Source organism: Triturus cristatus, chromosome 10, assembly GCF_964204655.1.
Source record: "Triturus cristatus chromosome 10, aTriCri1.1, whole genome shotgun sequence".
In the NCBI taxonomy this organism is placed as follows: Eukaryota; Metazoa; Chordata; class Amphibia; order Caudata; family Salamandridae; genus Triturus; species Triturus cristatus.
In genome coordinates this window covers 538,099,576-539,111,461 of record NC_140593.1, presented here as the reverse complement: position 1 = coordinate 539,111,461, position 1,011,886 = coordinate 538,099,576, and the positions used below count along the sequence as shown (strand labels likewise).

The 1,011,886-nt window shown below is 44.8% G+C and overlaps 1 protein-coding gene across 3 annotated transcripts; it reads right to left on the bottom strand.

Moving 5' to 3' along the window:
- Positions 1-210,475: 210,475 nt before the first annotated feature.
- On the bottom strand, positions 210,476-890,306 carry PRKAG2 (protein kinase AMP-activated non-catalytic subunit gamma 2). Of its 3 annotated transcripts, none has more exons than XM_085632017.1 (14): positions 889,579-890,306; positions 674,725-674,939; positions 525,671-525,722; positions 364,683-364,792; positions 336,271-336,352; positions 313,244-313,302; positions 297,492-297,537; positions 283,711-283,765; positions 273,086-273,212; positions 248,914-249,079; positions 243,267-243,304; positions 228,360-228,506; positions 220,929-221,069; positions 210,476-211,564 (listed from the first exon to the last, which is right to left on the bottom strand). In XM_085632017.1, exons 1-13 carry the CDS (start codon positions 889,667-889,669, stop codon positions 220,956-220,958), a joined length of 1,302 nt encoding a protein of 433 aa, XP_085488143.1. In that variant the 5' UTR covers positions 889,670-890,306; the 3' UTR covers positions 210,476-211,564; positions 220,929-220,955. The 3 variants fall into 3 exon arrangements, with proteins under 3 accessions (XP_085488143.1, XP_085488141.1, XP_085488142.1); XM_085632015.1 differs by having other exon boundaries at positions 220,976-221,069; positions 889,579-890,280; XM_085632016.1 differs by having other exon boundaries at positions 220,976-221,069; positions 364,683-364,789; positions 889,579-890,192.
- Between the last annotated feature and the right edge of the window lie 121,580 nt (positions 890,307-1,011,886).

Sequence of the window (1,011,886 nt, the reverse complement as noted above, 5' to 3'; positions counted from 1 at the left end):
CGTACCCCTACTATGCAAACCCTAATCTGAGTGTACCTAGAGTGTGAGTAGATGTGATGCCAAGAATCCCCTCAAGGGACGATCCAACTCCATTATCTGGCGGGAGAGAATGTAGGAGCCCGCCTTGGTCATGAACTGGACACCCCCTCACAGATGTCAGACCGCTGCGTGGTGAAGTCTCAGCATTGAAGGGACCCTCGGTGTCCGCTGAAGTGCCTCCACTGCTAATATTTCGGGATGCTCATTATTTATTATTTTATTATTAATTTAGTCGAAATCTTGAAGCGGGGGGCTGGTATAGCAACTGCATTGCATCTGTCAAGTAATATTATGGTTGCTTTAGGGCTTTTGGTTATGTGCGAGGCATTCATCACACACAGACTTCTGTCTGAGTGTCTCTCAGAGGGGATGGGGGTTTGGGCGGGGGGGTTCAGAGCTGGGTGGGGGGTGGAGGAGGAAAAATGTAAAAATAACGTATCCAGAGTAGAAGATGAAATAAGCAGAAGTCTAAAAAACATATATGTAAGCAAGAGAAATGTGTTATGTGATTTGTATAGTGGTAAAGACAAGGGATAGAGAGGGGGGGAAAGGAGAAGGGGAAAAGGGGATTGTTTGCCATGCAAGGAACTCTCAAAACAGATTTAAATGGGGAGACTAAACATCTACTCGATTAATATAGCGGGATTGAACAATGTGATTAAGAGAGGTAAACTGGGGGAGCTGGTAAAATTGTACTCTTTTGATGTTGTATGCCTGCAAGAGACCCATCTCCCCTGGGATAAAAGACATTGGCTCTCAATTCAGGGCTATAATTTATTAACATCTACATCCCAAAATTCAAATATTTGAGGGGTAGCTATTCTTGCTAAAACATCCTTGGGTCAACCCAAGAGGAAGCTAGCTGATCCATTAGGCAGATGGGCGATAGTTGAACTCGGGATGGGAATTACTATATGTTCAATTTATGGGTCAAATTATGATGACCCCCAGATTTTTGAGGATCTTGAATTAGAATTGGCAATGTGGCCGATGCCCCTAATTGTTTGTGGAGATTTTAACATTGCCTTAGATGTACAGCCAGGGCATAATAAACAAGGGGGGTATCAGGGGCGGAAACCAAGGGTTTATAGGGCACTAACATCACTCAATAAGAGCCATGGTTTAGTGGATATGTGGCTGGCCAAAAATACATCCCAGAATACAGGAAGTACATATTATTCATTCCCGCATAAAAAATATGTTAGGATCGATTTACTTTTTTGGATCAGCAATCCTTCTTAATAAAGCTAGCATTAGGATCATGCCTAAGATCATATCGGACCATAACCCATTAATCTTGGAGGTGAAAATTCCGGGCTTTACAAAAAAAAGGGGGAGATGGTCATTTGATAAAAAATTGTTGGTTAATATAGATTACGCCGAGCATATTAAAAAATGGACAACCGGGGGAGGAGCCAAGATGGCGACCGGGACGGCAGCGTAGACTCCCGGCTCCGTGAACCTCCGCATCCCGCACGGATATCCTGCACGAGATCCTCAACCTGTGCTACGCGGTTGTGTTTCTGAAGGAGAGTGGCACCCGACTGTGTGACTCCGAGGTTTCTGGCTGCGGTATCGCCGGAGAAACGAGCAGTTCAACAACAGCGGCCTGTTGTGACTGGGCGGAGGCGGTCCACCGGAGCGGTGCCAAACTCGGCCTACATTTCGTCGTGGTCGTTTCTACTGTCAAGAGTAGCGGTCCGAGTGCATGCCCGTGGGTGCAATTCTCAGATCCTCCGGTGGCTGCCCCTGCCTTTGATGGTGAGCTGCCCGGCTGCCGCCCGTATCCTGCCCTGATCCTTGCGGGCCGCCCCCGGCTTTTTACGGGAGCGGGTCCGTAGTGGGGACGACTGTTGCCCGTGACCACGCAACGGATAACTTTTCGCCTGCCCCCGGAACCCGGTCACCAGCGACGTGGCCATCGGGACGCTTGTCCCAGGGTCCCGGCCCCGGTGGGGGTCGGGCATACTTGGCGGCCATCTTGTTGCGATGAAGCCTACCATCCTGTCCGCTGGGTCGCAGCGGGATTGTGAGAGTGCGACTTTTGGGAGTGTGGCGGCGCGATCGCAGAGAGCTGTGCTGGGGTACAGCGACCTCCTCGAGGCCCTTGGTGCTCTTCACTCCTCCTTGATTCATGGTGTCGGGGTCTTGGGGAGTAAGCTCGACGGTGTGGCGTCGGCGTTGGGGCAAAGGCGGCCCGCCTGTCCGCACGTACATAGGGACTACACACACTGCGCACAGGGGGACACTTTGGCGGCCACCCCTGAGGTTAGTGCACGGCTGGACACTCAGGCCAGTATGCTACAGTGTGTTCGTCCAGCTGAGGGCCTGATCTGTCCCGGAGGCGTCGGACCTGAGTGGGGTGTGGTAGCCTCGTCCCGTACGTGCCCTCCTGCGACCCAGGGACAACTCCAGCAACTATTGTCTGCTTTGGCTGCTTCTGCCTTCCTGGACCTTGAGTGCAGTGCATATCCTGGGGCAGCACTGGGAAGCCTGTTTCTCCACGCTGCGGACTGTGTTGATGCTCAGAGACTTCCACCCCACCTGTGTGCGTCGCTTTTCGGACGTTTTTGGACAATTCTCTACCTTGGAACGTTGGATATGGTGCTGGGTCGAGGGGTAGGCATGGGCAGAATTCCAAAGAGTGGTCAGGGATAAGGCTGATCCTTCAGGGGTGGTCATCTAGTGGACGGGCGGGCTCAGGGGTTGCGTGCTCTCCTGGCATAGCTAACAGCATAATAGGTGCATAGTGCTCCCCATCTTGCTTTGAGAAGATCGCTTTTGTGCTGTTTATTGTTCACTTTGGGGGAAACTTACCGTGCGGGAGGGAGAAGCCGGGGGTATGTTTTGAAGGCCCTCCTCCAGTTTATTAATACTTTCTCCACCCCCCCGTCTGGTGGGGTTCTTTTCCTACTTCTTTTTCCCTCTTCTCCTATATTTCGGGTCTGGTTCCAGGGCGACAGGCACACTGCTGGGGGGGGGGGCCGTACTCTTCTGCAGAGGTGCAGGGTGGGGGGTTGGGGGAGGGGATTCTTTCGTCTTTTATCTCTTTTTCCATGGCCTCCTTTTTCTTCTCTGATTCTTTTTGTTTTTTCTTTTTCTGGGATCAGTGTGATACACCTCCTTTGCTATGACTCGTTGCCGCTCCATGTGTACCACAATTTCCGGGGTGCTCTCCGGGAGTTCTGGCGGGGGACTGCAGGCGCAACTGCTTATGATACTCTTCCTCATCCTGATGTTCTTGTGTTTGCGCCATTGACCTAATAGATTGCTGTAAATCGTTTACTTCTATTACTCTGCGTACCTGTAATTGCTGTTTGAAAATTGTCTGGCACCTGATCCTTCTGCCTTGTTTCATTATAAAACGAAAACCTTTTTCTCCTGGTGCCCTACCTACGCTGTTCACAGTATTAGCATCACGATTCTGCTCCCCGATGTGCTGCCTGTGTTTATACTTGCCTGTTTTTGCTCTGATTGCTTAGCGGCCGGCCCCGGGGGGGTTGTAGGCCCATACTTGTTCTCTATTGAACTGTCAATAAAGGTTTTCAAAAAAAAAAAAAAAAAAATGGACAACTGACTACTTTGATATAAACAGATACAGCACTTCGAAAATAGTTGTCTGGGATGCGTTTAAGGCGGGCTTGAGAGGGGAAACTATTAGTTATGTTGCCAAGGCACGAGCATTACGTATGGGGGAGAATCAAGAGTTAATGAGTAGGCTTATAATGGCAGAAGAGGAGCATTCTCTACTAATAAAACATGGAAAGGAGACAACTCATAAGCAGGAACAAATATTGGTTCTCAAGTCAGAAATTAATGGATGGCTGGCGCAGAAATCTGCGGAGGAATTCCAGTCCCGTCGTGGTGGTTTATATGAGAGTGGAGAATCTGTTGGGAAGAGATTAGCTCTTCGTACTAGACAAAAGGGGGGGGGGGGGTTGTATACACGGGCCCCGATGATGTAGTTCAAACTTTTCAACAGTATAATCAAACACTATATTTGGAAGAGGGGGCTAGGGAGGAATGGCTAACACTGGAAGATATTATCCAGATAACAGGGGATATGGGAGAGATCTTGGATGAAGAGACAAAGCAAGAGCTAGAATCGGAGATCTCACAGGAAGAGACTCTATTGGCCCTACAGAGTTTGGCCTCAGGAAAGGCCACCGGCCCCGATGCTATACCCGTTGAGATATACAAAATATTGGGAACATCAATTATACCACTCTTATTGGATCTGTTTAGAGGGATCCAGTACGATGGGAAAACGCCAGAGTCATGGAGGGAGACACGTATTGTTATTTTCCCAAAAAAGGGCAAACCCCCAGATAATCCAGGGTCTCATAGACCAATATCTTTAATTAATACAGAGACGAAGATATACTCCAAGGTTTTAGCTACTCGGTTGGGAAGGGTCATTGGTCGTCTGGTTTCCCCATGGCAACATGGTTTTATACCAGGGAGAGAACCAACAGATCATATACGGAGAGCAATTTCATTATTCAACATTGTATCCGAGATGGGGGGCCAGATGGCCATGATCCTTCTCGACGCTGAGAAGGCATTTGATCGCGTAAAGTGGGAATTCCTGTGGGGTATCCTGGAGTTAAAGGGGTTTGGCCAGGGACTTATCAGAACAATTAAAGCTATGTATCAAAACCCGAAAGCTCGGATACAAGTGATGGGAATGGAGTCAGGGGAGGTCTTTGTCTCCGGGGAAACCCGAAAGGGATGTCCCTACTCACCTATTTTATTCGCGCTATACATTAATCCATTAGTTGAGAAGTTCCTACGGTCAGGCAAAATTAAACCTATACACTCCAACGGGTATCAGACTAAAATATTGGCTTATGCCGATGACTTTGCAATTTTGACATCAGATCCTAAAGAGGCCTTAGATGAAATCGACTGTATAACTGTGAGGTTTGGTATGTTATCTGGATACCGTTTGAATAGAGAGAAAACCATTATTGTTTGTACGGAGAATGTGGAGTTGGATGACCCAAGGCGAACAGAATCGGCAGTCTATCTGGGGGTGCGTATTACGGCAAAAGTGGAAAATATAATTAAATCGAACTATGGGTCACTTATTAAGACCATAGCTCCAGAATTGAAGAGGGTTAATGAATTGCATTTATAAATTATTGGAAGGGGAAATTTTTGGAAGATGACTTTTACCCAAGTTTTTATACCTATTTAGGTCAATTCCGCTTGTGTTGGAGGATCAAATACTCAAAAGCATTAATTGTATGTTTTCAAATTTTATGTGGCAATACAGGAAGGTGAGGAGATCTATGAAGTTTCTGTCATTGACACAGGATCGAGGAGGGCTAGCTGCCCCAAACATTACATTATATTATTGGGCTGCACTATTACACCAATTAGCTTTTTTTATTAAAGATAGATCGAAATTGTGATGAGGATACAAGGGAGTGGATTCCAACAGTTTTTGAGTTGGCAATAAGAGACCAGGCTTCTGGGCTTCTTTTAAAAGAATTGGAGCAAAGTTATCATAAGAAAGTTAGGTTTAAAATTATAAAGAGTGCATGGAGGATCTGGAAGCAGATATCAAAATTTATGGAAATTCCTAAGGTCACGCAATATAACCCTTTATGGTATATATCATTTTTTCCAAAAGATGCTTATGACTCTACGGGGCGGGAATGGGAGAATAAAGGGGTTACTACTATTGGAGCATTCTATGGTGGAAAACAACAACCCCAATTTTCTGAATTACAATATCATTTTGGGGTATGCCCTAAACAGTTTTTCAAATTTATTCAGATTAGGAGTATATTTATGGCTTATAGACCAAGGGTGACGATTGAGAGGATTCCTCTGATGGATTTGATTGGAAGCGCCTCTTGTAGAATTCGAGGCATATATTGTCTCTTATTAGCAGCATTGCCGAATGACCTTGAAAAAAAATGAGACTTTATGGGCAACGAAATTGAATAATCTGGACGTAGATATCTACAGGAGTTTAGAACTTTCTGCTTAAAGTTTTATATCCTCTAATTTAAAAGCTCAGTTATATAAGACCATATTTAATCTTTATTTTACACCGGCAAAGCTATTTTTATGGGGGAAAAGGTTGGATGATAAGTGTCCTAGATGTGGGGTGGGTCCTGCTACTTTGATACATATGCTTTACGATTGTGGGAAATTGGCCATTCTAAAGTCTAGGATTCTTGGTTTTTGGAAACATCTATTGGGTAGGAACCTTGACCTTACTCTACGTTAGTAATATTAGGGTATGATAGTAAGTTGGAGTGCAATAAGGAGCAGGAATATTGCCTTTTTGTAGGCATAGCTATTTTTAGAATAATGTTAACAGCTCGTTGGAAGGATAAAAATCCACCCACTTATCAGATGTGGTTAGCTAGATTATTGGGGATATGGAAACAAGAGGCAGCCCTGTATGCTTGCAAAGGGAGGAAAGCCAGGAGTCGGGGATTAAAAATCTGGACATGTATTGCAAAATGGAGTGGGGAAGTTGGAGGTTTATGAGTAATAGGAATATGGATACTCAGACAAATTTATCTATAAAAGGAAGCTTACATCAGTAAGAATAACCTTGGTTTGCACAATGTATAATAACACCTGTTCTTTTCTTCCTCCTTTTCTGTATACCGTTTGTCTATAGCCTTGGGAATATTCTTAAGGTTTTTTTTTTTTTTTCTCTTTGCTTTCTTTTGTTGATGTTCTTTTTGATTTATCTGCACATGGAATCTGATTTAATATGACGACATGTACTATGGTCAAGTTTATATGAATTATGTTCTAATTTTCTACTTACTCTGGGTATGAATAAATAAAAAAATTTAAAAAAATTCTTACATAGAATACATGTGCTGCGATAAGAAGTAGACCAAAGCAGATGACAGTGATTACAAGCACCAAAACAGTAAATAGTAGATATAGTTCTACCATGGTACTAAAACAGTGTCTATATACAGGCATATAAACAAGGCAGTAATCGAGCGTACCCCTACTATGCAAACCCTAATCTGAGTGTACCTAGAGTGTGAGTAGATGGGATGCCAAGAATCCCCTCAAGGGACGATCCAACTCCATTATCTGGCGGGAGAGAATGAAGGAGCCCGTCAAGGTCATGAACTGGACACCCCCTCACAGATGTCAGACCGCTGCGTGGTGAAGTCTCAGCATTGAAGGGACCCTCGGTGTCTGCTGAAGTACCTCCTCTGCTAATATTTCGGGATGCTCATTATTTATAATAGAAAGTATTCTTGTATTGTGCGTATAGATTAGCAATGTTATTCATATGTAGAAAGCCTTGTCGCCCCGTGGATGAAGATAGAACGACATTTGTACAGAGTGTGTCAAGAGGCCTAGTACATCGAGGCATTGTGATAATGTTATGCAAAGCAAGCTGTGTAAATAAAGTAGTTTCAGAGATACTAATCCAACATTGTCGTTCCCGCAAATATGTGCAAAAGGTCACTGCAGAAATGTTAATGTGCAAAATTAGGACAATACAAGAAAAATGTGTAGCTCTGTTACATCGGGCCTAACCCGGGCATATAACACTAGGATTCTCAGATTTGTACTGGCGATTTCTCAACCCTTTTTGCTCCAGAGTTGCTCCACTCACAAATTTACTCACAAAGGAGAAACATTTTCAATGGTTTCCAGAAGCCACAGAGGCATTATATGATCTAAAAGGAATTTACATAATCTCCTACATTGGCCCATCCGGACACCAATTACCCATTAATTGTTGCGGCAAATGTTTTGGAAATTTCTTTCAGGGCAATTTTATCTCAGCGTCGTCTAGAGACAGGGCGGCTGTAGTTGGTAGCCCGTTTATGGAAAAATCCTCACCCCAGCTAAAATTAGCTACTTAATTGCGGAAAAGCAACTTCTGGACACTCATGCAGCCTTTAACAAATTGTGGCTTTTTTTTTCACGACCAAAGCATAATGTCATTATACAGATGGTCAATAAGAATATACATTTTATAAGATTTGCACCTAGATATTTGTTCTAGGCCTTGTTTGAATTTTGAATTTTTGATCCCATTTCAACTTGTTACATCCAATTAAATGGCTGACTCATTATCATGGAATATTTGTCCCTAGAACATTGGTTAAATACTGGATCCTCCCATGATTGCTGCAAGGGAAGCGATAGTTGCTTTGGTTCAAAGTAGAGATTCCTTATACCAAAGTAGGGACATCATGCCATCCTGATATTTGCTGGAATGGTAAACCCAAAACCCAGTGCCCTCTATTCAAGAGAGGCTACCCTTTAATGGAAATGCTTTATATAAGCTCACAGGAGATTTGCAACGAGAGCTTTGTAATGGTGCCATGATTCACCAATGGTAGGACATCAGAACAAACAAAGACAATTGAAATGATTTTACATTATTTCTGGTAGCCTAACTGGCCTAAAGATATAATGACCTTTGTGAACCAATGTGGCATATGTGCTTGAGTCAAGGTGAGTCGAACCAAGCCTAAAGGATTATTGTAACCCCTGCATACCTCAATAAGGCCTGGGAAAGTTTGCCCTTAAATGTTATCGGAACTCTAACAGATACAACATCATTATGGTAGTTATGGATGGATTGTCTAAATTGTCCCATTTAATTCCTAGTATGGGCTTATTCTTTGCTCCAGTAGTCCTCCAACAGTTCTTGCAAAACATGACACATTTACATGGATTGCCAGTATTCATAATATTGGATAGAGGCACTCAATTTACATCACGTTTGGAAAGCATGGTGCATAAGTAAAATTATCCACTTTCTTTCATCCTCAGATGGATGGCCAAACTGAGACCAGGCATTAAAACCATATCTGAGGTGCATTCTTGAAGAGTTGCAAGAATCCTGGGTCTCTGGGAAACTTTAGTTTGCAGAATTCGTCTATAACAATGTCAGACACTCAGAATATCCCAATATCTGGTCAACAACCCAGACTGAACACTTAATGGGAAATTGCAGAGCTGTGGCATAGAACAGCATTGATCATATCCATGTACTTGGAAGTATATGGTTTATCTGTATGCGCATCACCACCTAAATAGTTGCTCTTAAAGTTATTGGTTTGGGGGCGCTAGAGGGCGCACGACAAAATGGCCGCACGCTAGTGTAGCTCTGCCCGGCTGAGCTAATATCCGATCATTATCCGCCACGAAATCGCAGCATCCACAACGATGCTATGCAGGAACTGAAGGGTAACACTCCCTGGCAGCATGTTTTGGCAACTTGGAGAGCCTAAAGTCACCAAAGCGGTGGGAATCCTACTCGACACAACCTGGGCGAGCGCACTCAAAATGGTGCCTGTGGAGCAGCCCTGCGACTGAGCTCTCCCGCTGCGGCCCAAGCTGAGTGAATAGTCCGGCACGACTGAGGATTGCCGGCGGATCTAGGAGGCAGAAGCCGGCACTGTGTGAGTGCTGCCGCGCCAAGGGCGAAGTGCTACAGATGTGGCCACTGCTGAGACATCGCGGATCTGCCTCGAGGTGCGGAGCACCGGAGAGTGTGGACGAGGAGCGGTGGCCCGACTAACACTACCTGATCCGGGCTGCATCTGAGGGTGCCCGCCGGCTGCTACGACCTCCCGGTGCCGACTGCAGTGAGTGGGGCGCAGCCCGACCGGGCCCGCAGCTGCGGAGGTGGGCGCGGGCCTTGGAGGAGGGTTGCGCACTGCAAATCGTGGGGAGCATCGGGGGAGACAGTGGGGTGCAGAGGGTGCAGCCAGCGCTGATAACTGCCTGCTGGAGTTTGCATGCTAGAAATTTGGGTTGCCGCGGAGGACAGGCTGAGTTTATCCCCTTCCTGTGGCCTGCTGTCCTGGAGGGCCGTCGACACTACCTCTGCAGCCTGATCCTGCAATGCAGTCCTGCACTAATGCGACGGCTGTGGGGAACGTGCTGTTAGGTGCAGGTAGACTGTAAAAACCAAGCTCTGAGCTCCACAGTAAATAACACTTTGTGGCTGCGGTGCCGGTGGCCCTGTGATTGCGATCCGGGCATCTGCTGATTGGCGATGGAAGTACCCTGGCTGTGTGGTTTTTGAGTACAAGACTTGCTAGAACCCTGTGGCCTTGCGCTGCTCACTTGTGGTCTGTGGAGTCTTCTGGCTTCGAAGTACTGGTTCCCCACCTGCATTATCGGAATTGGTTGGCTGCCCCCATGCCTGGAGAGGATTGCTGTCGAGGTCTCTCCCTGAGTTGATGGACGGTTGATGTGAGACTGAGGGGCCTGTGCTGCGCGTCGTATTGTGGCCTATTTGACTGGCATCTGCTGCTTGGTCCGAAGGTTGGAGGGCCCAGAGTGGGAACTGTGAGCTTGGACATATCCTGACTGTAAGCCCCTTATACTGGGTATTCCCTGACCTCGATGTGCGGGGCCGTCATCTGGGCCGAGTTCCTTAGGGTTGTGAACTAGGCGGCGGACTGCCCTGGGCCTGTCCAGCTCAGCGGGTGGCAGCTGGACTTGCGGGGAGCTGATTCTTTTGGCCTAGAGATCGAGGGAACCCGTGGCTTGGATCTTGTCTACATCGCCCTCACAATTAAGTGCAGAACTGTAGGGGGCTTGATTTGTTTAAACTCCTTTCCATACGGCACTGCTCACGTGGGTGGGCTGATTACCCTCGGTCTACATATACCGCTCCTTTTTTTTTTTTTTTTTTTTTTTTTTTTTTTTTGAAACCGTTTATTGCAATCTCAAATATATACAAGTATGGGCCTACAACCTTCCGGCCGGCCGCTAAAGTGACAGAAGCAAATGACATACATACAATAAGGCACCTGACTTTGCAGAGACGATAAAGCAGGAGGTATCAACAACGTGGGCCACATGACTCTGAGCCCACAATACGGTTTCGTTTTATACAACACAACAACATAAAACCACACCCGCAAGGCAACCCGCGATCGAAAATGACGACACGTGCTCCTCCAGTGGGGGACCCCAACCATCCAAAGAAATCCAGAGAGGGGAAGGGAAACAGATCCGGGACTGGGAGAACAATGTGCCCGGGGCTGAGGGAGGGGGTCAACTAGGGGGATGGAGCTGGTGAAGTGGGAGGCAACAACGGCGGCTCGCAAATACCCCCGCGGTAGGCGTTCCAGGGGCCCCATATCTTCACCCATGCCCCAGGCTTACCCCGCGCCACATACACCACCTTTTCTCGGAACATGCACCAATCCATGTGTTCTTTCCAGGCTGACACCGCCGGGGGCCTCTGGGATCCCCACAGTTGAGCAATGTCACGTTTAGCTATCATATATCCCAGAGTCACCCATCGCGTCTGCGGAACCGAGTAATCTGTCGGTTCCCACACATTCAGCAAGCATCTCCTCGCTTCAGGCAACAACGCGACATGCGTAACCGCTCGCAGGACCTCATGCACACCACGCCAGAATCGCTCCACCCTCGGACATTCCCACAGAATGTGCAAAAAAGTCGCCAAAGCACCACACCCACGCTTACACAATCCATCCTCGGCATAGCCCATACGCAAAAGCCTTGGCCCCGTCATATACACCCGGTGGAGTATCTTAAGCTGGACGAAGCGAAGGCGAGCCGGGATGGCCACCTCCTTCGGAGAGGCCACCGCGGAAATCCAGTCCTCGTCGTCCAGCTCCAGCCCATCGGCAACCCAAGCCTCGCGGAGGCCAGTCAGTAAGCCCGAGCGGTCATTTATCAATTTCTTGTAAATGAGGGAGATCGTGCTGTCCGGAACGTGGCCATCTAGCACTCTATCCTCCAGGGGGGAGGACTCCGGGATGGAGGCCACGTCTGGGAAGACGGAACCCAGTGCATGACGGATCTGCAGGTAGCGAAAGTATTCACTGCCCTGCAGCTGAAACTCCGCCTGCAGCATCTCGAATGTTTTGAATCCTCCCCTCGTCCAGAGATCCCCCACTGTACTGATGCCTATCATGTCCCACCTCTCGAAGCCCTTCGAGGTCCACAAAGAGCCCAGCCTCTCCGACGCATACAACGGTGACGCTCGGGTTAAACGGTCCTTCCATCCCATAGCTGCATTAGCCGCGTGCCATACTCGCACCATGACACGCGTGGGTCCCGTCAAGCGGGAATCGGGCACGCTAGTGTAGAGCGCTCGATTGTAGTCGCCACCGGGCAGGAGCATTTTGTCCATTTCAAATGCCGGGTTTAGGGCGGGCCCATAGAAACCGTGATTAATTGCAGCTAACTGGGAGGCCCAGTAATACCGCTTAATATCCGGGAGTGCAATCCCTCCATCGTACCACGGGAGCGTCAATTTTGCCAGAGCTATACGCGGCCTCCCGTCCCAAAACAGACGGCGCTGCAAGCTCTCCACCTCACGGAAGTAGCGCGCCGGGACCAAGTCCATAGTGTTCTGGAGAGCGTACAGAAAGCGCGGCAATGACATCATCTTGAACAATGCCGCCCGGCCGAGCGGCGAGAGCGGCAAGCGCCGCCAGCGCGCGACATCCTCCTTCAAGCGCTGGAGGGGGGGAAGCAGATTTCGCTCGTAGCGGGCCACCGGGTCCAGCGTAATATAGACCCCCAGGTATCGAAATCCCTGCGAGGCAATCTGGATCGGACAACCCCGGGGGAGGACAGGAGCCTCCCCGGAAAGCACATAGACACAGGATTTAGCCCAGTTGATGACAAGGCCTGAATTACGGCCAAAGGAGCGCAAAACATCGACCAGGACAATCAGTGACTTGCGCGGGGAGGCTAAGTACAAAAGGATATAGTCAGCGTAGAGGGATACGCGGTCCTCATACTCGGGGGTCCAACGGAGACCACGGATAGAAGGGTGCCACCGCAGCCACTCCGCCAGGGGTTCCAAGGCCAGTGCAAAAAGGAGTGGCGACAGGGGACAACCCTGTCGCGTGCCCCGTCCCAGCACGAATGGGGCCGAGACTCGACCATTCACCACCACCTGTGCCAATGGGTCCGAGTACAACAATTTGACCCAACTGATGAATCCCGGGCCAAATCCAAATTTCGCCAGCATCGCCCAGATGTAGGGCCATTCGAGCGTGTCGAACGCCATGGTGGCGTCTAAGGACGCCAAGATGGCCGGCTCCCGCACGAACGGCACACGCGCGAGCACCCCGTGCAAGCGCCGCAGATTAAGGGCCGTATTGCGATGGGGGATAAAGCCGGACTGGTCTTGGTGGACCAAATCGCCCACCACGCCGACCAGCCGGTTGGCGAGCACCTTGGCGAGGATTTTAGGTTCCGCGTTCAAGAGCGAGATAGGCCGGTAGGATGTGACCCGGTCTCGCGGTCTCCCCTCCTTGTGGATAACTACGATGGTAGCCAGACGCTGGTCCGGCGGGAGGGAGCCCCGCGAGTGGGCCGCAAGGAACATTGCGCGGAGATGGGGTGCCAATACATCCGGTCACAGTTTATACAACTCGATAGGAATGCCGTTCGGGCCCATGGCCTTGCCAGAAGCGACTGAACGGATAGCGAGGGCAATTTCGTCCGAGGTGGGGGCGGCCTCCATCAACTCCCTGTCCTCCATTGAGAGGGAGGGCAGCGCGATGTCACGCAGCAGGGCATGGGAATCCTCCTCCGGGCAGGGAGAAACCGGGGAATATACCTCGCGGAAATAATCTGCGAAGCAAGAGACAATGCCTTCCGGCTCAGTAACACGTACACCATCCATTCTCTCAATCAGCGGGACCACACGACTAGCTCTCTCCTTCTTATCCAACCACGCAATCAACTTGCCAGCCTTATCACCCACATCATACAATCGCCCCTGTTGCTCTCTGCTGAGGCCCCTGGCCGCCTCCTCGACGAGGGACCTATAGGCCGCCTGCTTAAGGTGTAGAACGTGCAGCGCAGCGTCAGTCACCCCACTCCCCAGATCCCCCTCCAGTTCAGTAATTTCGGCCTCCACCCGGGTCACGTCCTCCTGTGCGCGCCTCCGGGCATGGGAAATAAAGGAGAGGGCCTCCCCTCTAAGCACTGTCTTGAAAGCCTCCCACAGGGAGATGGCCGACGAGACAGACCCCACATTCTCCTCAAAATACCGTTGCAAGGATTTAATCAAGTCCGCACGAATAGTGGGGTCGCGCATGTACCAGGCATTGATTGGAGATACCCTGCCCTCCCCCCTCGGGAAGACATCAAAGTGCAACAGGAGTGGGGAATGATCTGAAATACCCCGCGCCAAGTGGCGCACCTCCCCCACTCTCCCGGCATAGGCCGCAGGAACAAGGACATAATCAAGCCGCGAAAGGCTACCATGGGCCCCCGAATGGAAGGTGTATTGCAGCTGAGCGGGATGCTTTAGACGCCAACAGTCCACCAATCCCAGTGTGTCCAAAAGGCCAGACAGCCACGCTTGTGCCCGGGGGAGGTCCCTAGGGGGATAGCGATCCATAGTCCCAGAGGCCACCGCATTGAAGTCCCCCCCCAACCACCAGAATCCCCCCCGGAAGGTCAAGCAGGAGGCGTCCCAGGTCCGCAAAGGTGGTGGACTGTAACCCCGGTGGGACGTACACTGAGACAAAGACGACTACTTTGCCCTCCATTCTCCCCACCAAGACAGTGTAGCGTCCCCTCTCATCATGGCGCACCTCGTCTATTTCTAGCGGGAGCGAGGTCTTGACCATAATGCCCACCCCTCGTGAGCCTGATGTGAAGCCCGAGTGGGCCACCAAACGATAGCCACGCCGATTCATGGCACAAAAGGTGTTACCAATGAGGTGCGTCTCCTGCAAAAAGACCACATCAGGCGAAATCCGTTTCAGATATTGCAGGACCACACCCCGCTTAATCCTATCACCCAGTCCGTTAACGTTCCAGGACAACAAAGTCAGGTCCCTACCCCCCATCACATACAGAAGCCATCAGTTGTCCCCCGGAGAGCATCTCAAAAACACCAATACAATGAAGGGTTTGCCTTGCGGTAGAAACGAACCACACCCCACCCCAACCCACCCATCCCAACAGAACTCCCCCCACCCTGCACCCCTGCATGAGCCCAAACAGCCCCCCCAAAGTGCAGTGTGCCTGTCGCCCCATAGAAGAAAACTAACTAGTCCCCCAGAGGAGGAGGGAGATCCCCCAAGAGACCCCACACGACCTCCACAGGAGGGGAACTTACCCTAACAGTCAATGGTGACAATAACACAGTCCCGAGCAAGGCCTACCATTAGTCCCTCAGTCCTGATCCGGCGGGCCCTCCCCACCAACCGCTCCCCCCCCCCCCCCCCCACCCCCCCCGGCCCCGATCTCCGGGCAAAGTGTCCAGCCAGTCCCCGGCCGCTTCTGGACGATCAAAAAAGTGCGTGCGGCCATCCACCTCCACCCTCAGCTTAGCCGGAAAAAGCATCGCATATTTGAGATTCAGGTCCCGTAGGCGACGTTTGACACCGAGAAAGCTCTGTCTCTGCTTTTGGACCGCCGGAGTAAAGTCAGGATAGAAATTTTATATCCATGTTATCAAGTCTGACCGGCCCTTGTAGCCTGGAAGTCTGCAGGATAGCGTCCCTGTCCCGAAAATTGAAAATCCGGGCGATGAGAGGCCTCGGAGGGGCTCCGGCCTTAGGCCTACCCCCGGGGACCCTGTGGGCACGTTCCACTGCAAAGAATTTACTCAGCCCCCGAGGCTGGAGATGGGTGAGGACCAAGTCCTCCACAAACAGATCCGCTGCCTCTGCCTCGCGTCCTTCCGGCACCCCGATAATGCGGACGTTGTTTCTCCGGGCCCGACCCTCGGAATCCTCCAGTCGACGATGCATCAGGGCGCTCGCCTGGCCAAGCCTGCGCACCTCCTGTTGGAGGGCCGCCACGTCAGATGTGAGGCCCGAGGTAGAGTGGGCCAAAGAATCGACCCGGTCATTTGTTTTTGACAGATCGGCTCTCACGAGGCCCACGTCCACGAGGACCGAGTCGATCTTCTGCGCCAGAGTGTCGAAGCGCTGGTCCACCGAGGCCTTCATCTCGGCGATAGCGCCCATGACGTCTCGGAGGGTCAGGTCCGTGGGCAGAGCAGGAGCATCAGTCGGGCCTGTAGGGGACCTACGCAGCGCCTCTGGAGACCCCTTCTGGAGGGTGTAGCGATCCATGTTGTTGGATTGATGGGCCGCGCCACGACGGGTCGACTTCACCTTAGCCCGGTCGCCATCTTGTTTTGTGGCCATGGTCGCGGTCCCCAAATCGAGCCAATCTCCTCAAAAAAGGGGGTAGACAATCCCGTTCAAGGGCTCTGGGGGGGGGGCGACCACCGCTCCGCAGGACGGACCGCCGCCGGCGGGCCGGCAGGGCACCCCAACGAGGCCACACCACCGCACACCGCTTCGCGACCCTACCTCGCCTGGCAGCAAGGAGGGCGCAAAAGCGAAAGTGAAAGTGCGGGGTGCGCGAGTCGCCCGGCCTTGCCCGCCGCTGTTATTCACTTTGTCGCCGGATCGCCCCACAACTCCAGTACGGGGGGCCGGTGTGGAGAAGGCCGCAAACCTTAATCGGTGCTCCCGCCGGTGTCCGAAGTCCGAATTGAAAACGGAAAACGGGCGTCACCTCAGTTCGGGTTCACAAACACAGTCCCCTCATCTAGGACAGGATTCGGTCAGGATTTATGCAGGAGGTCGCGGAGGTCCTCGGGAGCCTCGCACCTACGCGGCCATCTTGGGTGCGCGCTAGGCTCCTCCTCACACATATCCCGCTCTTGACGCTGGTCTGGGGAGTTTGTCAGTCCTTGGTACATATTGCGCTTCCTATTTAGGTGGCACATACCCTTGTGGTTGATAATGGAGAGAACGGATAAATCGCAGCCTCGCCTCATGTTTGAGGCAAGAAAATCTATGAAAACTACGCAAAAAGCGGCCTTGGACTCAGAGGCGGACGCCCTTAGCTATGCCCCCTCTTCACTTGAGACCACGTTGCTGGCGATGCAGCGTAGCCTCCAGTCCAAAGAGGGTACAATGGCGGCTGTGAACCACCATCTGGACCATATGTCCACGCAGTTGGAGAAACAGAATACCCGCATGGGTGAGGTGGAATAACGCGTATCTGCGACGGAAGATGGCCTGGGTGAGGTCGCGGGTAAGACTCTAAATATGGAGAAGGTCTTGGCACTCATTCAGTCCAAGAATGAGGATTTGGAGGCGCGGTCCCGCCGCAACAATATTAGACTCGCGGGGCTGCTGGAATCCACCAATGTGGGAAAAATGGAGACCTTCGTAGAAAATCTCCTCAAAGATATCTTCGGTACCCAACAGCTGTCCAATATGTTTATTGTGGAACGTGCGCACCGCTCCCTTGCAGCGCGGCCGGTCCCGGGGGGCCCCTCCCCGCTCTATCATAGCTAGGGTGTTAAACTACAGGGATCGTGATGCCATTCTGCGGATGGCCAGAGCTAACGGTGCTATTGTTCGTCAAGGGAATACTTTGGCCTTCTTCCCGGACTTTACAGTTGCTGTACAGGCCGCCCGCAGGGAATTTGGTACTGTGAAAAATTCCTGCAATCTGAAGGGGTCCCTTATGCGATGTTGTATCCCGCTAGATTGAGGATCGGCCCTGGTGGGGACTCTAAAATCTTAACCAACCCTAAGGCGGCCCTCGAACATGCGAAGCAGCTGAAGCAGAATCCGGGAGTCCAGCGCGACCTGAGACGATGAGGAGCAGTAGTGGTGGACTTGGTTATTTCAAGAACTGGAACATTGTCTTATGGTTCTCTACTGTGTAGTACAAAATGTGTTGAGAAGGCTGTTTATCTATCTCAGTATGTGCTTGCCTAGGCCAGTGGGCTCTTAACAGTTTACACTCTGGGGTGCTCTTGAATGGTTATTGTGGCACAGTCAATAGACCTGCTCAGCAGCCTCCTACTAGTTGGGAGGTTAGGAGTGCTCCGACGCCCCCCCCTGAATTGTTGTACCCCACAAACCAGTAACTCTTTCTTGTTTTTGTTTGGGGCAGGTTGTATCACAAGGGGATGGCTTTGGAGAGTTGGGGAAGCTGAAGTGGGTGGGGGGTGGTGGGATTGTGGTTCAGGGGACAGTACTGGCATTGTCTTTATACCGGAAATAGGACTTTGAGTTGCATCACCTAACAGCAGTCACAAGGGCTGGGATATACTTTCTTCATGATAATGTGCCATGGTATGAGTGGTAGAGTAAAGTGCTTGACATGGAACGTGCGGGGCCTAAATACCCCCCAAAAAATCCGAGCAGTACTGGCATACTTGGACAGAATGGATGTGCAAGTGACCTTTCTCCAAGAGACGCATCTTACTAGGGCCTCGGAAAGAAATGTGGGTGCTCGATGGGCGGGTGTGCAAATAGCGTCCTCTTACTTCACCTATGCAAGTGACGTGCTGATCCTTGTTAAAAAGGGTGTCCCATTTACTGTTCTGACACTGAGCAGGGTCGTGTGGCGATGGTTTATGGTCAGTTGGGTGGTATGAATGTTCTGCTGGTCAATATCTACGGATCGAATACAGATGACCCTTCCTTTTTTACAGCTGTATGGCGTCGTATCGCTGGGTTCCCATTGGCTGAGATTCTCCGGGTGGGGGGTGGGGGGGGACCGATTTTAACGTGAGCTTGGATGGAGCCCTCGACCGTGTGTTTAGTGGTGCAGCCAGACTTAAGCAGGCATCTGGGACGTTGCTGGGGGTTATAGAGGCGGGAAACCTACATGATGTTTGGCGCATTCAACATCCAGGGGTAAAAGAAAGCACCTTTGTATCCTCTGTACATGGGACGTGGTCCCGCATAGACTTTTGACTTGTTACCGAGGCTGTTTGTACATGGGCAGTGAAGGTTAGTCACATGGCACGAACACTCTGATCACTCTCCGATGATCCTAGAATTGCAGCTACCAACTTGTGAGTGGCCACCTTTTACGTGGCGGCTGCAACCATCTTCGCTTACTGACCCTGTTTTCAGACAGACTATTGGGGAGGTGATCCGTAATTTTCTTAGGGACAAGTAAGGCTCAGTTGAAAGCACTGGAGTGCTGTGGGAAGCATTTAAGGTGACGATTAGGGGCACTTGTATAGGTGCACAGGCGGGAGTGTTGCGGGATATTATTTGTAGGATTCATAAGCTAGCAGCGGATATCTCTACATTAGAACGGGAGTATGATAAGTCCCTTTCTCCTGCCACGTTAGCTGCAATACGGGATCTTGTTACGTAACATCATGATACGGTGGATCAGGAGATGTTACACAGATCCAGGCGCACTATATCTCGTTACTATGGAGAGGGGGGGTCGCCCGGGCAGGTCCCAGGCCCAGAAACTGGCTGCACCACACAGCCAGGCCTGTGTTACTGAGTGGCTGGATGAGGACGGAGTTGCTCATTACACAACTCACGAGATTAGTGATATTATTATTAGTTATTAAACTAAACTCTATGCGAAGGGGGCGACTGTGCCGACAACAGAAATACATTCCTATCTTGATGTGGCCCTGGGGTGGCTATCTCGTGAACACAGGGAATACATCACACAGACTTTTGATATCGAAGACGTTAAGTTAGTCATAATGTCTCTTCCCACCTGTAAAGCTGCGGGGCTGGACGGGCTCCCCAGCAAGTTCTATAAAGCTTATGTGGATGATTTGGCCCCTTGGCTGCTGGATGTGTATGCGGAAGCATACGATATGGGAATACTCCCACCCTCCCTCAAAGAAGCGCTACTGGTGACACTCTTGAAGCCTGGTAAGGCTGCCAATCGTTGCGACTCCTATAGGCCTCTTTCAATCATCAATATAGATGCCAAGATATTGGCAAAAAAGATAGCCAACAGGCTTCTGCCCCTTGTCCCCCTTCTGGTTTTGCCGGACCAATTGGGTTTCGTGACAGCTAGATACTGCGCATAACTTGCGCATGATGTTCTACACATTGCATTATTTTGACCATGATTTCCAGGCGGTCGCTGTGTTATTAGACGCAGCAAAGGCCTTTGATTCCCTTCAGTGGGATTATGTTTACTGTCTAAACTAGAATGGGTCTTCCTCCATTTTTTTTGCAGTGGATTAGGGTGCTGTATACGGAACCCCTGGCGCGAGTACGCATTAATGGTTGGGTGTCATCAGCGTTTCCCATGGCGCGCAGCATGCGTCATGGTTGCCCCATGTCGCCAATGCACTTCGCGTTGGAGCCGTTGGCCTGTAAACTTAGACAGCGGCATGCTGCTGCTGCGTTGCGCTTTCGTCAGCGGCCACTTGTGGTCTCACTCCACGCAGATGATATGCTGCTGTATGTGAGGGAACCTGCCACCTTTCTACCGGCACTTCTCCGGGAGTATGTTAAGTTTGAGAGGTATTCTGGCCTGGGGATTAATTGGTCGAAGTCTTCTGTGTTTCTTCTCACGACGGGAACACTGGAGGTAGAGATTGACTTACCGCTGGCGTGCACTCAGGACCCGGTGAAGTATCTGGGAATATGGTTGCACAGAGATCCAGATCGGGTGATGTCTGAGAACTATGGCTGAGCGCTCACACTGATCACTGAGCAGATGGAGCGGTGGACCCGCTTGCCTCTCTTGTTGGCAGATCGAATCGCTGTCATTAAAATGACTATCTTGCCCAAACTACTTTATCTTTTTGTAAATATCTCAATTAGACTGAATATCGCACTGTTCTGTGCCCTTCAGTCTGTATTGCTTACATTCGCATGGGGTGGAAAGAAACCCAGATGAAGTTGGGATGTCTTGGTTCAACCATTCAACCGTGGTGGGTTCAGGATGCCTGATTTAAGGCTATATTATCTCTGCGCTCAAGCGCAATGTGCACATTATTGGCATTTCCCGCAGCGATTTCAACCTCACACGGCGATAGTCGGATGCCGTTCTCCCACTGCAGGCGGCGACCCTATCGGGGGGGATGGGCGGCTCCAGGACCAAAATAAACCCAGCACTGTGCGGCATGGAGGGCCTTAGCTAAAAGGTCCCAGCTTACCTATCTGTATGCCCCTTTGCTGCCACTGGCTGCACACCCTGATATCTTGGCAGCTCGGTACAAAACTGCATTGTGGGAGCTGGCTGCTGCCGGAATCACTACACTGGGGGACTTGTATAAACAGGGTCAGTTTCGATCGCTGCAGGACGTACAGGGGTATCGGAGTAGTAGATTTATGCTAGGGTTCATATATGTCAGGGTGCTGCAAGCGATTAAGGATATCTATCCGGCTTTTCCAGCTAAACCTAGAACGTTGCGAGCACTGCAGGCGGTGCTGACAGGAACGGAGAGAAAGGGCCTAATTACCAGGCTCTATAATGCCTCGCAAAGGGAAAATGAGCCAGGGGAACACCCTTCCTATTTGAAGTGGAGTGTGGCGCTGGGATCTATATTAACGCCGAACGGTGGCAAACTTGCTGTGCACTAACCAGGCGCCTCACATCGAATTGCAATCACCGCATGATCCACTTTGTTTTTAGACCAATTATATTATACCGCAAGGGTGGGGAATTCCTATCTCCCGACGCCCGAGACATCTAGATTTCTTACAAGGGCAAGAGGTTTTAATTTCTAACTTGTCCAAAGGACAAGTAGACAGGCTTACGGTAATCTGATACACAGCAGTTTAACCCTTTTGGTCACAGCCAGTTAATAAGGAGCTCTGAGCAATTCATTGGCAGTGAAAGGGTCAATTCAAAAGCTGGGGCCTGCACTTTAATTTCACCAGAGCAGAACAACAACATGATTGAGCTGAGCTCAAAGCTGCAGCTCCATTTAAAACATCAACAGCACTGTCAGGTAAGAGTCATTTTGCTTTCTCCCCGAGGCTTCTAGGCCATCCTCTGGGCCTTTTCTTTTCTTCGAGCATAAGATGCAGCTCCAGAACACTCACATCACTGGAATGTAAGAGGCTAGGCCTCTTGGCTCATGCTCTGACTTTAACCTTGTGACTCCCTGCCTTTTATTCTGTGCTTCACCCTTCGGCCTCAAATCGGCCCCAAGATCCCTCCTGCCTTCGCCTCGGGGGGGGGGGGGGGCTACAGTAAAGCCCATGCTTTCTCTTCTCTTGCAGCCCCTGCACAACCCTCCTTTGCACTTTGCCTTTCCTGTGCACCTTATGTTTCACCCAGTGCCTGTACTTGCTAACCCCGCTCCCCTTGGCCTCTCATATCTTACCTCATCCAGGGCTTACATTAAAGCTCATTAGTTTACCCATGGGGAATTCATGCAATCCTCAGGCGCACCCTAATTTCTCTCCTTGCACTGGGCCTCTCCTCTCACTTTGTGCTTGCACCAGGGGCATTTGCACACGCCACTGTAGCAAACAGCAGCTGTGGAGTTCTTGATGGGCCTCTTCTTTCTGCAGTTCCAGACAAAGGTTCATAATTTACTTGAAAGGGTTGATGGATATATACATGGATGGATATAAGGATGGATGGATGAGTGAAAGGATGGATGGATGAGTGAAAGGATGGATGGATGAGTGAAAGGATGGATGGATGGATGAGTGCAAGGGTGAATGGATGGATGTGTTGAAAGTGGATAGATGTGTGTGGATGGATGAGTGAAAGGGTGAATGGATGGGGTGAAAGTGGATGGATGAGTGAAAGGATGGATGGTTGAATGAAAGGGTGGATTAATGGATGAGAGAGAGAGTGTGAAAGGGTGAATGGATGGGGTGAAAGTGGATGGATGGGTGGATGGATGGAAGGATGGATGGCTGGGTGGATGTGAAGATTGATTGATTGATGGGTGGGTGGAAGGATGTGAAGATTGGTGGGTGGAAGGATGTGAAGATTGATGGGTGGGTGGAAGGAAGAATGTGAAGATTGATGGGTGGGTGGAAGGATGAGTCCAACGGTGGATGGATGGATGAGTCAAAGGGTGGATGGATGGATTTGAGTGAAAGGGTGGATGGATTTGAGTGAAAGATGGAAGAGCAAAAGGATGGATGAATGGAGGGATGAGTAAAAGGGTGGATGGATTTGAGTGAAAAGGAGGGTGATGGGGTGAAAGACGGAAGTGCAAAAGGATGAATGGTGGGATGAGTGATAGGGGGGATGGAGGAGTGAAAGATGGAAGAGCACAAGGATGGCTGGATGGAGGTATGAGTGAAAGAGTGGATGGATATGAGTGAAAAGGTGGATGGAGGGGGTGAAAGTGGATGAATGGGTGAGTGAAAGGATGGATGGATGAGTGGAAGGAGGGATGGATGAGTTTGAATGATAGATTTGGAGCTGGAAGGAAAGGTTTGGCAGGGGTGTTGTGAACCACTTGCTTTAGCAGCTACAGCGGGGATAGGATAGGATAGGATAGGATCATCACTTATAAAGCGCGAACGAATGCCGAGGCGTCTTGGCGCTAGTCCATAGAGAGAGATCGCTCCAACTAACCCCTAGTCGTATCAAACAGCCGTGTTTTTATCAGTTTTCTGAAAGCTTGGTGATTCTCCGTAAGTTTAACAAAGCCAGGGAGCTCATTCCACAGGCAAGCCGCCTGAAAGGAAAAAGCTCTACCACCCCATCTGGCTTTTCTGACACGATTCAGTTTCAGCAAGCTTTGCGTAGATGACCTCAGTGTCCGCCCCGGGAGATATGGGCTGAAGAGCTTCTGAACTTCCAGAGCTCCCCCCCCAAAGACCGCCTTATGGACTAGGCATAACGCCTTGAACTCTATACGCTGCTAAACTGGGAGCCAGTGCAGCGCTTCAATTCCCTTGGCAACAGACTGGTCCCTGGGTACATCCAACAGGAGTCTAGCTGCCGCATTCTGCAGGATCTGCAGTCTTTTAAGCAAGGTCTTATTCAATCCTAGCAGTACTGCGTTACAATAGTCCATTTTGGACAGCACTAAAGCTACCACCACATTCCTGCGAAGATCTGGATTAATAAAAGGGAAAATCTTCCGCAATATCCTGATTAAGTAAAAACAGGAGGAGGCAAGGTTGTTGACATGTGCAGAGAAATTAAGTTGGTTGTCGAATACCACTCCCAGATTTCTGACCTTGAGCACAGGACAGGGACATTCACCTGCCTCCGCCGGCCACCAGGAGCTATTCCATACCGGACTTCCCGGACCGAATTCCATTATTTCCGTTTTCTCTGTATTGATCTTAAGGAAGTTTTCTCGCATCCATCTCATGATTACGGACATACAGCTATGAAACTTGTTAGCCGTGTCATTTGATTCTTCACCAGCCGAGACTATAAGCTGTGAATCATCAGCGTAGGAGATTACAGTAAAGCCCTGAGCCTTAATAAGCTTGGCCAAGGGGGCTACATAAATGTTGAAGAGCGTGGGGGACAAAGAGGAGCCTTGTGGCACACCACATGGTAGATGGAACGGGTCTGACTGTAGGCCGTCCCATGACAGGCTGTTATCTCTGCCATCCAAAAAGGAGGCTAGCAGTGCCAATGCCCTTCCCTGGACCCCAAACTCCTGAAGCCTTCGAAGCAACACCTTGTGATTAACGGTATCGAAGGCAGCCGAGAGGTCCAACATCACCAATACTGCTCGACCTCCGCGGTCTACTATAGCCCGTACATTTTCTGCTGCAATCAACAATGCTGACTCCGTGGAGTGCTGGGCACGGAAGCCGTGCTGAGATGAGTCAAGCAGATCGTGGGCTACCAAGTGTGCCGTAAGGGCACGATTTAGTTCTTTCTCCAGGATCTTCGCCCCCATGGGCAGGGCAGAGATTGGACGATAGTTTTTCAAGACGAGAGGGTCTAATGTCGCTTTTTTTTAATAAAGGTTTAATTATTGCCCTCTTCCAGCAAGACGGATAGCGCCCAGATTGCATTGCTGTGTTAATTACCTGGGACAGTTCCTCCGCTATCAAGTCAGCAGCCAAGTGGACCACTGATGGGGGACAAGGATCCAGAGGTGATCCTGAGTTTGTTGAGAGGATCAACCTCTGAGTTTCCTCCACCGTAATTGAGGCAAACTCACTGAGTCCTGTGTCGTTCCTCGTGCCCAAATCCGGCCCTACCTTTCCCTTTCCTAGGCTGTAACACAAGCTGCTGAACTCATTATATATGACCTGGACCTTCTCTTGGAAAAATACTGCCAACTTTTGGCACATTTCTTGGTCCGGTCGATAGTTGCTGTCCTGGGGAGGTTTAGCCAGCACTGTTATAGTTCTAAACAGCTCCTTGGCCGAGTTGCCGGCATCCCTGATTTTGGCAGAAAAATAAGCACTCTTGGCTGCCACTATCGCATGCTTGTAGGCTGCAAGGGTGCTATTATAATGTGCTTTGCCCTCCACGCTATAATCCTTTCTCCACGACCGCTCCGCCCTTCTACATGTGGCCTTCAAGGTCTTGAGCTCAGCGTTGTACCAAGATGCACTTGGTTTAGTTCTCCTAGTACCCAGTAACTTCTGAGGGGCTACCCTTTCCACCGCCGACTCCAGCCACTCCCTGAAGTACAGTGCCGCCTCGGAACTATCATTAGTATGGACAGGACGTGACCCGGCCAATATAGGGAGTAGTTTTTCAGCAGTCACCTGAGACCATAGTCTGATCATACGATTCTCTACTCTGTGACCTGAGGAAATAGCTGATATCCCGGTCATGATAGTGAAATTTACTACCTTATGATCAGACCAGGGAATCGCCATGATATTGACCACTTTCACGGCCATATTATTAATAAATATGCCATCTAGGGTATGTCCACCACTGTGCGTGGGACTAGTAACTATTTGGTTAAAATCCAGCGCCGCTAAACTTTCAGTTAACGTGGCAACCTCGGATTGATTCGGGAGTTCTAAATGATAATTGAAATCGCCCAAAATCATAAACGGATGATAATCCACTCGAGACTCTAAGCAATGCATAAGCAGACCTGGGAAGGTGGACTTAGGACCTGGTGGACGATAAACTAAAATCCCGCGGAAGTTATACATATTGGCCACGTAAATATTGAAAAACATCGCTTCCGCGGCAAGGTCCATGTGTGTTTCCACCCGAATTTTCAGCTGTGATAGATGAACAACAGCTATTCCCCCCCCTTTCTTCTCACCTCTATCTTGGGAAGAGACAACATACCCACTCGGTAAGGCAGTGTTCCAGTCAGGACCGGACGCCTCATCCGACCATGTTTCAGTTAAAAAAACTAAGTCATACGCACCACTTTCTATCAGATCATGAATTTGGTAAGTATGCTTATGCAGCGACCGGACATTCACCAGAGCACAGCTAAGCGACTGGAGTGGGTGGCCTTTCATCAAGGGGGGGGGGCATTGCTTTACTCTCAGTCCTGAACTCTCCGGCTTTCTGGCTGGTCTGTGGGGACCTCCCGTCGTCCTTCCTGATGTTGTTCCAAACCTGGCCCTCACATTTGGGGCAGGATTTTAACCATGAATCCCTCTGATTAGGATCCCAATTGTGGGGTCTACATACAGAGTTATCCATATCAAACAGCTCCTCTCTGCTATACAAATGCAAATCGCGAGGGGCAGGGGTCCTGGCGCTGGGCGTGGATCGGGCGCGGACGGGCGCAGACGGGCTTGCCTTTGGCGCGCCTTCGGCGCGCCTTCGGCGCGCCCGCTGCGCGACCGTCCCAGCGCCGTTTTTATCGTGCCGAGAATCACGCCCCTAACTGACACGTCAATCCCAGGTGCAATGCGGGCCCGCCTACAGCCGGGTCCGCTTGGGTCGAGTGTCGGTGATTAGCGGGGAGAAGCATACAAGAAGAGCATTCCCAGTAAGAGTACTCGCGTGCAAATAGGCAATGTGCAAAAATGCGAAGCTAATTCCCACAATGTTAGAACATAAGTAGACGTTTTTAAAAAACACACATCAACAAATATTCATTTAAAATCGGCGCAGGAATATCGTTTCAGTAAACAGCAGTCTTAATAAAACACCAGAGTAGACTAAAGGCCAAGCAGAGGTACTCTCTACGAACCGCTGCGCGACCGTCCCAGCGCCGTTTTTATCGTGCCGAGAATCACGCCCCTAACTGACACGTCAATCCCAGGTGCAATGCGGGCCCGCCTACAGCCGGGTCCGCTTGGGTCGAGTGTCGGTGATTAGCGGGGAGAAGCATACAAGAAGAGCATTCCCGGTAAGAGTACTCGCGTGCAAATAGGCAATGTGCAAAAATGCGAAGCTAATTCCCACAATGTTAGAACATAAGTAGACGTTTTTAAAAAACACACATCAACAAATATTCATTTAAAATCAGCGCAGGAATATCGTTTCAGTAAACAGCAGTCTTAATAAAACACCAGAGTAGACTAAAGGCCAAGCAGAGGTACTCTCTACGAACCGCTGCGCGACCGTCCCAGCGCCGTTTTTATCGTGCCGAGAATCACGCCCGGGGTGGAGCTCTTGATGAGCCTCTTCTATCTGGAGCTCGGCAGACAAAAGCCCATAATTAACGTGTAAGGATGAGTGAGTGAAAGGATGGATGTGAGTGAAAGGGTGGATGTGAGTGAAAGGGTGGATGAGTGACAGGGATGTTGGATGGACGATGGATGTGTTGATGAAGGAAAGGGTGAAAAGATAGATGGGTTGCAAGGTGGATGGATCAGTAAGCGAAAAGATGGATGAGTGAAAGGATAAATTGATGGATGAGTGGAAGGATGGATGAGTGAAAGGGTAAATTGATGGATGAGAGGAAGAATGGGTGAGCGAAAAGATGGACGGACGGATGGATGGATGGATGGCTATGTTTGGGTAGATTTGGATATGGATGGGCGGATGGATGGATTGACAAGCAGAATGGTGAAAGGCTGATTAAAGAATGAATGGAAGCTAATGTAAAGGTGAAATATTAGATATCAGTGGGTGAATGAAAGGATAAATGTGTAGGTCTGCAGAAAAGAGGCAAAATACGGAAATCACTAGTTTTCAAATCCTTCTATACTATGAGCCTGACATAACCAGAGAGGCTATTATCCGAGCTCTTCTATAATGAGTGCTGCCATTATTTGACGGTGCACATTAATGCACCAAAGGGACAAGTGGATTTTGTACAGGACATGTAGATTTATGAAGCTACCTGTCCCATGGACAAGTAGATATTTTACTAAATTCCACACCCCTGTATACCCCACTGCAGCTTTGTAAGCTTGGGTTACGGGAAAATGCTAATTGTATGTGGTGTGGACAGGCGGATGGTTATTTTCTGCATCTGGCATGGACATGTGCGGGTGTTTTTGAGTTCTGGTCTAGGGTCATGAAGGTGTTAACTGATATTGTGCTGGAACCAGTGCAGTGTGCCCCGGAAGTGTGCCTTCTAGGTAGTGTTCAGAGTCTCAAGCCCTGTAATCGGTACATTGTGGCAGTCTCAACCCTGATGGCTAAGAGGGTGGTGGCACAGAACTGGGGGACAAAGTCTATTCCTACTGTTAAAAATGGATTAGTGATTTACTTTGGGGGCCTACGCTGAGGAAATACCTGAGGCTTCTCATCCTAAAGATTTGTGGGCCCCGCTTACTGTATATTTGTTAAGCCACCCGGACTTGTGATACTGTGTGGTTCGTTATGTAATACACTAATGTGTTTGTGATGCTCAGATTCCTCCAATTGTATGATGTAATATCTTTGACGTGCCGAGGTGGGGGGGGGTTTGATTAAGTTGGGGATTGGTGCGCTGTTTAGTGCATCCCTTTGTACTATCACATGTATCTCTTAAAAATCTAATAAACAGATTTAAAAATAAATAAATAAATTGTTGGTTTGTATTTTTGTTTTCAATTTCAATGTTTCTAAGTGATCGGTTTGGATCAGGATTTATATCCTATGTGCAAGACATTCATTACAGGAGAGTACTGGATCCCATGTGCTGTAGCTAGAAATGATTACAATCACTTCTGAGAAGTATAAACCAAGATTCTTCGCCCCCCCCCCCCCCCCCCCAACCAAAAAAAAAAAAAAAAAAAACAACTGCAGGTCACTCCTCAGCTCAATTCACTGGGAGAAAACGTTTATATTTACACCAAAAACCTGCCTATCAAACACCAATATAAGTTCCATCAACTTTGTTTGGCCTTTTTAAAATTCTAAACAAGTTAATCCTGTTGTGTATGAGTTTGTCCTGGTTCGAACAATGAAGATCAGGTCTTCCATATGTCCTTATTTAAATTAATGCCACCTAAAGTACAATTTCATCCTCCACTGATATTTGTACATGAATTTCTTGAATATTAAGTCAAACGTCCTAATGACTCTTGCTGGCAGAGAGGTGAGTTGTGGTATTTAGTAGCCTGGAAAGGCTTTGGGGCACAAAACGACTCATGGGAGTCATTCTCTTGTTTACATGGTCTAAAATTGCCGCATGTCATGCGTTGCGAGCCAACAATCACACTTCTTCTTGCACGCTGTCCTTAAATATGCAAGGCTATGTATAGTGTTATCATGACTTTTTGGGTATCTTGCGCCACACTTCATTGCCCTTGCTCACAAAGTATCGCAGTTACCCTTTCTATTAACCTTTGACCCAGTTATTGAGCATTTTCAGATGACGTATTATTTACTTTCCAGGACGGACCAAATCCTGGTTTTAAATTGTCAATTTCTGAAAGCTTTGATGAATTAATATTCATTGTTTTGTATTACTGTGGTTTATTCTAAAGTTTGTAAAACCAAACAGTAAATGCTGAGTTGAAAAAAAGAGGCTATTACTGTATTATGTCATGTTCAATATCTACCTATGGTCTATCCTTCACAACATGAAAGTAATCTGAAGAACTGATAGTGACCATAATGCCCTTTTTGTCCCTGAAAGGCGATCACTTCCTTAACGTGCATACAGTAAACCGATCGCTCCTTTCAGATCCACGCCCCGCACTACCTGTCCAGTATCTATCCCCTCAGCAGTGGTGTCCCTCAGGGCTCTGCTCTGAGCCCCACGTTGTTTAACGTGTACGTCTGTCCTCTAGCCCTCTCGGCCAAAGCTTGGCAGATCAATATGATATCATACGCGGATGACACGCAATTGATATTCACTTTCACCAATAACCCAGCCCAAGACCAACAGAAATTTTGTGAAGATGTCCTGGCCATCTCCAACTGGATGGCGGATAACTATCTTCAACTTAACTCCTCAAAAACGAAGGTGCTTCTGGTAGGCCGGGACACTCATAAATGGGACTACCAGTGGTGGCCTGCTACACTGGGCACTCCCCACTCCCTCCCCCCCACCCGACCGAAAAGAGCAGTTAATAATCTAGGAGTCCTGATGGACAACTCCCTCTCTTTCGAACTTCACGCCAAAAAAGTGGCTGGTTCATGCTTTGGCCACCTATGGGTTTTTTCGATGTTTCCACCTGTCAGGTGATTATTCAATCGGTGGTGCTGTCATGTTTCGATTACTGCAATGGACTGTTACTTGGCGTAAACTATCACGAAGAGACTTCAAAGGGCACTGAATGCGGCTGCCTGTATTCTGTTTGCCCTCCCTAAGCATTGCCATACCTCCCATCTCCTGCACTACCTACACTGGCTGCCTATCGAACAGAGAATTCAGTTCAAAACTCTCTGCACCACCCATAAGATCTTACACGACCTGGGCCCCCAGATACTGCAGGAGCTCTGTACACGATATGTCCCAACGCGAGCATTGTGCTCAGCAGACCTGCATTTGGCCTGCACTCCTAGGGTATGTAGGAGTAGAGCTGGCGTGCGCTCTTTTAGGTCCTTGGCCCCAGCCCTATGGAACTCTATTCCTCTCACGGCACGTAGCACACACGATCACTGGGCATTTAGAAAACCGATCAAAACCTGGTTGTTTTCATCCATCTACCGCACGCTATGTATGCATGCTGCGCCCTTGTTCCCTGGTCTTTCAGACACAGACTATACCTGGCTGTATTTCCATCTAGCTAGCATCACTTTCCCTGGTCTCCCGCCCGCTGGCGCAGGGACGCCCCGATGTTGGAGTAGCCATGCGCTATATAAGTACAGATAACATAACATCTGATATTCTCCTGACGACTTCAAATAATAGTTGATGTGTTAAATGGCCAACCATTCAGGCAAACCGAAAGACCGTTGCACGTAAATATGGAACCAAAGTGGCTGTCTTTGGGCCGTAGAAAAACCTTCTAATGAATGAGATTCCAATTAGTAGCATTCATCGCTTTCTAATTGTCTCCCTAAGGTTTTTTGTTCGACATGGATTACAATGCACAGCTACATAATAGCAAAAAACACCATGGTTGACAAAAAATATTAAGAGCTAAGCTAAAATTGCTCCAGGCAGTCAAGTGTCATGACAAGGTTGCTATCACTGAGGCCAGGTTGGAGTATACGTCAACACAGACTTTAATCAAGAAAAAATGGGAAGAAGTAACTGCCAGGATCTTTAGGAAGAAGTTAAGAAGTATGGTAAAAAGTCATCTGGCATATCTTTGTGCTTAGCAGACTGCATGAAAATGGCTATATGGAGTTTTATATTCAACCTACTGTATGGTCCAGCACTTTGCAGACCTTTGTTCTCAATCCCACTTGATTATCTCATCCCCACAAGTAACTGCCATAGAACCCATTATGAAAACTGATTGCCGGGCTAATAACATTCCCACTTTAAAAATGACTCTGCTGGACACTAATAATGCTATTGAGACCTTTAAAAATGGGAAAGTCCCTTGGACAGATCAGATTACTGGTGACCTTTAGCATTTAAAACACTTGATATGGGCGCCTTATATTAATTTATTATCAAATGCCATTTTGGCTGGTGCCGATATCCCTAAGACTTGGAAAGAGCAGAAATTTGCCCCATTTACAAATAGGTGAGAAGGATAACCAGAGGGCATTATAGACCTATAGGCTTATTTGACTACCCACAAAAAATCTTCTGTATACAGATCTTAGATAGACTGCAGGAGTCAGATACTTTGAGAAGCTTACAGGTGGGATTCAGAACCAAGGTTAGCATAGTAGGTCAGGTCTTTCGTTTTGTATTATTGTATTGGAAATATGTGAGAGCATTTGTATATAGCCTTTGTGGATTTGAGGCCGATCCATGATGTGGAAAGTTTTCAAATGCATGGGTATACCAGATAACCTATTGGCCATATTAATACACCTACAGACTGATAATTAAGCCCAATTTCATAGAGACATCTAGCCACAGATTCCTTAGCTTTGAAATCTCCCCAGGCTCCAGACTGAATCCGTAACAAGTTTCAGCAATACTTCTGCTCGTCGGCAGAGGGTGTTGTGCAACTCCATAGTGAAGTCGACCAGCGGTTGTTACAGAGTCTATATATGCCCCTTCCTGACACCCTGGGGTCAGCCATAGACCCTCACTCTATGGGTAAGTGGTGCCTGGGAGAGCACCATGACTCTGAAGAGTGCGACTCCTGTCGTCAACTTTGCCCGAAGGTGTTGCTGGAACATCCTATGAAGCTTGTAGCGGCACGGATGTTGCAGTCTTAAAATACTTCCCGTCGATCTTTGGTCCCCCTTCACGCTCCACGGACTGCTTGGGGTCCACCCCAGGAGCCGTTCCCATGGACGTCACTCTCCATCGAAGTCCCAAAGTAAGTCAAGATGCAAGTGGTCAGAGTCGCGGCATCCCTCAAACTCGCTGCGTACAGCCTCCTACTCCCATGCCTTCTCCTGATCTTCCGTTGAAGAGTCGGTGCGCAAGTCTACCCTGCGCCTCCCTAACTTCCCTGGAGCTGAGGTGACTCTGACCCAGATGCGAGAATGCTATAATTCCTTTCATAATATCTTTGGGTCTTCAACTTCCCCTGGAGCGCCTTTGAGCCCAAGTAGGTGCAAGGAGCTGTGACTGTGTCCATGCCGGCTAGTTCGCCATCGGCCTCAGTTTGGCCTTCTGATTCCATAGTCCTATCCGTTTCGACACCGATGCACACCCCTTCAGGGTTCCCACCTTCAGCGCCTGGGTCCGATCAGCCGACTCGGGCGACCACGCGGGCAGTGCTGATCGACGCTACTTCCCCTTTCTGAACCCGAGCCGTCGGAGCCAGAAGGCATCAGATTCAGTGCCAGTGGTGCCCCCTGTCTCAGACATCATCCCTATGCTCTCTGTGGCGTCCCAACCTGTTTTTACTAAAGAGGAACACGATTTTGGAGGTTATGGAGTGGGTTTGGGGTTTCTACGCCCAGCCTCCTATGGAGGATAACTGGCTGGCTGAGCTGGGTGAAGCTAGTGGCTTGAAGTCTTCCCCAGCCTCGGGTCTCCATTCCTGCCCTTGCTACAGAGGCGAGCTCCTCTCTTGCCTACATGCAGAGGTGGGTTTCTGTGGTTTTGGATTTGACACTTCCTTCTGTGGAAATGACTACTGATCGTTTACTTGGCATCCTCCATCGGGGCCAAACTGGGGTAGAGCCGATGCTTCCCTATAGTGAAGCCCTAGATGAAATTTTGTTGGGGGCTTGGGCTAAACCCAATACAGGGGCCCCTGTGGATCACTCAATTTCTCACAGACACCACACTGCCCCCAGTGATCCGGCATGTCTCCTCCAATATCCTACTCCTCACAGTTTTGTGGTACAGGCTGCTTCGGACTACCATGATCACAACTCTCCAGAAGACTACAAACTTGTGGCAGGCATATTTTCTCCTCCACCAGTTCTGCAATGGGATCCCTTTATACTTCTTGCGTTCTCTGATGCTTTTCCCATATGTTGTGAGATTCATTGGCATGCCTGCTGCCCTTGCTTCCAGATGAGAACCAGAACGATATTGCCCAGTTAATTTGGGATGGGCAACAAGAAGCTAAATTGATCATTCGATGTGGTATGGATACCACTGACTCAGCAGGCCATGCCATGGCCTGGCCTCTTCACTTGCACTACGTCACTATGCGTTTGGGTTTCCGGAGGTTTTTCAGGCCACCTTGATTGACATGCCCAATGATGGCGCCCGTCTATTCAACCCCCATGCCGACTCTGCATTAAACAGGTTTCGGGGCAGAACAAACTCCTAACTCTGTTTACTCTGTACGTCTTCTGTCACAATTGCTCTGCGCCTGACCGCATATGCAAACGGGGCGGAACAAGTCTGGAATAGAGGTGGGTAAGGAAGAGTGTTTCGGGTCCTAGTGCACGCGTTCGTGTCTTCCGGCCCTGCCCTTTGACTCACCTGTTTGCTTTCGGGTCACCTCTGCGGTCGATGACGGCGTTCGGTGTCAGGCCGCGGTTTTCTCTTTTCCTCAAATTTTGTCTCCATCGTGGCTGGCCTCGCTGTGCTTAGAGGATCATATCCTGCAAAAAAGGAAAGAAACAATTTAAATAATCAAAACAAGAGAGGCAGGACTGGGACTTTTGTCAGGTCCAGCACACAGGCCCCTGCAGTTGTGAAAACACAGTGTGCGCAGTTCCTAAGTGGGAAGCCAGGTCGAATAGGTGCTAGGTGGAGGGGAGTTCTCCTTTTAGGAGCAAGGGCCCTCACACACCCTGAGAGGTGTCATGCTTCATCATCGGGCAACTCCTCGGGCCGGCGCAGCAATGCCCAACGGGTCGTCAAAGGGGGCTCTTCGCCGGAGATCTTCTCTTTTTAACCGATGTATGAAAATGTGTGCACCATACCCTGTGAAATTATGCGAAGAAAGAAGGCGTTAAAAGTTTGTCCTGTATACTTTACATAGACATGAAGAACATCTCTTGGGGTTTAGACCCGTCAGTAGGGTAAGTGGCGGCCCCAATTGGACCGGACATAGTACGCTCCAAGGTGTATCTTCACTGCGTGTCGATGCTCAGAGCAGCTATCAACCTACCCGGTGCCCTGTCAGTGGCGGCTCGCAAAGTGAGTGCTGCGAAGCGGGGAGGAGCAGGGTGAGGGGTAGTGGAGTCGGACATATGACCGCCAGGAGTAAAGTAAATAAATAAAACAATTTACCTTGCGCTCGCTGCATCGCCAACTCGGCGATGCAGCGAGCGCAAGGTAAATCATTTTATTTATTTATTTACTTTACTCCTGGCCGTCGTATGTCCGACTCCACTACACCCCCCACACTGCCCCCCCGGCCCCGCAGCACTCCCATTGCGAGCCGCCACTGGGCCCTGTCTATGTAAAGTATACAGGACAAACCAGGGACGTTACAATGGCCCTCAGGCTTACCCATACTGGAGGGGGGGCCCCCCTCAGCCCCTACTGATATGAGTGTGAGGGGCCCCTTCAGCATATCTTGCGGGGGGGGCCCTCTCACGTTTTGTTACACCACTGGGACAAACTTTTAATGTCTTTTTTCTCTTCACAGGGATGGTGGAAGTAGAGAATGTGTGCACGATACTCTGTGAATTTATGCAAAGATAGAAGACATTAACATTTTGTCCTGTATACTTTACATAGACAGTAATGATAGGTCAATAGGCACAGGGTATGGGGCACACATTCTCTACTTCCCGCATCTCTGTGAAGAGTAGAATTAGGTCTTCCTGGTCATGACGAAATACCATCATCCACTAGGGACTGTAACAGTTGACCTCTTTGACTCACAGTTTTTGCAGCTAAATAGACCATTATATTTATTCTACGCTCAAATCACGTTTTCATTCTTGACAAAGGGACCCTTGTATTAAAACATTTTGCTTCCTGTTTGGATCCCTTTAGTAATTTCTAATACACTTCACCTTCACCCATTCTACTCACAATTCACTACTCATCCATGCAACATATATTGGCTAAAAAGAGAAGATCTCCGGCAAAGAGCCCCCTCAAGGGTCCCGTTGGGCATTGCCGCGCCGGCCCAACGAGGAGCTGCCCGATGATGAAGCATGACGCCTCTCATGGTGTGTGAGGGCCCTTGCTCCTAAAAGCACCTATTCTACCTAGCTTCCCACTTAAGAATAATTTAAAGAATCCTAAAAGCGCCTATTCTACCTAGCCTTCAACTTTGAAATAATTTAAAGAATCCACGTATTCTTCAAAGGTGGTAAAAAGCGCTGCGCTATGTATAAAAGTACTCAGTTGTCCCTTCATTCAAAGAAAGCATGCAGCAGTCCAATTCCTTAAGCGTGAAGTATTTATTTAATACCGCGAAAATGCCCGATGCATTTCAGTGCTGGCCGCTCCTTGTTCACGGGTCAATTACGTTTCCTGTCACCATAGGTAAATAGCAGTGCACTTCTCCCAAACCTTAAAGTAGGACTACAAGATCCTAAACCTCATACTGCAATTCAGCGGCCATTTTGAAAGGGTCAATTTCTATTCACAATGTAAAACATTACATTTCTCATGCTTATTGTTGGAAACATCTGTTGACAAATTCAATGTTTTTTTAAGAATACCAAATACATGATTACATTTATACAGCCATCAGCTGTATTAACTTTATACTATGGACATAATGCTCTCAGGTTTTATATGTTTTCATATTCTTAATTCATACTTCAGATTTCATATTCATGCCCCAGTGGGCAATAAAACTCAATTACCCTCTTCATTGTCCATTATTATTACTCTCACAATTATGACCCAGTAAGCCTGTATAATGCAAATACTTGTAGCATTCAGCCCTTTTTATCACTTCAACACCCCACTTTGGAAATTGCCCAAATATTTCAGCTCTTTTGCATTCCTCCTCTACATATGATGATGGCCATGTCTCCTACGTAATACTCACAATAAAAACTCTGCTGCCTAACAGCTTATTCTAAAAGTGCTAATCGTCACTGATATACATATATATATATATTATCTACTGGCGGTCGCCAGTAGATAGTTATAGTTAGGACCGAGTTCCCATAGGAAATCTGAAAATTCTATTTTGAATAACTTTGGCACCGGTTGACGAATCCTCGCGAAATTTTCAAAACTAATGGGGCGCTCAGCTCCTACACTGAAAGTCTCGGGGTGATTCGTCAAGCGGTGGCTGAGAAAAAAGAGGGGTCCCAAAACGCGTTTTCCCCATGCATTTTCCCATAGGACCTTTAGTCGAAGGTACAGCCCGAACGGCTGAACAGAATTACTTGAAATTTGGCAAAGAGGTAGTCCTCAGGTCAGGCATGTGCCTTTTGCATATATGGTGTCAATCTGTTCAGTAGTTCCTGAGAAAATTGCAGTTAAAAGTACATAAATATCTATAGGCGCGCACAAGTGCGCGCACCATAACGTGCGCGAGCGTAATTCTGATTGGTGGTTACATGTCAGTCAACATTCGAATTGGTCGAAATCAGGAAGTGTCGGCCGCCATTTTGTGTGTTTTGTGTGTGACAGTGAAAAAGAAAGGTGGAGAACGTGAAAAGGGGGCAGGGTAGAGAGTTCCTGACCCCCTAGCCATTGTCAGGGGGTCCCTGAAGGACCCCGAAGGGTGAAAAAAAACATTTTATTTATTTTTTCAAAAAATCGTGGGGTGCGCGCACGGTGCGCGAACGGTGGCAAAAAATTCGTAAAAAACATAGATTTAAAAATCATGTGTAAGTGTTTAGATGTTGGTTGGCTCTAAAAAGAGCCGTTGTGTTCATTGAGTGTTTTTTGGTACCACATGTAAGTACCGATGCACAGTCTAAAGTTCAAGAGGAAGACTCTGTTCCCTTCATCTGTGAAATGTACACCATCTCCTCTATAAATGCCACTCAGAAGCATTGGTTCATAGTAGTTTCTGTTCCAGAATCTTCAAACACCACACCCACTCCCCTCACTATTTCTTCTTATTTGCTGGGACAAGGAGCTGAACAGCTTTTCCAGTACTTGAAAATGGCAGAACAGCAGTCTACTTCAGGGAGTGAGGAGGAGACCTGGATGCACTCAGAAGTCTGTGAAATGTACACCATCTCCTCTATAAATGGCACTCAAAAGCATTGATTCATAGTAGTTTCTGTTCCAGAATCTTCAAACACCACACCCACTCCCCTAACTATTTCTTCTTATTTCCTGGGACAAGGAGGTGAACAGCTATCAATTTTACTTGAAAATGGCAGAACAGCAGTCTTCTTCAGGGAGTGAGGAGGAGACCTGGATGCACTCTGAAGGTGTCTTTCAGTAGAATGACAATATGAAAAGAAAGGTAGTTGTAAAATGGAGGCTTACATACTTTTTTTTTTAATAAAAAGAACTCATTGGCTGTTTCACACCATTCTACACTAAAAACTAGGCTGTATGTTTACATTTTTAAAAGCATGTTTTGTATTGGTTCAGAAAAATGTGTTCCCACAGAACATTACTTTGGATTTGCTGTTAGGTTTGAAAAGTCAAGCACTCTTGCTGTTTGGATTAGAAACATTGTGTGCTGAACTTCTGACCTCTCTGCTCACACCAGTGTTCCATGATCTGTTGCTATGCTAGCATCCAGAAGTCATGTTGGGGGTAGGAATCATTTGGAAAGCGTTTAAATTTTCAACCAATAGAAATGTGTGTTTCCATTTAAAAGAAAGGTGGAGAACGTGAAAAGGGGGCAGGGTAGAGAGTTCCTGACCCCCTAGCCTTTGTCAGGGGGTCTCTGAAGGATCCCGAAAAGTGAAAAAAACATTTTATTTTTTTACAAAAAATCGCGGGGTGCGCGCACGGTGGAAAAAAATTCGAAAAAAAATAGAATTAAAAATCAAGTTTAAGTGTTTAGATGTTGGTTGGCTCTAAAAAGAGCCGTTGTGTTCATTGAGTGTTTTTTGGTACCTACAAGTAAGTACCGATGCACAGTCTAAAGTTCAAGAGGAAGACTCTGTTCCCTTCATCTGTGAAATGTACACCGTCTCCTCTATAAATGCCTTGCATGTTGTAACGCAAGTTGTTGTGGTATATAGAACCCATACCATAGTCTCTGAGGAAAGCAGAAACAGACTTATTGACGTGCTTTCTTGCTTTCTCAATCTGCGGACAATATTGGTTGGACCAGTTCCACTTTTGCCTTTGGCATATATTAGAATATACAAAGGTAGTTTGTGGAAAAAGTGACATAAATTGCACAAAGGTGTCCTTAACAAGCATTTCCAGACCTACCCCAGTTAAAGTGCCTAGGTCATTTCCACCACAGTGCACAATTATAAGTTTAGGCTGTGGGGGATGTAGAAAGGATTTTACCAAAGGCATTAATTGGTGCCACTTTAACCCTCTCTGACCAATCCATTTAATGTCTACATTTGGCAAAGCAAGGTCTTTCACAATACCTTTTTTTTCTGCATACTTTTCACTCCAGAAGACATAGCTATGACCTACAATCCACACTGTGAACATCTTTCAAGGAGAACTGGATGCACTCATAAGGTGTCTTTCAGTAGAATGGCAATATGAAAAGAAAGATAGTTGTAAAATGGAGGCTTACATACATTTTTTTAATAAAAAGAACTTATTGGCTGTTTCATACCATTCTACACTAAAAACTAGGTTGTATGTTTACATTTTTAAAAGCATGTTTTGTATTGGTTCAGAAAAATGTGTTCCCACAGAACATTACTTTGGATTTGCTGTTCGGTTTGAAAAGTCAAGCACTCTTGCTGTTTGGATTAGAAACATCGTGTGCTGAACTTCTGACCTCTCTGCTCACACCAGTGTTCCATGACCTGTTGCTATGGTAGCAGGCAGAAGTCATGTTGGGGGTAGTAATGATTTGAAAAAGGGTTGAAATTTGCAACCAATAGAAATGTGTGTTTCCATTTGAAAAAATGTGGGAAGCAATGTGATTTGAAGTTAACATGTATATGTGTGAAAAAAGAGAGGGAAAGTTTGCCATTTACTGGTTCTGGTGAGAGGTGTACAGTTCAGAGATTCTGGCTCTGATAATCTGCTGTGTGAGTGCCACATTTCTTTCTCAACTAACTACTTTTAAAGGTGAGTTATGAATTTGAGAGGGGATGTATGTGGTGTATTTTGATATAAATAATAGAAATGTGTTTCTTCTTTTAAAGTTGTGTTGTACATTTTATGTTTTGGAAGATATTTAACTGCCTTGAACTTGTAAGATATTATGGAGTATGTCTTCACCATAAGTTAAGGTGTACTGGTATCACCCAGGAATACTGTTTTGTGCCTAGAATCACACCATGAGTCTTTGTGCACACAGGAATTGTTGTCAGAGATTTAATTCGTGTTGCTCTTGTTCTGTAAGACTTGCACTCGTGGGAAAGGGGCAGCTTGTTTTCTTGAACTGTGATGGTTAGCATTCAGCAGAAATCACTATCTCACAGATGCGAGGCAAATGCTAACACATTTGAAAACAACGGGGTAGATTTTCCTTCCACTCCTGCAATGGGTGAAGTAGTTCCTACATGTTCAACAGCCCAATTAACCCTTACCACATGTGCTCTTACATACATGTATGCAGTCTTCATGCAGTTGTGCAAGTGTCCATGCAGATCTCTCTTGCACCTGACAATACACAGTCTCCAGAAACACAGTCTTAGCACACAGCCAGGTGCTTCTCCTGCACTCCCATGCTTACTAATCAGCACTGTGTGGTATTTCAGATAGCAGTGTGTAACGCTAACACATTCAACATCACCAAGGCTCATTTCCTTTGCTGTAGTCTAATCACTCACCCAGGTTCCACATGCTCATGGTCTCAAGTAGCTGTTAGGACATGTGCTCTTTTCTGCCTTTCTAAACTATAAGGAAAATGTGTCCGGCTGTTACAGTAATTATCACTTGCTCTACCACAGTAGTAAATGTGCTTTGAAATTGCCAATCAAATATCGTTCTCTGCCTATAATCACATCATGAGTCTGTGTGCACACAGGAATTGTTGTCAGAGATTTAATTTGTGTTGCTCTTGTTCTGTAAGACTTGCACTCGTAGGAAAGGGGCAGCTCATATGATAGGATTTGAAAAGCTCAAATAAAATATAGTAATATTTAAATTTCATAAAGGTATTTTTTTTTTAGTTTCTTTTAGGTATTGGTGACCAGCACTGAAATAAATTAAACATGCCTATAAAATCAAGAAAGAGAAAAGAACAGCAAAAACACCTAAATTTGAAGACAACTGGACAACACAAATTAGTTGAAGAACCTCATGTTAGAAAAAAGAAAAAGTCTTCTGGTAAGCAGAGTAAGGATTTTTTTAAAATATCTTCAAACATAGAAAAAAATTTAAAAATATATCCACTGCAAATAGTGTTTCAAGTAGAAAACAACAAGACAATAGACAGAAAATAGTAAATGCTAATGTACAATCAGAAGCAAGAAAGAATGACTTTAAAAGAAAAACAGAATTTCAAAACATTTGCAGAAAAATGTTTCAGAGAAGAGTGATGTTCAATTTGCTGAAGGATGTGAAAAAATATAGGAAGAAAGCAAAATGTTATAAGAAAAGAAACATATTGAATCAATTGTTGCAAAGGCTTTGGAATTAAAAAGAAAACTATTCATTTTAATTTTGAACAGGATCCGTACATTAGATAAAATAGTCAATGTAATGAAGTCAAAAAGCAAAAGGAAAAGAGTAGTGAAAAAAATAACTTTTGTAAAGTGTTCTTAGGAGAATGGAAGCATAGTTCAAGTACTGAACCATTTTTTAATGAAGAGAGTTATCTTCAAAGTAATAGTTTGCTGCATGCAGTTGACACCAGTGGTCGAGCTTATGAAGTTAAGGATGGTTGTGTAATGGAAAAGGAGAAAATGGTTCCAAGAAATGAGGAAGAAGTGTTAGCTGATGATTTTATGGGGAAACTTCCTAAAGCCCCAGTGTACACTTGGAATTGTAGTAGTATTTGTACTGTACGACCAGAATCTATTGATAAATTACGTGACTTTCTAAGAGAATATAGTAAAAAAGTGTTAAACAGAAGATTAAGGTGCTTCAAAGACTAGATCCATGCAGAGTGAGAAAGAATACTACTTTGCAAGGACATTCTCTGGCTTGTCTTTCTAGGAAAGTTTGTCAAAGTGTTTTTCACCATTTTAGGATGCTGGCAGTTCATCATACTGAAATGAGAAAGTTTGTGAGAAGATTGTATTTTGCTAAAAGTCCAGCACTAAAGTTACATGAGTTAAATTGTGCTCTGTTCCGTGGATCTGTATCAGATGTGAAGAAGGTTTGTGAGGATATTGAGTTTTGTTACTTTGGTCCAGAGCAAGAAAGTGCAGGAAATGACACAGTTATTGAAGAAAATGTGGAAGAGAATGTAGAACCCACTGTTAGTAAAACATTTGAAGATCAAATGACAAAATTTACTATCATCTCTAATGAAAGGCCAAATATTACTTGTATTTGTTGCCGGAGAAGCCATTATAAAACTCAAACAAGGAATGTTGATCTCTATAAAAAAAAGTGAAAAAGAAAATAATTATGAGTGGAAGGATTTTGCTACAGATTTGTTTCTGGAAAATTGTTTTGATTTGGGTGAAGATCGGCGTATTTGTAAATACTGTTATAACAAGTTAGAAGAAAATAAAATGCCAGCTAGAGCTGTACATAATAATTTAGAATTGGTTGATATTCCTGCAGAACTTAGTGATTTAAATACGTATGAGTCTATACTCATTCAATGTGTCCATCCGTTTCAGACTATAGTTCATATGGAACCCAAAACAGGTAAATTACCTCCTTCAGATTTACAAAGAGGTTTAAAAGGAAGAGTTGTCTATTTGCCATTAGATTTGAAAAAAAATATTGAAACAATTGATGCAGATAGTTTGGAAACTGAACCATTAGTTATTCTGGTTAATGGTGTACCTACAAAGAATAAGAAAATTTGGCAGGAGCTAGTAGATGTACGAAAAGTACAAAGAGCAAATTTATATTTGAAAAGAAATAATAAGTACTATGTATCAATTTATATGGATGAAGATGAAGAAGTTTTACTAGCAGACACAGGAATACCAACTGGGCAAATTGAAAAAGTGGATAAGTCAAAAGAAGAAGAAATTTATGAACATTTCAGCATACATCCTCTTCATTCTAAAGAAGTTATGGGAAACACTGTTGATCTGTTTCAGATGAAAAAAGCAAAAGGAACTCCCGTGAGTGTATGGGAGGAGAGCTTGGAAGCTCGTTGTTTTCCCCAGCTGTTTCCTACAGGAAAAGGTGGACGATATGATGAACGTCCAGTACAGATTTCTGCTTCTGAGTATCGGACTACAAGATTATATGCAGAAGATCCAATATTTCGTCAAAGTATTCCTTATTTGTTCCATCTTTTATTTGAAAGTGACTTGTCTGCACTATCTTATGCAGTAAATCACATTTTAAAAACTGGAGTACATCTACATAATGTGTCTGCAAAGGATTTTATGAACAAAGTGCAACAGCGAGATGATGATTTGGAATCTCAATTGATTAATTTGATGGCTTGTCAGCGTGGATCTAATGAATATTGGTACCGACGCCATGGAGAATTGAAATGTATGTTACGGAATTTAGGAACTCCTACATGGTTCCTTACCCTAAGCTGTGCTGAGTACGCTTGGGATGATTTACTGGTTTTTCTTCGAGAGGCAAATTCAAATATTGGAAACATCCAATACAAGACAGCAGGAGAATTGTGCTCATTGGATCCGGTTAATGTTTGCAGATATTTCAATCATAGATTTGAGGCTATGATGTCCTTCATCTGCAATAAAAAAAATCCACCTCTTGGAGAAGTTGTGGATTTCTTTTGGAGAAAAGAGTACCAAGCAAGAGGTGCTCCTCATATTCATATGCTGTTGTGGATCAAGGATGCCCCAAAATTTGGAACAGATTCTGATGATGTAGTTTTATCTTTCATTGAAGAATATGCAACATGTGCTATACCTAAAAGCACAGAAGAGAAAAACTTAAAAGAGCAAGTTTTACGTTTCCAAAGTCATCGGTGTGGAAAATACTGTCGACGAAAGTACAAGAGTAAAGATAAATTGTACACAAAATGTCGATTTGGATTTCCACGACCTGTTCTTTCAAAAGGAAGAGTAGACAGTTTTATATCAGCTGTGCGACATACCATTACAAGAAAATCCACGAAAAAAACCTACAACCCAAGAAGAATAGAAGAGTCAAAATATATAAATGACTACAACCCAGTCATTTTATCCATGTGGAATGCTAACATGGATATTCAGTATGTAGCTGACAATTCTATTGCTGTTGCTCGGTATGTGACATCTTACATCACTAAATCTGAGAAAACGGAATTGAAAGAAATGTGGGAAGAGATTTCTCACGAGAAGACTGTCAGTAAAAAGCTATACAGTTTCAGTTTAAAGATGTTATCGCATCGAGAAATTGGCTCATACGAATGCTCAGGTAGGTTATCATCTGCAAGTCTGTACTCCAAATCCAGAAGAATAATTTGGGTAAGTTTAGGCCTTGCAGGAATGCGAAATCGGGTACTGAAATCTATTCGAGAAATTTAATATTTAGCAGAGAACGAACCAGAAACTACAGACATTTTGAAAACAAATATGTTGGACACATATTACCCAAACAGAAGTCATCATCTTGAGTACATGTGTCTCTATGAAGTGCTGCAGAACTACATTTATACACGGAATGCCACAGAAGACATCAACAATGGAAAATATAAAGTCATTGGTGAGGAAGGATGTTTGGTGAAACAAACAAAAGGAAGTTTGATTAATCACAGGAAGCGGAGTTGCGACACTACTGACAAAAAGGAATTTTACTACTTAGCACTTTTACAGCTGTTTAAACCATGGCGTTCAGAGGATGAATTACTTGGAGATTTTCAGAGCTATGAAGATTCCTTTAATGCATGCAAAGATAACATAGAATGCAGTACTTTCTCAAATTATGTACAAATGTTAAATGAAGAAATTGAACAAGAAGCTACAATTGCAGCTGAAGTAGCTAGAGACAGTTCTCATGACAGTCAAAGTTCTGGTACGCTCAGTCAAGATCCCCTAGGACAACCAATCGTAGAAAATGAAGCTGCAATAGCCATGACTGAAGTGGAAACAGCTATGAATCAAGCTCAGGAAGATTTAATAGACTTTCCAAATTTGGAACAACAACTGAATGATGAACAACAACAAATTTATGAAGAAGTCACAAAACAAATTGATCATGGATTACTACATGAAAATAAAGAGTGCTCATGCACAACATTTGAACCAATCAGAATGTATGCGAGTGGACAAGCTGGAACTGGAAAAAGTTTCTTAATTAAAGTAATTAGAAGCTACCTACAGAAAAAAACTGATTCACCTTTGTCTTGTGTTGTTACTGCTCCAACTGGGTTAGCAGCATATAACATAAAAGGAATTACCTTACATCGTTTGCTAATGTTACCAGTAGAGCATGAGAACAAAATAGAATACCACAAGCTAACAGGAGAAGCATGTTTTGAAGTTTCAAGACTGTTGAAGAAAATGAAAGTTCTCCTTATTGATGAGGTAAGCATGGCATCAAACTTAATGCTTGTCTTTGTGCATTTAAGAATGCAGTAAATTCTAAAGACAGACTATGACGTGTTATTTGGAGGAAAACATGTTATAGTTTTTGGGGATCTACTGCAGCTCACTCCAGTTAAAGGACAACCAGTATTTAATACTGTTACACATGAAGACACGAAAAAGTCGTTAGGAAGTATAGGTAATGTGAATATTTGGTCATACTTTGAGTACAAAGAACATATTACCAATATGCGGCCAGCAAATGATGATGATTATGCAAGTATTCTCAAAGATATCAGAATTGGACTACTCACAGAAAATGGCAGAAAAGCTTTACAGAGTCGATTGCTCTGTAATTTGTTTCCAACAGAACAAATAGTTCCAGAGAAAATATACAAGGAAATTGCAGAAAAAAATACTGTAATCTGCTTAATGCCGACACTACATGAATGCTCTCTATTCAATTAAGAACTTTTGAAATTGGAAAATGAAGAGATTATGAAAATGGAAGCCGTGGATAAAATACAGCATGAATGAATAACTATTACATTGACAGGCAAATTGAAAACTAAATTGGATTCTCTAGAGAAAAACATCGAAAACAGCTGGTTTAGAAAAGAATCTTTATGTATGTATGAACTGTCGAGTAATTTTAAGACGTAATTTGAATGTAGAAAAAGGTTTAGTGAATGGAGCTATGGGTAAAGTTGTGGGTTTTGTTAACTACCAGAAAAAAGATGGAATTGAATTTTTAAAAATAAAATTTGATCAGATTGAAGAGGTTAAAGACATTAGTCGTTGTTCAGTTCGTTTTTTGTTTGTGAAAGACTTATATGTACGTAGGAAGCAGTTTCCGTTTTCACTAGCATATGCTGTAACTATTCACAAATCTCAAGGATTAACTGTAGATAGTGCTTTTGTAAACATTGGATCTAGTGTGTTTAAAGAAGGTATGGCATATGTTGCTTTGTCACGAGTGAAAAAATTGTCTGGTGTATTCATGATAGACTTTGATGACTCAAAAGTTAGTGCTGATGCAAATTGTGTAAAGGAGTAAGTAGTAAGTAGGTATAGCTTCCATCAAACTTTCCTGGCCGCAAAAGTGACAGGTCTGGTCGTAAACGCTGGTCTTAAATTTGACAGATCTAGTCTTAAATTTGACAGGTCTAGTCTTAAATTTGACAGGTCTAGTCTTAAACTTCTGGCCTTAAATTTGACAGGCCTGCCAGCAAAAATAGACATGGCTGGGGGGTTTGCAGACAGCTGCGGGGGCAGTCCTCAGGCCACGTGACCGTGTTGTGTTGTAGAGGTGTACGCCTCTTTTAGGGGTTGTGGCTTCTTAGAATACATATAAGCATGTGGCAAGAGCCGTGTACAGCAAGCAGACGTTTGAATACGAAAAGGGACCCACAGCCAAAATGAAGAGATACAACCCGTTCGTGAAAAGCACCGGGGTGGATGGCTCCCAGACCCTTATCAATAGATATTACTGCAGCTTAACACCTCTGGTAATGGACGAGAATGCTCAACAAGAAACACCTCGGGATATGGGCTGCGACGTTACTGGTTTTGGCACCGGCCTGTGTAGGCCTATGGAAGAACTTAGGCTCAAGGATTACGGATGGTCCCGGTTAAGTGCGACAGCAGCGAAAGTGAGGGATCGTGTAGTGACAGTGTGCTTGCTGGCCTCAGCTCAGTGGACATGGAGGACGTTGAAGAAGTTGTAGCACCTCCTAACACACCCGTCTGTGAAGACATGGACCTTCAGGAGAATACGGCTGCTGAGAAGGACGGTCTGCAACAGCCTGGGACAAGCGTCGAAGATGTTGGGGCCTCGCAGGACATTAACGACTCTCAAGATTTCAGAGCCGCAGCAGAGGGCTGTGATAATGCAGAGGTTAGTAGGAAAATGTTATGAACAGGTAGTTACAAAAATGATGTATTTTATTTCTTCAACTAACGTATTGTCATTCTGTCTTCTTTTGACCCCTAGAGAGCAAAACCCTCTGGATGCACATACTTCATAATGCACTATGGTAAAGAGGCTGTAGAACCCCCTAACACAGCCGTCTATAAAGACATGGACCTTCAGGAGAATACGGCTGCAGAGAAGGAAGGTCTGCAACAGCCTGGGACAAGCGTCGAAGATGATGGGGCCTCGCAGGACATTAGCGACTCTCAAGATTTCAGAGCAGCCGCAGAGGGCTGTGAAAATGCAGAGGTTAGTAGGAAAATGTTATGAGCAGATAGTTACAAAAATGATGTATGTTATTTCTTCAACTAACGTATTGTCATTCTCTCGTCTTTTGAACCTAGAGAGAGGCCCCAAAAAGGTCTGCTACAGAGTGGAGGCATGTGTCAGGGTGGCGACCTGCAAAAGCAAACAATGTAATTTTCAATTGTCTGTGGAGTTCAAAACAAACTGAAAGTTCCATATGTCAAAACCGTGAGGGCTGCGATAAGTGTGTATGCGGCTCTGACGTGTGTGAAAAGGAAGAGCCAGGATTGCCCGATGACGCCCGACAGGCAGTTTAGGCTTTCGCCGCGTCGGTGGTACTAAATTGTGTCAAACGGGACTATTACAGCCTTTGTCAAGGTCATCAAATCAAAGATCCTCAGCAGGCGGCGCACGAATGCTTGTGTGAATCATACAGAACAAGAACAATACGTTATATTTGTACTTTGCTAGACCCTTACAAGGTATATAAACTGCTAAGGGTTGTGTATGGTTTGTACAATAAAAAGAAATATGTCCACCCCGATATGTTGATGATCTTGATAGGGGCACTCAATGAGATCCGATACGCCTTAGACCCGAGCTCAAAACTAACCGTTATGCAGGGACTGGACACTGCTTTCAATAGAAGGATGATAGAAAGACTCATAGCAAGGCGTATGTGTAATGTGTATAAAACAAATAGACAAGCAGGGTCTTTGGCCCACCGAAGACTGTTTTAAGCAGGTTCTTATGTAACGTTACATGATAGCGTGTATTTAGAATAAACTAGTAGAATGTTAAACCCAAAAGGGTGACGCTGTGTTAAGTCGTACTATGCAGAATGTGAAAAGATATGAAACCAATGTCTATGATTTTGCTAATAGTTTTTATTTTTTAATAAAATGTTCTTACACAAAACAAGCGTCATTCAACAAGCGTGTTAAGAAAACTTTATTACGATACTAGGGGAGTTGGTAGCTTGGGGAGCGCCGAAGCTCTATACAGAAGGGCTGTGGATGAAAAGGAGTCGGTAAGCAGAGAAGCTGTGAAGACTTGGTTATCAGGCGAGGAGGCGTATTCACTCCATAAACCGGCCAGAAGACATTTTAAGAGACGTCCAACAATCGTTAATGCGCAAATAGATTATCAATGGCAAGCGGACATAATAAGTCTACAAGATATAGCAAAACATAACAACGGATCTTGTTATATATTAACCGCCATAGATGTGTTGTCCAAGTACGCCTACGCAGAGGCGTTGCGTGATAAAAGTGGGGCTAGCGTCACAGCCGCTTTTAAAGCCATCTTCGATAAGGGGCGTATTCCTCAAAAACTACAAACAGACGCCGTAAAAGAATTCTTAAACAAGGCATTTCAGAAATTATTAAAGCAACACAATGTTCAACATTTTGTAACACACACGGAGGTAAAAGCAGCTGTTGTAGAACGGTTTAACAGAACCTTAAAGTCTAAGATGTGGAGGTATTTTACGGCCCACAACACCTACAGATACGTGGATGTCCTGCAGGCTTTCTTAGCTGTATATAATGCCAGTTATCATAGGACCATCAAAAGGGCCCCCGAAGATGTGACACCTAGTAATTCGTTAACTGTTTGGAGAAATGTGTATGGTCGTAATTTCGATACAAAGGTGATCACGTAAGGATTTCAAAATTGAAAGGAGTCTTCACGAAGGGTTACCAGCAGACTTTTAGCGATGAAATATTTATAGTGGAAAGTGTGGAGCTTAAGGAAGGGCTGTATATTTACAGGTTAAAGGACTACGATGGGGAAACGGTGTCTGGGGTTTTTTACAAGGAAGAGTTACAAAAAGTGCCAGATGATCCGAACAGGGTGTACAGGGTTGAAAAGGAAAGGTAGCTGGACTAAGAGCCAGGCATATGTCAAATGGTGGGGCTGGCCTGAGAAATTTAACAGTTGGCTATGAAATTGCAAAACCCCATGTTAAGGCAGCTGCCACGAACATTGCCCAGGAGGTGGTGGGGTCTGTTACATCGGCGGTTGCAGAGCACATGAACAAGCAACCTCAAGAAGGAGCGGGTTTGATGTATAAACCACGCGCGAGTGTCAAAAGGAAACGGACCCCTATAAAAAAAGGAGGAGCTCTTCAAAACGCACTCAGAAAAGAAGAGCCGCAAGAAGGAAGAGAGCTGCCAAGAAGCGAAACGGCTCTAAAGTAAATATTTTTTAAAGCCTCGTAAACAGCACTATGGCCTTCGTACATTGTGGATCAGGAGAGTGCGCCAAATCAGAGTTAGACTTGTTTAGTCTAAAACCAACGCAGACAAGCATCGAAAACAGCTTCTTCATGGAGGTATCACCTTTAGCAGCATTGACGCCGCTGGCCCCCATAGAGTTTTGTGTGTCAGGGTCCACGGATATGTATTTGGATCTCAACAACACGTTGCTACATCTTATGTGTAAAATCGTCAAAGCCGATGGGACCGACATTGAAGACGATGCTAAAGTGGCAACGATCGCTTACCTGCTAGCTACCCTGTTTAACCAAGTGGACATCACCTTGGGTGATCGACTCATCACCCAGAACGATAACATGTACGCCTACAGAGCCTACATCGAGAGCATTCTAAATTACAGTAGCGATGCCCTTGACACGCAACTTTCAGCGGGTCTGTTTCACAGGGATACATACGGACAGTTTGAAATCACAGCTCTGGATGGAGCCAATAAGGGTTTTATAAAAAGAGCAGGGCAGGCGGCAAGCAGTCGTACCTTTTGACCTCCTAGGTCGCATACATTCAGACCTCTTCTTCCAAGATAAACTGCTCATCAATGGAATTGATCTTAAGCTCAAGCTCACTCGCAACAAGGACTCATTCTGCCTCATCAGCGGGGATGCGGAACACTACAAGCTGAGCATCCTGACCGCGAGCCTGTTTGTAAAGCGAGTGAAAGTGTCACCGAGCGTCAGGTTAGCGCACGCCGAAGCTTTACAAATATCCAACGCCTTCAATTTTAAACACTACAAAATCAACTACGCGGCGCTGGTCCATGAGGGCAATGTGATTCCTGCAAAACCCTACACACCCAGTTTTGCAGCCGGTCATTACATCAGGGAATATCAGGGTCTGGTTTCGATAACAGGAAAGCATCAAAGGGACTGTGGTGTAGCCGTGTCAAAAGAAGGCTATGGGAGCGGATACACGCTGTTCGCAATCGACCTGACACCGGACATGGAAGATGGCGATCACTACAACCTGGTCAAAAATGGGAATCTAAAAGCTGAAATACGTTTCGCCGACCCACTGGCGGCTAATGTGAACATGGTCGTATTCTCGGTATTCGACAGCATCATTCAGATCAACCACGCAAGACAGATTTTGTTTGACTATCTTTAAAAACATTTGCGAAATGGATACTGTGCAGATACGTGACTTCTTAAACAGACATAAATACGCTAGGAAATACTTTTTGGGTGTTTTTCCCTAGCGATGGGTTACCAAGCGAAATAGGGCCAGAAAGACCGTGCACCCTAGTCTTTAACACAGACCCGCATGACCAGGCGGGAACACACTGGGCCGCCTTGTTTATAGCTAGGGACAAGGTTACAGTGTTTGACAGTACAGCAGAGTTCCCTGAACACAGACTCTATACACGGCCCATATTCAAGTTTGTGAAAAAAGCTGCAGCGGTGGTGGAGTATAACAAGCTAAGGGTGCAGGATTCCATGGCCATCACATGCGGTGAACACTGTATTTATTTTATCAGTAAAATGTCAGAGGGTCTTTCGTTTAGAAATTTCTTAAATCTATATTCGAGGGATCTTGTTAACAATGACAGTATAGCAGGAGGAGCCTAGCGCGCATCCAAGATGGCCGCGTAGGTGCGAGGCTCCCGAGGACCTCCGCAACCTCCTACGTCTATCCTGTCTTCATCCTGAATTGGTTGAGGGGACTGTGTCGGTGAACCTGAGCTGAGGTGGTACCCGTTCTCCTTTTTCGCATCGGACCTCGGGTGTCGGAATGAGCACCGAATTAAGTTTGCGGCCTGCTTCTCTCCTGACCCCGGACTCGAGTTTGGGGGTGACCCAGTGGAGAAGTGAATAACAACGGCAGGACGGGCCCGGCGAGTCGCGTACCCCACACTTTCACTTTCGCTTTTGAGTCCCCTTGCCGTCATCGCGAGTGGGATTACGGCGCTTCTTTGTGTGGTGGTGGCCTCGCTGGGGGACCCTGCCTGACTGTTTGCGGGGACCCACTCCGCCTTCCTGAGGTGACCTCCGGCCTTGATTGCTGGCTCTCCACTGCGAGAGCGGTGAGGGTGTGAGATATACGACGATGGCCACGAAGCAGGATGGAGATCGGTCGAAGGCCAAATCGACCCGGCGTGGCACCGCACTTCAAGTCAACGTTATGGATCGCTACACCCTCCCGAAGGGGTCTCCCGGCGGATCACATAAGTCTTCCGAGTGCCTCCCGGATGCCCAGGAGTCGCCTGCGGATCTGACTTTGCAGGACGTCATGGGCGCCATTGCCGAGATGAAGACCTCAGTGGGCCAACAATTCGACACTTTGGCGCACAAACTCGACGCGGTCCTCATCGATGTCAACCTTGTGAGAGTTGATCTCTCCAAGACAAATGACCGTGTTGACTCTTTGGCCCATACTGCGTCGGGTCTCACAACTGAGGTAGCGGCCCTCCAGACGGAGGTGCGCCGGCTCCGGCAGGCAAGTGCACTCACGGATCGGCGCCTGGAGGACTCCGAGAGCAGGGCCCGGAGGAATAACGTCCGCATTATCGGAGTGCCTGAGGGACGGGAGGATTCGGCGGCGGATCTCTTGGTGGAGGGCCTGATTTCTAACCATCTCCAGCCTCGAGGACTGAGTAAATTCTTTGCGGTGGAAAGGGCCCATAGAGTTCCCGGTGGCAGGCCGAAGGTCGGAGCTCCCCCGCGGCCTCTTATTGCCCGTATTTTCAACTTTCGGGACAGGGATGCGATTTTGCAAGCTTCCAGACTGCACGGGCCGCTTAAGTTGGAGAACACGGCGGTGAACTTTTATCCTGACTTCACGCAGGCGGTCCAGAAACAGAGACTGAGTTTTATGGGCGTCAAGCGGCGGCTTCGAGACATGAACTTAAAATACGCAATGCTTTTCCCGGCCAGGTTGCGTGTGGAGGTTGATGGTCGCACCCATTTTTTTGACCAGCCTGAGCCGGCCGGGGACTGGTTGGACACTTTGTCTGGGAGGCACGATCGGGATGGGACGGGGGCAGCGGGAGGAGAGTGCCCACCGGATCGGGTATGAGGTATTGACACTGATGCACATTCTTGATGATGCCACGTCTTGGCCACGCTTGGGGACTTTTGACTGGTGTGTCTTGTTCCCCCACCAGTGGAGGTTGTGCTGTGTCTCGCGGGGGTTCTCTTTCCTCCTCTAGGGGGTCTTTGTAGCGTAGTTTGTAACGGGGCGACAGGCACACTGCAAGTTGGGGGGGCTGTTTGGGCTCATGCAGGGGTGCAGGGAGGGGGGAGTTTTGGTTGGGATGCAGGGTTGGGGTTGGATGTTGTTTATTTGTACCACAAGGCAGGAGTGTTGTTGTGCTATCCTCAGGGTGCTCTCTGGGGGGGGACTGATTGGCTTTGATTATGATGGGGGGTAGGGGACTGAGCCTTTTATCCTGGAATGTTAATGGACTGGGGGACAGGATTAAACGGGGGGTGGTCCTGCAGTTCTTAAAACGGATTTCACCCGCAATAGTATTTCTGCAGGAAACACACCTCATTGGAAATTCCTATCGCGCTATGAACAGACGGGGCTATCGCCTTGTAGCTCACTCGGGCTTCACATCTGGTTCGAGGGGTGTGGGCATTTTGGTTAAAGCCTCGCTCCCATTGGAGGTTGATGAGGTGCTCCATAATGACAGGGGACGATATACGGCTCTGGTGGGTAGGCTGGAGGGTAAAGTGATTGTTTTTGTTCCTGTTTATGTCCCGCCAGGGTTGCAGACGACTACTTTCGCCGACTTGGGGCGCCTTCTTCTTGGTCTGCCGGAGGGGATTCTAGTGGTTGGGGGGGACTTTAACGCTGTGGTTTCTGGAACTGAGGATCGTCACCCGCCCAGGGATCTCCCCCGCGCCCAAGCTTGGTTGGCTGGCCTCTTGGATACCCTGGGGCTGGTGGATTGTTGGCGGCTGAAACACCCCACGCAGAGACAATACACCTTTCATTCTGGGGCTCATGGCAGTCTTTCAAGGCTTGATTATGTCCTGATGCCGGCGGCGCAGGCGGGGAGGGTTGGAGAGGTGCGACACCTAGCTCGGGGTATTTCAGATCACTCCCCGCTCCTGTTGCACTTCGACATTGTCCCGAGGGGGGAGGGGAGGGTGGTCCCGATCAACCCCTGGTACCTGCGTGACCCCACGATTCGCGCAGATTTGGTTAAATCTCTTGAGCGATATTTTGAAGACAATGTGGGATCTGTCGTCTGCTGTTTCTTTGTGGGAGGCCTTCGAGTCGCTGCTCCGGGGGGAGGCCCTGTCCCTCATCTCCCATTCCCAGAGGCGCGCACGGGAGGAGGTGACCCGTATCGAATCTGAGATAACTGAGTTGGAGGGTGATCTGGAGTGTGGGGTCGCGGACGACAAATTGCATGCTCTAAGACTTAAGCAGGCGGACTACAGGGCCCTAGTCACGGAGGCGGCCAGGGGCTTGAGTGGAGAGCAACGGGGGCGGCTGTGTGGTGTGGGTGATAAGGCTGGTAAATTGATTGCGTGGTTGGATAAAAGGGGGAGAGCGAGTCGCGTGGTCCCGTTGATTGAGAGACTGGATGGTGTGTGTGCCACTGAACCGGAGGAAATTGTTGCTTGTTTTGCTGGGTTTTTCCGGGGGGTGTGTTCCCCGGTGTCTTCCCGCTCGGAAGAGGATTCCCGTGACCTGCTTAAAGGCATTGCGCTGCCTTCCCTCTCGGAGGAGGATAAACTGTTGTTGGGTGCGGCTCCGACGTCTGATGGGGTGGCCCTCGCCATGCTTTCGGTCGCCTCTGGCAAGGCCATGGGTCCTAATGGCCTGCCCATCGAATTGTACAAATTGCGACCGGACACGCTGGCTCCGCATCTCCGTGATATGTTCCTCGCGGCGCGGTCGGCGGGTTCCCTCCCGCTGGACCAGCGTCTTGCCACTATTGTAGTTATTCACAAGGAGGGAAGGCCGCGGGATCGGGTCACGTCTTATAGGCCTATCTCGTTGTTGAATGCGGAGCCGAAAATTCTCGCCAAGGTGCTGGCTAATCGGCTGGTTGGCGTGGTGTGCGATCTGATCCATCAAGACCAGTCCGGCTTTATCCCTCATCGCAACACCGCGCTCAACCTGCGGCGTCTGCGTGGGGTGCTCGCGAGGGTACCGTTTATACGAGAGCCAGCCATTTTGGCGTCCTTGGACGCCACTATGGCGTTTGACACGCTTGAGTGGCCTTATATTTGGGCAGCGCTGGCTAAGTTTGGGTTTGGCCCGAGATTCATTGGCTGGGTGAAATTGTTATATTCCGGACCGCTGGCGCAGGTGGTTGTGAACGGTAGAGTATCGGCTCCCTTTGAATTGGGCAGGGGCACGCGTCAGGGCTGCCCGCTGTCGCCGCTCCTCTTTGCGCTTGCCTTGGAGCCTTTGGCGGAGATGCTGCGGTGGAACCCTTCGATTCGTGGTCTCCGATGGACACCCGAGTATGAGGATCGCGTCTCCCTTTACGCGGATGATATTCTTTTGTACCTTGCTTCCCTGCGTAAATCATTGATCGTGTTGGTGGATGTTTTGCGTTCATTTGGTTGCAACTCCGGATTAGTCATCAACTGGGCTAAATCCTGTGTGTATGTCCTCTCGGGAGAGGCTCCTATCCTTCCGCGGGGTTGCCCTATCCAGGTTGCTCCACAGGGATTTAAATACCTGGGTATCTTTATCACCCTTGATGCTGCGGCCCGCTATACACAGAACTTACTCCGGCGCCTGAAGGAGGATGTGGCGCGTTGGAGGCGCTTGCCGCTCTCGCCGCTCGGCCGTGCGGCACTGTTTAAAATGATGTCGCTGCCACGTTTCTTATACGCCCTACAAAACACGATGGACGTCGTCCCGGCACGCTACTTTCGGGAGGTGGAGGGTCTGCAGCGCCACCTGTTTTGGGATGGGAGGCCGCGTATCGCCCTCGCGAAGCTAACGCTCCCGTGGTATGACGGGGGGGTCGCCCTCCCAGACATCAAACGGTATTACTGGGCCTCCCAGCTGGCTGCGATAAACCATGGCCTCTACGGGCCCGCCCTTAACCCGGCTTTTGAAATGGATAAATTGTTACTGCCGGGAGGCGACTATAATCGTGCGCTCTACTCAAGATCGCTCGACGCACGCCTGACGGGTCCCACGCGGGTCGCGGTACGGGTGTGGCACGCGGCGAACTTGGCGATGGGATGGAAGGATCGGTTGACCCGGGCGACGCCATTGTATGCATCGGAGCGATTGGGCTGCTTGTGGACCTCGAAAGGCTTTGAGAAGTGGGACACAATAGGTATCAGTAAGGTGGATGATCTTTGGACGAGGGGGGGGTTTAAACCATTCGATGTGCTGCAGGCGGAATTCCAGTTGCATGACAGGGAGTACTTCCGGTATATACAGGTTCGTCACGCGCTGTGTTCTGTGTTCCCGGACGTGGCGTCCATCCCGGAGTGCTCCCCCCTGGAAGATAGGGTGCTAGATGGGCATGTCCCGGACGGCACTATCTCATTGATCTATAAAAAGCTCATCAACGATCGCTCAGGACTGCTGACTGGCCTTCGCGAGGCATGGGTCGCCGATGGATTGGAGCTGGATGACGAGGACTGGGTGTCTGCGGTGGCCTCCCCGAAAGAGGTGGCCATACCGGCCCGCCTTCGTTTCGTCCAGCTCAAGATACTCCACAGGGTCTACGTTACGGGGCCGGGTCTGATGCGTGTGGGATATGCCGTGGATGGGATGTGTAAGCGTGGGTGTGGTTCGCTGGGGACCTTCTTCCATATTTTGTGAGAATGCCCGGAGGTGGCGCGATTCTGGCGTGGTGTACATGCGGTGCTGCAAGCGGTCACGCGTGTGGCGCTGTTTCCCGAGGCTAGGAGATGTTTGTTGAATGTGTGGGAGCCAACTGATTACACGGTGCCGCAGACGTGGTGGGTGACTCTGGGATATATGGTGGCCAAGCGTGACATAGCCCAATTGTGGGGTTCCCAGAGGTCGCCAACGGTCTCGGTGTGGAAGGACAACATGGATTGGGGTATGTTTCGGGAGAAGGTAGTGTATGTTGCGAGAGGTAAGCCTGGGAAATGGGTGAAGGTGTGGGGCCCCTGGAACTCCTATCGTGGCGGGATGTGTGCCCCGCCACTGACGCCTGATTCGGCAGTGGCCCAGTCACCCTAGTCTGCTTGTTCCCTTGGTCCTGGGTATCAGTTTTGCATTGTTTTTGTTTTGGCCCGCCCCCCCCCCCCATTCCCCCCCCCTATATCTGTGGATCGGTAGGGTCCTCCCCAGGGGAGCTCAAATTGCTGCTTTGACTTTCGCTGCCTTGTGGATGTGTTTATTGTTTCTCTTAAAAATGGAACCGCCAATTGGGGGCTTCGGATGGTGTGGCCGCCAACGCTTCCTTCGATTTCTGGGACCTTTATCATTTGTCGTTTGTGTATCAATAATTGTATCTATGCTCCCACTGTTTGCTAGCGGCCGGCCGGAAGGTTGTAGGCCCATCCTTGTATATTTTTCGTATACTGTAATAAAGGTTTCAAAAAAAAACAATGACAGTATAGTTGTGAAATATGTAAAAGAAAACACAAGGTCGTCGGTCAGACCTGTGAAAACAGAATATGCAGCTTGTCAAAACTGTAAGGGTTTATAACAGTCGTATGCTTAATGTTGAACATGTAAAATAAATACATTATATTTAAAAAAAACATGTATTCAGACTCCGTATTTCGATATACATACACCTTAAATGTTTTAAAAGACGACTGAGACGGATTGAAAAGTTATAACAAACGTTTATTACAAACAGGTTGGTAGTGGGGTCATTAGTTTCACAAACTTTATTGAAGAAACCAATGAAGTAGAAAAAACCAGGAACGTTTATACATATAATACACACAATTATTCAAAAAGTCTGTGGAACCCTCAAGGCGTAATCCACGTGAGGGGTTTGGGCATAGTCTTTTTGCGGGGCGGCACCGCTGGGGCAGGGGTCGACCATGTCGGGGATAGCCTTCGAACTTCAGAACTTGTAGGCGATGGTAGTAGGGGGTCCTTCAAATTTTCTAGCAGGCGTCGGTGTTCATTATTCCCAACGAGCGTGGAGGGTATATTGAGTTCAGCAGCGGCTTGCAGAAACTGCTCCCAACCACGAGGCGCATTTTGAGGCGTCAGGATTTTGGGATGCGTGAGACCTTTGACTAGATCGTACATGTGCGACCCTGCAACCGGGTGTCCCTTGTAGAGAAATTCACCTCGCTCATTCCAGGAGGTTAGGTCTTTAGAAGCTGCGAGTTTACTCATTATCATCTGCGCAGCCCCTCTGTGCCTCTGGCTTATATTTCTTAAGAGATCGCCAACAAAGGTATCTGAGGATGTTGCAAGATCGGGAGGCGGCTGCATGGGTTGCGGGGCGTTGGCTGGAGTTGGTGGTTGTTCAGAGTCTGGGGTATATAGAGTCAGCTTGTTTTTCTCGGTATTCCACATGGTGTATGAATTTAAGAATTTTTTGAGAGTGGCTGTGTAAAGGTTAGCCTTGTCGTAGGGATTTAGATCAGTCCTGCTCAAAATGTCTTGAATTTCAGTATCCAGGCGTAGAGTCTCATTTCTACGTATATCCCAGGCGTTGTCCGAGGAAGACCCCATATGCTCCGTTTGCTGTCTAGGCACCAGATACATTTTTGTGGCATGTTCCATCACCGCCCCGTGATGAGGCTTGTAATTATAGGTATAGCAATGCCCAACAAGTTACCTATAAAACCCCCAGACTGTTTCACCAGTTTCTTCTTTGTGATGAGCGAGGCCCTTTTATTACTGAGCTTCCTGATAAGACCCCTCTTCTTCTTCAACACCTGTAACTGACGCTTTGATATAGGAACATTGCCTTTTAGGGTGTTTAGGGCTATTTCTGAAATGGCAGACACTAAATCGTCAGAAGCGGCGCCCAGGATGGCCTTTCTGTGTTGGGGGCTGGCGGTAGCAAGCATTTTCAGGAGCGCTAGATTGCGACGTAGGCGGGCAGACATGGTCACCACTGAGCGTTATAATGGCTGAACTGTAAATGGCTCTAAAAGACATCAGCGTTGCTTTTTATAGGGCCTAGTCTTGGGCTTTGGGGTGTAAACTACAGGGAGCACTGGGGGAAAAATATCAGCCCTTAGTCTATAGTCTTCTAGAGTTTCATTTTTTAAGTCTACCAGCAGGTACCCGTGGGGTTTTGATGTAGCGTCGCTAAAGGCCTCCATGAAGAAGTGTGTGTTTCCGGGGTACATCTGTTTAGCTATGACGGATATTTGTTGTTTGTCACGTGGGTTTTTAAATAAAACAAGGTATGAAGCGTTGAGAGCTATAGACCGACTGTTCTTGCCCTTGTAAAACAAGTTCTGCACAATGTAGCAGATGCTTAGATTGCGATGATGTGAATATTGAGTAAAAGCTCTCTCTAACTCGGGATGATCACCCCCTTCACGCATCAGGTCATCAACAATTATCATATTTACATGGGTTGGGGGCAGTAGCTCATCATCGTTGAGGTTATCCGGTATACCCTCTATAAATTTGATATGGGGGGACCGACGGCCCAAGTCTGTATAAAGAGGCTGCCAGCATGAATAAAGCCATACAATATTGTTAGGGGTTTGTGATAAAGCAGAGTCGGCATTTTCTAAGAGCTTTTTTATAAAGTAGCTTTTACCGCAGTTTGAGGGGCCTGCTAGAACGCAGGAGAACGGATGCTGTAACCGGGTGTCCATGTTGTGGCGGTTGTCTCTCTAATGGGTCTAATAACCATAAGGCAGTGTTTTATAGTCGCTGGTCAGGACCCTTTTATCAAAAACAACTCGCAATGTTTTATATAGAGGTTGGGTTGTGATTTCCCACTTCTTTTTGGATCTGACTATGCAGGGCTGGTTCACGACTATGGTTTTAGCATTCTCAGAATCGTCTGCTGTAGCGTATTCATGCACCAGATTCTTCAGACTATCAAAATTGATTTTTAGGGTGTTGCTGACATTTAATGTTATCCCTTTGACCTTCATACAAACCTTGTTCTTGTTGGTACGGTAACTGTATGTTTTAGGCCCTGAGGAAGTTTATTCTTTTATATACTCATCCTCATCTAGCTCACTGGTTAGATTACCCAGATAATCTCCTAGAGGAGGGTCTTCATCCCCAGGCTTGCTGAGAAAAATCACTGAATCTGTATCGTGATACAAGCAGCGATCCTGGAGCTTATCCATAACCCCATAAAGCTCTAGACGAGCGTGGGCTGTCGTGAAGCAGGCTATGAAAATGTTTATGTTGTTACTCGTTGTGGGGTACTCTTGGGCATATTTCCAACACAAAGCCGCGGTATCGTCATCGATAAAATCGCAGCTGGACACCTCGTAGCAGGGGGCAAACAGGTACTTGAACAGTTCATCAGGATCTGATATTAAGGTAGTATTTGAAAGGTTTGTGCGCTGTGCAAATTTTCCCCATAAGGAGTTGAGACAGAGTTTGGCTAACTGTCGGCGTGCAGGATTGACCTCGATCAGGTGGGGGCGTAAACGGATACCCTCATGAGCGTAGTAGTCGGCGATGTATTTCTGTTTTGCACCCTGACTAGTACACCATTCAAGATACCCTGAGGCCTCCTGTTTGTCTCTGAGAAACAAATTAATGTAGGGGGCAAAGAGTTGTGTTGTAGTGCTCTTAAAATGCCACACTTCGTGTACTCTACCTAACCTGTACCCTTTCTCTAAGGCAGCTTGTACCTCGTTGCTACACCAGGTCCCTGTGAGCATCCTTTGTTCATCGGTGTGTCTGCACCCCGCAACCTCTTTAAACATCGCACATGTTCGACAGAGGGGGAACATCAGCTTACCATCGACTCTACATGGTAACACAGGGAAGTAAAGCTGCTTAGGCGGATAGATTTCACATTTGATAAGCCCAAAGTATTCGGATAGGGGCTTAAAATCTCTATAGATGATGGTGGGGTGACCCAGTGGGTACAACTTCATTTTGTTCACAAAAGGGTACAGACTGGTGAAGTCATAGTAGTGTATTTTCTCACCCTCACCAACGGCCTTGTACAGTTGTATGGCATTTGTACGCCCCCCAAATAAGGCATCTCGGGGCTCCAAAGGTGTGGGTAAATCATGAGTCTTCAGAAACGAGCAGAGGGCTGTGTCAGTTTTTAACATATCTAACCACTCGTGCTCCCAAAGAACTCTCATAGCAAAGCCCTGATTTTCAACATACTGGGCCTTTGTCAGAGTACGTCTGTATAAGTGTTCAAATTTGGTACCCAGCATTTTGTTATACTCGTGGGGTTTGTAACACTTGGGGCAGCCGTGGTAAAAACAACCGTTGAATTCAAAGGCTGTCGGCACACCCTTAATTACAGAGTACCCGTCCAGGTAATAGGGTCCCAAGCGGTATTCACCACCCTGTAAGGCATGTTGAATCTGGATGTCCTCCTTCTCGGAGATGTGCATGAGCCACTGGATAGAGGGGGTTGAATAACGTTTCTGTTTATCGTTATAGAGGTCTGGCGGTACTAGAGCTATAGTTTCCGGCACTAAAAACATGTGTTTGTAGATGGACATACACATGGATGCCAGAGTGACGTTTTGAAATGGGTCTATGTATTCGACCGCATGTTGTATTTTAGGGGTTTTGGATGTCAAGGCCTTGACTTTCTTAGGCATTGTCTTAGGTTTCAAGACCGTGACTTCTTTAGTCATAGACACCACAACATCTCTGAAGAGGTTACAAGCTTGCCTGAGGATCATTACATCAGCCTGACAATAAGCTTTCAACTCTGTTTGAAAGTGAAACTCCTTTTCACGGTTTTCAGAGTACCACTGTAGAAAGCGCGCTTTCTCATCAGGCATCTACTCCTAATATATATACCTGGTTGCGGTGTTGTCAACTGTACTGGGTTGCTAGTTATTACATTGGTGTCCAGCGCCAGGGGTACACCTGTAACTGTTGCATTTGCAGAGTCTTGCATCTGTATTAAATAAAAAGCAACTGTTTTAAAACACGCCTTTTCTTAAACAAGGTATTACAATTTCAAACAATTCAAGTAGGCATTTAAAAATAAAAAATAAAAAATAAGCTGTTAGGAGGATGTCACAACCCACAATTATAAAAACTATAAAAAGCGCTCCATGTGGTGCTCTAAAACACATATTCAAAATGGCTGCCTGTGTAGCGCCGAAGACTGCACTTTAATAACGCTGGCATTGGGGCTAACCTTGGCATACAGTGGTCACCACTGTCACCTGTAACGTAACGTTTGTTTTAGTGTTTTGAGTGTGCCATTTATTGCATTTTTTTTTTTTTTCATCTACGTGTACTATGTATGCTTTTGTAACATGCACACTTTACTTTATCCTTTTGTTTGGCTCTTGATACTTGTACATTGTCACTATTGTCTCATGTAACGTAACTTTTGCATACACACACACACACACACGTAACGTATCGTTTGCGACCTCTTGTATTTTGCTTGCCCTTGATACTTGCACAACTGTCACTATTGCCTCATGTAACGTGATGTTTGCTACCTCTTGTATTTTGCTTGCCCTTGATACCCGCACAATTGTCACTATTGCCTCATGTAACGTGATGTTTGCTACCTCTTGAATTTTGTTTGCTCTTGATACCAGCACAATTATCACTATTGCCGTTTGTAACGTAACTTTTGTGACATGCTGACACACAGACACACACACGCACACACGCACACACGCACACACACACACACACGCACACACACACACGCACACACACACACACACACGCACACACACACACACACACACACACACAGACACACACACACACACACAGACACACAGACACACACACACAGAGCTTCGCCTCCGGGTCTGCTGTGTAAGGTCCTGCCCCTACAGTGATGTCACCATACAGTCACTGTGGGGGCGGGACCTTACACAGCAGACCCAGAGGCGAAGCAGGCAGCAGCCATACCGCTGCTGGCCCCCAAGGAGCCCCCATGAGCAGCGAGACCCCCCGGAACCAGGCAAAAGACCCCGAGCAGCGCCACGCTGAAGCGGGCTCGGGGGTCTTTGGGATTTTAAAAGAAAAGCGGCAAAAGACCACATTCGGGGCCCGGAGCCCCACACGGACACCAGCGCCAGGCCCCTCAGCCCCGAGCAGCGCCCTGGAGAAGCGGGCTCGGGGCGACTTTTTTTAAAAGAAAACAAAGCGGCAAATACTGCATTCGGGGCCCGGAGCCCCACATGGACACCAGCGCCAGGCCCCCTCAGCCTCGAGCAGCGCCCTGGAGAAGCGGGCTCGGGGCGACTTTTTTAAAAAAAACAAAGCGGCAAAGACTGCATTCGGTGCCCGGAGCCCCACACGGACACCAGCGCCAGACCCCCTCAGCCCCGGGCAGCGCCCTGGAGAAGCGGGCTCGGGGCGACTTTAAAAAAAAAAAAAAACAAAGCGGCAAAGACCACATTCGGGGCCCGGAGCCCCACACGGACACCAGCGCCAGGCCCCCTCAGCCCCGAGCAGCGCCCTGGAGAAGCGGGCTCGGGCGACTTTTTTTTTTTAAAAGACAAAGCGGCAAAGACCACATTCGGGGCCCGGAGACCCACACGGACACCATCGCCAGGCCCCCTCAGCCCCGAGCAGCGCCCTGGAGAAGCGGGCTCGGGGCGACTTTTTTTAAAAAAAAAAAACAAAGCGGCAAAGACCACATTCGGGGCCCGGAGCCCCACACGGACACCATCGCCAGGCCCCCTCAGCCCCGAGCAGCGCCCTGGAGAAGCGGGCTCAGGGGTTAATTTTTTTAAAAGCGGCAAAGACTGCATTCGGGGCCCGGAGCCCCACACGGACACCAGCGCCAGACCCCCTCATCCCCGAGCAGCGCCATGGAGAAACGAGCTCGGGGTTAATTTTTTAAACAAAAAGCGGGGGCACGGATCCCACCAGGACCCACAGCGCCCTGCCCATGATCAGAGCCAGCAATTCCTACAACATTAGGTCTCTTTGGGGTGTCTTTTAAAACGATGCACTCAAGGACCCCTGAGCCACCCAGGAACCATGGACCCCTCCAACTCAACCCCCCTACAGGGTCTCCTGCACGGCTACAGAACCCTACTTCTACCCCTCACAACAGCGGCTTGGTGAGTACAAAAAAAAGGCTTTATTTATTTTGACCTGTATGAACTGTACACAACCACACTTAAAGCAGCAGTAGCCTCTAACATTTTATTGCCATTAAATGTATAACAGCTTGTTTAAATGTTTCTAGGCTCTGTAAAATATACATTACCCCTCTGCAGGTACCCTCCTAAAGCCTACAACATTGTGCCCATTAAATACAAACCCTGTAAACTCTACCCTACACCCAGCCCCATTAACATTAAATACCTACAAACACACAGCTTTAAACTCAGCGCCTCAACAAAACCTTTATTCACTTTAAACACATTTACATCGCATTTCACGTCTTGTAAAAACTTCAGTGTCACCATTAAACACAACACATAGACTTAAAGATTAACAGTTTACAAGCCAACCTACATAGCACTATTTAGCATTTTTTTTAAAAAGTACACCTTTTTTTTAAAACCTGCATATACACCCTAATACATAATTTGCGTCATCCTTTATTTACCTGATTTACATGTTGACAGGCTGCTTCAATCTGGGAGAAGTTGCTCAGCGCCATTCTTGCCTTAAGTTTCAAGGGTTGGCTCTGTACCTCCAAGACAATCCAGGCCCGTCACTCCCAAGGGTTTTGAATAGGTGCTGGGGCAAAAAATCCACAAGGTGTAGCAAAGCAATCCAGGCCAGTCACTCCCAAAGGTTTTTGAAGGGTTGTTGGTGCAGAAATCCACAAGGTGCAGCAGAGCAATCCACGCCAGTCGCTCCTCAAGGGTTTTTGAATGGGTGTTTGACAGTGTTCCTTAAGGGGCCCTTTTATACTTGTCCTAGCAGGCTAATTAGAAGCCCCCCACACCCTTTATGACTTGAGGAGTATTTAGAACAACGTCCTGGAGGTCTTTGATGGGAACCTTTTTTTCTATCCTTGTACAGTATAACCAGTACAGCATTTATTACTTTGGGGGCTTGGGTGGCCATCCCCAAAACTCTTCACACCTGCGTGACACCTCCTCCTGGGAAGTAGGGAGCCCGGGAACAGGGTCTAGCTCCAATCCTAAACCCACCACCTGTCTTTTTTTTTGAAGGCCAGAGTTTTTTCCTGCCAGAGATGTCAAATTTCCAGCCAGCCTTGTCAATTTGGGACTAGCCTGTCAAAATTGGGACCAGGGGCTTTGGGTTTGTGTGAATTACATCCTAGCAGCTGACACCCTGCTTCAGGTTCTCATGGGAAGCTTTGGCTCTACAGGACACCTGTCTTTTTCGCATCTCAAAGCTCCTTGGTGGCTGGGGTTTATTTTTTATAATGGGCTTGTATTAGCATATTTTGGGAGACCTGCCAGAGGAAGGATTGTGAGGACCCTTTACCACTTTGACACCTACATGCCATAGCCTTCCTCCCAGGCCCTGGGCTGGGGAGACTCAGGACTGCCCCCGCAGCTGTTCCCCCTGCAGCTGTCTGCAAACCCCCAGTCATGTCCATTTTTGCGGCCAGGCCTGTCAAATTTAAGGCCAGAAGTTTAAGACTAGACCTGTCAAATTTAATACTAGACCTGTCAAATTTAAGACCAGCGTTTGCGACCAGACCTGTCACTTTTGCGGCCAGGAAAGTTTGATGGAAGCTATACCTACTTACTACTGGAGTATAATAGATTAAGAAGAAGCTATTCTCCTCATTTAGGTCAGTATCCTGTGTTTGAAAAATGTGTCGTTTGTCGGAAAAGGAGAATTGAGAATATCTGTAATGAGGATGTATAGAAGAGAAAACACAAGGAGAGTGATGTGATTGCAAGCAAAAAGAAAAAGGACAATGTTGAAGAGGTTGTTGGTTGTCATTTTGAAAATAGCTCTGGTGTCAACTGCTACACTAATGTAGTGCTGAATGTTGTATTTTATCTTGAAAGTTTGCAAGAGCAGATAATACTAAATCATGAAAAAAGATTTTGTTCTCTGCTGAGTTTCCTTTATGAGAAGCAGAGTAATGATAAAACTAAAATAGAAAGTGCTTCTGATGTTAGAAATCTTTTAGATGTATGTTCTGGATGTACACAGTTTACTGAAAATGTCCAGCAAGATGCACAGGAATTCTTAATGTATATGCTCATGGTACTGGAAGATGAAGGGGTAGAAATAGAAAATATGTTTGGTCTCTCTTATAAATGGGAACATTCTTGTGAAAACTGTATGAACACATGCAGCACTAATATTGATTCTGAAAGGTTCATACATTTAACATTACCAGAGAGTAAAGCAGTGACTTTTAGTAAATTAGTTAAAGATGCAAATCACAACATGGAATGTTCTCAATGTAAATCAGAAATGTTATGAACGTTATTTTTAAAGAAATAGGGACAGTATATAATTTTAATGATGCAACGTTGTAGAGCTGATGGAACAAAATTGGACACTTTAATAAAGAAGTTTACAGGAAATCAATTATCAATATCAGGAAAGACTTTTGTTGCAGTTGCAATAATTTTCCATGAGGGAACTTCTATAACTTCTGGTCATTACACAGTTTATCTAAAATGTGGACACTGTGTAATGATTCTCAATTGATTTTCAAGCAACGTTTGCCTGCAGAATTACCAAATTCCTACTTAATTTTTCTAAAACCAAAATTTTAGATACAAATTGCACCATCTGAAGAAACCATTATTTCGATTTTATAAGATTACCATTGGATATTTCACCGAAAAAGGGTTTACAAATTACCATTTGGCCTCATGGAAAGGTAAAAATTTCTATTGTGGACTTCTTTGACCGATATTATTTTGGTGTATGTGCTTAAGCAACAAGATTTACAGACGTTATTTTTTTTTTTTTTTTCTTTTTTTTTTTTTTTTTTTTTTCCAAAAACCTTTATTGTTCCATCGAAGAGTACACCGCTATTCAGCCAACAACCCGGAGGCAGGCAGCTAGTATACGAGGCGGAACTCCGCCCAAGCATTTGAGATCGTACTTTCAAACGGCAATACAGCATCCTACAATGGAACAAACAAAACAGAACTAATAAAGAGCCCGAGTCGAAGGAAAGCAAACAGTAAATGATCGATATGACATAATCATCTTCACGCTGCGCCCACAGCCCGCCCAGACAGAGCAAGCGACAGACAACCCCTCTCAGAGAACGAACCCCATATCCCAGATCACTTATGCCAGGCGGATCACCACTTACAGCACCCCACAGTCGAACTCCAACCTCTCCACGTCATTTAAGCCACGATCAGCCCGCTTGGTCATCTTCCAACGCTGTCGTACTAGCCAACCAGTCTACCAGTGGCTGCCAGATATCTACAGGCCGCGAGCGCTGCGGCAGCTGGTCCCAGTATGAGGTCAGCTGCTCCCTACAGTACACCGCCGATCTTATCCAGGCCTTCACGCTTGGCGGCGTTGTCTTCTTCCAGTGTAGCGCTACCTGACGCTTAGCAAGTAATAATAAAATGGCCACAAGCCTACGTGAGGTCTTGGGCACATTTCTAACGAATCCCAATAGGGCCACAAGTGGGTCCGGCCCCAGCACCATCCCCACGATCTGCCCCACGGCATTGAAGACTGCTATCCAGAAGTCGCGTATGGGGCCACACACCCAGACAAGGTGATAGAACGCGGCATCCTGCGCACCGCATCTCCAACAGCACGCATCAGACCGCAGACCCATCCTACACAATTGAATGGGCGTCCGGTAGGTCCGGTGCAGATAGTTGAAGTGTACCAACCGCAGCCTATAATTAGGGGATAGGTTTTCAAGTTGGGAGCAACAGTACTCCCACTGCTTCTCGGTAATAGATATACCCGCTTCGAGTTCCCACGCGGATCTGGAGTCAGTGTGCGCAACCGGAGCCGTGCTTTGAGTAGCTCTATAGATCCGTGTGATCAGTTTGCGCGCGGAGGAGTTCGAGAGTACGTCCTCCAAGGCCGCAATCGTCGGCGGAGCCTCTGGAAACATAGGGTACCTGCCCTTGCAGGCGGACCGCAGTTGATAGTAGAGAAGGAGCTCCGAGGCCGTCGGTTCCGGCGCTGCCGCCATGTCCCGCACTGTGAGGAAGGTATCGTCCGGGTACAAGTCCCCCGCCACCTTCAGTCCGCAGGCCCGCGCCCGCCGCGCCACTGCCGCGTCCGTCAATGGCCCCAATAGTGGATTATCCGCGAGGGGCATACTCGGCGCATATAAGTCATCTACGCCTGCACGTTTGGCAATGCTTGACCAGGCCCAGCGTACCATCTCAACAGTGTCAATGTCGTCCCTGGAGCGTCTGTATCTCTGATATGCCGCTGCACGAAGGGGGCAGGGGGCCGCAACATCCATCTCGATGGCCACGTGCGGCTGGTAAGGGATCGGGTGCTGCCAGTAGTGCAGATATTGGGCCTGAGCACTGTACGCATATAGTTCCATGTCCGGGGCCGCGAGTCCCCCCTGACGGAAGGGAAGTGTGAGGAGGTTCCAGGCCACTCTGGGCTGCTTACCCGCCCAGACCAGTTCAATCAAGGCGGAGCGGAGCCGGCGAAAGAACGACTTAGTGAGTGGCACGGGGATGTTTACGAATAAGTAAAGAAACTTAGGAACGGCCACCATTTTAGCAATTGCTATGCGGCCCATCAGAGATAGTGGCAGCGCTTTCCAGCGCTTCACTTTGCACTCCAGCCATTCCACGGCCACCCCAAAATTGGCCAGCCATATGTCCTGTATCGATCGGCTAAACCGTATGCCCAGGTATTTAATCTCATCAGTGACCCAGTCGATCGGGAATTCCGTGTGGCATTGACTCGTACCGTCCGTCAGCGGGAACATCGCCGACTTTGACCAGTTGATATCGATGCCCGTGAGGCCGCTGTACCTCGTCACCTCACGCATCAGTGGGTCGAAGTTTTCCGATGGATTCATCAAATATATGGTTATGTCGTCGGCGTACATAGAGACCAGCAGGCCACGCGACGTGAAGCCGATACTGCGATGAGTGTGGTGTTGGCGCAAACGAGCCGCCAGCGGCTCCGTCGCAATAGCGAACAGCAGTGGCGACAAGGGGCAGCCCTGCCGAGTGCCTCTTGTTATGGGGATCGGGGAAGACGTCTGACCATTAACCCGTACCCTAGCCGTCGGGTGATTATAGATTATTCCAATACGCCTGGCAAAGGAGGGGCTGAAACCCATGCGAGTGAATAACGCCCGTAGGAATTTCCACTCTAGTGAGTCGAACGCCTTAGTGGCGTCAAGCAATGCGGCCGCGGCTTGTACCTTGGGATCCAAATAATGCAGGAGCCCAAACAGCACTCTAAGATTGTGGGAAGTGGACCGCCCCATCACAAAGCCCGACTGATCGGACAACGCTATCTGAGGCAGCATAAGTTTCAGGCGGTCAGCGAGTAGTTTCGCGTAGATTTTGGCGTCAAGATTAATTAGCGAGAGTGGGCGATATGAGTCCGGGGTAACAGGATTCTTGCCAGGTTTAAGCAGCGTAATGATGAGGGCCTCTCGCATCGAGGCAGGGAGGATGCCAACCTCCATCGCTTCCTCAAAAACATTATGCAAGCGAGGGACCAGTAGGTCTGCGTATTCCTTGTAGAAGGCTGCCGTCAGCCCGTCTGGGCCTGGTGCCTTGCTGAGCGGCATAGCGGCTATAACCGCTCGAATGTCCTCCTGCGTGAAGGGGAGGTCCATATATTGTCGGGCACTATTACTGAACCACGCAAGAGCTATGGTGTCCAGGTAATCACTAATAATGGTGTCGTCAGGGGACACCTTAGAGGTGTACAAGTCCTTATAGTAGTCTGTCATCACCGCCAGTATAGCCGGAGGATCTCGAATTACTGCACCTCCCGACTCCTTTATCTCAAGAATATGCTCCGACCCGCGTGGCGGGCGCAGCAGATTTGCTAGTGTTCGGCCAGCTCTATCACCCTCTCCGTAACGCCTGGCCTGAGAATCTTTGGACAAGAACCTGACCTCCCTCTCAGCCTCCTCGTGATACTCGGTCAGTTTCGTCCTGAAGTCTGCACTCGCACCACCAGACGGGGTTGCCACCATCGCAGCTTCAAGCCGAGCCAGTTCAGACTCCAACCTGCCGAGAGTAGCTCTAATGGAGCGTAGAACCCCAGTTTTTAGCGCCATGCAGTGGCCTCTTGTCACAGCTTTACAGGCCTCCCAGAGCACGCCAGGTGAATCTACTGAGCCCTCGTTTAGTGCGAAGTATTCCTCCAGTTTTTCCCGCAAAGAGTGCTGGAAGACCTGGTCGCGCAGAGCCCGGGACGGGAATCTCCAACTAAACGGCTGAATGTACTGCGGCGGGGTGGATATCGTTAAGCAAACCGGGGCATGATCAGAAAGTGACCGCGACAAGTGAGTCACCTCTAACACCGATGAGTGCAGATCTCTGGACAGCAGCCAGAAATCCAATCTGGACCAGGCCGCACGATGAGCTGTGATACACGTACCGGCGCGGGTCTCAGGGTGCAGTGTCCTCCAGGAGTCCACCAGCCCTGCCTCTTGCATAATATGGCCAAGCGCCTCCGACGCCCTAGGGTGATGTTCCCGAGTGGTGCCCTGCCTATCTGCAGTATCTGACAGTACCACATTATAGTCTCCTCCCCACAGTATCGCAGCAGGTCCACAGTTCCGCACCTTATGCCACAATCCCTCGTAGAAATCTGGATTATCGTCATTCGGGCCATAAACATTCACCAGAATCACTCTCGCGCCGCACAGCGAACCTACCAACAGAACAAACCTGCCCCCCACGTCCCTGATTTCCTCATGCGTCCTCCAGTGAAGCCCTTTTCTGATAAGTATCGCCACCCCTCTAGAGTAGTTAGAGTAGTGAGCGTGAACTACCTCACCCCATCGGTTGTGTCTGAGCAGCTGCGCAGCATTGTCCGTCAGGTGCGTCTCCTGCAGAAGGCAAATGTCCGCACCCTTCCTAATCAGAAAGGCCTGTATCAGTCTCACTTTCCGCCTATCATTCATGCCCCGTACATTCCAGGTAATACACTTTATGCTATTCACCGCACCATACGTGTTAACAGAGTTCGGGCAAGCCTCAAGCAAACACCTACCCCCCAGTCACCCGGCCAAGTCACACCAACTCTCGAAGCACGCATTTCCAATCCAGCGGGTCCCAATATATGAGGGCGGCAATGCCACAGCAATCCGCACGCCCGCCAACAGGGCAGGGAACCTCCACCAGGCACCAAGCAGGATTTACAGACGTTATTTATTGCAAATAGCTATTGTTCTTAGAAGATATTTTTAATATATATGTTACATTTCTATCAAGGTATGTTTTACTGAGGATAGATTCAGGGCTTTTTTAAACAATCTTTCAGATTGTTAATTTTTTTGCCCGCTGTTAAGTGATGATTGCAATTGATATCACTATTTTCAGTGAAATTCAATATATTCTGAAAACAGCAAAAAAGGGTAAAAAATTACTTTGTTAAATATGAAAATATGTGTACTGTATTCTAAAATGTATTGTTAAATATTACTACTTTTTTTCAGATCGAGAAAGAAAATTTTGGAAATTGAATCAATTTTTCTTGTAATTAAAAAAACCCATTTATTTCTAATTATGTTATTTTGTTGGTCAGGTAAGTTTAAAATATCTGTATTTCTCACCCCTTCACTTTCATGCTCCCTTTTCTTCACTTCTCCTCACTCTGCTTTTCTCATTGCCCTTCCCTCTCTCTTCTTCCTTTACTGCTCTTTCGTAACTCCCTCAGTCCTTCTCTACTACTCCCCTAGGTTTTCTGCCTCCATCACTATTATTTCAACCATGTTTCTCTCCCTGTCTCCATATGTCTCAGTCATTCTAACTACCTTACTCCTTCTCAGTTCCTTGCTCTCTGTCTCTGTTTCTGTCTCCCTCCCTTTGTCTGACTTACCCTTAATTTCCTTAACATCTCTGGGGCAGATTTACAAGCCCCCTGCGCCACCACTACGTCACTTTTCATGACGTACTGGTGGCGCAGGGGGCTCCTCCATATTTACAAGGAGAGGAAAAGCCACCCTGCGTGACTTTTCCTCTCCTCGTAAATACAGCCACTTCACACGCAGCACTGTGCGTTGAAGGGGCGTTCAATGGGTGTTGTTGTGGGTGTTCCCACGCAACACCCATAGAACTAGACACATCTCCAGATTTACGAGAAATCGTAACTCTGGAGATGCGTGTGAATGCTACGCCACCCTAGAGGTGGCGTAGCGAGGCGCAACGAGGAGAAATGTTTTAATTTCTCCTTGTTTTTTCCTCTTTCAGTGCGTGCTGCATGCTACAGCACACATTTAAAGTGGAAAAAGCCTCTTGTGATTGTTTTTGTGCAGGAAGGTGTCCCTTCCTGCACAAGAACAATCTCCCCACCACGTAGGCATCCTTGCAGCATGGTGCAAGGGAGCCGGCGCATGGCTGCAGTTTGTGCGCCAGTGCAGGGGAAGCATAGAGATGCGATATATTCTTGTAAATATGTCGCATCTCTGTGCTTCGAAACTAACGCAGCACGGCGCAGCAAAATTACTTGCTGCACCGTGCTGCGTTAGTTATAAATCTGTTATAAATCTGCCCCTCTGTTTCTACCACTCCTCCTCTCTCCATCACTCATTTTCCATTTATGTTAATTTTTTAACCTTCTCCGTCATTCTCCTTCCCTCACCTTCCCTAACTGTCACTATCCTTTACTCAGTCACTCCTATTCTCCTACTTCACTTCCTCCTGTCTGTATCTCACACCCCTTCACCTTTTCGCATTCTTTCCTTCACTCTCCCTCACTCTGCTTTGCTCATTGAAATTCTGACTCCCTTTCTCTCACTCCACTTTCCTAAATCCCTCCATCCCCTCACTTCCCATCTCTCACTTTCTCTTACCCCCTTTTTTAATCCTCATACCTGTTATCTCACCATCACTCCACTTCTCTTACTTTCAATCCCTTTACCCTGCTGTACTTCATCCGCTTCGTCTGTTACTCCCTTTTCCTATCTCCGTCCCTTACTCTCCTTTTCTCACTCCCCCTCCCTCTCTCTCCATTACTCACTGCCATTCCCTTACTCATTTACTCTTCTTACCTGTATCCTCTACCCTTAGTCCTTTTGTTGCAGTCAGTCTTTCACTTCCCTTTCATGACTGATCATAATTTCCTTTTCTCACTCATTCTGTCTGTCCTTTCCTCCTCTTCACTCAGTCATTTCAATCATTCATGTATACAGTACACATTCATTCAATCAAAATAAAAAACAGTATATTAGGAATATAGCTCTTCTTTGAGAAGTGAAGTGAGTTCTGAAAAGAACTTTTTTTTTTTGTCTTTTTTGTTTTATATTTTTTGTTTAGTTTTTTAACAATTTTTTTTGGGGGGGGGATTTTTTTACAGCACCAAAACAAAACTGGGAATCAAAAACTGCTCAACAGGAACAAAAAAAAAATTAAGGCCTGGAGCATATGTGCTGCTGTATTCGGTTTTCAATTAAATTTTTGCTGCTATCTCCGTAGCAAATTACATCATTGCACACATTGCAATGAATGTGCACCTTTTGTAACAGGGGCCGGATGTCAAGTGGCCTGGTGCATGGTGAATCTGCGGCCGCAGATGTGCTCGGCTGAGAAGGTCCAGGTGGAGGGTTCTCCCTTAGGGCTCTTGTTGTTTCACGAGCATACCGTATAGGATGCACTGATTTAAAGTGCCTGAGCATGCAATAAATACTGAAGGAGTATTTTTGGGTCGGAACACCTCTAGACAGGACACTTCCGCAAATTGTACAAGTGACCTTGGGCGCATTCACTTTTTTTTGCCCCTCTGGAAAAGTGAAATAATTCCAAATGAAAGAGTTTTTCTGTTTGCTCTTTCTTGGTGGTTCTTGAAAGGTCTCCTCACTGTCTGAAGATGACTGGTGTTCTGCCATTTCACTGGAGTAGCTCTTCAGCAACCTTCTCTCAGGAAATAAGACGAAATAGTGAGGGGAGTGGGAGTGGGTGTGGTTTTTGAAGATTCTGGAACAGAAACTACTATGAACCAATGAAAAGTGTTGTTTCGTAATCACATGACTTGCCGTGCGCGCACGCATGCACGCATGCGCGCACGGCCCGCGCACGGACCACGCACGCATACGCGCACGGTGCACGCATGCATGCGCGCATGGTGCATGCGCGCACGGTCCACGCACGCATGCATGCGCGCACGGTGCACGCACGCATGCACCTTCTCAGGGGGTCCCTAAAGGATATCGTAAATCAAAAAACAACATTCCCTTTAATTAAAAAAAAATCGCCGGTGCGCGCACCGTGAAAAACCCTTAAAAAAAAACAACAACATTTTTAACTGTTTATAAGCTTATAGAAGATATTAATTATTCTTTTCAACTTTATCCAAATTCAAAAAAAAAGAGCTGAGCCATTCCATTTTACAGGATACAGTCAATCTATAACTATATACATAGGTAGTTTATTGTAAAATAAATATATAAAAAATATAATAATACATAGATAAATTAGCATTTAAAAAACCTTACAAATTCACTAAAAAAAAAACATAGGTTTTACACACGTCATAGTTAGGAATTAGCATTTAAAAAACCTTTGAAATTCACTGAAAAAACCATAGGTTTCACACACGTTATAGTTAGGAATTAGCATTTAAAAAACCTTGCCAATTTACTGAAAAAACCATAGGTTTCACACACGTTATAGTTAGGAATTAGCATTTAAAAAACCTTTGAAATTCACTGAAAAAACCATAGGTTTCACACACGTTATAGTTAGGAATTAGCATTTAAAAAACCTTGCAAATTCACTGAAAAAACCATAGGTTTCACACATGTTATAGTTAGCTGGACATTTCACTCGTAAAAAACCATTGAAATTCCCCCGTTATAGTTAGTTCAGCTAACTATAACTCGCGCAACCGCAATCCACTGCTGATGACGTCACATATGACATCACTCATGACATCACTGATGACATCTCAAATGATATCACTGATGACATCATCCTTGTGTAAGAGTGGCAGACCTCCTCTTATCCGAATATAAACTTTGATACACACATTGAAAAATACACACTAAAGTTTTGAAAACTATAGAGATACCAATACCAGTTAGAACAACCTATTCAGTAATTCCAAAATCTAAATACACATCCACTCATTCATCAACAGTTCTATATAGTCACTCATACATGTACTCAGTCATCATATGTACTCATACACCTATACAACCTGTTACACACCTACACAGTTACTCACACACATACTCACACATGCAAATAAACATCCATTTACTTGCATATACAGCTATACACACACCACTACACTTATTTCTACAGAAACGTACACATACTTACTATCTTAAACAATCGCTTATAGAAACACATACTTATTTATACAGGAAGTCTTCCAATCTCTCACTCTCATATATCCTCACTTATATACATCAATACTCACATATACTAGTTTAAAACATATGGACTTACTCATAAAGACACTATCGAGACAGTCATTTACTCTCATACTCACCCATACACACACTCATCCACCCATACTGTCCTGCTCACAAGCTGTCTTCAAAACACATACAAACAGTGAGTCACTCATTCATGCATCTATACGCTAAGTAACATCCCCCACTGAACCATACAGACACTCATACTGATACTCTAAAAACGAACTAATAACTCATATACACACTCATGTAACTTCTGACCAACCCATGCAGCCACTTATACACAAAGTGAAACACTGATACAGATATTTAAATATTTAAACATTACTCACTAATACTTGTATTCAATAAGATATTGTTAATAAGTCAGTTATACAATTAATTTTTCAGAAAAATACATCCATTTAGACACTTATTTACCCATTTATTCTTCCATTAACCTTTAGACATACATATATAAAACATATGTAATTTTCAGAAAAACACACATTCACTGGATGATGTCATCAGTGATGTCATTTGAGATGTCATCAGTGATGTCATGAGTGATGTCACTGACCATGTCAAGAGTGATGTAATATGTGACGTCATCAGCAGTGGATTGCGGTCGCGCCAGTTATAGTTAGCTGAACTAACTATAACGGGGGAAGTTCAATGGTTTTTTACGAGTGAAATGTCCAGCTAACTATAACATGTGTGAAACCTATGGTTTTTTCAGTGAATTTGCAAGGTTTTTTAAATGCTAATTCCTAACTATAAGGTGTGTGAAACCTATGGTTTTTTCAGTGAATATATATATATATACACGCAACAGAGCACACAAGATCGGGATATGTTTGTTTAAAACAGCAAAATAAAGTCAACAAGTATATTTAAAATAAATTACATCAAGTTTATTCACATGAAATATGATAATAGGACATAATAACAAAAACAGTGGAACCAGGCGCGACCAGTACATTACCACACAAAACTCATTCAGGCCCACACAGATTCATTCATTCCCACATATCCTAAAATACACACAAGTCGAACAAACAAACTCAAACAATAACATCAGGTGGATACTCCACCCTCCACAACAGAGTTGACAACACTAGAAAGCCACAAAGTCACAAGGTAGTGGCGTGAACACAATTTCTGTTCATCAAAAGGATCAACATATTTATATAATTAATTAACATATAAATTAGATGTCATAGTTGGACAATCTTGGAGGGAGATAAGAGAACACAAGAACTCCACGTTTCGTTGTCTGACCCCATTATTGGGTCTCACCTTCTTCAGGGCGCAGTATCCAGAGAGACAAACAGGGAAGCGCCTAGGGAATACAAAAACAACAGTTCATGTATAGATTACATGGGGATAAATGGATAAACTGATAAATACTGAAGAGAGAGTGGTAAAAAAAAAAAAGGGGAAGGTACGGTCAAGATGCAGAAAAAAGCATGTACAGATAAAATTGGGAGACGTGCCATCAACATGGAATTGATTAAAAAAAAACTACAAAGTCCATACCAAAGTGCGCAAAAAAAACACATAAATAAGAGTGAAAGAACCATGCATTGAAACCCTTCAGAGTGCAAAACCCTACAAGTGGTGATGCAAGGAAAAAGGAAAGCTCTCCCTATTACCATTAAAACCAACAAACTTGAAACTTCGAGATGCACTTAATATACATTATTACAGAACCACTCTTCTAAAGATGCGCTTACAATGATTCAAACACCTAACCTAAGACGACTGATAGTTCCTTGTCGCATCCAGTAGGAAGCATTGTCTCATATTTTATTATCAGTCTGGATTCCAGGCCTCGCAATTCTTGAACTCTATTCCCTCCTTTATCGGAGATAGGGATTCTGTCAACGGCGCAATATTTAAGTAGATGTACATCCTTCTCGTGACATTCTTTAAAATGCCTCGCTTTGGGGTATTGTTTGTCTTCTCTTATTATGGCCCTCAAATGCTCCAAAATTCTTTTCTTTACTTTATGGATTGTGCTCCCGATATAAATCAATGAACATGGACAAGTTAGTGCATATACACAGAAATCTGAGTTACCTCTTAGATCTTTAGTAATCACATATGGTTTCTTGTTGTTTCACAATTCTATTTGTTTTTCAGTTGGTACTATGCCTACACGCTTTACATTCCCCACTTACAAAAAAACCTTGTATTTTGTTTGAATTGCTCTTTGATTGAACCATACTCCTACTTTAAACATCTTTCAATGATGTACATCTTTTAAACGTAACCTGTGGGTCTTCACCTACATGTTTGGTCAAAATTTCATCAGTTAGTGAAACATGCCAGAATTTCTTGACGCTTCGTTTTACTTCCCATGCCTGATTACTGAATGATGTAATAAATCTAACTGGTTCCTCTTCAGTCTCATCCTTAGCTTTCACAATCAGAAAATCATCCCTTTGGCCATCATCATATGAAGAAGAGGAATGCAAAAGAGCTGAAATATTTGGGCGACTTCCAATAGTAGGGTGTTGAAGTGATAAAAAGTGTTGAATGCTAAGAGTATTTGCATGATACAGGCCAACTGGTGCATAATCATGAGTAATATTAATGGACAATGAAGTGGGTAATTGAGGTTTATTGCACACTGAGGCATGAATACGAAATCTGAAGAATGAATTTGGAAAATGAAAACATATAAAACCCGAAAGCATTGTGTCCATAGTATAAAATTAATAAGGCTGATGGCTTTATATATTGAATCATGTATTTGGAATTCTTAAAAAAACTTTGTTGTATGACCATGCTAGAGATGCTGTAGCGATTTGGGCACACAAACTAAAATTGCTGTCACTATACAGAAGGCTTGATACCATAAAACACCAGAACTGATTTATTGACTCCCAACAAAATATTTCAGTATACAAATTGGAGTCCTGAAGAAGTCGGTGAAAGGACGAAACGCGTTGGCTACTACAATCATTACACAATGGCGTTTCTTTTTAAAGATGAAGAAAAATAATATTTGAATTGAAACGCTGTTGTCAGATGCTGTGATTAACGTTGTGTATTACTTTCTTGGATATGCACCTAGTGCAAACTATTTATGAATATAAGCCAGACTCTCATTAATTTGGATATATTGTTTACAGTAGTGTGTGTGCTGGACCTCTAGTGGAGAATGTCATTTTGAAAAATTGATTTCAAATTGGAGTAGAGAGGGGTTGTACACCGGGTTCGATGCACCACATAAAGAATAATAATTTGCCCAACCAACTTGGATGTTAGGTGCAGTCGTGTATTACCTCGACTCCTCTGTCTTTGTTTTTTTTGTGTGTTAACAGATGTTTACAACAATAAGCATGAGAAATGTAATGCTTAACATTGTGAATAGAAATTGACCCTTTCAAAATGGTCGCTGAATTGCAGTATGATGTTTAGAATCTTGTAGTCCTACTTTAATCAATAAATATACTTTATTTTGGACTACAAGACCATTAAAGTTCAAAACAGATTAAAATACATTACACATATTTACAATTCATAACAATGCGCTCATCCATTGGTCATTTCATTACATCTGTATGCCTCAACATTAATTACAGGGGGTTCCAAGGGTTAGTTTTAACAGTCCAGTTACTTCCCCGGCTAATTGTTCTTCCCAAAGAAACGTGATTAGGGCTAATAGGGCAACATGATACACCACTTGTTCTCGATCGATGGCCGTTCCTTAGGAGGCTCATGTATTATCAGATGTGCAAAATCGCAATTATTATATTCTTCCACAATAAAATGAACTATTCATACTAGAAATCGATAAGATATATGTTCAACTAAGTCTATCAAATCTTAAAATCGTCAACTACTGTTAAAACCGTAAGGCTTTAAAAAAACTGCTTTTATTTTAAATATGATTCAATATTTACACAGACGAAGCGGTTTCCCTTTTGTACCCATCATTTCTTAATGAAGGAACTTCCCCACGCTTCCTTTGTGGTTCTGCGTTAGATACATCGCCTTTAAAACCTCACAGGACAATATTTTACTTAGATTTACTTAGATAGGTTTTACTAGTTGCTTTGGGTCTAATGTGATTGTTTGAGTTCACGTCTGAATGCTACTTCTCTGACATAAACCTATACCCTTGCTTGAAATAAGTTTTTCTCAGTCTCCGCTCCTATACAGATCTATAATCTTTGCCCTCTCTTTTTTCCTAATAAAGTATGTGGCCAATAGGAAGCGGCTTACTCCAAATACTATTAGGCAGGAGTTGTCTGTTCTTAGGATTCTCGTCATATCCTCCATTCTCCTAACACTAAGACACCTACCCAATGGTTTTATCCACTTGCTTCTGGGACAATTATATGCTGGGCAGAAGAACAAGACGTGGGATATCTTCTGCGACCCCCCATCTTGCATACAATACAATGTACCTCCCTCTCCTCAGACGGGGTAGAGGACCATTTAGCAACAAAGGTGTTTAATTGCAATATTCCAAAATCTGAATTTCAGATATAAACACTTTGCCTGTTGTGTTTCTATCTCATCGAGGAAGGGCTCAAAACTAGGGGACATTTTATGCTGGAGGAATTGGGCACTGAGAATACCTTGTATGCCACTCAAGATTTCCCTATCTCTATTAAAATCCCAGTATATAGTCTTGATCTCGCTTTTGGATTCATGGGTCAACAGACCCGGGTTCGACCAGTACCTGCTCAATCCTAAATCAGTGAGCCACCCTTGAATATGTTTCAGCCAAGGAAACGTGAGATGAGTGTCAAGTGCCTGTAATTCAGCTAGTGACTCTCTGTACACAAATAGCTCCGGAGTTGTCCAGGTTCTGATCCAGAACGTCAGAGTTCTCCAAACTGCAAGAGGCTCCAGACGTTTTATATCCAAATTGTATGTCAGAGGGATCAAGGGAGTATGTTGGGGAAGGGCGACAAACATTCTCAATATTTTGTTCTCCCTAGTGCCTAGGGGCTTGAGGTTGCCACTGCCCCAGATCTCTTCTCCATATAACGCTGCGGATTGGGCTCTTGCTTTGTACACTTCCAGTGCCGGTGTAATGGCCTTTGTGGATGTTGCCGCCATTTTTTTGACGATAGGGATAGAGTTTTGCGTTAATATGGCTTTTGACTTCTTCGTCTGAGTAGACCTAGAGTCTAGGGTAACCCCTAGATATACGAAATTTGATACCCGTTCCAATTCAGTGCCAATCCAATATATTTTACTCTTAAAGCTTCTATGAGGCCTTATTGTCATATATTTAGTTTTAGTTGATTCACCTCCAGTCCTTTTCCTTTGCAGTAGCTATTAAGACTATGGAGTAGGTTCTGCAGGCAGTTGGGTGTCTGGGACAACAAGATGGCATCATCCGCAAAGGTTAAGGCACAGATGTGGTTGCCTCCTAATTTTGGCGAGTCATGTGCACAGTTTTGGAGGTGTTCTACCAAATAGTTTAGATATAAGAGGAACAGGGTTGGCGCCAGGACACAGCCCTGGCACACTCTCTTCCTAACAGGGATTTCCTCTGTGAGCTCGCCATTTTTGCCCCATCGTACCTTGGCATAGTGTTCTTGGTGTAACCTAATGACTTGGGTTAAAATCTACTCGGGTACACCTTGCTGACTCAGGTTTTCTCACAGCTGGGCTCTAGGGATGGAATCAAATGCCGCCTTTAGGTCTATAAAGGCAACATATAGGTGACTCAATTTTAGTCTGGTGTACTTCCACCCCAACATAAAAAGTCTAAATACTTGATCTATTGTGCTGGTCTTCTGTCTGAATCCAGCCTGGCATGGTGATAATATATTCTCTGCGACTATCCAGTCTGTGAGACTAGTTAAAATGTGTTTAGCATAAACCTTCTGTAAAACGTCTATCAAACTTATAGGCCTGTAGTTTGCCGGATCTTCCCTTTTGCCTCCTTGTAAATGGGAATTATTTTCGTGCCCTTCCAAGAGGATGGCACCGGCTGTCCACTGGCTATAGCATTTGAAAGTTCTTTTATGTATGGCACCCAGACTTCCTCACTATGCTTAGATAGATCCCCTGGTATTCTATCAGGACTAGGTGCGTTTGCTGACTTAATCGCTGTTACAGCCAGCGCCGTATCCTCTAGGCTAAAGTTTAAAAAAGACGTTTGGTTCGTGGACCTAGGTCCCCAGGGGCGCTTCTCAGGATCACTGTCTGGGTCCAGGCTATCATCGCTATAATATGAATTTGAGAAGTGGGTCTGCCAGGTTATGGGATCTAGAAAATGGTCAGAGGGCGCCACACCATGCTTGGTTCCGTGCGTCATTAGCTTCCAAAACAAGGCTTGGTCCCCTTTCTATGCAGCTACAATAAGCTCTTCCCAAGTATTATCTTCCCACTCCCTTTGTGCTTCCTTCTGGATTTTCTCGTAGTTAGATCTTTCCTTTCTGATCTCAGACGGATTTTTGTTTTTAATGGCCTCAATCAGCCGAGATTTTGCCATCCTACAATCCCTGTTGTACCAGATGCTGGGTGTATGTACCCCTAAATTTAATGCGTCCTTTTTTGTCTGTGGTCTTGTTAAGTGTGCTTGTATTTCCTTTACCGATTTTTGGTGGATATCTGTTATCTTAATTAGTTTAGGATGTTGTTCTGGGTAAGGACCTACAATTTCGCTAAAGGCATTGTATATATGGGTTAGGGGTTCCACCCGATCTAGGACAACAGGCCATCTAACTGCCCTTCTGTTGTTAGATATTAGAGGATACATTGCTTCAGACAGGGGGTGGAATTCTAATAGTGCATGAGTAGGAAAATAAGTTCCATCCAGAAATAGGCATAGGGGAAAATTATCACTTTCTGCTCTTGTGTCGACTTTAAAATCTTTTGCATAAGTCCAGTGAAAGGTAGAAATAAGTATATAGTCTATTCTAGAGCCTGTATTTCCCCTTGAAAAGGTGTTTGCACAGGCCAGGTCTGAAGTAAAGCGACCATTACATGCTCTAAGGCCTTTCTCAACAGTGAAATGAAGCATTTGCAGGGCAGAAGTAGTGTTGCACCTTGCTATACACTTTGTTTGAAGTAGTGGAATCCCTCTAATTTGGTCTTCCTCTTCAGTAATTACTTCCAGTCCCACCATAGGTTCATAGCAACAGTTAAAGTCGCCCCCTATGATGATAAAACTTTTTGTGTCAATGGGCTCTAGGACCTCCTTAAAGTGTTCAAGCAGCTGGGATTCTTTGGAACATTCCCTCGGTCTAATATAAATGTTAAAAAGATTCAGCTGAGTATTATTAGCGAACTTGAGGTTCAGTCCTAGGATGTCCTGTGAATGTGTGGGAAAGCTTCTTATAGTAGCATTCAAACATATTTTTACCCATATATCAAGCCTCCCGATGCTTTTCCTTTATTTTTTGCTTGTAATGCCTCAATGCTAAAGGTTCTATGTCCTGCTTTATGGTGTTGTTCCCTACCCCACGTTTCCTGGTATAAGCAGAGGTCAAAGTCCTCCACATATCTTTGCCAGTCTGGTTCGTTCATTTTTTGCTTAAGGCCTTCTATATTCCAGGAGATTACCTTAATGTCCTTTAGACTCTGGGGTGTGTCGTAGATCTGCGTCTCATATAGTGCAGGGCTTCTGGGCTCTTCCTCTATTCTATTATTGATGTTTTCCCCATTTTCAAGCTGTGCTGCATAGTGCTCAGTAGTAAGACCCAACTGTGGGCAGGAACTACAGCTAAGGCTGGCAGGGTTCGTGTATTGCTTTATGGGATCTTTCTTCTTCACATTATATTCCCTTTCTGACAGAGTCAGTCAACCTACTGAGTCTAAGTCCCTATCATCCTGATTATCTTGGTGTAAATTGATGCTGTTATTTGGACCAGTGATGTTCAATCTTATGCCAATTGTAGAGTCAACGCTATTAAATGGGCGGAGATTCATATCAATTAAACTATCCGCTATAAACTTTGACTGAAACGATAGCTTTATATCGTCTAATCTTACCCCTCTCTGGTAGATCCTTTCAGCTCTCACAATATCCGATCTTATAACAGAGAGGCACTGGCGCTTATGTCTGATCCAGTAGATCGATTTATTTATCAGGGAGTCCTCATCTTCTCTAGTAGCAAAATGTTGTTTTGGGACATTGGTCAGGAAGACATTATATAAATTGGACTTGCCTTTCAATTGGTTCTGTATAGGTGGGTATGAATTCTGTGATTGGAAGTGATTTCCCCCCCACCCACCCGCGTTTCAGATTATGACCAGGCCCATGGGAGTATAGTGGATTCCACCCATTTGTAGTATCACTTTAGGGCTCCCGGTGGGCTATGCTGCGTCCATCGCAGTTCCTAGTGCTGCTAAGCTCGGCTAAATTATCCGAACATGTTCTACATGCATTTGATCTTGGTAGCTGTGAGGGTGGTCTTAATAGAAACGTGTTCTGGGCAGTTGCAGTTTTAGGTGAATTATTACTCAGCTCCTCATATGACTTTGGTGGGCCCTTTTGTGCCCTATTAAGGGAGTCCTATTTTACCCCGGTATATGTGAGGGTGTTTCGAGGACTAGCTTTTTCTTCGAGGGTTATGGGGGGGCTTTTTGTTATGTTAATTAGCCTTCTCTTGACTTCAGCGAGCTCCTCTATTATTAGGTTCTGCTTCTGTCTCAAATCCCTCAGTACCTCGCTTGTGTCCTCAGGATCTGTCTGGGTCCCTATTTCTTTCATGCCGGATAATGCTTAAGCTGGGGGCTCAGTCCTCTTCTCTAGACTCTCGCTAAAGTCACCATTGCCAATAGCTAGAACTGAGTATCTGATGAAGTATTCTAAATTGATGGTATCAAAGGATGGGGCATTCTGAGGCTACTTGCCTCAACGGGACCGTTTGGGTCATAGAACCTTGCGTGTCAGGAGGAGAGTCTTGGGCGTGGTGCAGGAATAATAGGGGGCAGGATTGCTTGGGATTTTGTTTACTGGAGATTACTTTGATTTGTTATTAAAAAAAGGCGTAATTTTCTTAGGACCTTTAAGGGTTGTTTCATCCCCTTTTCCTAGTATAGTTTCGACTTCCTCAATCAGCTCATCAGTGACTGCTAAGGTGCAATTATCTGCAGCTGAGATCACAGGTTTACTAATCTTAGCCATTTTTTTTCCTTCCCGCTACTAACTCAGGTGCCTTCCTTTTCCCCATTTTTCTCACTGCAAGCTGCTCAAACTTGCTGGGAGGGATGTTAATTAGGATAAGCGGGAGCACCTAGAGCGCCAACGGTAAACCGGTTTGACTACAGATAGAGGCAACTGAACTCGATTATTCAATATCTTCTAATACACGGTTACTCATAGTACGGCCAGCGGCCCGGAAAGCCTTCCTTGGCGGCCCGCGGACCTTGCAGACATCCTACCTGTGTTTTAAAAAAAATGTTTTAATAGTGTTAGCAAACACTGCCGGTTGCAGCAGCCCGGACTCTGAGACTCTGCTCTGTGGGGGCCGGGGGATTCCAGTGATTGTCAAAGTGGAGATGCAGGGGCCTAAGAGGTGAAATACAACAAAGCTTTATTAACATGTAAATGGTCTTTTAAAGACCTGTGAAGTACTCGGGTGCGGCTGTGTGCGGGCTGGTAAGCTGTCTCAGCCCGGGCTGAGGGCTGACACACTCATGGGGTGAGATGACAGAGGGTGATGGAGGGAGAGAGAGGGAGACAGAGGGAGAGGGAGGGAGACAGGTTGACAGAGGGTGACAGAGAGAGGGAGACAGAGAGGCGCAGTCTGGGGGAGACAGAGGGAGGGAGACCTACACCCTTCCCCCTTACCCCTATCCGCCTTATTTATCCTTCCTCCATACTATTTAAATGTGTTTCGTATAACCGATGTAACCTGTGGGGAAATTCACAGGTAGCTATGTACTCAGTGTTAATACAATGCTATGCATGGGGGATACTGGGGTTAAATCTATAGATTAGATCTATTTAGTTACACACATACTTTTGTCTTTCATGCAGGCATCCTCTGAGAGTCCTAAGATCCCTATTTATCCCTGAACAAATACCGGACGTGTGTCTGTTCTTCCCTTGTTTTCCACTCTTCCCCATTTTTACCATTCCAGACTTTGACATTGTTTGGCTTCTATGGTGGGTGAAGGACGTTGGGACCTCGCTAAAGAACTTGCATCTCGCCCCTGTGGAAAACTAAAGGTGAGAATTACAGAACATGAAGCCCATGTTTACTTTCCACCTGGGCGAAATGAAAGATCGTCAGATCACGTTGGCAGATGTAGCCCATATGATAGGAATCTACAAAAATAAAAGTAGACGCTTTACAGCAAGGCTTCATTCCTACTACCACAGCAGGAGTCAATAAAGAGCGTTGGGGAAATTGTTCTCTGCTGTTCCTTCCTCTTTGGGGACCAGTCAGCCAGTGTTGCATGTAACCACTACGTCTGCTGTACCTTTAGCTCCTGAGAGATTTATGGGAGACCCTTCTAAATTCGCTACTTTCATAAACCAGTGTCAATTGCACTTTATGTGCAAGGCTTCATGCTTTCCTACTGAACAAGCTAAGGTAGCTTTTGTTTTGTCGTATCTAGGTGGGTCTGTTGCCACATGTCAATCCCATTGGTAGAATAAAATGACCCTTCACTATATAATTATGCCAATTTCAAAGACAAACTATTTGGGCTGTTTGATAGACATTCATTCATGTAATCTATCAATTCTGAACTCTTGAACTTGAAACAAGGGTCTAAGGATCTAATGCTAGATTAGTGGCAGAGGCAGGGTAGCCTGAGGCAAAACTAATTGCTCTTTCTTTTAAAGAGCTACGTGATGAATTGAAGGATTTATTGGCTCAAGTAGTGGATCCTCCAGAATCGTGTAATGCACTGATTGACCTGGTTGTCAGTTTAGATCATAGGTTACATGAGAGACGTAGAGAAAAAGGACATCTTGACCCTAAAATAATATATAAAGAGAAGAAGGTGGAACCTGAAAGACCTAAAAAAAAAAAAACGGAGCCCTGCAAATAGGGAGTATAGGAGGCCCTCTTAGTGACGAAGAAAGACAACACTGTAGAGATAAGAAGTTATGCCTCTATTCCGTTAAACAAGGACACTTCTTGCGGGATTGCACAGTTAAACCCAAGAGATGTAGCGAGTCAGGAAACTGCTGAGCCTGAGGTCAATGGAGACAAGGTCATCAGGTAGATCAGGATGAATAGTCTCCCAACAATTCGCTCAAAATAAATCCTTGTCCTCCCCCCATCATTTCTTGATATCAGCTCAACTCTTATGCGTAGATAAGTCCCTGGAAGACCATATCATGATTTACTCTGGTGCTACAGGAAATTTTTATAGATGTACAATGGGCAAAACATATGGCACTTCCTGTAGTCTCTAAGACGGTGATAGACGAAGTTAAGACTATTGAAGGGAGCAGCATTAAATCTGCTCCCATTACCCATGCTACCGCTGAGTTACTACTAGTTATTCATATGCAAAATAAAGAGACAGTTCAGTTTGATCTCATTCAATCACCTCCGTTCCAGGCTATATTGAGAATTCCATGGTTAATGCAACACAATCCGGATATAGATTGGAGAAACCATGCCTTGTTTTTTCGTTCTGAATTGTGTAAGAGCCTTTATATTTCCGACCTGGTACCACGTAAAGAAATTGCAGTAATTGCAGATTCTGTTATACCTGAGCTGCCCACTTGTTACTTAGACCTGTCACACATCCTTGGAAAAAAAAGCTTCTGATCATCTGCTACATCGACCCTATGATTCCCGTATTGATCTGATTACAGGAGCGCAAATACCATGTAGTCATATCTATGCTTAAACCGAAAAAGAAAAACTTTATCTGAGAGAATATCTGGATGAAATGCTGCATATCGGATTTATCCGACCTTCTCATTCTCCTGCTTCTTCTCCTCTCTTTTTAATTCCAAAAAAGGAGGGCGGTCTCAGATGCTGCATTGGCTATCGAACTCTCAATGGTATAACCATAAATAATCGGTACATATCCAATCTTTGCTCGATCAGGTTAAAGATGCCAGAGTTTTTATAAAGCTAGACTTAAGAGGAGCTTATCATCTGGTGAGGGTACAAGAAGGCGATGAGTGGAAAATAGCATTTCACACTAAATTTGGTCTCTATAAATATCTGGTAATGTTATTTGGTCTTTGCAATGCCCCGGCAGCCTTTCAGTTTTTTATCTGTGAGGACTTGAGACACGTTGTACATTTATTCTATAGCATATAGAGATGACATTTTGATCTATTCATCTTCTACAACAGAACATGCGGGTCATGTGAGAGCTGTATTGGAACGACTAAGAGACAACCATCTTTTACATTTTTTTTTTTTTATTAGAAACAAAGACAGCAGCAGTGACAATTACCTTGACAATGTAGATATGCCAGTACATACCATTACAACTCAACCTCAGCGCACCCCAACATCACTGGAGTCCAGGGTATCTAAATTCAAACGTCGCCAGTCGCTCCCTGCAATAAGCACTTGCGTGTCCCTGGGTCAGGAGTCGTCATGTCACTCTGGCTTTTCAGGACCCCTCACCCTGTGTGCAGCTAATCCTGCGCTCACCCCACATTTCCCAGCTGCCTCTCCCTCCTGAGTTCAATCGTCGGAGAGATACATATTTCTCCTCTATACTTATTCCATTTTTCCCACTTGTGATCCCATTTGCGCGGGCACCCCCTCCCTTTAAATACTGTTTTTTCGGCGAGCATGGCATGATCCATGTCCTTAGCCCAATCTGTCATTAGCGGTATGGTGTCAACTCCCCACCGCCGGGCAATGTTCCGCTTAGCTACACACCATCCCACTGTGTCCCACTCTTGCTCAATCTGCGTGAGGTCCGTCGCTTCCCAGATATTGAGAAGACACAGCGTGGGTGTCGGGTGTAGTGTCTTACCACATGTCCTAGCCAATTGCGTGGTAACATTAGCCCAGTATCTCTGTATGAGGGGCAGCCCCATCAAATATGCAAGAATGTTCCCGTCTGAGCGCAATGCCAGAGGCATAGTGAGTCTGGTCGCCTATTAAGCCTGTGCAGCAGAATAGCATCAAAGTACACCCGATGTAGGATTTTAAGCTGCACCAGGCGAAAAAGACGCATTCGGATAGCCACCTCTCTGGGTGAGGACAATGTCTCCCGCCAGTCCTCATCGGCCAAATCCCCTAGTTCTCTTTCCCAGGCCGCCCTAAGCTTCGACATCGGATCCACCCGGTTGTTAATCAGTTTCCTGTATGTGAATGATATGGCCTTACGGTTTATAGGGTCCGACAAGAGCCTATCCTCCAGGGGAGAGGATCCATCTTTCTATTAAATTGGATAAGTGTGAATTTAACACAACAAAAGTAATCTTTTGGGGATTCGTGCTATCCCTGGATGGGGTGAGCATCGACGCTCAAAAAATAAGTGCTATAACAAGCTGGTAGCCCCCTCATTCTGTAAAAGTTGTACAAAGTGTTTTGCGTTTCAACAATTTTTTATAGGCGGTCCATTGCGGACTTTGCAGCCTTGGCTACTCCTATTACTAAGTGACTGAAAAAGGGGTTACCTTCAGTTGGTCTTCTGCTGCTGAAGATGATGCTTTTATGAAGTTGAAAAACACCCTGTTACGGCCCTTGTATTAAAGCATTCTGACTCATCCCAACCCTTCTTAGTTGAGGGCGACGTTTCCCAGGTAGCCATTTGGGGAGAGGGGGTATTGTCTCCCAATGATAAGGAAACCAGCTATTTACATCCTGTGGCCCTTTGTTCACATAAACTGAATCCCAAAGAACAAAACTATTTGGTAGGAGATAGAGAACTCCTTGAAATCAAACGTGCCTTTTAAGAATGACGCCAATACAGGGCTCGAAAAATCTGAAAAATGGTACTAGTCCTGCAGGACTAGTACCTTGAAAAATCTCCTCGCCCTAACAGTGACCTACTTGACCTCCGTCTCTGAAAGCAGAGCAAAAGTGACAAGATAACAAGATTTAAAGGCATTTTTATTGCTCATTTGCTTTGTGAGCAATAAAAAGGCCTTTAAATCTTGTTATCTTGTCACATTTGCTCCGTTTTCAAAGACGGAGGACAAAGGTTAGTATGTTTTCCTACTTGCCAGAAAGGGCGAGTAGGACCTAAAAATAGCTCGACCTCATAAAATTTACCTTGCAAATGCGAGCGGTTGAGTGGATTTGTCGAGCCCTGCAACACCTGTTCGGTGCTCTGCATACCATACAGTCATCACTGATCATAATAACTTACAATTCTTAAAGGCAGCCAGAGCGCTGTCCATGAGACAGCTAAGCTGGACCCACTATTTCAGTGATTTTGATTTCATGATACTATTTCAAGCTGGTAAAAACATGGGAAAGCAGATGCCTTGTCTTGATTGGGTTACGAAGAGGTGGAAATGTCAAATGATTATCCCCCTATTATACTGGAGGTACTGCAAGCATTAGACTGTAAAGAGATTGAAGATCTAGAACAAAACAACATGGGCTTAAGAGTACAAAGCCATCTATATATATATTCAGGGGTGGTTAGTCTTACCTACGATACTATTACAACATTAAGTGTTTGAATGGTCCCATACACACCTGCTATCGGGGTATCCAGGTTATAAGAAAACCATGGACCTCCTTAAAAGATCCTTTTGGTGGCCTAGTATGACTCAGGATACGAAACAGTACATACAAAGATGTTGTGTATGTGCTCAGAGCAAGAGCTCCCATCAAGTTCCAGCGGGATCATTAACTCCAATGCCAACACCTCCTAGTCCATAACATTCAGTTTCCATGGATTTCATAGTTGAACTACTGCAGATTACCCAAGGCTATACAGTAATTCTAGTAGTGGTAGACATGTTGACTAAAATGTATAACTTTATTCCATTGAAAGCACTGCCTACATCAAAAGAGTTTGCCACCATATTTTAGCAAGACATAGGAAGATGTAATGGCCTTCCCTCTGTGGTAAATAAAAATTCCTTTACCGGGACTGAATTTGATACAAAAACATTATAAAATAGCTCAGTAAAATGAGAGGCAGAATCCGTGATATTAGAGTTTCGGAATGGGCTTTATTCCAATAAACGATTATAATCGGATGCTTCAAGTTCCATCACCACGGGGGTTCAGGAAGTGAAGTACACACTTTATTGACAAGAAAATGACTTTTATAGTACATACATGACAATGAAGTAAATGCAATAGGCGTAACAATTGATAAGGAAAATGACGTTTGGTCCGCGTAACCAGAAATGGGTGTAATAAGGCGAAAAAAGGAACATGATTGGTTATGATGTAATACATAGGTGGATCTATAAGATAATACTTGGCATTGATGCGCGCGCAGCAGCATGACGTGTAATTGACGTGGTGACGGGGACTTGACATTTAGCTCTACATGTGGAGACAAGAAGTCTGGGGGGTCAAGTCAACCTAATCCCAAATCATATCTAACATCCTATGTTTAAAGAACTATGTTATCCACAAAAGAAGGACTCTCGGACAGAATCTATTCTATACTGACTGTGCGTGCGTGTACAAGCGTCTAAGTGTCTACACTGAATGCGAGGGGGTAGGAATATTCCATGGTAACAGGGCTATGAATTACTTGCATGAGGACAGAGAAGATGGGCCTTTTTGCTTGGTAACTGGAAGAATGTTTACTTAAACTACTAGACAGGAATGCATCGGCTGAGGGGGAGGCAGATAATTCGAAGGTGAAATACAGTTCTTGGCAGAGAATAGGCTGATGTCAGGCTTCGTGGGCCGCGCAGAGAATGAGACAGAGTTCATGGTCACAGATGCAGGCTCGGGCTGGAGCTTTCAGAGGCAGAAGGCAAGAGGAGTTTGATGACAGAATCAGGGCCTACTTGCCTTGGACTGTAAAATGGCATAAGTGAACCATATAAAGCCGATGGCCTTTCATATTTAGGAATGGGATATCCGGCCTATACATGGCGGATCTGTCAAAGGACATGTTGACGGTGGACGCACATGTGTTTGCGTCTTCATAACTGGAACTGGAGGGAAACATACATGTACTTGTAACATGCACATGGGACCGTTGGGGTCCAAGATAGGGGACATAACTGACCAGAAAAATCCATATTTCCACATTCCCTCCTTGTCCCCTACTTGCCCTTCAAGAGATATCAATCTTCATTAATCCATTGATCTGTTCATATAGCATCATTTGTTCTTCTTTCTTCTTCCGGGATCTTGAATGAAAATCTTGATGTGGAATGCACGATGTGGCACACAGACCACAAATTGCTGGTCCACATTGTAGACATAGACAGCAACTGAATAGTATGAGAAGGCCAATACCTAGGAAGGATAAAACTCTCCATCCCCAGGCTGATACCGCATTCCAAAACCAACTGGACCAAGTCCAAGTGCCTGGGTTCTGGTGTATCTGGCTTACAATCTTATGAAGGCGAGTGATGGCTTTATATACAGATGGCGAATTTTCTGGTATGAATACGCAGCAGCTCGATCCGATGACCCTACAAGCTCCGCCCCTATCAGCCAGGATGACGTCAAGGACAAGACGATTTTGAAGCACAACAATCCGCATAGCAGACTGCTCTTCCGTTAAATTGCCTAGGGCGGAAATAGTCTCATTCACTACTGCTTCAAGGGTTCTAGTTAATCTACGTATCAGCTTACTATTAGTAACAGTACCTATATAGGGAAAGATGCCTTTATTAAAATCTACATACTTGTCCCATGCCGTCTCAGTGTAATCGACAATGGGGAGATCTCTCCGTTCTCTGTTGTGTACTAAATGAATATTTCTGTAATAATCAGGAGGAGCTAGGAAAACAGGTGGCAAAAGGAATGCAATGTAGCAGGTACCATCCCAATCTAGAGGTAGACGCATATATGCAGTCTGACCACATATAAAGTAGGAGTGGCGATAAGCTCTGAATGAAGATTTGCCTTGATCACTGAATTCTACTGTAGTAGTGCATTGACTATGGCCCATATGTATGGAACCAACCTTTCTTACACACAATTCACCTTTTGCTGGGAATACTGACATGGTGGGTAAGACTAGCTCAACTTCGGATACGACATTTAGAATCATGAGATTAGGTGTAAAATTACCTAATCCATACACTTCATTTTCTAGATCAGTTCCTGTTCTTTTGGGGCGACCCTCCTTGTCAGGGTAGCAGACTTTGAGTAAAGCTAGGTTCAGATTTCCCCATACCCAATGATCTTGGTAAACTGCTGTGTCTGAGTCTATGGAATTAATTAAGCTGAACCATGCTCCACAGGAGCCATTATGTGTAAATGGATGTGGAAAGAAAGGCAGGACTCCTTCATAATTCTGATAGGGAGGGAGTCGGCCACACACCCAACAATTGGTGGCATTACTAGTCTGATGGGAATGATGTAACATACTAATGAAAGTGTTATTGCGCAGCGCAAGTCTATAAGACAATTCATGCGGAGGTAAGTCACTAAAAGAATGTTCGGCAGCAACATTATAAACATGTCTAGAAATAGGGTAATATATGTGCAACAACATACTTGTAATAATTATTAAAAGACTCAATAAAAACAAAATTAATAATGTCACTATGCAGTGGCTACGCAGTGATTTACAATACGCCTGTCGTTTCATCATTTTTCGCGACTGTTCATGATTCAGGTCTAGAGGATACATGTCAGAGACAGATTCAACCGCTTCACCTAGGGGAGGACTTAAACAATCAAACCGTCTGACGTCCTAGGCCTTAACTTAACTTTGTAAAGTTCGCTTTCAGTTTTTTCCACCAAAGGAAGTTTTGAATCAGTCTGTGAGGGAGTGCAGGGCACAATGTCTATATCCGAAGATAGTCCATGAAATTTCTTGATGTGGCTTGAATGAATCCAGCCCTTGCGGCCCTCGATCTTCACGGCTGTTCTTGTGGTCAACAGGACCAACTTGGGTGCTTTCCACCTGGGCTCCAGCTGAGTCTTTCGGTCGAAATTCCTCACAAAGACAAGATTACCCGGAACAACGTCATGGGGTTTCACCTCAGTGTTGTCGGGAAAGGCTGCAGCTACCTGTGAACGAGAAGATTGTAGTGCAGACATCAAGGAAGCCAAGTAATCTGTCAGCATATTACAGTCAATATCAGTTATTTTGCGTGGTATAGGCGTCCCCCACATATTCGGTGGTCTACCGAAGATCACCTCATACGGGGATAGCCCTGTTCGAGAGTGTGCTACCATTCTCATGTAAAAGAGTGCAACTGGTAACGCTACTACCCAGTCGACACCTTTCTCTCTGCATATTTTGGACATTCTAATTTTCAGTATCTGGTTATGTCTTTCTACGAGACCTGCTGCCTCGGGGTGTCGGACACAGTGGAATTTCCACTGATATCCTAACAGAAGTGAAACGTGTTTCATTAATTCGGATGAGAACGGCTGGCCGTTATCTGAGTAAACAGCACGTGGTAAACCGTATCGTGGGAAGAATTCTCGAACCAACTGTTTGGCAGTAGTCGGGGCAGTGTAATCTGAAACCGGGTATGCCTCCGTCCAACGGGACAGAGCGCAGACAACTACGAGAACATATTTGAATCCTCGACATCGTTCCATCTGGATATAGTCCATCTGGAGTACTTCAAAGGGATGATTAGGGGTATGAAATCCACCCTGTTCTACGGGAACGCTTTTTCCTGGGTTGAACTGACAACAGATCATACAGGTACGGACCTTTTGTTTTGCTGCTGCTCGTAAATGTTTATTGAACCAAATGCGTTGAATGCTGTCTAGCATAGCTTTTTCTCCTAGATGTGCTGGACTATGTATAGTGTTAATTATAACTTGGACCATTGAATCAGGAAGGAACCATACAGACCTTTCCTTCATCATCCATCCTTGGTCCGTTTGGATCCCTCCTAATTCAGTCCATTTCTTTATTTCGTCTGGTGTAGCATGTGTCTGTATGTCAATTACGTCAAGAGTAGGATCTTTAACTGTCATACAATGTGTCGGTGTCGGGACTATTGTCTTTGTCATATCGGGGGTTTGAGTTTGAGCAATCAGTTTAGCTGTTCTGTCGGCTAGATCATTGCCTTGGGAAATGATATCAGTAACCTTCGTATGAGCCTTACATTTCATAATTGATATTTCAGTGGGCAGATGTATTGCATCTAATAATGCATGAATGAGGGGTCCGTGCTGAATGTGGGCACCGTGGGAAGTTAAATAACCTCTCTCTCGCCACAGCACGCCGAAGTCATGTACAACTCCGAATGCATAACGTGAGTCAGTGTATATGTTGACTTTTTTATTCGTGGCTTGAATACAGGCTTGTGTCAGAGCGATAAGTTCTGCGGCTTGAGCTGACAAAGTAGTTATACGATTAGTTTCAATGACCTCAGTATCTGTTGTGACTGCGTAGGCGGCTACTAACTCTCCTGTACTTGTTCTCATGCATGAACCATCTACATACAAGGTCAGGTCTGGATCTGACAATGGGACATCGGTTAAGTCTTGTCTGGGTTTTGTTGTTATTGTAATAACTTCAATACAGTCATGGGCTAGTGGGTCTGTTCCGACTACTGGTAAAAGTGTGGCAGGATTCAATGTGTTACAGCGTCTGATTTCTATATGTGGCTGAAACAATGTAAGCTCGTATCCTGTAAGTCGCGCTACAGTCAAGTGTTGTGTTTGCGTTCTATTTACAAGAACCTCTACTGCATGTGGTACTTGAACTGTCAATGGATGTCCTAACACTATGGCATCGCTTTGTCTGATTGCTAAAGCTGTTGCTGCTACTGATTTTAGGCATGCAGGCAAAGCCTGAGCTACGGGATCTAATGTACTAGAAAAATAAGCACATGGTTTGTGTGCTCCTGCTTGTTCCTGTGTGAGTACTGACAAGGCCGTACCTTCGCGTTCTGTAACAAAGAGTGTAAACTGTTTTCTGTAACATGGCGTTGCTAAAACGGGTGCTTGACATAGAGCTTTCTTTAAGCTTTCAAAAGCTTGTGTGTGTTCCTGAGTCCAAGGGAGAACAGTCGATGTGGCTGCCTCCTGGGTTGTCAACTGAATGAGTGGTTTTGCTAGAAATGCATATTGCGGGATCCACTGTCTACAGTATGAAGTGAGGCCTATGAAAGCCCGCACCTCCTTTTGTGTCTTGGGTATTGGCATGTTAGCTATCAACTGAATGCGGTCTGGTGTAAGCTGCCTTCCCTCCTTGGACAGCGAGTGTCCAAGATAAATAACTCGCTGGACACAGAATTGCAGCTTAGAAGGGGACACCTTGTGCCCTTTTTCGGCTAGAAATTGTAAAACTGTCAGTGATGCTTTTTCACATTCAGGTTCGCTTCTAGCGGTGATCAGCAGATCATCGACGTATTGAAGCAAAGCAGTGTTAACTGGCATGTGGATACTGTCAAGTTCTCGTTTCAGTGCTTGGCTATAGATGCTGGGGCTTTCTGTAAATCCTTGAGGTGCGCGGGAGAATTTAAAGCTACGCCCATTTAGACTAAATCCGAACAAATATTGACTTTCCGGATCTATTGGGACGCTGAAAAAGGCATTCTTGAGATCGATTACAGTGAAGAATGTCGCTTCGGAATCAATAGCTGTCAGTAATGACGAGATATCTGGGACCACAGGGAATTGTGGCACAATGCATTTGTTTAACTCGCGCAGATCAATAACCAATCGATATACTGGCGGAGCTGTAGGATCTGTTCGTTTAAGAATCGGAATTATCGGTGAATTACATACATTGGAGTCTGTTTCTACAACTACTCCTTGGGCAATAAGCTCGTCAATGATTTGTAATAAAGCCGTTACAGCATCTGGTGGTAACTTGTATTGTCGCATTCGTGGTAGCACCACTCCTGCCTTTAGTGTGACTCGATATGGTGTAATATTCATGCAACCAACATCAGTAGGGCCTTGTGCCCATAGATGTGTAGGTAAAGTCTGCAGTCGGGGATCCATGTCTCTAGATACATAGTGACCTTTAAAATCACGTAAAAACAACCTTACTCCTTCCGGAGAACAACATATTATGGCTCCTAGTGCTTTCAACGTTTTTATTCCTAACAAGTTTTCTGGACATGATTTAGTAAGCAATAAATCTGTAGTTCGGGTCAGAGGTCCTATCGTAAGTGGCAGAGGCTGTGACACTTCATTAACAATAGGTTTTCCTGAAAAACCAAGGGAAATATTCTGTGAGCCTGAGAGGGGTGCCCCTGGGACTTCACTTCGTTTTATAGTTGTTCGACTTGCCCCTGTATCGAGTAAAAATTTTCTATCTTGACCTAATAATTCACTATGTACATAAGGTCCTTCTTGATCTACAGGAATCTCGATAAGGGGTAAGTCAACTTCCCTCTCTAGGCTAGTTCATGCGTAACGTTGATACTCCGGATATTCATACTGTGCAGTCTGATACATTTGTCGTGTTGTTGTCTGTGTAGCAGCAACAGGCAACGGTGGTGCAGCTGGCACAAACTGTATTGGCTGTTGTGCGGCTGGCATGGCCTGGGCATGCTGCGTAGCTCCTTGTTCATTCTGATCTTGTCTTAGTGGCCGTGATCTTTCTTGTGTTTTGCCTATGGCGATATTATGTTTTAGCACTGGACAATCGTGTACGTAATGACCTGGCTTTTTACAATAATTGCATGTCCCTTTTACAGGTCCTGCTGAATCGGAATGTGTCATACCCTTTTTGTGTCCTTCAGCTGGAACTGTCTGGGAAACTAGCATTTTCATTTTCGTGTCTTTCATGCGTCTGTGTTCATGTTCTTGTTCCTCTTTAATTCTATTGTGGTGGTACTGTAACATTTGTAACATTTGTGTTGGAGTGTTACCTTGCCAGGTACTCTCGAATTTTAATACTCTATTCTTTACTGGGGGCAGGGCATTTTCCACTAATTTTGTTACAAACAGATGCGGGTATGATTCGCTACTTGCTTTTATGCCACTATTTATACCAAAACATTTCTCGAATCGGGCATAGTAATCGCTAGTGTCTTCATCTTGCTTCTGTTTACAGGCTGAAATTGTACCCCAATCTTCCTTTTTCGTAGTTAATAAACGTGGCAGTACCTGTACTAGTAGACCTGGTAGTGCTTTAGTTTTGTCCCCAAGCCCCGAACCTGGACCTCGGGCCCTTTCTTCTGCTTCTAATGCTGACCATTCTATCTTTTGATCACCTACCTCCCACTCTTTTTCCTTGAGTTTCTCATAAATGCCAGCAGGCATCAACACCTTTAATATTGTCATAATGTCGGGGTAGGTATACTCTCCCATGAGTAACATGTCTTTAATTTCTCGGTGAAAACCCGCTGGGTCTTTGTCATGACTGGGTACCACTTTCTTCATTTCTAACAATTCTATTTTCGATATAGGCGTATATACAAATACACGTTTAAACTGATTGTCCTCGCCTTTTATTGGGTGTACTTCTCGTAAGGGATTCTGTCTATCTATGTGATACGTAGTTCTTTCCTTGACGGACAATGGAACATGTTCTGAACATACAAAAAGAATATACTGCTTTCTTGATTCTAGAATTTCTTTAATTAATTCAGTACCTGGACCTCTCCATTTATTCATAAGTAATTCAGTCAGTATGTCAGGCAAGGGACCAGGGTCCGAATGCTGACTCCGATATAGTATAATGAGTTGTTGAATCATATAAATCCCAGCTAACCTTTGTTCATCTGGGGTAAGATTCAAAAATGTGCGTACTACTGTATCATCACTATATTTTCCGGGACTGTCCACCCAATGGACAGCTGCCCTGGCTAAATCTTGTTCATCCATAGAATCGAGGAAATGATAACCCCTTCGTTCTCGGAGTAGTTTGTCGGCGGTTTGGAACGAATGCTCGTTAGACCTTATATTAATTATAGGTATTTGAAAATTCCTGTTATTATCTGGACATATCGGATGTATTGAGTCAGTATGATATCTAGTCTGATTCCTATTACAAGGTCTTCCTTTACCTACATAGGCTATGGTGTCCGACTGTCCTGTGGGCAGTCCTGACCCTTCTTCCTCGTTTTGTTCGAACTCGTCTACCTCTAATCGCTCTTCGTGTAGGCGTTCTATTTCTTTACGGATCTTTCGGCACATGGCTATTATACAGTTTTGTTTATCATGTCTCCCTTCCGATATATTCTGGCTCCATCTTGTAAGAATTTTCATTGCTTCCGGGTCTACCCCCGGTCGGTCTTGATTTCTGATCACACAGTTTATGAGGAAACGTAACAGTTCCCCCTGTATCTCTACTTTCTGGTATTCCATGGCTCTGTAAATACAGTCTGGATCTCGCCTCGTTTGGACAAAATGATATATATTATCTAGATGCGCAGTCATTCCTGGTAGCTTCGCTAAATACCCTGCGGCTCGTCTGATACGTAATGATGCCAGGATCATTTCGTCCTCTTTACCGAGCACCGGGTCATATCTACAATCTATAAGAAGTTCCTTAAGCGTACGATCACTTACGAATTTGGGTGTACGTGAATGCGCTGACTCTTGGAAAATAAGTTTATTTATTCTAGGTGGCGTAGAAAAAATATTGGTAGCACCTCCCGTGGCCCCGTCTGGGGCGTCGGGTGTGAAAGGATTCGTCGAACGTGACACAGCAACTATAGGTGTGGACTCAGCTATAGAAGTACTTGTAGGAACAGATGCAGAAACAGATGTGCTTGCCGGAACTTGTGACTCGATTTGTTGCTGCAGGGATACGGGTGCTGGATCTTGGCGTTGGACCTCCCTGGTATGCGGTCTACGTGGGGCGGAATTAGCATACTCGGGAGCTGCGTCATCTAAATATGAGGAAAGAAAAACATCTTCTGCGGTTCTAGGATGCCCCTTAGGATGTACCTTGATTGGGAATAATGGGGGTGGCAAGTCTTTCGGTATCTCTGGAGTAGCCTTAGGTAATCCTTCGGCCAGAAGGGGATACATACCATTCATAAGGGCATTTCTTTGTCTGTCTACTTGTTCTGATTTCACTCGGATACCTTCCTCAATTAATAGATTCTCTCGAACTTTATTGGAATTCTCTTTACTCTTCTCTTCCTGTCTACGTGCTTTTTCTGTTCGTCTATGTGATTCTTTACGCCATAATTCAACGGCGTCTTTCTGTGACTGTCTGACTTTTCTTTTCCATAACTCTTCCTCGACTTTCATGATGCACTCTGCATCCCAGGTCCCCGCTGTGGGCCACCTCTGACTTTCTGGTAATCCCTTGGTATAGTCTACCCATAAATCAAGAAATAATATAGCGTCTAAGCCATGTTTGTGATACATAAAGTGCCCTGGAGTGTCCCTAGGAGGAATAGGGACGGCTTCTTCGAGAACCCCTTTTCTGGTAGTGATCTGTCTTAATTTCGAAAAGAGCGGCATATTGAGAACTGACCTTATACTTGATTTTGACCTGATACTTGAATTTGAACAGACTTAATACAATAAACACGATAATGAACAGTCATTCATACCACGATATTCAGAACATACTTAAGCACTTTAAACATTTAACATTAAACCTTTAACTGAAACAACAATGATGATCGTCTGCATAACTAATCACCAAGCTTAATTCTCGACAATAACTAGACAATAACTAGACACTTCGGAATACTTCGGAATACTTGATATACTGCTAAACAGTACAGATACACTGCTAAAACAGTGCAGACCGGATTTGTGTACCCAAACCCGTCTTGACCGGCACAACCTATGTGCACGTCAGAAATGCCTCCCCAGCAATGGTACTCACCGGGTAGCTTCGGAAACGGAAGGCCTCAGTAACTTGAACTTGAACCGGACCGGACTCGACTCGACTCGATTCGTCGGACACTGGGCTTGACTTCGGACTGGTGGGTCTCTGTATACCTCGGATCTTGCTCTCTCAGCTAGGCTCTGGTCGGGATACTTCGCACTTCTCACCGCCTCGTCTGGGTGTTGATCGCAGTCTCAGTCGCCCCCGCTTGACCGGAGGGAGATACAGGAAATCCTGCTGGTACGCGTTATTGTCCGTCCAGCTGTGGCAGGAGACCGGGCCTGCAACGCACCGCCGGCGCGTGAGATGAGAAAGTGTCCCTGTTCGGGCGCCATCATGTGGTAAATAAAAATTCCTTTACCGGGACTGAATTTGATACAAAAACATTATAAAATAGCTCAGTAAAATGAGAGGCAGAATCCGTGATATTAGAGTTTCGGAATGGGCTTTATTCCAATAAACGATTATAATCGGATGCTTCAAGTTCCATCACCACGGGGGTTCAGGAAGTGAAGTACACACTTTATTGACAAGAAAATGACTTTTATAGTACATACATGACAATGAAGTAAATGCAATAGGCGTAACAATTGATAAGGAAAATGACGTTTGGTCCGCGTAACCAGAAATGGGTGTAATAAGGCGAAAAAAGGAACATGATTGGTTATGATGTAATACATAGGTGGATCTATAAGATAATACTTGGCATTGATGCGCGCGCAGCAGCATGACGTGTAATTGACGTGGTGACGGGGACTTGACATTTAGCTCTACATGTGGAGACAAGAAGTCTGGGGGGTCAAGTCAACCTAATCCCAAATCATATCTAACATCCTATGTTTAAAGAACTATGTTATCCACAAAAGAAGGACTCTCGGACAGAATCTATTCTATACTGACTGTGCGTGCGTGTACAAGCGTCTAAGTGTCTACACTGAATGCGAGGGGGTAGGAATATTCCATGGTAACAGGGCTATGAATTACTTGCATGAGGACAGAGAAGATGGGCCTTTTTGCTTGGTAACTGGAAGAATGTTTACTTAAACTACTAGACAGGAATGCATCGGCTGAGGGGGAGGCAGATAATTCGAAGGTGAAATACAGTTCTTGGCAGAGAATAGGCGGATGTCAGGCTTCGTGGGCCGCGCAGAGAATGAGACAGAGTTCATGGTCACAGATGCAGGCTCGGGCTGGAGCTTTCAGAGGCAGAAGGCAAGAGGAGTTTGATGACAGAATCAGGGCCTACTTGCCTTGGACTGTAAAATGGCATAAGTGAACCATATAAAGCCGATGGCCTTTCATATTTAGGAATGGGATATCCGGCCTATACATGGCGGATCTGTCAAAGGACATGTTGACGGTGGACGCACATGTGTTTGCGTCTTCATAACTGGAACTGGAGGGAAACATACATGTACTTGTAACATGCACATGGGACCGTTGGGGTCCAAGATAGGGGACATAACTGACCAGAAAAATCCATATTTCCACACCTCTACAGTTGTATCTGATAGGGGCCCTCAATTTGTGTCTTAAGTTTTGGAGTGGGTTTGGGTGCATTGTTACACATTGATGTTCTTCTTTCATCTCGCCACCATCCTCAAACTGATGATTAGACTGAAAGAATAAATCAATGTCTTGAGCAATACTTGCGGTGTCAATTGTTGCAGTCCTCTGACGATTGGGACGCCTTTTTGTGGACAGCTGAGTTTGCATTAAAAAACAATGGGATGCATTCTTCTATTGGCCTCTCCCCTTTTTATTGTAACTATTGATTTCATCCTCGTTTCTTGCTTTTACCCTCTTATGTTTCTGCCCCGACTCCTACTGCACAGGAGTTCGTGGAACACATACATGATATACAAAAGCCAGACCAAATCAATTTGGATAAAGCTAAAAGTGTGTACAAAGGAAACATGGATCTTCATCATCGACCATCCCCTGACTATGTGGTTGGAGACTAAGTGTAGTTGTCCACACATAACATTGCGGTAAAAGGAACATGCAAGTTCAAGCCGCGTTTCGTTGGACCATACAAATTTGTAAAGGTAGTTAATCATGTAGCCTTGAAATTGGAACTTCCCTCCACTTTAAAATGTTATCTGGTTTTTCACGTTTCCATATTGAAACCAATGGCCTCAGATTCGATTCTACATGTTCAACCCACCCAATACTGGTTAATGACCCTGAATATGAAGTTGAGTCTATAGTGTATTCCCGTAGAGTAAGATGTAAATTGCAGTATCTGGTCCATTGGAAAGGTTATGGTCTGGAAGGTCGTACATGGGAATCTGCTGGCCATATCCATGCTCCTAGAGTGTTACAAATGTTCCATAGACGTTATCCTGCAAAACCCAAACCAGTGGAGGGCTTCCTAGAGTGGGGGTGTACTGTCAGGCTTGCTCCGCGCCTGACCGCGTATGCAAATGGGGCAGAGCAAGTCCGGAATAAAGACTGCAGGGAGTAGAGGAAGAGCACTGCGCGTTCTAGTGCATGTCGTCCGTCCCTGCCCTTTGATTCATCTGTTTGCTCCCGGGTTACCTCTGCGGTCAATGTCATCTCCTTGAGCTTCGTCCTCATCATGGCTGGCCTCATTGTGCTTAGATGACAATATCCTGCAAAAAAAGAAAGAAACAGAACAATTTAAAGAATACACATATTCTTCAAAGTTGGTAAAAAGCGCTGCGTTATATATAAAAGTACAATACTTATCTAATATGTCTCCATGGAGCTTGGAGATTCCGGTTCCTGTTGTGCTATGAGCGATAAAAAATATATAATTAGTTTGCTGAAATGGGTGGATGAGTCTAGGATTCACGCCACATTGGCCAGGACCCAATGTTTAGGCTAGCACACACCTCACAAATGGCTACACCCAAAAGCCATTGGAAATAGAATAATCGCAGTTGTCGGTGGAGGTCTGTGCCTGTTAATCAAACGCTGTACACGGAATAGTGATTTCCAAATCACCTTTAACAACGGTAGAAGTGGGAGCAGAATTGACTATATTTTCGTTAATTGTGAGGTGTGGTCTGATGTCGTCGATATGGTAGTGACCGATCGTTTGGAAAGTGATCATAACCCCCTGATGTTGACTTTATCCGACAGTAGTTTTGCCGTGCCACCTAATGATGCTGGAAGTCCCTTGCACGTGCAAGCTACTCTGTCTAATGACTTGAGAAGGGTTCGTTGGCCTAAAATTGCATCGGACCCCCCCACCAGGGCTGCTAATAGGAATTTGGTTAACGCAGCATTGCTTAAGTTGTCTAATTGTGAGTCAAAGGAAGGGATTATAAATTCCATATCGGATATGCACAGTAATTTGTTCACTGGGCTTAAAAACTTTTTTATTAAAACTGTCCCCGCCACGACTAAACCAACCCGCCAGATAAAAAACTCGTGGTTCGATGCAGATTGTAGAGCGAAACGTAAAGCACTGATCCTAGCAATTATATCCAGGCACTCGCAAACAATTAGGAGCTGTAGAGCCGCATATAAATCCGCCCAAAGCTTGGCTAAATCTAACTGGGATGAAGCACGCTGGCGAGAGTTATTTGAGGCATGTGAGGGCAGAAACATGACCCAATTTTGGCACCTCTTAAAATGGGGTAGGAAACCGCAAGCAATGATCCCGGTCAATCATGTCGCACCTAACCAGTGGGTTATTTATTTTGAAAACCAATTCAAATCTAGGGTGATGCCTTTAGACACCCCATGGGTATATAGTGGTGCAGCTGTCTTAGAGTTTACCTCTAGTGAGGTGGTGACAGTTTTGAAATCATTGCTGTCAGGAAAAGCCCCAGGCCCCGATGGCATTCCTGCCGATCTATTTAAGCAGGACCAGGACTTATGGGTACCTTATCTGCTGGCTTTAGCTAATGCCCTGGCTAGTGGAGCGTCGGTTCCGGTATTTTGGTTTGGGGCAGAGATATTACCAATCTATAAGAAGGGTGATCGCTCTGCCCCTGCTAATTACCGCCCGATAAGTCTTATTGATGCAGCCCAAAAAATTACTGCCCGCTTGTTGCTGGGTCGTATTACAAGCTGGATCAATGTATATGATATTTTAACGCCACTCCAGGCAGGGTTCAGGACGCATGTCGGGACCATAGATCAAGCTTTTAGGTTCATGCTTCTTTATTGGAAGGAAGTTTACTTTGGGGGGGGGGGGGGGGGGGGATGCTTTTTGCAGCTTTCGTGGACCTAAGGTCCGCTTTTGATACGGTGCCTAGACCAAAATTGTGGGAAGCCCTCCTTGAGATGGGCATGCCGGTTGAATTACTGAGGTTTCTAGTTATTTTGCACTCACACACATATGCTCAGGTTCGTTGGGGTAAACCAGGGGAGGTGACTGCGCGATTTGACGTGACCAAAAGGGTCAGACAAGGATGTGTACTGGCCCCCACTCTGTTTTCTTTGTTTATTAATGGTGTAATTAGGTATTTTTTAGATTTTCCGACAGACGCACCCACGTTAGCAGGCATGAAAGTTCCTCTGCTCAAGTTCGCGGACGATACCCTGCTCATTTCCAAAACCCGACAGGGGCTTCAACTAGCACTGTCTCGGTTTGAGCTATTCTGCCGCGAACATGAGCTCGAGGTTAACGTGGGCAAGACCAAGTTCATGGTCCTTCGTGGCCCCCGTCCTGTCAAAGCCAGGGTAGAAATGGGAGGTGTAACGTTGGAACAGACCCCCACTTTCACCTATCTGGGGGTCACATTCAGTGATAATTTAAGCTGGAGGCCCCAGATCGACCTCCTCTGCCTTAAGCACTCTCAACTAGGTGGAGCTCTGCTTAAAGAACACAGTTTATCCTGTACTAAACCTGTAGCACCGTTGATAAAAATCTATGGGTCCAAAATCCTCCCAGCAGTCATGTACGGTGCTGAGTTATGGGGATTCAGTAAACTGGACCCCCTGAGGGTGGCTCAAAACAAATTCCTGAGGTCCTTAGTAGGGTTACCTACATCTGCCCCACGTATTCCCCGGCTTTATGATCTAGGATGTCAGCCCATTGAAGATATGATCCGGTATAGGCCCTTGGCGTTCTGGCGTCGCCTATGGACCACCCCGGAGCTATCTCTTTATGCAAGTGCAATGCTAGAGGTAAAAGATATGGGGGGCTCCAATCGAATAAGCTGGCTGTCAGAAATTAAATCTATCCTGACTGACATGGGTATGGGCGATTTGTGGTCTAACCCACTGTCGGCTGTTTTTCCCCCTAAAAAAATCTTTAGGAATTCCTATTGGCATTGGTCCCTGCATAAATGTTATTCTTCCTCGATTGACAGCTCCCTGACCACAAGTTATCTGTCTCTTAAGGATCACCCTTCTCTTGAGGCATATTGGGATGTAATAACTAAAAAGCTGGACCGGAAATTATATCGTCAATTTAGAACCGGGTCCCTCCCATTATGCTCTTTTACCTCAAGATGGTCTACTAATGGCAATGACAAATGCCCAATGTGCAAGAATTTGGTTGAAACAGATGATCACTTTCTATTTGTCTGTCCGGAATATGTCCAACCCAGAAGAGCCTGGTTGCGGCCTGTGTGTCGTGAACTAGGTGTTAGATCAGCCCAGGTTGCTAGAAGGATTCTTAAGACAGACACGTCCCCTATCGTGGTCATTGGTCTAGCCAAATACATTAGCTGGGCCTGGATCTTGCGGAGCAGATGTAAATCTCTTAATCCCCCCCCCCCCTCTACCACTGAAGAATAGCATCAAATATTTTTTATGGTGTATGTTTTAATCAACTACAAGTCATAGTTCCTGAATTGTTTAATACTTTTTTATTCCTGTTTTTAAATTGTTATTTATTTATTAAATAGTTTATATGTATATGATGTAAAACACTATATTCTATTTTTAATTGCATTATTAATTATGTCTTTTAAGATGAAATATTCGAAATAAAGACTACTTTGACTTGACTTGATTTCCAAATCGCATATTCGTATGTGCTTGGTTTAGCAGAATGTGTTGTTTTATTAATTCGAATGGTAAAATCATACGAAAGGAGAGCCGACACGTGTTTCGCCCAATGGCCATGTACTTTCTCAAGGCTGGTTATGACAGACAAACATTAGTGGTAAAGTAGTAAAGTCAAAATGCCAAAGATTCACATCCAGAAGGATGTTGGTTACGTGCAGAATAGAAAAATAAGGAAAAGTGAAGAAACAAAGGATACCCGATTTGTTAGGTGAGAGACATGAGAAAAAGAGCAGATAATGAAAAAAAGAGAGGAAAAGAAAATATATGTTATTTAAACATTAGCGGTACGAAGACCCACCCATCTTGAGAGGGGTCGTCCTTTGTATTACATTTGTTCTTTCATATCACATTTATATTAGGTTAGTAATCATAATATGTGACGGACAAAATCCAAAAGACAAATTAGTGACTGGATACGGACGTTAGTCCCTACGGGTGGCATGTCCGTAATCCAGTCTTGCATTCCCAGCGTTATCATCAAAGTATTTGAGTGTGTCACAAATGCGTTCTAGAACATGTTAAGTAAGAGAGACACACATCATCAGTCATCAAATATATCCATTTGTCGAACTCGAAAATGATCCAGTTGGGTAATATCATTCTTAATTCAAGACATGTTGAACAAAGGTGAGACAGCATTTGGATGAGCTAATAGAATCCATTATATCATTTTTAGGTCTTTATTTTCAAGACCATCAAACTGTCCATCTCAGAACCATCATTTCAATGTACGCTGCAGAATATGAAAAGTCTCTATTTCCATACATGTGGGCTAAGTAAAATTCAGCAATCCAACACACTGATTTCAGACATTTTCAATTGTGTGCCCCAGGGAGTATAGTCCTCTTGTTCCGATCACGATATTGCTTCAAGAGGAAAGGTTTATAAATTTGTTGAAAAGAGCGGCTTATGTGTTTTTTACACTGGAAAATAAACATCCGGGATTTAATTTAAAAAAAAAGTCAGAGATTTAAGTACTCGAACATTCCTTGCTGAGTACAAACGTGTCCCCTACCTCTCCTGGCCCGACCAGTCTCCTTTATGTGACAATCTCTTGGGGCTCCCAGACATTTCCCAGGTCACAGCGCGGGCAAGAAGATGTACTATGCAGGAGGAAGAGAGGCTCTGCTGCAGGGTGAACCGTGCACAGCTTGGTCTAAAACCCACGGCATGGCAAATATGCAGTAAGTATGTTTTAAAAATGACTTAAAAGGTTTCTCTTTGCTACAGAGTACATGCAGTTCTCTTAGTTTATGGACTCTTTCAAGTAAGTGAATTGTGTAGCTGTGGTGCGCCAGACCCCTGGACTGCTCACTTCACTGGTGTTACATTTTGAAATAAAACAGCTTGCTGTGACCGCTGTATGTATCTCCCAGCCTCTCCTGAGGCTTGCCCAGCACCATGCTGTCATGACACTGCTAACTGCGCCACTCGGAGTCCGAGAGTCAGCTGACTCTAATTAATGTACGCTATAGGTCCAAAGGCAGCTGGGCTCTGTGTTAGGGCCTCTCACACCGTTAGGTGGTTCTGCTGTATAAACGCAAGTCCTTGCTCCTTTTAGTGTTAATTCTTAGCGGAGCCATGTGACCTGCTTTCTAGCTGTCCGCTTTTCTTTTTTTTTTTCCCTAGTGGTGCCATCTTACTTTCCTGCTTACAGCATTCGCTTATGAATAAGGTGGCCCCTGCAGTGACAGCTTTTCCCATCACATTCATTTTTTGCATGGCCTCTTCTTGGACAACATACACCACCTGGTAAAAGTGATTTGTTTTATTCTCCTTGTTTTACCATGCTCCTTTTATTTATTTTTGTCTAATTGGCATTGCTTCTGTCTTTTTATTCTTATTAGTCAATACATTATGCCAACCAAAATTCACAAGTTTATTATATGATCAGCATTGTACAAGAGAAGCAATAAAATAGCAATAGAATAAAACACATACTTCCTAGCACTTTTATGAAATATTTAAGTACAGAAGACTCGGTGTCAAGAACAGAAGTATGGGCATGGTCTTCAATGCTATGTCATGTGAAGTGATGCTCGCCCTCTTTCATAACTGCCAAGGTTTCAGATTGCTATGTATGATATTTTGATAATTTTGTTGTAATTATGACTCAGCCACCTCATGAATTTGCAGCAGTTTTAATATCTTAGAGTTTCTCGTTGCTCAAATGGCTCAGATTTCTGATATTTATGTTTCCCTCATCTTTTATTGGTTGATTTTGCGGGTGAGAAAAGTGTCACTCATAGTGGTTCTAATGGCACTCATAATTACACAGAAATTATGAAAATGTCACACATAGCAATCTAAAACTTTGGCAGCTATGCTCTTGAGTAATTTCCACGTTTCCTGCCTCGTGCTTCAGCTGCTCAGTGTTTCTCCCACCGGGACACCGGAGCAATAAACCCCGAGCCCTGCAGCGCACAAGGAACATCACTTCCATTACAGTCCATTAAAGGAGCAAGTTGGTCAGAGCACGAGCCCGAAGCACTTCACACGCGGGGTGCGGGAGCCTGCGAGTGTAATGTGAATAGGAAAGGACTGCGCCACAGTGGGATGAGTGCTGTTTGCATCGTCGAAGGAAAAGTATTTTTCAGATGAGTCAGTGTTTAATTTGTCAAATAATGAGTACAGGTGCCCAAAGCTCTGCTCGGAAGCCCTATTAAATAAATGTCGGCGGGCCGAATACCAGGGCTCTCTAGAATTGAAACCACCCCAGGCCTCTTTAATCCAATACCTGACACCCTTGGCTCGTTTATTCCTCTTGTTGGTTCCTGCTGTCGCCCTTTGAGATGGTATTCAAGTCTTTCTCATCCTCCTTCTTTAGGTCAAGCATTCAAGACCGCTTATATATACTTTAGTATATATTTATTATATACTTATACGTGTATGTACTATGTGGGCTCTGGAGATCAGCCCTAGGACTTGTCTGCTTCCGCTTAAGGACTTTTTTTTTCTGTTCAACTGCCTCTATTTGTCTTGATAGAAAACGACCAGCAGAGGTCAGTAAAATACCAGAATCACTTAAGCATGCTCTAGATTCCAGTCCATGGAAATTGTCTTACACAAGTACCCGTAGACAAAAATATTTTTTTCACATTTTGTATATTCAGTGATATGACCATCAAAGGCACTGATTTAATATTAAAAACAGAGCTTCGGACTATACCATTTCCCGCTGAAAGGCAATATTTCTCTCCATGTGTTCCCATACCTGGCATGTCACGCAGTTCGGTGCTTACTCTCCCTCCATTTTAAAGAACAGCAGATGTCCAGCACCCAGGCTAATGTGCTGCATAGCTAAATACATATAGGTTCCCACAGGCGAGACCAATTGCATTGCAAATGCTTGTTCTTACTGACCAAACAATTATAGTTAAGTTACACTGCTACCATCAAGGAAAAACCAAAACGAGGGAGAACAAAGTCATTAATTGAAAATAGGAAAGGAGGAGAGCGGTAATGAATAAACATTGAGCTCACCATGGGTTTCAGTTTGTGGACATATAGTCTGAAATACAACAAATATCAATCATATGCCCGGAATATGTAAACACCCTCCTAGTGGGTAAGTGAGAGTGTGCGCCCATTACCGAGTGAGAGAGCCCTTGGGGAACGTGATCTAAGTGAGACTCTTAGGCCCCTATCCAATGGAGACGTAAATGAAAATATAAACGTTAAGAGGTCGGGGTGGGACCCGGGAGTTAAACATGAACGTGGAGTAAGCGGCAATTGAGTCAGGCGATAGGGGATGGATTAGTGTAACCACTCAGGAGCTGCCGGGCTAGTTTAAAAGGTCAAATATGGGGTATGCGGTTAAGTGGCAAATAACCCGAGCAAAAGGAGAAATGCAAAATGAAAAAAGCATTGGCATAGCCAATAGGTCTCGCCTTTGGGACCTTATAAGTGTTTAAGCATGCAACAGTTAATGTTGTTGTACCAAGGATATTGTGCTACATAACTAAATACTTATAAGGTCCTAAAAGCGAGACCTGTTGGCTATGCCAATGATTGTTTTCTCAGACCCCGCTTGACTAATCACCCGAAACTTTCCATGAAGGAGCTGAAGTGAATGTGCTTTTTTTGGGGGGGGGGTGGGGTGTAGTTTCATTAAGATTCATCAAAGAGCGCCAAAGTTATTAGCAAACCAAAAACAAAAAACATATTTCCTAAGGAAAAGCAATCCTAACTACGACTAACCAGTGGCGGGTATATCATAAATACACATGTGCTCGTAAAAAAACTATGTAAATATGATCCAGTTGAAGGTGCTTGGCGACACGTGTCAGACATTAATTGCTTGTTAATGAGATTTTAAATACATTTTTCCACATTTGCCATAGGTTGCTGTGTCACCTTTCCTTTTCCACCAGAGATGTGTGAGGGTAAAAATATATATATATATATGCACTCTCTCTCACTCACTCTCACACTCACTCTCACACTCTCTCACATATTCTGAAGTTTAGAAATAACCAGCCAGGGAGTTGATTAGAGAGGCGGGGCAAAAAAAGTTGAGTAACAAGATTTGGGTTGTAAACACAGAGCACGCATTAGAGCAAACAAATGGGAGGGATAGCAAGATAACTCATGAACTCTCATTATCTGTCCAAAAACAAAATAAGCACGTCCTGTTTGTTTTCGGTTTTGAAAGGCTGGTCATCCTATAAAAGCCCCGTTTTTTTTTTCTTTCTTCTTCTTGGCGCCACACAGGCCTGCCTCCTGCACCAGTGTCAACTGACACCTCAACGTTTCTCACAGTCTACATTAGAACCTCCTGGTAGGTTATAGGCTACTGCCAGCAAATGAAGTGAAGATCCTCCCGACAACTAGAGTCTCACTCGCCTCCCAGAACGGATCGCTCAAAAGACCGTGTTAGACTGTGTTGTAAAGAGCTTGTCTTCTGCCAGTAAACCGGGCTCTCCTTCCTCCTGGTATTTTTGGGGGTGGGGGGTTTGACTGTATTGCGACTGGGCCATAGTTTCCGGAGCATTTGTGTTGTATTTTCCAGTGAAGCATTAGGGGCGGGCCTCTTCTGCTGTTGTAGGTTGCTTCGGAGATGGGTGGGCTGTGGTTTTCGGGGTGGGTCATTCTTTTATAACCAATCGCAAACCATAATGGGAAGGACAGCTACAAAGACCCTACTACCGGTTCTTGCCATGTCAGACACTTTAAAGCTAGTTCTCTGAAAAGCTTCTTTAGTTTTTTGGGGCATATTAAAGTTGTTTATTGTCAGAAACAAAGTAAAGGCATTTCAATGTTTGAGATTTTCTGTCGGTAGACGGGAGGTAAGGTTGCACGTTTGGGAATCTTCTTTTGCACTCAAAAGGATTTTCATGTAAACATTATCAATAACATTGTGCTTCTAGTATTTAACAGAACCATAGGTATCAAATGTTCCCTTCTTGCCTAATATGCACATTTCTTTGAGTGGATAACAAATGCTCCTTACGGATTGCCCAGGGAGGAATGTAAACACGGAGAAAAGTTAAGCATATAGCAAAACGAGCGCTGCAAGACAAGGGCCTCGGCGAGTGTCGCATGCAGGAAGGGGAGTGGCCGCCTACAATAATAAATAACTGGGAGGGGTGGGGGGAGTGCGGCCGAGAGCAGGGACATGCAGCGTTTACCTTGCGGGAGCGAGCGCAATAATTTCTAACACATTGTGCTGCTGCTCATTCCCGCAAGGGAAACGCCAAACGTGCACGCGTTGCAATAGAAAGCAATGCAAAGCGTGCACGTTTTTGGCCAAAAAAGCTGATTGATTCCAAGAGGTCCCCTCCTAAGCAGCGCATGCGCGCTGCGTAGTCGAGACCTAAAAAGCACTATAGGATCTGAATCCTCTTACCAAAACAAATGAAGCGACGTAGTCTCTGCGGTCCCGTGAATAGGAATGTGCAGAGGCAAGCCGCGCTGGATTATGTAACCTCCAACCTGACGTGAGAGAACGTCGTGTCATCCTGGAGTCACATGTGGGAGGGACATAGAAGAGTTACTGTGTGGGGCCGGGAAGGAAGGGTAGACGGGAAGGGAAGGCCAGGCAAAGCCAGGGGCAATGTGTTCAACCTTGGTGGGAATTATGAATGTGATAAATGGACGTGGCACAATTGCATATGTTAAAATGCATTAGACAGATTGCAGTAGAAAGGGGGGGTGTCTTAATCCATAGGAAAAGTAGGGAAGAACAGCAGCAGCAAGGGAGGACTCTCTAACATCCTATAGGCTAGTAAGGGCATGAAATACAATTGAAACATAGTACTATCAGTAGCATCTGTAGTGAGGCTGGATTGAAATAGTAACAGAGGAGGACTACATATGATTGTGTAGCTTCATGTACGATTAATGAGGATAAGTACTGTGCTAAGGTAAAGCCTGCTAATTCTCATCTACTTTGCAACGGGTCCTGCGTCCCGGGGGGGACTCCCAATTAGTAACACTAGGAGAAAAGTTAGGTCAAAGAATAAAAGTAGGCCTGCAACCACCGGGAAGTGTGTCCGACGGAATGGTAAAAGCGGCATATAATGGTGCCTAATGGTCGGAAGAAAAAGTAATTGTAGTGATAGGCAGAAATGCTAAGAAATGCTCTTGCATACTAGATGTACCCAGAGGTTGAAGGTAGGTATTGCCGAAATGGCTGGTCATAGTGTCACATGTGTTAGTGACAAGGCATCATAATATCATATAATCCTAGATACAGACAGTGAGGATAAATAAGATCAGTAGAACCAGTAGGGCATTTCAGTATTTTTTTTTAAGTCATTGTATAACAGGGTTCATGCGTATGATATATTTGCTGTCTTTCCACCTCATTGTAAGTTCTCGATTTCCCCCTCTGGATGAAGGTTTCACACTTTCCAGCCTGAAAAATGTTAAGTTGTTCTGATGAGGGTAGTGTTCCGTTAATGGGGGTCCCACTTTTGTTGATATTGCGATAGTGTTCCAAGATCCTCGTTTTAAGTGGTCTGTTCGTGCTACCCACATACACTTTGTTGCATGGGCAAACTATGATGTAGATAGTGTATGTGGAATTGCAGTTAATCCAGTCCCTGATCTTGAGTGTATTTCGCGAATTGTACTTGAATTCCAATTGTTTGTTGATCCCCAGTTTGCAAGCATTAAAGTTGTGGCAGATGTAGAATCCACATGGTTTAGTTAGAAAGTTGTTTTTTTGTTTTGTCAATGAATTCCGATCTGCACAGGATTTGTTTGAGGTTTTTGGCTCTCCTGAAACCCATTTGGGGAAAGTTTTCCAACTGGTCCATTAGGTATGAGTTACTGCTCAGGAGGTACCAATGTTTGCTCAGGATTTTCCGAATCTAGTGGTGACCCTCATGAAAATCGGTCAGAAATCTGATTTGGTTGATCTTCTCTTTTTTGGTAGGATCTTTAGGTTGAAGCAGAACATCTTGTGACAGACTTTCACAGTCATTGACTGTTTTCTCCAATTGTTCTCTGGGATAACCACACTGTCGTAATCTATCCATTAAGATCTGGGCTTTTCCCCTGTAGGTGTTCAAATCACTGCAATTCTTTCTCATTCGTTTAAACTCACCTTTGGGGATATTTTGTATTGTCTTGGAGGGGTGGCAACAATGAGCCCGAAGAATAGAATTAGCTGATGTGGGTTTGCGGAAGGCCTTAGTCTGTAGTCTGTTATCCTCCACATATATGGTAATATCCAAGAAGTCAATTTCTGTTGGGGATGTATTAGAGGTTGTTTGGATGTTCCATCTATTCACGTTGATCTTTTGCAGGAACTCTTTAAGGGTTGCATCCGGGCCCGCCCAGATGCACAAAATGTCGTCAATTTAGCACCCCCAATATAATATATTGGGGGTATACTCAGAGAATTTTTCGTCCCACAGCCAATACTTTTCTACTAGTCCTATGAAAATGCATGCATATGGTGGTGCTAATTTGGCTCCCATTGTGCGGCCCTGTAGTTGTAGATAGAACTTAGAGTTGAATAAGAATACATTGTTGGTGAGGCAGAAGTATAGCATTTCCAAGATCATCTGATTAGATTAGATTCCATAGAATATAGAGGTTTGGAAGCCAGTGGTTTGCGAACTGCTTCCATTCCATCTTAGAGGCGAATTGAGGTATAAAAGCTTACCACCAATGTTACCTCTAATTGTTTTCCTATATGTGCGGCAATGTAACGTCTCTGTGCACTGCAACCAATGCTAAGTGCACCGGAAACCAGAGCACGCGTTTGCGCTGCAATGAACATGAATACCCCAGCCCTGCTAAGAGGCACGCATTAGGCGTGGTCCACAACACCGCACTAAAATGCATTAATCACTCATTTTTAACACCTTGACAATGCCTGTGTAATAGGAGTCAGTGACCGCGAGTGTTGGAACTGAATTTACAGCAGTGCTGCAAGCGTTGGCCATATGGTGCTATACGCGGGACACTGGAGAATTGAACAAGGCTCTTCCTGCTTGCGTCATTGTTTCAAGTAAGCATTTTACTTGCTGTCCGATTACACAGCTCTGTTGTCGTGAGGCCGAGCGTGGGAAGCGCTGTACTGCGCTTGTCTGCCTTGGAGAGGGTTCCGGGTAAACGCTGCACACACTCACAGGTAAAAGCATGTGATCTGCACACGAGCCCCCGGTAGACCTGTCTGGCATTAGTCACTGACAGGTGTGCATTGGTGCATGAGACCCGAGGATCCCTGGTCCAACGTGAGAAGAGGGGAGGGCGCGGCTCGCGCCCACAGGCCGTGCGCCGGCAGCAGCTCAGGTGTGAACAGGGAACCTCGGAAAGCAGGCTTCCACCTGTGAGGGGCCAATGTAAGGGCTCCTGCGTGCACAGGAATGATGAGGGAAATGCAGGGTTGTAAAGAAAAGTTCTTCTTTAAATAGAACAATATGTGCATGCACAGGAATGCTGAGGAGGATCTGCAGATTTGTAAAGCGTTGTACTTTAAAGGGATACCAGGGAGCTGAACGTCGGGGTTCGTCTCATCCATGCACAGTGACATAATGCCATAGCAGACCATGGAAGGGGATACATAGCAGAACTGAAGAATTGCATGTGTGCAGCTGGTTTGTTGCTGTGTGTCTTCTTTATGCTGAAGGCCCAGAGCTGCCCTGCTCAGTGATGCTGCATGTGACACCTTACTATGGCCGAGGCCATTAGCATTACCACAGCCTCCAGCATCGTCAGTCATTGACCCCCAGGCAAGGATGGGGCCACATCGGCAGAAGCACTTTTTTCTCATTAAAAATGAGGGTTCGTCTTGTGGCTCCGATGCTCCCACCCCACGGTTGTCAATGATAAAGCATGCTCATACAGTTCCCCTCCCCTGCCAGAAATCGGTGTTCAGTCCTGAAAGAGTGTTCACAGTAGATCATCAGCTGATCTTGGTATTAGCCCCAGACCATGACCAGTGCTTGTATTTGAGGTCCTGGAATCGCCCATGTCTGACGCATGTTCCTGTCGTAGAGGGGGTCAAGGATTTGTGCTGTGAAGCCACTGCTACCCCTCGTGCCTGTTCTGCGGCTGCCTGGTCCTGAGTAGGTAATGTACGAACGTTCCTATGTTTAGGTCGGGGGACCACCCATTACCGTCTGCCTGGTTCTCTGCGGAGTTGTGAGCCAAACCTTTAGCGTGGAGCCAACCAGAGATGTGGGAGATCTCACCATCTAGTACTTTGAGCTTTGTTGAGAACAAGAGTGCGTACTTTAGCTGCAGCAAACACTATATGAAAAAAGGTACCCCGATAAAAACATTTAAGGTCTGAGAACGGGGGGGGGGAGGTCAATTGAATACAAGACTGATTCTCACTAGACTAGTGGGAATTAGTCTTTCATTCAATTACTTTAGCTGCAGCTCCCGGAGACGTTGCTTGACTTTCAAGTAGGAGTCGCAAACCCACTGTTCCTGAGCCTTGAAGTCAGGATATTCTGCCATCTCCATGTTTTCATAATGCAAGGAGTCCTTCGTTCGAAATCGTTGCAGGACTAGGTCTTAGTCCCAGTAATTGAGGAGACGAGCAATGATTTGTTATGGTAGCGCTCCAAGTAGTGGTGGCCTGCCAGGGCTACGGTGCGCCCGCTCCACAGAGAGCAGTTTTGGAACTTTGTTTTCTAGTACCATGGTAACATCAGCCAAGTTTCGATGAAGAGTTCAGCACTGGGGCCTTGTGAGTGCTCCGGGAAGCCGAGAAAGCAGATGTTGTGCCACAGTACCCTTCAGTGTCCTCTGCTCTGCAGTGCAGCGAGGCTACCTCTTCTTTCATGGCATTCATCTGTGTCTGTATTTTGCATACCGTGAGGTTCAATGAGGTCAAAGCTGATTGTACGTCGTCCACGCGGTCTGCCAGCTTGCGGTTGATCCACTCTCAGGAGGTTCACTTCCAAGGAGACAAGAGTTGATTTTTTGCCTCCAGTGAGGTTTTAGTGTCCAAGATAGCATGGAGGACCTTCTTGAATTGAGCGGAGTGTGTGTTGAGGGTGGCTTCCAGAGGTTGCAGGGCACCCATGGCCTGGACTGTGGAGGCAGTAGGCAGAGTGGGCTCGCTAGGACATGGGCTCAGGTGCCTGACAAATCGAGGTTTCCCCATCATGATAGCGTTGAGCTGAGCAGCGAAATCCAGTTCATGTGGGGTATGAGCGAGTCTTCGGCCCCAGTTCCACTTCAATGTGGCGCAGGTTCACAACAGTTGAGGCCCTCCATTGGGATTATGGAGCGATGATAAAATGCTTACCAGCTAGTCGCCCACAGTCAAATGCGCAGCTGGGTTCTGGTGTGGTCCCTTAGGTCGTCTTGCCCTGCTTCACTTAGGCTCGGCAACACTCTGAGCGGCAGAAGAGTGGGGAAAGGGTGAGGGCTGCCCTAGGACGACCCCATTCTGAAGGTGTGCAGCAGAAGTGCTGTTGGGGTCCTCCCTGGCTCAGCTCATGATTTCCAGTGTCCCCTCAGCCAGGTGGGCTTCACTGGACTCACACAACCACTTACATGCCCATTCACACATCCATACAAGCACTCTCACATCAGATCACTCATCCATACAGCCACTCACACGCCATCTCACTCACTCACCCACATAAACACTCACTCTCCAATACAGCCACTCACACTTCAACCCACTTAACCAAACACCCAAAGGGCCACTCACTCACGCATACAGGCACTTACACACCCAGTCCCTCACTCATACAGCCATTCAGACACTTTAACCACTTTAACGAAATAGAGCAAAAGGCAATCCCTTCCGCACCCCTGGGAACTGAAAGCTCTAGCAGGCCTGCAAAGGAAGTGATACATCAAAGCCCAGCTCCATTAGAGGAAAGGGTTAGCACAGAGTCAATCCAACAGCAACTCGAGATGGAATCAACTCCTGCACAATACTGCACACTCGGAATAGAGGACGAGCATAGCAGCCATGTGGTACCACAAATAATGAAACTAATAGCAAGGGGCAGACAGGCGGGAGCACCTGGCTCCAATGGCATTCCGCCAATGCTGTTTAAAAATGACCCGAAATTTTGGAGCAATGCAATAGCACCAATTTTTAAGCATGCAGCCAGAACCTCCACAATTCCTGAGTCATGGCAAGGCTCAATCATAAGCCCCATCTATAAACAAGGTGCAAGGTTGTGCCGAAAAACTTCCGCCTGATAGCCCTCATAGACATCGAGGCTAAATAGTACGCGGGGCTCATCTTAAACGACCTAACCACTTGGGCTTCTGAGAATCATATTATCCCGCCAAAGCAAACAGGGTTCCGGAAAGGACAAGCTACAATAACAAACATTATGGCGCTGACCTTGCTCATGGATACAGCTAAACAGGGAAAATACCCCCTGTTTCTCTGCTTCATAGACTTTACAGCTGCGTTTGACCATGTGAACCGAATAAAATTCGGGCAAAAATTGGACGGCTGGGGGATACGGCCCCCTCTCTTTGACCAACTCAGGAACCTGCACACTAACACATGGTTCAGGATAAAGCTAGGCGCTGGTTCACACATATAAAAAATAAATACCCACCTCAAGGGTGCGTCCTAGCCCATTGCTTTTTAACCTTTTCTCAGCAGATCTCCCGGGGGAGCTGAACAGAAGTACAGCCCACGCCCCAAAACTATGAAACATGACACTGTCAAACTTGTTATATGCCGATGATCTAGTTTTGATAAGCTGGACCCCTATTGGACTTCAGCATCTCCTGAACGCGACCCACAGATTTTCACAACAAAACGCATTAAAAATAAACTTCAATAAAACAAAAATTATGGCAGTAAACTACCATGAGAAGAATCACCCTAATTGGTTCCTGGGCGGTCACCGTTTAGACCAAGCAGCAAGCTATAAAACCTGAGGATAATGCTAGATCAAAACAATTGGTTTAAACCACAAATGGAATCTTTGCGGAGAAAGGGGGTAATGACCTACCTAGCCATAAAACCATTGAAGAAGTTCCTACCGGACCTGATGCTCGACCCTTTGCTAAGGGTCCTGTGAGCTTAACTTCAGCCCACAATAACTTATGAGAGCGAATCAGTGAAGGGAAAAGATGCAACAATCCTTGATAATACAATATCCAACTCTTACCGAGCGATCTTTCAACTCCCTAGAAACGCTTCCCCAGCCCAAATACGGTTGGAATTTGGGCTTCAAAAACAAACAATGGAAAGAAGGGGAGCATATGTGAAATGCTGGCATAAAATTAAAGGAGACGAAGAAGGATCCCTGAACAGCCAACTCTGGATGGAACTGTCTCGCTCCGAAAAATCGCCAGCAAGAGAATATCTGCAGGAATCCATCAAACCTTTAGGCCTAACAGACCTGTGGAACATCTCATTGAATCATTTCGCTTTTAAACAAGCTGTAACAAAGGTAACTCGGCTATTATCTGTTATAGAGGACAAAAAAGCATTAGCCAAACAAACTCACGGCTGGGTGGTACTAAACACATACAATGCACTTAAACCCCAATCCTACTTGAAAACAGGAATAAAAATCACCACCAAGGAAAAAGTCCTAAAACTCCGGATGGGGGTCGGGCCCTTCAATCAATCTCCTTGGGAGAGAAGTGGAGGAGACCAGCTCTGCCGTTTATGTGGCTGTGGTGTCGAGGATGTTATCCACGTTATATGCATCTGTACCAACCTAATAGATGTAAGGATAACCTTGCTAAAACCAGTGTTCAGACAGCATGGAGTTAGGTCCTGCAGACAAGCGGTAATGCTGTGCTTTAATCCAGAGATAGTACAGCTACACTGTCGGCTAACTAAATTTCTTGATATAACCGCAGAAAGATTGAAAAACTCGCCCGTGCTGGCTAAGAACTAATTTTCATCAGAATAGACACTGTTTGGAGCAATATTTACAGACTTATAAGAGGATGGAGCAGAAGGTTTTAACAATTCGAGTCCATCCTTAAATGACTTTTTATTCTCATTTATTTATTGTCGTAAAAACGTTGGGTCTTTTAATAGTGTCTTTTATTGTATAAGAGCTGGATATTTTATTTTAAATGTATTAATGTATGCAACGGTTTTAATTAATCAAGCATAGCATAATAAAAACTTACTTACTATTCTAAACCCAGTTATGATTCCTCAGGATGGGGGACTTGGCTTGTAAAAATAGTCCAGTGGCAGTGACACGATGCCCCTGGTGAACAGCCGATTTCCCCTTTTCCCAAAAAGTAGATGGTGAGTTGAAATTGACAATACCACCTTACTGGTCCACAGACCCAGATCCAATACAACTCACCTTTCTTGTCAGCAAAATGTTACTTGTCATGTGAGGTGGGAAATTTCTGAAGCGTTCAGCCAGTTCAGAGTCTTAGTGAACAAGTCATCTTGGTACTCCCTCTGGTCATTTTGCAGGGATGGTACTCCAGATAAGACTAGCACATAAGAACAAGAAGCTAGGGGAAGGTTGATCACTGGCTGCGATATCATTTAAACACAAGGCCAGGTCCTGGAATGGTGTGAATCTGAGGTGGCTTGTTTTGAATTTGCCTTCTGGGATTAGCAGTGTAACATTGTTCAGTTGTTAAAGTGTTCACAAGAGTCAGTCCCAGGCTCGAGGGGTCACAGATAGGTCGAGCAGTTGCTTTGTCCGCTAGACGAGGAGGATGGCTGATGGAGCTTGACTGACCTCCTTGGCAAGATTTGAGGTAGATACTGTGGTGGGAGCCAAAACATTTAATGCCCCTATCTGCTTACAGTCCAGGATCAGGCGCTCGATTACGCCTAGCCGTGCAATGACTGGCAACGTTTCTGCCCTCAAGAGGTCTTTTATTTATTCTAAGCAGTCCTCGATCAAACTTATGGCCCCAGATAATTTGATTAGCAAATATATCAACCTATCATCCCCAGCTGGGCTATAATGATGGTCTAAGATGGATGCTGTCATAAGGGACACAGGTGGTGCGTCGGTCTGAACGGCCGATGCCACTAATCGAGGCTTGGTTGAGCGCTTTTGAGGTTTGGTAGTTGGTGTAGGGTGTTGCGAGGACCCTTTGTTGATTAAGGGTGATGCAAGTTTTGAAGAGCCAGTTGTCCTTGGAGTAAGGGAATCCGGGCTTGAGGGACCAGTGATTTACCAAGTGGGGCCGTCCTGTTTACCAAACTAAGAGAGTCTTCTTTCTGTAAGGTCAGTCTCATTTCTGATAACACTTAAAGCCCTCTGGATCATTCTGTCTATTGAGGTTGATGTTGTTGGGAGAGTGGATATGCTTAGGGCTCCTCACACCTTTTTCTTCCCCATTTTTACCTTGTATACAGGCTGCAAGTTACCAGTTTAAAATTAGGAATAGGTGATATAGCTGACAGCAGGCTGCACATACCTCGGGTCAGAAGCCAATGGGGTGGCCCAGCCCAGCCTCCTCTAGGCTCTGACGGGCGTGGACAGGCCCAGGCTTCACCCGGGTGCATCCCACGCAGCGGGATACAAAGATGCGTTTGTAGCACTAATCGGGGATCCAACAAGTGCAGCCAATTGTAGGAGCCGCCTCCAGGTCCTGAAAGGATGTTGGGCGCAGCGGGATACGAAGACGCGCATATAGCGCCAACCGAGAATCCTACAGGTGCAACTGATTGTATGGGCCGCCTCCAGGCCCTGAAATGATACGGGGACTTGTAGTCCTGTTCCTGCTTCCCCCGGCAACAACCCCGTTTGCAACAGCAATTTTCATGAAATTGTATATATTATGTATTTTAATTATTTGTATATATGTGTTTCTATATGAAGGCTACATGTTTTGTGGTTTTATTGTTTTGTATGTTTTATGGGTACTCTTCTGATAAAAACATTGATATGTCCAATTCTTATGATTTTATTTATATAGCACTTCAAAAATAGTTTCTGTCCAGTTTTTATATGACCAAAACACAAGCCACAGATGAGTGGTCGGGAGTGGAAGCATAGGGTGTACCTCATCCAAGGAAAAAGATAAAAATGTGAAAAGAACACTGATTAGAGTAACTGGGAAATAAGCAGGCAGATTATTTCATGACAAGAGTTGTTTTTTTGTTCTTATTGAAATGAAGCACATCTGAGGTATTGGTGAGTGTCCCAAAGTCTCCATCCTTGATACCTAAGACGTTTTCCTCCCTTTCTAATGTGTTCCACGCCAGCAGGGTTGCCACTAACGCTGGATCTCAGGAGCATCAGCCTTGTACCATTTGCTAGTTAGTGATTGTTCTCTTATTAAAGAGGTTAGTCTTTTCAAAATCAAGATGCATTAAACAGAGTATTATGAATTCAATTCTATATGTGTCTGGAAACCATTTAATTAATTTTAACAATTGAGTGGAGTGGTCTCTCTCGATCTGAAGCGGGTTCCAGGAGACAGGTTATCTACTATCTGAAGTTGGTAACACTATCCACGACACTTAACCTTACAATAACCATAACTCTATTGCTAATCATAACCTGAACCTAGCCATACCCACCAAACACTAACCCTGATCCTAATTCAAAATCAAACTTTTGTTTACTTTTTCAAAAGTTTGTCTTTCAAACCTTTGCTTTTCCAATCCTCTATTTTGAAACCTTACACCAAAAGCAGAATTTTGGAACAAGTGATGTTCGTCTTGTAGTTTACGTTGCAGCATTTTTAAAACTCATCATATTCTTGACAGGGCCCCAAGTCACTTCTGTGTGGTCTAACACATTTGTTGTGCATGGTTGATAGAGTGTGGGATTATAGTGTAGCCTTTGTGGAAAGTTTGGAGTGTTAGGTCTTGGGTTCAAAGGTGTACACCCATAAATTCATAAGGAATTAATTTTGATCCACCGTTCAAGAGTTTCCATATGCATTTCTTCCATTCATCTTCTAACAAAAGTCCTCATGTGCACATAATTTAGGTTAAGAATGAAATTCCTAGCACCAGCTTGGCCATGCAGAAATAGTTTCCAGAACCCGCTTCATCTGACAGACCATGCACACAAGTGACTGCCGTAGACGCCAGATCTCAAGTCTAGGAGGACCGCAGCATTTGGCACCATAGTTCATTGTATGGCTCACAATTATCTGTAGTACAAGACTTCCTCCACTATGCATGGAGATATTTAATGAGGTGTACAGGTTACAAGAGCTTCTGATTCTTCAGAATAGATGAAGTGTTTTTGCTGTTTTGACCGAGAAAATTGATTCAAATCATTTTGAGAAAAGAAAATGCTTTCTTTTGTTCTTTACTTTGCCAAATGTAACTTAAGATTCTCATTGATGAAAGTCCTCTTATCTGTCCTCTCAGCTTGCAGGAAATACCCTGCTCAGACATATCTTTCCTCCATCCCAGCAATTCAAAATATAATAGAAGGGATAAACTCAATAATGGAGCTTTCACCTTTTTGGAAATTAAATGGATTATTTTCCAGATTGATGGCTGGGGCATCGCTTTGAACAATGTTCTCATTAGATCCCCAGAACTAACTTGCAGTGTAAAATTTATGATCCCGGGGGCGTGGTCTAGCCAGCAATGGAGTGAGACGTGGGACGCCGCAGCTCCGGGCCGCCGCTGAGAACTAACGCCTCAAACAGCGGTGTACCGGCGGATCCTGACTCGGGACAGCGGCCCCTGAGGAGCGGACGGCCGGGGGCGGTGGAAGGCGACAACAACGATCGCCGCGGGGGCTGGACGGTGCCGCTCGGAGGGAGCGTTGAGACCCGGCCGCGCTGCCCACCATTTCCGGCCCCTCGCATCAGCGCGCCCTGTGCCTGGCGGTTCACGGACAGAAGAGGCATCACTGGACTGGCCGCCGGAGAGGACCTGCCTGGGGGTCCTGGTGGTGGCGACCCTGGCCGACCTGACCAGAGGGCTTAGCGGATGAAGTGAAGAGCGATGACCGCAGACCCCGGCGCCGAGACCTGGTAGGCCGGGACCTCCCGGGTGAGACTGCTGGGTGCGAGCGGGGAGACGCGACCAGGAGGCGGCCAGAGGCGACCGGCGGAGGAGGGGCGCGAGAGGTGGCTTGCTGAGGGTGCCCCCTGGCTGGTGTGAGAGGCGGCGGAGACGGTGCAGAGCGCCCGCCGCCATTTGGCGAACCGCGCCGAGTGCGGCCTAGCGGAGGAGCGGACCACGAGGTGGCTGGTGAGGGGCGGCGGCGGGGAGAGAGCTCCGTCCCTGGACTGCGCGACCTGCTGCCCCCAGATAGAGTGTCCCCCTGCTTACACCCCGAAGCTGAACGGGGGCGAGAGTGCCCTGGGGCAGTGGGGGACGCTGGTGGCATCCTGGACGAGCGGGGGAGGGGCGTGCAGACCTCCCCGGGCGAAGAGTGCGATATAGCCCTGCAGGGCGCGAGTGAACCACTGACCGTGGGACACGGGCCTGGCGCACAATTGGAGAGCCTGTGGCCTGACCCATGGTGTGAAGCTAGTGGCGGAGCTGCCCTGGGAGTCGTTGGGTGCCCTGCAGCACAACGCCCGACCAGTGGGCCCTGCGCGACGCTGGGACTTGGGGTCTGACGGCCCCCCCTCGCCTGGTGCTGGACTCTGCCGGGCCCCTGCAGCATTACCTCGGGGGGTGCTCTGGAACGCGACGCCCTTGGTCTGTACCTGGTTATTTGGGCCCACGTCGCTGCTCCGGGGCGGCGCGGCTGGACGTCCCGGGTGTTACGAGGTGTGGGCTGCTGCTGCGGCCGGGGAAGCCCCGTTGAGACATCGATTTCCGGCACCCCTGCGCCATGACCCACACGAAGTCGGGAAAGGAACCGGCGGCGGCTCCCAAAGACGCCTCTGTCAGGGACCTGTGGAGCAAACCGAGTGCGACACCGGCCGAAGCTGGGGCCTCCGCGGCGCCGGTCACGCAGTCCTTCATGGCGTCGTTCATGCAGGAGCTGAAGTCGGAGATTGGGTCCCTCCGCTCGGAGGTCCAGGCGTGCGTCAAGGAGCTGCGGAGAGATGTGGGGGAGCTGGGAGGCCGCGTTGACGATTTGGAGAGGACCCTGGACGCCCGCACAGAGGACCAAGAACATCTCTGGCAGTGGCTTGCCGCCTTGGAGGAACAACACGTGGAGCTCCAGATCAAGCAGGAGGACTTGGAAAATAGGGGGCGCCGGAACAACATCCGCATCCGGGGGGTTCCCACTGGGGCTGAAGGTGCAGATATAATGTCATTCGTGGCGGACCTTCTACATGACATTCGAGGGGATGATGACACTTCGCCGCCCACCCTGGACCGAGCGCATAGGGTCTTGGGACCGCCTGGGAGGCCGGGTCTTGTGCCGGACATTCTGACTAGGGTCCATTTCTTTGTCGAGAAGGAAGCCATACTCAAAGCGGCCAGAGATAAATCCGAAATCCTCTGTGGGGGAAAGCCTATCCAGCTGTTTCAGGACCTGGCCCCCACGACGCTCCGGCGCCGGAGGGACTTTCGACCCATTACGGACAAGCTGAGGGAACTCCACATTCGGTATCAATGGGCGCACCCCTTCGCCCTCATGTTCCAGTGGGAATCCAAGCGCCGTGTGCTGCGATCCTACAGAGAGGCGGCCCAACTGCTGCAGATTCCGGAGGCCCCGCCGGCCGCCCCCCCGGGGCGCCCTGCCGCTCTCAGAGCTCCGTTGACACCGCAGTGGTCCAAGGTGCGCCGCACTGGGCGTCCCGCCTCACCCGACGGCAGCAGATCTTCGCGGGACAAGCAAGACATCATTGAGCACATCAAATCCCTGGAGGGTGGCCCGTCGCCGTCTAGTTCCCAGACATCAGCCCACGGATAGACTCTCTCATGGCAGACCGCCCCCTTCGAGGGCAACTTTGGAGACGAGATGGCGGCTGGCATGGTCGTCTGGCGGCTGTGTCGCTGTCTTTCCCTCTTGGAGCCCTTGGCGCCCCTCCCGGGGGCGCGCCACTGCCTTCTCCTCGGCGCGACACCTGTACCGCGGAGGCGGTGGCCCGGAGCAGGCCCTGGAAATTGTGACTAATAGAGCGGTGATGACAAACCCCCACTCCTATTTCTGGGAGAGTGACATCTCCGGGACAGCCTGTGCCGTGGTGCCTGGCTACTCCCTAGACTGGAATAGGTCTTGCTGGCCCTGTTGGCCGATTCAGTGTTCTAGTTGTTTTTTTGCCTCTATCCCTCTCCCTCCTTTCCCTTTCCTTCAGTGTCCATTTGGTGGGAGGGACCCATGATAGGGGGGAACGGCCACATGAGTGATGTCTTGCTAGTGGTTCTGTGTCAATGACCGACTCACCTTCTTGGAAGATTGTCTCCCTCAACGTGAAAGGGCTTAATTCACCCAACAAGAGACGCCAAATATGGCGCTACCTGCTTCTACAGCGCCCTGATGTCATTTTCCTCCAAGAAACCCACCTTCTCAAATCGGATGTGGTGCGGATCAGTTCTGGTCCTCAGCCACCACTAAGACAGCGGGAGTAGCCATTCTTTGCAGGGCAGGGTTCCCCCAGGGAGACACTAAAGTCAGTAGGGACGCCGAGGGTCGGTTCTTGCGGGTAGAGGTTCGGAGAGGGAATCGCCCACTCACTTTGTGTAATATCTACTCCCCAAATCAGGGTCAGGATGCCTTCATACGCGGGATCATTAGGGAACACCTTGAGCCGGTGGACTCCGACCTCATAGTCGGAGACGACTTCAATCTGGTGTAGGACGCGGAGATGGATCGCTGTGGGGGGGCATTCCACGGGATGGGGGCCATGTCTGCGGCGGTGAAGGGCTCCCTCACTTCCTTAAACTTGGTGGACACCTGGCGGTACCATTCTCCGGGGCTACGGGACTACACCTTTTACTCCCATGTACACCGCTCCTACTCTCGCATCGACCTCCTCTTTGCGTCGCACTCCTTGCTCAAAGATATTATATCGGTGTCACACTCCAACATCTCGATTTCAGATCACGCCCATGTAGAATTGCTTCTGCGGGAGTGCTCCACTCGCCTGCCGCGTCTGAGCCGCTGGAGATTCCCGGACCATGTGCTTCGCGATCCGGTGGATAGGGAGGAGGTCCAGGCGGCCATCCTGGCGTACTTTGCAGATAACGACATACCGGGGACTCCCCTCCCTCTCCTCTGGGATGCCTTCAAGGCTACGGTGCGGGGTACTCTCACGGCAATAGCCGCCGCCAGGGCGCGCGAAGCCCGGCTCTACGAGACCAAAGTCGAGCGCGAAGTCAAGGCGTTGGAGAAGTTGGACCAGGAGCGCCCGATGGCGGCGCGTAAGAGACGCCTAGCGGTCCTACGTGGACAACTCCGCGCGCACCGGACCAACAAGGCCGAACGCGCTCTGCTCTCGCTCAAGCAGCGTTACTACGAGGGCGGGGATAAAGTGGGAGCTGTCCTGGCGCGGCGTCTGCGAACGCGAGCGGCTAAAGCCCATATCGCCAAGTTACAAAAAGCAGACGGGACATGGGCCATCGCGGAACCAGCAAAGCTCCAAGCGTTCAGCGACTACTACTCGGCTCTCTATGCTGGCGACCCGCCGGCAGCGGACCTGATCTCGGAAGCCGTAGACGCCTGTCAATGGGAGCCGCTAAGCGAGCGTCAATCTGAGACCCTGGAGGGCTCTATCACCCGGTCGGAAATAGCGGATGCCCTGCTGGATCTTCCACTCGGCAAAACGCCGGGTCCGGACGGGCTTCCGGTGTCATTCTATCGTGCCTTTTTGCCGCAACTACAGCCGTATCTTTTGCGTCTCTTCAACTCTTTCACGGAATCAGTGGGGCCCTCGTCGGACATGGCAATGGCTGAAATAGCCCTCATCCCGAAGCCTGGGAAGGACCATACCCTTTGCTCCTCTTACCGGCCTATTGCTCTGTTAAACACAGACTTGAAATTGTACACCAAAATTCTGGCTAAACGTCTTAGTGCCCACCTCCCGAGCCTCATCGAGCCCGACCAGGTGGGGTTTATCCACCAACGCCAGGGGGCGGACAACGTGCGCCGCATCGCGCATATTGTGGGGAAGGCCAAACATTGGAAGATTCCAGCCTGCTTACTATCACTCGATGCGGAGAAGGCCTTCGATCGGGTGGACTGGAACTTCCTCCGGGCGGTCCTGCGGAAAGTGGGATTGGGCCCTAGGATGGTGGCGCGTATTATGGCCCCATATATCTCACCAGTGGCTAGAGTGCGAGTTAACGGCCAACTCACGCAGCCCTTCCCCATTTGCAGAGGTACGCGGCAGGGTTGCCCCTTGTCGCCCCTGCTGTTTGCCCTCGTGGTGGAGCCCCTGGCCATCATGATCCGCCAGTCCCCAGACATCGGTGGAATATCTCTTCGCGGGGTTGAGCACAAGATCGCTCTGTTCGCAGATGACCTCCTCCTCACTCTCTCCGATCCCCTACGCTCGCTGCCAGCGGTGCACTCGTTGCTTCAAACTTATGAAAACGCCTCTGGGCTGAAAATTAACCACACGAAGTCCTGGGCCCTTAATTTAACGATCCCAGACGGGGAACTTGCGACGATCCAAGCCTCTGTTCCTTATCAGTGGGCGAGCAAGTCGGTGCGCTACCTGGGTCTTAACCTAACTCCAGACCTGGACACCTGGACGCAGGCCAATTGGCAGGAATACAAACTGTCAGTCCTGGCCGACCTCCGCGCATGGAAGGCCCTGCCCCTCTCCTGGCTCGGCAGGCTGAACACAGTTAAAATGTCTATCCTGCCGAAGATCCTGTACCTCTTCCAAACCCTGCCGACGCCTATCCCGGAGCATTTTATCCAGGGGCTACAGCGCGAACTCACCGCATTTATATGGGGAGGGAAGAAACCACGCTTTTCCAACAAGATCCTGAAACTCCCTCGGGATCGGGGAGGACTGGCCTGCCCTAACCTCCTCGACTACTACTGGGCATCCCATCTCCGCTTTATACTGGAATGGGGGGCGTGGGAGAGTGAAAAAGTGTGGTTTCACATGGATCGGGCCGTCACTTGTCGTCCACTCTGGGACCATGCTTGGCTACCCCGGGAGGCTCGACACCGTAGCGCTTATATGGCGGTCCCTACCAAAACGGTCCTTGAAATCTGGGACAAGGTGGCAGTTCGCCGGGGCTTGACCACTTTCCCGTCTCCTCACACCCCGATCGCTCGCAATCCGCAGTTCCCGCCGGCCTGTCGCCCTCCCCACTTCGCGAACTGGACGGAAACCGGCTGCAGGACGATCCGTGACCTATTTGATAGAGACGGTATCAAAACCTTTGCTCAATGCAAGCAAGAGTTTGGGCTCACGGAAAGAGACAAGTTCCAGTATATCCAATTACGCCACTGGATACAGGGCTTTTCTCTGACGCAGGCGGCCACGCGGCCTTACACTCCGTTCGAGCAGTTGGCACGCACCTTCGGCACTTACAAGGGGTTGATTTCCCGCATATATAAGGTGCTTCAACACGCACAGCGGCCGGATCCTCATCCCTACCAGGTGAGATGGCACAACGTCACTGGCTCAGGTGTTACCCCTTCCCAATGGTCTCGGCTCTGGAGCGACATTCCCAAAATCCTACGCAGCATCCCCCAGCAGGAATCAGCCTACAAAGTGATGACCCAATGGTATTACACCCCCGCCAGACTCCAAAGAATGTTCCCCACGGCATCCCCCCTGTGCTGGCGCTGCACCCAGGCGAGGGGAGACTTCATCCACATTTGGTGGACGTGCCCTCCCCTGATTACCTTTTGGAAAGAAGTCCTTAGCCACATAAAAAAGGTGTTGGGGTATCCCCTGCCGGAGGACCCACTGGTGGTGCTCTTGGGCCTTCGTCCGACGACTCTGCGAGCTATGACGGGCCGTGACCGACATCTTAGCCTCCACATGCTAGGTGCTGCGAAACAAACGGTGGCTCTTTATTGGAAGAAACCCGACACACCCTCTATCAATGTGTGGTTTACCCGCCTGTGGCATGTGGTGGCGATGGAGCTCCTCACGGCACGTCTTCAACTCCGCGATACCAAATTTAGCCAGCTTTGGAAGCCCTTGATAGACCATTTGGGGCGACTGGAGCATGTTAGACTGCAGCCACCACGGCTCCGAGCCCTGCAGCTCTTCGATGATGTAGTGGGCCCTACAGGGCCGGGAACTCTATGGAGACAGGCAGACTGTTTGAGGTCCCCGACTCTCGCAGATACCCCTGAGACAAGGGGGAACCCGCACCTGGATGGCCTAGGCTCCCAGCCTACGTCCTGTGGTGATATTGGGGCCCATACCCCCTCCCCCACGCTGAGACTCCCTCCTTAGACCCCGCACCTCCTCCTTCCCGCCCCCTTGTTCTGCCCCCCCTGTTTGTTGGTTGGTCGCCTCCTACCTAGCTTTCTGATGCAGGTGTAGTGGCGAATGGTTTTAGCACGAACACAGCGCGAAGAAGACGGAGTGGTTCCTAATTTGTTGTTACTGTGCCATGACCGGCATGCTGGTTGTGGAACTATGTAATGCCCACGAAGGTACTGTTGGATGCCGGCGAGCCTATACCACACAGCATCTAGCGGCTGCCAGTCCTCCCATGCCCTACTTGCTGCAGGCTATGAATGGGGTGTTATAGAAGGCATGATAGATGGTAAATATATGCGCCTCAGGGGAATGTTTAACAACTGTGGCCACTGAGATCTTTAGATTGTAGGGTCATTGGCCCTTAAAGGCGAGCTGGGTGAAGTTCAATTAGGTGGATCTCGCCTGACAGATGTTGTAATATCCCAAACGTATCTGTCAGACAGAGGGCTGGAGCAGGGCTTATTACCTTTAAAGTGGAACCTTTGCCGGGGACTGCCTGCTCATAGGCCTACTACCGGGGTATCACTAGGATCCTCGGGCTTCCCTGACTCTGAAATTGCTCTCTGATGTGTGTAAACTGTTCGCTGCCGGCCTATAAGTTTGTAGGCGCATGAGCTGTGTACTGCCTCTTGCACGACCTGTTTTAAAAATTTAATAAACGTTGTTTAACAAAATTTATGATCCCATGATATCAACCAGGAAAAGAACAGAGTTTCAGGGTCTCTTTTGCTCATAAGCTATTTTCTGTATTTCATAAAAATATAGTGTCCTTCGAAGCTCGCACTTTCCTTCTGAATGTGGATCCAGGATTTCGTCTAAATCAAATAATCTCCCTTCCATATTTATTTTCTAACACCCCCCCCCCCCCCCCACCTCAACCAAAACATCAGTCCACACATTCAAACGTAAAGAATTTGTAGATACTATCTTTACGGATTGGGAACACCAGACAGATTTATGTAGATTTGGGAGAGAGGGGGCTACACACAGGATTACCGGTTTCAAAGCAGTCAGCTTCGACATTAACAGCATCAAATATTTTCACTTGCTACAAGAAAACCAACAGACCCCTTCAGCAAATTATTGTCAAGCATCCTTAAGGAGGTAAGTATATAATATTGCCAGGCTCTCCTGTCTTGCCAGACTCCAGAGGAGACACTCAAGTAGGACATATCTGTGTAATCTCTTGTGCTTTTTTTCTCGCTCATCTTCTTTTGGTCTTCTGCATCCTTTGTTGAGGGTAAGCTTGCTATTCTGTTCAGTATGTACAGTTATTCATGAAGATACAAATAGGGTTTAAGATACAATTAGGGTTTTAGGATCTGAAGCTGCCCACAACAAGAGTATGAGGATATCTAATGACCCAGCTTCTCTCAGTTCACTCATGAAAGCAGTCACAGAGGTAAGTGTGAAGATAAGAGGAAAGTAGAATGAGAGCGGAGTCTGTTTCAACGTCTGTCAGGTGTTAAGCACTGCGTACTGTTTCATCTAACTACCAGGGAAGCAGGCAATGGTTGTTTAGGTGATATACTCCACACTCCAGCTATGTGTTCAGCACCAAAATCATTACCTGTACTGTCATTATATGTAATACATGTGGAAACGAAAGCCAACTTCACTGGAAAAGAAAGAGTTTTATCTTCTGAGTCTATGGGCAACTTTTGAAACCTCACATAGACTGGATCTTCAGCATTACTTGAATGTTCTTGGGCTGCCCTAATTACAATGTTCATGGTGACTTGTCAAAAATCAGCATGCTGACCACAATGTCTGTTCAGTTAGTCACTAGGTACAATGTGGTTTACTAAATCCTTGTTATGTCACAGAAAGCTCATGTGTCACTTTTGTTTTCTTCTCATTCTGGTAGGGCACTCCAATAGCATATGTCACATTTGTTAATTGCAGATGATGTGTTTAGCGGGCGAGGTGATTCCTATAAATGCTACACCAGAGGATCGCTGACATCATTGAGCAGTGACCCCTGGAGCAGGGGTGTATATAATCTACTTGGGTTTGGAAGATGCTAATGAATTCCGAAGCACATATGCTCGTGCAGGGCTTTTCAAGTGGTACAGAAGATTGATGATTTTTACAAGATCACTTCTTGGTTTCACAAGAGTTCAGGGGACTACCAGCAACACTGCAAGAAGTTGGATGCCATAGAATCATCCTGTGTATCAGCTCCCTCATGTACAGGACCCATCAGTCCAGTATTAGGCTCCTTCTTAACTTTTCGGCCACCCAGACTCTACCTGCAAGATTGGGCAGTGGTGGCTCCTACTTAACCGCAGAGGGGTGTTGAGGGTTGTGGGGCAGGAAATAATCACTTACCTGCCTGCCAACCTCCACCTCTCGGACCTCTTCGCCCGCTTCCAGGACTCCAGGGACAGGAAGCACCGGCTTCCAGACTCCCCTAGCCAATCAAGACTCTGCTGATAGTAGCGTTGTGATTGGTCTGAGCGCCGTCTTTCAGCACTCAGATGGGGACTGGAAACCTGGGCATGTTCTTCACCCAAGTTGTGCATTACAGCCTGGTGAAGAACATGCCAAGTGTGCATGAGTGTTTGGCCGGCAAAACTGTCATGCGCACTTTAGAGTGTGCTCCATGCTCCTCCCCTTGGCCCATCACTTGCCAGCCCAGGCCCACCCCGCACGTAAGCAGGAACTGAAAACTAAAATGATAATAGCATTGGTTATTATCATTTTAGTTTTCCTTTTCAAACTGCTCGCAGGACAGTGGGGTGACGCACCTCCTCCTTAGTGGAGAAGCCACCCCTGAAGATGAGCTAAGGGCGTTCTTGTCTTTTGTCCCGAACTTTCTGAAACCTGTTTCTTTTGTACATAAAAAGTATGTGTCTGTTGCTGCCGCTTTCATGACAAAATATTTCTTGTAATGCTAATTCTCCATCACAGGTGTGACATGTTTAAGGAGAGACATCTGAAGGGAAGTGTTCAAGAGTACGGCAGACACCCAGAGAGGATTGGCAGTTCAGGGGAGAGATGACGATAATAGAAAGTTTCCTATTCATTCTCTGCAATTCGAGTCAACTACACTCACCAGCAGTGGAGAGATCTGTGAGGATCTCGCAGCATAGTCTGTCTTTGTGGCATTGCATTCACCAGTGCTACAGACAAGGAACAGAGTTCTGTACTGAAGGCCGGGTTCAGAATAGCCCCTGTGGCATGTGAGGCAGCGTTGTCATGCGTGGAAGAGGACAAACCAGGCCTGCTAGCCTGGCAGCAGAGAAACTTGGCTCTGAAAGGCCAATCTGTTGGCTTTACCAATGCTTGTTAAATGGCTGTATGAAATCGCAGGCATAAATGACGCATGTGCATGCTTGGCTGGCAGTTTTACAATGGGTTTTCTAATAAAGAAAATCCATTCCAAGATGGTCTAAATACATGTGCATGCATCTTGAAGCATGGTGGCAATTTCAAACCGGACGGGTGGCCAAGTAAGACTACTAAATTATCAGTGGGGGGAATAAAAGCACAAGCACAAATATAGCACGGTGTGATTGTAATACACACCTCCCCTGTTTGGTGCTGAGCCAACCTTCAGTGATAATTAATCTATGTACTGTACAAGATGTTTCAAGCAAAGGCTGAAGGACCAGGGATGAAATGGGTAGTATCCAAAAGTAGTGGGTATTGGGCGAAACTGCACATCCCAAGAATTATTAATACAAGAATGTGTGTGAAAAGGGCTACTGCACATAACAATTGACAAACATTACTTTTTATACTTCACTATACAGTCATGCTTCAAACACGCAATATAGAACATCTAGTCATAGAAAAGCGTTCATGTATGTGGAAGAATGCTTTTTTTAAGGATAAGAACCCTTACCCACCCAAAGGTGGCTTGCTTCCCTATTGGGTTCCCTCCTCACACTAGAACGGCAAGGTGCCCGTTGTGGGCTACAGCTCTCCAGCAGAGAGGAGCGGAGGTGTTTTTTTAGTTCAGGATGAGCTCTAGGTATGGGTGAGAGGCAGAGTGCTATATATGTAGAGTGTAGTGAATCTAAAACGATCTCCTGGTAGGTTAATGTAAATGTTATTTTGGTGCTCCCAGTGGATACTATTAAAAGAAAAGTGTGGGGGGTATCTGCAAAACATGCTCCCCATAAATTGTCAACATGTTTCTGCCTTAGGGTACCCCAACTCAGGGTTCTGAGGCATTCATCAGGACTTGTTCTTACAATCACTCTGCGATAAAAGTAAACATGAAACATGGTGCTGGCCTATTGTTAGTAGCCCAGAAGATGAAGTAAGTGGCCCACAATTTTGTTGTCAAAGGGGTCCACCGGTGTACTATAGCATAAAGAAACAAAGGACAACATTAAAAGCATTCTCAACACATAACAACGAATGGAAGTGTCCACTGCCAAACTAATGTGATTAGGGTTGGGTGACAGTGCCCACCACCAATATACATGTTAGTGCTGGAGGACGAGTCATGAGCGATCTTACCCTAAATGTGGGATTTCTGCTCACTCTCCAGCCAAACTAGGCTGCCTTGATCTCAAAGCTGTATAATACAATTTTTAATGAACACGGAGACAGTAGTGATCATGGGTGTATCAGACTGGTATAAAAAAAATTTAGTGCACCCATCAAAGAATAACCACACATAACCCATCGAGCCACATGTAGTGCCATAATGACTGGACATTTCTTACCCCCCTCCGTTATGTTGTTATTGTGGGGGAACACTACAAAGTAATTAGGTATGAAATAGTCCAGAGACCCATTGTCATGTATAACGAAGGTTATCATACCGAATTCTGTGTCAGGATCGGAGGCTCCGATTATGCTTCTCAATCTTTACTACTCGAAAAAACAGCAGCCAATAAAAACACAGTAATCATGAACACTACATAATCCCATGAGGCTTTGAACCATGCCTCCTACAAACCCACCAATAAACAGAGGTTATAGTCTACAAAATAGCGAGGCACCACCTTCCTGCCTCTTTCTTTGCTGCTCCGCAGTCAAAATAAGTGCCTCTCTATTTTGCAGACTATAACATAACTGTGATTTGGTTTGACTTTTGTGATGTTATTGGTAGCTTTGCCGCCTCTACGCTTCAGGACTAACTTCTTGTTTTCATGTTCCCCGACGCTCTGTTGCCAGTATTGCCGGTCCACTCTTCGTTCTATTTTCTCTTCCCCCTCCGGTGCGTGTTGCCCTGCTTAAGCATTATACTGTAAAAAAAATGCCTTATTCTTATTTTTGTGTCCAGTTTAAAGTATCTGCTCTTGCCCCGTTACTTTGTTTGCCTTGCGCTTCACGGGCAGCCACAGTAACGCAGCAGCCCTGCCTGGGAGCGAGGTTGTGTATGCGACTTCCCTGCCCGGGCTGTAAGAACAGGGCCTCTCCTCTGCAGAGCTCAAGTTACCAGGGCACTGATATTTATTTGGATTGAAGTTGCAGGCGATCGGTTTGGTTTTCTCCCACTCTTTGCAAGTCCTGTCTATAAGGGTAACGTTGTTTGAGCAGACGGACTGCTGACTGCTCCCACTGACGCCCTGCTTGTCTGCACTGATGAGGGAAGCAATAATTGTGATTCCTGGTCAAGCACCACCCCTCTTTTTCTGATACTTTATTGCTAAGTCAAATTTGAGGTGGACCTGTGCCTTTCCTCTGGGGATTGTGAGTGGGGTAAATCCTACCCAACAACAAGATGTCTGATTATGAGACCTATGATCAGGGTCTGGCGGCCTATGGCCCAGATGAAGATTACTGCTTTGACGATGGCATGGAGGACATTATTGACAAATCAGTACAAAATCATTAGATAAGGCCCTTAGGTCAGCTCTCCTCCCCATTTGCCAACACCTAGACAAGCTAGCAGGGTGCAAATCTCTCCCTCTTTCAGGGATCCCCCCCCATCTTACCAGTCTGCCCCCCTTGGCCCCACATCAAAGTCATCGCATAAATGACCAGAGGGAACTTACCAGATCATTCATATAATGTCAACACCCCCTCAATCCCCCCTCCTGACATCCCTGGTCTTTCACTTCCTCCTGCTCCTACTCATATCACTGACATAGGCACGTACACCCCTCTTTCGCAAGAGTCTTAAGCCCAAAAACGAGTCAATAAGTGCAAACGCTCCGTTTCTCCTTCCCTCGTTCCTCCCTTCACTTTTGACCCCTCTGACATTATCCACCCCCGCTCTTCTGATTGGATCCCTGACCCAGCTGTGGCGGAATATATGCAGTTGAATCTGCGCAAGAGTTTTGACAAAGATCAGATCCTGACGTCGCTCTGAATGCGCATGTCCTGATCGTCCCCACAAAACAGCCCTGACACTAGATATTGATTCCTCAATGCAGACTTTCATAAAGAAATATCATAAGGACCCAAAGAAGGGTATTGACAGAGTACTTTGTGCTTGCCAGGACAAACTCCTTGATGTCTCCGGCCCCTTAGTAAAAATATTGAAACTGGCCCTCCAAGCTCAAGAGACATGGTATTCTATCCATCCTGAGGTCCTGGCAGATTAGACTCAGAAAGCCATTTGCTTACTAGGCAATGCTAATTGCGCCGTAGCCTCAGAACGCCACAAGTCTGTTCTCCTTCGAATTAATCGACAACTGGTCGAGCTGGTCCCCTAGCACAAGGTCAGTTGTTTGGGGACTGTTTTGTCAAGGACATTGTCAAATTCGTAGACACGTTCACCTCCCTGCATAAAACCCAAACTTCTCTCAAAAGAGTTTTCAACCCCCTTTCTGGCAGGGCCGATCATGGCAGCGGACGCTCGACCAGCCGATTCAACCAGCAAGGTCCTCAATGTGGATTTAACCCCAGATGTAGAGGTAATACCCAGGAACCGGTCCACACCCTTCCAGGTCCAGAGGCTTCAGAGGGAATTTCAACCAAGGAGTCAACAGGGGTTCCCATAATGACGACAATTAATCTGCAGGTAATGGTTCCTTTGCCCCTTCCTCTACTTTCCCTGGGGGCAGGCCGCAATATTTTCTTAACAATTGGTCACAAATTACTTCAGATTCGTGGGTTTTGAATACTGTTCAGAAATATCAAATAGATTTGTTCTCCACTCCCTTTCAAGATTCATCCCCCCCCCTCCGTTTTTCCCTACAAGATGAGTCTTTTATACGCTCCGAAATTCAAGAACTTTTGTCACAACATGCAATTGCTCGAACATCTCCGCATCCAGAGGATTTTTGCAGCAATGTTTTCTTGGTACAAAAGAAAGGCGGGTGTCAGAGGTTAGTTCTCAGACTCTTCAATCCATTTATAATATATTGTCACTTCAAGATTGAAGGCATCCAATTTCTAAGAGATCTTCTTCAAGAACGAGACTGGATGGTTTGTCTAGATCTCAAAGATGCCTACCTGTCTGTTCCCATTTGTCCCTCCCATTACCAATTCCTACAATTTCAATGGTAACAATCCCTTCCGTTCGGACTCTCCTCAGCCCCATGGGTTTTCACCAAACTTGTGAAGCCAGTGGTGACCTCTTTGAGACAGGTGGGAGTTTGCATGATCATATATCTGGATAATATGCTCGTCCTGGCCCAGGACCAATCGCTTCTATTGTGTCATCTATCCTGGACTGTGTCCCTCTTACAAAATCTGGGTTTTGTGATAAACTCCAAGAAATCCCACCAAGTGGATTTCCTGGGTTTTCAGATAGATTCAATCAAAGCGCAGTTGCCTCTTCCTACCTTGAAGGTGAAATCCATCAAGAGAGAATTGAAAGCTACTCTGTTGAAACAGATGGTCTCTATGAGGTTCCTGGCCAGGATTGTGGGATTGCTAGCATCGTCAATTCAAGCAATTTTCCCTGGACCCCTTAATTACAGGGCTCCTCAGCATCTAAAAATCCTCTACTTGCAACAGGGATTCAGTTACGATCACCTAATTATACCCTGTCTTCCGAGGCTCAAGAAGAACTCCAATGGTGGCTGCTTCACATGAAAGCAGGGAACGGGAAAGCCATTTTCGGAGTCTCACCAGACGTGGTCTGATGGCAGTCGCTGGGGCTGGGGAGCCAGATATGGAGATTTTTCTACAGGCGGTCGCTGGTCAGCCGACGAATTGTCTGGAACCTCTAGTAGGTTCCTTTGCAATAAAGTCAACTTCTCCCATTAAGAGCAATTGTTGCATTCTTCTTCGGTTGAACAACGTTTCAGCGGTTGGTTATATCAAATGCTTAGGGGGCATGAGGTCTGAGCCCGAGACTTTTGGCATTTTTGTCTATCTCAAAAGATCTCGTGGATGGTGGAATATCTCCAGAACAACATGATAGCGGACTGGAACTCCAGATTCCTGAGGGATTACAGCGACTGGAAACTCCATCCTCAGGTTTTTCAAGAATTTAAGTCTACGCGGGGTCCATGCCTTTTGAATCTTTTTATGTCCCGGCTCAACAATCAAATTCCACGGTTCTACAATTGGAGACCGGACCCAATGGTGATGGGGATAGATGCCTTCCTCCAGTTATGGGAGCTCAAACGCAGTATGCTTTCACTCCTTATGCCATGATTCTGAGGGTAGCAGCCCAGGTCCAACGTCAGGCAGCAACGCTGGCCTCAGTTACTCCTCTGTGGAAGACTCAATCGTGGTTTCCGACACTGTTAGAGTTGTCGCTAGCTCTTCCCATCCTACTTTGTTTTCCCTCAGTTACTCCTGGATCCAGTGGGTTTGCCTCATCCTCTAATTCTTCAAGACCAGTTGACACTCATGGCCTGGAAAGTTTCAGAAGACAAGATCGAATTTCAGCAGCATCTGCCGAATGGGAAACAGCCTTCACACCCCAACCGTTATAACACATGCATTTACCTGTGTGCCGTTGCAACGAAAAAGGTGTGTAGCAGTGGGTAGAAGGTGTTGGATTCAACTCCAACACCTTCCCTACTGTTGCACACACTGGAGTTGGAATAGAAAATGTATCTATTCCAACTACGAGCTCTCCCCCAACAGCAAGTCGGGGTAAAGTTCGGCGTTGCAACGGCATGTGAGGTAATGGCATGCGTTGTAACATCACATAACCCTGCCGAATTTATACACCAAGCTTGGGCTCCTTCCACCTGCAAACAATATTCTTCAGCATGGAAGCACTGGGTGGGTTGAGGTGAAACCTCTGGGATCTGAACTAAAAAGTGTCCTAAATTTCCTTTTAGAATGCACTGGATCATGTAACAGGTCGATAAATAATTTCAGATCAGCATGGTCAGCTGGACATAACTCTATAGATGGAAAGCCTGGGGGTGTTCACCCTTTGGTATGCAAACTCTTGAAAGATATTAGAGTGGCTGTTCCCCCGAAACCTAAGTACACTCTACTGTGAGGTGTTAGGAGCATTTTATCCTTGTTGGAATCCTGGCCGGATAATAAAGATTTGTCTTTGAAACAAATTTCTGCAAAATTGACTATGTTGTTATGTCTGATCTCATGCTGACCAGTGTCAGATGTTCTCGCGTTGAGCCTTGCAGGTAGGTTGTTTTCTCCTGTTGGTGTTTCATTTATTATTTCTAAATGAACTAAAACTATGTTGCGATTCATGCTTTCCCCTTGTAATTCTAAATTATGTGTGGTAAAATGTCAAAGTCTACAAAGAACGTACCTTGAATCGTAGGACTGATCCTCTCGGTCCATTGTTGCTAGCTATGCAAAAGCCTTTACGCCTAATGTCAACAGCAACTTTGGCCCATTGGGTCGTGTCCGAAGCAGGGATTGACATTTCTGTTTATGGTGCTCATTCTGCTAGAGGGGCCATGGCTTCTAAAGCCTTTTCTTTGGGTTCTAGATTAGAAGATATTCTTCACGCTGCGGATTGGTCTTCCTATTCTATGTTTAAGATTGTTTATTATGAATCTATTGTGCATGTTTCTTCTGTTGTGGTTGGTGAGCTTTGAACTAACCCTGGGCGTAGTTCGCATAGTCGCACTACGCGAAGCTACGCGAAGATGTCATTGCACTACACGAGCATGCGTAGTTGCTTGGCGCGCCCGTTCGCGATGCCTTTTTCTTGTTCGCGAGCGCGTTGTGCGTGTTCGGGGCGCTGTTTGCGTGCTCGGGGGATAGTATCTCGCGAACTTACCCATGCGGTTGCCTATGAACGCGGCCATCTTGTTTTCCAATTGTCCCATACGCTCGCGATGACTTATTTCCTGTTCCGGGTCTCGTATAGCGTGTTCGCGATGCACATGTCATGTTCGGGAGCGCATTTTACTTGTTCACGACGATTATTGCGTGTTCGCGGGGAAATATTGCGCTAACTTACCCACGCGGTCGCGATGGGCGCGGCCATCTTGTTTTTCACTCTATGCTATGGTTCTGGGCCTTCTTTTCTATCTTCCCTCAATCTTTGCAATCCTTAGTTTTTACACTGTTTTTCTGAGTTTTTTTAATTTATCATCTATCTCTCTCTGTCCCTAAGTTTATATTTTGCATTTTATTTCTACTTTTACTGCGTTTTTTTTACTTTTCTACTGTTTTATATTATTTCTTTAAGCTCCTACTTCTTCCCCTTAACTTTATTTTTTCCTTCGAAATTTTCTTTTCCTCCTCCCACACACCTCAGAACCATGGCCAAGGGTAGCAGCACTACCAGCTCCAAGGGCAAGGCGCCTGCGCCCAAGAGGCGCCTGCGCCCAAGAGCCGCCTGCCTTACGGCAGAATGCGCCCTGCAGGGGTGCAGGCCCGGCAGCGTTTTGGCGAGGCGGAGGTGGCCGCCCTTGTTTTTTTTATCCAGCGCCACCTCCCCTTGACCTTGGCAGCAGGCCAGGCTCCGGGTACCCTACCCAGGAGCGTCACCGTCGGTGGGCGAAGGTGTGCCTGGCAGTGTTTCGCTGCTCAGGGGTCCGGCGCACCCATAACCAGCTGGCCCACCGGTGGTCAGACATCCTGGACCGGGAGCAGGACCTGTTGGACCTGCTAGGTGTCGAGGTCGTGGGGCTTGGTGAGTAGCTAATATAAAGTAGTATAAGTATTGTGTATAATTTTTTGACGAATAAGATTACTGCTGCTTACATTGCAGGTAAATTACGTTTCAAAATCTTCTGTGATTGTAGGACACAGGTGCTCGGCGCAACTCTTACTTGTTTGCAACTTTGCGCTAGCTTGGGCTGATTAATGTAAGAGTTTACTTTAGAGAACTCAAGTTAGGTAATGCTGTTGCTAGAGAGACTCTAGTCCTTCCATTGTCCTCCTGTGAAATAGTGGTGGATGGATACTAGGTTTAGTTAGTATTAGTTCATAATTTTTTTACGGTCAGCATGACGCCTCCTCTGTCACTGACTGCTGCTTACCCCAGTCCTCCGTAGAACCTTTTGTAGTTTGTTTAGTGAGTGGTAGGCTTAGCAGTGTCAGTCAGTAGCAGAACAACATTAGACGCAACCAACCAACATTGTGGTGTATGCACAAATTTATGCATATTTCCTCCGTCTCATCTATGCATTTTTGAAGGCTAAAAAAATGGAAATGCAGAATTAGTGAACAATTGGCCCGTCTGGAATAGGTGGTCTAGGTCAGGGGGTACTTAGACTTTGTTAGTATTCTGGAATCAGAATGATTATGGAACACTGGATTAGTGTTCATAAATAAGTAGACGGTCCGTGAATCCCGCAAGCCAGTAGTCGATCCGAACAGATAGGTCAATTTTATTGTAATTGTTGTCTCCTAAAATGTTTTTTGAGCTTTTTAAAAATGATTTATTTGTTTCACAGCACTCCTTAATGTTTGTCTCTTTCTTTATTATATCTTACATTATCAGCACCACCGAGGGGCAGGAAGACGGGGTCCGAGTCGGCGGGACAACCAGAGGACCGCTCCTCTACCGAGGGCCCTGCTGCTGGCCCCAGTAAGTCCTCCAGTGGTTAATATTAACAATTATATTTCCCTAACTTTACTGCACCTTATTTTGTCCGCACTATTAATTACGGTTCCACTTCCTAATTCTATTTTTTACAAAAGCTTCTTTGACCTTGACTACCTGTTTCCAAATTCTGGTTATCCCTGCCTCTAAGTTCCTTCTAACTGCTTCTGCTATGACTCTCTGTACTACTACTATTAGTCTGTCTGTAGCTGAGCTTGCCCAGTTGGCCACTCTTTATTTAAGGTTTTCTTTTGAATAAAACTCAGATTGACCAATAGCTCTAGCCACTGGGTCCTGTCCTTTGAGTTGTCCTCTTCTAGTCTTCTTAGTCTTGAGGCTTTGACAATTCCCACCAACAAAATGCCCAATCAGATATTGGACTAGTATTTTTGATAGGATAGTACATACTACTAATGTTGTGGGGATTCTGCACAGCCACATACAGAACTATGCACAAGAAAATAGGATGTTGGTGATGGGAGGTTGGACCTTACTCAAACCTCAGTCAGAACCCACAATCCCCTGACCGACTAGCTATAGTGTCTCAAGAGGTCTCGAACCCCCAGACGAAGATAACCAATGATTACACAACCCAGAACATAACACCCTTTCGCTCACTCACTCATGTAAGTCCACCCCACCACACCAAATACCACAGAGTCTATGTGTAAGTTCAAAAGGTTTATTTTCAAATAACAAGCTCTGTACATTGTTCTATGAAATTACTAGAGCCAGGTCCAACAGCAAAATGCATAAGATTAAAACAGTAAACATTTACAAGTGCATGATAGAAGACAAAAGATCTGTGTGAATTCTGGGAGACCCCTCACCGTAGAGCGTAGAAATACTGGTTACATGCATCATAAGCTCTGCAAATCTTTGGTTTGTAGAAGGAATCTTCCGCCTATTATGAGAAAAATGGTGCGCGTTAGATAGTATAATACAATTATGCAAGCATTTCCCAGTCATGCCAAAAAGTGTAACATGTTATGGCTAAGCAATACGGACTAACACAACTCAATAACAAAGTGGCTTATTTTTCGACCTCTTCACTTGTACACAACACTCATGTGGCCTCAAAGGCGTCTACTGCACAACAAGCTGCAAGGTAACATGCGCAAAAGAGTAGACCTGAATCTAAAATGGTTACATGGCTCAGGCTAACTTTCCAAATAGTAGAGAAGGACTAGATGACCCTATGGACCATAACACTACTAGTGTCTGTCTACTGACTCTACTCTAGTACCCGATTTGGACTAGTGATGATGTATGTTGTATTAACTTTTTTTTCAAACTTCCTAGTGAAAACAAATAAAATAGGGGGAGGTGTACAGGCATCTAAAAATGTGTAATGTTTTTTCTAGGCGTACTACCAACCACCAGTTCCGGCGGGGCCAGCGGCGATGGCGATGCGGCCATTCCGAAGGGGGCAGGAGAAGATGCGGCACCTGCAGGAGCTACAGGGGGGGAGCCAGCAGCAGTGGCGGGCGGTGGTAAGTTATATTCATTACTTATTGACATTACTACTATCTGGAAGGGTGTTCACTTCACTCACTATACTGTGAGACTTAAGTATTAAGTTGTAGTGAACATTATACAACGGTTGAAGAAGACACCCTTTACTTAGCATTAGCAATGCATTAGCAATAGCATTAGCAGCGTGAGTTGAGTACCCAATGGCCTCTTCTATCTGACTCCAACTCAGCTGTGAAAGTTTTATGGAAAAGACTAAAAGTCAGATCAGATGACCTTGATGGATGTGTTGAACAAAGAGGGAAAGAAGGGTGGAAGGAGGAAGGACGGGCGAGGTGTAATATGACTGGCAGAGAAGGATACGTTGGAAGCATGCATAGGTGGCTGATAGGAATCATATCAGATGCATGGGTTGTTGAAGGATGGGTGGAAGGTGAAAGAAGATGCCTGCCTGGGTGGGCGACACAGTATGGGTGGATACTAGATAGCAAGAATCATCAGCGGTGTTTGGGTCAAACTCCAAGGCAAGCAAGGAAGGAGCAGACGCATGGGTGGTTGTTGGTGAAACCAACTAAGGTTTGTTAAGAGTTATATATAAAAAAGAATGATAGACATTTACTTTTAATAAATGGATGCCTGGATGTATTCATCATAGACAGCATAGGTGGAGACTGTCACTGGATGCAGAGTCTTACTTTGAAGAGAATGTAAAAGAAACTGCGCCAGAGTAGCAAAGCTGAGGGGAATATAAGTAGTATTTTCAGAATACAGTTGACTCACAGTAGTTTGCAAGCACATCAGATATATATATATTATCAAGCGCCTTCCTCCGACGACCACTCCCTACCTATGTTAATTTATTTTCGATTGTGTTAGCCAGCCTGCAAAGGGTGGCCTACCTGTTGGTTACACAATCAATGAAAACAAAGTACCTTATGCAGTAGCAGTCGGTGGTGGGAGTGCTGCCGGGCGGTGATGTGGGGAGGGGCAGGGTGGGGGGTAGTAAACTATGGATTACGGACAATTACAGGTAAGTAAACATATAAATAAATAAAACGAATTTCATTGTGCGCACTGCACCGCCAAATGCTTTGCAGTGCGCACAACGAAATTTGTTTTATTTATTTAAATGTTTACTTACCTGTAATTGTCCGTAATCTATAGTTTACTACCCCCCCATCCTGCCCCTCCCCCTCCCCACGTCACCGCCCAGCAGCACTCACACCACCGACCGCTACTGACCTTATGTCGTGTTCCCATATATAAGCAATGATCATTGGATCAAATAAATCTGCTTTTTTGTAGTACCCCCAGGGCAGGGTGAAAGTGAAATTGAGCAATTGCCCTCATGTAACAGAGAGAGTATGGCCAGTGCCACCCGTAATAGAAAAATATGAGCTTCCCCACCTGCAGACAGTAGTAGTAAATAAAACTAACGTGAGTCTGCGTCATGACTCATATGTTTGTCTTGGGTGCAAGCTTAGCTGACTGAGCTGGCATGCCGGCTACAACAAGGTTATGTAATATCGCTAAACTAGAGATAAGACGACGACGACTGGTGTGTACTGGAGTCCATAGTGCTAGTATAATGCCTGAAACTCCCACAAATGTTAGAGGCCGAGGAAATGAGAGGATAGATACTTACCACAAATGTTATGAACTGTGCTTGCTAGTGCTACTGTGCCACTATGTGTTGAATTAATTTTGTGTTAATGTTTTGCTAAGAGTATTGGTTACAATATTCTTTTTCTTTCTTGATATAGATCCTCCTTCCCAAGAAAAACCATCACGGAAGGAGTTGGTAGCCATGGCCCGGCGCCGGAAACTGAAGGCCATCTGCGAAGAGTACCGGCGCCTGGTGGCTCAGGAGGAGGAGGAGGCGGCTGCAGCTGCAGCCTCCTCCAATGCCCCGGGCCCCAGCCAGGCCCCGCCTCCAGTGTTACGGCGCCGTGGTCAGGCAGACGCCCGCCGCCGCGCTTCTATAACATCTAGCACTGCTGCCCACCCCCCACCCTGGATGCAACTGCAGGGCATTTCGCCGCCAAACGCTCCTCCGGATTGCAAGCTTGGAGGAGCACCTAGAGGAGCCGGTCAAGATCCTCGTGGATAAACACCTCAAAGCCCGCCGAATTTAGGACCACGTTGGATTGCCCCTTTTTATTTCCTTTTGTTGGTGGGTGGGTATTGGGCGTTGGGGTTTATGGACATTGTTTGGACTTTTGGGTTTTGGACAATGGTTGGGGTTAGGGAGAGGGTCAGGTCAGGTCACAGTGGGATAGTTTATTTTTGTTAGGGTAATAAATTATATATATACTTAAACATACAATGTTAATGTTTTGTGGGTGGGTTACTGTTTTACGAATTTACGTCACATGGTTTCCTTTCTGCTGCAGGCCCGCAGACAGTGTTTGATTTAAAATATCTGCTGATTTTGTAACAGACAAACAGATAGATGCGGTACCCCTCACTGAGTTATTTGTCCTACTAGTACTGTCAGTCTCTCCTCCTAGTCAATTATACCTCCCACCAAACTTATCTTACCTGTGATTGATGATGATTAAGTTCGGCACAGAGATGGCTGCATGGTTTCCCAAGAGAAGATGCCATGGTTGTGGTGGTAGTAGTAGACACAGGCACTAGCATTTGAAAAGGAAAAAAAAGAGACAGTCACTTGCCTGAGAGAGACTGTGGGAGGAGTAGTAGAATGAAGTACAGTACAGTACAGAAGAAGACTGCCAAACAAACAATATTGCAACTGGTAAAGTAAAATAAAACATAATGGTGGCGGGGACAGCCTAATACAAGAAGTTACAAACTGTAGTTGTGTCGAGTGAGTCACTTTTCACAATCGTAATTTGTAACCTTTACTGCTGTGTGGTAGGATGTTGATGATGAATCCAATTAATGCCGGCAATTAATTATGATGTATTAGGTGGGTCCCTTTGGAAAAAAAATTGGTTTGTACATAGAATGAACATGGGTGGACAAGCAGAAGAAGATCCTTGCCCTGCCTTGAAATTGAATTAGTGTTGCTTTCACCACATCTGCCCCAGCAAGCGTGTGATCAATTGTTGGTGTACATTTAATGTAGTCACATCACACCTCAATATAAATCACACAGCCCGGGGGAATGGATGGGAAGGGGGGATTTGGGGAAGGGTTTGACAAAGGAAAACAGTACGCATGGACACAACAAAAGTAAAACACAATCTTGGAAGACTACCATGATCCATTATCCAATAAATCTATAAAGGGAGAAAAAGGAAATGCATGCATGATGATGAAGATAACTTGATGGTTAATGAGTAGTTCTTACTAACTACTACTGCACAATTAGACAGTACAGGGCAGCAGTATATTAATATGAAATTTGCCTTGCCTGTATGCCCTCCGAGACACAAATTACATGCTGTACCAGGCTTACTTTTAAAGCTAGCAAAGAAAATTAAAAAATAGTTGTAGGGATCAATTACCGAACAAACAACACAACACACAGTCGTAATGATTGAAGTGAAAAAAGAATCAAATAAATTAAAAGACAAATGATGAATCATACTAAAGTTACTGTATTATCCTGGTCCAATTGTGGAGTTGCATCTCGTCATTCATCTTGGTCCTCCCTTCCATGGACCCTCCGCACATCAATCTAGGGTGCCACTACCTGCCTGATGCGAAGTTGGTAAGGTAAGTGTGAGTTGTTTCTCCCAGTTTAGCACAGGGTAAAGGCCGGCCTGTAAGTGTAGATGGAAAAACAAAAGGGGTATTGAAGAATAACTGAATAAAAAAAAGCATCAATTACGGTGGAGTGCAAGAAGAGAAGACTAGACTCTTGAGAGAACACTTTCAGACTGAGGCGGCTTGGATACATCGTGTCTACTCTATTTACAGCATTAAGCTACAACAACAACAGGACAGGAGCCAGCACAGAACAGGCCCATGGCACCAACCTCCATTTACCTTAAATTTTGACAGAGCCAGATAAAAGGCATATACAGCAACCTAGCATTTTCCAAATCAAGTGACTAAATCAATACACCACTGTCAGTCATACCACTACACTCTACTCCACCACTACACGGACATGTAGCCTAGGTCTGCTGTAGTTCTTGTTGAATTGTTGTGTTTACCTTTTATGCCAGTTCATGAAACGCAGTTATTCCATCAATCATCTCCGATCCAACTGACTGACTGCGTGCAAAGATAGTATGGTCATATTCATGACCGTGTGGTACGTCTTGTCCAACACCAACTCAGTCTGTAGTGACTCCGATTAAGTTTATATTCCATATCAACAAATTGCAACGGATATAGGCCTGCACCTGCAGTATTAGGAGTACAATGTGGTTATTAAACAACAAGGAAACATTGACTGTCACTTGAGTCACTTTTACTTTGTAGATTAACTAGTATAGTTCGACTTCATGCACAGTCGCTCTGAGTCAGCATGCATCTAATGTAATGCATGCCATCATTCATTAATCATTACCTGTCTTGCTCTTCTCTTTGGCTGTCAGATCAGATGCCTAGCCTTCTGACAGTGATGAGTTTCGGCTCAGAAACAAAACGGAAGATAGCTATAGACACGTTTCACTTCTTATGGAGGGACTGTTAGAGGCAACATTTATTGTACTATTCTTCATCTCCATCCAATGTCTGGCTTTCTGGAAATGTATTTAGGGCGAGTCAGGAAGATGGAGCAGGACTCTGAGGAGTGGAGTGAACAGTTAAATGCACAGACGTGCAACTCCAATAGGGAAATAAAAAAGGGAGACGGTGGTGATGGATTTGTTGTGATTTGATTTGAACCAGAAAGACAGATACACACACAAATAAAGAAAGGAAGAAAGTAACAATTTGAAAGCCTAGTTGTCAGGGAAGAGGAGCTCGTCCTCAAACGTTGGTGGTTCGGACAGAAGTAGGTCATGTAACCCACTACTTATGTCATCGAAGTCGCTCTCCTCTTCCTGCTGTGATTCTCGTATTTTGTACTCCGGTGGTATAAAGTGCTGATTCATTTTGATTATGGTTAACCTCTCCACGCTTTTGGGCGAGAGACTGGTCCTTTTCACAGTTACAATGGCACCAGCAGCACTGAAAACACGCTCAGGAGAGACGCTTGCGACAGGGCAAGCCAGATACTTTATCGCCAGCCTGCTGAGCACTGGCCATTGGCTTCTTTTCCCATACCAATACACCAATGGGCTTTGCTCCATGAAGACCTCTGTTGTGTCATCCAGATAGGCCTGGACCATCCACTCAATGTTCAGGGGTGCTCCAATTTGCTTGGCCTCTTTTGCCTGTGCATCAGCAATGGACTTACAAAACCCTTTCCGTAGAAACCAATCAGTTGCCGTTTTTTTTTATGTGGCTGATGATCCTGTTGGTGCTGTTGTTGATGTTATTGCTGGTAGTGTTGGTGACTGCTGGGAGGCAAACGCACTGCTCTCAGGATCTAAAGTTGAACTTGACTCTGGATGCCCTGTAGTACTTGTTCTGGCCTGGGGTGGCGGGCCTCTAATTAAGAGCCGTTTGTTTTCGAAGTCAGTGGCTTCCTCAGCTATCAAAGTTTTGTACTTGGCAACATCCACTTCTGAAAAAGGAATTACTGCATTACTGTTCAGAAATAATTTGTACCGTGGATCCAAAATTGAGGCAGTAATGTAATGTCGATGTGACACTTATTTTGAATCCTTGTATTTTCAGATAAGCGAAGGGCTAAGGTGTCCGCCAAATAATATGCATCTACTTTGTCATCCACACCTGCGTACGTTTCAGACACCTCCTTCAGCTCTTGCTCTAGCATGTACAATGGGATAGCTTGGCCCATAGTACAGTCCTCCCTGCTGACTTCACGTGGGAAGACCTCAAAAGGAAGTAGCATCTCTGTCAGGCATTTAACAAGGTCCCATTGGGCCATCTCAACGGTCATGCCTTTCACAGTAGGATCCCCATATCTTTTCATGACATAAGCATTGAGGGGTATGTACTGCTCCATCAGACGATCAAGCATGTAATAAGTTGAGCTCCAACGTGTTGGCACCTTCTGGATGAGTGCTTTGACTGGCATTTTATGCTCATGTTGAATGACCCTCAGCTGCTTCCGGGCTTTAAAAGAATGGTTGAAATGTGTGCATATTCCTCTGCAGGTGGTCAGTAAGTTGCTGACTTTGCTTTCATTTTTCAGAAAGTCTTGAACAACAATGTTAATGCAGTGTGCCAAACACGGGACCCTGAAATAGCCACCATCTTTCATGGCCCTAACTACATTACTGCCATTGTCCGTGGCAACAAAACCAATGTTAAGCCCTCTTGGTCGCAGCCACTCAAAGACCTTGCTGTTAAACTCATCCAAAATGTTTGCAGCAGTATGAGATTTCTCCATAGCAAACATGGCTGCAGTTGCATGTTTGCGAGTGTCATTAAAAATCTCAGCAGTCAACACCTGCAGATATCTTATCTCTAACACCCGAAAAAGAGATCCAGTGTGCAGTGATGCACATGTAATCAGTGGCTTGGCAACTGGTCCATATGTCTGTTGTCAGGTGGATACTCTGATACGCACTCTGTTGTAAGGCTTTTCCAAGCAATTCCAGCACGTCGTGATGTAGTGCTGGAACAGCATCTCTGGCGAAATAGTAGCGGCTGGGAACCTTCCATTTTGGGCAGATGGTTGTCACAAATTCCAGAAAACCCACCCCTTCAACAAAAGAAAAAGGGAGAAGGTCCAGTGCTAACATTTTAGCCAGCTTCGCATTGTACAAACGTGCTATTGGGTGGTTGCGTTTGTACTGCCCCTCCGGCCTAGTAAACATGCTAAGAATGGTAGGCTGCATGGTATTCCTTTCTGTTAGGCTCAACGTCGCACTTTTTTTCATTGCAGTACTCCTTGGTGTCTCAGGCTGACTCTTACTCTTGGCACTCACTGAGATGTTGCTGAGGATGTGGGCGGTACCACTGCAGTGCTGGGGACAGGGCTATTTTGTGTACCACTACCAGAGAGAATGTCTCCCTCTTCTTCTTCTTCCTTATGCACCGTGAGCAGACCTTCTACTCGTTTATCCCCACCAACAGCAATGGTTCCAGTTTTTATGCGACGAAGGTGGTCCTCCCAGTTGATGGAGTGGTTGTTTTTCAGATGGGTCATTTGGCCTCCGCTACCATAGTTTGTACCAAGCTTACCCCGACTAACAGAGGTATGACAAATGGAGCATATAGCAATGTTCTCCTCCTTTTCACTAACCGTAAAGAAGTCCCGCACTGGGTAGCTTAACTTTTGTCTCCTGCTGGAGGTGCCACTTCCAATGCCGGATGAAGTGGAGGGTGTGCGTTGAATTTGACTCTGTGCAGTACCACAACCTACTTCTGCTGAGGTGGTGCTTGTGCTGGATGTAGGACGCTGCCAGCCCTTTTCTAATGTAAATATGAAAGCTGGAGGTCGTGTTGGTGTTACCTGTGTTGGAGGTATGCGTGCTACATCCCTCGCAGCCATTTTGGATAGGGTAATAATGTTGGTCTCCATCTCCTCGGGGCCGGGAGTGATGTTCGTGATGACAGGCTCATCCTCATCATCATCCTGCTGTTCTACATCAACCGCCATAAGTGTAAGGCTTTCTGGAACCTTCCTTTTCCCTAGCCTGGTCTTGGGACGTGTCTCCCTCTCAGACTCAGTTTGTGGCTTCCAAGTGGCATCTAGATCATCAGAAGTGGGGCTTGGCGAAGAACTTGATGGACTAACCCTCCTTTTCCTTGCTGGGGATTTGGAAGACAATGGAACTTCTGAATGAGTGGCTTCCTCTTCCTCTGCATGAGGCTCAATTTCCTGAACTGTCCCTACTTCGGGAGGAACAACAACTACTATTGCGGCCGGTGGTTGCGGCTGTTGTTGTTGACCACTTTTCTGCTGTGTTCCCACCTGCGTTGATTGTGTACTACTTTGAGATAGTGATACGTTTAGGTCAGGCTCAGCATCACTGCTTTCCACCATTAGGCTGGCTACCTCTTCCACACTCATCTGCTTGGGCCTGGGTTGGTGGGTTGGGTCCACTGATGCAGAGGTGCTGCCCCCAGCTTGGCCCCCGGACACCGCTGCTGGAGGCGTCATTTTTGGTGTCCCAAAAAAGGTTTTGGGTGGCACACCAGACTTAAGTGACACTTCCTTCTTCTTCTGTTCCTTCTTCTCAATAGCAACTTTCTTGGTACTGGATGACCTTCTACCTGCTTTCTTTGGGGGCATCTACTTCAGATGTCAGCAGCACTCAGTTGCACAAGTTGCAGAGATGGCTGGTCAGGTCACTCACACGTCACGTCGTGTACAGCAGCAGGACGTCTGTCTGGCACCACAATGGGCGATGATGACACACCTCCTCCTCAGTCTTTTGTGCACCTAAAAGCAAAAAATCCAGAAGAACATCAGTCAAAAGATAGTACAATCAAACTAATATAATATATAACTTCTTAGTGTGTGGTGGGTGGTCACAATTATTAAATTTTAGTAAGTCAGTGAACAACAACAGTGTAGCCATTTATGAGACTTTGACAACAAGACCAGGGCTTTCCTGGTGTACTGTACTGTGTACGCACAGGAAGAATAAGAATAGCAAAGAACAAAAACATAAATGTAGTGGAGCCTGTTTGCCCTAAATTTGTGCATCACATGGGATGGATGCAGCATCAGCGAGCAACAACAACACATACACAAAAAAGGCATTTATTTAACACACCCAAAAAGTGAAATATACCACAGAAAAAAACTACATTTTGCAATTCAATCCAAAGCCTTCAATGCCATACATAATGTTAAAATTCAACAGACAACACAAAAACAGTTGTTTAACTTTCATGCACCCATGATGATTGATGAGTAGTACCTCTGGCCTACTGGCAGACTAGGCCACAAGCTTGGAGGCCTATGTCAAAAGCACAGTGGCTGGTCCCACAAAATGGCCGCCACCACCACATGGGCAGGCCACTCACAAAAACAAGAAAAGGAATACAAGACAGACAACACAGGCCTATGGCAAAAGTACAATGCCTGGCTTCACAAAATGGCCGCCACCCACATGGTCAGGCCACCCACCACAATAACAAGAAAGTGAATACAAAGGACAGGAAGTTGGAGTCTCTGGGGAACTTCCTTCCCCTTTCAAAAAAATTGTAAAAAAAATAAAAATGACTCCATGCTCCAAAAACTACAGCCACAAGACAACCTGAGTTTTTTTAGCAAAATGAACATCATCATTTTCGAGAAGGTTTTATGTTGCTCGCGAGATATTGTTCGCCAGATTGCAAATTTTGCATGTTCGGCATCGTGAACTGTACAAAAAGTCGTTATTGCGTGCGCGAAGAAGACAAAAACTGTAAGTCCGCATTGTCGCGCTGTGCAGAGTTGCCAAAACTACGCGAGCTGAACACCTAGGTTTACCTACTGGCTGAAAAGCTCTATTTATTTAACACACATCCAAAAACTGAAATTCCACCCCAAAAACCACATTTTGGAATTCAATCCAAAGCCATCCATAATGTTAAAATTCAACAGACAACACAAAAACAGTTGTTTAACTTTAAGGCACCCATGATTATTGATGAGTAGTACCCTTGGGCCTACATGCAGACTAGGCCACAAGCTTGGAGGCCTATGGCAAAAGCACAGTGGCTGGTCCCTCAAAATGGCCGCCACCACACGGCCAGGCCACTCACAAAAACAAGAAAAGGAATACAAGACAGACAATGCAGGCCTATGGCAAAAGCACAATGCCTGGCTTCACAAAATGGCAGCCACCCACATGGTCAGGCCACCCACCACAATAACAAGCAAGTGAATACAAAGGACAGGAACAGGAAGTTGGAGTTTCTGGGGAACTTCCTTCCTCTTAAATTTTTTTAAACAAAATAAAAATGACTCCATGCTCCAAAAACTACAGCCAAATGACAACCTGAGGGGTTTTTCTAGCAAAATGAACAAAATCATCATTTTCGAGAAGGTTTTATGTTGCTCGCGAGATATTGTTTGCCAGATTGCAAATTCTGCGTGTTCGGCATCGCGAACTGTACAAAAAGTCTTTATCGTGTGCGCGAACACGCATATTGAGTGCGCGAAGAAGACAAAAACTGTAAGTCCGCGTTGTCGCGCTGTGCAGAGTTGCCAAAACTACGCGAGGTGAACTCCTAAGGTTACCTACTGGCTGAAAAGCCCTATTTAATTAACACACACCCAAAAACTGAAATTCCACTACAAAAACCACATTTTGCAATTCAATGCCATCCATGATGTTAAAATTCAAAAGACAACATAGAAACAGTTTTTATGCACCCATGATTTGATGAGGACTACCTCTGGGCCTACTGGCAGACTAGGCCACAAGCTTGGAACTAAAGCCTATGGCAAAAGCAAGCACACTGCCTGGATGGCTCCACAAAATGGCCACTAGCCACCCACAACAAAAAGAAATAGAAGACAGACAATGCAAGCCTATGCCAAAAGCACACTGCCTGTCTTCACAAAATGGCCGCCACCCACATGGCCAGGCCACAACAACAACAAGCATAAGCCAAGGGGAACAAAGAAAAGACATGCAGGCCTATATAGAAAAAGAAGCACACTACTAAACTACCACCACAAAATGGCCCCAAGCCACATGGTCACTCACAGTCACAACAGGCCATGGAAAACAATGAACTGAAGCAGGCCTATATATGACCAGACAAAGGAGGCCTGCTAAACAACACAGCTTTAATACAAAAATGCAAAAACGAAAATCAACAGGGCAACGAAAGGATTGGAAAGTTACACATCAAGCACACACACACATCCAACAAAGGTATTTAACACACACACCCAAACAGTGAAATACACCACAACCATATTTAGCAATTCAATCCTATGCCATCCATGCCCTACATGATGTTTAAATTCAACAGACATCACAGAAACATGGACCCATGGACTCTGGGCCTACTGGCTGAAATTTCAAAGAAAAACAACTAGGCCCCTACTGAAAGTATAGGCCACCCACAACAATAATTTTTAAAAACAATGAAAATCCCAGAAAACTGTAGGTACAAACAAGTCCCAATCAAACAAACATGTACACCAATTCTCCAACTTACTTGTAAAATGAAATCTCAAATCCAAAAGTCCTCAAATAAATCCAATCCAATGATATGATGCAGCAGACAGACACAAAAAGTGATCCTTCCAGCTCCAAATCCAAATGAAAGTGAACAGCACATAGACAAAGCACTGGGAGGAACCTGCTGGACAGGAACAGGAAGTTGGAGACTCAGGGGCACTTCCTTCCTCTTGAAAAAAAGAGTAAAAAAAAAAAAAGACTCCTTGCACAAAAGACTACAGCCAAATTACAATCCGAGGAGTTTTTCTGAAACAAAAGATCATTTTTGAGAAGGTTTTATCGTGCTCGAGAGATATTCTTTGCCAGATTGTAGTTTCTGCTTGTTCAGGAACGCGATCTTACCAACACTGCCGCCGGAAGGAAGATAGCGCGTCCGAATGACGTGTTCGCATTCGCACAGTCTCGCGGGATCATGCGGCCGGATTCCAAACCTCGTGGCGCACGCGAACGGATAGAAAATCGAGTCGGCGAATGCAGAATCAGGGTAAGTCGTTACCGCGCACGCGAGAACGCATATTGAGCGCGCGAGGAAGAAAAACTACGCTACGCTATAGATTGCGTAGTATTCGGCAACTTCACGCTCTACGCGAACCACGAAGTTACCGAAACTTCGCAAACTCCGTGAGCGGAGCGTAGTTCACCGCCCAGGCTTACTTTGAACCAGCATAATCGGAGATTCAGCCCTGCCATACAATAGAACATTTTCCAGCATTCGCAACAAGAAATTTAGATTCTATTAAGGACACTGATGCGAGGATTATCCCACCCTGTGGGACAGGTAAGATTTAAAATCTCACTGCTGTCTTCATATTATGTTTTTGTATAATTCATGTTTCTCCCCACTTTGTTTATATCTAGTTTTTCAGGGAACTCAAATTGCGTTCTCTTTTCAGGATCGGATTCAAAACAGATTTAAAAATCCATGGTTTGGAAGTTCCAGCAGCAGATACGCTGTTCCTTTGCTCCTTCTGAAGTTGTTAGTCCTTGGATTCTGGTAACTCTCCGTTGACAGTTTGTAACCGTGCTCTCGTTGGACTATGTTGTTCTTTTAGGATCGACAATTGACAAAGAAAGAGGCAGGAAGATGATGCCTCGCTATTTTGTAGACTATAACCTCTGTTTATTGGTGGGTTTGTAGGAGGCGTAGTTCAAAGCCTCATGGGTATGTAGTGTTCATGATTACAGTTTTTTTTATTGGCTGCTGTTTTTTCGAGTAGTAAGGATTGAGAAGCATAATCCTCACCTCCATGTCCTTAATAGAATTTAAAATTCTTGTTGCGAGTGCTGGATCATTTTCTATTGTGGGCTCCTTGATAAGATCTAATCTACGTTCAGCCTGTTATGTCTTGCAATGGTCCCCAAAACTGCTATTGAAAATGCATTAGCGCCTGTAAAAAATACAAAGCATTTAAGCCTTGTTTAAGGCCTGTCAGTAACAAGGAACACTGCATAGCCAAACAGTCAATTAATTCAAAGGAATACCTGATAGACTGTGCATCCTCAATGTGGCGTACCTGGTAAGAGGAACTGAGCTTCGCTGGGTGCGTGTTTTGAAGGGACGCCTATCAGCTTGTGATGCGCTTAGTCTATCAGGCGGAAGGGGCATCAGGAATCATGGGATATGTTGTCCCAATGGAAAGACGGCATGTCTCTTGTGAAAGGATGTGCATCAGCGCATCTCCTGTCGCGCTGAATCAGTCAGTGTTGAGGGGCTGCTCAGAGGAACCTAGGGATATATATAATCCCAGTGCCTAAACGGGCAAAGAATTTGAATTTGAATGTGTGAGTTGCTGTGCCTATCATTGTGTTCAATCAATCGTGAAGGTGATGCGTTGAGTTTCACGGTATATGTAGTCCCAGTGTCTAATTGGTGCCCTAAATTATAATTCCAATGTGTGGTACGTCAGGATTTAGAATCAACTATAAGAAACCCATATTCTATGGTGATGGGCTTGCTATGGCAGGCAGTATTACAAGTTACGGGAACGCTGGCTAAGTGAATCCAACTATAGAATGAATGGTAGAAATGGGGTTTCTGGTTTGCTTGGGTATGGACCCAAGCCAGGCAGAACCCACTACTCTAGTCAGGGAAAGGGGGTTATCACCCAAAATAACCCTTGCTCACCCCCTTGTTAGCTTGGCCACAGTAGTCAGGCTAATCGCAGAGGCAATGTGTAAAGCACTTGCACAACACACAGACACCAGTGACACAATAAATACACCACAAAAGAGACTCCACACAATATTAAATAAAAATAGGTTTCTGTATTGCATATAAACCATAGACCAAAATAACATAAACTAATAATCCCTTTGAGGCAATTCTCCTAAAATCACAATGCATGCAATAAAAGAGAGGTTTCTATGTTGCACATGTCACCAAAACACCATCACAGTACATATGAATGCCAATCCAGAAAGAACACTCGCCATTCTGGCCCTGTGTTGCAAACCAACACAAATATTATAACATACAAGCATAAAAATGCATGAATGGTAAAATCACAGGAATCACCACATATTACTTCTATAACATAGGACACCACACTCTCGTACTCCTACTACCCTTTTTACAGTAATTGAGTCCTAAGTGCAAGGCACAGTAGTACCTGTGTGCCTCTTAGCTGTTATATGGTAATTACTGCTCCCGATTGGGGACCTCTGTCGAGGACTCACCCATCATGGGGAGTCATGAAAACTGCCCCAGGTATGTGTCAGGAAAGTGGGCATACCACTGCTCCCGTCAACGGGGAGACCTCACCGGGTCCCTGTAGGCCGAATTCACACAGGCAACCGCCCGTGATCGCGCGGTGCAGTTGCCGACCAGCACAGCTATTTGGGATCCTGACAGCTCTAGTGGCGTGTCGTGTCCGAGACCCTCCAGGGCCTCTTGGACTGCTGCATAGTAATGCCCAACAACGGAGTTGCCGCACAAGGTCTCCATGCCTTGGTGGGCTGCTTCTGCAGCCAGGCGGCTGTCAGATCCAGGAAGTGAGGGACTGGGTGCGGCTTCCCTTGACGGACCCTGTGACACTGTCGCACAGCACTTCTCTGGGCCCTTGGGGTGGGGGTGTCCTCGCACCACTGGGAACCCCTTTTTCCCTTCACCCTTGGGTACTGCTGATCTCAGGCTGTAGCCACCTTGTAGCAGGAACCCTGGTTGCCACTGCAACTAGGATGCAGGCGTGGTGAGTACTTCTCTGACAGTGGTTTCCTCACAGACGAGGCACTCAAGTCACAGCGTAATGGGCCCAGCCAATGACCGGGCAGTGCTGATTTAATCCATTACAAGATTCTTGGTCCTTACAGAGAGGGTCCAAACGAAGGCGCTTGCCACACAAATACCTTTGAGAGAGAAAGCACTCGGAGCACGCTAGATTGTTTGAATCCTCACAGGTCCCAAGAGAGAGCAGGGTCGGTAAAGCCACCTAATCCCTGGAACACAACTGGGGAGAACTCAGGGGGGCAATAGGCAGGCCAACCCAGAGTCACTTGACAAAGTGGCAGTTCCTTCAGCAACATCGTGGGCAGTAGGTTAGTCCAACAAAGCAAGCAGTTCAATGGCAGTTCCTCCTGGTAGTTCTTTGGCCAGGTTCAGCACGTACAGCCAGCAGCATCTGGTTACAAGTCCACATAGTATCTAAAATCATGGGGTCAGAGCCCTCTACTCAAAATGTCTTTGATTTGGAGGTAACTTCAAACAAACTTTAGAAGTGCACAACACCTCCATTCAATCCCAGCCCTGGCTCCAAACACACTACGTGGGGAGGAGAGAGACAGCATTGTGAGAGGACAGGCACAACCCTATTCAGGTGTTAGGGACAACTCCTCCCACCGCTACAGCTCAGGAAGGCCCATCAGTCGGTTGATGTGCCATCAGGATATGCAAAAGGAAGAAATAAGGGACAGAATGGTAAACAAGGCAAACATTCACCCCCAGTCACAAAGATCTGGGTTTAATCCATCGTTCTTTTGCTCACCGCGTTAACCAAGCTTTGACCAGCCATATGTAAATCAGTCTAGACCCTGTCCCTCATGGGAGCAGTCTAGCCCAAACTGCCAAGCCAGGTCCTCCCTGCACCGGAAACAAGCATCCTGGGACCGGTCCCGGGTCATCACCTTTCATCAGCCAGCTTAGCTTCAATCCGGTGGCGCAGTGATCACTGGACCCACATCTGGGCATACCCTTCCCACTCAGGGCAACAACAGCAAAAGGAACAAATGATGGACGGAATGATGAACAATGCAAACATTCACCCCCGGTCACAAAGATCTGGGTTTAATTCATCGTTCTTTTGCTCACCAGACCACCCCAGTTTGGACCCAGCCATATGCAAATCAGTCTTGACCCTGTTCCTCATGGGAACAGTCCGGCCCGATCTGCCAAGCCAGGTTCTCCCTGGACCAGAAACAAGCATCCTGGGACTAGTTTTGGGGCATCACCCCATAACAGCCAGGCTAGCTTAAACCCACTGTTGCAGTGAGCACGGGACCCATGTCTGGGCATACCCTTCCCACTTAGGGTGAAGGTTTAGTCATGTGGGGTGAAGATCCCAATGGGACTTCCAGGTTTGAGAGTTGGTTGTATATGGGATGAGATCACATGGTCATTTTCAGAGTAGCCACCATGCAAAACCTTGCCCAGGAATGAAATCAAACCACCAGTGTTGGGTAGTCCAAGGGATATAGTTATTTAATCCATGTAGATGATTCTTCCGTCTGAAGATCCAATGCTGTTCCCTCTAAAACAGTAAGTCCTCTAAATTACCCATGTATGTGGTATAGTGGGGTTTGTCTATAATCGTCCATTTGATGTCCTCCTCTGTGTGTTTGGTCCTCAAATAATGTCCAGTCAGTTTCGTGTTTGATTTTTGACCCTTGCCTTTACCTTGAAGCTAGTCAGGCCCACATATTGGAGTTTGTAGGGGACTTGTGATTCAGTAAATTACCCCACTGATGTTGCAGTTAGTGTGATTCTAAAGTTCCAAGTCAATCTGAGATGATGATTGTGTCCGATGGCAGACGGAGCAAGATACGCATTGCAAGTGTCCTTTGACAGGGGATAGTGACCAAAGGGTGTCTATGTTGTCTCTCTGAATCAAGGTAAAGATGAGGGTGCTTGAACATCATAGTTTTGTAAGGTGTCAAAAATCAAACACTTAACTCAGCATATTAACTTCCCAGTGCCCTGCGTCTGATTGGCCTCTGAACGCTCTCAACCGCCCATCCCTCTCCTCCTGATCTGCCCTCCCAGTAGTGTAACCAACCTCATTTAACTCCTGAAACAGACTGCAAATCTGTGACTCTGAAACAAGCCTCTCTAGAGGAGTTTTTCTTCATCCCTGGGGACACTCAACCTACCCTTTGCATAATCACTCGCCCAAGTGCCTGTCGCACATGCATCAAATTCAGCTTCATTCCGGTTTCCTTTGTTTTGCTGTCTAAAACAAGGAGGTAGCACTAAACCTTACTTTTCTGACTCAATACTGGTCCTTTGCTGCCACCAGGCCACCCACAGTTGATTGTATCTTGTTCGCACTAGAGTGATTGAGCCACACCAGACTTTCTCAGCTGTATTGTTTGACATCATGTACCACTTTGTGTTGCCCTTGTTTGTTCCTCAAAACCTGATAACTATCTCCTTGCTCCTCACCCTGCTCCTCCTAACCCTCTGAAGTGTTCACCATTGATGCTCACTTTCTACCTTTACCTTGCCCTCCCCTCTTTGCTGTTGTCCCGTCCACCTCTGCCTCCTAAAACTGCATTTTCTTTCATGTGTGACCCATCCTCCTCATCACTGCTCTCCAGCCTCTCCCCACGCTCATTAGCACTCTGGCTCACCCCTGCTCCCCTTTCCAATGCCTACCAACCTTCTTCCTCTTCTCCCGATCATCTGTCACCATATTTCTATGCACACTGCCCACTTTAAACCTTCACTCTCACTCTTCTTACATCCTGAATGATTCACTGTCTCCTGGGCTTCAGAGAAGAACCTCCACTATCTGGAGCACTTAACCTCATGGCTGCCCTTTAAAGAGAGACTGCTTCTCTTTCAGCCACTCCCTGTTGGCCCACGCAGACATCAATTTGCACTGTACAAAACAGGGCAGAGTGGGCCCTTTCACAGCCCCACCTTACTGCCTCAATGGCCACCAGGCTAATATGACTTTGCATCAAACAAGCGACGTTCCCACACCAGTCCCTACAAAAGCACCCCAGTTACCAAAAGATCTACTCTTCTTGTCTCACACAGTACTCTTACTGCCTTCATGTTCTTATCCTCCTTACCCGCCATTTCCCAACCAGATTTGTTCTTCACTGCTACCACTGAGACAAACTCAGAAACTGTCTCCGCCTGACCAGTGACTGGTATGCCCACTCACCAGGAAAGAGACTCCTGACCTCAGCTATCACTCTCAGCATAAGTCCTCACCACCACCGAAGTAGTTTCTTGACCAAAACAGAAATCCCACAGTACATTTTACTGCAATACCTTCTCAAAAGATTGGGGTGGGTGTGGGGGCTTTAAATCACCTGCCTCCAAAGCCCAATTGGGCCACTGCTTTGTTGATTGGTGTGAGGGAGACAGAAGATAACCAGAACGGTCACTTATTTAAAAAAACAAGGCGATCCTGTGTTAGGTTTAAATCTATAATAACCAATAAAACCACACTGAAAGAGAAACAACAATCAGTGTAAACATATGACCACTGATAAACACCAGTACAAACTAAACTACCATTCAAAGAAAGGAAAGTCAGAGAGAATGAGTCATTTTTAATTCCTCCTCAAGGAGCCAACAAAATGTAACATTGTTATACAAAGTGGCAGCAAGAAAGAATGTTTTATGATTATTCAGCTTTAATTATGTTGTTTAGGGATGACAGTCAAATATTGTTACTTCTTCCTTTTGTTTCTTCCAGTTGTGTGTACTTGGATTATACGTGCATGGATCAGAAGCATATTGTAGGTCTAATCCAATTATTTAATACACTGTAGAGAATCTGGGAAAATTAATATCATATTTGATCTTTTGGCAATGCTTTGTGATTTCACTGACTTACGAAATGGCTGGCAGATAAGAATGATGACCAATATGTACTATTACCTTCCCACACAGGATTGGTAAACATCAGTCCAATTTTCTAACAAGTGTTGATAGTAAGTCAACTGCCAAACACCCAGGCTTTAAACATTCAATGTAAGATGTAGGGAAAGGTACCTGTGAAAACAGTGCTGACACCATGTACATGTTTAGTGGTGTACGCAAGACACAAGACTTTCCACATACCAACAACGTTTATAGCTGCTAGGTGTTCCATTGCTGTGTTTGATACGGTCAGCAAATTCTCACTTTTTACCGATTGCACTTTACTGCTGGGGTTTTCAAGCCCACACTTCCAATGTTAACAGCAACATTTTGAGTCTTAGAATACAATGTGATGTGTGTTAAAAGGTCATGACTGACTTAAAGTGCGACATTTGACATGAGGGCACTTGGCAGCCATGAATATCCATGCAACAGCAGCACCAGCCTCATGTATTCAGAAAAAGTGTGGCGAAAGCAGCAGCGCTTGTGCTTAAGGTATCACAAGTCAGGTGTCTTAGAGTGCAAAACTACAAATGTATCTGGTGTAATTCAAATTTTAAAGGTTTTGCGAGGTACTAAGCTATTGACAGGGTTGACCACCCCTACAGCGTCATAATATTTAGTAAGCAGTAGGTGAAAGACCACCAACTGTGTTTCAGGAACTTGTATATAAAAACATTTAAATATACAATTCTTACTTTGTTCATCCATTAATAGTCCTGTAAACCAAACAGAGTCCTTACACAGTGAGTGTGAGAGGTAATGAGATATGACAGAGGGTAATGAGAAGTGAGTGAGAGCGCAATACACAGGCATTCTATGCTTTGCACAGTCTAACATAAGTTCAATAGACACACTGCCAATGGGAAGACACTACATATTCTGCATTAGGTCTTTTATTTAAAAATGTGATTTATAACTGTCGTGGCAAACAAAACATGTTTTGTATAGAGTGGAAAAACACAATTTTTGTCTATTTTGGGGGTTTGGCAGCTGAATTAACACGTGTAAACCAACGAAGTCAGTGTAATCTCAAGAATGCACTCACCATCCAAGGAAGCACCGGTCTCCAAGGTCAGAACCTACCCAATCACTTACAGGGAGGAAAACAGACCTGCGGAGATAATACAAATTATGTATGAAAAGCCCTCACTCACCAACCTGGTTGGTGACATGCTTCATCATCGGGCTCCACCGGGCATGGCCGAATGCCATCCCAGTGTGCTGCAACGCCAGGTTACTGCGGAGCGGGGTTGTGTGTGGTGACAGTGAATTTAAAATTCCCAATTAAGTCAAAAAAGTATTTTATTCGTTTTGCTAATTGGAAAATTAAAACATAATAAAAAGGAGTGATGGTCAAAAAAATATAACAGACCGGGTTCACTCCATGGCGGTCAACATGTTTCTGCCTTTAAGTGTATTTTACAGGCTTTCATCAGGACCAGAGTGGAAGTGTGGGTGCCCCGGTGGTGTGAACGCGCTAAGGTTCACCCTCCCGTGGGCTGCTGTGTGAAAAATGATATATAAACACAGGGAAAATCCGCCAAAAAATATAATGGTGGAGAGAAACGAGTTTACTCTATAATGAGAAAAGAGACGTACAAACACAAGACAAAACACAAAAGAATCGTAAATGTGCGTAGTCATGACATTATAAAGCGCCATATTAAAGGCTCAAACATAGTGCATGGATGGGGACTGTGCCAGTAATCCGTACCTCAGGTGCATTAACAATGTGCTAACTGTGCACCTAGAATTAGCCAGATACTGGTGTCAGGGAAGTAAAACAAGACTTCACCTGAATAGCGTGACTAGCGATGTATCACGGAATCAGCGTGGAGTCATAATGCTACGTGTGAGACTAAGAACATAGCAAGGGCCAGGAGAAAAATGAACGCGGCCCGTGAAGCATTCCTGGTAGGTAGAAATGCCGAGAGGAGTAGAGAGGTTCTTACTGTGAGGCTAGACTGTTCGTCGCCTCAGGGATCCCGGGGTGGAGGTGCGAGCAAATATGGCACACCCTGGAAGAAACAAGGAAGAAAGAGCGGCCACGAGCGGCTGAGTAGTAAAAACAAGCCGAACAGTACTGTAAGCCTTACCAAAAGGAAACGGGAGCCAGAAGGTACACTTACGCCCTCGCTGCTCGGCACCCGTTAGGAACCTACACCGCCTCGAGCCACCGGGTCCAGGGAGAGAAGAGACCTGGTGCGAGGTTCCTAAAAGCAAGAGTGCGGGAAGGAAGCCCGTCGGTGATTGGGCAGCACCTCACATGCTGAGATGTGATTGGATGAGCCCCCGCCAATAGGACGCGTGGAGGCAAAGGCTCGTCAATTCATTACCATTGACAGCTAGACAGAAAAGGGACGGGACCTCCAAGGCTGTGCAATGATAGGTTGAGACACAGCCAATAGGGCGCATGAATGAAGGGAGGCTCGTCCGCTGTTTAAAACAAACAACTCGATAAAGGAAAATTTTATGCGGTGCAAAGCGAAGAAGCATGAGCACGCTGGACACATCAAAAACGTGTGTCTGTATCGAAAACTAGATGCAGATTGGGGGGACGGTCTGTGCAGAGCACGTCCACAAGCTCATTCAGAGGAGAGTGCCAGTGAGAGACTGGGAAGCGGTATGTTAAGGGGACACTGCATGTCATGTGCCCCTGGTGTAGTCGGAAAATGCTAATCGCGTAGTGGGGTACAGCGCAGGGGGTCAGAACAGGACTATTTACTGGGTGGACAAAGGTGAAGTCACACTAGGTGACCCAACCCAGTAGATGTGAAGGTCACTGTAGATCAGTTGTACAATCAAAGTAGCTGCAAACATGAGTGCATACTTAGAGTATGTTGACCCAAGGTATATTGTCATTAAGACCCACGAGGTTGGTACCCAGACGGTACACCCATCTTTGTTCCTTCTCGAAAAGGATTTTTTGAGTGTTTCTGCATGCAGTGACTTCTTCAATTACTGTCCAGTGCAGGTCATTGGGGGTGTGGTTAACAGACAGGAAATGTTCACTAAGTTTAGTAGTGATTCTTTTGCACCTAATGTTGCTCCGATGTTCACATATGCGGAGTTTCACTTTCCTGGTGGTCATCCCTACATAGCGAAGGCCACAGGGACAAGTGATGAGGTAGACAACATTAGGTGTGTTGCAGTTGGTGTGGCTATTTTGGGTCCAAATCTTGCCTGGTTCCAGCTTAAGACTGGTAGTGTGAGAAGTCAGATGGCATATACTGCAATCCGAGCAAGGAAAATGGCCCGTAACCTTGGGAAGACCCCATGCTTCAGTGATGGATCTCTGAGCAGTGTTAGGTCTGGTAATGGGACGCGTCTGTACTAGGCTATTACGCAGGCTTTGAGCCCGTTTGAAGGAGAACAAAGGTTTTTCCCATCTCCGTTTGTTACTGTTGATGATACGCCAATGTTTCGTGACAACTTTTTTCATGGCATTGGACAGGGAACTGTAAGTGGTGACACATGTGAGTGGTATAGATGTGACGTCTTTAACAGAGTCCTCCAGCAGGGCTTCTCTGGGTTGGTTTCTGGCCCGTTTGTAACTCCTTGAAAGGAGGGGGAGAGGATACCCTCTAGCTGTCATTTTTGAAGTCAGGTCACTAGATTGTGCCTTAAAATCTACCAGAGCGGTACAATTCCGTCGTAGACGGAGGAATTGCCCGTAAGGCAGATTCTCCCTCAGTGCACGAGGGTGGAAGCTTGTAAACTCAAGAAGATTATTTCTGGATGTAGGCTTGTAATGTGTCCTGGTATGTAGAGAACCTTGTTTGTTAGTGATCAGGACATCTAGGAATACGACTTCATGAGAGTCATAAGTGTAGGTGAATCTCAGATTTGGATCCAAGGTGTTGATCCACTGGAAGAATGTTTCGAGGGCGTTGGTGTCACCGTGCCATATGAGAAGCACGTCATCAATATAACGTCTCCATAGGCCTATGGAGGGAAGATGAGGATTGGTATCAGGGAGAATGTACTTCTGTTCAAAATCGTACACGTATAGACCTGCTACACTCGGAGCAAAGGTACTCCCCATGGAAGTACCCGTGGATTGCAGATAAAGTTGTCCCTGATACTCAAAAAAGTTCATTTTCAGTGCCAGAGTGGCACACTGGATAATGAAGTTCTTAGAGGTCCTATACTCCCAGGGATGGGAATTGAGAGATTCACCCAGGACCCGGATGGTCTCGTCCTGGGGGATACTGGTGTATAAGCTCTCAATATCCAGTGTGACCAGGATAGTATTCTCAGAGCATTGAATACCATTCAGTAGTTTGAGCAGGTCCTTGGTATCTTTAAGATACGTCGATGATTGTTGGACCAGAGGCTTAAGAAAATGGTCGCAGAACCGAGATAATGGTTCCAGGAGGGAGCCAATCCCCGACACAATGGGGCGCCCAGGGGGAGGAAGTCTCCCCTTGTGAATTTTGGGGAGTGTATAGAAATATGGAATGGTCCCTTGGCTCTCGGTAAGGAAACGTGCTTCCGGTCTGGTGATGATGCCTTCAGTTAGTGCTTCCTCGACTATCCTCTCGATCTGGATCTTAAGATCATTAGAGGGGTCATTGGGAAGAGGTGTATAATTCTTGCGGTCACTAAGGAGTCTACGGCACTCAAGGTCGTAATCAGCAGTGTTCATAAGGACCACGGCTCCGCCCTTGTCTGCCGGTTTGATGGTGAGATTCGGGTCCTGTCGTAACGAATTGATGGCTCTGAATTCATCAGCTTTGAGATTTTTGAAAATGGAAGGGGGATCCATATTCTCAATTTCAGAAAATACAGCTCGTTCAAAAGTCACGATCTCAACTGGTATAGTGTGTGGGGGGGGTGTGAACGTTGACTTGGGTCGTAGAGGTGTGTCACCTACATCAGAGTCTGCTACCTCTGAAGAATGTTCCTCAAAGAAGGCTTTCAATTTCAGTTTTCTGAAGAAAGCCGAGAGTTCACAGTGGAGACGGAATTTGTCAGGGCGAGCTGACGGAACAAATCCCAGTCCTTTTTCCAGTATCGTTGTTTCCTGGGTAGTTAGCATCTTGTCAGATAGGTTGACAATTAGGCTGTCGAGGTGCTCGGGCCTGCGATTGCTTGATCCTGTAGTTGTTTGCTCCGGGTGTGGTTGCCCACCGGGTCGTCTTGTATCCAATGGACCCTTTGATTGGGCCCTCTCCGCCGACCTTTGCCCCTTTGGCCTCTCTCTAAAAAAGGAGGCGGTGTAAAGTGGTTTTGTGGATACATAGGGGCCGTATACGCAGGATTCCAACCCATTTGTGGATTGAATGGGTAATGGAACTGCATAGGATGTGACCCCATGATACCTTGTTGGGGAGGGAAGTTCAGCCAAGGGGATTGATTAAGAGGGGGGCGTGTTCTACCCCTTTGTTTACCCCTTCTTGCCTGTCTAAAGCTGTTATTGCTTGAGCCGCTACTATTTGATGACTCATCCTCAGAACCATAGGTGTAGGTCTCAGTTTTGCGCAATGCCACGAAAGAGGGATCAGCGTAAGGGTAGATCTTATTGAATTCAAACTTTTTAAGATCCTTTTGGAATTGGTTCACCTTACTTTGGGTTAGGTTGTCCTTATATTCATTGATGTCTTTGTTAAGCTCATCTAGCCGTTTTTTGAACCCCCGTTAAGGTGGCCTTGAATTGTGTCTCTGTTTGAGTGATCTCAATCATGATTGCCTCTGATAATCGTACAGCTGTTTTTATGATCAAGACGAGCCAGTCTCGAGTGCAGTGCCATGCAATCATGGCCCATTCCTTTCTAAAGGTGGCATCCTCGAGAAAGATGCGGGGCGCATTAGTCACTAGTAGGCCCCTAGGGGCTGTATTAGTCCTCAAGTATTCCGTGAGGATTGTGCCGTGTAGTATGGTACGTATACGGTTCTTCTTTAGTTCCGAAAGTTGTTCCCATTCACTGGCATATGTCACCGTCTGTGAGATAGTGGGATCTGAAAATAGAGAAGGACGTGCTAAAATTGCATCGACCTCAGAGTCAGAGAAAGTGAGACCGAGAGTGGCCATATTGTCAGTATCCGGGAGATGATCAAATCAAGATCAAGAGAAAAAGAGAAAAAGCCTCCTTAGTATAAGGGAGGACAAATGAGCTCTCACAGCTGTGCGCTGCCAAAATGTAAAGTAACAACAAAAGAGGAAGGGTAATAACACGACTGATCCCCTCGAGGGAAATTGTGTAAACCAACGAAGTCAGTGTAATCTCAAGAATGCACTCACCATCCAAGGAAGCACCGGTCTCCAAGGTCAGAACCTACCCAATAACTTACAGGGAGGAAAACAGACCTGCGGAGATAATACAAATTATGTATGAAAAGCCCTCACATGCTTCATCATCGGGCTCCACCGGGCATGGCCGAATGCCATCCCAGTGTGCTGCAACGCCAGGTTACTGCGGAGCGGGGTTGTGTGTGGTGACAGTGAATTTAAAATAGCTGAATTAACACAACAAAATACACTACTGAAATCCCCCCAAAATAAACATCGAAGACAGAACAGTCAAATATAACCCAAGACATATGGGCTGAAGTAAACTTAAAGTAAACTTGTTGCAGGTGTGCTAACCTACTAAGATATTTAAAAATCTAACAACATCAGTGCTGCAAAGCGTGCAATGTAAGCGGTAATAGCTGTAGAAACGTGCCCCCGGAATGCTGTTTGCTACCATTTAGTTACACTCAACTGGTGTCCTGCAAGTGGTGTAAGAAGGATGCCATGGGCCGAACTACAAGTAACAAGAATGGGCCCCATCTCCTGATTTGGTAGTGAAAAACTGTTATAATTGGGGTGCATGGGCCACTCATACCCCTGGGCATTGGTGCCACTGTATCTGCTGCAGTATAGCTATGCCGCCGTGTCTTTCCTAGTCACAACTCTAAGAAAAGCAGAGAAGTAACAGAGTAAGTAATTTAGGGCCATATTTACAAATATTTCATGCAGTGCAGGGCAACAGGCAAAAGTTGTAGAGCTGCAGTGCGTCAGAGAGCAGAACTCTGCCATATCTACAAAGATATGGTGAACCTCTGCTCCCTCATGGCACAGACGCAGTGTGTGCTGCCTAGTACCAATGCAGGCACCATTTCTCCATGCTGAAAGTGTGCTTGCAATAGGGCCAGGATTGTTTTTGCAAGATTGGGGGTACCTTCCTGCTAAACTGCAAAAAAAAAAATCCTTACAGGTATGGCAATGTCCTCTTTCTATGTGTGCTGCGAAATAATGAGGAGAAATAATGATATTTATCCTTGTTACGCCGATCTGTGGTAGGCAGATCATTCTGGCTCAATCCCAGGTTTACTACCTTTAATAAATGTGTGAATGCGTCAAATTCCATGGGTGGATACACAGGAACACCCATGCTCCACCCACTGCAACGAATTCTAACGCAAAACAGCTGCATTGCATTAAATTTCTTTACAAAGTCACGCAAGGCAGCTTCCGTTGCACGTGTCATGCAAGTCCTTAGAAAATCTGTTCCTCAGTCGCAATCTATTTCAGTTGTTTTTGTGTTGTTATTCTTTGTATTACGAAAAAAAGAAATAAAAGAACCTCATAAGGAGCAGAATATTGAAAATATAAAGAGCAAAAATGAAGGAAAGAAATGTGAAAACACACTCATTCTTCTAGGAGTGGTGTAACGATAATCTGACTGATATGAGTGTGTATGAACATGGAAGGAATTACAGTTTCAAAGGAGAGGAGCTCAGCAAATCACAAACAGGACAGACAGTTCATGTTATCAGGGGTCTTCATATAACAAGTATTTGTAATGCAATAGGTCTTGCATTTACGAGAGTTTGAGCTATTGCCTTTGTGAATGACAATGCCTTTTATCTATGTGTTTTGAAAGCGGTGCGCAAACACACACTTTGTAATTATAGAAGTTGCTTACTAGAAGTAAGGTTGGCAGTTGATGTGCCTCTTTTACTGCCAGCCTTAACAGAGCCGATACATTTTAGACTGAAATTGGGTCACATAATAACGATGAAACAAGAGGAAATGGACTAGAGCAGGGGTACTCACAAACTTTCTCTCGGGGGCCAAATTTACAGTGTGGTTTGTGGCCGAGGGCCGCACCGGTGGGGGCAGTGGGGGAGGGGGCGGGGCTAGAGCAAAAAAAAAAAACTGACCATGAGGTTGAACACAGGCCCCTGCAGCAGACGCCTTCGTCCACTGAGCCACCAGACCCGGCATTCACACATCTCTATCTATCTATCTATCTATCTATCTATCTATCTATCTATCTATCTATCTATCTAGCTCTGTCTCCCTCCCTCCATCATTCTCCCTCTATCACCCTCCCTCTCTCTGTCTCTCTCTCTCTCTCTATCTATTTCTCTCTCTCTCTCCCTCTGTCTCCCTTTTTCTCTCTCGCCCTCCCTCAGTCTCTGTCTCACTCTGTCTCCCTCCTTTTCTCTGTCTCAGTCCCTCCCTCCATCCCTCCCTCTCCCTCCCTCTTGTCTCCCTCCCTCTATCTCCCTCCCTCTGTCTCCCTCCCTCTATCTCCCTCCCTCTGTCTCCCTCCCTCTGTGTCTCCCTCCCTCTCCCTATCTCCCTCTGTCTCCCTCCCTCTCCCTATCTCCCTCCCTCTCCCTCTCTCTCTCTCTCTCTCCCTCTGCCTCACTCACTGTGTTTGTCTCCCTCCCTCTGTCTCCCTCCCTGTCTCCCTTCCTCCCCCTGTCTCCCTCCTTCCCGCTCTCTCTCTCCCTCCCTCTCTGTCTCCCTCCCTCTCACTCTCTCTCCTTCCCTCTCTCTCTCCCTGTCTCCCTCCCTCTCTCTATCTCTCTCCCTCTCTCTCAATCAGTTTGTCTCCCTTTCTCTCTGTCTCCGTCCCTCTCTGTGTCCCTCCCTCTCCATCTGTTCTCCCTCTGTCCCCCTCCCTCCCTCTGTCTCCCTCCCTCTCCCAACTTGTCTGTCTCTCTCTCGCTGTCTCTCCCTCCCTGTCTCCTGCTCTGTCTTCCCCCTCTCCCTCTCTCCCTCCCTCCCTCTGTCGCACTCTGTCTTCCTCCCACTTTAAACTCACCGGCTGCTCTCACAAGCTGCTGCCCCCCCCCCCACCCCTGTCCGTCCCCTCACCCGGCGCTGAGTCAGCTTCCCTGGAACACAAACAGCCGCCGCACCCAAGTACTTCACAGGTCTTTTAAAGGCCAAGTCACTTGTTAATGAGGCTTTGTTGTATTTCATCTCTTCTTAGCGCCCCTGCATCTCCACTCATTCAGAGGGGAGATGCAGGGGCGCTAAGAAGAGGTGAAATACAACAAAGCCTCATTAACAAGTGACTTGGCTTTTAAAAGAATCGCCCGCCCCCATAGCTCCGCGCTGCTGCATCCGGCGGTGCTTGCACAGGTATGATGTCTGCAAGGTCCGCGGGCCGCCAGGGAATGCTTGCCGGGCCGCTGGCGGCCCGCGGGCCGTACTATGAGTACCCCTGGACTAGAGCGTATCATGTAGGAGGCGGCCATGTCAGGTTGGGAAATATTTAGATTTGTTTTAGATTGCGTTTTTATTCTATTGTAATTTTGCTGGGGGAAGATATGAGTGGTGTTGATGATTAAAATAAGTGTATATCAAACTGAGAGCGACCCTTTGTCCGGTTAAAGGGAATGGGGTACTTTTCACACTTTACACAATGGCAATCCCTCTGCTAGAACACAATAGTACAATGCTATTGCACAATATCACACAATTGTATTAAACAATAAAATATCCCAATGTTTATCACATTTATTGTATAAAAAACATACATGTATCACATTTAAAATCAATTGTACATTTCCCAAAACATATTAAAACATATTGACCACATCATTACAAAATTGTCAATTCATATACAAATAACAACCTGTTATGAGCCCGCATAACAGAAAACCACAAAAGACAATGAACTTTGTCATATGTTACACATCCTATTGGGTCATCAATCTATGTCCGCAGTTTGTGATATATTGAACACAATTATATCTCCAAAAAAGCTACGGTTGTCCCTCAGATTGTGTTTTCAATTGCGTCGACGCGTTTCGATGGTATTTCTTATAAGGCCATCTTTTTCAAGACAAATCATAGGCTTAAATCCTTGTCTGTTACATTCGAACCTATTGAGAGATGGATATTTTGAGTGAACTTGATTAAAGTTCTACTGACAATCGAGTAAGAGACTTTACTTTCATTCATATATATTTTCTCTTTTTATATCTGTTCTATCGTTTTTCCATATCCTGTTATAACGTATGCGTGTCAATGCATCTTATTGCTGTCAGTTTCCCCTTGTATGCTCCTTATTGTACAACATAGTTGTACCTATTCCAGAGTGAATTCACTTCTTAATCCTATCAATACTTATCAAACCCCAATTCATTTTAAAAAAAGGGCCCTTGATACGGTATATCAGCATGGTTGCTAGTTATATATTTTTCATGTGTTTATGCATCCCATACTCTTGCCTCTCGTGGATGTCCCCGTGTATGTTAATCTTCATTTTACATTCCAACTCTTGCTATTTAAATACATATGGTCTCATCCTCACCTTTGTATCTACTCTCTGTTTACTCGAACATTGCTCCAAATTTTCTTATTAAATCACGTTCTTTGATGCTGTATATTCTCATCCGTCATGTGCAGGATTAAGGAATGCGTATTGCTGTAATGTAAGCAACGTGGTGTTACCTCTTTAAAATCTTGATCTGGCTATACGGTTAATCTCGCACTAATAAAAATGCCTACCGTTATCATAAAAAACGCTTACTTGGCTTATTTAAAGAGATGAATCACTCGATTCGTGCTTTCGAAAAGGCGGCGGGGGTCCGTTATAATTCTCCCTCGTTAAGCGCCACCTATTTGGAAGATATAGATGCGCATCAGCGAAATTCAATCTCGCCGGTACCTCACAAGGTGCTCAAACGGCAATGAGACTACCCAAATAACTGTTTCACCCTGCAAAGGCTCCCGCTGCAATCTCACCTTATGGCCTGTATTTTTCTGGCGTCAATGCCGAAGTACTCCTGCCACGTCTTCCCTATTCTTTTCTACCACGTCTGCCTATTTGTTGTTGCAGACCTGGTCCGATATTGGTTGGATTCAGCACATGCTGAAAACCACGTGATTTTCTTACTGCTTATGAGAATGTTTATTATTGATGATTTTTCACATATATACGCCACATTTACTCCCTTGTAACTTCTTCGTATCCTATTTGGGAAACTGTCTATTAATTCTACAATGTTTATATTCCTTGGTTTACAGCGTATCTAAAAATATTTTTTATAACCGAGTATAAAATATGTTCGAGTGCCAATAAAGTTCAAAATGCGCCATCAAGCACCCCTCATCATCTTGTTCTCGGTATAATTTGCTGTTTATTGTCTCTCTTATCCTCGACATAATATATTCAAATGCCGGCCAACTTTATTGTTCCCCTCATCGTCTAATCCCAGGAACATAATGTAATGACACATTGCATCCCAATTAGTTTCAAGTCATATGTGCTATGCAATTGAAAATATTGAATACTGTACTCCAAAACCGAGGAATTTATGAGATATCATTTCTATGTTCTTTCCACATTAAACATCATTTCTTCAACATAAAACAAAACCCACATGTGGCTTTCCCATCAAGCACAGAACCGTCTTAATCTTCTCAGCCTCGTTCCCCAACAATGTTTCAAAATACAGTATCTTTAGAAATACATAATTACAGAAGGGAACGTACGACGTCTTTTAGAAACACATGTTTACAGAAGGGAATGAACAACCACCATCTCTTTGAAACTTCAAGTGTCCCCGTTCAGATTAAGTGGCAATTATACTCATCCAATCTTCTTTTTTTTTTTTTTTTTTTTTTAAACCTTTATTGACATTTCAAGCAATTACACATATGGGCCTACAACCCCCGGGGCCGGCCGCTAAACAATCAGAATAACCGAAAGCAGGTCTATCACAGTCCGTACCTCGGGGAGCAAAATCTCGACATTAGCATACTCCCAGTCTCTGAACAGCCCAGATAGGAGACCAGGATAATAAAGGTTTACATTTTGTAATAGAAAAGGATGGAAGGATCAGGTGCCAAACAGTTTCCCAGCAGCGAAAAATGGCAGGCAGAACGATGAACGTAAACAATACACAGCAGTCTATCTAAGCAATGGCGCTGAAACAATAAGTTCAGGATGTGGAGGAATGAAACGGCCGTTTGCGCCTGCAACCCCCTGCCCCAAGACCCAGGAAACTCCACGGAAATTATGGCACTCCGGAAACAGCAGTGATTAACAACAAAGGAGTACTACCATACTGATCCCAGAAAAAGACAAAGAAGAGTAAGAGAAGAAAAGGAGGCCATAGAAAAAGGAGGTGAAAGACTAAAGGATCCCCCCCCCAACCCCCCACCCTGCACCTCTGCAGATGAGTACGGCCCCCCCCCCCCAGCAGTGTGCCTGTCGCCCCGGAACCAGACCCGAAATATAGAAGAACAGAGAAAAGAAGTGGGGAAGAAGCCCCCACCAGACTGGGGGGTAGAGAGAGTATTAATAAACTGGAGGAGGGCCTGCAAAAACACGCCCCCGGTTTCTCCCTCCCGCACCACACGGTTTCCCATAAAGCATACAATAAAGAACACAAAATCGACCCTGTCAAAGAGGAGTAAGGAGCATTACGCACTTGGTACACTAACAATTATGCCATGAGAGCATACAACTCCCGAGCCCGCCCGCCTAGTAGGTGACCACCTCGAAAGGGTCAGCATCATCCTTGGCCACTCTTTGCAAACCCACCCATGCATTCCCCTCGTCCCAGTGCCATGTCCAATGTTACCAGGAAGAGAAGTGTCCAATAAAACTCAGGAAGCGACACACACAGATAGGGTAAAGGGCTCTGAAGATCGACAGAGTCAGCTCTAGGGAGGATCGTCTTTCCCGATGCCGAGCCAGGATTTACACTGCACACCAGGCCCAGGAAGGCGGAATCAGCCAGGGCGGGCGACCGTTGCGTGGACGTTGCCTGGGTCGTCGGAGACCGCGCACGGGACAAGGCCACCCCCCCCCCGCTCAGGTCCGAAACCTCCGGAACAGACCAAATCCACAGCCAGCTGATCGCAAGTTAATATACTGTCCGGAGAGTCCAGGTGTGCACTATTCACAGGGGCGGCCACGACACTGTCCCCCCGTGCTCGGCGTGAGAAGTCCCAGTGTACCTGGGGATAGGCAGGCGGCAACTGTTCCGATGCTGATGTCACTCCATCGAGCTTGCTCCCCAACACCCAGGCTCCGTGAATCAGGGTGGAGTGAAGGGCACCGAGAGCCTCGAGAAGGTCACCGTACCCCAGTACAGCTCCCGGCGCTCGCTCCGCTACGCTCCTCGGAGTCACACCCTCCCAATCCTGCTGCAACCCAGTGTACAGGATGGTGGACTCTGGCATACCAAAATGGCCGCTGGGTAGGTCCATCCCAGATCGGGACCGGGGCTCAGACACAAGCGCCTCGGGTTCCATGGCACTGGTAACTGGGTTCCGAGGGCAAGCAAGCAATGTGTCCGGTGCGTGGTCACGGGCCACAGTCGTCCCCACCACGGACCAGCGCCCACGAAAATCCGGGAGCAGCCCGCAAGAATCGGGACAAGTGACGGGCGGCGTCCGGGCAGCTCACCGGCGAAGGCTGAAGCAATCACCGGAGAGTCCTGTAGTTGCCACCTCAGGCACGCACTCGTTCAGCTACGCTTAGTGGTAGGAGCGACCACGGCGAAGCGCAGTCCGACATTCGCACCACTCCGGAAGTCCGACCCCACCCAGTCACCAAAGGCCGTTGTTGTTGCACTGCCGCCCGGCCACGGCGTTCACTCGAGATCCTGGCTCCGGGGCTGCACAGGCCGCAAACTTCAGCCGGACATTTCTCCGGCGGTACCGCTGCCAGAAACTTCGGGGTCACACAGCCGGTTGCCGCTCGCGTTCACCAACACGGGTAGATAGCACAGGCTAAGGATCTCGTGCAGGATATTTGTGCGGGGTGCGGAGGTTCACGGAGCCGGGAGCCTACGCTGCCGTCCCGGTCGCCATCTTGGCTCCTCCCCCCTATCCAATCTTCTTTTGAGTTTAATCCCCTGTCTACTGTATTCAAGTGGCTTATATACCATTGTTCTCTCTTTTTTCTTTTTGTATTGAGATCACCTCCTCTTCTGTTTACTATCACTTTTTCCAAAATGAACCACTGGATTTGATCCCAGTTGTGGTTCATCTTTGTAAAGTGGTCAGTCAGAGGAGCATTCGCTTTCCTAGTTTTGATTGCCGATTTATGTTCTAAAAGCCGGATACGTAGTTCCCTGCTGGTTTCCCCCACGTACCCGAGACCGCATGGGCAGATTAAAAAATAAACAACATTCTTGCTACAGCAGTTGTTTAAGCTTTTAGCCCAAATCTTTTTGTTATTGTGAGTCAAGCTTTTAGCTGCCAGGCATAGGGGACAAATAGAGCAAGTTCCACATTTGTGATTTCCCTTGGCTCTCTCTCCAATTAAGGTAGTTTGAGTTTCATGTTTGTCATCATATGTTCTTACCAATGAATTATGTATGGTTTTGTTTCGTCTAAAAGAGAAAAGTGGCTTTTACATTCGAACCTATTGAGAGATGGATATTTTTAGTGAACTTGATTAAAGTTCTACTGACAATCGAGTAAGAGACTTTACTTTCATTCATATATATTTTCTCTTTTTATATCTGTTCTATCGTTTTTCCATATCCTATTATAGCGTATGCGTGTCAATGCATCTTATTGCTGTCAGTTTCCCCTTGTATGCTCCTTATTGTACAACATAGTTGTACCCAATCCAGAGTGAATTCACTTCTTTATCCTATCAATACTTATCAAACCCCAATTCATTTAAAAAAAAAAAAAGGGCCCTTGATACGGTATATCAGCAAGGTTACTAGTTATATATTTTTCATGTGTTTATGCACCCCATACTCTTGCCTCTCGTGGATGTCCCCGTGTATGTTAATCTTCCTTTTACATTCCAACTCTTGCTATTTAAATACATATGGTCTCATCCTCACCTTTGTATCTACACTCTGTTTACTCGAACATTGCTCCAAATTTTCTTATTAAATCACGTTCTTTGATGCTGTATATTCTCATCCGTCATGTGCAGGATTAAGGAATGCTTATTGCTGTAATGTAAGCAACGTGGTGTTACCTCTTTAAAATCTTGATCTGGCTATACGGTTAATCTCGCACTAATAAAAATGCCTACCGTTATCATAAAAAACGCTTACTTGGGCTTATTTAAAGAGATGAATCACTCGATTCGTGCTTTCGAAAAGGCGGCGGGGGTTCGTTATAATTCTCCCTCGTTAAGCGCCACCTATTTGGAAGATATAGATGCGCATCAGCGAAGAGGTCAGAAAAGCCGCTAGAGTCCGTAGTGGGCTATTTACCGGGAGTCGAGTACGGAGTCACTTCGTCTCTACAGGGAAAAAACGAGTAAAGACTTCAGCCGCACCTGAAAAGAAAACCGAAGAAAGCTAAGTGAATTACTGATAGATTATTCGTTCATATTAAAATGTAAGCAGTGTTTGGTGACGCAATAAGTATAACACTTACCAAGGTCAGCAGAGATCAGCATACAGAGTCCTGTAACAGAAAATGAAGAACATTATAGGATTTACTGAGAAACGGTTCCTAAGGAAAAATTAATAGACAATACCAACAGTTAACTAGGAAAGTAAGGAGAAAGACTTACCAGAGTTATAGCAGCTCCACAGTAACCTAAGGAGAGGAAGCAAACAGGAAAAGTTAAAAGCACAAAAGGCTTAATTTAGAAGACTACAGTTTTTAGAATAGCAAGAGGCAAGAAAAGAAAGAAGAGAAATCACGAGAAGAAAGAGAAGGCCACACACAGAAACATTAATGGTAGGTTTAAAAGAGAAAGAGTTAGAAGATGTTGAAAAACAAAGAATAAATAGGTATTATAAAAAGATATATGTTTTACAGATAATTAGTGACATCAATAACAAGAAAGAAGAAAAGGCAGAGTTGAACAGGAAGAGAGGCACAGAGTTCAGGATTCTGGGTAGGTAGAAAAATCATAAGAGAAGAGAAGAAAAGAGACAGAATAGAGTAGAGAAGGAATAATAATTGTTGTGTGCTTAGTTACCCTTAGAAGTCTTCAGAAGGCAGAGTGATAGCTGAAGAAGAATTCCAGATAATAAAACCAGAAGGTCCAGAACCAGTCTCTTCTATCGTTTATTATTTTATCCAATTTCCCCCTTCCCCCTTGCTGATCAGTTAGAGCCAAAGACATTTCTTGGGGCTGAGTGATTAGTAGTGGGAGTCGGGAAGCTAGCGACTTCTGTTCCTGTGCAAGACAACGGTAACCAGCGAGAAGCTGAAGGTGAGCTCTGACAGAGTGAAGTGCCCACGTATTAATCTTGCACCCGAACAGAAAAGAAATGGTTGAGGGAATACATTTACAGACCTTAGGGTCAGTCTTAGAGGCGATACAAAAGGAATTGGTAGGAGTTAAGGAAGAGAATCAAAGTCTAAGGCAGGAGGTCATGAATTCTATGAAAGAGACGGCAGAATTAGCACAGAGGATAAGACAACCGTATTCAACTGGAAGGGAGGGTCCCACCACATCAATGGGAGACGCAAATAAGCTAACAACACAAGTAATCCATTCCTTATCGCCAGTGATACCGTTGGCAGCGCCAGAGAGATTTAGTGGGGACCCACAAAAGGCGCAGGTGTTTATTACACAATGTTCACTTCATTTCTTGTGTCGCCCTTCTATCTTTCCTGATGCGCAATCTAAGGTAGCCTTCATTTTGTCATATTTATGTGGAGATGCAGCGGCATGGTCGATGCCGATAGTCTCACGAGATGATCCATTATTGCAGAATTTTGATGAGTTCAAGAAAGAATTTCTGAGAATCTTTGACCGAAGACGGATCTCTCAAGCAGTAGATAACGAACTCTTGGAATTGAAGCAGGGAAATAGAGACTTAGTGGCTTATCTAGCTCAATTCAACAACCTTGTAATGGAGATTGATTGGCCAGAGAACAAGAGGACAGCAATATTTTATCGAGGCCTGCAAGATGAACTAAAAGATGGTTTGGCTCAAATACCGAATCGTCCAACTGAAATTTCCGCCCTGATAGACCTAGTGCTAGAACTGGATTTCCGGCAGGGAGAGCGAAGGGGAGAGAGAAGACTAGAGTACAGAAGTACGGTTCCGCGATTCCACCGAGCTAAGGCTGAAACAGGAAGAAGTACAGAAGGAACCACAGGATCTGAACCTATGCAAATAGGAACGATTCGGGGACCGCTCACAAAGGAGGAGAAGGAAAAAAGACGAGCCAACAACTTATGTATGTATTGTGGATCTAATGGACATTTTGTGCGAAATTGTCCAAGAAAGCCAAAGGGTCCATTTAAGCCGAAGGAAAACTCGCAGCACCACCTGTAGAAGGAGTTGTGCAGGTGGATGCGAATCAGAAATCAACTCCTCAGGAACATCGGCTGGCGAATACATTACAGTCGTCTTCGCCCCATTTGATTTTATCTTTGACAATCCGATTTCGTGAAAAAATAATGAAAGGAGTGACTGTGATGGTGGACTCAGGAGCCACAGGTAATTTCTGCGATCTGAAATTCACGGCTAAGATTGGGCTGCAAGCAATTGCCAAGGCTAGAAGTGAACCAGTTCGAGCAATCGATGGTACCAATCTATCCTCAGGGCCAATCACGAGTCACACAGAGTTAGTAGAGCTGATTCGAGAAGATGGGCATAGAGAAGCTATACACTTTAATTTAATTGATGCCCCCCAATTCCAACTCATATTGGGACTTCCTTGGCTCACAGAGCACAATCCTTCAATCAATTGGAACAACAGAACAATTGAAATGAACTCAGCATATTGTAGAGAGAACTGTTTTGGGGCTTACGAGGCAATGAGTAAACAGAACCCGGCTCACGCCTTATGTTCAGCTGGAGTCTCCGTGTGCGTAATAAATACGCAAACAATTCCACAAGAAAATCAAGATTTTGAGGACGTTTTCAACGAACAGGAAGCTGAGCAACTGCCGCCTCATCGAGTTTACGATTGCAAAATAGACTTGGAGCCAGGGGCGAATTTGCCTTGCAGTCGAGTGTACGCCTTGACGGAACAAGAGAATCATCACCTGAGGGAGTATATTGACAAGTACCTGGCCAATGGATTTATACATCCTTCCCAATCGCCAGTGTCCTCGCCACTATTTTTTGTGCCTAAGAAGGAGCAGGGCGAGTTGAGAACGTGCATTGATTATAGAGCCATAAATCGAATAACAAAGAAGAACAGGTATCCTCTTCCCCTTATCTCCGTCTTGTTGGACCAGATCAAAGGAGCACAGATGTTCACGAAGTTGGATTTAAGGGGAGCTTATCACCTTATTCGAGTGAGAGAGAGAGACGAGTGGAAGACGGCCTTCAGGACACGCTTGGGCCTATTTGAATACCAGGTGATGCCCTATGGGTTGTGTAATGCGCCTGCAGCGTTTCAACACTTCATAAATGATGTGCTCAGTGAATTCATTGATCAATGTGCAATTGTGTATATTGATGATATACTAATCTACTCAAAGGATACGCAGGAGCATCAAACACAGGTTCGAGGAGTTTTACAAAAACTGCGAGAGAACAAACTATTTGTCAAGTTGGAGAAATGTGCTTTTGGAGTTTCACAGGTAGAGTTCTTGGGCTTTGTAATCTCGCCAGCAGGAATTCATATGGACAAATGGAAGATTCAAGCCGTACAAGAATGGAAGTCACCCACTTGTGTGAAAGAAGTCCAAGCGTTTATTGGGTTCGCAAATTTCTATCGGAGATTAATTGGAGAATTTTCCCGACGAATACTACCCTTGACACGACTACTGAAGAAAGGGACACGATTCGAATGGTCGGAGGAAGCAGAGCAAGCCTTTAAAGATTTGAAGATAGAGTTCACCACTGCGCCTATCCTCCTTCATGCCGATCCGATGGAGCCCTTTTATGTCGAGACAGATGGCTCGGACCTTGCGATTGGTGGAGTTCTTTCTCAAAGGAATAAGGTAACGGGCCAGTTACACCCGGTGGCTTATCGGTCCAGGAAATTGACACCAGCGGAAATCAATTATACGATTACGGAAAAAGAGTTGCTGGCAATAAAAGACACCTTCAAGGAGTGGAGACATTATCTAATGGGGGCCCACCACGTGGTAACAGTCTACACGGACCATCGAAACTTAAAATTCCTGAAGTCAGCCAGAACCTTGACACCTCGGCAACTCCGTTGGTCACTGTACTTTGCCGATTACGATTTCGTGATAACTTATCGGCCGGGTGCACAGAATGGAAAGGCGGATGCTTTGTCTAGGTTGGGAACCGGAGAAGAAAGAAGTCCACTAAGCGCTCAAGTGATCATACCGGATACCAAGATTATAGGCGCCACAGATATATTGAACTTTAAGGAAAAAGTAATCCAAGCTCTAACCACAGAAGAAATGCAGAAATGGGCGCAACTAGAACCTGGAAGAGAAATTCGTGATGAATTACCATTTAAAGAAGGTGCATTGTATCTGCCGACTACAGCATTGCAGAAGCAAGCCTTGCAGGAATGCCATGATCACCTGTTGGCTGGCCACAAGGGAGAGTTCAAGACAGCAGATCTAATTAAAAGAAAATATTGGTGGCCACAGATGAGTAAAGACATAGAACAATATGTAAAGACTTGTGAGATATGCGCTCAGGGAAAATCAGAATGGCACGCTCCTCAAGGGCTGTTGCAACCCCTGCCCATTCCTCCTCATCCTTGGCATAAAATCACCCTAGACTTAATTACAGACTTACCATCCTGTCAAGGGACAAATACAATACTAGTAATAGTAGATGCATACACGAAAATGACACACTTCTTGGCCTTAAAGGGAATCCCTACAGCAAAACAGTTAGCAAGGCACTTTAGTACCCAGATTGTCAGATTACATGGAATACCCAAGATTGTAATATCAGACCGGGAAACCCAATTTGTTTCGCATTTCTGGAAGGCTTTTATGAAAGGGTTAGGAGTAGAAACTCGTTTTTCCACCAGTTTCCATCCGGAGACGGATGGACAAACGGAAAGGGTGAACCAGGAACTGGAGCAATATTTACGGTTGTTCTTGTTGAAACAGGAGGGAGAATGGCCGGACTACTTGTGGACAGCAGAATTTGCTCATAATAACGCGAAGAATGTGTCCACTGGATATTCCCCGTTCTACTTAAACTATGGTAGACATCCAAATTCAGCAGTACAAGATGTAGAGCTCACAGTCCCAGCAGTCAAGGATTTGGTAGCTCATTTAAATTCAGTACATGAAATAGCATCAAAGAATCTAGTACAGGCTAAGGAAAAGTATAAGAAGTACGCAGATAAGAAAAGAAAGAAACCTCCTCCACTAGGAATAGGAGATAAAGTCTGGTTGAATACAAAACATTTAAGGCTAAAAGGGAACCAACAATTTCAGCCACGATTTATCGGCCCTTACCCAATTGCAGAGCAGATCGGTCCAGTGACCTATAAATTGACTTTACCCTCCCAATTCAAAATTCACCCAGTGTTTCATGTTTCCCTTTTGAAGAAGGCAGTTCCTAATTTGAGAAAAGAATCGATTCCAAACCCAATTCAGCTAGATACAGGAGTGGAGTTTGAGGTGAAAGAAATTCTGGACTCAAAATTAGTCAGAGGTAAACTGTATTATTTGGTAGATTGGAAAGGCTACGGTCCTGAGGAGCGGTCTTGGGAATTGGATTCAGATGTTCATGCTCCTAGGCTAATAAAACTTTTTTATCAGCGCAATCCAACCAAGCCCAGAGTGGAAGGACTACCCTTGGTGGGGGGTACTGTCAGGATCCCTAATGTGAGTCCCAAAGCGAAGCGCAAGGAACTTAGTTCAATAGGCGTTTCGGTTTCGAATGTGCTTCAATGGTCGAGTTTGTGGCATGCCCGCAGTTCCAAGATGGCCGCTCAGGCGCTGAGGTCTGCGGTCTAGTTGTTTACAAATCCAGAGAGACGATGTGACGCGCGCACGCCTGAAGTAATGCGCACTTCACCAAGACATTTCCTCAGAGAAGACGTGTTTGACTGTGTTCCCTGTTCTGAAGTGAATTTTTTGAGTAAGAAGCTTTCCAGAGTAACGCTTGAGAGTAGTTCCGAGTCAAGAAACCGATACTTACCGAAGAGGTCAGAAAAGCCGCTAGAGTCCGTAGTGGGCTATTTACCGGGAGTCGAGTACGGAGTCACCTCGTCTCTACTGGGAAAAAATGATTGAAGACTTCAGCCGCACCTGAAAAGAAAACTGAAGAAAGCTAAGTGAATTACTGATAGATTATTCGTTCACATTAAAATGTAAGCAGTGTTTGGTGACGCAATAAGTATAACACTTACCAAGGTCAGCAAAGATCAGCATACAGAGTCCTGTAACAGAAAATGAAGAACATTATAGGATTTACTGAGAAACGGTTCCTAAGGAAAAATTAATAGACAATACCAACAGTTAACTAGGAAAGTAAGGAGAAAGACTTACCAGAGTTATAGCAGCTCCGCAGTAACCTAAGGAGAGGAAGCAAACAGGAAAAGTTAAAAGCACAAAAGGCTTAATTTAGAAGACGACAGTTTTTAGAATAGCAAGAGGCAAGAAAAGAAAGAAGAGAAATCACGAGAAGAAAGAGAAGGCCACACACAGAAACATTAATGGTAGGTTTAAAAGAAAAAGAGTTAGAAGATGTTGAAAAACAAAGAATAAATAGGTATAATAAAAAGATATATGTTTTACAGATAATTAGTGACATCAATAACAAGAAAGAAGAAAAGGCAGAGTTGAACAGGAAGAGAGGCACAGAGTTCAGGATTCTGGGTAGGTAGAAAAATCACAAGAGAAGAAAAGAGACAGAATAGAGTAGAGAAGGAATAATAATTGTTGTGTGCTTAGTTACCCTTAGGAGTCTTCAGAAGGCAGAGTGATAGCTGAAGAAGAATTCCAGATAGGAAAACCAGAAGGTCCAGAACCAGTCTCTTCTATCGTTTATTATTTTATCCAATTTCCCCCTTCCCCCTTGCTGATCAGTTAGAGCCAAAGACATTTCTTGGGGCTGAGTGATTAGTAGTGGGAGTCGGGAAGCTAGCGACTTCTGTTCCTGTGCAAGACAACGGTAACCAGCGAGAAGCTGAAGGTGAGCTCTGACAATGTGTAACATATGACAAAGTTCATTGTCTTTTGTGGTTTTCTGTTATGCGGGCTTATAACAGGTTGTTATTTGTATATGAATTGACAATTTTGTAATGATGTGGTCAATATGTTTTAATATGTTTTGGGAAATGTACAATTGCTTTTAAATGGGATACATGTATGTTTTTTATACAATAAATGTGATAAACATTACTATAGGTAATCCAGCGAGTGGGGGGAATGTATTGGCAACAGCTAGTAGTAACCTAGCGATAAAAGAATCAGGAAGGGAAGTATCTAGTCTTCTGGCAACAAGGAAACCCCCAAGTATACATCTCCCCCCAGAGTCCAGTCCCTACGCGATAATACTGGCAGGGGTTAAGCCCCTGGGTCTAGACTCCAGGGAGGACTACAGGGATCTGAAGAACAAGTGTGTGTACTGGCTAAACTCCAATCGCCCCTTACCCCAGAATGTATCAACAGAAATTCTTTTTGCACGTCGAGTTAACTGGGTGGGCCCAAAGAAGAAAACAATAGAAGGAGACTGCATAATAATTAACTTTAGAGATACAAGGGCAGTGGAGCATATCTGTCATTGGCACAACTCCAACTCTTGTACCCCCATTCTTTCTTTGCCCTTGTCCTTCTTCTATGGTGAATATCAACAGCCCAACCTAGTGGATTCCGGTCAGAGAGGCACCGATATGTGGCCCAGAAACAACAGAGGCCCCAATGTACAGTATGAGGAAATTGGGTCTTCCGGAGTGGAAGACTGCGATTGACGATTAAACCCTCACTGTATGAGGAATAATGTAAGCAAATCAGTTATAACCCCCGTAGAAAAACGGGTATCTCATACCACTCTAACAGAGGATTATAGTGTTGGTAACAAATCCACCAAGAAAATAATACTGGACCAGTTCCAGATGGGGGAAAAATACCGGCCAATAATTGGGACCGGGATAATATCCCCACCGAGTTCTGTTACAGTATTAGATGGTTTAACAGGCAATGCTGAGCTTGGTACTATAACTAATGCGAGTACTCCCAACAACAACAATCTGAATTATTTAGTAAGGGGAAGCCAAAGCTCGCTACGACGGAACCCAAGACTTAACAAGGGAGGATTGTCTGAGAGTGGCCAATTGACTATAATTTCTTGGAACGTAGCAGGCTTGGGCCAAAAAATTGCAGACCCTGACTGGGTGGGTTTTATATCCAAATTTGATATATGCCTCTTCCAAGAGACATGGTCAACAGATCCCCTGCTATGCAACGGATTCCTTAACTATTATATCCAGCCTTAAAAAATGTAAGAGGTCGCCCGTTTGGCGGGCTAACCATATGGCTCAAACAAAATTTAGGATGTCGAGTCACCCAAAGATCTAACATCAGTGACGACATCTTATCTGTAAAGATTGTTCCTAAGTCTGGGACAAATTTAGAAATTTTCAATGTCTATGCACGAGGTTTGCCGGGGGGAAAAAGGTCCCCAGTAGTACAACTACTGGAAGAAACAATGGATTCCCTGCCCTCGAACTCCTTACCCATTATAGCAGGTGATTTTAATACATCGTTTGAGCCCCTGGACCATGATATATCTCAGCTTAATGCAGAAGTTGATGCTAGCTGGGGAATCCCACCTCTTGAGATTGCACCAGTAAAAAGGTGGACGGAGGCAGCAATCCAGTTAAGCGGTCTATGTCTAGGAAACCATATGAGAGCAGCTAATGGCAGGAGTCTGTCTGATAAACACGGAATAAACACCTTTGACAATGGTCGCAGGGCAAGTAGAATCGATTATTTACTGATTCATATCAAACTCTGGCCCCATTTTACAGATATGAAGGTAGTTAATCGTCTTGAGAGTGACCATCACCCACTAGTTTCATCATTCAACATGTCCTTACTTGGCCACACATTAATGCCGCAAGGCATATTCGAGCCTGAGCATCACCTGTCTAATGACATGCGCCACCTAAAATGGGATTGGATTGCTGAAGACCGGAAAGTTCTATTAGCAATAAAAGAAGAAGTCATCTCTGCACTAGAAGAACCGGGTACATTGGTAGAGGGCCAAAACCCTTATCAATTAGTAGTGGAAATCCACGCAAGGCTTTTTGCGGGCCTGCGAAAACATTTCCTCAAACGTGCCTCTAATAGAAATCCCAAGCTTCACAAAAAAGAGGGCTGGTATAATAACGAGTGTAGGAAAGCCCGGGACGAATTAGGTAGCGCACTCAAACAGAAAGATCCATTACTCGTAAGGTCTGCTAGGTCACACTATGGGAAGTCACTGAAGGAGGCAAAGGTAACCTGGGAAAACGGAATTTGGAAGGATCTTCTTGATGCCTCCAGGAATAAGAATAGTAAAGTCTTTTGGGACACATACAAATGGGACAGGGGCGGCATAGCAGAGCGTCCACAAAACAACGTGGCGCAGAACGCATGGGGTCGATTATTTCAAACCCCAGTATGCCGCTCCCTTCGAAAACACCCCTGTTGAGACCTTTCCCCACGTGTACTATAAAAAGGCTATATTTTCATTAAAGGATGTGGATAGAGCCCTAGATGGAGTTGTTAGGGGAAAGGCTCCTGGTATGGACGGAATCCCCGCGGATATGTTTATTAATGACAGAAGTCTCTGGTCCAGCTACATTATGCGACTTGCTAATGCAATTGCTCAGGGAGCGGATATCCCGCCCTCGTGGAAGGGTGCTGAAATCGTTCCAGTATTTAAAAAAGGGGACAAATCAATCGCAAGCAATTATAGACCAATCAGTTTAATAGACTCGGTCCAAAAGATTATAGGTCGTATGTTTCTCCATATAACCCAAACCTGGATGGACGACCATGATATTTTAAGTCCAATGCAGGCAGGGTTCCGTTCCCGGACAAGCACAATCGACCAAGTCTTCCGCTTTGTTAACTTATATTGGAAGACGGTGGTCTTGGGGAACGGTGCCCTTTATGCGGTTTTTGTGGATCTAAAAGCAGCTTTTGATCTGGTCCCAAGAAGAAAGCTTTGGCAGGTTCTGAGGGAAATGGGAATCGCACCCGAACTTCTCACCGTGATCATCCGCTTACATGAGGAAATTGTTGCCTGGGTGCGGTGGGGGGGTGTGGGGGAGGTGACCGAGGACTTCCTGGTTGGCAGGGGAGTGAGGCAGGGGTGCGTCTTGGCGCCGACCCTGTTCTCGCTCTTTGTCAACGGGGTGGCCGGTCGGCTCTCACAGACCCACACCGATGCACCTGCTTTGGCAGGTGTACGCATCCCCATCCTCATGTTCGTGGATGACACGTTGATTATTTCGAAGACCCCCAGCGGCTTACAAAGGGCCCTTGGGTGTTTTGAAGAATTTTACATAGAAAGGGGTCTGGAAGTCAACACGGGAAAAACGAAGTTCATGTCATTCAATGGATCAAAATCCTTTAAAGGGAAAATATACATGAACAAGTTATCTTTGGAGGAGGTCACCTCATTTACATATCTGGGGATATCATTACAAAAAGATATGCGTTGGGGATGCCAACTAGACCGCGCCGTGTTACAACATAAACAAAAAGCAGGGGCCCTTCTGACTAGATTCAAAACTTCACTCACAAAGCCAATTTCTCCAGTCATAGAAATTTATGGTACCAAGGTCCTGGGCTCATGCCTGTATGGGGCTGAGCTCTGGGGCTTCAGTAATTTGAATAGCTTGAAGGTCTTAGAAAATGCGTTTCTACGCAAAGTCACAAATCTACCTTCCAGTACGCCACTGCGACCTTTATTGTTGGATCTTGGCAAAAAACCTCTGGAACATCTGGTGAAGCTACGTCCAATACTATATTGGCGTCGACTCTGGTGTACTGATGAACTTATTCATTACAGGAGTGGCTTTGAGGATATAATAAAATCTGACAGGTCCCAAAAAATAACATGGTTGCTTGGGATAAAATCCCTCTTGGGTAGTATAGGCCTGATTGAACTTTGGACAAACCCTGCAAATACTGTTTTTCCATCAAAAGAAAAACTAAAAAAGATGTATTGGGAATGGGTTTACAAGTTGGAAATCACCCAAGGCCTTTCTACCCATCTAACGTCCAGCTTTCTTGATTTAAAAGCCCATCCCCTTTTAGAGAAGTTCTGGGACATTATCGAAAAAAACTCAGATCGCAAGCTATATTTCCAGTTGCGTGTGGGCACATTACCCGTTGCAGAATTCACTTCCAGATGGGGGAGACAAGGCACCAACAATGATAAGTGTTATAGATGTGTTGAAGTATGCGAGAGCATAGGACATGTATTATTTTTCTGCCCAATGTACGTAGCACCCCGGAAAAAATGGTTAAAACCAATCTGCAAACTTTTGGGTATCAGAAGATATGCTATTGCCCTTCGCATTCTGTGCACTGATCCTGCACCCCCGACTTGTATAGCGGTGGCCAAATTTCTAGGGTGGGCCTGGAGTATAAGAACAAAAGCCCTGAGGAATATCGCAAACTTTTCTCCCTAAAACATTACTGTACTTTGTAAATCACTATCTGTTGTAGCTACCACACGTAGGCAGCTAAAGTATTGCGACCATAAAGTTATATCATGTTATTATTTGTGTAACATAAGTTGATATGGACTGGTCCCATCCTCATGTCTCTGACTTTTTATCCTTTTTTTTAAATTTAGCTTGACGGCTATTTAAAGATTTAATTGTAATTTTTATCCTTTTAGGTAATTTATATGTATTTATATGTAATGTCTGAAAATGTGCTTTTATGACTTAATTGCCGAATAAAGCTGATTGATGATAAACATTGGGATATTTTATTGTTTAATACAATTGTGTGATATTGTGCAATAGCATTGTACTATTGTGTTCTAGCAGAGGGATTGCCATTGTATAAAGTGTGAAAAGTACCCCATTCCCTTTAACCGGACAAGGGGTCGCTCTCAGTTTGATATACACATATAAGTACAACCAGTTGGTTGGAGAGGTTGCTTTCTGTCTATTGGAAGTGTCAGACTGACCTGTTATTCTGTAAAGGCGGTGGTTCGAGTTAGCAAATGGACAAATTAAAAACTTTTGGTTTCTCTGAGGACCAATTTAATAGACTAATAAGTCAAAATCCTCGGAGTGGGAATACAAATGCCCTAAGTAATGCAAAAAAGAAATTAATCCGCACTGAACTTCACGCAGAATTTCTAATTGAATACTTGAAAGCAGGGGTAATCCCGATAGGACTACAAGTGAGGAATGAACCTGGTCTTTTTGTGGAAAACCCGAAGTTTGTAGAAACATGGACACACATAGCCAACCGATGTAGTCGAGACTGGCTCATTCTCAGCCCAGGAATTATTGGAGATAGAGAAAAAACAAATTAACGAATTAGAAGCCTATTTTAGACAAAACACTGCCTTGGAGGAGGCAAAGAACAAATTAGAAGAACTTGAGTTGGAAGCGAAAAGCTATATGGAATACCTCACCAATAAAAAAATGAAAAAACTTAGAAAAGATGTGGACAGATATAATGCAGAGGTAGTATACCCATACTTAAGTAAAGACTACTTTAATAATAAAAATGACAATAAGTGGGAAAGACCACAGTATACCAGACCCCTTTATTCGAGGGGGGGGCAATAAACGGGTCACTTTTTCGGAAACGTCAAGTTCCGGTAGTGAAGGGGAACGCAATGGGAGAGAGGCCCCTTATTTGAACGGGAGCCTTTTTTAGGAAGGCGCCAGAATCGGGGGCAAAGGGGCTACAGAGGCTACAATCGACAGGAACCCCCGAGAAGCCATCAACCTCAAAACACGGGACAGGAATACCCAGCGACCCGAAGCAGACAATACTGGAGGTAGAAGAACTCCCCATAATAAATCTATCCAAGAAGATTCTAACAAAAGATGAAAATGAGATTTTAAAGAAAGGCTTCAGTTTTGCACCCACTACTCCCCACAATCTGTATGAATTGGAGAGTGACTTAAAAAGTTTTTTCAGGAAAATCAGGCTTAATAGATTTTTTGAAGAGAAACATTATGAACCTCCGCCTAATGTATCAGGTTTTAAACCTAAATCCACATTTACCCCAAATTTAGGTCAAATTGACAAAAATGTCGAAATATTTGAGAGAGTTGTGGAGATGGAAATTAAAAACATGAGGCAGGCGGTTTCTAAATATCACAATAATAATCTCTCTTTTGATCAGAAAAAAGCATTAAAATCTTTACAGGATTGTAACCTCATAACTATTAAACCTGCCGATAAAGGCGGAGGTGTGGTCGTTTTTGATGCCACTGACTAGGAGAGAAGAATGAGGGACCTTCTTAACGTCAAAGAACATTATCAATCTATCCGCCTTACAGCTATTGATGTCCTGAAAAGAGAAGTGGCATCTCTCTTAAGTTTAGGGAGAGAACAGGGATGGATATGCGAGAATGAATATAGATTTTTGCTAAATACACACCCTGTGACACCGGCCATTTATGGACTCGCTAAAATCCATAAAAATACCATTGATCCACCCATGAGACCAATTGTGAGCAGTGTGGGATCCATGTTAGAGCCCTTGAGTAGATATGTAGACCACTTTTTAAAAACCATTGTTCAAAAACAGAGATCCTATCTGAAGGACACGGCACATGCTATTTCTATATTCGAGGGGCAGGGCTTCAACAGGGTGACCCAAATTTTGGTGACCCTGGACATTGAAGCCCTGTACACGAATATTCCCCAGGATGACACTATCAAAGTCATTTCGACCATTTTGGACCATGAGGATTTGGAGGGTGCCAATAAGGGGTTTATTATGTCATGCATAGAAATGGTACTCAAAAATAATATCTTTCTATTCAAGGATGAAGCCTACATCCAAATCAAAGGGACCAGCATGGGGGCTACCTGTGCTCCCAGTCTGGCATGCCTCTATGTTGCTAACTTTGAAACGAGACATGTGTACAACGAGATGGCCCCGTATTTTGAAAATATTACCTGCTGGCATCGTTACATCGATGATATGATCTTTGTCTGGAACGGTGCCAGCCAGGATTTAGAGTCATTTTTAGAATGGATCAAGTTGGGAGACCCCAATTTAAAATTTACAGCGCATTACAGTGACTCTGAGGTAGAACTTTTAGATATAAGAATTAAAAATGTGACAGATGTCCTCCAGGTGGAGCTATTTTCCAAACCAACTGACAAAAATACACTCCTTTTATATGAAAGTAATCATCCGCGTTCCCAAAAGGATAATATCCCCTTTGGGGAATTTTTAAGGCTAGGACGCAATTGTACAACTCTTTCTGATTTTTACCATCACTCAGAGCTCATAAAGAAAAAATTAATAGCCAGAGGTTATCCAGGTAAACTGATTAAGCATTCTTTTAAAAGAGCTAGATTTTATAATCGTGATCATCTGTTAGAGACTAATAAAGTTAAAAACAATGACAAAACAACAGGACGCATAGTTTTCGATTCCCAGTTCTCGAATCTTAGCAATCGGATAAAAAATATAGTCAATAAAAACTGGAAGATTTTGAATTATGGATCCGAGACCGCATTAGAAAAGCCACTTTTCTCTTTTAGACGAAACAAAACCATACGTAATTCATTGGTAAGAACATATGATGACAAACATAAAACTCAAACTACCTTAATTGGAGAGAGAGCCAAGGGAAATCACAAATGTGGAACTTGCTCTATTTGTCCCCTATGCCTGGAAGCTAAAAGCTTGACTCACAATAACAAAAAGATTTGGGCTAAAAGCTTAAACAACTGCCGTAGCAAGAATGTTGTTTATTTTTTAATCTGCCCATGCGGTCTCGAGTACGTGGGGGAAACCAGCAGGGAACTACGTATCCGGCTTTTAGAACATAAATCGGCAATCAAAACTAGGAAAGCGAATGCTCCTCTGACTGACCACTTTACAAAGATGAACCACAACTGGGATCAAATCCAGTGGTTCATTTTGGAAAAAGTGATAGTAAACAGAAGAGGAGGTGATCTCAATACAAAAAGAAAAAAGAGAGAACAATGGTATATATGCCACTCGAATACAGTAGACAGGGGATTAAACTCAAAAGAAGATTGGATGAGTATAATTGCCACTTAAACTGAACGGGGACACTTGAAGTTTCAAAGAGATGGTGGTTGTTCATTCCCTTCTGTAATCATGTGTTTCTAAAAGACTTCGTACGTTCCCTTCTGTAATTATGTATTTCTAAAGATACTGTATTTTGAAACATTGTTTCGGAACGAGGCTGAGAAGATTAAGATGATTCTGTGCTTGATGGGAAAGCCACATGTGGGTTTTGTTTTATGTTGAAGAAATGATGTTTAATGTGGAAAGAACATAGAAATTATATCTCATAAATTCCTCGGTTTTGGAGTACAGTATTCAATATTTTCAATTGCATAGAACATATGACTTGAAACTAATTGGGATGCGATGTGTCATTACATTATGTTCCTGGGATTAGACGATGAGGGGAACAATAAAGTTGGCCGGTATTTGAATATATTATGTCGAGGATAAGAGAGACAATAAACAGCAAATTATACCGAGAACAAGATGATGAGGGGTGCTTGATGGCGCATTTTGAACTTTATTGGCACTCGAACATATTTTATACTCGGTTATAAAAAATATTTTTAGATACGCTGTAAACCAAGGAATATAAACATGGTAGAATTAATAGACAGTTTCCCAAATAGGATACGAAGAAGTTACAAGGGAGTAAATGTGGCGTATATATGTGAAAAATCATCAATAATAAACATTCTCATATGCAGTAAGAAAATCACGTGGTTTTCAGCACGTGCTGAATCCAACCAATATCGGTCCAGGTCTGCAACAACAAATAGGCAGACGTGGTAGAAAAGAATAGGGAAGACGTGGCAGGAGTACTTCCGCATTGACGCCAGAAAAATACAGGCCATAAGGTGAGATTGCAGCGGGAGCCTTTGCAGGGTGAAACAGTTATTTGGGTAGTCTCTTTGCCGTTTGAGCACCTTGTGAGGTACCGGCGAGATTGAATTTCGCTGATGCGCATCTATATCTTCCAAATAGGTGGCGCTTAACGAGGGAGAATTATAACGGACCCCCGCCGCCTTTTCGAAAGCACGAATCGAGTGATTCATCTCTTTAAATAAGCCAAGTAAGCGTTTTTTATGATAACGGTAGGTATTTTTATAAGTGCGAGATTAACCGTATAGCCAGATCAAGATTTTAAAGAGGTAACACCACGTTGCTTACATTACAGCAATACGCATTCCTTAATCCTGCACATGACGGATGAGAATATACAGCATCAAAGAACGTGATTTAATAAGAAAATTTGGAGCAATGTTCGAGTAAACAGAGAGTAGATACAAAGGTGAGGATGAGACCATATGTATTTAAATAGCAAAAGTTGGAATGTAAAATGAAGATTAACATACACGGGGACATCCACGAGAGGCAAGAGTATGGTATGCATAAACACATGAAAAATATATAACTAGCAACCATGCTGATATACCGTATCAAGGGCCCTTTTTTTAAAATGAATTGGGGTTTGATAAGTATTGATAGGATTAAGAAGTGAATTCACTCTGGAATGGGTACAACTATGTTGTACAATAAGGAGCATACAAGGGGAAACTGACAGCAATAAGATGCATTGACACGCATTCGTTATAACAGGATATGGAAAAACGATAGAACAGATATAAAAAGAGAAAATATATTGGAATGAAAGTAATGTCTCTTACTCGATTGTCAGTAGAACTTTAATCAAGTTCACTAAAAATATCCATCTCTCAATAGGTTCGAATGTAACAGACAAGGATTTAAGCCTATGATTTGTCTTGAAAAAGATGGCCTTATAAGAAATACCATCGAAACGCGTCGACGCAATTGAAAACACAATCCGAGGGACAACCGTAGCTTTTTTGGGAGATATGATTGTGTTCAATATATCACAAACTGCGGACATAGATTGATGACCCAATAGGATGTGTAACATATGACAAAGTTCATTGTCTTTTGTGGTTTTCGGTTATGCGGGCTCATAACAGGTTGTTATTTGTATATGAATTGACAATTTTGTAATGATGTGGTCAATATGTTTTAATATGTTTTGGGAAATGTACAATTGATTTTTAAATGTGATACATGTATGTTTTTTATACAATAAATGTGATAAACATTGGGATATTTTATTGTTTAATACAATTGTGTGATATTGTGCAATAGCATTGTACTATTGTGTTCTAGCAGAGGGATTGCCATTGTATAAAGGATGATTAAAATAAACCAAAAAATTGTCATGAAGTTTCACTTCCTGCTAGTGAGACGTTTACATTTAGATATTATTGGGTTAAGCTCTCGTTCACTGCTGCATTTCCTGGGATGTTAATGTTACCTTCAGCAAAGCAAAAAGAGCCTTTCACATATGGAAGCACAAAAGGGAAGGGAGGGAGCCTTTTACAGAAAGGGGCTCACATCGGAGGAAAGACTGGTACTGCGAGCTGTACAAGTGCTAATAAATAATATCATCAAATAGTCAATAATTGCGTGGTGCAAGCTTTCAGAGAGAGTGGTCCGGATGAAGTAAACAAACTTGCTGCTGCTTTCTGCCATGTTTGCAGGGGTTCTAGGGATCTCAGGGCTACGTCCAGTCCAGTCGCACAGGTCTCGGCAACAGAACATCAGAGGCTGCTGACAATAGGCGCACGGGCGCCATTGATAAACTTAAAGCACAGCATTTCGCACAAACAAGCATTTTTTACAAATAGTGAAGTTTGAGCACAGGCGCAAGTTGGCCGAGGGGCATTTTTGAAAAGAAAGGCACGCATCTACTATTGCCTACTCCAACAAAAACACTGGAGCCCGCTCACTGATTGGAAGGGAGGGAGAGAAGAGAGTGGGATGGAGGAGCAGGGGCAAAGACATGACAGCGAAATCAAAACCAGCACAGCGATCATGAAACGGGTGCAGCGTTGATAGAAAGAGCTCATACTGCAGTACTATGTGGAGATCAGAGCCAGGCTGGGGCAGCTGCAAGAAGCAGGCACAGACAGCAGTGCCCTCTGCTCTGAGGCAGGTTGCAGCATAACCCTCCCTCTCCGTCTGTATGGCTCCACTGGAGTCTGCTAACTGATTGGAAGGGAGGGGGAGGAAAAGCAGAAAGAGTGGGATGGAGGAGCGGGTAAAAGACACAACAATGAAAGCAAAACGCCCGTGCAACGGGCGCAGCACTAATAAAGTCTGTCCACAATTCTTAATATACAAGCAGTATGGGGGCGGAAGAGAACTGTACAGCCCAGGCACCCTCTCAACGCCTCTGATGATGAGCAGGAAACAAATGCTGTGTGTGTTAGCCGGGAAGCGAAAAGTGTGCCTGCAACAGCAGGTAGGAGAAAGTCATTTAGGTTAATAGTGCTGACAGACTGTAAATAAAGCATACAGTGTAACAACACATGTAAAAGGGCCAGTCCTCATGGGAGATACCAACTGCAGGGAGGTACTAAGGAGGGACTAATAAGCCTATTCACAAATCAAAAGCCAACAATTACAAAGGACAGTGACAGAAGCCAATCAAAAAGATGGGCGGAGAGCGGGTGGAGCTTCAAGTCCATACCTGAATAGAGCATGTCTCGAAGAGAGCGCATGCGCTGCCTAGGTGAGACCTAAAAAGCGTGCATCGTGTTCATGATTAGGTAAATGTTTAATACTGATGAATAGAAGCAGAGGGCAGCAGCAGTATGTTGCCTCCCACACTAGTGGAGTTTGGCACTTCTGTGGCTGCTACCATTCTGAAGAAACTAGCGTACCTTGAATTATTGACATGCCACTCATGATTTACAAATGGAGCCTGAAATCTACTGAGTGATGCCTCTGATGTCTGTACCTGGATAGCCACAACTGAGAGAAAGGCAACTATGCCATCTAGTGGATTGTATAAGAACATATCATGAGGCGGTCGGAAAGTGCATGATGTATATACAACAAACTTCCGCCAGCTGCAATACGAGACGGGAGAATCTGGGAGTAAGACAGTGCGCAGATGACCTCGAGCGTGAAAGAAGGAAGGTATGTAAAGGAGAGCGATCTCCGGTCGAGGCAGCCCTCTTCGTTCAATTACAATTTAGCTTTTACCCACTACAGCATCAGGGATGTGGAATTCCTATAGCCAGACGCCCAGGACATATTGTTTGGGGTCAAGGGCAACAGGTTTTCATGTGTATTTTGTCCTTGAGACAAGTAGGCCCAACCCCCTGCAGCACAAACTCTTTGGCTGACAGTTTGCAGTACCACATTATTGATCAGGGACACACTGTCTGCAGTTAAGGTAATCTTTTTGTCCATATATTACTGCTGTTCAAACTTTTATGTATGGTTCATTAACTGAAAGCCTTTATTAGGGTGAGTGCTCTAAGTAAATGTTGTAAGCGCTGACTGCACTACTGACAGGTGGTTCCAATATAAAAATGTGTGCACGCGTTTTCAAAGTGTAGCATGCATAATGCTCCCAGAATGCCCTCTGATTTGATGCAAATATTTGCAGAAGCTTGAAAGCAAGATTGATGATTCTTTGCTTTCAAAATAAAATGTTCATGCAAAAACGAAAGCTGGAAAAAAACATTTAAACAACTGTAAATTTTTAGGTACCATTTCTTTTGCAGCATCATTTAGTAACATGTGTTGATGCATGCTAGTATTTCCCAAAAATATTCATAATGGAAAATCAGTGTAACAAGTTTCAATAAGATTATGGGAAACAAAAATAAACAAGCATTGGCAAAGCCAGCAGGTCTGAAATTGGTGGTCAGCTTTTTAGTTTTGTCAATGTGTGAATTTTTTTTGGCATGGTTTTTGTAAATCCTTATTGGTGTGGGAGTTGTCGGGCCCTCACCATTATAACAAACCTTGGCAAAAGTTGTTTTTGGTCTCAAAAAGCACACACTGCCACAGTAGTTACTGGCACTGAACAAAACTACTTTATGTGCTGATATGCTCTTTGTTAAAGAGCAGAATGCTGTCACTCACAGTGAAGCCAGCCGATACAAAGAGAGAGAGACAGAGTTCTAATAAACGCAAAAGGTCATGGTCCACGCTAGACCAAATTAGTGCCCCAATTATTAAAGAAAGTCTCAAAAGTGCACCCATGGTATATATCCTTGCATTAAGTGCAGCTGTACGGCTTTCGTCAATTCTCAAGAATTTAAAGAAGTAGGACAAGAAATATTACTCCTAGAAAATATTTGTGAACCGCATTTTAGCATGAGCAAATATGCATGTATAGATTTGCTCATGCGAAATATCGGAGTGTTAGCAAGCTCACTTTCCCTCCAACCACTTTTTTCCCCAACTCTGGAAGAAGGTTTATCTCTGCTATTGTCAGGAGTAACATTCCAACATTTCTCAGTATGGGAAAAGATTAGAGAAGAGTTGTTGAAAACCCTTAACACATTCAAGTTAGTAGGTTCGCACAGACTCAAAAGGGCATTCTAACCCTGGAACTATTGCCTACCACTGCCTTCAGCCCCAGTATGTAGATCTGTGGAAACGTGGCAACACAAGGGGATTGCAAGTATTCAAATACTACTATGGTATGAGCCCTGGCATAATCAGAGAGGCTAAATCAGAGCTCTTATATAAGGAGATTACTGCCATAATTTGTCGCCGCACTACATGGCACCAAAGGGACAAGTGGATTTTGTTACAGGACAAGTAGATTTATGAAGCAACCTGCCCATGGACAAGTAGATATTTTATTAAATTCCACACCCCTGAGCATACAACATGGGTAATGGGCCAACCCGTTTGAACATGGGTTTCTTTCTTTGTGAGTGACAACATTCCTACCTGGCACACTGTCGTCACCCACAGAGAAAGTAGTCCCTTTCAGTGTCAGGAACTTGTGGGCCTTTGTGTGATGCAAGTGTAAGAGCAAATGAAGTACGGCTGGTAAGACCGGGAATAGAGGGAAGACCCTGCTGAAGCTGAAATTCCTTACAAACATGCAAATGGAAAAAATTGTTACCTGGTGTCAGCAGTGGAAGGATGCAATTCATTGAATCAGAGCACTGCCAGAAAGAAATACTTCTGGGCGGGACAACACAATAGAGAAGAAAGCCATTGCAGTGAAAACAGACAACTGAAATAAACAACAAAGCCATCAATTCATAAGCAAGAAGCTGACCCAAAGTCATGGGTTGATTGAAATGGGTCCAGGGGCGTAACTTGGACAGTAAAATAGGGGCACCTGTACCCAACTATTTACCAGAAAATACATTTATTGGGGGGATGTAACACCTCAAACAACCCCCTTCCCGAAGCTATGCCCTAGGTTGTGTCACCTTTAGTATAAGTATAAATGGGGAAGAGATGAAACAGTCCATAGTAAACCATTGGAGCTGGAGGTTTGATCCTATTGGGTGCGCTTGTACTGCTTTTTGCAGACTAGTGGCAAGTTTACATAGAAAGGCGGGAACAGAACTATTGTGATGAATGGAGAAGACCAACTTAGCGGGAGTATGATAAGCATTCTTTCTTTATACTATAGGCTTTTTCAAGGAACGGAAAAAATATTCTATAAAGACCACTTATACTAACACAATAGTACCTAACGCAGTAAACATTGCTTTTGCAGGACTAACTGGAGTTCCCCTCACTATCAGAACTGTAGGATATGAAATGTGTTTAAACCTATTGTTAGAAAGTGGTTTTCTGGTTGATGGGGGCTAGAGCCCTAGTCAAGCCGCAACCACAATCCTAGACAGGTAAAGGGGCAGGCAAGCCCTAAATTAACCTCTGCTCACACTCTGGTAGCTTTGCACAGAGCAGTCAGGCTTAACTTAGAGGTAGCGTATAAAGTATATGTGCAACACTTCGATCGGTGAAACAGTTAATAAACACCACACAAAAAGATCCCACACCAAGTTAGAAAAGCAGATCTGACTTTAATACATACAAAAAAGACCAAATAACAATACAATTAGTAGAACTAGCTATATTGATTTTGAAAGTTTACAGTGAAAAATAGCACCACAAAGCGCTATTGAGGGATAGCTGGTTGTGCTGGATCGGGACAAAGTACAAGTTCACACAACCGCGATGGAGCATGGGCTGATTACAGGGACCCAGTTAATCCTGATGAACAAAGTACCTTAAATCCTGGTTGCGGAGTGTTGTGTGTATCCGCGTCAAAGATGTTGTACATCTGATGCGATGCATCAGTTCTGAAATGCAGCGAGGCTGCGGTGCAAGGTCCTCATATGTCAAGGATCCTGTTGCTGGGACTTGAGATGCGAAGTTCTGTTTCGAGGATGCGAGGCTCAGCTGAGGCAATGCGTCCGTTCCGATGTGCGATGAAGCTGCGATGCAGAGTTTCGGCATCATGATGGCTGCTGTCAACGAGGAATTTGAGGAGCTTATGTCGGGAGAAGGGCAGTTCTTTTCAGGTTTTTTCTCATGACCAGGACGCCAGACTATAATTGATTCCCTGACAGAGACACTCCTAACTGGTGTCTTTAGGGCCAGCGCTAGGCATGGGCAGTGTAGGCAGCTGCCCTGAACCTCTCTCCTGCTCACAACTTGGGGGACTGCACTGCCTTTCAAAACCCTTCAGTGTTGCTAGAGCCAGGGAGCAGCAGTGGTGCAGAGCTGCTTGGCCCAAGAGCGGGGGCCCCCTCCTCTGGGCCTCCAATGGCCTGAAAGGGCTTCAGAAATCTAATTGTTGCATCTGAATAACAGTGATTAGGATTAGATGGGTATTTAAAGTGTCCCTATGTGTGAAGTGAGCCCAGCCCTGTGTGAATGTAAAGCAGGGTGTCCTGCAGGGCTCCCAATAAAAAAAAGTATCATGTACCATCGCCTAAGATGGAGGAGACAGACCTCAACAAAATTCAAAAAAGCACATTTCTTTAACACAGAGAAGCTTTTAAAAGATTGTACGAAGGAGCGGGGTTGAGATCGGGTTAGGAAAAGTGAGAGTTTTTACACAAAAGCTGAGAAACACTGCTGCCACTGCCTTTATTGATCATAGTATCAGTAAACAAATAGCAGGTCCACCAGAATTATTTGGCAAGAAAGGATCAAAATAGGTGGCGGGGTTTACTAACAGCGAGAAAAGGCAAATGATTTGGCAGAATGCAGCACATTTTGTGATAGTATTACCTCATGATTTTTTCATTTACCCAAATACCGCAATAAGCAAAAGAAACATGGTCAGTTAACCTTTGCGAAGGGCTTTACACTGTGTAGCAACAAGTGTTGCTGTTTTTAGTAACATTTGATCCGTTTGAACTAGAAACAAAACATTTTTGTTAAAAGCTGCAGATTATGCAGCAGATGACTAATGCAGCAATTACATAATTATGTGTAAAGCAATAGGACTGCAAAATCAAATAATTCCAGTGGCCCTGTCTAAGAGGAATGTCAGGGTTCCTGTGCACCCTATATGATAGCTAGTCTTATTAAAAATGCAGCAAAATTAGTCTATTATGTCAAACACAAGAGGTGTTGTACAGCACTCATGCTGATTGCACATATCTATTAAAGAGGTTTGTAAAAGAAAGCATGTGCCTAGGATTCCACAATTTGGTCAAACAGGGAAGCTGGAATTGAGCCTAGATTTTCCAGTTTCTCACTGTAAATTTCAGCCACTACATGGGTATCTCTTTATGGCATTAAAGTGTAACGCTTCATCTATAATTCTAAGAGCATGAGACTAGACTGTGTGACAGGCAGGGTCCACATTATATTTACGGCAGTTTTACTCAGCATGGAGGTTGGCTATGGACATACCAGCGCTTCGCAACAGACACCGACTACAGTCATGTTTTTTTCCAGCACAGAGATTTGTATGGATTCACAGGATGCTGAGCCAGGACCCGGATTGAAGCCTGGCTATCCTTGATGCATGGTGGGCTGCTATAGCCACTAAGCCACGTCGCATGCTGTGAAAGCTCAGCTCATTTTGGGCTGAAGGTTCCAAGAGGACCTTGAGCTGAGAAGAGACAGGCCTCTGGCTCAAGTTTTCTGTGGCTTGCCCACATATAATAGGATATAAAAGAGAGTAATGTTGGGGGGGAATCCATGGAAAAATTTTGAAAATGGTCAGAGAGATGGAATATGGAAAGGGAGAGATTAATGTACAGGAAGACAACAGCTGAAATAAGGCAAGAGGCTGGGGAGAGAAGAGTGGAGAGTGATAAAGAGCAACGAATGGAGGTTAGATGTGGATGTAACAGGGGTAGAACCAACAAGAGTGGAGACAAGAGAAGGTGAGAGGCTGTGTAGGATTATGAGAGGAAAGTAGAGCACTGAGGGGAAAGATGGATGTAAGAATGACTCAAAGAGAGAAGGTAAGATGCTTGGGTAAAGATAAGTGAACAGGAGTTAATGCAGTGGTGAAGTGGATATCAGAAGGGGTTGAAGCAGCAAGAGTAGATGGCTGGGCAAGAGATAAGGTGAAAAGTAGATCATGGAGGGGAGAAATGGGTGTTATTGGGCAAAGTCCACAAAAAAGAATAAGGATTGGCATAGCCAGTAGGTCTCGCTTGTGGGACCTTATAAGTATTTAGTTATGCAGCACAATATCCTTGGTGCAACAACATCAACTGTTGCATGGCTAAACACTTATAAGGTCCCAAAGGCAAGACCTATTGGCTATGCCAATGCTTGTTTTCAGCATGGCATGGTCCAAGAACTGATTGCTTCAGTTTGATTGCGGTCCTTCTGCTGATTGCGCTGTGATTGTGGTACTACCCTTATTTTTTCTTCCCTGTCATCCTTGTTGAACCTTTTGCCTTCTGTACCATAGATATGTTTTACTATGCCACACACACTTAAAAGAAGCCATTTTCTTCTTTGAAATGGAGGTTTCTTCTGACAACAGATGTAAGCTGCTTGCAAATGTATTTACACAAAGACATGGGTGTAATTGCTTTATTTATGTGAAAGGATTTTTTGGCAAATGGCATTTACATTTTTTTCATATTCACGCCTAGGGAGATCAACTGATTTACTCAGAATCACACGGATCTTGTGCCAAAACATAAAAAGCATTGGCAAAACTGATAGGTTTCGCCTTTGAGACTATTGCCTATGCCATTGACTTTTATCTAGTCTGTGCAGCATGGGCATTACTGACTTTGTCAATGATTTGTAGCCATATTGTAGTGCAGTTAGTAGTAGTGCAGCTGCTATGTAGAATGTCATAAAATGATAGTAAAAAAGGTCTATAATCATCCACTGTTAATGCACTTTTAAATAAAAAAAACACATTAGCCCTGGTTGCATCATAGCACTTCATAAAACTAGTTTAAGCTGCACTACAAAGCATCCGTGCTGGTATACAGCATAGCTACAAAACATTGCTAAATTTAACAGGTCTCAAAGGCGAGACCTATTGGCTTTGTCAATGCTTATCAGTGTAATTGTTGACCTGCCGGCGTGAGTTTTCTGGGTTATCACTGTGTGTATGTATGCAATTGATATGTTTCGTAGTTTGCCTTATCATTTGTGTATACCCATTTTGTCTTTTATAGATTAGCAGGGGTGAGGAGTCAAGGCCGCCCATTGCCCCAAACATGGCTATCTTTTGTATGACAAAGTAATATATACTGACATTATTCTGACTTTTCCCTGATTCATTAAAAGCAACAGGGAGGGTCACCGCCATGCCTAATTTGCTTTTGTGTTGCAATGGGCTGCAGGGGTTGTGAATACCTAGTACAAGGACAGTGAGCTCTCAGTGGGAATTAAGTGACAGCTAATAGCTAACTTTTAGGGAGGAGAGTACAGGAAGATTGCAGAAGCTGCGACTAGAAAACTACAACACATGGAAGGGTAGTGTGGTGACTGCAATCGCTCTCGTGTCTTGGCGCCCTCTGCCTTCATGCCACCATTCATGCTCTCGAGGCTGCAGCCACCTATGGAGCGGACAATGCCACTGTCTCCGTCCATGGACAGGAACGCACAGTGCAGCAAAGTGACTGTGGGGTTGCTGCTGGCCTGGGGCAAGGTCATTGGAAACCCACAGTGTAGACAAAATACGACCGTGTTAAAGTCCCCAACCAGTTCATGCTTGCTATAACTGATCCTAGGCACGCTCCTGCAGTTCCAGACGCACTCGTGCAAGAATACCAAAAATAGTTGAACATGCCCACCTCGCCCTTTAACCCCACCAAGGAATGCAGCGTTCTCCCAGTCTAGAATATAACCTGTGTTTGCTTCTGAGAGCGCCTCCGGCTCAGCAGCAGGCACCGTTTCTTGGCCAAGCGCTGATGGGAGGGACGGGCATTTCTTGTGAGAAAATACATACACTATGCTTTACACCGTGATACTAGAAGGGCTCCCAAACACGCGAACAAGGCACAGAGCAGGTTAAAGTAAAGAGTTGAGTAATAAGCGACAAAGGTCTGCCCATGAGATAAACTGCTCTACCACCTATGGATGGATGGCATACAGTCAAACTCTCGGCTCCGCTGGGAGAGGGGCAAGGCTCAAGAGTTCCCTAGAGCTACTGTATTAACCAAGCGATGACTAAGTCCTTGGGAGGCACCCTGGTCTGACTTCTATTTACATTTGGTGACTCTCGTCCTGCATGCTAGATGGCTAAAACCTTGCAGCAACCAACCGAGAACCGCATTGCCAGTCATGTACATTTGGAGTGCTCAGTCCATGTACAGCATTTACCTTGCGGGAGCAAGCAGCGGCGCCATCTGTTTCCAAAGCGCGATAATTGCAAACAGATGGCGCCGCTGCTCGCTCCCGCAAGGTAAACGCCGTACATGCACGAGTGCTCATTGGAAACAGTGCAGAACATGCACGAGTTTCCCAAAAAGTCCGGAGTGATTCCAAGAGGTCACTCCAATGCAACGCTTGCGGGCTGCTTAGGCGAGACCTTAAAAAAGGCTGGAGAAGAGATAACAATGTGGTTGAACCAGTGTATGCTGTTAAGACCAGTGAGCCTTCTGCTAAAGTCTGCAACTCCCTATCTCTTTATTTTCCTGTTAAAGAAATGTAAAACAAAAAGTGTCCTAATATCAAGATGAATGTGTCATCCTTCACAAAGGGTTGTGATCTTGAACCATCCTCAATGTGTGTGCTGAATTTCAGCCTACTTTCTGTGTACTCTTATTACCCTGCTTGATTTTTCTATTGAATGCCTGCCCATGTCCTGACCGGAGATCTAGAGCTCAATCTTCTGTCCTGAACTCCCGTTGCAATATCTTACTTGCCTCCTCATGTGTTCCTACCAATGCAGAAAAACAAACAAGCAGTGGTTGTTTCTCTGCTCAAAAAACCTTCAGGAGGCTCCAAACATCTCCACATCTTTTGACATCTCCTTGCTACCTTTTTGTCAAATGTCCCACAATATTTTTCTGTAAAAGGGAAAAATCAGAAGTATATTGGGAGACATTTTCTTTGGGTCTGGGGGGATAGGTGATTAATTGGCAACATTGGTGGAGGATACTGTTGTTTACAATTGCTGTTTCAGAACGGACTGTTTAATTTGTTTAAGAGATACCCCTTCTAGAAACTTGTCTCTCCAAAGGTGGCAATAACAAGCAGTCAAAGATTACTCCCGGAGGTGATGAAGGTCTTGGAAATCAAATGCAGTATGTCACTTTAATCATACCCGATAAGCACCATATCCAGCCTGGCTAGCTTTTTCTTTAAAAGAGACTTATTTAGATCAGGTGGTAATGGAATGAAACCAACATAAAATGTGTTCTGTGACTACTAGTCCTCTAATACTCAGCAAACATCTTATGATATCTCTGTGTGTGCAAAGTGTACTGCAAAGTGATAACGGACAGTAGTCCACCATGCAAGACTTAGGTGCTGCGAGGCTCAAGAAAGGGGCTAGATTAAAATAGTAAAGACAGAGACTTTGGATTAAACTGATGTGCCTGTGTCTGGGCCACTTGGTGTGATGATTGTTTTGATTACTGTGGATAAACTGGGTTCCTTGCTTGGGCGGGCTTGGCTGCAAGTGCACAACCCAAAAGGATGCTACAGCCTTAAGGTTGGTGTGCACAGAGTCAATCTGACCGCACTCACGTAGCCTGCCGGTTCATTGTCATATGCAGAATGACAATGGCCTGGCTTGGGGAAGCACAATATGATATGTGCCTCCTCCTCAACAAATAATTCCAAACCTCTCGTAGTGACAGCAAGGCCTGGGGAAATGGTTGCTTTTCAGGAGCAGTTAGCATTGGCCTCCGGTGGGAAGTGAGGAGGTGGTGGGGTGTACAGGAGATGGGGGCTGTGGGGAAGATTGAGCAGCTGAGATGCAAGGGGGCATTCCATTAAGTTCTTCATTGCACATGGAGTGATCTGCCAAACTCTGAGCCTTTGCATGTAGGTAGCCAGTAGGTTGGAAGACCCGCAGCATTTGGTTAGATACTTAGGAAGTGATTTGAGTGACTTGTGGAAGATGGAAATGGTCGTGTGAGGGTCTTGCATTCAATTATCTCTTTAACCAAGATCCAAATGATCTACCTTGAGGGCAGGCACATTGGATTATTTCTTCCTAAGCTAAATTAGCTGAGATGCATGATTCGGGTCCCTCTGCAGTTAGGCAAGTGTCTTTTTGGATATTAAGGACATGTGACTTAATTATTTTAAACTGTAAGTCTGTGGTATTTCTTTAGCATTATTTTGTAAGTCAAGCAACACATCCCCCAACCTACCTATCATTGCTATAGTTTCTTTCCATATAGGTATAAACTGCACAGATTCTACTATAGTAAGTCCTGTTTTGTTGCTTTAATGTATCTCTTTAGTAACTGGCTCAAAGTATAGCTTTGACAGTCGTTTTCCCTGGTCACAAATTATTTTCCTTTTTAGCAATCTCTACAGTATATCTTTGTTAGGTCAGCTATTTGCATCTCTTAGGAATTGAGTTTTAGACTAATTGCTATGTGTAGGTGCTGAGTGTGTAGGTGTGATCCAGCCTTTGGTGCTTCCGCCTGCCACTGTATGAGTAATGCCACCTGTGTATGATATGTGTGCGGTCTCTTCTTATTTTTCTTAATCTCTGCTTTCTGTATCTTTTGAATGACACTCACCCAATCTAGCATGTATCGATTTGTGTTGATCCCCATGCCTACTGAAAACCAAATACCTTATCTTGAACTTCACTGGCGTAGAGGGAGGGCGGGTAGTCTCTCTACCTCTCATAAATACAAATATATGCATGCATACATATGCATGTTATGTACATGGAAGTTTGAAAAACTATAATAAAAGCAAAGCTAAAATGCAAACTATTTACAAACAAAATTGCTTTAACTTAAACAAAGGCGAGACTTATTGCATTTTCAATGCTTGTTTCTCTTGAGGCTGGTTTGACTATAAAAACATGCAGCATTCGTGTGGATATCTCCTGGTCGTGTTGCTCTGCAGTGGGCGAACCAGGTTCGAGTCTTGATGCCCGCTCAAAATCCTGTGATTTTGGGCAACTCAATTAATCTCCCCGAGCCTACCAAACCGAATGCATCCTTGTGTAATGTGACTGGCACTCATGTAAAGCGCTCTAATAGCTTCGGGTTTAGTTTGCGTTATACAAAACTGCAACAACAACAAAAAATCTGCGCAGTGGTAACGAAAGGTCCTCAGCCCCTTTCTTCCACTCCCACCCTCTACCCTGGACTGCGTGAAGAACTTGGTACAAGCGTATATCTTGTCGCAACTGTGATTCCATTTTGAAAGCTCGCCCTCACGAGCAATGATGGGTTGGCATCAGTACACATGTTCACTCTTAAAGTGCCCCATTCGCCATGGCTGTCTGCAAAGAGCAGTGAAGAATAAACATGCCATGCTGTATATCCATCAATGAAAAAATGTGTCAGTGAGGAAGTATTAAACTTCTTAGTCTTGTGATGTGACATTTACTGTTGTGCACTCTTGGCGGTCAGAGTTCAATGATTTGGCTAATAACCTGCACACTCACTACCTTATGCCATGCTAATGATGGCCTTTGGGGCATTAGTGATGTGTCACAGTCTTTAGAATGCCTAGCTAATTCGTTGTGCCTAAGTTGTACCTGTGCTTGTTCGTCACTGTGGGATGGATCATACCCTCTACAGGTCATGGAGTTCTTTTATGGAACACACTTATGTCATAAGGGTGTGTTAGATAGGCTGTGCCATGGAATGTGGGGAGTGGCAGTTACTCCAGCTTTAATGGATGTGATCTTCTGAGCAATAAACAGCTTCTGAACCTGCCACTGCATGTCGAGTTTCATTGTACCCAGATGCTACAGCCTACTAACCTGCGGTTGGGCAAATATCTACAGAGGACCATGATGTCAAGAAAAACATCTGTGTAAGGACTTTGCAGGGCTAGCTGGCCATTAACATCACTAGGTTAGTGGTCAGTAAGTCAGAAAAGCCCCTCCTGTTGGTTTAGGGCTTCTACAGTGCAGATGCTCACATTCCTCCTGATTAGTATTTCTACGTGTTGCTAAAGCTCCCTTCTGCTGCATAATCCCTGTGTTGCAGGTCCTCCATGGCTTCCAAGTAAACAAATGGTGGTTACTCACTGCCACTTGACAGTGGACTGGGCGGTCTGGGGCATCCTGTACGTCACTCTACTGAAAGACCGCATCAGGTCAGGTCTAAGGTGAAATTAAAGAGCTGTATACAGGCCTCGTGGCCAAAATTCCAGGTGTAAAGGGATTCTAAAGTTTAGGATAGAGGTGTACTTCCAAGGCAGGAGGATGGTCTCTGTGCAGGAACAGCAGAAGTACTTCAGTTGTGGGTTAAGGTACTTTGTTAGCACCTTATGAGAGTATCTGTATTAAAAGGTAGGGTGTGTTTGCTGTCTATCAGGACCGAGCTATACAGGAAGAGCTCTGTGTGCTGGCCACTACTGGATCAACACGGAATGATGCAGGACAAGATAAAGGTGTATTGGCAGAGCTATCAGTGTTGTATTTTTTCCTGGAAAGGTGCCAACCTTATCTTTTACTCACCCCCACCCACCACCGTTTAGATGTGAATGTTGTGTGCGTAGCCTGGTTATAAAACAAGGAGACAGGTCCAATGTATGTCCGTTTATGTACCACAATTCACTTCCTGAAGTGAGCAACACCCTGCTTTATTGCATTCTCAATGGGTTTGCTTAATAGTGCGCATTGCTTCAAAAGTCCTGTGCTATGGCATTATGACACCTGCTGTTTTGCAGAGCCATGTGTCCCTCTCAAAAGAAATGAAAGAGTACATCTTCCTGTACTTAGCACTGGTAGCACTTGCTACTTCTGGATTGCTGCTACAGGCTCAAAATTCACCCCTCAGAGCAGCCATGACCCTTCCACAACATATCCCGTACCCATTTTATCTTGGAGTGGCGAGGGACGTTCCAGTAAATCTGATTAATCATGGGATGGCCATCCATGGGTGAAATACTCATCACCACTCCAGAAGGGCCTTCTCTGTGTATTAGGACTATTCAGTGTCTCCAGAGGTAGTTTTCTCATTACTTTTATCACCTTACATGGTCTCCACCTTCATCCCTCCACCTCTATGACAGGCGTCACAGGCAGCACCTCTATTGTTACATGCTGATGCCAGTAAAAAGGAGGAAGAGAAAGAAGTAAGGTGAGAAACGATACAGGAAAGGAATGGAAAGGAAAGGAGAAAGAGAAAGAGGAGGTAAGGTGTGAAAGGGAGCTAGAGGGAATAGAAAAGAGGTTGAGAAGAAGAAAGAGGATCAACCAGACAACAGGAGAGGATTACACGTGAGAAGAAAGTTTAGAGAGTAAGGAAAATGACACGGAGAGAGAGAGAGACAGAAGACGCAAGAACAAGCAGGGAAAGGGGAGCATAATAGTAAGAAGGGTAAGCAGAATAAAGCAAATCTAAAGAGAAAGCCATATAGATATGATGGTTGGAGAAAGGAGGGGATGTAGAAAAAGGAATGAGAGAACAAAGGAAAGGAGCAAGGGGAAAAGGATAGAGAATAAAAGACCATAGCACATAAAACATAGGTTGTAAAAAGCATACTTTTTTCATTTTTTATTTACATTTTTGGAAAAGTCACTCAAACATCCCTCGAATGCTCTGCTCCGCTCGCACCACAGAACAACAGGGTGGTATCACAGAACTGCCAGGGCTATTCTTTGTTCCCAGTCAGACACTGGTAACCTATATCATGCACCCCTGCTGTACTAAGTGTTTTTAGGGTTTCTGATACTGACCATTTCACGTATAGGCACTTCTATTATGTACATTGAAACACGATTAAATCTGGTGCTTTTATTTAAAAAACAATATAATTTTCCACGAAAGATTGAATAGAACAATCCACAAAACATCTTTGAGGATCGCAGACCTCTTTCAACATGACTACACCTTTCAATTAGAAAAGGTGATGTGATGACTTTGTTGGGTAACCTAAAATTAGAGCAAAGAGAGAGGGGTCCCATAACCAAAGGGACAGGAGACCTCAATAGACTGTAAAGTCAAACAATTTCCCTTTGGAGACTTAATATTACACACTACCAGATGCACAAAAGGCAAACATACAACCATAGACCACTTCCAGCCAGCACACGAATATCGTCACTAGTCAAATATAATGTGGTACCACAGAAGTATTAGATTACGAAAAGCTTTAATGTCACATATAAAAATACATATAGTGCTACATCTTCTTATCAGTTGGTAGATTTAATGTTGTTTAACACAATTAAAATCTTAGGCAGCAAATTACAGCACAGACATTTAAAAATACTGGTTTCTAAAAATCATACAAGTTGTTCTTTTAATAAAATAAAAAAGCACGAAAAAATTAAACCATTGCAAGTGAGAAACACATGAGACAACCACATATGTATTTTCTTACTATTAATCTGTTTGAATCATTGGTGGCGACACATGATTTTATCTTTTTCTCTAATGCATACCAAAGTCCATCAGATTTAGTTTGTACTATACATCGACGTGTTTCGGTGGATGAAAGAAGATATGACCACCTTCTTCAGGACAAAACGATATCTCCCACTTTAAAATACATAAAGACAAATTAAAAAACATTTCTACTGTGCTATTGATCTTTTAATGTCCACCTCAGTTTATGGAGTCTGGACTGGATCCCAGAGTCATTGTCTGACGGTTTCAAGGATGCATCCAGTAACAATACTTCTTTATATGATTAGTTCTCCAGGGGATCCATATTATTCACCAGATCTTAGAGCTTCAGTATATGTACTGTCACCTATAGTTAAAATAAACCACCTCTTGTTTGAGGTTGTGGTGGGTGGTTCAGTTTGGTTAATCAAGCAATCTCATACGTTCATGACACCTCGTATTTGAGGATACGGTTGAATATTAGGTGTCAGCCTATATAGTAGGTTTGGCAGACTTGAAGGTTCCTCGACTCTTTTTCCTTCAGGATCGAGTTATCGCCCTCAGGCTCAAATAAAGAAAATTGAGACTGAGGGCGAACACATCGATCCTGAAGAAAAAAAAGAGAGGAACCTTCAAGTCTGCCAAACCTACTATGTAAGCTGGCGCCTAATAATAATCAACCTCAAAGTGGGAGATATCATTTTGTTCTGAGAAAGGTGGTCATATCTTCTGTAATCCACTGAAATGCTTCGACAAACAGTACACACTAAATCTGATGAACTTTGGGATGCATTAGAAAAAAAGAAAATCATGTGGGACAACCAATGATTCAAACAGATTAGTAGTAAGAAAAGACACATGTGGTTGTCTCATGTGATTCTTACTTTTGTGGGTTTTTTTCTTCTTAAAGATCAACTTGTATGATTTTTAAGAAATAAGTATATTTCAATGTCTGCACAGTAATTTGCTGCCTATGTTTTTAATTGTATTAGATAACATTGTTAGGTCTACCTACTGATATGAAGATGAGTTATGCTATGCAACCTTATGGCTTCGTAGAACTATAAGTATTTTCATATGCAACATTAAAGCTCTTTGTAATCTAATACTTCTGTGGTGCCACATCATATTTGACTAGTTACAATATTAGTGTGCTGGCTGGAAGTGGTGTATGATTGTATGACTGCTTTTTTATGCATCTGGTCGTGTGTAATATTAATTCTCCAAAGGGAAACGGTTTGACTTTACACTTTGTTGGATTACCTGGCAGAATTCCATAACCTGTTTTAATATAGAAGTCAACAGAGAGAGCAGCAATTAAGAGGAAACCACTCAAATGAAGTAACTGCAGTAACCAACACATTGGTTTAAGTAGGATTTATTTAATATCTTCAATCTGAAAAAAATCTACATTTATAGTGTAATTTCCATGCCTCCCTCTGCATTTACAATAGCAAAACGTTCCTCACTCTTTGCAATCATATGAAAACAACGACAATGTAAATTTACAAAAAAGAAATCAGCAATCATTACAAACATCATGATTTTACATTTTCATACACAGAAAAATATAAGTTTCTCTGGCACTTCGTTCCTCGATAACTGTCTATTTACATTACAGTACTGAATAACAGTTTTCATTACATGCGTTTGCAAAATTGTGAATGAAGTAGTATCGTGGGCTATTCTATGGGCCACTGCTTTGGCAAGTCCAAAACTTCATATAACTGAGGATTTTGTGTTTGTGATACGAATAGCTTAGTAATGGGTCAAGAAACGCTTGCCATCCAAAGAGGTGTACAAAATATCAACAAAGTTAAAAATAAATAAATCTCTTTTCGGTCTGGTTACTCTGGAACCCAACATTAAAAGAAAAATGTAACAAATTCCATAGTCCTCTCCAATGTTCAAAAGACACTGCTTGTGGCCGGGAAATGAAAACTGAAATTGGTTAACTTTTACAATCCACATACTAATTGTGCCTTCCTTAGCAAATAATGGTTGACTCTAAAAAGCAATGAGCAGCAGGAAGTGATGATCTGCTGTATTGGACATAAGAAAGTACAAGTGATACACCTTATGTCACAATTGCCTATCAGAGAATCACTTTCATGAGCAGGAAGATTGAAGAATTTCAAGACAGATTGTATTTACAGGTTTGGCCTTATGGCAAGTGTTCCTTGATGTGAAAACAAATGCAATTCAGTTTCTTCTACGCAGAAAAGCTGGTCTGTGCCATGCTCTTCTTCTTGAGACCACAGAACCGAAAGGGGGGAAGCAGGTCCTTCGCCCAGCACCGCGTTTCCACTCTACGTTCTTGAGACCATGTTCTCTTCTCAACCGCAGTCAGTGTTCACGAGTCAAAATCTTGACAAACTTTAATTCAAGTTCTATAAAATAGGTTCTACATTCACAGCAGTCACTCCATTTCGCTCTCCTTCTGTTTGGCACCTGATGAGAAGAAAAAAACATTGCAATTTATTTATTCTTCAAAAACAATAGTTTTATTTTCAAAGTTCTCTGCAAACCCACATAATTGTCCAGTAGCAAACAAGGACCATTTCTAAAAATGTTCTAAAGAAGAAGGTACCTTCTGTTGGGATGAGAATGTCCCGTGCATGGTGTACAGTCGTGTTGCCCTGCCCCAAGTGCCTAACTGTGAGCATCTGTAACCCGGGGTTTTGATTTTGGTCCTGCTGTCACGCTAATCTAGCATGTGCACCAAGGCCTTAGGTCTGTCCCTTGATAGAAGTATGGTCCTGGACCTGCCCTTTAGCCTGGAGTGCAAGGAATGCCCTCAATGAGAAACAGTAGACTACTGACCCTCACGTTAGCATAGCACATAGAGCTGTGGTGGCAGTGTGCCATTTTGTGAATACATAGTTGTGACCAAACATACAGCCTATCGGCCCACTCATGTAAAGATCACCATGCATGTACCCAAATCCTAGGGCTAACATTGCAAGTGTATTTTGTGCATGTTGTGTATGTACCCTGCATAGTAGTGTGAATGAGCTGCGGTAATGGAAACCACTGAGATCCATTTTGGAAACTCCTCACATGGCCTTTTGCACAAGGTGGAGGCAAAGTTATTTTCCCAGACGGCAGAAGTGTATTGCTGCCATTCTTAAATTTGGAGGCAGGAAACCTAGACAACTAAGTTAAGGAGACAAGGGTCCTTTACAATTTCAATTAGGCCTTTTGCTGAGCAAGAAAGTATTTATTAGATTCACTGCAATCTTCAAGAGTTGTGTTTGAATACGTATTGACCTGGAACAAAGAGAAATGAGACCAACATCTGCACACCTTCTTTATACTCGCTCTCCTTCGAGAAAGTTTAGCCACAGTTTCGAAATATAGGTCTTCTTTTTGTAATTCGCTCAAACAATCAGATTTTTCCATTATTGCTTCTCCCTTTAACAGATCTACTTTTTGAGTTGGATGCAGTCTATAAAACTGGGAGACAGGATATACGATTATTCTCCACTGACCATGCCAGTGAGCCAGCAACTTATGTTCCCTTGTTGGTACTCCCACCTCTACTTTAACTACAGGTAGAAGAGCCTCATTACGGTTCTTCTAGAGTTTACTGTGCTGCTCTTCGATTGGAGGAAACCACTTATCCTATAGCATGTAATAATTTGTGCACCTAAATTACATTTATAAGGTTTTTCCTTCAGGATATGGTTCCTCGTATTGATTGTGTGCCATGTCTGGTGTACTTCATGGCTAGTGTCCACACTGCTGCATAGCATTCACAAGTACCAGAAGAATAATTGTGTAGATAGAGGCCCCAAGTGTTCAGGCTCACTGTGTATTAGCTAATAACAGATTTATTATTTTGTGGTGTTGTTTACACTCAATGATGCGGATGTCCACACATCCCCTTTAAATAATAATTAAAAAGGTGAGATAAGTATGGGTGAAATTATAGTTCAGACTAGTAAATTACATGTTTTTAACTAGAATAGAAGGCGGTTTAGTTTCAGTTTAATTTTATTTGCTTGATAAATTGCCATTTAGGCAAAACAAACATTTCCAATCACACATTATCTTAGAAATTACCTTTTCAAGATTTTTCACCAGATAGATAATGCATCCTATTAATTCATTCCTTCAGCCATATCAAATTAAAAAACAAAACGATTTACCGCCACCTCTAGCTGATACTGTGGTGACCTCCCAGTGAGGCCACTTGCAAGACCACTTTCTAATAACCCTTAAAAATTCTATAACTTCACTTTTTCTCTAATCATTTCAAAGATTTTAATCAATTTAAAACGTAACACATTTTCACAATTTAGCACCAAAAACTTTGTTTCGTTTGCTTTCTGAATTTGTAGAGATCTAAAAACTGGGTCTAAGATGGCCCTTCACTCCCTTATGAAATATGTGCAGAAAAGAATCGTGTTGAAGAGATAAAATACCGGACTTATAAAACCTACATGTGGCTTCTTCCATTTCCTGATTGGTGGCCCCAACTTCTAGTCTATAAAAGCCAGTTTCAGAGGCCATTTTCGGGTATTTTTACTTTTTATATGAATTAGGTAAGGTTTCCCAGGACTTGCAACAGTGGGAAAGAAGCGGTTTGAGGTCTCTTTCGATAGTCCTCTACATCTCTTGCAAATGTGAGCTCTCTCGCCTGGCGTTTTTCCTCTTTTTACCTGCAAAGACTTGAGATTTGCCAATTTTTAGGGATTTGTCCCACCTCTAATTGCCCTGTTATATGTTGTAAACTTCCCTGCCAAGGGGTTAGGTTTTTAGGTCGAGCCTAGCGCAGCGCGCATGCCCTGCTCTAGGAAAATGACCTCTTGAAATCAATCTGTACTTTTCACACGCTAATGCGTGTGTTTTTGTTGTTGCTTTCTTTCTATTGGTCTTTGTGTGCGAAGGCAGCACGCAATTGGGCAAAGGCGGGTGTATGTCTTACCTTTGCCAGGAACTTTAGCAATCTACGGCTTGCGGTTACTAGCAGCGGCCATCTGTTTTTCGCATGCAGCGGCGGGCACACCACTCCCGGGCTTGTTTTTATCTTAAAGCCCGTTTACTACAGCTCTCTCCCTCTTCCCTCCCCCCACCCCCCACACAAAGTCTCTTGCAACGTCTCCATCTCACCGCCCCACTATTCAGACACTAGATTTCTACGCAGCAGCTATGAAAACACATGTGAATGGGGAGCGGCCGTATATTGCTACACACCATTAGGAAAACAATAAGAGTACAAACGTGTACAAAGGGTACACAACCGGCCACTCTGGCCGTTACGCCACAATTCAAAAGAAGGGTTTCGAAATTTGGCAACACTGCACAGCAGACTAGTTCAGATCCCTAATGGAGCATTGAACTCTTAGCTTTCACAGCCCAAATCGCGCTGTTTTACTTTTCGCATCACTTACATCATGAGAGTCAATCCTTACGTTCTGGCAGACGCACTGGGCTCGTGAGTCTCTCACTTCGGGCTGCTCTTGGCTCAGTCTTTCGGCGGCTTCCAAGGAGAAGACGTACAGGACAGGTGGGCAGTAAAATGTCCTATCCAGCTGTTCCTGGGGTACGTGCTGGCAGAGGTGCAGCAGATCACAGCCCAACACCCACTCTGTGGTAGTAAACATCTCGCATACTGGAAGCTACTGCAAGGCACTCCCGACCACCATGACCGGCAGCCGAGTACTGGCTACACTGGCCGGGGAAAAGTAGCATGCAGCGGGTCGTCGGGACTGGCTTTGCCTCTCTTGCGTCGTGGCATCCACAGCGTCCTGCAACAAACTCTCGTAACCTCTCTGGCCTCAGTCCAAGGGAGCTGTTATCAGGAGCTGAACTAGAGACACCCCTGATCCCTGTTTTGCATGCTGTTGGCAAAGTTTGGGAACAAACACGCACTGCAGTAGTAACAGCCATGTAATAACACATAAAACTGTCTGCCTGAACTTAAAATGTCTGCTAATTGGACCCAACCCCTGCCCCGTTATCCAATAACACAGACCACTGAGGTAATACACATACTCCAGAACTCCGCATGCGGCGTGAAGCTTGGGGTTTGTCATGTCAAGGGGGCTAACTGAGCATTTCATCCTTCCCAGGTTGATGGACTGCGCTCCGCCTATCCTTTAGCAAGCATTGGCATACCCAATAGGTCTCGCTTTAGGGACCTTATAAGTATTTAGTTATGCAGCACAATATTCCTGGTGCAACAACATCAACTGTTGCATGGCTAAACACTTAAAAGGTCCCAAAGGCGAGACCTATTGGCTATGCCAATGCTTGTTCTCCTTCAAATCGGTGTGCTTTATATATTTGAACAAGCCATGGCCAGCTACCACAAGCCGGTCATTATAACTAATATATCTCTGGCAGTATTTGAATATTATATTTATCTGTCTCAGTTCTACTCCTACTGCACTGTTTATCGACCCAATTTGCAGACCTAGACACATTTTCCAAATACTCTTCAACCCTCTAACTGCTGTATTGATTTCACATCCAATATTTCATACCCGTGTTGCAGGAAGCTTGCTATTTTCAGATCGCAGGACTTTTTTACGACTTCCACCGAGTTTTGTCCTAACTCATAGCCCAACTTAAGGAGAGCACTTGTGACAGCATACCTCCCCCTGTCACTTTCTCAACATGGGTCCTGAAGTTTAAGTTTCTTTTCAAAATGACACCTAAATACTTCTATTCCAACACTGTTTCAAGTTGTCGTCTGGCCAACCACCAGTTTGGCCCCATTTCTTAAATGCTTTCAGAAAATCATTATTTATGTTTTCTCTATATTTACAGTTAAGTCATTACGGTCACACAGTGTTTAGCAAATTCATTATTTTGTCACTGCAGGCCCTCCAGAGAGCAGTCTTGGAGCACTGCATTGTCCACATAAATAAATGTGAGGTATTCAGATTTCAAGCCAGGTTTGGTGGAAATGCACGGACCGCCCCCCAAAGCTCCTGGGATGTCTGATATAAAGGTTGAGAACAGCAACAGAGCCAGGATACATCCCTGTTGCAAACGGTTTGTGTTATGTATTTTACAAGATAGTAAACCATTACTTCCAAACTCAACATGCGACCAGGCTCCTTCATGAAGCTGGCTGATCAGTTTTAATAAATCATGCAGAATATTCCTGCCTGACACTTTTTTCCACAGTTTTGCTCCATTTATTTTGTCAAATGTGGCTGTTAGGTCTATATAAACCCCATAGACCGGCTGATTTAACGCAAGGAGATATTTTTCTGTCATTCATTTTAGAGTCAGACAGTCATCTATAGTTGAATGTCGTACCCAAAACCCAGTTTAGCCATAGGCAATATCTCTTTCGATTCCATCCATTGTTCCATACTTAATAAAAGCTTTGTTTACATTTTGCTCAGGAAGTTTAAGAGGGTGATCATTTTATAATTACTGGGGAGATCTCTTGCTCCCTTTTGAGGTCTCACGACTAGCGATGCAGTGCGCAGCACTGCCTACGCAGTGAGAGTCCTTTTGTACGGGGTTTCAAAACGGAGCCTGGAATCGCACACGCTCGTGCGTGTGCTTTTCCTTTTGGCTTCCGCGATTGGCCTTTGTGTGCGTGTTTTTCACAAAGACGGCACGCAATATGCCAAAGGCGGGCGCATTGCTCCACCCTTGGCCTATTGGGGTCTATCACGCGCACCAAAGGCCATGTGGTTTAAATTATCGTGCCCAGACACGGGTGCGATAATTGAAAACACATGTTTCGCAGTGGCGCATGCGCGCACCACTCGCGGGCATGTTTTTTTATTTTAAATTAGCGGTCGCTTTCAGTGCCGCTTGTTCTAGTTTTTCTATTTTTTTTCTTAATGAAAATAGAAAAGCATTTGCTTGCTGAGGTCAGTCTACATGATTACTACAAGAATGTTTAATTTTAATACACATTTTATATCATGGATGTCGTTCGATACCCTCTCCATAGCATGAACCCCAATGTGCAGCATGCACTCAGTAAAATGCTCATGAAAACGAATGCCTGCACGTGTTCTCACTATCAGTGCACATTTCAATGGAGTGCGGGACTATGCTCACTTCACAATACTCACGCTGTGCCGTTTGCAGAACACATCATCGAGCTCAGTCGCCTTGTGCTTTCCAATCCCTGCCCTCCCCACCCGGGCCTTGCCCGCCACGCCCCTCCAGCTGATCCAAAACCCGTCCAGGTTTGCCATTTTGTGTCTCTGCGTCCCCTGGTGTACGTGCAAGTTGAATTTCCGTCGTGTGCATGAACGCAGGGCCTGCCCTGACGCCAGATGCCTGCTCTGATTTTCCGAAGGCTACATTGCAGGATTATTCCCCGTAGACGTAGACACCCCTCTCCCGGCTCCGTGCGGCGTGCGGCGCACGACCTCCCCCCCACCCCCTTGATCGCAGCACGCCTGGCCAGATTACATATCCTGGGTTATTTGAGGGTGGGGACGGTAATATATCTTGGGCGGAATTCCTGATCCTGGCTATTCCCCGATTTCTTTCTTTCTTTTTCTTCAAATGTAGTCTTGCATGCGTTTTTTTCTGGCAGTACTGGCCTCATTCTGCTATAGGGTGAAGTGGAAGGAGGGTGAAAAAGCTGGGCAGACTCCCCGTTTTTATGTCAGCATCATTGGTGGGGGGGTGGACACTGTGGGAGGGTAATCTGTTTTATCAACCACCGCTGCCCGATGTCCCCCACGGGAGGGAATGTCCTACGGTAAGCGCTGTGCAGTGTTCGCAGAAGGCGGGGTTGCCTCTACTCCCATTGATGGCTGCTGTCACTGTCCTTGCTACTGTCACCGCTCTTGCTGCTGGGAGGAGACCTATCTCCTGCAGCTTCCGTATTTTGCAGATTTCGCGAGAGACGGTATTATTTCTAAAACCCAAGAGCTATGTTATGCTTCTGGGCCCAACACCACCACCACCACCATTGCACCAGGAATGGAGGGTGCAGTGCTGAAGGGAGAAGGGTTTGCCCCTTTCACAGTGTCTATAGGTTGCAGTGTTCGCAGGGCTTTAAGTAGGTTGAAAACACGGAGGGGTCCCTCAAAGGGGCGTGGCCGATGTAATAAGGGCGTGGCTTAAAAACACCAAAGCTAAAAATCTGTGCTTAGCATAGTGTGCCGCCCGACTGGTATTCTGCTGTTTCTGTCATTGCATTCAGAAATACAATACATCAAGTAACATTATAACTACAACAAGCCAGGACCATTGGCTTTGCCAATGGTTGTTAGCTGCATAAAATAAATTAGCAAGAACTATGGCTTTGTTGTGTATAATATTGAAAAGACTTCAGTTCTGAAATGATGAGACTAAAATAACTAAAACGAGTCTCTTTGAAGTTACATCAAATACTTTAGGCAGTGTTGCTGCTGCAGAGTTAAGATATTTTCTTATCCTGAGGCTGAGGGCAAAAATGGAGAGCCCGACAGGGACCAGTCTCAGCACCTGCTTTTAAGAACTTCTGGTGGTGAGCACCGGCAGGACCCAGCCCACTAAAGCCCTGAACAGTACTTTCGATTTCATTTTGCTCTCTGTTTTGTACAGTTAAGTGTATTTTCGGTTTCAGAATTCTGCTGTGTCTGCCTTGGGATACTCTGTCCACTAAGTCAGATACTGCAGGGAAGGAAAGAATGCTCTTTTTTGTGTGTTGCTTTATATTATGTGGGAGTTCTACGATCAGTAACAAAAACACGTTGAGTTAATCTGTTGGCTTTATTCAATTTATTAAACTGATAGATCCCGCCTTGCAGCCGTGACGCCATTCAGCTGGTCGGATTTGTAAGTGTTACTGTAAACAAGCTTTCAGAATAGCAGAGCTACAAACATTTCCGTTGATACCATGGTGCTGAAATAAACACTTTTTTTTAGCCAGTGCGGTATTGAAAGTCTATTTTCTTCTATCCTGTGTCTCTATAAATATTATTGTTCCCACCAATGTTTTGCTCCACTTTGTGTCTCCATTATTCTCTCCCATTCATCTCCAGTGCCTCTCTCATTCTCCTCCATTTTACCCCACATTCTTAAAATACACTTCATACTCAGCAAAAGTAAAAAACATAGTAAATTTCAAAGCCAACAGCTCTAACTTAAAAAAATGTGAGACCTATTGCATTGCAAATGCTGGTTATATATTAGGATCCTCACACTATACCCCCTCCAGAACTCTGAAATTACATTTTCCTCTGGGACTGTCTCATTAAAGGGACCCAAGAAACAGGTCCACATATTGGTGTTGAGTTTCAGGACTTACGCTGACAGACCATTTGGCCCATGTGATTTCAAAGTTTTCAGATTCCAATTTGACGCTTCTATTTCCTTTACTGTTGGAGGCGACATGAATGAATGAATGAATGACCAGTACTTATAGAGCGCACAGCTACTCCAGCTGGAGTGTCTCGGCAAGAACAGTTAACACCTGGCTGTCCTACGAGGAAACTTTAGTAATTAAAAAGCCATGTTTTCAACTGTTTTTTGAAGCGGGAGAGAGCTGTTGATGCTCTCAGAGCTGCCGGCAGTTTGTTCAAGGCCTGAGCTCCTAAGAAGCAGAAGGATCTACTACCTCTGTGCACCAGCCGTGTTTTAGGGATGCAAGCCAGGTCGGCAGAGGACGATCTAAGTGCTCTAGTCGGTGTATATCGGATGGCTCATTTCCTAAGGTAGGCGCGCCCTTGCCATGTAGGGCTTTGAAGAAAATAACCAAGGCCTTAAATTGTATCTGTTCCCTCACTGGGAGCCAGTGTAGGGACTTAAGATGGGGGGGGGGGGTCATATGCGCCCTGGGCTTCAGTTTGAGATTCGCCCTTGCTGCTGAATTTTGCACTGCCTGAAGGCGTTGAAGAAGGTAGTCCGGTAGTCCAATCTGGAGATGATCAGCGCCTGCACCACAATCTTCCTGGAATCCAGGGGGAGAAGCAGCAGGAATTTTTTCAGCATTCGCAATAAGCCAAAACAAGTTCCTGCTAGGGCCTGGACCTGGGACCGCATCGAGAGCTCATTATCTATGTAGATACCCAGGTTTTGACTGTAGATTGAGCAATCCTAGGAGGGGAGAGATCTGTGGGCCACCACTGGCTCCAATTGCTCTCAGCGGGTTGGCCGATCAAGACAATCCCAGTTTTGTCGGGAATGCACTTAAGCTAGTTCTCCTTCGGTCATCTAAAAACCTTAGTGAGGCAGGATCGAATAGCCTCCCCGTTGAAGTTTGCACCTTTGTTGCATGTAAAAATCAGCTGTGTATCATCAGCATAAGAGATTATTTTGGTCTATTCTGGAATGTCTGATGTTAGCATTATATGTACCACAATTTCAGGTTAAGGGCCATTTTTTACTTGATATAAATAACCACAAAATATCCCCCTAGCCAGACCTTTCCAAACCATAACAACACTTAAGTGCTGTGGATGTCCCACTTCTTAGCCAACCAGAACCTTACCTGTAGAGTGGTATGCTTAGCAATACAATACCATGAAACATACTCTTCAGTTGGCAAGCAGGATTTACAAAGAGATAGATAGATAGATAGATAGATAGATAGATAGATAGATAGATAGATAGATAGATAGATAGATAGATAGATAGATAGATATCCATATATATATATATGAATATATAAAGAACATCTGTCGGTTTGATCATGCAGTAAATGTGTGAAGTCAGTAACTGTTAATATGATTTTAGTTGAATTGTAAAAGGCCAATATGTATTAGGGTCTCCATACTCATACAGACTCTACACACAATGTTTTAATGCTTAACTTTTATCACTCATAGCAATGGCTAGTAGTGTGCAGTGCAACAACCAGGCAGTCAACACCATGCTGCGCTGCATTCTACTATACCTGGAGATGAATGTGTAAAATCACAAATCAGAGGCTGGCATCTATACCTGCTGGTGAAAGCACAAGAGCTTGTAGAATGTCAGAAAGGGAGATGATGCCCACGATGCTACCAGCTTCATTTACCACTACCAGTCGGTGAACCTGTAAGAAATGAAGGATTAGTCAGATTAAAATTCTTTATACCATAAATCTTTTGATGCAAAATGCCATGTTCACTACTAATGATGTCCAAGTTATACCTCACAGATCAATGTCAACTGTTTGTATTTAAACTAAGTATGCTTCCGCTATGCGAACTCTCCATGACATGCATCCTAGTTAATAGGAAGCCAATGACAACTATCTCCAAATAAATTCAAACAAATCCTTCCCCAAACTAAAAAACTACCTGAAGGACATTGAAAAACAGAGGATTTTCCACAGCCTCAAACTCAACACTTGCAATAGTGAGCTCCTCAACACCAACCAAGTCAAGCCATACCTAAAACGTTAAACATTTGTAAGATTATCCATCTGCACCAGGAATGAACAACATTCTTAGAGAATTCACATTTATCGAAAGTTTAACAAATCTGCTATAAAGATGGAAAAGGCTAACAACTTTAGATTCTTCCTCTGCAGAAAGAAATGTTTCTCTAACACAATTCAAGTTCAAGACTTTACCAGATACATTACGTTGGCTCCTATTTTACCAACCTTTTGCTGAATGCACTCTAGCCTCCGTTCAATAGGTTCCAACAATGGTAGGTGCCACAACATTTGCATACTTTACACCACTTATGCAGGAACTATGGTGGGATCCAGTGGAAGCACAGTCTCACTTCATACCACCTTGGTACTACTACCTACCAGGCGGCTAAAGTAAACATGGGAAAAAAAGCAAACCAAGCAGAGCACCTATATAATTCTGTTGCTGGGACCAACCACCAAAACAGATAAATGTTGTTTTCTCTGACACCACAGGGAATAGGCTCTAATTCAGCAAGTTCCTCAATGTCTCCCAATTCATTATTAAAAATCAAAACATTCTTTTATTCTACTGTTTGACTCTCACCCTCATTTCACTCTACCAATACATATTTCATGTTCCTACAGTTATCATTTGGCATGCAATGTCCTTGGGCAATCTGTTCCGCTGAATTCTTTTTCATTCCCTTAACTTAATATTGGGCTATTTACTCGTATGTAGAATTCAATGTAAAGAAAACTTTAAATTAAGATACGAAAAGTTGGAGCAATACCTAGAATAAAGAACACAACAAACTATAAGGTTGTGTGGTTCTGTCAGAGTAATATACATTTATCAACACTCACAAGCATCTCAAAGCCATGATTTAGGGCTATATAAAAAGGAAGCAAGTATCCTGCTTAGCTTACAAAGTTTATACTGTGTAGCATAATACCATTGATGGGTGATGCCATTTGAAAAGAATTCCAGAACCCATTGGTGGTGCTCTACACAGAATTAACAAAACACCCTTGCTGCCTGATTCGTTCTGTATCACAGAGATTAGCAGCAGCCCCTCCCCGTTTACATGTTTTTAGGTCAATCCTGGGCAGCGCATGTGCTGCTCTGCGAGGCATGCTGTATTAAGGTAGGGACTTGAAGCTCCGCACACTCTCCGCCCATATTTTTCATTGGCTTGCGTCATTGCCCACTGTAAACTGTGGCTCTTCATTGGTCAACAGGCTTAGTAGTCCCTCCTTTGTACTCCCTTGTTTCCTTTTGTAACCTCCCATGGCGACACACTGTTACAAGTGTTGCTAATTGGTAGTCTTTAATTACAGCCTCCGAGCACTGTTTTCTCAAATAGCTTTGTCCACTCCTAACGCTTTTAAAAAAATGTTTACAGCTCAGGTGCCGAACGCATTTGCAATGCAATAGGGCTCATATTTGCGAGAGTTTAAGCTATTGGCATTGTAAATGAGAATGCCTTTTATTTATCTGTTTTAAAAACAACATAGAAATAAAAAGAATTGTCATTTACAATGCCAATTGCTCAAACTCTCGTAATGCGAGACCTATTGCATTGTAAATGCATGTTCTTCTTCTTCTGATTCTTGTGGCAGAGGTGCAAGGCTGATGACCATACATTGTTTCATGCTCTGAACCTGCTCTGCATTAAAAGAAGATAATCCAACTTTTCCCGCTATCTAGGTGCCATTTCAGCTTTGTTTGACATGCTAACGGCCCACAATCTATGATGTATGTATATGTGTATGGTGCATGGTGAGCAAACAAACGATGAATTTAAACCATATCTGTGACTGGAGGTGAGTGTTTCACAATGTTCAGCATTCAATCCATCATCTTTTTGTGTTGCCAACATATTTTAGAAAGGCATTGCCCTATGTTACCTAAGGCCCCACTGACCAAGGCGGTTTCTCAGCTTTGGGTAAAGGAAGCGGCCTGCGCGTATGGAAGCACCTACCATTATTGCTGAGCTTCAGATCACAGACACTCGACCCTATACAATGCCACAACAGTGAAAATGTATCCAGAAGCATGCTAGCTATCTACTACACCATATCCAGTACCCATGGAACAACCTCCTCTCTTGCCATCTTTACTACAACCATTCTTACTTTTAGAGACCATTGAGGTGATAACCTTTGCAAAGACAAAAACACCCAATTAACCTATGTCCCCCTTCGCAAGCTGCAAATTTCTACTTTTCCCTGCTCTAGCATCACATGTGACAAGCTTGGTAAATGCTTCCTTCCCGCCTGTTGAACCATGCCATCACTCCCTCTTCTCCTGGAAAGAAGTCCACAGGCCCGAAGATGCTGGTGAACTATATACCATCTCCAACCTCTCCTTCTCCAGCTTGTTTATAGAAAGAGGTGACAAGAGCATCAGCCTTTTTACGACCACCAGTCTGGATTCAGCTCTGCATAGCGCACTGAATCTGCCTTGGCCAACATTAGGAAAGAACTCCTATTCTCCTCTATTAAGGACAAGAACCCAGCTCTTACACTCTCCTAAACCTCTACTGACTGACACAGTTGACCACAAATACTGCAGGAAAGGCTTGACCAATATAAGGGCATATCACATCTGTTTCTACTATGGATCAGATGGTTTCTAAAGCCATAGCCAATAAGTGAAGAGAGGGTTGGCAAAGTGGTCACCTACTAAATGTCTTGCAACTTTCTTCAGAGCTCCTTCCCCTCTAATCTACTACTCTACATTTAGATATGCCTTCTGGCTCAGGTTCCGGAGCTATATCAGCTTACTTTGCAAATATATGCAGATGATACACAAACACTTTCAGGTGGATAATAGACCAGAAAACATACCCAGCATTACCTCGTGCCTGGACAATTTGTTTCACTGACTGCAGCAGAGTTTTCTCTGCATGAATGATAAAAAGAGATCTTAGTATTAGGAGCACTGGAGTAGGATTCCCAAAAGATACTCCCACTTCCCCAAGCCAACCACTGGGTTGATCTGTTGAAAATCCTTGTTGCAATTCTCCCAATAGCAACTTTACTCTGGTCCCACAACAAAACACATTGTCAAGCTTCTAAGATTACAGAACCAGGTAGATAGAATGTACTGAGAACTCCGTACAAATGACTATGTTGAATCTGCCCTTAAAGCACTGCACTGGCTTCCAACAGATGAGGATTGAATTCAATGTTCTATGTTCTCTACACCATTCAAAAAAGCATCATCCGCGAGGGGAAATAATTTTTGAAATACAAGTATAAGCCGATATACCCGGTGACAATGGAAATGTTACAAAAAAACTAGTGAATGTACTAAAGTGGCATGCTCAAACAGCAGTCCTACTGCAGACATCTCCCTTAAGAATTCAAAATATAATCAATAATAACACCACTTTTATCAATTCTCAAGTGAAAATGGTCAGAGAAAACAGAGGCCCAAACTGCTTAAAAAGTTCAAGTGTAAACAGTTAAGACATTCTGGCAGGAGATACCAGATGGGTAAAAATTTGCAAATTTTGAGTCTAATGTCTTGGTGCTAAATAATTTTGTAATTATTAATAAATACAGATTGTATTGAAACAGCATTAGCAGTCCTTTATATAGCACAAGCTGACATTAGATGGGGCTTTCAAACATGGTTACATTACCCTTAGAAGGCATGCATATGTATGTAGGAAGGGATGGAAAGGGTGTAGAATGGTAAGACGTGCAGAGTGTAGGGTTTTGGAACAACTGAAAATGTGCTGCAGTCATAATGCAGCTGGCTTGATGCAACAAAATGCATGGATAGATACAGGTATCTGGAAATAATATTAAGGGTGTGCTTAGCAAAAGTCACAGGCCAGGGAGCCGTTAATGCAAATGCTGACAGATCAAGTGTATATGAGTGCAGCTGGGTATGTGTAGGTGTCAAACATGAAGACCAGGCGTGCTCTGATCACTGTTCAGCAATCAACAGACACGGATAAGAGATAGGGTGCAATTGCATCTTGCTACATACCAGGATTATGGGAATCAATTCATGCTATTTACTAGCACTATTGGTGGTTGACCAATCGACAAATCTGACTTGCTTGTGATCGACCAAGTCTTTATTGTGCAACAGAGGACAAAGTGGTCATAGGCACTACTAATGAAGAGGTAGTGACAGTTTTAGAGTTCAAGAGAAAGATAAACCTTCGAGTCAAGATTGGTAAATGTTTGGAATTTCTATCCAGAGACGGAACCTTTGTGCGATAACTGACATAGAAGGGTGAAACAGCCATTGATTTCTTTGGAGGAAGGTAAATCTGATTCCATGTAGATATGGTGGCGGATGTCAATGCCAGGCACAAAATGCTGGGAAGATCGGGTACTGTGATGAAGGAGAAGTTTTATTCCTACACTGGTTTTTTTATACAGCTTGGGTTAGTCTGGACCCTAGAGCATTATCTCTGGGCTCAACCAAGCTTAACATTGCTAAAACGCTCACTGCAGCATGAGCACACAATATTTCAGGTTCTATAGGTGCAAGGCAGGTTCTAAACTCAAATGGCAGTTTATTTTCTTATCAGCAAGTCTTGATTGCATGGACCTTCTCCACAGCCCTACAAATGTTTTCTTAACACCTTAAAGGGACACAGCCATGGATTCTGTTACTAGTCGAGACCTTTTCATAGACAGTTGTCGAGAGTGCCAGCAAGCCAAAAGGTTAATACAGGATAAGTAAGAGGGGCCTGCTTACATTTAGTCCTGAAGACAGCTGGCATCTCCAAATGTCCAATCAAAATACTTACATAATGCATTTTGCCTTTCAGGAAGACAAGTTGCATTGGTAGCCATTTGAGAGGAAACTGTAATTTATTTCATTTTATACTGCAGTTAAATGGTCCTTGCCTTAGCACGATATGACAATTAGATATTACACCTGTTTCTTTATTTTTTTATGAGCATCACCTTTTGTTCAAACCACAAAGCAAAAGCACTTGTCCAAGCGTTGTTTTTTTCTCAGGTCACAGCTTGCCCTACTTTAAATACATCATAGTTTCAGCCAGAGCACAAAAGGTATTTCCTGGGAATGTGTAATGAAAGACAGATTGCACACTTGCCTATACAATTAATTCCAGAGGGAGGGGGAATTTAAAGGAACAGCACTGGGACAGTCCGCTATCTCCGAATACCAATAACCTTATAAAGCATCCCACAAATTTACGAGCTTCATACATACAGGGGTTACCCCGGCCTGGGTGTCTAATCTTGCATGCATTTTAACACTCACATGCAACATACAGTTAATGTGATCAAGGCAGTACAATTTCTACCCACTACACGGACTGACCAGCGAGCCAACAAACAACTCCCAGTGCGATGAAGGGAGAAAAGGACCTCTTCACCAGCACTAGAATTCGTTGCCACCACATATCAGTAGGATCTAGCATAGGGATGATAGTTGACTTTTCTAAAATAACTTCTACTTTGGGTAAGCCCCTACTGCTGGAAGAGTATAGCACTCTGCCAGTGAACAATACACAAGAATCACAGAATACTAGTAAAGAGACAGTGCCAGTACAGTTTAAATGTGGAGCTGGCTGTCACATGGACTCTACACCAGGAACGTTTTACTCAACATAAGGTATGTCTGAGTGGTTCCACAGACGAGCTGGTAGGAGAGGTTTCCAGAAAAGGGAAGATGGCTCTTGGAGCCCAGCAGTTAGGATGGTTAATCCAAGTATGATGACAGAAAGTGGTTAAGGATCATGAGCATAATGAAGTCACAGGAGGTTTCATTTAAAGCACAGTTTGATATATGTAGTTCCTATGTGAGAACAAAAGATTGTGAGGCGAGGTTTCATCTTTCTAGAGGGCATTCACAGCCGGTAAATAAAGCAGAAAAGGCTAGAACAGAAATTAAGGATTTGAACAATGTAACAGGCCTCCATCACTCTTGTCAGATTGATTCGTAATGACAATCTTCTACCCTAGTAAGGTTACTATATGAATAATGGAAGTCTCATCATAAGCATGCCAGGCTTTGTTTCCATGATGAACTGTATGTAGTACACGAATTGGGTCAACAAGAAAAGCAGCATTGATGAAGCTTCTTAAGTGGGGCAGTGCAAGAGACTGGGAAGATAGTAGTTGGAGTGAGGCATGAAGGGCGAGAGGAGAGAAGAAATGAGGGGTTTCAATCGGATCCAGAAATGGAAGGATGGATTTTACAGATGGCTGGAAGAAGGTGAATATCCCTTTGCCTTGATAGTCTATCTAGAAATCAATAAATATGGCCCCTTGCACATTCCTTTGATTTAAGCCTGATTTACAGCGGTAAGGGAGGGGGGGGGGGTGACAAGGGGATCAAGAAATTATCAAATCACTACAAGATGATGGGATGTTTTGGACCCAATCCTGTTTGCCAGTGACGTGTTGGAGGATACAGCCTTTGCAGTGGGAAAGTGTACTACAAAATTGAAGGAGGTCTTTGGCTGAAAGAAAAGAAGCCAGTCCAGAAATAATGTAGTCAAAAGGATTTATTCCACTGCATACTGAAATGTATGCTTTCTTAGGGATACTCATTTCTCACTCTCTCATTCTCTGCCTTGGCCTTCTCCCTCACTGCATTCGGTCTTTAATGCAGTCAAGGTTGCACATCACAAACCCCTCCACCAAACATATTACATACACACAAAAAATAATTATAGTGATAATGATGTTTATCGCTTTGTCAGCGGTTAAATACTCACTAATAAGTGGTTTCATTATCCTCTAAAAAGGAAAAACGGTGAAAAGAAGAACAACAAGAGAAACTGGCAAACATTAGAATTTGTTGTGAAAAACAGTAAAAGAGAATTCAAGTTGTAATAGTCTAGAAAAAAATAGCATACCAGCGCAAGGAAAAGAGTTCTGTAGTATCAAACAACTGGTGTTTTATAAAAGGTTTCTACTGATTTTTATATCTTAAAGAGTGGTAAAAATTAAAGTCTTGCCCTCAAGATATCTTACCTCAGCTTTTACTATTCTATCCACAATGGTCTCCAGTGTTTCCGGCTTACTACATTTTAGAACACCTTCAAAATACTGTGAACGGTGTTGGAGGGCCTGGGTCACCGTGATGTCCAGGTTATTATAGGTTTTCTCAGCAGCAAGATTCTGAAAAATAAAAATAGGCAGCTACATCAGAGAAAGTCACTTTTATTGACCGTGAACAAGTAAATTATTTGCCTCACTGTACTAAATGGTCTGGTCAATGCTATTTTTATAACCATATGTGCCTATAAAGCATGAGAAATCAATGACACTAAAAAGGAACGTGCGGTAACCTAGCTATAGAAAAAAACCTTTGGCCATATGCGTTGCTGCCTTTATAATTTCAGGAATGGAAACTCACGGTGTGTATTTTTGCTATCAAGATGTCCATTTCCTCTGGGAAATTATATATAAAAGCAGACATACGGCGGCAGGCGAAAGGTGTTGCAGGCACAGCAAGAGTGGTAGGACTTCAACAGAGATGCGCTGGGGCATTTTGAAAATATTTTGACATTGGTCTGAAATGGTTATCAAACCAAAAAAACATTTTATTACGAGTATTGAATGCACCGGCGCAGCACCACGAACTCCAGGGGGAGTGGCAGTCCTCCCATTGGCCGGCGGAAGAACCAATCAGGCCATACATCATTTTACAAATCTGTTCGCTGTGTCAGTGATTGTACGGCTTTTCACCGCAAGGCTATCGCTGAAACGTGTATGCGGGAAATAAAAGCCTTTAAAAACACCTTGTGAGTGCACCTGTTCTAATTGAAGTTGCTGTGTAACAGAGCAGGTCCCACCCCCTGCTTACCTGGTTGCACCCGCCAAGTGTTCGGCGGCCCCGGTGGAATCAGCGTTGGATTTGGATATATATATATATATATATATCTCCTATAGGTAGTTATAGTTATAACCTATTTTCCACAGGATAAGCGTTTTTTGATTTGCCATTAACTTTGGCGCCGTTTGACGAATCTTCACAAAATTTTCAAAACTAATTGTTCACTCAGGGCAGCTCCTGTCTTTAAAGTTTGGGGGTGATTCGTCAAGGGGGGACCGAGAAAAAAGGGGGGTCCCAAAACCTGTTTTCTCCATGTTAATTTCAATAGGAAACTTAAGACACGGCTACAGCCTGAACTGCTGAACAGAATTACACCAAATTTGGCAGAGAGATAGCTCTTGATCCAGAAAGCACACTTTTATTAAAATGGTGTAAATCCGTACAATAGTTTTTGAGATATTTAAAGCTTTACAGATATCGATATTTGAAAATTGGGAGATCTGATTGGCTGAGCTCTCCCGAGCACGAGCTTGCCTCTGATTGGCTGCCAACACTTCAAACCAGGAAGTGTTTTCAGCCATCTTGTGACTCGGTAGGGAGGGAGAAGGAAAAAGGTGAGAGATGCACTCAAAAAAAGAAAAGAGGGCAGGGTAAAAACATCCTGACAGCCCCACCCCCCCCAGGCCTGCTCACGGGGTCCCACAGGGAAGCCCAGGCCCTTAAAAAAAGCATTTTTTTTATTTTCGGACGGGGTTGCGCCGGTGCGTGAATCCGTCCGAAAATGTAAAGAACGCACTTTTCAAAGCCCCATTTCATTTATGTAGCGGGGGCCCGTGCAGCCCCGGGGACCGCCACCTCCCCAGGACTTCATTTAAATAAGGGTGGGGGGGCCTCGTGGGCCCCCCCCTAACCCCAGGGACCGCCACCTCCCTGGGGCTTCATTTAAATAAGGGCCGGGGGGCCTCGCGGGCCTCCCTCAAGCCCCGGGGACCACCACCTCCCAGGGACTGTAATAAATAATTAGTGTGGGGGGCTCGAGACCCCCCACCCACACTGCCCAGGGGAGCGCCATCTCCCCAGGGCACTCTATATTTAAATACGGGGGTCCATTACGGACCCCCGGGGACCACCACCTCCCACGCGGCCCCCCCTTCCCTATGACTTAAAATAAAAAAAGGACAAGCCCCGGGGAATGAGGTTCCCTTTTTTTTTAAAACTTTTTTTTTTTTTAAAAAGGGGTCAGGCTCTGGGGATGGGGTCCCCAGCGCCCCAGAAAACACTATTGCTGGTGGGACGATGAGGTCCTCGTGTGTCCTGAGGACCTCAGGACACAAGTGTACTTCATCCTCCAAGCAGCAGTGCGCCAGGAGCCGTGTTTGCAGAGTGGTGAAAAAAGGGGCGTGGCCTCAGACCACCTTGTTGATATCCAGCTGTGTGGCGCTTACTGGAGGTACCTGGTGGGCTAGTTGGCCCCTAGGGTCCCTCAGGATTCAATGGGACTTAATCCCCCAACCCAGAATGCTCCAGGATGTGCATCTGCAGAGTGGTGGAGAAAGGGGGTGAGGCCTGGTATAAGAAATTAGCAATCCTGCTGTGTGGGATTTACAGGCGGTAATAGGAGTGGTAGTTGGCCCCCAAGGTTGACGTTGGAGGCTAACTAACCCTCCTGTTACCTCCAGTAAATTCCATACAGTGGGATTGCTAAGAGGTGTTCGGAGGCCACGCTCACCTTTCTCCACCACTCTGCAAACACGACTGCTATGTTATAGTTAGAAATTAGCATTTAAAAAAACCTTCGAAATTCACTGAGAAAACCATAGGTTTCAGGGTTGTTATAGCTAGTATGACATTGCACTCGTATAAAACCAGAGAAATTAGTCTGTTATAGTTAGTAGAGCCAACTATAACTCACGACCCCGCAACGCACTGCTGATGACGTCACGTATTACATCACTGATGGCATGCTCAGTGACATCACTGATGACATCTCAAATGAGATCACTGATGACATCATCCTTGTGATCATCGGATGCACCTCACACCCTAATAAAATCTTTCATACACCCACTCTAAAATACAGACTACCAATATCAAAACCATAGACAGACCAATAGCAGTTAGTACATACCCGCTCAGTGATTCAAACGTCTACACACATCCACCCACTAACCCATACAGTCACTCATACACGCAGTCATTCATCAATACAGCCACTGATATATCCACTATACACCCATATAGACACTCACACACTGCCACTCACCTAAAGAGTTACTCAAAAACCTAGTCAGTCACCCAAAGAATTAATTACACTGACATGTACTCACCTATACAGTTACACACTACGTCACTTATTCATACAGATACGTACTGTCTTCAACAATTACTGTCATAAGCACACACTTATCCATGCAGCCACTGTCACAATCACTCACTGTCACATTTACTCACTTATATACTCCAACACTTACAAATACTGCCTTTCACATATGTAGTTACTTATACATATACCACTAACACATCCATTCACTCACCAACACAGCTATATGTACACTCACTCACCCATACACTCCCTAACACATGCACTCAGAAACGCATACACCCAGTGAATCACCCACTCACATCCATGAAGGGAGTTACACCTCCCCACCCACACAGACACTCAGGCACCCATAAGGTTCTCAGACAACCAATCATTCTTCAATATACATTGGGATATATAGATATAACATTTTTGAACTTTTTAGAAACTCCGTCACTGTCTTGATCAGTGCATGACGACAGCCTCACTTGCTGGAATCTGCAAATGATGGTGCTCCTCCCAATGATCTGCACTGAGCATATGCCCACTAGAGGGAAGCAATGACGACAAATAAAGCTGAAATCCAAACGCAATGCGAGGCTGAGGTGTTTGGTTTGTGGCAGCCCTAGAAGAAGGGATTTGTAATCCTGAAACGCGTTGACTTTAAAAATAAAAAGGAGCACTTAAGCAGGTTGCATTTGGAGCCGTATGGGGAGGCTCGGTCGAGTGACCTCCTAAATGCTTCAGGGCACTTTGGGATACATATATATATATATATTGCTGCATACTTCACCAAAACAATTTAATAGCACTGGAATAGATGAATGCGGACCCAATATTCGGTGCATTGGTTTTATTAAACGCCCTTCACCACCGCCATGACACGTTTTGGCCTTCAGGAGGCCTTGATCACATATCACACATGCGGAGTGCCTTCATCTTTTTAAAGTGAAAGTGCTTGACACTTGTGACCTCAACGTTGCAAATCAGACACAGAGGAGTATTTTCCATTACATCAACAAGTTTGCACGTATAAGGTGAGTCAATAACAATCATAATGATTTTATCATATACAGCAAGAGATACAATAAATATTTAAATGTTCATAAATATTTTTAAAAATGACAATGCATGTTAAAATATTAAATACATAAAAAGAGTACAAAATTAATTCACTGAGATAAGACCGGTAAAATTCATGCCTAGTGCACATTGTAAAACCACATCCTTCATCAGTTGTATGAACTCTTATGCCATTAATAAATCCCCATGATATATGCACATTATTCGAGACTTGCTTGCTTATGAGACAAAACACCTGGGCAATGTACAATGTAAACAATCCTGCGCCAGTGGGCCTCAATTCTCTCCCATGACTATGAAATAAAGTGCCTGTGCTCTAGAGAAGTGCCACCCTATAAAACCTAATGATTTTAAACGTGCAAAAAGTGCAGACAATACAATACATGAAGACTAAAAACTATTCAAAGGCAGAGACATAAAAGAGTGGATACATATTTACATCAGAGCAATCATAGGTAGGTGAAAAAGTCCTCACTGGAGTTTAGGCCTTGCGGTGTTTTACTATCCAACTCCAGTATAAACCTAGTTTCAAGCTTGCGAAGTAAAGTCTAATGGTTGCCTCCCCGCCTCATTGGGGGGGGACCGCATCCACAAATTCCAGGTTTGTGGTTTTTGTTGGCATGCATCCCGATCGTCGGTGGTGCAGAGACTGAGCTGATACCACACACGCCTCATTAAAGACTACAAACATTTTCCTCCTGTATGAGAAAACCTGCGCTCAAGTCCTTAGGAAATTTTTTGTTTATTTACTGACAGCATCTGCCAATGATACAGGAATGCATTTCGGCTGAATACATAGCCTTTGTCAACCTAACAGAATGCACCTTTTCACTTCACATTTAAACCTTAACATCAGGTGAGGGCACTTGCATGAACATAAACAAATCACTTTCATTACAGTCTTTTATCTAAAGTTCACCATGATTTCATAATGCTTTCACATGTTGTGATAAAATAAGGGAGGGAAATGTTATATATAAATATATATATAACGAGCAATAATATCCTTAAGAGGGGAACAACTTGTGCTGGTGCCGGCGTCGAGGAAAGGACCTGTCCTCGTAGAAATTTCATAAAGCAATTGAAAGGAAACGCCGCACTCGCTCCAGTGTAGTCAGTTGATGTTTATTGACTACATAGCTCTTCACCTACGCGTTTCAAGCTGAACACAGCTCCTGGTCACGGTAGTTTTACAAGTCTTTTTTTCAATTTCCTCATTTTATACCAACATGTCACACGAGCGGATAGTGGTGCATTGTGGACTTGGTAGTCCATACATTATTATGATAACATTTGGTCAGTTGTATGGGTTCATATCTGTAATCATTGTTCATGTTAAATTATATTCGATTATTCATATTAAATTATTTGGCCTAGGTGGCCTGACATGAGCAAAATTAAACTCATTAAATTACGGCATTTAGCATAGTTGCTGATGTCTGCTCGTATTGTTGCTCATAGTGTTAGGGGCTAAGTGCCCGATTATTACATGAAAAATGAAACCAATCAACAACAAAATTGTTATACCGATAACTTAGCATATACATCTATTCACTCAAAGAGAAAGAGAAAGAAGAAAGGGAGAAGGAAGGGTTATGAGGAAAAGATGGGAACAAGAAGTGGGAAGAAAAAGGTGAAGAAAGGAAAAGGAAAGAAGATAAGTTAAGGAAACATGGTACACAATGGAAGAGGAGAAAAGTTGAATTGTAGTAATCCTTAGATTTCATTACGCTTGTAGGTACAAAGTTCTACAAATGTACATGCATCTCCTCATCTCCATTAAGCCCAAACGGATGTTTGGTTTTGAACCGAATTATGAGTTTAGATTCTAATCGTCGCAATTTCTGAGTTCTATTGCCTCCTCTTTCATGATTGGGTATCAATGCTAGACCTGAATATTTAATGTCCAACCAAGTCTTGCCCTCATGTTGCTGAATGTGCTTTGCTATTGCTTAGGTGTTATTTTTATTCTGAATGGCTCGGATATGTTCCAATATACGTTTTTTCAACGGACAAATTGTTGATCCTATGTATCGTTGGCCACAACAACATTCAATCAAATACACGACGAATTGAGATTCACACGTGATGGTGCCCTTGATTTCAAAGGTTTGGCCTTTGGGGTCTTTGATTTTTTGTAGATTTCTTCCCACTTTACAAGCCTTACATTTCAGGCATTTGGTGAATCCTTTTTGTCTTTTTTGAAGCCAGGTCTCTGTTTTTGTGGTCTCAAAGTAGCTGTGAACCAATGTGTCCTGAATTGAAGGTGCTTTTCTATAAGAAATCAATAGTTGATTTCCTATCTTTGTTCCAATGTCAGGATCCTTTTTGATTATATTCCAATATTTCATTATTGTTTTGCGAATTTTTAAACTCTTTGAAATATGTTAGGATGAGTCTTGGTGAATCATTATTCGATACTTGAGTTCTCCTTTTGTCTTTACAAGTCAGAATTTGGGCTCTTGATTTCTGTCTAGCTTTGATCTCTCCATTTGTAATATCCTTGTGTTTATATCCCCTTTGAAGAAATCGCTTCTTGGTGTCTTCAAACTTAGCCTCCATTTCTTTCGGTTCAGAGCAATTTCTTTTCATCCTTAGAAATTCACCGTATGGAATGCTTCTTTTTAAGTTCTCTGGGTGGAAGCTGTTGCCATGAAGGAGACTATTCGTAGCTGTTTTTTTACGAAATAGAGTAGTGTGTATCTTATTACATTTTATGTACACCTTAGTGTCCAAAAACTCAATTTAATTCTGTTGGATGTTAAAGGTAAATGTTAGACCAACATCGTTATGATTTAGTATCGTTATGTACTCTATCAATTTGTCTTTGGATCCCTTCCATAAGAGGAAGAGATCATCGATAAAGCGTAGCCATAATGCCACGTTGGCAGTATATGGGTCGTTTTCCTCTCTCCAAGCCACGTTTTTCTCCCACCAACCCATGGTGAGATTGGCGTAGTTTGGAGAAAAGGAAACTCCCATAGCAGTACCGCATTTCTGGGAGTACATTTGTTTGTTAAACAAAAACACATTGTTGGTTAAACATAGTTCGATCATTTCTAGCAGCATAATGGAGTGTTGTAAGTCCCCAATTGGTCTCTGTTTAAGAAAGTAGGCAATGGCAGCTAACCCAATTTTGTGATTGATAGAAGTGTACAAAGACACAACATCAATGGTTACTAACAAATATTCGGGGTGCCAGTCTGTTTCCATCAAGATCCTCAAAAAGTCCCCAGTGTCTTTAATATAGGAACGTAAAGTTGGAACTACTGGTGCCAAAAAGTGGTCAACATAGGATGCTATGTTTTCATATAGGGATCCACAACTGGATATTATTGGACGTGCTGGAGGTTTGTTTAGTGTTTTGTGCACTTTAGGCAAAAAATATATAGTTGGTATTACGGGATTGTTGGTAGTTAAGAAGGTCATTTCTTCGAAGCTTAATAGCCCCTTTTGTGCCATTGCATTAGCCGCTCTTGTATTTCTATGGTCATTTTTGGAATAGGGTTGTGAGTCAGTGTAGTATAGTTGGTCTGGTTATTAAGTTGACGTGTGGCTTCATCAATGTAATCCTGTTTGTTGAGGATGACAATATTGCCACTTTTGTCCGCTGGCTTAATTTCAATTAAATGATTGTTTTTTAACTTCATTAAGGCTTGACGTTCTTGTATCGATAAGTTTTCTTTTCTGTTGCCATGTTTAGTATTTTCCATGATCTCCAGTTCTGCCACAACCAGGTCATGGAAGGTCTCTATCCTATCCCCTGGATAGAGTGTTGGACAGAATGTTGATTTCATCTTGAAGTTAGTCCTTGGATGATTGTCTGTTGGGATTCCCAATTCTTCTAATACTTGTGTGTTTGTAAGATCACCTTGGTCAACCTCATGAGCCAATTCATAAGCTGTTATTAGACCGTTGGTATCTGCGATGGTGTATTCTTGCATGTTTGAAGTCATGTTAAGGTCTTCATCTGCTTCAATTTGGCCTAAATTACAGGTTGTTTTCTCGAAGAATTTCTTCAGTTTTAATTTCCGAACATATTTGTATACATCTATCTTGGTTTCAACTATGTCTTGATGTTTTTCTGGACAAAAGGTTAACCCTTTATTGAGTACACTGCATTCGGCTGGTGACAACTCATGGTGAGACAAGTTGATTATTATTAAATTGGGTTCCTTAATGTTGTTAGTCATGGTCTTCATTTTTTGTTGTTACTATCCGATTGCGAAGTTGATAGCTTTGGTTTTCTGCTTCTTCTGGTTTTCCGGTGGTTTCTCGATAGGTGTGCTGGCCTCGACCTCGTCCTCTGCTTCGTCCTCTGCCCCGTCCTCTTCCTCTTATCTGTGGAGTTTGTTGATCTTGATAAAAGATTTTCATCTCCTCTAAAAAAGAGAACTTTTTTGTGGCCATAGCTTGATATTCGTTGTCACTTATGTCTGATTCCGTTTCGCTAGGTATGGTTTGTGGTGGTTCCCGTGAAGTTGCTGTCTTTTCAAACTGTTGTTTCAAGTTGTCAAATCTTTTTGCAAATGTCAAGATGGTTCCATTTTCATAATCTGATTTGTCGCGTTTGAATTTGCGTTGTTTTCTTTCTTGAACTTCATTTTCATGTTTATCTAGATTTTTCTCCATTATCATACGGAATTTATTTATATTTTCTTCATCCTCTCCTGATGCTTTGATATGTTGTTCAATTTCATCTATTTGAGTGTGTATATCATCTACACTCTTTTTAGCGTATTTAATAATGATTAGCATCATTGTGCGGGAGCATTCCATATTATTTCTCCCCCATTCTTCAAGCATTTCTGGACTGGTGTCAGGATGATTGGGTAACGTGAATATACGTAGGCCACGTGGGACTCGTTTAAATTCTACATACTTCTCTAGAGTTATTATCTCCCAGCTGCGTGAAATTTCTTTGCGCAGTAACCTTTCTAATTGGGAGAATAATTGTTTGGCAGTAGTTGCTGTTGGATTTGTCGAAGTATTGTTTCCAGTGTTATCTGATGTGTTGGGTACATTTTTAGTAAACATTTTTTCTGCCTTTTGCGCACGTTTAGCTGCTCTCTGTTCCATGTTTCAAGCGGGCAGGGTGAGTAGATGATAGTTCAAAGAATAAGATCAGTTCAGTGCTGGTTAGAAAGAACTAACCATCTTGGTATAGTCTTGTAATGCTGATACGGAGAAAGGCTGATGGTGTCGGACTGTGAAAAAATAGACACGTCCCCCACAGTCAATGAAATCGGTCTATTCTGTCACTGCAGCAGTGTACAACTCTTTTCGTTTTCAAACAGCCCTTAAATTGTGTCATTTATCAGGGCTGTCACACTCGCTACAGCGCTAGGTCGAAGGGTCAGCATACATATATATATAAACAAAGGTTACAGGGACGTAATAGGTTCAGATATTACACACACAAAACCATAGAAACCCGGCAGTTATGGTTATCTCCCCTAGACCAAGCGCTTTTTGTTATCCTAGTAACTTTGGCGCCGCTTGCTGAATCTTAATGAAATTTTCAAAACTAGTATGCATGTTAGTTGAGCTGCAGTCTGGAAAGTTTTGGGGTGATTTGTGAAGCAGGGGACGAGAAAAAGGGGGGTCCCAAAATGCTTTTTCCCCATGCAATGTCTACGGAGATTTTGCAGTTTTTATACAGTACTACAGCCTGAACCGCTGTTTACACCAAATTTTTCAGAAGGGTAGATTTTTTTCTAGAAAGAGACCTTTTGATAATTTTGTGTAAATTTGTTCAATAGTTTGGGAGTTTTTGAAGAAATAAATTTAAAGACATCTAGGGACGCGGATCCAAAGCTCAATTGAAAAAAATTAAAAACAACCCTCACCCACAATCATTTTACGTTAAAACAAACATCGAAATTCACAACAAAAAAAACAAAGGTTACAGGGACGTTCTAGTTAGATTGACGTTTTACCCACATAAAACCATAGAAATTTAGCAGTTATATTTATAGTTCTACTTATCTGAAGAAATTTTAACTTGTGCTGTTAAGTAACTTTAGGCCAAGCGTTATAGGCTCAGACGTATGAAGCCATTTAGCATTTCTTAACAGGCCGAATCGTTATTTCTAAGAAATGCTAAATGGGCTTTTTAGATGTACAAAGGGCCAAAACCGGTCGCAATTTGTGACTTCTACCTGGTAGAAATTGCAAACTGCGATCGAGATTTAGGAACAGGGATTACCAATTTGCGATTCCCAAAGCACATGTGCGTAGCATTTCCTAAATGCGTATCTGGCATTTAGGCAATGCTTTTTCCATCAACAAAGTCGATGGTAACCATGTGTAAATTTTAAAAAATGAATTTAAAAATGCATTTTTTAATGTGACATGAAGTGCACAGATGCCCCTGGGGCATATGTGCACTTACATTTGCACTAGGAAATTCAGGGGGCCTTAAGCTCAGAGTCACCCTAGGCGTTTAGGAAATACAAACCATTTCCTATTTTGCCCATAGGCGGAAATTCAAAAGCATTTCCAATTTACGATTCCCTAATGGCGATGCCTACTATGTAGGAACTGCTATTACGGAAATGCAAATGGGAAGCTTTGTACATCTGGGTTGAAGTTTCTTAACATAGGTATAACATTATCGGCTGAATGTCTATAACTATAACGTCCCTGTAACCTTTCGTTTTTTCACCAGTGTGTTTCCCCATGTTAATTTCCATAGACTCTTTAGGGAAGCCTGCAGCCTGAACAGCTGTACGGCGTTACATCAAATTTGCCAGAAAGATAGCTTTTGGCCCGCAGATTGTGCTTTTTATTTGGTGTAAATCCATCCAGAAGTTGTGGAGAAATGTAAGAAAATCCAAATTTGTATATCTGTGACGAATCGCGAATGTGCGTGTCAATAGGAATGCTGTAATTGGCTGGCCGCAACCTGAGGAGAGTTGTGTCCACCATTTTAGTGTATCAGGAAAGTCCCCGGGGCTGAAATCAAATGGCACAACTTGGTATAGGAGGTCAGTTGGATGTGCCCCGACTTCAAGGAAGGCATACATGGATCTTTCATGAACTCCACATGTGTACAATATGTCGCTGAACAGGTTTTACTCTACTCATTCTCACGCACCCACTCACAGACCCAGTCAGAGACTCACTCACCCACTCACAGATCCACTAAGAGCCTCATGCAACCATTCAGAGATCAACTGAGATACTCAGACCCCCACTCACTCACAGACCCACTCAGAGACTGATGAACCCACTCAGACACTCATGTACCCACTCACAGACCTATTCAGAGACTCATGCGCCGACTCACAAACTCCTATCACCCATCTGCCAAACTTGGTGTAAATCTATCCGGCGGTTTGGGCTTTAGTCCTGTCTAAAATCTCTATTGAAGTTAACACTGGAAAAACACTTTTTCAACCCCCCCCCCACCCCCTTTTTACCTGAAGTAACTAGAACTTGCACCATGCACAGTCTTGTTATCAGTGATGTCATCAGTGCAGCTATCAATGATGCCATAGGTGATGTAGCAATGAAGGTCATAAGCAGTGTATGGCAAGGGTACATGTTATAGCTCCGAAGCAGGAGCTAGTTACTGAGGGCCCTGGGGCGATTATATGGCTTTGGGGAGAGAAACAAGCAGGTCCTCTCTCCAATAAAGAATATTTTTTTCGTCCCCAGGATTGGATGGATATATCTATCTATCTATCTATCTATCTATCTATCTATCTATCTATCTACCTATCTATCTATCTCTGTATCTCTATATCTATCTATCTATATCTATCTCTATCTATCTATGTCTCTATCTCTATCTCTCTATCTATCTCTATTTATCTATCTCTCTCTCTCCATCTCTCTCTCTATCTATCTCTCTATCTATCTATCTATATCTATATATATGTGCTCGAATGCCCCTGTGGTTTGAGGTATGTGGGAAGTACCAAACTACAGGGGCACAAGAGGATATTACATCACATTCGAGCCATAAAAAAACCAAGAACAAATGTACCCAGTGGCTCGTCATTTCTGAGAGGAACATCAATCGGATCCCAAGGATCTGAGATATTTTGTAATCGATACCATAACAATCAATAAAAGGGGAGGAAACACAAAAAAAGCTCTGCGTAGGTTAGAAATGGGATACATTCTGGAGTTAGACTCCAAATATCCTGGGGGTCTCAACATGACAGAGGATCTTCATACGTGTTTATAAGTTATAAGGAGGACAGCATGAGTTACATACATCACTTTAGTCAAGGTATTTAGACCTGATTTGAAGCAATCTGTTGCATTAATTGGTAAAATGCTGCTAGAGCTACTCAAATAGAACAGTCAAAACAATTGTGTTATTTATAATGATCGTTTTTTAACTTTTTGTACTATTTTACCACTAAGGAGGTTTTTTTGTTTTTTTTAGAAATTGCACTTTAAGATAGAATTTAAGTAACTTTGCACTTTAGTAGCTAATTTTTACATAGAAATAACAGAGGAGACAACTGTTGAGGAAAGCACTTTATTTGGGACTCAGAGTGGCTTCACTCTGAATACCTGATAAATCTTGTACTGTATCTGGCTATTTTTTGCACATTATGTATTTTACAACGATGTTTCGCGTTTTACATGTTTTTAGTATTTAATGGTTACAATCCAACGGATTTTTATTGTGAACTATACTAATCTACTGATATCTATGGGTATTTAAACCATTAGTTATTTCTTTGTAAATACATCAAATATATAACGTGAATTGTACAACAAGCAGTTAATGTATTGAAACGATATTTGTAAATGCAAATACCGGAAGGCACCAACGATGAAATGACACAGATAGTATGTTGTCTATGTTTACAGCTACACTCTCTTTGTTCTAGTTTCAATGCACTTGTTACTTTAAATCAAGGGTGGAAAAAACGAGATAGAAATCACGTGTTGACTGGTGAGCGTGTCATGTGATCAAGGCCCTCCGGGGCTGAAACGCATCATGGCTACCAATCTGTGGAATAAATAACTCAAAAGCGATTACCTTGTAGTCCGTGCTCCATTTCTTTGTGACATCGCCAGTGGCGTGTTTTGGATATGGATATATACATATATATCCTGCAAAGATAAACAACGCAGCAATCCTCTTGGCTGATGAAAGTGTTTGTTCAGGTCGTAACTCTCCTACGCGTTTCGAACACTCGGTTCCTGATCACGGTAGTTTTAAAACAAGAGGAGTGCTGCGTTGTTTATCTTTGCAGGTAATATTTCTGCGAGATTCTGTCCCTGTCTCGCCGCATGCACAGACTATAAAGGAGCTCCCCTCGCAAAGGACTATTTGCGTTTGAATATATACGGATATATATATATATATATATATATATATATATATATATATATATACACACACACACACATATACACACACACAAAGATTTATTTGTATGTATGTATGTTGAATTAAGAGTCTATTATATTCTCGAACAACCAATAGGGCAAGAACCATGGAAAGTGACGCTTTTCAGGCCTTGGCAAGAAGTATGGAAGGTGCTACATAAGTAACAACACAATATAATACTGTTATTTAATTTCAATATACTTTTTGTAAACATCTGAGTAATTGTCAATTAACTCTTTAACCGCAGCGGAAATTCCGCCGCGGTGCAGCAGTTTAACGGAGTGGGCGGGGCCGTGTCGGCCAACGGACGTGCGCAGCACTACGGAGGTAGTGCTCGCGACGGCCGTTGGCCGACGAACGCACGCAACGGGTTATTATTACACATGTTACATACTGCATGACACTTATATGGCAAATCTGGGGTTTGTGGATTCCCTCGAGGAAACTGGGAAAATGGCTACAATATAGCAACATTTGTATTTTATTGTAAGAGAAACGACCCCTTCTGGCTAAATAATATCCCTGATCTCTAGAGGGCTTTCTGCCTCCACACACATACTAGGGATAACTCACCCTAATCTGCCACCGAGGGGTGAGGCAGAAAGACCAGAAGGCCTAATATGGAGTAGGGGCAAAGCTGAAAATCTGGGTGGGCCCCGGCCTGGCAACACCTCAGCTCTTGTTATTATTAAAAAATTAATATCCCTGGTGTCTATTGGGCTTTTGCCCCCTTGGGGGTAACAGTTTAGGAGTAAACTCATAATCTGCTGATGCCATAATGGAGAGGAGGCATGGTCGGATGCCAGGGTGGGCTACCCTTTTTTTTAGGACCTTTATTTTTCCTGGTGTCCAATGGGCTTTCTGCCCTCTAGAAAAGAAGGAGGTTAGATTAAAGTACATTTCCAATCCATCACTCTGGGGAGCAGAGAGACACTTAGGCCTGGGATGGGATGCTGCATACCCTGATACCTAGGTGGTCCACTCCCACTCCTTATTTTTTGACAATTATTTCCCAATGTATCTAGTGGACTTTCAGCCCTGCACTTATAGTCTGCAGAATGGAGGTCACTAGTCTTATTTGTAGTACGACAATAGTCTACATGTAGGCGCACACGTAAGGAATCTTTCAAATATATTCACCATAGTTTTCTTTGCATAAAAAATAAATTTTAAAAAAACGGTCACCTTAAGAGTCAGAATTTCTGTGGAATATGTTGTGACCTATTGCCGTGGCACAGCAGACTCAATTTTGTACACACAGTTACTCCGATACAAAATAGCATTATTCAAACGTTAAGTCGATAAAATTCCTATGTTTGTAGGGGAAATTTTGGAAATAGATATAGGAATACTTACTATGACATCGAATTTGGAATAAATATCTACAACTTTTCCTGTAAAAAATAGAAAAATATTTTAGTATTTGGATTACAACTGCTCCCCTTGACAAGAGCAAGTATGGATGACTCGGATGTATATTTTAATGCTTCACAATACTAAGAAGGAAAATATGCAGGTAATATATTAAGTACATATTATTGTACCTTTATTCAAATATTATCCACGATATAATTTACCTACTGTAGAGGAAGAACCAAAAATGTAAAATGGCAAGTAAAATGTAGAAAGTGCAAGACTTTGCTATACCATTTTTAGTGAGCCCTTCCAAGTGAATAACGTGAAAATAAAGCCTGCTTGTGCACATAAGACCCAAGAAAACAAACTAAAGAATAATGATATCAAAAGGGAAGTTGACTTGAGTTTTATGATAAGACTACATGACAAGTGCAATTAAACTCCTTACCGTTTTTAAACATAGGTGAACAGATTACTGAAATTACAGAAGCAATGCTCAAAATTCCAGCTTGGATTTCGCAAAGATAAACTTGTAAACATTATGATTTAGACTGCACATGGTATGATTTATGAAGAAAGTAGCAATTTAGACAGTCACACATTACAGATTATAAAGTACATCTGTTTGGGTATCAAGAAAAAGTCCTACCTGAGGTTTCCTACCAACTTTTAGAAGGAGCATGTGTAAGCACAGTATTGATGACTGTCTTTTTTGCCCTCACCCGCCGTTTAGATATTTTACACATTGCATGAAACACTTTTTGGAATATGAATGCCCACATATTCTTAATTTAAATTTAGGAAGCCTTTTTAGAACTGCAGCATGTGCATAAGGACCTTTCCGGTGTAACAGAAGTGAGGTAATGTACAATGATTGTGTTTATCACGCTAGAGACAAGTGGCAGTGGTAATACAGACAAGGTCAGCACCTCCGTAATGTTTTCAGTAAGTTAAATTCTATATGTATAAGCGTGCTCAATGTAAACACAGTGCCACCTAACCAGTGTCACCCTGTATAGGACCTCTCCATACGAAGCGGGACACTTTGCGCATTACGGGTTACTTCAGCCGTGACCATGGACGACCTACAAATGTACTTTTACACTTTGGCTTGAGGCTACGTTTAACATAACTAGCACACCAGCTCTTCGTTTACATATAAGACTGCTACCTCTAATTTTTTGGAAGGCAGACTTTTACATGTACCAAAATAGTACTTAATCTCGTCTATTACAACGATTACAACAATTGCAAGTGTCCAAAAGTAACGTTTCTACACTCAAGTTTCAAGTCTGAAGTTTGTACTATTGCTATTGCTGTTTCAACTCCCCAAATTAAATAGGGGACTTTGGAGTTCATACGTGCTTGTACAGTTCAAAGTTTGGGCCTTGAAAAAGTCGTCTACACGACGAAACGCGTGTCGGCTGTCTGTATCTATGCTACAACTTCGTGTCAACAATATCAAGAGTTTCTACATAATTATACCTGCATTACGACTATATCACCTTGTCCAGTGTGTTTGTTCTTGGTGCTGAGTTTATGATTAAACCTGACAACAGGGTCAGTTGAAATCGCTCTGTACCACAGTTTTTTATTCCAAATGATTGTGTTTAATCGATAAGCTAAACCTAAGTGGATGCTCACCACATCTGCAAAGAATTTCCCCGACAACTCTTCTGGTGCAATCAGGGGAACATCCATATTTGTAACTTAGGTTTAAAGTGACAGGAGGCTAAATTAGATAAACCAAAATAAATTATGAACAAGTACCTCAGAACAGAAGTACGCCTACTGCTCTAGCTTTTAAAATATGATGTAACTTAACTTGAAGCAGCATAGAAAACATATTACTGAAGGTTTACATCGGTCTCAAGTCACAAAAAAAACCTTCAAAAATGGGCCCAAATTTTTTAAATAAATGTCTCGCTTTTAATTATGTTTTTGTTTTCAAATTGTGTAGTCACTATTGTAAAAACAAAATTACAACGTGAAAGACCCAAGTGCTTCAAATGAGCCTTTTCTCCTTAGTCATAGGACTAACATCAAGCTGCATATTGTAAAACCCTATCGAATTGTACTATATTTGCATTTATTTAGCACTTACTACCCCTGACGAAGTGGCACAATGTTGATTGCTTTTCTTCCTATGGATTACTTCAGCAACAGAAATGTGTGCTGATGATGTAGTCTGGTTTAATTTGAGGGTTCAGCAAATAACGTTGCTCACTTGTGGGAGCTCAAGTACCTTAAGTAAAGAGGCACCATCTCATTGCAATTCCTGGGATCACCTGCCACCTTGGCTGGCTAGGTGGTTTGAAAAAAAGGCCATGGAAAGCAGTGCATTGATACGTCCTCTGTGTGGCGCACTTGGCCATTCTAAACATATGAAAGAGCATCTAATCACTACTAAGATTTGAGGATGGTGGGTAGTGGTTGCTTAAGTGAGAGATTATGAATTATTATATTTCAATCTTATTTGTTGGACAGATTTCAACACATAACAAATAACAATGTTTTATGAATCTCAAATTGTAATATATATCCACTAATCTTTTTATACATCTCTAAAAAAGCAGTAGTCAAGCCAACACTATGTTATCACTATAGGACTTTATAATGGTGACGGGGGCAGGGAGGGGGAAGAAATGGAGCTCACTATAATTTGAAAGACTTCAATCTTACTTTTACATTCATCCCTACAACTAGTCAGAGTATTAGACAAAGCAAAACCAAAGGGGATGATGGACGGAGTGTTGCACATTGCAAGCACTCAACCCCAGTCAAATGATTTGGGTTTAATCCATCATCATTCTTTAGCTCACTCCACCACCCCAGTTCAGACATGGCCATATGCAAATGCAAAAACAGTCCAGCCCGAACTGCCAAGCCATGTCTTCCCTGGACCGGAAAAAGCATCCTGGGACCGGTTTTGGGTTCATAATCCTTGTCAGCCAGGCTATCTTGAATCCAGTGCCAAAGTGAGCAAGGGACCCACGTCAGGGCATACCCTGCCAACTAAGGGCGAACAAAGCAAAACCGCTCACTTTGCCACTGGATTCAAGATAGCCTGGCTGATGAGTGTTATGAACCCAAAACCGGTCCCAGAATGCTTGTTTCCGGTCCAGGGAAGACATGGCTTGGCAGTTCGGGCTGGACTGTTCCCATGAGGCACAGGGTCAGACTGATTTGCATATGGCCATGTCTGAACTGGGGTGGCGGAGTGAGCTAAAGAATGATGATGGATTAAACCCAGATCAGTTGACTGGGGTCGAGTGCTTGCAATGCTCAACACTCCGTCCATCATCCCCTTTGGTTCTGCAGAGTATTAGACAGCCAAAATGTTGCAGCTGGTATAAAACCCTTTAAAATTTCTGATTTTGCCCCATTCTCACAAGTGTTGGCCCAAGATTTCAGTTAGCTACAAAGTTCTGAGCCACCTGTTGGTCCATAAAGGAGTAGGTCTTGATATCACATAGTTGTTTGAGCCCTTCTGCCAGCAATTTAGCAATTCCTTCTTCTTAGAAAAGTATGCCAGTCTTTTATGGGAAAATCATATGGATTCTGCAGGCCTGCTCCTGAGTTGAGAGGGAGTGCATCCAACTCAACTTCGCTGGAATTCAGAGGAAAAGTACCCACATCCTACGCACCTTAGAACTGCTCACATATAGACAGAGACTCATCCACCCTATATTCATAGGACAGAGTGGATATCATGTGCCGCCACTCTAGCCATAAACAAATCCCAATACTCTACAATGGTCTACACCACACACCTACCTCTGTAGGAAAACCCAAACTGAACAACCTAGCAAAAATCAATTGCTCTAATGAAAAGTAAGCTCTACTATCAGGCACTCTACTCAACATAAGCTCAGTCAATGCACACATGCATCAAATTGGTGCCCTGATTAAACAACTGAGCTCCACTCTATTCTACATGCCAGTAACCTATCTAAATGGTTTCTCTCTCCAAACATCATTGACTCTCTTCTCCTATGTGGCTACTCAATCCTCAAGAACAGATAGGCAAGGCAAAATAGGTGGTGTGCTGGCAATAATTTTCAGAGTCTTTCTCTTGTCATCAGTATAATATGACTTCTTATGAATGCATGAACATTGCATTGCTAGCAAATCATCCCTATTTACCTGCACATAATCTTCTGGGCTCTAAAACCCTTGAATAACTCTATAGAACAATTCTACAAATAGGACTTACCCTACAAAGGGGTTGAAAATAATACAGGACTAGATGGACTTCCAATGCATAAAACTGAACCCACCGAAAGTGCAGTTCCTTCTAATCCTCAACAGATGCTCTTCTGAAATCGACTAAGCTTTTATCTCAGATATATCAATGTTTGGATACAACCTAGCTCAGATCAATACTACCAAGTCCCTCGGTTCCACTCTGGAACACCCACTCTCGTTATCTCACAGCAGAAGTGGACAAAATGGAGCAGTCAGTCAGTCAAGCTCCAGCTTCACCAGCTAAAGAAAAGCAAACATCTCTCCACCAATCAATTAGGATCTGCGGCTCACGCTATGGTCATCTCAAGAACAGATACAATCAATTATTTTCTATTCTATTCTAGCAGGTCTTCCCACACCCACCTTGGCTCCCCTCAAACCCAGCTACACACATCTCAAAGGAAAAAGAAAAGATTTGAGCATATCTCCCTGATTCTTAAAGTACTTCACTGGCTACCACCACAAAATATTACTCTAAAACAGACCAAACTACCTATAAAACCTCCTCACACTATCTGGAGGCAAAATACTTTTGAGGAGCAAGATTTCCTTAATGGATCTCCGACAAAAAAATATTTGCTAGTACTGAAGCTGTCAATCTTAGAGGCGCCACTCAGTTTCTTTAATTCTTCATTTTTAGACTTACGTCATGCCCGTGGCATCTTGACTTCAAATATCACCTCAGCAAAGAGAGGCCAAGCACCCCGGCTGCCAAGTAGTCACAGCCATCAACCTGGTCACCTACTTGAAGGTATCTGAATCGCCAACCCCAGCCATGTTATCTTTATTTTACTGTTTCTTTATTGCTGGTTTACTCCTTCTAATTCCAATTTCCTTCCACCTTCATTCCTCTGCCCATCCTATCCCCGCCTACCCTCCCTTCTTAATACTCTCACTTTTAAGCTCCTATAAGGTACATCTGGTTCTCTATAAAGCAATTTAATACCTGTACTGGTGATAAGGTGCTATATCTGTAAACATGCTTAGCTACAGAATAGGGAAGAAGTAGACAGAGATGGCAGATAAGACAGAATGGACGTTTCAGCATCTGAATTTGGTTAAGTATAATGAAACTATTTTCTCCTCCAAAGGATTATTACATTGTTGTTGGGAATGACCAAAATAAATGCTTCCTATAAGAATGGGTGTAGCCAGTTGTGTGTAGAAACCCTAAGGCTTCTGATCAACGCTATGACCCAAGCCTGGAAGTGAGCACTGCCAACAAAATTATCTCTTCTGTGAAAGTAACTCAAAGATGTAGGAGTACAGCACCTGGAGAAACTGTAAAGAGCTAGAAGGACCTATGCCACCACTTGCAGATAGCCATATTCACAATACAGTTGTTCTATACTGTGGTGTCTAGAAGAACAATAACAGAAACAGGATTCCAACAACTCACCTGATTCATCTACAACAGGCAACGCCGACACTCTCCTCTCAACAAATATATTCAAGGCTTTAATGATCGGAGTGTGTGGGTGTATGAAGGCAATGTTATGGTATGTTCCTATTCCAAGCTCCTCAAGGTTCTTCTTCATGAAAGCAGGTTTTGGCATTTCAGACACCTATTAATTAGAAAATCAAAAATGAATAAAAACAGAAGCATTTTTTGTTTTGTGCCATGCTATTTATCTTAAAGATATGGTTGTTTAAATAAAATAACTGAGCCAAAAAGCTGTCTATACACATCTGCCAAACAGAAAAGAGATGAAAGGGAATTTGGGAGTGGGGTAGAGTCAAGAAGCAAGATCTGTCTATAGTTGTGAAATGATGCATATGAAACTAATGAATAGTTTTTATCTCCAATGCATGATAGCAGGCAGGCAAAAATCTGGAAATCCAAGCCCACCTCCATGTCAATACCCTACCTGCTACTAGTTCAGTATGCTCAGTTTAGACATAAATACTTTTTTTATTGGAGCCTTTACGAGCAGAACAATATCAGCAACGGACGCTAACTGTACAACAACCAATCATAGGTTCTCAAGTATTGGATCTTTCATAGGTTCACATGCTTGAATCTTCCATGTCGTCCTGGTGGGAGTCCCACGGTAACAGTAATATAAGCAGTGTTAAAGCATTAGCATTAAAATTCCATAGAAAACAATAGTCATTGGCAGCCAATTCACATAGTTTTAAAACATCCAAACTTCAACCAATCGGAGCAGAGACCCTGAACCACTCTTCCCCTGATGAGCCACCATACCTCAGATTTCTTACAGCACGTCGTGTGTTAGGGAGCCTCCCTGAGCTCTGCTCAGTCAGTGTTCACAGGTCAACTTTTGGCTTCACAGCTATCCAGCTAGTCCCCACACCTCCAGGAAACATCGGAGGTACAGTCTGGGATTGCGTTTGACTATTTTCAACATGTCTGAGGGTTCCAAAAAAAGGCCTCCACAAGGAATGCTTATACTGGATGTTATGTTAATATAGCTTATTGAGAGCACAAAAACCCGGAGCTGTCTTCGAGCTAAAACTAGAGTAAGCCCAAAAATGCCAGGAACCTAGCTCTGGAATAGCCATGTTGTAAGACCCTTTCTAAATGAGGCAAGTGAGCTCCTAGCTCCGATATCCATAGAAAGCATATTCCATAGTTTGGCCTTGCCAATGCTATGGCCTCCCCTACTAGAGGTGCGAATCCTTGGACCCATCATAAGCCTGGCGCCAGTAGAGCGTAACTGTCTGCCAGGATGATACCAGGAGAAAGTGTTTTTCAGAAACACCGGTCTGTCTCCTCAGCACAAGCCTAGGACTGCAAATACTGCTGCACTTTCTTAGCTAAGACCCTCAAGGAGGCCAGGATGCTACTTTGGATACAGAAAAAGAACTAACACACTGATTCAGACTCTGAGTGTGAGGAGAAGGGACATTCCTCCTCAAGAAAGAGAAAAGAGGGCGGTTCATCCTCTTCTGACAGGGACACTAAGAGGGCTAAGTCTCATAGTAGGGAGACCAGTACTTAGAGGTCAAGGAGCAGAGAGCCGGCTGGTTCTTTTCTCTCGCATGGAAGATTGGTCTCCTCACCTTCATCTGCTCATACTACTCCATTCAAGGATCAGTTGATGAAGAAAACCCACCAATCGACTGATCCATCAATGAAGATTAACCCCGTCGATGACTGCAGCATTGTCGCAGGTATCCCATCCTAAGCCTGTGATGACTGAGACAGACTACGACCAAAATGCTGACGACCGTTTCTTTGTCGTCGACGAAGACTCTGACGATGGCATCCTCATCGTCGATGAAACCGTCTCCGATGGCACATATTTCATTGACAGCTACATTAACGCCATTAGCCTCATCCTATTTCCTTCCGTTTACGAGGATTTCATCCGGGGCTACGTCATCAATGGCACAGTCGATGACCCCATTGACGGCAGCTAAAGAAACACTGTATATTTTTAGCAAGGGCATAACATCATCTATGCCACAGGACATTTCAAAATCTTCTCCTTTGCCACCAGAGCACCTGCTGGAAATACAGGAATCAGTGGACGAAAGTCTTTTTGGTCCAGCATATAGCCCTATTCAGATCAACGTCAAGTGCAAGGAGACTGAGGATCAAGAGGCAGGCCAGGATCAGCCTACATATATGCAGGGCGACTTTTCTTCCTCTGAGAGAGATTATCAGTCAGCCCAGGAGTACGATACATTTCAAGAGCACTATCCATAAGAAGAACTGGAAGAAGAGCATGTGCAGGGGCATTCTATTGTGATTCCTGTCTCATTGGTCACTGACTTGTGCATGATGATCAATGATTATTACAAGAAGTTCCCAAACGCCATTGCCCTACTCAACAACCACATCCAAGACAGAACGTTCCAGAGGTTGTCTCTCTCCCAAAGATCCGTCCAAGGCAACAAAGAGAGAGACATGTGTTGCCAAATATTACAATAACAGATACTTTAGCTAACTGTGATGGTGATCATTAGCCTGAGGAAGGGTAAATTCAATTTGATTCAGGGGATCATCTTGAATGGGAAGATTACGTGGCCCCAATGTCAGCCTCTCCTACCCCCACCCCTCGGGCAGATTCACTGCTAGCCGATATTTGTGGCTTCCATGATAAACTAGAGAGAGCATCCAAACGCTTTAATCTTTCTCTTCCGGCAAAGCAAATGCAGTGTTTTCTATACAACTTCAAAGCAGGGGCCCAACGCACAACAAGATCTATCCGTATTCTAGATTTTATCTGGCAGTGGGGATTCAAACTTATGAAGACTCCGGCTTCAGTGACAGTGGTCATCCTGAAGCTTGGCAAGAAATACAAAGCTCCGTATAATTTACCAACTTGCCTTATTGGTCAGCCCAGACTGGACTCAGTCATAATGCAGGCGGCCTAATGATGGGCAAAAAATCCATCATCGCCGTGCGCAGCTGCTCCTTTTAAGGAGGGCCGCAGACTGGACAACATTGCAAGAGATTCTCCACCATGGCGGCGACTTCTGTTGGAGCCCAAGCAGCTCTGGCCATCCTTGGGCAATACGACCGTCAGATGTGGTCTGACATGTCACCGTTTTTAAAGTATCTCCCAGAGCACAAGAAAAAAGAAGCCCGCAAAAGCCAGATGGAAGGGGAGAAGGCCTCTTCCGAGATAATTGACGTAGCCATGGACATTTCATCCACAGCATTTCAGCAGATCGCAGCGGCAGCAGTATTGCATTGCCATTGTTGGCTAAAAGCCACGGCCTTTTGCCCAGAGAAACAACTGAAAGATCCTGTTAGAGAAGCATGTGGACGTTGCCTTACAGTCCATAAAATCAGACAATGAGACGGCACGTTCACTCTGCACTTTGCAGCAAATGCATTTTCAATCTTTTCGTGGCAGGGGCAGAGGCCAATTTGCTTCCTTACAATCATTGCAACAGACCAGGTATCAACCCTACCTGAAGAAGGGCTTTAGAACCCCGTACTCGGCGCAACAATCCTACAGGTCAACTGCAACATCTGCCTACTCTGGCCAACCAGAGCGTCAACATCCTTCGGCTGGAGGAAAGTGTCAAGATGGTTCCAGGAGACAATGATGTGACGCAGGCACCCGTCACCTCAATCCCACTTCAATTCGACAATCCTTTTTCCAAATTCTTCAATTAGTGTAAGCTCATCTCTTCGAACAGATGAGTGTTAGACATAATCCAACATGGCCACACTCTGGAATGTGTTCAAAAGCTTCCCAGTCTCCCTCCACGCAGATCATCGCATTGCCATCTCACCACACTAAAGGAGGAAATTTGATTGCTTCTATCAAAAAACACAAAAGAGGAAGTCCCTCTAAGTCAACGCAACATGGGATTTTTTTTTTTTTTTTTGAAACCGTTTATTACAAATCTCAAGAATATACAAGTATGGGCCTACAACCTTCCGGCCGGCCGCTAGGAATGACAGGAGCATATGACATACGTTCATAAACACTTGACATTGCGGAGAAGCATAATCAGGAGGTATCAACGTCGTGGGCCACATCAATCAGACCCCACAATACGGTTTCATTTTATACAAACAACGAGAAAACCACACCCACAAGGCAACCAGCAATCGAAAATAGCAGCGCGTGCTCCCCGAATGGGGAACCCCAACTATCCACAGGAGTCGAAAGAGGGGAAGGGGAACAGAGCAAGGACTGGGGGAACCCTGTGCCCGGGGCTGGGGGAAGGAGTCAGCTAAGGGGACGGGGCTGGTGAAGCAGCAGGCAGCAATGGTGGCGCGCAGATACCCCCGCGGTAGGCGTTCCAGGGGCCCCATACCTTCATCCATGTCCCAGGCTTACCCCTCGCCACATACACCACCTTTTCTCGAAACATGCACCAATCCATGTGTTCTTTCCAGGCCGACACCGCCGGGGGCTTCTGGGATCCCCACAATTGAGCAATATCACGCTTAGCTATCATATATCCCAGAGTCACCCACCACGTCTGCGGAGCCGAGTAGTCAGTTGGCTCCCACACATTCAACAGGCATCTCCTCGCTTCAGGCAGCAGAGCGACACGCGTAACCACTCGCAGGACCTCGTGCACACCACGCCAGAATCGCTCCACCTTCGGGCATTCCCACAAAATATGCAGGAAGGTCGCCAAAGCACCACACCCACGCTTACACAACCCATCCTCAGCATAGCCCATACGCAGAAGCCTTGGCCCCGTCATGTAGACCCGGTGGAGTATCTTAAGCTGGACGAAGCGAAGGCGAGCCGGTATGGCCACCTCCTTCGGAGAGGCCACCGCGGAGATCCAGTCCTCGTCGTCCAGCTCCAGCCCATCGGCGACCCAAGCCTCTCGGAGGCCAGTCAGCAAGCCCGAGCGGTCATTGATCAGTTTTTTGTAAATAAGTGAGATCGTGCTGTCTGGGACGTGGCCATCTAGCACTCTATCCTCCAGGGGGGAAGACTCCGGGATGGAGGCGACGTCTGGGAAGACGGAGCCCAGTGCATGACGGACCTGCAAGTACCGAAAGTATTCACTGCCCTGCAGCTGAAACTCCGTCTGCAGCGTCTCGAATGTTTTAAATCCCCCCCTCGTCCAGAAATCCCCCACTTTACTGATGCCTATCGTGTCCCACTTCTCGAAGCCCTTCGAGGTCCACAGGGAGCCCAACCTCTCAGACGCGTACAACGGTGACGCCCGGGTCAAACGGTCCTTCCACCCCATAGCTGCATTAGCCGCGTGCCATACTCGCACCATGACACGCGTAGGTCCCGTCAGGCGAGCGTCGGGCGCGCCAGAGTAGAGCGCTCGATTGTAGTCGCCACCGGGCAGTAGCATCTTGTCCATTTCAAATGCCGGGTTTAAGGCAGGCCCGTAGAGGCCATGGTTAATTGCAGCTAGCTGGGAGGCCCAGTAATACCGTTTAATATCCGGGAGGGCAATCCCCCCGTCGTACCATGGGAGCGTCAATTTCGCCAGGGCAATACGCGGCCTCCCGTCCCAGAACAGGCAGCGCTGTAGACTCTCCACCTCACGGAAGTAGCGCGCCGGGACTAAGTCCATAGTGTTCTGGAGAGCGTACAGGAAGCGTGGCAATGACATCATCTTAAACAACGCCGCCCGGCCGAGCGGCGAAAGCGGCAGGCGCCGCCAGCGCGCAACGTCCTCCTTCAAGCGCAGGAGGGGGGGAAGCAAGTTCCGCTCGTAGCGGGCCTCCGGGTCCAGAGTGATGTAGACACCCAGGTACCTAAACCCCTGAGAGGCAATCTGGATCGGACAGCCCCGCGGGAGGACGGGAGCCTCCCCGGAGAGCACATACACACATGATTTAGCCCAGTTGATGACAAGGCCTGAGTTGCGGCCGAATGAGCGCAAAACATCAACCAGGACAATCAGTGATTTACGTGGGGAGGCTAGGTATAGAAGGATGTCGTCAGCGTATAGGGACACGCGGTCCTCGTACTCGGGGGTCCAACGGAGACCACGGATGGAAGGATGCCACCGCAGCCACTCCGCCAGGGGCTCCAAGGCCAGCGCAAACAGGAGCGGCGACAAGGGGCAGCCCTGTCGCGTGCCCCGTCCCAGCTCGAATGGGGCCGATACTCTTCCATTCACCACCACCTGCGCCAATGGGCCCGAATACAACAATTTGACCCAGCTGATGAACCCCGGGCCAAATCCAAACTTCGCCAGCATCGCCCAAATGTATGGCCACTCAAGCGTGTCAAACGCCATGGTGGCGTCTAAGGACGCCAATATGGCCGGCTCCCTCACGAATGGGACACGTGCGAGCACCCCGTGCAAGCGCCGCAGATTAAGGGCCGTGTTGCGATGGGGAATGAAGCCGGACTGGTCTTGGTGGACCAGATCGCCCACCACGCCGACCAGCCGGTTGGCCAGCACCTTGGCGAGAATTTTGGGCTCCGCATTCAAGAGCGAGATAGGCCGATAGGATGTAACCCGGTCTCGAGGTCTCCCCTCCTTGTGGATCACCACGATTGTAGCTAGACGCTGGTCTAGCGGGAGGGAGCCCAGCGAGTGGGCCGCCAGGAACATCGCGCGGAGGTGAGGTGCCAATACATCCGGTCGCAACTTATACAACTCGATAGGGATGCCGTTCGGGCCCATGGCCTTGCCGGAGGCGACCGAGCGCATGGCGAGGGCAATTTCGTCGGAGGTGGGAGCGGCATCCAACGACACCCTGTCCACCTCCGAGAGGGAAGGCAGCGCGATATCCCTAAGCAGGGCGTGGGAATCCTCCTCCGAGCAGGGAGAAACCGGGGAATACACCTCGCGGAAATACTCCGCGAAACAAGAGACAATGTCTTCTGGCTCGGTTACACTCACACCATCCATCCTCTCAATCAGCGGGACCACACGACTCGCTCTCTCCTTTTTGTCCAACCACGCAAGCAGTTTACCAGCCTTATCACCCACATCATACAATCGCCCCTGTTGCTCTCTACTGAGGCCCCTGGCCGCCTCCGTAACGAGGGCCCTGTAGGCCGCCTGCTTAAGCTGTAGGACATGTAATGCAGCATCTGTCACCCCACCCTCTAGATCGCCCTCCAATTCGGCAATTTCGGCCTCCACCCGGGTCACCTCCTCCCGCTCGCGCCTCCGGGAATGGGAGATAAGGGACAGGGCTTCCCCTCTGAGAACTGTCTTGAAGGCTTCCCACAGGGAGATAGCCGAAGGGACGGACCCCACATTCTCATCAAAGTATCGCTGCAAGGATTTAATCAAGTCAGCGCGAATAGTGGGGTCGCGCAGGTACCAGGCATTGATTGGAGCTACCCTGCCCTCACCCCTCGGGAAGACATCAAAGTGTAACAGGAGCGGGGAGTGATCTGAAATACCCCGCGCCAAATGGCGCACCTCTCCTACCCTCCCAACATAGGCCGCAGGGACAAGGACATAATCAAGCCGTGAGAGGCTACCATGGGCACCCGAGTGGAAAGTGTACTGCAGCTGCGTGGGATGTTTTAAGCGCCAGCAGTCCACCAGTCCCAGTGTATCCAAGAGGCCGGATAGCCACGCCTGTGCCCGGGGGAGGTCCCTAGGGGGGTGACGATCCACAGTCCCAGAAACCACCGCATTGAAGTCCCCCCCAACCACCAGAAGCCCCCCCGGAAGGCCAAGGAGGAGGCGCCCCAGGTCTGCAAAAGTGGTCGACTGTAGCCCCGGTGGGACGTATACTGATACAAAGACAACCACTTTGCCCTCCATTCTCCCCACCAAGACAGTGTAGCGTCCCCTATCATCATGGCGCACCTTGTCTATTTCCAACGGGAGCGAGTTCTTCACCATGATGCCCACACCCCGTGAGCCCGACGTGAAGCCCGAGTGGGCCACCAAACGGTAGCCACGCCGATTCATGGCACAAAAAGAATTACCAATAAGGTGTGTCTCCTGCAGAAAGACTACATCGGGTGAGATTCGTTTCAGATACTGCAGGACCACACCTCGTTTGATCCTATCCCCCAGTCCATTAACGTTCCAAGACAACAAAGTCAGGTCCCTACCCCCCATCACAAACAGAAGCCATCATTCGTCCCCCCGAGAGCACCTTAATACCAATACAATAAAGGGTTTGCCTTGTGGTAAAAACGAACAACACCCCACCCCAACCCACCCATCCCAACAGAACTCCCCCCTCCCTGCACCCCTGCATGAGCCCAAACAGCCCCCCCAAAGTGCAGTGTGCCTGTCGCCCCATAGATGGTTAAACTAACTAGTCCCCCAGAGGAGGAGGGAGAACCCCCAAGAGACCCCATACGACCTCCACAGGAGGGGAACTTACTCGAACAGATGAACAGTCAAAAGTGACATCAATTTTGTCCAGAGCGAGGCCTAATATTAGTCCCTCAGTCCTGATCCGGCGAGCCCTCTCCTCCAATCGCGCCCCCCCCCACCCCCCCGACCCCGGTCCCCGGACAAAGTATCCAGCCAGTCCCCGGCCGCTTCGGGACGATCAAAAAAGTGCGTGCGGCCATCCACCTCCACCCGCAACTTAGCTGGGAAAAGCATCGCATACTTGAGGTTTAGGTCCCGTAGGCGACGTTTGACTCCGAGAAAGCTCAGTCTCTGCTTTTGGACCGCTGGGGTGAAATCAGGATAGAAGTTTACGTCCATATTGTCGAGTCTGACCGGTCCTTGTAGTCTGGAAGTTTGCAGGATAGCGTCTCTGTCCCGAAAGTTGAAAATCCGGGCAATGAGAGGCCTCGGAGGGGCTCCGGCCTTAGGCCTTCCCCCGGGAACCCTGTGGGCCCGTTCCACCGCGAAGAATTTACTCAGCCCCCGGGGCTGGAGATGGGTGAGAATCAAGTCCTCCACAAATAGGTCCGCCGCCGCCTCCTCACGTCCCTCCGGCACCCCGATGATGCGGACATTGTTCCTTCGGGCCCGACCCTCGGAATCCTCCAGGCGACGATCCATCAGCGCACTCGCCTGGCCAAGCCGGCGCACCTCCTTTTGGAGGGCCGCCACATCCGTCGTGAGGCCCGATGTGGTGTGGGCCAAAGAATCGACCCGGTCGTTGGTCTTGGATAGATCGGCCCTCACCAGGCCGACATCCACGAGGACCGAGTCAATCTTCTGCGCCAGTGTGTCAAAACGCTGGTCCACCGAGGCCTTCATCTCGGCGATAGCGCCCATGACATCCCGAAGGGTCAGATCCGCGGGCAGAGCAGGAGCATCAGTCGGGCCCTCAGGGGACCTACGCGGCACCTCGGGAGATCCCTTCTGGAGGGTGTAGGGGTCCATGCTGTTAGACTGATGGACTGCGCCACGTCGGGTCGATTTCACCTTTGCTCGGTCGCCATCTTGCTTTGTGGACATGGTTCCAGTCCCCCAATCGTGCCAATCACGTCGGAAAGGGCAGACAAGCCGGTTCATGGGCTCCGGGGGGGGGGGGCAACCACAGGTCCGCTGGGTGGATCACAGCCGGCGGGCCGGCAGGGTACCCCAACGAGGCCACACCACCTCACAGTGCCCCGCAACCCAACCTCGCCGAGGCAGCAAGGAGGGTGCAAAAGCGAAAGTGAAAGTGCGGGGTACGCGAGTCGCCTGGCCCTGCCCGCCGCTGTTGTTCACTTTGGCTCCGGATCGCCCCACAACTCCAATCCGGGGGCCCGGCGTGGAGAAGGCCGCAAACCTCGATCGGTGCTCCCGCCGGTGTCCGAGGTCCAATTTGGAAGCGGAAAACGGGTGACACCTCAGCTCGGGTTCACCAACACAGTCCCCTCATCTAGGACAGGATATTTTCAGGATTTATGTAGGAGGTCACGGAGGTCCTCGGGAGCCTCGCACCTACGCGGCTATCTTGGTTGCGCGCTAGGCTCCTCCTCCGCAACATGGGATTTTATTCCAATTTTATCTTCATCTGAAAGTAGGAGGGGAAAGTTGAGGCAGGTGATGGATCTGAGGCTCTTAAACAAATTCATCAAGAAACAGCTATCTCTGCAGGAGATTCTAGAAGTTGGTGGAGACAGGGGACTACATGACTTCCAGGTGCTGCTTCTAGGCAAGTGCATAGTGCATCTTGATGCAGAGGACTATCCACCTCATCAGGGTCCTCTTTTGTATAGTCTACCCTTTCTTTGACTTAGAAACCCCCATGAAAACCTGACCATCCACTTGATAGTCCTTTGAAAATTCAGTGTAAAAACTTAAAGCCTTTCTGGTGTACAACAGATGGAGCCTCTCCTTCTCTTTCGAGGGGTGAGAAGAAGTATAACATTTAAGTAGACTAATTCATTGGCCAAGTGGGAGTCACAACGTTCAGTAAAAAGGCTACTTGTTTTCTCAGCATCAGTTTCTCTGGAAAGAAGGTTGTGTAGAGCAGCTGCACTGAAATTGCCTGCGCTTCACTCACATGGCAAGATGACAATCACAATGAAGAAGGAACATTTTAGAATCAAAAGACACTGCAGGCAACTATGCATAGGCATTTACATGAGGAATGTGACACTCCCACTGGGGTATACAGATGGTTTTGGAAGGGAGCATGCATGTGAAAAGCTCATCACAACAGGTGATTTGAACAAGGACTGTTGGTCCAACAAAAGCAGCAAGGCCGAAAAGTCTGACAAATAACTTTTTACAGTGCCCAATAATGCAAAGACAAAAGATGTAAAATAACATCCAACAGCTTCACTTATAAGGGGGGGGGGGGGGGTAATCAGATATCACACAAGGTTACAAACTTGTCCCAGTGCCAAGAGCAGAAGAATACAGCTGGTATCTGGTGGCTATTATGACATTCACCACTTCAGATGGCAGATCAAATGCAGTCAAATTTCTGCCGCTAAGTCTTTGTCTCTGATCACCCACACATTTTGGGAAACTGATTTGGGGGCACCACTAACAGATTCACAGTGGTTATTCTGCTATGGGAAGCTGGAGCTCCTGTCACCAAATTACAGGCGGCGCCAGATACACTTTGAACTTTTGCACCGTGTATACAGTACCCCATCACAGCTCTTCAAGATGGGGTTAGTCCCTGATTCTCAATGCCTTTGTTGTGCTGCTCCTCAAGCATCCTTTCTTCATTTGGCGTGGTTGTGCCCTAGAGTGGCAAAATTCTGGGAGGGAGTTTTTTCGACCATACAGGCAATCACAGGACAACGAGCCACATGTATCCCCTTGATTGGACTGCTATGTTACATTAAGGATAATCCAGTTGCAGACCATCGGCTCACAGCTATGCTACTTCTTCTTGCTAAACGCGGGGTAGCTATGAACTGGAGCCATCGCCCAGCCCCTACACTTGCTGCTTGGCCGCAAGATGCAACATACTGCTCTGAGCAACATTCCCATTTTTGGTAATTAATGCCACTGCAGTACCGCCCCAAAGACATATGGGAACCTTTATTAGCCTACCTACATACTACAGACACTAGCGCAATCACAGTGTACGGCCGGAACCACTGAGGCCCCGGGGTCATTTATCAGCTATTCCATTTATGGACCGATTTGGGACCGTACACCTTGCGGCTTTGAGATTTCCGATGTCCTCCTAAATCTACATTTTACACCCATTGGCCATAAATTAGTGGGCTGCCTTGCTAGCCAGTGATCAATGTCCATAGTTGCTCTAACTCATTTGCTTCTACAAGTTGTGTAATTGTATACGTTGCCTTTTCCTGATACTGTCATGCATGCCCTTATCACTTACCTTTCCCCTCCCTCCTCCTTTCCTTACCTTACCTTACAAGCCCTTATTTTCTTCAGTCCTTTGTATTTTTGAGTTCATTCTGTGTATTCTTACTTTTCATTTGTGGACCTGCTATAATGTTGTATCTTACTACCAAATGCCAATAAACACAAAAGAAAAAAAGAAAATTCTGCCGCTAAATCTTCACACATGGAGGTATAAGTTGTGGAGATTTGGATGAAGGACCCTGCCCTGTTGCTGAGAGGACGTCCACCCAAAGTGGTAGCTTGGAAGGAGGACAAATGCTTATATGCTCCGAGGTTTCAGCAACCAAACTTTCCAGGAGAAGTTAGAGTCGAAGGTCTAGGATAGACCCGAGGACTCCATCCATTTTTGGGATGAGGAAATAGCAGGAATAACAACCTCTGCCATTATAGTTGCCCTATGGTATCCTTGTAGAGTAAAAGGTATACTTTGTGCAGCAGAATGGAAAGACGGTTCTCTGAAATTTGTTCCTGTATGGGTGGAATTTATGGGGTGAAGGAGAGGAAAGTAGCGTGTAACCTGTTTGAACAATCAGCAAGACCCATTGGTTAGACTTGATGAATCGCCAACCTTGGAGGAAATGGGAAGAATCTTGCACCCAAACGATTGAGTGTAAACGGATGAGGAAAAACTAATGCAGCTTGAAGGAAGGGAAGAGGAGTTGGAGGACTGGTATCCCTACTGCCTGTGCAATGCCTGCTGGTGTGGAGTCTTCAAAAGGACTGGACTGCTGCATCTCTTGCTGGGAAGGCTGTCGCTGCCTAGAGGCCTTTGTGAAAATGATAGGGAAACTGCTTTGCAATAGTAAACAGTCCCACAGAGTGTACTGTGGCCCTACTATCCTTAAGGCATTGCAAAGCAGAGTCTGCCTTCTCTCTGAAGAGGCAAGACTGAATCGAAGGTCATGTCCACCAGCAGTGCCTGCACATCGGCAGGACATTTGGCCGACTTCATCCAGACATGTCTGCTGAGCATGATATTAGTACCAACTGTCCCGCCGATGCAATCCGTGGTATCTCAGCCTGCGCAGACAACATATTTTTGCAGGGTCCTGCCCATTATGGATCATCTACGTTAAGAAGACACATTGTTCCTCCGGGATGCAGGGAATATCTCACTGACCATGTCTCAAATGCATGTGTATATCAGTCAACAGACCAACTGCATTTATAAACCACAGTGTCAAGCTCTAGAAGAAAACATTTGCTTGCAAAAGATTCAATCTTTTTGGTTACTTTATCTGGCGAACTGGCCGGAAAAGGAATTAGGACTCACCTTACTTGGTACAGTATGACTTTCCATGGTTAGACTATATGGATCACCGAATGCAGTTAAGCTGCATGACAATTAGTTGAGATTTGTGATATCATAGTGCAACATCAGGGGAGCAGAAATTGGCACTGTGGTCCGACACAGTGCTTAATTTTAGCCTTGTGGTTTCTGGTGCTCGGCACCGGCACTTAATTAGCAGCACCAGCACTTATGGCATTCTGTCACATGGTGGTGCTGTTTATTTTATTTAGAGATGGGCACAACTACAGTTGTTTATAAATTCAATATACATTGAAAATGACGAATGCCCGCCAACCAAACAATTCTAATAACTTTGGTGGACTGGAATAGTCTGAATTCTCACACTTTTAGGTGTGTGATGGTTAGTAGGTGTGTCTGTAATGTCATTGGCAGCGTTGGCAGGGACAATGGGTGGGGCGAGCTGTAGTGGCCCCTTGACGAGGGCCCTGGCACTTATTTTTTGCAAATTAAGAACTGGTCCGACATGATATCGCACTGGGTCATCAATTGGAGCCGGTGGAATCTGTATCTGCTTCAGGGCAACAGGAACCAGTACAGAACTCGAGGCCAGAGTGGATGTCTGTACTGGAGTCAATATAGGTCAATATTGAGAAAAGATTATAGTCTCTTTTGCTATGTTTAGCAAGCTACCAAATGAGCTTAGGAACATTTTTTTAAAACTTTTGGCTTTGCAGTATTTTCCGAGTTGGCCTGTAAAAAAGATTCAGACTTTGAACTACTGTGCTGCGGTAAGTTAATTACTCTGCTGGTCAACAAGTAGTTCAAAGCCTCCCTCAATCAAGAACCCTGTTTTGAGAGGATTAGCCTTCTCCTGGCAAAGGAAGATAAGTGGAAAAGGAATAAGCATAGGTTAACCGTCAACCACCAACAAATTAAAATTATTCTGGAGGCTGCCATGAGAGTGGCAGGCCCCCACAGGAGCTCTACATCTGATTTTTTGTTTTTTTATTAAATCTTTTTATAAACAATCATTGACATTTACATACAGTACGAAGGATTTGGCATGTATGCTGACAGAGAACAAACAGTGATAATCAATAAAACATATCTGTTCAATTGAAGCTATGGGGTAGAGGCAATATCACAATCACTTCCATGGGGCGGGCTACAGATATCACCCCTATAAGTATTCCAAGGGTCACAAATTTTGGACCATTTTCGGTGGCAGCCGCGGGCTATATAGACTGTCTTTTCCCTGAACATGCACCAATCGAGCTCTTCTTTCCAGTCTGCAATTGTTGGTGCATTTGCGGCTCCCCAGAGCTGTGCAATGTTTATTTTGGCTATTGTGAGACCTAGGGTGGCCCATTGGGTTTGGTGGCCATTTAAATCAGTAGGCTCCCAGATGTTAAGGAGGCAGTGGCGTGCCTCCGGGCGGAGAGAGATTGCTAGGACCTCACTAAGGGCCTCATGTAGGTAGCCAAATACCGGTCGGTAACGGCCGATTTTCGGTAATTATACCGTTACCGACCGGTATTTAGGCTTTTGGTATGTAGGGGGACAATTTCTGTATTCGGAATTTACCGAATCGGTAATTTTACCGATTCGGTAAATTCCGAATACAGAAATGAGATGTAGGGGGAGTGCGTGGGTGATATTTAGAGTCGGTATTTACCACCAACTAATAGTTGGTGGTAAATGAAGAATGGATGTGGAAATGCATTACAAAGCGCCTACAAGTGTGCAATGTGGCAGACATACATGCCCTTAGGGCATGTATGTGTGCCACATGCGCACACATGGCCGTTTCAGGGGTGCAACAGGGTGTCATTGTGACACCCTGTCACCCTTGCATGTGTTCCCCCCATTACCGAATCGGTATTTACCGAATCGGTAATGAGGCATACCTTCCCATCAATGGGAAGGTATGCCTCATTACCGAATCGGTAAATACCGATTCGGTAATTACCGAATTTTACCGAATCGGTAATAATTACCGACTCATTACCTACATATCATTTACCACTTCATAAATACCGAATCGGTAAAATTCGGTATTTATGAAGTGGTAAATGTTAGCCTACCTACATATGGCCCCCAGTACCTCATGTATTTTTTCCAGTACGATTGTATATGGTTTCAGTCCCAAATGATGTGGATAAATGTGCCCATCTGGTTGCAACCCCTTCTGCAGTCTCCCCCTCCAGTGACTCCCATATGTAGCAGTTGGGGTCCCGTCACATATACTCTGTGAAGGATTTTTAGCTGTATTAGACACAGGGGCGCTGGGATAGCGACTATCCTCAGAGAGGATACCGCTTCCTGCCACTCTTCATCGCCCATTTAGATACCGTCACTCACCCATGTTTCCCGCAGTGCTTGGAGGGGGCTTTCCATGTTATTCATAAATTTTTTATATATGAGGGATATGGTTTTCTCCGGAACATGTCATTCTAGTATTCTGTCCTCTAGTCTAGGGGAGATGTGTCTGGAGGGCCGAATCCCACTGGAATGAGCGATCGTAGTGCGTGCCGCACCTGTGTATAGCGAAAGCGCTCCGAATCCGCCAGTTCATATCGGCTCTGAAGTGTAGCAAACGACTTAACCTCGCCCATGACCCAGAGGTCTCGGATCCGCGAGATCCCAATAAGGTCCCACCAGTCAAAACCCTTAGATTTCCAAAGGTCACCCAGCATCTGGGAGTCCCACAACGGAGTTGCTAGAGTACGTTTCTTCCCCCACCCCAACGACCTATTGATTGCATGCCAAACATCAAATGAATGCTTAGTAGGGCCCGTAAGAGGATATCTACCTGGTTTTGAATACAATACTCGGTTGTAGTTCCTCCCAGGGAGGAGCCATCTGTCCATGTTAAAGCCAGGGTCATCCGGTCTGCCGTAGATACCATGGTTGACCGCTGCAAGGTATGATGCCCAATAATACTTTCTAATGTCTGGTAGGCTAATTCCACCATCATACCAGTTGAGGGTTAGTTTGTGTAGTGCAATTCGTGGTTTTCCTTCCCATAAGAGGTCTCGCTGTAGCCCCTCAATTTCTTTAAAATAGGAGTTAGGGACAGGGTCAAGGGAGTTCTGCAATGCGTACAAAAACTGGGGTAACGACATCATTTTAAAAAGAGCTGCTTTGCCCAACAGCGAGGGAGCGTCTTCCAGTGCATTATGTCTTGTTTGAGTATCTGCAACGGAGGGACATGATTGCGGGTATATCAGAGCGTACGGTCAAGGGAAACGTAGATCCCTAGTTATTTAAAACCTTCCGCTGCAATTTGTAGTGGGCACGCTCGCAGTATTTGAGGCGGGTCTCCCCTTAGGACATAGAGATGAGACTTTTGCCAGTTTATGCTGAATCCAGAGTACCTGCCAAAAATTGCTAGGATATCAAGAACTGCAAACCGCGGATGACAGGATCCTTCCGGATCCAAGCCACTAGAGGCTCCGGGGCTAAGGCAAATAATAGGGGCGAGAAGGGGCACCCCTGGCGGGTACCCCGACTAAGTTGAAAGGTGTCAGACTTTTTGTTGTTGACTACAACCTGCGCCATGGGTTCATGATACAGAAGGCGTACCCATTGGATAAAACCCGGCCCAAACTTAGCAAGTGTCGCAAAGAGATAGGGCCATTCTATAGTATCGAACGCCATGGTGGCATTCAAGGAGACAATCACAACCTGTTCTAGAATAGTGGACGCTCTACCCAGGACACCGTGGACCCTGCATATGTTCAGTGCTGTATTCCTATGCGTCATAAAGCCGGATTGGTCTGGGTGTATTAGATCACCTATGATTTTTAGTAAACAATTAGCTAACAGTTTGACTAGAATTTTGGGATCCGCATTGAGGAGTGAAATGAACTACACTCAGTTTTGGGTTTACCTTCTTTGTGGATGGTAATTATGGAGGCTATTCTCTGGTCTTTCGGCAACAGTTACCGCTCTCGGCTCTCATCATACATAGCTTTTAGATAAGGAGCCTACTTGTCTGGTCTCAGTTTATATAGTTCGATAGGGATACCGTTAGGGCCAAACGCCTTGCCTGAGTGCAATGAGCGTATTGCTAGAGATAGTTTGTTCGCTGTCAGGGCGCTGTCAAGGTATTGACGGTCCGTAGCCGAGAGTGTGGGGAGAGAGATGTCTCTTAGGAGCTCAATAGAGTTGTTTTCAATGTATGGGGCTACAGAGGTGGAGACGGTGCGGAAGTAGTCAGCAAAGTGGTTAACAATGTCCTGAGGGTCTGTAATACGGGACATTGCGGCATCACGAAGCTCAGGGACCAGTCTGTTAGCCCATTCTTTTCTGTTAAGCCACGCTATTAGCTTCCCTGCCTTGTCACCCAGGTCATAGATTGTACCCAACTTGTCCCTCCCCAGGGTTTTGGCCTTTTCAGTCAATAATGCCCTATAGCTATCTTGCTTAAGACAAAGTGTGTGGATCGCCTCGGGTGTGGTGTCTGTTGCCAGGTCTTGCTCTAGTCGGTAAATCTCCGCTTCAGCGTCCGAAATGCCTTTACGTTTGTCTTTTTTCTCCCCCGAGATCAAGGATAGGGCTTGGCCTCGGATCACGGTCTTAAAGGCCTCTCACAATATTTGAGGTGAGTCCACCATTCCCTCATTCACCCTGAAAAAGTTGTCAATGGATTTGATAAGGTCCTTACGAATTTTGGGGTCTCGGAGATACCATGGATTAATGGGGGAAATCCTCCCCACTTGTGTGTGGCTGAGGACTAAGTGTACCCAAAGCGGGGAGTGAGCAGAGATTCCCCTAGCCAAGTGACGTATTTCATGGATAAGGGCAATTTGCGGTCCAGGGACTATAATGTAGTCAATTCGGTAGAGACTAGCATGGGCCCCAGAGTGGAATGTGTGTGGTATTTTGTCTGGGTTATACATCCTCCAGCCATCAACCAGACCCATGGCATCAAGGAAGTTTGGCAACCAGTGGGATGACTGTCCAAGCACCCGGGGGAGCACTAGCAATCCATTCGGTATCGCTAGTAATATGGCGCTTATCTCTTTGTATGTAGTGGCCTGTAGGACCGGTGATCATAGACTGACAAAAGAGTGTGATGGAGTAGCCCTCCCAGGTACCCGTGACCCCAATGTATCTGCCCCGATCGTCAACCCAAGTAGAAGTTATTAGAGGGAATGATTTCTTGATCATTATCCCGACCCCGCGTGAACTAAAGGTGAAGCCAGCATGAGCTATCATAGTGTATCCGTACCTGTGCATTGCTTTGCATGAGTTCCCAACCAAGTGTGTTTCTTGAAGCATTACTACATCGGGAGCAAGCCGTTTAATGTGTTGGGAGTACCACGCTACGCTTGTCTCCAAGCCCATTAACATTACAATTTAATATTTTAGCATTTTTGTCCCACTGTGCACACATTAAAGCCTATAACAAGTTTTGTGTCTGTTGCAGCCAAGTCAGCCTGTCCTGTCAATGAATAAAACTACTTCTTAAACAAACCATAACCCTCAACCCCATGTAACCCCCAACTACTCCCCACCCTGCCTCCCTGCACTTTGGACGCAGAACTGGCCATTTTAAACTTGCAGAGCGCCTGTCGCCCAACTGTTGAACTAAAAGAAGAAGGGGTGCGACGCCCACCCCCATTGCCCTCCCCTTCCCAAATACAGTTAAATAGAACCCAAGTGAGTCACTTCCTACTAGTATGGTGATCAATTAGCCGGACAGGGCCCCAATTCCAGAGAAGACCCCCCTAGGCCCACAGATATGCATAAAACCAACAGTGACTCAGTTCTAGTGAAGGTGTGGCAGCCGGAATCTGAAGCCAATGTCAGTCTCCAAGCCGAACTCCTGAGGGGTCTCCACGGTCGTGTTGCCCAGGAACACGATCTACCTGGCCGTCAAGCCACTCCGAGGCCGCCTCTGGCTGTTCAAAGAACCAAGTCCGTCCCCTTGCCTCTACTCTTAATTTTGCTGGGAATCCTCGGTCTCTGAGCCGCTTCTTCACTGTTTTTAAAGACCTTCTCTGCCTTTGTACCATCTGTGTAAAGTCAGGAAGGAATATGCTACTTACCAGTATGCATCTGTTCTTGGCATGTAGAGCTGCAGATCTACACACTTGTGCATAGATCGCCATCTGGTGTTGGGCTCGGATGTTTGCAGTTTGTTTTTCCTCTTGGAAAGTCTTTGGAAGTCACGAGTTCGGTGACTCCTCCCTTGGATCGTATTGCGCATGGGCTTCGGCTCCATCCTCAGATTGTTTTTTTCCGCCATCGGGCTCGGATGTAATCTTCGCGCTCCGGTTCCGAACTGCTTCCAGTTCGACGATCGACGCGCAATCCTCACCCCAATTCGCGGTATTGTTTTCTATCGCGATGTCCCCACACGACGCGCCTCTCATCGGCAAGACCTTCGGTTCCAGTCGTCGACGGCGGCCTTCGGGCCTACCCAAGCTCCGGTCCTGGCTAATGGAAAGGACTCCATTTAAAAAGTGTCCTCGATGTGGGTCAAAATTCCAACACAGCGATCTCCACGAGGTGTGCAACCTCTGCCTCTCCCCTGAACATGAGGCTCGAGACTGTCCGGCGTGTAAATCCTTCCGGTCCAAGAAAACGATTTGGGACCGAAGAGCCAGAAGAACCATGGCACACTCTTCGACGGCGATCCCGGACAACATCTTCGGGGAAGGCGTCGATGCTCCAGAAGAACACCACACCGACGAGGGACTCGTCAGCGCCTCCGAAGCCGACGATTCAGATGTGGAGGACATGACTCCGGCACAGAGGGTCGTGAGTCCTACTCTACCCCCCCACCACTCCCTCGCCGGCACCGAAAAAGGCTTCGGTCACGCCTTCGGGCCTAAGCAAGACCAAAGACACTGCTTCCCACACAGCACCTTCGGGGCCGGTAAAGAAGCCAATTAAGCCTTCAGGCGGCTCGGGCTTGAGCCAGCCCACCGTCGGAGCCGATAAACACCCTTCGGCACCGAAAAAGAAACCGGCCTCCATCTCGACAACGAGCCCCACACCGAAACACTTGGGGTCGAGGAGCTCCTCGGCACCGACCCCATCCTCGGTACCGACAAAAGCCCACAAGACCACCGGCACCGACATTTCGAAGCCGAAATCCATCTCGGCGCGTACTAAACAACCGGAGCTTCCCAAGCATAGTTCCAAACAACGAACCAGCACCGACAAGCCTGAAAAATCAACGGCCACGACGCCTTCGGCGCGACGGACCAACCAACCTCTCCAGAACTATTTACACCAGATCCCTTACAAAAAACATTAACTAAGGATCCCAAAACTGGACATTTAATGCTCTCTATCAAAAAGAGACAGTTAGAAAAACCTGCTCCGCCTCCACCTCCAAAAAGGAAGGACTCTGCTACCTCCCCTTTCAGACTACCTTCCCCACCTCCACCACCTCCTCCACCACCCCCACCTCATCATTCCCCCAACCCCATTCCCGGATGATGATGATCAAGGGGATCCATACGACGACATAGGGGATGTACCCAAAGATATACCTACAGGGGACCCCACTCCCACAGGATCCCCAGACCCATGGGACGATTCGGCATTGTCATAGCCGAGGGGGGTGGTCATTCTGGCATTTTGCAGGATTACATCTCTGTCTCTAAAGTTTAACACCCTAGCGAGCATAGGGCGTGGAGGGGCCCCTGGTCTCGCCCGCCCTCCGGGCACCCTGTGTGCTCTTTCCACAACAAAGAAAATGCTGAGTCCTTTTGGCTGTAGGTGTTTCAGAATGAGGTCCTCCACAAAGAGGTCAGGAGATTGCCTCTCTGCTTTCTCAGGAACTCCCAGAATACGTATGTTGTTCCTCCTGAGGCGTCCTTAGTAATCATCCAGTTTATGCTCTGTGAATTTGCTAAATGCTTGTAGGTCACGCACATTCCCTTGAAGATGAGTTACATCATCCACGAGGCTCGCCGTGGTGACTTCGACTTGCTTGATCTTCTCAGTGGCCTTAGTAAGATCAGCCCGGTTGAGATTTACTTCAATTGAAAGGGTGTGCATTTTATGTTCCAAGGAGGTTCGGATTCCTGCGATTGCCTCCATGACATCTTTAAGCGCAAGTTACTAGCGCTCTCTTTCAGAGTCACCCACCGTCCGGTTCCTCGAGCAGGAGTCTTGGGGCGAGTCTTTGGGGACTGTGTAGCGGCCAAGTTTGTTCGATTGGACCGTCTTGTGGCCCTAAGGGCTGGTTATCGTTGACTTCTCTGAGGTCGCCATGTAGTAAGCCACGGGCCACAATAAGCCTGGCCCCTCCCTCCTGGAAGTGCATCGTAAGCCAACTGGATGATAACAGATTCGGGCCTTCTCCTCAGGTGGTCTAGGCATGTGTGCTGGCGTGATATCACAGTACCAGATACTACTGACTATAGGCAAACTTGCGGAGCTCCACTGATGCAGGGCTACAGGGTCCCTGGGGGAAGGGGGTGGGGGGGTTTCAGTCCCCTGCGAGAGGCTCTGTAGGTATCACCCAGGTCCTGCTCTCCCCAAGGCCTTATGTCCTGAAAGGGATAAGTGCGTGTTCAATCCATGCTGTTTCACCACGGGGAGAGGAGGTGAGGGAAAGGGTGCCACAGTCTCTCAACCACTTCACTATGATATGTGGGGAGAGAGGGGGGGAGAGAGGCCAGTGAGGTCCTAAATCAAGGCGCTACTCCCCTGTCCCCGATGTTGGCTCCAGGGAATTCCCTTAGCCCATGTCGATATGGCAGATTGGCAAAAAGCCTCCTCCTCAGTCCCCAGGCACTCCGAGATTTGCCTGCTTTACAGCTCTGCCCCCGTAGGCAGCTTCTCCGCGATCGGCGCACTCTCTGGTATGAGGGAAGGACCCGCTGGGAGATGCCAGCGCTGCGGGGGTCTTGATCGGGTGGGCCCGACGAGGCCCCGGTCTGGCGCCAAAACTCGGCCGCCCCTCCTCACCTCGATTCTGGCTTCGTCCTGCACTTCAGGCCCCGGCTTTGGTGAAAGTGAAGGCCTCTCTTTGTCGGGGGTTGTAACTGTGGATCCCGACCACCGTTTGACGTGGGAGTGACTGGAGTTTAGTCAGCTCCCCTTCCGATTCATGGAGATGGGCTTGGGTCCCGGATAGGTTTGGCGGATAGTCGCGGGGGAGATAATTAGGACGGAGCTCGCAGATCAAGCGGCCATTATGCTGCGCCGCCTGGCCACGCCCCCACTGATTTTGTCATCTCAAGACTCCTGGGGCCCAAAAAGAGTGACACTGGGACAGTTTTGTACTGGGATGAAGCACTCACTGAGCTGGGACATTTGTCCAGAGGATCCCGGTGCATAAAGTTTTGTTATCAGATACTGTAGTAGCTCTACACCAGAGTAAAAGTGGAAGAAAGACTCTCCCATTGCCTTACTTTCAATATTGAAAATGTACACTGGTGACAGTATATCAACACATATCTGATATACCATTCTAAAGACAAAAGGTCACAGTGATCCTTTTCATCCCAAGTTCTGAATAATATATTGATTACTAAAATACACATATATACAGTTTACTGTTGCAGATTTACTAGATCTTCCTTACATCTCAACAGTGGTCAAAGTGATTCTTGATGAGTTCCATACTGAGGCAGTTATATTTTCAAATTCTTTTTGCACTGGTTTTTAATCTGGTAATCAATAGATGGTGAATAAAAAGTGTTCTCTTTTGTTAACCATTTTTAACTTACACTACACTCTCTTTTTTCACACTCTAGCACTGCGCCCATCACTGAATAAAGAACATAGTTAGTTCTCACTTTTGGTAGAGCTCAGTTAGAACTCAGGAATTCTGCTTAAAAACATCTGTGAGCTCCTCCCTAGTAGAGAGGGAGTTGTAGCCATTATCTGAACTAGGATACAGATAAGAGGAGAACCCAAATGATGAAGCATGTCACCATGGTGAGTGATGGGATTCCGTCTTTTTAAAAGCATTTTCCACAAACAACACAGGAAGGTATTCGTTTTTTCTTCCTATGTATATATTTTTCCTTTGTTTAGTAGCCAATGCCGGTTGCCTTGTGATTGACCTTTAGCCTCACTTAGACCCATGGACACTTCTGTGTTTATTATATATAGTTTGGGAAATATGTCCTTGCTGTGGTCTTAAAAATTCCCTTAGACCCTCCACTCCTCCGTTTGGTATTGTTGAAAATAACCTTGCCTGGTGGTGAAAATTTTCGGACAATGCGCAGAAGAACTGAGAATGGGAGAAAAAACTTTGCGAAGAGCGAAAAATTGATCCTTTCAAAGTTCAAATAAAGCACTTTGCACAGCACCAGTCTTTAGAATCACATTTTGCTTTTCTGGCACAGCACACCGTGACCCTATAATGTTCACCCAAAGCTGCACTGCCCGAACAGTTACTCACAACAGCTGTATATAAAATACACAATTAAAAACAAGCTCTTGGGACAGCTGCTGGTGGAAGGGTGTTTCAATAAGTCAGAGCATTCCACTATGGGTGTGCACATTTGCGGTAATGCATTGCACGCTTCGTTAATTTTAAATAAAATAAAAGTGCCAGAGAAAAGGCAAGCAAATATAGGTTTCGAAGAAGATTCAGCACATTATAATTTTAAAATGTATTCTTCAGCAAAAAAAGGAAACATTTTAAATGTTTATTTATTTATTTTTTTACTTATTTGCTAAAAATAAAATCTCATACATCTACTTTTTTTTTTTAAAGATAATTTGCAAGCAGTTTTTTTTGCAGTAAATCTTTCCCAGGTGTTAAACTGGACAAACAGTTCATAACTTCCTGAGGTGCACATATTAAGAACTTCAAATTCGAACACTCAACATTTACCTCTTATTATTTTGTTCCACCATCCACTGTGGAAATTTATAAACGTTGTGAAAGTATTTTGGGGGAGGATTGTCTGGGTAGGATAATCGAACTTGAATCACCTTATGGATGCGTAACTGTGGTTCGTCCTTACCTATATGCAAAGTCATCTCTGAATGTGGCCCCAGAACTACCCTAGTCCGGTAGGAATGTGGCTAATGTACCTTACAGTGTTCTAATGATCAACCAGAAATAAATAGTGCACTTGAGCGGATTTCAATTTAATTGGTATATTACACATGCTACAAACTGCAGCAACAACACTTCACTGTAGTTCCAATGTATGGGTCATCAAAGCCCACAATTGCTGAGCCCAATATTCAAGTTGTTACTTACAAAAAGTTGTAAGAATTTGAGGATTCTTTTGTGGGTGAGTATATAAAGTGCATTCCCACTGACGGGGTCAATAACTGGCAATCGGTGAATTTTGTTTTTGATGAGCGAATATACAGCATCAAAGAGGCTGAGGAGAGAAACATAAAAAATGTGTTAGTAAATTGGGATACTGATAGAAGTCAAACCACAGGTTCGAAGAACCAACAAGACCCAAAAACGTTATGAATAGTGCTAAAGAGGTAAATAGATTTGCTGCAAGAGGCATTGTTTCAGACGGACACCTACCAGGAAAGCACATATTATAATACTAAACATAGAAGACTGAACACCTAGTTACAACTGGGACATCATTCGGCATAAAGTGTGAAGATATTTTTAACACTTTCAATAAATGTCAATCAACAATTTGTACTACTTCATGGCGGTTAAATAAGAAGTGAGGGCAGTATTCTGACACTTTGACGTACGCACATAAACGTACACACGCACGCAGGTATTCACACACGCAATCACTCCTTTCTGAACTTGGGGTTTAGATTAATCAAGGAGAAGAGGAAGGCAGTGCTCTATTTATCAAACTGTTGTTCAATTAGCGGTTGAAGATCAGTAGCAACACTAACAGCAAAAGTAGCGGGTTTCTTAATGCAGCAACATGGTTAGATCGATAGTTGAGAATGGCAGCACTGAAGCTGTATGACTAACACAAAATAGGACTTATTTTGCTACACTAGGGTCTGGCTGATGTCAGATTTTTGGGAAATATATCAGAAAAAGTGCATACAATAAATTTAAATTTGAGCCATTGACTATTTATTCCCTTTGTCCTAACAGTGCTGTTTCTGTCAAGTCATCCTGCATTAGGTAATTGAATAATAAACTATTTAGCATTGGGATTTACCACAAATGTAAGCCTAGCCCCCTTGCTGTGGTGCATGGTGAAAGCCATGCAAACACAGGATGCATCAGAATGCTGTTTATGCCAGATTAAGCTTGTGCGTGGGACATGTGGCGCCAATGTTGTATGTTCTGATTGGTCATGGAATGAAACATCAGTAAAACGCTGAATTTGATAGCAAGCTGAAACGTGGATTATGGCTGGAACTACACTGTAAGGAGAATTCACCGGCTTGCTAGGCACCACCATTGACCGAAGGGGGTGCTACTTACACTTACGACATGACTAAAAGACCGAATCAAGGAAGACCCAAAAATAAACAGTTTTCAGTGTGAATCCCCAGATTCCTTATGCTGTCCAGTGACTACAGTGAGCACAGATCAGGTAGGATGGACGTTTACATATGGCTGGTGTTCAAACGAGACAATACACTAGAGGACTGACAGGCTAGGTCCATGTGAGGTAGTGAATCTCTGTCTAACTGTTAACAGAATGTAATCTTGTGCAACCAATACTGCATTACAAAGGAGAGACCAAATGAGTTTCCCAGTAGTATTGCTGAAGGGAGCGAATAATGATTATATGACACCACTTTTGAACCACACAAATTTTACTCACTAGTCAAATGTAATGGTTATACATGACTTATAACTATGAAAGGTATATGAATTCTAGGGTATTTTTTTCTGGTAGTGTAAAGATTGCTCTGTTTTAGCTTCCATTGTGTGCAGCAATGCACGGGCCTCCCTGTAAGACTGCACCCACAATGGTTGGAGGGCGGGGGGTAAGCTTGCTGGCCCGCTTGTGGGAGAGTTTCCAGCATCACATATTGGCCATTTGGTGTGGCCTGTGAATGTCAGATCTCTCAGCCAGCATTTCCAGGCAGGGTCGATATTTTCAGAGCATGCTTGCACAGAGTACTCCACTCCTAATTTTCAGGTGTGGGGCTGCCTTAGGAGAAATTGACTGAGGGGAAGAAAACCTCCTTAGGAATAAACCCTTGATGTTGCCATGCCCTTGATCTGTCAGGAAAGAAACATCTCCAGAAGGTGGTTAAGTAAGCCATGAAGTCGTTGCATTAGGCACCAAGACACCAGTCTACTGATGTTTGACGTCATGCAGTTGGAACACGAAGGAAAGTCTCCCAATAGAAACTTGCTTGAGCATGGTTCAGTGAATAAAATAGACCCATTTGAGATACTACACAGACCAATTTTTATGACATCAGACAAGGACATCAAGGATGATGCGGAGAGGGAAGGACCTAGTAATGAAACTTCCCTTGAGTAATCCTCCTATGATGAGTGTTATAACTTTGCTTAGAAGAAAGTGAAGTATTTGGATGTTGGGACATCTGAAGACACATATAGAGGGTCCAAGAACCGAAAACTCTAACGGCCATCAGGGTGTGCTCAGAGAAGTGCAGAAGAAGCCTTTTTTAATACATTTTTATTGACAATTTTCAATTAATTACATTGCATATAATACATATATTAACAGTAAATGACAAGACACTGACATACACATTCCACCACCATAGAATCCAGTATACACAGTATGGATGTTGACTCAATTGCAAACTTCTAGTCCTATTTGAGAGATATATTCGATCACAATGATATTAGACACCAATGTTCCATCGACTGAGAGCCAGAACCAAAAGTGAAGCCTTGTGTACAGGCTTGATTTTGTAGCCTCCTGTTCAGGGAGGTGAGAAACATGCTTCATGCAGAGTGCTGCTTGCAGTCATGCCTGAACTTGAAGAGAAAATGGTCACATCCAAAGGTCACAAGTTGACAAATTTTTTAAGGACCCAAAAATGGAGATCAACAGCTCCTGTGAGGTGTGCAAAAAACATCTGAGCCCATTGAAGGTCCTTCATGAAACTTCTACAGATGGCTCAGGTGGCCAGAAGACTGGAGAGAGTACTAACACAGGGATCCTCAAGGGTTGAGAACGGAAGATCTCGGTGTCCTCTAGGAATTGCTAATACTGCCATTTTGGCCAATGTCCCCTGCTTAATCCTTCTTTGGGTTGATGTGCGAGTAAGAGACAAAGGCTTCTTCCGAGGAGCCCCAGACACCTTGGAAGGTCTGTTTATTGAGGTCTTTTTGAAAAAGCCTAAGAAGTTTTATCTCCTAATGTATAAATATCCATGAAAAGAGCTTTTAACACAATCATTTTTGGAGAATCCGGATATAGCAAGGTGTACTTGATTTGTCAAGTTTAGTTCCAAACTCCATAGTAGTAGCCAGTCACCAATAAGGGGTGGAGACTGGCAAGACCAGCACATTTCAGCGCTTTCTCTGTGAGAGCAAGCTTGAGTCATGGAGAATTCTACAGGAGAGCTGGCTGATGCTCTACATCCATTCAAGGTGATAGTTATACTTCCTCCCCAAGATAATGCTGGATGGAAGGTCCATTTCTTTTTTGAAAAGAGATATCTAATAATGCTTGGATCCTTTAGACTGTCCAGGGGTTCAGCACAGAGTTTTGAAAAACTGCAAAGCAGCCTGTACAACTGTAAAGCATTTATTTTGCCCAAGAGGAAATGCCGTAATATACAGGAGATACACAACCTAGAAGGGGGAAGGAAAGATCCAGTAACCTCTTTGCACCTATGGAGATTCCTAAAACGCATGCTCTTGGTAAACACCTAATGCAATGGTTGGATGGTTTGCAGCGTTCAAGATAGAAGGGATCCACCGTCCAGGTGACCATTTGTGGGAAAGTGACTGAATGGTTAGAAGAAACCTGAAGGGCATGTAAATCTTGGTATCCCTATAAGAATCCATGGAAGCCCACCGCAAGCTCCTCTGGGGGATGAGTATGGGAGGTTACATGTACTACTATTTGGTCTGATGTTGCCCTCTCATATTTTTCAAAGCGGATAAAGCCAGAGGATGACTGGTTATGGCTTCAAAAAGAAAAACGCGCATGCACCTGGACAACATACTTTGTATGGCTCAGGATTGGGATATTTTGCTACTATAGCCTTGGATGATGATTTCATGCTGGAGATTGTGAGATTCTTGATAAATCAGGATTAGTCGAACTTCATTCCAAGGACACAGAAAGACATGCCAACAAACTACTCAGAGTCAACAACACTTCACTGCCCCAAGGCCAAGGTAGCTTCCATTAAGCATGAGCCGCACAGGATTGGAGCAGTTGAGATCTCCTTTAGACTGATCACTAAAATAGGGGTTTGCTGTCTTTTTCCAGACCAGCTTCACTACAAGGATTTTTTGCAAGTTAGACGTAAAACTGAGTTTTAGGCAAAGGAACTGTTTGCATCTATGTGGAAAGACAAGGTCCCAGAGTTTATTTTAGCTGATGCCAAGACCTAGACGCAAAAGTGGTTGATGTCTGTGTAGGAAGGTGGATATCTGACTATGGTTACCCCCAACTTTTTGCCTAGTGTCTAGCTGTTTTTTCGACTTAGTTGGCCTGAGATCCTGCCATTCAGGGTCTCAGGCTGTCTGCTCTCTCTGTAAAATGGACTCCATGTACCCTAGGTACATAACCAATTGGTAAGGATCACCTTATTGGACCCTGTACAGTGTACCCTAGGTACCCAGGGCATAGGTGTACCCTAGGCCTCCCAGGGGCTGCAGCATGTATTATGCCACCCCTGGTCTGGCCTTCCAATCAGACACAACTGGCTGATCACTCAGCTGGGGCAAGGTCGTGTAATCACCCCTTGCTTAGGTGTAGTATTCCTATACCTACCTTATATATAGACACATGTGTACCTATCAGTCACTCCTATGGCAGGCCTTGACAATCCTGGAGGCAGAGTGCTTGGTAACATGTGAGATGGTGCTCTAGCATGAGCTGAGCCTGTCTGCAGCTTTCGGAACCATGTCCTTATAGCTGTTCTATGATATAGCCTACCATATACTCTTAAAGTGCCTTATAATCTTAAACGGTTATGGTAACTATGGTTTGGCTTTATCAAAACATGTCGTGTAAGGTGTCTAACACTTTGGAATAATACCCCCATACCATTTCTGGTGATGAGGATATTATTCCTCCCTTCTAGAGGGAGAGACATGTTAAAATCATACTTCCACTGTTAGCCTCTGACCAAAGCCTCAGCATCACAAAATGGATGCTGCTGCCACGACACAAGTCTGACCTCCTGCAGCTGGGAGTGATCCCAGCCAGGGAGGCCTGGACAATAGGTTTCCTGCTTGGGGAGGTGCTAGCACCTCCCCAGACAGCCTTTAGTGTATTGGGGCAGGGTGGGCTGAAAGGAATGAGACATGCCTGGGGCACACAAGGTGTTCCTTGCATAGTCCAGTTCAAACCGGCGCTGGGGCACTCCAGCCCCAGCTCTGGCGCGAAACTGGACAAAGGGAAGTGGGTGTAACCACCCCCTCCCAGGTCCCACCCATAAGGCGTGACCTAGCAGGTATCCCAGCCCCCCAGATTAGTATAAGAGTGGGAGTTGGGCCTCAAGACTTTAGATTATCCTGAACCTGCAAGACTGAACAGAAACTCTGGACCTTCGACATTCGACGAAAGAAGAAGACTGAAGAATCTCCCTTGTAGCCAAGGAGTGGCTACCCTGTGCAAACAGGCACCATCAAGAGACTACCCTTTGCTTTGCGACCGTTCTACGAGGAACCGACTGCAGAGCCCGACCAGAGCCTTGACTTCCAGACTTCTCCGACCCTCATCCACATCTGCAGCAGAGCTGAGATCCGTGGAGGCGACGAGCGACGTGGGACCGGCTACCTGGGAAAAGTGGCTAGTAACTTACAGCGCAGCTTCTGAGGTACCCTCGAAGTTGTGCACCGGGGATTGAGAAGCCCCAACCCCAAGCACCATCTGCACCGAAGATCAGCCCCCCACACTCCACGAGTCCTGCGTGGGGCCCTTCAGCATTTTCCTGCTTGCCGCGTCTGTCCGGTTGCTTGCCCGCTGGCTAGTGGCCTTTGTGACGACGCTCCCTGAAATCTTCTGCGCTGGTTTGGCTCCTCCAGACTGGCTCCCGCTTCTCTGCAAAGAAGAAGCACCCCAGACCTTCCTGGTCTGCACCAGAAGCAAGTCCTTTGTTCTTCGTGGGTTCCGCTTGCCAAGGCTTGGTGAGTCCTAGTCCAACTTCGACGCCGCCGACAGCAAGAGCCTTCGTGGGACAGCTCGCCTCCTGGTCCTGGTCGTCCTCGACGCTTCCTGGTCCTCCTGGCTGCAGCGACAAGCTTCACCTTCACCTGCAACTCTTCACAACATCGCCTGGTTCCTTCCTGGTTCCACGTGGTCACTGGCTAGTGACCTTGACTCTGTCCCTTCTGCTTGCAGGTTTCTTCTCTTCTTGATCCCAGCCTTGGGATCCACCGGACACTCTCCCCTGACTGCCTGTCAGCATCTTTCTTCAGGCATCCATAGGAGTCGACGACGAAAACGACGCATCTTCACCCCTATGCACCCGCAGCCTGTGGGCTAGGTAACTTGGGTACTCCGGTGCTCATCAGGATAGTGACTATCCTAGTGTCTAGTTTTCAAGTCTCAACTTCCTAGCTACTCCGGAAGTGTCCTAAATCTATCTATTTCTAAACTGTAACATTGCTATTGACTTTTACGCATTACGCGTGAGTGTTTCCACTCTGCACACGAATCCCGTGGGCCTCCCACTTCCTAACTAACGCTAGTGTAGTGTAGCCCCAGCGATTCCCTAGGCCTAGGCCTATTCTAATTCCGTGACAGTGGTTCTTATACCACTTACTTAGTATATGGTTTGCGTGGCCCCTAGGGCCTAACTGTATTACTTACCTGTGTGACTTACTGTATGCATTAATAAGACTGTGTTGTACTTACCTCTAATCTCATAAAGAGTGCTGAGGGTTTGCTTAGAATAAATACACTTTATTTTATATATATATATCTGTTGTGGTGTCCTTTCATTTGGTATTCAAGGATTTATATATGGTATCACAGCTGGCTTCACATGCCATTCAGAGTTTAGCCTAAGACTGCTCTTGTCCATGCTACCACTAGGATAGCTGGTCTATAAGGTTGACTTTACAACCAATCACCATAAGGGTATTTGGACTGATATAAGGTGTACACTAGAACTAGTGACATCATACATCAGGCCAACTTCTCACAGTCTGTCCCTAGGAGACCGGGGTGGGGTTGAACTATGCTTTTCCCCCATTCACAACAATAATGTGGGTGGATCAGCTCAGGAGTTCTGAAACGGTTCTGAAGCGTGGTTTACAGTTCATCAGGAACGGTCTTGGGATTGTCCAATTTCACCTCCTCCTTCCCCTAGTCCCAGATTCTCTTCAGGGACTCGCATGGGACATGCATTCCATAATTAATGGCTTGCTACTGCACCTCATGGCATGAAAGATTTCTGGGATCGCTGGCAGGGGACAGGAATTTAATGAAAGGCTGCATTCTTCCTCGACTAGGACTGAGAAGCAGGCACACATAAAATGTATCAATCAAACTGGTAGGCTGGGTGTTGTTGGCGAGTTAAGAGGAATCCCAATACTGTGGGGTAGACTTAGCCCACATGTTTAACTTTTTGTCGGAGTTGGCGGATTCAAGTAAGGCGTACTGTAGTGTAAATTAATATTGGTCTACCATTTCAGTAGGTCACACTCTGGTCGAAGATAGGCCTACAGGTGAGCATGCATTGGGACGTAAATTGTTAAAGAGACTTCAGATTGTCAAGTTTCGTTAAGTCTCCTTAATAAAAAGAATCGCAACTTTGGGAAGTCAACTTGCTGTTCTGGACCAGATAATGAGGTTCTATCACCTCAGTAGTTTTCTGATAAACTCTCAAGTTTTCATCTCCTGACGTCTAGTGTCACTGCGCACTGGACTTGACTGGCAGGTCTTTGACTCTGAACCAAGAAATGTTTCGAACTTCGAGAAAAATACTTTTTTTGTATCCAGCTTATGCATGGCATGAAATGTGATGGACTATGTGACGGGCCTAAAAGCAGATACTAATTTTTTTCAAAAAGCCTTTTTATAGTCTGTTCACCCTTTTTACTGAGAGCGCTTCCATACTCGGGTCATGTGTTTTTTATTCATGGGAATGGAACAGTAGCAGTCATAGTTGGATCTGTGGAGACATAAGGATTATGGACTAAAGTAACTGGACAACCTTCATGAAAAGAAACACAAGCATTTACAATGCAATGGTCTCGGCATTGTTAAAGTTAGAGCTATTGGCATTGCTCATGACATTATTTTTGTTTTAAAAACATCTCTCTCTCTCTCACAAAAAAAAGACTTATTTTGGTGAGAGAGACAGATGTTTTAAAAACAAAAATAATGTCATGAGCAATGCCAATAGCTCTAACTTTAACAATGCCGAGACCATTGCATTGTAAATGCTTGTTAGCCATGCAGTATATTATTTTGGGTGGTACAAGAAGGCAAAAGCTTTCATGTTTGTAGGAAGTTTCCCGGGTCCTCCACTTACGTCAATAGCAACCTCAGGCATGCTTTTCCTTGCATTCTGTAACATTTAGCTTTGGTTTATGAAAAAAGCTGCAAGTCCCAGAATGCAAATTAAAACAACTGGACTGAAGAGCTAGTTACGCCTTGACTTAGGAAACATTGCAGGGCTATCATAAAGACACTCGATCACGTCAGACTCGTAAACATGGTGTAGCAGTTCGGTTGCACTGCTGCTTTCTTTTGGGCTGCACTTACGAACTTTGCATACGATTGATTCCCGTCTGAAATTAACCCCTTTGCTGCTAGACAAGCATGGAAGGTGGGGAGGGCTTGTGGCCAGGGGGGGCGGAAACATGGAGAAGTGTTGGTTAGGGTTTGAAAGAAGCAACACAGGCAATATATTATAAATGCATATTACTTGCTGGGTGCGGCACCGAGACCGGAGCCTTTGAAAACAGGATCGCATACAAAATTACTCAGGTTACTCCCGGAGATGTTTGTGTGCTGTGGGTGGGTGCGTATGCAAGTACGGAGGGTGGGAGGCTTGTGGGGATGGAGGGGCAGAAACGCAGAGAACTATTGTTTGAGGTTTAAAAAAAGCAACACAGGCATTCCATTAAAAATGCAGATTACTCACTGAACACGGTATGTGCACCTACGTACTCCTCTTGTCCCAAACAACAGGCATGGACTGGTTTGGAAAGGGGCCTTAAAAGCGAGACGAAAGGGTGGGGGAGCGAGATGAAGCAGCAATAAGGCATGTGAGGGATTGAGTTAAAGCCGGGCGCTGAGCTGAGCCAGGGAAACTCTTGTTTCAATTAATAAATGCAGATTAATCGCTGAGTGTGGTGCCCGGACTGGAGTTGTCTGCGTGTTGCAGGGAGGTCGAGGTAGACAAAAAAAGCAATGGTAAATAAATCAAAAAGATGGGGGGGGGCGTGTGTGCAAGCGCAGAGGCCAGAGGGTGGGGGGTTATGGGGACAGCGGCAGAAACACAGAGAAATGTTGGTTGGGGTTTGAACCAAGGAAAACTGGCTATAAATTCAACAAGCGCGCACTGAAGTTGACGAGGAGGGAGGGGGAGTGGGCTGCATTGTATAACAAGCGCGCACTGAAGTTGACGAGGAGGGAAGGGGAGTGGGGGCGGGCACAGTGGTGCGGCCGCAGCTGACGGGAAGGGGAACAGAGGAGCCCGCGAAAGTGAAAGTGATCGTGATTGATCGCTACGGAGGAAAGACACATGGCGCTGCGCGCGTGCACGTTCACGTGCACTGTAGCTTTAGGCCACGGCAGCACTTTGAGAAGCCCATATATAAAATGTCTCTTCGAGCCTTTGGCTCGCGAGACCTAAAAACAGGATGAGAACAGCCGGCAACAGGACACTGAGGGTCTAGATTGTAGTTCATTGATTGTTGCTATATGTGTTGCAGTTTTTGGGCACGGCTTCATAAGTATAGTAGTGTATATTGTTTAATGTTGGCTGGTATATGGTAGTAGTAAAGAGAGATAACGCATCATTTTTGTTTCAGTACACTTAACAGATTCACAATCTTTTTTTACGACAGCTAGAAAAATTTACATTCCCTCGATATTCAAATGTATTGCAACCTATATCATACTGGGCTATAATAATATGTATTCCTATTAGATGATTAAAATTTATTTGAAACAATTGTTGCCGCTGTGATGCAGGAGTAAGACTATATAGTCTCCCGAGTGCAATATGTGAAGGACCAGTGATATATGTCCATGATTATGATTTAAGCTTCTCCAGAGTCTAATAGTGATGGCGACCATGAATGCAAGAGCCGAGCCATTATTATTAACATACACTGTGAGGACTGTATGTCTTATGGTAGAGAATAGTACACTAGAGTGCCCGGGCCACCTACCCCCATAAAGGGGGTCGCCATACCTCTAATTACAGCAGCAGCCATTATGTAAAATAAGAGTGAGGCTCTAAAGAGAGGGTGGTGCTTGTAGCCAGCAAAATATGGTCCTCACAGATACATAGATGGCATAAGAGTACACCATATGGTCTATAAGGGTTGCCAACTTTGGGACAGAGGGAATCAAGGTACAAGGAGCTCAAATGATTTAGCAAAGAACGACTACACAATCTGGTCAAGTGAGGAAGTCAAATTAGTATCCAAGATCCGTTGATTCCATGATGCAAGTCCCCACATACACAGGTTGATGTTCGTCCCCTTCTCTGTGCAGTGATCTCTATGTACTGCAAGCAATAAACCAACCGTGGGGAAAAGAGCTGAAATTATTTTAAAAACAACAAATGCTGTGATCTTACCTTGCATCCGGAGATATGTTCACTAAAGGCTTAAATGTTTCCTGCAAATACAGTTCTGCCGATTTAAAAAGAAAAAAGGCTTGTTTATTCACAACTTCTAAATGTGCAAATTACAATAAAAAAATTATTAAAGAAAATATGCTTGTGACGTTTCAAGAAGATTCGCTATAGCAGCATTGTTAACATGACAGTACTATCTCACGGGTAACCCTTCTGACCCACTGGGTATAAAAGGGCATTTATTTTTAAGCGATTCACCAGGGCATTGACTATTTAGATCTCGTCCAGGAAGGACTCATTCTAGTAAAAACGCCTGCAGAAATAAGCCACCACTGTTCATTTCCAGCTAGGCGGGGACGCTTTTCTGATACTTTAAATCATGGCTCTTATTGTACTTCTTAGACCAGGCTTCATCGCAACCCCCACCCCCCTCCCCCCATTCGTGAGTGTCAGCCCGGGCTGAAACAGCTTCTCGGGCACACACACAGCCGCAGGTCTTTAAAAGACCATTAACGTGTTAACGAGGCTTTGTTGCTTTTTACCCCTTCTTAGAGCCCCTGCATCTCCACTCTGCATATTGCTGGAAGAGTCACCACCCACCCCTTGAAATTGTTCGTAGACCCGTCCCCTCCCACCGAAATTTGGCTCTAGTTGCGCCTCTGTCTTACACTGTGTGCAGACTACAATTTTCAGACTTCCTGCTCTAACACGTGGCTGCCAAATGTACAATAACAGAGAAGCAATTCACAAAATGAACACTGGAGGTCAGTGTTAGCTCGAAGAATATCTTTGTAACGAATTCCTTTACTATGGAAGGTTATAGGTCTTTTCGAAGCAATGTGGGTACCCCATAATCAATGTTTCTATTTCGCAAACACAAGGCACACGAGTATCTGTAGCTGTGCAAATTTGGAGGTACTGATTTTAGGTTGGCATAAAACAAATCGCAAATCTTCGAAAAAAATGAAGTTTAAAAACAAAAAGCCAATATGATTGCTGGTTCCAAATTTAGAAAATACTTTTCAATTCACCTCTTCCTTGAACGTGAATTTGCTTTTAAGTAACAATCCCCGTGCAGTATAAAATCTGGGAACCGATAGGACACACTAGGGAGAAAGTACCCAACGAGCAGGTGAAATACAGTAAAAGACGATATGTGGAAAGGATTAGCAACATCACTGACCAGAAGTCAGAGAAAGTTCAAAATAAATGCAATAAAATAAAATCATATACATAAAGCGTAACTCTTCGGTCATAATTATTTCAGACACTACCAAAAAAAGTTACTGACTACGGTTGCCATAAAAATAGTTATTAAAATAGTATAGTAAAGGGCGCATTACCCGTTAGCTCAAGTCTCACTGCGCATCTTAAACAGCCACATATAGATATATACATGCCTGTATCCAGAAACATCGCTGCTACACCCACCAGCAGCCAACCACCCCCTTCAAACAAGTGTTCATGGCATCTCTTCATTTAAGAAAATTAAACCTAGCCATCATGGGTTCTTCAAATATAATCTACATGTGTATTTAAAGACTAGGCAAGCCCAAAATATGTGGAAAAAAAGATTCCCCAAAAATCTCTCATAACCTGCACACTTCTGCCTCTCCCTCATAGGGCCCAAGATCCCCATAAAAAGCCAACTGGGTCTGTAAAAAGTGTAGTCAAACCAATGTAAGGCGAACACCCAGCCCCTTAATGCGAACAAGCCAGCTTGATCCCAAATGTGTACACTGAGGGCAGGAGGGAGTTCAGCATTCACGCAGGATGTCAAATGATACAACAGGCCTCCTGCCGTAACAAGAGGGCCTTTTAGGATGCCCATTCAGCCTTGTCAGAAGAGATCTGTGGGGCCTCTTTCGGTTTCTATTCTGAATGAGATGATCCTGCTGCCGGAAATCCAATGTACCTTTGGAGGTTACTTTAGCACATGGCTCTGCCTCGTTGGGGCTGCTTCTGTCTGCCTCGTTTTGAATATATCACAAAAGGAGGCGGAGGCGGAGTTTGTGATATTAAATTCATCTTGGAGTAGAAGTGTGGGGCCTGAAGCAAACAGACCCTCTTGCTTCTACTTTGTAATGGCACTGCTCACAATGGGCTGTGGCTTTCCCATGATGGCTCAGACCCCAGCACCCCTAAAAAGAATTGAAAATAACCCACCCAAACCTAGACACACACTCTGGGGACTCATGCATCAGACACAGTACTCCTAAATTGTCTGCGGACTAAATTCTCGTACCAATTTGTCTTTTAAAAAGCCTCCTCCTGTGGCGTCTCATTACCTTGCACGGGGATCATTGTTCTGAGGGGTATCCCTCGCCCTCGATGCCACCGGGAAATAAGGCCGCAAACTGAACGGGGCATGAATAAGCATACTAGTTCTAGGCCCTGTGCAACTACTCCCGGATTCCTGATCGACTAAGGATACAACTATTAGGGCTCTTACCAATGTCACTGTGGCCTCATATCAGTGTCCGTGCTATAACTGTGACCCTATGAGGAGATGCACATGATTCAGTATTGAAAACACTGTATCATTATAAACTCTCTAATTGAATGTGATCTCAAAACCTCTATGCTACATTTACGTTGTTTTTTTAACGTCTTTAATTGAAGCAGTGGCTGGAGTCCTCGGACACCGACACGGGTCTATTATTGAAGTCTCTCTCAGTGGAACGACTCCTTAAGGAGTCCCTTTTATTTAGAAAAGATATCATTCCTGCTTGATAGGCACAAGGATTATGTATTCAATTAACCCCCTCCGCCACTATGGACCTCTAAAACTAGATTATGATGTGGGCTATGGGGGGTCGGGCTTGAATATGCGAGTGACTTCAGCTCCTCCTGTTGTAGCGTGGGCACGGACCCTGATCCTGCCAACTGCCTAGCACCTGCCCGTCTTTCTGAAGTTAGAAGTGTCTCGAGCACCTGTTTAGTGGAAGTCCTCCTACAATTTCTGAAGGCCACCTGTGACCATCAGCACATGCTTGTCAACACTGATCGCTCATTAGTTACAAGTGGAAAGAATCCAAGGGGGTCTACTTTTTCTCTCATTCGCAGGCATAAAGTAGGTTTGCAAGTTTGCCCAAAACAGCTACCATCAAAAAAGAACCAGCTCAATTTGCTCTTTAAAGATTGAACCCAATAGAAAAAAATGGTTTTACTCAACAAGCCCATTCCAAAAGGTTAAGGGAGCAGGGCTTCCCTATGTCATCAAATCGGTCAAACGACGAGCTAAGACCTCCACTGGCCTAAAATGCACCCTAATAACGCTGTACCGTGCTTGACAATGCTTTGTCGAGTCATGGCCTCCTGTAGGTCAGGCTACTTAAACCAGTGTACAAATGCCTTTTGCTGTAATAACGTCCGAGTTACTTACCTTCGGTAATGATGTATCTAGTAGAGACGATTCTAGCCGCAGATTCTTTCACGTAGAATTATCCCCAGGTGTGAGACTGGATCCGGAAACTTTTTGCCACAGCATCCCTGCGTGCCGGGGGCGGGGCGACACCACGCGACTCCGCCCAGGTGTCATATGTGACATCAGCGAGCTCACATAAGACCCGCCCCGGCGTGCCCACATCAGTTTTCTTCTGAGAACTTTTCGGCACCACAACACGGAACCACCAGATAAAAAACTGTGGAAGCATGGGAACAGTGTGCGAAGAGCAGAAAAATTGGAAAGAAACAGTGACTAACAACACCACCAGAGTAGTGCCAACACCGCAGAACCCAAGGGCAGGGAAAGAAGAAAGAAGAACAAGCAGAAACCTGCCCAGTCACCCTGCCAGCACATAAACAACCTCCCATCCCTGTGCCCCAGAGGCAAAAACAGGCGTAAATGTCATGGCACAAGTAGGAAGCCCTCCCCACCCATCCTGAGCAATGAATGGGACCAGTCCCAAGACAGACAGGGACAACAAACCTCCAAGCCACCCCAATCTAGAGGGCAACCACCCAGAAGGGCAAGACAAGGCCAGATGACCCTTAATCAGGGGGTAACAATGGGAGGGGGGAGGAAGGACAGGGATAGAAAGCAATCCCCCCAAAACCTGGAGTAGCCAGAACAGCAGCGCACCGGAGCACCGGAACCCCATCCTCCAAGGACCAAAGGAGGAATAAACCGCCCCCAGACTTAGTCACCCGCAAGAACAAGGAAGGCACTCACAGGAGACAGCGCCCCCCACCTGGAGGCGAGTAACGAAGACCAACCCAAGAGTCCTCGCAGAATAGGGGCGGATGGGCGGGCCGTGAAGGAATCTGCGGCTAGAATCGTCTCTACCAGATACATCGTTACAGAAGGTAAGTAACTCGTACATCTGATAGAGACTACTAGCTGCAGATTCCTTCACGTAGAATAGATACCCTAGCAATTTCCCCTGGTAAGGAGGGTCTGCGAAAGGACCCCACCAGCCAATGCAGAACAGAGGGCCCCACAGGGGACCAGAGCCGTGGACCATGAAGAACCTCACCCCTGCCAAGCCAAGGGAACCCCCACAAGCAGAACCCCACCCACCCCAAGGGGATGTAGGAGGGAAAGAAGGCTGAAGAGGCCCGTACACTCACAGCAGAGGAACCAAGGGCAAGGACAGAGGCCGAAGCACCCCACTCTCCTCACAAGACAACATAGCTTCCGCCCAATGCCAAGACAGGAAAGCGGAAGAAGAAGAAGCCTAAAGGACCCAAGGAAACTAGGGAAAAGAAGGCAAACCCACTCCAGATGCAAAGCAGCCTGCCAGCCAGAAAAGCGCCGGCAGTCAAAGCCAAAAGCAAGAAGAACAGCCCGAGGCCCCAGGAAGGCCGAGTAGGCGACGCCTAGCAAGGGAGAACACAGGATCATCCCAGACCTCAGGACAGGAGAAGGGAGAGAAGGAGATGCCCGGGCCACCACTACGAGTGGCCGAGCACACGACCTCAGGAAGCAAAAGCAACCTACCTAAACGCCATGGAGAACAGGCACCCGAAGGCGATCAGAACCCTCTAGCAGAGCGCAAGCCATATGACAGCCACCACTACCCCACATAGGGTACGTTAAGTCCCAAGATATGGGAACCCTCTTTGGAAGAACTTCTGCCACAAAGCAAAATACAAAAGAGCCACGGGGAAAGAAACGAACACCGCTGAGGGCTTGACAAGCAGCCCAAACAAAGCAGAAGACCCAATCTCAGAGCCAAGTCTGCGCAACAACTCCTGCAGAAGCAAAACAAGGGCCGTCCAGCGGGAAACAATGCCAAAGTAGCAAGCGTCTCCTGAGGGTAGGGGACATCACCCTGCGCCCAGCAAGAACCCCAGAAGGGGTTGGAAGAGTTCAATGGTCAGTATTCATGAGTTTGAAAAAAATAATCGGAAACTCTGTTTGAATTCGGTTGTTGATGTTTAGTTAATCATATCACAGTAAGGATTTATCCATACATGTTCAAACATATCAATCCATTATGAATTTTGCCCAATGCATTTCGGTCCAATAAGGACCTTCATCAGGGGACATATCTACAAGGTAAGTATAAAGCAAAATAATCAGGAAGTAACCCGATATAATAATGAGCAATACAAAGAATAGTGTACATGTTACTCTTAAATACAGATCGTAACTAAAATGCACGTCCTGACTGGAAAGCCAAGGTAAAGAAGTGTAACCCAAAAATATAATGCGTTCGTAAGCAAGTCAGACCAAAGTGGTCAGTCGATATACAACTGCTAGTATGCATAGAGAATTGACAAAGAACATAACCATGCCAAAAAAAGTGGTGATAAGCCCATAAACAGTGGCGAGTATTTTAAGAAATGGCCTCTAGTGAGTGAAAAATAATGCATTCATGGTAGAAGTGCTGAAAAGACACGATACCGCCGATAAAGAGCAGTTGGTGCTTAATGTGTTGATCATCGTGTAACTAAAAACCGAAGTGATGTTCTAATGGTGAACCCGACAAACTCGCAAAGCGGAGCGATAATTCAAATCAAGACGTTCACCCCGTGTAGTGTATTAATGGAGGTGCAGTAACCGTTAAAAACGGGTGAAAAAATGGTCGGATGGTATAACTTACGGAAAACGGCGTGTTCCCACGGTTAACCCGAGTTTCTCGTGATTGACGATAGTAACCCGCAAAGCGGGTTACGCGGTTATGTATTGGTAGCGTGACAGGTGAAAATAGAAAACAGACTAGTATCAAATAGAGTGGGCGCCATATTGTAATGTCTAAAGTGTAATGAAAAGTGGTGAGTAAATAAATAGGTATGAAAAGCGGTTAGAAAATAACGAAGTAAAAAGTACGGATAAAAAATATAGGAAAAAAAGTTGCGAGAAAGATGGGTTGAATGAAAAATATGTGAAAACGATAAAAAGTAGGTAGAAATAAAAAGAATAATGAAAATGGTTTTAAGGAGAAAGGGTAAAATAAGATGAATCAGCAAAGGGTGAACATGAGGCTAAAAGGTTATGAAAAGGAAAATAGATGGATGAAGTGAGACAGAACACTGGGTAGACACAAAGAAACATGAGATTAGTAAACAAGACGAAGTCACAGATAACACGAAAACTCCATGCGATCATTGAGTCCGTGCGGTTTCATGGAATTCAACAGCTTAATCCAATAATTTTCCCTTTGGAGGAGCAGATTGTGAACGTCTCTTCCTTCTATAGGTTCGACAGTCTCCAGGACCATGAATTTGAGTTGACTGACGTTGTGATAAAATTCAGTGAAATGTGTGGCTATTACTGATTTTACGTTGTTGGTGCGGATGTTGCTCTTATGTTCAAGAATTCTAGTCTTGACTTTTCTTTCCGTTTTGCCAACATAGACAGACCCACAAGGGCATTTCAAGAGGTAAAACACATTGGTGGTGTTGCAAGTGGCATTAACTTTGAGGTTAATTTTATTGCCTTTCATGGGATGATTGATATAGGATCCAGTGATCACGTTGTTGCAATTAGTACAATTGTAGCAAGGTCTTGTTCCCTTATACTTGATGGGTATAGATGTGTTAGTTGGTTTAGTAAGGATTTCTTTCAGATTTTTACCTCTTTAGTATGCGAAGATAGGTTTATCAACGAATAAGCCCTTAAAATCCAGTTCTACGGCCAAGATTGGCCAATGTCGTAAGATGATTTTTCTATAGCGATTACTCATAGTAGAAAATTTTGACACCACGACTGTTCGTTGGCTGACAGATTTGACCGTTTTGGTTAGAAGCTGAGTGCGAGTAATCATTGAACAACGTTGTTTGGCTTGAATTAAAATCTGTTGTGGGCAACCTCTTCGAGAAAATTTTTTAATCATCGTTTCTATTTGTTGAGAGCAAATGTCAGGTTGTGATACGATCCGTTTCACACGGAGTAATTGTGAGTAAGGCAAGTGATTTTTCAGGGCGGGTTGGTGAAAGCTGTTGTAGTGTAAAAGCTTGTTACGATCAGTTTTTTTACAATGCATGGTGGTTTCAAGTCTGTTGTTGGTGCGACTGATCCTAACATCAAGAAATGTCGATGTGTGATCTCGAACCTCAAAAGTAAATTGTATCCTTTCGTTGATGGTGTTCAAGGAGCTCAGTGCTAACATGAGTTCAGGACGTGGGCCTTTCCAAATGAAAAAGATGTCGTCGATGTATCTGAGAAATATAATAGTGTGTTCTTTCCATATGTCAGCGCATAATATGTTCTCCGTTTCAAATTTTTCCATGAAAATGTTAGCATATGCCGGTGCGGCACAATTGCCCATCGATGTACCTTGAGGGTCCAAATCAGAATGTAAAAGAGTATGTTTGATAGCAGAGATACCCAAATCATGTGGAATGGAAGTGTACAAAGTTGTCACATCGACAGTGCATAGCCAATATTCGTTGTTGTCATCGAAAGTGATGGTGTTGATTTTGTTAATAAAATCCGTGGTGTCTTTTACGTAAGTACTCATACTCAAGACAAAAGGTTGTAGGTATTTGTCCAACAGTTTGCCGATAGGTTCATGGAGGCTTCCTCTGGTAGAGACGATGGGCCGGAATGGAGGTTTGTCAATATTTTTGTGTATTTTTGGAAGCATGTATAGGGTGGGTGATAGAGGATGGCTTTTCAACAAGAATTTGTAGACTTTCTCGGGGATCACCCCATCATCAAGAGCTTTCAATAAAATTTCTTGGAGAGTAGACAAAAATTGTTCGGTGGAATTGTGTTAGCTTCATATACATCTCAGTATCAGATATGTGATTTTGTACCTGTTGCATGTAAAACTCAGTGTCCATAATAACTAATGCTCCTTCCTTGTCTGCATTTTGACAAGTTATGGTGGGGTTGTTGGCAATTCTGTTAAGGATATTCAACTCTGACAGAAAGGTTCCGATGTTTGGATTTCTTGGTGAAATTTAAAGACTAAGTCCTGTCTGACCAATATTTCAAAAGTATCAAGACTTTTGTGGCTTACAGGAGCCATGATGGTGCTAGGTGGTTTCAGTCCTTTTAGAATGTCAGTTTCATTGGATTCATGAGTTTGAACAATGTTATCAAAGAAGTTGCGAAGACTTAAGTTGCGCATAAATCTGTAAAAGCTGATTTCTAGTTCCAAGGCGTTGGTGTGACAAGTAGGTACAAATGATGTTCCCTTTTGTAAGGTTTTGATTTCCATAGGGTTCAATGTGTGAGAGGAGATGTTGATTACAAGGTTGTTTTCATCTAGGGTCTCTTGCCCCCTCTCTGACGTTTGCCAGTTGTTGGAAGAGCCTTCAGTTCCGGTTGTTCTTTGTCTTTTTCTTTGACTCCTCCGGGGTCGTCTTTGTCCCCGGTGTCTTCTAAAAAAGAAACACCGGGAGTTGGTGTATCCAAGTGAATAATTGGTGGGGGCTGTCTCATTGTAGATTGATCAGGTGGTCTGGGTCTGGTCTCACTTCCAGACAAGAAGGTGTCAGTTTCAGTGTTGTGGTTTGGAGGTCGATTTTGTCTTCGTCTTGCATAGACTTCAGCCCATGTGTACACCTCTCCTAATTTGTAATCAATTGTGTTGCGTTTATATTTGCAAATCTTTCTCTCATTGATTTCAAGGGTGTATTTGTCCAATTGTGTGTTGATGTTTTCCAACATCTTGGTAAAATCATCAGAATCCATCATGTTGGTAAGTTCAGTTTTGATGGTTAAAATGTCTTTAGAAAGATCTTCCAACACTCTAGAAAGTTCTTCAATGATTAACGAGATAAGGTCTAAGGAGCATTTGTTTAGAATGGCATACCATCTTTCAACGAATTTAGGACTGTTTCTACAGAGGAGAGGTTTCAAAGCAATCCGCAACCCTCGGGGAATTCTCTGTGCACGGTGATATTTGATGAGAGTGGAAGCGTGTAATCTTAGATTAATTTCTCGCCTTGATAAGTATAGTAGTTCTCTAATATTGCTTTCTTTGTTCTTTGTGCTTAGTAAAGGTGAGGTTTCTTCCTGTATCAATGCATACATTTTGGAAACGTCATCATCAGCAAAAGCGAAAGTGTCCGCTCGTCCGCAGTCATGTTTGAGATGTCATCATAAGCCATTTTGAATGGTGTGTGGTGTGCTGCTTATCTGGAGCAGAAAGTAAAACAATGAAAACAGGATGTAGATAAGCGCACTATCCTATGTTGAACGTTTTGTTGGGTTGTAGCGTGCTGCTGGGGTATCACTCTCTGGTCTGGAGTGTCAAGATAAATGTAGCAAGCGTCTCCTGAGGGTAGGGGACGCCCCCCTGCGCACAGCAAGGACCCCAGAAGGGGTTGAAAGAGTTCAATGGTCAGTATTCATGAGTTTGAAAAAAATAATCGGAAACTCTGTTTGAATTCGGTTGTTGATGTTTAGTTAATCATATCACAGTAAGGATTTATCCATACATGTTCAAACATATCAATCCATTATGAATTTTGCTCAATGCATTTCGGTCCAATAAGGACCTTCATCAGGGGACATACCTACATCTAACATTGTTCAAACTCATGAATCCAATGAAACTGACATTCTAAAAGGACTGAAACCACCTAGCAACTTCATGGCTCCTGTAAGCCACAAAAGTCTTGATACTTTTAAAACATTGGTCAGACAGGACTTAGTGTTTAAATTTCACCAAGAAATCCAAACATCGGAACCTTTCTGTCAAAGAGTTGAATATCCTTAACAGAATTGCCAACAACCCCACCATAACTTGTCTAAATGCAGACAAGGGAGGAGCATTAGTTATTATGGACACTGAGTTTTACATGCAACAGGTACAAAATCACATATCTGATACTGAGATATATATGAAGCTAACTCACAATCCCACCGAACAATTTTTGTCTACTCTCCAAGAAATTTTATTGAAAGCACTTGATGATGGTGTGATCCCCGAGAAAGTCTACAAATTCTTGTTGAAAAGTCATCCTCGATCACCCTCCCTATACATGCTTCCAAAAATACACAAACATTGACAAGCCTCCATTCCGGCCCATCGTCTCTACCAGAGGAAGCCTCCATAAACCTATCGGCAAACTGTTGGACAAATACCTACAGCAGTTGTATATTGACTGACCACTTTGGTCTGACTTGCTTACGAACGTATTATATTTTTGGGTTACACTTCTTTACCTTGGCTTTCCAGTCTGGACGTGCATTTTAGTTACGATCTGTATTTAAGAGTAACACGTGCACTATTCTTTGTATTGTTCATTATTATATTGGGTTACTTCCCGATTCTTTTGCTTAATACATTCCTTGTAGATATGTTCCCTGATGAAGGTCCTTATTGGACCGAAATGCATTGGGCAAAATTCATAATGGATTAATATGTTTGAACATGTATGGATAAATCCTTACTGTGATATGATTAACTAAACAACAACAACCAAATTCAAACAGAGTTTCCGATTATTTTTTTCAAACTCATGAATACTGACCATTTAACTCTTTCAACCCCTTCTGGGGTCCTTGCTGTGCGCAGGGGGACGTCCCCTACCCTCAGGAGACACTGGCTACATTTATCTTGACACTCCAGACCAGAGAGTGATACCCCAGCAGCACGCTACAACCCAACAAAACGTTCAACTTAGGATAGTGCGCTTATCTACATCCTGTTAACAATGCCAAAGTCCCAAGGAAGAACGTAACGGCTAGAAAACACACTGCACATTCAGAACAGTCGGACTAAGAAGGCCCAGAATCAACCCAACTCAGAAGTCACTGAGGAGGGGATGGAGGAGGAGGAGGAGGATAAGGCGGAGGAGGACGGAGCCCCACCAAGAGCCTTTGGATGGCGGTGTCGGCCAGGGCATGGAACAGGCTGCCATCACATGGAAGGTCGATGAGTCGCTCCCAAATATTCTCAGGGAATACTCTGTCTCGAAGCCAAGCATGGTGACGGGGAGCGCCTGAGGAAGCCATGGTCCGGCCCAGCACCTCCGAGATGTCCAGAGCGGAGCGGAGAATAGACGCCGCAAGCTCCCGGCCATCCAATGCATGATGCCGTTAAGTCCACCAGGCCAGACTCCTGGGACGTTGCAGATCCCAGAGACTCAGCCGAGTCCCACAAACAGGAGGAGGCCCTAGCCAGCACACATAAGGTGTTAAGGGGCCGCAGGGCCGCGCTGGTCGAGGCGAACATGTTGCGTCCCCAAGAGTCCAGCCAGCGGGCCTCTCGGGACAGGGGAGTCAACAGCGGCGGCAGGGAGGGAAAGGCAGTCCGCAAAAGGGGGCTGAGGGATGAAGGGAAAGACACGCCGGGTCACGCGGCGCCGGGAGGTGCCGGTGCAGAAGATGCTGGGGCACGGGGTCCCCTGAGGCAGGATGCTTCCAAGCCCCCGTCAGGGAAGAGAGGAGCGAACCTTCAAAGGGAAGTAAGATTTCCCTCCCACCAGAGCCCTGGTGGAGGACCTCCAATAGATGGTCTGCCGGAAAGTGAGCCACCAGATCACCCATGCGTAGGATGCCCACAGCCGTGGACACCGCGTGAGCGAAGGCCGCACCCGCCTCCGTAGGGCCCTGAGGTGGAGAAATCAGCTCCTCCGTGGGCGACGGCTGCAAACTATGGTGGCCGTCCCCGAGGCCAAGCGGGGCGGGCAAGGGCCATACTCTTCCGACGAACACCTCTGCCCCAGGAAGGGCGGGGAACCGCCCTTTGATGCCGGTGAAAAAGACACCACACGGCGACCATTCTCCGGGAAGGACGACACCAATATGCATGCCTTCGGAGAAATAGAAGCATCCGAAGACGAATCCGCAGTTCGACGCCTGTGCGAAGCCGTAGAATCCGCCGCTTGAGGTAGGGCGTCGGCACCAGCCGGCGTTGTCGGACAAGGGACCTCCAAGTCACCCCTCACCAGGGACCGGAGTAGAGCTGGAGCGGCTCCGGGGTGACGCCGACCCGAACTTCGCCAAGGCAGCCACCTGCGCAGGGGAACAAGAAGGGCCTGGGGAGTGGCACGAAACCCTACGACAGCCGCGGCCCAGAATGAGGCAAAGATCGCTCGGCAACCCATGCGGCGGTACCAGGGATGATTCAACCTCCGACTCGCCCTCCGACGAGGCAGCCACCTGTGGGGAGGGACGAGAGGGGCCCGGAGAGGGACTAGGGGCCGTCCCTCGGCCTCGACCCGGAGCGGGACGAGGAGTGTCCACCGACCCCTGTGGCTCCGCAAGGTCCAGCTGCTGCCGGCGCCGTAGCGGCGTCACCTTGGCCTTAGACAGGACCCCCCTGTCAAAGGACCGAGAGGGGCTCGGGGATGCGACCCGAGCCCCGGCGACCTCCCTCGACACCACAGGGACCCCTGCGGGAGTTTGCCGCGAGACAGAGACGCCGTGGCCTGAAGGAGGTGCCCCAGAGGAGCCACACCCCAACAGTACCACATCCTCCAAGCCTGGATCCGAACCAGTCTGCACCGGGGCCGGAGCCACCGGCAGCGCCGCAGAGGGCCCTGCGCAGAGTGAGGGATCCGCCGATGCCCCAGGATGGGAAGGAGGAGACGCCAGGGAGGCTGCAAAGCCGCCGCGTATGTCTCCATTTGTACTCTCGACGCCCCAACACCGGGAAACTGTGGATAGGACGACACGCGGGGCCGCATCACCCACAGAGTCCACGCCCCGGTAGGGCGGAAACTAGGCCCCAGGGTCAAACTACGACACTTACCCACCGGGGAGCGACGCTCACGTGACATTGGAGAAAGGCGAGGACGACAAACACGGCCAAGTCTGAAGCCGTCTGTCGAAGCAGACCGAGGGGAGGACGTCGACCTGGAGAGACGCGCCAAGAGAAATTTTATCCGGCGCTCCCGCCGCGACTTTGGCTTCTCCCAAACACCACATACAAATGTGGCGAGGGTCCGTCGCCGACATAAGATGCCCACAAGACGTGCAAGTCTTAAAGCCCGAAGGCATTAGGCATTCCACTAAAAAATGGAAGAAAAAAGGGGCCTAACAGGCCTGTAGCAAGGATCGGAACCGCGTTGCACGCGGAAAAGGAAAAAAACTGATGTGGGCGGGGGGGGGTCCTTATGTGACCTCGCTGACGTCACGTATGCGGACGACGCCTGGGCGGAGTCGCGTGGTGTCGCCCGCCCCCGGCGCGCAGGGATGCTGTGGCAAAAAGTTTCCAGATTCAGTCTCACGCCTGGGGATAATTCTACGTGAAGGAATCTGCGGCTAGTAGTCTCTATCTGATACCTCATTCATGCGTCTACATACAGCCCGTGCAGCAGAGTGTGGGGGAAGTAATGATTTACAAAATTAATAGTCAGAAATTACCAGATGAATACTTAATATTTAAAAAAATATATATGTCACAAACACAGCTTTCAGTAACTCTCACCTCTCCACGTTTCAATCTTGTGTTCCTCCAATTCGTATATCTGCACCTGCAGGCAGGAAAATGATTAAAGACTTTTATGCTAGCACAGCACAGCACATAAAAAACAAATACAGAAGTGGCCAATGAGAAAACAGTGCCCATGTGGTCCCAATATTCAGCGTGAACAAAATTTCTTGTGTACAAACAGAAGAAACAGAGAACCCTTTTTGGTGCATGTTGATAAAAACGTAAAAATGTTTTATTGAAACTTCTTATACAACATTTTTTAAAGCTGCAATGCTTGTTTCAAAGTATTGCAAAAGTTAGATTTATTTGTGAACACTTACCCTTGTTATTTAGTAGTGCTAAACAAATAACTTCTGTATGGATTCAGAGGTAGACATGTTTGCAGAGTTAATGGTAGGATTTGCAGGAAAAAAGAAAAAAATGGGAATTTTTGCCACTTGGATGGTCTGCTCCTCTGCTTTTCCTACAGGGGCAACCCCACTAATGCCTTTATTTTGTCACTTGTGGGAATGTCTGCGAGCAGGAATTTGATGTTCCATCCGCTCCAGGATGCATAGATGTACGTGATGCCTGCATCTAGCCATCTATGAAGTATTCACAAAGACGGACTTTCAGCCAAGTGTAACTAGCGGATTACTGATCGGGTCCAATCGACGAATCTTCAATTCCTCACGGGAGCGCTCTCCGCACACATCCGATCCCAATAGTGGCAAAAAAGAATCTAAAATGGTGGTCAAACAGTAGGACACTGGAGGCTTACGGGCAACTTTACCGGCCCTTTCCCTATGTTGACCTCCACCAAATGCAGAGGAAATGTTTTATAGATTAAACTTCTGGACCCAACCACTAGATGGCAGGATTATGCACATTATCGGAGTCCAGAAAAATCGTCACAATGCAAAACACAAAACAAGCATTTGCAATGCAATAGGTCTCGCATTTACGCGAGTTTGCGCTATTGACATTGCAAATTACAATGCCTTTTATTTTTGTTTTTAAAACATAAATAAAAGGCATTGTCATTTACAATGCCAAATGCGAGACCTATTGCATTGCAAATGCTTGTTGTGAATTCCCTCAAAGAACAGCTGTGTAGGTGTGCATAATATCCTTCCGCCGTCACAACTGTCCCAGGCCTTTAGTCCCTCTCACAACTTTCTTCACTTTATTGTGTAGGGGCCATGTTTACGCTCATGGGTAACACATTCGGACTGTAGCTCATCGGTGCTGTGCTTCGTGTAGCTCAGTGGAAGGGAGTTAAGGTGAGAGAGTGGCGGCCATTTGAGTATGGGCAGACGCTGCAAGAGGAGTAAGGGGTGGTGGGGAAAAGTGAAAATTAGAATTTTTGTATATGTTCCTGCAAATTTCAGGTGCAGCGAAGAAGGGGAGAAGAATTGATTTGGAGGGATACAAGGGTTGGTGTGTCTAGCGTGTTGCACATTTTGTAGTACGGTAGGATGAAGTGGTCACCTACCGTCACTGCCACACGTTTTGTGAATTACTTTTATAGTCCGATACGCCTTATCTTATCACAGGGTAGCTATTGTGGTTAAAAACACACAACAGACACTCATTGGTCCTTACTAAACGAATGACGAGGTCCCAGGGCAACCAGCGGCCGGAATAGAGGAAATCACCCAGGTGCACACAGACTTTGGGGCTAGCTTTCTGTGCTCCCGAGCCGGTACTTCCGTAGTATGGAAGGGACATCACACGCTTGTTCGGCTCCTTCTGAAATATTAATTTTGTGCAGTGTTGTACCGGGTCACAATCATGTTGGTGTTCCCGCATTTGAATAGGATCTGTGTTCTATGCAAACTCAACAGTCCGAGGACGAATGTGGGCGCTGGAAGTTAAGCGCGCTCCCCACTCAGCGGCAGCCGTACATCTGCACCCCGGTTCCCTGCAGTCGAGCACGCGACCCGCAGTGCGCCCCTCCATGGTCGGGACGCACGCTGCTCCTCACTCCGAGTCTGCCGTGCAGCAGCATTATGACTGCATGCTCTGAGTCACCGCCTGAGTTCACACACGCTGGCGAGGGTGTGAGCACGGGAGAAGGCCCTTGCTACGTGCGGGATAAGGATTACACATTCCGGACCCAAGGGGCCGTCGCTGCCCGTGCAGCCTCGGTGTCAAACTGAAACCGGCTCTCCCACTCCACTCCACAGTGGCGGAAGTGTCTTGTGACCCGCGCGCCGTCCTAAGCCAGGGCAAAAGTCCTAAACAAGAACAGACACTCACAGCGCACCTCCGGCCAGCGAGCCACACGCACCGCAGCCGGCCACTGATGGGGCTGCTGAGCAGCTGAAAGAAAATAGTGCTCGCCCAGTAACCAACGCTGAACGTGTCATGTCGCCAGTAAAAGATCCAGTCCAGGTCGGCGGGGCCAAAAGAGGACAGTGTTGCAACCAGGAGGGACTAAAAAGCCTCCGGTACAATCATGACACTCCGTTCAGCATAATCCATGACGCAAAATGACGCACACCAATGAAAATTAGGGGCGGAGCAGAAACAAGACTTCTAAAAGGAGATTGATTCCAAGAATACCTCGCAGAGCGATCCGCGCATGCGTGCTGCAACGCCAGGAGAGACCTAAAAACATAATGCAAAACAAAAGACCTGGTAATATTAGCGCACTTTTTTTTTATTACATGGGATTAATAGGAGGGTAATGTAAACAACTATTACACCATCAACAGTAGATCTTATCATGAACTATCAAAAAATCCCTTGTGCCATAGAACTTGATATTTAAAAATTCCAAAAAGTGAAAAAACAACCAACCATGTGAAAAATATTCCACCAAAAACAGAAATAGAAAAAGGTGTGAAAAATGAGAAAGCATCTCACGTGCGCAACACCAGGGGAGCTGCTGGCAGGTTCTCGCCAGTTTGCTCACGAGTTTCTCATTATCGATGTCTTTCTCATATAAATAATTATGTGAAAAACAGGGAGGTTTGTTTAGGCAGCCCAAAACCAAAAAAAGTTGGAGAAAGGAAAGTCTTACAGGTAAAATTAGGTCTGACCCACGTGTATAATTCCAATTATTTTATTCCATTCTGTGAGTCATCCCAAGGTTAAAAACACGGTCATGTTATGTAACCACATTCAAGAATGGCCAACATGTTTCATTGCCTACTCATCTTTGTGGCAAATTCATCAGGGCGTCAAGGAACTGCAATCACTTCCCTGGATTTTGTCTATTTGAAAACGAGAATAACTGCACATATGCAGAAAACATAAAACACACATAAGGTTGGTGAATGCATGAAAGAAACCAATTACACCCTACTTAAAACACTTAGAGACATATATCCTTAAGAAAAGGACAACAGCAAGGTCATCAATGTAGATTACCTAATGAGAGCCACTGGCCCGCATACCAGCTTTCAACTGGTTTAGAGGAGCAGTGCAAGTTACACTCCTTGTTCCAGTAAAAAGCACATCCGTTGCTTATACCTTCATCTGCAGAAACAAATATGAGGAACAAACATGTCTAGTGAGCGAAGGGTAATCCCCCGACCTTGACCTTTATACATACAGACTCATAACACTCACTATCAACAGAGAGGTGATAATGTATATTCATTGCCAACCTCTCGCGATACCACCATCTCATTTAAGTTAAGTCAAGGCAGTGTCCACGAGTGCTAATGTAATTCAGAAGGTCCCTGGGCACCAGGCATTCGTCAGCATCTTGATAGCGACCTAGTTCACCATGGTCTATACCGACTAACTGTTAACCCTTCGCAATATTCCTCTATCAATCGTTCCAATATTGGATAAAACTCAGCGTTTTCAGCATGGTCTTTTTACATATGGCATATCAGACTCTGTTCCTGACTTATCTACCCTCACCGTAAGGTTCCTTGGACAGCGCCGTCACTCATTCCAGGATCAGCGGGAATGGGTACGCGGCCGAGATTTAAACCGGCAACGCGCATCAGGCTCTTCCGGATCACACCTCGAAACCGAGGCAATGCACCCGGGTCAACACAGCATCGCTTTCTAAAGGACCACCAGGGCGGCCATCTTACAGTGGCATAGCTTTTGAATCATTGCTACGATAGCTGAGCATATGAAATCAAAAACGCACTCGTACTGGCATATATGTAACATTTATCAAAAGTAACACTGGATGAACAGAATCCCAATTCATTAGAAGGCAGACTGTTCAAATTGTAGAAGTAATTTGCAAGTAAGTAAAAAACATGCACTCGGCACATGGCTTAATTATTTCATACAGGGCTGAAGGTTATCATTCAGAAATTATTGTGCCCATGTAATCGCATGAATCAGCAAGATACAGAGAAACGCTAAACTATCTTAATGTACATACCAGAGGAGTCAAGACAAAGTACAGCTTTATCAGACACTCTCGCTGTCTGGAGATCTTGTTCCATTCAATCTGATCATTTAAGCCAATCTGATCAACCTTTTCTGAGTAAATCCAACGGGCCTCTTTTAATGCGAGTGTATTCTCAATCTGACTCGCATTACCCAGTACTTTTTCTAACACCACCCATTTCACAGCCTTGCAATTGTGTTGGCTATCTTTATAGTGTTGAACCAATCTCGTAGTCAATTTGCCGTTCACAGACAGAGCAACCACCACATGGGTTCGCCAGGCTATTAGGAAGCATTGGTCTTTGCTCTCTACTAGCGAGTATAAAATGCCTGCACCCCGTTTTGCTTTTAAAAGAGCTCAGAACCTCAAAGACAGACTCGTTCATACGAGGCCCCCATCACAAGTAACAAGCACATCCATTCCCCCTGGGCACTACCCATGTGGTGGTTGCTCGGTCTGTGAACTGACTGAGAAGACAACTAGTGTACAGTTGCAGAGTGGACGAACTTGCTATTTGAACAAGTTCAGTAATTGCAACTCGACCAATATCATTTATAGATTAACCTGCCCATGTGGGCTTCATTATATTGGCCTCACCACAAGAAAAATTAAAGTGAGGATACAAGAGCATCTCAGCACCATTAAGAATGGCAAATTGACTACGACATTGGTTCAACACTATAAAGATAGCCAACACAATTGCAAGGCTGTGAAATGGGTGGTGTTAGAAAAAGTACTGGGTAATGCGAGTCAGATTGAGAATACACTTGCATTAAAAGAGGCCCGTTGGATTTACTCAGAAAAGGTTGATCAGATTGGCTTAAATGATCAGATTGAATGGAACAAGATCTCCAGACAGTGAGAGTGTCTGATAAAGCTGTACTTTATGTCTTGACTCCTCTGGTATGTACATTAAGATAGTTTAGCGTTTCTCTGTATCTTGCTGATTCATGCGATTACATGGGCACAATAATTTCTGAATGATAACCTTCAGCCCTGTATGAAATAATTAAGCCATGTGCCGAGTGCATGTTTTTTACTTACTTACAAATTACTTCTACAATTTGAACAGTCTGCCTTCTAATGAATTGGGATTCTGTTCATCCAGTGTTACTTTTGATAAATGTTACATATATGCCAGTACGAGTGCGTTTTTGATTTCATATGCTGAGCTATCGTAGCAATGATTCACATAAGCTTTGCCACTGTAAGATGGCCGCCCTGGTGGTCCTTTAGAAAGCGATGCTGTGTTGACCGTCTGATATGCCATATGTAAAAAGACCATGCTGAAAACGCTGAGTTTTATCCAATATTGGAACGAGTGATAGAGGAATATTGCGAAGGGTTAACAGTTAGTCGGTATAGACCATGGTGAACTAGGTCGCCATCAAGATGCTGACGAATGCCTGGTGCCCAGCGACCTTATGAATTACATTAGCACTCGTGGACACTGCCTTGACTTAACTCAAATGAGATGGTGGTATCGCGAGAGGTTGGCAATGAATATACATTATCCCCTCTCTGTTGATAGTGTGTGTTATGAGTCTGTGTGTATAAAGGTCAAGGTCGGGGGATTACCCTTCGCTCACTAGACATGTTTGTTCCTCATATTTGTTTCTGCAGATGAAGGTATAAGCAACGGATGTGCTTTTTACTGGAACAAGGAGTGTAACTTGCACTGCTCCTCTAAACCAATTGAGAGCTGGTATGCGGGCCCGTGGCTCTCATTAGGTAATCTACATTGATGACCTTGCTGTTGTCCTTTTCTTAAGGATATATGTCTCTAAGTGTTTTAAGTGGGGTGTAATTGGTTTCTTTCATGCATTCACCAACCTTATGTGTGTTTTATGTTTTCTGCATATGTGCAGTTATTCTCGTTTTCAAATAGACAAAATCCAGGGAAGTGAGTGCAGTTCCTTGACGCCCTGATGAATTTGCCGCAAAGATGAGTAGGCAATGAAACATGTTGGCCATTCTTGAATGTGGTTACATAACATGACCGTGTTTTTAACCTTGGGATGACTCACAGAATGGAATAAAATAATTGGAATTATACACGTGGGTCAGACCTAATTTTACCTGTAAGACTTCACGAGTCTTTCCTTTGTCCAACTTTTTTTGGTTTTGGGCTGCCTAAACAAACCTCCCTGTTTTTCACATAATTATTTATATGAGAAAGACATCGATGATGAGAAACTCGTGAGCAAACTGGCGAGAATCTGCCAGCAGCTCCCCTGGTGTTGCGCACGTGAGATGCTTTCTCATTTTTCACACCTTTTTCTGTTTCTGTTTTTGGTGGAATATTTTTCACATGGTTGGTTGTTTTTTCACTTTTTGGAATTTTTAAATATCAAGTTCTATGGCACAAGGGATTTTTTGATAGTTCATGATAAGAACTACTGTTGATGGTGTAATAGTTGTTTACATTACCCTCCTATTAATCCCATGTAATCAAAAAAAAGTGCTCTAATATTACCAGGTCTTTTGTTTTGCATTATTGACTGAGTGGAGGGTGGCCTGGTATAGTTTCCCTCTTAAACTCCTTTTTTGAATAGAGACCTAAAAACATACCAAGGGAGGCCGTCAACCTGAATTTGTGTCCGTGCCCAGCCAGATTGTCACCACATTAACTTTCATCTCATCATCATAAAGTAGAAAAGAAAATATTTATTCTCTACTATGTTTAATACTTTACCTACAGAGAGCCTTCATCACTGTTGCCTGCCTCACCTAGGCTTAAACTTGCTTATAGTGCTCTACATTAACAAAGAAGTGCTGCCCTGCTGCTACTTCTTTACATAATAAACATATGGGTCTCTTGTATATCTGATGTACGCCGCGACCAAGTCCTGGAATCACTCCCCCTACACCTCCGAACATCATCCTCTCTCGCTGAATTCAGAAAAGGAATCAAGATCTGGGTCTTTGATTGATCTCAGCAATAACCCAGCACCTGGATGCCATCACGGGTGATTAGCTGCGCTCTACAAATCCGAGTTGATTGATTGATTGTACCACCCACTGAAGCAAGAAAGGATGGAGGGCGGGACTCTTCACATTCAATCAGTTCTCCAATTTTAGGACCTGTGGAATTGAAAGGATTTGCGGACATTTCACCACGGGGCACACACCAATACACTCCTGACATCGGTGTTTGCCTTTTGTTTTTAATGGGGGTGCATCCCTGTGCCCCTGCTTCCTTTCCCACCCTGCCCATGGGCATTTCGCCACCTTCGAGGCAAAGTGTCTGTCAACAAAAAAAATAGTGACACAAGGTCCGCAAGCATATGTTCTTCCATGTTCTCTGCATCATAGGAAGTATGAGGTTTACATAGGGGAATCTACATTTTCACTGATGCAAGAAGTGAGGCATAGTGTGACAACACTAATTCTCGTTCATTTTGAGATTAAGCACAACAGGTAAGTACAAGGTTTTACACATCCTTAATCCTCAGCCAAAGAGCCATCCTTTGAATCAACTTTCAAAGCATCAATCCACACAGGTCAGAGGATGGTGCAGTAAAAGCAGAGGAGGTGTTGGAGGAAATCTCAGCCATATCAGTCTTAATCTCAGATAAAATACAACCATGACGGTTAAGGTTGCTAACAAAAAAATATAAGATTTTTTAAATACTGCTCAAAACCTTGTTTTCTGACCAGGTTCTTTTCAGTTGTTAAGAACTTATAACATCTTAGAGGTGCGTGCCTTCGTTGCCATGTAAATTGAGGTGTTCTGATTACTGCAACTCAAAATATTCATTTAATTAGCCTCCAATAGGTGCAGTATCTTTAGGAGGCATACTTCAAACTGCAACATATACAATTACTGACGGGTAACAGTGAATTATGGGGATGTTTCACATCTATTAGACACATGGAGCGAAGCTAGAGTTGTTTATGATGTCACTCAGAGCCCCAAGGTGAAAAACATCCGTGTAATTCACTTTTATTTTATGTATGGCCCCAAAATCATCTTTCCATACGTTCAACTGCTACAAGGGGCAGAGGAGTAATGGTGCAGCCATACATAACACAGCCTCTCCTCCCTGTTCTAAAAAAAAAAAATATATATAAAAAAGCTTACTTGGAATTCCTAACCAAACCAGACAACCTTCACCTCTCCTGCAGCTGTGCTGTCATTCAAAGCAGACAAGCAGAGGTGCACTGCCCAGCTGTGAGGGAGCTCTGTCGATATCTAGTTTTGTTATCAACTGTTGCTATGTCATAGCAGTGAATTATGACATTTAGAAACTGAAATAAACGATAGAGGCGCTTTATGAGAGACATGCATAACTAAGTCTTTAACCCACTGAGATATTCCTCTGTTCGCATTTTCCCAGGCTCTCAGCATGCTTCTTATTTTCCAGAGTAAATTTACAGCACAAAACAATTATGGTGGAATCTGTGGTCTGCAAGGCACAGTTGCCGCTGTCTGCTCACACAACAACACGCACATACCACTCTTTAGGGTGGGGGCACTTCTCTACACTGCCTTCGCTCTTGACGCATTATCCCTATCCACTAAAGTGCTCGATGGCATAAAGGACCCATTACAGGCTTTTTAAACATTAGCTTTTTGTGATCTTCTCCATTAGTGAAAGCAAGTACATGATTTAAAAACTCAACTCAAAACTCTACAGAGAGGAAAGACGTTCAGTGTGAATCGAGAACCACAGATAGTCTGACAGCTGGACGATCTAACAACAACACTGCAGTGAGTGTGTGGGATAGATTTCACAATAGAATTCTAACTGAAAACCTTGTGCTACGTTTTTATGACATACCTTTTACAGAACAAACGCAAGGAGATGATGGACGGAGCGCTGAAACTTTTAAGACACTCACCCCCAGTTACAGATCTGGTTTGAATCCATCACCGTTCTTTAGCTCACTTCGCCACCCCAGTTCTGACCCTGCTATATGCAAATCAGTCTTGACCCTGGGCCTCATGGGAACAGTGCAGCCCGAACTGCCAAACGGAGGTTAATAGACACATGGCTTTGGATGCACAAGTGCGGGATTATTGCTTTTTCTAGAGCTCACACAACCTTCACATACGACTAGACATGTTCCTCTGCACCCCTGATGTTCACTACTTAGTGCACAAAGCTGGCCCAGACAGTATCGGATCACAATTCTGTACTACTCCACCTGAGATGGGAGCGTCCCAAACCATGCATCCCTACGTGGCGACTGAAACCTGACTCGCTAGAGGACCCACTATACCGTGAGGTGATTGGAGATCACATAAGGCAGAATTTTGAAGATTACAGCGGCACAGCATTTTCTCCCTTAATAGAGTGGGATGCCGTTAAGGGGTTGATCAGGAGAAAGTTCATTGGGGGTCAGGGGCACTTTGCTGCAGGAAGTCTTGGAGGCAGAGCGGGAGCTGATGGAGGTGGAGAGGCGCAGACAGACAGAACTACAGCAAACCCTGATAGACGTTAAATAGAAAGTGGTGGGCCAGGATACGAGGTTCTGGTGTTTTGACTATAAACAGTACATGGTGCGGACACATGCAGAGAAGATAGAACTGGATCCCAATTGGCCTGGCTGGCTAACCCAGGTCCACTAACGTCCAGGGAAGATCAACCACCACTTTTTCAGTACTATTCTGGGCTATACACAAGCATTACACGACATGATGAGGGGACATTGCATGCCTTCCTTAAACCACTGACTCTCCCAACCTTCACACGGAAAAAGGCTGAGGAACTGGGAAGTGAATCAAGAGATTTGGATGGCAATTAAGGGGTTAGCATGAGGTAAAACACCGGGAACAGATGGGCTCTCGTTAAGTTTGATGCAGCACATGCCAATGGAACGGCCCCATAACTAGTGCACCTCTACAAGATAGCTCGGGACAAGGGCTGCATGCCGAACTACACTCGAGAGGCGCCGGTAGTGAGTTTGCTGAAACCGAGGAACCCGTCATACAACTGCAAGGCCTATAGACCACTGCTGATGCTCAATATTGACTAAAAGATTCTCAGCAAGATCTTGGCCTCCAGACTCCTCCCCCTTATGCCCAAGCTAGTGCACCCTAACCAAGCGGGTTTATACCCGGCCATAACACAGTGCTTAATATTCAACGCCTCTTAATGGTGCTGGAGGCAGATACGTATGACCATGAAGAGCCAGCGTGTTTGTAGTCGATATAGATAAGGCCTTCAACAGCCTGGAATGGAGATTTCTATATGGCGTACTGGAGTGAATGCAGATGGGGCGCGGCTTCCTGGCTTGGACCCATCTGCTGTACACGAATCCCACAGCTAGAGTGCACACAGGCCAGGCCATCTCAGAGAGCTATAGGGTAGGACACGGGACAAGGCAGGGATGCTCCCTGTCACCCCTGCTGTTTGCTCTAGTGATGGAACCTATAGCCAGCCTTGCAAGAGAAGGGAACAGATATCGGAGTGTCCAGATTGGCAATCATCATCACCACATAGCCTTGTATGCGGATGACCTCCTCATTTTCCTCAAGGACACCACTGCAGACCTGAGGGGAGCTAGAGCCATGCTGGAGGAATATGGTTCCATATCGGGTTTGCAAGTATATTGGCAGAAATCCAGGATATTCCCAACCGAGGCAAACCGCCACCCACCTGAGGAACTGTAAGAGCTACAGTGGGAACCACACTGCCTGTCCGATCTGGGGTTGAAAGTCTTCCACAATCGGCAAGATCTTCTGGACCGGAATGTGGGAATGGCTATCAGATTGCTAAGGTCGAGCACCGTTTTTTGGAAAACACTCCAATTATCAGTAGCAGGGATAGTGGCCTTACTTATGATGGTAGATCTCACCCGAATTGCCTATTTTTTTACAGTGCTCCCAGTGTGGATCCCTGGAGCAATGTTCAAAGAGTTGGACTTCCTGATCACCGCATTTCTGTGGGGATCGAGTAGTAGGAGGGTGGCATTATCCAAGCTACAGCGTCCGGAGAGCAACAGTGGGCTGGCTGTGCCACAGTTCGAAACGTACTATCTGGCAGCACAACTTCAGTGGTACACGCACTGGATGGCGGGCAGACAATCCTCAGAACGAGCAATGAGGCCATTTGTCCCGGAGCTTCATAGATTGACAGGGGTCTTGCTGAGAACGAGATGACCCTCAGACGAAGACACTCAGGAATTTCAAGTCATGTTGCGCTTCTGGGTTCATTGCCTACAAAAAAAATGCAGATGTGAATGCCATGCTCTCCAACCTGCCCATAACGATACTGACCATGGTGGGGAAAAATAGCAGAATGGGCTGCAGCGGAAGCGACGAAAGTAGGGGACTTATTCCATACCGCCTAGCTTCTCCCATTTGAGGATTTCCCCTCTGAGTTAGGCCTCCCACAGGGCCTTTTCTCACTACATAGAGCAGTGACAACGGCCTATCGTAAATACTGGAGAACGGGTATGTCAAAGCCACAACCCCACAAAACAGGTCAAAATATTGTATTATCAGCAGGCACCATTAAAGCGGTTACATGCTTCTATAGGGCAATAAGGAGGGACATGCTTCAGTCCCTAGAAACCTTAAAGGCACGCTGGGAGGAGCCCCTGGGGGTTCCCATACCTGAAAAAGACTAGACGACCATCCTAGAAAAGTGTCAAACGCCTCTAAAAATGCCCTATTCAACCCGATTATTACATCATTCATAAGACATACCCTACCAAAGGGCATAACAATCAATACGATAGATGTGGCATGCATGAGGTCTGGGGAGATAGGGGTTGAGTCTAAGCACATGATATGGGACTGCCCCTCGCTGACCACTTACTGGGAGGAAGTAACAACAGTAGTGGAGGATACTATCTAAAAGGAGGTTCCCTGCTCTCCTAGCCACTGTTTACTGAGCTGGTTCCCACACACCCCCAAAACTAAGGTCACAAGCAGGTTCCAAGACTTAGCCTTCATATTGGCAAAGAGGGAAATCACAAGACACGGGAAGGCCCCTGGGGGACTCTGGTTTGCCATGACAAAGAACATCACAGGGGACAAATATTACCCTTCTTGATTTTGGCACTGTTAAAATTGAATTTGAGCTTTGAACCCATGATCTTCAGCTCTGAATCCTTGAACACCAAAACTTGTTAAACCCTGGAGAGGGACAATTTAACAATTACTCTGAAGAAACCAATCCAGCTCACTTCTTATGGTAAGAATATGAATTTGGTAGTAATGGTCCATACTGGGAAGTTACAGCACCTCAAAAGACTCTTTCGTGTTTTATCCAATTATGTGTGACAAAAATATTTTTCTAGAAACCAATTATTCAAATGTGGAGTTGCTACTGAGTTTCTGTCACCCTACTACCATAGATGACAATCGGTACAATAGAAATCTAATGTACAGCCAGATACATTTCAAAATAGAACTTTGTTCAGCACCCTCCTCAAAGAATAAACATACTCATTTAGTCATGAATATACTGGGATCACAAATACAATTAATCCAAAATCATTACAGCACCAAATTTTCTACTGCGGTTTACAGGGATCCGCGTTAGGAACTGAAAGGGCGAAACTCGGCGAGGCATCTTAGCAGGGACTTCCTCGCCAAATGTTTGATTCAGTTCTTCCGACTTAGGATTGCAAAAGACAAGCTTCCAATAGCTTTAAGGAATTGACTTTGACCTTACAACCTTTATTTATGCTCGAAATACTTGGACGTGGAAAATAAAATATTGGCGTCTTGGACTTGGATAATTATGAAGAGTAACGACTAGCCAACAGAACTTGGAACCGCCTTGAAAAAGTCTATAATAGACAAAACACGTGTTGGCTGATCTGTGCTGGAAGTTTCTATGAATAAACCAACAGTGGAACTATTTTGAAAAAAAGAAAAAAACGAATGGACTCTTGTAATATCGTCATTTCCGAGTAAAGCTACTCAAGGACTGTAGAAAATTTGGTGTTGTAATGATTTTGGATTAATTGTATTTGTGATCCCAGTATATTCCTGACTAAAGGAGTATGTTTTCCATTTGAGGAGGATGCTAAACAAGGTTCTATTTTGATATGTCACTTCTTATTGTGCAGGGTTTTTTTTAGCAAGGGAAGTCCACATGCAGTGCCTCGGCTGAACACAGTCCCAAACGGTAAACCGAAAAACAAAGTCTCTCTACAAAGTGATCAAAGTGTATTTCTGTACACTGTTGAGCAGCACTACAATTTAAAAACTTTATGCCACATTCTAACAGAATTACATAATTTTAATAAAGTTAAGAACTGCTGGTGTAATTGAGAACTTGACGTTTGTTGGCAATTCCATCTCCCTTCTCTACATTTCAATCAATCAATCTAGGAATTATATAGCACGGCAAATCACCAGTGAGGGTCTCAAGATGCTGACATTTTCGACTCTACTAGCACAATATGGATGCGGCTGTGGCTGAAAAGGGAAGCAAATAACTACAGGGATTCCAGGCTAGAGAGGACACAGAGGGATGAATGTCTCAGAGCAGCTGAGCACAAGGGAACGCAGCCAAAGAATGGCCCAAGAACAAGCAGCCGAGTCGCCTCACCATAAACCATCAGGGAGGAAGGCAGCAGCTGCAAAGAACCACCCTCCCCAACCAAAATCAACTTCAGTGCTCCACTTTGCTATCATGACCGATTCTATGAGATCAAGCCCCTCCTATTGGTGTACCTTTTCTTGTCAGAGCTTAGCTCTACTGATTAAAAGTGTTTTTCCTCCTTCCTCCTTTATTTACCCCTTCGGTATAGAGCTGGCGAGGTAAAAATTCAGAAAAATGATTTATAGTTTCAATCCATGGTTATAATGTGGGCCAAAACAGAATTACACAGACCCACCCTTCTGAGTCAATAAGGGAGGGACTAAATACTGTAATTTTAATGACATTTCTGCAAAATTCCATAAACATTTTTGAAAATGATGCTTTCATAGTGAAACATGATGTTCCAGTAAATTGTGTAACTTTAAAAAAAAAATTTTTTTTACTCAAGCATCCACCTCAAGCAAAACAAAATTGCAAAACACTGGTAGGAGGCTCGTTTGAGCAGAAAATGTATGTTGCCTATACATTTTCTGTGCAAACCAGTCTCCCACTGGTATGCCACATGACCTGTGTTCGGGTAAGAACAAAGAAAAAAAAACTATATGCAATTGAAAGAATGTGAATGTTCACGAATTAAGCGTAAATAAAATTTTCGCTCAGGTCTACAGTCACACTGCATTGAACTTATTTCATATGAAGGCTCACTCGTTTTGGTTCTGTAGCTTCAATGGATGACATTTAAAAACAGTCTTGGTAGCTCTACTGCTAGAAACAATCACAACTGCTATCCGACTGTGCATACAGTTGCATACTTCTTTACCATTATTCCAAACAGAACAAAAACCCAGTTAATTATAGGCTAATCCCAGATTTTGAACTTAAGAAAAATTGCGCGTCATTATGTGTAGTGACGAATTTAGCAAAAGACCATTGCAGAGAAGGCCAAAAGCAGTGTAAAGTTAGGTCCCCGCCGTATCCCCCTTAACTTTGCACCACAAAGCATACACATTCGCCACAGTGCAAAAGGAAAACCTACTAGATACACTGCTCTAAACACCATACACCTGTGCACCACCTGCCTTATCTTACTAAAGTCAGCAAGTTCCACATTCCCACTTGAATAAAGGCTAGTGGCAGAACATCTTCCTTGCACATCCTCTTCACCCACTAACCAGTCAATCTATGCCCGGTGGGAGCTCAAGAATATCTGGATTGTGGGGTAGCCGCATGCGGACAGCCTGATCATACAATTACACAAAAGCAGACTAGAGAAGAATCGCATGCTCAGCACCTACGCATCAAGGGGCCACACTATATTAGCACAGGAGCCCTGTACGATAAACAGGAACATAACCAAAATCTCCTTCAAAACAATAGTTAGAAGCTAAGGATGGTGGTGGTGGTGCTCACATTAGGTCCGGTACCCCTTCAGAGTTAAGTTCAACTTAAATACCACCCAATTCTGACAAATTTACCTTTTCAGTTACTTATAAGAATCGAATAGATGGAAAATGGGAGTACGCTAACTGAGACCGTATGTCCTTTTAATAGATCAAGAGACCCTGAAGTCAGAATCATATCGCTGCATCTGAAATTGTCAGATCATTACTAATCAGTGACCAATTTAACACAAGGTATCCTGAATAAATGCTCTAGTAATGTCAAGCTCTACACCCATGAATTCTGTTCGATCAACAAATCTTATGTATTACAAATAAACAATAAAGAGAGTGAATAGTCATAATGCAAGCCCAGTTGTTTCTAAAAGGGTTTTTCTAATGAATCATAGATTCCTACTGCAATATGTTACATACTGTGCGAAAAAACTGAAACGACCTGCCCCAAATAAATACTACATGAGAAGAGAAGTCGTAATTTCAACAACTTACCATTGGAGACTTGTAGTATCTGTGCAATATATTAATGAAATCTGTAATTGTTAACATTCCTGTGGAAAAGAGTACATAGTTAGAATTTAAAAGAATCAACTACAGTATGCAAACTACATGGCTTATTTGCATAATTTTAGCTAGTCAAACATAGTTATACTGACATATCTGAAATTATGTTTTTCAATTAATAAAATAATTCACAAACAAAAGGGTATACACAAAAAATCTTAGACTTCTTGCGGAACTAAAAGTGTCATGTAGTTAATGTTCCTCTATCGCTCTGTTTTTATTGTATTTTCCCCCTTTACTGCAGTAACGCTCCGCTGGACCACATGGCTATGCATGGACGTTGATCCATTAAAAAGCCTGGGGTAGCGGAAGTAGCATCACATGCCATGTGACCCCCCCCCACCTGATGTCACAAGAAGTGACATCACACAAACTTTGACCTGGTGACATCACAGGAAGTGACATCACCTGTCCTTTCACCCACCCCAATGATGACACAGGTGTACATTGCAAGACATTTGACCTGATGACCATCACAGGAAGTTAAATCATGTGATCTTTGGACCACATGAAATCAAAGGAAGCAACATTGCAGACCTTTGGCTTGGTGCTATCACAGGAAGTGATGCATCTAACTTTTGGTTACTTACATCACACAGAGGGGCTGGAAAATCTCTACAGATACAACAAAGTTCCCTATAAACAGACATACTTCAAATCCTACTGAAAATACAGCTACATACATTGTTTCAGGTAATATCTGCAGATATACAAGTAAGGTAATGTAGCATTGATTAAGAATCTATCAAATAGTGTACAACAATGGAAAATACGCTTTTCAAGTTGAAATCAGCAATTATAACTATCAAATAACTTATAAGATGGGAAGGTTGATGGGCCTATAATGCTAAAAATAAAAAAGTTCACTTCATCATTGAAAGACCTCAAGAATCCTGATCCCAACACCCTACCACAAGGACAGTTTACAAACATCTGCATAAGTAGATAGAAAGAGGGCTCTGGTCAGTAATGAAACCCTAATGTTTAAGGGTCACGATGACTGATTGTAAAAGGAATTACAACACAGAGGCCTGGAAACGAGTGTTGACTAGCTACAGGTGACCTGTGCGTGTGACAGCCAAACAGCACAAATAATAAAATCTTTTGTACAAGATTGAACAGTTTATCATTTGTCCCTAACTCCGAGCGAAGATAACTACTTTAGAAAATGCAGCTGGGGCTTCCATTAAGAAACCATGTGAAATGGAGACATGCTTAATGGGGAGAAAGAAAATGGTAAAGCACTATGGGACTTGGTCATATATATAGAGGCATGCTGCTTAAATATCTGCAATTTTTGCTATCAAGAAAACTCTTCCTAAATTATTCAGAAGGTATTTCTCCTACAAAATTCGTAGACACCGTTATATAGCATGTAAATAATCAGACTGTAAAATTATTCAATTGAGGATTTTACCTTGAGTAGGAATTTTCAACATTGTTATTTATTATTATATAATGTAATGTATGTGTATGATGTGAATCATGCTAATATGGATTTAAAAGTCTGGAACGTAAATACACACACGATGATTCAAGAAAAACCAGTGTCGGAAAAGCTGCCACTGGTCTTACCACGAAGCATGGGCTGTCCACTGAAGACGCATGAGAGCATAAACCTTGCTCAAGCCATCGTGTAAAATATTCTTATTTAGATTCCTTGTATGACAGAGCACCACATGCCTATAAACTGAAAATGCGTCACTGGCCTGTTCTCGTGCACCGACGTGGTGCGTCCCAGCGCGCTGACATCTTACGTCTCCAAATAGCAACCGGTGCGATCCCTGAATGGACTGTTTGTGCGAGATGCCATCAGAGTGCTAAGGCTTTTCATTATTTACTGACAAAAGACTATCTTCCACGATCGGTTTCATGCCATGGCTCGGTGGAATCAGTCGATGGTATCGGGGCGTCGAGTCCTGAAAGAGGCTATTTATAAAGCATCCTTTTAATCAGCAGTCACTTCTAAGAAGGCCTCCCGAGCCGCATTCCGGGGCACGGGCTGCTATTTATACCCGCTTCCGTCACACAGTCCTGCCAACTTGACAGAGGCAATGTCAAACTCAAATTCTCAACTGGAAACGCAAAGACGTTCAATTGAGCATTTATAGCCAGCAGAAACAATCTACTTAAAAATATAAATGTTATGAATCAGGAAGTCCGCTTACTGTAAGTGTGTTCATTCGAGTTTGTAAAGAAGGTGTCCCACATATGGGAAAGGAAAAAGAACGCTTCAGGCGGTGGGTGGCACGTCATTTGGAATTGCAATTAGTGCAACTGCGTTGCTCCCAGTTACCACTAAGCAGGTGAGCAACTAACTCAAACGGGGAAGGAAGGGGGGGCACCATTCACCCTTCTGGTACAAAACACGATATAGGGTAACTAGTCTCAATGACACATGGCCAGGAAGGAAGACATGTTTCACCTCATTTGGTCTTAGCATAACAAGATTTAACAACTCTTACAGGAGTTTAGGTTTCGCCCTCAAGAACTGTTGGAAGGATTAATAACAAATAATGCATTGTTTTAGTACTTATTGAGCCCTAAGACTTTGTAAGATGCAGAATTTCAGGTTCTAGTTTCTGGGGCAAACAGCATCTAACGGTGCATTCTCCAGTCTTCCATGCTCATTAGCGTCAACCTAATCAGTCTTAAAACAGTGCTTACAAAATATGTGGGTGCCCACCACCAAATTAAGCTTCGCAAAAATGGCACTGATTATGTGCAATGTTGTAGATTTTGTTCTGTTCATAATGTATCTAACGGCATATAATACCAACACAATTTGCAGGACTGTTGCAGCCAGTGGGGAGAATGGATCATGTCCAGCCTCGATAAACACAATGTTGAAATATGGATACCAGATTTGGAAATTTGGAAATATGTTAATTATATAAACACTCATGAAAGACCGAAACTGAACATGAAGTGTGATTATCCAAAGTGCCAGCACACTATAGAAGAAATACCAAAACTTGTAACATACACACAAGCACGGGTAGCTATAGAATATTTAATAGTAATGCACTTTATGAATCTATTTGCCAGCATTGCTTCAACTCAAGTCTGTAGAATGTTTACACATTATATAATGCAATTATGTAGCAAGAGTAATGGGGAAAAATCAGAATGGAATTGAAAAGGTGCCAGACAATCAGGAAAAGTAGAGTAAGGAAAAGAGTGAGTTGCAGGCCTATTAGGTTCCATTGTGGGGCAGCAGGCAAAGAAGTGGGCACAACACATAGGCCAGCAAGTCCAATCCCAACCTCATTTGAATTACACAGGAACAGCATTGTCTCCTCTGAGCAGGAAAAAGGTATTGTAAGACATTAGAGAACTCCTTTTGGCATTTACACTTTCAATAAATGCCCTTCTTAATGAGTAAACTCATGGTCATCTCTAAACCTTATCATTTTTCTGACTTCTACTTCTTTTTCTGACTTCAATTTGTCATGTTTTCCTCTCTCGGTTAATACTCTTTTCTGCTCTTATCAGCCTACCTTCTTTCATGTCCTTCCTGTTTATCCTCCTTTATCATCCCCGTCATCAATCTCCTCATTTACTTTCCTGCTTTTACTTCCTCAATCGGTGTATCTCTCGTCTATTTGTATTTTTCTCTTTTTCAGTCCTTTATCTCCATATCTGGAAAGGATCTTGAAGGGGTTTCTCCTCCTGACTTTGTCTATCTCTTTTAGTTGAATATCAACTATTTAGAGGCTTTGATGTGCTCGGAAAACCTGCATGATATGCAACATGCCTTTAACAGATAAAGTGCAGAGTGAACAGCACGAAATGTTATCAAGTACAGAAAAGCTGCAAATCCAAGACACCTGGTCTTGCCACTCAAGGTTATGCCCAAGTCTGGATTGTCAAATCTAGCAATGTCATGGCCAGGAATTTCCACAGACAGGACTACAGGCCTTACTTTAAGTGCATGAGCAGTGAATTTAAGGGTCCTGTGATATTTTAGTTAATCATAACAGGCGAAAATGACTGTTAAAAGTTTTGATCATAAAGCCTAGCATTTAAAAAATCACATGGAAATGATGTAATAAAATTAATTACTTACTCTTCATAGTTCATTGCTTTTGCATATGGATTTAACCAATAAGAAGCCTAAAGACGATTATGGTATATTACAACATTAAATAGTATTCAGGATTTATCGCTAGTGGTGGTGTGTGCTGAAAGAACAAAGTCATTTTGAGTGAGCATCTGAAAAACTTGAGATGTGTTCCTGAAACTCATGTTCATGGTTTGTGACAACTCAAGTAGGAGGCCCTCACACAGAAGACGGCCTGATTCTCTTGTTTAAAAGATCACTCATTTGAGCTTTTCTGAGCAATCTAGTATTGACCCAGGGCAGTTGGGTTTTTGTCCTACATTGGCCAAGTTTAGTAAGGAAGTTCTTCAAGTCTTCCAAGACAAATTACTTTGACATGATCCTATTAGGTCTTCCCTGGACCTAATCAGCAAACTTGTAGCTGCATTTTTCCTGCTGTGTAAAATTAATGTAGTTTCACTTTCATCATCTTGGATGTCGGAATGCAGCTGAAGCTGCATCTTCATCACCTCACGGGTTGAAAAACAGACCTGCACTCTGGTTACTATAGCTGTATGAAATTGCCAAAGCAACACCTTACTTACTTTCATTTTTCTAGCATTATTGGCATCCTAGCTTGAACCTTGGTAAACTGAAATCCTTCACAACCAATGTGTATTTCCAACAAAACTATTTTTTTTTTCTAAAAGCCATTCTTCAAATCGAAGCATGACACTTGTGTGGTATGGCATCTTGGACTAAAGGTTATTCTCTAGAGGTGATACAGTGCTGGTTCTTGTGGTCATTAGTTTTATGTACAGTGGTCCCTAAATGAGGGTAATATACAACAAGGAAGATAAATATAGACTCAGTCAGTTATATTTGAAGCTGTCCAGCCGGACAAAGATTTTTAATATAAAATAAAATTAAAAAAATCTAAACAAAGACAATGAAGTGGGACACAAGCTTGCGTTCAACTTAAAATATCGAACGAACAAGTAGCAGAAAATGCTCAGACAGAGTGATTTGTTTGTATGTTGCACATTCTGATAGTACAAACCAGAATGTTGTATGACGCCATTACACAAAAACAGGACTTAATAGCACAGTGTATATGGTGTACATTTAGTCGACAGCGTTTTGATCCTTTCTAAACAAATTAGGATCATCATCAGGACATATATATTAGCATGCCTGAATACAATTGCCTAAGATCCGTGCAGGAGCATCAAGGAAGAACCACGGGGTCAGAGTCACACCCAGGTTGACAAGGAGGTCTGGGGCATTAGGATAAGCCAAAGGTTGTTGACCGTGATAGCTGGTTCACGTGTAAGAATTGCTGTGAACCGCGTCTGCGGTTTCACGATGGAAGAAGTAGGACTTGGTCAGAATCGACCTGTACAGGGAGCCGCTGTGATCACGGCGTGCTCGGTGCCGGCATCTTACAGAAGTCGTGCCACATACTAACTTAGCATGCTCAATTAAGTCTTGACTGATGATAACTATTGAACTCATTCATCCCCCAGCTTCAGCAAAAGTGTCCGAAAAGTGACAGTAATGGTGCAAGGATAATATGTTCCACAAGCAACCTTTTTTTTTGACTGTGCACTCCTCAATAGGACCTTATTTTAAGCTCAGCACGGTGATATGACACCCTTTGATGCCTGCTCCTGGTGGGGCAATAAGGCAGAAGTACATCTTTTATGATGCTTTTGAATAACCTCATTATATGGTCATAGAAAACTCAAGTAATTCACCAATACTCACTACATGATTTCCTGCATTATTTGGGAAAAGGTATGGTTTGCATAGTGCTATTTATTGTATTAGAAAAGCACTTAAGCTAATTTATTTCAGTATTTTTAAACTTTTCTTTCTTTTCCTATTGTAGCATGTGCCCACTGTAACACTAATTTTCAACGACTCATTGTTTTTAATGAAAGAAGTATTAGGGGCCAGAAGTACAAAAATTTGGAACTGTGATTTCCAAATTGCGATACTTACTGAATCACAATTAGAAAATTACCATTCCTAATGTATGATAAGTTTGTACTGTTAAATAGCGATTTCAAGGTGGATCGCAAAACGACCTACCTCATGAATATTAATGAGGTAGGTCACAGTTTGCGACCCATTAGGAATGATAGCCAGCACAAGAATGGTGACCTGCTGGGGACAGCAGACCAACAATGTCTGTGACTGCTTTTAAATAAAGCAATCTTTTTTCTTCTTAAATGCAGCCCATGGCCCTTAACCCCTTCCATGCCCATGACGGAACGGTTCCGTCATGAGCATCGGTTGCGCTGTGCTCATGACGGAACCGTTCCGTCATGGCCCCGCCCGCGCTCGAACCCTTCAGCACCGCGGGGGAATTCCCGCCGCGCTGAAGGGGTTAAAGGAAAACGAGATGCGTTTAAGAGAAAAGAAAATTAAACTTAAGTTGCATTTTTTAGGAGCAGGCAGTGGTGCATGGGACCACTGCCTGCTCTTAAAAATATTTTTATTTACATTCTTGAAGGGGATGATTGGGGACCCCTTCCCATTTGCACGTGGGTTACTGTCTCCTTTGAAGAGGTGGTAAAATATTAATGTTTTGCAACCAGAATTTGGTCATGAAGTATTAATACTTATGACTGCGATTCTATATTTGGAAGGGGGCCCTAAACACCCCCCTTCCAAACATAACATAACCAAACTGCAATTTAGTAGCATGTGTGCATTACAAAATGCTTTTTTGCGGTCTCAAACATCCGATCCTCAGAATGGGGCCATTTGCGACCTTTAAAAAATATTTGTACATATGGCTGATAGTTCTGTATTGTAAGTGCATTTAAAAATATACTTTACAAACTACAGAAGAATGAACTAAGAGATAAAACAAAACTTAACATAAGGAAAGACAAATCAATACCCATTTACTGGCTGATTTGTACAAAGTGAAACCAGAAAACCTGGATAAATCATGGCTTCCCTACATAAATTGTGTGATCTTGGGCGAATATATTATTTAACCAAACTCTTTTTATTTCATTATCGTGTATGAAGGTCCTTTTGAATATGCGAGCTCACACTACCAGTTGTACAAAACTATCACTTTTAATAAATACTTCTCAGTGCAGTGCTATAATGTGCCCGAAAAATGTCAAAGCTTCCACATGTTAAAGAAATACACTTGTTTCAACCATGAAGAGACTATGATATTTTTGTGGTTTGTTGTGTGATTTACGAAACGCATAGTTTCAGGGCTCGCTCATGTACGGGCTCTAAGATCCGAGTAAGGCATCGCTCGGTTCTGGCTCAGCTGTCCTTGTTTATTTGTAGGCTTGGCCATCTCTAGTATGTGTGCACATAAACACGCATGTGCATTAACAGAAAGGCTGATAGAACAGTTTGCGATAACACCAAGTCAGAAGGCAACATTTCTTTTGTTTATTTTCATTTAAAAAGAGTTGCATGATATGGACGGTCTCACAGCACTGACAAAATAAACAAATGGCTAAGAATGACATTATAATGTCAAACACGTTTGGATAATTTCATTGAGAAGGCAAAACTCCTATATACTGCTGTAAACTTGAATTCTTTGTTGTGGTGTGGCCTGCTGATTAAACACACAACATTTAGCTTGCTTTGGTGTTTTTCTTTTTAAAAACAGATATCTCGATTAGGCAAAGAACAGGGGCTGAAGAGGAATGGGGGCCATTCAAAGAGACAATGAAAGGCTTGAGCTGCACTGGTGCAACTAGACTCAAACTTCGGGGAGGCCCAATACTGTGAACAATGGGGCAGGGGACCAAATTCAGAACCTGTGTCAAACTGTCTTGTAGAACCTCTCCTCACTGTTGTTGTATGCTGAATAATATACTGCCATTGGTGCATTTTAAAGCATGCTTGGCCAATAACATTGGTCTCAATTTGATATCCTTTAGTGGGGGTTGAGAGTTCTCCATCAGTAATTTTAGTAGAATGAAGGGTGGAAGCTACATTTAAATGCACATTTGGCCAGTAGACCAAGTAGGATGTGTAATTTCAGGAACATTAAACAGCAAATAGTGGTTTCCAAAATGCATTGGACCAGTTGAATTGGTCTTAACCTATTTCGACTTAAAAAAATACAAGATATTTAGGCATACTTCTACAAAGGAGATTTTCTGAAATTTGTAGCAAATGGTGCACTTTAAACGCATTTGTTTTGTCATTGTTCTGTCCATATCACATTTTTCGGCACACAATAGGGTTATGTTAGAATACAAGGTTATTAGAAGCAACAACTCCCTGGCTGTCCCTTAGAAGGATACCTCATGCCCTGTCATTGTAACATAAAAATAGTAAATGGTAATATAGAGTTCCATCTGTCCTCAAATATTCATTGTTTTGATATACTTGGCTAGTGCCATTGCCTGAAATGCAGCTATCATTCTGAAATAATTTGGTGTTAACAGCACATGGAGTGCAGAAACTGAGCATAAAGAGTGATTATCAATGGTGCCTCTAACCATAGAAATTAGACTTACCTAGTATATCCACGGGTAAACCTTTTAGGCAATTTGCTAACGTAGTACTGTCCTGCCAGCTGCTGGTTCTGGGGTTCATCAATACAGTGGCAAGATCAGAAATTAGGCACAGTTCAAATGTTCTTTGGTTCACACTCCTTTTCTTCCAGCTAGAGGGGTCAATGAGAGGCTGGTGAGGAACTCAAAGTGGGTGAAGGGGTCAACCGTGAATAGCCATTTGTGGTGAACGTTATTTTATCAGGAGACGTTTGAATAATAATACTTTCTAGAAATATGCAGCAACAGTGCATAGATGCTACAACTTAAAATCTTTCATCTGTGGAATTTAATTTAATGTATCTGATAGAGATATCTAGCCGTAGATTCCTTATCCTAGACTTTTCCCTAGGCACCTGACCGGATCTGGAAACGTTTTACAGCAGTACCTCTGCGTGTTTGTAGAGGGCGTCAAGCGACTCCGTAGCGAAGACGTCCTCTGGATGGGATGTCGACTAAGTCCATATAAGCTATAAGCCCTCCCCTGATGTCAGTTTCTTCTTTTCTGCACTTACAACGCAGATCCGTTTAGCAGTTCCTCATGCTGTGTTTTTTTGGCCTACCTTGACGGTTTCGTCGAACGGAACAGTATGCCTTTAAACAACTTCTCATGTCCTCAGGGTTAAAGCCTTGTGGTTCCTGTGGACATTAAATGTCTGCCACGGACCCTCACTCTGTTTGTATGTGGTGCCTGGGGATGCACTATGACTCTGAGGAGTGCGACTACTGTCAACTTTGACCAAAGGCGCTGAGGGAACATCAAATTTAGACCCTAGCGGCGCAGATGTCGGAGTCTTCCAAGACTTCCCATCAACCTCGGTCTCCTTTGCGCTCCATGGACCGGCCGCGGGTGCGATCCAGGAGCCGTTCCCATGGGCATCACTCTTCATCAATGTCCTAAGATAAGTTATGACGCAGGAGGTCAAAGTCGCGGCGCCAACCGATTTCACCACATAAAGCCTATTCCCGATCTTCGGTTGAAGGGTTAGGGCATGAGTCCACCCCGCGCCTTCCATCCTACCCTGGAGCCGGAGCGACTTTGACCTAGATGAGAGAACTTACAATTTGCTGCATGGCATCTTCGGGTCTTCACCTTCCCCTGGAGTGCCCTCGGACTCCAAAAAGGTGCACGAGGCTGTGATTGCGTCCACGCCGGCGGGTTCGCCCTCCGGTTTCCAAATCCTTTTCGACGACGGGGCACAGCCTTTCTGGGTTACCACATTCAGTGACTAGGTTTGGTCAACCGACAACGGTGTCGGGGTCTGGGTCTAATCTACCAACTCCAATGACTGGGCCATTGGTGCCCCTTGACGCTGCATCACTTCCCCTCACCAACGCCGAGACGACACGGATGGCATCGGATGCGGAGCCACCAGTCTCAGACTCTTTTCCCTGGCTAACCCTTCCTCCTGTTTATCCTTCAGAGGAACACAGTTATGAAGGTCATCACCTCCATTGAGAGGGTTTGGAGTTTTACCATCCCATCTCTGGCAAGGCTCAACCTCATGTGGAGTCTAGCCGGTTGACGGAGTTGGATGAAGCTAGTTGCTGGAGTCTTCCCCAGCCTCGGGCCTCCTGTCCCCTCCTGCCTTGGCTATGGAGGCGAGCTTCTCTCTGGCAGATATGCTCAGATGAGGTTGTCATTTTGGATGTGAAACTTTCTTCTGTGGAAAGGACGACAGACCCCTTACTTGGCATCCTGCGTCAAGGCCAATCAGGGGAAGAGCTGGTGCTCCCTTATAGTGAGGCTCTTTTTGATATTCTTTTGTGGGCTTGGGCTGAACCCGAAAACAGGGACCCCAGTGGATCGCTCATTTTCTCACAGACACCGTCTGGCCCCTGGAAATCTGACATGTCCTCTGAGACATACAACACATCATAGTTTTGTGGTACAGGCTGATTGAGCCACGCAAAATTTTGATTTTTCTCCCTGCTGTCCCACCAGAAAGAGAGGCCAGAAGACCAGACACATGTGGTAGGCATATTTTCTCCACCAGTTCTGCACTGTGATCCCATAATACTTCTTGTGTCCTTGGGCTCTTCTCCCATACATTGTGAGACTTCCGGAAGAGACCCGCAACGATGTTGTTCCTTTAGTAAAGGATGGACAACAAGCAGCTAAACTAATCATTCACTGTGGTATGGATACCACTGATTCTGTAGGCCAGCTATGGCCTCTTAAAGGGCACTACATAAGCATGCCTGGTTGCGCACCCCTGGATTTTCAGAGGCTGTTCAAGTCACCTTGATTGATATGCCTTTTGATTGGGCCCGTGTGTTCGGTGCACATGCAGATTCTGCTTTGTGGCGATTTTGAGATAGTAGGGGTGGAGCAGATTCTTAACTCTGCGATCTGCTTTCCTAGTACTCTTGTACTAGGTTTGTTTGTCGAAGGTCCCTTTTCCACTCACATATGAGCAATTAACAGGGCGGAGCTCATTGGCTTTTCTTTATAAAAACCCCCTTTTTCCAGGGCGACACCCGGTGAGGTGTTTCTGCTTGCTGCAGACTCTTATTCTCATACTGTCGGTGACCGGTCACATTTCCAGTTATTTTGTGGCTTTGTGTACGCCTGTTCTTATAGGCGTCTTTCTGAAGCTAGTTTTTCTACCCAAGCACTTATTTTATAGAGGGTAATTTGCTTGCATTGTGCAGATGTACTGTTCCATTGTTCCCTATTCTACGGGGATCATCCTCTGTATGCCTTACAGGCATTTTGTATCTACTTTTGGTGCTTAGTATCCCTTCTAAGGATTTCAGTTTATCTGAATCTGAACACAAAGTGCTTGTGAGTTACACAGTGCACCAGCACGATACAAGCCCCCCTCTCCTCCACTACATCCGTCATATGGGTAGTCTCTCATATCCCTGGAACATTTCTTTCTTTCAATGGTATCCTTCTTTCCAGATAGAAGGTAATGGAACGAGTGGCAGGATCCTTGACCTGGGTAGATCTTTAGCTCTGGCCGTAGACCTTTATTAGTGCATTGGCACTTCTTGTTTTTCTGCTTTCGCATGCATTGGCAAGGTTTCCTGCCACTGATCTTCCAAGTTCCCTGTTAGGCTATAGCTCAGCTGTGCATTGGGTATCAAAGGCCCCTCTAATGCAATGGTTCATATCCTACCACTGCTGCAAGGTTACCTTGGTCTTGTGCTATCGACCGTGCTCCCATTTTTGTGCTTCATCCCTGGAGAGGATGTTGTTACTCGTCAAATTCCATCTCACCCTTTTGTCGGTGTTGTTGCTAATTTTCATCTTCAGTTTTCCTTCAGGAACATGTGTCCCATAGATATTATGGATCCATCTCTTTGAGGATTATTTTCCAAGGAGTGTTGCGGTCTCCCTTAGCATCCTTTTCCTGAAGGTTCTTCTTCTTCTTCATAGGAGGTGATAAGGATTCTATCCCTCAGAAGTCCGTTATACCACTCCAACTTTATTTTGTGAATTCTTTCTGCTTGAAGGAATTTTCGCTCTCTCTTCCTTTTGAAGATGTGGATCTTTTTCCCCTATTTTAGTTGTGGTACACAGAACGTTTTGCTTTGTGTACATCACGTCTCCTGTTGAGACATTTCTTACTGGCCTCAATCTTTGTTGTGCTTGTATGCACTCCCATCCATTATTTTCTGCTTTTACGTTTTCGGTTTGATCCCTTCACGACTATTTACTCCATCTTTTCTCAGATGCTTCAGTCAGGCCTTGCTGCCTTGTTGGATGGAACTTGGTTATCTGTCGAGACCTTCTGTGTGTTGGCTTTTATTTAGACTGAGTTTTGATGGACTCTGGAGCCCTAATTCAGGGGTATGGGCTGTAGCCCTTGGGCCTTCAGCCTAGTCCAGTCATGGGTTGAAAACCTTTGGCAGGGCTACATAGTATAATTGGTTCTATTAAGTGTTTTCTCCAACACATTCTTGTCCCTCTGCTGTGGGTAATGTTGTCCACAAGTTTCTCAAGGTGTTGCAGACTTCAGCTCCCTACAGGCTTCCCACAGTCCTTCTGGTGGAAAATCTTCTTTGCTTCACCTATAATTCTTAAGACAGCCTGGTCACTTTATCTCGTTATGGACCGGCTAGTCCTATTCAGGGATCTTTTGTGAGTTCAGTTTGCAGACCCTCCTCCAGGGATGGTGTTGCTTGGGTATCTAATTCTAAGATAAGGAATCTGCGGCTAGATGTCTCTATCAGATGAATATGTTACTTACTAGCCACAGATTCCTTAACGACCCACCCATCCTCCCCGCTCTATTTACTGCTGGTCCTGTTACCTACAAGACCCCTTTCTTGGCATTCTGATGCCTTCCTTTAGGACTTCGTATTTGTTTGACACAAAGAAGGGGAGGTTTGTAAGATAAATTTGAAGCTCACTCACCCTACGAGCAGAGGTGATGGCAAGTAAGAAAGCAGTCCTCAAAGTAAGGAGACGAAGAGGAAAATTATGTAGTGGCTCAAAGGGAGCACACGTAAGATAAGTGAGCACAAGGTTAAATCCCACTGGGGCATTACGAAAGGAGAAGGAGGAAAGAGATGAGTAATGCCCTTCAGAAACCTGTTAACAATCGGGGACTTGAAATGAAAAGGCTGATCAGGAAGGCGAAGAAAGGCCGAAATAGCCGAAAGATAGCCCTTAAGAGTGCCCAGAGCAGAGCCCTACTGGGCCAAAGTAAGAAGGAAGAGGAGAACCTCTGAAAGAGGGGCAGAGAGGGGATCCACAGCCTTTGCTGTGCACCATGCCACTAATTTCTTACATCTACAGGAGTATACCGTTGTGGTGGAGGGACACCTGGCTGCCAAGATAACGTTACAGACTTCGGGAAGAAGGTCGAAGCTGCCAGTTGTCGCCGCTCAATAGCCATGCAAGGAGGTGGAGCCTTGACCAATCCCGCAACCTTCCCCTCGACCGGGACCTTGAGCGGTGCGGAGCCAACTGGGCCTCCAGAAGCTTTGGGGACCTCTCCTGCAAAGACTTCGGGTTCATGGCCCGACAGTTGGAGCACGACTTCGGGTTGTGGTTGCGCTCCAGGCACCAGAGACACACGAGGTGCAGATCCATGACAGGAGTCACAAGGCTTGAAGCCGGTCCGACGATGGGATATCCCTAGTGTACCACGAGTCGAAAGACTCAAAAAAGACCGACAAAAGTTTAAAAAGTTTAGTCAAAAAGTGACTAAAGGGCATGCTCTCTCCGGATCTGCGCCGGCTGGCACGGAAAATGAAAAGCACGGACGTCAACGCACAGAGGCGGCGTCTAAGTACACACCTCAACATGATGCAGGCGACCACAATGGCTACGATGAACACCGAGTCAACAGACGCCACCTACCGACACGCAGGGGTACTGCTAAGAAAAATATTCTCTGGATCCAGTCTGACGTCTTGGGTTAATTCTAATGTAAGGCATCTATACCTACAGTCTCTTTCAGATATGTTTTTTTAATTTAGGATTTTTTTGATCACATGAGGCTGATGAAAAAGCTAGAGCTATCTCCAAGTCAGACCTAAAAAAAAGTCAGAACGTGCTTCTGCAGACTGACAGACATGATGTGAATATAGTAGAATCATGTCACATAGTCACAGCAGCAGGTGAGAGGTTCAAAGCACTTTTTACAAGTTTTTTTTCACAAAGCTCTTTTTTTTAATTAATTTTTTTATACAGAGTTTTTATATAGCGCGAACTTGACTTGAATCGGGTATCAGAGCGCTTTACATAGTACCAGTTGCATTATATGAGGAACATACTTTTTTTTTTCTTCTTAGGCACGGGGAGATTAAGTGATTTGCCCAGAATCACTGGATGTTCAGCGTCATTGCCGAGACTCGAACCCAGTTCCCCAGATTCGAGGTCGGACGCCCGAGCCGTTAGGCCAACTCCTCTCCCCAAACTGCTCTGCCAAAGCAATAGCACTGTTATGCACCACCCCAAGATATAGCCTAGAAAAATGTAAACAAGTCTATCACACATAACACACCTTCATGTGCACAACATCACATAATCAAACACAAACCTACATTGCGATGCACAAACATCACTAAAATCTTCCTATCAAACACACTTTCCTTTCATACTAATTCACAGGACCATTTAGAAGCGTAGCAGTCAACAAACTCTCTACTAGGCACTCAACCAAACACCAACAAAACATTCACAAATGATGGTTCTTCAAGTGTGGTTGATGGCTTTCTCAAATCTGCATGAAAGGCACCCACATAGAAAAAGTTGTAGGATGCCTTTACAATTGTGGCCAGTGCTATACAAATCGAAACAACAAATATACAAAGATGTCACAAGATCAAACTTCAGTGAAGTAGAATGGGCGACTCATGGGACTTTGGGGGAGAAGGGGGTTAACGTCAAAAGCGGGCAGCGGATCTCCCCACTAGACGACTGTACTTGTAAGAACTATACCGATGTAATATATGATTACGTGTGCCGCCCGGCCTCCGGGATGTGGGCAGTACGGCTGTGTATACTGCACGGATAAATGGCTACGGGGGGGTGGGAAACCTGCACTAATGACATTTGTCCTGAGTGTTCTACGGTATATTTGGTCCTGCAATAAAAATGGTTTGACAAAAAAAAAAAATATATACAAAGATGTCTCACCTGTAGCTCAGACTCAAAAGAGAACAGAGGAACAGCAATGGGTTTGTCCAATTCAAACTTCACAGAGGAAACCAGTGTGTTAATCACATTGGTAGCAAGTCATATGGCTACAGTGACTACATCATTTTGTAGGTGCACAAACACGATGATTGAGCACGTAGGAGTCACTACACATGCACACCCATAAAATGGCCCAGCTGCATTATTTTTTTGTATGTACTCAACCAAGATGGATCGGTAAATGAAAGAGAAGTAGCACAAAAGTTCTTATTCATTTATTTTCAAGGATGAAGGGCTGGCAATAATTTGCTGCCTGATTCTACCCCTTCATACCCCAAACCCAATAAACAAATCAAATATCAAACAAAAAAGAGATGCTGGGCATGGAAACAATGGAGGAACGAATGGGAGAAGCAATAGGGATTGGGGTGAGGGGAAAAAGCAGCCGACGAGTTCATGTAACACGGGTGCCAGCGAAAAATCAACACGGAGAGCTGGGGAGACAAAAAGTTTGGCAGTGGGGGGGTGGGCGGGGTGAGGTGAGAGTTACACAAGAGAGCTTGCAAGGCATAGAGTGCTGCAAGGTGGGGTGGTAGGTATTTGGTAGGGTAGAGGGAGAAACACACGAGGGAGCGAGCTGGAAAACACACACAAAAACGTCCCTAAAAGTGAGCAGTGGAAGGATAAGCCAGCCAGTTAGGGAGGGTGGTAAAAAGGGTATGCTTCAGGGAATGGACAAACACAAGACGGACAAGCTATGACAAGGAAAGCCATCAAATAAAAGGCAAGCAAGTTAGGCTGACATTGAAGCCAGCAATGGCAAGCAATGGCCGGTCTGTAAGCTAGTGTAAGTTTTTGGCAAGCCCATCATAGCTCTTTTACAATCAGACAACTTGTGCAGTCTGGTAGGCTGGACTTCCAAGCTCCAACCTGGGGATGAGGGATAGGACACCATCACAAATGTCAACCACCATTGAAATGGAAAGGTTGCATAGCCAAGGCTGTTTTTTAATGACTATGTATGACCCTGTTAAGGTGATAATTGTTATGTTTAAATAAATAAAACATACACAAATTTCCATCACTGACTTGGAGTCAGAGTTATTTTACAGCCTATGAACATGGCGACGATACCTTGCTGGCGATGTAACTTCTTAAGCCCTGCTGGCATGGTGAGGGGTTTGAATGGCCTCTACTAGAGGTGCACCACTCCACATTGTTGTTAATCAAAATGCACTCAGGACATGAAGAACACCGGAAGTGTATTTCTAACCCAAGTGAGATTGGCTTCCCTTCTCCTCACAAGAGAGTAGGAGGCAAGTGGCAGCAGCAAAATTACAGCTCCAGGGTGCAGGCCTTGTCACATGCACCCCTAAAAGTGGAGTTACCCAGAGCATGGGGCAGAGATTTTTCCATTCCTCCCACTCTGCTCCTTGAAACTCACCTCTCGTTTTCCTGTGTTATTGTCTATCGCCTCAGGAATTAGGTCTCTAGCCCCTACAGTCAATATATACATCCTGAGAGTCACCAGTTGTGACATGTCCATTAGCACCAGAACGAGAAAAAACCTAGACAAAGGTATAAGATGCAATTTTCCCCAGTGGGAGGAAGATCTAGAACTCTGTTTATGTGGGCTGTTTGTCTCTGTCACAGAAGTGGGATAAATTCTTACCTAGTGACCACGGACTTTGTAATTCATCTGGACACAAGGAAGACTCTACACACCAAAGTAAATGAGGATTTTATAAACAGCAAAACATTTACTGGGATCAAACTGGGTTTTTATGGAGCAGTTTACTGCTGTAACCTGGTGCAAAGTAAAGAAGTGTGACTGCCTTACACGCAGAGCAGCTAAATCCCTAAGGTCTTTATGACATGCACAAGCACTAGCTGACAAATCTACGAGGAGGATAACTAAATGTACCATGCCAACAGGTGCCACAAAACCCTTGTGGCCCAGCTGGCCTGCAGAAATACAAGGTCCAAAGAGAAGCAGACAACTTACTCCTGGGTGGTGGATCTGCAGACACTTTAATTTTCCAGCTTAACATTTAAGGTGCCTGGATCACCTCTTTTCCTGCATGAGATGGACAAGTAGACTTTATTTTTCCACCCTGTGTTCTGTTCGCTGGAGTTCATATTCATGATTCCAGGACATTTTCAACCATTGTTCTAGCTGCTATTATGGAAATATTATGTTTTAAAATCAGTTTTCGGCTTTAAACCTGAAGTCCATTTCTCAGTTGGAAGTTATGAAACTTATCAGTCCATTGAATGCTCCCAAGGGTGCTACTGCCACTGGAAAGCGAACAGCCTTTTTGAAGATATGGAACCCTTAAAGTTTGCTCTCCCAGGCACGGTACGTTCCGATAAGGGCCGTGGGGTCGGGAGGGGGGGTGGGATATTGGGGGGCATTTCGACAAACTGTCGAATCCCACCTCCAACCTTGCCCCACCGCTCTTATCTACATGGGCGGCGGCTGTGCTCTGCCCAAAGATGTCATAGCAGGTGCTGATCCACTTCTACATCGTTCCCCATTCAAAATATATTTGAGTCCATTATTATTATTGAATTCTTGTACAGCGCATAGCTACCCCTGGGGGGTTCCCAGCACTTGGAGGACAGGTAGAACAGCTTAGTGAGGAGAGTTCATACAGCCAAGTCTTTATTTCCTTGCGGAAGGTGGATAAAGACAAAGAAGCATCTCAAAGACTCAGGGAGGGAGTTCCATAGCCTAGGGCCCATAAAGGAGAAAGAAGGGCCACCTATCTGGGTGCGTTTAATTCTAGGGACTGTGAAAAAGCAAGTGATTGCTCAAGGGCAAGGTGCGGGAGGGGAGGTAGAGAACTGCCAGCGCCTGGGTCCTGAAAGTGTGCTGATTTTGTGCATAAAAGCAGAGTGCTTTAAAATGTAATCGCTTATCCACTGGGAGCCACTGCAGATGGCGAAGGATGCCGGAGGCAGAGGAGTGTTTAGGGAGACCTAACGAGAGCCTGGTGGCAGAGTTTTGAACCACCTGAAGGCGTCTTATCACGGTCTTATCTGACCCCAAACACAAGATGTTGCCGTGATCTAGCCTTGATAAAATCAAGGCTTGGATGACTGTTCTTTAAACAGAAAAAAGAAATATCCACAGGATCTTTTTAAGCCATTTCATAGTGGTGAAACATGTGGCGGCTACTTTGGCCACCTGTGCTTCATGTATAGAGTGGAGTCAAGCAGGAAGTCAAGTTTCTTCACCTTGTTGGTCGGTTCAGGAGGCACTCCCAGCACAGTGGGCCAGTATTGAGGCCCGTAGAGCTGGGTATTCCTACCCAGTACCATAACCTCAGTCTTGTCATCATTTAATTTCAGGGAGTTAGTGTTTATCCAGGTGGAGACAAGACTGAGGGAGAAACAGAGATCCTCAGAGTTGACTTCCAGCCCAGACAACTAAGAAAAAGATGATCTAGGTGTATGAAAACTGTCTGAGCCCACAACTTTCTACCAGGTCCGCCAGCAGGCGGACGTAGATGTTGAACAGCGTGAGGCTAAGGGCGGATCCCTGCAGGACTACCCAGGTAAGTGAGTGCGAGCTAGACACTATATTTGAGAAGAAGACCTGAAAAGTGCGGTCCATCAGAAAGGAGGATAGCCACGCAAGCGTTGTACCTGGGAGGCCCAGTTGGATAGGTCTTTCAACAAGAATGACATGGTACACAGTCTCGAAGGCCGCACTGAGATCTAATAGAATCAGTGTGGCTGTGCCACCCATATCCAAGAGCAGTCTAAGATGTTCCATGATTCCTAGAAGGGCAGAGTCAGTACTGTGCCCAGCTATGAAGCCTTATCGGGAGGGGTGGAAGGCATACTGGGTCTCCACAAATCAGGTCAGTTGGGCATTTACATATTTTTCCAAAATCTTAGAAAGGGTAGGAAGCATAGAAATGGACCTAAAATTGGACCAGTTGTCAGAGTCCAAGTGGGGTTTCTTTATCAAGGGGAGACCAATAGCATGCTTCCATGCCTTGGGTAGATGACCCTCACGTACAAGGAGTATAAAAGTGCTACCACTAACTGAAAGAGGTGCGGGCTCAGTAAGCTCAATTTGGCCAGGGGTAGAGGGTCTAACAGTAAGCCCGATTTGATTGACTGTAATAAGTCCAGAAGATGATGATAATCCAAGGGAAGCAAAGACTTCAGTCTTGCGGGCGCCGGAGGAGTCGCATCTCTGGTGGGTGAGAAGGTAGAATTAGCTCTTGAACTGTTGCTCCTGGACTAGGCACGGTCACCTTCTTAATAAAAAAAAAGTCAGCAAGCTCCTCGCATTGCGCTTGTGACAATGAGCGAGGAGGGGCGGTATTACCAGGATCAGAATCACTTTAAAAAGGGGTTTGGGGCAATTTTGTGCTTGAGAGGTTTTTTCTGAATAGAACGCAGCACGAGCATTCCTGCAGAGCACGTGGTGCTGACTTAGGGCTATTTTGTGTTTCAGTTTTGAGTTTGCCTCATATAGCTTTCTCCAAGCCCTTTCTAATTGCTGCAGAGTTTCTTTTCTGCCTGTCAAGATTAGTTATTCCAAGGGGCAGGGCATGTTGCCTGGATGGAGATTTCGGTTTGGTTGGAAGAGTTACGTCTAGAGAGTCTCGGAGTCAGTTATTGATCATAGGTTGATCTAGTTCAGCCTTTTGTGCTAGCAGAGGTAGGGTATTCAGCAGGCACGTGCTGAGCGCAGCGGTGTCAAGCTTAACCCACTTTATGGCCATAACTATGGGCCCAGCTGCAGCCGGAGTAGGAGAGAAATGAAAAGGTATAGAAAAGGGTATTGCAAAGTGGTCGAACCAGAGTACTGGAATGGGAGAATCCGTGGTCCATTTCAGACTCCCGTTGGCACAACTGCCACTGGAAAGTCCTAACAATGACAAGCATTTTTAAAGATGTGTAACCCCTAAAATGTACTCTTTCCAGCAATGTCATAACAGGTGGTGACTCAGTACTACATCAGCGCCCATTTAAAAAGAGTGAGACCTATTGGGCCTTTAACTGGTTTCAAATTCAATACAGTTCTACGTCCCGTTAAAAAGTAGGTCTACGTAGGTTTCTCCCCATGGTTTGAATGTCCCTTGTGCATGAAGCAGGGCTAAAGTACAGCTTACCCCAGATTTCAGTTTCAGTGATTGGTTCTCAAGCTACAATCTCACCACAACACAGGTCTTGGCCCACAGGCCAACTTCCAGCATCTGCAAGGACCCGCAGCATGTGCCACACTTCATTTCGATTCTAGAAGGAGATGTCTCAGGTGGAGGCTCACCTCTAATCCGAGGGAGGCATGCAGCAGAAGAACAATGGCATCTGCCACCTGTCATCACGGGTTAAATAGAACGTGAAACTGGAACAAGTGGGTCAGTGGCTACCACTTTTATACATGTTAACTAGACAGGGGACATGGATTCTCGGCATGCACTTTCAGAACCGGTTTGGGTTGGTTTACAGCCTTTGTGAAGAGTGTAGGTCTTTACAGCAGGTTCGTCTCCAGCCTGAAGTACCCACAACAGTGGTACAAAGAGATGGAAGCTTTCTGCACCTAGCTCATCAAAAGCCATACGGACAGTGATTAGGAAAAAAATCAAAAGGCTGGCCTCACCTTAAGGACCCTTCTCATCCTGAATAACAGAGACTGCAGTCCCACCATTCACCACCATGATGCAGTCCCCACCATTCACCACCATGACCTACCAAATAGAAGTGCTACCGGACGGATAATCAGCAGCCTCTCTCAGCAAAACACCTAATTGAATATCTAAATGAGCTCTGTTCCCTCCTTCACGACTTCAGTGTCTAGAGCACCTCCCTCTAACTTCTCAAATGCCAGCAGAACACTTCCACTTTCTAGGAAAACAACCTTGCCACCGTTGTTAGCATAGAGATAAGCCAGGGGCTTCCCAAATGAACAAGCAGGCCTCCATTACTCTGGCTCACTCATACACATATTGGGGTATATGTATCAAAAAAGAGTTTTGCGATTCTCAAATTGCGATTGTTAGCGATTCGCAATTTGAGAATCGCAAAATGCAATGTATGTAGAATATGCAAAAAAAATCTGTGAATCTTACATATTCCTTAAATGCGACTCGTAAATTGCGAATTGTAATTAAGGAATACCTTCCTATTCATTCCTATGGGCCTAGAGGCCCATAGGAATGAATGGGAAGACATTTGCAATTATCAAATAGGTAATCGCAATTTGCAAATGCAGTTTCAAGGGTGCAAGGGTGCCAAAAAGGACACCCTGTTGCACCCCTGAAATATGCATGTGTGCACATGTTGTGCACATACATGCCCTAAGGGCATGTATGTGCGCCATATGGCACTTTGAGAAAAGCAAACAAGTGCTTTTTTCTAGAAAATCGCAAATTACCATCAACTTGAAGTTGGTGGTAATTTGCGATTCCTTAAAGCCAAATAGCAAATTTCTGGTGCTTCCAGAATTGCATTTAAGGAATCGCAATTTGCAATTCTTTAATTGCATTCGAAAAATAGAGAATCGCACATTTTGCGATTCTCTATTTTTCGGTGGCCTTTTGGGATAATGCATCCCAAAAGGCTTTTTCCCATTCGCAAACTGGCAGATTCTGAGAATCGGCCCGTTCGCAAATGGGAAAAAGGCTTGATACATATGGCCCATTGTATGCACGACACAGGCTACATACATTCACACACACATTATATGCTTTTTGAATGTTAGTGCAAGGATCTCAATTACCGTGTTGAGGAAGAACTTTACATGAATGACAGTAGGTCTCCACTCAAGTGACACAGATAAAAAGATCAGGCAATAAATACTTATTAAACAAAAAACACTGTATCGTCTACCACCACCCTACATACTAACTAAACCAACGACACGGATGGTAGTTCACCATCAATCAAATGAAGGAAAGCTTGGTGCAACCCTCCAGGTCACAGTCACTCATGTCAAGGTGACAGGCACCAGAATACCATATACTCGTAGTCAGGCACTCAAGTCAGGGGAACATGACTGTACACCATACAAGGGACATTCCTGTCCCAAGAGAAGCCTTCCCATAACGCAATGAATTTCAAAGACCTCTAACCTTTGTTGCCAGGCTCCTCCTCAAACAAGAAACATCAGATCACATCTTGCCCATGCTATCACTATTCTAATGATTTCCTGTAACACAAAAACTTACATTTGAATCTCTCACCAGGACTCATATAGTAAAGGTCCACCAGGTCTCATAAAGGAAAAGTCCCACATATCTTACTAACCGGTCTCTTCCTTACCATCTGACCAGCCACCAGAAGTCACCTTCCCAGCAGTCTGTTACCGCTACAGACTAGGTGCAAATTGTATGGGGAAGGTCTCTACACTTTCAACGCTTAACTCTTTCGGAAAAATACCTGAAGACCCACATTTCCCATCAAGCATTCGAGTTTAAAGCAATTTAAGCAGATTGACTGTCTCCGTCTTTCGTTATTTTTTCCTTTTATCATGAGCATTTTAAAGGTTGCTTTGGTTGGACTAGCGCCCTACAAATATAACAATTCGAAATCAAGAAGAGCAAGGGATTTTGTGATGTCAAAGGCAGTCATATATTATACCTTGCTTACCCTGGACAGTTTTTGAATCAGCTATAAAAAATATATATATAACAAAAACACCAATCCCTGCGGTATTTTTAATGTTTAGCATAACATGTGACTGTTTATAGTACCGGCAATTTGCTAACACATGTAAAATACTCATGCAGTCAAATGACCTTACCTACAAAACTTTGATTTTTTGTCTCCCATAACGGGGCCGCTCGCACACCATTTGCTACCAAGGCGAAGAAAGCTTTCTTTACCTGAAAGAATATTTAGCATACTTAAAAATACATTTCAAGATTGTATAAAGCGTTTTAAAACAAATACACAGTTGACAAGGAACAGGTAATAGCTACTTAGTAGAAAATGTTAGCACCTTTCATATTCAAAGCATGACACACTGAAAATCAAGATTCGGAGATGTAATTTAGAATGCTTCAAACGAAAACACAGCATGAGTTGACACACTGAACAGCACCTTTTTACAACAGTACTGATTAACGCTGGTGTAAATTTACATTTCAAACACATTGAAATTGATGGAAAATAAGGCTATTGACAATGAAAATACAAAAAAATGGATAGAAGGATGCGGGTGGCACAACCAAAGGAGTCTATCACTGAACCCGCAGAAGAAGCAGACAAGGCAACTAGGAAAGCAAAACAAGCGTTCATGGAGAGTTTAGGACTCAGAAATGCTCAATCTAAAACAATCTGACACCTACTCAAGGGCCTTACATTCTAACTCCAATTGTGGAAACACAACAGATAGGATCCAACGACTCAATACAGACCCAGAAGCAGTAATACCCGTGTGAGCAGTGTAGAAGGAAAAGAAGTTCCAGTTCAGCAAGCTGAAGAGTTCTACCCAGATAAATAGCAGCCCAGCAGACATCAAGGGATGAAGATATGTTTCTTCTGGGTAGATATCATTGTTAAGGAGTGTGGTTGTGCTGTCTGTATGCAGAAACCTTCATTCCATATATGTGCTTAACTTCAGTGACGGAGATGGCCTTCTTGGAGAAATGTTTCCTGCCCATTCTCTCGCAAGAATGCACCTTGAAGGCAGTCTTTAAACTCCTGTTCTCCTGTGGCTGGCATTGCACAACATGAGATTCTCCTCCCTCATATCACTGGCATGCTGGAAGCTAGAGGAAGTAGGATGTATGGTGGCTGGGGTGACGCTACAGGGATTCTGCTTCAGAGATTATGTTTTTGACAATTTTTAAAGATAGCATTACACACTAAAATATTGTGAGGAAAGTGAATGACAAAATGACTAGTTTAAAATTAAGAAATAACTACATGAAAATAAAAAACATTAAAATTACCAAACTGCCTATGCCCATGAAGTGGCCCAAGTGCAAAAAATCGTTATTTAACTCTTAGCAGCATGATCTTCCCCGTACAAAAAGAAAGAACATGTTCTTGCTCATTTCGACACAAATGTTAAGAGTTTATAATCAAATGAAAAAGAAACCAGAACTGAGGAAGAGACTGATATGTTTAAGGCCGACCTGGACAACTATTTTATTAATGCAAACAAGATTTAATTTCTACCATAGCATGGCGCTATGGAAATCATCAATAACATTATGTTTCAGCTTTAAAAGTATTAGCCATCAATTGCTGATTTGTAAATTTGCATGATGAATTAATAGAGGATCAAATCATCATGCATACTAATAAAAACCACATACAAGATAGACTTTGGGTTACTGGGGACTCCTACCTCAAGGACGTTATGGCAACTATACAGAAAGTAGAACTGTTGGGTAGAAGGACCAAACTGGAAGAAAGAAGCCAGTAGCGATGTAGCTGTCAACACACACAGAAATACAAAAGCAGAAATAGAGCATTAGGGATCCATCCCTTCATTGTTATAGATGTTGGAGTAGGGAACATTTAGCATACTGTATAATTTGTCTTGCCATGATTCAACACTGTCCCAATTGTGGCACTGTTGGGCATTTATTTCAAGGTCTGCATGAAGAAAAGCAGGTATATTATATTAGGATTAACTAGGTTACTAAAGATAAAGTAGGCAACAAAGATGTCACCAGTACGTCTTCAGAAAGTGAGGGTCTTGAAGAAACTAAATGCGCACCAAGCATAGGAGCTTATATTCTTAGTATGTCCATAATTTACCATAGCAATCTAGTGTGGTTAGCTCATTAGAGGTTATGGGTTTGTTGGGTCCGCTCTATTTCTGTTTGGTCTGTTTTGTTTCATTTACTAGAAGTGGAAGGTTTGTTATGTTGGTTACGATTAAGTGCCAGATTTATAGAGTGAAGTCAGCTACCTCAGGAAATAAGTGTCCTAGTGCTAGTAGAAGGAAGAGGAGCAGGGGAACTAGATAGAGCTTGTTATCAAATTGGTTTGAGGCGGTTTCCTGAAGTCTTTTAGATTGCTTGGGCACATAGAAATGGGGGTAAGGAGTTCCAGGCTTTGGCAGTAACCGCCTCTAAGGAATGACCTTCTTGTCTTGCTTTCTAGTAGTTAGGGACTCTTACCAGACACTCATGCTGGGATCTAAAAGTATAATATGGCTGATACCAAGAGAACAGCGAGGTCATAGGTGTTCTGCCTACAGTTGTAGATTGTTTTACGACACAAGCACAAAGATTTAAAGAGGCATCATTTGATCAAGGGGAAAGAGTACAGTTTAGTAAATTGATTGGAAATTGACAACAATTTCTTTAAACCCAAGACCAGCTTTGCCGCCACATTCTGGAGCTAGAGCACTCAGTGTACAGGGTATTTAGATAATCACACAGAGTTAGAGTAGTCAATCCTGGACAAGGCAAGAGCTTGTATCAGGTCTTTCCTTGCAGGTGAAGGACAAAAAATAAGTATTTTGCTGATGCCACTGATGACTGTTCTGCGTTTCATGTTTTTCCTTGAAACTAGTCAGAATTTAGATTCAAACCTTACAGTCAGTTGTAGTGATTTGGGATACGACTCTCAAAACCAGCTTGCCAAAACTAAATTTTTAATTAAAAAGAAAAAAGTGGTAAAGAAAAAAAACAGGGCATATTAGTCTTCTTTTATATTTTCTTTTATTAAGGTCTGACACGACCAAGAAGGAAAGAGTAGAAGACAGGAATCGAAGAAGATGCTCACAAGAAAAAGAGGTGTTGGCGATGGAAAAGGGAGTATGGGAAAGTTTGCATCAAAGCAATGGAAGACAAGAGCCTCACTGGCAACAGAGGGAGGGTGGGCGAGATGGGAGAGCAGAAAAAAAAAAAAAGAACTTGGAGGAAACTGGGATTCGGACCCTTCACCAAAAAGAACATTCACCAGGTTGGTTTAATCTACCTCATTTAGGTACTTCAAGCTGAACAATTTGTGGGGACTGGTTTGCTGAAAATGGGTTTTCAGAATTGGTATCAAAAATTAGATTTTTGTTGAAATCACAAAACTCTATCTTCAACCTATGACCCGTCCCCAAACCCCTTTCCCTACATTGCACCAGGCAACTGTAGGTCATAAAAACATGGGAAAGGATTGAATTGAATTGAATTGAATTGAAAAGGTTCTTATATAGCGCATGGCTACTCGGAAGCATCCCAGCGCTCCACAAAGGTAACCCAGGGATAATGGAAAGCCCATTTAGCTACTCTAGAAAAAGACTCTACTTTCTCGGAAAGAGCCATGTTTTTAGCTTCTTCCGGAACACAAGTAGACTGGACTCCTGGCGAAAAGACAGAGGAAGAGAATTCCACAGTTTGGAGACATTTAATGAAAAGAGACGGCCACCAGAACGGGATCTGTTGATCTGAGGGATCACTGCAAGATTCTGATCGTTGGAGCGAAGATTTAGAGAAGACTTGTAGGGCATTACCATGTTTTCTAGAATGGGAGGGCCTTTACCATGGAAAATTTTATGTGCCATACACAGTGACTTAAAATGTACCCGTTCTTTCACCGGGAGCCAGTGGAGAGTTTTTAATGTGGCTCTGGCTGATGTGCGATGGCTGGTGCCCGTTAGAAGCCTTGCCGCCGAGTTCTGGACGACCTGAAGTTGTTTAGTCGCGGAGGCCGGGGCTCCTAAATAGATGGCATTCCCATAATCTATCCTAGATAAAATCAATGATTGTATTAAAAATTTTCTATCTTTTTCCGGCAATTGAGGGAGGATTTTACGCATGGATTTCAGAAGCCCAAAGCAGATAGCAGCTGTTTTTCTAGCCTGAGTTCTAAACGCTAGTTCTGCGTCAAGCCAAAACCCAAGGCTTTTGATTTCCGATTTAGGGATGGGGCCAGGACCCATACAGGAAGGCCAGAGAATCGCGTTATCAAATCTAGCCTGTCGTCCCAACAACAGCAACTCTGTCTTTACACCGTTCAGTCTGAGATGGGACTGATCCATCCAGCTTGCAACGGCTTCTAGACAGTTACACAGTTTCAACGAAGAATGTGCAATCTGATTCAGGGAAAACACCAACTGGGTGTCGTCGGCGTAACTCACCAACTGAACGCCAAAAGGAGCCACTTTCTCCGCCAAGGCAGCCATATACACATTGAATAGTGTGGGGCTAAGGGAAGATCCCTGTGGCACCCCACACTGCAACGGAACCGGGCAGGAGCAATGATTATCCTCAAAGACCCTAAAGAATCTGTCCCCAAGGAAGGATTCCAGCCACTTGAGAGCACTTACCCGTCATTCCCATGTTACTGAGACGGGAGATAAGAATATGATGGTTGACCGTATCGAAGGCGGCGCTGAGGTCCAGGAGGATAATGGCCGCGCTGCCACCTGCGTCCAGAATCCTCCTGGCCTCCTCCACCACCCTCAACAGGGCTGTTTACGTTCCCTGTCCTTTCCTAAACCCAGTTTGAGATGGATGGAGCAAATTATGTGATTCCAGAAAAGAGGCTAATTGTATGTTGACAAACTTCTCAGTCAATTTACTGATCCCCGGTAACAGGGAAATGGGGCGATAGTTGGAAAAATCCCCTGGGTCCAAGCTGGGCTTCTTCAACAAGGCCCTGACCATTGATACCTTCCACTCTCTAGGCACCACAGCTGACTCCATTGAAGTATTGACCACGTTCACCATAGATTTACTAATGGTAGGCAAAGCTGCGTTTAAGATATTCATCGGGGCAGGATCGAGCGGAGAACCACTCTTTATGGCATTCAATAAAGGGGGCAAGAGATCCTCCTTAAGAGGAGAGAAAGAGGAGAGCCTAGGATGACCCAATTGATCCTGGGTGGAAGATGAAGATTGAAGGTCAGTTAGAGATATTGGAGGAAGTGTATCGATGATCTTTTGGATTTTAGTGCTGAAAAAGGTCGCCAGTTCTTCACATCGACTACCTGATTCAGGCGGCGGATCAGGTACTTTCATCAGAGACTTTACTATTCTAAATATCTCCCTGGGGGCATTAGCGGAGGAATCAATTTTACTAGCGAAAAAAACAGATTTAGTGTTGATCAGAGCGGTCCTATATTTCTTTAGAGCCGCTCTGTATCTCCTTTTCTTTTCACCACTAAACTCCTTTCGCCATTGCCTTTCTTCCCTTTTACACTCTTGTTTAAGAGCTCTTAGCTCCGAATTAAACCAGGGATGTTTGGTGTGGCCTTTCTTTAGTGTTGTCGTTTTTTTTGGCAGCAGGCTATCCAAGGACCGTTCTATCCACTGGTTAAAATCCTTATTGGCTCTATCCACGTCCGAATGGGCTGAGGGTTCGGTCTTCTTCAAGATGTTTGCCCATTTAGAGAGCTCAAGCTTGGACCAATGCCTAGCCAGCCCTCTATGAGGGATTGGAGTTGGGCTAGGCCGAGGCACCTTCCAACTAAAAGGAACTACCATGTGATCTGACCAGGGAACCGGGACAGGGACATCAATGGTGAGGCCGGGAATATTAGAAAAAATGGGGTCCAGGAGGTTGCCCTTCGAATGAGTGGGATGTTGTACCCTTTGGCTTAGATCATAACTCCCCAGATCTTTTATTACTTCTGAGGCAGCAAAATACGACGATTTATTAAAATGGAGATTAAAATCCCCCAGCACCATGAAATTAGAAACAGTACTGGCTACATCCATAGCTGTTTCAACCAATTTTTCCTGGAATTGCCCCAAGGAACCCGGAGGGCGATAGATCAAAAATCCTGAAAAGGAGGTAGCTGGAGAGATTGAGATGGCAAAATGTACACTTTCACTATCCGAAATTGAAAGGTCGAATAGACGACACGCTATATGATCCTTATAAATGATGGCGATCCCTCCCCCCACCTTTGCGGCTCTGTCCTTATGCTGAATCAAATACCCAGAGGGCAATGACTGGACAATATCAGGGTCCGAATTAGGTCCCAACCAAGTTTCCGTAAGAAACAATATATCCAGAGCCTTATCATGAAGTAAGAGGGAGATTTCGACAGCATGCTTTGGCAGTGAGCGACAGTTCACTAATTCCATTTTCAGGTCAGCTTCGAATGGACTTCTATTCTCATCACTCTCTGTCACGCCAAAAGAGCAATAATTACACGTAGATTGACCACGGGCTAAATCTAAAGAGTGGCAACAAACAGAGGATAAGACACCCTTTAATGATAAAAGACACTGGCGAGAATAGATAAGAGGCAACTTGCATACTGGGGCAGAGGGTCCAGGCCCGAACGGGCGTAAACGGGCTTACCTCCGGCGCTCATACGGCGCTCCCGCTGCGCTCGACCGCTGCGCGTATCCATGTGCTGTTTAAATAGACTACAGTCCTGGACGCTGGAACGCTAGAGCGCTGACTAAAATGGCGCTCAAAACGGCACTTCCTTCCCCCCAAGATGGCGGCAATGTCACACTCTACCGGCCAAGGACCCGCTCTAAAAGCGGTGAGTACAACAATTATAGTGCAAGAATGCGCAATTGGGGAAACAACTCTAAGCACACGATGCCACAGGTTAAAAGCAGGGCAAAATGCAAATGAAAACCAACAGAAATAGAAAAACGAGGAAATGATTTTAAAATACACCACAGCAAAAGCTATGCTACGGCAGCGCGCACAGGTAACGGACAGCGCTTCCAGCACCCGGGGGTACCTTGTTCAGGGTGTGGTGGCACTTCAGATTAGCAGACCAGCACCATATTATGCTCAATAATCATATGCACCTCATTTTTCCTGAATATCTCACACATGTATTTGTCCTGAATTATTTAGTCCCTGGTCAGCCTTTCTCATTCTCTAGACAACCTCACCCGCACCGATACTGAAAGCTGTTCAGTGACAGAAGACCTGATCAAGGAAGACACAGGTTAAAGTCCTGATTCCCCTCTAGCCCCCGACCCCATTGAACCACCTTAGCAGCAGAGAAGATTAGTAGTAAGCACCAGCCCTGCTCATTACATAACAATCACAGTGAGGGATCCGGGGGGCTTCTCTTGCAGTTATGGCTGCTCACCACATTATTGGCCCCTTCTTCTCTTCTCAGCCTAATCAGATGAGCAACATTTGAAGAACAGCTCCTAGAGAAAGATCCACCCTTCGTTCCTGGATGACACTCATAATGAAGGTGAGCACCTGCTCTACGCTGTGCATTCCTGTAAAAGAATGTGTGAACAGAGGTATGAGTAGGTCTTTTCACTAAGCCTGCAACCTCCTCATCGGTCAGAGACCAAAGTCATGACCTTTTACCAATAGCAGGAATCTAAATGAGTGTTGTTGTACTATATATGAAATACCCATTATACATTACAAATACATTTGGTGGTGGTGGACGAACCAATACAAAAAGTTGCACAAAAACAATTTTCAATTTTGATCGGTTGTTTGTTCCATTAAAGTTGTGTGGACTGGGGATGGAGTGGAGTTTTAGAGCGGGGTGCAAAATGTGACTTAACCATTCTTACTCCCTTAGAGAGTTTTCTGGAGACAAACAGTAAAAAAAACTCTTGGCGGGTGCCAGGTTAAATTTGCTCTTCCATGTTTGATGTTCAATATTTTTTTCGCTGTCTTAGTAAAGTAACTATAGGTATCAGAAGGACATAGCACAAGTCAACAGGCTTCTCAATTTAGATAAATGGATGCAGAATCCCATTGGTTCTCCTTAGGTCAGCATATTGCCCTTTTAACCATTTTGTGATATGGCAAACTTTTCACCTAAGAAAAATCACACTGTTCCATGTATGGAACATGTGAATGATTCTCGAACATGTCCACATGCTTTAACTTATTAACAACACTAACACGGATTATCAAATTACTGCTCAATTACCTATTCACTTAACTCTGACTCAGTGGTTCAAGGTTCATCATGAAACACTACTAGACTGACTAAAAGAAACTGGCATTGATAAAAACATTATCGATTGGATCTTCTCCTACTTTATGAACATATCAAGCTTTCTTTCTGAACCTTGACTCACCTCTACCCATTTAGCATCAAGACAAGTGTACTACAAGGGATAATCATCTCTCACTCCTTTTCAATGATTACATCAGTCTACTTCAAGAACTCTTCACATCTTTTCACCTTGCATGCAAGAACTATGCAGATCATACCCAGATAATTGTTAAATAATAAAAACCCAGTAAACCTAACGTTCCATAACTAGGTGACTGCTTCAGAGCTGTTGGCCAATGGATGATTAAGAACAACAAACTCAATTTAGCACAAACCTGAAACTCTTGTAACATGTGGAGACAGGAAAAACTGCAATCCGTTGACAATCTTGCCCGAAGAACTAGGAGCACCACCAATAACCTCAAATCAAATAAGAAAACTAGACTCTGCTCTCTCAATGAATCCCCAAATTAATCCAGCAAAAAAATCTAAATTGCATACCATGCTTGTGCGCCCCTATTTTCACGCACCTAGGATTTCATCATAAGGACACTACATGCCTTCTTATATCATGACTGGATTATGAAAATGTCTCGGTACCATGGAACACCAACTTCAGATATGAGAAGCCTCCAAAGGATCCAGAAGTCAGTACCATGCAAACCTATGAGATCACATCTCTCATGCGTTGACTGCCCTTGTCACTAGATGATCAACTTTCGAAATAATATGCACTACACATAAGGCAATATAAGTAAAGGGACCAACATTCCTGCAGAGGAAGCTTTAGAGATAGTCACAGAAAAGGAGACTCCGTTCCGGACTAGCACCTTAAGTAATCATACCTCCCTACAAGAAAAAAAGGCAATTGGTGGCGCATCCTTTTTCATACAGGCATCTAAATTATGGACCTCACTTACAGCAATGATTCAAGCCATCAATAATAACCGAGAATTCAGGAGGATGGTGAAGACTTTGCTATTTCTAACCTGAATCTACAAAATATACCAAACAAGTATTACTCTTCTACCCCCATTAGCAAAATAGACAGCATGGCATCTCGCTTAATACAAGCAAAATCATAAAACACCCATATTTGAATCCAAAATACAACCTTCCAACAGCAAGCAGACAAAACAGAAAAAGTACAGGAACCTAATTTGTAACAACAATAAGAAGTAGAAGAAATAATGCTAACTGTCCAACAAAAGGCACAAGTAAACAACAAAAGGGTAAAACCCCACAATCCAGAGGCATACAACCGTTTGAATCCAATAAAACCTTTCACACAGCAATCTGAAAACCTGTGATATCATTACTGTAGATCACATTACCCCCCCTTGCAATTGTAAATGAGGCCTGGTAGAAAATACTTGAACTAGAAAATAACCATGAATGTTTCTTACTAATTTACGGTTTTGGTGTGCAATCAAACAAAATATATATACTAAAGCTTGCGATGCTCTTACTGATCAGACCAAACTGCACCATTAAATACTCTATATAACAAATTTCGATTTCAAAATAAACAGTGTGACAACTGTTCACGAGTGGCATGACAATACTTTACCCCTATGCATGATTACAAGTAGATGCACACATACTAGCCTTTTTTCTGACATTATGTATACTGTGAAACATTATATTAACTCAAGTACATGAAATCAGCATTATACTGGAACCTTAACAATCATACATTGATCTGCATGAATCTGCATGACAAGAACATTCCAAATGGCACTATACTCATAAGAAACAGCGTGATTAACTCCAGACCTAATTATGGACAGTGGGCTCAGATGGAGTATGTACTACCAGTGTGCAAAGCTTTTCAGTGCCTCGTTAGGGAAGTAAGCGATATTATATACAGAAATATTTTCAAAGTTGCAAACCTTGTCTCGGTGAGGGGGACTGATGAAGTGGTTCACCAGCTTGAACAGAAGCATCTCTAGACCCTCCTAAAGGCACAATCATTTGTGACTTATGTTTCACAGAATTATCCTTTAAAGGTTTTCACTGCTGATACTGGCTTGGAAAGGCCAATCTTGTTGGCATTCTGCACTTCAAACAAAACTGCAGACAACATTTCCAATACATGGTTGGAACTTAACACAGTTTTTTTCAATAAAGACAAAATGGAAAATAAGATCTTTTCGATGCAACATAAAATATCAGATGGGGCACTCACCCCTCCATTGACATAATTCAACTGTGTGCTAGGAAGAAAAACAACATGATCTAACCTGGAAGGTGAACCCTCCACAGGAGTCGAACTACAATGTAAAGAAGGCAAAGATGGGGGGAGGAGGGGTGGGGAGGAGAAGAGAGGTTTCAAATCAAATTAACTCCCTTCACCCGATATATTCAGCGACGGGTCACAATTGGAGGGACCTCCACTACCCACCATATACTCATCAATGTCAATGTGCAGGAGAGTGTAATCTTCCCCAATCACCACCTCTTTACATGCAGTTGTACCTACATTAACACTGGATTCTTTTCTTGAAGGTTCATCTGGAACAGAGCTCACGCATAGCCCCACACGAACACCTCCCTTCAGCGAAGTGTTAGAAGAACAGGTCTTTGAAAGTCTTATCAGGGCAATTGGGGGCATTGCCTGGGCAGCCATGGGTGATCCCACAGTGGAGGCTGAAAGAACAATGGAAGACAGATGGGCCTATCCCTTCTGAGCACATCCAGCCATCTGAGCCCCACCCCCTCTGATGACACAGTCTCTCCCAAGACATTGGTCGCCCAGGGAAGAAGGCAGAGCTAAAAGCGATGAAACAGGAGAGCCAAGACTATGATAGTCTGTCATTGCTCCGGAGGCAGTTCAGGGCATTCTCCGTTCGAACTCAGGGACAGCTGGTTGGGATTCAAAACGATGTTGCTGAGAGCTTCTAGAACTGCAAAAAGATTTCCTTGGCTTTTGGTTTTGCCTAGGAGAGGAAGAAATTACTCGTCCAGAGCTCAATTTCTTCAAAGTCATCTTATTCTCACACCACTTACACAAACAGGGCCAGGTACCTAAGAGTTCGATGGAAGCCAAACAGTCTAAAAAAATACTGCTCGCGGGCACACACACTAGGCAAGGGCCTGCAGAGCAACCGGCACCTCAAGGCCAATAAGGGACCAGATGACCAGCTTCAGCTGTACCAACGCCCACACTTCAAGGCATGACCAAATGGCGAGCAGTGGACGAGAAATGGACAAGCAGTAGCGGCAATGATCGAATAATTAAATGGTTGAATGATCGAATATGTGTGCAGACAACAAGCTTCCTACCTGGCCCAATGACACCTCTGAACCATCAAGGGAGCCCTTGGATCCGCTGCACTTTAACAACCAGTGATGCACAAGGTCACAGAGCCCGACTCCCCAGCAAATCACAGCACCACCTGTGTCACTACAGGGACTGCTAATATCTATGGTGCTATAGCCTCAGCCCGCTGCCTATGCACAGGCACGCACAACAGAATGGACTGGTTCTCGTAACTTCCATGCGACCGGGCTTGCACAGCACTCCGCAGCTCTCCAAAGCCTCCATATATACGGTGGTGCGCTAAAATCTAGCTCAGCTCTGTTCGTCTAGGATAGGATTAAATTTATAGAGCACACTAAAACCTGAACGTGCCAAAGAGCTATAGCAGAATAGGAGAGTCAGCTGGAGGAGCAGCCAAGGTCAGAGATTCAAGATGAGAATAGCCAGGTTTTCAGATGTTTTTAAAGGACAAAAAAGAGTCCGCTTCAGAGATATAGGTAGGCAGGGTGAGTCATGGTTTGGCGGGTGCTCCCGAAAAGGAGCGCTCACCCCATCTAGTCTTCCGAAATCAAGGAATTGTACGTTTTTACAAAATGAGGATCTAGGTGGTCTGCCCGGAGTGTACCAATGGAAAAGGGCATTCATTTAAATGGGGCCGTTATGAAGAAGATCCTTAAAAACTAGGCACAAGGCCTTAAAGGAAATACGCCTCCAGACAGGGAGCCAATGAAGGGAACGAATCCCCTCTCTAACCGAGTGCCACTTGGAAGAGACAAGCTGCCGCATTCTGTACAAACTGAAGTTTATTCAAGTTGGAACTATTGATGTTCAGGTAAAGAGCATTACAGTAGTCCAACCGTGAGGTGACAAGGGCTATAAGGACTGTCTGGTGCAATTGAGATGGGATGTAAGGACAGCTCTTTTTCAGGGTCCTAATGATGTAAAGCTGACAGTGCGACTGACCTGTGCATCAAAACTCAGAGTTATCAAACATGACCCAGATATGTTTGGCTGACCTGGCAGGGGTGGGGAGAGGTCTGCAGACATTTGGCCACCATATGCTTGACCAAATTGAGTTTTGAGAGCCAAACACGAGCACTTAAGTCTTATCAGCATTAATCTTCAGGGAATTATTCTTCATGCCGTAGATAATGCTGGACATGCATTGGTTGAACCTTCCCGCCACCAACGGCAGGTCATTGGAAATGGATAAGATAATTTGAGTGTCGTCTGCTTAAAACAGCACTTGAAACCCAAATGAACACACCAGATCAGCCAAAGGGGACACATAAAGATTGGAAATGGTTGGACTCAAGGATGGGACTTGCGGCACCCCACAGGGGACACTGAAAGCTTTTGCCCTGAAGCCTCTGCAACTGATAATTTGGACCCTATGAGACAAGAAAGAATGGTGAAGCTGCAAGGCTGTCCTGCTGACCCCGCTTGCTGCAGATGCTGAACCATCCATGCCTGCGAGATGTTATTAAATGCTGCTGAAAGGTCCAGCATTACCAAAATAGTCACCCCACCCTGATTAACCAGGGTATGGATGCTGTCTGTGGCCACCATAAGGGCAGTTTCTGTGTAATGGCGGGCACAAAACCCATTTTGAGAAGGATCAAGAATCCCCTAGGTATCAATGAATTTAATCAGCTCCTGATTGATGAATTTTTTAAAGATTTTGTAGGAACTGGTCATAAGGAGATGGGAGAAAGGTTTTTCTCATCTTCGGGATCAGCGTTAACTTTCTTAAGGAGCGGAGTAACCACCGCTTCCTTCCAAATAGCGGGACAAATGCCACATTGGAGCGTGCAATTAAACACCTTCTGCAACAATGTGGCAAAAGGATTCGGAGCAAGTTGAAGTATTTTAGGAATCGTAATGGCCAAAAGAGATCAGAAAGCCGGGCCTGGGTGAAGAGTAGAGTCAAGGAGCCAGGAGCTGAGAACACCTTGCACTACTTTGCAGAGTTGCAGCGTTCCATGAAAGATGTCCTTACAGATGTTCTGCAACCTGTGTCAGCATTATCTGAACATTTGATTCCATTCAACAAAGTCCTCACTGGCAACATAATATTTACTTGGCTCAAGCACTGTTCTTGCCCATTGGTGAATAAGCAGGTGGCCAGACACCATAAACCAGCACCTGGAGACTCTGATTTCCTTACCAAGCATCCTACTTCAGAGACTCTGGTGGTCCAGTCTTCCACCAACAAAGTAAATCCCAATTAATTCCCAACCACCCCCTCAGGCAGGTGGTAAAGAGGAATGAGGTGTTCAGAAAACAAATGTTCCCCTCTGCTAGCCTAGCACTGAGCTCAGTCAATGAGGTTTGTTGATTAGGCCAGTATATGAACTACCTCTGGAACATGGCCAACAAGATCTTGCAGGGCACTTCATGCTGGGCTTGATACTACTGGCTGCCTGGGGTGAGCAGTGTCAGTGTGCTGCTCCGTGCCATGTGTGGATGTGATCCACAGGTTTGTCAGGATGCAGGTCTCCCTTATGAATATGTATTTCAATGGATCACGCGGATTCAGTGAAAAATCTGCTTCTGCCTTAAAACACATTAAGAGGAGTAGGGCCATGACACGTTATTTGGTACTTTTGACTCCTGCTAGTTTACTCAACTATTCAGGAAATTCATAGGCTACTACAGGGGGGGTGACGTACAGGGAACACCAGTCACCTTAGCCCCTCTTAGCAGTCACCCCAGTCCTTTGATGGGGAAGCAACGCTTAGATCCCTAAGGGCATCAGTTCTCCCAGCCCCTCTCACTTACAGCTACAGCTTCTAAGCCACTTTATCTTGCCATTATTTGAACACACCCACCCTGTGGAAAGCAGGATCCAGCACTTTTTCCCCATAGTGGTGATTCATCACATCCAACACACGGGTCCTCTAAAATCGTTTAGCATGGCTATGACCCATCTTTTCTTTCTGGCCCACGACACTAGCTGCCTCCCACATGTGAGCGGCTCTTGGAGAAGCACACATTCATTCCAATGCAAGAGGTGAAACTTCACTCTCCAAAGTAAACATCACAAGGCTTCGGGACTCGAAAAATGGGACAGCTTTTTATTTCATTATTTCCTGGTGCCATGAAGAATGGAGGGCTTAGGACTTTCTTGAATCTTCAACCTCTGAATGGCTTGCTACAAAAGGACACAATCTTAATGCTTACACTGAGACACTGTGACTGTCCTGGATCAAGGCAGTCTGGATGGTAGCCTTAGACCTACAAGACACATTTTCATATACCCATCCTGCAGTCTCACAGACGTTACCTGGAGTTCAAGGTAGGCCAACAACATTTTCAGTTCACCAGAGCCCCTCAAGTGTTCACGAAAGTGATGGTGGTCACCACTCCTCTTCGGAGGAGGGAATACCAATTTTCTCCTACGTAGATGACTGACTGTTGATGGTGGGCTTGCCACAGTCCCTCGTGCACCACCTCCAGGCAACAATGAACCTCCAACATCATTCAGGTTCTTGATCAATGACCCAAAGCTGCACCAGACTCTTTTGCAGAGGTTTCCTTTTATATGAGCTGTGTTGGACACAGTGCTGTTAAGGGCCTTTCGTCCACTGCAACAAGTTCAAGAACTTCGGGCTAGGATCCCAAAGTTACAACCACTGTCCTGAATCTCGGTGAGTGGAGTCTGTTAGACTCTTGCATCCTGCTTTCTGACTATGCAAGGTGGTCTAAATCTAATAAGCCGAACAGGCTCATTAATACGAGGACCATGACGAGGAAGGACTGCTCCAGGAACTAGAAATTTGGAAATATTGTGCCTGCACCTACATGGGTTATGTCATATTGAGAATTCCACAAAAGGACATTCAACACGGTATGCTCTACTTTGATATTGAAATTAACCAATGGATTAATGGATCATATTGAGAATATCACAAAAGGACACATAATACGATTATAAACCACTCTGGTCCATATAAGAAAGAACTTACCTTGACTAAAGACTTGTGGGAACATATAAAGAAGAATTTGATGAAAGAAGAATTTTGCCCTGAAGAAGTCCGTAAGGACGAAACGCGTTGGCTACGCAGATTTTAAAGAAGAAAATGAAATAAGGGATTTTTAAACGGAACCTGCTGATTGGACTTACTCTTGTTGGAATCCACTAAATAGTACTGTATATAAATTCTATGGTGTGCTGGATCATATTGTTTTAAAAAAAAAATCTAATAAGCCCCCTTGGGCCCAGCACCAAGGCAACCTGTCAGATATGTCATCCAGGTTTAAGAGGGAACTGCACACGATCTGCAGAGGTCGCTGGTCTGCTGCAATTGGACCAGCATCAGACCCTTCTCCATTTCAAACACAGAGCTGACGGACGCATCACCGCTGGGTTGTGGTAGTCATCTGGGGAGGAAGAGTTCAGAGGACTCTGGTTTCCGGTGGAAACCAGGCTCCAAAATAATCTATTGGAGTTGCAGGCCATTTGTGATGCTACAGTTGAACCTTAACTTTGCCTTGGCTTTTCTCACATATACTCCCCTTTGAGCCAATGCACACTTGCTGGTTGAGTATTCTGACCTTAAAGACTGTCTTCGTTATTGCAATCACTTCAGCTAGTCGCGTCAGTAAACTCCAGGCTCTATCGGTACAACCACCTTACACCACCTTTTTTCCAGACAACTGGTGCTGAGGACTCATCTGGCCTTCTTACCTAAAGTCATGTCTCCTTTCCACATAGGACAATCCATCACTCTCCCAGTGTTCTTTTACCTGCCTAGTCCCTCGAAAGAGGAGGAGCCGCTCTATTGGTTGGACCCCAAAAAAAGCATTCTGCTTTTCCACATCATTCGAATTAAGGACCTTCGAGTGGATGATCAGCTTTTTGTGGGGTCTCTGAGGAGAAGAAAGGAAAGCTGTGCAGAAAAGGACACTGCATAGGGGGATGGTCCACTGCATTAAGATTTGCAACACAGTGACCTAAAAGCAGCCTCCGGAAAAGATTTGGAGCCCATTCCACCAGAGCTAAGTCTGCTATCACTGCATTGCATTTGGAGTGCCTGTGTTCAACATCTGTGAGGCAGCAACATAGGCATTGCTGCAAGTGTTCACAAACCAATATTATCTTGACAATCAAGTCCGCCAGTAAGGGCATTTCGCCCATTCGGTCCTGCAAAAATGCCTGGTCTGAACCCAGCCCATAGACTCTCTACCTTGCTTTGGTATGTATTCTAAAAGGTGAGATATCTGCAGTTAGAAGTATCCATCAGAAGACACATTACTTCCATTCAGTAACAAATTCCTCACTACACTCCCCTGTTCTTTGGTGTGGTCTCTTACCATATAAAAATACCCCAAAATACAAATCTGAACACCAGTGCGGAGTACAAAACAATGTCCGCATCAGAGCATGTTAAATGAACCAAGCAAGAAACTGATATCAGCATGGGTGTGCTTATACAATGCCCTGCTCAATCACTTCTGGGGGGCGGAAGGAAGCAGATGCTGAGTTGCATAGTGCCACCAAGCAGCCCACAGATGCACTGCAATTAAAAGTTTCCAGATCCAGTCTGGCACAGGGGGAAAATTCTAAAAGTGAGAGGAATTTGCAGTTCGAAGTAGACATTAGAAACTTGTTTCTATCTTAGCCAACATTAGCAACGTATACCTCTCCAGCAGAATAATTACCACGACTGAAAAATGGGAGTTGTCACACCTCTTTTAAAAAACAAAAAGACAATCCGGAGTAGACAGACGCGAGGTTGAGAACAATATACCATTCATGCTTCTCCTAGCCTTGGGGAAAATCACTGAGCAAATGGTCATCAAACAACTTGCACCTTATTAGGAGTAATTCAATTGTCTGCACCCATTTTGATTTGGCAGAGGCACCAAGACAGCTCTTGAGTTATTAGGAACTGTCCTAGATCAATGCAATTCTGCTACTGTTATACAATCTATTGGTGGCGTTCATTACTGTTTATCACAACACACTACAGAGCTGTCAAACAGAGGGTGGGTTTAAGGGGTCGGTTTTTGCATTTTTTACTTACTTTCTTAAAGAGCGGATTCAAAGGGTTTTGCTTCCTCTTTTTTGCCCAGCACCTTTTCTAGTCTACTGTGGAGTTTCTCAAGGATCCTGCTTCTCGCTCTATGTCATTTAATATCCGTGTGCATCTTGTGGTCCAAATGATAGATCCTTCATCTGTCTTGTCATGTCCTATGTCGAGGACACGCAGCCGATTGCGTGTCTCAACCATAAGGCTCCTCATTCAGCTCCTAAACTGACAACCTGTCCTTCAGAAATCATCCTGACTGAAACCCGGTATAGAGGCTGAAAGATCGGAATCATAGCCTGAATATCCCGGATCGCTGCTCGGGAGGATAAATCCGAAACTGAGTTGAATCCAGAACCTCTCCGATGAAGGAGAGCTTCTGAGAGGGACTCGGATGTGACTTTGGCACGTTGATGGAGAACCCCAGCAAAGGCAGGAGGTCGGCCGTAGTCTGGAGGTGGGAGACGACTGCCTGGGGCGAGCCCGCCTTCAACAACCAGTCGTCGAGATAGGGGAAGACTGAAACCCCTGATCTGCGCAGATGAGCTGCGACCAACGTCATCACTTTCGTGAACACTAGAGGGGCGCTGGTAAGGCCGAAGGTGAGCACGGCAAACTGAAAGTGCTCGTGGCCTACCGTGAACCGCAAGTAGCACCAGTGTGCCGGTAGGACAGGGATATGAAAATATGCGTCCTGCAAGTCCAACGCTACCATCCAGTTTCCAGGGTCGAGGGCAGCCAAGACCTGAGCCAGAGTCAACATCTTGAACTTCTCCTTCCAGAAGAAGCGATTGACGTTCCTGAGGTCCAAGATGGGGCGCAGGCCCCCTTTCTCCTTTTTGGGTACCAGAAAGTAGTGGGGATAACAACCACGTCCTACCTCTGGCCCAGGAATGTGCTCAATGGCCCCCTTGTCCAAGAGGGCCATGACTTCCTATTGGAGAAGCGCAATGTGAGCCCCCGACATGCAGTGGAACTGAGGTGGCATGGCTGGGGGGGGGGGGGCAGACTCGAAGGGGAGGGAGTAGCTCCTTCGGACGATTTGCAGCACTCACCTGTCCGAGGTGACAGAACGCCAGTGGGGGAGGTGATGGCGGGTCCTGCGCCCACCGGCGTGGGGTGCACCCCAAGGCTCGGACTAGGAAGGCTTTGAGGCGGATGTTGTGGGAGCGGAGGTGGACTGGCCCGCACGCTGGCCCCCTGTCCTGCCGCGGCGGGAACCACGTCCGCGGCTGCGTAAAGGTTTGTTCTACGCAGGCTTCTGGTTGAACGAACGTGTTGGGGCACCCTTTCCGTTGCCACGAAAGGAACGAAAAGTAGACATGGCTAGGCGCGTGGCGGAGAGACCTAAGGACTTGACCGTAGCCTGGAAGTCCTTACAACGCTCCAGCGCACTATCTGCCTTATCGGCAAACAGGCGAGTACCATCAAAGGACATGTCCATAAGAGAACGTTGAACATCCCCTGAAAACCCTGTGGACCGCATCCAGACATGGCGACGTAGGGCAACTGTTGTGGAGATCGCCCTACCCAGTGAGTCCGCAGTGTCCAGTCCACACCTGATGGTGAACTTAGCTGCATCTTTCCCCTCAGCAACAGCTTGGGAAAGCACTGCCTGAACCTCCTCCGGACACTGAGGCAGCGTCTGCGCAACAGTGTCCCACACAGCGAGAGAGTAGCAGCCCAAGAGACTGGTTTAGACCAGGTGCCCATCAAAACGTCAGTTAACGCCTCATTGAACGGAAGCAGTGGCTCCATACAGCTTGCCGCTGGCTGAAGTACTTCAGTGAGGAGATTCATTTTGAGGGACACCGTAGGCAGGTCGAGGTCAGGGGCCTCAGCTGCTCTACAGAGCACAACAGTGTATGTGGCGCCCATCTGCATAGCCACAGCGGGAGGAGAAAGAAAACCAGGGTCAGATGAGAGGTCAAGGCCACCTGCATCCTCCAAGTCCATTCCCGTTCCGACCAAAGAGGATCCTCAGACCCCTCCCAGTCGTCCCCTTCCTCCACTGCCCGTGGAACAGGCTGCGGCGGTGGGGAAGGGACAGGGGAATAGAAAGGGTCGAACGGCGCAGTGTCCCAATTATGGTCCCAACCAGGAACAATATTGTCCGGGAACCCAGGCAAGGGCGGCAGTGGAACGAACGGAACCTACTGCGGCGCCGGGTGCGGAGGCGCCGGCAGAGGACATTGTGGTGGTGGGGCCGGAGCCGCCGGCAGAGGACCTTCCGGCACCGGGGCCGTTGCAGCTGGCAGCGCCGGCAGCAGAGCCGGCGTCAAGGGAGGGTCCTCAGCTGGGACTGCAGGGTCCGATGGCACGCCGGCGAGAGCCAGAGGCCTGAAAAGGAGGGCCATGGCAGCAAGAAAATCTTGCACTTGGGCAGGAGTCGCCAACGGACATGGATAAGGTGGGTAGGCTGCGGAACTCACAGGCTCCAAAGGAGCATCCGGAGACCGACGGGGGGACATCGGAGAGCGGAAACGCTTCTTCGACTTCTTCTTATGACGTCTCTTACCAGATTCCCAGTGTGAGGACTTCGATACCCGAGGAGCGATGGAGATGGCTCCGCGGGCAGCCCCTCGAACGACCCCTGGACCTCGAACGGCGCAGGGACGACTGCCGGGCCTCGAGCAGCTTGCGGGACCACTCCCGCAAGGCCTTCGGAGCCATGGCCAGACAGTCAGAACATGACCGGGAGTCATGGTCGTGCTCCAGACAGTAGAGACAGACACCATGGGGTTCGGCCACCGACATCGTACGGCGACAGGCTCCGCAGGATTTAAATCCAGGCATCCCTACGTGGCACCAGGAGCCAAAGACTCAAAAATGGGAGACAAAAAGTCTCAAAAGTATACTCAAAAAGTGACTAGGGTACGTGCTCTAACCGGATCTGCGCTTGCTGGTGCGGAAAAAGAAAGAACTGACGTCAGCGCACATGGGTGGCACCTAAATAGTCTCCGTGACGTCATTTCGGCGACGGACGCGGAGCCGCACGACGCCACCTTACGACGCGCAGGGGTACTGCTGACAAAAAACAATCCGAATCTAGTCTAACGCCTGGGGATATTCTAAGGTAAGGAATCTATCACTAACGTGTCTCTTTCAGATTTGGTGGATACTGTATACTTCAATGATGTACCATACCTTTAATTTATTTGCAAACTTTTAACCTTTCTTCCTTTAGAAACATTGCCTTTTGTCATATACTGGTTTTCTGTGTACATATTAAAGATATGTGCACTTACCACTTACATAGTGGAGCTGGCCAAAGCCATGCTATGTTGATGTGATCCAAAGACTGCAGGTTGCAATGAGCAGTTCATATGCCATTTAATTTCCCTAGATGATCCTAAAGCTAAATTGCTTGTCATTCCCCAGAAATGCGGTCTCTTAACGCTCGCTGACATCTCAGAGCATCATGTTCAATAATGTGAACAATACTGGTGCGTTCACTCCTCTGCAAGGCAAGGTAAAGGTTCTTGCCATGGACACAACATTACTTTTATTTTCAGACCCTCCAGAATATTGTGGGATAAACAAGGAAATTGTGCGGCAAAATATGTGAACTTTTACAGCACAATATTGAGATTTTAGCAACATTTTTGCACTACAGTTCATTAGTTTTGTTTTGGATTTTAAGTTGAAAGTACGAATTACCTTCCTAGAAGATATATAAACGCTCCTTAATCTATCTTTAGGCCTGCGGGAATGCACATTCCACGTATTTCCACATACATCCTCTCAGCATCCTGTACAATAAAGAACAGTGTGCACCCTCACTTGCCAAATGGTTTTGTTATGTATTGTTATGTATTGCCCCACATCTTGAATGTGTGCAGCGATGGCACCTGTTTTGCCCTAGCTACGCATGTCTACACATAGGGTGGTGGGAGGAAAAGGTGCAATGACCACAAGAAGGCATGGGAAGAACATGTGATCATCCGGTCGCGTTTCATAGATTTGTTTTTTGTGTGGAGAGGCTCTGCAGAGTGCTATGAATTTTGTTGAGCAAATAATGTAAATAATTTGAATTTGGGCTTCACCCATAAAATGACTCCAAAAAGAGTGAACTTTCTAGATTTAGAGGTTTTCATGATGAACAACAAAACTGAGACCAAACTATACAGAAAGAAAACTGCAGACATAAAAATACTGCAGGCTTCCAGCTTTCACCCGAGCCACCTCATAGCTAGTATCCCCCTATGGTGAAACGCTAAGAGCCAAGCGTAATTGTAGCTTGAGCAGTGATGCTATTGCTTGTCAGAAGGAAATGATTCGTAGGTTCAGCGAAAGAGGATACAACATGGGGTTGCTCACACACAGTCGGTAGTAAACAAAAAAGAAATGGACACAATTCTGTTTGCCAGGAGAGCTAAGAAACAAGGCAAAGGGGTAGGTAGGTTGATAACACCCTACAGTAAACAAGACAAAGAACTAAGAGTATTGGTTAAAAACATAAAAAGAGTTCCAAGAAGTTCCCAGATTACATAATGCAGGGCTTTCTCAATAAGGGACACCCTGGTGAAGAGCAGCCCTGAAGTATGTAAGCCCAGACAATGGCTGATCCCGAAGAAGGGATTTCATAAAGTGTAGAACATGAACTATAGACAAACATTACTGAATATCAAACACCTCTTCATGACACACCCTGCATAATCACGGGCACCTTTAAATGCAAGAGTGACTTTGTGGTATATGTACTAACACATAGATGCAACTTAAGGTACACAGTCACCACTGAGCTGCAGGTACACAAATGTTTTCTGCAGCACATGCTGGCAATCACAAATGCAGACTAGACATACCCAGTGGCAAGGCACTGTACAGAATTTCATAAGAATGAGATATTCTGTGATTGATGCTATCCCCCGAGTTGAAGGGGTGGGGGGAGATTATTTAAAGGCAGTAAGGCAGCTTGAGACGAAGTATAATCTTGATTCCAAGTCTCCTAATAGACTTAATGCCAAAGAGAAGCTGTACAGCTGCTTGTAATATGTGAAAGAATTAATTGGTTTTCATACAAGGGTATGTCCTGAATCAGTTAAATCATGAAAGTGTGTTGTCATTATTTGAGGCTGGGTGGTTCTCCGGTGGCAATGTGACAGTCCTCTTTTAAGATGAATCCTATTTTAAATTTTTCATGGAAAAGTTGCTTCTTTGAGTTAAGCCGGTATAAATATAGGACATTAGTGAGCAAGGAAACACAAAGTCATTATTTATGGCCTTGGATTGATATACTGCCATAGTACCAAATTATGGGGCAAAGATTCATTTCAAAAACCAAAGAGAGGGAGAGGATCACTCTTGTTCCCCCTGCAAATACTCGTATAAAACAACAAAAGAGTGATTAGTATAGAACTAGTAAAGCTAGCCAATAAAACAGCGTGGGAAAACAAAATAATTTTATAAAAGAACCCTCACTCACCAACCTGGTTGGTGACATGCTTCATCATCGGGTTCCCACCAGAGAGGCCGAGTGCCTCCCTGGTGTGCTTCGACGCCTGAGTTACAGCGGAGCAGGTTTCTGGTGGGGGTGATTGTGAAAATGTGGTGTAAGTATTAAAAGGTGGCTGGTTTTAACCAAAAATGATTTATTCCAGGTAAACCAACAACCGTTAAAAACCAAGTGGGACGGACATGAACTGGCCGGTTAGGACAACCAGAGTTGTCCGAATTAAAATAAGTGGAAGGATATGGTCAACATGTTTCAGCTTTTGTTGCAAATTTGCTAAGCATTCTTCAGGACCAGGTGAGATTCCACGGCGGTATGCGCACGCTAAGGCGCACCCTAACCTGTGGAACCATGCTAGTGGTAAAACTAGAACGCGGCTGAGTGTGCTTTTCAAAAAACTTTAACAAATCACTTTGGAGACAAACGAGCGTACGGAGATGAACAAATTTATTCTGCACCAAATCAATGTTTATACAACAACCAAGCATCGTCCCACATGTATACGTTTATGTGTGTCCTGTTTGTTTTTTCTTGCAGAATTTAGTGGCCCAGGAAATCCCAGGAGGCCACATCGGTAGAACCGTAAGTTTTACCACTTGGTTTTTTAACGGTTGTTGGTTTACCTGGAATAAATCATTGTTGGTTAAAACCAGCCACCTTTTAATACTTACACCACATTTTCACAATCACCCCCACAAGAAACCTGCTCCGCTGTAACTCAGGCGCCGAAGCACACCAAGGATGCACTCGGCCTCTCTGGTGGGAACCCGATGATGAAGCATGTCACCAACCAGGTTGGTGAGTGAGGGTTCTTTTATAAAATTATTTTGTTTTCCCACGCTGTTTTATTGGCTAGCTTTACTAGTTCTATACTAATCACTCTTTTGTTGTTTTATATGCAAAGATTCATTTGCCCACTTGGGCTTAATTGTGAAGCAAATCCATTCAGCAGTTTTAGAGGTATTAAAGGAAAAAGAAATATAGATATCTAGGGATGCGAATCCTCAGCGGATATGACAGATTGCTTGGTGAGATCGGATTAGCTGCCAACATTTCAAACAGGTAGCGTGGGCAGCCATCTTCGAACTTAAGACTGAGCCAGAGGCTCAAGACCCCCCCACAAAAAACAACAAAAGGGAGCAGGGAAGGAGTACCATTAACCCCTAGGCCTGGTGGGCCAAAAGCATTTGTTTTTTAAATTGTTGCTGCAAATCTGCGGGGGAGCTGCAAATCTGCTACAAAAACGTGTAAAAAAAAAAAAAAAAAAGCAAGGGGGGTCTTTAGCGCTTCTTTTTCCTAAAGCCCCCGGATGGGCCAAGTCCCTGGGAGCGGTAAATAGTTACATATTTGGGAGGGTCACGCATGCAGCCTCTTTTCCCAGGCCGTTTTGCTTCTGGGAGCAAACTTTTGATCCGTTTCCCTACCCACACTGAAACAGCAAGGGAAACAGACCCAAAAATTGCTCCCACCCAGAGGGAACAGTATTAGGAGTTTCTCCCTGTGGACAGGAGCAATGATAGCTCCAGCTGTATGTGGAGAGCCCGCTGGGGCCCTGGGAATCCCCCGCGGCCCCCGAACAAGAGTATGGTGGATGCCCTTGGTGGGCACCCACCTTTACCAGAATTACTCTTTAATACAAAGATTGATCATTTGTTCAATACCTCTAGACAACTATGGTGCATGAGGAGCACATGTTTTGTAAACAGTTACACACATTAGCTGGACACAGGCTGTACAAATTTAGGGAAAAATGTATATGATAGTTACGCATCACTATGTAAACAATAAAATAAACACTTAAATTATTGATTACATCACTGATTACATAATCCAGTCATTTGTGATGTCATAAATGATGTCCTGGAACATGTGAGTGATGTCATATGTGAGGACATAAGCAGTGCATGGCGGGAGTGCAAGTTATAGTTAGCTCTGCTAAATAAATCGTGAATTTCTGTGGGGGTTTTTTGAGTTCAAGAAATTAATGTAGTCTTTGTCAAATTGACCTAACTATAACGTTACTTTAACCTTTGTTTTTTCAGTGAATATAAATATAGATATATCTCCTAGCTCTCACTACCAATGACTGCAGCAGGGAGGAGGAGTGGGGGAAAAGCTGGCTTTCTGCTGCTGTCAGGCTTTGAGATGGTGATTTATCCCGTCCCTAGGCAGGAAGCCAGCTACAATGATAAAAGAAACATGTTTTTTGAGGCAGATGAGTGAAAAATAGCGGGTATGACATGGTGAGAAACCAGTACGGGCACCTGAACTAGTAACGTTTCCTGTCAGCTAGGAAAGCAAGTGGCTTAGCCGGGGCCATAGGCGTAGAACACAACATTGTCAGATGGTGTTTTGCATATGTTCTATTTGGCAGTCATAGGTGAGGTTGTTACTGTTCTCAATGCATTATTTAAGCTGTCTGATTTTACAGGAATGGACAATCCACTGAACTTTATGAAAGGAAGCACAGCGTTAAATCCCACTTTCATGGAATATGTCTTTCAACCCACTCATTTGAGAACAACCATTGCCCCCCTCAGTAAATTAACATGAAATTGGAGGAATTAAAATATCCCTTCTCAAAACAGAATGCATTTTTATTCAGGGATGAAATATTAGTTTTCACTCACTCCTCGTGCAATTTTCAAGGCAGCATGCAAAGCTGAGTAATATCTTCTGCAGCTATTTAGTCTATAACAATAGGGAAAGTGGGCGTGAATAGCTAAAATAGGACCCTTCCTGAACTAATGTTTTAAGTTAGTTTGTTATGGGAAATGTAAAATATGAACAGTAGAAAATGTAGAACACAAGAACATAGCGCAAGAACAACAAGCATTGGCATAGCCAATAGTTCTCGCCTTTGGGACCTTATAAGTGTTTCGTTATGCAGCTCAATATCCTTGGTGCAACAACATCAACTGTTGCATGGCTAAGCACTTATAAGGTCCCAAAGGCGAGACCTATTGGCTATGCCAATGCTTGTTGTGTAATTTTTTCCCGTTCATTTTCACCGCCGATCTTTTAGATGAGCTTTCTGTTTTTAAATGTTATGCTCTTATATATTAATTAGTTTTTTAGTAATATTGTACTGGTGGTTGGACGTTTTAATTGCATTTAAACAATTTAGTAATAACAAATATCAGTTTGTTAAAATATTTTAGTTCGTCAAATTAGGTTGCACTATAAAATACCTTAAATAAATACATGAAAAAAATAAGCCAAACAAGCCCCAGCCACTGCCTTTGCAAATAGGTCGCGCTTTGCCTCGTCTTTTTTTGTGAAGTTTACAGTGCAGTGTTTTTTGTTGTTGTTATTTCAGAAAGAAAAGAAAATCGCAATGCATATGTGCAGAATGACTAACTTTACTAGCTTATCGCTGTCAGTGTATTTATAACAATACGAGACCTGTAAGAGGGGTATACCACTTAATATAACTGATATACTTATAAATATATTGCATGGCACATATAAAATTATCCATGGTATGGAGGGGAAAAGTTGAATGGTAAGCTAGGGAATGGAACCGAAAACTAAGAACTATGAAAAATATATACAAAATTATACAAAAGGCAAAGTTGCAACCCAGGGGATCAGCAGTAATGGCAAGGCTTCAAGTTGATCGATGGCGCCGCAGGCATTATTAATGGTTTGCAGATTTTTACCTTTAAAACTCTGGGCGGATTATTTATTATGTCGCAGCCCGGCATGCATGATCTATGAAAGGCGCAATAATCTTTGTACGCGCCCCTCTAATTTGCCTGGTCTGCAGTCTTTAATTACAAACCCGACCCAAAAGAGCACTCCAGCTGTTGGGGCCTACAGAAGAAAAATAAATAAGCAACAACTGTTGTGGCACCCGCGCTTTACTTTTAACATTAAAAGTGAAGCGCAGGTGCCGCGATTATAGCAAAAGTAAAGAAATAGATGTTTTTTTCTATTTCTTTACTTTTGCTATAATCGCGGCACCCGCGCTTTACTTTTAAATGTTAAAAGTGAAGCGCGGGTGCCTCGATTATAGCAAAAGTAAAGAAATGGAAAAAAAAATCTATTTCTTTACTTTTGCTGCAATCGCGGCATCGGCGCTTTACTTAAAGGTAAAGCGCCGGTGCCGCGATTGTAGCAAAAGTAAAGAACAAGCAAATGGTGCGCGCGAAAGTGATCGTGAGCAAGGCGGCCAGGAGGAAAGCCTCTGGTAGCACTGTGAAAACCCGCTTACAAAATGTCTCTCCGAGCAAAGCATGCGCTGGCTCAGGAGAGACTTAAAAACGAGCAGAGAGCACACAGCTGTACGTGGTCAAAAACCAGGTGTAGGCCCAAATCTTGTGCTGATGAGAGGAGGGTTAAGAGTTCATTTGATGACACAATGGAATAGGTAACTTGAAAGGAGTGCGGTTAAAAGCCAACTCGTGTTTAGCAAACCTGAAAACATTTATTGTTTTAACACACAGGTTGACCGGCACGCAATTTGTATCTCCAAACAAATTGTAACCTGGGTGCAGGAAACTCAATTGGGTTAGAGCACATGGAGATCTTTTGTGCACAATGATGAAAAAGCACACAATTTACCAAAATTGTATTTACCACTAATCCACATACACTCATGTACAAGAATGGCAAAGTTTGATAAGCATTGTTCGAAACTGTAATGAAGAATATGTATTGAATTAGGCTGAAGTCAAGGGTCACAGGTGACTTTATAGTTCTTACGATAGGCATGCATTAATCTGTATCGGATGTAATGATTCACTGCTGAAGTTCTGAAACCCTTACTGTTCAGTTTTGTATAAAAGTAGCTGTTTGTGATGTGTCAAATTGAGACTGGCTGCCTAGCTGTGTGCGGGAAGAGTGTCTCATTGTCGCGACAACAAAGAGCGGTCTTTGCGTTGCCAAGGAGTCTGTGTCTTTTTCATTTTTTAAACATTGTAGTCAAACGTTGATAGTTAAACAAGAAAATCGGGTATTCGAGATCTAAATATGCAAAACCCGGAGTTCAGCTCCAATTGTTTCCAATCATGTAATAAAATATTTAAATGTCAAAAAAGTAATGTTGCTTTCATTTTTGTTGCTATAACAGACACCTGCAGTTTGTTATGCACAGAAACAAAAGCAAACGAACAAACAGAATGACAAAGTAGTGAAATGTGCCTGTAACTCTTTGTGATGTCAATCATCTGCGATTCTTTCATGTTTGATCCTCCCCTTCATGTGCCAAAGATAATCACAGTGTACTGTAAATAGAAAGACGAACGGCTGCTCTGGGCACCACCTAGTGTAAGAGTATTGGTTGTTACCTATTATGTGCAGTTATACCTAATGCTTCTGCTAAAGTTAGGGTGATGCTCAGATCAAAGAGTTGCATCTTCACAAACTTGTAACAGGCGATAGTCCAAAATACCACTTCTTGGACCTCACAGTCCTCTTTGACTAAACTGCACTATTTTTTAACTAACTACTACAAGTCATATTGTATTGTATTATTAAACAATTCACAAAATGCATGTTTCATGGGGGGGGGGGGGGGGGGTAGGCGGAGGGGATGTGTCCAGAGAGTACTTACTTGTAATGTAGTGTCAAAGACCACAAGCTTCGAACTGGTGGGAACAATGTCGTAGCACTTGTGTGATTTCATGAACCGCATATAGATGTCACTCTCCGACTCTTCAACTGCTGTAAAAGAAGAGATTAGGATTACTTTAAATTAGATTGGCTAACTATTAGTTGCAATAAAACAATAAGGAGATTCATGGAGTATAGAAGTGATGAGAAAGTACCACATTTGCAAAATCTTTCTTCTTTTCCATGAACTGGTGGGTTTGTGCTGAAAAGAAAAGAATGTGGTCATCGGTTTAAGGGTTTTGTGTTTCTGACTTGGTCTCAGAGGGACACTCATACCTCGCCAATCCCTGTTCAACCCATCGTGCCTCCTCAAAGACTCAGACAATAGGAAAGTAGGAAGTAGACAGTAGAAACAAATAGGCTAAACGAAAGAAATAGAAAGGTACTTTTTTTGACAGTTCCTAAGCCATTCCTGCTTACTAGCTGAAGCATTACTAAGCCATAGAAGTTCTGCGACATAGGATACAGCCACAGAATATGGCCAATGTTACAGTGTTAGACAAAACATACGGTTACTGTCAAAATTACTGTTCCTCAAAAAAAGACCATCATCTTCCATTTATAACTAAATATTATACCCATCAAACTACGATTTATGCTTCTATGCACTCAGGAGACACCATTTCCTGAGGCACCCTAAGCCAGCTGGCACGACCTTATTATTAGTTGTTCAGAACCAGAAGCCCTTCTGGTCAACCACGACTCCTCTCCTGCCTACTGAGCAAAAAGACAGAAGAGTAGGTGGCAGGAGGAAGAGGAGGCTTCATATTTTGATTTCTCAAGGTAGAAGCGGGAGACCTAGGAAGTAGCCTCAGTATCTCCCCTTCAGGACCAACCTCACATTAGCATTAACTCCCTCCCAAGCATTGCCCCAGCTCCCAGCCTTCTCCTGCTTCAAAGCTCTCCTCATTACAGCCTTCTCTAACAAGCACTGTTTTAAGGGGATTCAAAGTCACTTCGAATTAGTCTTTTCAGACTTCGAAGACAATTTTCTGATCTGCTCAACATAACTCTCTGCTTTCCATCAAGGTTCATCAAATGGGATTTCCCCTGTGTACTGCATCGCATTATGCCCCACAGAATAGTCTGTATGGACTTTAGTGAGAAGAGCACTGTAAACCACGACAGCAGGAGCATCCAAGTAGGTTCATGAGGATCGGCTATATGACAGTTTCAGGATTAGCACATATGCAAACCAGTTCCAATTAGACTCGTATGTACATGTATCTTATGGACTATCCGGACCATATGGCATGGATTATGTTGGATATGATAAAAAAGGACGAATTTGTACTCTTCTAAGAATCTGAAAGGCCAGTGAAAGGCTCGTAAAGCTGGAGTGATTTGATGCCAGTATTGCGGTGCAGCAGTCAGCAGTCAGCAGTGGCAGAGTTCTTGAGCCTGTGCAGAAAGGTATCAGAAGGCCCTAAACAGCGCTTCTGGAATACGCAAAGCTTGCCTGCTGTCGATGCAGGAATCTGGGATACAGGAAACTAATCCAGTCTTGCGGGATTGCTTTAAAACGTTGAAGGACATAGATGGCAAGGTACACGCCATTTTGACTCATCCGAATTTTGTTGACGTCCTGACCAGCTCCTGTAGCCAGTTGAAGCATCAGACAGTAATGCCATATTGCCAAAATTATCAATCCCCTCAAGCGCACATTTGTGGCAGAAAGTGAGGCATGACCCGACCTGGACTCGCTTGAAGGTTGAATATCTGCCTAAGGGAGCATTAGAGGGGCTAGCAGCACAAAAATAATGCTTAAACTTGGCCACACTCTGCCCAGGGGACAGTATGTAAAATATGCATTTAAAAGGGTTCATAAATGTTGCTCATGTGAGCAACTTTGTTTGTTGTCCCAATTACATTCGCTTAAATTTGGCCCCACCCACACACACATGGGAGACCCAAGTGCCAGTGGAATCAGCCTACCCACTTTGCTGGCTGGTGCCACACTAAGGGTAGACTGTGAGGTATAAAATTGCCAACACCACAAAATAATAAGATTTAAAGGATGAACTATGGCTAGTGATAGTGACTTTAAAATTCTGGCTTCAGCCTGGACTGCAGAGCTAGTTCCATGTTGGTCTCTGCATCCGTGGGTGCGCCTAGTTGCTTCACTGTGACGCTGAATGTGTTATCACTGGTTCAATGAAAACACTAGCCCTCCTCTGCACCATTAGCAGCAAGATGAACACACTTAACATGCCTGTGCATGGACTTTCCATAAGATAAATGCACCTACATTATAGTTAGCTCGCATCCCAAGAATGCAGCGACACACATACAGGCCAGTCAACAGTCAAGCACATTAAAGTCCATCAAGCATTCCCCTAGCTTCTGTGGAGCGCGACTGGCCTCTCCTGAAAGGGTCTGTTAGGATAATGGTCACATACCCTGCAGCTACATGCATGTTTGATCCTTTGAGGCTTAAACCCTATTCTCTGTGTATCGAAATTGCTCAGCAGAAGTCGACTTCACGTCGCACATAATAGGTACTGCCACGGAGTTAAAGAAGGGGCTCGAGGCGCTCCATCACTGTTAATCAGTGCCTAAAAGTCAGTGAAACCTGCAACAAGCACAAGACCCTTTGGTTGCTAAGACAGAAATGTAAATAACTCTCCGGTGACTACCTGCGCGGAACCACGACCGCCGCCTCCCACAGGATTTACCATTCGAAAATCGGGAAGCAAAAGTTAAAGTGGCCCACGGCAAATACTGGGAATAAAATCTTGTATATGCAGTTCAGAACAGCAGGACGCAAATGTATGCAGTTAAATGGGCATGTTTTCAGTGAATGAGAAGAAAGCAGGAAAAACTACTGCAAATTGCATTTGTTAAGCAAAAAATTAAACGTTTTATCTTTCATCAAACACAGACCACTCAAAAAAGTAATTATATCCGAAGCCAGAGGGCCTGTATGGAAGTATGTGGTGAATATGGATGGATCACTGTGACGCAGGGGCGCAACTAGACCAGAACTTCGAGGGAGGCGGAGGGAGTGTGGGGGGCTAAGAGTCCAAGCAAGGGCTGGTTCGAGCGCTGGTGGCGGCCATTACCATAGTCTTTTTGGGCGGTCTACTCCCCCATAACCTCCTTCTCCATGAATTCCCTCACTGCAGTGTCAGATTAAACATTGTGGAGGTCCCTAGGCAGTCGAAATTTCGGGCTCCCCACCAAATACCCAATGCGAAGGATTATTTTTACAAACTGACAGCAGCCGGAAGATGAGCTTTTAAGAGACAAACTGTTATGTGACTGATGACGCGGGTTTATGTACCTTAAATTGTTAATGGGTACATTACATTAATACAGTCTTTTCTATAAGGAGTCTTTAATGTAAAGATTTCGTGTCTTTGAGTTGATTCATTTTTTTCTATCTTTTGAAAACAATATTTAAGAAAGCTCTATTGTAATTTTCTCTCAAGAACAAATCAATATTATTTTTATCTGTTGTCACAGGGCCCCTAAAAGGAGCGGGGACCCATAGGCCGGTGCCTACTTGGCCTATTTGTTGATCCGGAACTGCCTCACTACCACTCTCCGACAGTGCACCTCATTTCTCCATTGCCTCTCTCCGATGTAGGTTTCATTTTTTGTATAGTTCTACTCATAGTTCACTCACAATCAGTTCTGTGGTCTGCATGGTATATGTTCTTTGCAGCAGGCACATTAACCCTCTGCGCTACTTTACGATGAGCCACAACTGCCCCAGACAACATTTCTAACTCTAACCAGTTGTAACATTAATCACCAGTTATCTTGCCATTTTTTTTGTTGACTGAAAACTGCCTGATGTACAAGGAAGTTCATGTGCTTTTAAGCCTATTATTATTTTTAAACACAGCGCCTCACCAAAGTCAAAGCCAGGTGCAGCTGCACTGGTCGCACTGCCCTAAAGCAAGTCCTGCTCCCAGCAATGGGGCAGGACAAACATTTCCAGGTATTAACTCATAGCTAACTTTTTTTTTTTTTTTATGTAATCCATGTCACAAACATTTGACATAGCAGTTATGTGCCATACAAACAAAAAGTTAACAGAAGAGAATAGATTTACCAGGGAGGCAACAGCAAAACAAAATTATAATCATATTATCAGTGGACAACCTGAATCCATAATCTATTTCATATACTGTATTTTGCCGTCTTACAGATTTCGCTGCATACAAACTATATTCCTTATTGAAGACAGAATACAATTTCGTCCCCCACATCTCAAATGTGGGGGTCTCTTTTTGGAGCCAACATGTAGCAATACAGAGACGAGCCACCACAGCAACGATGAATAGAAGATATTTGAATTTGTACATTGGTTGCTCGTTTGAACTATTCCCCAGTAATCCTAATAACATCATTGTCTTAGTTATTATTATAGGGATGCCAGTGACTTCTTGCAAGAATAATGCTATTTGCGGTTTTAAATGCGCCAGTGCGATACATTAAAAATAAGACGTGTACAATATCTGCTCAATCGCATTGACATCTAAAACATTTACCATCATTATTGCCCCCCCACTTCATCATGCGTTCAGGTGTATGATACAAATCAAAAATAGTTTTAAAATGCTGCGTTTGTAGATTCGATAACAGTATTTTTCCTGCAATATCTATTGAAGTCTGCATCACCTCTCCCTCAATCCCTAGACATACGTCCCATTTAAGATTATGGGTAGCTAAATCATCCTTTTGAGACTCCATTAGCATAGCATATAGAACCCCAATCTTGGCTTTCGATTAATGACCTCTACTATTGGGAGCTTCCCAACTCCCTCGAGCAGATGATGTTTACCAAGATAGTCACGCAATTGCAAGTATTTTAAAAAATCGTGAAATTGGAGTTGATCCTTTTCAGCTAATTCCTCAAATGAGCATAACACCCCTCCCCGATATAGAGCGTATCCCCTGCATCTTCCAACATAATATCTTAAAATCCCAGAATATTTCCGGGAACCTAATAGCAGAATCAAGTGGAGTATAATAATTAATTTGTGGAACATTCAGCCACTTAGACACCCTTTTCCAGGCTTTATAAACAGAAATCATGATCTTAAATCTAGTTTTTTATAATAACTAGACTCAGAAAATTTCAACAACACATTTCTAGCTTCTTCCCCAATCAATAATTGATATATTGAGGGAAATTCTGCCTCTATCACATCTTCCCCTGATAGAAGAATACGTATATTTTGTAACAAACAAACATAATAATAATAGCAGAAATTTGGAACAGACCAACCACCCCTTTCCAACGTTAACATCATGTATTTAAAAGCTCTCCTAGCTTTACGTTGGCCCCAAATAAATCTATCACATATGGATTGGAGCCCTTGCAGCTGTTTGCTAGTGAGCTCTAATTGCACAGCTCTAAAGTAGTAGAGAACTTTAGGAAGAACAATAATTTTTATGACATTTCGTATCCCAACTAGCGTCAGATGGAGGCACTCCAAACGATCCAACTGTTGCTTAACTGCTAAAATAATGGAACCCCAGGTAAACTTGATGAGCTCTTGTAGGGACATTCGGATTCTTATACCAAGATATCGAGCTTCCCCAGTTACCCGACTTTCCCCTGGACAGGCCTGATAGGTACATACTATTTGGGTTTTGGCCGCATTGAGTTTATATCCTGATACTGCCCCAAACTCTTCAGCCAACTGTTCTATTTCCTTTATGGCATGTGCAGGATCAGCAGAAACAACAACAATATCGTCCGCATATGCTAGAACACGTATCTGATATAACCCACATTCAAATGATTTTATCTTATTACTTTGTTCTAATACCTGTACAAATGGGGCAATATATAACGCGAAAAGTAATGGGGAGCAGGGACAGCCCTGCCTTGTGTCTATATTAATACAAACTACCTGAGATTCCCTCCCCATCACACATATTCTAGCTCTCAGTGATTTATACATAGTTTGAATTGACAATGAAGTGAGGTCCGAACCCCATCCTGCGCAACATACCCCATAAGAAAGCCCACGATACCCGATCGAATGCCTTGTCGGCATCGAGAAATATTAAGCCCAGCTTTTTATGACACACATTAGCAAAATCTAGGAGAGTGATAACTCTATGAATATGATTAATAGTGCTCCTGCCAGGAATAAATCGAAGTTGGGTCAATGAAACAAAGGCGTAATGACCCTCATTAACCACTTAGCTAACACCTTAGCATAGATTTTCCCGTCCGAATTTAGCAGGGATATCGGTCTATATGACCCAGGTTTATTGGGGGGTTTATCTTTTTTTTTTTTTTTTTTTTTTTAAACACAACAATAGTGGCCTCATCCCACGACGGAGGCGCATTCCCCCTCTGCGCTGCCTGAAAAACTCCCAACATATCAGTTTTCATGACTGGAAAAAGCAACTGATAAATTTCCAATGGTAGTTTACCTGGACCAGCGGCTTTCCCCTGCGCTAACTGTCCTAGGGCTACCTCAATTTCTTCAGTGGTTATTAGTTCTTCTAGTATTGCTTGCTCTTCAGGACTTATCTGATTCAAAACAAATTTTTAAAAAAAATGTTCAATATCTAGTTCCTCAAGATCTTGTTGTCTATATAATTCTTGATAAAACTCATGGAATACACCCAAAATACCTTCCTCTGTTTCAACCGTATTACCCATCGAGTCAGTCATGGCCGAAATTCTTTGAGAGGATTGTCTAGTTCTAAGTCTCTGTGCAAGATATCTTCCAGTTGACTCTCCATATTTGTATCTCATTTGTTTATAGATATTATATTGAGTGGCAACTTCCTTGCACCAGATCGCATTGATTTTAGATTTGACAGACGCTAACTTACTATTTATGGCTTTAACGTCTGACCGCTGTCTAAGAATAAATATCAATTCCAGTTCTGCTTCACGAAGCTCGTCCAGGAGCTGATGCATTATTGTTTGCCCTAGTTTAAGTTTTACTAAGCCAAAACTAAATGCCTCACCGCGTATCCCTGCTTTAAGCGTGTCACACACTATAGGACCCGAGGCAGATGCCCTGTTTATATCAAGAAAATCCCTTGTCCAACTGACCAAATGATCTCTAAATGCCTGATCACTGAGTAATTTCCTATTAAAAGAAAATGATCTTACACCCTTCCTCTGCCTAATTGTGTATATATCCAACAAAAGAGGACCATGGTTTGCAGTAATTCGAGGCCAAACCTGCATGTTTGCGCCAACTAGGAGTGCCCTGGACATAAATATATAATCTAGTCGTACCAGTTTTTGATGTGGATGTGAGAAGTACGTAAAACCAGGATCTGCCGAGTGTATAACCCTCCAGGTGTCCACCAACCTATGGCCCCTCAATACTTGAACTAGGGCTTTAAAGACTTTAGGTTTACGGCCCACATATTAATATTTGGGACTCAAAATGTGCTCCTCTAAATGGATATTAAAGTCCCCGCATAAGATTAACGGAGTGGGCCACGAAGCGAATTCCACATTTAGATCATCCAGTATTCCGGCTTCATCAACATTTGATCCATAAACAGAACAAATAGTAGACTTAGTTGAGCCAATTAAACCTTCAACAATCGTCCATCTCCCATAGTTATTGGTCTTTACCCGGCCTGTCCCAATAATACCTCTGTGAGCCAAGATAGCAACTCCCCTATTGGTGGAAGTCTGCCGGGTAGCAGCAAGAAGTGTGTATCCTAACTCTTCCAACACTATACGTTTGGCCCACGGTATATGGGTTTCCTGGATACACAAAATATCTGGTTTTATAATACGAAGTTCTAGAGCTATCCTACGTCTTTTATTAAGATTATTTAAGCCACAAACATTAAAAGAGCATATACGTATTCCATTACCCGCCATATCTCCATAGTCAGAGCTAACTTCATAGCCATTATATGAGGAAAAAGATCCATGAAAGTGGTGGGGTGTGATACTACTCCCAAATTCCAGCAAGCAAGACAAGTTAACATATTTCTTGTAGATGATTTAAGGGAGAATAGACTTCTCCCCTGCAAATCTTTTGAAACTTTTGGCATCAAATTTACTAAAACACTGCAGACCCTTATAGGGCATTCATGAAATATTCCAGTACTCTCAAGGTGCACCAGGGAAGCCTGGCCTTTCCTAGTAGCAGATCTAGTTTTTTTTCAAATTGGAAATTACTTTCCCTATACCAACGTCATCATCTTTTCATGGGTGAGCCCCTTACGACAATGAGTAAATTCAATATGACAGTGCCAGAAATTTACCATGGATACTTTAGCCACAGTCATGAACACCTCTAAAAATTCCCTACGGAATACAAGGTACAGCATTTTTCCATCGACACCCCCTATAAAATGAGTTCAGGGAATCTTATGACAAGAGTTACCTCAAATATTCCTTCCAACATTTTGCTATGGATCCACCCTTATGCTAAGAATCATGTGCATCAAGTCAGGGCCTACGGTCAGGTGTGGTGGAGCGTGTTCTGTGTCCCTGCTGCGGAGTATGACTGGGCTACCGGCTTTCTCAGTTAGACAGTTCGAGTCCCCACAGTCAATGATGGCACCTTACTAGAAGCATATCAGGGTATGCAGTTTGCCATAGGTACAACCTCCCATCCATATGCTATTAATGCTCTTGTCCATAAGGCAAGAATAGCCTCCAATATGCCAGACCAGCAGCGCACTTACACGCATATATGTATGTATGTATGTATGTATGTATATCTCTCTCTCTATATATATATATATATATATATATATATATTCACTGAAAAAACCATAGGTTTCACACATGTTATAGTTAGCTGGACATTTTACTGATAAAAAACCAATGAAATTCCCCCGTTATAGTTACTGTAGGCAACTATAACTCACGCGACCGCAATCCTCTGCTGATGCTAATACTGTATTTAGACACTTATTTGCCCATATCTTCTTCCATTAAATTTTAGCTATACATATATTACAAATATTTTTTTTTCATAAAGACACATATGTCATCAGCAGAGGATTACGGTCGCGTGAGTTATAGTTGCCTACAGTAACTATAACGGGGGAATTTCATTGGTTTTTTATCAGTAAAATGTCCAGCTAACTATAACATGTGTGAAACCTATGGTTTTTTCAGTGAATTAGCAAGGTTTTTTAAATGCTATTTCCTAACTATAACGTGTGTGAAACCTATGGTTTTTTCAGTGAATTTGTACGGTTTTTTAAATGCTAAGTTACTTTACGCCATTTGTGGCGTGCGCGCCCACTTAACGCAGTTCGTTCCGTGCACGGTTTTTATCAACTTTAATAAGCCCTGTACATTTGGTGGCCTTCGGCCACCAAAAGCACAGGGGGTGAGGTCAATGTGGATAGTGTTTTTTTTATTTCGATTTTATAATTTCATGTTGCCAAAATTACGTTTTTTTTCTCTATTAATAAGCCCTGCACATTTGGTGGCCTGCGGCCACCAAAAGCACAGGGGGTGGGGTAAGTGTGGATAGTGTTTTTTTTATTTTTATTTTTTTACCGTAAGCGTACGGTAAGCTTACGGTAAGCGTACGGTAAGCGTACGGTAAGCGTACCCCGCGAAATTGCCGAAAAAAAAATAAAACCGTTTTTGCTCTTGGGGGATGTTTGGGGACTCCCTCAACATGACTATGTGGGAGGGAGTTGTCAAAACAGCCCCGTAACATGTTTTTGGCCATCATGTTTGATAAACAACACTCAGTGCGAGAGACAAAATGGCGGACGCCGCTTCCTGGTTTCGGCCGATTCGAATGTTTACTAAGATCTAAGAGCCAATCAGAATTGCGCTCGCGCACGCCACCGTAAGCTTACGGTAAGCGTACGGTAAGCGTACGGTAAGCGTACCGTAAGCGGGCTCAGATATATATATTGATTTAAAGGCTATTTTCTCAGAATCTACTGAACAGATTTACACCAAACCTACAAAAGGCACTTCCTTGACCTAGGGACTACCTCTCTGCCAAATTTCTAGTAATTCTGTTCAGCCGTTCGGGCTGTAGCTCGTTCTAAAGGTCCTATGGAAAAATGCATGGGAAAAACGCGTTTTGGGACCCCCCTTTTATCTCAGCCCCCGCTTGACGAATCCCCCCGAGACTTTCAGGGTAGGAGCGGAGCGTAGCGCCCCACCTATTTTGAGAAATTCGCGAGGATTCGTCGACCGGCGCCAAAGTTATTCAAAATAGAATGTTGAGGTTTTCCTATGGAAACGTGGTCCTAACTATAACTACCTACTGGCGACCGCCAGTAGGTAATATATATATATATATATATATATATATATATATTACCTACTGGCGGTCACCAGTAGGTAGTTATAGTTAGGACCCTGTTTCCATAGGAAATCCGCAACATTCTATTTGGAATAACTTTGGCGCCGGTCGACGAATCCTCGCGAAATTTTCAAAATAGGTGGGGCGCTACGCTCCGCTCCTACCCTGAAAGTCTCGGGGGGATTCGTCAAGCAGGGGCCGAGAAAAAAGGGGGTCCCAAAACGCGTTTTCCCCATGCATTTTTCCATAGGACCTTTAGACACAGCTACAGCCCGAACGGCTGAACAGAAATACTTGAAATTTGGCAGAGAGGTAGCCATAAGGTCAAGGAAGTGCCTTTTGCAGGTCTGGTGTAAATCTGTTCAGTATTTCCTGAGAAAATAGCATTTAAAAGCATATATATATGTGGGCGGAGCCTAACCACACATCTCATCCTGAGATCTGATTGGCTGTCAGCACTTCATCCAAGAAGTGTTGGCAGCCATCTTGGGACCAATATACATGATAGCACCTCATTAAAAAGCATTGCAGTTAATAGAAGGTTTTAAGACTTTAGTTACATTATAAATCATTTGTTGATGGTACCATACTCATTTTAGGAATTGTGGTATGTTCTAAGGTGATTTCACCATGTGAAAAAGCCTTCTGCTGGGATATCATGATTGAGAGAAAAATATTTTCTCATGCTTTTACCACAGAGGTTTGGAAGGTGATCTATAGGCTAAACTGAGAGCTTATTTTCTGTAAATTCACATTATCTTTCTCAGTCATGTGAGAATGAAGTCTGACATTCTCAGTAAAACATGTACATCCAACAAGGGCAGAGACTGTCAGTTGATTCCTTTGTGTTCTACTGCAGCTTCCCAGAGTGTTCCAAAGAACTACTAGAGCGCTAACAGTCCTACTTATGATAAACGTATGGCACACCTGAAGCCATCTTGCTTGGATTAAAGTGGTAACTCTTAAAACATTTAATTTAAAAAGGAACAAAATGAGGGGGTTCATTTTTCCATAAAAAGTATGATTAGTGCTGCAGAAAGAAAAAATAGGGCACATTTTGAGTGACTTCTCAAATCCTCTTCTATTTCATTAAAAAATTCTGACATGCAGACTGAAACATGCACTTTCAATACCAGCAGCAGTTTTCCCTGGTGAGCAGTAGCTTTACTACAGTGATCTAATGAGCAAAAAGAGTGCTAACATTCTGAATTTATGGCAAATGTGTGACACATCTGAATGCCTTCTTGATGGAATCAAAGTAAAAAACTGAAAGTATTTCCTACTGAGGAGACTGCAGTAAATGAGGAAATTAGGAAACTTCATAACAAATAAGTCTCCCAAGATGGCCACCAGAGACAAAAGAGCCCAAATGTAGCCCAAATATCACCCAGATGTAGCCCAAGTATAGCCCAATGACAGAATGTCCCAGAATGTTCTTAAAAACAACTAGAGCGCTTACTGTCTTCATTATGACAAAAGTATGGCACACCTGAAGCCATCTTGATTGGAATAAACTGGTAACACTTAAAACATTTAATTTAAAAAGGAACACAATGAGGAGGTTCATTTTGCCATAGAAATTATGATTAATGCTGAAGAAAGAAAATGAGGGCACATTTTGAGTGACTTCTCAAATCCTCTTCTATTTCATTAAAAAATTCTGACATGCAGACTGAAACATGCACTTTTAATACCAGGAGCAGACTTCCATGGTGCAGTAGTTTTACTACAGTGATCTAATGAGCAACTAGAGTGCTAACATTCAGAATTTATGGCAAATGTGTGACATATCTGAATACCTTCATGATAGAATCAAAGTAAAAAACTGAAAGCATTTCCTACTGAGGAGACTGCAGTACATGAGGAAATTAGGAAACTTCATAACAAATAAATCTCCCAAGATGGCCACCGGAGACAAAAGAGCCCAAATATCACCCAGATGTAGCCCAAGTATAGCCCAATGACAGAAGTGTGCAAAACACTTATTATTTTGTGTTTTTGCAGTGTTATATAGTGCAGACTTGTCAGGTATTGGAGTGCTTTACATGAGCATTGGTTACATCACACAAGAACAAATTCATTTTGGTTGTAGACATGGGGAGACTAAGTGATTTGACCAGAATCACAGAATGTCGAGCTGAAGCAGAAACTGCAACCTGGTTCCCCAGTTGCAAAGTCTGCAGTTCTGGAAGTAACACCACATCCTCTCCCCTAAGTGCAACATTTAATCAAGTGGTCAACTGGATAAAAAAACATAAAGATAACAAATAATTTAAAAGTGCTTTGTCGCTATTTGAAAACTCAGAAAAATGTCCTTATTTTAGTCTTTTAGAGCACTAACCATAATTTTGATGCCAATAAGACCCTCTCATATATGTAATTTCTAAAGGAAATGCTCTAGGTATTACAGTTTTGATTACATCAAGGTGATGTCAGGCGTTCCACACTTTTGTAATAAATATAGAATGTTAGCAATCTAGTTGTTCATTAGGATACTGTTGAGAGGCAGAGGCCAGGGGCACGGACTCTGAAAATTGACGGCAGGTAGGAGGGTGCAAAGGCAACAATTTAACCACACTGAGCAGGCAGGAAGGGCCGTGGAAGCACAACAGACTATGGAGGGCAGTGGAAAGGGGGGCAGGGGCAACAAACCAACAATACAGGACTTGCAAGAGAGGCTGTTGGAGGGAAGATCTATTACGGGTCAAGGAAGCTAGGGGCGGTCCCCAGATCCCCGGGAGCCACCACAGAACTGAGCAGGAGAGTGAGTCAGGGACAAAAGGGGCACTTTAATTTGAGCCGGGTGCCTAGGAACGCTTGCTCCAAAAATGAAGAAAACAGACATATGAGACATGGAATTGGAGGCAGAATACAATGGCAGTTTAATGAGAAGATGCAACTTCAAAGAAACCGCAGAATAGAGACATAAAGTACAAAATACAGAATCCAGATAATCATACAGCTGTCATAATATTCTCTGTATCTCAATTAATGTACTGACAGAGAGAGAGAGAAAACACATCTTTAAATGCATCATGGGAAACAAGTTACACCAAGGAAAATGTTACCTAGGAACACTCACGTTTACTCTTAGAGCAAGCATTCCTGCAATTACAATACAAAATCTTTTAAATGCAAAAGTAAAGAGAACAATGGTTAAACATAACATGACATTTCATATAGGTAAAATAGAATAAGATACTTCAAGCAAAGCAGAGCAAGACATTTTAAGCAAAGGAAGACAAGAGCTCCCAGCTCTTGGGGAAAACCTGCACTGCCTGTTAACCTACATACAGACGGCGAGGTAGTCCGTCGATATCTGTGGGTGCTCCCTTTTTATATCATTTTGTGGGCTCCTTTGCACGCTACATCTACCTACGTATGCTACCCAAAAGCTTCGTCTGCAGATTTTACCAGACATTTCGTCATTTACCCACTTAATGCTGACAATGGACTGGGTGAAAAGGTCAGTCTCTCAGGCCAATCGCTTATCGTAAGTTCCATAGAGCAAGCAGAAAATAATGGGTATTGTACTGGAATTCAATATATTCATGTATAAAATCTCCTCAGTTCTCCTAACTTGACGCTCTGCGGTTGCCACTTCCTTAAAAGCGGGAAACCTGCCCAGGAAGCAAGTACCAGTCCAGGATGCAGCCTACTGTATGTCGACAGCTTCAGGGGGATGTTGAACTTTGATACCGAGCACGGAGCACTCGGGTAGGGTGGGGGCTACTAGTTTGGATCAGAAGGCCTCGCTGACCTGGATTCAGACTGCTATACACTAAAATTGCAGAGCTATGGTCAATTTAACAAAGAGGCCTACATATTGAACAGAAGGGCCTACACAGGGGTTTTATGCTGGCTGAGTGGTAAGGATGTCTCAGGATAATTATATAGCAACACAGGACCCGCTGGTCAATTTAATACGGCCTACAAATGCAGCTGGCAGGGCAAGGACAAGGGTCTCATACTTCAGGTGTGGACAGAACGGGCCAGGGGCCCCCTGTGATACAAAATCTACCCTCCTTCAAGGCTGTGGCAATGTAATAGACCATTGTGGGCAGAAGGAAGAGGCAATGGTAGTACAACCATACATGCCAACAGACCCGATTCAGCCAGGAAACGTCCAATGTTTTTAAGCTCAAATGGGCTTTATTTGATCTGTCTCCTGTCTACAATATCCTCTTTTTCAATGTAACTCAAAGGGGAAAATCAATACCCCAGTTTTTTTTCAAAATCTCCCTCTTACCAAGTTCAAAATGTTCGCAAGTATGGTACATTGGATCATGGAAGGAAATGGGATAGGGACATGGACTTGGATAACAGAGGACAGGAGGGACATGGAGAGGTGCACCAAACTGACCCTGCAGGGCAGGCATCAGGGTTTGCAGCAGCACAATACACCACACAGGGCATGCAGGACGGGAGTGCAGCACAACAATCCATAGTAAGCAAGAGGGAGGGGACAGGACCATGCACATGGACAACAGAGAACAGAGGGGCAAGAGGCAATGGTAGCTAGCTGACCATAATGGACAGACAGGAGAGAAAGCTGCAGCATAACAGACCATAAAGGGCAGGAGGGACGGATCAGGGGCATTACAATGGAACAGACAAGCCAGGAGGGAGGGAGTAGGGCTGGGGGCAAGGGGGCAGGGCAGGAGCAGCAAGATAGCCATGGAGGTCAGGCAGGATGGGCACTAGAAGCAAGACACACCATGAAGAGCAACAGTGAGACTGTGATGGCATACACACAGACCATGGAGGGAAGGTGGGAGGGGGTCAGGGGCAGCTAACTGACCACACAGGGAAGGTGGGAGGGGCCATGGCAGCACAGAAGACCATGCATGGCAAGTGGGAGGGTTAGTGGCAGCACAATGGCTATGATGGGCAAGAAGGAGGGTGGAGGGGCATGCACAAAGGACGATGGAGGATAGAAGGGAGGGTCAGGACCTGTGCACAGACAAGAAAGTTCAGGGGAAGGGACCTCACAACAGACCACACGGGGCAGGCAGGAGGAGCAGTTGCAGCACAACAGACCAGGGAGGGCAGAAGGGTGTGGCAGTACAATGGACCATGTAGGACAGGAGGAAGAGGATAGGGGCATGGCATGTGGACAGGCAGGGTGGAGGTGGCAGGGACAGGTTACAGTCATCTGACAATGCTAGGCAGGTGGGAGGGGAGTGGCAGCTCAACAGAACACTCAGAGTAGATAGGAGTGGCAGGTCCATGGAACATGGTGGGCAAAAAGGATGGAGCAGGGGCATGCACAAAGACATCGGAGGGCAGGGGGAAGGAGAATAGGGGCAGCAAGCTAAGCACAGAGTTTAAGCAGGAGGTCAATGATGGGGCATAGAATTGGGCAATGGAGGGCAGGAGGAGTGGACTGGTACATCATACTAAATTGAGGGCAGTGGCAGCACATCAGACCATGCATGGCAGGAGGGAGGAGGCTAGTCCATGGATTCACACAACAGAGGATAGGGAGGAAGGGGATGGGGCAGCAAGCTAACTGTTCAGAGAAGGCGGGTATTAGGAACTTTATTGTTTTTAAAACATTGTGTCTGTGCGAACTACTTAAAATATGAACAAGTATGCAGCATAATCTCACTTTTATTCAGGAAGAAGAGGACGTTTGTGACTGTGACTCCGAGCTCACTTGGCAGAAACACCCCCTGACCCTCCACCCCCTATCGCAAAATGTAATGCCCGTGAAAAGGGTAGGTGAACACAGTGTTATATAGAACATAGTCCTGAGAGCACGATTGAAAATGAAAACTAGATATAGTGTATGGTATAAACTATGCACCAAAAAGTGTGATATAAGATGAACCGGGCGTGAAATATAATATGCAATACATTGTGCGCAATGACAGATTCATTGGAGAGCGCGAGATAGCACAGGCACTAGCGCGTGCTATGCGATATGCGCCTTGGAGTGTAATATGCACAGGGCAGTGTTGTGTAACCTAACTAGTCTCTAAAGTTGTAATATAAAATATGTGCTGGGGAGTGTAACGTTGCATATGCACTGTGACAAAGATATGGATCCCAGATTGTAATATGTATGGCATAGCACTGTGCGTTATAACATAGGCATCGAGAAAGGCACGTTAGATGGGGCAATATAACCCGTGCGAAGACAAGTGTGGCATGACATATTCACGGGGTGGTGTTACAGTGCACATGGGCTAGAGAGTGTCATAGCATATGCACTAGCTAGTGGAATACAACACAGAGGTGTGTGGCACTCGGCAGGCAATGGTGGGTGTAACACAGCATTGGGCTTTGTCAGGAGCACGCTGTGACTCTCAAGTGATGTTCGTCCCCTTTCCAGAGAGTAAAATAAAAAGTATTACACATCCGGCAGTGGATGTGTGTTTTATTAACCGTGAGGGGGGTTTCTTGCATAGTTTTGGTCGAATTTTTGTCGAATCCCCTTTGAATGGCTTGGTGTGCATGTGTATTAAATGTGCCGTCAATAGCTACCCATGTTTGTATAAATAAACGACAAGGGTGTCTACCAGGATTAGGCACGGTAGGGCATCAGACATGTCAGAGCTTCACTAGTGGTGTAAATACATTCCACGTGGATTCATTGCATGCATAGTCGCCTTTTAATGAATATCACGCAAATCGTCATGGTGATAGGTACGTACGGTTTGTCCAGCATGTCCTAGGTGTGTCTATGAATATATATTTTTTTAAAATAATAAAAAACAGTGGCCGGCCCTGGGGATTGGGGTCAAAAAAATATAATTAGGAGACTGGCCCTGGGGGATGGGGTCATCAGGGCCAATAAATTAGAATAAGAAGGGGAACCAAACAGCCCCCGTTCTTAAAAAACTAAAATAAATAAAAGACTGGCATCGTGCCGGAGGCCATGCCCCCTCCGTGCAGCACTCTGCTAACGCGCCCCCAACAGGCATCTCCAGTATGCGCCAGGGAGCTGCGCTGCAGCCAGGTGTTCTGAGGCCAAGCCCCTTTTTACACCTCTCTGCAACGCAGCTCTGTGGCGCTTACTGGAGGTACCTAGTGGTCTAGTTTGACCCTAGGGACCCTTAGGATTCAAGGGGACTTAATCTCTCAACTTAGAACAGCCACAGGGCGCGTTTACACAGTGGTGAAGGGAGGGGACGGGGCCTGAGGTGACGTGTGCAAACACGCACTATGGCACGTTTTAAATTGGGGATATAATTTCCCTTCAATACTGAGGGCCCCTGGGGGCTAACTAGCCCACCAAGTGCTTCCAGTAAGCGCCACTGAGCTGCATTGCAGAGAGGTGGTCCAGGCCGTGCCACTTTTTACACCTCTCTGCAACGCAGCTCTGTGGCACTTACTGGAGGTACCTAGTGGGCTAGTTGGACCCTAGGGACCCTCAGGATTCAAATGAACTTAATCTCCCAACTAAAAATGGACACAGGGCGTGTTTACACAGTGGTGAATGGAGGGGACGGGGCCTGAGTTAACGTGTGCAAAAACGCCCTGTGGCCTGTTTTAAGAGGTAGTTTTATCCCCATGCCCTATTATATACTAGGGGCTTACAGAGGAGGTCATGCTAATCACAGGGGGACCCCAACGCATAATGATCCCTAGTGTATGTAGGTGTTTTCACTGTATTCTAAGTGTCTTTTAACATAGCACTGGCTCTAGGACTGGTTAGTCAGACTCAGTTACCACCAGTATCCGTCTGAAAAAGTTGAGGGTACAGGATGATTTTGCAACAAGGCTTCTTTCTGCTCTTCTTTTTGTTCTTTCTGCACGTTACCCTTCTTCCTGCACTTATCTTCGTATTTGAGGACTTCTGTTGCTTCTTTCTGCACTTCTTTTGTTTCTTTCTGTGCATTTTTTCTTCTTTCTTCACATGTCCTATCTCTGTAGGCATAGTTAGAAATGAGCATTTAAAAAACCTTTGAAATTCACAGATAAAACCATAGGTTTCAGGCACGTTATAGTTAGGAATTAGCATTTAAAAAACCTCAGAAATTCACGAAAAAAACATAGGTTTCAGGGGTGTTATAGTTAGCTGGACTTTTCACTTGTACAAAACCATTGAAATTCCCCCGTTATAGTTAGTTTAGCTAACTATAACTCCCGCGCCCGCAATGCACTGCTGATGACGTCACATATTACATCACTCATGACATGGTCAGTGACATCACTCATGACATCACTGATGACATCTCAAATGACATCACTGATGACATCATCCAGTGAATGTGTGTTTTTCTGAAAATTAAATATGTTTTATATATGTATATCTCAAGGTCGATGGAAGAATAAATGGGTATATAAGTGTCTAAATGGATGATTTGTTTTTGAAAAATTGATTGTGTAACTGACTGATTAAGTGTATCATAGTGAATACATGGCTTAGTGAGTAATGTTTAAATATGTAAATATCTGTATCAGTCTCTCACTTTGTGTATAAGTGGCTGCATGGGTTGGTGAGTAGCTACATGGGTGTCTATATAGGTTATTAGTTGGTTTTTTGAGTATCAGTCTGAGTGTCTGCATGGTTCGGTGGGGGGTATTACGTAGTGCATAGGTGCATGAATGAGTGACTCACTGTTTGTATGTGTTGAACACAGCATGTGTGCAGGACTGTATGGGTGGATGAGTGTGTGTATGGGTGTGTTAGTGAGTGAATGACTGTCTCAATAGTGTCTTTATGAGTAACTACATATGTTTTAAACTAGTATATGTGACTATTGGTGTATATATGTGAGTATATGTGAGAGTGAGAGATTGAAAGAGTTCCTGTATGAATAAGTATGTGTTTCTATAAGTGATTGTTTAAAAGACTAAGTATGTGTAAGTTTCCGTAGAAGTAAGTATGGTGGTGTGTGTATAACTGTATATGCAAGTAAATGTATGTTTGATTCTTTATTAGCATGAGTGACTATGTGTGTGAGTAACTCTATGGATGAGTGGCATTGTGTAACAGGATGTATAGGTGTATGAGTACATATGATGAGTGAGTACATGTATGAGTGACTGTATAGGACTGTTGGTGAATGAGTGGATGTGTATGTGGATCTTAGAATTACTGAAGAGGTTGTTGTAACTGGTATTGGTATGTCCATTGTTTTGAAAATTGTAGTCTCTATTTTTGAATGTGTGTATCAAAGGTTATATTAGGGTGAGAGGAGGTCTGCCACTCTATCACAAGGATGATGTCATCAGTGATGTCATCAGTGATGTCATTTGAGATGTCATCAGTGATGTCATGAGTGATGTCACTGACCATGTCATGAGTGATGTAATATGTGACGTCATCAGCAGTGCATTGCGGGCGCGCGAGTTATAGTTAGCTGAACTAACTATAACGGGGGAATTTCAATGGTTTTGTACAAGTGAAAAGTCCAGCTAACTATAACACCCCTGAAACCTATGTTTTTTTCAGTGAATTTCTGAGGTTTTTTAAATGCTAATTCCTAACTATAACGTGCCTGAAACCTATGGTTTTATCTGTATATATATATATATATATATATATATATATATATATATATATATATATATATATATATATATATATATATATATATATATCTTGCATTCTTTCGGACATTTGTGCTCTGAGACACTCTGCCCCTCATGCTTCCATTAGTCAATCTGCTTTCATTTTGTTAGAAAAACTTACCCAGCTGCTTCTACTATACCTACCTTGCCTTTTAGTGAAGCTCAATAAAAACATATTCCCTATACGCTATTCAAAAATAATAATGTATTGCCTTGCCAATGTATGATGTGAAGGAAAAGTGCACTTCCTTAATATATTGCATTGGTAATGTATGATGTGAATGAAGAGTGCACTTCCTTAAAATAGCTACGCGGGGCTTATATTTGGTTTCACATGTGGAACAAGCAGTTACAGTATTGGAAATAAACTAATCCACATTCTAATATTTAATATCACACCATCCAACTGATTTTATGAAATGCTCGACTTCTTAGGCAACCGTGAATTTTATCCAGCAACACTTTGCATTTTGGGGTTTTTGAGACTCAACTTACAATGTTTCAGAATGAAATATTGCAGTGAATGGAAAGCCAGGAATGGTTGAACGTGTCACACGATCCTCAATCCAGCACCATATCCCAAAGCCTCAGCCCCTAGTCTCCCTCCTTGTGCCATCCAACATTCTCAATCCACCCTCCCCTCTTGCACCAGCCCCGTAGTTGCAGATGGAATTAGGTAGGCATCTAGTACTATGGAAAGAGCAGGTATTCTGAGGGGGCCTTTGTAGAAATGTGTACATTTATGAGTTGAGTAACTGTATGTTGGGTGGTGTCCTATTAGCTCTATGGGTGTTGCGCACCTGAAGTGACGTATCAAGAACTTGCGTGGTCTTGTAATGTGAAGTGCAAAGAGGTGCGTGTATAGGGACCAAGACACAGGTGTATAGGTCTGCATTTACATTTCTGGCACACTTATAATCTTGCATAGCAAGCCGATTGTCCTATTTAGTACAGTGCAATCTACCAAAGAAAAGAATAAATCTGTAGCTAAGCCATAGATTAGGCCATTGAATACTGTTGACATCTGTATAGTGTGCTTTTGCCACTTGTGTAGCATTGGAACCAGTGGCGTAATTCAAGGGTCTCCAGGTTCCTCATTCGTCTGGGTCTCCTTATCTCCATTCCGCTCTCCTCTCACCTTCATCCATTTAATGCTCTCCTCTGTATCCCCTTCCTCAGTCTCTCTCTTCCTCTTCTTCTGTCCATCACTTATCCCCCTCATTTCCTTCCTCTCTTCCCTCCTTATATTTGGTTCCTTTCTCTTCCTTTTCCATTGCCCACTTTTCTCATTCTTATCTCCCTTCTCTTTCTCACTCAACCTCATTTCCTTCTCCCATTTCGACACCTTTCTCTGTCCTACTCCCTGTTCTTTCACACTCTCCTTTTCTTTCATCCCTTTCCTTGCTCTTTATTATCATTCCCTTATCCTTTACTCCCTCTGCACACCTCCCCTGAAAAGTAAACACACCCAGCCCTTGTCAGGCAATCAGGTCTAAAAGTACAAATAGGTACAAAATTACTGCTGGCAGAGACAATATAAAACCCTTTCTGAGAAAGACTAATAAGGATTTGCACAGTTCAGTTTTTTTACTCCTAAAGTTTGTCAAAGGGAGTAACCAAAACCCTAGCTTACTACAGTAATCGGTGAGTTTCTCTGTAACAAAATACCTTTCTACAGCCTTTAACACAGCCCAACAGCAATTCACCCCTTAAGGGTTATTGGTTTTAACATATATTTAACACATTGAATGTCGGCCCTACTACCTTTATTGTGACTTTTTACAATAGACGTATCCGACCTATGGCATCGGACATAATATCTCCCAATTAACCAATCCGGTCTTTAGCCTTTATTACTGGCTTCTGCCATAACCAACTCAGGCTCCTGTGTTGCGTATAAGCTTTCCCAAAAGGTAAAACAAGCACTCTTTCAGTGGAAGCCAACACTTTCCACCCGATAAGAAGCTTGCAGAGAGGAAGATCAACAAGTGGGTGGAGTCTAAACACCTCTCTTAGGACTGTTTCTGAAAACTCTTTTTTTTCCTGTGATCACATTAATTCTGGCTACATCTGCGCTCTTAAGCCAGACCTAACTAAATGTTTGCAAAACCAACACGCCTCAACTTTGCTACAAGGCGCCAACCTATTGGATTTGTCAAGGTTTTTTCCCAATTAGCTGGGTAGTGAGCACACACGTCATCTTATAACACTTTTTTATAAAGCATAAGAAAAACTGCTACAACGTTTGCCATGCATGCATATTGCTCGTCTCCCGTAGACAACATAATCCATAAAAAATATGACTAATTTGGTAAAGTAAACGAAGCAGCACAATTACAACACAATATTAACTAACATGGTATTCACAGTATTGGTTTGGTCTCCCCCCGTCCAGAGCCTGATTACAGTATTTCCAGGGGGCCCTTGCTATGTGTATTATACATCTGGTGCACTTCAAGAATCAAACTCCTTAAACCCAGTCCTGGTTTAAACTAACCATTGAGTAAAAGAACTAAGTGTTGAGGTCTGCAACGGCTTGAAGATTCTTATTGCGGGCAGGGCAACTAAACATTTCCTGCAACCTCCAATCACTAAAACCGGAACACACATCATGATTACAGGAATCATACAGGAAGCACGCGCAGGTGATTTGTTGGATCAATGCACATAGCTTGGTCACATTTTCTGGGAGCAGTTGTGTATAAAATACCTGAATGTAATCCTCCACGAACTGTACACAGCTATAAGATAGCAAAAAAATATTTGAATTGACCAAGGAACTCCCTGCTGTCACTCTACAGGTAGTAAGCCAAACTTCCTACATTTCGAATCTGTTGAAATTGAAAGGAGCTGTAAACACTGAACAGTCAGACTCTAGTCTGAGCTTCTTCAACTGTATTTTGCACACAAATGCTTGTATTATTCCTTCGCAGGGGGAGCTGTGCTGTGACAGAAACCCTGCTGTCCCCAGTCGGTGAAAGAAGCCAAGAAGGTGCCATATGCGGAAACCACAGCATTGGCATTACAACAGTGGGGCAGGAAATTACACGAGGCTTTGTCATCTCTTTGCTGGACGCAAGGTGCTTGATCATATCTCATGCACATCAACACTTAATGAACAAAAAGGTTTTTTCTGACATTACTTCAGCACAGAAAGAGAGCACTGATGTGCACATGGCCATGCCAATCACTCGTCCGACTCACACACAAGCCGAGTTTGGTGGTTTAGTGAACTAATGCGTGCACTGTAGGGGCCTGTGTTTGACTTCCTGGTCACTGGTTCAAATCCCAGGCGGTCCACTCAGCCTTTCATCCTCCGGAGGTTGATAAAATGAGTACCATCGAGTTGGGTAACAGACATCTGTTATTCAGCGCCAAGATGCCCTTCTGGGTGACCGTGCACTTTAAAAATACACGTTATATTACAAGTAAACTTTACTAGGTAACGTGTTTGTACTTAACAACAAGATCTCTGGTTTATTACTACCACATGACAACTGTCGTTTCGCCGAGTAATCATTACTGTGATCTAGGACTTCAACCGGTATGTTTCTTTCAACTAAATGCCCATAAAAAAGCTTTGGAAATTATTAGGAAACCTACTGACAGGTTAGCCTACTTTTTATCTGTTACATCACTGAGGTGAAAGAAGCAGATGGAAGCTGGAGGTACAGAGGTTATTACTGCCTGTATGAGATAGTCGAAGACAATAAATAAAACAAGCATTGGCATAGCCAATAGGTCTCGCCTTTGGGACCTTATAAGTCTTTACCCATGCAACAGTTGATGTTGTTGCACCAAGGATATTGTGCTGCATAACTAAATACTTATAAGGTCCCAAAGGCGAGACCTATTGGATATGCCAATGCTTGTTTGTCATGTGGTGCAGGACCACGCTTCTTTCAGGCTAAACTCTAAATCTACTGTTAGAAGATGGCCTTGATTCAGAATGGCTTTGCCACAAAAAAAACCTTTAGTCAGAAAACCCTGCATCACCAGATGTTATTTACGGATATCTAAAATATGGAACTCAGCCCCTTCACGTGTAAGCATATTTAGCAATTATCTATACGCCTGGAACGAAGTAAAAACCGAGGGGCTTATTACAGGCATCACTGTCAATATGTGAAAAAGATACGTATCGGCGGCGCAAGGGGCTTGTAAAGAAGTCCCCTGGTTCTTCCACAATACATGATCCTTCAGATGTAGCTTAAAAATGGCGATGATATGTACATGCAACCATGATCCTATATCTCATTCGCTTTGCGCATCAGCTTCGGGTATAGGCACTTCTTCTTATAAGCCAGTTTAGATAGGATGATAGATTATCTCAACCTCGCGCTTTTGCACTGAACATTTTACACATTGGTTACAATATAAACCGACACTCTTCCAAACATGCGAATACAATGAGCAGCCACGTTTTCTGCCATCAATAAAGCGCCTTATGGCCTTATTCAGGGATATGAGCATTATACGAAAGCTAAGACACAATACAATGCACAATGTTTTTACATTAAAAAAACACCCACTTTTTGCCTTTCTCTTAAATCGTATGCACCCGCTTTTTAGTTATAAAAATTATTATTAATTATAGTTATCCTGACAGGAAAAATAAAAAAAAATAAACATAAAAGTGGAATTTTTAAAGTTTGTAAAGTGTTTCCTATGTGCTACGTATAGTTTAGCTACAGAGATGAGAATGTAGCCCATTTCGCCAGGTTAGGAAGTGTCCCATTGTTTAAAAAAATGCCTTTGATCCATCTTTTGCATGGTGATGTAATGATGAGCAGGGAAATCCAATTCTAGGCCACGGAGTCCCCTGCCAGTGCCCAATAACTAAAGGGCACAGAGCAGAGGGGAAGAGGGTGGGTTTGGTGGACTGCAGAAAAAAGCAGATCTAATCTGGAACCGCCGTCTGGGGCACGAGCTCTCGACACGGACGCTTTCACATATGGACTCAGCTGAGGAAGGGGTCCAGAGCGGGGCGGAGACTTTAGAATTCTAAGACTGGGCGGCAAGAGGGTGAATGCTACGTGTGACATTACAGCAACAGCCAGACCGTTAATACCTCTCTAAAATCACGGTGCGTGTGGCATGGCGTTGATTCATGTTAATATCGCATTAAAATAACTTGTCAATAATATGTTCCTATTTTATCTCACTTTCGTAGCCTTTTGGAAAAAGCTTGTTTTATGACAGAATACTGAGGAGGAAAATGACTGAAACAAGCAACCGCAAAAGTGAACGCGACTGCCATCTGTTTTCAATTAACGCGACGCCGAGAGAGGAAAATGAAACAAGCGCAAGCGCGATAATTGGAAACAGATGGCGCAGCTGCTCACTCCCACAAGGTAAACACCATACATGCACAAGTGCTCATTGGAAACAGTGCAGTACATGCACGAGTTTCCCAAAAAGTCCTGAGTGATTCCAAGATGTCACTCCTAAGCAGCGCTTGCGCGCTGCCTAGGCGAGACCTAACAAATAGGAAGTGATGTTACACAAGGGAATACATGTTTTTCATTATTGTAGGCGACTGTTTTCATTTACTTGTGAAAACAAATGCACTTTTCCTTGCACGGTTTATAAAATCACACTTAAAAAGTGTATTCTTTTGGTTTGAACTGTCTATTTTTGTAGTGTCATAATAGATGTGTTTCACACTACCTTTCTATATGCTTCTGAGGAAAGTGGATAACACTTCTGTTGATAATACAGTTAGATCACTGAAACAAAATTCAAGTTTACAGGTTAATATAATGCGTACTTCGAAAAGTTTTCTATTCGTACTACACTTTCGCAGTTAAGGGGATGAAGGTGTAGGAAGGTAATGAGATTCGTCAAGTACCACATAATGGGACTTATAGGGGTGCCCCAATGTAGGACCCGGTAACTCTACACAATCAGAGTTACAGATACAGGGGAATCAGTTATTCCGCATGGGCGGAGCTGGATGGTATTCCTGGTCAGTCTTGGGCGAGTCACTAAGAAATACGGTTCATTTCATTCATGTATCTCATTTCAGTTTCTTTACCAGTGAAACTGGCTATTTTGATTCCAATTTCCCAGGTTATTCCTCCTTTTAAATCTGTATTTCATCTAGAGAATAACTGCGTTAGACAGCAAATTCTTCCTGTGATATACACTTGAGCTTCCGTGTTCCTGCTGAACTTGTAATTTTAAAGGGGCTTTTCAATCCCATTACCAGCCCAAACAGAATTATGAAGTCTCTTGTAATTTAGGACACCATGCTTAAATGGCGTAACCAGAATTGGAGCCCAGGGTTGTATTACATGAAATGACCGAAGGTGCACAACTGGTGTGAGTGTAGTGCCCCCAAGGACCGTTAGGCCTCGAAAAATCCTAAATATGTAACTTGAGTAATCTACTTGACCTAACTGTAATGTTCTTGACCCATAAACTAGTCCCATTATGTCACCCTAGGCAAATATTTTATTTTGTAGAGTCACCTTTTTCTTCATTATCACATATGAGAGCTCCTTACAAAATTTGAGTTCAGGATTGCTGGTGTACAAAAAACCCAATTTGGTTCGATTTAACAGACTAAACATTTGCTCGATGCATAAGAATCTAGCCCACATATAGGGTACACGGGACCCCTGACTTCGCTCTTAGTTCACTATTAGTGTTGCCATCAGGGCAGGGATCTTGATCAGTTCATCTTTAAAAACTCACTTTTAATAAATATATTACTAAAGCATGAGGTGGTAGTGCACTGTCATTTACAGACAGCACATTTTCCATTGAAATGGCCAAAAACGTTCCCACTAACATCAGTTTTACTTATAAAATTATATAGTGTATAAACAATCTGTGGAAATTATGTTTCGGAAAACATATTTATCATTTCCACATTACCCAGTGTTCTGATTTGTTTTCATCCTATTAAAAAAAAATAATGACACAGAATTACAAAACAAATGTTTTCATAACTACTGAAATTTATTTTCAAATATTTGTACAGTTCACTTTTTAGCGGTTTAAATGTGAGATAGAATAAAACATGACATCCCACAGTCTTTCATTTAACACTTTTTGTACAGCACCTTTGTCAGGCAGTTCACTTTACAAAATCCTGGAACTTTGCAGTCTGAGAAAGAAAAGCAATTGTAGATGTAAACTAATTTTTTACCTCTATCTCTGAACACAGAATAAATGTGACAAGATAGAAACAAGATTTAAAGGCATCTTTAATGCTCCTTCACTTTGTGAGTGAACAGAACACCTGTTGTCAGCTCCTCAGAAGGGGTGAGTAGGCCCTAAATATAGTTCGCCCTGATAAAACCTTACTTGCCATAGCGAGTGGGGGAGTAGATTTGTCGAGGCCTATGTTACAAAAAGGATATCAGATTCTTTTACAGCGCCTTCTTTAATACAGAGCGTGCTGGTGCACACATAATGCTGGTGCTATCTTGAGAGGACGTGCCCTCAGCATGCCTCTGCGACCGTGTAGTATTATGGACAATGGCCAGAGGTAACGAGGCTGTCAGGAATTAGTGAATGGGTGCCACAAAGAGGGGGAGCAGTCAGTGCACACCCTGAGGGCAGTCCCTTGGTGGGGTTAAAGGGAGTACCTTGGACTAGTCTGGTCACAAGCCATCCTGCTGTAGTCGGGTGCAGTCACTCACTACATCTGCTTGCGCTGTGAAAGACGGAGCGGCTTTGAACAGCTGCTCTACATTTCATTAATGCGCTGCCCCGAGGACAACCACAAGTTTGCGGCTGGCCTGGGGGCAGCACATTCATTTCAATTGAGTGCACCGACCCAGTCTGCATCTAGGGCACACTGTTAAAATTGCGCCACAGTGCAGACAGGGACATTGCACTCTTTCTATAATACAGCTCCTTGTGAGCAAACACCAACTTAATCACTAGATCGGTTTGTCCAAGCAGAGGCGTGCTTGCCCATTGTTCAAACAAAAGATTTCCCAACATGCAGATACCTCTCAATGTGTGACTGTCTCCCAAGAGGACAAGCATTTGCAAATGGTTCAATCAGATTTTGCCTAAATGAGTCTGTGCCAGTGGAAAACATCAGTGCACACATGCTACTGAGGATTTTTATACATGTCGCTTAGGTTTCATGTAGTGCTAGCAAGGGTTGTCTGCCAGTTTTCTATGAAGAACAAGGGCTCACATTATTCATCAAGTGTACTCCTTAATAAATCATAGTACGTTTTTCTAGCCTCAACTTGATGTAGCTGGCTCTGGTTCAATACTCTGTATATATTTTTACATTTATTATACTATTTCCAAGTGCTTTGTATTTTGCCAGATAAGGGAACAGAGGTGAAGGAAGATAACGTGATTTGCTCAAGGTTACACAAAATAATGACAGTCAGGATCAGAACACACACAAGTCATCGGAGACCAGCCACCAACGTAACCACTTGAAAGCATCTCCTCCCATATGCGGACTTTTTCCTTTATACAGCAAACAAGCACTAGCACAGACAATAGGTCTCGTCTATGAGAGCTATTGGCTTTGGCACTGTTTTACGACCATGCTTTACAGCAGTGCCAATGATTTTCAGTTTGGCTAAAACTAATTTAAGAAGGCGGTAGGACGCAGCCAGGGCTAACGCCCTTTCTTTTGAAAAGTGCATTAGCACTGGATGCATCCTATAGTCCTTTTTAGGTCTCGCCTACGCAGCGTGCATGTGCTGCATAGGAGGGGACATCATGTAATCGATTACGTTTTTGCCCTAAAACAGTGCACGCGTTGCATTGCTTAGAATGGCAAGGCGTGCACGTCTGGCGATTCCCTTGCAGGAGCAAGCGGCGCCATATGGTAGCAATTATCGCGCTCGCTCCCGCAAGGGAAACGCTGCGCATCCCTACTCTCGGCCAGCACTTCGTTGGTTTTGTTGGCGGGTTGATACGCATATTTTTTACATTAGATCGCGCAACGTTGTGATTTTAAGGTCACCATTTCTACGCTGTAGTAGCGACTCTAAGCATCCTTGAAGACAACCAAGCAAGCGGAATTAAAATTTACAACCGCGGTATTATTAACTACTGTTTAGTGCCTCTGAAGTTAAGGTGTACACGTAACTGATTTTCTTTCAGCCAAGGGGCCTTATGGAAGTCTTATAATTGTGGACCACCGTAAAATTCTCAAAAGTTCAAGTTTGGGCTACTAAGTTTTGTTTCGCTGTACTTGGCACAGATTGATTCATGGGACAGAGAGAATTAAAGTTATTGGGGTGGTGATTAACAAATTGTACTGACTCATTCAGCATCCCTCAAAGGATTTTTCCGAAACTGAAAAAAGCAGAACACAATGGCAAGGCAGTTTGTATTCCGCTTTATCCAGTGCCTTTAGCTAATTTGGTTGAAGTTGGAAATGTAGCCATTTGCAATCAGCACGTGGTCAGTAGACTCAAATATGATGGCTATTTTTTAAAATTTTATTTTATTTATAAATAATACGCCACTCAGGTTTAGAATGTTTAACCTGATGCAGGTCTCCAAAATGGAAGAAACAATGTTAACCAGTCACTATAAGTTTCACTCGGAGCAGAGCTCTAGGTCCTGCGGTACACACAGCATGACCGTTAATGATGCACTGTATTTAATGCCAAAGAAGCACGGGCGGTGTCGGTCACCTAGACAAAGACATATTCACAAGGGGTATGATTATTTTATTTTTTAAACGTGAAATACACTGGAAGAAAGTATTAGTTAAGAATCCTTGGTTGTCTTGTTAGCAGTAAAAGCCACTTTGACATTAAAAATAAATCACTGAAAGTCAACGCTAAAACGTAAGCAGGAGTGTCGTTAATTACAAAAGTTAAAATCCCCCAAACCAGCTAAGTTCACCAATTAGGATATTTGAGCCATTTTAACTCCCTCAGACATTTACTCCTCATAACACCACACAAGATGTGATGTTGTGGAGGTTAGAGGGTGGAGCAAGGTCTTAGTTTATCAGTTTTCCTTAATTAACACATTTTAGGAGGTTCCAGGTTTTGGGCATGAACTTAACATCAGTTGAAGTTACTGATGTATCTGAGTACTAGTGTTCCCAGTGCAACACTCACTGCAATCGTATTTTATGCTTTGTGACAGATTTTAGTACTCATAGAATTTTAGAGGCAGCTAACCTTTGATGGAATTAAGGTAGAGGGAAATGAAGCACAGAGCAATACATTTGTATGCCAGTGGGTGATAGATGGCTGGAAAGTAATATTAACAAGCATTGGCATAGCCAATAGGTCTCGCCTCTGGAACCTTTCAAGTGTTTAGTCATGCAGCAGTTGATGTTGCACCAAAGATATTGTGCTGCATAGCTAAATACTTAAAAGGTCACAAAAACGAGACCTATTGGCTATGCCAATGCTTGTTTTATTATTATTTTCAGAATGCTACACAGCAGCATGGCTACAAATCATTGCCAAAGCAGACAATGCCCATGCTGCACAGCAAGAACAAAAGGAATTGGCAGAGCAACTAGTCTCAAAGGCAAGACCTATTGGCTTTGACAACGATCGTTGGGTCTCAGCACAAAACCACGGTGATTCTGAGCAAATCAGTTAATCTCCCCATGACATTGGCAAAAACAAAAATCACATCACATTAAGAAAGCAATTGCGCCCATGTCCATGCCTTAGTGATTACATTGAGAACCAGATAACATCTGTTGTCTCAATAAAAGCTGGTGATATCTTTTGTCACAATAAACCTCTATTTCAACTGAGAAAAAGGTTTCTTTGAAGTGCATGTGATGTAGTAAAACCTAGTCACAAGTGGCAAGAGGTTTAACAAGGATGAAAGGGAAGAAGAAAAATAAAAGTAGCACCTCAATCACAGTGCGATCAGTGGAAGGACAGCAATCAAGCTGAATCAATTAGTACTTAGTCCACCATGCTCCAGCCTGTCGGATGATATCTTGGTGATATTATTCTGGCATAATGCCTTTTAATTGCTCTATACCTCTGCAATCAACTCGAAATATTTGTTTGAAATGTGCCAATTTTGTACAAAATATACGCTGGTCATGGAAAAGGTAGTCACTTTTTCCAAATGCCATTATTAATTTATTTGTAGTTAAAACGGGGTTTTCAAACATAAACTTGTCATTTTCTTAAAATACCTGAATTTATCCAGCTGTTGTTTTTAGTAAATACATTAATTTGTTTCCGAGCAACAACTTGTTGATGTCTGAAAATACAGTACGTTGTGCTGAAATACAAGCTTGCCATTTAAAATATGCTAGGCATTGCCATCGTGTGTCAGGGTAAACCATCAATTGAGATCATATGGCATTCACCGCTACAATGTGCTCCAGATATTCACCATGAACCAGCCATGCAATGGTGAGTACCCCCACATGCCAATCATGCCATATGACACTTTCTCCCTTGTACCATGATGTTGCCTTGCACTACCCTTATGTAAGCCATGCCTTGATGAGTACAAATCGGCAGCATGTGAGACAAGACAAAAAGTGCTGCTATGTCAAATAGGTCAATCTTGCCATGACGTGTCACTCTTACTCAGCAAGCTAGTGATGTGCATGTTCCCTTCATGCCAACCGTACCAGGATATGCCCCACTTCCATATGCCAGTCAAGTTGAGATGTGCCAATTATCTCCTAATGTCAGTCATGCTATAATATGAGCCCATGCTCCTGTATGCCAGCCATACCAGGATTTCCCAGTTCCCACCCATTTACTAGTCATGATGTGCCCCGCAACCCTTTCTAGATTTCAACAAAGGAATCAGGTGGTTGTTTCACACATATCTTAGTCATGCTAATATGTGTTATTGCCGCCATATGCTAGCCATGCCATGGACTGCCCGTCTCCTCATAGGACAGTTATGTTATGATAAGCCCTTGCCCACCACACAGACAAGCCATGCGCCATGGTGTGCTCCTGACCATAATACGTCAGTTGTGCCACGATGTCTCTCCCCACAAACACCAGCCATTCCATGATTTGCTTCCGTTTTTACCATATACCACCCATGAGTTGGCCATGGTTCCCAAACACAAACAAACTTGCTCTCCTGTGGGGGCTGAAGTGGTGACCCATCATTGAGCACAGCACTGCATGGTCTAAAGGAGGAGAGCTGCATCAAGTAACTCTCCTCAGTGCTCTGCATGACCCAGTGCAATGCCAGTGGTCAGCCTAAGCCGGAGGCTGCAGAAGAAAAAAGAGAACGGTCATGGACTGAAAATACTGAAAGTCCTGACAGGATGCCATCCTCCTCGCATCGGCTGGGGCTGGCACACATTCAGCTTGAGTGAATGAGGGAAGGAGACCCGAACCCATGATAGGACTTTCTTCTAGGGCATTTACATTCACCATTCACAGTGCCAAGGAAAACCAAATTGCTGCTCTAGCCCATGAGCTATATGTAGTAAAGAGGGCTTTGGCATTAATAACCTCGTTCAGGCCATCGGCTTAATTTCCATCACAGTGGTGGCCATATACGGCGATGGGCTTTTTCCACCATCCACTTATGAGCAAGTGCACTCTGGAAGAACAGAGAAACAACTGTGACAGCAACAGTATTCGCTGCACCACGTAGCACAACAAGTGTAGTGATGTAGAGTGGAGGGAGGCAGAGTAGAGTGCATTGGCATGGAGTGATGCAGAGTAGAGTGGAGTAAAGTGGAGCATGCATGGTGTGGTCGCACACTGCCATTACAGACATTTTCAATTGAAATGACCATTATATTTGCGCACACATACAGTTTTACAGATCAAGTATACACCGCACAAACAATAGGGTGTGGAAATGTCATCACCTAGGGCACTGATTTGTTTTGATTATATTAAAATATTTATTTCCATCAAACTTCAGAATTAGCAAAAAAAATGCTTCATTTGTGCTTTCCCAATTCGGATATATTCTGAAATATCTGCATACTCAATTGGCAGACATTTCTGTTTTGCTGTGAGCTACAAAGAAATAACATAGTTCAGTCTTCCTCCAGCACGCTCCCAGTACTACCCAGGACGATGGTCACATAAATCCTCTCACTTTGAAGTCAGAGAAAGAAAAGTAAACATCAAGCTCTCTCACAAGATAGAGCTTGTATTTGACCTCTGCCTTTGAATGCATAGCAAATGTGACAAGATAAGAACAAGATTTAAAAGTCTGTTTACAGAAAGCAGGCCCCGAAAAATCAAAGATTGTATTAGACTTGCAGGTCTAGTGACAAATAATCTACTTGACCCAATTGTAATGCTCTTGAGCTCTGGTTTCAAATGATGTGATCGTAGGCAAATATTTTAATTCACTGAGCCGCCATTTTCTTCATTATCACATATGAGAGAACCTTCAAATATGCTAGCTCAGCATGCCTGTTGTACAAAAAACGATTTTGTTTTTTTTAAGAGACTAAACTTTTGCTCCATATATAATACAAATTTAGCCCCATATAGGATACACATGACACCAGACTTGTCTCTTAGTTCAGTATTGGCATTGGCATCAGGGTGGGGGGGGGGGGGGGGAGGAATGCCTCTCAAATCATTTTTTAAAACGCTTAATAAAAACATAACTGAAGCACGAAGGGGGAGCACACTGTCATTTGGAATCAGCAGGTTTTGTGTTATAAATATGTGTCATTTGCACATCACCAAGTAAAGTGTTCTGAATTGTTTTGTTCCTTTTTAAATCCTTGTTTGCATCACACTTGTTAATTACAAAAACAATGTGCTTTTATAATTCCTGATAGTTTGAAATATTTGTGCTATTCACTTACAGGCTATTTAAATGTTATGAATTAGAAAAAGACAGCTCACTTGACAAAAACCTCTAACTGTAGTAAGAGAAAGAAAAATAAACTTCATTTTCCAAGAAGCAATTAACCCCTTCCATGCTCATGACGGAACGGTTCCGTCATGAGCCACGGTTGAGCTGTGCTCATGACGGAACCGTTCCGTCATGAGCCCGCCCGCGCTCGAACCCTTCAGCACCGCGGCGGAATTCGCCCAGCGCTGAAGGGGTTAATGAAAAGACAAACTGACATTTGACCTCTTTCCTTGAACAGACAGCAAATGTGTCAAAATAAAAACAAGAGTTAATGGCATCTTTATTGCTCATTTATTTTCTGAATGAACAGAACACCTGCTTCTTCCCAACTAAAGGTCACTAACCAGAAGGGACTAGTAGGTTCTAAAAATAGCTCCACCTGACAAAGTCTGGCTTGTCAGAGCAGATTTTAGAGGCTTGAGGGGGGGGCTGAAACTGGACAGTCCAATACACATAAATCCAGCAAATCGAAAGCAGCAAATTTGAGTTACAAAGCCAATGGTAAGCAATGGGCAAAATGCATTCCCAGGGAAGCTTTCCGAGAGCACCCAACATGTCTTTAGCAAACCTGACAGCTGCACTGGCTGGTAGGCTTTGACCTAAAAACTGCTATTGTAACATTAACATAACATAACGTGTATTTGTAAAGCGCACGGTCACCACAAGGGGTATCTTGGAGTTGAATAACAGAGGTTTATTGTTACCCAACTCAATGATACTCATTTTGACGACCTCAGAAGGATGAAAGGATGAGTGGACCTGTCAGGATTTGAACCTGTGACCATGAGGTCGAACACAGACCCCTATAGTGGACGCATTAATCCACTGAGCCACCAGACCTAGATCACCAACAGTGGTGTCTATACATAACAGAAGAAGTTCTAGCATTTTCTGTAAGTTACTCCTGTGTTTTTGGTCACTTTGTTTCCCTTAACATTTTTTCAGCTAATAAAACGTAGGGAAGAGTAATAGGTCCACCTTTAATTTTTCACACAGCAAGAGCATGTAGGTCTTCAGGCTTGCATGGGATCATCTACTGCGTGTCTTGTTAACATAAACCACGTTTTCCATAATGAAACACGGTGTAAACTTGATATTGGGTCAAAAGACTGAATTGAAGGTCATATATTTAACTCTGAGTCAATCTTAGAGCATACTAATGATAGAGATACTAATACATAGAGTTTGAGGAAAAAAATATCAAGAGTAAAAAAATATCAAGAGTAAAAAATATATTATGGTGGGTTAAATGGATCTGTCAATCTGGGGGGGGGGGGGGGGGGGGGACTGTTGCAAATGTACTGCTACCAGCCATGTTACAAACCGTACTAAACACAGTATTGGCATCAGGTGAATTCAATGTCTCGGGAGCTGCTGTAGAAACAGCAGCAGTGCACGTAGGAACAGTACTATTAGCAGTGAAAGCACTACTAGTAGCAGCACAAGTACTTGTTGCAGCAGCACCACGTGTATGTGCACTAGTAACTGTAACAGCAGTACAATTAGTTTGAGCAGTCCTGCTAGTAGTACTGCCAGTGCCAGTAGTACCACTTGGTCCTCTCCTTTTAGTAACCGGATACGAGTCAGGGTATCAACAGTAATAAAATTAGTTATCAAAGTAATGACAAGTAATAGTAGCACGAGCACCACCAGAATATTAATAAATAAATAAATAAATAAATAAATAAATAAAGGGGCATTTATAGAGCGCACAGCTACCTCAGACGAGGTGTCCCGGCGCTGACGCGGAAGACAGCAGAGTAGAAGAGACTAGCAGTTAATCCTATTGCTTGAAGAGCCATGTTTTCAGCGCCTTTCTGAAATCCTGTTCAGAGTTCAGCATGCGTAAGTGGATAGGCAAGGCATTCCACAGTTTGGCAGTCCCTAGAACAAGTTGCAATTTGTATAGCAAGGCTATAAATATGGTGTAACTGAAAATATAGAACTAGTATCAATCAAATAACTAGTATTAAGTTAACTTATTTAAAAATGTACCTTCATTAAATATCGGAGGACTGTTAACTAAAGTGTTCACGTTTCTTCCATATATAATAGCCACTCTACATTTCAGAATGTAGGTATAATCAGACCTAGATTTGGTTAATTTCATTAAGATTCCTTGGTAATGCTTGCGTATACTGACCAGATTCAAATTAGTCTCTCTGATATGTACACAATTAAAACGGATACCTCAACACACATACACCAAAATACAGATCGGAAGGAAAATAGGCCAAAATGTGCATTTGTTTAATTAATCGGTTTAAAAGTAGGCCTGGGCTAAAATTTTGTTCCGTTCGCGGAAATTGCGATAATTTGACATTTTCGCGTTCCGCGAAAAGCGCGAAAATGTCAAAATTTCCGCATTCCGCAGCTTAGCGATAATTTGGTTCTTGCTCGCGCTGTAAAATAATACATTCTCGCGCGCGATCGCCTTACCTGAATCCCTGCGTTCGCCGACAAGTTTTCTTGATCAGGTCGCGTTTTCCATGAGATGTTGTATTGTTTTTAGCCATTTGCGCTGTCTCGCGACAGTTCGCGCCTGCAGTGACGTCATGCGTCGCGCGATCACGTCTTTCTTCTCGCGATCATGCACCGCGAGACAACTGAAAACAAGATGGCCGCGCCCGCGAGCAACCACATGGGTAAGTTGGCGAGCCGCAACCATGCAGAAAATCTCGCGAACATGCGGGAAAAAAACTTCCGCATCTTCGTGATATTTCCGCGTGTTTGCGATAATTTTTAACATTTTCGCGATAATTTGCGAAAGTGGATTTCGCACATTCCGCCCACCCCTATTTAAAAGTAATAATAGTAAATCGGGTAGAACAGTAGTGCTAGCTGCAATATGCATGATAAGACTATTACATTATTGGGTAAGTAGCACTTCTAGTACTACACGCTCTGATAGCAGCAACAATAGTATCACGAGCAGCAACATTTAAGAAACACGAGGATGGGCAGCTCTGCCTTATCGTGAGCAAACATTCCCGATTCCTTATACTGAATCAAATGCTAAATATTTAGCTGCGTTCATTTCACAAAGCTATAAGAAATGCCGTTGTTTCACTGCTATCGGCCTTCTAAAGTTAATAGACGTTCTAGCAGGCAATGCAGCAGATCAAATGGACTCAGTTTGTCAGTGGATGAATTGATACTCAATGAAATAACACATCCCAGAGTGTTGTCGATGTTTGGAATGCGTGGTTCACCACACGAGTTCAAAGCAGTACTATGACCTCAAAGCGAATGGCACAGTTGTGGCCTTTCTCTGTACACAGTCCCTTGCTGAGAACGTTTTGTCAGCTGTGTTTGGTGGCAGTTGACTTAGGAAGGAAGGTGCATACCAGAGTACGGCAACAATATTGTTTTAGCAAACAGAGTTCTGTTTCCATCAAGACAAAAGAGAGCTTCGGGGCTGTAAACGTCATGCAGCTGCAAAGCCCTTTACCTGGGCTTCTCAACCAATGACTAAACCCTGAACAAGTATACCAATTCTTCTCACCAAATATTTCACCCGTAACAGCGCTACCACCACACATGTGCACCTCGCCTCCCACGCACAATCTTAAATAATTGCTATCATCTCTATGCTCTGTGACAAATGATGTGTCATTTTAAAAATCCTCATCCTACAGGCTTTGTCAATGTTAGTTTTAATCATTATTCCAGCGAAGGCAATTAGTCTAATGCATGTTGGTCTGGCCTTGCACCTAGCGCTGGTTTTCCATAGCAGTGTTTTTAGTACACAGCTCTAGATTGGGCCCAATGTGTTCATTTTATCATTTGGGCCTAGGGACATTTCTACCTTTATTTTTATAGACCTTTAACAGCCTGTGTGAAAATCGAACAAGTGAATTCTATGCGAGGGACTGTGGCCTTTTATTTCCTTCTAAATAAAAATAAATGCTCCATTTATATTGAATAATAGGGAAGAATGGCGCTCTAAAGCCAAAAAGGCCAACCAGCACTTTAAAGGTGCTACCAAGAGCGTTCTATAAAAACTCCAAAATAAATTAAATTAATGCAAAACAAAGTATTATCTAGAATAACCCGAGAACATTCTAGCAAAAGGAAATTAAAGAAATTACAATTTAGTTTTCAGAACATTATCTAGAAACACTGCTGTCTTGATACCAACTAAAGGGCTGAAAGCTCAATCCAATTTGATGGGTTAGAGCAGAGTTCTCCAAAGTTGGTCCTGGAGGGCCGCAGCCATACCAGATTTTGAGCATATCCACAATTTACATAAATGTAGCGATCTTAAAAATATGGTATGGATCGGACCCTCCAGGGCCGATTTTGGAGAACCCTGGGTTAGAGAATCCTTCTGCAGAAGTAGTTGCAAGCATATTTTCTAAATCCCACCTGGTACTTCCCAGATCCTATTTAGGAGTGTGTATTTCTCGAGAGTACAGAATTTTGAGAAAATCATAAGGTACCACTAAACAACAAGTCTCCCATGATTCACTCAATACATCAAAGTACTTCACCCCTCTAGATGGGATCTACTCATTCTTCAGAGTCAAAAAAATGTAATTTCGCAATTCACTGTGGAGTGATTCATCGATGCATGATAGAAAGGGCTCGAGTTCGGACACCACTCATTCGGTTACATTTTTCCTGAGTTTTTGGGATCCTGTGTTGTAGGTGTAGATTTCTGAAGAACTTTCAATGAAAGGTGATCTTCATTCACACAGTAAATATTTACTTGCTTAACCTTGCACTCGTAGAAATGTACACATAACATTGGTGTCATGCCAGGGGGAGGTGTGGCGGCTGAAAATCAGCACTTTGGTTTTGTCCGTGTTAAGCTGCAGGCAGTTTTCCTTCATTCAGGTGGAGACGTTTCTCGTGCAGTTGAGAAAGTTGGACTTTGCCGTGATGGGGTCAACTGAGAGCGAGAGAACAAGCTGGGTGTCGTCGGTGTAGTAAATGATGTTGATATCGTGGGTTCAGACGATGTTTGCTAGCGGCGTCGTGTAGATGCTGGTGAGGATCAGACTGAGGGATGAACCTTGCTGGACGCTGCAAATGGTGAGCTAAGATTGTGAGGTGAAGGGAGGGCGACAAATTCTCTGGGTGCGCACTGTGAGGAAATATGCCATCCATCTAAGGGTGTTGTCTTCCGATTTGGCATAGTCGTTTGAGGAGTGTGTGGTGGAAGACTGTGTCAAAGGCTACGGAGAGGTCGAGAAGGATCAGGGTGGCTGATTCTCCTCTGGTGAGTAGGGTGCAGATGATGTCTGTCGCAGTGATCAGTTCTGTGATGGCGTCGCTGAGGCCGGTATGCGAGGGTGGCTTTGATAGTCGTTTTGTCGTCGGCGTGGAGCTGGAAGTTCAGGTGTTCCATGATCAGCATGGTTTCATTTTCAGTGGTGGCGCAGGTGATTGACTCCTTGTGTACAATGGCAATGCCGCCTCAATGTCTATTGGAGCGGTCCCGTTGTTGCATCTTGTAGCCGTTAGGTGTTGCGGTGGTGATGTCTGGGTCCGATGCGGGGGTCAGCCAGGTCTCGATGAAGGTCACGTCGGGGGAGAGGGTGGAGATCATGTCCCAGACTATCGTGGCATGTTTGCAGAGTAATCTGGCACTGATCAGGAAGCAGCAGAGGTGCTCCAGGGGAGTTCCAGTTAACAGGGAGGGTGTGGGACAGGTTTCGGCAAGGACAGTTGGTCCAAGGATTGAGGTGAACTGGCAGTGGAGGCGGGTGAACGGTCCTGCAGTGGAGCAAGGGGATGGGAGGCAGCAGTTGTTGTTTAATCCAGGGTACAGGGCACGGAGATCTGCGACGAAGTACCTGTGGGAATCCAGAGCGCCAGGGTTCCTGGCACTGGGCACGGTCCAGACACGGATGGGCGCAGAACGGCTTTCCTTTGGCTGTGTGGACGCTATGTGGCCTCCATGACCAAGGTCCTGGGAGGTGCGAAAAGAGGGAAAGATCACAGGGGAACGGCGAGGTGGGAAAATGGCGAGGGCACGGTGCCTCGGACACAGAAACCTGAGGCTAGGGTGAATGGTACCAGGATGGCAGGAGGGGTCTGCTGTCTGGTGAGGCTGCGTGCTGGTGAGGCTGCTGGCTGATGAAGCTGTCTCCTAATGCAGGAGCAGTCGTCCAGTCAGCTGTGAAAGAGGCTGGCAGCAGGGGAGAGCTGGCAAGGACCTGCTCCCGAAGTGGGCTCCCATCCAACAAGCGATCTTTATGTTAATAGCAAGATTGTAACACTCAGTGTCACACAAATGTACAACCCTACAATATGTGTGATTAACCAAAATTGCAAGAAAAACCTGATCAATGTTCCCAGATGTCCTGGCAACTCTATAGCAGATACCAGCACTTATGACTGGAGGAAGTCTAATTGTAGGACTTTGCAGAGCTCTTCAAGGTGACAAAGTGGCCAGAGATTGTGGAATGTTGGGAGGAGTTGTTGGTCTAGTTACATTCGGTCGATTGGGGGAGCGGGGAGTAATTAGTGCATTAGATCCCAACAATACCTGTTGGAACTGGTCATAAAACGAAAGAACTGGAAAATAAGGCTGCTAATGGCATGTTAGCCAAATTATGAAATGCCATCCACTGGCTTCAATCACTCAGCCGCAAATTATGTCATGATAGTGCGGCAACCAAACATGATGCACACATATGGTATGATGGCTGAAGCCCATCTTGGAGTGATAAAAAAAATGAACAAAATGTGTGAGAAAATGTGAGTTAAGAAAGAAAAGAAAGTACCAGTGCGGTAGCTTAATGCAGCTGCTGAACCCTTCCCCCCCAAAAAAATAGGTAAAAAAATAAAATTAAAAGAGACCAGGAGGAGCAGGGAAAGAATAGAGGGGCGGGTGGAGGATGTGGGGGAAGTCAATGCCGCCATGTGATGGTAGCAACAGGGCTGGGGTGTGGGCAAAGGAGCAACGAGGGGGGGAGGGGGGGGGGAGAATAAGTGTTAATATTTTTTTCTCAAAAGGAGTAAGGAAGCAACAGAATAGCTGTAGGGGCGCAACAAGGAGAGTGGGGGATTTGGGAAGGAAGCAACACAATAGAGATATCATGAAAACACACGCACTCACATGGAGTGCTAGAGGAAAAAGAAAACAGCAGCCCCCTGAATACCAGCAGTGGAAGGGTACAAGTCATTTATTCAGAACACAGTAAAAAAGAAATGCCATAGAAGCGAGACAAGCTAATATAAAGGAGGACAGCCATCGAATAAGTAGTGGGGAAAGAAGACACACAAGAAAGTCATCCAATCAAGAACAAGGAGCTGACCCAAAGTACACTTTATGTAAATACTTAACTGTATTAGAGAGAAGCCTTCAACAAAAGATAAAGCGGTCTGTAGGTGACACCTAAAAAGCAATCTCTATTGCTTGTTTATTTATTTGCCTGGCTATGGACAGAGAACAAAATGTGTGGCGAAAACCATTATTTAACAAACTTGGGCAGCGATTTTACTTCCTTAATGTTTTGTACAACACTAAAGGCGATTGTTCCAGGATGAATAGAGATTTTTAACATTCATGGATTCAGAGTGTGTTTTCCCAGCACAATTAAGACACTGTTTTGCCTGTATGGGATTCGTCAGATTCTATGGTTTGTTTTTTTGGGTTTTATTTTTGCAGAGTTTTATATAGCGCGAACTTGACCCGAAACGGGTATCAGAGCGCTTTACATAGCACCAGTTACGTTACATTAGGACACACATTCATTTTTGTTAGGCACGGGGAGATTAAGGGATTTGCCCAGAATCACAGGATGTTCAGCGTGATTGCCGAGACTCGATCCCAGCTCCCCCGATTCGAGGTTGACTGGCCTAGCCGTTAGGCCAACTCCTCTCCAACCGGTCCAAGGATGCTTGTTTTCTGGTCCAAGGAGGACCTGGCCTGGCAGATGGGGCTGGAATGTTCCCATGTGGAGCAGGGTCAAGACTTTTTTGCACATGGCTGGGTCCAAACTGGGGTGGCATGGTGAGCTTAAAAACGATGGATTTACCCCAGATCTGAGACTGGGGGTGAATGTTTGACAATGTTCAGCATTTCGTCCAACATCTTTTTGTGTTGCTACAAGTCTCTACTAGTGGGAAGGGTAAGCAGAGACGAAGGCCCGTGCTCGCTCTGCCACTAGATTAAAGCTAGGCTGGCTGATATGGGGCCCTGAACCCGGCCCCAGATGCTTGTTTTATAGTCCAGGGAGGACCTGTCCTGGCAGTTCGGGATGGAATGTTCCCATGTGGAGCAAGCTCAAGACTGATTTGCATATGGCTGGGTCTAAACAGGGTGGCATGGTGAGCAAAAAACGATGGATGCAACCCAGATCTGTGGCTGGGGATGAATTTTTGACTATGTTCAGCATTACGTCCATCCTCTTTTTGTGTTGCTATGGTTATTTGATGACCATGTGTTAACTTACAATTCCTTATGTGGAATATTCAGAATGTAACTTTTCCCCATGGTGCTTCTTCAGTGACCATCAAAACATTACAGCTTCTATTGGTTTGCACATAATTAGCCCCAAATGAAGCAATGCTGTTTTGGTGGTGTAATTGTGTTGCAATTGTAACAGCTTTCATGTCCATAAAGCTTGGGAATGACAGAAGCCACCACAGTACCACACAGGGAGCGACCAGAGCAGCTGCCATGTCTATATCCTGAAGACATCGGACATTTGACAGAGCAGCAGGCCGCAGCAGCTGCTAGAACACAAATGCACAGAATGGGCGACCACAGTGGAACATCGCAGTCACCTGTTGAAGTGCACTTGTTTGTGTGCAATGAATCCTTACACCCAATTTTTCATTTTTTTAAAATACACATTTATCCATAGTTTGGATATTTTTTAATTGTCTCAATGATGGTAAAAAGCAAACGGCGTGTTTCTTTACAATCACAAACGGGGATTGCCTCGATATCTTGTTTTAAGGGAAAAAAGTGTTATGAAGGCTTACAGAACGAACTGTCCCAAATGTCAAACAAAACCTCAGAACGAAGGGCAGGGGAACCCTTACCATTTATGGGATTAACATGCTTTTATTTTTTTTATAAACCTTTTTTTATTGGCATTTATGTAATAGTACATACAACAACACATCTGGTAATGCGAGTGATATAGACATACAAGCAAGAGCGCACAATCGTGCCTTATGTGGACATCTGAGCGTGTAAACCTAGGGTATGTAGGCCCCCACTCAGTCTTTGAGCTGGCGACAGTCACTCGAGGCCTGTGTGGAAGTATACCCAACCAGCTTGCGTGGTGGTCGCTGCGCCTTGCTGGGGCTGTGGGGTGTGTCTGTTCCCCTTATGGGATTAACATCCTACATCTTATCCATGAGTTTAATAGGGGCATGTAAGACTAGATATTAAATCGGAGGTTAAGACAGGACTCTAATATGCTCTGCTAGACTTGAAAGGCCGACATCAGATAGAGGCTCTGTACGCTTTCAGCAACTAAACGGTTATTTTGTCAAAGAGGTGCTACACAAACAGAACCTTGAGGGAAAAAGCACCTAATAGTCTTGCACAAGCACACAACTCTTCGCTTTTCCCTGTCTTTGTTATGACGGATTTTATGTGTGCATTGCCACGACATGATAGCAGACAGAGCGTAGCCTTCACCTGTGACGCGGCTGCAGCGGCATACTAAACCGGGTTTTTACCACAAAACCAGGGGAGGGGGGAGTTCTCCTTGCTTCCATTTGAGCCTATGGCGCTCCCGTTACTTCACTGCTTGCCGAGCGCCACAAAGGCCCATGGTTGCTCCCTTCCCACAACTTTGCCATGGTACAGCGCCAGCGCAAGCGTTTTCTGCTTCTTTGGCGTAATGGTGATGGTGGTGGGGTAGGGGAGCATGGAGTGAGGTTTTTCCGAGACTTCAGAGCTCCTCACCAGAGGTCGGGTGTTATCCAAGAGCCCTTCGTGCTGTATGGCATTATGACTTTGGCATTACGGTGCTGTCGATTTGTTAACATTCAGCATGGCTTTCTAACTCCTTTGCCACATGGCTCTTGAGGTATACATGCTCAGCGTGTTAATTTATCTGAGGAATCCAAAGTTTGCTGGCACTGTCCAGTAAACAATTTCAATGAGATTGGGGGCTATATACAATTGTGTTTTTCTATACTTCCTACAATTAGCTTTTTAACGTATGGTAGTCATTTTGAAAGGCATGGCTTTCTTTATCCACTACCTCAATTCTCATAGATGGCTCTGGTAAGGTCAAGGACGTCACTTCCGCAACACCTGGAATTTTAGTGAATCAAAGTCGGAGGGATCAGCGTGTGGAAGAAGGCCACAATAGACCTCTCAGTCTGCTTTTTGTAAAGAACAGTTTAGAGTTTAGACAGTTAACATATCGCAAAAGCGTATTAAAGTATTTTGAAAAAGGACAGTCGGAGGTTCGCAGAGGGCCTTCCGCCTGCTCGCGCAATACACGCATGGTGGCGTGTCACGGGCCCTTGAGCAAGGAAGGGAACGGGCCGCGTGGCCGCTCTTTGAACTGTGAAATACGGCATTTATCACGGTCTAGTGAGCCCCCTCAGGCCTCTGGGTCCTGGTACCACTGCACCTGCTGCTCCAATGGACGCTACGCCCCTGGAACTACAGACAAATAAGCAGAGATATGTACTTTAAAAAATGCAAATCATTTCCAAATATTTCACGTTTTCTCTGGCCGCAGCAGAGACCATGATTTTGAAAAACCCGATTACAGGTCCCTGCCGCATGCTGGATGCTCTTGACATGCGCAGGGTTCCTGGTCACACTGAATGAACTTTGCTGTTTAAGGACCATATAAGGGACACATCCCTGCTGTGTGTGGACGCGTCCTTTGTTGCAATTCCAAATATGCTCAAACAAGGCACGCGCTGCGTTTAGGAAAATCCTGAGGGGTAGAAATATCTGCGCGGATGCAAATCACGGAGCCGAGGCAGAAGTCCCTAAAAACAAAAACACATTGTTTTACCTTTCGAAACAACGACTGTATTCTTCCGTGACTGCGGGTAGAGACCCTTTAAGGAGTTTTTAAGTTAGTCAACTTAAAGGGACAGTTGGCCGCAAATGTTTTTTTTCGGACTGGGCATCTCAGCGCAGTCTGCTAAGAAGGGTATTTAAAGCAGTAAACCCAGCAAAGAATGCGTCCTACCCCTTCCGAATGCCAAGGACGAGTAAACACAAGGGCAGTAGCTCCCTTTGACGTAGCATTTTAAAAGTACGGGTATGGTTTTCAGACCAAGAGTAAAACAGGATGAAGAAGTCAGGCAGTGTGTGCAGGTTTGCTTTAGACATTGCCATGCAAAATCTGGAGCTAGTCTATGGCTATGGTTTTCTTCAAAACGCATGCGCATTCCAGGACCGCATAAATACAGGGATCAATCTAGTGGTGTGCTTAATGGATAATAAAAACAATCAGACCTCGTTTGAGGACCGAATTGGACGCACAAGGAAAACAACTAATCAATATGCTGTCTGGGGCCGTCCATTAAGCTTTTATCGGCTGCATGGGTTACAAATGTTAACACTTTCGAGCAAGTGGCTGGGTTCAGTGTGCTGACAACAGGCAGCGTTCCACGGCGTCATCAAATATGCAGGGAGACGGGCAGGAGCCTGGAGAAGAGCCCAGTAACATTCCAACACCAACCCCATCCGATAACACCAGGGGACTCTGAAAGGGGCGCAAACCGCTGAGACACAGCTATGGGGCCCATAGCTCCTGATCTAGCAAAGCTTTGGTATAATGACAGCTCACATTCGCCACAAAAAGCGAGACAGGGAATTTGGCGACCCCCAAGGAACTTTTAACCTATACTAAAACACTCTGGATTTGACTGTCAAAGAACATTAGCAATTGTGCATTAAGCTGAGTGAATCACACATTGGACAGAGACGAGGTTCCAAAGGAAGTGAAGATTGGTTTGGCACCTTAAAGTGAGGAATTATTGGACTTTTTTGGTTTTGTAACTTTAGCACATTTTGTAGGCAAGTGTTTTTTGTGACTATGACTATTGTGCGATGATATCCGCTCACTGTGTTACATTTCACATTCTTTCTCAAATTTGATCTGATTCACTGAAATAACATTCTCGACTAAAAGGAAAAAAAAACAAATTGGCGTAAGCTGTGGTGGCATGGAAAATTCGGTGAGGTGCTATTCAGCTGTTCCTTACTTGTGCAAAACCAGGCTGTGCAAGTCTTAACAACAAACAACTTTGTTAACGTAACTTTACCCCCTTGAAAGATCTTCACCAAAGGCTGGAGCAGGAAGCAGAGCCTTAAGCTGGGAGGAATCGAGGGGCATTCGGATTCGACCTACTGCGGACCTTTGGAGAGAGGCTCTGGCGGCTTGGGAACATCCAGAGCAAGAGCAGGGTGCAGGAGAGGAGACCGAGAGGGACAGTGGGTGACCCTACTTTTATTAGAATAGAAGGCCCACCTTTGATAGGGAAGGACACGCACAAATGCATACTAAAGGGACTATACAGACCCCTGGTGGAGTAGCGGCAATGGACCTAGAAGGGGATTAATAAGAGAGAAGAGACCCCCCCCTGGGAAGTAAACTCATTTTGGCGTTTGTAGCTCACAGTTATCACTTAGCAAGAACATCCCTGGAGTGTGATGCTCCAAGAACCCCCTCCGCACGAAGTTTTGTTATCTGTTTAAGTGGTTTAAAAATAGGAACTGGAATGGATGACGACTTTACCTCCCTGTTTCTAACTTTACCACTTCAATTAATCTACGTGGGAAACTACTTTGCTTGGAGCGTCCTTTTTTCAATACTACAATTACCAAGCCCAGTCTATGGCTGGAACCACTTACCGAGATGGGACTGAGAAGTAGAGGTAGACATTTTCCATAGAAAAGCTGGATGCAATGAACGATAACTGGTAGATAGGAGTCGGGGAAGGTGAAATACACCAGGAACAATAATGGCTCCTGCTACGATGTATTACCTGTCTAACATATTTGGGAAATGCCTCTGTGATGATTACAAAATGTATAGTAAATAACTGAATTATTTATATACGAGCAAAATGAAAAATAAAATGTCAATAAAAATATGTTTACAAAAAAAAAAAAAAAAGATCTTCACCAAACCTGGCCAACTAAGTTGGAGTTGGTTAAACACACTCTGTCAGATTTGATTTAAATGCACTAAGGGGCGTAAAGCTGAAGACTGTCTAACAAAAACATGGTTGTTAACCTGGCATCCTTGGTGTGGTTTTCCCCCCAAACCTTTTACCTTCACTCCTCCTGTTCTGCCGAATTAATTTTTGTTGGCTCTAGAACTCTGCACACTTTACTACTGCTAACCAGTGCTGAAGTGTGTGTGTTCACTCCTTTAAACATAGCAAAATTGGCTTACACCCAATTGGCACATTTAATTGACTTGTAAATTACTTGCAAAGTGGTATTACAGGTGCCCAGGATCTGTAAATTAAATGCTATCAGTGGATCTGCAGCGCTTATTGTGCCACCCACTTAAATAGACCTTTAAAACACATCTCAGGCCTACCATTGCATCCTGTGTGACCAGTTTTTAAACTACCATTTCGACCTGGACCTGGCAAAATAAACCTTTTGCCAGCTCTAAAGTTTCATTTTTCTATCTATCTATCTATCTATATATATATAATCTACTGGCGGTCGCCAGTAGATAGTTATAGTTACAACCTAGTTTCCATAGGAAATCTCAAAATTCTATTTTGAATAACTTTGGCGCCGGTTGACGAATCCTCGCAAAATTTTCAAAACGAATGGGGCGCTCCGTTCAGCTCGTACCCTGAAAGTCTCGGGGTGATTCGTCAATCGGGGGCCGAGAAAAAGGGGGGGTCCCAAAACGCGTTTTCCCCATGCATTTTTCCATAGGACCTTTAGTCGCAGCTACAGCCCGAACGGCTGGACAGAATTACGTGAAATTTGGCAGAGAGGTAGCCATAAGGTCAAGGAAGTGCCTTTTGCATGTCTGGTGTAAATCTGTTCAGTATTTCCTGAGAAAATAGCATTTAAAAGCATATCAATATCTATACGCGCACCCTGCCGTGCGCAATTCTGATTGGTTGTTAGATGTCGGTAAACATTCGAATCGGTCGAAACCAGGAAGTGTCGGCCACCATTTTGTCTCTCGCAGTCTGAGGGGGTGAAAAAAAAAGGTGGCGAACGTGAAAAGGGGGCAGAGTGGACAGTTCCTGACCCCCTAGCCTTGGTCAGGGGGTCACAGAAGGACCCCCAAGGGAGACATTTTTTTTTTTTTTCTTTTTTAAATCGCGAGGTGCGCGCACGGTGAAAAACCTGAAAAATAAATAAATTAATAAATACATAACTTAGCATTTAAAAAACCGTACAAATTCACTGAAAAAACCATAGGTTTCACACACGTTATAGTTACGAATTAGCATTTAAAAAACCTTGCAAATTCACTTAAAAAACTATAGGTTTCACACATGTTATAGTTAGCTGGACATTTCACTCGTAAAAAACCAATGAAATTCCCCCGTTATAGTTAGTGCAGGCAACTATAACTCACGCGACCGCAATCCTCTGCTGATGACGTCAGATATTACATCACTGATGACATATGTGTCTTTATGAAAAATAAATATTTGTAATATATGTATAGCTAAAGATTAATGGAAGAAGACATGGGTAAATAAGTGTCTAAATACAGTGATGTAATATCTGATGTCATCAGCAGAGGATTGCGGTCGCGTGAGTTATAGTTGACTGCACTAACTATAACGGGGAATTTCATTGGTTTTTTACGAGTGAAATGTCCAGCTAACTATAACATGTGTGAAACCTATGGTTTTTTAAGTGAATATATAAATATATATATATATATATATATATATATATATATATATATATATATATATATATATATTCACTGAAAAAACCATAGGTTTCACACATGTTATAGTTAGCGGAAATTTTACTGATAAAAAACCAGTGAAATTCCCCCGTTATAGTTAGCGCAGGCAACTATAACTCACGCGACTGCAATCCTCTGCTGATGCTAATACTGTATTTAGACACTTATTTGCCCATGTCTTCTTCCATACATTTTTAGCTATACATATATTACAAATATTTTTTTTTTCATAAAGACACATATGTCATCAGCAGAAGATTGCAGTCGCGTGAGTTATAGTTGCCTGCGCTAACTATAACGGGGGAATTTCACTGGTTTTTTATCAGTAAAATTTCCGCTAACTATAACATGTGTGAAACCTATGGTTTTTTCAGTGAATTTGCAAGGTTTTTTAAATGCTAATTCCTAACTATAACGTGTGTGAAACCTATGGTTTTTTCAGTGAATTAGTACGGTTTTTTAAATGCTAAGTTTTTTTCCCTTATAATAAGCCCTGTACATTTGGTGGCCTTCGGCCACCAAAAGCACAGGGGGTGGGGTAAGTGTGGATAGTGTTTTTTGCCCTTAACATAAGCCCTGTACATTTGGTGGCCTTCGGCCACCAAAAGCACAGGGGGTGGGGTAAGTGTGGATAGTGTTTTTTTTATTTTTATTTTTTTACCGTACGCTTACGGTAAGCGTACGGTAAGCGTACCCCGCGAAATTGCCGAAAAAAAAATAAAACCGTTTTTGCACTTGGGGGATGTTTGTGGACTCCCTCAACATGACTATGTGGGAGGGAGTTGTCAAAACAGCCCCTTTACATGTTTTTGGGCTTGATATTTTAAAAATCACTCTCAGTGCGAGAGACAAAATGGCGGCCGCCGCTTCCTGGTTTCGGCCGATTCGAATGTTTACTAAGATCTAAGAGCCAATCAGAATCGCGCTCGCGCACGCCACCGTACGCTTACCGTAAGCGTACGGTAAGCGTACCGTAAGCTGGCTCAGATATATATATTGATTTAAAGGCTATTTTCTCAGAATCTACTGAACAGATTTACACCAAACCTACAAAAGGCACTTCCTTGACCTAGGGACTACCTCTCTGCCAAATTTTGAGTAATTCTGTTCAGCCGTTCGGGCTGTAGCTCGTTCTAAAGGTCCTATGGAAAAATGCATGGGAAAAACGCGTTTTGGGACCCCCCTTTTATCTCAGCCCCCGCTTGACGGATCCCCCCGAGACTTTCAGGGTAGGAGCGGAGCGTAGCGCCCCACCTATTTTGAAAAATTTGCGAGGATTCGTCGACCGGCGCCAAAGTTATTCAAAATAGAATGTTGAGGTTTTCCTATGGAAACGTGGTCCTAACTATAACTACCTACTGGCTATCGCCAGTAGGTAATATATATATATATATATATATATATACACCCATACATACGCAGTCTATGGTTTAGATAGACAAGTACAAACAAGCATTTGCAATGCAATAGGTCTCGCAGTTATACGAGTTTCAGCTATTGGCATTGTAAATGACAGTGCCTTTTATTTAGGTTTTAAAAAAAAAAAACTTAAATAAAAAGCATTGTCATTTACAATGCCAATAGCTCAAACTCGTATAAATGCAAGTCCTATTGCATTGCAAATGCTTGTCCTATTACTAATGTAAACAGTGTACTGCTATGGGCACTGGGAGCAAGCAAACACGCCACAGATACAAAGTCGCCGGCATCATTTGCTTGCTCCTTTTACCAAAACCAGTCTCTTTCATCTGTTTAAGTCTATCGATTTCTGAAGTAAATGTTATTATTCGCTAAGGTAAACGTGGCTTTATCTTGCATTTCAAGAAATGCCCACTAAAAAATAAATTATAATTACACAAGCACCCTACCTCTCTCTGGGACCTGTAATCCCACTGCCAGAGATTACAAAAAAGAGCACTGGCAAAACCAAAAAGGTTTCACCTATGTGAGATATTAGCTTAGTTATTCTTTTTGTTTTATTTTTTTAAAGCCTCGCTCAACAGCATTCGGGACTCTGTGCGTCGTGGCTGAAGTCTTAAAAAAAACAAAATCTTCGGGACAAGGAACAATAGTAAATGGTTGGAAGGAGTTCATTGAGAACCCGAGTATGACTGTGTGTGAGAGAGATAAAGAGAATGAAACGGAGGTAGGAAATGAACGTGACACAAATAGAGAACGAAAGAAAAGATGAAATGAGAGAAAAGGGACAGAAAGAACAAGACGCGTTGCAAGAAATAATTACCGCGATGCCTAATCCTGTAGTGTGTAATTACGTCACTGCAGTTTTATGGGGTGTTTCACAGGCATATTGATGCGCTTGGTCATGTTCCACACGGCAATACCCGGGAGTTCCTGGAAAATACACAAAACTCCAACAACATACCTCCCTTGGAAGCATACTTGTGTGGCATGAATCCAACGCGCCCCACTATTAAACTGGGCTGCAGCATTTGAAAACAAGATGGCCGGTGCTGTTTTGGAACGCATATTCATTGTGCGCTCCAAAGGAGTACCAGCCATTTTAAATGCTGATCTCGGGAGAGGAAGTGTTGGTCAGGCTAGAGTGGCTGACTTTGCTGCTAGGGCTCGAGCGGTTCATGTATGTGCCGGAGGCTCAACACCCTCTGTGGGTAAATATGCAACTGGTGTTGTGTACCTTGTGATGGAGTTTGTGCTATGTTAATGTTAATGTATTTTTTAAAGCCACAGAAATCACAAATAAAGGCTTTCCTGTGGATAAGGACGAGGGGGCGTATTGGGGAATTGAAATGCCATCAGCTGAGCGCGTTTAGATGGAAATGGATAATATCCAGAGCTAATACGCACAAGCCAAATGCTTTACAGTGAAGCCTGGCGGCTGTGATTGGGGTGCCACGCTTACTGGGAAGTGCTCAGTGTCAACATAAACATGACGTGCTCTGTGGCAGGAGGGGGAGCAGGAGGTGAGCCTGCGAGTGGTGTGTGCGACATTGAAGTAATTTCACTGTGGCGCCAAAAGTGAAAGCAGATGGAGCGTGGCGTGCGCTCGCTTGGGGGCGTGGGAGCGCATTCCAGGCGGGGGAGTGAACCCTTTGAAGTGCTCCCAAAAAGCGGAGTGCATGGCGGTACCAAGCGCGTGATTGTGCGCGTGCTAGCAATGCAATCCGCTTTTTAGGAGCACTTTGAAATGCCCTTTTACAATAGTCTCGCTTTGCGATCGCTTACGCGATAGCAAGGCGAGACCTAAAAAGGGGTGGAGGTTTGGCAGTTTTTTAGCGTTCTCTATAAAACAAGTTTTAAACCACTTGTCTCGCCCGGTTTTGAGGCCGCAGCATTTTCCGTGCAGCCTGAAGATTCACGGGTAATCAAAGGAATGTTAATCTATCGTCCCCCAGGATCCAGCGGCAGGTTCACAGATAAGCTTAGTACGCTAATAGAATCAGCTATTATTAATGAAGATTTTCTGTAATTGGGAGATTTTAATTTCCATCTGGAAATAGAATCAGACCCTGACTTAAAGAAACTGATTGACATCATGAATACATTTGGTCTGCCTCTAGCTACCAAAGGTCAAACGCATAAGGCTGGACACATGCTGGATGGCATTTTTTCCCAATTATTCTGATATCAAGCTTCTCCCATCTCTCCCCTTTACCTGGTCAGACCATCGGGAGGTTAACTGGCAAATATTGACAAAAAAATCAATATGACCACAAATACCACCCAACTGATCTTAAGTAGAGCCTGGCACAAAATTCAGCCAGATACTCTGGGAGAGCCGTCCTCCCCTGGCAACCAGGGGAAAACCTGGAGCATAGTGTAGAGAATTTTACATCTTGGTTGAATTCTGCACTAGACCTGGTTGCTCCAAAAACTCAAAAAACTACCTGTAAAAAAACATCTCAACCCTGGTACAACGAAAAACTCAGACAATCAAGACAGGAATGTCGGAAACAAGAACAAAAATGGAGAAAAAAAAATGATATGGATGACACATATAAAACTAAACTTGCCATTCACAAATAAAAAATATAATCGAAGCAAAAACAGAATACTATTCCACCCACATAAAATCTGCATCTGATGCGAACAAGATTCTTTTCTCAGTAAATAAAAAACTAATAACACCAGCTAGTTCGAATAATGCAGGAACTAATCAAGAGTTTGATAGTCTGGCGTTTTTTTTCAGAAGAAAGTAGCAAACATCTTTGACAAATTTACTACACATAGAGCAGGTAATCATCAAGAGGAATATCTTCCAACTGGACCGCTAGATAAAGTCAGTCTCTCCTGTTTTAAGGTTCCATCAGAAGAACAACTAATAAAATCTATCGGGCTCATTAAATCAGGCACGCCACAAGACCCGTGCCCCCCCCCCCCCCCCCCCAACATTATGCCTATGATCCCTGCTCAAGTTGCACAAAATCTTGGGCAAATCTTTGAGAATATGTTGCGAGCGGGTACTTTCCCTCTGTCTGGAAACAAGCCTCAATTGTCCCTTTATTAACCCCTTGCATGCCCGCCCCTTTCCCCGCCCAGTGCCGCGCCTTTCATTAGCGGACGGAGTTCATGACGAGCTGGACTCGTCATGGGCACAGCGCCACCGCAGCCCATGACGAGTCCAGCTCGTCATGGGCACTGAAGGGGTTAAAAAAAAAAGATAACCTGAACGCCCAAGACGCGAATAACTATCGGCCAATATCCGGACTCCCTTTCTCCGCCAAGTTGGTAGAAAAAATAATGAACCAACAACTATCGGAATACTTAGAGGAACATTTCTGGCTGGATGATATCCAACACAGTTTTAGAAAGCATCGCAGCACAGAATCGGCTCTGGTGATGGCCACTGAAGAAATACGAGAAGTTCTGGATAGGTGGGGCGGGACAGCTGCATTGATCCTTTTAGATCTTTCTGCAGCTTTCGATACAGTCAGCCATGAGATCTTGGCCGACTGTATGCGTAGGCTTGGGATAGAAGGTACTGCCTTCGACTTCCTGCGATTTTTTCTGGCAGATAGACAAAATAATGTGAAGTTGGGACAGTTTACCTCCAAAACTTTTTCTTTGCCCTGTGGAGTCCCCCAGGGCTCAGCACTGAGCCCAGCTTTATTCAATCTTTATGTTACTCCATTAGCTGCCATCATAAAAAAGCAGGCTTCTCCCTGCTCTCATACGCCGATGATACCCAAATTGTGGTATCATTGACCAACGCAGAAACCAATTTGGGGGCGGACTTCAGCATTTGTTTTTGTCAGGTGAGCCTCTGGATGGATTATAACTGTCACAAACTGAATGCCAATAAAACGTAGGTCATCATTTTTGGTAAGAACCCTTCCCTCTGGGCACCAGACTGGTGGCCTCCTGAGGTGGACTCTCTACCCGAACCTTCAAACAAAGTCAGAAATGTAGGATTCGATTTTTTTTTGCCCCCTGAACTGCTCAAAACGGGAACCATGGCACTAATTCTAACGATGATTGATTACTGCAATAGTATGTACCTCACACTTGCAGTAGGACTCGTTAAGAGGCTTCAGGTGTTGCAAAAAATGGGCAGCTCGCTTCCTCAGCAAGAGGAGCGATTAGGAAACTGCATTGGCTGCCAGTCAAACAAAGATGCAGTTTCAAGGCTCTCTGCTAGGCCTATAAATCTTTGCATGGACTTGGGACAGACCATTTAAAAAATAAACTAAAATGCTACGTTCCAGCAAGGACGCTCCGATCAGGCCATGCAAGGAACCTGATCGTCCCCCCTTTTAGAAAGACTACTTGGGGTGGAAAAAGCTTTTTTTGGGCCACTGCTATACTTTGGAACAATCTCCCATTAGCATTAAAAAACTGCTCTCTCCTTACTCTCCTTTAGAAAAGCCTTAAAAACCTGGCTTTTCAATCAGGAGTAGAAGTCTTTTTCTCTGCAATTCTGCCTTATTCCAACTAAATCACCTTCTTAGCGTAATCAAATTTGCGATAGCGCCAAGACGCCCCAGGGCAGGAAACTGCGCTTTATCAGTTATATTACATTACCCATAGGGAAGGCCCTAAACAGTCCAGAGGGCAGGGTGAATTGTATTGAAAATGTTGGGCAGGTACTTTTAAGTTTTACACATCCTGGTAGTGAAAAACTCTCAAATTTGTTTTTCACTATTGGAAGGCCTGCCTCTCCAATAAGATAACATTAGGTTACCTTATTAGATTAAATAAGGGATAACGTTTGTTAGGGAGCAGGTAGGAATGCCCCCGTTTGGTGTCTGAGGAATTGTAATTGAAAACCCTCTTCAATGGTAAAGTTGTATTCTAAGCTACAATTATAAAAATGCTACTTTTAGAAAGTTGGAATTTTCTTGTCACAACCATTTGGTGCCTGCAGCCTGGGTAACATGATTAGGTGTAGTTGGCAGTTGGCCATTGTGTATTCCTCCCAGACAGTTTCACAATAGAGGATGTTGGCAAGATGGGCCGCCATGGCTTTATGGGGGGGGGCAGGGGGGTAGTGCTGTTACTTAAAACACTTGCATTTCAAAGACACTGACTCAGTTCACACACTAAGGACTTCACATTAGCCTATTGGGCCCACAGACACACAGGGACCAGGTCAGGGAGGCAAAAGATTCTAGAAACCGCTGTAGGGGGAAACTCCAGAAGCTTCTCCCGCTCCAAAGGGGGTGAAAAGAAGAACTAGCATTGGTAAAGCATTGGTTTAGCCTATGTAAAGAATAAAGAGCTGTTTTCATCAATCATTGTCTAGGAGATGGAAAGAGCTCCCTGACAGATAACACAAGAGTGGAGAGGATGTAGCAGCCAGAGCTGCTGACTCGAGAGCTGGGCACCCCAGTTAGAGTCTCGGCGGTGCTGCGCAACATCCTCCGATTCTATACAAATCTCTTAATCTCTCTGGGTGATAAATTGTTATATAAATATGCTGCAATAGTAAAAGGCAAAAGTTTATGAAAACATAGTTCCACCAAAGAGGATATTAACAGTATTTTGGCAGCAGGAAACTGATAAAGAGAAGCAGACGAGGAACAAGCATTGGTAAATACAGGAAAATATGCTATAGCCAATCGAAATGGAGGAAAGGTAAGTGGCATGCGCAGGAATCAATAAGAAGCGAGGCAAGAGAGGGGGCGGGATGTAAGTCCCTTTCAAGTTTATATTAAAAACAATAAATTTTGTAAGCGCTGTGCAGGCAAAACCTGAAAAGGAGGCCTTCAGATTCACTCTTCGGTAAATTCCTGGACCTGTGGATACTACAAAAAAATGACTGCCCTGCTGCCACATGACTACCCTGCTGCTTGAGGCCTGGCCTGCTGTCTGAAAAGGAAGACTAGAGCTGCACCCTTCATCCCAGGTTGAAATGACTCCAAGGGTCAGCTGACTGACCTCCAGTTTGGAGTTACAGGGACATAAGCTCCAGAGGGCTCTCTGCAACTGGACCTGCTGAGCTCTGCTGGCCTCTGCTGGAGTGAGCTTCTGATCCCCAAGAGGTGTCTCCCTTGGCGTAGGAGAGTAGGCTCTGCTTCTAATAGTCACCCCCACTTGTTGCTGATTTAACACTGTTTTCGACTTAGTCTGAATGGGATCCTGCTATCCAGGACCCCAGTCTAGCTGCTTTCTCCTCTAAATTGATTGCATGCACTTTAGGTACAATCCAGATTGGATTCAAGGGTACCCTTATAAGTCCCTAGTATATGGTATACTTTGTATCCAGGGCCTAGGTACCCCAAAGGACTCCCAGGGGCTGCAGCATGTATTGTGCCACCCCTGAGAGACTATTCAAAATGACACCACAGGTCTGCTACAGCAGCCTGTGTACGGTGGTGCATGCAACCCTTACTTAGATATAGGTTCACTATATCTAGTCTATATCACTGCACATATACACCCCTATGGCAAGCCTTATCAATCCTGAAGGCAGGGTTTTATGTGAGGGGGGTGCACCTGCATGAGCAGAGCCCCTCTGCAGCCTTTGGAACCTATTTTCCGGGGTTGTTTGTGGTGCAGCCAACCATATATATTTAAGTGCATTATAACCTCGCGGTAAATGCTAACTTTAAAAGGGCTGCATAGAAACATGTCGTGTTTGGTGTCAAACACCTTGGAATCATACCTACACACCAGTAACTGGTGTGGGAGGTATGATTCCACCCTTCTAGAGGGACATATGTGACACAACGGGCTACCCGGTACCAGCTTTCTCGACCTGGGCATCACAAAATGGATGCTGTCAGCCACAGACACGAGTCTGCCCTCCTGCTGCTGAGCCAATAGGTTTCCTGTCACAGGGAGGTGTGACCACCTCCCAGACAAGCTTTAGTGTATTGGAGCTGAGTGGGTGCACTTTTAGAGTGCTTCCAAGTCTGCACTGGGGGCACATTTGGTGTCCCTGTGCATAATCAAGATCAAATCAGTTGCAGGAGCCATTTGCTCCTGCTCTGGCGCGAAACTGGACAAAGGACATGGGGGTAGGCCCCCTCTGTCCTGACCCTCCCATAGGCGGGTCCCCAGAGTTTGTCCCACCCATTCCTTGGGTATAAAGTAGGAACCCCTGACTACAGGACTTTAGATTTTACCTGGACTAAACTCTGCTACAGAAACCAAGTACTGCGACAATCTGCACAACGCTGGATGACTGAAGAATCTCCCTTGGGGTAAAGGAGTTACTCCACCGCATGGCAGGCACCTAAACACATCTGACCGGTTTGCATCTCCCGAAGATTTCTGCAACACAGGAGGTGGGTTCCCGAGTTCTCGGAGGTCGATCTGCGCTCTCAGCAAGTCTGAGCCCAGTTTCCCTCGCGGGGACCGTGCAACCCGAAGCCCTGTGCACCGCGTACATTTGCAGCAGCACATGCTTTTTGGCGATCCCCGAGGCTGTGCTTTGGGCTACTTGTAGTCCTGACCCCGAGCAGTAATTCCACCGAAGATTTCCGGCCTACCCTCCACGAGTGTTCCGTGGGCTTGTATTTCATGATTCAGCTCGAAGTCCTTTCGCGATCCCTGGTCCGTTGGCCTGTGGGTCCCTGTGAAGGTAGCTTTGACTTTGAGGGCTTTTATGGTTGCTCCACATGTGCCCTGACTCTCCATAGCTTGGAGAGTCCCCAGGACGTTGCTGGTCCTCACCAAAGCATCTTTCCTCTGCTTGCATGGGTTGCAGTTGCCAAGGCTTGTTGGTGTTCAATCCGGACACTGACCCCGCCCCCAGCTCTCAACATCCTTCGTGGGACAGCTCACCTCTGGACTTTGGTGGTGGTCGTCTCCTGGTCCCCGTGACTGCAAAGTCAAGCTTCACCTCTTCTCATCTGAAGCACCCGACAGCGGTGGGCATTCGTCTATCGTGCCCCTGGTCACTGTGAAGTGACCCAGATTCTGTCCCCTCTGCTTTCAGGTTCTTCTCGGCTCCAATCAAGGCTTGCATTCCACCGGACACTTTTCATCTTCCCAGCAGCAGCACTTTTTCTCATCACGCCATTGAAAACGACGAAGGTTTCCAACATCACCTGACCCCTATGCACATGGCTTCTCTGGGATAGGCAACACTGGTATCTCGGTACTCTCAAGGGTGCTGGCCTTAGAACCTTCTATGTTTAACTGGGTTTGCTTAAAGTCCTCTTCGAAGTGTCCTTAATCTTTAAAATTCCAACTGCGACTTTCTCATAGGATTGTACGGAGCTCGCGCCCTTGTTCACACACTGCACCCGTCCTCCGTGGGTCCCCTGTGTCACTACATTGGGTGGTTCCTTAGGGTCTCAGCCATTCTACGTGCTCTAGGCACGGTCTAGTCAAGTCATGGTTGTTATACCACTTTCTTAGTATATGATTCGGTCTCCCCTGGAGCCCGCTGTGTATTGTGCTATTTACTGTCATTCTTGTGATTTAATATTGTGTGCTTTGTTCTCTAATCTCATAAAGAGGTTAGTAGAGTGTGTTTAGTAATAAATACATATATTTCATATATCTCGTGTGGTTCTCCTTTCATTTGGTCATTCAGGAGGTTCTGATCTAGTAAAACAAGCTGCTTTACATTCCTTCGAGACTTAGCCTGAAGGCTGCTCTCCATAGCTACCACTAGGATAACTTTCAATAAAGGTTGTCTTTAACCTAATCATCAATAAGGCTACAAGGTGACCACTTTAATTAGTGGTCAGCATATACCAGGCCAACTTCTCACACTTGGTGTGGCAGAAGTTGAGCTCCTCCTTGAAGAAAAGGAGAAATACTTACTTTTTAGGCTCTCCCAGACCACAAACGGGCCAGTTCGCGTCAAGATCTTACTGCCCACCAAAGCGAAGCGCTGGTGAACCAGACTATGTGCGCCACAGCAACCATCAGCAACGCAAGATCTGAACTTCATGCTACAGCATCGACAACCAGCGGTGACTGTCAATGCAAAACTCCAGCAATGGCCATCCACAACGTCCAATAGGATCTTTGCGCTAAAGCAACGACCGATATGACACCCGGTCTGCTCTTCACGATACAGCGACTATCATCTGCAATGATCTCCCTGCTCCTCATAGCCTCCTTCACCACAAACTAAACTTTTAGTGATGGACTTTAGAAGGTAGCTTTTTCAGCTGGACTAACCTGGTCACTGTATCCGGCCCGCACTCCATCGCAGTCGGCGTGAACTTGTGACTTTCCCACGATTTAGCACGACCAGATAACCGAGAGTGGTGCTTTGTGCTTTTAGGCGCTATACTTACCTTAAATCTTTGTAACTGCATATCTCTGGTTCTACTGATTGAATTTGTCATTTTGGTGGCAAATAATTTACTAAATTTTACTCAATGTTTCCAAATTGGTGTGGCATTTTTCGTGTTGTGTTTTCATTTTATTACTGTTTAAGTGCTTCATAAATACTTTACACATTGCCTCTAAGTTAAGCCTGACTGGTTTTGTGCCAAGCTACCAGAGGATTGAGCACTTTTTGTGGTTCACCCGGACAAGGATTGTAGCTGTTGCTCGAGTAGGGTTTCATCCCCCTTTAACCAACAACCCAATTTCTCAGTGGTTATAACCTTAAAGAGCCTTGCTGAGTTAAACTATTCCCATTGCTGTATGTACTACATGAGATTTCGGTATTGTACTATAATGGCATTTGTGCAGCGCTCAACAATCATTGGGAGTCCCAGAGAACTCACTGGGTGGTCTGTTTACATTATTTATATTGCACTTCACACCCCTGACGAGGTCATGAAGAGAACAATTTCCCTCAGGCTTCTGGGCACCTATTCAACTGTAGGGTTGAAAGAGTGTTGGTTGTGATTTGGATTATATAGGAACATGTTCGTGAGGAGCATAAGGGTTTAAAATGTAGTGTAAGCATGGTGCAACAAATGTTGCAGTGCATAAGCATGGGGTGTTGCAGAAAATAGGAGAATAGGCACGGTTGAGCATGCAGGTATAAAAAAGTGATTTGTTAATTGGGGTGGATGGGAGTCCAAACCAAGGAATAAGGCCACGGACATGTTAGGTCAAACACACATTCAATAATTCAACCCTGGGCTCAACCCCTGGTAACTGTGGCACAGAACAGACAGGTTTAACTTAGGAAAATGTGCAACATAATTGGCAATACTAAAATAGTTAAAAAGTCAAAACACATCTCAATACAAATCCCACAACTAATATCTAAAAACTAAGAAAAATGTAATAAGAAAAATGGGACCAAAATGTAAAAAATTCAATGAGGGCATCAGAATTAAGATTTTTAAAAAAGTTTTAAAGCAAAAAGAGACAAGAAAAAATGAAGAACGAACCAGAAATCACTGTTCCTGATTGATCTGGACCAAGGTGCAATTTCAGGTGAATGATAATGGAGTGTAGATAGGATACTAGCAAGTGGGTTGAGCCAGTCAAAGTTTTTACCTTCAGACTTAATCTTTTTTATGGAAGTCAAATTCCTCCAGCGAGGTAAGGTTGCCGGCTGTATCCGCCCAAGTCCTTTCACTGCCGGATAGCACTGGGCAAGGTCCTGCTGAAGCTGTTGGTTTGGGAAGAAAAAAGCTCAAAGTGTGAGAAATTCATATTTTGCAGTTTATGAAGTCCTCAGATTGGGCAATTCCCTCAGAATACTCGTGTAAACAGGCCTTTGGATCTTGTTCTCATCTTGTCAAATTTGCTGTGTATTCCACCATCAGGCTTTGTAGTCTGTAGGAATTTGGTGTTTATTTTTTTTGGGCTGACTTCAAAGTGACATAATTTATGTGACAATTCAGCCTGCTGAGTACCCATGCGAGAGGACAGGCTGTAGGATGTTATTTTTTTCTAGCACACAACAATAATTAACTGTGCTGATATTTCAGAAGACTTCAGAATCAGAAAAGTAGAAATGAAGCACTTTTTTTTGTAATTCTAAAGGGTGGTGGAAACAAATATTTTAATATTACCAACAACACATTAATACACTAAGTGATGACATTCCCACACATTATCGTTTGTGCACAGTAAAACTATGTCTGTACAAATGTAATGGTCATTTAAAATATGTTGTCCGTAATGGCAGTGCGCTATCACACCATACGTACACATTAGGCCACTCCACTTTACACTACTTCACTCTACTCTACAAAACTCTACTATTCACCACTTCACTCTACAATATTCTGCTCCACTATGCCCATCCACTACACGCCACACCACTTCACGCCATTCCACTGTAAGACACGCCACTGCATGCCCCTCCATTCTACATCCATCAATCTAGTCCATATCACTTATCCTACTCCTCTCCAATCTACCCAACTCCACTACAATCTACCACAATAGACCCCACTCCACTACAATCTACCACAATAGACCCCACTCCACTACAATGTACCTCAATCTACCCCACTCTACTCTACACAAACTGCCCCACTCTACACTCTACCCAATCTGCCCCACCACACTCTACCCAATCTGCCCCACCACACTCTACCCAATCTGCCCCACCACACTCTACCCAATCTGCCCAACCACACTCTACCCAATCTGCCCAACCACACTCTACCCAATCTGCCCCACCACACTCTACCCAATCTGCCCCACCACACTCTACCCAATCTGCCCCACCACACTCTACCCAATCTGCCCCACCACACTCTACCCAATCTGCCCCACCACACTCTACCCAATCTGCCCCACCACACTCCACCCAATCTGCCCCACCACACGCCACTCCAATCTGCCCCACCACACTCTACCCAATCTGCCCCACCACACTCTACCCAATCTGCCCCACCACACTCTACCCAATCTGCCCCACCACACTCTACCCAATCTGCCCAACCACACTCTACCCAATCTGCCCCACCACACTCTACCCAATCTGCCCCACCACACTCTACCCAATCTGCCCCACCACACTCCACCCAATCTGCCCCACCACACGCCACTCCAATCTGCCCCACCACACGCCACTCCAATCTGCCCCACCACACGCCACTCCAATCTGCCCCACCACACGCCACTCCAATCTGCCCCACCACACGCCACTCCAATCTGCCCCACTCCATTCCTATCAACCCCACTCCATTCCTATCAACCCCACTCCATTCCTATCAACCCCCTCAAATCCAATCTACCCCCTCAAATCCAATCTACCCCCTCAAATCCAATCTACCCCACTCCATTCTTATCAACCTTACTCTAATCCATCCAATCAACCCCACTCCAATCTACCCTACTCCACTTTAATGTCAACTCCACCATATCTACCTCACTCTAATCTACCCCAATCTAACCCACCCTCCGCTACCTCACTCCATCCCACTCCCATTTATATCAATTTACCCAACTGTAGTCCAATCTACCCACTCCAATCAACCAAATTGATCCCAGTCCACCCCATCTACCCCACCTCGATCTACCACAATCTACCCCACTTCACCCCTATCTACCGCAATCTACCCCACTACTCCCCTATCTACCGTACTCTACCCCAATCCTCTCCTACCTACCCCATTCCACCCCATCTGCCCACTCCAATTTACCACAATCTACTTCATTCTACCGTACCCCACTCCATTCCAATCTACCCTGCCCCAATCTAACCCACTCCACTCCACCCTCAATTTATGCTCCACTCTACCTCAATCTACACCATCTCCCACACTCCACTCTAATCGAACCCACTCGACCCCAATCCACCCCACACCACCACAATCTACCCCACGCCACTCTAACTTAATCTACCCGATGCCACTCTAACCTATTATACCCCAATCCATTATACCCCATCACTCTATCACACTCCACTCTACCCTCCTTCAAACGAACGCACTCTAATCTACTCTACTCTAATCTAATCTAATCTACTGTACTCTAACCCACCCAATATACCCTACTCCACTCCAATCTAACCCACTCAAATCCACTACACTCTAAACACAGCTCTATCCCACCTCTTCATCATCTTTCCACCTTTGAGTTATCACACCTTGTTTGATGTAAATTGAATTAACCTAAGATTATTGCATCAAGAACGTTTTTGGTATGCATTTAGGTTGATTAGAACCGTGTTAATATATGGTTCATGCAAAATGGTGGTGCACCTGGCACTTTACCAGCTGGTAATAGGCACTTTTTGCCCAGGCCTTTTACAAAATCCAGATGGGCCTGCCCCCTCCTCTTTTTGCGTGTTAGTTAAATTAAGTTGCAAGTTTTTACCTAAAACGATAATCCGTCACTTGTATTATAGCTCATATAATAGGATTTTAAGACATATTATAAAAAGGAATTTTACGTTGTGTCGCATGTTTTAAAAAAAGCGAATGCACTGATGAGTTTTTTACAAACTTTTATTGTTGCGGTTTTAAATACCTGTACAATAAAAATTGACTCGACTCCAAACTACCCCATTCAACCTCAATTTACCCCATTCCACCTCAATTTACCATAATCCACCCCAATTACATCTGTTCACGCCAAGCTGCCCCACTCGACTCCACTACAATCTACCCCAATCTATCCAAGTCCACACTACCCCAATCTACCCCAGTCCACTCTAAACCAATCTCCCCATTCCACTCTACCCCAGTTTAACCCACACCACACCATATCACTAACGTTTAGCCATGTTGAACAAAAGTCACACAGCTGTACAACATGCCTAAAACACATTGCCAAAACCAATAGGTCTCACATAGGCGAGACCTATTGGGTTTACTAATGCTGGTTAGCTATTGATGTCCCTGGACGCTCTTAAACTGCCATGATTGGGTTAAGCAGGCTTACATTCCTTTTCAAGCCATCCTGCTAGGCCCAAGTCATTTTCTCTTCTCTGAGAGCACTATTTAACACCTCATGAAAACAGTACTGACAGGCCTGCAGCAGGCAGGCTGGAGCGAATTAGCTAGCAGGGACTTCAGGCAGGGAAAGTGAAACATTTTCAAAGTTAAATTTCCGGTATATTTATCAAAAATCCGACTTTACCATTGAATTGGATTTTTTTATGAATATTGAAAATAGTGGTTGCACCATTTTTGTAGCTTGTTTCAGTCAAGAGATAACCAAGACAACCAGAGCCTTCCACAGTGAAAATACCTTTTGGGGGATTGTCACTGTAAGGACATGCAAACATTACATTTCTACATGTGCCACTTTTAAATACAAGGCACCATACCTTGAGGACACAAGGCCTAATTGGATGCAACTTATTAATATTTAAAAGGAATGTTTTTTCCCCTTTTAAAAGGGGTATTTGGGCAGGTTAGATTGCAGGTTTTAACTGCAGCAGTCTGGCTATGTTGGGAAGCCTGAAACCATGTTTTCCTTGTCACACTAGTGGATGGCACAATATGTGCTGCAGTCCACGGGTGACATTCAACTTTTAAGGGTATAAGTTTCAACACCATACACCATGGCTTTACAGAACATTTAAATATGTCAATGAGAGATCATCCAAGTTTTACATGTTTTAGATGTGACAGCACATATTTTGGGCACTGGATGGCAGAGCCCCAGTTTGCAGTCTAAAAGCCAACAATAAAATTCAGCAAAGAAAAATGGGCCAACCACACTAAAAGGGGCATTTTCTCACAACAGGTACATAATGCATTTAGGGCTGGGCTATTACATATGCAGAAAAACACTGTTAATCCTTTCATTTTTATCGGTGGCATCCACCAGAGTATATTGATTCCCTCCAATAGCGCCAAAATGCCCACGCCATAGCAGGCACTGTTAAATGAATTCGCGAGAACTATATTATGTCCAGCAAGGACTCAGAACCAACCCCAATGAAGGCACGGTTAAGCCACCAGGCTGCAATGTATGGAGGACAACCAGAAGTGACAGAGGACCGACTCTATTAGAAGCACTGTTAAGTCACCAGGAAGTATTATGTTGAGACCATTCAGGTGCAACAGAAAAACATCCCCACTGGTGGCGATGTTAAGCAACCTGGGAGTATTGTACACAATACAATACTCTAAGGAGCAAGAGAACCAATTCCAATGGAAGTACTGTAAAATGAGCAGGGAGCAAAGTATGAAGTCCAGGATTGACACAGGACCAACTAACCTGCCCAACCCTTCAGCGTCACAGGGTACATAAATCACAAAACCTAGCTAGAGACTCCAACACATTGCCTGGGGTCCTGCAATAGTGAAAGTCATGCAGCCCACAGAAGTGGGAATTATCAGAGGACTTAAGGTACTGAATGTTAGTCAACGATCCACTGTTCTTACTTCCTTCCCAAGTAATTCTGTCAGTTTATTTCAACTCAAACTTCCGAGGACCGTTTACATTTATTCAGTGGCCCAGTCCAGCCTGAGCCTTATACAGCATAGAAGAGCATGGAAAATGGGTTCTGTGACATGTGCAAACACAAGGAGATGATGGACGGAGCACTGAAACTTTTCAGACACTCACCCCCAGTCACAGATCTGGGTTGACTCCATCATCATTCTTTAGCTCACTTCGCCACCCCAGTTCAGACCCAGTCAGTCTGAAAAGTTTCAGCGCTCTGTCCATCATCTCCTTGTGTTTGCTTTGTTCACCCTAAGTTGGCAGGGTATGCCCAGACGTGGATCCCTTGCTCACTTTGCACCTGGATTCACCTTAGCCTGGTTGATGAGGGGTAATACCCCGATACCGGTCCCAGGATGCTTGTTTCCGGTCCAGAGCAGACCTGGCTTGGCAGTTCCGGCTGGAATGTTCCCATGAGGCACAGGGTCAAGACTGATTTGCACACGACTGGGTCTGAAGTGGGGTGGCGAAGTGAGCTAAAGAACGATGATGGATTCAACCCAGATTTGTGACTAGGCGTGAGTGTCTGAAAAGTTTCAGTGCTCTGCCCATCATCTCCTTGCGTTTGCTTCTGTAACATGTGACCATGCATGTACAAAAGGAAAGTAGACTACTCTCCCAACTGGAAGGAACAAAACATCTTTCCACCTCTGCTCCCTTGCCTGATGGCCTTGATATGACCACAAAACATTCCATTTGTACATCTTGTCAGAAATCATTATTCAAGTGTTTCTTTGCAGCTGCAAACAAATCCCTGGTGTTGCAAAACTGGTTACAAAGAATGCAAAACCTGTCCATCAAGCTCAGCAGTCAAACCTGGGCTCTGAGCGATTTACAGATTTACTTTACGTACAGGTGAAATGCCTTGTTCAATGAACGACTGCTGTCAGATTTAATTAAGAGGCGGGTGAATAACCAGACGCAGAGCAAGATAACCCTACATACCAGTGCTAACTAGTTCAATGAGAAGGTGTACGAGATTGCATGATCTCCTCTCTAATTTATCTCAACAATGCCACACCATAACTACATCAACATGCAAACAGGTACTTCAAACTCCCAAACCCATTCTTCTGTCCTCAATGATACAGCTCACTAGGGGCCCAGAAGAACATAACCTAGCAATAACCAATAATCAAGACCTTAGTTTCTTTTAGCACTTTTACAATACCACAGCAGCCACCACTTAAAAACTTATTTTTCTCACATAAATACTAAAGGAGCATCCCAACAACTATTCACATAACACTGTACCACGGTTTACCAAAGAAACATTCACAAAAAGTAGTGCATTTAATAGTTTGTGGTCCATGATGCAATGATCAAATCACCCCTGCTCTCAAGCGGTTTTGCTGGAATGTAGACTGTACAGACAAGGCCATCCACCAGATCAGCCCACCTCACTTATAGGTCTTCTACATCAAGTACACCAGCAGCCTCATGCAGTAGTCTAGTGCTGACGCACGGCTGTACCCGCCTAGCTTTACACGAACAACTCAACAACAGGCCTCAATAATTCAACATCTCAGTTTGTATGTCTACCTAATACTCCTCTACTAGTTAAAGTTTACATTTCACCTGCTTCAACATGTCATTACTTGCACCACGCCTTCCACTAGTGCTTTCCCAGGTAAATATTCCAACTTGCAGACTTAAACTCTGGTGTAAATTCTAAGAACATTGCAGAGCAATGCAAGTGTTCATTATGCACCGTAAGGATCTAATGTGACTATCACAAAGCGTGAATAAAACTTGAGTGATGCAACAACTATAGATAGCACAAAGTACAACAAGCATAACTAATGAACCACCATGAATAAAATGAGTGCAAGAGAGTAATTAGCGAGTAGCAAAAGGAGATACTTGCCACAGATGCCCCATCACTTAAGAAACCTTGCTATGGCTCAGCAAGAACTGGTTACAAAAGCCAGTGAAGCAAACCACACATCTGCAATAGGAAAGTGTAAGTCCTCTGTATTGTTAGCTCTGGGAAACAGAAGATGTATTGGGGCAATGTCTGTGGTAAGCATTTTAAGGTACAAATACAAGAAAAGTAGCTTCACAAAGATGATCAGGGACGGTTATTTTGGAGACTAATTACTCATACATATCTTTGTCCAATTCACATAAATCCTACACAAAGTACACAGTAGGGGGTAAAAGCAAAATTCATAGGAACCTGGAAAATTAAATCACTATAGGAAAACAATGGTTCCATCGGAGTCACTCAAATTTATAAAGGTAAAAACGTGGTATGATACAACCTTTGCCTTACAAGTCCAAGAGATAGTGTCCAAAATTGTTTACAAGTATAGGTAACATTTCAACCTCAGGAAAACACAGTTAAAAGGGTCTTCATCATTTCATTGGTCAAAACATTTGGAGTAATAGCCTAAAAACAATAAAGAGAGGTGAGGCAGGCCCGTTTTTTTTCATAAAGTATAACGAATCAGACTAAGCGGAGGCCAAAAAATGATTTCCTAAAAATTCTTTGGTTGGGGCACATAAATCTAAAAGGTGGCAAAGCTACAAATGCTACTCACTCAAAAAGGGTTAGTAAATAAGTGAAGTGATAACTAGGGACTAGTGCTAGTTCTCTACTCCCAAGCCCATATGTGGCAACCATTAAACAACTTTTGAATCATTGTCTAAACATTACCTGGCTGTTGCTATTCGAAATGGTGTTGCATCCTTCAAAATCTTTATAGCAGGAAAACATTCAATAATAGACGTGTGTTCAAACCTACGATAGTAGGCAAAGCCCAGATTTCTGCATGTTTAAGTGGCATACAAGATGTTTAATAAAAAACATATATCCACACTACATATGGATAACTGACTATCAAAACAAAATAGATGTTTATTCCTGTGCAATCAACAAATATGATGACTACTATATTCTGGAATACAGCCTAGGCACCTTGCACATGAACATAAGAGAATTATATGTCTATATAAAGCTGGTCTCCGGTGCATCCTCAGCCCTCACTCAAGAGCAACTTAAGTGCACACTTCAGGAAACTGGTCAACATACATGCAAAGAACAAATCCACTGGGTGTGATGAAACAGAGGGAGATTTTGGGTCGGAGTCTTTAAAGCGATTCCCACAGTAGAGGGTTTGGCACCATATCCATGAAAGCAGGGAATGGCCAAAGAATGTGAATGCACACAATAAACCTCAGTACAGAGCGGTTTCATTCCGGTAGTTACCTTAGCTTTCAGAATGTCAAAGTCCTACCTGACCCTCAGTTTTGCCAAAAGCCAACGGGAGACCTCCATCCAACTAGCAATCATCTGTTTAACACATCTTGCTTACAACACTTGGGTCAGAAAAGTTTTGCGATCCGATAAACTTTATCCGCAACCACGCTTATCACCATTTTGAGATAACCAGAGTCAGGCAGTTCCACCAACATTCAGCCTAGTCCCCATTTTAGACTCACAGGACCTCTTATGGCAAGTGGCAGACTTTCAAAACACTAATTGCAGACAATATGCCAGCTTCTATGACCTGTTCGTACCTCCACCTTCAAGTCTCTTTAATAGTCTGGCATAATAACCCACAAGAAAGTCATCTTTATTGCTTTGGTATAGTTTTCTAAGAATTCTACCTTGAATTCTAGGTTGGAGGAGGAATCGCCACAGATCTGACATCTCCAACATATCCGTAGTACTTCCGCTTGTTATCAAGCCGCCCTTAATCATCTAGACTTGCATCAAAGGTTCCTACATTTCTCTCAGTGGCAGAGCTGCAGCCTCTAACTACGTAAATTGCTCCCACTAGTGCTGTTATCTTATTTTCAACTGTATTGTGCAGCCCTTTATACATTTAAACTATCTGTGATCTCAGGAGCACCAGAGTGTTGACTTCTCAGGCTAAAAAATAAATAAAAATTCTCCTTTCTCCTTTACAATATGCTCTTTGTTCTCCTTTTGTGCAAAGCAGTCTGGGAGTTGGCACTATGTAACTGTGGGGAAAACAGCACAACACAGGCTCATCTCTCTGTGATTGTTACGCTTAGGCCGTTTCAATGCCACAGCTACTGCCATAAGAAGCTCCCTAAGAAATCTGATTGCTTCAAGTGTACCTAAGTGGAGGCGCTTGCACAAACCCTCTGTGTTGCCATATGTGCGACCCCAAGGATCAAGGTTGCTCAAAAGGGTGATGCCATTATGCCCCTCAGCTGAAGCTGTGACCCTCTATTCTCTAGCGGGTCTCTGGCATGGTTAGAGATATGGAGGGTCTGGATTCAGGGTGCCATCAGCTACGCATCCACTTATCCACTAGTGTAGAGGGCTACCACCTCTTCTCAGCGGCACCTCACAAACTCGAAAATAAGGCTGCGTAGGAGTACCAGAAGACTACGGTCATCTTTAAGCCTGGAAAGTTCCTCTTCGTACCCACTCTTCTTGACTATCGTTTAAACAAACTTACAATATTATTTGAATCCATTAAACAATATGAACCCTAGCATTCTAGTCTACATTCCAATCCACTAATTTGACCATAGATTATTATTTTCTTTAAAAGTAATCACCATGAACATTATTGAATGAATGACACTGTCTGACAGATATTCATTGGGTAATGATTCTACAGTTAGTTGCAATAAATGGACAAGAAATCTGGATGCTCCTTAGTGTTCCTGTAGCACCAGAATACGACCAGGGTGTTCAGGAACATCTCTTCAGCCTTTTTATGTCATTTTTTCCCCTAGTGCAAATATGTAAAGAAAACATGGGATGTTCCCCTCGTCAAAACATGAGTTATGAGATAATTATACTGTTTTTACTTTAAAACGTATACTTTTAAACCACCTAAATAAGCAATGTTTGTCCAATAGCGACAAAATTCCCCAACAAAATTGTAACCCCAGATTCCTTTACATCAAGTACTAGACAGTTCCATATTTAATAGGGTAGGAGTCTCCGTGGTTTTGTAGGCCATTAATGAAACAAAAGCTTTAAGAAAACATAAGAAAGAGATGCAGTTTGCCTGAACGGGTGTGCTTAGAGTAAAGTATTCTACCATCATGGAAGGCAGTATTTACACAAGACCACTCTTGACTAGACACTATAAAAGACATCTAAAAAGTTCATATCCACAGAGGAGGATTATGTGCCTGCTTCACTGATTTTTGGTCACCACTGAAATGGTAAAGGAGTGGATATAATTGTAATTCGGTTTATGTTAGTATTCACCCTAGAGAGTAATCTTATGGGTTAAAGTTATTTTATACAGAATTGGTGTTTTGCCATTTTTTTGGTCACTTGCCACTTTGTTATTGAGAAGACTGTGGTCTGCGATTGTGAATTTACTCTAAAGAGCAGCTTCATTTAAGGAGTGATGGAGGGGGAGATGAAAAAAAACACCCTATGAATGTGTATGGTGAGGGTTCTCTCCATCGTAACCACTCAGTTTTAACTGTGACATGGATTTTCCCTGCAGGGGTGCTCTAAAGGGGTGAAGTATGGTGTTTTTACATCCCCACCACCTAATCCACATAAGCTTTCATTTACTGTTTGTCATTTTCAGGGTCTTCAAATGAGCGAAGAGCCAACATGCTTCTAGTGCTTTTCAAATGACTAGGTCAATAAGCAATCTGATTTGCGTCTCAGATGTGCGTTTCGCTATGTGACTGGGACAGATGTCCACATCTCACCCTTTTCCGCTCATTTTTCTGTTCCTTGAGACATTTATCTGACATTTTTGACCCGATGTCCCACAGTAATGGGATTTATGTACTTCAGGGTCAATAAACCAGTGGGGGTCTGTACCTGGCGAGATGTCATAACATCAATTTTGCTTCCCAGTAACCACACCTATTTGAATGTCTTTTTCGGGATGACCAGTATACTACCACAGAGGACAGCTTCAGTGATCTGTGCTAAAGTACTTCATTATTAAAACCCAACAGCAGAATACAAACAAGCATTTGCAATGCAATAGGTCTCGCATTATTAAAGTTTGAGCTATTGGTGTTGCATTATTTAGCAATCCCAACAGCTCAAACTTTAATAATGCGAGACCTATTGCATTGCAAATGCTTGTTTACAAATGAGGCCCCTTATGTCTGGCCTATCCGTCTGGACGCGCAGAGGTAGGCCCTTCTCCTCTCCAGAAAATCGCAATATTCTGGGGAGGGGGGCCAGGGGGTGGTGAGGTGGTGTCTTCCTAACCACATTTAGGAGCTAGATTCTCACAATGAGGTAGATAAACACCCACACATCATGGCAATCAGGAGCTTGGCATGACCCCATACAAGATGAATGAGTTGTTAAACTGGGCATGCTGGGGTTCATTCCTTGGTATGCTTCTTTACAACGAAATCAAATTTGTCCTCAAGGACTTACACACAACCTTGAACATTCGCTGTACCAGTTAGAAATATTTTCGAAATTCATGGAACTATAGCCAGAGCACTCTTTGATTTTTTTTTAAGTAATCCCCTCCCTGTTAAGTATTCATGTTATTAAAAGCACTCTAGGATGGAAATTTCACCAAATCAGCCTTCATAGTTCAGAAACAAGTGCTTAGGTGACATCGGATATCTTTTATCATTTAGTTGGTTATTAGGTGGTTCTTTTTAGATTAACAACTTGCTTTGATTGGCAACGAAATGTGAAATAGTGAGGTGTTTTATTTCTCTGCGGTTCACATCTGTAAAAGTTAAAAATGCTCCTCGTTCAATTAGAATCATCAGTGAACTCCAGGTTGACTTTAGTATGCTTTGTAGAACATATTTTTTTTTAAGTAAATAAAAAAAACATTTATTCCGAAATGTATTTTTTTGTTTTTTTTATTTGAAAAATATTTGCATCACATTACACAACTAATATTCCACTTCCGAGGACGTTTAGACATGAACGCTAGTGGTAAAGTGGGTGCAACTCCCACCGCCCTGTCCACACAAAAATGTTAGATTTCTGCTGAGCACTATAAATAATAGATACGACTATAACGCAATAAAATGGGACTTAATTTTCGGATCCCGAAAGATTGGAAGACTGATTTATTTTTACCGGACTTTGAACCTGTGACCGTAGGTCACAACGGAGGCCAATGGTGAGAATTTTACTGACTGGAGTCAATTCTATACTTTATGTAGGTATATTTTATCCACTTCCTCTGATGCCATCAGAGTCCAAGGCCACGTTAGGCAATCTCCTGTGAGATCCGCAGAGTTAAAGTTCATGCGGAGCACCTTCTTATACAAAGGTCATTAGACAGGATTATTACTTATGGTATTTGGGTTTGTGTAATATCAGATTATGTAATGAAATAAAAGTCGACCAAATGGCTAGTAAATCGCCCTCCCTGCCCCCATTATCCCAATGACTTCGGTAAGGTGATGTCTTTGGAAGCAGGTGTTTTGGCTAACCATTACATATCTCATATAAGCCCTGTAGGCCAACTCACAGCCACATTTTGAATCAAACCAGCTTTCAACTCTCGAACATACACTAATGGTGAGACAGACCGACAGACAGACAGACAGACACACACTCTGGAAGTAGATGAGTGCTGATTGAAAAGACATAATTTGCAGATCGGGTTTGGACTTTCATCAATCACGGTCAAAATCTTTGACCTGGTATTCATTAGATGATAAAATGGTCTGGCTGGTACCCAAGGCCTTTGAAACTCCACGTGAAAGTGAGGGCAAGTGGGCACCAACACTTGGAGCCGTAGTCAAGGGCATGTCTAAAGGGAAATTAGGGAATATACGGAAAGTTCAGTGCTTCTGAAAGACTTCTCACTTAGACTGACACGGATTGCCGCTACTCGACTTTCAGAGGCACTACTCTGTTGGGTTCTTTGCTGATTTCCCATAGTACTGGCCAACTGTGCATCTGCAAATGTCGGCTCTCTTTCCTTTCCTTTGGGGCTTCAGCTGAAATAATCCCCCGCTTGAACATCGAATGTTGCAATCTTAAATTTCTGTCTCTCAGTTGGAATACGCGGATTCTGTCCTTAGCGGAAAATGCATGCTAGAGCCTGAGATTGTTGTCCCCATCAGGCTACATATAATTAATTCAGGTTTAGCTAATCATTTATAATTAGTAATTTGCTGGCATGGTTATGTGTCCTGGGACGCCTAAGAGATGGATGGGCCTTAATCAGTCCGAGTATGGTGTTTGACGGTAAACATGGATGAAAGAGGATCCTTCGATGAGTGGAGCATGAAGAAACACAAGACAGGATGGGATCCGAAGGGCTAAGTGCTCTCAACTTTCAAAGGTAATAAACAACAAGTAACATTACACCCCCAACATTAAAAGTAAAGCGTGGGTGCCGCAATTATACCAGAGGTCAAGAAATAGGGAAAAAAAATCTATTTCTTTACCTTTGGTATAATCGCAGTACCCGCGCTTTACTTTTAATGTTATAATTAAAGCGCGGGTGCTGCGATTTTACCAAAAGTAAAGAAAAACAAGTGGCGCGCGCGTCACGCCTGTGTCTGGGCACGATCATTGCTCCTCCCATGGCCTATTGGTGTCTATTACGCGCTTGGTGCGCTTAATAGACACCAATAGGCCATGGGAGGAGCTATGCGTGCGCCTCAGGCCAATTGCGTGCAGTCTTTTACAATAAGACGCACGCAAAGGCCAATGGGGGACCTCTAAAGGCAACGCATATGCACGAGTGTGTGCGATTCCTAGGTCACCTCACATTCCCCGTTTTTCACCTCCAAAATGTCTTGCGCTGCGCGAGCACTGCTACAGAGGGCGCCGCTAGGCGCGAGACCTAAAAATTGCCATAACACTTAATTTATAACAGGTTGGTACTGAATGCTTCTAAGCCTGACATCCAAGAGTGGATTACCACCAACTTATTAAAGCTTAATGCCAGTAAGATTGAGTTGATGCTTTTAGACAAACAAAAGCTTAAGATGGGACAGTTTCTTCTGGTCTAAAGAGCGAGATACTCCACCACTCAGGTCTTCCCACATCAGATTGGTTAGAGTCTACCTGGATGAAAATATTGTCTTCAATACTCAGTTACTGGAGTACAGTTTCCACTTTCTCAGTAGGAACCATTCGTTTGTTGGACAACATAAACATTGGGATGGTGCCGGACTGATTCCATTCACCCCCTCATGATATGTTGGCCTATAAACCCGATAGCTCACAGTGCCACCATAAGTACCCCTAAAACTGGCCAGATAACTAATGGTTTGGGCAACCTCAGAATAGGACAACCCTGAATCCCCAAGGAATCATGGTAACTGATCTAGAACCTTTTAGCTCAATCACTTGTGCTCGCTCAGAGATACACAAGAAATACAGAAATGGGTGTTTTAATTTATTGAACCACTGTGATTCTTGTATAAAATATATGCGCTGCAATAATGAATAGACAAAGCAGATAAAAGTGATTAGCAATATAAAGACAGTAAAAAGAATTAACGATTCCACCATTGTGCTAAAACAGTGCATATATGCTGGCATACAAGTACTGGTTATAGTGTACTCCTACTATGCGCTACCTAACCTAATTGCCTAGGGCGGGTGTTCTGCCAAGTAACCCTTACTGAATAATCTAAGTCCCCATTACCTGAAGCAAGGTATGCAAGTCCCTGTCTTGATCACAACTTGGACATCCCTCCTCAAGGAGGGTAAACAGGAATCAGCGGGGCTGACACTCAGACACAGCGACGACCTCGCAATGACAGCAGAGTGCTTCTCTAATTTAAGCACGGAAATGAGTCTGTATTTATAACAACATCGTCCGTGCTTCCGTGTCGAGGCTTCAGCCGGGCTGACAAAGTTTGTCTTTGTGATAGCCATGTCGCTTCATGCACGAATAACAACATTTGAACAATGTGCGTCTAAGTCTTCTACTAAATGTTCAAGGTGTCGTGATAGTGTACTGACGAAGTGGAATTGTAAGCAGTTTTGTTTCTGGGAAACTAATCCTGCACTGTCATGCAAGTAAATGTGTGTCAAAAGTAATTGTGTCGAAAATAAGGCACCTTAAGAAGTGTGTACATGTAAAATGGCAGCGTTTCTTCCCAGGCCTAACCTAACCACATGACATCTCCTCTTCATGTTTTACATACTAAAAACTCTTGGGAAAGTGCTCCCTTTTGTACCCCCAAAACCTTAATTTCGCTCTGTCTCTACATGTGTGCTCTCAAGAATGGATTACTGTAACATCTGATTGCCTCCAGACCATGCTCTAAACTCAAAAGCATCCAAAATCTTGCTTTTCAGAAAAAAAATTCATTGAGAAAATTTGATTATGTGTCTATTGCCCTATAAAATATCAACTGGAGGCTGGTGGCTCATAAGTAAAGGTAAAATCATGTACACGATGATTTTTTATGACAAAACGCTTTTGTCTCCATGACAGCTTTTCTATCAGTTCCCTCACAATCCAAGTTCCACTCCTGTTTCGTACTGCACAACCAACGGGTCTACAAGGTACATTCTGGGGGGGTCTGTTCCTGTCAATTGTAGATCTCAACGGTTGGAAAGACTTGCACTTGTCATTGAGGACTAATCAGAACTATCTATAGTTCAAGAGGGCCATTAAACCTTGCTTTTTTGCTCAACTGACTTTCTTTGTGGTTCAATTTTTTATTGAAATTTACAAAAGAATACATATAGTATAATAACTGTTTGCATTATCATACAATAAATATATAAGAAAATTGTTATATATAAGAGCATATAATAAAACTTTCTGAATAATTAATCATATTATATAATTTAATAAATACATAAACAGATCCATGCAAAAACAAATATTTGACTTTATATTGAGGCCATAAAAGATGGAATTACGGGAAGGGGGGGAGGAGAGAGAAAGGGAAGGCAAAGAAGGGAACACAAAAGAAAACGATAAATGAAAATGTACACAAATATAAGACATAATGCTATATAAAGCTATATAAATATGTTCCTGAGAAAAGAAGACACTCTAGAAAACCAATAATAATAGAGAAAAGATGAATATAAGGGATAATAATTTCACTTGATGTATAAATATATATATTAAAAGATACAGAATTATATGTAAGTGTTCTGGTGAGTAGCTATTAAAAACAACAACAAATAGGTAGACACAATATGTATTAAGATTTATTAACCACCAATAATGAATGATGAATGAGAATGAAAAGGGATAAGAATTAAATTACTGCGTAGATGGGTCATTAATATTAGCATCGGTATTTAAAGCTAGAAAAGGTGACCATACTCGAAGAAAGAGATCAGATTGATCCTGTATGTTGTATATAATACGTTCGTAGGAAGCTGTTTGAATCATGGCCACCATCCATATTTCTTGTGATGGTGGTTGAGGTGACTTCCATTGCCGTAGTATACAAATTTTGGCTGTAGCTAAGGCTGTGTGTAAGAGTCGGGCTTGTGGTTTAGAGAGTGATTGTGATTGACGTGTATCATGCAGAAGAATGGTAGCATGCGAAAGTGGAGTTTGTAGAGGCATCGTGGAATGTAAGGTTTTACCTATATAATTCCAAAAGGGTTGGATCACTGGACATCCGCAAATGATATGAGAAATGTTACAAGACGTACTATCACATCTCCAGCAGTTTGAATGGGGAAGCAAGCCAGCTTTATGCAGTTTTGTTGGTGACCAGTGCCAATCATGTAAGATCTTGAATAAGCAAAATTTCAATCGTGCTTCACGTGCACCCTTGTTGAGATTGTTAAGAATGTCAGACCATTCATTATCAGTATAAGAGACTGATAATAAGGTTTGCCATTTAGTACGTAAAGTTTGCGATAAGGGTTGAGAAAAAAGATGCGAAGTGAGAGTTTGGTAAAAGCCAGATGTAGCTCCTTTCATCTTACCCCAAGTGTGGAGATATGTTACAATTGGTGAGTCAGGCAAGAGCCATGGTGGAGGTCCTAGACTCCGCCGTAAGGATTGTCGTAACTGGTTGTATTTTGAGACTTGTATATCAGGCAAATGGAATTCTTCCTGCAGTTGGGCAAATGATTTAATATCTCCGTTTGAAAAAAGTTGATCTAAGGTGGAAACACCTGCTGTTTCCCAAATAGGCCAAGATATTGATTGTCTATTAATACGAATTGCAGAATTATTCCATAATGGGGCTTTTCTATGAAGACGAGGATGTGAGCCCAGTAAGCGGTGTGCCCTTTGCCAAGCAGCACGCATAGCCGACAAAATAGGATTAGTGGTGGAGTCTCGGGGACGAAATTCCGAGCCGTATAAAACAGAAAGACCTGCGTTTGTTAATGAAAGGTGGCGTTCAAGATGTACCCACTGTGGTGTATCCGATGAATGTGAAAGCATATATGACATTTGAGAAAGCTGTAATGCCAAAGCATAATGCTCCACTGAGGGTAGACCTATTCCTCCATAGGAGCGATGAGCCTTTAGTTTTGAAGCTGAGACACGGGGTTTGGCAGAGTTCCATATAAAGGATTTTATCTTAGAATCAATTGAACGTAGCGTGGTTAAAGGGATTTGAATAGGAAGCATCCCGAGGACATAAAGAAAACGGGAAAGAGTAACCATTTTCACAGCTTGAACTCAACTGACTTTCAAACTGTTCCTGTTTTAGCTGCTCCATCTCCAGTGCCAAGATGACCGCGGGTTGATGTATGTTCTATAAATATCAGAAATATAATCAGTAAATAAACAGAATTAACTTAAACTATACCTTTGCTGAAAAAATGTGTTTGGTAGTGATGAACCAAACAGACAGTGAATGTATATTCTTAATTGAGAATTGACCTAGGAAATATCATGTTTGGGAATGGAACTATAAAAAGTTACATTCTGAGCAATATGCAATTTGGCTTATGATGGCAAGATTTTGTTTACGTTATGGAGCGCAGGTCCACAGACAAAGGTTTTATGGAAACTTCTGAAAGCTAAAAAATAACTTACAAGAATTTGGATATTTTGATGCTTTACATAGAATCTATAATAGACGTTTGCTCACTGTATGTCCTCTACAGCTTACTTACAAAACACTGCCAAATTATATAGGTAATATGTAAAAGGGAAATGAGAAAATTCTCTCATTGACTGAGAAACTTGCTCTCATTATAAAAGCAATACTGCTGTTTAAAACTTTTCTGCAGGGAATTCAACGTGTGTGAATAGTCCTCAAGTACTCTGGTGCATTGAAAATCTCCCCTGGGTGTAAACTAAGGTTTTATGTAGATAAATTAGCAAAAGCTACAAATGAGTACACCTGTTGCTCCTTTGAAATGACAGGAAAAGAGTATGAGAAGGGCTGTAATGGTAAAAACGTTCTCATATCCCATCAGGAGACATCTGAGCCCATAGTTATGTTACTTTTCCTGGAAAAAGGTGGTCAAATTAATAATATTCAAAAAAGCTAATTGTCCTTCTGTGGTTTCATCCTAGGTCAGGATGAAGTTTTTGGAATGTAGAAAGATGCCCTCCGATGCTAGGAGGTAGGTACGCTGATGAAGTAGCTTTGTAAGGTGTGGAGAGAACAGTGGAGACTGACAGCAGAAAACCCACAATTCAACCCACCTAGTGGCATAATTCCTCTGTGTGGTACAGCAGTAAGTCAATACCAACAGAGATTACTATCTTGTGTTGCTCTATTCCAGGGCAAGTCATCTTTACAGGTTGTGATAGAGTGGGGTGACACGCACACCAGTCAATGTATAATAAAAAATAAAAAAAACCTTGGTTTATTTTACAGTTTTGTGGAAGGGTCAAAGGTGGGGAGTGGCTTCTAAATTCAGCTGGTTTCTACATAAGGACATATATAAAAGAAAAATAATTTTTTTTTTTATCATCATCTTGGAGAAGAGTTTTTGGGGTTCCTCTTCTCTGTATATGCACAAGTTTAGTGACACCTGGAGGATTCGGTGGCAACATGGAGCAGATGTCGATTGCAGCACCACCACAATTTTTGTTGCATCAAGGGACACTGATCATTCCGTGGGAAGACTGGATTGGTATGTTTGACAATTATTTGTTAGCTTTGGATAGTGATGATTTTAGTTCAGAAAAGAAAAAAGCAATCCTATTGAATTAATTAGGTTTGGAAGCGCAAAGGATGTTTCAATTATTGCCACCAGCACTAGATAATGGTGCGAGGATTTCAGATGCGTATAGGGAAGCCAGATTTAGGTTGAGCAGTAGGTTTGCAAAACAAGCAAATGTGGTGATGGTGCGGTACACGTTTTATATGCAAACACAGCGCATGAGAGAGGTTATTGATGAGTTTGTGTCAAGATTGAGAGTTGTTGGTTAAATTCCAATTTGGTGGTATAGGAGACGAAAGGATAAGGGATCAATTTATTGTGCAGTGTAAGAGTAGGAATATACCAGAAAATTTGTTGGCATCAAAGAATTCCACTTTGAAGGATGCCATTGGAATGGCAAAGGCTGTGGAAGAGTCTGAATTTTGTATGCGAGAGATGAGCAAACAGGCAAGTACCGGTTCCAGTGAGAATGGTGGGGTGGCAGAGGTAGGAGAGCTTTAGAAAACAAGTAGCAAGGTTGAGGCTGTGGGGAAAAATGCCCTAAGAACACAGAAAAGTTCAGGAACTGGAGTAAGACCACAGAGGAACACCTTAACACCACCCTCCTCCACGACCCCCCCCGCCACCCCGACTGACACCAACTCCGCAGCTAAAGAACTTCACCGCTGGATCGCCAGCTGCGCATACAAGCTCGTACCACTCCACCACCACGTCAGACAACGCCCCCTGAAGGCCGCCTGGTTCACCACCAAGCTCCAAGAAGCCAGGCGCTCCAGCAGATGCCTTGAGAAACTCTGGAGGAACAGGAAAACCACCGAAGACCAGAACACCTACAGGAACGCCATGACTGAATACCACCAGCGCATAAGAACCATCAAGCGGACCTCTATCAAGAACAAAATACACACCAACACCAGCAACACAAAATAACTCTTCAACGTCATACAACAGTTCACCAAACCTCCCAGCAAAGCCACGGATGTCACACCTTCCCATGACCTATGCAACAAGCTTAGCTCCTACTTCCACCTGAAAATCAAGGCCCTCTACAACAACTTCAGCAAACGGACTACAGAAACCACCGCCCTTCTCCACCTCCAACAACCAGCCCACCATCATCGCCTGGAAACCTGTTACCACCGAAGACACTGCCACGACCATGAAGAACACCCACTCAGGAGCCCCCACGGACCCCTGCCCACCACACATCTACCACAGAGCCGCTGCCGCCATAGCACCCAAACTAGGTCGGACCATCAACGCCTCCTACGAATCCAGCATCTTCCCCGACTACTGGAAGCGGGCAGGGGTCAAACCCCTCCTCAAGAACACCTCAGCCGACCCGAGGGACCTAAAAAACTACCAGCCCATCTCCCCCCCCCCCCCTTCGCAGCCAAAGTCACCAAGAGATTCGTAAACACCCAGCTGACCGCCTTCGTCGAAGAGAACGCCATCCTAGACACCACCGAGTCCGGATTCCGCAGCAACCACAGTACCAAGACCGCCCTCCTCACTGCCACCAACGACATCCGCATGCTACACGACCAGGGCCACACTGCGGCCCTCATCCTACTAGACCTCGCCGCAGCCTTCGACACCGTCTCACATCACACTCTCGCAGCCAGACTCCACGACGTTGGGATACGAAGAACCGCCCTCGACTGGATCCGCTCCTTTCTCTCCGGCAGAATCCAAAGATCAGACTCCAACCCTTCCTCTCCGAACCCACAGAGATCAACTGTGGAGTACCCCAAGGATCCTCACTCAGCCCCACGCGCTTCAACATCCACTTGGCCCCCCTCGCCGCCATTGTCAGTCAGCATGGGTTCATCATAGTATCCTATGCTGATGACATCCGGCTCATCCACTCCCTCACAAAGAATCCCGAAGACACAGACTCTGCTTCCAGGAAGTAATGAAGGACGTCGCAGCCTGGATGAACAACAGCTGCCTGACGCTCAACTTGGAGAAGACAGAGGTCCTCATCCTTGGACCCTCCACCACCGCTTGGGACAACACCTGGTGGCCTTCCGCCCTCGGGAACCTACCCACTTCATCAGACCACGCCCGAAACCTCGGCATCATCCTAAACTCCTCCCTCACCATGACCCGCCAGATCAACTCTGTCGCCTCCACCTGCTTCAACTACCTCCACATCCTCCGCAACACCTTCAAATGGATCCCCCTGAATGCAGAAAGACCGTCACCCAGGCACTCATAACCAGCAGACTGGACTACGACAACGCCCCTACGCCGGAATCAACAGAACTCTGCTACACAAGCTCCAAACCATCCAGAACACCGCAGCCAGACTCGTCCTCGGAATCCCACGACACGAAAGCATGACCCAACACCTACGAGACCTCCACTGGCTCCCCGTCCAGAAGAGAGTAACCTTCTAGCTACTCACCCACGCCTACAAATCCCTCCACAACATCGGATCCAAATACCTCAACGAGAGAGTCTCCTTCCACATGCCCAAAAGGAACCTCTGCTCCGCCGACCTCGCACTGGCAGAGACACCACGCATTCGCAGGACCAGAGCAGGCGGAAGAGCCTTCTCCTACGTCGCAGCCAAGGCCTGGAACGAGCTCCCACTCAACATCAGACGCTCCCCTACTCCACACACCTTCAGGAAGAACCTCAAGGCCTGGCTCTTCGACAAAGAAATTTCGAACAGCACATGAAGGAACGAATCGAAACAGATTGGCGCGCTGAAAGCCCATACAGTAGATGCAGCATGTCTCGAGAGACAGCGCATGCGCTGCATAGGCAAGACCTAAAAATAAATGAAAAGGCTCACAAAGTGAGAAACACTACTGTGACAGGGAGCAACATGAGAAGAGCATGGGAGAGGGAGGAGCAATAGGGAGAGTGTGGGAGGCAGGATGTGAAGGGGTGAAAGAACCAACAAAAGAGCTAGATGAGGGTAGGAGAGGCAAAACAGAATGCAGACAGTCTGGGTTTCAGTGAGAAAAACTGCAAAAAAATTAAAAGAAAGAAAGAAACCACGTGTACTCATGTGGAGTGCAAAAAGGAAAAAGTAGTTCTGTTAATGTAAGCATTTGAAGGATCCAAATCACACAATCAAAATGTTGGCAAGGAATCTATGCTCCAGGAAAAGACAGGCAGAAGAAGGAAAGTCATCAAATAAGTAGCAAGCATATAAGGTTTAAAAGAAAGCCAATTAATGGTAAGCAATGGGCTGACTTAAAGCCTAGTGTAAGTACTGACAATGACCACAATAGGGTTTTGACAACAGACACCTAAAAGCCAGATCTTATGTAATAAAACAAAAAAACAAAAAAAAAAAAACTTTCAAAAGTACTTCAGAGAAAAGCTTTGGCTGCGCCCACAATCTGGTGGAAAGGAGTACAAGTTTTGATTGGTCTGAAGTTGTGCGCTTCCACGGGAAGAATGCTTACCTTCCTTATAGCGGTGATTATTTTGTTTGTTAATCCAGCTGCATGAGCCAGTCACAGTATGGCTGCTAAGAGAACGCTCCCTAATACGCACAAAGAATAAAAACTACAATGGCATGGAGCTTGAACTCTCAGAGTCATGCACATGGCACTGTAATGCTGTTAAACTGTCATAGATAAAATTAGATAACTTACAGTGTTTGTTTTTCTCTTACAGCAGCAGAGATCCCCTTCCTTTTCAACCTTTAACTTTAGACTTCAGAGTGTAGTCATGTGTTTGAGAGCAGTAAGGGATACCCGGGGCCAAACTAATCTAGATGCATTTTTAAGTCTGCCTCTACAGAGCAGCTGTCCCGACTTTACGTGATCATCCAAAAAAAAAAAAGCTTTCCGAGCACTACTGAGAGAGGTACTTTGGCTCTACCCACATGTCGGTTTCTCGGACTATAGAATGGATTGGTCCGAAGTGGAGTGCTTCTACTAAAAAGATTGCTTGAATTGACTTTGACTTGTGGACAACTTTATACACAATGCAGCAGGACTGAGTTGGCTATGTGACGAACCAACGATCATGGATATAGGCCTGATTTGTTTATAATGAAATGTTGCGTAAAAGGCAGTACCCCTAATGTATTTATTGTGAAAAGCATATGTTAAAATCAATAGGCATTTAAGGAAGGATTGTTATTCCTCTACATGAAGGCACACAGAGATGCATTTTGATACTTGGAATATCACAGATTACTGTAGTAACAAGGCAAGGTCCGAATATAACAGAACATTACGTAAACGTAAAGCGGAAATTAAACAAGAAGCAAGGGATGATCTGTTCCGTGGACGCGCTCAAGAATAGCGTGAAATTTTGGGAAATTGTCAACAGACCCTTCGTTTCTGGCCTTGGGGGTAACACAGTTGAGTGTAACATTCCCGACGAGCTTTGGTTTACTAATTTCAATCAAATCTATGGGGATGAACTTGATCAGGTAAATACAGGCTCTATTTGTTCAAAAGTAGCATATAACATAACATTCTCTGCATAAGATGTGGCTGTGGCCGTAGCCCAAATGTCCTGCAATAAAGCACCGGGCTCGGATGGAGCCCCTGCTGACCTTTTCAGGTCAGCTATCAATCTATGGTCGAAAATATTGGCCAATTTTTTTTATGCGGTCTGTTCAAAAGGATTGCCTAAATCCTGGTCAACTCCTACTATTGTTCCCGTTTTTAAAAAGGGTGATAGAGGGGACCCAAGGTGCTATAGACCAATATCGCTGATCGATTCCACAGTCAAGGTGTTGGAGAGAGTGGTACTCAGCAGATTGACTGAATGTATAGAGGAGCATAATGTCCTATCAGACCTGCAATATGGTTTCAGGAAAGGCAGAGGCACCTTGGACCAGTGCCTTAATCTCCATCTTTTAATAGGGAAATACACAATGGCCAAGAAGGGGACTTTACATCTTGCCTTTATGGACCTTTCTTCGGCATTTGACCGGGTGAATAGGTCTAAGCTCTGGGACCTGTTATTAGAAATGGAGATGGATAAGAACATAGTATATTTTCTTGTTGACTTGCACAGGGACCTATCGGCAGCAGTAAGGTTCGATCAAAAGGGTAATCTAACGCAGAAGATAGACATTACAAGAGGAGTTAGACAAGGCTGTATTTTGGCGACCTTGCTATTTACCCTTTATATTAATTGTCTTGAACCGGTCTTATGTGGAGCTGCTAAAGATATTCCCCGCATAAGGAACAGATTGATCCCAGCTTTGCTTTACGCAGACGATGCTGCGCTCCTAGCACCCACAGCTGTGGGCCTACAGCACCTGTTGACTGCCTTCACTAATTTTATGGGCTCATTAGACCTAAATGTTAATCTGTCTAAATCACATATTAGGAGCCTGGGAAGGAAGTCAAAAATATCTAAAATGTTTTGTTGTGACGGGACTGAAGTAACCAGGGTCTCTACATTCCCGTACCTGGGCGTTTTATTTGATGATAGGTGTTCATGGGCTCCGCAAAGGAGGGCGAAGAGAAATGCTATGGCTCGCTTAACAGTCCCGATACTTGATTTTGCCCGGAGGCTGGACGCTAAGCCCGTGCAGGCTATGCTGAACATATACAAGGCTACGAGTATTGCTATCGTTAAGTATGTCTCCAAAATTTTGAGTTATAGTAATAATTGTACTGACTTACAAATTGTTGAAAATAAATTTGTAAGAGCCTTGCTCTCAGTCCCCCAATCCACATCCTCGTATATTATTCATCAGGAGATGGGTATTGGTTATGTGGTGGATTCTATTAAAATGTCGCACATTCTGAAATGGATCTTGATCCGGTCCAACCCGGAGTTGGTGTTAAATAAGGAGATTATACGAGATTGCATGTCCCTAGATAGGGCCAGCAATATACCGTGGCTGAGACATTTGAAAAGCACAGCTGAGTTATTAGGCCGCCCAGCCTTGTTTGACAATCCTGAAACAATATGCAAACAAGCATTGGCATAGCCAATAGGTCTCGCCTTTGGGACCTTATAAGTGTTTAGCCATGCAACAGTTGCATAACTAAACACTTATAAGGTCCCAAAAGCGAGACCTATTGGCTATGCCAAGCGGCCGGGGGCTGCAAAAGTGAAAGTGATCGCGATCAAACATCAAAAGCGGTCGTGCGGCCGCTAAAGTGAAAGTAATCGCGGTAAAAGTGGCGCGCGCGCCCCCGCGCACATGCACTGTAGCTCTAGGCTGGCCTGACAGCACTTTTTGGAGCCCTCTCAATAAGTCTCGCCAGACCAGCGCATGCGCTGGGTCAGGCTAGACCTAAAAAGACCTTTTGTGGGCTAAGACCTCATTTCTGCGCATAGCGACATCAGAAAGAGAGGCTGCGGAATTATTGAAACCTACTGTCCGCGACCACCAGCTCCTAAAAACTTCTTATTTTATGGAGCCTTATTTGGATATCGTCACCAAGTCTCAGCACCGTTTTCTCCTGACGAGATTTAGGTTTAATTATCTACTTCTCTTGCTGGCTGACCCTCCAGGCTGGGCAATGTTAGAAGGCCCTGGGACCATGCTCTTGCGATTGTTTCTCAAGGAAGGCCACCATGCATTTTGTCATTTTTTGCGATAATTACTTATCCATAGGCAGGCGTTATATCCTTCCTATCTTAAAGAACAAAGGTTTCCTGCAGGCTAGACCAGCGCTCATATATTTGCAGATATTGAGTAGTCCCTGGGAAACTTTTAGCTTTGCGAGCTTTTTAGCAGCAGCAGTTAGACGAAAGAAAAAGAAATAGCGAGCGAATAGGATTAGGCAATTAGATCCTTTTATGTATCATTGACCTATTGTGTATGAAATGTTTTTTATACTGTTTGTATCTCTTAGTGGTACATGCATATTCAGACTTGGGATTACGTTTTAATTGGGAGCGATTTTGTGTACACATTTTTAGTTTTGAAATGTGATGGGTATTTTTAACATGCTTTTATGGTTTTAAATAACCGAATAAAGTGATTTTTGACTGACTGAACAAGGGTTTTGGTGTTGGGCACCCCTTGTAACAAACTGGATATATAGGAGGTTTGCTCTATGAGACTCTTTGGTAGGCCTTCTTAGGAGAGATGGTGTTTCCCTTAGCCAACTGTAATTTTGTATACCTTTCTAACTTTATGACTGTGTGCCTGATGGTTGCATTGTGCAAAAGCTTACGCTCAAAATTGAAGGCCTCAGCCAATTATGGTCAGATTGGTGCAATGGGAAACATACCTGATGTCATACGTCGGATCTGCTCACTAAGAAAGTTATTACTTAGCTTAATTATTGGGAAAATTACTGTTAAAGCCAAGAGGCTTTTAAAAGTTGGATGTTAGCACATTGTGTTACAGGAAATAGAGAAGTATTTTGTTACATGTAATCGCGCATATTACCGTGTATTTTGTTACATGTAATCTCACATATTACAGTGACAGGCAAGGGTTTTGGTGTTGGCTGCCCAACCTGAAAACCCTGGGGGTTTTCACTGCGATAATTCTCGTTTGGCCCTATTGGAAGGCTTTGTATCTTGTTTGTTAAACTGTATTTTTCTACATATTTGCAATGTTATAACTGTATTAAAGATGGTTGCCAGTTTTTGCACTATAGGACTGGTGTTGGTTGAGCTGTAAAGTCAACGATAAATTACTACCTATAGGCATGATCGGTTGGCTCATTGGGAAAAGTCATGCCAGATTCCATAGGTTTGATCTGTTTATTATGAAATGTTATGATAAAGGGAATAGGACTGGTCTACTTATTGTAAAAGGCATTTATTAAAGGCAATAGGCTTTTAAGGGAGGATTGGTATTAGACTGTGTTAAAACCTGTAGGCAAGTATTTTGTTACATGGATTCTCTTAGATTACTGTGGTAGGCAACGGTTTGGTGTCGGAGACCAACTTGAGCAAACCACTGGGATAGAATATATTAACTATGATAAGCCTTAATAGGCTCTCTTAGGAGAGCCAGTATTCTTGTTTTGCCAATTGTAATTCTGAGTGCCTAAACCAATCAATGACACAAAAGACACTTAAAATAGACCTGTTGGCAATGCCTATTCTGGTTTTCAGAAGGTTTGTGCCCATCCGTAGTAGCATAGTGAGCAAATTAGCATTGATCCTACTCTAAAAGGTACAACACAGACCACACTTTCAGGACACGTACCCTACGAAGGGAGCAAAAGCAAACCAATACCAGTTTCTAACCTGTTGGGCCTCATCAGTGAAAAGTTTTTCCATCAAAGGCTCAAAGTTCCTACTTCACTGTGCCATTATATACCTTTGGAGTAGACCACTCTTAGGCACAAGGATTCTTGGAGGTCTGTACCTTCATCTATTTACGTATAAGCAAGCAAATCCAAAATACCAAATATGCAGGTGCCTCACCAAGTATACTGTGAAGACAGTATCACACAGAACGTCATCAGCACACTTAGGTAATATCTCACTTCCAACATTACTAATCACAATACGAACACAACATAACATTACACAATACATCAAACCACATCCACATCCAACACAACTGGCATGCACAGACTACCTTTAACAGTTGGTCAATCAGCGTTTCACCTACGTAAGGCGATCCGTATTCCAATAGTAAAGCGCTCTATCCAGCTCTCACACCCTGAACACTCATAAATCAAGGAGTAAGACACTACCACCCAAAAACCCACAATGACCACTTGTAGTCCTGCATCTCAATGTGCAACCTGCATATCACAAAAGGGGCAATACCCAGTCCAAGATTAAGACCAGAACATACTGCCAATACTCATCCTATTAAGCCTCAAGTTCTGGTGTGCAAGTAAACCCTTGAAACAGGTGGAAACACAAACCCTAGTCAGCCAATAGAATTAGGAAGCCACACTAATGAAAGATGTGCACTATGCAAATAGTGGTAACATATCAACAGTGCCAATGCTTGTTATGTGCCAATGCACATACAGCACCTATGCCAATACACATGTATGGCCTGCACAGATATTACTGTCACTGCACAAAAGTAGAGCGTCAACATATAAATGAATGGAACCACACATACACAAGGGAGATTGCATTATAGCCATTGTAAATGGACAACAAACACCATTTCTGTCCCCTTTCCTAATCGCTGGGTTCCCTTCATCTACAGAGGTGAGGTAAAAGTCCTAAACTGCATATTTGCTGCAGTAAACAGCTCGAATCAGAAAATGTAAAGTATCCACGGAAACATCCAAACAAGTGTAAAACTATTAGGAAACGTATACTAGGTACTGTTCTGGAAAGTTGTGTACCGAAATAACGTTATGGAAAAATGGCCCTGAAGAATTCGCTAGTATGCTAGCAGCCCCGGAACAGAGAGAAAGCCTTGTGAGGAACTGAAGGCTTTGTCCATATGTTATGATCTTCAGAGGTTTGAGAAAGTCGTTATGAAACTACAAAATCATAAGAAATTCAAGCATGCAACATGCTGGGAGTGGAAAACCTGATTTAGAGCACTATACAAAAATGTCAATCAAGGACTGAAGTTCCACTTTAAGTTAATAGTTCATCACACAGACAAATCACGAATAATCAGTCAAAGGTTTTATGGACGTGTGGAGGCTCTGCAGTAATAGACCATCTGTGTTTCACGAGCCCGGAGTTCAAGCGCAGATGAAGATGTCCGACTCCACACAGCCCCTATTCTGCGATTAGGCCACTTTGCAATCAAGCATAAAGCACATTTGCTTACTACAAAGCCTGCAGTGTTAAGCGCTGTCCGCAGGAAAGGAAGGTGGGCGCTAGCAGATGAGCTGAAATTTCCACTTGTACTGGAAAGCCTGCAAAGTCCATTATGAATGTTTGCCTCACTGAGATCAATAACCGCTTTACTGCAGTAATGTATGCGGTATGTTCAGGTCTGCATCTATAGATTGAAGCCATCTATAACAGTTTGTGGCACAGGACGTACAGATTCAATCTACCTTCTGCCATAGGTCAGCCAAGCACTGCTGGTTGACAATTATACATAAACCCACGAAAATAGTGCATGGATTTACACACTACATTTAAGGATCATTACATATAGAAATGAACAACTATACGTGCAACATCCCAGCTACACGCAACAAAAAAAGAGAGCAGTTACAGCAATGGGAACACAGCAACCAAAACAAAGTGATGAAAGGAATGCTTGAATTAAAATCGACCAGTGGCTATTGCTTGGGCCACATTCTAGTCCACCGTTTTCACCCACACTGCTACTCTAGTCAAAGGGCCACATGTGCAAATCAATCTTGATCCTAGTCCGATAACAGTAGCCATAGTCAAAACTGCCAGGTCCCTTCCATACCAGAACACAAGCAGAAGGCAGAGTGGGCAAAAAACGATGCCCTGGATTATGGCACAGAGTACCAGTGGCTGTAATTAATTCAGGCATTCCATACATCACTTTCTTGTGGTTTCCAATGTAAAGACTGCAGAGGGATTCCAAAATACGCAATAAAACTGTGCTGAAAGTAATCAAACCAAATTTATTTATTTTTCTTTGGTTTCTCCCTCGGTAAAATCAAATGGAGGAGCCCAAAAAGCAGTGCCTCAATCGACTGCTTCAGATGAAATAAAACAAACCAAAGGGTGCCGCGGGAGAATGGAGACGTTTTGTTCGCCCTATCTCTCAGGTGAAAGGCTGCTCCTACAATGCTCTCTATTTTCAGTGCAGGTTGGGATGATGCCAATAGACTCATTGCTCTTATATGCAGAGCAATAAATGCAGGTAATTATCCTTCGTGATCTGCTTTCACCTGATGCTCGAAAACTGTGGGGATGTTAATTAACAGCCCATACTGTGTGGGGGTAATCATGAGTAATTAACTTAAGACCAAAAGTATTGGAATGCCTCGAACATTGCTGTCTTGCCACAGCATCTGCATCAATGCGACAGGCCGTCTTTCCTAGACCAATGATCAATATCCCATGATGTTTCTCGCTGGCATGACAAGCATTAGACCAGACATCCTTGGTGTGGTATTCATTCAAAATATTTTGCCTTCACTCCTTCTGTTTGCTGAACTTGTTTTTGTTGGCTTTAGGACTCTGTGCACTTTACCACTGCTATCCATGCTAAAGTGCTTGTGCTCTCTTTCAAACATGGTACAATTGAGCTACACCTAATTGGCACATTTAATTTACTTTTCAGTCCCTAGCAAACGGTACTTCACGTACCCAGGGCCACTAAATTAAATGTTACTAGTGGGCCTCAGGTACTCAGTGTACCACCCACTAAAGTAGAATATTTAAAGCATGTCTGACGTCTGCCAATGCAACCTGTACTGCAGTTTTAAACTGCCATTCCAGCCTGACAAAATAATCCTTTTGCCGTCAGCCTAAAACGTCCTTTTTAACACTCATAAGTCACCCATAGGTAGGCCTTAAAGGCTCATAGGGCAGGGTGCATTTCACAGTAGGGCATGTGTACTTACGTTTTACATGTCCAGACAGTGAAAATGCCAAAAGTAGTTTTCCACTGTGATAAGAACGATCAGACTACCTTATTACATTTAATAAGTAATAACTTTAGATTGAGAGCAGACAGGGATATGCTGTTTACACTCAAAACAATTGTCATTTAAAATCCTCTTTAATTGTAAAGTCATATTTTAAGTTAAAATTCTGAAAATAGCACTTTTATAAAGTTGGCATTTCCTGGTCTCAACCATTTGCGCCTTGTGCCAGTGGACTGGGTCAAATGACTGTAATGGGCTCTGCTGTTGGGGTTTGTGCATTGCTTCCAGACAGTAATATAAAGGGGAACAAATGTTGGCAGCTAGGGAACCTAGTCACTGCACCACCCGAAGAGATCATAAATTTGATATGCAATGATTATTGCCCACCTCAAGTAACCCGCTACCAATTGGTCACACTTTAAACAATTTATAACTTGTATGCGGCGGTCTCTTCAAACACTATCTGTGCCTAACATGGCTTATCAATAACAGTACTAAGGATTTCTGAGCGATTCAAAGGTCTTTTTGATGTTCTTCAAACGTTGGACGCTTTTGCAACAGGGTTCACTAATATGGAGACTCGTCAGCATTAAAGACGTTCACAGTTACAGTTTGACATGGTTGTTTATTCAATCCGTGACTGAATTCAACCTATAAGCACTGCCCTGAAGAAGCCTATGGTTAGGCGAAACGCGTTGGCTGCGGGTGTTTTTCTGTTTGAAAAAGAAAATAAAAAAATAAAAAGTTTAAAACAAAAAACAACTCGCCTGGTTTCTCTCCTCACACTTCAGCAAAAGATTTGGCTGTTATTCGGAAATTTTGGTTGCCTCTCATTTTTATGTTAGTAATATAAAGGGGGCTTAGGTGTGGACAAGATAGGCCTTCCTGGCAGGATAATCGAGCAGGGGCTGTACCCAACTTCACTTACACTTAATAGAGCTTTGCCTCCTGCACACACAAAGGAACCTGCCACCAGGCCTGCCCTGAATTTGTCACCACAGACAGTTTAGAGCCTTGGTGACGGAATGGAAAAACTTTCCAAAACCAGATGTGGAAGCAGGATAGGGAGTCCACCTACACAAAGGCTGGCACCAGGTGTAAATATTGGACATTCAGAGCCACTCATCAGAACACTCTTGGACCTCTGGAAGTTACAGAAGGAGGACTGCCCTCCTGCCAGAATACTGCACTGCTGCTTGAAGTACTGCCCTGATGTCTGAGAAAGAACGTTGGACCTGCTTCCCTTTATCCTGGACTACCCAAAGTGACTCCAAGGGTCAATAGCCTGACCTCCTGGGCGAGCTACAGGGACACAAGCTTCAGAGGCCTCCCTGCAACTGCCCATTTGACCTGCTGCAACTGGACCTGTCCGATACTGGCTGCTGGCCTATGCTTGACGAAGTTCTGATCCCCAAGAGGTGCCCCCCCTCCCCGGTCCTGGACCCTTGGCTGGCATCAGTGTAAGCTCCTCATAAGTGAAAATTCTGAAGTTCCTGCTCCTCGCGAAGAGACCCATTTACACCGAAACTCTGCCAACCGTGGCGACCTTCAACGCAAAGCTCCGGTGAGACCTGCTCTTCACACTGACAAAGACCATCTGTGGTATCTGGCAACACGAGACCTGCACTTCACACTACAGCAACGATGACTGACTGCCAATGCAAAGCTACAGCAGCGAGAGTCTGCGATGCTTGACAGGCTCTTTGCACTACATCGCCTGCCCGCGACACCAGGCCTTCTCTCCTGCTACCGCAACGACCGATACAACACTCAGCCTCCTCTTCATGCAGGAATTAGGAGATAACTTTTCAATGGGACAAACCCGGTCTCTGTATCCGACCCTCACTCCATTGCAGTCTGTCTTAACTTATGGCTTCCCTCTGGTCCAGCAAGACCAGATAACTGTAAAGAGGCACTTCGTGCTTTTGGGCGCTATTTTCACTTAAAATTCTAAAACTGAATAACTCTGGTTCTACGGACCGGATTTTTATCATTCTGGTATAATTTTCCTTTTTTTAATTTGTTTTATTTACTCAATATTTCTAGATTGGTTTGGGATTTATTTGTGTTGTGTTTATTACTCTTTGAGAGCTACATAAATACTTTCGAAATTGCCTCTAAGTTAAGTCTGACTGCTTTGTGCCAAGCTACCAGAGGGTTTAGCACAGGTTAATTTAATGACTTTTTGTGTCTCACACTGATTGTAGTTGTTGCCAAAAGGCGATTTAGGATTGTAACTTCTCCTGCCTAGGTTGATAAACTAAAGCACAGACAGCAATTTAGGTTCTGCTCATAACAGGTAAAACTTATCATAAATGGAGTGGTAAGCTTCAGCTGGTTAGAGATACTGGATATATTTCTTTATGGAGAAACACAATTTTCCAAATTATCTAACAAATGCACCAGGCGAATGTAAAAAGAAAGGCCTAAATATTTATTTGAAATGGAACAAGAATTTAGTCTTTGTTTTAAGGGGAAATTTCATACAGATTTACAATGGAGAGGAGTGCACACTAAAACCGACAAGGATGTACCATCTGCAATATATGAATGTGCTCTCCGTTGATCTCATAGTGAAGGTCACATCACACTTATTTACAAACCACTGTATTCATACACTCAGTGACCATAATAAAATCCGCAATCAATGCACTGAAGCAACGGATGGCCATTTCCTGTTTACAATGGACCCAGAGATTATATATATATATATATATATATATATATATATATATATATATTCCCTCTTTGTACAGACCGGAGAACAATACTTCACTACTCAGTTTGACCGCATATGTTTCAAAGAGACATTTAGATGGATGTGCCAGATGTAAGATAGGCAAGGGAGACTTGGTACACACTTAATGGTCCTGTCCCAAACTGAAATATTTTTGGACAGGTATCTTTAAAGAGGCGAGTATAATACGTAAAAGAGATATACCTATACAGCCAGTTATTGCCTTCCTGATCATCCCTGTTCTCCCACAATATATACTTATAAATACGTAAGTTTTATATTTTTTGGTAGATTAATAGTGCATTCACGAACAACCCAGAAATGGCACTTGGCTGAATTTCTATCTGGTCAAGAAAATTAAATTACATAATGGACAGGGAAGAAATAATTTACAAATAATTAGTAAATTTAAAACTTTTTGTAAACAATGGGAATACTTCAATTTAACTTTATCATAAAACTTTAATGAGTTTTATGATATTTTGGTAAATATTACGTGATGGATGTTGTATATATATTTAACACGTCTCTGCCCGCATCTTCATAAAAAAAGAAGAAGAAAAAATAAAAAAGAGAAAACGATCTGAAGTATCTTACCGCAGGAAACAGAGTAAATGGACACCAGATGGCAATCAAAGATTTAGACAAAATTCTAGGATTTGCAAGTGATAAAATCAACATCAGAAATGCATAAATGATCAGAAGTCAGAATTTAAAATAAAAATCTATGTAGGGGGAGGTGATCAATAACCACAAGCATATAAACTCCTTTTGTTTAAAAAAAATTCAAAAGTATTTCAGTGAATACTTAAGGCGGCCTATATCCTAAAGATAAAGCAGCAGTATTGAATTTCTTAAGAGATCAAAAACATCTATCATCGGAGGAGAGTTGGAAATGTAATGTGAAGACACTTACCAGTTTAAGGAAATGCTTGCGACTTTGTAATGACAAGTGCCACAATATTCGTCAATACAAAGGTGATGATTATATGTGTATGTTTGATTATGTCGGAAATGTTTATGCCTTGAGCTCGAAAATAATCAAAACAGTTTAAAAAATAAAAATAAAAACATCTATCATCTGTGAACAAACTGATTTTATCTAATGACTCAGTATAAGCTAACTGGAGACATCAAGAAACTACAAGTTTTAGGTCTCAACGTACCACTGTTGGTGCAATTCTGGTAACTAAAGCTTCTAGTCTGCAAACAGTAAGACCTTCCACATATAAAATGATGCATTACACGACTATTCACTAATGATCATTTCTGTGGGATAGCGGCATTGGATTTAAGTTTAAATGCAAATGCCATAAATGTACTATTTGCAAGTGATATTTTCCAGCTTTACAGTACCATCCTTCATTGAGGGTGACCATAATCTGCCCATGACCCAATTACAGATAAATTAAGTACTAAGAAACTGTTTAATAAGAACTCCACAACTGTAAAATAAAGCAAAGCCCCACTGCAGTTAAAGCCTACTTTTGTTCTTACAAATACATGATGCAAAAAGAAACCAAATACAAAACCCCATTAACTTTCAACCACACCTAAACTTCTCCCTGATCAAATTGATTGATTTACTGACCAAAAAACAGATAATTGTATCTCTTTATTGCTACCTTGGTATCTTTCAGATCAGTGTTTAGTAGCAGCGAGTAGTCAACACAACCATGGCGGTAAAATTCTGAAAGCGAGAATACCCTTGTGGTAGCAGCCCACTTCATAAAATAATTCTTCAAAACTATGTGCCGTGATTCATTCTTACCTTCCCAAATGGTGCAATATCAATGAGTTTACAACGAATAATAATCAGTGGATGGATTAGTTAAACATTAACAGCATGCATAGTTTAGACAGATACACAGATGTGAAATCTTAAAACCACAATCGTAAGTTCATACGATAAGCATCATTTAAAAATAATTTCTTAAAAGAATAGAACAGGAATTGTTCGATTTTTAAAAAGGAACATACAGAGCATTTAAAAACAAGGTGTGCTGTGCTGTGAAATGCACCAATTAAATAGACAACTTTCAAAAAGGTTTCACAAAGACACTACATTAAAGAAATTAGAATAATAAAACTGAATATGAATGGCAAAATACAATGGAAGCACTACTGGCCGGTTAAGAACATTCTAATACTATTGTTTCAAATAATTTCCTAGAAACAAATTCTAGTACAGGCCCAACAACATCCTGTATATACATCACTCTCCCCCAGCTCTTCACACCAAGGAAGGCTGACACCTAGCACTCAGACCCTGCCACCCTCCCAACCCCCCGGTGGGGTCTGAGATTCATCCGGGGAAGCGTGGACGCAGCGATACATTGCTGCGCAAAGGGATTGCACACACCGTAACACGGAGGCCGCTGCAGCCTGGGCCTGACCGGCACACTAAATACTGCGACGGAGAGCCACTGTGACGAGGTGAGGCAGCGGGGCTACAAACCCAAAGGTGAGCAGAGATCGGGTGAGCGGACCCCCTGGTCTCCCTCCCTCTGACCTCCACACAAATTGGAATTATGCTGGATCATAGACGCTCAGCGGGGGCACCAACACCGCTGCCACATGGACCAGAGTCACGAACCACACCCCTCGGTGGTGAGCCACCGTGACGAGGCGAGGAAGCGAGTCACAATCACAGAGGTGAGGCGGGACCTGGTGGGTGGACCCCCTAATCTCTCCCCCTATGACCTCCGCAAAGCCTGAAAGCACGCTGGGTCATGATAGACGCTCCGCGGGCACACCTACACTGCCACCAGGGCACTGAGGCGCACCATGAAGCATAGCAGGCACCGGTGAGAACTCAGACGAATACACAACAGGCCCAGACGAGATCGAAGCGGACAAGCATGGGCTAACGCCAAAGTCCGGGGACATGCCAGAGATCAAGTGATGTGGCCCACGGAGCCCAGGTGCCAATATTCAATGCAAAAACAGAAAAAAACTGTAGAAAACACAGTAAGGAGAGATTTTCCTGCTAGCTTCGATCCTCCCCCCACCCTCTCATCTCGCTTCCAGTGTGTGGGCACAGACAACAGCCTAGGGGAAATAGGCAAGAGACTTTTGGGTGGAGGTGAAATACCCAGGAGACACCTGACAGGTTCTGAGGCACGGAAGTTGTCTGAAGTACGATTCATCTCAAAAACCTCCAGAGTTAATCCCCCTCTTTTGATTCGGAAACTCAGTCTCCCACCTCTACTCCCCTCAATGCAGATTGACGTCTCCATACATCACACAAATGATGAGGACACAGAATAGACCCCATGAAGGAGGAAGAGGAAGCTTATAGAATAGATCAGTAGATACTGTAACCAATTAAATCAACAAAGCCTTTGTGCAGATGACCACATTAGCAAAATATAACCACACATCCTGTGTACAGGAACCCACCCAAAACAACTCGGTCCCCAAACAATACTGAACACAAGATACTAATAGTGAGTCCGCGCCAACAAGACTGCCAGGCACCTATTGTCTGACTCCCCGTCCTCCCTTCCCCTACCGCGCCACAAGAGCTGGAGAAGAGCTCTGCTAACTGTGGCTAATAATAGGTAACACACAATGGTGAAACCAAAATCAGACAAGGCCACTGCACCACAAGGAGGTGCACAGGGAATAACTCGCCCCAATAACGATGACATTGTAGATAAAACCCTCGCGGCCACGCTGTCGGATCACTCACTCAAATTCGAGTAACTACTCACGGCCATAATGGACATCAAGATGACACTGGAAACAAAACTCGACTTGCATTGAAATGGGTATCCTCAGAGAAGATCATAAGAAATTAATAGAGCGAATGGAAGAGTCTGAATCCACTCTAGCAACACTACGCAGCGTGGTGAAAGAATCGGATCAACGTATACGAGTGTTACAATTAGAGGTGGCCCACCTGTGGGACCACCTTGAAGATCATGAATGGCGATCCCGGCCCAACAATGTGCGCATAGATGGCCTACCAGAACAAATGGAAGGCCACAACATTGAACTCTTACTAGATGATTGTTTGTTGGAACAATACTGCAAAGTAAACAATCTACCTTTTTCTCAGTGGCAAGAGCACACAGAGTCCCGGGCGGACCACCCCGCCCAGGCGCAGCACCAAGGACTGTGGTGGCACAACTATTCAATTATAGGTACAGAGACCATATCCTCCAAAAGCAAAAGGTTAATGAACTGTTGAAAAGGCCAAAGTGCAAATTTACCCCAACTATACCCTAGATGTCCAGAAACTCGAATCTTCCTTTACAGCGGTGAAGAAGGTAATGCGTGAGCACGAAATAAAATATGCACTGCAGTTCCCAGCAACTCTGCGAATTCAATATAACGCAATCCTGGAAAATTCTAGAGGCAGCCTGGGACTGACTGGTTGGAACGGAAAGGTCTGGCGCCAACCAGAGGAAGCGAAACGAACTCTACAAAAGCATGGCAGACACAGCAGAAGCAGAGGAAATGCACTAAACACTACTCTAAAGGCCCCACCAAAGAACAGGTGGCAAAAGAGAGGACTAAAACGGTACACAATATAGAAAAACATGTACTGTTTACCTCTCCCAAAGCCTCAGGTTCGAAGTTAGAGATCCATCAGGAGCACATACCGAGTTGCAGCAATAGGCTACGGCCCAGCAGTCACACCACAAATGGCAGATGACAATGTGAAATTACTCCACAAGGTTTGGAGTAGGCTATGGTTGGTCGGGCGGTAAATGTATACTTGTAACATCATCATATTGTTGCACTGTACCTGTGGAATGAGCATAAAGAGGCGTTGACTATTTTAAAGGCCTAGTTTGACCACCCGACAGGCCCCCCAACCCCAAAACAAATTCTATATAGAACCTTACTTACTATAGTATATATTTGCATAGTTAAACATGCATTTAAGTGCCAATGGCCGATCACCCGTTGGCGCTCCAGGTAGGGTGCGGGAGTTGGGCCTTATTACTGTTTGTCATTTCTTTATTATGGGATGGATGTATATTCCCTAAATGCAGGGATAGAGATCTTGCCTAGAAACTGTCTGGAAGAGTTTGATGGATGGAAGGGTAGGGGGATGAATCACATAAGGAAACTGCAGTTGGCCTGCAGTTGGCCTTTGTGATATGCACCCACAGATGCAAGACTCGACCCTGTCAATAACCATATTAACATGGAATGTCTGCAGTCAGGAGGGCTACCATAAATACTATTGAGTTTATCAATATCTCAGGGGGTGGAAGGTAAACATAGCTTTGGTACAAGAGACACATCTCCCCGCACAAACACTGGAGGCAGTACGTAAATGCTGGAGGGGTCAACTGATAGGCACCACTTACTGCCGTTATGCCAGGGGGACACTGATATGGGTGGCACCTGGGACACCGTTGTAGGTCAGACATACTCTTATTGACCCAGAGGGTAGGTATGTGGCCTTAGAGGGACGACTAGAAGTCTGCCAATATCACTAATATTGATCCATGCCCCCAACCCTAATCAGACATCCTTTCTGCATTCTTTATCCCCTACGCTACTGCAGGATACGCTGGCCCCTGTTTTCTGGGGAGGGGACATCAACTGCACGCATCACTTGGATATGGACCGTTCCCGCCCTCCAATCCCTGGTTCGCAATCTATTGAGCTAGCACGTAGTCTACAAGCTTGGTCCACAATTAAAACATACAAGATGCTTATAGGGGCCTACATCCAGAAGGCAAGGAATATTCATACTACTTGGGTCTACATGACCTGCACACCATAATAGACTTAATATATGGCTCACATGAAGGTCTTGCAAAGGTCTCCCGAGCAGAGTATCTTGGACGCACATGGTCTGATCATAGCCCACTACAACTGTGGCTGACTTGGGGCAGGAGCAGGCCTGCAACACCGACGTGGCGATTGCCTGTAGCGGTACTCCAAGATATACCGCTGCTCTCCACTATGTCCGAGACAAGAACTTCCTACTTTCAGGAAAACGATGGCTCCACTTCAGGACCAGGGATTGAATGGGATGCATTCATTGTAGTACTGAGGGGTAACATGATTAAAGTGGTTTACTGAACCAAATGGTCCTTCAGAGAGAAATAACTCAATTAGAATCATAAATACACCAACTAGAACAAAGGACTCCTAGCTCAAACTTAAGAACAGGACGATTAGCGAAGGCAAGATTAGACCATAAGGAGGCACTAGACCGCCTGGGAACAATTGATACAGCGAATATATGACCAAACGACAAGCGGAAGGTGACAAAGCGGTCAAGGTATTGGCATAGTTACTGTGCTCTGATATGCCAAGAAACCCAATTAAGGCTCTCAAAGATGGAAAGGATGGTGTACTTAACACACAGAATGAAATAAACTGAGCTTTTCATTCCTATTACACAGCCTTATATAGTGCCCCGCAGAATGTAGACACCATAGAATTACAATTGGTCCTAGAGGACATTGCACTCCCAGATATACCACTGACAAGGTTCAGACCTAGAAACCCCTATTACAATAAGTGAAATAGAGGACGCCATACAACAAATGGCAAGAGGGAAAACACCAGGAGCAGGCGGATGGCCCCAAGAATTTTACATTACCTTCCGAACCCAGCTAGCCCCACATAGTATATGGATGCGTATGACAAAGGCATCCTACCTTCCTCACTGCGGGAACCGGTATTGATGGTACTCTTTTAAGCTGGGTAGAGATCCATTACTCCTTGGCTCATACCGACCCTTATCTCTATTAAATACTGAATACAGGATTCTAGGTAGAGTACTTGCAAACAGATTAGTTGACCTGACACAATAAATAATACACCAAGATCAGAATGGCTTCATAACGAAAAGGCATATTATAAAGAAACAAGGAAACCCAAGTAAGGTCTGCCATAGGTAAGGGCGCGGTATTAATTTAGGGTGACCCATTCAGTGATGGGAAGGGGAAAGCGCCCTTACCTATGACGCTCTAGCCAGTTCGGTTCCCCCCATACCTCTGATTTTATCTTTCTTGGTTTGGCTGTTGGTCATCTGTGCCTTCAGCTATATATTGGTTACTTTCCATGCGGGAACTGCCGACACTCATTACAGGCAATTACACACAGGCATGCTTATTCTAAATGTCCTGATGATGATCCATTTATTGTTTATATGCATCGACACGCGATACACCTTATACACTGCTCTAAATTGTTATTTAACGTGTGAAGGTGTTTCCTTGCGATTTGTTACATTGAGAAATGTTGTGCTTAACAAACCTACAGCTTTGCCTGAGCCTTCTGTGTTTTCTATTGCTTGTCCCTACTGGTTTAGTAGGATGCAGGCTTGTGTCCCACTAACAAAATTGTTTTGTCTGCATTGTTCCTATCTGAATTTAAAATATTAAATATCTGACCTCAGTCCGGATGGACAAGTTATACAAATATAGTACTGACTAGGTCTATATTCATTCCCCCTTTCTTTATTGTCGTTTTCCTAGGGACCACGGTTTTCAAAAATAGATCGTAACAAAAAGGAGCACATTTTTAGGTCTCGGCTCGAAGGCTGCGCTTGCGCAGTCTCGCTCCGAGATTTAATGTTTTGGAGTGGGGCTTTAACCCGCCCCTTTTTTTTACCTCTTCTCCATTGGCTGGCCTCTTGAATGCTGGCCAGCCATTGGAGAAGAGGGTTGTCTCTCCGAACAGGCTCCGTCCTTTTCAGATTCGGGGGCGTGTTTTTTGCTACTTTTCTAATTATCGCAGCCCGGCCCTTCTTTCGCTGGTGGGCGTGTTTTTTTTGGGTTTTTTTGCATCCGAAGGTTCGGCCATTTCGTGCGCCGCGGGTCTGGGAACGGAGCATTCGGTGTTCATGGCTCTCTGAAATGGCTTTCACATTAAGGCGGACGCAACGACCGGCGTTGTATCTCAACAGCAGGCGGCGCACACCCAACGGCACGTACATCCAAAACGTCTCTCGCATTACAAGAGACCCGCCAGACCGGTGTTGCCAGGCAGGACCAAGCTTTTACAGCTCTGTCTCAAATTTTCAGTCGCGCGATACCCCCATGACATAGGTCTCGCGAAAGGTCGCCAGTATGGTTCTGCTCACTACTCGTTCCACAATCAACGCTCGTGGCAGATGAACACGCTTAGGGGGAGGAGGAATCGCATGCCGCTCAAGCTCGCGTTCACCAGCCCTCCTCCGTGGTTTGCTTTCCATGCCTCGCCCGTCTCCCAGCACGGGCTCTCCCTTCTATCGCTAGCCTTTCCCCGATCACTTCAGCACTACCTCCCAGCACCCTTTTCCTCCGCTGTGACTGGTTCCCTCTGTCCCTAACCGCCTGTCTCTCACCCTCCCGGGCACCGACTTCAATCTCCCTTTCTCCTCCACCACTACCCAAAGACCCCCCACCGCCCTCGAGCGCGGACTATCTAGCCTCATCTTTCTCAGCGGAACGGCTGCCTCTAATGGTTTTTCAAATGAACACGTTCCGTCCTCCCCCGCACCCACCCCAAACAAAATAAATAAATAAATCGGCACCTGCAGGTTTCCGACTTGGCATGGATGCATATTTCTGAGTTCTTGGAAATCATACATTTCCAAGTAAAGTCTGGAAACATGAAGCAGGAGGTTTGTACCGCTGTAATAGAGAATTCCATTCTTTCATGTGAGAATTTACATCTAAAATGTATGTGCAAGCAGTAACACCTACAGCAAATGAGTTTAAGTTTTAGCTTTTCTTTTTCTACTCTGGTAAAAATATTTTGCCATGCGGAGAAACTGCTCACCACACATTCCCGCTATTTTGTTGGGGGGGAGGGGGGCGTGTTTTTATACCTTTCACACCGCGGAGAGGGATTCGGTCTGATCTTGGCAGGAGTATATGGAGGGCCCGGGCCTGCTGCTGGCCCTGGTACGGGAATTAAGAGGGCTGCCCGACAAGCATGTGAGGAGGGCAGGCAAAAGTGTTGTTGGGGGTTTAAAAGCGTCGACTTCTAGGGGCAGGTGAGGCAAACAGGACTCCCTCTGGAGAGGTCGGATGAGGAGGACCATCAGGGAGTGTAAGCGGGGGCAGGACGGAATTGTGGGCACCACAGTGCTCTCAGCTGAGGGTTCAAGAAGAGGATGGGGCAAAAACTTGATACAAATGCATAGGCACAGCTATCAATGGCGCAGCATCTGCAGTAGCACTGGGACCCTGGAGTACGGGGGCGTTCCATGCCCCTACCATGCATGGATGCAAGGATGTGGAGTAAGCGCTACAGCGGTCAACCTCAAAGCTGTGGAACAGGGATCGAGTCTCGGTAGGTACGCTCAACAGCCTGTGATTCTGGGCAAATCACTTAATCTGCCTGTGCATAACAAAATGAGTGAGTCCGTGTGTAAAGCAACTGGTGATCATATGTAAAGCGCTCTGATTCCTTCAGGTCTTGTTTGCGCTATATAACCCCCCCCCCCCCAAAAAAAAGCTGTGTGAAATTGTGATTTGAGGGTACAATTCTTCTTCACTTAAGCTATAGTTCGTGTCACCCTTGCTACGTGACTGGAAACCTGGGCGCACAAACGGGGTTCTGGAGGGGTGGTCACGTGAGAGTGGGTAGGAGGGTGGGCAGAGGGCTTTCCACAATCCGCAGGGCTAGTGACAACAAACATGTGGGCATGGGAGGGGCAGGTAGGAACATCTGGCAGCGAGGAGAGCAGCAACTCACAAACAGATAAGGCTCTTGCGGGCACAATCAGGTGAGGTAAAAGAGGAAGAGTAGGAGAGGCGTATGGCGTGGCTATGTAAGTGGCTCTGTGTGTGTGGGTGGCTTTGTGTGTGTGGCTCTGTGTGTGGGTGCAAATGCAATATGTCTCGCATTTGAGAGTGATTAAGCTATTGACATTGTAAATAATGCAGTTTCTTGAAATATTTAAAAAACAAAAAACAATGTCAGGAGCAATGCCAATAGCTCTAACTTTAACATTGCCGAGACCATTGCACTGTAAATGCTCGTTTAATTTGCGACGGTTGTTTATGCTAATGGTTTGGGCAAAAACAAACGAGGTGCATGACTGGGTGGAATCATTAGATATAAAGAAAGGGTTTGATACACTAGGGTGGCGATATCTACAAGAAGTGCTATCGCGATATGGATTAGGGCCACGCTTCATGAGGCGGGTGCCCTTGCTATATAACTCCCCAATAGCAAGAGTTTGTACAGGCACAGTTATCTCCAAGCCCCGTTTGACATAAAACAGGGCACACGTCAGGGCTGTCCTTTATCACCGATTATATTCGCCCTAGCAATGGAACCCCGGCATGTAAGCTCCGTAAACACGCACAGGATTGGGGGCTAAAGGTGCACAGCGGGTGGCACATAGTATCATTGTACGTAGATGAGGCACTAACATTTACTGGACAATGCAACACACCTACCAGAACTGATGGGATTATTAGACCGATTTAGAAACGTCTCAGGACTAAAGGTTAAATCGGACAAATCACTCCTATTCCCACTGACACTCTTGAATCTTGAACAGCGGAGGGTACTCCCAATCACTCCATTGCCTTGGAGTTGCAACACATTCAAATACTTAGGTGTTCAAGTTTACCACTCACCCACGGACCTAATGGATGGAAATTTGGGCAAGGCGCTGGCCAATGCCAAATCTATTCTACAATTTTGGACAGGACTATCATTATCTCCTATGGGTCGCATCGCCATTTCCAAAATGCTCTTGTTACCGGGACTGCTGTTTTTCTTCACAGCCCTTCCGATACAAGTACCTCAGAAATTCTTACAGGACCGGAGGTCGCGATTGATAGCGTTAATATGGGGCAAGGGCAGGAAACTGGTTTCAATTACGAAATTATACGCACCATTATCTGAGAGAGGCCTAGGAGCTCCAAATTATGAATACTATTATGCAGCCACACAATTGCAATGGCCAATGAGGTGGGTCGCAGATCAAAATGTATCTGAATTGGGTCGCTGGGTAAATATAACTCCCTCAAATACAGTTTAGAATGCCTCCTCTGTACTGAGACCGTGATACCGTAAAGGCCAGGTAAACTACTGAGGACTACGGTCTAGCTTTGCTGGAACCAATATGTACATAAGATAAATCCCCCCACTTCCCATACGCAATGCTTTGGGCATCCCCGGGTTACACAATATATGCTCAGACCAGAAGTGATGGAATGGACAAACGCAGGGCTAGCAACCTGGGGGGACATGCTCACTGACTCCATACTCATTACATTTGACACATTAGTAGATGAGTATGGGACACCCCAAGGCTCCTTCGTACTGTATGCTACATTAACGAATCACCTCAGAGTGATTTAGAAAAAAAACATATGCGGAACCAGAAGCATCCAAACTCCTTCAAACACTTTTCTCACACTGCACAGCCGGCTGGCAATCACAATGCTCTACACCTCAGTCAACAGCTCTACGGACTTACTGGGATGAGAACTATCGTTAACAATGACCAACAAACAAACAATGGGCACAATGCCCTACGAACCCTAAGACGATCTCAATTAACGCAATACTCAAGTATACCCAATTTAATTATTTACATCACACCTATCTTACACCCCACAGGAGAGCTAGGATGTATTCAGGCTCCTCGGATAACTGCCCCTGGTGCGACACCTCCATGGCCACATTTGTTCACATGGTTTGATCAGGCCACAGAATAGTTACATACTGGGAAGACAGCCACAGAAACAACACTCTGACAACATTGCCTGTTGGGGATCACAAAGCGTTCATCTAAGCGCAAAGCGTTAAATACATTCTGTTACCAGCTCTGGTAGTAGCAAAGCGTAGACTGGTTATGTGTTGGAAGGCTCCCGCCTATTTCTGAATGGCTTAAAGACCTGCACATAGCCTTAATGGTCGAGTTAGACATCACGCAGAGGCAACAGACACAGAACCACTGAGAGCAATTAATCCCCCAGATTGGAGGGCATACCTTACTTTACTCCTAAAACAGCAGAGTACATCTAATATGACCATTAATGATTTTATCATAGATAAAATCAGTATGGCTTCCGTGTTTGAACTGGTGCTCTGCAGTCTGCTCTTTGTTGAATCCTTCTGAAATGTGATTTTGACGGACCCTGGGTATGCCGCATTATCTCCGACTCCAGCGAGCACGTGTTCTGGACACTGATTTATATGCCTGCCTTCTCTCCGTATTTGCGGCCCTCCACTCGAGTATCTGTATTCTGTGCACTGCATCAGAATTTTATTACAATTGACACAGGCTGGATCTGAACCAATCCCAGCTGTATCTTGGTCCTGGGAGGTATATTTGGAATCCTCCTGCTACTTCTACATTTTTTCCTTCAAGGTGCAGCATACCATCACATTAGATACTGGCATCGTGCATTTCTTTTAAAGTTTAAACAGGGTCTCATTGCAGGTACTTCTGTTGGCTATAATCATGTGCCTTCCAGAGAAAGGCGCTGTGCTGGAATGCGCGTAGAGATATTGAATAAAAGCCACAAGAAGATTGATTATATATTAAATTCATTTACTGTATTGTTTTCCGATTATTATATCATCCTTCGTTATCTATAATAAAATCATTATTGGTCATATTAGATGTACTCTGCTGTCTTAGGAGAGGGTGTTTTTTATTGAATGAATGATGATATGAAAGTAATAGATTAGAGCTGTAAATTTCTGATCCCTACGCTGAACGTCTTGGTTCAGCAATATTTTTGATATTTTCTTTGCATAATAAGTACTAAAAATTAAATATTAAACAGTATGTTGTTTGATACACTCTCCATGCAATTTCTTCAGTGCCCTCCTTTTCTGTTGTATGTTTTTTCATAAATTCGTGTTTGTGATTTATATCCTTTGAGTTGCCTGAGGTTTTTGAACATTGATATTTTGTTTCCCTGCTCAGGAAATCTCATTACTAGCAGGGGGTCCCCTCTACTTTATGCAGAAGTAATCAATACATTAGGACATATTCCCGTCAGTAACCGCGGTCCAGCTCCCAAGGTACTCACCCTTTTGCAGATATCGCCCACTACTCCCTGCATCAGCGCCAGTTGTCCCAGATTTTCTCCCTTTCTTCGGGCAGCCCGGTCTCCGATATACCACATGTTTAGCCCTTTGGCACCAGTCTAGATCAGATTCCCAATCTACAAATTGTGGTGACTCACTCGCCCCCCAGGCTCGTGCCACTCTGCACAAACTCCGAGGCCGCGCGACCCATATCTTCTGATATTTAGAAATAAATTAATTTTTGTTTAAATGAGAACATACACATTAGCAAAATGCTACAGTAAACCTAAGCATATTCACTTCTTCATGCTTAGTAAGTGCACGGGTTTGGTAAGGCTACTTCCAATACAAGACTCAGTATTTGTTGCCTTAATTTGATGTAATCTAATCCAGCACACGGCATGTCACAGAGTTTAATGTAATCCCAAAATAAATATAAACTACTATTTTTCTTTCCCTTTGTGTAATCTTATGACAGCAGAAGATCCATGTATTTCTCTTTGGGGGCTGGGATCACGGAGATACATTAAATTATTTTTTTAACTGCCCTTTTGCATCAGTGGTGTATACATCCATCTGCACCTGAGGACTTTTAAGCTATAGAAATTTCCCTCTCGACCACCACAAATAACAAGCTCTACAGCTTAATTTTCTGCTTCCCCTATGTTTTTATTGGCATCAGCCACAGTACAGACAGACGCACGGTACAAGCACCTGGTTCTGGTGGGAAAACGTATTTTGCTAGAAATTCATAAACCGATGACACCTGCACAGCTGGCCAGCTTCCAAGCATATATGGAAACCAGTAGGGGCGCTATACATCATGTGGGCATAATTAGACACATCTAATGTACTAGGCGGCACGTCTAAGGTGGCAGGCAACATATTATTAACAATTGAAATATAAATAGATCCACTGCCCCAGGGCTGGTCACAAATGTATATATCCCCCATCATGCATTAAATTCTAGGGGGAAACTACCTGCTGAATGCACATTAATCATGAAACTTGAACTGCAAAAAGTTGAGAAATGTCCTCTACCGTTTAAAAGTAATAATGATGAAGAAGCATTTGACAGAATGCTTTGGCCCTATTCATAGGCAGTCATATACAAAATATATTTAGGAGAAAAAATTCTGTGGAGTTTGCATACTGTTCAATTTCTGTTTGTGTGTTCAAATAAATCTACTGTGGTACGAACCATACACAGCAGATTGGTTACATCATTGAGTGGCTGCAAATCCTCAATGGTAAAACCAGATATGTCACCAAAACACAGTATCTTGGCTGTTGATTATCCTCTTGCTCAGCTCTAGGACTAAGGTCACAAGAAGTCAAGTCAAGTCCCAATGATAGGGCACTTTAAACACCTGGGTGTCCAGTTCCCATTTATAGAGTGCTTAATACTTTGGTGGCTAGGCATCAACTCATCTCACCAAAGTCGCATTCACAGAGCAGAGGGACATGACCTAGAAGTAGAAGGCCCCTGTTCTACTCCTTAAACTTCACTACACTCCCCATGGATGGAGTGCATAGTTTTCCAGACTGTTACCACTTAGTCGTTTGTGGAGAGACTCTGCTACACTCTACCAATGGGGTTCCGAAAAGTAACATCCACCTATACGAAAGTCAACCATCTCTAGTTCAAAACTAAAGCATGAGCTAAGCTCAGCCATTTTGAATACTTCTATGGTCCTTAAATGACTCCTTACTGACATTTTTCCATTTCATTTCGTACAGGTATGTAAAGATCCCTCTAACCAAAATAGGCATCCAGGTGATGTTTTTTCCTCAGCCTAGAGCAAGGTGGGGGCAGCGATGTGGATTAAAATTGTGCCTCATGGAGTTGTTCTTTAAAATTGTGCCCCAAACACTGGGCAGAATTGGCATAAATACATACTGCCCACACCCTTGGGCAAGGCATGGGAGAAATGCGTTCACTACACTTGGACATGGTGAGGTTAGCAAAATAACTGTTTGGGCAAATAAAAGGGGTAAAATCCCCACTGCCTGGTGGACCAGTAGCACTGGAGGGGAATAAGATACAATCCATCCAACCTGTACTGACAAAACACCTGGAGCAAAACTTGTTTTAATCTCCTTTGCCCTTGGGCAAGGTGAAGGGATTGTTAAAGGATTTGCATACCCTTCATCCTCTCACCTCACCATGATGCATGATGTGGGGAGGGAGTAGTAAGGTGGCACATTTTGAAGGAAACCGATTTCTCTTAAAATTGACACAGTTGCATTTAATTTTAGTTTGTTCTCCCTGGATGTTTGAACACATTACTGAAACATTAAAAATAACAAGCATTTGCTATGCAATAGGTGTCGCAATGACATTATTTTGAGCTTTTGACATTGTAAATGGCAATGCCTTTAAAACTTTAAAAAAATTAAAAGGCATTGTTATTTACAATACCAAAAGCATAACTTATTGCATTGCATAGCGCGGTGTCCGTGAAGACAGCGCCGCGCTTATTAAAGTAAAAAAAAGAAAAAGTGTGTGTTGGGGGGCAGAGAGCATTGACATAGCCAATAGGTCTCGCTTTTGGGAACTTATACGTTTTTAGTTATGCAGCACAATATCCTTGGTGAAACAACATCAACTGTTGCATGGCTAAACACTTATAAGGTCCCAAAGGCGAGATCTATTGGCTATGCCAATGCTTGTTTTACTTTCTTTTCACACCCACACAGGAGCTCTTCTGCGGTCCTCTCCACACATCCTTCTCTGCCCACTGAACTACGCTGTACACTCCAGTACTCACCCCTGCCTCCCAGTCCATCCTGTCTTTCTGTGTATTCACTGTGACCACTGTCAAGCTCCCTAACCCACCTCTGGCTATATCCGTGGACACTGTTGTCTGAGGTTCTTCATTCTGCCTCAGAGTTGCTGTACTTCGCCGGGAGATTGGCAGCTGATTCATCCCTTCACTGCTATCCTTTCATCATCACCAGTTTATCCTTCACTGAGCTGGGAAAGCATTTAGGGACACCACAGGGAAGTGCCTGCTAGACTTAGGGACCAGTTGTTTTTTTTCATAGGTGTATTGTTTGAAAATAAGTGATTTCTGCTGAAAGAAAGCAATGCCACTGTATACGTAATGCTGGAATATCCCATAAGCTGCTCTTCCAAGCTGCAGGTTTGTAAAACATATGGCTCCACGTGTAGCCAACATATTTATTTAAATAGTTGTGCATTAAATGCATTATTTAACCTTATTTGAAAAGCGTGAACGGAAAGTTCCTGAACCCCTCCTAAAACAGTCAGACTAGCTCTCTCGGTGCAACAAGGGGCTGATCTTACATTCCAACTGCCTTCTTTTAGGTCCCCGTGGGCCCTCTCCTGATCCTGCTCACCCACCACCTTCCTCTTCCTTGTGAGCATGCGACACAGCTATTGCATACGAGTGTGCCTTTTTAAGTGTTCGTGCGGTAGAAAGAATTCCCATCAAGCCAGTGGTCTGAAAGGAATGCAGGGATGATGGTGGCACGAGCAGCCTTGGTGACGTCAGCTCCCTGGGGCGCGACGGCCGGACTCTGCCGTTCACTGGCCAGGCAGATGCACGGACCTCCTGCGTGCCTGCAGGTCCCTCCCTATGTCAAGAACCCATATTTTCCGAGGAGGATAGAGAGCACAGGGCCTCCACCACCACAAAGACAGTGATAATCATAAATGGACAGAAGTGGGAGCCAGGGCTGCAAATCACTATCAGCGGGCGGGAAAGCGAACAGATTGCATGTGCCATGACTTTCCCGTGCCAGCTTGTGCCAGCAGGGGTGTGATTCGGAAACTGTCATTACAAGTCACTTGAGCCCGGGAACCCATTAGGGTAAATGGACCTGTGACGCAGCCATAAATTCCCCTCCTCTGCGTCATGCCTGCGAGGTTTGAACGATCTAGAGAGTAGAGCGCGCGCGAGCATGCAGAGGGCTGCGACGGGAAGGCTACGGGGCAAAGAATGGAGTGGGGACGGAGGGTGTAGACTTATTTCAGGGAAAGGAGGAAGGACGACAAGAGGCAGACAACAGATTCAACAGCGATGGAAAATAGCCAGAATAAAGCTAAAGGCTTTGCATAGGTGGAAATCCATTCAAACAATCCGGCCATGATGCAGAAGTGGGGAATCTACAGGCAGGAGACCATGTACGTTTTCAATGCGGAGAGGCAAGAAGAACTCTCCTTTTGCTTCAGCGTGGCACCGGAAATGGAGATTTTTCAAGTTTTTAACATTTTCATGAATAACGAGATGACATCACAGGAAGGATGCCACATGGTTTTAAACATCAATGACTAGGCAGGTATGGTGTCATTGAAATTATATAAAGAAGCAAGATATATTAAACCAGAAGACACGGAACAACGGGGTAGATCAGCGAGCAGCCAGCGCACTCAAGCAAAATCTGTGTATTGCTGCTAACTCGCCCTGCGATGCCCCCTCCCACTATCCTCCAGGGGGAGACCGGAGAGCCACGCGGGCTTGCTCGCTAGCTCGCTCGCACGGGCCTCAGTGTGGAGGGTAGTGCCTGCAAACTTTCTTATCTGTAGGGGGGCATCTGTTTCTAATTAGCATGGCCGCGCTAAGGCCATGCTAATTAGAAACAGATGGCCCCCCCTAAAGATAAGAAAGAACTCCACGACAGCCGTGAAGCAGACGACTCAGTCCGGATGGGCCGTCCAAAAGGGAGAAAGGGCAGTGGCCCAAAGGCATCCTTTTCAATGGGAAGCCAACATTTAGCATAAACACTGACGCGACCAATGAAAATGAAGGGCGGGGCTTCAAGTTCCCTTCTGAAATCTCCTCTCTCACTTTAGGTCTCGCCGAGCGAGCAGCGCATGCGCTACAACGCTAGGCGAGACCTAAAAAGGGCAGTACCTGCGCTGTGGATGGAGTATACCGGTCTTAATTGTCCAATTGAGGGAAGAGGGAAAAATAAACCTGCAAACCCTTAAAACAATGTGGTGTACACACCATACCATCTGCCGGGGCGTCATTTATAGCCTCCCCTCTTGGACACAGTGGGTGAGGTATTTCTGGGCAAAAGAGTACACTACTCTCCCTTGGGAAATTCTTGGAGTGTGATCAAATTGCCTCCAGTTGGCCAGTGCACTGGGAGATGAAGTAAAAATACCATCCATGAGGCAGGTGAGGGGGAAGTATAAAAAATAAATTTAAAAGAAAGTAAAAAGTCAAATCCTCCTCCACATCCTCAAACAACCAATGGACAAGGTAGGTGGTGGACATGAAATGCAGTTACTCTTCCCATAGGTAAGGGGGGAATATTATCTACTCACCCCACCCCTTATGCAAGTGGTTGAGGAGGGAAATCAAAAATGTCCTCCAAAATGCCAAGAATATAAACAGAGCCCCTCCAGAAAGGGAATAAATAAGCAGATTCTCCACCACTGGTCAAGGTGGAAGACTAATAATTCTACATTATCAGATACCTACAGGCACCATTCTTCACACACCTGCAATTATTCTTCCACTAACACATGTCCTTATACACCATCAGTCACACACACTATCGAGACCCAGACATACCGTACTGAAGACACAGAATACATCATACACCTAAGTATGCCATGACACCCAATCAGATGCCTCTACACAACTGGACAGATAAATTCCCATCATCAGACATCCACACACCCATCATCAGATGCCCACACTGGTGTCCACACAACGACCATCAACGGTCCACAAACACACCATCAGACACCCGCACTTAAACTATCCTTTGCTCATACATTTCTCATCAGAGCTCCACACACCATCAGATTCCTATACACTATTGACATCTACACATTAATCATAGGGACGCACACGCGCACACACACACGGACACACACACACACACATCATGCTCTTATGTTCACAAATCATCTGGTTCGCCACATACAAAGCAACACAAATAAAAAACATAAAATAGTTATCCACAATAAGGGTCACAGAAATCTTAATATATATCAGATACTCAAACTCCCGCAAACACAGAAACACACACTCGCACATCATCAGACATGCATCCCATCACCTACCAACATACTCATCATGAGGCACTTAAAGCATACCATTAGATAACCCACCACACTTCAGCCCATACCCACACAACCATTAGCAAAACACCTCACATCCACCACCAGACACACCCAGACAAAACACCAGAGGCCCACAAATAGAAATAATCAATCAAATGCCTCCACAACTGCCCAATCCTGGCCATCTGTGCTGATAGAAAGTGATAAAACACACAAGCGTGGTTACAAATGGTTATTTCCATAACTCTTTCAAAAGGACCAGGAGCTAGTTCCTCTGAGTGGAAATACTGCAGATCTTTCATCTTCTCTGGTCTATTCTAGCAATCATAAACATGTGAGAACATGGATATTCCACAGATTTTCTTCCATCTATACTTGGATCCCCGATATAGGTTACCATATCATCCGATCTTTGTCATTTGTGTTTTATATTAAAACTTGAAGAATAAACGTCTTATCTCTGCCCACACAGTGTAATTTGTGTCGGTAGCTATTCAATGTATACTACATAGTGTGAAAAGATTCCTCCTAGCAAGTGCCCTGTATGCAACTATTCTGAATAATAGGCAACACATGACTACTTCTCTAATATAAAGCTTGCAAAATCCGCAGAAGCATGCAACTCTGCAGAATTCTTCCTCCCAAAACCATCAACGTCATATTTATTTAAACATACGAACAGAAATCGAACAGTACCACAGAGCTAGGTCTCACTCTCTCTTGAGTTGGCTTAATGTGCTAGCACACTCAACAGCAGGAGCACCCTCCATTTGCAAAGTGTGTGGATGGGACCAGGACACAGTGAGATCATTGCTAGTTTCCTTGCTCCCACAGTCATAAATGTGCATGACCATTAGTTTCTCTTTAACTGGATTCTATATTAAAGGGGTTATAAATAGCGTGTGACAAGCATATCAGGATTCCAGACAGTATCCTTATGAGGTGGCAGTTGGGAACAGCTGCAGCACCATTTTCCTGGTAGCTGAAGAGGGTGTAGCAGGACGAGGTTTGTGACCAAACAGGTTTCATACACACATGCAGCCATTAATTTGTGTTGCCATGCAATATATACAGAAGGAGCAGCAGGCTGATATGGCTTGGGAACAGGAGGCGTGGCTTTTGTTCCACGCCCTGGTTAGGATCTGCCAAGGAGATTACCACAACACAAACTAATCTCCTGTAATGTTATGAGAGCAAACGCGATTAGATAGAAAGTATTTAACATGGTTACTAGAAGCTAATTATACACCCATCAGATTGGGTACATTTTGTTGAATATACTAGGTAACCAAGAAAGAATCGCTGTGGCTTGGAAGAGGTAGGCTATTATTATGTGTAAAAAAAAAGTGAGACTTGGGGATATAAAACAGGTAGTTCACCTTCTTAGGCATCCCAATTTACTTAGCCCCAGGGCCAGTTCCTTGTACATGTGTCGTCTGAGGCACTGGGGGGGGGGTGCGGATACAAACGCACAACTCCCTGATTCGCAATTTATCTTTCATAATTTGGCTATGTGGTTTGAAAAAGTAATATTCTGCCTTTTCAATTACATTTTGTACAAATACACCTGAAAATTTTGTGGAACTTTTTGTCATGATCTAGGATGAAGTTTCTGACTTGCTCTTCGATTGTCCTTGCTTTGTGACTGTGCATAAATGCACTTTTCTATCTCCTTGCTTCAGCCCAACAACTGTTGCATGACATTTCCCTATGGTAGGGCTTAGTGTCTAAATTATTTTAGCCTTCTTACATCATTGTCTTTAGCTGCATTTAGTATTTTATTTGACCCCGTTTCTCTACTATAGTGCTGTGGCACTCCAAACCCTATGTGGGTGTCACACCCAAGGATCATATTCCGTGGCATTGCAGTGTTAAGAAACAGATCAATCAGCCTATGGGGTGGATTGGGAGGTTGATGCAGCACATTCACATAGGATCCAGACATCCACAATAGCTCAGGATAGAGATTGACCACCCATCTAGATGGGATCTGGACAAGGGAAAATGGTGCAGTGGCCAAACTGAAGCCAGAGAGATTATTCACATTTTCCATCCATCAAACAGCTTAAGACTGTGGCCCGAGCACTGCTTGTATCCAGAAATAGTGGAGGAAATGCCATACATTCAAGCCTCACAGCAAGAGGCCTTCTTCATCTAAAAAGGATCATTAACTCCATAGCTCGTATGATCTATGACAAAATAAAAAGTTTGACCACAACACGTTCATACTGAAAGATGTACACACGCTTCTCTTAGTGGCTCAAATAACATTCAAAACTGGACACATCACCTTCAATCCACTTCTCACTGGAAGACTGAGCTGTCTACCTGAACTGCTTAAAATCTTCGAAGGCTTCAGAATATTCTTCAGCAAAGAGTCCCTCCTGTTAGAGCCCCCGAAATTCAAAACATCCCTTGCTCAAAGAAAATTATGTTCCCAATCTGCGCACAAGATCTCTAACTCCCTTCCCAGTCAATTAAGAGGAGCATCTGTCGTCCTCTCCTCTAGAAAGTGTCTTACGGCCTTCCTATTAAAAAGTCAGGAGGACCAGGCTTGGCAGTTCGGGCTGCACTATTCCCATGAGGAACAGGGCCGAGGCAGATTTGCATATGGCTGGGTCCAAACTGGGGTGGCAAGGTGAGCAAAAGAACAATGGTCTTAACCTAGATCTCTTGACTGGAGGTGAATGTTTGATTTGCTCTGCATTCCGCCCATCATCTGTGTGTCTTTTGATTTGTTAAACCGCAGCAGGAAATGTTAACTCCTATTTAGTGTGAATTTCTGAAGCAGTGACAAAGGATCAACTTACAGAATTATTACCTCTGCAAACGGTTCACAAAACGTGACTCAATGTGACCTATCTTTTGTTTTGGTGGGTATATTGGTAGGTCCAGGCACATCATCAGTTGGTTATTTGTTTTTCATATAAAGAAAATACTACAGTTAAAATCTGGTTAGAGCTCTTAAGTAATCAAATTGCTCATTTTCAGTACACCTGGGGCTGTGTTATTCATAAGCCGCACTTTCAATTTTTGTGCCATGGCCCACCTTCATAAGGTGCGGTGGGAGCAAACAAGGCAGTGTGCCCTATTACAAAGATTGCACTGCTTCCCCCAGGGCAGCCACAAATTAATTTGCCCCCGGAGGAGCGCATTCAAGTGAAATAGGGAGTGGATGCTTCAAAGTTGCTTCGTGTTTCATAGTGCAGGCAGCATGCCTCCTTAAATTTGTATAGGGTAGAGAGATCCCCTTGCAGGCATTTGCAATGAGTGACTGCACCCACCTGCAGGAGGATGTCTGGGGGCTCACGGGACCCCCTTTGTCTCTTCCAGAGGGGCTGCCTTTAGGAGGCCTACTAAAAGTGTGCACCTTTTTGTTGAGCGCTTTCAGTGCACCTCCTACGGACGTTTGCCTCTGCTCCCGCGCCCCTAATATGGCACAGGGGCAAAGTGTTTCCTTCATTTGCATGGTGCCACTAAACATTGAACCCTGAGGGCGCATAGGGGGTGTGCGGCCACTGTGTGTGCCCTTGGGACACAATGGTATTACAAAAGGGGCCAAAGATGCTTGTGCAGCCCTTTCAGCAATAATGATAGCGCCCATGTAGCACCTGCCTTATCCTGCAATGGCATTCCCTCATTTGCATGGCCTATTTAAAGATGCGCCGTGGCGCAAACAGGGTTAGTGTGCCCTGTCACATGTAGAGAATCACTTTGTCTTAAGATGGAAAGAAGTCCCATTTCTCTTAAACAACCTTTAATATTTATTCGTTTTTTTGGTAAGCTAGATTGGGGTCCTTGAACGTCATTCTAACACTGACTGTATGAAGTTCTGCAAAGGCGTTCCAGATTTTACTTTCTTGTAGATCTCGGCTGCCATATTGGGAGATGCCTGGCTCCTGCTAGTTTTAAACGCCCTATTTAGGCACGGGTGCCATTTATTAAGTTTATTATATGTATTTTTTCCTCACTCTTACTTTAATTATCGTTTTGTTTACCAATATTCCTACAGCACAGGGGAGCCTGTGCTGGCTGAAAAGGGTTGCTAGACCCTAGTTGGTGTTTTAATTTGCTCAACTGTTTTTAGTGAAGGCACTCTAGCAAGCCTTAAGTCGGCGGCACCAACGCAACACGCCCCCTTATCAAAGCCCACTTAAAGGGCTGTGATGACAGTCCACGCTGATGGCATGAAAAAGTCAAGCCTATCTGCGCCTGTCCACGGCTGGACAGTTCAAAGTGCCAGGACCCCTGGCCCTTTCCCCTCCCAAACCTACACCAGAGCCGAACTCTTGGATATTGGCAACCTTGGTATGTCATGTTCCTGCTCCCCTTTGATGGTTCATTTACAAAAATACTCAATACTGTTGCAATAAATGCAATTTCTCCCAGTTAACTTCCCCATGCATGCAACACGTGGAGGATAGCGGTCAACTCCTAAATAGCATTGTTACTGGAGCCAGGATTGAGTTAGAGTGCCTTCTCCTCATCACATGGTCCTTCATCAAACATAATATGAAATTCGCAGGTTTGTTGGATGCTGGAAAAAACACAGATGTCTCTTATGTCAGAGACCTGGGCAGATGCAGCATCTGACCCAGTTTTTAAAGCAGGCAACCCTGATGGCTACACTGTACTCAGAGTGGATAGGCAGCATAAAAGAGGCGGTGGAATTGCCATTGTCCATTGTAACCATATCAAAGTTACTTATTAACCCCTCCAGCACTTAAGCTACAGAGCACTTTTATTCAATTTAAAATTACATAGCACTCATACCTTTAATGGCCTGCTTATTTACTGCCTGCCAGGCCCAAAAGATAATTCTGTTCAATCCATATTAAGATTTATGTAATCATGTATTGATTACTCAAATTTCATGATTTTAGGAGACTAATTTCCACTTTGAATGTATTGGTGATAAAAATACGGAGCTTTTAAATCGACAACCTTCTTAGTTTTGATCTGCTACAACAGATTAATAAACCCACTCATGATGCTAATCATAGCGTGGATGGTATATTCACCAATAATATCGATCCGCTAGTTGAAACAATTCTGTCTTTGGTGTGGACGGATCACAGGGTCATTTGGTTTAAAGTTTGTGTACCAGCTGCACAGTCTGTTTCTTCCAAAACATCGACAGTACTAAAATATTGTGTGTGGAAGAAAATGTATAATAAACTAAACAATCTTCTATGCAATTCCAAGCCCTTAATTAATAGTGATGTGGAGCAAGCTGCGGTCAGGGCTCCTCTCTCTCAAGTAGCGTCTCTTAACACCAAGACTAACCATCGCCTCGCACTTTGGTGGTCCTAGGATCTCAGGAAATATAAAAAGAAATATAAGCACAAAAAACAACTCAGGAGGAAAACTTACAGCCTAAAGGAAAAAATGATATATAAAGCCATGATAAAAAATATAAAACTATGGTTCAGGCAATTAAAACAATATACTTTACAGATAAAAATTAGAGCACCTGATAATTCCACTAAGGAACATTCAATCCAGTTAAATCACCTTCATCTTTTGGCAACATAAATGTACCAACTCACAGCCAAAATATATGTGCTAAACAAGGGATTTCTTCTTTTTAAAAGTAAAAATCTTTTTGGACTTTAAGAGAGCGCCAAATAACTCAAATAATTCAATCTCGACTTCGGGACAGAAGCTGGGGAGTAATGCATGGATAAGGATTGTGCTTCCCCTTCCTTGGTAATGAACTCTTTCACCCCCAATTTCTGAAGCAAAAGTCTCCAATCTAATTACTACCCTGAAGTCTGGAGCTCCTGGTGATCCCTGCTCTCTACAGGTACTGTATCTGGTTTCAGTTACCATTTCTGCCCATCTCACGGTATTACTTAACAGGGTGCTCGACACTGACAGTTTTCCAGAAGTCTGGAAAAAAGTCTTTTATTCTGCCACTTCTAAAGAAGCCCTCTCTCGACCCCTTAGATATAAAGAATTACAGATCTATATCTTGTCCACCTCTTCCAGCTAGAATTTTAGAAAAGGCCATGAATCAGGAAATTTCTGTTTTCCTTGAAAACAGCTCAACGTCAGCTTTGGCCCTACCACTCACTGTTCAGAATCCACCTTAATGGCTGCAACAAAAGAAATCAGACCCATTGTAGACGGCAGGGATAATGCGGCCCTGATCCTTTTGGATCTTTTGGCCGCATTCAATACAGGTAACCACCTCTCTCTGGTAAACAGCTAAGAAAGGATAGGCTTTAAAGGTTCTGCCTTCAAATTAATAAAGTCTTTTCTATCCAACAGAAAGCAATCTGTGGCCTTGGATCTTTTTACCTCCAATCCATTTACACTTCCATGTGGGGTCCCTAAGGGATCTTCACTAAGTCCGACCTTATTTAATGCCTATATCAGCCATTTAATCGTATAAGTTTGATCCTGTGGGTTCTCTGTATTTTCTTATGCTGAAGATACCGGTAATAGTGGTACCGGTGTCTACTGAACCCGATAAAGTGGCCAAGATTTTCAGAATGTGTTTGACGAGGATTGCAAACTAGATGCAGAAGATGATTTTTTTTATTTAACTCAGAAAAGACAGAGGTACTGCAATTTGGCAAGTATCCCTCATTCTGGAACTCCTCGTGGTGGCCACCCAGCCTTGTGCCCCTTCCACTTCCTGTTCAGAAAGCTAGAAATGTGGGGGTCATTTGTTACTCAAATCTCACCTTTTGACCATTCTAAGCAGGTGACATCAGCCTGTTTCCTCGTGTTAAACATTTTAAAGAAAATGCAGTCTTTCCTTCTTATGGAGCTCAGGAAAACAGTTCTCCTAGCACTTGTTATATCTAAAATAGAGTACTGTGATGCTCTCTATTTGGGCTCCCAATCATGCCTTCTCAAGTTGCAAACCCTCCAAAACGCAGCAGCAATAGTGCTGATGAATCTTTCCAAATCCTGCTCAGCCTCAAAAGCCATTAAAGATCTTCATTGGCTGCCCATTAGGGAAAAAATCAAATTTAAAGCTCTATGCTGGGCCCATATGGGACTGCATCAAGTTGGTCCTCACTTTCTTCAGGATATTTTTTAATGGTACGTCCCTTCTTGTACTCTGCGGTGTAGCAATGCCAGGCAGGTATGTGTACTCAGGATAAAAAGATGTAATGGGGAGATAGAAGTTTCACCTATTCCACCGCTAAATGGTAGAATTCTTTACCCACTCATCTTAGAGGTCAGCCTAATCTATTGAAGTTCAGGAGGAAACTGGAATTTATTTTTGTTTAGTATCATAGTCTAATAGTTCTTTTAGTTGCTGGCCAAATCCTCGTTTTTGCTTATCTCTTGCTTTTGGGTTCAAATGACACTAGCGCCAAGTCGCCTGGTTGGTAATTGTGCGCTCTATAAAATATAGTAACATAATGAAGCATGTTTAAAGGTTAACAAAAATGTGATTCAGCACCCACACTCCAACGATTTTTCAGATAGTGAGAACTTAGTCAGCAAGCGCAGTAATTGGACAGCGAAATGCACAGAGTCCAAGAATCTTACACTTGATTTTAAAAAGGATTTTTTATTCATTAATTCTTTCATTAAAACATTTCATTTTCTTCTTCGATTTTTGCTGTAGCCAACATATTTCGTCCAATAGGACTTCTTCAGGGCTCTTTCAAGTTTGTTCATGGAATGTCAACTAAATATTCTCCATTCAAGGGTCAAGAGTGCTCGATTATAATCTGTTTCAACAATATGTATGTACACTAAAACAGTTCCTGCATGCCAACCCAAGTAAAAGAAACTGGATGCCCAGAAGGTCTCCAGACATCAACTTCTAAGTTCCAAAATTGATATTTCAATCAAGTTTTAATACAGCATAGATGGAGGAGCTCTTAATAAAGACCTGCAAAATTAAAAATGAAATACCAGGGGGGGAGGAGCCTGGGGGGGGGGAGGAGCCTAGCGCTTGACCAAGATGGCCGCGTGAGCTTAGAGCTCCCGAGACCCTCGCGCCCTCCGTCGACTATCCTGACTCTAATCCTGATGGTATGCATGGCACCGTGTTGCTGAGTTGTCAGGGAGGCGACTGATACTACCCGCGGTCGGATCGCCCATCGGGAACCGGACTTATGACTGGCGAAAGATTGCGGCCTAACTCCCGGAGATGCCAGGGGCTAGAGTTGGCAGGATGCCCGACTCCTAGTTGATCAACAACGGCCTGGTGAGGTGTGAACTGCCGGACAGAGGCCCTCGCTCTTTCACTTTCGGTTTCGTTCCCTTTGTACCCGGACACTGTAGTGCTCTGGGTGGCTCTATAACCCCAGGGACGCTCGGTGGGCTATTTTGGCAGAACAAGGCGGACCTGCTCACTCTTTATACCTCTCTCTGAGAGAGGACGGTCCTCACTGCATTGGACTGCCTGGAGTCCATTATGTCGGGCAAGGCAGAAGGAACTCGGCAGAAGACTAAGTCCACCAGGCGGGGAACGTATTCCCAAGTTAACAGTATGGACCGCTACGCCCTCCTGAAGACATCGCCGAGTGGATCGAGCCAGGCGCCGGATGCCCAGAAGGAGGACTCGCCTGGGACCCCGGAGCTCTCCCTGCAGGATGTCATGGGCGCGCTTGATGGGATGCAGACCTCGATGGGGAGGCAATTCGAGGCCCTGGCGCATAAGGTGGACGCCATCCTGGTGGATGTCAACTTGATCCGCTCGGACCTGGGCAAGACTAACGAGCGCGTTAAGGACCTGGACCACAAGACCACGGGCCTCACTGATGAGGTTGCGGACCTGCAGAACGAGGTCCGGAAGCTGAGGGCCGAGAGTGACCTCGCCGCCCGCCGGCTGGAGGACTTCGAGAGCCGGTCCAGGCGCAACAACGTGCGCGTAATCGGGGTCCCGGAGTCCTCGGATGAGGCTTCGGCGGACCTGCTTGTGGAAGATTTGGTCCTCAATCATCTGAAGCCTAAGGGCCTTGGAAAGTTTTTTGCGGTGGAAAGGGCCCATAGGGTGCCGGGCGGACGGCCCAAGGCGGGTGCCCCGCCGCGGCCGATTGTCGCCCGGCTCTTTCATTTTCGAGATCGGGACGCTATCCTGCAAGCTTCGAGGGTGACGGGCCCAGTCCCCTTCCAGAATGCGTCGGTGAATTTTTACCCGGACTTTACCCAGCAGGTGCAGAGGCAGCGACAGAGCTTCCTGGGGGTGAAGCGAAGGCTTCGGGAGCGGGACCTAAAGTATGCCATGCTTTTCCCCGCCAGACTACGGGTGGTGTATGAAGATCGGACATTCTTTTTTGACTCTCCTGTTATGGCCGACGAATGGCTGGACGCTTTGCCCCGGCGACGGACCGGGGACGACACAGCTGAGCATGGAGACAGTGGCCGGGATGGACAGGGCTGATAACTCAAAGCCGGCCTGACTTGATTTGACCATATTTGAAGATCTGAACAGAGTGCAGTAACTGTGGAGGGTTGCGGGAGGACGAGGGGTGCTCTTTTCCTCCCCTAGGGTACTTTTTGTAGATTTTTGTTTTTGTAGGGCGACAGGCACACTGCAAGTTGGGGGGGCTTTTTAAGCTGCAGCAGGGGTGCAGGGTGGGGGGAGTTATGGGGAGTTTGAGTTTGTTGTTGGGGGGTTTATTTCTGCAAGGCATGATGATTATCCTCAGGGCTGTTCCATGGTGGCGCCTCGGGTGTGGGGTGGGCCTCTTTCCGTTTGAGGATGGGGGGTAGAGGCCTAAGTGTTATAAGCTGGAATGTTAATGGTTTGGGGGATCGCATTAAGAGGGGGATTGTTTTGCAATTTCTGAAACGCTCAATGCCAGACGTTATACTGCTGCAGGAGACGCACCTCATAGGCAATACGTGCTATGCCCTGAATAGGAAGGGGTATAAATTCATTGCACATTCGGGATTCTCTTCTGGGTCCAGGGGTGTGGGCATCCTCGTTAGAGCATCGCTGCCTTTTGAGGTGGACTCCACCATTGTTGACGATAGGGGGAGGTTTGTGGCGGTGGCGGGGCGGTGGGAAGGAAGGACTTTGGTTTTGGTTTCGGTTTATGTCCCGCCGGCCCTGCAGGCCGCCACATTTGCTGAATTGGGCAGGGCTTTGCTGACTCTCCCGGGGGGCATGCTGGTAGTGGGAGGGGATTTCAACGCTGTGGGTTCCGGACTGCTGGATAGATACCCGCCCAGGGACACAGGGGGGGCTCAGAAATGGCTTCCAGACCTCCTAGACACGTTTGGCCTGATAGACTGCTGGAGGCTCCGGCACCCCACACAGAGTCAATACACGTTTCACTCCGGGGCGCATGGTAGCCTCTCCAGGATTGACTACCTGCTCACTCTGGCCGCACATGCCTCGTTGATATCCGAGGCGAGGCACATGGCACGTGGTATCTCTGATCACTCGCCAGTGTGGATCCGGCTGGATCTCGGTCGGGAGGGAGGAGGGAGGGTGGCCCCCATTAACCCTTGGTATTTCCGAGACCCCAAGATGCGCAGCGCCCTGGTAAAGAAGGTAGATAATTACTTTAAGGACAATCTGGGATCCGTGGACTCGGCGATCTCGCTGTGGGAAGCTTTTAAGACCGTGCTTCGGGGGGAGGCCCTCTCCCTGGTGGTGACTGCCAAGAATCGGAGGGATTGCGAAGTGCGGCAAGTGGAGGAGGAGATTGCGGCCCTTGAAGGGGATATGGAGGAGGAGGTCTCAGAGTCCTCATTGCATGAGCTTTGCTTGAAGCAGGCGGAGTATAGGGACCTGGTGACGGACGCCGCCAAGACCCTCAGCAGGGAACAACAGGGCCGTCTGTATGATGTTGGAGATAAGGCAGGGAAACTCCTGGCGTGGCTGGACAGGAAGGAACGGGTCAATAGAGTGGTGCCAGAGTTGATTGGAGAGGGGGGAGAGGCGATCGTGGAACCTGAAGGGATTGTGGAGTGTTTTGCGGAATATTTTCATAGGGTTTATTCCTCTGTGTCGGACAGGCCCCCCGAAGACTCGTCTGATCTCCTCCGTGATATCGAGTTGCCCTGCCTCTCTGACATAGATAGGGACGATTTGGATGGCGACATCACGGTTGACGAGGTGGCGGGGGCGATTCGCGCGTTGAATTCGGGTAAGGCCTCTGGACCGAACGGACTGCCGATCGATCTGTCCAAACTGTTCCCGGATAGGGTCGCCCCTCACCTGCGCGCCATGTTTTTGGAGGCGCGGGGAGATGGGGTCCTTCCGTTGGATCAGCGGCTGGCGTCGATCGTGGTCATACACAAAGAGGGTAAACCCCGAGATAGATGCGCCTCCTATCGGCCCATTTCACTCCTCAACGCTGAGCCGAAAATTCTGGCCAAACTCCTGGCTACCCGTCTGATTAGGGTACTTGGCGACCTGGTCCACCCGGATCAATCTGGCTTCATCCCGCACCGAAACACAGCATTGAACCTTAGGCGTCTTCATGGCGTCATCGCCAGGGCGGGCACGCTGCGTGAACCGGCTGTTGTGGCATCTCTCGATGCCACGATGGCCTTTGACACGGTGGAGTGGGCATATTTATGGGCCGTGCTGGCCAAGTTTGGTTTCGGTCGCGGGTTTGTGAGTTGGGTCCGGTTGCTGTACGAGGGGCCACTAGCGAATGTCGTGGTGAATGGTCGGGCATCTGCTCCGTTTCAGCTTGGAAGGGGTACTCGGCAGGGCTGCCCCCTGTCGCCTCTGTTGTTCGCCCTCGCCCTTGAACCGTTGGCTGCGTGGATACGTTGGCACCCGGATATACGGGGCCTTCGGTGGTCGCCTGATCACGAGGACCGTATTTCGCTTTATGCCGACGATATCCTGCTGTATCTTGCCTCACCAAAGAAGTCACTTATAGTGGTCTGTGACGTACTCGCATCGTTCGGTAGGAACTCGGGGCTTGTGATTAATTGGGGCAAATCGTACTTGTACGTTCTTAGTGGCGAGGTCCCACCGATCCCTAGAACATGTTCGATACAGGTTGCTCAGCAAGGTTTTGTGTATTTGGGGATTTTTATATCCGTGGATCCTGTGGTGCGCTATGAGAGGAACCTGCTCCCCCCCTTGGCACGCTTGAGGCGAGATGTTGAAGGTTGGCGGAGGCTGCCGCTCTCCCTTGTTGGGCGTGCGGCCCTGTTCAAAATGATGTCTCTTCCCCGCTTCCTCTACGCCCTCCAGAACACCTTGGACTGGGTTCCGGCTAAATACTTTCGGGAGGTCGAAGGCCTCCAAAGGACGTTGCTGTGGGACGGGCGGCCGCGAATAGCTATTTCAAAGTTGACGCTCCCATGGTACGATGGGGGCATTGCGCTCCCAGACATCAGACGGTACTACTGGGCCACGCAGTTGAGCGCGATCAACCATGGGTTTTACGGCCCTGCCCTCAGCCCTGGGTATGCCATGGATAGGTGGCTGCTGCGCGGCGGCAACTACTACAGGGCGTTGTATTCGCGGTCCCTAGACTCGTCCCTCACGGGTCCCACAGGTGTGGCGGTGCGCGTATGGAAGATGGCGACCGACTCGCTGGGCTGGAAGGACAGGCTAACCCTCGCTACCCCATTGTTTGAATCGGAAAGGCTGGGAAGACTCTGGCATACGAAGGGCTTTGATAAGTGGGATCTGATAGGTATATCCAGGGTGGGGGATGTGCTGCATAAGGGGAGGGTGAAGTCTTTCGAGGAGTTGCAGACTGAGTTTGAGCTAGGGCCTTCAGAGTATTTTAGATATATCCAGCTGCGTCACGCCCTCCGATCAGTCCTAGTGGAGGGTGAGAAGGTGCCGGAGTCCTCTCCCCTTGAGGACCGAGTCCTTGATGGTCATATGCCTGAGAGCACGATTTCGCTCATATATAAGAAGTTGATAAACGTCCGGGCAGACTTGCTATTGGGGCTGAGAGAACAGTGGACCAGGGATGGCCTCGAGTTGGATAATGAGGACTGGCAGTCAGCGGTTTCTTCGCCTAAGGAGGTTGCGATCCCGTCGCGTTTGAGGCTGGTGCAGCTTAAAATACTGCACCGGGTGTATGTTACGGGGCCAAGGCTGGTCCACATGGGATTCTCGGAGGACGGCCTGTGCAGAAGGGGATGTGGTATGGTGGGTACTTTCCTGCACATCATTTGGGAATGTGGTGTCATTGTGGAGTTCTGGAGGAGAGTCCATGCAGTTATGGGGGAGGTGACGGGCATTGTGGTACAGCCGGAGGCGCGGTGTTGCCTCCTGAACGTTTGGGGGCCCACTGATCTCGATGAGGCACAGACCCAATGGGTGACTCTGGGTAACATGGTAGCTAAAAGGGATATTGCGCGATTATGGGGCTCCTCGGGTCCCCCTACACTGACCGCGTGGAAGGAGAACATGGATTGGAGCATGTTTAGGGAGAAGACGGTCTACTGCTCTAGAGGTCGCCCCCGGAAGTGGCATGCCATCTGGGGGCGGTGGAACCAATACAGGGGGGGAATATGTCTTGCCCCGGATCTGGAACCTCCCGAGGAACAGCTTTCCCCCTGACCTACCTTCCAGCACAGTTTGGTTTTGGTACTTGTTCTGGGCCTCTGCTGCTCCCCTTCTTCCTCCGCACACAGTCTTATACTTAGTAGATGAGTGGGGTTCTGCCTCCCCGGGGGGCTTTCGCCATGGGATTTCAATGTTCTGCCTTGCTGGGGTTTGTTGTGTGTTTTTTCTGTGTTTATTTAAAACTGGACCTTTGCATTACTCTTCGTACTGTATCCGGGACGCATTACTGTATCTAACTTGCAATGCTGCCGAACCTTCGGGCTGTCGGCTGAATAGCTGTGTCCTGAATTTCGAAATAAAGGTTTTCAAAAAAAAAAAAAAAAAAAAAAAAAAGAAATACCAGCATTTGTAAAGCGCACAGCTACGTCCGGAGAGGTGTCCCGGCGCTGGGGGCCGTCGAGAAGATTAAGCGAGCTATTGCCCAGAGTCTAAAGGTGCTGGGCTAACCTGCCGCCTGTGCCGGGGATCGAATCGTGAGCCCCTGTGTTCTTGAGTCAGCCTCCCTGGCCGCTGCACCACACCTCTTCCCAAGACGGTCCAAGATCAGAACCTGTACGACGTGGAGTATGGTAGCTCCCACGGAAGTTAGAGTAACTTCATGTTTAAAGGTTACATCTGACTGGAATAACATTTGGGCTGAGGATGACAATGGATAAGCAAATGTGCTTAAAAGGAGAATAAAGTAAGGAACCTACTTAAGTTAATACTTTGGTTCTTGCCTTTTTTTTTTTTTTTTTTTAAGTTGGCTCAATGCATAAAGGTAGGTAGGTAGGTAGTGAAGGGCATAGGGTGGAAATTATTTATATACCTGAAGTCTAGTAGCTGGGCTTCAGTTTAAGATTCAAATCTGTTTAATCGGAATATCAAAGAATTCAAGGTAACACACCAATAAATATCAAGCATACAAAAATCAATACAGCAACAGGGTAAACCACTTCAAATGATAGGCAGTAAATTACCACCCACAATTAGCACTGTGGGTCCAGACCAACCAGGAAAGGAGGAACAGAGGGTAGCAAAGAGAAAGCGCAAAAGGAAAAAACGACAATGAAATCATTCTCTAATTTGACCACTTCTCCTGCGAGACAGCAAACCAGTTCAATATATTGGTAATCCTCCATCTGAAAACCCCAAACCACCTCTAAAAATAAAAAATTTGCAGCCACACGTCTGCACCCTGGGCTCCTAGGTGTTACTGAGGTAGGCCTAGCAGAGTCAATCTTGGAGCAAGTGAAACATCTCCCTTCATAGGTCACTCTCAGAAGGCGCACTTTCTCTTCAGCGTTTCAGAATTTAAGGCAGAAAAGTACAGGAAACAAATGTCCCCATCCACAGCACATTTTTCTTAGCTACCACTTTCAAACTCTTACCTCACCAGACCGCTGACAGAGGTATCACCATAACAGCGTTATTTTCTAAATTATCCTCTTGTTTCCTGGAGGAAAGCCAGTACACCCAACTTGAAGCCCCATGTACAGATTATTCATCCCTTTAATGTTAGAGTCTAGCAGCAAGATCTCATCCATCCCATTGACTTTGAAAACTATTAGGTTCTTCAAGTTTGCATAAACCACAGCTGAATGAGTGTCCATGAACGGAAGTCTCTTTGCTGCTTTCCCCTGCTCTTGCTCGACATCCTGCATTTTTGTTTGTTAAGCCCTCCAACACCTTCATTGTAGAAACAATGGCTGCCATCTTGTCGGCAATGTCTGAGTGTAATGACCCTATTGCTCTCAGTACAGCCTTCACTCTGGATGCAAATCCAGCCTCATCAGCCAGCTCCTCCAACACTACTTTTGGCCTCTTTCTAGAGGTCCCACCACACTGTTAAAAAAATCCCTTCTAGGAGGAGCCTAGCGCGCAACCAAGATGGCCGCGTAGGTGCGAGGCTCCCGAGGACCTCCGCGACCTCCTACGTTTATCCTGTCTTCATCCTGCATCGGTTGAGGGGACTGTGTCTGTGAGCCTGAGCCGAGGTGGTACCCGTTTCCCGTTTTCGAATCGGACCTCGGGTGCCGGAGTGAGCACCGATTGAAGTTTGCGGCCTCCTTCGCTCCTGACCCCGGGCTCGCGTTTGGGGGCGACCCAGTGACAAAGTGAACAACAACGGCGGGCTGGGCCTGACGAGTCGCGTACCCTGCACTTTCACTTTCGCGCCCCCTTGCCGTCTTTGCAAGTGGGATCGCGGCGCTCTTTGTGTGGGGGTGGCCTCGCTGGGTGACCCAGCCTGCCTGCCTGCCTGCTGTGGCCCGCTCCGCCGTCCTGGGGTGAGCCCGTGGCCTTGATTGCTTGCCTTTTACTGCGTGGCTGGTGAGGGTGTGAGACCCGCGACGATGGCCACGAAACAAGATGGCGATCGGTTGAAGGCCAAGTCGACCCGGCGTGGCGCCGCACATCAGGCCAACATCATGGACCGCTACATCCTCCCGAAAGGATCTCCCGGTGGACCGCACAAGTCCTCTGAGTGCCCTCCTGATGCCCCGGATTTGCCCACAGAGTTGACTCTGCAAGACGTCATGGGCGCCATTGCTGAGATGAGGGCCTCGGTGGGCCAGCGGTTTGACACCTTAGCCCATAAAATCGACGCGGTCCTAGTTGATGTCAACCTGGTGAGGGCTGATCTCTCCAAGACCAACGACCGGGTCGATTCTTTGGCCCACACCGCGTCGGGCCTCACGACTGAGGTGGCGGCCCTCCAAACGGAGGTGCACCGACTTCGTCAGGCGAGTGCGCTTATGGATCGGCGCCTGGAAGATTCCGATAGTCGGGCCCGGAGGAATAACATCCGCATCATCGGAGTACCCGAGGGACAGGAGGAAGCGGCGGCGGATCTTTTTGTAAAGGACCTGATCGCTACCCATCTCCAGCCTCGGGGACTGAGTAAATTCTTTGCCGTGGAGAGGGCCCACAGAGTTCCCGGGGGAAGGCCGAAGGTCGGAGCCCCTCCGCGGCTTCTCATTGCCCGGATTTTTAACTTTCGGGACAGGGACGCGATCTTGTAAGCCTCCAGACTGCAAGGGCCGATTAAGCTGGAAAATATGGAGGTGAACTTTTATCCCGATTTCACTCAAGCGGTCCAGAAACAGAGACTGAGTTTCCTGGGTGTTAAGCGCCGGCTCCGGGACATGAACTTAAAATACGCCATGCTCTTCCCGGCCAAGCTGCGGGTAGAGGTGGATGGTCGCACGCACTTTTTTGATCGTCCCGAAACGGCCGGGGACTGGCTGGACACTCTGTCTGGGGGTAGTGCTCGTGATGGTGGGGGGGGGGCGGCGGGAGGAGACGGCCCACTGGATCGGGACTGAGGGGTTGATATTGGGCCTCACTCTAGACGACTATGATGCCACTTTCGACCAAGCTTCTGTCTTTGTTCTTTCCCCTGTGTGGGGTCTAGAAGGGGTACTCTTTCCTCCTCTAGGGGGTCTAGCTAGTTTTACTATATAGGGGCGACAGGCACACTGCAAGTTGGGGGGGCTGTCTGGGCTCATGCAGGGGTGCAGGGAGGGGGGAGTTTTGTTGGGGTGGGTGGGTTGGGGTGGGGTGTTGTTCGTTTCTACCACAAGGCAAAAGCATTGTTGTATCATTTCTAAAGTGCTCTCTGGGGGACGAGTGATGGCTTCTGTTTATGATGGGGGGTAGGGGACTGAGTCTGTTGTCCTGGAATGTTAATGGATTGGGGGACAGGATAAAACGAGGTGTGGTCCTGCAGTTCTTGAAGCAAATTTCGCCCGATATAGTTTTTCTGCAGGAGACACACCTCATTGGCAACTCCTTTTGTGCCATGAATCGACGGGGCTACCGCCTTGTGGCCCATTCGGGCTTCACGTCTGGTTCAAGGGGTGTGGGCATTATGGTTAAGAACTCGCTCCCGTTGGAGATTGATGAGGTGCACCATGACGACAGGGGACGCTACACGGTTTTGGTGGGTAGAATGGAGGGCAGAGTGGTCGTTTTCGTGTCTGTCTATGTCCCGCCGGGGCTGCAGACGACCACCTTTGCGGACCTGGGGCGCCTCCTCCTTGGCCTTCCGGAGGGGATTCTAGTGGTGGGGGGGGGGGATTTTAATGCTGTGGTTTCCGGAACTGTGGATCGTCACCCCCCTAGGGATCTCCCCCGTGCCCAGGCATGGTTGTCTGGCCTCTTGGATACCTTGGGGCTGGTGGACTGTTGGCGTTTGAAACATCCCACGCAGCTGCAGTACACCTTCCATTCAGGGGCTCATGGTAGTCTCTCACGGCTAGATTATGTCCTGGTTCCGGCGGCACACGTTGGGAGGATAGGGGAGGTGCGCCATTTGGCACGGGGTATTTCGGACCACTCTCCACTCTTGTTGCACTTTGATATTCTTCCGAGGGGAGAGGGTAGGGTGGTCCCGATTAATCCCTGGTACCTGCGTGACCCCACCATTCGCGCAGAGCTGGTTAAATCCCTTAAGCGCTACTTTGACGAGAATGTGGGGTCTGTGTCATCGGCGATCTCATTGTGGGAGGCGTTCAACACGGTACTCAGGGGAGAGGCCTTGTCCCTTATTTCCCATTCCCGGAGGCGCGAGCGGGAGGAGGTGACTCGTGTTGAAGCTGAGATAACCGAGTAGGAGGGTGATCTAGAATGTGGGGTGACGGATGACAAATTACATGTTCTCCGACTCAAGCAAGCGGCTTATAAGGCCCTCGTCACGGAGGCAGCCAGGGGCCTCAGTAGAGAGCAACAGGGGAGACTGTATGATGTGGGTGATAAGGCTGGTAAATTGATTGCATGGTTGGACAAAAAGGAGAGAGCGAGTCGAGTTGTCCCGTTGATTGAGAAACAGAACGGTGTGTGTGTCACTGAACCAGAGGAAATTGTCTCCTGCTTTGCAGACTATTTCCGTGGGGTGTATTCCCCGGTGTCCTCCCGCTCTGAAGAGGATTCCCACGCCCTGCTCAGGGATATCGCGCTGCCTTCCCTTTCGGAGGAGGACAGAGTGTCGTTGGACGCTGCTCCAACTTCCGAAGAAATTGCCCTCGCCATACGTTCGGTCGCTTCCGGCAAGGCCATGGGCCCTAATGGTCTTCCCATCGAGTTGTATAAACTGCGACCGGATACGCTGGCACCGCATCTCCGTGCTATGTTCCTCGCGGCCCACTCGGCGGGTTCCCTCCCGCTAGACCAGCGTCTAGCTACTATCGTGGTTATCCATAAGGAGGGGAGGCCACGGGACCGGGTCACATCCTATCGGCCTATTTCGTTATTGAATGCAAAGCCCAAAATCCTCGCCAAGGTGTTGGCCAATCGGCTGGTCGGCGTAGTGTGTGACTTGATTCACCAGGATCAGTCCGGCTTCATCCCTCATCGCAATACAGCGCTTAACCTGCGGCATTTGCATGGGGTGCTCGCACGTGTCCCGTTCATACGAGAGCCGGCCATTTTGGCGTTCTTGGACGCCACTATGGCGTTTGACACGCTTGAATGGCCTTATATTTGGGCGACGCTCGCGAAGTTTGGGTTGGGCCCAGGATTCATCAGTTGGGTAAAATTGTTGTACTCTGGCCCGCTGGCGCAGGTCGTGGTGAACGGTAGAGTGTCGGCTTCGTTCGAGCTGGGTAGGGGTACGCGGCAGGGCTGCCCGTTATCGCCGCTCCTTTTCGCGCTCGCCTTGGAGCCCCTGGCGGAGTGGCTGCGGTGGGAACCTTCTATTCGTGGTCTCCGCTGGACCCCCGAGTATGAGGACCGCGTATCTCTATACGCTGACGATATTCTCCTGTACCTGGCTTCCCCACGTAAATCACTGATAGTGCTGGTTGATGTGTTGCATTCATTTGGTCTTAACTCCGGCCTTGTCATCAACTGGGCTAAATCGTGCGTCTATGTTCTTTCTGGGGAGGACCCCATCCTTCCGCGGGGCTGTCCTATCCAGATCGCCCCGCGGGGATTCCGGTACCTGGGTATCTTCATTACCCTGGACGCGGAGGCCCGATATAGTCAGAACTTGCTTCCCCCCCTCCAGCGCCTGAAGGAGGATGTTACGCGTTGGAGGCGCTTGCCGCTCTCGCCGCTCGGCCGGGCGGCATTGTTTAAGATGATGTCGCTGCCGCGTTTCTTGTACGCTCTGCAGAACACAATGGACGTCGTCCCGGCGCGCTACTTTCGCGAGGTGGAGAGTTTGCAGCGCCGACTGTTCTGGGAAGGTAGACCGCGTATCGCCCTGGCGAAGCTGACGCTCCCGTGGTACGACGGGGGGGGGAATCGCCCTCCCGGATATCAAACGGTATTATTGGGCCTCCCAGCTGGCTGCGATTAATCACGGCCTGTACGGCCCCGCTCTAAACCCGGCCTTTGAAATGGATAAGATGTTACTGCCGGGTGGTGATTATAACCGAGCGCTTTACTCCAGCTCGCTTGACGCACGTCTGACGGGCCCCACGCGTGTCATGGTACGAGTGTGGCACGCGGCTAATGTGGCGATGGGGTGGAAAGGTCGTTTGACCCGGGCGTCGCCACTATACGCTTCTGAGCAGTTGGGCTCCCTGTGGACCTCGAAGGGCTTTGAAAAGTGGGACATGATAGGCATCAGCAGGGTGGGTGATCTCTGGACGAGGGGGGGATTCAAAACGTTCGAGATGCTACGGACAGAATTCCAGTTGCAGGACAGGGAGTACTTTCGGTATATGCAGATCCATCATGCGCTATGCTCCGTATTCTCGGATGTTGCCTCCATCCCGGAGTATTCCCCTCTGGAGGATAGAGTGCTAGATGGACATGTACCGGACAGCACGATTTCATTGATCTATAAAAAACTTATCAATGACCGCTCGGGACTGCTGACTAACCTTCGTGAGGCATGGGTGGCCGATGGATTGGAGCTGGATGACGAGGACTGGGTATCGGCGGTGGCCTCCCCGAAAGAGGTGGCCATACCGGCCCGCCTTCGCTTCGTCCAGCTCAGGATACTCCATAGGGTCTATGTTACGGGGCCAAGGCTACTGCGTATGGGATATGCTGTAGACGGGTTGTGTAAGCGTGGGTGTGGTTCTTTGGGGACCTTTTTCCATATTTTGTGGGAATGCCCGGAGGTGGAGCGATTCTGGCGTGGTGTGCATGAGGTCCTGCGGGTGGTTACGCGTGTGTCGCTGCTGCCCGAAGCGAGGAGATGCCTGTTGAATGTGTGGGAGCCAACCGACTACTCGGTGCCGCAGACGCGGTGGGTGACTCTGGGATATATGGTGGCCAAACGCGACATTGCTCAACTGTGGGGTTCCCAGAGGTCGCCGACTGTCTCGGCATGGAAGGATAACATGGATTGGTGCATGTTTCGGGAAAAGGTGGTGTATGTTGCGAGAGGTAAGCCTGGGACATGGGTGAACGTATGGGGCCCCTGAACGCCTACCGCGGGGGAATCTGTACCCCGCCGTTATTGCCCGATCCGTCACCGGCCCCATCCCCTTAGCCAGTTTATCTCCCCGGTCCCGGGCACTGAGTCCACCTAATCCCAGTCTTGACCTTTTTCCCCCCCTTGCTACTCCTATGGATTGGTAGGGTCCCCCCCGCTAGGGGAGCACATGCTGCTGTTTCCGATTGTGGGTTGCCTTGTGGATTTGTTCTTTTGTTGTTATTTATATTAAAATGAAACCGTTGTGTGCCCGGATGGTGTGGCTACCACCGCTTCTAACTCCTGTGCATTTCCCTTTGCCGCGGCATGCGCGCTATTGTTTGTATCACATGCTCCTCTTGCTTGCTAGCGGCCGGCCTGAAGGTTGTAGGCCCATCTTTGTATATTTTTTGAATTTTGTAATAAACGGTTTAAAAAAAAAATAAAAAAATAAAAATCCCTTCTTTCATCTCCTGTGATCCAACATGCTCATTGCTGCTGTTGGAACACTACCCAGTGTCGGAAGGAACGAAAACTTCCTCTATGAAATGGGTTGTCAGTGGAGGCCCAGCACTCGACGGTCATTCAGCTCCAGCACAGCATCCAGTTGTCACTCACCTTCAGCTCCATGTTATCATGTACACAGCACCTCCCAACCACACCATGGTAGACACCCTAGTGTGGTTCAGAATTGCAATCACAGCTCTCATCCTACAATGGGAAGAGGTGATAAAGGACACAGCTGATTCACTTAATGAAGGCTGAAGCAGTAATGCTTCTGTAAGAAAGTGGATTGTTAATTGGGGTGGATAAGAGTTCACCTCAATGAATAAGACCAGTACCTTACAGGGTAAAACATAGTACCAATAATTTAAACCTGCGCTCAACCCGTGGTAGCTATACCAAAGATCAGACAGCCTTAACTTGGGACTATGTGTAAAGTATTTAGCAATAACAAAACAGTTAAAAAGTCAAAACACAACACAATAATAATCCTACAGAGTTGAGAAAATGCAGAATTTAATGGAGTAATAGGACACAAAAATCTAAAACATCTAATTAAAAAAAAAGGTAACCAGAGATATTAACTTTTAAGGTTGTAACACAAAAAGCACCAAGAAAAAGTAAAGCACTAACCAGTAATCCGAGTTCAAGGTTGACTGGGACCTCTGCGAGATTTCAGGCTGAGCACGGTGAAGCGTGGGTCGGATACACCATGTGCGCTCATCCCGGTCACAGATTTCACCTTCTGATTTAGTCTCTAAAATCAAAGTTGAAATCGTCCAATGCGGCATGTTTGCAGGCTGTATCAACCTAAGTACCCCTAAAACCAGATAGCCACTAGACGAGGTCCCACTGAACTGTTAGTTTTAGTGGCCAAAGCTCAGAGTGGGCTAAATTAAACTTTTGCAGCTGCTAATGCCCATGCGTCGAGCAAATACTATTTAACCGCCATGACAGAACACCACCAACTCATCAGAACCACGAAGAAGAATTTAATCCAGGAAAGAATCCTCTCAACTCAGGCAACTCTAAGGAACTCTTCTAGATCATACAAGAATTCCCCAAATCCCCCAGCGAATCCTCTGACTCCCCCCCCCCCCCCCTCCCCTCCCAGGACCTCTGCAACAAACTTGGCTCCTACTTCCATCACAAGGTCAGGAGTCTCTACGACAACTTTGACGAACAAAACCTAGGCACTGCCACTACACCTACAACCGGCAATGCCACTCAGCTTACCATCACCGCCTGGAGCCCTGTTTCCACAGAAGAAGACCATGAGAAGCATACACCCAGGAGCCCCCACCGAAACCTGCCCGCCGCACATCTTTCACAGAGCTGCCTCCATTATAGCACCTAACTACGACGTGCCATCAACTGCACCCTCGAAACAGGCACGTTCCCTGACTACTGGAAACAAACATAAGTCAAGCCCCTACTTAAGAAGCCCTCCGCAGACCCGACCTCATGAACTACAGACCCATCCCTTTCCTCCCCATCGCAGCCAAAGTCACCAAGAAGATCATCAAAAACTAGCTCATGAGCTTCATAGAATCCAAATCAATCCTCAACACTTCCCAATCTGGATTCTGCCACAACCACAGCACCGAGACCGCCCTCCTGGCCGCCACGGACGACATCCGCACCCTCCTCGACCAAGGCCACACGGCTGCCCTCATCCTTCTAGACCTCTCAGCAGCCTTCAACACTGCCTCCCACTGCACACTAACCGTCAGACTCCACGACACCGGCATTCAGGGAACTGCCCTAGACTGCATATGCTCCTTCCTCACCTGCAGAACTCAAAGAATCAGAAATCCCCCCTTCCTCTCCGAACCCACAGAGATCAGCTGCGGAGTACTCCAAGGATCCTCACTCAGCCCAATGCTATTCAACATCTACATGGCCCCCCCTCGCCACCATTGTCAGAAAACACGGACTCAGCATAGTATCCTACGCGGATGACACCCAGCTCATACTCTCACTCACCAATTTACCTGACATCACCAGACACAGCTTCCAAGAAGGAATGAAAGACGCCTCATGGATGAGCAGCAGCTGCCTGAAGCTCAACTCAGAGAAAATGGAAGTCCTAGTCCTCGGATCCTCCCCTCCACATGGGACAACACCTGGTGGCCCATCGCTTTGGGCAACCCTTCCACGCCCACAACCTCGGCATCATACTCTACTCATCCCTCACCATGAATCGACGGGTCAATGCCGTATCTTCCATGTGCTTCAAAACCCTCCGCATCCTCCGCAAGACCTTCAAATGGTCCCCCCTCCCCCCCAAATCCAGAAAGATCGTCACCCACGCACTCATAACCAGCAAACTGGACTATGAGAATGCCCTCTACACTGGAATCAACAAATCTCTTCTCCTCAAACTCCAGACCATGCAGAACGCTGCAGCCAGACTTGTCCTCGGCATCCCATGACAAGCCCACATCATCCAGCACCTACGAAAACTCCACTTGCTCCCCGTCGAAAATAGAGTGTCATTTAAGCTGCTCACTCACGCCTACAAATCCCTCCACAACACCGGACCACAATACCTCAGCGAAAGAATCTCCTTCTAGACACCCAAGAGAGGCCTCCACTCTGCCGACCTTTTCCCTGGCAAAAATCCCCCGCATCCGCAGAGCGGGAGGAAGAGCATTCTCCTGATCGCAGCCAAGACCTGGAACAAACTCCCCCTCAGCATCAGACGACCTCCACACTGCAAGCATTCAGACAGAGCCTCAAACCTAGCTCTTCAGATGAGACTGAGCAGCTCGACCCCCCCCCCCCCCCACGCCTTAAGACCCTATTGGGTGAATAGTGCGCTTCACAAATCGCTATTGATTGACTGACTGATTTGCACCATCTCCCGGTCAAGATTTCGACCATCAAACTTAGTCTTTTTTTATGTAGATCAAAAGCCTCCTGTTGTGCAAGGTGGGGCTGTAACTGAAGTAGTCCTTTCAAAGTCAGAAACTGTTGCCGCATGGTCTCATTGAAGCTCTGCAGGTCTTGACATTTCCAGCTTCAGAGTTTCTGGAGCAGCTCCCGTTGGTCACTTTGAAGTCACCTCATAGGCAACACTCAGGAGCCCAGACTCACTCCAGCAGAGACCAACAACAGGGTCCTGCCCAGTTCCAGTTGATACTGGTAGCTGGGCACTTCAGGGAAAAGGCCTTTTGCATCTTGTTGTGTCCATACAGACACACAGGAGGTCTGCCAACTGACCCCTGGAATATCAATGGTGTCAGGTCCAGTACTTCATGTCTTCACACTGGTCTGAAATAGCAGGTACAATCCTCTTCTGTTCTTTCATAGTTCCACAGTGTGTTCTGATGAACAGTGGCTGAATTGCCAGCTTTGTAGGTTTCATTATCAGTGGGTGCGGTGACTCCTGGACACTCCCTACCTAATGAGGAAAATGGTCACAAGGGCAAGCCTTCCCACTTTTGCAGTAAACCCGGTTTACCGTACTGCAAACTATTCCACAGTGTAATGTTCTGAGGCAAATCCACATGGCAGATTATTTCTGGCTCCTAAGGAGAGTTTGTGTGCCAGCCATGGGTGTGTTTAGAGAAATGAATAGTCACCTTTTCCGAGACTAGTTCCTCCTCCCGTTAGGTTGGTGCCAAAGGAGCTACAGAGGGCCCATAAAACAAAAGGCTTCTCTTCCATAAGTCTCCCTTTACATTCAAATATGAATGGGGATGCCTCATCCTGGTCCTTTTCAAGTTAATCAAGTTCCTGGACCCTCCACAGTTGTCATTCCTGATTTTTGTATCTTTCACGTGCCTCACACCCAGGTGTTCTTGTAAACAGTCCTAAGCCTTTGTTATGGCTCTGTGAGCAGTTTTCACACCTCGCTAAGGGGGAAGTGTGGCCTTTTATGGTTTAAGTGTTTTTATTATTAGTATTAATTCACATAGTGCCAACAAAATTACATGCGTATAAAGATCATCAGTCACTGCCGTGATATATCCATGGGGGAATTGTGTGAATCCCCATCCAAGCAGCGTGTGCATATTCAAATAATGACCGCAACAAAAAAGGAACTCTCAAAGGTGAAATAGAAAAGGCAAAAAACAAAACCCCCACACACCTAAAAACCCAAAAAGGCCTTTCCCTTACCCTCATCCCTCCCCCTCTCCGTGCTCCATGTCCTTCTCAAAGCCATGCTGAACCCCTTGTGCTCCTCTCAGTTACCCTCCCCCGGGACCTCTGTGATGCGCAGCAGCCGGAGATATCGAGGGCATGTGATCTCCGTAAACTCAGTAGACAAGAGTGATAAGAAGGGCTGCCACAATTCACCATATCCATCCCCTTCCCCTGCCATAGTCAGTGCCAATTTCTCCATACCCAGAACGTACCACAAACGGTGTAGCCAGCCGGTGAAGGCGGGACTCTGCGGCGTGCGCCAATGTGCAGGAACGTATTGCGTCGCTGACCCAATAGCAATGGCCATCAGTCTGCCCCTACGAGACCGTAATGGGTAGGTCAGAGGGTTGGGAAGCCCCAGTAGTACATAGGCTGGGAAGCGTGGGATCGCAGTCTCAAAGCACTTGTCCACTTCATCCAGCACCTGGGTCCAATAGGCCCGAATACGCGGACAGTCCCAGAGCAGGTGAACCAGGCTACCCACCTGGCCGCAACCCCTCCAGCATGTCGCCTCACGAGAACTGCCCATCGCATGCAGGCGCTCCGGAGAGGAATACCAATGTTACAATCTTCGTAAGCGTCTCAGTCAGCCCCATATGGTATGCAGAGTGTCTAGCCCTATAATAGATACCTTCCCAGTCTTTATGGCTCAATGTTCTGCCCAATTCCCGTTCCCACCTGTCCCTGCTAGGATTGTGTGAGTGCTTGTGTTTGAGCTGCAGTTGCTTATAGAGGTCCGAAATGAGATTTTTATCTGATGTACGGGTGATGTGCCACCGTTCATATGTGGAGAATCGCCTATTAGCCCCATAGCGTACTTGCGGTTGAAGCGCCCAGTGTCTCACCTGCAGATACCGTAGCATCTCCGTCTTCGGAAGCCCAAAGTCTCTCTGCATCTAAGTACAGGAATTTACCCCCTCAGCCCCATAGACATGATACAGGAATCGGCATCCAGCCATCTTCCAGCCCGCGTACGCGATGACGTCCATCCCCGGAGCAAAATCAGGGTTGCCAATCAACGGCGTAAGTGGAGACGGGAAAGTCGTGAGGTCATGGGAAAGATTAGTGGCATCCCACACCTCTAGGGGGACCCGTGTAATACCAGAGGCGTACAGGTTAGGGGGCCTGTGAGGCTTGCGTAGGAAGGGAATCTCTTGCAGGGGCCTTGCTGCCACTGCCTGATCCTGAAACAACCAGTGCTTCTCCGACTCCCACCTCCTCCACTCTACCAGGTATCTCAATTGAGCAGCCCGAAAGTAGAGTCCAAGATCAGGAACCCCAAGACCTCCACACTCCGGTGTCAAAGCCACCAGTGCGCGACACATTTGCGGTTTCCTGCCGCTCCAGATAAACCGGGCCAGGTCAACCTGCATTTTCGAGATCCATCCGACAGGCGGCCGGAGCGGTATAGTGCGGAAAAGATAGAGAATCTGCGGGAGGATGGTCATCTTGACTGCCGCCACCCTACCTAACCAAGAGAGGGGATAGTGCTGCCACCGATAGAACTCCCGTCGGACTCTGTCGCGTAGCAATGAGTAATTAATGTGAACAACCTGGGGGAGAGAAGGGGCTAGTTGAATCCCTAGATACGGTACGGTGTCTGTGGCCCAACGAATGGGGAGCAGATTCTGTAAATATTCCCGGGTGGGGAGAGACAACGAAAGGTCTAGAGCTAATGATTTCCCCGCATTCACTTTGAATCCGGCTGCGTGAGCAAAGGCATCCATATCCGCCCAGCAGGCCGGAAGAGCAGACGCCGGCTCCGCCAGTGAGATTAACACATCGTCTGCGTATAGGCTAATCGTATGGACAAAGCCCCCAAATTTTATTCCTGTGATTCCTGGGTTCTGTCGCAGCTTCTGAGCTAAAGGCTCCATATAGAGGGCAAAGAGGAGGGGGGATAATGGACACCCCTGCCTCGTGCCGCGTTCAATATACGGAAGCGAAGTGTGGCATTTTTAAAAAAACATTAAAAACAGTGTTTGAGCTCATTCCAGTAGCTTGTCAGGGGTGTAACACAGGCTCCCGCAGCCCCCGCGGTGCGGGTGGCCCCAAGCTCTAGGGGTCCCCCCTTGGCACTGCACTCTAGCCAGAGAGCTCCTGATTGAGTCTGGAAGGGGGCCCCTCTTCGTATCGTGCAGGGAGGCCCCCTCAAGTTACGCCAGTGTAGCTTGTACCACACCGGAAATAGCAGTTATGATTTTATTCTTAACTCTAGTTTTTAAGTCTCGTCTGACCCAGTGCATCCGCTGGTCTGGCGAGACTTATTGAGAGGGCTCCAAAAAGTGCTACCAGGCCAGCCTAGAGCTACAGTGCATGTGCCCGGGCGCGCGCGCTGCTTTTACCGCGATCACTTTCACTTTCGCTGACTCACGGCCGCTTGGCATAGCCAATAGGTCTCGCTTTTGCGACCTTATAAGTGTTTAGATATGCAACTGTTGCATGGCTAAACACTTATAAGGTCCCAAAGGCGAGACCTATTGGCTATGCCAATGCTTGTTCTCAAAGTCAGCTAGCTACAGACTAGTCACTGAAGGTACATGCCAACATTAAACTCGGTATGTACCACTTTTAAATAACAGGCACCCTACCTTGTGGGCCACAAGACCTACTTAGCGATTACATAATTAATTGTAGGGCTTTTTACAGCAAAAATTGCTTATTTGGCAGGTTTGCCTACAGATATAAAAGCTGCATGAGTCAGGTCGCATAGATAGGCCTGAAACCATGATTTCTTGGTCACTCTCAAGAATGGCACACTAACAGGAGAAATTTAACTTTCCATGCTGTAGGTGTATTTTCCTGCACTGCATGCTATGGCCTTATTGTAACACTGAATCTGTTAACTGGGGATTAGCCAATTGCATCATGTTTTAAGGGTGAGAGCACATAGAATGGGGTCTATACAGCAGATCCCCAGTGTGTAGAGTTAAAAAACGAATACTAATCAGCAAAGAATTAGGGTGACCATGGGAAAAAAAGACACTCTCACCTTTTGCAATGCCCTCAGTGTATTTTCTGTCTCGACGGTCCCCAGACAGTCCCGGCAGCATGAGTGCACAGCCGCTTTCAGGAGAAGAAAGAGAACGCAGCCATCTCCATGGCTTCAATTTTAAAGCTGTTCAGTCTAGCTTGTTATTGCCCAGGGCTCTCGAATTACTGGAGACTTTGAAGGAGCTGTTTGGATCACTGAAATACAACATAGATCTTGGCATCAACAGCTATGGATAGATACACACTGGAACAGATCAGCAGAAAGCCTTGCAAAGTGTCATAGGTACCCTTGGTAGAAATCCAGAGGCAGGCTCCTGGCTGGACACGTGTTTCATTATCAGAGAAAAGCGTCAACTTTTCTTAGTGGGCGAGTCTGTGTGTTGGAGACTCAATCTAACTAGTTTGAGGCTGTTGAAGTGACGTTCTTCAAGGCCACCAGGAGACGGACTGCCAGGTCAGCATCAGCGGACAGCCTCCATTTCTGCTGCCAAAGGCAGAACCTGTGTAGAACCTAGATCCTCCATACGGCTACTAGGCAGTGAGTGATGCACCACTCAGAGCCACCAATCCAAGTGATTAGGAAGACAGGGCGGGGTGTAGCTCCCCTTCCATGTACAGGGGTGGGGATCGCGTTAAACCACACACAAAGCCATGCAAAGTTCTCCAATAGGGGGCGCAAAGGGAATGCTAGAGGGCTGATTACATTGCTTGTGTGACTGTTATGGGTTTTCTAAATCTTGGCTACCCGGATGCCTGAAAGCATTGTTGTGTGTATAAATGAATTTGGATCGATTATTCGCCTTACGAGACATTAGTAGTCAAATAGCATTACAGTGTTTGCATGGAATCCGCCTCGGTTATGTACTTTGCATATGCAGAGCCCACAATAGATCGTGCAAAACAGATAATAATTATAACTCAATCTCAGCACAGTTATCTATGCCAATTCCTTTCTCCCTTCCCTGCCTCTTGAATTTCACCACACCTCATGGAAACAATTATATTTTCCTACAGCGCGGATTGCACCAGAGTTATGTACTTTGAACTCAAATGCAGGTGGCACCACGGTCAGTTGTGAATGAAGTACGGCCTCACTCGGTTGGTCATCTCCGGGATCCTATATCGCTTAGATCATATATCCCCGGCTCTCAAATCTCTTAAATGGCTCCCTATCGAAGGCAGATCTGCCTACAAAACTGCCTGCATTACTCATAAAGTCCACCACCAAAACACTCCGCAGTACCTCTCAAAGAAACTCCACACTGCGGGCTCCACTCGACCTCTGAGAAGCACCAACACCCTACTCCTAATTCCACCTCTGCATAAAAAGAAAGCCACACAATCTCGCTCCTTCTCTGGCAATGTCCCTATTATCTGGAATGCCCTCCCAAAAAACATGCGCTGTAATCCCTCCTATGCTAGTTTCAAAAAAGACCTCAAAACCCACCTCCTCAATTATTATTGGGGTTCCTAACCTATGCCCTACTCCTGATCTCTTATCAATCATACTATACTTGTTCAGTAATATATACCATGTTTTCCTGTTCACCATTTACCCAATTACTTAAATGTATAGCTCCTGCCCCTGTTTATTTATCTTAATTTGTATAATGATCATGATGTTTGTACTTTGTATATTTCAAATTTTTGTTGCGCTACCTTTCATATGCTTTTATACCCTATGTGCCTTATACTATCCTTATTTTGTAAAGCGCTCTGATACCTCTGGGTCTAGCAAGCGCTATATAAAACCTTCCAAATAAATAAATAAAAATAAAAATCCTGCTCAGTGTGTAAGCAACTGTGGGGGGTGGGGGGGGGGGGGCGGGTCGGAGGACGGTATCCCACTCTTGTTCTCGTTCCGCAGGAGACTGTCTTATGCCGCGGCAGAATGCTATGGATGAGACTGTCTAAGGCGGCAGGGGAAGCGACGAACACTGGGGGAGAACGGTCTCCCCTGGCCGCGACTGTACAACACCGAATAACACTCCATCGCAAACACAAACTGTTTGGGAGTCACCACAGTAACACTTGGTTAACAAACAGAAGGACGGAAAGACGGATCTCCGGCTCCGAGTGAATACATTTCTTTCAATGCCTGTGTGCTTCTGTCGATAAAAACAACAACACTGTACAGTAGTGCTTAGAACTAAGCCTCTGCCTCGAGGCAGTGTCGAGCCATGCCAGCGGCGACAGAGGCCAAAGCTAAATTGGTCTCTAAGGCGCAGTCGCCCACAACTATGACAAACATCTGTCAAAATAACCCAACCCTCCGAAGACAGCGTGAGAGCTTGAACAGCATTCCTGCTACTTGGCGGTCGGTGGGACTTTGGGGCAATTGTGTACTGCGGAGTGTTTGTTAGAGAACCACAAAATATAAATCAACATGGCATATACAACGGAAACGAAGGTGTTTTCACAAAAAGAGACTTTGTTAGTGCTTCGGTACAACACGGGTGTTTTAAAACCACTATTATTTGATGCATGTGCCTTCTGTAAATAACAGGCTGGTAAGGCAACGAGATGATGCAGTCACTGCAGAGGCTATCGGCCAACTTTAAAGCTACAGGTGTGAATTTAGCATGTGCTCTCGGGTGCCTTCCCCGATCTAAAAACCAGGCGTTTGGGCACATTAGTACAAGGAAGTTGTCATGTCAGTGCCTAGAGACACTTCATATGGTAACGTGAGATCAGTCGCTCTAATATTCATTGGCAGCGTATTTATCAATTTACACAGATCAGTGTCTTTATTTGCTTGGCTCTCTCCAACCCGTACCATTTTAAACAGGCCATTTAGATTTATTCTAAGGCACAGTAGTGTAAGCTAGTAACATCACACCCTGCACAGTTTTAGTAAAAGCTGGCAACACCAACTCTGATACATAGATCCCGGTGGATGTAGGCAAAACATCTGGTGAAATCTCTATGATAAGCGACAGTGGATGCAGTAACAAACTATTCTACTGGCAAACACTGGTTGGAAAACTGACTCAAAGACAGGCGCCATCTTCAATTTGAACGAGGCACTGTGGTAAACAGAAATCCTCCCCACTCTCCTCAAACTCACAGCTAAGAGGACACTGGAGAACAGCAACTGAAATAAAACATAATGATCCTTTATGAAGAGGATTTAAAATGAAGAAACTAAAAATGTAACTGCGATTTTAAATTGTAGTAGGACTTTAGCGGGCACTGGTGCTATATCTGGGCAACTCAATCTGCGTGTGCTTTATTGGAAGCAATAACTTAACCAAGATATCAATATAGTAATTGTGTTTCTGAAAAATCCGTTCGGGCTTAGGGAGAGTTTGTTCAGCCTGCTTGGGGTTCGTTTGTCCTTCCTTTATTTTTATTACAGCTTTGTTGCTACCAAGACTCTGCCCAAGGCCCCTCCTCCTGACCTCGACTGCTGGGCCATGGGCAGGCTCCACTGGCCTGCTGCAGTCAACAAAGGTCTTTTATTTTCGGTATTTCCCACCTTCTTTCCCCTTACATAACCCCCCTGCTCCTAAGACATTCAGCCTAGGCATCCAGATAAAGGGTGACAGGTTAAGGACATATTTCTGTGGCGTCTTGTCTGTTTGGGCAAGGAAAGGTCCTAGGACCAGAAATTGTGCCCCTCCACTACAGACTTCCAGGCAAGTCTTCATCCTTTTGTAGCTATGCAGTATTCTTATACTATCTGAAGACCAAGTATGTCAGGACTAACTTCTTCGAGGCCTGCCCATATGGCGTGGATAATCACGTCTGGCTATACCCCGCTACCAGCTCTACAGAGTGGGAAAATAATCGTTCCATGTTATAACTTTTGACAGCTCCACAGTGGGAGAGTCTCTACCCTAGGTAAAGGAAACATTCTTGCTGAGAGCAACTCACCATAACATCCAAAGGGATAATCTCTCATGGGCAGAACTCGTCAGCTCTACAGAGAGGGTACAGTCAATCCTAAGTATAAAGAGACCGCCGCACATGAGCAGAACACACTGCCACTTTTAAAGGGTGGGGATAAACACCCTCTTCAACTTAACCTACTTCCATTTGAAAATGGTGAGGTTAGTCATTGCTGGACATGTTCATCCCCAACACTTTAGAATTCAGAGCTCTCGTTTCGCGGACATCTCAGATCAACAACCAGCCTACCTTTACACTGGGTCTCGCCACCTAAAATCAAATCCTATGGCTACTTCAGAACACCCTAACCATTCATGGCCACAACTTAAGACGTAAGACACGTACAATGTTGCTCAATAAGAAGTTAGGAGTTCGAGCACAGCTCCAACATATGATCACCAGTGTCCAAGGGCATGCCTTTCCTCTGGACCCCTCACTATCCCCATTCAACTGTTATGGGCCTCTGCGATACTGTACAGCCTCTCCAGGTGCCAGCACAAGGCCTCCATCCAAACAAGCCACATGAGTTAGCCACTCCACTAGCCACCTCAGACATCTCTACAAGCCATGGCCCTTCCCCGCCCATAACTCCATTGCCTCCCCACCCAAGGCCAGGCCAGGCCCTAACTCCACTCCACATCAACATCAAAAGGAAACATAAGGACATCTAAAGAGATTGCTCTTCTAGGCAAGATCCATGAACGAAATTTGCCTAAGTATTTTTTTTACAAACTCTGGGAAGCAGCACCCGACTATCTTTCATCAAAGAAACTTAGCTCATCGAGGACGCCACACCCCATATCAAGAAACCATTCCTGGTTAATACGGTCTTATCAAAAGAAACTATACTGGTAAAGCAGAAGGAATCTTTAAGAAATTCTTGAAACCTGACACACAGAAGACATCCCAAAGACCGATTTCTAGTACTGTTAAGAGGTCTTCCCATTCCAACATTCACATGCTCCTTCCTCACAATTTACAACCTGGCTCCCAGCAACAAAAAATTCAAGGATGCCTTATTGGACACAGTGTCTAAGACTATGACAAACCACACTAACTTGAACATCCAAAGGGACTGTAAGATATGGTTAAACAACGAAAATCTAACAACAACCAGACTCATCCCATCTAACCTTGAAGCTCATAACCACCAACAAATTGTTGCTGGATCAACTTCTTTCGCTGGACACAAGCTAAATGTTATATTCTCTGCCCCTGAACATGTATTCACAGCAGTAATATGGTGTGGTTGTCACATTCATGCCATCAAGATGAACTTACTGGACTGGAAAACAAACACAGAGACAGCCAATATCAACAACACATGTATACCATGGAAAAAACTGCCTCTCCCAGCAGTGAACTCTCACTTTGCCAAAACTCCGACAGACAAGTGACTATGTGAAGTATTCATCTTCTTCAACTGGCTATCCGCAGACACGGAAAAACAGATGCTCTTTAAGACATCAACCAAAGCTAACATCTAGAAGCAGATAATCATGACAAGAAGAAAAAGAAAACAGAACTTGGCATCCTACAGCGCAAATGGGGGAAAACCACGGGACGAAAAAGACAAATTATAATATGCACTATATCAGAGCTTACAAAGAGGAAATAAGAACAACAAAATTACATAAATACTCCACATACATAAAGAACGAAGGCGGCCCATCAACAATTATGCAACTTTATGGCAGAGTTCCACAATGAGTACTAGAACCTGGAGGCTCCATAGCCTCAAGCCTTCTGAAACAAGATCGTTAAACAGCTTATCTCAAAAAGTGAACTAGAGTACAACCTCAACAACTAAGCAAGTAACTTTAACCTTTCAATGAGGAGACCCCCAAAAAGAAAGAGACACTCAATCAACCATCTCTTATCCACCTTCAGTGCACTCTCTGAAAAGTTCTACAACTTTTCACGACAAGCAGGCCACGGGGTTTGGCAGTGGACCAAGTCCCCTACAATAAAAGCTTTCTGACAACCAGTGCAGAGACAATAGCTTGGGACATATTAAACAAGTTCCTTGAACTAGTATCCTTTCCATTTAAGTTTAATACCTCATACATCGCTCACATCACAAAAAGAAAAACCATGACCCATCTAAGCTGACAAACTAGATCAGTATCTAAATGTCCAATCTTGGGTAAAGTGATTTAAAGAGTGGTCTTTACCCAACTGTCCATTTTGCTGAGAAAAATAACCTGATGCCGGAACAACAACCTCGACTGAAAACAGAGAAATGCACTGAGCCTGCCCTCATATGCATATGACTGAAAACTTACCTTAGACAAGAATGGTATTGGTTCAGTGCTGCTACTAAGCTTATCAACAGCTTTCAACACAGTCCAACACCAGATGTTATTACTCAGACTGCAACATTTCTGACTAATAGGAATGCTCTAAAATGGATTGCCTCCTACCTTAAACAAAAGAAAGCATGGGATTCTTACAGCCTTTCACATTTGCCTCTCAGTCTGCATTGGGAATTCCCACAAGGATCCATTCTCTCAACTTTCATTATTTAACATATAGTTAACCCCCTTATCTGATTTGATCAAATCCTTCAAACTTATGTGCTACAACTATATTAATGATGAACAAATTATCCTAAAAATGGAAAATCCAAAAACCTATAAACATCAAGATTGGTCAACTAACTGCTGTCGTGACATGGATTCATGGACCTTGACTAACCGCCTAAAGCTCCGCAAAAAACAGAGATTATGACCTGGCGAATGTAGCTCAAATAGTAATATATAATCATATGGCACAAGCAACTCAATGCTTCACAAGCAAAGTCAAGAATAGCAAGGAATCTAGGGAAATCAGAACTTAGATTTATCCTTGATCCACATGTCAATGATGGCACAAGAAACACCTTCATAGTAAATACAGTCAGAGGCATCGCCCTGTGCCATTGTACACCAACAAAAGTTAGAAGCTATTGTCACCCTTGTGATCTCCAAGATCAATGATGCGAATAGGCTGTACTTAGGTGCCCACAGCTTTTTTATATGTAAACTACAACAAATTCAGAACCTGCAGCGATAGTTATTCTTTGCCTACTCTCCAGGGAACATAAAAGCTGTTATTCAAGCCTTTACTGGGTTTCTTTTATTAGACGGTCTATATTCAAGGCTGTCTGCATAGTTCACAAAGCCACTGAAGGGAAAGGATCCGTAAACCAACAACTGAAATATAAGCAGTACTTACAAAATAGAGCAATACGTTCCAGATTACTACTGTGAATATTTGCACTCCCTACAAAAATAAATTAGCGGACCCCCATTCTGATTTCAAGTGGCAAAAAAACTTGAATGATAGCCAGCCAAACTACAAAGTATACAGGAACATCTGAAATTCAGAACAGAGGTGAAAACCTAGCTAATTACATTCACAGAAGCCTGGAACAACAACCTACTGCGGACATAGTTATGGTCCAAAGCAAGTGGGCACAAACCAGACGCCTCTGAGAAGACAGCCTCAGACATCCCACCTGGGTTAAGCACTTTCCCTCCCTTCATTATCGAGCAGCCAAAGTAATCTACTATCTCTTAATAATGATCATCATCTATATGGACTGGAACTTAACTACAAAGCCATGTCTAAAGTATAATTTATGCACCATCTCCACCCTATACGTTATGCCTCTTTCGCTACTGTCTACTAAGAGTCCACGTAAAACACTCAGATACTAAATGGGCGGATACTGATAGTGGCTCAGATCTGCTACCTGGCTGGTGAAATGGAGGACTCTAATCATAGTCCATCCAGAACTTGGCTCAAACTAAATAGTCCCTGTCTCTATCTCTATTTAGACATAATGTGACAGTAACAGAAGACAATTGGGGGATCTCAGACATCCTCCCGCTCATAATTTGCATACCCTCCTGCATCACCACCACCCTTCAAGTGGACACTTTCCACTGCCACTAGCGGATGAAAATTCTTCACTTAAAGAGATCTGCAGAAGTAATCAGTGGAGCCAGCCAACAGAACTGTAACCTGCAAGTCTCCCTCTTAGACCCCGCTTTCATCATATTGCTGGGTACTGTGTTCCAAGACGAGACAAGAACACATTTCTAGTTACACAGGCATGATACCAAAACACTTCTAGCAAAGACTCACATATAGGACTATATGTAAGACACTCTTCCACCACACACTCCTGCACAAGTATCTTTGTTTTCTGTCCAGGAAGGCATTTGGTGCACCCCCAATATGTTTATGAAACGCAGTAATCATAGCAATCAATCAATCTTCAGCCAATCAATGAACCACAAGGAGTTAAAATCTTACTTCACATCATGATTGCACACGCACTCCTGCAGTGCAGATAGGAGTTAAAGACCCGCCTCTACAAGGCGCATCTCAGTGATCATCGATAAGGTCCCCTCCAGTTCAAGGGGCAAACAACAAACACCTTCTCAACGTCTCACTTTACTAATGTGCACCATCAAAAATAATTCCCTTCCCTCTCACAACATAGTCCTTATGTTTCTTTGTTGGGAGGAGCAGTGCTCACGAATTTCTAGCTTAGATCGTGCTAGAGAAATGTCATTACCGACTTCTCCCAAAGCTACACAGCTTTGCTTTAAGCACACAGTTAAAAAACATAAGGTTTTAGAATGAAATGTCCCAAGCATACCTGCAGAGCCCTATAGCATGGCCCTCTCCTTTGGCTGGAGCAAAACACGTCTTCAACTTCAGAACCGACTTAAGACACAGACGAAACACATTCGGACCAAGATGATCACAGCACTAAACAGTACCCCGACTATAGTTGACTCAAACATATCACTTGGTATCACAATGGATAACGATCTAAACATGCGAGCACACATCAACACAATGGCAAAAAAAAGCTCATTTTCATCTGAACTACCTCAGAAAACTGAAGCCACTCATCGATCCCGGTGATCTGAAAATGGCAGTTCAGGCACTGGTCATGATCTGAAAATGGCAGTTCAGGCACTGGTCATATCAAGAATTGAATATGGATGCGCAACTCTATCAGGACTCCTTAAGATTTTAACAGCTCCCCTAAAAGCTTGTCTCACTGCAGCAACTAGACTTATAACGGGAACAAAAAAATATGACCACATCCCTCCTCATCTGAAAGCGCTCAACTGGCTACCATACGAGGCAAGAATAGAGCTAAAAATTGCATTTATCACACATAAGGCAATACACCACAAAACTCCACATTACCAAGCCCATAAAATCACGCTATCCAGAGGCACTAGACCCTCAAGGGGATTGGAGGATTTTCTACTGAAATCAGCATTCTTCCATAAGAAAAAAAAAAACTTACAATAGAGCGTTCACTGGAGCAGCACCAAGGATTTGGAATTCGCTCCCACCGAATATTAGAAGAATCACCTATGCTCCACGATTCAAAAAGGAGACCAAGTCCTTTCTGATGGGTACATTTCTCCCATAACGAACAGGGACGTCGAAGTATTTATGGAAATGTGCTGTCAACGCGGCAATCCTAAATCAGATGTTCAAGTAAGCTATTGTGAGCAGGACTACTACCCTGCTAGTCACAGAACAAAGAAACGGTTTACCTCCCAAATAAAGCCACTGTCATTGACCCTTAGCTCGAATGGCTAGCCTCAACTAGGGTGGATACAGTTAGTCCCCTCGTCCACCAACATTGGTGACGTCTATGGACAAATACCTATACATAGCTTTTACAGTCTCTTGTCTTTGGTTGCGCTTAGACGCCCCGTTGCTGGAGCAGCCATGCGCATTATAAATCCTATAATAATAATAATAATAAAAAAATGTGATTAACCTAACAATACTATAACCAGCTTGGATATAGAAGATCTCAGGAGGGGGTCGTATCTTAAAATTAAGTACGACAAGACAATCTTGAATGTAATCTAATGATTTCTATTATTCCTCATTATATTTGTTTTGTGTATGGACAAATATAAAATATATACCAATGTTAGCGGAACACATAGACATGTTCTTGACGTGAAAGAATTGGATATCAGCCGATATCGAAGTTGGTTGAAATGTAAAGCGCTCTGACACCCAAACTCTGGGTCTGGTTCGCGCTACAGAAAACACCAAATAAATAAATAAATAAATTCGATCCGGAGTTTCGCGCATGCAGCTGAAGAAGCCAGATCCGTCTGCTATATGCCTGAAAGGGCAGCCTCATCGTTTATCTCAAAGCAAGCGGGCCTCTCTTTTGAGAGAGCAGGTTTGTGGAACTTTTATTTACAACCTTAGTCTTGATCAGCACGTTTTTTCACTGGTTTGAAAGTGGTAGTCAATTTGGGGAAAACAGCTGGTGTGGAGGATTTAGTGAGATGGCTATTTTGTCTTGCATTTTTATAATTCTCTTTTTTGAGGACTTTGTTTTGTGAGTATATTGTTATACTGTCCAGCAACCTTTTAAATGTAATTTTGCATTATAAGGCTCATTCCAACAAATAATTGAAATGAAAGATGAACTGTGTAGTTCCAGACACATTTTTAGAACAAATGCCCATGGTTTCGTTTGGAGTTTCAGCTGTTTCTTAATACAACGTTCCTGTATATAGTTCCCAAACGCATTACCAGGCCATTAATGACAAAGGAATTTGGACCAGATCAGCAGCATACCAGAAAGGGCCAGCTCGCAGTAGTCTGAAACAAGGAAACCGTAAAATGCGAGCGTCACCTGCATCCAGCCAGAGCCAACTTGCTCAGTTAATTAAATACAGAGTAAACTAGCCCTGCTGCAAATCGCCCAGAAAAGGTAAAACATCGACGCAATTCAAATTCATTAAAGAACAAGGACATGTTTTTCATGTTGTACTACGAGATCACATTTTGTGGTGAACCTTCCAGCTGTCTGCTGTCCCTCTGCAACAACATTACATTCTCGCTTTGGGAAAATATGGTTGAGATATTACGACAGAAGTGAAACTTTCTCCTCATATTCACGCTCTTTCTATCTAACTTTCGTTCTGCTTTCCACATGTTCCCATTTTTAATTCTTTTCGTATCCTCATCTCAAAGCCTGGAACGTTATTTTGCTCCAAGCTGTGCTGTGGCTCTTTCTTCCTTTAATATATTTCTAATAGAACTTCCAAAGTTCTTTCCCTCTAGGCTGCATTGTTCATTTTTTGTGGCCCACGGTTTTATCCTGCGATGGCATGTATTGTACTTTTGCTTGTATATCGGTCTGCAGTACTCTGGCGTAAGTGCTAAATAAATTCCATATAATTCAAACAAACAAGTGTTGGCAATGTCAAAAGTGCCAATGGATACAAACTCAGGGAATTAGATGCTAATTAAATGCACAAATGTTGTTTATCACATTAGAATCTGCCCCGATTGCTTTGCCAACTGCTGGGAAATAAGTAACATAAACGATTGCTTCCAGAATAGAATGTATATAGGAAATAAAGATGTGAACGTAACAACCAGTGTAATGATCAAGTGTAGTTTGAGAAGTAAAATAGCCCTTCGTGCATTCTAAAGGAAGACCTTCAGGGAAGGCATACCGAGACAAGCAAATGCCAGCAGCATAAAGTGAGAGTGATACTACCATGGGTGGAGCCAAAGCCCCACAATTGGTAACACCGCATCTGCAGACAGTGGCGCTGACAAATCAGACCTATAAACGTAACCATACTTGCTTATATAGCATTCTTTTCAACACTAGCTGCAAAGGCAGATTCTGTGTTAGGAGTGTGAGCCACGAGTGAAAAACTTGTTTTTAATGATTGTTGTTTCCTCCATGAAATGAGCCATAATATTTAAAGAGTGTCTTTATTGAGCTGCACATCCAACTACTCCATAAAACCTCGTGCCTCTATTCCCATAAACAAGGTTGAGGCAGCCCTAGGCCTATATTAAACGCTGTACAAGCAAGCGACATGATGGAGTAGGTAACTAAGCCCCGTTTAAAATGCAATAATGTAGCATAATCAGGTCAACACAATTCTTACAAGTATGCCTAAAAAAAAAATGAATGTGTGCTTGTGTAACGCAACTGGTGCTAATGTAAAGCGCTCTGATACCCAATAACTTCGGGTCAAGTTTGTGCTATATAAAACTCAGAGGACAAAAAAAGTATATGGTTTTTGAGGGACAATGGCTGCCTCAATTAAGAAAGCTTTCTACCAAACAAACGATTAAAATCGTTAGTTAAAATAAAACATGTTGGCATCTTGTTTTAAGTTTGATAAGATTACCATGGTTATCATGTGTAAAGAGAAACAGTGATATTTATTTAGGAGACACTTCAGAATCACACAAAACTGTATGGTTACTTTAGCGGGAATGTTCCAAATCAACTTCTCAAGAATTCAAGGCTAAATGAGATGGGAAAAATGTAATGAAAGCCCATAACCTGGGTCTATTCAACCTTATGCACCACCTGTATAGCAGCACCAGGTTGTTTATTGGGTTGAGTAACACCACAATAGAAACTAGCAAAGCAGTGTCCGCTATTAAAGAGGTCTTGCACTCCACAGCGCGTTAAGAGTGCGTGTCTGTATACTCAGTGTGACCCATGCATGGTGTGGGAGTAATCCATAGTAATAGGGGAGAGTGTGATAACTTTGGATACTCCTGGCATAACCTAGCACAATGTGAATGGTGAAGACCATGCTCTGAGACAGTGGAAGTGTATTGCCTGCATTCCTGAAGCTGAATGGGGGAGATCCAAATACAGAAGCAGAGGATGAAGACAAGGCTACTTTTAAAACTTTCAACAGCTATTTTGGTTACCAGGGAGTTGCTAATTACTCTTCTCGAGCACTGCTGTTTGGTGGGTGGTAGTGGTAGGGGAGGAACTGCAGAATTGAGAAAGTTGAGGCTTGCCTTAATTGTCTGTTTAGTCATTGAATTGTGATAAGAGACAGATACAAAACCCTCACACCTCTTTGTGCATCTGTTGTGAGTGCTCCAGGAAGGAGATAGTCCCAGTGCTATCTGCTGTGAGAAGAATCACTCTACACACAAAAGCAGTGTCTGGAGAACAGGCCATAGACGACACTTGAAAGGAGAACCACTCCAAACCTGGTCTTCAGCTTGCGAAAGTGGAACCACATCCCTATCTAGAAGTTGTGTATGAATGTGATAGCCAAATCACCGTACTGCGTTTCAGTTCAAAGTCGTTTCTGACTAAGGAAAGGAGTATTCTGCAGAGTACTCAAAGGACTGCTGTGCAACTGAGGGCTGGTGTCAGTCCACCCGCCAGTCTCCCACAGATGGGGAGCATTACCTGAAGTCTGAAATTTCTGCTGGAGAAGCTGAGGAACTGCACTTGAAGCACCTACAAGCCTTCCTGTCTATTGAAAGGGGGAAGGAGTATTCCTGGCAATGCAGGAGCAGAGATGGTCCAGGAAGAATGCGGCCCAGCATGTTCATGGGCAGAAGGCTACATGAAGAGCAAACAAGGGAAGACCTCTGTGCATGTGGGATCATTGCACTGTGCTCCTCGTCAGCTAAGTCAGGATTACAACTCATGATTGCTGAAAGTCTGGAGGAGGCCTGCAACTGCCTGACTTCTGTAGGCACTGCAACTGCCTAAATGTTGTACGCCCAGTCAGGGCATCAACTACCGTTGGCCCAATGCAGACTGCAACCTCCAATGCAGCGTTTATCAGCACATTGCCTCACAATGCGATTCCTTCGACTGAGACTGGGCGATCGTGCTGCTAGATGTCATTCACACCTGGCTCCGATCCTTCCGCGAACTTGTTAGATCACCACAACCCCCTCTAGGGACACAGGAGTGCTGCTCCTGGTAGAAGGCAGTGAATGACGCCTCAAAGTGCAACTCATTCCAAGAAGGTGCACAACCAAACACAAACTGAGAGCGTTTGACTGTGGACACTTCTAGACCACACCCGAGCCCGATTCATGCTATTCCCAAAAGTGGTTCCTGAGGGATATCAAATATATGGCCTGTGCACACAAGGAAAAAAACGACTTATTTTCCTTTTGTTGCATTGTTGCGGCCTGGTGTTTCCATTGCAGAATTTGAGCTGGTGGTTGTCGGTGGGGCCCACTGGCTCTTCATTTTAGGGGACTGGCAATTATTTTTCCACACAATCGGTTTATGTTTTCCTATCGTGAAGGATGAAGTAAGATCTTTGGTTCACAAGTTTAACTGAAGACGCTGTGGAATAAAGATGGGGTAAGCAGTGCTTTGAATTTGTGTTTCTCCGAGAGCTACAGGGCGTGCCAAGATTTTGAATTCCTGCATTGTTCACAGATAGACCTAATCATCTTGCCCCAAGCAAAGATTGTTGGCCTCCATGACCACCATTAGCAACCTCGAAATTAGAAAGTTGCTACTCTGCGGGGGGAACTGGGCAAAGGTGATGGATCTCATGGGCACGAGGTAATTGACAGACTGAGGCCTCAGGTAGATGACCTTGCTGGGATATGGATTCAATGGGGAGAGGAGTTGGCCTAACGGTTAGGGCGCTCGACCTCGGACCTGAGGGAACTGGGTTTGAGTCTCGGTAACGACGCCAAACCTCCTGTGATTCTGGGCAAATCACTTAATCTCCCCGTACCCAAAAAAATGAATGTGTGTCCTCATGTAACGTAACTGGTGCTATGTAAAGTGCTCCTGATTGGATTCGGGTCAGTTCGCGCTATATAAAACTATGCTAAGAAAAAAATGGAGTAAGCATAGTTTCTTTTTGAAATACTTGGCATGGGCAAAAGCGGTTGCATCAAAGAAACAAGTTTGATGAACAGTAATTAGGAAAACGAATAGACTTGATGGGCAGGGTTAGTTTTCTCTACCAACATTGTTTCTGTGCACAGATAAAGGGTAGCCAAAGAGAGTTCTGCAACCCCAATATATAAAAAAAATTCCTCTACCTCGAATGAGTGTTTTTAATTTCAGAGTACACTGCCCTCTTGAGAACAACGAAATCGTACCTGCAACTGTGTTAAAAAAGCAAACCTTTCAAATTCTGTAATTTTACATTCACTGTTTTAGTGCATTACATAACACAAGGTACCCACTTTAAAGAATACCTATTCAAACGTTGAAAAACAAAAGAGTTCTGGGGAGGAGCTATTGCTCATTAGTAATTACAGTGGCGAGGAAGACTTGAGAGGAGGTAATGAAAGAAAGCTTTTAAGACAACCACGACCCCGGCACTGTAAAGTGTGGCAAACGTCAACCTGTGAAAGACAGATGGGGAGCGGCTGAGTGCTCGAGATCAATGATTTCCTGACGATGCTGCTGGCATCTCTAGGGAAAGTAGGAGCAGAACAATTGCAATAGTACAAGACTCTGGCCAGTGTCCAAAAGTAGCAGCAATTTAAATTTCTGGTTTTGGATTAAGTAACCACTAAAAAACGCATCTCACATTCAGAACGAAAGGCTTGAGAGCGAAATATGAGTCAGTTCATGAGAAACCACCAGCAAGTTAAAACTGATTTTAAAGCAAAACAGGTTAGACTAGATTTCCTAAAAGTTCCTGTCTGTATATCAAACAGACCCGATACTGAGATCAGATGGCTGTTTATTACGGAGTGAGCGATAGCAGCTCAAAAGCTGAGCTTCAATGTCGTTTCACTGCGATTCCTGGATTGCGGATAACTTTGGCCTTCTTTGACCAATCTGCATGAAAAACTGTCCAAAACTTGGTCAAGCCTCCATTTACGCTTTGGGATCCTGGGCCTACGTATTCAAGGGCGAGATGTTCACATTGAAAACCAAGTCCTGCAGTAAGATAGCATGCCATGTCCTGGAACCCCTCGTGCATCCCATGCGAATGTGTAAAATCGATTTACCATAAAATTAACTGTCAAGTGTGGTTCATTTAATTCACGAGCGATCAACAACAAAGGGTTAAACTTGACCCCTTCTGTCTATGTCAGAGATCACAAAATGTAGACTTTCTACTAATAGAGCAAAAATATCAGTGTGCTCCTTCACATCTCACACATCCAGACGCACACAGGAGAATCAATATGTTATCTCATATATTCACTGCATACCTTCGCAATAACATTTGTAAAGGTGTATATACACTTCATAGCTTTCTACAAGCAAGCATATATCTTAGTATAATAATAATCTTTATTCTGCACTAGTCCCAGCCATAAAAAAAGCAAAATTAAAGAGAATAAAACCTCAACAACAGGTTCATTTGTTTGCAGCTGAACGCCAAATGTACAAAAAAAAAATCGCATGTTATCATTATAAATATTAGTCATGTCCCTCCATCAACTAAGAGTACAGATACAGTACAGATACAGAAACCTATCAAGCTCATTGACACAAAATGGCCCATGGTTAAAATCAAGAACAAATTCATTTGAGCCATCTTATCAGATAAAGTGTGCAAAATCGCCATACATTTTTAATCACCTCAGGAATGTCTAGATTTTAATGCAGCTCCTAAAAAGTTAACCACAAAAACAGCATACGGGCATTAGGTAGAAGCTGTAGATACAGTAAACCGCCATGGGCATGCCTAAATCTCATTTCTTTTAAAAGCAATTTAAGAAACAGTCGCCTTGGATGCGTAAAATATTTACATAGAAAAACAAAATATAGGGTATCCTGTGGAGACCTATTGTCGCAGCCACAGGGACCTCTATCTTCTACATGCGTGACAAAGCCAGAGGGTAATGCTAGTAGATGATACAAAAAGTTCAGTCTAAAACGGGTTAGTAAAAAACGGGTTAGTAAAAATCTATCATGAGCATTTGTTAAAAATCAATAAATAGGACTCACTGCCCAACACCGATTTCACTAGGACATGCCCTCCTAACATAGGTTTTCTAAGCTCCTTTATCTCCCTGGAGGCCATAGCATGCTTAAAAAATAAATCTTTCACTATATGCTTGTCCTGAAGTTACACTGTATCATATTGCATGAAGTTATCTGCTCTGCCTAGAGCTGTAAGGGTATCCTTGACATATCTTAGCCATGGGATTTTTAATCCATGATCGAGTGACACAGTCCTCAATCACTAATCAATTAAAACCCTCCTCCTGGCTAGTCCAGATCTTCACCCAACATAACTACGGTTTGACCACCACCAAATCCAGTATGTACTGAATTCCTAGTTCTTCGTGTACTGTGTATAAGGCGGCATACTGGGGCACTTTCAAAATTCTTCTAAGATATTTATTTTCTGTGGTCTGAAGTTTGTGGCCACTGAATAACCCCATACCTCACTTCCATATAGCGCCTTAGAAACGCAGAATGAATTGTACAATGTTAAAATTAACCCCGGTGACCATGTACCTGGTCTGTGTGCATAATGTGCGATTGCTCCCATTGATTTTCTCATGTTAAGTATCTTCCCATCCAGCAGATGTTTAAAAATGAGTTTTTCATTGAGTAAAATGCCAAGATAGGAAAAGGCAGGAACATTTGCTAAACTATGGGAACCTACTTTTTAGGTGCTGTTTCTAATGACCTGCTTGCCGAATTCCATAATATATGATTTGGGCAAATTCAGTAACACGTCCATCCTACTCATAAAGGCCACAAAACAATCCAATAACACCTGCAGGACTCTAGGGGTTCGTGCTAACAATACCGCATCATCTGCGTACAACAGGAGTGGGACCGGTCTCTTGCCTAATCTGGGGGAATCAGCATGTAAAGCGATCAAAGACGCTTCCAGTCCATTGATAAACAACGTAAATAAAAATGGGGCAAATATGCATCCCTTTTTCATCCCTCTATAACATTTAAAATGATCAGTGACATTCCCATCCAGTGTGTGTGTGTGTCTAACTGCTGTAGTAGTATATCTCAGTAGATTGTTCAACAACCACCGGCGTGCAGGAGTGCAAACTTGCCACTCAATAAAGAAATGCAAATTAATGAATAAAAAGACAATTTTATGAAGCTGTCTAGGTACCTATCTTGGTAAGTACATTTAAAACAGGCACTTCTAACTGAAATACAGTAAATAAAACTTGCTCTTCTTTAGTGCGGTAAGAGTTTGATGATACTGTATGATTAAGTAAGAGGAACGTCAAATGGTGACAATTATATCTAAATTGGTGGCTTTGCCTTTACTAAATCATTTAATTTGACATATTTACACTTTCTCTCAGAAACAGGTACCTGGGTACCTGCCAAGAGTGCAATCAGAGGAAAGAAAATGGTTCCTGTGATGAAAGGATTTTCCCACCCTTAGCTCCTGCTGCACCAAGCAAATGACCGACTGCTAAGGTTGTATGGCCTGCTCTGGATATCACAAGTGTACATCTCATGTCATGCGTCTCAATATGCGAGATTATGCCTTTTTTTCACTTCTTCAACAATACTAATTAAAGACATTGGTCCCAGCAATACCACTTTGAACCAAAGCTAAAAGTCTGAAACCTAACAATAGGTGAATGGGAGAAGTGGCTTTAAAAAAAAACATCTGCACAACAAGCCTTTTCCTGGTAAGGCTATACTGCGTCAAATATAGATTTTAAACAAGGAAATCTTTTAAGTCCCAAACAATGATCTTATGGTTAAATAAAACATACTTATAAAACAAACAATGTTTTTCTAACAGTTTAAACAACATACGTTCTAAGAACAAGCTTAGCAATACAAAATGTACTGCGAACTGTAAATGCATTTAAGACATACAAATAACTAAATACGCATTAACATGGCTCATAATTTCACACAACTGAACACAATACAAGAATAATGTTTTGGTTTTTTTACATACTCAACAGTTTGCCAATTCAATAAGCAAAGTGGTTTAGCTAACAGTAAAAGCTTCTCTGGAGACCGGTAGCTAAATTTATGAGGGCATAGAATACCCAAGATGTATTACCGGTAATCTACGTATCGGACAAGACTTCACTCATGAATACAAGAAAGACGGAGGAGTGCAGATAAAAATTGGCAGTCATCATCATATGTTTACTATAAATAAATGTCATGTTGAGAGATCTTTGAGACAGCTCCCAACCGTTCTTTCATCATCAAGCTCTCTGGAACCACAAACATATTACTTAAATGCATGCTTTTCCTTAGATTCAGAAAATAACTCGGCAGATCATAACAGACAGTTTTCATTCTATATGCTATTACTAATTCTTATAAGCGTAATTGCAGTCAAGTGTTCTCATCTACAAATTGAGTTATGTTTTCCATAGATGCAATGATGTACATGCCACCTTCTTTTTGATTTAGAGCAAATTGTATGTTGACATACTTCACCACATATTGCATTTTTTGCAAGAAGCAAAAAGCATAAAAACAAATTAATGTAAATTGAATAAATAAATAAATTAGTTTAATGCTCTAATATCATATCCAACATATAAATGACTTTATTAAGATTGACACAAGCTTCAATTCCATTCTAAAATGCAGTGTATATCAATAAGGAACCCGCTCCATCCACCTAATGAAAACACTGAGCACAGTGATGAACCAAGCTTCTTCCTTCATCGTTCGATCCAATGGACTTAAATGAAGTAACTGTTCTAACATCTCACTAACATGCATTGGCACATTGGGCTCTAGCTCAGTTTCCCACTGAAACGTACAATGCTCGGTGATATACCTTTAGAAACTTAAAATGGATAGGCCAAGAAGAAGATACTCCTTTCTTCGATTAAAATATGGATTCCAAATCAACTTATACAAATTGACAACAAAGTATACGATAGGCGGTAGCAGCATAAAGCTGTTGTTACACTTCCCTACTGAAATCAGCAACATTAAAAAAAACTTAAAGAATCTGTGCTACAGGAGGGTCAGCCAATTCTGGATGCACCAACCTGCAGTTGCTACACCAGGCATTGGCAGCAAGTCCGATCCCCCAGCCGTTATTAGGACTGAGGGCTACAGAAGAAGACAAGATTAAACTACGCTGCCATTTAAAGTGCATGCTTTCGGTGGGGGGGGGGGGCGGCACTTATGGTTGAGCAGTAATGCAATGAAATATTTTTATAAAAAAATACCTGGAGCACCCTAACGTGTTTTGCTTATAGGTACACTCGGCGCGTGTTCCTTCCATTAAGCATATATTTATCGAATGTTCTGTCTTAAGCATTTTCGTATAAAGAAAACATGGGCAAATGTGCACTGAAATGCATTGGCACGATCAACACCCGGCTAAAATACTATTATGGGCATGCTTGAGTTCCTCATTAAACGCACTTGTCACAACAGATATATTGAAAGCAGAAACAAAGCAGACAATTGGACCACCTCGCACACCTCTGCCCCCACCATTGTATCTCTAGAGCCACTCCCTTTTCCCTACGCTCGCAGGCAGACACATATCCTGGCAGTACAGCGGAGGGTGTATTAATTAGCCTTACCTTCATTGTCTAGTTCCAGTTTCTCCAGCATGCCTTCAATGTTGCCTTGAGCCTGAGAAGGGAGAAGGCAGAGAGAGGGAGACCGTCAGCATCCAGGAAAAGCTGAGCCAGACGACACTGCAGACACTCTAAGCAGCACACTGACTCCTTTCCATTGACACTACAAGACACAGAACCATTGGCCTCGCGGGGGTCCGGTTCTGATTGGCTAGGCTGGGGAAAGGTAACCACCGCCTCCAAAAGCAGCAAATAGAAATAATAGACATAGAAAAGGGGAAAGCCTGTCCACTGCACTGTAAACACAAGCAAGCATTTGAGGAAATGCTGTCGGACATCTTTAAACAGTGACTTTTCAAATACAAAATGCAGAACATGTTTTAAAAAGAACGAGACATAAAACTGAGGTACATTTAATCGGGAGCATGTATAATGATTCTTCCATAAACAAGCAACATATATTCATTTCGAGCACGTCGCGAACGGTAAGCAATATGCTATATTTATTATAAATGGTATTCACTACATTGTAATCACAGTAATTTTCCTATCGTGCTTGTTTCACTCGAATGAACAAAAAGCCTGTGTATGGTTGTTCTGGGCATTACTTTCTCTATGAGTAGCATCCCCTAATAGATATGCTTGGGGTTTCCTTAACGGGGCGGCCATTTTGAAAATTAATATGTCTCACTATAAATCCAATAGCGCTACACAGCATGCAAGGGTAGTTCATTTTTCACTTAACCACCCTTTGAAAATTCAGACCACGGAGTTGAACTAAACATTATTTTTTGTGTTAGAGTTCGAAACGCATCCTTGTTTTAATCTAACCTCATCCGTTTACCGAACCGTTTGGTCACTTCAACTATTCATGTTGATCTGACGTTTTGCTTGATGTTATTCCCTTTTCCCTTTGAGTGATTAATTGTTATTAGGGTCGAGAGTGTCTCCTTTCTAAGTCTCAATTGTATTTTTCTAAGAATGGGGAGCAGTGAGCACACATACGTACCATATCTAAATTTCTCTTCGGTACCCCGAGGGGTTCACTACGACTGGAGACAAGCGGACTGAAGCGAGCTGGTTTGACAGTTTATGTATTTATTTATGCATTTTTAGAAAGCCCGAACTTTACCCGAAGGTGTCAGAGCGCTGTACAATAGAACCAGTTGCGTTACATGAGAGAAATGTTACAAAATAGAACGTACAAAAATAGCAGGACACAGAATCAAACACAGCAGATAAGAGGAACACAATACCAATCACAGCAAGCAAGGAATGTACAAAAAATAAATAAATATAACAAATTTACAATGACTAACGAACTTCCTGGCGGGGTCTGAGAATGAAGGAATTAGTTCTGAAAGTGTCTTTGGAACAGAAGAGATTTGAGGTCCGCTTTGAATAGTGCCAATATCGGCAACAGTTATCACAAAGCACATAAGTACATAAGTACATAAATAAAACACACAACACTGTAATGTAAGTGGAGAAATATTGCTGCAGGTTTATTAGCATAACCAATATGCAAACAAGGTGGGTTATCTTACGGGCGATCCCAGGGCAGGCCAGCCCTATGCCGCCTGCCCGTCTGATAAGCCTAGAGTCACCATGGCAACGCCAACTGGTGTATACCAAATATTGGGAGGGTCCACCCCTCCCATCCGTGGACCACCAGTCCACATGCTTCACACGCCCCCCCGTGATGGGTGGGCGGAGCATACATGGCAGCCCCCGGTTGCTCAGACCCACAACCGCCTTTCGGTTAACGGGGCGCCGTCGTTCTTCCAGGGGACCCGCTAAACATCTCTGGGTATCCTGGCTTAGCACCCCGCGGTGCTGGTGCTGGTGCAGACCCTGGATCGCCCTGTAACTCCTCCACAGCCTTGGGAGTGGCCACCGTCACTACCAGGGCCCCCCACCAAGGTAGACCTATTTCCTTACAACCTGCTGCAGCCAAAGCTTCCCCTAGGTCCAGTAGGTCCAGTCTATTCGCAACCCGCAGCTGCCAAGGCTTCACCAAGGTCAAGTAAAATTAAATTCATGCCTAGCGTGGAGAGGTGCACCCCATCACCCTCCAGACACCCTGTTGATTTGGCGTGTAAAAGGCCATGCCTGATGAAGCCAAAGCCTCTTAGCTCAGTGAACTTGCACATGGCGCTATTAACTTTCTCCTTGACACCTCAATGGCTTCTCCTGAGCGGGCTCCTTGCCAAGGTATCCTATTACTTACAACCTGCTGCAGCCAAAGCTTCCCCTAAGTCCAGTAGGAAAAGATCCATGCTTCAACTAGAGAGGTGTACCCCATCTCCCTCCAGGCACCCTGTGGATTTGGCGTGAATAAGACCTTTCCTGATGAAGCCAAAACCGAATTTGCCTTTTAACATACAAGCTGATAACCGGGCTTCCCCAGGTCCAGCCAGACCAGTCTTAGCCCATGCAGGTCCGGAGCCGGCATGCCCCCTCAGGCAAGTGCCCCTCTACACCCGCGGATAACCCAGGAAATAACCAACAACGGACATCCTTTCAATGTGTAATATGTGTCCTGAATGTAAAATCTACGCGAAGGTGTGCAGGCGTGTAGGAATCAAAACCTAACATTGACTGTGCAAAGGAACTAGATTCAAACTGGCACCTATAGAATATGCGTGGTGCTATGCAGCACAGCTTGGCACATCTGATCCACTTCAAAAACCTTGGAAGCAAGCCTATGCTGGTTACCCTCAGATCCTAGCCGTGGACACCTAACCCAGGGGTTACACCCTAGCTGTACCTTGCCGCTAGGTCCTCCTACCCTACGGAGCCCCAATGAACGACCAGGTAACATTAACACTCACTCAACACAGGAGTAACCCTTTTCTTAGCCTAGGTGCTGGAAGCAAGGTGACACCTCCCACTGCCCCCGACCATAGTGGTGAAGCGTCCCAGGAGTGCCCGGCTAATATAACAGACCCCGACAGACCAAGGGAGCCCTGCGCAGCTACAAGTGTTTGCCAGAGTACAACTGGTCTGCAGGGCTACCCAGCATGCTCAGGCACTGGCTATGGCATACCGACCGGCCACCAACACACCGCGCATTTACTAGGTGTTTCAAGTCCACTCGGTCGCATTTGCCAATGAAACAAAGCATTGAGACCAAGCCCCTAAGACGGGTGCTGACCCAAGCAGATTAAACCTCCCGCCTCACCTGTGAGGACCGCACAGCCAATCCACTCCCGCTGTGCTGACCAGAGTAAGCGGATGACAATCTCAGCAAGGCACCCTGACCATTTATGTACGTTAGTCTGGGAATGGCCGTAAGTGACAGAACTATGGCTAACCAGCTGAACCAACCGAAGCGGATTAAAACAGTCACACGTGCCGTGGGCCCACTGGAAAGCAACAGCCATTGCGACGCCTGACTGGTGATGTACACTCCTAGCGCTGGCGGTGAAGCCGACCCCTTTAGCCGGCTGCCGCTCGGGGCCCCCCTCATTGCCTACGAGACCCTGAAGCGCAGACCTTCCTTACACTGTTACCGTCTTGGGGCACTGGCCGTTACAGCACCGCCGAACAGCGCGCAACACAGCAGCTTCGTTGACAAAGTTGAACGGTTAACAGCCCCTCCCCCGCAGTCTTCCAATCTTAAAGCAGGAGACCGGAAAGGCTGGAAATGGGCAAAAGGAACCAGGGCGACGCGACAGCAACTTGATTATGCCTGATCGATTCAGTAGCGCGGACCCGCGGCTCCAAGCTCATACGAACGGTAAACCCTGACCAAAGGCACGACCAGGCAGCGTGGTGCCCGGGGCATCCGCCAGGCATGAAAAGATCACCTGGCCACTCCTGCTGAAGCGTGATCACTTGCCCCTACCACGCGCCCCTTCACTCCGAGGGATATCCTGATCACTTGCCACTGTCTTGTGCCCCTACAACCCGAGGGATATCCTGCCACTGCCTCTGTAGCTTCGAAATGCGAAGGCTGAGCAATCTCTTAGAACCTGCTACAGTTACGAAATGACAAGGCGTGCAAGCTCCCGCTCAGACACTATTGGGGTCACTATTGAAGGTACATCACCGGCAAAACAGTCTTCCAAACTACCGTATTCGCTGCGTTATTCCAGATCGTGCACCCAAAACTCGAGCCACGCTCGACACCCCAAGCTACGGCCACCACGCCTTCTGCTGCTACACTCCCCTTCCTCCTAGGAGCAGCTGCCCTGAAAAAGCTGTCCCACAAGCATTGTGGGCATGAAAAACCAGGTATCATTCGGACCGGTTGAGAAAACATAGGAGCCGTGCCACCTAGTGGCCTGACACTTTAAGCCAAAAGAGGGGGAACAACAACCCCCTTTACCTAAAATGCGGTATAAAACCAACCCGACTCACCATCTACCCCTGAACTCTCTGGAGGACGAATGCCCGCCATGGCGTAGTCCTCAGAAGAAGTCGCCTTGGGTAATCTATTCAGCCTGTAACAGTGCCGCTGCTGAAGGTACATCATGCCCCCGACAAGCTGGTGCGACGCGAGACACAATGAGGCCTGGATCACAACGCCTGGCAATGTAGCCAAAGTAATCACCACTAGCGCCAAATCTGCCCTTGACCCCAGTTATTGCTGGCAGAAAACACCTAACGCGCACCCGACTGCCCTGCTGTAATTCACTCTGCTTTTAGGCGAAAGGGCACCTCCAACCCGTGCGCCGCAGAAACAACCCCTACGGCACCCCTTACACCCAGTCCCAGAGAGGCTTGCAAGACCTGGCTAGACCCAAAACGTAGGAGCCCTCCCAAAACCACTGAGTCAACTTTGGACTTCGGCAAAAACATATCTAAGAAAATTAAGCACCGAACGAATCGCTCAACCAAGCGAAAATCAATCCAACATACAAGGAACTATAATTTCATACCCATATTACATCATGCAAGACAAGGGGGGCGTCAACAATATAGACCTCTTCAGCCTGAGGAGTAAGTGGATGCTTATGATTACAGTGATAAAATCGCAGTAACCGTCACCTGCTCCGACCTTGGCTTGGTGCTAGCCCCCCCCCTCACCCCGGTGCGCAAGATAAAGTCCCGGGAGCGGGGATGACTGAGGCTCGGCCGCACCCCCCCCACGACACAAAGTGGCACCCACGACCCTCAAGCTCCGGTGTTGTTTTTTATTTATATATATATATATATATATATATATATATATATTTTTTTTTTTTTGATTAAGCATGCGATGGCCCAGAGTCACCTGGTGCTGGAAAGCTATGCCGCGGCGCCGGGGATCGAACCGTGATCCCCAGATTCCGGAGTCAGTCGCCCGGCCACAGCGCCACACCACTATACCGATTGATTAATGTGGCAGTTATAAATAGCGCTGGCCTGCCGGGTCCAATCAGATATCAGAGCGCTTACATAACACCAGATGCGTTACGTAGGGGACGCACATTATTAATATCTTGGGCACGAGGGGATTGTGATTTGCCCAGAATCACGGAGGATCGGCGCCAATGCCGAAATCGAACCCAGGTTTGCGCGCGAGCGCCCTATCCGTTAAACCAACTCCTGTCCCCAGATGCTCCACGAACTTGCAGGTTCCAGCACCCGACAGCAGGGAAGCATCAGACGGACCGCACACCTTCCCAGGAGCCAAGCCACTGCCTCGCGGAGGTGAGCGGGTGAAGGGGCCGCGAGGACTCGCTGCCCTCACTGCTCCCCTTTCGTACCTAATCCCTACAACTCCCCGACAAGCGTCTCGCCTCCCCATGCATGCGCCGGCCAAGGCGCGTGAGTGGCAAGGTATGCCAATTGTCAAATCCACAACAAACATGAGGCTCGGCGGGTCCGCTTATAAATTGTAGGAATAAGTTTCATCAAGGAAGCGTCCAATAATCCCATAATTAAGTTAGGTATTGGAGCGCTGAACACGGGCACCGTAATTACCTACCCCATTCAGGTACGAGGGGAAGACGGGAATAGCCCAGGAAGTGGAGGCGACCTCGAGGCACGAGCCCTGTTAGCCTCACCAAGGTCGGCAGCGTAGCTGACGGACCCCAATTCCTCCCCAGGTTGCAATCAAGTGATTTGCCGAAAATCACACCATGCTGCGCCGAAGCCGCTCGAACGATGTGCTCCAGCGCCACAGTCCGCAGCTCTACCCATAAGGCCACATCGTCACTCGAGATCGAAGCCTTGCCACTTGGCCACCGAGCCACGACCCAAGGCTGCCACAACCAGGGCTGGGAAAGGGGGGAGGGGGCGCGGAGGAGGCACTAACAAAAGGGGGCGACCGGAACAGAGACAGTTGCTTAGACCTGTAACTTTGTACGTGAGAGTCTCAAACCCGCGCCCCCACCCCACGCCTCCCACACAACCTCTCTGGCCGGCGCTTGGGCCTGGCTTTCAGCCCGCAACCGCCCCCGCCCGTGGTATTCCGACCACAGGGCCCCGTCACCTGGTGCTGCCCAGGTACGGGGCCGGGGCGGGGAGAGGAGGCAGGCGGACTCACCGAACGAAGAGGCTCAGGGGCTGCTGGGCGCGTGAACGACGAGGCGCGCGGACGGACGAGAGCCAATGCCACCCAGTGGCCCCAACATGGCTGTATTCCTACAAGTGTCCCCAAGCCTGTACCTGGATCCCTCTGGTGAAGGGGGCTATGAACACGGTGTTGTGCTAATTTCCAACAGTGATGACCTCCAGTCACCCAGGTGAGACGCGATCAATGGACAGCCCTACTAATTACTGTAGACGTGCAAACCAGGCGCTCCACCCCCACAACTGCCGTGCAATGCCCAACCACTCCGGGGGGCAAGGTAACCAAGAGACGCCGAGGTGGGCGCGGCCGCGCAATCCACAGCCATGCGGACCTCTCATGGCCCGGCATCCCTGCTTAAGGATTAATTTAGAATGACTCCGCAGAGGAGGGATCGGGCACGTTGCGAATGAGCGCGAACTCGACCCGAAGGGTAGGACATGACATTCTGTCACGGCGATATAGAATGTTATGCCCCAGTAATACAGGATGCGGACGCGACCCCGGGGCTCGATCCCTGGTTCCCTGCCCAAGCCAGCAGCTTGTGCCTCGGAGCACTGTGCAAACCGACGCTCCACTCCCCCCACTGCCGTGCATGGCACCTCAACCCCGCGATGCCTAGAGATCACGTGAAGCCGAGGTAGGCGCCGCCCCGCAATGCACAATGAGGTCTGGAGGCGCAGCAACAAAGGGGGTCCCCACGCGACTGCCCCTGTTCACCACTAACCGTACAGCTGGTTGAACAACAACGAGGGGGTTGCGCACACTGGGCGGAAATGCCAGGAGGGTGTAAGTGCAACCTGCGTGTCTTGGTTAACTATGTTCCAATCCCCAAATCACACGCCTAGCAACCCCCTGTGATCCGAGTGGGCACCCGAACCCCTGACGAGGACAGGGAAACCGAGCACACGCCACGTGGCAGCACCATGCCAAACCCACAGTGCTCAGCCCACCGCCCCCAGCATGCCCACCCGCAATCCCCCACCAAGCGCTGCACAGCCCCTGTTCTCATAAAAAAGCGCTAATACTTTCGAGTCGGGCAGGCGCTACATAAATATCAAAGACATCGCTACCTGCGCCCGTGGGCGCAGAGTTCCGGTAATTTATATCCGGTGCTCATGTAAAGCGCTAAAACTTTTGGGTCGGGCTGGAGCTACATAAATATGCCAGAAACACCGCTACCTGGGCCCGCGGGCGCATAGTTCCGGTAATTTAAATACGACGCTCATGTAAAGCGCTCTAATACCTTCTAGATGAGCTGGACCTACTTAATATGCGAGAAACATCGCTAGCTGGGACTGCGGGCGCAGAGTTTCAGTACATTTAATACGATGCTCATAAAAGCGCTCTATACCTTCGGGTCGAGTAGGCGCCACATAACTAAGTGAGAGACAATGCTAACTAGGCCCGCGGTCGCGGAGTCTGGTGAATGTCGTTAATGTCACTACGATGGTCATGTGTGGCGCTCCGTACTTTCGGGTCGAGCTGGCGCTACTTAAATATGCCAAGCCGCATCTTTATTTCGTTCAAATCGGGGGGCCCTGTCCCGCCGTCGAAGTTCCGCCGGACTCGAAGCGACAAATTCTATAGCTGCTCTGTGCCGGACCGTGGGTGCAGCATGGTCATTGTGGGGAAAAGAGGAGTGCCGGGAGCGAGGGTTCTCAATCAGCTAAGACCCACAGCCCCCAACCAGATTTCCAGGCCGAGGCTCGCGCGCCTGCCTGCACTCCCGGACCCGCGCCACCCCGGGTCGCCCCCAGTGCACCAGTGTTCACTTGTGGGGGGTTCACTTTTGGGGGGGGGGGGGCGTATGGAGTGATGGTTTAGACACGACTAACCGCTCTTCCAACTCCGACTGACGACCCAAGTAGGGACTCGGCAACGATCCCGCGGCATGACCAGCAAGACAGCGTGTCCTGCGCACCACCCTTACGATGCTACCTGTTCCACGGCCCGAAGCAACCCTGAAATCGACCTCAGTGCGCCGCCCCCCACCTCGTGTGCCACTTGCCCTGAGCCCCTCAGCGCCGAGGGAGAGGCCGCAGCTCCACAGCCAGCCATTCCCGGGAGGGTCAGACCCTCGCCCGCTTGGGCCACAGACAAAACAGCCTTGTTAACTGCCACTGACCCGGGGAGGGACACCTGGCGAGGACCCAGCAGCTCAGGCAGAGTGTCACTACTATGGAGAGGAGGAGAGCAAACAGTCGCACTCACCGCAAGCGAACCCAGAGGCGACTAACCAGACGACGTGTCCGGCGCCAAGGCGAACGAGCGTTTCAGGCCACAGTGACTCGTTAAAAGCGCGAACACGACCCAAAGGTAATGGGCGCTTTCCATAGCATCGCGTTCACATTACACATTCCGGCACGGGGAGCTATTTGGATGGCCTGCCGATGCCCGACCGATACTAACACACGCGCGCCCCTCCCCCGCAGCACTCACAACCTCTGGCCGGCGACTTGCGGACAAGAGGACGAGGAGGGGGCGGAGACAGTATAAGTACCCCTGTCTCCTGCCCGCCCTCGCTGGAAACAGCTATCTGTTGGGGTCTCCCCCGGACTAGCCCAGGGACTCGACCTCCCACCCCTGTGCCTTCCTGTGGCACTAAGGCGGCCGCCCTCCAAGGGGTGGGCTGCTGCGCAACCCCCCCCCCGGGCAGCCTTACAGATCCGGATGGATGTGGTGGCACGGAGCAAAGGAGGAAGCGAGTTCCAGATTCTCACCGCATTACCTGAGAACGATTGGGCCATCAATTTTTCCCTTTTGAAGGAGGGGGGGCTCAAGCAGGAACTTTTCTGCATTCCGAGAAGGTCTCAAGCCTCCGGACAATTTCAGTTTATTCGCCAGATAGCGAGGGGAGGAAGAGTGCAAGGTTTTGTGGGTGATGCAAGCCATTTTGTAAATACCTCTAGCCTCGATGGGAAGACATCGGAGAGAAGACAGGATAGGAGTGATGTGGTCACTTCGTTTGGACCCTGAAATGAAGCGAGCTGCTGAATGGAGGACGGATTTAAGGAGGGAGAGGTGAGATTTGGGAAGGCCAGTCACAAGAGAATTACAATAATCCAGTCTAGAGAGAACTAGCGATTGGACCAAGGTTTTTAGGTCTTTCTCCGGGAAGAACCGACGAATCCCCCACAGAAGGCGCAGCTGATAACGTGCGTTCTTGACAATGGAGTTGATGTGTGAGATTAGGTTGAGTCTTTTGTCAAGTATGACACCTAGGGATTTAGCGCAGTTGACAATGATGGGTTTACTGTTGAGTAAATTCAGCTGATCCATCCAGGATTGAACAGGAGGCGGGGAGAGAGGTAGAAAGGAGGAGGAATTCAGTTTTGGAGGGATTGAGAATGAGTTGGTGAACTAACATCCAGTTGCGAATAGAGTTGAGAGTAGAGTTGAGTAGTGAGAGATCTTGAGAGGAAGACACCTTGAGGTAGATTTGGGTGTCATCTGCATAGAGATGGTAGAGAATTCCAGATTTGAAAGGTTCCAGATAGAGATTAAACAGAGTGGGTGCAAGGATGGAACCTTGAGGGACGCCTTGACCAATCACCAGTGGAGACGAGAGACTGTTCGCAATCTTGATTATTTGGGATCTGTCCGAGAGGAATGAGGCAAACCATTTAAGCACTGTGCCTTCCACGCCCATTCTCTGTTGAAGAGTGTTAAGGAGGTTGTTGTGATTAACAGTGTGAAAGGCTGCAGATAGGTCAAGAAGAATCAGAAGGCACGATTCCCCCGAATCGAGTATATGCAGCGCATCATCGATCACTCGCAGCAGGGCTGTTTCAGTGCTGCAATTTTGAATAAAGCAAGACTGGAACACGTCAAGGAGATTATTGTCCATAATGTGTTGGGAAAGTTGTTTTGCAACACATTTTTCTGTGATCTTTGAAAGAAAAGGGAGATTTGTGATGGGGCGGAAGTTATTGAGGTTGTTCGCATCTGCGGAGGTTTTTTTTAGAAGAGGGGTAACCTGCCCTATTTTGAGGACAGCTGGGAGGGATCCTTGACTGAGGAAGAGATTAACTAGCCTGGTCCAATAAGAGAGAGTATTGGTATAGAAATCAATGGCGATGGCACTAGGTATGGGGTCAGAAGAATGGTTGGAGGGTTTGGTTTCGAGGATGCATTTGAGGAGGTCATCTTCCGAGATGGCGGCAAAGTTCTGCCAAGTGACTAAGGATTTTCGCTCCTCAATGGGGGTGGGGTGGGTGATCTGATCCACCAGTGATTTGACCTTTTCATCAAAGAATTTAGCGAATTCAGTTGCTTTCTTTGAAGCATCCTCAGGTTTGATGGTTTGGGGAGAACAGTTTGGGTTTTTGATGAGGTCGAAAAGTTTTTTGGGTCTGTTTTTAGCTGAGTCGAGGAGGGATCTGAAATGTGATGCTTTTTCATGGAAGATGTGCTTGTGGTATTTGGATCTTGCTGAACGTAAAAGAGAGAGATTGGAGGTGGATGGAGATTGTCTCCAATGTTTCTCCAAGATTCTAAGGTTTTTCCTTTCGTTATAGAGAGCTTTATACATTGTTGATTTCGACTGCAAGGATTGAGAGGCAATGGGGAGTGAGATCGTTGACTTCCGCATTAGGGTCTAGACTAGGAAGTGAATGCAGAGTCTCAAGATCAATGTTTTTAGTGTTGCGGAACCAGGTAGAAGCCCTTTTAGGCTGGCCGAGAGTTATAATGTGCGAGAGGTGAAAACGGAAGGGAATGAGGAAATGGTCTGACCAGTCTACATGGATAGGGGGAGCAATGGTAAGCTGGTCTGGTTTAGAAATAACAAGGTCCAGAATTGAGCCCTTGGCGTGTGTAATTTCAGAGCAGTGTTGGACAAGATCGTTAGCTGAGAGAAAGGTTGCAAGCTTGTTGGCAGCCGTGTCTTCCACGGAGCCCCAGTGGAGATTGAAGTCACCTAGGAAGATCTGCCTGTCGCTTTGTGAATATTGGTCACTAATGACGTCGGTGAATTCCTCCATGATGGAAGAGCAGTTACCGGGCGGGTGGTAGATGGCATGGAACTTTAAGGGTGAACCGTGATGAACTTCTAGGGATAGGCATTCTAATGTGCGGAAGAAGATGGTGGGAAAGGCTTTAATTTGAAGGGAGTTTCTGAAGATTATCGCAGCACCTCCCCCGATCTTGTCTGTTCTGTCGTTTTTGAGGATAGAGTAGTCGGTAGGTATCAGAAGATCAAACAAGGTGTGAGAGGAGTCATTAAACCAGGTCTCAGTGAGAAAGAGCATGTCGAGATTGTGGTGGGTGATAGTGTCAGAGATTTCCAGTTTTTGTTTGGTTGCAGATCTGCAGTTGTGGAGCATACAATGTAGCTCTGACGCAACTGTTTTGGTGATGGGAGTGTTTGGGCTGATAAGGGGGATAGGGATTAGATTCTTGAATGAGGGTGCCCCTTGGGAGGGAGGCTGGTAAGTTCTGACGGAAGAGATGGTCTGAATGGTGAATTGAGTATAATTGTTAGGAGAGGAGAGTGGAGGGGGATTGACGTTGGTAGTCTTGTAGCTAGCCAGTAAGTTGGTGATGTCTGTGGAGGACAGACTGTGGTTGGCTTTATTGGGGCGCGGGAGCAGGGAACTCCTCGGGAGGTTATTAGGGGAGGGGGATATCTTAGCACTTAAGAGTGAAATAGACGCTTCAAGCTGGGAAATGGAAGAGATGAGAGAATCAAGTTTAGTTTCCAGGGATAGGTGGGCTGAGCACAAAGTGTTAGGTGGCTCAATGGTTAAGGGAGGGAGTGGAGTAGGCGAAAGAGGACAGGGGGATATGGGGGACCGGGGAGAGTGTTGTGGTGCGAGGGTCAAAGGTGGGGGAGGGAGTGAAGTAGGCGAAGGAGAACAGGGGGATGAGGGGGACTGGGGAGAGTGTTGGGGTGTAAGGGTCGAAGGTGGGGAAAGATGGAGGTAGAAAGGAGTGGATGGAGTTACAGTGATAATTTTACTGGTGTTAAGTAGAGGTGAAGAATAGAGATCATAAGTAGGAGGAGAAAATTGAGAAGTAGAAAGGGAAGGCGAGTGGAGGGGGGGAGAAGAGGAGGGTTAAGGGAAGGCCAGGGATACAGTAAGATTAGAGGAGAAGGGGCTATACTGGGAAGGGAGGGAGGGAGGTCAATGGAAGGCCCGAGGAATGGGGAGAAGAGAGAGGGTGCAGGCCAGGTACCATGGGCTATGAAAGGTGAATATAGGGGGACAGGCACCAGGCAGAGAGGGGGGGTTGGGCTAAATGGTAGTTGTGGGAGGAGTGAGGGACTGTGAGGTCAAAGGGAGGGAAGAGGGCGGAATTACCAAGAGGGGAAACAGGGTTGTGAAGCATAGGAGGAGAAAGGACTGTAAGGTCAGAGGGAGGGAAGAGGATGGAATTACAAAGAGGGGAGGCAGGGATGTGAAGCATAGGAGGGGAAAGGACTGTAAGGTCTGAGGGCGGGAAGAGGGTAGAATTACAAAGAGGGGAGGCAGGGATGTGAGGCATAGGAGGGGGGAGTGTAGGTTGCAGAGAGATGGGAGGTGTAAGAACAGAATTGAAGGTACGAGGGAAGGGGAAGTGCAGAAAGGGATGAGGGGAAAGAGGGAGGAAAGGGGAAGGGGAAGGCGAGTTGATCAGTAGTTCAGGTTGTAAGAAAGGTGGATTAAGTATGGGGGAAATGGGTAGGATTAGAGGGGTTAGGGGGCGGGAGATGGGATTGGAGTATTGGGGAGATGCAGGGTGGGGAGGGGAAGCGGGAGGTAAAGCAGACCTGGTAAGGGGGGATCAAGTTGAGAAGGGGCAGAATGGGAGGGGAGGGAGCAAGAGAAGGGGGAGATAAAGGGTAGACCTGTGACTCCCGGGAGAGCGGTGTTAAGGAATGTATGGGGGTCATGGGGGAGAAAGAAGACAAGCTAGAAGAAGAAGAAGAAGAATCAAGAGCGATCGTAGTCACAGGGGTGGGACGAAGGGAGTGGAAGAGTTGGTCAAAGAGAGAGAGACAGGAGTCTGTAGCTTGGATCATGACAGTGCCATTATTATAAAGTGTAATGGTGAGAGAGCCATTAAAGCAAGCGGAGGGAGACATTTTTAACCGCTTCCCATGTGTGAAAGAAGAGGAGGAGGAGATGTTGAAGAAATTGAAGAAGCTGGAGGACCAGGAAGGGATGTCGTAAACAATACTTCAAAGGGATGAGAATCGTCTTTTTTCTGTTTCAACAGTTGGAGATTAAAGATACTATATGTTTATACGTTACTGGTGTCAGGGCTGGACAGCTGTCTATCTTTTATTTCCAACGAGTTTTGTCACTTACACTAACCTATTTGTGTTGCTTGCTTCTGCGATAGCTGCTCTTCAAAGATAATGCTACTTCACACTGGATAAAACAGGTGTCCCCAGGGCGTCCTTTATTTGTCCGCCGGGGGTAAATCTAGGTACGTGTTCAAGCTCCTTGAAATTCCTTTCGTACCAGAATCTGTATTTAATAAGCCATTTTTTATGTTCCTAGTAATATGCCTTTCAATTATTTTTTAAAAAGTGTTTCCAAGTTCTTTTTTTAACCTAATATATGCATGCCGGAAAATTATTCTGATTTGTTAGACCCTGTTAATGGGCATACTGAGGCAGGACAACAGTTCAGGCTGACTTGTAAAGGGTACCAAACTCTTGTCGAACGAGGTTTCGGTTGATGGACGAGGGCTTGGAATAAATACAGGAGTTGCAGAACTACACTTCCTAAAGCAAAGAAAGACACGATAAATAATTTAGCTAAACATGCCTGACTTAGCACAACTTCAGAGCTCACCTCTGCCACTGTGCTAATATCATTGACCCTCCCAGCATTAGAAAGTTGACTTGCTATTTCGAGTCAGACACGACATGCTTGCCTTTCTTGACTTTAAATGGGAACCTATCTTCTATATATGACGCTACCCTGCATTTCAATAGTCGCACTAATTAATTACTTCTTATCTCCCCATCTCCCATTCTTGCCCTGTTGACATTATCTTACTCCTTTGACAGAATCTCTAACTTGTACATGTGCAATATGGATTACTGCCTGATTACTTACCGAGAGCCTAGCAGTTCTTTTAAAGCGATTGATATGATCGGGACAGAGTTGTCTCAGTGTATTCTAGTCATCAGTATCCAAAAGGGCACTTCCTAATTGTGAACAAATGCCTACTATTTGGGAGGTAAGTGGTGGGGGTATAGGAAAATACTTCTCTTGGCATGATTACCCACATTTATTTTGGATTGATCCTGCTGTGGTTTTTGACTGTGCACTTGACACCCTCTACAGAGCAATACAAGACCTGTGGAAGACAAAAGAAGGACTGTACTCTCTGTATAGATAGAGACCTAAAAGGCTGGACCTACTCCCACTTGTGCCCAGGACAAAGAAGTGGTCTCTAAGGTTGAATTGGATGACTGCCTTTCAAGTTACAAGCTGCAAGAAACTTTTTTTTCTTAAAATCCCAGCAGGACAGCTCCAACGCCTTCTGCTAGAGAGCGTCTTCACCTACAACTGCTGTTCTCCTGAAAAACTGCTGGTGAAATCTGAGCTCGAACAAAGTGATAGAGTCCAAAAAAATCTTCACCAGGCATAGGCGCCAAAAGTATCTGGCCAGCGAGTGATCTTCCTTTGGTGCAAATTTTGAATTTCTCTCACTGTGAGCTTCCCTGCCCAAAGTCAACAGCTTAACCGGGACTTCTTCCGACAGCTATATGGCCTTGTGGAGCCCATCTTGGCCATAGCCAGCTGTTGTGTCCGGTGAGCATTTTTGATTTAGATTTCAGAGCCTAAGTCAGAGAGTAAAACTTTCGACAGGGACAAACCTGGTTTCTGTATCTGACCCACACTCCATCGCGGTGTGCCTTTTATGGTGCCATGTTACTGGTCAAGCGCAACCAGATGACCGCAGTTACCACTTAATGCTTTAAAAATTCATATCTCTGATTGCTCTTATTGAATTTTTGTCATTTTGGTGCCATTTTGTTAATTAAAACATGCTCTATGTTTATACATTGGAGTAGAATTGTTATTTTGTTGTGTTTTCGACTTTTAACTTGTATGGTACTTCCAAATACTTTACAGATTTCTTATGTTAAGCCTGTCTGCTTTGCACCATAGCTACCAGGGGTTGTGCTCAGGTTTATATTACTGAAACCTTTACTGGGCCTATCAAGAATAGTGACATTAATACTTGTGATGAACTACCATCACCCCCAATGAATATCCCACTTTCTCATGGGAGGTGTAAGGGGAGAGTACGATAAATAAAGGCTTGTTCGTAAAGTTGAGTTATTATTAAGTGCAGAAAGAACCAAAAAAAGGGGAGAAGCTACAGCCTTTGCATAAACCATGAAGCTTTTTCAACTTGTCATAACTGTTCAATATTCAATCTAAGAGACAACCAAAGTACCCACATCATAATTACTTGTGGGTACATATGCACTACCAAACCAATGGTGGTCACTTCTCTGGTAATGAAGACCAGTCTTCCTGATCCATAACCCAATACAGTGCACTGACTGCTCAGGATCCATATTTGATCTCATCACTCAGAAGATTGCACCACCATGATGCTATAGGACTACCGCATGCTGTATTAAAAAGGAATATAAGATGAAAAACCTTAAACGGAGCAATGTACCAAATCTCAAATCTTACTCTAGGGACTATTTTCGCCATAATTGCTTCTGTTACCATTGTTTCTTTCAGTACTGTGTCTAAAGTGACCATAAATCTGAAGAGCCTTGAAAAAGCCCAGGCCTGCAAGCCTGCCAGAGGGTGAAACACGTGTTGGCTGAACAACAAAAGTGCAACTCCTAAATACCTGTTAATCACTTGAATTAAAAATATGTTATGATTTGTTCTGAAGTGTGCAACTCTTAAATACCTGCGTATCACTTAAATTAAAAATATGTGATACTTTGTTCTGAAGTGTTAACATTTCTCATTTAAAATATAATGCTAACCAATAGATATACATGTACTAGACAATTAAATTCTAAATTGATCTGGTTTTTGTTTCTCAATGTTGTAACTGTTTCCCGATTTTTAAATAAAGATGTCTTTAAACTCTGTTTATAGTGAGTCACCTTTGCTGCGCTTCAAAGACAGAGACCAAATGTCAGGCTATGTATTCTGCTCCTTATTTTTTAACACAGAGACTGGTGTTTAAAACCTTCTCTCACTTTGGAGTCAGAGAAAGAAAAATAAAGTTATTTATGTGACAATTCTGCTGGGGTACATGAAGTCTAAAGGAAAGCGTAAGGATGTAATTTTTTCCTAACACACAACAACATGTAAATGCCTGTAAATGAACTGTACACATTCAGCACTTAGGAAAGCAAAATGAAGATTATTTTTTTGTAAATCTGAAGTGTGATGGAAACAAAGGTTTTAGTATGATCAGAACAAATCAATACACTTTACTTGGTGAGGCACAATCAATAAATACTCACTGAAACCCGAATTCCACACATTATCATTTGTCTGTAATATAATTTTATCTGTATCAAACTGTATGTTTGTGTAAATTTAGTGGCAATTTAAATGGAATATGTGCTGTCTGTAAATATGAATGCACTACAGCACAATGCTTTATTACATAAAAAATTCGCCCACCCTATGTCAGGCTCGCCCAGATTCTACACAGGCACCACTTAAAGACATCACACAGGCCGCAACTTGTCTCAACCAGGGCCTGAAGAAATATGGTCATATCACCCCCATCCTGATGGAACTCCATTGGCTCCCTTTGTCGCCTATACCGTCTTCAATATCAACTGCATCATTTACAAAACTATCATGACCTAAACCTCGGCTTATCTTGAAGACAAGCTCCTCATCTTTGTTGGTTCTTGGCATACTCATAGCCGGAATACTATCATACTGCAGACTAACAAGTACAAAAAAAGAAAAAAACAAGACAACAGGCCTTTACCATCCATGCACCCAGGATCTGGAACAACCTACCCATATCCTTCAGATCACCCTAATGCTGTTCCAATTCAAGAAAGAGTTGAAAACGCACTTCTTTAAAGAACATTACATCACAATGCGTTATCCCACTCATGAAAAATCAGCAGCCGACTTAGAGGGCATGAAGAATTTCCATCCAGTGACTAACCTCCCATACCTAGCAAACTTTCTTTTAAAGCTACATCTCGGCTCAAATGAGGCAAATCATTTTATTGATGGTAACCTGCTATACAACTTCCAATCAAGTTTTCAGAGCTGGCTGTAGAAGCGAAACAGCCATTCTGCAGATCATGGATGATGCTCTTTGTATATTGGATAAAGATAATTCTTGCTGACTCATATTCCTAATCTTATCTAAAACTTTTGATACAGTCAATCACAACATCCCACTAAACACATTGAAGGAGAGAATGGGGACAAACAATACAATCCTAATACCCCAAGTACAGGTCACAACAAATTAAAGTGAAATTTACCCTATTACATCCAATTCTGTCATTCAACAGCTTCCACAGGATTCTATAACTCTTACTCTTTTAATATTGTACATGGAATCTATAACCACAATCTTAAATCACTCAAAACTCACCTATCATCTTTATGTCGATGATAGTCAAATTTACCTAAAGGATTTGTGGCATATTAACTAATCTTTCATGTAACGCAGGGCAGCAAGCAAAGTTGCTGCGCTGCTTTGCATGAAAAGGAGAAAGCAGAAATGCTCCATATTTACAAAGATATGGAACATTTCTTCCTGCGCTGGTGCACTGTGTGCTGGCTAGCACCAACGCAGGCACCCTTGCACCATAGTGCAAGGGTGCTTGCGTTACAGACAGAATTGTTTTGTTCAGGAAGAGACACTTTCCAGCACAAAAACAATTCTTAGAGAAATGTTCCTGTTTCTATGTATGATAGCGGAATGTATCACGCATAGAAAGAGGAAGTAACAAGGAGAAATACAGTTATTTCTCCTCGTAACGCCTCACTGGGAAAGGCATAGCATTTTGACACATTCCCAGTTTTACTAGCTTTAGTAAATCTGGGAATGCACCAAACTTCATGGGTAGTATACATTTGAAAGCCCCTGTTCCACCCATAGAATGCCTTCCGGCTAGGCCCACTAATGACCTGGAGATCGATTTGGGCAAAGGAGGAAACTGGCTTCACTAGGAAAATTATCCAAGACTGCCTCCGTTTGGATAAACATAACCAGATCCCATGGCTTAATTACGTGATCTTATCCTATAGAGAGATATTCGATATGAATGTTTTGGTGGACCCTGCCAGGGCTGTAGATTCCTCAAAAAAGGAGTTAAAACTTATTTACTTGGGGATTAAATCCAAAGTGCGTAGAGACATAACCCGCCCGATGGCTACTCACCAATTTCACTACTCCCTTAACCAGGCAAGTTTAGGTTTCGCCAAGTACCTAAAAGTGGTCACCAAACAATCTCATCAGTTTGTCCTCACCAGACTACGTCTAGGTATTGCCCACATTTTAGTGGCCTTTCCGTTGATTAATAATTACACGGCAATGCCCTGTCCCTGTGATGGGACTTCGAAGCAGAGTACCGAGCACTTTTTGCTTCTTTGCCCTTTGTATTTATATCTCCGAATTGCCTACCTCAAACCACTTTTTAAAAAATATTCAGTGTCTAATGTCAGATCTGCGATGAGCCTTCTTTTTGCACTTGACGAACCGGATGTATGCTTTTTTACTGCGACCTTTATTTTGCAATCTGTGTCCGTCAGGAAAAGTATGATTGACTGAATTTACATGTGAATTGTCCATCTGGCTCACCCCCCCTTCCTGCCCCATTTTTCTTATCGTTAACCGAATGTATTGTTATTTTATCATTTTATGTATTGTATTGTATTACTGATCCTATGTGCTTTTATGACTGTTTTTAAACAATCAAATAAAGTTTTGAAATGAATGAATGCCTTCCAGCTTGAAATGTAGTGTAACACAGTGCAAGCAGCTGCGTTGCAATATGTTTCTTTACAGAGGCAGGCAGAGCAAACCACCCTTTGCGTGGCTTGGTAAATACTGCTGAAGCCTTTGTGTTGTCCTCACGCGACTCAAGGACAAAGCAAAGGCTTGATAAATCTGTGGTTTTGTCTCTGGAAGATATATACACCTCCTAAAGCACATTTTAAAGGACATCAAAGGTTCGCTTTCTTTCAACCACTTGAAGCTGAATCCACTAAAGACAGAATTCCTCCTCACCTCTGCCACTCCTAGCATACACCAATCAAAGACTGCTCAGCTCACTAAATTAACTAAATTGCAAACCTCAATTCCCAAAATGCACATGTGCTAATGTACGCTACCTTCAATGCAGTGGCAAGACTGGTATCAGGAGTGAGACACTTCAATCACATTATCCCAGATCTCATCATGCTCAACTGGCTCCCCATTGTAGATAGATATATCTTTAATGTCGCCTTCATCACTCACAAAGCCTTCTACAATGATATCTTTTAGCCTGTCTGCACTATCTTCAATACCCTGGCATCTGAAGTTGATTTGTTATACTCCTCTAAAAAATGCAGGCTATAACCTCCCAAAGAAAACTCTTGGCTTGCACCTGCCCAAGACTTGGCATAATCAGGAACGAGGATTTTCTTAGATGTATCCTGTTTCTGTTTCTTAGAGTATCGGCCAGAAAAGTTCTTCCTTTGCAAATTAGAAACATTCACAGGTGGTTTCTGTCATCTGGATGATAGCCTAAAGGAGGACTTATATTTGGAAAGCAAGACAATTTAGATTATTGTGTGGAATCCATCTTGACTTGTTCGCGATTTGTGATATTCAATGATAAGGCCTGATCAATACGTGCAGAACAAGCAATATGTCCTAAGGTTAAACTTATGTCCTTTTAGCTTAGACAATGAAATATCACAAGATGTACAATTCCAGTAACAAGTTGCTGCCATATGTTCTGTGCAAAGAATGTGACAACCTATGTCCATGCATAGTAAAGACCAAATGCCGAAAGTTGATTGCAAAGATATTGTGTAAATCTCTGTCTAGACACATTTGATCCTCTCAGCCACCATGATATGTAGACACCATGACCTGTCTCAATCTGCATCAAGCTTATATCAGGTGTTATTTTACTGTGATTGGCTTAACGCTTAATGCATGTGTAATACTTGCATCTTTCGATCAGCAACACCATGTATTTGACCATAATAGTGAAGAAATTCCCTTTTACTGTATTTTTATTGGATATGTGTATAAACTTCTTCTGAATTAGGGGAAAGGATATTGAATTAACAATAAGGTAGTGTCCATCTACCCTCAATCAATTGCAGTAATACATTACAATTATTTATTGTGCAAAGAAAGTAGCCCAATGGATATGGTAAAGTTATGCAATGTGGGTATCTTGCTATTTTAGCTTGGGCCTACGTGAATTCACGTATAAATGGCTATCTATGAAATGTGACAAATTGTCTGTGTTTCTTTTATTCACCTTCTACATTTGATGTCTGAAGGAAAACAGTGTTTTCTTTCTTTGAAAAGAACGTGCATCTCATCTTTAGTTTTGCGACCTATAACACAACTACCATCCATTGGCATCCTCAAACCCATGGATCTCTTGGCTGCACTGGGCAACTACTGATGCTTCAATGGCTAACACAGAAGTTCACCCCCACATTAAATGATATATATCAGACAGAAGTTCTATCTGGCGGTCCATTCCCTGTAATAAACCAACGCATCCAGTACCATCCTGAGTGAGTTCAACAACTTCTTGGAGTATGAAATCATTCATTGAGATGTATAAGCTCCATACATTCCGACTCAAAGAGCATGATGAGAGCCTGGATATACTTTCTTTATTGTTAAGTCAAGTTTTTACCTACTAGATGGTTCAGCATATTTTCCAAAGCCATTTTCATTCTTCCATCGTGACTGGCAACATCAGAGTTAACATGAATAGTGTCAGGCAACTTCGTATCTCTATCTTCCAAGAGATAGAGTTGTGACGTAAACCTTGGAATATTTATCCACTCAGGATCCTTCCACTCTCTGACAATAACATCAATCACATGATGATGTTTAAGAACTCCAATCATAGGAGCCCTCTGAAACAGATTATGGAGAGTTTCCTCCGAAATTCTTGAAGTTTCAGGTACTGAAAATTCCATATTCTTCCTTACCTGGTAAATACTCTCTGGCAGTGGATCTTCAGAATTAGTTATTCCAACTGTGTTTATTGGTTTTATAGCATTGAAAGGTTTCACATACATAATTCTAAGCATGACCGTCTCACACTCCCCGTTAATCATATGTACACAACAGACCATTATTAGGTTTTCATGTATCAAAGTTCATTCAATAGGATATCCACCCCCGCCCCAAACCTTGCCATGTTTTCAAGGGCAGCCCCTCGATTTATACACGTATTCTTCTGCCTCGGCGCAATAGACCCTGCCATTAGTCCAGGCCCTGTAGGGGGCGTCTGCTCAGCCGTCCAATGCTGGGCTGTTTCTCGCTTGGCGAGTAAGAGGCTAGTGGCCACCAGTAGGATCTATAGAAATGTTTACCACTTTTTGTTCACCAAGAGGGACTGCATCATCACTATTACTGAATAATGACACATCTGAATAAATCAGATACTCATCTGAAAATCTCTTGTTATAAGAAACAGCTATTACCTTCTCTAAAGAGGCCGGAGTTTCTATATAAGTGTTGTCATAAATTAAAAAAATTAAAACACTGTAGAAAATGTGAAACATAATAGTATTGCACAACATCAAGCCCAAGCACAAACTACACAACTGTTCATGGTTAAAACCAGCTTAGGCCCAACTCCCACATTGACACGAGCAAGGTGAAAAGTTCACTCAAGAATGTAGTGGAATAGGACACTTCATAGGGTTTTCAGTTAAATCTATGTCTAACATACGTGAAAGCATTTATGGCATCAGCACCCAAGTCCGCCCCTCCACCTCCCCCAGCACACACCGTGTCTTCAAGCAGATTGTGGCCGACAATGGGTTCATAATTGAATTAGCCCAGAGCACACAGGTGCTTGATTAAACAATGAGTGCGGGGATGAAACTAAGTTCTGAGCACATGAAGATCTCAGGCACACAATGCTGCCAGCCCACACTTCAAGTACATTGCATTTAACATGAAACACATGCATTGATAGGCCAAAGAATGCTCTGTCATTAAGCATTGTCATAAATATAATGAAGAATGTGTAATGGTTTAGTTTAGGACTTCAGGGTTATGAGGTCCCATATCTTAGAATGTTTTTCCATCTTAAATCTGTAACTTGCAAGTCAACTATTATTTACTATTCATAATAAAGCATTGTATAGCTTTGTATAAAAAGGCCTGTCTGCGAACAGGCATTTGAGAAAAAGCCTGTAGAAAGCCTGAGCAGGACAGAGGTGCAGTCCGTTGTGTTTTTATCCCTGTCGCAACAGTTAGTAAATACTGTCTTTGCATTGCAAAGAAGAGTCAGCGTGGTTATTCCAGTATTGGGAAGGTTAGCCACCCCACAACAGTTGGCGAGCCATTGTAAGGCGATTCCTTCTGCCCCCCCAACTGACTGCTGGCACCGGAAAACCGCTTACCCCAGCTGCAAAGAGACTAGTGCACACTTTTTGATGAGGTAAGCAGGTGCAGTGTTTAATCTGAAGTTCTGCCTGTGCACGGCGGTTGGGAAGGATCCGGGGACAGACATCTTTTTATGGTGCGGACAGAGCGGATCACGACCCATGTTTATGATGTAAATATAAGGTTTGAGGTTATAAAAGACAGAAGGGTACCACATGCGATTTGTTTTTCTATTGGTGGATTGTACACATGTGTTGCACAATCAGCAAGGCACCTATGTGACTAGTGAACCTGTGATTCCCAACAATCAGTTGGAAGTGGCCTACGTGGGTAATTTGAAATTGGAAGGTGCCAATATGTGTTCCATTTACATCGAGGGACAGCTGAAAGGCTGGTGTCGCAAAACTTTACCTCCAGTTAAAATCTGAACACTCAAACTCCTCCTGGACTTAATGTCTAGCAATCTATCCATAGTTTCTAGAAGGCATGGTTTGAAATGAATCTTCTCTAGGGCATGGCAGAAGGTGGTCAGGGGTTGTTGCTAGTTGCATTTACTCAAGACTAGATTAGAGATGTGATTATCACCCTAGAATAGAATTTTGATTTTGGCCTGACCTTATAGCCTGGATCGGTCTGATTTATGTAAAGCAGATGGGGCAGGTCTAGTAAGGTGAAGGCTTTGCCTAGTGGCAGGTCAGATGCAGTACCAGACAGAGTTGCCCCTGTGTCATCCCTTTTATTCACCCTAGACATGAGGCCATTCACTTGTTATGAAGAGACTGGGGGATTTGAAAAGGGGAATTAATTTGGTGGTGGAGCAGCACATTATATTGCCAAATGTGGACAATATTGTGCTCTGCAGGAAAAGCATAGGGCCTGATTTAGAGTTTGGGGGGCAGGGTACTTTGTCGCTAGTGCGATAGAGTACACTGCCTGCCAAACACCCGATCCACAAGCCTCATTTACAGATGGGTGTCGATGAAACACCCTTTGGGACCATCGATGGAATACTTCCTCCGATGGCCCAAAGGAGTAGGACCCATTGGAGGAAGGACAACACCACCCGCCCTATTTACGGTGAATGGTGGAATGTCTTTTTTTCCTGTCTGCTCCCATCAGGAAAATCAGGTAATGAGGGACAGAAAAAAAATGACAATTAACTTCACAGCCTGGGAAAATTCTCCCTGGGTTTTTGTTCTGTTTTTAAAAAAAATTTTTTATTACATTTAAATTGACGACAAAACAAGGACATGTAAATCACATCAATGACTCTGCTAATACAATGCGGAGGAACCCCAGGAGCCCGCCGCCTCCACCACCACAAGCCCTAGTAAGACGTCAATAATTTTTTTTTTTTTTTAAACAAACTTCCACTTTGGGAGTTAGTTTCTGAAAAACAAAACATTTGTAAAAGTATGGGGACAACCGCCAATACTGTTGCTGGCTGTCCACCAAACCTTTAGTGCATTAACTGAAACTACCTGACAGTGTTTTTTTTATAATGTACACAGATGACTGCTGGCCCTGTGGTTGTCTCTCAATGTGGCAGACGGAGTACTGTCGGGATGGGGGAGGTAATGTCCTCCGCCATCCTGATGGACATTACTCTGTCCGTTAAAGCTAAATCAGATTAGTGTCTGCTAATTGTAGTTGTATAGATGTGGGGTAGGTTTGGGTTGCTTTCTGGACTCTGTGTTAATTGGGACTATCTGCCAGTGCATCCTCAATATTTGTTAAAGTGGAAGGGAGGAGAGCAACTCCTGACTGTTCAGTTTCTGGAACAAAATTTGAGACCAGTTCCTTTGGTAGAGGCCTTTATGTACCTGTCCCATTCACTCTCTCTCCAAACTGGTCACCGCGGTTCACCACTGCTGGATGAGGTACCTGAGAAGAACAGGGTTGCTTTTGCTGCAGGCACCTGTGATCTCTGTTTTGAGTCTGCCTGGATTTGCTGGGGTAGCTACAATGTGCCTGCGCACAGGGGTCAACTTTAGTCGTCACTCCAGGTGGCCTAGTTCTAGGACACCCCCGCGCCGCACGGCCACCAGCTGCTGCGTGTGCCCCCCTGCCTGACTGCCTCGTTGCCGCCGCGTGACCACGCCCCCTGCCTTCGAGCAGCGTGGTCCGTGCCTGCCTGTCCTGCCCCTGCTGTGTTTTGCTGTTTTGCCTGTGTATATTGTTAATCTTCACCTTTTTGTTTTTGTAATAGTCTGTCATTAGTATTGCTTTTCCTTCCTGTTGGCCGTTTCGCTGCCCTTCGTCCTCCCTCCCCGATTACCGCCACCGCCGCTAACCCCGCCCCTTTTTTCCTTCTGTTCCCTCCCCGCTCCCGCCTCCCAGCTGCTCCGCCCCCCCGCGCACTTGGCCATATATGGCGACCGTGCGACGCAGGTGAGTGTGACCTAGTTCTAGGACACCCCCGCGCCGCACGGCCACCAGCTGCTGCGTGTGCCCCCCTGCCTGACTGCCTCGTTGCCGCCGCGTGACCACGCCCCCTGCCTTCGAGCAGCGTGGTCCGTGCCTGCCTGTCCTGCCCCTGCTGTGTTTTGCTGTTTTGCCTGTGTATATTGTTAATCTTCACCTTTTTGTTTTTGTAATAGTCTGTCATTAGTATTGCTTTTCCTTCCTGTTGGCCGTTTCGCTGCCCTTCGTCCTCCCTCCCCGATTCCCGCCACCGCCGCTAACCCCGCCCCTTTTTTCCTTCTGTTCCCTCCCCGCTCCCGCCTCCCAGCTGCTCCGCCCCCCGCGCACTTGGCCATATATGGCGTCCGTGCGACGCAGGTGAGTGTGACCTAGTTCTAGGACACCCCCGCGCCGCACGGCCACCAGCTGCTGCATGTGCCCCCCTGCCTGACTGCCTCGTTGCCGCCGCGTGACCACGCCCCCTGCCTTCGAGCAGCGTGGTCCGTGCCTGCCTGTCCTGCCCCTGCTGTGTTTTGCTGTTTTGCCTGTGTATATTGTTAATCTTCACCTTTCTGTTTTTGTAATAGTCTGTCATTAGTATTGCTTTTCCTTCCTGTTGGCCGTTTCGCTGCCCTTCGTCCTCCCTCCCCGATTCCCGCCACCGCCGCTAACCCCGCCCCTTTTTTCCTTCTGTTCCCTCCCCGCTCCCGCCTCCCAGCTGCTCCGCCCCCCCGCGCACTTGGCCATATATGGCGACCGTGCGACGCAGGTGAGTGTGACCTAGTTCTAGGACACCCCCGCGCCGCACGGCCACCAGCTGCTGCGTGTGCCCCCCTGCCTGACTGCCTCGTTGCCGCCACGTGACCACGCCCCCTGCCTTCGAGCAGCGTGGTCCGTGCCTGCCTGTCCTGCCCCTGCTGTGTTTTGCTGTTTTGCCTTTGTATATTGTTAATCTTCACCTTTTTGTTTTTGTAATAGTCTGTCATTAGTATTGCTTTTCCTTCCTGTTGGCCGTTTCGCTGCCCTTCGTCCTCCCTCCCCGATTCCCGCCACCGCCGCTAACCCCGCCCCTTTTTTCCTTCTGTTCCCTCCCCGCTCCCGCCTCCCAGCTGCTCCGCCCCCCGCGCACTTCGCCATATATGGCGACCGTGCGAACGCGCAGCGGGCGCGCCGATTGTGCGCCGAAGGCAAGCCCGTCTACGCCCGTCCGCGCCTGGACCGCGCCCAGTGCCAGGACCCCTGGCCCACGAGGACCCCGGCCAACCCGCCTGACGTACACCGCCGCCACCCTCAGCGCACTCAACACCGGTCGACTCCCAGGATGCTACCAAGCCACCCCACGACGCACCCACGGACCCTTCAGCTGCCACGCCTGCAAGTTCACCTGCATCCAGACCTGCAGCGCCAAGCCGAAGCCGGACACCAGCAGCAGCCACCTCAAGTGCATCCTGCTCAACACCCGCTCCGTCCACAGACACGCCATCGAACTCTGGAACCTCCTCGACACCACAGCCCCTGACGTGGCCTTCCTCACGGAGACCTGGATGAACGCCTCTTCAGCGCCCGACATCGCCATCGCCATCCCAGAGGGATACAAGATCACCCGGAGGGACCGCACTGCCAACCAGTTGGGAGGAGGCATCGCCATCATCCACAGGAACACCATCCGCATCACGACCAACACCGACAACACCCTTACCACCGCCGAACACCTGCATTTCCAGATCCACACAGACCCGAAGACCACCCTCAGAGGCACCCTGATCTACCGACCTCCAGGACCACGCACCCAATTCAGCGAGGACATCGCCGACTTCGTCAGCCCGCACGCCCTCCCCTCCGCTGACTACATCCTCCTGGGGGACCTCAACTTCCACCTGGAGAACAACAACGACCGCAACACCAGCACCCTGCTCGACAACCTCGCCAATCTTGGACTCAAGCAGCTGGTATCCACCCCCACCCACCTCGCCGGACACACACTCGACGCAGTCTTCTCATCCAGCACAGACATCGCCTTCAGCCACGCCACAGAGCTTCAGTGGACGGACCACAGCTGTGTCCACTTCACCTTCAAAAGAACGACGACCCACCACCACCAGCAACAGGTTGCCCGCAGAAGCTGGAACAAGATCACAGCCGACCAGCTCGTCACCTCCCTGAGCCAACACCCTCCTGCCAGCTCAGCGAACCCCAGCCAGGCCGCCGACAACCTCACGAAGTGGATCAGCAACTGCGCGGACGAACTCGCCACACTGAGGACCCCGCCCAGCAGACCCGGCAGCAAGAAAGCCCCATGGTTCACCGACGAACTCAAGAGCTCCAAGAAGAACTGCCGAACCCTCGAGAAAGTCTGGAGAAGGGAACCAACACCGGACAACATGACCACCTTCAAGCTGGCCACCCGGAAGCACCACCAGCTGATCCGCGCCGCCAAGAAAACCGCATTCAAGGACAGGCTAGACAACAACGCACACAACTGCAAGGAACTCTTCAACATCGTGAAAGAGCTATCCAACCCCAGCGCAGGAAACAACGACATCACCCCATCGCAAGACCTCTGCAACTCCCTCGCCTCATACTTCCACAACAAGATCGCAGACATACACAACAGCTTCAGCACCCAACCAACGCACACCACGACCGAACCACCGCCCCCCACCACCACCCTCCGCACCTGGACCCCGATCAGCACCGAAGACACCATCCGCATGATGAACACCGTCCACTCCGGATCTCCGACCGACCCTTGCCCTCACCACGTCTTCAACAAGGCCGACGCTGTCATCGCACCCCACCTACGGGACATTATCAACACCTCCTTCGACACCGCCACCTTCCCTGAGAGCTGGAAGCACGCCGAACTCAACGCTCTACTCAAGAAACCCACAGCGGACCCCACCGAACTCAAGAATTACCGCCCCATCTCGCTCCTCCCGTTTCCAGCCAAAGTCATCGAGAAGACCGTCAACAAGCAGCTGGCCGCCTTCCTTGAGACGAATGGATCCCTCGACCCCTCACAGTCTGGCTTCCGAGCCAACCACAGCACCGAGACCGCCCTCATCGCTGCCACCGACGACATCCGAGCCCTGATGGACAACAGAGACACAGCGGCCCTCATCCTCCTAGACCTCTCCGCGGCATTCGACACTGTCTGCCACCGCGCCCTAGTACAGCGCCTCAGCTACGTCGGAATCCAGGAGAAGGCACTGGAATGGATCATCTCCTTCCTCGACGGAAGAACACAGAGAGTCCGCCTACCACCGTACAAGTCAAAAGCCTCCGAAGTCATCTGCGGCGTCCCTCAAGGATCCTCCCTGAGCCCCACCCTCTTCAACGTCTACATGAGCCCCCTCGCGGCCATCGCACGCAAACACAACCTCAACATAATATCCTACGCCGACGACACCCAGCTGATCCTCTCCCTGACCAACGACCCCGCCGCCGCCAGAGCCAATCTGCACGAAGGGATGAAAGATGTAGCCGAGTGGATGACGACCAGCCGCCTGAAGCTGAACTCAGACAAGACGGAGGTCCTCATCCTGGGCTCCTCGCCCTCCGCCTGGGACGACTCCTGGTGGCCTCCCGCCCTGGGCTCCGCACCCAAACCGACAGACCACGCGCGCAACCTGGGCTTCATCCTGGACTCCTCCCTCTCCATGACCAGGCAAGTCAACGCCGTATCCTCGGCGTGCTTCAACATCCTACGCATGCTACGGAAGATCTTCTGGTGGATCCCCACCGAGACCAGGAAGACTGTCACCCAGGCCCTCGTCACCAGTCGACTGGACTACGGCAACGCCCTCTACGCCGGTACCACCGCCAAGCTCCAGAAGAGACTCCAGCGGATCCAGAACGCCTCAGCCAGACTCATCCTCGACATCCCACGAACCAGCCACATCTCCGGACATCTGAGAGACCTGCATTGGCTCCCCGTCAACAAAAGGATCACCTTCCGCCTCCTCACCCACGCACACAAAGCCCTACACGACCAAGGCCCGAGCTACCTCAACAACCGAATCAACTTCTACGCTCCCAAACGCCACCTCCGATCAGCCAACCACGCCCTCGCCGCCGTCCCCCGCATCCGAAGAGCAACAACAGGAGGAAGGTCCTTCTCCTACCTGGCCGCCAAGACCTGGAACTCCCTCCCGACCGACCTGCGCCTGACCCAAGACCACCTCTCCTTCAGGAAGAAGCTGAAGACCTGGCTGTTCGAGCAGTAACGGCACCCCCCCTCCCCCCAGCGCCTTGAGACCCTACGGGTGAGTAGTGCGCTCTATAAATGTCTTGATTGATTGATTGATTGATTGATAAATGTCTTGATTGATGAAATCGGATAGGCCTACAATATTTTAACTGAATAGCTCCTAACATCTGGACTCGTGCTGCCTAATTGATGTGAGTAGAACCAATCACATACAGGGTGATGGAAACATTGCAAATATTGGCACAGGCTGGAAAGCAATCACTATGCTACCTAGAGAGAGGGTGAGAATGCATCCAATTACTCTACATATGATCTATAGCAGATGGTTAGGGGCCAAGTTCAGTGATGAAGAATGGGACAAGATAGTGATGATATGTACAATGAGGGTATCTCACAATGTAAGATTCAAATTAATATAAATGCTCTGAACGTATCCCACCTTGATAACACTACATAAAACCGATGGTACCCACTCTGGATGCTGTAATAGACCTGGGCTGAGGATGCTCAATTTATTAATTTTGTTTGTGGGTAGCACACCGGGTAACTGAAAATGAGATGGCTGTGAATTCCTCCCAATGACCACAGTAGGTTTCCTCTGTTCTAGGACCTTCTGCCTTCTCAGATATTCCCGGACTACAAGAAATATGTTCAACAGTAGGACGCACCAATCCACTGCAGACCTAATATACCTTCCAGCAGATATTATATCCAGACGGTATTCCCAATGCTTCCAGTTAGCTGGGGTAATCCACCGACATGCAGCTCCATAAAGAGTCACAGGCTTTGTCTGAGCACTCAGTTAGTCCTCTTTCAGGCAGATAGAGATCCGTCCCGTCACAGTCATAGACAAGGAAACTTCCATTGTGGTCCAGTTGCAAAATGTAATCTAAGCAAAGATGGCTGAGCAGGGTTTTTAAACCAAATCCTGGTATATCTGTGGCCATAGCTGCCCCTTTTTAGACTCTGGAGAGACAGTCCCTCAGATTTGAGGGCGGACGCGGATATTTAACAAGATGCTGGCATTTTCTATAACTGAATACTCTCTGCTTTAGACAAAATTGCACCATACAAAGTCCAACAGCAGGTAGGGACTCTCCATCATCACCTTGGTTCTTCACTGAACTACATGAAGCATAAATAAACTGCAAAAATCTTGAGTGAACCTAACGAAAAACTACAGCTGTGAATCCAAGAATAAGTACAAGACAGCAATAAAAAAACTGCCAAAAAATAGTTTGTAAGACCTGCACCACGTTCTACACCTCCAAAATTGAGGTAGCTGGTAATTTAGCTTGTGAAAAGTTTTAAATCAATCATCAAAAGCTTGCTCAATACCGAATCTTATAGCTATTACTCCCTCACAAGACAACTATGATAACATATTCCTCTATTTCCATTATAAAATACTAAAACTTCAGAATAACTTTGAAGAACAGCCCTCACTTGAATTCCTTGAAACTTAGAATTCTTCTACTCTAAAAATGGTTCTTCTTACCGGCCTTCACACTGATTCAATCAATCAATCAATCAATCAATCATAGGCATTTATAACGCGCACTACTCACCCGGAGGGTCTCAAGGCGCTTGGGGGGGGGGGTCCGCTACTGCTCGAACAACCAGGTCTTGAGCTTCTTCCTGAAGGAGAGGTGGTCTTGGGGAGGGCGTAGGTCAGTCGGGAGGGCGTTCCAAGTCTTGGCGGCCAGGTGGGAGAAGGATCTTCCTCCTGTTGTCGCTCTGTGGATGCGGGGGACGGCAGCGAGGGCGTGACTGGTCGAGCGGAGGTGGCGTTTGGGAGCGTAGAAGTTGAGGCGGCTGTTGAGGTAGGTCGGGCCTTGGTTGTGTAGGGCTTTGTGCGCGTGGGTGAGGAGCCGGAAGGTGATTCTTTTGTTGATCGGGAGCCAGTGCAGGTCTCTCAGGTGTCTGGAGATGTGGCTTCGTCTGGGGACGTCGAGGATGAGTCTCGCCGAGGCTTTCTGGATCCGCTGGAGTCTCTTCTGGAGCTTGGCGGTGGTCCCGGCGTAGAGGGCGTTGCCGTAGTCCAGTCGACTGGTGACGAGGGCCTGGGTGACCGTCTTCCTGGTCTCGGTGGGGATCCACCGGAAGATCTTACGTAGCATGCGCAGGATGTTGAAACAGGACGAGGAGACGGCGTTGACTTGTCTGGTCATGGAGAGGGAGGAGTCCAGGATGAAGCCCAGGTTGCGTGCGTGGTCTGTCGGTTTGGGTGCGTTGCCCAGGGCGGGGGGCCACCAGGAGTCGTCCCAGGCGGAGGGTGAGGAGCCCAGGATGAGGACTTCCGTCTTGTCTGTGTTCAGTTTCAGGCGGATGGTCGTCATCCACTCGGCCACGTTTTTCATCCCTTCGTGTAGGTTGGCTCTGGCGGTGGCGGGGTCGTTGGTCAGGGAGAGGATCAGCTGGGTGTCATCGGCGTAGGAGATGATGTTCAGGTTGTGTTGGCGTGCGATGGCCGCAAGGGGGCTCATGTAGACATTGAAGAGGGTGGGGCTGAGCGAGGAGCCCTGAGGGATGCCGCAGATGACTTCCGTGGCTTCTGATCTGAACGGGGGCAGGCGGACTCTCTGTGTCCTTCCGGTGAGGAAGAAGATGATCCATTCCAGTGCCTTCTCCTCGATTCCGACGTTGCTGAGGCGCTGCACTAGGGTGCGGTGGCAGACAGTGTCGAATGCCGCGGAGAGGTCCAGGAGGATGAGGGCCGCTGTTTCTCCGTTGTCCAGCAGGGTTCGGATGTCGTCGGTGGCAGCGATGAGGGCGGTCTCGGTGCTGTGGTTGGCCCGGAAGCCTGACTGGGATGGGTCGAGGGAACCAGTCGTCTCGAGGAAGGCTGCCAGTTGCTTGTTGACGGTCTTCTCGATGACTTTGGCTGGAAACGGGAGGAGCGAGATGGGGCGGTAGTTCTTGAGTTCGGTGGGGTCCGCCGTTGGTTTCTTTAGTAGAGCGCTGAGTTCGGCGTGCTTCCAGCTCTCAGGGAAGGTGGCGGTGTCGAGGGAGGTGTTGATGATGTCCCGCAGGTGGGGTGCGATGACAGCGTCGGCCTTGTTGAAGATGTGGTGAGGGCAGGGGTCGGTTGGGGATCCGGAGTGGATGGAGTTCATCGTGCTGATGGTGTCTTCGAGGTTGATCGGTGTCCAGGCGTTGAGGGTGGTGGTGGGGGGCGTTGGTTTGGTCGTGGGGAGCGTTGGTTGTGTTCTGAAGCTGTTGTGTATGTCAGCGATCTTGTTGTGGAAGTAGGAGGCGAGGGAGTTGCAGAGGTCTTGCGATGGGGTGATGTCGTTGGTTCCGGCGTTGGGGTTGGAGAGCTCTCTGACGATGTTGAAGAGTTCCTTGCTGTTGTGTGCGTTGTTGTCCAGCCGGTCCTTGAATGCTGTTTTCTTGGTGGCGTGGATCAGTTGATGGTGCATTCGGGTGGCGAGCTTGAGGGTAGTCATGTTGTCCGGCGTTGGGTCTCTTCTCCAGGCTTTCTCGAGGGCACGGCAGTTCTTCTTGGAGCTCTTGAGTTCATCGGTGAACCACGGGGCCTTCTTGCTTCCGGGTCTGCTGGGCGGGGTCCTCAGAGGGGCGAGCTCGTCCGCGCAGGTGGAGATCCATTTCGTGAGGTTGTCGGCGGCTTGGCTGGGGTTCGGTGAGCTGGCGGGAGGGTGCTGGCTCAGGGATGCGGCGAGTTGTTCGGCTGTGATCTTGTTCCAGCTTCTTCGTGCAGCCTGTTGCTGGTGGTGGTGGACCGTGGTTCTTTTGAAGGTGAAGTGGATGCAGCTGTGGTCCGTCCAGTGGAGTCCAGTGGCGTGGCTGAAGGAGATGTCTTTGCTGGATGAGAAGACGGCGTCGAGTGTGTGTCCGGCGAGGTGGGTGGGGGTGGTCACCAGCTGCTTGAGTCCGAGGGTGGCGAGGTTGTCAAGCAGGGTGGTGGTGTTGCGGTCGTTGTTGTTCTCCAGGTGGAAGTTGATGTCCCCGAGGAGGATGTAGTCAGCGGAGCGGAGGGCGTGCGGGCTGATGAAGTCGGCGATGTCTTCGCTGAATTGAGTGCGTGGTCCCGGGGGTCGGTAGATCAGGGTGCCTCTGAGGGTGGTCTTGGGGTCGGTGTGGATCTGGAAGTGCAGGTGTTCGGCGGTTGTCAGGGTGTCGTCGGCGTTGGTCGAGATACGGATGGTGTCCCTGTGGATGATGGCGATGCCTCCTCCAGTCTGGTTGTCGCGGTCTCTCCGGATGATCTTGTAGCCCTCTGGGATGGCGATGGCGATGTCGGGCGCTGAGGAGTCGTTCATCCAGGTTTCCGTGAGGAAGGCAACGTCAGGAGCTGTGGTGTCGAGGAGGTTCCAGAGTTGAACGGCGTGTCTGTGGACGGAGCGGGTGTTGAGCAGGATGCACTTGAGGTGGTTGCTGCTGGTGTTCCGTTTGGTGGGTGCTGAAGCAGTGCCGGTCCGGATGCAGGAGAACTTGCAGGACTGGCAGGTGAAGGGTCTGTGGGTGCGTCTCGGAGTGGCTCGGTAGCACCCGGGGGTTCGGCCGGTGTTGAGTGCGTTGAGGGTGGCGGCATCGTAAGTCCGGCGGGTGGGGTGGCCTCTGCGGGGGCCAGGGGTTCTGGCGCTGGGCGCGGTCCAGGCGCGGACGGGCTTACCTTTGGCGCACCTTCGGCGCTCAATCGGTGCTCCCGCTGCGCGCGTCGCTGCGCGGTCGCTCTGGGGGCGTCATAAGAGGGGAGCCGGGAGGGAGGGTCTGCGGGGAGGCGGGGAGCGCGGGACCCAATCGGCGGGCGGGGGGGCGGGGTCTCGTTGGTAGCGGCGGGAAACCTGGGGGCTCGGCGGCAGCTCTGAGGTGGCTGGGGCGCCGCTCGGCGGCCCTGTGGCGGCTGGGGCGGCGCTCGGCGGCCCTGTGGTGGCTCAGGCAGCAGGTGGCAGCAGGAGGCTCAGCAGGTAAGGAGCAGGCAGGAGGTGTGGGGGCGACCAGGCCGAGGGCGCAGTGGTAACTGAAACTGTCACTTTATCATTACCATAACCCTTAGGCCCCTTTCCTCTCCACATCTATACCTCAGCATTCCATGTGCTTGCCAAGGCTCTTGTAAATATATGCAGTTTATTCCTCTCATCTGTCTCCGTTCATATGACTTGGAAACATACCAAGATCGTACCTCTTTTCAAACAAGTAGAAGAACAATATTGGACAAGACAGAAAGCGGAAGCAGCGGAAGGGCACTCCCAAAAAACACAGAAGCCGTACTTGGTCTATGCATCTGGGACTACAGAAAATTTACTCCTCCTGAATTGGGGTGTCCTATGCCTTCTATGATTGTTCCCGACAGATGTCACCCAATTCGGCTTCAGACTCGCGCACAGCACATAATCTGCCATCATCAATGTCACAGATGATCTTTGTGTCAAACCAGACCAGGGCAGCTCTGAGCCTGCTTGGCCTTTTAGCAGGGTTTGAATCCTTCTCCCACCCCATCCTGGTCAAACATCTCACTGAGAACAGAATCTGCTGCAAAAATCGTGGCTGCCTTAAACCTAGGTTATCTAACAATTCTCAATCTGCTCAGACAAGACCCACATCATTTGCGGAGTGCCCCGGTGTTCCTTGGTAAGCCCTACATTTTTCAAAATCTACATTTCTCCACTCTCTGTCTTAATAAGGTTATTTGGATTCAAGGTAATGCCATAATGCTCGTGATACCCAGATGGTGGTGCCCTTAAAGAACCATTATCTCCGCCCAATAGCACTTTTGCACATATATGTCTGCAGTTGCTTCATAGATGTAGTCCAATTGCCTAAAACTTAATGGGGCCAAAATGAAAGTTCTCTTGTTTGTTATTCAGCCCTCCATTGGGCCCAGTGCTGGAAGGCACTGCAAATTGGGATCTAACCCCTCTCTCACCACCTCTGCTAAAAAGCGTAGAATCTGCTTTGCCTGTAATCTCTCCTTTTATATTCAAATTAACTGCTTCCAGCTTCTTCTTTTGATATCCTTAAAATGCATAGGATATTAGTTCGTTCCCCCCCCAGATTCTGCTAGTAAAACCACCATACAGTGGCTCATCATCTCACGCTTAGACTATAGTAATTGTCTTTATCTCCATCTGCGGGAATGCCTCATTTATCATCCCAAGATTAGTTAGAACTGTGCTGCTTAAACAATCTTAAAATTACCTCCTTGCCAATCTGTTGCTTTTCACCTCAAGTACTTACATCATTCTCAGGCAATCCATGTTGGAGAGCATATGCATAGTTCATAGGGACCTCCATAACCTAGGACCAGCCTACGTAAAACCGAAAATAACCCCTTATGATCCTATCCGATTTCTTAGCTCGGCTAGGGCTAACCTGGGGAAAGTCCCATCGATTAAAAGAAGCAGAACAATTGGCTGCTCTTTTACTGTTCAATCAACTAAATGGTGGATTTCCCTACCTGCAGATATGAGCCAGACCTCTTCTTTGGCGCTTTTTGGGAAGACATTTAAAACCTGCTCTTTTTCTTTTCAATGCAAGGACACCCTTCTTGAGTAGCAGAGTGCTCTATAAATCTGATAAAATAACGAGGGTCTTTTTACTTTGCCATAAAGATTGTAGTAGGGAATGTAATATCCAAAATATTGACAGATCACAATATCGTAACCATAATATTGAGGGGCAAAATATTGAACAGGTAAGTAGACAGAGAAAGGTAATTGTTTACTCATCTTAATTCCTCATCTATGTACCGTGAAAATATATATCAGCAAGGTACGTAAATCAGGAGTTAGGTATAGAAAATGCATACAATCTTACCATTGCATAATTTGTCCCTCGATATTCTGGTCAGGATATTATGGTTTGTCAATTTTCAAATTAAATATTCCCCAGCCCACACCTGCGGTACACCATGCACCCCCACACTACTTTTCTATCCTTTCTCCAGGTTGATGTGAGTTCTGTTCTAAGATAATGCCTTCTGACAACCTCTCTCCCAAAGCCTCTTTTAAAGGCAAAATTAAAAATAGAGGTGTTTCATTATTGTTATGTTATGTTATGTTAATAGCATTTATTACGCGCACAGCTGCCCCAGCTAAGGGGCGTCCTGGCGCGCGACAAGGTACAACACAACCAACACAAGACCACAGGAAAGCAACAGATTTAAAACAAGAAGGTTTTTAAGGATTTCCGGAATAACAAAGATCGTTAATTGTACGGAGCTGAAGCGGGAGCGAATTCCATAGCGCTGCAGCCTTCGCCCGGAAAGAGCGCCCACCAGCTCGGCAAAGCCTGAACCTTGGGACTACTGCAAGCGCCTGCTCCGAAGATCTTAATGCGCGGGTTGGTACATAACCGGAAATAAGATTGGAAAGAATCTGGGGAGCAGATCCTTTCAAGATTTTAAAAACCAAATATAAAGCTTTAAAATGAATTCGCGACTTGATCGGCAGCCAATGCAGTGCTCGAAGAGTGCTGGAGGCCGAGCAAGACCTAGGCAGGCCGACAATTGCTCTGGCAGCGGCATTTTGAACACGTTGAAGCCGCACAATTTCTGCCTGATTGCTCCCTAACAGGAGGTAAAGCACTCTAAAAAATCTGAACCTTTCCATCTAACCTCCCTTAGAAAACAAACCAGCCTTTATAGAGAATAAAGGCATTCTCTGCCTACCTGCGAAACCAACAGGTTTCACTCTCACACAGAACTAGTGAGAGTGTGTTTGGAAAACCATCTCCATTGCATAGTACTTGGGGACGTTATGGCACACTGACAGGTTCTGGTAGTTGCAAGTTATTCAATCAATCAATCAAAGGCTTTATTTCGATATGATGAATATCTTTAAAAGCAGTACAAAAAGTGATGAGCAGTAAAACAATAAAAAGGAGCCAATACATAGAAAAGTAAACATACAATTCATACTACAAGTGACACCAATAAATTAGATAAGAGCCGTTTTTAAAATGCAGATTAAACAAGATACAAAAGCCTAAATGATCTGATGCGCCAAGCCCATCCTAGGAACTTTTCTAAGCCACAAGCAAAGAGAGGCCGTGGATCGTTTTTCAGAATTCGTAGGGCCTCCTTATAATGTCTTGTTCCAAGTTCTCTGCAGAGTGGCTTTAACCATCTACTGCGGGGGACTACATAGGCCGGGCATTCGAACAACAAATGGGGAACTGACTCTGTCCTATTCTCACAGAATGGGCAGGAAGAAATTGTCTGGGCCGGGGCTTTCCACCTAGAGGTCAGTTCCCCAATGGGACGTAGACCTAACCTGAATTGGAAGTATAGAGCCCTATCCCTGCGGTTTGTGATAACGTCCAGGTATGGTTCGCAAAAGGGCACCTCCTTAACCAGAAGGAAATCCATGGTGGTCCTACACAAATTAGCATTGCTACTTCTACCATCGGCTACCCATCTCCAATATATCTCCTTCAGGACAGACTTTGGGGGGGCAGTTCTGTTGTTCCAAGCCTCGCCAAGGCCAAGATTGCCGAGGAGGCGCTTAACTTCCCTCAGCCAACAAATCTTAGGCCAGCCTGGCAACCCCAACACATCGGTTAAGCCATCCGCGTAGCTGATCATTTCTGGTACTCTCCAGATTCGAGCCCATAGAAGGAGAGGACGTAGCCTAGCCTGGTCACTAATTGACCGAGTACCCATATCTAGAAGCAGTGGAAGGGTTGGGGTACTGTAGAGGAGCCCCATTAGATCTTTATGAAATTTACTTTCTGAACGGGATAGCTGGTCCACATTATGAACACCCCACAGTTCGGCCCCATAAAGTGCTGCACTAACACCCCGTGCCCTGTAGATATCTAGTATAGGGGCAATGGGTTTGAGGGTTGAGGCACATTGTTCCTTAAGAAAGGCACCCACCACCCTCTTGTGGGTCAGCAGCATCTTTTGGTGGTGACATTTCCAACTCATAGAGTCACAGAGACGAATACCAAGGTAATCAAACTCCGTAACCCTTTCGAGATCACAGATCACAATATCGTAACCATAATATTGAGGGGCAAAATATTGAACAGGTAAGTAGACAAAGAAAGGTAATTGTTTACTCATCTTAATTCCTCATCTATGTACCGTGAAAATATATATCAGCAAGGTACGTAAATCAGGAGTTAGGTATAGAAAATGCATACAATCTTACCATTGCATATTTTGTCCCTCGATATTCTGGTCAGGATATTATGGTTTGTCAATTTTCAAATTAAATATTCCCCAGCCCACACCTGCGGTACACCATGCACCCCCACACTACTTTTCTATCCTTTCTCCAGGTTGATGTGAGTTCTGTTCTAAGATAATGCCTTCTGACAACCTCTCTCCCAAAGCCTCTTTTAAAGGCAAAATTAAAAATAGAGGTGTTTCATTATTGTGAGGTAAAGCACTCTAAAAAATCTGAACCTTTCCATCGAACAAACAAACCAGCCTTTATAGAGAATAAAGGCATTCTCTGCCTACCTGCGAGACCAAACTAGTGAGAGTGTGTTTGGGAAACCATCTCCATTGCATAGTACTTGGAGAGGTTATGGCACACTGACAGGTTCTGGTAGTTGCAAGTTATTCCCCAACATCTCCACTTTCTCTTGTCCTGTGTTTTTTTAAGACTTTGTACTTTGGGACTGACATAGTTTACAGCAGGGTTATTAGCATACGGCAATGGGGTTCATTTGCAGTTTACCCTGTAATTCATAGCTGGCTGGAAAACATACAACACCCATATTTCAATGCTAAAATAGTTATTTGTATCAGGGTCTTTTTTTTTTTTACACCATCTTTATTGAATATTTTGGCATTACATAGCGTGAAAGAATACCAGGAATATGTAGGATTATACAGTTTTTAATGGCGCATTACAAATGATCCAACAATTTGAGAACAACAACAGGAAATAAAAAGACTAGCAAACTAAACTTTGAGCCATGGTACCTAATGCTGGTTATCACAGCCTAAAATCCGGAGCGGCCAATTAGAGACTTGGGTATGGTGCGCCATGCAAATGAGTAATGCGTTAGCCTGGCCTCCGGAGTGCTGCCCACTCCACACCGTGGTCCTATACTCATCTTACCAGGGAGTTCGCCTGCGGTTACGGTGGTCTGGTATCATTATCAGTGTCAGATTTGAGGGCGTGCGTGAGATCATCCCATGCTGTCAAGATGTGAGATGTTTGCGTAGACCTCAAACGTCCACCTGTCGCAGTGCAGTGGATTCTGCTTCCGTCCACTTGAGCCCCACGGCCCATCTATGCGAGACCCCCAGGATCTGATGCTGCTTTCCATCCCATCACAATAACACAACTAGCCAATAACAGTGCTAAATTGATGAAACGGTTGGTGCCCCCCCACTCGCCTTCGCTTGTATAGGCCCAAGACACAGCTGCCCATGCTGTCTAAATCTTGTCGACCCATAACACGGTAGAGAGCTGTGCCAACAGCATCCCAGAGGGCCCTCGCATCTAGGTAGTCTCAGAACATGTGTAAGAAGTTGGACTGAGACGATTGACAGTGAGGCCAAGCGGCTGTCATCCTAGGATATATTCTGTGGCGTCTAGTCGGAGTTAAATAAAGTCTATGAATGATGGTATGTTGTATATATTGGAGGCGGGCATTGCAGGAGGCCTTGCACAGGTGAATAAGAATTCTTTGCCTCTCCTTGGGATCATAAGGTGTCCAAGGTTGTGTCCCGTTGTTGGCGGAGGGCAGCAAGAGAGTCAATGGTCTTGTTTGGGTATCCCCTGCGATCCAGGATATTATTCTACTACAGGTGCTGATTGAAAAGAGTATTTGGGAGAGTGGATGTGTGGGGAGTTCGGTCACAGTAATGCCTCACAAGGGAATACCCAAAGCCCTCTTGAAGTGGTGCAATCGTGAGGCTAAAGGCTCCATGGCTAGAGCAAATAGCAGTGGCAACAAAAGGCAGCCCTGGTGTGTTCCTCGCCCCAATGGAAAGGGGGCGGAAATTAGCAGACCCGTTTTCACCCTCGCTACCGGTTCCGTGTACATCAATGTTTCCAGGCCAATCATCTGGTCTCCCACACCCACACGTCAAACACTGTGAGCATGTAGTCCATGCGCAACAGGTCAAATGCTTTCTCAAGATCCAAGACCAAGCAGGCTGAGCGGGGCCACAGCGGTGGGGCCTCTTCAAGGATCTGATGCAACCGTCGCAAATTAAGTTAAGTAGATCTGCCTGGGATAAACCTGTTTTGGTCAGGGTAGACCAAGTATGGCATGCTCTCCTGAAGTCAGGTTGCGAGAATTTTGCTAAGTATTTTGTAGTCACATCCCATCAAGGCCAGTGGCTGATAACAGGTAACCTCGACAGGATCTCTTCCAGACTTGGGGAGTGAACCAAGTAAGGCCTCGCACATGGAATATGGCAAACAACCCGCGGCAAATGCTGATCTGTACAATTCTGCCAATTTTGAGATGAGCAGGTTCGGCATATGTCCATTGAACTCCATGGGCAAACCATTGAGTCCTGGAGTTTTACATGTTGGAGAGTCGTGGACGGCGGATCTGATCTCTTGTTCAGATATCGAGGCATTCAGGGCTAATCGCTGGTCCACAGTCATGGCAGGGAGTGTGATAGAGATAAAATACTCCTCTGGTACTGTATGTTGTGGGTCCATCCAGGCGCTATACAGGAGCTAGTAGTAGCAAAAGAATGCTTCGAGGGTGGCTGCTTGTGAGTATACCACAGTAGTAGGCCCAGTGCATATGGCCGTTATGAGATCATGCGTGGTCTCTCTTTTTAAGAGTCAGGCCAGTAAACGACCAGGCATATCAACCTTTGCATTCACTTTTGCTTGTCACTCCTTAGAGTCCAGGCACCGCAGGAACTCCAGGAGACGAGCATTGCGTTTGTGCGCCTCCCACAAATTAGTTCAGGCCATTTTCATCAGCTAGAGCCTCATTCTCCATTCCACATAGAGTACTCTCAAGGCAGTTGAGGTCTCTAGTCAATGTGCACCATGCTCCAATAAGTGCATGTATGCAGTGTCCTCTAATTACAGTTTTCATTGCGTCCCATTCCACCAACCGTATAGAGGCTGTTGGCATTCTCATCAAAGTAATTTGTGAGCATGTTGCGTACGGTGGTGCGGAAGGCCTGATCCTCTAGTGCTGTCGGCTGAAGGCGCCAAGTGGGCACAGGGGAAATCTGTCCCTCCCAATTAAGATGCAAGAGAAGGGGATTGTGGTCTGAGAGGGTTGTGCCCAGATATTCGGAATCTGATACCTGTGGTTGTGTGATCGAATGGCAAAGAATTATATTGAGGCAAACATGCAATTTGTAGGGGGTGCGATAAACGGAGTACTCTCGGGCGTTAGGATGCACTGTTGTGTAGCTATCGACTAGCAACCATTGCTCCGCTCATTGAGCTAGGTAGGCCGCAGTGCGCATTGTGGGTGAATTCAGGAGGGGAGGGTGTGAAAGATCCAATGCAATGTCAAGAACACAATTAAAGTCCCCCTCTAGTATCCAGGGCAAGTGGGACCAACACAGCAGTCAAGCCGACAAGGCAGCCAAGAACTGCAATTGGCCAGTATTCAGCAAAGAAATGCTTCCCAGCAGAACTGGCTCACCTTCCAATATTCCCTCCACTAAGACACAATGTCCTTCAAAGGCCTATCTCCACTGCGACCTGGCAGAAGGGGACTGCTTGTCAGATCCATATGAGGACCCCCTAGCGTGCCCAGAGTAGCCGGTGCCATAACACTGTACCCTCCAGTGCCATTGAATTTTCTTGTCTTCCCCCTTGGCCAGATGAGTTTCTTGCAAGAATGTAATATTTGCTCCACTTCCTGGTGCGATGCTCATGGAGAGCCAGTTGTTGAAGAAGTTATGGAGTAGCTGCCCTCCACACCCAATGGGAATTCTACTGTGCGAATGTTATTGACTCTGGATCTCCCCATCATATAATCCAATTTCCCCTCTAATAATCGTACCGTGATGGGGAGAGTTTCAACCTGATGACTGAGGGCTTTAGTTTGAAACTGCAGGTCCTGGATAGCTGATTCCCCCTGCCTCACTTTCTCCAAGAGTTTACATTGGCCAGCCCTCAGCAACCCCATCTCAAGAGCCACAGCATCTACTTTACCCTGAAGATTCAATCTGGTCTCCAAGATGACTTACAGGATTGCGTCCAATTTTGGGATGAATTTGCAGCCACCAGTGGGGTAGCAGGAACTGTCTCATTCCTGCTAAGAGACCCCACCGAGTTTGGCACCACCTCGGATGGCTTTCCGCACTTTTGCCGCACCATTCTGCGCAATGAGCCAAATCTTTATGTCCACACTAAACAGGGTTGGTGATGGCGGTGGTTAACTATAGTCTGCAGAGGTCCGCCGTTCCCTAGCTCTGATCCCATGGTTTATGGAGCCAGGAAGGCACAAGCAGCCTCACAGTGTGTGCCAACACATGTTGTCTTCAATGAAGCAAGAATATCAAGGAAGCTCTGGAGGGGATGATGACCATTAGCCACAGGCCATAGTGCCCACACTGCTCCTTTGTCCGTGCAGGATGGGGATAGGAGGCCATCCATAGCCATGCTCTCTAGCAGCCACGAGTCTCATCGTCCCGCTACAGCGACAGCAATGGTGGCAGGTTCAGGAGGTCAGACTCTTGGCAGCTTAGGCTGGCCATCCCCTAGCAAATTTCTCAGTGTTCACATGTGCTGGGGAGGCACGAGCAGCCTCATGATGTATCCTGAGGCTCGCCGGCCAGGTATGCTTTTCACTGGTGTGGTGCGGGGGATGGAACCCCAGGTGGAGGATCCATTTTTGCGCTTGTTAGTCCTTTATTAATTTCATGGGGGGAGGTAGCCGGCCGCTCTCCTAGCCAACACCACCCCCACCCCGCAGCCAGGCCCCAGGGCTTGCCTCTGTTTGTGTGGCTCAGCCTCATTCTGGAGGAGGAGAAAGAAAAAGGAAGGGACACCCACTGGTATGTCACAAGAAGGGTAGGGCCTCTGTCCCCCTCATCCACATTGTTCGGCACTCATGGTGGTCCGCAGGTCCGCCACCACAGAGAAGGCCTAGTGGGCAAGCAGACCAGTCCACGAACGTTCCTGCTTTTACCTTGCTCCCCCTAGGTCCATTCACGGCCTATCAGCCAGGCAGCCATCCTTCACCCTCTCGTCCCCACCACACGGTCTACGTCGGACTCAGCGCTGAGCCCCGCAGGAGTGGGGGGGGGGGGGGGGATGAGACGCTTCAGTCATCTGTATCCTTTGGGCATCCAGATGGAGAGCGGGCCTCAAGGTGATCATGGCCCTGGACCGCACCTGCAGCATGGAGGGTGTAACACTGAGGCTTAAGGCCCACTCCGGTATTGCCCCTGACTGGGGGGCACTGCTCTGTCGTCTCCTCAATCAAAGATGGTGCCTCAGGCTGCAGGACTGTTTCAGATGTCAGCACCCATGGGCACAGACCTTGCTTTGATTCTTCTAATGCAACACTTTTAGTCAGTGATAATGAAACATTCAGGGCATTCAGCCCATCAAGCCATTTTGTTTACCAGGGGTGAATAATTAAATACTTACAGCCAAGGCATGTCAAGCAAGTTGTGAAATAGTGGGCCAGTTACCGCAGATCCTTTGTTTGTGTGATTTGTTTTTGCCAGTACTTTCTCTTAAAGCTATCTTCAGAAGTTTTAAAAAAACTTCAAAAATTTTGTGGAGGAAAACCTCTCCACTACAATTTACATACCCCATTTGTTCTAAATAGGGCACTTGCAGATGTAGTGTCGCACCTTTGACGCAACAGTAGCGTTGAGGTGGATACATTGCCCTTGTGACCAAGGTTTTTTTTTTCTGTATGCCCCTGCTGGCTGATGATTATTTGGTTTACCCCCACATCACGTCTTCAATGAGAATAAAAGATGATGTGGTGTGAGAAGCTCTGTTTTTCTTTTTCAGGGAATCAGGTCAACCCCTGTTACCTGAGCACAATGCCTAGCTTAGAAAGGTGTTACAACGAATTCAGGACTCTGGCCTCACCCTACTTCACAACAAGTGTGAATTCTTGCAACAGAAGTTACATTTCTTCGGATATGTTTTCTCATTGGAGGGAGTAGCCCCAGACCCTGAGAAAGTAAGTGACATCAAAGAAGTGCCTGCCCCAGCCACAGTAACCAAGGTGCGTAGCTTCTTGGGCATGGTCAATTATTGTGGCCAGTTCATCAAGAATCTCACGACCCTGACGCAACCACTCCGAGAGCTAACTAAAGCCTCCATCCCGTGGTCCTGGGGGCTGGAGCAAGAAGCTGCTTTTCAAGCACCGAAAAATGCTTTGTCTTCGAACACCACGGAGGTGAGAATTTCTCAAATTGAGAAGGAGGTAATTCACTGGGGGTGCCGCCATTTTCATCTATACGTATATGGTAAGCCTTTCACGGTCACTACTGGTCATAAGCCCTTAATTCCACTTTTTAGTGGTACCGCATCCAAACCACCTCCAAGAATAGAAAAGTGGATGCTCCAACTACAGGAGTACAACTGCCATGTGGAGTATCACCCACAACCCTGCAGACAATTTGCCTCGGCATTCTTGTGCCATCACTTTCGATGAAGAAGATGACGCTGATGAGACTGAGAATATGTGCGGTATGTGACTGATCGGTCTTGCCCAATCCCCCTTTCTATGGATGCGCTTTGTCATGCCATGAATCAGGATGAAGGCCCCCAGAAAACTCTGGAAACTGTGAAGACCAATCGATGGCACAGCTTCAAGAGCCAGCGGGCTCTGCTTACTCCGGAGGCACGGCGAATCGTGGAAAGTCACGTTTGCCAGGAGTTTAGTGCTGACCCAAATGGGTGCCTCCTGAGAGGACATCGTCTAGTTATTAATACCACTCTCCCTGATAGAGTGATTCCATTGGCCCATGCTGGAGAACGGGGCATGGTTAAGCCCAAGAACAGACTAAGAACAAAAGTATGGTTCCCTCTGATGGATGACAAGGTCGAAGAAGTGGTCAGATCCTGGCTGTGGTGCCAAGCTTTCGGGGATGCTACTCCGCCACCGCCGATACTGACCAGAAACGGTCCGAGCGTCTATGGGTTTGTGTCAGTCTCGACTTTGGGAGTCTCCGAGATGGAAGGCATACATTGGTGATGATCGATGAAAATTCCAAGTACCTGGAAGTAGAGATCGTGTCATCTCTAAGTGCCAGTGAAGTCGTGCCCAGGTTGGAGAAAATGATGGCTACCCATTGGTTAATCAAAGAACTTAGAGCAGATAACGGTCCGCTTTTCCAAGGGCAAGAGATAGCCTTGTACTTAAACGTCCTTGGGATTCACTCACAAGTAAATCACTCCCAGGCGGCCTTAAGCCAATGGGGAGGCCGAAAGGTTCATGAGAACTTTAAATAAAATTATCCGGATTGCCGCAGTGAGCCAACAGTCTCCTGAATTGGCCATCTACTCTTTCCTTCGTGATTATCGCCAGACTCCCCATTTCACCAGTGGGTGACCACCTGGGCATCTGCCTATGGGTTGGGAAGTAATGGACCCCATCCCTCACCATCCCGGGTGGGCTCCGGTTGATGGTCACCTGGTTCAAGAATGAAGACGGAGATCCAACGCCAGGGCCAGCAATAGTAGGGGAGCCAGGGTGTTAGAGTTGAAGGTCAGTGATGTGGTGCTGGTACAAGATCGATGCCCTAGCAGCAAGTTTAGGCTGCCTTTTGAGTGCCATCCTTGGGAGATAGATGCTATGTGTGGCACCCAAGTCACATCTCATCGTGGACAAGAGATTGTCACTAGGAAAAATTCTGCTTTCAAGAGGTTTCATCGTAGTCAGAATACTCCCCTGGATGATTGAGATGATGTGTCTGTGGTGAATGAACAGGACGTGTGGTCCGAATTTGAGCCACTGAAGTGTGGACCATCTGAATCAGTTGACCCTGGACTCATGATTCCTGGTGTGGTGGCGCCCCTTCCAGGGAGTCCCATGGTTGGTCCATCTGATCCCCTCCCGACCGCAGTAATCATACCCGGTATGAACTAAGGAGCAATCCCAAGTCTTCAACCAGACTGAAAGATCTTGTGGTGTGAGAAGCTGTGTTTTTCTTTTTCTGGGTTTCATGTAAACCACTGTTAACAGGTATATCACTGTGCCATGTGTACCTGTTTTTTTTTGTTGTCACCATGTGATGTTTTAGATTTTTTCTTCTCAGATGTCAGTTGTGATCAGTGTGCACTTTTCATGTATCTTTGAGTCATGGTTAGTTTGTATTTTGGAAAGGAATGTAGTGTCACTTCTGTGACGCAACAGGAGCATCGAGGTGGATTCATTGCCCTTGTGACAAAGATTTTTTTTTCTGTGTGCCCCGGCGGGCTGAAGATTATTTGGTTTTTCCCCACATCACCTGGGGCCGGTTAATAAAGTTGGCTGTGTGCCGGGTGTGGCCTCAGTGAAGAGACCACGACCGCAACAGCATACGTATACCTTCACTACGCTGCCACGTGTGTTCATTTCCAAGCTGTGCATGCACTCACATCTTGCCACCTACTACCCATCATTGAGTTCAGGCCAATATACAAACCTAACCTCAAACACAACAACAGACACACTCTAGGTAATGGTGACTGTCCTATGCCAATCCTCCTCCAACTATCTATGGCAGACCCCCATCTCACAGTTCTTTGCATACCATTTGTTTTATCTGCTCTTCCATGTTTTTTTAATAGAGTGGTCCTCTTTCCTGGTTGGGAAGGGTGGACCGTTATCCAGGATTGTACCCAATTTCCATGGACTGCCTCCTTTTTGTCTGGGGGGTATGAGTATCCCTCCCTGCCCCAATTATTTTTTTTATTAAGGGCGTGCTACCCATTAGTGCTTCTGCGGGCTGGTCCCTGACCCTGAAACCCTGCTTCTATCCTGTTTTTTTTGTGCCACCTGCAGCATGTCATTTCACAGAGCGCAGTAGGTGACAAGTCTGCTGGCCAGCAGGCTTTGGCAGCTAGGCCACTTTCCACCTTAATTATGTTCTTTAAATCTGTGCTTACACAGTGCTGTTAGGTAAAAGCCAAGACTGGCCCAAGCAGTGTTCGAAGTGTACAAAAGTGTATTGGAACTGCGATTTTGAGTGCGATACTGAGGGTCTGAGGTCATAGCTGGTGGGGATTTGGGGGATCAAAGACATAGCACAAAAGTACAAAATAAACTGTAAAATATTTGTTGACCTAGGGGTAATTGAATATAAATTGTTTGGCCCAACCACAGAGTTAACTGACAATTAAGCCCTAGTTATTTGATTTCGAAAACATAGATTGATGACATTTTAAAACCCACAACATCTGAGACACTTCTGCTTTTTGACTTATTCGTCAAAAAATATTCCAAACTGCGTTGCATTGTTAGGTGAGAGTCATCTTACTAGTACTGACACCTTTTGCATAAAGATGACACACAGATACGTGCAATATCAGTGATCAGATACCTCCTCGGATATGTTTGTCTGTAATACCTTACAGAAAGGGAGCAACAGGCATGAGTGACATTGGCATTATGTCAAGAGTTTTATTAGTGTTCTAGAGGGGTTTCCTGAATCTGTGAGTGCTATACATGAACAAACGAGACATGATCACAAATGGAAACATCAAAAGAACATGTAAAAGTAATTTTACCTACTTTACTCAAATCTTTTTTTGACATACTGTATCTGGTTAATAGGGCTAATAAAAGATTCAAAAAACATCTCAAAACAAATGTGACGTAAGTTTGGTTAGTACTTTTAAGTTTGTTTTCACTGAGTGAACCAAACGTTCTGCAATTAGTTCTTATAAGAGCTAATGCTTTGGTATTAATGTTCACGTGGATATTAACAGCAAATAATTGCAGCCACTTAGTGTCCCCTAAGAAACATTTTAGTTTTAATTTGCTAATCAAAAATTTGATGGCAGGAGTGAAAATGGTCCTTGCTAACTGGAAGGACACATGTAAGGCCTCCTACAAAGGATGGATAAATTGGTTTACTCACCTGAGAGGTGCGGACAATGTGGCCTTGCAAAACTCACCTTGGAGATGTCCTTCTAGACCAATGTGGTCCACTCTGGACAATTACTTTGACTCTCACAAACCCCCGTGAGCTTCCTTGCAATCCTAGTGTATACCCTTGTAGTATTTCATAATGATGAGTTATGTGTGGTTTCCCTTATCTGCACAGGGTACATATGATATAGCTGGATTATCCTGTTGTCAAGAACTTCAAGGAAATTTCTTATGTATGAACACTTGCTTCTCCTCTGCTCATATTTCTTTTCTTTCTTTTTATTCTTTCCTTTCTTCAACTTTCTTCTCTCTTTCAGGAACGATTGTTAGCGGTATCTCTCAGGTTTAAATTTTGTGCAGCCAATGTATTTTTGCTATTCCAATGTCGACCTTTTGGCGTATGCACACCATGTCCTTATCTTAACATTGTTACACACCCATGGGTTGTTCCTGATTCTCTCTCTACTTCAAAATCAATAAAGCATTTGAAATCAAAAAATGTAACAGATATACATTTCTTTCAGGGATTACGCACTTTAGCGAGGAGGGAGAGCAGAAGATGAAGTTGTCTGTCCCTCCTTGAATTGTAAAGTTTTCTCATTTTTAATGTTTTACCCCTTTTGCGCAGTGTGATCTATATTTAAATGCAATCAAACATTTGTTTAAAAAATCCAGGTAGTGGTTATGACCAGGGGCTGATTTCCTACGCATGAGCAAACGCAAGCTTGCAAAGGAATTAGAATTATGCATTCATTGCATTGTGTGATAATTATCATGTCTTCACAGTTTATCCCTGATAGATTCCAGCAGGTCAAACCTGACAAAAAAGAATTGAGGAAAAAGGCGTGGAAAAAAGGTATAACATGCGTAATTCAGTGTCTTGAAAACAGGTTCTACAGGTCATGCTTTCTCTCAAGGCCTTCATTACATGTTTGAGATTAATTTCCAATCCCTGTAGGCAAAACATATGGAATTTGGTGTGTTAATTACTGATGCTGCATGTTCTACCTCATATTGAAGCTGAAAATTCCAAATAGTAGCTATTTACTACACTTAGTAAATACTTCACCTGAAGGTAATAGTGTTTACAGGCTGTGGTACATATGCTACCCTTCTCAGCACAATGTATAATCCGTGCCTTAATGTTAGGCCTACTTGTTGCACTGATGTGAACACAGCCTCTGATGTTCATGACCTTCCTACATGTAAAGTCAGGGATTGGTACATAAAAAGGGTCAACAAAAATGCAGAATAACATCACTACAATCTCCTTCTCTGCTCAGGCACTCTGAGTTGAATATTTGTTACAGCAGAGCACCCTGTCAGTGCAACACCTGGCCAGTATTATGTAATAGATGCACTGTCCTAGTTTGTAGCACGGCACACCTCAATACAGGTGCCCCAGGCACAAACAGGAACAATGTGCCCTATTATAATCAATGTGCTGCCCCCTGGGGCAGCCGTGAACTCACACTACCCCTGGGGCAGCACATTAGTACAAGACGGAGCAGCTGATTGAAGCAGCAGCTGCTTCATCTTTTACTGTGCAGGTGACAGCCATCAGCACTTCAGAAGGGGACAAGATTGACCCCATCCGCTAGCAAGGGGATGTCTGGGGGGGGGTCCATAGGACCCCATTCCCACCTCCAGAGGGCTGCCCTCAGGGGGCTCTCTGACATTGTGCCTATTATATGACATAATATCGACACACAAGACTGATTTACCACAATATCGGAAAGAAATATTGATTACCAAAATATTGTAATCCCACATATAACTAAGAAAAACATAAATATTGATAACAAAAATATTGTTCTAAAGAATATCTCAAATAAATGATATCAATAACAACAATATTGATAAACTAAATGTTGTTAACTCATTAAATACATACGAAATGAATAAAATATTGGAAATAAAAATATTAACAACAATAATATTGCCTAAAATACTATAAAAAATATTTTAATAACCTGTAGAACAACAACGCCACTGCTCACATAGGATGAAGGTTTTGTTGCGTTCCCTCAAGGTGCAGCGCTGAGTAAAGGGGGTGGTTGCCATACTGGTGACCAACAAGCCTTGGCAGAGGTAAGCACAGCAGAAAATTAATTCGACATCCGGAGGTCCTGGGTAACATGGTAGCCACCTGAAACTTCATGGAGGTCAGGACTGCGTTTCCCACAAATGCACTGGGCCATCTACTTCTGGCCGATCCCTCGGCGGGCCAATTGGCAAATCTTTTGTTCTAGTACATTCTTTTTACCTGCAGTTGCAGGGGACTAGTGCCACTAGGCTATAGGAGTATAGTAATGCCTTTGGCTCTCAAAGGGGGTCCTTCTTTCTGAGCTTTGACTCAGGACGAGCCGGGTTCATGCAGTTCCAGGAAGGTTGTCAAAGGTGTAGATTTTCACGCCTTTGGTTTGTGCAGCTCCTGTTGTTGCAGACATGGCTCTCTTCTTTTGTCCTTGTTGCAAGTCAGATCAGAACTGAGGTTGTGATGTCAGGTGTATCCCTTAAATTCTAGATTTAGGAGCGTTAGGGGTGTGGGTGCAAGTAACCAATGTGCTAATAAGGCCAGCAGCTAATCTGCCTCTGAGGTTACCACATCCGGGGGTGTAGGTCAGCTTTTCTACCTAGAACCCACAATGCTATCACTTTTAAAAATGGCAGAAGTCTTCCTTAGCTGTACAGACCAGATAACCCACCCTAGAGGTGTGGCTAGCAGTGAAACCTCCTGAATACCTAATTTTCCTGCCTACCCGGGTGCAAATGTGACTGGGGTAGGGGAGGGCTGTTTCCTCCTTTGGGAGGTAGCCTGGTTTCATATCATAGACGGTGCAGCCTTGAAGCTCACTGCCTTAATGTGCCACTTCACTAGCCCTCCTGTCAGGGAGGGAGGTGTGACCTCCTTTCTGTCCAGGCCATTGTTTCTGACTCCTGGGAGAGTTCACACCTTCTTACAGGGGGTCAGATTCGTGTTTTTGCAGCAGCAAGCATGGGCTGGCAGCCAGAGCACAGGAAAGGCTTGGGGGAACCAGGTGGGCAACCTCTAAGGTAGCCACTTGAGTGCATACCCCATTGTCCTTGACACAATATTTCCGTCTGGGGTGATGAGAAACATTGATACCAAACACAACATATTTAGGCAGTACCATAATGGAGCTGCCAACCTCGGTTTTGCCTGGGTGCCACCCCATGTTATCCTATTGACCGTCTATCACTTGTAGTGTCCTGTAATGGTAAAGGCCAATATAGGAACATATAAGCTTGCACTTATATGTCTACGCCTTTAATATAATGCACCCTGCACCCTGAACTCAGGAGGCCTTCCTTGGGGGTGACAGGCATATATTAAAAATAGTGCATTGACTTTGCCACACATGGTGAAGGCAAGGTTGAGCTCGAACAGGTTGTACTGCTCCTGCAGTCTGCAATGGCAGGCCTGCTGTCAGTAGTTTGCTTGGGTCTCTCAGGGTGGCACAAACAGTGCTTCAGTCCCTGGTGACCCCTTTAACAACCATGCCCTGGGTACCACTGGTACCATACACTAGGGACTTATAAGGGGGTTAAAGTCTTTTGGGGTTACCAATTCACACATATCATTTTTAGGGAGTCAGCACAGGCACTGGGGCCTGGTTAGCAGGCTTCAGTGCACTCTCAGAGTCGACAACCAGCATCTAGTAGTCCAAATGGGGCAAAAAGTGGGCGGCTTGTTTTGTTACAATAGAAGACTGTGAGCACCAGGTGTTAACCTGTGTACATGTGCTTCTTTTACTTAAGAAGATCGGCTATCTGTAAAGTTTTCACCACAGTATGAAGGCTGCAGGAAGTGTAATCTTTAACGCCTTCAGACCTTTTTCAGCGAATAGTGTCTTTTTTGACAAGTGTTGCATACAGTGTATACTGTTCTTGGTAGATACTTTTTAATACTATGTGGTGTACTTCTCATGAGAGTTTCACTGTCTGCAAACAGTGTGGTACAGAGTAATCTTTCACCATAGAGTAAACACTGTTTACAGTATCCATCTTTCTACTCACATCAACTTCATTTCTCAATGTAGGTTCAGTGTTGCATATAACACATGCTTGCTACACCTAAAGGAGTTGTATCTCTGATGGCATTAATGATGCTTCATATTATTCTGAGCTATTTTTGTACTGACTTTTAGGCCTCTAATGCCATACTATTTTAAAGAGTAATATGCACAAAAGAATTTTGGATGATGTCACGAGTGATGTCCTCATTGATGTCATAAGAGATGTCATCAGTGATGTCATAAATTATGTCATTGAACATGTCATGAGTGATGTAATATGTGAGGTCATAAGCAGTGCATATCGGGGCTCAAGTTATAGTTCGCTCTTCTAACTATAACTGGTGAATTTCTGTGTGTTTTGTTTAAGTTCAAAACATTAATGGTGTCACCGACATATTCACCTAACTGTAACTTTACTATAACCTTTTTTTTTCAGTGAATTTTTAAGGGTTTTTAAAAACAGATCTTTTTATCACACCTAACTATACTGTAACTTTAACCTTTGTTTTTTTCAGTGAATTTCTAGTTTTTTTTAAACGTAAAGGGATATTTTATTACCATACGTAAAACCGACCCCCTGCTGCGCAAGTCTTTGCCCATGTCTGGCAGGGGGTGGTGCGCAGGGTCCCTTACAGGCAGCCAACCCCACACCGTGTAAGGCCTTTGGCCGTGCACAGCAGAGGGTTGACCATAGGACCTGGTTGCACCATTGCTTACTGTTAATGTGGAAGGGGCGGGGCCAAACAGGCAGAGCTTGCAGATGATTTGGTGCCTTTGCATACTCTGCAGCAATTAGACAGTAGAACCGTGGACTATACCCTCAGACCAGGAGACAACAAGAAAGAACCCAATCGTCTTGGACAGTCGTTACAGAAGAGATTGTGCTCCAATCACTCAACAATGCATTCACCTCCATCAAGGATGTCAGATCGTTTTTCCATGTGCAACTGTACAGAACCCATACACTTAACAGAGAGACAGAAACAGACAATTTGTTTTGTCATTATTATAACACATCCGTTTTTAAGATTTCAAAAGCTCTTCTTAAGAACAGACTAATCGTAATGTGTCTCAAAGAAAAGCTTTTCACACGAATTGTGTCAAAAGTAGCGTCGACGCGTTTCAATGATTTTAACTAATACTCCATCTTTGTCAAGACCAAAATAACGTCCCTCTTGTTATGGGCACTGGTTGGTTGCCGTTGTTAGTCACTCCTGTTGGCAAATACGATAAGTCAAAAAGAAAGGGTATCAGTTCTCAAAATCTGGCTATATACATAATCTGTTACATAAATTGATTTGAATTAATCAAATTGAATTAAATTGTCAGATCTCATAATGACATGTATATAACTTTGATTTCCTGCACCATTATATCTCCATTTGCCTTACACAGTTAACCTGTTATGTTCTATCAAATGGGCTTATTGAAGGCTTGTATATTGCTGTGTATATAAACACTCATTTCATTGTAAACACAAATGCAAAGTAGTTACCTTATGTCATGTAATGCGGTTCCCAAATATATTAATATAGTCGATTTATCTTTGCCATTGGGTTGGTTAAAATCTAAAAAAATATAATAATTATAGAGTATGTCAATATTGCCCTCCCCCTAATGTAATGTTGTATTATATTCCTCTACAATAAATTCTAGAGATAACCTGATTCTTACCTCTGTACACACGTTAGTTATCGCCTTATATTAAAAAACCACTCTTAGTCTTCATGCCTGCATGTGCAAGCACACCTGACAATAAAGAGAGGATACGAGTCTAAAATTCTTTTATCAGGGAAGTATACCATTTGTATATCTTTTTTATATAATAAGATTCATCTAATCTTCTGGAGGTAGAAGAGATCCCTATTATCAATCTTTCTAATAGGATATTGACAATGAGTTTTTTTTAGAAAAATCAGATAGAACAACTTCTTTTCAGATAGGATTTATGAACCAGCACACAACATTACAGGTTTTAAACCTAAATCTATCTTTACTCCGCATTTGAGTCAGCTAGATAAAAATGGTGAACTCTTTGAAAGAGTAGTGGAGATAGAGATTAAAAATAGTTTAGCAACCACGTATAATCAGAACAACAACTTATCTTTTAATCAAAGAAAAACTCTTAAATCACTGCAAGAATCTGATATAACTACCATTAAACCCGCTGATAAGGGCGGAGGGGTGGTTATTTTAGATACTGCAGATTATGAAAACAGGATGAGGTCACTACTTAATGTGACAGATCCTTATGTATGTGTTCACTTTTCCGTGATTGATGTTTTAAAGAAGGAAGTAGCACAACTTCTAAACTTAGGTAGAGAGGAAGATTGGATATGTGAGAATGAATATAAGTTTCTTTTTAACAATAATCCCATTATTCCTGCAATCTACGGCCTACCTTAAATACATAAAGATATAGTTAATCCACCGATGAGACCAATAGTGAGCAGTTTGGGCTCACTCTTGGAACCACTTAGCAAGTATGCTGATTTCTTCCTGAGGCCAATTGTCCAAAAACAAAAATCTTATCTACAAGATACAGCTCAAACTATTTCGATCTTCGAAGGTTTAAGTTTCGACAGGGCAACCCAGTTATTGGTTACCCTGGATATTGAAGCATTATATACTAACATCCCCCAAGACGACACTATACGAGTGATGTCGTCCATTCTAGAGGAAGAAAACTTAAATGGTGGCTACTGCCGGTTCATTTTGAGTTGCATCAGGATGGTTTTGAAGAATAACATCTTTCTATTCAAAGAGGAACTTTATAAGCAAATCAAAGGGACCCGCATGGGGGCCACATGTGCCCCAAGTCTGGCCTGCCTCTATGTGAGTCAGTTTGAACAAAAACACATTTACAACGAGATGGCACCCTTTTTCGAACATGTCTCCCACTGGCACCGTTTCATTGATGATATCATTTTTATCTGGAACGGTGCTAGTGACCAACTGATGTTTTTCTTGGAATGGTTAAATATGGGTGATGAAAACCTGAGATTTACAGCCAACTTTAGTGACATAAGTGTTGATTTTTTGGACATAAAATTAAAAGACATGCAAGGTCAGTTACAGGTTGAGCTATTCTCTAAACCTACTGATAAAAACACCCTTTTAAAATACGACAGCAACCGCCCTAAATCACAAAAGGACAATATCCCCTTTGGGGAATTTTTAAGGTTGCGTCAAAACTGTTCAAGCCTCACTGATTTTTACCATCATGCTGAAACAATGGAAAAGAAATTAAAGGCTAGAGGTTATCCTAAAAGACTAATTAGGCATTCTTTTAAGCGTACTAGGTTTTACGATAGGGATCATCTTCTTAATATCAACAAAGAGAAAAAGAATAAAACTCTAGACCAGATTGTTTTTGTTAGCCAATACTCATGTTTGAGCAACAAAATTAAAAACATAATCAATCGGAATTGGAAAATTCTGAATAATGGATTGCAGATACCATTATCCAAACCCCTTTTCTCATTTAGGTGAAATAAAACCATAAGAAATTCTCTTGTGAAAACTTACGAAAAATGGATAGCAATATCCAAACTACTTTGCAGAACCAAAGAGCAATAGGAAACTACACATGTGGTACTTGTTCTATTTGTCCGAACTGCATTGAGGCAAGATTTTTTACATTTAATGGAAAAACCTTGGTTGCCAAAACATTAAACAACTGTCGGAGTAAAGGCGTGGTCTATCTGCTTGTCTGCCCGTGTGGCCTTGGATACGTGGGTGAGACAAGCAGGGAGCTGCGTATTAGACTCATAGAACATAGATCAGCATTGAAAAATAGGAAGGAAAATGCACCTATGACAGGGCATTATTCTAAGGAAAGCCATCAATGTGACCAGTTTAAGTGGTTTATATTGGAGAAAGTAACTGTGAGTAGGAGAGGAGGGAACTTGGATGCACTTAGAAAAATGAGGGAACAATGGTACATGTGCCACCTTAATACTATAGATAAGGGTATGAACACTCGAGAAGACTGGATGACACTTGTGGCAAACCAATAATAACCAGTCAATAGAAGGTATCAATAAGATACATCTATTTACCTTTAGTGAGAGGTGCTGTGTAGAATAAATAGGTTTCTGCAATATAATTTCTAGAGTATTCAGGGCAATGCGGAATAGAGCATTATCCTAATGTTCTGCCTTGTAGTATAAAAAGGCCCCTTGCTCCCTTACTGTAGTAGGAATATTATTACTTAGGACATCAATACTAGAATAAGTGCCATTTTAAGATTAAAATTAAGGGTATTGATGATATATGTGTTTAAGAGACAATACAAGGCTAATCAATATTAGTACAAGTAATAACGATAAATAATTTTAGTGCAAATGGTTTAGTATAAATGGAGTCAATAGACAATGCAAAATCGTTTGAGATCAGTATAAGTAACAATAAGGATTTGGTTCTGCATTAGCTGCGGAGTACAATCATTAGTTTTTATGCAATAAAGAGACAATAATGAACCATTTAGTTTTAAATAAACAATTGTGCTAAATGTAAATTTGAAGATTTAAAAATGAGAACGGCAAAATAAAGTTTACTTTATTGTTCATACAAGATCGATACTGTCTTCTTTGATCAGTATGATCGATCTTAGCCAATCCTTGGCGCATTTGCGTCAACTTCAGGGGTAGCAATGGCAGAGTAGAGGTGAATATGGACGGGTAGCCCAAGTACTTCCGGGTCAATGAGGGAAGTGCGTTTATGTATAATTAAGTTACCCAAAGCCGCATCCAGTAACCTTACGGGCTTCCAGTGTTTTGGTTCCGGGGAACGAAGGTAAGACATGCGATTCCTTGCGAACCGGCCCTTAACACATGGACCATAACATTTCCGGAGTAAATGGTCGCAGTGCGCACGTCTTGTAGCGTTCAGCTGATAAGATTCATGCATTTAAGACACTGGCCAATCGGGTGATGGATTGAGGTATATTTAAACAAGCAAGGAAAGGGCAATTAGGTGCATTATACAAACGGGAGAACGCGCAAAGCTTTATGACACGTTGGAATCCTCACACGGTATACATCGTAGGGAAGCTTTTGAAATTATGGTTTTCGCTCTAGCTATAAGTTCATTTCCCCACAAGTAATTTTGAAGGGGGTAATTCTTTATTTTCCTGTGTTCTCTAGGTATTTTGTGACTAAAATAGCGGTTCATTTTTTGGCAATTTGGGAGATCTATCTATTTCCTATATACCTAAAAAAACGGGAACCATACGGCCGGCAAGCTATTGGCTATTTTAAAATTACGGTAGGCACTTTATTTGATATTTGTTTCAAATAAAAACACTTGTTTTTTTTAATGAATTCTGAGATATGATAGCACTATAGAATAGATACAGATATAAGTTCTTAAATGAATAAATGAAGATACAAAAAGAAATTTTATATATGCTTGATATTCCAATATAAGTTGGCTGAGATCATATAACATGGAGACCGGCATTAACAGATAGAGATTAAGTGGGTAAAATTAGAAGAATCTTATTATATAAAAAAGATATACAAATGGTATACTTCCCTGATAAAAGAATTTTAGACTCATGTCCTCTCTTTATTGTCAGGTGTGCTTGCACATGCAGGCATGAAGACGAGGAGTGTTTTTTTTAGGTCTCGCTGAGACAGCGAAAGCTGTCTCTTTGAGACATTTTGTAAGTGGGCTTTCAAAAGTGCTACCCACATGGTTTTGCTGGCCTAGGGCTTGAGTGCACGATGGCGTGCACGTGCACAGCTGCTCTTCTGCTCCTTGCATTCCCCCCTCCCTTCTCACCCAGCCCTTTGATGCTCTGCTCGATTACTTTCACTTTCGCCGCTTTGATGTTTGATCGCAAACGCGATCACTTCCGCTTGGCATAGCCTGTACTTGTTGTTATTCGCTTCCGCCGCACTATCGTAATCTCCACATTTGTCTTTTCCCTTCTCGGTACATTATTTCCGCTCGGTTTCATTCATCACTTCCCCTCTTGTGAACTGTCATTGACCTGGTTATTTTTCCCTGTGTTTGTTTATTTTTCTTTAGGAGATTAACGTCACGGGCCCCTTTATCTCTGAGACCATTTCCTGTTATCTCTCTAATGCGGCATTCACATTCTCTTGTTTCACAGAATGCTTCGAATTGGCTAACAGATTGTACCACAGCACCTCGTATGGGAACCAGGCAGTACAGTTTTTACAACGTTCTGAATAAACTGTCATGGCGCACATTCTACAGGAGGACGGCCTGTCATGTTTATGAATATTACACATGGCAGCTGACTAAAAACAATATTGGTGCGCAGCGTGCTAATAATGTTGCAGCTTGTTCACGTTCAGCTGTTGCTATGTTAATATGTTTACAACCCTCTCCGGAAAGGTTACCATTTTTCTGAAATGACACAATCTGACTTCTGCTTGTTCCCTATGAAAGCATTGCTGCTCTGTCTCATATAAAATGTCTGCGTTGTTTTTGCAAAATTGTTACGTATTTGCCTAATCATAAGAGTACCCACAAATCGGGACAATAATATACTTTAATCATGTTCCTTGTAAGCACTAGCGTTTTATGCTCCATTTTTCTATGAGCCTGATTTTTTTAAAATTTAAATATTTAGTGACCTTTGTCAACATTCGCCAAAATTAGTTAGCAAACTCCATAAAGAACCGTGCATTTTCATGCAGCCCTCAGCAGTTTCCCCGTGGCTCCGTTGCTATCCCGGTGTCTATTAGATTGAATACACAAACGGAAGTAGCTAGAAAATTAAAATACACCCCACTTCAACTGCACCTCTAATCACACTGAGCACATAAAGCAAGCAAACCTAGCCGTTGTTGAGAGACTTACCTTCAGCCTTTCACTACGTGAATCCCTCTATCCATCCGGCCTTTCACCTTTCCATGTAGCCATCCATTCATCTGGCTAGCCCTTCACCTTCCATCCACCTATACAACCTTCCACCCATTCATATATATATTCATCCTTCCAAGCATCCACCTATCGATATATATTCACATCGCCATCTATCCAGCTTTTCACCCTTCCATTCAGCCTTCTATGCTACCTTTTACATTTTCTTCTTCATTGTATCATTCTTTGCTTCCTTTCACCCTCCAGTTCTTTCATTTTTGCTCTTACCTACCCTTCTTTTGCCTTACCCTTACTTTTTCCTTATCTTTCGCTCTCCCTTACTTTTTTTTCTATTTGTTCACCCCTCTGTATTTTCCCCAGTTGTCCTCATGTGATAATTTTTTTTAATTTTAATTTCAGTTTCCTTCCCTGTACATTTCAGCCCACCTTCCCCACCTCTCTCATGGTACTCCCCAATAGTGTTATTTATGAGCTGTTTGCTTGCAGAGCTGCAGACAGAAGATGCCCAGAAACGACTAGTTAATGTTTTAGTGGTACCCAATTCTCCTGCCGCTGGTGCCCAGGGCCAGTCCTCGCCACTTAATTTGCTTAAGTAGGAGTTTCACTACTCCATAGGCACATACACATTTTTGCTCTTATACAGCAAGTTAGGTCTGTTATGTTTTTGCTGTAATTAGGAATACTGTGCTGCTCTTTCCAGGTAAACATTTTTTTCGGTAGTTACCACTTGACTTTTATCTTTTTCGCGGCAATGCCATTGATTTAAAGGCATCACTAATCTGTATTTGAACAAATCGATTAGTTTGAAAGCTTATGATGTTCCACTGCTACAAATGTCAATAATAATGTTACATATTAAGCAATAAATCTATATAATGATAATGCCTGACAACAAATAACATCTTCAAAATTGAAGAGTTACATTCGAAAAGTAAGACACCCTCACCTGCCCTGTTTTGCAGCAAGTAAAACATCTTAATCCTTGTGATTATCATTGAACTAAAATGTCTAATTTCTTCAACTAGCTTGCTTACAGCTTTCGTAAACTTTATGAAACTGCTAGTTAATTGCTAAAGAGAGCTGGTAAAACATATTGGGCTCCATAATAAGGTCTCCATTAGCCCCGCATGGAGATAACAGAATTTACTATACTGGTTGATATCTCTATTAGATAGCATGATTATAATTAATTTCACCCAAAGTGGGGAGTAACCTGCAGTCCTTGGCATATCGAGTCCAATCCCACATGTTTAAGTCTAGCCTGGGTAGCGCATACGCTGCTCTGCGAGGCATGTTGTATTCGAATATAGACTCGTAGCCCCACCCACAATCCGCCCACATTTGGCATTAGCTTGTGTCACTGTCCTTCGTAAATGCTGGCTTCTGATTCATTAATAGGCTTGTTAGTCCCTCCTTAGTACCGGCTTGTCTTCATTTGTAACCTCCCATGGCAACTGGCCCTTTTACTTCCGTTGTTCCACCGTGTGTCTTATTTAGTCTGCAAGCACTATTTTCTTTAATGAGTTTCTCCTACTGAAGGCACGGCATGCTTTCCTGCAACATTCAGCTCGCTATGCGCGCTTTCACTTTCTAAGCAGCCTGGGACAATGGTGGCCGCTTCTTTTAGCTATTGGCATTTATTTATATGTTATTTATCAAAACAGATAAATAATGAGCATTGTCATTTACAATGTCAATAGCTTAAACTCTCGCAAATGCGAGACCTATGGCATTGCAAATGCTTGTAATATAAGGCGATAACTAACGTGTGTACAGAGGTAAGAATCAGGTTATCTCTAGAATTTATTGTAGAGGAATATAATACAACATTACATTAGGAGGAGGGCAATATTGACATACTCTATAATTATTATATTTTTTTAGATTTTAACCAACATAATGGCAAAGATAAATCAACTATATTAATATGTTTGGGAACCGCATTACATGACATAAGGTAACTACTTTTCATTTGTGTTTACAATGAAATGAGTGTTTATATACACAACAATATATGAGCCTTCTATAAGCCCATTTGATAGAACATAACAGGTTAACCGTGTAAGGCCAGTGGCGGCGTGTCCATCGGGGGCGTTGGGGCGTTGCCCCATTAATGCCACAGCCCAAAATCGTTCTACTTCTGACGCTAATTGCAGCAATCAGGACTCGAGTCCTGATTGGAATTAGCGTCAGAAGTAGAACAAGGACGCTGAAAGGGGACGGGGCTGCAGCAGCACTCTCATTGAGTGACAGTGCAATAGTGCGCATGTTCATTTTTTGGGCTGATCATTTTTACGATCAGCCCGAACATGCGCACTAGCCTTCCCCTTAAGAGACCGAGGGTTGCTTCATGCGCAGCCCCCGGTCTCCTAATGGGCAGGGAGTATCCCTGCCCTCCAGCCAATCCTGGTGCTGCTGAGAGGGGTTGCCAGCCGGCAGCCACTCACGCTGAAGATGTGGAAGTCGCCAACGCACCGGACCCCGAGCCGAACCCAGGAACAGACAACAGAGGCGGCGCGGACCTGCCAGCTCAGGTAAGTTTACCCCCACCTCCGCACGACCCCCCCCAACCCCCCCATCTCCACCAGCGAGTATTGCGAGTATTGCGAGCGATGCGAGCCGCAACTGTGTTTTGTACATTATGTATGTATGCTCTGTTCTTGCTCACTAATCACTACTGTGTGAAATGGAAAGGGGTCTCCGGTTTCTTGTGGGCACGGCGCTTTGTGAACTTTTCAGACCTTTACTGGTTTCACAGGCATGCCGTGTGTCTGGGATTCTGCAGTTTACTTTATTTATTGATGCCATTGAAATTCTCAACCTCGTGCAGTTTAGGTGACCTTGGGATTCTGGCAAGCATTAATTAACACAACAACAATTGTGTAAAAAATTACATTCACACAGAAATGATGTTCCTAGTCTGTAGTTTTGCGACACTCTCAGGTGCGTATTCAGACAGAGTCCTACCATGGCACCAGGACTCACGAACTGTACGTACTTGCATATTCGTCCACATCATTCCGCAGCGCATTTTACGTGTCCTTTTTGCGCTTAACAGTTCCAAGTACAAGGGTCATTGTTTCCTCACATGCAGTGTTGATGTACGTTTTATTGGCAGGTCTGTTGTGGACATGGTACCCATCTCTACGTCAGTTGGTTTTGAGAGTGCTGGGGGTTCGTAGTTTGGTGCTGTAAATGGATGCAGCAGTCTGCAGTTTTCAGAAGCAAATGATGTCAAAAATGGCTCCCAAAAAACACTAACCGCCAGCCGTGGAATAAAAGATCGTACCCCGCTTCAGGTCTCATCTGCACATGCCACTCGCCTCTTTCCCAGGAGGGGTTGTTTTTAGCTGCAGAATATCACAGCACCCCGCTGCGCCCGCGGTGCCCATTTTTCTTCCCCATGCCAGGAATTTACCAACAGTGTTTTTTTCACTTCGAGGCGCTTATTAACTGAGAATGTGTTTTGAGTTTAGTGCATACATTTATTTGCCTGTTATGAGCGATTTATTAGCGTAGCAAAAATTCACTGATTACATTTTTCTATTTGTAACCATTTTGATTTTTAGATATTAATTTAATTATTTTCTCTAGACTTTCATAAACAGAATTTTTTCAATACCGTTTTCCTGACGTTTGTTTTTAATGTGGGTGGTGTGGGAGACTAGTCTATTTCAGAGTGACATTTTGCAGAGAAATGTTAGTTTACGTTTCATGCAACATCCTTAAAGTTACTTTCAGATCAAAACAGTACCTCACACACACATGAGAAATGGAAGGGTGTCACAGAGATTATTTGCGTTAATATTAGTGAGCTGCTGTTGTGTTGCAATATTGAAAACACATTTAGAATTTTGGAGGAATGGTTGTGCACTGTCAGTGACCTAGCCAAAGAGGGCATGAAATAGCTGAAACTGGACTATATAGTCAAAGCGGTTCCTAACAGGGGCCAGTGGCCCACTAAATATGTTAGGCCCAGGGCCCTGAAAATCCTTAATATGTCCCAGTTTGCCCACTCTTTAAAACAAAAAAAAATCCCCCTTAGGTTGTTCAGGCTCGCTCGCTTGCCGTGGTGGCAACAAGTTTCACGCCCCTCACCACTTTCAAATGTCACCAGCCACCACTGTGTAAGGCAAATGGAGATATAATGGTGCAGGATATCAAAGTTATATACATGTCATTATGAGATCTGACAAAATAGAACAATTTAATTCAATTTGATTAATTCAAATCAATTTATGTAACAGATTATGTATATAGCCAAATTTTGAGAACTGATACCCTTTCTTTTTGACTTATCGTATTTGCCAACAGGAGTGACTAACAACGGCAACCAACCAGTGCCTATAACAAGAGGGACGTTATTTTGGTCTCAACAAAGATGGAGTATTAGTTAAAACCATCGAAACGCGTTGACGCTACTTTTGACACAATCCGTGTGAATAGCTTTTCTTTGAGACACATGACGATTAATCTGTTCTTAAGAAGAGCTTTTGAAATCTTAAAAACGGATGTGTTATAATAATGACAAAACAAATTGTCTGTTTCTGTCTCTCTGTTATGTGTATGGGTTACGAATAGGAACTAGATAAAATTGTTTTTATTGCGATAATTATATCCTATATTGGTATTTTGTGCATTAATTTTCTAATCTTATAGGCTTGTATAATATGATATGTAATTTTAATATTGTTATGGTTTAATTTGACATTGTACATGTTCTAGCATATGGGCTTTAGACTGTATCTGTTATAATTATTTAAGTATCTATTCTAGTTTTCCACCAGGGAATCCCTCCTTTTTACTTGATACAAGTACCCTATTCCCCTGGTTGTTGTAAGGGGTCCCTCTCATTCTTATTTTGCAACTGTACAGAAAACACACTGTTCATCAGCCTGGAATATCGCAGGAATGCCTTTGCATACTACTAATGTGGAAGAGACAGGGCTAAACGGGCGGCAATTGTAGGTGATTTGGTGCCTTTGCATACTCAGCAGCAATTAAAAGGGAGATCCATGGACTCTGCCTTCAGACCAGGAGATGACAAGAAAGAACCCACTCGTCTTGAATAGTCACTACAGAAGATATTAAATTTCAATAAATAAACGATGCATTCACCTGCATCAAGGATTTCAGATAATTTTTCAACATGCAATTGATCTGCCTGGTAAACGGCGGGAACGCTGTTGCATACTACCAATGCGGAAGGGCAGGGCCAAATGAGTGGAGCTTGTAGGTGATTTGGTGCCCTTGCATACTCAGAAGTAATCAAAAGGGGGAACAGTGGACTCTACCCTCAGACCGGGAGACGGCAAGAAGGAACCCACTTGTCTTGGACAGTCACTACAGAAGAGATAGATCTCTAATAAATCAACGATGCATTCACCTCCATCAAGGATTTCAGATCATTTACAACATGCAATTGTAGAGAAAGCATATTGTCCAACAGCCTGGAAAATGGCGGGAACACCATTGCATACTACTAACGTGGAAGAAGTGGGGCCAAACGGATGGAGCTTGTAGGTTATTTGCCGCTTTTTATTAAAGGGAAGGGGTCTACGCGGCCACCCTACTTGAGCTTTCAAAAGGCCATGTGGCCCCCCTCCCCGAGCCTCTTCTTGCCCCAGGGATCCCACCCCGCGGGCCTCAGCTTAATATAGGTGGGTGCGCTGGTGCCCACCCAGGGCACACACCATGCACCTTGTTGGGTGCCTCAGGGGAAAGCCCAGGGTCCCTGCGGCACCAGCTGGCTCCCCGCATGCTCAGGGAGCTGCCACTGCTCCTGCCCGTGGTCGGGAGCAATCTGTTGATCAGTGCGCGCAAGGAGACAGATCAAAAGTCTGCTCCCAGGTGCCAGGAACATTTTTAAAGCTCCTGCCTGCTGGGAGCAGATGCGCACCTTATTAGGATGGTGGTCGGATGAGCGTCTGACTGCCATCATATCGGTATGGAGACCGCCCGACATGTAGTTGGCAGCTCCTCCGCCTTATTTCGATCCAACCACCATGAAGGCGGTTGGAAACATGTCTTTTTCAAATGCGGCCTGTGCTGCAGCACGCAAAAGGCCCAGAGCCCAAGCCACAATTGAAAAAGGCATGCTTTTAAATATCTATGCACCATGTGCCAGGCACCACATGGTGCCTGGCACACGGTGCATGGATGTTTGGGCTCCATTGCGGAGGCCCACGGAGGCCAGGGAGCGATACCAAAGGGGATGATGGACAGAGCGTTTGAGCAAATCAAACACTCACCCCCAGTCAACTGATCTGGGTTTAATCTATCATCATACATGGCGTCGAACCACCATGTAAAGGAAGAGGTAAAAGGGACATCGTAATCCCCACGGCGGTGCCTCTTCAGGCACCGCCCCCATTGTAGGATTACGGTCTGACCGACACCCCGACGGGCTCCTTGAGCCTGTCGGTGCATCCGACCGATCGCATTATTATATGGCGATCGGACGCTGCCTCAGATGTCGGATGGACCACCACCATGTTGCGATCTGCCCAACATCATAATGATTAACAGAAACAGTGTTCCCTGTGGATTAATATAGCAATCTATACCGATATTTGTATGCACAGTCAAAATGAAAAGGGTTAGGTTGATGTGAAAAGGAGAAAAGACCATATACACCTTTGATTACTTTATCACAATTATTTTTTATGTATTTTTAGAAAGGAGTTGATCAAATATATTCACAAAGAAATGATACAATGGTGCGGAGTGTCCCCAGTGCAAATGGAACCTAAAACATTGGTGACATATTTGTGACATTTGTGCTTGGTTTTCGAAATCTTATAAAGTCGACCATTTTGATATACATAATATGAAGCGTGACTATATAATTAAAGGCGCTGGTTAATGGTTCGCTTTAGTTCTATTGTCGACGACGTTTCGACCCTTTGAGCAATGTAGGGTCTCTTCAGGACCTAGAGATGTAGGTACATCTGAGGGAGTGATTGCGCAGCCGTGAGAAGGTGGTGTGCCACAGTTGGGTGAAAAAGAAAAGGTTAGGATATTCACATAGGACCCAGCCGGGTACCGATATGAGGGTGGGGGAAGGCTGACAATCTTGAGTACAGCACAACGCGAGCAGTCGAGTCAGTGCGTAGTGGAAGTTTGTGGGTGCACAGCAGTGTGTGCGGTCTCGTGTGGTACCGGAAGAAGGATATGAAGCACAGGAGGTGCAGACGTTCCGACCTCTGGCCTTTGTTAAATACCAGCGACTCACTCAAAATGGCTTGTGGATGTAGAAAACCGGAATAAGGGTGAAAAACACACATGAGGTAGGGACGCTTCAATCAGTGTGCAGAGCTTGAAGTCAATGAATCAGTCAAGCATTATGGCGTGGATAGCCTGTGGGATCTGACTGGTAAAGATCCGAGGAGTGTGTCGATGCAACGCGCAGCAGCAGGACAGGGTGAGTCTGTCTGCCAGGGTCAATTGACCCTGCTATCCACAAGCCATTTTGAGTGAGTCGCTGGTATGTAACAAAGGCCAGAGGTCGAACTCTGGGTTGATTCAATGACCCAGGAGACTTACAATTTTTTAACGATTTTTTTTTTAACTGTAGCTTGGGGACAGCTGCACTCCCTACAGTCCACCCGCAGCATCAAAAAAATGTTTGGTGGTGCACTTGGCCTTTCTAGGGACATCGCCAAGCACCCAAAAAACAAGTTTAAAGAGCGCTCACAGAGTCTTATGGAGCGTTCCTTCGATGAGCAGTGAATGATAAAAGAGAGGCTCCTGCTGCTGATTCATTATTCTTTTTTTCTTTGTTTTATTTTGGGTGTTCCAGTGCCCACCCGGTACACCCTTTTTTCTATAATTATTGGGGTAGGGAGGTTTGAGGCCCCATTCTCTGAACCTTTACAGACCCCATCCCCTAGGGCCTTTTTATAACGGGAGATGGGTGTGCAGCTCCCCTCCCCAAGTGTTTTGGGTCCAGCGACCCCATCCCATGGGGCCTGGCCCACCAAGGGGTCATTTTAATTAAAAAATAAATGGCAGCTGCCTTTATTTTGTCGCAATCCAGCAGAAGTACCGGTGTTTGTTGCAATATATATATCAACCTGATGAATAACATGTCCTGGGGATCGATATTTAAGTATCTTTAATTACGAAGTTCCCCAAGATAGTAGGAAACAACATGCAGATTTTAGTGCTTTCCTCACCAAACTCCAGATGTCACAGGTATTAACTGCTGAAATTGATCCGGGGGAATTAGTGAGAGTGATGCAGTTATTTTCCAAATCATTATAAGTAAGGTGTGTGTGGTAAGCCAGAGTCACTGTACATATTGGAATGCACCGGGCCACATGGAATGAGGGCCTACGTATCGACTTTTTATCCTATACATTTCGACAAAGAAACCTCTCCTGGTAGAATAGTGTTAGATATCTACTTAAAACATTATAATACATGTACTGAAACTGATTTCCCACTTTATAAGCAGAGGATTTGGAAAACAAGGACCCTAGGAGGTTTCACCGCACTGTAGGCTTCAGACTACTTTTCAAGCACCTTTTTTTTTGTTTTTCTGAGTTTTATGTAGCGCCAACGTGACCCGAAGGTATCAGAGCGCTTTACATGAGCACCAGTGGCGTTACACAAGGACACATTGATTGTTGTTAGGTTTTGGGAGATTAATTGATTTGCCCAGAATCACAGGATGTTGAGGGTCGTTGCCTAGACCCGAACCCAGTTCCCCGATTTGAGGCTAACCGCCCTAGCCCTTAGGCTACATCCTCTCCTCCTAATAAAAGTGTATTAGAGCTGCTGGTAACTTTCCGAGCAGGTAAATGAAGCACAGAAAAGGGCACAGTGAGAAATCCAGTCCCCAGGCGCAGGTGTCACGAGGAAGCAAAGGAGACTGTTCACGTTTGTTTCCGTTTTTAGGCATTAATATTGGCGTACTAGGCGTAGGGAACACGAAAGCAATTAGCATCTTTAATGTGCATTTTGGTCAAATAAATCATTGCCTGTCTGAACAGATTGGTTCTAATAGCAGCAAAGACTCATTGCTTGAACTGCCACTGCCTATTTCATGCACACAGTCAGCAACAAGCATTGGCAAAGTCGAGATGTCTAGCATTAAAGTGCTAATGCATGCAAACTGCATTTTACATGATTGTGTTTTCATGAGTTACAGTGCGTATAGTATAAAGTGTAAACGGTGCATGTATAACAAAGAATATAATATGGGATGATTCAGTGTACTTTTGAGATGTAAAATAGCCCCTCATGCATTTCAGCATGTAAGCACTTCCTAGTAAATGGAAATAGTATGAGGTGAAAGAGAAATACTCCTATATATTTTGCTATCGAGCCAGACCTTAAAATGTAAAAAAATGAAAGAAACATGTAAGTGTTTTTGTTTCAGTCATAACTTCTAAGCGCTACATGACTGCTTAGATCTTTTCCCTTGAAAACATATCCTCCAATGGAATTTGGTCCTGTTTACAAGGTGAGCAGAATTGCAAAGGGTATTTACCGCACCTGGTAAATACCATTATACTGGCACCAGCAAGGTATTTATTTACTGGGTGTAGTAAATACACCCTTTTAAGAGTTTTCAACTTAAAAATAAGGGTTTTTAACCCATCGTATTCCACAGCAAATGCCTCTTTCGGGCCTTTTCCAGTAAATGTAATCAAGTTTGGCCTGTCAGGGGAATATGTGGGGTTTTAATTATCATACAACTCCGAATTCCAATGCGGAATTTAACACTTACCTTCTAAACATGGAACACATATGTGCCAATTTAGAGTGAATTTAGAGTGGTGTATGCTCCAGAACATAGCTGGTGGAATGGTGCACTTAAGGGAGGAAGATAACTCAACAGTAAAAATGTAAGGATTGGCAGACGTTGCGCCTGCATGAACTGCAACTCCCAGAATGCCCAGGGAGTGAAGGCGGAGCAGAATCTATAAGAAGGAACAACTCGCACATCATGGCGTGCGTAATTCCGGATTCCTTCCTGTCAATCAGAGACTCCTGGGCTTCTACCAAGGCAGCTCGAAGACCCCGAGGCGTCCTAACTGCGGATCGCGGGTTCACCTTTTCCGGTTGGTTACTTTTCCGAACCGGATCCCAGAACTAAGGCTTTCATCGCTTGGCAGCGGGGATGGGAAGCAGAGAACTCTGAACTGTTTCCCCTTTCTGCCGTTGCCTACCTTCAGTCATTCCAGGGCTCCTGTTTCCAGAAACCCGACAGAGGGGTCGATTCCGATCCTGGAGAAACCAGGTACGAACCGTCGGTCGGAGCGTTTTCTCCGTCTGACTCGTACCCGGTAAAAACACCATACAAACATGCACGTACGATTCGTACGGAAACACCATTTCTGTACGATTCGTACAAAACACCGACCGACACAAAAACACATACAAATGGGATCCGGGACGGCGCGTACGCGACATGCGGACGGAGTTAGGCACCTTTTTACGTACCAGCAAGTACGATTCGTACCGACAGCACTCCAGACGGCTATATTTTTACGACACACAAAACGTGCCGGTAAAGTTAAGTACGCCGCGAGGCGTGAGGAAAAGGGGGCCCGGTACGCACCAGACACCCCCAGGCCCCCCGTATGTCCGTGACGTCCCCCCAGCCCCCCGTATGTCCGCGACATCCCCCCAGCCCCCCCCGTATGTCCGCGACGTCCCCCCAGCCCCCCGTATGTCTGCGATGTCCCCCCAGCCCCCGTATGTCCGCGACATCCCCTCAGCCACCCCCCATATGTACGGTGCGGACCCCCACCCCACCCCCCGTATGTACGGAGCGGACCCCCACACCCCGCATGTACGGTGCGGACCCCCACCCCACCCCCCGTATGTACGGTGCGTACCCCCTGCGTACCCCACAGACTAGTGGGGGCTTTCAAAGCGGATGAAAGTAATTTATGAGTTTGAACTTTACAAGGGGCAGCTTCCGGACTCTGGATTGATTCACATAGTACTCCAGCATGAGATTAATCCCTGCTACATAGGAAACTCGTATAGTCAGGGCTGAGGACCTACGGGACATTTTGGTTTTAATGAAAAGGAGCTCTGTGATTGCTAAGCACTTCAATCATTGGTCTATGTCTGCGACCCATAAATCCCACAGCACAGGTGTGTAGGGGCCTCAGTGGAACTGGTTTGCTGATGTTGAAGGTGTTGCTGGTGGTCTGATGGTGACGTGTCTTTTTGTCTTTCCTAGTTTCCGGTATGAGGTAATACCATGTTTTGTTTGAAGGAAGACAGAGCCTGTTTGTGGGATATATCGCCCAAGGTAAATGGGTGTTACTAGCGAGACATTACGAGAGTAGTGTTGCATGCCTTTTGTGTAATTCATGTCGTGTTGTTTGTATTTCAGGTTCAACTCCCTGCTGTCCCCATCCTTTCCTTCCCTCACTTGATCGTTCCAATACTCCGTGCAGTTATTGTAGGATTTGGGGAGATCAAGGGGTGGACCCCTTATTGCATCGCTCGAATCCTGAGGAGTACCAGTCTTCGGACAGGATCGTTACAAAAAACCTGCTCACCAAACCATAAAACCAGTGCTTAATTTGAGCCAGTGGTTTCCGGTGCTCAGCACCCGCACCTGCACTTAATAGTCAACACTGACGCTTGTGACAGTCTGCTACAAGGTGGTTCTGTCTGGCTAATTTAGAGAGGACCACTACAACAGTTAATTGTTAATTCAATATACATTAAAAAGGACAATTCCCTGCCGGCTAAACCATTCTTATAGCTTTGCGGGCCTGGAATAGTCCAAATTGTCACACTTGTAGGAGTGTCATGGTTAGTAGTTGTGTTGTTACTATCATTGGCAGCACTGGCAGGGGCAATGTGTGGTTCAAGCTGCAATGGCCTCCTAATGACAGCCCTGGCACTTATTTTTTTACAAATTAGGCACTGCATAAAACAGACCCACACACAGTCAAAGACAGCCCACACACTGATCTGTCAGACTATGGTGAAGAGAAGTGTAAACTCAATCGTTGTATCCACAATGAGTCTTTGGAGTCAATTACAGACCCAGATGAGTGATCGAGGGCTGCCACGTTAATTACTATCCATGACTGTTCTTGAATGTGGTGCTGGCGCACTCCTGGAGGCTGCCATTTTCCCATGGCCACCCGATGGCACCTTCCACTAGTTCTAGTAATACTAGTATTGCTGGAGCTGTAGTGTTCCCAATAGACGATGATGTTGGGTTCACAAAAGACAATGTTATGGTGCTTCCAAAAGATGGCAATACAATGGGATGCATGGGCAGGTGCCACAGTAATATAAAACTGCCCTCCGTAATGACAGTGGTGTATTTTCAGTAAATTCCCCTCAGTGTCTTATAAAATTGTTTAAATTCAAATTCTTGCTCTTACAGTGACCTAATTATACATGGTTATAATGACAAGTTGTAAATAGCTTTCTCGAAAGGACAGGAAGATTGCATTTCGCCTTTTGGGAGCTCCCTTTTCCATAGCAACAAGGTATTTTTTTAGGCCATTATTTACAATTTGCCGCCCTCTTGTGGCCATTGGTGGTGGCATCATTGGGGAGCTGCCGGAAGTAGCTTTAATGTAGCCCTGTCCACAAGCAGAAGTAAATGAAGTCCCATCCTGTCACAATGGTAAACCTGCATATGCCTACCATTCTCTGCTGCTCTTGTTAGAAACTTGTAAACCTGCCGTTTCTGTTCCCCCCAAGGACAGCTACCCTTATTGAAAGCTTTATTAGGGTGTTTCTATTAATTATACCAAATTGTCAAACGGGACTGCTTTTCAGAGTGACCCACACACCAGTGGATCTTGTTTTACAACAACAGGTCATACTTCATCTGAAAAAATAGCGAATTCAAATAGGGGTTGATTTCATGTAAAAAGGCTGGTTCTTTCTTCTCACAAGCGAGTGATAACAGAGGGGCTGATTACGATGGCGGACAGACTCCAGTCCATCCGGCATCGTCTCGGGAAGTGGGACTGGCCGCCTACAAGGCAGAGGTCCCATATGTGGTATTAGGATGCGACCGCCACTGTGGCGGTCGCACTTGCCATACTTTGCATTGCGGCAGGTGCGGCTGGCTGCAGCACCTGCCCTAATGTAAACACGGCACTGTTTACATTTCCCTGCACTATGTGGCAGGCACCATGCGGTGCCTGCCACAGGGTGAAGGGAAATGTCCACCCCCAAAAGAAAGGGACCAGGGTGAAGGGAGGGCCTGCTATGGGCCCCCAAAGTCCATTCCCACCTGCCTTTCCATGGCGGGAGAACCGCTATGGAAAGGCTGCTGGGGATGGACCATCGTCAGTGCTTAATTTGGGCCGGAGCTTTACGGTGCTAAGCACTGGCACTTAATTGGTTTCCGGTGCTCGGCACCGGCACCTAATTGTCAAGACCACACTTAGGGCAGTTTGCCACAAGGTGGCGCTGCTCATGTAATTTAGAGATTAGCAGTATAACAGTGTTTAGGAAAACAATATACATTAAAAAAATTACTAATACCTGCCTCCCCAGCCATTCCTTTAGCTTTGGGGACCTGGAATAATCTGAACTGTCGCATTCACATGCGATAGAGATGGTTCGTAGTTGTTTTGGAAGAGATTACAGGGGCGATGGGTGGTGCAAGCTGCAGTGGCCTCCTGGTCCGAGCCCTGGCACTTCATATTTTACAAATTAAGCACTGATTCCATCGTAATCCCTACGGCGGTACCTGGTAGGCCCTGCTCCCATTTCAGGGATAGGGAGGCCCTCTGCCGCACCGGCGGGCTCAAGGATCCCGTCGGATGTGTGGCTGTCGGACTTTCCAACCGCCACAGTACCGCCCACCATAATAAAATGGTGGGCGGAAAAGGGCCTCACGATGGCGGTGAACACGCCACCAACAGCCTGTTGGTGGTTGATTAACCGCCATCCTAATCAACCCCTTAATGTTTGTTCTACAAAGGACTACTGTATGAATGCACAAAAGCAGAAGAAACAACATTGTTCTCATACCTACAAGAACCCGGCCCTTGTAAGTAAAACAGCGTCCATGGTATCAAGTGAACCGCATTCTCAGTTGCTTAAGCAGATATGGAAATGAATAGCAACGCATTCCATGGCAGTAGAGTAAGCATTTTTGTTTAAGATAAATACAAAAAAATCTGGACTTGCTACATTTGAATCTGCATCCTTCCTGGTCCGGAAAATGCGGCATGCAAACTTTTACAACATATCAGTCATAGTCTGCTGGTCCAGAGCCCCAGGGAGGTCGCAGGTGACCCCTTACAGACATCCTGGAGGCTTAACCTATAGCATTGTGCATGCCGGGAGTAAATGTATACCTAAATCTACAAATCCCACAATGGAAAGTGATGTTCGCTGAAATGCCAGCCCTAGAAGAAAGTGCCACTCATGGTATGACAGTTGTTTGACAGCAATGCTGTTGTCATAAAAAAAAATCTGAAAAAAACCCAGTATTCTGTCATAGTGAACCTGGAAACAATTAGATATATGACTCAGAATGGAGCCAATGCTCATTGATTGCTTATAAATATGCAGCTGCCAAGCGGCCAGATCAGGGGTCAAAATGGATGGGGAGTTTTGGGAAGTGTTTCCATGCTTTTTTCATATTTCAAATAGAGTGCCCATTCCTTCGTTTGGGAGTAAAACAAAGTTATAACTGAGGAGCATTGGGTCATTAACCCCTTCCCCCCTTCCAGAACCACACCTGCTGCACAATAGATTGCGTCTGAGTCCCCATAGATTTTCTTACTTGTCCTCCCTGAGGCTGAAGGGAAAGAGTGGTGGCCTCCACTCCAACTTCTTCGCATGCTTCTGTCTACTTCTATTCCTTTATGCCTGTTCTCCACCCAGGCCCTGTTTTTCCTGAACGCTCAAAATACACCAGGTGCTGTATCACTTACAGTGCTGTGTGGGTGCAACTGATGTGCTGCATGCTTGTTTTCTGCACCCCAGCGCACTATAGTATTTTATAGAAGAGGACGCAGATGCATGTGCTGCCCCAATTGTAATACAGATAGTGCTGGTGCACTTATTTCACTGCCACTATTGTATGAGGGCGTTCATTAATTTAAAACATTTTTTGCAGTTTTATATAGCGCGAACTCGACCGAAGGTATTGGAGTGCTTTACATGAGCACCAGTTACGTTACACAAGGATACATTCAGTTTTTAGTCGGCACGGGGAGATTAAGGGCCACATGCATCAAACTGTGCATTTGCGATTCCTAAATTGCGATTTTCAAGAAATCGCAATTTAGGAATCGCATATGCTTATGCATTTAGGAATCGCAAAAAAAATTGCGATTCCTACCCATTCCTTATTTGCGACTCGCAATTTTCAAGGGGGCAAGGGTGCCAAAAGGACACCCTGATGCACCCCTGAAATGCAATTTGAACACGTTGCGCACACACATGCCCCAAGTACATGTATGTGTGCAACATAAAACTTTGAAAAATGCACTTTTGTGCATTTTTCAAAGTTCTCGCAAATTACCATCAACTTTGAATTGATGGTAATTTGTGTTTCTTAATTGCGAAATCACAAATTTTCTTTGGTTGTTGCATTGCCTTTATGGAATCGCAATTTGTGATTCCATAAATGCAATCGCCATTTATTTAATCGCAATTTTAGCGAGTACTTAAACAGCGATTTTTGCATTTGGGATGATGCATTCCAAATGCAAACATTGCGGTCGCACAGTGGCATATTCTGCCTCTTTGCGACCGCAATTTACAATGATGCATGTGGCCCTAAGTGATTTGCCCAGAATCAAAGGATGTAGAGCCGACACCGAGACTCTAAAGTCGGCAGCTCTGGACGTTAGGCCACATCCACAGGGTGGGGGTGTGGCCCAATACAAATGAGGGAAACACTTTACCTCAGCATCTACACTGCTTTATGGACAGGAGCGCTAAGGCAAAAAGGCAGTCAGGAGGCACACTGGGTGTTTGACCAAAATATTGAGATTTTAATAGAGTGATACCACAATTTCTTTGCAAGAATTTCGTGATGCAGGAAATATCTTCAACAGGAATATTGGCGATAAGAATATAAGGTTTTAGGTATGTTTTTAATATCCTTTTTAAATATATATCATTGTGGAATTATCATTGTTAGTAATATCATTTTTATCAATATTTTTATTTTTTAAGTGTCATTTTTATTTGTTTTATATGTGTAAATTAAAAAACATGTTTTAAATGCTTTATTTAAAACATGACTTTTTATATTTTTTTCATTTATGGTACAAAAATTTAAGGAAAAAAGAAAAAAAATAAGGTACATACCTACGAGTGTGCCTTGACCATTTCCTGTGCTCACCAGCAATTATCCCCATGACTCAACATGTGGATTATCTGGGCAGGGTCATATCTGATCATGACGCATATCTCTTGCCCCTTAAATGGCGAGTCCCTCTTCCTCCGGTACCTACATGGAGATTACCATGAAATTGCCTCAAAGACCCAGTGTTCAGCCATGAACAGGAGGGCAGTATTCAAGGCTATTTCTCAACAGATGCCCACACGGCGTCCTCCAGGACGCTAGAATGGGATGCCTTCAAGTTGGTCATTAGAGGGTCATTCATTAGGCAGATAGCATAGGTTCACCAGACATTAGCTCGCCAATTACAGAAGGCAAATTAGAGGCCCTTACCAAAGACATGGATGCTGGAAAGGCATCACCAGCTCAAGTCGTGGAGGCAAAGACGTCATATGCAGAAGAGTTAGCAGCTCTTCGTAGATATAACTTTAAGGTGTATGCCTCAAGAACTCATCAAGAGGGGGACCGGGCAGGATCACTATTGGCTTGGTTGGTTCACCAGGACATGGACATCCGGCCCATTACAGAATTCCGTAGCCAGGGGTCATGGCCTACTCACAAGCGAACATCCAGCAGCTCTTCTATGACTAATATGCTAAGGTGTGCGGGAGTCCCGGACAGGATTTCCAGAAGTGAGTAGACAGTTTCCTCACCCCCTGGCCATCCCTAAAATCCAGGCAGTGGAAAGGTCCTCCCTCGACACGGTGATCACATCAGCAGATGTGAAGCACGCAATCCAAGCTATGGCACGTAACAAGGCCCCGGGCCTAGACGGCCTGCCCCTAGAATATTATAGCACATTCTCCGCATTACTAGCACCTTGGTCGGTGGAAATGTATAAGGCGGCACTGAAAGGGGGTGGACTCCTAGGCTCGCTACAAGAATCCCTTTTGATATAATTCCTAAAGCCTGAAAGAGACCCGACACTACCAACCGGACGATTACACTGCTATTGGCAGACTGTAAGATCCTGGGTAAGAGCCTGGAGGACTGATTCACACAGGTCCTTCCAACACTAATACACCCAGACCAGAGTGAATTTGTGCCAGGCAGGAACACCTCTCAAAATATCTGCAGACTGTTCCATGTTCAGGATCAGGTACGGGCCACTTCCCCTGCGCCGTGTGCCTGGTCTTGGACCTGGAGAAGGTCTTTAATGCCTTTACATGACCTTATCTTTTCTCAGTTCCCCAACAGATGAAAGTGGGCCCCAGACTATTAGCATGCACAAAGCTACTGTACACAAACATCACATCCCAAATACGAATTACTGACAGAATATCGACGTCAAAAATATCGACGTCAAAAAAATCGGGGCCGAAACATCGATGTCAAGAATATCGAAGTCCTATGTACATTATGCTAAGTACAAAAATATTAGGGGAAAAATATTGTTGTCACAAATATCGTTGTTAAAAATATCGTTTTTTTAATGTTAAAAATTAATGTAAAATAAAGTAAATGATACATATATTTAAAATAAACATAGTTAAAATATGTTTACAATTATAAGTAATGCATATAATGTAAAAATAAATAAACATATACATATAAAATATAATATATATACTTACTTAATAATATTTACAATTAATTGTTGTAATGACTTATACATTGTTAAAAAACATTTTATAAATTATAAACACATACACATACAATGATAATATAAATAAAAATGTAAAAAATATATGTAACACATTTTAAAAAAAAATTGTTAAATACATTCTACACTACATTAACTAAAACAGTATATATTGGATAGTGTAGGGATATAAATTACTATTCCCACTCCAGAGAGTGCAAAAATAGGGAAAGTGTTGGATAGCGTAGGGGTAAAAATTACTATTCCAACTCCAGAGAGTGCAACAGTAGGGAAAGTGTTGGATAGCGTAGAGGTTAAAATTACTATTCCAACTCCAGAGAGTGCAACAGTAGGGAAAGTATTGGATAGCGTAGAGGTTAAAATTACTATTCCAACTCCAGAGAGTGCAACAGTAGGGAAAGTGTTGGATAGCGTAGGGGTAAAAATTACTATTCCAACTCCAGAGTGTGCAACAGTAGGTAAAGTGTTGGATAGTGTAGAGGTTAAAATTACTATTCCAACTCCAGAGAGTGCAACAGTAGGGAAAGTGTTGGATAGCGTAGGGGTAAAAATAACTTACTAATAATTACAATACATTAAAAAATAATAATAATAATTATTAAATAACAATACATTAATTAACAATACCAATAAATAAGTACTTAAAAATAATTACCAATTAATCATTAATTAACAATTAAATTGATGATAAATACAATTAAATAATAATTATAAACAATTAATTACCAAATAATAATAAAATAAAAAATAATTAATTTTCAATACTCAAAAAACAATAATTATTAAAAACGATTTAGCAATTAATAATGAATCAACAATACATTATTGATAAATACCAATAAATATTAATTAATGACAATTAATTACCAATTATTAATGAATGAACAAATTAATTTCCAAAACATAAAAATATACATTTTTAAAAAGTTATTACCAATTAGTAATTAATTAACAATAAATTCATTATCAATACTCAACAATAAAATAAATAATTACTTAATTACAATTAAATTACTTCCCACCCTATTGCCCTATAAACTCACAACACACTTCAATAATAAATGAATATACTTAATATAATTACCAATTAATGAGTTAATAACAATTAATTGCCAATTAATAGAAATTAATTACCAATTAATAATTATTTAACATAAAATTAATTATCAATACCAATAAATAAAAATAAATAATTACTTAATTACAATTAAATTACTTCCTATCCTATTCCCCTATAAACCCACACCCCGCTACAAAACTAAAACGCAAAATTTACTTAAAAATAATTACTAGTTCCTAAAAATGTTAAATTAATTTCATATAATTAAATTACTTTCCACCCTATTCCCCTATAAACCCTTAACCAGCTACGGTACTAAAACGCATAATTTACTTTAAAAAAAATTACTAACTTCGAAAAATGTTATAGATATATTCTAAAACGAATACAATAATTAACAAAAAATATAAACACAAACATATAAAATACATAATAAAATACATAACACTAATATAAATATCGATATTAGTAACATCAATATTTTTGCTATCGATATTACTAACTTCAATATTAACAAAAACGATATTTCTTACCTTGAGGTCAATATTCTGGTCGTTGATATTCTTGACTTCGATATTGTGTCCCTAAGATATTTTAGACTCGATATTATTGTAGGTCAAAATTAAAAACTCGATATTTAGACTGTTTACCCCCAAATACGTCTTGGCCGTTACACCTCGGCACCTTTCCAAGTGAAACGCGGCATGAGACAGAGGCGCCCACTCTTCCCCCCTTTTCTACTTGACAATGGAGCCTCTAGCAATTCGCCTACGCCGGATGGGGGGGCCTGAGGAATCCTATTGGCAGGTGCCACTCACAGTGTGTCCCTATACACAGATGAACTGCTGCTATATGTGCAGGATATAATAATGAACCTGGACCCCCTAAGGTACACACTTACGGACTTTGCGGCCACAGCCGGGCTACAAGTAAACTGGACGAAATCCATCATTTACCCCTTGAACCCAGATCGCCCCCCACGAGAGGTGGAGATAGGAGACCTGAAACTCACCTGGAGCGCCAAGGCCCCGTGCTAACTAGGCATCCAACTCTATCACATCACGGCTGACCTATATGACGGCAACCTTCCTGATGCAGCGGAGTGGGTAGGTGAGCTGGACTGCTCTGAGCGGGTGCAGCGACACTAAGTTGAGTGTCCATATACTCCACTGCGGTCTGATGAAGCCGCACTTGAATCCTTAAGAGGTTGGCTGCTTTTCTCCGGGGGAACATCCTACCGAGAGAAGAAGTGGTATGTAGAACCACACCACACACTGTAGATAGTTTTCATTTAGTCACTAGGTCCTGAGGAATCGCCAACTGATCTATTAGAGACATTATATAGGCGAAGAACATGTTGACCACTAAGGGGTAGAGCGTAATTTTTGTCAGATTAAAACAAAATAGTCACCCTCCTTCTTCTTTTTACTTTTTAATCAGGTTGTGACCTCTCCAGAACAAAAATAATTATAGAGGATTCCCTTACCTGTTTAAACCCACACACCACATCTACATCTTACCAGGCCCCTCACACCCACGGCACCTATACGGCAAGGAACAAAAGATCTCCGATAAAGAGCCCCCTTATGGGTGCCCTTCGAGCATTGCAGCACTGGCTCGACGAGGAGCAGACCCATATGATGAAGCATGACACCTAGCTTGCTGGGTGTGTGAGGGTCCTAGTTCCGAAAGGAGGTATTTCCCACCTCCCCACCACTCTGAGTACTCACCAGGTGGCCAACTTGCCACCTAGGAACACCGTACCTCTTTTGTCTTCTAGGCAACTACTATAAGGCATTGGCAGGCATACGGGCATCAGTAGGGTTTTGGTAGACACTACCCTTGGCCTCAGTAGGTAAAATAGCCATAGCAAAGATGATTATAGTGCCTCTGCTCCTATACCACTTTGCCAATATACCAATCATTCCTCCCAGCTCCTTTTTCTGGGAACTGGACTCCCTGTTTAGTTGCCTAATATGGGGTAACGGCCGACGTAGAGTAGCCCTCACAAAGATTCAGCTACCGATAGACCATGGAGGGCTAGGGGCTCCATCCTTTGAGGCGGATTTTCTGGGGGCACAACTCCAGTGGCTATCCCACTGGACGCGAGGCGCCACCTGGAGGAACCAGCTCAGAAGCTGGCCCTTTGCCGATACCGGCGATCTGCCATATACTACTACCAGGGACCCGACCCAGCTCGATATACCCCATACAGAGAACAATGGCCCGCGTGTGGATGCTACGGATACATCGTATGTCCTGGGGGATTCCACTCTACACCCCCCTGCTACCTCTGGCCGGTCTACGCCGGAGCAGAAAATACTACACAGCTCAAACCATGCAGACCTGGACAGACCACTCGCTCCTCGAGATGGAGTCCCTGTTTGTGGATGTCCAACTTCTCACATTTGCTCGTCTGGCAGAGGAGAGTCACCTCCCAAGAGGACAGTTTCTCCTCCACAAACAAATCATCTCAGACTGTCGCAGACTTTGGGACCTATCCGAGAGAGAGCCGATGACACACCTAGTACTTCACACAATACTGCACAAGGGCCCCGGGTGCCACTTATTTACCTGGCTATTAAAAGCCATACGCGAACTTACAGCCACGTCACTTAATCCACCGAGACACAAGTGGGAATAGGAGTTCGAGCAGCCACTACACGATAAAGAATGGGAGCAGGCCCTGGAGTACCCAAAGAAAGTCTCCCGTGACTCGCGGTCAAAAACGTTAAATTTTTTATCCTACACGTGCATGCCTAACACCAGCACGTCTTAAGAGATTTCATCCCGAAACACAGTTTCTATGCCCACGTTGCAGTATCCCCAACACAACATTTCAGCACATGTTCTGGAACTGCCCCGCTCTGACACCATAGAGGAACATCATCCATGACACGATTTGGAGTTCACGACTATAAACACATTGGAGGCCTGCGTGCTGGGGATGCTCCGATGCCGGAAACAACTCAAAACCCAAACGTGATTTGCATCGCTGGCTAACCTACTAGCAAAACGAGGCATCACCATGCCATGGCGGGCCCCAACAGGGCCCCCAACAGAAGCCTCGATAGGAGGGGTTAACAAATGGGGTGCAGCAGAGGAGGATGCAATCAGGCAGGAAGAGATGCAAGGGGTGCGCCAGCGCCACACTTCCACAGAATGGGACAAACTCCTTCAATGTTTCTGACAAAACACGGCAGACACCCCACCACAACCGGAACCACCAGTGCACATGGGAGAGCCCAACCAGGCCCCCCACACCGAGGCCCCCATAGAGTCACCAACACCACGAAGCCAACCCACACACAATGAACATGCAGGTTCACCCGACAGCCCCCACAGGGACGGAGCCACCATGTACCAGAACTGACCCCATAAGCCCCATACCAAAGTCGCCAGAGACAAACACCTGTCCGCCCGCATGCAGCCCCCTTTCCCAACCACTTCTGCCCAGTTCAACCCAAAGGTAGTAACCAGATGATCCCACCGGTACGTATTATAGGAAGGACAATTCCACAAGGGTGGCGAGAAAACTTTCACATCTATACCAACAGCCCATATCAGACTAGCAGCTTACATCCACGCTAGCATGTAATCATATTTCCTGGAATTAAGAATGTAATTTGTGTTGAATGATACCATGTGTTGATAATGTATTGCAAAATAAAAAAAAACCCCAATAAAAAGGTTACTAAAAAAATAATCAGTGATTGAGTAGCTCATGCAATGAGTGTTGCAATGGGTGAGGTGGTGAGGTTATTAGCAGTGCATGTCGGAGGTGCAAGTTATAGTTACTTTAGAGCATATATATAAATATATATTCACTTAAAAAACCATAGGTTTCACACATGTTATAGTTAGCTGGACATTTCACTCGTAAAAAAACAATGAAATTCCCCGTTATAGTTACTGCAGGCAACTATAACTCACGCGACCGCAATCCTCTGCTGATGATGTCAGATATTAAATCACTGTATTTAGACACTTATTTACCCATGTCTTCTTCCATTAATCTTTAGCTATACATATATTACAAATATTTATTTTTCAGAAAGACGCATATGTCATCAGTGATGTGATATCTGACGTCATCAGCAGAGGATTGCGGTCGCGTGAGTTATAGTTGCCTGCAGTAACTATAACGGGGGAATTTCATTGTTTTTTTACGAGTGAAATGTCCAGCTAACTATAACATGTGTGAAACCTATGGTTTTTTAAGTGAATTTGCAAGGTTTTTTAAATGCTAATTCGTAACTATAACGTGTGTGAAACCTATGGTTTTTTCAGTGATTTTGTACGGTTTTTTAAATGCTAAGTTATGTATTTTATTTATTTATTTATTTTTTTCAGGTTTTACACCGTGTGCGCACCGTGCGCGCACTGTGCGCTTCGCGCAGGGTGCGCGCACCTCGCGATTTAAAAATTATTTTATTTTTTTTCTTTTTTCTTGGGGGTCCTTCTGTGACCCCCCTGACCAAGGCTAGGGGGTCAGGAACTGTCCACTCTGCCCCCTTTTCACGTTCTCCACCTTTGTTTTTCACCCCCTCAGACTGCGAGAGACAAAATGGCGGCCGACACTTCCTGGTTTTGACCGATTCGAATGTTTACCGACATCTAACAACCAATCAGAATTGCGCTCGCGCACGGCAGGGTGCGCGCGTATAGATATTGATATGCTTTTAAATGCTATTTTCTCAGGAAATACTGAACAGATTTACACCAGACCTGCAAAAGGCACTTCCTTGACCTTATGGCTACCTCTCTGCCAAATTTCAAGTAATTCTGTTCAGCCGTTCGGGCTGTAGCTGTGTCTAAAGGTCCTATGGAAAAATGCATGGGGAAAACGCGTTTTGGGACCCCCCTTTTTTCTCGGCCCCCACTTGACGAATCACCCCGAGACTTTCAGGGTAGGAGCTGAGCGGAGAGCCCCATTAGTTTTGAAAATTTCGCGAGGATTCGTCAACCGGCGCCAAAGTTATTCAAAATAGAATTTTGAGATTTCCTATGGAAACTAGGTTGTAACTATAACTATCTACTGGCGACCGCCAGTAGATTGTATATATATATATATATATATACATATCCACAAAAAGGTTGCCCTGATGTAAGGACGCCTCCAAACAGCTGCATGCTTTGAAAAGCCTTTATTGCTAAAACCGCACGATGGCTCCTTCTTCAGAGAATGACATCGGGTACAGCTTCAGTATTCGACAGCACCATTCACTGCATGCAAAACGATTTTATACCTTCCCGGTGCCCATACAAGTGCATTTCCGGTCTGAGGCATGCTGGTGCTAGTAGTTTCATGAATAATCTCCCAGGTGGGTTCCGTTTACTTCCGTGTCTTTATTTGACTTTCTTCAGCCCCAGTGGGTTGCGGAATAGGATTCCCGGTTTTATTTCTTGAAACACAGCAGTTCCTCAGGTTCTAAAATGTTCAAAACCTTTTGGGCCCCATATTTTCTCGAAGGGTGTGGCGTCCTTCACGGCCAGGCTGCCGTGTAATAAATCCACAAAAAGGTTGCCCTGATGTAAGGACGCCTCCAAACACCTGCATGCTTTGAAAAGCCTTTATTGCTAAAACCGGCAATTCAGCTCCGTGATTAAAAGTCTCTTTTCTTACGCGTTTCAGAGCACGATGGCTCCTTCTTCAGAGAATGACATCGGGTACAGCTTCAGTATTCAACAGCACCATTCACTGCATGCAAAACGATTTTATACCTTCCCAACAACGATGGTTATAATATAGAATTGTGTGATAGTGCAAGTGATATATACGGTCGACCCCATTGAAAAATTAACGTAATTAATGCAAAATAACCAATTAATCCAAAGAATCGAAATTGGGAAAAATTGAAGGATTAAAAATTACCATATTGTTAACTTCCATTGCGTGTTCCTCCTTCTATGGGTTCTATGTTGTATATTGCCAACTTTATAGGGGTTATTCACGTTAGTTCTAAATTACATGTCGACAAACCCTCTGATGGGATTACATATACAGTGACCATTTTATTACCAGTGATCCCTATTTCTCCTGATGCTATCTTCCCTCTAGTGGGTAATAGTTATCAAAATACTGGTATTGGGTTACTGGATGATAAATGTGTCCTGTCTTTTTCTTCACCTATAACCATTATTGCGTTTACTCTGAGCCCTCTAGTGGGCCACTTTCATCCTTAATAAAACCCATTCTTCATGAATTCCATTTCAAATAGGTGGACCCTGATAACAGACAGTGATGTGTTGCTATTGCGAAAATTAATGTATTTCTTGAGTTCATATTTAGTGACTACAATGTAAGATCAAGAGAGAGAAAATTAATACACGATTGTTCATAACTAGTGTAAGCTATACAATTTAAAATAATGTCAAGATATTCAAAATGTCATTTCTTCAGTATACAAATTCCCTATAGGTGTGAGTACATCTCTTCGTCCTTATTGAGGCCATAAGGTACCAGAGTTCTAAACGACAGTAAGTGACGAGATTCTTTTTGTCGGAGTATTTTTTCTCGATTGACACCTCTCACATGGCAATCGACCATTTCCACCGCATAAAACCTCAATTTCTTCCAGTCCCCTCCGTGGCATTTCTCCATGTGTTCTGCAACAGCATAACTCCGATCCTTGTTCACTGTTGCCCCTACATGTTCTAGGATACGCTTTTTTAACTCGCACACTGTACTCCCCACGTATTTAAGCTGACAGGGACATTCAATTATGTATATAGAGGGATGGAGGATTGTGCCCTCTTAATATGTCAAAATGAGTCTGGATAAATCGTCAAACGTCTTCATATGTTATTCGTGCTTGGTTTTTATTAGACTTTTTTCGTGAAGATGAGAAACAGACTATTGAATTATGTAGATGACGTATTGGCTTTTACAATTGATGAATTGGTTTATTTTCCACTTCCTTTTGTTGGCCATTGTGATTTATTTTGTATTCTGGGCGATTTGACAGACTTTACACGTGGAGCACCTAAAAAAGTATTTAATATCTAGCCAAGTATTTTGTTTTTTCGCTGTCCCAAAGTGGCTGTGGACCAATTCATCCTTGAGGTTTTTTGCTCTCCTGTAGGTGATTTTCGGATGATTTCCCACTACTTCAGCCATTGTGGGATCCAGACACAATATATTCCAATGTTTTCGAAGGTAATCAACGTTTATGACGAAACTTTTTTCCCGCATGGAATCACAATGCGGTCGTTACAACGACCGCGTTGTGATTCCGCATTCCATTACTCCGCAAGTCGGAAGAACGACTTGCGGAGGGGGGAGGGGGAGGTGTTGGATTTAAAATCCAACACCTTCCCTAGTGTCCGCACAGACTGGAGTTGGAATAGTAAATTATACTATTCCAACATCCAGCGCCTCCCCTCCGCAAGTCGTTGTTCCGAAATGCGGAGTAATGGTATGCGGAATCACAACGCGGTCGTTGTAACGACTGCGTTGTGATTCCATGCGGGAAAAAAGACTGCGGGACGAAGACCTATATTCGTTTTCGAATTATGTTTCCAATTTCCTTTGATTCTGTTGAAAAAGTTGTTATTAGTCGGATTGCGTCTTTTTCTTTATCTTGAGGTGGCTTTTTGTTTTTTATAATTTCAGTTCTTGTTTGTTTCTCAGTTTTTTCAAGGCATGATCTTAATACCTTTTTATTGTATTTTATTTTTTTGAATCTCATCATTGTTAATTTGTTGTGTTTTTTCCATTCATGTTCCTCCGAAAATATCCGTCTTATCCTGAGGAATTTGTAAACATAATTCGAAAACATTGGAATATCTATACATACCTTGCGTGGAGAAGGCATGCATTGTAAAGATGTATGCGTGGTAAAGTCACGCATGGTAAAGATTCGTTGTAAAGGCATGAGTGGCAAAGGTATGCATTCTATAGTAAAACAACCATCTGTACCGCCTGCAACCTTTAGCTTCAAAGGGTGGGCAGTAACTTCAAAAACACTTGCAAACTAGAGTCTGGATAATCGTGCAGGGAAAAAAGAAGAATGTGCAGTCACTCTCCTCTGCAGTGCGGGGCTTCTCATGCTTGTAGAGCATGCAGAAGAGTTGAAAAAAAGTTCTTATGACAGGGAAAATGACCAAAAGAACTCTGAGCTACATTTTGACTTTCCCTGATTACGTGACAGGGTTGGACTGGGGAACCAATATCCATTCTTACAAAAATGCTTAAACCAGCCCTGCTTCCTGGGTCGCCTTGTAAAATCCCCCTCTTTCCATCTATCCAGTCTCACTCTCCTTCACTCCTCTCTCTTTTATCCCTCTCTGATTTCTTTAGCTCTACCGCCCCACTCTCTCTCCCTCTTTCTCTCTCTCTTGAAGCCTCTATACCCCTGCTGCAATTAACCTCAGGGAGCGGGGAAAAGTGACAGAAACACAAGGAGCGACATGGGCTCTCAAAACTGGCCTCCAAGAATGAAAGGTCTGGCTGGCCCTATTCCGCAAGAATCTGCAGAAGCCACAGGACACTGCAGTTAAATAAGGGTGATTGGACAGCATACAGTCTGATGGGGTGATCTATGACATGGACAAAGATAGGAGGGCGCGGGCATTTATGCATAGACAGAAGCAAGGAGTAAAGGAGGTTTCAAGGTAGATGCCTGAATATCAAGCAGTTTGTCAGAGGGCAAAAGATTGCAGAACTGACGATACCTGTTCCCACTGAGATGCATCATTTTGCTTCAGAGCCACAATAGTCTTATGAAGTGCTATATAAATACTAAAGTTCACACATTGAGGCAAAAGAGTGTCATTCTGCAATTCATAACTCGTACCAACATTTATGCAAACCATAACTCTCACACCACATGCAATGTTCATGACCACATCCATGAAGTGATGCATAGAATTACAAATGTAATCAACACTTTTACAGATGAGAATACATATCCCATTCCCCTTAACTCTATGAATGAGAAAATATGAATGTTGCATTACTTAATATTAGAACATTGGAATGTTGGAAGCTCCATTGAAAACAATGGAGCGCTCCGGGCTTATAATGGCTGGTATAAGCCCGGAGCACCAACATTCCAATGTGTCTTTGTTCACAGCTCTGGCTGTGAACAAAGGCTTCAGGGAGCCTGATGGGATTTGAATCCCCTCGCGCTCCCTGAAGGCTTCGTTTTGTTAGAACATTCTGCCCTCTAGTGGCAGAATGTTCTACTAGCCTTATAGCCCTTCGTAGCAGGGCTATACCGGCTTTTAAAGTCCCTCTGCTGTTGTTAAAGTCCCTCGCCTTCGGCTCGGGCCTTTAACGCTGCAGCGGGCCTTTAACAGCCGGTATAGCCCGCTACGGCGGGCTTTAAGGCTATAGTATGAGTGTGTATTGTTCCTTAATTACGTTGTGCATTTAAGAGTTGCTGCTTATTGGTATGCATAATGCGAAGTCATTAGTGTTACATTTTGTATGTTATAGTTTTCTTGGGTGTTGCACAAGTTATAGATTATGTTCTTAACTATAACTTGCAAATCTCAGTGGTTTAGCCCAGCGGTTCTTAACCTTTTGAATTTTGTGGACTCCCACTGAATCATTACTGGAATCCAGGGACCCCCAGTGAGTCATTATTGGAAGTCGGGTATCCTCAGCCAAGTAATTTCTATGATTTGGGCCCCAAAACAATAAACAAATATACAAAAGCAAATAAACTCTAAACAAATGCTCAACTATTGAAATATTTTGTATAATTCACAATCAAATACAGATTTTTCTTTCAAATTTTCATTGTTGCTTTCTTAGTTGTTTGTACATAACTAACTTCCATTGATTCATTTCAATATTATTTAAGTTTGTAAAACTGCCGCAGACCCCCTGAGTGGGCCTCACATACACCTAGGGGTCCTCAGGTCACAGGTTAAGAACCACTGGTTTAGCCATTTTAATTCTCAACCATAACTGCACTTTAACTGTGCTTTTTTTTTAAACATACCTTAAGGTGTTTTTACCAAACCTAACCATAACTTCACTTTAACCTTTGTTTTTTTCAATCACATACTACATGCAACAGTTTCCTGAGGTCAACCCCTGCTGTGCAGAGACGAAGCCTCTCTTTAATTATGGCCCCTGTCCTCACTGAAGTAGCAAATTACACTCACCCATTACACACAGCAGTATAGAAACTATACATACATATACATGTAAATAGCGAATTCACATCGTAGGATCGTATCTCCCCGGTGATAAAGGCATACGGGTACTGGTGGCTGATGGGAAAGGGCGCTTGGAAACGGTTATTCTGCTAACAGTAGCATGAAGGCATGTCTCTTCAGACAACTGCTAGCTACACACATCACGAGCCCTAAGTGGGTCAAAAATATTGGCGGGAAGAGCAGATGTTTCACGCTGTAATTAACAGTGTTAGCAGAAATAGGTGTAAAAACCTCTGTCTTCGTCTGCGGCGGGCGCACTGCGAATGCAAATGAGGAACGCTGACTAACAGAGGGCGGAAGCAGACGGTGCGATCTGCCGTGACTGGATCCATCTTTTTGACAGCTATGGCAATTATGTGCCGGAATAATACGCTATTTTGTTAGGCTGCTGGTAGGGGAGCTGCCATCCCTGTTACAAAACATTGCTTAAGAGCAGACAGTGCTCTTGTCAGGACAAGTGGCTGCAGGAATATATAGGTTTCATATATTTGTGAGTATGGAAAATTTGTGTTACACTCAGGTGTGAAAGACAGAGACCCTGCGTGGTATACATCCAAGAATAAATGCGTCACCAGACACCACAGCGAGAATGTAATGCAGAGCACCAGTACCATAAACAAGGGCCTTGATTTAGACTTCGGCTGATGGATGCACTTATAAGACGCGGACGTTTGTGACGGAGTAACCCCTCTGCCGAACCCTAAGTCATGCCCTTATCTTCGGAAAATGTCTTACAGAAAATATTGACGGAAGTAACATACATGGCAACATTTTAAAAGAGGAAAGTAGGAGATTTAAAAAAAAATACCCGGATGAAATGTATTTTCCCCATTGACTTCTATGCGATTTCAGGTGGCAGACATCCAAAATAAAGCCAATTCTGGCCTAAAAAATTGAAGTCTACCGCTGGAATCGGGTCAATTATGAAGTAGCCACAGCGAAATGTTTTAAAGAGAATTTAGAACAGTATTGAAATAATGCCACGCTAACTGATGGGGGATTTCAAAGGTGCCCTTTAAACGCAGCTGGTATTTGCAACGGCTTTTTGGCACTCTAATCTCTTGTATTTACAGAAAAAGCCTATAAATTGGATCTCCCCCTATGACATGCATTGCATGGGTGCACACACTATGCCTGCACAATATCAGGGATTTTTCTCCTTATTGGCCTGGGTGTGTAATGACATGCCATTGAGAGACAGCCATTGGCCATGTGTCACTAGGGGCATGTTTCAGTCTATATTGCTGGGGGAGAGGTGAGCAGAAGATTGCCCAACAAGCATCGTGGCGTACCCAATTCAGGACAGTAGAGGAATCAGTGCTGGAGAAGAGTGGGTACCAGCTTTATTACTGTGGCAACAGCCGACAAGGTGATGTTTGAATTCATCAAAGCCACTGGCTTTGCGCAGGGCACATTTCAACCCTTTGTTTCACCCACTATGCCACTCTACACAGAGACCTGTGGCGTGTAAGTTAGTCTCGGTCCTGCTCAAATAGCAATCTAGCTGAACTGCCAGGCCAGAGCCCCCTCCTCATAGAAACATGAGCAACCGCTGACAGGTTTCAGCCTATTTAGGCCTCCTCTATGAGCTGTATCTTCAGTCCTGAGGCATAGGGAGCCATTGCTAGGCATGGCCATTGCAATGATGGAGTCTACTGAAAGAAACAACAAGGTGATAGAAGAAATTCTTGAATAAACCTCAGCCATGCACGATCACCAGTCTATCATTTTTGCTGTCTGAAGTAATGGCGGCTCCTCCGCTAAGACAGAGGAGCACCGCCCCACTGCTCCAAAGGAAAAATACAACGATAATAACTATTGTTGTTATCATTCTATTTTTCCTATTGAAGTCAGTGGCTTGTGGGGTGGGGCGGAGATGGGTAGCATAGGGGGAGGAGTGCTTTACACTCCCTAAGTGCGCATGACTGCTTGGCCGGCACTTTGCATGTTTCCCACCAGGCTGCATTACACAGCCTGGTGAGGAACATGCAAAGCCTCCTTGTATCTGTCTGAGTGCCGAACTAGGGTGCTCAGACCAATCACAACGCTGCTTTGCAGCATTGTGATTGGCTCAGTACAGCCTGCTGCCTGGGTGCTTCCTGCTGCTGCTGCCGGCCGGGACTGGGACCGAAAGATGAAGAGGACGGAGGAGAGGCGGCCGTCCGTTTCAGGTAAGTCTTTTTTTTTTTTAGCTCCTCTTCGTCGCCCTCCCCACCCCACCAACGCTGTCTGGTAGCAGCCACTACTGGTCGGAAGGGGACCAGGCATAGCAGATTGGGCTGGACTGTTCCCATTGGAGTGGGACCAACACTGGTATGCATATGGCTGGTTTCTATTTAGAGTGGCATAGTGGGCGAGAAATGATGGTCTGTTAGTGTCCCTGACAGTGGCTGAGCATTCCTCTCTTTACCTTGTTTATGTTGAGTGTGCAGCTATTCGTAAGCTGGACCGAGCCCAGCTCCAATAACCGTGGGCTGGTTTTGTTACTGAGGGCCGGTTTTGCGGCCCCCAGTAAGAAAAAGCAGCATGCAAGTGTTTCCACTCTCCTGCGGCGAGGCCGTGCTTCCTCAGGGGCTGGTCCGAGAAAATTGCCTGGGCTACTTTGGATTCCCAGTCCAGCCCTGATTTTAAGATCTACCACCTGGGGCGCCACTCCTACCCTGATGGTCATGCCTGTACATCAAGTCACTAGGAGGTTATCCATCCACTACACGTGTCAGGCAAAGAAAGACCTGTGATAAGACGGCGGTCGTCTTGCCCCGACTCTATAATATCATTGGGGAGGTGTCCCCCACATACACCCCTCTGGAGCTACGCCCCTGTATGTCATATTGCATATACAGGCACGCGAACAAGGAGGCCCTTAGGTCTCACACTAACTGCATGCCAGTGAGTTAGTGTGACCTTAAGTCCTCCTTTTGAAAGGGGCATTGTGGTTCCCAGTGATCTCCTAGGGACCTAGGAGGTTCACTGCCCCAGAACCTGATGGCATCTAGCTCCCTCTTACATTGCTGATGCTGGAAAGAGCCCACAATGGTTAATGTACTGTTTTTCTGTTTATGGGGTGGAGATTTTTAAATCATTGTTTGACTTTTACGATTTTCTTTGCAAAAACCGAATAAAGTGTAAATGACGATGTAACCCGGAGCAAAGTCCAGGACTGCACTGGGCACCAACATTGAGGGTTTGAACTGACACAAGCCTGGAGCTCGTGCCCACCTATGTTATCCAGCCGCAGGAGCTCTTCAGAGAAGCAACTCTGAGCATCTTGAATATCACACAAATGTAAATGTGATTGCACTGGAAACACCTCAGTTTTCCATGAATTTTAATCTTGATCAACTCCCCACCGTGACTGTCCTGATCGCAGAGGGATCATGGTCAAAAACTCAGACTGTAACGATCGTGGTGTATTGACCCTGCCGCAATGTCATTTGTTACCACATATTTGATCATCTGAATTCATGTGATCGTTACAATCCTGTTTAATAAAAAGATTTATATATAAAAAAAAACTCAGGCTGAAGGGAAAATATGACATTAATGCCAAGGGTGAACTCGAGGCCCAGTCCTTGTAATATATATATGTTGCAAATTATCAAATGTATACATTATCATTATACATGTATCAAAAAATATTTTAAAGGCTTAATTCTTGGGTAAAGAGCAATAACTATAATGGAGGAAGTTTTGCTCTTAAATATGGCTCCTCAACATTACACTTGTTTTGATATATAGATGTGTTTTTTTGGTTTATTGAATTTATTGTATTCTGACTTCAGATAGAGGTTTGCATGTACAGTTTGCCGGGGTGCAATATTACACTAACATTTGCACATCCTGACATGAGCAAAAATTACATTTGTATCGTTAGAACTGGGTGAAAACGACATTTTATACCAGCCGGTCCGAATGTTGATGTAGATATCTGTATGATCTGGAAAACTCGGTGCAAAATTGCACTGATGCAGTCTATGCAAATGTAAATAATGGCATGGTAGATAACGCCAATGGCAGCACTGCCGGCCGATGAGGCCTACTGGTTGTATAAGCAAAGGATAGGCATAGAGAATATTTAAGGAACTTGTTCTTCCAACAGATGCAAGAGTTTTGCTATCCATGATAAAGTGACATTTTGCTGCCCCAGATACTTTGGGCATGGTATCTCATGCTTATAGGGTAAACCTTCCATCTCCATGCATGACGTCTACATACTGCTGGAATAGTGGCATCCAAGGTGGCTAGCGGCTAGTCTGGCCGTAACCAAACATGCAACCTTGCACTGTGTGAAAAAGACAAGGTGCCCACTTATGACTTGAACTCATGAGCTTAAACAAAGTTTGTAAAAATGAAAGTCTAAAACACAGATGCACCTTTTTCCAAGCCTAAATCGTTGTGTCCATGTTTCTATTTTAAGCATAATTAACAGGCACATAGGCCCTCGTTAAGAGTGACCAGTAACTGGTGTGATATTTATTGTACTTGATAAAATCGGATTCCCTGGGCTGCTGTAACCACACATATCGCAATTAACTGGGCCGCTTTTAATGAGGGCCTAAGTGTTTTGGGGGATCAGAAGCATTCTAAAGGCTCCCTTGAAAATATAAGTAATAACTCCTTTTATTATGTTTAGGTCTTTATTTTCATATTCCGAAGGTCTCGAGTGCACCCTTTTGGCTACTGGTGAACGTCTCCATTCCATATGTCCAGACATGTGAATGGGTATATGGCCAGACATATGAATGGGGTATATGAGCATACATAACAATGGGTATACGGCCATACATGTGAATGGGTATATCGCCAGTCATGTGAATGGGTAAATGGCCAGATATGTGAATGGGTATACGGTCAGACGTGAATGGGCATATGGCCAGACATGTGAATGGGTATATGGCCAGACATGTAAATGGGCATATGATCAGACATTAGAATGGGTATATAGTCAGACATATGAATGGGTATATGGCCATATATGAGAATGGGTATATGGCCAGACAGATGAATGGGTATATGGTCATATATGAGAATGGGTATATGGCCAGACATGCGAATGGGTATATCGCCAGACATGTGAATGGGTATATCGCCAGATATGTGAATGGGTATACGGCGAGACGTGAATGGGCATATGGTCAGACATGTGAATGGGCATATGATCAGACATTAGAATGGGTATATAGTCAGACATATGAATGGGTACATGGACATATATGAGAATGGGTATTTGGCCAGACATGTGAATGGGTATATGGCCAGACATATGAATGGGTATATGGTCATATATGAGAATGGGTATATGGCCAGACATGTGAATAGGTATATGGCCAGACATGTGAATGGGTATATGGCCAGACATGTGAATGGGCATATAGTCAGACATGTGAATGGGTATCTGTCCAGGCATGCAAATGGGTATATGGCCAGACATGTGAATGGGTATACGGCCAGACATGTGAATGGATGTATGGCCAGACATGTGAATGGGTATATGGCCATACATGTGAATGGGTATATGGCCAGACATGTGAATTAGTATACGGCCAGACATGTGAATGGATGTATGGCCGGACGTGTGAATGGGTATATGGCCAGACATTTGAGTGAGTATATGGCCAGACATATGAATGGGTATATGGTTAGACAGTTTTGAATTATCTACCCTTTTAGCAGCTGCATTCCTGTAGTTGGGCCCAATCATCCTTAACTTAGCTATACTCATGCCCAACTTGATCACAACTTTCAGTAAAAAGCCGCTGTACTAAGTAAACTGGCATTCAGTATCTTCGGAAAGGAGCACTGCCACCTCCTAGCTCACACAGTGTTAATTAAATGTATGACGTGGTTGTATTGTCAAATACCTGTAGATGACAAGGAACTCCAGGCTGCTTCAGAGTCTGCCAATAAAGCGAGGAATTGTTGTAGTCTCATTTTTAACATTTTGACATTCAGTTTTGCAGCTAAGCTTTTCAAGTCAACTGGCCTGTATGAGGCACGACTGGCAAGGTTTTTGAGGCGCGTCTGATTGGTTTCAGTCATACATCGAGTGATGGAGCCTGCATCTCGTAAGGTATTTAGGAATATTTTCAATGACTTCAGAAGTACGGGTGCCAATTTCACGAAAAAAGTCCTGTATAGCCATCTGGCCCAGACACTTCAGTTAACAAGGATTAGGGCCTTGCTGTCCCTTCCTGTGGACATTACTTATGTATAGGGAAGCGAGGGAGCACCTTTAGGGAAGAATTCTGCTTCTCTTCATCAATTAATTCAATGTAAATAGTAATTTTCCTCCTAAGCCTATGTTCTTGAGAGACAAATAAAGAGTTGTAGGAATAGACTGTTAATCACATCGCAGATCACAAATCCTTTGCTACAGTCTGGTGAGCTGTGGCAGGGGCTGAAGGGATGAAGAGATAAACTTTCAAGGTATCCTCTGGGAATGTTAACTCCTTCCTGTGTCCTGACCGGCTTCCAGTCAGAGGAAGAAAGTAACGAAAAGGGGTCTTGGCTAGAATTAGCCAATCAGTGGCAGAGTGAGGTACTTTTCCGACAACCAATAATAAAATCCACCTTTCTTCAGCAGCTCCGTTTCAGGGAGGGGGCACGTCTGATGTCAGTGGGGAGCTCGTTCCAGGTCTATGCCGCGATGTAGGAGAAGGATCTTACCCCTGCTCTGTCTCTGCAGATGCGCAGGGTTTTGGCAAGGAGGAGGTTGGTGGAGCGGTTGTTTCGTTTGGGTACGTGAAAGGTGATTCTTTCGTTGAGGTATTGGGGTCCAGTGTTGTGTAGGCATTTGTAGGCGTAGTTCAGTATCTTGAAGGTGACTCTTTTCTCGACAGGGAGCCAGTGGAGCTTGCGTAGGTGTTGGCTGATGTGTTCGTGTCGAGGGTCCCCCAGGACGAGTCTGGCGGCGGTGTTCTGTATTGTCTGTAGTTTGCAGAGTAGAGATTTGTTGATGCTGGCGTAGAGGGCGTTTCAGTAGTCCAGCCAGCTGGTAATGAGTGTGTGGGTGACTGTCTTCCTTGCCTCGGGGGGATCCATTTGAAGGTCTTACGGAGGATGCGGAGGGTGTTGAAGCAGCTGGAGGTGATGGCGTTGACCTGTCGATTCATGGAGAGGGAAGAGTCGAGTATGATGTCGAGGTTTTTGGCGCGGTCCGTGGGGGTCAGGGGGCTGCCGAGGGCGGTGGGCCACCAGGTGTTGTTCCACGCCGATGGGGTGGTTCAGAGGACAAGTACTTCTGTCTTCTCCGAGTTGAGTCTCAGACAGCTGTTGCTCATCCAGGCTGCGACGTTCTGCATTCCTTCCTGGAAGTTGAGTCAGGTGGTGGTGGGGTCCTTGGTGAGGGAGAGGATGAGTTGGGCGTCATCGACGTAGGAGACTATGCTGAGGCCATGCTGTTGGACGATGGCGATGAGGGGAGACATGTAGATGTTGAAGAGGGTTGGGCTGAGTGATGATCCCTGTGGGACTCCGCGGTTGATTTCCGTGGGTTCGGAGAGGAAGGGTGGCATTCTGATCCTTTGGCTCCTGCCGGTGAGGAAAGATCTGATCCAGTTGAGGGCAGTGTCTTGTATGCCGGCATTGTGTAGTCTGGCTGCAAGTGTGCGGTGGGAGACGGAGTCGAAAGCTGCTGACAGGTCAAGTAGAATCAGGGCTGCGGTGTGGCCTTGGTTGAGGAGGGTGCGGATGTCATCAGTGGCTGCGAGTAGGGCGGTTTCGGTGCTGCGATTGCTTCGGAATCCGGATTGAGAGGGGTTGAGGATGGTGTTGTCTTCGATGAACTTCGCCAGTTCTGCGTTGACTGTCTTCTCGGCGACTTTTGCTGCAAAAGGGAGAGCGAGATGGGCCGGTAGTTCTTGAGGTCTGTCGGGTCTGCTGGGGACTTCTTGAGCAGCGGCCCGACTTCTGCGCATTTCCAGTCGTCGGGAAAGTAGCTGGTCTCGAAGATGGTGTTGATGTAACACGGGTGCGATGGTGGTAGTGGCTCAGTGGTATATGTGGGCTGGGCAGGGATCTGTGGGGCTCCGGAGTGGATACCTTTTATGGTCGCGGCAGTCTCCTCGGTCGTGATTGGTGTCCAGGCAGAGATGGTGGTCTGGCTGGCATTGCTGCAGGGCGGGTTGACTGTGGGGTCAGGCGTGTGGTCGCTGAAGTTGTCGTAGAGGTTCTTTATTTTCAGGTAGAAGTAGGATCCGAGTTTTTTGCAGAGGTCCTGGGAGGGGGTGATGTCCGTGGCTTCGCCACGAGGCTTGGAGAATTCCTGGATGATGCTGAAAAGTTCCTTGGAGTTGCTGGAGTTGGCGAGGATTCTGTTGTGGATGAAGGTCCTTTTGGTGGTTCTTCTGCGTTGATGGTATTCCGTCATAGCGTCCTTGTAGGTGGTGTAGCTTTCAGGTGTCTTGTTGTTTCTCCAGTTCTTCTCCAGGCCTCTGCAGGTGCATCTGGTTTCTTGGAGATCAGTGGTGAACCAGTCGGCTTTCCTGGGGCATTGCTTGCCTGGGTCGCGCAGCGGGCGAGCTTGTCAGCGCCGTTGGCGATCCAAGTGCGGAGTTCCGTGGCCGCGAGGTTGGTGTCAGTTACAGCGGAGGGGGTGATGTCGTAGAGGGCGGCTTTGAGTTGTTTCTCATTGACTCTGCTCCAGTTCCTATGCGGGGGGCACGGAGGAGGTTCGGGGGGCTTGGGTTTGTTGATGAGGAAGTGCACGCAGTGGTGGTCAGTCCAGGGGGGCTGCGTGGTGTGGCTGAAGTGAACGTTGTTACCACCAGTGAAGATGGGGTAGAGAGTGTGCCCTGCCTTGTGGGTTGGTGTGGTGACGAGTTGTTTCTGACCGATGTTAGCGAGGTTGTCACGGAGGGCGGCGGAGTTGAGGTCGCTGAGGTTGACGAGGTGGAAGTTCAGGTCTCCGATGAGTATGTAGTTTGAGGCGGCGATGGCGTGGGGTGCGATTAGATAGGTGATGTTGTCGGCGAAGAGTGCTCAGGGGGTCTGTAGGCGAGGGTGGCGTTAGGGCTGGTCTGGACCTGGAAGTGCAGGTGTTCGGCAGTGGGGAAGGTTTCTCTGGAGGTGGTGAGGCGGAGGGAGTTTTTGTGCGTGATGGCAATGCCTCCTCCCGGGTAGTTGGGGCGGTCCTTTCTCAGGGGCTGAGGAACTCACCAAGTGGAGAATGCAATCCTACCTGCATGCACAGCACCTACAAATATAGCAACTCAGGCAGTATAGAATGCGATCCCTCCTGCATGCAATGAACCTACACATATGACAACTCACCCGGTCGAGAATGCAATCCTGCATGCATGCACATCACCTTTGCATGTAGCCCTGCAGTAATTTGAGAGAGTTTTCTTGATTGTTATTATCTACCTGCACTTGTATTGGGAGGGCTTCAGTTTCTTACACTTGCAAGGCTGTGGGTAAGAGTGAACGATCCCCCTTCCGTCTGATCAATCCGAGGTTATTGTTCCGAACTTCATGTGGCCTCAACTAAGGCTAGACCAGTCTGTGATTGGTGATATGACAGCCACTTCTATACTGAAAGGACTGCAGGCATAGGCTGCACCAGTCTGCCATGTAGTCTAAGTATTTCAGAAAGGGCAGCTATCAGGGGCAGTTTCTCCATTGGGGCGAGGGGGCATTGACCCCCTTCCTGTGAGCCATTAGGTCTCATACATTTTGCCAGCAAACAGGAGATGTACTGCTGCGAGGTGTGGTTTGTTGCAGTGACCAGTTCGGGCTGTGTATCTGAACTACACATGTCAGGCTGGCTGGTATTTTGTTTGTGGCCATACTGACATGCGCAGTTCAGGCTTTCCCAGTCATCGCTGTCAGGGATATGGGGAACCAGACACACAGTCCCATCGGTCTTGGATGGAGCGCTGTGTTCATCTGTCTCAGCCAATCTTCACACTGCTCTTATGCTGTTTAATATTATAAACAGCAATAGAGCAGTGCTTTCATTGGCTGAGTTGCGTGGTGCTAGTTTCCCGCAGCCCAGCATGCATAGCTCTTCAGTGCAGCAGACAGCGCAGTGGATTTGAAAGAGTCCCTGCCCCGGATGTGGAAAAAAGATAAGGTAAGGTGATTATTTTTTATTATTTGAGCCCTGTGTAATGAAAGTGGTGCCCATATAAAACGCTCCCATACTGTCAGATCGAGTTCTCGCTATGTAAATACGGAGAAAAAAACAAACAATAAACATTTAATGTAACAGCAGTATGATGGCTTATGACAAATTCCCAGTATAAAAAAAAATCACAAAACAAAAATTTCTCCTATGAATGCCCCCGGCGCGCAACCCCATAGGACTCAAAAGGCTTCAACCCCCCCTCCCCCATTGTGTGTGGCAGCCCGGGCTGAGACAGCTTCCAAGGCACATACACAGACAGTTTTTGAGCTGCTGTGAGCTGGCTGGTTGACGTCCGTCTAATTGTAGCCGCACCCAAGTACTTCACAGGTCTTTAAAAGACCATTTACTTGTTAATGAGGCTTTGTTGTTTTTCACCCCTTCTTAGAGCGCCTGCATTTCCACTCTGCCTATTGCTGGAAGTATTAGCCCCCTGCTGAAATTTGTATTAGCCCCTCCCCACGAAATTTGGCTCTAGTTGCACCTCTGGAATGCCTCACTATTTTCGAGAGACACCAGCCGCCACTGGCCGCTATGCTGCTTTGTCCCAGTGTCCAGATCTTAACACATGGTTACAGATGGCGTTGAAGCAATGAGCGCTGCCTTCACTGCTTTGCTGTTGCACTAAAAATGTAGTTGTTCTAGCACCTATCAACTGTGATCGTGCTCAGTGCATCATTTGTAAAAAAAAATAGTGTCAGGGCTCTCGTCAGGAGGCCACTGCAGCTTGCACCACACATTGCCCCTGCTATGCTGCCAATGATAGTAACAACACAACTACAAACTATCACACTCTTACAAGTGGGACAGTTCGGACTATATCGGGCCCCCAAAGCTATACGAATGGCTTGGTCAGCAAATAATAGTCATTTTTAATGTATAGTGGAACTAATAATTAATTAACTGTTGTTGTGGTACTTTCTAAATTAGCCAGACAGTGCCACCTTGTGGCAGACTGTCACAGTCCTGTGTTGACAATTAAGTGCTGGTACCGAGCACTGGAAACCACCAGCTCAAATTAAGCTCTGATCATGCTTATCCGTATCCTGAATCTTTTGAAGAAACAGTTGTCTCAAGTTTAAGAGTATTTTTACCTCATTATCCAGCGTAGAAACTGCTTTATTTGGGTGCCACATAAATTAATACCATTCTATATAATGGCATTTCATTTACAACCGAGGTAGTAGGGTAGGTTGCATTGGTCTTGATGTGATTTAAACTGGGGCCCTGTGGACCATCTGTGATGTCAGCCCTGAGCCTTAACTCACTGATCACAAGCACAACAAGGGCCTGGCCTTTAAGTGGGTAAACAGATTTTTTCAGAGGAAAGGCTTGTGACATGAGGAAATCTACCTCCAACTAGTCTCTGGCAATATGTCCAGTATAGGCCAGTCCTATTGCCCTCGACCATTTAAGTTTCTTAAACATGAACTGCATTCATTTGATCCGCCACCACAAACCCTTACCCCCAACGTGTGAGTAAAGGACACTTATAAAAATATATAATAATAAGTGAAAGAGTGATTAAGCACCTCATGTACACAACACCAGGGAGGCTACCGGCAGGTTCTCACCAACATGCCCACGTTTGTCATCATTGGTTGCCTACTCACTGGAAAAACAGAATCATGTCTAGCAAGAAGATAGAAAGAGTAGAAGAAAGAATTTTAACTAACTCCAAAATAGAAACCCTGTGATGTGTAAAGGACAATGTGCTCCTTCAATTAAAATTGAGGTAAGACTCACAGTTTTATTTGCCCTCTTTATTGATAATCGTGAGCATACTCAAATTAAAAACACTGCATGTTGCAAACCCTGTCAAAGTAGGCCAACATTTTTCATTGCCATTGCTAAGTCGTGGCAAATTCGTCACAGCTCAAGGTTTGTTATTCGTCTTACTGGAAAGTAAACCTTGTGGTGCGGATTGGCATGTGGGAGCCAAGCGCATTTGTACCAACTGCCAACATACCACAGGGGGTTGTATTTATCAAACTTTCCCCTTTATAAAGCACTTCTGTTGCTTTTTGTTGTACCGCGCATTCGAGCTTCGTGCGTGTCGTCTCGTCCCAGCTTCTAACTCACTGAGCCATCTTGGCTAAATTGTATGAAGTAGACTTTAAAATGCAAAGAGCTTAACAGAAGGGAGCATTCTACACTTTCCATAGGACATTTTCTATTTCACTTACACTGATCCGAGTTACAATCTATCCCTTAGTGGAAAAATATTCGTTTAACATGGGCTGTACATTTGCTTCAAACATCAGAACCAGACACACTTTCTATTAGTGTAATTCCCCAATAGTTCAAATGTACTGTTGTAGAAGAAAGCACATCCAGTTCCAAGATAGATTGGATAAGTAGGTTTATTAGGTAAGATGTTATAAAGAGCCCCACCAGGAGCAGCCTTCCTGCTGCTCAGCCCATCCTCCAACTGACTCTCTCACTCACCAACATTCCACAACCGCCTCACGCATGAACATTCCACCACCACAGTCACACTGTGCAGGTAACGCTGCATATGCCTGCCAACAAAATGACATTGTTTGTGTTCCCACTTGAAGTAAGCGTAGTACGGAGTCCAGGTTAGACCTTAGCAACACTGCGGGAAAGACACCCTCAAATTTGACTGCTGGTTAAACATAGAAAATGACAGCACACAGGCGTAAGGAGCACCAGGTGGCTCCAGTTATGTACTCACTGCAAACGTCACCCATCAAGATTCATCCAGTCGTGCCACGCTGACCTTCGCTGCCGAACTGCCCCACGCACCATCCAACGAGCAAGCTCACCCTCGAGGCCACCAGTAGTGAAGTTTAAGTGGGCTCAGTCGGAGGCAAGCTCAGCAACAGACGGGTCAAAATACACGTCTTCCTCAATACCTCAATACCGTTATATTGTGCAATCCTAGTCAGAGTACCCCTCACCACAAGAGCACATGCCCATTATCCAGACTGACCCCAATCAGATTGCTGCCACCGGAACCACAGGAATTAGTCAAGAGACTTCCTCGGCCTTGACTGCCAGAAACAAGATGGCGGCATGCAAGCGTGAGAAGTGCCGGGTGACTCCAGGCACGCAGGTGTGGCAAAACGTCCATGAGCAGTTAGCATCACGAGCACCGCAGACGCAGCAGACTTCACCACAGCAACATCACGCGACACCGTAGACATGGTAAGGTGCGCCCGAGTCCATTTCAAATGCTGCATCGGGTAAAGGTTTTGATTTTCTTGTTAAAGACACACTCTGATGTACAGTAGTCCAGTTAACCTAATACCAGTGAAAAGCCAACAAATCCAATACTAGCTGGGGTAAAACCAGTCAGCTTGTAAAACAGCAGTACTTATCTCTATAAATCACACAGGCTCACTCCAAGCGGAGTCCGATCTGACACTGTGAGGTCCTCCTTAGCGAGTTAAAACGAGTGTCATGTTGTGCCTTCTAAAATAACATAGCACACTGCTGGTCATGCCCAATTCACCGCTGATCAACTCAAATGAAGTCAATAATGGTGTAAATTGTACAGGCACATCCTGGTTGGGGCCGTCCAATCTTGAGGTCACCAGTGGGGCTCAGGGCTGCAGGACTATCTGTTTCACTCTACTCTTAGTTTCCTTTAAGGTTCTTCCATTTGCAGTTTCTTCGGGCTCTCATTTCTTGTAGTTTTGTGTGCATTGTTTCTTCTTTCAATCCATTTGCACACATAGGTTCTTCTTTAAATAGTCACCAAAATATGTTGTAGAAGAAAGCACGTCCAGTTCCAAGATAGATCAGATAAGTAGGCTTATTAGGTAAGATGTTATAAAGAGCCCCACCAGGAGCAGCCTTCCTGCTGCTCAGCTCATTCTCCAACTGACTCTCTCACTCACCAACATTCCACAGCCACCTCACACACGAACATTCCACTACCACAGTCACACTGTGCCGGTATAACATTTACCTTTATTCTGTATGTTTTATTTAAAATTTCTAAATTTCCATTATCTCTACCAGCCTGTTAGGGCTTGATTAGGAGCCATATGGAGCACTGCTCTGCCTGATCACGAGTGGGGTGGTATTCCTGTACCCCGTTTTCCTGGGTGTTGAAACACTGAACATGTTTTTACCGGGCTTAATTACTCCCAGAAAATTAACGAGAGTCTTTGGCTCCAGTCCCTTGTTGTTTTCTCTGGCAGGGCAAAATTAGATGTTGCTCACTGCCAGACATTATTTGCCTTTAAATCCTCACAACACACACACACAATGCCCCCTCATACATTTATCACCTGCTTAGAGCATGTGGTAAATATATGCATTAAAACTCGGGTCTGGATTTACCACCCCACAGGTGCCGTGCAACTTGTAAACAGGCCATAAAGTGGTTATGGCATTCTTATTATTTTTAGTCTGAAGGTTACAAGTATCAGAGATAATGCTTGGCAGGAAAACAGTGTTTAATGTATTCCATCAATAACTGGAAGCGTCTCCATTTCAGAAGGGAAATGATTTCAGCGAGTTTAAAGATTAGAGGACACTGTGTCTCTGTTGACTTCAGTTCTGATTGCACGAAAGTAGAGAATGTGGCAGCATCTGGCAGTGAAAGATTTAAAAACCAGCCAGTATTAAGAATAAAAAATCTTAATTCGAAAGAGGACCCATGCCATGATCGCTTGCAGCTATAGGCATTGGCACAGTCAATGGGTGCAGGTCTGGTTATCCATTGGCATTTATGCAGCGTTGCGTCCTTCCGGCTTTCAGTAATGCTGAGGTGAGATTAGCAGACATGCCCCTTGATGGTGAGAAGCTTGTCAGAGAAAATGTGGACAGCTCTCCAGACCTATTTAAAAAGAGCCCGATTGCTGCACATTCTTTGGGGCTGGCGTCGTTTGAGAGGAACTTTCACCAGAGAGAGAGTAGATTGAACTGGTGGCGGCTCGTCCACTAAGGCGGAGGAGCGTCGCCCCTTAGGAAAAATAAAATGATAATAACTCTGTCACGGGGTCACTCCCGAGGAAGAACGGGCTGGCGATACTATTGACTGTTCCTTTCCACCCCGGCCACAGGACTCATGCGGCCCCTTTAACTCGAACTGGGGATTCCTGGGGGAGGAGTCCACAGAAACCATGTCAGGCACAGCGAGCCAATCAGGAGCGACGCTCCCACGTAAGAGAGACCCGGAAGAGGAAGACAGAGTGAAAGCCGGAGAGAAGGAGACCCTACGGAAGCGAGGAAGCAGCGGAGACGGAGAGAAAGCGAGCGAAGGCCGAGATACGCCGACGACGGAGCCAGGAGGCCAACAGACACGCCACTCGCCCCGCCACGTTCCTGGAGGAGCGTGGCTGGGAAAGGTACGTGGTCGTATCCTGAGTTTTTCTCTGTCACGGGGAGGGACGGAGTGATTGGTGTGAGGGAGGTCACAGAGCCACGGGGAGACCGAGTGTTGGGTGTTGTCTTTTTAGTTCCTCTTCACCCCACAAACACCCCTCTGGACCTAGGGTCCTCTCGTTTTTCTTTTGATTGAGGCACAACAGAGACGGTGGAAGCCCCGGTGACCCCTCACTACCCTTCCCCCTCCCGTAGCACACGCTCCCTTCAAGCCTACTCACCTTTGTGTCCCTGTGTGGTTTTGTTTCCTTCGTTTCTTTGGCACAACTGACGAGGAGACGTCCCCGGAGGAGGAACCCTTAACCAAGACTCCCCAAGCAGGAAGACGCAAGAACCTACGGGACAATAGGAGAGACCCGGACTTAATACCAATAAAGCTGATTGTTCAACCCAGTGGCGACTCGTGGTTTGTCTTACAGCCCCCTCCATCCGCCTTCTTACAAGTGGCGAGCCAGATAAGAGCCGTTGTGAACCAGCATCCGAAACAGGATGGAGGCCCTCATCCATCAGATGAAGGAGGGCCAGGCCAAACTCGAATGGGCCGTGGAAAAATCCTCCAGTCAGGCGGAGGCGGACCGCGCCGTGTTTACGTCGGCTATTCAAAACCAGGCTGACAGTTTGTTGAAACTAGCCGAGGGACATGCCCAACTGCTTGTCACGCTGGGCCAGGGCAGAGCGAGTAACCCCCCTGGAACAGTGGTTCCCCTCCAGAAGTTCGTACCGGGAGACGACCCCTTAGCATTTTTTTGGATCTTTGAGAGAGCCGCGAGGGCCAGTACCTGGCCGGGAGACCGTTGGCCTTTTTATCTCGCCCCACCTCCTAACGGGAGAAGCCCAAGCAGTGTACCAGATGATAAACAAGGACGGGACCACCACCTATACGGTGGTAAAACAATATGTTCTGGATCGCTTGGGTGTGGACGACGAGACACACCGCTTAAAGTTCAGACAAGAACGAGGAGCCCCGGGAGACTTACCTAAAACACTGTTTTTCAAACTCAAGGGAGCCGCTGACCTCTGGCTCAAATCCCATGAAGCCAATATGGAAGAGGTCATGAATAAAATCTATTTGGAGCAGTTCCTGGAGTCCCTCCCATATGCAACTCAACGTTGGTTAAGACAACACGCTGGATTGTCGTTGGAACAAGCCATTGAAATGGCGACTTCTTATGCCAGAGCACAGGGGCGGCCACCCGTAAAAGAACCGGAGAGACCCACCCGTCCACCTGGCCCTGGGAAACCAGAAAAAAGGGCCTCGCGACCTCCACCCGAGGCCAACCGACCCCGCACCTTCCGACCTGAGAGCCCTGCCTACTCGTCTCCCCAATGTTATGACTGCGGAGAATGGGGACACATAGCGCGGTTCTGTCTTAAGAAAAGTGAGAAAGAAGACGAGCCGATGGATGTGAGCTATGCACCCTGCTCTGTTCTATTCGCCCAAGAAACCGGGCCCGTGTTTTATGTAGGTGTGTCTCTCAATGGGAGGGTGGTAAGAGCTCTCCTTGACTCAGGATGCAGGCATTCAGTCATAAAACGGGAACTGATAGCGCCTTCTTGGCTTTTACCGGGGAAAACTGTACATATCAGGTGTATACATGGAGATGTGAGAGAATACCCATTGGCTAAGATTACCCTAGACGTTGACGATCGTATGCAGTCCGAGATAGTGGTGGGGGTGGTAGAAGATCTCCCGGAATCACTAATCATAGGGATTGACACCCCGTCCTTCACACCCCTTCTACAGGCGTCCCTAAACCCCACAAAGTACAACGTGTGTCTCACACCTGAACCCTGGGCTAGAGATAATCACTTTCGGATGGCCCAGTTGAATGATGCAAGTCTCACACATGCATGGCAAAAAGCCCGAGATCAACAGAACCTACCAAATTGTACATACCCTACGTTCGTAGAAAAGAATGGCCTCCTGTACCGGCTAGCCAAACCTGACGCCGTACCCCAACTGTTGGTTCCCATAGGGTTCAGAGACCAAATTCTGTTTTTTGCACATGCTCACCTCTTGGCTGGACATTCCGGAGCAGAAAAGACCGGCCAGGCCATTTTGCAGCATTTTTTTTGGCCTGGGGTATATGCCCAGATTCAGAAATATTGCTAGGAATGCCAAATTTGCCAGAGACGCAATCCCTATGTTCCCCCTCCAGTTCCCTTACAACCCCTCCCCATCATTGGAACTCCCTTTGACCGATTGGGAATGGACCTTATAGGACCATTGCCCAAGTCCGCCAGGGGTCACCAGTATGCTCTGATGTTGATTGATTATGCCACGAGGTATCCAGAGGCATTCCCTCTTCGTGCCGCGACCTCCAGTGCCATCGCACAACGACTCATAGAAGTATTCTCCCGCATGGGGTTCCCTCGAGAGATCATCACTGATCAAGGTACCCCATTTGTATCTCGTTTAATGAAACAAGTTTGTGGCCAGTTACGTATTAAACATATCACCACCTCTGTTTACCACCCCCAGACAGATGGGCTAGTCGAACGATATAATGGTAGTCTTAAGCTTACCTTGAAGAAACTTCTGTCTGGGGACGGAAGGCACTGGGACCAACTGCTCCCCCTAGCCCTCTTTGTACTCCGTAGCCAACAACAATCTAGTTTGGGCACCTCTTCCTTTGAACTGTTATTTGGTCGTAAACCTCGAACGCTACTGGAGATCATCAAAGATAGTTGGGAACGGGAGGGGCTACAAGAAGCCGAAGCATTACTGGATTATACCCGGCAGTTACAGACTCGGCTGCATAAACTGAGAACCTTGGCCCATACACAGTTGTCTGTAGCACAAAACAAACAGAGAACGTTTTATGATAGGGGCACGAAGTGGAGGGAGTTAGACATTGGGGACTGGACGCTGGTACTCCTACCTACCTCCACACACAAATTAAAGAAAGAGTGGCAAGGTCCTTTCAAGGTCATAAGAAAGATAGGGAAAACTACGTATATCCTACAAATGAAAGGAGATAGGACACAAATGTTCCATATAAATCTGCTTAAAAAGTGGTTAGGACCCCCTCCCTCTGGGACTCACACGGTGTCTATGGTCTCCCCCCTGTCTCACACAGCCAAGGAGACTCCTACCAATCCTGATCTCACAGCTACCCAAACCGAAGAAATCCGATCTCTACTTCTGAGTTTCTCAGATGTTTTTTCAGATCAACCAGGGAGGACCCTTCTAGCCGAGCATTCCATCTCCACCCCACCAGGGGTTGTGGTTAAACAAAAACCATACCGGATTCCTGAAGCCCGACGAGCCGCCTTCCAGGAAGAGGTCTCCAGGATGTTGGTATCAGAGGTTATCGTTCCCTCACATAGCAGTTGGTGTTCCCCCGTCGTCCTGGTACCAAAACCGGATGGTAACATCTGGTTTTGTATTGACTTTCGGGCCGTGAATAAAGTATCCAAACAGGACGCCTATCCCCTTCCCAGGGTGGATGAACTCATAGAACGCCTTGGTGAGGCCCGATACATAACCACTATCGACCTCACCAAGGGTTACTGGCAGATCCCGTTAGCCCCCGCGGACCAGGAAAAGACCGCTTTCTCCACCACTTCCGGCCACTACCACTTCACGGTCCTTCCCTTTGGGTTGCATGGGGCTCCCGCCACCTTCCAAAGAGCAATGGACACACTCCTGGCCCCTCACCTGCAGTATTCGGGGGCTTATCTCGATGACATCGTGGTATTTAGCAAGACCTGGGAGGAACCTCTACTTCATTTAGGAAACATCCTTGGCAGCCTTAGACGGTCAGGACTGCACGTCAATGCGAAAAAAACCAGAGTAACCTTTCAGAAGGTCCGCTATTTGGGGTATCTCTTGGGGGAGGGACACATAGCACCCCAGACAGAGAAGGTAGCCGCCATACAGTCAGTTCCCTATCCCAAGACCAAAAGGGACTTGAGGGCATTCTTAGGGTTAGTGGGTTATTATCGTAGATTCATAGCCCAGTTCGCAACCATATCCGGACCTCTTACGGACCTGCTACGCAAAACCCACACCTCTCCCAGGTTACGAGCCCCTTCCGATCAGGAAGCCCATGCTTTTCAAGCCTTGAAGGATGCCCTAACTACCTCCCCTGTACTAGTGACCCCGGACTTCAGCAAAGCCTTTATCCTGCAGACGGATGCCTCAGGTATAGGAATCGGGGCGGTTCTCTCCCAACAGGACCCAGACGGCCACGAACGCCCCCTTCTTTTCCTCAGCCGGAAACTATTCCCTAGGGAGCAGGCCTATTCAACCATAGAAAAGGAGTGCCTCGCGGTCAAATGGGGGGTTGACAAGCTCCGATATTACTTGGAAGGTAGACCATTCACCCTCTATACGGATCACGCTCCCCTTACCTGGCTACAAAGGAATCGCGGCCATAACGAACGGATCCTCCGCTGGTTCTTGGCCCTTCAGCCCTATCAAATTGACATCCGGCATCGTAAGGGGGTAAACCAGGGTAACGCCGATTTTCTTTCCCGATTCCCTTGTTCCCCCGACCGGGTTACTCCTGGGGGAGGGAATTGTCACGGGGTCACTCCCGAGGAAGAACGGGCTGGCGATACTATTGACTGTTCCTTTCCACCCCGGCCACAGGACTCATGCGGCCCCTTTAACTCGAACTGGGGATTCCTGGGGGAGGAGTCCACAGAAACCACGTCAGGCACAGCGAGCCACTCAGGAGCGACGCTCCCACGTAAGAGAGACCCGGAAGAGGAAGACAGAGTGAAAGCCGGAGAGAAGGAGACCCTACGGAAGCGAGGAAGCAGCGGAGACGGAGAGAAAGCGAGCGAAGGCCGAGATACGCCGACGACGGAGCCAGGAGGCCAACAGACACGCCACTCGCCCCGCCACGTTCCTGGAGGAGCGTGGCTGGGAAAGGTACGTGATCGTATCCTGAGTTTTTCTCTGTCACGGGGAGGGACGGAGTGATTGGTGTGAGGGAGGTCACAGAGCCAAGGGGAGACCGAGTGTTGGGTGTTGTCTTTTTAGTTCCTCTTCACCCCACAAACACCCCTCTGGACCTAGGGTCCTCTCGTTTTTCTTTTGATTGAGGCACAACAGAGACGGTGGAAGCCCCGGTGACCCCTCACTACCCTTCCCCCTCCCGTAGCACACGCTCCCTTCAAGCCTACTCACCTTTGTGTCCCTGTGTGGTTTTTTCCCTTCGTTTCTTTGGCACAACTGACGAGGAGACGTCCCCGGAGGAGGAACCCTTAACCAAGACTCCCCAAGCAGGAAGACGCAAGAACCTACGGGACAATAGGAGAGACCCGGACTTAATACCAATAAAGCTGATTGTTCAACCCAGTGGCGACTCGTGGTTTGTCTTACAGCCCCCTCCATCCGCCTTCTTACAAACTCCTTGTTATTATCATTTTATTTTTCACTACTGGCTCTGTAAGTGTGGGCGGGTGGGGCTGGCCTGCTCACAGAGCAGGGGGTGGAATGATGGGGAATTTCTAAGTGTGCAGTCTAAGTGGGCGGTCAAACAGTCATGCACAATTAGCATCTTCTCCACCGGCTGTATTGCACAGCCTGGGTGGAGAACATGCACAGCCTACCACACCAGGTCTGAGCGCCGAACCACAGTGCTCAGACCAATCACTACACTGCTGTCATGCTGGTGACAGCAGCATCCTGACTGGCTTCGGGAAGTCTGGGAGCCTGTGTGCTTCCTGTTTCCTGCGACGACCAAAGTGGACAGAGGCCGGCAGGTATGTGCATTTTTAATTTTTATATCCCGCCCCCAGCCCCACCACCACTGCCCCGTAGCAGCTGCTACTGGTAGATTCAGAGGGTACAAGCAACACAAGGCCCTACTTGACTTCATAGCAACAGCAGCTACAGATGTGTTTCACACCAGTGTAGGGAAAGATTACAAACATGGAAAAGCCACACCTTTACTTTGTCCATTTAAAAAATGTTCTCAGGTTTGTTATCTCCAAAATTCGAATCCTTGGTGATAGGAATTTCTGTCACATAGCCTTTATAGCTGGAGGGAGATTACCTCTAACCACCTTAGGTTCACCAGATTATAAAACTATGGTAATCCTTGCCATTGTTCAGGAAATCTCCAACCGCTCTCGACCCTCACACTTCCACAGGGACATCTTCAAGAATGAGACACTGGTCCTATGAAAACACCGCTCTTCAGAGATGGGACAGAGGATGCCAAGGTATTTCTTAGATCTCAAGAAAGAAGAAATATGTTGCTATTTCTTGGACCTATGATCCCCAAACTGATTCCTTGGGAAGCAGGCATTCAAAACTCTGGTGTAAATCCTGCAGTCTCTGGAACTGCATATCAATACTGAATCACTGGATGTGCAGGATGCATATTTTCATGTTCAGACCAGGCCTTGAATCAGGAAGTTTCTAAAATGTTTCATTGAAGCTCGGACTTTTTAGTTTGCAGTGCTACCATTTGGTCAACATGTAGCCTTTGGGTTTTCACTAAGATCATGGTTGTAGGAGCTTCCCCTCTCAGAGGTTGAAGTACATGAATATCCTTATGTCGATGGATAGTTGACCAAATGAAGCTGCATCCATAAAATAACTACAGAAACAGATGAAATGGCAGATTTAGATTTGGTAAGATGTCTATGGGGTCGAAGTTGTGGCCCCTGGCTATCCCTAAATGACATCATTCCTATTAGGGACTGTGGCTAAGTTTGCTTGCTCAATAATTAATTAGTAGTTCTAGCTGGGTTGGGGTGGTGCAGACACATCGCCTTTATTTCTATAATACCATGTGCCTTATCCTCGCTGTGATGCAATGTGATAACTTCCATGACATCATAGACAAAGGGCTTGAGGTCTACATGGATCAAAGATAGAACATGTTTTGGGAGATGACAGATAGTACGAATCAGACACCTGGAAGACTTTCTATGCGAGAAATGGAAGAAGTGGTAAAAATAAGGTCTTTGAGTTTGGGTCCAGTGTTCCTTCAAATCATATCTGTGGTTTTCTGGGTCTTGCTCATTCTAGAAGTAAAATGTTTGTGGATATAGAATCCAGATGCTAGACTGAATGTAGAAGTTGGAATCCCTCAGAGATTTCCGTTTGAATTGGCAGTTAGAGTGAGCAAACAACTGAGGGTGCACTTTCCCCCCCCCCGTTGCTCTTTTGAACCCGAAGTGGATCCTCGTTTGGATCAAGTAATTCCAGCATGTGTTCTTAGGCGTTTCCAGCGTCCTTCTTCTTTCCAACATTACCCATTATTTACATACATAAATCACTAACAACAAAGTGGGGGCAAGCACATGGCTCAGTGTGACCACTTGGCTCTCTATCTCTGAAGAACTTTCATCCTCAGATGTACAGAATAACCTGGGGAAATGAAAACCATTTCACCTTAGGTGTGACACAGAGACATATAAGAATTCTACTGTATCGTATATATATACATATATATATACATTTATATGTATATATATATATGTATATATAAACTTTCTCTCTCTCTCTATCTAACTATATATATATATATATTCACTTAAAAAACCATAGGTTTCACACACGTTATAGTTAGGAATTAGCATTTAAAAAAACCACGCAAATTCACTTAAAAAACAATAGGTTTCACACATGGTATAGTTAGCTGTACATTTCACTCGTAAAAAAACCATTGAAATTCCCCCGTTCTAGTTAGTTCAGATAACTATAACTCGCGCGACCGCAATCCACTGCTGATGACGTCACATATTACATCACTCATGACATGGTCAGTGGCATCATTCATGACATCACTGATGACATCATCCTTGTGATAGAGTGGCGGCCACGCGAGTTATAGTTATCTGAACTAACTATAACGGGGGAATTTCAATGGTTTTTTACGAGTGAAATGTCCAGCTAACTATAACATGTGTGAAACCTATGGTTTTTTAAGTGAATTTGCAAGGTTTTTTAAATGCTAATTCCTAACTACAACGTGTGTGAAACCTATGGTTTTTTAAGTGAATTTGTACGGCTTTTTAAATGCTAAGTTATGTATGTTTTATTATATTTTTTATATATTTTTTTTTTTAAAGGTTTTTCACTGTGCGCGCACAGTGCTCGCACGTTGCTCGCACGGTGCTCGCACGGTGCGCGCACCCCGCGTTTTTTTTGAAAAAATAATAACATTTTTTTTCACCCTTCGGGGTCCTTCAGGGACCCCCTGACAAAGGCTAGGGGGTCAGGAACTCTCTACCCTGCCCCCTTTTCACGTTCGCCACTTTCCTTTTTCACTCTCGCACTGAAAACAAACAAAATGGCAGCCGACACTTCCTGATTTCGACCGATTCGAACGTTGACTGACATGAATCCACCAATCAGAATTACGCTCGCGCACGTTAGGGTGCTCGCACGGTGCGCGCACCGTGCGCGGCTATAGATATGTATGTGCTTTTAACTGCAATTTTCCCAGGAACTACTGAACAGATTGACTCCATATATGCAAAAGGCACATCCCTGAGCTGAGGACTACCTCTTTGCCAAATTTCAAGTAATTCTGTTCAGCCGTTCGGGCTGTACCTTGGAGTAAAGGTCCCTATGGAAAATTGCATGGGGAAAACGCGTTTTGGGACCCCCCTTTTTTCTCAGCCCCCGCTTGACGAATCCCTCCGAGACTTTCAGGGTAGGAGCGGAGCGAAGCGCCCCACCTATTTTGAAAATTTCGCGAGGATTCGTCAACCGGCGCCAAAGTTATTCCAAATAGAATGTTGCGGATTTCCTATGGAAACACGGTCCTAACTATAACTATCTACTGGCAACCGCCAGTAGATAATCTACTGGCAACCACCAGTAGATAATATCTATATATATATATATATATATATATATATATATATATATATATATATATATATATATATATATATATATATATATATATATATATATATATATATCTATCTATCTATCTATCTATCTATCTATCTATCTATCTATCTATCTATCTATATATATATATATATATATATATATATATATATATATATATATATATATATATATATATATATATATATATATATACACCAACTCCATCTCCAGCAACGAAGAAGGCACGTACTCAGGTCTGCTAGGATATGGCAATTTCATTATCGTGGGTCTGCCTCGACCATGAAACACAAGAGAGATGCTTTTCGGCTTCGCAGAAGCCTTTCTCAATCTGACTGGCGCCAAAATTTGATTGTATATATAGCCCCTCCTACTGCAGCATGCATAAACACAGAAGACATACTCTGATGCAATGTGATGGTATAAAACCTGTACAATGTATCAATGCTCATTGCATAAGTTGCTAAGACATGAGGCTAATAACGTAAAAAGATGACATAATGTAATATCATTATTATTCTGGTAGTATTTCTCCTTAATAGGTAAATACAAAACATGACTAAATGTATAGCCTACCAACCTCAAACGTCGCATTTGCAGTGTAAAAATATGAGCAAAGCAGGCAAGAAATATATGAATGTAAACGTGAAACTGCAGTAATTTAAGGAAAATGTTATGCTTGAAAATAATGTCGCCAATCTCGTAACTCTATAGCCATTATGTATCTAACTAAAATAAACATCTTTTAAAATCATGCTGCCTGTAATCGTAAACTTTTTTCAATCGAGACTTGTACTCATGTGAGATGTTAAGGTAATGCGCGCACTGCTCCACCGGCAAGTGCCCTTTAACCTCCTCTACGAGAACCAACTCGATATGTGCCCCCTGCGCTAATATCAAGAAACAATTACCAGCATAAGCAACAGTAAAACAAATCGAACTATGTTCATTGTGTGCATAACAAAAATTCATGAGCCAGCATAATTAAACAGTAAAACATGGTGATATTCTGTAAGCACCCGGGAAATCTAAACACATAGTGTGTAATTGTCAGACATAAATGCCAGCCCCTCGTTGCGTTTTCCTGTCTTCAAAGGGACTACCGATCCCATTATGCACCACGACTGTCCTTGACAAAATGTTCGTGGGCATGGGTCCCATGTAAGAGTTTAAGGCGTGGGTTCAATTTAAACAGGAGGGCAACTCAAAACATCACTGACAGGGACCATTCAATGCAGTCTCCTGATTTCGACAGTCACGATTTTGATATATATATATATATATATATATTCACTTAAAAAACCATAGGTTTCACACATGTTATAGTTAGCTGTACATTTCACTCGTAAAAAACCAATGAAATTCCACGTTATAGTTAGATCAGGTAACTATAACTTGCGCGCCCACAATAAACTGCTGATGACGTCACATATTACATCACTCATGACATGGTCAGTGACATCACTCTTCACATCAATGATGACATCTGAAATGACACATTGTGGATTGCGGTCGCGCAAGTTATAGTTACCTGATCTAACTATAACGTGGAATTTCATTGGTTTTTTACGAGTGAAATGTACAGCTAACTATAACATGTGTGAAACCTATGGTTTTTTAAGTGAATTTGCAAGGTTTTTTAAATGCTAATTCCTAACTATAACGTGTGTGAAACCTATGGTTTTTTCAGTGAATTTGTACGGTTTTTTAAATGCTAAGTTATGTATTTATTTTTTATTTTTTTTTCTGGTTTTTCACCGTGCGCACACCCTGTGCACACCGTGCGCTTCGCGCACCGTGCGCGCGCTGTGGGCACTCGCTGCGCTTCGCGCACCGAGCGCCCACGTTGTGCAGTTCATACCGTGCGCGCCTCGCCTTTTTTTACACAGTAACAATTTTTTTTTCTCCCTTGCAGGTCCTTCAATTTATTTAATAAATGTGATTGTTATTTCTTTTTTTTTTTTTATTGTTTTTTTTTTGCCGTGCGCGTACGGTAAGCTTACCGTACGCGCACTCCACGATTTTTTTTTAAAATTATTAAATGTATTTTTCGTACTTTTTGGTCCTTTGTGGACCCCCTGACAAACGCTAGGGGGTCTGCAACTCTCTTCGTTGCCCCCTTTTCACGTTATCCACCTTTGTTTTTCAGTGCGAGAGACAGAAAATGGCGGCCGACACTTTCTGATTTCGACCGATTCGAATGTTTACAGTCATGTAACCACCAATCGGAATTGAGCTCGCGCACGGCACCGTACGCGTACGGTAAGCTTACCGTAAGCGCACGGAGCGCGCTTACAGATATATATATTGATTTAAATGCTATTTTCTCAGGACCTACTGAACAGATTTACACCAGACCTGCAAAAGGCACATCTCTGACCTGAGGACTACCTCTCTGCCAAATTTCAAGTAATTCTGTTCAGCCGTTCGGGCTGTAGCTGTGTCTAAAGGTCCTATGGAAAAATGCATGGGAAAAACGCGTTTTGGGACCCCCCCTTTTTCTCAGCCCCCGCTTGACGAATCCCCCCGAGACTTTCAGGGAAGGAGTGCAGCGGAGCGCCCCACCTATTTTGAAAATGTCGCGAGGATTCGTCAACCGGCGTCAAAGTTATTCCAAATAGAATGTTGCGGATTTCCTATGGAAACACGGTCCTAACTATAACTATCTACTGGCGACCGCCAGTAGATAATATATATATATATATCTATCTCCAATTGGTCCCAAGGAAAGCGCACTGTTGCACAGCGGGTGCCGGTATCGAGGACGCACCAGTCCTCGTATTGAATTGTTCACCAATTTTCTTCTTCACAAAGAAGAGACCGCACACCTGAGATTGCGAGTGATATAATTTTTATTGCATATATAACATTATTGCAGTGGAAACTGTTTCTAAGTATTCAGACACTGAGGCACTGATGTCGATGTATGGTGGAATTGCTTCCGCCCGACACCAACTCGGTCCTGGGACCGACCGACACCCGGTCGGCGGTCCTGAGTGGCCAATTACAATGCGACCGAACACTGTTCAGTCGCATGCTCCGTTTCCTCAATGGGAGCTCGTGTTATGGCCGTCAATCAGCCGTAACACAAGCTCCCATTGATAAAAGAGAGGTGTAGTTCATCCCTGCCCCCTACTGGGTGCAGGGATCAACAGGGGAGGCACCAACCGGAGTTCGTGCACCCAAGGGGCCCTGCTGTGGGCCGCCAAACATACTTTCCGACATGGTTTCCATGTCAGACTGGCTGGCATAGAAACCATGTCAGACACCGTGCATTGTAATCTCAAGGGCGCAAAGGCTCACCCTTGAATTAATAGCCAGCTTCCGACTGCCCGAATGACTGGCCAGTTTACTTTCTGATGGTCTCATCATAATGAGGCGGTCGGAAATTAAACCATGCAGCCCATTACTCTGCGGCCCTGCGGTTGGAGCCTTTACGTCCGCCATCGTTATCAGCAGCAGAGAGTTTCTACAATTACAATAAAACATATCTACGTTCGTTAAGTTTTATTGGTACCAAGCAAAAATTCAAGAAAAGAAAGGAATTAGGAATTGGGAAGATGGAAAGATGGACATAAAGAAACAATAGGGAAAAGTAAAATGTATGTTTGAGCAGGTAAGAAATGTGATTAAAAAGCATGGTGTTGGTGACATACAAATGAGACGGAAATCTATGCAAGATGCTTGTTGGAACAATGCATACATATATAAGAATATATTGCATGTCAGGAAAAGAGCAAGACAAAAGTGTCAAATTACCTAACTTACACCCAAGATCTGAAATGAACAAGCATTGGCAAAGCCAATAGGTCTCGCCTACGCAAGAGTTATTGGCTTTGCCAATGTGTTTTAGCCATGTGGTACACCAGCGTGGCTGCTGTTCAGCATGGCTAAACGTTGGTGGCATAGAGGAGAGCGGCATGGAGTGTCATAGAGTGGAATGGCAAACACTGGAGTAGAGTGTTGTAGAGTGGAGTGACAGAGAGTTTGTGTAATGGAGTGGCACAGTGTGGAGTAGCATAGAGTGACATACACTGGAGTGGCATAGAGGAGAGTGGGCTGGTGTTGAGTTCATTGGCAAGTGTTGCGTAGTATAGTGGTGTAGAGTGTAGTGACATTGAGTGCAGTGACATTGACTTCAGCGGTGTACAATGCAGCGTCATAGAGTGCAGTGGCTTAAATTAAAGTGGTGCATAGTAGAGTGCAGTTGTGCAGAGTGGATTGGTGTAGAGTGGAGTGGTGCAGAGTGGAGTAGAGTAGAGCAGAGTGACATAGAGTGCTATGGCATAGAGTAGAATGGTGTAGGGTGGTGCAGAGTGGAGTGGCATAGAGTTGAGTGATGCAGAGGGCAGTGGCACAGAGTAGAGCCGAGTGGCATAGAGTGCAGTGGAGTAGAGTAGAGTGGCATAGAGTGCAGTGGCCTAGAGTGCAGAGTAGAGTTCAGTGGCATAGAGTTCAGTGGCTTGGAGTGGTACAGAGTAGAGTAGCATAGAGTGGTGCAGAGAAGAGTATAGTGGCATAGAGTGCAGTGGCATAGAGTGCAGTGGTGTAGAGTGGAGTAGTGTAGAGTCGAGTGGCATAGAGTTCAGTGGCAGAGAGTGCAGTGTTGCAGAATAGAGTGTCAGAGTGCAGTGGTGTACAGTGGTGAAGAGAGCAGTGGCATAGAGTACAGTGTTGCGGTGTAGAGTGCAGTGGCATAGAGTGCAGTTGTGTAGAGTGCATTGGCTCAGAGTGCAATGGTTAAGAGTAGAGTGGCGTAGAGTGCAGTAGCATAGATTGGAGTGGGGCAGAGTGGAGTAGAGTGGCGTAGAGTGCAGTGGGGCAGAATAGATTGTTTCAGAGTAGAGGGAAGTAGCGTAGAGTGGAATGGTGCAGTGTTGACTGCAGTTGCATAGAGTGGCATAGAGTGTAAAGTTGTAGAGTAAGGCGGTGTAGAGTAAAGCGGCATACAGTGGATTGGCGAAGAGTGCAGAAGCGTAGAGTTGAGTGTTACACAGAATAGTGCATTGGCATAGAGTGTATTGGCGTAGGGTGCAGTGGCTGAGAGTGCAGTATTGCAGAATGGCGTAGACTACAGTGTTGTAGAATGGAGTTGTGCAGAGTAGAATGGTGTGGTCTAGACTGGAGTGGTGTAGAATGTAGTGGCGAAGAGTACAGTGGTATAGAGTGGCGATGAGTGCATTGGCATAGAGTAGAGTGCTACAGGGGAGAGTAGAGAGGCGTAGAGTGCAGTGGTGTAGAGTGGAGGAGTGCTGTGGTGTGGAGTGGTGTAAAGTGGAGTGGTGCAGAGTAGAGTGCAGTGGTGTGGAGTGGTGCAGAGAGGAGTTGAGTTTCTTAGAGTGGAGTATGAATGCTGTGGTTGCACACTGCTATTACAAACAACACAATTGAATTGAAATGACCATTACATGTGCAAAATCATACGGTTTTACAGATAAAACTATACAGTGCACAAGTACAAATGTGTGGAAATGGCATCACCTAGTGTACTGATTTGTTCTGATCGTATTAAGATATTTGTTTCCAACACACTTCAGAAATAACAAAAATGGGCTTCATTTGTGTTTCTAATTCTGATATATAATGAAATACTTACACAATTCATTTAAATGTTGTTGTGTGCTAGAAAAAAACTCTTTCCTACCTACCCCAAGTATCCATGGATATCGCTTAAAGCCTCTCACTTTAAAGTCAGAGAAAGAAAATTAAACAAGCACCCTTGGAAGACAGCACCTGACATTTGACCTCGGTCTTTGAATGCACTGCAAATGTGACAAGATGAGAACAAGATTTACATGCCTGTTTTCAGAAAGGGAAAACTCAGAGGGATACAGTAAATAAGCTACAGGCAAGGAAAGGCACGAACTGAAGCTGGACAGCCTAAAAGAAATAAAGACAGCAAATGGAAAGCAAGAAAACGTGAATTACAAACCACAAAGCCAATGGCAAGCAATGGGCAGAAAGCATTCCTAGGTCAACTTTCCGAATGTCCCCAATATGTCTGTAACAAACCAGGCAGTGCCGGGTAGGCTGCAATCTAAAAAATACACACCCTCTCCTCTTACAAGGATGGCCTCTTTCTATGAATGCACATCAAATGTGTCAAGATAAGAACAAGATTTAAAGGCCTGTTTACAGAAAGTGAATTCATGGAAGAATACAGTAAACAAGGTTTGGGCAATTGGAGAGACAAATTCAAGCTGGACAGCCTAAAGCAAAAAAAAAGCCAGCAAATAGAAAGCCAGAAAACGGGAGTTACAAACCGCAACGCCACTAGTAAGTAGAGGAGGATTTTATTGCTAGGTCAGCTTACTGAATGTCCCCACATTGTCTTTGGCAAACCAGACAGCTTTGCTGTCTGATAGGCATCAACCTAAAAAGGTGCATCCATTGTTCAAAATGTGGCAGATCCAGCTGTCATAGTGGGAAGGATCAGCACTTAACTTGTAAAAGAATGAGTGCCAGAGCCCAAAGCTCTACACAGAAGCTTGCGGCTGGTTCAATTAAATGTTTGTGCATAAAAAACAAACTCTGCATTGTCTTTATTGCATCTTGTGCCTCTTTAATCAACTTCAAGACACTCCCTTCTGAATATGGCATGTTACCCCGCTTGTTTTTTTCCCGCATGCCATTACAACGCGGTCATTACCACGACCGTGTTGTAACAACGCATGCCATTACTCCGCAAGTTGGAACAACGACTTGCTCTAGGGGGGGCGCTGGATGTTGGAATAGTATAATTTACTATTTCAACTCCAGTCTGTGCAACAGTAGGGAAGGTGTTGAATTTTAAATTCAACACCTTCTGACCCCTAGAGCAAGTCGTTGTTCCTACTTGTGGAGTAATGGCATGCGTTGTAACAGCGCGGTCGTTGTAACGACCGCATTGTAATGGCATGCGGTCTCCTGGTTTCATGCTAAATGATGTTTACCCTCCCTGCTCCTTCAACTCACTCCTGCAGGTTCCTGCTTTCTCTCTTTGAGACTTTTTTCTGTCTCTCTCTTCTTCTTTGTTTTCGATTTGTTTCTCTCTCGCTTCCTTTTGGTCAATGTCTAATGCAGAAAAATAATTGCAGATCCCCAAAAATTAGTGGTGGTGACCCCCACCAGCAACTACTGGCTCAAATGAGGCACTGGGAAGAACATCTAAATATCAGAGTGCTAAAAACATTTGTGAAAAGAAAACCAGACAGACAATATCCGCCTGCATAAGAGTTTTAAAATTTTTACATTGATACATAAAGGCCTGGGTGGGAGGGATCTGGTATTGTCTTTCATCTTTTCTATTAGTGATTTGAACCAAGTTACTATGATTATCTATGAAAAGCCTAAGTTGAATGGCAATCATGCCGCCCATTTCCGGTGATGTACTGTTGACCATTGAAAGGGGCACAAACAGATTCATTTTAATGGCAAAGGACTTTGGGAAGAGGAAGAAATGAAAGGCAGAAATAGATGCATTACATTAAAAAGATGTATTTCATCTGCTTGGAGAAGGCTCTACTTTGCCTAATTTTTTCCTGTGTCCTAGTACATATATGTGCACAAAGAAGAGTTAGTGCCCGTTCCCACCACCTGTTCCTTTTTGTGAGTGAGATACTCGGCACCCGGAGAAAACTATACACTTTTGTTGTAATATTTAAGCTTCTTGTAAAACAAAATGGCTGCCATTCTTCCACAGAGGTGGTTTAGCACTAAGACATGAATTCATAATATCTACTATTTCCCGACATCCACCATAGAATACAGAGTTAACAAACGCAAGCAAACACTGTTTTGTGGGCAATAGAGATATTTAGTTCTTGCAGTTAAATCTGCTTTCTCCTAGTTACAAACTCTGTGAATCTTCATATAGAATATTGCTTAATATCACAGATAGCCATGACCAGAGCCCATATATTTAGCCAAGAAAATAACAGGTTTTTTTCCTCAACACTCATGCAAGATGTGTTTCTCTGCAGAAGATCAATTCTTAGACGTGAAATGCTTATTCAAAGACATCCGTTAAAAACACTGGAGGTAAGTCCTTCACTTGGCACAGAGATCCCAGTTGAGAGTAAAGGATGCTGAGAGAATGTTAGAAACGGGAAAGCCTCTGTGAACACCATTACTTTCTTGACTCGCATCGCGAACTGCAGCGGTAAAGCCAGACAGATAGGAAACATCCCTGAGGGAGTGCCTGAAATCACACAAAGCAACATTTCTGACAAAATGTCTCTGCTTGAGCTGTCATCAAAAAAGTCCAATGTTCATTACTCCCTATATCTGAAAAATCTGCTTCTATGTGGCCCAATGGGGAGCAAGGAAAGGAAGGTATAGCCTATAAATAGCCAATCATTACTCTTCTATTATTGAAGTCAACCCAAATGGCCTGCTGGGTGATGTTAATGGGGTTATTAATAGGTATTTCTATAAAAACGATTACGAAATATGGAAAATATGTCAATAGTATCAAAGTTACGGTGATAATTTGGTGGATTTATGTCATGGAAAAGATGCTATAGGAAGGCGGGTGGGGGAGGGAGAGGGGATTTTGGTGCGAGTGTGACCATCTGTAACACGTTGGTTGTTTGGTTGAAAATGCAAATAAAAATATAAAAAAAAAAAAAAGTTATGATGATATCGGGTGTGCTTATCCGTAAGTATACTCAACTGCGCACGCAAAGTCTGTTGAAGGATCTATCCAAGAAATGTGGGCTGGCTACCAGTTACACTGCAGCTGATGCAAGACTTTTTCTGCTTCAAAGAAAAGGCCTCTTCTTTTTTAGGGAGAGAGGTCAGCTAGTTGTCCTGCTCCTTCACAACCATCCTAAATGTAGATAACCAATGAACCTGTTGCAGTAGCGGTCCGTGGAGGGAGTTCGGTGGGGCAGTGAGGCGGGGAGGGGGAGGGACAGCGTGGGGAAATGTAAACACCGGAATATGGATGAACGGATGTAAGTACACATTTAAATAAACAAAACGAATTCCTTTGCGCGCGCTGCATCGCAAAATGCGATGCAGCGCGCGCATCGAAATTCAATTCGTTTTATTTATTTAAATGTGTACTTACCTCCGTTCATCCATATTCCGGTGTTTACATTTCCCCACGCTGCCCCTCCCCCTCCCCGCCTCGCTGCCCCTCCCCCTCCCCGCCTCACTGCCCCACCGAACTCCCTCCACGGACCGCTACTGATCTGTTGCCTCAATAGATATGACCAGAGGTGAGCCAGATGTTGTAAATGTGTGAGGCAGGCTGCCTGACTCGAAATGCACATCACTGCAGTGGCAAATCATGAGGTTTACAGTTGGCTTGATTTTGCATGGAGAGTTTATCTGTCTGTACTGGCTTGGCCCACAATAAAAAAGCAACTAAATAAATATAGCGTGAGAGTTATTATAGAAAACTCCAAACAAAGATAGATATCACAAAATTTGCCTCTTGATTACACGACTTATGATTCCGGGTGGACACGTAACTATTCAAACATATATTAAAATCATTATTCTGAAGGCATTATAATCACTAATTGTATACAAATGTCCTCAGTCGCTAACTCTTGTATCTGAAATCCATGCTTATGGTTATCATTTTACGGTTACATATATGAAAGTAATGATATACACAGCAAGCTTCCAGTGCTAGAATTAATTTTCATAACAAAGTCAGATAAGTTACAAGGGAGTCGATTTTTTCAGTGGCGTAGGAAGGGGGGTGAGGTGGGTGCGGGCCACACTGGGTGTCATCACTGAAGGGGGTGACCAAATGGCAAAAATATGTGTTTTAAACACATATTTTTTACATTTTGTTAAGCCGGGGGTGAACAAGAAATTTTCCGCACCGGGTACCACCTGACCTTGCTACACCACTGGTGTTTTTTCTTACTCTATTAGTTTTTTTATAACCAATAACAAGATTGTGAACCTTTGGGTGGTAATTAAGTGCCAGGCAGCGGCGGATGGCTCGGATCGGAGGTAGGGGGGCGGGGGCGTGTGGGCACCTTAGCAGAGGAGTCACGATAACGACGGGGTCACGATAACGGCCCTGCAAACACTTGCTCACTGATTCATTTGTAAAAGGTGTTACCAACAATGCACTGCAAGACATCAGTGCTTTACAAGATGGAGTCAGTGAGGCTACGAGAAACTAGGCTAGAAATATGCAGACCATGATCTATGTTTCTTATTTTATGAGTGTTTTTCATTTTAATCCCCATTCCACAATTATTTTCGATATGTGTGCTATCTATGCCAATTAAGAAACAACAAGAACATAATAAATGTTTTTTACAATGCGGTAGGTGGATAGCCCACAGGCTATAGACAGTAGCACTGCCATACGATAGGTGTTTTTAACAGTGGCAGCTGGTAGTGAACGGGGGTAGCGGGGCGGGAGGATTTAAAAAAAATAAAGAACTCTTACCTTTGTACCTCCGTCGTCGTCTCTCATCCACTACTCTTCCAGAGTCATGAAGCGCACAGGCTCCCCTAAACCAATCACAACCCTGCTGTCACCGTGACAACAGCTTCATGATTGGTCTGACCGCCGCGGTTCGGCGCTCAGACAGGCAGCGGGAGCCTATGCATGTTCTCTACCCAGGCTGTGCATTACAGTCTGGTAGAGAACATGGTAAGTGCGCATGACTGTTTGGCCGGCCCAAGACGGTCGACCAAACCGTCATGTGCACTTAACTGTACATATTTCCTCCTCCCGTGCTGACTGTGACAACAGCTAAGCCCCGCCAGAAACCTGCTTCAGCATGGAAAAATAAAATGATTACAACATTGTGTTGTTATAATTTTATTTTTCCTTCATAGCACGGCTGAAAAGAAGTGGGGCGACGCTCCTCCGCTTTAGCGGAGGAGCCGTCACTGGTTGTTAATGTAGTATCAACAACCACGGTCCTTTGTAATATGCCTGTAATGTTTACCCATTAAGGAAAACAACCAGAACTGAATAAATATTTAATGTCTCGATTCGGTGTAGTATGTTGCTGAACACTGCAGGTCACACTTGGGGTGAAAGTCCAGGTTGTTTTGATGTTTTTAAAATCACGCTGAGTTGGATTCAACCAGATAAGTATGTGCCAATGCTCGATAAAATGCTTTGATCTCTTAGCAATACCATTCTACAACTCTGTTGACAATAACTTATTAAAACATACTGCTCTCTCTCAAAAACGTAGGATTTAGTTGCAATTCCACGAGACTGAATTCACTATTTCAGTACAAGATTAGATATCCATTTCTCATTTAGTTTTTATCACAACAGTGGAAAATATACACGGGGGTTGGGTAAATCACAAAAAACAAATGTTGTCAACTTAATACAACTATCCGCTTATACATCCATAGCAATACAAAACACATTTGTTCCACTGACCACACATAGCAACTGTCTTTTGCTTTCTCGTCCTTAGTGTGCTGGGTATGGCCAGACGTGGGTCTCTTGCTCACTTTGCCACTGGATTCAAGCTAGCCTGGCTGATGAGGTGCGATACCTCAAAACTGGGACACAGATGCTTGTTTCTGGTCCAGGAAGGCCCTGGCTTGGCAGTTCGGGCTGGACTGTTCCCATGAAGAGGAGGGTCAAGACTGATTTGCATATGGCTGAGTCTAAACTAACTGGGGTTGCGTGGTGAGCAGAAGAACAATGGATTTAACCCACATCTCTTGGCTGGGAGTTGTTCTGCATACCGTCCATCATTTGTGTGTCTTTTGCTCTCTTTATTCAGGCGGGAAACAACCAATTTCAAGGTCAGTCTCCCACCTCTAGATTCCTGAATGCAGTAACCTGATTCAGAGGTCTGTAAAATTGTCAAAAATAAAATGTTGATCCCTGTCACGCACATTCCAATCTCCCCCTCCAAGCATTACTTCTGATATCAAAGGTTAACACTTTGTTCTTAATTCTTGGAGGGCCAATTAGAAAATGTGACCAGGCTCGACATTTTATTCTTGGAAGTTTTACATAGCGCAAACAAAAACAGAGTTTAGAACTCTGTTTTTGTTTGCCAGAGTTTAAAACCCTATTTTTGTATGCACTATGTTATTAAACTGCCAAAAATTAAATGCTAATTGTCTGTCACAATACATACCATTAGACCCAATTTGGGCAGATTGCCTCTGCTCTAATACAAGTCAGTAGCGAAACTATATTCTCCCTACTATTTTTTTTTAAACTCTCCCACTTGTCTGCTCTAAAATGTTGGCATGTATGACTGACAGAAGGAACAACATGGATAGTCTCTTTTTTATGTATTAATTTATTCATTTTTATTATGCATACTAGGCCCTAACTACTGAGTAGGTTGAAAACCAAACCCTTCACTGTAATATAAAATGTGAACAGAAACCAGCAGTACAAAGTAGGATTTCGTAGCTAAAGTTGAATTGCTAGGAAGAAACACTTCCCTCGACCCTTACAAACTCCCAGAAATCGTTTTTCCCCATGAAATCTTGATGATGACAGACTTAACTTGTTGCCCCAAAATAGGGCAGCCCTGTTGCAAAATTGACTTCAGGGTATACTACCAAGATATTATTTTTTTAAGTTTGTGCTACAAAAAACGTAAGTGATGGTAAGTACATATAGACAGGGCCACTGGAATTATGCGGCAGGAGAGGGCAAAACTATGCATCAGGATTGAGTAAATTATGCGGCATGAAAGTCAAATTATGCAGCATAATGCAGCAAATTTTACAATAGTATTACTTCATTATTTCATCATTATTTACTTGGTAACACTGTTTGGCCATTGGTTGCACCTCATTAGTACCAGTTTAATACCCAAATATAGCAATAAGCAACAGTGACCAATACAGCTTTGCCTAGGACCTCTTGCTGTGCGGCAAAACGTGTCACTACATTTCTAGTAACTTTTGAACCTTTTGAGCTAGAAACAAAAATGTATTTTTTTGCTCTCTGCAGATTATTCTTCAGATGATGGATTATATTGCAAATGTAGCAAATCTATACTTATGCAAGAATCGCAGCTGCCGCACAATCGCATAATTTCAGTGGCTCTGCGTATAGATAAGTGAAGTTAAGTATATGTAGATAAGTATACATTTACTAGACTTCACTCCATATATATGTACCACAATGATATATATATATATATAGATGTGGAGTTAAAAATAGTAAATCTATGATTACTTAAATATACACTTACCTTAATGATATTTTATTAATTGATATTCTGGCTATGGTATTTTTATAGTATAATATTTTTGGGCTCTATGTTCTGAGATAAAAACCAACTTCAGATACCGCCTCAGCTTTTGGTAATATCAGGCTGGAGGGGGGTGGGGCGGTGAAACTCACTGATGACAAAAGCCTTTACCAAAGAAGTAATAACATTATAGTTAAACAAGGCAGACATACAGTTGGAATATGTCTATAATAAGAGTATCTGATTTACCAATTACTCGTCAGTCCTGATCCTTGTTAGTGAACCAAAGGGTTGTAAGATAAAAGAAGATTTTGGTCAATTTTTAGATCTTGACGGCAAACGACCTGATTTAGAATTTGCCACCCTGGATACTTCATCACGAACGCATCAAGATTACCCTCCCCCCCAAACCTTCAATCTGCTCGCCTCATTTAGGGATGGGCAGACCTTAAGTATTCTGTCGTATGAGTTCCCATTAGCTCCGTTGATGGAATACTTTCTCTGATGGGTTTGGACATTACACCACCTTCCCTATACAGGATGTACAGACAAGAAAAACGTGGTTGTGAAGGACAGGAAAAAACCCAAAAATGACCCCGCGCCCTGAAAGAAAACTTAAAGAATTAGGGGTGCTAGTTTTATTTTTTTCCAAAAATAAATTCCCAGTTTGGGAGTTTGTTTCTGAAAAAGGATAAAATGTAAAAAGATTTGTGAATGGCCACCCAAAACGATGGTGGCGCCCCCCCAAACCTTTAGTACACTGAAAGGACCTACCGTCAAGACGATTTCTTTCAGAGTACAGAAATGACCGCTGGGGCCGGTGGCCATCTATAAATTCAGTGGATGGAGAACCATCTGGATGGCAGAGGTAATGTCCTCTGTCATCCCATGGATACTACTCCGTCTGTTAAAACCTATATCAGGCCCAACGTTATTTATTTGGCGAGCGCAAATGTGTCGATGCTACTTTCTCAGTGAGGGTCAGAAGACTACGTCCATATGCAGGTCTCATTTATCATGTGGAGTGACTCCATGAGCATCACTGTAGCAACAAACGATTATGTCCGTGGGCTAAGAATTCACCCAACTTTGTACATAGTCATCTAAATTTGCTGCTGAAGTTATCTATGACCTGGTCTCTCCCCTGATTGACGGCCGATGCAGAAGTCTTACTATGTATCACTACTAAATGCATGAATATATGACTTATGCAGTGTTCCAGGCTCCTGCAACGGAGGTGGGGACAATGCCAGCAGTGCCAATTGCAATAAAGGTTACACTGGTGGAACTTTTGCGTATCTTATAAAGTAATCATGTCCTTCATGGTAGGCCAAAATGTAGTGTAGGAAAAAGCTACAGGTGTGACTGAGAGCAAGATGGAGCACCTTGGCGGAGACCGTGGCACGGCACAGTCCAAACCACATTTCCTGTTCCCCCTCAGACTGAAGACTAGAGAGCTTTTTCTAGTGATTTGACATAAAGTACCCACTGTAATTTCACAATCACAATACATTTCATTGGGCGCCTGACTCTGGCCTGTAACTGAAAAAGAGCTTTCTCTGTGTAAGTATGTAGAAGTGCAACAAATGCTCAATCTTCTTTATGATCATTTTAACATACCTCCTTCTATGCTCTCACAACCCTTCTGTAGCATGCAAAGGAATGGTGTTCAGACTGCATCAATGTGGAAGGGTGCCAATTCGAAAGTGCAGGAAGCATGTCTAACGCTATTGCCACCTTGCACAGATCTCCAGTCGCCTTCTGTAGAATCCCAATTCTGTCCTCGTTTCATGCCTAAAGTTTCGTGGTGACCTAACACCCATCACACTTTGCTCTCACATACTCAAACAAATGAACCCACGTAAGCACGCACAGACAAGCATTACTCAGGCCTACACAACAATGCGAACAACGTTTAAAAAAAAAATGTTTGTGCAATAATTGAGGCCGTGAGTTTCATTTATATTTGGAAAAAGCAAGAGTGAACTGCTGTGCCACAATGTGAATTTGGGAACCTCAGGCTTCAAAGAAATTAGAAAGTTCACTCTTCTTACAACTGTACTTGCCTCTGATGGTGGAGCTAACTCTTTAAAATGTATAGATGACTACCATAAGCATCAGGTAATTCAATGAAATTCTTTCGTGCCATTTGTTCTCTTTAAACATATAACAATTATTTTGTATGATCCACATACTATAAACGTATGTCAACAATACTTTGACTATTTTGTGAATTATGTGGAATTTTATTGTTAAGGTTTTGTGCTCCCCTGTCTGAATACAGGGGTAAATTATGAGAATAAATAAAAAAAGAATTGAAATATAAATAATACTTCTGAGCATCTAAAAAGTAATATTTTCTGTATTGACGTTTTATTTGAAATGTGTTTGATTGTCAAGGGAAGCTTTATTTTTCAAGTTTTCTCCCTCTTAAGGACTGCATATTTAATTGTAAATTTCAAAGGATCCATTTGTTGTTATTGCCTGAGACTGCACATGCGTGGTCGTTTCAAGTCTATTGTTCTTCAAAAAAAATCTAAGAAGGGGCTTAGAGCCTACCAATTACTTAACATTGATCGGCTTGCTCATCACTCTCCTTTTATTTTTATTTTTATTGGCCAGCAGCAGCTCGAACTCTTCTTTCGCTTGCTTTGATTGGTCAGCGGCAGCTGGTTTCATTTTGCCAGTCTCACTAGCTTCAGACAGTTTGTGGGAATTTTGGCTTCACTTGTTTAGATCCCATACACAGGAAAAAAACAATTGGCAACCTAATAAGTCTTATCTATGTGAGATATATTGTTTTTGTAATTTTTTTTGGCCATCCATCCTTTGCATAGCAAGGGGAACAGAGTTACCGATAATCACCACGCCTAACCTCAGCGGTGTAAGGCAGAAGCCAGTCTACAATAAAACACGTGCCTAAATACATACATAAGTAGTTGGACGTAAACAAAGGATATTTCTGGTGAGATTGCTTGAGTATGCGAGAGCTCATTCAACAGACATCAAGATGCTTAACATAAAAAGCAAGCAGTGCACTACTATGTGGCAGTTCAATAAAATACAAGATCTGTATCCAGAGTCGTATTTTTCAAATCCTCCTTTTATTTTTAATCACAATTTGTTCTAGCGTGACATGCATCATGTAGAGTGGATCAGCCAACGCGTTTCGTCCATTACAAATGGACTTCTTCAGGGCTGTAGAGTAACACATACATACATGTATAAATATAATTAAAGACATAACTTATAGGTCTTTTTAGCCTCACCACATCACCCACCATCCCCACACACCCGCACGCACAACTACGGCTACTCCAATCAAAAGATCTCCGAAAGAGAGCCCTCTTGAAGGGCCCGTGAGGGACTGCAGCGCCACCCCCACGAGGAGCAACGCCCGATGATGATGCTTTGCACCCGCAAGGGTGTGTGAGGGCACTTGGAAAACCACCTAGGAGTACCTGGCCTACACCATAGACATCACCACGAACCTTACCTACCACCACTATCTTCCCAACCCCTCAGGCAGCTCACCACTCTGGTACTGCCAATCATAGGAACTGATACCATTTTGTGTAGTAAGCTATCTTAGGAGCGCTGGTACAGGACCTTCTTCTTAACTCTTGCTCCTGGTCCCCCTCTTAGTGTGATAACGATTTTGGCACGGCAGTTTGCCGTGGGACCTTCTTTCCCCTATACTCCTTTTCTGCCCCACCTTCCGCCTCCCTTCCACACAAGATTGACTTTACCTATCACTCTCCACCATGGAAGACCCCGGTCTCTGTTTCGACGACGAAACAGTAGCAGAAATTTTGAGGGCACCCTCCTTACTAGCAGAAGATGGTAATCTCCCATCAGGGAGTAGAGACGACGATTGGAAATCTCTCCAAACCTTGAGAAGACTACAGATTAAGACCGCCCTGCACGGTACCATCATGACTGAGTATCTCAGAGCAAACATTGCTCCCAATGGTCTCCTTATCTCTCTGGCACCAAGAATCTTTTTAGAAGATCTCACCTTTAGACGAGAATGGTCTCGCATCTCATGGAAGTGCACCAGAGACTGGCTGGTACTTATTATTAATACAGCCAAACGCCTATCAGACGAACTTCTGATTCAGATTACTCTCTCTGAAAATAGACTAAAGACAGGCATTTCTATCACGACCTTTAAGTCTCGCCTGTCTGAGATCAACCAAGAGATGAACGAACATAAGGAATATCTGACGAAACAGAAAATTAACCAACTTCAAAAGGACGTGAAACGATTTGATAAGGAGAAGGTTTACCCGTACACTAAGGAAGACTATGTCTTTCAAACCACCGAAACATCGGACGATGCCAGTAGCATTTATTCATCAGGATCTAATTCCTCTAATAGCAATTCAAGCTATGAGAACAGGAAACCCAGGTACCGTGGAGGCTACCGGAATACATCACAACCTCCTCCACTATTCCAAGGCTTCCCGGGTGTCCCATATCAACCACCCGTATACCAAGGACCCTGGCTGGGCCCCCAACCTGTGTGGAACCCCCACCTAGGTCCTAACCCTCTAATGCCTCAGTACCACCAATTCGAGAACCCACCTTTTCTAAACAGATGACCCTGAGGAGCAGGACACCCAACCCTCGTAGTCAACCTGTCTACCAGAATTCTGACGATGGACGAACAAAGAATCTTGGATAAGGGCCTTGGTTTCGTTCCCACCCCAAGAGAAGACGACTTTAGACTTCACCAGGAACTCCACCAGTTCTTCAGAAAGATCCGACTGAGAGCTTTCTTTGAAGGGAAACCGGAAACTCCCACGATAGGGACTGGACTCAAGAACAAATCGAAGTTCACCCCCACATCGGCCATGACACCTAATGAGGTTCTCACCTTCGAGCAAGCGGTCCTGAAAGATGTCGCCGACGCGACCCCCAACCATCATTTTGACAACCTCTCGAAAAGAGAACGACTCACCCTTACCGAATTCACAGACGACCAGTCCATTATTCTTAAACCTGCTGATAAGGGTGGAGCAATCGTCATCCTGGACAAGGATGTCTATGAAGCAGAATGCGAACGCCAGCTCGCCGACATACAATATTACCAACCAATCAACGTGGACCCTACGAAACGTTTGATGACCAGAATACAGAACATCACTACTGAAGCCGAAGCTGAAGACTGGATTTCACATGATGAAGCTGCATTTCTCAATCAAACTAATCCACGTACACCATTCTTCTACTGTCTCCCCAAAATCCATAAGGGTATCAACCCCCCCCCGGGCCGCCCCATAGTGTCTGGGATTAACTCTGTATTAGAACCACTGAGTAAATTCTGTGATTTCTTCTTACGACCACTCGTAGAAAGAACCCCTACCTACCTGAAAGACACCATGGAAGTACTCAATCTGATACACCAGTTCAGCTCCCCTGACACGATCGACCTTTTGGTGACCCTAGATGTAGTTGCACTATACACCAATATACCCCAGGACGACACTCTGATGGTCCTGGAAGATGCGCTACACTCTCTGGATCCATGGCCATATATCACTCCCATACCGTTTATCTGCGAATGTGCCCAACTCGCGCTCAAAGAAAACTTTTTCGAGTTTAACAACAAACTTTACCATCAAATACAGGGCACATGCATGGGGAGTACTTTTGCGCCGAGCCTGGCCTGTCTATACATGGCCAAACTGGAAGAAGACAAAATCCAAAATCCTACCAATCCCTTCCAAAACAATATCCTTCTATGGCGGCGCTACATTGATGACATCCTTGTCTTCTGGAGAGGGAGTACAGATGAATGTGTTGCTTTCTTCGCATGGATGAATACCATCAATCCTTTCCTCAAATTCACAGGTACCCACTCTCATGAGTCGATTCCCTTCCTGGATCTCTCTATATCCTTGAAAGATGGCTGCTTACTAACTACGAACTACAGGAAACCATCTGATAGGAATAGCCTCCTACTCTATCAGAGCCACCACCCGAAAGCATTGAGGGACAACCTCCCTGTAGGTCAGTTTCTCAGATTGAGAAGGAACTGTAACACCCTCAATGAGTTCGAAGCACAAGCAGCCATCCTGGAAAAGAATCTCATGACAAGGAAGTATCCCACCAGCATCATTAAAACAGCTCACAAAAGGGCCAGGAATAACAACCGTGATGCACTGCTAGAAACAAAGACTAAATCAGAGAACCTGGCACTGACCTGCGTGACATCTTTCACCCCTCTCTCAAACAACATCCAGAGGATGGTGAAACGTCATTGGAAAATACTTAAAACTGGTTCCTTTGACCCCGGTCCCTGCCCCCTCTTTTCGTTCAAACGTACTCAGAACTTAAGAGACATCTTGGTGCATACTCGCCCCAGAACGAACTCTAAACCACGAGAAACTCTGTGGGCACTACCCCCGGTTGTAGGCCATTTCCCATGTGGCTCCTGTACTGTCTGCCCCCAGACCAAACCTGTGAAAGAGTTGGACCTAGGCCTTCCTAGACCTTGGCAATTAAGACGCCACACCAACTGCAACACCAAGAACTGCATCTATCTGATTTCTTGCCCGTGCGGACTCCGATACATAGGCATGACAACTAGACCTGTCAAAACCCGCATCGGAGAACACAAAAGCACAATACGGTCCAAGAAAACACAGACCAGACTGCAGAATCATTTCCTGGAACACAACCACTCCCCTGACAGTCTCAAATGGACTGTGATTGACCACAATCCTTCATGGACACCAACCAACCTGTTCAAAACAGAACAACGCTGGGTCTTTAGACTCCGCACTGATGTCACAGGTCTCAACGACGACATCCCATGGAGTTCCCTCAATCCATAACATCGGCCATCATAGCCCTATTCTGCCATCCTCTGCAGGCCCGACATCTTCATGCTCTGACAGTAGCCCTGACCCCATGCTCTATTCCCACACCATTTCTACGGCTTTCTGACCATGTGCATATAGATTATTGCAGTTTTTATGAGTGGACACATGAGAGGGTTTATGTGTTATTACCGGTACCCACCGGACCTTCACCCTTTAAGCTTCTATCTCCAGACCTATACTACGGGTCTCCTCCCACTTGTAATTAGAACTACAGCTTCAAAAAATGTGTGGACACATGAGAGGTTCTATGTGCAGACACCTGTAGCCTTCGGACCCTCACTAAAGATGTGTCACCACCTACAACACTGAATGTCAGATTATGAGTACCTTTCTGATCAATCACATTCATCTACGACCACACCTATGTGCAACCAAACACAACTAGTCATTCTACTGACACATTAACTTGTACAGTATCTTGGACCCACAATGGCCGACGCTCCCTTCAAACAAATTAATGGGTGATTAGTACCTCACTTTACTGCCTGACATTGTGGGACCACCACACGGGCGCAGTACGGATGCACCACCTGTGTACACCCCCTCACATGTCATCTCAGATCTTTGACATAGAGATACCTATACGATGACACGCGTACATCAGGGACGGACCCTACTATACTATACCCGCCATCCATAACCCCTGTACCTTAATGAAGACCACCCCATCTTCTAAACCATATACACACTTTGGTATTCCTTAGACCCGTTTCAAGATGGCCGACGTTCCAACCACAGAGGTTAGGGGGACTACCAGTCTACCATCTCACTGCGATATCTCGAGACATCTCTATTTGGGTCTAGTCTCTACGTACAACTGTCGATACACCCTCATGTGTCCTATTCTGAATATTCCTCGGTACGGTTACTCCTACACCATTATACCCCTGACTTACTTTATTTACCTTTTGTCGAGTGTGGGACCATTCCAACATGGCCGCCACACAGAGCTATGTGGAAAGACAGTCCTCCTACTGTTTCTCCGACACACCCAGCTGTTCCGGGTTGAGTGCCCAATCATCGCTGCTCCGGGTCGAGTATCCAATTAACTTTGGACATAAATTGTGCCTCCAAACTTAGTCGACTACCGGCGATCCTGGAGGCACGTAGGTGTTCAGAGAAGAATTCCCGGGGCTTAAGTAAGTACCTGACTTCAGCTACCGTACTGAGCTCTGTTTGTACTATCATTACCTTGCTCAGTCAGCCACAGGGCTCTTTTAAACTAATATGTTTCCTCTCTCCCTCTTCCCCCTCCCACCTTCCCCGCAGTGTTATTGCTAATCCTACGCTGGTTGTCCTCCCCTTTTTTTTTTTTTTTTTTTTTTTTTTTTTTTTAGCTGGCGCCCCGCGCCCCAGTTGATCTTTATCCGGTATAGCCTGGACCCTAATTCCTTTGGGTAGGTCTACCAGCGTTACTACTCACGCCAGCTTGCCGCCCCCCACCACGTAGAATAGTCTCGTGCACGGGTAACTGCTGAGTCATCTCACCGGCTCTTATATCATATCGCACATGTTTAGACATCTAGACTTGTCGTTATGAAGCTGCCTCACTTGACACATATCGACCGTCAGACACCGGTTCAACCACAGCAGTCATGACCCCCACCTAACCCCGCACGACTCACTATGCACAATGGGAGACCACGAGGGATGTCGGCAACAAGTAGTTCCATTGGTCACCAGTCGATTATTAGACACCAGCACAACATGCTCAGTTATGCCTCCCTCTATGACCCTGCATGAACTCAGCACTGTGGATTTGTCCACAATGCATGCGCCTCGCATTGAGTTAGTCTGCGCGACCAATACACCCACAGAGTCGATAGATCTATAAGTCTTTCTTGCACCTACCCCTCTCCCTTGGCATGTGGCACAACCATCATGCGAGTATTTCCCCGCACGGAAGGGTTTTGACACCAGGGATATGTATCACACCCCCTGGATTTGTTGCTGACCACTACAGCTTGCCTTTTTTGTCTCCCTATTCCTTCTTTGTTCCCCTCCCTCTCCTTTTAGGTTCGCGCTTAGGGACTCGAATACAACGGGACCCCCTAACTATGGATACATAGGATACGTATTGACCTATATCTATTATTTTTGTTATCATTTTTCTTTTGGTCCTGACGAAGCGCTACGGATCCGTTAGGGACCGTTGGGAAGCGCGAAACATGTTGACCACCCACCACACGTTCTCACTCTCACTCTAACTTCACTATATACGGGTCGAGAGTAACAGAACTACCTACCTTTCCCCCTACTTTTCCTGAGTACTACTCAGGCATCACTCCCCGTCAGATTTTAACCAGACCCATAGGACTCATTAATAAACTACTTGGGGTTCCTATAGGTCTTTTTAGCCTCACCACATCACCCACCATCCCCACACACCCGCACGCACAACTACGGCTACTCCAATCAAAAGATCTCCGAAAGAGAGCCCTCTTGAAGGGCCCGTGAGGGACTGCAGCGCCACCCCCACGAGGAGCAACGCCCGATGATGATGCTTTGCACCCGCAAGGGTGTGTGAGGGCACTTGGAAAACCACCTAGGAGTACCTGGCCTACACCATAGACATCACCACGAACCTTACCTACCACCACTATCTTCCCAACCCCTCAGGCAGCTCACCACTCTGGTACTGCCAATCATAGGAACTGATACCATTTTGTGTAGTAAGCTATCTTAGGAGCGCTGGTACAGGACCTTCTTCTTAACTCTTGCTCCTGGTCCCCCTCTTAGTGTGATAACGATAACTTACAATATGACAAACAAACAAAACGACATTGTGGGTGCTGAGTAGACGGGAATTGTGTGGGACCCTGTGTACTTATATGTTCGGCACTATGGTCACCTTTATCGTCGGTATGCACATGTTGGGTTCTTTCCTGGTCTACTCTTAATAAAAGGGCTTACAATATTTCAATGTTTTTATCATCCATATACCCTGTGTCTTAGAATAATTTTCATTCTACTTTCTATGCATCACAATTTTTCGTGGGTTCTCTCAAGATATTCTATTTAGTAGAGGTCACATTTGGTTATTTGATAATGTTCTGTTTTTAAATGTCAGGTTACACTAAACGTTATATGTGTTGTCTTGGTGGGTCTCTTTGTCCCATTATATGGGACACAAATGGTTTGAAACATGTTTTTAATATCATATGTATATATTGTTGGTATCAAAACCAACAGTATGGGGCGACATACGCCCCAATCCAGAGGCACAGAGCTCTGAACCTTTGATCCTTTGTTAATATGAACACCAATTATTCGTATTTTTTGAAAACATGTCATCACTCGCTTGAACAATCTAATCTCATGACTGCCGTTTAATCCACAGGTGCGGTATAATGCCATTTTTCCAGGTTTCTTATGCTATTCATGTGCCCATCCGGACCTCTTTGCAATAACACGTACTGACGCATTTTATTCATCCAAAGGCAGTTTTTATTGAAAAACCCAATGCATTTCGGGTTACTGAGGCCCTTCGTCAGGGGTCACTACAAGTAACAATGAAAACACATGTTAGTTGCAAAACCATATAGATATTCTATTTAGTAGAGGTCACATTTGGTTGTTTGATAATGTTCTGTTTTTAAATGTCAGGTTACACTAAACGTTATATGTGTTGTCTTGGTGGGTCTCTTTGTCCCATTATATGGGACACAAATGGTTTGAAACATGTTTTTAATATTATATGTATATATTGTTGGTATCATCACAATGTAGTTGTGTTTGTTTGTCATATTATAAGTTATGTTTTTAATTATATTTATACATGTATGTACTTGTTACTCTACAGCCCTGAAGAAGTCCATTTGTAATGGATGAAACGCGTTGACTGATCCACTCTACATGTTGCATGTCACGCTAGAACAAATTGTGAGTCAAAATAAAAGGAGGACTTGAAGAATACGACTCTGGACACCGATCTTGCATTTTATAGAACTGCCACATAGTGGTGCACGATTACTTTTTATGTTGAACATTTTATAGTCCAGTTGAGGACCGCACCACGACAGTGGGCGCTTATGATCGTGGACACACAAATTTTGGGATACTGCCCACTATTTAATGGTTTTGGGGATAGTAGGTCAGGTGCTAGCAGCTACAGGGCCTCACTGTCAAATAGTTGTATTTCACAGACATGAAAATGCTGTTCTACAGTCTGCATGCTGCACTGTTAACACATCCTCCACCCTTTTCCTCCTGATAACTTGTTGGACCTAATGTGTGATGGGCAGCTCATCCTCTGTTCCAGCGCTGAGACCCTTACACACCTTTGCCAATGCACCTCATGTGTTATGTGCTGCTCATATTCAGATCCATTGTGGAGTCTCTCGTACAGCTCGCTGCACATCTTCTGTTCCAGTGCTGAGACTCTCACACAGCTCTGCCAAAACACCTCATGTGTGATGTGAAGCACAATTTCTCTTCCAGCACTGAGACTCTCACACAGCTCTGCCAATGCACCTCATGTTTGACCTGCCGCTCATCTTCTGTTCAGCTGCTGAGACTCTCACACAGCTCTGCCGATGGATTTCATGTGATGTGCAGCACAATTTCTGTTCCAGAGCTGATATTCTCACACAGCTGTGCTGATACATGTCGTGTGATGTACAGCTCATCTCCTGTTCCAGTGGTGAAACTCTCACACAGTTCCAACCATGCAGTTCATGTGTGATGTGCCACTCATCTTCTTTTCCAGCACAAATAATTTCACACATCTCTGCTGATGGGTGATGTGTCGCACCTCTTCTATTCCAGCACTAATAAACTCCCACAGCTCTGCTGATGCACCTCATGTGATGTGCAGCACATCTTTTGTTCCAGCCCTAAGACTCTCACACAGCTCAACCGATGCACCTTGTGTGTGATGTGCGTAGGAAGCTGGCTCTCTATATAGTATACCAAAAAGAGGCATGCTGTGTAAAGAGCCCAGGTATCCCTTATGAGTGGACAGGGGCTTGCTCAAGCAATCCCAAGGTGCTCTATCTAGGGTAGTGTGGTCGAGCAGCCTTAGGTTTATCAGAGAGTAGTGTTAGACATCTGCTGCACACACAGAGTCAATAAATGATGCACACACTCAAAAACGAGATCCACAGCAATTTAGAAAAATAACACTTCTTTTTTTATATGTTTAACACCAAGAACTACTTAATAGGGTGAATACTTTGTTTTGCGATATCACTGTGTTGAAAGTATACAGGAATACATTTGCATTTCGTGAGCTATCACATCTTTTCAGTATACAGAAATTACACTGGAATTTGTATCGGTAAATCGGTAATGTTATCGTATGGGAAAGAAACATTTACTGCATTTGGGTGCTTAGCACCAACTTATGGGACTATCCTTCTCCATTTAAGGTAAGTATAAGGCAAGGTCCAAGGCAGCACCAACAGGTGACCTCGGGCAACTCTGGGGCCTCCGGGTGCAGAGGTGCATTACAGCGTCGGGTGCCCTGTTTAAATCAATGGGGAACAGTCCGGTTCAAAAGAGGCTGCAAGTAAGGACTGTCCGGGAAAACCTACAGGTGGGCTCAGTCCTTGTCATTCTCGGGCACGTAGCAGCACCATTGGCCCACTGGAAATCAGGCTGGGGGCTGGTGTGCAGTGATGCTTTCTCCCGCATGGTCGCACTGCGGGAAGCACTTGTGGTATTTGGTTGCTAGCAAAAAACAGGCTGCAGGAATAGACTGGGGAACCAATCTGGCCAAATCCAAAGGTGGGTTTAGCAGTGAAGTTTCTCAGGACCCCGTGAGTGCCGCTGCACCACTTCTCTTTGGGTTTATGGGACTCAGGTGCAGTGGTGTCTTCAGGTGTCAGGTCGCAGCAGTCCAAAGCCTCTTGAGATTCCTGCTTTCCTGCAGAATGAGGTTGCAGGTGGGGACTGGGGGGCCAGTCCGGCTAAACCCAAGATGGAGCTCAGGTCTTGAGGGTCTCTGTGCCTCAGGGGCACGTCAGTTTATGCAACTAAGGCTGGCGGACTCGTGTGCAGTGCAGTTTTTTCTGGCGGGGTTGTGCTGCAGGGGCTCTCGTGTCTGCCCTTTTGCATCCTGCAACGTGCAAGGAAACAGCTCCTTTGCTCCAAGAGAGATGTTGCTGGCCCGCTGAAGTCGTGGGTCATTCCTCCACAGCTTTGGGAGGTGACACTGCTTTCTGGACGAGCTGGGCCCATACAATTGTCGGGGCAGCAGGCAGGCTGGGAGGGTTGGCGCCAAGTCAGTTGCTGCTCCTCAGTTCTTGTGTCGTGGGCTCTTCTTTGTCCTTCGTTCTTCTTCAGGCAGACAAATCTAATTTCCTGGTGTCAGGGGGCCACCTAAATACTCAATTATGGGGTGTTACGGGAAGTGAAGGGCTACTTACCCCCGGGGTCACTGCACCCCCTAGATGACCATTTTCAGTGAGGAGTGGGATTCACCCTGTCACAGAGTTCCTAATTTCCCCACAACCAAGATGGTGAAATCCTAATTTTTGTGTTTTCACTTCAGGTAGCCCACCTTAGAGCTGTGACTAGCCTGGAGGTGCAATACGCCTCCTTGCATACCTAATTTCCTGCCTGTCCTGGTGCCAAATGGGCCTCAGGGCAGGGGGTGCCATCCTGCAGGTCTGGGGGAAGCCAAGCTTACATATCAAAGGCAGTGTGCTCTTTGAAGCTCCCTGCCTTAACATGCTAATTTACTAGCCTTTCCGCTGGAGCAGGCATTGTTTCTGACCTCTGGGAGCGGGGCTTTCACCTCCTAGGGGTCAGAAACTCATCTGTAGTTGCAGGCTGGCCAGGACCAGTCAGCCAGCACACTAGAGGACTAGTAGGGTTCACGGGGTACCTCTAATGGAATCAATGTGGATTTATTAATATGTGGTGTTCGATACCAAACACCATATGTTTCAGTAAAGCCATTATGTAGCTGGGTAACTTGTTTTGACCAGTGCCCAGTACATACCTTAAAATAGCTTCACTGTTCACTTGCAATATCTAGTAATAGAACTAGATATTACAGGGGCATACCTGCTCATGCAGATATGTACTCATAAAATATAATGCACCCTGCCTTAGGGCTCAAAGCCCTGCTGTAGGGGCTGGCTTACCTATATTATATGCAGTGATTTTGGCATGGCACACAGGTGTGTGCCATGTCATGTTTTCAGTTCATGGTCTGCACCATGTCACGCAGCCTGTACTAGCAGTCTGTGTTGAATTTGTGCATGGGTCCCTCAGGATGGCATATGATATGCGGCAGCCCTCAAGGGACCCTCTTTAGTACTCATGCCCAGGGGTACCATTTACTAGGGACTTACAGGGTTGCTAAAGTCCTTTGCCAGTTGTGTTAAAATTAGACATCGCCTTGTTTTAAGGAAAGAGCACTGGCACTGAGGTCTGGTTAGCAGCCCTCAGTGCACTGTCACAGTTGAAAAACCACCATTTAGTAGCTAAAAAGAGGCCAAAAAGTAGGGGGACAACTGCAACAGAAACCCAATTTCCATCAATTTGCAGCTTATCTTCTGTTCCAGTGCTGAAACCCTTACACAGCTCCACCAATGCACCTCACCTGTGATGTGCTGCTCATCTTCTTTTCCCGCACTGATTCTTCCACACATCTCTGCCGAAGGGTGATGTGCCGTACATCTTTTTTTCTCACACAGCCTTGCTGATGCACCTCATGTGTGATGTAGGGCTTATCTTCTTTTCCATTGCTGAGTCTCTCACACAGCTCTGCCGGGGCACCTCATGAGTGATGTGCAGCTCATCTTGTTTTCCAGTGCTGAGTCTCTCACACAGCTCTGCCAATGCTACTCATGTGTGATGTGCAGCTCATCTTGTTTTCCAGTGCTGAGTCTCTCACACAGCTCTGCCGGGGCACCTTATGAGTGATGTGCAGCTCATCTTCTGTTCCAGCGCTGAGTCTCTCACACAGCTCTGCCAATGCTACTCATGTGTGATGTGCAGCTCATCCTGTTTTCCAGTGCTGAGTCTCTCACACAGCTCTGCCAATGCTACTCATGAGTGATGTGCAGCTCATCCTGTTTTCCAGTGCTGAGTCTCTCACACAGCTCTGCCGGGGCACCTCATGAGTGATGTGCTGCTCATCTTCTTTTCCCGCACTGATTCTTCCACACATCTCTGCCGAAGGGTGATGTGCCGTACATCTTTTTTTCTCACACAGCCTTGCTGATGCACCTCATGTGTGATGTGCAGCTCATCTTGTTTTCCAGTGCTGAGTCTCTCACACAGCTCTGCCGGGGCACCTCATGAGTGATGTGCAGCTCATCCTGTTTTCCAGTGCTGAGTCTCTCACACAGCTCTGCCGGGGCACCTCATGAGTGATGTGCAGCTCATCCTGTTTTCCAGTGCTGAGTCTCTCACACAGCTCTGCCGGGGCACCTCATGAGTGATGTGCAGCTCATCCTGTTTTCCAGTGCTGAGTCTCTCACACAGCTCTGCCAATGCTACTCATGTGTGATGTGCAGCTCATCCTGTTTTCCAGTGCTGAGTCTCTCACACAGCTCTGCCAATGCTACTCATGAGTGATGTGCAGCTCATCCTGTTTTCCAGTGCTGAGTCTCTCACACAGCTCTGCCGGGGCACCTTATGAGTGATGTGCAGCTCATCTTGTTTTCCAGTGCTGAGTCTCTCACAAAGCTCTGCCAATGCTACTCATGTGTGATCTGCAGCTCATCTTGTTTTCCAGTGCTGAGTCTCTCACACAGCTCTGCCAATGCTACTCATGTGTGATGTGCAGCTCATCTTCTGTTCCAGCACTGATATTTTCACACATCTCTGCCTATGGGTGATGTGCCACTCATCTACTGTTCTCACACAGCTCTGCCAATGCACCTCATGTGTGATGTGCAGCACATCTTGTTTTCCAGTGCTGAAACTCTCATACAGCTCCACCAATGCACCTTACGTGTGATGTGCCGCTCATCTTCTGTTCCAGCGCTGAGACTCTCGCACAACTCGGCTGATGCACATTGTGTGTGTTGTGCAGCACTTCTTTTGTTACAACACTGAGACTGTCCCACAGCACTGCTGATGCACTGCATTTCTGATTTGCAAAACCCCTGCAGTTGCAACACATAGCCCTACTGCAGCTGCCTCGATTCACTTTATCTCAGGAGTACAACGTCCACCGGCATTCTAGCACTGGAAGCCACAAAAGGCTCTACTACTGGCCCTTGATCCTAATGGGCCTTTCCTGCTGTTCTCCTGTCAATGGGAGTCGTGCACAGATTTGACCATACACATCCTTTCTGATATGCATCACTCTCTGCTTTGAAACAATAAGACCTGCATAGAGCTCTTCTGATGCACCTCATTACCAATGTGCAGTTATTTCAGCTATTTTACCACCAAGGCCCCCAAACAGCTCTTCCATGCACCTCATTTTGCCGTGCACCACTATGTGCACTGTTGAATGAGGTGCATTGATAACACAAGGTCCCACACACAGCTCTGTCGATGCACCTCACTTCTGATGTGTAGCACTCTGTGCCGATCCAGCACTAAGGTCCACACAGAGATCTCCTGATGCACCTCATTTCCAGTGTTTGGCACTCTCTGATATTACACCACTAAAAAGAACTACATTACACACAGCTCTTCTGAGGCATCTCATTTCTGATGTCTCTTCTTTTCTAGCACTGAGACCCACACATGTCCCCAAGTGACTAGAAAAGTAACCCCAACATTATTCGCCGAAAGTAACAAAGCAAACAGAAACTCACAAGGCTGTTTTTGTCCCATCTATTTCTGTGCAGGGACCATGGACAATTCCCCGTTGTGCACAGAAGGTTACAACGTTTCACTTTACACTGATACAGTCATCAAATATCCACCCAAAACTCAGGCTGAGATGGGGTTCGAACCTCAGTAATTCAGCGTCTGCTCTTTAATAAATGTGCTTTTATTATTTTAGAGGCTGCGGTCAACAACAGGGGCTGACTGCATGGGAGGTCTGTGGAGATCTGAGTGAAATATTACAACAAGCAGTGACGAAGCCAAGAGGAATCGACTCTGCCTGTGTGTGCTTGTTCATGTGCATAACATTCCAAATAAGCTTAGAAATGCAGTCTCTGTAAACGCTGCACTGTTTGCAAGGCTGGATAGTGGAAGTAGGCACACAGTCTGCAAACACTACCCTGTTCTTGGGATGCCCTTTGACACGGAGCATGTCACTTAACACTGCAGTGTTTGTGACATGTGATTAGCATAGGCAGACACAGTCTATGATACTGGGTTATTGATAGAAAGTGATTCCTGCAGACATGCAGTAGGAAAGTCTATTTGTAAAAGGCTTTGTGCAGGCAGATTGACTAAAATACTGCACTATCAGTAATGTGTGCATAGTGTAGACGGACTTTGCAATGTCATGACTGCAGCTAGATCAGTGCTTAATTTAAAAAAAAAAAAAAAGAGAGTGCCAGGGCCCGGACCAGGAGGCCACTGCAGCTTGCACCACCCATCGCCCCTTTCATCGCTGTCAAAACAACTACTAACCATCTCTCTTGCATGTAAATGTGACAGTTCAGATTATTCCAGGTCCCCAAAGCTAAAGGAATGGCTGGGGAGGTGGGTATTAGCTATTTTTAACCTCTTCAGTGCCCCGCCCTTTCCAAGCCCTGTGCCGGGCGTTTCATTAGCGGGCGGGGTTCATGACGAGATAGTCTCGTCATGGGCACAGCGCAACCGCGCTCCATGACGAGACTATCTCGTCATGGGCACTGAAGGGGTTAATGTATATTGTATTCATAAACAACCGTTGGCCTGCTCATCTCTAAATAAGATGAACAGCGCCACTATGTGGCAGATTGTCATTAGTGCGGTGTTGACAATTCAGTGCTGGTGCCGAGCACCAGAAACCAATTACGTGCCGGTGCTGAACACCGGAAACCACCTGCTCAAAATAAGCACAGAGCTAGATACACTATAAACACTGCACTATTTGTATTATTCATTTTGTGTACAATGATAATTGTAAACCCTGCACATCAAAATTTGGGGAGATAAAAGACAGAAACAGGAGTATGTCGCCCTTGTGAGCACAGCAGTAGGACTATGTCTAAGAATACCTGTCGTAAAATGTAGCTAACTCTGATTTTGCCGTGGACTGGTGAAAAAAGCCCCACAATGTTCATTAGTGTGGTGACACAGACAGATACGCTAAACCATGCAACATCTACACCTTGTGCTTAATGTAGACACACAGCTATATTGAGCACACAGCACTAAATGGATGTGTAAGAATGCAGACTGTAAACACATCTATTTCTAAGATGTTTGTACAGACACAATTACAAGCTGTAAACACTGCATAGATCACTAACGTGAAGGGCGCTGTTAGCTGTGAACACTGCACTGTTAGTAAGGAATGTTTATTGCAGCCAGGCACATAGCCAGATTGTAAGCACTGCACAGATCAGCAACATTAATGGTGCTGTTAGAAGACATTACTTTCTATATCCAGATAAGTTGTTAGGAGCTGTCCTATGACTAACTTGGGTTGTATGCAGTAGTCTAAACTTATATAAACCGTATGACCCCCGGAAGTACTAATACCTTAACCCTTAGCAGTCGGCAGCCTATTGTAGTACACCCAGATGTACAATAACTCTCATATGCAGCTTAATCCTCTTACACTCACTTATGAAACATCTGCTATGGGTCTTGTCCATCAGGCATTACTGTGCCAGCCCATGCATCAGCCATATCCAACGGAATAGGCATGGAATAACTGAAGAGTTCAGCTACATGTTGCTGCCCAAGGACTGGACTCTAGTCCACCACTACAGGCGCCAATGAACTTCATAGTACGATCGTTAATTGACATCCCACAATGACAATCAGTTGTGGGACGACAGTAACGAAGTCCATCGCAGCAGATCTCCTCTCCAACCATGCCTGCTCATGGCCATAAACGTAAACTAGACAACTGGAAATAGACAACCGAGAGCAGTAGGCAGCGAGGTGGACTATGATCATAAGAAATACCATAAAGAGACCTGCAGAGATGCTCAAAGCGGCCAGCGTATTGAAAACTATCAACTAGCCACTATGTCTTAACGCCTCTTCATCCAACACCCTGCTAAGGGCCGCATCACATAACACGGTAACGGCACCTCGATGATCATTGTGCTTTTACGTTTTCTGTGGTTACCCTTCAACTGTCAGTCTTAATGTTGATTCATGGATTTCATTATTTTTTGGCTCAATAAACCATACTGCTTTCAGAACAGTCCAGGTTATTTTCCATTGAGCAGCAAATTTGCAGGCTGGAGATGTTCCAGGAGGTGATCAGTATTTTACCCATTGCATTAATATAAGTTTGGATTTACAGTATTTAAGTGTTGAAGTCTCCATGGGCAATCATCCAAAAACTGAATGCTGGAATTTTTGCTGCTCTTTGGTACCGGAATAGTCTGATATTGCAGTGAAACAGGGGGTTTTCAACAGGATAGATGGGGATTGTATTAAGTATTTAAAAAAATACGCACTGATAAAGTCAATAGGTCTGATATTCGCTGCCAGCCATGCTTGTTTAGATTAGTCATCATTTTTGCAAAATTTAACTTTGGAAAAGCTGCCGACCTTCACCAATCTAAAAAAAAAAAAAAAATGACTACAAAACGAAAGTATTTTTTGGTCTCAAAAAGCTCACTGCCCCATGCTGTATTCTGTAGTGGGAGTGAGGAAATTGTGAATGACACAGTAATAGACCAATGGATGAAGACAACTGGCTGAAATGCCCCATAAGTACATTATACATATAATGTTAGTAAAATCAAAAGTTCTTAGCTAATGCCAAACCGAAAAAAGGAACCTTCACGCTTCTGGCACAATCATGGTGGGTTTAGCAGCCGCTTCAGTAACAAACAGGCAGGTTTGCTTTTTAAACCATCATTTAATGTTTCTGCACTAAGGACACTGGGGCATAATTCCCCCTCTACTTCCTCCCCTGATGATCCTGGCCGTATCTCAGATGAACCAGTTGAAATCCTAAGGTTCAAGAAATGCTAGAGTGGTGGCATGGCTTTCTCTAGTCAGTGAAGTTTGGAACACTCTACTAACAGCAATGAAGACACTTACACACCATCGTGCATTCCAGAAAGCAATAAACATTGTTTACACCCCTCCCCAATCCCCCATCTGTAAATACTATTCTGCAATCTCTGCATTATTCTACTACACCTATGCTGCAATGGGGCTGACTTCACAATGTGATTAGGCATTAAACATGGATCATTTGTGACCTGGTGTAGGGCACCCTGCACCTGTATCACACAAAAAAGGACAAAGCAATGTGGACATTCTGAACTATGACAACGCACACCTGTGCTGGGATGGTCTGCCATCACTTAAAATACAGATCAAAGATCAAAACCGAGGTGGCACCATGATACACGAGGTAAGCATGTATACAAGCTTTGACTTGTGCCTAATTAAGCAAGCCTGCAAGGTTTGGCCTGCACCCCGCATTCAATACAGCAACCATGCTTGCTTGCTCCAACTTGCATCAATTTGAGCAATTTCAAAAGAGTGCTAATTTGCTTTGAAATACAGAACTAGAGAGGTTATGTATTCAACCAAGAGCCCCACTCTATCCATCTCACTCCTGATCCTCACAAAAGTAGGCATAGAAACGTGGGGGCAAGACTAGCGCACCTCGGAGGACCCAACCCTAAAACACCAATGCTTCGTACCTAGGCCGTATATGTGCTCTAACCACCACACATGTAAGCTCAGGTATATGCTAAAGCTGTCTACACAATGACGAAGTAAGTTGAGGCTCACTCCAAACAGGGCAAGGCAACTGCACGTGCGAGTTCTAGGTTACACCAAACTGGACCAGACGCCCAGACACCCAATCCCAGACCGCGCATTACCAAACGAGGTAACACTCACGCAAGCTGGAGCTTGAACCAGGTTTGGACCAGGACAACAGCAGGCTGCAGAGCCAAACCCAGCAGGAGAAACACTCTAATCATATACCAAACAATCAGCAACTATGCATTGCTGCAAAACTGGGTACCTCCGCAGGTGCTAAGGAATCAATTGATCTGTTACATGAGTCAGATAGGGCACAAATTGTATGATAGACAGTGCTGTCAGGTGGGCTACAACTTTCAGCAATTTTAAATTGTTACTTACCACAGGCCGAAAGTCCAAGCGCCTAGAGGTGACTCAGTTCAGTGTGTGCTGCCTGAAAAAGTACACTGTGCCCTTTGATATTTGTACAGTGCTGTGACACCAATAGGTGTAGCAGTAGGTAAAACAGCAATATTAAAAATAAATGAACTAAAAAAGTAATTTTTTTTTAAAGTTTTGAAAATTGATCAGGATTTTATCAATGACAATACAATAGGGGAATAACATCATCACATGATTTTAGTTAAATTATTGAAGCATTGAAATCAGAGGATACATAATAGTCTCATGGGTCTTGCTTTCTGTGCTCTCTGTGTGCTTAAAAATCTTAAAATATTGCCAAAAACGAAATATTAGTTTCATATATTGCCTTATCTAACTTAAAAAACAATAAAGTGAATGAATTTAAACCTAGACGGCAACGTTGGTGCAAGCTTAAGAAAGACTATGTCATTCTTCAGGAGATACCGGACCACACCATGTGAATGTTCAAAATCACATTTATCACAAAAAAACAACCCCGCTAGGATTGAATATCACATGCCCCTTCCACATTTCACTGTTTCCATTTTTTTCTGGGTGTGGTCGCAAATCATAACACAAGCCTTTCCTGAAGGCAGCAAAATTGGAATCTGCATGGACAAACCCTTCCTACATACTCTAGGTAAACCATATTGGCTGACGACAGGAGCTGCTTCCTTGGGGATTTCTGGGATTTTGTTTAGGAAAAGCTTAGAACAGTACCAGTATTGGGACACGCTAATGCCTCAACAATCCCTCCAACCAAAATCTACACACATCAGCAGGACAATTTGCAACAACAAAGAAGGGTGAGGCTTAGCAATTAGAGAACCCACGCTAAAACACGATTACACAATGGATTTCATTTAGGATTCCCAGTCCAGGCTAATGAAAACTTACAGCTAGTTCTGAATAGGATAGGGTTACTGGTGTACCAAAGGGTTGATTTTAAGGCGCTATGTGTGGCACATTGGGCCTATTATAAAACTGGACCAGACTTTTTGATCAATAAATTCCACCATTAGCTTTATGCTCTGGCTTTATGCTTGGCTGATAACTTGCCGCTCCAAGTCCCTGTGTCTTAAAACTACACAGCAGGGGCTATGCATGAAGTGCTCATTTAAAGTGCCCCCAAAAAGAAACTTGAGCAACTGAAAATGATAAACCTTCTAAAGAATAAAATGGCCTGACTATCCCCAAAATCAACCACTCAACCGCTCTGGATATGCTGTACATGCAAGAGCCTTCTAAAAATGTTTTCTGTCAATAGTGCCAAGACGCCATCCATATTATGTTGCAATCAAGAAGTGCAAATAACATAACATTCAACTCTTGTATTTTTTAAAAGAAAGTTAAAAACCCTTCTCTTTGAATAATGCTTTAGCCTTTGATCCTTTTCTTTGTTCGCGCCGGGACACTCTGTTGAGTGTCTGTGCGCGTTACAAATTGACATAACATAACATAACTCATACGGTCAGAGCATAGAAGCAACCTCAAATGTCAATTTCACCGGCTTCACCAACATAGATGGATCCGCTGATCCTGTGGTAGGGGTCGCCACCGACCTTCAGGTCACCACAACACCATGATTCCAGTCCTGGCCTTTCGTTTGACAACCTATTGTGTTGTTGGAGTTGTGGTCTTGGCTTGCTTCCACTGAACCAACTGAATTGGCATAACCGTTAGCAATGACTTGGAATAGAAAATCGCACGGCTGGAAAGAGGTGTCCCGACAACATTGAGCTCTAACCTGGGCTTTTCATACATCGATCTTAACAGGATTCAAACCTACCCCAACACGTTCCAAAACTTAACCTGAAAACCATACCCCTTGACTTACTGCTTTTGAGGTAGCGCTGAGAGTGGGCATCTCCAGGACAGGCTTTGTCATGTGCAGGGGCGGCAGGGTAAACCGCTGTCCAGTGTCCGGAGGAGAGGAGAAGGAGCGCAGCCTGGCTTCTAGCCTTTCGGGCTCATGCTTGTACGATTCCAGGGGGAACGTAGGCTGTTTGGTCACTTGCGTTGGAGTAGACGGTGACGAGGCGAGTCCTGAGGCTGCAATGAAAAAGCACAATTAATTATTATTTGGCGTTCCAAGCCCGGAGGACTGCAGCCCAGAAAAGGAACTCATTAACTGGTCAGTGAGACAGACTGCCATGAAATAAAGCCACCACCAACAAAGTATACACTTCAAACAAAGTTTTACTGCCTCTTTACAACCCTTTACAATATTTCTCTAATTTTAAAAACACAGTAGAAACTTGAAAAAAATATGTTTTCAATGTTCTGCTTTATTTAAGTGAACATTCTGCTCTCTATAATGAATTATGCAGAGATATGCTCGCCCACAATGTAAATTTACTGGGGTGTATCTTATATGACTGTTTCTTTAGACAAGTAGATGGGACCTATAAGTTAAATACGATTAAGAATTTCGTTTTCTGTTTGTTGATCCCTGTTAATGATTTTACTCATGCTATCAGGAGATTGTGCAAGATGGCGGCACGCTGGAAAGCCGCCATGCCCCTGCCAGCTCAGCAAAATAATTAGCAGTTGTAAATTTAGATCCAATTAGTTGTTCTTTGTGATCTGTTGCAGCATAAGCGTACCCTAAAGCTTTCTGCACAGCACACCACAGATTGAAATGTCTTTCCGCCTCCTTGTAAATAATTAGTCTCGGAAGCATTAGCAATCTGAGGCTGGCTGCACGCGCTCCTCCCCCTGGCGAGCAGATCCGCACTTGGCCAATTCCCAGAGCAAGCAAGATCTCAAGAAGTCACCATCTATGGAGTCTGTGAGACCCAACCATAGACAAAAACACTGTGGACATTCTTTGACATTTGACCTTTAGGTCCATCGGCCTTGTTCAATACAATGTATTTTAACAAAAGTCTTTGGGTTGTCTTTAGCACAATGAGTCAGCAGAGGCAATTGCAAGTATGGATTTTCTTTTAAATGTTTTCTCCCAAGATGTGGTTAGAGGACTAGCAGTCCATGAGCACAAGAGGTCAATAAAATGGCGCCCACTCTTACAACTCTGTCATGCTTGTATTGAAAGGACCATGCTCCAATGAGATGGAAATTAACTAGTCTCTGGTTTGCCGGGTCAACATCTTGAGACCCAGTCTGGCGTACACATTTTGGGGCTGGAGGGATGCCAGCACTGGGCTAGTTTCACAAATAAATGATACAAGCAGTGATCCGCCTCTAAATCAGCAGGTTAGCCTGCCAGGAGACTTGAATGCAGCTGGCCTGCCAGGAATCTAACCACAGGGTTAGGGTCCGATGTGCCCCTTCCTAAAGCGCATATGTTTCCTTGTTGGCCTCTGGAGGAATATAAAGGAGGAAGGACCTTGCCTCTGACCTGCATTCTTATTGATCAGTTGCTTATCCTAGATCAAGGGCAATGACCTTCTAGAACCAGCAGTTCTTTGTTCCTGCAGATGCAAACATCACACCAATGGGAACATATCTTAATGGGGCCTTTCTCTTGATTTCAAGGCTTTGGGATTTACTGATTTCTTTCTTTCCAAAGGAGGAGCTATGCAACCTCTTCTTGTAGGATATTTCTTAAACGAGTGGAAACAGCTTCTACCAAGCAGTGGCTCACATGGACCCTGGATACAAGCGGGTGGGCGGTGTCCATAAGTGAGATACTGCACCTACCAATTACACACGCCCCATTGTTCCTGCACCTGGATTTCTGGTGTGCAGGAATACTGGGCCTGATTTTACTGCCTAGGAAATCCGAACAGAAAATTAAATAAGGCTGCAAATAGAACCAGGCACCGGCCTCTACCCCACCTCCACCTTTTGGACAGGGCGCATGAAACACTCAAACCTGCCTGGCACCAACCTCCCTGTGTCCTGGCGGCCTCTGCCCCCACCCCAAACAGTTGTCCCTGCTCTCAGGGAAGGTGGTGAATGGGAGAAGATTGATATCCATTACTGGGTCTCTGCATTCAAATTTGAATCCAATAATTTTGCATCTACATGTTATTCCTTTTCTTGGAACAGATACTTGGCATAGCTGGATTTAGGTGCAGGGATACTAGCCAGAGCATTACATTAATTCTATCTGGCCAGTACCCACATGCCTAAATCCGACTGACTTATTATCGAAGGCCTTGATATACACTGTAAATGTGAATATTGCAACTAAAAGAGCTGGTTCAAGTGACTTGAAATTGACACAAAAGTCACATGCATTAGACAATATATAACAACGTTTTAAACATAGTTATATATTGCGCTATGGTATTGTATTGTATTGTATAAAATATTTGTATAGCGCAGCTATCACCCCACAGGTATCCTGGCGCTTAGAGACCCTGATGACATAAGGCAAAACAGAGTGATTAGGCCGCTGAACAGGAATGTTGCTAGCTGTTTCTGGCAAGTAGCCAGGTCTTCAGGTTCTTCCTATACATCAGTAACGAGTCAGCTCGTCTGAGGCTTAGGGGAATTTCATTCCAGAGGCGAGCTGCTGCCGAACCAAAAGCTCTACCTCCCAGCTTTGTCAAATTCACTCTGGCAACAGACGCCAGGCCTTGGCTGGTGGACCGGAGGAGTCTTTTGGGCGCATACCAAGTAAACAGCTCCTGTAAGGGAAGCGGGCCTGAGTCATGTAACGCTCTGAAGACAAGGCATAGAGATTTGAAACTGACTCTATCCTTGATAGGAAGCCAGTGTAGGTCCCTCAATGCCGATATCGCGGAGGAGCTGCGCTGTCTCTTGAGGGCTAGTTTGGCTGCCATAGACTGGACTCTTTGCAACCCCTGCAAAATGTATTTAGGTGCACCCAAATACAGGGAGTTGCAGTAGTCCAGTCTACTCATGATGATGCTGCGGACCACCAGTGGTCTCATTTCACTTGATAGTAGAGGGAGGATTTGGCGGAGGGCTTTCAATAGTGCAAAACATATGCCAAATGTTTTATTGGCCTGGGTTTTCATTTGAAGGTCTTCGTCCACCATGACTCCCAGGTTGCGAACCGTCCTGGCTGCCACTATGGGAGCATCCTCTGGTCCAAACCTAAATTCGTCCATTAGTTGTCTGGACAGTTTCGCTGCGCCACAGTACAGCAGCTCTGTTTTTCCCGCATTGAGCTGAAGGGAGTTAGCCCCAAGCCAGTCTGAGATCTGCCCCATACACGCCTGAAAGGAACTCATGGATAATGCATGCTTTCCTTTGATGGAAAATAACAATTGAATGTCATCGGCGTAGTTGACAACATCAATCCCGAAAGATTTTATGATGGGGATCAAGGGGCTAAGGTAGACATTAAAAAGGATCGGGCTGATTGCTGAGCCCTGGGGTACTCCAAAGCATACTGGGGACCAGGGGGAGACATATGGCATCATACTGACTGCCTGCTGTCGGCCTGACAGATAGGATTGAAGCCACTTCAGGGCGCAGCCCTTCACTCCAATGCTCTCTAGTCTTGCCACCAATACCGCATGATTAACCATGTCGAATGCGGCCGACATATCCAGTAGGACCAACACTGAAGAGGTCCCACTGTCGGCTCGCATTCTCAACTTGTCCATTACTGTAATCAAAGCGGTCTCCGTCCCGTGCCCTGGACGGAATCCAAACTGGTCCCTGTCCAGAAGGTGATTCTCTTCTAGATAGCATGACAGGGACTTGCTAACCAGCTTTTCCAAGATTTTAATAGGGAAAGGCAACAGAGATATGGGGCGGAAACTAACTGGCAGCGAAGGGTCTAGAGATGGCTTCTTCTACAGGGGAGTCACTATCGCTTGTTTCCAGACATCTGGCACCGCTCCTTCTTTCAGGGATTGGCAGCATATATGCCGTAAGGCCGGGAAGAGGATGGGGCCATACTCCTTCCAGGTTTTGTGAGGGAGAGGGTCAAGGGGTGATCCGGATGATACCTCCTGTGCTAAGCTATTGAAAAGATCGTCTATGAGGGGTTGGAAATGTTCCAATGAGGTGACATGTCTGTCTTCCTTAATAATTGGCGATGATCCATTGGAGCCAGTATCAAAACCCCCCACAATTTTGGCTACTTTATCGATGAAAAAAGTGGCAATCTCATTACAGAGACTTTGTGATGTCTGGATGCTGTTGGCCGTGCACCCAGGGTTGCTAAGGTCTTTAACAATTTTAAAAAGAGCCTTGGTGCTATTGGGCACCTGTAGGATGGAGCTGGCATAGAACTGTGCCTTAGCTCCCCTAATGGCTTGATTGTATTGGGCTTGGGCTAATTTTGAAGCTGTTTTATCAGTTTCAGAATATGACCTGCGCCATCTTCGTTCTGCCTGCCGGCGGACGGAGCGGAGCTTTCTCAGCTCCTCACTGAACCACGGGGCAGAACGTGTAGCCTTGATTTTAAGTCTTTTCCTAGGGATACAGCCATCAAGAGTGCTGTTGATGAAATTGCTGTAACTGTTATAGTTCTCGTTTACTGAGACATCAGGATCGTGTCGAAATTGCTCAGTAAAAAGAGGGACTAGGCTCTCTTTTGACAGTTTTGCCCAGTCTCTACCCCACCGAAAAGAGGTTTGTTTTTTCCCAATCGATAAAGCTCTGGGTATAGTGATCCTAAAGCGTATCAAAAAGTAATCTGTCCTGCTTAGCGGGGATAAGTTGAGCACCTCAAGCTCAGACTGCTTGGCGAAAACCAAATCAAGCATGTGTCCTCCCTGATGAGTTGGCTCTTGGATATGTTGAAATAGGCCACAGTTTTCACAGGTTTGACTAAGAGCTTGTAGATGATTCCCCAGGCTCACCGTCTCCCAGAGATTAAAATCACCAAGTAATAGCAGTCTAGAATGTGTTAGTGCTAAATCGGCAATGGTGTCGAGTAGGGCCTGTTGTTGATGATCAGGGCCCGGGGGTCTGTAGCAGACCAGGCCAGTCAACACTCTCCCTTTGGGTTCTTGTAGGGTAAAGAAAAGGAGTTCGTACCCAGCTATCTCGTTTACCTGCAACGGTGCACAGTCCCATTTATCTTTAAATATTAACCCTACTCCTCCTCCTCTCCCCGTCAAGCGGGGTTTATGAAGAATTTTGTAGCCTGGTGGACAAGCAAACCCAATCTCCACTGAGGAGTCCGGGATTATCCAGGTCTCTGTGATAAATAGGAAATCTAGGTCCAGATCTTCCAACAAGTTGAAGATCTCCTGATGGTGCTTTATCAGGGACCTGCTGTTGATCAGGCCACATGTCAAGGTCCATAGAGATCCCCCCCGTCCACCTTTACCGTGGAGGGCGCTGGGCGCGACTGAGGCGCGGACGGGCGCAGACGGGCTTGCCTCTGGCGCGCCATCGGCGTGCCCGCTGCACGCGCGCGCTGCGCGCTTGCATTCCCCATCTTAAGTAGGGCCAGCCACTAGACCGCTAACAAAGATGTCGCTCTGTGGGTGGCGCGTTCTTCGGGCGTTCCGTGACCGTCTCACCAAAGCGGTGAAGTGAGCAATCTTTTTAATGTGCAAGTAAGTGGGCAGTGAAAACAGTTTATTGTATTAAAATAACAATTCTCAACAGTTAAAACCTATGCCGATAGCTTGGAGTATTAAGGCCAAGCATCGCGCTAAAAACCTACCCTCCGTCTACGAGGGCACAGAGCAGCAGTGCGAACAACTGAGTGTGGTTTCCGATCAGGGTGTCCTGCGATCTACACGCTCCGTTTGCCTTGCTAAGCGTCTCTAATGATAGCGCTGCGCGCTTGCATTCCCCTTCTTAAGTAGGGCCAGCTACTAGACCGCTAACAAAGATGTCGCTCGGTGGGTGGCGCGTTCCTCGGGCGTTCTGTGACCGTCTCACCAAAGCGGTGAAGTGAGCAATTTTTTTAATGTGCAAGTAAGTGGGCAGTGAAAACAGTTTATTGTATTAGAATAACAATTCTCAACAGTTAAAACCTCTGCCGATAGCCTGGAGTATTAAGGCCAAGCATCGCGCTAAAAACGTACCCTCCGTCTACGAGGGCGCAGAGCAGCAGTGCGAACAACTGAGTGTGGTTTCCGATCAGGGTGTCCTGCGATCTACACGCTCCGTTTGCCTTCCTAAGCGTCTCTAATGATAGCGCTGCGTGCTTGCATTCCCCTTCTTAAGTAGGGCCAGCTACTAGACCGCTAACAAAGATGTCGCTCGGTGGGTGGCGTGTTCCTCGGGCGTTCCGTGACCGTCTCACCAAAGCGGTGAAGTGAGCAATCTTTTTAATGTGCAAGTAAGTGGGCAGTGAAAACAGTTTATTGTATTAAAATAACAATTCTCAACAGTTAAAACCTATGCCGATAGCCTGGAGTATTAAGCACAAGCATCGCGCAAAAAACCTACCCTCCGTCTACGAGGGCGCAGAGCAGCAGTGCGAACAACTGAGTGTGGTTTCCGATCAGGGTGTCCTGCGATCTACACGCTCCGTTTGCCTTGCTAAGTGTCTCTATAGCGTTGAAAGTTTATGAAATACCATAGTACATGTGGTTTATAACTGGTGATGTGATTGGTTTTAATGGCTGTGTTTACCAAAGGTAGAAATCAGCCATATCATTTTCATGAAAAGTTCGTATTATTGTACGGTCAGCGTTTTGTAGACTTCTGGGTTAGGGTGTTGCATGTAGATAATTATTAAGTTTTATTATTGTTAACAACCTATTACCACTTTTATGAAGTAGTGATAAGTTAAGGTTTTGGTTTTGAAAATTCCATATATTATTGACCTATGGGTTTTAAAAACTTTTACACCCTAATAAAGTTGCACCCATTTCAGGAAAGTCTGCACATTTCTTTCACTGGTTTAATTGCGAAGGGAGTAAACATATTGCAGGGTTGGCTGAAAAAGGGTAAAGAAAAAAGGGGTTTTCCTAAACTTGCTAACATCGAATATTTTCAATATACATCTTTAAAATTTATATTGCGCGAAAAGCGGGAGTCATATTATGTTTACATTTGGTAGAATTACATATTATGGTGCGCACATGTTTATTTAGTGGAGTGCAGGTAAGTTATGTAATTCATTTATAAGTTTTAATATGTTAAAATATAGTATATTTATTATTTTGGTATTTTTGTTAAAAGCGGGGTGATTTCGCTATAGTCCCATGACACATAGTTATCACAAGTCATAAGCTGATTAGGCAATCATTGGCTTTACAAAAGTTAAAGGCAAAGATGTTGTTTTAAGTACATTTTCCCCGTGTAGTGCCTTACGCCTTCCGATGTAGGTAAGCATTAGGTTTGGTATTTTTGCCCTAACTGTTTTATAGCTTTCTATATATTTTTTTTTAAAACTATGGAGTAGTGCAGGAGCACTGTGGACCCCCAAAAATGTTTTCCAAGGTTAACATTTCTTCTACATTGTTATATCACTGAATGACAGAGTGTGTTTGTTTTAAGTAGTGCAGGAAAGTTTACTAATTTCTGTGCTACTTGTACGCTTTTGTATAGTTAAATATGTAAAAAAAGTGAAAAAACACTTTAACACACTATATTAATAAAATGTAGTGTCTGAGAGTATATTTGCATTTTTTTTATGCGCAGTAATGCGGTCCTCCTGATTAATAAATAAATAAATATATATATATATATATATATATATTATCTACTGGCGGTCGCCAGTAGATAGTTATAGTTACTACCGAGTTCCCATAGGAAATCTGAAAATTCTATTTTGAATAACTTTGGCGCCGGTTGACTTATCTTCGTGAAAGTTTCAAAACTAATGGGGCGCTCCGCTCCGCTCCTACCCTGAAAGTCTCGGGGGGATTCGTCAAGCGGGGGCTGAGAAAAAAGGGGGTCCCAAAACGCGTTTTCCCCATGCAATTTTCCATAGGGACCTTTAGTCCAAGGTACAGCCCGAACGGCTGAACAGAATTACTTGAAATTTGCAAAGAGGTAGTCTTCAGGTCAGGCATGTGCCTTTTGCATATATGGTGTCAATCTGTTCAGTAGTTCCTGAGAAAATCAAAAGTAAAATCATATACATATCTGGGCGGAGCCTAACCACACATCTCATCGTGAGATCTGATTGGCTGTCAGTACTTCATCCAAGAAGTGTTGGCAGCCATCTTGGGACCAATATACATGATAGCACCTCATTAAAAAGCATTGCAGTTAATAGAAGGTTTTAAGACTTTAGTTACATTATATATCATTTGTTGATGGTACCATACTCATTTTAGGAATTGTGGTGTGTTCTAAGGTGATTTTACCATGTGAAAAAGCCTTCTGCTGTGATATCACGAACCATGTTTGAGAGAAACAGGGGTGGGGGTATCATATCGCCCAACGCCCGAACCATGTTGTTTATATTGACGGGCAAGAAGATTTATTGTCTATTTATGTCCGACGGACATGTAGACATTAATCACGTTTTAATCACGTTAAAACAACAGGCTGTGGGCACTCTGGGGCTCACAGCCAATCCGAAGCTTGCAGAGAGCCTTTGGCGGCATCTGATTGGCTAGCAGCCCATGACTGGGCTCTAGCCAGTGATTGGCTGGGGGAGTGAAACGTCACTCAGCCTCTGCAAGCAGTAGTCCGTGGCCGCCACGAGGCTTGCAATAAGCATTCAGGTAAAATAAGCAGTTTTGCCTGCTTGAATTGTGTGATATTGTGACGGAGGTGCTGCAATTTTCTTTTATTTATATTTTTAGCAACTGTGCGTGGGTAGATTAATTAGTACAAAAGCCTAGGCCTGGCCCGCCTCGGCGCCTCAGATGAGGACGTCAAAAAAGCGTATCACAAGCAGGCGCGCTGCGCTACCACCGCTTCATGGGGGAAACACCCATTACAACGAATTCAGATTCACGCGCTGCCATCGCAACGCCGGTTTAACATCGCGGGTCCGGAGCCTTCATACCACAGATGGAAACAGATCTGCAGATTAATGCTTTCAAAAGAGACATCCGTTGGTGACTTGCAATTTATAACTTACAGTCCTAATATAGAATAGTGAACTATTAACTTTCAGCCCAGAACTGCATAAACACACCGACAACTATACATTACAAAATTGATTAATGTTGCAAAGAGGGTACATTTGGCGAAAAAACGATTCTTATTATTAAAGGAAGCTCACAACTTTGCTGTTTCTTTTTCGATACAACTTACCGATTCGCAAGGAACGTAGGGCTCACGTCTGGCCAGCTGCAAAAGTGAGGGGGAAATGGCAGGAGGCACGCTGGCTGACACCTTTTATATCCCACCCATACGTTTTTACAAGGGTGACGGTAAATTAGTACATTACGTATGGTTTGAAATGTACGTATTTTGTGGGAATAAATACACAGCCAAGGGTGACGGTAAATTAGTACATTACGTATGGTTTGAAATGTACGTATTTTGTGGGAATAAATACACAGCCCAAAAAAATGGAAAAAAAGGGGAATAGAAATAAAAGAATTGCCGTCCGGATTAAGGAGAGGGGGCGCAGGGGGGCAGGGACGCGATAATATCGCTTGACAAGTTTTCCTTTAGCATTATTATTGCACAGCATTCAATGGTTTACTGATTTTAATAAAGCAAAAATATATTAATGTTTCTCTGTCAGCCGGAGCCCTTAGGTTTGATGTGGAACGGGGGTAGGTGGGACAAGTGGATTTTACAGGACATGTAGATCTCAGTGGCATTTTGTCCCTTGGACAACTAGATTATTTGGAAAATTCCACACCCCTGAAATAAAAGACCGGCATCGCGCCGGAGGCCACGCCCCCTCCTTGCAGCACTCTAAAAACGCGCCCCCTGGCCAATTGTAAGTTGAGGAATGAATTCCCCTTCAATACTGAGGGTCCCTGAGGGCCAACTAGCCCAACAGGTATCTCCAGTATGCGCCAGGGAGCTGCGTTGCAGACAGGTGTTCTGAGGCCACGCCCCCTTTTACACCTCCATGCAACGCAGCTCTGTGGCGCTTACTGGCGGTACCTAGTGGGCTAGTTTGACCCTAGGGACCCTTAGGATTCAAGGGGACTTAATCTCTCAACTCAGAACACCCACAGGCCCTGTGGCGCGTTTTTAAGTTGGGGAAATAATTCCCTTTCAATCCTGAGGGACCCTGGGGTCCAACTAGCCCACCAGGTGCTTCCAGTAAGCACCACTGCTCTGCGTTGCAGAGAGGTGGTGCAGGCCGTGCCACTTTTTACACCTCTCTGCAACGCAGCTCTGTGGCGCTTACTGGAGGTACCTAGTGGTCTAGTTGGACCCTAGCGACCCTCAGGATTCAAGGGGATTTAATCTCCCAACTTAAAACGGCTACAGGGCGTGTTTACACAGTGGGGAAGGGAGGGGACGGGGCATGAGGTGACGTGTTCAAACACGCCCTGTGGTGCGTTTGAAGAGGTAGTTTTAATCCCCTGCCCTATTATAGACTAGGGGCTTACAGAGGAGGTCATGCTAATCACAGGGGGACCCCAACACATAGTGTGCCCTAGTGTATGTAGGTGTTTTCACTGTATTCTGAGTGTCTTTTAACATAGCACTGGCTCTAGGACTGGTTAGTCAGACTCAGTTACCACCAGTATCCGTCTGAAAAAGTTGAGGGTACAGGATGATTTTGCAACAAGGCTTGTTTCTGCTCTTCTGTTTGTTCTTTCTGCATGTTATACTTCTTCCTGCACTTTTCTTCGTCTTTGAGGACTTCTGTTGCTTCTTTCTGCATTTCTTTATTTTCTTTCTGTGCGTTTTTCCTTCTTTCTTCACATGTCCTATCTCTGTAGGCATAGCTAGAAATTAGCATTTAAAAAACCTTTGAAATTCACTGAAAAAAACATAGGTTTCAGGCACGTTATAGCTAGGAATTAGCATTTAAAAAACCTTAGAAATTCACTGAAAAAACCATAGGTTTCAGGGGCGTTATAGTTAGCTGGACTTTTCACTCGTACAAAACCATAGAAATTCCCCCGTTATAGTTAGTTCAGCTAACTATAACTTGCGCGCCCGCAATGCACTGCTGATGACGTTACATATTACATCACTCATGACATGGTCAGTGACATCACTCATGACATCACTGATGACATCTCCAATGACATCACTGATGACATCATCCAGTGAATGTGTGTTTTTTTGAAAATTACATATGTTTTATATATGTATATCTCAAGGTCGATGGAAGAATAAATGGGTATATAAGTGTCTAAATGGATGATTTGTTTTTGAAAAATTGATTGTATAACTGACTGATTAAGTGTATCTTAGTGAATACATGGCTTAGTGAGTAATGTTTAAATATGTAAATATCTGTATCAGTCTCTCACTTTGTGTATAAGTGGCTGCATGGGTTGGTGAGTAGCTACATGAGTGTCTATATAGGTTATTAGTTGTTTTTTTGAGTATCAGTATAAGTGTCTGATGTCTGTATGGTTCGGTGGGGGGTATTACGTAGTGCATAGGTGCATGAATAAGCGACTCACTGTTTGTATGTGTTGAAGACAGCATGTGTGCAGGACTGTATGGGTGGATGAGTGTGTGCATGGGTGTGTTAGTGAGTGAATGACTGTCTCAATAGTGTCTCGGTACGCGCACGGTAAAAAAACTTTAAAAAAATAAATAAATACAAAAATTTGCATTTAAAAAACCGTACAAATTCACTGAAAAAACCATAGGTTTCACACACGTTATAGTTAGGAATTAGCATTTAAAAAACCTTGCAAATTCACTTAAAAAACCATAGGTTTCACACATGTTATAGTTAGCTGGTCATTTCACTCGTGAAAAACCAATGAAATTCCCCCGTTATAGTTAGGTCAGATAACTATAACTCGCGCGCCCGCAATCCAGTGCTCATGACGTCACATATTACATCACTCATGACATGGTCAGTGGCATTACTCATGACATCACCGATGACATCATCCTTGTGATAGAGTGGCGGTCGCGCGAGTTATAGTTATCTGACCTAACTATAACGGGGGAATTTCATTGGTTTTTCATGAGTGAAATGCCCAGCTAACTATAACATGTGTGAAACCTATGGTTTTTTAAGTGAATTTATATATATATATATATATATATCGCTTTAATACTCTTTCACCACATTTCCTTCCATCTGGATACTGGATACTGGATACAAAGAGCACAGACCACAAAATCCTTTCGTAATACCGCTCAGTTTATTTTCGTAGTTACACAACAGGAACGGCAGCCATTACGCGTTTCGTCCCTCCCTGGGGACTTGATCACATGACGCGCATTTGCCAATAGGAATGCTTTTTATAGGATACACACTTTTTTTCAAGCTTGTTTTTTTCTATCTCGTTTTTTTTTTTTTTTTCCTTCTAATACATTAACTTTATGTATTGTGATTGTGCTTGTATCTTAACCCCTTCAGCGCGGCGCCGATTCCCGCGCCACGCTGAAGGTTCGTTGCGCGGGCGGGGCCATGACGGAACGGTTCCGTCATGAGCACAGCCTAACCGACGCTCATGACGGAACCGTTCCGTCATGAGCGTCGAAGGGGTTAAAGTTGTTGATAACAACATTTAAAAGCAAGTAAAAGACATCAACATATATTGCTTGTTTGTTGTCATCAATATTTAAATCATTTAAATCTACGATTCAGACTTTGTTTTGTGGATAACAATAAAGTGCAAGTCATTGTGTGCAAATTTGCAATTGAATAAATAGATAAATAAATAAATAGTTAAATACTTAATAATATACAAATGAAACACAATTTGTTTGCTTAAAATACATCCATAAAATCAGTAAAAGCAATATTATATGATGTTTAAATACATTGCATTACATGATAATTTTTTTAAATTATAAATAAATAAATGCATGCACACAAAAATTGTATATGAAGGATAAATCCCTAATCATTCGATCTGCCTAAAATGCTCTTTTCATTCACTATATTAGTGTTTATACTGAGTGTAGGCTGATCCAGATAGATGGTTTGGCTTTAATCATTTTCATATATTAGTTTTCCAATGCTGGTATTTTAATAGGATATTGTTAAGCCAATGCGTTGGCAATTTATCCACCTTAGTCTGAAACTGGATTCAAAGTGATGTCTAATATCTTTGCTTACTAGTTAATTTCATTTTGAGATTATTGGTTGTGTTTATTAAATAAATAACACCCATGAATGTGTAAAAATTTAGTGCTGGTAAAAAAAGTGCTGTGTGCCTAAAATTAATCTAAAAAACGTGGTTAAAAACAATACACTTAGGAAGGGAAAATTCAGTAGGTTGATTGATTATAATATTGACGGTAACTTTATAATGGTTTAATTTGCCAATAAATTTGTTACTGAGGCCGTTTTTTGCGGCTGTGGCAATTTCTCATTTTATCATTTTAGTTTATCATTTCACTTAGATTATTCCAAGATGTACTTCTGAAGAGCATTTTTTGTGACTCATTTGGTATTAATGCTGGTGGACCATAGATGTTACTACAGGCTGGCATGTAATTCATCAGAACTATTGAGTCCGTTTGGCTGTTTGGTATCTAGATTAAGGATGTAGTTCATTTCCAAGATACGGAGGGCTCTTTCCCTATTGCCCCCTCGCTTGTTTTTGGTGACTGAGTCCAATAGGAAATACTTGAGATCCTTTGGATCTCCATCATGTTGCTCATGAAAATGGCGGGCTACAGGATAGGCCTGGTCATGATTTTTGATGGCCCGTATGTGTTGGAGTATACGCTTATGTCCTTGCAAGATGGTACTGCCGATATATCTCAGTCTGCAAGGACATTCCAACACATAAATCACAAATTCGGTTTTACAATTTAAGGCCTTTGTAATCTGTCTGATTGGTCCACCGAAGGGGGTTGAATATTCGGTGGTCGTTACTCCAAACTGACAAGCCTTGCATGTTTTGCATTTGTAAAATCCGGTCCTTTGAGCTAGCCATGACCCCTTGGCTATAACGCCACCGGGATCATTGTCCACCAAAGTATCTTTCATAGAGGTGTTTCTTCTGTATGTTATGGACGTTTTTTTAGAAATTATTTCACCTATGATTGGATCCTGTTTAATCAGATACCAGTTCTTGTTGATAATTTTGCGTATTGATGACTCATGTTGATTGTATTCCAGGATAAATCTAAATTTACTGTCTGATGTATCTAATTTGCTCGCTTTTATTTTTTGCTTTAGCAGATTATCCCTTGTTTTCAAATTGCTTTTGTTAAGAGCTTTAATCAAACATGTTTTACTGTAGCCTCTTTCTCTGAATCTGGTTAAGCATTCCAATTGTGCTGTTTCCAAATCTTTATCGTTACTGCAGATGCGTTTAATGCGCAGTAACTCCCCATATGGAATGCTTTGCACTAAGTGTTTTGGGTGTGCTCTTTTGGCATATATATACACTCACACACATATATACTATATATACACATGTACATGGACATACACATATGATTACAAACATGGGCAAGCACAGGGGCAGACATCCTACCATCTAAGTTTACTGAAGCCCTCTGACAAAAGCTTTTCCTCAAACATCCCAGGACTACAGGGAGTATTACAGAGAAAGTACTTAACAGCCAGGGCTGGACCGAGCACCAAAAAACAGCCTTGCCAAATTTTGTTAGACGAGCCCTCATACTTTGTGTAGCACTCGAGGGCAGCTATCCAGCCTGACCACTCTAAGGAGGGTTGTGGCGGTTGGTGTGGAGTGTTTCTCATCTTAAGGAATTTTTTTAAATAGCATTAAAAATGGTGCATTTCACAAAAACATTTTTCATTATAGAACCTTGTACAATCATTGAATAGATGGATGGAGACTGTAGACATCGCTGCACGGTTCAATGAGTGAATAAACAGTATGTTGGGGGAGGAGTGAGGGTGAATCAATTCAAGAATGGCTGACAATAAATAAAGACTTTTAGCTATGCTGAGCAAATTGTGTCAATACACTGACCAAGGGCGGGTGCTCTAGTTTTGATTTTAGCTTCTGCATTAAAACTTCACCCCCCCCCCAAAAAAACTACCACCACACCAATCTTTGTGAAACATGCATAGCCCCGATGTATTTAATACAGTGTGCTGATTTAGTGCCTCAAAGAATTAAACACATCGCATTCATCGTTAATCTAAAATAGCAAAGAGGAAGTGGCAACCATGAAATCTTGCATTAATCTCGGCTTCCACTTGACCACATTGTGTGATCCTATGTGTAGGTGAGTAGGATCTGCTTCTCATAGTTTCCCCTACTTTTTGCTGATGTTTAACTGTTTTTCAACTTAGTCCGACTGGGATCCTGCTACTCTCGACCCCAGTCTATCTGCCTTCTCTCTAAATTGATTACATGTGTCTTAGGTACACTCCAGATTGGATTCTGGGGTACCCTTATAAGTCCCTAGGATATGGTATACTATATACCCAGGGCATAGGTACCCCAGAGGCCTCTCAGGGGCTGCAGCATGTATTATGCCACCCCTGGGAGACCATTCAAAATGACACAACAGGTCTGCTACAGCAGCCGGTGTAAGGTAGTGCATGCACCCCTTACTTAGATATAGGTTCACTATATCTATCCATATCACTGCACATATAAACCTATCAGTCACCCCTATGGCAGGCCTTATCAATCCTGAAGGCAGGGAGCTGGGTTTTATGTGAGAGGGTGCCCATGCATGAGCAGAGCCCCTCTGCAGCCTTCAGAACCTCTATTCCGGGGTTGTTTGTGATGCAGCCATACCATATATACTTAAGTGCATTATAGCCTCACTGTAAATGCTAACTTTAAAACGGCTGCATGGAAACATGTCGTGTTTGGTGTCAAACACCTTGGAATCATACCTCCACACCAGTAACTAGTGTGGGAGGTATGATTCCACCCTACTAGAGGGAGAAATATGACAGCAACTGTACACCCAGTACCAGCTTTGCAAACCCTGGCATCACAAAATGGATGCTGCCAGCCACAGACACGAGTCTGCCCTCCTGCTGCTGGACAATAGGTTTCCTGTCACAGGGAAGTGTGACCACCTCCCAGACAGGCTTTAGTGTATTGGAGCTGGGTGGGTGCACTCTGAGAGTGCTTTGATGTCTACACTGGTACTGGTGGCACATTTGGTGTCCCTGTGCATAGTCCAGCTCAAACCGGTTGAAGGGGCTACCAGGCCCTGCTCTGGCATGAAACTGGACAAAGGATATGGGTGTAGCCACTCCTCTGTCCTGACCCTACCGTAGGTGGGTCCCCAGAGTTTGTCCCACCCCTTCCTTGGGTATAAAGTAGGAACCCCTGGCTACTGGACTTTAGATTTACCTGGATGAAACTCTGCTACAGAAACCAAGTACTTCAACTATCTACACTATGCTGGATGACCGAAGAATCTCCCTTGGAGTAAAGGAGTTACTCCCCTGCAAAGCAGGCACCAAAAACACATCTGACCGGTTTGCATCTACGCAGCTCCTGATGGACTCCAAAGATTTTGCAACACAGGAGGTGGGTTCCTAAGCTTCCCCGAGACCAACCAGTGCTCTCAGAAAACCTGAGATCCGCAGCCCTCGTGGGGACCGTGCAACCCGAACCCCTGGACACTGTGCACATTTGCAGCAGCATATGCTTATGGCGAGCCCTGAGGCTGTGCTTTGGGCTACTTGTAGTCCAGACCCTGAGCAGTGATTCCACCGAAGATTACTGGCCTGAACTCCACGAGTGTTCCGTGGGCTGGTATTTAGTGATTCTTCTCGAGGTCCCTTCGCGATCCCTGTGGGTCCCTGAGGAGGGAACTGTAACGTTAAGTGGGCTTACCTGGTTGCTCCAGACGTGCCATGACTCTCCATTGCTTGGGGAGTCCTTGGACCTTGCTGGTCCACACCGAAGCATCTTTTCTCTGACCGCGTGGGTTGCAGTTGCCAAGGCTTGTTGGGTCCCAATCCGGACACTGACCCCTCAGCACTCAACATCCTTCGTGGGACAGCTCGCCTGCGGACTTTGGTTGTCATTGACGTCTCCTGGTCCCCGTGGCTGCAGAGTCAAGCTTCACCTCATCGCACCTGAAACACCCAACATCGGTGGGCATTCATCTATTGTGCCCCTGGTTACTGGCAAGTGACCCAGACTCTGTCCCCTCTGCTTTCAGGTTCTTCACATCTTCGATCCAGGCTTGGATCACACTGAACACTTCTCATCTTCCCGGCAGCAGCTCTTTGCAGCATCATGCCATTGAAAACATTGAATACAGCGAAGATTCCCGACACCATTTGACACCTATGCACCCGGCTTCCCTGGGTTAGGTAACACAAGTACTCCAGTGCTCACATGCGTGCTGGCCTTAGAACCTTTTAAGTTTGAAAGGGTTTGCTCAAAGTCCTCTCCTAAGTGTCCTTAATCTTTAAAATTCCAACCACGACTTTCCCATAGGATTGTACGGAGCTCGCGGCTGTGTTCTCACACTGCACGCGTCCCCCATGGGTCCCCGGTGTCACTACCTTGGGTGGTTCCTTGGGATCCCAGCGATTCTACTTGCTCTAGGCACTGTGTCTAGTCAAGTCGTGGTTCTTATACCACTTTCTTAATATATGGTTTGGTCTCTCCCTGGGGCCCACTGTGTATTGTGCTATTTACTGTCATTTTAGTACTGTAATATGGTGTGCCTTGCTCTCTAATCTCATAAAGAGGTTAGTAGAGAGTGTTTAGAAATAAATACATATATTTATATATATACCTTGTGTGGTTCTCCTTTCATTTGGTCATTCAGGAGGTTATAACTGGTAAACCAAGCTGCTTTACATTCCTTCGATACTTAGCCTGAAGGCTGCTCTCCATAGCTACCACTAGGATAGCTTTCAATAAAGGTTGTCTTTAACCTAATCATCAATAAGGGTCGTTTGGACTGGTATAAGGTGCCCACTATAACTAGTGGACAGCATATACCAGGCCAACTTCTCACACTAGGCAATTACTTTTTTCCATAATACCGCATTTTCCTTCATCGCTATATGAGAGCACCGATAAATACACCAGTTCAGGGAGTATGCTGCACAAAAACAGAAAATACTATAATGTCACTCCAGCTATACTAACACTCTAGGCCACATATGGGGGGCAAAAGACAACTGATTTTCCTCTTAATTCACTAATAGTATTCTCATCAGGACAGTGGAGGTGGGCACGAATGTCTCTAAGTTCATGATTAGGATCACTTCTAACAGTTGTCATTTAATGCACCGGTATAGTTGTATATACTAAACTGAAATGGGTTGCAATGGTCACATTATAAAATAAACGATACCGGTCTGAATTTTGAAGAGTCTTTATTTGTATGTATTGGACTCTATGAGCCGGCGACAGCAGACTCCTCACACTCTGGAAGGAAGGTTAAAAGAAGGAAATGGAACTTTCTGAAAGGTGTTTAATAATGGTTTTCAACCATTCATAAATCCCTCTTGGCCACTCAAATAGCCCTCTTTCTTCAAGATGTAGTCTTATTACCTGTTTTAACAGATCTCCACTATGTGGCCTGCCTTGAAGTGGCTAGGAGACAACACAACAAGGTAAATGGAGCAAGTCCCAAGCTGGGCAAGAATGCCCCCATGGAATGAACCTGGAGGTAGGACTAACTGGCCGACCGCCGTTAGTCCTACCTCGAGGTTCATTCCCTTCACTCCGAAGGGCACAACAGCCCCAAGCATTTGTTATCTTTCTATCCTGAGGAATAGCTCTGCTAATTATGGTATAAGATAGAAGCATCTGGGTACGTTTCAGTTGTCCCATCGGCCATCTTGCAGCTTCTAAGAAGAGCCTCAGTTGTTAGGTGTGAGAATCTGTTTGCAATGGAAAGGTGGTCTAAACAGAAGGAAGTGAAAAGTGCCAGGTTGTCTACGTAACAGAAATGGAAGGTGGAAGGGTACACAAATGCTACAGAACACTAAAAAATTTATAAAATGCCAATTCAAACTGAATTGCCAGATTATTTTAACTTAATTTAAAAGCTGTGGCTTTCCAACAATTCTAGGGAAATTTTACAGAACAATGTGAAATTTTGCTGCTCTGGTTTCAAATTGTTATGGATCCTCAGACCCTTGTCAGACTTGCTTGTGATATATTTTCTTCGGAATGGTATGGGGGGGAGACCCTAACCCCCAAACTCGTTGGGAGAAGTCAAACCTGCTCACTTCACTTGGTGCCACTCGGATGGGTACTTACCCCCCAACACGTTCACCTACTGTAACTGTTTGATTACCATAAACACTGAAAATGATAGACACTTGTATTATTTTATTCCCAAAGTGGATAATGGAAGTATTGCTCTTTGCGGCTTGCCCAGATCAACGACCGCTCCTCTAAGAGCCTCAGTAAATACAGCCGCTAGACTCATGACAGGCTCCAAAAGAAATTGCCACATTTCCCCTGACCTTCGTGCTCTCAACTGGCTTCCTTTTGAGGCCAGAATCTATTTGAAAATCACCTGTATGACACATAAGGCCTTGCATCACAAAACACCGAGATACCTAGCGGAGAAATTGGTACTATCGGGTGGTAACAGATCTACTAGGAGCTCCAACAATCTTCTACTTTAACCACGACGTTTCTCCAAGAAGAAAACATACTACCGCTCCTTCTCAGGAATGGCTCCCAGGATTTGGAATGCCTTTCCCCAAGAAACGAGACATAATCCATCTGCAGCCTTTTTCAAAAAAGAAGTTAAATCGATTCTTCTGCCCAAATTCACCTGACTCATTGATATTCCCCTGTAAATATGTGCTGTTCTTGTATGTTTAACCATTACTGTATTCACCTAGTTCACGTTACTTATACGTTTTTATGTTGATATATCTGCACTGTAAAGCACTCTGATACCTGCAAGGGTCTTGTTCGTGCTATATAAAACTGTCAAAATAAATAAATAATTTTTTTTTATGTTTGCTTGTACATAGAAAGAGATTTTTAGTGTTCACCCCCCCCCCCCCTTGCCTGGTATACAAAGATTTGTACGAACTGCATCACATTATTTAAACGTAGGAAACTCGGTGGAGCAAATGGGTTAACGACACAAATCTGTGCTGCTTTGTTCAGAACAATTTAACATCCTTCCATGGTTCAAGGAACTTAAGAACATGTTCAACTTCAGACCCTGGGGGATGAGAAAAACACTTTCACACTTGAAAATGAAAATGCTCTCAGTCAATCCAAGCAGAACAAATGATGTTATCGATAAAAAGGGCTTAAATGAGAAACCGCAGTAAAAATTAACCTTCAATTTAAGAAGAAGCCGAACCTCCTGTCTTTAGAGCCACGACAATAAATCAAGGTATAAAAACACATGCTCTGTATATTCAACGCCTAGAGGTGCTCTGAGGGAGGCTGTGCGAGGGGAAGCTGTCTCATTGACCCTCTGCTGGCTACAAGTACACTCGTGCCAACCTCTCTCCCACAGTGTGTCTGAGCTGGGCACCATGCCAGGAGAAAGCGGCGAGCCGCACAGAGCAGCACTGTTACTGACAAAGCACAGCTTTTGAAATGTTATTTTATAAAACCTGGCAGTCACTGAGTGGCTAAAAATGCAAAATTATTTCTATGCACCTTTACTACATGCCTTCCGATTTGCTTTGGTTGCCGATTTTTTTAATTCCTGCTTTTTTGCAGCTTCCTGTGTCCTCGTGGCACTACTCCTGCCCAAGGTGTAGATGTGCTGTGTGCGCTAGTGAAGTTTGGTTTGATTTTTTTTGTAATATGCTAACTTGCTATTCTACTTGCCCGAGCTCAGATATGCAATGTCAGGCATATATTTCTTCTTGCATATGATACATTGCATTCTGGTACATGTAGTGCAACATTATTAAAGGCTGACACAAAAATGACAGTACAGATACATTGTTTTTTTGATAACCAACTTTAGTGATTTATATCAGAGATAGTAAGACAATATATAACAATTTGTTCCAGGCGCGTTAGTCAAGACTGACCAGACATATCCATTGTACAATAAGACATCACCTAATCAGATAGCGAGAACAGCCAAATCAAGTCTGTTGTAATCCTACCAATTGCCCCAGATCTTGTTATGCTTCTGGGGGAAGCCCCTGGCTGTGTAGATACTTTGTTCTTGTTGGGCGCACCAGCCCATTCCCTTTTGCCACTTTGCCAATAAGGGGGTACTTGGGTCTTTCCGGGCACGCGCAATGTCTCTCTTTTCCACTAGGGTAGCCATGCCTACCACTGCTCTCTCTCCCTGGGTGCCTCCCTGTCCCTCAATGATTCCCAACAATTCAATCTTGGATGTCAGAGAAATCGACCTCTCCAGGACCCAGGGCAAGGTGCCTTCGATCAGGCGCAAGTATCTCTCTATCACAGGCTACTGCCAGACCATATGAAAGAAGTCAGCTTCTAGACAGTCGCAGCGAAAGCTACCAGAGATTGTGGCCTGGCCAGCATGCTATAGGCGACCGGGAGTGAAGAACGTTGTATGTAAATAGTATATTTGGATCAGCGGGAGGCGTGAGAATATAGCCAGTTCCTAGGGTGGGGGGCATGCAGACGTCTTGCCAGTCAGTATCTTTGAGGGGATGCACCAACCCTTCCCATTTCCACTTGAGAGGTGTGAGACACTCAGGGGTGTTAACTTTAAGCACCATCCTGTGATAGACTTGGGATATTCTCCTTTTCCGAGGCTTTCCATGAGGAATTTAGCTTCGAGGAGGTCATTTTAAGGGAAAATTGACAAACACTGTTTTGTACTCGGAAAGAGAGTTGTACGTATTCATGGAGCTGAGTCTGGGAAAGCTGGTACATAGTTGGCTACTCTGCCAGACATCCCCAGGGTTGTGTGAGAAGGTGGGGCCCGAGGGTGGCGTGGAGTATAAGGTAATATTCAGGGTGGAAGTCATCTGGTCCAGGGGTCTTCCCAGAATTCAGCACCAGATTCGCTTACTCTATTTCCTCAGTGGTGATAGGTACCTCGAGGGCCCTCTTAGTAGGTCCGAAGATCAAGGGAAGAGGAATCTCCATCAGCAAAGGCTTGCAGCATTCGTATTGTGGGCGAGGGTGATGATCATAGCTTCCGTTAATAATCAGCAAAAATGGTGGCTCTCTCTGAAGACCAGTACACCATGCATCCTGTAGGATCTTGGAATGCTTTAACCACTCTAGAGGACAGCTGTTGGTGGCCAACCGGTGGAGCAATGTCCCGTTTTTGTCCCAGTGCTCGTAGACCTCTTGTGTCGTGGCCCTCCAGCACTGTCGGGCCTTGTTGAGAACTACTGGTCGCAGGGTGGTCAGAGCAAGCTGAAGTTGACGGTAGGTTCTTTTTGCCTCATCTCCCTGCCTACATCAATGTACGTGGAGTATTTGGGCCTCAAGGGTAGCGATATGGGGTAGTTTGGTTCTCTCTAGACGTCTGATGTAGGATTTCATAATACCTCTCATGGTGGCTTTACCCACCTCCCAGAGTGTAGAAGGGAAGGTAACGGAGCCCAGGTTCGTGAGAAGTAGGCCTGGAGCTCAGTAGATAAAAATGCCACACATTGAGGCGGCAAATGGGTACGGTGCCAGTGTTCAGTGGTCCACAATGGACAATTAAGGAGGAATGATGCGAAATGTCTCATGGAAGAATGGTGGTAGTCTTAAACTAGAGGGTATCTGGCACGGGAAGCAGGAGATCTATGCAGGACAGCGTTTTGTGGGCTGCCAAGGTGTTTGCATTTTCTGTGTCCCAGGGGTGCCAGGCCCTCCTGATATCACATAGGCCTAGCAAGTCAATCCAGGTCTTGATTTATTTGGCTCGCTGTCAAGAGGACACCGTGAGGGAACCTGAGGCATCTCTGTCAGGATCAGAGGGGGCATTAAAGTCACCACTGATTATGGTTGTGCCTTGGGTAAGGCCTAGGAGGTCTCTCAGGGTGGAGGGACCACCTGGGGTGGGATATAGACACTTAGGATATGACCTTGCCTCCCCTCTACACGCTGACAAATCTACACTGGGGGTCTGTTTATTAATTTTGCGCATAACACGCTACTGGACCCCACATTTTGGAGGTTGTATGCCAGAATATCGTATCAGACATATCGAGTGTCATAAAAATCATGTCTTTGAATGGTGTTTACAAAAATAACGTCCCATCATGTTTAGATATTCTATTATTATCTCCAATGGGCAATAAAACTGTTTTCATAAAATAAAATTCTATAGACTTATATTTAATTTGCATATAGCTATCACTATGTGTTTGAGACCCTTTAATACAGTCACTGCTGATACATTAGATATTCTGCCTGAAAAACGCCAGTGTATAGGCACATTAGAAAACTGTCAAACAAATGGTATACTATGACGCTGTGAACCACAGTAAATAAAAGAGCAATGCTAAGGAAGTGTGGAAAGACAGGGCAACCAGCTGGTGGACTAGCATGCATTACTTTCATAGATACTATTGGAAAGGTCTGTAGAGGAGGCGATCTATCTACCACACGAAATGTATGGCTAAAGTAGGAAATAATTTGGGGAAATTGTTCACAAAAACCTTTGGCACCATTCTACCAGGGTGCCTAAGCTGAAACCTCCCGAATGCATGTAATTATGTGGAGTAGTTTTTATACCGAGCCAAAATTCTAAATATTATATGGAACATCAAGCAGACTCCACGAAGAGCCGCAATGTGTAGTCCAATGCTTTGACCCACTTTTCAAACTTTGTGGTTATAGATCTGCCTCCAGACTTCTCCCGAGTGTCCCTGCCAAGACAGATTAAAATATTTATTTATTTTTACAGTGTCTTCCAGGAATCAGGCATGTCAGATCACTGCACATCAATGGACGGACACTGAAGAGATGTAGGTGAACTGGTTAACACAACAGAGCATCGTAGAAGTAGGCTTGATAAGATTGGAACAGTGATGACAAGAATGATAGTGCCTTCAGACTGAGGATGTACAGATACCCAAACACCTTCTTCATCTCCTCAGCTAGTTAAGCAATAGTGCCCCATCTTTCAAAAACAGAGTGGTTACAACCCTTGTAGATAAAAGTAATCAAGTCACTAACTACAAACAAATGCAAATAAAATAAAAATAATGGTCAGTTAAAAGAAAATCCTTTTGAGGTTGAGATAATTTAATCTGTGGCAACTAAGGAGATCCAAGCTTTTTTAAAGTACGGTTGGATGACGCCAGATCAACTCGGTCTCATCATCCTGCTTCCACACACTATGCCTGCCTCTTCAAGTGGATCCCCACCGAGTCCAGAAAGAAGGTCATCCACGCACTCATCAGCAGCAGACTCGACTGTGGCAATGCACTCTATGCCAGCATCACACGGAAACTCTTCAAGAAACTGCAGAACATTCAGAATGCCTCCGCCAGACTCATCCTCAGCATCCCCCACCGCAACCACATCACCAGCCACCTGAAAGACCTCCACTGGCTCCCCGTCAACAAAAGAATCACCCTCAAGCTCCTCACACACACCTACAAAGCCCAACATACACTGGACCCGCGTGCCTAAACCATTCCCTCGCATTTACGCACCATACAGAGACCTACGCTCCACCCAACTGGCCCTGGCCACCATCCCACACATCCGCAACACCACAGATGGAGGAAAATCCTTCTCCTACCTCACAGCAAAGACCTGGGACGCCCTGCCTCTCCACCTCAGGCAATCACCATATCTGCCTCAAATTCAGGAAGCTCCTAGAGACCTGGCTTTCGGACTGAACCACAGTGCCTTTGATGGATCAGCAGTCCCCCCAGTGCCTTGAGACCCTGACAGGTGAGTAGTCGCGCTTAACAAGACACCTGATTGATTGATTGAGTCTGGATCGGTATCAGTTCGCAGAATGAAGTAAAGCGTGACTGGATGCTGTATGTGAATTGATGTCTGTGGGCCTTGGGCTGTCCTCTTTCTTTGGTACATGCTGCCTACATTAAACACATTGAAATCGTGTAGACATACACAAACCCAGTCAAGAACACAACACTAACTGTTGTAAGCCTCTTCCTGTGGGTCAAATGCAATACGCAAGATGGGTCTCTTTTCTTTTCTGCATGACTCTGGAAAGTTGGGTCACCTGAAGCGTATCCTTCTCCACATCTAGTTCGATGTTTAGGTGAGACCACCAGCTGATGTACAAAGGTACTGCAATATATAATATCATCTGTATGCAGACCACACACAACTATGTGTCAATGCCGGTGTGGATTGCTTAGATGGTGATGTATCACTTTGCAAGTATCCTAGAAAAATAAACAAAAATGTCTCATTCATATTTGTGGGTAGATGCAATCATATTATCTGGCACAACTACTGAAAATATCAATTGTTCACTTAAACCACTGGCTAACCAGTGGCGGCTCCTCTGCTAAGGCGGAGGAGCGTCGCCCCACTGCTAGGAGCAGCAAATAAAGGAAAAAATAAAATGATAATAACAGAATGCTATTATCATTATATTTTTTCCTCCTGCTGCGGCAGTGCATGAGGGGGCGGGGCGGAGCTGCAGGGGAGGAGTGGTAGAACCCTCCTGTGCGTAGTGACTGTTTGGTTGGGCCTCTCGAGGCCACCCAAAACAGTCATGCGAACTCCCCTGTTCTCTCGTTGCAGGCTGCATTACAGCCTGCATGGAGAACATGCCCACCCCTACAGCCCCTGGTTGAGCGTCGTGTCACGGTGCTCAGACCAATCACAACGCTCCATTGGGGCGTTGTGATTGGCTTAGGGGTGGGAGCCTGGCTGCCTGCTTCCTGTTCAGACCTGGAGTAGGACACAGGCAAGCAGGAGAGAAGACGCAGGACCCCGCGGCAGCAAGGTAAGTTTTACTTTTTGTTTTTATAGCAGCCCAAGACCTACCCCCCTCCCCCCAGCGCTGGCCGCCCCTGCGGCTAACTGTACTCAGTTGGCGTCACGAGTTTTGTAGCAAGATCAACTTAATGAAGCAACCAATTAATGACAACTGGCAAAACCCTTGCTCCTTCCCTCAGAGCAAGGGAAAAGAAGAAAAACAGGCTACACAACTGATTATGGAAAGAACCAACCCAAGAGGCCTTGGCCCTTGGGCGCGAACATGGCTCAGCAAGCTTTGTGCGGCTCTAGAGCAATTTGCCGTTCAGCCCAGTCCTGGATGGTCATTCTAGGCCCCTAATCAGAAGTAGGGCCAACATAATGGCGGATCACCTGTTGCACTGTGAGCAGGTGAGTGCCGTTCCATATCCGGAAATATAAACAGATAAACTCACAATTCACTTTTAAGCACCCATATAGTCCCTCACAACACACATGCAGTCAGTCATCACAAAAGCAAGTTCACATGGATGGTCAGAGTTACAGATAGACAGAAGGACGGGCGGATGCACAGTTTGGTAGATGCAACTTTCATCTTAAGTTTTAGCTCTCTTGTGCAGCAAGTACATTTTAGCAAAAAGAAAGTATAAATAACATGAAAATATTAAATGAAGTTAAGGGAGTACAGTAAATAACAACGGTTGCAGGTGAGAAAAAAAGAAGAATAGGGAAAATTTAAAATGGGGGTATGGTAGTCTCTCAAATTAATAACATAAATTAAGTTAGACTTATATTTAAAAAAATCTTGGGTATTGTAAAAAGGCAAATGCTTATTAGGAGATAAAGCAACACTGAATCGACAAGCCATTTCCAACTTAACATCAGAATAAAAAACTACAACCGGATTAGTAGGGTTTATTGATTACCTTGTCTGTTTTTTTTAAATATAAAGTTGGTCATTTGTCTATAGCTGTTGTTTGGTTGGATAAAATGCAGTTTTGTGATAGAGCATTTGGGCTTGTGAAATATTTATTAAATTTAAAGAAATGTTTTCTTGACCAATATATTTTAATGTTTTAGGGGTTTTACTGGATCACGTTCCTGGTGAATCAAGTTTATTTTATCTTATGTACTATAAGGGCTCAGACCCTAAAATTGATATTTTCTCAATATTATTTTTACATAACGTGTATTTGTGTAAAGCGCACATTCACCCCTAACAGGGTATCTTTGTGCTGAATAACAGATGTTTGTTGTTACCCAACTCAATGGTACTCATGTTATCAACCTCAGATGGATGAAAGTCTGAGTGGACCCACCGGATGTTGAAACCTGTGATCATGAGGTCGAACACAGGCCCCTACACTGAAGTTATCCAATAGCTGAAATTAACTGACCACATGCCATATGCCGCATGATGTGGTGGATGGAGGAAAACTCTGAATAACACAACAACAGACCAGTGGATGAAGAGGGCTGGCTGAAAGCCCCAGTAAGTAAGTATATTACATAATTATTTTTTTTTGGTAACGTCAGGCCTTAAAACCTTTTTGAAAACATAGGAAGAACGTTACTGAAAAAATACAGGGTAAAACCTGAGACTATGTAGGCCATGAACAGTTAATAATAGTTAATAATATAATATAGTATCCATGCCTGTTGCACCTGTAGCCTCCTTGAATATGCTGCATTCTCAAAATCTCTTCTACCCATGGCCTCATTTCATGCTCATTACACACTGGACCTCTTTGCCGTCAAATTTATATTTCACTGCAATTCTGTGCCTGCATCTACATACCACTGACATTTTCACAATTTATGGGTGCCAGATTGCTCCATGTACACTGAACAACATGCATTCTGCCCTGGGCTTTTCTCTTACAAATTAGTTTCAGAAAGTGTGTTAGTCTAGCCGGGTCAAATGAGGCCAACAATGACTACACTCAAACAATACAGTAAGTTTGTTCCATTCATACCCGGGACTTGAAATATGGTATTTTGCATATTTTGGGGTACATTTGCCAATCATAGCTGCACACTGTAGATTGCATGCATTAAGTATAGAATGTCTTATATATATTTTACATCAAATATAGATTTGTTATGGTATTTAAACCGTGGCCGTGTCAACTTTACTTGCTAAGCCGTTTTAAAAAAACTAAATGTTTTGGGATTTAAAGCTAAATGTTTTGGGATTTTATAACAAAGCTGATTAACCTCAAAAGCTGTTAACTCTGATGTGCTAGCAAACAGTCTGATTAACCTGTATTTATTTATTTCCATAGCAATCTCCAGGTTGCATGAAATAAATCTTCATAATGAGACATGAAGGATGGCAGAGAGATTCGAAATGCATAACTTGTGGCTATGGTCTGACGAGTGCATTGATGTGCATTCAGGACAGAACTTTGCTACTACAGTATCAGACCATTGAAAACAGCAGGTGCCATATATGGAAAATATGGTGCAGGGGCTAGAATCCAGTCTCAAGAACACTGGCTGCTTCACTCTTTTGTTCAACCAATCACAGAGAAAGCAATGGCACCCAGCATGCCATAGTCTATATTACAACCATTCGGCTTTGGTATATGAATTATACAAGTAGCATTAATTAAGCCAAACTTAAAAAATCAACATTTCTGGGTGAGAATGGAGAAGTTGCATCAGTGGTTCTGGAACCATTTTCAGAGTGGGGGTGCTGTCATCAATGTCACATCACTGAGTTCATAGGGATTGTGAAAAAATACAAGCATCACACAAAGAGCAAGTCTCACAAATGAACAAATGCCCATTCACCAGCCGAGCAGTAAGGGTGTAGTATGTAGCAGGTGTTGCAGTTAGAAGCGTACTCTCACAAATATACTACTAAAGCATGGTGTGTCATTTACAGACAGCACAGTTTCCGTTGAAAGGATTGCTAAATTTGCACAGGCAGTTTTACTGATAAAACTATATAGCGCACAATCGATAATGTGTGGAAATTGGGTTTCTGTGAAAATTATTTGCGCATCAGCAAGTAAAAAGTCTTGGTTTGTTGTCATCCAATGAAAATCATTGTTTTCGTTACACTTCAGAATCAGGAAAAATGCTTAATTTGTGCTTTCCTGTTTATTTATTTTGAAATATTTGTATAGTTAATTTATAGGTATTTACATTTTGTCGCATTAGGAGAGAACAACATCCTACAGCCTTTACTTTCACACTAGCAAGATTTTCACATAGTTCACTGTACAAATTCCTCCCACTTTGCAGTAAAGAGACAGAAAATTAAACACCAGTCTCTGTGTTAAAAGAATATGCAACAAGCAATTTGTCAGAAGTCATAGTCTGACATTTGACCTCTGTCTTTGAACTCACAGCAAATGTGATAAGAAAAAAACAAAATTTCAACTCATCGTAAATACTCATCCACCTTTGGAACTCGAGCATTAATTTTTTGGAGGTGCAGCACAACTCCCCCCCCCCCCCAACACCCCTACTTGCAGCGTCTATGAGGAGCATATCAAACATCAATAATGTTAGGTGGTTCAGGGTTTTAAGTGTACAATTCATTTGATCATTCTACTTGGGTTTCACATCACTAAGCCAAGCACTTTTACCCTCCTCTTCAGGTCGGACATATATGGCAATAGAACCACAGGTCATACGTATTGTATTTTTTAAAAAAATTTTTACTTTAAGGGGCTTTGGCTCAGCCTCCCTCAGCAATTATCAATTGTTGTTTGAATCCTTCCCTCACTGACTTCACACATTGTCAATCTCATCTTAAATCTTCACCAGGAGTATTTTCATCTCAACGTGTTTCTATTGGCTCTCTTGATGTATCCTTCTGTCTCAATTTAGTGCACAAAGGGATATTTTGCACAAGTGAATGGCACAGGGCGCTAGGAAGCAATTACTAGCAAATGTATCTGAAAAATGGATGCTACGGTAAAATATACAATGGCCCTCCACATCATTTCAGTGGGTGTTAAATGGTTTATTATATAGTTGCAAAATATGAGAGCAAAAACATTATTTTAAGTGGGGTTTACATACCTTCAAATACCTAATGTTTCTCTGAATTACCTTTTATTATTGTTTGCATATCAGGTAAGCAATGGAATGACATGAAAATAGTCAGGAGACCGCATTAGATTGGTACTGTAGACATAACATTGGTTAACAGTTAATGCAAGAGCTGTCTTTAAGCTCAAAAGATTCTCCCAGAGCATTTTGGAGAAAACATGATCACAGTCCTTCCCAAGTATGGCTATTCCTCCCGCATGCATTCATAAACCAGACACATAAAGAGTTAGAAAACCAAAATGTAGCAGATGCACTTGTAGTCCAGCGGATAATGCTATGCCAGTGATTATTACATGCTAAGCAATAACTGGCAACATCTAGTAAATACCTTAAGAGTCAGCTCCTCTTTACGGTCCCCCTTACACAAGTAATTCGGTTTAATTGTCGCGTATTTAATTGTTTCTCAATTATTAAATCCATGAAACGGCAACCAAGCGCTTCTGGAAGTAGGATTTCAGGGTCCCTCTTTATCTAGAAATCATAGTTGTCTTCAATTCCTGGAACTCGTTAACTCAAATTTTTTCTGGCAACTTGTTCCATTTGGGGTTCTGCCTCAGTATATTATAATCAGAAATATTGTCTGACATAAATATTGTGTCCTAAATTTTGTTTAGAAAATGGCGTCCCAATTAGTGTAGATTTTCTATTGCCCCACTGAGTGTGGATGTTCTATATCACCCCACTGAGTGTAGATGCTCTGTATCACCCCACTGAGTGTGGATGGTCTGTATCGCCCCACTGAGTGTAGATGTTCTATATCGCCCCACTGAGTGTAGATGTTCTGTATTGCCTCACTGAGTGTGGATGTTCTGTATCGCCCCACTAGGTGTAGATGTTAAGTATCGCCCCACTGAATGTGGATGTTCTATATCGCCTCAATAAGTGTGGGTGTTCTATATCTCCCCACTGAGTGTGGATGTTCTGTATCGCCCCACTGAGTGTGGCTTTTCTGTAACGCCCCACTGAGTGCAGATGTTAGGTATAGCCCCACTGAGTGTGGATGTTCGATATCGCCCCACTGAGTGTGGGTGTTCTATATCGCCCACTGAATGTGTATGTTCTATATCGACCTACTGAGTGTGGATGTTCTATGTTGTCCCACTGAGTGTGGATGTTCTATATCGACCCACTGAGTGTGGATCTTCTATTTCGCCCCACTGAGTGTAAATGTTCTATATCACCCCACTGAGTGTGGATTTTCTATATCGACCCACTGAGTGTAGATGTTCTATATCACCCCACTGAGTGTGGATGTTATATATCGACCCACTGAGTGTGGATGTTCTATGTCGTCCCACTGAGTGAGGATGTTCTATGTCGTCCCACTGAGTGTGGATGTTCTATATCGCCTAGCTGAGTGTATGATATTTGGGCTACAATGCTTAGGTCAGACTGTATTCGGACAAGGAAAACCTGCTATCAATCCCTATTGGGAGCATGCATGAGTGGAACAGGCATGGCCAGCAGTTGTAACCCTCTTTACTGTAGCATTAGGTGGGGTTTCGAGTTCCTGATATGAGATCCAAGCTGTTCCTCTGGACAGAAGGTTTGTAGTCTGCTCTTGAGATTTTCCAGGGCCTGCTCCAATACTGGTGCATGGAGTATGGTAAGACTAAAAATTCCTCTCTCCTCCTTAAAATTATAAGCTTCTCATAAACTCTCTTGAGCAGCTTCACTGCTTTTATGTTCCTTGACAACCAATGCTATCTATAATTTGTTAATCTGTGATTATCTTGGGAAATGGCCTGACCGTGTTTTTGAAGCACATTAGACCATAATAGTGCTCACTGAGGCCCCACACAGAACATCACAATGATCATAATTGATAACTGCAAGGAGTGAAACACGCGTAGCTTCCAGCAAGCCTTTATGGCTGCCCCCCTTTCCAAAGATGGCTACATTTCGAGCCAGATCACTCATTATAATTATGCTTGTCAGAGTTGCTGAAAAGAGGCATTAAACCACCCATGCAATATGTTAGAAAAAGCAAAATATGTTCCAGAAAAATAGTTTATAAATCAAAAACCTCAACCTATTACGTCGGGTAATCACTAAAATTGTATCCATTTAGCTCACTTAGAAATTCTGCTGTCTGCCTTGCATAGCACTCGACTGCCTACATTAGGGTTACGTTTTCCTGCATCCTTTAAGAGCTGCTCCTATAACTATGATGCTTCTGTTCACTCGGAAGGTGTGGAAGCCTGTGGAATGAAAGGTCTCCCAGTTATAGCTGACCCCTTCTCCCTCTTCAAATTTGAGGGGACAGGTAAATATAACTAATAGGGTGAGGTTGGTTGAGATGTCCGGAGAGGATGAAGAGGCGTTCTTCTAGCTGCATGGAAATCTATCTGGCCTACACTGCATTGCTCAAATAGTGCATCATGATTTTTAACTCCTGGACATGCCCAGACTCTTCTCAATGCCTCCTTGTTAGACTTGGCATCTTTTGGCGTGTTTCCCCTGAGTTTTTTGCTTTCTGACCTCCCAGTTCTGACTCTGTTTGTGCCGGCTTAGTGTTTCTGTGCACTTTTCTCACTGCTAATCAGTGGTAAAGTGCAAGTGCTCCTGTGGTAAAATGTGTTATGGATTGGTGTTTCCATGATTGGCCTGTTTGATTTATGTGTCAGTCCCTAGTAAAGTGCACTGCGTGTGCCTAGGCCTATGAATCAAATGTCGTTGGTGGGCTGCAGCATGGGATTGTGCCACCCACATAAACGGCCCATAAAAAGGTAACTCTGACCCGTCATTGTGGAGTCTGTGCGCCGTTTGTAACTGCCATGTCGACTTGGTCAGTGCACACACTTCCCAGTCCCTCACCTTCCCTTTTCTTACATGTCAGCCACCTCTAAGGTAGGCCCAAGGTACCCCTGTGGGCCGGTTGCAGTGTATGTGAAAGGTAGGACATGCCCTGGTGTGTGTGGCATGTCCTGATAGTGAACTATGGCCAATTTCATTTTTCGCTATTGTAAGGCTACCTGTTCCCCATTGGACAGAATGGGGAGTTTGTTTATAACATCTTATAAACATAACTGGCCTGGGGAATTAGATAGGAAAATAAAGTTTAGTATGCCTGAACTCAGAATCTAAAGATGCATATTTTAGTGAAGGTGATTTTTACATTCTGTGTTTGAAAATACCACTTTTAGAAAGTAGCTATTTTCTTGCTCAGTCATCCCGTGTGCCTCTGCTGGAATGTGGATTGCCTGTCTGGGTTTTGGATGACAGAAGGCTGGGGAGCAGGAGTGGCTCCAGATAGTCTAGGTAGGTCAGGAAAGGGCTGAATAGACCTGGGCTGCAATTGTGGAAGGGGGAGGAGATTTCCTTGCACCTCAAAGGGCCTGGTCTGCCTCTGACTATGCCGTCTCCACCTCCTGCCAGGAAGTCACACCAGAGAAGGCAGAACTGGTTCTGGCTGGGCACAGACACTCACTGCCTAAGAGATCAAAGGATTTGGGGATATAAATATTGGGGCCCAGGCCCCTGACTTTTAGAACTCTTTTGGATCAAGAAGACTGCCAAGAAGAAGAGCTGGAGAAGCTGTTAGGAGGAACTACCACTTTGCTGTGAGCTTCGCTGTGTTGGCCTGCAGTGGCTGCTTCTGTCTTGGGCAGTGAAAGGACTGGACTGAACTTTCTGCAATCTACTTTTGTGAGTTTCTCCAAGGGCTTGAGGTAGAGCTTGCCCCCTGTTCATGAAGTCTCAGGAACAGCAAAGACTTCAAACTCTTCTGCCCTCAGCACTGGGGACTGTGTGTTTTGTGCTGCAGCAGAGGAAAAAGCAACCCGCCGCTGTCTACGACGCTGCTGCTGACTCCGTGTCCTGAAGGCACCGCAGAGGGCACCTCCGCAACGCTGCACCGCAACCCAGGTCTCACTAACGACGCCTGATGACGCCACCACAGAGCCGCTGCTCGCACCGCGGCCTGTGGGTACCGCACTCCGCACCGCCTCGCTTCACGATGACACCTTGGCATCCCCAACAACGCCACTCCAAGCTGAAATCTACGCCACTGCTTGCACCGTGGTTCGAGGTCACCGTTCGTAAAGTTACACGACGCACCGCCCTCATCCCGCACTGCTGCCTTGGCCTACCGACGCCGGCACCATCGACTCCAGTTCGTCAGCCGGAGACAGCGCTTCAGCCACGACGACCCCGCTGCTTGCACCATGACCTGCCAGCACTGCAACGAGCGCCGCCTTCACCTCGCACCGCGATCCTGGTCCCACCGACGATGCCATCTGACACCGCCACCGAGCTGCTGCTCGCACCGCAACCTGTGGATACCGCACGCCGCACCGCTGTACTTCGCACCGTAGCACCCAACGCCTGCCAACGCCAGCGCTCCTGACTTCAACAAAGGGGAGTTCAACCTGCAACGCGTGTGACTTCAAGGGCACCGACGACTCCTGCACCGACCTCCGGAACCGACGTCTGCAGACGCTGTGATTTCGGAAGCTCAACGAGAGGTCGCCGACATCCCGCATTTCTAAAAGGTAATGTTTGCGGGTCTTCCCAACACGGTAGCTGGCCCGCGACGCCGTGGTCAGCCAGAACTGTTTCGATTTGTTTGCTTACGAGGCCGTGATAACCCTGAACAGAGCTATCGACACCAAGGAACTATTTTTCAAGCATATTTTGATAATTGAAGATTTTTAAGTACTGTATTGTGGATGTTTATCGTTTTTGGTCTTGTCTTCAATATATAAAAATATTGGATGTTTTTCTAAACTGGTGTGGTGTCCTTTGGTAGTGCTTACACTGTATTACTGTTGGTTATGTGCAAATGCTTTACACACTGCCTTTAAGATAAGCCTTACTGCTCGTACCAAGCTACCAAGGGGGTGAGCAGGGGTTATTTTACGAGTGTAACTCCCTTATCCTGACTAGAGTGGTGGTTTCTGCCCGACTTTGGCACATGCACTAGCCGACCAAAAATCCCATTTCTAACACTACTTGTGCCCAGCAGGGCCGGACCAAGAACCCAAAGCAGCCCTGGTAATTTTCTCAGACCAGCCCCCGGTGAAGCACTGCCTGGCCCCGGCTGGCAGGAAACGCTTGGTTGCTGCTTTTGTTACTGGGGGCCAATATTGCAGCCCTGCGCAAAACCGGCCCCAGTAACAAAACAGGTCCCACCGCTGCAAAACCAGCCCCCACCTTTCCAGCCTTCCAGGGAAATGCACAATGCCTGGTCTGGGCAGTCCGGCCATGTTGCATTCGATCCCCCCCTTTTACTACTTCACTGCCCCAACAAGTACCCTACTGCCAAACTTCCCGTGTGCCGGTCACAGACCTACAATCATCTATTCACAATGCACCGCTGCTCTGTACAGTACAATATTAGCTTTTTAGGGAAGACCACAAGTCTTCTCATAGCATTCCCTGTATTGTGGCCCTTCCTTTACTTTCTTATGATCCCTCTTTTTTATCTCAATTGCCGCCCCCTCAGAAGCTTTTAGGATTCATGTGATATCACTCACACAACTACTCATTACTCTCTGAAACCCTATTGAATTTAGCACAGTCACATAGATGCAGTATCACCGGCTGCGATTCGATTGTAAAGCTAGCCAGTCCAGGGGCCTAGCTATCAATATCGTAACAGGTACAGTGGCGCCAGGGCTAGGAGCGTAAAGATCCCACTGCATCCCAATCATGGCTATCTTTCACCACCCAAACAGGTGCCAAGAGGCCTCATTTTCAGGCTTGCATTAGGGCCCATTGAACGCTTGCTACGCCACTGAGCTAACCCACCCCTATTCACAAACACTTACATCTCTCAGCTGAATCAATAACTATGATACAGCGTTGTTTGTTACCCATTCAACAACACGTTTTATCATTACTGAAACACAGTGAACACCTCCACCCCCTTTAATGAAGCATTAGAAATACTGATATTCACTTACATATATCCAGTTGTATGAATTAGGCTACACTTCCCCAACTTTGGGCTCAGGGCTACAGAGTGAGCCTCCAGAATTAGGTTTAAATTTCCAGTACTTTTGGTTCCTCTACAGGGACAGATCCTTCCTTGGTCTAAACTAGCAGTTCTTAACCTGTTTGACGCATACTCAGGGGGTCTTTGACTGTTTAGAAAACCAAACAGAGAAGTCAAAAGATTAAGAACCATTGGTCTCGACAGCATTAAGGTGAGGGGTTACAAGAGCTTGAGTTAATCAGAGCCACTGGTGGCTGCTGTCGGTCTATCCATAACCGGCCGCAGACGACCCCTCTATGTGAGACTGTGTGGCGAAGTAGGTTTCACCGTACACACCAGGAGAGGTTCAGGGAGCACCAGCTTCAGCTGCAAGGTACAAGTATATAGCTATAGGTACCCTACAGGAACCATGGTACTTCCCTGCTCACCGTCAGGGCTAAATTCACATAACTGCCACACCAAGTCACACAGCATCACCCCATGCAGCATCACACTCATGGAGGGCAGGGACTCATGGGGGGCAAATGGCTCATGGGGGCAGGGCTCATGGGGGCAGAGACTCATGGGGGTCAGGGACTCATGGGGGTCAGGGACTCATGGGAGGCAGAGACTCATGGGGGCAGAGACTCATGGGGGCAGGGTCAAACCAAAGACAGGCAAACATGTGCAAAAAATGTATTTCTCCCATTGACTTCTATTGAAGCAGAATCAGTTTGAAGCGGGAGACAACCAAAATAAATCCATTTTATGCTTAAAAAATCAGGAGTCTCTAGCGTGAATCGGGTCATTTGGTATGTATGAATCATTTAGGGATGTGTAAAGCAGGCCTCTGCAGCACCTATGACACAGTGGGGCCATTACCCTTCTGGGGGTCCCTTTCAACCAGTCTACATCTGTAGGAAATGAAAGTCTCAGGGGCTCCTCATCACATTTGGCAGGTGGACCATTTGTGTTTTGTTAGTTCACTGGTTGATTTCGTGCAGCGCCTACGGTTTGAAGTAACATACCGAAAGTAGGTGTACATGTGACAGGACGAAGACACAAGAGTCAGCCGCTTTCAGGCTAGCGGTGCTCAGAGGAAAGCCGGATTGCGAGGTAAGCAAAGGCACAAGGAAAGGGCTGGTATGTACATTAAACATGGTGCACACTGTCACGTGTAATGACCGGCTGGTCACTGTTCTAGTGTTTCTTGTATCAGCAACTCCCTGAGGGCTGGCTTATACTATCACCCCCCATCCATCTATCACAGGTGTCACAAGACATGTGACCCTGCCAATAAAAGGGGTCAGGCGCACGTGCCCTGGGCCTGTACCAGATACCATGATATGGTGTCAAGTGGCACTATTACAAGTGTATGGCAACCTAGGGCCCAACCCTTTACATTGGTGATGAGTGGGTAGAGCACTGCGTGTGGCTTGTCGGCCATTCGATCCTTTGTCATGGGGAGGAGTAGGCAGTCCACGAATAAGGCTACCCCATGCATGCGGCTGGCAAGAAGGAGATGGAGGTAACGCAAAGTGAGAAGAACGCCCTGTGAGGCTTTGCTGCCACCTTCACGCCGATGCCCCAGCATGATGAGGCCCCAGGCAGCAAAAGTATAAACCGGCCTTGCAGTATCAGGGCGGTAAACGAGTCGCAGCCACAGCCGCGCTCAATGCACTTCCATCCCATCAATCAAAAGCTGGAAGAGATGAGTGGGCGCCTCCACTATAGTTGCAGCATGAGAAGAGAGCACGCCATCCAAGAGTGGCCAGTCTGCAGAAGAGCCCAATCTCCCCATTGTGCACATCTGATGAGCCCCAAAGAACTGACATGAAGGGGTAGTGCAATCAGGTGAGGAGGAGAGCCAGTCGCCGAAACTGCGACCCTCAATGCGTAGTGGAGAGGCAGTGTGTGACAGCCCCAGCGGGGCTCGAGTTATGACTATAGCACCGTAGGGTGCTTGAAGGAGGTGTGGTGATTTGGCGAGAGGTGCTAATGCCTGTGGCCGTCTGCAGCCCCTCACCAGTAGAAAGAGGAGGCGCGGCCAGCAGAATAAATGAGACTGCCAGGGAGGAGCAGGAGCAGCCGCGACATGAAAGTTGCTGTGAAGTGGCCTGGTACTAGGCTGGTGATGGTGAGGCAACCATGGAAGTGTAGGCATGGCTGTTCCTGTGCCCGTGTGAGGCGATGCCCTGCAGCATGAGTGAAGCTGCCACGGCTGCCCCGCCACTGAACACAATATGTCACCCCCTGCAGCCGGCAGTGAAAAGAACAGCAAGAAATAAGGCTGCTGGCCGTGAAGTGGAGAAGCGCTGCGCTGTGACTTACCTGGTTCCTGAGTTGCCGGGAGTAAGTAGGAGGGGCCGCTGCAGAGCACGGTGCAGCACGAGGGCCCTGTCTGTAGCGATGAGCATTGCTGAATGAGTGAGGCTGGTTGAGAGGAACTGCTAGGGCATTGCCGAAAAGTTGGCTGCAGTGCTGCAACTTCCTCCACGGTGCTGGTGAGAGCAGAGGCCTGCAGAGTATGAAAGCTGCTGGGACACACAATTATTGCAGAAGAGCCCCCCAGTGGCCGTTTGGTGGTACTGCCCAATATAAGAAAATAAAGAGCAACTGGTTAACTTGCGAGTGTCCTTGGGAATGTGAACTGCAGCTCAAAAGGGAAAGATGGTGAGGAGTCAGTTGTGCATGAGCCCTCTGCCAGCAGCAGCAGAACTGCACAAGTAACCGAGTTTGCTGCCAAGTGGTCCCCTATGTTAAACTGCTCTCAATGTTGAGGAGAGACTGATGGAATGAACCCCACAAGATGTGTACCTGTGAAGGGTAGCATAAGGTGAGAGCTGTCATGGGCAGAAGAGAGACTGTATGGCCCCTGGCAGTGTCTGGACAAGAGGACCCCTGCGGTCGTATACCGCCACCGCGTCCAGGAAGAAAGTGCTGACTGTGCCCCCAGTGGCAGAAGAACACCACCACAAAGGGAGGAACTGGGTGAGCAAGGCACCAGCAGAAGGAGCACTCAAAAGTGAAGGACCGAAGGAGCAAAAGTCAGAAGTGCGCCGATGACCTTGTCAGATAAACTGACGGTACGGGCATGAACCTGAGATTGAGAGTCCTGTGAGGAAGAGGGCCCATGTTGTCACAGGGTGTGACAGACTCAGCAAAACCTGCCTGAATGGAGGCAGAAGTTTGCCAAGTTGGCGTAGCCTTGAGCAGCAAGAAGTGCATCCTCAAGAGAAGAGACCTGCGAGAGGTTGAAGAGGAGACCTGCAAGAGGTCGGTCAAGATGACCTGTAAGACGTCTGAGAAGATGACATGTGAGAGGTCAGAGAAGATGACATGTGAGAGCTCAGAGAAGATGACCTGTGAGAGGTCAGAGAAGATGACCTATGAGAGGTCGAAGAAGATGACTTGGGAGAGGTTGGTAAGGAAGACCTGTAAGAGGTCGGAGAGAAGATTTGCGAGAAGTCGAAGGAAGAAGACCTAGGAGAGGTTGTGAAATGAAGAAAGGCATGACGAGAGGTCTGGTCAGTGAACGAGGAGAAGGTTCAGTCCTAGGGGTAGGACATGGCCAGGGAGACCATGTGAAAAGCATGTCACATGGAGAGGCCAGGTTAAAAGAAAAAGAGTTAGGTGAGATGGGACCAGGCCACGTCGTGAAGAGGAAGAAGATGAAGTGTAGAAGTGGCTTGAGGCCACAAGTTTAAATCAGAGGAAGCATTGAAGAAATAAGAAGAAAAGAATGGTGTGGAGTAGACACCTGACACACCAAATACTGTGAGTGTTGATGAGTTCAAGTGCATCTACAAAAACAACTCGGGAGCTGTTGGACATCTTGAGTGAAGAACTACACCTATGTAACACCCAGCGGTCAGTGAGGCATCCATGGCACCATGAGAGGCTGGCTGTCTAGAAGTCTTCGGTTACACCAAGCAAACCTAAAGCTTGCGGAACAGAGCAAGCTGAACCATTTGTACCATCCACCTTTGGGTCCACACGTGAGACTGAATTGTGACCCTGCTCGGACATCCTGAGATGACCTTGGTCGTGGGATCTAAAAGAGGATCCAACCAATCCACACCAGACCGTGGTGATCCAGGAACAGGGGCCTCAGGGATCAGCAGTGAGAGCGGAATCCTGACACGAGAGATGCATCTGCAGCAGCTCTCCAGCGGGTCCCTGGAAGCACGAAGATCACTTGTCGGAAGCTGGTTACCCGAAAGACTGTGCTGTCAATGCCGGTGAACCAGAGTCAGGAGGGCAGGAGCACATCAACCTGGAAACAGCTACCCTCTAGGCGGAGTGAGTGACTTGAAGGTCGGACTCGTAGCGTTTCCTCCATGAGCCTATAGTACGTCATTGGAGTGACATGGCGAAGTCCACACGGTCCTGTGGAAGCCTGGTGAAGAGGACCTTAGGGGACTCCCGTGAGACGGGAATCCTGGTAAGAGAGGGGAATCCTTGTGAGAGAAGGAAGTCAGAGTTGACTCCACCATCATGCAGCTGGAAGCACTGCTGCATCTGAGGAAGACTCGTCAACAATAACCAGGATGTCATTTGTCGTAGGAGGCTTGATGTTCTTGGAGCCAGGACGTCTTTTGAAAATGTACCATCCACAGATTTCTCAATCACTCGACATGCACCGTCACAGTAAACCGTGTATATAGACATTGGGTATAGACTTCCATGCCTTGAGTCCAGGTAGGACAGGATCCACAGTGCATTAATGAGCTGTGCCAATTCGAACTGGTGAACGAGAAATCCAGAGTTAATCTAAACTGCCATTCGTGCCCAGAGCAGTCTGGTTAAGATGGCGGAGGCGTGCCATGATGCCTGGTGATCCCAGCTGCACTTGTACACTCATTCTGTCCGAAAAGCAGCCTAATAGGCTGTGGAGTTTTGTGTTGTTATTTTGTTCTCTCCCACCGGTTGGACTTTTTATTCCATTTTCATTTATTTTTTTTCTTTACTTTACTTTACAAGACAAATTAAATCATTTTTAACAACATCGCTCATTCCCACCCTCCCACCCCAGGTCCAAGAAGTAACAAAGGATAAAGAATACGAAATACAAGAAGAAAAAAAAGTAGAAAAATAGACACAAAAGGGGCAATATACGATTATCGAATCTTAAGCCCAGTCATTGCAAATATATACAAAAACACCAAATGGCTGTGTACGCCACATAAGAGAGAAAAGAAAAGAGAGCAACCTTTAGGAGAACAAAAAAACTAAGAAAAATAAGTCCGAATAGGAGCAAGAGAAAATGGAGAGAAAAAGGGAGGGATAAATAAATCGCAAATATAAAGAAAAAGTGCTCTGCATTTACATTATTCCTCATGGGCATTCAAAGTATCGAGCCATCTAGTCAAAGGATCCCAAACCACTAGGCCCCTCTCCCTTAAAGTTTGGGAGGGATGTAGTGACCGGCAAGTCACTGTTCTAGTGTTTCTTGTACCAGCCACTCCCCAAGGGCTGGCTTATACTATCACCCCACACCCATCCGTCACGGGTGTCACAAGACATGTGACCCTGCCAATAAAAGGGGCTGGGCGCACCTGTCTTAGGCCAGTTCCAGATGCCATGAAATGGTGTCATGTGTCATTATTACAAGTGTATGGGGGCCTGGGGCCCGACCCTTTACATCACGGACGTTCTGCGCTTGAGTGAATAACATTCAGAGGAACAGATTTACTGGCGGTGTGGACGGTGAGGAACGCTCTGTGTCTGATTTGTAGCCTTCGGTTCACGAGTTTCCGAAGCTCTGTAATTATCTGCTGCGAAGTTTCCATCCGAACAAGGTTTTAGCGTTGCTGGATTAAGAAGGTTTGCCGCTGCTGCCTGCGATGAATGGATTTCACTGTGCGCAAGAAACATTTCAAACAAGATTTCACATGCTCCACTAGCGTTATGTAATGACTGCCTAATAAACTATTTAAAACGCTCTATTGAACTCTGAAGAGAAAAGCTGAGTGGAGGCTTTTTCAGAAATTTCCCTTTAAACCTCAAGGTATTTTAGACATGATCTGCATTCCTGTGGTGGCGCTGGAACAAGGGGCGGCCTCTGATTGGTGGATTGAGCCGTTGCCAGGGACGCTCGTACGTGCTCTGCCGGGAGCCTGGCGTTCGCTCAAATACAGGCTCATTCCGCGAACTCAGACCTGTGTCCACTTTAGCAGAAAAGCACACTGAGTGAATATTCTGTAAGGCAGACATAGCGCCTTCAAGAGTTAGCGCCAGCTCGCTGTTAACAGTCTTGGACAAGTTTCAGGACATCATGTACAAACGTTTCGCTTTGAAATAAGTTTATACTAAGATAGACCTGCTGATTTTAGGCCTGACTTGAGGCACAGATGTATGACGATCCATTTTTGCATTTCTTTAAACTATAAATAAAGCTGAATATGGCTGTTCCCAAAGGAGTATTGCCTTCTCACCTCATGAAGTTATGTTTCGTGTGCAATTCCGCCCCCATGGGGTAATTGCTTTTCAATGCATGAGAAACTGTTTTACATCCCCAAAGTACACATCACACGACCTGTCTCATACATTCATTCTATACAGAATGCAATGTTCTTTTGCTTTCTTTTTTCAGTACTGCAGGCTTTTTATTGTATTAGTTTAGACTCGCAATGCAAGCCAGGCATCATGGCTTTGCCGGTGTTTGTTTCTATTTGTAAAACACTGCGCTGTTTTCATTTGCAAGCAGCTGTGCTTATGCATTTGCCAGTGCTTGTTTTCATTTGCAAACAATTGCCCCCACAAGGTGCGCAACGCCCATTGGGCTCCAAGAAGTCATCCCCCCCCCTCCCCCCCCCCCATCGTGTGTGTCAGCCTGGTTGAGACAGCTTCCCGGGCACACACACAGCCGCACTCGAGTACTCCACAGGTGTTTAAAAGACCATTCGCTTGTATATGAGGCTTTGTTGTGTTTTTCACCCCTTCTTGAGCCTCTGCATCTCCACTCTAACTATTGCTGGAAGAGTCAGCCCCCCCTGAAATTGTTTCTTAGCCCCCCCCCTGAAATCTGGCTCTAGTTGCGCCCCTGGTCCCCACCAGGGGATTTTCAATAACAATGTTTGTTATTCCAACAAATGAACAGAAAGAGACGTTCAGCAGCAAATATTATAATTGTTGTTGGTATGTCCATTCAAATACGTAAGCATAGCGCTTTATGTTCTATTGTTAGTTCTAATTTAGCATGCCAGATAGCTAAGTATCACTTTCACAGCTGAAACTGAGTAGTTGCGGTTACAGTGTGCACAGTCACTTGCTCGCGATCACACGGAGTCCAACAATAAACTGGGTTAATCCGAGTAGCACCTATCCCCTGACTCCTGTTTCTTATCTGTCTCCTCACAGGCTTCTACATGAGCTTGGAAGTTAAGTCCACGGCATTGGTTTACCAAAGAAGCAGAATCGGTGGCCCTAGTGAATTCCTGGTTGTTTTTCTATCATTGCTGTCTACTATGCTTCTTTAGATTTAGGAACACCTTGTCAGTAAGTGCTTAATTTGTGTCTGTGTTTGCAGTTGCTGGGCATCTGCACTCATATTTGGGGTCAAGGACTTACTTTTCATCGTTACATTTTGTCCCAGAGCAAATTGCTGGAGGGAGGACGGGGCGGGAGGCAACTGGGAGGGCATGCAACACAGAAGGTGTAGATGCCACCTGCCGTCCCACACGCAGACGATAAATAAAGTGCTATGATGCTGCCAGCAAGGCCCACATCTTAGTGCTTTTAAAAAAAAAACTTGCAGCCATGCTGCACAGCAGCTACTCAACTCTGCAACATGGCTAAAAACGTTGACAACTTGAATAGGTTGCATAGGGAGATCTAATGGCTTATTCAATGCTTGTTTTTTTCTGGCATAATGGGGGGTATGCTACAACACAGGAAAGGGTGGGAGGGGTAAGCAACAATGTGAGATGGGGCAGAAGGATGGGAGGGGGCAAACAACAACACGAGAGGGACAGGAGGTGTGAAGGGGAAAGCAACATGGAGAGGGTCGGGAGGGTAGGAGGGGGCAAGCAACCACACAGAGATTAACAGGAGGGTGGGAGGGGGCAGCCAAGAAGATGGAGAGGGACAAGAGGATGGTAGGGGCAAGCAACAACACACCGAGGGAAAGCAAAAACACAGAGAGGGACAGGAGGGTGGGAGGGGCAAGGAACAACATGGAGAGGGATGGGAGGGAGCAAGCATCAACACAAGGAGGGGTGGGAATGGGCAAGCAACAACACAGAGATGAACAGGAGGGTGTGAGGTGGCAGCCAACAACATGGAGAGGGACGAGAGGATGGTAGGGGCAAGCAACAACACACAGAGGGAAAACAGCAACACGGAAAGGGACAGGAGTGGGGGAGGGGCAAGCAACAACATGGAGAGGGATGGGAGGGAGCAAGCGACAACACAAGGAGGGGTGGGAGTGGGCAAGCAACAACACAGAGTGGGACAGGTGGGTGGGAGAGGGTTAGCAACATCACAGAGAGGAGCGAGGTAGAAGCTTATGAGAGAGTTGGCTTGCAAACACATGCACTCTTATATGAAGTGCTTCAACTGAAAGAAAAAAGTAGCTCAGAAAGCTAACAAAATGTCTTGAAAACATCAGTGCATATGCTGTCTAAGGCGAGATCTAAAGAGCAGACATGAAAAAGAACCTGCAAAAATGAGTTAAAGAAACCGGAAATGTAGGGTGGTGGGAGAAAGAGGCATGAAGTGGAATCAGGATGAGATAGCCGTGGTATCTGACAACGGTGACATTGTCAGAATATCATCTGGCATAAATACTGTGTCTTAAATATTATTCACAAAAATATCACTTCATTGGTGTTGACAATAGAAAATCTATACCAATTGGGACAATGGTTTTGTACACAATATAAAGAATGCAATAGTTACGTCAGTCCATATTTCTGACAACAGTATTCAGATACACAACCATCTATGAGCTGGCCTGAACCCGAGTTCTAGTAAAAGCAGACTTTCAGTCCATCCCAGATGTCCGGCCTGAAAATTGAAGAAAAAAAAATCATGCCTACTCATGCTAAAAGCATCCCATGGAAACCTGCAGTTGGGCACTGTTTGTGAAGCAATCGATAAAAGGGGATCTCGTACTGAAATAAAAGAAACATTAAGGGGCCGATTACGATGTCATTCGGAAACTCTTCTGATCGAATTGGTTTTGGGATCGTTCCGACTGAATCGGGTTCTACGAGTCTGACCAACCGATTACGATGCTTCTGAACATCGTTCAGTTGGACTCGCATTGACTTCAATGGGAGCCTGTGTTCCAAACGAGAACACAGGCTCCCATTGAAAAAGGGGGGATTGGGGAAAACCTTGCACCCTGTGGTAGGCACCCGATGGTGCCTGCCACACTGTGCATGGTTGTAAAGAGGGGTCTCATGGGTACCCCCACGGGCCACAACCGGAGGCTTCCGGGTGAAGGAGAACCTGCTATGGGCCCCCAAAGTAAGATTCCGACAGCCGTTTCGTGTCAGAGAAACCGATTTGGAACGGCTGTCAGATTCTGACATCGTAACCGCTTGGTCGAAATCAGTGTCCATAGACCTGTACGATTTGGCACCAAACGACTCGGTCTGTCCCAATGCTGATCAGAACCGATTCGGACAGCCCGAACAGTTTCTTGCATTGTAATCGGTCGTTAGGACATGTATCCGATTCGGTCGGAAACATAGGTTCTGAATCGGATTCAGAGAATCCAAATCCTGTTCAGAGCCTTTCCAAACACCATTGTAATTGACCCCTAAGTGATTGAGCTTCCACCCAGGTGGACTTCTCGTGCATGTGGCACTATGGTCTTCTCTCCCAATAAGTGGGTATTTACAGGAAAGGTCACTGGCCAGAATGGTGATGGCAAAGTTATCCCTAATATATCTGCTACTTTCATGATTTTGGCATGTTTGAAGAACTGTTATGTCAAAATCCAAAAAATGTACCTTTCATACCTTCCAAGGTACAGGGTTTATAGCGGTTCACCAATGAACCCATAGAAACACACCCTCTGCTCCCCAATAGTTTTTCCATACGAAATGAGAGTAGTCAATAATTCATCAATCCTGCCTCTATTTCAGAGGCTTCATCCCTGCATTGCATTATTGATTTGTATCATGCCTGATGTATAATAAGCTTCAAAGTTGCCACCGTCAGTCCATTCCTTTTGTATGGTAGTTTTGGGGTTTCGTGCATTTCTCTACTCTTAGAGTTTATTCACAATAATCTCACCCATTATATGTCTACTCTGTTAAAAAAGGTCACTTTAATAGAGATAATTAGGATTTGAAATACAAACACACTCCACACCATGCCACATAATTTCCATCAGCATAATTTCACTCAAAATACCGCACAGAACCAAGCCATGCAATTCAGCTCCACACATTTCCATTCTGCACCACATAATTCAACAACAAACCACATCATTCAAATCAACACACTTACACAACAAATGCATCCAATCCACACCTCAAAATTCATAATCATGTCACACAATTCAACAGCTCACCACATAATTAAATTCCACTACATACCACACCACGAGACAACATACCAATACACATATTTACACTCCATAACACTCAATCTCATTCTACATAATTCCAGCTAATTTAATACCACATAATTACTATCCACATAATTCCACTTCACAAATACACACACACACTATTCTACCCCGCACAATTCCACAACTAACAAGTTCAATCCAATCCATATAATTAAACTCCACACTTCATACATGCACTCCATAAACAAACGACATTGTCATCTACAACACCATTAACTCCAACTTTCAATAATGGGAGACCAATTGCATTGCAAATGCTTGTGTTATTGTACTTTGTGGCAGATCTGCTCCACTGTATCTCTTGGGGCTCTACAAACAAATTTGGTGATGAAGAGTAAATTGTATTTTTCTTGCCAACTTTTTAATTAAAAAGTTCTTCTCTTTAATTTCCTGTAATTCCCATAGTTGAAAAAACAAGCATTTGCAATGCAATAGGTCTTGCCTTTCGCGAGTTTGAGCTATTGGCAAGTGGGCTGCTGGATACTGTTGGCGTAGGAGTGGTTGATCATAAGAACTTGCAGGAGACACATGTGAACTCTCGTTCAACGTTGTGTGGTGCAGTGTGGCAGCAGTGCGGTGAGCGGCAGCCAGGCCTGAAAGCACAGAGGAGTGCAGCACGGTAGCGGGGCTTGGGACAGAACCAGGGTCCCTGGTGCTGGACACGATGCAGGTGCAGATAGGCGCAGCTGTGCCTGCTGCATGAATCCATTCATCATCCGTTTTGCAGCTGCCATTGAGTAGTTTGTGGGAAAGAGGAGGAGTGCAGGGTGCCGTGGGCGGGAAACGGAAACCAGTTATGTCACTTCCTGTACGATGGATGATCGAAAATCCAGTGACGTCCCTTTCTGTGCAGATGGTTGATAGGAAATTAAGTTCTCTTTGTAGGTTTCTTCTACTGCCTAGATATAAGCCCTCATTTATTCCCCATGCTTGCAGTGCAATACAGCAGGTTAAACATTCACACTACACATTAGGGGTGGGCGGAATTTGCGGAATTAACCTTCGCAAATTATCGCGAGAATGTTTAAAATTATCGCAAACAAGCAGAAATATCGCAAAGATGCGGAAGTTTTTTTCCGGCATGTTCGCGAGATTTTCTGCATGGTTGCGGGTCGCCAACTTACCCATGTGGTTGCTTGCGGGCGCGGCCATCTTGTTTTGAGTTGTTCTCGCGGTGCATGATCGCGAGAAGAAAGACGTGATCGCGCGACGCATGACGTCACTGCGGGCGCGAACTGTCGCGAGACAGCGCAAATGGCTAAAAACAATACAACATCTCATGGAGAACGCGACCGGATCAAGAAAACTTGTCGGCGAACGCAGGGATTCAGGTAAGGCGATCGCGCGCGCGCGAGAATGTATCATTTTACAGCGCGAGCAAGAAACAAATTATCGCCAAGCTGCGGAAACCGGAATTTTTGACATTTTCGCGCTCTCCGCGGAACGCAAAAATGTCAAATTATCGCAATTTCCGCGAACGGAACGAAATTTTTGCCCAGGCCTACTACACATACAGCCAGCGCACCTTTGTGCATTACGGCGTTTACATGCATGAGCACATTGAAGCTTGGTACAATCAGACTACAGCATTAATTCTGTATTGAAGAGATAAAAGTTGGAGAGATTGCGGCTCTTCTCGAGAGTACATATGGAAAGATAAACTATTTTCAAAGCCTGCGTTCTATACGTTTTATCTTGAGTAACACAGATGCAGGCCATGGAACTGCTAGCTCGGCGTTTCATTATTGCAAAATATCCAAGATAAGGATTGGCTGAAAACTGGTAAATATGAAACTTTGCATCACTTTGCAATTAACACGAAGGTGTGTTATCACCATGAGTGCTTGGCGCTGTACCTGTGTTCGTTCCATCAGTGCTTGGCGCTGCACTGTAATGGCATTCTCGTAAAAAAAACATCTCTGGGGTGAAAATCTTTCACAACAGGGCACATAATTTGACTGATTATTTTCCACTTCTTACTACCATACTCCCGTTGGTGCACTGTAGTCACCAGCAAGCCACTTTCGTCCTCATGAGAAGGAATGATGGCAGCCGTTTCACCAACTCTCTGAGGAATACGGCTGGGTTTGGTAGGTACCATGCATGCAGTCGAAACAACTCGCAAAAATAAAAAAAAAGCATTATAAATGCAATCGGTCTCGCCTTTCATTAGCCATTTGCTTTGCTATACAATACCATTAGCAAAGCAAATGGCTTTAACTTAATCAAAGGCGAGACCTATTGCATTTTCAACGCTTGTTACTGGACTGTTTTTTTTTTTTTTTAGAAAAGCGTTGCAGCTGTATCTCTTTTTAGCCACTTCTTATGGCTTCCCTTCACTTTTTTCATTTATTTCAAACTATGGTTTTACTTTCCCCTTTACATCGGGAGTAGCTCATCGCCCCTCAACTCTTCAGGGAGAGAGTGTGTGTTATAAAAATAGGAATTTTAAAATAAATTAAGCAATAAGCCATTGATTCTTCAACGAAATATTAAGACATGCAACTGCCATGCCACGCCTCTCCATCTGTCCCTCTAACCAGATTCCAGAAATAGAACCCCCTCTAACGAAAGGTCTAGGCCTTTCCTAAAAAAAATCAATTTAAAAAACTTAATTAAACTTCCCATTTTCCAATGTATTATAACACGGTCCCCCACATTATTTTGTGGTTCAACATGTTCTGTGCTTGAAAAGTAATAAAAAACGCGAAAGCTCTCATCCAATCTGAAGTCTACGATTCGCTTTTTATGACCCGTTTGTGTGCGGTGACAGATGTCAGCACCCCCCGTGACGCACAGCACGCAGCAGACACTGCACAGCTGTAAAACTTCCACTTTGGGTGGCACTCAGTCTCCATGAGCTCGCTGCGAATTCCACCTTCTCGTGCCCCGCGCCCGTCTGATAACCACACGCCTGTCACCTGCGCGGCGTGAGTGATGATGCACGTGCACATGGCTCTGCTGTGTTATGGTGCGTGCCTGCCAGCGTCGCCACGGCGACCGAGACGCCCACACTTGACCTCGCGCGAGTCCCGTGAGCATGAATGAGGCCTGCCGTCACATGGCGGGGAGCAGCGTCCCGGTTCCCAATGCGGCCTGGCTAGAGGTGGGACAAACGACGCCTCTCATCATAACACTGTCTTAATCCCTGACACACGCCACCTGCCACTGAAACTCTCTCTGCGCCCTGTTTGTTCAGCAGCGCAGCCTTTAACAGGATTATATTTTAATAGGTCCAAGATACAATGCGTAGGCCAAGGGATAGTGGCCAATGTACAGAATCTCCCTTCACTCCTGCAGAGTTCTTTTCAGAAAGGAGAGCGGGTGCGCCATGTTAGGCGGATGAAAAATACATATTTATTTTTTAGCAAAATAGTAGATAGCAAGCAGACCACGGAGGGCAGGCGGAGGGTGGGGTCGGGGGGGGGGGGGGGGGAAGAGGCAGGGAGGTGACTTGGGAGGGCAGCAGGGAGTTACAGGGAGACAGTGCAACGGAGCATGGAGGGCAGGCGGAAGGGGCCAGGGGTAGCAGACGGATCACGGAGTGCTGACTGGGAGCAGCAAGGGCAGAAAGCTGGCCAGGAGCAGGGCAGCAGGGGCAGCACAACAGAGCATGGTGTGCAGGCAAAGGGGGGACCAGGGGAAGCAGGTGGTCCATGGAGGGAAGGAAGGCTTGGGGTTCAGTGGCAACACAGTGACTGGGAATGGCAGAAGGGAGGCAGTAGCGTAACAAAAGTTGCAGTTTTTCTCACACATTTTGGCAGCAGGCCTTTCATTTAAGTCATAGCCTATTAGAAACGTATATCTGCAAATCATACTAGTTTCTCTTAGTCGCAACCTTGTTTAAATGAAGTTCTGCTTGCTCTTGAAACTTTACTGGTAGCTAAAGTGTGCACCCTATAACATTTACTACACAGAATCAGTTGTCTCTAGGACTACACTATTTCTATTTTGAACACACACACATATGTACATACAGTCAGTCTACACTCTATATTATTGTCGGCCCTATGCTACCTACAATTATCTGGCAGTTTATGGAGTAATTTGAGGAGCAATGGTTTGGATGACATTATCAGTGATGTCTTCAGCGATGTCTTCAATAATGTCATCAATGATGCATTTAACATGTAATGAATAATGTAATATATAAGCAGTACATGGCATGGGTGCAAGTTATAGTTAGCTCAGTAAACTATACTTGGTGAATTTCAGTTGAATTTCAGTTTTTTTTATTTTAAATGTTAGTTTTTAAAATTATCTCAACACCATACTATAACATAACTTCAACCTTTGTTTTTTTGGTGAACCTATACATATATACACACACACACGCAGACACACACACACACAGTTATATACATATGTAAATATATATAACATAATGCATTGTGAAATACCATGTTGAAAAACAATGCGCTGTAAACAACAACTTGTTGTAAATATTTCTGGAAAACTCATGCGTTGCACACAACATGCATTGTAACAACTGATAACCTGCCTGCAACGCTTGTGATGAGAGAATTCCGTGCTGCACCATCAATTCAGAAGACTCCAATGATCATGATGCCCTCCCCACCCGTCGCTGCGGATCAGCCTGGTGAATCCTGCTCTTATTTACCACCTACTCAAAATGGGCAATTTCATTTACAATGTGATGCGAACCATGAGCTGCTGTTACAACGCAGGCGTTACAACGAATGCGTCTTTACCACGCATTCCTTTGCCAAGCATATCGTTACAACGGCATGGCTTAGGGAAATAGGTAGTTTACAGATTGGAGTTGGAATAGTTAATTATACCACTCCAAAGTCCAGCGCTTTCCCTAAGGCATGCAAAGTAACGGCAAGCGCAATAAAGGCATGCCTTGTTCCGACATTCAAACCAGGTGACAAAAGTGAGTGGCAAATATTTTGTTATACAGCCTGGAATAGGGATCTTTGTGTGCATTGATGAGCTGGTAAAATCATATTGACATGTTATTTCCCATTCTGGGTCAAGTAACTAATAATTGCTGCATTTAGGAGCAGTGATACTGAGCAGAGACTGTCGGATCACCAGGATTCCCTGCACCCAAAGCCAGCCAATTAGTAACCAGTCTCTTAGTTTAATTGAAAGCATAATCTGATCTTCATTCATCTATTCTCGTGCAAATGACATGACCGCTAATTATTTCACATAACAAATACTTTAGTGAAGTGTGACAATTTGTTGTAGCACGCATAACATCTATTGAGCATATTTTAGCATAAAGATATTGATTGCCCTTGATTCTAAAAGCATGACAAAAGCCCTTGAGGTAAACATAATGTTCAGCAATAAAGTGAAAACATTTATCTACTTGATCCTTAATAAAGGCGGCTGACAAAAAGAAATACAATGATGTCCAAGTGAGTGGAGTTGTAGGTAGACTGCAGTGCTGGGTTCTAATGGGCTAAAATAGGGCGTTTTAGGACTGTTCGCCAGGGGCTTGGAGAAGCAAGGAAGACTTTGCGTGGAGATAAAGCACCAACAACGTTTCTGTAGTTGCACAAATTACGAATTTTAGCAGATTGGCTCTCCAACTTGCCACAAGCATCACCTCCATGGGGTTCAACACAGATACCAACCTGAGATACCAACCTAAGGTAGGGGAGCGGATTTGGCCTCATGGCAAGAGTGGTCGACCTCAAAGCTGGGGATCCGGGTTCGAGCTTTGGCAGGGATGCTCAACATCCTGTGATTTTGGTCAAATCACTTAATTTCCCCGTGCCTAACAAAAATGAATGTGTCCATCTGTAACTTAACCGGTGGTCATGTAAAGCGTTCTGATACCTTTTGGTCGAGTTTGCGCTATATATATAAAAAAAAAAAACCTTTGTTTCAGGAAGAACTTTGTGAAGCAATGATCTTGCTCCACAAAGTGAAGCCCTTCTGTACAGGAGCGGATTATCCATCTAAGGATGTTAAAGCTTGCTGATCGGCCTGCTGATTGACGTTCCCCCTTGACACCACTGAAGAACATCCTGTATACAGTCACCTGTCTTTTCAAAGGTTTTTAAAAGTTTGACAGAATCACATTTATGCTCAGAGAACTCCACAAACTCCACTGTCCACCCACAACGCGTTCAAAACTTGGTGCATTGTATACAAGCAGTGCTTAGTTTACAAAAGAATACATTTTGGGCCGAAAGCTTTGCTCAGAAGTCAGCTCTATTAAATGTCAGAGCCAAATATCTAGGCTGCGCAGTCTTGATTCCAGCTCATGCCTGTCTAATCCACCCTCCTGCTCCTTTATCGCACTCTTGTGGGTTCTTTTTACCTTTGTTTTTCTCTTTTCATGATTTTTCCATTGCTTTCTCCCTTCTTCTTTCCCCCTTGTGCGTTTAACTCTCCCTTGCTGTGGGTCAAAGTCTGATGAGGAAAAATAAGCGCCTTGTCGCCAAAAATGAGTGCCGATGGGCCTCACCTTAAACCACCGGCAGAAATTACGCGCTGTGATCAAGGCTGTTAACTACAGCACCCCACCGTACATTGTCACTGCATCAAAAAATCTGGTGCAACACGCAAAACTAAGCCTTGTTAGACTAGAAACCAGAAAAAGCAAGAAAGAGAAAACAAGATGCCAAGGTTTCTCATGGAATACAGCATGCTACAATGCATGCAATCACATTGTGTTCCTTAACAACGCTGTTGTTATAACGATTGCAACACAAGTCATTACATCGACTTTCAGTAGATGGCGCTCTAACATTAGGAATAGTATAATTTACTATTCCAACTCCAGCCTATGCAACAGTAGGAAAGGTTTTGGAATAGTAAATTATACTATTCCTTATGTTAGAACGCCATCTACTGCAAGTCGATGGCATCGCGTTCTAACAACGTGGTCGTTGTAACGGCCACGTTGTAAAGGTATCGCGGTCTAATGACCGTGTTGTAAAGTTGTTTCCCTTTCTCATGCTATGCACCAGTACTTTGGAACTACTACATGAAGCAATGTAACAATATTTGCACCCAATAAATACACCCTGTAGCCCCCGCAATTAGCCACCACATCTCTACCGCCCCATCCTCATTTGCAGCGATTCAAGTATTTCCTCCTTATACCCTATTCCAATATCCACTTCATTCTTCCCTAAATTATAATTCCCAACATCCCTCTCCTGTTGCTACCGTTTCCATTTTTCTTTCCTCTGCACCACTCCTTCGCCCTTTGTTTTCTCCTACTTCACCTTCATGTGTGCACCCAGTACCCACCACCAATCCATTTGCACCCTCCATGCAAACTCTCATGTACAGTGCTTGTTTGCTTTGTAGCATGGATTGCATTATATACACCACACTCACATACATCAAACAAAGCAATTGTATTAAACCCATCTCTGAGTACTGAAATAGCAACATTTGCTCTTCTCTGTTTCACTTGCTGTGTCATACACGCGAAAGGGCTGGATTCCTAAAAGCCGGAACCATTAGGATTCAATTTGAAACTACAGTAGCCACTTAAAGAGCCGCTGACATTTTGGTCTAATTTATGACTACGATGAGATCGCTTGGAAGCTAAACTTTCTGCAGCTATTTAGAAGATAGGATGCCTATTTTCGGATCCATTAGGTGTCTATGAACCTGGTGCTTTAGAGCTTCTGGGGTTGTGTCTAAGGTGGTCACTGGGCATATCTCGTGGTACTGGTGTGGTTACAGCACTGGGTGATTGAGGTGTCAGGAGACAGAAGCCTCAGAAGGGGCATTCAGGGTAAGAACAGAATGCTTTAAGTTTTTTTGCTACATAACTGTTCAAAACCCAGGGATAGCAGGGGGTGAGCGCATTATCACTAGTAACATCTGTTCGTAGTATGTTATGTTATGTTAACAGAGATTTGTATAGTGCTCCATTGCCACCGGTATAGCATTGCAGCCATGGCCGGACTGGGAACAGCAACCAGCACTGGCAGATTGCTGCTCGACCGGCCCTGGGAGCAGGGGCTGTGGGGGTGCTAGTAAAAAGCTTTTGTTACAGGGAGCCGATATTGCAGCTCTGCTGCAAAACCGCCCCCAGTGACAAAACTGCCCCCACGGCCACAGAACTGTCCCCCACCCCTCCAACCCACTGGGGAAACTCCGGGGCCTGCTACGGCCAGTCCGGCCCTAATTGTTCTAGCAACGTTATCAACCCACTTCTCAAGTATTCTGTTACAGGTGGAGTCTGTTATCTGTTTTCTTTCGGATTTGTGATTGTTTGCTATTATCACTGGTACTGTTGTGAGCTCGGAGGCAACCACCTAGATGGAATATCTGAGCTGTGTCATATATGTATTAAACTTCTGACGTGGCTCATGCTTTCAACAATTTAAAATTCTTTTTAAGATGGTTTATTTTGGAATAGCTGTGTGTAAGAATATTGGAGACAGAAGTAATGTGCTGCAATATATCATAGTCAAAATATAAAAAAACATAATATTGTGAAATATATGGATAAGTATAGATTTGCTATTCTTAACTTCACATCTACGTGCTTGAAGATATATATATTATCAGTGTCCATACATGACATTTTAAGTATGGTAAACCTATTCTTACCTATATATATTTACCATTGCAATATTTTTGTAGTAGATATTTTTGCTATGACATTCTCGTTGCACAATATGTTTTTCAAGATATTCCAGTGGAAAACCTTTAGGAAGAATTCTCCTGCCTCTTTGTTCCATCCAGCTGTTTCCCATTGTTTCTGGGCCCCGGGCCCTAAGGCAAGAATTCTGTAGTTTTGGTCATATGCAGTGCTTAATTTGAGCCGATGCTTTCTGGTGCTCGTCACAGGTACTTAATTGTCAACACTGGCACTTATGACAGTCTTCCACTTGGTGGCACTGTTTGCCTAATTTAGAGATGATCACAACAGTTGTTTATGAATTCGATATGTAATACAAATGACTAATGCCTGCAGCTTAAGCCATTCTTACAATTTTGGGGTCCTGGAATAGTCTGAATTGTCCCCCTTGTAGGAGTGTAGTGGTTAGTAGTTGTATTGGTACGGTCATTGGCAGCTCTGGGGAAGGCAATGGGTGTTGCAAGCTGCAGTGTCCACCTGAGGAGGACCCTGGCACTTATTTTGTTACAAATTAGGCACTGGTGCTCCGGGCCCTAAGGCAAGAATTCTGTAGTTTTGGTCATATGCAGTGCTTAATTTGAGCCGATGCTTTCTGGTGCTCGTCACAAGTACTTAATTGTCAACACTGGCACTTATGACAGTCTTCCACTTGGTGGCACTGTTTGCCTAATTTAGAGATGATCACAACAGTTGTTTATGAATTCGATATGTAATACAAATGACTAATGCCTGCAGCTTAAGCCATTCTTACAATTTTGGGGTCCTGGAATAGTCTGAATTGTCCCCCTTGTAGGAGTGTGGTGGTTAGTAGTTGTATTGGTACGGTCATTGGCAGCTCTGGGGAAGGCAATGGGTGTTGCAAGCTGCAGTGTCCACCTGAGGAGGACCCTGGCACTTATTTTGTTACAAATTAGGCACTGGTGCTCCGGGCCCTAAGGCAAGAATTCTGTAGTTTTGGTCATATGCAGTGCTTAATTTGAGCCGATGCTTTCTGGTGCTCGTCACAAGTACTTAATTGTCAACACTGGCACTTATGACAGTCTTCCACTTGGTGGCACTGTTTGCCTAATTTAGAGATGATCACAACAGTTGTTTATGAATTCGATATGTAATACAAATGACTAATGCCTGCAGCTTAAGCCATTCTTACAATTTTGGGGTCCTGGAATAGTCTGAATTGTCCCCCTTGTAGGAGTGTGGTGGTTAGTAGTTGTATTGGTACGGTCATTGGCAGCTCTGGGGAAGGCAATGGGTGTTGCAAGCTGCAGTGTCCACCTGAGGAGGACCCTGGCACTTATTTTGTTACAAATTAGGCACTGGTGCTATGCAAGATTTAAAAATTGCATAAAATAAAATAAATAAATAAATAAAATAAATTAGAGTACTCATAATGAACTCTATAGTGCTGTACTCCACTGTTCAATGCCACTTCGCAATCCAAGGCAACGCACAGCAAGGGGTTTATGTTTATGATATTAAAATAGTGAAACATATGCTAAAGTGTATAGAGCATGAATGAGAAAGAGACAGTTTTGAACATGTTACTTTCTACAGTGTGCTGGGTATACTTGTTTACAACCGAGGTCTCTTTACCAGCACAGGAGCAGAGTTTAACAGTTGCATGGCTTTTTAAAAAATGCTTGGTATCAGAAGAGGCATGGGATGATAACTTCAGTTGTATAGCGGGGGTCTCTCAGTTCCTGCTTTCTAGTCAGGCATGGGGGTTGTATTTTGACATCTGCGTGCCTCGCTCATGGGCTAGTAGGGGTTGCAGATTCCTTGGCTTCACAAGACTTCACAAGGTACTAGGAATAGCCTTCCTGAAAGTGTAAATACTTTTTCGAGAAATACATATTTACAATATTCATAGTTCCCTTTATGAGAAATACCTTGACTTTATAGTCCTCCCACGCACCGTGCCTTTGAGTCCTGTATACATCTAGCAAGTTTAACCAACATTATTTACAGTTTTTCTACTAGCTGGGGTAATTCGCAGTAAAAGGTCAGTATTTGAAATCAAACAAAACTACCCAAATGACATTAAAAGCTGAAGCAATTGTAGAGCCTGTGAAAGTCACCTTTTCAAAGGCCAGCATCTGTTGTTAATCCTGGCCATTCATGAAATAGATTTCCAGTCCTAATTTTCCACTCTTGCATTATGATTCTGGCGGTATTAGCCAAGAGTGCCATCCTCCATTTACACCAATGGTTCTACATCTCCTGATTTGGTGGTGGGTATTCCTAGAATGGACTACAAAGTGCACTTGTACATTTTCACACATAGGCCCAAGGGATTGCCTACTTTCAGTTCCAAAATGTCTCTAATTCTACTCACTTCTTGTTCTTTTGCAGTGTATGGATCATGATTTGCCACAGATACAGATACTACCAAAGATTTTCCTTTCCAACTTGACTTGGATCTCCAAAGAGGCAAAGACAGTAGCACCTGACTGTGGGAGCAGTGGCTCAGATTTCTGATGCCCTTAACAGTCATTGCTGTCCATTAATTAGCTGTCTAGATATGCGAAAGTGGTCATGGCGCTCAGACTGGTGTTGATATCCTTCAAATGCAGTAGCTTGGCTACACCTTGTGCCGCCCGTGGCGGTCCCTGCTTTTGCCGTCCGCGGTAGCCGCATGTAAGAGTAGGGGGGAGGGTGCTGGCGATTAGCGTTTGCCGCCTGTGATGGCCGCAGGTAAGAACAGGGGGAAGAGGTGGGGCACCACCTCCCCCTGCCCCCCCCTTTGCTATGCCACTGTTCAACTGTTACCGGATCACATTGGATGAATGAAAATATTTTTGTTGCAGGGTTTGATGGGCTTACATTTCTTCCTCTGCAAGACATTGTAGACCTATGGATTCTGTAGGCAAAGGGGCCGATTCACAAAGGTAAGTGTGCCTGTGTAGATCTCCATCTACACCTTTATGTAAACTTCCTCATGGATGGAATTCACCATTTCCATGAGGGTAATTCCACCTTGATGTAGATTTATGAATCTATAGTCACTCAAATGAGGTGGGGACTCCTATGATGGAATTTACAACAGAAGTGTTACTATTAGTAATGTTCTGGCTGTTTGTGGAGATCTCTGCCGCCAGGGTGGCGATCTCCCTATAGAAAGTAATAGAGACTTTTAAGAAAAGTAGTATCAAATAAAAAATAAATAAATATTTAAAATGAAAAAATATTAAAACATATTTGCCTAACCTAGGAGTACCACCACAGTAACAAAGGACAATGTGCCGGCACTAAAACTTAAGATATTAATCAATTCATTTAACAATTTGTTTTTTGTATTTCTATTTAAATTAATTTCTGAAATAAATTAAATTACAATACATTTAATTAAATGTTAATTTTCACTTACCTCACCCTTATATTGAATGTGTCACAATCTTGGGTACAACGTTTGAATTTTATTTGTGATTTAACTTTGTTTGTAAAGTTATAATTGAAAATATATTTAATTAAAATATGAATATAAATATTGAAAATGAATATTATGAAAATATTGAAAACATATCTAATAATGAACTTAGAAATAAATTAATTATTGTTTAATTTAAAATTGTACTTAATTTGTATTTTTCCCGGTGCCTTAGAGCTATTGTTCGCCTCCATTGATTTCTATGGGGGTGTTACGCAGTATCAGTGGTTGGCCATATGTTGTAATTGACTTACTCTAAGGTAGGGCTGGAATGCATTTAAGTCTGTTTTGACTATAGAACTACTGTAATAGATTTAAATGTGAATTTCGAGATTGGCAGCTGTCTTACTCTTATGGTGAGAATGATGTTCTAGGGCCAAAGAGACTGTTGCTTTTAAAAGAAAGTGACCCTGCCTTCCAGTAAAATTAGATGTTCTGTTCTAAGTAATAATATCATCTTTAACATCATTAGTTACTTTTTCTTATGTCATTTTTGTGATATCTTTAGGTTAACTTGAAATTGCAAACTTGTAACTGTCCTCATGTAAAATGCTTGCTTGCAGTGGAAACTGTTCTTATGTGAGCACTGGGTTTGTTCTATATAAAACTGCAAAATTAATTAAATAGGAGAATGAGAGGTGCATCTCTCCAGCCGGAGGTTTGTGGAATACAGTTGTGGCATGTAAAAAAGTGCTAAGGGCCGGCTCTAGGGCGGTGCCAGGGCACCAGTGCTGACTTCGGGGGTGCCCTCGCTTCAAATATATTGTGGATGTAAAAGCGCCTGCTGCAGCTTCTTTGCCTCCAGCTATTTCCAGGCAGCAATAAAAATGTCAACAAAACTCTGGTGATTGGTAGGGCTGCTGGAGAGAGATGGGAGTTTTGTCTTGTGGAAGTTTTGACTCATCTTAAGATAGCGCATAGGGTTAATATCTCTGCTGCTAAGAATGTGCATCATGCAGATCACAGAAGTGCCTATGAAGTAAATAGTTCAGTGGGTTACTGCTTTTGTCACAAAGATCATTTTGTTGCTTGCAGTTTATAAGTTAAAATCCTAATATAGAACAGTGACCAATTAACTGTCATCAAAGAGCTGCATGCAGACAGAAAGGTATAGGTTAGAACGTTATGTTGTCATACCCGGCCTTTCATTATCTTAATGTCTCAAAAAAGGTTAATTTGGGTAGAAATCTATTCTGACAATTAAAAGGATCCCCCAACCATGGTGTTACTTTTTTAATTCTGAGGTTTTGCTTCTCCAAAGACGCACTTTTAAACTATACTGCCTACCAGTATGGATGACATGTGACCTCTACACCTTGCAGTTCTCTGTCTTATGTAACATTTCCTACACACTGATTGACTCCCATATGATTCATTGGCTCTGTGTAATGTGTGTGATGTAAAATGCTCTGACACGATACACTGGCATGCGTGACGCTATAAAACAAAAGAAATGCATGTGAGAGAGAGTGGTTTGGGGGACTTGAGGGGCACTGTTAAAGGGTGGTAGTGAGGGAATCCATAGCAAAGGAGGTCATGGGGGGTAGGGGCAGGGGGTGCAAACAAGTATTGTCGCACCGGGAGCCACCAGCGCTAAAACCGGCCCTGGGAGGGCTCCTAAACAGCTTTAAAAACAGGCTCCATAATCTTTCCAGAAGGTTCCACTTGGAGAAGAGGAACTTGTTGAGGCCTTGTTAAAATCTAAAATGAAATTACGCATTCAATCTCTGCCCTATCAGGCTGGAGATTGTATTCTGTTGCATTTATCCCTTGTTATTGACTGTTGTAGCCTTTCAGTAACATCTATAATAATGGTACTTGCTGCAATTCCAGAGCTGCCGTGGTCGCGGGTGTGTTCCATCCTGTAGGTGTAACATAAGCAAGTTGAAAGTGGTTTCCCTTTTTACGATGTTGTAAAAGTGAGCTCGGTCGACATTTTGGCCTTTTAGATTAGTTTTAGTGATGTGATACCTATGTTTGCTTACTTTTAATTACATTATGTTACAGCTATGGATAGACTTAAATTTTTTCGATTTATTTTCACCTCTTTCACTTTTCAGACAGTACGTTTTCTGGTATAGCTGTACCTTATTTTCTTTTCGACTTTTTTTGAATCAATAAAATACGTTGGCCAAGGTTCTGTTATTAATATATTAAAAATCATTTTACATGTAGGTAAATGTAGTTGCTTTCAAATTGTTAAAAGCTGTTATGCTTTTTTCTCTCACAGCATATCAAGGTTTAGTCGTCTTGGTCAGGGTCGGGCATATTGAATCCTCGGCATCTCGTCTATTTACAGTACTTTAGTAATTGATAGCATTTTCTAATTTGTTAACTGTTTTGCTTTGGTTTTCTCGTTCTGCTTTTAACTTTATTTTGGTTTTTGTTATACGGTAAACACTACTTTTGGTGTAACATGAGCACATACTTTTTTGCTATACATATATGTTTTACAAGTGTTGAGAGCTGTAATGTGTAAGCTAAGTTTAATGTATTTTGTTTCGATATCAAAGTACGTAGTATTTACATTTTTGATATTTTTGTTTGCTTGCATCATGTTGCTTAATAGCTGTTATTTTGGTTGTCTTCTATTATGTAACTCAATATTATGTTATTTGGATATTTGGGTATTTCACATAGACATCATTACAAGTCGATATTGGTTACTCGATATTTTTAACACAATATTTTGTGAGAGGATATTTTTGTGGTGGATATTCTGTAGCACCTGCACAAAAAATTTCTATCACCCAAACCGTCACAACCCAACGTGCCATCCCAGAATAAACTTTAGATTTCATGATAAGCATGAAATGACATCACGGCGGCTTCCTTCGCTCTCTCGTGACATGGAGGCCTCAGGATCAGAAGTAACATTAGTCTACAATCATTTTGTAGTTTCTCTCTCGATGACCCCAGGCCCAGGATGCCAGATAAAATCTAGTCAAACTTCTCTTATTGCCTATGAGTCAGGGGCTTTGTAAACATCATCAATTGATATCTCCTTCTGCCCTGGTGGAGGAGATCTTGACTGAGTTTTGTGGCTCAGTTAACTAATGCATCCTCTCCAGAGATCCGTGTTTGACCGTGTTGAATCTGAAATACAACCAAGAAATGGATCCCAAATGTCCCAAGTGGGCAGCTATGGGGACTTTCCACTGTGATGTAATCTATCAACGTTGGTACCTTCCCAGTTAATTATTGCAGCATAATAGAAAGGACCAGACATATTGCATAATGTGCTATGCTGAAATGTCTGTGTCTACGTGAGCATCTTCCCTGTCACGTATTATTCTTGATCGAACCTTGTGTTACAAAAGCTGTGTCTCTGAAGCGACTGGAAAAGTACAAGCATTTTGTGCACTGCTTTTCATGTCAACTTAGCAGGGCCTAAAAGCTTACAGCATTTGGTATCATACAAGAAAGATGGCTTTTACAACCGCAGGTTCAAATCCTGATGGCACCACTTACACTTCTTCCTTACCAAGTCGATAAAATGAGCGCTATTGAGTTGGGAAATAATAAAGATCCATTCTTTCAGCACCAACATTATTCTTCATTGTGAATGCGCACTTTACAAATACATAAGTATGTCATCACGGAGAACATGCACCCATTTTCTTTACTTTTTTGTGAGTAACCCTTTGAAATGACATTTAGTTTTTGCAATAACAACAAGAAAAACCATTGGTCACAGTCATCGGAATCTGGAGCATCTGCGTGAGTACTACTGTCTGAGAGTTTACTTTTCACAAGCGTGCACTAACTGGTGAAATATGTCAATCATTCGAGGCTCAATGTGATTCAATATGCCAAATAAGAAACACTGGATAACATGACTATTCTAGACAATGTCTTGTGTTATGAGAAGGGGGTTGCTTTTTGAATGCTTCCTCTCTATTGGTGCAAAATACCTTACTTTGGGTAATAACATCACTGTTATTAACACAGTGCCCTCCTTGGCTCAGTGGATTGTTCAATGTATATGCGCTCTAGCAATCTTCCACTGTGTCCAACATGTTTCTATACGAAGTCGAAGCGGATTATCTAATGTAACTGTTGCATATCTGTAACAAGATGGATCCAGACAAAAACGGTATTATAAAGATTGATGTGTGCCAAGAACATAGCTACAAAGATTTATCATGTCGCCTCTTATGCACAGTGAATATTGATAAGGAAATTGATCTGATCGCTTCTTATACACCATGATTATTGATTCGAAGATTGACCCGGTTCTGTGTTGAGTCACCGTGAATATCCATGAATGAATCCATGAATATCAACTGGATAACTGATGAGGTCACTCGTTGCACACCCTCAATATCAATGGATGCGCCATGTATATTGTTAGAGAGAGAACTCAGGACCCTCTTTGAGCATCATGAATATTAATGAGTTGATTTATCCAATCATTCAATGTCCCTCACACAGCCCAATTTTTTTGAACAGGGAGATGCAAAGGTCTCTTGGGGCCACAATAATGTCAGTGCTGAGTTTGGTCAGGACACTCAGAGCACCAGCCTCATCCCCCATCACTCTAAATTTTTCAGACCTGATGTCCCTTTTCCCCGCTCTGCGGCTTTCTCATTGATCAAGAATTACGAAGTCAGGAAGCAGCAGTAGAGACAAAGTGGGGGATGTTCGTTCTGACCTATTACGGAAGAGCATATATTTCTACCTTTCAGGATTAAATTAAATTGTTAATTTTTAATGTTGTTTTCTGACTTGGCTGTAGCGTTACCACTCATTGACAGTCTTTAATTCTAATGGGATTTAGAGAGATAAACACATCAGCATTTTGCCTCATAGCTTCATCAATCACAACCCCATTACCTTCTATAAAGGGCGAGCTATTTTTGCATTAAAAGCCAGAGAGACAGAGACTCAGCACAGAAGAGAACAGACTGTTTAGGTAGTCGAAAAGATGCTTTTCAGGTGGAAATCACACTTCATACATTTAGATCTTCTTGTGGCTGGTCTTTATAGAATCAAGGCAGGGATAAGTCAAGTCAAGTCAAGTCAGAGAATTTATATAGCGCACTACATACCCAGAGGGTCTCAAGGCGCTTAGAAAGGGGAGGAGGATTACTTGTCAAATATCCACGTTTTAAGTTGTTTTCTGAATGCCAGGTGGTTCTGGGTGAGGCGAAGGTAAGCGGGGAGTGAGTTCCATGTTTTAGCAGCCAGGTATGAGAAGGATCTGCCTCCCATGGTGGTCCTGTTGATGCGAGGTACCGTGGCGAGGGCTTGGTTGGAAGAACGTAGTTGGCGGGAGGGGGTGTAGAAGGACAGTCGTGAGTTGAGGCATTCTGGTCCGATGTCGTAGAGTGATTTGTGTGCGTGAGTTAGCAGTCGGAAAGTGATTCTCTTATTGACGGGTAGCCAGTGGAGGTCTTTCAGGTGACTGGAGATGTGTTCGTTGCGCGGGATGTCTAATATGATCCTGGCTGAGGCGTTTTGGATTCGTTGGAGTTTCTTCTGGAGTTTAGCGGTAGTACCTGCGTAGAGGGTGTTTCCATAGTCCAGTCGGATAAGCATGGTCTCATGGAGGAAGTCATGCTTTGTGAAAACACACGCATATTTAAATGATGCAGAGGAAGGTACAGGTTGAGCCACATTCTGCTGAACAAATAATGATTACAGAAATGGAAGACATAGGGAAATCATGGGTAAACAGAATTACAGGAGAGAATCAACACTGCGTTATGTAGTGTAGTAATACATTTTTGGTGAGTGGTTGCCGAGCCCTTGTAAGTCAATACCATTCCATGGGTTGTGGCATGAGGTATTAAGTGGTCATGGGAGGTAATATCCTTCCACCGTCACCCTCACTGAGCCATGCAACGTGGTTTCCTTGTGTAAGAGATGTAGGTGGTTGCTTGCTCCAAAAGTGAATCAAGTCATCAGTGAGGCTGTTGTTGTTGGGGTGTTACTTGTAACAAGGCTTGGGTTCCAACACATGGTATAGCCAATGCTGGATGGTGCCCGCTAATGATAATATCAGTCAAAGCGACACACATCATCAGTACTTAATTGCCTTACAATTTTGAAGCGCTTCGAAGCGTTGCTGAGAGGCACCCTTGTGTAGCATGGTCTTGAATATAGAATAGCATTTTTCAGATACAGTTTGGCACACTGGATCCACCCTGCTGCCATCTACAGACAAAGGATACAATTACAACACTGGGAGGGAGGGCTGGAAGGGCTGGACTATGCTGAACACTCACCTAAGAGAGGAACTCTCTCCATAATGTCTCAGCCATCAACCTACATCTTTTGGTAGGTTTTGCCAGTACCAAGTGAGCCAGGTTCACTGCCCACAGATAACTCATAGATTGAGGCCTCTCCTTATTTGAGTGCCCTCCCTTTCACCTGGTTGAGATAACTACAAAAAACCCTAGATGTTTTGGGGCTGTGGGAAAGTTATCCTCTCCCTTTATCAGGTGAGGAGTGAAATGACTTCTAATGCCCTTTCTTATGTGGAAGTGGGAATTCGTTTAGCTGAGGAGGGGAGCAGGTTAGCTGCCATTGCTTCCTCCTTGATGTAATGGGACAGAGTCTGCCCTGGGTGATGGTGGAGGAAATTAGATGCTGAGATGGAGGGACGAGTATTATACCCTCTTCTGCTTGGTCCTGGTCAGAGTCTCAGTTTAGATCTCTGTAAACCTTACAGTTGCTGTGCAGGACACCCCGTGTGAGGAAACTTGGATTATGATGGAAGATTTTTCACTCCAGTTCCCTTAAAATGGTGGTCCCAGTTAAATGTGTCTAGTATTTGTCAATGCCACAGTCCCCTGAGCTCAAAAGGGCATTATTGCCTTCATTGGTCCCGGGGAAGGACGCATACCTTCAAAGTTGGTGGTGATCTGCTTCTGAATGCAACCATGCTGGGTCTCGGGCAGCACTTTCCATTGGAAGTTGCTGGAAAAGGCTGTGGCGGCTTTCAGCCTCAGAGTTGCCAATCCCTGTGTGAGGGAAAGGGGTCGGAGACATCGAGGCATGTCTCACTGACCACCTCTTCCCCATCACGTATCTCTATTGTGCAGGGAGTGGGCAGTGGAAGGTCCTATTACTGCTCTCGCGAGGCAGAGGCAGTATAAGAGGGCTCTTGATGACAGAGATCTGCAAGAAATGTCTGACAGTTTCAAAGTTATGATTCCATACTCGAGGCAGAGGATCATGCAAAATATTCTAGTGTGCAAGGGTGCGGTGGGAAGAAGAGTTTCATGTAAAGGGGATGTGCTATGCTACTACCCTTTTAACCGGTGACCCTTTAACAGATAGTAAATTCTAGCGAATAAAGGGCCTCTGTTCATATGCCTCTGCTATGAGAAGTGGCAACACGACTAGTCAGTAATAGCACTATAAAATAAAATAAAGATATAGAATGGCTTGAGCCCTTGCGGCTGGTCTTCAGTAGAGTTAGCACTACTGTCCATGGCCGCACTGAAGTCACAAAATGATGCACAGTGAAGGAAATGAAATGTGATTTGAAAGACACATCTTTATTTACATGCTTTGTGCCATTGCTACATCCTTAATAACCATGCTATGTGACTGCCTTGTCCATTGATATTTTCATTTTTAATCGTTTTTTAGCATAGATTTGCAGTTTAATGCACTTGGTTCAGAAGTCAGTGTGTTACCTCAATATCTCAGTTTCAAATGCCAGATAGGCCCTCTATGGTCTTTATAACGACTGCGCTGTTATTTTGCAATCTCTTTGTGCAGCCCTGTTTATGAATGGATCGCAATTGAAAGAGGTGCACACTTAACCGGACCCAGTATTTATCGGGGCAATAAAGTCCTCACCGATGGAGTTTTCCCTTGTTAAATTTCAGCAGGTCTAACCTGCCAAAGGTTAATGAGTGTAAAAGGTGCTGTAAAAACTGGGACATACAGATTTTAGAGCAGAAAGAACCAACATCTGTGCATTATTTATTTTGGTGCCATTTCCGTCTGTATTTATGCATGTTTATATTTTTTGCTAATTTTATCTGTATTTATCCATATTTGTTTTGAGTTTTGCGGGCAAATTAATCTGAAATTAGCATATTTCCACATTTATTTAACCGATAAATATGCACTCATGCTTGAATGTCTGCCAGGTTTCAGTGCGGTGAACACCCGCAGAAGATAAATCAGTGCACTTATATGAAAATTAGCAAATTGCAGTATCAACCTTGTGCCTATCTATTGCTGTTAAAGCCTCTTTACTAAAGTTGCTGTCTTTTTTATCTCCCTTATATATCAATCCACACATTTATTGGCCAGGCAGTCATGGTAGACAGTATTTAGAATTACTCAAAGAGCAACCCAATTTATGTTTTTATCCACATTTGAAAATAAATACAAGCAAGAAAATGAATCGTTTCTGTCTGTATTTATCTGTAAAAATCTGTAAAAACGGAAAACAGTGAGCCTTAATTATTTCCCTGTGCTAGAAGAAATCTTGCAATAGGTGCTATTTATCCAACTGGATAAATCCTGATGCCTGGGGTATAATATGTCATCAGGTGCATTGGACGGAAGTGTCTCCTTCGTGATGAACAGGTGTGTAACCCTACACTGCCCTGAGTGCCCCCCTGCATCTGAAGCTGGTGTCCTGACTTTTTGTTTGGCCATACTAATCCAGAGTGTCCACAGAGGCCTAGACTTGACCATGCAAGGTCCAGAACCTATTCCATTACTTGGAGGGATGCACAAAGCATTCCTTCATAGGGGACATGGGGTACTGTCCATGTCCTGGTTTAGTCACATAAAGCAGTGGTGGCAACTAACTAGCTCTTCCTGAGCACCACCATTAGATTGATGAAAGGGGTGGGACAGCAGGTTGTGTTGTACAAGGGGAGGAAGCTTTTTGAAAGGGCATGCCTTTTGCTATCCCTGAATACTGCTTCAGGAAGGCTGATGACAGCCAATTGTCGAAGTCTGACACTTCATTGAGCCCTTCTTTTTATACTCTTGATTAGAGCCAGCATCGCTGCTACCTGTTGTGAGAGCCATCACTGTGCACAAAGGCTGTGTCCGAGCTACAAATCCCCCGAACCAATTTTGAATTCTGAGGCAGTGGACCCACATCACCTGTCTGGAAATCGAGTTTAAAGGCGGACCCACATCACTTCACTTTGTTCCAGTTCCAAGTTCTTCTTGACCAAGGAAGGGAATGCTCCACATATTACTCAAGGGACTGCTGTGTGAGCAAGAACAGGTACCCCGAGCCCACCCACCATTGCTACCAGTCCTGCAGCTCCACCAAGCAATTAAATAGGGTCTAAATGGGAAAATAATAAAGGTTGAGCACATAGAGAAATCTGTAGTGTGATCAATAGAATTTTTGTTAATGTGAACGCTGTGGCAAAAGCCATAGAACAGATCCATGCATTCGCTATTGGGGTAATCCAGATAGAACTTCATACTAAAACCTATGCTCATATGACATACCAGGGACTGTAGACATTAGAGCTCCTAGAAAGGAGGAGAGAGCCTGACTGGACATTGTAGATGACATTACAACCCTGCAACTGTATATGTTTTTAACTGTATGGTATTTTGTTTCACTGTGAGATTAAAGTACTTCCTCTGTAGCTGAAAATAAGCACTAGTCTGGACATTACAGTAGTGCATCTGTTGGTTAACTGTTGAGTTGTAAGGTCTGGCCCCCATACTACCTCCCTGAGAAGCCTTTTTACTGTTTATTCTCGCTACCCTAAAAGTCAAGAGTACTTTGGCCAGTTTGCAGATCTGTAGTAGGACAGACCTCTGGGCCCCAGAGGCACACAGCCCCAACCACCACAGTTATGGCCCAGTAGACCCTGTTTGTTCTGTTGTCCCCCTAAATGGGGTCTGCTGTGGTGTGACAATGAGCCACCTCCCTCGGGCATTCGTATTCCGGGTCTTAAAAAAGAGAGCATTTTCATACAGGTGTGAGTGTCTGTTGCTGACAAATATTGTTTTGCCCAGCAGTAAAGATTCCCCCTTGCCATTCTGCTGAGCAGTTAGGGCATGCTGCAATGCTTTTTTCTAGGAATCTCAGGGCAGTGTTTTTAGACTTGTTCATGAGGAGTCACAGCAGGTCACTGTCAGAACAGTGCCCTGTGATGCAATACCCTGACCTCTCTTTATCTCACAAACAACATATTTACTGTTTGTGCAAATGGAGACCACAGTGTTCAATTTGGGAATACTCCACCCATTTTCTTCCATTTTTTAGCAACAACAGCTTGTGTATTTTGCAGAAAATCACCATTTACTTAAGATCCAGAAATGTGTTTTTTAATGATTTTATTTAAAGTACGGAGTCCGAATATTAAAAGGGGCAAATGCCATTACTTCGCCTATTTCACCTTTTTCTACCTTTACTTTTCGGTATTTACATCAGCAATATAATTACCTTGTTTGCCACTACCGTAGTGCCATTTACTCAACTAAGGGTTAATTATAATTAATTAAATTTGTATTTCATTAATACACTTACATTACATGTGGGTCAGTGCTCTGACAGGCAGTGGGAGAATGTGCATGCTCTTCACCAGGCTTAGTGCACATATTTCCTCCACACCCTGCTGGCTGCATAGACAGCCAAGCCCGCCCGCAACAAAACCTGCTTCAGCGCGATAAATAAAATGATAACAACATTGTGTTGTTGTCATTTTATTTTTCCTTCTTTACACTGCTGAAAGCAGTGGAGCAACGCACCTCTGCCTTAGCGAAGGAGCCGCCACTTTAAAATCATACCACAGCATAAAACTGGTGCTCCCCTCCTGTGCTACACTATATAAGGGCACATTTCACATACAACAACCTGGCACAACTGCCCAAGCCAAAAATGCAATCAGGAGGGAAGGAGTCAGGGAGGGAGAGAGTTAGGCCAAGGACAAGGAAGAGAAAAGTTGAGTAGTGGGATGGCCAGTAAGCATTCTGAATATTACCACCTCATTTCTTTTCCTTGTTCTGTACTTATGTTAGAGTCCATACCAAAGCAAAGACAAATCTTTGGCAAAGACCCATGCAGAGGTGAAAACAATCAGAATGTAACCCTTAACCAAAGGCAGCAGACAGAACCCCAGTGCCAAATGTGGAAGGATTCTGAAAATTATTATTCAGTCTGCAATGAGAAACAATTGTAGAAGGCCCTGCCCAAGTGACCCCCAAACAGATGTCCGTGCGAGAGAATCCCTGCGCCTCAGTCCATGAAGTGGTCATACCTCTGGTGGAACGTCCTTAATTATTTCTAGGTAACTCCTTACCTGAGAGTTTGTAAACACAAGCAATGGCTGATTTTACCTAATGACTCAATGTGGAGGATGAAGATAATTCCCTACATGAAGGAACACAATCCACAAACATGTTATAACATGGACTGAACAAGAAAACCCAGTCCAATTAAATGGTCAAATGTCTGCAAATTTTAGCTTTCAAGGCTATCTCTTCTGGGTTGACAGGATTAAGACAGAACAGTGACAGAACGGTTTCAGCTTTCCTGTGAAACTTGGACAAACTTGAAACATCTTGGAGACAAGCCCTAGACCCAGATGAAGAACCAGCCTGTCTGGAAAGAGACAAAGGTAGGGAGCCTGAAAGACCAACTACCTCAAATCCCCTAACCTTCTGGCTGAGGTGATAATAAGTGTATAGAAACTAGGGAGCGACCCCGCTGCCCAAGAGACAGGGTACCTCAAGTAAGTATGAAAAAGAAATACTCTTGGGTATCTATAGAAACCACCTTTCTTCAAGTGTATTCTATTATGTCATACATACATCTATCACCATTCATCCTAATCAAAGCTGAAGGTACCACACTACCAATCCAGACTCAAGCTTCAATGTGAACCCGAACGAACAACCACATGTAACAAAATAAGAACTTTAAATGATATCATGTATACACAATTTATTAAAAAATATACAATCACATTGACAGTTGTCAACAAAGTCATACAATCTCAATGGTAAAATACATATAAAAATGTGTGTTAATAAAAGAAAAACTAGAGAGCAAAAACATTGCGTGAAATCATTACATTCATTGAAGAATGGTTATTTCCAGTAAGAATCAATATACATAGAACCATCAGTCTATTATTTCATAATATAATTCGACATGAGGTAGTTCCTGGATCTAACCAATTCTAAAAACACAAGCGTCGACGCGTTTCGGTGGTGGATGCTTATTGGAATCCCACCTTCATCAGGACAAAAATAATAATATACTCTCTCCGTATTTCATGAAGATTTAAAAAACACTTATATAGTTTAAATAAAATCAAGGAGGGTGGCCTTATAGCTAACCCCTGTTCAGAATGTTTTCCAATGAATTAACGTGGTCCGTAAATTCCACTCTCAATGGAGTTACGTTAGCACATCCGGTCCTCGGCTAGATCATATATATCATTGTTAATGTTGGCCCAACAAAATGTATCCAAGAAAACTCAGGGCAGTATTTGGATATATATATTTTAATTAATCATATCATGGATGGCACGTGGTCAGATCCACCTTCATCTAGGGATCAAATCGGTAACCGCGAGTTCCGCTGAGTCTTTTATTTGGAGACGAGGCAGACGTGGGGAACTCGCGGTTATCGATTTGATCCCTATATGAAGGTGGATCTGACCACGTGCCATCCATGATATGATTAATTAAAATATATATATCCAAATACTGCCCTGAGTTTTCTTGGATACATTTTGTTGGATCAACATTAAAAATAATATATATGATCTAGCCGAGGACCGGATGTGCTAACTCCATTGAGAGTGGAATTTACGGACCACGTTAATTCATTGGAAAACATTCTGAACAGGGGTTAGCTATAAGGCCACCCTCCTTGATTTTATTTAAACTATATAAGTGGTTTTTAAATCTTCATGAAATACGGAGAGAGTATATTATTATTTTTGGTCCTGATGAAGGTGGGATTCCAATAAGCATCCACCACCGAAACGGGTTGACGCTTGTGTTTTTAGAATTGGTTAGATCCAGGAACTACCTCATGTCGAATTATATTATGAACTAATAGACTGATGGTTCTATGTATATTGATTCTTACTGGAAATAACCATTCTTCAATTAATGTAATGATTTCACGCAATGTTTTTGCTCTCTAGTTTTTCTTTTATTAGCATACATTTTTATATGTATTTTACCATTGAGATTGTATGAATTTGTTGACAACTGTCAATGTGATTGTATATGTAATAAATTGTGTATACATGATATCATTTAAAGTTCTTATTTTGTTACATGTGGTTGTTCGTTCGGGTTCACATTGAAGCTTGAGTCTGGATTGGTAGTGTGGTACCTTCAGCTTTGATTAGGATGAATGGTGATAGATGTATGTATGACATAATAGTATACACTTGAAGAAAGGTGGTTTCTATAGATACCCAAGAGAATTTCTTTTTCATACTTACTTGAGGTGATAATAACAAGATGGAAGCTCTTAATGGTTATAAATTTAAGAAAAACTCTACAAGAGGCTCAAAAGGAACACTAAGATGCTCAGAAAGAACTAGAGGAAGGTGGCAAGGAGGAGAATTTCCTCTACCTGGGGTCCCAGCCAGCGACAACGTTTTAAGAAGATGTGATGCAAAGATTTGAACGAAGTGTAACCCATCCCAGGCATCTCTAAAGACTCTGGTTCTTCAATGTGGAAGGAAAGAAACCCCGGATAAAACCTTCCTAAAGAAACTGAAGAATTAAAATGAGGTTGCATCTCCCGGAGACTAACCCTTTCCCCCTCATCATTTCTGAATAGACACCCGATGGTGACTGTAGGCCCCATGAGTAGACCACCTCCAGAAAGTCTGAACAACAGTGGCAACAAATTCAGGTATCCCCAGATTCTGTAAACCTAATCATTCCACCTTCACATTTACAAATGCATTCTCCGTAGAGACAACTGTGATGGGAGGAGATTGACAAGGAAATGGGTACACAGGAAGTATCAACTCCTGAACAGAGTTTAACTTGAGTACAAATGGGAACCAGGGCTTCTTGGACCAGAATGGTACAGTGAGGATGATCCTGTGACGGCAACTGATGGGGTAGGCAAGAAGCTTTGGGATGACTGGGAAGGGAGGAGAGGCAAAGAGAAGACCCCTGTGTCATAGACAAATGAGGGCATTCCATTCGCTCCCCCCCCCCCCCCCCCCCCGGCACCTTCAACTAGAATCCTCAAATATTAAGCAGGAAGAAGTGTGCTAATCATGGTTGTGGAGAGATCTGCCTGAGGGTTACTGAATCTCTTGCATATCTGGAAAAACAATGCCCGATACAGACAAAACTCCAGAGATAAGGGGAACACTGGACTTAGTGACTCCACTGTTGAACTGTCCATCCCCCTGATTAGTTTACTGCTGACAATGCTAACAAATGCTCTTATGTTGACTGGAGATTCTTAACTGCAATATCTACGAAAGCCCTGCAGTGAGTGCCATCTTGATGGTTCACAGAGGCTTTGGTTGTTGTGTTGTCTGTTCACAGGATCTCAGACATACCCTGAACCCCATTGCCCAAAAACGTTAGAGCACAGACAACTGCAGACCGCTCTTTCTTCCTTCTTCCATAGGCTTTGTGTCGAAAGAGACCCCAGTATTGCTCCTCAACCAGTCCTGGGATATCTGTGGTCTGAATGGCTAGCTGCAATGATGCAGAGGCAAAGCTCTTCTCCAAGTGAGTCAGGATGACTAACCAAATACATTTCTGGGTATCTTTCCTATGTCATAGGAATCCTGAGTTTTTAAAGTTGAGTGCCTGGATTCCAAAAACTGAGAATGTGTCTATTTATTTAACTCCAGTGGAGAAATGCCCATAGAACTACAAAGACTGTGAAGACCTAGAAGGAAAGCACAGAACAAGATAGAGAAATAATGATCCAAACTATTCAGAAGGAGGCACCCATTCAATCCATTCTAAAGTATAGAGAGTAGCTCTCTAACTTCCCTTGGATCTGCATGTAGCTCCTAGCAGGAGCTGATTGGACAGCCAGCAAGGACATCGAGTGCAAACAGATTAGACGGACAAGGACTAAGGCAAAGATACCAGTCTCACATCTGGCTGGAACTGAGACCCAATAAATTGTAGATCCTGGGTAGGTTCCTCTCTGGATTTCTTTTTTTATCCATGGCAAGGATGTAGGAGGATGCCAATGAAACCGTAAAAAAGAGAGAAGAAGTAAAGGAAGGAGCCTCTTTAAATAGTTCCATATTCTCCCTGAATAACAGGAGGTCCAGATTCAAGACCTCTTTATCCACCGACCTCGCTCTTGGGTCTGGCATAAGTGAATACTCACAAGCATTATGGGAAGACAGGAAGAAGAGGAGACATGAGACCTCAACAAATTCTCTTTAGGAGACTTGGGCTTAGTAAGATTTTCCTTGAAAGTTTCAACAATTTGTGCTTTCAAACTTGCCTCAGACCCACTCTGAATACCGCCCTGCTCTTGGACGCAGGGAGGTCTCTCTCAGCCTCTTGAAGAAGGCTTATCCTCCATAAGTACCACAGACAGAAGACTCTCTGCAGTTAGAGACTCCGATGAACAAAAACACTGCCTCTCTACACTGCAGATCTACTGCCTGAATCTTCCTGTTAACAAAATGACAATCATGTGTATCTTGTGTCAACCAATGCAGGGGCCTCACAAAGAAAGATGGGTACCATGAATGTTCTTAAAGAAGAGGAGGAAGAGTGCAACCGCTCCCTCCATATGGCTACACCGAAGGGAGCAGTCACCTTTCAACTCTACCCAGCCACCCATAGAACAAGATGAAATTTTAGTCCAAACAAGAGTCTTTAAGACAGTCCCAAAAATGTGCTTTGGATGGACTATGTGTCCTTACATAGAGGGAGCTCTTTTTAGGTCAAAGCCTACTAGACAGCTTAGCTGGCTCATTTGCTAATGACATTTTAGGGACATTCGGAAAGTTTCCTTAGGAATGTATTCCGCCCATTGTTTACCATTGGCTTTGTGGTTTATAATTCACATTTTCTTGCTTTCTATTTGCATACTCTATTTATGTTAGGCTATTCAGCTCAAGTTAATCCCTTAACTTGCCCAAACCCTATTTACTGTATGTGTCCACCAGTGCTTGATTTCTGTAAACAACTCTTTAAATCTTGGTCTTATCTTGTCACATTTGCTGTCCATTCAAAGACAGAGGTCAAATGTCATGTTCTTTCTTCCAGGGAGCTTGTTTATTTTTTTTTCTCAGACTTAAAAGTGAGAGGATTTATGTGACAATCATGCTCGCTCAATGGAGTGCTTGAGGAAGGCTGTATGATGTTATTTTTTTTCTAGCACACAACAACATTTAAATATCTGTAAATGAACGGTGCGGATATTTCAGAATTAGAAAAGCCCAAAAGAAGCAAATTATCTACTTTATGCCACTGTACTCTACACCACTGCACTCTACGCCAGTCTGCACCACTGCACTTTATGGCACTGCACTCTACGTCACTGCACTCCACTCTGCCCCACTGTAGTCTACACCACTGTTCTCTACGCCAATCTACTCTGTAATACTACACTCTCTGCAACTGAACTCTACACCACTACTCTACTCTGCACTACTAAATTCTACGCAACTGCACTCTGCAGCACTCCACTCTATGCCATTGCACTCTACAACGCTCCACACCACTATATGCTACTCTGCACCACTCTATGCCACTGAACTCTATCCCACTCTACTCCACGTCACTCTACTCTGCACTACTGCACTCTACGCCATTGTATTTTATACCACTGCACTCTATGCCACTCTAATCTGCACCACTTTACTCTGCACCACTGCACTCTACTATGCAACACTCTAATCTATGCCACTGAATTGTATGTCACTAATTTGTACACAGGTTAATTCTATGCAGCTGCACTCTACGCCACTATACTTGCAACACTTCATGCCAAATACACTCCACACCAGTCCACTATACTCTACTCTATGCTACGATACTCCACACCACCGTATTCCACTCTATCCCATCGCACTCTATTCTGCTTTGCACCAGTCGACTGTGCGCCACTTTATGCTACGCCACTTCACTCTACTCTGCAGCACTCTACTCTACGCCTCTTTACTCTGCACTCTACTCTATGCCCCTGCCCTCTACTGCTATGCTCTCTATGCCACTCTACACTATTGAACTCTATTACACTCTTTCCTGTAACACTACACTCTATGCCACTGAACTCTATACCCCTCTACTCTGCATCTCTTCACTCTATGCTGCTTCCTTCAGCATTACTCCATTCTATGCCACCGCACTGTAGGTCATTGCACTCTACAGCACTATGCTCTACTCTGCACCACTCTACTCTGCACCACTGCACTCTACGCAACTGCATTTTACTATGCAACACTCTAATCTACACCACTGCATTCTACAACACTGTATTGTACTCTGCTGAATTCTATGCTGCTGCACTCTATGCCACTGCACTCTACGCCACTTTACCCTGCAACACTCTACGCCACTCCACTGTAAACCATGCTACGTGACTCCACTCTCTGCCACTCTACTCTATGCCACTCTACTCCACTCTATGCAAATCTACTCTTTGACACTCCACACCACTCTCATCCATGCCACTAATGTTTAGCCATGCTGAACAGCAGCCACCCTAGTATATTACATGTACAAATAACATTGGCAAAGCCAATAGCTCTTGCATAGGCGAAACCTATCAGCTTTTACAATGCTTGTTTGTATTGATGCCACTTTAAGGGTCTCAGTTTGACTTCATCTAACTTTAAATTGAGGACAAGGAAGATAAATTAAGTGGTAATATTTCCCCATGAAGAAACGTTTAGACTGTACTATACCTAATTTGATGAGATGCGATGAAATGGGTTATTCAAATGTGGTTTTCAATCAATCAATTCATCAAAAAATCCAATAGTCAATCAAGTAATTCATCAATTATGATGTACGCTGTTAAAGAACCATACAATCTATACTCACATAAAAACATTGAACATGAGGTAAAAAGGCAAGGTGTACTGTCATTTAAAATAAAACCTCAATTACATCATATTTTATTTTACACTGTTCAGACACATTGCTCCCCTAACATATGCAATTACCTATGGTAGCAATCAGGGACATCATAAGGATGATTTTGGGGGCCAGGGGCCCCTGTTCGTAACAGCTTTGAATTTATGATCTAATGCCATCTCTTTCATTCCCACTGCACCGGTCACTGGCAGTGCACAGGCACACTCATCCAAATTCTAAATGTGTTTACATCTAATATTCAGGGATAGTGATGTGTGTTTTCAACATTGTAACACAACATCAACTGTCGCATGGCTCTGATGCATTTGTCTGCAAAATGTTTGTAATAGACTCTGACACATAACTCACATTAAAAATAAATGAAAGGAAAACAGCATTTAAAACACTCTGTTTATGAATTATTCAGGGTCATCGGGGCAAGCCTCTCTGCATAACAGAGCTGGCTCTGTCAGGGGTCCCCCTGAAAGGCTGCGGCCCTGGGCCAGAGCCCGCTTTTCCCTGGCCTTAAAACATCTCTAGTAGCAACTGAGTCCTTGCTCTTGTCCTCCAGCCTCCCTCCTCAAATATAATGTGCCGTACAGTACCACAATAATTGCCAGATCTTTACAAAGCAAATCCCCTCTTCTCGAAGGAGAATCCCATCATGTAATGGCCCCAACCAATAAAGCCAAAGCTTCCTTAAGCAGGGACAAGAAACACCAGAATGAAATTTATCCTCACATCCTCCCTAATTACAGCTGCACGAGGGTGAGTAAGTTTTAGCCCGTTTGCTTCACAAATTGTTAAAAATAAAAATCCACAACCTACATTTTACATACAGCTACTGGCAAACGAGATTGTAATAAATGAACGTTACCTGGTCATGATGTATGTTTTTAGTGCACATTTGAATGTTGCATTTTTCTTAACTAAACACTTGTGCTGGTTTTGCCCATTTCCACTTTGCTATATGTTGTTTATTGACAGTCATCCTGTGCCACAGTTGCTTATAACACATAAGAGATAGTGCCTGATTTGAGAACTCATTACCAGTTGCCTGGAGTGAGATCCCCGAAGGGCATAGCGCTCTGGGCAACTACAACTGAACCCAGTGTTTCTGGACTCAGGGCCTCATTTACAAGAAACCGACGCATCTGCATCGATACGTCCTTGTACCTGCGCCAAATGTCCTTGCCAAATGCCCTCGCCATGGATGCGCTGTATTTACAAAACAGGACTCCATGGTGCAAGGATTTAACCAATGCATCAGAAATTCTGACAAATCTGTTGGCGCAAAAGTGGTGCATTGCTGGAGTTGGACATAAAACTGATGCAACTCCGGCAGTGTGTCAGAACACACAGGCGAGTCCCATTGTAAAAGCCCTGTGTCAATCCTTACCCCAGGTGTAAGGATTGTGACGCAGTCAAGTTTTAGAATGAAACAGTGAAATGTTGAAAATTTCACTGCACCACTTCTACGTGGCTTTTTTTTGCGTGGGAACGCCCACCCTGCATACATTATACCTGGCGCAGGTATAATGCGATGAAGGTCTCTATAAACTGACGCATTGGACACAATGCGCCAGTTTGTAGATATGGAGCAGTGCGGAGCACTGATTGCGCCGCTGCTGCATCAAAGAAAGTGACGGAGCGGTGGCGTACGGGGCTTGTAAATAAGCTCCTCACTATTCCGAACAGGTGAAAATATGCATCCGCTGAAATCACAGATGACGAAGGACAGGGGTTGAAGGAAGAAACACTATGGGGGAGGTGGGGGGCAAATAATGCCACCCCAGCATGACCCTACTCCTCTGTACCCATCTGCTGACCTCTGACCTGAGATCTGCAGCACTTCCCCAATCCCATTCCTGCCTGCTCTAGGCAGCTGAGTTTTGTAGATAAATCGACCACAAAGAAGAGGTGACTGATCTTTTTACTGGAGTGAATGTTTGCCATTTTCCTATGGAATTATAACAGGTTAATTTTTTAATTTTTTTATTTCAAAGTTTTTTATTAATTTTTACAAAACAAGTACATTCGCATTTTCGTTATGGGGTTCAAGTTAAACGTAGTTGGTGTCACAATAATTACAAGTACCGTGATTTGATTATTTTATTTATAAGACCACGGTAAAACCGTGACTATTCAATGCACAATGCTACACATAAAGTTTCTCAGATGGGCCGCAAACCAACAAACTGATAGTTCCCTACAACTTATTGCTCCCCAAACATAAGGGGTTGCACTGGCTCCTTATGTAATAAAGGGTGACATATTTGACCTTGACCTCAGCGTTTCACAAGGACAGATTCAAGGAGTATGCTCCAAGTAGGCCATTAAGATTGGGCGAGTACGGTCTGTTGATTGCCATTGCGCACGCGCACTGAGGCACACTAGTTGTTAGGATTTTAGAGGTGGAAGGGGTGGAATAGCCTCTCCGAGGCAACCTAAAACATTTAGGATGCTGTTGGCTTTAAGGAGATGAATACTTGTTAATTTAAGGAAACATCTTTCAATAGCATTCGCAGAGCACATGGATACATTGAAAGAGTTGGATTGGTCAAATAGTGCCGGCCGGACTGGACAAACCATAATATCTTCTTGTGAATTCTCATTAAAAATATAGTTGAGGAAACCTTTGATCGCATTTCAATTACACGTTTAATTTTAGGTTTAACAAAGCCAGCTACTGTCTTTTCCTATTCTCTCTGTTCTCAAACGTCAAATAACAACTTTCACAATATGAACCGGGGACAAATCTACCAACCTTTAACTGCGCTGATCACATATTTGTTCTGATTCCTTTTAGTGGTGGGCAACAGAGGAATTGGTGGTATACGTTATCAATCACACGGGAGATGCACACAATGTTATCATTAATATTGGAATTTTCTTCCCCTTTTGTTAATTGTTATACACTTAGGGGATGGTGTTTGGTATTGGTGCACTTAATTCTGTGTTATGATTGGCTGAGCCTACTAACATTATGTTCATTCACCACTGACTATGTGTTTTTTCACTGTGTTTTCTTATAAAAATGGCTCATTTTGGAGGTGAGCCATGAGTTGCTTTGCGACTCTCAGAGCACAGACCCTTGTCAGTCTGTCTCATTTTTAGGAAATGGAAACATTCTGATATTTTCTCCGAGGCTTGAAGTAATGTTAGACCTTTGTTGCATTTGACTGAACCTTATGCTGAATCCCTATATATTCGATGTATCATGCAATGTGGCTGATTTTGACATGAAACTCATTTACCTTCTGGAATGCACCTTAATATTCAATAAACCTTCACAGTTTGAGCATTCCATTGTGTGTTGCAAAGGTGAGGAATGCCCCATAGCCAGTTCATTCTCCTTGTGATTGTAAGGATTTGCAATGTGTTCACTGTAATGTAAAGGCCAGTTGTGCAAAAGTGCATTTTAAATTAGTATTTCACATTACAAGGTCAACAGCATTGGCCTTCAAAATGCAAACTATCTTTGAGAATCTGATCCCAAATCATTGTAAAAAAAAGGCTAGAAGACAGCTGCACTGCTTGCAAGCCTCTTCTCTGTATGTTCCTCCACAGTTTGGAGTTGAATGTGCCCTGGGAGCTCAATGGAAATAGCGCGGTATCTGCCATGTGGTCACCCTGGTCGCGGTTGGTGCTATGTTAGGGCCACTACAGCAGCTACCTTCAGGGACAGTGCACATAACTACAAGATGGCGCCAGTGTATTGCAGCAAATTAACTTAAAAGCTTCATTGCTAGGGCAAAAAGGAGTGTCTGAGTGGCAAAATGTACTTTTGCCTTGGACTCTATGAATCTTTCTTCTGCAGCTGCCTCAGAGAGGTCTGAGAGTGGCCTCAATTCTGTTTAATGTCATTTACCTAAATACTGGGATGTGCACAACTACATTTCAGTGTAGCATGATTTATTCAACTTTTGCCAGCTGAGTGGTGACATCTGCTTTTAAGACCAAACACCTGAAACATCAGGGGCAGAGCAGAATAACTACTAGTGGTTGTACTACTGATGGCAGTTGTAGTGCAGGTAGTTCAAGTAGCAGTGCCTATTAGCAGAACTATGGATAGTACTAGTAAAAGCAATATTACCAACAGTATGATAACACTTGAAGTACATATAGTTGCATTAATAGGAGTAGTAAGATGAATGGCAAGTATTCAAAGTAATGCTACATGTATTAGAAGTACTGCCACAGCAGGAAGTATGGTACTAGTAATATTAGTAGAATCAATAGTACTACTATTTGTAGTAGTACTCACTTTGCAACTAGCAGCAATATTACTCGCAGTACTGGTACTAATAGTAGTAATTGAAGTATGATGCAAATAGTAGCTCTAATGGTAACAGTAAGAACAGTAATACCAGTAGTAGTAATATTATACTAGTAGAATGATCTTTGCATTAGACGCTCTGGTGACACTTCTGGTAACAGAACTGATAGCAGTAGGTCTTGTAGCAGTATTAGAAGAAGTAAGAAGCAGGCATACTAAAAGCAGCACTTAAGGGTGTAGTGCTGGTACAGTGTGAGTGGTGGCACTGCATTCTGTTCTACTAACATTAGTAGCAGAAGGGAGCGATGTAGCACTACCAGCAGTAATTCACAAGTAATGGTAGGTAAATTAGCAATAGACTAGAATAATAGTACCGGTCTTGTGATTAGTATTACTAGCATTAGCAGTAACAATGGTAAGGGAGTGACCTCATGTCCTATTATGGCTACCTACAACATTTTTCTTCATGTTGCAGGCAGCCAATCAGAGCACTGGAGCGAATTCACCCACTGGGAAAAAAGCCCCCTGAGCCATCAGATTGCTCTATTTTTTAAAACTGGGTTAGAGGACTCTTGGGAGAGTCCCTCGAACTCAACTGCCCAGATAAACACATATTTCCGAACCTTAATGTCTCAGAAAGTACTGAACAGATTTACACCAAATCACAAACTGAAAGCTTTCTAGACCAAGATCTAACTTCCTGTAAAATTTGCTGTTATTCTGTTCAGCAGTTTTGCGGTAGTGATGTTAAAAAATGTCTATGGAAAATGAATGGGGATTTTTGGTTTTAGGACCTCCCTTTTTTTTGGCCTTAGCTTGATCGATCATCCCGAAAATGTCCAGGAAGGAGCTGAAGTGAAGAGTCGTCACACGGTGCCAAAGTTAATTGACTTACTCGAAGGCTGGGCTGGAGTACATTTGTTACTGTTTTGACACCTTCAGGGCTGTAGACTCTTTAGAAGTGTAGTTTGTGACCAACAATGGGCTTACTCTTTTGTGGGTGTGTGTGGGTAGTAGCTTGTCACTCCTTAAACTCCCTCCTTAAATGTCCTTGCACCACTCCAATTTTGTTGTATGTTTTTTCTATTCTTCAGCCACATCTCATTGTCCTTCCCACAATTACTACTAAAACGTAAGTGTACGAGTGAGGAGATCTCTGCCACTCTGGCAGAGATTTCCACATAGAAAAAATAGAAGTGTCAGTGGTCTCTGTGCGTAGGTTAGTGAATATTTTGAAGTACGTGAGTAGTACTACTGTAGTACTACACATACTACAAAATGCAGTTGTGAATATGCCCCTTTCTGTCTTCAGAGTAGGAGCCTCTTGACTTAACCTAAATAAACCGATTATTCGTCAGTATTTGTGGTGGTGAGGTAGAATGCTGATGTGAGTGCACAGATGAGTGTGAAACATCCAAGTCACGTCCAAATACCAGCAAAACCGACTTAGCCTTTTCAAGGTCGCAAAAGTGTGTTTCCAAGGGCAATTACTTTGTTTAGCTCTTAAAGCCAACTAGGATTGTGGTATGTGCTGTAAAACCAGATAACGCTAGCTTAACGAAACTTGAGGGCCCCTCCCTGCAAACTACATGGAGGCCCCACCCTCTGGACTCAGTCAGGAGCTACCAGGCAGGGTGCCGTGATGAGGGGGCCCCCTGGAGCCCAGACCCCCCTGCACCGCAGGGGGCCTATGTTACTCCACTGCCAATGCTATTAGAGTTCTTCATACAGCTGCAGGCAGTGTGTACACTGGTATGTGTGTGTAAGGAGACCCAAGCAATAGCATGGACCTTGGCTGACAGGGAAGCACTTCACAGAGACTTTCTCAAATAACCCTGGCTAAACAGAAAGGCTGCTGTCATTCAAGCCTGCGATAACATAAACATTTCAACACTAAACTAGAATAGATCCCTTAATCAAGAGTCATCTGTTGATGTGGCATGTACGCGGGGTTGTGTTAATTTCTGTTTCTCCTTGAGGCATTCTCTCCTATCTACATGTGCCATGTTTGTATCCTCAAGCAGCAGAGTGCAAAGTTTGTTTGTACCTCCACGAGGTCTACGGTAAAGCCTTACACCACAGCAAAGATTGCTATTATTTTGAATTTCCATGAGAAAATGCTGTAACCATTTGTCACCTATATCCTTAATTAACAATAACCAGATGATTCTGAATAAGATACACTTAATATGTATAGTTAAGCCCCGATTCATCCTGAGATGCTTACGGAAGAAGAAGGCTGCTGATATATTTAGAAGGAATTTAAAGAACAGACACCCAATTTTGGGGCACCGGCGAGTGTGCATTTATCCTCGCCCAACAAATTCTCTTGTTTCGTCACATGAATAGACAGAAATCGATTCTGGTCAGGGTCACTGGAAATATAGGACTCTGCAACCGTAACATTGTATACGTAATTATGCATTTGTGACATTTGCCACGTGATCCATCTTACGCTGCATAATTTGCATAATTTTACAAAAATCCATTTTAAGCAGATCAAATGTTGCATCAGTATAAACGTCTGAGGTGCTAGGTGTCCCTGTTCTGGATAAACCTCTGATAACTTTCAGGCCTAGCGAGCGCTATATAAACGTCTCAAATAAATAATAAATAGAGAAATTCAATGGGTTTTGTCTGACTCATGTCTTAGATGCATGAATTCCCATGCAAAGCCTTTTTTTGAGTAGTTGTGTCTTACTCCAGGCTCAGTTTAACTTACTCCTAGATTTTCCATGAGGAAGACATACTGATTAATTAAAAAAAATGTTTTATAATTCACAATGGCTTTTTCATGGAGTTTAATGTATCCAATCGAGTCCTGGAATTTCGCAGTCTCTCAAAAAGTAAAAGTCACTTATGTGATCATGGAGCGTATGGCCAATGGTGTTCCCAGCAGCAGGTTGCCCCGTCATACTAAAATATGCCTGCCAAAACTGAAATGCCAACCCTGTGCCATGCAGGTAGACTGCCAGCATTTTAATTTTTGTGTTGAAAAACAACCCCCACGGTAAGTGGTTTATTTCTGCAAAATAAATTTATCAATGTTCCTGACATGCTTTTGGGACCGCCAGGCTTTCCCTGGCTATCCCAAACAGAAGGAGAGGCTCCTCTATTAAGACGGAGGAGCGTCACCCTCTGATTTAAATGCCCCAATGCCTCAGAGATGAAAAATAAAATAGTAATAAAGTTAAAGCATTACCATTTATTTTTTCAACAACCCCATCCCAGGCCGAGTGTCAGGACGGGAGCAGGGTAGCTACTGACTGGCAGCAGCAGAGAGCAGTGATGGACAGTGTACTTTAAGTTTAAAGTGCGCATGTCTCTTTGGACGGCTGTCTTATGAAGGCCAGCCAGATATTCCCACTTTAAACCTTTCAACCCAGCCGTCTTAGACAGCTGTGTTGAGAGCAAGCAAAGGCCTCCAGTGCTCTTTAGAGTGCAAAGAGGGCCTGCTCTATCCAATCTTGGCACTGCTCTTATGCTGATTAACAGCATGAGAGCAGTGCCAGGATTGGTTAGGGGAGTTGGCTGGGCCCGAGCTGGAGGAGGGAAGGACACCGGACTGGAGAGAGGACTTGCAGCAGGTAACTGAGCTTTGTTTTATTTTTTTTATGTTTAAAAGAAATGTTATGTGTGTGGTAAGGTGCACTAAATCGCTGACATGCATTGCATTACCGTTTTAAAGCTAAGATATTGTAATGCATGTTGGCAATTTTGTTAGTGTCAATTTACGCCGCATTCACCCACCAATCATTTGCCTGCCTCACCACTCTTCGTGATTGGCAGCCGCCCCTGCCAAATAGGAAAAATATATATGTCATAAAGACCACCCTAAAGATGGTGGACATTTTGGTATATTAAGCAATGAATTGATGTCAGACAGGCTGTTAGTCAAAGGTTTCCACCAGCAGAGCAAACTCAGGATATTGGTACTGAAAACCTAGTACTTTCACCAACTCTAAATAGAGCGGTGGACCTCCGCATTTGGTGGATGGGTCATCCGCCAAACTCTAAATGATCCCTTTAGTTTACCTGTTGTGTCATATGTATGGTGGTGGTTTTGTGAATGGAGAAGCAGGTGTGTACGCTGATGCCCAAACATGAATAACTCACTCAGGGACATCTAGTTGGAGAACAACAAACTCACAGTAATGGGTCTAAGATCAAAGTAGAGACAATATATGAGAAGAATAAACACTTGTGAGAGTGTCAGTTTGTGTTGAGCCATCACAGTTTCCGCATACAAGTAGTATTTACCTTAGAAGGAATGAACCAGGTTTGTTCGTCTGTTTATTTTCTTTGGAATAGTTTGCTGACATTTTGGAGCAGGTTGGACTTGCCAAACGGCATGACTCGACAGGCAGGCAAGTTTAGAATTTGTATTTTATACTTTTTTTTCACTTGCACATTTCAAACCTATTTAATAGTCACAATTGGTGGGAAAATTAAGAAGTAATACCGTATTAAGAATATAAATTATTAGTTGATACTTGGCATATTTCATTTGCTAAATACCACACATTTTAAAACCATACTTCGCTGCAGGCAAATTAGAGAAATAAAATCAAAATTATGTGAATATTCCATCTTTCGGCCATAAATTTGTTGTGTCTGCTACCTCTTGTAACTTATATGCATGTTTTATTTTAAGCTACTTCTTGAAGTTAACTCAATCACTGTTCACATGACTGACGTTTAGAGGATTCCTTCTACATTATATTTGCAGGCAGACAAAGGCTGCAGCTCTGTATGTGAATATAGAGTCAACCTCTCCAGTATGAGTCACAGACACAGTTTTTCATTGCAGGTTGTCCATTTTCTTTGGGATTTTCTTCAATGACCTATACCAGAATTCCCTTAAGAAATGGAGTGGTCCAATTACACTCCTTGTGGTACATGAGGCACTTAGTTACACTTTTCTGCTTGGATACAATTTTACTATTGTATTTGATGTATATTGTAATTTGTTGGTTTCAAATAATGTCTTCTCAATAAGGAAGAAGCAAACATTGTATTATATTAAATCCAACAATATTAAAATATTAACCCGCTTTAAAATGCCTGTTGTCCCATACTTTAGTAATGACTGTGACTTGAGAAATAAATCTTGGATCCTAGTAACTAGCCACAAACTAATGACCTCATCTGAGTAGCAGAACTTACCAGCGAATATAAACCATCTTTTTCTGTATATACTTGTCTATTAATGGATATAATATCATAAATTATTTTCAATGCCGACATCAAACTTTTATTTGACAAAAGAGACCAGTTTGCCAAAATGCACTGTGCTGTCTTTTTGAAATATTTAATTTAAATTAATTTATGCAGAATGTACAAACTCAGGTCCAGAATAGCACAAAATGTGTATATGGTCTCAAGACATAAAAAATATATTTTTGGACTCTGACAGTTTTGCGTTTTTACCATAAGAAATTCGCAATCCACTGTCAAATATTGTGTGATGGTATACAGTTGACAATCCATGTCCGCTCAGAAATATTTTTCAAACAGCTGACTAGTAATAAAGCTTTTCAGTATGGAAGAAACCAACCCCTTTCTCAAAACCTTTAATTATGTGTGCAAGGATATTTTGTGGTATTTCATTGACTTACAAATTGTTCCCCACGCAATTTTACTCCATGATTACATTTAGATGGCATTCGTTAAGCGTCAAGTAAATCTGAAAATCGTGGTAGCATAACTATTTTTAATCAAGTACATGTGCCAGAGTAGGAACATTTTTAATTTGAATTCAATAAATGTCCTATTACATGCAACATCATTAAACTGTCTTTAAAATGATTTCTACTTATTTTCCGGATACAAATGTATTCGATGATTTACTACATCTCGTGAAATAATCATAATTAAGAGGGGAGCCCTGGGGCCTTTGTCGCATACAACTCATCCGACCAGCTTTTCCTGAAAACTTAAGTTAGACATTCCAAACGGAGACATTGTACATAGTCAATGAGAATAAAAATCCCAATTCAAATAAACCTAATGACAGGCTTACATTACGAGTTGTGTGAGAGCTATGGCTGGAGGGACTAGATGACAAGTGCCTTTTATCCAGGAGAGATAGTATTTGAAAGCAGCAGTGAATATGGTCCTGTGATCAAATGCAACATTAGGGCCAAAGAGAAAGACCTTCTAGTTCAATGGTTCAGGATGGTGAATGAACATAACTGGGATGAAGCAGAAGGGAACCTGTGGTTGTGAGATGCTAGAGGGCTCAGGACTGTGGAAAGGGAGATAGAAAAAGATGGTGTAAGACAGGTGTGTCCCAGGTGAGTCTAGCCGTATTAACCGATCAGCCCACTGGGGTAGTACTAAAATATCTCCACAGGCAAATTTGTTAGACAATATTATTATGGCTAGGCGGGTGAGTTGGCTGGGCCACACGGTAAAATCTGTTGAGGGGGATTGTGTGGTTCTCAATTTTAGGGACCCTTGGTATGTGCGCTCCCTCCTGACGCGCCTCAAGGATACACTTGGGGAGAATGATCCCATAAGGGGCTATCCGCTGGGGTTTTTCTATCCACCTTAAGGGGAAACAGCTTGAGCCCAGGGTTCCCCTCCACAGGTTTAAGAACTCTTCCTCAGTTACAGCCAGCCATTGTTGTTCACTCACCTGAATCGCTTTGAAACTCTCTCAGGTCTCAATGATAATGATTGACTGTAGGCCCAACTTAGAGAGGTAACGGAGGTGGGAGGTGAGGAACAGGCATGAAACAACATAGGGAAGGCGAAGCTGTAGGGCTCATACCCTCAGTGTCTGCTATACCCTATGCACCCACTAACACACTCGTGGGTCCTGCAAGTCAGGGAAACGTTACCCATTCTCTTAAAATCATCTCTTGGAATATTGCAGGTATTCGATCTAAAATAACAAACGAGGACTGGCAGGATTTATTAGTGGCTTTGACATCATTTGCCTTCAGGAAACGTGGTCCAGAGATTATATTACTATAGATGGGTATCGTTCTTTCTGTGTTCCTGCTTTGCCCTCGGCTGCAGGGAGGGCCGAGGGTGGGATTGCAGTGCTTATAGTGGTAAAATATGGATCTATAAAAGTCAACTGTTTAAGTTCATCATCTTTGTACCAATTGATCATGATCTCCAACGTAATTAAGGTAAAATTCCTATTGTTAAATTGGTACCATAATATTTTTGATCAAAATAACTGTCAGTTCATTGAATCCTTACAAAATGAGATTACACAAGTCACTGGTAAGTCGCAACCGTTATGCATCCTTTGTGAGGGGGATTTTAATTGTACAATTTGTAAGCATAGTTCCCAATGTGTGTGTGGGCTGATAGATACTGAGGGACAACCCCAGCCCCATTTTGTTCATTCACATCGGGGTGAAGCCCTAAATTCTATTCTTATAGGGAACAAATTTGATTTTATGGTTAGCATGGTTACTGATTCTTTACCACCGTGTCCCACTTATACCAGCTGTGGTAGGGCTAGCTTTATTGATTTTATGCTAGTATCTAGGAATTTTCTTTCACTTGTTCATGATTTTACGGTGGAACCCAATTGTGCGAGGAACCCCAGGAGGCCCGATGGTTTAACTTCAAATGTACCAGAGCCCATAAAGAATTATAAAGGGCGCTCCATGCTACTCTGTGCAATAGTGGCTTGGTTAAAGCTGCAAGGTATAAATATAAACTTGTGATTGAGGAAAGAAAAGCTGTTATGAGAAGTTGAGCATGGGAAGACCTGGAGAGAGTGGAGCCTTAAAAGACACAAGAAAAGTCATTAACCACCCGTTTTTCTTTACTGAAAAAGTGAGGCAGATAGACTCACTTATTTTGTCTGATGCTTGGGTAGCTCATTTTTCTGGTATTTTTAACCCCCATAGGCAAGAGAGTAGAAATCTTACAAGGGATCTGCCTGAAGATCTTTATGCAGCCACCCAACTTAGTCTATCCATCACAGTATCCGAGGTGGAGGAGGCGATAGCACAGGGGATCTGCTTGAAAGCCGCAGGTCCAGATGGGGTGCCCTTCGACCTTTTTAAAATCAATCCTAAACTGTGGGCACCACTCTTGATGAATATTTTTAAGGCAGCTATCATTGGTCCTAATGCCTGCATCCTGGAAAGAGGCTCTAGTGGTCCCTGTTTTTAAAAAAGGGCAGTAGAAGTGACCCCGCATGTTACAGGCCAATTTCACTTATTGACGCCACGGTTAAGGTGCTGGGCAGAGCCCTCCTTGCCAGTTTGGAGACCTGGACAACCACTGTAGGGGTCATGTCTAAAACAAAATATGGCTGTGGGAGGAGATTAGGCACGCCCGAGCAATGCCTTAATCTCTCCTTAATTATTAACAAATACGTGAAGGCCAGGAAGGGTTCAATCCACTTGGCCTTCATGGATTTGTCTTGTGCCTTTGATACAGTTAACTGGGACAAATTGTGGGCCATGATGAAAGGTATGGGCGTAGAAGAAGCATTGGTATCCCTTCTCCATAGGTTACACCTTAATACCTCGGATGCCATAAGATACGGCACCCAAGGGGAAAACACTGAGTTGATTGCATCAACATGGGGCGTTTGTCAAGGGTGTATCTTAGCACCCTTCTTGTTTTTAATATATACTAATGGTTTGGAGGCCATCTTATTTAACAGGGAACTTGATTTTCCTAAAAATGGTAGCAAATATGTTCTCTTATTAGCTTATGCAGACAACACGTGTTAATGGCAACAACAGCTAATAGCCTTCAGAAATCCCTTGATATTTTTACTGATTTTATGTCTTCACTCGACCTAAAAGTCAACTTCACTAAATCATATATAATGGTATGTGGTCCTAAGACTACAAGAGCCAGGAAATTTGTCGTGCAGGGCAATAAAATAGGAAAAGTAGACAATGTTATGTACTTGGGGAATTTATATAATAATCTGTTGAATTGGGAACCACTTGTCACAGCAAGAGCCCATCTTACAAACAGGGTCGTGGATGGGCTCTTTCGCTTTGCACGCAGACTGGGCCACAAGCCAGTGAGGGAATTAATTACTGTATATAAAGCAAAATGTCTTTCTATTGCAACATATGGTGCAGGAGTGTGGGGACACCACAAAAGCCGCCAGCTACAAACACTAGAAAATAAATGTATCAAAAGGTTATTGATGACCCTGAATAGTGCCCCCAACTGTCTATGTCACCAGGAACTGGGTCTAGAGTTTGTAGAGGATCGCATATCTAGTGCTCCCTTGTTTTTATGGGCACAAATCTGGGTCTCAGAAGAGTTAATGTTCTCATGTGAAGTAATTACAGATTGCCAAAATTTGGCTAATGCCCCAAAAATACCATGGCTTCACTTTGTGAGGGACACTTATCATGAGATAGGACTGGGGCATTATTATGACAACCTGGGAAACATTCCATCTAATGCTAAAGCCATTATTAAAGAGGCGTCCTTTTCTAGGGCCAATTCGCGCTATCTTGTTCAAGACGAGATAGGGCCATTACAGTTGCCCCTTGCCCCGTTGTAATACTATTTAACTTTTACTACCGATTTAGCAGACTAGATTTTATTTAACTAGATTCCGTTTATGCACTGTGCTCTTTTTATTGACATTTCCATGCCACAGAGGGTGGGCTGATAAGCTCACGCCTTGTCCGTGTGACAACTTAAAAAGCCAAAGCACTATGCACTTTATTCTATTCTGCACTTTATATGAAATAGCAAGGAGTACATTTTTAGACCCATTATTTATTTATTTTTTTTGGAAAACCTTTATTCTTTGAAAACATGGACAGAGCTATTCAGCCGACATTCCGGAGGTTCGGCAGCTTTGAGAAAGCAGAACAAAGAAACGTCCACAGTGCATAGAGGAAGCAGAAAAGGTTCTATTTTAAATAAACACAAACTCACACAAAACCCCAGCAAGGCGAAGGACACTGAATACCACTGGTGATTGCCCCTCAGGGGAGAGCAGACCCCCCTCGTCTAACAGTCACAACACTGTGTTATGAGGAAAAAGGGGGAAAAGCAGAGGCCCAAAAAGTCAACTAACAATCAGTTACATATACAAAAGCTGGAAAGAATGTTAAGGAAAGAGCTGTTCATCGGGGGGATCCAAATCAGGGGCAAGACATATGCCCCCCCTATACTGGTTCCACCTCCCCCAAATGGCGTGCCACTTCCGGGGGCGCCCTCTAGCACAATATACTGTCTTTTCCCTTAGCATACTCCAGTCCATGTTTTCTTTCCACGCAGTCAATGTGGGGGGACCCGCAGAGCCCCACAGGCGCGCGATGTCTCGCTTAGCCACCATATTACCCAGGGTCACCCACTGGGTCTGTGCCTCATCGTGATCGGTAGGCCCCCAAACATTCAGGAGACAGCACCGCGCCTCCGGCTGCATAACAATGCCAGTCACCTCCCCCATCACCGTATGGACTCTCCTCCAGAATTCCATGATAACGCCACATTCCCAAATGATATGCATAAACGTACCCACCATACCGCAGCCCCTCCTACATAAACCCTCCTCAGAAAATCCCATATGAACCAGCCTTGGCCCCGTAACATAGGTTCTGTGGAGTATTTTGAGCTGCACCAGCCTCAGACGTGATGGGATCGCGACCTCCTTAGGAGAGGAGACCGCAGACTGCCAATCCTCGTCATCCAGTTCGAGTCCGTCCCTAGTCCATTGGTCCCTCAGCCCCAACAGCAGGTCCGCCCGAACATTTATCAATTTCTTATATATGAGAGAAATCGTACTCTCTGGCATATGGCCGTCGAGGATCCGATCCTCCAATGGAGAGGACTCAGGCACCTTCTCACCGTCTACGAGAACTGATCGCAGGGCATGACGCACTTGAACATAGCGGAAGAACTCGGATTTCCCCAACTCATACTCCTGCTGCAGTTCTTCAAAGGACTTCACCCTCCCCTTAATCAGCAAATCTCCAACCCTGGAGATTCCAATCAAGTCCCATTTATCAAAACCTTTCGTATGCCAGAGCCTCCCCAATTTTTCAGATTCAAACAACGGGGTAGCTAGGGTGAGCCTATCCTTCCAGCCCAACGAGTCAGTCGCCAACCTCCACACGCGCACCGCCACCCCCGTGGGCCCCGTGAGGGACGAATCCAGCGCCCGAGAGTACAACGCTCTATGATAATTACCGCCGCGCAGCAACCATCAGTCCATGGCATAGCCGGGGCTTAGAGCCGGACCATAGAAACCATGATTAATCGCGCTCAACTGGGTGGCCCAATAATAGCGTCGAATGTCCGGAAGCGCAATACCCCCGTCGTACCACGGAAGCGTCAACTTAGCAATCGCTCTGCGTGGCCGTCCATCCCACAACAACGATCGTTGGAGGCTTTCAACCTCCCGAAAGTAACTGGCCGGTACCCAATCAAGGGTATTCTGCAAGGCATAGAGGAACCGGGGGAGAGACATCATTTTAAACAAGGCGGCGCGCCCAACGAGGGAGAGCGGCAGCTTCCGCCAGCCCGCAACATCCCGCCGCGAGCGCGCCAGTGGGGGGAGCAGGTTTCTCTCATACCGCAGGGTGGAGTCGGTGGAGATAAAAATCCCCAGGTACACAAAGCCCTGCTGGGCGATCTGGATCGAACACGTTCGCGGGACAGGCGGAACCTCGCCGCTCAGAACATACAAATACGATTTACTCCAATTGATGACGAGACCCGAGTTCCTGCCAAAGGACGTCAGAACGTCACAAACCACTATAAGCAAGTTCTTGGGCGAGGCGAGATATAACAGGATGTCATCGGCATAGAGCGATATACGGTCCTCGTGCTCGGGCGACCACCTAAGTCCACGTATATCCGGATGCCAGCGTATCCACGCCGCCAGCGGCTCGAGGGCAAGGGCGAACAACAAAGGCGAGAGGGGGCACCACTGCCGAGTTCCCCTCCCAAGCTGGAACGGAGTCGACGCCCGCCCGTTTACCACAACACTCGCAAGGGGGCCCTCATAAAGCAACCTCACCCAGCTCAAAAAACCAGGGCCAAAGCCGAACTTGGCAAGCACAGCCCACAGATATGCCCATTCCACCGTATCAAAAGCCATCGTGGCATCGAGAGATGCCACAATAGCTGGTTCTCGGAGCGTGCCCGCCCTGGCAATCACTCCATGGAGGCGCCGAAGGTTCAATGCAGTGTTACGGTGCGGGATAAAGCCGGATTGATCCGGATGGATCAAGTCTCCGAGCACCCTGACCAAGCGGCCTGCCAGAATTTTAGCCAGAATTTTCGGCTCAGCATTAAGGAGTGATATTGGCCGATAGGAGGAACACTTATCTCGGGGTTTACCCTCCTTGTGTATTACAACAATCGTCGCCAGTCTCTGGTCCAACAGAAGGGACCCGCCCCCCCGAGCCTCCACAAACATGGCGCGCAGGTGAGGGGCAACCCTATCCGGGAACAGCTTATACAAGTCAATCGGCAAACCATTAGGGCCTGAGGCCTTACCCGAGTTCAGCGCACGGATGGCACCCGCCACCTCATCGACCGTTATGTCTCCATCGAGGTCATCTCTATCTACGTCAGAAAGGCAGGGCAGATCGATGTCCCGCAGGAGGTCGAGCGAGTCCTCGGTCGGCCTATCCGAAACTGAGGCATAAACCATACGGAAATAATCCGAAAAACACTGTACTATCCCCTCAGGGTCAACAACCACCTCTCCCCCCTCTCTCGTCAGCTCCGGCACCACTCTATTAACCCGTTCTTTTTTGTCCAGCCAAGCTAGGGGCTTCCCGGCCTTATCACCAACATCATACAAGCGGCCCTGCTGTTCCCTACTGAGGGTCTTGGCGGCATTCGTCACCAGGTCCTTATATTCGGCTTGCTTCAGGCTCAGCTCATGCAGTGAGGCCTCTGTAACCTCCTCCTCCAGGGCCACCTCTAAAGCCGCGATCTCCTCCTCAACCTGCATAACCTCGCCATCTCTCCGCCGCTTGGCTGCCACTACCAAGGAGAGGGCCTCTCCTCTCAGCACGGTCTTAAATGCTTCCCACAACGATACGGCTGAGTCAACGGACCCCTGGTTGTCCTTAAAAAAGTGATCAACTGTCTTCAACAGCGCAGTGCGCATCTTGGGGTCACGAAAGTACCAGGGGTTAATAGGAGCAACCCTGCCCCCTCCCTCGCGCCCGACATCCAGCCGGACCCACACTGGCGAATGATCCGATATGCCCCGCGCCATATGCCTGGCCTCAGATACCAATGAGGCATGCGCAGCCAGAGTGAGCAGGTAATCAATCCTAGAGAGGCTACCATGCGCCCCGGAGTGGAAGGTGTATTGGCTCTGTGTGGGGTGCCGGAGCCTCCAGCAGTCTACCAGGCCGAGTGTGTCTAGAAAGTCTGGAAGCCACTTCTGAGCCCCCCCGGTGTCCCTGGGCGGGTAACTATCCAGCAGCCCAGAGCCGACAGCATTGAAATCACCCCCCACCACTAGCATACCCTCCGGGAGGTCCAACAAGGCACTACCCAGATCTGTAAACGTGGAGGCCTGCATGGCAGGAGGGACATAGACCGAAACCAAAACCAGAGTTCTTCCTTCCCACCTCCCCGCCACCGCCACAAACCTCCCCCTATCATCAACAATGGTGGAGTTCACCTCGAACGGTAGTGAAGCTCTAACTAGGATGCCCACACCCCTGGATCTGGAGGAGAATCCCGAGTGAGCTATGAATTTGTAACCTTTCCTATTAAGAGCATGGCAAGTATTACCTATAAGGTGTGTCTCCTGCAGTAGGACGACATCCGGCAAAGACCGTTTCAAGAACTGCAGGACTATCCCCCGCTTAATGCGATCCCCCAAACCATTAACATTCCAGCTAAGAACATACAAACCCCTACCCCCCATCCCCACACCACAAGAGGCCCACCCCACACCCGAAGAGCCACCATGGAAAAATCCTGACAATGATTACTGCGCCTTGCAAAAACAAACCCCCCAACAACAAACCCAAAATCCCAACTATCCCCCCCACCCTGCACCCCTGCTGCAGCTTACAAAGCCCCCCCAACTTGCAGTGTGCCTGTCGCCCTACCAAAACCCAAATCTACAAAAAGTACCCTGAGGGAGGAAAGAGCTCCCATCGTCCTCCAGCAACCCTCCGTATTGTACTGCAATCAATTCAAGTCATCATCCGGAACCAAATCAAGTCAGTCCGGCTCCAAAGGCATCAACCCTGCCCATCCCGGCCACTGTCCCCGTCTGCGGCGGCATCCTCGCCAGTCCGTCGTCGGGGCAAAGCGTCCAGCCATTCACCGGCTATAGCAGGCGACTCAAAGAAGAAAGTTCGGTCTTCATACACCACACGTAATCTGGCAGGGAAAAGCATGGCATACTTCAGGTCCCTCTCCCGAAGCCGTCTCTTCACCCCCAGGAAGCTCTGCCTTTGCTTTTGCACCAGCTGGGTGAAGTCAGGATAGAAACTCACCGACGCGTTCTGAAAAGGGACCGGGCCCGTCACCCGCGATGCTTGCAGGATAGCGTCCCGATCTCGGAAGTGAAAGAGCCTGGCGACAATCGGTCTCGGTGGAGCTCCCACCTTGGGCCTCCCACCCGGCACTCTGTGAGCTCGCTCAACTGTGAAGAACTTCCCAAGGCCCTTAGGCTTCAGATGGTTAAGCACCAAGTCCTCCACGAGAAGGTCTACAGAAACTTCGTCCGAGGACTCCGGGACCCCGATAATGCGCACGTTGTTGCGCCTGGCCCGGCTCTCAAAGTCCTCGAGCCTACGGGCGGAGAGGTCACTCTCGGCCCGCAGCTTACGAACCTCAGTCTGAAGTTCCGAGACATCATCAGCGAGGCCCGTGGTCTTGAGATCAAGGGTTTTAACCCGTTCATTAGTTTTGCCCAGGTCCGCGCGGATCAGGTTAACGTCCACCAAGATGGTCTCCACTTTGTGCACCAGGGCATCAAACTGTCTCCCAATCGAAGCCTGCATCCCTTCGAGCGCGCCCATGACGTCCTGCAACGAGAGCTCCGAGGCCGGGGGGGAGGCAGTCTTCTGTCCATCCAGCGACTGGCTCGATCCACCAGGCGACCCCTTCTGCTGGGCATACCGATCCATATTATTGGCTTGAGTATAGGCTCCCCGCCTGGTAGCCTTGGGTTTCAGCCGATCCACCTCTGCTTTACCCGACATGTCTGGCACCAAGCAGTCCGGTGCAAAAAGACGGCCCTCTCTCAGGTAGAGGGAGCAGGAGAAGTCAGATCTGCAATAGCCAGCCAGGGTAGGGCGCAGAGCGTCCAGAGGATAATAAAGCAGCCGAAAGCACTCCCGGGCCAAGGCAGACAAAGGGCGAGAAAGTGAAAGTGAAAGGACGGGATCCTCCGTCCGACAGTTCACACCTCGCCTGGCCGCTGTTGTTCAATTAGAGGTCGGGCATCCTGCCAACGCCAGCCCCTGGCATCCCTCGGAGACAGGCCTCAATCTTCCGCCATGCACAACTCCGGTTCCCGGTGGGCGATCCGAACTCGGGCGGCATCAATCGCCTCCATAACGAGTCATCTGCAAGATGCCGTGCATATAAAACAGGATTGAAGACAGGATAGTCGACGGAGGGCGCGTGGGTCTCGGGAGCTCAAAGCTCACGCGGCCATCTTGGTCAAGCGCTAGGCTCCTCCCTAGACCCATTATTAACCCCTTCGCTGCTGCGGACATTCCGCTGCAGCGCTGGGGGGGGCAGGGGGGCAGCGCGGCGCGGCGGGCCTGTGCTCATGACGGAGCCGCTCCGTCATGAGCCACAGTTGAGCTGTGCTCATGACGGAACGGTTCCGTCATGACTCCGCCCATTTGCGTTGTCCCCTCGCACAGGCGGGGAAACAGCGCCGCGCAGGCGGAGCGGCCGCCAACAGGATTGTCATGACGGAACCGTTCCGTCATGAGCACACGCCAACCGTGGCTCATGACGGAACGGTTCCGTCATGAGCAGGGAAGGGGTTAAGGAAAATCCGCCCCTGCTCATATGTTGATGGTTTAACATTTTTGCACTCACTGGCTGCCCCTCATACTTGTATTGAGGTAGCCAATTACATTAAAGTTTCTTTGGCTATCAGAAAATGCTATGAAGTAAGTGCTCCTGCATAGTGAATGCTTTTTAAAGTACGTTGCCTTAAAATGACTATTATAGACCGAGAATTTTAATGAATTTTTATGATCAATATATTACCATGTTGTTCTAATGTAATTACTGTATGTAAAGAATTATTATCTCTTTGGTAATTTATGAATTTGTCTTCTTTTAATTGATTGTTTGTAATTGTTAAATACACTGTGATAATTTTATTTTAAACTTTTATGGTTCAGATGAACCAAATAAAGTTGTTCTTGACTTGACTTGAGTCTAGAAGGGTCAGATTCAGGGCAGAACCATTTTGTATACATTCAATATCAGTTGATATGCCTGTGACCTTCTAGGTGGTCTGAATGGAATTATGATACAAAGACCCTTAATTTATTCAGCAGAGAACTCCATGTTCTTCCACAAAAAGAGAGGAAGGATTGCTATTTGGCAAATATTTATTGAATTGCTGTAGCACAAAATACATCATCTACATTGTTTTGTTTTGGACTGAAGTAGTTTACTGGAGAACGCATATCTTTGATCAGAGATATAACCATCCCACCAGGAGCAATGTTGGCACTGGCTCAACCCATCCTCAAAAGAGACTTCTAACTGTTGTGGTGTCATGATTACATGATACAGTGGTGTTAATAATAGTCAACTTACGGAAGGTTTTCCAAGCAGGATCGGAATCGGGCCCATAGTAGTATATGTGTGGGGGACCAGAGGAATTTGCTGGGAACAGGGCATACTTACTACAAATAGTATGGGTTTAGGGAGAGGTAAGGAGGAGTTAGGGGTGCTATGGAGGGGTTTATGGAGGTGCATGCACCCATCCACAAAAGAGTAAGCCCACTGCTATGTAATATTTGACGCTTTATTATGCGCATCAAATTGAGATGTCAAATAAAAGTTTATTGCCTGTGCTCTTTATTCTATGATAATTTAGCAATGAACGTTAATAAGGGAATGTCTGACAAGACAATAAATAAATGTGACTTTTATGTGAATTATACCTACCCTGATTGAACTTGGTTAAAAATGTTTTAATGTCGCAATATTGTAAATAGATCAAAGGATCTGGATTTTTTTAATTGTTTTGTATAGTACCACACTCAAAACTTTATAGGTGCCTTTAAGCTACTGGTGTCGTTTGATAGTTTATAATCTATGACCATGCGCAACTTAAATTTAATATATAATATAATATTTATAATATATTTCACATTTACAATATTATAGGAGACTGTAACACAAATAATAGACTTTGCAAAGAGAGGCAAAACAGAGGAAGTCACAGTTATATTGACTTATGTATTTATATGCCAGGTTTGAGAAGCTCCTAGTAATGCTCAGCTGTTGTAGGTGCTTATGGTCCTATGAAATTGTTTTATTACAAATAGAAAAATAACTTAAATCAGAGAAAATAACTGAAGCAAATCTTTTGTGACTGGATTTAATGAGAGAAAATTTCGACATGCACCTGGTGTGATGTTTGCATGAACGAGAATGGAGCTTGGATGCAAAAGTACAGGAGGCCTGCAGGCTGGCTGAGGCACCACACCTTCATTACAACTGGTGAGCCCACTTTCTCATCTTTGTGCGTTGCGCGATCACCAGAACACTACTTTATAAATGTTGAAGGAACTGTAAAGATCGACAGCGGTTGGAGGTGGGCAGGCAAAAGTGTTAATCTGCAGGACTTGGCTCCACACAGAGTTGGAAACAGACTTGTGCAGAAAAAACAAATAAGGCTAATTAGAGGCACAGTAAGATGACATGTGTTTGGCAGTACTGAATCATACTTGGATACCATACAAAATCTTAGTCAAGCCCATACTGCTTCTCACTTCCCGTGCTCTAGAGTCAGCGACACTGCTTCTTGCCACCACCAAACGTGCAAGTATGTACTGGAGGTTTTATAGCACAAAATGAGCTGGGATTGATGGCACACAGAAGGATTCTGGGTCAGTTGCATAAGAAATGCAATAGAGATTGGTGAGGGGAAAAGGATATTGTGTGCATAAAAATAGGTACATTTCTAATGTTTTTCTAACAGCAGACTGTTAATTTGTTTACCCATTTCATACAGTAAGTTACATAGTCTGCAATGGGGGTCTCCAGCATTTTCTGTAGTGAGGGCTACTTCTGATCAGTGAAAATCATTGTGAGCTACTGAAGGCCAAGCAACTCGTGCATTGTTACCAGATGCCCCACATCCAGCTTAATTGGCTTTAAGCATAATGTCAACACAGACAGATGCTATGGTTTGAACAAAATACTTTGACTAGGTGCACTATGAAAGGGCTGCCATGTGTGTCAGAGAGAGCGTGGTCTTTGGGGATGTATGAACATTGCTGCATATAAATGGGATATATGTGTACGAGTGACTGAGATACTGTGTCATATGTACTTGTGGCACAGGACATACCATTCGCCATATGGGGCACAGTTACATGTATAACACAAATGGGAGAAATTTAAAGTGCAGAAAAATGTTATGCAAAAATGTTTAGAGTATGGAACATATTTTGGTGCACTTTAAATTTCTCCAACTTAAAATAATGACTGTATTTGCCACTTATAAATATGGCAATGTATAGACAAAATTAAACTGAAGAGTTAACTTTTTTTATGTGGATTTCATAAAAAGTCATAATTTAAATTTTCCCCCATTTCCAAGTGTCACATTTACAACCACCAAGCATCTCGCTCCCAGTAGCGTGTAGACATGGTGCCATATTTGTAACATAAAATACATTTCTTTAAATGTTAGGAATTTTAAGTGACTAAACATACTTTATAAAATATTAAGTGGTATTTGGATTAACTGAAAGTGGAGAAACATTAATACTTAGGGCCCGATTCCGATCTCGCTAGGAAAGACCTCCATATGATTCAGATTCGGAGGGCTTTCCTAACGAATCGCGCTGTGCGAGTCTGAACGAACGAGTACGATGCAGCCATGTACTGACGGACTTGGTTCGCTCGGACTCCCATTGAACTCTATGGGAGCCTGTATATCGACGCGTACACAGGCTCCCATAGTAACAAGCATTGGCATAGCCAATAGGTCTCGCCTTTGGGACCTTATAAGTGTTTAGCCATGCATCATATTATCCATCATATTATATTAGCTATTGAAGACATCACAGTTTGTGCTAAATCATCTATGATATGAATTATGCGGTGTGGGTTTGTGTATTGTTGAACTGCGTGGCATAGAATTGGGTGTTGTGATGAATTATGCGGAGTTTAATTATATGAAATGTAATTACGTGGTATGAGTTGGGTCAAATTATATGCAGTGGCATTACGTGGAATTATGTCGAGTAGACAGGGATGGGAAACTACATGGTACACAAACAATGATGTGTGGGAATCAGGTTTCACCGATATTTTTCATTTGTGTAATTACCAATTCAACTGCCTTGATTTGTTGTGATCGTATTAAAATCCATGTTTCCATCATACTTCCGATTTACAAAAAAGGGCTTTATTTATGCTTACCCAACTGCTCATATACTTTGAATATTGTTTCAAGTTTATTTACAGAAACTTAGATTTTGTTGTGTGTTTGGAAAAAAAAAACTATACCCTTTCCTTTCACACACCCCCAACACAGCAAGTTTGGGTGACTACCTGCTGTGTTCTAAAGTATGTGTGTGTGGGTGGGGGGAGGGGGGCTGGTGTGGAGTGGGAAAGCGAAAGGGAGGGAAGTATGCGACTGTGGAGGAAAGGAAGGTGATAAAAGTGTTTAACAGGGGTCGGCGCTGTCACGTCCCGTATAACAACACATACATTCTTGTCAAAGTTTCCTTGGTCTATGCGGAGATGAGGGCCGTTCTCTGGAGGAGCGAAGAGCTCATTTAAAGAGACACAAAGGTAACTTTCATATACTATGTCGATGTGATTTCCGCAGCAATCCCATCCTTTCATATCTGATAACAGCAGCACCTTTCAATGGCACTCAAGTGGCTTAAAACGTATTATCTTGTAGGAAAATGAAGTGATAGATGAAAGGGCTGTGGGGCTGGGAGGAGTCAGTTGTACGATATTTGACTGTCTTCTGCACGACAACTCGGTTAGCCTCAGAAGCCTTCTCAGTGCAGCTGGTTCTTTGCCATGGAGGAGCAGACACAAGGCAGGGGTGATTTATACTGGGGGTGGGGGGGAGAGACAGAGCCAGGGAACATGCGGCTAGCTGCCCTCCTGTGACTACCGGCTGTGTACTAAAGTGTGTGTGTGTAAATTGTAAATACAAGCACAGTTAAGTGGTTAATTAATTAACTGTTTAAAACAACGACCCCCCATTCTTTCTTTTAAGACAGACATGCAGTGTTGAAACCCTACTGTAGATGAAACACTCCACTTCACAGAGGCATGCGCGCCATGTGCTTTGCTTACGAAGCGTGACAAAAATGTGCCCTTTATAATTAAATCAGCATAAGCGACCCTATCAAAAAACAAAACAACTGCTATAAGTAGTTAAGAAAGTCACCGTCCCGTAGCGTTTTGTTGGACTTTTCATCAGCTTTTTAAAAAAACTTTATCAACTTTGAGAATTTGGAACAGTTAAAATGTTGAAAAAAAGCACTTTACATTCTTGCCACAAGCCAATTTTAAAACTCTCACATAACGGCCCATGCATTGCAGCAGACTTATCGGTTAAGTGTTACCAAAACAATATTGTGCTGGGAATTGGAAACGTGAGGTAACAGAGCTCCCGCTAATTGTACGGGGACCGGAGGTGCGACTAAGGGAAACAAGACATCTTCTGCTTTTACAGGGAGGTCAGACTTGCAAGTGAGGCAACCAACAGACGTTCTAAAGCTTGTACTGAGTTCAGAATTCTAACATTGCAGATAGAGGGTACATAACGTGCCTCAGGTAACACACAGACCTTCTAATGCTTGTAGAGAGGCCAGAAAAGCATCGTGGTACAGAGCACCGAATACCTATAAAGAGAGACAGATGACGGAATTAGTGCTTTGGGTACAGGCGTCCTGTAGAGAGTTTATGATGGCAGCTCACTTAACAGAGCTCCTCGTGCCTATACTGAAGTTACAGATGTAGGGTAGGGAAAATACCTCCAAATGTTTAACAAGTGCGGCCGCGAATGCAGCTGCAGCGTTCCGCGAGTCAAGTGGTGCGCGTGCGCTCGCGCAATGCGGAATGACTAATGCAGCTGTTTTCAAACACACTTGTGCTTGTGGCACCATCTGCCTTGCGGGAGCGAGCAACAGCCAATTAGCATGCGCGCCGCTGCTCGCTCCCGCAAGGTGGATGCTGCCACAAGCACTAGTGTGTGCTTGGAAATGAGCAGAGCGACGGCTAAAGGCCCTCCTGTGCGGCGCATGCGCGCTGCGTAGGCGAGACCTAAAAAGGGGGTGGGTGGGGAAAAGTGTACACCCTGTGGCGGGCACCCCATGTTGCCTGCCACACTGTGCATGCTTGGATCAGGGGGACCCATGCGCACACCTCTGTGGAGGGCTCGGAGTTAAGGGGGGCCTGTTCTGGCCCCCAAAGTCCAATTCCAACAGCCGTTTTGTCTCGCTGAGACCGAGTCGATACAGCTGTCTGAATCGTGCATCGTACTCTCTTGTTCGGTAGCCGGGTCGATTGCGCTGCACTATTCGGCTCCAGACGAGTCTGATGGACAGATTCGGGTTCGGAAACGATTTGGTCAGCGCGAACGTGATCTTCGCATCATACTCGGTCGTTCGGAATGGGGGACGATTCGGACGGAAACAGTGGCTCCGAATCAGATTTGGTCATTCTGCATCCCGTCAGGAAAACCTTCTGGCCGAGATCAGAATCGAACCCTTAATGTTGCATAGAAAAAGTGTTCTTCACTTTAAGTTTCTTCCATTTGAAAACAAGCATTTGCAATACAATAGGTGTCGCATTGCTGCAAGTTTGAGCTATTGGCGTTGCTAATAATAATGCACAACAATATCTCATACTTTCAGTAATGCGATACCTATTGCTTTCCAAATGCTTTTTTTCTATTTATTGACTTTTGAAGCAATCGTGGCACCTGTGCTTTAGCTTGAGATGTTTAAAGTTAAAGCGCAGGTGCCGCCATTGCTATAAAAGTAAACAAATGGACACGAAATGGTGGCTGCACACATTTTTTTCTATTTATTCACTTTTGATATACAACCGTGGTACACCCGCCCATGAGGACTGGCCCTTTTACTTCAGTTGTTACGCGGTACGCCTTATTTAGTCTCTAATCACTCTTTTCTTTAATGCATTTCTCCTACTACAGGTATGACATACTTTCCTGCAACATTCAGCGTGCCATGCATGCTTTCACAGGGCACTTTTCCAAAAAGAAACATTTTTTGTCAACTTGACAAACAAATGATTTTTTTGGTGAAAGCACCACATACCGCGTTTTCACTTTAATAGTGTCCGCGGAAATTTCTTTAGACATGGCTAGTCTGAAGAAAGGGGCATGGCCTCTAACAACCTGAAAGCACAGCATGGGGCGCATGTAAACAACAAGCATGTGTAATGCAATAGTTCTCACATTTTAGAAACTTTGACCTATTGGTGTGTAAATGACAATGCCTTTTATTAATGCAGGTTTTTTAAACACATAAATAAAAGGCATTGTCATTTACAATGCCAATAGCTCAAAATCTCGCAATTGCGAGACCTATTGCATTGCAAATTCTTCGGTTTGTTTTTATTTCACTATATCCTGAGCCATGACACTGAAAAATCTGCTCACAGAGCAACATTTCAAGCGTTCAAGGGGCTCATTACGATGGCGGGTGGATTTGATCCGCCCGCCACCGTAGCGGTGATTGGGTCCAACCACCATGTGTGTGGCGGTCCCGCCTATTCAATTATGATGGGACCGCCACCGCTGCGGTCGGATTCCGCACCTTTAACTTTACAGCAGTGGCTGGTGACAGCAGCACCGCCGCGATGTTGAAAGGAGCATGTTGTGCATTTCACTGCACTACGTGGCAGGCACTACACTGTGCCTGCCACTTAGTGCAGTGAATTGTAGGGGGGTACTAGGAACCCCCCCAGTGCACCCACACCTCCCCCCAACACAAAGGGGGCGCGCAACGGGCCCCGGAAGACAATGTCTGCCAGCCTTTCAATGGCGGCATCATAATTGTGCCAGCGAAGCCTGCTAGGCTCTGCCCCCATTGTAAGCATGCTGACCGCTCCGCCGGGCAATCATGACGATTGCTACCGGCAGAAAAGCAGCGGCAGGACTTTCCCTTCGCCATGGTACCCACCGCCATCCTAATTGGGCGGTGGAAAAATCCTGTGCGATGGCGTAAGCACCACCTCGCGGTGGCGGTCCTTCCGCCATCCTAATCGACCCCTAAGACTTTACTTGAGAATGATTAATGCTCTCTGTGACAAAGATTGCATGTAAATAATGAATTTTCCATCCAAAGACATAAAGATGTGACAAGTCTGTGTTAAGCACATAAATAGGCCTGTGAGTTTTCAGTAATTGTCATACCTGCCAGGTTTGGGGATATGTCATTAAGGTGGATTCCATAGATCACAGTTTGTAGTTATCAGGCAACCTCTCGGTACCATCCATGAGAAATCTACTATAAAACTCAACCAGTTACCCATCGAGGTCGGGAATCATACTAGTCTTGAGAACTTATATGATGATGATAGCAATTAGGTATAAGCAAAAGTCTGGGGTAAAATGAAATGGGCCCATTTTATTCCTTTTGTGAGTTTAAGATGAGTTATGATTGCTACACGTATGTGGACATCCCTCATATACTTTGACTCTGGTACAGTGAGATTTTTTAAACAAAAGAGGAACACATAATTTGACAACAGTAAAGGCTGTGGGCTCATGTAATCTGCCACCACTGCTCCTTTTATCTTTTACAACCTAGATCCTCCACGGCCTCAAACTTTAACCTCGCATATATATTATATATAAACTGAGAGCATTATAACTTCTCTTATTTTACTGCTATGGAATTAAAAAAAATATGAACTCATATTGTATCCACAACTCTACGTAAATTATTAATCTGTGCATTCACAATGATGTCCACAAAAAATATGTTTGATTTTATCCCAAAGCCCACTGCTCTTCTTTCGTTTCACATTATGTATATCTGAGTGTAAAAATAATGTCTAAGGATAAAATGCGTTACTCGTGTTCTGTAACCATCCTTTTCAAATAATTTGAAGTAAGTAAAAGCCATACGGAAATATTTTAATGTATAGATTTTCTTCTACTTAAAGGTTTTGCTTAAAGATGGCATAATAAATTGAATTAGTTGAAATTTGTGAGTTGTCTCAGAGCTCAGTTTTTTTGATCTCGGTAATACATACATGTACTTAAAATATCAAATCATTGGCAATGCTTTCAACTGAAAGTATTTCTTTACTGCCTGGTGAAAATAATCACACAATAAACCATCATACCTGTACTCTGTCATTCAGCCTTGTATTCCTGCATACATTCATCCAACCACTAATTCATTCTGACATGCACCCACATACCAATCCATAATGTAACACACACAATCAACAAGCATATGCATGGTACTTTAAAAGTTTAAAAGCGGAAAAAAACTGAAAATATGGCACCGCCTAAAAGTGGCAGAAGTTTATTTGATATTTTTTTTAAATGAAGCATTACAGCAGCTGCCTTACAATGAAACTGTACATGGAGTATTGCTGTTTCGTTGTTCCAACACGTAAGAAGCAACATGTTAGACTATGGAAACCGGTGTTGCAAGATGGCCACTTGGCTTAGAAGCAGTGGCCGCGCTGAGTGTAACACACTACAGATGAAATGAGCCTAAAGCAAGCAGCCCTGCAATATGGTCTGGGGAACGCAGAATGTCCTAAAAAAAATAATAAAAAAATAGGAAAAACAATAAAATAAATAAAAAGGAACCTATGAAATCAGAAAATTGAAAACTACAAGATAAGTCCATCCTTCCTGGCAGTGAATCATACTCATTTGGTGAATGTGCACATCTGATCAGGCACAACATCCCTCGTATGCCAATGAAGCCAATGCATGAAGTGGTTTTATGTACTAGGCCATGATTTAGCCTGTCGTAGATGAAAGGGTGTGAATGACATGCACACAGACCAATGACAGAAAAGGGCTATCTCAAAGCACCGCTGTGTATGTTTCTGTATGTATATGTGCATCTGTATGTATGTATTTCCTAATTTTTTTTTAATTACATGAGCCTGGCAGACAAATGAACTTCTCAGGCCCTCCTAAAAAGGCATACCAAGGATCATTGCATTTAAAATCATCTACCTCCAGAGATTGTCAGAGAAGGCACCAGGCAGTAAACCCATGCCTACTAGATTAATCTGTGTGATTACATGTAATGAAATGCCTGTGTACTTGCTTCAGCACAGCATAATAACAATTCACCCTTAAAGGCCTATTGTCTTTAACGTAAGCCTTTCACAACAATAACGTCTAGCCTCTACCTTTGACAAAACTTTTCATAATGAACTAATCAGACAGATGACACTGGACATGACTTTTCCCAAAGAAACAGACAGGCCTACAGCATTTATAACCTGGCTTGTCATTATAAACAATTTAAGCCTGCTGTGTTGAGCATATGTTTTCCCATCATGTATACAGTCTTAACATAGCAAATATATATAAAATTGTAGTTGACAAAACAATATGCAACCAATCTTAAGGGAGCCTAACAAGGATTCTCGGGAACCAAATATTCTACCCCTGGGTTTGACGGAGTGGTTGCTTACAACGGGGATCCGTGAGAATCCAAGAAACACAATATTTGTCTACAGGCTTTGAGCAGTGTGCTAACAATCCACCCTTGAAAGCCTGCTGGCTCCAATTTATGCTTTTCAAATAAGTAAATCAGGCCTACTGCTCTTGTATGAGTTTCTATTAAAAAAAACAGGCCAGACCTACGGCTTCCCACATTGCTTTTCGAAAAGAACCAATCAGGCCACCAGTCCTTATACCTAGCTTGTCACCGTAGCCAACGCAGGCCACTGTATTGAATGTAAGCTTTCCCACCATGCATCAGACATACAGACATATAATTCCAAATATATACCTAAAATCACAGTTGGCAGGACAATATAAAATCACTTTTATGAGACTTAGAAAGATTATCACAGTGTAAATTTACTACACCCAGGATTTGGCAAAGGAAGCGATCAACTTCAAAACCATGGCCTACTAGGGCCATCATTGAGACTCCATGCCACAAAATACCTGCCTACAGCACCTCAAGGCCTAACGCCTTTAACAGATGCTTTTCACATTACATAAGTCAGGCCAATTGCCTTTCATCCAAACTTTTTCTAAACAACAGATCAGATCTATGGCCTAACATTTCACTGTGAACCAAGCAGTCTGAAGGTCTTAATCAGTGGCTTATCGCCATACAGAACAAAACTGTTTTAAGCATAACCTTTCCCACAAGGCAAAAGGTACAAGGTAAGCACTCTTTTTCAGTGGAAGCGCACATCTGCCCAATCAATCCTGCACTCAAGGGAATAAACGTTTGGGCGGAGCCAAAGCCCAACTCTCAGTAGTGCTCTGCAAGTTCTTCTTGTTCTGCTGATCACTTAAGGTTCGGCGAGAGCTGTGCTATCACGCCAGACCTGAAAAAGCAGCCAATGTTGATTTCTACGGGACGCCTGCTGTCACATTCTTGTAGTTTCATGGTGATGCTTTCATTAAATTCAATAGCATGCAATTTATCAACTTCAGAAGAATGAAAAGGTGAGTTAGAGTCACTTTAAAAACAAAATAAAGCTGAATATATATTCACCGTTTTCATATTAATAACACACAACCATGCTAACTATTATTATTAATCATCACCTTTGTCTTATTAACAACTAATAGTTATGTATGAATGTAAGGGTTGGGCAGTGTGAACCTAGTCAAAAGGCAGCAGATCGCTGTATAGGGTTAACGGCAAGTATACATTCAAGAAGTGATAGGAGAGGTGATTAGATTAAGGGAGTAAAAGTGTACGGTTACTGCACTATGATGTTCTTTAATGAGTGTTCTTTAATGAGCTGCCTCTTCAACTTTCTCCTACTTTGAAACAGTGTTGGGCAGTCCTGATGGATACAGATATTTGTTCAAGATCCTGGGTGCATAGATAGAAAAGGTCTGCTGCATTGTTGTTTTTCTTTTTTCCCTTCTTAGACTCCAGTCTGATGGTGTTCTGGCTGCATTTGTGCTGATAGACACCAGAAATAGTACGAGTTTCCGCAAAAGAAGTAGGGTTCTGGTCGTGATGGTCTTGGAATTGATGCAGCTGGTTTGAAGATGGTGAGGTCCGGCAAGAAAAGCCAATGGTGTTCCATCAGGCTGGGGGTATCGTGATCATATTTCTTCAGGTCCTGGGTGAAACATGCTGTGGCATGTGGGATGGCCATAATGCGGGGTCAATGTGAAGACTGGGAGGCCATGGTGCAGGGGGTTACCACCATCCAGATGCAAGAGCATGAGGGCTTGAACAGCTGGTCCGAAGTGATGTTCAGTTTCCTTTAAAGAGAAAGCTAATTCCAAGCCATCTTTATTTCTTTGGCAAGGGGTTCCTTGAGGGTATGGATAGTGTTCAGGGAGACTGTGAGTGACTTGGTATTCATTGAAAGTTGTGGTGCGAAGCTGTTAAGCTTCATGTCACTGATTTTGGTTTGTACTATTTCATGGCTATATAAAGAGCAGAAATTCAGTTTTAAAGGGGTTGAGCTTCAAGTAGGTGTTGGACACCCAGGTTTGGATGAGGTGCAAGCAATGTTTCAAGTGCTGAATGTTTGGATTGGAGGAAACGTTAGAGTGAAAGTTGTGCGCTGAGTGGCTCCATGTAGAGTATGAAGATGACAGGAGACAATTTGTAACCCTGGTGACTCCAGAGGTGATAGGGAGCTTTTGGGATCTGGGGTGCCTATATGAATTAACTGGTGTTAAAATAAAAAAATGTTTTAAAAACTTACCTGACCTGGTCCCGCACTGCCTGCGTTTGGCGTTTTCCTGCTCCTGAACAGAAACAGGCATGCTCCCTCCCCTCCTGTGAGCCAATCACAACGCTGCAATGGCAGTGCTGTGATTGGTGCAGACAGCGCCCAGCCGGGCGCCTGTGGGGAAGCCATTTTCTTTAAGTAGGCTGCATGCAGCCTACATAGAGAAAATGTAGAGTGCGCATGACTGGTTTAGGTGGCTCCAGAGGGCCGACCAAACAGTCAAGGCCCACAACAGTGGCAAGCCACTTCTCCTCGACCTGTCCGCCCCCAACCAGGCATACCCTCCCGCCTGCCCCCAACCTGGAATACCCTGCTTTCTCGCAGTGCGAGAGGCAGAAACATAAAATGGTATTTAAAATACCATATTATGTTTCTGCTTCTCGCACTGCGAGAAAGCAGTGGGGCGACGCTTCTCCGCCCTAATGGAGGAGCCGCACCTGATTGCAGGAGATGGTTAGCATGGATGTGATCTTGGAGTTGAGTATAGACTGTTTTTTCGATGATTTTTACGATGAAGAATAGGTGAGTGCTGGTCCAATAGTTAGCGAGTTCAGCAGTCTAGTTTAGGTTTCTTAAGGCGTGAGAAGATCTGGCCTGTTATGAGTGCTTGGGGGAAGGAGCCTTGAGTGAGGGAGACATTGACAATAGCGATTAGGGCTGTAAGAGTTTCTTCTAAGAGCTCTGAAGAAGGATGCGGATAAGATGTCATCTCTATAGAATGTGGCTCTAAGAGAGTTGAGTATGTGAGCGAGATCTGCAAGAGATAGGGCTTTGAAGGATTCCTATTGTGGGGCTCCATTAGAAGAAAAGTAGCCATGATGTTATTGATGTCTATAATTAACTAACATGCAAATACAGCCCAACAAGTATTTTCAAATGACTTTATTAATCAATGAAAACGTGTGTTGGGAATCATTTTGATGCTATTAAGTTGTCATTTTCTTCTTATTAGCAATGAAGTGATACCTTCATTATTATTTTTACCTACATTTAGAAACAGCTAAATATGTATTCATATTGTTTTTCTTCAAAAATCAATTTTATTCTCAGTAACACTTTTACTTTTCTTATTTTTGCATTGATCAAACAAATTCAGCTTCATTGTTACTGTTAAATAAAAGGAAAAAATTACTAATTTTTAAACAATAAAGCATTGCTCCTGGTTTAAAAAAAAATCATTTAAGGAAATGTTTTCATGTTTTTGCCTAAAGAAAGAAACAGACCTAAACCACATGCTTAATACATTCAAGAAAGGATACCCTCTACTGCTGAACCCATCTAAAGAGCTCCCCATCTCCCTGATCTCATCCACAGCCCTGCAGTCTGCCACCTTCCTCATACTGCTTTCCCCCCACCCAAAATATCCTCACCTTCTCCCCCTCCCTATGCTGCAACTCTTCCCTTGTCTCTAATAGTTCTTCTAACATACATCCTCCTTCTATGTACATAGCAGATGGAGGTGCTCAGCATGGAAGCCTTGAAGTCAGTGGCATGTTAGGAATCAAGTGCTTGGCCAGCCTTAGACAGCAAATTATAGTTCTCCACCACCCCATTGGAGTGGTTGCTTATAGGCATTCTCTTGAGGAACTATACAGATAAATTCACACCTGTAGGGTGAGCGTATGAACTCTCCCTAGCGGTTTCAAGAGGAGTCGGCAGCCACAGGGCTTCTCAATCAGCTGAGTGTGAAGAATATCCAGGTAGCCTTTGCAGTGAATCATGCCTCCTTGATTCCAGTGTTGGACTAGGCAACTTCCTGCATATCTGTGACAACTACCACAACGATCTGTTAGAATTCTTATTTTTAGACCCTTTTCTCACCTCTCATATGTGTTCAGCTAGGTGTGCCCTCAGAGTATCGAGGTAGGAATCTCAATGGCACCAAATATCACAGACACGCTATCAAAGGACAAAATATCTAAAGGCAAGTAAGTATCGAATTTCTATACCTTACTCCACATATATGTACCTTGACAATATTTATATCTTGCAGCTGCATAGATGTGGTGTTAAGAATAGCTCATCTATACTTCCTCTATATGCACTTACCTTTTGATATGTTGTCCCTAAATGACATTAGTGATTCCTAGCCTCGGTATTCTGTAGTAAAATCTTCAGTTAGCTCCAGCACAGCTCTAAAACATAGACCATAGAGCAGCAATACGTGAATGGCACACTGCATAGTGTATTTTGCAAATACGATATAAACAAGCCTCTGTTGTGTCATCAATAGCTAGTTGGCTCAAGTCTGGGCCCCTCCCTGGCACTCTGTGTGCTCACCATGCTGAGGTAAAATAACATGCAACAACTGAGGCCTTAGAATGTGTCTCTGCTGCTATTGAGCGTGACAGTCTGATTGGGTGATAATTGACTGGTATGGTAAGAGTGCAAGGGCCAGACATGCACAATTATTTCAAGCATTTCCGCTGACTAACTCATCTCTAATTCCATTGCTCATTTTCACATGGCTGCTTCTTAATATGGGTATGCTGCAGACAGGGGCAGACAATCACTAGCAACACGACTTTAGGGTTCTTACTAACCTTTCCAAAAGGTTGAAATGCAGAGCCTTAATTGCTAATACATGTTTTAAAATTTATTGTCCAAAACTCTTGCATCTTTTGATTTTGTTTTTGTTGCAGTTTTTTTATAATGCAAACTTGGCTCAAGGGCATTAAAGAACTTTACATGAGCACTAGATTAGATCACATTCCATATTATGTTCAGCACAAGAAGATTAAGTATTCTGCCCAGAATCACAGGATAGTCAGTTGAAGCTAAGACTTGAACCTGGTTCCCAAGTTCCAAGGTCGGCAGCTCTGGCATTTGTCCTGAAGGTTAGGCCACAACCTACCATCCTAATCTCTAATTGGATATTCTATGAAGAAAGAGGTGGATCTCACACCCCATCTTCCTCAGCCCTCTTGGACAGCCGTGAGATATTTATAGTCACTCTTGTTTTCACAATTAACTGACCACATAATTCCCTCCAGTAGAACAGGGAGAGGTGTGGCTCAGCGGACAGAGTGGCTAACTCCGGAGCGCGGTGCCCGCGGTTCGATTGCTGGCGGCAGCTCTGCTCAGCATCATGTGACTCGGGGCAATAGCTCACTTAATCTCCACGACGGCCCCAAGCGCCTGGAGGGGTGATATGTTTGCGCTTTACAAATACGAATTATTATAAACAACCCTGCCTTGCACAAGACAAAGGCAGGGATACCAATACCATGAACCCTTCGGAGCACATCAGTGAATGAAGGATTACAAGAAGTAGGCAGAACTGAAGAGCTTCCTTGATAGAATGCACTTAGCAGTCTTCCATTGAAAGTCAAATGGACAATGCCCAGCTTAAGCTAATGCACTCTGCAGCCATTACTGATTTTTGTATTACTAGAGAAATAAGGAGTGGGAAAAGATTGATACCACCATATTGTGAGAGAGATTGTAAAGAGACATTTCAGACAAAAGCACAGACCGTATGTTGTCCCATGCCAGATGGGAGATAATAATCCAGTAATGTGTTTTTCATCTTAACCAATTTGCAGAGAAAGGGAGTATGCTACAGCTGAGGCTGAAGCTCCTGTGCGGAATGCATATGTTCTGAAACTGTAAATACATAGACCTGTAGATGGGTGACAGAGAATAACTGATGTTTTTCACCGAGGGGTTCAGAGTGCCATCGAATAAAGCATGAGGGTGAAGCATGAGTTGCTTATCTAGTTACTCAGTATCCCATGGGGCACTTCAAATCATCTGCCCCAGATTTCAGTGTCTACGCGGGAGCAGACGAGTGATGGGGCACATGCATTCTCCCGCAAGAGATAAAAAAGTGGTATAGAGTACCCACTTCTACAACCATCTGTGCCTTTCTACCTCCCGCCCCCCCCCCTTCCTTCCCCACCTGAAGCTTTGGTCTCTCTTCTTCAGCAAGAGCCCTGACATACCAGCCTGGATTCCTTTATGGTGTAGCAACAGTAATAAACAATTTTTGTTTCATACTATTGTTATGTCATGGTGGTGAATAACTATGTTTAAAATCTGGTTATCCATGCTGAAGGCTTTGAATGGAAGCCATACATTTCCCTTACAATTAGAGGTCGGTAACTGTGTATTTTGTTGCGGGGTTCTGAATTACCTCAAAAAGACAACAAGAGTGAAGCTTGAGTTGTCTATGATGTTACTCAGAACACTAAGGTGAAAAACATCCCATAATTCACTTTTTACCCATCTATATTTTATGTTATTTATGGAGCCCAAAATCATCTGCCCCAGCTTTCACCTGCTACACGGGGGCAGCGGAGTAATGGTGAGCAGTGGCCTCTTCGCCCTTACCCGATTTGAAAAAAATACCTTATCTGCAGTCCTTAACTACCCCCACCATCTGCCCTGCCTTCAAGTCATACAGCAAATAGTCCATAGCATGAGCTGAGAGAGTAATTTTGCTCCAGTTGGAACCAAAGCACAGTTGGTATGATTTAAATATTTGCCAACAATATGTCCATTAGACAGCTGTGATGTCAAGTCAGCCCTAAATAATGCTTATTTGATCTAATGATCTCTGTACCAGTGAGATTACTGGCAGGGCCGGGCTGGCTAGTGGGTGTTTCGGTGGGTTGGCAGGGTGGGGGCCGGTTGTGTTGCTGGGGACATGCCAGCCGCATTCCTACTTGCAGCACTCCTAAATTAGCAACTCAAAAACAAATGGTTTTAAAGCATACTTAAAACATACTTTGAAACCATTTCTTCCTGCCTTGTTTATTTAGAAGTGCTACAAGAAAGGAATGTTGCCGGCAGGTCTCCAGCAAACAAACTGACCCCACTGGCAGTGGAACTGGCACCCACCCTGCCAGCCCACCGAAACGCCTGGTGCCCGGAAGGCCAGTCGGCCCCCCACCACCGGACTGTAGATTGCTTCTGTGCTCTGGCGGCATCAGGCATCATAAATTCTCCTCTGTAATCATCAGCACACATGAGTTATAGACACGTGTAATCTCCCTGATGCATAAAAAAAATTGTGTGACCATAAAATCTGGAATACAAATGCACGTAGGTCAGTATATTTGGATTTACGGATTATTGCAGGGATAGCACTGATTTCCTGACGAAAATACAGAACATTCCCTGGAATTCCCTGAAAGCCGAGCTATAGCTTAGTGGCAATCGATGTAGTATCCCTGTACACATGCATTGATCATGAACTGGGTATTCAGGCCTGCAGGGATTTATTTAGGGATAAATCCATTGCCATGTATGACCACTCCATGATGCTTCTCAGCATGTTGAGGTTTTGCCTAGAGAATATCATCTTTCTCTTTGAAGATCAGAGGCATAAGCAACTTACTGGGACTGTCGTGGGAAGATGCTTTGCTCCCAGTTATGCAGTCATTTTCATGGGGTGGTGGGTGACTCAATACATTTGCGCAGAAGCAAACGAGAAAAGGACACAGCACCAAGCATCGTGGACACGGTAGACTGATGACCTGTTCATAATAAGGGACGGGCCACAGAAAGTCTCAGACACATTTTTTGAATTGGATTAATAACAACGAGTTAAACCTTAAGTTCTCTTGGAAAACACATAAAACAACTATGGAATTCTTAGACATTTTGGTCTTGGTAGAGGAGGGTACCATCCGCAAGAGCCTTTTCAGGAAAGGCACTGCTGGGAACAGCATTTTACATGCCCGTAGCCATCACGAACCTAACCTCAAATGGAGTATCCGCTATGGATAAATGCTCAAGACTAAAAGGAATAACAGTACCCTGCGGCCTTTGAGGCAGAGCAGACCAGTATGATAAAAAGAGGCAGAGCAGACCAGAATGATAAAAAGATCAGGTCAAGAGGGTAGCCTATTAAGGAAATCGGGACAGCCTGTACAAAGATGGCAGGCATAAACAGAGAAGGTTTACAGACACCCAAACGCGGGAAGCAGGAGGATAAGGTGGTGAGACTAATAACCACATTCAACAGTGAATCCGACTCCATTAGACAGATGTTGAGCAAATATTGCAACTTGGTTAAATCTGACCAAGTCATAGCACACTTAGTGAGCCCCCGCCCACAGCTAACATACAGGAGGAGTAGGTCACAAAAAGGACATGTCGGTGCACAGTTATCCCGTGAACCAGCGGGGTGGGGTGGTAGCAGGGTCCTGGCTCAAGGAACAAAAAAAGGGTTCTACAAATGTGGAACGTGCAAGGCGTGTGCACACAGTGCAAACATAAAGACATACACACTACCCAGAGAGGGGTGCGAGGATAAAGAAGTTCATTAATTGCAAAAGTGATTTTGGGATTTATGTTTAGTCTGTCCCTGTGGGTTACAATACGTGGGAAGTACCATTTTCCCTGTAAAGAAGAGGATCCTTGTGCAGTGAGAAACAAGGACCCCAATTATCCAGTTGCACGTCTTTGGCACCAACTACACTCCCTGGACACTCATAAGATTTCCTTTTCTGGAAATGACAGGGTGGCATAGAGCAAAAGAGGTGGAGATAGGGAACACACTCTGAGGAGGTTGGAAACTGAATATATCATCCTACTGAACAGTCGACACCCCGGAGGCCTCAACTAGGAAGAGGAGATACATGTATATCTAGGCTAATTGGTTGAGCTAAACATGCATGATGCATATATATGCTTTTACTATCTTCCTGCTTCCCGGAGTACATATTGCTTTGATCATGGTGAGCAGTTTCTTCTGCATTTTTTCTTTCCTCCTTTCTTTACCACTAGTGACTTAAAAGATTGTGACATTTTTTGTAATTTTCTTTTTTTTATTATTTCTTAGATTGCAGTGTGTTTTAGGCACACCTCTTTTGAATATGGCAGCTGCGTATTCCAAATTTCCTTTCTTTTACTGTTTCTATGAAAGTCCTTTCTTATCTCTTACTGACCCTGGATTGAGAAATATATGTATGTATTAGTGAATTGCCTTTGGTTTTTAACGTTTGTCAATTTATGTTTCACTTAGGGATGCACATGTTTTTTGTATTTTGCTAGGGGCATTGGCTGCTTATGTTAGATTCTGTGGGAATTGCTTGGCTATGTGTTCATAATTACTCAGTGAACCAATGGTGTGTTGTTTTTGGGGCTTAATGGGAATGTTGGTAACTTCATGCTACCTTGGATTTTTTTCTGCCACTAGGCATATACATAGCTTAAGAATGTGCTTTTATTTATTATTTCCTGTGTTGAAAATGCGGACAATCCATCTTATAGGGAAGTAAAAGTGTACATGTTTAGACCTGACCATCACTCAGCATATGACTGAAATCTTTCCAGGAACTGTAGCCATGTTAAAATGAATGTCATTATTTAGATCAGCTTCGTGTGCCCTGAAAACCATGTTACTTTTGCAGAATAATTCTGTATGTATTACTCCCTTTTGTGAAATGATTTGTACTGAGGTGCCCCATTGTATATGTTGGTCTTGGCCCAGCGTGCAGGGTCATCCCGAACTTTTTTGCCTTCCCCCTAGCCTTTTTGCTGTTGTCGAATGAGTGGTTGGAGGACGTTGGACACTTTGGCGCTGGTAAGCAGTGCCAAGTGTGTGTGCTTTCTGCCCTACATAGGCTTATATTAGGAATCCCCCCTTTTAGGGGACATCTCCCCCATGGTAGGAAATGTATATGCCATGAGTGGTGTGAGAGGAAAATAATAAATTCGGTGCAGTGGTGTACGCACCTTTATTTTCACCCTTGCAGAAACTTCACTTCTAAAATGGACGCCATTACTGTGTGGTTGTGCCGCCTGCCTGAGGTGGGTTGGCAGTTGCTGTTTACGAAAATACAGCGGGAGCCCACCCCGCGTATTGCCTCCCTTTTGCTGTTTAAGAAAATACAGCGGGAGCCTACTCTGCATCTTGCCAGAGAGAGCTGCTTATGGTAAAAGGCAGCGGGAGCCCACCCCGATGTCTGCGAAAGAAACGGGTGCCCACCCCGCAATTGCCTGCTTCGATGCAGCGGGTGCCTACCCCGCAATTGTCTTTATTTTGATGGTGGGAGCTCACCCCGTACTTCTAAACTTCCCAGGATCACCGCCGCTGGCCCGGGAGCACCGCGCGGGCACCCCTGCTGATGTTTGAGGGGAGCCGCGCTAAGATTGGGCTGGGAGATGCCCGGCAACAAGGCACGTCATCAGGGAAAGCCGGCCACAATCAGGGAGTGCGGCCGGAAAGGAGGACGGGAGCCTACCCCACCTCCACAAGCTGAGGGACAAACTCCCGGGACCCAAGAGGGGCCCGGGTGAAGGCAGGAGACGTGCTGCTGGTAGCGGGGCTTCCGTGAGCTAAGGAGAGCCCGTGCGTGCAGCTGGGGGGCAGCCAAAGAAGAAGACGGCGTTCCAAGTAGAAGGGCCCTGAGAAGGAGGGGCTCGATCGGAGACTCGCGGGCTCCCGTACTACCCACATGGACCCAAGGAACAGAGTACCCTCAGGACAGCCGATGAGTGGGGCCCATTGAGGAGTTGGGGGATGTGTCGGGGCACATTGCCGGTGCCTGCCCCCGGTGCCCGTGCTGATCCTTACAGCTGCCCCGTCTGACAGCGGGCAGTTGTGACGTAGGAGGCATTTTGCGTTTAGGAGTCCCAGAGTGGGGCTACAGAGGCACCGTAAGTGCCAGGGACCCTTGGTGACACACAGCGGCACCGCAGTGGCAGGCCGCTGCAACGTTGGGCAGGACATTGTCCCTAAGATCCCAGTGGAGGCATTGTTTTTGGTTACCGAGTTCCAGAGGGGAAGCCAACTCTACCAGTGCCCATATGATGAGCCCTAATGTGTTGCTAATGATTTATGCCAAAATGCACATGATCGAATGTACTATAACCCCTGGGGTTATGCCCACTGTGACGTATGCAGATATCAGGCAGAACGTGTTACCCTGCCGACTCTTGGACCTAATGTGCTTTTACGCCTCAGGAGAGGCATAATGTCTTTTTACGACTACATGATGTATGCATAACGTGCTTATTTGGCCTACCCTATAGCTAGTGTTCCACAGCAGGATGTGCTACGTCCATGACGGATTACGTTTCATTCCTAGGGAGTTGCATCCTGATTCATGCCTGCCGAGGCCTAATACTAATGACATGCAATGATGTTCTATTCTATGCCTCCTGCAAACATGCTCTTATGCGGATATGATGCCTAGCACATTTATGCTCTTGAGGATGATGCCTGATGTTATGCCTAAGGTGGTGTCATACCCCTAAGATGCTAGTATGTTTCCACATAATGAACCTAAGTTTTATGTACAATGCACTGATGCTCGGGTGGATGCCTCATGTTTCCCCCGAATGCTTACATCATTGGTGTTCTGCATAACTTGTTTTTCATGCAAGGATAGCTAATGTCAGGTGATTATGCCAATGCTAATGTGCTTCACGCTGAGAAGATACTTAATAGGTTTCTATGTTCACAGGTATATGCCTACTGCCTACTATATACCTACTGCAGATGTTCATATATATATATATATATATATATATATATATATATATATATATATATATATATATATATATATATATATATAACTAGAAAAACCAAAGGTTACAGTGAAGTTATAGTTCACTATAATTATAGTGAATATGTCAGTGACAACATTCACGTTTTGAACTAAAATAAATCATAGAACTTCATCAGTTATAGTTAGCAGAGCTAACTATATCTTGCGCCCCCCAATATTCACTCCTTATGACCTTACATATTACATCACACATGACACGGCATGTTTTATTACATCATTTATGATATCACTCATGACATCTCAAATGATACACTGTTCTTAGTATCTTAGTAGATACTTTTTAATATTCTGTTATGTATTTCGTATGAGCGTTTCACTGTCTGCAAACAGTGTGGTACAGAGTAAACTCTCTCCATAGAGTAAACACTTTACACTACCCACATTTGTACTCATAACATATGAATTTCTCAGTATAGGTCCGGTGGCTGTGAGGGGTTTGATACAGATAAAAGCTGTCCGTAGTAAGGCATTAATTTTGGAAAAGACGTTGAGAATCTTGAGGAACTTGGCTTTCTCTGAACAGTTGTATACAGATTGAACACCGTGTGCAATGAGGGTTTCCCGTATATCTGTGGTTGATTGTTAATGTGAACTAGGCTACCCGTGAAGTGTATTGTATAGTCAATTTTTGCTCATAACACATGCTTGCTACACGAGAGTTGTATCTGCGATGGTTATAATAATGCTTCATATTATTCTGAGCTATTCTGTACTTACTTTCTTGCCTCTAATGCCATACTAGTTTATAGAGTAATGTGTACAAAAGGAGTTTGGATGATGTTATCAGTCATGTCATCAATTATGTCATTTGAGATGTCATCAGTCATGTCATAGAATATGTCAAAGTTGATGTAATACCTGAGGTCATAAGCAGTGCATGGAGGTGGCGCAAGTTACAGTTAGCTCTGCTAACTATAATTGGTGAAGTTCTTTATATTTTTTTTAGTTCAAAACATTTATGTTGTCACTGACATATTCACCATTCACCTAGCTATAATGTCACTTTAACTTTAGTTTTTTCAGTGAATTTCTAAGTTTTTTTTTAAACATCTTTTTATCACACGTAACTATAACGTTATTTTAAGCTTTGGTTTTGTCAGTGAATTTCTAGTTTTTTTTAAATGTAAAGTAATATTTTATTACCATATATAAAGTTAACCCCAAGCCTATTCTGGCCACAGGGACCCCATTCCTAAGGGCCTACTTTTAATATGGGTGGGTGCTCTGGTGCCCACCGAGGGCACCCACAATGCACAATGTTGGGGCCCGGGGGGAGCCCAAGGGCCCCCATAGCCCCAGCTGGCTTCCTGCATGTCATATGCTGGTCCCTCTAGGTCTCCCCATGGTTTTACCACATACGTATGGATTCAACACATTTGCCAAATGATTTACCACATAATTTGCAAAATTAGCAGAATCAACAAAAAATACTCACATAGATGAATATGATAATTCCAGAGAATGTGTTGTATAATTTGCATTATTTGCCACATACATTAGACAATCTTAATACATAATTTGTTCCCCCATACTGCATTATATATATATATAAATGAACTTATTTTTCAACAGGCCTTTCCCTATATATATTAAACAGAATAAAACTGTTCAGAAACACATACTCAATGGATGATGTCATTAGTGATGTCATCAGTGATGTCATTTGAGATGTCATCAGTGATATCATCAGTGATGTCACTGACCATGTCATGAGTGATGTAATATGTGACGTCATCAGCAGTGCATTGCGGGGGCGCGAGTTATAGTTAGCTGAACTAACGACAACCCGGGGAATTTCTAGGGTTTTGTACGAGGGAAATGTCCAGCTAACTAGAACGCCCCTGAAACTTATGGTTTTTTCAGTGAATTTCTAAGGTTTTTTAAATGCCAATTCCTAACTATAACGCCCCTGAAACCTTTGGCTTTTTCAGTGAATTTCAAAGGTTTTTTAAATGCCAATTCCTAACTATAACGTGCATGAAACCTATGGTCTTTTCAGTGAATTTCAAAGGTTTTTTAAATGCTAATTCCTAGCTATATCAGGCCTGAAACCTATGTTTTTTTCAGTGAATTTCAAAGGTTTTTTAAATGCTAATTCCTATCTATAACTTATCTCTGAAGATATCATGTTTAATGATTTTGATTGATTGGATTTCTTTATTTTTCAAATTCAGTGTGTCATTTCATTAATTACATTTTTGTTAAAATACTTTTTTATCACAATTTTTAAATGTATTTTTTCAATTCATTCTTTTAAAAATTTAAAAATATTATTTGAACTTAATGAGTTTTTCAAATATATTTTTTTATATTTTTCAAAATATTTTTTAACTATATGTGCAAAACTTTATTTTATATATTTTTTTCAATGTTTTTGGATCCGCGACCCTAAGCGCACCGTTCTCGATCCCTACGCGGTAGCATCCGCGCATGGTATGTGGCGGGTACGTGGTTAGTGCGCGATTTCAATGCGACCGGTACGCGACTCCTAGCCTATACGCGACACGTTCGATGCACGTAGCGCGACGTTTACGCGCTTCCGCGATGCGTCATCTGCGACTATGACGCGGTGGGTGTGCGGATCCCGCGAAGTATTTAACATTTAAAAAAACATATTTAGGTATTGCATGTGAATATTAATTGAAGACAAACTCTAAACTAGTCTTAAAACTAATATATTTTGACATCTAATCCTATATTTCTTTTTAATTCAATTTCGCGGATGCGCGCTGGGTGCGTGCTGCGTAAGCGAAGGGTGCGCGGATCCCATGTGACCTGCAAAAAAAGAGATTTGATTGGTTCATTACCCTTCCTGTTCTAACTACTGAAAGACCCCACCCATTTCAATCATTCTTCTTTGAGCTTCTTTGGAGAACCACCTCTTTGGAGAGAAGAACATTTTTTAGACTAAGTTTACACTTAGCTCTAATTTTTTTCAACCATAAATGGCTTCAGGGCAGCAGGCATCACCTGCATCACTTTAAACCTCTGAGGAGGAATTTTTGTCGGAGTTACCACGCAAAGAACGTTTCTCTTCAGTGGTATGGAATTTTTTTACTTTTCCCGAGGGGCAGAATAAAACCAATGCCACCTAGGTCACATGCAAGATTTGCAAAAGAGTCCTATGGAGAGGGGATCCTAACAAGAAATACTCAGTCGATCGATCTGATCTGCCGCCGCCAAGAATGTCATATTTGCTAGGTTTTTTTTTTGTTTTATTGTTCCCTGAAGTTCATTCTTTGGTTTCTCCTGTTTTTTTTTTGTTTGTTTTTTCATAAAAAATCAAAAAAATCACAACATTGTTCAGAAAACCCCCCAAAAATATATATAAGAAGAAAGAAGAAAACAAAGTTCTTGTAAGAACTAACTTTCCTGGTTTAAAAAAAGAGCTAAATTTCTTTGTTAGTGTGTGAAAGTTTACATAAATTTATGTGTAGTACGTAATTGACTGAATGAATGCATTAGTAGCGTATGGTGAATGTATAAGTGCAGAACTATAAGGAAGTGCTGCAGCATCACACAGTAACCTCTTTAACTGCAGTGTGCTGTAGTACTTCCGAAGCACGGGCATGCAACAAATGTACATAAATATGTTGCAAATCTATGCTTCTGTCTGCACGGCTGCTTAAACTGCAGCCATGTGGTGACACAGGCACCCTTGCACAATAGTGCAAGGATATCTGTGTCATGTGCTGTTTGTTTTCCTACAGGAAGACACACCTTCCTGTACAAAAACAATGAGAAAATGCATTTTTCTCCTTCAATGTATGCTGAAGATTTCAGCATGCATTGAAGATATAAAAATGTGGAGAAATTAAAACAATTCTCTTTGTTGTGCTTTCCTACACCAATTGTAGAATGGTGCACCATTCACACACATATCGAGATTTCTGATTTCTGATAAATCTAGACATGTGTCTTGTTCTATGAGTATTAAGTGCAATCATGCACAACAACACTTATAGAACACCCTTTCAACACAAAGTGGTCTAAATCATGAGGTTGTATTTACATGGAGTATAAAAAGTGCACAGAGTACTTTTTCCTCTCTTTGTAAATATAAAAGAGTGTCTTGCACAATAACTATGTTCCAAAAAGTGACATATTTCCGTTTTAAAATTTCCTTGCGAATGATAAAAGTAAGCACAGAGTTTTGTCTGCAAAGATGTTCAAAGAAGAATGATTGAAATGATTGCGGTCCTTCAACAGCTAAAAACGTGAAATATTATGAACCGCTGAAATCTCGTTTTTTGCAGGTCACATGATATCTGATTATGGTCAGATTTCAAAACTACATAAACAGAGTGTTTTTAGAAACGTGTTTCAACTTTGTAGCTTCTTGCAGGCCTCTTCATTCTGCATATTGAGACTTAGTTAAACTTACCTTCACAGTAATATGATTAAAAAATGGTATTCATTTTTTGCGGTTTTTCATTCAAATAAAAATTTTAACAAATTGCTTATTTTAAAATTTGGATCTGTGAAAGAAAAAAAAAATTACAACATATAATAATACATTTTTTACAACACAACATAATTTACACAAAGTAATTTGTTTGCCTTTTTTGCTGTTCTCAGAATATATTGAATTTCACTAGAAATAGTGATTTCAATGGTACTCATCACTTAACAGCGGGCAAAAAATAAACAATCAGAAAGATTGTTAAAAAAAAACCAACTTACTATTCTCAGTAAAATACCAGAAAATATAAATCATGCATATATGAAATGCTTACAGATTACAAAATTGTATAACTTTAACTTATAAAAACTGTAAATGTTGCCGCATTAAAATAATCACCGAATAAACGACCACCAAAAAGTCCATAATTCAAAAATATACCTTTCCTTGAGGTCAAATGGTATTTTTGCACTTCTTCTTTATGTAAATTGTCCAATGGTAGTCCTATTAAATTATAATAATAAATTCCTCAGAGACTGAATTATCTTCCTAAAACTTTGGCTTTAAAAATATTAGGTAGGAATTTTGTAATTCCCTAGGCAAATGTTGTTTGAAAACCAACTGGGCATCATTACAAAGTGTCCAGCCTTTGTCACATTTTAGATAGGTAGTATAATGTCCAGATGTGGTGGAAGGACCATCATGGAAAATTATTGCAATTGCTACAAAAGTCCTTCCTGATATTGATACTTGTGTTGCTACAAACTGCTTTATTAAAGTATCCAATTTTCTTCCATCAGCTGTACAATGTTGCATCATTAAAATTATGTATTTTCCATATTTTGTTAAGAATAATGTGGATAACATTTCTGATTTACATTGGCTACACTCCATGTTTTGAATTGCACCTTTCACTAATTTATTGAAAGACACTGATTTACAGTCTGGTAATGTTAAATACAGAAATCTCTCAGTGTCTACATTGGTGCTACATGTATACATGCAATTTTCACAATAATGTTCCCATTTGTAAGAAAGGCCAAAAATATTTTCTATTTCTACACCTTCATTTTCAAAAATGGTAAGCATATACATTAAAAATTCCTGAGCATCTTGTTGGATATTTTGTGTAAATTGTGTAGAACCAGAACACACATCCAAAAGATTACGAACATCTGAAACATATTGTATTTTACTTCTATCTGTTGTCAATTTTTCATAAACAGAATGCAACAGAGAACAAAATCCTTTTTCCCGATTCTGCATAATTTGTTCTTGCAAACCTTCAAGATAGAAAACAACATTGACCACTACATTAGCATAGCAGTTGACACCAGAACTATTTTCAAACTGATAACCAACAATCTCTTCAACAGTGTCCAATTTCTTTTCATCTGCAATCGCAACATTATCTTGTTCTTTTCCCTTCTTGACACCTTCAGAACAGATATTCTCTAACCTTCTTTTTCGACAAACCACATGCTTTTCAAATACAGGATATTGACCTAAATTTGGAGCATACACCCTTCTTAACCTATTATACTCTTTTACACAGTTTGCATCTGCAGTAACCTTTGTCTCATCAAAATCAATCAAAAACAAACCAGATAATGTTGTAACTCGCGACAAAGCAACATATGCCATACCCTCTTTAAATACAGTAGATCCAATGTTCACCAATGCACTGTCTACACTTAATCCTTGAGATTTATGAATAGTCACTGCATATGATTGATATGCCAGAGAAAATGGAAATTGTTTCCTACGGACATATAAATGTTTAACAAGCAAAAAACGAACTGAACAACGACCAATTTCTTTAACTTCATCAATCTGATCAAATTTAATTTAAAAAAATTCAATTCCTTCTTTTTCTGATAATTCACAAAATCCACCACTTTTCCCATTGCACCATTAACTAAACCTTTCTCTACATCCAAATTACACCTTAAAATTACCCGACAGTTTACACACACATACAGTATCTTTTCTAAACCAGCAGTTTTAGATATTTTTTTTTCTAAACAATCTAGTTTTGATCTCAACTTACCCGTCAAAATAATAGTGATTCGTTCATGTAGTATTTTATCGATGGCTTCCATTTTAACAATTTCTTCATTTTCCAATTTTAATAATTCTTCGTTAAATATTGAACACTCACGCAGTGTCGGCATTAATCAAATCACTGACTTATTTTTAGCAATTTCCACGTACACTTTTGCAGCAACTGCATTTTCATTTGGAAAGACATTGCAAAGTAATCGACTCTCCAAAGCTTCTTTCCCTTTTTTTGAAAGAATTCCAATTCTTATATCTTGAAGAATACTTCCATATTCAGCATCATTTGCCTGTCGCATATTTGTTGTCAGTTCTTTGTATTCAAAATTACTCCAAATGTTCACATTACCAACACTGCCAAGAGACTTTCTGGTATCTTCATGGGCAAGTGTTTTAAATACCGGTTGTCCTTTTACCGGTGTCAGTTGCAGTAGATCTCCAAAAACTATGACGTGTTTTCCTCCAAATAACACGTCATACTCTGTTTTAAGAATTTGCTACATTCTTAAATGCACAAAGGCAAGCATCAAGTTTGAAACCATGCTCACCTCATCAATAATGAGAAGTTTCATTTTCTTCAGCACTCTTGAAACTTCACAACAAGCTTCTCCAGATAGCTTGTGGTATTCCAATTTGTTCTCATGCTCTACTGGCAGCATTAGTAAACGATGTAAAGTAATTCCTTTAATGTTATGTGCTGCCAACCCAGTTGGAGCAGTGACAACACAAGACAAATGCGACTCAGTTGTTTTTTGCAGATAACTTGTAATTACTTTAATTAAGAAACTCTTTCCTGTTCCAGCTTGGCCACTCACATACATTCGGATAGGTTGAAATGATGTACATGAGCACACTCTCTTTTCATGAATTAATCAATGGTCAATCTGCTCTTTCACTTGCTGATATATTTGTTTCTGTTCAACATTTAGTTGCTCTTCCAAGTTTCCTAACTGTATTGCATCTTCTTGTGCTTGATACATTGCTGTTTCCACCTCATTCATTGCAATCGCTGCTTCATTTTCAACAATTGGTTGTCCTAGTGGATCTTGACTCAGTGCAGCAGAACTTTGACTGTCTTGAGAACTGTCTCTAGCAATCTCAGCTGCAATTGTAGCTTCTTGATCAGTTTCATCATTCAACATTTTCACATAATTTGCGAAAGCACTGCATCGTATGCTATCTTTACAAGCATTAAATGAATCTTCATAGCTGGGAAAATCTCCAAGTAATTCCAGTTCAGAACGCCATGGTTTGAACATTTGCAAAAGAGCTAAATAGTCAAATTCCCTTTTGTCCGCAGTGTCGCAACTCAGTTTTCTGTGATTAATTAAATTTCCTTTCCTTTGTTTCACCAGACATCCTTCAGAACCAATCACTCCATATTTTCCATCGTTGATGTTCTCTGTAATATTCCGTTTAAAAGTGTAGTTTTGCAGCACTTCATAGAGACACATGTTCTCAAGATGATGACTTCTCTTTGGATAGTATGTGTCCAACATATTGGTTTTCAAAATATCTGTACTTTCAGGGTCATTTTCTGCTAAATAGTCAATTTCTTGAACAGATTTCAGTACCCGATTTCTCATTCCTGCAAGACCTAGACTCACCCAAATGATTCTTCTACTTTTGGAATATAGACTTGCAGATGATAACCGATCTGAACATTCATATGCTCCAATTTCACGATGCGATAACATCTTCAAACTGAAACTGTATAATTTCTTACTTAGACTCTTCTCGTGAGAAATCTCTTCCCACATTTCTTTCAATTCAGTCTTTTCTGATTTAGTAATGTAAGACGTTACATATCGAGCAACAGCAATGGAATTGTCCGCAACATACTGAATATCCATGTTAGCGTTCCACATGGATAAAATAACTGGATTGTAGTCATTTATGTATTTCAATTCTTCGCTTCTTCTTAAGTTGTAGGTGTTTTTCGGAGACTTTCTTGTGATGGTATGCCGTACAGCTGACATAAAACTGTTCACTCTTCTTTTGGCTAATACAGGACGTGGAAATCCAAAATGACATTTGGTATAGAACTTATCCTTTGACATGTACTTTCGTCGACAGTATTTTCCACACCTGTGGCTTTGAAATCGTAAGACTTGTTGTTTTAAGTTTTTCTCTTATCTGCTATTTGGAAGAGCACATGTAGCATAATCTTCAATAAAAGACAAAACAGTTTCATCTGAATCTGTTCCAAATTTGGGGGCGTCCTTGACCCATAACAACATATGTATGTGAGGAGCACCTCTTGCTTGATACTCCTTTCTCTAAAAGCAATCCACAACTTCTCCAAGAGGAGGATTCTTTTTATTGCAGAGGAAAGACATCATAGCTTCAAATCTATGATTGAAATATCTGCATACATTGACAGGATCCAAGGAGCACAATTCTCCCCGTGTCTTGTATTCAATATTTTTTATATTGGAATTTGCCTCTCGAAGAAATTCAAATAAATCATTCCAAGCGTACTCAGCACAGCTTAGGGTAAGAAACCACGTAGGAGTTCCCAAGTTCCATAGCATACATTTCAGTTCTCCATGTCGACGGTACCAATATTCATTAGTCCCACGCTGACATGCCATCAAATTAATCAACTGAGATTCTAAATGATCATCTCTCTGATGCACTTTATCCATAAAATCCTTTGCAGTTACATTTTGCAGATGCATTCCAGTTTTTAAAATGTGATTTACTGCATATGAAAGTCCAGACAAGTCACTTTCAAACAAAAGATGAAACATATAAGGGATACATTGTCGAAATCTTGGATCTTCTGCATATAATCTTGTTGTCCGATATTCAGATGCAGGAATCTGCACAGGACGTTCATCATATCGTCCACCTTTTCCTGTTGGAAACAACTGCGGGAAACAACGAGCTTCCAAGCTCTCTTCCCATACACTCATGGGACTTCCTGTTGCTTTTTTCATTTGAAACAACTCAATTGTATTCCCCATCACCTCTTTGGAATGAAGTGGATGTACACTGTAATGTTCATAGATCTCTTCACATCTGGACATGTCCAATTTTTCAATTTGTCCACTTAATGTTTCACTATCTTCTGCTAAATCTATTTCTTCTTCTCCTACAAACACATTTCTATAGTACTCATTATTTTTTATCAGATACAATGATGCCTTTTGCACTTTTCTAACATCCACTAACTCTTGCCAGATTTTCTTATTCTTAGTAGGAACACCATTAACTAGAATGACTAGTGGCTCATTTTCTGCATGATCTACACCAATAGTTTCAACATTTTTCCTTAAATCTAATGGTAAATACACAACTCTTCCTTTTAATCCTCTTTGCAACTCTGACGGAGGTAATTTACTTGTTTTGGGCTCCATACGAACAATAGCCTGAAACAGGTGAACACATTGTATCAGAATAGACTCATACGTATTTAAATCAATAAGCTCTGGAGGAATAGCAACCAACTATAGATTATTATGAACAGCTCTAGCAGGCATTTTATTCTCATCTAATTTATTGTAACAATATTTGCAAATACGCTGCTCACATCCCAAATCAAAACAATCCTCTACCAACAAATAATTTGCAAATTCCATCCACTTATCATTATCTTCTATTTCACTTTTTAAATACAGATTGACACCCCTAGTCTGATTTTTATAGTGACTTCGCCGACAACAAATACAAGAAACATTTGGTCTTTCACCTGAAATTACCTTAAACTTTGTGATTTCATCCTCAAATTTTTCTGTAATTACAGGTTCTACATTGTCTTCAACATTTTGTTCTACTAATGTGTCAGTTTATTCACTCTCTTGCTGTGGCCCAAAGTAACAAAACTCAATATCCTCACAGACCTGCTTCACATCTCAAACTGACCCACGTAAAAGAGCACTGTTCAACTCACTTAACTTTAGTGCTGGACTTTTTGCATAATACAACCTTCTCACTAACTTCCGCATTTGAGTATGATGAACTGCCAGCATTCTGAAATGGTGAAAAACACTTTCAGAAACTTTCCTAGAAAGACAAGCCAGAGAATGACCTTGCAAACCAGTATGTTTTTTCACTCTGCAAGGGTCTAGTCCTTGCAACAGCTTAATCTTTTGTTTTACACTTTTTTTAGTATAGACTCGTAAAAAACTACATAATTTTTCAATAGATTCCTGTCGTACACTACAAACACTACTGCAAACCCAAGTGTACACAGGGTTTTTAGCACGTCTCCCTAAAACTTCATCAGCTATCACTTCTTCTGCATTTCTTTCAACCATTTTCTCTTTCTCCATTGGACAACCATCACTAACCTCATAACCTCTACCACTGGTGTCAACTGCATACAATAATTTTTCACTTAGTGAACAACTCTCTTCATTAAAAAAAGGCTCTGAACTAGAAATGTGTTTCCATTCTCCCAAAAAAACATCACAAATTTTTGTTTTATTAATAACTCTTTTCCTCCTAGTTTTGGCCTTCATTACAAATATTGGTTTATCTAGTGATCGAATTCTGTTTAACAGTAAAATAAACAGTTTCCTTTTTACTTCAAAAGCCTTTTCCACAATGCTTTCAATATGCTTCTTCTTTTTATAAAATAAAGCTCTCTTTTAATATTTCTTCACATCTTTCAGCAAATTATGCACTACTCTCTTGTAAAATATTTTTTTGCGTAATTCCTTATACTGATTTTGTCTTCTTTTACCATACTTTATCTCCTTTGACTGAACATTTGCTTTTCTACTTTTCCTCTTATTTTGATTTTTTTTCTTACTTAAAAACAAATTCTGAAGTTGCAGCATTCTCTACATTCTGTTTGCTCCTACAAACATTTTTAATAAATTGCTTCGTGATCTTACCAGAATTTTTTTTCCTTTTAGCCACATTATCTTGTTCATTCAATACTTGTGGTTGATGTTTCTTCAAATAATCCTCCTGTCTCTGTTCTTTTCTTTTTCTGGCATAATTTCTCAATTTTAACGTTAAAAACCAGTATCTGCAAAAAAGAATCACAAATAAATGTATATTAATAACTCTCAAATTTGCAGTATTCCATTACTGTACAATGACATTTTAATAAAAACAGACTAAGAAACTATAGCCCTGAACCACAAGTGTGACGATGATTAAAACACTACATACATAGTGCATACTACTTTGAAGCAGTTCATGCCCTAAAGCCTACCTCACTAAAAGACTACATGCTAAGTGACTGAATGATTACACTACTAAAAGGAGACACACTAGGTGAGTACCAGGGTGTTTGCTAGAAGTATATGAATACTAACTGGGGAATTGAAGGTGCAAAAGACAACTGTGTAGCTGATTAGAGAACTGAATGCATACTGCATACGCATTTAAAGCAGTCTATGTGCTAAGGCCCGGCTCACTGCATAAGTACTTCGGTACTGACTGAATGATTAGACTACAGCAAGGAGACTGCCTGGATGAATTTATAAGTGGTTGGGTTTTCGCACAGGAAATGGATTAGTACTTGGTACTGAATGGGTCACTAGAAGAGTGCAAAGGGAGTGACAGGATGTTTGCTGGACTATATGGTTACTGACTAGGGAATTGAAAGTGTAAAAGACAAGTCTGTAGGTGGTTAGAAAACTACATGCATAGTGCATAGGGGTTTGAAGCAGTCCATGTGCTAAGGCCTGGCTCAGTGCATGAATACTTAGACAGTGACTGAATCATTACAGTACTGTAAACAGAGTGTCTTAGTGAATTTATAAATGTTTGCGTTTTGGCACAGTGAATGGATTACTACATGGTGCTGAATGGGTCACTAGAAACTGCAAAGGGACTGACAGGGTGTTTCCTAGAAGTGTATGGATACTGACTAGGGAATTGAAGGTGTGAAAACAACTGTATAGGTGGTTAGAGAACTACATGCATACTGCATAGACATTTGAAGCAGTCTATTTGGTAATGGTTGGTTCACAACATAAGTACTTAGAAACTGACTAAATCATCAGACTACTTCTAGGACAGTGCCTGGGTAAAAATTTTAAATTTTCAGCTCTGGTGCAGTAAAGACAATACTACATGGTACTGCACTTTAGTGTCAAATCATGACTCATGTTATCAACGCATAAGCAAAGACTGGCTTCTAATGCTACTAAAAGTTGACAACATGACAGGTTTTATAACGGTTATCTGTCAGCAAATACACGATCTAACCAAACGCTTCTCTCACAGTGGTTCCCAAATGTACACAGACTCACAGTGTGATTCTAGACAAGCACCACTATCCCTAGGAGTTTACCAAAACTCATTCACTACACTGGAAGTGGTAAGGGAACTGCACACAATCTACATATTTCACGACTACACTTTACTGTCAATACCTGACTCATTTAATGAAAGCATAAGCCATAACTGTTTTCTAATGCTTCTAAAACTTCACAACATGACATGTTTTAAAACAGTTATCTGTCAGCAAATACACGATGTTACCGAACGCTTCTGTCACAGTGGTTCCCAAATGTACACAGACTCACAGTGTGATTCTAGACAAGCACCATTATCCCTAGGAGTTTACCAAAACTCATTCACTACACTGGAAGTGGTAAGGGAACTGCACAAAATCTACATATTTCACGACTACACTTTACTGTCAATTCCTAACTCATTTAATGAAAGCATAAGCCATAACTGTCTTCTAATGCTTCTAAAACTTCACAACATGACATGTTTTAAAACAGTTATCTGTCAGCAAATACACGATGTTACCGAACGCTTCTGTCACAGTGGTTCCCAAATGTACACAGACTCACAGTGTGATTCTAGACAAGCACCACTATCCCTAGGAGTTTACCAAAACTCATTCACTACAGTGGAAGAGATAAGGGAACTGCACACAATCTACATATTTCATGACTGCACTTTAGTATCAATGCCTGACTCATTTAATCAACACATAAGTAAAGACTGGCTTCTAATGCTACTAAAACTTAAGAACATGACATGTTTTAAAACAGTTATCTGTCAGCAAATACACGATGTTACCGAACGCTTCTCTCACAGTGGTTCCCAAATGTACACAGACTCACAGTGTGATTCTAGACAAGCACCATTATCCCTAGGAGTTTACCAAAACTCATTCACTACACTGGAAGTGGTAAGGGAACTGCACACAATCTACATATTTCACGACTACACTTTACTGTCAATACCTAACTCATTTAATGAAAGCATAAGCCATAACTGTCTTCTAATGCTACTAAAACTTGACAACATGACATGTTTTAAAACAGTTATCTGTCAGCAAATACACGATGTTACCAAACACTTCTCTCACAGTGGTTCCCAAATGCACACAGACTCACAGTGTGATTCTAGACAAGCAACATTATCCCTAGGAGTTTACCAAAACTCATTCACTACACTGGAAGTGGTAAGGGAACTGCACACAATCTACACATTTCACGACTACACTTTACTGTCAATACTTGACTCATTTAATGAAAGCATAAGCCATAACTGTCTTCTAATGCTACTAAAACTTCACAACATGACATGTTTTAAAACAGTTATCTGTCAGCGAATACACAATGTTACCAAACGCTTCTCTCACAGTGGTTCCCAAATGTACACAGACTCACAGTGTGATTCGAGACAAGCACCACTATCCCTAGGAGTTTACCAAAACTCATTCACTACAGTGGAAGAGATAAGGGAACTGCACACAATCTACATATTTCACGGCTGCACTTTAGTGTCAATGCCTGACTCATTTAATCAACACATAAGTAAAGACTGGCTTCTAATGCTACTAAAACTTGAGAACATGACATGTTTTAAAACAGTTATCTGTCAGCAAATACACGATGTTACCGAACGCTTCTCTCACAGTGGTTCTCAAATGCACACAGACTCACAGTGTGATTCTAGACAAGCACCACTATCCCTAGGAGTTTACCAAAACTCATTCACTACTCTGGAAGCGGTAAGCGAACTGCACACAATCTACATATTTCACGACTACACTTTACTGTCAATACCTAACTCATATATTGGAAGCATAAGCCATAACTGTCTTCTAATGCTACTAAAACTTGACAACATGACATGTTTTAAAACAGTTATCTGTCAGCAAATACACGATGTTACCAAACGCTTCTCTCACAGTGGTTCCCAAATGCACACAGACTCACAGTGTGATTCTAGACAAGCACCACTATCCCTAAGAGTTTACCAAAACTCATTCACTACAGTTGAAGAGATAAGGAAACTGCACACAATCTACATATTTCACGACTGCACTTTAGTGTCAATGCCTGACTCATATAATCAACGCATAAGCAAAGACTGGCTTCTAATGCTACTAAAACTTGAGAACATGACACGTTTTAAAACAGTTATCTGTCAGCAAATACCCGATGTTACCGAACGCTTCTGTCACAGTGGTTCCCAAATGTACACACACTCACAGTGTGATTCTAGACAAGCACCATTATCCCTAGGAGTTTACCAAAACTCATTCACTACACTGGAAGTGGTAAGGGAACTGCACACAATCTACATATTTCACGACTACACTTTACTGTCAATACCTAACTCATTTAATGAAAGCATAACCCATAACTGTCTTCTAATGCTACTAAAACTTGAGAACATGACATGTTTTAAAACAGTTATCTGTCAGCAAATACACGATGTTACCAAACGCTTCTCTCACAGTGGTTCCCAAATGTACACAGACTCACAGTGTGATTCTAGACAAGCACGACTATCCCTAAGAGTTTACCAAAACTCATTCACTACAGTGCAAGTGGTAAGGGAACTGCACACAATCTACATATTTCACGACTGCACTTTAGTATCAATGCCTGACTCATTTAATCAACGCATGACTGGCTTCTAATACTACTAAAACTTGACAACATGACAGGATTTAAAATAGTTATCTGTCAGCAAATAAACAATGTTACCATATGCTTCTCTCACATTGGTTCCCAAATGCACACAGACTCACAGTGTGATTCTAGACAACAACCACTATCCCTACGAGTTTACCAAACCTTATTCACTACTATGGAAGTGGTAAGAGAACTGCACACAATGTGCATATTTCAAAAGTGCACTTTTCTATCATTGCCTGACTCATTTAATCAACGCATAAGCAAACACTGGCTTCTCATGCTACTAAAACTTGACAACATGACAGGTTTTAAAAGAGTTATCTGTCAGCAAATACAACACATTACTAAATGCTTCTCTCACAGTGGTTCCCAAATGCACACATGCTCTCTGTGTGATTCTAGACAAACAACACTATCTCTTGCACTATACCAAAACACATTTCTTCATCTACAAGGAGTACTACATTTTACTGCAGAAACATAACTAATTTCACAAATTCATAAACAATGACTGGTTTCTAATTCTACCAAAATATAAAAACTGCATAGTTATCTGTCTACAAACACATGAAAAAAACAAATCCTTATCACAAAATGGTTTCTACATGCACACACACTGTCAATAACATTGTAGAGAAAAAAAGTACTCCCTACACTTTAGCAGAAGAAATACATTAGTCTGATAAAAATAAATCTAGTCTACATACATCCCCTCACAATTAAATAACTCCCCTTTCAAGTTGTTTTGTAGATTAAGAAGTCTATCAGTCACACACACCAGATTTTCTTATACCGAATTTCTGCACTGTGCACCTGTCAACAGAACCAAAGAATGGCAAAGTTTCCCTCTCATTTTCCACACATATACATGTAAACATCAAATCACATTCCTTCCCACATAAATTCAAAAGCAAACACACATTTCTATTGGTTAAACATTTCAACCCTTTCCAAATGACATAAACTTCAACCCTTCCCCCAATCTGCCTTCTGCCCGTTACCAGAGAAACAGGTCATGGAACACTGTACTGAGCACACAGGTCACAAGTTCAGCACACACAATGTTGCTAATCATAACAGCAAGTGTGCTTGACTTCTCAACATATCAGCTTATCATATATAATGTTCCTTACTATCAGTTTTTGTTAACCAATAAGAATCATGTGTTTAAAAAACAGAAATATGCACCCTACCTTTCAGTGTAGAAGGTTGTCAAACAACCAATGATTTCTTGTCTTTTTTCAAAATTGCATCTTAGCCACCATTTTAGAAACATCTTACTTTCCAAACTGCCATTACATTTACAGAGACCATCTGAGTGCATCCAGACCTCCTTACAAGATGCTTACAGTGTGGATTGTGGGACACAGCTACATTTTCTGGAGCCAAAGGTATGCAGAAAACAAAGGCATTCACAAAGAAATAGGTTTGCCAAATGTAGACATTAAATGGATTGGACAGAGAGGGTTACAGTGGCACCAATTGATACCATTGGTGAAATCCTTCATGCAAATCCAACACCCTGACCTCATAATAGTGCACTGTGGTGGCAATGACCTAGGCACTTTGACTGGGGTATGTCTGGAAATGCTTATGAAGGACACCTTTGCAGAACTGATTTCACTTTTCCCTAAAACTGCCTTTGTGCACTCTAACATATGCCAAAGGCAGAAATGGAACTGGTCCAATCATTTTTGTCCACAGATTGAGAAAGCTTGGAAACATGTGAATAAATCTGTTTCTGCTTTTCTCCGAGACTACAGAATGGGGTCAATTTACAATAACAATCTGCGCTTTCATATGCAAGAGATGTATAGGAGAGATGGAGTACACTGTACTGATGAAGGAAACAGAGTCTTCCTCAACAACTTTAGACTCTGTATAGGTACTTACTTATAAGTTCCAAAAACTCTCAATGAACACAACAGCTCTTTTTAGAGCCACTCAAGAACAAAACACTTAAGCTTAATCTTTATCTCCCAACAATTTCATTTTTTTTCCCTTGGATCCGCGAACCCACTGCGGAGGATCCGTGCATCCAACGCGATAGGATCCGCGCACCGTGCGCGCATTTCGCCGTGTTTTTTTTTTTAAAAAGGGGGGTCCTTCTGGGACCCCCTATGCACCTCTAGAGGGTCAGAGTATTTCCACTCTGCCCCCTTTATATGTTTTACACACTTATTCCCCTTGCTTCTTCAGCCTCGCTTCTACCGTGGCAGAAAATGGCGGCCAACAGTTCCTGGGTTCGAATGTAGAGAGACACTCGACAGCCAATTAGCATTCAGCGCGCGATCGGGAGGGTGCGCGCTCGGTTCGAGGAGGGTGCGCTTACGGTGCGTGTACGGTCCGCGGATCCTCCGCGGCCATAGATATCACTAACTTTTTTACCCTAATTTTCTCAGGAACTACTGAACAGACTCACACCATGTATGCAAAAGGCACGAGTCCGAACTGAGGACTACCTCTTTGCCAAATTTGGTGTCATTCCGTTCAGCGGTTCGGGCTGTAGCTGCGACAACAGATCCTATGGGAAATTGCATGGGGAAAACGCGTTTTGGGACCCCCCTTTTTTCTCGGCCCCCGCTTGACGGATCACCGCAAAACTTTCAGGGTGGGAGCAGAGCAGAGCTGGCCAAAAGTTTGGAAAATTTTGCGAGGATTCTTCAACCGGCGCCAACGTTATTCAAATAGAATGTTGCGGATTTCCTATGGAAAATAGGTCCTAACTATAACTATCTACTGGCGACCGCCAGTAGATAATATATATATGTATATATATATGTTTGTGTGTTTGCGTATATATTCACTGAACAAATAAAGGTTAAAGTGGCGTTATAGTAGGACTTATAATAATAAAAAGAAACTTTTAATTTTAAAAAAACACAGAAACTCACCAGGTGTACATAAATAACATAAGTATGAGTTGCACTGCCGTAGTTTTCATATGTCATCAGTGATGTAATATGTGATGTCATAAGCAGTGCATCATAGCGGTGCAAAATATACTTATATAATTTAGGTATAACAGGCAATTTTCAGAGTTTTTTGGTTTTTAAATGGTTTATTTTTTTAGCAGCGTTGTGATTGGTGGGGGGAGGGAAGGGAGGTGGAAGCTTGGGGGCTTCCAGTTCCTACTTCCTTCCCTGGAGTCCTGGAAGTGGGCGAAGAGGACCAAGAGGTGGTGGCGTCGGTACACAGGTAAGTGTTTTTATTTTCATTCCGTCCCTTGGTCAACCACCTCCCCCAATGACCCGCACCCCACCACTGTTAAGGGGAGAGAGAGAGAGAGTGAGAGAGAGAGAAGAGAGAGAGAGAGAGAGAGAGATATTGTTTTCCTTTTATTGTATATGTACAAATGATGAACCGGCTACTGGCTGCTTCTTCATGTATCCATGCTTAATTCTCGAGGACCAGTGAGCTCTTGAGTTGTTGGTTTTCTTAATGTTTCTTTATTACCATTATTTTTTTCCTTTTATTGCCAATAATCACACATTTTTTGCTGTTGATATTTATTCCCATAATGCTAGGTGCTGTTGGTAATGCTAATATGTCACACAGTTATCTTGCAATCACATTATATGCTCATGTATTCACATGACTGGAACTCCACTCACAATTGCTGTATGATGATAAATGTACCGTTAATAAAAACATTTACTACAAAAAAAAAAAATATATATATATGTATATATATCACTCAAAGTTTGCCCTGCAGATGAGCTCGCACTCCATGTAGGTAAGTTGAACAACAACATTTATTTCCAAGGCAAGCAAACATTTCAGTTCGCAAATTTCCCCATGCTTTGCCGACGCGTTTCCGAGAATCCTTCCTCCTTTTTCAAAGGCGCATGAAAGACTGCCTTTAATGTCCACAGTTATTGCCTCCTACTCTGATTGTTTGATGGGCTTCTGGTGTGCCTCAGCCTTCGATGTAACTCCTCCCACTAGGCACTGTGGAACTTGTAGTTTGTATCTTTCTTTTTTTCTTCACGAGTGGATTTGTGTTGGCAGTTTTTTTAAAACGGGACACGCAAAGTGAAAGTCTTGCTTTTCCTTCATTTAGGATACCTGCAATGTCGTTTCTTTAACTGGCATGATTTTAGTCACGATCCCTTTCCATTTCTAGGGCGGTGCGTAAGCTCCACGGCCGGACCCGCCGTGTAAATATCACTCAAAGTTTGCCCTGCAGATGAGCTCGCACTCCATGTAGGTAAGTTGAACAACAACATTTATTTCCAAGGCAAGCAAACATTTCAGTTCGCAAATTTCCCCATGCTTTGCCGACGCGTTTCCGAGAATCCTTCCTCCTTTTTCAAAGGCGCATGAAAGACTGCCTTTAATGTCCACAGTTATTGCCTCCTACTCTGATTGTTTGATGGGCTTCTGGTGTGCCTCAGCCTTCGATGTAACTCCTCCCACTAGGCACTGTGGAACTTGTAGTTTGTATCTTTCTTTTTTTCTTCACGAGTGGATTTGTGTTGGCAGTTTTTTTAAAACGGGACACGCAAAGTGAAAGTCTTGCTTTTCCTTCATTTAGGATACCTGCAATGTCGTTTCTTTAACTGGCATGATTCCAGTCACGATCCCTTTCCATTTCTAGGGCGGTGCATAAGCTCCACGGCCGGACCCGCCGTGTAAATATCACTCAAAGTTTGCCCTGCAGATGAGCTCGCACTCCATGTAGGTAAGTTGAACAACAACATTTATTTCCAAGGCAAGCAAACATTTCAGTTCGCAAATTTCCCCATGCTTTGCCGACGCGTTTCCGAGAATCCTTCCTCCTTTTTCAAAGGCGCATGAAAGACTGCCTTTAATGTCCACAGTTATTGCCTCCTACTCTGATTGTTTGATGGGCTTCTGGTGTGCCTCAGCCTTCGATGTAACTCCTCCCACTAGGCACTGTGGAACTTGTAGTTTGTATCTTTCTTTTTTTCTTCACGAGTGGATTTGTGTTGGCAGTTTTTTTAAAACGGGACACGCAAAGTGAAAGTCTTGCTTTTCCTTCATTTAGGATACCTGCAATGTCGTTTCTATAACTGGCATGATTCCAGTCACGATCCCTTTCCATTTCTAGGGCGGTGCGTAAGCTCCACGGCCGGACCCGCCGTGTAAATATCACTCAAAGTTTGCCCTGCAGATGAGCTCGCACTCCATGTAGGTAAGTTGAACAACAACATTTATTTCCAAGGCAAGCAAACATTTCAGTTCGCAAATTTCCCCATGCTTTGCCGACGCGTTTCCGAGAATCCTTCCTCCTTTTTCAAAGGCGCATGAAAGACTGCCTTTAATGTCCACAGTTATTGCCTCCTACTCTGATTGTTTGATGGGCTTCTGGTGTGCCTCAGCCTTCGATGTAACTCCTCCCACTAGGCACTGTGGAACTTGTAGTTTGTATCTTTCTTTTTTTCTTCACGAGTGGATTTGTGTTGGCAGTTTTTTTAAAACGGGACACGCAAAGTGAAAGTCTTGCTTTTCCTTCATTTAGGATACCTGCAATGTCGTTTCTTTAACTGGCATGATTCCAGTCACGATCCCTTTCCATTTCTAGGGCGGTGCGTAAGCTCCACGGCCGGACCCGCCGTGTAAATATCACTCAAAGTTTGCCCTGCAGATGAGCTCGCACTCCATGTAGGTAAGTTGAACAACAACATTTATTTCCAAGGCAAGCAAACATTTCAGTTCGCAAATTTCCCCATGCTTTGCCGACGCGTTTCCGAGAATCCTTCCTCCTTTTTCAAAGGCGCATGAAAGACTGCCTTTAATGTCCACAGTTATTGCCTCCTACTCTGATTGTTTGATGGGCTTCTGGTGTGCCTCAGCCTTCGATGTAACTCCTCCCACTAGGCACTGTGGAACTTGTAGTTTGTATCTTTCTTTTTTTCTTCACGAGTGGATTTGTGTTGGCAGTTTTTTTAAAACGGGACACGCAAAGTGAAAGTCTTGCTTTTCCTTCATTTAGGATACCTGCAATGTCGTTTCTTTAACTGGCATGATTCCAGTCACGATCCCTTTCCATTTCTAGGGCGGTGCGTAAGCTCCACGGCCGGACCCGCCGTGTAAATATCACTCAAAGTTTGCCCTGCAGATGAGCTCGCACTCCATGTAGGTAAGTTGAACAACAACATTTATTTCCAAGGCAAGCAAACATTTCAGTTCGCAAATTTCCCCATGCTTTGCCGGCGCGTTTCCGAGAATCCTTCCTCCTTTTTCAAAGGCGCATGAAAGACTGCCTTTAATGTCCACAGTTATTGCCTCCTACTCTGATTGTTTGATGGGCTTCTGGTGTGCCTCAGCCTTCGATGTAACTCCTCCCACTAGGCACTGTGGAACTTGTAGTTTGTATCTTTCTTTTTTTCTTCACGAGTGGATTTGTGTTGGCAGTTTTTTTAAAACGGGACACGCAAAGTGAAAGTCTTGCTTTTCCTTCATTTAGGATACCTGCAATGTCGTTTCTTTAACTGGCATGATTTTAGTCACGATCCCTTTCCATTTCTAGGGCGGTGCGTAAGCTCCACGGCCGGACCCGCCGTGTAAATATCACTCAAAGTTTGCCCTGCAGATGAGCTCGCACTCCATGTAGGTAAGTTGAACAACAACATTTATTTCCAAGGCAAGCAAACATTTCAGTTCGCAAATTTCCCCATGCTTTGCCGACGCGTTTCCGAGAATCCTTCCTCCTTTTTCAAAGGCGCATGAAAGACTGCCTTTAATGTCCACAGTTATTGCCTCCTACTCTGATTGTTTGATGGGCTTCTGGTGTGCCTCAGCCTTCGATGTAACTCCTCCCACTAGGCACTGTGGAACTTGTAGTTTGTATCTTTCTTTTTTTCTTCACGAGTGGATTTGTGTTGGCAGTTTTTTTAAAACGGGACACGCAAAGTGAAAGTCTTGCTTTTCCTTCATTTAGGATACCTGCAATGTCGTTTCTTTAACTGGCATGATTCCAGTCACGATCCCTTTCCATTTCTAGGGCGGTGCATAAGCTCCACGGCCGGACCCGCCGTGTAAATATCACTCAAAGTTTGCCCTGCAGATGAGCTCGCACTCCATGTAGGTAAGTTGAACAACAACATTTATTTCCAAGGCAAGCAAACATTTCAGTTCGCAAATTTCCCCATGCTTTGCCGACGCGTTTCCGAGAATCCTTCCTCCTTTTTCAAAGGCGCATGAAAGACTGCCTTTAATGTCCACAGTTATTGCCTCCTACTCTGATTGTTTGATGGGCTTCTGGTGTGCCTCAGCCTTCGATGTAACTCCTCCCACTAGGCACTGTGGAACTTGTAGTTTGTATCTTTCTTTTTTTCTTCACGAGTGGATTTGTGTTGGCAGTTTTTTTAAAACGGGACACGCAAAGTGAAAGTCTTGCTTTTCCTTCATTTAGGATACCTGCAATGTCGTTTCTTTAACTGGCATGATTCCAGTCACGATCCCTTTCCATTTCTAGGGCGGTGCGTAAGCTCCAGGGCCGGACCCGCCGTGTAAATATCACTCAAAGTTTGCCCTGCAGATGAGCTCGCACTCCATGTAGGTAAGTTGAACAACAACATTTATTTCCAAGGCAAGCAAACATTTCAGTTCGCAAATTTCCCCATGCTTTGCCGACGCGTTTCCGAGAATCCTTCCTCCTTTTTCAAAGGCGCATGAAAGACTGCCTTTAATGTCCACAGTTATTGCCTCCTACTCTGATTGTTTGATGGGCTTCTGGTGTGCCTCAGCCTTCGATGTAACTCCTCCCACTAGGCACTGTGGAACTTGTAGTTTGTATCTTTCTTTTTTTCTTCACGAGTGGATTTGTGTTGGCAGTTTTTTTAAAACGGGACACGCAAAGTGAAAGTCTTGCTTTTCCTTCATTTAGGATACCTGCAATGTCGTTTCTTTAACTGGCATGATTCCAGTCACGATCCCTTTCCATTTCTAGGGCGGTGCGTAAGCTCCACGGCCGGACCCGCCGTGTAAATATCACTCAAAGTTTGCCCTGCAGATGAGCTCGCACTCCATGTAGGTAAGTTGAACAACAACATTTATTTCCAAGGCAAGCAAACATTTCAGTTCGCAAATTTCCCCATGCTTTGCCGACGCGTTTCCGAGAATCCTTCCTCCTTTTTCAAAGGCGCATGAAAGACTGCCTTTAATGTCCACAGTTATTGCCTCCTACTCTGATTGTTTGATGGGCTTCTGGTGTGCCTCAGCCTTCGATGTAACTCCTCCCACTAGGCACTGTGGAACTTGTAGTTTGTATCTTTCTTTTTTTCTTCACGAGTGGATTTGTGTTGGCAGTTTTTTTAAAACGGGACACGCAAAGTGAAAGTCTTGCTTTTCCTTCATTTAGGATACCTGCAATGTCGTTTCTTTAACTGGCATGATTCCAGTCACGATCCCTTTCCATTTCTAGGGCGGTGCGTAAGCTCCACGGCCGGACCCGCCGTGTAAATATCACTCAAAGTTTGCCCTGCAGATGAGCTCGCACTCCATGTAGGTAAGTTGAACAACAACATTTATTTCCAAGGCAAGCAAACATTTCAGTTCGCAAATTTCCCCATGCTTTGCCGACGCGTTTCCGAGAATCCTTCCTCCTTTTTCAAAGGCGCATGAAAGACTGCCTTTAATGTCCACAGTTATTGCCTCCTACTCTGATTGTTTGATGGGCTTCTGGTGTGCCTCAGCCTTCGATGTAACTCCTCCCACTAGGCACTGTGGAACTTGTAGTTTGTATCTTTCTTTTTTTCTTCACGAGTGGATTTGTGTTGGCAGTTTTTTTAAAACGGGACACGCAAAGTGAAAGTCTTGCTTTTCCTTCATTTAGGATACCTGCAATGTCGTTTCTTTAACTGGCATGATTCCAGTCACGATCCCTTTCCATTTCTAGGGCGGTGCGTAAGCTCCACGGCCGGACCCGCCGTGTAAATATCATTCAAAGTTTGCCCTGCAGATGAGCTCGCACTCCATGTAGGTAAGTTGAACAACAACATTTATTTCCAAGGCAAGCAAACATTTCAGTTCGCAAATTTCCCCATGCTTTGCCGACGCGTTTCCCAGAATCCTTCCTCCTTTTTCAAAGGCGCATGAAAGACTGCCTTTAATGTCCACAGTTATTGCCTCCTACTCTGATTGTTTGATGGGCTTCTGGTGTGCCTCAGCCTTCGATGTAACTCCTCCCACTAGGCACTGTGGAACTTGTAGTTTGTATCTTTCTTTTTTTCTTCACGAGTGGATTTGTGTTGGCAGTTTTTTTTAAACGGGACACGCAAAGTGAAAGTCTTGCTTTTCCTTCATTTAGGATACCTGCAATGTCGTTTCTTTAACTGGCATGATTCCAGTCACGATCCCTTTCCATTTCTAGGGCGGTGCGTAAGCTCCACGGCCGGACCCGCCGTGTAAATATCACTCAAAGTTTGCCCTGCAGATGAGCTCGCACTCCATGTAGGTAAGTTGAACAACAACATTTATTTCCAAGGCAAGCAAACATTTCAGTTCGCAAATTTCCCCATGCTTTGCCGACGCGTTTCCGAGAATCCTTCCTCCTTTTTCAAAGGCGCATGAAAGACTGCCTTTAATGTCCACAGTTATTGCCTCCTACTCTGATTGTTTGATGGGCTTCTGGTGTGCCTCAGCCTTCGATGTAACTCCTCCCACTAGGCACTGTGGAACTTGTAGTTTGTATCTTTCTTTTTTTCTTCACGAGTGGATTTGTGTTGGCAGTTTTTTTAAAACGGGACACGCAAAGTGAAAGTCTTGCTTTTCCTTCATTTAGGATACCTGCAATGTCGTTTCTTTAACTGGCATGATTCCAGTCACGATCCCTTTCCATTTCTAGGGCGGTGCGTAAGCTCCACGGCCGGACCCGCCGTGTAAATATCACTCAAAGTTTGCCCTGCAGATGAACTCGCACTCCATGTAGGTAAGTTGAACAACAACATTTATTTCCAAGGCAAGCAAACATTTCAGTTCGCAAATTTCCCCATGCTTTGCCGACGCGTTTCCGAGAATCCTTCCTCCTTTTTCAAAGGCGCATGAAAGACTGCCTTTAATGTCCACAGTTATTGCCTCCTACTCTGATTGTTTGATGGGCTTCTGGTGTGCCTCAGCCTTCGATGTAACTCCTCCCACTAGGCACTGTGGAACTTGTAGTTTGTATCTTTCTTTTTTTCTTCACGAGTGGATTTGAGTTGGCAGTTTTTTTAAAACGGGACACGCAAAGTGAAAGTCTTGCTTTTCCTTCATTTAGGATACCTGCAATGTCGTTTCTTTAACTGGCATGATTCCAGTCACGATCCCTTTCCATTTCTAGGGCGGTGCGTAAGCTCCACGGCCGGACCCGCTGTGTAAATATCACTCAAACTTTGCCCTGCAGATGAGCTCGCACTCCATGTAGGTAAGTTGAACAACAACATTTATTTCCAAGGCAAGCAAACATTTCAGTTCGCAAATTTCCCCATGCTTTGCCGACGCGTTTCAGAGAATCCTTCCTCCTTTTTCAAAGGCGCATGAAAGACTGCCTTTAATGTCCACAGTTATTGCCTCCTACTCTGATTGTTTGATGGGCTTCTGGTGTGCCTCAGCCTTCGATGTAACTCCTCCCACTAGGCACTGTGGAACTTGTAGTTTGTATCTTTCTTTTTTTCTTCACGAGTGGATTTGTGTTGGCAGTTTTTTTTAAACGGGACACGCAAAGTGAAAGTCTTGCTTTTCCTTCATTTAGGATACCTGCAATGTCGTTTCTTTAACTGGCATGATTCCAGTCACGATCCCTTTCCATTTCTAGGGCGGTGCGTAAGCTCCACGGCCGGACCCGCCGTGTAAATATCACTCAAAGTTTGCCCTGCAGATGAGCTCGCACTCCATGTAGGTACACCTCCCACAGTGCCTAGTGGGAGGAGTTACATCGAAGGCTGAGGCACACCAGAAGCCCATCAAACAATCAGAGTAGGAGGCAATAACTGTGGACATTAATAGGCAGTCTCTCATGCGCCTTTGAAAAAGGAGGAAGGATTCTCGGAAACGCGTCGGCAAAGCATGGGGAAATTCGCGAACTGAAATGCTTGCTTGCCTTGGAAATAAATGTTGTTGTTCAACTTACCTACATGGAGTGCGAGCTCATCTGCAGGGCAAACTTTGAGTGATGTTTACACGGCGGGTCCGGCCGTGGAGCTTACGCACCGCCCTAGAAATGGAAAGGGATCGTGACTGGAATCATGCCAGTTAAAGAAACGACATTGCAGGTATCCTAAATGAAGGAAAAGCAAGACTTTCACTTTGTGTGTCCCGTTTTAAAAAAACTGCCAACACAAATCCACTCGTGAAGAAAAAAAGAAAGATACAAACTACAAGTCCCACAGTGCCTAGTGGGAGGAGTTACATCGAAGGCTGAGGCACACCAGAAGCCCATCAAACAATCAGAGTAGGAGGCAATAACTGTGGACATTAATAGGCAGTCTCTCATGCGCCTTTGAAAAAGGAGGAAGGATTCTCGGAAACGCGTCGGCAAAGCATGGGGAAATTCGCGAACTGAAATGCTTGCTTGCCTTGGAAATAAATGTTGTTGTTCAACTTACCTACATGGAGTGCGAGCTCATCTGCAGGGCAAACTTTGAGTGATGTTTACACGGCGGGTCCGGCCGTGGAGCTTACGCACCGCCCTAGAAATGGAAAGGGATCGTGACTGGAATCATACCAGTTAAAGAAACGACATTGCAGGTATCCTAAATGAAGGAAAAGCAAGACTTTCACTTTGTGTGTCCCGTTTTAAAAAAACTGCCAACACAAATCCACTCGTGAAGAAAAAAAGAAAGATACAAACTACAAGTCCCACAGTGCCTAGTGGGAGGAGTTACATCGAAGGCTGAGGCACACCAGAAGCCCATCAAACAATCAGAGTAGGAGGCAATAACTGTGGACATTAATAGGCAGTCTCTCATGCGCCTTTGAAAAAGGAGGAAGGATTCTCGGAAACGCGTCGGCAAAGCATGGGGAAATTCGCGAACTGAAATGCTTGCTTGCCTTGGAAATAAATGTTGTTGTTCAACTTACCTACATGGAGTGCGAGCTCATCTGCAGGGCAAACTTTGAGTGATGTTTACACGGCGGGTCCGGCCGTGGAGCTTACGCACCACCCTAGAAATGGAAAGGGATCGTGACTGGAATCATGCCAGTTAAAGAAACGACATTGCAGGTATCCTAAATGAAGGAAAAGCAAGACTTTCACTTTGTGTGTCCCGTTTAAAAAAAACTGCCAACACAAATCCACTCGTGAAGAAAAAAAGAAAGATACAAACTACAAGTCCCACAGTGCCTAGTGGGAGGAGTTACATCGAAGGCTGAGGCACACCAGAAGCCCATCAAACAATCAGAGTAGGAGGCAATAACTGTGGACATTAATAGGCAGTCTCTCATGCGCCTTTGAAAAAGGAGGAAGGATTCTCGGAAACGCGTCGGCAAAGCATGGGGAAATTCGCGAACTGAAATGCTTGCTTGCCTTGGAAATAAATGTTGTTGTTCAACTTACCTACATGGAGTGCGAGCTCATCTGCAGGGCAAACTTTGAGTGATGTTTACACGGCGGGTCCGGCCGTGGAGCTTACGCACCGCCCTAGAAATGGAAAGGGATCGTGACTGGAATCATGCCAGTTAAAGAAACGACATTGCAGGTATCCTAAATGAAGGAAAAGCAAGACTTTCACTTTGTGTGTCCCGTTTTAAAAAAACTGCCAACACAAATCCACTCGTGAAGAAAAAAAGAAAGATACAAACTACAAGTCCCACAGTGCCTAGTGGGAGGAGTTACATCGAAGGCTGAGGCACACCAGAAGCCCATCAAACAATCAGAGTAGGAGGCAATAACTGTGGACATTAATAGGCAGTCTCTCATGCGCCTTTGAAAAAGGAGGAAGGATTCTCGGAAACGCGTCGGCAAAGCATGGGGAAATTCGCGAACTGAAATGCTTGCTTGCCTTGGAAATAAATGTTGTTGTTCAACTTACCTACATGGAGTGCGAGCGCATCTGCAGGGCAAACTTTGAGTGATATGTATATATATATATATATATATATATATATATATATATATATATATATATATATATATATATATGGAACAAACTTCTCTCTCGCTTCACCCTTGATCCTGGGGTTCGTCGCAATAAAGGAAAGCACGGCACCACAGAGAACACTCAATCAGTGTTTATTCAGCAAATGGACATCAGTAACACGCACAAAAGGACGGTCGACGCGTTTCGGCACTCAGCCTTCAACTGGACCATAGAGTCCTAATGTCCAGAATGTCTTTTTTAAAGAAAACATTTTTTTTAAAAAAGAGAAAAAAAGAGTAGAAAGTGAAAACATACTGGACATGAGTTGCATCGTCGATCAGGTATGTTATTTAAAAGTAAATAAAGTTTTTAGATCACAAAGAACCACAATAGTTCATCCACCATGGTGATTGCTGTGAATTTAAATGGTATTATAAAGTTATTATAATTAAAGAAAAAAGGGGATTTTGTAGAAATTGAAACAAATCACAATCACGGTAAAGTACCTTTAGGCTCTAGAGGAGTCAATTGGAATTAAACAATTTTAAATAAAGAAGTCCTGTTGACAATTCACGAAGTAAGTGATCAGAATTTTTAACCACGCACTAATAATTTTCTATAAAGAGTTTGCATAAAGTATGTGATGTCAGTGGACAAGGTTAATTATTTGTCAAAAATTCATAATGTTACCAACCTAAAATAATTTAAAGACAATTTCAACTATGGCAATGTAAAGTTCATATGTAAATCACAGCAGCAATCAAAGGAGGAATAGATGATGAGAGATATTGTGAAGACAGGCGACGATTTGCAATATTATTGATCAACAGTGGGAATTATATACAAGTGCAAAAGAAAGACCAGGGAGGAGTCCATCATAAATAATCAATTCAAGGTATTTCAGAGGTGCACATGCAGTTCAGCATCCAAATTATGTCCTAATGGGTTTTCTGTACCCATTAGTAGTATCATTCTCGACTCTGCTCTTCTTAGGTCAAGAATACGGTTTCCACCCCTTTCTTTCTGTTTGACAATTTTGATGCCAGAGTACTTAAGTTGATTACTGTCACTTGAGTGGAAATCAGAGAAATGTTTGGCCATGGGATATGTAAAGTCCTTATTCTTGATTGCACGTAGATGTTGTAGGATGCGGAGTTTAAGTTTATTAATTGTGCTACCAATGTAGTATTTTTGACATGGACATTCCAACCTGTAAATTACATATTTGGATTCACAAGTAATGTGATCTTGAATCTTTTCGTGATGGCCATTCTGTAGTTGGTAAGAAGTAATGTTTTTACCCTGTTCACACGCCTTGCATTTTGAACATTTCCAGAATCCCGGTGTGGTTAACCAAGACGTGGTAGCTTGTGGTTTGATTTCAAAATGACTGTGAGTGAGAATATCTCCCAGAGAAGCAGTTTTGCGGTAAGTGATTCTTGGTCCGGCAGGGAGAATTTTTTTGAGGGTGTCATCAAGTAGCAGTACATCCCAATATTTGGATATGGTTTTTTGGAATTCTTTACTTTGGTTGTTGAAATCAATTATGAGTCTAGTTATGGAAGCAGTGTCCTCTTTATTTCGGCCTACTTGGAGTAATTCATCTCTGTTTTTGTCTTTAACTCGGTTAATTGCAGTTAGGATTACATCCATAGGATAGCCTCTTTGTAGAAAACGTTGACTCATCTCGACTATTTGTGTGCTGAAATCTGAGACTTCTGAGCAATTTCTTCTGGCTCTTAACATCTCCCCATAGGGGATACTCCATTTGAGTTTGGCTGGATGTCCACTATTAGCATGAAGGATGCTGTTACTAGCCGTGGGTTTTCTGTGCATTTTAGTACAGAATTTACCATTCAGTATATATACTTCGACATCCAGAAACACACTTTTAGTAGTGCTGGTGGTGAATGTGAAGATCAATTGGTAACTGTTGGTGTTGAGAGAGTCCAGAAAGTTCGTAAAGAGCTCTATGTCGCCTTCCCAAATGATGAACAGGTCATCAATGTATCTTGACCAAAATTTGATATTTTTTGCGCGAACATCATTTAAGACTTCAGTTTCCCATGTTGCCATGAGGAGATTGGCATAGGTTGGGGCAAAGGATGTGCCCATCGCGGTCCCTTGTTTTTGCAGGAACAATTCTCCTCTGAACAGGAAGACGTTGTGTGTCAAACAGTAAGTTAGCATTTCAATCAACATCTCAGAATGTTCCAAAAAACAAATTGCTCTGGTATCAAGGAATTTTTTTACTGCTGCGATGCCATCAGGGTGATGGATGGAAGTGTAAAGTGATGAAACATCAATGGAGGCCATGATGTAGTTGTCTTTCCACTGTAGCTGATCAATTTTTTGCAAAAAGTCCATTGTGTCCCTCAAGTATGATGGGAGGGCTGTAACATAATTCATTAAAAAGATGTCAATGAACCGGAATGTGGATTCTAGTAAAGAGCCAATGGAGCTAACAATGGGTCTACCTGGTGGATTGATGATTGACTTGTGGATCTTTGGTAAGAAATAAATGGTTGCCGTAATAGGATGATTAGTTTTTAAGTATAAGTATTCTTCCAGATCAATAAGTTCTCTCTCTTTCCAAGCCAAGAGTTTCAGATGGTATTCCTCTGTCCAATCCTTGATTGGATTCTTAGTTAATTTTTCATAATGATCCTTATTATTGAGTTGTCTAGCAGCTTCTTTGATGTAATCCTCACAGTTTTGAATAACAATGTTACCCCCTTTAATCAGAAGCTTTGATAATGATGTTTTGATCATTACGTAGTTCTTTTAATGCATTATGTTCTTCAAAAGTGAGGTTCCATGTCTTGCTCATATTCTTATATTTAGTTATGGTTTTGAGCTTTTTGTTAGATGACATGGGGCAATTGGTGGACATTTTATTGATCTCCTCCACCATAATTTCCTGAAAGAGATCGATTTTATTGCCAGGAGGAAGTTGTGGACAAAAGGTTGATCGGTTTTTAGAACTGCTATCTCCTCCTCTGTTAGTTTCAAGGCCAGTGTCTTGGCAGTATTGTAAATCAGACATGGAGGAGAGGTTGCTGGCACCAACTTGTGTAAGAGATTCTGTTTGTAATAAGGTAGCTGTTCTCAATGCTGGAATATCTTTGATACTTAGGGATTGAGTAGTTTCGCTTGGTGGGAGTGTAGAAGATGGTTGGGAAGGTCTTTCTTCAAAATATTTCTTAAGTTTGATTTTACGGCAAAATTTATACAGGTCAATACATATGTTAGCTAAGTCCATATCTTTGTTGGGGCAGAAAGATAGGCCCTTGTTGAGCAGTGAGGTTTGCGCTTTATTGAGAATTTTGTTGGAGAGATTAACAATGAGGTTGAGATTTTGTGGTTTTAGTTTTGCTTTGCTCTTCCTCTTCCTCTTTTGGGTCTGACCGCCTCTCCTGGTTCTCCGTTTCGGGTTTGTGGTCGTCCTCTCCCCCGTGATGGTCCTTGGCCGCGTCCTCTTTGTCGCGTTGTCATCTGCATGAGGCGCATTTCCCCGGAAAAATCCAGACTAGCGGTGGTTTGATCCTCATCAGCTGAACTTAATTCAGAGCTCTCTTCTGACACAGGAGTTTCTTGTCCACTATATTTGTCCATGACTACACGATTTCTAAATGTGTCGTATTTTCTGGCGAAAGTATAAATTCGGCCATAGGTGTAGTCAAGTCTGTCCCTGTTAAATTTATTAGCTTTGCGTTTTTCCACATCATCTTCATGTTTATTGACTTTCTTTTCCATTAATTCAATTGATTTAGTAATTTCCTCATCAGTAGGAATTTGATTCAACTCTGTCTCCAAATCTTTGATGGTTGTGGCGATCGTGGCTAGTTTCCTATCTGCGTGGGCAATCAAGGTGGCCATCAATCTGAATGAGCATTCGTTGGTATCGGTTTGCCATTGTTTGATTAGGTCTGCATCCAAGTCATTGAGGGTGGGCATGATGAGAATTCTCAAGCCTCTGGGAATTCTTTTAAATTCAATATATTTTTCTAATGTTGTTTTCTCCCACCATTTATTGACTTCTTGGATGCGAGCAGCTTGTAGTTCCTTTAAAATGCAGGAGACGGATCTATTTTTCTTGTCTCCGCTAGATGCACCGTTGCCAGCTTTATTAGAAAGATTGGAGTCGTCGTTGAGAAGATCACATGCTCTCTGTGCTCGATTTTTAACTCTCTCAGCCATGGTGGATTATGGGTATTGTGGTTCGATTTGATGTAGTTGCGATGCAAGGTTGTTACGATTTGTTAGTGCGTGTAGATGGATGATTATTCCTTATGGAATAGTGTCTCTGTTACTTGACTAGTACTTCGTACTGGTCAATTCCGGGAATATGGTCATAGTACGCTGCTTCAATAGTAATGGCATGTATTATTACGTTCCGGTATGTGGGAAAAAGTGGAACGAGGATTTGTCGATAACGATTCTGTGACACAGTTCCTCTGCACTTGAGCAAATTAAGAGAGCAAAGGGTCTTCGAGGGTGCAGGGTATACGGCGGGGGTAACCCGGAAGCTGCACCCGCAGTCACCAAGGCACCACCAACCGCTTCCCCCGTCACCTCACTCACCCGAAGTTCTCGTGTTGCTCCTCCGTGAATACACGATCCTGTCGCGGAGTCTCCAAGCAAGTAATAACCAAGTAGTAGGCAGCAAACAGTGACCAGAACAGCCGGCGAGTAACTTCTCCTTCCGGTATCAAGAGGCTGCTTAGATCGCCATGCCGTTTCGCTTCCCGGGTGCACGTAGAGCGCAGGCAGCCATCGCTCAATATGGAACAAACTTCTCTCTCGCTTCACCCTTGATCCTGGGGTTCGTCGCAATAAAGGAAAGCACGGCACCACAGAGAACACTCAATCAGTGTTTATTCAGCAAATGGACATCAGTAACACGCACAAAAGGACGGTCGACGCGTTTCGGCACTCAGCCTTCAACTGGACCATAGAGTCCTAATGTCCAGAATGTCTTTTTTAAAGAAAACATTTTTTTAAAAAAAGAGAAAAAAAGAGTAGAAAGTGAAAACATACTGGACATGAGTTGCATCGTCGATCAGGTATGTTATTTAAAAGTAAATAAAGTTTTTAGATCACAAAGAACCACAATAGTTCATCCACCATGGTGATTGCTGTGAATTTAAATGGTATTATAAAGTTATTATAATTAAAGAAAAAAGGGGATTTTGTAGAAATTGAAACAAATCACAATCACGGTATATATATATATGTCTGCATGTGTGTGTATAAGGAAGCATGCATTGCACCTGCTCATGCATGATATACCTGCTCGGTGTATGTGTAATCTGTGTTAATGAAGTTAGAGAAAGTCTTTACACTATACAAAATTAAAGCAAATGTTGGTTTTGGCAGTGCGCATTATATTGGTTTTATATCAAACCAATCTCCAGCTCTTTGGTACTTCCAAGTGCTTGGTTTCACTACAAATGAATATAGACACAGAAAATAGAAAATTTTGAGAAATGTAGTCACTCCAACAGACAAAAGGAGAATGGTGGTCAAGGGCTTGGTAAGGCAGAGAATTTGAGATGTATAGCAGTGAAAACCTCAGAGCTCTATAACGAAGCATTGTGTCTCAGCACTTGAACCAATGTAAGACAGTCACACTTACAGTGTGAGTGGCAGTGCAGGGCCAATTGAGGCCCTGTACTTCGAATCTCACAGGAAGTGTTACAGCAAGACTTGCACTTAAGAAACTTCACAGAGATGGAACTGGTCCATGGATTTCACTTCGGATGCTGAGAAGGACACGAAAAGAAACTCTTTCAGGCGGCAGAGTGTACCTAAGTTGAAAAACAAAAAAACGTTAAATGTGGTGTGCATGTGTGTGTGTTAGAGATAGTGTGAGTGCCTATGGGGGTGTGTGTGTGCGCGCGAGATAGTAGGAGAATGTGAGAGACATTTAGAACTAGTTAGGGAGTGAGGGTGAGTGAGATAGTGAGTGAGAGAGAGACAGAATGCAGGAAAACGAGAAAGTGAGTGAGAAAGGAAGTGAATGAGTGAGAAGGTGAGTGAGTGAGAGTGATTGGGACAGCATAAAAAAGAGTGAGAAGAGTAAGAGTGAGTGAGAGGGAATGAGGAAGCGAGAGAGAGAGAGAGAGAGAGGTGGTGTGCTAGAGAGAGAGTCAGAATGAGTGAGAAGAGTGAGACAGATTATCAGTGAGAGAATGAGGGAGAGTAAGTGAGAGTATGGAAATGAAAGTCCGTGAATGAGAGGGTGAGAAAGTGGGTGAGGTTAATGAGAAAGGGCGGCTCTAGTGGAAGTGAGAGAGAGACAGTGAGTGAGAGAGAGTGAATGACAAAGTGAGAGAGTGATTAAAGGAATGATTGAGGTAGTGAGTTATGGCTATTGGGAGAATGCAATAGTGAATGAGATTGTGATGTGCGAGTGTAGAGGCTAGTCTGGTAAAAGTTGAGCAATGGATCGGAGACCATGAGGAGCTCGTCTCCTGGTTAAGGGACCCATGAAGGACCTATACATTAAGGGAGAGACAGGAAGGAGAGGGAGCTCGCAGCAGTGGTGTAAGGCAAAATCAAGGGGCATAAGGAACATACACATTTGCTACTAAAGCTAATACAGATTATAGGAGTGGGCAGGGGTGGTGGCGCTGAGGAGGTTTGGTTTAATGGGTGTAAAGGACACATGGATGAGTCTGAGTGGGCTGAAGAGTGTGGTGTGGGGTAGATTTAATTGGGGTAGATTGGGGTGGAGTGGAGTAGATTGGGTTAGATTGGAGTGGAGTGGGCTACATTGGGATTGAGTGGAGTAAATTGGGGAGGAGTTGGATAGATTGAAGTGGAGTGGGGTAGACTGGAGTAGGGTAGATTGGAGAGGAGTGAGGTAATTGGAGGGGACAAGAGTAGATTGGAGTGGGGTAGATGAGGGTGGAGTGGGGTAGATTAGGGTGGAGTAGGGTAGACTGGAGTGGGATAGATTGGGTGGAATATGGTGAGTATATTGGAGTGAAGTGGGATGAATATGGCTCAATACATTGCGATGTATTACATCACGTGCTTTTACAACGCAGTTGTTACAACGACCGCGTTGTTAGTACGCGATGCACTTACATCGCAAGTCATTACAACGACTTGCACTACGGGCGCGCTGGACATAGGAATGGTATTAATTACTATTCCTACTCCAGTTTGTGCAACAATAGGGAAGGTATTGGAATGCATTTCCAATACCTCAGCGCCCCCTAGTGCAAGTCGTGGTAATAACTTGCGATGTAAATGCATTGCGTACTAACAACGCAGTTGTTGTGACAACAGCGTTGTAATAGTAGCGTGATGTAATGACAGCTTTGTAAATGCTGTTTCCGAGTGGGATAGACTGGAGTGGAGTGGGGTAGATTAGAGTGAGATAGGTGTGGGATATTTTGGAGCGGGGTAGATTGGGGTTGATTGTAGTAGAGTGAAGTAGATTGGAGTGGGGGAGAGGAGCAGGATAGATTGGAGTGTGGCAAATTGGATTGGATACGTTGGAGATGGGTAGTTTGGGGTGGAGTGGGGTAGGGTAGATTGAAGTAGGTGGATTGGGGTGAAGTGGGTTGGATTGGACTGGAGTGGGGTAGATTTGAATAGCATGTTGTAGATTAGAGTGGAATGGGGTAGATTGGGTAGAGTAGACTGGAGTGTGGTAGATTTGGGTAGATTGAAGTGGGGTAGATTGGGTGGATTTGAGTGGGTAGATTGAAGTTGGGTAGATTGGGGTATAGTAGAGTGGGGTCGATTGTAGTGGAGTGGGGTGGAGTGGAGCTGGATAGATTGGAGTGGAGGGAGGAAGATTGAGGAAGAGTGGAGTGGAGTGAGGTAGACTGGAGTGGAGTGCATTGGGGTAGATCAGGGTGGGGTACAGTGGGGTAGATTGGGTGGATTAGAGTAGAGTACATTGGAATGGAGAGGAGTAGATTGGAGTGGGGTAGATCGAAGAGGGATGATTGGAGTGGTGTAGTTTGGAGTGGGATAGATTGGAGTGGAGTAGATGGGGTAGTTTGGGGTGGGATAGATTGGGAAGAGGTACATTGGAGTAGGGTAGATTCGGGTGGGGTGGGGTAGATTGGAGTGGGCTGGAGAGGGTTAGATTGGAGTGGAGTGGGGTTTATTTGAGAGGAGTGGGGTAGATTGGAGTGATGTGAAGTGGGGTAGATTTGGGTAGAGCGGAGTGGAGAGAAGAAGATTGGAGTGGGGTGGATTGTAGTAGACTGGAGTGTGGTACATTGTGGTAAATTAGAGTGGGGTACATTGTGGGGGAGTGGGATGGATTGGAGAAGCGTGGCGTAGAATAGAGATGAAAGGAGTTGGATAGATTGTCCTGGAGTTTGGAGTGGGACAAATTGGAGTTGGGTAGATTGGAGTGGAGTAGATTGGAGTGGGGTAGATTGGAGTGGAGAGGAGTAGAGTGGAGAGGAGTAGATTTGAGATGAGTAGATTGGCGAGGATTCGGGTAGAGTGGAGAGGATTTGTTTAAGGTACATAGGAGTGAGGTGCATTGGAATAGATTGGAGTGTGGTAAATTGGAGAGGGGTAGACTGTGGAAGATAGGAGCAGAGTGAGGAAGATTTGAGTGGAGTGCTGAAAACTGGGGTGGAGTTGGGTAGATTCCAATGGGCTGAGGTTGATTGGGCATCGATTGAGACGAGTGGCATAGTTTAGAGTATGCATGTGTGGTAGTGCACTGCCATTACAGAAACACATTTCAGTTAAAATGAGCATTACATTTGCACCAAAATATGGTTTTAGTGCACACAAACGACAATGTATGCAAATGTCATCACCTAGCGTATTGATGGGCTTTGATCATATTCAAATATTTTTTCCACCATACTTCAGAATTACAAAGAAAATGTGCCTCATTTGTGCTAATTGTGATATATTTTGAAACTTCAGCACAGTTCATTTTTTTTGCTGTGTACTAGGAAAAAAAGCATCTGCAATGCAATAGGTCTCGCATTTACGTGAGTTTGAGCTATTGGCATTGTAAATGACGATGCCTTTTATTTATGTTTTGCTTTTTAAAAACGTAAATAAAAGGCATTGTCATTTATAATTCCAATAACTTGAACTCTCGCAAATGCAAGATATATTGCATTCCAAATGCTTGAAGGCATCGCTGAGTTGCCCCCTTCTGTCTCCCATGGCCCCTGAAGAGCTTCCCGTTTGCTATGAGTCAAATAAACAAGCCAGTGGTCACAACCATGCATGAGAGACCATCCTGCCCTCCTGCAGTAAGAGAAACTTATTAAGGAAAATAGTGCTTCCAGACTAAAGTAGACGTACTGTGTGACAACCAAAGTAAAAGGGTCAGTTCTCATGGGAGGTTACAAATGAAGACAAGGCGGTACTAAGGAGGGATTAACAAGCCTAATAACGAATCAGAAGCCAGCATTTACGAAGGACAATGACACAAGCCAATGACAAATATGGGCGGAGAGTGGGCGGGGCTTCAAGTACATAGTCCAATACAGCATAACTGGCAGAGCAGCGCATGCGGTTCCGAGGCTCGAATTAAAAAGAAAATCCATTCTTGTTTTACATAAATTCTCTCACTTTGAAGTCAAAGAAAGAAAAATACACACCAAGCTCACTGAAAAGAAAGAGCCTGACATTTGACCTCTGTCTTTGAATGCACAGCAAATGTGACAAGACAAGAACAAGATTTTAAACTTTTTTACAGAAAGTGAGCTTGCGGGGAATACAGTAAACACAGTTTAGGCAATGGGAGGGACGAACCTAACCTGGACAGCCTAAAGAAAAATAAAGGCAGCAAATTAAAAGCCAGAAAGTGTGAGTTACAAACCACAAAACCAATGGTTAGCAATGGCCCTGAATGGATTCTTAGGTCAACTTTCTGAGCTGTCTGGCAGGCTGAACCTTAAAAATCACATTAGCTTAATAACACCTGCAGAAACTTAGACCTACTGTGCTTATGTTATCCTAGTTCTTCAATGCAGAGGCAAGAAATAACTTTAATCTAAAAACACAACTGTAGAATATCACTACTCAAGTTTAATACTACTTAATATATGTGAGATAGTAAAATTGCTCACTCACTATTCTAGCAAGCGATTTCCACCGCTTGCTTTTTGCACATTCCATACATTTCATAAAACCAAAGGCTGTTTAATCATTGGGTCCCCAAATACCATCTCTAAATTACAAGGCTCTGACAACAGCAGACCCATGGGTTGATTATAAGGTACCCGGAATTCCCAAATAGGCTGACCCCATAGTTTCCAGGTCCACCTGGACTGACAAGCACCCCAGAAAATATATGGACCTGGTACATTTCACCTGGGCACTCTGTTTGTTGAAGGCAGCAGAACTTTCTAGGAATTATCAAGGGAATCAGACCTGGAATGACCCATTTGTTCCAGTTAATGGTTATCTGGGATACTGGTATCTCTGGGGGAGGGGGGAGGACGGAAGCGATCAGCACCGTCAGCATTCTTTTGTGATGGGAATATTTTCCACCACTGGTTTCGAAATTCCAATATCTCAATTGATAACAAATACTTATAAAAGGGGCCAAACGTTTTTGATTGATAAAATAGGCTTGGGGATTGTGCGTTTAACGCAATATAAAGCTATTAATAGCTTATCAGTAATTTTTTATAACTACCTGGTTGGTGACCTCTGTCTGATTTACAGCCACACGGAAGAGTGATTCATCAAGACCACGACAAGTTGCGACATTCGTCCTTGGTCTATTAATGGGAGATGCAGCTGCCCAAGGTGTGCCCTTATTCAGAGTATGAGGAAAGTGTGTTTTATTGTTGGTCTTGATGTACCTCTTGTCTATGGGGGGGCTGCTCTGCTGCCTGTGCTGCACCTGTTGTGTGGGTGAAAAGAACCTTAATATGCTGCTACCCTTGCTGTACCTGTCAGCTTCTTGAGTACCCCAATTCTCTATATGTGGGGGGGGGGGGGTGCTTGCACTGCTGGTTCTTTTATTGTACCTCAGGGTCACATTGAGTCATAAACAATGGACCAAAAGAAAAGAGGCTCCCATTAGTGAATAAGATAGCTAAAAAGCAATGTTTGCAAACTGGGTCAGTTTTGAACTTGTATGAGTTTTGCAAGCTATGTAAATTTGCATGGATGTATTATTGCTACAGGCAATGTTTGTTTGATCAATATTAGAGAAATCAAACGTAAACACCAGCCCAGCAGACCCTAAAACAGCCCCACAAACAACCCAAAAAACTGGCGTACACCATAACCTGTCAGCCCAGTACTTCCGCATTGCCTGATTGCCCTGTAGGCCAATTCGACACGATGTACCTAAGTGTGAAGAATGACTGCACTGTTGTTACTCATGCTGGAAAGGCTCTGTGTGGAAATGAAGCTTGCCCTGTTGATGCCGCTGTTGTACCTGTTCTGTGCGTGTGAATGAAGTAAATTTATGTATGGTCTGCTATTCTGTACTTTTTGACTCTATTGGAGTTTACCGCACCTGGGCAGTGGCATAGCACGTTTTTGGGGTTGTGTCTGTCGACTACCACCATCCCCCAAAAACAAGTCGACTGGTGGCCACCACTGCACCCCCCCCCCCAAAGAAACAAGTCATCAGCCAACACCCCCTTACCTGGGCGGAAAACTTATGGGGCCACCCCGGGTGGCAGTACGTCTAGCTACGCCACTGCACCTGGGGCTGACCCGATGGTTCCAGTCAATTGCCCTGATGCTCAAACTGCACTTTCTAGTACATTTTGTAGTACTACAAAACGTATTACAAAAGGCAATTCACTAACTATGTGCTGAGTTGTATGACTCTGCACTCCCAACACTTATGTGTGTGGAGTTCTCCGCACCGGCTGCAGTTTCTGTGTGCGAAGAACTCCATACACGTAAGCATAGGCAGTACAGTCATTAAACTTCACACGTAGTTTGTGAATACTGAAAAGCAGTAAACTTACATAGAAGTGTAAGTTCAAGTTTAATTTTGTGAATCAGGCCCTATGTTTGTGTGATCTGCCCCCGACTAGCTCCTCTACCACACAACACCTCCCGGCCAACAAAACACCCACAGAGCCTCTCGGAGGCATTTGACCATGCATCAACTTCCTGCCGGTGCCAGCTGCACCTACGCCTACCATGTCTCCTTGCACCTTCCCTGCTGTGCCTCCTTGTCCTTGCTCCCTGCACCTCCCTACCCCTGCATCTGCCTCCTTGCCTGTGTGTCCTCTGCCACACTGGTCATGCCTCACAAATGCTTCATGCCCCACCCGAGTCTTTCCCTCTGATTGCTCCTCCCAGTGCTTCCCTTCTTGTGCCCCTCCTGTACCATCCTGCTGGAGGCGCTTTTGTGCCTCTGGGCTCTTGTGCTTCCCTGTTCTTAGTTCCCAGTGACAGCTGGCTCATTCCACTTATGATGCCCCATTTTCCATCTCACACCAAGTCCATCCCAAGCCCACCTATTAACTCACTCCATCCAGGCATCTGCACTTCCCTATGTTCCGGGCCACTGGAATTATGCAGCAGGAGGGGGACAAAATAATGTGGCATAATGCACAACATTTCATAAAAGTATTACTTCATTATTTCAAATTTTTTAAACTGGGTAACGCTGTCTGGGCATAGGTTGCACCTCATTAGTACCAGTTTAACACTCAAATATAGCAATATAGTTATAAAAACATGACCAGTCCAGTTTTGCAACAGGCCAGCCACCACGCAGAAACACTTGTCGCTGCATTCTTAGTAACTGTTGAACCTTCTGAGCTAGAAACACATTTTTTTGTCAAAATCTCCAGATTATGCAGCAGATGATGGATTGTGTGACAAATGCGGCAAATCCATAACTAAGCAAAAATCGCTGTGGCCGCACAGTCGCATAATTCAACACCTCATCAGGGGTAGCAAGCGCTATAAAAATGCAAACCTTTTTACATCTTCTACCCTATTGCTATCCTTCTCAATCCAAAGAACTGACTGACATTTCACCCACTCAAATTACTTTCATATTTCACTATACTAATTCACCACTAACACAGTATGGGTCCCAGAGTAGCGTGCTACTCGCCAAAAAACCAGTCCAACCCCCTCATCAGGGGTAGCAAGCACAATATAAATGCAAACCTTTTTTCCCTTCTCAATCCCTCCACCATCCTTCTCAATCCAAATAATCTGACTAACATATCCACCACTCAAATTACTTTCATATTTTCACTATACTAATTCACTACTAATCCTTTATGTGTTCCGAAGTAGCATGCTACTCACCGAAAAAGCGCTTCAACACCCCAACAGGGGTAACAATCGCTATAAAAATGCAAATCTTTTTCCCTTCTGTATCCCTCCACTATCCTTCTCAATGCAAATAACTGACTAACATATCCACCACTCAAGTTTCTTTCATATTTTCACTATACTAGTTCAGCACTACTCCTTAAAAAGCGCTTTGACACCTCGTTAGGGGTAGTAAGCGCTATATAAATGTACAATACAATACAATAATTCCAGTGGCCCTGCCTGCGTTTTTGCCCTCTGCTCTTTGTTGCTTGTGGGCCTCCTCACAGACTCTTGCCTCCTCCTGGGCCCCCACCTGTCCTCCTATACTTCATGGGCCCATGGCCTCCTTGCCCACGCAGTGGCGTAGGAAGGGGGGTGCGGGCCGCCCCAGTTCCATCACTGAGAGGGGTGACAAAATGGCAAATATATGTGTTTTAAACACATATTTTTGTAATTTTGACAAGAAATTTTCCCGCACCGGGTACCACCTGACCTTGCTAGTTGCAACCCCACTGTGCCCACGCGCATCCCTGTGCAAACGATGGTTCAACATGCGCGACAGCATCTTGTACTGCTGCTTCTCATATTATACTGTGTGTGAGGGAAGCCTGCACTCCCTCAATGGAGCGCGAGGCAAACACTCCACTGTGCTAACCAAAAAGTTACTTTTTAAGTTTTTGCTCATGACTTAATTTATTTAGATTTATTGCAGAGCTGCCGGGTTTCCCAGATCCATGTCCGCGTAGCTCATCGAGGCCAGGTTTTTGAATTGCATTTCGGACTTGTAGTCCTGACTTTATAACGGGATGAACAGGACTACAAGACCCAGAATGCAGAGAAAAACCCAGACCTGCTTGAGTTACTCGCACACAGTCCTGGGAAACGTGAGGGCAGAGTTTAATGCGAGCTTCCGCCGTGCCGAATTGTTTTATGGTCTTTAAGAGACAAACCCCACCACCATGGCAAGCATTGAAAATATATCTAATTCCTGCCAAACACATGGACGAAGAAAATTAGAGCAGAGGAACCGTTTTACAAACGTAGTACGTTTTTTTGTAATCTCAGACACATCGGCATGGCTTAAACAGAGAACAGGTCCATATATTAGCGTACTTCATCTTAGAAAATCAAACACATGCGATATTCAAAGGGCAAAACATGCCTTCTGTTTTCTGGATGACAACGATTTTAGTTCCAGTTATGCATAGGTGTTAGTTCTACTATTCGATTCGTACTTCCTTTTATTTCGCCTCAACTTTGCACGGAAGTTCCTGGCTGTCCCCTATCAACAGCTCCTTCATGTGCTGTCCCTGCGATAAGGGGGCTCTATTTTTAGTGCCGGGGCCTGACTGCTTGAGTGAAGGGTTGCTATAGTTACGGCTAGCCGACACCGGCTAGGCCCCCATGCTATTACTCTTTGTAAAACATACACCCAGACTCTCGGTCAGGGACGGCCCTGGGTCTGCACACAGCGCTGCAGCTGGGACAGGCCCTGGTTCTGCACACAGCACCGTTGATGGGGCAGGCCCTGGTTCTGTGCACAGCACTGCAGCTGGGGCAGGCCCTGGTTCTGTGCACAGCACCGCAGCTGGGGCAGGCCCTGGTTCTGCACACAGCACTGCAGCTGGGGCAGGCCCTGGTTCTGCACACAGCACCGCAGCTGGGGCAGGCCCTGGTTCTGCACACATCACCGTAGATGGGACAGGCTCTGGTTCTGCACACAGCACTGCAGCTGGGGCAGGCCCTGGTTCTGCACACATCACCGTAGATGAGACAGGCTCTGGTTCTGCACACAGCACTGCAGCTGGGGCAGGCCCTGGTTCTGCACACAACACCGCAGCTGGGGCAGGCCTTGGTTCTGCACACGGCACCGCAGCTGGGGCAGGCCCTGGTTCTGCACACGGCACTGCAGCTGGGACAGACCCAGGTTCTGCACAAAGCACTGCAGCTAGGGCAGGTCCTGGTTCTGCACACGGCACTGCAGCAGGGGCAGGCCCTGGTCTGCACATGGCACTGCAGCTGGGGCAGGCCCTGGTTCTACACACAGCACTGCAGCTGGGGCAGGCCCTGGTTCTGCACACAGCACCGTAGATGGGACAGGCTCTGGTTCTGCACACAGCACTGCAGCTGGGGCAGGCCCTGGTTCTGCACACGACACCGCAGCTGGGGCAGACCTTGGTTCTGCACACGGCACCGCAGCTGGGGCAGGCCCTGGTTCTGCACACGGCACTGCAGCTGGGACAGGCCCAGGTTCTGCACAAAGCACTGCAGCTAGGGCAGGTCCTGGTTCTGCACACGGCACTGCAGCAGGGGCAGGCCCTGGTCTCCACATGGCACTGCAGCTGGGGCAGGCCCTGGTTCTACACACGGCACTGCAGCTGGAGCAGGTCCTGTACATGGCACCGCAGCTGGGGCAGGCCCTGGTTCTGCACATGGCACTGCAGCTGGGGCAGGCCCTGGTTCTGCACACGGCACTGCAGCTGGAGCAGGTCCTGTACACAGCACTGCAGCAGGTCCTGGTTCGACACACAGCAGCGCAGCTGGGGCAGGACCTGGTTCTGCAAACTGCACTGCAGCTGGAGCAGGCCCTGGTTCTGCACAAAGCATTGCAGCTAGGGCAGGTCCTGGTGCTGCACAACGCACTGCAGCTGGGGCAGGCCCTGGTTCTGCACACAGCACCGCAGCTGGGGCAGGCCCTGGTTCTGCACACAGCACCGCAGCTGGGGCAGGCCCTGGTTCTGCACACAGCACCGCAGCTGGGTCAGGCCCTGGTTCTGCACACAGCACCGCAGCTGGGTCAGGCCCTGGTTCTGCACACAGCACCGTAGATGGGACAGGCTCTGGTTCTGCACACAGCACTGCAGCTGGGGCAGGCCCTGGTTCTGCACACGACACCGCAGCTGGGGCAGGCCTTGGTTCTGCACACGGCACCGCAGCTGGGGCAGGCCCTGGTTCTGCACACGGCACTGCAGCTGGGACAGGCCCAGGTTCTGCACAAAGCACTGCAGCTAGGGCAGGTCCTGGTTCTGCACACGGCACTGCAGCAGGGGCAGGCCCTGGTCTCCACATGGCACTGCAGCTGGGGCAGGCCCTGGTTCTACACACGGCACTGCAGCTGGAGCAGGTCCTGTACACGGCACCGCAGCTGGGGCAGGCCCTGGTTCTGCACATGGCACTGCAGCTGGGGCAGGCCCTGGTTCTGCACACGGCACTGCAGCTGGAGCAGGTCCTGTACACAGCACTGCAGCAGGTCCTGGTTCGACACACAGCAGCGCAGCTGGGGCAGGACCTGGTTCTGCAAACAGCACTGCAGCTGGAGCAGGCCCTGGTTCTGCACAAAGCATTGTAGCTAGGGCAGGTCCTGGTGCTGCACAACGCACTGCAGCTGGGGCAGGCCCTGGTTCTGCACACAGCACTGCAGCTGGGGCAGGCCCTGGTTCTACACACGGCACTGCAGCTGGAGCAGGTCCTGTACACGGCACTGCAGCTGGGGCAGGCCCTGGTTCTGCACATGGCACTGCAGCTGGGGCAGGCCCTGGTTCTGCACACGGCACTGCAGTTGGAGCAGGTCCTGTACACAGCACTGCAGCAGGTCCTGGTTCGACACACGGCAGCGCAGCTGGGGAAGGCCCTGGTTCTGCAAACAGCACTGCAGCTGGAGCAGGCCCTGGTTCTGCACAAAGCATTGCAGCTAGGGCAGGTCCTGGTGCTGCACAACGCACTGCAGCTGGGGCAGGCCCTGGTTCTGCACACAGCACTGCAGCTGGGGCAGGCCCTGGTTCTGCACACAGCACTGCAGCTGGGGCAGGCTCTGGTTCTGCACACAGCACTGCAGCTGGGGCAGGCTCTGGTTCTGCACACAGAGCTGCAGCTGGGGCAGGCCCTGGTTCTGCACACAGCACCGTAGATGGGACAGGCCTCGCAGTGCTTAATCTGTAAAAAAGAAGTGCCAGGGCCCTTGTCGGGAGTCCACTTGCACCACCTATTCCCGCTGTGAGCACTACAAATTAGAGTATCAACACAGCTACTACCCATCACACTCCTACAAGCGTGAAAATTCTGAGTATTTCAGGCCCCAAATCTATACGAATGGCTTTGGAGGCACGTATTAGTCATTATAAATGTATGTTGAATTAATAAAAAACTGTTGTTGTGCTAGTTTCAATACCAGAAAAACAGCATCACCATGTTGCAGACTGTCATAATGTGCCACTGTTGCCAAATAAGTGCCGGATCTGCGCACCGGAAACCACTGGCTCAAATTAAGCACTTGCCTCAGTTTTTTGCTTTTTTGCAGCGCAAACTCTATCAGAAGGTATCGGGGCGCTTTGCACGCGTACCAGTTACATTGTAGACACATTCATTTTTTGGCACAGAGAGATTAAACGATTTGCCCAGAATCAAAGGATATTGAGCCTCCAGCCGAGACGTGAACCCGATTGCCCAGCTTCAAAGTCGGCCCCTCTAGCCCTTATGTCACATCCTCTCCCCAGTTTAGCAGATAACACTGTAGCTGGGGCAGGCCTTGGTTCAGGCCCTGGTTCAGGCCCTGATTCTGCACAAAGCACTGCAGCTACCGAAGGTCCTAGTATTGCACATAGCTCTGCAGCTGGGGCAAGCCTTGGTTCTGCACACAACACTGACACTAAGACAGGCCCTGGTTCTCCACACAGCCCTTCAACTAGGACAGTGCCTGGGGTTTCTACTCAACACTGCAGCAGGAACAGTTCTTGGTTTTGGACACAGCACTGCAGCTGGGCAGGCCTTCGGTCTTTCTGCAAGCAGCACTACAAATGGGACAAGCTCTGGTTCTTTGCACAACTCTGCAGCTGGGACAGGCCAAACTACTGCAACTAGGGCAGACCCTGGCTGTTACACATCACTGCCAGTTAGGCGACAATTTGCAATGCTCGAAAACCCAAGTCACCCAGGAGGAAATCTAGAACATACCTCTGATTAAGTATAGGACACAAGTCCCTCATGAATCACATTTAATGTATTCTTCTTGTTCTCAGGTTTGGTCCACAACAGTATTTTTAGTCTAAAAATGAAAGAATAGGGCCATCCCTGTGAATCATTACAGGTTTGTGCTGCTTACCAGAAAATATGCAAAACACAAGAAGATGGACTAAGTGCTGAGACTTTTCAAACACTCACCCACAGATCTGGGTTTAATCCATCGTTCTTTTGCTCACTATGCCACCCCAGTTTGGATCCAGCCATATGAAAATCAGTCTTGACCCTGTTCCTAATGTGTTGCATTATCAGAAATAAAGCGGGCAGTTCTTCGCTAGCTTTACGTATGTGTTTAGGCCCCTCACGTAGTGCCAAAACACCCAAAGGGATCGATGCACTAGGGAAAGTTAACAGATTAATGTTTAGAAGCAGGTCTGAGGGGGTCAGTTGTAGCCCATTGTCGGTGCCCCAGGTATTCATCTGTTAGCACTGGAGCTAGAACACCACAGGTGCCAAGAGTGTGTGTTACACCTATGGCGGGGTTGCCTACTTCACAGGTGAGTGACTTCCTCTTCAATGATCCCAGAAAGATAAACATCCTAATCTTAGGGTACATTATGCTTTTGTTCTATGGCAGGGATGTCCAACCTAGGCCAGATCCATGCCCGATTTTCTAGACGCGCATTGACCATGTCAATTAGTTGCAATCTGGCTTCATTGCATCTACATACCCTAACTGGTTATCCTGAAAATCTGGCATAGATCTGGCTCTCCTGAACTTATGTTGGTTACTCATGTTGTACAATAAACTGAAAATGAGAAGTGATCCTTTGCAAAATGATGCAAATCAACTGTGTCAGTCTGCAAAGCGCCAGATTACCGGTGTTTTTCATGCTGTGTTTTGTCCATCAGAGAGTGCACTGCTGACAGAACAGAAAAGGTGATTGCTTGCTTACAGCATTATGAGTTAGACCTGGAACCAATGGCATAACAAAAAGTGATGGGGCCTTGCAGAATGTGAAGAGAGGCCCTCGAGTCTACCATATCTCACAAATATTGATTTACCTCGGGTCCCCTCTGAATGATTTGGGGGCCCCTGAAAAGTTGGGCCCCGCCTTCATGGAACCACTTGGCGCAGTATGGTGGACATGCCAACTTGATACCTGTCTACACTACATGCTCCTCAGACGCGGGGTGTGGAGGTGCAGAGAGACGGAGTGGGGATCAGTGCTTAATTTGTAAAAAAAAACACATAAGTGAAGTACCCCCAAGGTTGCTGCCTGGGATGCTGAAAACCAGAACACCCAATACTAAAGCTGCCTAGTCTTGATTTCACCCCATACCTCTTTTTTTCATCACCCTTTACTTCAGGTATCTTTATATCACTCTTACAGCATGTCTTCTTCTTTTGTCTCAATTTTTCTACACTTCTCTTCCTTCCTTTTCCTTTCCTTTCAGCCTTTCATTTGCTCTGAATCAAGGTCTGATGACGAAAAATAAATTCCTCTTTCCAAACATGAGTGCCAGGACCGGTGCACGCCCTCCTACTTGGGATTCTCAATGCTGTGTATCAATGGTTTGCAACTGGAGTCTCAAACCCTTGATTCGTTTACCGACCCACGGATCTGTGGAAGTAATTGATGTGCAAAGAGGAAGCGGATCCATGGACAGTTCCCCTTTTGGGACCATGGCGTCAGCCTTGGGTTAGAGAGAGTACCTGCTCCCTCCAAAGTGTTCCCTAACTGGAAACATGTTTTTAAAGCAACACCTGTCTCTTTGATCGATATGGGCTGCTTTTAAAAAACAAAGAGAATACAAAAGGAGGGATTAGGTTTGTTGACCCATGTAGCCCTTGGTGGGACTAGGTTTTTCCACCAAGAGGAGAATCCCAGATGATGAAGCATGCCACCTTTGGTGGGTGAAGGATTATGTCCTGAAAGGGATCATCCCACGGCTATTTCTGTGTGATTTTTTCAGTGTCTCTGACCATTTACCTCTCTACGTCAGAACCAAGGATTTTCTGTGTTATGTTTAAGTATGGAATTGGGGATACAATCCTTTGCAGGTCTATAGACTTTCCCTTGAACCCTCCTCATAATTTTCTTTGTGAATCGACCCATATAACCCTCCATTCCTGCTCATGCAGCCAATCAAAGAGAGTTGCTCATTGCAACTTGCCTGATTAATATTGATTAGGCAGGTTGTTTCGTACCCCCCTGCAAATGGACAATTTGTGATGTGACCTATTAGTGCATGGATAGTATCACAAATTGCATTCCCATTCGCAAATCAGTTAGTGTGCAAATTGCTTATCCTGATTTGGGAACAGTACATCTGGGTGTATATACCTTGGCAATCGGCAATGCTGTAACTCTTGTCTCTGGGAGAATGGATTGCATTACTGATGCCTTTGCTGCATGTGTTCTGTCCAGCATGTGTTCTGTCTATGGTAAGAAGCATGAAATGCTGCTACTCTTTCGGTGTCCATTCTCTGTGGGGCTTGTACAGATGCTTCTTGTGTGCTACACTTTATGTGTGTGAAGGAAGCTTGCACTGGTGTAACATGAACATCACATGATCACCATTTAAGCACAGTTGATGCTCATGCTAGATATTGTCTGTGCGAAGGAAGCTTGCTCACCTGATTGTCGGCTGTACCCGTTCTGTGTGTGAGGTAAGCTTGTTCAGGTGCTGTTCTCTACTTCCAAGTCTACCATCAACGTGAAGGTCTTGCTGTTGTGTTCCTTACCAGTGGTGAGCCCCAAAGGCTGTGTGGATCTTTGCTTTTGTGATTGACCTCTATGTCCCTCCTTCTTGTCCCTTCCAACACACAAATTCCTCTGGTTAACTGAATGCACAGTAGCCATGTAGCAATATTTTAAGAATATGCCCAATGTTACATACTTCCAAGATGACATATTGGTGTTTGGAGATACCATTGAGACACATTATAGGGCCTTAAATTAGTCTCTAGGGGTACTCCAGAACAGAGGATTGACCATTAAGAGAGAAACATACAACATTAGTGTGAGAGGGGTTGAGAACCTTGGTCACTGGTTAGAAGAAGATGGAATCTCTCCAAAGGTAAAACTAGTCAGGGCTATTGAAGGAGCTCCTTCACCACAATGCAAGAAACAATTTAGATAATTCCTAGGGATTGATGAATACAAGCCCCAGCTAGGCCCGCAGGACACAAGGGTTCACTCTCCTGTAATGGAATCTATAAGGAAGTTGGCACGGAAACTGCAAAGTACAAAGACAGCATTTATTAACCCTTAAGGGTGGTCCTACAATCCACACAACACTCTTCAGTATTGCATAGAGTAGCACAAAGAACTTACGTACATGGTCCCCTTTTATACACAATAGAGGACCTCATAAGTGGGTGGTTACAACATGAGGCCGAAGAACATTACCATTTATGGTCATTTTCGATACTGAATCAATATGTGGGCGGAGCTAACACACTCCTTGAGCCCGCGAAAACATGGTCAAGCGAGGCTAACTGAAAACAGATGTGGTCAAGTCTGGGCATGCGCCAGATGGACAAAGGAGCTATTTATAGACTGTTACTAGGCAGATTACAAGAGCAACTAACACAGAGGTTGGACTCTTCTCATGGAGAACACGTGGAAGCATAACAATACAAAATGGAGTCCGAACTTCGGTCTACATAACAGAGAAAACATGATCTAAGTGAGGGAATTAATGTCTTTAGTAAATGCTTAATCACATCGTTGTTTCAGTTTACAACAGACGACCCTTTCAGCATTTACTGAAGACATCCGGTTTGTTAGGATAATCATCATATATATCAATTGTCATCATTTCTTCGACTTCTTTAGCTAAACGTTTCTGATGAGCCACATTGGCAATGGCTTTCTTATCAGGGATACAAAATGATACACATACAGAACAGAGCAAGGGACCACACTGAACACAGATACAGCACGAGAACAGAACTGCTACAATAATACAGAGACCAGTTAAAACCTTCCATCCCCAGGCAGTAATTAACGCCCAAAACCATCCAGAAAAGGACCAAGTGCCGTTTTCTGTATGGATTTCAGCTGCGATTTTATGCAGTTTATTGATGGCATTATAAACTGATGGCGTATGATCAGGGATAAACACACAACAGCTACTTCCAATAATTTTACATGCTCCTCCTCTGTCAGCTAGCATAACATCTAATACCATACGATTCTGCAATGCAACAATTCTAGTAATTTGCAATTCCTCCGTAAGATTCCCAAGAGCAGCAGCAGTCTGATTTGTCACAGCCTCTACCACTCTTGTTAATCTTCGGATCTTCCTACTGTTCAGGGCAGCTCCAACAAAGAAAAACAGTCCTAAATTAAAATCAATATACTGTTGCAGACTGGTATCAGTCTGATCTACATCATCAATTGATAAAGTACGTTTATACCTATTTACAGTCACATTATTCAATAATTTCAGATCCTTATGATAAGATGCGGGTGCTAGGAATACAGGAGGTAATAGGAATGATACATAGCATACCCCAGACCACCCAGCCGGCAGACGGTAATAACCTTTATTTCCACACACAAAGTACGTATTATGGGAGGCTAAAAAGGTACTATTGTTCAACCCATCAATGTTCAGAACAGTAATACAATCACTAACACCAACAGGAATAAAACCCACACTCTGGACACACAGGTCCGCTTGAGCTTGTGCTACTTGAATCACAAATTTGTCCTTTCCCACAGTGTCTCTTGTGTTCGTGAAGATATAGGGAATGGATTCATTGTCTGGTCGGTACTCTTCCCACTCCCAAATTGTCCCATTCGCTTGCGGATACCCATTCTTATCCTGGTGACATTCTTTATTGAGTCTGAAGAGCAATCGTCCCACTGTCGGTTTCCGAGTGGCAAAAAGCAAAGTATACCATGCTCTACAAGAGCCATTATGAGAGAAAGGAAGTGGTATAAATGGCGTTCCTCCTTTCTTCTGATGGGCTGGCATCATCCCACATATCCAACAGTTCGTAGCGTTCGTAGCAACGTGGGTATGATGCAGCATCTGGATGAAAGTGTTATTCAAATAAGACTGTCGATGCTTCAACTCTTGATACGGTAATGTATAAAAGTAGTGCTCCTCAGGCACCGGAGTTGTCAACACAAGTATTTTCCGAGCGGGAGTTACATCCTCCACTAACCATGTGGTTATCCCAACAATGGCTACTGTCAGCATGAACCCTAACGCACAAAGAATTTTCTTTTTCTCCATGTCAAAAATAGACCCAATATCTTCCTGAAACTAAAAGTCTGTCAGAACTCTTCCCCTTGGGCAGCGGTCGATTTCTTCACCAGCGGGCCAAGACAGGTGTCGCTACACTAATGCAGGGCTGATCCCCCCCCTTGCCTCATCGGCTCTCCATTTCACTAACCCAAGGGCCGTTCTGACAGTATGTCCCGGTACTGGAGAACTCACTTCCTTGGCCGGAGATGATATCGCCTTCCTCCAGGAGTTGCGTGGTCCGGAAAGAGCTCCTCAGTGGCGTTTGGCTCCGCAGCACGGCCTGTCTCTGCAGCCAAGATTTCTCGTTGATCGGTCAGCACGGCAGGTTCCACCAACCCGGGCGGCACCTTCCTACAGTGCAGGGAATGGATCCAATTCTTTCGGTTGGAGACTCGCACAGCCGTCCTCGTTGCGAGGAGGACCTGCTCAGGACCCACCCATCTCGGTTCCAGGCTGTTTGTTCTGTCAAATATTTTCACCATCACGTGGTCACCAGGTCGGAGACCATGTCCTTCACCGGTGGACCGATCAGGGAGCGCCTCCCGGACCTGTTGATGAATAGAAACCAAGTTATCCGTTAACTGTGCCAGATAATCGTTCATCATTACACAAGGTACATCATACACAGTTTTAGGTTTTGGTGGACCCCAAATATTCATTGGGCGTCCAAAGACAATCTCATACGGTGTAAGGCCAGTTCGAGAGTGTGGTACCGATCTAATTGACAATAACGCCAGCGGTAGAGCATCTGGCCAAGTCAAAGACGTCGAAGCCTGAATTTTAGCGATCTTGAGCTTCAGTGTACCATTATACTTCTCGACTAGTCCCGCAGACTGAGGGTGGAATACCGCGTGAAACTTCTGGGTGATGCCCAGGCCCTTCAAGACATACTTTATAACATCCGCTACAAAGTGAGGCCCATTATCACTCCACAGAAGTCTACAGACGCCATATCGAGGGAAGAACTCTTTCAGCAGCAGCTTCGCAGTAGTCATTGCAGTATTGTCTTTCGTAGGGTAGGCCTCAACCCATTTGCTAAAGGCACACACCACTACTAGGACATACTTCAAATTGTTACAACGCTCGAGCTGGATGTAATCCATCTGCAAAACCTCAAAGGGTGCAGTAGGCGTTACGAACCCTCCTGCTGGGGTCCGAGTCCCCTTTCCTGGGTTGTACCGCAGGCAAATCATACAGGTCTGTACCACCCTCTTCGCCGTGCTAGCAATCTCTGGATGCTCCCAAACTTGGGTAAGCAATTTTACAATTGCGGAAGCTCCAACATGTGCTAGCCCATGTGCCATCTGAACCATAGGTTGTACAAAAGCTGTGGGTAATTTCCATCTATCCATCTGCTTATTTCTCCAGCAGCCCTCATCGTCCAATTCTCCCTCACTAGCCCATTGTTCCCGCTCTTTGTCAGAAGCGGTCCTTTGCATTTCCCGCACTTCCTCCTTCGCATCATGCCATCTTTCCACCTGTGACTTTACTACATACATGGCAGTAGTACCGGGCTGCATCGCAGTCTCTCGTGCTACTCGATCTGCTAACGCATTCCCTTCTCCAACTTTGTCAACTACTTTCCTATGGGCGCTACACTTAACGATGGCAATTTTCTTCGGATATGTCAATGCAGTTAAAAGATTATGAACTAACTCCCCATGCATTATTTGTACTCCATGCGACGTTAAAAACCCTCTCTCCTTCCAGAGTAGGCCGAAGTCATGCGCTACTCCGAAGGCATAGCGGCTATCTGTATAAACATTCACACATAATCCTGTACTGAGCTCACATGCTTGTGTTAATGCTATCAGTTCCGCTGCTTGAGCTGATTTCTGTGGTATGCGTGCCTTCTCCACTATCGTTTGCAACGTGGTAATTGCATACGCTGCTGAAGTCGTACCATCTGGGAGCTTCAGACATGATCCGTCCACCCACAGTTCTCCATCTACATCTGGAAAGGGCGTATCCTGGAGATCAATACGACCCTTTGTTTGTTCCTCAGTCACGAGAATACAATCATGTGCTCTCCGCGCCTCAGGCTGGGTTTCGGGGTATGGCAACAATGTTGCCGGGTTTAACGTTACGCACCTTTTCAACGTAATATGGGGAGCCAAAAGCGTCAACTCATATCCCGTTAAGCGGGCACTGGTCAAATGCTGCGTCTTTGTTTGATTAAGCAGGGCATCGACAGCATGGGGGACTAATACCAACAACTTATGAGATAACACAATTCCCTCACTTTGGCGTATTGACACAGCTGTCGCCGCAACCGAGCGAAAACACCCTGGTAATGCTCGGGCGACAGGATCAAGTACAGCCGAAAAGTATGCACAAGGGCGCTGCTTGTCGCCGTGCATCTGCACTAAATGCACATCCATCTTTCTCATGCACATACAACGAAAAGGGTTTTGCATAATCAGGGGTCCCTAACACTGGTGCTGAACAAAGGGCCTGTCGTAGTTGCTGAAAAGCAGTATCACACTCATCTGACCAAGGGATTGGGATAGGCGTGTCCTTTGTCAAGAGGGCTAACAATGGCTTAGCTATGTGTGAAAACCCCAATATCCACTGTCTACAAAAAGAAACAAGGCCCAAAAATGCACGCACATCCTTCTGTGTGGACGGTCTCGGTGTGTCCAAAATTAATTGGATACGATCCGGTGTGAGTGCACGCCCCTCCTTAGACAAAAGGTGACCCAAATAAGTCACCTTTGGTCTACAGAATTGCAATTTCTTCCTAGATACCTTATGATTGTGGGATGCTAAAAAGGAAAGTAAGGATAACGTACTTTTTTCACACAACTCCAGGGTGTCAGCCGCCAGCAAGATGTCATCAACATATTGAATGAGGGCGACCCCCTCGAGCAGAACAAAGGAATCCAATTGTCTTTTCAAAGCCTGACTGTAAATGCTAGGGCTTTCTGTGTAGCCTTGGGGGATCCTACAAAAACGATAAGATCTATTATTTAATGTAAACCCAAAAAGATATCGGCTATTAGGGTGGATGGGAATGGAAAAGAAGGCATTCTTCAAATCGATCACTGAGAACATAGTCGCCGTAGGCGGGACCAAAGTGAGCAACGTCGTGATATCGGAAACCACTGGGTACTGAGGTATCACGATCTTGTTTACTTCTCTCAAATCAATTATAAACCGATAAACTCTGGCATCCGTATCCTTTTTCAGTATGGGAAGAATCGGACTGTTACAAATGTTGTAGGGGACTTCCTCCACTACCCCTACCGCCATCAAATCCTGCACTATCTGCATGAGAGCCTCCTCGCCCTCCTGGGAAATTCGGTACTGTGGGAGGCGTGGTAACACCGCCCCCTCCTGGACACTAATGTGGACCGGTGGAATCACCATTTGTCCCACATCAGTATCTGACGTTGCCCACAAAGCACGAGGGAGAGTAGCTAACAGCGCATCCTCTGACATCGCACACATCCGTTCAGACCGGGGGTGATTGTCATTTAATATTACCCGCACACCAGCAGGGGAGCAGCGGATCGTAGCCCTAAAATGCTTTAACATATCAAGGCCCATAATGTTGTCCGGTGTGTACGGGGCAAGCAGAAACGGACAGGGCGCAGAAAAAGAATCAACCTTAAACATGAGGGGCTGCGAAAGAGGGCTTCGGGAGAGTGTACCATCAAACCCTACCGATGTGACCATTAAGCCGGATGGGGGAGCCCCCGGAACCAATTGCTTAGACAGCGCACTACGTGTCGCTCCTGTATCCACTAGGAACTGATCAGTAGAGCCCAAAACCTCAGCCGATACATAAGGACCCTTCTGATCGACCGGCACCTCAACTGATTCTAACCCCCATCCAACGCATTCCTATGCATGCTGAGAGTCATGGTACCCCGATCGGTCAATCCCCGACACTTGATACTGATGCTGGCGATCGAAAACATTTGATCTATCTCGGTGCTGCCCAGCAGAGTCAAAACGAGCCTGTTCGTTAGAATTCCCTCTAAAGTTCGAGAAACCCCCTCTACCTCGCGGGCCACCCTGAGTATGCCCCTGACGCGATGCATGCAACACCGGGCAGTCCCTAGCCCAATGACCCGATTGCTTACAATACGCACATTGGTTCCTATTCAAATCAGATCGGCCCGAGGGAGGACCGTAAGATCCTCCCCTACCTCTATTACTACCCCGTCGAGGCGGGCCATATACTTGTGCCAACATCACCTTCGTTTTTAATTCTTTCGATTTCTTTTCCTCCTGGCCCTTTGCTTCTTGCTCCTGACGCTCATAATACTGAGCGATAGTCAGGAGGGCGGTCGGTGTTGCGGAAGACCAAGAACTTTTACTCGCCTTCAAATGGGCCGCAACTGCCGGCAGCAGATTAGCCACATATTTATCCGCAAAGAGGTGGCGACCCGTATCATCAGTAAGCGACTGGCCGCTAAAATCATGAAACGTCTCCTCAAAACGCGTAAAGAAGTCCGCAACTGACTCGTCAACTTTCTGTTTACATGAAGCTAACATATTCCAATCAATCTTTTTAGGGGGGATAATTGTCTTCAATTTAGTCAGAATAGCAGTAGGGAGGTCTAAGATACTCTGGGGTGGTTTCTGCGCGGGCTTCCGTTCCCTATCCTCATCCTCAAGGTCAGACCACCGAGCCTTAAAGGCAACTATATCATCTACCTTTCGGACAGATCGCCACATATCCGGTGGTAGGATAAGGCCAAAGAACAGGTCTATATCTGCTAAGGTCATAACGCAAGAATTCAAGGCCCCCTCGACTTCTTCGTAGAAGGCCGCTGGATTCTTGCGGGGATCAGGCAACGCATTCTTTAATGCCATGACGTCCGCCCTGTGCCAGGGAGTATAAACCCAATTATACACAAAATATCCCTTAGCATCGGCGGAGGTAATATCCGAGCTAGTCCCCGCTCCTTTAGGAGGAACATACAAAGGCGCCGCCTCGCGCATTGGTTTAGCATGCACTGGATCGCTCTTATCTGATTGCGAGGTGGATGAATGGCCGCCTCCAGGACGCGAATCCGACCGCTTTTCCTCCTCAAGATGTTGGCGCGCTTTCTCTTTAAGGTCTGCTGCCTCATCCCGCAACGCAAACAGTCGTCGAACCGCCTCAGGCGCCTTAGAGGGAGAGAAAACACCATTACGCAATGCTTTAGCATCTAATACCACATCAGCAGGTTCAAAGACACTGGAATATTTCCGAAAGGCAGTAATCACTTCATCAGAAAAGTGTCCCAAGAAATACAACCTTTCCCTATCCTGCCACGACTCCCAAGAAGCCAACAGTTCATCAAGGGATAACTTGCCCTTACATGCACGATAGGAAAACTGTCGAAGCTCACCCATTCGCTCGGCCGATAACATGGACCGCGTGTCTACCTTACTCGAACCCGATCCAGAATCTTGTGGCCTCGGGGCAGACGCGCCGACATAAGGAGGCGGAGAACGATCTAATAAATAAAAATCATCGTCATGATTATTAAGGACAGGATAGAGTGGCTGACGAACAGCATATTGACCCGAGACTTGTAACCTATGTTCCTTCTCTTGCTTCTCCGTCTGTTCTCTTTCCTCCCGACGCTTTGCTTCCTGCGCTCTCACATGATCATTCTTTCGTTGCTCTTTATCAAACAGCGCTTTCTCGCGTTTCTCTCGCTCACGCACTTCCTTCACCCATAGTCGCACACATTCAAACATATCTTGCCGCGCACGCCGTTTACACATACACTGTTCCACATACTCAATCTTACGTATATCAAACGACCCATACAAAGGCCATCGCAACTCAGGATCTTTTTTAGTATATTTCCTCCATACTGTGCTGTACATTATGGAAGAAAGACCATGCTTCACATACATATCCCTATTAGGAGTCCCCTCTGGGGGAGCCGGAGCAGATTCCTCGAGGTTCAACCGGTTTCCAAAGCAGCAACACCACTTACGGAGTGCGCTAAAAGCAGGCATGCTCAGAAATAATGCAAAATATGCAATATGATAAAAAAAATGGCACTTAATCGTTGCGCCGTTCAAAGTTACACAGCTTCGGAGAAATCTCTCCACATTACCTGCCTATATGTGTTGCAACGCATATATTTTCACAAAGACAAATACAAAATATGACTAGTCATCACAAATCAAACTCAAATAGCCAGACCAGGCTTCAAAAACTCGGAGCAAGTACCGTACAACGGTTCTTACCAATCAAGAGTCCAGATTCCAACTGCCAAGCTCCAAAATCGCCCACACGGCTTTCACGGCAGGACCGACAGAAGAGGTCTCAGTCGAGGACCGGCGCCACCCAGACGGTCAGCTCAGAAGGGAAGGAAGAAAAACCCCGGGATGCCAGGGCTAAGACGCCGCTGGCAGTGATCACGTCCCTGGCCAAATTCCTCACCTTCGTCGCGACCAGTCCTTCGAGCATCCGAGTCGCCGATGAGCCCCACGTGACGGGCGCCAATTGATGAATACAAGCCCCAGCTAGGCCTGCAGGACACAAGGGTTCGCTCTCCTGTAATGGAATCTATAAGGAAGTTGGCACGGAAACTGCAAAGTACAAAGACAGCATTTATTAACCCTTAAGGGTGGTCCTACAATCCACACAACACTCTTCAGTATTGCATAGAGTAGCACAAAGAACTTACGTACATGGTCCCCTTTTATACACAATAGAGGGGCTCATAAGTGGGTGGTTACAACATGAGGCCGAAGAACATTACCATTTATGGTCATTTTCTTTTTTTTTTTTTTTTTTTTTTTTTTGAAACCGTTTATTACAATCTCAAATATATACAGGTATGGGCCTACAACCTTCCGGCCGGCCGCTAAAGTGACAGCAATAAATGACATATATACAATAAGGCACTTGGCGTTACAGAGACGCTAAAGCAGGAGGTATCAACAACGTGGGCCACATGTCTCTGAGCCCACAATACGGTTTCGTTTTATACAACACAACAACATAAAACCACACCCGCAAGGCAACCCGAGAGCGAGAGTGACAACATATGCTCCTCAAATGGGGGGACCCCAACCATACACTAAAATCGAAGGAGGGGAAGGGAAATAGGTCCGGGACTGGGAAAACACTGTGCCCGGGATTGAGGGAGGGGGTCATCTAGGGGGACGGAGCTGGTGAAGCGGGAGGCAACAATGGCGGCTCGCAAATACCCCCGCGGTAGGCGTTCCAGGGGCCCCACACCTTCAGCCACGCCCCAGGCTTACCCCTCGCCACATACACCACCTTCTCTCGGAACATGCACCAATCCATGTGTTCTTTCCCGGCCGACACTGCCGGGGGCCTCTGGGATCCCCACAGTTGAGCGATGTCACGTTTAGCAATCATATAACCCAGCGTCACCCATCGCGTCTGCGGAACCGAGTAGTCGGTTGGTTCCCACACATTCAGCAGGCATCTCCTTGCTTCAGGCACCAGCACGACATGCGTAACCGCTCGCAGGACCTCATGCACACCACGCCAGAATCGCTCCACCCTCGGACATTCCCACAGAATATGTAAAAAAGTCGCCAATGCACCGCACCCACGCTTACACAGTCCATCCTCGGCATAGCCCATACGCAGAAGCCCTGGCCCCGTCATGTACACCCGGTGAAGTATCTTAAGCTGGACGAAGCGGAGGCGAGCCGGGATGGCCACCTCCTTCGGGGAGGCCACCGCGGAAATCCAGTCCTCGTCATCCAGCTCCAACCCATCGGCAACCCAAGCCTCGCGGAGCCCAGTCAGTAAGCCCGAGCGGTCATTAATCAACTTCTTGTAGATGAGGGAGATCGTGCTGTCCGGAACGTGGCCATCTAGCACTCTATCCTCCAATGGGGAGGGCTCCGGGATGGCGGCCACGTCTGGGAAGACTGAACCCAGAGCGTGACGGACCTGCAGGTATCGAAAGTATTCACTGCCCTGCAGCTGAAACTCCGCCTGCAGTGTCTCGAATGTTTTGAATCCTCCCCTCGTCCAGAGGTCCCCCACTGTACTAATGCCGATCGTGTCCCACCTATCGAAGCCCTTCGAGGTCCATAGGGAGCCCAACCTCTCAGACGCATACAACGGTGACGCCCGGGTCAAACGGTCCTTCCATCCCATAGCTGCGTTGGCCGCGTGCCATACTCGCACCATGACACGCGTGGGTCCCGTCAGGCGGGAATCGGGCACGCTAGTGTAGAGCGCTCGATTATAATCGCCACCGGGCAGGAGCATCTTGTCCATTTCAAATGCCGGGTTTAAGGCGGGCCCGTAAAGGCCGTGATTAATTGCAGCTAATTGGGAGGCCCAGTAATACCGCTTAATATCCGGGAGGGCAATCCCTCCGTCATACCACGGGAGCGTCAACTTTGCCAGGGCTATACGCGGCCTCCCGTCCCAGAACAGGCGGCGCTGCAAACTCTCCACCTCACGGAAGTAATGCGCCGGGACCAGGTCCATCGAGTTCTGGAGAGCGTACAAAAAGCGTGGCAATGACATCATCTTGAACAATGCCGCCCGGCCGAGCGGCGAAAGCGGCAAGCGCCGCCAGCGCGCGACGTCCTCCTTCAAGCGCTGGAGGGGGGGAAGCAAATTCCGCTCGTAGCGGGCCACAGGGTCCAGCGTAATATAGACGCCCAGGTAACGAAACCCCTGCGAGGCAATCTGGATCGAGCAGCCCCGCGGGAGAACAGGAGCCTCCCCGGAAAGCACATAGATACAGGATTTGGCCCAGTTGATGACAAGACCTGAGTTACGGCCGAAGGAGCGCAGGACATCGACCAGGACAATCAGTGATTTACGCGGGGAGGCTAAGTACAACAGGATGTCGTCGGCGTAGAGGGACACGCGGTCCTCATACTCAGGGGTCCAACGGAGACCACGAATAGAAGGGTGCCACCGCAGCCACTCCGCTAGGGGTTCAAAGGCCAGTGCAAACAGGAGCGGCGACAGGGGGCAACCCTGTCGCGTGCCCCGTCCCAGCACAAATGGGGCCGAGATTCGACCATTCACCACCACCTGCGCCAATGGGTCAGAGTACAACAATTTGACCCAGCTGATGAATCCCGGGCCAAATCCAAATTTCGCCAACATCGCCCAGATGTACGGCCACTCGAGCGTGTCAAACGCCATGGTGGCGTCCAAGGACGCCAAGATGGCCGGCTCCCGCACGAACGGAACACGCGCGAGCACCCCGTGCAAGCGCCGCAGGTTAAGGGCCGTGTTGCGATGGGGAATGAAGCCGGACTGGTCTTGGTGGACCAGATCGCCCACCACGCCGACCAGCCGGTTGGCAAGCACCTTGGCGAGGATTTTAGGCTCCGCATTCAAGAGCGAGATCGGCCGATAGGATGTAACCCGGTCTCGCGGTCTCCCCTCCTTGTGGATAACCACGATGGTAGCTAGACGCTGGTCCGGCGGGAGGGAGCCCCGCGAGTGGGCCGCAAGGAACATCGCACGGAGGTGAGGTGCCAGTACATCCGGTCGCAGCTTATACAATTCGATAGGAAGGCCATTTGGGCCCATGGCCTTGCCCGAGGCGACCGAGCGTATGGCGAGGGCGATTTCATCCGAGGTGGGAGCGGCATCCAACGAATCCCTGTCCTCCACTGAAAGCGAGGGCAGCGCGATGTCCCGCAGCAGGGCATGGGAGTCCTCCTCCGAGCAGGGAGAGACCGGAGAATATACCTCGCGGAAATAATCCGCGAAGCAAGAAACAATGCCTTCCGGCTCAGTAATTCGTACACCATCCATCCTCTCAATCAGCGGGACCACACGACTAGCTCTCTCCTTCTTATCCAACCACGCAATCAGTTTGCCAGCCTTATCACCCACATCATACAGTCGCCCCTGTTGCTCTCTGCTAAGGCCCCTGGCCGCCTCCGTGACGAGGGCCCTATAGGCCGCCTGTTTAAGGTGTAGAACATGCAGCGCCGCGTCAGTCACCCCACTCCCCAGACCACCCTCCAATTCAGTAATTTCGGCCTCCACCCGGGTCACCTCCTCCTGTGCGCGTCTGCGGGCATGGGAGATAAAGGAGAGGGCCTCCCCTCTGAGAACTGTTTTAAAGGCTTCCCACAGGGAGATAGCCGACGGAACGGACCCCACATTCTCCTCAAAATACCGTTGCAATGATTTAATCAGGTCAGCACGAATAGTGGGGTCACGCAGGTACCAAGCATTGATTGGGGCTACCCTGCCCTCTCCCCTCGGGAAGACACCCAAGTGCAACAGGAGCGGGGAATGATCTGAAATACCCCACGCCAGATGGCGCACCTCTCCCACCCTCCCAGCATAGGCCGCAGGGACAAGGACATAATCAAGCCGCGAGAGGCTACCATGGGCACCCGAAAGGAAGGTGTACTGCAGCTGGGTGGGATGCTTTAAACGCCAGCAGTCCACCAATCCCAGTGTGTCCAAAAGGCCCGCTAACCACGCCTGTGCCCGGGGGAGGTCCCTAGGGGGATGACGATCCATAGTCCCAGAAGCCACCGCATTGAAATCCCCCCCAACCACCAGAAGCCCCCCCGGGAGGTCAAGGAGGAGGCGTCCCAGATCTGCAAAGGTGGTGGACTGTAGCCCCGGTGGGACGTACACAGAGACAAAGACAACTACCTTGCCCTCCATCCTCCCCACCAAGACAGTGTAGCGTCCCCTCTCATCATGGCGTACCTCGTCTATTTCTAGCGGGAGCGAGGTCTTGATCATGATGCCCACCCCCCGCGAGCCTGATGTGAAGCCCGAGTGGGCCACCAAGCGAAAGCCACGGCGATTCATGGCACAAAAGGAGTTACCAATAAGGTGTGTCTCCTGCAGAAAGACCACATCAGGCGACATCCGTTTCAAATACTGCAGGACCACACCCCGCTTGATCCTATCACCCAGTCCGTTAACATTCCAGGACAACAAAGTCAAATCCCTACCCCCCATCACATAACGAAGCCATCATTTGTCCCCCCCAGAGCATCTCAAAAACAACAATACAATAACGGGTTTGCCTTGCGGTAGAAACGAACCACACCCCACCCCAACCCACCCAACCCAACAGAACTCCCCCCACCCTGCACCCCTGCATGAGCCCGAACAGCCCCCCCAAAGTGCAGTGTGCCTGTCGCCCCATAGATAAGAAAACTAACTAGTCCCCCAGAGGAGGAGGGAGATCCCCCAAGAGACCCCACACGACCTCCACAGGAGGGGAACTTACCCTAACAGTCAATAGTGACAACAACGCAGTCCAGAGCAAGGCCTACCATTAGTCCCTCAGTCCTGATCCGGCGGGCCCTCCCCACCAACCGCACCCCCCCCACCCCCCCGGCCCCGATCTCCGGGCAAAGTGTCTAGCCAGTCCCCGGCCACCTCGGGTCGATCAAAAAAGTGCGTGTGGCCATCCACCTCCACTCTCAGCTTAGCTGGAAAAAGCATCGCATGTTTAAGATTCAGGTCCCTTAGGCGACGTTTAACACCGAGAAAGCTCAGTCTCTGCTTTTGGACTGCCGGAGTGAAGTCAGGATAGAAATTGATGTCCATATTGTCAAGTTTGACCGGCCCTTGTAGCCTGGAAGTCTGTAGGATAGCGTCTCTGTCCCGAAAATTGAAGATCCGGGCGATGAGAGGCCTCGGAGGGGCTCCAACCTTAGACCTACCCCCGGGGACCCTGTGGGCACGCTCCACCGCAAAGAATTTACTCAGCCCCCGAGGCTGGAGATGGGTGAGAACCAGGTCCTCAACAAATAGATCCGCCGCCTCCGCCTCGCGTCCCTCCGGCACCCCGATAATGCGGACGTTGTTCCTCCGGGCCCGACCCTCGGAATCCTCCAGCCGACGATTCATCAGGGCGCTCGCCTGGCCAAGCCTGCGCACCTCCTGTTGGAGGGCCGCCACGTCCGTTGTGAGGCCCGTGGTAGAGTGGGCCAAAGAGTCGACCCGGTCGTTGGTTTTAGACAAATCAGCCCTCACGAGGCCCACGTCCACGAGGACCGAGTCAATCTTCTGCGCCAGAGTGTCGAAGCGCTGGTCCACCGAGGCCTTCATCTCGGCGATGGCACCCATGACGTCTCGGAGGGTCAGGTCCGTGGGCAGAGCGGAAGCATCAGTCGGGCCCGTAGGGGACCTACGCGGCGCCTCTGGGGATCCCTTCTGGAGGGTGTAGCGGTCCATACTGTTGGATTGCTGGGCCGCGCCACGGCGGGTCGATTTTATCTTAGCCCGATCGCCATCTTGTTTTGTGGACATGGTTTCAATCCCCAAGACGAGTCAATCTCCTCAAGAAAGGGGGGGCCGACAGTCCAGTTCAAGGGGTCCAGGGGGGAGCGACCACCGCTCCGCAGGACGGACCGCAGCTGGCGGACCGGCAGGGCGCCCCAGCGAGACCACACCACCGCACACCGCCCCGCAACCCAACCTCGCCTGGCAGCAAGGAGGGCGCAAAAGCGAAAGTGAAAGTGCGGGGCACGCGAGTCACCCAGCCTTGCCCGCCGCTGTTGTTCACTTTGTGTCCGGATCGCCCCACCACTCCAGTACGGGGGGCCGGTGTGGAGAAGGCCGCAAACCTCAATCGATGCTCCTGCCGGTGTCCGAGGTCCGATTTAAAAACGGAAAACGGGCGTCACCTCTGCTCGGGCTCACAAATACAGTCCCCTCATATGGGACAGGATTCTGTCAGGATTTATGCAGGAGGTCGCGGAGGTCCTCGGGAGCCTCGCACCTACGCGGCCATCTTGGTTGCGCGCTAGGCTCCTCCTCATTTATGGTCATTTTCGATACTGAATCAATATGTGGGCGGAGCTAACACACTCCTTGAGCCCGCGAAAACATGGTCAAGCGAGGCTAACTGAAAACAGATGTGGTCAAGTCTGGGCATGCGCCAGATGGACAAAGGAGCTATTTATAGACTGTTACTAGGCAGATTACAAGAGCAACTAACACAGAGGTTGGACTCTTCTCATGGAGAACACGTGGAAGCATAACAATACAAAATGGAGTCCGAACTTCGGTCAACATAACAGAGAAAACATGATCTAAGTGAGGGAATTAATGTCTTTAGTAAATGCTTAATCACATCGTTGTTTCAGTTTACAACAGGATTACAGGATATTATTCTTGGTTTATTCCCATGTTTTCTGACAGCACTAAACGCATGTGCAAACATGTTGAAAAACAAGAGGTTTAATTGGTGCAATGAGTGTCAGAAAGAATTCTGTGAACTGAAAAAGGTTATTGCCACAGCTCCAGTGCTAAAGCCATTTGACATCCGGTATAAAACTATTATTAGTACCGATGCTAATAACATTGGTCTGGGTGCTGTTCTATTACAACTCTGGCATGATAAGGAAGTTGCCATTGCATATGCATCAAGACCATTAAGGGAAGCAGAGAAGAACTACTTTATGATTAAGAGGGAAGCTCTAGTGTGTTGGTGGGGAGTAAAATTACTTCAAAAAGTTTGTGTAGGGAACCAAAGTTGTTACAGCCACAGATCATCGCCCTCTTGTAGATATTTTTATCACTAAGAGGGCAGGCAAGGCCACTGTGAGAATTTCAAAGTGGCTTTTAGGATTAATGGCGTAAGATTACAGAGTAGAATACATTCCTGGAAAAAAAAAATGCTTTAGCAGATTGCCTGTCATGTCTCCCTGTGTAAGATATTCAGGTGATTGAATCAATTGATGAAAAACTAATAATTGTAAGTGTGCACGAAATAACAGAAGGTCGTATTTCGCATGATGAGTGGGTGGCTGCCATAAGGGATGATGTAGTGTTGGGTGAGGTTAGAAAGTATATGTTGGTGGGATGGCCCAAAAAGGGTGGTGCATCAGAACTGGCAGAATCATTTCATAATGCTAGTATGGAATTGTCATTCTTAGGAGAGATTATGATGAGAAAGGAGTTGCTGGTAGTTCCTGAGGTTTCAGAGACAAGATTTTAAGACATGCGTATGAAGGTCATATAGGGATGAATGCCACCGAATATCATGCTAGAACACATTACTCACCATGGCCAGAAGTGAAATTTACCAGTCAGATTACCACAGAGGAAGTTATCAAGTTCCTGGTGGACTTACAGAATAGAGAGGCAAAGCCTGAGATTTTTGTGACAGACAATTGAGTGCAGTTTGTGTCACATAGCATGAAAGACTTCTTGACAGTAAGGGGAACTGAACATGTCCGATCATCTGTATATTATCCCCAAGGAAATGGTTTGGTTGAGAGGTGGAACAGGACTCTTAAAAAAGGTGCGCTATTAGCTTTGTGTAGTGGAGCTTGTTGAATAAGTGCTTTGAGCAAGTCGGTGTGGTAATTTCGGAAAACTCCTAACAGTGTCACCGGAACAACTCTTTTTGAGATTATGAGAGGTAGAAAGTCCAGGACATTGTTGTCTAAAGGGGCGGAGAAGAAAAGCGTGAATGAGAAAAGTAAGAGTAATTGGCCAGGTATGTTCTTGTAGAGTTGCAGAAAGGATATCGGGTTAGAGTGCAAAAACAACATTGCACAAGTAAAGGATTGGCAGAATGTTCCCATCTCCTCCAGATAAGGAGAGTCGATCCTTATTCAGTTCTGTTGAGTGATGGTTATGTATGGAATCACAAGAAAATGGCCACGCTGCCTGAATGCCTGATGCAGGGAGAGAAGAAAGAGAGTGATAAGAGGTGTAGCACTAAATCAAGGTTTTTCAATAGGACAAGCAAAGGGCCCAAGTGGTTTGAGGATTTTGAAGTATATTAATCCTTCAATGTATGTTAATTGTGCATTGTGTTATATATTTAAATGGATGTAATGTTAGAATTTTTATATTGATATGCTGATTTTTCCATTTTTGAGATAACAGTATTTCCTAACATGGTTCATTACGATGTTATTATGTATATATATATATTTTTAAGGGAGTAGAAAGTGTTGCATCTTGCTCACCTCACTGGGAAGAGCACAGAGAGAGCACTGTTCTGTTCTAAGAATGGAAGAGGCTCAGTGTGTTCTGAGTGGGAGCAGATAGCTGGTGAGTTCCCTCCTGTAAGGTTTGATCTGAATAAAGTATTTCACCAACCTTTTGGAAGTCCTTTTTTTCTCTTCACTACTGAAAAGATCCATGACAGGAAAAACTACAGACAACTGTAGGTACTACAGCAGGTACGTTTAATGTTTTCTTCAGGATCCTAAATCCGTCCAGCAGGACTGAGATTCAACTCATAACTGGCAATACTTTGAATCTCAGCCCAGGACATTCTACTTCCATTGTCCCACAACATTCCATGCCCAAGACCCAACACATCTTTCCCCTTAAAACCCCAAACAAAAACTAAGCAAAAATAGATTCCAACCCATAATAGTGAGCAATAAGTTATATAACATATTCTTATAAGATGAACACAACATAACTAACTTAATCCACATCCATCAGAACAAGACATGGTTTACAATGTTACACATAGTCACTTAGTTTGACAGGTGGTCTTCTCTCCATGAAGTTCTCAGCCATCTAGCATCTAGCGGTACCAGTGGTGATCCTTGGCCAGTAAATTGTTTCTCAACCTTACCTCCCTTCTCTGCTTAGATTTTCTCCGTGTTCCACCATTTCCGATCCTCAAGCTTCACCACACATTCTTTAACAAATGGTATTCTCTTGGCATCAGAGAAAATTAGAATGCCCTTTGTCTATTATGGCAGGTAATTTAACCCTGGCCCAATCCCCTCTTTGAAATTAGCATGATGTCTCGCTTTGCAAGCCTTCACACGCACATACTTCCATTGTGCTTTCTCCCACTTGTCTCTCACTTGCCCACGTTTTTCGTCAGACAAATCCAAATCACTCCTCCAGGGGTAAACCGAATTAGTAGTTGCCAAACGACCAATCAATAACGAGAAAGGAGATAAATCCATGATGGCATTATGGGTAGTACAAATTGCACACAGCAAATCTTTTTCTCCAATCCAACCTAATTACCATTGACAGCTCAATATTATCCTTGATGACTCAGTTACACCTTTCTACCAACCTATTGATCCTGGGATTATATAAGGATGTGGTCACATGTTTAATTCCCCAATGCCTGAGACGCCACCGCACGTCAATGGCAGAAGCAGACTGTGAAGGAAACTTAAAGTCCTTGCACCTATAATTATTACGTTTTAAAAAAAATCTTAAGCACTGCATATAGCAGCACATGGTTATTGCTTTGTTTTCAGGTTGTTCCCATTTGTGTTCAAGGCACATTTGTTATCATCCCTGCTGTAGTGGATCAATGGCTTTGCACTAGCGGGTACTTAACTGAGGAGGTGAAGGTATAAACTATGCGGTTCAAAGTTAGAAGAAAGGCGAGCTTTTCAAACATTTGCTTTACTCTTACACTTTTGAGTGACTTTACTACTTTTGTCTTTTCATCATTTATGAGTTTAAAAGTTTTCAAAAGTGTAGACTTACATGTTTCCACCCCTCAGGAGGTAGAGAAAAATGTACAAGAGTAAAATTACCACAGCCAAAAAGAAGTGATAAGTTCAGCATAACACATGGCCAACCAATGATACTGATAAACCCCCATAGAAAAGAATGGAGGCAGGGACATAAAATATAACCTTATAGGTTTTTCAAGTGTTAATATAGTTAAAGTTAGGACCTAGTTTCCATAGGAAAAGCATTTTTTGTTTTGCTAATCATTCTGGTGCTGTTTGATGAATCTTCGCACACTTTTCAAAACTAGAGTGCCAGACACTTCATCTGCTGTCTGGAAAGTTTGGGGTAGAGAAAAGGGGGGGGTCCCAAACTGTGTTTTCCCCATGTAATTTTCCATAGGGATTTTAGACACGACTACAGCCCGAGCTTCTGAATGAAAATACACAAAATTTGGCAGAAAGTTAGATCTGGGTCCAGAAAGATGCTTTTTGCAATTTGGTATAAATCCATTCAGTTATTTTTAAGTAATAAAAAAAAAATATGTATATCTTGGGATTTGTTACCGAGTCCCAAGAAAAACATTAAGAAAAATTAGCGGGGCAGGGTAGGAATACTCTGACCCTCTAGGCCTAGTGGTGGGACCCTGTCTGGGGCCAAAAATGTTTTTTTTTTTAAATGCTGCCGCAAATGTATGTAGGATCTGCAGCAAAATAAAAAAAAAACAAGCATGGGGTCCCATGGTTCTTTCTCCCCCCCCCCCAGTGGGCCAGGTCCCGGTGGTTGTGTTCAATTCATAATAGAAATATGGGGGAGGGGGGCGCACACAGCCCCCCTCCCTGGGCTGCTTTTGCCCAAGGACCCTATCCCCCGGGGCCCTGGCTGTAATTAGAAATTGGAGGGGGCCACGGGGCCTCCCTCCCGGAGCCCTAGTGAGGGCAGGGAAACCTGTGTTTGCTCTCGCTTGGCAGGAGCAATTTCTTAGCTCCTGCCAAGCGAAAATCAACATGAAGTCTGCTCCCAGCTGGTGGGAGCTTTGAAAATGCTCCCACCAGATGAGAGCGGACTTCAGATCTGTTTCCCTGCCTGCAGTGATGCAGGGAGGGAAACAGATTTGAATGTTGCTCCCGCCCGCAAGGAGCAGCATTTTTAGCGCTCCCTGTGGGTGGGCACAATATCTGCTCCTGCTGGATGCAGGGAGCCTGCTGGGGATGCGGGGGCATTGGGGCTCCCTCCGCAGCTCCCAAGCAGGATGGTGGGTGCCCTAGGTGGATAGCAGGGCACCCACCATCCCAGAGAGGGGGGCCACGCAGCTCCTCCCCCCTTCAGTGATTGGCTGGGCCTCGGGGCATGGGCTCCCCAGGGTCGAAACCGGCCCGGGGAGGGGGGCTGCGTGCCCCTTTGCCCCTTATTAACTTTGGCCATACCCTGGGGGATTGGCTCCCCGGGACCAAAATCGGCATTGAAAGGTGGGGCTGCATGCCCCCTTACCCTTTAAAATATGTCCGGGCCCTGGGAGATGGGGTCTCCGGGCCAAAAATGGCCCGGGAGGGGGGGCCATGTACCACGCACCCATAAAACAAATGCACATTTCCCCAGGGGATGGGATCCCCAGGGCCAAAATTGGCCGGGGAGGGGGCACATGCCTCGCTCCCCCACAAATGTGGCAGGCCTGGGGAATGAGGTCTCCAGGGCCAAAATCAGCCCAGGGAGGGGGCTGTATGCCAGCCTTCCCTTTAGAATATGGCCAGGCTCCAGGGGATGGTGTCCCTGGGGCCAAAAGTGACCTTGGGAGGGGGCCCACGGGTTGGCTGGCTTTGGCCCCAGCGCCTGGCTGAAGGACAGGCCTTGTGACCAACCCCACGCCACGTATGGCCTTTGGCCTTGCATGGCGTGGGGTTGGCTGCATGTGGGGGGGGGTAGGCTGCTGGTGGCCAAACTGCTGCATCACAGGGCTGAAGTCCTTGTGTGGCGGTTGTTGGATTAACGTATGGTAATTAAATATAATTTTATGTTAAAAAAACCTAGAAGTTCACTGAAAAAAACCAAAGTTACAGGGACATTATAGTTAGGAAATAGCATTAAAAAACACGTAGACATTCACTGCAAAAACCAAAGGTAACAGAGACATTATATTTAGAAAATAGAATTAAAAAAACCTTAGAAATTCACTAAATAAACCAAAGGTTACAGGGAAGTTATAGTTAGGCTCAGATTTTATAAACATAAAATCATAAAATTGTAGCAGTTATAGTTAGAGTTATCTCAAGTAACTAGAACTTGTGCCCCAAGGTAGCCATACCTTATGTTACCCATTGGCGGTCGCCAGTAGGTAGTTATAGTAAGGACCATGTTTCTATAGAAAAAGCATTTTTTGACAAATGATAATGTGTGGAAATCAGGTTTCTGTGAATATTTATCATCTGTGCATCACCAAGTAAGTGTCTTGATTTGTATTAAAATCTTTGTTTCCAGGACACTTCAGAATTACAAAAAAAGTGCTTCATGTTTTTCTTTTCTAACTGCTGGATGCATAGAGTTCGTTTACAGAAATTTACATTTTGTTGTAAATTGCAAAAAGAACATCATACATTGGCACAGAATTCACTTTAAAAACACCTCTCACTTTACAGTCAGAGAAAGAAAAGGAAACACCAATTCCCATGTTAAAAAACATAAACTCGCTCGACAATCGGCCTCTGTCTTTGAATCACCGGAAAACAAGACAAGTTAAACACAGAATTTAAAGGCATATTTGTTTATTGCTCTGACTTTCACGACCCACCAAAAATCTGCTGGCGACTCACCAGTGGGTCGCAACCCACAGTTTGAGCAACTCTGTTCTAAGGGAAGGTGCTGCAGTACCAGTGGTTGGCCCCTTGCAGTGCTGGACTTCCTCTGGGTCTGAGCTAGAGTACATATACGACTGTTTTGGGTCCTTTGGTTGCAGCAACTTTAGAAGTGCAATTTGTGAATAGGAATGGGCTTCCTCTTTTGTGGGTGGGTGCACATCCCTCCCTAACTCTTCTTTAACCCCAGCGTTCTCCTCTCTTAACCCCTCCTTTCTAGTAGAAGGTATCCCCCATTTTACTACTAAAACTTATGCTAAAGACTCCACAGTCGACAGAAGATCTACGCACAGTAAAAGATAGGAGAGGTGGTACCTCAGCACGAAGATTTGTGAACAGCATTTTGTAGAATGTTAGTAGTACTAAGTTTGAGGATAGGCTCGTATAATGTCTATACTGGAGTTTCATTACAATCTAACCTATGGGTTGGACTGTATGTTATCAGGATTCATATAGCACCATCTATCATTAGTCCGGTAAGTAGCATTTGTGTACACAGTTAGGAATAGACAGATTTAACTCCTCACTATCTTCGCAATAGAGCTAGTCTAGCTCAATAGTAAAATCTTGTCAGGTTTCCAGAATGACAGAGAGACATCCAAATAATCTTCACAGAATAATAAAAACTTGTCTTTTATGTAGCACTTTTGGTGCTTCTAAGCAATGGAAATAACAAGAATTAATAATACCCAATTTAAAAGGAACTCAGCTTACTGAACTCATAAGAATGAGTGGCTGAGTTGACCTTGGTGGGACTCCAACTTGTGGCCAGAAGATCAAAGTAGATAGATGTCAGCAGTGGGGGTTTAATTCACTACGCTTTCTGAGGCTTGACATTCATTATTTGTACATTAGACTTAGATCTATTAATTGTGGATAATTTGAAAACCAGACTGGATTTTGGTATGTAGCGTCTTGACGACCACTGCGTCACAAGCCATCTGCTGGGTCTCTATGTCCTCTAAAAGTAATATACACCCTATTTTTGATACTTGATCCTCAAAACTTGCTGTGACGTTTCATTCTGAGAAGCAGCTGCTATTCGAATTTAAAAGAGCTTACCTAAGAGTCGACTGAAGTCTGTCTGCAATTTCTATGCCGATAATATAGATAATAAAGAATGTGTGAAGTCTATCTGCAATATTTTTGAAAATACTACATATAATAAAGAACGTGTTCTAATAGTGCTTGAAGTTCCAATCTAGCAAACAATACCTAGCAGATTATCATACATAATGGAATGGGGATATGATGCTCTAGCTGCAATTGGCAAAAAATAAAAACACTTCCGATCAGGAGAGGATGTGGCGCAGGGGCCAGAGCTGCCGACTCGACAGTTGGGCATCCAGGTTCGATTCTCAACATTGGCATAACATCCTGTGATTCTGGGCAAATCACTTAATCTCCCCGTACCCATGGACAACGCCTGCATACCCTCACGGGTGATATACTGCGCTATTTAAATCTTTAAAATTCAAATTTATCAAACCACATAGATAACCAGCATCGTGGGCGCTCGGTGCGCCCCGAGCACCCACAGCGCGCGCACGGTGCGCGCACGGTGAAAAACCTGGAAAAAAAATATATTAATAAATACATAACTTAGCATTTAAAAAACGTACAAATTCACTTAAAAAACCATAGGTTTCACACACGTTAAAGTTAGGAATTAGCATTTAAAAAACCTTGCAAATTCACTTAAAAAACCATAGGTATCACACATGTTATAGTTAGCTGGACATTTCCCTCGTAAAAAACCAATGAAATTCCCACGTTATAGTTAGTGCAGGCAACTATAACTGACGCGACCGCAATCCTCTGCTGATGACGTCAGATATTACATCACTGTATTTAGACACCTATTTACCCATGTCTTCTTCCATTAATCTTTAGCTATACATATATTACAAATATTTATTTTTCAGAAAGACACATATGTAATCAGTGATGTAATATCTGACGTCATCAGCAGAGGATTGCGGTCGCGTGAGTTATAGTTGCCTGCACTAACTATAACGGGGGAATTTCATTGGTTTTTTACGAGGGAAATGTCCAGCTAACTATAACATGTGTGATACCTATGGTTTTTTAAGTGAATTTGCAAGGTTTTTTAAATGCTAATTCCTAACTTTAACGTGTGTGAAACCTATGGTTTTTTAAGTGAATTTGTACGTTTTTTAAATGCTAAGTTATGTATTTATTAATATATATTTTTTTCAGGTTTTTCACCGTGCGCGCACCGTGCGCGCGCTGTGGGTGCTCGGGGCGCTTCGCGCACCTAGCGCCCACGATGCGTTGAGCTTGCCGTGCGCGCACGGTGCCCGCACCCGGCGCATTTTCGAAAAAAAAAAAATGTTTTTTTCACCCTTGGGGTCCTTCAGTGACCCCCTGACAAAGGCTAGGGGGTCAGGAACTGTCCCCCCTGCCCCCTTTTCACGTTCTCCACCTTTGTTTTTCACTGCCTCAGACTGCGAGAGACAAAATGGCGGCCGACACTTCCTGATTTCGACCGATTCGAATGTTTACTGACATCTAACAACCAATCAGAATTGCGCTCGCGCACGTCACCGTGCGCGCACCGTGCGCGCACGGTGGGCGCCTATAGATATGTATGTACTTTTAACTGCAATTTTCTCAGGAACTAATGAACAGATTAACTCCAGATATGCAAAAGGCACATCCCTGACCCGAGGACTACCTCTTTGCCAAATTTAAAGTAATTCTGTTCAGCCGTTTGGGCTGTACCTTGGACTAAAGGTCCCTATGGAAAATTGCATGGGAAAAACGCGTTTTGGGACCCCCCTTTTTTCTCAGCCCCCGCTTGACGAATCCCCCCGAGACTTTCAGGGTAGGAGCGGAGCGCCCCACCTATTTTGAAAATTTCGCGAGGATTCATCAATCGGCGCCAAAGTTATTCCAAATAGAATGTTGCGGATTTCCTATGGAAACACGGTCCTAACTATAACTATCTACTGGCGACCGCCAGTAGATAATATATATATCATACAAAAACAACCAAAAGGCGAAGATGCACACAAGCACAGGCGAAAACCTGCCCTTTCGAGCAGGACTCTTTATTCAGTTACAGCTGGCAACATATTCCAGAAACATCCATAGCCCTACGCGTTTCAGAGCTTCAGCGCTCCTTGTTCACGGGCATATATGTAAATCAGCAGTTCGAGCAAACACCAGCCACTTAGTTCGTAATTTTGAACCTTTTCTGGTACGGCAATCCCGGTGGCCTTCTGGTACTTGTAGTGCTGGCCCTGTATTCCCTGATGGGTTCTGCCTTCCAAACAAACATTCGTTCCAAAATAAACAAGCATTGGCATAGCCAATAGGACCTTATAAGTGTTTAGCCATGCAACAGTTGCATAACTAAACACTTATAAGGTCCCAAAAGCGAGACCTATTGGTTATGCCAAGCGGCCGCTAAAGTGAAAGTAATCGCGGTAAAAGTCGCGCGCGCGCCCGCGCACATGCACTCTAGCTTTCGGCTGGCCTGGTAGCACTTTTTGGAGCCCTCTCAATAAGTCTCGCCAGACCAGCGCATGCGCTGGGTCAGGCGAGACCTAAAAAGCCCAAATGAGCCTCCAGTTATGTAGCCAGTAAATTAATGCAGAACATGCGCTTCTGATTGATTTCATTGGATATGAATTCACAGTCCACTTCAATTGTTGTGGCGGTGCCATCTTCCTGACCTGGACGGGCCGGAGATAATTCATACAAAAACGACCAAAAAGCGAAGATGCACACAAGCACAGGCGAAAACCCGCCGTTTCCAGCAGGACTCTTTATTCAGTTACAGCTGGCAGCATATTCCAGAAACATCCATAGCCCTACGCGTTTCAGAGCTTCAGCGCTCCTTGTTCACGGGCAAATATGTAAATCAGCAGTTCGAGCAAACACCAGCCACTTAGTCCGTAATTTTGAACCTTTTCCGGTATGGTAATCCCGGTGGCCTGCTGGTACTTGTAGTGCTGGCCCTGTATTCCCTGATGGGTTCTGCCTCAAAACAAACATTTGTTCCAAAATAAAAAAGCCCAAATGAGCCTCCAGTTATGTAGCCAGTAAATTAATGCAGAACCTGCGCTTCTGATTGATTTCATATATATACGTACCCCGGCATGGGTTCTCTACAGTTGATTCTCCTACACTTATGAATTGGAACACAACAACATTGCTAAGAATCAAACATCTACTACCAATGATGGAATGTTTAGTGGTTAAAATGAATCTTCAGAAAGGGTCATCAATAAAGGGGAAAGTTGGGGGGGGGTTCAGAGGTGGCATTAAGACCAAGGCCCCACACTTTCCAGGGCCAGGCTCTGCTTTAGCAACATTTATTTATTAATTTCTTTCATAGGTAAGTCGGCCACCTACAGTAATAATGTGGCTTCCTGCGTAGCCAGTTCCAGGTGCCATGTCTTCTCTTACCTGGGTGCATCTAGCTTTAATACTTAGAAGCAGGTGCAGCTTATGTCACATGGCCAAAACGGAAGACGCATACTCAGGGCCCCACATTAAGTTTTGTCCACAAGTCTTGCACTAACTTCTGACAAGCCTGTCTCTATAAAGGGCTCATGTGATATGAGGATGCTGGAGCAGTGTAAATTTCGCCCCACCCTTACACGTCACAAGTATGCAATATATATATAAGTATACCATATACACTGTGTACCCTAACGTTATTAATGTAAAGTGCATTTACTGTAGAACTAGAGATTCATATACACTGTGTGCCTTAACCTTATTAAAATGAAATGTAATCTTTAGGTATTTTATAAACCATCCTCACTCTATTAAAATGTATTTACTTCAGATAGGAGAAAGATTTATCTAATGAATGCACTAATGTTTTCACATTTGCATTTATTATGTGTCTCAGTTTCCTCTTTGTTCATGTATTTCCAAGTTATATTTGCATTTAGCTAAAGTGCAACACAAGTCTAACTCTGAATTTATGCACTGAATTTTTTCATTTGTTTGTAGTTGTATGTGCACACGCATATTAAATGTGCACCACAGAATTCATACGTTTAAAGTTGACCTGAGCAGGCCTGTATTTTTTTGCATAAAATACTGTTTTCCATTTCTGCTTTTGTGTCTTTTCCTTGCAGGTAACATTCACAGGGTTTGTTAGTTCGAGAATAGATGTAACCCTGTATTAGTAATAGAGAGCCTGAGAAGAGGACCTTGACAAAGAACATGGAGAACCAGAGCGTTAACTGACAATCCCTATTCAGTAATGTATGAAGCAGTTGCAGTGCATGTGCTGTTGCAGGCGAGACCTAAAATACCTCAGAGAAACACATGACAAGTACTGCCCCACTTTATGGTATGTGCTATATCGCATGAAATAAATATTGCATCCACAACTTCAAACCACTTCATCACAAAGTAAATTTAATGTAAGTGGACACAGAGGTTAGAATGGTAATTTAAACTTGCCTAGATGATACTGTGCTAGGCAATTTAGTATGCCATTTTTATTGTAGGTCGATATCATCGGCCTCTGTGTAGTGTGATACAACCATCAAGATTGTCATGATGACCACAGAGTTCAAATGTAAGATCTGGCTGTGGTGTTGCAGCAGGCAAGAGAATGATTAGTCTTGGTGGACATGGCGCTATTGGTCTGTGATCCAAGGAGTCCGTCATATCTCTGTGCCTATCAGACACCAGCCTTCTCCGTGTTTCTCCGAAGCCTCGACCTTTGCTTGCGTACAGTGAGCCGTAACTGTCAAGAACAATATAGTGTTGAACAGAAACTAGCTGGATCCAGTTGTCTGGAGTTACTCAAAAATGCTTACTGTAAGTGTCTGTGTGTCTGTCAGTTTGCACAATGAACACACAGGACGAGTCTCTGGCAAAGTGGTTCAATCCTGCCCTATTGGACGTCACGTGCTTGAAAGTACTTAAAATGTATTTCAAGCAGGAACAAGAAATAAAGAAAAAACAACTGGAAAAACAAAGCTCAGTGACAAAATCTTGGGACAAGTCATCCAAAGAAAATGTGTTTCTAGACAACTTACACAACAAAAAGAGAAACTTCGGACTGAAAATGGCCCTACCTAATAATTTCTCTTGAAAACACACATACAAGTTCACCCCAGGATGGGCATCAAGGTGCAGAAAAAAACTAACTCTGGGCTTCAGAAAGCCACATCAACCAAGAGAGAAAGACGCAGAAATGGGGTTTCTAAACAACCAAGTTTTAACTTCTTCCTAAATTTACGGTAATCAACTGTCTGCCTAAGATGAAAAGGCAGGGAACTCCAATCCCTGGCTGCCATTACACAAAACGGGAGGCCACCATAAGTTTGGCAGCGAACTTTAGGTACAGAAAGAAGTTTGCTCTTTGACTTGAGTGACCTTACTAGTTGACAAACCGAGATGAAGAGAAAATGGGTTTATGCACCTAACACATAGATAATATATACATAAAGGATGAATTTTCACTGGCAGCCATTGTAACAAGGTCAAAGTTGGAAATATATGACTTCTCATCTTCAGTCTGAGCATCAGTCTTGCTGCATTGTGAGCTAGAGTTTATCAATTAAATAATAGGAGAGATCCAGATAGAACGAATTACAATAACCAAGGCAGGATGAAACATAGGCATTGGTAAGAGAAAGCGAACAAGTATAAAATAGGGTTCAGAGAGAGTAATCGAAAATGAACAGCTCTTTGTCGCCACACTGACTTAGTCCACCAAGAACAAGACAGTGTCATTTTTTGCACCTAAGTGTTTTATGTAGGTGGACAGTGCTGGTTTTGGTCCAAGTGATGGTGGTTACAAGGGAGGCCCAACGAGGAGCGGAACGGATTGGACAAGTTATTGACATACAAGCTTTGGAGTATACTCACAAAGACATTAACGCTCATCAACAACCACTGTGGATGCAGAAGAGCAATACATACCTGTTTCCCCTAAATCAGGACTCACCTGATCCTCAGGCCATAACCTCGACTGGAATGTACAGACACCTTGTGTTTCTGTCCTCACATTCCTTTTGCCTTCTGCCACAGGTGGAAGGCTAGCATACATGCTGGTGTGTCAAGACATGAGCATGCTTTCCTTGCTTCATGCACAACACCAAGACTCAACACTTACAAATGTTGCTTCAACCAACATCCATCTCCCATCCACACACCACTAAAGCAGCAACCAATCATCTGAAAGCACTTGAGGGCTGAAGTGGCAGGAAAGTGATATAGACATAAAGCCCTCCCTATAAAGTAGAATGCCACCTATCCCTAAAGAGATTTGGCTCATCATCGGAGGTATGAAACAATATATAATTGCAACAATACAATACACTGCAATACAATGCAATGTTTTCAATTGAGATGTCTTTGCTTCCATAGTTCACCAAGAGGGCTGCAACTCCAAATCTGAGATTGCTGCTCGGTGGTTACTCTCATACAAGTGGCTGATTTGAAGTGAGGTCAAGAAAATGCATGCCCATTTCCAAATCCTAACTTTGTTGTTTTGCTGTACGAGAACAATAAAGAAGACCAAGGGTAGGTTGTGTCCTTGTAAACCACCCAATCACAAGCGAGGACTCTGATAATGCAGTCGACAACCTAATGGGGCATGTTAGAACCAGCAATCGTCAGATTCTTTCAGAAGGTGACTTCAGTCTGTACATCAAGCGTAGGGCCCTGCTTTTAGTTACTAACGTGAGGTCATATGTTTTCAAAGAAACTTACTGTGTAAGATAATGAGAGCTAACTTGAACCTTTCTGTTCCCATGCAAAGCTGCCAACAGTCTGTATGCTGCTCTTCTGTGTTTAAACACACAGCCTATCTGCTTTGTAAATGAACAGGTAGTTCAAAGAGATGTAGAACTATATTGGCTGATTACACACTTGGGGCTTGATTTAGATCGAGGCAGATTGGTTATGCTGTCACAACAGTGACGGATATCCGGCCAGCCGAAATATAAATCCCATTATATCCTACAGAATTTATATGACAGAGTAACCCGCCCGCCAAGATCTAAATCGGGACCTTAATCTTGGCCTCCCATAATCTACTTCTCTCTTGCCTGTAAGAGGTTGGCAGCCTAACACATTCATAAAGGGGAGACGAGCCAGTGCTTAATTTGAAAAGAATGAGTGCCGGGGCCTGAAGCTCCTGCTCAGTAACCTGCAGCCGGTGCAATTAAATGTCAGTGCACTGAATATCAACGCTGCACAGTCTTCAATCCTCCTCATGGCTCTTAATCAGGGACACTGGAATTATGGGAGAGGGGAGGACTAAATTATGCAGCAGGGTTGAGCAAATTCTGCAGCAAGAAAAAGCAAATTATGTAGTGCATAATTTTATGGTATTATTACATCATTATTTTGTAATTTTTACACTTGTTAGTATTCCCAGGGCATTGGTTGCATCTCATTAGTTCCAGTTTTAACTCTCAAATATAGCAATAAGCAATAGAAAAAGTGACCTGTCAAGCTTTGCAAAGGGCCTTCCGCTGCATGGCAACATGTGCCACTGTGCTTTTAGTAACTTTGGAACCGTTTGAGCTAAACACAATTTTTCTTGTTAAAATGTTCAGATTATGCAGCAAATGGTGGATTATGTGGCAAATAGATAAATATGTGAAAAAAGCCGTGGCCGTACAATCGCATAATTCTAGTGGCCCTGCTCTTAATCCACTGCCAGAAACTCCCTGCCCGTTTATCTCTCTCTTGCACATTCCTACTTTCTCCCTTTGTGACGGTTTTAAAAAATTTCTCTTCCTCCATCTTTCCGAATTGTGTGCTTTTTCCTTCTTCTGCTCCCGGAAAATAGTTAATGCCGAAAATTAAGTGCCGGTCCCCAAAAATAAGTGCTGTGTCCCCCACCGGCAACAACTGGCTCAAATTAAGCACTGGGCCACTCGAGTCAAGGCCGTGACATTTTAGGAGCATGAGTCAAGGCAATTTTTTTTTATCATTATCTTATTCTGCATTTAATTAAAGGTGAATGCCCCGTGTAAGTGGACTAAATTTACCTTTCTTATTTATTCTAATAATAGCATCTCTCCTACATTATTCAGGACTCTGCTTCTGTTTTTTCTTTTTCCAAGCTGACTAAAGAAGAGGGTGAGGGGGCTGTTCTTTTGTGCATCTGTGGTTCATTCTTCACTTGGGCCCTAGGGCCATGCTGAGTCAAACCTTTGGCCCAAGCGAGGCTCAAGGCTGCCATAGCTCCCTCTCTTATCTTGTCAAATAAAGTATAAAGCCAGTAAGTCTTGAGTTGGCTGCCAGCCTTGTCAATACTTGTTTTGTCATGGTTCTTGTAAAAACATTTTGCTGGTGAAGCTGCCTGTCCTTCATCGATATAAAAAGAAATCGCTAAAAGCAAAAATAGGTTTGGTCTTTAAGGCATTCATTGCCATATTAATCTCATGATCTCTGGCACTGAAAGGAACTACTTTGTGTGCAGATGTGCTCCTTGTGAAAGAGCGGAATGCTATTCTAGCAGTAAAGTTGGCCAATGGCTGAAGTGGACTGGTCCATAGCCCTATGATGTATTCTGTTGTGGGCAGAAGAAAATGGGAATGACAGAAAAGACCAATCGATAAAGAGGGCTTGTTGAAAGCCCATTTAAGTATATTATATATATAATTTAAGTGAACTCAGAAGGTCTAGGTCGATGCTGGACATAAAATAATCAGCAGATGAATGCACCATATCCAAAGCTCAACCTCTTATCCCTCCTCTGTAAAGTGCTTCGTATGAGCCTGGCGTGGACTAAAAACACATCTATTCACATCAGCCAAGGGATCGGCCACCAACTGAGAACAGCGGTCAACATTAGATTCCCATTGTTTTCTGACTCTTTTCTGTTTTATTTTGGAAGCACTCTGAAAATAACTGTGAAGAAGGGTGAGGGCCAAATAAGAACATAAGTTAATTAATTAAAAAATAATTTAAAAAATAAAGCAGTCTGTGTTTGATTGTGTGCATTTCAACGGAACACTGAATTTTGACTGGTTTTAAATCAAGCGTGGCTTACACGGGAGGCTTGGATTCATGGATAACTTTCAGGATATGCACATGAAATGAATTAATTCACAGAAAACCTAAAAGGTCTCCTTTACATCGTCAGTGGTTATCGTGAAAATGTGGTATCAATACAGCCCTCTTAAACCAAAGTTGTACACCCCTGCTTTAAGTAGACGGGGATAATGTATTGTTTGTCAGGGACCAGCAATTGAGTGAACTTGGAAGGTCCTTAAGTTGCATATGAAGTGAGATATGAAGAGTGGATATTTCACATAACCTTTGCTACATTTTCTTGATAGAAAACCATTTGTAATTGATCTAGAAGTGCTTTACCCAGGAAACAGATGCTGGAAAAACCAGCTCTTGGGTCCTCTTTGGAAAGCACAATGAATCTCTTTCAGCTGGAGGCCTGGGAGGGAGTTGTAGAGTTTGAGGCCAGGCATGAAGAACAGCAACCATCACATCATTACTTAAGTGGAGGACACTCTTACTGTCCTAGAGTTCATAAATTCACACAGAAGTGATAGTATCTGTGCTAAATCCAGAGAGATAAATTGATCATTATCCCCTAAATGACAGGTAGCCGCCCACTCTTTCGACGCCCATCTCTGTATAGAGGGCAGTCTAGTGCAGAGGAACCACATTCACTCTGCATAGACGAACAAAGGCATCCTGCTAGTTGTAAACCTCTAACATCCGCAGGTTTCAGCCCGCACCATTATCTGCGTACGATCGCGTCTCCCTGGCTCCCGCCTCCAGACCAACCAATCAAATAGGAAAGGAGGCCTTGTGTTGGGTGGCCCCCAGAAAGTTACTTGAATCTCACTAGCTTCCTGAACTGAATATTGCAAGTGGGATGAACATGACAAAACTTCCTTCCACATCTCAGTAAATTAGCAGACAGATTTTGCACCCTCTGGCTTTTGGCCAGTAGATAGACTGGAAGACCAGGGCAGACACTGATTAAATAATCCAACCTTGACAAAGCAGTGGTCCTCCCTACGGTGTCCTAATGAGCAAAGGAAAAAGAGGGCAGACTTTGTTTTATTTCCTGTAGATTGAAAAGTAGAACTAGACAACACATTAATCTGTCACTACTGTAAACTGGGGATTGATAGCCAAATCCAACATTATAATTAAGGGTCTACGCCCATGACGTTTGTCTAGATGTTGTTGTCACTCAAAACCTTTGATCTCAGTCTGAGACTTCAGTTACTCGTGCTGCATGCATGATTTGATTGGGGGATGATCATGTGGCGCTTGTGGTCCACTGTAAAGGCTTGATTGTCAACAGCGTAAGTAAAAAAAAGTACGTAAAACAAAGGATCAATTCACAACGGCAAAAGGGCAATGATTATTAACAGATACGGGTAGAGTAGAACCAAAATAAATGTTTTGGGAGAAATAGTTATACAATTCCATGCTGAAAATGTGGAAGTCGTGTGGGAAAAAGACTCTCTGGACAAAAAAATAGAAGTCGAAATGGTGGAATCTGCCTTCAGTGTCAATGTCTTTGGAGAGGCACCAAATCTCAGAAATCTTGACTGGCTCTTGCTACGCGGCTACATCGTCTACAAAGCATTCTACCAAAATCCAACTCCTGACCGTAACTGGCAACCAAGTTCAAAACCTCCAAAGGAACATGAAAGATGCACAGCAGCAAGACTGGAAATTCGGAAACTCAGGAAGGAGAAGACAAGATGTCAAGCATTCTCCTACCACCGACCCAGTGGGTGGAACTTTCCTGGTCCGGTTCCACCTGGTTGCATCCCTTCTCCGATTCCAAAGAGCAGTGACAGATAATTTCTTCAAGCAGGACCTCTTCACAGCAGCGCTACCCCATTACCAAGCACACTCAATATAAACCCCTTGTACCCTGCGACGTCATGTAGCCCAGAAGACTCCCATTAATAGCCTCCTCATCTATGTGAACGCAACTATTACTTCTTCCTCGCCTTCACCCCCTCCCTGGTCTGCAACCTTGCCCTCTGTTCTCAATTGTATCTTCCCATACCTCTTCTCCACTGCCTCCTGCAGACCCCCATCTTCCCGGCTGTAGTCCCTTCCCTCTGTGTTCCCTTCGTCATTCGTAATCACCCAGGTCCCTTCCCTGAGTGTAGCACACAATACACCAGTCCCCAGCCCCTGCACTCTGTTATTGTAAAACCATTTCTTGTAAGTGCTCCTCTGCTTTGCAGCTAGGGTTGTGCTACATAAATAACATACATACATACTTTCATACATACATACATACATACATACATACATACATACATACATACATACATTAATATAGAGCAGTCAGTCAGACTTCCTTAAGTCCAGGTCTAGAACCTGGGAACTGAGGAGGCATTCAAGGACTCAGAGAGGGATGCAAGAAAAAACCTGATGTCATGCAATTTGGTAACACTTCTTAGACTGCACATCTGGAAGTGGAATTATAAACACTCTGAAAACTACAGCAAGTTTTAACTTCATAGTTTTTATTTGTATTACTTTAAAAACTCCTCAAAGGATCTAAAAGGAAGCCTACAATGAGACAGGACAGACGCAATCCACTCCACTGCTCGGTTTCTGATGCAAAACCGCACCCTTGAGGTTCAACCTACTTGTTGATGACTTCATTGTATGGTATGGAGTTTTAAAAATCATTTTATTAAAATGGAGCCAGTGCAAAGAGTTACTAGCTACCTTCATGCCTTTCAGTGGGGAGTTTTTATTTCACAACCTAAAATGCTCGAGGGGTTTGGTCTAGACTTAATTACCAGAATACAACGGATTATAAAAGCATAGTACAGCAATGGTTAGAAAATGACCAGAGGTACATTTGTTTTTTAATGCACTATGTTAAATGTGGAGCCCTCACATCCTCTCGGGCCGATTCATAACAGGTCAGAAAGGCCTCCCAGAGCCCAGGAGTCAAACGTGGAGTGGAAGCAGAGGACAGTGACAGAGGGGGAGGCCTTAGAAGTGTGTAGAGCTCCTTCCAGAGGGCTTTTACCATGGCCGACAGAAAGCCAACAGGTTTCGGAAAACCAGGTTTAACTGTCAGGGCGGCTGGTTCATCTGGAAGTGGTGGTGGGAAATCAGGTTGCGAGGACGAGCACAATCCTGTGATGTAGCAGGAGCAGGGTGAAGATTTTGTGCAGCAGCTTCAGGTGGTGGTGGCTTTTACTTTTGGAATGAATTACAAGTCTGAGTCAAAAGCAGGCCCTGGCCCAGATGGCACACCTCGTGTTAGGGGATAAGGGATCTGGATCCAGATTTATCAAAGGATTGCATTGCCCCTGCGTCAGGCAGGGTGCCGCAAGGGCAACTCAATCCTTCAGTCAGATTCACAGAGATTCACCTTGCGTGGTTTGGGAAATCCAGAGTAATGCAAGGCAGCGTAAATCTCTGCCTTGTGCTACTCTCCACCGGCAAGGCGTTCCATGGGTGGAGATTGGGTGCTCCCATGCATCCACCTATGCTTTTTGGCACTTTTTCAGATTTACCAAGACTAGAAAACCTGGTAAATCATCAATATTGTACGTCTTCCTGATGGAGGCACAACAAGGAGAATATCTTTACTTCTCGGTGTTGTTTCTCTTTCTAAGTTTGCAACCTTCTAAATTTGAAAATATTTCTTGCCCCTTGCCATGCATGTTGTCCCTCCACTCCATAAAGGCCTACGCCGCTCGTGAATTCTAGCTTTCACTTGATGTTGTTCTCCTAAATGAAACTTCTGTATACGATGTCTTCATGTTTGCTCGCCTGCATGCCATGCAACTGTAACATTGTCATGTGTTTGCCGTATCGTACAGGTAAACAAGGTTGTTGTCACCTCACCGTAACTGTTTCTCATTATGGTATTTCTTGTAAATAAGCTTGTTTTTCTCTGATCCTGCAGAAGGGCATGGAGGCACCCCAAAAAAGGGATTATGACTTCCTTCAGCGCCTTCCGGCATTTCATTGAGTCATCTAGTCGCCCCACAAGAGCTGTCCATGGAGTCGCGGTGTGTGGTCCAGCCACAGAACTGCACACTACAGCACCTTCATCTGTTTTGGAATCTGAGGAACATCTCGTCATCAGAATCGGATGTTGTGCATTCGTCACCATAATGCGTCAGAGCAGAAGCTAGTGCACACAATCTGAGTGCTGGCTAAATGATACAAGCCACAGAACTGAAAACAATAATTAGTGAAATGATTGTACATGTCTGCACTGTCAGCGTACTTCTGAAACCAACAAGCTGCAGGGAGTGAGATGCGTTAGACCACAAGTCTGCAAGGGATCGTTTCATCCAGTGCCTGAGAGGAAAAATAGCAGGTACTCTATATGAGAGTACCTGTTTGTTTCTGAGAAGTGCCGGTACTCTCCAATGAAAAGTATTACGTCTCTCTTGAGAAGTGCAGGTACTCTCCCTCTCAAAATACAAAAGTGCTGGTACTCAGTACTGGACAGTACCGGCCCATTTAAAGCACTGGTTTCACCCTGAAGTTCAAATAGGGCATCTCTTTCTTCCAGTCACAGCATCAGCATCACCACCTGACAAAGGACACTGCTAAAGGTCCGCATTGTCTGCATTCATCCTGCTAGACAAATGCCCATATTAAAGCTTAGCAGGAAAAAAAGAAAATATAACCATATCTGAATATGGTGGGTTTTGTCAATGTACCTGCTGCACAGGGCCGGACTGGTCGTAGCAGGCACAGGTATTTCCCTGGTGGGCCACCAGGGTGGGGCCGGTTTTGGGCACCTGGGGGGCCGTTTTTGTTACTTGGGGCCGGCAATATCGGCCCCCGTTAACAAAATCGGCCCAAACTGGCCCTAGCAAACCACTCGGCTGTATCCCCTCTTCCCCCCAATGGAGTCGGCTTATCAGTTTGCCAGGACCGGTTTCGGTTCCCAGTCCGGCCCTGCTGCTGCATGGCATGGAATAAACACTACAATGCATCAAGATTCAAATGCGTTTACTGTAACTGGTCCATTTTATTTATATGTAGCCATATTTATTGCATGCTTCTTTTTGGACAGGCAGAAATTAAATTCCCTCCCCAATACTGGGAGAGCAGCAACAGGTAACTGAGTGGGGGGGGGAAAACCACTAGAAAGCAAACAGAGTTCCACATGCGTGCTGCAGGATGAAACAGATATCTCCCTTGCACACTGAGGGCCTGATTTTGATTTCAGAGGACAGATTACTCTGTCACCAATATCCAGTGCTTAATTTGAGCCGGTGGTTTCCAGTGTTCGGCACAGCACTTAATTGTCAACACCAGTGCTTATGACAGTCTGCCACAAGGTGGAGCTGTCTCAATTATTAATTTCAATATACATTGTAAATTACTACTACCTGCCGCCCAAGCCATTCTTATGGCTTTAGGTGCGTGGAATAGTCCGAATTGTCACACTTGTAGGAGTGTGATGGTTAGTAATTGTGTTATTACTATCATTGGCAGAATGGCAGGGGCAATTTGTGGTCCAAGCTGCAGTGGCCTCCTGACTAGAGCGCTGGCACGTGTTTGTTTACAAATGAAGCACTGCGGATATCCCATCCGCCTAAATATAAATCCCATGGGATATTATGGGATTTATATTTCGGCGGACAGGATATCCATCACCGTTGTGATGAAGTAACCCGCCTGCTGAAATCTAATTCAGGCCCTGAGTTACAACAATCACTATTTTATGCTAAAAAGAGGTTTATAAAAGCTCTATATTCCAGCACGGCTAAAATGGTTTTATATTGACAAAAATGCCTGCATTTCATCGCTTACAGAGTGAATCCATCTCTCGAAAGGCAGAAATTGTAAATCGCGAAGGAAATATTATCAAGCTATATCTGTGACTTAATGGCAGCATACGTCATCCTAGCAAAGGAATAACTTAAAGAGATGTTTTATAGAGCAGGCATGCCCACCGAGGGGTCTCTGGGCGCTAGTGACAGATAGATGTTTATTTTTTTCCAGTTGCATGGTACTCATGTTATTGATCTCAAATGGATGAAAAACAGAGTGGGCCCTTTGGTATTCGAACTTTTGGCCGCGGAATCCATGAGAGAGGCATTGCATCAAATGGGTGATTAGATCACTTCGACTATTCAGGCATTTACAGTCAGCAATCAGGATACAATTACAGATTAATTTTGGATATAGTTAATCAGCACTTTCCTCAGGGACGCTTATTTTGCGGCATATCATCATAAATTACATTATGCTGCCAGGTGGATGTACTGTTATTTCTATGTTTAAAAAAAAAAAATTGTACTGGCAATTTATATAGTATTCACCCAAAACCATGTTGTCTCATGGCACTTTGGGATATGATGGATTATTACTAACTCAGTGACATTAGATGTTTCAACCTCAGAAGGATGAGAGACTGAGAAGGCCCTGCTGGAATGGAAACCAGTGGGCCCCCATCTATACTGCCCCTTTGCTTAACATATGTCAGTTTTACCAAAAGTCACAAACTATTTGTTTGATAGCCGCTCCAGATCATTCATAAATATGTAAACCTTGCCTTCAATGTATATGGAGATTCACCCGATTACACTAGTGCATGATGCTGCTGTATAGGCCCCAGGGCCGGACTGGCAGTAGCGGGCACTGGGTGTTTTACCGAGAAGCCAACAGGGCGGGGCTGGTTTTTAGCCAATGGGGTCCGATTCTGATACTGGGGGCCGGTTTTACAGCAGTGCTGCAATATCGGCCCCTTGTAACAAAGGCGGCCACGGTGCTTGTGCTTGACGCTAGCGGAGCTTCTCAGTAGCAACGCCCCATACCTCCCCCCCACATCCGGTGACGGGCAAGCAAACTGCCAGGCTGGTTTCGGTTCCCAGTCCGGCCGTCATAGGCCCCAAATGGACTACATGGAACGACCTCCTTCAGCACATCAGAGCCTCCTGACTTCTCGAGTTCTGCAAGAAGCTGAAGACGTGGCTCTTCGTATAAACACTTTGGGCACTTTGGGGCCACATACTTACACATCTGCGCACGCGACTGCATACACTCGGGTGATTAGTGCACTATACAAATCAACATAACATAACCTGACATAACAACATAACAGAAGCTTGTTAGGGAAGCAGTGATATTAGTCTGCGAGGAAGGTAAATGTCCTTATCAAGCTGAACAGCCATCCCCTAAAGCATTCAAGCCCTCTGCAGCAAAAAGAAGTGCATGTCAAAACAAGACCTAATCAAAAATCTACTGGGAAGAAATGGGGGTTTCTCCTGCAAAAAGTTGAAGCTAAATCGTGGACAAAGACTTCATTCTGATAAGTCCTCCAAATACTTTGGTGAACTGGATCTGCCAATCACTACCACAGGCCTGGAGTGTTCAGCAAGAATGATACAACAAGCTGAGAAAAAAGAATGGTCGCCTGGAATAGATAACATAAGGGAAAATACTACGGTAGCAAATGTCAAAAGTGCAGCGATTCCTAAAACCTTAACTGTTTGGATTTTGGGGGTCCTGGGGCAGTCGGAGGTTGCTGAGCAGTAGCTGGTAGGGATGCACGTGTCTACCACTGGTTTCTCATCACCACAAAACCATTGCACTCAAACTGAAATAACCAAAAACTCACTTTGAGCACTTGCCCTTCTCCGTAAGGTGATCGGGCGCCCCGGATTTGCCAGGCCGGTCCCGGTTTTTCACCAGCTGTCCCGACAGATTTCAGGAAATTTAGCTCTTGTCCCGGTTTTTAGAGAGGGTTGACTGAAAACGGTGGGAGGTGCTTCTTTAGTTTTTTACAAATCAGGGATAGTTAGCAGTTGTTTCAAGAACGCAATTTAATTAACAGGCAAGGTACTGGGTTTAAAAAATGCAATTTATGTATGTTCTAACTGCCTGTTTTCTAATTCTCTGCTGAGGAGCGCTGTCATTCTGTGCGCTGGCTTGAAGTAAAATTGTAGTCCTTCTTCTATTTTTGTGACATGTCCCGGTTTTTGGCTTTAAAATTTGGGGTAGTGAGGACGCGCTGTTATGTCCATAAGCTTAGAAACTCAGAATACAACATACAGCTTAAGAAGCATTTAACAACTTGAATGTCCACTCACTACTTTACAAGGAGGGCTTTATAAGCGCGCACATGGAATAGTACACTTACAACAATTAGCTGCCAAGAAAAGAAAGGATGTAACCCATTATGGGTCTTAGTTACTAACCCCAACAGATGCCATGGATATCCAGGGGTGTCTTTCGGGATATGGTGCCTCTTCAACAGTGTCAGGCAAAGGACACAGTCAGTTACATGCAATGTTCAGTCCAGTTGTCCAGCTGGACTCAATGTTAGAGACAGTAGCAAGCTGATAGACCAGAACCACCTACATGTGCCTTTAGGAGGGTGTTTGGGGTTTGCAGGGGGCACGGGCAAAGAAACACAATGAATAATCCTTTTCAAGAGGCGTGGCCTATGTAATTTTAAGGCATTGATTTAAAACATGTGAACTAAAATCCTGTGCTTTAAACAGCATGCCACCTGACCAATACTTCTGTGCCTCTCACTGAGTTTTCTTTTATTGCATCAAGACCGATCACACGACAAATATACACCTAAAACAAGCAAGACCCATCGCCAATGCTTGTTAGCTGCGTCAGAGAAATGAGTAAAAACAAGTTTGTTGTAGATAGGTAACACTGAGAATGTTTCAATTCTGAAAGCATGAGACAGTGAATAAAAAATTAATACATTCAGTGGAAGGGGGGTGATCTTCATTGTGTCTTATTCACTCCCATGCTCCCCTTCATTCCCTTTCACTAAGCAGTCACTCATTCACTCACTGTTAGACACTTACACACTTTTTGTCTTCACGCCTTTCTCAAACCTCCTATCTCGATATCTCACACATCATCTCTTCCACTTCATCACTGTCTTTTTATTTTGTTCTTCCGCATGTACTTCCTTGCATCATCTCACCTTCACCATGCTGTCCCTCACACACAAGCACGCCACCTCTCTCTCTTCTCATCTGTAAACACATTTTCTTTCCCATTGGCGTTGTCAATATGTTAACAGATGTGTATACCTCTTTCACACTCTTTCCCATCCAATCTCTGGTGCTTTCTCTGATTCTCTCTAAGTCCCTCTCTCTCTCACACGCAGTTTCCGTCTCCCTGCATCGCCTTTTCTCTCTCTCCCTCCCTAGCTCCCCTTCTGTTATTCTTCCCTCTCTTCCCACCCTTTCTTTCTCTCCTTCTCTCGTTGTTTCCCTCTCCTCACTTTCTCCTTCCCTCTCCTTGCTCCCCTTTCTCTCTAGTTCTGTCACTCAGCCAAAGTGCTCCTTTCTCGCAGTCTTGTTATTTCTGTCCCTCTCCCTCCTCCTTGCTCTTTCTCACTCTTTCTTTTTCTCTTCAGTCACTCTCTCCCTCTCTATCTTCCTTTCTCTCACCTCTCTATCACTCTCGTGCTCGCCCTTTCCTCTCCCTTCATTTCTCTTTCTGACTCAGGTGAACTGACTGTGAACTAAGGCTTGACAGAGGCCACAGGGGGGCATCTGGTAACTAGAGCAAGCTTAGCCCTAAATTCCACCCCCAGGCAATGTCACTGCTGAACAGAGTGTCTTGCTGTGCTGTGAAAACCAGTATGATTAAAGGCAGTGATGCAACACACCCTGGCACGTTCTAAATGACCACTGACATTTCCAATAGCTTTTTTACATAATGAAAAGCTAATTTGTGTTGTAATGTGGAACCAGGGTGGATTGAGGGAGGAGGGTGCTACTGGGAGGCATTTAAGACCTACGAGGGGAGAAAATTAGCCATTGTGTGTTTGTACTTGTGTGTGTGGGGGAGGGTGTGTGGAGTGTCGTGGGTACAATAACCTGCATTATTTAGCTCTATAGCAGTTGTTGTTACCAGGCGAAGCCGGCACAGGTAAGGGCAGTGGAGCAGGGTGGGGGCAGGGCGTGAAGTCGACAGACAATGGAATAAGGAAAATTAAATAAAAAAATGAATTAAACCACTTACCTTGCGCTCACTGCTTCGCAGACTCGGCGATGCGGTGAGCGCAAGGTAAGTCGTTTTATTTATTTTTTATTTTATTTTCCCTAGTACGTTTTCTGTGGACTTCCCCCCTCCCTACCCCCTCCTCACCGCTCTTACCTGTACCAGCCGCACCAGGTTGTTACCTAGTTTAATGGTACTTAATTTACTGACTTCTGAAGAATGGAAGACTGAGTCTACCACGTCAGTAATTCTACTCATGAACTGTAGTTCACCACACACTTTATCAGTGAGCAGCCATCTCACTGAGCCATCCTGCCAGCTAAGCATTTTGGGCCATATTTACAATGAAGTAACGCAGCACGGTGCCGCAACCCATTTGCTGCACCGCGCTGCGTTACTTCAGAAGCGAAGGGATGAGCCATATTTACAACAATATGACGTATCCCTGAGCCCTCCCCTGCGCTGCCACACAATTGGCTGCCATGCGTCAATGCAGGGGTGTTTCTCTCTTTCTATGTTGAGTTGTTTTCCTGTTTCTATGTGTGCACACATAGAAAGAGGAAAAAACTAGGAGAAATAAAAGTATTTCTCCTTGTTATACCTCGTTACGCCTCCCCTGGGGAGGCAGAGGATGCTGATGCATTCCCAGGTTTACGAAACATTGTAAATCTGAAAATGTGTCAGGTTCCATGGGTGTTGTGTGGGAACACCCACAGCAGCACCCATGGAATACCCCTTTCATGCAAGGTGCTGCGTGAAAAGGGGCTGTATGTACAAGGACGCGAAAAGCCACGCAGGGTGGCTTTAGATGTCCTTGTATATATGGAGCACAAAACGTGACGCACCAGCAGCACAAAGGGCTTGTAAATATGCCCCTATGCACTTCTCTGGAAAGTAATATGTACTCTTGGGATGAAGGAGAGGGAGAAATTGGAGTGAATCAACAGAATTGGCGGCAGACTGCAGAGCTACTCTGACCTCAAAGGCTCACACAGCAGAGCCGCAGCTTAGTTTACACATAAAATAGAAGTTCAGGCCTCAAACACTAGAGATCTGCAGTGATCTCTTGAAACTACACACATTTTTATTACCAAATACTCAAGAAAACAAGGGGACCGGAAATCTGTACATCATAGAAGCTTATGACATTTAAAAAGCATGGATTTGAAAGGTCTCGGCAAGCATTAACTTCAATTGATTGTTTCTGAGTGGCACTTTCTCACTGTTTTTCAAGCGCAGGCCAATTGAAAATCAGCCATGCACATATGGGCCTAAATATCCAGGTGTTCATTGCATAGCCAATTACGTTCTACGTTTTGCGGTACTGCCGCTATGGCACATGCTGGAATATTTCAGATCCCAAAATGCATTGCACTGAAAGTAAAGGAAACAGATTTGGATGAAAGCATCTTAGAGGTGGCAATGTGGTCATTCAGGAAATAAACAACTGGAAAAACAAGCAGAGCAACAGGTTTAGCTTGAATCAGTGGCGTAACGCAAAATGATGGGTCCCCCCAGCAGAATGTGATGTGGGACCCCGGTGTCTCCCAGATCACACAGACATTCATTGGTCTTGGGCCTCAATGGGGGCCCTCTGAATGGTTCGCCCCCCCCCCCTTACCCTATAGGGGCCTACTTGGGAGAGCAGAATGACGTTCCAGAGCGTTTAACTATTTCTTATTCCATTTCATTGCAAACAGTCTGTAAGGCAAGCAATTACATGGCTAGCCTTAGAGGATGAGGGGGTCCCCTCCAAAAGAAGAAACCCTGGGCACCCCCAGACCACAGGAACTGTGTGGGCCTCCGCTGCACCCCGAGTTTGAATGCACTAACACAGGCATACCACATTTGTGCATCTGTTTCCATTTGTTAGCACAGTTTATAGACTCATGAATGCAATACAAACTTGATTATGACATAAAGTGTGACGATTGAGTGTACTCCAGCCTACACCACTTCACTGAACGCCACTCCAGTCTACGTCACTCCATTGCACACTATTCCACTTTATGCCACTGCAGTCTACGCCACTCCACTCTCTGTTATCCCACTGTATGCATCTCCACTCTACGCCACTCCACTATACACCACTCCACTGCACAGTATTCCACTGTACTCCACTGTATACACAACACTGTATGCTATTCCACTATACGCCACTGTACCCCACCCCACTCCACTATATGCTATTCCACTGTACACCACTCCAGTGTACAGCACTGCACTGTACACCACTCCACTCTACTTTACTCCAGAGTACACATTTTGACTCTATGCCACTATACCCCACGCCACTCTACTGCATTGCACTCACTTTATGCCACTCCGCTGTACCCCACTCTATAGTTATAACTTACATTTATCATTTACCCTTTCTATACAAAGCCAACTTAAACTACACAAACAATCCAAATTCTAAAGCTAGACATAATTTGAATTTATAATTTATGCACCACCCTTTTATAATCGTAAGTCACACACCACTGTACACAGCATTGTAAACTCACACACCACACTGCATTAACTTTAACTCGCCACTCTACCATACAGAGTGTTTTCATAAATCATTTTATTAGACATGCGATTGGTGTTCTTAAGAATGCTATCATTTAACATGGTATAAGTGAGGCAATATGCAAGCGTATAAGCAGGGCCACTGGAATTATGCGATTATGCGGCATTTTAAAAAAAAATTGAAGATTTGCTGCATTTTCCACATAATCCATTAACTGGTGCATAATCTGCAGATTTTAACAAAAAAATTGGTTCTAGTTCAAACTACAAAATTGACAGAAAATGCTGCGAAACGTATTGCTGCAAAGTTGTAGGCCCTTTGCAAAGGTTGACTGTTCACCTTTCTATTGCTTATTGCTATATTTGGGTGTTAAACTGGTACTAATGAGGTGCTACCAATGACCAGACAGAGTTAACAAGTGTAACAAGCATTGGCATAGCCAATAGGTCTCGCCTTTGGGACCTTATAAGTGTTTAGCCATGCAACAGTTGCATAACTAAATACTTATAAGGTCCCAAAAGCGAGACCTATTGGCTATGCCAAGCGGCCGTGCGGCCGTGAAAGTGAAAGTAATCGCGGTAAAGCACTGCGCGCGCGCCCGCGCACATGCACTGTAGCTCTAGGCTGGCCTGGTAGCACTTTTTGGAGCCCGTTCAAGAAGTCTCGCCAGACCAGGGCATGCGCAGGGTCAGGCGAGACCTAAAAATTACATAATAATGAACTATTACGAAATGTGCTGCATTACGCTACATAATTTGCCTTTTCTTGCCACATAATTTACTTAATCCTGATGCATGATTTGTCCCTTCCCCGACGTATAATTCCAGGGGCCCTGGGTATAAGCAATGCATGGCAAAGGCGCGAGTTATAGTTAATGTAGTGTGGCGAGCGAGTTGACAACGCTGTGTACTGAGGTGAGTGATTGAGTAATGGCATTCTGACATTTCACAAAGAGCACAACCAATCACAGAGTAGTTCCCTTCATCGACTTACATGGCAATGTGTGCTTTTCAGACATAAAATATATTTTAGCTTTTCGAGCAGCTGTTCCGGCAAAGAATTTCCACAAATCATGACAAAACAAATAAGCATTGAGAAAGCCGAAAGGATGGTGGCCAACACCAAGATTGTTGGCTTTGCCAATGTTTGTTTTTTCTTCTATCTGCACTTGCGTTTTTATATGCAAACTGCTGAAGTTCGACTATCATGTTCTGAGTTCTGCAGTTTTGCCCTTTTGCCCTATTTTTATGAAACTACGCATGCATGTTGCACCCAGGGCCGGACTGGGAACCGAAACCGGCCCTGGCAAACCGCTGCCCGCCCCCCCCCCCGCTCGGGGGAGGGGGCTGAGGGGGTGCTGCTGAGCTGTTTGCAAGGGCCAGTTTGGGCCGATTTTGTTTCAGGGAGCCGATATTGCTGGCCCCCAGTAACAGAAATGGCCCCCCAGGGGCCCAAAACCGGTTCCCACCCTGGCGGCCCACCGGGGAAATGCCCAGTGCCCGCTACGGCCAGTCCGGCCCTGGTTGCACACCGAAGAAAGCACTGTCTACAATTGTGCGCATAATCACAATGATGTTAACTTCTGCACATGCCTAGTTCAATTAAACAAGCAAATAGCTTTTAATAGAGCCGAGTGGGTGTTTCCTTGCAGGTGGTGTACTTAGAACAGTTTCCGTTTGAATGCACATCACAGAAATATATGGTTCCATTTGGTACAAGAACAAGGCACTATTTCCATTGAATGTTGGTAACATGAAGACATAATTTGAACACATAATGACGACTGGAAAAAAAAGGATAAACAGTGGAAAGGAATTGAATCACCCCTGCTGCCTCACCACTTACTATTGAAAGCAGCTGCCACTGTAGGATTTTTTTTAAAATTCCTATATAAGTGGCAGACCTGCGCCACGAGTAAAGACTGTGACAAGAATTAAACATAGTCAGACTCGGAGTACTGATAAGGGCTATTTTATGTATTAGGTTTGTTTATAAAATGGAGATGTGGATTTTATTCTGTTGAACATGTTGATGATTGTTAGACCTCAGGGGTGGTCATAAACTATTTTAAGAATAAACTTGATGAAGAATACTGATAAGTTATCTGGACAAAATCATTACAATATCAACAAACTTAGGCGAGGGAATTCCAAGGTAACACAGTTTGCTACACAACTGTGATCCGTTAGCTGCAATAAATTCTCTTTAGAATAAGGAGACTTGATGTCAAATTGTTTTTACTGCAGTAATGACAAATAATTTAAATATTTTGGAAATGTTGGCACAGTCACTGTATAAAGAAAGCACAAAAACTCATCCCCTCTTCCTCTTAAAAAAAATCCTTTCTCTTATATTAAAATTGGCACACTTCAGGCTGGCAGGATTATATAGCAGAAACAATTCATATGGTCACTTCACAATGAAAATATTTCCAGGTGCACAAAAAATTGGACCACTGCTACCCAATTAAATTAATTGAATTCTAATGTGTCTACAAACACAAAAAAAATAAAAAAAATTGCAAGGTCACCGTGTGAAGCGTGACAGAGTGTAAAGTGCGCCTTCTGTCACGCTCTGCTACGCTTTGCGCGTGGCTGCCCTTACATGCTTCCGAGCATGTAAGGACACTTATGCGAGCTGTGATCCAGTACCAGGTGAGTGACAGACGTGTGTTTCATCCACGGATGGATGAAAGAACGGTGATGAGGTAGAAAGCCCATATTGTACTATGTTTTTTTTAATTTTTATGTATTGACAATATTTGTTTTCTGAGAGTACCAAGCAAATGCTAACTAGGCATTGTCGGTACTCGTGCACGTAATGTCCTTTCCAAACTACGAATCGACAGGTTGGGTCAAATTTTCTCCATTTATTCGATTGAATAATAACTACATTATAAACTCAAGAGGATGAAAGGCTAATTCAACCCTGCCCGCTATTGACATCTTTGACCTTGATATCAAAGTCCTGCAGCCAGGACCTTCAGCAGCTAAGATAGGTTGATCAGAATTCCTACATATGACCTTAATATAACACCGAGGAAGAGTTTGGTGAGTCTATTTGGAAATATATTTTAATCAAAAATGACTTTTCTTACCTATAATAGTATGGGGCTCAGACTGGCGCCGCTCTGTGCTGCGGCCCTGCTCCTTGCGTTTCTTGACCCTCAGGCTGCCGAAGCGCTTCATTGGCAGCGAGGGTAGGCAGCGTCTTGGTGGCAGATGGGCATACCCGAACTGGGTGACCTGGAGGAAGAAGTCCGGAACAAAGGTGTGGGTCGCACTCCGACGTGCCTGACGAACGTGGACGATAGGGAAAGAAATGACCTCTCAAATCCAGCTAAAAAAGCAGAAAGTTATGGACGCAGAGGTGCGTGAGCTGTCGGAGTCAGCATTCACAGCAACTTCAGATGAATGAATGAATGAACTGCGTTGTATGTCCGTTCTGTGAACTGAATCACCTCAAGACACTTATAGCCGAATTAATAGGCAGATGGAGAATGTATAAAAAATAGTTCTATTCTGACAGAAGGGTGATTTATCTTGATGCAGATGTGCCAGCAGCTTATTCCAGACACTGTTGGTGCAGCAGCAACATTAAACAAAAATAAACTCGCACAGGTGTCCAAATTCCACTTTGTGGTGCTTTTCCCAGTGCGTCGGGGAGCGTGATGCACAAATGTCCTCACTCGCAGCCTGCACGCTTTAAAGTGCACTTCAGCCGCCGCTCACCAGGGCAGAGTAGAGCAGGACAGAGCCAAACGGGCGAAGTTCAGCTGCTCGCAGATAAGCAGACTCTTAAGGGAAAAAAAGGCGAAGCCTACGCAAAGGAGGCACGAGCACCCTTGGCGAGAGTTATCATGTGCACTTGTGCGCGAGGCCTCCTTGGAAAGACTGTAAAAGGAAACCGCCCCGCGCCAGACAATCCCTGGCAGCCATTGGCCGCGGCGCATTCCCGCTAGGCCATGACATCACGCGACTATTTTAAAGCACGGCCAAGGGCTGGCGAGTGGTGATAACCGCGCGGCGGCCGTCAGGTGTCTGCTGGGATCACGCTGCTGCTACCGCGGGGGGAACCCCGCTCGGGGCGCTCTCCGGCTCCGCACCTTCCTCATGCCTCTTTAAATTGTATGTCTTTATAAAGTCTCGTTTTCCCTCTCTCCTGTATAATTGTATGCTTTGGTCGAGTACCGTTTACTGTTTTGCGTGGTATGTACATTTCATTGGAGTGTTTTTTATTTTTTGGTTTACAGCTTTATCACTATATAAAATGAGAAAAGAATCAACGAAGACGTTAATGACAGAAATGAAGGATTTAGCTCCTTGAAGTAACCGTGAGGCGGTGTGTAGTACTATATGTAAAACTAATGCGTGAGCGCGTGCGTTCGGAACAGTGTGATGAATTGAATAGCCCAGGGTTGGCTCAAATTCAAAAGTTCTTAAGCGGGATTTACATAGTTGACGTATTAAAGGCCACGAGGCAGCGCGACTGCTTTACAAACTCATAAACAAAATGGAATGAATGAATGTCAGAGGGCAGGGAGTTCTACAGCTTAGAGGCAGTTAGATTAAAATTGCTCAGCGTGGGAGCACTGAAGGGTAGTGTGTGCAAAGGATCATGGCTGCCATGCGGCTGACTTTGTACCAGACCTACCTAGGCACCAGATTTTCCTTTAGGTAGTAGGACTGTTAGTCAGTCCTTAAAATGAAAAAATAGAAGTGCAGGTACTCTGTACCAGAATACCTGCTTGTTTCTGAGAAGTGCTGGTACTCTCCAATTAAAAGTATTAGGTCTCTCTTGAGAAGTGCCGGTACCCTCCCTCTCAAAATAAAAAAATGTTGGTATTCCGTACCGGGTAGTACCGGCTCATTTAAAGCACTGCTGTTAGAATCCGGGTTCTCTGGTTGGCACAGGTACTTGTGACAAGCAGGGAACCTTTCCTCTAGTCAGGTTAAGGGGTTACACTACTAAAACAACCCCTGCTCACCCTCTAGGTAGCTTGGCGCGAGCAGACAAGGCTTATCTCAGAGCAATACAGGTTAAGCATTTGTGAACACATACAGTAACCAAGTGACAACACTACAAATGGACACCACACAGGTATTTATATTAAAAATAAGGATTCTTTATATAGGATTATCACAAGACCATTAAACGATTAAAAATACACAATACGGTTGCTTAGTTGGTAGAAGATTGCTAAGTTTCTCTTAAGTTCTTAACTCCTTCGCTGCCCGGCCTTTTCCCCTCCTGTGCCACGCCCTTTTTTTGGCTATTTGGGGTAGTGCGCGCTGATGCCCCTGTAACTTTTTGACCACATAAGGTATCCACGCCAAATTTGCATCCTTTTCTTCCAACATCATGGGGATTCTAAAGGTACTCAGGGTTTGTGGATTCTCCTAGAGGGGTCACAGAAATGAGCCAAAATGCAGCAAAAGTTTGGTTTTTTTCGGAAAAATTGGAAAAACGGGCTGCAAATGAAAGCATCTGGGTTTTTCCCTGCAAATGTTATCAAAAAAGGGTTTGTGGGGTTGAAATCACCATTTTCCCAGGTTTTCGGGGATACCAGACTTTTGTCAGAAACCCAACATTTTTTACACAGTTTTGGCATTTTTCTGGGACATAGCCTAATTTTGCTATTTTTTGTGCTTTTGACCTCCTTTCAGTTAATGGCAGAAATGGGTACAAAAGCAATAATGGATCCTGGAAAGCTATCCATTTTCGAGAAGAAGACAACATTCTGAATTCAGCAAGGGGTCATTTGTGTAGATCCATCAAGGTTTTTTTATAGAAACTAACAGTTAAATATAGGATAAATTGAAAATTAGTTGAAAAAAAAAGCCTTTCGTGTCAACGTTTTCACCTGTAACTTCTTCTAATTATGACAGCTCTTTGAAAGCAATATACCATTACATCCACTGGATATTACTGGTTGTGGGGATATATAGGACTTGTAGGTTCACCAAGAACCCGACGAACCCAGAGCCAAAAACTGAGCAGCAACGTGCAATGGTTTTTTATTATGTACCGGGTATATAGTAATTATTCTGTAAAAATGTGTACATGGAAAAATCGGTATGAAAGACACCTATGTATTTCTGAAATGGGAACAAAATATAGAGTTTAGAAACAGTAGATATTTCCACATTTCTGAAATTGGGAATACTCATACTAGCATGAGAATTATCAGTCATTTTTTAGAATGATTTCTTTTTTACACAATATCTTTCATTTGGAAGGCAGAAATGCATTGAAAGTCAATAGATAATAACAGTTCCTTTACAAAACTGAATTACCCTAAGTCTCCCGATAAAAATGGTACCTCACTTGTGCGGGTAGGCATAGTGCCCGCGACAGGAAACGGCGAAAACCGCAACGTGGTCACAACTCAATATCACAGTGAAAATTTACCCTTTTTTGGCAAAGTGCCTAGCTCTAGTTTTTGAACCCTAGCTCTGCGGGCACCTTGGGAAACCTAGCAAGCCTATACATTTTTGAAAACTAGACACCCAGGATGGGGTGACTTGACTGCCTCCCACCAGGGTCTGTTACCCAGAATCCCTTGCAAACCTAAAAAATTGTCAAAAAAACCCCACATTTTCCCCACATTTCTGTGGTGGAAAGTTCCGGAATCTGCGTGGATCCACAAATTTCCACCCACCTTGCGTTCCCCAAAGTCTTACGAGAAAAACGGTACCTCACTTGTGTGGGTCGGCCTAGGGCCTGCGACAGGAAACGGCGCAAAACGCAACGTGGTCACAACTCAATATCGCAGTGAAAATGTACCCTTTTTTGGCAAAGTGCCTAGCTCTAGTTTTTGAACCCTAGCTCTACGGGCACCTTGGGGAACCTAGCAAACCTATACATTTTTGAAAACTAGACACCCAGGGGAATCCAGGATGGGGTGACTTGACTGCCTCCCACCAGGGTCTGTTACCCAGAATCCCTTGCAAACCTAAAAAATCGACAAAAAAAAACACATTTTCCCCACATTTCTGTGGTGGAAAGTTCCGGAATCTGTGTGGATCCACAAATTTCCACCCACCCCGCGTTTCCCAAAGTCTTACGAGAAAAACGGTACCTCACTTGTGTGGGTCGGCCTAGTGCCCGCGACAGGAAACGGCGCAAAACGCAACGTGGTCACAACTCAATATCGCAGTGAAAATTTACCCTTTTTTGGCAAAGTGCCTAGCTCTAGTTTTTGAACCCTAGCTCTACGGGCACCTTGGGGAACCTAGCAAACCTATACGTTTTTGAAAACTAGACACCCAGGGGAATCCAGGATGGGGTGACTTGACTGCCTCCCACCAGGGTCTGTTACCCAGAATCCCTTGCAAACCTAAAAAATCGACAAAAAAAACACATTTTCCCCACATTTCTGTGGTGGAAAGTTCCGGAATCTGTGTGGATCCACAAATTTCCACCCACCCCGCGAACCCCAAAGTCTTATGAGAAAAACGGTACCTCACTTGTGTGGGTCGGCCTAGTGCCCGCGACAGGAAACGGCGCAAAACGCAACGTGGTCACACCTCAATTTCGCAGTGAAAAATGACCCTTTTTTGGCAAAATGTCTAGCTGTAGGTTTTGAACCCTAGCTCTGCGGGCACCTTGGGAAACCTAGCAAACCTATACATTTTTGAAAACTAGACACCCAGGGGAATCCAGGATGGGGTGACTTGACTGCCTCCCACCAGGGTCTGTTACCCAGAATCCCTTGCAAACCTAAAAAATTGACAAAAAAAACACATTTTCCCCACATTTCTGTGGTGGAAAGTTCCGGAATCTGCGTGGATCCCCAAATTTCCACCCACCCCGCGTTCCCCAAAGGCTTACGAGAAAAACGGTACCTCACTTGTGTGGGTCGGCCTAGTGCCCGCGACAGGAAACGGCGCAAAACGCAACGTGGTCACACCTCAATTTCGCAGTGAAAAATGACCCTTTTTTGGCAAAATGTCTAGCTGTAGTTTTTGAACCCTAGCTCTGCGGGCACCTTGGGAAAACTAGCAAACCTATACATTTTTGAAAACTAGACACCCAGGGGAATCCAGGATGGGGTGACTTGACTGCCTCCCACCAGGGTCTGTTACCCAGAATCCCTTGCAAACCTAAAAAATTGACAAAAAAAACCACATTTTCCCCACATTTCTGTGGTGAAAAGTTCCGGAATCTGCGTGGATCCACACATTTCCACTGACCCCGCGTTCCCCAAAGTCTTACGAGAAAAACGGTACCTCACTTGTGTGGGTCGGCCTAGTGCCCGCGACAGGAAACGGCGCAAAACGCAACGTGGTCACACCTCAATTTCGCAGTGAAAAATGACCCTTTTTTGGCAAAATGTCTAGCTGTAGTTTTTGAACCCTAGCTCTGCGGGCACCTTGGGAAACCTAGCAAACCTATACATTGTTGAAAACTAGACACCCAGGGGAATCCAGGATGGGGTGACTTGACTGCCTCCCACCAGGGTCTGTTACCCAGAATCCCTTGCAAACCTAAAAAATTGACCAAAAAAAACACATTTTCCCCACATTTCTGTGGTGAAAAGTTCCGGAATCTGCGTGGATCCACAAATTTCCTACCACCCAGCGTTTCCCTGGGTCTCCCGATAAAAACGGTGCCTCATTTGTGTGGGAGGCCCAAGTACCCGCGACAGGCAAGGCTCCAAAACGTATTGAGGCGACATGAAAAGTGCCTACCTCAAAACGACCTAGTTTTGCAAGGGGGGTCACCTGGGTTTTTGGCCCCGTGCTCGGCGGCCACCTAGGGGAACCTACTAAACCAACACATTTCTGAAAACTAGACACCCGGAGGATACCAGGGAGGTATGGCTTGCGTGGATCCCCCAATGTTTCCTAACCCAGAATGCCCTGCAAACCTCAAATTTAGCTGAAAAAATCCCCTTTTTCACACATTTTTGTTTCGGAAAGTTGTGGCATCACCGGGCTGACACAAATTTCCTACCACCCAGCGTTCCCCCCGGGTCTCCCAATAAAAACGGTGCCTCACTCGTGTGGGAGGCCCAAGTACCCGCGACAGGCAAGGCCCCAAAACGTATTGAGGCGACATGAAAATTGCCTACCTCAAAACGACCTGGTTTTGCAAGGGGGGTCACCTGGGTTTTTGGCCCGGTGCTCTGCGGCCACCTAGGGGAACCTACCAAACCCACACATTTCTGAAAACTAGACACCCGGGGGATTCCAGGGAGGTATCGCTTGCGTGGATACCCCAACGGTTCCATACCCAGAATGCCCTGCAAACCTCAAATTTAGCTGAAAAAATCACCTTTTTCACACATTTTTGTGTGTGAAAGTTGTGGCATCACCGGGCTGACACAAATTTCCTACCACCCAGCGTTCCCCCGGGTCTCCCGATAAAAACTGTGCCTTACTCGTGTGGGAGGCCCAAGTACCCGCGACAGGCAAGGGCCCAAAACGTATTGAGGCGACATGAAAATTGCCTACCTCAAAACGACCTGGTTTTGCAAGGGGGGTCACCTGGGTTTTTGGCCCGGTGCTCAGCGGTCACGTAGGGGAACCTACCAAACCCACACATTTCTGAAAACTAGACACCCGGGGGATTCCAGGGAGGTATGGCTTGCATGGATCCCCCAACGTTTCCTTACCCAGAATGCCCTGCAAACCTCAAATTTAGCTGAAAAAATCACCTTTTTCACACATTTTTGTGTGGGAAAGTTGAGGCATCACCGGGCTGACACAAATTTCCTACCACCCAGCGTTCCCCCGGGTCTCCCAATAAAAACGGTGCCTCACTCGTATGGGAGGCCCAAGTACCCGCGACAGGCAAGGCCCCAAAACGTATTGAGGCGACATGAAAATTGCCTACCTCAAAACGACCTGGTTTTGCAAGGGGGGTCACCTGGGTTTTTGGCCCGGTGCTCTGCGGCCACCTAGGGGAACCTACCAAACCCACACATTTCTGAAAACTAGACACCCGGGGGATTCCAGGGAGGTATCGCTTGCGTGGATACCCCAACGGTTCCATACCCAGAATGCCCTGCAAACCTCAAATTTAGCTGAAAAAATCACCTTTTTCACACATTTTTGTGTGTGAAAGTTGTGGCATCACCGGGCTGACACAAATTTCCTACCACCCAGCGTTCCCCCGGGTCTCCCGATAAAAACTGTGCCTTACTCGTGTGGGAGGCCCAAGTACCCGCGACAGGCAAGGGCCCAAAACGTATTGAGGCGACATGAAAATTGCCTACCTCAAAACGACCTGGTTTTGCAAGGGGGGTCACCTGGGTTTTTGGCCCGGTGCTCAGCGGTCACGTAGGGGAACCTACCAAACCCACACATTTCTGAAAACTAGACACCCGGGGGATTCCAGGGAGGTATGGCTTGCATGGATCCCCCAACGTTTCCTTACCCAGAATGCCCTGCAAACCTCAAATTTAGCTGAAAAAATCACCTTTTTCACACATTTTTGTGTGGGAAAGTTGAGGCATCACCGGGCTGACACAAATTTCCTACCACCCAGCGTTCCCCCGGGTCTCCCAATAAAAACGGTGCCTCACTCGTATGGGAGGCCCAAGTACCCGCGACAGGCAAGGCCCCAAAACGTATTGAGGCGACATGAAAATTGCCTACCTCAAAACGACCTGGTTTTGCAAGGGGGGTCACCTGGGTTTTTGGCCCGGTGCTCTGCGGCCACCTAGGGGACCCTACCAAACCCACACATTTCTGAAAACTAGACACCCGGGGGATTCCAGGGAGGTATCGCTTGCGTGGATACCCCAACGGTTCCATACCCAGAATGCCCTGCAAACCTCAAATTTAGCTGAAAAAATCACCTTTTTCACACATTTTTGTGTGTGAAAGTTGTGGCATCACCGGGCTGACACAAATTTCCTACCACCCAGCGTTCCCCCGGGTCTCCCGATAAAAACTGTGCCTTACTCGTGTGGGAGGCCCAAGTACCCGCGACAGGCAAGGGCCCAAAACGTATTGAGGCGACATGAAAATTGCCTACCTCAAAACGACCTGGTTTTGCAAGGGGGGTCACCTGGGTTTTTGGCCCGGTGCTCAGCGGTCACGTAGGGGAACCTACCAAACCCACACATTTCTGAAAACTAGACACCCGGGGGATTCCAGGGAGGTATGGCTTGCGTGGATCCCCCAACGTTTCCTTACCCAGAATGCCCTGCAAACCTCAAATTTAGCTGAAAAAATCACCTTTTTCACACATTTTTGTGTGGGAAAGTTGAGGCATCACCGGGCTGACACAAATTTCCTACCGCCCAACGTTCCCCCAGGTCTCCTGATAAAAACGGTGCCTCACTCGTGTGGGATTCCCAAGTACCCGCGACAGGCAAGGCCCCAAAACGTATTGAGGCGTCATGAAAATTGCCTACCTCAAAACGACCTGGTTTTGCAAGGGGGGTCACCTGGGTTTTTGGCCCGGTGCTCGGCGGCCACCTAGGGGAACCTACCAAACCCACACATTTCTGAAAACTAGACACCCGGGGGATTCCAGGGAGGTATGGCTTGCGTGGATCCCCCAACGTTTCCTTACCCAGAATGCCCTGCAAACCTCAAATGTAGCTGAAAAAATCACCTTTTCACACATTTTTGTGTGGGAAAGTTGAGGCATCACCGGGCTGACACAAATTTCCTGGTGTTTAGTGGGCTTTCTGCCCCCCCCCGAAGGAGCAGATTAGGGGCCAATGCCCAATCTGCCCCCCGAGGGGGGGCAGAAAGACTGTAATAATTGGGGGGTGGGGTGGGGGTATGGGCCTGCCCGTTTTGGGCAGCCCCCACCCCTATTTTTTTTTTTTTAACAATTCCTTGGTGTCTAGTGGGCTTTTTGCCCCCCCGGCGTGGCAGATTGGGGGCCAATGCCCCATATGCCCCCCAGGGGGGGCAGAAAGGCTGTAATGGTGGCGGGTGGGTGGGGGCATTGGCGTGCCCGTTGCGGGCAGCCCCCACCCTAAAAATAAAACTAAAAACTAATCCCTGGTGTTTAGTGGGCTTTCTGTCCCCCGAAGGGGCAGATTAGGGGCCAATGCCCTATCTGCCCCCCGGGGGGGCAGAGAGACTGTAGTAATTGGGGGGGGGTGGGGGCATGGGCCTGCCCGTTTTGGGCAGCCCCCACCCCTATTTGTTTTTTTTTTACCACTCCCTGGTGTCTAGTGGGCTTTTTGCCCCCCCGGGGGGGCAGATTGGGGGCCGATGCCCCATCTGCCCCCCAGGGGGGTCAGAAAGGCTGTAATGGTGGTGGGTGGGGGCATTGGCATGCCCGTTGCGGGCAGCCCCCACCCTAAAAATAAAACTAATCCCTGGTGTTTAGTGGGCTTTCTGCCCCCCCTGAGGGGCAGATTAGGGGCCAATGCCCCATCTGCCCCCCAGGAGGGGCAGAAAGACTGTAGTAATTAGGGGGGGTGGGGGCATGGGCCTGCCCATTTTGGGCAGCCCCCACCCCTATTTTTTTGTATACAAAACTTCCCTGGTGTCTAGTGGGCTTTTTACCCCCCCGGGGGGGGCAGATTGGGGGCTAATGCCCCCATATGCCCCCCAGGGGGGGCAAAAAGACTAAATTTCCCAAAAATAAACAGGGGGGAGCAAAGGCCCTTGCCCAAGGGGCCGCTCCCCCCTCCCTGATGTCTAGTGGGTGGATCCCTGCTTGGGGATCGCCCTCCTGTGGCGATCCCCAAGCAGGGATCCACTGGGGAGGGGTACCATTGGAAAGGGGAGATTCTCCCCTTTCTAACGATACCTCTCCCGTCTTTCTACGTGCTCAGGGGGCTGAGATAGCCCCCTGAGCACGTACAAAGTGAAACCTGAAATGAGCCTCTTGGCTCATTTCAGTTTCACTTTCACTGTAATGACGTCGGCGCGACGTGCGCGCCTATTGGCATTACAGTGAAAGGGGGGGGGCCTCGGGTGCTGGGGAAGCTCTACCCCAGCTCCCGAGGCTATTTTCGCAGAAAGGGAATCCCTCTGGTGCCCGCACCAGAGGGATTCCCTAGGGTATGCCTCATGACGAGCTGGACTCGTCATGGGCACAGCGCGACTGTGCTCCATGACGAGTCCAGCTCGTCATGGGCATACAAGGGGTTAAATGCAACACTTTAAGTCAATGTACCTTAGATGTGACACACAGGGCAACGAAAGTGTTGCAGCGATGCAGATGCGTTGAAGTTCTTGGTGCAAAAGAAATAAAGACGGGATCTTCCAGATGCGTTATGCTTCTCCGATGTTGCGAGAAGACTCGACTCGATGCGTCAGCTACAGCGGCGTCACCCTGGACGAGATGCGACGACAGCGGCCTTGGCAGCGGCACTCTTCTCCGACGTTGCGAGACGCTTCCGCTCGATGCGATGCTGCAGCAGCTACACCCCTTATGCGAGATGCGACGACAGCGGCTCCGACGGCGGCACGCTTCTCCGTGGATGCGAGGCGCTTTTCTGGATGCGGTGCAATGCGACAACTACGATGGCTGCGATGGCGACACGCTTCCTCCTCGATGCGAGACTCTTCTCTCGATGCAGTGCAATGCGACAGCTACGATGGCTGCGATGGCGACACGCTTCTTCGGCGTTGCGAGACACTTCCGGAATGATGCGAGACGCTTCCGCTCGATGCGATGCTGCAGCGGCGACACTCTCTGCGAGATGCGATGGCAACAGCTCCGACGGCGGCATGCTTCTCTTCCTTGCGTCGCGCTTCCAGCTCCTTGCGACACGCAGTCCCTCAGAAGGCCCAACAACAGCAGCAGGCACTTCCAAAAGACTGTGGGGAGCTGGGGGTGAAGTCCACTGGTCCTGGGACTTCGTTCAGGGGGCAAGCTCAGTTCAAGCCCTTGGAGATCTTTTTAAAGCACAAGTTGAAGCAAAGTCTTTAGTAGTCTTTCTCCTCTCCTTCAGCAGCAAGGCAACCACTGCAGGCCAATCCCCCAGGTCAGGGACAGTACTCCTCCTACAGCTTTCCCAGTTCCTTCTCCTCTGGCAGAGGTTCTTCTTGTTTCAGCAGGATCTAATTTCTTGGGAGCAGGGTCCCAATACTTATACCCCTAATTCCTTTGTTCCTCTGGGGTTGAGGGGCCTTTGCCCAGTCCAAACCAGTTCTTGAGCACTCTGTTGACATGACTCTGCCTTTCTATTCAGGGTGCAGGGCAGAGACATCAGCCGCTCCGCAGGAGGTGGAGCCAGCATTGTGGTAGCAGAGCACAACCCTATTCAGAGCCCAGGTGTACTCCTCCCACCCATCTGACTGCCAATCTTCCTATTCACCACCAGGCTACCTAGCCCTGCTCCTCTGGGTTTCCCCAGCCCTGTCACTCACACAACCAGACAGGCAGATACACATCATAGCAGAGCCGGGCTGAAATGGTCAAGCAAGCAAATACCAACTTTCTAAAAGTGGTATTTGTAAACACAGAATATTAAAATAAACTTTACTAAAAGATGTATTTTATTATTCTGAGTTCAGGCATACTAAACTCGAATAACTACCATGTTCCCTGGGTCTGTTAGGATCATAGAATGTAACAATTCTAACAGCCCATTCTGGCCTATGGAGAACAGGTAGCCTTACAATAGTGAAAAACGAAAATGGCTGTAATTCACTATTAGGACATGCCACACACATCAGGGCTTGTCCTACCTTATGCTTACAATGCACCCTGCCCTTGGGCCTACCATAGGGGTGACTGATATGAAGTTAAGGGAAGGTTTAGGGACTGGCAAGTGTGTGCACTTACCCAGTCAGCATGACAGTACCAGACTGCACGCAGGTTCTGCAATGGCAGACCTTAGATACATTTTACCAGGCCGCTTCTGTGGGTGGCACAACCAGTGCTGCAAGCCCACCAGCAGCATTTGTATTTACAAGCCCTGGCACTCCTGGTGCACTTTACTGGGGTCTGACAGTAAACCAAATAAGCCAATCATGGAATCCAACCAACATATACATTTTAAATAGGGAGCATTTGCACTGTGGCACTGGTTGGCAGTGGCACAGTGCTCTGAGAAGCTAACACCAGCAAAACACATGAGGCACAGCGACAAAAAGTGGAAGGGAGACTCACGCCAAGGTGCCAGGTCTAACAACTGCTGTTAGTGAAGTGGAGTGCATGAGGAGGGCAGTGAGAAACTAGAGTAGAGGAAAGGAGTGGTGAGGAGGTGCGCGCACAGAGCTCAAGCGGAGGTAGTAGCATGGGGGTAGCAAATGGTAATTCGAAGAAGACAAGATAGTGTTCTGTGCTGCATTGACTGGAAGAGGAGCACAAATAGGGATTTAAGTAGGATGAAAAAGGCGAGTGTGTCTCGAAATGAGGTGTGGCCATAAAAGCGTCATTGTGAATACTTCATCATGTCCGGTGCCTACGTAATTAAGGAGGTGTCTTAAAACATGTAAACTAAAATCTTGTACTTCATATACCATGCCACTTGACTAGAATTTGAGTGCCTCTCTGTGATTTGCATCCAGATACATCAAATAATAACGAACATATACCATAAACCAGCCAGACCAGTTGGCTTTGCCAATGCTTGTTATCAGTATCAGATTTAATGAGTAGCAGAGATATTGTTGGGACAAATTGGAACTGAAACTATTTCAAATTCTTAAAATATGAGACCATGGAAGTTGATTCCCCAAAATGCCCTGAGAAGCGGAGTGAAATCACACACACTGGACCTTGATGATGTCACAGGAAGTGACATCATATGTCTTTTAAACCTCAATCTTTCCAGGAAATGATATCACATGACGTTAGTCTTCATGACATCGCAATAATTTACATCACTGAAGTTCCATAGTACCTAATGATTAATATTACAACACATACAAAATGCCTCTTTTAGATGCCAGTGAAAACATTCTTGTTTATTTTTGTATTGCATGAAAAAAATATGTGTTCCTCTGAAGAGGATATAGTGAAATATATTGATAAATCATAGAGAAAAAAACGATTTAGAAGTAGTTACATGCATACTTATTGATCTAGACTATATATTAAATATAGATAATGTTATTGGCCTACATTATTCTGCATTGTTAATATATTTTGGTTTAACATGACTTGAAAGATATCTTTTGTGTGAGCAGAGTAGAAGGTTTTATTCAAATGCTTCATTTTTTAAGTATTCACTATAATAAAACATGACAACAATTGTTTACAAATGTTTGTTTTTTAGTTCAGTTTTTAATTTATCAGAATAATGCACATTTCATAGCTGAATGTATTTATTTTACAAATCCTAGATACAGTGGAAGCTGCAGAATGTAAGTAATGCTCATCAAGACACTTTTCCTGGAGTGGCAGCTGGTGATTTTTGAAAGTGGTAAGCCTTAGTAGCTGCCCTGAATTGTAGCAAGAGTGTGAATCAAGCAAGTCTGACCTCTTCCAGGTGGTTCTATCCCTGAGAAAAAGTTGAAAAAAAGGCGAGATAGTTCATTTTAAAGTACCGTTTTCACATACATTTTCTAAAAAGCCACAGGTTCTGAAAACAAAAAGAACAATTGATGGACGAAATGCTGAACAATGTCAAACATCCACCCTCGGTACAGAGATCTGGACCTAAATCCATTGTTTTTTTGCTCACCATGCAATTCAAGTTTGGACCCAGCCATATGCACATCAGCCTTGACCTTGCTCCCCATAGGAACGGTGCAACCTGAACTGCCAGGCCAAGACCAAAAAACAATCATCCCGGGACTGGTTTCAGTGGCATGGCGAGTACAGGGCCCATGTCTTTGCATATCCCAATTAGGCATATCCACGTAGGGCGACAAATGCAAAAAAACCAATTGATGTACGGAATGCTGAACAATGTCAAACATTCACCCCAGTACATAGATCTGGGCCTAAATTATTTTTTTTACCTCATCATGCCATTCCAGTATGGGCCCAGCCATATGCAAATCAGTCTTGACCCTGTTCCCCATAGGACCAGTCCAGCATGAACTGCCAGGCAAGGTGATGCCCTGAAACTGGTCCCAAGATACTAGTTTCTGGTCCAGGGCGGACCTGGCCTGGCAGTTAGGGGTGGACTGTTCCCATGGGGAGCAGGGTCAAGACTGATTTGCATATCACTGGGTCCAAACTGGGGTGGCGTGGTGAGCAAAAAACAATTGATTAAACCCAAATTTTTGGCTGAGGGTGAATGTTTGATTTGTTTAGCATTCCCTCCATCATGTGTTCTTTTTGCTTTTGTCGCCTTAAGTGGGAAGGGTATGTCCAGACTTGGGTTCCGTGCTCCCTGAGCCACTGAATTCAAACTAGCCTGGCTGATGTGGGGTGATGCAGTGAAACTGGTCGCAGGATGCTTGTTTCCGGTCCAGGGAGGACCCGGCCTGGCAGTTTGGGCTGGACTGTTCCCATTCGGAGCAGGGTCAAGACTGAATTGCAAATGGTTGGGTCCAAACTGAGATGGCTTGGTGAGCAAAACAATGATGGATTAAACCCAGATCTGTGACCGGGGTGAAAGTTTGATTTGTTCATCATTCCATCTAACATTTCTTCTTTTTGCAGAGGTTCTGTAAGGGTACTCATTTATAGCCAAGTCCTTTCATGGTGTGCCTAGCCAATGGAACCTGACACTTCCGGGGAGCTGAGTCATTATTGTCCAAAAAGTGCCCCCATATGTCAAAAATGATCTACTTTGTGACAGCGTTGGAATTTGGGCTCCTCCCTGTATGCCCTGGGTGCCCATTTAGGCCATCCCTTACATATAATATACCAGAATTTTGCTATTAGTGCCGTCCTAATACCATAGGTGAACCTTATGTCAAAAATTACCTCTAGCAAGTATGGGCTATCATTTTGCCACTGGCACTAGCCTTTTGCTATGGGTGGCTCCTAAAGGCAAGGATTACCTTCAGTATGGCAATTCCAACAACAGACTCACAAGCATAACACCACATTCTCACTCATGTTCACTTACATTTACACTCACTCACACTCTCTAACTCACTTGCACTCACTCATTCATTCTCACTCACTCTAGATCTCACTTTTACTCTCATTCATTCTCACTCTAACTCATTCTAATTCACTCATTCATTCTCTCATTCTCAGTCACTCACATTCTCGCTTACTGGCACATTCACACTTACTGTCACTCACTCATACTTCTTCAATCATACTAAATCTCACTCACTTATTACTACTTATTATCACTAATGTTGGCTCATTCTCACTCACAGTAATGCTTGCTCAGTGCAACTCACTCACTCTCACTCATTTTTGTTCAAACTCATTCTCATTAATTCATTTTCACCGACGCTCTGTCACTTGCTGTCACTCTTTCTCTCACTCACTCACTCATTCTCACTCACTCATGCTCACTGACATTCAGCAGGACATTTACTCAAGTATGGCGCTAGGGGGAGCAAGCATCGAATAGCTATATCTACTAAGATATGGATTTGCTGCTCTCTTCCCAGGCTGGCAAACAGGCTGCCTGGCACCAGGCACACACCTTTGCACCTTTGTAAAAAGTTATGGGTGATGTCTAGCATGGGTTTTGTACAGGAAGGTCACCCTTCCAGTACAAAATACTGTGGCTGGACAAACTTTAAAACTTCTCATTTACTGGATGTGTGCTGCAAAATGCAGCCCGCATCCAATGTGTAAAATGTTAGAAGAAACTAAAGCATCAGGGAGGTGATATGTTTTGGAACAATTTTAGTTTGCATCAAAAAACATATGCTGAACCATTGAAAGCACCAGTAACACTCATGGCATGGAACTTTGATGCAAAGTAGTGCATAGCAATATTTGTGCTTCTTTACTTCTACTTTACAGCACAAAAAAGTTTTTGAACTGGAAGGAAGATAGTTTATGAAGACTTTACACCAGTTTGCATCACTTTGCCCTGGTTTAAAGTCTTGTTAAATCTGCCCCTCAAGTTCACTCTTTCTCACTCACTACCCGTCACTCACTTTCACGCACTTTCTCACGCTCACATGCTCACACATACAGACATGCTTATACAAACACAGATTCTCTCGCTCAAACACACTCTCACCTTCACAACATACATTTAAAAGTATTCTATTTTACTTACTAAAACTGTCAGCGAAGCTCCCGTTCCAGCTACTAGTCCTGCATTTTTTATTACACCGATAGCGAATACGAAAACTATTATTCACTATTAGCATAGTAAAAAGACTGAAACGGAGGGCTAAGCCCTGACCCATATAAGGAAATGCCACTCCTGTGTACTTGTCGCTGTTTTTGCCACCTCTGACCCCATGGGTTGCAAAAGCAGTGCCAGGGGTCGCGAGGGGCTATCCAGAGGGTCACAGCTACGACTCCTGGTTACCCCTATATGACATCCATGTTGAGAATGTGAATTAAACATTATTATGGTCGGGAATGGGAAGTAGCTTTCAAAGTGTTGCAATCACTCCTCTTCTCACCTTCCCACCACTTTCCTCTGCAGCTTCTCCTTGAGACACACCCTTTATTTTCCCACATCTTTTTGAAATCCTCTGTTCACTTTACACATCTCACCTCTTTCACCTTGTGGGCCCTCTTTTTTCTCTCTCCTTCTGCATGTATCTCCTTCAGTTCACCTTCCCTTACACACATTCACCTGTATTCCCTTTGTTTTCTTTTACTTTCACACTGATAATATTTCAACAGCTTTGGGCACACTTCACACACCATAGCATATGTTACGATTACACAATTGCCAAATGTCACAATTTCTCTGTGAGCTCTGCAGAGGGGCCAATGATTGGATGAGCATGTATTCTTAACACCTTTATGACCCAGTGAAAGGCGCTGTGAGGATCTTACACTCCTCTCAGCCCCAACTCAAGAGCTATCCATCATGGTCAGTTATAAACACCCACCCTCAACCAGAACTCGCACTGCCCCTGCAGATGGCCCAGCTCACAGTACGCACAGTACAAGATTAATATGCGGCACAAAAAAAAATAATACAGAAACAGTATCCCGGAAAAAGCAAATGCTCTTAAGGAAGTAAATGAAGTAAAACGAGTGGAACTTAAACAGGAACTACCTGACTGACATGGTTTATCTTGGTGTCTTTTTTACAGTCATTGTTAAGATAGAATGTTTGAGAAATATATCAATATTTTCCCTGTAAAGGACAGCAATGGATAGCCCTTGAGGGATCCGTTGCAAAGTCAGTTTTTCGATGGTATCTGGCAAACGTAAGACTCTGCCTACAAGTCCATCCGTCCATCCATCCATCCATCCATCCATCCATCCATCCATCCATCCACCCACCCACCCACCCGACTGTGGGAGAATGGTCTAGCATCCATTCCTACATGCACACTAAACAGCGCCTTGTACTTCAGCTTGCACACTAAACAATAGGAATAGAACGAGTTCAACTTGTCCTCACTCTGAAACTTAAAGTACCTTTACTCTAGCTCTCAAAGTTTAATTTGTGAATGCACTGAAAGTAAAGAAGATTGATCTGTACATATTGTAGCTGGTAAACCTGCTGTCAGACTATTTCTAAGCGCTTTCAACTTTGAATGAATAGGTTTCTAATAAAGGAACTGAAGAATATGAGCAGGTAATTTGCTCAGGATCACACCGGTTGATCTGGTGGGAGAATCTAGAACTGGAATACAAATAACTCTCGGTTCCACATCCTGCAGCCGGGACACCAGACTACCTTTCCTCTCGCCTGAGTCATCTCGAAATACAAATAAACACGTCCTGCGTCTGAATTTTTCAGTCCTGGCTACGGGTCGGGCTGTTTAATACCTAAATATTTATACGTAAATCAAAAAGTATTAATGGATGTTGCCGAAACATCCTCTCCAACAGAGGAAAGGAAAAACTTTCCTTGGAAGATTTCCTGATTGTGTTGGCCAGTACCAATAGAAAACAAGCATTGGAAATCCAATAAGTCTCGCATTTGCTTGAGTTGAGGCTGTTGGCGCTGTAAATGAAAATGTCTTTTACCCATGCGTTATGGAGTGGACGTATGTGGTGTGGAGTGGAATTATGTAGGTTGGATAGGAATTGTTAGCCATGGAATTGTTTGATATGGAATTGTGTGGTGTAGAGTGGATTTGTGTCGTGGAATTATGTGGCATGGTGCGCAGTGGAATTATGCGGATAGTAATTGTGCAGTATTGAATGTAACAAACTTCCTCGACTTAGAATAGAACCAAAGGAAATGCTCTTTTCTTTCTTTTCTCCTCAAATGTGTCTTTACTTCTACTTACCTGTACTGGGTATTAAAGAGATCAGAGGTCTCATTATTTGGGAAAGAGCTTGACAATTTGCCCTCGATTAAGAAGGGCACCTGTCTCCAAGCGGTGTTGTTGTATTTAACAATAAAGAAAACATTTACCGAAAAGTATTAGGTACAGTCTAGAGCTTATTGGAAAGTCAAGATATTTTCTGAGTTTTATTTTAGCATGGTAATCCTCACACTTCTTTCAGGCAGCCATTATGCATGCCCCTACTTAGAGAAGTTTCCAAAAATGTTTGGTGTGAAGAGCTGGTGAAAGGTGTGTAGTGTCCCTCCCACTTGTATATTATTTTCTTAAAATATAGGGGGGGACTGAAACTGACTGATGACGCTGGAAAGTGTGGTGCACATGCGTGTAAAGTTATTAGAGGGAGTTATCCTTGGACTACAGAGGTGGCTTCTCATCAGATCCACAGCGCAATGGATGAACAGGTTACTGAGTGGGGCAGTCAGCATGTCACTGGCCATAGTTTTATCTTCACATTCCTAATACTTGAGCTGCCAAAGCAAAAACAATACTTCACCTGTGTGGGGAGGTGGTGTCCAGGCTGTGACCTTGTGAGTGGGCGTCTTCACAAACATATAACATTGGAGTGCTTTTACAGCACTGGCCACGCGTCTAATGCGAGTTGTCCTTGTAGAGCATCTCAATGGTCATCATATAATCGGCTTCTTGTGATGAAAGGCTGAGCTGGTCAGCCTTCTGGGAAGCCTGTGGTCTGCAGTTCTGACAAATATCTCTGCAATGTGCATTCAACCAGCTGAGCTATCCTATTAATATGGAGTTTAATAGGTTTCTCACGGGCTCTGTAGGGGTCTTTACTCTTACATCATAGTGTGGGGGGAATTAAAATATGGAGCATGGGCACCAGGTGCCTTCTGTTGTTGGACCACGAAATTCGCACCTGTGGTGTGAGACAAAAAAGGCGAGCCATGCCATCATGATGCCCTGTGGACCCATTGGCATTATCAGCCAGGTAGATGCCACAATGTGAAAAGGAATGAAAACAAAAGTGTCGCTTGAGCCAAAAATGGAAGCCCATTCCTAAACCTTATGAGGTGCTTCAGGGGAAGAGTGTGATGCATGTTAGTAAGGCACTAACAGGTACTGGGGTACGTTTATTTGTTACATTAATTCTCTTGTACTCAGGGGGGGCTAGACCCACCACTTGAACCTAGCCTCAAGGAGAAGGGGTGGAGCACCTGAGACAGAACACAGGATTCTGCGACATCACATGCTTATTAAAGATGAATGGTGGACATTTACACATGTAGGCACAACCACCAGTACCTGAGCACCAGCGCCTAAAGCCTCGTCACTACAGCGCTATCCAACCTTCTTTATGATTAGAACAGTAGTCAAACAGTTCTAACAACCCTGAATAGCTGTTGAAGAAGATGTGTAAATGGGTCGGTGACCCTTTTTGTCTAAATATATGGTGTGGAACAGAGAGCACGTGTTGTGTTGCAGGTTCAAGACCCTTTACCCTGGCTACAAGTGACATGTCCCAGGCACCACCAGTAGTCTTTGAGCGCCTCAATGTCATACTGCTGCCATTTGTGCACTATAAACATGGTAGATAATGTAACTTAACACATCCCTTCTCCTCTGCGGGCCTTGGTTCAATTCTTCATGAAGAGGGAGTGCAGAAAAGGACCCCTTTCCCGACCCCACCTCCTCAAGGAGCATATGTAAACACTTCACGCAGGGCTCGAGCTTGCAGGGCTGGCACACACTTTGCTGATTGCCAGTAAATGCGTAAACACCATTGCAGTTTAACTGCCATTTATCGTATAGCGAGGCTTTGCCCTTAGCTAGGTGGCATATTTTATCTCTTTTTCTACCAACGACATGCCTAACAACATTCAGTAGGAAAGGATCACAATGCTAATGAATGCATTGGATTTAAACATTATGGCAAAATTGTGTTGCATGAAGACTTCCGGCTACACTCACCAACAAGTGCAACACACATGTTGCATATGAAGCAGCTTGAGAATCGCATCCACATTCCTGATGACCGATTTCAAACAGAAACAAGGTTTCAGCCCACTTCTGAGAAGGCTGCCACATTTGTATAGAACGAGCCCAGCGGTGGTAGAAGAAATAGTACCTGCATCGTAGCGGATGAGCACTAATCAAGAGAAATTCATCTGTACTTGACTGGTGCTCCTCAGCTAAGAACAGAAATTAGTATTGGCTGCATGAATCAGATAGGAGGCAGCAAAGAGCAACACTGGAGTCAACCTATAGCATGTAGCAGGCGGGATCAAAGACCTTTTACTGAATACAGCATGTCTTGCAGACAGTGCAAGGGCTGCCTAGGCGCGACCTAAAAATGACACCTGCCCAGAAGAGAAGTCACTGAAATAGCAGCTTTTGGTGTACAACCCTGGTAACCCCAAACCACACTAGGGGCTTGGACAACTACGGTACCACCTAGGAATTGTTGCCCTATGCAGACGGTGTCAAGATGAGTTAATTTGCGTTCATTTCCTGCGCAAAACCTTTGGACCAGCTCAAGGGCACATAACGAATGGAAAGGGCAATTATTACCTGTTAATGCATGGCAGAATTCAAGCAATAAGGCTTTAGCACTTAGATCTACATTTGCAAGCCCTCTTGCAAACATTTTCACCACCAGTCAACATCATGTTAATGCTCCACAAATTTAGTGAATTTAGAATGCAAGCCAACAACAGCACACACTAACCAGGTTTCAAGCCACCTGAATAGACAATCATCTCATGATTCCACAGACTATCATTGGCATTGTTGGTCTGTAGCCATGCATGTAATTGGGAGGGGGGGGTGGGGGGTACCATATCGAGTGTGAAATATTGATCTACAAGAATATCACGCCCACAGTACAGTCACGATAGGTAGATATGAAGTTAATAGTATATCTATACTAGAAATGGAGTTAATGGCAAATCTGTATGTTTCTATATGTGCTTTCCTTAACGATATAGTGGTATTTAGTATTCAATACAGTGGATACAATATTCCTGTAGGTCGATATTCAGGGTCGGACTGGGTCAAAAAATAGGCCCGGCAACCAAAACAAAAGTGGCCCACATTAGCAAAGGCTATAGTTTAAAAAAGTGGTAATATCTGGAAAATAAACAGTAAAAACAAAAAACTAGCCCAAAACTGCTAAAAAACGGCCCATACACTGATCTGTCAGGCCAGCCCATCAGGCACTTCCGGATTGCCCTATAGGCCAGTCCGACCAGGTTGATATTTCAACCTCAATATTGTGACCCACAGCCATACATTTTGGTGGCAAGGGTGGCCTCATGTCAGTGATTTCCAAGCACGGGGGGGGGGGGGGGGGGGGGTAGAGTCAGTTGCATGTTTGCTCTTCCTCACATGATTGTTTAATGTTTCCCTACATGCTCCTGCCCTTGCTCTACCCTCCCAGCCTTCCATAAATAAACCTTGGCCTGCAATGACTCCTCCTTATTTACTTGTTGATGGGTCCATATTTGAATCCTAGAACTAAAAGTTTTCAAGCTACTCATACATTAAGTCTTTGAACATCATAGTCAGGGAGAAAAAATAACACTTTAATAAAACTATTAGAAAGAAAATGCAGTAAAAAATTAAGACCAGCGGTGAACATTTAAAGAAGATATATCCTACCTATAAAGACCAATTGGTAGAAATGCTTTTTGATTTAGAGGCTATTTTTGCAGTCAGCAGACTGGTTTGGCTTTGTTTTCTTAATTTCGAAGAGAACAACTCTCATGCTCTATATAGTGTGCAGAGTTACCCTAAGAGAGTTCAGCACCTTGGATAGCTCTGACGCTGTCCTTTGGTCTGGCAGTTCAATTGTATATGGAGATGCTTAGGGGGTTAGCGTCTTTGGTGGGCCTTGAAGGGTTAGTCCCAGCCATGGGCAGATGGACAACTTGCAGCCCTAATCCACTTTATAACCCCAAAGCATTGATAGAAGACCAAGTAGAAGCATGACAGAAGAGAGACAGTGCCTGTAGGAGAGGCGGATATACTCAGTGGACAATGCTATGGCTATATAGGGGGACATCCCACAAAACAATGCGCTCAATTATTTTTTGAAAAACGCATGCTGGTGCTTCCTTATATATCTTCGTGCTTACATCTTACACCACATTTAGACTGTAGTTGAAATGGTAAAAGGTCTACTACTTGGATTGCTGCACATTTTTTAAGATTAAGAGATTAATTCCACAGACCTTCACAACATTATTGTGAATTGTTCTCATAAGGAACATCTCTGTGAACACCGTTGGCAAACACATGTGGAAAAACATACAGAACATTATCACTATAGGTTTTCCCCTATGTATTTCTGCAAAATGTTAATTAAGATCCGACATATATATCGCATGACATCTTCAGATTTTGTGTAACACTGTACATAATTGTCTACATTTGGGGGTATTATTTTTCAGTAACAAATGTTCTCCAGCTGTGACATGGATTCAAAATGAGGCCACATGTGTTTAGTCCCTGAATTAACTGATCTTACCACTAAAAGCCAGTGGCAGTGTTCCCTAGACAACAGGAAGGAGATTTGTGAAAGGAGGAAGTGTAGGATGGTGCATAAAGGTGGAATGACATGGAATCAAGTCAAGGCACCCTTGGCTTTAGGAAGCCTGCTATTTTGGGGCAATTGGTGGCGGACATCTAAGAGAAAAATTGATCTCCTGCACTTTCTTAAATAATTAAGTACATACAACAACCACAGAGTATTGGATGAAATGGAGTTTTGCACAAGACCCTTATGGAACCTACTTCATCGAGTCATGGCCATATCCGAGTCCTTTCAGTAATATTTTGAAACAATTCCTTTTTTTGGCATTTAAAAAAATATATTGATCATCAAGGAAGTGCAGTATAGTGTATTTTAAAATAGGCAATTCTCGCCACAACCAATATCTTAAACTCCCCCCCCCCCCCCAGCTTTTTGTGTCGAGTGAAGAAAAAATGATTTTACCAGTAATGGTTGACCCTCTGATTTTCTGTTGAACTTGACTGCAGAGCTTTGCTCCAGACTGGCCTCCAAAACTCCCGACACTCTTCACCAGTGTGGGCAAGTAGTAGCCAGGTTGTTTTCAGATCAACCACTACCAACCAGATATTATGATTGCATCTAGACATTATTATGAGCGAGGCATTCTGTTATTTTCGTGGGATGCCTAAAACATAAATATGCAAAAGACACTTTTTGCATCTTTTTGCATAAAATATAAATATGTCCCCCTCACCACAAGGCACATTGACATATATGTTTGGTCTGTATGTGGTTGGCATTATAAATTGTAGAGTGGAGCATTGCATTAAATCTACAAGAAGCGGCTTAAGACAATTAGCGCTAGGTCCTGGACTGAATGTGAGTGCCTAGACGATTCCTCCATGTTTAATGAAGTCAAGCTGTAAAAAAGAAAGAAGACTGACCATAGCCCGCGGAAACCAGAAATTCGCATACATAATCAATTCAAGCTTACTTCTTCTGGGAAACTCAACCCAAACCTGACTGAGCGTGATCCAGCGGTACTTCAACAAAACTTGGATCTGGCGGCTTGCCACAGGTTTGATTAGCTCAATCCCACAAAGATTATTTTTAAACTGACCATTCGTTTGTTGGGTACATTTCTTTTTAGTTGGGGAACAACCTTTACAACGCAACTTTTACAACGCACTACACTTACAACGCATTTTTTACAACGCAAAATCCATTACAACACACTACACTTACAACGCATGACACTACAACGCATTTTTAAAAACTACCTTTACAACGCATTCCATTACAACGCCTACCATTACAACGCATATTATTACACTACACTATCCAACACTTACCCTACTGTTGCACCCCCTGGAGTTAGAATAGTAATTTTTACCCCTATACTATCCAACACTTACCCTACTGTTGCACCCCCTGGAGTTAGAATAGTAATTTTTACCCCTATACTATCCAACACTTACCCTACTGTTGCACCCCCTGGAGTTAGAATAGTAATTTTTACCCCTATACTATCCAACACTTACCCTACTGTTGCATCCCCTGGAGTTAGAATAGTAATTTTGACCCCTATACTATCCAACACTTACCCTACTGTTGCACCCCCTGGAGTTAGAATAGTAATTTTTACCCCTATACTATCCAACACTTACCCTACTGTTGCACCCCCTGGAGTTAGAATAGTAATTTTTACCCCTATACTATCCAACACTTACCCTACTGTTGCACCCCCTGGAGTTAGAATAGTAATTTTTACCCCTATACTATCCAACACTTACCCTACTGTTGCACCCCCTGGAGTTAGAATAGCAATTTTACCCCTATACTATCCAACACTTACCCTACTGTTGCACCCCCTGGAGTTAGAATAGTAATTTTTACCCCTATACTATCCAACACTTACCCTACTGTTGCACCCCCTGGAGTTAGAATAGTAATTTTTACCCCTATACTATCCAACACTTACCCTACTATTGCACCCCCTGGAGTTAGAATAGTAATTTTTACCCCTATACTATCCAACACTTACCCTACTGTTGCACCCCCTGGAGTTAGAATAGTAATTTTTACCCCTATACTATCCAACACTTACCCTACTGTTGCACCCCCTGGAGTTAGAATAGTATTTTTACCCCTATACTATCCAACACTTACCCTACTGTTGCACCCCCTGGAGTTAGAAAAGTAATTTTTACCCCTATACTATCTAATACTTACCTTAAATGCAATTTAATATTATGCGTTGTAATGGTATGCGTTGTAAAGGTAGTTTTTAAAAATGCGTTGTAGTGTCATGCGTTGTAAGTGTAGTGCGTTGTAATGGATTTTGCGTTGTAAAAAATGCGTTGTAAGTGCATGCGTTGTAAAAGTGTGCGTTGTAACGTCATACATCCTTTTTAGTTAGGGTCTTTATTAATTTTCTACTGGGCAGGTGTAACCAGTGCCGGACTGGGAACCCCAATCGGCACTGGCAAAGAGCTTGGCCGCCCCTCCTCCCCCCGGGGGGTTGCCGTCCGGCTCTTTGCCAGGGCCGGTTTTCGGCCGATTTTGTTACAGCTGTAACAAAAACAGCCCTCAGGGGCTCAAAACCGGCTCCCACCCGTGCGGCGCACCGGGGGATTGCCCGGTGCCCGCTACGGCCAGTCCGGCCCTGGTAATCTTCATTACTCCTAGTCGAGGTCTTCCCGTTCCATTCCTGAGCCGTCCCTCCCTCCCTGGTTTCTGTTTTTGGTGATTGTTCTTGTTTTCTTTCTTATGAGTTTCTTTGGTATTCTCATGCTGTCCTAGTGACGTGCTTCCCCCTTTATGCATGCTGGGTAGGCGGCGCCATATTGGGGGAAGTATTTCGACCTCAACTAGGTAATAGGTTCTGCGGAGCAGGCGACTGCTCATGCGTGAGGAATGATTCGGAAAGACGAAGGAGGAGGTAATTCTGCAATGGGGAAAGAAACCTTGACTTGGTGTTTTGCTGGTAAAAAGCACTGAAGTATGTTGCACTTCTGACTGGACAGTGGTAAAGAGGAAACTGATGGAAGCGTCGCAGGCGCCAGCACAGCTGGCCACTTGGTGAGATGGCTATAAGTGGTTCCAGCTGAATGCTATTATTTTATTTCTATAGTTGAAGAAGTGGCAGCCGCTTCCACCAGCTGGGAATAGGTCGAGGATGCAAGAATAAAAAAGAGAACGCCTGAGCAATGATGCACAGTCCCGATGGCTGTAAAAACGTTCCACTTTCTGTCAGCATTTACAACAAGCATTGGCAAACTCAATCAACGTGGCATGCAAAGTGCAGACAAAGGCACAAAACATTCGGACGTATATAGCACATATCTACAGACACCCATTTAGAAAATATCTGTAGACACACAGTACCTAGGTTAGCAAACATAGAGGCATTATGTGCACCGAGCAGGCGCGCAACACCCATTGGGCTCACCGGGCTTCAGCCCCCACCGTCATGTGTGTCAGCCCTCGCGGGCTGCCGTCTGTCTAATTGCAGCCTATGGCTGGAAGACTTAGCCCCCCCCCCCCGAAATCTTTTTCAGCCCCCCCCGAAATTTGGCTCTAGTTGCCCGCCTGGCACCGAGCAATACATAACGCTGTACAGGTGTAGATATATTGTGATTTTGGTCAAAAGAACACAGGATGATGTGCATTTAGGTTTTTCTTTAGAGGGCAGGATGCTATCTGTTTGTAAATACCATGTTTGAAATTGTGCACGAGCCACCATGGACACAAATAACATACAGGGTCAAACACTACTCACATACAGGCTCAATGTAAACCTGTATAGTTGCAAGAAGCCTCGTGAATTAAATAGGCTGGGCTGCTTGAAGGACACAGGTGGGCCCTTAAATCTTGATAAGGCAAGGCTGTGGGACAGGACTATTCATGGCTGTAAAACAGGAGTAGGCCGTATTGTACAAAGGGGATAGGCAGAACTCTATGAAGAAAAAAGGTAGGACTGCATGCAGGGCTGGCTTTTGCGTTAGTGGCGCCGGGTGCGACAATAATTGTTGGCGCCTCCACATCTCATGACTGCCATCTCATACTCTCTCACTACCACGGGAAAAGTGCCCCTCATCTCTCCAATCATAAGTTATTACTAAACACAGCGCACCCCAGAGGATCCCCACACAGGTCAGTGCCCAGTGCGGCTGCACCAGTCGCACTGTCCTAAAGCCAGCCCTGATTGCATGACTGGGATAAGCTGGATAGCATGAAGGTAGGACTTAAGAATAAATTAGGCGAGGCTTTAAGACAAGAATGCTTGTCTCTACACCGGGAACTGACAAGAGTGTACAACGTGGATAGGCAGAATTGTAGAAAGGGAAAAGGAAGGGCTCTCAACGCATAAAAGGTGGCCCTTTTCTATTTAAACATTTTTGATGCACAAAATGGCCATGCACTCATGGGGTACTTACGTAATACAGGTCCATATCATTTAATATTTAGGTCTCGCCTACGCAGCGCGTAAGCGCTGCTTTGGAGTGACCTCTTGGAATCACTCCGGACTTTTTTGGAAACTCATGCATGTTCTGCACTGTTTCCAATGAGCACTTGTGCATGTATGGCGTTTACCTTGAGGGAGCGAGCAGCGGCGCCATCTGTTTGTAATTATCGTGCTCGCTCCCGCAAGGTAAACGTTGTACATGGACTGAGCCTCCAAGCCGCGCCCCCGTTCCCCACTGTGGTGTTGCCGGCCCGCTCCCTGCTTATCTGTTTATACAGTGGCGTACTGGAGGGGAGACCTACCTAGTGCCGGCTGACCGTCTTCACCAAAATGTGTGATATTCGGCAAATCACTTTGTTTCGCGTCGTCAGTTTCATGCCCCTCACCAGCCATTTCTCACAGTCAGGGCAGACTGCACTCTTTTCAATACAGGCATTCAAGACAGAGGCAGCCTGAGAGAGTATCCCCGTGTGATTAATTTAACACAGTCTCTAGATTGCCTCTTGCTTTAACCCTTGCTTACTCTCTCGGTCCGCACTGTCGTTGCCTTTTGCTGCCCTCTCTATATGAATAAATGTGCTCATTGGCAGTTTATGTTTGAGCCAATTCTGCTGGGAGGGGGGAGCAGGCCGGAGAACGTGAGTGCATTATCCAAAATAGACAGAAACAATGCATCTAATTAATTCCTCCCAGTTGCCTTCTTGTTTCTCTCCTCCCACTAACTCTTCAGTTTCGCACATTCTCAGTTCCTGCCTCTCCCTCCCCTACCCGAGACCTGCTGCCCACCCCGGCCGAGCACCTCCCTGCTCTCGCCCAGCCCTCTTTCTAGCCATTGTTAGTGTCCCTGCAAAGCTCTCTCTGGTAGAAACATTCTCTCAAGCGACCTCCCCTCCCCCAAGCCTCCACCCTGTCCAGCTGTCCCGGCAGCACCATTCACTCACCCCGTCTCTTAGAGAGTAATTAACTGCCTGGCAGAGTTCAGAGCCGGGGCCTGGCCCAGTGAACGCAAAAGGGGCGGGACCATTCATGGCAATGGATTTCTATGTGCTCGGATATTTACACACCTAATTACAGAACACGCTTGGGCCTACATCTACTGGGGGTTTGTTCCTCGGACTGATTACATTAAGTGTGAAAAACACACTCAATAATAGTTCTCAAAAAGCTTAAAATGTGTAAGGTTCCCACTAAATGGCTTTTAAAAACAAAACTGCTAAATTCAGTTGGAAACAGAATGAGCCCAAAAAAAAATATTTTGGTAGATCTATCGTAATAGAGCCAAAGGACGAATTAAGTCGTTTTGAGGATTTCTCTGGAGTGCTTTATAGTCAGTACATTATGATAGATTATGTAAATCCAGTTACCTATGGTAGAGTTAAGAGCCTAATTGGACTAACGGTGTAGGTGGAGTTGAGTCACAAAAATATGTTGCTGCTGGGTAGTAGCTGCTATGCACAGTGTAACTGTAACAATTTGGTGGTGTTGTCCCCTTTTTTACGTTTCCTAACTGGTTCTTATGCACGGCCATCTTTGCTAAGGGAAAGCTAAGTCGTGTAGCCAACAATGTTTGAGGAGTTCTACTGTAAATGGAAAGTGTCTGCCTTTTTTATGCTGGGGCAAAAACAAGGAAATAGACACTCCAGTAAGATACTACTTTAATTTAGGAGTACTAGTTCCATTACAGAAATCTGCCCGGTGGGTGATAATGTGCTGCATGGCTAAACACTTATAAAGTCCCAATTGCGAGACCTATTGGCTATGCCAGTGCTTGTTTATAGTTGTCCCAGTTGTGTACTACTCTCTGATCTCTCGTTAACCATGAAACAATTACATTGGTTATGAAGCTGTGTGTGGTCAGATCGGAGTTGTCATCTCAGTGGTTTTGGTGGTAGAGTAGACCTCTTGACGTGAATGGAGTAGAGTTGGCAGGAAATTATAGCACAAATGAATAGTTATTTCTCTGACAATCATCCTCCTGCATTTTACGTCAAACTAACCAAAGGGGGATAAAAACGATACTTTGAGGAAACATGGCGATGGGCCTCGACATGTAATTCTTTGGAGCCTAGAATTATATAGATTACAGAGAAGGCTTTCACGAGTTTCCTGAGTTTTTAGAAGAATATTAAAAATACAAGGGTACATACTAGACTTCAGTACCAAAATGACTTGTCATTGCAGCTTTCTGGATAAAAACATTTGCTCATGGGCTAGACTGCAGCTAAGTATATAATTAGTGTGTCTAGATGTGCATAGGCTCTTAAATGTACTGAATAGGGTTCAGGGCCGGACTGAGAGCCTAAAGCAGCCCTGGCAAATTGTGTCAGACCAGCCCCCACACGGTGCATAGCGAGGGACCTGACCACTACAAGAGGGTTTGGGAGGTACTCCCGCAGGAATATTTGGGAAAAAATGGCAAAAATTGTGCTTTCTACAACACATTTTTCATTATGTATTCTATTGCATTTGTTTTTAAAGCATGGTAAATGATGACCTTATAGTACATCAGAATAAGACAATCTTTATTGAGGGCTCTTCAATGATTACCTCACTATCACCCTCCAACAGTGCCTCTCATCCCTCCTTAGCCCCTCTCTCACATGCATTTCATTTGTTTTTATAGCACCTCCCATACAAGTGTAGGGCGAGGAGCATTTTAAATCTGCTCTCTTTGCCACTCTACTCCACTCTACACCACTGCACTCTCCACCACTGAACTCTATGCCACTCTACTCTGCACTACTCCACTCTATGCTACTTCACTCTATGCCACTGTACTCTGTGCCACCGTATTCTATGGCACTATACTCTACTCTGCACCACTCTATGCTACTTTACTCTGTGCACTCTACGCAACAGACTCAATGCCACTCAACTCTAATCTGCACTCTCCGTTACTGCACTCTATTCTACTCAACTCTTCTCTACTGTACTCTACGCCACTGCCCTCTGCATCACTCAACTCTACGCTACTCCACTCTTCACCGCTCTACGGCACTCTACTCTACACCACTGCACTCAACACCACTCCACTCTATGCCACTGCACTCTACTCTACTCTGCGTCACTCTACTCTGCGTCACTCCACACTGCACCACTCCACTCTGTGTCAATCCACTCAGCATCACTGCACTCTACTATTCACCGCTCTAATCTAAGCCACTGCATTCTATGACGCTGCATTGTGCGTCACTGAATTCAATGTCACTACACTTAATGCCACTGCACTCTACACCACTATAATCTGCAACACTCTAAGCCAATGCACTCTGCACCAGTCCACTCTACTCTATGCCAATCCAGTGTATTCCAATCTACGTGACTCCAAACTATGCCACTCCAATACATGACACTCACTGCCACTCCACTCTATAACTCTCTACTCCACTCTTCGCCATTCCACTCTACAACACTCCACGCCACTCTACTCTGTGTCACTAACTTTTAGCCATGCCGAACAGAAGCCACGATGTACAACATGGCAAAAACACATTGGCAAAAGCCAATAGCTATTGCATAGGCGAGACCTATTGGCTTTGCCAATGCGTCTTATGTCTTGCATACAGACAATGTTAGGTGTCTGGTGAGAGTTCATGCTGTCACACATAGCACACCACATCACACAACATACACCTCAATATTTACATAGAGATATTGAAAAGGGTTTTTGGACAGCCCATATCAACTATTGGCTTCTGTGGTTTACCTGGTGTTAGGGATTGTCCATCAGTGTTTATATCAGCCCACAGCATTTCCCAGATGTAATTGTTTACACATGCATTGCCTTTACCATCTTCTGCAAAGGGTTTGTACTGTATTTTTTTGGAGAGGGCCCCAAGCCCCTAGAGTTCTTTTGCGGTGTGTTAGGTCCCCCTCTCCTCCAAACCCGCTCATCTGTGGCTTCATGATGCTTCCTCACTCCCACCCCACTCTCCATTTTTTTAAATTATATATTTTTATAAAATTATATTTATTGTATTGTATTGTATTGTATTGTATTGCAACATTTAACAGCGCTTACTACCCCCTTGTGGGACGCTGAAGCGCTTGATATACACGGGTAGCACACTACATTGTTTATGGTGTTTGGTTGGAAGTATGTTGTCCTTGTTTTGATCCTGTATGGGAAGTGTTTCCATGTTGTGCGTGAGGACCACTGAGGAGTGGTTATCATGTTATGGGACGCAGCGCTTAGCTGTTTGATGGATGAAGAAGTGTGCAAGATAGGTGCACAGTTTATGATTTTCAGTGAGCCGGCAGATTTGAGCAGCTTTGTGGGTCCCTTTTTGGTGTTTCTTATGTTCGTAGCCCACTTAGGGAATTGCTGTACTGGGTTGTCCATTCTGAGATATTTTGTTTAAAGGTTATGGTCCTAGCTAGTCATAGGCTCAAGAGAGAAGTGGTAGAAAGATCTGTTTGGATGGATGTTAATATAATCCTAAATGTGATTGTCATTGTGAGACGCCACAAATTGGCCGTTGTATGTTGCTATGCAGGACCTGCAGTGTTGGGCTATATTAGAGTCCTTTGTTGGCCAGAGGTATGTGGCATATCTCTTCAGTTATTTTGTGCCTGTTCAGTAGGTGATGAGTGGTTTATTGCTAAGGACTGGTACTGTACTGGATGATGACCCTAAGCAGTTTTGACTTCTGTGAGTATAAGGGTCTCAAGTAGTAAAAGAGAATTATTAAGCAGCCTGTATGAACTAAAAGAGACTGTCTGACCGCTGTGTCATATGGTATTAGTTTTAGTGTGGGGTATATATTGTATTGTAATTGCATTATATAGCACTTACAACCCCTGACCCAACATTGTTGTGCTTTTAGACTAGGCAACACGCTGCTCCGGGTCCCAGGGTTAGTGGTTTATTTTCGTAATTATTTTTGTTTATTGGGATTTGCGTCTTGTGCTCTACGGGGACTGTCGTGTCCCCTGCGGCCCCCACAGTAACCACGGACACCGTACTCGTTTGGGGACAACTCTTTATTCTCGTCCTCTCTCTTTGGCGTCTCTACACTAACTGCCCTTTCCTTCCCTCGCGCCTCCCCTTCCTCTTCCTCCTCCCTTGCTCCGCCCTGCCCGCTACTAGACCGCACAACAGTACATCTCCCCCTTTGTGAACAGAACAAAAGTCACGAAATATTTACATCTCCTCGATTAGCCGTCGGGGCTGGCAAATTGTTCGTCGTGGTCTGGGAGATCGGCCTTCTGCTACCACAGTGAGGTTGCCTCCACTTTCCCCCTCCGGGTCAGTGGCAGTTTCACGTCGCTGCACAGTCTGTTCATTTCTTGGTGACTCTAGCCGTGACTCCAGTGCTTCCTGCAGAGCCGAGCTACATTTTTTAAAGTGAGACACATTTCGAGTGATGCGCCTGCTGTCTGACTCTGCCATCAACATTGTTCCCTTCTGTCGAGTGACTGTCAAGGGTTCTGCTCGAAACCTACTGTCCGTTTTCTTACATTGTTCCTGCTTAACCACTACACAGTCTCCTTCTCGGAAAGAGAGCGACCGAGCTCGCCTCCGGCCGTCAGCATACGCTTTCATGCCTTCTTTGCGGGCCCTATCGGTAGCCACTATTTCTCGATGGATGCGATCTGGAGACACTGGTTGTAAGGCTCCTTCCCAGGTGGGTATCCGTGTCCGAACGGGGCGCCCCAGCATGAGTGTCGCTGGACATTTGCCTGTGGTGGCATGAGGCGTCGTTCGGTATGAGCGGAGCACGTCATTGAGGGCTGTTTGCATGTCTCGTCTGTCAAGCACTGCCTGCTGGAATGTTTTCTTGAGAGTGGCCATGAATCTCTCGACAGTGCCGTTGGCCTGTGGCCATAATGGTGTTATCCGCCGGTGTCGGACATCCATCAGTTTCATGAATTCACTGAACTCCTGCCCGTTGAACGGAGGACCATTGTCCGTTTTCAGCACTTTGGGTACTCCCCAGGCTGCGAACACTTCATCTAGGACAGCGAGTGTGGTAGCTGCTCCAGTGGAAGGGACAAATCTGGCAATGGGGAATCTCGAATATTCATCAACTATCACCAGCACGTATTTGCCCGACTGCATGGGGCCGTAAAAATCCATGGCTAGATCCTGCCACACCCCCGATGGTAGTGGTGTCATTTGAAGCGGGGCTGGGGGGTCACTGTGCCCTACTAATTGGCACTGCGGACAGTCCTTAAGGGTAAGTTCCACCATTTTGTCTAGAAACGGGAACCAGACACGCTCGCGAAGGGCTCTCTTAGTCGCAACCACACCGCGGTGGCTCTCGTGCACCAGATTGATGACTCCCTGGCGCAGTTGTTGTGGGATGACAATCCGGTGGTCTCTCAGGAGCAGGCCCTCCGCCGTGATGGATAGTTCCTCGCTCACGTGTCTGAATGCCTGCAGCTCTTGACGCTTCAGCGGGTCACTCTCTTCAGGTGTGTCGTCCTGTCGCCACCGATGTGCTTGTACCCTCTGGATCACTCTTTGTAGCAGTTCATCCTGCGAGGTGGCTTGTTGGATGACTTCTAAAGGAACAGCCGGCGGCCGTGCCTGATCCACTACGAAGTGGATGTACTCCTCAGCTACACATGGAGCAGGACGTTGGGAGGCTTCGGGGTGTCTTGACATGTAATCAGCTGGGTTGGCTGACTTCCCCGGTTTGTGAACAATGGTGAATGTGTATTCTTGCAGACGTAGTCCCCAGCGTTCGATGCGGGGTGGCATTTCGGAACGCGGGTTCCCGAAGATGGTGACAAGTGCTTGATGGTCCGTCACCATGGTGAAGTGTTTCCCATATATGAACACGTGAAAGTGCTCACAGGCCCACACTACCGCGAGACTCTCCTTTTCGGGTTGCGAGTAGGCCTTCTCTGTATCGGAAAGGCTTCGGCTGGCATGGGCCACTATGTGACGCTGGTCAGTGTCCTTATCGTATTGAGCCAGGATGGCACCTAGACCAACGGGGCTTGCGTCCACTGTGATTTCGGTCTTGCGGTCCGGGCTAAAATACGCCAAACTGTCAGCTTTTCCTACGGCCTGTTTGATGTCCTGAAAGGCTCGCTCACACTCTGGAGTCCACTCAAATGCCTGGCCTTGTTTGGTCAGCCTCCGGAGGGGGTGACTGAGGGTGGCGTAATCTTCAATGTACCGTGAGCAATAACTCGCCATTCCCAGGAAGGACCGCACGTCGCTGACATCCCGTGGGCTCTTGGTGTCGTTTAACGAGCTCACTTTGTCTGGGTCAGGCTTCATCCCCGCCCCAGAGAAAATATGCCCAAAGAACTTCAGCTCTGCTTGATGGAATTCGCATTTCTCTTTGTTGAGTGTTAGATTTGCTTCCAAAAGGGCATGGCAGACTCGGTCTAAGGCTGTGTCATGAGCCTGAATGTTTGCCCCATACACCAAGATGTCGTCACTGTAGTTCAGTGTGTTGGGGATATGATGAATAGTTTGCTGGATGGCTTCTTGGAATATCTCGGCGGCTGATGATATGCCAAAGTTTAACCTTTTATATCTGAATAACCCCAGGTGCGTTGCAAACGTTGTAATATATCGAGAGTCTTCGTGTAGTTCCAGTTGATGATACCCTTTGTTAAGGTCCAATTTAGAAAACACTCGCGCGCCATTTAGGGCGGCTATCATGTCACTCAAGTGGGGTCCCGGGTGGCGCTCTCTCTCGATAGCTGTGTTGGGCATGCGCATGTCCACACATAGCCGGACTTTCCCCGGGGTTCCTTTCTTTGGGACAATCACCACTGGTGACACCCACGGCGTGGGGCCCTCTGTACGCTCGATGATGTCAGCTGTCAGGAGGTCCTGCAATTCGTCTTCCACGGCCTGCTGAAGGTGGAAAGGAACCTTCCGAGGATGCTGGGCCACGGGTCGGACCTGGTCATTGATATGAAGGCGGATCTGGCTTCTGTTCATTTTCCCAAGTCCTGTGAATAGTTTCGGGAATTTGTGGACGATGTCGCTGTCATTGGTGACGCGGTAAAGGATTTCTACCAGTCTTAGTCGTTCGGCAGTTGGCAGGCTGAGGAGACAGTCCGCCTCCGGCCCCTCTATGACATGTATCACTGCTGGGACTGATGTCGTTTGGTGTCTCAGTATGGTTGGAAACTTCCCCAGACACGGAAGTGGCTTCCTGGACATCCAGGTGTAAACACGGACGTGTGCAGGGCTCAGTCGGGGGCGAGGGTTCATCTTCCTGTATTCGGTCACTGGGATATAATTCAGCGATGCCCCACTGTCCATTACAAACTTCGTGCTATGGTCACCTACACTGATGTCCAGTCGGGGATATTTTTTAAGTTGGTCCGGATCAGCAATCATGTTCGCGTACTCCACCGAGTACTCTCGTTCGTCCGAGGCTGACCCAGAGTCTCGAGATGGAGATCTCCTTGACCATCTTGATGACCGTGACTCCCTGCTGGAATGGGAGGACCTTGATGAGGACTTGTGGCGATCATGCACGGCTCGCACATGGTGCCGGCGGGTGCCACTTCGTGAAGATTCAGGTGCATTCTTATCTTTCTCACGGCGATACTCCCCGCACATGGCTTCAAAATGATGGCTTCGGCCACACTTGCGGCACTGTTGGCCCATGGCAGGACACGCTCCGCTGTGTGGAAAGTCATACCCACATCTGTAACATCGTCGCGCAGGCGCCTTCGTCGCGTGATCATTCCTCCTGCTCCTCCTCCCGGAGTCCGGCCGCCGATGTCCGGGATGGCGGCGGTGCGACGATGGCCGGGTGGTCCGTTCGCGCTCTTTCGACCCTCGGCGGGGACGACTGGTGCGTACTTGGCATACAAGTTCCTTGCGTTCCATACACCCTGATTCCATGGACTTGGCCTGTTCCTCGGCCTGGTCATGTACCCTCGTTAGCTCTTTGATTTCGTCCAGGGTGTGACTCTTCTTTAATAGTTTCCTTCGGAGGGTCTCCGACTGGCAGCCGTCGATGACGCGCAAGCGTATGGCGTCGTCCGTCGAGAACGATTCAAAGTTGCAGTGGCGCGCCAACCGCCGTAGTCGTGTTATGTAGGCGCCCATTATTTCATCTTTCTCCTGACGTGCTCGCTGGAACACATACCTCTCATAGTCCACATTCTTCTTGTGTATGAATTTCTTATCCAGAGCTTCTCGTACCTTGGCGTACGTTCCTGCATCTGCAGCGGGTATTTCTTTGATCATTTTTCTGACATCTTTTCCCACGAGATTGCGGAGCGCAATTAGCTGATCCTCATCCCCGAGCACCTTGGAGCCTGTGATGTAGTCTTCGAAATCCTCGATCCATTCTTCCCATCGAGGGCCCATGCTACTACCGACTACAAGCGTCAGGGGCTCCGGAGGGCGCAGGTGTGATAGTCCCATGACGATGGGCTTTGCCTCCTGTCGCGTCGGTGATCCTTGATTCGACATTATGGATCCTGTGCGCTCAGCTCAGTTCACTTCTGTCAGCTTGCATGCTTGTTTGTTTCTTTGTCTTGGCTTTGCTCGTGCTTGTTTGTTCCTTTATCTTGGCTTTGCTCGTGCTTGTTTGTTTCTTTGTCTTGGCTTTGCTTGTGCTTGTTTGTTTCTTTGTCTTGGCTTTACTCGTGCTTGTTTGTTTCTTTATCTTGGCTTTGCTCGTGCTTGTTTGTTTCTTTGCCTTGGCTTTGCTCGTGCTTGTTTGTTGTGCACTTGCTGTTGCTTGTGCTTGTTGAGACCTTATCCTGGATATGCTTATGCTTGTTTGTTTCTTCCTCGGTGACTCCTAGGCGCCTGACTTAAAGATGGCCGCCAACTCACTTTAATGGGGGGGTGTCTCAGGAGGTTGCCTGACTTCAAGATGGCCGCCGGAGTAGCGCTCGCATAGGGCTTCACACGAGGCTCAAACTGCTGCTTTCTGTTCACTGCAGTGCTACTATCGGAGCTTCACTCACCAGCTCCAGGGGTCGCAGCAGGTACCGGGCAGGTGGGCTTCACCGCTGCTGTTGCCGCTTCAGATTCGCACGTGCGCCTTCCTCGTAGTGCAGGGGGGGGGCTCTCACGTGGGGGTCACTGTCTTGTGGAGCACTCGTCTTGCGGGGAGAGGAGAACTCGAGCAGAGTTCAGGCTTCTCCTCCGTCCTCACGTTCTCCTGACTTCTGCCCCCACACACTGCACGCGTATCAGCGCTCCGGTCGTCTTCGTTCGCTGCCCACACTCGGGTGAGCTCAATTACTTGTTGGGGTTCGGGAGAGCCTGCCGCTCATCCCACCCTCGTCGCCAGCTGTCGTGTCCCCTGCGGCCCCCACAGTAACCACGGACACCGTACTCGTTTGGGGACAACTCTTTATTCTCGTCCTCTCTCTTTGGCGTCTCTACACTAACTGCCCTTTCCTTCCCTCGCGCCTCCCCTTCCTCTTCCTCCTCCCTTGCTCCGCCCTGCCCGCTACTAGACCGCACAACAGTACAGGGACCATTCCACACATTTCCTCCAGCTATGTGGTAGATTGCATTAGTAGGATTTAGGTCTGATCTTTAATGGGAGAAAGGGCTATGGGAATTTCATGCATTGGTTGGCAGTATTAATAGATGAGCTACAGGAGATTAGGTATTGTTAGGGTGCAAAGTATGACTTTCAAAGGAGAAGTTGTGATCTTCAAAATATGTTGCGGGCAATTTACAGAAAAACAATAGTAAGGATCAAGGCAAGCATGCATTCGATTTAAAGTAGGCTGTACTTAGAGAGTGGAGGTATGTTGAGGATGGAAATGAAGGAGAGAGTTGTTTGAAAGAAAAAGGAGAGTCGACAGTTGGATGTTTTAAATCAAAGTCAGTTTTCATACAGGGTTTTTTAAGAATATTGTGGAGGCTTTTTGAGACAGCATGCAAACATGCAGGAAGAAATATTTTTTTTTTGCACATGTTGCAATATCATTGTAGGACATGAGAACACCACTGTGAACACACACCACCATCCCCGTGTAAATAGTGAAAAGATATGGTTACATTTTTCCATAAAAACTCAAGGAAGGAAAACACAAAAATGGAAAGTTCCACTTAAATGTTAGATGTAGAGATGCATTTCCCTTTCTCTCAGATGCTTAGGGTAGGATGGGGAACAGAGTCTGTTTTAGTGGATATGTGTAAAGTAATGCTTCTCAGGGCAGTTTGCAGAGCTCGGCAACTTGCTTTCTTTTTTTTGCTCCCACACAAAAGAATTTTGTTTTACCATTCTGACATAGTTCAGTATGTTATTTTGGTAAAACAAAAAAAAGGCCAAAAGGGGCACATTATGTGACAGGTATGAGTGTTGTGCATGTACGGTGACATAGATGGACACATACATTGTGGCTCATGCTCATAAGTGCCTGCAGAGGGCAGCCATCTTGGAATTAAGCCATTCCAAAATGGCCACCGTTTGCGGGATTGTGTGTGCATGCATTGGAAAACATGCATCTGCGTACTTTGCCACAAATGCGCACAATGCATGTGTCTTGATGCTCGGAACCAGTTTGGCTTGGTCCTGTTGGAATGGTGAAATAAAAAGCATTGACAAAATCAATATATCGGTTCTCGCATGTTATAAGTCAGGCCTTATGGCTATGTCATTGCTTGTTTTTATTATTTTCTATAGTTTTCACATCTTGTTTCCCCACTCTCTCTGTGTCTCACCCTCTCACTATTGGTCCAGGCAATGACCTGTCTGTCTGCTATTGGATGTTTTTCTACAGTGTTGGGTACTCAAGAGCCTGCATACTAATAATACAGGCCCTAATGGAGGTGCACACTACCTGGCTTGCTCACTTCACTGAGCACACCTGAGGCCTAGAGTGTGCTGGGGGCACTTCCTGTCTACCACCCTCTGGTTAGGTAAAGGGCGCGAGAGACATATCTGCAGAGAAATGTCTTGTGCTGTTAGTAGTAGAACACATTGTTTTGCCTAGAAAGGCAAAAAGGTCTATAAATGTGATAAAATGGGATTTCATGAGATTTACCAAATTTTCTAAGAATTGCCCACCAAATTAGGCCTGTAGGGTGTCAGAATGGAGATTACTTTTCGTCAATTTATCATCACAAGATATATACATGCCTCCAAGTGGTTAACTCGCTCTAACGCTCCTGTGCTTATTTATGCAACAAGCATTCCGCACTATACACAGACGGTAACAAAATATTGTGTGATGTGCTATCGAAACAATAATAAATATGTAATGTATTTACATAAACCAATCCACCTCGCACATCCATACAATGGTTAGCATTGTTCACGCTTACCTGCATTATGAAGACGGATTGTTATGCATAATATCAGGGTTTGCCAAAAGAAATCGTTTCAGTCAATGCTGGAAGCAACTACCAGAATGGGGAACATTTTTCACTGAGCATTGATACTTTAATGAAAGCACATATTCATAAACATATTTGTGTGATGTATATATATCAGCAGACCGTGTAGTACTGAATGAACTAAATGTGTGTGTGCGTGTGTATTGGCTAACATAACCAGCCATTTAGAGACATCGTCCTCACACAGATGATTAATTCTGCCCAAATCTACTAGCTTTTGATGGTAACTGTTTGATGTATGCCTCTCTGTGCACATGTCCACCATCTTTTCAGAAGCAACAATGTTATGGAAAGGGATGGAAGGAATGCTTGGATTATTCATGGCAAGTGGGACCACTCGTGGCCGCGTCCCAGTGCATCGTTTCTCACCTTCTGTGGCACCCCAACAGAGACCAGTCATATGCAAATCACCCACGGTTCACCACAGCCTGAACTAAAAGGCGTGGTATTCCCTAGGTGGGCAAGCAAGTTTCGCCAGACCAGTAATGGCCAGTGGCGGCCAGCATGGCTCGCGGGGTCGGGCGCAGGAGGAGTGCAAGGGGGGTGTTTTGCTTGAGGATACACTCCAATTTTTTTTACGTACCTTCCCACCGGGTCCTGCATCTCTGCCCCATGCTCTCATCAAGAATCAGGAAGCACAGCCCCAGGCCCCACTGACCAATCACAATGCTGCAGCATTGTGATTGGTTTTGAGCATCCTTGTTTGACGCTCAACCAGAGAATGGGGGCCTGGGCATGTTCTCCACACATGCTTTAATGCAGCCTGCATGGAGAAGGGGGAAAGTGTGCATGACCGGTTTGGGCGGCTCCAGAGGACCGACCAAAAAGTCATTGCGCCCTTAGGAGTGGGCAAACCACTCTTCCCCCTCCCTTGCCCTGCTCTGAGAGCAGAGCAGCCCCCCCACCCGCCCGCCCGCAAAGCAGCACAAACATAAAATGTTACTAACTGAAAGTTATTATCGTTTTATGTTTCCTCTTCTCGCACTGCTTGAAAGCAGTGGGCGACGCTCCTCCGCCATAGCGGAGGAGCCGCCACTGGTAGCCGACTAACTAGGCCTTGTCAGTGAGGTAGAGCTTGAGTCTTGCAGCACGGTGAGCACGGGACCCATGTCTGGACATAGCGCCGTACTTACTGTGTCTACTGCAACAAAAGACCAGGTGATGGAAGGAAGGCTTGAATACTCTTTACAGATTGTACTCAATATGAATCCACAAAGACTGGTACTTACTCATTCCAAGCATTAGTTTCATGGCCCTGCACCTTGCTTTCTAGCAGCAGAACACGCCCTCTCTTTCAACCCCTCAAATATTGCTAAGGTTTCTTGGAGCACAGAGCGCTTTGAGGAATTGGTACACTACCACCAGGTATGCACTTAGCACACTACTTCCTTTCGCCTGATATGTTTGTAAGCAGACTGTCTGTCTTATATGCTACTCAACACAAGCATGCTTAGGAACAGAGTCCATGTGTGTGTGCACGAAAACTGCTTGGAGCATCACACATAACACACTTCCCACCTAGGTGACCCTACAGTCACACACTCTCCCACCACGCATGCATTTAGAGCCTGAAGCCAAACCGGACGATGTAAGAAAGTGCGGCAAGACGACACTGGTGGTAGAAACATACTACACAATCCATAGAACAATAACATAAAATAATTACAATTGTAATTCCTTACACAAGCAACTTCGGTGGAAGGGAATGTGTTAGTCTGCAGTGGAACCTTGGACCATAACTCATTGAGAGGCCCTGTCCTCGATGTACAATCACTGTGCAGCAGCCAGAACATGAGGATATAAAATAAGTCAGTGTATAGCTGTCTTTCTGAATGTTCATAAAAATACATCATTAAGAGTCTGTCAGTGACTACAGTGATGTGTATGTCATGAAGAGATCTATCTATCTAGAGATCTATCTATCTATCTATCTATCTATCTATCTATCTATCTATCTATCTATCTATCTATCTATCTATCTATCTATCTGGCTGGCTGTCTGTCTGTCTGTCTGTCTGTCTGTCTTTTAGTCTGCCCGCCTGCCTGTCTGTCTTTCAGTCTACCTGCCTACCTGCTTGTCTGTCTTTCAGTCTGCCTGCCTGTCTGTCTGTCTTTCGGTCTGTCTGCCTGTCTTGTCTGGCTTTCAGTCTGCCTGCCTGCCTGTCTGTCTGTCTTTTAGTCTGTCTGCCTGCCTGTCTGTCTGTCTTTTAGTCTGTCTGCCTGCCTGTCTGCCTGCCTTTCAGTTTGCCTGCCTCTCTGTTTGTCTGTCTTTCGGTCTGCCTGCCTGCCTTCCTGTCTGTCTATCTGTCTTTCGGTCTGCCTGTCTGCCTTTCGGTCTACCTGCCTGCCTGGCTGTCTGTCTGTCGTTCGGTCTGCCTGCCTGTCTGTCTTTTAGTCTGCCTGCCTGTCTGTATATCTGTCTTTCGGTCTTCCTGCCTGCCTTTCGGTCTACCTGCCTGCCTGTCTGTCTTTCGGTCTGCCTGCCTGTCAGTCAGTCATTTGATCTGCCTGCCTGCCTATCTGTCTTTCGGTCTGCCTGCCTGTCTGACTGTCTGTCTATCTGTCTGTCTGTCTATCTATCTTTGTAATACATAATGGCTAATCATGTAATATGGGCCTAAATTGCCATTGAGAGGTTCTGTAAATTTCATCAGCAGCCTGAAATGGCAATGTACGGCCAGGAGCATAGTACATTTTACCCATTACATATTTTTTATACTAAGCATTTAATTGGCGGCATATAGCTTGAAACAGCTTTTGTCTTCAAAGTTCAGCTATCAATGGGCCCGAGAATGTACTGCATAAATTGTGTTTTGCTGCACAATTTAGAAAACCTTGGCACATATTTTGGTACTCCATGCCTCTGAATCCTAATAGCGATGGCAATAGTAAAGCTTTGCTGAGTGATTTGGTGACTTTTATTATAATATTGAAATACATATTTCACAGGGCACTGTGACATATCTCCCATCTTTCACGGTTTTGCGTACAGTATGAGTTTTTATAGCATTGCATTTTGAGCAATACAAGTCCCCAAATATGATATATACAGATAAATATGAAAAAAACAAAGCTTAAAGTAACATTATAGTTATGATAAAAAGAACTGTTTGTATAAAAAGAAAAAGTAAAACTTAGAATTTCATTAAAAATACCAAAGATTAAATTAACATTATGGTTAGGTGAATTTGTCAGTGACAACATTAACATTTTGAACTAAAAAAACGACAGACATGCACCAGTTAAAGCTATCAGAGCCAACTATAACTTGCACCCCGCCATGTACTGCTTATGACCTTACATATTACATCACTCATGACATGTTCTATGACATCATTTATGACATCACTTATGACATCTCAAATTACATTATTAAAAGGAAGCAAATAAACTGGCAACATTTAGCAAAGCTATAGAGAGTTTTCGCAGAGATCCTAGTAAAAATTGTAACATGGGTTAAGCTTTAAAGGTTAAAGAAAATTAAGCACCGTTCCTGAATGTAGGAATTAGTGCTGGGGTAGAGGAATTAGGCACTTGGGGCCTCATGTAGGTAGCGTACCAGTTACCACTTCTTAAATACCGAGCCGTACCGACTCGGTATTTAAGAAGTGGTAACTCGTATGTAGGTAATGAGTCGGTAATTTTTACCGATTCGTTACTAGTCGGTAATTACCGAATCGGTATTTACCGAATCGGTAATGAGGCATACCTTCCCATTGATGGGAAGGTATGCCTCATTACCGAATCGGTAAATACCGATTCGGTAATGGGGGGAACACATACAAGGGTGGCAGGGTGTCACATTGACACCCTGTTGCACCCCTGATTCGGCCATGTGTGCACATGTGGCACACATACATGCCCTAAGGGCATGTATGTATGCCACATTGCACACTGCTACGCGCGTAAAAATGCATTTACACATACATTCATTATTTACCACCAACTATAAGTTGGTGGTAAATACCGACTCATAAACACACACACACACTCCCCCTACATCTCGATTTTGCTTTCGGAATTTACCGAATCGGTAAAATTACCGATTCGGAAAAGTTACCGATTCGGTAACATTACCGATTCGGTATTATTACCGATTCGGTAATTTTACCGATTCGGTAAATCCCGAAAGCAAAATATGTCCCCCTACATACCAATGGCCAAAATACCGGTCGGTAACGGTATAATTACCGAAAATCGGCCGTTACCGACCGGTATTTGGCTACCTACATGAGGCCCTTGGTCTTCAACCATCTTCCATGTTGCATCCACCGTGACGGGCAGGCACTATGCTGGGCCTCTCTTTGCGTACAAGTGTTCCACACTGAGGTCCTCAAATGGGGGTCCTCTAGAATAGGGGTACACTAAGATTTTCTATCTGGTTTGCAGTTGACACCAGCAGTGGGTCCACCTCAGGGGCATTGTTAGTATCTCCAGAAGTAGGTAAGCCCCTAAATTTAGATTAGGCACTAGTACACTGGTCCTGATGAATTGCCGCTGATCCATTTAGGGGCGCTACTAGGCAAGAGACATGTTGACCCATGTTAGATCTTATGGGACAATAATTCCCCAAGATCTCCACTGTTTTTTAACCTCAACAAAGAGCTCCAAGGATTAAATAGAGTATTTAGGGGGTTTCTTTAGTATATTTTTATTTTCCTAGATCACTTCTTTGGCCACTCTACCTTGCACACATATGAAATCGGCAATTGTTGGACTTTGATACTGATTTTGATAATAAAGCTCTCCAGCAAAGAGCCGCCCTAAGGGGCCCATAGGGCATTGCAGCAAATAAGCCCAGTAATGAAACATGGCACCAAATGGTGGGTGTGGGCTCTTGCTCCTGAACATTAATGCTGTGTCTGACCAGCATAGGGGCCACACACTAAGAGATTTGATTATTGCACTAGGAATGAAGTGTGGTTGACCGATTACAATCCTCTGTTTCCCTCCACTTGAATTTGTTTTCTTCAACTAAAGAATATAGCTGAAGAGCCTGCTCTTGAAGCAACATTTCATCACAGTAGAACATGCCCCTGTTCCCAATTACCCTCTTCCCTTCTTCACTCCCCTGGTACCCCCTACAGCCTCCCTCATCACCAGAAAATTCAAAGCCACTCATTCCTCACCCCTTCCTCTCTTGCCCATTCCGGCAGTGATTTTCACTCCCTTACTGTACAGTTCTACTTTCCTATCTAGCAAGGTTCATTCTTTGTAAATGGTAAAAAGTACCCCCTGTCATACATTATAAAGAAATTATAATTTACAAAGAAGTTTAGTAACCATGTAGAGGAACGAGGCTGAAGGCAATTTCCTTTATAAAGTCATGGAACTCCAAGGTGGTTTGCAGTATCCTTTTAACTTATGTCTGACAGTATTTTATTCCTTAGAATACATGGTCACATCATCAACCTTCCCACAAATTTCTTAAATCCTCGGTGTCATGCTACTTCATACGAATGAGGGTAAAAAACACTGCAGTTCAGAATATGCAGAAACATGCAGAGAGATTGTCTTTGCCTTTAATAACCTATAACATGCAAAAAATAAGCTTCTTGCCATAAATATTTCATTTCAACTGATCAATGTTCACTTAAGACAAAAACAGTTCAGAAGAATGAAGAGTCAGTCCTCAGGTTTGTTGTTTAAACTGCTGCTGTAACTCTGAGACCTGCCTTTCACCTTGGCTGATAGCTCTAGCAGCAGGAATTGGGATGCCACAACTCAACTGTAAAAGGTTATCACAGTTGAGCAGCTAGGTCATTTTCTTATTACAAGTGACTAGAGACATTACAACTGCAATGTAATAAGGAAATTACAGATCGGGTTTTATACAGGGAATGTATGCTCCCATGTATTAGAAATACTCTGCATACATACATGCCACACAAGTTCAATTGTTTCCTAGTTTGCTAAGAAATTGAGCTTGCCTGTTGCAAAGAGAGGAAGATGGCCTTCGCTGATAATTACAGCCACATTGAGCAATCATATGGGCGAGAAGATTGGTAAATCAAACTAGACAACAAGTCCTGCTCTGCTGCTCGGGTTCAAACTGGCAGGATCCATGCTCCACAATCGAATTACACCTCTCCCGTCACACCTCTTCTTTTTCCTCTCCAACCCACGGACAAAACACATCTTTTCTTGAACATTTCTATTGAATTATTGTATTTATTTGTGCTCTGTTATTTCATGCTTGCAATTTCTTTGTTCATTCTATAGTTATTACGGTTTGTATTTTTATGTGTCATCAATATAAGTGCAGTGAAGATGAATAGAGTAGGCAAGCACGTGGCACTTCATCAACAGTTATAAAGTCAAATTGGTTCCTGGTGAAAGATGTGGTTCCCACTTCAAAACTATTTCTATACATATCAAGCATTGCTATAATGTTCAAAGCCAATTGAAAATGCCTCTCTTACAAAAATGGTGTTATTCTTTGCCATTATCCTTATGATATAATATGTGATCTTCCTTCCCCCCCCCCGCCCCCCCTTGTTCCCCTTTCTTTTAAGGTCTCGCGCCTAGCGTTGCAGTGCGCAAGCGCGTTGCAGTGTGCAGCACTGCTCGCGCAGCGAGAGACCTCTAGTACGGGGTTTCAAAATCGCCCTAGGAATCGCACACGCTCGTGCGTGTACTTTTCCTTTAGGGCCACGCCATTGGCCTTTGCGTGCATCTTTTTAATAAAGACAGCACGCAATTGGCCAAAGGCGGGCGCATTGCTCTGCCCATGGCCTATTGGTGGCTATTACACGCACAGCTGGCCATGTGGTTTCAATTATCGTGCCCAGACAAGGGGCGCGATAATTGAAACCACATGGCTCAGGGCGTGTTTGTTTTACAATAGCAATCGCTTTCGCGATCGCTATTGTAAAGCAAATAGACTAGAAAAAACGAAACTACAAGTCCCTGTGTACGGGTTACGACGGAACACTGAAAGCCGTGGGAACGAAGTGACAACACCAACTGACGCATGCCAAGAGTGTGGTGGAGCCGTGTGCTACTGGGACAGTGACCCACTGCCCGGCTGATAGGAGGATCAGCCGGAAACCCTTACTTCCATAATCCCCTGTGACATCCGTCGTGGAACATTGCCTCTGGCCGGATAATAGCATGGTGCCCAAGGAATGCTGCTGACGTTCACCGCGGAGCCCGACACGGCCAGGGCTGCTGGGGGAGATCCGCACGCCGGTTTGCACGGAACCCTTCACGAACTGCTACGCCTTGGCACCGGGGCACGAGCTTGGCAGGTGAGGCCACGCCGTGGCGCTAGCTGTCACTGGCACCACTTTGGTACCATTCACTGCTCTGCCATGTGACAACCTCGCAACTTTTTATACAACATGCAGACTTTTTGCTGTTGTGTTGTGCCATTAACTGGGACAATAGTGACACCTGCTAGTTTCAGTGTTCAGCAACACCTTAATTGTGAAAACAAGCGGTACTTATATGCAGTTTTTAGTTTCATAGGCATGTAGCATATTGAATGGGCTCGTGCATGTCTGTCTTTAAAGTCGCTTCCATGTTCACATGAGTTATCAAGTAAATACAGTTTCCCTTTTACGTTGTTTTTTGTGGAGTTGCCGTGTTGGTGGTAATGGAACAGGTGACAAGAGGCTCTCTTGTTTCAATAGTCATAAGCCTCAACCCCTCAAAGTTACTACGGGGCCATTTGTCAATGAATTAGCAACACGTTTTTTCGTTTTAAATTTATTTCAAATTAAATTAGAATCGTATCTGAGAGGGTGAACAAGCCCTGAACATGTTAAACAAAATTTAAGATAACTCTACCAGGGAAGACTTCTCAAAATTGCTATTCATTGTTTTCGGACGGACATTTTGAACGTATACCTACCTGTCTCTTACTACTTTCTAGAATATCAGGCAACACACTGTTCTAATAATTGTTGTTTGCAGTTGGCACGATTACCCATTTCTAAGTTATAATGTGTTAAATATATCACGCATAGTGGTTCCATTTCTGAGCAGTAAATAGCATGTAATGCTAATTAAGAAGTTTAATTAAATGCCGGTATCTTGTGTCATCTTTCAGCTTCTAAATGCCTGTTGTCATGTAGCATTTGTGCTGAATGCAAGCGGGGGAGCATGCTTGCTCCATGGTAGCAGCCTGTCTCCTCCATTGTCGTACGATCGGCTGTTTAAGCCCTGCACGTCATACACTGAAAACAGGATAGGATTGTGATTTGTGCCCTCACATCACCTTTTCAAAGAATATATATGCTTCTTTTAAGGTGGACGATTGCTGGGGCAGACAGGATAGAATTTACTAGGACTGCCTTATTATTATAAGACGTGTGCTCACTCAGACTTATGTTTTCAAAGCTCCTTCTTACACTGGAGTTCAGGTGAAACTATGCAACTGGGTTAGTAAGCTAATAAAACTGTTATCTACCTCCGTTTTCGGGAGCACCGTTTTGAACTTTGTGCCCTTACAGACAGATTGTTTTTCTGTTTAGTTATTGACACTTCACATTGACTGGTCGCTTTATAGTTGGTCGCACACAGTACCCTTTTGTGCAGAGAAGACCAGGGGCTTGGGGGTGCCGCCGAGCTCTTTGCCAGGGCCGGTTTTCGGCCGATTTTGTTACAGTCAAGGCCGATTTTGCAGCTATGCTGCAAAAACGGCTCTGTAACAAAAACGGCACCCAGGGTCCCAAAACCGGCCCCCACCCGTGCAGCGCACCGGGGGATTGCCCGGTGCCCGCTACGGCCAGTCCGGCCCTGGAGAAGACTACTTCTAGCGAGTGACTGTGCTGTCGACTAGCAACTGGGACACAGGCACCCGGTAACTTAACTAAGCAAGTACCTGTAAAACGGAAAACACAGCGTAACACTTTATGGAAGCTTAGGCAGTACAGCAACTGGAGCCGCAGTAAACCCTTCAAGTCTATATTTCACAGTTCCTCGTGTTACGTACACCTTCCTTTCAACGGCAGATGTCTTGCCATTCTAGCATAGCCCCAGTTTGTACCTAGCACGTTGGATCCCTGGCATTCTGTGTAGGGTTGTATCTCCGAGGAGACCTGGTGTCCCCTGGACGCTTCACCATAGCTGTCAATTATTTGTTAGGGGAGGTATACGTAATGCCTTTGCACGAGGCGTTTATACACACATTTTCTGTAATACAATACTAAGAAAACAAGCATTTGCAATGCAATAGGTCTCGCAGTTACGCGAGTTTAAGCTATTGGCATTGTAATTAACAATGCCTTTTATTTATGTTTTTAAAAAGAAAACAAAAATAAAAGGCATTGTTATTTGCAATATCAATATCTCAAACTCGCGTCAACACGAGACCTATTGCATTGCAGATGCTTGTTTCCTCTTTCTTCCTCATAACATCACAAATACTTTAATGGTTGTTTCAAAGGCTTTTAATACAGCATTTTAACTGCTGAATCATTAGTATCATATTATGTTGCGTTGGTTTGCTGTATACTCTGGATTAAATAAAGTGTTTTAAACTTAGAAAATGCCCCTCTTAACTAACCTAAGCTACAGTGCGTAATGTTGCTTTGGCTACATTTGTCAGTGTTGCTCATCTACAATAATCAATTCACCACATGCCCACAGGAGGGCACCATAGAATATATTAACAACCCGCGCACATTATTGAATTGAAGTTTGCAAACTTGAACTAGCCAAACTGCAAATGGTACTGCTTTATTATTTCAGGCTACTCGAGATAAATCTGTTTCCAGGCTCCAGGGCAAGAAGTTAACGATTTCACATGGCATTTTCAGGAACACATTTCCACATTAAGGAGTCTGAAACATCGGTAGAAAGGGCAAGGACAGAGGATAAGATGCTAAAATAGTCTTTGTAATGTAAGAGGAAACTGAAATGGCTCATGTGAGCCTAGTTGACGCGCAGCACCCTAAGGTCAAGTGAGGACTGGGGTGAGAGTGCGAGTCAGCCTGGTACCACGGGACAGGATTATAATGGGACTCCCAGGACCTTAAAAGGCACTTAGTCAATACCATCATTGGGATTTTTTCAGCTCATGAAAGATATTGTGGGGCCGCCTGCCAGGAACAACTTTCAGCTAATGTAAACCCATATAATGCCAAACAATAATGAATTATATGTTAAACTTACAGAAATGGGGGCATTCCTAAATGGACGAACATTCAAGATGGCCGCCAACAGCACCCAAAACACAAATTGAAAGTTTGAACAAGCATTGATGAAGACATTTATTTTTGTGCTTGGGTCTAGAACATCTTGTCTTCCAATAGCTAAATGTACCTGAACTTTAATGGCCAAGCAGCCTGCTCCTGGAAAGATCTAGTAAGCGAAAGACACAGGATGACGTGGTGGATGTTGCTTGGACTAGTGCATTATAATAAAATAAGACAGGTGCACATACCACTACAATTTTTTGCATTAATTCCTGGATCTTCTTGTTTGCAAATAAATCCATCAGCATAAATGACATCTTTGCTGCAACAGAAAGAAATCAGACCTCTCTGAGTATTTTCACCATTCTATCCAGTGAAATCTGATAATTTTGTCTTTAATTCTCTTCCTGCCCTGTCCCTCGCATCCTCCTTATATGAGTACACTTGTGCTACTAGACAGCGATCCTCAGCTCTGCTAAGTAAGAGAAATGGGAAGAGGCAAGACGGAGAGATAAAAAGAACAGAAGAGCAAGAGAGGCACAGTCTGGCCAGACTGGGAACCCAAAGCAGCCTTGGCACTTTTGTCAGACGGTGTGTGTGTAGGGGGGATGGTGGCGGCATGTGTGAGGCAATGCATGAAGCACGGCTGCTTCACAATTCTGCTGCTGCTTTTGTTACTGGGGGTCGAAATTACACCATTGCTGAAAAACCGGCCCCCAGTAACAAAACTGGCCCCCACTGCTCCAAAACCGCCCCCCACCTTTCCAGCCTCCCAGGCAAATGCCCGATGCCCGCTAAGGCCAGTCCTGCCCCGGACACAGTTAAACGAGAAGGGAGGTAGAGACAGAAATAGAGCTGTGGACGAGAGATAGTTGTGGTAGGGAGAGAGCTAATGTAATAATCAATGTGCTAATTAGAAAGAAAGGTACAGAGGATAGAAAGAGGAAGCAGTAGGTAAAGGTGAGGTAAAGAAACAGGAAGATTTTAGGGTCAGGCAGAGAGCTAAAGATAGGGTGAAGGAGTAGTAAGAGGGAGATGGCTGAGGTACGCCAAAGGGCAATGTATATAAACAAATAAGGTAGAAAGAGAGTTCATTTTGAGAAATGTGGTAGAGAGAGAGGGAAAGGTAGACATGTAAAGATGTAGGTAGTGAGAGGTGCAAGTTAGGGAAATCATGGTGAAGTACAGATGGGTATAAAAAAGAGAGGGCACTGTAGAATGTAAAGTCGGGTTATGAGAATAGTGACGCAATGGGTGGTTGAGAGAGAGAGAGGGAAAGGTGAAAAGAGAGATGTGGTGTACCTTGAAAAGAAGTGAAGAAGAGACATGGGTGACTTAGAGAATGAGAAGAGAGACTGATACTGTGGAAGAAAGAGAAGGAGGGGTGGTAAGCAGTGCCGGCTCTAGGCCGGTGCGAACGGTGCCACCGCACCGGACGCTGACTTGGGGTGGGGGCGCCGTGTTTATTGTTTTAAAAGCTGCAGATGCCACATTCCTTGTCCGAGCAATTTTCAAGCATCATTAAAAATGTCACGATAGATAACTCCGGTGAGAGACCTGAGCTTTGTCTGGGGAAAGTTTTATCTCATCATAGCCAAGAAGGTTAATATGCCTGCTGCAAAGAACTTGTCCCATTCTGCATACACTATAAATAGGTCACGGGGTTATCGCTTTTGTCAGCAAGATCCTTTTGTTGCTTGCAGTTTAAAAGTTAAAATCCTAATATAGAGCAGTGAGCTATTAACTGCCATCAAAGAGCTCATGCAAACTTCAAGAAATATATTACAGCTACATGTTTTTTGGCCGGTCTTTCCTTATCCTAGTATTGCAAAAATGTTTCATTTGGATAGAAATCAACTCTTATTATTAAAGAAAATCCCTAACAATGATGTTCCATTTAAAATTCTTAATTTGTGCTTTTCCAGACCAAGCATTTTTAAATGATACTGCCTACCAGTATGAATGACATGTGACTCCTACACATTGTAGTCCTCTGTCTTAGGTAACGTTTCCTATACACTGATTTACACACGCACACACACACACACAAGATTGTCTACGTGCAACATATGTGTGATGTAAAGTGTTCTGAGACCCTAAACTGGTATGAGGGGTGGTAGAAAACTAATTGAATCTAAGAGACAGTGGTTATGATGACATGGGGGGCATTGTCAAATGGTGGTAGTGAAGGAATCCGTGGTGAGCCGGTCATGGGGGGGCGCCAACAAACATTGTCGCACAGGGAGCCACCAGTACTAAAGCCGGCCCTGGTGGTTAGAGCAGGGTGGGTTGAGAGAGGAGTAGAGCAGGTGAGATCGATGTGTAATGAGCGGTAGGGGGAGGATGAGTTGAAACAGGGAAGAATGAGCAGAGAAAATTGAGAGAGAACTAGAGAAAATAGGTTATGATAGAGAAAAAGAGGTGGGAGGTAGAGAACAAAAGATAGCGAGTCCTGACTAAGGCAATTAAAGAGGTGAGGTAGAGTGAACGGTAAGAAATAGAGGGGTGAGGTAGCGAACTAATAGTGAGCTAAACTGAGAGGTTCGGTAATGAGAGAGAAGTGGTGGGTGCAAGACAAATCAGTGAAAGATGTATGAGGTAGGAATGGTGCGGTAGCTAGTGGTGAGGAAGGCTACAGAAATGTGAGGTTAGGAAAAAGAGAATCAGAGAAGAGAGAGGTAAGGTAAACAGAGATGAGACTGAGAAAGTGGCAAAGTACATGGAGGAGAGATAAAGCGATGCAAGATGGAAACAGAGCAGTGCCTGGCACGAGAGAGTGGTGAGGTAGAGACAGCTGAGTTAGAAAAGGAGAGTGGGAGACAGGACGAGATGTAGGGTGATACACAGCGAGTGGTAGAGAGAGTGTAGAGGTGATAGGCAGGTAGAGAGCGGTCTGGTGGAGAGATGTATTAGAAGAAAGGTGGGTTAGACGGAGGTGAGGTAGAGAGAATAAACAGAGTGATGAGGGCAGGTACATGTAGGGCTAGAGGTAGGAATATATAGAGTGAAAGTGAGATAAAGGGTATTGGTGAGCTGAAAGAGGAAAGCAGAAGTAAACAGATAGGCAGGACACAGAACGACATGTGAAGCAGATGTATTAGAAGAAAGGTGGGTTAGACGGAGGTGAGGTAGAGAGAATAAACAGAGTGATGAGGGCAGGTACATGTAGGTCTAGAGGTAGGAATATATAGAGTGAAAGTGAGATAAAGGGTATTGGTGAGCTGAAAGAGGAAAGCAGAAGTAAACAGATAGGCAGGACGCAGAACGACATGTGAAGCAGAGAAAGAGAAGTAGAGGGTGGTAGTGCGAGGTAACTCAGAGGAATCTATAGAGAGTGAAAAATGAGGCAGAGCAAATGGCAGGGATTTATTGAATGGGGGTGTAGATCAAGACAAGATACAAGATAGAGGGATAGGCAAAGTAGGGAAAGGTGAGGTAGAAAGAGAGGGCAGAGGTAGAGAAAGAGAGATAGAGACAGAGAGAGAGGGGCAAGGTAGTCTAAAGGTAACAGTTTGTTAGCAGAGAGTAGTTAGTAGAGAGAGGGGAAGAAGGGGTGAGTAAAGCAGAGAGAGAGAGATAATGGAACGAGAGGTAGAGGAGACAGAGAAAGAGAGGTAGATAGAGAGGTAAAGAATGGTGAAGTAGGAAGAGGCAAGGAAAAGGGAGAGATTGAGATAGAGACACCTTGGGTGGGGGCTCTTGGAAGGTGAGGGGTCTGGGCAATTACCCACTTCAACTATGCTTTAAAATGGCTCCATGCCCCGCACAACCTTTGCAAGGGTCGGCCAGCTGCTCTTCAAGTCCCACCTTGAGGTACTGTATCCAGAGGCGGCTGGTGAACACTGAAACCGATAGAGTGAAGGCAGCATGAGTTTTAGGGTGCGATCAAGCTGATCTGGCTCAACCCAGCAGCATAAACTGTTAATAAAATATTGAAACCTTTGAAGAACATTGTACATTTTACAGCACAATTCTCCAAAGAAACGGGCTGAAAGATACAGGTTCAACATTGCATTTTGCTCTTTTTCCACATGTGTGACATGTTTCCATTCATGACTCCCTCGAACTTTCTTTCATTTTACCAGTGGCGGCTCCTCCGCTAAGGTGGAGGAGTGTCCTCCATTGCTATTTGAGCAGTGCAAAAAATAAAATGCTAGTAACAAGCCGTTATTATCATTTTATTTTTGTACATTGAATTGGAGCCAGGTTGGGGCGGGGCTGAGCACAGTGAAGAGTGGTTTTTGCACTCCCATAGTGCGCATGGTTGTTTGGCTCTTGGGCCGGCCAAACATTCATGCGTACTTAGCATGTTCTCCACGGGGCTGTGATGCACAGGCCCGTGGAGAACATGCACAGGCTTCCAGGTTCGGGAGCCTGGGTGCTTCCGGTGCTGGCGAGGATGGACGAGAGTCGTGCGGCGGTGCCGGCAAAGAAGGTAAGTTTAAAATTATTTTATGTATCCAATTCTCCCCCGCCTCACCACACCTGTTCCGAAGCAGCTGCCACTGCATTTTACTGTTTAGCCCCTGCCTGGTCAGCCCCTTCCAAAGAGGATCTCAGGCATTTAAATAACTGAGAATTTAGGCATGTGCCAGGAACATGAAACATCACATATTTCTAACAATCCCAGCTCTTAGACAGCAGAGCTAGTCCTAAATTCAGACAGATCTTAGAGACGCCGACAGCTGAGTTACCGTTCAGGTAACAAATATCTTGCAAGTTTGGGTGGTAGACACATCTCTTAGGTTATTACAATCTCATCGCTTAAATATAAGTCTGAAACTTTTGGAATGCACCCAGTTTGCCTAAAATATCACCTTCTTTTCAGTAAATGCACTAATTATCCACACAAAAACTACTTTTTTATTTAACTGACACCCAGTTTTACAATCCTGTTGTGCCATCGAATGAGCGACTAAGGCATACCTATGCAACGCATAGTGGGGGAAACTATCATGCACAAGACTATTTATACTAATAAATTGCCACAGATCCATTGAAAACAGCTTTGCATCTCATTACATCAAACCCTGGTTGATGCAGGCCCGGGGGGCACAAAGAGGCAGGATCCAGAGCAAAGACACATGGGATTCGAGGCAAATCCAGACCTACTAAAATAGCTCTACTTTACTTTGTGTGAATTCCTAGTGCCAAATGAAAGCATGCACAAATTTTAGGCAGAAGAAAAATAGTGATTTTTGCCTAGGCATAAAACCCATTGGTAGTTGTCCTCACCTGGAAAATTGTACTTGAGGGTTTTTCTAGAGTACCAATCTCACGAAAGACCCTGCTCTCTGACTGCGATGCTTAGGGCCAGATTTACATATCTTAGTCCCGGCAACGCAGCACAGCACCCAAAGATGCTGCACTGCTTTGCGTGACAAGGAGAGAGCGGGAGAGCGCTATATTTACAGAGATATGTCATTCTTCTCCCCTCTCCCAAGCGCCGGTGCACAATCAAGCAGCCGTGCGCCACACACACACCATTGCACCATAGTGCAAGAGTGTCTGCGTGGGTCAAGCATAGGTTTTGTACTTGAAGGGTACCCTTAGCGCTGGCTTGAGTTACTTTTTTTTACAAACCAATGCAATTACTAATTTGCTTTGATTTGTAAATCTGAAAAGATTTTGTGTCAAGTCTGCATTATAAAAATAACAAAACCCAGACACAAAACCTTTGTAAATCTAGCACTTAGTGTTGTACAGAAACAGCTTTTGTCTACATGAGCGCTGACGATTCACCAGCAACCGAGGCCACACTTTGCAAATAGGTGCTACAACACTTTTTACCCTTGGCACCACAGAATGCTACATATTTACTCGCTACATTGCAGTGCTCAAATTTTTGTAAATCTAGGCATAATTTTGTCCCTCAGTGTCATCTTAATGTTTTCTGGAACTACACTCTTTTTGTTCCCAAATAAAAGGTGCAATTTTTATAGAATAAAATAATTCCTCCCCAAATATCTGCTTGTTATGCAAATGCAGTAATTGCTATTGAGATCATTGTTATTTTTATTATATGGAGCAATTCTGCACCCATCCATAAGCTTGATATTTCCATCAAATATGGAAGTTATAGTTTTTTTTTCCGGAACACAGTCATTGCATGAATCAAAGTCATAACTTCCATGAGATGCCCCAGCATAAGCATACAAGAGTGAACTGACAATTTACGCAGGCTTCCGTTCACGGTCTCCTAGATTAAAGTTGAACTTTGTAGGATGATCAATCGTTATCAAAAATATATTTTTCCACTGATGTACTATTTTTATTTCTATCTGTTGGAGTTGGCCTTTTCTGCAGGGTCATCCCCAAACTTTTTGCCTTCCCCCTCCTATTTTTTGAAACTGTTTTTGTTTGCTTTTTGGACTCGGCACACTTTACCACTGCTAACCAGTGCTAAAGTGCTTGTGCTTTCTCCTTAAAACATGTTTTCCCCTTAAAACATTATTTCCCCTTAAAACATAGTAGAATTGGCTTATACCCAATTGGCCTATTTTATTTACTTATAAGTCCCAAGTAAAGTGGAACTACCTGTGCCCAGGGCCTGTAAATTAAATACCACTAGTGGGCCTGCAGCACCGATTGTGCCACAAGGAAAACTCGTCTGTCCATTGGAGAAATTTACCAACCCTGAGGAAGTCCTGTGGGACGAAACGCGTTGGCTCGTCTGATGCACGCATGTTATCTAAACTGCAATAAAGTGGAATTGGAAAAAGATGAACAAAAGCTCCCTAATTAATATATTTTGGACTTGATGGATTCATGAGAGTTGATTTTGATATAACCATATGCTCCTTTTCATTTGGTGTTTATGAATTACTGTATCTTGTTGTGACTTCTAAGCAGTGGAGTCACGAAAAGTTTGAGCATATTATATCTACATACCAATAGAGAAAACTATACCTGTGTAACAATCTATGGCCTTCACAGCTAATATTATAAGTTTGACTAGAAACACAGTGCTTAATTTGTAAAATAGTGAGTGCCTGTGCCCAATGCGCTGCTCAGAAGCCTGGCCAGTGCTACTAAACATCAGAGCACCAAATACCTAGGCTGCATAGCCTGGAATCTACCGCTGTCCTCTTTAATACACTGCCAGGCACTTCCTGCCCCTTTATCTCACTCTTGCCGGTTCCTACTTTCTCCCATGGTGACGGTTTTTCCATCTGTCTCTTCCTCCTTCTTTCCCCTTAGGCCTTCATTAGGAGTCTGACTCACGGCGGTGGCGGTCCAGCCACTGCTGCACTGGCTGTCCGACCGCCCTATTATGACTTTGGCTGTTGGACCGCCTTTGGACCGCCGCAGCCGCCAGAGAACTACGTTCGCTGGCGGTCCTGCAGCGGCCTGAGAGCTGCAATATGCCTGGTGGTGCCTCAGCATATTACAACTTTCATCACCACCAGCAGTGTCATGGAGGTTCTTCCTCCATGTAACTACTGGTGGTGAGGAAAGAAAGTGGGCCCCCTCTTGCCCCTGCATATGGGGGTGCATGCAGGGGGGTATATGTTGTGCCCCACTGTAGATTTGCTCTGCCATACTGCAAGGGAAGGAATGAACGACTTGCTGCATTCCTTACCATGCAGGAGCGTGCACTGGCGGTCCCGCGACTTTGCTGTTTAAGGCTCACAATGAAACTGTCACGCCGCCTTCCGGACCACAAGATTACAAGATTGTAATCTGGCGGGCGGGCAGTGGTGAGTTTTGGCGGTTCTGGAGCAGGGTAGTGGCGTGCCACCTGCTCCAAGACCGCTGAAACCGGTAATCATGCCCTAAGTGTGTTTTTCCCTCTCTTGCTCTTGGGAAATGTCTGATGTAAACGTATGAGCGGGTCCTCAAAAGTAAACATTGGTGGCCACCACCAGCAACCACTGGCACAAATTAAGCCCTGTTTTTATGTTGCACTGTAATAAAAGACCCAGCTAATACATCATATTATTATAGTCACATTATCACCATATAAGCATGCAAAATAACATAAATGATTGATTTTTTTGTTTTGTTGACACAGAAACGTTGCGGACGCATGCAGGAGGAGATACGAAGGACACAAGGGTTATAAGGTTGACACTTATATACTTTGAATCACACACATATCTGTAGATAAGATGTGGAATTTTGGATTATGGTAAAACCTGATATATATATATAAAAGCTTTTTTGTTCTTATTTGATTAATTCAACAAGTTACGTGATACGTCTTGACCACAGTAGTTATTCCTGTCCATGTTACCTTTCAGGATCCCCCATATTGTCTCGCCAGATTTTTTGATTTACATTCTGTGGTCCTGAGGAAGGTGTTTTTTTATTCTTGATACCACCGAAACGTACGTCGACTGTATGTGGAAAGCCTCAGCTCTCAATACAAAAAAATATCCCTGGATTCAATCTAAGATGTATGTGAGATCAGGCTAGGACATGAATCTGAGATTGTAGTGTGAATGTGTTTATGTGAGGTATGAAGTAGAGAGTGAATGTACATATGGGGCAATATATGGAAAAACTTTGGTGACAAAAAAAGTGTAAATTTTATTGTATAATACATAGTGTTTTTGTCATGTTGATTGATTATAAATTATAATAAAAATATACTAATTTCATAAAAATCTTATTGTATATGACATCAAACGGTGGTCGAGACGCTAAGCACTAAGAGCCATTTTTGAAGATATACAGGTCAGGTGGGAATTTATTTATACTTTTCTTGATTTTTAATTCTGAAGATATTACAGCGACCTTACATGCCTATATAAATGAAATGTGTTAATTTGACTATGTAAAATGTGTTCAATTAACAAGGTGTTTAATGATTATAGAAACAACAGTGTATGAAATAAATCTCACTGGAATTGAATCTACCAGAGCCACAACACTTGACATTTTGGTTTAAACATCTGTCCCGCTGACTGGTCTAACTATTGACAGGGCAAACTGTTGTTAAGGTGATGTGTTTTATCTGCAACCCTCCCCCAAACTATATTGTTTTCATGTCACTAGTTTTCCCAGAAGCCGCTAACTATGACCCTTTTTTGTACCGTCTTGTCATGTTTCACCTTTTAATTCAATGATGTGTCTACTCAACCGTACTGTAATTCAGCTCAACTAAGGAAAAGTTTTGTACTCTGATTTCATGACTATAATAACATTTTTAAATGTCTAGTACCTCATAGCAGGCAGCCAGAGAGTTACTGCAATTCACAACTAGACATATGGTAGCACCACTTATTACAAAATTAAAATATATGGTTTTCTGTGAAAGAAGGCGTGGTCTTGTGTCAAAGTTGTTCATTTTTGGAATCTAGAGACATGGGCTGTGATCCCTTGTTTGGAACTTGACCAAAAAGTTCGCGATCTGGCAAGATTAGTTAAGAGTTCATTCCAATTTTGGGGGAAGTGGAACATAAAAGTACAGATATCACATTGTGGATGCCTGTTTTATACTAGCCTTATTTAAGAGCAGGGGGAACAATGCGCTGCAGGTCCTCTCTGTTTGGGGCAGGCTCCGTGAACACGACGAGCACAGAAATGTTCCCCAAGTGCTGAGAAAAAATTCTCAGGATGTTAGAGGCATGTTTTGGTTTATCAGAAACAATTACCCACTTAAGTGTTTTGAATTTGGTAAAAAACCATAATGGCAAGAGGGTCTTCGGGACATGGCAGCCCACGTGGCATTGCATTTGGCAAGAGGGCCTTCGGGACATGGCAGCCCACGTGGCATTGCGTTTTTGGCAAAAGTGCTCCCATCATGTTATAGGTATTATTGTTAGTGGAAATTGTTGACTAGGGCGCCAGAGAATTTGCAATATTGGGGTCTGCTTCCCTGGGTTCAGGAGGAACACCCTTCACCTCAGCAGTTTGGGGGCCTGCTCGCTTAACTCGTGATGGCCGCTAAATCTTCCCGGGATCGTTTTACAAGTCCTCGAGGAAAAATCAGAAATCTACTCCTAATCCTCCGCCAATCTGATAATAGAGCCATTTGCACTGTGTGAAGTTTTATCCTTTTTCAGATTTCCACTGGGGAGATATTTTTGTCACCATGGGGAAACTCCTTCCCTTGCACTACGACCAATTTTGGGTGCATTTGTTCCCAATTCTAACCCTGAAAATGGATTTACATATTCTGTATACAAACATTTTTCAGGTCGTTTCCCAATCTGAAATGGGTCATTGTCTTCTATGATCCATTTCAAATTGGGAAGCTACCAGGAAAAAGTTTGTCCGCACCCACAAACTGATAACTTTGTGGGCATTTGGCAACTTTTACACTACATTTTAACAAATCTTGATCAGCTTTCCGATTCAAGGTTATCATAGACTATTCAGTGCGGTCTGGTAGTTTATCAGTTCTGATAGATTCATAATTCAAAGTTATTAATACTGGGCTTTGGTTAATTTTTTTAGTCTGTTCAGACTTGACAATAAATCAGGGTGACCAAATTTTGAAAATTTAAAACCTGAACATTTCACAGACACAGAAGTAGGACTACACCTTCTCATCAACCAAGGGGCAAAGAATGACCTAAAAGATGGTGCTCACCTACATAGAAAACACAGTCAATGAAGCACTATGAGGGAAAAATTAAATATAACTTTCACAAAGACTATCATTTGTGTTAATTAAATTGATTTCTAAAAGTGTAGACTAAGTAATTGCCTATTTTTCTTTATGTATGGTCCCCCCAAACCTTTGGATCTCCGAAAGTGCACTGAGCCCTACCACATAGGCCTCAGTGCCAGTGTTCTGACCCTTAAAAGGTATGCATCTAACTGGTTTACCCTCAATTGGCATAATTTAACTTACATATATGTCCCAAGAATATGGTACTAGGGTACCTAGTGCCTGTAAGCTAAGTGTCCCTTGTGGACTGCAGCACTTTGGGCCACCACGAGGATGACAAAGCAAAGTATGACTCCCAGCTCGCCCATGGGGTATTTAAAGTGCTATCTTGACTTTGACATTCAAACGAACAGCAAAGCCCAAACCTTCCTTGTTAATATGCATAAGTGACCCCCAAGGCAGGCCTAATGAGCCCTAAAGGCAGGGTGCATCATATTATATTAGGACATAGGATTTATTCACTTTATCTGTCCTGATGGTAAAAATCCCATGTTGTAATTTTTACTGTATCAAGGTTAGTCGCCCCATTGCTGAGGATGGAGTTACATGATGACAACTCAGCAGTGCTAACTTCCAAATGGGACTACTAAATATGGTACTTCGAGGTATCAAAAGACTTGTCGCATTAAACCCAACTTGTTGTTCAAGTCGAATTTAATGTAGGGATTTTATGAATTGCAGCTTTAGGAAGTTGCCACTTTGGTGCACAAAGTTTCAAGGGGCCATTTATGGTTGCACACATCTGCTGTCCTCGAGACAGCCTTCTGCCCTCCTGGGGAGAGATGAGAATGACTCTCAGGAAGAGAAATAAAGGACCTGCAAAAGGGAAGAGGTGGGCTCTACTCCTGGCAGGATGGCCGCAGTGAGTGTGAGCTCAAAAGGCGAGCTTCAAAAGAGAAGCCACCTTTGAATGGGAAGGGGCTGCTCTTTTGTTTAGGCAGACAGTCTGTCATTCCAGGCAGTGAGGGAGAAGCCACTGTCAGACTGGTTTTTCAAGGAGAGTGTAGCCCCCAAGTAACCACACGTCTGGGATGGGCTAGGGAGCTCCACACAACGAGAGAAGGGTTCTGCCATGTTGGGAGTGGGCAGAGTAGTACATACTGTGCTAGTTAGATGTCACACTTTTTAGGAAGTCACCATCAGGTGGGAGGGGACTTAGTAGCCACAATGGCAAGTAAGTAGCCCCATCCCCCTGGGCTCATAACGGGCATAAAAAAGGTACCCCTGTCACTCAGACCTTAGATCACATCTGCACTGGGGGGGACTGAGGAAGGACTGCCGTGCTGTTTGTTAGACCCAACAAAGAGAGGCTGGACCAAAGACTTGACTGCACCTGCTGCACTTTGACCTGAGGTGCCCTGCTTGTGGATAAGTTGCACACGAGCCCCAGACAGAGACTGTAACTCAAATAATGAATTGGGTGATTCCCTGTTGCAGCCACAGGGCCATAAAAGCTGAGAAGCATGCACCCTTGACAGCCCAGTACCAAGAAGCCTGGTCACCACTGGATGCTGAGGTGAAGCCCAAGAGACCAAGTTCTGACCTTCAAAAAGTTGCACTGAATCTGCTGGACCCAGAAGAGTCGTCAGGGTGTAGTTTGGTCACCTAGCACAAACGTTGCTGCAAGTCAAAAGCAACCACTGGTTTTGCTGTCATTGGAGACCAGTAGACCAGTGGCAACGGGTCTTGTGCTGGACTTCACCCAGACGTCTTGGGGCATCAGCCCTGAGGCCAAGTCACCCCCCCTCAAGCTCAAGGAACAAGGGATAGACACAGGAATACCCCCAACACTAACTCAGCATCCGTGAGCATCTCAGTATCCTGTATCCTTTGCATCAGGACCACTTCATTGACTTCAATGGCTGTTTGTCCATAGAATTCAGAACTGGACTGGAGACTGCTTAAACCGACAGGTGCATCTTATTTTTATAAATTGGTGATGGATTTTTATTGTGATGGGTTTTCTTCTTATTCAACTGTATTGGTACTTCTTAATGCTTTAGAAGTGTTTCTTCGTTAAAGCTTGACTACTCTGAGCCACAGCAATCCAGGACCGAGCTATAGTTTTACAAACGAACCTGACTGGTCCTAATACAGGATTGTGCCATTATTACACAGTGAGGCCTCACAACCACGCCATATAATAATCCAGATTTGCTCGCAGCTAGAAACCACTACAGTGGTGGGGCAATATTCAGCCACTCATATTGCTTTCATGCCTCATTGCAATTTTGATCTCAGTTTTATTATCTCGATTTAAAATAAAGCGTGTCTCTTATTTTTTAAGAGTCACTAGAAGCTTCCACGGCCCTGTGTTTTTGTACTGCTGTCTGGCCGTTATTGAAGGGGTGCCTGCATCTAATTCTTCCAATATACTCCTGTTCACCCCGATAATTGGTCTGCAGGCAGTGCTTAATTTGTAAATGAAATGGTGCCAGTGCTCAAAGCTCAGCCCTGATACACCCGGCTGGTGCAATTAAAAGTGCGCGCACGGAATCCCAACGCTGTGTATTCTTAAATCCACCTCATTCATCTTTAATTTGCTAACAGACACCACATTCGCCTTTATCTCACTTCTGCATGTCCCTGCTTTTCTCCCTCTGTGATGGTGTCTATGTCTTTCCCTTCCTCCGTCTTTCCGCTTTTGACATTTTTTCCTCTATTGCTCTCCGTAAACATCAAATGCAGATAAATAAGTACCTGCTCCGAAAAATAAGGGCCGGTGCCCCCCACTGGAAACCACCGGCCCAAATTAAACATTGTCTGCATGATGAGCACGAAAATCTTGATATCTACATTGCCACAGCTCAAGGGATTCTATTACACAGCAGCAGAGTGTGCCTTAGTCTAAACCACATGTCAAGAGTAACGTTTGCATTTCAAATACTTTCAGAAAATAAATTGGACCTTAATAGTTGCTTCTGGCATAAATAGGTCACTGAAAAAAATCAGGAATGTCTTGGAGAGTAACTATTATTCTTTCCGGAGTGGTTTTTTAATGTTTCAGGGTGCAGTGAAAGCTTAAGAGTGTGCACGCTTCACAAGCCAGCTGCCTGCTTCCCACACCTTGAAAATACATCCTATTAATTAGTTACAGAGCCTTTCCTCAAACGCCCCTACAAGCATGACACAATTTTGTGTTTAAGTATCTCGGTTCACAAGGCAAAACCTGCAGTCTTTTATACTCCACATGCAATGGAACAGGATGAGGAGTCTATTGTTTTAGAAACTATAAAAATAAAAACTCACAATAGACAAATAAGGGTCAATAAAACATGAATATATGAGAATAAGAATTCTTATTTATTTATGTAAAAAAATATATAATATAATTACATTATATAATAATAAATATAATATTTTTGGTTGAAAGAATCAACAATACAAGCCAAGTTTCTCGAAACAAATTAATTATTTCTGTTTACGAATTGTTCAGAGATCATTTTATATTCTATTTGTGTAAACTGTCATGTTTAGTTTAATTCCTACTCACCAGTGAGAAGCAATTTTTGTCTATTTATGTGATGTTATGATTTATGTTGTTCGATTGAATGTTTGTGTGAAGGTATGACTTGTGTTGTATGATGATTTTATGATATTAATGAGATTGTATTGCTGTTAAACCCTAGAAACATGAAACTTTGGGTATGTATATATGGATATTATATAATTTGGTAAATAAATAAATAGGTCTTCGTTGTCATATATTCATGTTTGCTCAGCCCTTATGTGTCTATTGTAAGTTTTCATTTTTATTGTTGCCGAGGGTCTTTTTAGTTCAATAGCATTTTCCCTGCTCTTGGAACTGACACTGTTAGCAGGGTGTCCTTTTCTTTACATTTACAGGCTGGGGAGTCACAAGGTTTTCTGGGGGTTGGCTAATAAAATGTGTTGGGGGTCCTCTCCTTTCACTAGTGCCTCTCCACCCATCTGGTGCTCTGCCGGTAAATGACCTACACCATCAACCAAAGTCTCAGAATGTAGTCCCACATGAAATCTATTAAACTATCTCTTCTACAAGAGAGAGGGGTCACAACAGCTCCAATCATATTTAGTGACAACAAATAATCCTCTGACGTATTGCTTCCTTGAGAACTATATTGTGCTTAATTTGTGCCGGTGGTTGCTGGTGTTGGGCACTGACACTCATTTATTGTGACCAGGACTAATTTTTCATTTGGAGGCCCCAGAGCAAGAGAGAGAAAGGCGCAGAAGAAGAAATAGATGACAACAGTCAATAGGAGAGACGTCTGGGTTGGAAAAGAATCAGCTAGAGAAAGATTCAGACACAGAAGGTGTAGGGTGGTGTAAGAAAGAGGCATGTGTTGAAAGCAAGAAGAGGCAGTATTGGTATTTGCCAACCCCAGCATTTCTCTGCTCCAGTAGAGGGCTCTTACGAAAAATTATTAGGCTCTTTCCTTATTTTATTTTTGTAATTATGCACTGGGATTACTGCCTCCTTGTTCTCCCAAATTACCAGAAGCTCTGGCTTAACATATAAGTCAAAACATCACTGTCATTTACTACTGATGGCCAAGGCCGAACTGAGAACACAAACCGGACCTGGCAGATTAGTCTGTCCAGCCTTGGGGGGGACGGGGGTGCTGGTTGAAAAACAATGCTGCTGCTTTTGGTACAGGGGGCCGATATTGCAGCACTGCTGCAAAACCGGCCCCCTGTACCAAACACGGCCCCCACCAGTCCAAAACCGTCCCCACTCTTCAGGCCCACCGCGGAAAACACCTGGTGCCCGCTACGGCCAGTCCGGCCCTGGTGATGGTCACACTTACAGGCAATAAGTCAGACCTCAGTGGCACTATTATTGAATGCCCCCCACACTGGGAACAGAAACAGGCCCTGGCAAACTGCTTAGCCCGACCCCCTGGGGTGAGGGGGAGTGCAGCCGAGCAGTTGGCGAGGGCTGGTTTCAGCCGATTTTGTTACAGGGGGCCGATATTGCTGACCCCCGGTAACAAAAACGGCCCCCAGGGCCCAACAACAGCCCCCACCCTAGCGGCCTACTGGGGAAACGCCCGGTGCCCGCTTTGGCCAGTCCGGCCCTGCCCACACAACAGGCCTAAGTCGACTAGCATGATAATCAATGACATCAGACAATGGCAATAACCCAGAGTCTCGCTGTCATTAAGAGTGAGGGCCCCAGACACAGGCCTGACATAGAAACCAATGCCCCCAGACAATGGTATCAAGACAGAACTCCACTGTCATTACGATTGAGAGCCCCAGACAAGAGGTGCCAAGCCTACAGGACCCCGAAAATGGCAGTGTACTTTACATTTGGGGATGGTAGAAACTGAAGCAAGCTAGAATCAGTTTATACTTTAAGGCAAAGGCTATAGGTTAGATACTGCATGCCGTACTTGTCGGGCAATGGCAGAGTGAATGAAATTTGACAACGTCCTGTACAAAGTTCTCCTGCCCTCAATGCCAGGCCATCTCTGTGGGTACAGGGTCCACACCAAAATCTTTGGTCATGACATTTGTTCAGAACCCATGCCCAGACTACCAGCAGCGCATTGGCAAGCCATGTGCCAATGCGGTAAACCCAATACTCCAGCTTGAGACGCCTACAGGGCATAGTCCGCAGCCATGGTCTGTCTCCTTACCCACAATACCCAATGATAATGTGCACAGGGTAAGGCCTTCGTGTGTACCATCTGCTCCTTTCCCCTTCTGACAGACCCTGCCCTACGGGAACTGGCCACATAGCAGCAAACTATGACATGCTATGCTTAGTCCTCCAGACCAGCTCCCATGAGGCCATTTGGTATAGGTAAAGCCAACGCCCTTTGGCCAGTTTCCTAACCATAGTACCACAAGGCATGGGCTGTGGCAACGCCCTGTATACTCTGGTAACAGAGAAGAGATTGGTTCCAGTAACCCTACCCACTGTGCCCAGAGATCACCATCTGCAGCCATGACCTGTAGGTAACTGGCATTGTGCATGCCTTTTATTATGCCAAGCCCCCTTTTACAGCACCAGCAGGCATTGTCTGATGGCCGCTCCTTGTGACAGCGGGGCACTGGACATTTCTTGAGCCAGAACACCTGGCTACACTAACACCAGGGCATGGCATTTTACCAACATGGGTTCTGTGCACCTCTTGAAGTGTACTGGCCTAGGAATGGTGGCTGGAGATGAAATAATCAACTCCTGGCAGCCAATCAAATAACCAATCCACATTAAAATTTTCAGTCAGTGGATCCATGTAAACTAAACATCTTTTACTCTTACTAACGCCTAGCACAGAGATATTGAACAAATCAAAAAATCACATGAACGGCAATGCTGATCATGCCAAGTTTTGTGTTGATCGTCCAGACATTTTTTATGGTAGCCTAAAAATTGGTCTGACTTGGAATTCTGAATGAAAAATCCAACATATGGATCTTCCTGCAAATAAAATCCTCCCGAGCTCCCTGACCAATCCGCACTACCCATTGCAAGATTAAACTCAGGCACTTGCATACATTATGGCCAGTGGCGGCTCCTCCGCTAAGGCGGAGGAGCGTCGCCTCACTCACTGCTTTGTGTCAGTCAAATAAAGGAACAATAAAATGATAATAACTTGATGTTATTATCATTTTATTTTCTCCTGCTTTTTGGGGTGGGGCGGGGCTGCTCAGCTCACAAAGCAGAGGGAGGAGGAGTGGTGGGCACACTAAGTGCACATGGCTGTTTGGCCGGCCGTCTCCGTCATGTACTTTGCAAGTTCTCCGCACAGGCTGCATTACAGGCTGGGTGGAGAACATGCCCAGGCTCCCATTCCCAGTCTTAGCGTCGAACCACGGCACCCAGACCAATTACAATGCTGCAAAGCAGCATTATGATTGGCTTAGGGAGCCTGGGTGCTTCTTGCTTCCTGTTCCTGGTCCGAGTCCGACGCGGAGGAGAGACAGAGGAGAGACATGGCGATTAGGTAAGTGTTTTTATTTTTTTTATTTTGTATCCCCTTTTGTGCTTATGACGAGCCCAGCTCGTCATGAGGCACAGTGAAGCTGGGCTCGTCATAACGGTCGTGCTCCACCCACGCGCGATTGATTCCCCGCCTGTGCGGGAGAATCAATTAGTGGGCGGAGTCGTGACGAGCTCAGCTCGTCATGAGCACAGCTCCACTGTGCCTCATGACGAGCTGGGCTCGTCACGAGCACAGCGCCGCCGCCCCCCCGCGCCACGGGGGATTTACCCCTGCGGCAAAGGGGTTAACACGCCCTTATCCCCCCACCCCACCCCACCACCATGATCCGTGCCGGCCACCACTGATTATGGGTAGCTTTGTGCAGCTCTGTCAATTGGAGTCAACATTTTAAATGAGCTAAAAAAAGCTCCTCCCTTGGTTTAGAGGACTCACAACCACAAAATCACTGTTTATGATTTATCTCAGCTGCTGTAGTTGAATTCGTGGGATAACACCCAGAGGAGCACTTATTCACTGTAAAATTGGGAAATTTTGATAAAAAGGCTATTTCTCTGGAAGGCTTGCTTGTGTGAGCTGGGCATCTCAGAGTTATTTCAGCAGCACCGACCTGCCATCAAAATTGCAGATTTTGTAGGACAGCATTGCTTTGTTTTTAGTATGTGAGTGAGCCCCAGAGACAAAGCCATTCTATAGCATGTTAGACACACTGGCATCAAGTCTTAGTGATTTAGATGCATGCCTATAAAATAGTCCCAGATAGGCAGGCAAGGCTTTCTTCTGAAGGTTGGTAAATGAGTACAATTAAACTGGCTAATCGTGACGTATACAGCGCTGAGAAACGGCAGAGGAGCTGCATGACACTCCACACACGAAAAAAAAAAAATATTTTAATCATTATTATTCATTGCAAGTGAGGCACAAGAATACGCCGGAAGAAAACGTCATCCAGTTCCCATATCTTTGGCATTACTGTCTTCCATACTGTATACATAAGGCATCAAGCTTAAACAGAAATGTAAACATAACATCAAAACATGTCTGAACTTCAAAGCAGAAGCTTATTTCCCATATTTTTGAAAGGGTTGGAAGAGTGTCTGTGGTCTCAGATATGTACGACATCAACTTCAAACAGTTTTAGGACAGTTCTTTAAAATGTAACGTGGACTGCCTTACTGTATTTACATAAAAAATAAATACGGCAATGATCTAAGAGGGAAGAAAAGACCGGAAAACAAATATTCAAGACTAAACTGCGACTGTAACTGATGCGGAGCTAGACATTTTGATACTCAAATTCCAGAACGTCATAAGTATTTTCCATATCCGCATATAAATAAAAGAAGATTTTTAGTCACCTATAAAATTGCACATCGTGTTTTCCCTTTAAAGATGTGAACACGACAGAATCTGGGTTTGAGTTTTTTGATTTCAGTCGCTACCAAAAGAATATTGAACATTGAAGCAATTTTTTTCAATAACAGAAGCCAGAAAGTTTGGGTCTTCTTGATAACAAAGTATAACCTGAAAGTCCAAGATCTGAATACAAGTGGGCCCGCTCAGCCTTTCAGCCTTCGAGGGTCGATAAGGAAAATGTAAGTTAATATTTATGGCCGGCCATCAAGGTCTAAAGATAGGACAAATGGTGACATGTGCTATGTAAGTACACACTTTATTGTTATTAGTATGGGTTGGGACTGGAAAACCCTCAAATTATGCAAAAAAGTATGCTCTTTTCAATCCAAAAAGCTACCGTTTACAGGCAGTAGATTTTTGTACAAAATATGTGCAGATTTATTGCTTGTAATTTAATATATATTAGTGCCTGTTCCAGCAGGAGCATCAGAGCAATTATGAGTAGAATTGCAATGCAAATTAGGAAAACAGAAGACTTCAGAAATCTTTTTAGGGCACTTTCAGATCGCTTAATTTACACCCAAATGCTTCAGGAATAAGTGATGCGTATAGTGTAGTAAAGCGCATAGTTCTGTGTAGGTTTCGCAAAGCATGTGTCGGAAGAAGTGTCAAGTACTGGAAAGTAAAATGTATTGAGGAAAGAAATACGAAAATAATTCGTGAATTGTGTGAAACCAATTTAAATCTGGGTACATCTTGGATTAGAACACATTTTACCTTAGTACACAAGAGGCGCAGGCGGTCTCTGTGGCTGCTTTTGCGCCTATGCAAGCATTTCATATTATAATAGTTCCTTCAGATACTTATCCACCCTAATGGGTGGTCCTTCATTTGAAAGGGGGTGTGGCCCCATACAAATACAGGAGGGACTTTGCCCTTCCCATTGCCCTGACATTGGTGGAGGGCCCCATGCCTCTTGTGAGACAAACTAACTATGGGCCTCATTACGATGCTGTTCGGACCGCAACCGACAGCTTGTCGGTTGCGGTTCAAAGGGCATCTACTGCTGCGGTTCGACTGATGCATTAGGATGTGTGCGGTCGGAGGCAGCAGTAAGAGCGACTGACCAACGCCATCAGATGGGCTCAGGGAGCCCACCGGTCGGTCGGAAGCTCCTCATAATCTCTTAAGGATGGCGTTTCCGCAGTCGGGATCATGATATGGGTTTCCAACAGCCTTTCTATATCGGCCTTTCCGACATGGAAAGGCTGTCGAAAAACAACATTGGGGGCCCCAAGCAGGGCCCCCTTGCCCCCCTGGCCCTCCGTAAGGTGCCTGCCACACAGTCCAGGGATTTTCACAAACTCCCATTTCTCAATGGGAGCTAGGGTGGCGGGCGGATTATGCCCGCCGCCCAAGCTCCCATAGAGAAATGGGAGATTGCGGTCGCCTCGTAATCAGGTGTTCTGAACCGATCTATGGTTGGGCGGTTCCCTCACTGAAACGGTGTCGGTCGGAAGTAACTCAGGGCCAAAGTGTCACCTAAGAGATGGCACAAAGTTAGTGGGCCAAGCGGGGCGGCTTTTAGGAGGAGGTACACAGTGGTGCTGGGTGTAGGACTAGGGGAGGGGCACTACTAAATAAACATGAAGATGTTAATGAAGAAAATGACCGGTGAAGAGCACGTTGCATTATTTCTTTGCAGTGTTTACAGAGTAGAAAGATAAAATATCAACATCAGACAACTTTTCTGACAAAGTACCGGCAAGTCGTTTAAAATGTGTTTGCTTTTGCTTTATCCTACACCAAGGAGAAGCAATTTGCGAACCAAAGGCACGAGAAGCACCAATGAAGCCCTTTCTATCTCCATCCGGATGTGAGCTGCGAACAAACATTACAGTAGAGTAAAAACAAATCCAACCAGGGAACATTTATTCTAATTTGTTTCCAGCATGCAAGGCTGGAAAAACTCTTATTTATTATGTCTCTGTTTTAAATATGTCAAAAAATAGGTAAAAGCACCTCTGGTCAAGCGAAACGTTTTCCATTTATAGCAATAAAATGCCGGTAGCGCTGTTTGGAGAAAAACATGCAAAAAGATGTACAGCACCTATCACTTTTACCAGACAATAAGCTAATATGAGGCAGAGCACAAAACTCAAGAACTTTGACAGTCCACATTGATTAAGTGCATCATATTTTTTATTACTTCTAAAAGGTTTTTGTAATTTTCCTCCACTTGCCAGTAAGATCAACTACCGGATAAACATTCTGTTCCTGGTCCTTTTTGCACCTATGTTTAGATGGCCTGATATTTTGTGTCATAAAGATGGTGTTAGAAATGTAATGGTTAACAAACACAGAGCACTGTTAGTTGTTGTAATGCTTAAAATGTTTGTGTAGTCATTCTAATATATTAACCTCTTCCATGCTCATGACGTCTCCCGGCCGTCATGAGTCACGATGGGCGTGTGCGGACGACGTCATGACCACGCCCGCGATTGGAATGTCAGCATTGCGGTAGCGCTGCGGCGGAATTTGCGCCGCAGCGAAGAGGTTAATGTCGAATAAAACAATTTCTTTGTGTAAATCTGAGGGCCTGATTCACAAAGGGCATCTGCACTTGTGGAGGATGGTCTGCAGGTGTGGGGGAGTCCCCACACTCGGGGGGAGGGGTAGGGAAAATTCTCATTGCGGAGATTCCAGCCTGAGTGCCGATACTCCCCCATGACTGCGGGGCCTCCACCACAAGTGCAGAGGCCCTTTGTGAATCAGGCTGTAATATGTTTAACGTGTAGATCAGTCAAACAACTGACATTATTTTCAGTGGCGGCTGGCATGTCCCGAGGGTGGTAAGTGGAGGGGGGTCACATAACAAAACACAAAATAAAAGGCACTTACCTTTTCCATGAGGGCGACATCCTCTTCGAGCCTCCTCTCCTCGAGGCAGGCAGCAGGCAGGCTCCCGACTCCCAAACCAATCCTTGCGCTGCTCTTATGGAGCATGAGAGCGGTGCTAGGATTCTTATGGAGCATGAGAGCGGCGCTAGGATTGGTGGGAGCTGCCTCTCTCAGCACTCACAAGAGCACTGGAGGCCGTAGCTTTCTTTAACCTAGCTGTCTGAAGACAGCTGGGTTATCGAGGTTTAAAATGTGCATTCCTGGCTGGCTGTTGCAAGACGGTCGGCCAAAGAGACATGCGCATTTTAAACTCGAGAGCACAAAGCTCCCTCTTGCCACTCAGCAGCAATGGCCCCGCCCCGTAATTTATTTATGTCGCCCCTAAGCTATGTCTTATTGCTCAATAATTGAACAACAAGGCAGGATGCATGGTATTTTAAAGTAGGTCATATAGATATTCATGTTACAGATATCCTGACAGTGAAAAGGCCACAAAAGATCTTTTAATTGTAGCAAACAGCTCCACTGCAGCTGCCCCACAGGAAAACGTTAGGTTACATTATAACACCTTGTAATAATAATATCAGGTTAGAAACAGCCAAAAAATGTAATTCAAGGACTCATTTTAATAGTTATTCAAAATCCAATTTAATGGTGAAATTAAATTTTGACTATGTTGGAAAAGGTGCTTTTAGAAAAGTTATCTGCCCTGCCCAAACCTCTGGAGGCTTATCTGTCAGTATGCAGTGGTCACCTGAATGCTAATGGCTTCCTTGTGGTGAGGTGTGGATAGCCCCCAGACAGAGGGCAGGCAGCTTGGGTATGAGGAGGTGTTGGCCTTCCCTTGACAGGTTGGCCTGGGGACTGTGCCCAAGGACTAGTTACACCTTAAAGAAGCCTACCGTGTCACACGCAGATGAATCTGACACCGGACCTACCCCCTTCCATTGTCTCTCTAGCTGGCATGAATACAAACCCAGTGAGAGGGAAGCTGCCCAGAACTGGTTTGGAGTGACCACAAAGGAGGATTTTCTCATTATCATAGCCACATCTCACAGGTGTCAAGGGAGCTTTGACTAAGGGAAGAGAGGTCCTGTCATCTTGTATTTAGATAGAGAGGGGCACTGAAGGATAGTTTACAGTAAAACACTAGGTAAGGCCACCTCTGGGACCTCTTACCTTATTTGCTAGGGTGAGGCTAGTGGTTGCCCGACCCACAAGATGGCACTAGGCAAAAATGTGGCATCCCCAGTACCCTCCTCAGAACACTCCCGGATCCGAGTAAAAGCAGGAGGTCTTAAGAACCTAAAAGAACCTGAGGACGTGCCTGGGTTGAACCCAGGACCTCAGTAGTGACTCAAAGGGTCAGTTGGCTGACCTTCTGTTATAGATACAGGAATACAACAAACTTCTAGATGCCTTTTCTGACTTTTTAGCTGATCTGTCCCAACTGGACCTGACCTGGTACCCTCTGCTGGCCTCTATGAGAGTGAGGCCTGACCACCAAATATTGACCCCTAGGTCCTGGACTCTTGTCTGTAGTCAGAGTGTACTCATCCATGCCTAACTGAAAGCTTCATTGGGCTCAGGCGCAGTATGGACGTTGAAAACCTTCATTGAGGGACTTCCCGGATTCAACTTTGAGCAGCACCGATTAACAGTTTCACCTAACTCGATGACAAGCAACATCCTAGCAATTTCAACAACCTTTGTCGACAGCTTCACCAGACCCAGCACTGAGCAGCCTTCGATCGATTCCTAGACCTTATGCAGCAACTTCCAATCGTTGTCGAGCTCTTCCTCAGATCCATCAGGCTGCCTGATTCCAGTACACTGCTGGCCAAGCAGAAGACCTTCTACCTCCGTAAACATTTCTGAGTGAAAAGGTGACTTTGAGACTTGGATAAACATGATCCTTGTATCCGACCCACTCTCCTTCATGGTTAGCAGTAAATCTTATCCTTGTTTCGGTCCAGCGCCACCAGCTGCCTGCAGTTGATGCTTAGTACTTCTTGCCACTATTTTTAAATACAAACATTAAAAATTCATAATTCTTGAGTTATTGATGGGAATTGTGTTGTTTTTGTGTCATTTTATATATTAAAATATATTTTATTTTTCTAAATTGGTTCAGGATGTTTCTTGTGTTCTGTTTTCACTTTATTACTGCTTAGGTACTGCATACATACTTTACACATTGCCTTAAAGTTAAGCCTAGCTGCTGTGTGCCATAGCTACTAAGGGGTCGAGCACAGGTTTATTTAGTAACTTTTGTGATTCACATTGACAAAGATTGTGATTATTACGGTTTCTCACCCCCCTCATTTAACTTTTATATTTGCTCTAGTGGGACACCATGATTCCAGTTCAGGGCCTTCATTAATAAATTATTGCATCCCTATGAGTTGTGCTCTTCGTTTATTTGTAATGGGCCCGATCGAATAACAAACTTGAAAAACACGATTAGTAGATTGAAAGGGTAGGTAAGATTGTGTCCCTATTAAATGAAATATTCTGGCCAGCCTATTTAGGCAGTATGAAAGGACACCCCCCCAAAGGTTGCTTGAATGAAAGTTTCCTCTTGCACATTACTCATAGTGGGCATTACTTGACCCGGAACAGTATTTGGGCTAGGCGTTACTTCTGCAATAACTCGATGCTTCAGAAAGAAATAATTCCTGAAATTGCACAAATAATATTTCAACTGTGGATACATAAAGTATTTTAGAGCCACAGTGAAGTAATGTATCTAGACATAGTAGAAAATATGAGGTTTTTCCTGCGTTTACTGTCAGATTTGTGTTTTTTCACACTTTTTTTTTTACTACAAACTGAAGAGGAACCAGATGGTAAGGAGTGAGAATTATTACCTCTTAATAAAAAAATTATGCTTAAATGTTTTCATAATCCAGACGGCAAAAGCAAGTGACTTCTCTACATTTTGCATTTTGTCATAATTTCTTTGCTTTGAAAACTGAAGCTTTGATGGATTCCATTACGAAGAATAAGAGAGAGAGAGAGAGAGACAAAGAAAGAGAGAGATAGGAAACTCCTTTATCAGCCACATTTTTTCGCCTGCTCTCACTTGGACACAGTGACTTAATGTTCTGGTTGTATATCAAACTGGTGAAAGGTGCTGTGAACGGGTACATTATTTCTTTTTCTTTTCTTTTTTTTTTTTTAGCAACTTTCGTTTATTAATTTTAAAAGAATGAAGTTTCATATAAAATTAGGCACCCCAAAGCAACAGGGATGTGAAAAATCATCAGGACCTCTGTTTTAAAAGGGAAACAACGTAATCAACAATGAGGCAGCAAACTTCAGCAGAACAACAGATAAGGCAGCTGAATGCAAAAACATCACATTAAAAGATGCTTAATTAGAGAGTTGGTGCCATCTGCGTTCCGTGCAGGTAAGCGCGGTGGGGCGGGCAGGGGAGAGGGGGGGGGAGTCGACAGACGACGGAATAGGGAAAAATAAATAAATCAATAACTCCTATTCCGGTGTCTGTCGACATCCCCCCTGCCCCGCGCTCCATCGCGCTTACCTGCACGGACCACTGCTGGTTGGTCAACATTATTCCAACTGGACTGTCAATACATGGTGGAGGTTTCCATTCAACCAAACATTGTTTAGTGAAGTTCATTTAAGACTACGTTTAAATGGACTAGAGAATTCTGGGCTCTCAGGGCTGATGACCCTTTCCTTGGAGATTGGTGTTCATTCCTTCTAGCAATGGTGGCAGGGCTGACGTTAGAAATTCATAGTAGTCCCTTACCATCTCGCATCACCATTTCCTTTCCAGTAGCCCACTTCAAAACCATATTACACTAAGAGCCATATTTACAAGTCCCTAGGGTCACCAGAGTGTCATTTGTTGGACGCTCCGGTGGTGCTGTGTACTAGCCAATATTTGCATGGCCATGTAAATATCGCTCTTTATCACGCAATATTATGCAATAAAGGGGCGTGTCATGGGTGTTGCTGTGGGTGTTCCCACACAACACCCATGGCTTTTTGTCAATGCTCCAGATTTACAAGGATTGATAAATTGGGAAATCTGAGGCAGCACCATATACAAATGCCTTTCAAGGGGAGGCGTTAAAGTGGTGCAACAAGGAGAAATACTTTTTATTTCTCCTCGTTTTTTTTTTATTTCTATTTGTGCTGCGTTCTGCAGTGCACTGAGAAGGAGCAAAATGCCATTAATGATTGTTTTTGTGCACAACCATCCCTGCAAAACAGGCACCCCTAAACCATGGAGCAAAGGTGCCTGCGTTGACGCATGGCTGCTGTTTTACACCGGCGAAGGGGAGAGCACAGGGGTGCACCGTAAATCTTGTAAATATGGCACATCTGTGCATTTTTTAAATGATGCAGCTCGGCGAAGCAAAATTCCTTGCGGCGCCATGCTGCACCATTTCATTGGACATATCCCCCTGAGTTTCTTCATATATGGTTAACAGAACAGTTCCTTTATCAACCCCAGCATAACCTCTTCTCTTCAATGGGAACACATATTGCCTTTCTAAGAGCAACAGGAGAGACATCAGGACCAAGGTCAATTTCCATGAAATGAAGCTCTGCAAACAGGGCATAAAGATCCACTACATTTTCCAGTCCGCCGTCCCCCCCCTCCCCCCCCCCCACCCCCCCCGCAGCCTCACATTGGTACGCCTCGTTACATTCCATAGCTTCACTTAATTGTTTTTAAACTGGCAATTGAAGTGATGGTGCAACATTGAAAAATGGCAAAAGATTCATTGGCTTCCTGCTGCTTGGTGTGAAAAGATTCAATACATTCTGTTCTCTTTCCTAAAACTGTTGGGGTTGCCCCCATCCTTGTGACTGGTAGACTGGGCTTCTAATTTGGACTTGACCAACCTCATGCTGAGCTCAGTACCACCCACTTGTTTATGTATGCTTTCCGATGACCTGATACGGGCCCTTTAAACCTTGCTGGTCCATCAGAATTGCTACGAAGCGCCATCAGTTCTAGAGTCCTCAGCTCTCGAGGGAAGCTTGGCCAACCATCAAGCTCCCTATGAGACAGATTTCCTTTTCTTCCTTCTCAGCTTTGTCACTTGAAGGGTCTCCTTCCCCAAAATCAATATTCATTAGTAGGCACAATATTGTAGCATCTCGGACCTCAGCTCTTCCAATAGATGCCCTGTGCCTTAGAATTCCATAATTTCAGTGCTATTCACCCTGGATGATGAGGAATGGAGTCATGTGTCCTCAGAAATTAGGACCGCTGTGATCACCCTCTGCGGCGGTGATCCTCATTCAAAGACCACGCTACACCACGCTGACCTTAAAAAATCTCAGGCCCAGCTGTCTGCACTGTGCTCCCCATTTAGATCCTGAAGGGCCAGTCTCTTGCTACAAATGTGTTTCTCTTGCTCCACCGCTGACACAACTCTGCTGATTGGCAGCAAGGAAGGCCCTACCACCGACAAACTCAGGCCCATCGGGCCCAACAACTTCCACCTCCAAAACCATCGACCCACCCACATAACCGCAGTGCATCTTCCTGCAGTTAAATGCCTTTACTGCAATGCAAGGTCGATTCCCAAGCACACAGTAGAAATTTGGGACCTACGTGCGTCCTCACAACAAGATCTATGCTTTATTACAGTAACCTGGCTACACTCTGTAGCACTGCCTTGCATCCCTATTGCCTTTCCCGAGGTAAACAGCCATTACAACGCGGCTTTTACACCACATACCATTACATCGCAAGCGTTACAACGCATGCAATGTAACAATGCGTAGCCATTACTACGCATGTTATTACATCGCATGCGCTTTTACAACGCATGCAATGTAATGGCGATCCACCTTGTTGTGAGGAAACGGAGGCTCTTCCGTTTCCTCACAAGGACGTGCATCGTGCACCACCCCTCAGCTGACGTGAAGCGAAGCAGGAACCAGGGAGAGGAACCACGAGGAGAGCGAGGTAAGGGGGACTGGGCCTGGGGTGGGGGTAGTGTTTTAGGGTTTGGGGTACTGTTGTGGTGTTTGTGTAGTGTAGGGTAGTGTTTTAGGGTTTAGGGTAGTGTCAGGGGGTCGTACAGGGTAGTGTTTAAGTGTAGGGACTGGACTGGGGGTCGGAGGAGGGTCGTGCTGGAGGTAGTGTTTTAGGGTTTAGGGTAGTGCTGTGGTGTGTGTGTGTAGTGCAGGGTAGTGTTTTAGGGTTTAGGTTAGTGTCGGGGGTTGTGAAGGGTAGTGTTTAAGTGTAGGGAGCGTACTGGGTGACGGGGGAGGGTCATGCTGGAGGTAGTGTTTTAGGGTTTGTGTAGGGAGCGGACTGGGGGTTGGGGGAGGGTTGTGATGGTGGTAGTGTTTTAGGGTTTCGGGTAGTGCCGTGGTGTGTGTGTAGTGCAGGGTAGTGTTTTAGGGTTTAGGGTAGTGTCGGGGGTTGTGCAAGGTTGTGTTTAAGTGTACGTAGCAGGTTGGGGGTTGGGGGAGGGTCGTGCTGGAGGTAGTGTTTTAGGGTTTAGGGTAGTGCTGTGGTGTGTGTGTGTAGTGCAGGGTAGTGTTGTTGGGTTTAGGGTAGTGTCAGGTGGTCGTGCCGGGTAGTCTTAATGTAGGGAGAGTACTGGGGGTCAGGGAGGGTCGTGCAGGGGTACTAAATTAGGGTTTAGGGCAGGGCAGGGTAGTGTCACTTACATTGTATACCTTTACCATGAGTATAGCTTTACCACGCATGCCTTTGTGTTGTAATGGTATGCGTGGTAAAAGCATATGCGTGGTAAAAGTATGCGATGTAATGGCATGTCGTTGCAATTGCAACACGTTGTAATAGCCGCGTTGTAATGGCATGCATGAAATTAGTACGCGTTGTAATGAGTCATATTCATTTCCCGACAACTACAAACTGGTTAGACTGGACAGGGAATCAAAACCAGAAGGTGGAGTTGCCATCGCCCTCCGGGACTCCCATAGAGCAGAAATCCTTGATTCCCTACTCACCGACTGGGCACAGATAGCAGTATTCAAACTGGAAATCCACCATGGCGACAATTGGAAAGGTGCGCTAGTCTACCACCCCCAGCCTCAAAAAAGATTTTATCATAAACTAGCAGAGCGACTAGCACCTCATGTTCTATCAATGCAAAACTATCTCCTGAGAGGGGGGTTGAATTATCACGTTGATATAGCCACTGACTCTGACGTATCTATCCTGTTGTCCAATCTGGAAATGTTAGACCTCCGCCTGACTAGGACCGGCCCCAGACATTCAGCAGGTCATACATTGGACATCATTTTTTCCACCTCAAGGCTTCTTTAGGTCGACAACCCAGAACCCCTTACCTGGACAGACCATTTGTTGTATCAGCTTTCAGATTCCCACCATGGCCATTCCCATAAAACCTACATTTCAGAAGCATCCTAGATCACGGCCATGGAAGCAGGTCACTCTAAAGTCCTTCCAAATGGCTGTCTTCGCCCCTACTCTTGACAACTTGCAGGACAATAATTCAGCCTTAGGCTTGTTCCATGACTCCTTCCCCAAGCTCTCGATATGATTGCTCTCTACAAACAGCATATCACTAAATCATGCAGAACTAAAGCCCCATGGTACACTGCAAAGTTGAAAACTGACAAATCAAGCTGAAACTGACAAATCAAGCTGTAAAAGACTGTAATGCAAATGGAAGGCATCAAATACCAGCCCTAATAAACAAATTTACAAATGAGCACTAGGTGCTCACTATAGCAAAATAAAGGCAGTAGGCCGGCAATATATTATCAATAGGGTAGATCAAGCAGGCAACTCCACAAAAGGAACTATTCAAAGTCCTAAACGACTTTACCACACCCCATGCATGCACCACAGTCATCCCTGCCTCCCAGACACTCTGCGACACCTTAGCTAGCCACTTCCAAACTAAAATTGATAACATCTAAAGTAGCCTATACACTAAGGCTAGATCACCAAGCCAACCCTACACCACTGATCTTCCCTGCAACATTTACTCTTTAGTATTTGAAAGGTTCAAGCCTTTCTCCTAATCTCAGATGCTCAATTGACTAGCTAAAGTCAAATCTGGCTTTCCTTCCGTTCCTGGTCCTTCTCATATAATTGCCCCCCTATCCACCCTTCATGCGTCTGCCATCACATCACTGTGTAACCAGCTTCTGTCTCTTACCACCATTCTGCTGGAATGTAAAGCAGCACATGTCACACCTGTTCTAGAAAAAAACAATGCTGATCCAAAGAAATCGGGCAACTATCACCCCATATCTCTTCTCCCTCTGTTAGGCAACGTTCTGGAGTCCTACATAAACAAACAGCTCTCCTCCTATTTGGAGAATCATTGATTGCTGGACGACTCTCAATCGGACTTCAGACCCTCCCATGGCACTGAAACTGTTGTACTAGCAGTAGTAGACACAATCAGCTTATCAGTGGAGACCTGAAATCCTTCCATGCTCGTCCTTCTTGACTTGTCAGAGGCGTTGGGTACCATCTCACAGTCCATCATGATTTAGTGTCCCAATGAGATGGGTATCCAGGGCACCGCCCTCGACTGGTTCAAAGATTTACTCAAAGATAGGGTCCAAACGGGTTCCATGGGCACTGACCATTCCAACACCACTTCCCTGTACAAGGGGGTCCCTCAAGGATCCTCCTTGAGCCTTCCACTATTTAACATGTATGTAGCCTCCCTTGCCAGGCTATTCAAGTCCTGTGGGTTCTCGTATGCAGACAACACCCAACTAGTCATCTCGTTTAGGCATAACACTGAGAACGTTAAACAGCAATTTGTCTTCTGCATGAGAAAATGTCAACTATTTTCAATTAAATGGGGACAAAACAGAGATTCTCCTATTTGACAAAGCTCAGCTCCACTGGACGGACGTCTGGTGGTCGGCTGAGCTTGGCTCTGCCCCATTGTCCAGTAGAACAGCCAGGAGCCTTGGCATACTTTTAGATAACAAGCTATCTAAGAAAGACCAGATTACGTCCACCTGCGGCACATTGTGCCTTCTTAGGAGAATCTTCCAGTGGCTTCCTATCAGCTCTTGGAGGACTCTAACCCAGGCACTAATCATCAGTCACCAGTAAAGTAACAAGTACTTTTATAATGCTTAAATACTCTCCCAAACATACTGTGACATATTTTTTGAATGGACATAAAATGTACTATAATTACAATCTGCAAAAAAAGACTTATTTCGAAACAAATATGTCACAAGAATAAATGTGATGGGTTTAAGACACCCAATCGGACCTAATAATCTTAAACAATGCATTAAATAAAAATATAAATTGTTTTAAATGACTATTAATTGAAATGATATGCTAATTGGTTATACTAGTCTTTTAAAAGAAAATACTTTACTGTTATTGAGACAGCGCTTGTGCCTCTTAGAACTACTTCAAAAGTGGAGACAATATGGGACACCAGATGTGAGTGCATTACTCAATTTCTTTATAATTTGTGTACTTGTAGGAGGAAAACGGTAAACAAAACATACTTAAAAAGTTGCAAACAAGCAATTTTGCAAACTAACATTTTTGGAAATACTCTTTTCTAATTTCTGTATTGCTTCAGAAAGGATAAACATTGATTAACACTGAATTTTAAAAAGTGAAAAATCATTGATAAAACTCTACTTGCATAAAATAGACACTGAAAATGAGAAATCTCAGATATAAACTATTTTTTCTGAAACCATGTAATAATGTAGTCATCCAGCTCATTTGCAATCCACCCTCCATGTCAGCAGGACCCTTGAGGACCTCACAATCTATTTTGTAGGCTGTATCTGTAATGAATTAAGAGGGTACAATGCTCCACCATGTCCAGATCTCCCGATTTATCGCATAATCACAAAATGTATTTGAGATGGGCATAAAACTTTCCTAGGATTCATGTGGGCATCACTTAACTTCAAACAATAAATGGTCCTTTTATTAACTATTGCTCAGCTAAACTCAATCTCAAAACTCATACTTAATCTGTTTATGCTCAGATCTCAGGTTTGCAGTCTAGTTATAATACCCTTTGTCTCTATCACTAATCTCAGCACCAAAAGTAATGAAGCAGGTCTGGCTGCATCCAAACTCAAAGTAGGGCTAGTGTGGGTTCCATGTTAGTAGTCCTGACTATCACATCAATCAGAACTTTCCTTAAATTTCCTGAAAACTTCCAGATCATAGGACAAGCTTACATTTTATTTATTTTGAGAGTTTTATATAGCGCTGGCTAGACCCGGAGGTATCAGAGCGCTTTACATAAGGTTCCACAGAAATTACAAAATTACATCAGTTACACCAGTTACACGTTACATCAGTTACTAGAAGTTACTAGAAGCGCTGGCTAGACCCGTGGGTATCAGAGCGCTTTACATTAGGAATCACATTATTACACAGTTAAAAACAGTTACAGGTTACATCGGTTATACGAAACACATTTAAATAGTATGGAGGAAGGATAAATAGGGCGGATAGGGGGAAGGGGGAAGGGTGTAGGTGGAAGGAGGGAGATAATGGCAGGAGAGACGAAGGAAGGTCTGCCCAATGTCTGGCTGGGTAGGTGACGGCCGAGGAGAGAATTTACAGCCCATCTCCCCTATAGCTATCAGGGTAGCTCCACCGGGCAACGGTCAGGTAGCAAGGTCTCAGCGGTCGAGGGAAAGTTCACAGGGTAAATGTCCTGAAGGGTGTGCAGGATGCAGGTAGGATAGGGGTAAGAGGGAAGGGAGTAGGGGGAAGGGGGAAGATAACGGCAGGCGAGACAAAGGAAGGTCTGCCCAATGTCCGGCTGGGTAGGTGACGGCCGAGGAGGGAATCCACAGTCCATCTCCCCTATAGCTATCGGGGTAGCTCCACCGGGCATCAGTCAGGTAGCAAGGTCTCAGCGGTCGAGGGAAAGTTCACAGGGTAAGTGCCCTGAAAGGATGTGCATCTTTGATATAGAGAAACACTCGCCTGCATAACTCGCCACAAACATGTTTATGTTTCCACATATACCATTTCGAAGAGACTCAGGCTTGTGTAATGTGCCCTACTTTAGCTACATCCACCTTTGATTGCTATTGTCATTTCACAAGGACATACCAGCTTCCCCCTACATTTTCAGCCTCCATCTTACATATACTTGCTTTCCATTTCCTTCTAGGCTTCCCTAATATGTCTTATGAGAAGTCAACCAGAACAATACACAGTCGAGAGACTGGCTCCACCTCCATCGTGCTCACAAAGACTTGGGCCTCTAATGGGACACACTCTGGACAATTCACTCCTCCATATATACAGCCTTTCAGCATGTAAGCTATTCTGGAGTGGTATATTCCATTCTCTTCGACACTGGTACAATAGTGAATTGAATTAGTCAGTTTCTATTGACGAATTATTGCCACACATCAGTAAGCTTATTATGCATCTGACTCAGCCAACGAGAATAGGTACATCTTTTTATTTGGCAAATTAGGTCCAACTCCAACATTCCTTTGAGACACTGATGGAAAGATTGAGTTCTGTACCAGTGTTACAGCAGTGTTTAATTTGTTAAAAAAGATAAGTGTTGGAACTTTCATCAGGAGACAGCTCGCACCAGCCCATTTCTCCTGTTAGCGCCGCCTAAAACAGAACCAACTACTAACTATAATAGTGGGGAGAGGATGTGGTGTAATGGCCAGAGCTGCTGACTTCAGAACTGAGGAACTAGGTTTGAGTCTCGCCGTCGGCTCAACATCCTGTGATTTTGGGCAAATCACATATTCTCCCGTGCATACCATAAATGAATGTGTCGTTAACTGGTACTCATTAAAAGCGCTGGCGTTGATGATTAAGTGCCGGTGCTGAGCACCAGAAACCACTGGCTCAAATTAAGCACTGTGTTACAGCCTCCTAAAGCCACTAAGGAATGTAGTGTGGGGTTTGAAGCATAAGATTTGCCCTTGGAGGAGCACTGTCCCTTAATGCTCTGGAACCAAACAACTACATCCAGCATCACAAAATGTTATGCACACTGATACCTGCTGAGATTAACTATACCACTATGCTAAGGAATCGTTGACTATCTTCAAAAACTGGGCACAATTTACACGGAGTAGACATACAGTCACTAGGTTCACAGAACATAAAAATCTATTAGCCATAAAAATGAAAAAATATAGAAATACCCACTTTATCAAACACAGTCCCATATTTCACTTATGAAAAGTGATGAAAACATAAAGAAAATATATTGTCTCAACTCAACTTCTTATTATGGAAACCTATCAGAAGTATTGTGAAAATAAGGAAGATATTTTTGCCATGGTATAAAAACCTTGTGCTTCGTTCCCTACTACACAATCACAAAAAAATGGTGCAAATAGATGTGCACACTTTTCTTCTGTCGCATTCACTGCAAAGTTTCTGGGGTGGGGTTATTTGTTAAGCGAACGTGCGATTTAGGCTCCAATAAATTGTTGCTGAAGGTGATTGGCTTTTCCCTGATACTAAAAACGAGTTCTGTGTTTTCTCATTTTGACATCCTGTGGGTAGTCCAGGCCCATTTTCCCCTTTACCATTCCTGCCCCTAGGTAGACTTCTGTATGGTGGTCTGCCGGTGGCGCATGCTCGGTGCACTGCACTATATTTTCCACTTCCAGTCCGACATTCACTGTTTCGTAAATTTGCTCCCAGCTAATGAACTAGAATTAAAAGTCTTGTGTATTTTATTTGCAACGTATCATGAAGAAATTGCATTGTTTATTTCAGTGAAAAATTTTCTAGAATCGTAGGGCCCTATTTATCAAGGGGGTAGCGCCACCTTTGCATCACGCAATGTGGTGCTGCTGCGATGCAACCACAAAACGTGATTTATCAAGCCACGTAAGGGCACTTTGCGTGGCCCTGAGTGGCTTGATAAATCAGGAGTAACACAACACAGCACAAATCGATGCATTGCGTTTACCATTATTGGTAGACTTGGGAATGTGCCAAAATGCTATGCCTTACCAGACGAGGCGTAAATGAGGAGAAATATCGTTATTTTTCCTTTTTACTTCCTCTTTGTATCTGTGCTGCATAGAGGAAAATGCCTCAGGAGATAGTTTTTTTCAGGAAGGTGCCCCTTCCTGCACAAAATCAATCCTGCATGCAACGCAGGCATCCTTACACCATGGTGCAAGTGTGTCTGCATTGGTTTTAAGCAGCCCATTTTGCACCAGCACTAGACAAAGGCAGGAATGCACTGTATTGTCATAAATATGGCACATTCCTGCTCTTTCCCTTGAGTGCAGCGCAGCAATATGACTTGCTGAAGTGCGCTGCGTTACTTTTACATACATATATGCTAGTTTTTCACATACACTGTGAAAAAGCCATTGCAATGGCTTTAATTTTTGTGATAGACTTGTGCAAATATTTGTCCACAGGGTGGCAGGGTTGGATGAGAAATCGCAGGAGCTTTCTTTTAGCCGACTGTAGATATAAAAAAAAAAAAACGCCATTCATTTGGCTGGCATTCTTTTGACCTTCCTTTGATAGTCATTTTCAATGAGTACATAACAAAGTCTATAAATCCAAAACATTTTTGAGAAGATAAGCCACATTTTGGAACAAGGGTTCATTAAATTATAGGTAACACGATATAACTCATTAGCTTCAAGACCCTTTATGAACGATTGTATTTAGGTAGATTGTAGTGCAGAGAAATGTGTAGATCTAAACCCATGTGTTTACTATCACACTTGGGTGCCGCAGACGAAATTTAGGAATTGAAAAAGCTAACCATGTGTACTCACGGAAGCAGGTTTTGTGAGTAGTTGTGGAAGAGTTTTGTTGAATCCTCCCTATGGCCAAGCGTAGTCAGAAGCATCTTTTTTACCAGGAGTGCAATTGTGCAGGGGAAAATACCTTTGGATGGTTGCAATTGCACTTGACTTCTCTTCTTTTTTCTTCATAGGGAAAACATTTTTCGCTGTGGAGAAACCCTTGCCCCTACACCTCCATACATTTTGACAACGTCCCCTGCCTATTACAATCCTGGAAAGGGACTTACACCTGCCCTTGTCTGGAGAAAACAAGTGTAAATAACGAGTCATACAAATGAATGCTCATAATTGTAAGAAAGTGAATTATTAGTAGGGATAGATGGTAGTCCTCCACAAGTAATAAAGTCACTAACCTGAAAGGTACAGGCATCAGTTTTAGTAATTTAGAACCTGAGCTTAAACCCTGGTAGGTAAGGCACCAAACATACAGATTTAACTGTATGACGCATTTAAAAGTACCAAACAGTTAAAAAGTGAAAAACACAACACAATAAAAATTATACTCCAGTTTAATAAAAATAGAGTAAAATGTAATACACGTAATGACACCAAAACAACAAAAATCCAATTAGAGCAACAAGAGATATGAATTTGTAAAGATTTAAGGCAAAAAGCACCATTCAAAAAAGAAAAGCACTAATCAGTAGTCACTTTTAGTAGTTGACCTGAACTAGGCGAGGTTTCAGGCTGACACCAATGGAGTATGGACTGGTTACTCCAAGTGTGTTTGTCTCGGTCAAAAAACATTTCTTCTGACTTAGTCGCCGAAATGGAAATCAGAATCCTCTAGCGGGGCAAGGTTGCAGGCTGTATCTGTCAAAGTCCTCCTGAAGGCCGACAGCCTCTAGACAAGGTCCGGCTAAACCTGTTAGTTTGGGTGGGAAAAGCTCAGGGCAAAAGAAGTTCACATTTTGGAGCTCAGAAATTCCTCTCATCGACATATACTTTTCGGTCTTTTGCCCGGTCAAGGTTTTTAACCTCAGACTTTCTCTTTTTATGGAGCTCAGAATCCTCCAATGGGGCAAGGCTGCAGGCTTTCTCCAGGAAGGTTTCACCAAAGTTGGATAGGCATGCTGCAGGGGTCTACTAAATAGGTTTTTCGAGTGGCAAAAAGCTTCAAGCAGGACCAACTTGATTGTCTTGCCTAGTGGTGTTGCACCTTGGGCGGTTTGACATGGGTTGATGATCCTTGTACTCTGGAGGTCTGGAAGATCAAAATAGTTATAAGTGCTAATTTTTCAGAGATTGTTGAATAAATCTTCCTGGCCACACTAAGGCTCCCAGGAGTCTGGGACAAAACTATGGTCAAGTCCTCCTTCAGTTGCATCTGCTCACTGGTCACTTCAGGAAAAAAAAAACTTACAGCTTGTTGTGTTCATGTAACCATACAGGAAGTTAACCAACTGTCTCTTAAAGTTTAATTATTTGTCCTAGGTACAAGTGGGAGCAGGCCCAGCCCTTCAGATCGCCTCACATGTCTCGAACAACAGGTGCCTCTTCTATTCTTCCACAGTTCAGAAAGTGTTCTGAGGGCAGGTTTGTACAGTTCTGTAATCAGTTGATGGATGGAGATGACTTCTTAACATTCCCTAACCAATGGGGAAAAAGTTCTTGGGGACACCCTACCCACTCTTGCAAAACATCCATTGTGCTTTACTGCAAACTGGCCAAGAATGCACTATTGCGGGGTAAATCAAGATGTCCCAGTCCTTCTGTGAAGAGTGTTTGTATGCAAGTCTGGTTGTGTTTTGGGAAATTAGCAGTCCTCTGCTTCAAAGCTAGACAAAACTGGTTGTGAGGACATCTCCCCTCCCATTGGGATTGTGCCCAACTGGCTACCTTGGGCCAACAAAGCCTTCCTTTTGTTTAGGACTCGCCTTCACCTAAACTATGAAAGGGCAGACTTAACCTCTGTCCCTTTCAAATTAATGAAGTTCTTGGAACCTCCCTAGCTACCTTTCTGAGCTGAGAGGTATAACATGCCCAAAACCAGGTTCATCTTATCACCAGGCCTAAGCCATTGGCTCTGCTCAAGTGGGAGAAATTTCCACACCTCATTAAGGTCAAGCATTTGGAGGCAGCTGCACTCAGGCTAATGCAAATTAGCCTCCAGGAACTTAATGTAGAGAAAAGGTAACTTTCTAAATGTTATTTTTCCTGATTATGTATTAGTAATCTAACTTCACCAATGAATTGGATTTTTAATAAATATTAAAAAGAGTGGTTGAACCTTTTCTCTAGCTTATCCCAAACTTGAGGTAGCAGAATCTGTAGTATAGTTTTTTCATAGAACAGTCCGAGCCTTTCACAGTGAAACTAAATTGTGGAGGCTTGTCACTGTAGGGACATGGCAAAATGACAAGTCGGGCTGCAGATCTAAATTGCAGCAGCCAGACTTCATTGTTAGACCTGAAGCTACATTTTTCTTGTCAATCTAGTGGATGGCACAATAAGTGCTGCAATCTACAGGTGTGGTTTCTACATTCTATACTATGGCTTTACAGGGGAGTTAAGTATGCCCATCATGTATTATCTATTTCTTACATGTTTTAGGGGTCAAAGCATACAGACTGGGCACTGGACGGCTATGCTTCAGTGTGCAGAGACAAAAACCAGCAATACAATTCACAAAAAATGGGAGCTTTCATACAAAAAAGGCATTTTCTCACACTCATGTTACAGATTTAAATTCTCCCTTCCTTAATCATTTGTTTATGTAATTCCCAAAAAGATTTCTGTATCAATTTAAAGCGAAAATAAAATATGTTATGCTTTTTTGAATCCCAGTAGCTGTGCCTAACCTGTTAAATCAACCATAAAACTCAATGATTTCCACATGCACATGATTGGAGCAAATTCAATTTGCACAATTTTCCTACATGTGCAAAGAGGCATCTGTTTACTTTATTTCATATTTTTAAAATGTATTTGAGTTTGGAATAGTGAACAGCACAAATATTAGCAAGCAGCAAAATGGGATTTGCACCACTGATGCAAAACTCTAAATGATAAGGAATGCAGAGAACTAGTGAAGACTGTATTCTTATTACTCCATCCATATTACCTAGTGACACTATACATGTCGACACTTAAATCTTCACCTTGGTAAATCAACGCTGTCAAATGTTTTATCTCGACTTAGTGTTGATCTTTCAGAAAAGTCAACCATCCTTTTCCCAAGTAATTTGACAGAATTGTAGCTAGATGCACAGCACCCGCCCTGCTTGCATCTAGTTTTATATAGCATCTTTTGACTCACCATTTCAATAATGTCTTTGGAACATTTTCTTCTGCGAAACTTGGCTGCACAGTCCAAATTCTCATTTAATTACCTGAAAGTAATAGTTCCAGCTGCTGCAAAAAGTTTGGCCTCAAGGCAAACCTAGAAAGTGTGCTCAGATTAATAGAGAATCATTTTGAAAGTCTTATATTTTTGTGAATTCTAATTAAAAAGTTGGGAATTAAAACAGCACAATTCCCCTCAACGTACAAGCAAACAATCACATTGAAAAGCAGAAAACAATAGTATTTCTCTAGCACTGCATTTAAGTGCTGCCCGCCCTACAATTGTCTTTTATTTAGAGTCTCACGCTGCCCTTCAAAGCAGACAAGCACACGTGGACCAAGAATTATGCATCTAATAATTCAGTTTTATTGAACAGGATTCATATATATATATATTAAGAATGAGAAGGCCAAGGCGGTGTTAAGGACAAAAGGTTATTTATGTACCTGAGTACAGTTGTAATATCTATGGGGCGAAAAGATCAAGCCAGTAGGTTAGTAGGAGAGCCCTAATAATGTGCACAGGGCTTGATAGGAAGCCAACTAAGCTGGGTAACAATCACTAGTCGGAGGCTTTGCTGTCAATTAGGTGCATCTAGACATTGCAGTTTCTACTCCTGGCTTGCTCTCTGGTCCCCTGGCAATGCTACCTGCTACCCTCATCTCAGAAATCATGAAGATAGAGTCTGGAACAGAAATTCCACAGGGCCCTTTGTGCTTGCTGTGGTTTCCACTCCTAATTCCTGAGCAGCAGAGGATGCTGAGGTGCTAAGGGTGGGAGAAGGGGTAACCCATGCAATGCTACCAGGAGGCATCAAAGGATATGTGAGGGCAAGTGAGCTCTAGCTAGTATTTTGGTTGATAATCTTCCAGAAGAAACCATAGATTAAACTTAGTAACAAATGGCTTGACATAACAGCTCAATGGTGCAGATCCAACAGTGATGAAAGCAAGAAGTGGTGCAAATAAACAGTCAAGAGTACAATCAAAATCAATGAAGTACCCAACTAGTTTAAAAAAAACAAGGACATACACAGTATTTAAGGCAAAACCAACAAACCCAGTGTGAGGATCTGGGTGTATTATATGATATGGCTGTGGGGGTCTTATCGTGGAGTACACTCACAGTCACCATCTTGGGTCCAGTCAGTATCGTTTACTCAGCCTTAAACTCAACCCTAGGTAGCTGTATCTGCTAGCAGTAAGGCTTGGCAAAGGAACTTAGAATAAAGCAATTAACAGCACTAAACAATGAAGTAAGAAAATCACACATCAATATAAAGACACAACAACGATCTATAGAGCGTATTTTTATGAATTATTAGAGATCTCTATTATTAAAATCCACCAGAGGGCTCCGGAAATACAGATTTTAGACTTTTGTTTATCACTTGTAAATGAATCCACAAACAAGCATTGGCAAATGTAAATTTTGATAAGTTTGGAAACGTTAGTGCGAGTACTCTAGCCCGATTTGGGTGACCGAATCCGGCATAAATGAAGGTCTAGTAGGCCAGGAAGGATACTTTGGACAATTACCTGGCCTCCAGCGCATTTGTTAAGCAGGTTCCTAACTTTACAGGACAACCTCCATAGAAGTCTATAGAGTGGTCCTGATGCTGAGGAATGCAGGCAAAGATGCTCAAAAGGATGCTCCAGTTGTGGTGCGGTCGATAAAAGTGTCTCGTTGGTGGTTCCTTGGTCCACGGTGATGTGGGGCAACTTTGGCTACAGAGATTGGGGACCCTCGAAGTCCCCTATGTTGCAATAGCTGGACAGCCAATGCTGCACTACTGGTCACGCTGCACCGCAGTTGGATACAAACTCTGTGTGGTGGCGTGTGTTCCTTGGGAACAACAAATCTGACTATAAACACCACTCCTGCTCCTGGATCTGCCAGACTCGGATGCAGGTTTTGATTATTTCGGATTTGTCCACTGTTGTGCCCAGCGACTGGTAGCGCCAAAACGTCTAGGGTGGCTATCACTTTGTGAGCTTGGACTCGTTCAGCTCTTGTTGACCCGGAGCCAGTTCCATGAGATCAGCAGACACTGGTCTTGGTGAAGCTGGGAAATCAACTTTTCCTGGGGTTAGGAGCTGCAGGCACAGAGCCAGTCTTGCTGGTCCAAAAGTGCAGCAGGAGCAGTACTATCAATGGTGCAGACTTTCTGTGCACGGTCAGGGGAAGCAGGGCAGTCCTTCTTCAGTCCTCTCTTCTTCTACAATGTGAACTGAGGGGCAAGGTGCCAGGGGTGCCCTACTTATACCAGGCAGGTCAGGTACTCCAAGGAGACCCATGATCACTAGACACTGGGCTACTGTGTCCCCTGCTCTCTAGTGACGAAGTTCCTGTTATTTGTGGCACTTGGTAATCGCAGAGTGCCCCATTCTTGCCCCCTTCAAGATGGCACAACCCTTCTTCAGTTGTCAGGAGCACAGTAGCCCACCCTGTAGCTGTGGCTACCAGTGGGCAACACACCCATGGGAAAACTGGTTTGGACACAGGTTTCCTTCCTTTAGCTCTCTCTCCTAATTGTCTGGAGGAACAAAAGGCATCCTGCTCAGGGTTGTTGCCACAAGCTTCCCTTCAAAGGCAGGCTTCAGCTTCATCTTTGAAGCCTGCCTTTTGGGCTGACACTGCGAGTGGCCATCCTGAGTGAGGAGGTGACACCTCGCTCTGAGGCAACTGCTTCTGCTCCCGGGCTAAGGAGTCGTTCACACACATTTCCCCAGGTGGTCAGAAACCCATCTATGGGGGTCATTAGGATGACGGGTGGATCGCCACCGCCCAGCCGTCATTAATAATTATTTGCCCATGGGTATAAAAAGGTGGTCGGAACAGCCTGAGTATATATTAGCTACACATTGAGCAAGGCCTTAAAATTCTTCCACTCAGATAGAGACCTATTATATCTGCCTGGGGAAGACACACTCATTCTTCTGTCATTTCTTTCCCAAATCACACTGGGCACAATTTATAAGTGATACTACAAACTTTTTAAGTAAAATAATTGATCACTCAGTCAATAATTCAAATTACACTATGTATCAAAGTAAAAACAAAAACATGTATCTCACATGATAAGAGTGTATCAGGAAGAAGCGGAAACTTTATTTTACTATAAGGTTCTGCTCTATCATGGCTTAAAAATCAATCGTTACAGCTCACTTTACCAAACAATTACTTTAAATGTGAAAAACATAATACTTACAAAATCAAGGTATTGTAATTGGATCCTTTATGGACCGGTATATACAAACATATACATGTATTCATATGAAAATGTCTACGTATGAATAATGCTTTTCTCACAAGATTAACAGCTAGAATGAATCTGTGAATAAACCGAGTGAGTTTCTTGATCGTGTACATCAAGAGAATGTATTTATTCTCTTTACTATAGAGTACATTTCAGTGAATTTCAGCAATTTTACTATAGAACTGAATAAGGTGAACAATGTTATTGGAGCACAGGTGCACAGAAAGGGGATGGACAGGAAAATATTGCTATTTACAAACAGTCACCAAGAACCACTTTTGATGATTGATTTTCGTACTCCGAATTCTTGATACACCAGGTATGAAGAATCTTGCGAAATGAAATGGATGTTATAGAAAGCAGATTCTAGCATTGATAATAAAAAAATAAAAAAATCATAGTACCAAAAACGGAAAAAGCTGTGAGCAAAAAAAACTGCAATAAATAAGACATAAGCAACGCACCAAAACATTTAACTACCATAGAAGGTAATACGATTACTATGAATGAGCAGTGAAACATATAAAGATGGCAGCCTGAGAAGAGAAAGTGGCAGTGGGAAGGACGAAGCTAGTGGCACAGGCTATTGATCAAATAAGCAGTAGCAGCCCGTCCCCTGCCAAAATGGAGGGGTGGGCCAGGCCAGAGGAGGGAGGTGGGGAGGGTTTTGGGGGCTAAAAAATAAATAAAATAAACTTACCTTGCCACGGCGTTTCCCGCACATCGCCTCGTCCTTCTTCTGGCCCTGGGCACCTGCGGCCAATCCTGAAGTTGATCTCGCATGAGAGCAGCTTCAGGATTGGCCGGTCCACAAGCAACTTGCGCTGCCAGGCAGACTGGGGGACTGTGCCTGCTCTCTCCAGCCCCAGCAACGCAGCTGGGGTTGGAGAGAGCTTCACTGTGCATGAGGGTTTGGCCGCCCTGAGACGGCCGGCCAAACACCTCATGCGCAGTGAAGAGAGTGCCCACCACTCCCCTACGAGCAGTGTCATTCCCTGGACCCGCCCCAAGTCTTGTAAATGCAAATAAGTAGCACCAATGAAGTGTAAACCAGAACAGCTCCCACCAGACTACCAGGTGAGAGCAGAAAGACAATGTAATAGAACCGGATAGCAACACGAACGAGGCAACTACTGATTTAGGAAACACAAAATACAGATAATAATACATTTGAATGTCAAAAATGCTAATAGAAAAATTATAAATAAAACTTTTGAGGAATAACATTGAATAACTTGCAATAGAATCCCTGATTAAAATAGATTGTTCAGTAGAAGATTCATGACACTATATTTTTGCTCCTGACTTTTCAGTTAGGGACTTTTTTGAAAAATACAGCTGATTTATAGAAAAAGGTAGCCTTCCACTGAGATCACTGCAGTGAGAAACCGGTAATTTGCTAATAACACCAGGATTTACTAGCAATACGACTAATAAACAATAAATAATATTAAAGGGTTCCAGTGGTCACTAGCTACCACACTTCACCTCATCAACTGGAAAATACTATCAGGAAGCATTGGCGTACCCTAAACTCTGACCTCAAGCTGGAGGTGGAAGAGGAAACACTGTTTAACTTCACAAAAGTTTAATTTCAAAGCCCTAGTTACATGTGAGGCAAACCTAAAACAGACGTGAGACAAACATAAAGCAGACACGTTCCTGGTGATAAGAGAATGTGGCTGATATGGCTGCTTAAATGTATGTCATCATCCCGTAGTCTTTTTCCCCGCAGGGAATAACAACGCGGTTGTTACAACGACCGCGTTGTGATTCTGCATAGCATTACTCCGCAAGTCGGAACAACGACTTGCGGCGGGGGGGCGCTGGATGTTGGAATAGCATAATTTACTATTCCTACTCCAGTCTGTGCGGATAATAGGGAAGGTGTTGTATTTTAAATCCAACACCTCCCCCCCCCCTCCGCAAGTCGTTGTTCCGACTTGCGGAGTAATGGTATGCGGAATCACTACGCGGTCGTTGTAACGACCGCATTGTGATTTCCTGCAGGGAAAAGGTTTTGTTGTAAACGTTGTTTACTGGCTGCTTTCGGTGTTCAGTACACAACACTGTGGCTGTAAGCAGTGGTTTCAGTTGTCACCACACGAGAAATCAATAGATCTAGCTGGCTTAGCACTTCGGAAACCCTATTTCTGGGCTTTTCTTTTAACCCCATTTCTGATAGTAAAATAAAAAAAGATGAGGGTATTTCAACAACAGTGCAACATAACCAGTGGGGTTTGGACTAGGAAGAGCATAGGGGCTCACGAGTTGGTTCTAGCCCGTTCATCACTTTGTTCACCCATTCCCCTTTCTCTTTGTATTTTTTTTATATATGTTCTTATTCTTATTCTCCTGCCATTGTCTCTTGTGTGTAGCCTTTTTATAATTAAACCAGGCTACTTGCCAAGTATGGTGGATCCTCTCTGCTTGACACTTCCTCCTCCATCTTTGTTGGGTTGTCTCAGCTCCTGCTTCTCATGCATGATCAAGACCAGGCCAACATCAGCCAAACTGCATGGGTCATATGATGCACATATATGAAGTGAATATAGATGTGAAGGCGATCAGCAAAGCGGCCAAGGTCTTGGGATCAATGATGATACATGTCACCTGATTCCAGCAGAGTTGTCTATGGAAAGCAGGATATCGTGCCTGTCCAAAGATGCAATATATAGACAATGTGCTGCCCAACGTCGGGTTGAGATTTCAGTAATTGAACCGTGAATATTGAAAGGGGTGATAACATGTTTGAGATGAGGTTGTCTCATTCAGTAATGCAGCTTCATTGCTTGTAACCCCCCCCCATGAAGACTTTAGTCTTTCTTCAGTTATTATTTTGATGAATGGATACCTGTTCTGATTAATAAGGCTAATTTTTATACTGTTTTCTCAAGTCGTTTTCTATTACATTCTTCAGATCTTGCCATAAATTTATCATACTGCTAATTGCTTTCAATATTTTGATTTTTAAGTGCCTTGGTAACCTTTGCTTGTTTCGGTCGGTTGAATCCTACAAGTTTGCCCTCAAGTCATATTTCTCTTTATGTAAAATGTTACTATTTTGATATGCCCCATGGTCTCTTCTCCTGAACTTGAAGCAGCCTATTAACGACTTGTTAACCTATCAGTGCAGCATAAAGTGACATTTGTTTGTATGCATTACTCCACACTTCCTGGTTACCTCACTGTGCCTCCATGATGAAGGATGCTGTGATGCAAGGACTCTCTTTCCTTCATGAATGACAACATTTGCTATTTGTTGACGTGGCTGTAAAACAATATTAATCTCAGTCTGGCTCTCTGTGTGAAAGTATTTTCATGAAACTATTATTCTTGTCTTATAACTATTTGAATGAACATAGCTATAGACTCACTTGTTTTGGTATGTTCTCACCTTCGTTTAGCACATTTTATATAACACAACATTACAAAGAAAAAATATATGTATGTTTTTTACAACTTCTTTGACAATCATTACAATCAATGTTCTATAAAGCTTGCATCACATGGTGACCATAGAGTTTCTGAGGCTTCTTTTCATTCACTGATGACCAATAACTGATCAAGTAAAGTTGATTTGGCATAGAGAACGGGGCCTTAACTTGACATCCCGTATATCAGAGAGAACTGGCCAACAGGGAGCTGGCACTTAACCTACAACACAAGGAAAGAGTCAAGGTGCTTTGTATCATCTGCTGGACTGTCCAACTTCACTATTTTAATGCTTCAACACACACACTTTGTTTGCCTTCATAAATACTTATTAACTTGAGACATTGGAATTCAATTATTCATGGCTGGTGCCTCTGTGGTTTGATACATCTATGCCTGCCTCATGCTCATTATGCACGACAAGCTTTTGAGAAATGGCGAGGGAATAGGGGTCTACAGCAAAGGGGCTACAAGTAACCAGGGATGCGTTCCCACGCATGACGGTGACGAGCACAGCGCTCAGTTCAACGCACATCGCTTGCCTCATTATAATGTGAGGTGCCACCTCCAGTGAATATCTTTATTTAACACCATGAATAAATCAGTTGTAGACAATACAAAAACGGTGGTTTTCTTTCAATCTTTCGTCTTCAAGACAGATTCGTAATACATTCAAAAGCGATGATTGACAGCGTCTTACTCTGCTACACCTTCCCACAGTAGAATTCCCACTCCAGTCCTGCTGCTCTTCGGTACACATGTTAACATACTATGTTATACACCAGGGGCCAGATGTACGACCGTTTTTAGCAGTCGCAAATGGGAAATCGGGCAGTTTGTGACCGGTAAAAAGGGTTACAGCATGTACAAACCCTATTTTGCGAGTCAGTAACCTATTACCGACTAGCAAAATAGGGTTGCTAGCTGCTATTAGAAAGGGGCATGCCAAGGGCATCCATTCCTAATAGCGAGTTGCAGAGGGATGTGCGATTGTTTTGCAACAGCAAATGCAGTCGCAAAACAATCACAGTTACCACCAATTTCAAACTGGTGGTAAGCCAGGCGCAAACGGGAAGTGGTCCCCAGGGGACCCCTTACCCTTTGTGTTTGGCAGGGGATATATTTTATAAGGGCGCTTTTCATTTTTTTTTTTTTAACACATCCCGATTTCCTTTAAGGAATATGGTCTGCATTTGGGAAAAAAAAGTTGCTTTATTTAAAAAGCAAATACAGACATGGTGGTCTGCTGTCTTCAGCAGGCCACCATCCCTGTTATTGTAGCTTATTCCCAATGGCTCGCAATTTGCGACCTGCCTCGTGAATATTGATGAGACAGGTCATTTGCGACCCCATTGGGAATCGCTAAATGCGTATGAGACACATTAGTACATTCTGTTTTGTGAGTTGCACATTGCGAGTCACCAAAAAATAGCAATTTGTGGCCTGCAAAACGGAATGGTCGTATATCTGGCCCCAGGTCTCTAAAGTATGCTGAACATGTAATTAAGTACCTGACACATTTCATAATGCCGTCTGAAAATGGTAGAGACAGAACCAATCTTTTTGGTATTCCAAATAAAATACAAAATTTGTAATTACTAACTTTTTGCAAATAGAGGTGGTTTATTGATTTATTATTTCGTTATTTATTTAGTGATTTACCATTTTCATATACTGCCATTATGTCAGTAAATCAGGTGCTATGGCACTTCGTAAGCCACTACTAAGGAAGTAAGAGGATGGGGAAGTAAGAGGGATCATTTGATAAATTATTAGTGAATCATGTAAGTTTACGTTGATGGCCAAAATAGCAAAAAGAATAGCAGGAAGGGAGAAAATGTAACATGGTAGGTGGGGGTGGGGAAAAGCAGGAGTCGAAAATGTTAATTAAAGGGAAGAGGAGGTGGAGAAAAAGAAACTGTGGTGAAGATATTTAAAGAAGAGTAGTTAGATGATTAGAAGGCAATTCAATACATACTTTTCCAGTTTTTCCCTGAACCGTAGAAGATCTTCTTGCTGTCTAAGGTCTTCTGGTAATGAGTTTGGGAAGGAGCCAGGTAAGAATCACATTTCCTCATTGGAAAGTTAAAATGTTCTGAACTACTGAGATTTGTGTTGCCTCCTGAAATTTTTTGAGAAGACGAGAGACTGTTTGTGATTAAGAGCCTTTGTGTGATGTAGGCAAACCTGAATTTAATTCTACCTTTGTGTGGAAACAGGTGAAGTCTTTTAGCACACAAGTCATGCAACCATCCCATTTCTATCAGGGTAGGAGTCCACAGGAGGAATGAATCACAGCTCTGAAAGGTGACGTACATTTTTAGAACACGGGCAGAGCCGGTGGTTGAGCCCGAAGTCTATAAGCAGACTATTGCAACGTTGGGTAAAAAGAATCTTGAATTAAGTCCATTGTGGTTTGTAAAGGATACTATCAATTTTGCCATGGCTAATTTTTAACAAGGTTGCAGACTATAAAGAATTGAGGATTTGAAATGATCATACAAACTGTCATTTCAAAAAAGACCATTTATCCAGCACAATATTGTGGGGCCGATTTCCAAAAACAGTACAGACTCTTACATGCCTTTGCGAATCTGTCCCAAAACTACCAACTCGCTATTAGTAAAACTGTATAGAGGACACATCCGTTCTATTCGTACTATTTGTGCACACTGTATATGAGTATTCTCTAACTATTCCCATTTAAAATACTTGTGGTTAATTCACAAAGTCATGTAAGAGTATATGAAAAAAAGTACAACAGAAGTAGTGTTTTGCATACTACCAAAATGCCTTTATGAATAGGCTCTTGCTTTTGCAAGCCAGAACATTACTGATGCACTTTTTGGTGATTACAAAAGAACCGGGATTCGCATCAGGTGCATACCTCCAGCCTGCTGCGACTTCTGATTGTTCTGGAATTCACACAGCTCTTAAGTGTGCTCACTGCAATTATACATTGTTCGTAGATGTGTAGGTGTGTGTCTGTTTGAACTAACCAAAGGGTGTCAAACATGGTTTCAAGAAGTAAGGATCTGTGGGAGATATTCAAGATAATCATTGATTACATAAAGGATTGCTCTCTAGATAGTTGTATGTGAAATTACTTTATGTGACTATCTTGAAAATCTAGAATGGATCCTGCCTGCCTGGTCATACACTGGGCATATGCACACTTCTTTATGCCTGCAGATTGTCCACTGGGCAGACAACATACAGGTGTAAGAATGAGAACGTTCTGGTCATTCACGTTGTTTGTGTGCGCTTGCTCTAAACTTTTGCTGTGAATGTGGTGCAATTCATGCCATGTACCATAATAGTGTAATTGTGAGCATTTAATACAACCAGCATGGCACGAAATGTCTTGAAATTATGCAAGATTACTCTTTTTACTGATGCCTATGTTATTCTCTTAAATTTTCCTCATGCCAGAAACTATCCATGGCAACACTTAGCCCACATCTCTGTTTCACTGAGTCTGCTTAATGTAGGGGTATCAGACATTTGTCGATTTTCAATGGTTTTCAGCAGGGGATACAAACACAAGGTGTGAAGGAATGTTTCTGGGGTGGAGATTTCATTTGGAATTATTGCAATATTTGGGCTGGTTTCTCGGGATCGGAGGCCACCCAAGAAAACCCAACAACCTCATACATTTCTGAAAACTAGAGACCCAAGAAAATTCAAGTTGATGTGGCTTACAGGAATGCTACCACTTTTGGATAATCCAAAATGGCATGCAAAAGTCAAAGTATGGGTCAAAAAATAAATCACAATTTCTTCACTTTTCTGCAATAGAAAACTCCAGAACTTCCAGCAAAAGTCCTACCATCTAACATCGCAACACATCTCCTGATAAAAACAGTACTCAGCTTGTGTGAATCATCACACTCCTAACAACACAAAAAGCGTCATCAAGACATGTTCACAGTCACGATAAACTGGTTTACAATCACATCATCTACATATTGTTAGGGCAGTACATTTGTCAAACTAAGTTATAAAGATGCATATAATATGTATTTTTACTACATCTTACTCAATATGTGTCTTACGGGGCGAGGGAGGATGATGGACATACTGTGGACTGGTGGAACGTGACATCCCCCGATTCCTCTCTTATTTCCCAACAGCAGAGTGATTGGAATCGGCCCGTTGAAAGCACTTAGGAAGGAGACGACGAAAAATGGTAAGGCTCCTTTAACTGGGAGACAGATCATGAGGAGCACTCCCCCAGCGATGACGTCACAGAGTTCCTTCCAACAAGAACGCAGGGAATCCGGAAGGAGGGGTATGGTATCACCGGAGCAGGAGCGGAAGGCGAGTCAGAGAGGGATGTACAAGGAGAGGAGTGGACGCGATCGAGCGAAGGAGGAGAAGCGGAGATGCAAAGAAGAGCACGAAAGCCAGGAGGCCAACTGCACCACGAATTCCCCAGCCACGCTCCTGGAGGAGCGTGGCTCTCGCAGGTACGCGAGCGGTTCACGGGTTGGGTGGGGAGGAGGCAGAGACCCGTCGCTTAGGGCGTAAGCAGCCTGTTGGTCCCCCCCCGGTTACCCTTTCCCGAGCACCTCACTCACGTAGATAGACACGCTGCACTTTCTGTGTGGTCCTTTGTTGTAAGTAGGTTAGGTAGGCAGCAGGACACGTCTTCAGGTTACAAGATTGATTTATTAAGATAGCACAGCAGAGCAATACACCTCGCCAGCTGACCAGAAAATCAACTGCCAAGACTGGAACTTTCACATACCAGTTAGAACACTCATAGGTATACTATGGGAGGTTGAGAAGGTAGAAACACAAAGGAGGGACTACTGACACCAAGTAGCCATAATGAAGTAAGCACAATATACAACATATCTTCTTCCTTTACAGAGAAAAAAAAATAAAAGACTCAAACACATAATAAGAGCTTAAAGCATGGAAAACAACAGAAAGGAAACATAAAACACGTAGAAGGTCAGCAACCTCTTGGACTTCCAGATCACGAAGGCAAAGGGACAGGATATGATGAGGATCATGATGAGGATCACGATGACCACCTTCTCCCCTTCGATTGCCGAAAAAAAACAAGAAGAGACAGTCTACTCTCTACGATCCGTCATTGTGGCCAGCAAACACGGGAAAAGACAGTTTACTTTCTCGATCAGTCATTGTCCGCCGCGGCTTACCGCTCATAGTTGAAGATAGAAGAGTTCAACAAGTGCCTCCAATGCTCAAAAAGTTCTGGAAGCATGTTCCCTAAGAAAAAAAAAAATTGGAGCCAGTTATCTTACAGACCAAGATGACGTTCTGGACCAGGTGTCTCGGTTCTGGTTCTTTTTCTTGGGTTATGGGCCTCTAGATGTGGTTCGGGCCTCTAAGTTACCTTTGAATTTAATTTCTTTGTGGAGAAACTGTCTCAGTACTGTGGGCTATAAGGCCCAGTTCTAGTCGCGGAACGTTTGTACCGGTTCAGAGAACCCCCTTGTCACGATTTTCTGTCGTGGTACTGGATCTCTTGTCGTCACAAATCTCGGTCGTGAACTCTCCCGGTCCTGGGACACATTTTTTTCCTATCCCATCCTTGTCGCCAAAATGTTGTAACTAGGTTAGGTAGGCAGGAGGACACGTCTTCAGGTTACAAGATAGATTTATTAAGATAGCACAGCAGAGCAATACACCTCGCCAGCTGACCAGACCATCAACTGCCAAGACTGGAACTTTCACATACCAGTTAGAACACTCATAGGTACTACGGGAGGTTGAGAAGGTAGAAACACAAAGGAGGGACTACTGACACCAAGTAGCCATAATGAAGTAAACACAAATATACAACATCCTTCACCCCCTTCCTGATTCTACGTGCTAAATGACCGCATTTTTTTTTTGTTTCACGGCCATTGCCTCACCGGAACCACCGACCCCACGAGTTCCGACCGGAGCGGATGAGAAAGTAGAGATCGCCAGAAGATGCGACTGGCTACCAGGCAAAGGCCTGTTTTGCACCAAATAAAACCTTCCTTATCAATACCTAGTCTAATGCCCCATCATTCCAACCCACTACAATGTGTCTGCAGACTCTTGCGTTCCATCACCAGTGTGCCTGCAGAACTTCCTCATCCTCTCATACACCAACAAAACCCTTCAACTTTTCTGTCAGTGCATTTTCACAGTACTCCTCAGCAACATACATTTCATAGACTAAAGGTCTCATCACTTCCAGAAAAGAGGGAGGGGTGAATCCTTCCTTAATGAGAAGCATTTTTAAGTAGTTTATAAAGTCAGCTTCATTTGTACCTACTCACAATTAAGGGACATGTATCAGATATAATAGTATCACTTGTACTTCAGTATATAAATATTGGATATTAAAAACCATCAACTTCTAATTTAAATTTTGCTACTTCAATGTATTCTAATGATTCATTGTCAGACTGTACTGATCGTTAGCTTCACACTGAATTTACCTATAGCATTTAATTTTTTATATAATTATATGTATATCTAAAAAGGAGAAAATGGGTCACTGCTTTAAAATTGCAGCAGTGTACTATTTAAATATGACTATTGGAATTTGATTTCATTTTTTCTCTTTTTCGTATATCTTCACACCCTTATACTTTAAATATAAGTACGCTCCCATGACATACGGTTTAGCTAAAGGCAAGATCATAAATCTCTGCAGCGAATTGCTTAGTTTGTTTCCATGATTTCTTTACTATTCAAGACATGGCCAATTCAGATTTCGGTGACTGTAAAAAGTTAGAGAAAAATAACAATCAAATTCGATAAGGTGCCTTTCTTTCCTACAATATCATTCTCTTCCGATTTGTCCACAGCCCACCAGCTACTGCAATGAGCAATACCTACAAAGAGTAAAGTAATGTTATGTAGATATCAATAAATACCTGCCCCTCAGTTGGTCCATTAAATTCAGTCCATACAGAAAAGTAGTGTAAATATGACAACATCTCTTCATTTCTTAACTCGCCTTTTCTAGACACAAGCTCAAGCATTGGACTGCTTCATTCTCTTCTATTCACATCTTCTTTTCATGTAACTCCGATATATCCTCAAATTTAGTAAATTCTTTTGAAAAAGAAAACTTTTGCCCTCATGATGAGCAGCTCATAATTCATGATGGTGCTGGTAACTTTTTTACTTTTCTTGGTGGTTACAGTGGACCTGTCATGTATATCCCTCAGATTTCGGCTGCTGAAAATGGCCACACTTTCTGAAGGAAACATCAGTGGAGGATGAGTGAATACAGGGGAATCAGACCTGGAAATAATTTCATATGTTCATGGTAATTCCTCATTACACCTTATTGCTCCATGGACTGTACTTAATGTGGTTGCAATCTTTGTTGGTTTCTAAGAAGTTTCTTCCTTATTCCCCTTACTCTTTTTTTTCATTTCTGCCTGATTTATTATTTACCATCTGAAATAAATCGGTTTTGTCTCAGCTCCAGTAATGTAGTCCCACTGCTGCTTGCTGCCTATTCTGCCTAATTCATACTGTGATCATTCATACTGATTCTACTCTTCCTTGTTATATTAGTCACTTCTGTTTATGTTGTATTACCGCTGACACTGCAATTACAAACAGTAGCAAAATGGGGGGATCAGTGCGGGGTGGATGTCTAGTTACCAGAGATACAGAAGTGGGTGTAAGTGGAACGCATTTCTCAGAGATTGAGATCTTTTGAATAACTGAAAGGTGAATTAAATCAGTGCAAGAGTATCTTGCATTGATGGCACAAGCTGGCAAATGCTGCATGTTGAATGTGACAAGAAGGACCACAGGAGATGACCCATAAACCCAGTTTAGACCTGGGTAGATTAAGTAATTAAGTATAGCAACCAACAATGTCTCAACAAGTAATGTTTCAATAGGCAGATTTCCAAAGTAAAAAAACATAAATTACAGTTTCACGGTAAGAAGGGAAGGCACTCAAGATTTGTATGAAATATATACAGCGATCTGTATTTAGAAAATTAAATATACATCAATAGATATAACAGCACCATTGACAATGTACGTGGGTGTAACCCATACAAACGTGTGCACATACGTGCTCGTGCAAGAAGTGCTCGGCGCAAGTGACACGTGAAATAATGTGTAGAGCAGCGGGAAAACCGTTGCAGGAAAATTGAAGAAAATGGTTACAAAACAGTATATTTGAAACACGTAAATGAATCCACTGATTTAAGGAACCACAAAAGCGCCAAGAGATGCGCTGAAAGATCGACGGCGTTTCGATCAGTAAATACTTCAGGTTGTCATCGGGACCGGGTTACAGGGGATAAGGTGAGTGCTGTGGTTAGGAAGAATCGACAAGGGTAGGGATGGGTTCCTATGATCAGGATAAGTCTGTCAAGGTGTGCCAAAATGTCAGCGGAGGGAAGTAGGGAGTAGCATAGACTCCAAATGAACGGCCATGTCGTGGGAAGCGCGAGCAGGATGCGGTCGAGTGAAATGTTCAGGGCCAATGGGTGAGTCCGGCTTCAAGAGTGGAGCATCTGGCCAGTGGAAGTCTGGTAAATCAGGGTGGCAGGCTGTGAAAATAATTTGACGTGGGGATGCCGGTAATAAGGGCAGCAGGAATGAATACCGCAGCCACTTCAGGAATGGAGCCCGAATAGGCAAATCCAGTGTTAGTCTGGAACCCCATGGAGTCGGTGAGTCAATTTCACGACATACTCCGATTAGTTAAATCGCAGGATTTGTTGCAGGGACGGCTCCTCTGTAATGGTGGAAGAGCACCGCCCCCCCTGCTAAAAGATGAAAAATAGAATGATAATAACATAATTTTATTATCATTTTATTTTTGCCTGTCTGACAGCCGACGATGCTAGTCTTCAGCAGGGCGAGGCCACGCAATCCTGTGTGACAGACATGGCAGGGGGAGGAGTGGCGGGCACTTTTAATTGTGCAATATCGGTTTGGTTGGTCGTCTTAGGCCAGCCAAACTGATATGCATGCTTAGGTTTCTCCAACCAAACTGTGTTGCACAGCTGGGTTGGAGAAACGCCACATGCTCCTAGGCACTGTCTGAGCGACAAACGAGGCCACTCAGACAAATCCCCGCACCTCTCGCATGCTGGGAATAGTATTCCCTGCATGAGATAAGCATCTGGATTGTAATCTGGGAGCCAGCGTAGCGTGCAGCCGGAGTCGAGGATCGGGAGAGAAGAGCAAGGCGTGTCCATCGGAGTAGCAGGTAATTGCAATTTTAATAATTGTAATTATGTCTTCCATTGTTATTGTTTTCCTACCCCCCACACACCACTAAGCAATGCGAGCAGCCGCCACTGAATTTTTGTCCCAATGCATAAATGACAAAGTAGAAGGGAAAGTATGCTGGTGGATGGCAGTGGACAGCAACATGCAGGGCTTGTTTAGCAATTGCAAGCTGGACAAAGAAAGTAACACACTTAGAAAACAAGGGTGAAGGTTGCAGATAAATTGGAAGTGCCTTAAGGAGATGGAAGTACACTGGCCAAAGGTTTAGTGGATCTATAAATGCTATATCATCACAACTATGATATGCAAGGGTTCTAAATGATTAATTTTACAATGAGCTTAGGTCAGGTTAGTTACAGAAGCAAAAATGTAAGTAATGTTGGAGTTCTTTGAACAGAGATGAACTCTACCAGATTATCTTCAAATACTAGTTACCACACTGCCTTTGTTTTACCTTAATCGTTGCGACCACTCAGTAGTAAAAACCCACAACCTTGATAAGCTATCTTTCAAGCACAAAATAAACATTGTCTCCAAATCTGCTTTCAACCATTTGCCTCTGCTCAGGATCATTCTTCCACTGCGTCTAATCTCCTAGAAAACTCCTTTATCCCTTATTGAACTCATCTCCTTCCAGATTGCTGCAATAGCCTTTACGGTGAACTCCCCAGCAAAACTTCAGGGTGGAAAGAATCATGCTACCAGCCTCCTGTTTGGCTTAAAACAACATGGCAACATCACACCTGTACTGAAGTCTCTTGATAGTCTCCCAGAAAAGGAAAAAGCAAATTTACAAATTACTTTGGCTCTTATAAAAAACGTCTCCATGACCAAGCAGTGAAGAACCTGACCGTTTTTTTCAGAATTGTATTCCTGCCAGTTTCCGGGACTTACTATCTGGCATTCTTGCTACAAGAAATTCTACAGAAGGTCCTTCCATGTGCAAGGCGTATCACTGTTGAACTCAACACCACTGACTCTAAGAATGAGTGGTCTGAGCTGTGTTTTTCCATATGCATTATTCCTCTAAGAAGTGATCTGACTCTCTCAAATTCAGGAGGTCACTACAAACCCATTCGTTCAAACAGCCAATGGTCTGCCTGCACTCCGCTATGTTTTCTTCCTTTGACACATTCCATTTACACAGCTAAAACAGATTCTGCGCCCATTGTCTCACACACTTCAGCCTCTGTTGACTCTTTACCAAGGCTTTACTTTCCTATTCATGACAATAGAGACTATTCTGATCAATGACTGAGATTTTCCAGATCTTGATCTATTCTCTTGATTCTATGTCAGGACCGGAGGCTTCGGATTATGCTATCTCTCTTCGCTTTATTACTTATAACAAACACACAGCAGCCAGAGAGAATCGTAAGTATCAGTGTAAAATAACCATAAAAAACTACAACTCCCTACAACCAGGGAGATACACAGTAAATTAGTCCATCAACTATTTCCACGACATTATCCAAAAGTCCTCTGTCAACTCTCTCTCCTCCTCTTTCTTCGCTGCTGCGCAGCCAGTTAAGTGCTCTTGGTTTACTTATATAACTCTTGGTTGTTGTCATTCTTATTTGGCCATAGGTTTATATTGCCATAGATTAATATTGTGGGTATTTGCAATTTACTTGGTGAAATCTCTATTGCAGAGTCCCTGCCGGCCGCGGGAACGTTCTCGCTCCTTACGCGGCCGGCTCCCCTGCTGGTGCGGCTTCCTTGCATGCCGCTAGGGGCGCTCGACCGCCTCGTTGCTCTCGCGTCGCGTCTCCTCAGAAGAGGAGCGCGCCGCGAGACAAACGGCCGGAGAGCCTTCCCCTGCTGCCTCACTACGAACGTCCGCATCGCGGACTGTATTTTTCGCCTGAGAATTAAAACGCCCCGGTGGGGGTCTGTATTGCGGTGTTCAAACTGCGTTGAACGTGCTTGTGTGCCACAGCGTTGTAAGCACCTGTAAAACCCACGCATATTGCGGGCGGTTTAGAAATACATTTGGGCATATCGTTCCAATTAAATTGGCATTAAATAACTATATCTCAACGCGCTAGGGGGGCAGCCACCCTGTCAGGTTATTCCTGAGGGTTTATGCGCGTTGGGGGGTCTGGTGCAGCCCTATTGTAACCCTCAGGGCTACAGGAAGTGATCTACGACTTCCGGGTTATACACATTAATGTGAAAACAGGTTATCACCCCCAGATTGTTCCACCGGAATAGAGTATGTTATCTGCGCAGCAACAACTACACTACAGAGATTGTTCTCTATACCTGTGGGTAAATGTTTTCCCCACAGTCTCTTCATGTGATAGGTAGGTGTTTCCACCTGATCACAGCGTGTAGATAGTTTTCACCATGGTCCTGAAGAATTGCCACTGATCCCCCTGACAATTAGGCATGAAACATGTTGACCTCGATAGCAAGAGTAGGGCGCAAACAATTTTTGATCCACTATGGTCATATAGCTGCCATATACTCTATATTTTTTAATCAGGTAGGGAGCCCAACACGGAAAAGCGTTTCTCACTGGACTTCCTGACCTGTTTTAACCTCTGCACTCACTAGCACATTACATCTACACTCTATAGGTCCCTCACCCCCACGACACCATACGGCATGGAACAAAAGATCTCCGCCAAAGAGTCCCTCATTGGGTGCCCGTTGGGTATTGCAGCGCCGACCCGACGAGGAGCAGGCCCAATGATGAAGCATGACACCTGCTGGCTGGGTGTGTGAGGACCCTAGTTCCAAAAGAAACAATTTTCCTGCAGTATGACATCAGCGGGATTACCTGCATTCGTAGTGGCTCTTGTACATAGCACTTTATTCCCCTTCTGTTCTATGACCCAGTTTAGGAACAACGTACCTTCTTTGTTACAGACTATCTGGGGCACGTACGTTGGACCTGTTAAGCCCTGAGAACTCCCCCTTTTTTGATATATAACCCACAGGGCTACCCTAATTTTGCGGCCTCAGGTCTGCTCAAAATTCTTATAACCTGCTGATTGTGTTACAGTTAGTACTCCTTGTCGTTCCCTAGAGGTACTTACCTTCGTCAAAAAAAAAAATGGCCAGTCAGTCTGAATATTATGAGGAGGAGGTTCAAGAATACTTACCCTTTAGCGATGATTTCTTCGAGGCAGTTGATGACTCAATCTATCGAGTAGTTAATGAAGTAGTGGGCCCTATGGAGCAACGTCTCTCGGATAGAATGGTGCAGGAATGCAACCGATTGGCGGTGGCACGTGGCACTGCGGCGCCTGCCCCCGGGGACCTTACTGAAGGGGCCCCTCCACCCCCTAAAAAACAGCGTCCGGACGGTGTGGATGCAGACGTCTTTGCGCGCCTTAAGACGGCATTTTTAGCGAAGACGACCCCGTGTGTTCCCCTTATCCCGGCGAGTGATCAGTCTCAGGATATTCCAGATCTCCCATCTCCGGCGACAGATAATGATACCCAAGGGGATACTGATGACGAGGCGGGTTCTTCCGGAGGAGGATGCTGATATGCTGATCCCGGATGATATAATGCACCCCCGGTCTTCAGCTTGGGTCCCAGGGGATAAGGTTGTTAGGTTCCTTGCCAACCGCCTGCGTAAGCCTCTGGAGAAGGAGGCGCAGAGTTGTTTGAGGGCCGAATGCCTGCATCCCTCCTTGCCGGACAAAATCGCGCTTACACCAGAACTGGACTCGAAAATGGCCACTTTTTTAGCAAAATTTGTAAAAGATCCCCGAAAAGGCATTGATAGGTCTTGGCAGTCCTGTCAAGACAAACTCCTTGACGCCGTCGGTCCAATGGCAAAAATCTTGGATATGGCGGAGGAAGCTAAAGTGACAGGTTCAACAATTTCCCCTGAGGTCTTATCTAATTGGGCTCAACGAGCCATAATTTTTATGGGAAACGCAAATTGCGCTCTTTCAACGGAGCGTCGCCGCTCCTTGTTGATTAAATTGGACCCCAAACTTGGGGATTTAGCTTCTTCTGAGGCCGGAGCTGTAGCTCAGGGGGGCCTTTTTGGCGAGCCCTTCGTTAAAGAACTGGGGAAGTTTGTGTCTACTTTTACCTCCTTGGACAAGGCCCAGTCCGGTATTAAAAGAGTGTTTGCCCAGCGGGTTTTCCACGGGGCCGGTCGAGGCAGGGGCCGCTCGTCCGGCCGTGGGTTCCAGCAAAACCCTCCAAGGCTCTGGCCTTGGTCAACATAATTCCACCGCAAACTACACCAACTTTTATCCAACACGAGGACAGCGTTTCAGAGGCCGTGGAGGATACAGGTACAATTCCGGAGGTGGAAGTTCAAACGGTAAGTGTCCTTCCAACATGTCAGATACGTAAAGGGGGGCGACTGGCGTGCTTCCAAGATGCTTGGGCGGCGCTAACGTCCGACGCATGGGTCTTTCAGACGATTTGGGGCGTTCATGTGGAATTTCTGGACAATCCTCGCCAGGTAACCCGGCCATGTCCACTACAGTTCAGCCTTCAGGACGCACGGTTGATCGACGAAGAGGTTGCCGACTTGCTTCGCAAGGGAGCCATTTGTCACACAACTTTGCATCCTCACGGTTTTCTCAGCAATATTTTCCTTGTGGACAAAGCCGACGGAGGACGTCGTCCTGTAATCAATCTCAAGGAATTCAACGCGTGGTTAGTGTACCGCCATTTCAAAATGGAGGGAATTCATCTCTTGCACGATCTCCTGCGCCCTTCCGATTGGATGGCGCGTCTGGATTTAAAAGACGCTTACCTCGTAATTCCCGTGCATCCGCCCCACCGACAATTCGTTCAGTTTCGTTGGGGGGGCCTGGTATACGAATTCACGGCCCTTCCGTTTGGGCTTTCCTCGGCACCGTGGTGTTTCTCCAAAGTGCTACACCCCGCGGTAGAGTTCTCCGTGTGCGGGGTATACGCATGATCGTCTATCTGGAATCAACTTCTTCTGATGGCTCAGTCTCCTCAACTCTTGTTGATGCAACTCCAGCAAACTGTGTCTCTTCTACAGAGCCTAGGTTTCGTTATTAACGCGACGAAATCAATTCTTTAACCTTCACAGTCAGTCACCTTCCTGGGTTTTGTGGTGGATTCCGTTCAAGTGACGCTGAGTCTTCCATCTCGGAAGATGGCGAAAATTCAGCACGAACTGCGCCAGACTGTGTCCAAGCCCACCATTTCCCTCCGTCACCGGGACAGAATTGTGGGCCTCCTGTCGTCCTCGATCCAGGCAATTTTTCCGGGTCCTTTACACTATCGAGCATTGCAGCGTCTAAAGGCCTACCACCTCAGAAGGGGTCGGTCGAACGATTACGTGGTGCCACTTTCGGCGGAAGCCAAAGAGGAGGTTCTTTGGTGGCTCACTCATATGGAGGCATGGAAAGGTAGGGCGATTTTTGGATCCGTTCCCGATTTGGTCATCGAGTCCGACGCCAGCAAACTGGGTTGGGGTGCTCGATGCGGGGATTTTTCCACCGGAGGTGTTTGGTCAGCAGACGAGTGAGATTTTCATATCAATTGCTTGGAACTGCTAGCTGGTTCTTTCGCAGTGCGCTGTTGGACCAAGGACAGGATGCAGTCTTGTGTCCTTCTGAAGATGGACAACATCTCCGCGGTCCGTTACGTCAATCGGTCGGGAGGGCCCCGTTCTCGGGCGTTGGCCAACCTATCTCGGTGACGGCGGAGTATCTCCCGGGCCAGCACAATCAAGTAGCGGACTGGCACTCCCGTCATCTCTTCGACTCCAGCCTATGGAAGCTGGATCTCCCGGTCTTCCAATGGTTGAACAATCTCTGGGGACCATTTTCAGCGGATCTTTTTGCCTCCCGCTTGGACAATCAAGTTCCAAGATTCTTCAGTTGGAGGCCGGATCCAATGCCTCTGGCCACGGATGCCTTCCTCCAGGACTGGAAGGCGGAAAACGGATATGCGTTTCTGCCGTTTTCAATGATAACGAGGGCGACGGCCCAGATTCGACGACAATGCGCAGAGGTGATCCTGGTAACCCCCCTATGTAGGTCTCAAGTTTGGTTTCCAGTTCTTCTGGAACTTTCCTGGGATTCTCCAATCCTACTCCCCCTGTATCCTCAGCTTCTTCGGAACCCGGAAGGGGATCTTCATCACCTGATCACACAGGGGACGCTCCGGGTCATGGCGTGGCGTCTTTCAGGCCACGATGGTCGCTGCCTGGACTTTCGGGACAGGCTGAGGCCCTCCTGTCAAAGGCATGGGCAGAAAGCACCACGAAACGTTATAGATCCGCGTGGTCACGTTGGGTTCATTGGTGTCTTCGACGGGATCTGGATCCCGTGGTCGCAGGAATCGTTCCCCTCTCAAACTTTTTCGCCGATTTGGCGTCGGACGGTTTGGCATATCGCTCCATTAATGCTATCAGATCGGCGGTCTCTGCCGGTCACGAACCTCTAGACGGAGCGCCTATTGGGGAGCATCCGATGGTTTGCAGACTTCTACGGGGCGTGCGGTTATCGTTACCCCCGGAGCCTCGTTTTTCCGTCCTTTGGGACGTCAACCGAGTCTTGAATCTGTTTCTTTCTTGGCAGCCTAATCGATATCTTTCTCTGAAAGAATTGTCTTCCAAACTTGCTATGCTTCTATGTTTGATCTCCTGCAAGAGAGTTTCCGATGTTCGCGCACTAGACGTCTCGGCGCATGTTTTTTCCCTGGAGTGGGTTGTTTTTACGATTGGGCGCAGGACTAAGTCGCATACACGAACAATAACGTACCTGGCTTTCCGGGACTCTCCAAAACTATGTGTGGTAGACTGCTTAAAGACATACGAGGATTTAACGCAGGAACTCCACCCGCCGTGCGAACGGCAACTCTTGATAGCTCTCAAGAAGCCACACAAAGCAGTCTCTTCTCCCACCATTGCTAGGTGGGTGCGATGGGTTATGCAAGAGGCTGACATTGACACAAAACAGTTTGGTGCCCATTCTGCCAGAGGTGCTATGGCCTCGAAGGCTTTCGCGCTGGGTGCGCGTTTAGAGGATTTAATGCGGGCAGCGGACTGGTCGTCCGACTCCACCTTCAAGAGGTTTTATTTTAAACCGGTTCTTAATGTGGCACAGTTAGTGGTAAGTAAGCTTTGAACTAGCATAATCCGAAGCCTCCGGTCCTGACATAGAATCGGAATTTGCCTAGTATCATGACGGTAAGTTCCAATTCTATTAAGGACACGGAGGCGAGGATTATCCCGCCCGGGGCACCCTTGGTGCGACCCCCCCCCCCCGTATGGGAGTAAGTAATTATTTTCTTTGCCACTGGTTGGCGAGACATTCTTGTTTTGTTTGATGTTATTTGCACTGTGGCCATTGCATAATATGCTCTTGGTGGTTCACACAGTTCTCACCTCCCTGCTTGGTTTCTTTCAGAGAATGATGGATCCAAGCAAGACCAATAAGAAAATGGCGTGACTTGTGCGAAGAAAGAGGAGGAGAGAGAGTTGACAGAGGACTTTTGGATAATGTCGTGGAAATAGTTGATGGACTAATTTACTGTGTATCTCCCTGGTTGTAGGGAGTTGTAGTTTTTTATGGTTATTTTACACTGATACTTACGAATCTCTCTGGCTGCTGTGTGTTTGTTATAAGTAATAAAGCGAAGAGAGATAGCATAATCCTCGCCTCCGTGTCCTTAATAGAATTGGAACTTACCGTCATGATACTAGGCAAATTCCGATTCTATGTTTCTAACCAGTGACATACAATATGATGGGTCTCACCAGCAGAGTATGATGATGGGCCTCGGAGTCTCCTATGTCTTAGAAATATTCATTGGCCCCTTGCTGAATAGGGGACCCCTTGAATAGTTGGAGGCCACCTAGAGGATGGGGGTCCGCCCTGCACCGGAGGGGCTGCTGGGTCCTACATTTCCCAAAGCACACTGGAGCTCCGTCAAGGTGGTCTGAAGTTAATTACAAAAGCTGCAATTACATTTTTTTTTAAACGGTTTGCGCCTGACAACGTGCACGATTATTCAAATAATAATCATTTGTTTATACATGGCGATTCGTATTGGAGTTTTGTAGTCTCTGAGCACACCCCAGATTGTGTGATTTACCGGTAATGGCCTAAATACAGAACTGAGGGAGCATATTAGACTAGCAGTCCGTGGTTTTCTGTAAGTTACCCAGGCAGCTAGTAAGAGAGCATGGCCATATCCCATCACATCCAATGGGGCAGCCAGCAAGACACATTCCCAGATGTTAAGACGAATCTTCTACTATGCCTATGTTCATTATATGGATTAATAAGGTGAAGAAGAAAATATGGTATAACGATAAAGGTAGAATTGTATTTTAGGATGATATTATGTTATGCATTGTTAAATTGTATTTTATGTTATGGTATGTTATGTCATGCCATATTATCCTATGTTATAAGGAGTTACATTACCAGCATCTGTGTAGTGCATATGTGCCATTGGTAATGACCAGAGGGCTCCTCAGGTATGGCTACCAAATGAATGACATGCAGGGAAGATTTGTGATCCAGCAGGTGAAACGTCAGTTATGAGGCCAGAAATTCTAGGTTATTATCCTGGCATGCCATTTTGATTAAAATGTGTGATCCTGGGCAATAGTTGTTGACCTCATTACCTATTGAAAGATAGGCTCCTGTTAACAGCAATTATTAAATCCAGGAGTCTACTGCCAATTACACATTTTCTATTGGTGGCATGAGGGCTGAGCTCCCAGAAGGAACTCTCTACAGGCAGCAAACATTGCCTGTCACCCGAGTGGACGGCAAAAGCTTGTGGGCTCATTAGCATGGTTGAAGGTGGGCAAGCCAACATTTTTGTGGGTGGAGCCAAGCCAGGGGTGTGGCTTAGCCCTAAGAGCCAAAGTACCAGCCGAGCCATCGAAAGAGTTAGCATGTAAATCATGTAGCACATATCATATAAAAATATAATGAAGACACTAAAATAACGTTTTTTCTTCAATATCTGTGTTTCAGCGTAGTACATTCATTTATCAGGGTTCTCCAAAGTCGATCCTGGAGGGCAGGATGAATGTCAGATTTTTAACATAGCCCCATTTGGATAAATGTAGTTATCTTAAAATCTGGCATGGATCCAGCACTCCAGGACCGACTTTGGAGAACTCTGATTTACATCACTGCATTGAATCACATATATTACCTGATAATGCTGCGATGAATGAACCAAGAGAGAGGTCATTATATTATATGCACTGTTTGTACAGCCAATATGGTCAACCCATGTACTTTCATTTATTTCAGCAAGATGAAATAGCAGAGATGAGAACCATTTTTGTGCACATAATAATCCTCCTGCACAAGAATGTGAAGTACTCAAAACCTGTCTTGTTCACCAGAATATCTCCCAGTGCAAACACAAGCTTTGCAGTAGGGTAACACTCTAGTTCTTATTCTGATCTCTCTGATCTTAGCAGGTAGCTGGCAGTGGTAAGGGCATAGTGATATGTGGGTTGTGATTGTAATTTCCCGTATCTAAGCATCTTGCTATTAATCTCCTTAGAAATATCGCCTGGTTAGGAGCCAATCAAAACGCAGTATTGTGGTAGTGTACAGCTTCCTCATTTACAGTAAGATCTATCAATACACAAGTACCTTTTGGCACAATCCACACCCTGAACTGAAGTACCACAAACTAAGCAGTAAAGGGAAAGTGGGTGCAGTAAATTACATTGATTTGTTAGGATTAGGTCATTAGGTCACGAGGTTCACAGGTTTAAGCACATTTTACTAGTTATAATTTAACTTGTAGAATTTAGCATCTGAATGAATATCTCCTCCGCTTTGAAATTTATCACCCAGGAACAACTGTTTATTTCCAGTTCAAGTGGCAAATTAGTAATATGTGCAGCTAAACCCATTTGCAAATACACCTATGACGTTAAATTGCGCTGACCCAAGTAGGAAGGCTTGGTAGAAAAGAGAAGGCAATTCAGCCAGCTTTTATGGTCAGCGGCCGCTCCTGTACTATGGCGGAGGAGCGTGACCCCACCTGCCAGCAACCCAAAAAAATTAAAAAAGAAAACGATAAGACAATTGTTTATTATCGTATCATTTTTGCCCTTGGAGTCAAGGTTTGGGGGCGGGTTCAGGGGGACGACAGGCTGGTGGAGGAGTGGTTGCACTGCTATTACGTGCTCATGACCGTCTCAGGTCGACCAAACCGTCATGTGCACTGAAGCTCTCTCCAACCCGAGCTGCGTTGCCAGGTTGAAAAGAGCAGACACAGGCTTCCAGTCTAACTGGGAGCGTAAATCATCGGCACGTAGACCAATCCTGATGCTGCTTCCAGCACATTGAAAGCAGTGTCAGGATTGGCCGCAGTGGACTCTGGGAGCCTGTGCCTGCAGTGGAGAGGAGTACGATGTGGCATGTAAGTGTTTTTTTTTATTTTGTCTCATCATCCGTCTGTCCGTCCTCCCCCTATCGACACACCAACCGCTACTGTCCAAGGGTTTTAAAGCTGTTCTCCATAGTACAAATTTAGGTGCAAGGAAAAATAGTATTGCCGGTCACAGTCTTGGCCAAAATCCTGGAGGGTAACTGCAAGTCTTCAGCAGAACTGTGGGTGGGTTTTACTGGCATGGTGTGGGCTCAAGAACTCTGCCCATTGTGGGGTGGGCAGCACACAGGTACCCTCTGCTGAGGGCTGTTGTTTCCATTTTCCCTTTAGTGGAGCACTTCAAATAAATGACACAGATGGCATGCGGAGCGGGTTGTCTATTTCTAATGACACTCCGGCAGCATTCACCTTCTGACTATAAAATTTACCATCGATCTAGAATATCGCCGGCGCCTCCATGTCCCTATGGCTCGTTTCCCTACACTACATCAAATATCGAAGGCGCTAATTAACACCATGTACTTAGCATTATACAACCATGTTGGATGTTAATTTAAACGTACCTAAATTTTAAAAATACAACTGTGGGGCAGCTTTACTAAAATATAGTGCAACTCAGCACAATAACTAAGGTATCTGTGCTATGCTGCGCCAGGATGAGAAAGGACCGCAAAGCAATATTAACTAAATATGGCCTGCTTCTGCTCTCTTCCCCTGTGCAGGCACACAGCCAGGGAGCCAAGCGACACACACACCTTTGAACTGCGGTGCAAAGGTGTGTGCATGATTTCCAGCATTGCTTTATTCCAGAAGGGTACACTTCCAGTATGAAATCCTATACGTAGACAAAGTTTAAAACATTCCACACACTGGATGTGTGCTGTACAGTGCAGCACACACACAATGTGTAAAATGTTAGAAGAAATAAAAAAGAGTTTTTCCAACTTTGAGCTTTTTTCAGTGCAAAGCCCAGGCTAACAATTTCTGTAAATATGGCTTTTTCCAATACAAACTATGGGCGCTTGCACTGGAACACCCCTGAAATGCTCCATTGACGCAAAGTAGCACAAAGTGCTATTTGTGCCAAAGAAAGGACACTTTTCCAGTTCAAAAAAATATTGCATTGGAAAGTAAATACCTTATCAAGACTTTGTGTTCCTAGCTTAGTCCTTCTGTGTTTTGGCAAAACAAAAATAAGCGAAGTATTAAACGACACAGTTGAAAACAACACTAAAAGTTGGAAAGAATATAACAATTTAAAATTAAATGCAAAAATTGATGCTATTTCACAAAAGAAAAAAAAAGCTTTCATGTTGCACATTCGGGTAATTTGACTTTCAAGCGGTCCTTGAGTTTTGTTTTCTAACCTGGATTAGCCTCAATGTTTCTAAGTGTGGGGCAAATTTGACAGTTGTAAGTAATCCATAGGTGCCCAGCTTTAAAGATCTCGCCTAGACAGTGCCGGTGTTGTCTCTTAGAGACCTTTTGTTTTCTCTCAGAAGGATTAGAAACCACCCATTCCTTACCATTGGTTGGTTTCATTGCCACTCTCATTTGCCTGCTTCTTATTGGTCAGCTGCCATATGCTTCCTTCCTCTTCATGTGTTTGACCCTCCACTGGAGCATGAATGCATTTCTTGTGTCCTTTCATTGTTTATCCCTCTATGATACCTGGCAGCCCCTGCATTTGCTGACCCCCCCAGCCGTGTGTAAGAACGGGGGGGGGGGGGGAGGGTGCTGGCAATTTCCTCGGCAGCGCCCCACAACAGCTGCAGGTAAGAATGGGGGGAGGCCGCCACCCCCAAAACTTGTGCCGTCCCCCTTGCTACGCCACTGGCCATGTCATACCGCGTTTTTAGAAAAGTTTCAGCCACGCTGCACAGCAACCTTGCTGCTGTACAACAGGGTTAAAAACATTGCCAATACAGTGCGTAGATGAGAGACCTATTACCTTTGCCACTGCTTGTTTTTAAAGTTATCAGCCCATCGTCCTTAATTACGAGTAAAGCGCCTTTTGACGTGACTCGTGCTGTGCTATTGACTGTGTTTCGCTATTTCCGCTGCAGAGGAGTTCTAAAATGGCAAAATGGCAAGACAGGCCTTCGACAGAAAAGTCTGCCTGCAGTTGTAGATTTCCACAACAGAAAACATTATAAATGAGTTTAAAACCATCAAACACAAAGTGATGGCCAAAATACAGTGAACATTGGAGGTGTTAACCTAGGCCAGAGTACACAGAGAGGCAGTGTTCCCGGAGTGCTATCGGTTGAGATAAATTCACGTCAGAGAACAGGCCGTCCATCCTCTGGGCTGGACACCGCGACTGACTGCCCGAGTGACCTCGCAGCTTTAAATGGCTTCCCTGGCAGGACTTTCGAAAATGTGACCTTGGCTTGCTGTAACTGATATGAGCGAAATTATGGTCGCCCAAAAACATCCAAACACACCAGGAGAGGTTTTAAAGAAATAACGCAAAAAGACATCTGAAATAAAAATGTTGCATGTGAACCAGCGATAGCACGATGTGCAACTGGACACTTAATATTCCTTTAAAGTGATATGGCCAAAGAGTGCGCGCGGTTTAACTGATAATGAAAAAGAACGCTTACTTGACATTTTTGATTTCTTGTCTGCTGACCTCTGAAATGGCTTTAATCAGCAGCAGCTGTGATGAAAGATGGCAGCACAGGGAAAGATGAATGGGACAGGCCACAAGTCCAAGGCAACTTTAATTACTGGCACATTGGTTCACTGAAGTCCTTTCCGCCTGTACATGAGGTTTTGTGCCTGGAAGTTGAATCTGGGGCGGGCATCACCCTTGCTCTAGAAATTCCACAGAGTAAATGTGTGTTGCCTCACTCTGCCAGTCCCTGAATAAAACTGGGGGCATATTTACAACGAAATGGCACGGCGCTGCAAGCAATTTAGCTGTGCTGCGTCATTTACAAGAATACGGAGCACCCCTGTGCTTTCCCTTGCGCTGGCGCTAAAAAAGCTGTCTAGCGCCAGAGCAGGCACCCTTGCACAATGGTTCAAGGGTGCCTGCGTTGCAGGGTCATTGTGTTGGGGCAGTGTCAAAAAGCAATGGGAACGCCCTCACCAACACCCATTGCACACCTCTTTGCCGCAGAAAACTGCAACGAGGAGGGCTATATTTATAAGGCGGTGTTTAGCCACGCAAAGTGGCTTAGCGCCACCATGTAAATATGTAGTATGGCATTGCACCACCGGAACACCGGAAAAAGTGATGCTCAAGTGGCGCACTGCCCTTGTAAATATGCCGACAAACAAAACAGTTCAAAGGAGAGGGTCCAAGGGAATACATTTTAAAGACCACTAAGGATTATATCCCCAAACAACTGTTACCAAACATAGAAATCCTAGGGTCTACACAAGTGCCAGAAGTGCCAGTGAACAAACAAGACTACCTCCAAGTTATAGCCTGAACCGGTGCGGTAGTGGTCAACCTATTTGGTGATAATTAATAATCAAAGTAAATCTAGGGGCAGACCCCTTTCAGGACGTAATCCCTCACTCACCAATGGTGCCATGCTTCATCATAGGGACTCTCCTCCCAAAGGAAAACCCTAGTTCCTTTGGGGCTACAACCCCCTCACTGAGAGGGAGGAGCTCAGGGATGTTTTATATTTGGGTTTTAAGGATCGACTAAATCGACATATGATGAGCAAGGATGTATGAGTGAGGATGCAGCGCAAATTATAAGAAAATAGTGAACGTGTGAGAAAATGTGATGGTTAAAACTGGCTAGGAGGCATCAAAAACATACTTTAATAAAGAGATGCCTACTGTCAGGATTAAAAAAGCAGTGCACCAGCGGTATGGATTTAAACCGCTATGGTGTGATATTAAATGGTCAACATGTTTCAGCCCTAGAAGACCCAAACTGGATCAGGCTTTCGTCAGGTCCTTGCGGAAAAACTGCTGCTTGTAATGAAGTGAAGAAAAAACTGAAAAGGATATGTGGCCAAAGCAATATCATTGGCCGCTATCAACAAGTGCTCATACCCGCCAAGGCTGGGTACAGAACCTCGCCTCTACCTGGCAACCGCTCAGGAGGGAAGCACCGCTCTATCCGTCGGTACTGCTAGACCTGGAGAGCGCATGTGGATTTAGTCGATCCTTAAAACCCAAATATAAAACATCCCTGAGCTCCTCCCTCTCAGTGAGGGGGTTGTAGCCCCCAAAGGAACTAGGGTTTTCCTTTGGGAGGAGAGTCCCTATGATGAAGCATGTCACTATTGGTGAGTGAGGGATTACGTCCTGAAAGAGATCTGCCCCTAGATGTACTTTGATTATTAATTATCACCAAATAGGTTGACCACTACCGCACCGGTTCAGGCTATAACTTGGAGGTAGTTTTGTTTGTTCACTGGCACTTCTGGCACTTGTGTAGACCCTAGGATTTCTATGCTTGTAAATATGCCCCCAGGTGTGGCGGCCATTTTTAATAGTTTAGGTACCAATTTATTTAATCGTGCAACCTTACCACATAGGCATCCCGGCATTGAGATTCGTCTTTACAATTTAAGGAGCATTTTTCAACTCTTTGAATCTTCCCAATCCTTTCAATGGCAACAAGATTGCATTGAGGGGCTAAGGGCGAGGACACGAGGTAGTTAGGGTGTCTGATGTGACTTTCACTATCCAAGTATTTTGGTGACCAACGTCCATGAGGAGGCGCCATTTTAGTTAATCATATAAACCCTATAACAGCCATGGGCATAGGTTTCAATATGTTATGTGCAGGTATGCTAATGAGACTTATTGAGCGCGCGAATCCCTGGAGGTGTCTTGGCGCTATGGACGCAGTAAGCCCAGCTAGGTGACTAATTCTGGAATAGCCAGGTTTTTAGCCCTTTCCTGAAGATGGTGAGGGAGCTTGCACTTCTGAGCTCGAGTGGCAGCGTGTTCCAAAGTTTTGCGGTGCCAAAGGAGAAACTTCGGCCGCCCCAACCTGCGGACCGCATTCTCGGTCTCAATAGAGCAGTAGGTGCAAAGACACCAGAGCACATGGGTTTGATGGGCCCACTGCACCCTAATTATAGCTTTCTTTAACAAAAATTACCGACCCATAGGATGACTTCACATTTTCCTTGCTTGCATTAGGGCTCCTGGCACCCTTGCTACACCACTGATAAAAGACGGCAGCAAAGCTGTTACGCGCAACAGTCTGAGGCCACATTCCACCACAAAGAGTAATCAGCAATGGCGCTGGGAGACTATTCGTAAATGTAGCACTCATATCAAAAACAGCGACCACAGTTCAGTCTCTTTGTGGGTTCACCATCCACTGCACAGATTATCGTGCTGTTTGTTTCCTTTTAAAGAAGATTTTACTTTATATTGTGGCATTGTTCTACAAGTCACTACAAAGTGCTGAGTACTTCTACAAACAGCAGCATTAACATAACCATATTTGACAGGTAGGATCTCAAAGTCACAACACTTGATTATGGGACACAGGTAAGGGCCTGATTCACAAAGGGAAATTTACACGTTTGTGTAAGTTTACTATTTTTTGTGATTCACAAACTGCAAGTTAATAGCAAGTTTACGACTGCAGACAGTTGGGTGGAGAAATCCATTCATAAAAAGAGAGGTCTGTCCTACAAAGCGGCACAAAGTCTCGATAATGAATATACTTTCCAGCACAACACTTTTTTTGCAACTGAAAGTGTCCCTTAAAGTAGCATAAAAGGAACTATTCACTACTTTGTTGTACTTTCTGTTAAGGAGGCGCTCTACTGGTGGTACCTGGGCAACCCACAGTTACCAACCACAGAGTCTGATGTAAAGACATTAAAAAACAACACATACTTGAAACTGGCATTAAGTAGAAGAAATGTATCTATGTCTCATACACTATACAACACACTTCCAATGTATGAAATGTTTTAAAGTTTGTCTAGGCCGCCTGTTTTCTGCAGCAGTACAGGGGAAGAGAGTAGCAATGCCATGTTTAGTAAATATGCCGCTGTGCTGGTCTCTCGCAAATTTAGTTGCTGCATGGCATTGCCCTATTTTTTAATAAATCTACCCCCATGTGCCACCATTGTTGTAAAGATTGTAGGCAATACGCAGACTAAACACGCCGATGCCATCAGTCAAACATGAGGCCTGCATGCTGGATGTTGTGGCGTAGCTAGGGGATGGGGTGAGAGGGGGTATGGCTCGCCCTGAACAGCACTCTTTTTGGTTTTTTGGGGGCAGCAAAGGTGAGCAAATCGTGTCTGTCAACTACCATCATCCCACGCCCGCCGAGAACAAGTTGTCTGTGGGCCACCAACCACTCCTCTTCCTCCCTCTTACCTGAACCTGGCAACAAATTTAGGGGCCGCAAAGTAGGCACCGGCCTATGGGCTACACTCCGTTTAGGGGCCCACAACAATGGATCAAAATACAACTTAAAATACATAAACCAGAGACATCAGATTCACATAACAGTTGGTCTCTTAAAAGCTCATTATCTGGAAGCAGTCAGTTTGTAAAAATAAAAAATCTGGTGCATTGGGTATTAGGAGATAATTTGCAAGGGGGCCCTGCATTTTCCACAGGGTTTAATCTGACACTGTTTCTGGTAATTACTCAAAGGATTGAGAATACATTAATTCACATTCACCATTCATGCGAAAGTAGTTCTTTCAATGAGATCTCTGTGCAAGGTCGATGACAGCCATTTGTTTATGCACAACAGGTCACCCGGAGTTTGAAACAACACTCACAATTTGCCCAATCCCTACATCACTCCACTTTCACCCACAAATGCGTGTGCTTGTTTTCTTCAATCTAACTTGCAGACTTCAGTTTGTTCAGGACAGTACTTTGCAACACTTAGTTGTTCTAGGCTTGGTGGCTGAAACCGGTTACTGGCAGAAACATAGTATCAACAGCAAACAGTGCTGGGAATTTCTCGTCAGTTCTGCAAACACTGCTTCCTGGAAATATTGTGTTCGGATACATACAGGAGGTGTTGATAATGCCTGAAAGAACACAGCAGTCTGGCACATCTCAAGTTTATTTCTAAACATAAAAACTTCTAGGAGAGATGCTTTCAAAAAAGTAAAGAGACGATCCTAATGTAATTATTTGTTTTATTAATTCATTACAAATATACAAATTATTCTAGAAAAAATACACAGAATGGTGCAACATTAACATTTCAATAGAAAAAGAAACAGAAATAGGTTAAACAAAAGCAAGAGCTCATTGTTGACTAACGTTTCTTGGATTGGTTACAATTGTTTAACTTGGTGTGTGTTTTGGGAATTATGTTTTTTGGGACAGTGGTAGTTGATTAATTTAAGACAAAATAGGGAGAAGAGAAGGAGAACCGAGTTCTCCCTTCGGCAATATCCTAAAGAAAGTAAAGTTAGCCATCAAGCACTTTTTGGATAAAACAACAACATTGCTGGATGAGGTAGAGTTGCTTGTAACTCCCATATCAAATAATATTTGTGCCAAAGATAACCCAAGTGCAGTGCTTAATTTGAGCCGGTAGTTTCTGGTGCACCTGCACTTAATTGGTTTCCGGGGCTCGGCACCAGCACTAAATTGTCAACACCACACTTAGAACAGTCTGCCACATGATGGCGCTGCTCATCTAATTTAGAGAAACGGTTGTTTATGAA

Coding starts and splice junctions, on each gene's coding strand:
- PRKAG2 (XM_085632015.1), bottom strand. CDS start 889,669: ATGAAGCGCTTCGGCAGCCTGAGGGTCAAGAAACGCAAGGAGCAGGGC. Junction 525,723..674,724: donor TCAGCGCTACCTCAAAAGCA/GTAAGTCAAGGG, acceptor CTCCCTTCTCAG/GCTCAAGGCAACATTGAAGG. Junction 336,353..364,682: donor TCTTTGACACTACATTACAA/GTAAGTACTCTC, acceptor ATATTCTTTCAG/GTAAAGAAAGCTTTCTTCGC.